Raw genomic sequence first — 1,051,058 nt, 5'->3', positions numbered from 1 at the left:
AGTAGGGGTGGCGACTGGCGATTCTTCACAAAGAACTAATAATACGAACCAAAAATAAACTTTTTTTTTAATTAAGGTGGCTTTTCTTATTATAGGTAGATATAGTTTTTAATTGAGTTTGTATTTGTTGAATATGAATATATAGTTAATGGAAACCACGAAAGCCTTCATTCTAAACATGGAAAGAAAACGAACGCTAAGTATATTAATCGATCTTTTAACATAAATAAAAACATAATTTTATTTATGTCTGCTAAAGGTGGCAATAAACACAAGCCGACACGCACACATTTACACATTTGTAAGACAGACAGATCACCATTCTTGAATCGACCATCGACATGCTTCACTAGCTTAAACCATTAGCACTAGGCAGTAGGCACCTACTTATTAAGTACTAAGTAGGTTGTTTCGTTTCGTATTTCATGGTCTGTGGATCTAAAGAATAATTAATTATCTAAAGATTAAAGTTAAATTTTTTTTCAAAATTAAATTCGAATAGAAGAGAGAAAATAAACTTCAATTTGAAGATTCTTCAACAGATAAATAGGGGACTAAATTAGTTTTTGTTTTTTGTAGTTGTACAAGGTACCCACAAGGTACATTTTATCATATTTTATAAATATGGTAAACCTAAACCAGTTTTTAATTTTATAAACTGGATGAGAGAGTTTTGATTGATTTTTTTTGCAATATAGGTATAGTTGAAATCAAAGCATTTTATACTTAAACACATAAAGGCCAGTCATCCAGTCAATAAACCATGTGATGTCTCATTAAGTGGTGAATCGGTTTTTTTTTGTTTGATGTTTTGTCATAGATCGTTAGATGGGCCTCAAAGCGTCGCGGAATTGTCATTGGTTTCGCACATTGAGTACGTCATCACTCGTAACACATTTCTCTTTAACCATGTTGTGGATTGTTTTTACCCAACTGCAAGAAGGGTTTATGTTTTTCGCGCGTATCTTGTATGTATGTATGTTATCTTTATTTATTTATTTATTTAAGCCTTTACAATCTAAATTAAATAATATTTATTACAGTTAAATTTCATCCCACTGCTGGGCAAAGGCCTCCCCCTTCCTCTTCCATTGTGTCCTTTCCATCGCTGATCGGGTCCAGTATGTCCCTTCAAAGGCAATCAGATCGTCTTTCCATCTACTAATTGGTCTGCCTCTTTTTCTTTTTTCCTCCCTTGGGCACCACGATGTTGTTATGCTACTCCAATCGTCATTTAATTTTCTTGTTATGTGTCCTGCCCAGTTCCATTTCAACCTCTTTGTTATTTTTCCTCACTTTACTTTTTAGTCGAATATGGGTATTTGGCACCCTTTCAATCAATTTTATGTTTAAGAAGTTTCTTTCCATGTTGCGTTGTGTTGTTTTTAGTCTCTTTATATGGTTTCTATTCAATGCCCATGTTTGACAACCATAGGTAAGGGATGGTGTTATACATGCATCAAAAGTTTTCGCTTTGAGACTTACTGGTATGTCCTTGTTTTTAAAGATATATTTTAGGCTCCAGTATTTATTCCAACCTTGTTGTATTCTTTTATTGATTTCCATTTCCTGCCAAGTTATCTTTATTACCTTTTCCAAACCACTGAACGGATTTACGTAATTATAATAGGATATCGTTTGATTTGTCTCAATAACCCAAGTGTTCTTAGATAGGTGAAACTTAAAAAAATAACAAGACGACTGTGAGATGCTATAGACTCGAAGTGAAAAAAAAAATATTTTTCTAATATTGCAATATGGGTATCAAATTCAAAAGCTTTTTGTGAGGCTTCTAAAATGGTACCTATATCATGGCCATGTTTAAAAAAAACTACAATTAGAAAAATGTTATTTATTAGTTGTCTATACAAAATACGCGATGCGGATGACTAATAGGTGCGAGCAGATTTGTGAAGTGAAGTTATAAAATAGACTAAATTAAATATATTGATAATAAAAATCGGCTAAGTGCGAGTCGGATTCGCCCACCGAGCGTTCCATAGAATTTTTTGAATATTTGCTTAGCCTCGGTTGGACGTTAAAATTATCGTACTTTGTAATAAACGTAATAAATAAATCCGAAATTAACCATCTATCGTAACTAAAAAGTGTGAAACAAATAAATAAATTAAACAAATAAAAAAACCCGACTGCATAAAATATAAAAAACTGAAATGAAAAAAAACAAGCTCAGTCTAGAAGTGTAAAAACGCTATTAGAAAACTGTCGGGACCTTAGATATTGGATAAAATGATTTTCTTCTACATTATTCAATAGGTCCCGACACCTGAGAGGGTGGGAAATTTAATAGAAGGTACATAATTATTAATTTCACCATCCTTCAAAATCCCCACCTCTATAGAATAATTTAACATCCGCTAATAAGAGTGTACGAGTGTAGGTTTGAATGCACCTTCAACTTTTCAGTTATGTGCATTTTAAGAAATTAAATATCATGTCTCAAACGGTGATGGAAAAACCTGTAGGATTTTTTTTAAGATGTGTGAAGTCTGCCAATCCGCAGTGGGGCAGAGTAGTGGACTGTTAGCCTAACCCCTCATTCTGAGAGGAGACTCATGCTCAAGAGTGAGCCGAACATGGGATGTTAATGATGATGATTATAATATATTATACGATTTTTATAGTAGTATTTTTTTACATAATAATGTGACCAATCAAACTGGCCTCAATAAACTTCATAATAACCCTAATCACATCATACCTACTGATTACTGACTACTACTAGGGTTTTCTTGTGTAGTCTCATATGCCCGTTCTAAAGTATCTGTTATAATTTTCATGTCATTCTCAATACTCCGGGCCCAATTTTCAACATCGCCTATTTCTTTTAATGCACTACTGAAATTTTCTACCAGCGCTAGCCATTGTTGTGTTTGTTTAGAAAAGTTTATTGCTCCCTGGTGAAGTAATTTTGCTTCAGCATCCAATTTCTTTTGGTTTAAATAGGCCTGGGCCACTCTGTAACAAGAATAAGGAAATGTAAATGACATTTGTATGTCCTCCTATCTAAGAATACATAAGTGGACTCAATTTTTTGCTTTCATGGATTGATGGGATGACGCAGAAACACAACCACAAAGACTAATTTGCAAGGTATAAATATAACACAAAACTTTGCATTGTTCTAACCACCAGAAACATTTATTTGTCTCTGAATGGTTAAGGTAACAGCTCATAATGGAACCAAAATACTTACCTAACTTAACAGAAATTATTAGTCTTTTGTTATGCCTTATTACAACAAATTTAAATTAGGTATGTATCTGACTTTCAAGGAATTAAAATGACATTATTACACTGTATTTTTTGGCTTCAGTCTTTAATTAGACATATTTACATTGTCAGAATCTCATTTAATACAGAATTGGTAATTACTACCATTTCTGTATTAAAAGAGATTCCAGAAAAACTGTGAGTCAATTAGAGCACACACTCACATGAAAAAGTTGGACAACTTTTGTATACATATAATTGAAAGTGAATCGCGACTCTGATACAATATATTAGTCCAATTTATTAGTTGGACGATTTAGCTGGAGAAGATGTGCGGGCTAACATATATCTCTATACATGTTAGTATACTCTGTGATTTAGTTGGCCAACTAAGAATTCCAAGTGAGCAGGTGCTATTAAAGCAGTTTAATGAAAAAAAAATCAAATATGCTTTAGTTTGACTTGTATTGTTATCAACCCATATACGGCTCACTGCTGAGCTCGAGTCTCCTCTCAGAATGAGAGGGTTTAGGCCAATAGTCCACCACGCTGGCAAAATGCGGATTGGCAGACTTCACACACACAGAGAATTAAGAAATTTTCTCTTGTGCAGGTTTCCTCACAATGTTTTCCTTCACCGTTTGAGACACGTGATATTTAATTTCTTAAAATGCACACAACTGAAAAGTTGGATGTGCATGCCCTGGACCGGATTCTAACCCACACCCTCCGGAATCGGAGGCAGAGGTCATATCCACTGGGCTATCACGGCTCTTGACTTGTATATGTTTATAATAATTTAAGCTATACTTACCCAACATTTAAGTGATCAACGAGAGCTTGAGTTAAATCATTTGCTGCTACAATGCATTCTTTGCGTTTCTGTTCTGAAATTGTATTTAAATAAAATATTATTTGTCCACATAGGCCCAAGTAGAAATTGGTAAGTAGGGCTTTCTACCCAGGTACCTGGACCCATGGTTTCATTGTAAGACCCAGGTATCTGAGTTCCCACGATGATGAATGAATGAATCAAAATTCTGAGATAATTTGCACTACAAGTAATTAAAATACCTCTAAAATAAGGTATTAAGTTTTTTTTTTATAACAATACAATAACTAACTTTGAAGTTAAGTCTGGTAATGTTGCTGTGTTCGTTTTTATTTTGTTTTATTAAGGAATCAGTACAATGTTCCCAAAAATATTCCTATAAAGGCTTTTGCTGTAAAACACTTCAACAAGTGTTTTATTTAAAACATTTTTAAAAAGTATAGTGGAAAAGGTGGAACAGTAGAGCACAGCTAATTCATAACTTACGACTATTGAATCATCCATTATAATATTATTTGTTTATTTATTGCTATTACAAATTAGTCTTATAACTGGAATGTCACAGAGAATGATTAATAACATTATGTAGCAAACTCTACATAAAATTATTATGTACCTTGTATAACTCTCTTAGCTGCTTGTTTAGCTTGATGTTCTTTAATCAGGGCCGACAGCATCTTCAAAATATCTAATTATCTATTTATAAAAAATGGTTCAGTGATATTCTTGAAGATTTTGAATTACGAGTAAAAGTAAAAATTGAGAGGAGCCAAGTAACTTGCACTCGCTTAAGAAAATAGAAACACGTGTCACGTATTGTTAAATCTTGTTATCAAGAAAATAATTACTTAAAGTTAGATCTAATGTTTGTTTAAGTATTTTGTTTAATTTTCTATTTTCAAGTTGAAATGTCAGAGTCAGTCAGTCAGATCCGTAATAATATGTCAATGTCAGTTGTCTTTTTTTTTATTTATTTTACGGCCCTGGAATGCCAGTCACAGATGACAAATGAAGATGTCAGTTGTCACTTGCATAGGCCATAGACTACAAATCGATATTCGGTTTCGATACCTCAGCCGAATTATGTACGCAGCATTACTCGTCCGAGTTATGCAGTGAAGAAAATATTCTTTCTTTCGAAATTTCTTTGCAAAATACGCTTTAATCGACACAGAAGTGAATAGAAATTTGTAAAGCCTCCATCGCACTCCTTCCTTAACTATACTAAGAGCTCACGACAGTGATGCCAACTTTGCTACATTATAGCTAGATCAGGGGCCTAATTGTCTAACGCAAACGATTGAATTTGACAGTTGAAATCGTACGTTTTTACTTGTCAAACGGCTATTTCGGATTGTGTAAGCCAATGGAAAGCCATCGGTTGGGCATAGTTAGTTCATTACGATTAGATCGTTATTTTTATACGAAGAGTGAATGATTTGATATGATTTGACAGTTATTTGCGATTGTCTTCGAATTGTGTAAAGTTTTATGTTGTCTTGAGTCACCTTTGATCGTAAAACGGACAAATTGTGGATGTCCAAAATTCCAAAATAATTATTTATATTTTATTAAATATCTAAAATTAATATTTTTTTCCATTCTAAATCTCTCAATTCAGTCTCCCCGACCACAGTTAGCATTTTTAGGACGAAACTTGGCGAAGTGTTTAGTGCTTTGTTTGTAAACAATGAACTCTCTTAGAAAAAGTAATAAATAATATATTCTTTGCAGTGAACCTATAAAGTCAAAACAATGAAGTTAATTCAGTGCTATTAATCGATTTATATAGGATGCTGAGACTTGGACTCTGAGAGAAAGTGAGAAAAAGAAGATACACACTCTAGAAATGTGTTGTAGAAGAACGCTTGCATATCCTGGACACAGTTTCGAAACAACATCTCACTCCTCCAAGAACTGGGGATCAAACAGCATCTTTCTTCCAGCATCTAATGTCTTACACACACTTCTTTGGACGTACTAGACAAAGAGACGATAAGTCCATATCCTTAGAGAGACATAAACTCACTACCTACGATATTTAATACCTTATCATGTTGTAGATTTCTGCGACATCTTGCATGTTGTTGTATCCAATGTGTTTGGATTTGTGTTCCTGGGCTTATGTGTGTGGTTTAGTTAAGTTTACTTAAGTTTGCTGGCTATTAAGCAAAAAGGAATCGAATTTCATTTTTAAAAGTATGATTATGCCAAACGAACTCTTTCGTCATCGCTCATAGGTACATTTACATTTTCCATTGGTGCATGCCCACCCTAGGAATCCTAGGATTCTGAGCTACTGAATAGGAAATTATACTAGATAAGCCAATGGGGTGGGAGTAGAATAGGATAGGAATAGGGAATGAGTCAAAGCGAAGCTTGTCTGTCCGCTATATTATCTTAGTACACAAACTACACTTACTTTGAGACTAAATGTAAGTGTAGTCTAAGTGATGTGTGTATTTTATAATATGCTCAATATTAACAATTTTGCTTTACAGGAGATTTGGAATATGCCCTATAACTGCAGACTCCAATATTGCAAATAGCACCTGCAATACAGTGGAATAACATATTGGTGTGCTGAAGAAAAGATGGCAAAGGCTTTTAGCTGATAGGATATTGTAATGATGACCCTGTTCTGTTCAAATCATAAATGTGTGTGTATTATCAAAATATTTGCATAGATTGTGAAATGCTGATGATATTTAATTTGGTTGGATTTTGATATTTGAAAATAAAAGAATACTTACTTTGCTGAGTTTGTTTTGTTGTAGTCTTTTCCAAAACTAAAGCTTTCAGTTTAACATTTTACTATTAATATTTTTTTTTTACCATTACAATAATTAAATAAATTATTCAAAAAAGTGTAGTTGTAGAAAATACATTTTTGAATTCAATATATTATTTTGAATATCGCTGTTTAATACATGTGTACGTTCGCCCCCCTGCAGTTTCACCCACAGAATTCCTGTTCCTGTGGGAAGGAGTACATGGCCTATAATACTCAAATGTGGATTTTTATTAGTAAAATAATCTTCAAAACTGGTTCAGTAGGTTCAGTGCTTACCCCTACAATCTCACAAACTGTATCTTTTTATCACAGTATCTAGACTACTAGTATTCTAAGAATTGTGAAAATGACACCTCTGAGGGTGAAATAGGGGTTGGAAGTTTATAAAAAAAAAAAATTCAAGTTTATTTATTATAATAATAATAAATACAGTAGACATAGACTTTCAGATAGACATTTTTTAAACCCTGAAACCACAAAGCTTAAAAAATAATCAAATATATACTTCTCATCCAAACAGTCGGCCTGTACAGTACTTGCAGACACTGTTTTGATGAATAGTATATTTCCTTAAATCAGAAAAAAAGAGTATTACCAAATTAGAATATAAATCTGCTGAAGCCTAACTAGCTACACCAAAAAGGGGTCGACTCGACACTGAGGGATCATAAGTTCAGCCCTGCCCACTGTACTTTACAACATATTGGCCATACTTAAATGTTAAATCATATTTATTTTTTAAATATGTTTTACCGTAAATAAATTATTACAGATGCAACCTTTCTAACAGCTTCAGTCAATCACAGGATAGGTACAATGAAGTTACATACTATAAATAATCAAATTTATTTTATAATTAACAAAAATGAGTAAGAATATAGATGGATGGCTGACATAGAGAGCTCCTGGGATTACACACACACACCACACACCACATAATTCTTAAAGCTGGCTCAGCTAGTCAGTCTTGTTGTCAAAGCACTCATCTTCATGTCTCTGTGTCAATATCAGTGGTTCATCGTAATGGTCTGTTCATAGTAATGAATTTAGTCTGAAATTAAATAAAAAATTAATATTTTATACTAAAACTTAGATAGAATCTTTGAGAGAAAAACATTAACAGTGGTGACCTGGGTTCGATCCCCGGCTGGGCCGATTGAGGTTTTTTCAATTGGTTTAGGTCTGGCTGGTGGGAGGCTTCGGCCAGTTTCCACCCTACCAGCAAAGACGTACTGCCAAGAGATTTAGCATTCCGGTACAATGCCATGTAGAAACCAAAAGGGGTGTGGATTGCCTTCCTACTCCTAACAAGGTAGCCTGTTACCATCTTAGATTACATCATCACTTACCATCAGGTGACATTGTGGTCAAGGGCTAACTTGTAAAGAATAAAACAAAAACCTGCTCCAATGTGGATTGGTAATATTATGGTGATAATGTATAATATACCACTATCAGATGTTAATGATAATTAATGTTCCGGAGGTCCTGTGTTTGATCCCCGGCTGGACCAATTGAGACCAAGCGATTTAGCATTCCGGTGCGATGACATGTAGCAACTGAAAGGGTTGTGGATTTTCAGCCTAACTTGTAAAGAATAAAAAAATAAGAGTAACATTTTGCTCTCAGTAGAGGATTTTGAATGGTTTGAATTTGCGGACCCATTGTTATTATGACACTGTTGTTGGCTGGTGAAGCAATCCAGGAATAAAACACCCTAAAGAACTGTTCAAATCCTTTAATAATAAGTCTGCTTGTGAAGTCACTCATCACACACTTAGGTAAACCTATATTAGTGCTGACTCATAAGAGACTTAGAGATTAACACTGGGATAAAAATAACATGCGGACTTTTTTAAGAGACAGAGGTAATGCCCACCCTCCCCTTTTGCGCAGCCAGGATGTGCTAAATACTTCCCAACAAAGAAATTATTGCTATAACTGGCAGCAGGGACATGTAGTAGATAAGTAGCGCGACCACTAATTAATCGGCCATTGTTCTTCAGTTGGCTAACTGTAGTTAACCACTTGTAGTTACGCTAACCACCCTAGCTCTGCCATGGGCGTGGACGTGGAGTTATGGGTTGTTTTAATGAGAAACTTCTTAAGAAATGGACATCGACAAAAGTAGATAAAGGTAGTTTTCTTTTTTGTTTACTTTTATAGTTTTGAGTAACAATAACACAAACGAAGTAAACTTTGCTCATAAGACCACTAAAAATTAGTAAAACTTTGCTCAATTTTTAAATATACTCTTTAACCTGAAAAATAAAATTATTGTTTTGTTTTGATAAATTAAAATTTCTAATCCACAGGTTATTAATATGCTATGTTTCACCACAGACTAATAGGATATCACGTTAATTTGACACTAGCCAACACAGACAACAGGGAGATAACCAAATAGTCCAAATAGCCCTTGGTTAAATTCGTTAATTGCGTTTTGTTACTTGAGTTGCATGTACCATTTTCTCACGCTATTTTCTTCAATAGTAGATATTTTTCGTAAAAATTAATGCTTCTTTAATGTTTTAAGTAAAAGAATTAAAACGTTGTTAAAATATATGAATTATTTTCAAGTTTGACGTAAATTTGATAATATTATAAATATAGTTTTACTGTCGTTTTGCATAAACAATACGCAATCTTCATGAATGATTTCAATTCATCGTTCACCATCCGGTCTTCATATAATGAACTTATTTAGACAATACCAATGTAAAGTTACGATTGATCGTTGATCGTAGCCGATCGTATAAACTTTACGATCAATGAACTCCGTTAGACAATTAGGCCCCAGGGGCCTAATTGTCTAACGCAAACGATTGAATTTGACAGTTGAAATCGTACGTTTTTACTTGTCAAACGGCTATTTCGGATTGTGTAAGCCAATGGAAAGCCATCGGTTGGGCATAGTTAGTTCATTACGATTAGATCGTTATTTTTATACGAAGAGTGAATGATTTGATATGATTTGACAGTTATTTGCGATTGTCTTCGAATTGTGTAAAGTTTTATGTTCATGGCTTATGTCAAAAACTTACGATGGGTCTTGAGTCACCTTTGATCGTAAAACGGACAAATTGTGGATGTCCAAAATTCCAAAATAATTATTTATATTTTATTAAATATCTAAAATTAATATTTTTTTCCATTCTAAATCTCTCAATTCAGTCCACAGTTAGTTAGGACGAAACTTTGCGAAGTGTTTTGTTTGTAAACAATGAACTCTGTTAAAAAGAGTAATAAATAATATATTCTTTGCAATGAACCTATAAAGTCAAAACAATGAAGTTAATTGAGTGCTATTAATCGATTTATATAGGATGCTGAGACTTGGACTCTGAGAGAAAGTGAGAAACAGAATATACACGCTCTAGAAATGTGTTGAAGAAGAATGCTTGCATATCCTGGACACAGTCTCACTCCTCCAAGAACTGGGGATCAAACAGCATCTTTCTTCCAGCATCCAATGTCTTCTTACACACACTTTCTTTAGACGTACCAGAGAGACGACAAGTCCATAGAGCGACAGAAACTCACTACCTACGATATTTAATACCATACCATGTTTTAGATTTCTGCGACATCTTGCATGTTGTTGTATCCAATGTGTTGGGATCTGTGTTCCAGGGCTTATGTGTGTGGTTTAGTTAAGTTTGCTGGTTATTAAGCAAAAAGGAATCGAATTTAATTTTTAAAATTATGATTATGGCGAACGAACTCTTTTGTCATCGCTCATAGGTACATTTACATTTTCCATTGGTGCATGCCCACCCTAGGAATCCTAGGATTCTGAGCTACCAAATAGGAATAGGAAATAATAGTAGATAAGCCAATGGGTGGGAGTAGAATAGGATAGGAATAGGGAATGAGTCAAAGCGAAGCTTGTCTGTCTGCTATATTATCTTAGTACACAAACTACACTTACATTGAGACTAAATGTTGATGTGTGTATTTTATAATATGCTCAATATTAACAATTTTGCTTTTTGGAATATGCCCTATAACTGCAGACTCCAATATTGCAAAAAGCACCTGCAATACAGTGGAATAACATATTGGTGTGCTGAAGAAAAGATGGCAAAGGCTTTTAGCTGATAGGACATTGTACTGATGACCCTGTTATCTGGTCAAATCATGTGTGTGTATTATCAAAATATTTGTATTTGTATATTTGATATTTGAAAATAAAAGAATACTTACTTCGCTGAGTTTGTTTTTTGTAGTCTTTTCCAAAACTAAAGCTTTTTTAACATTTTACTATTAATATTTTTTTTTACTATTACAATAATTAAATAAATTATTCAAAAAAGTGTAGTTGTAAAAAATACATTTATAATACCTGTGTACGTTCACCCCCCCTGCAGTTTCACCCACATAATTCCTGTTCCCGTGGGAAGGAATACATGGCCTATAATACTCAAATGTGGATTTTTATTGGTAAAATAATCTTCAACATGTTCAGTAGGTCCAGTGTTTACCCCTACAATCTCACAAACTGTATCTTTTTATTACAGTATCTTGACTACTAGTATTCTAAGAATTATGAAAATGAGGGTGAAATAGGGGTTGGAAGTTTATAAAAAAAAGATTTTTTTAAGTTTATTTATTATAATAATAATAAATACAGTAAACATAGACTTTCAGTTAGACATTTTTTAAACCCTGAAACCACAAAGCTTAAAAATAATCAAATATATACTTCTCATCCAAACAGTAGGCCTGTACAGTACTTGCAGACACTGTTTTGATGATTAGTATATTTTCTTAAATCAGAAAAACGAGTTTTATCAAATTAGAATATAAATCTGCTAAAGCCCAACTAGCTACTCCATAAAGGGGCCAGACTAGACACTGAGGGATCATGGATTCAGCCCTGCCCACTGTACTTAACAACATATTGGCCATACTTAAATGTTAAAGCATGTTTATTCATAAATATGTTTTACCGTAAATAAATTATTACAGATGCTATCTTTCTAACAGCTAGCAGGATAGGTACAATGAAGTTACACACTAAATAATCAAATTTATTTTATAATTAACAAAAATTAATAAGAATATAGATGGATGGCTGACATAGAGAGCTCCTGGAATTAGACACACACACACACACACACACCACATAATTCTTAAGCTGGCTCAGCTAGTCAGTCTTGTTGTCAAAGCACTCATCTTCATGTCTCTGAGTCAATATCAGTGGTTCATCATAATGGTCTGTTCATAATAATCAATTTAGTCTGAAATTAAAAAAAAAAAATGTCCTGGTGCAGTGGTGTCCTGGGTTTGATCCCTGGCTGGGCCGATTGAAGTTTTCTCAATTGGTCTAGGTCTGGCTGGTGGGAGGCTTCGGCCAGTTACCACCTTACTGGCAAAGACCTACCACTAAGCGATTTAGCATTCCGGTACGATGCCATGTAGAAACCAAAAGGGGTGTGGGTTGTCTTCCTACTCCTAACAAGTTAGCCCGTTACCATCTTAGATTACATCATCACTTACCATCAGGTGAGATTGTAGTCAAGGGCTAACTTGTAAAGAATAAAAAAAAAACCTGCTCCAATGTGGATTGGTAGTTATGGTGTTAATATACCACTATCAGATGTTAATGATAATTAATGTTCCGAAGGTCTTGTGTTTGATCCCCGGCTGGACCAATTGAGACATACGGCCAAGCGATTTAGCATTCCGGTGTGATGTGTAGCAACTGAAAGGGTTGTGGATTTTCAGTTTAACTTGTAAAGAATAAAAAATAAAATAAAACAGTAACATTTTGCTCTAAGTAGAGGATTTTGAATGGTATATCTAAATGCCTAGATATACTAACTCTGCAAACCCATTGTAATTATGACACTGTTGTTGGCTGGTGAAGGAATAAAACACCCTAAAGAGCTAGAGAACTGTTCAAAACCTTTAGTAATAAGTCTGTTTGTGAAGTTACTCATCACACACTTAGGTAAACCTATGTATATTAGTGCCGATTCATACGAGACTTAGAGATTAACACTGGGATAAAAATAACATGCGGACTTTTCTAAGAGACAGAGGAAATGCCCACCCTCTCCTTTTGCGCAGCCCGGATGTGCTAAATACTTCCCAACAAAGAAATTACTGCTATAACTAGTGCAGGGACATGTAGTAGACAGCAGCGCGATCACTTATTAATCGGGCATAGTTGATTGTTCTTCAGTTGGCTAACTGTAAGTTAACCACCACGCTAACCACCTTAGCCCTGCCTTGCCTGAGTTAAGGGTTGTTTTAATGAGAAACTTCTTAAGAAATGGACATCGACAAAATTATATAGAGGTAGTTTTCTTTTTTGTTTACTTTTATATTTTTGATTAACAATAACACAAACGAAGTAAACTTTGCTCCTAAGATCAATATAATTTAGTAAAACTTTGATCAATTTCTAAATTCTCTTTAAAACCTGAAAAATAAAAATTTTGTTTTGTTTTGATAAATTAAAAAATAAAATTTCTAATCCACAGGTTATTAATATGCTATGTTTCACCACAGACTAATAGGATACCCCGTTATTTTGACACTAGCCTACACAGACAACAGGGAGATTACCAAATAGTCCAAATAGCCCTTGGTTAAATTCGTTAATTGCGTTTTGTTACTTGAGTTGCATGTACCATTTTCTCACGCTATTTTCTTCAATAGTAGATATTTTTCGTGAAATTTAATGCTTCTTTAATGTTTTAAACAAAAGACATAAAATTTTGTTAAAATATATGCATTATTATGGAGTTTGACTTAAATTTGATAATATTATTAACGATAGTTTCACTATCGTTTTGCATAAACAATACGCAATCTTCATGAATGATTTCAGTTTATCGTTCACCATCCGGTCTTCATATAATGAACTAAATTAGACAATACCAATGTAAAGTTACGATTGATCGTTGATCTAGGGATGGCGATTCTTTCCGAAAAAGATCGATTTTTAGATCGATTCGAATCGTGACCTGACGAATCGATCTACAAAAAAATCGAGGTCTAAAAGATCGATTTTCGAAAAATCGATCTTTTTTCAAATTCGCTTTTACAATGTACTTATAAATCAATTTTATTAAAAACAAGGCAAATGTTATAATTAACGATCTTTTAATCAGTAAAATCAGGGAATTCGATAATAACAATTATTTTTATTTCCATATCAAAGTATCAGATCAGGTAGAAAACAAGACATTATTTTCAAAATTTATTATTTACAAAACAAATAGGTACTTTAGCTTATAGTTCCCAATGCTTAATATCTAAACTTTTTAAAAACAAAAGTCTGTCGAGTCTACTGGGATCCAAGCGGTTCCGTTCATCACTTGCGATGTTTCCGGCAATTGAAAAAAGGCGCTCACAAGGAACAGATGATCCTACAATACTCATATACATCATGGCTATTGAATAAACGTGGTGATAAATAGAGTTTTTTTGTTCTTGCCAGTAAAGTATTAATTGTATGGTTTATACCAAAACAGAAAAAATCGAATGTCGATTTTAAAGGGTGATGTATCGATCCAATGAATCGATCCAGTACTACATATCGATTTAAAAAATCGATTTTTTTGGCTCGAAATATCGATTATTCGATTAATCGATCTCAGATCGCCATCCCTACGTTGATCGTAGCCGATCGTATTAACTTTACGATCAATGAACTCCGTTAGACAATTAGACCCCAGGCTACAAAGACTTTACTTTTTACTTATAAGGTCTTTGTCTGGCTACTTTTAAGCTACCGTCAACTACAAAATCGAAAAAATGTAGCTATAAAAATTAGCTACCTTTTCTATAGCTTGGCAATTTCATACCCTCGCAGTCCTTCCCCTTCCGTCGCCCGCATATCATGGGAGTGTCATCAACAAACTTGCCAAACTATAGCGCCTTTTTAACATAATACGCGAATATTTCTGATGATATTTGGAGATACATCTCAGTATTAAATAGGCATTTAATATTTAAGTCAAAAAATTTCGTAAGCGACTTACATTGCGGGCGAAGGTACGGACGCTTGTTCTTGTTCTAGTGGTGGTGGTGGGCCTCAGACTCGGGCGATCGGATCTAGATTTAATAAAAAATGTTAAAAATTTGGTAGTCAGTATTGAAACTAGATATACTGAAGCAGAACTACTTACGGTTGCCACCTGCGCTTTCGCTGTGCAACGCAGTTTCCAGACGCCTATCTTCAGGCAGCTCCTCCACGTTGCTGATCAAGAGTTTAAAATTTATAACGATCCAATTATTTTAATATGATTTTAGTAAAAATTCTTAGTAAAAATAAATAAATCACATAAATTTTAGAAAGTTTAAAGAGTTATATTTCATACAATATGATTTTAATTTTTTAAAATGCACACAACTGAAAAGTTGGAGGTACATGCCCCGGGCTGAATTTGAACCCACACCCTCCGGAATCGGAGGCAGAGGTCCACTGCGCTATCACGGCTCTTACTTACATAGAGTTAACTCAAGAACCTTCTGTTTTGTAGTCGGTTAAAAGGACAAGAAATGTAAAATAGATAACACTTAATGTCTAGACAAATGTTGGTATGAATACCAATCTAGTGTATTTGCCTCGTCACATGTAACAAATTGAGGTGGTATCGGGGTTTAGTTCACGGCGGCGTCTACCCCATTTGACGGAAATTACGTGCCGCTTGCTTCACTCTGATCCAGTTTTCTGTTCCGTGTTTCTGTTTGTATCCACATATTATGTACCTACTTATCTACTGCGTCGCGTAGCGGGTGACTTATTGGGTTACGCAAAGATACGTATTCAATAATAAGGTGTAGAAAGTAGGTGATACGCGCTCTCTAAGTGGCACTTGGCATCCTGTTTTTTTTTAAATATATTTTGCCATAATATTTTAAATATGATCAATATTTCCGTTCCCCATTAATTAATCAGAAAAGACCGTGCACATATACCTTACCGCCCGCTGGCCAATTGGTGACAATAGTCGCATACAACGTTTAGTTGTACACTGGCCTTCGGCCGGGAGTTTGTGATAGGGCCTCTGACCGTGGCTACGGCTGGGCATTATACACAAGCACATAAAACGCGCGGCCTTAAGCCATTCATGTTTTGAGTTATATTTTTGTAAAATGAATAGTGGACTATTTATTATTTATGTACTAGCGGATGCCCGCGACTTCATCCGCGTGAAACTCGATGTAAACTTTCAACTACCCCTACCCTACCCCTAATTTTCTTTGCTATAAACGTCACGGAGTCCGAGACCTTTCCAACGAATGCAAAACCGTGGAAATCGGTCCGTGCGTTCTGGAGTTATAGCGTCAGGAAGGAAAACCCGACTTATTTTTATATAGTAGAAATAAAACAAACATATAAGTAGAAGGGGCGAAGGGGTTAAAAATGTACATCGATTTTCACGCGGGCGAAGTCGTAGAAAACGCATGGCATTTTATAACTTATCTATACTAATAATACAAAGAGGAAAACTTTGTTTGTATGTTTGTTTGTTTGTTTGTTTGTTTGTAATGTATAGGCTCAGAAACCACTAAACTACTGGTAGTTGAAAATTTACATCGAGTTTCACGCGGACGAAGTCGCGGGCGTCCGCTAGTTTACTATAAATTATGTATTGTTTGTTTGTTTATAAAAAGTTCGAAATAAATTAACTGTATCTAATTGTTCTAAGCATTAATCGAATTTATTTTAATTAATATAAGAACAAGATAGACAAAATTTTTAATAGGTGTGAAATGGCTAACGAATTATCATTTGTTTGTCATTTTTCATTTGTTTGTTGGTAAACACATCGAGTAGGGCTGTAGTATAGGTACCTACAATGCTGACTTTTGTTGATAATACCAGAACCTTCTATTTGTTCTAATCAAAACAATCTATTTTTCATTAAATACTAATATATACCTACCTAATTCATTGATTATCAACAAGGTTAGAGATAAGGCATTATGATTATTTTCAAAAACATTTAATAAATGAAACTTGATTATACATATTCCGCACAAAAGATTTAATCCGTAAAGAGTTGTCCTAGAATCGTTTTTCATGACCGAGAGCAATTTAAACCGCTATTGCTGTAATCGGATTCACTCTTCGGCCATTTTGGACCTCGTTGCAATCGCGAAACGAGGAAACCCATTTATAAAGGTAGCTGGTTGGTGTTTTTTTACTAAAACTAGAGAACGAATTTTGATGAAAATTGCCACAAAAATACTCGTAGATTAGAAACTGGAATACCTAGCCACTTTTTCTTCTGAAAGGTTATTTATTTATTTTTCCAAAGAAATCAACAAAATAGTATATTTAGGTTAAAATTATAAATAAAATCAACAAAAAAAACAAATTATGGCACTTTTCCCCAGTGCTCATCCTCATTTTTCCAATAATGATCTCACACTATGATATAAAAATGCAATTTTACACAGACATATTAACGGATTAACGATTACTTGCGTTAATTCTACCGAAATGTACGGTGACCAGCTACGGTTTAACGGTGTCCAGCTATGGTATTAAATTATACTATTGCTACAAGTATATGTATCTACTCGTATATGAACTTCAGAGAGATTTTCAGCGTAGTGTACCGGGCGGTCGACGGGCGATTTCAATTGAAATTGTTAGACTCTGGCGGAATCGCTACGGTGTATAGAGGTGGTATTTCAGATGTTGAAGGCTTTACGAGCTATGTAGTGGATGGGAAAACTGGAGATCGATTTTCGGATCGATTTGGGAAAGGATGGTCCATTTCAGGTCCACTCTTGTACCCCCAAAAAAAAACAGGGTATTTGTTAAAATCTAAATAAGTGAATAAATGTAACTAAATGAAAAGAAATAAATAAAATTAAAACCCAAGTTTTTGAGTTATATCAAGTGGCGCAACTATGACAACATTTGACAGCAAACATCAAAACGACTATTGCGTTGAAAACGTCATCAATTCGCCATTGTTACCCATGTTACTGTTGCATTTCTTGGGAGAGAAATATTACTTCGTAAGAATTAAAGAAAATTCGTTGATCTGTGTAATCGTAAATAGTTAAAAAAAAAAATTTTCTTTTATTTCCGCCAGGGTACAATGACTGAGTCTTCAAACAGTGCGTGTTGTCAGTGATGACCTATGGTTCCGAGACTTGCTCGCTAACTATGGGCCTCATAAGAAGGCTCAGAGTCACACAGCGGGCGATGGAACGAGCTAAGTTAGGAGTATCTCTGCGTGATCGAAATGATTCGATCGAAAATCCGTTCTTAGCGGACGTCTACGAACTGTAAACTATCTCCCTGCCAAATTTCATCTTTGTACGTCTAGTGGTTTTTGAGATTTCGTGATGAATGACCTTTCGCATTTATATTAAGTTACCGAATATTTATATGTATCTATAATAGGTTTAATTCGTATTAGGACCTAATATATAGTAATAATCTAACTGAAGCTCAAAGAAATAAGAACAACCAACGAACTGGAAAAATCAAAGCGCTCCATGTGAAGCTCTTTTAAATAAAATCCCCGTTCGCTCCAGTAACCCGACCGGAAGATTTGCCATTCATTCCCTTCACATATGTTTACTGGGTATAAATCTGGTCGAGGACGATACCTAACGTACACCGCGACCGATTTCTTTGATGCTATTTTTGCATCCGTTTATAAATTCCTTTTGAGCGATTTGAAATAGGTATAGAAAGTTTAAAAGTTTATGGCGGCTTGATATTTTATTAGTTTATGCCTGTTTCGCTCGTGTCTTTTTATTGAGAAAGAATACAATAAGGAACTTAAACTAACTTATACTAATAACTATAGAAATCATGCCCACGTGGAATGGCGGCAAGAATACTGGCTGCATTTTCGCGCTGGACAGCCCTGAGCCAGGCTGATCCTTTGTACAAAAAATGAGCTAGCCGTTTTCACCAGTCGAGGTAACTAAAATAATAAACGACTTGTGTGTAAAATCACACTAACAACTGAACTCAATGTAGGTAGGTTTTTGAAGATCAGACCAGTGGCCTTACAATTCTGTTAATTATATAGGTAGATACAGCTCGAGCTTTTTGAAATATGGCTTGCGGAGCTGGGGAAACTTATGTTACTCACCTTATTTTACATACAATATTTTTTAACATCAGAAATCTGATTCAGAAATGAGAAGTTCAGAGAAACATAAGAGAGTTCAAGGTCCCAAAGTGCTGGAATAGCTGGAATAGGAATTGGTCGACTTCTCATCAGTGGCTGATGACATCAAGTGAGTCGCAGGGATTCGCTGGATAAAGGCGGCTCAGGATCGTGATGTTTGGAAGTCCCTACAAATGTCTATGTTCAGTTCAGTGGACGCCCATCGGCTGATATTATGATGATGTTGAAGAATTTTTAACAATGCCTTACGAAGAGATATTGAGTATGTAAGTAATTAAATAACATTGCAAATGCGGTAAAAGGTTCAATCTTACTGGTTTATTTTTTGTGTTCTATTACCAGTTTATTACCCCGCAATTTAAGCCTCACATGGATAATTACCCCGGTTAGGAACGGTGGTCGTATAGCCATCAATCTTGTACGTGTTACTATTTTAGTGTAGGCGAGGGTAGGCGGACGCAGACCGGACTGCAGTTCGGATCACTAGAGCGCGTTGTTTGCAATTTCTGCAAAATCAGCTCGTGTCGACGTAGCTTACCTTCTCTTGCTATTGATACATAAGTCTTTATTATACTTAATCATTGGCGTATCTAGGATTACTTCCTGGGGTAGGCCCACATATTACTGAACCGAGTTCAGTTAACAATATTTGTGGACGCAGAATTTGTGATATAACTCGACTTATTTTATTATTTTTTCTTTGTATCTAGGGTAGGTATCCGAAAAGGTCTTAATATATTTTTAATTAAAAAGCAGCCGTTTTCCTTTCAAACCATATCATCATCAAATGGAGTTTTCGGTTCGAGTCCTGGGTTCAGAGGCGCTAGCAAGTGAAGGGAAATATACAAAATTTCGCCCAATGGAGTCGGAGTACCATCTCTTTCGTAACGCAATGAAACAGATAGCGGTGTTAATTGCGTCGCCATTGGTTGAATTTTGTCTATTTCTCTTCACGAGATTGTCTCGTTGGTCACATGTTAGCGTCGTCACAGGTAATGAAAGGACTACTTCAGTATTATACAGTTTTCTTCTTCCCAATAAATTCGGATTACTACTCCAGAACAAAGACAACTAGGAATCGGTCCCTAAAAGCGATGAAATCTGCAGATAGATGTACGAGTATGCATGTAAGGTGTCTGTGAAAGGACTTAAAGTAGAAGAAGCCCATTTATATACATTGGACCAACGTAATGGGCCTACTCTCTCCTTTCTTTCTTCCTTGATACGTTCATGATAATAATAAGATATATAATGTGTAACATTACCTAATAGGTATATTGAATTAATAACAACTTGATATGAGACATGAGGTAGGTTCATTACTTATCTACCTCCTGAATTACAGATCCCTCCGAGCCTCCGGAGAGTATGTTAAGCCTCTCGCAACAAACTCGCTCATTGTTCTGGCCCCTATCGAATAATATGATTTGTATTTGTAAGTTCTAATTATCTATAATGTTAAGAAAGACGAATGAAGGAGAATGTCCTAATTTATCAAGTCCTTTAATAAATTAAGACCTTCTACGAAAAATTTTTTAGGCTGTCCAAATTTCCGAGAGGAGGTCCTTTTTTTCTAAAACTACTGATCCGATTCCTTTGCATATTTTTCAGGCAACATGATTTTGTATATAATTTTAGTGAAAGCCGTCCTGTTTCCACAAAGTGCCATCCAACCCCATTACCAAAAGTATTAAGCCGCCATGCCCTTCAGACAGGAACACAGGACTGCTATTTGGCGGCAGAAATAAGCTGCTTTGGATGCTGTGGATTGCCAAGCCAGGAGACTCATATGAGAAGACACACCCCTTCTAACAAAACTTCAAAGCCTTGGTCATCGTCGGATGGTTGCTAGTCTCTCGGTATTTAAGAAATATATTTCGGAGATACTCTCCGCACAGGAGCTATTTGCTCGTCCCACCGTGACCATTTTACCATCGCACTGCAAGACACCGAGTAGGTTTCCATCCCTATGTCATTTCATAAACGCATGGCTAGGGTATAGAACTTTCAGTCAGTGATTTCTAATTCTTACAACCTGGGCTGGGCATCTTAAAGAAGAAAGATAATAGGCATCTTCTAAGCAAGCGCGTTCCACCATATGCCACATTTACGCTTACCATCTTGGTGGATGGATGCAGGATGCAGGCGGCTTAAGATAGTGGAAGTTGAAAGTTCTCAAAAGAGGCCTACATCCAGCACTGGACCTCTATCAACTTATAGATGACAACAGCGATTATCATGATAATGACGATGTTAAATTAAATGTTTCAATTAATATAATAATAATGCCCCCGACCGAATTGTTTCTTTTTTCGGCCACGGCCGCTAATCTCATGTTGATATTAACCATGTACGCAGGAGATATTATAGTGCACAAGTGTGTGCGCATACACAGGTGCACTCTCTATTCCCTCACTCTCATAGTCCAATGGAACGGCAGACCGAAACGATTGGTGAGAGATCAGGCGCAGGACCGACGGCTTTACGTGCCCTCCAAGGCACGAGGGTGTACTAAGATCGCCAACTTCCCAACTCCAGGCTGCTATTTAGATTTTCCGTGTAAGAATAATCTCAATAACGTATTTTTGGTTGCCCTGACCCGGGATTCGAAACCTGGATCTCATAGTCTGTAGCTGAACCAATTAACCACGTGACCAATGAGGCAGTTCAATTAATATTCCTTTATATCATACACGAAGGGCGAAGTACCAGTAACTAAGTACCTACGTAAGTGCTACTGAATACTGACCTACGAGTACATGATTGCATTGCATTAATTATGGTCCGCTAATGGAAGAGGATGGTATTGATTTTCGCTTATCGTTTATTACGATGCCAGCTGCGACATCGAAAAAGATTTAAACCTTCTTTCTGAACGATTCTGTTCCATAAAAAATATGTTTATTGTAGTCTTACTTTAATATTATAATATCAATTTCAATGAATCGGCTAAATTACTGAGCCGACTTTGATGAATTTCGGTATAAAACCTATAGACTCGCAAAACCTAACAATTTTTCGCTCCAAACGTAAGTTACTTCTGTGACTATGTGAGCGTAAGAGCTAAGCTTCCTAACTTGAGTTAACCTTCGCCTTCACGCACGCAAGCATACATATCGTAGCATAATGATAAGTGCCCCGATTTAGGGGCACATAAAACGGTATACGAATCCGGCGAGTACACACTATCTATGTGTTATAAACCTATGCTATTAATATAAATTGGAGCGTATTGTTATGGCTACTTTAAATCCCGAAAAAAAATCGTAATTTCCGCAGGATTTGTGTATACAGAATTACACAATCTACAATGCAAACGAAGTTGCGGGATTCCGCTACATTTAAAGAGATAAAACCCTTCTAAAACATTTTAGTTGTTCCCAATTAGATACAACCTTCATGCGTCGGTGTAATGGATGAATATATTGGGGCCAATATATTATTATTAACCATGTTTTTGTGAGTAATCATAATATAAGAAATAAAAGAAACTCATAACTAATAATTTTCTTATTCGTCATACTTATACGTATACCTAAACTTAATAATATGGGTTGAATTTTAATTGTTACGCAATCCAACTGACTAAAATATATTTGTTAGATTTGTTAAACGCTCAAAAATCTTCAAATACTTACTACAAACTTACTATAAATTGAATATGAATATTGCCACAGAATACATAAAAGACATTGCCAAAATTTGTGTACAGGATATGCCATTAGTAACATTAATTTTAGATAATAACTGATCGGTCCACTTCCGTTTGACCCATTAAATTATGGGACACCCTGTAGTGTAGGCGCACTACATACATTGAATATTTCATCACCTACATATCACGAACTATTACAAAATACTTAGTTAAAAAATTAACAAACCACTTTAATTTAGACTATACGAATATCTAGTTACACATGCAGGATACAAAATATACATAATGAAGTCTCCCATTTAATCACAAAACAACTACTTAGACTTCTGCCCCATTAGTGCGTTGCATTACATAACCTGTCGCCTGTGACGACGTTTCAACGGATTGACAGACGATAGACGAAGCGGATATGCGTTGCGTTGTCGGAAGTGCGACGAGGACAGTGTTATATGAAAAACATTGGTTTTGTAAGCATTGTTGAGACTGGGTGCGTGCGTCGTCCTCTTGCGCTGCGATGTCGTGCGTCATTGAAATTGTATGTCATACAATCCGTTGCTACAACGCAAGGCTACACACTAATGAGGTATCACCTCGTAGCGTAGGGTCGACAGTGGCTAGGCATCCTTCAGTTCGGGGTGATCGATGGTGCTGTAACGTGCCTTCAATTTTTCAGTAAACTCCGGGTCGTCCCAACCCCAGAGATGATGTGTTCCGTCGCCCGTCCTTTGTGACCTTTGCTTTATAATATCTGGAGTGACCATCTTCAGATCATACGCTTGTCCAATCTGTAACACAGTTAAGTATGTGTTAATTACATTTACCTCGAACCACACAACTGTGGTCTATGATTGAGTAAGTGTCTGTGAATCGAAAAACGTCGTCGTCTGAAATAAAACTAAAACTATTGATAAAAACTAAAAATTTAAAACATGTGTTAGTCACTTTGACTGCACATATTTTTTTTTGTGAATAACTAAAAATACTAAGTAAAAGTGGCTATAGTTACCTACCGGCAAAGACATGCCGCCAAGCGATTTAGAGTGATTTCAGATTAGCGTATATTTTTTGCGCGTATACGATCGTTTCAACATACGCGCTTACACGCGCGCTACATTACGCGGTTTCAACAAACCGGACTCGCATATAAGGGCATACATATTTCTGCTTGTTCCCTCAAACCGGTGGTGTTGAGTCAGTATCTCTGGGAGGTGTCTCTAAGTCGCGGCTCGCGCTCGTCAACGCTCAACGCTCAACGCTCGTAAGAGTTGAGCGTGTACTAAAACGAGCTCATACGCGCGTATAAGACGCTAGTCTGAAACCGCTCTTAGCATTCTGACACGATGCCGCGTACGTCAGACTAAACTTCTACCATCTCTACTAAGTAAACTGCTTCTCAAGGTGCTGACAGACTTGAGCATTCACTTGTAATAAGCGTTCGTGCGAATGTCACATCACAAAATAAAATACGAGAACATTTTAGCGAGCATTGTATCGAGCGTTCTAGCGAGCAGATTGGCTTAGAATGGAAACATCGAACAGAGCGTTCGCTAGAAATATCAATATGTTCGTAGCAATATTTGGCTCTATGCTTGGCCCGTTGTTCAGTTTGATAAATATAAAAATGGCGAATGCTCAATGTTCTGTTACAAGTGAATGCTCAAGTCTATCAGCACCTTTAGACTGCATCGTCTCTTAACATCAGATGAGATGGCATATTTAACTTGTCGTTGAATAACATAACATTAAAAATTTTGAAAAACTCCCGAATATCATGAAATTATTATTTACACTCTCGATGAAGTCATCAATATTCTCTTTCAGTGCGCCTTGATTTGAGACCGCACTCGAGTAGCAGCATTTGCAGACATTCGGTTGTCCTTCCCCACTTTCACCCCCCACAACTTTTAAACGGCTCAACCGATTTTCATCAAACATATTGTCTAAGATCACTCGCCCGTAAGTCACCTTGAATACTAGAAAAAACTAAATTGAAATCGCTTCATTCGTTCGGGAACTTCGGTGCCACAGACAGACTGACAAGTCAAACTTATAACAACCCTATTTTTTCGTCGGGGGTTAATAAAAAAGTAATGATATGTGTTACCTTAGCCATAGCATCAATGAACATGATGGTGGGAGTAAGCATGTTGAGCAGCGGGTGCTCAGTCGCGCGGTAGTCCCACGGGAACGTGTGGTGGAAGTTGTGGAAGCCCTCCACACATATCATCCACACGGCGATGTTCTCCCGGGGGTTCAATGACCTGAGAACATTATTACCAACCATGAGACGATACAGGTATAACCTGCTTCATCTCATGGTTTAACAATACCTGTGGAAATTATAAAATTTACAGAGATAAAAAATAAAGAAAACGTGAAAGTTTTTGTGTAAATGCTCGATAATTTGTGGAGTTTTATAAGTAGGGTATTCACTATAGGTAAAAAATGGAAAATTCCTTGTTATGTTCTGTGGTCCAACATAGGGTTTTATTGGGTCACTGTTTCCGACCCCTTAAAAGTGGAGCCATAGAGGCTTTAATTAAATTATTGCAAAGGAAACTAGTAATTACTGATTTGGACAAACTTCGACACATTTCATATTATTTTCCAATCGCAGAAATACTTGTGAAAAATAAATAAAACGTTGCTTCTATATCCAGAAAATGTAGGTCAAATAACTTTAAAATCGCTGACACGAGTATTAGATCCGTTTCGTTTTCTCGTTTATTTCTAAAGTCTTACTTGTCATAGGGTCTGTATCCGAAGACGTGAGCAAAGCTGTTAACGCTCCACACAACGTTGATGCCAATCGTGTATCGCAGAATAGTGGGTATCAGGAATGCATTGAGCCACGTTTCATTCCAGTAATAGACGGGGATAACCGTTGGTAACAAGAAGCACAGTACCGGCATCATCTTCATGTAATGCCTGTGAAAAATACAATATTGTTTTTGTTTCAATAGCCTCAGGCATGTATAGTCCAGGATCCGGGGAATATTTTTACAAGTGATCATTATCTAGTTTATTTTCTGTGAGTAGCTTCATCTAACGCTAAAAAACGCTTTATGCATTTTCCTTTACAAAATTTATCGGTTGTGGTAGCTAATAGAGAACTTTTGGAACGTACGGGTTAACATATTTGTAGCATTAAATGACTTACGAGTATAATTAAGCAACAGAAAAAACAAAACTGGTTAGTAACAATTTTGATGACTTCGTTAGCGATACATGTTGGAAGGATCAAAAATTGTTACTAACCAGCTGATATTTTAGTGTTTGCTTGATTAATATTTATATGATTTATAAATTTTAATTAAGCAAATAGTAAAATCTCACAAATCACTTTACAAATTGCGTGTGCTTTTGTGTCCCTACTACCACTATTAGCTACTATAATCGAGAAGTTTTGTAAAGGATAAGGCTTGATGTTACAATCGAATTTTATTCCGGCTCCTAGACTATTAGTATAGCGTTGTTTAAATAAGATTTTGCTTCAGCTTATCCTAGCTGCGTGGGTTGTGACCTATTTAGTAAATGTCGATATTAAACGCCGAACAATTGTGTTAGTGTGGTGAAACTAATTAAAATATAGTAGAAGTAAATGGCTGGCCTAAATTGATCAATTTACCAACGTATCAATTACAGGAGTCTTACTGATCTAAATACATTTTCTTGAATAATCCGACAATGTTAATTTGATTAAGCAGCTGTAAAATTCGTTTTTTTGTAGATTGTTGTGACTTTACTATTAAATTCGATAGCACACTCTATACAGAAAAGAGCCAGTAATTTGAAGCCGTTTTATGAAAAAGAAATATCATTATCTGACAATATATTGTAAATGGGTAGGTACGGACTAGTGCTACCGTCTGATAAAGTGCATCAATTTTTCATAATTATAGCTCCATACAACTATCATCTGCTGACATCGTGTTTTTTTTAAAGGAATATTGCCATATTTTTAATACAACTCTCCTCCAAATTGTCGGAAAAGTCTGTGTGTCTCTATGTCTCTGTCCAGCAGTCAAGGGATCGAACCACCACCTCTCGGTGATAAATCCGGATCCCTTACCACTGAGTTACTGAGGCTTCACTCTAAGAATTAAATTCGAATTTCGAAATTGAAGGAGGCCTGGCTCTGTAGTGAGCCATTAAAATAATAAAGCATCCTAAACATAAATTACATTAAGGACCTGTTCACACCAAGTTTTTTAAACGCGCCGCCCACGCCCGTTGGTAGCGATACGGTCGCGATACGCACGCGAGAGACGGAGCCTGCAGACATTTGCACACCTGTATTAATTCAAACACGCGTTTGAATCGATATAGCGACGTACCGTTTCTACGTCGATACAAACGCGATGCTAACGCGTTTATACCTATTGATAAAAATGATAACAAACTGCTCTGTAAAAGTGTGCTGTCGACGCACGTTTCTAAAACGCGCGTCAACGGCGCGCTTAAAAAACCTGGTGTTCACAGGCCTTAAGGAGCTGGATATCTTACTTTTTCTGGAACATCACAACTGGATCTTCGTACAGGTCGGTGAGATCGATTCGCTTTCCACCCTCGACGACTTCTGGTAGCTTCTTCACGCAGAGCCAGCCCATGTGGGAGTAGAACAAGCCTCGCTCGGCGTTGTGGGGGTCAGCGTCTGTGTCCGCGTATTTGTGGTGCGTTCTGTGGTCCCGGGCCCACTCGAATATGCAGTCCTGTACAAATAATCATTTTATGAACCACAGGTGGAGCGGACGCTCGCGACTTCGTCCATCAGTAGGTTTCGGCCCTGTCGCAGAATCCTACTTCCTACTAATATTAGGGGTTAAAGTATGAAATTGCCGATTTGTACTGAAAGTCTAAATTGTGTATTTTTTAATTTTTAACAAATTTATTTAATCAAAATAGTTGCCATTATTATCTATACATTGCTGCCATCTAATGGGAAGGTCATTAATGCCTTTGCGATAGATCTCCGACGATCTAGACTGCACTCTCCCTTGCATGAAAGCATTTTGTACTGCCACCTGGGAAGAAAACTTCTTGTCACGTAGATAATTGTCCAAATCACGAACAAAATGGTAGTCCGTTGGAGCAAGGTCTGGTGAATACGGAGGATGACGAATAGTTTCTAACTGCAGTTCCTGAAGGGTGAAAATGGTTTCTCGTGCTGTGTGAGGTCTCGCGTTGTCGTGGAGCAATAATGGTGGTGGTTGTTATTTGTGCGTTTATGTATATAGTTGTTTTATTAAAAAATGTCACATTTAATGTAAGGAAGCTAAACCTGTATAAATTTTCATCTAATTATGATAAAAGATTTTTAATAGATTTCGAAATTTTATAATCTCATTTATTTTGCAAATCATAAAAATCAATATATTCAAACCTAGTCGTCATCCCCATTAGGGTTCATTAAATACCTGGAAGCCCATAGTTTGCCATATCATCAGCACTGTACGAAGAGGCGTCCTTGCTTTATAACTCCGATGTGTCCACAGTCTGTGGGATCCGGCTCCGATGCCGATAGCGCACATCAGATGGATAGCGAACGCTGGAAAGAAACTACTTTAAACATACTTGGGTTATTATAAACTAGTGGACGCCCGCGACTTCTTGCGCGTGGAATTCAGTTTTTCACAAATTCCGCGGGAACCATGGATTTTTACGGGATGAAAAGTAGCCTATGTGTTAATCCAGAGTAAAATCTATTTCCATTCCAAATTTCAGCCAAATCGCTTCAGTAGTCGCAGCGTAAAAGAGGAACAAACATACTTACACACAAACTTTCGCCCTTATTATATTAGCGTGATTAGAAGTAAAAGTACTAAGCTTGGTGTTAAACTGTATTATACGACTGTGTGCTTAGTTTTAAATAAGTTTGTAAAATGGTGATAAATAAAAAAAAATAAACCTTGGCTGAGTTTGTTGTGGGCTCTTCTCGGACCAAAGCGCGTTTGGAACTCTCGTAACTTTAATTTTAAGTTTTCGAGTGATTATTATCACCATTATCTTAAGTTTAATATTATTACCTGACGTTTCGAAAGAGCTTGTAAACTAAGCCTATTTTAAATAAATGAATTTTGACTTTGACTTATAAGTTAACACATCCCACGTATGCCAAAGAGAAAAATGAATAGACAAGACTTTATTTTAGATAAGCGCGTTCCATCTACATCGACTACCTCATTGCTCAACAATTACAAGCGTGATTGTGGCATTGTGGCTGGTAGGAGGCTTCGGCCGTGGCTAGTTAACCACCCTACCGGTAAAGACGTACCGCCAAGCGATTTAGCGTTCCGGTACGATGTCTTAGAAACTTGTCTAGAAACCGAAAAGGAGCGTGAATTTCATCCTACTCCTAACAAGTTAGCCCGCTTCCATCTTAGATTACATCATCACTAACCATGAGGTGAGATTGTAGTCCAACTTGTAAAGAATAAAAAAAAAAATTATATTCGGGAAAGTTACCAAGAAGCTTTGCTATTGAGGAACATGGTCGCCTAATTCACATGAAATTACACACACATTATGTCTAACACATATGCGTAAGAACAAGAAAAAAAATTGTTGTTCTTTGGGCATAGTATGAGATTTAATATCAGATGAGCTTCTTGTGAGAGCCGTGATAGACCAGTGGATATGACCTCTGCCTCCAATTCCGGAGGGCGCAGGTTCGAAACCGGTCTGGGGCATGTACTTCCAACGTTTCAGTTATGTGTATTTTACGAAATTAAATATCACGTGTCTCAAATTGTGAAGGAAAAACATTAACCTGCATATCTGAGTATAGTGCGTGAAGTCTACCAATCCGCATTGGGCCAGCATGGTGGAATATTGGTCTAACCCTCTAAATCTGAGAGAAGACTTGCGCTCAACAGTGAGCCGAATATGGGTTGATAATAATGATGATGAAGAGCTTCTTATTCCGTCAAATCATTAATTTGAAACAAAATCAATTAATAACTAGAATCAAGACCGGGAGCCGCAGCAGAAAAAGCTGAAACCGGTAAGTGGCTCAAGTATGCCTCTCTGACAGAGAGTTACATATTTGTACCTTTTGCCGTGGAGACCCTTGGGCCATGGAGTCGCAGTGGCAAAAAATTTCATCGAATAATTTCACCGCGGCTAGTTGCCTCGACTGGTGACAGAAGGGCTGGCTCATTTTTTGCGCAAACGATCAGCCTGGCTATCCAGCGCGGAAATGCAGCCAGTATTCTTGCCACCATTCCACGTGGGCATGATTTGTATAGTTAGTTATTAGGATAAGTTAGCTTAAGTTCCATATTGTATTCTTTCTCAATAAAAAAAAAAAATTATAACTATTTTTAACCTTCAAAAATTCTTACCGAACACATTGGTCTGCCATTTCGCTGACGTCAAAGCCAAGTAGATGCCGTACAGAGAGCCAATGTGGAGGAATAGAAACCAGAAGATATTGAACCAGACATATTCGTATTTCCTCGGCGTCGCGTTCTTTAGCACTGACACATCTTTCTCTAACCCCAAGTCTGGAGTTTGGGTATCAGATTCAAACAGCACTCCACTGGGCGTTGGATCTACTAATGGAGGCATTTTCTGAAATAAAAATATTTAGAAATTTTAGAACAGGAGACGCATAACACTTTTTCTTCCCTAAGGATAGTGTAGGGATTAAAACTATGTCATTGTCTAGTAGAGTGATGGTCAAAATTGGCAACCGTCAAGCGATGAGCAAGGGAAGTTTTACCAGAAGTAATAAATGACGTGTGTGTATAGCTTCGCAAGTTCGTTGATGACAATTCCATGATATGCGGGCGACGGAGGGGCGGGGGAAGAAATGCGCGGGTGTAAAGACGTTCGCACGGGGCATATGGAAGGACTGCGCGGGTATGAAGTAGAGCGCGCGGGGCATCGCTACCCCCCTCCCGGCCAGCGCGGACCATCAGGAGTGTTACGAACGAATTTGTCAAGCTATAGCTCCGGACTTGATGCAATTTAAAGACGCATTCCAAACGGTACCTACACCACTGATAATAGCTGGTAAGCTGTTATAACTTCTAAAAAAATGTAGGTAAATGATCCATATCTCCACAGTAGAGCTTGCTGGATCAAGGCCTGGGTTTGACCGCTGGTTTACTTTACTAGGTACAATCACAAGATATTCATCATGTTACAATGATTCCAAGTTTTGGTTTTAAAGACTTTTATTAAATTGAACTCAAAACGAGAGGAGGAGAGGTGACAAGTGTGGTTTAATATCGATATAGTATTTAATCTAAAACTGATTCAAACGGGACAAATAATAATGATAAATGATTCAAAACAACATACGAGAATAGTTAACTTACTCAGAACGCTGATAAGAATACTAGATTTGGAGTCGCGATTTGCTTTTATACATGTTAAACAATAGGGATTACATTAACATTTCCTATTTAGTTATTTGAATAGGAAATCGGGTTGTTTGCACACTGGCCCACTAATTACTATTGTTTAAATACTCAAATAACCTATCTTGCAACGTAATTTATATGCAAGAATAAAGTAGGTAGGACGTATTAATTGATTTAAACGTATCTACTAATATAATGAAGCCGCGATAGCCCAGTGGATATGATCTCTGCCTCCGGAGGTTGTGGATTCGAATCCGGTCAGGGACACGCACCTTAAATTTTTCATGCATTATAAGAAATTAAATATTACGTTTTTTTTTATTTTTTTTATTCTTTACAAGTTAGCCCTTGACTACAATCTCACCTGATGGTAAGTGATGATGTAATCTTAGATGGAAGCGGGCTAACTTGTTAGGAGAAGGAAGAAAATCCACACCCCTTTCGGTTTCTACACGGCATCGTACCGGAACGCTAAATCGCTTGGCGGTACGTCTTTGCCGGTAGGATGGTAACTAGCCACGGCCGAAGCCTCCCACCAGCCAAAAGCGGTGTTTCAAACGGTGAAGGAAAACATCGTGAGGAAACTTGCATACCAGAGAATTTTCTTAATGCTTGTGTGAAGTCTGCCAGCGTGGTGGACTATTGGCCTAACCCCTCTCATTCTGAGAGGACATTCGAGCTCAGCAGTGAGCCGAATATGGGTTGATAATGATGACTAATATAATGGATAAATCACCAATTTCATCAATTTAGAATAATAATTATTCAATTATCTTCTATCTTCACTACATAGTATAAAACAAAGTCGCTTTCTCTGTCTTTAAAATAAGTATACCTAGACGTCTACCTGTGTCTATAGACTACCTATAGATAAACCTAAGTTAAATCTTGATCGTGTTGAGTTTACCAAACGTCCTAACTTCGGGGAAGTAGTTGACAATACAAAGGCTGCGACAGCGGGCGCCGGCTAAGAGCTAGCGAGAGGTATTCACTAATAGCTTCACAACTAGTTTTAGTTCAAGTTTTGGTTAGGCGAAATATACCTGCGAGTTCAGACTATTTATTTTATTTATTTACTTATTACTTAGAGCCGTAATATCCCAGTGGATATGACCTCTGCCTCCGATTCAGCTGGCTGTAATTACTCTTGTTCCACTCTTTAATATCGTCCACCCATTTACGTCTCTGCCATCCTTGTGCCCTTTTTCCGACTACTTGCCTTCTAGGATCAACCTAGGAAACTCGTAGAGGGGTCCTCTTTGCAGATGTCCGAAAAATGCAACCTTCCGCCTCATTATAGTTGTCATAAGCTCGCGTTTGCAGTTTGCTCTTTCCAGCACTTGAGCATTTGAGACAAAGTGATTCCAAGAGATTTTCATAATTTTCCTTAATCCCCACATCCAAATGCTTGCAAACGTCGACAACAGTCCATTTTCACAGCCATTTAAAAGAGTGGACCAAACGTAACATTTTAAAACGCGATATCTTGTCGGAAATGAAATTTTGGGATCGAATAGTACTTTGGACATTTTACTAAAAGCAGTTTTTCCTTGTCCGATTCTACATTTTATTTCTTCTAGATGGTCCAAATATGAAGTAAAATATCGCCCTAAATATTTAAATCACCCAGAGATACTCCTAACATAGCTCGTTCCATCGCCCACTGTGTGACTCTGAGCTTTCATAAGGGGCCCATAGTTAGCGACCAATTTGAAACGTGTATATTTAATAAATCAACCATTCAGAATTGTTATTATAGCGATCTCACGTCCTCCAACGCTTTATACAAAATACCTATCCCAATATCTCGGCAACTAAGCACGAGATTAAACTGATTTAAGACCGAGACACATGTATAGATGAATCGGCTGTCGCGAACGCTTAAAGCCAACTACAACCGGATTATCTGCCGTCTTTAGGAAACTAATGATTTTAGTTGCAGAGCGACGAGCGTTAAATACAGCCATCAAAGAGAACAGCCAACACAGACGAACAATATTAATGTGGTTAATGATTTAGGGAGCAAAACCTTTTCCAATGAATTGAACTGTTTTGTATCTGATAATTCAAGGATTTATTAAAGAAATCCTACTAATATTATAAACGCGAAAGTTTGTATGGATGTTTGGATGTTTGTTACTCTATAACGCCGCTACTACTGAAGCGATTTAGCTGAAATTTGTAATGGAAATAGATTTTACTCTGGATTAACACATAGTTATTTTTATCCCGAAAAAATCCATGGTTTCCCGAGATTTGCGAAAACTGATGATTTTGATGATATGAATGTTTGTTACTCTTTCACGCCTCAACTACTGAACCGAATTAGTTGAAATTTGGTATTAAGATATATTATAGCCTGGATTAACACACAGACTACTTTTTATCCCGGAAAAATCCATGGTTCCCGAGGAATTTGTGAAAAACTAAATTCCACGCGGAAGAAGTCGCGGGCGTTCGCTAGTGTTTAATATTTAATGAAAGTTTAGTTTTGATGACGCCTAACAACTCGGATTCGGAGCAATATTTACACTTTATTTGTACACGACAATAACAAATAACAAATACATAATATTGCCTACTTCTTCGTGATAAATAAGATGCAAGCGGGCCTACTTGTTAGGAGTAGGATGAAAATCCACACCCATTTCGGTTTCTATGTGACATTTACCACATAGTAAAATAGTCATTTCTATATAATACTAGCGGACATGCTCAAGCTTCGCTTTGACTTATGGATGCACTTCTTCCCTATCCCTACCCTACACTGCTTCTACCCTACTCCTACCCTACCCCTACATTACCTCTACCGTACCTCAACCCTACCCCTACCCTAGTCATACCCTACTTTCACCCTACCCCTAGGATTTAGGGGTTTGAAAAATAGATGTTGGCCTATTCTCATAGATACCGGATAAGCACAAAAAAATTCATCAAAATCGGTCAAGTCGTTTCGGAGGAGTATGGCAACGAAAACTGTGACACGAGAATTTTATATATTAGATTATAAGCAGTGTCAAAAATAAAAAAAAATGTCAATATTATGAAACGTAAAAATGTAATAACTTAATACAGCACATACATTGACCTCTTATATTAAAAGTTCGCACAATCATGTAGAAAATTTCACTTAAATACTGGCCAATTTTGCTTTGAAGGTTTTAGAATTATTGGTAAAGAAAATTATACCTAAAAGCCTTTAAATATAGTCTAATATTAAAAAAAATCCTAAATTCAGAGCAAATTAAACCTTAAGGATTGAGTTTAAGGTTGAATTTGCAAATTCGACTACTTGAATTGAGTGCCAAGAACTTGTGTTTGGCACTCATTGAGTGGGGACGTTTTTGGTCGCTGATTGCGCATCCACTTTTTAATAGGAGATCGATGAGCACATAGCATAAAAAAATAAACCAATATATGATATCCTATGATAATATGCATAACTCCGTCTTTTTTATTTCCATTACATAACTACCTGTTCTCTCTTAGTGTATTATTGAGTGCACCCGTACCTAACAGTCTGTACTGAGTGTATAAGGTAAACAAAGGCGAACTGGAATTGAGAACCCACTAGGAGTGCAAATTAATTGATGTATCTGGTGGCCAAAGACAGAAAATGATAGACGACCTCTAAAACATATAGAAGAAAGAAAGATCTGTTCGTTTGTATATTTGATATGGATTAATTCTGAATGTACCGATTTTTATACTTATAATAAAAAGGTTTTTGGTTTTTACTAATAAAATTAACATTGGTATATAGGCAAGCTTTTGTGTTAAATAAAGACACGAAGAAGTTGTTGGTATTGAAAGTTCGTGTGAAGAATAAATATAATTTCTCAAGGAAGGTTAAGAAAATATCATAGGTACGAGTATAAGCTTTCGAAGATCAAACAATAGGGTCGAGCAAGTCAAGTCTGGATCTATGATTGCGTATGATTGTATTCATCATCATCATTATCAATCTATATTCGGCTCACTGATGAGCTTGAGTCTCCTCTCAGAATGAGAAGGTTAGGCCAAATAGTCTACCACGCTGGCCCAATGCGGATTTGCAGACTTCACACACGCAGAAAATAAAGAAAATTCTTAGATATGCAGTTTCCTCACTATATGTTTTCCTCACCGTTTGAGACACGTGATATTTAATTTCTTATAATGCACATAATTAAAAAGTTGGAGGTGCACGCTTACGACCGGATTCAAATCTGCCCTCCGGAATCGAAAGCATAGGTCATATCCACTGAGCTATCACGGGTCTGTGTGTGTGTGTGTGGATATTAAGACTTTGTTTTTGTAATACACAGATTAAAAAATAATTGGCAGATGGAGCGTACGGAACACGACGGTGTCGTAGCCGCTCCAAATACAAAATTCAAAAACCAATACATTCTCGAGTCAGTACGACACGAAGCGTCGCATCAGTAACTTTCATTATTATTCAAGAAAAATGGCGTCATATGTTTTTAAATATTTTAAAAACTGTTCACAAAAACTAAAGAAATAAGATGGAGTATTTTTTATTGGTATTAATTTACATAATTGTTGTTAGTGTCAAATTTTGAAATACAAATTATAAAAAAAGTTTGTATATGCGGATGTCAAGGAGACGTGTGACTTTTGTTTTTTTTTATGGGTTTTACCGGCTTCAGCACGCAGTTTGTAAAGGCTCATTCTAGTTACTGTGTTGTAATATCAGAAATACCTAAACAGAATTTTAGTGACAGAAGTCAAAAGCTCTTGAAATAGAAAATGGAACTAATTTCAGATTCTTGCCTTTTAATGAAAGCTTCTTAATGTCGAAAAGAGAATTGAGAACACGAAGAATCATTTCGCAAACAATTACGCGAGACGGTCGCGGAAAATCGGCCATCTTCATTTAAACTGAACGAAGGAAGGACGGCTATCAATCCTGAAATTACTTCTCGGATGTTTTATAACAATTATATAATAGAAGCCTCTGAGTCGTAGACGGAAACCAAATAAGGATTTTTCTTAATATAATAATAGTAGATTGTTGTAGAAACCGAGTTCATAATGGGTTTAGCCCCGCGTGTTACACCATACTTTTCACTACGATTGCGAGATTGCAGCCTTCGATTCGGAGGGCTAAGGTTCAATTCCGGTCCGGGGCATGCACCTCCAACTTTTCAGTTATGTGCATTTTAAGAAATTAAATATTACGTGTCTCAGCGGTGAAGGAAAAACATCGTGAGAAAACCTGCATACCTGAGAATTATCTTAATTACGTGTGTGAAGTCTGCCAATCCGCATTTGGTGAGCGAGGTGGAGTAAGGCCTAGCCCCTCTGATTCTGAGAGGAGACTCGTGCTTAACAGTGAGCCGAATATGGGTTGAATAGACAATGATGATGAAGCAATCAGTTATAACCACAAAATGATTAATAGCAAAACACCAGTATTTGTTTAAATATTCCTGTATTTTTCTCGGTGGTTGTACAATGAAAGTGTAATAATTTATTCCCCTGCCTACCGCACCTGTTACATCTGTTTACAAAAATAAAATAACGTGAATAGAAAACAATTTCTATGAAAGAAACACTGCAACTACGAGAGTATTCAATATATATATTGATCGAGAGTTGTTGATTGTTGCAGTATTAGTCTCTATTTCTAGAAATAGTAGATCGAATAAAAATCGTTTGAAGGGAATTCAGAACGGTACGAGAAATGTGGAAAAAATATTCAAAAGAAGAAAAAAATTTTTGTGAAGCCCAGAGAAACAGTCAGAAAAATTTAAATAAGATTGTTTGTGTTTTAAGTAATAACAAAAGCTTAGTAAAATACATTTTCAAATTTAAAGACACGGATTTATATTTATTGATTGATTATTTTATTTGAAGTACTTTTTAATTGTAATAATTACAATTACATAGTGTCTTCAAATAATTTATTACTCGTTACGATTGCAGACCGAATGACTGTATGTGTAGCTTGGCAGGTTCGTTAATGACACTCCCATGGTATGCGGGCGACGGGAGGGGGTAGGATAGCGCGGGTGTGAAATCGTGCGCGCGGGGCAGAGGCTGAAAGTGAGGTGCATCAGTCGTGGGCAGCCAATGTCGACCTGCGGCTGTCAAAACCTAACGCACACGACGACTTGCTAAGTTATGGGTTGCCAGGGCAAACAAAAATTAGCGTTCCGGTACTTACGATCCTCCTCCTAACAAGTGATCCCGCTTCCATCTTAGATTGCATCATCACTTACCATCAGGTGAGATTGTAGTCAAGGGCTAACTTGTAAAAAAATAAAAAAATAATAATCATGATCATAAGCCCACCTATCTGCATTGGAGCGGCGTTGTGCGTCTAAGCTCTATATCCTCCTTTAAAAAAGAAGTCCTGGGCCTGTCGTGGACCTTTGCAAATAGGCTGATAATAGTATTTTTATACGCATTTCATCATCATCATCATTAACAGCCGATGGACGTCCACTGCTGGACATAGGCCTCTTGCATGGACTTCCAATCAAAACGGTCTCGAGCCGCCAGCATCCAGCGGCTCCCTGTAACCCGCTTGATGTCCTCGATCCACCTAATAGGGGGTCGACCAACACTGCGTTTTCCGGTGCGGGGTCGCCATTTCAGCACCTTGGGACCCCCAACGTCCATCGGCTCTTCGAACTATGTGGCCTGCCCATTGCCACTTCACCTTCGCGACTCGCTGAGCTATATCAATGACTTTGGTTCTTCTGCGGATCTCCTCCTTTCTGATTCGATCACGCAGAGAAACACCAAGCATAGCTCGCTCCATCGCCCGCTGATTAGATATATACGCATTTATCTTTTCAAAATATGAAATAATTTAAACATTCGCTTCAACGTATTACTTTGTTGGAAACTCCAAAACTTTGTTCGCGCCGAGAGCAGTTTTCGTATGATACAGCGTGTTTCAGTTAGTTATAGTTTATAATGCGTTGTTGCCTTGTTAGTATTGTAACTTTGCTCGCTTTGTGAATAATTTACAAACAAGCATACTTAAATTATACACAGGATTTGAATATTTCATACTAATGTTTCTATCGAGAGTCTGCGATAGTCAGACATACTTCATAGTCATATTTATCATCATCATCATAATCATCATATTCATCATCATCACCATCATGATATTAGCCCTTGGACGTCCACCGCAGGACATTTTGTTAGAGACTTCCAAACCTGGCCTGGATGCAATGTAAAATGGGAGCGGGCTAACTTGTAAGGAGGAGGATGAAAATCCACACCCCTTTGGGTTTCTTCACGACATCGTACCGGGACGCTACATCGCTTGGCCTTACGTATTTGTCGGTAGGGTGGTGTGGTAGGTGGTAACACCAGCCAGTCATTAAGAAAACCTCAATCGGTCCAGCCGGGGATCGAACTCAGGACTTCCGTTTTGTAAATCCACCGCGTATACTATTGCCTACTATTGCCTACTATTAGCCTACCCCTAACCCTTCAATTTTTTTTTTTTTTCTGTCATAAGAACCTTCTCCTGACAATAAGAAACAAATAAAAATAAATAGTGAAATCGGTCCAGCCGTTCACGCGTGATGGCGTGATCAAGGGATGTATGGATTAATTTTTAGGGTTCCGAACGTCTTCTTTGTCGCTGCGGTCTTGACAGAGCGGTTGTGCTCTGTAGGACGTGTTGGAGGCAGATGTAATACGCCTCACGAGCATTCGCCACTTCTCCCTTTGTGTAGTGAGTCGCGTACATTCATGCAAGGGACCGCCTACAGCAGATTTAATCTGGTCGGTCCATCGCATGGGTGACCTTCCGCGTGGCCTAGTTAGTTATATAGATTTGGTACCAAGTCCAACAGTGATTTTCGTTTATGTTGACTGTAGTACCTACAGACGAAAAATAGGAACATTTTTTGAGTCGCGATATTTCATAACGTACACGTATATCCGGGAATATATTGATGGATTAAGCAAATATTATATTTTCTATGGCACTCTTGCCGCCTATAGTGGCTAAGTAACCGATCCTAAACCATAAATCACTTGCCGAAACAAATTGTAATCGAATAACAGCACTTTAGGCGAGTTCAAGCCTTTTGGGAAAGTTACATGGTGGCTTTTTGAGTGGATGTCATGTAGCGAACTGAGATATAATAGCCAATATCGGGAGATTTCCAACGACTTGGATCCATCATATTTTAACGATAACCTACTTTTTTATATGAGACAAAATCTTGTCGCTATTAGATTTTGGATAACTAGAACAAGAAGAATTTTAAATTAAAATACTAATATTTAAATCAAATCAATTCATCTGTTTCAAGTTGGCTTAATTCACAAACAATGTCGGGTTACTTATGTTATTATGGTGAGAAGTAAAGTCGAAAACTTGAAATTAAACGCACCATAGGTTTCCAAACGTACCATAGTAGTAGAGTAAATCACTTTTATTTTCTATCGTTTAATATATACGTTTTTAACGATGAATACGTCAACATATTAATTTGCCAAGGACTACCCGACGCCCCGCTGTTTCACCCGTGAGAAAACGGGGTTAAAATATGACACTCACAAATAACGTGGCTTTTTAATTTTCAATCGGTTAGGCAGATACCGATATTACTTTACCTCTTTATAATATTAGTATAGAACAGGGGCGATGGTACCTAACAATCCGATTCCTACCAGGTTACCTTTCCACTAAAAATCCACGAGGTTACGGACGAAAATAATTTTTAACGTACTCAGCCATAAACACATTCAGGCTAAAAAACCACATAAATGAGTTACCTACGAGAAAAGGAGATGGTCCATTTCAGGTCCACTCTTGTACCCCGGACCATTAAAATTTAAAAAATACAAGGATCTAATTAAAAATTATTAAAGTGAATAAATGTAACAAAAGAAAAAGAAATAAATAAAATTAAAACCCAAGTGTTTGAGTTATATCAAGATGGCGCCCTTAGAGCAACTATGACATGACAGTTGACAGCAAACGTCAAATTGATTACTGCATTGAAAACGTCATCAATCCGCCATTATTACACTAAATAGTGTTGCATTTCTTGGGAGATAATGAATATTATTCCGAAAGAATTAAAGTAAATTCGTAGATTTGTATAATCAAAAATAGTTTGAAAAAATATTTTCTTTTATTTCTGCTAGGGTACCATGACTGGACCTGAGCTACATACAATTTTGGACCTTTCAGTCTTCGCTACTGATATAGATACAACCTGTCTAAACAAATAATTTTGTTGCACAAATTGTTTGTAAGAACAGAACATCTTTTTAAATATCTCGCACGTAGACTCTTTCAATCCTTTGTGTGGGGGATTAAAATGGTCCTATAACCTTTAGCAGCTGCTTCGTTCACAATGCGCTCCAGTTTATTTGTTACTCGGTTATTCCCAATCGCGTGCCTGCCACGTTTGCCAAAAAATAATACTTCGATATTTTGCACGTCCCATGTTGTTATTGTTCAGAATATTTATAAAATAATCCCAGATCTAGTAACTGTATACCGATTTTGGCGCCCTTACCATTAGGTGAAAAATTATTTAGGAATAATATTAATTTTTTATAGAGCCGTGATAGCCTAGTGGATATGACCTCTGCCTTCGATTCGGCGGGCATAGGTTCGAATCCGGTCCGGGGCATGCACCTCCAACTTTTCAGTTATGTGTATTTTGAGAAATTGAATATCACGTGTTTCATACGGTGAAAGAAAAGATTTCTTAATTTTCTCGGTGTGTGAAGTCTGCATTGGTCCAGCGTGGTGGACTTTTGGCCTAACCCCTCTCATTCTGAGAGGAGACTCATACTCAACAGTGAGTCGAAAATGTGTTGCTAATGATGATGAACATTAACTTCAAAAATTGTAAAACTAAGTAATGAGTTTTTTACTTGATCATTATTAATAGTAGCCATTTTAATAGTCTATTACAGAGCTGAAACTCCCTCAAATTCATATAGGGGATGTATTATAGAACTTAGACCCATTACGCTGCTCCTATGTGGAGTGGCGTGCACTTCATAGACGAATAAACGCAGTGCATACCCTGAGGATTCATTACGGACCTGTATTGGAGGAGGATATTTTTTTTTCAATTTGCACCTATAGTGTATACCCTAGTCAAAAACCTTGTGCACGCCACTGCTATATGGTTCGACACCTTAGAAATTAACAGTAGGTAAATATTTTCAGTCCAGAATTGGAAAATTGGTGTTATGGGAAGTCTAGCCATCTGGCGATCCGTTTAACGGTTTAAATTGGCTGAAAATTGTGAATAAACCTGTATTTAATTTTACTAAATAAATAAATCCGTACTTAATATTATAAATGTGAAAGTGTGTGTGTCTGTCTGTCTGTCTGTTTGACCGTCTTTCACGGCAATACGGAGCGACGAATTGACGTGATTTTTTAAGTGAAGATAGTTGAAAAGATGGAGAGTGACATAGGCTGCTTTTTGTCTCTTTCTAGCCCCCTACTTTCCTAAAATAGTGGGTGGAAGGGAGGAAGGAATTCCGTAATTTTCAAGCTAAAAATTGGTATGCTTGTTACTAAAATTTTTTTTTAGTCACAAATAGTCTAAAAAAAGTACTAAAAATGTATCTACTTTCTGTATCAGCTTTACCACTGCATAGCGTGTTTAAGTTCGCAGAGTGAATGAATGAAAGTGAGATAAATTGGCTATTTCAAAATATTTGATGAAAATCAAATATTTTTGGAACTTCAGCAAAATAGGTACGTGGTCCATAATTCCAATTATAACTTTAGAAATACAACAGTTAATGCAAAGAAACTAGACCTTCATAAAGATTTTCAGTCTTATTTGAAAAAAATGCTCTTTATTTTCACACAATTACTTAACTGTTTTGTTATTAATTAATTACCTGGCAGTTTTGTTCCTACTTAATTACTTAGTAGCTTAGTTGCTACTTAATCACTAACCTGTTATGTTGCTACTTAATTAGGTAGCAATTTAGTTGCAACTTAATTATTTTTTTTTTTTTTATTCTTTACAAGTTAGCCCTTGACTACAATCTCACCTGATGGTAAGTGATGATGCAATCTAAGATGGATGGCGGGCTAACTTGTTAGGAGGTGGATGAAAATCCACACCCCTTTCGGTTTCTACACGGCATCGTACCGGAACGCTAAATCGCTTGGCGGTACGTCTTTGCCGGTAGGGTTATTAAACAGTTTTGGTGGTTCTAAATTACTCGGCAGTTTTGTTGTTTCTTAATTTCTTAGTAATTTTGTTACTAATGATACGCTTTTTTATAATTTCTACAGATATGTTTTAGAGTTGGTGATTAAACAAGCTAGTCATGTAGTAGACAAGGTATATTATTGTAAAACAAAATAGCATGAAACATATACACGTAGCAAAGCCAGTACTTTGTGAGCAGGTACAAAGGGGATAACGCCGCACTGAATAGTCAATGCCCTCGTTCTGGATCATTCCAGCCACAATGCTAAATAACATTTCGCACAAAGGCTCAAAAGTTTTATTGCAAAGTTCAATAGTATCTTAAATAAAGTGAACATTTTGAAAACTGTGTATTATTGTTATTTGTTAGTGGTCATGCCTTGTTGGTCATATATATTTAATGCTCTATATCATCATATCAGCCGATGGACGTCCACTGCAGGACATAGGCCTTTTGTAGGGACTTTCAAACATCACGATACTGAGCCACCTGCATCCAGCGAATCTCTGCGACTCGCTTGATGTCGTCAGTCCACCTGGTGGGGGGTCGGCCAACATCAACGGTCGTTACAAAATCAAAGATTGGCATTGCTGTGGTGGGTCTAAACTCTATAAGTCCTCTACTACTAACGAGTTTAGTCTCTCCTTAGATAGAGACCTGACCCTGTAGCGGATCATTCAAATATGCTTCATAATAATAAACTAATTTTGACACTTTAAGCATGATAAGGCAAGGATATTCTGTATACCTACCTTGAGTCCTTAATGTTAAAGTTCACCAACTTTTTTAAATTGTCTAAAGTCGAGAAAGTTCTCAAGACAATCCAATTACAAAACCTGGCAGTAAGTAATCCGTTCAGTAAGGATGAGTGATTATAATCTCAGTTGAAGACCCACCGCACGGATTTAGTTCATTACCCGTTCATAAATCTTCATCATTATGCAGAATGCGCTGTAGGAGTTGAGAACCGGTGTGCACTAGATTGTTTCAAACAATTTTCGTCCGGCCACAGATTAGCCGAATACTGGTTGGAGAACTTAAACATAATATGGATATACTATGAAAATATTTATATATTACTAGCGAACCCGGTCGTGCTTCGTTTTGACTTATGTGCACTTCTTCCCTATCCCTACCCTACCCTACCTCTACCTTCCGAAAAGTCCCATATAAAATTTCACTCCCTCTTTTAAGGGGTTGGGGCAAAACCGGAAAACCGTGCATCGTTTTTTTTTTGAAAAACTAGTCAGAAATTAAGAAACAACAAAACTGTTTAATAATTAAGTTGCAACTATACTGCTGACTGAACTACTTAATCAAGTAGCAACAAAACAGGTTAGTAATTAAGTAGCAACTAAGCTACTAATTAATTAAGTAGCAACAAAACTGCCAAGTAATTAACTAACAACAAAACAGTTGAGTAATTGTGTGAAAATAAAGTGCATTTTTTCAAGTAAGCTTTAAATTCTTTATGAAGATCTAGTTTCTTCGTATTAACTATTCGATTTCTAAAGTTAAAGGTGCAATAATAGACCACGTGTATTGCTGAAGTTCCAAAAATAAATTGGCTATTTCAAAATATTTGATTTTCAACTCTGCGAACGTAAACATAGTTTACGCTATGCAGTGGTAACGCTGATACAGAAAGTTACCTTTTAAGTACTAGTTTAATTAATCATCAATGTATAAGCAATTTAGTATGTGACTGTAAATTCAAAAAAGAGAAACTTGAGCTAATATACTTAAACAAATTATGACCACATGGAATGGTCACAAGAACGCTGCAATTCCGTGTTGACAGTCAGTCAATCCCGCAATTTTGTATGACACATGACACTGTCATACAGAATTCTACATAAAAACTATTCATAATTTACTAATTTCCTAACAGGTATCGCTAGGCGGTTACTACTGTTGACATATTATGTGTTTTGTTAATTCTATGGTGTTAATTCCAGGAGAACTATAAATAACGAATGAGGACCGAGCTTCATTGTGATCACCGACTGACCAATGAGACGGAAGATTAGAGGGTCACTATCTCGCCATCTCCTGTGCATTTCGTTAATAGCTCCCATTCTCTCGGGGCACAAAGGAAATGAAAACGTCGGCGTGTGTTGTTGGATTTATGCCTAGATCAATGAAACATTTATGACTTAATACTTCTTTCATTTCCCGAAAGATGGGACCACAATTTCAGAAAAGACCATTTCCGAAAGGGCCCACACTTTTTTACAGCAAGACATTTATTTCCTGAAGGACAGATTCGCTGGTTTAATCTTTAAATCACGAGCAAAAGAATCTCAGCGAAAGAATATGGACACATTCAAGGCAGAGTGAATAGGTATCTTAGTAGGCAAACGCTTTCCATCAGGCGCTCTATAACCTGCTTAAAGACTTTGGCTTCGCTAGAAAGATATTAAATATACAAAAAGGTAAAGGAAAAATATCGTGAGGAAACCAGCATTCCAGAGAATTTTCTTAATTCTCTGCGTGTGTGAAGCCTGTCAATTGGGCCAGCGGACATTGGTGGACTATTGGCCTAACCCCTCTCATTCTGAGAGGACACTCGAGCTTAGCAGTGAGCCTCATATGGGTTGATAATGGTATCCAAAGCTGCTCTTGTAGGACCCTACCAAATTTGGGTGGGCAGTTAGAACAACACAAGTAAAAAAAGGGAAGAGTTGTGACGTGTTGAGTAAAAAGTGTTGATAAAAGAACTTTCTACACTTAAGTCACAAGTTCCGGGCTCTGCTCGGAGCTTTTTCTCTGCCGCACAATAAACCCGCATATTGAATCTTTGTAATATGTTATACTATCGGACGCCCGCGACTTAGTCCGCGTTTTTCACAAATCTCGCGGGACCCTTGGATTTTTCCGGAATGAAAAGTAGCCTATGTGTGATTTCAGCCAAATCAGTCAGTAGTGGCGGCGTTGAAGAGTAACAAACATCCATACAAACTTTCGTGTTCATAATATTAGTATAGTATATGTCTATAAAGCAAGTCAGTGAGTATAGTTTTTCATAAACTTATTAATATTACAGTCAAAGTTACATAATCAATTGTGTCGTCTTTTTCTTAGAAATAGAGGAATCTTTCGAATCGAAGGGAAAATATGATAAAATCTTGCCCGCCATTGATTTCACAGTATTATTGGGATCGACGATGAGACTTGCTTGAGGCTTGAGGGTCACTACATCACTATAACTGTTGTATGTGTGTTAATAGCTTACGATCTACTGGGGTACAAGTAAAACCGCTTTAAGCGATTATGTTTCATATTGTTTATGACCTGTTGAAATGTAGACAATGTAAACCCTTTTGGAGGGTCCTTTATCGAGGGTTTAAGCGTGGTGTACTTGACATTTTTATTAAATCTTGAAACAGGTTTATAACTATTCTAGAGCATGTTGATTTGTTTTTGTGGGCATTGTTTGGTTCTCTTGTATGTGAAAAATGGGATATAGAGCAGACACATGCAATATGTAAAGAATACTCGTGTAAAGTACTTGTTTTTATTGCTGGTCTGTTTCTAATGTTTCCATTTTTGTTATTGTTCGGTTGTTATTACTAAAATGTTCTTCACATAATGCGAAAGAGCCAAAAAAAATGTGGTGATAATTTTATTTAAAAAAAAAGTTATTTTAATAGAATTTCCTGACTATCTGTGAATTCGTCTAGCGTAAAATATAGAATATATATTTTTTAAGAGTATTAACCTAATTACACAGATTCACGCATCTACAAAACAAATAATAAAATAAAATAAGTCTTAAATTCTGTTTAAAATGTATGATTGACAAAAGTAGGAAGGATGATTTTAATAGTACTTCTGCCAATTTAGTTTAATAAGTAATATAAAGATTGATCAAATACCAAATAAACATTTTAACATAAAATAGAACCGACTTCAAAGACGTATTTCAGTTATTTTGATTTTAACACAAAATTGATAAACCGATTTTCATGAAAATGAAATTGGACCAATCTAGACGTATACTCTTTCAAAAAAAAAATTTTAAAATTAGTTAATACGAGTAAATTACTAGATAAAAAACATTAAAAAAATAGAACAAGCCGAATTGAGTATGTCCTCCATTTTTTGAAGTCGGTTGCTAACCTATAATAAAATAAATAAAAAAATAATTTTGTAATAAATAATTTTATAGAAGATTAAGCCCGTTACAATTGCTGCGATTTTGTTATTTATCTTTTTCGTTCATTCGTAACTTATGCCATAATATCGTGTCCCCTCGCAGGGCAGGGTTGGGGTGACGACAACCCCAAATAAAAGGGAACCCAGAGAAAACTTTGCACGGGCAGACCTTTGTTACGAATCCCTTACAACTTATTTTGGTTCTAATATGTGGACGCATGGCTCGTATGAGTTGTATGAAATTATTTGTTGGTACGCATCTCGGGTGCCATACTGCTGTGAGACGTGATCTAAGAAAGCGTACGCATTTCTTTGCAATTTCTTCTTTATTTATAGAACGAGAGCCTGCGATACTCAGATCTACCTCATTTTACAAAGGCTGAAAGAAGAAACCCGGTCTCCATACAATCCCGGGCCCTAATTATACAAATGGTACAGAGCTGAAAGATGGCCATAATTTAGAATTCATGAGGCTAATTTTCAAAGAAATCTATATTTCCTTACACTTGGTACAGGCAATAATTACTTACACTTGGTACAGGCAATAATTCGTATCCCTTTGACATAAAATTTTTTTTGAGGATACATAAATCAATATGATTGGTGTAAAAAAATGATATCAGCTTATTTTCCCTGTTGGCGAATATTATTTCGGCTAAGATTGTAATGGAATAATCTAGTAAAATATACAAGATTTTAAGTAGGTAAATTTTTCATTTTTGTATCGTTCTGGAAAGAGGGCCCAATTACGGACATCTCCTTTGAAAGTTTGCCTACTATAGGTAAACCGCCACAATTAAAACCATAATTATAGCTTGGAAACTTCGTTCGTAACACTCCCGATAGTCCGCGCCGGCCGGGGGGCGTGTAGCGATGAATGAAAAACCCACGACTGATGCACCTCACTATCCCGCGAAGTCTTTCCCCCCGTCGCCCGCATATCATGGGAGTGTCATCAATGAACTTGCTTACCATACTTACATATGGTAGGAAGGTCTTTATTGAATGATTTAATGGTATTTAAATTATTGAATGGTAAGTCTGACTCTCACTCAATAATCGTTATATTCTGTAAGAATGTAACGATGTAACGAAAACTGTAAGAATGTAACGAAAAGTCTGTGCAGATCTTTCTTCTAAAACTTTAGTACAAGTCCAGAGTATGAAAGTTGCTACAGACTTACATTATCTAGGTTTGCAAACCCACTAAAGCAGCTTATTGGGTCCAAAGACTGCAAGGTCCTAAGCTGTAACGAGAAAAACCTATGTTTGCAGCCGAATAAATTACACGACCATTTTGTTTCATAATATAAGAATACAAAAATATTTCTTTGGACCAAAACATAAGTAATGATGAATAAGTGTTATCCTCTAGGATTTTAAAAATACAATCTTAAATAACCCCGCGTTAAAAGAGTTGGTATTACTTCAGGGAATTAAGTCCTCAGATGATGGCAAGACATTTTTAGCACGACATTATAAAGAGACTTTTTAGTACGGTCAAATCGGGTGTAAAAAAGGTGGATATTCAGGATGAAAAATGATGATCTGGCGCCCTTAGGATATTGCTACTTTATATATTTTTATATCTACAATAATATACTACTGTCGAAGTCGGACTTTTTACAGTTATATAATTTTGAAAATCTATGTATATAAAAGAAAGTCGTGTTAGTTACTCCACTTATAACTCAAGAACGGCTGAACCGATTTAGCTGAAATTTGGCAGAGAGGTAGTTTAGAGCCAGGAGAAGGACATAGGATACTTTTTTTTTGTAGGGGTAGGGTAGAGGTAGTTCAAAGTTTACATCGAGTTTTACGCGGACAAAGTCGCGGGCGTCCGCTAGTTTTTAATAAACAAGATTTAAAGTTTATCGGTTGAGAGTAGAATGAATATATGCGGCGATAGTTTGAGGAAAGTGAAAAGCGTTAGCTATTTTCGAAGAAGGACCTTTTTGATGTTTTCAATGTGCAGTTTTAAATAAATCATGAATTTTAATAAAATATCGTGAATAAATAAAATATGAAATCATATCCTTCTAATATTCAAAACGCGAAAGTTTGTATGGATATTTATTACTCTTTAACACCGCTCCTACTACACCTATTTGGCTGAAATTTGTAATGGAAATAAATTTTACTCAGGATACATAGGCTCCTTTTCATCCCGGAAAAATCCTCGGTTCCCGCGGGATTTGTGAAAAACTGAATTCCACGCGGACGGTGACTCGGGCGTCCACTAATAGTAAAATATTTGTAAAACGGATGGATCTTTGCTGTTTCGTCATCCTTATCAGCCTATTTAAATGTACTGCAGGGGTACCACGCTGCTCCAAAACGGATTGGCGGGCGTAGAATGTTGACTCTATAAATACTACTATCAGATGTTAATGATTATGTTCCGGGGCAGATGACTAAACGTATATACTCTTCGTAACATAACACCACAACTATCCCATCTACTTTTGAACATTTCTTAGAAGAAAAAAAGCTATATTTGATTACTTGACTATTGGAATCAAGTCCAGTAGCGATATTCTGTAACGATGTTTTGTATAACTCGCAAGTGCGAGTTTCGAATTTACCTTTATCTTTTTCTTTCTATAGTATCGTGTCAGACAGAGAGGCAAAGAGACGAATTAGAAACTCGCACTTGCGAGTTACACAAAACATCGTTACAGAATAGCCCTTCAGTTTTCCTATTTATAAAACATGCACACATCCATGCACAAATACCTAATGAAGATCTGAAAGTCTACAAAAATCTGTGTCAAAAAAAAATATATTATAAGGTTCTTCTCTAGATGATTGCATCACATTTTTTATAGCACAAGATGAGATACTTATAAAGAGCCTTTTGTATTTTCTCGGGTGAACTCCGTCCGTTTTTACGTTGCTAATGAAAGATTAACCCGCTTAGTTATTTACAGGTTAGCAGCTGCCTTGTAAGTATAATGTAATGGGTTCTTTTTCTTTTAAAAGAATTCTTGGGAGCAATATTTTGCTTTAAGAAATATGAAAAGTTTGAAGATATTTCCTTTGTGGAAATACTAAACAAAGATGTTATATGTATATTATCTAAGTATTCTCACAAATATTTAGATTTTTTTTCTAAGTATTATTGTAGTTTTTGGTACTCAATCATGGTCCAACTGCTGAATGAACCTGCAATATACCTACCTACCTAATCATGTATCTTTGTGTACGATTTAAAAACACGAGCCACTATGTAATATCAAATGGCAGTGATTTTCTTTTGTTATTTCGACCATCTAACATGTTTTTTACGTATCGTACCAAGGTTATAAATGATTACGGCCTCCATGGCGCAGTGGGCGGTGGATTTACAACACGGCGGTCCTGGGTTCGATCCCCAGCTGGGCAGATTGAGATTTTTTTAATTGGTCCAGGTCTGGCTTCGGCCGTGCCTAGTTACCACCCTACCGTCAAAGACGTACCGCCAAGCGATTTAGCGTTTCGGTACGATGTCGTGAGAAACCGAAAGGTGTGTGGATTTCATCCTCCTCCTAACAAGTTAGCCCGCTTCCATCTTAGACTGCATCATCACTTACCATCAGGTGAGATTGTAGTCAAGGGCTAACTAGTCAAGATTAAAAAAAAAGGTGTCCAATAGGATGTTAGAAAACTTCTGAGAAACTAGAAGAAATAACTTCAAATAAAGAGCTTTAGTATCTCATTATATATTTCTTTTAATTATCAAAATTATTTTTCCCTTCCAATAGATAAAAAGTTTGTGTTAAGAGTTGGTACGATAGAAAAACGAGTGGGTAGAATTAGGAACCTGCCCTTAAGTGGGAATCTGTTGAGACTATGACTTAAATAAAAATTACTATACACTGCAGAGCTTAGGTAATATTAGTACAACATTTTCGACAGTAAAATAAAGTTGGCAATTCATATGAAATTACATAATTACCCATAAACAGAATGTTAAGTTTGATTATTGATGTACATCAAAAACATCAAAATAGGGTTCAAAGGGCCACCCAAATTGTTCTACGTAGTAATTAAAATGCTTCATTTTGAAGCTAATAGTCGGGAGTTGATGTGAATAGTTTTATGTAAGTTATTTCATTTTGTTTTATTAATGGCGTGATCGGCGGGAGCGAGCGGCGTGGAGCGTGCCCGGTCTTTGTGAGCGACGCGCTGACGTCACGCGCATGCGCCGAGACGGACTCCTTGATGGGCAGACCAAGTGCGAACTGCAGATAAAACCATTATTTAAAAACATGTTTAATATTTATATTAATATTATATTTTATTCAGCTTGAGATGTATAAAAAGGATAAAAAACTAATTCAACTTACAATTAAGACGTTGTTAAAAATCGACTGCACTCTTTGGGCAGTAGCTCTGCAGAGCGTGTAACAATAGAAACCGACAGGGGTGTGGATTTTAATTCTCCTCCTAACAAGTTAGCCCGCTTCCATCTTAGACTGCATCATCACTTACCATCAGGTGAGATTGTCAAGGTCTAACTTGTAAAGAATAAAAAAAAGTGCAATTTTGCAGCTTCTATGTTGCAGTTTGTATTGTACGCTAGATACTTTTATTCTAACTTAGCCAAATAGGTGCATAATAATGTACTTAAATATCGCACAACAACGTCTCCTGACCATGCTTCAGTTTACGTATGTAATATTTATGGTTATTTGGCTTCATTCGTAAATTTTTTGTGTATACCAGCAATAACTTAATGATTAATTTTTAATTAATTTAATGTAAATAATAACAATTGAAGTAAAAATAACATTCTGGTTTTCCATTCAATAAAGAGTAAAGATAATAATCTAAATCATTTATAGATTTAGATTATTATCTTTACTCTTTATATCTAGTAGACTTCAGTAACTGTTACCCTTTCACATAGGATATCCTTTCACAAATTCCTTTGATAAATTCACAAAGAGCTCTACTATTACTATGGTTGTATATAACAACGCTTTTATTGTTTTGAAAATCACATTATTAAATACTTCCCTTTCTCTATAACCAAGTTCTACTAAAAAGATTCAATTATGATTAACGCTTTATCTGAAAAGTTAGCATACACTGTGGATCGCAATCCGTGTCGGCGTCGGCAGCGGGGCCGGGAGTCACTCGCGAGAGCTACGCGCGCGCGCTACGCTTCGTAGCCCGTAGCCTGTGCCCGAGCACACTACGTAGTGTCTCCACCTGTGAGTGAACGTTAATGAACTCTTGCCTACGAGCCTTAGTGAAGCGGTGTTTGTGCCACTTTGGGAACGAAAAAGTGCTAACGTTGTGCCGGCGTTCAAGGTGGGTGAATATTAAATAACGAGATAAGAATAGACCACTCGGCGCTCGGATGCGAGATAATTTCGAATGTCAAGGACGTAAATATTGATCAAACATAATAACACATTTTACACTGTGATATTGTTTTTCTCATTCGCGTCTATTGAGATTCTGACCTTGACTTCATTTTGTTTTTCCGTGAAGAAAATTGCGATGTTAAAATGTGACAATGGATTCGATGTAGAAAGAGGGTCGGAATAATTTATAAGGAAAGCTTGAACAACCTATTTGAATATAATATCAAGAGTGAAAATGAAAATTATTCGTAACCCCTCAATAGGTCCATTACGTTAATTTGACTCATTTCACATGCTGAAATTTTATGTTGCCATAAACGAGGATTACTTTTTGCGTTGTGGAAAAATAAAAACTCCGAGAAGAGAGGCTTAGGTGGATAATAAAAAACCATTTTTTAATTTATTTGCGACACGCCGCTCGCTGTAATTATTATAATGGGCTTTTGGTGAAGTTACTTTAGCATTCATGGTAATGGCGTTAACGTGGAGTGTCTATTTGTTGAGTATTTTATAATTGATTGCTTCGTCGCACGATAGTGTCTATCGAATTGGCTATATATCATCGTTGTTAAGTCTGTAAGCTACATAAGTATTGAATTAATTTAATTACACCAATTAGTGGTTTAAAATAATTTGTTAAATAAACTGAATTAATTAGCGATAATTAGGTGTGGTATATGTTGTTAAATCAAATGTACAATCTAAATATATGAAAGCGAAAGGTTGAAACCACTTGACGCACAAAGTAGGTACGTTTTAGGCTAGTAGTTTATGATTAGTAAACGTCCGCTAAGAACGAATTTTGCGACAGGGCCCTATTACGGAGATCCAAAGGCAGACAAAGTCGCAGGCGTCCGCTTGTATTATACAATATAAAAAATATGCGTAGATAAATAGCAATGTTTCACTAAAAACATTTAACCGCATTTGAAAAAAAAGTGTAATTGAAATACTATTTTTGAATATTTATATTTGTCCGCTTTTTATAATGTTTTATTATTATTACAAATACACGTAAATAAAGAAATATAACTGTCGAATTAAGCACGGGTTCCTTTTAATCCGAGTGACGAAGTATATTGTGGAGCAATTATACAGGGTGCTCGGGAGTGTATCCCATAACTTCAAGGTGTTGACGAGTCCACTTATATATAGCAGCCAAACTGCATAAATAATACTTTTTTAACTAAAAAAAAATGTTTTTATACAAAGTAATTCAAATAATTCCAACTATCCATGTCTTTATATACCCTTGAATTTTAAAATACTTAAAACTTGGCTACGCCATAATTATAAGTATGCGTATGAGGGACACATACACAAAAGAAATGTTATTTACCCCGAAAATATTAATTTTAGTACACATGTTCCCTGAACATTTTCAATTAATTTTCGGTAAAGAATAACTCCAGAGTTGTGGGAAATACTCTCCAGCACCCAGTATATTCCGGTTGTCTGATTTCAATATACGAGTAATATATTGATTGATATATGTCTTCCTTAAGGAACATATTCAATAGAATGCCTAAACTGTTTCTGATTTTTCTCATTAGTTTTTCAAAGTGGGGTTTTTAAATTTTAACTATTTTTAACGCCACCTGCTGTAATAATTATAATGGGCTTTTGGTTTTTACTTAATTTATTGGATAAAGTAATACCAAAGCCAGCAAAGGCAGGTAACTCTTTTTGTATAACGGTTTTTTAATTAAGCAAGATGCGTTTATCCCGGAGAGGTTTGCATATTAAGAGGGTTATTATATAGCGCTCGAGGCGGGGCTAAAGAAATATTTGCATCCCTTCCCATTAAAATCGTGTGCTCTTTTTTATAAGCTTTGTGGGTTAGAGGATGTGTTATTAAGTAATTTAAATATTGCGAGTAGGTTACCGGATACTGGCTACTGTATGTAAGTACATCTGTTGAAATACCTAATCTAAGTTAGTTATTTCTGCATATCGTCTCCAAAGAGAAAAAAAATCTTTTGTAGGTTTGGGTGTACTCGTGATCTATAACAAGATCCGCAAGACTGTGATGGACCTGCCAATGCATAGCTTTAAGCAATGTGTTAAAAACATTTGCTTAGTCGAGGTTACTACACCATCGATGAGTTCCTTAATGATAAAGTTGCTTGGAGGCCGTTGGATCAGCTTCCACCTTCACACAGGAAGTAAAACTATAAGAAATTGTAATGTTGTCATCAATTGTAACTATAATATTATTGTATGAATTATTTAAAAGAGCAACTGTTGAGTTTCTTGCCGGTTTCTTCTCAGCAGAATCTGCCTTCCGAACCGGTGGTAGAATCTTTACAAATAGTCAACTGACGTATCAAAAGTGCTTGTATACTGAGCCTACCTGAAATAAATGAATTTTTGATTTTTTTTTTACCTCCACAGGTTTTGCTTATTGTCGATGAATAAACAGAAAATGTCATTTAAAATCACACTGAGTACTGGCATCCTGAGAGGTCTTGGGTTCAATCCTAGACTGTTGTGTTCGTACTATTGTTGTTTCCATTTCGAGTAATAGTTTTTTTCCATGGAATGAAAAATAGACAAACAATATTTAAAAAATACGAGCAGGCCCGGCAAACATCGTTTTTCCTTATCGCTATTAAAAATAGGGGTTAATCGTAGAAGGGTCTGAATTAAGGGCTGTATTTATTTTACAATGCCACATCATGAAAAAAAAATTCCAAAAAATTTAAAACAAAACTTTGACTACCTTTATCACTTACAACATATTCCCAAATCTACCAAAAATATACTAATAAAACTTCATCATAATCGATCAAGCCGTTTTGGAGAAGTATGGTGACTATCACCGGGACACGGGAATTTTATAAACTAGTAAATACAGAAGTTAAGATTAAAATATTTCAATTGTTATTTGAACATATAAGTTGATTTGTATGTCCATACGAGTAAATTTTCAAGTGGTCTTCAATTTGAACATTTGTTTTAGTAAATCGTTGAACTAATTTTTTTTTAATTCTTTACAAGTTAGCCCTTGATTACAATCTCACCTGATGGTAAGTGATGATGCAATCTAAGATGGAAGCGGGCTAACTTGTTAGGAGGAGGATGAAAATCCACACCCCTTTCGGTTTCTACACGACATCGTACCGGAACGCTAAATACGGTACGATACGATAAATACGGTACGTTTTTGTCGGTAGGGTGGTAATTAGCCACGGCCAAAGCCTCCCACTAGCCAGACCTGGACCAATTAAGAAAACCTCAATCGGCCCAGCCAGGGATCGGACCCAGGACATCCGTCTTGTAAATCCACCGCGCATACCATTGCGCCACGGAGGCCGTCAAAATATTGTTTCACATTACTTAAATACAAATAAAAATATCGCTGTTTTTGAATCTCAATTTTGTAAAACGAAGTCTGGTCAAAAACTAAAATAATTAGAAAGAGAAGAAGCATTAATGTTGTGAAATAAGGAAAAAAAAAACACGACCGCGTGAATTCCAACGGAAACGAATAGGTCAAGTATCACTCGAGACGAGAACGAATTTCGGAATTGTGGATTGATTCGAATTTGCGGTCACGCCCTGAAGTTATTACAGACGCTTTGTTAGGATTTGGTACGTATATTAAGGCGTAGAAGTCACGTTTAGTACTTTTTTAATTGCCAAATAATTTTGTCTTTCTCTTCATGTCCCCCCCAGGTTGCTTGTTAGTGATTGCTTGTAGATAAGGCCGTCTTCGCATGCCAAGTTTAGTTTTAATATATTTATATATACATTATATTAGGTAATGTATACCTACTATAATGTTTATCATAAATCAGCATATAGCACAATTTAAAAACCCTTTTGTAGGGACTTCTAAACATCACGATCCTGAGCCGCCATCATCCAGCGAGTCTCTGCGACTCGCTTGATATCGTCAGTCCAACTGGTGGGGGGTCGACCAACACTGCGCTTTTGTCGCCATTCCAGCACTTTGGGACCCAATCGTCCATCGGCTCTTCAAACTATGTGCCCCGCCCATTGCCACTTCAGCTTTGCAACTCGTTGAGCTATGTCGGTGACTTTGGTTCTTCTGCGGATCTCCTCATTTCTGATTTGATCACGCAGAGTTACTCTTAGCATAGCTCGTTTCATCGCCCGCTGTGTGACTCTGACCCTTCTTATTAGACCTATATTTAATCGTAGATTCGTGATTTACTTATCTATTATCCGAGAAAACTCAACGTGCGACAATGTCACACAAAATCTTAAGGACGTTTCAGCGCGAAAAAAAAAATTGCATCTGAAAGTTGTAGAGTGAACATCTCTTGAAGATGCTTTGGTTACAAAGTCATATTGTCGCATAGATTCGTCAGTTTTTGGTGGATAATAGAAATCTTTTTTCCCGTGGGAATAGACAAACAAATAATAAAGATTTTTCAAAATCGGTTTAGTAGATCCAGAGATTACAAACTTTACCGCTTTATTATATTAGTAAAAATTTTTAAAATTGCAACTCTAAAAATGGACGACTTTCCATACAAACTTTCAACCCCTATTTCACCCCCTTCTCTTCTTATTTTAGGCATAAAAATTGCCTATGTTTTGCTCCAAAGTACAATTTAGCATAATACCAAAATTCATCTTGATAGGTTCAGCCGTTTAGTTGTGAAAAGGAACAGACAGACAGACTTACTTTTGCATTTAAAATTGTAAAACTTGTTGCTAACATTTGTAATTTTTTATTTCAGGTTGGAAGTTAAAACTTCATTAAACTCTGTCTGGCGACCTAATTAGTAAGTCCAGTGATATTATTTCATACTGATTTCACTACTGTTGCATCATCGAAGGTTTACTTTATTATTATGCGGGAAATAATTATAATATTCAACGCGAAAACATTATCGCTAGGGATTTTGTTTGTGATATAAACTAGTTGACCTAAATACTTTGTTATATTTACCGACTCAATTATTACTATACGTATATTACAGGATATTGTTCAGCAAAATTGTGGTCATATTAGTTTTACATCATAATAATTTTGAATTATATATTTTTCTTATATTACTATACCGATAGTGGCGTATTGTGGTTTTTAACTAGAGCAGGCATTGAGTAAAATTTGTACATAACGAAAAAATCTATTTCCAGTAGGAAGTAGGGTCATCAAACCTCAGGGCAGGTAGTTCAATCTTGCATTTATGAAATGCACGTCCCTGCCCCTACTCTCTGGTTCATAATTATCAGCCAATGGACGCCCACAGCTGGATGTAAGTCCCATTGACTTCCAAAGAACACGGTCGATTCACCAGTATCCAGCAGCTTCATGTCAATCGTTTGATGTCAGCGTTATAGTAGGGAGTCAACCACTGGCTTCTTGGGACCTAATAATTTCTTGGGATCAATCACCTTTCAACTATGTGCCCCGCCCATTTCAGCTTTGCGATTCGTTGTCAGTTTAGTCCTTCTGTAAATCTCTTCACTTCTGATTATCAGGTCAGATACTCCGAGTATATCTCATCATCTGGCCTTCTTTTGATGCCCATAATTAACGGCCACCTATTCTTCCATATACAATACCATTTATCTGTCTCATCATCATCATCATCATTATCAGTATCATCACATCAGCCGATGGACGTTCACTACAGGACATATGCCTTTTGAAGTGACTTCCAAACATCACGATCCTGAGTCGCATCTGGTAAATCCCTGCAACTCGCTTGATCTCGTCAATCAACCTTGTGGGGGTCGACCAACATTGCGTTTTGTATTGCGTCTATCGGCTCTTCGAATTATGTATCCTGCCTATTCGATGGTGACTATCTATTCTATATTTTATAATATTTGTCTGTTTACTTGTATAATAACCTTTTTATTCAAACTAATAATGAAATTCAGAGGTGAGTGTAAAAGTTTCAGCGTGTATACTTACGTATCTCATAAAAACGTTAATTTAGATATTCTACGTTCCACGTTACGTTACGCCTTTGTACGCTGCAACGTGATAAATAATGTATTAGGCTACTTCGCCATCCTAACGTGTAATTTCTCAGTCGTACACCTGCTATTTGAAACTGAAATGTCCAGTAAAAGAGACAGTACTTTTATTATGAAGTATTTATTTACTAGTAATTTTCCATCCGATTGATCTCCCTTTCAAACAGCTTGTCTTGTATAGACAAAGGCTTCCTCTAATATTTTCCACGTATTTCTGTCTTTTGCTATTCGCATCCATTCTGGTCCTCCTATTTTCTTAAAATCATCTTCCCATCTCTTCACCTGTCTTCCTCTATTTCGTTTACTATCTCTAGTTTACCATTCCGTTATTATTTTTGTCCATTTCTCTTTCTTTTTTCTCAACATATGTCCCGTCTACTGCCATTTTAATTTTCTATATACATTGTGAACGTTTTTGAACTTAGTTTTTTCTAACTGGATTCTGTCTCTTCACCTTACACACAATATACTTCTCTCTAAACTGTACTTAGTTTATTTACTAATACAACTGTCAAAATTCATTCGACTGAGGTTGATTCAATTAAGGTAATAGACACTTAAATATATTTACTTAGTTTAGTTTTTTTTAAATTACCTATTTTACTCTCCATCCAACAATCAATCACTAAACTAAATCGCTAAACTATATCCATGCTTGAGTTATGTTAAATTATCATCATCATCATCCTACCGGGACGGTTATAATGTTTCGGAACCCTAAATTGTTGGTAGGGTATTACTAGGCTAACTAGCCATAGCCGAAGGTACCAGATAAGAACTTAATTAACTCGAGCTGGAAATTAAACCATTTAACTATACTAATATTATAAAGCTGAAGAGTTTGTTTGTTTGTTTGGTTGAATGTGCTAATCTCAGGAACTACTGGTCCGATTTGAAAAACTCTTTCTGTGTTAGATAGCCCATTTATCGAGGAAAGTTATATTGCGTGAATGGCTATACATATTATCCATATATCACTACAGGAACTGAGATAATATAGATACCCATTCACGCGGGTGAAACTATGCGGCGTCAGCTAGTAAAATATATAACCCTTGTATAAGATACGCAACTGAACCATTAGGGTTGCCACTTATAGTTCAAAAATAAATCTTTCATTCCAAGAGATCATGAGTAAAAAAGAAATTAACTGACAAACCTGGCAACATCCATAATTTAACTCCATATTTTTCTGAGTTCAAAACTGTTTTCTGTTGTTGTTGTTGTTGAATATGGTCTTCACATTTTCCATACTCAACTTCCTTCGGCGTCAGCAGTAAATATTAAAGTTAACAAGTCATTTTGTTTCGTCGATATTCAGTTTATGACAAGTTACCACAAAATTTGTCTGTAGGAAAAGACGACGAAGCTCATTATTTAGGTCCCGTCCAATAAGCGTTGGTGGCAGTAAAGCCGATTTTACTACTACAGTGCTCCCCTATTAATGTCTTAATAAATGGTTAAGTAAAACTGTTCTTGTAGTTATAAATGTCCATTTAGATGTCTTCCTCTCCTTTCTTCGTGGCGTTTTCGTTCAACGCCGAGTGATAAATTATTTATTAAGCACTTCAGTCCGCTATCGCAGTGCCGTGTAATTCCTCAGTTCATTTATACACCTGGAATTGAATGTGTCCATTAAAAGTGACGACCCACTATTTATCTACGAGTTTAGCTTGGCCTTGTTTTGATATAAGTGAGTATTAATAACTGTTAGTCATATTATACACTGGTTAACAAGTGCTCTTTAGTAGAAAAAAAGTTCTCCGTTTTCTATAAAAATGGTTGAGGTCATCAACCAAATCATTCGATTCGGAATTGAACGTAGATAGTTTTTGAAAAAATTGATGGCCAGCTCGCAAAAATTGCAAAAGTTATAAACAATTCGGCTCGATGCCGAATAGAATAACACCTCAACCATTTTTTCAGGAGACGGACAACTTTTTTTCTTCTAAAAAGCACATGCGTTACAAATTATTTTGTCTCTCGTCACGAGTACGTTTTTAAGCGACTTCAAAAAAGAAGGAAGTTGACAATTCGACACGTGTGTTTTTAATGTGACCACAACTTTCAAAGTGATCAGAAGGTAGCACATACGATGTTATTTTTTGCTTTTTGGGTAATTATTTTTGTGATTTTGAATTCGGTTGAACTTTATTGTTAAAAAGATTTTATTGTCTGAAAGATTGTCTTTGATTCTATACCATAACTTGTTTCGGTAGACTAACGAAGTTTGGGGTAACATCTAAGAAATTTATGCCTATACCTATGTTTTTTTGTTGAAATCAGCGACAAAAAGGTATTTGACGAAACTGAAATTTTAGACGAAGTCTAACGACGAAGTCGTTGATTGCCACTTAAATAACAAAGTTTTAATAAAAATAAATTTAAATATTAGTAATTTAAAATAACCTGTGTGTGTTTTAATTTATTACGCCTGTTAAAATTAAATTGTATTGAGAAGTAATGGAAAAAAATCACATCTTATATATAAAATCGATGGCAATTCACCGTCTTCATAATTGCGAAGGTTCAGTTTTTGGTTACATAAATTGTTTTCAATATTAGATTTTCAATTCACAATGCATTATCGATATCTAAACATTGGAGTTTCTCTAAAGCATGTTTTGTTTTGAACATGAAACTGCACCCAAGAGAAATCGCTGCATTGTGAAACAGAGCACGTATTTCTAGATACAGTAAGTTTTACTTAGTTTAATATATATTCAGGCTTTTAATCAAACAAGGGTTAGTATTATTTAACTATACAGGCTGCTCTAGAGTATTTCCCATAACTCTAGGGTCATAGTCTTTATGATAAATTAATAAAAAATGTCTAAGGAACATGTGTTCATTATTAAGGAACATATATATTTTAATTGTGTCCCTTACATCGCATAATTATATTATTCATTGATAAATATCATGAAGTAGCTTACTATTGAAGTGCGGAGTGCCAGTTTATTATTTATTTAAGAGGTCTAAAATTTAAAGTTATTAAGGTAGGTATTTGAATAACGATGTCTACGAAGTCTTGGGCATCCGCTAGTAATATAATATTTTGTAGAAATATCCATAATTAAGCAGCACGGTATGTACTAAAATCTAATTTATAAAAATCCTTTTATATAAAAATATAGTTCTATTTTAGATTGCCAATAACATTGCCAATTCCAGCGATGTAATTCCTATTGTCAGGCGGGGCATTGTTTTCGATATTGATGAATGCAGGTCGTTAGAGCTTAGAGAGCTCGTGCTCTGCCCTCGAGAGAAATTGGTACTTCACTGATACTATGCATAATGCTATTTTCTTGTTACTTTATTCAAATTTTAGCACATTTATTCGCTACTAGCGGACCCGGTCAAGCTTCGCTTTGACTAATGTGGACTTCTTCCCTATCCCTACCCTACCTTAGTCCTACCCTACTTCTAACCTACCCGTACCCTACCCATGCCCTATCCAATACCCTACCGTGTGGATTAATAAAAGGAAAAAGTAAGTTAGAAAATATTTTGAGTTGGGATTGTTATGAAAATTTTTATAAAGAGTGCAATTTGTTACCATAAAGTATAAACATTTTCTGCGATATCTTCAACTTTTACATTATATTATAAAAATAAAACATGTAAATAAAATTAAACTACGTAAATGTGTACGCAAAATTATAGATGATTATAGATTCAGATATTCACTCTCTCACAGGAGCTCTACATACTATATCTGTGCCGAATTTCTCAAAACTTTTCCAGCGCCAGTAGTGTTTATGTGGTTAAGTATCAGATCTTTCATTTCTTTCGCATGAATAACATTAAAAGTATATCGTTAGAGATAACCCTCCTTTTAGGTTACAGAAGTAAGTCAGTGCGAAGCCAATCTTTAATAATAGTTAATTATACTTAACTATAAACAACTTAGCACGAATAGAACTCTCAGTGACTATGATAAAATTTGTCTGTTGAAGGTTAACTACCATTACATTATTGGAGTTTTAAGAAGTTTTCATATTTTTTTGAAAATATTATACATCCTATAACACTTTAAGGATAGTGTAGCTTTCCAACAGTGAAAGATTTTTTCAAATTGATTCAGTAGTTTCGGAGCCTATTACATTCAAACAAACAATTCAAATCTTACCTCTTTAATTTTAGTTTTAATTAAACTTGTACCCACAACAGCATGCATTCAATATTGTCTCCGAAGGCTGTTACACAGGATTTCCATTTCCAATATTGGAACTGCCATTAGCTTTGCATTCGTTGCCGATATACAAATAGCGACGCTTGTCTTTACACTTCGCCGCCGATGAAAGTCGTTAGAGCATTTGCATCCTACTGCTACTGCTCCCGAGAGGAACTGCACACTGGAACTATGCCTGTTACGTCATTGATACTTGTAAAATGTGGGCAAAAATGAACCAAGAGTAATAATTAGTAGACTGCTCGTATAGAGGCTTTAGCTCTCTTGTATAGCTACTCAGAAGAAGAAGAAGAAATACTTTATTGCACACAAAAATACAATTATAAATTAAAACATTAAAAAGATAATTTAAACTTAGCATGCAAAGGCGGCCTTATTACTATAAGTAATCTCTACCAGGCAACCCCTAACGAGAGAACTTGCGAAGAAAGAGCGGGTAGGTGCAACTGGGACATTATATGTAATTATATATATAAATAAATATATATACGTAAATATGATATTAAAAGTAACATATGTATTACATAATATATTACAACTAATAAAAACTCAGTGTTGTAGTTGTTATGGTTATTATAGAATAAAATAGAATAGAAAGAATTTATTTGTTAGAACAACACATAACTGCATAGTAACATAAAACATAAAACAACATTTATCTCTTAAAATTATTTACTGTTAGTGATCGAAATTGTGTTGCCCATAAAATATGTAAATATGACTGTAAGAAAGTATTTAACACTATTTTACAGTCAAATTTATTTTTAGAATACACCAATTTGGTTATAATTTAATGTACCTACCAATACACTATTAAAAGCGCTTCAGTTTTACAGGCTCCTACTATCTAGTGGTAGAGAGCTTTATATTATAGTTTGATATTATAGAATCTATTATAGAATCTATCTTCTATAGAATCTAAAATGAGAAGATCCGCAGAGGAAATAAAGTCAATGACAAAGCTTAGCGATTTGCGAAACTGAAGTGGCAATGGGCAGGGCACATACTTCGAAGAGCCGATGGACGTTGGGGTCCCGAAGTGCTGGAATGGCGACATCGGAAAGCATGTGTCGATGGACCCCTAATAGGTAGACCGAGGACATAAAGCGGATTGCAGGAATCCGCTGGATGCTGGTGGCTCGAAACCGTTTGGAAGTCCACGCAAGAGGCATAGTCCAGATGTGGACGTCCATCGGCTGCTCATGATGATAATGAATAAACAACTGTGTATTAACGGTTTTAAATAGAGTGGAAGGCGTAATAAAATATTCTATTACAGGTGAAAGAAAGAAAGAAATTTCTATATCCAATTGATGTTTTTATGTCGATCACAAAACCGCACAAAACGTTCTACGTAGCTTTTGTCACATTCCGTATAAAGGTAAATAATGCTATTATGTCGGGAGATAATACCCATATCGTTTTGTATGAATTGCTTCTTTGAAGTACGAATAACATATTCGTGTGAAAGGTTTTTTGTATATATGTCTTTAAATAAAAACATCTTAGGGACCTTCTCAAGATATTTACATACTTATTCAATGATAGCGCGACAAATCAAAGATAAAACAATTTATTTGTTACAAAAATAAGTGGGATTAAATAAGTACAGTGAGAAAAGGGTATATTGGAAAAATAATAACTCTATTTGTGTAATTATCAATATATTATGGTAAAATAGGAAATTTAATAAACTTAAAAATGGAGAAATTTCTAATATTTAAAAACAAATATAACAGATATAAAATATAAATAGAATCTATAAATATGATCGTCAGTACCTAATATAGATTCCCGTGCTGTGGCAAACATCAAACTGAATTTGCTGTTTACTGTGACCGGATTTATCATTTGATACTATAGAAAATGAAGCGGTACAAAATAAAATGAAAGTATTATATTTTTTTATAAATCCTACTAATATTATAAACGCGAAAGTTTGTATGGATGTTTGGATGTTTGTTACTCTTTAACGCCGCTACTACTGAAGCGATTTGGCTAAAATTTGGAATGGAAATGGATTTTACTCTGGATTAACACATAGACTATTTTTTATCCCGAAAAAATCCATGGTTTCCCGAGATTTGCGAGAACTGATGATTTTAATTATATGAATGTTTGTTACTCTTTCACGCCTAGACTACTTAACCGAATTAGCTGAAATTTGGTATTGAGATATATTATAGCATGGATTAACACATAGGCTACTTATCCCGGAAAATTCCATGGTTTCCGAGGGATTTGTGAAAAACTTCATTGAGTAAATTCCACGCGGACGGAGTCGCGGGCGTCCGCTAGTAATATTATAAATTAATCATTCATCCAAATAAAGCTGCTCAGAGCAAACAAATGGTTTAAGTAGGAACATTTTACAACATAAGTAGGAACATTTAATATTCGGTATTTTTTTCTGGTGTAGTAGTAGCCAATCTATTAAACTAAAAACTTTCAACTTTTAAGAAACATTTTTGAAAAATATATTGTTTCTAAGTGTAAATATCTAAAAACACATAATTTTACTAGCACAACACAATCTATAGTTTAAAGTAGCAGTTAATACTTACCTACTAATCTATTCTGCTAAATTACAATTTCGCGTGGGCGAACATTGTAATCCTTTATCTACGAGTAATTCCGTCACTGTCATAATAACCTGTTGGGTACACGGAAGGTGAGGATCATTCCGGCAAATTGTAAAGCGATACTGTGCGACAAAACGGTAACGTTCGGATGTCAGTTCAATTTATCTTCCTTTACGTTCGCCGGGGTCGACGCAAGGGGCCGCCCTATCTCCAGATTTAAACTGACGCGGAGCATTCAAACGGCGAGGTTTACTGAGAGATTTGGATTATGAACTTGCTTTACACTTTTAGTGCTATGTTAATTCTGTTGAGTTTATAGTGGTAGATGCAGACTAATTTTGCTAAATGATATTTTGTGCGTGTTTTATAACACTGACGCAGTGCCAGGCTTCTTTCTTTATAGGAAAGGGGATATGGAGCTTAGAGCCCACCGACCGGCCGACCGCTACCAGGCCGTAATGTCCGGGATCGATGGCTTGTTCTAGGAGAACAACAGTACGAGGGTTTTCAACCATCAACTCCCCATATCTGGGCTGAGATATTTTTTTTTCCCTAAATTTTTTTGAGAAGCAAAAAAATTCGGTATTTCTTTGACTGACCCAGGATTTGAACTCAGGAACTCGTGATAGGCGGACCACTGGATCTACGAGGCAGTTTGTCCTGTAAATTGAAACGGTACCTGATTAGATCTTTCTTCGTTGTTGGTACAAGCAACCTAGAACATTCTAAATCTTAACTTAACCAGAAGAAAAATTAATGGATATTTTTTATGCACAACTAGAGGACGCCCGCGACTTCTTCCATGTGAAACCCTACTCCTACCCTATCCTTACCCCTACCCTAAGTGTCCAATCCCCTAGTTGTATGCTACCTCTCCACCAATTTTCAGCTAAATCTGTCCAGCCGTTCTTGAGTTATAAATAGTGTAACTAACATGACTTTCTTTTATAGTATGTAGATAACATGAACATTTTCTCTTTCATCTCAAATTAATCATTTTGTTCATTGTTTTCACTGTACTTTGTTTCATCTACCGGTATGAATCATTTTACCGGATCCGAAAACCATATTTTGCTACAAAACAGTGAGGCTCGGGTAGCACTTCAATTTATCTTCGTTTGCGTTTGCGAGGGTTGAAGTGAGGTAGGGATTTTCCTATCTGAAGATATGAAGGACATATGGACCATTGGTTCGGTTAACAGCTTCGAGATTTTGATTATGAACTCGCTCTCCGTATTTAAATATGTTTTAGTTATTCTATTTCAGTTAGTCATAGCCCAGTGGATATGACCTCTGCCTCAGATTCCGGAGGGCGTAGGTTCGAATCCGGTTCGGGGAATGCACCTCCAACTTTTCGGTTATGTGCATTATAATAAATTAAATATTACGTGCCTCAAACGGTGCAGGAAAAACATCGTGAGGGAACCTGCATACCTGACAATTTTCTTAACTCTCTACGTGTGTGAAGCCAATTAGCATTGGGTCAGCGTGTTGGACTATTGCTCAAACTCATTCTGAGAGAAGACACGTGCTCGGCAGTGAGCTGAATATGAGTTGATAATGATGATGATGATTTTAGTTAGTTAAGTCAAGTTATGACCTTCTGGCACAGTTGGTAGTGCTGTGGTTCATTATAGGTTCCCAGCTCGAGGACTTTATATGTTCCAAATTTGGTTCCTGGTGGCTTCAGCCGTACCTTTTTAGGCTAGTTATCTACCGGCAAAGGCGCAATGCCAAACGATTTAGGTTCCGGTATGTTGTCACGTGAAAACCATCAGAGGTATGAGTAAATCAAACTAGTACCTTTTCCAGCTTTTATCTTAGACATTTAGCATCATGTGAGATCTCAGTCAAGGGTTAACTTGTCATTAAAAAAAAGTCGGTTTGACTTTGAATATTTTGTTTGTTTTTGTCGCTTTGTGTGACAGCAAAACAAACTGCTTGTACGAGAACCTACAGTTTGGTTATAGAATAGCATAAGGTAATAATATAATAGGGATGATGACAGTTTTTTAAATTGTATATAAATTAAGAGTATGCTAATAGTAAAGCAATTTTGTAAAAGTACAGGGTATCGGCGATCATTATTTTCGGAGCTACAGGGATTTAAAGGGTCAGATTTTCGGACTGCCACGGATCCCTGAAAAACGCCCCATACAAAATAGTACGAATTAATGACGTCGTAGGTACATGATGATCGTTAGATTTGTATGGGCGTCTAAATAAAATTACTAAATCTTTGTTATTTGTGCGTTTATGTTTATAGTTCATGTATTAAAAAATGACACATTTAATGTAAGGAAGCTAAAACTATATGAATTTTCATCTAATTACAATAAAAGATTTTTAATAGATTTTGAAATATTATAATGTTATTTATTTTGCAAATATCCAGACAATCTTTGCTTTTTATGTGTAAATTAGTCAACATTGACCTTATTTATCAGAATGTATCATAAAAATTAATATATTCAAACCTAGTCATCATCCCTATCGCTGAATGATTTTAATTAAAAGAAATCATACGTAAGATAAAAGAACGTCAGTCCTGCAGAACATGTGGCAATTAATGTGTTAATACACGTATTCTAAAAGATATACCGTTGCTGGAGCAATTTAAATGCATTGATAATTTATTTATAGTTTTAACGTTATTTATTTAACGACTGTGCTAGAAACATTTCCCAGGAGAAATTTTCGTCGAAGCGGAATAAAAGCATCCTTTGCACGCTAATGCAGACCTCAAAGATAAAATATAAATGTGAAAATAAAAACCAGCGACGAGAAAATATCGCAACTTTCCACTATCAAGAAAATGTTGAATTTACCTACAGTGTTGTTATAATAAAATTGTAAGAAAATTCTTTACCTACCAAGTTAAAACTTAACTCTTTGGTTCTTTAAATAGACAGGATATCCGTCATTTACAGCTCGTGTGGATTAACTTGACACCTGGCTTGAATGATGATTGTACTGTTGGTAGCCAACTGTCAAGTGAATGCGCACGAGTTATACGTGTTGTGTTTAAAATTTTAGTAGGTACCTAAAATGTACTAAAATTATTAAAGTTAGTTTGTTAAAACTAATACGATGAAAGTAGCAAGTAAGTAGCAATTTGAAAAAAGTTAAAACTGGCAATGGCCATGATTTCCGAGTTCTTTGGTATTTGGAGTAACTTTTTAGTCTGTGCACTAACTAGTGAAACTAGTCTCTACATTTTTTTTTATTTTGGCTGGTGGAAGGCTTCAGACGTGGCTAGTTACCATTCTTCCGACAAAGACGTACCACCAAGCGATTTAGCGTTCAGGTACGAACGTGGTGTCGTGTAGAAACCGAAAGAAATGTGTATTTCATACTACTCCTAACAGGTTAGCCCACTTCCATCTTAGATTGCATCATCACTTACCATCACGTGAGATTTTAGTCAAGGGCTAACTTGTAGGGAATAAAAAAAAATTACCTACTTGACGCACATAGATGAAATTTTTAAGTAGTTAGTAGAAGGGTCTAAGGACGGATGAAATTGCAGGCGCTTTTTGTGAAATCTATTCATTTAAATAACTTTATTGCAACAAACATAATATATATAAACATACAAAAACTTAGAACTAAGGATAAAATGCGGTGCAAGAGGCGACCTTATCACTAATAGTGATCTCTTCCAGGTTACAGTGAAGAAGCAAAAAAAAAATTATTACAATTATTTCTAAAGTAAAATTTTGCAATTCAATTTAAATTACACAATTCAAATTATAAATTATATTTCACTTTGAATACACAAGAACTCGAACAAAGGGTATTCACAAGAGCAAATAGGTATTTGAAAAGTTGCCGAAGAATATTTTTCCGCGAATTTGGCAATATTTTCGCGTTAAGTGCCGTCGACTCGGCATTTGAATGAAAATTGAAAAAGTTTCATCCCCCGAAGACATAACAAGCGTTTTAAGATATTTTACATTTGTGACTCGGCGAAAGTATCGGAACTTGGATTGTCGGGATAAACTGACTTCGGATTAACCTAAACTTGAAGGCGGGGAAGCATTCATCTCTTAGAAAGAAAATATTTACAAAGAAACGAAAACATGCGAACACATTAAATATTTTTGATAGCTTTTTTTTGATTGTGTAAGTGCCGTAGAAAGCGCAGTGTTGGTCGACCCCCCACCAGGTGGACTGACGACATCAAGCGAGTCGCAGGTATTCGCTGGATGCAGATGGCTCAGTATCGTGATGTTTGGAAGTCCCTACAAAAGGCCTATGTCCTGCAGTGGGCGTCCATCGGCTGACATGATGATGATGATGCTTCAACATCATTGATGATGAAGTGCCGTAGGCTTCTTTACGGGACAAAGGCGAGCTCAGAAGCATCACCTGATGGGGGCTGAATGGCAGAACGACTCTCTGGCCGTATTTGATGGCATAATTTAATTATCTAAGTAATTATGTACTAGAACAGTCATACTTCCTGGATGATAGAATTACGCTTTCAAAGATGCTGGATTTTTTTCATCACACAATAGTATTTTCATATCCTACTATAATATTATAAACGTCAAAGTTTCTATGTTTGGATGTTTGTCACTCTTTAACGCCGTAACTACAGAACCGATTTGGCTGAAATTTGGAATGGAAATAGATTTAACTTTGGATTAACACAGGCTACTCTTTGTCCCGAAAAAGTCTAGTAGTTTTTTTGGATCTAGACTGGAAATCAAACCCAATACTTCTCGGTTACAGCACAAAAAAAAAAATTAAGTGCAACGGAAAGTTCTTCAAAATTGTCTAGACTAAAACATAAAGATGGATAACATTATACTGAGTAGTTATAATGCAGATGGGTAGTGTTATTATGAACAGTGCTGTACGTAAGGAACCCCCGTGAAATATGTTCACCTTTACACCTTTATGGGTTGAGAACATAAATCGTATAGACAGGGGTAAGCCAGGTACTCACTGATGTTGGGAAGTGTAAGTCACATTATCTCATTTATTTTGTAGATATCGCTTTTTTGCTCGCTTATTTTAGGATGTAAGTTGTTTCCTTACAATAAACATTGTTGAGTCGACATTTCTAGAATAAAAAATAAAAAAAAAAGGCGTGTGGCATAAGTTGATAAAATTATTTATTTATTTTATTTAAGCAGTTTTTTTTTCTTTAGAAAAAAAGAAAAAATAAAAGATAAATAAATAAAAAAATGTCTTTACGTTGAGCTGGAATCGAACTCTGGTTTAATAAGTTTACCCCTAATTTTCACATCACTTGTCCAGTTGTGTCAATATGACAATCTCGAAATGTGTTTTAGCTTGGCAAATTTGTTCGTAACACTCGCAATGGCCCGCGCGCGCCGGGAGGGGTAGCGATGCCCCGCGAGCACGATTTCATACCCGCACAGTTCTCCCCTTGGAATGTAGTTGCAGCGTTAAAGCTTAACAAACAAACAAATACCCTATTATTTATTTTTATTATACTACTGGACGTCAGACGGATTTAAGTTTTTTAATTGTAAAAAAAATAAATAATACTTTAATGTGCAGGATGCATACGCCACGAAACAACTTTACTATTTATTTTATATTTAAAACAGTTCATCAACGAACTAAAATCATTTAATTTTATACGAGAGGGCAAAAATAGATCACAATTTAATTACAGTAAGTGTACTTCGAGCCCTCAGCGTTGTTATGGGAGTTTGAAGAGGCTGTACGCTGTGAGTAGGATGTTAATAATTACTGTAATATCATTATTACTCTATAGCCCTAAGCATATATGCATAAGTTTTCCATGCATATGTATACCAATGCGTCTATGTATTGCATTGTAGCTCTAAAACGGATGCATTGAATGATACCCGATTTTCAAGAAAACTGATTTCCGAGACTTTTTCCGAAGTTTTGTGAATGCCGCATGAAATATTACGATAAGTAGTTAGCCTGAAACAAGAAAGGCACTAATTAGGAGTGATGTACATTGACAGGGAATTTATTCAAATAGCCTTAGATTTGACCATAGATAAACAAATGTTTTGTCGCTACACCAAATGACAAATAGATAGCCATCGAAGCATTAACCTTTTCTATTGAAAAAAGAAAATCAATACCAACAGCATTACCCTCAATTACTTTACGATTAATATCACTAAATAGGGACTGTAACTATATTAGCAGCTGGTATATGGTTGTCTACGCCTTGTTGGTTCAGTAGTTAGCATAAGTGTTCGAGTCTTGGCTCTTGGGTCTGTGAAATGCTGAGTTTTTATTTCTTGTAAGAAATTTTCAGTAAAACATTTCGGTCCAAAGTTGGGAAGTTGGTGGTGACTGGTGATACACCGGTGAGCACCTTTTGCTTTCGGCCCCGCTTATTACCATTGACATCTGACAGTGCAGATCGTTAAAAAAAATATCACCCGCCAACTCGCATTAGAGCATCGTGGTAGGTCTAGGCTTCATATTCCCCCTCATGTCATTCAGGGAGACCTTTAGAATATGGGAATGACTCTCTCTGCCTCTGATTCCGGAGGGTGTGGGATTGAATCCGATCCGGGGAAAAATTAAAAATTAAAATGCACCTCCAACTTTTCAGATGTGTGTATTTTAAGAAATTAAATATCTCGTGTCATGGAAAACATCGCGAGGAAACCTGAATACCTTCTCTGCGTGTGTGAAGTCTGCCAATCCGCGTTGGGCCTGCGTGGTGGACTATTGGTCTAACGCCTCTCATTCTGAGAGGAGACTCGAGCTCAGAAGTGACACGAATATTAGTTGATAATGATGATGATGATGATGATGATGATTTGATATCGATAGGTCACGTGATCAAGATCTATCGGTCCCATACATTTTTCTAGTTTTCGAAGCGTTTGTGATCGTAGAAAGCGAATCGTCGTGCCACTTGGCTACAGAAGCAGGCCCTGTAGAGGTTTGTTAAAATAATGATGATGATCATGATAAAGGAAATGAAATTTAAATGTTCGTTATTGTACACCACATCGCTGATGACATCAAGCGAGTCGCAGGGATTCGCTGGATGCGGGCGGCTCAGTATCGTGATGTTTGGAAGTCCTTACAAAAGGCCTATGTCCTGCAGTAGACGTCCATCGGCTGATATGATGATGATGATGATGATGATATTGTACACCATAATTTCAAGGTAAGGAAACAGTTATACAGGTATAGGCGGCCTTATAGCGAAGAAGCGATATCTTCCAGGTAACCTTATAGAGAACTTTATAAATTGATGATAAATTACGTAGTCATCGACGAATATGCCTCATTATAAAGATAATAGTCAGCGGTTCAAATACTATTGATATTACGGCGCGTTCGATGATAGGCGCAAATTTACCTAATTGGGTCTAATTTACAATTTTAGACGTATTCACTGACGGTTAATTTTCCGCCGTAATACCGGAAATTGCTTTGTAATGCCAAATAGGGGCCCACGATCCCGCTTGATTAGAGGATTTGAGTGTTTGATAATAGCGCCAGCTGCTAATAATACGGACAGTGTGTAATAGGTTAATGGTGATTATGAATATTGTACTATCAACCTGCGTTGAACATGTCAAAGTTCGACAATGGAATAGATCGTGTCTCTAGGACAACCCTGGCAGAGCCCGGTGTAAACTAGAGATCCTATTGTTATATGTGGTATTAGCGGACGCCTGCGACTTTTTCTGCGTAGAATTCAGTCTTTCACAAATCCCGCGGGAACCATGGATTTTTCCGGATTGAAAAGTATTGTGTTATTCCGGAGTGAAGTCTATTTCCATTTCGAACTTCAACCCAATCGGTTCAGTAGTTGCGGTGTTAAAAAGTAACAAACAATCAAACAAACTTCCATACAAACTTTCGCGTTTATAATATTAGTAGGATTTCAACTATTAAGTAGATAATTATGTTATCAATCCTAAATTATTATAGTCGAAGATCCGGCATTAGAAATATATACCCTCATCAGTTATTTAATAGTGATAAGATATAATTGATAGGTAATATTCATAGTGACACAGTGCAAATAACTTGCCTAGTTAAATTGCGGCCAGACACATTTTTCATACAAAATCTATGAAACCATGAACTAGATCAAAGGCAACCTAATACAGTAAAATTAAGCATAAAATAAATGATGAGGGTATATAAATAACATTACTCAACTCTTTATATCACAGTCGTAGTGTGAACGCAGGCAACCTTTACTTTTTCATACTTTAATATATTTTATTAACTAGTGTCCGATTTTTTAAATTAACCAATGAGGCAAGGTGATTAAATGAATTAAAAAATAATACTAATCATTTGATACTATCCGGCCGCAATTTAACTAAGCAACCTATGTGCAATGTGTCAATGTAAATATTTTTCATCATTTATTTCTTATCCCAAATAAATAACAGATGAGGGTATATATTTGTTATACCAGATCTCGTACTATTAGAAAACATCAAAGTTCGTTCACTTTGAAAGAATCACGTAATACGAAAAGTTACACTTTTGAAGTTATTAAAAGAGTAAAACATTTTCTTTTTTAATATACCTAATACTTATAATTAGTTTTCTTTTGTAGCTCGCAAAGTTAGTTAAGTAAAGTAGCATAAACACTGAATTGAATAGAGCTCAATACCGTATAGTTAATACTAGCAGCCGCCCCGTGGTTTCACTCGCGTAGTTTTCGTTTCCATTAGATTACGGAGATAAAATATAGACTACGATAATCACAAATAGTCTTTCTATTTGAAAATATTTTTTAAATTGGTTCAGTAGATCCAGAGATTACCCCCATAACCACACAAACTTTACGGGTACCTCTAATGTTAGTAATATAATTATAAAGTATCTCATCGGACTATGAGATGAGAGTGAGGGAATAGAGAGTGCACCTGTGCTTGTGTATACACTTGTGTGACGTGACGGGTCGAGACAGAAAATATCTCGAGCAGGTCCTTATGACCTTGAGAGGTTTAAAGGATCCTTTGTTCTCCACGCCCAAAATATACAATTTATAATAAACAATAATGATAACACAAAACATTATCCATAACTACAACACAAAACATTATAGCACGAAATCACTAACTCGTCTGGCAGCGTAGACACTGTCAGGCTGCCAGTCTAACCTAACAAACAACTGAGCTCAAGTCATCAAATACTTACTCTTATTTATACCAACATTCTTATTTTATTGATACCTCCCCTCCTCAATAAAATCATTAATCATCTTCTTCTTTTCTTTAACAACCCATATTCGGCTCATTGTTGAGCACAAGTCTCCTCTCAAAATGAAGGGGGTGAGGTCTTAGTCCACCACGCTGGCCCAATGCCGATTCTCCTACACGTAGAGAATTAAGAAAATTCTCAGGTATGCAGGTTTCCTCACGATGGTTTACCTTTACCATTTGAGACACGTGACATTTAATTTGTTAAAATTCACATAACTGAAAAATTGGAGGTGCATGCCTCGGACCGGATTCAAACCTACGCCCACCGAATCGAAAGAGGTCATATCGACTGGACTATCACGACTCTCTGATAATACCTGTAATCTAGGAACTTCTAACACTTGTACAATCTATCCTGCCTACATGGTTAATCTCAACATGAGAATGGCCGCTGTGGCCAACCAAAAATATATTTCGTTTGGAGCACATTTTATAGTACTTACTTACTCATTCTACCTAATTAGATTTCTCCTGCAGCAAAGTAAGTTGAATTTTAAACAGCTCTTTACCTATAAATGCTGAATTGAACAGAACTTAATACCGTGTAGCTTATATCTTTTGCGCAGCCAGGAGTATTTTTATTTTGCAACTCGTTTCTCTTTACATTTGTATGAGAAAATTGCTTTGATATTGGTTTTGTTTGAGGGCCGGTAATGGGGAAAGTAAATGTTAGCAAAAAGGTTTGCTTAATACTTTATGTGGCAATCTTTACTTTGATCAAACATCATTTTCCGCTATTTGGCTTTGAAAATTACGTTATGGGTCCTAAATACCTACCTAATTACGTGTACATTGTGGACTAGCCTACGCTTCACGGAATCACCCGTTCTCTTGTAGAATATGGTGATAAAATATAGTCTATGACACTTAAAAATGGGTTCAGTAGAGGCAATTTAACTCATCATAACCATAAGTAAGTCAGTACATCCATCCCGCGATTTGTCTACTTTTCGTCTCTGTCCACATTGCCATCGTTTTGGAAATTGTCGTTTTTCGTTGATTATTTTGAAACTATGCAATTTTATTCATTATATGAAATTGACCAAGCTCTTATGTACGTAGCGCTGGCAACGGATTACGGAACTGAACACTTCGCACCAATTGATACTTGCATTGTTCGCTAAATTGTTCATGATCACCCGCATCTTACACAATCATACGACTGTGCTAGTCTAAAACCTGATAAGTGACATTATTTTTAGGAAATATATGACATTACTAATAATTGTAAGCTCGAAATCACCCTCTCATTCAAAAGAAAAGCGTGTCCCCTTCAGTTAACCATGATTATGATAACGACATACTCTTTTTCAATTCTAAATTCGATTATTTTCAAGTCATCATTGCCTGCTAGTGATTTAAAAAAAAATACGATAGAATTGTCATTCTAACTTTTTTTTTTCACGATCGTTTTGATGATGAAAATTTTAAAGTTCGCATTCAACCCTCCTTCGACTCCACCCTCACCCTACAGTGATTGAAGGTTAAGGCACGAAGTATTTTTATTAGTTTAACGTGAAAGCATAATAAATCAAATTACTGATCGTTACTGAGTTTACTTGAAGAATTTGTTAGATTTTAGAGCAAATTATGATTCTTATTTTTAAGAACCATTAGACAATTAAAATAAAACGCTAGGCTATATGCTAAGAAAATAATTAAATAGGTAACATGTACCTAGGTATAAATTTATGTTTAAAATATTTTTACTTGCAATATAGGTACAGCACCAAAATTGGTGCTTTACAACAGAAAAAAAAACTTATGCAACATGTACCGGGTTTGGTTATTATTTCAAAAGGTATATATATATAGTATTGTTTTAGAGAAAATTTTGAAATACTTATATTTGTGAGAGGTCATGGAAAAAATTGGAAATTACCAAATTATATTAATGTTTTGCAGCAAATATTTCCAAGTTTATTTAGTATTATCTAATTTTCATTCACATCTAGGAAAACCGAAAAACTAGAACGTTCTTTGACAAAAATAATTTTCTTAAGGAAACCCCAATTGTAATTCAATTAATAGTTTTTGAGAAAATCACATACAGTTCGGATCGAAAATTGAACGTTTAGATAAAGTTTAAAATAGGTAGGTGGTACAAGAGGGTAGTTGCCTCATATCAAATTTGATATTTATAACATTAATTTCGTATAGTATATGTAATAAGAGTCCGACATATATCGATGTTAATTAATGAAAGAATCATGTGTTTTTTCCAATTTTCTAAACGTCAAAAACGCCATTACTTTATGTACTAAACGTCAAACTAATTATTATATTGAATTATTCCGTTACTTTGCGGAAGTTCATCATGATTATATAATGATTTATTTATTTTACTATCAACCGCGAAAAGTCGACGAACCCATGCGACAACGTCACCCAGGTTCGACAAAATACTCTCTACGTACGTTTCACCTTGAAACCGGAGCATCCTCAGGAGATGTTGACTCTATATATATCTCTTCCCCCCGGACCTCGATTACGAGTAGACGTGCCGACATAGTGTTAATCATAATTAAAAAAATATTTTACGTTATTTTCGCTCAAAAAATAAGTTTAAGAAAATAGGAGTGCATCATTTCCAAGGAGGTTTCTAATAAAGAAGCGGCCATCAATAAAATTGGAAGCGGCCATTACTGTAAGTAAGAAGCCACGCCTCAATAATTACGCCATCATCGACCTTACATCAAAATAATATTAATTGATCTATTTTAAAACAAAATTATACTTAAAGAATACGGATAAAGTACTAGGAGTGCATGCGCAGCAGGAGAACTCGATTAAGAAGCCGCCATTACGATAAGTTGCAAGCCCCTCCTACCCAGCGACGCCATCTTGCCGAAGGAGTTAACCAGCGCAGGCGCCGCCTGCTCGACGCCATCTTGAGTTAACGTGCGACCGTACCTAATTACTTGCGCGGTCTTATGCGATCCTGGTACTCAGAACCATTGATATACGTTCCAGACATAGATTAAACTAAATAGTTTTTTTCCGTGGTCATTGATCATAAAATAATACTGGATTTGATACACTAACAAAACATAGATAAAAAACCAGCTACTATTATGATGGACAAGTCAATGTCAGATCCTAACCTGGATAGCTCCTGCCAAATCACACCGCCAAATTTCGTTTCCTTTCGAAACAAAAGAAAATTCGATGAGATTGCCCCTTCAGAGCTGTCCGTCTTCAGGGAGGAAATGATGGATACAATAAAGACTTTGTTTTCAGCGCAAGTTGAGGAGATAAAAAAGATTGTACCGACTCTTAAAGACATACAAAAGTCCAATAATAATATCGAGAAAACTATATCCTTTCTTATAGCACAAAATGAGGACTATAAAAATAAAATTGAAAAATTGGAATCCCAGGCTAAAGAGGACAGAAAATATATACTTACACTGGAGGAGAAAATGGAAGACTTACAAAGAGTAGGTAGAAAAGCCAATTTTGAAATAAAAAATGCGCCTAAAAAGTCAAACGAGTCGAAAGAAGACTTAATTGAAATGGTGACCTGTTTGTCGAACTCTGTTGGTAGTAGTCTTACAAAATCTGATATAGTAGATATTTATAGAGTTCGAGGGAAGAGAGAAGGAGTCACAAGCCCACCTATTGTTATTGAAACCTCATCTACCATACTAAAAGCTGATATGCTAAAGATGTGTAAAAACTTTAATGTCAAACATAAATCAAAGCTGTGTGCCAAAAATTTGGGTTGCCGCACCTCTGAAGATACTCCGATTTTTGTATCGGACCAACTTACTCCTAAAGGTGCTCGTCTTTACTTTCTTGCGCGTGAACTGGTGAAGGCGAAGACATACAAATTTTGTTGGACATCATATGGAAAAGTGTATGTAAGGAAGAATGAGAACTCTGCTATAATTACTATAAAAAATGAAGCTCAAATCTCACGCCTACTGCAAGAATCATGACTAGATGTAATTGTACTTAAGTTATTTCAATTGCTTATATTTTTTGTAAATAGGATTATGTTACTAATTTCATTGCTTAACATATGTTCAACTAACACTCATTTTATGTTTTTGTGTACTATAGCACACACATATGTTCTTAACACACTTACCCGCTTTAACACAAAAATCAATTTACTCTTCATCACAATATTACACACCTACATAGAACCTACTTTCACTACTACACAACGTAGAGATATACTTCCTACTAAACGAATTTCGTATTACTACATACAAATGTATCTTTTCATACAATCCTTTGTAATGGTGATTAAATTCAGTCCTCTTAAACTACATTATGGATAATATGTCACTAACACAAACAGATCTAGACAATGCAGAAATATCTAAAGCAGTGCAATCTGACATCTGTGACCTTCCTAATCACACTAGTATTAAAAATCAGGACATTACTATAATAACGCAAAATATCAGAAGCGTCTACTCTAACTTCGATGACCTACAAGTGGTCATATCACAACTAAATAGTGAGCCTAACGTTTTAGTCTTAACAGAATGCTGGCTCAATAAGGATAAACCTTTACCACAACTTACAAATTATTCATCTTTCGTATCAACCTCTCATTTAAATCAATGTGATGGTGTAGTTATGTATATAAAGAATTCACTTAAGTTCAGTGTAACAGAAATCCAGCTTACTCATGCATCCTGCTTACAGTTAACTATAAATAACAACATTTTAGGTATTTATCGCTCACCGTCAAATAACAATGCTGACTGCTTCATTCAGTCACTAAACTTACATCTAGAAAAAATTAAATCTTACAAAAATATTACCATAACAGGCGACATAAATATAAATATTATTTCAAAATCCTTAGAAAACACTAACGAACGCAATAACAGGATAAATTACCTGAATATGATTACTCATCATGGTCTTCTTCCTGGCCATTCGTTTCCAACCCGACAAGACAACTGTTTAGACCATATTCTCCTAAAATTAGAAAAATCTAAACGTTCTGCGTTTATTGCCGTATTAAATACTACTATTACCGATCACCTCATGGTATTTTTATGTTTCTCAAATATTGATGACAGACGGTGCCCAAAAACGAAAACTATTACTGACTTTAATGAAGCACTGCATAATCTTGCTAATAAAAATCTATCTATCCTTCTTAGTTACAATAACCCTGAACTAATAATTGAAAAGTTAACAAATGAAATTAAGGATTCACTAGACAAAAACACTAGAACTATAGTACTACCTAAAAATAAACGCGTTATTAAACCATGGATAACTCCAGGAATTTTGCGCTGCATTCGACATAGAAATAAATTACAAAAAAGTGTGCGTCACAACCCAACTGACGAAAATTTAAAAAATGTGTATAAAAGGTATCGTAATTTTTGCAATAACTTAATTAAAAAACTTAAACGGAACTATGAAAAAGAGCAGTTAGCCAAGTCTAAAAATTATAGAGCTCTCTGGAAGAATATTAAAAATTTTACACACTTAAATAGCTCAAACAATAACGCTACCGAACTGTTGAAAACTAAGTCCTCTCCTACCGAATCAGTTAACTGTGTTAATTATTTTCTTGCCAGTATTGGAGAATCCTTGGCTAAAAATATTCTCCAAAATAACATGCAGCAACAATCTTCTACGCTAGTTACAACATCCTACACCCACTGTTCGTCTTTTGGACTGCTTGATACAGATATCGCAGAAGTTAGTGCAGTACTTATGAGCCTGAAGACGAGTAGCGCGTCGGGGTGGGATAACATTCCTACCGAATTCCTAAAACTTGCTAATAACTTAATAACTCCTCTTATTGTGCACTTTGCAAATCTATGTTTTAGTAAAGGTATTTTTCCCGCATACTTAAAAAAATCAGTCATAACACCTGTGCATAAGTGTGGTAATAAAGATGATGTGAGCAACTACAGACCGATTTCAGTACTCCCTGCTACTTCAAAAATTCTAGAAAAATTGATTAACAATCGACTACTAAGCTACCTAGAACAACGCGCTATACTATCAGAATCCCAATTTGGATTTAGGCGAGGAAAATCCACTGAAGATGCTGTAACAAATCTTACTACACTAATAATAAAAAAACTGGATACCAACAAGAAATGTCTTACAGTCTTCCTTGATCTGAAAAAGGCATTTGATACTGTCTCTGTCCCCATACTCTTGCATAAACTAGAATCTATCGGAATGAGAGATAAAACATTATCTTTGTTTCAGAGCTATTTAAGTGGTCGTACTCAAATGGTCAAGATTGATAAATACATCAGTAATGAATTAAATATCAATTACGGAGTTCCCCAGGGAAGCGTTCTTGGTCCTACTCTATTCTTGGTGTATATTAACGAACTTTGCAATCTCAAGATAAGAAATGGACATATTTTCTCGTACGCAGATGATACTGCAATTGTATTTACTGGAAACTCTTGGGAAGATGTCCGTTACCACGCTGAAAATGGGCTCAGAATTATTGCAAAGTGGCTTAATTCAAACCTCCTGACACTTAATACTAGTAAAACAAACTATATGTGCTTTTCTATCTGTGAACGTTCCCAACCAACCCCAAAATATGAAATAAAAATACATACATGTATAGGAGACAATCCCAGCTGTCATTGCGCGACTTTACAAAAGGTGTCCACCTTTAAATACCTTGGTGTTATACTAGATTACCGTATGTCTTGGTATTCTCATATTGACCTAGTATCAAACAGAATTCGGAAACTTGGATGGATATTCAAAAACTTAAGGCACATTGCGTCTAAAAAAATTTTAATTACCGTTTATTTAGCATTAGCTCAATCAGTTATGTCCTATTGCATTACTGCCTGGGGTGGCGCATCTAAAACAAGATTTCTGGAACTAGAGCGTGCCCAGCGTTCTCTCCTAAAAGTCATGCTCTTCAAACCATATATGTTCCCTACTACACAATTATACTCTATTGCGGAATTACTCTCAGTCAGGAAGCTATATGTTTTAAATATGGTTCTTAGAAAGCACATATCCCTAACTTTTAAGCCTACTACTAAAAGAAATAGATATATTGTTGCAAAAACAGAACGCACCAGAACCGCTTTTGCTAGAAAGCAATATTTTTCACAATCAAGTTATTTGTATAACATAATCAACAGAAAACTGAATATATATCCTTTGAATTTATATACTTGCAAAAAAATATTAAAAGAATACTTATTAACACAAAATTATGAAGAAGTTGAATCTCTACTGAAGCCAATTACATAATACGAGTACAAGATTAACCTAACACACACACACACACACACACACACACACACACATACACATGTTTTTATTAGTTTTATTTTACCCACTATGATTAATTTAAAAAATTGTATTACTGCTTGTTATGGAAGAGCGGAGTCTTCTGTCACAGGAGTTTACAACTCTTAAAAGAAGACTCTAGCCTTTTATTTTTTGTTACTGATTAATGTTACTGAAATAAACTATTTTTATTTTTTATTTTTATGCAAATGCAATTGCACGTTGTAGCAAAATAAATAAATCATTATATAAACTAATTATTGGTAATATAATGATTTATTTATTTTGCTATCATCCGCGAAAATTCGGCGAACCCATGCGACCGTTTCACCCCGAAACCGGAGCATCCTCAGGAGATGTTCAACATCTCCTGAGGATGCTCCGGTTTCGGGGTGAAACGTACGTAGAGAGTATTTTGTCGGACCTGGGTGACGTTGTCGCATGGGTTCGCCGAATTTTCGCGGATGATAGCAAAATAAATAAATCATTATATAATCATGATGAACTTCCGCAAAGTAACGCCTGCTTCTATCCAATAATTATTGGTAACTAATATTTTGTTTGGTAAGGATTTGTTAACGTGACGTCACGAAACAGTTTAAATATGTACCATCATGGCCAACAGCGTTTTGGATGGTATCGTCACAAAAATATTCAAAAATTAAAATTTTCATGTAATCACGTCTCAAAAAAGTAACATAATTAAAAAAAAACCATAGTCTATTAGTTAGGAAGGTAGAGGCGTAAGTATCTCAAATATATTTCGTACGAGTATTACATTCGCGAGCTCTCGCAAGCGATGTTCCGCATTTCGACGACAATTTCCCGTACGACCGCTTGTGACCCGATGATAATCGATAAACAGGGTTGTCTGTTACGTAGTTCACTTATGAATTTGGAGAAAATAATTTTATGTGGTAGGAAGATTATAGTTATGTGTTTTTGTTTAATTGCGTTTGTTATGTGCCGTTAGACTATTGTCGTTAGTTTTTTTTAATAAATACGCCAAATCTCATAAGCCATAAAATTTATTTTTGATACAGCCAATCTTGCCCTTTTCGCCATCAATCAAGCGAAAAGTGTGTGCTAGGAGTGGATTATATAAATAGCAGCGGCGAGTTCATGCAAGTCGATTCCCACCGGGCTACTGGGCAATGGATGGAATTTAGATGAATATTTATTAAATTCATCTAAATTCCATCCTTCGCTGATAGGTATGGATCGAGCAAAGCTAGTTTTGACTCAGTAGCGCTGTTCTGTAACGATGTTTTATTATAATTAATCTCAATCTCTCTGTCTAAATTATTAGATAGAGAGAGATAAAGACAATCATAATTCATACTATCGAGTTATAAAACATTGTTATAATAGCGCTACAGACCTTCGAGACTTATTATTCGCGAAGCTTGCTGTAATAATATAAGCTAACGAAGATTAATGAATCTTAAACAACCATTTACAAGTTAATGTATTATTCTAGTAGTAAATATATACCTAAAGTGTTTTCAGTCACCTGTATTACGTTCATCATACTTATTATTCGTGAATCGCGGCAAACTTTCAAGAGTGAAACGAACTGTCACCCGCACTATCCTACATGAAACGAACCGTCCTAGTCGACGCTCCACAGTTTCAACCGCGTAGTTTCGTTCCCGTGAGAATACGGGAATAAAATATAGCCTATAACATTCACAAATAACGTAGCTTTCAAGTGGTAAAAGAATTTTCCACAATCGGTTCAGTAGATCTGTACCCCTACAATACCAAAAACTTTACCTCTTTATTATAATATTAGTATTGATAGCTGATGTTATAAACCTAACGAATAGTAGATATATCTAATAGCAAATATCTATTGCATGGTAGTAAAGAGTTTCATCACATCACACTAATATTATAAATGCGAAAGTTTGTTTGTGTGTTATGTTTGTTCCTCGTTTGCGTTGCGGCTACAGAAGCGATTTGGCTGAAATTTGGAACGGCAATAGATTTTGCTCTGGGTTAACACATACTTTTTATCCCGGAAAACTCTACTGTTCCTGCGGGATTTGTGAAAAACTGGACTCCACGCTGACGAAGTCGCGGGCGTCCGCTGGTAATGCAATAAAAAATAAACTAACCTAACCACAACATACGTTATCAACCCCTATACGGCTCACTGCTGAGCTCAAGCCTCCTCTCAAAATGAGAGGGGTTAGGCCAATAGTCCACCACGCTGGCTCAATGCGGATTGGCAGACTTCACTTAATTTCAATTAAGAAATTCTCTGGTATGCAGGTTTCCTCACGATGTTTTCCTTCACCGTTTGAGACACGTGATATTTAATTTCTTAAAATGCACACAACTGAAAAGTTGGAGGTGCATGCCCCGTACCGGATTCGAACCTACACCCTCCGGAATCGGAGGCAGAGGTCATATCCACTGGGCTATCACGACTCTCCAATGTAGGCTTACTGGAGAAACGTGGTGGGTCTAAGCACCATATCCCGTCTCCTATAAGGAGGAAAGCCTGGCCTATAGCCAAGATTGTATAATTTAACATTACTTACCTTGAATCGAGTTACATGAAGCCTAACACCTAAGTCTAAGGCAAGGCAAGCATTGTGGGCAATGCTCGTAGCTTGCGTGACCTACGGGGTCATGCTATAGCATATCGTAATACCATTAAACGTTAGCAGGAAAACCGTTAGTATAAATACTAAAGTAAACTAATTTAGAATATATTCAGTTTAAAGGAAAAGTTTTCATGTCCGGTAGATAAATAATATGGCTGAGGGATACCAATAATGAAATTCAAACTGGTAGACTTATCATTAATATTTAAGTACATAAAGATGTCTGCTAAAAAGCATTTGTAAATAAATAAATATATTATTTTGTGACAAAATATAATTTGTTAAATGCTTAGTTTAATAACTGTTGACCTTCATTTCAATTTCAGCATTGCTATTACTAGTAAATTTATTTGAAATATTTAGTTTGGATTACATATTATACATCTGTATATTTTAGTATTCGTATTGTATTAATAATGTTATATGGATATAGTTCTTTTAAATTCGTTTAAATTTTCTTGGCTTTACTGCTGACTTTGACCATCGCAATTCCTGGAGAAATACCAAAAAAGGAGTTCAAAAAGTGCACTCCAATTGTGAATTATGGCGTGAAGAGAGCTCGTGAACTATTCTGAATGTTTACTGCTTTCGACTCTCTCTTTTTCTGAACGAGGAATTGCGAAGGGAAAATTTGCCTTATAACTGAACTGGTATGAATGTACGAGTATATTACTTTCGTTCGTCTCTTTCTTTCGTTTTTAACGAGGAGTGGGAATGGAAAAAATTGCCGTTGTTCGAATTGCAAACAGGAGCAACGGTTGTGTTATTTTGCTTGTAATATTGAATTTTTCATGACAAGGTAAGAGGTGTTTAAAGGCATCCCTGTTTTTTTTTAATTAATTATTTTTTAAATTATTAAACATCTTAACGAGGAGTGGAGATGCAAAAGTTTGTTTCGTTAGAATGTTATCAAAATCTTGCTTTATGCATTACAAGCAGGCGCTCCGGGGTTTTAACCGCATAGTTCCAGTTTCAGTGGGAATATAAGGAGAAAATATATCCTATGTCACTTACAAATAATGTGGCTTTCTTTTGGTTAAATATAATTCAATTTCGGTTTGGTACATCCAGAGATTACCCCTACAACTTTACAAACTATGGCTATTTATGATATTAGTATATATAAAGTCAAGACTTTTTTTAAAGTCTAATTCTTGAAAAAAATATAAAATATAAAAAACTATAATCAATAAAAGTTTAACGGCCTTACATATATAAGATTTCTCACGAATGAGTTATTTACACAGGTTAAATTACTTACATTTGAACTTTAACTTAGCGATGAAATCAATTTCTTTGAAACACAAGGCGGGTATATTGAAGCAGTTAATACTTTAAACGGCAGGATTAAGTTCCAAGGGTCGCGGCATAAAGGCAATAGGCGATAAACGGATACAGTGTGACTACCCACATTTAACACTCACTGGTACTCATATTACCAACACTCGGCAAGAAACTCACGTACGCTATTAAAACTTTGTATGAGTAAACGAACTTTGTATTGCAATCTTGCAAGTTGCAATTAGTGGTGTAATTTGCGTCTACTTTTTATGTTGTTGCGTAACTAACTTTCCGATTTTCCTTGCAGTTCCAATCATATTGATGGTGTGGTATAATTTAGGTAGATCAGATGAGGGAGCTGTTAGGAAAAGTTCAAACCTGAAAGAAAATTAGGAATATATTATGTATGTTATACACATATGTAATTTTGGAAGTTTTGTAGACATGTAAAATAAAACTTTTGGGAATATAATATTATGTGTGTAATATATGAAATTGTGAAAGCGACTGAGATGAAACTAGCATTTTATGGTTATCGCGGCTAGGTTATTCATTAACTCGGTGTTTTTCGGAGGATAAATTCAGCACGTGTGAATTTTCCAAAAAATTGAGAAACCAATAGCCCAGCTGAGTGCCTCGTTGATTCTAAAATCGGGAAATATATTACAATTAAGATTATAACACAGTATTGGAAGAATTATTGTGCAAAGGCTTATTGTGTTTCTTAGCAGTTTTTCCTCACTTTAGAGGATGTTTTCAATATTTTACAATAAGATAAAACCGATAAAACCGAACCGATTATATGACGGCCTCCGTGGCGCAGTGGTATGCGCGGTGAATTTATAAGACGGAGGTCCTGGGTTCGATCCCCGGCTGGGTAGATTGATGATTTAATTTGTCCAGGTCTGGCTGGTGGGAGGCTTCGGCCGTGGCTAGTTACCGTTCGATACCGATTTAGCGTTCCGGTACGATGCCGTGTAGAAACCGAAAGGTGTGTGGATTTTAATCCTCCTCCTAACAAGTTAGCCCGCTTCCATCTTAGACTGCATCATCACTTACCATCAGGTTAGATTGTAATCAAGGGCTAACTTGTAAAGAATAAAAAAAAAATAAAAAAATATATTATTCTTAGATAGGGTGTATTCGTAAGCTCAGATCCAGCCTGAATCAAGTATCAAATTAAATAATAAATAAATAAAAAATCAGAATATCAATAAGTAACCAAAGTCAAAATTTATTTATTAAGTAGGCTTCTTAGTGCTGATATATTTTATCTGAATTAACTATTCATTCCCAGGCGAAAAGAAGTTTTAATTTAAATATATTTTCATTTGTATGGCGAGCATGTTCTTGACATTTCCAAGGCTGGTTTATTATTCCAAATATATTTTTCTAGTTATAAGTTTAAAATGAAAATGAAACTAATTTTATGAAGTGATTATCTTTAATTAATATAGTTTTCCTCATTGCACACAACCTGTGCTGCAGAAAACAAGTTTAGCCTTCTCTCTCTGCCCCACGCGTACAACTTCACACCCCCCGTCGCCCGCATATCATGGGAGTGTCATCAATGAACTTGCCAAGCTATAGAGAGGCCCTGCAGTGGGTCGTTAAAAGATAAATCAATTAAATTGTTAAATTTTAAGTGATTTTATATAACTAAAGTTGATACATCCCTGTTGATGTTCGTTTCAGATTGATTGATTAGATTAGTGTTGAACGAAGCTCGAGTTGCGATTGTTACGTTAGCCATATCGTCACCGGTTATTCATGTTCTATATTTAGACAGATGAATCTGTTCCGAAAGGGTCACTTCACATTTATCAACACGGAATCTGCTAACACTGGTCAGAAAAGTAAGGAAAATATTAATATAAAAAATATAAATTCCATAATAGCGTCCAAATCTTCTTATTCTTGGCTTGATTAAGATTTTTGGAATACTTAAAGTTGACTACTTTCCGGTCTGGGCAAAGGAAAAAAGCAACACTTAATTTAGCCCATTTTGTGATAACAAAAAGCTGAGTTAGTTACGGGCTCTCTTAGTTAGTTAGGTTAGTTCTCAGACCAAGGCGCCTTAATAACTTTAAATCTAAGTTTTTGACTGTACCTATACACCATAACAACACAACCTGGTGTATCAAAAGTGCTTGCAAACTACTACTTGAAGTTAATTATTTTTTTCAAAAGAATATTTGCTCTATCTTTTAAATGTGACCAACATTCCCATTCCCCTCCAACTAGTCGGGAGTGATTGTATTAGGAGTGTGTACGACAACAGACTAACGGGGCGGGGATCGAACTCACAACCCTCGGTGATGAGTCCGCTCTTACCGTTGAGCTATTGAGGATTATTGTGAAATCTTCGGCAAAACCGTTCGTAACTGCCGAACGCTTGTGAATAGGTGCCGAGACAGCCGTCCCGAGGACTTGACTGCTCAATTATTATCGAGGCCAATCCGCTTAATTCGACTCGTATGATCGCTTAAACCAATACCCTAGCGATAAATGTAGGAAGACCTTTATAATTAGAGAGTCTTTTATAGTGCGTATATTTTTTTTTACACGATCTTATTATACGATAATTAATTCCCTCGTTGGTTTAGAAGTTCTTTGTATTTGATAACGGATCATGAAGATTCTTATGGGTTTATGGATTCTTATTATTTTATTATTATTATTTTATTATTATTATTTGATTATTTTTCTTTTATTGGGAGAAAGATCTGGTTTTGCAGTAAGCCACTAAAAATAGACTAATGATATAATCAATTATTTATAGTGAAAACATTTAAGCAGTAAGGTACTTTATTTATGACAACCATAGACTCCAAATGTATTGAATTCACTTTATATACCGCGAATAAATATACGTGTAAAATATGTTGGTTGGTTATACTCCTCAGTCGACACGATGTCTAGAAAAATGTGCAAATATTTCATAACTAAGCACATAAACAATTGCAAAAAATATTTATAAAATACATTAATTATTAAAAAACTGGTGGAATACATTAATATAAAAAAATATTATTATTAACATACACCTGACTGCTGCCCCGAAAGCGTAATAAACTGAAAAGAGAATACCAGTATAACAATATCTATTTAGAAGTCTAAATAAATATGCATGATGTTGCAGGCGGAGAAAAACAATACTTACTTTCTTACCCACGGGCAAAGAGTGATCTACTAAAATTATCTTCGTCACCGCAATAATATTTTTTGTCATATTTAAAAAAACAAACATATGGCAAATATTCCTTTAAAAAAAAAAATTGTCGGACTCTAGAGAGAATGTGCTTTCCGCATTCATGCTACAATTGTGTACAGTGTTTAAAAAATATTTTTGTACTGTGAATTTTGAATGTGTATAACTTTTTCTTGGAAGATCCTTTTGACATTTATTTAAAAACTTGTATTTATTCAGAAACCTGTATGAATACAAACACGTCACATTAAAACAATGATCCGATGTGAAGCGAGTATCGCAAGTAATGAAAGGGTGGCGTGTAGGGGAGGCTCAATCGATACGCACCCCTACGCTCTAATGCACCCTAACACCGGCACAGCAATGCAATGGGGAGGATAAACTAGGTCGACGTGTCGTATTTATTGAAAATGTTACGTAATGTATTTTACTCTAAGTCGTTCGTTGTCTTGTCTCTCGCAATACTTTATTTCGATGCAACGAAACTTTGTAGATTTAAAAAAGAAAACAATTTTACTAACCCATAACTAAATCAAACCTTTTTATTCTTTCTTTTAACACTTTTCTTCTATAATATGGTCTATAATCGTTTTATTTTGAAATGTACACTTTTTAGTTGTTAACCCACCCACCTTTCTCTTATTTGATGTGTTGGTTGAGTATTTAAGAAGTATTTTTTGTTGTCTTAATATTGAGTACTCGATTACTCATAAAATCATACTTGGAGGAGGTACAAACTCAGCCCAGTATCAGTATAGATTGTATGAGTTCTTTTTCAACAGCAACTGTTGAGTTTCTTGCCGACTCTTCTCAGCAGAACCTGTCTTCGGAACCGGTGGTAGAGTCTTTACCAACAGCCAAACTTGACGTTTCAAAATTGCTTGTAAACTAACCCTACCTACTTGAAATGAAATATTTTTTTATGCAATCCTTCTAAAAGCTGATCTAAGTTCCCTTCCTTTAATAATTCAAACAAATCAACAAACAAAATAAGGACAGACAAATTTATTACGTATTGTATTCACAAAATCATCAGACAACTTTATTTCAATTAATTGAGACTCGTTAAGTGGTTTTGAGGTTGAATGTCGATAATTGCTATACTTTTTATTCACACTTTTTTATGGCTGCTCCACTGAACCGGTTAACCACCGAAAACAACGAATTTCGAGCAACAATTTGACGTGAAAGCGTTCACGAATTGAGTATTTTCGAATTAAATAGTCTCTTAATAAATATTTAAGGTTTATTTACGAAATATTTTATTAAATTTCGTTAAAGATAACTTTAAGTAGGTATGTTTAATTATGATAATGTTATTGGTGGATCTACGAATATAAGAACTTCGAGTAAGCGTTAGCTTAAGCACTCTATCTATCTCGTATGCGTGGAATAAGTTCAAATGCATAGATAATATTTAAAAAAATTTCAACAATTATATTAAGTTACATGAAAATTACGTGTCTAAAACGCAACCTTGCCTTCACGCAAAACATCGTGAGGAAACCTGTATACCTGAGATATTTCTTAATTCTCTTCGTGTGTGAAGTCTGCCAAACCGCATTGGGCCAGCTTGGTGGACTATCGGCCCAACCCTTTTCATTCTGAGAGGAGACTCATTCTCACCAGTGAGCCTAATATGGGTTCATAACGATGATGATACATAAAAAACATGAAAAAAAATCAAGTCCTTTCCCAATTTGGGGACCACAGCAACCTGTGGTCAGCGCTTCAAAAATTGAAAGGAAAATAGAATTTTATTTACGAGTAAGTAATTATTAATTTCTTTTTCATATTTTTAGGAACCGCAAAAAAAGAAATGAAATAGTAACATGGGACGACAAGCCTACCATGTTCTATATAATCAGAAAATGTCCGTTTTACGAGTATGTGAAAATACGACGAAGTTAGATCGTTGTAGCTAAAGATTTTGCAGTAAAGGCAAATTGATAAAATTTTATAAAGACTCCCACTCAATAGCAAATACTCGTTTTGTGCCTTTGGCAAATTTTTGGCATCTACGAGCGACGATATTTTCCACAGCAGTAAAATACTATATCTAGCTGTATACAAAAGATTGTTCAAAATGATTCCCTTGTCCTTTTAAGCATTTCCCAAAGCTTTGAATGCAAAATAAGCCAGCATTGCATTTGAGATGTTCAAAGCGGATTTCGACACAGTGCACTCGATTTTTCTGAAAATGTTTACATCTTATAAAGCTGTTGTATTTCACGTCGGTCTGTTTGTGTTGAGACTCGGACACATGGATGTGTTTAGGCCGTTATTCCAGCTGTTTTGAGGGCGATATCGCTTATCAAGCGTTCGTCTGGCGATAAATAAAATGTAGTGCGTTAACGTTGCGATAATTCAGCATCTGCGAGTGGCTTTTGTTGGGTCGCAAAGGATTTTTCAAAAATTTTTGTAAATAGTTTTTTTTTTCATTTATCTAAGAAGTAAAGTTAATTGTTTCCTCGGCTTCTACGTTATTAGGCATGTAACTTTAATGTTATTAACGCATCTTTTATGATGAGTAAAATTTCGAAAAACAAAGCGTGCGTTCAAATTTGCGTTCCTTGTTAGAACTTCTACCACATGAGCATTTAAAACTTGCGACTATTGTGTTACGTGTGTTATATTTTCCTGGGCCGAGCCTAACAGACGTAGCGCAGAAATCAGTGCATTTTTGGATCGGTGCTTTCCAATATGCGATAAGGATATATAAGGATAAGGATAAGAGTGTATTAGTTGTCTCAGTTTCGTATAAATCACCAACAACCTTTTTCCCATAAAAAATGGATTTTTGAGAGCATTTTCCGCTCGTTACCAAAGTTACATAATTGGATGACACAAACACGAACGCTAGTTATGTTTGTCTTGAGAATTAATGTCCTCATTTTGGAAAACAATATTTCATTTCATGTGCTTAATGTACGACGATTATTTTTTTTAAAAAACAATTTAAGTGCAACGCATTTGTGTGCTAAGTAATCAGATTCCAACATAATTCGCTGGATCACATTTCTTCAGAAATTCGTAACAATTTAGGCACTTCAAAGGTCTTCCCATATATGTATATTGAAAGTGCTCCTCGATAAACAATTTTCTACCTTATATCGTAACTATGTAAATACCAGCCCAGTACGAAGTCTTGGGCACACAAAATTGCAGTATTTACATTTGTTTGTTCACTAGAGTAGGCGATGTTTTCCATTTTATAGGTGACAAAGAGCACGGCACGGATACAATACATTTGGCATTCAAATTTTGTCTTGAAAAATTTATTTTTCTTGAAATAAATGGAAAATTGTTTTTAAGACTAAATACCGTACGATAATTTTTGTCCTACTCCAGGTATGCAATTACGACCTAGTCAGCCTATTTAATATCTGGACAAAGAGGTTTAGAACTTAAACCTTCTCTAATGTGTCAATGATCATTATATCAGATGCTAATATAATAACCGGAACCCACGATTTCTTCTTCCAGGAACGGAAGAATAAGATACTAAATCCAGATAATATTTCACCAGTCTGTTCAGAACTGCTAGACATCTAAAGCTTCGTTATAGATATACCTTGAAGTTGGACACGAGCTTAGCAAGTCACTCCTTATACACACTGCAAAGATACAAAATACCCTTCCAGCTTCCGTTTTCCGTTTTAGCTACAATGGGTATCTTCAACGATGGGTGATTTTTATTAATTAAATATTACACAGAATAGACTATTTTATAGGTACATACATGCCTAAACTAAATCCTAATATCATTCTAGTGTCCTCATGTTTACATTCCCTGGAGGCAATTATAAAGAAGGGAGTGGATACACGAATTGAGTAACGCGCACTCTGTGGCCAATACAACGAAAAAATACACTTTCCATGCGAATCAGATTTCTACTCAAAATCGATTTCCCGTATGTCTAGACTTATTTCCGTTTCTCGAAATTATGTTACCATTGCAGTTTATGATTTTTCTGATAACTTTCGATGTAGCAAACGTTGGAATGATACCTACTTACGAGTATTTATATTTATCTAGTAATGTTCTAGGCTTCTGTCTGGGACATTTGTAAGAGAATGTATAACAAAAATGCAACAGGTGGGCATTGTAACTCGGACTGTAGTTCAGGTCCCTTTCTTACCCTTTTATTGGCATGAACTTCTCTTGCTTTCTCGTGGCTGAATACCTAACTTAAAAAGCATAATTTCATACATACTATACTAATATCATAAAGAGGTTTGTGATATTGTAGAATACAATATTACTTTAGTTTAGGTGGGGAGGTTTAAATACAGAACCGATTGTGAAAATTTTCACAACCGATGGAGGGTTGGTTTGACCAACACTGCTCTTTCAGGTGCGGGGTCGTCATTCCAACACTTCGGAAGCCCAACGTCCGTTAAGATGTAAATGTTTAAATTAGGTGGTGTGTGTGGTGGAGTGGTGGTTCGATCCCCGCCCCGTTGGTCTATCAGTCTTTCCCGACTAGTTGGAGGGGAATGGGAATATTGGTTATATTAAAAAAAAAGATATGGCAAATATTCTTAAAAAAAAAAGTACCTTCTCATTCCTATAAAAGACGGTCCATACCACTGACATACTTTTAGGTAAAGATTCTATTAAAGTCTAATGAAGGTGTCCAGCCGTTAATAAATAAGTCTTTAATTACCTTAATTTCTCGGAGAACACCTCCCGATAATGACAATATTAGGCCTGAGGACGAATTTAACGATGTTGTTAATTAAGGCAGGTTTATTAAATTTAACAAAATGTTAATTTAATTTGATATTCGCAAGGTTTCGTTAATTTTATTTGACACGCTTTACTACTCATTATTACCAGCTTCTATTATACTTGCAGTGCTTTGCTTATTTAAAAAGTTTTAAGGGTTCCGCCCTTAAAATTATGTCTTATTTTCAGGTAATTCTTTTTTTCAAACTAAATGACTGCACTATTTAGTTTAAGCCAATGTCTATGACAACGGCACATAAAGTATATATCTACTTATGTTATCGTTAAATTGTAAAATATGTCAGCTTATAATATAACTCGTTATATTATAATCTTCCGTCATATTGTGAACTGAAAATACTGATTACAATTTAACGTGTTATTTTTGGGTATATTACAATCTATGGGAAGTGAAACCGTTGCAATCTTAAAACGTCAACTGTCCAAACTTGCCCCTGATTGGTCGGCCTTACAGCGGACCGTTTTGTGTCCATAGAGTTAGGAATGAAACACATATCTCAGTCAAATAAAATACTTCAAGAATAATTGTGACATCACATTATTATTTATTATACCTAAACACTGACATAGGCCGGGCACTTTTGTGCCGACCTGTTAATTTATCCTGATTGATAATTTAACGGTTTCACTTCCGATAGATTATAATATACCAAAAAATAACACGTTAAATAATAATCAGTATTTTCAGTTCACAATATGACGGCAGATTATAATACCACGAGTGAGATTATTAACTAACATATTTTACAATCTAACGGCGACATATATATACTTAGCCCTCATTCGCACGAGAGTTTTTTTAACGGGCGTTAAAAAAGCGTTCAAATACAACAAATCCCCAAGTATATGTTCACAAGACAACAATTTTAAAACACGACGACTTTTTTCGAGCACTGTTGTATTTGAACGCTTATTTAACTCCCGTTAAAAAAAAACTCTCGTGCGAATGAGGGCTTAGTGTGCCGTTGTTGTGGGCATCTATACCTGACAACGACACGCTTTTTTACCTTTAACATGGTTTTTTAACGGTATCGCTCTTAGTATAACATCACAAAACTGTACTGACTAACGTGTTATTTTTAGTAAATAATATATAATCAGGACATAATAAAAAAATACAACGGCTAACCTTTAATAGCCAAACGTGGAAAAGACCCAGGAAAGAAGAAGAAAAAGATAATATAAACTTAAAATCCCATACATCCTGAACAAAACAACATCCCTTGCACACCGAAATTCAAAACCATTATATTATACGGCCATGTTAGGTCAGCACGTTTTGCATAACATAGTAAATGGGAAAATTGAAGCCACGTTTGTCCATTGAAACTTGCTATCACATGTCGCAGCATATTTTGTAAGTCTCGATAAAATATTGTATTCATACCTTCAGATTATGTTTGTTTTGGCATGACAAATAGCTGTATATCCATTTTCTACTATATTATAGATCAGGGTGTCGTAAATTTATGCGCCCAGGGTGTGGTGAATGTTTGGGTCTTATAAATTCAGAATGCCTGGAGGCAAGAGACCGGCGTCAACGAATACATCCTAAACAAACAACGGGCTGCCTACAAAATGTTTTCAGCGAGGCAAACGAACTCAATTACCTTTGCCGTGTAAACGAATAACTTTGTTCATATACAAGTTTTCGTATGCATAGAAGAATAGGTTAATAAATTAAGTTTAATATTACTCATTGGATTATGTTTACACAAATATTTGTTTGTTAATATAGTTTATTTCTATAGTATAGTTCTATTTATATGCTTTTTGTTTAATAAATTTTGTTTTATGTTAGAATGCACGTTTATATTTGAGAGCGGATGTAATTTCTTGTAGATGGTTTTAAACTATATTTTATTTTAAGATTTAAAACATTCCTGACGTCAATCTAATGATTGTCGGGAGTATTAAAAATGTTTTGATTTCGATTTTTGTTAGTACTGTTTCACTCTTCAATGGGAGTTTTCTACTATCGCGGAGGGACTGTTACTATCGCGTTAACGTAAACGCGAATTTCTAAGGAATTGAAACAGCGCCTTCTAGTGGTACTACTGCATGACTGTTTCATTTCCATATAAATTAGCTTTTACGTCAACGCGATAGTAACAGTATGAAAATATTGAAAACACAGTTTCATATATTTACGTAAACGTCAGCGTGTATGTGCGTTGTAATTAAATAGGGTAGTAGACTCGTATCAAATTTAATATAAACAATATTAATTTCGCATAGTATATGGAATAAGGTTTCGAAATATATAATATATAATAATAAAAAATAAGGATTTCTTATAAATCTTAATTTAAAAATCATATGATATATTGACGTCATGAAACAGTTGAAATATAGACCATCATCACGTAATCACGTCTCAAAAAAATATGTTTTTTTTAGTCTAGTAGAACTATAATGTACCTATTATTTAAGACCATTAAAAAAAAGTAACAACTAGCCTATTGTGTACTGTAGTGTTTTGTTATCCGCATAGAATTCACACTACTCTGCACAATTTGCGCCTTCTGTTGCGTAATCAAATTGCACGATCAAGTCGTTTCCAATAGGAGCAAGATTACTTGCAGTGACCAGAAACTCTATACAATTGTTCGGAGCCACGTTGAATGCGAAACCAGTAGCCCACATACGGGGAAGTTCGTTGTACACGCATTGAGAGACGTTATAAAAGGTATTGTGGGCTAGTTTATCTCACAGTCGTCTGGACAGGACTTGTTCCGCACTGATAACGTTCAATGCAAACCTGACTCATGTTACGAGGAACGCAGAAACTGCGTCGTTGCATTTTATCTATATATACAAATAAATAAAATAGAAGTGTCTGTTTGTTATTTTAATCATTCGGCTCACTGCTGTGTACGAGTTTCCTCTCAGAATAAGAGGGTATAAGCTACCACACTGGCCCAATATGGGTTGGCAGACTTCACACACAGAGAATTAAGAAAATTCTCAGATAAGCAGGTTTCCTCGCGATGTTTTTCCTTCACCGTGTGAGACACGTGATATTTAATTCCTTAAAAAGCACATAACTGAAAAGTTGGAGGTGCATGTGAACGGATTCGAAACTACGCTTTCCGATCGAAGGCAGAGATCATATCTACTGGGCTATCATGTTATTGTTATTTGAAATTTTGTTAATTTATAACGACAAACAGACACTTTTCATACAATGTATGAATTTGAAAAATACAAAATACGAAAAAAAATACAATTGATTATAATGTCATTATAATCGTATTAGGCACAAATTTTTGAAAATGATATTTTTAATTTTGTCTGTATGGATCGATTTTTACCAGTCTTTCTTTCAGTTCTTATAACTGAAAAACAACAAACATTTTGAAAAAATATATTAATTGTAACGAACAAACAAACGGTCTATTCCTTATGATGCTTTCATACACACAGAGTCACTCTTTTTTACGTTAGGATTTAAAGTAAGCATACTCCTCAATAATCTAGAAAAATCAGTACTATTCAGTAGTTATATATTTATGCACAATATATCACTTTATCTTTAAAAACTTATAAGTCATGTCATAATAAACTAACGGTATCTAACGATATGTCAATCAAGAATTCCACTTGAATTTTTTATCGGTTACCTACTTTTTAGTTTAATCAGTTATTCCTACGGATAGAGTCATAAAATGCGTGTTCGGAAAATATCTCGCTTGCACGAAGATCTTGTGAATATTATCCATAAAGTTGCTAACGTTGCAAACATCACGAATGTTGATCATTTTATAGAGTTCGGTACGGATGAAATAGACTATTTCCTCACTGGTACCCATAAAGTTAATATTAAAGGTACAAGAGATGGAGCTCTCGTTAAAATAAGGTTCATCATAAAATGGCATTCTAATCCAATAGATCGCGAGTGCTTTAGGGCCTCATACCATAGAGAATATGTGTTTTATAAGATCGTAGTGCCGAAGATTATAGAACTTCAGAGAAGATACAAGGTGATCGAAGGTTTAAAAATTAAATTACCAAATTGTGTGTTTGCAAATATCGAACACGATAAAGAAACTATTGTTTTATACTTTACAAATAATTTCGGAGTTTTGGATAGATTCCACAGAATGGATTTTGAGCACACCTCATTAGTTATAAGGAATCTTGCTAAACTACATGCATTATCGTTTGCATTACAAAAAACTCATCCCGAAGATTTCGAATTGATACGTAGCTTGTGCGCAAAGGATATCCAATACGCTGATCCGGGAAGCATACCAAAATGTTTAATCAGCTATTTCAAGTCTTCCATAAATGTTATCTCAAATCCAGTAGCTAAAGCAAAGCTCGAAGATATTACTCCGTCTATTTTAGCTTTGTTAAGTAAATGCTCTGCACCGGCACCCAATTACAGCACGATTTGTCACGGAGAATGTTGGAATAATAATATCCTGTTTAAATACCAGGTATGATTGAAAAGCATCTTTAATAATTCACTGTAGTGCTCTTGGATAGATATCTTTCATTTGTATATCGTTTCAATTGCAGGGGAAGAGACCAGTGGATGTCCTGTTTGTTGATTTCCAATTGGTTCGCTATGCGTCACCGGCCACGGACATATCTTACTTCCTTTATATGGCTACAGATCCAAAAACTCTCTCTAAACATTATCATCAATTGATAGATATATATTTTGGAACTCTGTCTGCTGTTTTAAGGCAATGTGATTTAAATGTTGAGGATGTTTATCCGAGAAGCATTTTTATGAAACACTTAAAAGATTACTCTGTACTAGGATTGTTAGAAGCTTTAATATCTATGAAAATAATAACAGCGGAAGCAGAGGATGCCCTCAAAATGAAAAGCATGAAATATCACGCTGAAGAACCGTGTCAGTACGAAACGCAAAATCAACCGTTGTACGTAGAGAGGGTAAACGAAGTAGTTGAAGACTTTTTCTCAAGGAACTATTCGTTGGATGCAATTTTAAAACAATAACGACTTTTGATGTGATAATTACATTACTTGTATATTTGATTTCGTATAATTTAAAACAATTAACTCTGGTAACTTTTAACAATATATTATATACATAAGTGAGATACGAAGTCAACAAAGGTATTAATATTTTGATAAGATATACAAAAATTTGGTTGCACTCTTTTGGTTAAGTTTTTAAAAAGTGTTATCAGCGAAATATTTCAAATGGCAGTCTGCTGTAATTCTCATTGTCTGTACTTCATTGTGAACCCTTAGAACGTTTGCAGAGAAAAAATTAGAATGAAGCTCGAAAGGGTCCTAGAAAGACATAAATTCCAGCGCTGCAGTTAATTGTCTGTAACAAAGGTTTTTCAGATGGGACGAATAAGCTGTTGAAAGGAAAGTAATGGTTGCAAGCGCGGGTAATATTTAACACTCTCTCTCCTTGACATTTGAAGTAGGTACAAGCATTCTCGAGTTCTCTGTGTATCGCGGCCCGTGGCAACGAAGTTGTTACGTGGAAAATGTTTAAAGTTTGTACATATTACTTCATTTTACTTTCCTGATGAAAATTTAGTTTACAGTTGGCTCCAGTGTTAGTTTTTTACAAATAATTAATTGTACTCAACTCTATGTGTATGATTATGTTTACCTGTTAATCTATTCTTTCCGAATAAAATCTCCAGTACAATTATTTGGATTCTTTAGTTTTTCATTTAATTTGTATTTATGTAAAGTCTAATAAACATTATTAAATAAGTACGTGAGGTTTTTCTAAAACTTAATTACATTTTATTTCGTTTGTAGAATTGTACAGATTGTACGTTTGATTGAAACAGTGTAAATAAAATGTGGATAAAATATCAGTTTTTTGATAAATCGTAAATTGGTACATGTTATCTCACGATTATAGTCAATAGTCAGAGAGATTTTAAATCCACAGAATTTCAAAGAGAAAATTTAAATAGTGTATTTAAAGACCCACACTCATTATAAAAATAGAAAGAATACAAAAATAGTAGTTGATTAAAATAAAAACAAATTACAATAAGTAATTGGCTAACTATAGTATAGGTATCCGAATTACTCTAATAATAGCATAATAGATAAATTACTAATAATTATGTTTTCTTGACTGTTATAGCACAGTCAGTTGACATACACCACTAAAGACTCCGTAACGGCTGCACGGATCTGTATAGAAATATATTATAATCTAGCTATGTGCAGATCTTTGGGTATAATTTTATGGAGTCACAGTGCCAAAAAAATTCGAGTCCTCAAACCTGTGAACATCAAATGTCTCACTTTTTGCGCAATAGATCAGCCTGGCTGTCCAACGCGAAAATGCAGCCAGTATTCCTGCTATCATTCCACGTGGGCCTGATTTGTATAAAAGCTTAAGTAATGTACTAAATTGTAAATACTCGTATACATATATGAAATGAGTATATACTCGTATATATGAAAAATTGGGTTATAATATTTCCACGTGAACAGATTCTACGCAGCTGAAAAGAGGCAGAACTGATAAAATTATTAAAACAGTGTTATAATTTATATTTGCCTTTCTTCATTAATGTGGACGATTAATGTTAATATTTATCTAAACCACATTTGCCGGCAAAATTTTACTCTTGTGGAAATTATTCCCGTGGGTTTCCAAATAAACTTCTCGTTTATTTTTAGCCGTGTGTAGCATTAGTAATTGCCTGCTCCATAATATGAATTTTAATTATAAGCTATGTGCAAATGCCGTGAGCTTAAATGAACTTTAATATTCAATGCCTCTGTGGTTTCTCTGTGAATTACGAACTGAGGTTGCTTGGTTGGTTTGTTCATCATAACGGAATAGTTATTTTGTATATTTTGACGCTTCATTCTATGGAAGTGTAATATCACATTTGAATAATATCCTCTACAGCTTAATAGTAGGTACTCCTGCTACACATATTTGTGCACAGTCTAATAAAGTGTAATATGCGGTTTTCATTTTGTACTTATATTTTGTGAAAAATAGTTATCCGATAGCTTATTTTTATTATAGATTTTACATTTAAGTTTCCTTTAATATATAGTATTGTAGTATTTCTTTTGATTTCAATGGCTATACTTACTTTAAAAGTTCTACCTCCCAATCTACCTACCCACTATGAGTTTCGAGTTCGTTTATGAGGTAATCTCTAGATCTACTGAACCGATTTTTTAAAATGTTTTACCAATAGATGGCTACGTTAATTGTGAGTGTCTTAGGCTATGTTTCATCGAGAACTACATCAGTGAAGCCGCGGTGCGTCGGTTAGTCCTATCCTACTAACTATGCTATATTATAAACGCGAAAGTTTGTATGGATGTCCGTATAAATGTTTGTATGGATGTTTGTTACTCTTTAACGCCACAATTACTGAACCGATTTGGCTGAAATTTGGAATGGATTACTCTGGATTAACACATACTATTTTTCATCCCCAAAATCCATCTGATTGATGAGTTAAAAACTAAATCACTTGCGGGCGAAGTCACGGGCGTCCGCTAGTATAATATAATTATGTAGGTAGTTATTCTGTTACTGCGCGAAGGAAATATTAACGAGGTCATAAATAGTGGTTATTCTTCCGCACCTACGTCAATACAGAGGTGACGGTGCCTTCAGCCAAAATACAACATAAACAGTCCAGGTACAGCTATGTTATAAATTTCACAACTTTCTAGTTGTGTAACTAGATCACTTGAAGTAGGGCAGCTTAAACAATACAAAATATCGTATAATAAAGAAAATACTTGAATATTGTACACGCCAAACTTATTGGAAATATGGAGGCGCTTCCATAAATAACATTGTTCTATACGCCAAGAACCGCAAGCCAAGTAGGTATATTATCTGTTTTATGGAAACATTTTTGGTAAATAAAGACGTACTGCCAAGCGATTAAGCGTTTCGGTACGATACCGTGTAGAAACCGAAAGGGGTGTGGATTTTCATCCTCCTCCTAATAGTTAGCCCGCATCCATCTTAGATTACATCATCACTTAGCATCCATTGTAGTCAAGGGCTAACTTGTAAAGAATAAAAAAAAGCATTTTTATACAAACTATCATGACTTTTACTCGTATCTCATTGGGAGGTAAAGTTCCTTTCTTAGTGCTAACTATGTAAAACTATGTATTAAATGTTCTTAGTTATTATCTCCTAAATTTAAACTTTAAAATATCCTTTTTAAGTGCTTAGGTACTGTTTCTTTTTTTATTTATTACTCTTTATTTGTACACCATAATTAGAATACAATCGAAACAGATACATATCAAGAAGTAAAATACAAAAGGCGGCCTTATCGCTTAGTAGCGATCTCTAACAGGGAACCTTAGGCTTAGAAAAAAATTAGGTCATCTGTAGGTGGTACCTAATATATGATAATGTTTATAGTTATGGCTCGTAGTTCAATCAGTAAGCTGTCCCTTAAAATACACCTACGCTTAGATATATATTACATAACTATAAAAATAATTGTTTAATGTTATTTAAATGCATTTTTATTTGGGTAGAAGTATATTTTCAAAGTGTAGCGTTCAGATACCATAGTATGAGAATTTATTTGGCTTCTGTGTGACGGGCTCAATAACAAGGCAATAAAACACAATGAGTATTCCCGAACCCGTGTCAGTGTCATGACAACATCGACAGGTTGACCCAAGAGCGGGACTAAGACCCAGGTGAACAGCTGGACAGATGGACAGGTTGTGCAAACAAATAATTCTGACCTAACCCCAAATAATTGAAAACCGATGTTTCTTTATTTATATAAATTTTTTAGCTCGAATTTCATTATATAAAGATTAAATTTTCCTAGAATAAGTATCAAAAAGTGTTAACTATGGCAAAGAAAGCAATTTTTTATACCTATTTGTTTGTTTTCGGTGTATTCTCTCTAACCCGTCGATGGTTATAATATGAGAACTATTTTGGCTTCTGTGTGACGGGTGCAATAATGAGGCAATAAAACACAGTGAGTATTCCCGAACCCGTGTCAGTGTCATGACAACATCGACAGGTTGACCCAAGACCGGGACTAAAACACAGGTGAACAGCTGGACAGATGGACAGGTTGTGCAAACAAATAATTCTGCTGACCTAACCCCAAATAATTGAAAACCGATGTTTCTTTATTTATATAAATTTTTTAGCTCGAATTTCATTATATAAAGATTAAATTTTCCTAGAATAAGTATCAAAAAGTGTTAACTATAGTAAAGAAAGCAATTTTTTTAAACCTAATTGTTTGTTTTCGCTGTATTCTCTCTAACCCGTCGATGGTTATAATATGAGAACTATTTTGGCTTCTGTGTGACGGGTGCAATAACGAGGTAATAAAACACAGTGAGTATTCCCGAACCCGTGTCAGTGTCATGACAACATCGATAAGTTGACCCGGGAGCGGGACTAAGACACAGGTGAACAGCTGGACAGATGGACAGGTTGTGCAAACAAATAATTCTGCTGACCTAACCCCAAATAATTGAAAACCGATGTTTCTTTATTTATATAAATTTTTTTGTTCGAATTTCATTATATAAAGATTAAATTTTCCTAGAATAAGTATCAAAAAGTGTTAACTATGGCAAAGAAAGCAATTTTTTATACCTATTTGTTTGTTTTCGGTGTATTCTCTCTAACCCGTCGATGGTTATAATATGAGAACTATTTTGGCTTCTGTGTGACGGGTGCAATAACGAGGTAATAAAACACAGTGAGTATTCCCGAACCCGTGTCAGTGTCATGACAACATCGACAAGTTGACCCGGGAGCGGGACTAAGACACAGGTGATCAGCTGGACAGATGGACAGGTTGTGCAAACAAATAATTCTGCTGACCTAACCCCAAATAATTGAAAACCGATGTTTTTTTATTTATTTAAGTTTTTTAGCTAAAATATCATTAAATAAAAATAAAAACATTTTCTTAAAATCAGTATCAAAAGGTATTAACTGCTCTATAAGTTCTATAATATTTTTACTGTGACTCAATCAATCACGATAACCCGGAAATTGCTACACCGAAGAAACTACAGTGAACAAGACTCTGAAGGTATTTCAGAGCGTGAAATTAAATGAGCATAAATCCCTTTGTGCGAGGTGATAGACTGTTTAACTTATAACGCTAAGCCTCCCTCGTTTGAGCCTGAGACTTCGTTGATTCCTTGTTTCATTTGTAATTCTGGATTAACGGAGGTGATTTCATTCTGGTCTAATAGGAAAAGAAACCATATAAACACAGATTGGTCTATGGTAATATATTGTAAATTTGTGAATACAAGTCACTGCTATAATCATTGCATTGCTTTGTAACTTTTAAAACGAAATTTCATAATATAAAGAAAACACTGAATCGTACTTTAAACATTAAATACTCGTAAGTATACTGTGTGCCTAGTGGGAGTTTTCAATATTTTCATACTGTTACTATCACGTTGACGTTTACGCAAATTGATATAGAGACAGTTGTGGAGTAGTGCCACTAGATGGCACTGTTTCAATTCCTTAGAAATTCGCGTTTACGTTACGTGACAGTAACAGTATCAAACTGCCACTAGACACTCTGATCGTTTGTTCTATTTAGTAGACAGTTATAGTTAGTTATAGTTAATAATACTATTTATTACTTCGAAACAAAACAGTTTTATTAAGGGCTATAACATCTAATCTATAATACAATATTTTAAAAATGTTAAATAATGATGTCATCATTATCAACCATTCTCGTAATAAGGCAATTATAATAGTTGCTGGTAATTATAATGGTCGCAGAAGAACTAAAGTCAACGTGTCGCGAAGCTGAATTGGCAATAGACGAAGCACATAGTTCGAAGAGTCGATGGACGTTGGGATCCCAAGGTGCTGGAATCGCGAACCCGCAAGCTCAATATTGGTCGATATGATGCTGATGACTGGCCCAGGCTTCCCTCCTTAAAGATTGAGAACTTAGACACCTAATGCTCCAACCTTTAACGCGGGTTGGCGAGTGTTATTAAAAGCATTTGTTATTAATTCTTATATAAAATAAAATAAATAAATAAAAAAAATAAAAAATAAAAAAGCCTTTTATTATTTCCCATTTACATAAGGTATAAGGTACAATAATTATTCTAATAATTTTTAAACAGAACAAAGTAGGTAACACTTTTATACTTAGTACATTTTTTTGCATTTTATCTTTTTATTAATATTTTTTATGTTACTTGTATCTATTTATTTTTCTTTCTTTTTCTCTATATATTATATATATATTTCCTTAACTTTTTAAATGAGAACCCCTCTGTAGGGTAAAGGCCTCCTCCAGATTTTTCCACATTTCCCTATCGTTTGCTTTTGATTGCCACTCGTCTCCTACAATATCTTTGATGTCGTCGACCCATCTTCTGTAAGGCCTGCCTCTTTTCCGTTTACCCCTAGGGCCCTTCCATAGGACGACACGCTTCGTCCACCGAGCGTCCTTCGTTCTAACGACATGGCCTGTCCATTTCCATTTCAGTTTCATGGAGTGAAGTAAGAAATCTATTTGTTTTGTTCTTTGTCTTATTTTCGTGTGGCGTACTTTATCTCTCTTTCGTATCCCTAATATGGATCGTTCCATTGACGCTTGACATATTCTAATTTTTTCTTTGGCTTGTTTAGTAAATGTCCAGGTTTGTGAGCCATATGTTAGACAGGGCAAGATGTTACTATCCATAACTTTCTTTTTCAATGAAAGCGGCATATCTCCTTTCATTATTTCCCTGTGAGCCCAGTATTTTTGCCAAGTTATGTGTATTCTTCTACAAATTTCTTCTATGTTGTTATTATGATGAAGTGAAACTTGTTTACCTAAGTATATGTAGGTGTCTACATATTCCAGACTTTCGTTTCCTAGCTTTATTGGTGATTTTAAGGAGTTGGTCATCAGTTTAGTTTTTGTCAGGTTCATTTCTAATCCCACGCGTGCGCTTTCTGCCTGTAGTTGTTGCAACATAACTTCCAGTTGTGGGAATGTTTCTGAAAACAAGATTATGTCATCGGCAAAGCGCAGATGGTTAAGATGGTCATTATTTATTAATATACCAAGATTTTGCCATTCGAGGTTCTTGAATATCATCTCTAACGCTGCTACAAATAGCTTTGGGGATAACGGGTCACCTTGTTTTACTCCTCTTTTGATTTTTATTTCAGGACCACTAGTTTCGAGGCTGATTCTGCTCGTACTACGCTCATATATATCTTTTATAATATTACAATATGCGATGTCTATGTTGTTCATTTTCAAAGCTTTCCATATTGAGGTGTGTGAAATAGAGTCGAATGCCTTCTGGTAGTCAATAAAAGCTAAGTAGATAGGTCTTTGGAATTCCTTGTATTTCTCTATTATGCTCTCTAGGGTTTGAATATGGTCGATGGTAGAGAATCCTCTGCGAAAACCGGCTTGCTCTACTGGTTGATTTTTGTCAATTTCTGAGGATATTCGACTTAGAATACATTGTGAAAATAGTTTGTAGAGACTCGGTAGTAAGCTGATCGGACGGTAATTTCCGATGTCGTTAGGATCGCCTTTTTTATATAATAATTATTATATTTGATTTCGTCCATTGCTCGGGGACTCTCTCGTCTTTAATTATGTTATTGAATATAAAGGTTATTATAGGCGTTAGTAGAGTTCGACCCAATTTAAGTGCCTCGTTTGGTATACCGTCTGGCCCTGGACTCTTGTCGGATTTGAGCCTATTTAATTCTCGACCTATCTCTATTTCGTTCCATTCGATGTTTGTTTTACTTTGATGGTCAAAAGTTATAATTTCGGAATTTCCATGATCTTTCTGGTCGTAGAGCTTTGCGTAAAAATTCGTCGCTATTTTTAGAATACTTTCTCTTTTGTAAGAAGGGGAAGAGTTTTCTAAAAGGCTTGGTATCCATGTTTTGTGTGTACGTAGTTCTTTATTTGCACGTTTACAGCTTCCACTAGTCGTCAAGTGTTTTTCTATAATTTTTAACCTGTGATTCTTGTAGTCTTTTCTAATGCTTTTGTTGGTAGTTTTGTAAATAGAGCTCAATTTAATCTTATCTTCACGACTTTTTGGTTTTGAAGTTTGTAGTTTGTGACGTAATTCAATGAGACTTAGTGTATCCTTGGTAAAAATTTTGTTTAGTTTAGGTTTTTCAGTTTGTTTCTTGTTTTTTGTTTTTAAGCTATTCAGTAAACATTCTACAAGTTTATTGTACTGAGATTGGCTTGTAAATGCGTCATTTAATTCCATAAGCGTTATATTTTTTTCCAACTTTTCAAGGTAGCTACTTGCTTCACTTTTATTTTTTAAGGTATAAGTAGAGCATTTGTACTTAGCTCGGCTTTTCTTGAACGGATGAAATGAAATTTTTGATCTCACCATTCTGTGATCGGATGAAAACTTGATGTTATTTAGAACATGTACAACTTCGAATCTGTTGGGAAAATTTGTAAGTATATAATCTAATTCATTTTTAGTTTTCTGATCCGGTGATTTCCATGTCCATTTACGACTAGGTTTTTTCTTGAAAAAGGTGTTCATTATAAATAGATTATATTCTTGAGCGTATTGGATCATCCATCCATCTTATATAAAATAGATGGACTTTAAATGTGAATAAAAAAAATAGAACTTTAGAACTAGACAAAAAATATTAAAACAAAAAAAAAATCAAATTTTACGTAGGTACAGGCGCAAGACGATGACATGAAACTATTCGCAGAGCATTCCTCGTCCGTGTCGGCGGTGTCAAATCTAATTTACCCCTGCTAATGCACGACTGCCCCGCTTCGCGAGAGAATGAGAGAGACGTTACAGCTGCACATAACTATTGTAGCAATGTTAAGATGGTAATCAACGTCTACAGTACCAGAGGTTTAATAAAATTATCAATACACATGTGTACTCATGCATCTTCATCATCATTATCAGCCGAAGGGTCGATGCATTGAAGGACTTTGAAAGAACACGATTTTCTGCATCCAACGGCTAACTGCAACTCGCTTATTATCTTCGGTCCACCATCGGGGGTGACCAATATTACGCTTTCCGTTATGTGGTCGCCGTTCCAGCATCTTGAAACCCCAACGCCCATCGGCTCATCGAACTATATGCCTCGCCCATTGCCACTTCAGCTTTGCTACTTTTTGAGCTATGTGGGTGACTTTGGTTGTCTGCTCTCATTTCTGTTTTGATTATGCAAAGATACTTTGAGCATAGCTCGCACCATCGACTTTGAGCCTTCTTATGAGGCTCATAGTTAGCGACCAAGTCTCTGATTGTTACGATTATCTCGTTTACCCATTACAACTACAAATTACTCCTTATGAATGGGCAATTTGGAAGAAAAATATCAACGTTCACCTTTAGGCACTGATTTATCCATTACACGCCCATTTACAGTCTACCGAACTTTGTAACAACCGTAAAATAAATACCTATTAATCTTTCTAATAATTAACCTGGGCACTCGAACTAATACTTATAATAAAAGCTACTTAAGAAGAAAATATTGAATTTTAAGAATTTTTTATGTATGCTTTCATAAAACTTTCTCAGTAAAAGTGGAATAATTTATGTATGTATATATGCGTAGTAAGCATAATGTAATTGATATAGAGTAGGTCTAGGCCGCATAATATAATAGGTAAACAGCACGGGTAAAGACACACAAATGAAGATGGATCGTCGGGCTAAAACCTTTAGCGTTGTCCAAACTCATTTATCTACCCTAAAGCCCGACTGAGCCACACCTCTGCACAATAGCCTGCATAAGCTTTTTAAGTAGGGTATGCACTATAAGTAGAAATTGGAAAATTCCTTGTTCAACTATGAATTCTGTGGTTAAACATAGATTTGTATTGTGTCCTTAGGGAAGGCACTCAAGGCAGTGCATTTTGGCTTCTATGAAGTGCACGCCACTGCCTCTGCACTGGCTAGCGCTAAAAGTATAACTGTGTCAGAATGCTAAAACTGTTTTAAATTTTAAATAGCCCGACTACCTTTCTGCAATGGATGTGAGAGAATGCATCAATAGTGAGGGATCTTTATTAGCAATCTATTTGAAAAGTCTTCTGACCTTCTTTCTATAGGAGAGGGGATTCGGAGCTTTCACCACGCTGTTTTAAAGTCAGTTAGCGGGTTTCAGATGATAAAGTTCGTGTCTGTAATGGTCACTACAAGATATTAATGATAATGAGGTAGTGACTAAGTTCGACGGCTTATCGTGATCTTCGAAGCAGAGTGTGTACTGTGTAATATGAAAAACTCAACTGAGAATTTACTGGAAAGCTCATTTCATAGCCCGATCAGTGAATGGAGGCTCCCATGCAAAATGACTAATATCGGTTTCAGATGTCGGATGTCTCTTTGTGTATTTTCCTTGACGAAACAATATACAATTGTATCGTCGTAAGCAAGCTCTGTATTAGCAAAAGGAACGAAAAGTATTCAAATCTGTCAATCTGTGTTTAAGTTTTTGCGAATGATAGGTAATGACACCGGATTTTTCAACATTACCGGACTATGAAGGTCAAAAGGCTCTTCTTCTTCTTCTTCAATGCTGTAGCTGTTGCAATTATGATTTTAAAGATCTGATTTTTGTTAAATGTTACGAAATAAATTACCAACGTCTTTTAATAATATTTTTATAAATAATGTTTTATTTGTTTTGTAGAAGAAGCTTTGAATGCAATAATTTCTTTCATTAATATGACCCGATTAAAAAAAAACCTCCTGTAAAAAAATTATGGGACTGAAGTGTACTATCATTTTAAAAACTTGTGCATTTATTGAGATTTGTAAATTATTATTAAATTTGGTTAGCAAAAATGTATGGCAAAAATGGACTGCCTTTAATGTCTACGGGTCACGTTAAAAACTTCTGCGTAGGTGTTTGAGTTAAATCTAATTTGCCCGCCCTAATGCCGCCCGCCCCACAGAGTACGAACATTGTAACTCTGACTGCGGAAGGTTTCCAAAACTGGTTTAATGTGCGCGAAACGTAGTCAGGGATCCGTAGAACATTTTGTACAAATGATTACTATCAAGTTAATTTTTCGTGAGCAGTTTCATCTCGATGAGACGATCAACTTTCTTATTTACGAAAATTCGTGATTCTGGTAGCAGGAAATAAAAATTTTTGAGCGTCGGAACGAGATAATGTACCACGCAATTTGTAGACATTGTGATTGTTAAGTTCTTTAATTATTAATTAATCAACAGTAAAAAAGTCTGGTTGGTAGCAGGGGAGGCATGGATAAGGAAGGCGTTGGACCGACCCAAATGGAAGGAAATGGAGGAGGCCTTTGCCAAAGTTGGGCAAACAGACAAAGTTGTTGGTGTCACCTTAAATTAAATAAAATGTAAAATATGTACCTACGTCTGAATAAAGGCTATATTATTATTATTATTATTCTCTCATTTATTTATTACTTCTTTTTTTTTAAATTTTTAACAATATAAGTATAAAATACAAAACATTATTAAAAATTTATAAAAAAAAATTCACCCTCCCGCTGCGGGGCATTTGAGTGTCCAAGCATTATAACACATAGGCTACCTTTTATCACGTAAAAATCCATGGTTCCTGAGGGATTTGTGAAACACTAAATTCCACGCGGGCGTCCGCTAGTAGGCTAATAATGAACTTGTAGTCAATGCATACCAATAGTTTCCCATCCCTGCTGTAGACGTATTGAGTTATTGATTCCTGCGGCTTTGCCCGCGGTCAGGCGTTTCGTAAATAATTGAAATACTGTGGTGTATTCGTAGCAGACGAGTGCATGTTTTTGATCTAACTTCAAATAGCTTTCGGCACGTGAACGCTTGCGGCTGTAATTTTGGAAGCTCCCTTTTGTAAAACGCGGGCTGGAGTTAAATTAAAATAGACAAAAGGTTATGAAGTTGTGGATTTCATTAATTTGACTTTTGTTTTTATTATGAAAGCAATTTTATGTTAGTGGAAGCATAAACAGGCAAAATTTAATTGAAATAGACGCTTTAGCAGGCTTATTCAACATCTTTGACGTATACGAAATTGAGATTCTATGTAACCAATGTCATCCGGTGCTTACTGGTGAATATCACACAGTAGGTAAATGACATTTTGTTAATTGATTTGATGTTTATTTTAATAGGTTGATAATAAAGACCAAAATAGTGAACAGACCCGCAGGTTATTTATAATACCTATAGATGGATTAAAATCTTGTAGCTCAATAGTTCAGTGGTTAAGAGGCTGAACTTTCAATTCGAGAGGTTCAACCCTCATCCGTATCTATATCCTATTATATCCTTGAACATCAATTAAAATAGAAATAAGTTATAATGGTCTCGTTAAAAATACATGTCTTAATTAAAACAACTGGGCGCCCGCTACTCCATCCACAAGATTTTTTTTTTAAATCTTCAAGGATTTTGCGGGATATTTGTGTTGCTCAAATTCATTAAAATCCATTTAGCCGTTCCTGAGATTAGCTAGAACAAACAGAAAGACAGATAGACAAACATAAAAAAAGCACTTGAAAAAATATAGTTCCAGAAATCACACATAGATTCTTCAATTTTATTTGTATGTATTGAAATTTTATCTTTAATGTACCTTTTTAAAGAATTTGCAAAGCGATTAATCGACGCTTCACGTGACCAGAAGTCTGGTCTATATTTAGGTCAGAGAATCAGTATTGCCAATACTGCCAGTCTTCTAGGCCCCTTCGTTATCAACCCATATTCGGCTCACTGCTGAGCTCGAGTCTCCTCTCAGAATGAGAGGGGTTAGGCCAATAGTCCACCACGCTGGCCCAATGCGGATTGGCAGACTTCACACACGCAGAGAATTAAGAAAATTCTCTGGTGTGCAGGTTTCCTCACGATGTTTTCCTTCATCGTTTGAGATTATTTAATTTCTTAAAATGAACAACTGAAAAGTTGGAGATGCATGGCGCGGACCGGATTCGAACCACACCCACCGAAATCGGAGGCAGAGGTCATATCCATTGGGCTATCACTTACCAATGAAGAATTTTACGACTCCTAAGTCTTTAGGTATAATTTAAATTTATTATATTTTCTTTTTTATAATATTAAGTAGTTAATAGCTTAAGGTAGTCAATATAGATAGCTTATGATAAAAATAACTTTCTGAGAAAAAAAAATATGTATTGATGATTGATGATTCATACTAAAAATGTCGTTATTAGTCAATCATTTAACACTTCATAATTTTAGTTTCATGACATGAGGGTGGATAAATTGTTTGTTTCCAAAGAGGACGTACTTGAAAAAAGTTCCCGCTTGTCGTTGGCACACCGGCGCGCGGTATTTACGGCCTTTGTTCGCAACTAAAAGGGTTAAGTCTAACATCGCACTTAACCCTCACGACTTCAGCAGCTACGTGCTAACGGTTTACACTGTATTACTTTTGTTAGGTATATGACACATCGCTCTTTCGTACTACACGGCTGGCATGTTATACCCGAGACTTTTGTTTAATGTCGTTTAAGAATGGGAAGAAGGTTTTCAAATTATTTTTATTAGTATAAGCTCTTTGAAAAATTCGTTACGTACCTTACATTTAATTATAAAAAAAAATAAAGGGAAAAACGCCTTCAATAATAACGTAATTTTTATATAAAACTAGCGGACGCCCGCGACTTCGTCCGTGTGAAACTCGATGTAAACTTTCAACTACCCCTATCCTACCCCTACCCTACCCCTACTCCTACTCCTACCCTACCTCTACCCTACCCCTACCCTACCCCTAACGTACCCCTACCCAACCCCTACCCACGGACGATTCGAATAACAATTAGGTTATTCGAATCGTCTAACAATTTCATCAAATCGGTCAAGCCGTTTCGGAGGAGTATGGCAACGAAAACTGTGATACAAGAATTTTATATATTAGATTTATAAAATATATATTATAAAAAATATATATTTACTATTTATTTTATATTTAAGTTGAGACCAAGACTTCAGCAGAAAACCTATACGAGTAGGTAAATACTATAGAAATCATTAAGTTGTACTATTACGTATTCTGTGGCATGGGCAGTCCTACAGAGAGCTTTAGTAAGTCTGTTTGTACGTAGTATTCAATTAATTCCGTTAACATATTTAACGAAGTTTCCGCTCATCGCACGGGCCGGTATTTACGACCTTGTTCACAATTAAAAGGGTTAAGTTTACAGCGCACCACTCGCCTGTCGAGGTACGTGATAACGTCTGGGGTGTCCATCTGTGGAGTAGCTGTGATATATCGTTGGGTACAGTTTACTACGAGTATATATCCTTTATTTATTACTAATGGTCTGCTTTGGTGTTAACGTCTATTTGACGAAGTCCGCATCTTAACATTATGTTATAATTAGCGGACCCGGTCAAGCTTCGCTTTGACTAATGTGCGCTTCTTCCCTACTCCTACCATACCCCTACCCTACCCCTACCCTACCCCTACCCTACCCCTACCCTACTTCTGAATTCATTTGTTACAAAAAATGTAATAAATGACAACCGATTTTGTGCCAACTTCACATAGCCATCTACTAAATATTCCGAAAAAAGACATTTGGTTTGGATAGGTGAGCCCGTTCTTGAGTTATAAAATAACAACGAAAAGTGTTATTGATTTTTATTCCTATGTAAATAATTTATCTTGGAAAAATCATAGACAACATAAGAAGACATTTATGCATTCGTTAACCTATAGAATAAATCTTAGAAAATATTTACGGAAATAGAAACTTTAATTTACACAAATAGGGTGGTAACTAGCCGCGGTCGAAACCTCAATTAAGAAAACCTTAATCGACCCTGTCGGGGGTCGAACCTGGGACCTTCGTCTAGCAAATCCACCACGCATACCACTGCGCCACGTAGGCCGTCAAAAATATGTAGTACGACTTGATATTCCACCCTATTTGTGTAAATAAGTAGGTCTATGCGAGCCCTTACATAATCCCACTTAATCCATTTATTGTTCTAAGCTGAACCTTCAAAATAATACAAATTGACATACTCCTAATGCTCGTATCACATGTAAACCATTTACTTTGTCATTATATAAACACGCAAAGTTCATTATTTAACTCGAACTATGAACAAAATGTCGATATTTTACTTGTTTAAAGACTAGTTAATACATAATAATTTATTTATTTTGCTATCATCCGCGAGTTACAAAATACTCTCTACGTACGTTTCACCCTGAAACCGGAGCATCCTCAGGAGATGTTGACTCTACAACGTGCAAATTGCACTAGAGAGTATTTTGTCGGACCTGGGTGACGTTGTCGCATGGGTTCGTCGGCTTTTCGCGGATAACAGCAAAATAATTAAATATATATATTCATGATGAACTTCCGCAAAGTAACGCCTGCTTCTATCCAATATTTAAAGACTAGTTGTCTAAATTATCCAATATTGAACATGTATATCTTTATCAAATTGCTAATTTGATAAACTATGTAGATAATTCATAATAATAAAATAAAATAAAATAAATAAAGGAAAGCCGGTGAGCAAGGAACCGAAATCCGTCAGTTTTCAATTATTTTGGGGAATCTCCTGGGAGAGATTGTGTTGTTTATATAAGCGGGCAGACCGTTTATTTACCTGAGCCGGCTGTTGTGTTGGCGCATACCCACGTCCACATCCGTATTGACATGGGTTGGACACGATTTACTATATTCCAACATTTTCTCTTCACAAAAAGATGAACGTGAATGAACAACATTCACGTTCGTCTATTTTTATTGCTCTACACGAAATATTTCGGACTTTCTTCTGTCTTTTTGATCTTGTTTGAAAACCAGAAATAAAATTATATTAAGGCAAATGTATTATTTATTTTTTATCTATACTAATATTGTATAGAGATAAAGTTTTTGGTATTGTAGGGGGCTATATTGAACCGATTTTGATAATTAATTTTCCAATAGAAAGCCACGTGAGCGTCAAAGGCTATATTTTGTCAAATTGTGTTGCTCCTTTTCCCACGGGAACGGAAACTGCGCGGGTGAAACCGCTAGGGGTCTATTATGTGTATATGTATATGTAGTGAAGTAAATAAATAGTTGCTCTTGTGACAGACTTCATTCGGAGTACCGCCATTATTCTGTCAGCATGCAGCATTGCTCTGATGTGATGCTTTAGGTTTATGGTTACCAATGAAAAGGCCATACACGGCCAATGGACATGGCCCTAACCACGAGGCAATTTACTTATATCTAAAAAATTGGTCATTTTACTTTGTTAATAAAAACTTTAATTATCAAAAAAAGTTTGCTACAAGTTTCTACGATATTTTTAATTTGTCCAGGCAAAGATCTTTAACCATACAGCTTGAGTTTTACGACGTGTTTTGAAGACTTATGCTCGGTTTCTTTATTCGTTTGCTTGTTTGTTAAGCTTGTTAGTAACTAAATAATAGTTTTTGTATCCGTCAAAAAACATTTTTTCTATACAAATTATTATTTAACGAGATCCGTAATAAACATCATGTTATCATCCCTATAATATTTTTATATGGTGGTATACCTGGATTCCTGAGGCCGACATTGTATTGGCCGGTGGACGTTCCCCTTTCATGCCTTATTCTCAGTTTGGTTTTAATAGGAACTTCTATGGGTATACTCCGGCATATGCTCACACTCACTTTTCAATTTGGATAGTCTGTAAACTGTCACGAAGCGAGACAATGCAAACAAGGTGACTCTAATTAAGTATGATTATTTTGCACTAGCTGACTCCACACGGATTCACCCGCCTGGTTCCCGTTCCCGTAGAAATACTGGGATAATATAAAACCTATAGCCTTTCTCTTTATAAATGGGCTATCTAACCCTGAAAGAATTTTTCCATTCGGACCAGTAATTCCTAAGATTAGCGCGTTCCACCAAACAAAAACAAACTCTTCAGCTTTATAATATTAGTATAGATTATTCTAGTGGACGCACAACCTTACTTTGTACCTTTTAAAGCTCTCTTATTTTTCTATAATGTAGCAAAAATTGGCCACTGAAAAGCCAGAAAATTTTGGATGTAAATTGTCTCCCTACGGAATAAAATTACGCCAGCAGCATTTCAACTTATTAAAATATTTTGCATTATTACTGGAAGCCTTCAGAGGGAAATAAAGTTCCATACACAGTCAAGACATAATGTCCTTTATACAGGCTTTAAGACATTTATTACTGTAATAATAAGTAGTTATTTTTGTTGCTGGTGGAGTTCCTATCAAATGACAGAACTACTTTACGAAAAAATACTTTGCTACTTTATTTAATAATTTATTTATTCAATGAAAAGTTAGCCCTTGACTGCAATCTTACCTGATGATCTTAAATGACAATGCAGTGATGGAAGTGGACTAGCCCAGAAGGGATATAAGTTTATTTTACCTAACCTTTGACTCTCCATCTCCATCAAATCGGAACACTAAGTATATCACTTGGCGGTACGTCGCGTCGTTGCCGATAGGGTGGTGATTGGTGACTATTTATCCAATTTTTTTTATAAAAATCAATATATTCCAACTTAGTCATCATCCCCATTGATTTTTTTTTAATTTAATTAAAGGTCAAATTGCCACCACTGGGCAACCACTGGTTATGTTAATTATTTTAATGAGACTGTCTTGTCTTACAATTTACGCTCATGTGCACACGAAATACGTGAAACTTGTAAAATGTGTAGCATTAAGCCTTACAGCTATTCCGCCGGCGGACTCTAATTAAATTTTTGTAAATACGTCGCTTCAAAATTTTTTATTTACTTTCGGCTCGTGTTTGTCGACTGCGTTTTGTTTCGCGAACTTTCAAAATTTAATTTTGGATGTTTGTTTATGACTGATAAAACTTTGTTTATGTCTATACGTTTTAATTTTGTCATTTGTTAGGATATACCTCATCCAACAATAATTCCATATTTAAAGATTTTTTTTTGTAAAAGGTCAGAAACCTGCTTACAAATTAAACTTTATTTACATAATGGTAGTTACCAATCAAGCAGCTGATTCATTAGGTTGAGGAAGAAACTCAACAGTGGCTTTTTTAATTTCTGAAACAACTTTACTCTTGAAAACACATCGACATCGTGAATAACCCAGTCACCGAGTCAGTTACCTATTTCCACCACCTATCCAATCCAATGCACATTTGCCCAGTTTCGATAACTTGTCTTACTGGTGCATACACTAATCAATAACCTTACGCACGCCACTGGTGGGTAGTAATGTAGTCGTCAAACGTTAACTTGCCTATATAAAAAGGAGCATTCATAGCTCTTATATCGCATCAAATCATCCGTCCATTACCCATTACCCATTATATTGACCCGAACACAACGACGGCTCCTCGGCACAATACGCGACCGTTCTCAATCCACTCCATTCATTGTATGCCTTAGTTCTGGGACCAAGACTCTATTATGATGATATTTACCGCCTTGCCTGTTTTGGTGCTCATATGGTAAGTTATTTCAATATTTGTAGCCTTTGTTTTACATATGGTATCTATACTTGTAATAGAGCAAGTATTTGGAGGCCAAATTCCATAGATTATAGAACAAAGAACATTAAAACACAATATTTGAATTGGTTAGTTTTACCAGCAAATAAAATCCTTAAATAAAATATCTTCGCAAATAACAAAAACAATTTGAAAACGATACAAATTATTCGATTCGAATCTCGAGCTTCAATGTATTCTAAGTTCTATAATAATCTATAGAATTTGGCACCCACTTAGATATAATTTCTTTTGTTGGAATAATCGATAACGACATCTGTGATATAAAATTTGGCTCCCATTTCCACATTTATGTTTTGTTAAGATTATACAATATCGGGGAGTCACACAACGGGCGATGGAACGAGCTATATGTTAGGAGTAGGTATCTCTGCGTGATCGAATCAGAAACGAGGAGATCCGCAGAAGAACCAAAGATACATATCATAGAGTTGCGAGAGCCGATGGACGTTGGGGTCCCAAAAAGCTGGAATGGCGACCCCGCACTAATAAGCGCAGGGTTGGCCGACCCCCCACATGGTGGACTGACGACATCAAGCGAGTCACAGGGAGTCGCTGGATGCAAGTGGCTCAGTATCGTGATGTTTGGAAGTCCCTACAAAAGGCCTATGTCCTACAGTGGACATTTATCGGCTAATACAATGATGATGATACAACATCGTGACCATGAATGTTGTAAAACAAGAGAATAATGTATAAAGTCCTGTATAGAATTGGCTTTCCGTGAGATCTGATATTGTTTTTTTATTCACATTGGCTTTACCGGAAAATGTCTTTAAAGCGATAAATATTAAAAATACGACACAAGATACCTCCTTAAGTTTAAAAAAACTAAATTAAAACAGACTTGTAAGCCCAGACCACTTATTCGAGACACTCTAAAACAACGAATAATAAAACTCGACAGCTACGAAACCATTTCGCACAACAAAAGAGTTTGTTTATTCAAAGAAGCACTCAACAGTAATTAGATTATGAGTGGGTCACAATTGCTTTTAGGAAAACAGGAGCAAGGACATTGACTATCGAAATAAAGAGAAAGTAGAGCCCTTCGTAAGAAAGCTTGCCCGTGGAGTAAATACCACCAACAAGTTTATCTGTCGTATTGCTGTTTGAGCCGTGATAGCCCAGTGGATATGACCTCTGCCTCAGATTCCGGAGGGTGTGGGTTCGAATCCGGTCCGGGGCATGCATCTCTAACTTTTCAGTTGTGTGCATTTTAAGAAATTAAATATCACGTGTCTCAGTCGGTGAAGGAAAACATCGTGAGGAAACCTGCACACCAGAGAATTATCTTAATTCTCTGCGTGTGTGAAGTCTGCCAATCCGCATTGGGCCAGCGTGGTGGACTATTGGCCTAACCCCTCTCATTCTGAGAGGAGACTTGAGCTCAGTAGTGAGCCGAATATGGGTTGATGACGATTGCTGTTTAGTTTTTGAAGAGTGTAAGCCCTTACTCATAGGAGAGCTTTTTAACGGACGTCAAAAAAGTGTTCAAATGCAACAAATGTGAGTAAAATCTATCACATAGGCTACTTTTTATCCCGATAAAATCCGTGGTTTCCCGAGATCTGCGAAAACTGATGATTTTGATGATATGAATGTTTGTTACTCTTTCACGCCTCGACTACTGAACCGAATTAGCTGAAATTTGGTATTCAGATATATTATAGCATGGATTAACACATAGACTACTTTTTATCCCGGAAAATCCATGGTTCCCTAGGGATTTGTGAAAAACTAAATTCCACACGAACGAAGTCGCGGGCGTCCGCTTGTACATAAAAAAAAACACATGTCGGTCAACTTGAGAACCTCCTCCTTTTTGAAGTCGGTTAAATGTTATTGTGGGCAAAGCTATGACCACCTCGTTAATATTTTTAGTAAAATAAATTCCAAGGACTTAATATTAATTCGAATGCACGGTACCAAAATTATGACGTATAGTTTCAGATAGGCACCTACGTAATTTAAAATCAGCACAATGGTCATAATTAAAACACGATGCAAGTTGATGAAACAATTAATATAATGTCCTTCTGTAGTCTGTATTAATAAAGCCATATCGCGTTGTATAAATATTTCATGTTGCGTCTGTAGGCTACATTATTTATACAAGCGCAGATTTACGTTAGTTCATGTTCATGCTACGGAACGGAACGAAGAACAAACACTTGCGCCTGTCTTGATGTAAACGATGTTGTCTGTGTTGTATATTGCAACTAAATCATAGTCAGGGATCCCTAGAAAATTTTGAACACCTGATTACTAAGAAGCAAATTTTTCGTGAGTAGCTTCACCTCTATGCGACGATCAACTTTTTTATTTATGAAAATTCTTGATTTAGCTAACTGAGTTACCAGCAAATGAAAACTTCAGAGTGTCGAAACGAGATAATGTACCATCTAATTTGTAGGACAATGTGGTTATTAAATTGTAGAGATGCGCCGAGTAACACTTTTGCCGAGTAACGAGTACCGAGTTTTACTCGGTTAAATTTTTTTTTCAACCGAGTACTCGGCCGAGTAACTCGGTTCAATCAAATTCCCATTTCGCGCGCGTAAACAAGTATTAATTCAATTCAAAATTGTTTTTTTGAAGTAGGCTTAGTTTACAAGCACTTTTGAAACGTCAAGCTCAGAAGGCGCAGTCTCTGTTGAGAAGAGCGACAGGAAATTCAACAGTTGCTCTTTTAAATCTTTCTTTTTAATTTATTTGAGATTTTCAAAGATTTCCTAAATTACTGATAAATACTTTTTGATTAACACTGTTGTTTTAATTATATGTACCTAAATAATGCTTTTCTTAAACAAAGTATACTCGGCAGTCACCGACCGAGTTATTCGGCCGAGTACGAGTATCAAAAAATCCGCCGAGTACGCCGAGTACCGAGTATCAACCGAGTACTCGGCCCATCTCTATTAAATTGTATAACTATTAATTAAGCAACAGTAAAAAAAAAACATCTGGTTAGTAACGACTTTTGTTACTCTACCTCCTCCCAACTTGTATCAATATCAAGGTTATTAAAAGTTGGTACTAATCAGCTGCTTTTTTACTGACTTAACTAGGCTTCGTCGTGTATCGAGAGCATAGTAGTATAAGATCCGGCATAACAATTAAATAGCCTCATCTGTTATTTATTTGGAATAAGAAATAAATGATAGAAAATATTTACATTGACACATTACACATACGTTACTTAGTTAAATTGTTATCATACTATAGCTTGGCAACTTCGTTCGTAACACTCCCGATGTTGCGCGCAGGCCGGGTGGCGTGTAGCGATGAATGAAAAACTCACGACTGAAGCACGTCATTTCCCCGCGGGCATGATTTCACACTCGCGCAGTCTTTCCCCCTGTCGCTCGCATATCATGGTAGTGTTATCAACGACCTTGCCAGACTACATAAAATTGAAAATTTTAAAAAACCCCCGAAGGTTATGAAATTGTTAATTACACTCTCGATCAAGTCATCAATATTCTCTTTCAGTGCACTTTCATTTGAGACCCCATTGAGTATATTTGCAGACATTCGGTTATTCTTCCCCACTTTCAACCCCTAAGATTTTAAACGGCTCAACCGTTTTTCATCAAACATATCTAAGAATACTCGTCCATAAGTCACCTTTAATTAAAAAAAACTAAATTGAAATCGCTTTATCCGTCCGGGAGCTACGGTGCCACAGACAGACAGACCGACAGACACGTCAAAATTATAACACCCCTCTTTTTGCGTTGGGGGTTAAAAAATACAGAAACCCAACAACAAATTTTAAATAGTTGTTTAAATACGTAATATTTTGTATAAAAAATGACAAGCTTGTAAAGCGAATTTCCATTGGTGAAAGAATTTTAAAAATTGATTTAATGATTAAGTGGTGAAAGCGTCACATAGAACTCAATTGAAGCATATAAAACAATTTCTACCACGCCCAGCTATCTATAGTATTCATCAAGAAACACTGCAGTATATTCACTTCCCGCCATTGCTTTATTCGGTGATTTAGTTTTACTTCTGCTGCTGCATTGCTATAAACTTGTTATAATAAGCACTTTTTTACTAAACTTCAGCACCTTTTGAGGAAAAAGTTCCCATTATAAAAAGTTGCAAGTCTTATTTCCTTACAAACACGTGCTCTATGTGCGAGTTCACGTCAACAAAAAAGTGCACATTATTGGTTCACACATAACTTTAACGTGCGAGACTTTTGCCAGTCCAGCTCTGTGTGGAAACTTTGGATACTTTTCCTGAAGTTTTGCTACGTAGCCGTATGAGCTGGGAGTAACAAAGCACCAGTCGTACCCACAAAGGGATTCTAAGTTTGGTGTGGAGAACACTTTTTAATTTTATTAAATGAACTAAACAGAAATGAACGTGGAATTTAGTTTTCAAATCCCTCGGGAACCATGAATTTTTCCGGGATAAAAAGTAGCCTATGTGTTAATCCAGTCTATAATATACCTTAATACTAAATTTCAGCTAATTCAGTTCCGTAGTCGAGGCGTGAAAGGGTAACAATCATTCATATGTTCAAAATCATCAGTTTTCGCAAATCTCGGGAAACCATGGATTTTTTAGGGATAAAAAGTAGCCTATGTGTTAATCCAGAGTAAAATCTATTTCCATTTCAGCTACATCGCTTCAGAAGTAGCGGCGTTATAGAGTAACAAACATCCAAACATACATCCATACAAACTTTCGCGTATATAACATTAGTCATCGATATATGTATTTTATAGATAGGTATTTTATGTGCTGCGTTAGTTTTTAAATCCGCTTTTATTTATAACGCCCCCGACTTCGTCCGTGTGAAAATGAGTTTTTCTGGATTAAAAGTAGCCTTTATGTTGCTCCATAATATTCTCTAAATCAGTAAAAATCCCATTAAAATCCGTTAAGCCGTACCAGATATCCCAGACATACAGACAGACAAACAAGAATTTAAAAACATGTTTGTTTTAGTGTCCTAATAATAACTTGCGAAAACACAGTTACTTTAAAATCACAGACTTACTTCAATTAATTTTTTTTGTACACATATTGACTAGTTGTTTCTATATTATTATTACTATCCTCCAGTCTTCCTATTGGTCCAGTTGCTTGGGTTGTTTAAGTAAGTAATCCTTTTTCCAATTAAATCCCAGGCCTTTCCTAACCATCCGGCAATTTATTTATATTTAAAAAATCTTAATAGTCCTACTTTAATAATGAAATCATTATTAAAAAAAAATTACAACAGTACAACATTTTCGACATTTTGAATTCATCTTTAATTTGTCCACAACGGGGATAAGCTAAGATCGTTGAACATACAACCTGATTACGATATTTTTTGAAGACTTTTGATTGGTTTGTTTGTTCGGTAAGCTTGTTAATAACAGAAAAAAATAAAAAAAAATAGTACAGCTTCAACATTTAATGTGATTTCGCCGCTTTGGTACACCGGCGAACATTTTGCCCTAGAAGAGTTATAAAGAAAAATGTATTTTTCTTCAAGAAACAATAATAAGCCAATTATTTAATCAGATCCTTATTTATATATCATATTATCCGGGGGTATACCTGGGTTACCTGGGCCGACGTTGTATGGGCCTGTGGGCATTCCTCTATACGGTAGTATCCTGGAGTTAGGTTGGTAATGTCACATCCTTATGCCGTTGGTAATTACGAGTAGGTAACAATGACAGATATTTCTAAGCCCGCCGACCAAAGATATTTTATACTAGAGATAGGGCACTAGCGCATCAAAACTGAGGTGGACAAATGTGTATACCTAATTGTCTTAATTTCATTTTTCCGCTTATTAAACAACGAACGTTATTTAAATAAATATAACATACTTAAATATCGTCCACAATGTCGAGTTGTGTGTTCAGGAAGTGTAAAAACCATATACAGGGTGTCCCGTAATTATTGGATATAACGCACATGGTAGATACACCACCTAATTATCTAAAATCCTTAGGGTGACCATGTTATTTTTATTCGGATTTTTCAAAATATTCTATCTTGAATCAGTTTTTTCAATGCTGTAGCTGATGGAATTAAGATTTTAAAGATCTGATTTTTGTTGAACATTACGGGTTCAATTACCAATGTATTATAACTAACTACTTTTCTAAATAGTGTTTTATTTGTTGTGTACAAGAAGCTTTGAATGCAATAATTATTTTTCTTTCATGAAGATGAAATATATAATGGAATTATAGACCACTGAGGCAGCGAAGTGGGTTAAAGTCTGAAACTTCAAACTTCCTTCTCTCTTGAAACAGAGGAGGAGGTAGGCTTTTATAAATAACGATGGTAACTAGCAACTATACCAAATAATATCATAAAACTGTAGAGTATCTAAAAGTGGTTCATCAAATTGGAGCAAATTTACACAATTTGCATTTATTTGTCTCATTTTGCTGTTTGAATGTGCCGTCATGTTACGTAATTCTGTATGAATAATTGTGTTATTTATGAAACTGAAACTACTAAACTGAATTTTAGTGAATCGTTACAAATCACCACGCCCTTAATAATTGTATTTACCAACTAACAGATGCTTTGTGATTTGATCCGAGTAGTTCCCGTTGCCTAAAAACTCTCTATGTTACTCGGTGAAGATGTAGCTTTTTATTAGTAAAATAATTTTCGATATTGGTTCTGTTGATCCAAAGATAATCCCTACAACCTCACAAACTTTACTTCCTTTTTATATACATTGCATGTATAAAAGTCACTCATCATGAAATATCGAAAACTGTTTGACGTACAAAGATGAAATTTGGGAGGTAGTTTATAGTTCCTAGACGTCCGCCAAGAACAGATTTTGCGACAGGGCCGGATTAAGGAGGTCTAAGAACGGACGACAGAGCCGCGATATCCGGTCTGGGTCATAGAACTCCAACTTTTCAGTTGTGTGCATTTTAAGTAATTAAATATCACGTGTCTCAAACGGTAAAGGAAACACATCGCGAGGAAACCTGCATACCAGAGATTTTTCTTAATTCTCAGCGTATGTTAAGTCTGCCAACTCGCATTGGACCAGCGTGGTGGGCTTTTTGACCTAACTCATTCTGGAAGGAGACTCGAGCTCAGTGAGGTGAATATGGGTTGATAATGATGAAGTATAAATAAAAAAAATATAATTATTTATTTGGTCATCCTACCTATTTGGTACCTACGTATTTGGCTGGTGGGAGGCTTTGGCCGTGGCTAGTTACCACCCTACCGGCAAAGACGTACCGCCAAGCGATTTAGCGTTCCGGTACGATGTCGTGTAGAAACCGAATAGGGTGTGGATTTTCATTCTCCACCTAACAAGTTAGTCCGCTTCCATCTTAGATTGCATCAGTTACAATCAGGTCAGATTGTACTCAAGGGCTAACTTGTAAAGAATAAAAAAAAACCTACGTACCTACGAGTAAGTGTAACATACTTGTACGTAATAATTTCTATACATTCCGGTTGGCTTTCAAATAAAAGACCCAAACTCAATACCTGTAAGAGGAATTCTATTTACAAACGCGATCTGAAATTAAATTTCAATCCTCCGTACCATTTTGCCTCAGGTTATAATTTAATGTGCGGACAAGAGAGAAATTCATGAAATCTAATGGAGAGAATTCCGCCGAGCCGATGGCATCGAGATTTATTTCAGCCAGCGTATTTAACGACCGCGGTGGCTTTTACAGGCTTATTGCTTCTGAGCCAATGATTGCTTGGACTATTGGATTCCTTGAGGCCTTGCAGGCTTTCTTAAGTTATTAGATGCTAGCGGACGCCCGCGACTTCGTCAGCGTGGAATTTAGTTCTTCACAAATCCCGCGGGAACCATGGATTTTTCCGGGATGGAAAGTAACCTATGTGTTAATCCAGAGTATGATCTATCGCTTTAGTAGCCGCGACGTTAAAGAGGAACAAACATACTTACACACTTACACACTTTCACACTTACGCTCAAACTTTCGCCTATATAATATTAGTGTGATATTAACATTTGCTATGCCCATCTTCGGTAAGGTAGGTATCATCTACCTTTTTAAATGGCGATATGTGTTTTTACTCGTAAATTACGATGTGTAGTGTGTACTAATAACTGAAGTTTTCAGTTACGTGTATATTCCAGGAAGATGTTTTTTTTATTCCTTACAAGTTACCCCTTGACTACAATCTCACCTGATGGAAAGTGATGATGCAATCTTAGATGGAAGCGGGCTAACTTGTTAGTAGGAGGATGAAAATCAACACCCCTTTCGGTTTCTACTCGGCATCGTACCGGAACGAAAAATCGCTTAGCGGTACGTCTTTTTCGGTAGGGTGGTAACTAGCCACGGCAGAAGCCTACCACCAGCCAGATGGAGCAATTAAGAAAACCTCTATCGGCTCAGCCGGGGATCGAACCCCGGACTTCCATCTTGTATATCCACTGCCCATACTACTGCGCCACGGAGGTCGTCAAACCTGACGTAAGTTAAAATCAAATATGCAGTATGCACTCTTTACCTTATGTAAGTGACTTGGCATCACAAAGTTCATCGTAAGCCAAGCGGTCATTGACTTACTTGAGTTTTTAATCTTTGCCTAATGGACGTCAGCCAATATTATTTTCCATATTTTCCAGTCCAAAACACACTGACGGTAGCGTTTGATGGTCTAATAAAATACAGCGCCTTGCTTCTGCAGTGTATAAGGATGAGTCCACACTTATTTCATTAAAATGTTGCAGATTTTTATGTGTTTTCAGCTTATTTAAAACAAGGCCAAGCCTCCCTTCCCAAGCTGCTCTAATATGGGATAACACCTATCCTATAATATGCTTATTCGAGTCAAGACTGAATAGGCACTCTTTATGTAGGCGTATTTATGCCAGAAAATTTCAAGACATAATATCAACTTTTACTAACTTTATTCAATTGTGATAAAAACAACGTATACAAATGTCAAGAGATAAATTCCGTGAGAACTAAGTCGTCTCTACTACGAGTATGTATTTAAAACTTTAAAGTGTTTTTTTTATTGATTTTATAAACACAATCCACATTTGTCTTGAAATCATATTGTCTAAAACGATTCATCTATGATGAGTGATGACATCTGTGGTTATGTCAACTTTTGACATAACCTTCTCTTTTGTCTGTGACAAAATGATTTTGTAAAAATTAATGGAGGATTTTGATACGAGTTTATAAAACGTGATTGATTACTAGTAAAATTACATTTGTACACAGTGTAATAACAATAAAAGAGTGTAGTGCTAAACGAGTTTTTATTTAACATTAACATTATTAACACATATTATACAATTTTTTGAACTGTTATTATATTTCGTTGCCCACGCCCTAAAGCTCAAACAGCTTGTTGAATTTTAACTTAGGAGGTGTGTTTAGGTTCGTCTAACTATGTAGTAAAAGTCTAAGTTGGTACCAAAATTGTAAAAAAATAAAAGGGCGTATTTTTGACGTCAAATTATGTTTTTTAAATCAATGTATCAATACATTGCTAGTTTCAAATACATTTTTAAATAGGTATTAATTAATTATTAACATTGAGCACTGCAAACATGTGGACATAGTAGAGCACACAAACAGTCTTGCTAAATTGCTAATAACGCCTGGTAAGACGAAAAGGCTAAAGCGATCCACCGTGGAAGAGTTGTGTGGTGGACCAACCAATGTATGACCATAACACGAAGAGGCGCTTAATGTAGCGACCTCCAACCTAAAAAACATCCTCTTCTATCAAAAAATCAGTTTATAGTCGACTGACTGATCACTGATGGACTTATCTAAACAAAAAAAAAAAAAACATTGAGCACTGCAAACATGTGGACATGGCTTTAGTCAGCCACACCCGCGTACCGTCTTCGCTCATTCATTATGGGGGTTGCATTACCCCATAATCTAAAGACAATAGACACGCCCCTAGGTGTGGGAAACAGCTTTAAATGCAAATGTACCCGACGACGGATGGCCATTTATAACAACTAATCCTTGTAATTCTGCCTTGACATTGTTATAAGTACCTTGTTCTTTCTTGTTCAGTGACAATTAGTTTCATCAGTTAAAAGTTCGCAATTTATCCAGTAGCCGACGCTCCGCGGTTTCATACGCGTAATTCCCGTTTTCCAAGATGGAAGCGGGCTAACTTGTTAGGAGTAGGATGAAATCCACACCCCATTTTTTACACGACGTCTTACCGGAACGCTAAATCGCATGACGGCACGTCTTTGTCGGTATGGTAGTAAATATCCACCACTACCGAAACCTCCCACCAGCCAGACCTGGACCAATTAAGAAAATCTCAATCGGTCCAGCAGGGGATCGCACCCAAGACCTCCATTCCTTAAATCCACGCCACATCACTGCGCCACGGAGGCTGTCATATATTATGATGAGAAAACTATTGAAAGAATACGCTTCATACTTGGACGGTTGAGGGTCATGACCCTTGAAACCTGTTAATTTCCAAAGAAATCCAAGCTCAAAGCAAATACAAAGAAACGGACAGTAAGTATAAACAGAGCTATACATAAGCATTTCAGTTAAATTATCTTCGAGAACAATGTTAAGCAACCTTGGAATACATAATAATTGACTACGTGACTAAATGGGCGTTACGCGAACAGTATTATAAGTTTGAAATTGATGAGAAACTCAGACCGGCGGATGCCTCGTTGTGACGCCGGCTTACATTAAACTTTGTCTGAGTTATAATCTAAGTATAAAATACTCGATTATCCATTCTATTGTATCCGAATGAACATATCATATCTATCCGAATGAACGTGAGATACGAGTAGGCACCTGAGATATAAGTATTTGACGGCCGCGTGGCGCAGTGGGTAGTGACCCTGCTTTCTGCATCCACGGCCGTGGGTTCGATTCCCACAACTGGAAAATATTTGTGTGATGAGCATGAGTGTTTTCCAGTGTCTGTGTGTATTTATACATTATATAAGTATTTATATGTAGTATATAATTGTATATTAATATTATAACATCGACTATCTTAGCACCCATAACACAAGCTACTCTGTATGCTTACTTTGGGGCTAGATACTGACGTGTATTGTTTAAGTATATTTATTTATTTATTATTAAGTATGTTAAGCACTGAGGAGATCCGCAGAAGAACCAAAGTCACCGACATAGCTCAACGAGTTGCGAAGCTGAAGTGGCAATGGTCGTGGCACATAGTTCGAAGAGCCGGTGGAACTGGTCTCTCTGGTCTGGTCTGGTCCCAAAGTGCTGGAATGACGACCCCGCACTAGAAAACGCAGTGTTGGCCGACCCCCCACCAGGTGGACTGACGACATCGACGAGTCGCGGGGATTCGGTGGATGCAGGTGGCTCAGTATCGTGATGTTTGGATGTACCTACAAAAGGGGTATGTCCTGCAGTGGACGTCCATCGGCTGATATGATGATGATGATGATGATGATGAAGCAAGCAATAAGCTATCGGCTATTGGCGACAAATAGAATCTTTAGCCGCTTATAATAAGAAGTTTATATTAATTTATTATAACTAAAACTCACGTAATACAACGTCGTAGTATGCCCGACTAGTTTCGAACCCTTAGTCATAAGCTGGTTCTTGCAACGCGCCATGATCCAAACTCACGATATTTAAAATTAAAAATGAAGTGTATGTATACTTAGATGTTTAAAGTATCGTTTTATATATAGTTTTATACATAGTTTCTTGTATTTTCTTTGTCATAAATAGAAAAAAATCATGATAATCCTTCGAAAAATACGAGTATCCTTAAAGTGTACATCTCTCTCGAATGTCATATTATTGTTAAATATTTTATCCATATTCCATTTACATGAGAAATATGCCGCAGTTAATTGAATTTGGGACAATGCTAACCAAAGGAACGCGTTAAATGTTCTATTGGGTACTTTAATTTGTTTTGCAAGATTAAAACTTATATTATATTTATAGGTATGCATAGAAAAGATTCTATGCATACCTATACATAAAGTATGTATTACTTTTTATTGATTATATATATTAACTATGTATATCTAATATATAATACAGTCGCGTTTGTCGACCTCCATTTTTTATGTTTTACATTATATGCCTTAGTAATTACAACTGGAGTTAGTTAATAACTTAGATATCTTAGCGGACGCCATTTGAAAATTTGAATGTTTGACGAAGTTTTAAGTGCTTTTTGCTAAACATAGTTTAACTCTGCGCGGTTTTGAGGTTAATGGGCATAACTTCAGCATTTAATATAAGTAATTACTTACATAATTAATAATAATATACCGCTTACTAAAAAGACCAACGTATTTCCAAATAAACATTATATAAATATTATTTACTTTTTAAGCAATTACCTATATCTAATAATAATTTTAATATTTCAAATGTTTCAGTAAGTACAGTAGGTAGTTATATTAGATATTTTTAATTTTGGTTGTACACGCTTTATCAACAACTAAGTTGATATGAGTTAATAAGTACTTATAATAAACTACAAGCCCTTGGACAAAAATTAGCTGTGAAATGACCCAACGTGAATAACGCTTAGAAGGCTGTTACTATATCAGAAAATAACTCTGAACACTATGCCGTCATTTCTGAGCGGTACAGTGGTGAGTACGTGAGTGAATGGAATTTCTCAGGTACAAATAATGAATTACGACTAATTATAATTGTACGGTTTTGTTATAGTGTTAAATATGATTAAAAATAAATGTCGAAAATCCTAGTGCCGTACTAAAATGGTGGTGCCGGAAGTCAGAACAAACTTTTAATTGTCGACAATTGCAGAAGCAAAATAGGTCATTCATTACTGTACGGCATTTGTGCAATTCGTTTTCTACACATATACAGATATTTTACCCGAAACGCCGTACATTTTTCCAGCGCAGGAGTCAAAATATAAGGGTCGCAAACCTTACTTTTCACTCGCGTACTCACCTGTACCGCTCAGAAATGACGGAATAGTGCTCAGAGTTATTTTCTGATATATTAGCAGCCTTCTAAGCGTTATTCATGTTAGTTCATTTCACATGTAATTTTTGTTCAAGGGCTTTTAGACTATAAGTGTACTAGATGGATTTATTTCATTATTTTTGTAGAGTTCATTGACACATTTATCTTCAAGTTTTTCTTAAACATGGCTGCAGTATTTTCTTTCAACTTAATCGTCGGCTAAGTAGTAAATCGCGTGCTTAGTGCTTTACCTACAAGAGCCGTCTGGCTTCCAGCGCTCCCACCGATCGAGGCCGATATCTAGATGTATTCGTAATTTATAAAATCAGTTCATCAATATACTTTTTCAGCTTATAAAAAACTAGAATGTGTGAATATACAGTGTTGTTCTTGCTGGTGATTATTTTGGCGGCAAAAATGTTTTGTGATTATGAAAAAATATTACTATCTTCATCGTACTTATGTAAAATATTACAAAATATAAATACGTTTTTCTATTGATGTCCTGTTCGGATCAATTTTAATTTAATCAATACATATAATATTGATGTCAACAACTGTGTTTTTTCAAATGCTTGAAGTTATTTACACAAACAATATAATAATTGTCTGTCTGTCTTTTTGTTTATCCGGTTGATTTTTGAAACGGCTGAACCTATTTTAATGGGAGATAGAGATAGAGGAGGCTATGGAGCAAAATATAGGCTAATTTTTAACCGACTTCAAAAAGGAGGAGGTTTTTCGGAGGGACCGGTTTTTTTTATTTATTATATTCACTTATAATACTATACTCTCTCGAGTCTGGACTGGCAATTATAGCGAGATCGGGCATAATTTTATCCTAACGAAATGAATGTACTCGCGAGTGGCACCTAGTTTTTTAATTCTTACAAGTTAGCCCTTAACTACAATCTCACCTGATGGTAAGTGACGGTGCAATCTAAGATTGAAGCGGGTTATCTTGTTAGGAAAAATCAAAATCCAAACCCCTTTCGGTTTCTACACGACATCGTACCGGAACGCTTAATAGCTTGGCGGTACGTTTTTGTCGGTAGGGTGGTAACTATCCACGGCCGAAGCCTCCCACCAGCCAGACCTGGACCAATTAAGAAAACCTTTCTCGGCCCAGCACGAATCGAATCCCGGAACTCCGTCTAATACATTCACAGTGCGTACCACTGCGCCACGGAGGCGGTTACATTTGACTATTAAGCTTTCACGTGAGGCCGAGCACAAATTTCGAAGGCAAACACGCAAATTTGTAATATAAACACTTTGATGATATTAATGTATGCGTAGCAGTCCAAAACTAATTACAAACCGTTTCGCGTCAAATAATCTCGTTCTAATCCATATAATACCCGTGTTCAGTTATCTTCATGAATTTTGTAACAGGTTCATTGGAGTAGGCGTTCAAGGTTGCTAAGAGGTAAGCAATTATTTATTTATTCAAACATGAATTCAATAGAATTTCAATTTCGCTACCTGCTTTTAGAATACAAAACTGGAATGTATAGAAGTGGAACCATTTCATTGGCAACCCATATTCGGCTCACTGCTGAGCTCGAGTCTCCTCTCAGAATGAGAGGAGTTAGGCCAGTAGTCCACCACGCTGGCCCAAAGCGGATTGGCAGACTTCACACACTCAGAGAATTAAGAAAATTATCTGATGTGCAGGTTTCTTCACGATGTTTTCCTTCACCGTTTGAGAAAAGTGATATTTAATTTCTTAAAATGCACACAACTGAAAAGTTGGAGGTGCATGTCCCGGACCGGATTACCTACGCCCTCCGGAGTCGGAGGCAGAGGTCATATCCACTGGGCTATTACGTCTCTCTATTTATTTATTATTCAAAATTTTAAAAGTCATTTGAAGGTATGTTTTGTGACGACTTAATTTGTACTCTAGAAATCTGCTAGCGTCCAACCTTCATAATTAGCTATCGTACTAACCTATGGTAGGAGCGCCTGACAAACTTTTTAGTCATCATCAAATGGAGTATGTCTGACTATTGCATATTCTTGTTCGTTAGTACTTACAGTTTTTCTTTCATCGCTATTGACAACAAAACAAACATGCAGATCATTATCATCATCATCATCATCATCATCATCATCATCATCACCATCATCATCATCATAATAATTAGCTACCCTACTAATCTATGGTTGGAGGACAAACTTTTTAGTCGTCATCGTCTATCATCGTCATCAAAATGGAATATGTATAGCTATTTGACGACCTCCGTGGCGCATTGGTATGCGCTGTGGATTTACAACTCGGAGGTCCTGGGTTCGATCCCCAGCTGGGCAGATTGAGATTTTCTTAATTAGTCCAGGTCTGGCTGGTGGGAGGCTTCGACCGTGGCTAGTTACCACCCTACCGGCAAAGACGTACCGCCAAGCGATTTAGTGTTCCGGTACGATGCCGTTTAGAAACCAAAAGGGGTGTGGATTTTCATCCTCCTCCTAACAAGTTAGCCCGCTTCCATCTTAGACTGCATCATCACAAGGGCTAACTTGTAAAGAATAAAAAAAATAGATTCTCATTCGTTAGTACATTTTTTCTTTTATCCCTAATGATAATAAAACAAACTTGCAGATCATCTGCTGTTAAGTGGTCCTCCTCTCTCCTTGTATCTAAACATACACATGCTAATGCGTGCATGTCAAATTATATCGACCTGGGGTACTTCACGAGTATTGACGTGCGTGGGGTTCGATTGACAGAGTCAATATTAGCTGCCACACGCCCCAACCGCTTCGTTACCCGACCATAGTGCTCTGACGGTATTTACCTCGCCTTATGTGCATGCAATAAACTATAATAGTTCAATGAACCCTTGCATACTGAATACATGTTATGCTTATCTTCTTCGTATATTTAACAATCTTGATACATTTCATACGCAGTTTAATAAAATAAAAAGGAAATTAGTTATTTAATTTAACTATCGTAATAACGGCCTCCGTGGCGCAGTGGTATGCGCGGTGGATTTACAAGACGGAGGTCCTGGGTTCGATCCCCGGCTGGGCAGATTGAGATTTTCTTAATTTGTCCAGGTCTGGCTGGTGGGAGGCTTCAGCCGTGGCTAGTTACCACCCTACCGGCAAAGACGTACCGCCAAGCGATTTAGCGTTCCGGTACGATGCCGTGTAGAAACCGGAAGGGGTGTGGATTTTCATCCTCCTCCTAACAAGTTAGCTCGCTTCCATCTTAGACTGCATCATCACTTACCATCAGGTGAGATTGTAGTCAAGGGCTAACTTGTAAAGAATAAAAAAAAAAAAAAAAAAAAAAAAAATTACAAAGAGGTACAGTAAGTGGGGTTGGGTAATCTCTAAATCTACTGAATTTTAAAAATTATTAAACCAATAGACAGCTACGTTATTTGTGAGTGTGTGAGTGATGCTATATTTTATCCTCGCATTCACACGGGAACTGGAAATCTGATAATGTATAATAATTTTATCGTAACATTGAAATAAATATGTTATGACCATGTATAACGTTATCGTATAAAACATTTCACAAAAAGAACGAATTATTTAAATGATCGAAAAAAAACTAAAAATGACTACCACTTGTTTTAATTCGTAAACCGAGATACATGAGTAATTAACCTGTAGGTGAGACCACAGTGTTAACATGTCGATAGTAAAAAAACTGGAGATAAAATCGAGTTTCGTGTGAGATATTTTAGGCGATGGGGTCGATACTTGCAAAAGGGACGTGACGAGACTGTCGCTTGGGGGACGGGTGCAGAATATTAATATTGATCGCCGAATTGGCCTGTGGGAAAAAAGATATTGATTGTATATGCACCCCGTCGGATATTGATTCTTCGCTAAACATTTATCTATTTAAGTATGAGTTTGAGTATTTAATATACCTAGTCTTATTTCAAAATTATTCACTCTTTTTTTTCCTCTCTTATCAGTCTGCAGAGCGGCTCATCCCACTGTCTCTGAGAAAGCATTCATGGTCTGGTTAATTCCTCCATGGCGTGGACCGAGGACAAGAAGACTGGTAAACTAACGTTAGAAATTTTGCAAATGCGATGTCGCCCAGGCGTACTGGTAAAGTCGCCTGTAGCCCCGTTCGGTCATTCAAGGCCACATAATTTTATCAATTTGTTCTAAAAATATGGTCTATCATTGTTTTGGAAAGAGGCTGCGGAGCCGCAGCCCGATGTGTTGGTCTGATCAGATCCTTGACTCCACTTGATCTTCAATGCTTTCCGGGTGGCTGAAACACAACTGACAGATATGGGTGGAGGTGATAATGATAAGGAACGAAGTACAAGTTTAAGGTGATCTTTAAGATGTAATAAAACCAACTTCATAACTTAGGGTGACATCCTGGGCCTGTAGCCAAGTGGCACGTCGATTCTCTTTCTACAAACGTTAAAGCTTCGAAAACTATAAAAATGTGTAGGAATGACATAACCGATCGACAACTTGATCATGTGACATATCAATAGCAAATGTCATTTCCATACATTTTGTGAATTTTCGAAACGTTTGCGATCGTAGAAAACTGCGAACTAGCTCATGCTCATGATTCAATGCCATGTTCATATGACATTTCTAATTCGAGGCAGTTTCGCAGTCTGACTCCTATTCATGTTTTTTCTATTCAGAACTATTTTAGAAAACTTTTAAATAAAAGACGCTAAGCAAATATTTCTCATTTTTAAAGTTATAAGGACAATTTGAATTGCAAAAGAAAACTTTTAACGTCTCACAACTCGTTCAAGTTTCTTTCACAGCGGCTACTTAAAAGGCGAATTCACGAGTGATTTAATTAAAAAACTCTTTACAAAGAACATATTATGTTCTTTGCGTTCTTTGACTAGAATGCCAAAGAATATTTAATTTCTTATAAAGGCGTGAGTTTTTATGGTCTCCCGAGTTAAAACAACCGTGTGTTTTAAGTAAAGCTATCATTTGACTACAGTTCTGCAATTTACACGGTCGCAATTTACGAAGCATTGCGCAAGAAGGTGCAACAATTCGCGGGAATGCTCGAGAATTCTCGTGACTGCTTGAGGGACGTTTAACTACTTGACACTGTACTGCATACCAGTAGCGCTCCGTGCCTCGGTCCTGGGGCCTTTTTCCGGGAAGCAACAGATTACGTGGGATAGTATATCAGATATAGTAGATTACATTTTACTATTTTTTACTTTCACGCGTAATGGGTACATACGTATCTTTTCTTAATTGGTCTAGGTCTGGCGGGTGGAGAGGCTTCGGCTATGGATAGTTACTACCTTACCGGAAAAGATGAACCGCCAAACGACTTAGCGTTCCTGTACAATGTAGTGTAGAAACCGAAAGGGGTGTAGGTTTTGATTCTCTACCTATCAAGTTAGCCCGCTTCCATCTTAGATTGCATTATCACGTACCATCAGGTAAGATTGTAGTCAAGGACTAACTTGTAAAGAAAAAAACACACACACACACACTGTATTAAAAGTCCTTTTAAATAAAGATAAAAGAAAGATACTCATAAATCGTTGGATGACACCATTCGGTTTGTAAAACCAATATCTACTAAGCTCGCTTCGTAGCTATGTGGCGTGTATGTAAATAAAAACAGTTGCCAGAACATCCCTTTCAACCACGAGTATTCGTAATTTCCTGGCGAGCGAAATTTGTGCAGTGTAAAATACTAACATAGATAAATAATAAAAGAAGTCTTTAAAGCCACAGCCTCGTGCAGTGTTTCAGTTCTTGCAGTCTTTACATTTACATCAAGTAGACTCTAAAATGAAATGCATGTTATGAATATATTAATTAAAAAATACGTTTCTAATTACACAAACTTGCAGCAATTGATATTGAATAATGTAAGAGTAATGCGATATTTTATCATTATTTTTACACGCTTTATATTAGCTTCACTTGTAAATATGTATGTAAGAAAATCTTGAAATCTTAATTTGATCCACTTCCCGGTCTTCGTGGAGGATGAAATTTTGCACACGCTCTGAGTTCTGATGACATTATATGACTAGCTAAGAAACGTCATTACAAATCCAATATGGCGGCCTCCCCAATCACTTTAACTATGTAGGAAAGACAAATCTTGGAATCTTAATTTGATCCACTTCCCGATCTTCGTGTAGGATGAAATTTTGCACACGTTCTGAGTTCTGATGACAATACATGACTAGCTAAGAAACGTCATTACAAATACAATATGGCAAGATGGCTCCCCAAGATATCGGACTGGCTGCTTGAAATCCACCCCCATAATTTGAATAATTCTTTCAGTGTCAGATAGCTAATTTATCGAGAAAGGCTATAGGATATATAAAATCCCCGTATTCCTACGGGAACAGGAACCACGCGGGTAAAACCGCACGGCGTCAGCTATTAAAATAATAGATTGAATAAATAATTCGTTCCACTTTTTATTTTCAACTTAATTCAATTTTACATGGTATAAACACAATTATTATTATAATATCTACTGATTGCTTAAATTCTAATGTTGGTATAACTTTAAATAAAATAAATAAATAAAAATAAAAAAGCCTTTTATTTCTTGTCTTACAAGTAATATATAATATTATAGACAGATTAGTAAAAGTAATAGGTACAAGAACCCCTCTAGGAGAGGGTGAAGGCCTCCTCCAGTTCAGACCATCTCTGCCGATCTTTGGCTATTTTAGCCCATGTATTGCCAGCGATTTTTGCGATGTCGTCGGACCACCTACCAAGTGGTCGGCCAACTCGCCTGTAACCCGGGGGGCCTGACCACGATGTCAGTCTTGTTGTCCAACGATCGTCACTCATCCTTGCTACATAACTTTAAAATAAGAATGAAATTCACACACAAAAATGCAATGCGACGTTTCATTTATGGCCATTATTTTACTAATGAGTCTATTGCAGCCAACTGCAGAGCCGTGGTTCATAATTATAATGCCGCAGAACAAAACGCGCTAAGGGTACCATCAGACTAAAAACAGAATCACAGACTTTTGCAAATAAATTAAAGGTTTTATCCTAAAGAACCTTGTTAACCTCATAAATGTATGAGGAACCTTTTGTGCAAGGTTTTTTTTTAGATTGTAAAATGCTGAAATGCAGTCCATACTTACTTAGAATGCTTTCTTAAACTTTTCTTTGTAAAGATTATTTTGTGATATATTTGATTACCCAGTAGTTATGACCTCAGCTTTTGATTCGGAGGGCGTCGGAAAATGTCATGGTAGATGACATTTCTCAGTTTATTTGATGTTTATTTTAATAGGTTGTTAATAAATACTAAATTAGTGAATAGGCTTACAGGTCTTACAGGACAGCTTAACGTGTTCCCCGAGGCACTGCTGAGTATCACCATCAACTTCTCAACTATGAGATGAAAAATTGCACTGAAAATTTTAGAAAGAAAGAAAAGCTAAGTTTTATGGCCCGACCGTGGACTCGAACCCAGGTCTTTGTGATTAGAAGCCTACATAGGCTATGCTGGATCAACAAGGCAGGTCATAGGTACCTATTACACATTACAATTAGATAGTCCGATGCACAATCATGATAATCAGATTCAAATCTACTGGTGTTGTTATATATTATATACCTGGTTGTTTTAGGCATATAGGTATCATTGTAATTGATTATGTCATGTAGAAAGACATCAAGCCTAACTATACACGAATATACGCCCACAGCCGTATCGAGTTATCATTAATATCATGTACTAGCTGTCAGCTAGTAGCTGACGCCGCGCGGTTGAATCTAAACTAATATTGAAATAATTTTTCAAATCGAATCGACCAAATCAAAATTAAAAATATAATATTAGTATAGATTTATAGATTTACTCTCTCATTGAGAGAGGAAGCTCGTGCTCAAAAGTGAGCGGCATATGGGTTGATAGTAATTATGAAGATTAATTTAGTAAAGTGTAACTCAATCTAAGATAGGTATTTTTATTGACTAGTTTACGGAAAGCTTTTACATAGTGTTTTAAGTTTTTGACAATAAGTAGTAATAGAGCCTATGTAACCTCAGAGCTGTTTTTTTAAATCAGATGAAGAAAGATATTTAAAGTCAAACACAGTACAGATATAATTCGAGCCAGGTGTCAAGTTAGTTTGCACGAGTTGTAGTTGCGTTTTAAAATTAAGAGTTCCTCGGAGACGAAGCTGCCGGCGTCTGCTATACATATCTATACGCTCAATAAATGCAGCTGTTAAAATATTCAACAAAAATATTATTATAAAAACAAAAAACCCTACTGCTTAATGAACTGAAAAGAGAAAAACAAGTAGGTATCACAATATCTGTATAAAGTTCTGTCTAAATTCTTTATGTGATCTTTCATTTGATACCCATATTATTAGGGTTTTTTTTATTTATTTTTTACAAGTTAGCCCTTGACTACAATCTCACCTGATGGTAAGTGACGATGCAGTCTAAGATGGAAGCGGGCTAACTTGATAGGAGGAGGATGAAAATCCACACCCCTTTCGGTTTCTACACGGCATCGTACCGGAACGCTAAATCGCTTGGCGGTATGCTTTGCCGGTAGGGTGGTAACTAGCCACGGCCGAAGCCTCCCACCAGCCAGACCTGGACCAATTAAGAAAATTTCAATCTGCCCAGCTGGGGATCGAACCCAGGACCTACGTTTTGTAAATCCACCGCGCATACCACTGCGCCACGGAGGCCGTCAAAAATGGTAAAAAATGGGAGGGTATGGTAAAAAAATCTTACCCCCCACCTTTTTTTCAATTACGGGCGCCATTTATAAAATTTATATAGCCTATGTCACTACCACAATTCTAACAAACTCAATGACACCTCATATGTCAAAATCCGTCCAGCCGTTTGGGCTGTAGAACGTGCCAAAGATATGGACATACATACACACATATATACGTTCGAAAAAAATTACCCTCCTTCTGACGCAGTCGGGTAAAAAGAAAACTGGAATAAGGTGGATAAGTTAGCAACTCGTTATAAATTTGCATTAACCATCTTACTTTTCGACGGCGTGACGGTATACCTACCGGTTTAGCTTCCGAGGTAGTTTGTAACAAATTGTAATCTGTCTAAGTTCCTTTAATCTCACTCTTTAATCCCCCGAGGGGTCCTGAATTTATTGGCCGCTCGTAATTAAAACTTCGGCAAACCCCGTCAAACTCGGAACCACCTCGGAACGGTATCTTCAGGTGATTTTGTCTAAACATTTATTGTATGCCACAGCATCTGTTTAATTCTTACTTTATCGTTATTGTGAAATGGTTGTACGTTTGTATTTGTGTTACATTTTTACGCCTTATATATTCACCTGTTAAACATAATATTGTGAATACACATTCATAATATATGTAGGTAAGAAAAACGGAAACTTTTCATTCACATTTATTATAAGCTAGAAGTAGCAGACGCCCGCGATTTCGTCCGTTCTTAGACTTCCTTAATCCGGCTTTTTCTCAAAATCTATTCTTAAAATAGATATAAATATTAATTAACTGGGCAGTTTTAACTGTTCAGTTTTGTCTAATCGAAATTTCGATTAAAATCATTATAAAAAATAGTTCAGTTAAAACTGATGGACACTAGTTTCTGTCACTTTTAACTGAACTGCCAACACTATTTTGGTCTTTATTATCAATTCTGCACATCTGTAACACGGGTTAAATTTATGAAAGTGGAACATTTTGAATATTTATGTAGGAATTATTGATTAGATTAATATAATTTAGAGATTATTATTTGAGTACCTAAAAGGAAAGCTATAGTAGAGATCGTACAGCGTACTTGTCTGATGTTTTAATTATTATGGTAATATACTTTTGCTAAAAGTTCATTACCCAGGAGACAATGGTAACAGAATACAATAGTTGCTAAAGAAAAATTTCAATTTTAAATTTGTTTCTTTCCTTAAAAAAGCCGAATCAATTACCCATCAGGAATACTTTGAAGCATAACTTTGCATCATTTGAAAATTCATTTTACTCCATAATAATAAAAATAAATCAACTTCACATTGTAGACTTCTATATTCCAGTAGCTGGAGTCTCCTATCAGAATGAGAGAGGTTAGGCCAAACGCTGGCCCAATGCGGATTGGCAGACTTCACACACGCAGAGAATTCAGTAAATTATCTGGTATGCAGGTTTCCTCACGATATTTTCCTTCACCGATTGAGAGACTGATTCTCATTCTGAGAGGAGACTCGAGCTCAGCTGTGAGGTGAATATGGGTTGAAAACGAAAAGAAACGATATTCCAGTATATTATATAGGTACTATTACATACTATACATCAACAATTATACTAAAGAAACATGGATATGTTTAAATTATTAATATTTTAATATTAATCACTACGAGTAGAAGATAGAGAAATGTAAAATTCATTTGCTACACTTACTTACTCTTTAGTCGCTTGCTAAAATGCAAAGAAGGATCCTCATTATCGAGGGGTGGTGGTTCGATGCCCACCCCGTTGGTCTATTGTCGTACCCACTCCTAATACAGTCTTTCCCGACTAGTTGGAGGGGAATGGGAATATTGGGCTAATTTAAAAGTTATGTCAAATACTTATTCTTTTAAAAAAAAAATCAAGAACTATATTAGTCTTACTAAGGGTACTCGACATTCATGTCTGGAATAAATGAAGATATAAAGCTGAACGTATGTCTGTACACTGGCAATTTGACGTTTAATAAATTTCCGGTTGCGCCACGAGGCAAGGTGCAATTTGGAGCACAAGAAAATATATAGAGGTCATTTTCCAGATGGTGTGGTCTAGTTGCCTCGAGGTGATACATTCGATGACGCTGTGTAATATTAATCCAAGAATGCAACTCAGTTGAGATTGATATTGAGATAGATAGCTAAACATTGTAGTGCCCACGCCTAGATTATTTATTTATTTACTTAAATTATACCCGGGAAGACTTTTCTATTATATCTACGGACATTTATGTACAAATGGATGCCATATGACGGAATTACATTCGAGTTTACTCCTCACGTATGCGTTGCGTTAGGCCAATATTGATCAATTTTAATAATATTAATTGTTTTTTTTTTCACAATGTAAAATTAAGAATTTCTATTTCTACTACTTCCCAAAGCTACCATGATCCTTAACTTAATAATTGCTTAACGTAATTACCTAACTTAATAATTAATAATGAAACTTAATAAATAATAAAGCTTAATAATTGCTTATCGTAATTACATAAGGTGGAATCATGGACTGAGGGACTTTCAGCCTTAACAAAATGGTCTAGCCATCACTATTAGTGAATGTAGCGAAGCTCTCGTGAAATTTCGCAAATAGATTTTCACAAATTAAGTGCTTGGCTCGTATTTCAGGCTATTACATTAACTATATTAATTACAAGCATTAAAATACTAGCGGACTTATAAAATTGTCGGGACCGAAATTGGGTCGAGAGGATTTTTGGGAGGAGGGATAAAAAATGATAAAAACAGCATTTTTTATCACTTTTCATTCGAATATTCAATACTAAGATTAAGTGAATGTTATTTAAACGGGTACATACCACGATAAAACGACGAGATTTTTATTGTCGATATGTCGACTCAGTTGCATGGATCGTGGTCACGACGGGACTGAAAAAAAATCTCGTCGTTTTATCGTGGTATGTACCCGTTTAAATAACATTCATAATGAACAACCACGAAATAAGTTTAAAATCATTAAGATTAAGTGCTTTGAATTTTTTATCGTTTTATGGAATTTAGGCAAGTTTTAATTAAATCCGCGGAATTCAAGCAAGTTTTTAGTAATTCGTAACCTTTGGTTTTTAAATCTAATTAGTGTAATTCTAACACATGAAGTTGTTGTTCTTTTATTTTGAACTAACGGACGTCCGCGATTTCGTCCGCGTGGAAAATAGTTTTTCACAAATCCCGCGGGAACCATGGACTTTTCTGGGATGAAAGTAGCCTATGTGTTAAAATCTATTTCCATACCATCCAAGAAAACATCCAAACAAACATCCATACAATCTTTTGACGTTTATAATATTAGTAGGATATTTTTATTGACAATAATTTACAATCAACATACAATTTCCCAATTTTTTATTCCTCAAAGGTCAGGCAGTTAACAGTACCGCCAAGGAAGTCATTAAAATTTGTTTGTATAAGAAAAAGAGGCAAAAAAATACTAAGCAAGCAAAGGAGCAAAGCCCTTTAAATCGAAAGATATGCGAGACTCAAGTGCTGAGTGTTGTGATTCCCTGTTAGGGGGCTCACGGCGTTGGGATTTTTAATTAAATCCCGTAATACTCGGGGAGGGATGGTAAATTGTTTTTGCAGGTACCTATAATACCTACAGTGAGCTGATTTATAGTAAGCACGTTTACTGAATACTGAGCCGTGATAGCCTAGTGGATATGACATATTAATTGATTATGAAACACGGCTAAAACTCACGTGATATTACGTCGGAGTATGCCCGACTAGTTTCGAACCCATACGGGGCCCTTAGTCATGAGCTGGTTCTTGCATCGCGGCACGATCCAAACTGCAAAGCGGCGGCGCGACGCGCTGCTGCACGCATTGCGCGCGCGGAGAGGGGTTGAGTGGTGGGGAGTGAAGGTTCCGTTACACTCTCCGACGGTTCATTAATGTCATCTTCATTAGACTCGTCTTCTTGTAAGCAAACCGAACTAATGCTATCTTGTTCCAAGTTTGTTGTATGTGACAATGAAAGAAATAGCGGTTTCCACGCTGTGGGCAGCAACCATCCATGATCCCGATTAAAATTCGGGTGACGACTAATTTCTATCGCTTCACGTATCTTACGAGGTACTAGAAACTTTTCCCTTGACAATACAGAAGCCTTATCAAAACGGATATAATGAGTCGTACCCGAAGCTAGAACATGCTCGGCTATTGCTGAACCGTCCGTGTCCACATTCTTCATGCTCCGTATGTGTTCTTTTACTCTTGTGGTGATGTTACGGCGAGTCTCACCGATGTATGACCTACCACAGTCACACGGAATCTTGTACACCCCGGGCACGTTCAGCGGATCCCTATCCTTAGGCGATCGCAGTATACTCTTCACCAATGCAGGTGGACGAAACCGCGTCACTATGTCAAATCTCCGTTGGAGATAGTGGCTGATTTTGTCCGTCACGCCCTTCACATATGTTAAGTACACTGGTGACCGGTTCACACAGGACGGCTTGGTTGTATGAATTACATCTTCAGTTAACGGGAATTTTGGATCAAGATTTGTGGGATGCCGTGGATACTATGACATATAATAGGTCTGATAACATACGTCGTAGTTCTGAGTACGTACATAATAAGAAGCTAGAATATTTAACAGCTGATAGTAGAACAAAAGCCAATAAACAACATCATTTATGTGACTACCCGCGATGTACTACACAAAGTGACGCAGCAGTGATTAATCTATCTTCAGTAACGTTAAACGAAAACGGTCTTAATGCCTTGGGCAAAGGGTTGAATTTTGCTCTAGCACCTAGAAACATACCTATGGAATCAATTGTGTGTAGTATTGAAGACGCAATATTTCGTAATAAAATTCCAACGCGTGATGCAGAATGCTTACGATAGGACATAGCTACGTTTTTACGTCGAGCAAAGTTACCGCCGTCGAATATGAGCAGGAGTGACAGAGCGGCGTTAATGGAAATTCGTAATAATGAGGATATTTTGATACTGCCTGCAGACAAAGGTAATGCCACCGTGATTGTGGATACGGATGCTTATGAAAATAAGATTAACCATTTGTTATCGGATACCACTACATATAAAAAATTAAATCATAATCCCACAACCCGGAATACAAATAAAATTATTAAACTTTTGCAGTCCATTAATGATAAAAATTTGCTTACAAAGTTACGGCCCTGCAACCCCACTTCACCTAAAATCTATGGTTTACCCAAAATTCACAAGCCAGACTGGCCTTTGAGACCTATTGTCAGTCAGATTGATTCACCCACATACTTGGCATCAAAACATCTCGCGACGTTACTCAAACCGTTTACAGGCAATACCAGTAGTTTTGTTAAAGACTCGAAACACTTCGTTCATATAATTAAAAATGAAATTATTAGTGACTCAGAGATTATGGTGAGTTTTGATGTGGAGTCTTTGTTTACGAATGTTCCTGTGGAAGAAGTAATTTCATTAATTAAGGGTTTCATAACGGATTCAAAACTACCATCGGCTTACTTGGATTTGAGTGAGTTTTGTCTTAAAAGTGGTTATTTTATGTGGCGAGGTGACTATTATAGCCAAATAGACGGTGTTGCCATGGGGTCGCCGATTGCACCTGTAGTGGCCAATATATTTATGGAGTGGGTGGAACGCGAGTTGGTCGATAAAATGACATATAGACCGCGTTTTTGGCTGCGTTATGTGGATGATGTGTTTGCCATTGTAAACAGGGATGATTTGGCCATAATATTCCAGTGTCTCAACAGTCTACATGAGAAGGTTCATTTTACGAAAGAGGAAGAAAAAGAGGGCGGTCTGCCATTTTTAGACGTGATGGTGATCCGGGGGTCTGGTGGTGAATTACATACAACGGTGTACCGAAAACCGACTCACACCAACAGATATCTCCATGCGAGTTCGCACCACCATCCATCGCAGATATCGTCGGTACCAAGAAGCCTCATAAATCGAGCCCTAAGTCTTTGTGACCCACCCTATATTGAGTGCGAACTAAGAGTAGTGAGACAGGCGCTGGAGAACAATGGCTATAGTTGGCGTCAGAGTTCCAGATGGGCACAAACAACAACTAGGCGGAAACCGTCCTGTGTGAACCGGTCACCAGTGTACTTAACATATGTGAAGGGCGTGACGGACAAAATCAGCCACTATCTCCAACGGAGATTTGACATAGTGACGCGGTTTCGTCCACCTGCATTGGTGAAGAGTATACTGCGATCGCCTAAGGATAGGGATCCGCTGAACGTGCCCGGGGTGTACAAGATTCCGTGTGACTGTGGTAGGTCATACATCGGTGAGACTCGCCGTAACATCACCACAAGAGTAAAAGAACACATACGGAGCATGAAGAATGTGGACACGGACGGTTCAGCAATAGCCGAGCATGTTCTAGCTTCGGGTACGACTCATTATATCCGTTTTGATAAGGCTTCTGTATTGTCAAGGGAAAAGTTTCTAGTACCTCGTAAGATACGTGAAGCGATAGAAATTAGTCGTCACCCGAATTTTAATCGGGATCATGGATGGTTGCTGCCCACAGCGTGGAAACCGCTATTTCTTTCATTTTCACATACAACAAACTTGGAACAAGATAGCATTAGTTCGGTTTGCTTACAAGAAGACGAGTCTAATGAAGATGACATTAATGAACCGTCGGAGAGTGTAACGGAACCTTCACTCCCCACCACTCAACCCCTCTCCGCGCGCGCAATGCGTGCAGCAGCGCGTCGCGCCGCCGCTTTGCAGTTTGGATCGTGCCGCGATGCAAGAACCAGCTCATGACTAAGGGCCCCGTATGGGTTCGAAACTAGTCGGGCATACTCCGACGTAATATCACGTGAGTTTTAGCCGTGTTTCATAATCAATTAATATGAATAACACTCACGATAGTTTAAATTCTAAAATAGTGGATATGACCTTTGCCTTAGAATCGGAGGATGTAGCATCGAATCCGTTCCGGGGCATGCATCTCCAAATTTTCAGTTATATGCATATTAATTGAAATTCTCAGAATGAGAGGGGTTAGGCTAATACCACCTATCATATCCACCACGCTCCCCAATGCGGATTGGCAGACTTCACACACGCAGAGAATTAAGAAAATTCTCTGGTATTCAGGTTTCCTCACGATGTTTTTCCTTTACCGTTTGAGACACGTGATATTTAATTTCTGAAAAGTTGGAGTTGCATGCCCCGGACCGGATTTGAACCCACACCTTCCGGAATTGGAGGCAGAGGTCTTATCCACTAAACTATCACGTCCTCAAAGATGCTGATGGATTTGCATTATATTTCCAATGACTTAACCTGTCGATGTCGATGTTTGTTGTCTTGCCATCACCACGATCGTGTAAATGAAAACTGTTGTCAGAAATATTTTAAAGCAATATTTTACAATTTGAATATTGAATTATGTCAAGAACACTGAATGTTTATGTAGCGTTAAAACGATGAGCATAATATTTCATGCAGAGCACGATCATATTTACCAAGAATGAAGAAAATTCACCTAGAAACATGCACTTTAGTTCAATCTTAGGAAATCCATTTTTAAAAAGCGAAGCTCTGGTACCTTCTATCTTGCAGTATGAGTAGGTATCCTGTTTTGTAAGGAGTTAGAGTTACCCGGTTTTTTCTATTGCGTGTTTTATTGCACAAAAATATTTTTCATATGGCTATGGTAATAATAACTCAGTCGTAATCAATTAATTTTTTGTATGATATCATTAATCTGTATTACTATTGTGTTTTTAAATAAATTTATCATTTAAGATTATTTATAGGAGACATAGTTATTTTTATTCATTTAATTTTTCGTATGAGTTATCAAATTTTACAAAATGTAAGATATATCAATTTATTTTTCATTGTATGCATAATTAGGTAGAATGTTAAGAAAAGCACAAAAAACCAAATGAATTTTTAAATTTATTAATTTAATCTATTGATTATTTTTTTATTGTAATAGGTATAATGCAATGTTTTCAAAAATAACTCGATTAAAGTACAAATAATCACTTAAAACTAGAAATGCCGAAACCTCCATCGCAGAGAATTTGGTGAAAGGCTTTTAAAGTGCTAAGGGGTGAGGCTTTAAAAGGTTTTTAGGAACATTTAAAGTACCCTCGCAATTAATAAGCACAAACAGATTGTGAAATATGGTATACCTACAATTATTACCAATGTGAAAGCTTTGGGGTCCTTAATTAAACTTGGCCAGGTTAAAAGGGGTGGTTGATTAAAAAGGAAATTTTCTCGCTGTTCTTGAGGAATTACTTCGTAGCCGTGAAATAATATTTACGTCGCGTTTGACATCGTATTTGATTTGCTACGTTCTTATATTTTCGTTTATAACTAGAGTAGGTATAACAATGTTCTTGGTCCACTGAATAGTTCATTAAATATGAGGCAAAGTCCCGGGTTTGGCTATCAATTCAATATTCTATTTTCGAAAGATGTAGTAGTCAGGTTAAATGCATTTGTGTGAACGCAAAGATAAAGAAGGGAATGCCTATCTCCGACCCTGGCCTAACCTAGCCATCCGGCAATTTACTTATAGTTTTTAAAATCTTTATAATTCTTCTTTAATAATAAAATCATTATTAAAGTAGCATTATTGAAGCGAGTCGTGAAGCTGAAGTGGCAATGGGCAGGCCACATAGTTCCAAGAGCCGATGGACGTTGGAATCCCAGGGTGCTGGGAATGGCGACCCCGCACCGGAAAGCGCAGTGTTGGTCGCCCCCCGCTAAGTGGACCGAAGACATCAAGCGGGTTGCAGGGAGCCGCTGGATGCTGGGCGGCTCGAGACTGTTTTGCAATGTTTTCCATGCAAGATGCCTATGTCCAGCCGTGGACGTCCATCGGCTGATAATGATGATGATGATGAATGAAATCATTACTTTATCGATAAAAAGTTTGCTACAACATTTTCAATTCAACTTTGCCTGAACGCTGCTTACTAGCAAAAATAATGATTTGATTTGATTTAATTTGATTTGTGTGAAGTAAAGAAACGTGTATTGTCGTTCCTGAGCAGAAAAACCTGGTACAGCAATAGGGATGATGACAGTTTTTTAAATTGTATATAAATTAAGAGTATGGTAATAGTAAAGCAATTTTCTAAAAGTAACAGGATATCTGCGATCATTACTTTCGGAGTTACAGGGATTTAAAGAGTCAGATTTGCGGCGCTGCCGCGGATCGCTGAAAAACGCTCCATACAAAATGGCACGAACTAGTGACGTCGTTGGCTCGCTGATCGTTAGATTTGTATGGGCGTTAAAATAAAATCACTAATATCTTTGTTATTTGTGCGTTTATGTTTAAAGTTCATTTATTGAAAAATGTCACATTTAATGTAAGGAAGTTAAAGCTGTATGAATTTTTATCTAATTACGATAAAAAAAATTGATAGATTTGAAATTTTATAATCTTATTTATTTAGCAAATACACAAAACATTCTTAGTATAAATTAGTTAACATTGACCTTATTTACCCGAATGTATCATAAAAATCAATTTATTCAAACCTAGTCATCATCCCCATTGACAAAATCCTATCAAGCACCTATCAAGCATTTCAACTTATCTAAGTATGGAGCAGAACATATTGAATATCTGTTGGAAACTTTTATAGCTCTCACTAAAGTCTAAACGCTAAAAAGTTTCGCCTATTCTTTAAACTTTTTGTCTTAGAGTTGGAAAGAGAAATAACGATAAAGATGTTCGAAAAGTGTTTAGGATAATATTCGACTTTAACGTTCGAAATAGTTTTAGCTATTATCGCGAAACGTGTTAGAAGAGAGGATTTTTGGAATTTTCAACTTTAAATGGGAGGTATAAACTTTAAAGTTTGCATTAAAGCTTTTGCTTGTTAGAGTAGAAACTTGATATAACAGCTGCATATTGTAAATAAATAATTTTGCGTTCAGGGCTTTTGTATATTCACATTTGTGGGTAGGATACAGGAGGTGAAGTTTTGTATAACCCGTGGTACAGATCTGCAGTTTTGACTAACTCAACAGTCTTAACAGACTTAACAGTCGAACTATACAGTTAAATCGTCCTTAAATAGTATTCATCAGGTTTTTTCTAATGATTGTGATTGAAATTGCGGTTAGATAAAACGGTAAAACTGAAGGTCTTCAAAGGCGCTACGCCTCTTAGAGACCTTGATTCTCGGTTTGAAAAAGTAACATAATTATAAGATTTCTAAATTACTACCCACTTTTTTATTCTTATAATTGCTCTTCGATAGCATTGCAAAAAAATATTTTATTTTACTTGGAGTTGCAAACTTCAAATGATCACTAAGTCCCGGAGTTGAGTCTTTTGATTGCATTAAATAGGCTCTGAAACTACTGGATTGATTTGAAAAATTCATTCACCAATGGAAAGCTACATTATAAGCGAATAACATGGGTTTTATTTTGTACTGGTATTCCTACGGGAAAGGAAATTACGCGGGTAAAACCACGTGAGGTCTGCTGGTAAAATATAAAACAATATCCGCATAAAACGCCCTACCCGAAAATGTTAACAGTGAGTAATTTTTGCAAGAGCGCAAACACCACTTTACATAATACATAAAACATAAATGCAACTGGAAATAAAATGGAAGCAAATGCAAGCTGCTACCGATTTTTAATACTTTTTTTTCCCCTTTTTGTACATCTCCGGGCGATATGTTGCTGCTGAGTTATGAGTGTCGCTCGGATGCAGGTCGCTTCCTTTCATTACTTACGACCAGGTACACAGTTTCATTTTTTTAATCGAGAACATTCGTTTTTGTTACCTTTTTTAGAGTTCCGTAAATCAGAAGGAAAACAAACGAACCCTTATAGGATCACTTTGTTGTTTGTCTATCTGTCCATTAGACTGTCAAGACTCTTTGGTCAAAAATGTTATCTTTTTCCGAGTTATTTCATATATTCTACATTCTACGCTCATAAACAGTCTCTCTCTTCTCAGGAACGTGTGGAAGTATTGAGTTGAAATTAATACCATATACCTGGATACAGAGTCCCTTAAAGTTCTGAATAAATCAAACTTCTAAGAATACGTAAAGAATTATAGCCGTTTATGCCGAAAGAAACGAAAATTTCGCTCGCTCATACGCGCAAAGGAATCAAAACAATTGATTTAGAACTCAATTTTGCATGGCATATAGTCTCATACTACAAGTTTAAGGACAAATCTGAAACTATACATTTGTAATTATATCAGAAATTTTATTACGGAACCCTCGATAGGCGAGACGCACTTGTCTGTTTTTTTATATAACTTTGGGAACAAGGAGAAGGCTCACCTGATGGTATGCGCCACACATCTCAGGGCATGCAATGAACGCGTCCATACAAAATGCCTTCCTGAATCCATCGTACTGAGGCGTAGGTTAAGCCTGTCGCATCAATATTACTGTTGAACACGAATCTCCCCCCCAGAATATCACTGTTGAACACGAATCTCCTCTCAAAATTTTTTGACGGCCTCCGTGGCGCAGTGGTATGCGCGGTGGATTTACGGATGTGCCTATTAAGGTTTTCTTAATTGGTCCAGGTCAGGCTGGTGGAAGGCTTCGGCCGTGGTTAGTTACCACCCTACCGACACGACGACGTACCGCCAAGCGGTTTAGCGTTCCGGTACGATGTCGAGTAGAAACCGAAAGGGGTGTGGATTTTCATCCTCCTCCTAACAAGTTAGCCCGCTTCCATCTTAGATTGCAGATTGTAGTCAAGGGCTAACTTGTAAAGAATAAAAAAAAGAATGAAAGGCGTTAGGCTAATAAATAATCCACCACGCTGGCTCAATGCGGATTAGGTTCAAGCCTTATGCAACTGTAATTTTAAGCCTCAATAGCTCAATGGTAAGAGCAGTAGGACTCATCACCGAGGGGTGGTGGTTCGATTCCCGCCCCATTGGTCTATTGCGTGCCCACTCCTAATACAGTCTTTCCCGACTAGTTGGAGGGGAATGGGAATATTGGTCAACATTATTAAAAAATATATAACATAGACCATGTTGGGCCGGAACGCAACAATACTGCTTGGTGGCAGAGATAAACATAGCGGTATAGGGTACGTTCCGATACGAGCTTTTTGATAAAGCTCGTATCGGAACGTACCCTATACCGCTATTGCAATTGAATGTAGGTATTTTAGTGGTACGAGCTTTTTGATAAAGCTCGTACCACTAAAATACCTACATTCAATTGCAATTTTTATTATCAAGCAATTCGCGTCGATATATTTTTTGGATTGGAGTTATATTTTTTAATAAACTAAAAGAGCTTTTTTTAAAACCGCGTTTTACGCGAACGAAGCATAGCATAATAAAGTAGCTTAGTGGACGTTCAAAAAGCTTCGATTTAATCTAAAAAAAGTATTTTTATTTTAATAACTACATAAACTATGTACTAAAATTGTGAAAATTTCCATTTTAAAAGCAAGTTGAAGAAAATGCACTTATTATGGTTTGCTTAGCAGACTTCTAATATTTTGTTTTGGTTATTATTCGTACAGAACTATGGACCTTTCTCTATAATGAAGACTAGAAAAATATTCTTTGTTCAGTGTTGTTTAATTAAACAGCTCGCGAAAGGGTCTCTCAAACATCTCTATTATTAAGCAAACTTAAACAAAATGTAAATTATAAAAAGTGCAGTTGCTGTAGAATATTCAACATGTTTATTTTTTTTGTTTTAAATAAGAGGTTGTTGTTTATTTTAATTATGCATTATTTTATATTATTCAAACATCAAGACGAGAAACAAAGAAATTTTTATTTCAGCTGATAAAAGGTTTGTTTTTTCAACCAGCGTTAACAAAAAGTGACGGCCTCCGTGGCGCAGTGGTATGCGCGGTGGATTTACATGACGGAGGTCCTGGGTTCGACCCCCCGCTGGGCAGATTGAGGTTTTCTTAATTGGTCCAGGTCTGGCTGGTGGGAGGCTTCGGCTGTCGCTAGTTACTACCCTACCGACAAAAAAGTACCGCCAAGCGATTAAGCGTTCCGGTACGATGTCGTGTAGGAACCGAAAGAGGTGTGGATTTCCATCCTCCTCCTAACAAGTTAGTCCACTTCCATCTTAGATTGCGTCATCACTTACCATCAGGTGAGATTGTAGTCAAGGTAAACTAACTTTTAAGAAATAAAAAAATACGTTTTTTGTTCTCAACCAATGGAAAAAAGCAACTGAAAAAAATGGAAATCTCATTAGCGTTTAAATATGTTAAAATTATTAACCGACTTAAAAAAGAAGGAGGTTTTCAATTTGTCGGAATCTTTAATGTATGTTTTTAAAATCTAGGCCTCAGAGATGATATTGAGCTTAGTCCCATCACACTGAATCAAAGTGGATTTGTGTAGGGTGATGTTTCACTGATTACTATCCAATAGTAAAAGTTATTATGTCTGGGACGAGGGACCAATGATTTATTCGCCACAAGGGGGTGATTGTACCCCATATGGACACTACCCCATCTTCGGCTTGCTATACTTTTAGATACTATTTATTTCATAGACAGATCGAGGAGTCGAATCCAGGTCTTCATGAGCAATGCTAACTACTTCTAACGAAGAATTACTGAACTGGAGCTGCCAATATTACAGAAACAAATTGTTAATACTAATAATTTATTGTTACAGATACAAAAAAATATAAGTAAAAGAAGAACTACCCATCGAGATTTTATCTCTAGGTATGTATGTATATTGTTTATGGATCTGCTCGTACCATTGAACGATTAAAGGGTAATTATATTTATTCAAAAAGTTGTCAATTTACTGGTATCTAACTCGTTGTCATCAACCCATATTCGGCTCACTGCTGAGCTCGAGTCTCCTCTCAGAATAAGAGGGGTAAGGCCAATGGTCCACCACGCTGATTGTCAATTAAGAAAATTCTCTGGTATGCAGGTTTCCTCACGATGTTTTCCTTCACCGATTGAGAGACACGTGATATTTAATTTCTTAAAATGCATACAACTGAAAAGTTGGAGGTGCATGCCCCGGACCGGATACGAACCCACACCCTCCAGAATCGGAGGCAGAGGTCATATCCACTGGGCTATCACGGGTCTCTAACTCAATTTTCTTTATTGAGAAATAAGAAAAATATCCCGGGTTCTTCTAATGTTTTCTTTGATGTTGTTAACTAAAGCAAATAAATTAGTGAGGACTTTCTCTTTGACATGGTCTTGTACATATGTTTTCTGTGACATGGTAACTACGTAACTATGTTGCTTACATAAAACGTAGAGATATAAAAAAAATACACCTTCTTGTCCCGATGGTAAACGGAGAATCAATTCTCAGCGGTTCGAGCTTCGCCCAAGAGACTATTGCTACACTCACTCCACTAATTGAGGGAAGGGGATATATTGATCAAATTCAAAAAAGATGTAGATAATATTTAGAAAAAAACCTGATTACCTGATAAAACAATGAGTTGTAATATGTCGTTCATTTTTAAAATTACATTTGTATAAATAGAAAAGTACTAAAAATAATGTAATTAAAGATTTTTTTCCTTATTCTATTCTATTACGAAAATTTCTATGTAATTTTACCCCTAAAGGGTTAAATCGGGGTTGAAATTTTTAAATCGTTCATGTTTTGAGTCATAGTCTTGGAAAATGATTAGTGGACTATTTATGTGGACATGTAAAACATGCGAAAATATAAATAGAAAGAAATAAAGGGTTTATACTTTACAGTGATTTCTACGCAAACAAAGTCGCGGGCATCCGCTAGTATATGATATAGCTTTGCTTAACTTTATCCCACGATTTAGCGGCAATGGATTGTGGTATGATAACAAAGGTTTAATCGCTCCTTTGTATGGACAAAAGGGTATATATACACTTGGACAAACTTTTCTATAGCACCGTCGAAAGAGCTCCCATTGTAAGGATGCCGGGCACCGGCGCATCTGTTAATCGGGAAGCGTGAGTAAAATTTATGACGTGTAAAACGTACAGAACAACAGACGACCGCTCGTCCTTGCCAAGAACTTTTGTTGAATTAGCAAATGTTAGACGTATGCCGAGTGTTTTAGTAACCCTCGACGTCAAAGAGGGAAACTAGGTATATTTCTGTGTATTTGTGTATCTGTGTGTGTGACATCTGACTTTCTGTGGCATTGCACAACGTTTCTCTGTGTTCACAGATGAGACGATTTTGACGTAATTATTTTTAATTCTGTTGTAGTAGGCGTCCAAATATCCCCATAGATAAAATCCGTTTGATGCTATGTGGATCAATGGACGCACTTCTATCACATTCTTTTCAAAGAACACTAAAATCCGTTTGATGCGATGCGTCCGATACCTACGATGAAGATCTATGGACGCCTGCCTTTAATGTATGTAATATGAAGATCTGATAAGCGGTCCAAAGATATCAGTTTGTTTCAAATAAAAGAAAACAATTTTCATATAATTTATTGACCAGTTTAACTTATTTAGTTATTGATTATGTGATGATATTGGAGTCATTCTGTTTATGTAGAGCTGATTTCCTGTACCTTTTCTATTTCAATCTCTGTACAAAATAAATACATATACAAGATGGAAAAACGAATTTAATCTCACGTTTACCATTTCATTTACATTCTTTGAATGGAAACAAGGCGTAATAAATTATTCTCTCTGAGCAGCTAAAATGGATGAAGGATTTACGCACATTGTCCCATAAGGTGACGTTTAATAAATTGCCATAATGTATGGACCTTATTTCATTTTAACGTTGACGGTAATGGATTACACTTTCACAACAAATGTTAACAAAATATGTTTTGTAGGCGTCCACAGATGCTCATCGTACTCATCGACGCATCGCATCAAACGAATTATAGTATTCTTTGTATAGAAAGTCATACAAGTGCGTCCACTGATCGTACGGATTGCATGGAATGGATTTTATCTATCGAAAAATTAAAATCTGTTTGACGCTATGCTTCCGATACGTACTATGCGGATGCCTACCATTAGAGCAATCTTTTGAAAACACTTAGGTATAAAATGTAAAAATTAACTATAATGTAGGTAAATGTAAAAAAGGAGCAAAAGGAAAAGAAAAGAAAATAATCCTGGGTTGGACTTGAAAGTTTTCACTTAATTTCATAACATCTTTTTATGCACTTTTTATATAAAATAGAAAATCTGAGAATTTAATAATTCTGAGCTGCGTGCTCTTCTTTAATATTATTTTTGTTATTTAATAGCTTAGCACTGTTGATAAGCGATTTTGCAAAAAAACGTATTATATTATAACCATTTTTTTTCCTTTATTTGAATTAAATAAAAGGCTTATAAGTTTAAGCATTCAGTTATTACCTACTTTCAGTTGTAGTTTAACCTATAGTTTCAATTTCTTTATCGTTCCGTTTTGTTTGGTATTCAGAAATCTAAGCACCAGTTTCAAGTTTCAATACACTCGAAATAAATATGTTTAATACAACAAACATCAATTAAAGAAAAATTGTGTTAAAAAATTACATTACATACATAAAATTACATTACATACATACAATTACATAACATAAAATTAGTGTTAAAAATTTATTGTAACAAGTTTTTAATTACAGTAACACGCAGCACCAAAATGTTTACTAAGACAAGCCCAATCGATGGGATTGTCTTGCTTAGTATAAAACTCCTATTACATTTACTGCATCCAATTCCATCATCAGACCAGCAAAGTCCAATTGTGATAACGTGGATAACATGGACAACAATCATCATCATATCAGCCAATGGACGCCCACTGCAGGACATAAGCCTTTTGTAGGGACTTGCAAACATCACGAGTCTGAGCCGCCTGCATCCAGCGAATCCCTGCGACTCACAAATGTCATCAGTCTACCTGGTGGGGGGTCGACCAATATTGCGCTTTGTAGTGCGGATCGCCATTCCAGGACCCCTACGTCCGTGGTGACAATGCATTGTACAAAAGTAATGTTGCTATTGTCAAAGATACGATAGTAGGTACACGAGTAAATACTTTAAGAAAGGTGTTCGAATAGGGCTGATGACTAGGTTTGAATATGTTGATTTTTATGATACATTAGGGTAAATAAGGTCAATGTTAACTAATTTATACATGAAAAGCAAAGATTGACTGGATATTTGCAAAATAAATAAGATTATAAAATTTCAAAATCTATTAAAAATCTTTCATCGTAATTAGATGAAAATTCATACAGTTTTAGCTTCCTTACAATAAATGTGACATTTTTTAATAAACAAACTATAAACATAAACGCACAAATAACAAAGATGTTAGTCATTTTGTTTCACCGCTCATACAAATCTAACGATCATTCTACGACGCCATTAATTCGTACCATTTTGTATGGGCCGTTTTCAATTATCCGCGGCAGCGCCGCAAATCTGACCTTTAAATCCCTGTAGCTCCGAAAGTAATGATCGCAGATGATACAGTGTTTCTTTTACAAAATTGCTTTACTATTAGCATACTCCTAATTTATATACAATTTAAAAACTGACATCATCCCTATTACCTACGCTTACAGAATTTAACAATACTATCAGGACAAGTTAAATAAAAACTTCCTAATAGGCAAGCTCGACCATAAGCCATTGTTATTCGTATAATCCTGTCAATTTAAAATGAAATACGTGATCGTCGATAGCGGTAAACGTTTTTACCGTATTCCCCCTAGCCGCTTATTACCGGGTTTAATTGAAAAGCTCAACGCAACAAGCACTTCCTAACAGGGTATCACAACACTCACACGAGTGCGCGTTTCCTCCAGCTATATACGGTTACAGCGCCCTTCGCTTGGGGAGAGAACAATTTATACTTCAATACCCACGTAAGCTCTTATAATGACGTGAATAGATTTGTGGATAGTATAAGTTGTAAGGAATATTTATTACTTCGTTCGTAATCGTTATATGAAATACTAGCGGATGCCCGCGACTTCGTCCGCGTGGAATTCAGTTTATAAAAAATCCCGTGGGAATCATGGATTTTTCCGGGATGAAAAGTAGCCTATGTGTTAATCCAGAGTAAAATCTATTTCCATTCCAAATTTCAGCCAAATTGCTTCAGTAGCTGCAACGTAAAAGAGGAATAAACTTACTTACACACTTACACACACGAACTATTGTCGCCTTTATAATATTAGTGTGATTAGTGTGATAGAGTGATTTAATTAACAGTATTTGAAATAATAATTGAACTTTTAATAATTATAAATAAATAGGTAGGTAATGTTTAAATCTGAATCCGTGAACTTTTAAGAAGATATTATTGTTCAAAACACCTAAGCTCATATAAAATTACGTAAATATAGATTTTTGGAATGTATCATATTTTTTTTTAAATCATTGTGACTAACATATTATTATATGCACTGCTCGGAATCCTGAGGCTTACTCATATCGGTAGAGGTGATACGCTTCACTCTGTTTAATAAAGTTGACCGACCATTTTCGGTCAAGCTGGCCTATTCACTTTGGTCTTAATTAACAATCTATTAAAATAAACATCAAATTAATTATCAAAATGTCATAATTACCTACTGTGTGATATCCACCAATAAGCACCGGATGACATTTTTACATAGAATCTCAATCTTGTATATGTCAACAAGCATACGTCAAAGATAGTGAATAAGACTGCAGTGCATTATACAGAAAAAGTAATACAAAAAGTCCTCATCTTATAATAAAATAAAATCATCAAAAACCATTATACAATTCACAGTTGTTAATATTAATTTTGAAATAATGTCTTCTTTTACAAATTGTTAATATTAGGTACTTGCTTACATCTTGGTTAAGCAACTGTCAATCAAATTGAATAAACCAGTCCAAAACTAATATTATTGTTTAATAAATAATCCAATTTGGACATAGAAAACTTTATTCATCAAATCTGGGCTGTGCCCAGGCTATGGACATAATATTTTTATAACGTGACCTGGACATAAAACAAACATATTCGAGTAGAATAACTTACAATAAGGATGATGACAGATTTTTAAATTGTATAAAAATTAAGAGTATACTAATAGCAAAGCAATTTTTTAAAAGTAACAAGGTATCTGCGATCATTACTTTCGTAGCTACAGGGATTTAAAGGGTCAGATTTGCGGCGCTGCCGCGGATCCCTGAAAACGCTCCATACAAAATGGCACGATTTAGTGACGTCGTTGGCTCGCTGATCGTTAGGTTTGTATGGGCGTTCAAACAAAATTACTAATATCTTTGTTATTTGTGCGTTTATGTTTATAGTTCGTTTATTGAACAATGTCACATTTAATGTAAAAAAGCTAAAACTGTATGAATTTTCATCTAATTACGATAAAAGATTTTTAATAGATTTTGAAATTTTATTATCTCATTTATTTTTCAAATATCCAGACAATCGTTGCTTTTTATGTATAAATTAGTTAACATTGACCTTATTTACCCGAATGTATCATAAAAATCAATATATTCAAGTCCTAGTCATCATCCCCATTATACGAGAAAGTGTGTATGTGTGTGTTTAAAACCGAGTCGCTTATTATAATGTACCTACCACATAAATATGAATTTGATACTTTAGTTAACTCAAACAAGTATAATAATACTTAAGCTAAGAACTTGAGAAGATCAAGCAAGGCCTTAACAAACTTTACAAAGGTCACGTTCGTTACGCCTAGATACCAGTATTACATGTTTCACTTACTTAGCGTTTCATATTGTTGAGAATAATATGCTTTGTATAGCAAACAAGATAACAATTTACAATGAAAACTTTGCTATGGAAAATGTTACACAAAAGAAGAGTTACAATTATTGTTCTTGAGTTTATTCCGTTGTAATTAATTAGGCATAATATAACATTGTTATATTATGAATTTCGTTAACAAATACCTATATAGGCTATACGAGACAATTTCACTCTTCCGACAGATATTTTGTTATGGCATATTATAAATAATATATACCTACCTAAGATTCCATAGCTTCTATAGGTAAGTAGGTAATCTATAATAATATTATAAAGCTGAAGAGATTGTTTGTTTGTTTGATTGAACGTGCTAATCTCAGGAACTACTGGTCCGATTTGAAAAATTTTTTCAGTGTTAGATAGCCCATATATCGAGAAAGGCTATAGGCTATATTTTATCCCCATATTCCTACGGAAACGGGAACCACGCGGGTGAAACCGCGCGGCGTCAGCTAGTTATGATATAAACTTAAAGGTGTTTAGCTGTAACTGTATGACAGCCCTTTTGGCAACATTTCATTCATTTCACCTCGAGTCTATAGCGTCTCACAGTCGTATTGTTGGTTTTTTTAATTTCACCTATCTAAGAATACTTGGGTTATTAAGACAAATCTAAGAATATCTTAATTATGTAAATCCGTCTAGCGGTTTGGAAGATATGAGGTAATAAAGAATATTACATACATACATACAAGATTCGCGCGAAAAACATAAACCTACTTGCAGTCGGGTAAATATGAAAGTAATTTGATTTTTTTTTCTTTTTTATTCTTTACAAGTTAGCCCTTGACTATAATCTCACCTGATGGTCAGTGATGATGGAATCTAAGATGGAAGCGGGCTAACGTATTAAGGGTAGGATGAAAATCCACACACCCCATTTGGTTTTTACACGACATCGTACCGAAACGCTAAATCTCTTGGTGGTACATTTTTGCCGGTAAGGTGGTAACTAGCCACGACGGAAGCCTCCCACCAGCCTTCAATCGGGCCAGCCGAGGACGGACTGCGCCACGGAGGCCGTCAAATTTTATTCCAAGTTCCACCCTATCCGCCGGACTTGGAATCTTCATTTTATTACGAAACTATAACACTCAAGCGAAGTTAGATTCTCCAAGTTCACGTCCGCGCAGTGTACACTGACTTCAATTTGCATATACAATTAACTTTTCGAGTACCCACTGTTCACGATAACTCCGCAGAGAACACAAAAGCGACTCGAAACGAACCGGCATTGTTTTAACATCGATCCGAATAATAGAAACAATGGAATGCAACCGTTGTAATTAAGGTCACCAATTATGACTCGGGATATTTTTGTATTGGAACAATTTAAAATTAATTAATGATTTCTTTTTTGTGAAAAAATATGCGCAGTTATCTTTTTTTAAATAATATGATCAATATTCCGCTTAAACTAATTATAAAGACTGTGTTAGTAATTCATTATTATCAGCTGATGGACATCCACTGCTGGACAGGCCTATGTCTTGCATGGATTTTTTTTTTATCCTTTACAAGTTGGCCCTTGATTACAATCTCACCTGATGGTAAATGATGATGGAAGCGGGTTAACTTGTTAGGGGGAGGATGAAAGTCCTATCGGATTCTACACGACATCGTACCGGATCTCCTCATTTCTGATTCGATCATTCAGATAAACTCCTGCCTTTGAGCCTTCTAATAAGGCCCATAGTTAAAAACTAAGTCTCGGATCCTGAGGTCATAAATGGCAACACGCACTGTTCGAAGACTTTCGTCTTCAGGCTTTGATGAATTTTGGACTTAAAGTTGTCGAGCAGTTTTCCAGATGCTGCCCAGGCGAGCTGGATTCGGCGATTCACCTCTTTCTCGAAATTGGACCTACCTAACTGATGTGTAGGTATATATTCGTCTACAATAAATGGATGGGGCGGTACAATGAGCATGAGATATGATTTGTCTGTTGTTTGAAATGATGATCTGTTGTTAGAAATGGGTACAATATAATAATAACTATAAAAGTTACTAACAAAGTTTAACTAACATAGTTTAATTTATGAAAATAATTTAGAAATGCCAACAGTCTTAGAAGAGATAAACAAATATAAGCTGAAACACAAAGAACGATTGCTGAAACATCCCAATCCACTGGCCTCCGGGCTATTAACCGTGGAAAGAGTTAAGCGGTTAAAGCGAGCTGATGTGCTCGACTCTGTGCAGACTTGAAGACGATGGTCTTCCTGTCTGGTAAAGCCAAATTTATTTCCCCAAATCTGCTTATAGTCTGTCGACTGATTGCAGATACACAAGAAAAAAAAAATATATGAAAATTATACAAACATAAATTTCTTATTCATTATACTCGCAGATAAGTACCTTTATCAATAGGAAGTAAAAAGGCAGCAAGTAATAAATATCCGGTTTTCAAGCATTTTATAAGTTTGCTAAAGTCATGAACATTTTGCTAGTGAAATAATATCAAAAGAAAAGTGTAACAATGAACAAAGTTAGTGAGCATAAAGGCTCACGATAGCGGAAAATATTTCTTTTTCCAGCTTATGTTTTTTTATGATACAAATAGGTAACGTTCTAATAGCTTTGTTCAACTACTTATAGAATAAATAACCGTTTCTTTACAAATTTATTAAGAAAATCGGGTTAATCTTTTCGGAGTTTTACACAATACAAATATCCTTTCATATTTCTAAGGTCTTCAAAGGCGACACATGTTTAATATCAGTGCCTTAATGTAAGAAGAGTTTTCGATAAGAGATTACACGTTTCTTGTACCTACTACTTACTAGTTGATAAACAAAGTAGATGACTAGCTTGTTAAAACTGTGACTCTGTTGCCGAAAAATACAAGGCACTAGTACTTTCTTAGATGAGACTTATAAGACTTCGGTCTGTTTGGGCTGTACCATTTCAATGCTACTCATACCTATACCAAGTTAATTTTTAGGGTTCCGTACCTACATCAAAAGGAAAAAACGGAACCCTTATAGGATCACTTGGTTGTCCTTCTGTCTGTCTGTCTGTCAAGACCCTTTTTTTCATGAACGCGTTGAGGTATGATGCTGAAATTCATATTAAATACTCAGGTCTACCGTCCCTTAGAGGTGTGAAAAATCTAGTTTCTATGCCATCGCAATCAAAAGATACGTTCCGATGGGAATACGGAGATAAAATAATGGGAATGACATTCACGAATAATGTGATTTCTAGTAAAAAATCGGTTCAGTAGAACATGAGATTACCCTCTACAATACCACAAAATTTTACCTCTTTGTTATATTAGTATAGATTAGTCAGACACCATCGCGTGTTGCAATGCAATATAACGACCCCATTTAATACCTAATTTATAATTACTGATAAAATTCGTGTAACAATCCACATTTGCACGCATACATGGTCTACTGATAAAAGTGTACTTTATAGATATTACATGAACCTATGTACTACGTACAGGCTTGTTACTACTAATCTACTGCTGTTCTGGAAGCATTTGTTACGGAATAATAAAAAATAGTTATCTAGGATATTTCTTATTATGGTCGCTAACCGTGGCCCTCATAAAAAGGCTCAAAGTTACTCGATGGAGCGAGCTATGCCAGGGGTTTCTCTGCGCGATCGAATCAGAAATGAGGAGATCCGCAGAAGAACCAAAGTCACTGATATAGCTCAGCGAGTCGCGTAGCTGAAGTGGCAAGGGGCAGGCCACATAGTTCGAAGAGCCGATGGACGTTGGGGTCCCAAGGTGCTGGAATGGCGACCCCGCACCAGAAAGCGCAGAATAATCGACCCCCCCACTAGGTGGACCGAGGACATCAAGCGGGTTGCAGGATGCTCGCGGCTCGAGACCGTTTTGTTTGGAAGTCCATGCAAGAGGCCTATGTCCAGCAGTGGACGTCCATCGGCTGTTAATGATGATGATGATGATTTTTATTATACCAAAGGTTTATAATTTATCTGCTTAGTAAAAAAACTCCGTAGGTAAATGACTTCTTTTTGTATGCAATTTTCATTTTATTATCTCTCCTCTCCATTTCGTTCACTACCAACTACTTTGGAAGGCTCAGTACAACTTTGAAATTAAAGTACTTAATTGTAAAGAGCATTGTAACGATTTTTCCTCGATAAAGTGGCATTCATTTTAAAATATTTTCAATCGCTTTAGTGCTCCACGGTCCAGAGCGCGGCTTTGTTATTGTTACAGAAACATCGACTATTTCAAGTAAATAAAATCTTCTACAGAATTGCAATCTTTAAAACGTTAACATTTGAAAGTAACTCTATCTCTACACTTACGGGGATAGATTCAAAGAGGTATTAGTTAAATCCCCACTCCTTTATAATATATCCTCTTATCGCGCAACTGTCGTTAACTGTGATGTCACGAACACGTGACCACGCTTGTGGCGCAGTTGGAATTAAACGACAATATCCTTAAAGTATACAGATTTCCCAAAGAGCCATGGAAAGAAGCATGCTAGGCATATAAATAAAGCATCAAATAAAAAAAAAAGTGTGTCAGCTCCGACGCACGAATGGAGTTTACTCTTTTCAATAGCAACGCCTGAAAAGTGAAAGGTGCGCAACCGAGGTGCAGCGCTGCGTGCGCGCCCGCCAACAGCGTGCACGTGCGTGCGGACGCGCTAGGCATGTGCACGCTATGGCGGCTACGTACGGTGAAAGGTGCGCAGAATAGGTTGCGCACAAAAAACGTACCGAGGGGTACAAATGATAAATCGATTGTTAAGGAGTAAACTCCAATAAGTTATGAAATGACATGCGTTAGTTCAGTTGGTTTTACCCCTCGGATTTTTCTCATACCGGGCGCCTTATATATAAAAAATCGATTCTTAAGGAGTAAACTCCAATAGAGTAATAGGAAATAGGACAAAAATTATAAACGCGGCAAAACTAGCATGTCTCTTAAAATGGCGCTGGGCTGGATAGCCAGAACAACGGACGGGCGGTGGACAGGGTGGATATAAGATTACATTATTTATCTTGTGAAGAAGAGGTAAGAGTCCGGGGTATTCTTGAATTAGTAATTCAACTGAATAATGACTGCATTAATGGTTAAGATCATGAGGATGGCTAATTATTCATCCTCATCATTATCAACCCATATTCGGCTTACTGATGAGCACGAATCTCCTCTCAGAATGAGAGGGGTTAGGCCAATAGTCCACCACACTGACCCAATGCGGATTGGCAGACTTCACACACTTAGATAATTTAAGAAAATTCTCAGAGCAGGTTTCCACACAATGTTTTTTCCTCGAGTGTTAGCTCTCATTCATCATTCAACTCTCGTGCGAATGAGAACTAACACTATCATAATATATATAATAGCTTACGGAAACTACAGGGTGAAATCAACTGCTTAAAGTAGGTAACGATCTAAATTTTTTTTTTAAAAAGGGCTGCTTAAAGTAACTTCACGGTAAATCTACTTATCTATTCTACTGTATAAGGAAGTGTTGTTTCAAATTTCGCCAGTAAAGTAGAATTTATTTAGAAGTTTCAATAGGTTCCGTGGCTAGCGGTCCGAAGCGTCTGCAGCTGATGGATACTCGAGACTGTTTGGCGCTGAACAGAAATGGTGCACTTCAAACGAATTGCAACCAAGTATCCGATTGAAACTTTAAATACAGCTTTCAATCGACTCGGTTTATTTGGAAACTGTAATAGGATTTTAGCACTGCTTACACTGTTAATTGTTTTGTCTTTATAATTACTATTTTGTAAACCTAATAACTTTGTATTATTAGGCATGGATTTAACTAACCGAATAATTTGTTTGCGTTCGTAGTAACTCGTAGTACTAGACATACGTAGTACGTAGTAGTAGACAGCAATATATTCGAAATATATTACTGACAACTACAAAAAAGTGTAGTGCAGCAGTAGTGGTAATCGTAGTTGACAGTAATATAGTCGAAATATATTAGAATAGAATAGAATAGAATATTTTTATTGGTCCACACACGAGTAATAAAATAAAATAAAATAAACAAACAGAACATACAAATATCTGGTCGTGGACAAAAACAGGTATCCACCTCAGCACGATGTCACAGCGAGCTGTGGCGCTGGTTTTCAGGTGAAACCTTGTGAGTTCATATTACTGCCTACTATAAAGAAATGTAGTTTAGCAGTTATAGTTGTAATCGTAGTACTTATCGTAGTAAACAGTAATATATTCGAAATATATTCGAAAACAGTAATATATTCGAAATATATTACTGTCTACTACAAAGTAGTGTAGTGTAGCAGTAGTGCTAATCGTTGTAGACAGTAATATATTCGAAATATATTACTGTCTAGTACAAAGTAGTGTAGTGTAGCAGTAGTGCTAATCGTAGTAGACAGTAATATATTCGAAATATATTACTGTCTACTACAAAGTAGTGTAGTGCAGCAGTAGTGGTAATCGTAGTTGACAGTAATATAGTCGAAATATATTACTGCCTACTACAAAGAAATGTAGTTTAGCAGTAGTGGTAATCGTAGTACTTATCGTAGTAAACAGTAATATATTCGAAATATATTCGAAAACAGTAATATATTCGAAATATATTAGTGTCTACTACAAAGTAGTGTAGTGTAGCAGTAGTGCTAATCGTTGTAGACAGTAATATATTCGAAATATATTACTGTCTAGTACAAAGTAGTGTAGTGTAGCAGTAGTGCCAATCGTAGTAAACAGTAATATATTGGAAATATATTACTGTCTACTACAAAGTAGTGTAGTGTAGCAGTAGTGCTAATCGTTGTAGACAGTAATATATTCGAAATATATTACTGTCTACTACAAAGTAGTGTAGTGTAGCAGTAGAGCTAATCGTAGTAGACAGTAATATATTCGAAAGATATTACTGTCTACTACAAAGTAGTGTAGTGTAGCAGTAGTGCTAATCGTAGTAGACAGTAATATATTCGAAACATGTCTACAACAATGCAGTGTAGTGTACCTAGTAGTAGTACTTAAGGTAGTATAGACAGTAATATATTATGTCAAGTAGGTATATTTTAAATTACATTGTTATTTTAATTTACTAACAAGTTTAAGTTTTTATGACCTCGGTATTTCACATTTTTTAAGAATTCAAATTCTCATTGGCATATTTAAGTTCGAGTTGATATATAGTTTATCCATACGAGCTTAAAGCTAAAGAAACAGTTTGCTAATATTATTTTTATAGCAAAACTTGTCCTGAAATCACGTTTCCTAAGTTTATTTTTATACTAAGTTTACTTTTCGCGACTCCTATAAACGTAGCAAAGACAGAATTTTTTGCTACGTTCATGTATTTCTACAGAAATTTAAGTACAGGTACCTAAGTTAATACTCATGTAAAAGAATCCGAGCTTTCATCCAACTGTCAAAACAAATTTTCTCATTCAAACCATTCTCTATTTAAAGTTCAGGTACTTTGCTAGAGTTCATTCAAAGTGCAAAGTCTACGTTTAGTAGAAGACACAAAGTGTCTGAAGTGTCCATCAACTGCAGATCTTCGGACCGTCAGCCACTAAACCTATTGAAACTACTTCGGGATAAGTTGGACTTCACGGAAATTCGCAACAACACTCTATTTTGTAGCTTTTTCTGAGCTTTAAAACTTTGCATACGAAGTCTTTACTTGTAAGTTTGATAATAGCTTTTCTATCCACTTTCTTTAGTCCGGTTTATAATATGAAATATTGATTTTTTCTTCCAATAATTTTTAAATAACAGTATGGAGTTAGGACTTTCCAACGATGTATCGACGCTAGCCTTCAAGAACAGCGTGGTGGGTCTAAGCTCCAAAATACATTTCTATAGCAGAACACCTTTCTCTTAGAAATTGGTTGAATTGTACCATATAGTGTGCCATTAAATAGGCTATTTATAATAGTTATCTTTTTGTAATATTTCACACCCTTGGTATTTTAAAAAAATGCAATTAAATAGGCATTTTATAATAGTAATTTCAGCTGGCCTATTCACTAATTTGGCCTTTATTATCAACCTATTAAAATAAACATTAAATTGATTGACAGAATGTTATTTACCTACTGTGTAATATCCATCAATAAAAACCGGATCACATCTTTACATAGAATCTCAATTACGTATATGTCAACTAGCATTCGTCAAATATATAAATAAGCCTGCTGCAGGATTTTATGTAAAATCGTCTACATAACAATGAATTTCTGTCTGACTTTTGCTGGAAAACATTGAATATTAAGCTTAATAATGATAATTAATAAAAAACTCAACATCAGTTGAACCAAAATAGTTAATCACGATGTTATTAACAATTTCATTATAATATCTACTTACCTATCACTAATTTTCATTAAACTTGAAGTTCCAAAACCTCAGAACAACTTTAAATTTATTAATCCAATCAGTGTGCGAGGTCTGAGGGAAGCTTTATTAAATGCTCTCAGGAGTACGGATAATTCCGATGGCTTATGGTAAAACTTTCGTCTCGATATCGTTACGAGCCTCCAAATATTCTGGACGTTATTAATATTATTATTAATAGTGAGATCCAATCTGTGTCGGTGATGACTTCGTTTATTACGTTATTTGCCTCTTTCTCAATGAATGTGACACAAAAATATGAAATAATATCTACATCCTGCTAATATTATAAACGCGAAAGTTTGAATGGATGTTTGTTACTCTAACGCCGCTACTGATAAAACGATTTGGCTGAAATTTGGAATGGAAATAAATTTTACTCTGGATTAACATATAGGCTTTTTATCCCGAAAAAGTCCATGGTTTCCCGAGATTTGCGAAAGGTTTTGATGATATGAATGTTTGTTACTCTTTCACGCCTCGACTACTAAACCGAATTAGCTGAAATTTGGTATTAAGATATATTATAGCATGGATTAACACATAAGTTACTTTTTATCCTGAAAAAATCCATAGTTCTCGAGGGATTTGTGAAAAACTAAATTCCACGCGGACGAAGTCGCGGGCGTCCGCTAGTGTATTATATTTAAACGAGCAATTGTAGTAGGTAAACAATACATGTTTTTGTTGAGTGATTGTTGTCTGTAATTTTATTACACTTTGAATAACGTTGTGGATGTTATCAAATCAGGCAATAAAATTATATTAAGACTTTCCCTGAAAACTTTTCAAATAACGAAAAAACACTAGTTAATTTTAGGTGGAATGCTTTATTCTTCTACAATAATCGGTTAAAATTTAAAACAGCACCGAACTTCTTGTAGGTACCTGTAATAACGTATTCACATGAAAATTAAAAATCATCTTGTATTGGTCAATGTTTCCCATTTGTTATACAGAGGACCTTAGAAATGTCGGCTTTGACAAATGGCATTGCTAACCAGGTGGCATCGGATAGGTATGACATTTGAAATGGATTGCTTTTTGATTTATGAACCGGTAGATTAACAGGCCCGCATCGGCGATGTATGAAATGTCAGCTCTGTATTTCACACTGTAAAATGATGTTTGCCGTCCATTGCCGTCCATTGCTAACTAGGAAATTAACATTTAATGGCGTATTCTATTTTGGATTGTTAAAAATTATAAGATAAAAAACCCCCAAAGTCATAATTATCAAATTAAAAATATATGGGAATCGTATATACGAGATGTGGGTTTATAGGCCTGGTCGTAGACGTACATCTTGGCTCAAGAACTTACGCCATTGGTTTATTATGAGTACCAGATCACTCTTTCGGGCAGCAGTGAACAACACAGTGAAATTAGCCTTAATGATTGCTAACCTCCGATAGGAGATGGCACTATCAGAAGAAGAAGGTGGACTATTGGCCTCACCCCTCTAATTCTGAGAAGATACTCGAGCTTAGCAGTGAGCCGATAATGACGATGATGATGATAATGAAAAACCCCCGACAGTCGAGGATAGCAATTTTTAACCGACTTCCAAAAAGGAGGAGGTTCTACGTTCGGCTGTATGTATGTTTTTTTAATAGCTAGAAAAAATAGAATAGAAACTAGAATAAATGTTTGCTTTTATGTCTGAAATTCTTTTCATCGTAATGGAAAAAAATGTCAATAGCTTTTTTATGACCAATCAGCTTCAAAGGTGACAAAGAATACGAAATGAGGACAATTGAACAGTTTTGCTTGACAGTATAGGTACTATGCTATTTTCGTACCTATTTATCGTCACAATAAATTTCTGTACGTGAAATGAACATTTCTTCATGTTACCTATTCATTTATCAATTAGTTAAACTTCAAACTAGTTCAATTAATTTTCGATACAGAGAACCTTAATTAAATTTGAATCTTAATTATGAAACTCGGTAAGTGTTAACAAAGACTTGGCAATATTTGTCTTTGAAAGTTTTCAAATGTTTTGGATAAGATTCGAAACATTATAGGAGTATAAGTACCCATAAGGATTACTTTTATGGGTACCTATACGAGTATATAAATAACAATTAACGTTAATAACTACTAAATATTATATTAGGAAGAGACCTGTTAGGATATCCTGTAACGATATTTTTATAACTCGCAAGTGCGAGTTTCGAATTCACCTCTATCTCTCTCTGTTTAACACGATACTATAGAATGAGAAAGATAACGGTGAATTTGGAACTCGCACTTGCGAGTTATACAAAACATCGTAAGAGAATAGCCGTGCTGACCGCCGTGATGGCCGTAGCCATGGACTCGAACCCAGGTCGATATTATCCGGATTATCGCATAGGCTACATACAGTTCGTTTCATGTAGGATGGTGCGGGTGACAGTTCGTTTCACTCTTGAAACTTGAAAGTGCCGCGATTCACGATAATAGTAAGTACGTAGTATGAACGTCATACAGGCGACTGTTACCGTACCCATGCTATCTGAAAAACACTTTAGTTATTGGTTCCAAGGGGCACTTTATAAGAGTGCATAATCCTTATGTATTCTATTTCTACTTCAAAAATTTTGAAACTTCAAGCTTGTCAGTTTTACTGCCATCTGAAAGACGGCAAATTGTACTGAGAATATTTCTAAGAAATTTTATTCTCTTTCAACAGTTGCTCTTTTAAATAACCAGCATGTAGAAGCTATTATTATTTCAATTTCCTATGTTCAATTATGAGCTGTGATAGACCAGTGGATACGACCCCTGCCTCCGATTCGGAGTGTGATGAAGCTCTAGGTTTTCAGTTAGGTATTTAAGAAATTAAATATCTGTCTGGTGTCTCTAACGGTGAAGGAAAAACATCGCGAAGAAATCTGCATAATGCATACCTCAGAATTATCCTAATTCTCTATGCGTGTGAGGTCTGTCAATTGGTACATATTATGCCAGCGTGGTGGACTATTAGCCTAACCCCTCTTATTCTAAGAGGAGACTCGTGCTCAACAGTGAGCTGATTATGGTTATTGGTTGTTAATGATGATGATGATGACGACTTCTTATGTATACTATATATCTTTCATATAATATGTCTTTATAAAACAATCGTATAGTAACACCAACTTAACAAATGTATTTATTGCCTATACTTTTTCACTACTTATATATAAAATGACAACATCTAAGCACATCTTATATTTAACGAGCTTTACGGAACTTAGTAATGGCTTTATAAGCTTAAGTTTGCGCTGTGCAGTAACATAAACACCTTAGTTTAAGCCTCCATACTAAATACAACAAACATTTACAACGTCCTAGGTATTGTATATGCCTACATAGACGTTCTCCTTATTGCTACCTCATAAACCTTTGCCACAATTTAAATTGTAGTCGACCTTAAGTCAAAATTTGTGAGGAAACCTGAGAATTTTCTTAATTCTCTAGGCGTGTGAAAGTCTGCCAATCCGTATTGGGCAGCGTGGTGAACTAAGGCCTAACCCCTCTCATACTGAGAGGTGATCCTGCTCAACAGTGAGCTGAATATGGGTTGTTAATGATGAAGTCAAAATATGTTTATTGGAAGGCGCCACACATCCGAATCATACGTATCGGACGCATATCATCAACCTGATTTTTCTATACCAATATTATACAGAGGAAAACTTTGTTTGTATGTTTGTTTGTAATAAACTACTGGACCGATTTTAAAAATTCTTTCACCATTCGAAAGCTACATTATCTACAAGTAACATAGGCTAAATTTCATTTTAGAAAAAAATTAAGTTCCGTAAGATAGTTGGGTTTTTCGTACACAAGGTGTAAAATATCAACCAGAAAAGTTACTTATTTTGCGTACGCTGTCTAGGGTAGGGGCAGAGGTAGGGTAGCGGTAGACTTGGGGTAGGGTAGGGTCGGGTAGGGTAGGGTAGGGGTAAGGTAGGGGTAAGGTAGGGGCAGTTGAATATTTACATCGAGTTTTACTCGGACGAAGTCGCGGGCGTCTGCTAGTAATTAATATAGTTCATAATTCATTCCACAGCTGGGCAAAGTCCTTCCCCTTCCTTTTCATTGTTTCCTAACACATTTTATTTTAGATCTACGTATCCTGTAGGCTTTTCGTTTTTCCACCTGATAACAGGCCTATTTTTCTTGTTGTATCTCTTGAGTACCACTATGTTGTTATATTTCTCCAGTTGTCCTTGGGTCGTCTTATTATGTGTATTTTTGTTGTTGTCCATGTTCCACTTCAACGTTTTTGTTATTTTGCAACATTTTTCAATTTACTTTTTATCTTCTGTAGGTAGCAGTTCTTTGGTAGGTACGTAATAACCTAGAGATTATTTTCAACCGACGATAGATAGAGAGAATGTTAACAATTCGACGTGTATATTTTTTTATGTATGAAAAAATGTGTAACTTTTTACTGGGTAGTCCGATTTTCATATTTTTTTTATTAAAAGGACGGAAGTGTTGATTACCAACACATCATCGAAAAAAGCACGCGTGTCATATTATTCTCAATCAGAAGCGAGGATTGTGACATATTTGAAGCTTTCACATCAATATTCCATATTTCTCACCACTTTTTCCAGTAAGTACCTACAAGGTATAAAAAGAATGATTGATGTTCATCTAAAGTAAAAAAGTATATTATATTCGTAAAGTGAAAAGTAATTTCGATACATCACTCACATCTGCTGTTGTTTACTTTATTCGTTGTTCTATTGTTGTGTATTTAATTTTGACACAAATAATGTATATCCTAAAAATAGAATTAGAATTATTGAATAAGTTTACTAGGTATAAGTAAGTAAAAGAAGTTATTTTAAAAGTAAAAGCAAAGCATATCAAAAGCAAAATTTAACAAATTAGTCTATTTTACAACACTGCTCGAAAAAAGTCACCGTACCAACCGTTGTACCTACAAATGCCTACTCGTTAACTCGACTCAAATTCAGTGCAAAAGAGTTAAGAGACAATTAGTTGTTATCACTGAAATAACAAGAGCCCCGAACGCCTAAAACTTCAAGTTCCAAATTCAAACTGTCACTGTACTGCGACGTTATTCCGAAAGTTCGTTACGTTCTACCGTTCTTCACTATAGAATTCGTTAACAAGGCGGTCACGGGACTTACTAGCTCTGTATTATCTATGCTATTCGTCATCAGACTGTTTTAGAGGCTCACAGCAAGACAGGAGGTTAATTCATTAACTGTGATGTATAGTGATAAATACAAAATTGATATGTAAATAATTTGAATTTAATAAACATCATCCGGTACCCGCTGACAACCGTCGTATCGTAGATAGCTTAATCCACATTCGCACGAGAGTTTTTTTAACGTCTGTTAAAATTCAAATACAAATGCAAATGCATTCAAAAAAAAAATTTGGGCGTTGGAAATAGGATTTAAATTCATACTATTTTTGAACGCATTCTTAACGTCCGTTAAAAAGACTCTTGCGAATGAGGGCTTACAAATAAATAGATGAGGTTTCTCAGTTGATTTGATATTTATTTTAATAGTTTATTTGGTATGAAGCTTTGCTATTTGCTATTATCGACCACTATCAGATTTTAATGTTAACGACCTGCACGGTTATTATGTATCTCGGTGTACCGTTAAAATAATGAGTCACTAAATAAATTTTCGTTTTTGCAATCATCTAAAATTGTATTTTCAACAAAATTAAAAAGTTATCGTCAAATTACGTAAAGTGGCATTAGTAAAGTTGTGATCGTAGCATTTGTTGTAATCGAGCATCGATGATGTAATTTCGTTGAAATAACTATGTTAGATGATCACACAAATGAAAATACGATGAAAATCCAGAGAATTTTCTTAATTATCTGCGTGTGGCCAATCAGCTTTGGGCAAGCGTGGTGGACTATTAGCCTAACCCCTCTCATTCTGAGAGGAGACTTGAGCTCAGCAGTGATATGGGTTGATAATGATGATCAATTTAATACAAAATAACCTACACAATAGATCAAGTTAAACATCGCTTCATTAACAAAATTGCTCGATGTTTGGCCACTAAACGTTGCTACACAAAACCAATTTAGAAAATTCATATCACTTTTCATCGTGTAAAATTTTAAATTCCATTAACGTTATTGGTCGTTAGTTGCCGTGTTATGATGGTCGTTATATTTGTCACCGGCCCTTGAGTTAGCGTCTTTTTTGTAATATTACGTTTATTTATAACGTACCTACTCGTATGTTGTGGTTATACTAAAATTCAAGTTTATTTTAATTTTCTTAACGTTGCGTTATTTTGGATATTTTTATTATGACCTGTCTACTGGATGAAAAGTATTTTGTATGAAATTAAATATGTCAAAAAATATATTGCCAATACCTAAAAATATTCAGTTCAGGGTATCATTATGATGATGTCTGGAATCCAGGACTGATTTTTCGCAGACTATCTTAGATATTTTACTAGACTACTCCATTAGAATTTTAGACGAAATAATATTCGCCAACAAGGAAAATAAGCTGATTTCATTATTTTCACATCGATAGCAGTGATTTAAGTATTCTCTTTCAACTTGTATTTCATGTATCGTCATGAATATATAATAATTTATTTATTTTGCTATCATCCACGAAAAGCCGACGAACCCATGCGACAACGTCACCCAGGTCCGACAAAATACTCTCTACGTACGTTTCACCCCGAAACCGGAGCATCCTCGGGAGATGTTGAGATGTTGTCGTACGTAGAGAGTATTTTGTCGGACCTGGGTGACGTTGTCGCATAGGTTCGTCGGCTTTTCGCGGATGATAGCAAAATAAATAAATTATTATATATTCATGATGAAATTCTGCAAAGTAACGCCTGATTGTATCCAATACCATGTATTGTCAGTTGTCTTTGCAAATTGTTTGTCTTTGCATTGTCAAATATTATGAAAAATGTTCTGTTTATCAAATTATTTGATTATAATTATATTAATTGATTATTACCAATATTAATTTACATAATTGTTGTTAGTGTTAAATTTTGAAATACAAATTATGAAAAAAGTTCGTCTGAAATTATACATATTTGACGTCAGTACTGCAGTCCAATCTTGCTTATAAGACAATAATTATAACTCGCATAGTAGGGAATGAAACGACTGTATCATCCGATATACGGTTCCGAAGGCACGTCCTCACCTAGTTAACGAGTTATGTGTACAGAAGCGAAACAAAGTTTTGGTATATCCATACAGTTCGTGCCTACGAACTGTGTAGAGCTGTTTATGTTCTATCAGCATTATTTTACACATTACCAGCCGACGATAATCTATTACCTACTTCTATTTCTATACTAATATTTTAAAGAGATAGGTACAATTTGTGGCATTGTAGGGGGTAATCTCTGGATCAACTAAACCGATTTTGAAAATTCTTTTAGCACTAGACAGCCACGTTATTTATGATTGTCATACAAAGATTTCATAATAGAGATATGTCACTAGCGCCTCAAAACTGAGGCGGACAAAAGCGGCTAATTGTCTTATTTTTATTGAGTTGCAACAAAGAAAGTTATATAAACAAATCATCATCATTATCAACCCATATTTGGCTCACTGCTGAGCTCGAGTATCCTCTCAGAATAAGAGGCATTAGGCCAATAGCCCACCACGCTGGCCCAATGCGGAGAAAATTGTCTGGTATGCAGGTTGCCTCACGATGTTTTTCCTTAACTGTTTGAGACACGTGATATTTAATTTCGTAAAATGCACAAAACTTAAAAGTTGGAGGTGCATGCCCCGGACCGGATTCGAACCCACACCATTGTCGAGTTGTGTGTTCAGGAACTGTAAAGTACATGCATAAATATATAATGCTAGTAAACAACAAACACAAAATTGTGCATCTGTGCGCTCATTGGAGTCGCAAAATTTTTGCGGTGATTTTGTAGGCACGTAACATGTCTATAGCAGAGATTAATCAATAATATACAGATGGAGCGTACGGAACACGACGGTGTCGATCCCGTCACGAATATGAAATTCAAAAACGAATACGTCCTCTTGTCAGTACGATAGGAACCGTCGCATCAGTAATTTTTAATATTATTTAAGAAATATGGCGTCTTAAGTTTTTAAATATTTAAAAAACTGTTCTCAAAAACTAAGAAATAAGATGGAGTATTCTATTTATTAATTATTATATTAATTTACGTAATTGTCGTTAGTGTTAAATTTTTAAATATAAATTATGAAAAAGTTTGTATCTATATGCGGATGTCAAGGAGACCCGTACCTTTGGTTTTTTTTTATGAGTTGCACCGGCTTCAGCACGCAGTTTGTAAAGACTCTCTCTCTGGGTTACTCTGTGGTCTATAGTATAAAACGTCATTGGTGTTAAAGGATATATTTTATCCCCGCATTCCCACTTGAACGGGTACTACGTGGGTGAAATCGCGTGTGTTTGCTAATATTTTATGAAGTTTAAAACTGTAAAATCGTACAATATACACGCCAGCTCTGCCACATGTATAAGCTTTATTTTATCCAATAAAGTAACAGTTACCAAGTCACGTTCGCACCTAGGTGAGGGAAACAAAGTTTTAGAATAGCAATATAATTCGTGACGCGACGGTACGCCGTGCACAACTTTAGCCGCATATCTTCTTAAACGTTATTTCATATTCAGCTAAACCAATATCATTTACAGCTTATTTAATTCTGTTGCTTTTATATATAACCAGCGGACTTCGCCGCGACTTCGTCCGCGTGAAACTCGATGTAAACTTTCAACTACCTCTAAAAAAAAAAAGTATCCTATGTTCTTCTCCTGGCTCTAAACTACCTCCCTGCCAATTTTCAGCTAAATCGGTTCAGCCGTTCTTGAGTTATAAGTGGAGTAACTAACACGACTTTCTTTTATATATATAGATAATTTATTTATTTTGCTATCATCTGCGAAAAGCCGACGAACCCATGCGACAACGTCACTTTGCCATTGTACGTTGTAGAGTCAACATCTCCTGAGGATGCTCCGGTTTCGGGGTGAAACGTACGTAGAGAGGATTTTGTCGGACCTGGATGACGATTGAGATTTTCTTAATCGGTCCAGGTCTGGCTGGTGGGAGGCTTCGGCCGTGGCTAGTTAACCGGGAAAGACGTACCGCCAAGCGATTTAGCGTTCCGGTACGATGTCGTGTAGAAACCGAAAGAGGTGAGGATTTTCATCCTACTCATTAAAAGTTAGCCCGCTTCCATCTTCACATACCATCAGGTGAGATTGTAGTCAAGGGCTATCTTGTATTAAAATAAAAATAAAAATATATCTTGGATATTGTATGTATTCACAGCTCAAACATGTTATATGCATTAGATGTATGTAATAGGTACATTATGTCTTTTAGTATACCTATTATATAATATTTACATTGAAATCAGCAGCAAAGATATGTTAATCCAAAAAATATCGTTTCGTATTATGTATTATCAATTTTAGACGGGAAAAAACGGATTAGGATTGATTATTAATTTCGGCCGTCAGTGATGATTTAGGCTTAAAGTTAAAAGAGGCCGTGCTTTAAAGCTAAAGTGCCTTTGCCTATTATTGCCCATTCACATATTTTCTATGAACTTTTCCTTTGTCAGAAAATTCTCATAGTTTTATACAATCTATACTAATATTATAAAGCTGAAGAGTTTGTTTGTTTGATTGAACGTGCTAATCTTAGGAACTACTGCTTCGATTTGAAAAATTCTTTCAGTGTTAGATAGCCCATTTATCGAGGAAGGCTACAGGCTATATCTGGTTTAAGATCTTTATTTTCTCAAAAGAATTACATAAAATTCGCTTATATGAGAAATACAATTAACTCACTAAGGTAATTCACGTGTGTACATACTAATTAGACTTAAATCCTACATACAATAAATCAAAATAAATAACTGCTAAAAAAAAGAAAAAAAAAAAAAAAAAAAAAAGAATGCGGGTAGATTTTAAATTACATGTTTGTAACCGGCTTCTTACGTAGTATACTTGACTAGTTTTAATAAAACAAAGGTTATAGCTTACTGGATGCGGCATGTGTTACAATGACATGTTATTCAATAAATAAAATTTTAATTTCTTTTTGTAAATAAACATAGATTTCGCTTCTTTGATATCAGATGGTAATTTATTGTAGATCTGTGCTCCTTCAAATATAATATTTTTGTTACCATAGCTAGTACGAGGTTTGTGACTTAGTAAAAGGTGATTATCCCCGTATTCTTACGGGAACGTGAACCACACGGGTGAAACCGCGCGGCGTCGGCTAGTGTATAAATAAAATTACTATGTACATATATTCACAGATCACTATGCTAAATTTTAATTTACCTAAAAACAAAATTTTGTGTTACTCCTACACGTTTCACATTATTACTTTGAGCCATAAAAATTTTAAATTCCATTAAACATCAGGGGTCGCTCCTGAGGGTTGCTTTATCACCTGCGCTTGAAAACATTTTCATTAATAAAACTGTTTCAGTTAAAGTCAACGATATTCCATACTATAGACAAGTTACGTGCATAAAAAAATCCAGCCTCATTTCGTTACGTTTCGTTACACCCCCGTGCCTCGGACAGTGTCGTTCCGTTCCCATACGTTACGTTATACTCCTTTGCCTCGGACAGCCTCGTTCCGTTACGCTACGTTTTACCCCCGTGCCTCGGACAGCCTCGTTCCATTACATTACGTTACGTTATACCCCTGTGCCTCGGACAGCCTCGTTCCGTTACGGTACGTTACGTTATACCCCCGTGCCTCGGACAGCCTCGTTCCGTTACGTAACGTTAGGTTATGTTAGCCGCGGTGAAATGATTCGAAAAAAATTGCATTGCGAAACATAATATACGAGTATATCCTATTCTCTATCTCTACTAATATTATAAAGCTAAAGAGTTTGTTTGTTTGTTTAAACGATTATTTTTTTTTTTTATTACGAGCTGAAGCCTCTTGTCTCACCCGCGTGGTGCCCGTTCTCGTTGTAATACGGGGATAATATATAGCTTATAGCCTTCCTTAATAAATGGGTTATCTAACCATGAAAGAACTTTTCAAATTGGACCAGTAGTTTCTGAGATTAGCGCATTCAAACAAACAAACAAACTCTTCAGCTTTATAATATTAGTATAGATTCCCATCATTTATCGTCTCCAAAGAGTAAAAAAATCTTTTGTAGGTTTGGGTGTACTCTTCTATAATAAGATCCCCAATACTGTGATGGACCTGCCAATGCATAGCTTTAAGTAATGTGTTAAAAAACATTTACTTAGTCGAGGTTACTACAACATTGATGAGTTCCTTAATGATAAAGATGCTTGGAGGCCGCTGGATCAGCTTCCACCTTCACACAGGAAGTAAAACTATAAGAAATTTTAATGTTGTCATCAATTGTAAATTACAATGTTGTATGATTTTTTAAAAGAGCAACTGTTGAGTTTCTTGCCGGTTTATTCTCAGCAGAACCTGCCTTCCGAACCGGTGGTAGCATCTTTACAAATAGTCAACTGACGTGTCAAAAGTGCTTGTAAACTGAGCCTACTTGAAATAAATGATTTTTGATTTTGATTTCCCGTATTTTTACTGGGACGGGAACTAGTATATTATAATCCAAATATTCTAAAGGCAAGTACTCGTACGTCAATAGTACGTGGCTACAAGAATTGTGTTGAAGTGTTATCTAAACCAATATTCCGGTCTGCGAGACGTGTGCTTGCATATTTGCGGTATTAAGATAACTCGCACTTCCCACAGCTGACGTGAGCATGTGTATTTGCAAATATTCAATATTCTATTCTCGGAACAGATTTAGGTATTCCGAATATTTCATTGTCAGTGTAATATTAGTCCATGGGACAAAATCTTTGGAAAATTGTATTTGATTCATTGTGTACTAGCGGACGCCCGCGACGTCTTCCGCGTGGTTTAGTTTTTCACAAATCCCTCGGGAACCATGGATTTTTCCGGGTAAAATGTAGTAGGGATTAGGAGTTTATGGATAAAAAGTTTAAGGATAAAAAGCCTATGTGTTAATACAGAGTAAAATCTATTTCCATTCCAAACTTCAGCTAAATCGGTTCAGTAGTTGCTGCGTTAAAGAGTAACAAACATCCAAACATATATCCAAACATCCATACAAACTTTCACGTTTATAATATATAGTTATATTAAAAAAAGAAAGAAAGAAAAATATTTTTATTAAATTAGTAAAAATTTAAAACTAAGCTTTATATTTACTCACGTATCTTTTTTACAATTATTGAAGCTTATACAATCTGTGACTAATTGATTTGGGATCGATGATCGTATTAGTTTTCTAGAAGCATAAATTCACGCGATTAAAAACCACAGCGGTTTAACCGTAGTGCGGCCTAGGCCTTAAGTAGAGCATATCTAACAATGTTAGACATGTGCATGCATGCATATGTCAGATATTAACATTGTTTGCACGGCCACAGATACTCGTACTATATGCGAGTAATGGGTGTGCTTGTTCGCAAATATATTAGTATTCTTGAAACGTACTCCCGCTCTCTATAATATTGCGAAACAATGAAGCTTGGATATAATAGTATAAGAGCTCCCGCAGATATGCGATTGTAAGTCGGACGACTATCGAACGACTAAATTGCGTTTTTTATGATTTAGTAGGACAACTTTTTAAGTAAATCTCGATTCAGATACGATTTGTGTCCGTTAAATTATTTGGACGATTATGTGCGGGCTAGAATTATGTCGTTATACCTATTAGTATACTCTGCCATTTAGTCGGCTAACTTTCCATGGATTCCCGAGATTTGCGAAAATTTAGTGATTTTGATGGTATGAATGTTTGTTACTGTTTCACGCCCGAGCTACTGAACCGAATCACCTGAAATTTGGAGTAGAGATAAATTATAGTTTGAATTAACACATAGGCTACTTTTTATTCCGGAAATATCCATGGTTTCCTAGGGATTTGTGAAAAACTAAATTCGCGGGCGTCCTCTAGTAGGTACAAGTATATGTCTGTCGTCTGCAGGTGCACTTAAAGCCGATTTGGTTATTATATTTTGAGAATGTTTTCTTGACTTTAATAGAGTAAAAAAGGACCTGGCTGCAAAGAAGTGGCGGCCAAATGAACGATGGCAACATCAGACGTTTATAGTTGAAAAATAACGTAAGGGGACTTAGTTCCTGGTAAATCCCTTGACCAGACATTTTCGTTACGGTAAATGTAACGATAGATCTTAGCCTATAACTCTAGTATTAATTCTAGGAAACGGAAAGCACTTCAGTAAATACTCGTACTCGGAGAAAGGTCGGCTCTATTAAATGCTATAATAATTGTGTTTCCATTTAATGCTTTCCCTATGGAAATAGAAATCTGCTTTAGTATCATTGTAATGGAACATTACCAAGATATTGTTTCAGTAGTTCATTATATCAAGGTTTACCCTCCACCTAACTATTCATGTATAACTGAACTAATGCTAATAATATACACATTTCTGTACTTTACTGAATCCGTCGACATAATACAATAATTAATTATACACATGTACTTTCTATGAAACTATAATCGGGAACTAAAATAGTTATACCACGTATTAATAACTTCAGAACGGCTGTACAAACCAGGATGAAATTTATCATCAAAGGTTTTTTTTTTATTCTTTACAAGTTAGCCCTTGATTACTTGATTACAATCTCACCTGATGGTAAGTGATGATGCAATCTAAGGCTAATTTGTCAGGAGAAGGATGAAAATCCGCACCCCTGTCGGTTTCTACACGACATCGTCCCGGAACGCTAAATCGCTTGGCGGTATGTCTTTGTCGGTAGGGTGGTAACTAGCCACGGCAGAAGCCTCCCACCAGCCAGACCTGGACCAATTAAGAAAACTTCAATCGGCCCAGCTGGGGATCGAACCCAGGACCTCCGTCTTGTAAATCTACCGCGCATACCACTGCGCCGCGGATCTGGATACTGGAAGGTAGATCACAGTCTCATAAAAAGTTTCATTATCTGGTATGCAGGTTTCCTCACGATGTTTTTCCTACACCATTTGAGACACGTGTTATTTAATCTATAAGACCTACCTACCTATCTACGCCCTAATTAGGCAATATTTTATCTACTGAAGTTCTCTTTCAACCATTTACTTAAAACAAGCGGACGTCCCGCGGATTCATCCGCGTCGGTTCCGTTCCTGTGAGAATACGGAGTAAAAATATAGCTAACATTCATAAATAACGTGGCTTTCTAGTGGTTCATCAATATCTTTGTTTAACACGATACTATAGATAGAGACAGATGGAGGAAATTTCGAAATTCTCACTTGTGAGTTAGGCAAAATATCGTTATAGAATAGCCCTACTGAACCGAATCACCAGAAATTTGAGGTAGAGATTATAGTCTGGATTAACACATAGGCTACTTTTTGTTCCGGAAAAATCCATGGTACCCGCGGGATTTGTGAAAAACTGAATTCCACGCGGACGAAGTCGCAGGCGTCCGGTAGTCTTTTTATAGTAATTAGAAAGAATACTTATCATTCATAAAATATAAACATTTGAATTTTCCCGAGCTCCATGTATTTATTTCATCATTGAAACATTTTTACCTTTTGCAACATTTACTTGGAAAATATATTAATATCGTTAAGTCAATGTAAAGGGCTGGAGGCAATATTACGAATTTATTCCTTTACTTTCATTTTGGCATGTAAAAGTTGTGAAAGGTAGCCTAATTAAAATTTAGTTTACGTAACAGCCTTAAAGTTAGGCAAAGTTGGTTGGTTCTCCGCCATACATGTTATAAGTTATAACTTTCAAACTTCGTGGGCCCTGATGGTGCCTTGAACACTTTATCGTTTGAATAAAATATTTTTTAAAGAATAATTTTAACGATATAGTGGATATGACCTCTGCCTCCGATTCTGGAAGGTGTGGGTTCGAATCCGGTCCGGGGCATGCACCTCCAACTTTTCAGTTGTGTGCATTTTAAGAAATTAAATATCTCGTGTCTCAATCGGTGAAGGAAAACATCGTGAGGAATCCTGCATACCAGAGAATTATCTTAATTCTCTGCGTGTGTGCTCTGGACTCTCATTCTGAGAGGAGACTCGAGCTCAGCAGTGAGCCGAATATGGGTTGATGACGATAATAAGTACTATTATCGTGAACCGCAGCATACTTTCAAGAGTGAAACGAAGTATCACCGTACCCATGCTAGTTGTCTACTTTTACGTCAAATTTTAGGTTAGAATTAGTATTTGATCTAAATTATTCAATACTTACAATAATGTCAGAAATTAGTTCAATGTAACCGGGGCAACTCGTTCCCCGTACCCTGGAAACTTTTTTATGTAAATTTAGGAAAATGTGACCTGATTTTTAATGATACCGCAATCGCTTTGATGAACGCTGTATACGTGTCGGATTTGCATAAAAGGCGCTCTTAAAATATATGTCAGGGAAGTTTTGATCTTTTTTGTGTTGAGTGCCGCTTCATTAAAAGATAAAATATATAAAAGATACTACCGGACTCAGCATGGTCAGTTGCTACTCCTAAATCCTAAATCTTCTTTAAAGAAAGAAAATCTAATATTTTCCAATCCCAATCCTGACCCAAGACTTGTATCCTGGACCTTATGATACTACTGTGTGCATAGTTTTAAATAAGTTTGTAAAATGGTGAAAAAATAAATAAAAAAATAAACCTTGGCTGAGTTTGTTGTGGGCTCTTCTCGGATCAAAGCGCGTTTGGAACCCTCGTAACTTTACTATTATTATTATCACCATTATCTTAAGTTTAATATTATTACCTGACGTTTCGAAAGAGCTTGTTAACAAAGTCTATTTGAAATAAATGACTTTTGACTTTTGAGTTTTTACAACGGTTATTACAAGGTTGCTCGGTACGAATCATTGTCATTGTTTGATAAACGTGGCCCGAAGGAAATAAATAGTTAACACTGTCATACTGCCGAGGTGCTTTATGCCGTGGTAGATTAATTTACAGAACGTAGGTTAGGTATTTTTTTTGACCTACATTTTGTTAAAATCAACCTAGGTACACTACAGCCTTTCTTGATGAGTACTGTTTACCAACATTAAATTAAGAAATTAAGAAATTAGAAATGAAGGTAGAGACCGCATGTCATTTGTTTTAAATTATGTATGGTTTGTTAATAAAATGTTATATAAAATATATTAACCTTAACTAATTTTTCTAAGTTTATTTATGAAATTTATTTTCATTAATTTAAGAACAAATTTAATATAATTATTGTTAGGTGTGAAATGACTAGTGACTTATACCCTCATATTTAATTTGTTTGTTGGTAAACAGTTGGTACTCATCAAGAAAGGCTGTTATATAGATCGCCTTATCACCCCCAAAACCCTGGACTGGAAAATGTACACCACAACCGTTTCCGAGATTCTGACTATTGTAGTTAACAGTAATGGCTCGTTTAAAGATGTTATAGAAATAGTCGAAAATATTGTGCGCGAGCAACCTTAGACTAGTTTTCTATGAAATATGAACAGAGCGTCTATGTTAATGATTTTAAACTTATTTCGTGGTTGTTCATTATGAATGTTATTTAAACGGGTACATACCACGATAAAACGACGAGATTTTTATTGTAGATATTTCGACCCAGTTGCATGGATCGTGATCACGACGGGACTGTCTCTGAATCTCGTCGTTTTATCGTGGTATGTACCCGTTTAAATAACATTCATAGCGTCTATGTTATCTAATTAATTTCAGTCAGTAAATTTACCTGAATCTGGTTTGCATTTCCTTAGTTAAACGTCCAACTTTGTCTAACAGCGTAGATCACTCGAACGTGCCCCGTAATGCAAGTGGGCTGTTATGTAAATCACTTAAGCGAACTCACCTTTTTTAATTTGGGCCCGTTATCCTGACGAATAAAGTCAAGGCAAACACTTTAAGGTGGTAATTTGTGCCGACTCTCCTCGCCGCGTCCGTATTGGTCGCAAAATTGATTAAAATTCCGACAGCGTAAGAACTCGACTATGTGCTTTTTTATTAAATTGCCACCATGGGCTATAGGAGCCTGTGATAGCCACACAGAACTCATTTCACGAAAGCTAGAAGTTCGTCAGTACGGTTGCTAACTATGGAGTTTGGATGTATTTAAAAATTGAGATTTTTATGTATTCACATAAAAATGTTAATTTTCCAATATTCTTTTTAACAATACTAGCCAAAACATTGTCGGCCATGATGATATTTTAACTGTTTCATGACGTCACGTTTACACTAAACCTTAAGCAGATGGAGTGTCTGACAAATTAGTTTGACGTTTAATCCTTTAGTGACATTAAGTAACAAGTGACGTGACAAAATGGACGACAGTGTTTTTGACGTTTGGAAAAATTTATTAAATACGTAATTTCTAAATTAAGTTTTCTATGAAATCATTAACTTTTATTAATTGATATCGATATATTTCGGACCTTTGTCCATTACTTGTCCATGTACTGCACGAAATTAACTATGTTCATTTTAAATTTGTTAAGAATCAACTACCCTATTGGCTACCGTAATTAACTATGGACCATAGGTAAATAACATAGGTTATTGTAGAAGCATGGACTGACAAACTTGCAGCCTTCATAAAATAATGTCTAGCCATCGCAGTCCCTCAGTCCATTTTATTAAATTGCCGCTAGCGTAAGCTCTCAGGCTTTCAGAATCGTGGCCACGCATTTGATTTATGTTTAAACTCTCGAGATTAATTCTGCGGACATTTAAGTAATTGGTTTTTCTATTACTAATTTTAAGAATTAAGAAGATGACGAAATATTTCGGTAAATTGAAAATATTTTTCAGAACCAGGCTGTTAAAATGATTCACAGTCTCACGTAGAAAGTTTTTGAAAAATCATACATAATTAGTTTATTTTCATTTTCAATTAATTATTACCCAATTGCGTCAGAAAGAGGGTAATGTTTTTGGTAAATTCATTCAATACATTATTTGTTTAATGAATATACCTAATTAGTGAATCGCAATTAAGTTTTTGCATTGGCTTGTATAGATCGCATTTTCGTTAATTGACACAGAATAAATGAAGATTTATCATCATTAACAACCCATATTCGGCTCACTGTTGAGCACGAGTCTGCTCTGTGGTTATTGATAGTGTGAGAATTTATGAGAGTGGTTAGATTATAAGTAGCCCACCACGCTGGCCTAAAGCTGATTAACAGACTATACACACGTAGAGAATAAAAAAAACATCTCAGTTATGAAGATATAAATAAATATTATTCTACATACCTTATCCAGGTTACGGGCATTTGAAATTCAATGAAACTCACCGCATTTTATGCATCGCTGTCACAAATACAGCCACTGTGGAAAATAGTCCACCGCCGGAACCGCTCGTCAGCTAAAAATGTAATTGCCCCGTCAATCATTCCGTGAGTTGAGGTGTATTGCACTGAACAAAAAGAGTTTCCACATTTTCTGTACCTGTATTCTGCTGTTCTACTTGTGGACGACCGCGTCTTCTAAATATTGAATAGAAGCAGGCGTTGCTTTGCGGAAGTTCATCTTATCCTACTTCCTACTATCCTATCCTACTAAGGGTAGAATAAACGCATACCTCTGACGGTTTTCACACCGTCTGACGTATTGTACATTTACATAATTTCGAGTAGGTATGTACGTAAATGTGGCATCTGTAAAAGGGACATTGCCATAGATGATGGATGTGGACCAAGTTTACTCAACTTCTCACACATCCATTCCATCCAAATTCGCATTTAAAAAACTGCTAAAGAAATTTCTACTTGAAAAGCAGATTTAATTCCAACATAATGTTGCGGGGTTTTCCTTCTTATAGGTAAATATTACTGTTTAAGAATTGCGAAAATTTGTATATTATATGATAAAAGTATGTAATTTTGTTTTTTAAATCTGACGTTATTATTTTTTAGTATTATATTTTATTGTTTTACCTTTTTTAATTTTAGTTAGTTATAATGTATTTTTTAAGTTTAATTTCTATTGTTTATTTTAGTTAATAAGGTTGTTGTGTGATGTGTTTGAAGCGGCACCTGGTTAACGGTTCCAACTAAAAAACCAGCGCTGCATGGCTCTGTTTATTTAAAGAGTATGTAGCAGTATGTTGGCGCCCTTTATTAGGTTATGACACACATCACAGGATATTGTCCTAACTATTATAAGAGCAAACTGTGTTGTGTGGCATAATGCTGTAATAAAGATTTTTTCTCTCTTCCTTTCTTACCATCAGGTGATAACAATGTCCAGGGCTAAGTTGCCGTTAATTAAAAAAAAAAGTTTTATTTTACCCTCCAATTTGACCTATAGCAGTGCAAGTTAAATAATAACTTATAAAAATACTCTGTCTAATGGAAGACATTGCGTCACTTCAACACGCGTTAAGAGCGCGCAGCGCATCGGTACGATATGGATAAAATTCGAAGCGCAAACGAGACGCCGAATTATGACTTACATGTGAGTGAAAAGCACGGAGCGATTGACGCTTGACGCAAATTTTATGACGTGAGCGCCAAAACCATTTTTACCTAATTGCAAGTAAATTAAACAACATAACGAAAAACAAAATGGCCATATTCAAGATATATACCTAATTTTCTATACAAAACAAAAATTTAAGAAAATATGTTTGCTTTTCCTGAGATTGAAAGCAAAATGTGAGCAAAACATGTATTTTAAAAAAAAATAAACTATCGAGAAAAGTTTTACAAATTGTGTATTTTATATACCTAGTCATAACGAAGCTAACATATCATTTACCCAAATATCAGGCTCCTAACTTTTCCAGAATCTGAGATCCAGAACCATTTGTAACCACCAAATTACATATTGCACACTCTTCTTGCACACTGCAAGATCTTTTTGTATACGACGAAGATCACCTGAAAGGGTTAAGTGTTTACATTGCTCTTCATAAAAGGAAATAAGGTGCTTGAATACCGGTAAATCACTTAACTTTAAACTCCATAATACTCGTAATGTGTATCGCTCGCCATATACAAGTATTCATATTATTTTAAACTAGTAAACGCCATTCGGTTTCACCCGCGTAGTTCCCGTGCTTGAGGGAATACAGAGCTAAATTAAAGCCTATGACACTCACAAACAATGTGGCTTTTCAGTGTTAAAAGAATTTATAAAATCGGTTCAGTAGATTCAAATATCTACCCCTGCCATTCCACAAACTTTACCTGTTCACAATATTAGTACAGTAAGTTACATTTTGAAATATTGATTAGGTATTATAGGTATATATATATATAGCTAAAATAGAGTGTATCAATAATAATTTTATTTATTCATAGCCAGAGCTAGGACTCGAACCTAGGACCTCGTGATCCAAAGCCGCATGGCCGCAAGCCACTGTACCACCGAGGCATTGTTAGCAGTATTAAAAAGGAATTCCCAACGGCCCATACAACGTCGGGCCAGGGAGCCCAGGTAACCCTATAAAAAAATTGAGATAATAATATGATGTATAAATAAGGATCTGGTTAAATAATTGGCTTAATAAAAGTATGTTTCTTGAAGAAAAAACATTTTTTTTATCACAGGGCAATGTTAGCCGGTGTACCAAAGCGGCGCTGTAACATTTGCAGCTGTATTATATTTTTAACCGACTTCAAAAAAAAGGAGAAGGTTTTTGTATTATTAATTTATGTTACCAACAAGCTTAAAACACAAGAAAACGAACAATTAAACCAATCATAAGTCTTCAAAAACTCTGGCTGTATGGTCAACGATCTTAGGTTGTCCCCGTTGTGAGCAAATTATTATAGATGAATTAAAAATGTCTAAAAACGTTGTAACAAACTTTTTTTAAAGTAATGATTTCATTAATAAAGTAGAATTGCTGAGATTTTATTAGATACTAGCTGACACCGCACGGTTTTACCCGCGTGGTTCCCGTTCCCGTGGGAATATGAGAATAATATATAGCCTATAGCCTTCCTCAATAAATGGGCTATCTAACACTGAAAGAATTTTTGAAATTGGACCAGTAGTTGCTGAGATTATCGCGTTCAATCTAACAAACAAACAAAGAAATTCTTCAGCTTTATAATATTATAGTATAGATAATTAAATTGCCGGGTGGTTAGGGTAGGCTTGGGCCGGGGATGAGCGTTCCCCTTTACTTTCTCTGCGGTCTGTATGCCTGGTACCTGATCATAAAACTTTTCGTTGAGGAATTAGGTGGTAATTTTATATTGCGCCGGGTTTTACGTTGTTCGAATGTTTACTGCGGGCCATTGTATGGTGTCGTCCTTTTATTGCTACTGAACGTCACAGAGGCTTTGTTCCGCAGAAATTTCAACAAAAGTACGAATGTACGGTCGTCGTTACAGAAATTTTATCGGCTGGAAAGTTTCTCTTTTTTAAACCGATGAAAAATGCGAAAATTACAAAAATGATAAATTGTTTTTCACCACTGAACGTACAAAATCTTAAAGCTGATGCTTTAGCCTTATTTCATCATTAACAGTGCTCAAGACTCGTGCTCAACAGTGAGCCGAATATGGGTATATTCGGCTCACTGTTGAGCACGAGTCTTGCCTCAGAATGAGAAAGGTGAGGCTAATATTCCACCACGCTGGCCCAATATGGATTGGCAGATTTCACACGTAGAGTATTAAGAAAATTCTCAGGTATGCAGGTTCACTCACGACCTTTTTCCTTTACTGTTTGTGACACTCAGATGATAGCAGAAATGAAAATACGATGAAAAACAATGTATTGACTCATTATTTCAATGGTGCAGCTTGACGCTTTCTATTTACGCAGGCTCTACTTGAAGTATTGGCATTGCCATCGTAATGTGTCTCATATCAATAAGTAATATGAGTTTCTTTTGTTCCAGATAGCCCCAGCTCAAGGGCATAAAAGGGTCGAGTGTCAAGTCGAATAGATCAACATCACATGTGAAGGTTGACGTCAGTTGTCAACTGCCACCATGCGGGAGGCAGGATAGCATGACCACGCTTGCCACGGCGGCCTGATGGCGCTGGTGCGCCGGATACTAGGCGACGCCCAGGTATTTTTTTTTTTTGTAAAAAGAACATTTTCTATATCTTTTGATTATGACCAATATTCCCATTCCCCTCCAACTAGCCGGGAAAGACTGTATTAGGAGTGGATGCAACAATAGACCAGCTGGGCTGGGATCGAACCACCACCTCTAGGTGATGACTCCGACCGCTCTAATACTTCTAAGTCATACGCGCTGGGCACTGTTACCAACTTTAAAAATGAGGATACAAATCGCTAGCTATTTCACACCTAATAATAATTATAATTAACTTGTTCTGAAATTAATGAAAGATTATCATTTTAGGTAGATACTCCGTTTTGTATCCCTATTCCCTAGCTAGATAAAACCAAGAAAATGTAGTTGACAATGTAGTAATACGAAGTCAAACACATTTAAAACTGTTTAAAACTGAAAAAAATGTTTTTTTTTGGGTATAAACAGGTTTTTTTGTTTTAAATGGAATGGTTTAATTGGTTTTAAACCAGCCTTACATCTATACCTGTGACATCTAAAATGTCAAATCTAAAACCCGCAACAACCTGCTTTTAATCGAAGCCTCAATTTGATCGCGACCACTATGTACACGGCAATCCGTAATTATATGCTCCAATGTCGAAGTTTCATCGAAGTGTTAATATCGATTACAAAGTTGGTTTGATTCAGGTAATCCGCTTTTCCGTAGCCATTAAACTTGCCGATTGAAGCGACTATTACATTAAACGTTCAGGTAAATGGTCATTATTGGAAATGAATACGACCTTTTTCAGGTGGACCGCAAGTAATGTCTTTAACTTCCCATAAACAGTAAATTAAATGCTAAATACCGAGTACGCACGAATACGTTTTTAAATTTTTTAACTGATTAAAAAAAATATTTAATATTTTAAAGACTAGGTAGTTATATAAAAAATATACTTCAGAGAATCATTCATCAGATTGGTCTCACAAAATTTTCTTAGTTGGTTTTATTTATTTGAGTATTGAGAAAAAATATAAAAAAGTTCCTTTAAATAACAGTACAATATAAAGAAAACCATAGCCATAATCCAAAATGGCTACCAAAATAATATTCACTCCCTACTCACTCGTAAATATCATGTGAATAGCTCGGTAAATAAAGTCAACAGTCTAAGAAATGAGGACATTTATAGAGCCTTCATAATTTCCGCGATAAATGAGGTAAACCTGAATTGTTTTTGTTCGGCATCCGTAATATTAGATACTCGCTCAGTTTGCGACCTATATAGAATGAAATAACGCCCATTTTTTATATTCAATGGATATTATAACATGGAACCTTTTATGCTACTCTGGAGATTCATTCGCTGTAAACCGACGAAATTTGGCCGCGGGATTTTTTCGGCGCCACAATAGGAGCTTACTGAATAGCGCAATTTTTTTCGTCGCGAAATAAAATTCTAATCCAAAACATAACCTTACCGTTATAAAGCTTTGAGGTTTTTGGACGATAAATTCCATATTTTGTACAGTCGCGTCGCATAGCATGTAGACAAGAATTACTTACAAATTAAATACCTCAGATGTTTTGAAGATATTCAAATGGAAAAAGTACAAATAAAACACTTTCCTTAATATCAAAGGTCAAATATTCGTAACAACGAACATTTGATATTAAATGTTAATAAAAAGTAAGATCAGAATATGAATAAGATGGTGAAATGTTCGGTTCTTCTTCGTTATTAATAAGACAGTAGTGGACGATGCAAACATTTTACTATTTACAGCTTTAAAACTTGACGTAGATATGCCTGTAGTTCTCGTATACTTGAAAAAAAAAAACCAAAGACAATTTTGTTTTTTTTTTATTCTTTACAAGTTAGCCCTTGACTACAATGTCACCTGATGGTAAATAATGATGCAATCTAAGCTGGAAGCGATCTAACTTGTTAGGAGGAGGATGAAAATCCACACCCCTTTCGGTTTCTATACGATATTGTACCGGAACGCTGAATCGCTTGGCGGTACGTCTTTGTCGGTAGGGTGGTATGGTAACTAGCTACTGCCGAAGCCTCCCACCAGCCAGACCTGGACCAATTAAGAAAATCTCAATCGGTCCAGCCGGGGATCGAACCGAGGACCTCCGTCTTGTAAATTCACCACGCATACTATTGCGCGACGGTAGTAGCCACGGTGGTTTATATGTTACAGTAAAATTGTAAATACCGTTAGTTTATAATCTATCTCGCGAGATTGTGAACTGTCGAAAGATTGTGAACTCCATACATAGGTATACTCTGGAACTTGAGTGGCACAGAAACCAATGGTTAGGTAAGGTATTTTTGTATTTGTAAACGTACAAATAAAAAAATAAAAAAAGATCCTTACAATCTACCGAATAATATGTCTAAGACGTAAAACTGTAAGCAATATGTTGCGGTTCACCAGTTCACACACAGTCTTTCGATGGTTCACAATCGCGAGATAGATTATAATCTAACGGTATTTACGGTGACATATACATTTTAACTGTTATTTGATATATCAGGCAACCACGGAGCACGCATCTAACACTTTTTTTTTATAAACGTACCTCCGCAAACAACTGTCATTTTAGTGCAACTTACATGCCGAGGTTTATTCATTACTACCCGACGCCTCCCGGATTCACCCGCGTAGTTCCCATTCTCGTGAGAGTACAAACGTGGCTTTCTAGTAGTAAAAGAATTTTCAAAATCGGTTCAGCAGATTTAGAGATTACCCCCTACAACACCGCATGCTTTATATCTTTATAAGATAATCGCTTTAGTAGTAGCGGCGTTATAGAGTAACAAACATCCAAACATTGATACAAACTTTCGCGTTTATAATATTAGTAGGATTGTTATTATCGGTACAAAATAGTTAAATGTACACGAGTATCAACTGGCTGGCTAACTTAACTAACGATTAAATGCCAACGACCGTTTACACGATTAGCTACATAATGCGCAATCGTGCATGAATGTGCGTGCCTCTTTACATATATTTTAGTGCTTAAAAATGTACTAAACATGCCTTAGCCTGGCGTGCATAAAGTATATCGTTGGTCCAGTACTTAAGGGATGTAGCTTCAGCACAGGAGGACTGAGGTTCTTGTCCTGGTTCGGGCTAATAAATACTGAGCTATTCGTTCTTCCTAGAAATTTTCCGATTAAAATTTGAGCCCTCCAAATGGAAATTGGCTCTAACACACTGTTATCGAGTTACGACTAATTGATGGAAAAAGGAAGTGTTTGTCTTAATTAACAAATTATAAAAAATAAGGTTATGGAATGGCGACCCCGCACTAGAAAGCGAAGTGTTGGTCGACCCCCCATCAGGTGAACTGACGACATCAAGCGAGTCGCAGTAGCCGCTGGATGGTGGCGGCTCAAGACCGTGGTGTTTGGTATTGATGATGTTGAACGTAAAAAATAATAATAAAGATGTACTGCCACATGAGCGATGCCTAGTAAGATCTTACCATCTAGACTGTATAGACCGCAGTGAAGTGTAAATGTAACAATGAAAAAAGTCAATTAGTTTACCTATTACACAAAACTGCTAATGCGAAAAACAACATCACACCTATGTGTTATCAAGCTAAATAGGACGTGTCGTGTTAATTTTATCTTTAAATTACCTATTGACTATACTATTTCTTACATTTTATTTTGATTTTTCAATCCTCTATAGTATATAGGTTAAAAACACAATTATTTTGTGTGCAGGCGAAACTCCGCAAGATGGTCGACGAGCAAGTGTCAGTGGGCACACGAGTAGAGGCCGACGCCGAGCCTGAGCCAGCGGACCCGCTCATAACCCCCGCGTGCTCCGCGCTCAGCCGCGACGACCCCCGCCCCGTGCCCCCCGAGCGCCGCCTCCTCATCAGCACCCTCGACAAACCCCGCAACGGTTCCCTGAATGGGGACAAAGAGGGCACGCTGAATAGATCCACGAGGCTCTCCATTAAGAACGGCAAAGATAATCCGTTTATCGGTTTGTCACCTTTTTCTATTCATTTTGTACAATTATCTCTAGCTCACAAAATACGTGAAAAAATATAAGTGAGCGAAGTTAATACGATAAAAATATTGGTTTTGGCTAAGGTTGTCCAAGGACTATATCTTTGTAGGTTTGTTAAGTCGACAAAGATATCGATAGCTTAACTTTAACGAACCACTTTCCAACTACGAACAGAATTTACACTTAGAAGAAATGAAAAATCTGAGTCTGACTTAGAAGTGAAGTGAACGAGATATGATTTTACAGTCTAATGATGATATTTTTATTAATTAAAATAACAAGGTTTCTTTGTTATAGTATCTTCTCCGGACGACGATAACAAGGAGAACCAAGCAAACGGCAAAATCGATTCACCGATAAAATGGTCCGTACAAAATGGCAGCGACAGTGGTACATACGCCGAAATAGGCACTGGAGGGAACAGCAACACAAGTGACAGGAATGTACTGGATCCTGCTGACAGTTCTGAGGAAGAGGTCCCTCTACCCGACGCTACGTCTCCAGGCAGGAGTAGTGATGGTCCAGAACCCAGAGCTGATATTACTGCAACTCTTGAAGGAGGTAATTTCAACTCGTGTTTTTAAGACTCAAAGAATGATCACAAGAAAAAATAAACAATAAGATCAAAATTCTACAACATCTGATTTAATTAGTCTGAACTGAGTTTTGACTAAAACAATTTTTATTATTTGTTTTATAACTAGTAATGGTATATTTTAGATATTATCCTAAATGGATAATTAAACGAAACATGAGAATCAGAGACAAGCAAAAGATAAATAGGCACAGATAAAGGAGATGGTCCATTTCAGGTCCACTCTTGTACCCCGTATCATTAAAATTTAAAATATACAAGGATTTTATTCAAATTTAAATAAGTGAATAAATCTAACGAAATTATAAGAAATAAATAAATTGAAAACCGAAGTTTTTGAGTTATATCAAGATGGCGACCTTAAAGCAACTATGACATGACAATTGGCAGCAAACGTCAAATCGATTACTGCATTAAAAACGTCATCAATCCGCCATTATTACCCATATTAGTGTTGCATTTATTGGGAGAGAATGAATATTATTTCGAAAGAATGAAAGTAAATTCGTAGATTTGTATAATCAAACATAGTTAAAAAAAATATTTTCTTTTATTTCCGCCACGGTACAAAGACTGATCCTGGGCTCCATACAATTTTTGACCATTTCCTTTATTCGTTCACTTGTTAAAGAATCGTGAATGGTTAGGTATTAAGTATTTATTATTTTATGATTGGATCTTTAGAGTTAAAATATGAAAAAAAGGGAGAGATTATTCTATAATTTATAAACTACATTAAACGCTTTTTTTATTATATTTTAACCAATAAATTTCATCAGATCTTCATCGTGGCGTTTTAAAAGGTGGTTTAATAAAAGATCAAAGTTTCCAAGGTGATCCATTATGCTGTCATTTAGCAAAAGGTTCTTGAAAATGGGATTAAAGATAAAACAAAATATTTATATTAATACGGATCGCTGGTCTTTAATTTCTGTTTTTATTAAGTTGCGAAACATCTAACCGGCATGGTAGTTTTGCTAATAAAGTTTAAAGTTGGAAACTTTGCCTTTGCACAGACGTGTCTATTGGTGAAAATTTTTAAAACTTAGAGTATATAAAGTTTTTAAATTATGTTGCAGATGGTTTATTTTTGTAATATAAATACTAGCTCCCTGTGTTGCAATGCAGATCTTTTTGCAACACATTTGGTTTGAACTTACAGTCTTAATTATTCTAAGTCTTAATTCAATATTTAAGAAGAAGGCGTATTTGGTCCAGTGGTATGTATATGTGACTTTGGCATGAGGTTAAACTCAGCCGACATTTCTAAAATATTTTGTAACATTAAAAACGAAATAATACTCGTACACTCGTACTCGTAAATGTAAACTTAAGTCTCGTCATCATCGACTAAGTAGCTGTGTACGACTCCCGTCCCAGAATTGGATATTCTATAGTTTGTTTTCCTATCTGAGTGTAGGATGGTTTTCATAACAGAATTGAGAATATTAAAGAGACTTCTCAGGTACGTGAAATTCTTCATGGGGTTTTTCTTTACAATTGAAACAAGTGCCGTTTAAGTCGTTGCGTTGCCAACTACCTACCTCACGAAACGTAAGTCGAAATTCCAACTACCTACGTACAACCATTACTTGCTAAAGTCAGGTTTCCTAAGTCTATAATTACAGGTTTCCAGGCAATCGTAAATAGTTTCTAACTAATCGAGCATGTTTACTTTGCTGATGAAAGTCCGCGTTACTTTGAGATTCTTCGCTACAAACTGTTGCGAACATCGTCTCTATGAAACTAGGTTGAATATAACTTTGAAAATCTTATAAAGTAGCTGTACATTTTGCCAAGGCACGTGTCCGCAGCATAGCTTCATCAGGATGGTGTTAGAGAAACTTTGTTGAGGATACCATCAGAAAGGTATTACAGAATTTAGACTTTACACAGCTACCTAGGTAAGCTCTTGCTGTTTCAAAGTGTATCAAATTGATTTTCTTGGTTACTAAACGTTGGCTGGCTTGAACGATTATAAAATGATCAGTGAAGTTGATTTGTTGATGAATTGTGATTATGGAATCAAGTTGCGTTATTGCATTGTTTTTACATTGCAATTTAAAAGCTTCAATTTGGTGAGCTTTTCTATGATGTTGTGTTTCTAAATGTATTCTTTATAAGTACTTTCATACTCGTTTAACTGTGAAACAAATGGTCACTATGCAGTTATGTACCTCACGCTAATGAGTTCAAAATACATAACCGTGTCCATCGAGCTAGATATAATATAATATAGAATAGAGAATTACCCCCGACCTTGCCATGGACTCTAGGGTCTACAGCATACATAGAACCTGACTAACTACATAGAACCTGACTAACAGAACAGAAAATCGCGGGAGTTATATCTGTCTAACCTAATGTTTCTTTTAGTTATCGATGTAGAGAAGTATTTTTTTTGTAGTAGGTAATCGTGTTCGTGTCTACTGTGTTAAATGTATATTTAACAGAGGATAAGTCATAGTATAATGTGCTGCTAAGTAATACTGAGGCTTAGGTAATGTTCGTATGTACCTGTATTTTCACAGAAATCAATGAATTTTCGTAACCTTTTCGTTGATAACAATGCTTTTCCATCATTAACAACAAAATAAGTGTAGTGGTAAAATATCCTTGGATACCCTCAGTCATATAGAACCTTACTAGTTAATACTAAAATTGGTTCAATTTTTACCTTTAGAAAGAGAAAAGAAGCGGTAATTCGTTACTTGAAAAAGAGAAATAAAATCAGCCACGCTCGGGTTATTAGCAGTGTAAGATTTTCCTTTCCTTCGTTAACTTATAAAGCCTTATTAGCTCAAATAGTTTTTCTTGCAACTTCGTTATAATTACGGACTAACTACCGTGTTATTTTAATCTAGGAACCGAGCAATCAAGTGTGCGTGAATTTTAAAGGCCGTCAAGAAATTAACAGCGCCTTTGTTATAGCAAATATACATGAGCTGCGGTAATCACTTATTATCAGGTGACCCGCTTGCTTGTTTTTCTACTCCCATTTCGTAATATACTCAATATAAAACTTCAAACCATATTACAGCTATTTTAAGTTTTAAATAGTTCCATGGCATTGGTTACAAAAATTCAGGCTTCCATATAAGAGACAAAATCTAGGAGGCCTCGCCGAGACTAAGTCTAGGTCACGCCAGTACATACACACATACATAAATACGCTCGAAAAACATTACTCCTTCTTACGCAGTCGGGTAAAAACTCGACTTCGCCTCATTGCAGTACAATCACCCGTGCTACAAACCCTCATTACATGACAGTGGAATAAATACCTTGCGAAAATTGCTTGCTAATTATAAGTACTCGTAGCTATAAAAATCCTCCAGAAATAATTGCTTACCTGACAGGGAATGGTTATTATTAATTTAATCTAATTTTATATCACATCACACTAATATTATGGCGTGCCCAATCTCTAACCTGCTGGTGAACATGCACTTTTTTCCTCCCTGATCTTTTAATACTTAAGTTACTCCAAATTACGCTTGTATGTGTATGTTTTATTTATTAATTATTTTTGAATTATTTTGTTTATTTATTTTTCTTTGTGTCTTCCCTTAGATGCCGCCTTATTTTTATGTTTTGCAGGTTTTCATGTAAGTATGTGTGTATGTATGTATGTATGTATGTATATATGTATTTCTTTCTATGTATGTAAGATGTAGTTAAGTATAGTCTGTTTGTATTATTATTATGTATTATTGCATATTATTTATGTATTTAAATTACTTAACTTTTCTTATTTTTTGTGTGCGTATACCCGAATCGGTGCTTACGTTTTTTTTTTCTCTTTCACAGTGGTTGTCTGGAAGAGATCGCTCTTTAGCGATAAGACCGCCATTTGTACATTAGTTTCTAAGTGTTATTATAACTTATTGTTTATTTTTGTTTTTAATGTACAATAAAGTATATTTCTTCTTCTTCTTCTTCTTCTTATTATAAAGGCGAAAGTTTGTGTGTAAGTGTGTAAGTATGTTTGTTCCTCTTTTACGCTGCGGCTACTGAAGCGATTTCGCTGAAATTTGGAATGGAAATAGATTTTACTCTGGATTAACTCATAGGCTACTTTTATCCCGGAAAAATCCATGGTTCTCGCGGGATTTGTGAAAAACTGAATTCCATGCGGACGAAGTCGCGGGCGTCCGCTAGTTTAAACAAAATGTCCAAAAGTAGGTTACCTATACCTTCAACTAAAATACTTCGCTTGTCTTTAAGTATATAATACAGCAGATAATAGTTGCTAACAAGTCGGCCGGCATGTTAGTTTTGCTGATGAAGTTCGGACTTAGTTTGAAATTCTTGCACGCTACAACGTAGTATATTATAAACTTTTACAACATATTACATGTTATTTCGTATAAGGGTATCTATATAATATTGAAGTACCTACTAGCAGACGCACGCGACTTCGTCCGCGTGGAATTCAGTTTTTCACAATTCCCGAGGGAACTATGGACTATGGATTTTTCCGGGATGAAAAGTAGCCTATGTATTTATACCAGAGTAATATCTATTTGTTTTCAAATTACAGCCAAATCGCTTCAGTATCCGCATCGCAAAGGAGGAACAAACACTTACATACAAACTTTCGCATAATATTGGTGTGATTAATGTGATTTACCCATTTGAAAAGAAATTTAGAGATCTATGTCAATAATGTTGTTTTAATTATCATCATGAAAAAAATAAAAATTGGCTATAATAATAATGTTTAAACTACTAAAGCAACGTAGATTGAAGTGGCTTATTTTTTTTATTCATGTTGCTTAATTTACAAAATCTTTAAGCTTTTATGTAATCACCGTAAATAAAATAAAAATAAGAAGCCGTGATAGCTCAGTGGATATGACCTCTGCCTCCGATTCCGGAGGGTGTGGGTACGGATCCGATCCGGGGCATGCAGTCTAACTATTCAGTTGTGCGCATTTTAAGAATTTAAACATCATGTGTCTCAAACGGTGAAGGAAAAACATCGTGAGGAAACCTGCATACCAGAGAATTTTCTTAATTGTAAAGTCTACCAATCAGCATTGGGTCAGCGTGGTGAACTAACCCTCTCATTTTGAGAGGAGACTCGAGCTCAGCAGTGAGCCGAATATGGGTTGATAATGATGATGATGATATAATGTAATCACAACCTGAAATATTTATAAACAAGGTTTTAACATAGTCTTTCATTTATTAATTTGTCCTTTTTTAGTTTTTAATGTTAATAATACGAAATATTATGTTTTGTATTTTGTAACTTAACAAAACACTATTAAAAAAGTATTATATTTTGTAACTTAACAAAACACTTTAAAAAATCAACCCTCCCGCTGCAGGACATTTAAGTGCCCAAGAACTTTTTTTTTTAATTTAACAAGAAGGTTTTTAAATATAATATTTTAATGCACAATTTTAATAATATCAGAGTCAGCTCTCTCGCAAAACTAGGTTAACGTCAGGGCTAATTGATTTATTACTGCTGGAGAATAATGCTACGGAATTTCATCTTGCAGAAATACCTATAATGGCGCTATAAATAAATACAAAAACATTACTTGACAATGATAAATGCTATTTTAATCATGAAGAAAAGTGTATACTTGATTGATGTGTTGATAATGATAAGACAAAATGACTATTAAATTCAAATTAAGTTACCAAAAATTCCAAAAGTATCTTACATATATCAATATTAGAAAAACATTGAAATTGAAACAGAATAAATCTATTTAGTACTAGTCGACGCCTCACGGTTTCACCCACGTAGTTCCCGTTCCCGTGAGAATATGGGAAGAAAATATATAGCCTATGACGATCATAAATAATGTGGATTTTTAGAGGTAAAAATTTTTCAAAATCAATTCAGTAGATCCATACAGTCCCCCACTACAACACCACAAACTTTATGTATATAGAAGTATAGAAAACATCGACAAAATCTTAAAAGGTAACAAATAAAAGCCTACTATTTACTAGCCAACTTTTTAATACGTACCGGCGTAACGGCGAACATAATATTGCCCTAAAAGAGTAATAAAACAAATGTATTTTTCGTCAAGAAACATACTTTTATTTAGCCTTAACCACATAAATTACTTAATCATCATATTATCATTTCCAATAGTTTTATAATAATTATTTTTTTCTTTATGAAATCGTGATAGCCCAGTGGATATGACCTCTGTCTCCGATTCCGGAGGGTGTGGGGGTGTGGTCGAATCCGGTCCGGGGCATGCACCTCTAACTTTCAGTTGTGTGCATTTTAGGAAATTAAATATCACGTGTTTCAAACGGTGAAGGAAAACATCGTAAGGAAACCTGCATACCAGAGAATTTTCTTAATTCTCTGCGTGTGAAGTCTGTCAATCCGCATTGCCAGCGTGGTGGACTATTGGCCTAACCCCTCTCATTCTGAGAGGAGACTCGAGCTCAGCAAGCAAGGTTGATAACGACGATATACTTATAAACGGGGGTATACTTGGGTTCCCTGGGCCAACGTTGTATGGGCCGGCAGGCATTCCTCTTTGATCAAATTGGTTCCGTAGATTAGACGTGATACGGTAATAGACACACAGTCAGACTCACTTTGACATTTATGATATCGATAAGGATGTATGAGAATTTGATTTAGCTAGACTACAGCCTTGCCCGATGAGTACTGTTCACAAACAAATAAAAATGAGGGTATAAATCACTAGTCATTTCACACGTAATATTAATTATAATTACCTTATTCTTAAATTAAAGAAAATAAATTTGATTAATAAGCTTAGAACAATGAGGTCAACATATTTTATATAACATTTTATAAACAAATCATACACAATTTAAAATAAATAAGTTGTGAAATGACAGACTTTTCTACCTACATTTTTAATTTCTTTGTTGGTAAACAGTACTAATCAAGAAAAGCTGTAAAAAAAAATACGTTATTTCTAACTGACCTTAACTTTTCAAGATCTTCTGTCAAAGAGGTCTCGGTAGTTCTATTTGTCGATTTTAAAAGAAGTTTTGCGTACACTGGTCGTCGCCTCAGCGGAAATTTCCCGTACTAATGAGCTCGCTACTGCCGTAGGGAATAAGCTCATTTGCGATTGCAACGAACTTTGCAGCGAAGAAACTTTCCGTCTGATGTTGCAATTTATCATTTAAATTCCGCTACATTTTTAATTAGCATCTGATAATAATCAGTAGCTGCGAAGTTGCTCACTCACTGTGCAAACTGCGGAGTTAAAGTTGCACGTCGAAGCATTTAATGCTACTTTGATTTAAATACCTAACATATTCGACGGCCGCGTGGCGCAGTGGGTAGTGACCCTGCTTTCCGCATCCACGGCCGTGGGTTCGATTCCCACAACTGGAAAATATTTGTGTGATGAGCATGAGTGTTTTCCAGTGTCTGTGTGTATATATACATTATATAAGTATTTATATGTAGTATATAATTGTATATTAATATTATAATATCAACTATATTAGCACCCATAACACAAGCTACTCTGTATGCTTACTTTGGGGCTAGATAGTGATGTGTATTGTTTAAGTATATTTATATTTATATATATTTATTTAAAGAAAAATTAATACGACGGCGCAGTGGTTTACATCGATTTTAAAGCGGACAAAGTCGCGGGCGTACGCTACTACGTTTGTATGTTTGAGATAGTAGTGGATGCCTTTCAGTCGACTAATTAATTATACTTGAGATTCCAATACCAGCATTCCGTCTATGTTTGGCTCCCGCAAATATGACCACATTTCTAAATTTCGCTCTCGTCTCAAGGGGATACCTTTCTGTTTTACTTTGAGAGTAATTCTTGAAAATGAAATAAATGAACGACATGATAGAGCGAGAGTCTGTGAGGGCAGATCTTCTCAAAAGCTGGAAGTTTGTCAGCCCGTACCGTAGGTACATTAATTCTTTACTGAATGTATAAGTGTCGTAGGTTCCTTATTGGGACCTCAGCGGCATTACTAGAGGGTTTATGCGAGAGAATGCAGAAGCAGAAGAAATGGGCATCTCTTTTGAGCCTCGGCCTCGGCGTAGAGGGCCGTTCTGGAAGGATGTTGTGACCTGCGTGTATCCCGGCGCCCGCGAGATCGTGAGTTAAAAATCTCACGTCCGGATGACGTCAGATACCGAGCACCTCGTCTTCTCTCTTCGCCTTCTCTTCTGTGGAGCTTGTATTTGTGATCCCTGGAAAGCGTTGTCGATCGTTATGTCATCATCAGGATAGTAAAGGCTGTTTTCAGGCGTCTAGATCTACAATCGGCGTTGAAATTCGGGATAGTTGCGCTTGGCGGTACGTCTTTGTCGATAAGGTGATAACTAGCCACAGCCGAAGCCTCCCACCAGGAAGACCTGGACCAATTAGGAAAACCTCAGTAGGCCCAGCCGGGGATCGAACCCAGGACCTCCGTCATGTAAATCCACCGCGCATACCACTGCGCCTCGGAGGCTGTCAAAAACCTTGAGGCCCGAACGTCCATTGACTTGTCGAACTATGAGCTCGCCCATTGTAACTTTAAAACGCCTCACGAAATAAGGCCACCTTTGTCGTACGGATCTCCAAAAAAAACGACAAGAAGAAAAATAAACAAAGCTTTTTTAGGTTTTATTGAAACAATTATTGTCGTTCGTATAAAAGCTCCTTTTGTAGGAGAATAATCACTGACTCGTAAGTGATTTAATTGCGAGAGTAGGAACGAGGCGCAATAAAACAGGCGCCGTACACACCTGCGGCCCGATGAGCGATAAAACGAATAATCGATTCGTCTGGCGGCCATTCGTGAGCGGTGTTGCAGTGCAATGTTTGTACTCAGCACCGGTCCGAAGTAAATTTTAAAATGGAGCGAGATCCAAATATGGCGCCTCTCCTGTTTGCTCCTAATAATATGTAGATACCTACACCAAATGAGTTATCCATACCTACTTATATTATAAACGCGAAAGTGTGTGTGTCAGTCTGTTTGATTGTTCGTCTTTCACGGCAAAACGATGCGACGAATTTATAATTGATTTTTCAAGTGGAGATAGTTGAAAGGATGGAGAGTGACGCTACTTTTTGTCTCTATCTTACCCCCCACTTTCCTAAAATAAGGGGTGGAAGTTTGTTTGGAGCAGAAAATTGGTATACAGACTATAAGTGAGTAAAAAAAACCGTGCATCATTGTTTTTTTTTTTAAATAAACCTCCTAACCCGTAAAAAGGGGGTGAAATTTTATATGGGACTTTTCACAGCTTTCAAGGTAGGAAGCTAAAAATCGGTAGGTACACAGATTATGTGTTACTAAAGAAAGAAACCTGTTTTATTTTTTTGGTACAGGTTCAATGATACAAACGAATAATAAAATGTAATCAAATTAAATGAAACATAAAACAAGATTAAAAATTTAAATGAAATTCATACTAATATCATAAATGTGAAAGTCTTCGTGTCAGTCTGTCTGTTCACTCCGAATTCCGAATCCGAAGCCGTGGGAAAAAGCTAGTATCAAATTAATAAACCAGGTTACAATAATACAGACGGGCACAGACAGGGCACAGATGGTAGGGGCGCACAGCTGAGACCTGAATTACACGTTTAATAAAACTAAGATATAGTTTGTCTAGACCAGGGTTTCTCAAAGCGCTACAAGATTTATGTAATGGTGGCTTGATAACTGAAATCGTGTCAGAATTAAGGTTAAAATTGTCCAAAATTACTCCTAACATGGAATCCACACCTATCCCAATAATATTACAATTTTTTATTTGGCGGCCTCCGTGGCGTAGTGGTATGCGCGGTGGATTTACAAGACGGAGGTCCTGGGTTCGATCCCCGGCTGGGTAGATTGAGATTTTCTTAATTTGTCCAGGTCTGGCTGGTGGGAAGCCTCGGCCGTGGCTAGTTACCACCCTACCGGCAAAGACGTACCGCCAAGCGATTTAGCGTTCCGGTACGATGCCGTGTAGAAAGGGGTGTGGATTTTCACCCTCCTCCTAACAAGTTAGCCCGCTTCCATCTTAGACTGCATCATCACTTACCATCAGGTGAGATTGTAGTCAAGGGCTAACTTGTAAAGAATAAAAAAAACAGTCAAATTTATTATTTTCTTGGGGGAGGGGGGGGGGAGTGCATTACTTAGTAAGGGGTTCTCTGTCACTTGGAAATTTTACCAGGGGCTCGTGGAGCCGAAAGTTTGAGAAACCCTGGTCTAGACCATGCTTACGTAACAGAAATAAACGTTATAGAAGGCGGAAAAATTCGCCTTTATGTTTCCAATAGATTGTTACATAGATAATATAATCATATTTTTGTATTAATCTTAATATATAAATGCGAAAAGTCATTCATCACGAAATCTCGAAAACGGCTTAACGCAAAAAAATTAAATTTGGCAGGGAGGTAGTCTATAGTTAAGGACGGATTTTGCGATAGGGCCGTATTAAGGGCTGACGAAGTCGCGGGCGTCCGCTAGTACGAGTACATAGGTAGGTAATATATGCTTGCATAGAGAAGAATAACTGACTGTCAGACTTATATACGTACACTAAGTCGAAACTTTTGAACCTGGCAAACTGAAATAAATATAGACAAAAGTTAATTTCTAGAGTTACTTACTAAAAGAGGGTATTTTAAAAAGATTAAAGAGAAGAAAAGAGTTTTATGTAAATGGCAGTATGAACTAAATATTGGGACATTTTGTGCCATAGAGACTCATTAATCGAGAACTTTTAAATTTTAAAAGACGTGGTTTTTGAAGTAAGAAGAACTAAGACTTTCGAGATAAAAACACGTTATTTCTAAATTTTAATTTTAAAATTGTTGGGATAAAACAAATCATCGATCCGTGAAACATTTAATTATGGCAAGCGTGGTAGAGGACAAATAGAATAGGCCGGTTACACACCTGCGTCATTTGTCCTTAGTTCCTGACGCATGATAATATAACAAATCGATTCGTCTGGCCGAGCTTTCGTGACTGGGTGAACTTACACGTTAGAATGAACATTATCGGTACCACACACTATATAAGCTCACATGTATTGTACTAAAACTGACATTCTACCTTTCGTTCTGGCCTTATAATCTTCAGAGGTATATAAAGTTTATTATCCAAAGTTAGATCGCTACTGACAAACTACAAATATCCCGTACTTAATTTTGATTTCAATATAAATTTAGCCTATTTTTAATGGCCTGACTCTGTATCCTCAAAGGAAGAGTTTACACCCACAAAGCTATTCTACACAGTTCGGCGTTTTAAAATGAATGTTTGATTGAGACTGTAAGAATCTCCATCTTTTAATTATTATTACAACCGAAACCAACGGCTTATTGACTTAAGCACGGAGTTGTATTTCCAATTTTGTCTTTCTTTCAATAAGTTATTGGTAGCAACCTACCAATAACTTATTGAAAGAAAGACAAAATCAACATTCCATATCGCACTACATGATCCGAAGCCTCATAACCACTGCACCAAACTGCATCAACGATTGATTGATTTATATTTATATAGATATATTCCAAACAGGTTCGGGCTCCCCAGGCGGTCGGTCGGACCGCTCGAGGCAAGAAGAGGTCCCCGCGTCCCCTGGGATGCTCACCGCTGCGCAGTTGGCGCGACGATTGCGTATGGAAAACGAACGTCTGCAGGTGACCTTATAAGAAAATATATTATTTATATAGCATCTTTGTTTATGCAAATTAACTTTATTAAATTTTAATGCTTGACATAATATTACTTTTTCCAAGTCACGCCATATTGTTTTTGTATTAATACTTGTAAAAGATTTGTATCAACGTACCCTTGACATTGGTTTGAGCCTCCGATCTCGATTACTTTAATACGAGTACTATGTTTTACTTTTTAGATTAAAATTGATTAATGGACGACAGGTACTTCGAATTCATTTTTAAACTGAAACTTTTTATACAATGGTTATATTCCTTTTGCTATGATAATTTAATGTATAGGTTTGTCTTAGTAGTTAAAAGTCACCACCGAAGGTCAAGTATACAGAGCTGCCTGCAGCGTTGTAAGGTTGTGGGCGGTAAAAAAACATCGTAATATGGTTATTAGTGTGGATCGATATTTTTGACACTTATTACATTTCTATGCGCACTGTAGGCAGCGCTGTTCACCTGACTGTCTGTGGCTGGCGTTAGTTACATAAATAATATATCGAAAAGGCGGCCTCCGTGGCGCACTAGTATGCGCGGTGGATTTACAAGACGAAGGTCCGGGGTTCGATCCCCGGCTGTCCGATTGAGGTTTTCTTAATAGGTCCAGATCTGGCTGGTGGGAGGCTTCAGCCGTTGCTAGTTACCACGAAAGACGTACGCCAAGCGATTTAGCGCTCCGGTACGATGTCGTGTAGAAACCTAAAGGGGTATGGATTTTTATCTTACTCCTAACAAGTTAGTCCGCTTCCATCTTAGATTGCATCATTTACCATCAGGTGAGATTGTAGTCAATTGTGTAACTTGTAAAAAATAAAAAAAAAAGATCTTGGCTGAAAGCTGTTCTAACATCCCTCAGGAGCGACGTCCCGTCTGCCAGCTGTCTGCAACGGACGTCTTTAAAGACACTTTTATATTATTTGCCTCCTAATTTGTAAGGATGGCGTTTCTTTCTGAGATAAAGAACTGTCGACTCTTTCATTTGAATGTCCTGGATTTTTTTTATATTTCGTTGGAAAATATTAACAGGAAGCTTCTTTTGTTTCTATTTTTAATGAAAAAACGTATTCAGTGATGAAATGGAGAGAGACCACTTTGTCGTTTTAGCTTAATTAATTGAATGCCTTGTATAAAGAAGTTATTTATGAGTACCTACGAGCATATCGACACTTCATTTCGTAGAGTGACCTTTTAAGTGATTAATTAAAGAATTATTTTAATAGCATAGAAAAACAATTAATTCGAAAATTTTGTGTTTCCGCGCACCAATTGTAATGTAATTCTTTATTTGTAAATAATCATATTTTTGTAGTTTTTCTTTGATCTTTAGTTTAGTAACCTGTCTGGAGGCGCAGTAGTGTGCCCCGACAAGATGAGCAAAAAAATAAAAAAAAAACTTCAACTCCTTTTTAATTATCATTTAGGGTTATAATTTTGAAAAATCTTGAACTACATTATTCTTAGTACTTTTTTCGTAATACACATACCAATTTTTATAAATATAATTTGAAAAGTTACCTATTTATGGAGAACTTTCAATACAACATTTCAACCATTGTTTCACCCCCATTTGATTTAATTTTCGCGGCTAAAAGTATCCTATTACCCTTCACGTATTATAGTCCTAAATCGTGCCAAGTTTTACTTAAATTCATTCAGTAGTTTCAGCGTGAGGCCCGGTCAACATTACATACGGACAGAGACAAAAAAAATATTTTTTTGGCTTCAGTATCGATCAGCGGCGAAGAGTCCATACAGGCCGATTCCCGTCGGGTTACCTTTTAAAAATCCATACATACAATATTCATTACTGTAATGAATATTTACGCGCCACTGACGATTAGGCGCCACTGGTATCGATTATAATTTTAATCATTCAATTAAAATTTTCAAAATATCTTCAATGTAAAGAATTGAACCTCCTACAGTTTTATTTTAAGAAAATTAAATATCACGTGTCTCAAACGGTGAAGGAAAACATCGTGAGGAAACCTGCATACCAGAAAATTTCCTTAGTTCTCTGCGTGTGTAAAGTCTGCCAATCCGTGGGCCAGCGTGGTGGACTATTGGCCTAACCCCTCTCATTCTGAGAAGAGTTTCGAGCTCAGCAGTGAGCCGAATATGGTTGGATTACGACAGTTTTAATAAACGCATAGTCAAAAACTAAATATTACAAATATACCTATACTACAGCCTTTCTTGATGAGTACTGTTTACCAACAAACAAATTAAAAATGAGGGTATAAGTCACTAGTCATTTCACACCTAATAATAATTATAATTAACTTGTTCTTAAATTAATGAAAATAAATTTGATTAATAAGCTTAGAACCATTAGATATGGTTAATATGTTTATGTAACATTTGATAAATGAACCATACATAATTTAACATAAATAAGTTATGAAATTACATGCATTTTCTACCTTTATTTCTAATTTCTTTGTTGGTGTACTCATCACATTTCATACGTTTCATACGTTTCACGTACTGCAACTCGACAACCATTTATTCCTGTGATCGCGTGACTTACTATAACTTGTTGTATACGAAGGGTATAATCATTAGGAGAAGTTCACAAATCGATGGCGATTAATCGTAATGCAGCGGCAGCGGGCGCTGAACAAATAGACAGAGTGCCTTCAGTGGTAAATAATGCGCACCTACTATTTGGTATTGTGAATTGAATGTTTATAAGTCACGGATGCTATGATTCCCTCGTTGGCCTAGTGGTTAGCCTGTATTGCTCCTGGGTTCGATCCTACTTCGGTATATATATAATACCGACTACCGAGCATTTATATCTGTTAAGAAATGTTGGAAACATTAAGTTTAAGGTTTAAGGATTTCAAGGAAACGATCTTGACGACTTCATTTTACATAAAGTAGCAGTGATATTTTGTTTGACGATCATATTTTAACGTGATTAAATCTATACAGAAAACGTCGATAGTTATGAAATTCCGTTGAAAATATAATGTTAGATGATTGCGAAAACTAAAAATCGATAATAAAGTGGCTCTTATTTTGAATCGTACACCGACGTACATAACGACCTTACTGATATAAATATATATATTTTAAAAGGACAAATATTCCCGTACTCCTCCAATTAGTCAGAAAAGTCTGTTAGGAGTGGTTACGACACTAGACCAGCAGGCGGAGTTTTAACTCACGACCTCTTGCTGATGAATACGGCCCTGTAAATATAATTAATTGATTATGAAATACGGCTAAAACTCACGTGATATTAGGTCGGAGTATGCCCGACTAGTTTTGAACCCATACGAGGCCCTTAGTCATGAGCTGGTTCTTGCATCGACGATCCAAACTGCGAAGCGGCTGCGCGATGCGCTGCTGCTCGCATTGCGCGCTGGGAGAGAGGTTGAGTGGTGGGGAGTGAAGTTTCCGTTACATTTTCCGACGGTTCATTAATGTCATCTTCATTAGACTCGTCTTCTTGTAAGCAAACCGAACTAACGCTATCTTGTTCCAAGTTAGTTGTATGTGACAATGAAAAAATAGCGGTTTCCACGCTGTGGGCAGCAACCATCCATGATCCCGATTAAAAATTAGTTATCCCGATAGTTTAAATTCTAGAACTGTAAATATTCTTCTTAATCGTACACTCTTGGCAGAGAGGTCATGGTTGCAGCGATGAGCGACCCCTTCTGTGCAATGCTCCTCCACTTTTGGCGATTAGCTGAATATTGGCCGATTATTGGCGGTATAGCCATACACCTAATCAGACACCTGATCAGAAGAGGCTGTAGTGACCTTGGGTTCCAAATAAACCCTAAAAGACCTAGCGCAGAAGGCAACTGGAAACCACTGCGACCATTTTATTCCCATGAGAGTTGCAAAGATGGATACAAAAGTTACGTAAATAAAATGTTGTAATATTTACGCAGGCGGAGTTAACCCGGGTGCGTCGGCTGTTGGTGGCGGCAGCTGAGCGGGGCGAAGCGGGGAGCGCACTGATGGAGCGCGCCCAGGGGGACACTCACGACGGCCCGCCGCTCGACCCGCAGGTGTTGGAGAAGGAGCTACTGCTAGCCAGAGAGGCTGTTAACTGTAAGTTATTTGTAGATGACTGCTTCACGTTGGCTGCTGGTGGTGACCAGTGGCCGGGGCGAGGCGGGGGGCACTGATGGAGTGCACCCAGGGGGACACTCACGACGGCCCGCCGCTCGACCCGCAGGTGTTGGAGAAGGAACTACTGCTAGCCAGAGAGGCTGTTAACTGTAAGTTATTTGTTGGTGACTACTTAACTTCGGCTGCTGGAGGTGACTGGTGACCTGTTAACTGTAAGTTATTTGTTGATGACTACTTCACATCCGCTGCTGGTGGTGACCGGTGGCCGGGGCGAGGCGGGGGGCACTGATGGAGTGCACCCAGGGGGACACTCACAGCGGCCCGCCGCTCGACCCGCAGGTGTTGGAGAAGGAGCCGTTAACTGTACCTAAATTAAATTGTTGATGACTTTAGTTAATGACTTGAAACGTTTTGTACATACATAATGAGCAGTAAGCGTAAGCCAGTCTTTCATAGAAAACGGCAATTTGATCTTAACCCTCTTCGGTGAGAATTATTATATCGTACTTACGTACGTGCGTAGGATGTTTAAAATAAATAATGATAATATGTCTTATTCTCAGATGAGGTTTCATCTGGGACTGAGATTGTCGGTTGACAAAAAACTCTACCATGAATATTTTCGCAGTATTATAATAAACAGCAAGTTTACTTTCAAGATTTTTATCGCTTATGTAATTTTAATCCGATTTTACTTGTAAGAAATTTTTTTATAAATTTGTAATTCACAGAATCTTACAGCATCATACTATTGGGGCCATGGCAATAATACTGGTAATAAGAAAAAATAAACCGAACGAAAAAAGCAAACGAATAAAGAACCTTCCATTCAGTTAAAGTATAAATCATGAACATTATTTGAAGGAAGACCTAAAAAATTAGGTCAAATTACATTAAATACAAATAAAAAGAAGATTTATGGAAATAGATGAGACCCTTCGAGTTTGATAAACTAAGTCTTGATGGTCCAAAGTACAGAGGCAGACGACGAGGTCTTTTAGCCCCATTTTTGTTAACAGGTCACGTAGCCTCTAAGTCCGCTCGTTGACTTTTTAGGATCCTGAAAGTCCCTAAAAGTCGGAATTACTACTTCCACTTTCTAAACGATAGTTTCAGTTTTACCAATCCAGTGAATTTCATTACGTTGTGTTGAAACAAACATTTTATTTATTTTATATTACTCTAAAAATATTATTTTAGCTCGGAAATTTTACTTTTGATAGATACTCGCTGTTATTTTATTTATGTTTGCTACTACTTTATGATAGCCGTGATAGCCCAGTGGATATGAGCTCTGCCTCCAAATCCGGAGGGTGTGGGTTCGAATCCGGTCCGGGGCATGCACCTCCAACTTTTCAGTTGTGTGCATTTTAAGAAATTAAATATCACGTGTCTCAAACGGTGAAGGAAACCTGCACGCCAGAGAACTTCTTAATTCTCTGCGTGTGTGAAGTCTGCCAATCCGCATTGGGCCAGCGTGGTGGACTATTGGCTTAACCCCTCTCATTCTGAGAGGAGACTCGAGCTCAGCAGTGAGCCGTATATGGGTTGATAACGACGACTACTTTATTACAATGCGCTGTCTCCTGAAATAGGTCCGTGGTAGCCAAATGGATAATATGACCTCTGCCTTCGATTCAGAATACGTAGCTTCAAAACCGGAACCCAAAGAAAAGGAAATTCATACCGCTTGATAGAAACTCCGGTTTCTCATACATCCACACATTATTAATTACAATAATAAATATGTATGTATAGATTTTTAAAACCCGAAGGGAATCAGCCTGAATGGACTCTTCGCCGCTGCTAGATAATATGTTTAAACGCGTCAGTCATAAACAAAATTATTACACACAAACTTAAATTACTTATTTCATATTTGTAAGGGAACCACGAGAAGTACAATCAGATCTAGTATATCCTACTCAAAATCTTTACAACCTTTTACATAATCTTTAAAATTTCTACATTATTATAGACTTTTAGACTCGTGAAGAATTACCCCATCAAGAAGGCAAACTTTATACTACAAGCTAAACTTTAAACATGGCGCTCGAACACGAAGATAGGAAATTTGTTAGGCCGATGTTCACGATAGGAAAAGAAGCATCGGGCCCGACAGTTTGATAAACTAAACTCATAATGTTTCGCAAAGTATTGGCCGGAAACGTGCGGTAGAATTAGTTCACCAGTCACGTCGGCCTGAGGGTCTTTTGACTTTTACTAACACTATATTATTAAAGGCTTCGCTATCACGGAAATCGGATCTTGTAAAAATGTGGCTTATTAAAACTTGTCTTATTACAGTAATACCCACGCGAAAAGTTATAGAAAACATTTGTAGGTTATAATCCTAATATTATAAACGCGAAAGTTTGTATGGATGTTTGGATGTTTGTTAATCTTTAACGCCGCTACTACTGAAGCGATTTGGCTGAAATTTGGAATGGAAAGAGATTTTACTCTGGATTGACACATAGGCTATTTTTTATCCCGAATAAATCCATGGTTTCTGAAATTTTCATTTCCTAGGTAACTCATTTAGCTACCAGAAGCGAGAATTTTCGTTAATAAAAAAAGTTGATCATCTCATCGAAATAAAGCTACTCACGAAAAATTATCTTGTTTTTTTGGCGTACACTTGACTACAATAATGAGAGCAATGATGAGGTCTAAGATAAAGCGCTACTAGACACGGGCATAAGTTAGTTATTTCTGCATATCGTCTCCAAAGAGTAAAAAAATCTTTTGTAGATTTGGGTGTACTCTTCTATAATAAGATCCCCAAGACTGTGATGGACCTGCCAATGCATAGCATTAAGCAATGTGTTAAAAAACATTTACTTAGTCGAGGGTACTACAACATTGATGAGTTCCTTAATGATAAAGATGCTTGGAGGCCGTTGGATCAGCTTCCACCTTCACACAGAAAGTAAAACTATAAATAATGTAAACAGTAATTGTTATCAATTGTAAATTATAATACTGTATGACTTTTTCAAAAGAGCAACTGTTGAGTTTCTTGCCGGTATCTTCTCAGCAGAACCTGCCTTCCGAACCGGTGGTAGAATCTTTACAAATAGTCAACTGACGTGTCAAAAGTGCTTGTAAACTGAGCCTACTTGAAATAAATGATTTTTGATTTTTTTTTTGATTTTTTGAGCGCGCTTGCCTAGAAGATGCCTATTCACTCCCTCCTTGAATGTGCACAAAATGTACGTGTCAGGAAACACAGACGCCAGAAGGGCATTCCCCATCTTAGCAGTTCTTATTAGGAACGTTGACGCAAAACGTTTCGTGCGGGTTGACTGGACGTATACAACAAAAGGATGCCATTTTTCACGGCGTCTCGCTGTTCTGTGGTAAAATGGGGACGAAGGAACTAGATCGTAAAGTTCATGTGCACACTCACAAAAGTATGAAATCAAATGAAAGCCTCTTCCAAGAAAAAGACCAAATAAAATTCATCATTTAAAACATTCGTCTGCGCAATTTAACACATGGCTCCAAAAACTTATAACAACTTCCCACAACACCTGGCAGACAGAAGCATCAGCAAACCTACACTTAAAGAAAAACTTCAAAAGTTTCTAAAACAAAAATATTACTACTCCATAGAAGAGTAGGTACTTTGCTGATGCTTCAAAAATAGTTGTAATTATATTTCTTTCAAACTTAATGTCATTTAATTTTAACTTATATAATTTTAATTTTATTAACCGACTTCCAAAAAAGAGGTTCTACGTTCGTCTGTATGTATGTTTTTTTTTTAATTAAACATTTATATACCTATGAATGGTGATACATTGTTACCTAATACATAAGAACATCTTTGTATAACTAAATTTAATGTTTCTTGCAAATAAATGATTCTGATTCTGATTCTGATATATCCGGATCCCATCCGATAAAGACAGGGTATCGTGGAATATGGAATCATATCGACCTATAATTCCATTGCTGAAGTTTTTGAGCTAAGGCTGTTCACGCAGACGAGTGCTAGTATAGAACATACAATGAATACCTGAAAGATTAAAACGAAATGCGGTGATGGTAATAAAAAAGATTGCAAGCAATCCAATATGTCAAAATGGTTCACCCCATGTGTCGACTCAAACGACAGCCGTTAAAGTTAATAGTTTGTACAAAGTATCACCGCTTACTCTATTTCAAAGCTAATCAAATATAGCCTCTAACCCGTTGGAGCAAGTGTCAGAATAGCGAGCAACACTACATCAGATTTCACTCATGAATGTATAGTTATAAGCTTTGTGCATTTTGAATCCAATCCCATGTATTGGATCATCGGCTGTATTTTAGTTCATGGACTTTTTTAATAGATAGATATCTGAAATCTATTATTTCGATTACTATTGAATGGTAACAATTAGATAAATTGTTTGATTTATCTGTCTATACAGATTGTGCTGTGCATTATTATGTTGATTGAATATGACGCTGACTTAATAACTATTAAAAATTTATCAAATTTAGTTTTCCAGCAATGGTTTTAAGATGATTTATTTAAATCGATTCAGATTTAGGGAGATGTAGAGCATAAAAATGGGGATCAACAATCGAAAATTTTCAAATTTATGTACCTGAGCGGGGTACCATTTTAGAGCATAAAGATACTCACATTACGGAAATTACATGAAAATCGGTCATATTGTCAAAAATCTATGGCAGATGAAAGAATGAACTACTTAGTATCCACATTATCAAATTGTATAATTCCTCTGATAATTGACATTGCCTCTAATGCTGATTTTACATGAAAACAATAATGACAGGATAATTAATTAAATAATTAAGCCAGCACACATATTGCAACTCCATTTAAACTTTTCTGTTATGATTTTTTTATTCTTTACAAGCTAGCCCTTGACTACAATCACACCTTATAGTAAGTGATTGAAACTTGAAACCGGGCTAGCTTGTAAGAAGTAGGATGAAAATCCCTTTCGGTTTCTACGGGACATCGTACCAGAACGTATAATATACGTAACTAGCCACGGCCGAAGCCTCCCACCAGCCAGACCTGGACCAATTTAGAAAACCTCAATCGGCCCAGCCGGGAATCGAACCCAGGACCTTCGTCTTGTAAATCCACTGCGCATCTGCACTACCCAGGCCGTCAATAAATGATGGAAATAGGTTTAATAAGATGACAATTGCAGAGATTTAATAAGTGGCAATTTTGAAAATTTAAAACAGTCTGAACAAATGCAATACAAAGACGGTAGGTACCTAATTGGATTGCACATGACAGACGTCAAGTCATCCAAATCGGTTCATGAAGCACCGACGATCAAAGGCTGCTAATCGGCGTGTAAGCTTTGTGAGCTTTCTAATCGCTACACGGCCAACTCGTACCGTCATATTACACAGTAGAGAATCGTATTTGCTTTTACAAACGACTCAACTGTGTTTGCTCAGTCCCATTGTCTAGCTATCTGGGCTAAGCCCATGTAATCCACTTTTGGGACTTTTTGTATCCTGTAGAGATTTCGTTGGAATAAAAATTATTCATTACCAACCCATATTCGGCTCACTGCAGAGCTTGACTCTCCTCTCAGAATGAGGGGGGTTAAGATAGTAGTCCACCACTATACCACCACTAGATCAATAGTCCACCCTATCAAGGCTCTAATTATTATGGCCATGCGTAATCAAAGATTTAATTAATAAAATTATGTAAATAAATTAAAAAAGTAATATTTAAGTTTACAAATTAAATAAATTTAACAGAAAGTTCCCTGAAAAACAAGCATATTAATAACGAATTGCCATCCAAACCGCAGTTCATCATCTCTAATTTGGATAGCAATTCATATCATCATGAAAAAATAACTAATATGCAAACATATTAAATGTAGGTGTAATTTGTGTGTACATACATATTATCATGATACATAATTACATACAAAAAGGGCTTTTATTACTTACTAGCGGACGCTCGCGACTTCGTCCGCCCGCAGACCTCTAAGATCCACAGCAGCCTTTACAGTAGTATCGCTATAAAAATGGAGTAACTTCTCCCGTTTTCCCAACATTTCCCTTCACTACTCTGCTCCTAATGTTCGTAGCGTGATGAAAAGTATACTTTAACCTGCCCAGGAGTATGAATAATAATTGTACCAAGTTTCGTTAAAATTTGTCGAGTAGTTTTTGTTTCTATAACGAGCATACAGACAGACAGACGAAAATTTTACTGATTGCATTTTTGGCATCAGTATCAATCACTAATGACGCTGATAGTTATTTTGTGTACAGAGTTGAGCTTTCTACAGATTTATTATAATTATAGAAGAAAACGTCTTTTTTTCAAGGCAGTAAGAAGTAAAAAATAATGAACATATTTAATTACTTTTCTTTAAACAATTAATATAATTTATTAACCAACAGAAATTTTAAACGAATTTTTCTTATGAATAAAATGTAACCTAGTATACATTTCACTGTACTGGTAACACGACAAGAGCTCCAAAGGAATGTTACAGCATTCGTACTCCCGATAGAGCCTTACCGTGTACTGGAATAGATGGAAAATGAATAAAACAGCCCGCCGTAGATATAGTAAAAGCAAAACTAACAGCCTACTTTATTGCAGCCCTGAAAGCCGACAAGAAGCGGCTCAAAGCCGAGAGATTTGATTTGCTGAATCAAATGAAGCAACTGTACGCCACTCTAGAGGACAAAGAAAAGGAGCTAAGGGACTTCATTAGAAATTATGAGCAGGTAAGCCTTCAATTTGTTTGGTACATTTAATAATATACTGTTAATATTTGTTAGTATCTGTAATATACTGTTAGTATCTGTATAATATAACTACCTTTATTGAGGGTCCGGATCCATATAACCTGCTACCTCCTAAAGCCACCACAGTCCAAAATTCATAATTGTTTACCCTACCTACTTATGGTAGGAGCATGAGCTGTCAAACTTTCAGCTTTTATAAAATAATAATAATAATAATAATAATAATAATAATAATATTTATTGATTCACTAGTACACATAAAAATAATTTACATAAGTCTGTGATCTCCACACTAGGATTCCCTGTATTGTGGTAATCACTTTCTTCCACAGTAGTGAAACAAGAATATAACAGTTTATGAACTGTGTGACAAATAAGTTAAGTTAGGTAGTAAAGTTAAGTTAGGTGGTAAGTTCTTAATGCTAAGTTTATATAATTCAAAATAATTACAATATATATTATGTGAATATGCGTGTGTGGTGTTGGGTGTGTATGTGTGTGTTGTGTGTTTGTGGTGTGTGGGGGGGAATGTGTGAGTGTGTGTATGTTAATAAATTAATCCATGCGTTAATCACATAGTTTAATTTAATTTCAGCAATTTTTCGGTTTCTTCATAATTAATTTCCTCAAACCATTTATTTAAGAGTTGTTTGCATTTATACCTCGACACGTGTGTGATAGAAAGAAAATGACGAAGGTATGGTGTTCATGGGATCTTAGACTATAGGAGAGTGCATTGGAGCATTTAGGTAATCTGATAATGGCCTTATAAATCAAGTTATTAGTGGTATTTGTAATTGAAATTTTTTTTTTATTCTTTACAAGTTAGACCTTGACTACAATCTCACCTGATGGTAAGTCATGTTGGAAGGATCTAAGATGGAAGCGGGCTAACTTGTTAGGAGTAGGATGAAAATCCACACCCATTTCGGTTTCTACACGACGTCGTACCGGAACACTAAATCGCTTGGCGGTACGTCGTTGTCGCTAAGGTGATAAGTAGCCACGGCCGAAGCCTCCCACCAGCCAGACCTGGACCAATTAAGAAAATCTCAATCGGCCCAGCTGGGGATCGAACCCAGGACCTCCGTCTTGTAAATCCACCGCTTATACCACTGCGCCACAGAGGCCGTCAAAATTGAACAAATGTGAAAACAAAAGCAGTAAATAGGCTTTCAGTGGTCGATTTAAGTTGTTATCTCTAATAACTTTCACTAACCTATCTAATACACCTCTGTAGACTGTATATTGAGTTTTTTTTAATTTATATCCATATTTATGCCATTTATAACATGAAAACGTAGGTAATTTAAAAACATATCTTATCAACCAAATTGGTTGAAAATACGATAAGTTATTGAATAAAACGACCATAGTCGTAGTTTTAAATTCATTCATTCATAACAAAGCAATTTTATCTGCTTCGAGTACTTTCCGCATAACAAATCCATTAAAAGCTTCACAAATAAATAACTGTTTTCATTTCTACAATGAAGATTTATAATTATTTCATTCATTGTAATATTATTTGTTAACTAATTAAGAGATTTATTGATTTGTTCATTAATAATGTTCCGGATTAAAAGCCGTATTTTATCATTCACAGACACTGTTGTTACTTTAAAAAGCTAAGATGATCCAATCTCCTTAGTCACTTACCTTATAGTACACTTACTCCATTCTCACCTTTTAGTACAACATAGGCCGACAAACACTCCCCTTATATATGTCGGACATTTAACCATCACAGGCTTTTTTTACCTTAGTTTTTATTTGACATCAGATGCGGTCCAGAAGCGGCGCATCTTCGGCGCTGGGTGCGGAGCGCGCGGAGAGAGAGCGCGAGCGATCGGCGCTGCTGCGTCACGCACGCGACGAGGCTGAGCGTTCGCTGCAGCTCGCCGCGGCGCTCAGCGCTCGGGACACGCAGCTGCGGCACGCGCGGGAGCAGCTGTTTGAGGTATACTCAGCGACTAGTAGTGAGGCTCTGGGTGCAGAGCTTGCGAAGATGCTGCATTGAGTTGTAATTCAACTATACCCTACCCGTTTGTACTGACAAAAACAATATCCACGCTGATGAAGCAGTAGAAAATGCTACTATACATATTAATATCTAATAGTGGCCACGTGACGACTGACAGCTTAGTGGCATAAATAATTGCATTACTTAGCATCGCTTAACACAAAAGCCCGAGTGCGGCACGGGTCGTTTACGGTGTGTAGTTGCTCGGAAATAGTTGTTGGTCGGTATGTAATAGTCCGGATAGAATCGTTCATGGTATGCAATGCAGCGATACGGAAGTGGCATATTATTGGCTTACCTAACGGTACTCAAGGCAGGCGCAGCGCCTCTGAGGGATTCCTGATTTTTATGCATCTATTTTGTTCTGTTATGTATACGGGTAATTGCATACTTTTTGTATGAGCTTGTTATAAAGGTAGCTTACTTTATATGGAGTATTTTTTTATGGTAAATAGACTTGTGCTTGTCTATAATTATTTCTGATGGAAAGAGATGATGAGGTTTAAGTTGGGACGCGCTTGCCTAAACCCTATTTGCTCTAGCCTTTAAGGTTTCAAATGTTCGACTTATAAAACTCGTTAGACAAAATATAGCAGAAAAATATGCCTCTTGAAAGCCTGTACTAGTATTGCGCTCGCTCGTTTGGCCAGTTCTTCTCATTTTGTGCTCCTTCCGGGGCAGGGGTACGATGTAAATCACGACCACAATAAAATAGATTTTCAACTTTAAATTAATAAATTGGAATATAGGAACTGATAGGGGAGGGTAGTAAATTTTCAGTCGGCCCTTAGCGGCTGAAACCGAATGCGGCTAAATGTACTCGTACATTTACTCATAGGTACAAAGGAAAAGAAAATTAAATGGTATTTTTTTAAAATTATAAATTCGAAATGTTTTGTTTTACAAAGCCCGTTTAATGTAACACATGCTGCTTCAAATTCCCAGTTGAATAATATAAACAGTAAATACATAATTAATACGTTTCTAAAGATAAATGTTCTTGATCACTGAATTACAAATGTAATCTATCAACGGTAATAGGTTTCGCATGTATACGCAATTACATATTACATTATTATGTATTCGGGAATACCTGATAACATCTCCGACGGTGTATTATGCGAACTAAATTATATGTTATGTAACATATACGATTAGGTATGTATGTATTTCTCGTAGCTGACCCCGTGAACTTTGTATTATGTAGGTACCTAACAAAACGAACGTTCACATTAATAACGAACGAGCTATGCTATTGCAGCACCCACGACTTTAATTGATCGTCTGTTGGTCGCTGCGTACATGACGGCTCGACTTGACACAAAAAATACATTTTTATTTTCCTGTCCACAAGTGTGCAGCACTTTCCCGTCTGTTGGAGACGTAAAAGTATCTTTGAGTGATCGAATCAGAAATGATGAGATCCACAGAAGAACGAAAGTCAGCTACATATTCGTAGCTCAACGTGTCACGAAACTGAAGTGGCAATGGGCGGAGCACATATTTCGAAGAGCCGATGGACGTTGGGGTCCCAAGGTGCTGGAATGTCGACTCCGCACTAGAAAGCGCAGTGTTGGTCGACCACCCACCAGGTTAACTGAGGACATCAAGCGAGTCGCTGGGATTCGCTGGATGCAGGCGCAGATCGTGATGTTTGGAAGTCCCTACAAAAGGCCTTCTGATATGCTGATGATGATTGATTAATTATCGAATTTGAGTCGGAATATACAGTAATAAATTATAGTCGATAATACTTTCTGAAGACAGTTAAAAACGAAAATAATTTTAGATACCTACTCATAATAATTGAACTGTGGAAAAGGCTTGTAGCCTGTCAGATATAAGATGGAATATTCCTACCCGACCCTAATCAGCCCGGGGTAGGTATTTTCATCTTAACATGGAATATATTTTATGAATTCGTATTATAAGCATAACATGTGAACAAGCTATTTTTAGCTTGGAATAGTTGATAATCTATAATAAATAGGTATTTAATAGCTCAGTGAAATATATTACGAATATAACCTTTGAATCTTGTCAGATATCAGTTCGCTCCTTAAGGGGATTCCGTTAACCGTTGAGCTATTGAGGTTTTCTAAATCAATACATATAAATAAAATTCATGTATCTATGGTTTAAAAATAACTGTTTTCTCAAGTGATTAGAGGTATCAAGACGCACGGAAGCCAAATTAAAGAGAACGGCTGACGAAGAGACAAAGTCACACGAACCATTTGAGGCCACTTTTGTATACTTAAAAACTCAAAATCTATTTAATAATAACAAGTAAACATGTTTAGTTAAATCCTGTAAGCTCTAGATTATCAAGTTTTATAACTATTATCTAAAAATCGTAAAATTTATAGTTATTTACACGATAATAATACAAACAATTTCATTAATTTTTTTTTGTTGATTCAGGCTAATCTTTGGAACAGGCGGAAATTAGAGAAGGTTATTGAATAACATATAGGCTTTTATCCCGGAAATATCAACATGGTTCCCGCGAGATTTAATAAAAATTTTACGCAAACGAAATCGCGGTCATGCGCTAGTCGCTATTAAAATTATACTAATAATAAAATTTGAAATCCTCTGTACTTTATAGTATTCAGTGTAATACGATGAGCGTGAAGTCCTAAATAATCACGAGGGCGGATAAAACAATCAACAGATTCGTCGTCAAGTTTGTTTACCGACAGCTTGACGGCGTGAAAATCTGTTCAAATTATTCTTGAACAAATTAATTTGAGTCAATAAGCAGATTAAATATAAACAATTGATAATTAAATAATTACATATGGACTGAAAGCCTGTTGCTAAACCTTCATATCACAGTCAGCTAGCGTTACAGGACTCGCTCTCTTTACAGGTGAAGGTATTTGGAGCTTACATTCCACGGTGCTCTTAATGCACTGGCGGGTGTTGTGATCAGCAGGGTTATTAAGTAACTCGGTGTACCATTCAAATAATGAGTCACTACATCGTTTTTTATCGTATTTTCCTTTTTGCAATCATCTAAGATTGTATTTTTAACGAAATTACACAATTATCGTCATTTTACGTAAAGTAACATTAGAATAGTAGTTACTAGTAGCAGGTAGTAACGTTATTTTAACGAAAAACTGGTATTTACGTAGTTTCGTTGAAATATTCATGTTAGATGATCGTAGAAACAAAAAAACAATGCCTAATGTAAAATGGCGCAGTTACGGTTATTTCGTTGCAACAACTATTTTAGATGATGACAAAAACGAAAATACGATGAAAAACGATGTAGTGACTCATTATTTCAATGATACACCGATATACATAACAGGTCCGCTGATGTTATTGATGTTAATGACTGGGACCGACAGATCAACATACTTTTGGAAGCTCAAGGCAGCACCCTAAACTGCTCCATTCCGGATTGAGAGATTTTCTGCTAGAAATACATAAAAGTTCAGTATTTCATAGCTCGACACAGGATTCGAAGTAAGGACTTCGTTATCCAAAACCACATCGTCATTGATAAAATTTAATCTAATAGTTAATCGTTTATTTGTACATGCTTCAGAAACTAAGTAGGTACCTTTGTTATTTACGTTCTAATCGTACAGAATTAAGGTAGTACTATTTCAGTGTAAACATATTACCTACATGTAGGTAGGTACATCGATCTTTGATCGTTAGATGGGCCTCAAAGCGTCGCGGAATTGTCATTGGTTTCGCACATTGAGTAACTACAATTTCATTCAGGTATCGTAACACATTTCTCTTTAATCATGTTGTGGCTTTTGTATTTACACTTCCAAAATTAACACGAAGGCATACTTAAGGAATTAAGATAAAAAAAATAAAAAATATTTTTTAAGTCCACTTCCACTTACAGCATGCGCTTGTTACGTACTAAAATAAGATGTATGTATAAATACACACAGACATTCACATTAATAGCGAGTAACTTTGCCTTTAGTGCCAATATACAAACAAGAAACATTGGTTAAATATCACCATCACAGTGCGGAACATCGGTAGCCTTAAACAAGGTTTTGGTCGTTCAAAAGGTTTATAAGGTCAATCCATAAAAATAACTTAGGTATGATTTACCGCAACCGCGTTTATAATAATTTCTGTATAATACGGCCAGGTTTATACGCAGTCGGCACCTTTGATCATCCATCATCGACCTGCCCAACTTATTACCAATTCAAATTGCGCCTTCTGATGAAAATATGGAGAAAAATTAAGTATAACAGCTGTTTTCGTATTAAGCTTCTGAAAGGAACTCCATCGCTCAAAATGTTATCAGAATATTGTAATACTTTAGTTAACTAATCCCGAAACAGATGTTGCTCGGGTTTATGTGCGCGAAGTTATTTCGCAATACATTGACTACGTCCTCTTATACTACTTTCTAATACTAATTATGTAATTAACTTACGTATACCTAGTGTACAATGGGGATGATGACTAGGTTATATTGATTTTTATGATACTTTCGGGTAGTCAATGTTAACTAATTTATACATAAAAAGCAAAGACTGTTTGGATATTTGCAAAATAAATTAGATTATAAAATTTCAAAATCTATTTATTTCATTTATTTTAATATTAAAAATCTTTTATCGTAATTAGATGAAAATTCAAACTGTTTTAGCATACCTTACATTAAATGTGACATTTTTTAATACTTGAACTATAAACATAAACGCACAAATAACAAAGATATTAGTAATTTTGTTTGAACGCACATACAAATCTAACGATCATTACATTACCTACGACGTCATTAGTTCGTGCCATTTTGTATGGGGCGTTTTTCAGGGATCCGCGTCAGCGCCGCAAATCTGATTTAAATCCCTGTAGCTCCGAAAGTAATGATCGCAGATACCCTGTTCCTTTTACAAAATTGCTTTACTATTAACATACTCTTAATTTATATACAACTTAAAAAACTGTCATCATCCCTATTGCCAGCTGATCCAATGTGGTTCCCAATTACGAGATCCTGCGTCGATTTATTAAACACTGTACCACTCTTTCTTCTAATATATTTTCTGTTAAAATTCTCAGCCTAATTAAGAAGTGGTCTTGGTCATTATCATTAACATCTGATTTATGAGGTATAATAAATCAGAGGAAATATGTTTTTTTTAAAACAAAAGTGCACCTTTCATAATACTCATTGACGTCTTATGTCAAGTTTAAAATGTATAATTGTAATTGCTTTGTTACCAGGCACGAAGGCAGTTGCAGGCGGCAGGCTGTCTCTCCGAAGGCGAGAGTGTGGCGTCACTGGGCATCGGTCCTCCAATGATCCTCGGCGGGCCGTCGGGACTGATGGGCGACAGAGGTAGCTGTAGTGCTGACTCTGGTGTTAGAGGTTACTATCTTTACTTCACCGGCTGTCTTTCCGAAGGCTGGAGTGTGGTGTCTCTCGGCATCGGTCCTCCAATGATCCTCGGCGGGCCGTCGGGACTGATGGGCGACAGAGGTAGCTGTAGCGCTGACTCTGGTGTTAGAGGTTACTATCTTTACTTCACCGGCTGTCTTTCCGAAGGCTGGAGTGTGGTGTCTCTCGGCATCGGTCCTCCAATGATCCTCGGCGGGCTGTCGGGACTGATGGGCGACAGAGGTAGCTGTAGCGCTGACTCTGGTGTTAGAGGTTACTATCTTTACTTCACCGGCTGTCTTTCCGAAGGCTGGAGTGTGGTGTCTCTCGGCATCGGTCCTCCAATGATCCTCGGCGGGCCGTCGGGACTGATGGGCGACAGAGGTAGCTGTAGCGCTGACTCTGGTGTTAGAGGTTACTATCTTTACTTCACCGGCTGTCTTTCCGAAGGCTGGAGTGTGGTGTCTCTCGGCATCGGTCCTCCAATGATCCTCGGCGGGCTGTCGGGACTGATGGGCGACAGAGGTAGCTGTAGCGCTGACTCTGGTGTTAGAGGTTACTATCTTTACTTCACCTGCTGTCTCTCCGAGGGCGAGAGTGTGCCGTCTCTGGGCATCGGTCCTCCAATGATCCTTGGCGGGTCGTCGGGACTGATGGGCGACAGAGATAGCTGTAGCGCTGACTCAGGTGTTAGAGGTTACTATCTTTACTTCACCTGCTGTCTCTCCGAAGGAGGAGTGTGCCGTTACTCAGCATCTCACCTCCAATGATCCTCGGCGGGCTGTCGGGAGTGATGGGCGACAGAGGTAGCTAATAGCTATAGCACTCACTCTGATGTTACAGGTTACTATCTTTACTTCACCTGCTGTCTCTCCAAAGGCAAGAAACACATAGTCTACTTACTTTTTGTCCCAAAAGAATCCCGAGGGATTTGTGAAAAATTAAAATCTACGCGGACGAAGTCGCAGGCGTCTGCTAGTTTACACATAAATGCAGGATTCTGAATGAAACTTATGTCATTTCATGAAAGCTGAAATTTTATCTGACTATAAGTAGGCAACTATAGAGCTTGGACTATCGTGAGATACCTGTAATGAAATTCCGAAACTTTAATTGCTCTGACGTAATTTTATACCATATCCTCAGCTGTTAAATATAATGAACTTTAACAGGTTTAGCTATCATGCAGTGACAAAGGTCTGGTCATAAAAGGCTCTTACACTAACGTCATTGTAATTAAAATGGCGTTATGTCAGTGACAGGTAGCAGTGACGGTGGCGCCACATCAGTTTGCGGCGGCAACCTGTCGGATTCCACGGCAGAGGGCGCGCCGCTCACCCTTGACCCGTACGACACTGACGCAGCGTCGCTTGTGTCTTCCGCGCACCCTATATATCAGCGTAAGAACCACCACTGATTTACCTTATGTGACGTGACGGGCAGCAGCGATAGTCATTGTACCATTATTTTGTGGCAGAGGATACACCTTGAGCAGGTTCCAGGACATGTGACCTTCGTCATCAACCCATATTCGGCTCACTGCTGAGCTCGAGTCTCCTCTCAGAATGAGAGGGGTTAGGCCAATAGTCCACCACGCTGGCCCAATGCGGATTGGCAGACTTCACACACGCAGAGAATGAAGATAATTCTCTGGTATGCAGGTTTCCTCACGATGTTTTCCTTCACCGATTGAGACACGTGATATTCAATTTCTTAAAATGCACACAACTGAAAAGTTGGAGGTGCATGCCCGGGACCGGATTTGAACCCACACCCTCCGGAATCGGAGGCAGAGGTCATATCCACTAGGCTATCACTGCTCATGTGACCTTGGGGTAGGTTTAAGGGCTCCCTTTACCACACTAAACAATTTATGATAAACAATAATTACAATACAAAATACTATCAATAATTACAACACAAAACGTTATCGCACAAAATCACTAACGCGACTGGCAGCGTGACCGTGTCTACGCTGCCTCACAAACAACTAATGAATGTTAATACCTCCTGTAATCTTGTAAAACTTCAGAATCACTATCAGAAACCTGCATACCTGAGAATTTTCTTAATTTTCTACGTGTGTTAAGTCTACCAAACCGCATTTGGTCAGCGTGGTGGACTAAGTAGGGCTTAGTCTACGAGTCCGCTCTCATTCTGAGAGGAGACTCGCTCAACAAGGAGCCGAATATGGCTTTTTAATGATGATGAATGATCTAATACTTGTCATTAATTAATATAGCGCTCATAGAAACCTGATAATTGCGTTTTGCAAATCACCATCGCTAAAAGAAATATCACTAAACTGAAAATAAAAATAAGTATTTGTATGGTTAAGATAAAATTTATATAAACGCTTTTGTCTGCTTACATTGAATTTTCATCGCCTTCCTTTTACAATAACTCATTCAAAAGGAACATTATTTTGCTCCACAATGTAGACTGTTAAGTCAACATTTTGGTACAATAAAAGGTCTTTAATGAAAAACCTTTCTCTCTGTTTTCATAGCTGGAAACGCTTCGCTTTGCGTTAATACAACAGCAATTTTAATAAATTAAAATCACTATCGGCTGTTAAGGCTCGAGTTTCAAGTGTTTTACTAAAAGCCCAGTTGAAGCGGGAATCTCATCGAAACTTTTGTACATATTGGCATGAAATATTTGTTAAATTTAAACATTGATTTACACAATCTAAATATATAAAACAAAGTAGCTTCCCGCTGTACGTTCCTTTAGCCCTCGTTCTCACGAGAGTTTTTTTAACGGACGATAAAAAATTGATCAAATATAATATGAAGTTTTATAATTTTCAATCGCAATTCAACGAGGGAATGTTGCCTGCGTAATGAAGTATTTTTAAGTATTAAAACTAAAACTAATCTATTTTAATTTTATAGTTTTAGTCAATTTATGCTTATTTTAATAATTACATTTTATTGTACGAGTAGGTCAGAATTGACAATAAATAGTTAAATTAAGGTCTATTTCCAACACCCAAATGCAATAGTAGTCGAAAAAAGGCGTCGTGTTTTAAAAACGTTTTATACTCGGGAACGCATTTGGTGTATTTGAACGCATTTTTAAAGTTCGCTATAAAAAGTCTCGTACAAATGAGGGCTTAGATCTTTTGAACTACGTTACGGATTTTAATGAACTTTGTAACTGTATAGTATAGATTTAACCGACTCTATCGGCTACAAACACTATTTGATAGATTTTCATAAAACCTTTATATATTCCGAATATCTTAAAGACAACATAACTTCATTTGCATAGAACCCGGTTCCTGAGAAGTGAAGATAACCTAAGACAATGCAACACAATGGCGCCAACTAAATTGTAATACCTATATTAAAGTGACCGTCTGGCTAGCCGCTGGTGCCTCAAGATAAGCTGAAATAATCCATCTATAGTAAAGTGACTCTAATATTAACAAAGACAGTGTTAGAGAAATGATTAGTCCTAAGCATTCGGTATAAATGACTAACAGCATAAGTTAAGCACAGAATACATAATAGTATAAGGGGTTTGGTTTGACAACGTGATAGCCTAGTGGATATGACCTCTGCCTCCGATTCCGGAGGGTGTGGGTTCGAATCCGGTCCGGGGCATGCACCTCCAACTTTTCAGTTGTTTGCATTTTAAGAAATTGAATATCACGTGTCTCAAACGGTACAGGAAAAATATAGTGAGGAAACCTGCATACCAGAGAATTTTCTTAATTATCTGCGTGTTTGAAGTCTGTCAATCCTCATTGGGCCAGCGTGGTGGACTATTGACCTAACCCCTCTCATTCTGAGAAGAGACTCGAGCTCAGCATTGAGCCGAGTATGGGTTGATAATGATGATTATAAGGGGTTTACGTGAATAGTCATATCTTGCGTTTATTTAATGGCACTTCTTCTTTCTTCTGGGCGGTTCCGCACTTAGCCATGTGATTGACCGTTATGCGTGCGTCCTTTGGTATAGGTCCGTTGAATTCACCCCATCTAGCTGAGCTCACTCCAGAAGCTTAGCAGGTCTAATTTATTAAAGTTAAATTTGTGAATATATGTAGGCACCACACAATGTATAATGCAAAACTGACGGGATGAAATTCGGACAGTATTTTAACATAAAGCATTAAACTTACACCCGAATAAAGTAACATCTTCTAAAATATTTATTATATCACTGGCCTACAACTGGCATCTTGATATTCTTTACAGTGGCGTAGTGTGCCTTGGAGGGGCCCAATAAATGAGCGGCAATCCCCGAAAAATTTTCCAGTGCCCATACTCGAACCCAAATAAATGTTACATCTTATGATGTAGATGTAGTATGTTAAAAGCAATATTTTGGGGAAGCACCAGATTAAGTGAGATTGTGGATTAAATTTTACTAATTATTGCTTTCACCGCAGTCCGGGGGCCACGTATCATTGATACGGCTGATGCGGCGGTAGCTACGCCCCTGATTTCTTACAAGCGTTTAGTTTTGAAAGTTATTGAAACACATTTCATTCGTAAATTCGTCTTGAAAATTTAATAAATTTCATTCCATTCAATTAAAGAAATTCCCATGAAGTAGATTTACCAAAATATATTTGACTATATATTTTCTTAAACATAAAATGATAAATTATAATCATACCAATAAACCACTAAATTATAACTTTATAACCAATTAATTATAACCCGAGTTCCCCACTGGTATGTAATTATACAAAAAAAACACAAAAACTAAATATTTATTTAAAAAAAAATTAGTATGAGTAGGTAGATGGGTTTTAGTTACATGCCAATATTATGTGATATACATATGTATATGAATATTCTCCGTTGGAAAACTGATTTCTGTTCGAACGGGACCAAATGTCCAGCTCCAATATTGTTCTTCTAAGTCTTCTGCTGTATATTATAAGTATTTATATTCTGTGTTATTGCAGTGAGTACGCCGCGCGACTGCAGTCCGACCCTGTCACCGCACAACAGCGCATCGTCCTTTACACGCTCCATCGACGCCGCTTCACTCTCCAGGTCTGTTACGTCATCATCATTAATATCATCATCATCATCATCATCATCATCATCATCATCATCATCATCATCATCATCATCATCATCATCATCATCATCATCATCATCATCATCATCATCATCATCATCATCATCATCATCATCATCATCATCATCATCATCATCGTCATCATCGTCATCATCGTCATCATCGTCATCATCGTCATCATCGTCATCATCATCATCATCATTATCATCATCATTGTCATCATCATCATCATCATCATCATCATCATCATCATAATCAGATGCTATTAACGATATTGATGGTAACTGACGACGATTTAAAACGCTCTACGAATAACTAATGAATTATTTAAACGAAAAGGAATACCTATATAATAGCACCACGCACGACTGGAAGATGATTTATTGCCACAGGAAAGCCTTACCATGAAGCCAACTGTTTATCAATGGTCTGCTAGCCTATTCACTATTTTGGTTTTTTTTTTTACATTATAATTATAGTCGAGCGTTGGTCTGCAATCATGCTTAACATTAAGCGATGACGCAGCCTATGGTAGAACGCGCTTGTCTAGAAAATGCCAATTCACTCTTGACTTGAATATACCCATGTTGTAGGTGGTAAGGAAAACGGAAACAGGAAGGGCATACCATATCTTTGCAGTCAGATCAGGAACGAAGAACCAAAACGCCTCGAACGTGTCCAAGAGACATCAACTACGTAAGGATGCAGAGCTTAGAGCTTACAAAATCACAAAACAAAATATAATATGGTTATAGTAGGTAGAGACTCGTATCCATAAAAATAATACCTACGTCATGTGTATGAAAATGTTAATCAATTATTTCACATCACTTTTATTCACAAACTGAAATTAACAATAACAATTTATTATTTATCAAGAAGGAATTCGTTAAACGGTACACACAACAATAATTACAAATGAATTTAATTATTCAAAAATGTAAATTAATTTAATGACACATATTTTCAACAGTGTAAATTTCATTTCTACTGCTCTATAAATATAATAAAAAGAAAACACTTGAAATATTTCACGGAATAATTAATTTAGCGCGAAAGCTTTTAAAAACAAAATACAAGTTAAAACGGTGCGAATTGAATTTAAATGTACTTCGCCGGATACAAATTTAACAACTGGAGTGAAGCGAAATTATTTCGTCGACTGCCTTTTACACTACTGCGGTAAAGCCAAAAGGAATGGTTATGATTTTGGTACTGTATATTATAGTACATATCTATGTCTTTGTTTGTTTTTTTTATATGAAATAAGCTCGCGCTTGACCACAATCTCGCCTGATGGTACTCGTAAGAGTAGATGTGGTCTAGAGTGGAACGCGCTTGCCTAGAAGATGCCTACTCACTCTCTTCTTAAAGATGCCCAGCCCAGCGCAGGTTGTAAGAATTAGGAAAACTGACTTCGGGAAAAAGTTTTATACCCTAGCCATGCGTGCAACGTAGAAGCTAATTGCTTTGGACGAGTTCTAGGGATGTCAATGACATACGGATGGAATCCGAACGGTTTCTTGCAGTGCGATGGTATAATGGTGACGGTGGTACGAACTCAAATAACTCTTGTGCACACTCTCCAAAATTGTATATTTTGTAAAATACCGAGAGACTAGCAACCTTCCGACGGTGGCTAAGGTTTTCAAGTTTGTACTGATGTTCAAATGTAACGCCTAAACTACTAAGCTGGTTTTAATACATCACCTTTTTTTGTACTATTATACATGGTGCTAACTTCAAGATGTTGACGATTCCACTTATAGGAGCCGAACTGTATAACTAATTACTTAATTATTTTTTTACAATAAAAATAAAAAAAATATTCATGTTTTCATACAAAGTAATTCATATAATTCCGACTATACATGTAACACACGTCTTTATCTATCCTTGCATTTTAAAATGCGTAAAACTTGGCTAAGTTATTATAAGGATGTGTATAAGGGACACATTTTAAGATCTATTTAGAAAAGAAATGTTATTTACCCCAAAAATATTAATTTTAGAACACATGTTCCTCGAACATTTTTAATTAATTTTCGGTAAAGAATAAACCCCAGAGTTATGGAAATACTCCTAAGTACCCTGTATTACATAATTATGAAGTGAAGTACACTGCAATTGTTTTTTCATCACACTTGTTACAAAGGTTATCCGGCCATATCGAACTACTATTTTACTCTAAAAATCGTTTAATGACTATTATTTATTATCTAATTTTTATAAATATGACAATAAGTATCTCTACTTTTCAAAAAATCGTTGTGTTTTGGAGGTTATACCAAATAATGCTTTTCCCCTGTTTCCCCAAACTGCAGTAATATTTTAAACAGTTTGAAACTGTCGCGACACCTCCATGCCACAGGAGAGCAATTTGCGTAAGACCGTCTCCACATTATAATGTTTCGTCGGGTCACCTTGTCTCACATCTTCATACTATCTTGCTTGAATTATTCTAACTAACAAACATGACCATTAGAGCCGTCTTAGGGGAGATTTTGGCGCTTGGAGACACAAGAATTTTGACCCCGAATTCTTTTGACAGTGAAAAAGGTTAAAGACAAAGTATTATTTTGTTAGATTTTCATATAGGAAGACGTTCAGTTGGGTTTTAACTTATCACCTGCTATCCTAAAATCTGATTTCTATATAATCTAGGTTGGAACTCCTGTCAAGGTAAATTTGGTAGATACTAAACGGATATATTAAATACAGAACCTCGCGGTTTCACCGGCGTGGTCCAGTCCCGTGTTAATACGGGGTTAAAATATAACCTATGTTATTTGATAATGATGTAGCTTTTTATTGCTGAGTTTTCCAAATTTTTTTGAGTTTATTCGTTACATACAAAGTTACAAACATTTTCACTTTATAATAATAAACTAGTAAGTAAAGACAAAACCTTTTTTGGTTTCTTGTTGCTGACTCTCAATACAAATATGTGAAACTAGTGGACGCCCGCGACTTCGTCCGCGTGAAATTTACTTTTTCACAAATCCCTTGGAAACCATGGGGTTTTACGGGATGAAAAGTAGCCTATATGTTAATGCAGAGTAAAATCTTTTTCAATTTCAAATTTCAGACAATTGCATAGCCTCAATAGCTCAACGGTTACAGTGGTCAGACTCATCACTGAGGGGTGGTGGTTCGATTCCCGCTCCGTTGGACTATTGTCGTACCCACTCCTAGCACAGTCTTTCTCGACTAGATGTAGAGGAACGGGGAATATTGGTCATATCATATTATAAAAGATATGGCAAATATTCTTTTAAAAAAAAAAACAGTTCAGTAGTTGTTGCGTTAAAGAGTAACAACCATCCAAACAAACATCCATATAAACATCCAAACAAAGTTTCGCGTTTATAATATTAGTAGAATATCCTTCAAAATTCCGTTTTATCTACTACTTAGGTTCAACGTGGTATCTTAAAGTGAAGAGCAAATAAATACCTAACGGAGCTATCGAGCCAGCTATCGTATACATTATTAAAAATAAAACTCTTTACACTTTTTTACACAGGTCAGTAGAGCAGTTGTCCAGCCCAGGAGAATGCGACTCGGGTATGGTCGGCATGAGGTCCCGAGCTGGGGGCTCCAAAGCTGGCCGGGGCAGAGGCTCTGCCTGGGGCTCCATCTCGAGGGTGTTCGCACGAAGTCGACACCGCACCAAATCAGGCAGCGCGGTCAGCAGTGGACATGAAAGTGGTGAGGATTAAAAGAAACATGAAAACTGAGGTAGTATAGGAAAGTGGAGAAAGGCCACTTGAGAAAACCTTTAGATATAACATAACTTTCTCAATACATCAAATCAATACATATAAATAGAATAGAAAGTGTTTGTCTGTGATTTCAAAATAACCACATTTTTCTCAAGCGCTAACAGTTACTTACAAGCTACTAGAACACAAATGAGCTATTTTATAATTTTCTTTCTATCTGCTTGTTTGTCTAGGCTAACCTTTTTTTTAATAAAAAAGATAGAGGGGACTATTGAACAAAATATAGCCTACTTTTCATTCCGAAAAACTGAATGGGGATGATGACTAGGTTTGAATATATTGATTTTAATGATAAATTCGGGTAAATAAGGTCAATGTTAACTAATTTATACATAAAAAGCAAAGATTGACTGGATATTTGCAAAATAAATTAGATTATAAAATTTCAAAATCTACTAAAAATATTTTATCGTAATTAGATGAAGATTCATACAGTTTTAGCTTCCTTACATTAAATGTGACATTTTTTAATAAATGAACTATAAACATAAACGCAGAAATAACACAGATATTAGTAATTTTGTTTTAACGCCCCATACAAATCTAACGATCATTAATTGCCTACGACATTTTGTATGGGGCGTTTTTCAGGGATCCGTGGCAGCGCCGCAAATCTGACCCTTTAAATCCCTGTAGCTCCGAAAGTTATGATCGCAGATACCTATATACCTATATACACACTTTTACAAAATTGTTGTAATATTAGCGTAATCTTAATTTATATATGTCGTAAAAATCGTAGAGCCATTAATAAAAATATGGACAGAACCGCTGACCTAAGCTTGGTCATCGGCTCTGCCAATTACAATAGGTATGCTATGCTTAACCTCACTAATCGCTTACACAATAAACTACTCTTAATTTTACTATTTTACCCTGGTAGTTGTGGTAGAGGAAGTACATCGAGCAAGTCCCAGGACTTGTGACCATTGGGTGTGGTTTAAAGGCGCCTTTTAATACTAGTAAACACTCACCAACCCTGCCCGACATGCTCTCCATGCCCACAGTAAACAATTTAAGATCAATGATTACTTCATCACGAAACATTATCGAACAAAATCACTAACGCGACAAGCAGCATGACGCCTCAAGCTGCTCAACAAAGAATTGAACCAATTAATAGCCCAAGTCACTAATCACTTTCCTTTTCTTAATAACACTACTTAACACTTCACTATTTCACTATTAACAAGTAGAAGACGATTATTCCATCTTAAAAACGCGATTAGAACTGAATTACTAAATCAGCAGACTACGGAGACAGACGGAGGCAGGATGCCTCACTAGAGTGAATACACAGTGACGGTACACGCGTACGCGCCATTTGGGACGCGATGCCATTGGATGAGAGTTACGTGATCTCCTATTGGTCGATCGCCGCCACGTTCGTTATGGTGGTAACGTTTTACAATCTTAATTACTTCTAGAGTAAATAATCAAATCCTAATTACATGAAAACTTGATTCTAAATTTATTAAATTAATTAACGTAGATTTTGCTGACCATTACGACAGCAAAATCTCAACACAGAACCTAAAGAGTTTCTTTTCTACTGCTGTCACCTGTCATCATTACTTGAGAGACCAATTATTAATTAAATCAAAACGGAATAGTATTTTGACTGCAAAATGATCAGACCACTAGATAACAAGTCGATTCGAAATAACCACAGAGCAAACATGACAACTATTAGGTCTGAGGCCATAGAGCCCTCAGTGAGCCAAGCTTCCCCGGCGACACGGCCATACTGACGTGCGGTGCGTGCTCTGCAGCGCCTCCAGTTCTTTTCTGTAAATAAAAAATAAAAAAAAAAAAAAAAATTCTGAAGCTAGGTACTTTCACAATTAACCTAGGCTTTGTTTGAATCTAGAAACTTGTGTTTTTCGAATAGTTAGTTACCTTAAACAAGGCTGAACTTTAGTATCTAAAATTAAAATGTTTAGTTATCTTGGCTGAACGTGACAAGGCTGAACTATAAGACGTGTGACAACACAAACTTGCTATGAATGTTGAGAAAGAGAATATTTATAAGTTCATATTGACACTGTTTGCTACACGCGACAACAGCTAATGATTCATATGTACACTGCTCGCTCCACGCGACAACAGATAATAATAATTTATATTGACACTGCTCGCTCCACGCGACAACAGATAAATATTATAATTATAAAATAAGTAAGTATGTTGTGTTTTAAGTGTACACGTAGACACTGCTCATAATTTTCATATGAATACAGTTATAACGTGGTGTGTAGTATAGGTAGGGAATCAGGTGAGATAGATCCACGTTGAAGGCTCTAGGGGAGTTTGGGAAGGTCGATGCTGTGGTGCTAAGCGGTTATCTAGCGCCGTGGTCCACAGGGGATAGACAAGGTTGGTCGTTATACAAGGCACCTCAGGCCAACGACATCTTTTGGTGGTCGCTGGTCGGCTCCATACGCCAACGACATATTTTTAGTGCCACATGGCATCTTTTGGTGGTCGCTGGTCGGCTCCATACGCCAACGACATCTTTTGAGTGCCACATGGCATCTTTTATTAGTTATAAACGACTCCACGCCGCCAATAAGTAAAATTATAAGTATTCTCATTACTCTTTCTTTTAAAGTGTTTGTGATGATGTTTGTGTAAATGTTAAAATAATTGAAACTATATTCACCGGGAATAAATAGTCGACGCAGTGGTCGATGTAGTAGACGACACAGGCAGCACGCCAGCTAAAGCGGTCGCAATAGCCGCAGGCTGCAGCGACTGCAGAAGTAGTAGCGGGCTGCGCGGCTGTAGTGGCGTTAGACGTTTGACACCGTTGATACCAGAGGCAACACGGCCGCCTGAAGATCACCAGGGCGAGCAGGTCGCCTCAATTGGTTATCTGTGACCCTGCAAGGCCTCCAATGACGACCAGATACCGCTCTTGAGCACTCTGTGTACTTCACTATAAGGATTGCTAAACAAAGGTGAAGCGACGTTTGGTTGTTTTTTAATTAAAACCAAGTAGTCTCCTTACTAATAGTGTTTTTTTTTTCTACAACCGCCTCGGCCATTCTACTTTGGATGTAAACATGCAGGGCTTCTATATCGATGACCCTACTGTCAAAGTCAACTAGACTAAGAAGTTAAGGTACTACACAATTTTGACTACATACAAGAAGTGTTAACGAAGCTATACCAAATATTGTATGTACTTCACAGTAAAAAGAGCATTGCAAATAACCAAAGATAGTATTTCGTTACCTGGAGTCACTATGTGTAGTTCGTTGCAATGCCTGTCACAATAACTCTTGGAAGCTTCTGAGGAATTGTCTTCCATCATCAATAATTAGTTTTGGGGATGTAAAGAGGCGGAGAAGTTCTTAAAGTAAACCCTTGGTATAATCTAAATTAAATGAAAAGTAAGAGACGCAATCTAACTTAGAAAAATGCCGTACGCTACGTAAACGCAATATCTATTTTGAAATTATCGGTAAAAGATTCGCACACTCGGCTCAAACCGTCGCGGTTTTTAACTAAAAGTACTCGACTCGCAAACGCATAACGTTTGCAAACGATAAATCTTAAAAGTAATACAGATTGCAACGTAATGAACATTTCTAATTTTTTTTTTTTTTTTTTTTTTCTCTTTTTCTTTTTCTTTTTTATTTTTCTCTTTGTCTTTTACGTTATTACATTATTTATTTGGATGCGATATGGCGACACGGGCATCACGGCAACCATTGCCGATTCAACTCAATGACGCATCAATATTAAATTGTCAAAACTATTTTACGGTTTTAAGTCCAACTTAGTTACCACAAGAAAAACTGAGGGTAGTTATCAAATAAAATTAATTTCATCAGAGATTTCACAAATTTCAAATTAAGTTGCAGTTTCATTGTCAATGTCAGGATTTGGTACAGATTGACCGGCAGAAAGGGATCGCTGGAGCGATCCCACTTCTGATGTCGTAAAAATCGTAGAGCCATTAATAAAAATATGGACAGAACCGCTGACCTAAGCTTGGTCATCGGCTCTGCCAATTACAATAGGTATGCTATGCTTAACCTCACTAATCGCTTACACAATAAACTACTCTTAATTTTACTATTTTACCCTGGTAGTTGTGGTAGAGGAAGTACATCGAGCAAGTCCCAGGACTTGTGACCATTGGGTGTGGTTTAAAGGCGCCTTTTAATACTAGTAAACACTCACCAACCCTGCCCGACATGCTCTCCATGCCCACAGTAAACAATTTAAGATCAATGATTACTTCATCACGAAACATTATCGAACAAAATCACTAACGCGACAAGCAGCATGACGCCTCAAGCTGCTCAACAAAGAATTGAACCAATTAATAGCCCAAGTCACTAATCACTTTCCTTTTCTTAATAACACTACTTAACACTTCACTATTTCACTATTAACAAGTAGAAGACGATTATTCCATCTTAAAAACGCGATTAGAACTGAATTACTAAATCAGCAGACTACGGAGACAGACGGAGGCAGGATGCCTCACTAGAGTGAATACACAGTGACGGTACACGCGTACGCGCCATTTGGGACGCGATGCCATTGGATGAGAGTTACGTGATCTCCTATTGGTCGATCGCCGCCACGTTCGTTATGGTGGTAACGTTTTACAATCTTAATTACTTCTAGAGTAAATAATCAAATCCTAATTACATGAAAACTTGATTCTAAATTTATTAAATTAATTAACGTAGATTTTGCTGACCATTACGACAGCAAAATCTCAACACAGAACCTAAAGAGTTTCTTTTCTACTGCTGTCACCTGTCATCATTACTTGAGAGACCAATTATTAATTAAATCAAAACGGAATAGTATTTTGACTGCAAAATGATCAGACCACTAGATAACAAGTCGATTCGAAATAACCACAGAGCAAACATGACAACTATTAGGTCTGAGGCCATAGAGCCCTCAGTGAGCCAAGCTTCCCCGGCGACATATACAATTTAAAAAACTGTCATCAACCCTATTTCACGTGGACTTAGTCACGGGCGACCGCTGAGTGTTTAAATAAATTAAACTATATCGCACACATTTGACTTCTATTAATAAGTATTCTTATTTCTCTACAAAGTATTTCTCAATAACAGAACCAGTGTACGCTGGCACGGGCACAAACCGAGCGTGGTCTCCCCTGGGCAGCGAAGCAGCGCTGCGCGAGGCTGCTTCTCTGCCAGTGTCCCGCTGGCGCGCGCCCGCCATCATCGCCTGGCTGGAGCTCGCACTCGGCATGCCACAGTACGCTGCTGCAGTCGCTGACAACGTCAAGAGTGGCAAGGTCAGCTAAACACTTTGTCACTATGATACTCCTTCCTAATAGCTACAACTATATATTCATATAGCTATATAATATACAGAAGAAGAAGAAGAAGAAGAAATACTTTATTGCACACAAAAATACAATTATAAATTGAAACATTAGAAAACATAAATTAAACTTAGCATGCAAAGGCGGCCTTATTACTATAAGTAATCTCTACCAGGCAACCCCTGACGAGAGAACTTGCGAAGAAAGAGCGGGAAGGTGCAATACATTATATGTAATTATATATATAAATAATTAAAAAAAAATATATATATAAATATAATATAATATATACGTAAATATAATATTAAAATTTACATATGTATTACATAATATATTACAACTAATACAAATATATATATATAACAGCTATATATTCGTTCAGTAAACATTAAAGCGCGAACACGCATTTTATTTAATTGCCGCATAAATACTGTAAACCGGCAAAAAGTACAATTGCACTCATAAATATGTAGACACAAGAAAACCACAATTTATTGAAGTATAATAGAGATAGAATTTGGCAAACATAAAGAATACCCGTAAACTATAGCTTCCGTCTAGAAAAAAAATCCGAGGTATAAAAAACTCGCGCTGGCTCATACCTACTGCGTGTTACCGACAATGTAAATAGTGGCATGGTCAGATAAACACATGGCTATAGACATTTACGTACAATTGCACACTCATATATGTAGACACAATAGTAAATTTATAAAATGTACTAAACCAACTATAAGTTGTCCTCTCCAAACGTAGCTAGCAATTAAAAAAAAATTTAGTACAGACCACATGTAAAATAACTACGTCCAGAAAAAATACTGTTTCTAAAGTATAAAACAAAAAATAGTTTAACATGAGTGCAGCAAACGAAATCTGGTCTTATTACTACAATAGTTATTAGTTAGAACATTTTTACTTTCTTTTATTTAGTTATTTAGTTACCTACTCGTACTTATAGCGATATTAAGGGCAATAATACTATTTTCATGCAAATTTCTCAACATTGTCGCAGCATTAAGTTATTACAATATCATACAACGTTTTACTATATTGCTATCATATCAAACAAACAATCCATTAGCTACGTGTAACATCAAGTTATATCAAAAGAAAAAAAACTCAATTTACATATTTACATTAACAACTTACATAACACAAACACGTAAAATCAACTTAACGTAATCTAAATTAGTTCCGTCTCACGAACTTTTCACGGCGAAACTGTATAAGTAGATAAATATACATTTTCATGGAAACACATTTATTATTCACAATAACAATTTCGTTACATTTATATGGAAATGAAGTCACAACACAGTCCTTTAATAAATTCATCGTGGCATTTGTTTATTCAAATCACGTCTGTTATCGGTTCAGAACGGAGAGATGTTATTAATATTGTTATAATTTTATATCGGAGGACAACAATACAATAGATTTCGAAAGCCTTTATAGGCTTATTTTCAACTAAGGCAAGAATAATTTCTTCGTTCCTGATTTGCATTGCGAAAATATGTAATGCCCTTCTAGAATTCATTTCTGCTTCTACTACACATGTACACTATACTGTTAAAATTTCACGATGAAATCTATCATCTCATTATCATCATTGTAAGGATCGTGAATGTCTCGAACTGCTAGAAATAGGACTCTTGTAAAGACTTGCCAAATAATACTGTCTGGAGCCGCATGAATCCAGCTGCTTCTCCCTGTGATCCATCTTACCCGAACTTCCCCTAGGTGAGGGTATGATACACCCAGAATGATATAGCGTCAGCTAGTGCTTTTGAGAGGTATGACGTAATTTAACGTCATATGCCAACAGTATGCCGAATCATTCGTGACGTTACAAACCATTTATGCCTTACTAATCAAAACGGAAAATTATATTATTTTTCAAATAAACAAATTAATAAACACGAAAAATAAATTAAATCTTTGTTTAGGAAAGCCTTCATAAATTTAAATAAAATTAACATATATCTATAAAATAATATTGCAATTGAATTCTGACTTTTTCATAATAAGCAATTATTACTTAATAATATAGTGGACGCTCATTTTTCTGAAATAGAGGATATGGAGAATTAATAAAACAAGAATGAATATAATTATAATAACCATTTTTCCATTTTTCTGTTCCTGTTTTTATTTTTATGTTTATTTCAGAAAGATTTCTATTGTAAATTACTTGTTTGACGGTAATGGTACTTTCTATATTATTGGGAGGTCCTGTATTCGATTCCAACCAATAAAGAATTCTAAAATATTTTCTAAATTGAATTAGAATTGGTAGGAGGTCGCGCTGGCTAGGTACTATCCTACCGTCCAAACCTTATCACTATGTCATTTATGGTTCCGTTGTGATTATGTAAACTTGTAATTTTAAATTTAATTTATTTGTACCAGACAGCCACCCCTCATATATCCGCCTTACCACTTTTCAACTATGGTAAATCTGAAAAAATTACAAATCAAAAACTGAATTTAAATTAGAGTAAAATTGTTAATTATGTACAAGTACGATGAATGTATGTAATGTATATAGCATGAAATACGTATCGTACACCAAATTCTGAAGATACCAACAACTTTCTATTTCGATAATAGTTTCTAATACATAGTCGCCATTCCTGCTGAACTGTATTATTATTTATCAACCGACGCCCCGCATAATTCCCGTTCCCGTGAAAATACGGGGATAAAATATAGCCTGTGACACTCACAAATGACGTGGCTTTCTAGTGGTAAAAGAATTTTCAAAATCAGTTCAGTACACCCGGAGATTTTTCTTTACCTCTCAACACCACAAACTTTACCTCTATAAATTATTAGTAGGTACCTATTAGATTACGATACACCTAGTGAGAAGTTGACGCGATAAAAGCGTCAAATATTGTGTTCTCGTTGTTTCTAGATCCGTGCTTTGAATGGGCAGGTTCTGCTCGAGCTCACAGACACGGACCTGGAGGTGGGGCTGGGCATCAACCAGCCGATGCACAGGAAGAAGCTGCGGCTCGCGATAGAGGAGAGGCGGCGACCTGATCTCGTGAGGAACCCCAGCATTGGGCAGCTGACTCACGCGTGGGTCGCAGCCGAGTGGCTACCTGATTTAGGACTTTCGCAGGTATACAAATCAAATCACCTACTTTGTTTCAACTTTTATCATTATCAACCCATATTCGGCTCACTGCTTCGCTCGTGTCTCCCCTCAGAATGATAATTCTAATTTTCATAATTCGCCAACAGTATGCAGAGTCGTTCGTGACAAACCTCGTGGACGCCCGCATGCTGGACACTATCAGCAAGAAAGAACTGGAGAAGTATCTCGGAGTGACGAGGAAGTTCCACCAAGCCTCCATCGTGCATGGTATCCATCTGTTAAGGATAATGAAGTACGATAGACAAGTAAGTGAACACAAAGTAAACTTTACAAGCATTGAGGCCCTTTTAATTCTTCACGCAAAAAGAGAGGTGTTATAAGATTGACGTGTCTGTCCCTCTGTCTGTCTGTGTCACCATAGCTCCCGAACGGATGAAGCGTTTTCAGTTTAATTTTTTGTATTAAAGGTGATTTATATGCGAGTGTTCTTATACATGTTTGATAAAAATCGGTTGTGGGGCCCCCCCCCCACAAGTGGGGAAGAATAACCGAATGTCTGCAAATATACTCTAGTGAGGTCACAAATGAAAGCGCACTGAAAGAGAATTTTGGTGACTTGATGAAAACACGATTTCATTTTATGTTATTAATGAAAAAAATGCTGTATTTTTTTCATTGTTAGGGTTCCGTAGTCAACCTTCTAGTTTCGCCATGTCGGTCTGTCTATCTGTCAACAGTTTACCTCTGTGACTATTTCAACTAGAAACTTTAATTTAGCATTTAAAAACTTCAATAAAGTCGTAAAAACATCTGAAAATATATTTTATATCTACAAAACCTCTACATGAATAGTTGACTATTAGGGGTTTTCAAAGTTCTTAATTTTAACGGCGGTTTTAATAACAATAAAGTAATTAACACTCGATAATTTAGACTATTTTAAATTGGCCGAGATTTCATCCGATAAAAATTTTATTTTTTCGGATAATTTATTTTCCTTATTAAGTACTTTCATTCTCTTATTCAGAGAATATTATTCTAAATCTACCTTTCAAATCTTATGAAAATCTAATATTTATAGATAAGTACGTACATTGACGTTGTATATATATTTACGTATGTAGCACGTACTAGTAATAGTATTACGTACGTAGTACTTACCTACGTAGGTACTTTTCGATTTCTATACTCTTTAATCTATACTAATATAATAAAGCTGAAGAGTTTGTTTGTTTGTTTGATTGAACGCGCTAATCTCAGGAACTACTGGTCCGATTTGAAAAATTCTTTCTGTGTTAGATAGCCCATTTATCGAGGAAGGCTATAGGCTATAAATTATCCCCATATTCCTACGGAAACGGGAACCACGCGAGTAAAACCGCGCGGCGTCAGCTAGTAATAGATACTGATGGGAAAATCGCTCAATAAATTTAGTCGTGCTACCGTCTACCGACAATGGGTAGCTAGGTAGGTATTATAAGAGTTTGATGTCACCTTTAAACATCTCATTACTTAGTCGACCTATTTTTAGCCGAGAGCGAGTCGATCTTCAGCCGCAACTAGGCTGTGACCTTCTCATAAACGTAATAACCACGGAAACCATTTATTTTATATCCGCAGCGAGTGAATGTAGAGCGAATGGCCCTTATTCGTAATTCCTTATGTGTAAATACTAAAACAATTTAGGTATTACTCACTGAACTTCATTTATTTATCAATATGTGTCGTGATTATTGACGAATAAATATAGCATGGAATAAAGAAGAAAAGTAAATAAAAGATAGGTATCTTAAATAACTAAACTTACAATATTAACTAAAAAGAAAAAAAAATGAGAGAAAGAATAGATATTCTATTTTACTATCTGTTCATTTATATATTTTTTCAGGATGAACAAGCAGGGCATAGCTGGTTAAGTAGTGAAATTAAAATAGTCATGCAGCTAAAACTCATTAACAACCCATATTTTAAGGTTCACTTTTGAGCACGAGTCTCCTTCAGGATAAGGGTTAGGCTATAGTCCATCACGCTAGCCCAATGCGGATTAGCAGACTTCACACACTTAATAGAGAATTAAGAAAATTCTCAGTTACGCAGGTTTCCTCACGATGTTTTCCTTCACCGTTTGAGACACGTGATATGTAATACACACAACTGAAAAGTTGGAGGTACATGCCCCGGACCGGATTCGAATCTACGAATCGAAAGCAGAGGCCATATCCACTGGGCTATCACGTCTCTGCTAAAATTAACCATATTTAAAACAACAGTTTTAATATTAAAAACGTTAATAAAACATATTTTATAAAAAAATAACTCAATCTTTAAATAATTTATTTGAGTCTTGTTGGTTTCGGAAAAATGATTTATGTAAACAATATCTAAGCTCGGAGAAGATGCTCTTTTTCATTATAATCTATTCAATTCGTAAAATAAACACGCAGTCCGCGATAAACGAGGAAAAATAAAGGGAAAGCTAACAAATGGCTACACGGAGTTTTATGGCAAGCGTCCACAGATCTGCATCGTAAGGATCGGACTCATCGCAGCGTAGTATTCTTTGTATAGAATATCATACAAGTGCGTCCACTGATCCGCATCATACCGATCGTATCGAATGGATTTTATCTACCGTCACATTAAAAATACGTTATATTATATGGATATTATATGGATGCCTACCATAAAGGTCGGTCAGGTAAAAATTTCTTGTCCGACAGGATATTATGACTGAAAAAACTATCACAACAGCTTAGTAAGTACATTGCGATATTAAAAATTAACATTAGGTATCAATATTATTTAGGTATATCTTTATAGGTATATATAATTCGTATTCTTACTACAGCCTTTCTTGATGAATACTGTTTACCTAAAAATAAATTAGAAATGATGATAGAAAACGCATGTAATTTCATAACTTATTTATCTTAAATTATGTATTGTTTGTATATAAAATGTTATATAAAATATATTTACCATATCTAATTGTTCTAAGCTTATTACCTAATCAAATTTATTTTGATTAATTTAAGAACAAGTTAAATTTAATTATTAGTAGGTGTGAAATGACTAGTGATTTATACCCTCATTTTTAATTTGTTTGTTGGTAAACAGTACTCATCAAGACAGACTGTAGTATAATTGTTTTATTTAATAATAATCTGACCCTGGCAATGACGTTATTCATCATCATCATCATCATATCAGCCGATGGACGTCCACTGCAGGACATAGGCCTTTTGTAGGGACTTCCAAACATCACGATACTGAGCCGCCTGCATCCAGCGAATCCCTGCGACTCGCTTGATGTCGTCAGTCCACCTGATGGGGGGTCGGCCAACACTGCGCTTACTAGTGCGGGGTAGCCATTCCAGCACTTTGAGACCCCAACGTCGTCAATGACGTTATTAATATTTTCCAATTAATATTCTCTTTTAAAAATTCCAGACAGACTTTGTACAGAATTTGTCTACGTTCATTTTGTCGCTTCGCATTTATTATGAGTCACAGTAAATTATTACGTCCATGTTTATTATTCTTGTTATTACCATCACATTTATAATCTTTCGAGAATTTATTATGAAGCATTTCTTCTTTTCATCTGGAGATAAAAATATCTGCGAATTCTTAAAATAGGCTTAAGTACTTAATTTCCTCAGGAAGGCGTATGCTTTGAAAGTAAAAATGCCTAAGCCCTTATTCGCACGAGAGCTTTTTTAACGGACGTTAAAAAGCGTTCAAATATAACAAATGCATTTCCAAGTATATGTACACATGACGGCGTTTTTAAAACACGACGTTTTTTTTTCGAGCCGTGTAGCATTTGCAATTGGCGTTGGAAATAGACCTTCATTTAATTTCATACTATATTTTGACTCTCGTGCGAATAAGGAGCAAGTCCTCATTTGTACGAGAGAAAGCGATACGTTAGCACCCAGCGTTGGCGCTTTTATTCACGTCCTTCATTTAAGAGTGTGCAATATGTAATTTGGTGGTTACAAATGGTTCTGGATCTCAGATTCTGGAAAAGTTAGGAGCCTGATATTTGGGTAAATGATATTTCAAAGTGTTAGTTTCGTTATGACTATACAAAATACACAATTTGTAAAACTTTTCTCGATAGTTTATTTTTTTGGAAAAAACATGTTTTGCTCACATTTTGCTTTCAATCTCAGGAAAAGCAAACTTATTTTCTTAAAGTTTTGTTTTGTATAGAAAATTAGGTATATATCTTGAACATGGCCATTTTGTTTTTCGTTATGTTGTTTAATTTACTTGAAATTAGGTAAAAATGATTTTGGCGCTCACGTCATAAATTTTGCATCGCGCGTCAATCGCTCCGTGCTTTTCACTCACGTGAAAGTCATAATTCGGCGTCTCGTTTGCGTTTCGAATTTTATCCATATCGTACCGACGCGCTGTGCGCTCTTAAATTCATGGTCTATTTCCAACGCCCAAAATTGAAATAGCGTGTTGCTATTTCAATTTTGGGCGTTGGAAATAGACCATGCTCGGATAAAAAAGCGTCGTGATTTAAAAACGCTGTCGTGTGAACATATACCTTGGGAATGCATTTGTTGTATTTGAAAGCTTTTTAGCGTCCGTTAAAAACTCTCCTTCGAATGATGCCTTATTGTGCGCGTAAATAAAATGAAGTTTAGCACAGCAGAAACGCGTTGTTGGTAGAGTGATGCAGGATGAGACGTGAGGCATAGAAACCCATTTACCAACAAACCGTTGCTTAGCAACCGAACCGAAGAATGGAACAAAACCGAGCTTTGTTGAAGCTGTAAATCTTATAATTTTATAGACTAAAACTAACTTTTTTTATATCTTTGTTTCTTAGGCCTTAGCAGTAAGGCGACATCAGTGCGAAAATGTGGACGCAGATCCATTAGTATGGACCAATCAGAGATTTATGCGTTGGGCGCATAACATCGACTTAGGCGAATTCGCTGATAATCTTAAAGGTAAGTTTTACCAGCAACCAAAAAAATCAGTGTGCCTAGTGGGAGTTTTCAATATTTTCATACTATCACGTTGACGTTTACGCAAATTTTTATGGAATTGAAACAGTTGTGCAGTAGTGCCACTAGATGGCGCTGTTTCAATTCCTTAGAAATTCGCGTTTACTTTACGTGAAGGTAACAGTATCAAACTGCCACTAGGCCCTCTGATCGTAGCACAGCATAGGTGACAACAAAATTTGCCAGTATTTTCCTCTCGACGAACTCTGCTCTTATTTCTTACAGATAGCGGAGTACATGGTGGTCTAGTAGTATTGGAACCATCGTTCACGGGTGAGACCATGGCTACTGCTCTCGGCATACCACCATCCAAGAGTATAATACGAAGACATTTGGTGGCCGAGTTTGATGCTCTAATTGTGCCAGCAAGGTAAACAAATTTAATTATTATATAATAAATAACATTGCATAGTATTTAGCATTCTTACATTTGGTAACTGACTATAAATTAGATATAACATTTCTAATATATAAATAGTAAAAAACGGAAATTTACTATAATGTCATTAGCAAAATGATGAAACACAAATTAATTTCATGTTTGTTTGTTTATTTGACATAAGTGACGATTTAGAAAGTAACACCTTGAATGAAATTACTGCACACTATTAATTACTAAATTAGTTAATATATGATGTATAAGACATAGATATTTATACAAAAGAGATGAAAGTGCAATATTTGAATTACTAAAGAGAATATGCAATATCACAAACAACAGTATAAAGGAAATTGCACTGCATGTCTGCATAGTCACTGTCATAACCCCGTAGGTATGCAACCTGTAGATGATTATAATATACGGTGCAATCCTGCAGGTATACGATATTTTGCCAGGTGGAAGAACTGCAAGTGGAGGCTGCCCGAGCATCCATGTTGTCCACAAAACAAAGATAAATCCAAAAAAATCAAAAAGCTCTCCTTCAGGAAATAAATGTCGCTTCGATGTCCTTTCACAAAAAAACTGTATCTATGTAAAATTCCCAAAAAAAAAAACAAACAAAAAATTTGTAAAAGTGCTATTTTTACACGAAAGTAAAACTATTCTGTTGCGATTTTGTAGAACTGTTTCTTCGGATTGCTCATTTACAACTTTTTTATCGAAAACTTGACGAGCGGTGAAGACTGATAAGTAATAGTAGGAGTCGTGGTTTGTGAGTAAAATGTAACGAAAAGTTCTCAATGGAAAACTTTACAACACTATTTGTCGTCCCTTCGCCTTCATCTGTGTTAGATTAGGTGTTCTCTCCGCGTACCCCAGATCTGTCCGACGTGCAGTAGTTTAGATTTGTCAATGTTATTCGAAAACAATCAATTTGGTAATTTTAGTAATTGTATAACATACGAAGTAGCTTGTATTAGCATAAAAGCATGAAATGCTTTATGTTACTTATAGGGGGCGAGTCATGTCCCGTTACGAAAATATTATGAGAAATACTACTAAACTTTAATTTCAATTTTTAACACATTTTAAATACATAATAAACAGTTTAAATTTCATTAAATATCATTAGATATAAAACCAGAACCATTCACAATAGCTTTAGGATTACAACAATAAATAGTATTTACTAATATTGTAAGATAACTATGTTTTTGACTTGTATACATTCATATTGTAAAGTTGAGAATGGTGTATTAGTTTTATTGTAAAATTATTAATTGGCATATAAATGTGAATAAATCCTTATAAAAAGATAAACCTAAGGGATATCGAGCCAATTTCTTTTCTTGACCATCACCCCTAAACTTGGCGATCCTTGCGTCGAGACAGAACGGTAAACCATTTTATCGATACGTCATGAATGCCTCTCTGTCATCATCATTAGACCGCACTCTCGGCCTTTGTCCACTCTGTCCGTACCAACTTTCTTTCTTTCATAAAACATTGATTGGTTTATTTTTAATCATGCGTAAAACAGTTTTATTGATTTCCAAAAAAACAATGATATAAATTATATCTACTTGTCTAATATACACATTATAATTATTATCATTGTTATTTTCATCTTTTTTAAAAAGAAAAATATCGTTCGTTTTGCTACTTTGCACGAATTTGTAAAATGTATTCATGTTTATCATATTCGATATTCTTCTTTTACTTTTTGATGTTTCTTGTGTTCCTTTTTAGGCCATTTTTTTATCATACCTGTACACAAATAGCATGATTCGTTTTATTTTTAAGTGCATCATGCTTTTGGTGTCTATGCCGATTTGTGTTGAAGTTTCTCTAGCTCTTCGTACATATTGTGATTCCTATCCAAATCATTTGATCCTTAATTGATCGGAACATTAAATTTGTCGTCATTACTTTAAATATAAATTTTGTACAAACTAAGATGTTATAAAAGCAATGTATACATATGTACCTACACATTACAATAGAATGTGCATGTTTGCTTTTTGTGTTAGCGATGTTTGTACAAATTAGTGCAAATTTGAGGGGGTAATGAAGATTTTTTTTAAAGCTAACCGCTATCTGGCTACAGCCCATGTTATCTCAAATTTGTACCTTCAACAGAGTGGCTTACTACATGGTGTTCAAACTTACAGGAATATGTTCGGTCATCAGATAAGAATGTTGGGACGACCGTTCTCAAGATCTGTCGCCACGGGATTGCCTGGAATTGATTTTAGTGCTGACTCGAGAAGACACAGTTTAAGAGTAAATTTTTAATTTAACTAACTTCATTATCATCAGTATGTTTTGAATACCCTACTGTACTACGGCTCTTTCCTTAAAAGAAAGAGGATGGGAAGATTAAGCCCACCTTGCTGCTCTAATGTGCGTCTTCGGCTGATAATGTATGACCCGATACTAATGATAAAGACCATGGCTTAATTAGCTCCCCGAAACATGAAGAATGAATAAAACTACCAGCTTCTATTAGCAGCGGAGAATATCTCACAATTAAAACTCAATATTTCATAGACCAGCCAGGATTTGAACCTTCGACCTCATGCTCCGAAGCCGCATAGACAAACGACTAGACAAACGTAGCTATCTTAGTAGGAAGAAAATTTTAACTACACAAATTCTATTTGTTGTTTATATTTCATTTCCATTTTCTCTTTGTATATGATCAGTTATCTTAGTATCCATAACACAAGCTACACTTACTTTAGGGCTAGATAGGGAAGCATGTATTGTCCTAATATATTTATTTATTTTCAGGGCTCAATAACACGTGCACTAGGAGCGTTAAAACCCAAACACGACCGCCCATCCCCGTCTAGTTCTAGCGAGAGTTCCAGCGTCATGAGTTTGACGCAACCCTACATGACGTATTCGCCACCCATCGCCGTGCGAACCCTCTCCCAACTGAGCATGACCTATGCCCCACCACCCACGCTGCAGGAATACGAACCTATATACACTCCGCTGAGCTTATATTCCCAATCAAGTGTATCTACACGGGACAGTATGACACGACTCAACGATATCAAGGAAACAGGGATTACTCACAGGTAAGATTTAATATAAGTATATTTAATGCTTGAATGGCGACCCCGCACTACAAAGCGTAGTGTTGGTCGACTGTCCACCAGGTGGACTAATGACATCAAGCGAGTCAAAGGGGTTTTTTAAATACAGGCGGCTCAGGATCGTGATGTTTGGAAGTCACTACAAAAATCATATGTCCTGCAGTGAACGTCCATCGGCTGATATGATGATTATGATGAAGATTTAATAAAAAACAGGTGAACATCATAATCCACTTTAAGTAAAAATGTTACTTTTGTTGTCGTTCCTTAAAGTCCCTTAACTTAACAGTCTTAATAACTTAACAGTTATGTAGCAACTTCACCAGAGGGCTTAGATGAGAAAAGAATCTCTGCAAAAGTAGACTTCTTGTTAGATTTAGACTTGGACCTCAGTTTAGAGACACGTTACAACTGGCGTAAATTAACTGTAATTTGTGACCTTCGACTGCCACGGTTCAGTTGCGATCTTAATTATAGAAAGTGTTCATTCCTCAATTATTATTGACGGTTTAACGGTCCATGTAGATTTCTATAAAGGATGATAACTTTTGACGGATCAATCAGAGGAAATAAACACATTTACTTCAAAGTTCATTTAAAAAAGCGCTAACTAAATAACTATATAATGCTAATTGGATGTTGCTAACTATGAATATAAATTAGCATTCTGTGTTTGTTTTTGGTTCAGTAATTCAAATTTTACCTATTGATAGATTTATCTAACATTTAGTGCACACCTTTACTTCTGATGACAAATACAATTCAATATAGTTAAATTGTAAGATATTTTCTCACAATTCTCTCAATATGGGTATCAAATAAATACAACCGGTCAATTAATATCGTTTTCTAATTTCTAGATATGGACATAGAGCAGAGCAAGCCCACAGAGTGAGCTCTCCATTGCCCAAGTCCGACGACAGCGTCGTCAAGCAGAAGAGACATCGACGCGTGAAAAGCATCGGTGACATTAACGCATCAAGCAAAACATCTGTTTAGTAAATTGTGGTTGTTATTATTAATAACAATTAAACATTAATAACAAATAAAGAGAACATTAGTTTAACCATAATCGTGGTGAAACTGTTAGAGCTGTTAATGCATAAACTGACAGGGATTGCATTGGTAATGAGGTTGAATAAAAGAGTAGAACTAATGAATGAAAACCAATGAATCATAATTATTATTATTGTTAAATGAATTTCGTTCCTTCAATGTGTAGTTAGAATTCAGAGCACATTCGCTCTTCGTGTATGGCATTTATGATTTAGCACATTATTTTGTCTTTAGTATCATATATAAAATACCTAAAAACTTATTTTTAATACCCTAGAGATTACCCTGTGATGTTGTGAAATAAAATAAACGTTGTAGTTTTTTTTCCAGTTATTGTAATCTAATATCTAAATAAAATAATTGTAAAATATAAGAAACGTAATTAGTAAAAATTCTATGCGTGTTTGTAAAAATACCCACATCTCTGCAATTTTAGATCTACAGTTTATTTTTTGTGTAATGTCATATACCTACTTTGAACGATATTGTATTTTTCGAACTTTTAAAAAAAATTAAATTCTTTCTTTCGATCTTTATAAATGTAATAAATGAATAATTTACAAAATAATATGTTCCTATTACTATGCTCCTAAAATTACATCTCATAATCGTTTAGCATATCACAATTTCGAAAGAAGCTGCCGTACAGACTGATATCTATATCATAATAATTAAGTTCTCTCTTATGATATTTACATTTAACATGGTTTTTTGAAACATAGGTTACGTATCTTATAATATATTCATAATTTATAATTTTTACAACTGCTTTAATAACTTTGTAAAGAGACTCTCCACATTTAGCCGATTTTATTTATATTATTAATACCACATTCTGATTTTTCAAAAAAATGGCATAAAAATATTGCTAATTCAAATGAGGGTGAAATAAAAAGATTTAAGCATAAATAAATTCGGAACTTCTATATAAAAAAGCTAAAGTTAAAATTATTTAAATCTAGTTTGAGAAAGATCACTCTAAGATCACCTATAATTTAAATGAAATATAAAACATTACAGGTAAAAATATTTTACCTTATTTTATTTTAAAGCGATCACATTGCATTTTAAATAAATGAAATTTCAATTAATTTTACTTTAAGACTCTGATAAGTAACATCACTCAGTCAATGATGATGTTGGGAATATTTTGAAAAGGAGATCCACAGAAAAGCTCTGCAGACCCTAAATTATTAAATTATGTAATAATATCGGTTATAATTAAATATGGAAAGACTCTACTGCTGTATTATTGCCGATTACTGTGATAAGAAAAAACTCACAATACAAAAATAGGCATCAGCGGGACTATTCTGTTTTGTATAACTCGCAAGTGCGAGTTTCGAATTCACCTCCATTTCTCTCTGTCTAGAAAAAGAACGATAAGTGAAATCGTAACTCGAACTCGAATTCGAACTCGAACTCGAACTCTAATTGCGCGTCTACACAAAATATCGTCACAGAATAATCCTCCAGGTTTACAAATATAAAAATATTATTAGTCAATTTGTATTTATTATATAATATTTTTTATGTATTATCGCAATCGAGCTTAACTTCCTACTATATTTAATGAATTGTTGTTTTTATTTAGTTGGTTTTGTTATTAATATTATTTCAAATGTTTTATTTCCGATGTTTTGTGATTTCTTTTTACATTGTGATATTTGGGTTACCAATATTTAAATATGAATGTCTTAAATAAAAGTGAAATTATACAAAATTGTTTTACTTTGCCTACCTTATGAATAAGACTACGAAATCAAGTGCAGCTAATTATTAATATTAATATCATATTTGGCTGGTGGGAGGCTTTGGCCGTGGCTAGTTACCACCCTACCGACAAAGACGTACCGCCAAGCGATTTAGCGTTCCGGTACGATGTCGTGTACAAACCGAAAGGGGTGTGGATTTCATCCTACTCCTAACAAGTTAGCCCGCTTCCATCTTAGATTGCATCATCACTTACCATCAGGTGAGATTGTAGTCAAGAGCTAACTTGTAAAGAATAAAAAAAACGATTGATAGATGCTTTAGAGAATCAATCAATGAACAAGGATAATTAAAAACAATTAAACCGACTCAAAACAAAAACTACTGTACCGATTCTGATGAAACTTACAATGTTCCATAGGTGTGAGTATCCCTAGACTAACTAGGTTTTTTTTTATTTGTCTTCACAATATTCTCGGACAAACAAACAGATACTTGACATGTGGCAGAGGTACCATAGATACCATAGTGTGGCACACATGTTTAGATGATGGTATCTATAGACTAACATACAAAAACTTTTTTACTCTGTTAAAAATTTGGAGTAGATATAATTGAAAACTTTGCTTTCCACTTCAAAGGCACTTTAATTTAGCATATAGCGGAAAGTTAAATGAGATATTTGCTAAAAAAAACCATTTTGTGACCTTTGATAGCCCAGTGGATATGACCTCTGCCTTCGATTCCGGAGGGTGTGGGTTCAAATCCGGTCCTCCAACTTCAGTTGTGTGCATTTTAAGAGTTTAAATATCACATGTCTCAAACGATGAAGGAAAACATCGTGAGGAAACCTGCATACCAGAGAATTTTCTTAATTCTATGCGTGTGTGAAGTCTGCCAATCCGCATTGGGCCAGCGTGGTGGACTATTGGCCTAACCCGAGAGGGGTTATTCTGAAAGGAGACACGTGCTCAGCAGTGAGCTGAAAATACGTTGATAATGATGGGGATGATGATACTTGGAATACCGGGGCCGAAATCGTATTGGTCGGTGGGCATTACCATTTCTTATAAGAAAGAAAAGCTCAGTATTTCACAGCTCGACCCAGGACTCAAATCTAGGATCTCGTGATCTCAAGCCATATAGGTTAACCACTGGACCAACGAGGCAATTTTGTCTGGGTTGGTATAACATGGATGTAATAAAGTTAACCATGTCAAAGAATTAATTTCATTACAAGCTGGCGCGTGCGGCGTCAAACGTCTGCTTCAATATATCAAGTTATTACCACAGAATACATAATTGATATTACTAGTAATATAGTCACATCCCAGTTACCACATAGTATTCCTGCTTAGAATAATAAATTTATTAATGTTATTAGATTTTATTGACATGTTTCTTAACCATACGTACGACGAACAGTAGTGTCTAATTTAGGAATGTTTTTTTTTATAATTTGGTTACTTGACCTAATAATAATAAATGAATACCCTTAAACAATAGGTTAGCGCAGTGGATATGACCTCTGCCTTCGATTCGGAGGGCGTAGATTCGAATCCAGTCCGGGGCATGCACCAACTATTCAGTTATGTGCATTTTAAGAAATTAAATATCACGTGTCTGAAACGGTGAAGGAAAAACTTCGTGAGGAAACCTGCATACCAGAGAATTTTCTTAGTTATCTACGTGCGTGAAGTCCAATATGCGTTGGACCAGCGTGATGAGGTACAATACAATAAAATATAATGGCAATGAGACCCCACATTATTAATTATTTTCATCATGGTATAAGCATTATGTAGCTCATTCTATAAATGATTTGTTAGTCTAATTGTGACTGTTGTGTAGAAATGATTAAATATGTGCATCGGAAAGTAATTTTATAATCAGCAAATAGTGCATTAGTGTTTGGTTACGCAAATGAAAATAATATATGACAATTCATTATTACAATTTATATTATTTGCACAAAATTTATGGAACTACTAATTATTCAATTTTGTATACCGGTAGCTGATATTATAGCTGATATATTATTCTTATTCATCATCTCCTTACTCTTATCCCACTTATGTGGGGTCGGAAAAATATGTCAATCTTTTCCATTCGTCTCTATTACTCGTCAACTCATCATCCACTCCTTTTACACACATGTTCTCTTTCACACATCCAACCATCACTTCTTTGGCCTTCCTCTCCTCTTATGTCCTTCCTTGCACATTCAACATTTTTCTAGTAATATGACTTTCTTCCCTACGCATTACATGTCCATAAAAAGCTAACCTTTTACTCCTCAATTTTTCTGTCACTGGCGCCACGTTCAGACTTCCTCTTATATACTGATTCCTTATTTTATCTAATCATGTCACACCACACATCCATCTCAACATACGCATTTCGTTCACATGCATTCGTTTACTATCCGTCCCTTTCACCGCCCAACATTCTGATCCATTGTAAAACATACGTTTTTTAAGTCCTCAATTCGACGCGTATGATTTTTTTTTATTGTTACCTGATAACTTCGTCATTTATTAACCAAATTTGAATTTTTGTATTAAAGACCTACTTCCAGATTGGTCCCATTTCATTTTCATGAAAATAGGTTTAGAAAGTTATGTGTTCAAATCAAAATAACTGAAATGCCTCTTTGAAGTCGGTTGAATTTTCATGTAAATAAAAATATATACGCGACGAATTGAGAATCTCCGCCTTTTTTGAAGTCGGTTAGAAAGATTATTTATAATTCTTAATTAAATTTATTAATTAAAAAAAAAAGAAAGATTATTTTTTATTAATAAATTGTTCTCATTTCATTTTTTAGTAAACTTAATTTTAAGTTTTCGACTTTACTTATAACTATAAAACATTATTTAGTACAACCTGACGTAGAAAAGTGCTAGTAAACAAAGCCTACTTGAAATAAATGAATTTAGATTGACTTCGAGGATCATAATTTTTTGAGAGAGAGAATCCTCTGTTGCTTAAACAAAGTAATCACTACCCTTGTAAGTTAACTTTACTTTCACGTACTCGTATATTGATTCTCGAATGTGAACTGGAGTTGTGAATTTGCATGTCAATTAGAACGGTGTCGAGGTCACATTACCATTTCAATCGCGGCGAATGAGCGACTTACTCTCCAGCGATGACTTATCCGCTTTTAGATGTATAATCTATTAGACTTTCCTTTTTGTTAAAAATAAAAGAAAATATCTTATAACATTTAAAAATAGTTCACTTGTAGCTGATAAATGGTTTAAGTCTGACTGATTTAAACAAACCTTTGGGCTTTAATATTATTATCTTACTTTATTCATTTAACCAATGATTATTCTCGTGTTCTCGCATTCTTCTAAACCCAAGGTTGCCTGGCAGAAATCATCGACGTACGTACTACGTAGCGATAAGGCCATTTTGTATCCTACTTTTGTAATATAACCTTTTCTGTCTTATTTATTATTTATGTTTTCTTTATAAGTTCTGGTGAAAAAATTAAGTGTAAATAAATAAATTATTATGAGTACACAAAGTTAGACTAACTATCATAGTGTTATATAAATGTAAGTTTTGAAGCATAAACGTAAACCAACAATAGAGATTCAAGTTGATCAATGGAAAAGGTTTATAAAAATGTTATAATTAAATATTATACGGATGTATTTAGATTTGATTTTATAAAAAATCTCCAGAAGCTATTATTTTGAACCTATAGATCATATATTAGTCCTTACGTTTGTAAGGACCATTTTGAACCTTTTTCACAGGTTCAAAATGGTGCTGTTTAACTTCATGGTTACGGGGCCGGATTATAAAACCAAATGCCATGTATTTGATTATGTATTTATCACAGTATTTGAGACTAGTTGAAGGGAAAGGCAATTAAAAAGTTATATGGATAAAAATTATTTAAAAAATACACCTGTCACCTACATAGATTTCATAGTTTAATAACTCCAAAGCAAAAGACTTGCTCGTTTTTTCACTTTCCTTTTTCAATCATTTTCTTTCTTCACTAGATTTTTTAAGTTTACCTCGGCGTAAGATCTTTACGTACGTGACCTCGCTTGCCTTGTAGGTTATCTTGATTATAGCCGACGTGCCATTTTTATGAACATTTCTATACGTAGCCCAGTTTTAGGTGGCGTAGATCAATTATATCCGTGTCAGAGCCCGATTAGCGATTCGGGGCAGATAAAAAGTCCTTTACAATTGATGTCTCTCCTTATTTATGGTAATATTAAGAACAACACACACTACTGTTATCGCCGCGTTGGCCGCTTTTAAATTACATATTTTTAATAAATAGTGTAGGAAATAGTAGTCTGTGACGGATATGACGTCGCTCGCTCGATCTCGTGTTGGCTTCAATGTGCTCGTGGCGTTCGAGCCGCCCACATCTCTTGTTGTGTTTTTCTTTATGGGTTCCTTAGGATAGACGGGGAGAGTGAATTTGTATACAGTCAAAGGTACCTTTAACCCTACACACATCGTTCACAAGTACGTGACTTCACTCAAGATCATTCTCTGCCATTCTAGGGTCTTATTTTGGTTACTGTTTGATTTGTTAATTAAGTTGTCCTGACAAGTGTTGTGAATCATAACCTTTGTTGGCCATTAGTTTTCTTAATTTTGTAATCACTTTTGAGTCCTATAAAACTACAACGTTTTCAGACGTTATGACATTACAAGGATAATATCAAGACTTCTCAAATCTTTATCTACAGCATTTTCTTTAATAGCTCAATACAACTTATTTTAAGTAGGCTCAATTTATAGGCACTTTTTGAAACGTCAGTTGGCTATTTGTAAAAATTTAACTATGTATTTATTTATGACCACGCTCAAACTTTGAGTAGATATGTGAAATTCAAGGCGAAACAGAATTGTTAAAGAAGTGAAACATGGTAATGGGGCGTTTTCCTTCCAAGCCGTCTTCCAGACTTCGATGCGTGTGATAACAAATAAATGCTCCCTGGAAATTGTCCGACAAGCCTTACTACTAGTACATTTAAGCCTCAATAGCTCAACGGCAAGAACGGTCGGACTCCTCACTGAGGGGTGGTGGTTTCTTTCGATTCTGCAAAAAAATCTCCTAAGTTTTACACAAACTTTTTACACAAAATCTGAGTATCATAAACAAATAATTGATTTTAAGGACATTATTGATTAATTAATTGCGTATTTTAGTTAATTCCCACAATAATAGAAGAGTTTTGATTTACAGACTTCTTTACGTATTTGTCAATGTATAAGTCTATTAGAGGCCTATCGTCTCGAATGCTCTTTGAAGATCTCAGCGAAAACACCGCAACACGGTAACCCTACTTGGAAATAATTCAGCCGCGAAATTTATTCACCTTAATCTGCCTAAAGAGGAATGAGACAATAAATCCTTTTGAACTTGCTCAATACGTTTTCTGTGGTGAAACATTTAATTAACTACCTTCAGTAAATTTTTTTTTGTTAAACGAGAAAGCGGATCACTATGTCACCATAATTTTATATTATATTTATTAGTGTCAATAACTAATGAATTATTAGATTTCGAACAGTTTATTCTATTGATCGGTTTGACTTTTAACGGCTTTCGTGGCGCAGTGGTATGCGCGGTAGATTTACAAGATGTAGGTCCTGGGTTCGATCTCCGGGTGGGCTGGTTGAGGTTTTCTTAATTGGTTCAGGTCTGGCTGGCTTCGGCCGTGGTTAGTTACCGCCAAGCGATTTAGCATTCCGGTATGATGTCGTGTAGATTCCAAAATGGGTGCGAATTTTCAACCTATGCCTAACAAGTTAGCCCGCTTCCTTCTTAGATTACATGACCACTTACCATCAGGTGAGATTGCATTCAACGGCTAACTTGTAAAGAATCTAAAAAAAACCTTCAATGCAGTCAGTGACCGTTGTATTGACATTCCGTCTGTAAAGAGACGTAAGACACTTACTAATAGATAAGTATTATATAATCATACCTAAGCACCTTTAGTACTTAATAGTAATAGGTACTGTAATGTAGTCAAGGGCTAACTTGTAAAGAATAAAAAAAAAAAAAAAAGGTACTTCTAGGTATTTCTAGCAGCGTTACTTGATTTTCAGCCGTAAAGCACTACTTCAAAGGTTTCAGAAAATTGCAAGCTATGTATAAATTATTTACTGAGAGAGCTATAGAGATGAGATCCACTCTGAATATGCAACAATGTTTTACATTGTAGAGAGCTGGGAATGAATGCGTTTTATATGTTTACTAGCGGACGCCCGCGACTTCGTCCGCATGAAATTTAGTATTTCACAAATCCCATGGGAACCATGGATTTTTCCGGCATGAAAAGTTGGAGCGTCTTTTAGCGGCTTTTTTGCGTCTTTTAGAAATTTTGTATTATCTCCGAAACTATATGACTAATTAACATACTGTAAAAGGCAAATCGTATCTCTATAATATCTTCTTAATTATTAAGTAGTTCATTTTCATAAGGATTTAAGTTTAGTTGTGTAAATAATGACATAAACCTTAGTGTATGATTTAATTAATTTATTAAAGTACAAAAGGTACTACATCTGCTAAAATATAGAAGATAGATATATGTTGTCGCATAATTTTTTGTAGAAAATAATGTGTTCTGCAAAGTTGTAGTACATTATTTTATTCTAAGATGAATAGTTTTTGCAGCGCACGCCATGTAAACAAAACTTTTGTACACCTTGGGTTACATTATTGGAGTTTCAGAAGGATCCCTAATTTTTTTGAAAATACAATATAGCCTATAGCCTTCCACAATAAATGGGCTATCTACCACTGAAAGTATTTTTCAAATCGGACCAGTAGTTCCTGAGATTAGCGCGTTCAATCAAACAAACAAACAAACTCTTCCGCTTTATAATATTAGTATAGACTAGTATAGATTATGGTTAACCTACTATGTTTTATGAGCCAGTAGTCCAGTTAACATCTTCCAAACAGTGTTAAATACTGATATTGCGAATAAAAATATGTGTGGTAGCTCATTCGACTTGTCATGACGTCTAGAAAAATGTGCAAAACTTTCATACCCGCACTTATACAATAGAGTAGTTGAATCATATCAAATTTAATATAAACAATATTAAATTCATGAAAACCAATGTTTAGTTTTGCTAAATAGCTATATATTTAATAATAATTTCAAGTTTAAACATAACGAAAAAAGCTAAATATTTTATAATTGCAATTTTAGGACAGATTTAACAAAACATAGATTAACATCGTTCGGAATCCTCATCACACAAGTTCTACTCGCACTTGTCCAGTTTTTTAAACAAACCTTAACTTTAATTTAAACTTAATTATTTACTTACAAACTTTCATCATCACATCACATCAGCCGATGGACGTCCACTGCAGGACATAGGCCTTCTGTAGGGACTTCCAAACATCACGATACTGAGCCACCTGCATCCAGCGAATCCCTGCGACTCGCTTGATGTCGTCAGTCCACCTAGTGGGGGGTCGGCCAACACTGCGCTTACTAGTGCGGGGTCGCCATTCCAGCACTTTGGGACCCCAACGTCCATCGGCTCTTCGCACTATGTGCCCCGCCCATTGCCACTTCAGCTTCGCAACTCGTTGAGCTATGTTGGCGACTTTGGTTCTTCTGCGGATCTCCTTACAAACTTTAATTTAAATCAATTTGTGACTTATATAATATTATCATCTCAGTAACTAAGGAATATAAACCGCTTAAGTTAATTGATACATGTATTTAGTATTCTACGTAACAAACATGTATGTTAAAATTACCCGCATTTTTTAACAATATTTTTTTTATTTAATTGTATGTAAAATTTAAGTCTATTAGTGAATAAACACACGTGAATAATATAACCTATATAACCTTAGTGAGTTAATTGTAATTCTCATATAAGCGAATTTAATGTAGTTCGTTAGAGAAAAATAAAGATCAAAAAAAAAATTGACTTGGCCGTGCCGTGTACGTAATAAAATGCAACAAACATTGTTGAAATCGTGAACATCACATATTGAATATGTGATGTTCGATGTAAAGCTAAAACAACTATGAATAATTCTAATTATTATTTTTGGTCATTTTGGTATTATAAACGATTTTTCGTCTTTTATTGTTTTCTATAACTTGCTAGGACCAAAATGGTCGTTCTCCTTTAGCATCCACAGCCCCATCCGTCTAATCTAATAGTATGTTCGAACTATCCACTCTACTACTTTTGGATGAATTCCTGTAAAATAAATAATAAACATTGTTCTAACTTTGAGTTCAAAAATCAAACAATAAGAAGTTGTATTCAATGACTAGCCCTTGACTGCGAGCTCATCTTATGTTAAGTGACAATGCAGTCTAGATGGAAGCGGGCGTAAGCCGTAAGGGCGTAAGAGGTACGGATAGATACCGATAGAAACTTGTATACGGATAGAAACTTGTGCCTCTAATTGGGAGAGGCAGAAGTTTCTATCCATACCTCTAACGGTTTGTACGCTACATCGTACCGGGACGCTCGCTTGGCGGTACATCTTTGTCGGTATTGTAGCAGTTACGACAAGACCTGAGTCAATATTAAAACAGGGGCGTAGCTACCGCCGGATTAGCCGTATCAATAATATGGGGCCTTAAGTGTGAAAGCAAAAATTAGTACGTATTTAATCTACAGTGTCAATTAATCTGGTGCTTTCGGTAAATAAAATGCTAAAGAGATTTTTGAAGTATGCCGCTCGTCTGTTAGGGCCCTCCAACTGAATTTGATTCAGGGGCCCTCGAAGTCAAGCTACGCCACTGTTAAGAAAATATAAAATCTTAAACTAAATTTCCCCCTTTGTTGAGAGAAACGTAACTATGCCAGAAAGATCGACAGGAATATAAGAAACTGTAAATTACCGTTAAGACCTGGTGGATATTGCGTTATTGTTGAAGGAAAGCTCATTTTTGCTAACAGCTGGACTATTGATGATTGTTGATCTGATGTTACCAGTGGCGACATCATCAATGCTGATGGAGTTGTTGTTGATATATCTGTCTTAATATCTGATGAAACGGTTGTTTTTGGTCGTGTTTGTTGTTGTAGTTGCGTGGTTATTGTTTCGTTCACATCAGTCTCTTTAACGAAATCTGTGGAGTAAACCAAAAGGAACAAGATTGATTGTTTTAATTAAACGAAGAGTTCTTAACTATGATTTCAATTATTTTATATTTTCTGGTAGACGATTTTGCTTTTGGTCTAAGATACTATTTATAGATAAAAGTAAGATGACCTTCACCAACCTAAACTATAAAATATTGCCAATGAGTTGCCTTTTCAATCGAGTTTTCAGTAGGTACGAATCCATACGGGCATGCATTTTAAGAAATGCCTTTAAAACGGTATAGGAAAAATATCCTGAGAAAACCTGCATACCTATTATTAATTTTCTTAATTCTCTACATGTGTAAAGTCTGCCAATAATTGGGCCAGAATGGTGGACTTTTCGCCTAATCCATTTTGCTCGGTGAGAAGACTAGTGCTCTACAGTGAGCCAAATATGTTGTTAATGGTGGGTGATATAAACCCAACCAGACACAGAAAACACCTATGTACAATACACCTATGGAAATCCCTTGTAAAATGACGATGCAGTAGACTGCATTAGAACATGGAAGCGAACTTATAGCTATGGTATGCGGACGCAGGGGGGCGGGACAGCGCGGATATGAAGTCACGCGCGCTACGTACCTTTTACTTCTTCTCTCGTTTGGGCTGTTGTTGTCGGCGGCGGGGTTGTTGTAGTTGTTGTGTATATGTAATATTCTTCGAAATTGTCTGTAAATTTGATATTATAGACAATTAATAAATTGTAGGAAATAGTAGTCTGAGACGAATATGACGTCAGGTGATGCGACATGTTTCCGTAAAGAGTTTGGAGTCAGAGAGGGGTACCATCTTGATATTGAGATAGTAATAGGGTCCCGTTTTACCCTTCGGTTAAGGAACTCTAAAAAAGTATGTCACCACACTCCACACTCTACATTCTTAATGCATTTGTCCATTGGCTCTATTAGATTGAGAATCTGTGATACTTTCATCATTTTACAATATACTCCGCGTTACGAAACAAGTCCCGTAGACGCGCCGCTAATGTCTTAATGGCGCTCATTGTCATTTGTTAACAGCGATCTTATTGTCATTTAAGTAAGGCGCTGTCAATTTTAATTCAGGTATCAGCCGCGGGACTTCTTCGTGGCGAGGAGTCTAGCTGAAATAAACAACGCTTTCACTCACCGGAATGTGGATGAATGGCGATCATTTCAGCTGAAGTGCAGTCGCTGCCTTGAAGTATAGGGATATCTTCTATTTCCGGATTTACATAAAGGTCACTGGCAGCTATCACTTCTAAGATAATCTAAAAAAACGAGAATACCGGGAAGTAACCGAACGTTTTGAAATAAGATTTAAGACCAGCAGGCGATACGTTTTTGTACGAGTACAAATTGCAATGTTCCGCACACCACGTGATAGCCCAGTGGATAAGAGCCGTGATAACCCAGTGGATGTGACCTCTGCCTCCGATTCCGGAGTGTGCGAGTTCGAATCCAGTCCGGGGCTTGCACCCCATGCATTTCAAAATGCACACAACTGAAAAGTTGTGTGCATTTTGAAATGTTAAATATCACGTGTGAAGGAAAACACCGTGCGGAAACTTGCATACCAGAGTTTTTTTTTAATTTTCTGCGTGTGTTAAGTCTGCCAATCCGGGGAATAGTGGGGTGGTAATTATATAGGTACATGAAAGTAACCTAAAAACATATTCACTAAATTAATAAGCGAAAAATAACATCAAAGTAGGTACTATAATATTCTACCTGCTGATCGGTTTGAAGACGGTGCTAAGCGGGTGATGTATAACGCTAACGATCACGTGACCTGTCAATAGTGAATGTCAATTCCATACATTTTTTTTATTTTTCGAAGCAAACAAGTTAGCCATCTCACCTGATGGTTAGTGAAGATGCAAAGATGGAAGCAGGTTAACGTGTTAGTAGTAGGATAAAAATAACCTACCTTTCAATTTCTACACGATATCGTACCGGAACGCTAAATCGCTTGGCGGTACGTCGGTTGATGGTTTAAATTTTAACTTGGTAAGTATCTCATAGTCATTGAAAAGTGCATTTTTACCTGAAAGTCACGATCAAATTTCTTGAGTGTTATCACAGGGGCAAAGTGTCTTTTATAACTAGCTCTCCCTGTCCTGATCTCAAAAAGTACGTAGTCCTGTCTTGTTTCGTTGTTCTGAAGCAACTGTTTATATGCAACATTTACTGGTACTTGGTAGATCCGGAATATATATCTATAATCAAACTAAAGTTCATTAGACATAGAACGTATCTGTTGATACATCAAGCTCATCTCGGCCGGAAAAAATATATACCTACTAATTGCTAGCGGAGGCCCACGACTTCCTCTATGCTACTTTTTATCCCGGGATTTTCATAGTCCCCGCGGAATTTGAGAAAAACTGAATTTCAAGTGAAGGAAGTCGAAGGTGTCCGCTAGTAGATAATAATATAATATGTCCACTCACCCTCCCATATTTTCGATATTAAAATTGGAGAATAAACAGCCCGTTTCAGCCAAAACACGATCATAGATTGGAGACAGCAGAATCAGAGAGTCGTTCTCATTTGATAAGTATGCAGTAAGATGTCCTGATCCTGGAAATAAAAAAAATACATATTGTTTTCATTACCCGCGACTTCTTCCGCGTGGATTTCAGCTTTTCACATATCCCGCGGGAACCATGGATGTTATTATGCATACAAATCTTCCTTTTCAATCACTATATCTATTAAAAAAACCGCATAAAAATCCGTTGAGTAGTTTTAAAGATTTAAACACACAGGGACAGAGAAAGCGACTTTGTTTAATACTATGTAGTCATACGCGGGATATTAGTACCCTCATTACTTAGCTTTCCGTCAAATATCGTGAAAGAGACCTTGACGTTTTATAAAAATCTTACCGTTTCTATGCCATCTTTTGTTCGCCTGTGGATCGTTACTCCAATCGCAGAAACTTTGGTTTGATTCACAACTTAAATAATCTGTAAATTAAAACCAAATATTATTCTAAAATAGCGGATGCCTGCGACTTCGTAAGCGTGAAATTCTGTTTTTCACAAATACGCGTTTCAAAATTTATGAGTAGGGAAACCTTAACTTTGATTATATATACGTCTAGATACCTAGTCCGACATCTCAATATGGCACCGAAAAAACTCTCACTAAAATAAATTAAAATGGTGATTCGTGCATTGAAATCCTGTAAAAACCATTCAAAACAAAAGGATAAAACAAAGAAGATAACATTTCAATAGTAAGTATTGCGAATCTATATCTCTTAGTAACATGAATTTTGTAATTTTGAAATTTTCTTTTCCAGTTCTGGAAACCGCTTGGATTTTTTTAATCAATGCCAACCCTTTATTCAATTTTATCTCATGTAAAATGACGATGCAGTCTAACATGGAAGCTTATAGCTTATGATATGCGGACGTTGTGAGAAGGACTGCGCGGATGTGAAGGCGTGCGCGCGGGGCAGTGGAAAGGACCGCGCGAGTATGAGTCGTGCGCGTGGACATCGCTACTCCCCTCCCAGCCCGCGCGGACCATAGGGCGTGTTACCAACGAATTTGCCAAGCTATACATGGAAGAGGTTACAAGTTTATTCTACCCATGGGCACCTCTATTTGTCCTACCTACTATGGACTTGTATCGCACACAAATTCACCAACAAAGTTATCTGTCGTTCTTTAACGGGAACGATGTAAACTCACACTTCGAAAATATTTACACCAATAAATATATCCTGTGTCCTTACACTACACACATACGTGTAATTTTAACGCAATGAAACATCGATTCTGCAGTTTGTATGAACACGTTTGATCATGATCATACATTTTTGTCAGAGGGGTAACCTCTAGCGAGGCATATCCTATTGAAGGTAATTTGTCTGAGTTGTAAAAATAATTGTTCTCGCATACTTAACACTAAGCACCTGTTTACCTTTTACTTCTTCTCTCGTTTGGGTTGTTGTTGTCGGCGGCGGGGTTGTTGTAGTTGTTGTGTATATGTAATATTCTTCAAAATCGTCTGTAAATTGGATATTATAGAAAGTTAATAATTTGTAGGAAATAGTATTCTGAGACGGATATGACGTGATATCAGGTGGCGCGACTTGTTTCCGTAAAGAGTTTGGAGTCAGAGAGGGGTACCATCTTGATATTGAGATAGTAATAGGGTCCCGTTTTACCCTTCGGTTAAGGAACTCTAAAAAAGTATGTCACCACACTCCACACTCTACACTCTTAATGCATTTGTCCATTGGCTCTATTAGATTGAGAATCTGTGATACTCATCATTTTCATCATTTTACAATATACTCCGCGTTACGAAACAAGTCCCGTAGACGCGCCGCTAATGTCTTAATGGCGCTCATTGTCATTTGTTAACAGCGATCTTATTGTCATTTAAGTAAGGCGCTGTCAATTTTAATTCAGGTATCAGCCGCGGGACTTCTTTCGTGGCGAGGAGTCTAGCTGAAATAAACAATGCTTTCACTCACCGGAATGTGGATGAATGGCGATCATTTCAGCTGAAGTGCAGTCGCTGCCTTGAAGTATAGGGATATCTTCTATTTCCGGATTTACATAAAGGTCACTGGCAGCTATCACTTCTAAGATAATCTAAAAAAACGAGAATACCGGGAAGTAACCGAACGTTTTGAAATAAGATTTAAGACCAGCAGGCGATACGTTTTTGTACGAGTACAAATTGCAATGTTCCGCACACCACGTGATAGCCCAGTGGATAAGAGCCGTGATAACCCAGTGGATGTGACCTCTGCCTCCGATTCCGGAGTGTGCGAGTTCGAATCCAGTCCGGGGCTTGCACCCCATGCATTTCAAAATGCACACAACTGAAAAGTTGTGTGCATTTTGAAATGTTAAATATCACGTGTGAAGGAAAACATCGTGCGGAAACTTGCATACCAGAGTTTTTTTTTAATTTTCTGCGTGTGTTAAGTCTGCCAATCCGGGGAATAGTGGGGTGGTAATTATATACATGAAAGTAACCTAAAAACATATTCACTAAACTAAAAAGCGAAAATAACATCAAAGTAGGTACTATAATATTCTACCTGCTGATCGGTTTGAAGACGGTGCTAAGCGGGTGATGTATAACGCTAACGATCACGTGACCTGTCAATAGTGAATGTCAATTCCATACATTTTTTTTATTTTTCGAAGCAAACAAGTTAGCCATCTCACCTGATGGTTAGTGAAGATGCAAAGATGGAAGCAGGTTAACGTGTTAGTAGTAGGATAAAAATAACCTACCTTTCAATTTCTACACGATATCGTACCGGAACGCTAAATCGCTTGGCGGTACGTCGGTTGATGGTTTAAATTTTAACTTGGTAAGTATCTCATAGTCATTGAAAAGTGCATTTTTACCTGAAAGTCATGATCAAATTTCTTGAGTGTTATCACAGGGGCAAAGTGTCTTTTATAACTAGCTCTCCCTGTCCTGATCTCAAAAAGTACGTAGTCCTGTCTTGTTTCGTTGTTCTGAAGCAACTGTTTATATGCAACATTTACTGGTACTTGGTAGATCCGGAATATATATCTATAATCAAACTAAAGGTCATTAGACATAGAACGTATCTGTTGATTCATCAAGCTCATCTCGACCGGAAAAAATATATACCTACTAATTGCTAGCGGAGGCCCACGACGTCCTCTATGCTACTTTTTATCCCGGGATTTTCATAGTCCCCGCGGAATTTGAGAAAAACTGAATTTCAAGTGAACGAAGTCGAAGGTGTCCGCTAGTAGATAATAATATAATATGTCCACTCACCCTCCCATATTTTCGATATTAAAATTGGAGAATAAACAGCCCGTTTCAGCCAAAACACGATCATAGATTGGAGACAGCAGAATCAGAGAGTCGTTCTCATTCGATAAGTATGCAGTAAGATGTCCTGATCCTGGAAATAAAAAAAATACATATTGTTTTCATTACCCGCGACTTCTTCCGCGTGGATTTCAGCTTTTCACATATCCCGCGGGAACCATGGATGTTATTAGCATACAAATCTTCCTTTTCAATCACTATATCTATTAAAAAAAACCGCATAAAAATCCGTTGAGTAGTTTTAAAGATTTAAACACATAGGGACAGAGAAAGCGACTTTGTTTAATACTATGTAGTCATACGCGGGATATTAGTACCCTCATTACTTAGCTTTCCGTCAAATATCGTGAAAGAGTCCTTGACGTTTTATAAAAATCTTACCGTTTCTATGCCATTTTGTTTTCGCCTGTGGATCGTTACTCCAATCGCAGAAACTTTGGTTTGATTCACAACTTAAATAATCTGTAAATTAAAACCAAATATTATTCTAAAATAGCGGATGCCTGCGACTTCGTAAGCGTGTAATTCCGTTTTTCACAAATACGCGTTTCAAAATTTATGAGTAGGGAAACCTTAACTTTGATTATATATACGTCTAGATACCTAGTCCGACATCTCAATATGGCACCGAAAAAACTCTCACTAAAATAAATTAAAATGGTGATTCGTGCATTGAAATCCTGTAAAAACCATTCAAAACAAAAGGATAAAACAAAGAAGATAACATTTCAATAGTAAGTATTGCGAATCTATATCTCTTAGTAATATGAATTTTGTAATTTTGAAATTTTCTTTTCCAGTTCTGGAAACCGCTTGGATTTTTTTAATCAATGCCAACCCTTTATTCAATTTTATCTCATGTAAAATGACGATGCAGTCTAACATGGAAGCTTATAGCTTATGATATGCGGACGTTGTGAGAAGGACTGCGCGGATGTGAAGGCGTGCGTGCGGGGCAGTGGAAAGGACCGCGCGAGTATGAGTCGTGCGCGTGGACATCGCTACCCCCCTCCCAGCCCGCGCGGACCATAGGGAGTGTTACCAACGAATTTGCCAAGCTATACATGGAAGAGGTTACAAGTTTATTCTACCCATGGGCACCTCTATTTCTCCTACCTTCTATGAACTTGTATCGCACTCCAATTCACCAACAAAGTTGTCTATCGTTTTCTAACGGGAATGATGTAAACTCACACTTCGAAAATATTTACACCAATAAATATATCCTGTGTCCTTACACTACACACATACGTGTAATTTTAACGCAATGAAACATCGATTCTGCAGTTTGTATGAACACGTTTGATCATGATCATACATTTTTGTCAGAGGGGTAACCTCTAGCGAGGCATATCCTATTGAAGGTAATTTGTCTGAGTTGTAAAAATAATTGTTCTCGCATACTTAACACTAAACACCTGTTTACCTTTTACTTCTTCTCTCGTTTGGGTTGTTGTTGTCGGCGGCGGGGTTGTTGTAGTTGTTGTGTATATGTAATATTCTTCAAAATCGTCTGTAAATTGGATATTATAGAAAGTTAATAATTTGTAGGAAATAGTATTCTGAGACGGATATGACGTGATATCAGGTGGCGCGACTTGTTTCCGTAAAGAGTTTGGAGTCAGAGAGGGGTACCATCTTGATATTGAGATAGTAATAGGGTCCCGTTTTACCCTTCGGTTAAGGAACTCTAAAAAAGTATGTCACCACACTCCACACTCTACACTCTTAATGCATTTGTCCATTGGCTCTATTAGATTGAGAATCTGTGATACTTTCATCATTTTACAATATACTCCGCGTTACGAAACAAGTCCCGTAGACGCGCCGCTAATGTCTTAATGGCGCTCATTGTCATTTGTTAACAGCGATCTTATTGTCATTTAAGTAAGGCGCTGTCAATTTTAATTCAGGTATCAGCCGCGGGACTTCTTTCGTGACGAGGAGTCTAGCTGAAATAAACAACGCTTTCACTCACCGGAATGTGGATGAATGGCGATCATTTCAGCTGAAGTGCAGTCGCTGCCTTGAAGTAAAGGGATATCTTCTATTTCCGGATTTACATAAAGGTCACTGGCAGCTATCACTTCTAAGATAATCTAAAAAAACGAGAATACCGGGAAGTAACCGAACGTTTTGAAATAAGATTTAAGACCAGCAGGCGATACGTTTTTGTACGAGTACAAATTGCAATGTTCCGCACACCACGTGATAGCCCAGTGGATAAGAGCCGTGATAACCCAGTGGATGTGACCTCTGCCTCCGATTCCGGAGTGTGCGAGTTCGAATCCAGTCCGGGGCTTGCACCCCATGCATTTCAAAATGCACACAACTGAAAAGTTGTGTGCATTTTGAAATGTTAAATATCACGTGTGAAGGAAAACATCGTGAGGAAACTTGCATACCAGAGTTTTTTTTTAATTTTCTGCGTGTGTTAAGTCTGCCAATCCTCATTGGGCCAGCGTGGTGCACTATTGGCCTAACCCCTCTTATTCTGAGAGGAGACTCGAGCTCAGGAGTGAGCCGAATATGCGTTGATAATGATGACGAATGTTCCGCACACAACGCGACGCGTCATATACACGTTTGATGTGAGTCGCACCCTACACGATACTTGAGTTGTCGAATCCTGGCGTTAAAGCCCCCACATTCTACACTATATGATACAAGCAACTAACGAAACAGAATTTAGGAATAGTCGAATTTACCGGTGGTAGGGAATAGTAGAGTGGTAATTTTATACATGAAAGTAACCTAAAAACATATTCACTAAACTAAAAAGCGAAAAATAACATCAAAGTACTATTATATTCTACCTGCTGATCGGTTTGAAGACGGTGCTAAGCGGGTGATGTATAACGCTAACGATCACGTGACCTGTCAATCGTGAATGTCAATTCCATACATTTTTTTATTTTTCGAAGCATACAAGTTAGCCATTGAGTACAATCTCACCTGATGGTAAGTGAAGATGCAAAGATGGAAGCAGGTTAACGTGTTAGTAGTAGGATAAAAATAACCTACCTTTCAATTTCTACATGATATCGTACCGGAACGCTAAATCGCTTGGCGGTACGTCGGTTGATGGTTTAAATTTTAACTTGGTAAGTACCTTATAGTCATTGAAAAGTGCATTTTTACCTGAAAGTCATGATCAAATTTCTTGAGTGTTATCACAGGGGCAAATTGTCTTTTATAACTAGCTCTCCCTGTCCTGATCTCAAAAAGTACGTAGTCCTGTCTTGTTTCGTTGTTCTGAAGCAACTGTTTATATGCAACATTTACTGGTACTTGGTAGATCCGGAATATATATCTATAATCAAACTAAAGTTCATTAGACATAGAACGTATCTGTTGATTCATCAAGCTCATCTCGGCCGGAAAAAATATATACCTACTAATTGCTAGCGGAGGCCCACGACTTCCTCTATGCTACTTTTTATCCCGGGATTTTCATAGTCCCCGCGGAATTTGAGAAAAACTGAATTTCAAGTGAACGAAGTCGAAGGTGTCCGCTAGTAGATAATAATATAATATGTCCACTCACCCTCCCATATTTTCGATATTAAAATTGGAGAATAAACAGCCCGTTTCAGCCAAAACACGATCATAGATTGGAGACAGCAGAATCAGAGAGACGTTCTCATTTGATAAGTATGCAGTAAGATGTCCTGATCCTGGAAATAAAAAAAAATACATATTGTTTTCATTACCCGCGACTTCTTCCGCGTAGATTTCAGCTTTTCACATATCCCGCGGGAACCATGGATGTTATTATGCATACAAACCTTCCTTTTCAATCACTATATCTATTAAAAAAAACCGCATAAAAATCCGTTAAGTAGTTTTAAAGATTTAAACACAAAGGGACAGAGAAAGCGACTTTGTTTAATACTATGTAGTCATACGCGGGATATTAGTACCCTCATTACTTAGCTTTCCGTCAAATATCGTGAAAGAGTCCTTGACGTTTTATAAAAATCTTACCGTTTCTATGCCATTTTGTTTTCGCCTGTGGATCGTTACTCCAATCGCAGAAACTTTGGTTTGATTCACAACTTAAATAATCTGTAAATTAAAACCAAATATTATTCTAAAATAGCGGATGCCTGCGACTTCGTAAGCGTGTAATTCCGTTTTTCACAAATACGCGTTTCAAAATTTATGAGTAGGGAAACCTTAACTTTGATTATATATACGTCTAGATACCTAGTCCGACATCTCAATATGGCACCGAAAAAACTCTCACTAAAATAAATTAAAATGGTGATTCGTGCATTGAAATCCTGTAAAAACCATTCAAAACAAAAGGATAAAACAAAGAAGATAACATTTCAATAGTAAGTATTGCGAATCTATATCTCTTAGTAATATGAATTTTGTAATTTTGAAATTTTCTTTTCCAGTTCTGGAAACCGCTTGGATTTTTTTAATCAATGCCAACCCTTTATTCAATTTTATCTCATGTAAAATGACGATGCAGTCTAACATGGAAGCTTATAGCTTATGATATGCGGACGTTGTGAGAAGGACTGCGCGGATGTGAAGGCGTGCGTGCGGGGCAGTGGAAAGGACCGCGCGAGTATGAGTCGTGCGCGTGGACATCGCTACCCCCCTCCCAGCCCGCGCGGACCATAGGGAGTGTTACCAACGAATTTGCCAAGCTATACATGGAAGAGGTTACAAGTTTATTCTACCCATGGGCACCTCTATTTCTCCTACCTTCTATGAACTTGTATCGCACTCCAATTCACCAACAAAGTTGTCTATCGTTTTCTAACGGGAATGATGTAAACTCACACTTCGAAAATATTTACACCAATAAATATATCCTGTGTCCTTACACTACACACATACGTGTAATTTTAACGCAATGAAACATCGATTCTGCAGTTTGTATGAACACGTTTGATCATGATCATACATTTTTGTCAGAGGGGTAACCTCTAGCGAGGCATATCCTATTGAAGGTAATTTGTCTGAGTTGTAAAAATAATTGTTCTCGCATACTTAACACTAAACACCTGTTTACCTTTTACTTCTTCTCTCGTTTGGGTTGTTGTTGTCGGCGGCGGGGTTGTTGTAGTTGTTGTGTATATGTAATATTCTTCAAAATCGTCTGTAAATTTGATATTATAGAAAGTTAATAATTTGTAGGAAATAGTATTCTGAGACGGATATGACGTGATATCAGGTGGCGCGACTTGTTTCCGTAAAGAGTTTGGAGTCAGAGAGGGGTACCATCTTGATATTGAGATAGTAATAGGGTCCCGTTTTACCCTTCGGTTAAGGAACTCTAAAAAAGTATGTCACCACACTCCACACTCTACACTCTTAATGCATTTGTCCATTGGCTCTATTAGATTGAGAATCTGTGATACTTTCATCATTTTACAATATACTCCGCGTTACGAAACAAGTCCCGTAGACGCGCCGCTAATGTCTTAATGGCGCTCTTTGTCATTTGTTAACAGCGATCTTATTGTCATTTAAGTAAGGCGCTGTCAATTTTAATTCAGGTATCAGCCGCGGGACTTCTTTCGTGACGAGGAGTCTAGCTGAAATAAACAACGCTTTCACTCACCGGAATGTGGATGAATGGCGATCATTTCAGCTGAAGTGCAGTCGCTGCCTTGAAGTAAAGGGATATCTTCTATTTCCGGATTTACATAAAGGTCACTGGCAGCTATCACTTCTAAGATAATCTAAAAAAACGAGAATACCGGGAAGTAACCGAACGTTTTGAAATAAGATTTACCAGCAGGCGATACGTTTTTGTACGAGTACAAATTGCAATGTTCCGCACACCACGTGATAGCCCAGTGGATAAGAGCCGTGATAACCCAGTGGATGTGACCTCTGCCTCCGATTCCGGAGTGTGCGAGTTCGAATCCAGTCCGGGGCTTGCACCCCATGCATTTCAAAATGCACACAACTGAAAAGTTGTGTGCATTTTGAAATGTTAAATATCACGTGTGAAGGAAAACATCGTGAGGAAACTTGCATACCAGAGTTTTTTTTTAATTTTCTGCGTGTGTTAAGTCTGCCAATCCTCATTGGGCCAGCGTGGTGCACTATTGGCCTAACCCCTCTTATTCTGAGAGGAGACTCGAGCTCAGGAGTGAGCCGAATATGCGTTGATAATGATGACGAATGTTCCGCACACAACGCGACGCGTCATATACACGTTTGATGTGAGTCGCACCCTACACGATACTTGAGTTGTCGAATCCTGGCGTTAAAGCCCCCACATTCTACACTATATGATACAAGCAACTAACGAAACAGAATTTAGGAATAGTCGAATTTACCGGTGGTAGGGAATAGTAGAGTGGTAATTTTATACATGAAAGTAACCTAAAAACATATTCACTAAACTAAAAAGCGAAAAATAACATCAAAGTACTATTATATTCTACCTGCTGATCGGTTTGAAGACGGTGCTAAGCGGGTGATGTATAACGCTAACGATCACGTGACCTGTCAATCGTGAATGTCAATTCCATACATTTTTTTATTTTTCGAAGCATACAAGTTAGCCATTGAGTACAATCTCACCTGATGGTAAGTGAAGATGCAAAGATGGAAGCAGGTTAACGTGTTAGTAGTAGGATAAAAATAACCTACCTTTCAATTTCTACATGATATCGTACCGGAACGCTAAATCGCTTGGCGGTACGTCGGTTGATGGTTTAAATTTTAACTTGGTAAGTACCTTATAGTCATTGAAAAGTGCATTTTTACCTGAAAGTCATGATCAAATTTCTTGAGTGTTATCACAGGGGCAAATTGTCTTTTATAACTAGCTCTCCCTGTCCTGATCTCAAAAAGTACGTAGTCCTGTCTTGTTTCGTTGTTCTGAAGCAACTGTTTATATGCAACATTTACTGGTACTTGGTAGATCCGGAATATATATCTATAATCAAACTAAAGTTCATTAGACATAGAACGTATCTGTTGATTCATCAAGCTCATCTCGGCCGCAATAAATATATGCTAATTGCTAGCGGAGGCCCACGACTTCCTCTATGCTACTTTTTATCCCGGGATTTTCATAGTCCCCGCGGAATTTGAGAAAAACTGAATTTCAAGTGAACGAAGTCGAAGGTGTCCGCTAGTAGATAATAATATAATATGTCCACTCACCCTCCCATATTTTCGATATTAAAATTGGAGAATAAACAGCCCGTTTCAGCCAAAACACGATCATAGATTGGAGACAGCAGAATCAGAGAGTCGTTCTCATTTGATAAGTATGCAGTAAGATGTCCTGATCCTGGAAATAAAAAAAAATACATATTGTTTTCATTACCCGCGACTTCTTCCGCGTGGATTTCAGCTTTTCACATATCCCGCGGGAACCATGGATGTTATTATGCATACAAACCTTCCTTTTCAATCACTATATCTATTAAAAAAAACCGCATAAAAATCCGTTAAGTAGTTTTAAAGATTTAAACACAAAGGGACAGAGAAAGCGACTTTGTTTAATACTATGTAGTCATACGCGGGATATTAGTACCCTCATTACTTAGCTTTCCGTCAAATATCGTGAAAGAGTCCTTGACGTTTTATAAAAATCTTACCGTTTCTATGCCATTTTGTTTTCGCCTGTGGATCGTTACTCCAATCGCAGAAACTTTGGTTTGATTCACAACTTAAATAATCTGTAAATTAAAACCAAATATTATTCTAAAATAGCGGATGCCTGCGACTTCGTAAGCGTGTAATTCCGTTTTTCACAAATACGCGTTTCAAAATTTATGAGCAGTGAAACCTGTTTACTGGATAATAAGTTTATTATATAATATTAACTTTGATTATATATACGTCTAGATACCTAGTCCGACATCTCAATATGGCACCGAAAAAACTCTCACTAAAATAAATTAAAATGGTGATTCGTGCATTGAAATCCTGTAAAAACCATTCAAAACAAAAGGATAAAACAAAGAAGATAACATTTCAATAGTAAGTATTGCGAATCTATATCCCTTAGTAACATGAATTTTGTAATTTTGAAATTTTCTTTTCCAGTTCTGGAAACCGCTTGGATTTTTTTAATCAATGCCAACCCTTAATTCAATTTTATCTCATGTAAAATGACGATGCAGTCTAACATGGAAGCTTATAGCTTATGATATGCGGACGTTGTGAGAAGGACTGCGCGGATGTGAAGGCGTGCGCGCGGGGCAGTGGAAAGGACCGCGCGAGTATGAGTCGTGCGCGTGGACATCGCTACCCCCCTCCCAGCCCGCGCGGACCATAGGGAGTGTTACCAACGAATTTGCCAAGCTATACATGGAAGAGGTTTCAAGTTTATTCTACCCATGCGCACCTCTATTTGTCCTATGTGGACTTGTATCGCACTCCAATTCACCAACAAAGTTGTCTGTCGTTTTCTAACGGGAACGATGTAAATTCACACTTCAAAAATATTTACACCAATAAATATACGTGTCCTTACACTACACACGCCCGTGTAATTTTAACACAATGAAACATCGATTCTGTAGTTTGTATGAACACGTTTGATCATGATCATATATATTTGTCTAGCGAAGCATGTCCTTCGTCATATTGAAGGTAATTTATCTGAGTTTTTGTAGAAACAGACAGTTTCTACAAATAGATTAAAAATAATTGGTCTCGCATACTTAACAATAAACACCTGTATACCTTTTACGTCTTCACTCGTTTGGGCTGTTGTTGTCGGCGGCGGGGTTGTTGTAGTTGTTGTGTACAAGTATACGTAATATTCTTCAAAAGTGTCTGTAAATTTAATATTATAGAAAATTAATAATTTGTAGGAAATAGTAGTCTGAGACGGATATGACGTCAGGTGGCGCGACTTGTTTCCGTAAAGAGTGGGGAGTCAGAGAGGGGTACCGATCGGTTGGCGGAAACGACTTGCGATATAACGCGCTCGTCGTGCGGTCGGCTTCAGTATGCTTATGGCGTTCGAGCCGTCCAAATTTCTTGTTGTGTAATTCTTTATGGGTTACTTGGGATATAAAGAATTACACAACAAGTCACTCTTGCCACCTGGCAAGAGTGACTTGAGTGGAAAAGGGAAGTGCTTGTTAACTGTCAAAGGATCCTTTAACCCTACACACAACGTTTACAAGTGCGTGCTCCACTCAAGGTCATCATTCTCTACCATTTTAGGTTTTAGGTTAATGGCGATTTTATTGTCATTTAAGTAAGGCGCTGTAAATTTTATTTAAGGTTTGAGCCGCGGGACTTCTTTAATAGCGCGGAGTCTAGCTGAAAGTGACAACGCTTCCACTCACCGGAACTTGGAGTGACGGCGACCATTTGAGCTGAAGTGCAGTTGCTGCCTTGAAGTATAGTAATATTATTTATTTCTGGATTTACATATCGGTCACTGGTAGCTATCACTTCTAAGACGATCTAAAAAAACGAGAATACTGGTAAGTAATCGAACGTTTTGAAATAAGACCAGCAAGTGATTCGTTTTTACCAACAGCTCGTCAGTTCGATACAATTTAGCAATGTTCCGCACACCAGGTGATAAGAGCCGTGTTAGCCCAGTGGATATGATCTTTGCCTCCGATTCCGGAGTGTGTGAGTTCGAATCCAGTCCGGAGCTTGCACCTCCAAATTCTAAGTTGTGTGTATTTTGAAATGTTTAATATCACGTGTAAAGGAAAACATCGTGAGGAAACTTGTATACCAGAGAGAAGTGCGTGAAGTCTGTTAATCCGCATCGGGTCAGCGTGGTGGACTATTGTCTTTCCCATATTTTTTTTAATTTTCGAAGCTTACAAGTTAGCCGTTGATTACAATCTCACCTGATGGTAAGTGAAGATGCGAAGATGGAAGCAGGCTAACTTGTTAGTAGTAGGATAAAAATAACCCACCTTTTGGTTTCTACTCGATATCGTACCGGAACGGTAAATCGCATGGCGGTACGTCATTACAGAAAAAGAAAAAACATGCGAAACTGAAGTAAAATAAAATAAACAAAAATTTAGATTTTAATTTTTCTCTATTGGTCAAGCTTTCCATACTAATTTTGTTTGATTTATTTGATAGATTATACAAATAAGGTGCAAGAAACTCAAAGTGTCTTCTTGTAAAACTATTTTTTATTACTGAGATTGGGCATCTGTAGATTCTCTTCGTATGTTTTGGTAAACTAGGGATTATTATACGGTGGTATTTCCCCAATGCTTCATAAATGAATAGTTTTCTTACTGTAAGAACACTGATTTCTTGATATATGTTACAGAAGGTGGGAGAAGTAAAATAATATTTTCACTGTACACAAATTTATTCGATAACAATTTCAGCATAGCTTCCGCTATAATGTTAATATTACACGCTGATGGTAGTATATCAATGAATCTGCTAAACAACCCTCTATTTTATAACATTTGCAAAGTTAGTGTCTACTGTTGGTAGCACGAATATGTTAACAATACAAGTACGTTTTAATAATAGTTCCGGAGTATTATTATACAAACCAAACGTTATAATTCTATCTAAAACACATTAATAATTAAAAGATATTTATAACGATCGTAAAATAATATTAAAATATCGAAACACAAAGTTGAGGAATTAAATACAAACTAAATCATAACGTGACGTCATAGTTGTCAAGAGTAAAATAACCAATGATGAATTTATATCATGTAAATTAAATAATTATATTTATATCAATAATTAATAATAACCTCTCCACTGTTCGGATTGATAATCATTGTTACTTAATTAAATTTAACTATAATAACCGGAAGTCATAAAAGTATGTAATGAAATGACGCTACTATACGCTAGGCGGCGACACTTATCTATACGAAATAGGCGGGAAGCAGGTACTATTTGTAACATATAGTTGTGTTGTTGGGAACGCAAAAGGATATTGCATGATAACCTTCAATAAAGCTCGTTGTGCTCGATCAGTTTCTATCAACAGTGTTTTAGTAGCACCTCCCTATGCACATACGCAGTAACTAAGGATACACTCTCCGGGGGTTTTATATAACTTAGTAAGTAAGTCAACACTGCAAACCGTGCGTAGGATTTTAAAAATATGGATTAATCTTCTAATGCGCATGCTGATGTTAGAAATTTGTGGAGCCCAATTTAATTTGTCTAAAATCGCGCATGTAATTCTTTATTGTCAGCTAATTGTAAATATTTATTGATTGGCAAAATGAACTTTTCCGAAACTGTGGTGATTTTGCAGTTTGTCCACACAACCTTAAAGGACGTCTTTTATTATTCAAGTTTTTGAAAAGTGATGTACAAAGACTGCTTCTTCAAAAATATACATAGTAGGAAATGTCAGGATTTGTAACTCTTGAAAATGGCGTTTACAACTATCTGTCCAATGAAGATTCTTTATTACTCTGATGCATCTTTTCGGAGCCTTAAAAACTTTTTCTCTGTCAACTGTTACCCCCGAACATAATTCCGTATCTTAGAGTTGATTCGACATATCCAAAATAAGCAATACGCAGTATTTCGATATTAGCTCATTACTTATACAGTGCGTAGGAAAATTTAAATAATTTCTTACATATATTGTCAACCTGTGTTTTCCAACTAGGATCCCTATCAACAATTATTCCTAAAAACTTTGTCTCACCTGTTTTACTAACTTGGATACCATGGTTAATATTATTTGTTGTTCTTCCAAATCGGTCCCAGTTAAAATTCATAATTTTAATCTTCTCCAAATTAATACTTAAATTATTGTTTACTAGCTAAACTAATCAATTACTTAATCTAAGGATGTATTAATATCATCCTCATAAGTTAATGTATTATGACGTTCATGTAATATTGTAGTCGTCTGCGAAAAAGACCATAGGTTGAGCTATTACCTAAGGGAGGTCATTTATATATATAATAAATAACAATGGGCCTAAAATGCTCCCTTAAGGCACACCATACTTCACGCAACGGGATGTCGAGTGATAAGTACCTCATTGTCATTGAAAAGTGCATTTTTACCTGAAAGTCACGATCAAATTTCTTGAGTGTTATCACAGGGCTAAAGTGTGTCCTAAAACTAGCCATCCTTGTCCCCATCTCAAAAAGTACGTAGTCCTGTCTTGTTTCGTTGTTCTGAAGCAACTGTTTATATGCAACATTTACTGGTATTTGGTAGATCCGGAATATATATCTATAATCAAACTAAAGTTCATTAGACATAGAACGTCTGTTGATTCATCAAGCTCATCTCGGCCGCAATAAATATATGCTAATTGCTAGCGGAGGCCCACGACTTCCGTTAAGTTCCGTTTCCGTTCCGTCCCGCGGGATTTGAGAAAAACTAAATTTCACATGATAGCCCAGTGGATATGACCCCTGCCTCCGATTCCGGAGGGTGTGGGTTCGAATCTGGTCCGGGGCATGCACCTCCAACTTTTCAGTTGTGTGCATTTTAAGAAATTAAATATCACGTGTTTCAATCGGTGAAGGAAAACATCGTGAGGAAACCTGCATACCAGAGAATTATCTTAATTCTCTGCGTGTGTGAAGTCTGCCAATCCGCATTGGGCCAGCGTGGTGGACTATTGGCCTAACCCCTCTCATTCTGAGAGGAGACTCGAGCTCAGCAGTGAGCCGAATATGGGTTGATGACGTGAAATTTCACATGGACGAAGTCGCAGGCGTTCGCTAGTAGATAATAATATAATATGTCCACTCACCCTCCCGTATTTTCAATATGAAAACTGGAGAATAAACAGCCCGTTTCAGCTAAAACACGATCATAGATTGGAGACAGCAGAATCAGAGAATCGTTCTCATTTGATATGAACGCGTTAAACTCTCCTGATCCTGGAAATATATTATAAAAAATACATGTTGTTTATACTTAATACAGGCGTAATATCCAGTGGATATGACTTCATCTATTCAGATGGGGCATGAAGCATGATCCGTTTTAACAGTTTTATTTTCATTTAATTAGTTCCACGTCATTAGCTATAAAAATTTAGGCTTCCTTATAAGAGACAAATCTAGGAGACCACGCCTATACAAAACCGAGGAGGTTAGACCCAACGCCAATTATAATTTACCAAGATCATCGTAAAAAAATATTCTAAGCCACTGCACGTAATTAGCGATTGTAGCACTCGTGCTGTATATTGTGCACTCTATAGCACACTCGTGTTACAATGGCATTGGCGTGTTGACATTATGATTTAATATTTTTTTAATTACTTTTTATTATTGCCTACTATTAAAATCTATATTGCATTTTATTGAATTTCTCGTTTGATTGAAACATAATTAATATTAATATTTTGAATTGCCAATTGGGCGTGAACTTTAATAAAATTATAATTATTTTTAAGACCTTTGTATACTGTACGAATATCAGCAAATAAAGGATTTAATTTTTTTGAGTACTAGCGGACGCGACTTCTTCCGCGTGGGACTAATCCCGCGGGAACCATGGATGTTATTATACATACAAAACCTTCCTCTTCAATCACTCTATTTATTAAAAAAACCGCATCAAAATCCGTTGCGTAGTTTTCAAGATTTAAGCATACATAGGGACAGAGAATGCGACTTTGTTTTATATTCTATGAGAAAGCGACATTACTTAGCTTTTTGTCAAATAGCGTGAAAGAGTCCTTAATGTTTTATAAAAATCTTACCGTGTCTACGCCATTTTGTTTTCGCCTGTGTGTTATCGCTTTTCCAACCGCAGAAACTGTATTCACAACATAAAGAATCTGTAAATTAAAACCAAATTTTATTCTAAATAAAATAGCGGATGCCCGCGACTTCGTAAGCATGAAATTCTATTTTTCACAAATGTGCGTTTCAAAATTTATAAGTAGGGATACCTACTAATTTCTTGAATTAGTAGGCATACTAGGTCAGCTAGTCCCTAATGAACATAATAAATTAAATCTGAGAACTGGGTAATTACAATTATACCTACGTAAAGTATTAAATTCATCCGTGAGATAAATAAATATAAATAGTTTATTTGAGAGAGCTAAGAGTCGTCGCTTGTAATACGTTAGGGTTGTACATTACTTTAAAAAATATGAATGTGACGTATTATTTTTATTCAAATATGACATGTTTTTATGTTAGTAATAGATATAGGTATTAATGAGATTACCAGATATTGAGTTAGGATGCTTTATTTTTGTTTTAATTTTTAACTCAATCGTAAGATCGTAAGAGTATTATACCTACCTACTGATTGAAGTGCTCTTTCAATGGAATGGCGACTACTACATTTTTTATTATTTAGTAAGAAGTTAGATAAGTATGTATGCAAAGAGGTAAGATCTCAATGTCATTAATTAAACTACAAAAGTCGTCGCCTCTTTTTCGTGGAGAGGTAATAGTAGATTGTTATACAAGGGGCTAAAAAGACCTATTACCTACCTAGGCTATTATAAACGAGGTATTTTTAGGTTAAATAGAAACCGAGTTAATAATGGGTTTAGCCCCACGTGTTATACTCTGCTTTTCACTACGATTGCGAGAAAATAAAATAGTTTAGTACAATATTCAATGATTTATTTTAATTGAAAATTGGATAAGGGAGATGTTTTTACTCGATAACATAATTTCCGACTACTGTGAAGATGAAAAATGAGTATGTGAGGTAAACGTGGGAGATAATAGTTTAAAAAACTCCTTTCGTAAGCGAATCCATTTGTTGTTATTTTCTCCACTTTACCTAAGTAGTAAATGCGTCTTGACTTTGAGTAACAAATTGAAAATTTCATCCATCTCCAAATTAGGATCACCAGTCCCACTAGATGAAGACAACAATAACAATTAATATTGAAAAAAAGTTACGGTCACAAATTTACAATGAATTTCTTAAAAAAATCAAGTGTATATTATTCAAATCAATTGTTTTTTTAAATTCTCGCTTTTTAATTTTATTTTTCTTTCACATGAGAAAAAGGCAAAGGTATTACACCGTACAGGATGTCCCATGTCTTCAAATCTCGCTCTGTTCGCAACTCAATAAAAATTAAATAAAAAAAATGAACGCATTCCACAGACAAGAACACTGCATTTCATTCCAATTTAAAGTTTTTTATTTATTTTTCAAAACAATCAGGGCCAGGGACAAAAACTACTGGACTGATTTTAAAAATTCTTTCACCATTCGAAATCCACATTATCCACAAGTAACATAGGCTAAATTTTATTTTGGAAAAAAATAGGATTCCGTAAGATATTTGGGTTTTTCGGACACAGGGTGTAAAAAATCAACTAGAAAAGTAGAGTAGGGGTAGGTAGGAGTAGGGTAGGGGTAGAGATAGGCTAGGGGTAGGATAGGGGTAGTTGAAAGTTTACATCGGGTTTCACGCGGACGAAGTCGCGGGCGTCGGCTAGTCATTGAATATTGAACTAAACTATTTTATTTTCTCGCAATCGTAGTGAAAAGCAGAGTGTAACACGTGGGGCTAAACCCATTATAAATTCGGTTTCTATTCAGGCCTATATTAATTATTCCTAAAAATGCCTCGTATATAATGGGTCTTTTTAGTCCCTTGTATAACAATCTACTATTAATTCATTTGCTTACTTATTTTGTTATCTTGCAAATTCAAGTATTAAAAATGTTATGTATGGTCGATAAAACTCTAAGAACCATTTTTTTTTTAACTTTCTAAATTTTTTTTGAAACAGCCCTTGCTTCATCTATCGGTGAGTACCCATGTTCGGAAACCTATTGTATTATTGTTTTACTTATTTTAAAAATATATAATGTTGTCGTTTTTTTGCCTATAGGCGTGTGTATGTAACACACAGATTGTCGGAATTATTTAAATTATTACTTTACATGAAAACTTGAAAATTTTATTTTTTAGTTAATAAAATATTAGCAATCCAGTTCGGTTCCTTTAGGTGGTCTAGTCAAAACCTTGCAGTTGAAGCGAAATACTTCCCAACATCCTGTATATGCGAACTAGCAGAATGGGGATGATGACTAGGTTTGAATATATTGATTATTATGATACATTAGCGTAAAAAGGTCAATGTAAACTAATTTAATCTCGCTCTATTCGCAACTCAATAAAAATTAAATTATATTTTTTTTTAAATTCTAAAAAAAATATAATTTAAATCCTCCTACCAAGACCTTTTATGTGATTTATCACACTAAGAAGTTAGTAAAAGTCTTTTTTTCAACTTTCCATCTTACTCCCCATAAGTGCCCCCCATATTAAAATTTTATCTATTCACGATACTCTGTATTTGGGTCACAAAAATTGATATGTGTACCAAATTTCAATTGGATTGGTCCAGTACATAAGCAGAAAACAGACAGACCTTAAAATGTGCGCGAGTGAGATTATAAGGGTGCCGTTTTTTTCAAATTTCCGGATATTTGCAAAATAAATAAAATTATAAAATTTCAAAATCTATTAAAAACCTTTTATCGTAATTTGATGAAAATTCATACAGTTTTAGCTTCCTTACATTAAATGAGACATTTCTTAATACATGAACTATAAACATAAACGCACAAATAACAAAGATATTAGTAATTTTGTTTCAACGCCCATACAAATCTATCGATCATTACGTACCTACGACGTCATTAATTCGTACCATTTTGTATGGGGCGTTTTTCAGGGATCCATGGCAGTGCCGCAAATCTGACCCTTTAAATCCCTGTAGCTCCGAAAGTTATAATCGCAGACAGACCGTGTTACTTTTACAAAATTGTTTTAGTATTAGCATACTCTCAATTTATATACAATTTAAAAAACTGTCATCATCCCTATTGGAGTGCGTAATTTTTTAAGTTCAGGAGACAGAGTCTGGACTTTTTATTACGTTTCTATGGTATTACGATTAATTTAATTCTTAACTTTTTAGAATATTTCTGTAGAGCCTTTATACAAAAGGCACTAAAATGATTACTATTAAAATAATTATATAAAATCTCAAACTTACCACTTATTAAATATGACCCAAAAATTAAAAAATATAAAAAACATCGACCGTGCATTATGAAATCAAATTTTCATAAAATCAAAAGAAGAAATATATAAAATAATATAGTGTTATTTAAATACAGTGGCAAGGTACGTTTCTTCTATTAAAGTGATCCACTGAAATAATACATTTATGAGCTTGTTAATAAGTTTAGAGGAAACGGGATTTCGCAGCCTGCTTATCATTATAGCTGATAATAATAATATAAAGTGTGTTTTTTTACTGCCTCGTAGGTCCAGTGCACACATGCTAACATGTGTGGTTTCGGATCACGAGGGTCCTGGGTTCGAAAATAGATCGGACTGGCATACTGAGTTTTCTTTCCTCTAAGTTTTCAGTTAAATTCGCAGCCCGGGGTTGAAAAGTTGATGGTGTTACAACCCGTGCCGCCAATGATGTTAAATACTATAGATCGGTTACGTCCCTACAATATCACCGCTAAAAGTGATCCGAATAATAGGCTACAACACTGAGCGCACACATGCACAATTTTGTCTTTAATTCCATTATTTATTTATGTATAGTTAGTTTTTACACTTCCTGAACACACAACACGACATTGCAGACGATATTTAGGTATTATTTGTTTAAATAACATTCTTTGATGACCACAACTAACATTGAGATGTGGAAAGGAGATGGTCCAAATTTGTATGGAGCCCAGGTCCAGTCATGGTACCCTAGCGGAAATAAAAGAAAATATATGTTAACTATTTTTGATTATACAAATCTACGAATTTATATTAATTCTTTCGAAATAATATTCATGATCTCCCAAGAAATGCAACACTATTAAGGGTAATAATGGCGGATTGATGACGTTTTCAATGTAATAATCGATCTGACGTTTGCTGTCAATTGTCATGTCATAGTTGCTCTAAGGGCGCCATCTTAATATAACTCAAAAACTTGGGTTTTAATTTTATTTCTTTCTTTTTATTTAGTTACATTTATTCACTTTAATAAATTTTAATAAGATTCCTTCCTTTCCTCTTTTGAGCGCATAATTTTTCATGACCTAGTGTAACATATCTAACATAACATATCTAATATTATAACGTGCCGCGGAGAGCAAGTCAAGCCTTCGGCATCGGTCCCGTTCATTCTCATTAAAATAGTGCTCGTTACTGAATTTAACATTATCACGCTAAGCCCGCCAACCCGCATTGAAGCAGCGTGGTGGACTATTAGTCTAACCCCTTTCATTCTGAGACGAGACTCGTGCTCAATAGTGAGCCGAAAATAGTTTGTTATCATGATGATGACATATTTTTTCGAATATACCTACATGGATTTTTTGTAAACACACTGTATATTCTATAAGAGAGGAAGTGAGCGATATATTAATATAATCACGAAATATTTTTGGCGGTCTTTTTTTAGGGTTCAGAACCTCAAAAGGAAAAAACGAAACCCTTATAGGATTCTATGTCAACGCAATCAAAAGAAACTGCTATTTAAGCAGCATGTTTTGAAACTCGCATCTCGCAAGGAAATCAAAACCTTCAGGGTGGGTAAGTACTTCCCGTGAACTCAGAATCTTGGAATATAATTCTGATGTTGCTTGTATTGTTAGGCAAGTGATAAAGGATTATTGAAACGCTAAAATAATTTAACTTGATTTTTTTTAGGACAAAGATTTCCATTACAATGTTATTGATATCATTTAGCAATAAAAATACCATAACTTTTGCCTACAGAAGAGAAGTTTTGTGTAAGTCGCAAATGCAAGTTTAGACTTCACCTCTATCTTTCTCTAAAAATCGTGTCAAACAGAGAGAGATGAAGATTAATTCGAAACTCGTACTCAATATGCTCGCCACGGATCATTATATTAGTAAAGTTAGCGTCAGAATGAGTATGCGCATACGTATTTTATTCCTTATTGATTAATTGCGAAGACATTTGTTGGTAACTTCACAAATACAATATCTCGTGGCAGGCACTGTACGAGTTGTACAAAACATCGTTACAGAAAATAGGTTTGTACGGAACCCTCGGTGCGTGATTCCGAATCGAACTTGGCCGGTTTTTTATTTTATTTTATGAGTACATTCATATTATTATATGAGTACATTTATATTATTACGAGTATGTCAAATGTACATTAACAGCTTATCTATCCATACCTACTTTTAATAAATGTGTAACAGGTCAAATTCTGTACATTGAAGATATTTTGAAAAAAAATATTGGAGTGCATTATACAATCGATACTGAAGACAAAAATATTTTTTTTCGATTTCTTGTCTATCTATCTGTCTGTCCGTATTTTTTGTTGACCGGGCATCACGCTAAAACTACTGAATGAATTCAAATGAAACTTTTAAGACCGGCACGGTTTAAGACCATAATACGAAGAAGGTTATAGGATACTTTTTATTGCGAAAATAAAATAAAAGGGAGTAAAATAGGGGTTGAAAGTTTTGTAGGAGATTCCTTCATTTTTAGAGTTACAGTTTAAATTTTTTTTTCATAAATCATAAAAAATACGAAATATAATGTGATTCAAGATTTTTTTCATTTCATACCCTAATGTGGTGAAATAGGGCTTGAAGGTTTACATTGATTTCCGCTAGTATATTATAAAGATAGCTAATCGACTTTATCGTTATCGCATATAAACCCAAATCAGGAAACTCGTCGATGTAATATTCGTTTATAACTTACTTGCCATGAAAATGAGCGATGTCACATCGCTGTAACTTTACAGAATGCAGAGGCAGAAATTCAGATTAGCATGAATTGTCACTTATTTGTCATTGTCACTTAAACAAGTGAGATCTAGACTAGAAGATAAAAAAATATGCTACAAAAGAGTAATATAAAATGAAAGCAAATTTGATTAGTTCAGGCTACATTATATTACGCACCATCTTACTTCAGCGCGGCTTACAGCTTATCCTCCCAGCCGATCCGGCTATTGCGTTGTGAAAGTTGGGCTTTTGAACATTGTATCACTGTCATTACACTTAAATCTATCTATCTTTCTATATAAAATAGATAACCTATCAGACAATGTTCTCAAACGCCTCGTATATACATGGTAGAAGTGGAAAATGGTTATAATTACTATAAATAATATTGTACTCATAATCTATATCTGTACAAAGACAGTCATCGGTATTTTAGCGATAAGCTTCGAACAACATAAAAAGCTTTCGTTTTGCTCTTGGACCAAGGGTCACGATCGTATACAGAAAGCTCTTAAGAAGACGCGTATTGGGAGCAGGTTCCTCACACTCTGGAGCCCTGGATGCCTGTTGCTAGAGCACTCAAAAGCTAATATATTTTTTTATTCGAATATTTAAAAAACGTATGATATGATAAATGCTGTAATCAAATGCATAGACATTTTTTTTATTATTCTTTTTTTTTTATTCTTTACAAGTTAGCCCTTGACTATAATCTCACCTGATGTTAAGTGATGATGCAGTCTAAGATGGAAGCGGGCTAACTTGTTAGGAGGAGGATGAAAATCCACACATCTTTCGGTTTCTCCCACCAGCCAGACCTGGACAAATTAAGAAAATCTCAATCTGCCCAGCCGGGGATCGAACCCAGGACCTCCGTTTTGTAAATCCACCACGCATACCACTGCGCCACGGAGGCTGTCAAAAATACATATTGAAATTAAGCCTTATCATGACATAATATAATACCTATTTATAGATGTTCGTTTAGTTGTCTACATATACTCATACCTACTTCGAAGTTTGGGGTTCGTTCGGTTGTCTTTAATTAGTGAAATTGTTGCCCAACTTTATAATTGATTGCCTTTCAGAGAATCTCACTTGCTTCAGTTAATAGACGAAGTGTCTTATCCTGGAATTTGTTATTGTGCAAACTTGTGTAAATCAATATTAACCTAAACAGATGCTCGGTTTTGGGTGATTCAATATAAATTAAATGTTCCCTTATAAAATTTATTGAGAATTTCAGTTTGTTTGTTTATAAGTTCACGCCATAAGTTCTTAACCGATCATCATCAAATTTTGCATACTAACTGTAATATGTAACTGACAAATTTTATAGAAAAAAAAGAGGTCTAACTTAGCGTTCCGGTACGATGTCGTGTAGAAACCGAAAGGGGTGTGGATTTTTATCATCCTCATATAACAAATTAGGCCGCTTCCATCTTAGTTTTTATCATCACTTACCATCAGGTGAGATTGTAGTCAAGGCCTAACTTGTAAGGAATAAATAAGGGTTGAACAATCACCACGACCCCAAGGCGCCTGCATCTAACAGCTTTAGAATGTTATTGGTTACCTTAGTGGTAAGTCAACTATCAAGGCACATTCCTACCTTCTAGCGGCGAAGTGTTCATGCAAGTCGATTCCTGCTGGGTTACCTTTAAAAATCCGTGCATATACATTGTTGTACTGTATTGTTGTGTTGAGTTTGTGTGAAGCTGCATGAATTTCCTTCTCTTTGGGACCTTCATCTAAGTTCCGTCCTTCGCTACCGGTACCTATAGTTATTCCTATTACTTGATGATGTGAAGTCGTATTCTAGGAACTTCATAGTCCGTCGCTTTTTCGCATTTAGTGTGCTCATAGTCATTTAGTGTTTGGACTCTTTGACCCATATCGGTAAATTTAGTTCTATCTACCTCCTCAATTCCAATTCAATTTAACAGAGATATTTCGTGCATAGCTCACACCATCACACGCCGTTTACTATTTTATTATATATTACATGATAAAGATTGAGATATTTCAATAAATATGAATAACAAAGATTTCCAATAACTCGCATAATATGCCTCGATGTTATTCCACTTATTCGATAAATCGTGTCTCGCGGAGCGGACATCACTAGCATTCCTGCGATAGCTAACGTAAATCTGTAGTAAGTACCTACTTACTAGATCTCGTACCTACGAGTATATAAGTTAAATTATATGTATACCTACATAACAAGCAAATACCCGCAAAGTCGCAAGAAATACGGGAATAAAATATAGCCTACGACACTCTCAAATAACGCTTTCTAATGGTAAAACAATTTTTAAAATCGGCTCAGTGGATTCTGGTTATATAACCTCACTTACTTTACCTCAATCTAATAATATTTTGTGGTTTACCACAAAAGTCCGTATGTTGTTTTCATTTATTATTATTATTTTAATCTTTACAAGTTAGTCCTTGACTACAATCTCACCTGATGGTAAGTGATGATGCAGTTTAAGATGGAAGCGGGCTTACTTGTTAGGAGGAGGATAAATAGTCCACACCCCTTTTTGGTTTCTACACGACATCATACCGGAAGGCTAAATCGCTTGGCGGTACGTCTTTGTCGGTAGGGTAGTAACTAGCCACGGCCGAAGTCTCCCACCAGCCAGACCTGGACCAATTAAGAAAATAATAAATATAATTACTATATAAAAATAAGTCGGGTTTTCCTTCCTGACGCTATAACTCCAGAACGCACGAACCGATTCCACGGTTTTGCATTCGTTGGAAAGGTCTCGGGCTCCATGAGGTTTATAGCAAAGAAAATTCAGGAAAAGGTAGAGGTAGGGTAGGGGTAGGGTAGGGGTAGGGTAGGGGTAGGGTAGGGGTAGGGGTAGGGTAGGGGTAGGGTAGGGGTAGGGTAGGGGTAGGGGTAGGGTAGGGGTAGGGTAGGGGTAGGGTAGGGGTAGGGTAGGGTAAGGTAGGGTAAGGTAGGGTAGGGGGTAGGGATGGGGTAGCGTTGGGTAGTGGTAGTTGAAAGTTTACATCGAGTGTCACGCGGACGAAGTCGCGGGTGTCCGCTAGTAATAAATAAATAAATATACTTAAACAATACACATCATTATCTAGCCCCAAAGTAAGCATACAGAGTAGCTTGTGTTATGGGTGCTAAGATAGTCGATGTTAATAATATTAATATACAAATATATACTACATATAAATACTTATATAATGTATAAATACACACAGACACTGGAAAACACTCATGCTCATCACACAAATATTTTCCAGTTGTGGGAATCGAACCCACGGCCGTGGATGCAGAAAGCAGGGTCACTACCCACTGCGCCACGCGGCCGTCAAAATCTCAATCGACCCAGCCGGGCATCGAACCAAGGACCTCCGTTTTGTAAATCCACCGCGCATACTACCTACTGCGCCACGGAGGCCGACAAGCATAGTTGTTACATATTTCGTAGGATTTAGTTACTAAAAAGAATACCGCGATACAAACTTCATTTATTTTTGAGTTTAGTTCAAAATTAGCTGCAATGTAATTTCATATTGGAAAAATACGTGCCCGACATGAAAATCCGTTGGATATTTCGACTCCTAAAGGAAAAATCTATAAATGTAAGCCGGTTGCCGAATTCCTCTTTGGCTTTTCATTCGGCACGAATATTTGATCCTCACCGGATGAAGCCGATTAAGTTTTTGATACATGTAATCACTGTATTATAAAGTCATATATCTGTGTGTGTATGTACATAAAAGTGTGTGTAAATGTATACATTCGTTACTCGCCCACGCTGCAACTATTATACTGGTCCTGTAATGTTTTTTTTTAATTCTTTACAAAATAGCCCTTGACTGCAATCTCACCTGATGGTAAGTGACGATGCAATCTAAGTTGGAAGCGGGCTAAGTTGTTAAGAGGAGGATGAAAATCCACACCCCTTTCGGTTTCCACACCCCACACGACATCGTACCGGAACGCTAAATCGCTTGGCGGTACGTCTTTGTCGGTAGGGTGGTAACTAGCGACGGCCGAAGCCTCCCACCAGCCAGACCTGGACCAATTAAGAAAACCTCAATCGGCCCAGCCGGGGATCGAATCCAGGACCTCTGTCTTGTAAATCCACCGCGCTTACCACTGTGCCACGGAGGCCGTCAAATATTAACCGTTTGCACTTTTAATTATTGTAAAATATACTGAACTTATTTTATGAAGGCGTTAGTTGAATTCCTTGCAGGATTTCTCATCAGAATCTGCCTTCGACTCACTACAATCCAGTGGCGTTTACTACATCATCATTATCAACCCATATTCGGCTGCTGAGCTCGAGTCTTCTCTCAGAATGTGAGGGGTTAGTTAGGACAATAGTCCACCACGCTGGTCCAATGCGGATTGTCAGACTTCACACACGCAGAGAATTAAGAAAATTCTTTGATACGCAGGTTTCCTCACGATGTTTTTCCTTCACCGTTTGAGACAAGTGATATAAAATTTCTTAAAATGCACACAACTGAAAAGTTGGAGGTGCATGCCCCGGACCGAAATCGACCCCATATCCTCCGGACTCGGAGGCAGAGGTCATTTCCACTGGGCTATCAGGGCTCTACTACATCATAAATACTCGGTTTATTACAATCTTCAAAGCAAAAACGCTCTGCAGTGCATATAATAATCTAAGAACTCATTAAAACTTATATTAGAGAAGGATTTTTGCATTTTGTACGATTAATGCCTACCCTAGTTAAAAACTTTGTGCTCGCCTTTTTTCACTACTTACTTTGTAGTTATTTAACTTTGTAGTTAGAATCTTTTGTTTAGTACCCTAAGTAGCTATAGTTAATGATAATGAGACGCTTATCACCATCATCATCATCATCATCATCGTCATCATCGTCATCATCATCATCATCATCATCATCATCATCATCATCATCGTCATCATCGTCATCATCATCATCATCATCATCATCATCATCATCATCATCATCATCATCATCATCATCATCATCATCATCGTCATCATCATCATCATCATCATCATCATCATCATCATCGTCATCATCATCATCATCATCATCATCATCGTCATCATCATCTATTTGTAATGCAAGTGCTCTATCATTATCACTCATAATATCTAAGTAGCTCAAAATCATTGTCAAACCCTCAATAACTCAGTGGTAAAAGGGCCGAATACGTCATTACGAGGCAGTGGTTGAATCCCCGCTCGCTGTAGGTACATTTGTCGTACCCACTTGTAACATTGTCTTTTCCGAATACTTGGAAGGGAGCACGAGTGTTTTTGTGCAACGAGGTGAAACCAATTTGCAGAATAGACAGCACAAGTGCTACAATCGCTATTTACGCCCAGTGGGATACAATACTTTTCTACGCCCATAATAAAAGAAAAAAAAGAATTAACGAAACGTGGTAAAAAAATTAAAATTGACGTTAGGCATGACCACCTCGATTTTTGTATCGGCTCAGCCTCCTAGATTTGGTCTCGGAGTGGCCTCCTACATTTGTTTCACACAAGGAATCCTAAATTTATTGTAGCCTATGACAAGGAACTATTTAAAAAAAAATAACAAAAAGAATCATTGCTGCACGTTTTACGTGTGAATGAATAGATGTAGGAATGAATAGATTTGTGATTAAGGTTTTATATTGAGTAGATTACGAAATAGGAGTAGAAAAAAATATATACCTACCTACCTGTACAATATATAGTTCCGAACGCAAGGGGGGCTATTAATCATACAAGCATTCGTGCAACAAGGCGTAAAGCAAACTGCGTGCAGACTGCAGTGCGTTGTTAGGGGGTTTGCTTGCTTCGTTAGAGTTACTAAGTTGCTAACTAGTTGGGTATATTCCGACATATGCACATAAGATATTTATTGATTTATTTCCAAACTAGCAGACGCTAGCGACTTCCATTTCGTATAAATTCTCCTCATGTTTATCATGCCCACACTACACAATTTGTGATCAATTGTGTGTGAAAAATCAGTCAATAATTACAGCACAAAACATTATTAATAACCTGCACAAAATCACTAACGCGACTAGCAGCGTGTCGGTGTCCACGCTGCATAACAAAAACTGAGCTCAAGTCATCAAATATCCTCTTATTTACACAAACACTGATGCCTCCCCTCCTACAATAATATAAATAATGAATTTTAATACCACCAGTAATCCAGGAACTTTTAACAAATAGGTTTTCATTGGTGAAATCTTTTTAAAAATCGGTTTGATGATATAGGCGTGATAACTAACAAATCAAATTATATTTATTGCGAATTCAGGTTTCAGTCAAAATATATTTATTGTAAACTCAAATTCGCATTGAAAATATAAGTTTGGATTTACGTGAGCAGGCAAGTTATTATAAATTAAATCAAAAATGTAAAAAAGGTAAATATTCTCATATCGTAAAAGGTCAGGAGGTTGTCGTAAATAATGTAAACATCTGCCGCTCCGTCGCTACATAGTTATTTGCTAAACCGACTCTCTCCTGTGAATTTTAGAATGTTTACGACATGCATTTTTCTTTTAAAAATTTAAACTGCATTTTAGAATATTCCCTTTTTAGAAATACTGAAGTGTGATAGAAATTTTGTAAAACTTTAGCCTATTTAATGTTGCACCATCACAAGAGTGTTTTATTATTGTAAATGTTGGACTATAGCAAAAATGGACGTCTATGGTACAGTGTAGCCTGTCATAAAGTGTCTATTGTCTGTGGATATTGTTTATTCAACCTGTCACTCTTGTACATTCAAGTATCATTGATCAGTACATTCTCTGTTCTTTCAAGTGATATACGGTTCACTTTAATTTTACACACAATTAATAAATGGAACAGTCGAGCAGTGCTTAATGTGTTTTCTTTTACCTGTGATATTCATATACCAACAGTAAAAAACACATTTTATGAAATAAATAAACGTATTATAACACATATATAGGACTCAAAAGTAATTACAAATATAAGAAAGCTAATGTCGAACAAAGGTTATTCACAACACTTGTAAGACAACTTAATTAACAAATCAAACTGTAACCAAAATAAGACCCTAGAATGGCAGAGAATGACCTTGAGTGGAGTCACGCACTTGTGAACAATGTGTGTAGGGTTAAAGGATCCTTTGACTGATATCAAACACTCCCCTTTGTCCACTCAAGTCACTCTCCCCGCCTATCCCAAGTAACCTATAAAGAATTACACAACAGGAGATGTAGACGGCTCGAACGCCACGAGCACACTGAAGCCAACACGAAATCGAGCGACGTCATATCCGTCACAGACTACTATTTCCTACACTATTTATTAAAACATGTAAATTTAAACGCGGCCAACGCGGCGATAACATACAATATACATTTATGTTAATGTGAAGTAGCCAAAATCGAAATTTAAATAGATGATATTTGTGATGGACCTATTTGTTTGACAGCTGCGCCTTCTTTAAGTGGGATGCTGTTTGTCAATGGTCTACAATAGAACGTAGTGATTACATACTCTTTGGTCTACGACAGGACAAGTCTGGGGTTAGCTAGTAAATACATTTATGTGAATATAAAAGCGTCTTATCTGCAACTTTATCAAACGCTATAAAAGTCGTCTAGGACATTTTACGAGCACCACGGAGGCGTTATTTCCCTGGCATAAGTCCACACACAAAATTGGCACCTAATACTTAATAGAAAAAAATGTATCAAACTACGAACGACTTACATCTCAACATACTTTTATATAGTTGTATATCTATAAAAAAATATACATACAGCCGTAGAACCTTCTCCTTTTTGGAATTCGGCTAAGAACACATCAACATCCGAACCTTATTTATTATATTACTAGTAAACGCCTGTTATTGTTTGGCCGCATCAATACTTACTAGGCAAACTAAGTGCAATGAGTCAAGGTGCATATTATATTAGTCTGTCTGTCCGTCTGTCCGTTTGTCCCTCTGTCCCTCTGTCCGTCTGTCCGTCTGTCCGTCTGTCCGTCTGTCCGTCTGTCCGTCTGTCCGTTTGTCCGTCTGTCCGTCCGTCCGGCTGACCAATCAAAATGAATTTTGATATTCTGATAAATGGCACCTTGGAACAGAACTTGGGGTGAAATAGAGGTTGAAAGTTTGTATGGAAAGTTAGCGATAGCGATGGCGAGAGCGATAGAGATAGCGAGAGCGATAGCGAGAGCGATGGCGAGAGCGATAGCGAGAGCGATAGCGAGAGCGATAGCGAGAGTGATAGCGAGAGCGATAGCGAGAGCGATAGCGATAATAGAATAGAATTGAAAAAAAAATAAATGCCAAAGGTTCATCACGAAATCTCGAAAACCGCTTGATGTACAAAGCTGAATTTTGGCAGAGAAGTACTTTTTAGGTAACTAAATAAAAGGTAAGTGGTATCCACTAAGAACGTATTTTCCGATAGAGTTAGGATATAGAGGTCTAAGGGCGAACGAAGTCGCGGGCGTCCGCTAGTTTGTTTCATAAAACTATTAAGTAACAGATGAGGGTTTTTATTTCTAATAACAGATCTCTTAAAGGTATACAGTAAATAATTATAAAATAGAAATGGTTCCTTTCACTTTCAACTGGGTAACCTTATTTCTCATTTCAAACTGAATTTGTATGCTCGACTAAATTGATCATGCCTACCTGACCTTAAAGGTAAAATTATGCTCTTCCGTAGTCCGCGACTCCTTCAGGTAAGAGTCACTTAGACACTTTGTCTTTGAAACACGGAAAACAATTCTCGTCACGTACTTAGTTACACTTGAAGTGATGTTGACATTGGAGATTGAAATGAAAGATTAAAATGGGATTTCGTAAAATATCTTATATAGAAATTTCCTTAAAACTAGCAATAATTATTTGTTTTTGACGTGACAACGTCTTAATTCGAAAGAAGATGACGTCATGCGTCGTTCCCTCGCTCTAGGGTTGCCAACTATTTTTACAAGAAATAAAGTATATTCTGGTCTATAAAGATTACAGTATTTTAAAAATACAAACATTTTCTTTTGAAAATTGCAACCATTCCATTAGTATTTTCTTATGACGTTGTCACGTTCAACAATCGTCAGTAAACCGACTTTACAGACAACCTTTTTTTTAATTAATAATTGTTTTAGAATTTACAATTTAAACGATCGTGAGTGTTATACGAGTACATATTAGGTAATTAATTATAGCTAAAACTCGCGTGATATAAAAGAGGTATGCCCGACTTGTTTCGAACCCATACGGGGCCCTTAGGTATGAGCTGGTTCTTGCAACGCGGCACGATGCAAACTCAGGTTCGAAACTAGTCGGGCATTCTCCGACGTCGTATTTTCCGTCCGTCCGAGTTATAGCCGTGTTTAATAATTGTTTTTTTAAAGCCGTGATAGCTCAGTGGATATGTCCTCTGCCTTCGATTAGGAGGGCGTAGGTTCGAATCCGGTCCGGAACATGCACCTCATACGGTTCGGTTATGTGCATTTTAAATATCACGTGTCTCAAATGGTAAGGGAAAACATCGTGAGGGAACCTGCATACCTGAGAATCGTGTATGATGTCTGCTAAATACAAACAACCATTACAAACAGCTAAGAGCATTTCTCTAGTTACTCCGTATGTTAGAATTGCTTGCGGGCACAAAAAGAATACATAGATGCTTATCCGTTCAATAACGTATCAGTCTATTTTATAGTTCCATTAAAATTAATCACGCTGCATACATCTAACAGGCCGCATTGGGCCAGCGTGGTGGACTCACGATGTGTTTTTCCTTCACACAGCTGAAAAGTTGGAGGTGCATGCCCCGGACCGGATCCGAACCCACAGCCTCCGGAATCGGAGGCAGAGGACATATCCACTGGGCTATCACGGCTCTCAGCTCTGTCTTACCTATTATGGGTCGTTAATTATGATGATTAAATTTAATGGGCTTTCAGTGGATGCTTAAAATTTGCTGATAATGATGAATGAAGATTATATTACAAGAAAAAAAATGCATGCGAGCCCTAAACCACAGTATATATGCTACTAATATTATAAACGCGAAAGTTTGTATGGATGTTTGGATGTATGTTTGGATGTTTGTTACTCTATAACGACGCTACTACTGAAGCGATGCGATGATTAGCTGAAATTTGGAATGGAAATAGATTTTACTCTGGATTAACACATAGGCTACTTTTTATTCCGAAAAAATCCATGGTTTCCCGAGATTTGCGAAAACTGATGATTTTGATGATATGAATATTTGTTACTCTTTCACGCCTCAACTACTGAACCGAATTAGCTGAAATTTGGTATTAAGATATATTATAGCCTGGATTAACACATAAGACTTTTTATCCCGGAAAAATCCATGGTTCCCGAGGGATTTGTGAAAAACTAAATCCCACGCGGACGAAGTCGCGGCCCTCCGCTAGTATTATATAAACGTTATTGTACGGATAAGCATCCATGTATCTTTTCCGCCTTCCAAATAGCAAAGCATCCGCAAATGTACCCGCAAGCAAAACTAACATACTGAATAACTTAAGAAATGCTCTTAGCTGTTTGTATAGCGAACACGGTATTGCGTTTTCTGTTACAAAATAAATATGGTAGCTCAATAAAGAGAAATACTTTTCTAAAGGCAATAATAAGTACCTACCCAGTCTCCGTTGCGGGGTAGTGTGCAATCAGACGGGACGTGCGGGAGACCACAATACCCATTGATTAGGCGTATAAAACTGTCCGGTGAAAGCTTTCAATGGGACCGTAGGTACAACGTATTTATGAGGCTAACCTATTTTCACAACCTACCATTACAAATTTCTAAGTATACCCACTGAGTTGTATGACATATGATCTGGTAGATATATATTTTTATATCACTCGGTCGTGGATTGAAAATAATAACTGCCATGTTGGCTAAATTATAATTCACAAATATTATAAGAACGATTTATTAACAAATTCATGAAAACGAAACTAAAATTCAATTTTCTACAAAAACCGCGGAAACTAAGGATTTTTGGGATAAAAAGTAGTTTAACAAACAATATGTTGCTTAATCTCGTCTGTCTACCAGTGAAAGTGAAAATAATTAAATCGGTACAGTCGTTCCAGAGATTAGCCCGGACAAACAGACAGACGAAATTTTTAAATTTTTATTTTATTTAGTTGAGTTTTAGTATTGTGTAAATAACTAAAAGCACTTGAGAAAATATAGTTAAATTGAAATCACAGGCAATTATCTTACTTTATTTTATTTTTGCTGGAGGATTAGATAGTAGCGCCATCTTACATTAATTAGAGTAACTAATTAGGTGGCGATATCTGTTGGATGCGTCAACGAGTGCGTGTCGTTTATCTGTCAGTTGTTTATCTGTGGACATCTGTCAGTGGAACGCTTTATCTGGATCTGGTCAGTTTAGCGGTGAGTGAAGAAATTCTGTGAGTCAGTTATCCATATAGTGAGGCCATTATAATAATGCATAATGTAATGCATTGCATTGTTAGTTACTTAGCTGGAAGGCAACACGAGTGGAGAAGGGGAGTATTGGTATACTGTAAAAGGATCCTTTAACCCTGCCAATGGCGGTTGCCAGTCCGTAATTTCACTCGTGACTGTCTTACTGCAATACGCCAGATAATCCTGGTTTACATATTATAGTATCAGCGGTATACTTGATCAATTTTGTGGTTAGAGGGTAGAACTGTATTAGTAAGTTAAGCAATCGATTCGGTGATGATTGATAGTGTTACTTTGGGTATTATATTCCCTGACATAAAGCGTAGAACCTAGTTGAGACATACCCTGATATACCGATATTTAGCCGTAATTTAGTTGTTCCCTGACATATATGTATGCCATAAGTAACAATATTTAGGTAGTTTTATTTTAGATCAGACTTAGGACTTTTTTCCCAAAAACAAAATTCCATGCTGCCGCAATCGCTACCGTCAGCTATTAATAAACTCAGCCGATGCGCGTACAAACATGTTATGATGAATTTTTTAAAAAAAGAACGCCCGATACTGCAATTTTTATTTTGAGCTAGCTTTTACTTTGTTCTCACGAAATTTAGTTCAAAGCCACTGGATAGTGGAGCACTTGTGACCAATTTGGTTTAAAAAAATAATTCTTTCATATTTTTTTTAAAATCATATACGTTCCCGACGACGGTCCAATATCAATGAAAATTTGAAGAATATGTAGTAGAGTAAGTTGTGAGGCTTAGTGATCCTGCACCACTAACAAAAAACAAACTTAACATGGCCTTTGGAACACTGTAATCTCCATATGTTGATGTAAGGCTGGTCAATTTACCAACTGTTCATGATCATCATCATCTTCAGCCGATGGACGTCCACTAATCGATGCGTCTCGCTTGATGTCGTCAGTGCACCTGGTGGGCAGCTTTATAGTGTGGGATCGCCATTCCACAGCAAACACAAAATCATTTTACCGACTATAGCAGTTGGTAAAATGATTTTGCAGCAAAAAGGTTGCAGATTTAGTTTAAATTAGACATATAATGTTATACGAATAAGAACCTTAATATTTAATAGAAATGCCTACCTATTAAAAGGAGGTGAATAATACAAATGAACTTAGATTACAGGAGAACTCCCTATGCAGGTAACTCAACAATTTATTTTGCAAAGGAACTGTTTTTATAAAGTTTACTAGCTGACGCCGCGCGATTTCACCCGCGTAGTTCCCGTTCCCGTAGGAATACGGATAATATATAGCCTATAGCCTTCCTCGATAAATGGGCTATCTAACACAGAAAGAATTTTTCAAATCGGACCTTTAGTTCCTGAGATTAGCGCGTTCAATCAAACAAACTCTTCAGCTTTATAATATTAGTAAAGATAATAGCAATGTCAAATATTTCGAAACATAATAATTGGCAGAGAAAACAATCCAGTGTTATACAATGTCGACAAGCTTCAGAACTCCCAACAACTGTAACAACAATAAATATTGGCTGTTTAGCTCATTAAGCAGCTCTTGGAGGCACAATTGCGAGCTGGAAGCACGCCAAGGGCTACGAAGCGGAGGCAGCATGGCTATTCCTGTCGGTAACAATACGTGTTCGGGCAGTTCTTTTACGTAAAGATTTTGAGAATGAAAAACTCATTTCCTACTTTCAAAACTGATGTGGTAAACCCACAGAGGAAATAATATATAGAGTTGTAGTTTCGAACAAAAGTTGACAGACGCTTTTTGACAGGCGGGCGTAGCGAACAAAGAAAAATTGAATATGTAACTGACCAGTTCTTGCCTATTACCCTAGTCTCTGAGAGTACATCACTACTAACAATTTGAAAATTTTGAGTATTTAATTTAACAATAAAATATTTATTCTACGCGTAAAATATATCCATAGTCCATACTAATGTGAGAGAAAGTTGGTGTTGGCAGTCTGTCAACATTTCACGGCCAACCCGTATATTCAACAGAACGACCAACTCGTTTGGCAGATTATGGCAGACTAACCGTCATAAGCTCGCGGAACTTATGTTGAGGGACTACATAATTTGTTCCGGACGCCATATCTAGTGTAACATAATAGATCGATGGGTAAACCTCTTGAAATCGCACACATTTATACAATACCTAAAAATAGAAATGCAAGCAACAAAATGAAATTTTATCTCCTCTTTTAGTTTCTCGACTTGTTGATGCTGGTAAAACAACGATTTTTACAGATATTTTAGAATGTTGGTTAATTTGTTATTCGTTGAAGCTACTAGTTGAAGGCCATGTTTTATTGTAATCGATCATAAAAAAGATATTCAATGGTAACTGAATTTCACGAGGACAAGTCACTAATGTATAGAAATACAATATGTATACAGGAAAGTTTTTTTTTTGTTTGTTTACTACTAAACTGATTTGAAACTCTTTTACCATTAGAATCCTATAGTGTCCCTGATGAACATAGGCTATATTTTATCCCCGTGTTCCTATAGGAACGAAAACTACAGGTGAAGCCACAGGACGTTAGCGGTTTAAGAAACTCTGGAAATAACTATTACAAAGTTACACTATTTATAACTCAAGAACTGCTGAACCGATTTGGCTGAAAATTGGTAGGGAGGTAACTTAGAACCAGGAGACGGACTTAAGATAAAGTAGAGGTAGGGACTGGTGAAGAAGTGTACTTAAGTATGAATATATGTTATTCTGAGAAGGTGTTTATATATATATATATATAGTACATAAATCGCAATGACGTCCTGGCCCTTAAACATTCTTTTATATATAATTTTTCAAATAAAATTGCCGGCAAAATTAACAAAAACTCTCTAGGATTTTGATGAAGCGAGCTGGAATTAATTACAATCAAGCGAGAACGACCCTTTTCCGTCAGCCCCCGGAAATGGTCACTGCTTTTTGCTCAAGTTATTTGAAATAATGTTTTGAACTTCCTTTTAATTATACGGTTTTTTTTTCTAATCGAACGATAATATCAAAATTATTCAGTTCCGTTTTACCTATACCTAATCTAACAACTTCGAAGTTAGTTATTGAATTGCAAGAGCTCCATGACTTCATGATCAGTTAATACGATCGCAGCCCAGGGCCCAAGACCAATGTTAGAGTGAGAAATAAAACAAACCCAGCCTTTTTTTCATTTACGAAAACTGATATAGACTAAAGCTCAATGGCACCTCATATCAAAAGACGTCCAGCCATTTGGGCTGTAGGGCGTACCAAAGAAATTGACATACATATACACAAGTAGATACCTACATACATACATACAACCTCCTTCTGACACAGTGGGGTAAAAAAAGGTTTATTTACCTCCGTATATAGTTAATATAACAGAAAGTTCAGTGTTTCCACGTAGACAAATTCATAAGATTCCATGCTAATTAAAAAAAATATCAAAATCAGACCACTCAGTTAAAAGTTTCGCGTGTTCATACATAAAAAAAATATATAAACGTCGAACTAATAACCTTCTCTCCGTTTTTCGTCGGTTGAAAGTAATAAGATGACTTTTCGCATGTCCATTACCTTACATTAGCTAGTGATTTTCAAACAAATTCTTGGTGGGGTTCTTAAGAAAGGCCGGTATTCACGGGCTATTAAGCACACAATAAGTTTTCTGGATTAAAGTAGAACGTCAATTACGCCTTTTGCCTTCAGAGGCGAACCTAAATTTGTATTATTCACGCCACAATTGTGTTTTGAAAGTTATTCAAGTGTAATTTCGATTGTTATACAGAATACCTTTAGGTATAAGTAAGAATGAAAATTCCTTACATAAGGAAGGTATCAATATACATCCCCCTTTGCTCCGCTAGTGGCTGATATTAATCTTAAATAGACTAAGATTCGTAACCTGACTATCGTTCTATTGTCATATCCACCAACTTTTCGCTTAGTTAGAGGAAAGGAAGGATATTGATCGTGTTTAAAAGATGTCCCTTGAGACTTAATATATACGTAGTTAATTAAAACAAAGTCGCTTCTCACCTTTCTTCTTAACGTTAATATATTCTATTATATCTTTATATTATTATTTCAATTCAATAAAAAGAAAAATATAAAAACCCGACTGTTTTAGCGTAACTAAAAAGACAAAAACAAGGTTCACACTATTTATATGAAATTATATTTAAATACTTTATGGAGCCGCATGCGGTGAGAAACATAGTTCTAATAGATCATTCTTAGGTAGCACCATATTGTATTCCGTTAGAATTTCATATAGATGGTGTAATTACAGACAATGTCATTCCTGCCCCCCTATCCAAGTCGCACATCGATTCTCTTTCTACGATCGCAAACGCTTCGAAAACTAGAAAAATGTATGGGACCGACAGATCATGATCACGTGACCTATTGATGGCAAATGTCATTCCCATTCATCTTTCTAGCGTTAACAATGACAATTTGTGTTAAAACAGTAAGTTATACGTAATTAAATATCTATATTTTTGTTATTATATTTTCACGACCTTTTGTTATTATCTTTTTATGACTTTTCACTTTTATTTGATACCCATATTGTTAGGGTGAGAAAAAAACGAACTCAGCCCCCACCTTTTTATCATTTGCGAAAATTTATATAGCCAAGCCTAAACTCAATGACACCTCATATACAAAAAGACGTCCAGCCGTTGGGGCTGTAGGGCGTGCCAAAGAAATGGACATGCCTACTTACAACCTATTTCTGACGCACGCGGGTAAAAAAAGGTTTATTTATCTACGTCTAATTACGTCTTTCTATAAGTTGATCAGGGTTTCCACGCAGACAAAGTCATTCATAAGATGCAACGCACAGCCGCGAGTTTAAAGGCAATGTAAGAGTTACTTTATTACCTCAGCTCTAACACGTAATCCTTGGTATATTAAACTCAATCTTGCGAACGTACATGCTATAAACTTAAGCCAAGAGCACGTAACAAGTTTAATACGTACGAGTAGGTATAATCCGCCGACGTACCAGCAAAATGGCGTAGGTATCTATGATCTTATTATTTTGTATGTGAAATTATCACTATGCCTAACTCTGTAGAGGTCAATTCTGTACATGAAATATATTTCCAAAATAACTATCAGGTGATGATTAGGGATAGATACTGATGCCAAAAATGCAATCAGGATTTTTTTTTCTGTCTGCCTGTATGTTTGTTATAGAAACAAAACAACTCGACGGATTTTAACGAAACCTGGTACAATTATTCTTCATACTCCTGGGAGGGTTATAATATACTTTTTATCACGCTACGATCAATAGGAGCAGAGCAGTGAAGGGAATGTAGGGAAAACGGGAGAAGTTACTCTATTTTTACAGTGATACTACTGTAAGGGCTGGATTAAAAAGGTCTATGGGCGGACGAAGTCGCGGTCGTCCGCTAGTTATAAATAAAATACAACCGACTTCATAATCTAAATTATTATGTTCTACCTGCTGATCAGTTTGATGGCGGTCATGTTAAAATATAATAAATATTCAGGCTTTTCAGACAGTGTTATTTCATGTGGTTCTTTCATACATACGAAAAAAATACCAGTCAACTCGAGAACCTCCTTCTTTTTGAAGTCGATCAAAAATAAAAAAGTCGAACTGTACAATGGGGATGATGACTAGGTTTGAATATATTGATTTTTATGATACATTCGGGTAAATAGGGTCAATGTTAACTAATTTATACATAAAAAGCAAAGATTGTCTGGATATTTGCAAAATAAATGAGATTATAAAATTTCAAAAACTACTAAAATTTTTTTATCGTAATTAGATGAAAATTCATACAGTTTTAGCTTCCTTACATTAAATGTGACATTTTTTAATATATGAACTATAAAGATAAACGCACAAATAACAAAGATATTAGTAATTTTGTTTGAACGCGCATACAAATCTAACGATCATTACATTGCCTATGACGTCATTTTTTCGAGCCATTTTGTATGGGGCGTTTTTCAGGGATCCGCGGCAGCGCCGCAAATCTGACCTTTAAATCCCTGTAGCTCCGAAAGTAATGATCGCAGATACCCTGTTCCTTTTACAAAATTGCTTTACTATTAGTATACTCTTAATTTATATACAATTTAAAAAACTGTCATCATCCCTATTCAGAGCAAGATATTTTAATATAGTTATCGTTGCTCTGAATTAAAATGAATGAAGGTTAGGCCAAGTCCGCTATTGTTGATAACTATAATCTGGCAAGTTCGTTGATGACACTCCCATGATATGCGGGCGACGGGGGGAAACTGCGCGGGTGTGAAATCGTCCGTGCGGGGAAGTGAGGAGCATCGGTCGTGGGTTTTTCATTCATCGCTACATCGAGTGTCGGAGAGTGTTAGGAACGAAGTTGCCAAGCTATTGGTAGGAATATATTCTGTCGCGTATTACTTTTGGTACAAATTGTATATTCGTGACGTAATGACGTTAACTAGGTATACTATCACACTCTACAATGCAAAAATAAATATTAGAATAATTTATTCTCAATTAAAATTGAACTTACCTACTTACGGCCGTTTTTAATAACCTATCTATCCGCCATTTCGCTTACTAAAGTTAAGAAAATCTTTCTGTTCTTATCTGCTTTTCAACAACCTACTGACAGATAGTTTGACTGTTACTGATAATCGAGGATAGCTATCTATCCGTATTCTTGGGCAGGTTATTGAAAACGGCCTTTAGTTGATACCTCATCTATCTACAGTTCAATTTTAAGATACCATTACAAATCACTATATTGTAAGCTATGTCCCACACACGGGAGATCATCGTTACAGTTCACTAGTAAAAAGAAAGTCCATCCAAAATAAAAATAATAAAAATTACTGTGCTCAAGTAAAGACATGTAGGAATGCCTTACAAACCGGTAGAGACATTATTTGTTAAGCCTACTTGAACAGAAAAATTGATTTTGCTATTTTCAACGTACTGAATATTTTGAATAGAAAGCCAATGCTTCTTGCTACACATAACTGCCACTGCGAGATTTATCTGAATAATGGCAAACATCTCGCAAAGTTTTCAAACTCAATAAATGTCGCCACTTTTATGACACGGTAACTTTAACATATCATTTCTCTTTAGTCTCCCCAGCAGGTGTTCGTGCTATAAAAGTGGAGAAATTTAAGATTTCTGAGCACCTAAATAAAGTTTTAAAAGGATTCTTCGATCAATAATACTAAATCCAATAACGATTTTGGTACCGATCGGATGTCTTTGTGAGATAGTAAAATACTGTTGAGTCAGAAAAGATTTATGACCAAATCAACAATAAAATGTTTATTAATACTGTCAATATAGAGCCGTGATAGCCCAGTGGATGTGACCTCTGCCTCCGTTTCCGGAGGGTGTGGATTCGAATCCGGTCCAACTTTTCAGTTGTGTGTATTTTAAGAAATTAAATATCACGTGTCTCAAACAGTGAAGGAAAAACATCGTGAGGAAACCTAACATACCAGAGAATTTTCTTAATTCTCTGCGTGTGTGAAGTCTGCCAATCCGAACTAGGCCAGCGTGGTGGACTATTGGCCTAATCCCTCTCATTCTGAGAGGTAACTCTAGCTCAGAAGTGAGCCGAATATGGGTTAATAATGATTGTCAATAATAAACATTTTATTACCGTTTTATTTTACTACATAACAGAAACCTATACATGATGTAATATACTCAAGCGCCTAGTGGGCTTGGCAACTAGGCACGTAAGTATATTACGTCAGTAATAATAAACATTTTATTCTTGATTTTTACCTACTCTATCAGAAACCTGCATGACGTAATATACTCAGGTGCCTAATTGGCTTGGTCGAGTAGTACCTACCTAATTGGCTATATATAACTGACAAGAGATATGTATAGGTTTAGCTCTGGTAGAATAGGCATAGCAATGAACATCATAGCGTAGAAAGATATCTACGAAAAACCTGATTCCAAGCGGACATCATCAGCTAAAACGACTTCTTTAAAATGTATTTTGAAACGAAATTCATTTGTTGAAGAATACTTCAAGTATGGAAACTTCAGCAAAGCCTTCAAATGCAATAACTGTCTAACTTTACGACATGTTAACTCCAACGTGTCAGGCCTCAAGAAAATATTTCTCTTCTTCAGCAGACATCTGTGTAATAAACTTAGCCGGCAGGTGGGCGCATTTAATTTCTTTACTCCCGAGCCAGTGCTCGTAGGATTGCCATCTGTCACTGTATTATGACGACCTTCATTAAGGATCACTCCTGTTTTGTCTAGACATTCTATGGTTAAATTCTAAAAGGATTCTATAAGAGCAGGAGATGCAGAGGAGCAATAGTCCAGAGCTAGCGTGGGTTTAAGTCCAAAAAATCTAGGGTACCAATTACCTTCAATTAAATAGGTACGTATCAATAATATGAGAGAAGGAAAACCATAGACTGTTTGGATTTGAGTCCGAAAAGTCTAGGTACCACAGGTAGGATTGTCATCAAGTAAAAAGTACCATAGTGCGAGACTATAATCTACATTAATTTTATTATACCCAATAAATTCAAAATTCATTTATTTCAATTAGGCTGAGTCTACAAGCACTTTGGAAATGTCAGGATTATGTCATAATTTAATTTAATCTAATGTGGTAATAATAGTCGAAAGCTTAAAATTAAAGTTACGAGGGTTCCAAATGCGCCTTGGTCCGAGAAGAGCCCCATTATCATCGAGATCCGTTGTTCCGTTTCATATTAAAAATAGCTGAAAGGAGAAAGGAGTATTGGTTATTTTTAAAAAGACATGCTTATATTTTTAGTATTTAAATCATTGCAAATCCTTCGTCTTGTATAGCAACACTCATTTAAATATAATGTAAAAATAGTCCTCAAACGATTTCGACGTGGAAACCCTATATCAAAGTGCTTTCCAGAACGTCGATACTAACTTTAAAGATCAAAGCAAGGGTAGAGTCGAGAAAGTCGAGCAAAGAAACACTTGCTCGATCCAATTAACTCGAAATTAGTCTTTTTGCCGCTTCATTGTTTTTGTGCCTCTTTTGTTTTGTTTTTCCATTACCTTGTGAAAATATATTGTTCATTCATAATTAATAATGAAACATTTACTTCCATTTTAGGGTTCCGTAGTACACAAGGAACCCTCAATAATGCGAGTATAGTTTCGCCGTGTCCGTCTGTCTGTCCGTCCGTCCATCCGTGCTTTTTCTTTTTTATTGTGAACTAGCTGACGCCATGCGGTTTCACTCGCGTGGTTACCGTTCCCGTAGGAATATGGGGATAATATATAGCCTATAGCCTTCCTCGATAAATGGGCTATCTAACACTGAAAGAATTTTTGAAATCGGACCAGTAAGCTCCTGAGATTAACGCGTTCAATCAAACAAACTCTTCAGCTTTATAATATTAGTATAGATTTTTTTTTATTAATGGGACCATAGCAATGTCACCAGGGGTTTGGGCGAGCACAGAAGCTCAGCTGGCATATCCACTAAGGTCTTTACCTTATTAAAATAATTTATTAAAATAAACATTAAATCAATTAACAAAATGTCATTTACATACTGTGTGATTTTCACCAGTAAACACCGGATGACATTTTTACATACAATCTCAATTTATATGTCAATTAGCATACGTCAAAGATAGTGAACAAGTCTGCAGGCGAAAGAATAACGTGGAGGAGTAGATATTTAGAGGGAACTAGAATAATGTGGAGGAATAGATATTTAGAGGGAAATCGACTTCAGAACGTTGTAGATTACAGCTATGTCTGACAATAGTATGATAGAATGGTGAAAGAGAACCCCAAGCAGCAAACTCTTATTGGAATCTTCATGCCCGAAGGAACTTGAGTTTGAGATAAAGCTGCTGTTCCACCATTAAGCAACGCTTCACCTCCCTAAATACTACTTCGTACCAGCTGTTTCTACTTATCTACAAAGCATAATCAAGAAAGAAGAAATTATATAAGCCACGCCAAACCAAATAATTGTTATACAGTATACAGTACAGTACAGTATAGTATAGAAGTTATATAGTATAGTTACCCGGAGTAGGTACACAACAGAAGGCTCATAAGGGGCCACGTGCAAAATCTCACAATACCCATTGATTAGGTGTTATGTAGCGAAATACCTATTGCTTATTTCGTGTTACATTCCGTACGGAAAAATGTATCTTTTATAGCCCCCAAAATGAGATAAAAATATAGGACTTTTACGATACAATAAACAAAATTACGCCTCATCGCAGTCCATTAGATAGATTTTTTATATTCCAAGGTAAAATTTTTCCTTTGGAATTCCATAATTTTCTTTTAATGGTGATATAAAATAAGGTAAAATATTTATTTCAGTTCTGCCTGCCTTGATGATCCGGCGCCTATGTAGTTTTGTATCATGACGTACCGACTGGGTTCTAGTCCTTATCGGGTTTTGAATGATGTATTTAGCTTTTCTTTTTCTCAGGAATACTCAATAAACAGTAGTTGGGAAGATAGATGGTAGTGTTACACCCCTATGCCTCTGGGGTGCTCGTTATACCTTCGAACCCTGTCATTTTTAACTCTCATTCATTTATTTAATTTTTAACAATGTTATTAATACAAAACACCATTAAAAATTTATAAAAAAAAAACAACCCTGCTGCTGTGGGATATTTACTGACAGATTTCGGTAATTCAGCATTCAGCCGCCAGCTTCTGTCACATGAGGGGTTTCTATTATCTATGGAACGCATAAAGGTTGAATTCGACACCCAGAGGCTGAATAATCCACTATGATTTCCACTGTTAAGTGCTCAAGTAACTGACAGCAGTGGTCATACTGGTGAACCGCGTCGTTTTTTTTACTCTTGCACCGTCTCAAAAATCACTGCCTTCTGTATGTTCTGTATGTGTTCCGACCCTTGATCCAGCAGTTAAGCGAAAGCTGCTTAAAGTCGACGTCGAAGCTTTTCAGTATAAGAACATTGACTGAAACAACTATCGGAACAATAATAATTATCAACATCCAATAGTAAATCGTTAACGCACTCTGGTGGGCTTAAGCTCCATATCCCTTCCTCTCTTGCGAGTAAAAACGCGACAATTGTCTTTGCTACGTCCGATCTCAATAAAACTCAGCCATATGTGACGTGCCATAATCCCAAATTGTTTCATAATTCATAATCTTAATCTTAACTTATCATGACAACCTTGAGTTGAACCACACAATAATCCTTCATTCGCACGAGATTTTTATTAACGGACGTTAAAAAAGCGTTCAAATATAGTATGAAATTAAATGAAGGTCTATTTCCAACGCCCAAAATTGAAAATGCAACTGACTGCTCGAAAAAAGCGTCGCGTTTTAAAAACGCTATCGTGTGAACATATACTTGAAAATGCATTTTTTGTATTTGAACGTGCGAATGGGGGTTAAAGTCTACTTTTTACGCAAATATTCTATAGGCACTTACGTGGTAGATTACCTGATTTTGTCATTTGAAATAAAATTGTATTTCTAGTTATGTAATATTATTCTAACCATTGAATAAACCATTTTCTAGCCAATAGCATAAGCGTTTAGAACTTATGATATATTTAGTGATCCAATAGAGAACTTTGAATCTATATTAGCATCGAGAGCTTGATACTTCATATATCAGGTTCATACTCTCTCACGAATAATAGAGGTGAAGGAAACCCGTTTACATTAACAGTTCCTTTGGGAATTTTCTGGCTAAACAACTATAACGTTGAATAATTCCCATAAGACCTTTGCTTTGGATTAGAATCCATCATTGTAGCAGAGGTTTGATTGTTTGGTTATAAGGAGCAGCGCCGGACCGAGGTAAATTTTAGAATGGAGCGAGATCCAAATATGGCACCTTTCGCGCACGTAAATTCATCACATAAATTTCTTTTCGATCTTGTCTTTACCATTTCGGCGCCCCCTAGGATTTGGCGCCTGGAGCGACCGCTCTTTTCGCCGTATGGACGGTCCGGCCCTGATAAGGAGTATAACTAACCTGTGTCCTACTCTATTATTCACACGAGTTTTTAATCTTAGAGATCTATAGAATGTAGATCTCTTACATTAAGCACGAGCTTGTTAACAACTCGTTGGCAAATATCCAACAAAAGCTCTCGCTTTAATGCTCTATCCCTAGACAACTTGCAATTGACTGTGCTTCTTTTAAATTCTCAGTACAATGTATTCGCTGATTCTCACAGCAGCTCATAACAGTAAGGATGACGGTAGATATCATAGCCTCATCATTCATCATCATCGTATTTCAAACTGACGTTCGGAGGTCAATAAGTGAAATGCTTTTGTACACCATACTAGGTTACAAAAGATTAGTAATTCTTTTAAGGGCAATTGCATACGTTTTTATAATAAACTACCACATGAAGCTACTGGAATGTCTTCAAAAACTTCAAAGTGTTTATTAAGCGAAAGCTTTTGGGAAAGGCTTATTATAGTGTTAATGATTATATTAATGATAAAAAAAGCTTGGTGATAAACAGTAATATACGACTGTGTGCTTAGTTTTATATAAGTTTGTAAAATGGTGGTGAAAAAAAAAACCCTTGGCTGAGTTTGTTGTGGGCTCTTCTCGGACCAAGGCGCGTTTGGAACACGAGGGTTCCAAACTTTAGTTTTAAGTTTTCGACTATTATTACCACCATTAGATTAAATTAAATTATGACATAATCTTGATCTTTCAAAAGTGCTTGTAAACTAAGTATGAAATAAATGAATTTTGACTTTTTTTTTGACTTTTCCTTTTTTTAGCGGTACCTTTAGCTATGGATAGCTTAACTCCGTCCACTCTTTTATATTGTCCACCCTTTGTACTTGTACATATTTATGTACTCTGTGGCTGGGGGTAAAACAATATTGTAAACAAAAAGCTCGCATTAGTATTATTACTTAAACAACACTGAACTCACGTAAACAAACTTCAGATTCAATCACGACCGTCAACACAGGCTGATGTATTCGTTGCGGCAGAATACCCTAAAAGAGAATTACTCACATTTACATAAGCTTTGAAGACGCAAATTTCTTCGGAAAATCTACGTAATATTCAAGTGATTCGCCAATATTGAATATGTACGCGCCACCGCCCGAATTACATACCACCAGATGTCTGACATAAATCGCTAATTTACTACAGTTTTAAGACCTTCAAGAAGCCGTGACAGCCCAGTCGACAGACAGACTTCGATTCGGGCATAGGTTCGCATCTGGTCTGGGGCATGCACATCCAACTTTTCAGTTATGTGCATTTTAAGCAATTAAATATCACGTGTCTCAAACGGTGAAGGAAAAATATCGCAAGGAAACCTGCATACCTAAGAAATTACTTAATGTCAGCCGATCCGCATTGGGCCAGCCTAGCAATTAGCCTCACGTCTAATTATGAGAAGAGACCCGTGCTCAACAGTGAGTCGACTATGGGTTGTTAGTGATGACAATGATGATGAAAGATATTCGATTAGTTGAAAATCCCCCGACTCTCACGAATTCAGGTAAAATTAACGACTTTTATACGACGAAGACAGAAACTCTTTCCGTCATAAAAGATCTAGTGTTCTTTAGACCACACGATAGTAAAACTTCTTCTCTCCCTCTCGTCCGTTCGTCTCGTAATGCATTTACCAGCTTACACCCAAGCGTGCTTAAATAAGCTGCTATTTAATAAAAAAATTGTAGTATTAACCAAACTCTTAGAATCTCTGTTAGCCTGGTACTTTGAGTGTCACAATACAGACATATCCTGATAATTGAATACTTCAATTTTGGGCATTGGAAATAGACCTTCATTCAACTTCATACTATACGCTACGCCTGCCTTGGTTGTATTTTACGCATCCTTTTTTTAAATCGTGTGGGAATGAGAGCTAAGCCCCCATTCGTACGAGAGTTTTTAACAGACTTTAAAAAAAGCGTTCAATTATAAATAGTATGAAGTTGAATGAAGACATTTCTTATGCCCAAAATTGAAAATGCAACACTTCTCGACAAAAAAACGTCGTGTTTTATAAACGCTGCTTATATATAATATACCTACTGAGGAATGCATTTTTTGTATTTGAACACTTTTTTAACGTCCGTTAAAAAAGCTCTCGTGCGAATGAGGGCTTACGTGACGATTTTTTCCAATTTATTCTACTTGAAAAAAATAAAAACTCTTGAATGTTTTACTTACAACTGTCGTGTACTGTAGGTAGGAGAAACTGGGGACACATTTATTTTTCTCTGTAAAATCAGTTTTGAAGTGTAGATTGTGTACTTTTTAGAACCAAAGTGTTAACAGATCTGTCTATCTGTTATGTTTTATAGTTACATACCTACTTAGATACAACAACATGCAATACCTACTACCATATCAATTCTCTCTACAAAAAAAAAACTTCCCTTTATATTACCAAGGGTACTTACAAGTATTATTTTAATAATATTAAAACTACTTAAATTAAATTATATCTTAAGACTTTGGCGTCGTAGAAATCGTTATTAAATCAATAACTTATATTTATTAAAATTTTCCATGTATTTATTTATATTTCAGCAAATTCAAAGATTGTAGGCCAGTCAATTCCGACGAGCATCGACAAATTGCCGACAATCTGGGACATAGTACGTGCCATACCGTGGATACCAAGAGGTAAGGCTGGAATACCGAATCTCGAAAATGCTTCTCGCATATCGTCATTTTTGGCATTCTGATTTGGAATTCAGTAAAATAACTTGTTCAATATTCTAACAAAGGAGTAATTTATGTTTATTATAATTTGTATCCTCATTATCAGCCTATTTTAACCAATCTACAGGGCCAGACCTTCCTCCCTCTTTATCAGAGAGGGGATATGGAAATGGGGATATGGATCAGCTTCCCCACCTTGTGAAATTGTAATGTTGTCATCAATTGTAAATTATAATATTGTATGTTTTTTTTTAAAGAGCATCTGCATCTGTTGAGGTTCTTCCCGGTTTCTTCTCAGCAGAACCTGCCTTCCGAACCAGTGGTAGATTCTTTACAAATAGTCAACTGAAGTATTAAAAGTGCTTGTAAAATGACCCTAATTGAAAAAAAATAATTTTGAGTTTTTTGAATTTAACCCGCCAAACTGCTCCAATGCAGGTTGGCGGGCTTATAATATTGATTTTTTAACGACCTACTCCGATAGTAATATGTTAATAATAATAACCGGGACCGAATGCATAGGATATCACCACTCACACCACCAATTTCCGAACTCTGGGCTGAGAATTTTTACTGAAAATAGAAAAGCTCAATATTTTAGACCGACCTAGACATATTTTCATGTTCTATTTTAATTTTAATTTTTTTATTTTTCATTTCATTTTCATTTTTGACAGAATTCTCGTGATCCTGTACAATTTTTAAATTATTAAAACAAAGCTGAAGCGTATATACTATACAGAGTTTGGTAAAACACGCAAACTCACGAAAATTGTTTAGAATATTTTTGTTAAATATGATATGAGCGCCATGAGCTATCTAAAGCCGGATTTACATTTGTCTGACGTGTTGTGTTGTGACACATCAGAACAGAATCGGTATCATGCATTTTGTAAGCGACACATCAGAAGACATCACATGTCACAACCTTTGACCATTTAAATAACAGGACCTGCCTTGCTAACCGTTACCCCTCTGGCAAAGATCAAAAATCTAAGACCAAAAATCGATGTTTCATTGTTGTAATCGTTTTCGTCGTGTAAAGAGACAATTTTGTTCGTCAATTTGAGTGCGATGCATCTCCATTTTCTAATTCCTCTATGGTCACAACACATAAGTGTAAACGTCGCCATACAAAATGTATAATACCTATTCTGTTCTGATGCGTTACGACACGTCACGTCAGACAAATGTAAATCCGCCTTAACACGAAGCTATAATTATTTGAGATATATATAATTTTATGCGAGGAACAACAATTAACACATAATTTATCACAATGTTAAGCGTGTATGTTATTCATTACAGCCGATATAGTTACACTCTGTAACGATTGTATGCAATCAAATCAATATGAGTGCATTCAGTATTGAGCTGAGAGCTATATGGCTACAGACTATATAGAGGACGATCACTCCAAATCCCCTTTCCAATCTCCCGTATCAATGGGATTTCATTGATCACACGAATATCTATTGCATAGGTCACACAGGTTGCATTGGGCTGCATGAAGTGCTAGTGAAAAGCCGTTGAAGATTGATTTTATTTTGACGGCCTCCGTGGCGCAGTTGTAAGCGCGGTAGATTTTTAAGACGGAGGTCCTAGATTCGATCCTCGGCTGGTGGGAGGCTTCGCCGTCGCTACCACCCTACCGGCAAAGACGTACCGCCAACCGACTTATCGTCAGGATTTTTTTCTATTCTATTTACAAGATAGCCCTTGCTAACTTGTAAAGAATAGAAAAAAATAAAAATAAAAAAAAACATTAGTCACGTATTTTTGGCCTTACTATTGTTTTTCCTCAGTCTCCTATTAAACTAAGCTACGTACAGAAAACAAAAGCGCGACATACAGAGTTCCCCTTAGTTTCACTTGGCTCAGTATCAATCATTTAAGCGAGGACGTCAAAGTTACGTTCAAATCCTACTCCTACCAATCACAGTTTATGTCCCGTTTAATAAAAAGTAGTCAATGGATAGAGCAGAATACTTTCTTTTTTTAATTAGCATACCTACTATTTTATTTATTGTAAATTTTGTTTGTTATTTAAAACTAAACTCTAAAGATTGTATAGTAGACAATATCACGTGTCTCAATCGATGAAGGAAAACATCTTAAGGAAACCTGCATACCAAATATGTAATTTTCTTAATTGAATAAATCTTGACGGGTATCAAACAAAGGCTTAACCCCTCTCATTCTGAGAGGAGTCTCGTGCTCAACACATGCATATGTGAGGCTTGTATGACTAACAAACACACTAACTTTCTCATTTATAGAAATATTTACAATCTAACTTTATAACACATTTGAAATATTTCACAATCCTTTGCATATTCAGTTCTGAACGGTCCCTCAAATAATTATGCACAAACGGAATGTCAAAAGTTTTGGACAGCTACGCGGTGAAATATTTGAGCTCGTCATATTATTTGCAGACGCGCTGGGAAATTATTTTCTATATTCCTATATTTAAATATCATCCGCCGTTTAATATAGTGATATCCTTTTATAGAAGCAGAAGTATTCATTTACTAGAATTCTTTAATTATACTACTTTACTTTACTTTCTTTACTTTTAAATTTAGTTAGTAAAAATGTTTTAATCCATTGAATAGGTTAAAATGATATAAAAATTAAAGAGTTAAAATACAAAAAATAAATCATTAAACCATAGATTATAGATTATCTTTTAATTAACGCATAACGTAATAGCACTTAAGCTACGCATATATCCGTTGTGTCTACAAAAATAACGTATTGTTAAACTCTGTTATCCATATTATACAGCTTTAATTAAATATTTGACGGCCTCCGTGGCGCAGTGGTGTGCGTGGTGGATTTACAAGATGGAGGTCCTGGGTTCGATCCCCGGCTGGGCAGATTGAGGTTTCCTGAATTGGTCCAGGTCTGGCTGGTGGGAGGCTTCGGCCGTGGCTAGTTACCACCGTATCGACAAAAACGTATCGCCAAGCGATTTAGCGTTCCGGTACGTTGTCGTGTAGTAACCGAAAGGAGTGTGGATTTCATCCTTCTCCTAACAAGTCCTAGCCCGCTTCCATTTTAGATTGCATCATCACTTACCATCAGGTGAGATTGTAGTCAAGGGCTAACTTGTAGAGAATAATAAAAAAAAATTATAAGTAGCTGACGCCGTGCGGTTTTATCCGCGTGGTTCCCGTTCCCGTAGGAATACGGAGATGATATATATATACTATAGCCTTCCTCGATAAATGGGCTATCTAACACTAAAATTTTTTTCAAATCGGACCAGTAGTTCTTAAGATTAGTGCGTTCAATCAAACAAACAAACTCTTCAAAGACGTACCGCCAAGAGACTTAACGTTCCGGTATGTCGTATAGAAACCAATAGGGGTGTGGATTTTCATCCTCTTTCAAACAAGTTAGCCCGCTTCCATCTTAAATTGCATCAGACTAACGATGAGTTATCTTCGGAGGTTTTTAATTCTTTACAAGATAGCCCTCGCTAACTAGTAAAAATAAAAAAAGAAATGGCGCCCTGGATAGTAACTACGAACTGTATCCAAGGGTTTGATACTCACAACTGTAAAATAGGCACTAGGTAGAGCGACGACCTTCGAAAGGTGGCTGCCATCGATTGGATGCAAAAAGCCAAAGTTAGAGCTGGTTGGAGCTACTTAAAAGAGGCCTACGATCAGCCGTCGAATGCAAGATGATGAACTGGACACTGTTTGTGTGATTAACAAATGTTTTCCAATATCTGGGAGGTTTATACAGGTTGCTTTAAAATGACTTCACCACAGAGGTCGTCGCTCTCGTCAAAAATGTAGTCTAGGACTGTCATCATCATCTTAACTTGTTTAATACATTGAATAATAAAATATTTCTCTTAATTTTACCTAAAGGTGTGTGTTACATGGATAGTCGGAATTATTTTAATTACTTTGTTTGAAAACAAAAAAAGATTTTTGTTTTAGTTGAAAAAATTTAGTTGTGCAGTTCGGCTCCCTTAAGTGGACTAGTCAACACGTTGAAGTTATGGGAAATACTCCCGAGCCCCCTGTATAAATATATTTATCTATACTAATATCATAAAGCTGAAGAGTTTGTTTGTTTGTTTGTTTGTTTGTTTGTTTGATTGATTGATTGATTGAACGCGCTAATCTCAGGAACTACTTTGTCGAGGAAGGAGGATATGCTATCCCCATATTCCTACGAAAACGGCAACCACGCGGGTGAAACCAGTGTATAATATTCATCAGTTGTCGTAGCCATAGTACATACTTTGGGACTAGATGGCAATGTCGTGTATTGAAAAAAGTATAATTACTTTTATTCTAAAAAAACATTAGTCACGTATTTTGGGCTTTACTATTGTTTTTCCTCAATCAGTCTCCTACTAAACTAAACCACGTACAGAGAACAAAAACGCAACATACAGAGTTTCCCTTAGTTTCACTTGGCTCAGTATCAATCATTTAAGCGAGGACGTCCCAAAGTTACGTTCAAATCCTACTCCTACCATCACAGTTTATGTCCCGTTTAATAAAAAGTAGTCAATGGATAGAGCAGAATACTTTCTTTTTTTTAATTAGCATACCTACTATTTTATTTATTGTAAATTTTGTTTGTTATTTAAAACTAAACTCTAAAGACAGTATAGTAGACAATATCACGTGTCTCAATCGATGAAGGAAAACATCTTAAGGAAACCTGCATACCAAATATGTAATTTTCTTAATTGAATAAATCTTGACGGGTGTCAAACAAAGGCTTAACCCCTCTCATTCTGAGAGGAGTCTCGTGCTCAACACATGCATATGTGAGGCTTGTATGACTAACAAACACACTAACTTTCTCATTTATAGAAATATTTACAATCTAACTTTATAACACATTTGAAATATTTCACAATCCTTTGCATATTCAGTTCTGAACGGTCCCTCAAATAATTATGCACAAACGGAATGTCAAAAGTTTTGGACAGCTACGCGGTGAAATATTTGAGCTCGTCATATTATTTGCAGACGCGCTGGGAAAAATAACGTATTGTTAAACTCTGTTATCCATATTATACAGCTTTAATTAAATATTTGACGGCCTCCGTGGCGCAGTGGTGTGCGTGGTGGATTTACAAGATGGAGGTCCTGGGTTCGATCCCCGGCTGGGCAGATTGAGGTTTCCTGAATTGGTCCAGGTCTGGCTGGTGGGAGGCTTCGGCCGTGGCTAGTTACCACCGTATCGACAAAAACGTATCGCCAAGCGATTTAGCGTTCCGGTACGTTGTCGTGTAGTAACCGAAAGGAGTGTGGATTTCATCCTTCTCCTAACAAGTCCTAGCCCGCTTCCATTTTAGATTGCATCATCACTTACCATCAGGTGAGATTGTAGTCAAGGGCTAACTTGTAGAGAATAATAAAAAAAAATTATAAGTAGCTGACGCCGTGCGGTTTTATCCGCGTGGTTCCCGTTCCCGTAGGAATACGGAGATGATATATATATACTATAGCCTTCCTCGATAAATGGGCTATCTAACACTAAAATTTTTTTCAAATCGGACCAGTAGTTCTTAAGATTAGCGCGTTCAATCAAACAAACAAACTCTTCAGCTTTATAATATTAGTATAGATAGTAAAAATGGGTCAATGTACGATCTCAACATAGTAAATATAGTGTCTTACAATAGCACGCCCAACACTTTGTCTATTTACTTCTCCGTCTAATATTTACTCATTGCAACTTGTGACGTCACTTATAACATAGGGGTGATGAATTTTATACTCGTATATGTGATCTTAGATAACAAAAAGTAAAGTTAGTGTTTGAACTTTCGAGAGTTTTGCCGTAGCACGCCCAACACAAACTATTTACTTCTCTGTCTAATATTTACTCATTGCAAATTGTGACGTCACTTATAACATAGAGGTGATTAATTTTATACTCGTACGTGACCTTAGATAAAAGTGTAAAAGTAAAGTTAGTGTTTAAACTTTCGAGAGTTTCAAGAAAAAAATAGAACAGTAAACTATATCAGCGGCTTGCCCTAAAGTTACCACACTGTGGACCGCTTTGCCAACTGTGACGTCACTTAGAGACTTATGAATTATTTACCAGGAGCATCCGCCGTCAACATTTGAATTATTTTGAAGGCTTTGCCCCTGTATAATTAGCTTTATGTTGTCCTTATATACTTTTTATTTGAGCATTAAACAGCGTCTTTCTTGCATAGTCCAATGTCGCATACTGACTTTCTTTGGTCATATTACACGAAAAGATGATACGTCCATAGAGAGACTTGTGGTGCAAGGAAAGGTGGATGGCTCAACAGCACGTGACAGGTCACCAATGCGCTGGACTGACCAAGTAAAAACCGCTCTCCATGGATCGCTCCACGAATGTTCTAGAAGAGCCACACTACGGGAGGAATGACGACGGACAGTGAGGCTTACCACCGCACCCAAATGACGACCACGACCACTCTGTCAAGAGTGTAACGACAAAGAAGAAGAAGAAGAAGTATACTTTTAGATTCACTTAAAATACTAAATTGTGTCCCTAAATTTTTGTTAAAGACTAGCGGACACTAGTAAATTCGTCCTCCCCTTGACCTCCTTAATCCGGCCCTGACGTAAAATCTGTGTGCCTGTCAACCTAAGGCAGAAACGCTTAAACTTTATTTAACTGTAACTTACAACAGCAACGATGCCCTTCAAACTGGTTAATAAGGTTTTATTTTTAAATAACATAAAATTACAAGCTTAGAACCGATTTTGCAGAGTAATTAAAGACATTTAAAATTAAGTGCAATCTTGTTGGACAATATTAATTGTTTTCGGACGCATCAAAGTCAACTAGGAGGAAATACGGAAACGAAAGGAAAGCTGCATGGATCGCTACGTTCATACTTTTGTCCAACTGACGTTTAATATCACATATATTATACAGGGTGCTGGGGAGTATTTCCCATATTTCTGGGGTTCTTTACCAAAAATTAATTGTTCTAAAATTAATATTTTTGGAGTAAATAATATTTCTTTTGTAAATAGAGCTTAAAATGTGTATGCATACTTATAATTATGACGCAGACAAACTTTAAAATTTTAAAATGCAAGGATTGAAGGCGTGTGTTATGCGTGTGTTACGTGGATAATCGGAATTATTTGAATTACTTTGTACGAAAACATAAAAAGTTTTTTTTTTCTTTACAAGTTAGCCCTTCACTGCAATCTCACCTGATGGTAAGTGATGATGCAGTCTAAGATGGAAGCGGGCTAACTTGATAGGAGGAGGATGAAATTCCACACCCCTTTTCGGTTTCTACACGATATCGTACCGGAACGCTAAATCGCTTGGCGGTACGTCTTTGCCGGTATGGTGGTAATTAGCCACGGCCGAAGCCTCCCACCAGCCAGACCTGGAACAATTAAGAAAATCTCAATCTCCCCAGCCGGGGATCGAACGCAGGACCTCTGTCTTGTAAATCCACCGCGCATACCACTGCGCCACAGAGGTCGTCAAACGTCAAATTTTTTATTTAATAAAATATAAGTTTTGCAGTTCAGCTCCTTTAGGAGACTCGTCAAAACCTTCAAGGTATGGGAAATAATTCCCAGCACCCTGTATAGTACAGTTTAAGTAGTAAGGTCACGAATACGTTTTGTTAATGGGTCCAACAAGTAGTTATATCATTGAAAGAAAGTTTAAATTGTATTCTTTCTAGTGACCCAATTTGATTTACAGCAGCACAATTAACATAGAAACATGTCATCGTAACGTGATGATTGAGTAAAACCCCAACTGGCCAACCCATAACCGCCCCTTTAACCGTAAACGTCAGGCGTTCCATAAATCTTTTATGGGGAGATCAGATAGTGGACGTATGCATTTTTTCCATGATCTCTTTCATACATATTCCATTTTATAGCGAAGTTTTAGCTTTGTTTGTAGTAGTGGATAAGTGAATATGACAATTTATTGTAGTAGTGGACAAGTGAATATGACAAGTTGTGTGTGAACTGAAGTTTGACGACCTCCGTGGCGCAGTGGTGAGCGTGGGAGGCTTTGGCCGTGGCTAGTTACCACCCTACCGACAAAGACGTACCGCCAAGCGATTTAGCGTTCCGGTACGATGTCATCTAGAAACCGAAAGGGGTGTGGATTTTCATCCTCCTCCTAACAAGTTAGCCCGCTTCCATCTTAGATTGCATCATCACTTCCCATCAGGTGAGATTGTAATCATGGGCTAACTTGTAAAGAATAAAAAAAAAAGTAGCGTTAGCGTTAGTTATTAACACAAACTTGTTTACCATAAAACCGTTGCAACCTTGCAGAGACAAAATTATATAATTTTGCTGATAAACAAATACTTGTACCTATTTGATTTGCTGACTCCTCTTCAGTTTTACACATAAACGCGCCTGTGAGTCGTATCCTACCTTTATAGTCTAAGATCCGTAGTAGAAACGACCTTCACCCATCTGTTTAATGGATGAAAAGTGTTTAAATCAAGTACGTAAAAAAATATATTGTGAGTAAGCGACCTAAAAAAACTTCTGGGCAAACTATCATAAATAATCAAATCAAAAATGGTTAATAATAGTTTGACAAGGAAATTTTAGGTAATATATTTTTTGATATAAAACACTTTTCATCTATTGAACAGATGAGTGAAAGTCGTTTCTAATAGGGATATTCTATTAGGTACCCTTTATTGTAAACCTTTTTCATAAAATACAAATTGATACTGTGATTCACAAAAATTGTAAAATCAATCAATTATGAATGACTGATTTTATCATCAAGTGACCATCATAATTATGGTCAGTTTATTTTAAAGATCCATCGTTGAGTCACGGAGACGTGGTCTTAAAGAGACCAGTAGACCTACGACGCCACGATATATCTCGTGAAGATAAAATACATAGTCGACCAATAACTGGAACCGGAAAGCCAAGAGCAATGTTTCCAGTTCAACGCTATTGGTCGGCAATCTGTAACTTTTTTCTTTACGAGATAAGTCGTGGCGCGAACCTTAAGCCTAAGGCTTCATCTAATAGGATAGAAAATTTTGAGCTCAAGCCGATCACGCTGATTCAATTATTGGATAAAATAATCCTTTTTAAAGTAATAATAGTTTTTCTCTCGCCATAAACCAATCACTGCCCGGATAAAAAAAAGCTCTCAGTTCGGAAAACATATTCTATCCCGCAGTCAGGAAATTCTCGGAAAAATTTCATCCTATCGTTTTACAAAATTGATTTATATATGATATTTGTATATTTCAGAATATATTGAAGAGGAGGAGTACAATATTTTTCATTGTGACCTACATACAACTGTGTCAGTTGACTGCGCCCTCTTACAATGTAACTTTTATTTAATGTGAGACTTTATGGTACATGCAGTGATCGCTCCCATGACAGTTGCAATGTAGGACAATGTAAGCATTTACTTATACCAAAACAGATTCAGTGATTTTTTTTTACCTTTTTTATCAAACATCATTATCACAGGCTTCCTTCAAATAAAAAAAAACAATCAAAAAGCATTTATTTTATTTTTACAAGTAGGATCAATTTACAAGCGCTTTTGACACGTCAGTTGTCAGTAAAAATTTTATCATCGGTTCGGAAGGCAGGTTCTGCTGAGAAGAAACCGGCAAGAAACTCAACAGTTGCACAGTTGCTCTTTTAAAAAAAATATTCACTATTATTTACTGTTTATGACAACATTACAATTTCTTATAGTTTTACTTCTTGTGTGAAGGTGGAATGGCCTCCAAGCTTCCTCACAGGAGAGGGGACATGGAGTTTTTGAATATATATTATGAATTTTTTTGAGTAAAAAGAACTATTTATACAACAGACCAGCGCATACACCTACAAAATAATACCTGCAATTTCAAAGAACTTCAAAAAACTTAAAAATAAAGATTTGGTCAAACGGTTGATGGACAGGCATACGGACAGATAGGCTAAAATCGTTTGTTAAACTCTCTCTGTTACTGAGCATAGATACGAGTACATACTAATTGTACTTGTACTATGTCAAGCAATGGTTGACCTAAATCTAACCACTGTGTGCCTACCTGTTCAATTGTAATTTGCCTGTTATTAGATCTTGCTCGTAATAGGGATCACAGTACTGTAGTGTTCCATACAATCCTATGTAGGTAATTCTGTTATTAGCTATGTGAGCATTTGCCTCTGTCTCTTGTAGGTATAGCTGTTATAATCCAGGAAGACAGTGTAGTATTAAACTTACTTGTATTGAAACTTTGGATGTAGTATTAAAGCAACCTCAACTTTTTTTTACTCAATCTGTAAGTGCCGTAGGCTCATAATGGGACCTCAGCGGGTTTAAGCGAGCGCAGAAGCATCGCATGATGGAGCTCGAAAGTAGAAGCAGAGTAGATGGGCGGAACGACTCTCTCAGGACGTCTCCTCTGAGACTCGGACCTGCCTGAGTGTATCAGTCCGGGCGCCCCTGAGATCGTGAGTTTAGAAACCCACGTCCGGGTGACTTCAGATATTGGGGACTTCGTCTTCGTATATTGCCTGGGAAGCATTGTTGTTCGTTATTTCAACGTCAGGATCGTAAGGACGTTTTTTTGGGCGTTTGGGCGACTTGTTCTACAATAGGCGTTGGAATCGGGGGTGTAGTTGCAAATCTTAACCACTAGTTGCTTGGAGTGGGTGGCGGCTGTCTCAAAATAAGTTCGAGAGCTGATTCGCATATTGGGCTATTGTAGGGTGATCTAGAATTCTATGTAATTCGTATTGCGTACAAACCACGGAGCGCCCGTGGCCTGACGTATGAATCGGACGGAGGGGTTTTAGAGTCGCCTGTGGGCGATGGACAAACACTGCACTAGCGTAGGTCACTACTGGACGGATGCCTCAACGTTTATGTGTGTAAACTATTATAATTCTTTGTTAAGGTATTCAGAGAGAGATATACGCACTTATAGAGAGAAGTGTGGCGTTTAGTTCCAACCCCTTACTGTTTTGCTAGCGCTCTTTCAGTATTACACACAAATGCGTCTTTCTCTCTTAGAAACAAAGCTAAGCATCTTCCATGATCTTGTCTTGTCATCTTGTGTGAACGTGTGTTAGTAGGTACATATATTTGATAAGCGAATCCGAAGCGGCACAGGAATAACAAAGCTGTAACCCAGAATTCATCATCATCCTTAGCAAACCATATTCGGCTCACTGTTGAGCATGGATCTCCTCTCCAACTGAGAGACCTACCCAATAATCCACCACGCAAGCCCAATGCGGATTGACTAGGCACAGACATCTAGAGAATTTAGAAATTAGAAATTCTCAGGTATGCTGGTTTCCTTGCGATGATTTCCTTCACCGTTTGAGACACGTGATATATAATTTCATAAAATGCACACAACTGAAAAGTTATGAAAACCCAGAAGTACGTACACAATATACAGCAAGCTCATATACCCGCTATTTGCTCTTAAAGAATCTTGTTAAAACGATAAAGATAAAAAGTCGATCCGGCGGAGCTTCATCCTTATCTGAAATTTTGCTGAAATACTTGAAACGAGCTCGTAAAATGATTCCCCGAGGTTGACCTGAATAGCGTAGTCGGAGAACTTGCTCTCCGACACAATGGTCGGACGGAGGCTTCGCGCCAGATATGTATTTGAGGCTTTCCTTTGTACGTAGCCTACTTGCGACCGAAATTAAATTTCAGCTTCATCGTACAAACAATGTAGTGTTCATATCTGCCATGGCGGTTCGCTTCTTCGATTGCGACCCAAGCTTTGGAAATGGACACAAAAGATGTTATATATCAAGAAATTCTCATTAGTTTCAAAGTAAACCAATTAATCTTTCTCTATCTTCTGTTCTGAGATGAATCCAGCTTCTGTTGACTTAGATTCAATCTACGAGACAAGAAGACAATGTATCATACAATGATGCACTGTATATTATGGTATGAGAACAGTAAGCAGTTTTAAATCTGTTTTGTTTCTGTTTATTGGTTTTATTAGTGCTTGACTTATCAATGCTTGACGTAGACCTCTTGCATGGACTTCCAAACAAAACGATCTCGAGCCGCCAGCATCCAGCAGCTCCCTGCTTGATGTCCTCAATCCACCTATCATCATCATCATCATCATCATATCATCCGATGGACGTCCATGGACGTGTAAGACATATGCCTTTTGTAGGGACTTCCAAACATCACGATACTGAGCCACCTGCATCCAGCGAATCAGTCCACCTAGTTAAGTTTAATTGAATTTGCTGATTAAGAAGCTCTAAAAAAAACACAAAAAACGTTGTGGCCTCTGTCTATTAGGTATTAGTAACCGTATATCAAAGTCCTGTTTCTGACAAGTGTAGTCGTGTCTACTGACTGAAAGATTGGTCAACATGGAAGTAATAGAGATAGCAGACATTTATTTCTGGATAGTACAGAATATAATATTTTTATAACCTATTTATGTGTAATATATAAGTATATACTTATTAGTGCCTTGGGCAAAACTCCGTTAGTTCAGTGGTTAGCTTATGTGGCTTCAGATCACAAGGTCATTTATTAGTTCGAGTCCTGGGTGGAACAAACAAATATTGAGCTTTCTTTCTCCCAATAAGTTCTCAATAAAAATTCTCCGTTTGTTTAACTAGACAATCTGTTTTCAATGTGTCATTCAAAGCGAGTCGCAGGGATTCGCTGGATGCAGGTGGCTCAGTATCGTGATGTTTGGAAGTCCCTACAAAAGGCCTATGTCCTGCAGTGGACGTCCATCGGCTGATATGATGATGATGATGATATCTATCATTTTTTTTCTTATTACTAATGAATACCAGATGAGGGTATATATTTCTAATGCCAGATCTTAGACCATTAGCACAATATATTTTTTTAAAACCTAAGTTCTCCCCAGTAAATACAGGTTCAATCCGATTTATCCAAACAGGAATGAAATTAGTTGTCCAAAAAATATATAACTCAATATTTTTGTAATATTTGACCGACCATCACAGCCGGCCGAGCTCCGTTCCAATTCCGCATTTTCGTGACCAATGTTTACTTTTATTCGTGAAACCTAAACTTTTTTAACGTTTTTATTTTAATTGTAGAACTGTATTGGATCGGACGTTGGTAGACAAATTGAAATTTGTTTTCGATTTTTGTTAAATATCTGTAACTTGATTTAACTGAATATAAAATATGCAAAAAATTGTATTCTAGAATGGTTCCGTATGTCAAAGGGAAAAAACCGAACCGTTACAGGATTATTCGAATATCTGTCCGTCCGTATGTCGTATCTAGTTTGCTCTGACACTTCTAGACTTGGCCTGGCCTGGTCTGGCTTGGTAACTTGGTAGGTACATAAACGTAAGTCAAAGATGGATGAACATACAGAGGCAATAAAAAATCTTAAACCATATTTGGCACACATTGGATAGATGGATTCACGATTTCATTATTAATGGTACCCTTAATGTTTATGTTATTTTTCAGCTTCATGGGATTTTATGCAGGGGATCTCAAGTTTTTGGGCTAAATTTACTTGAATAACAATATTGTTAACCTATTAACTACGTTACCCAACGATTATATACAATTGTGATGCCTTTAAAATACAAAACACCGCAAAGATGTCCGAATTTACCTTCCACTGAGCGCACACATGCACAATTTTGTGTTTATTACATTAATTATATAGCTATGTATAAGTTTTTAACACACAACTTGCCATTGTAGACTTTATTTAGGTATTATTTGTTTAAATAACAAGCGGCTAAATTAAATTAAGACAATTTTGTTCGCCTGAGTTCCGACGCGAGTGACATGTCTAATAGTATAAAATCTTTGACGTTACCAGTATTCCAGCTGCTTATACTATGTTACGTATGTTAGAAGCGACATCTATACTCGGTACAAGAAATCACGGCGCAAAAACCTTTCTCCGCGGCGCATTGCGAAAAAGTTCCGAGAAAAGCTCAAGAGGAAAAAGTTTCATAAAGCTCCACCAGATGGCATACTGGAAATTTAAAAAAAACTGTTTTTTAATCATCATCAGCATATTTTAACTGTCGTGATAGCCCAGTGGAAATTACCTCTGCCTCCGATTCCGGAGGGTGTTGGAATCCGCTCCGGGGCATACACCTCCAACTTTTACTTTATTATTTAAAATGACATAACAATAAGTTATGTGCATTTTAAGTAATAGGCAGTATAAAATTAACAGTGTATTTGCGATCATTACTTTCGGAGCTACAGGGATTTAAAGGGTCAGATTTGCGAAATCCCTGAAAAACGCCCCATACTAAATGGTACTATTTAATGACGTCGTAGGTCATAACGATCGTTAGATTTGTATGAGCGGTCAAACAAAATTACTAATATATTTGTTATTTGTGCGTTTATGTTTATAGTTCATTTATTGAAAAATTACACATTTAATGTAAGGAATCTAAAACTACTATTTAACTATTTAATTACGCTATAAGATTTTTAATAGATTTTGAAATTATAAAATCTTATTTATTTTGAAAATATCCAGCAAAATTAGTTAACATTGACTTTATTTACCCGAATGTATCATAAAAAAATCAATATATTTAAAACTAGTCATCATCCCTATTAAATATCACGTGTCTCAAACTGTGATGGAAAAACATCGTGAGGAAACCAACCTGAGAACTTTCTTAATTCTCTATATACGTGTGAAGTCTGTCAATCTGCATTGGGCCAGCGTGGTGGGCTATTGGCCTCACCCCTCTCATTCTGAGAGGAGACTCGTACTCAACAGTGAGCCGAAAATGGGTTGCTAATGATGATGATGATAAAAACTATACTAATAATACCCAAATCTTATAGGCACCCACTACTAAATCCACAGACGAATTTTATTCGTAAAATGTAAATTAACGTACCACTAGTTGAGTTTGTTGTGGGCTCTAAGTTTTCTATTTTACTTATCACCATAATACCACAACATAACCTGACCTTTCAAAAGTGTTCGTAAATTAAGCCTAAATGAATTTTGAGTTTGCCTTTATGATTTACCTACACATCTTAATACTCATTTTATTATAATTTATTTCCCTCTCAGTAGACCTTACATTTATATAAAACGGGTATTTTACATAAATATGTAAAATAAGTATTCAATAGTTACAGCTAAGGTGTCAGTTTTTTATATGTGGACACTTAATTTTTATGACGCGCCATCAATATTCGACTTACCTTTTGATAAAAATTATGCTCTTATATTAAAATATTCCTTTAAAACTGTAATAAAAAGGCCCGTTGTAAGATTACAATATTATGATGATTTTGTGATATGTACAAATTAAAATTATTAGTAGGCCTACTCTGTCAGCTTGTCAATTTTACTAAATATTAAACACGAGTGATGACCTCTTTGGCGCAGTTGGTAGTGCTATGGTTCTGAACGGAGAGGTTCTGGGTTCGATTCGATTTGGTGGTAGTGGATTTAGCGTTCCGGTACGATGCCACATAGAAACCGTCAGAGGTATGGGTAGAATAAACTTGAGGTTCAAAGTTAGCCCGCTTCCATCTTAGACATCGTCTTAGATTGGTGAGCTCGCAGTCAAGGGCTAACTTGTCATGGGTTTTATAAATAAATAAATAAATACTTACTATCTAAAAATGTTTTTACTAGCAGTACTAGCAGACGGTCGCGACTGCACCCGCAAGGAAAAACCTTGCCTATCCTTCGAATTTTAAATATTTATTTTGTTACAACTAATTTGATTAAGTACCTCCTTGCTCATAAAGCTTTAATATCAAGTTTTCTGAGAACCTCAACCCAACACAGGCACAGTAAAGATATTACAACCAGTAGTTGGACTTCATACTAGAGGTCGAAACGCGAGCTATACCTACGCTCCTTGAACATGGGGTGATCGTAGGGTGAAGACAGTCGCGACTGTGCCGCGGTGACGAACGAACGCACGGTGTATTAACAGAGTAAAGTGTATTAATAGTATTAGATTTTTTTAATTATGACCAGTAGGAAATACTGTGCCGTTTTTGGATGCATGAATTCAAAATTATCCCATCCAGAGATAACTTTTTTTAAGTTACCTGGAAACTCTGAAAGGTAAGACTTTAAAATAAATTTACTTATTAGTAGGTAGGTACATAATCTTGTATTTTTTAATGGATAAGGTATTTCCTTTTATCTCCAGAATAAAGGTAGGTATCTGGATTAGTAAATAAAGTGAATAGAGTAAAGGAAAGTGATTGACACGATTGGTAGGTAATAGGTAGTTATACGCGGTTCATGAATCACGATACAGTAGGTACGATAAGCTTGTGTTAAAACCTCGACTGCTTGTACAATGTATTGTGTGACTGTGCTCGGATCATTTGTGTTTTGTTACCCGACTGCGGCGAAGCCCAAAGGAGGAGTATGTGTTTGAATGTTATGACTTGTTGTTGTATGCGGGCGACGGGAGGAAAGGACTGCGCGGGTGTGAAGTCGTACGCGCTGGGCATCGTTACCCCCCTCCCGGACCGCGCCGACCTTCGGGAGTGTTACGAACAAATTTGCCAAGCACACATACTGATAAATGATATGTCATTAGACTCGTCTAGATAGGCCGAGTGTCACTGGGTAACTTAGTTCTTAAAAAATCAAAATGGCGGATTTTATGCGCTTTAATGTGCAAGCTCATAAAACTTTTGCTCAGCTTGGCATTGGTGACAAGAATTTTAACCGACTTCCAAAAAGGATCGTATCGTATTTACAGCGATATTTCCGTCATTGTAAACCGTTTCTTTTTTGTTTGGATGAATATTCTTTCAGGTTAGTCCCATTTTTTTCATGTCAGGATCTGATAATGGCATCCTAGAGAAATCTAGGGGAACTATCGTATCGTAGGGACAATTAGTGCGTTTGTTCATTGTTTCATTATCTATTTTAAATCACTACAATTTCATGAAGGTATTTATCTTTTTTTTTATTTGTTCACGTAGTGTGGAGGTAATACCTAGATGGCATCACCGAAATAAATATGTTTAAGAATACGACCAATCCTTCAAGATCATTGACGTAGTATCAGCCTTAATTAAATCAACCAATCAAAAAACACGTATTTTTATTTATCACTTCCCATTTTACTACAATTTACAAAGTATTTTATTTGTTTATATAAAAAAAGTTTATTTACAATCACAAAACTAAGTGGAAACACAAAGTTAGCAAATGTAATTAAATTGCTGCATGCGGGCAGCCCTATCACATGTTTACGTGCCGCGCGGCCGTAGGTATTTATTTCAAAAATACGGCCGAGTTATTATACTGCTTGTAATATCTTTACTGTGACACAGGTGCGATATGCGCAAGAGTGAAGGTAATTGATCTGTCAACTACGATTAATGGAGGGTCGCTCCAGCCGAGTGTCGTTTGATAAGCAAGCAGGCTCGCCTGACAGGAGACATCAAATTATCGTCAGACGTCAAAAACTATAGAACCCAAATACGTAAAAAAGGGTATTAAATGAATGAAACAATAAAATATTTCAGATAGAAATGCATAGGTACAAAAATGGCCAAGTTAGAGCCGTGATGGCACCCATTATATACCAATTACCTTATCACATATTATGTATAATGGTGGTTTTCCTACAGTATAGCAGTGGGAATACAATAGATGCGATCACGGCTCTACCGTGACCGTCTACGTGATTTATGCATTTCTCTATTTCTATTTGATATATTTTCTTGTTTTGTTCTTTTGTTACAACTAATTTGATTTAGTACCTCCTTACTCATAAAGTTTCAATAACAAGTTTTCTGAGAACCTCAACCCATACATTTTTGTGAGTCACAAATGAAAATACAGGTGCGATATGCGCAAGAGTGAAGGTAATTGATCTGTCAACTACGATTAATGGAGTAAGCAAGCGGGCTCGCCTGACAGGAGACGTCAAATTATCGTCAGACTTCAAAAACTATAGAACCGTATAAAAAAGGGTTTTTAATGAATGAAACAACAAAATATTTCAGATAGAAATAGAGAAATGCATAGCTACCAAAATGGGCAAGTTAGAGTACCAATTACCTTATTACATATTATGTATAATGGTGGTTTTCCTACAGTATAGCAGTGGGAATACAATAGATGTGATCACGGCTCTACCGTGACCGTCTACGTGATTTATGCATTTCTCTATGTCTATTTGATATATTTTCTTGTTTCGTTCTTTTGTTACAACTAATTTGATTTACTCATAAAGCTTCAATAACAAGTTTTCAGAGAATATACCTCAACCCATACCTTTTTGCAAGTCACAAATGAAAACACAGGTGCGATATGCGCAAGAGTGAAGGTAATTGATCTGTCAACTACGATTAATGGAGGGTCGCTCCAGCCGAGTGTCGTTTGATAAGCAAGCGGGCTCGCCTGACAGGAGACGTCAAATTATCTCTGCTTGATGCTCACGAGCCACGTTCCTCGATAAAACACTACTTAATATGTTGTTTTTTATCGTGTCAACTCAAGTCTTTAAGTTATGTTTCGGAATGTAGTTATAGTTTCACACTCTTCATGCTAAAGTTAACACCTATGTTTTATTCCATACTAATACTAAAAAAAACATACATACAGCCGAACGTAGAACCTCCTCCTTTTTGGAAGTCGGTTAAAAAACGAAAAGAAAGTTTGAAATAGCCTAACCTACCTTTCGAACTGGTGGTAGAGTATTTACTTACATAAATTCAAATTTTAAATTTCAAGTTTTGGAATGTAGCTATATAGTTTCAAACTCTTCATGCTAAAGTTAATACCTATGTTTTATTCCATACTTATATTAAAAAAGCGAAAAGAAAGTTTGAAATAGCCTAACCTACCTTTCGAACTGGTGGTAGAGAATTTACTTACATAATTCAAACTTGACGTTTCAAAAATTCTTGTAAACTAATCATACTTAAAATAAATGTATTTTGATTTGATTTGATTTGCTTTTGTGTGTTTATTCGTTTGTGACATTATCATTCTTTAACTACGAGTACCTAACCCTGAAATATCGTATACACGTATTCAGGTACAGGAATGAACATGGGGTACTTTTCACCCAGAAAGCAATGGCCCCGAAAGAAACTAAGAGACTACACGAACTACTACTTAATAAGAAATTTTAAGGCAGGCAGTTGTTTAAATTTTTAGACTAGCGGTTATACTAGACAGGACATATTGGCGCTTTTTAACTAATGCAAGCCCAAGATACGAAATAAATTTAAAGTTAATCTAAGAGATAAGAAAGAGAGAAGGAAGTAACTAACAGAGGTATAATTAAAATGTTGAAGTAATAATTAATGTACTTGAAAATTCAATAAAATCTTCAAAATAACAATTCGACATTTTTACCAAGCTGGACACAATTTTTTCTACATTTCTACACAACTTCGATTCTGTAGACAAATTCTTTAATTTTACCTTGTTTTGCTGCATGCACCTACCATTTTATTTTAAATTGGTCAGTAATTTAAATAGAATGTAGGTGCCTTGGAGATATTATTATAATTTTTGCCTTCATTACAATTTTCTGAATATAGAACTAAATATCCAGTTTACTCGCAATCAATATTATTCCAGCGCCTAAGGTATCGGGTGGTAGTCTAGGGTTGCCAACCGTACTATAACATACATAATTGTACTATATGTAGGGTCGATGTACTATATACTGTTGAAGAAATATTACTAATATTAATTATAATACGCAAAAATACTAATACTATATTTTAAACACTAAAATCTAACAAACAAAATTATCATCTTTATGAACATTAGCTATTGACAGATGCAATAGCGTCTAGCCTATCCGAACTTGTCGATCTTACCGAGTTCCAAACATTAAACGAACATATTAAAAAAATTTAAAAATCAAATGTGAAAAAGAATATAACACCGCTTATTTCAGACAAATAAATCTTGTTAAATACACCAAGAGTAAATATTTTGTTTGTTTTTTAAGTAAATGTGTATTTTTTTCTATATTCCATAAAATACTGTATTTTATTTAAGCGTTCTTTAAATTTGTTGATAAATCTAAAAATACTAAATGTTGGCAACCCTAGGAGGTACTAACATCACGAGAAAGCGGTATATCATAAACAGGCTCGACTCAAAGACACGCGTAAATCATTCTTCGTGGAGTGAGCCATCTTGCCTCCTACGCCATTGTTCTTGAAGTCAAGAATATAGTTGTATTTGCATATTTCATACGTAAATAAAATTATCTTGGCGGTTTAATGGCACACAATTCATTCCAATTAAGAAATATTTAAGTATTTTAGGAAATATGGTCCTTGGTCATTTTTGAAGCATGCATGATGATCTAGCCATCACTTGTAGCTATTTTTAGTAGGAACCAACCAACAACTGTGACCCTACCAGTTCATCCCTTAAGTTGTAAGCCTCTTCTAACCCTTAATTGGGTGCGTTTTTCCGAGAAACGTAAGTAGGCGCTTGGGAACCATTTTGACGCTGCTTTTCATCGACCATTGCAGGAAATCAGCAATACTATTTAGTCATTTTTCTCAGTATTAGAAGTAAAACACAAAGCAATTAAAATGTTCATTGATATCCGTTTTAGGAACTTGATTTTATCAAAGAATTTGGAAAATGTAACATGCTGAACTAACTGGTCCAATTTATTTATTTTTATTGTATCTTCGTTAGTAAGAGAATCAATTTGTAAACTATTTGTCATCCATTTTGCAAATTGCAATTTTTCTATGCCTACGAATATATATGTATGTAATGTAAATACATGTTATATATATGTTAGAATAACAAAGTTATCGTATTAATAATTTATCGGTTTTTCTAGCTGGACTTACCGATTTCAATAATTTTTTTGTCGTTTTTTTAATACTTTGTACCTAGAAGGTTCTTATGGACCGAAATATATAATAATAATTGAATTTGGCAAAAAAATAAAATATTTCAGCAAACGTAACAAATATTGCATTTTTAATGACATCAATCACAGCTTTTTCGGCTGTTATATATGTAACAGCCGTTATATATGCATAAGTGATTTAGCATAAAGATATATTATATAGTACAAAAATAAGGCTTTTTATATCGACATTTCCACAAGAATCCACGCAGGTGACGCCGCGAGTCATAGCTAGTAATAAATAATAATGATGTTTACCCTACCATTACCTTACAGCCTAAGTAAGTGGTAGCAAAATTGTTGAAATTAAGTTAATAAGGGTAAGTATCGCAAACAAGTATATTGTCTTTATTCCTTCTTTCTTGTAAATAATGATACCTAACGCTTCCATCCCGTAATTACGGTAATGGTTATAGCTTCGACGAATCACTATACCTTGTATATATTTTTACTGTGACTATACCGAGGATGGCAACATACAAAAAACACACACCTACTTACTTTTTACTATCTTATCTACATTTAGTTATATAACACTAAAAAAAAAATCGTTTTGTATCGTTTTTAAATGTATTTTTTTTTTCTGTTCTGTGTAATACAGACTTAAAAAAGATAGGAAATAACCAAAAAACATAGAAATATATGATACATTTCGTGTCCTCATTCTACAATTAAGCACGTATTTAATGAATGGTCATAGAACCCCATAAGCTGGTAGGCGATTTAGCGTTCCCGTACGATGTCGTGTAGAAACCGAAAGGGTGTGGATTTTCATCCTCCTAACAAGTTAGCCCGCTTTCATCTAAGACTACATCATTACTTACTATCAAGTGAGATTGTAGTCAAGGGCTAACTTGTAAAAAAATTAAAAAAAATATATTGGTATTTATTATATTCACTATTTAGGCATTTATTATCAACCTATTAAAATTAACAACACATCAATTGACAATATATCATCTACATACCATATGATATCCACCAGTAAGCACCGGATGCATTTGTATATACAAACATTGTATTTTATGTCTATTACTTACCATCAGGTGAGATTGTAGTCAAGGGCTAACTTGTAAAATTAAATATGTCGTTCTTAATTGAATCGTCGAGATACGAGTATTACTGAAATATAGGTCTAGGGAAACTGCCATCAGTAGTTCAGATAAGTACGCGAGTCCAATAACCAGATTACGTATACGTATAAATTTCAAATTACGACTAAAATAACCCCCTAGTTACCGCGCAAGTAACGTATTCCAGTCCATTAGTTACGCGTTCTACATTTCGCATACATCATGGCACGCCAACGATGAGGATTTATGATGTGCAATTATAGTGGGGCAAGGCAAAAGGAAGAAAACGTACCGATAAAAAATGAGCTGATTGACGTCGACGGTCGAAACGACCGCTCCCGAGCAATCACAGCGTGTGGAAATCCTTGCACACTCAATACACATAAAGGCGTATTCATACTATCGTGTCTTAACATTGACGCACTTAACATGAAATAGACATATGCACGTTTTATATTCGTGGATGTGTTCTTAGAACAAAGGTCTATCAATTAATTTTTTACTTAGTTTTAAATATTTGTTGTAAATTAGAAAACAAAGAGACTTTTCAGGTTTACAAACCAGTGCAAAAACGATAAAAAAATAGGTGATTGACGTCGACGGTCGAAACGACCTCTCCCGGGCAATCACAGCGTGTGGAAATCCTTGCATACTCGATACACATAAAGGCGTATTCATATCATCGTGTCTTACATCGACGCAATTAATAGACGTAAGTACGTTTTATATTCGTGGACGTGATCTTAAACCTCACGAAGGTCTAATTTTTTGTTTAGTTTTAGATATTTCTTGTAAATTAGAAAACAAAAAGACTTGTTGACAAACCAGTGCGAAAGCGGTCTTATTACTAAATCAATCTCTTACAAACAACCTAAAGAGAAATATGTCTTATAACTAACTTTTGTTTTATGAGATATAATATAATATAGATGTAGAATTAATAGAATTTATAAATACTAATAATATATGAAAAAAAATATTATTGGTACCTGCTGCAAATAGATAAACAGCTATATTTTGTGATAGCCAAATTAAGTTACCTTTTTTAGTTATTGCTATTTATTATATTCACTATTTTGGTATTTATTATCAACCTATTACAATTAACAACACATCAATTCACAATATATCATCTACATACCATATGATATCCACCAGTAAGCACCAGATGCTTTTTATTTGTACATACAAACATTGTATTTTATATCATAGTATGTAGATGACATTTTGTCAACTGATTTATTTTTATTTTTATTTATTGTACCCTATTTTTGCACGGAATGACCTGGAGAAGACTTGACAAATTAGGATACCGTCCACATAATTATATGAGATATTGGAGGGTGGCTTGGCCTTAAGTTGCTCACGACGATTATCCAGATCCCGCCTCCGCCTATCTTCAAAACCAAAGGTACTCCGCTGAACATAGGACCTCCACTGTGACCGATCTTTTGCTAACATCTCCCAACGAGTAGAATGTATGTAGGTTGATAATAAATACCAAAATAGGAAATAGACTAGCTGGTACGATATTTCATTATCGTTTCAATCTCTACTGCAGATTTTTTATATTTTATTTTTAAATTTAAATACCTATCATAAATATTCATCAATTATTAATATATAGACAATTTTGTCTTAGTCGTACTTCTACTGTGCACATAACCTAAGCAAATAAAATCACATAGTACCTAATTGGGCTACGTGTTCAGCTCGAGTTTGAACATTAATGTAATTGGTATTATAATTGGGCAACTTGTGAGGACACGTCCTTAGTAATTGTTGTGGTAACACAATATAGATTCATTATAATGCTGTACCTAAAAAAATCGAAATTATATTAATATGTTACGTTTTTTGCCTTATTAATTTGCTGATTTAACTTGGTTGCTATGATCGTCATCTATAATAATATTATAAAGCTGAAGAGTTTGTTTGTTTGTTTGATTGAACGCGCTAATCTCAGAAACTACTGGTTCGATTTGAAAAATTCTTTCACTGTTAGATAGCCCATTTATCGAGGAAGGCTATAGGCTATATATTATCCCCGTATTCCTACGAAAACGAAAACCACGCGGGTGAAACCGCGCGGAGTTAGCTAGTAATATTATAAAGCTGAAGAGTTTGTTTGTTTGTTTGATTGAACACGCTAATCTCAGAAACTACTGGTTCGATTTGAAAAATTCTTTCAGTGTTAAATAGCCCATTTATCGAGGAAGGCTATAGGCTATATTTTATCTCCGTATTCCTACGGAAACGGGAACCACGCGGGTGAAACCGCGCGGCGTCAGCTAATCATTTTATATGGGTACCATTCAAAGCGACTTGGTGGACTGATATTAGATGCGATAACTATTTAATTTATATTTCTGTTTTTCTGTAATTTATTAATTAACAGGTATATCTATCTAGTATTTAGTTTGTGTATCTATACAACAGTGGCGTAACGAGTGACGTTGCGAGGCCGTGAGTTTATTTTCTGGGACCCATATTTTCTGGGATCCAATTAATTCGTTACGCGCCTCTGATGATATACAATGAAAATTACGATAACTTTGTAATAGATGATACTACTAAAGACGTCTTCTTTGTAACTAAAGATACAATAATAATTGTAGTAAGTAGCTTACTACAATTATTATTGTCGGACAAATGCCGGCGGATAATAAAGATGTTGATTAGACTAACTACTTAATCTATACTAATTTTATATATGCGAAAATAAGTCTGTCTGTCTGTTACATTTTCACAGCTAAACGGCTGAACCGCTCAAGATGAATTTTGGTATAATGGTAAGCAAAACATAGGGTACTTTTTGACCCTAAAATAAAATAGAAGGGGTGATTAGGTGTTGAAAGTAAGTTGAAATTTGTATGGAAAGTCCTTCATTTTAAGAGTTATAGTTTTAAAAATTTGTTCATAAATCATGAATAAATAGGAAATATAATGTGATGGTGAAACAGGGGATGAAAGTTTACATTGATTTTCACGCGGACGAAGTCGCGGGCGTCTGCTTGTAATAATATGAAATAACTAAGTGACTAAATGTCAGCACTATAATAGAGTTGCAATATATTACCTGCATAATCACATGCATGATTTACTTAATGCATAATGTTAGCCACTCACCATTAAATAAGTCCACGTGCCTGTAGCGAGCGTCAACGGCAGGACAACCAGTAAGACTGATCGTGTTTTGGTCGCGATGTGCATGACATCATGCAGAAACATATTGGATGGTGGATGGCTAGCATCTTCTTCTTAAGGTGCCTCCCCGACTAGCGAAGGTTGGCAGCGGTATCCTTCGCGAGGCGAAATAATTGTGCGGCGCTCGCGATCCCGGGTATGATGGCTAGCATAACCTAACTTAACGCTGTTGGATCCGGGATATTAGGTACAAAAACTAAGAAGCATAAAGATTGGTTTGACGAAAATGACCTGACGATCTCGAACTTAATAGCCAATCATCGAAATCTCTTACGGCAACATGATGCACCTTCAATTAAAGATCAAATTAAAAGTAGCTCACTTGAGTTACGCAAGCTAACGCGGAATGTAAAAAACAGGTGGTGGCTAGAGAAGGCGCAAAATATACAGTGGTTATGTGACACCAATCAACTAGGTGCCTTCTTTGCCGAAGTGCAAAATCTAGTTGGTTTCCAGCATCAATCAAAAGCTCCAATAAAGTCCTTGGATGGAAATTTATTAGCGAGTAAAGAAGATGTGCTTAAACGCTGGGCTCAACATTTTGATGAACTGCTGAATGTAGATCGATTGGCCGACCTTAGCTACATAAGGTCACTACCTGAACAGCCTAAAGATACGTCCCTTGATGATACACTTACACTCAGTGAGGTAGCTACTGCTATTGCGCAGCAGAAGAACAATAAAGCTGTTGGTATTGACGGAATTCCCGGCGAACTACTTAAATACGGAGGAGATGAGTTACACTTTACAATCTGGGAGCTTTGCTGCCATATGTGGGATAAAGAGCAAGTACCTGATGATTTTCTTGTCTCAAAAATATGTGCGTTGTATAAAAACAAAGGTAACCGTGCAGACTGTAACTCATATAGAGGTATATCACTTCTGTCAGCACCTAGTAAGATCTTTGCTCGCATCCTCTTAAATCGCCTTGTAGGAATTTCAGAAAGGATACTCCCCGAGTCCCAATTTGGGTTTCGTGCTAAACGAGGCACCTGTGAGGCAATTTTCTCAGTACGCCAGCTACAAGAAAAGAGCCGAGAGCAGTATCAACCTTTGTTTCTATGTTTTGTTGATCTTGAAAAGGCTTTCGACAGTGTGCCTCGCGAGGCTTTGTGGGTGGTACTAGGTAAGCTAGGCTGCACGGAAAAGTTTGTACGAATGTTAAGACTATTACACGACAACATGAGTTGCTGTGTATTTGTCGAAGGAGATGAATCCGAACGTTTTCCAGTAACTTGTGGTGTAAAGCAAGGATGTGTTCTAGCTCCGACTCTCTTTGCATTGTACTTTTTCGTTGTAGTCACTGATGCTTTAAAAACCAATACACAGGGTATATCTATTCGATATCGTATAGATGGTAACCTGTTTAATTTGAGACGACTAAAGTCCCATTCCAAAGTCTCGTATGACCTTATTGCGGAAGTCATGTACGCTGATGATTTGTGCTTTGTGGCGGATACTATGTTTGACAAATTTAAATACTTGGGCAGTACTGTCACGTCTAAAGGTGATTTGGACGCAGAGATAGCTGGTAGAATCTGTTCTGCCTCGGCAGCTTTTGGTAAATTACGAGAGAAGGTGTTTCGCTCACATGATCTACATTTGAGCACAAAAATCAAAGTGTATATGGCTATCGTAGTCCCGAATCTTCTCTACTCTGCTGAGACTTGGACGTTATATCGCAAGCACATCCGCATGCTGGATAGGTTTCATCTCAGGTGCCTTCGTGACATTCAAAACATCAGGTGGTCCGATCATATTAGAAACACTGATGTACTGCGTCGAGCACAAGTCAGTGGTATTGAGGCATATCTGATGCGGCGACAGTTGCGCTGGTCTGGGCATGTAGTGAGAATGCCCAACGAGAGGTTAGCCAAGCGCTTACTCTACTCGGAGCTCATGAACGGTAAGCGGAAACAAGGTGGACAGTTCTTGAGATATAAGGATGTACAGAAGAGGCATTTGGCTAACTGTAACATAGATTCTACTCGTTGGGAGATGTTAGCAAAAGATCGGTCAGAGTGGAGGTCCTATGTTCAGCGGAGTACCTTTGGCTTTGAAGATAGGCGGAGGCGGGATCTGGATAATCGTCGTGAACAACTTAAGGCCAAGCCACCCTCCAATATCTCATATAATTATGTGGACGGTACCCTAACTTGTCCTGTTTGCTCCAGGACATTCCGCGCAAAAATAGGGTACATAAGTCACATGAGGGCGCATGATCGAAGCCCGCGTGTGATGTGACAGAGTCTCCAGTCGCTGTTGCCGAATCGGCAAAGACGAGAGAGAACCTAACTTAAGACCGATTCAATATCATAAAAAGTATAAAAACTTCCACGCCATCGAACCAGCGTCATGTCCTAATATAGAAGTGACATATGGCACATCGAAAGTAAGTGAATCGAATGAAAGTGCCATATTGAAATTTAAATTGTGTGTGCATATACAACTTTTTAATAAAATATCTTGTATAATCAGTTTAAAGTTAGTGTAATAATTTAATCTACCAAGATGGTGGATGTTTGTAAAAAGAGTTCTCAGGGAAAAGTAAAATGTATTTATTAATAAAATAAAAAGCATCTCTATAAGGCATCACTGAAAATGAATTGCACCTTTTTACAACAGCCCTACGTACCCTGATAACATTATGTACATTTATTATTTTCAAATTAAAACCGCATTCGTTCAGACGTCCCGCTAGGCAATTCAAGATGTTGACAGCGTTTAACCATAATAAAACCATAATCATTTACAAAATGGACAGCATTAACCATATAATACACTACTCCTTAAAGAGATGACATGTTGCTTGAACATTATACGATTGTTTGCATGTAGGTACTTAAACCATATTGTTTACATAATTAATGTGCATAGTAAAAAAGGAAACTTAAAATGGATTTTTACGAGGCTTATAGTGCTATTTTCTTTATCAAGAACAGAGTGAGTGATAAAGGGAACCACAGAAAAGTGCAATGTTGCGAAAATAAAACTGAAGGTAAATACTCTTTGTCTTTGTTATACCTACTCGGTATTATGTGTCAATGTACTAGTATGCGCTGAACAGGGTGGAGGTAGATATAATATGACTAACTAACGGACGCCCGCGACTTCTTCCGCGTGGAATTTAGTTCGGGAACCATGAATTTTTTCGGGATGATAAGCCTATGTGTTAATCCAGAGTGAAATCTATTTCCACTCCAAATTTCAGCCCAATCGGTTCAGTATTTGCGGCGTTTAACAAACATCCAAACAAATAAACATACATCCACATAAACTTTCGCGCTTATAATATTAGTAGATTTTTCCCCTTTCACTCCAATGGAAAAGACTGTGTTAGCAGTCTACAAGAGACCAGCAGGTGAGGATCGAACTACCACCTCTCATGTGATGAGTCCAGCCCCTTTACCACTGAGCTATTGAGGCTTCGTTGCAATTACAAATGGACAGTCTGGTATAGTGATCTGAATTGCTAGTGGATTTGGGATGGTATTCCAATCGCTGTTACTCATGGATCTCGCTATTTTTGATCAACCATATTGCATTGCTCATTTAGTTAAGTATGTATTCCTCTGTTCTTTGAATTATTGAGATGCTGGAGTCACAAGCGGAACCCCAGAGCTGTATTCCATATTGCCAATTTAGTTTTAATGAAGCTTTGTAGATGAGAAGTTTGTTTTCCATTGATAGTTTCGAATTTCTCGAAGAGGAGTGCAATTCTTTGTACTTCAGTTTTAATTCCTCCTTTTTCGCTTCATTATGTGGCCTAGCCATTTATTTTGAGTAAGGTGTAGGATTTGTAGAACTTAAGCTTGCATTCATCTAGAACGCTATACGTGTGGTAGATTTATAAAGTCCAAGCCATAGGGACTGACGCTTTGTAGATGAAATTTTTTTATTTATTAATTCTCCTCCTCCTAACAAGTTAGCCCGCTTCCATCTTAGACTGCATCATCACTTACCATCAGGTGAGATTGTAGGCAAGGGCTAACTTGTAAGGAATAAAAAAAAACCAGCCAGACCTGGACCAATTAAGAAAACCTCAATCAGCCCAGCCGGGGATCGAACCCAGGAGCTACGTCTTGTGAGTCCACTGCGCCACGGAGGCCGTCAAAAGAAAAGTTTGTTGTCCATTGATAAGTAGTTTCGAATTTCTCGAAAGCAACCAGTGCAATCCTTTGTACTTCAGTTTTAATTCCTTTTTCGCTTCGTTATGTGGTCTAGCCACATTTTGAGATCCCTAAGATCCCTAAGATCCGACAAATTTTGTTTAGTAAACCCAATAGTACTCGTCTTAGCGTTATTTTACAAGATTTTTTTTGCAGTATAAACGTTTTTTATATATAAACTTATATCAGTATTAATGTTTTGTTAATTTCATTTTTATCATGTATATTTTTCTGTACTGTGTATGTATCTTGCGTTGGGATTAAATTGGGATAAAAAATAGGTATCTGAAGATGTTACTCAGTGATGTTTTTAATCGGTTTAGTAATATAGGCATAAGCGATATACCAATAACAGACTAGCTTTCGCATTTATAATATTAGATAAGAAACTAAAAAATCCTTTTAAGTATAACTTTTTCTAGGGTTTAAGTTGTTCAAGCCCCCCCAGGCTTCGACTGCGGCCAGTTCTAACGCTAACTGGCAAAGCTCTGCCGACAAACGAGTTTTCGTTCCGGTACGATGCCGTGTTGCAGTCTATTAGTGATACAGATCTATACACGTATACAGCTGCCATAATCCTTCCTCTTCCAGAATAGCGAGTCTCATCTGAGTATGCAACATCATTTACAATACAGGTTTCCTCGTGGTCAAGCACAAACTTGTTGTTAATTTAATCTAATCCTGTAGGCCTAAGATGCGCTTAATAACAGAAATAATATTGTCGACCAAAAGCGGCGGAATTGAAAATATCGCTTCTCTTTCTTCCCATGGTAAAATCGAAAATATTGCTTCTCTTTATTTCCCGGTAAAATCTGAATTATCGCTTCTCTTTCGTCCCATCATAAAATCGAAAATATCGCTTCTCTTTCTTCCCATGATAAAATCTAAAATATCGCTTCTCTTTCGTCCCATCATAAAATCGAAGATTTCGAGTTTCTTTCGTCCCTTTGCAACAAAAGAGAGAGCGATATTTTTTACTCCGCCGATAGTGGTAGACAGTACATCTTTTTCTCTTAACAAGATATTAAGTCGTTATCGCTTATAAGGTTTTCTGGGGTTACTAAATAATTTTGGGTCAGACCCCTTTTCCAAAATGTTTTCGCAGTTTCCTTATGCATTCAAACTCTTGGCGCTTTGTGAGACGTGTTATTTGCAAAACTTCCAAAATGTTGCTCTGTTATTACAAATGTTATAGGCGAGAGTTTACCACCTATTTACTTAGTCCGTCAATAATAACTATAAAAAACTACTCAACCATAGCCGTATATTTCAAACACGTCATCAGGGATACATAAAATAACTTTAAGTTATATTTAATCTAGGAAAAAAGTACTAATTTCGAATAATAATAATACATTTACATGAGAGGTAAGCGGACAATACCTAGTAGAATGTCTAAAAAAACATTAATTGCTTAGTGTAATAAACACTTACAAGAGTATGGACTTATAGACTATTAAAAATATAGGTACAGCGGTCGTCGAGTCATCGAAAAAAAGGTGTTTCTCCACATAGAAGATACATTGCACCAATAGCTTTAGTTGGGCTATTAGCGCTAACTACAACAAATGTTGTGACTAGGGATGTACACGAGGTGGTACTGGAACCTAAGTCGAAACCGAATATTTTCAATTCAACTTACCGCGTCCGGAGTCGGACCCGTAACCGGATCCGGATTAGAAGAATAACAATTTTTTTGTATTCTTTTATAAAGGGGACATGCAGCAGGCACACACACGCACATGTAACCATTGTACAAAATGGAAACTGTCTTTTCAAATACATAAATAGATTTGTCATGATAGGAGCCAGTGTATTTTTGTGAAGTGAAGTGCACGGTACTGAAGACGTGCTAATATAATTTACCCATTTGTACCACTACGTCATAAATCCATATTCGTACTAACTATCATTTAAAATCATCAGTACTTAGTGCTAACATACGATCAACGACAAATTTCGTAAAAGGAAGGAAATAGACAAATTTCGTAAAAGGAAGGAAATAGACAAATTTCGTGAGTAAAAGGTCATAGGCAAATTTCAAAAAATAGCACCTCAAACGAAATTACCGTTATCTTTTTCAATGCTTTGGGACTAGGACAACTTCGACGACATTTAACGACATTTTGTCTAATTCGCTTCACTTGGCCGCTAGGCCTCCTAAGTCAAATAATCAAAATCGGAAGTGTGTATCAATCGGAACTTCCAACCGTTCCGAATCGGAATCGTTAGTCAATAACATCCCTAGTTACGACCACCTACAAATTACAGCAGCGCGCGAGACGGCTCGTTTTAAATAGAAACAGTCACACTTGTACGCGAATTGCAGTGAAACGTATGGCACATGCCTTCACTTGAGATAGTTAAATCACGACATAAAAAGCAAATACCGTACATTCTTTCATACGACCGCTAATTAGGTCTACTGTTATAACTACGAGTACATCACTAGTATTACGAGTATGTACGCTAACAGCAAAACATTGATATTTTTATTTTTTATAATTAACTAGCGGACGCCCACGACTTCGTCCGCGTGGAATTCAGTTTTCACAAATCGCGCGGGAACCGTGGATTTTTCCGAGATGAAAGTATAAAGTGGTGTTAATCCAGAGTAAAATCTATTTCCATTCCAAATTTCAGCCAAATCGCTTCAGTAGCTGCAGTAAAAGAGGAACAAACATACTTACACACTTACACACAAACTTTCGCCTTTATAATATTAGTAGGATAGTAGGATTAGACTTTAATCTCAATAGGGATGATAACATTTTTTAAATTGTATATAAATTAAAAGTATACTAATAGTAAAGCAATTTGGTAAAAGTAACAAGGTATCTGCTATGATTACTTTCAGAGCTACAGGGTCAGATTTGCGGCACTGCCACGGATCCTTGAAAATGCCCCATACAAAACAGTACTAATTAATGACGTCATAGGTACATAATGATCGTTAGTATGGGCGTTCAACAAAATTACTAATATCTTTGTTATTTGTGCGTTTATGTTTATAGTTCATGTATTAAAAATGTCACATTTAATGTAAGGAAGCTAAAACTGTATGAATTTTCATCTAATTACGATAAAAGATTTTTAATAAATTTAGAATATCCAGACAATCTTTTCTTTTTATGTAAAAATTAGTTAACATTGACCTTAAGCCCGAATGTATCATAAAAATCAATATATTCAAACCTAGTCATCATCCCCATTGATTGCCCCGTTTGTAGTCTACGTGACTTTGTTTTAAGATCACGAATATTTACTGTGACGAGGTCGTGGATCAGATTTTTGGATACAGCTATGAACATTTTTCTATAGCAAGTTGAAAGTCACTAACTCGCTAGAAATAAAATGAGAATCTCAACTAAACTCAACCATTATTAGAAAAAATAAAACTTTAATATGAAGTCTAGCTTAGCAAAATCGGTACCAATAACCATGTTTATATATTCAACCCATTTATATCTGCCCTTCAGAGATCAATCATGTTGGTAAGTCTGCCTGGGTGGTACACGGGTGGAATTTATTCAACGGATGGTACAACAATGGCATCGCATTTCAATGATCCAAGGATTGCCTTAAGCCACATAGCCAGCCCTTACTATAGTCCGTGCCACATAGATTGTGTAATAAAGTGCGTTGAACCTTGACTGAGTAAACCACTTATCAGCATAAATAAAATTGTACTAGTATAAAATAGTACTAGACTACAAGCCCTTGAACAAAAATTACTTGTGAAATGAACCAACACGAATAACGCTTAGAAGGCTGTTACTATATCAGAAAATAACTAAACACTCTGTCGTCATTTCTGAGCGGTACAGGTGAGTACGCGAGTGAAGAGTAAGGCTTGCGACTCTTATCTTTCGACTCGACGTTTTCGGGTAAAGTATCTGTATATGTGTACAAAACGAATTGCACAAATGCCGTACAGTAATAAATGACCTATTTTGCTTCTGCAGTTGTCGAAAATTAAAAGTTTGTTCTGACTTCCGGCACCACCATTTAGTACGGGACTAGGATTTTCGACATTTATTTTTAATCATCTTATCACTATAACAAATCCGTACAATTATAATTATTCGTAATTCATCATTTGTACCTGAGAAATTCCATTCATTCGCGTACTCCCCTCTGTACTTACAGAAATCCTCATAAATGACGGCATAGTGTTCAGAGTTATTTTCTGATATAATAACAACCTTCTAAGCGTTCTAATTCACGTTGGTTCATTTCACAAGTAATTTTTGTTCAATTGTAGCCTATCAGAGTTTAATCTATTTTCATCCAAATTTCAGCCAAATCGCTTCAGTAGCCGAAGCGTAAAAGAGGAACAAATATACTTACACATTTTCACACTTACACACAAACTTTCGCCTTTATAATATTAGTGTGATATTCTGCAACTCAGATCCGCAACCTCGTTCCACTTCGGCAGACACAGTGGGCAACTCCGCTCCGCATTAGTCCGTTTCTCCGTTACACTCCCTCGCTCCGCTTTGGTAGACAGGCAGCCTTAGACGGAGAACAAAATCATTTCAAAAAGTAATTATTTAAACCTTCAATTCTAAACGTTTTTCAAGAATAAGATATTCTTCCATGTCTATATCTAAAAGCTAAACTAATTGCAAAACGATTAAAATTTCCATCGCCATAAACGCCTCGCAACAAACTCTAGAGATGTCGGACTACATTACTGAGCTTTTTGTTTTCTAAGCAAAGGGCATGACGGGAACGGTTGACCAACAAGCGCATACTTGCCAAGTATTTAACTAGAATTATACAAAGCAAACGATAACTTACATCGACTGTATGCTGCCAGTGTTAAGTCCGGTTTTGTAATGGCGTTATCATGATGTAGTACCAACCCGTTTATTAGAATAAAAAAGTCAAGCAGGTTACGCAAGAATGGTCCTGAATAAAAAGTAGACCCTTTCGACTTCTAGGAAGTTAAATGGCCTCACGAACCGGAAAGGGAATCCTGCTGGCCAGTTATAATTATATCATCTAGGGACCGCTACGACCAGTCGTTGACCTGCCTTATGCCTTTAACAGAGTAATGTTTAACTCGAAGATTTTATACTATTGATACGAATGCGAGTATTTCACTAGCGTCTCGAAACTTATTTACAAGACGAAGGTTCCGGCTGGGCCGATTAGGGTTTTCTAAACTGGTCCAGATCTGGCTGGTGGGAGGCTTCGGCCGTATCTAGTTACCCTACTGGCAAAGGCGTATCGCCAAGCGATCGTGTAAAAAACGAAAGGGGTGTGGATTCTCATCCTTCTTCTAACAAGTTAACTTGCTTCCATCTTAGATTGCATCATCACTTACCATCAGGTGAGAGTTTAGTCAAGGGCTAACTTGTAAAGAGAAACTGAGGCGATCAAAGGTGGCTAATTGTCTTAATTTTATTTAGTCGCATAGTAAACAACGAAATTATGCATGTGTGCGTACAGTGGAGTAGCTAAGGATGGATGGATATAAGGTGGTTTGTATGGATAACAGGTTTGCGTTTTGCGATAACCCACTCTTACTCAATGGATAATATTGAAATCTTATGAACTAAGAACCTGCAATGGCCAGCCCTTCATTTATAATGAGGTAAAATTAAAAAATACAAAATGAAAAAAAAGTAACCTATTTTTAACAGACTCAGAATTGGATTACAAAAATAAGACCGTACGACGAGCGCCTCCCCGTTTCGTTCCCGCCAACCGATGGCTACCCCTCTCTAACTCTTTACGGAAACAAGTCGGACCACCTAGCGTCGGCACGAATTAACACGTAATCGAGCGATGTAATATCCGTCTCAGACTACTATTTCCTACACTATGATATGTAGATTTACTCTATACCTGTACGTATGCGTAGAGGGTTTGAACGGTTTAATGCATTGAAACCTCTTTTAGCTTTTGCTACCGTCTCAATTCCATGATGGTATATGGTAGTAGCATGAGCTAACAAAAGCTTTTGTAAAATCGCGAAGGTCTAGCCACCACAGGTTCTCAATCTATTAGTGTAATGGAAGTGATAAGACAGTGTTCAGTATTCCCAGACAGATGCCTGGCACTAATAAGTTAAGAACGGCATTCGCTTAATTGGACGAGATCCGTGTCTTGATGAAATAGCACTGTGATGTTTTAAAAGAATATATTAATTGACTAGCAGACGCCCGCGACTTCGTTCGTGGGAAATTCAGATTTCACAAATCCCTCAGGAGACGGATTTTATCGGGATAAAAAGTAGCCTAGTATAAATATTGCTCAGCAAGCTCAGGAAGTCTCTATCTTCCAGCGAAAGTCTCATTAAAATCGTTTTTTGACGGCCTCCGTCGCGCAGTGGTATGCGCGGTGGATTTACAAGATGGAGGTCCTGGGTTCGATCCCAGATTGAGGTTTTCTTAATTATTGTCTTAAGGTCACCAAAGGTTTTACTTACTTGATTATGACCCCTGCACCTTATTTGGTCTCAGTACCATTTACAGACTTACTAATAAGGTAAAATGATTGAATAACAAAAGTACTAACCAAAACTGAGCTCAAGATAAAAGACATGAAGGGATGCGCAGGTTTTCGACTGCCGTAAAAGGTTCCTTTAAGACAAACTTAGATGTTGGAATTCTTTCACCCTTTTATATGCAAATCTTTAGCAATTTATCAAGTCAGACAGTTGAATGGGTACTTTTCGTGCTGTTAGGAAAAATAAACGCCGCTAGAGCCTTCGCCGAGATTTAGATCTGCATTTCTATTGATGTTTTGTACCTACGAACTTGTATGACACAAAATGATGGAATCCTTGTAGATTTATGTTTGAACAAAAAAAAACCGGTCGAGAGGTCATGGGTAAATACATGGGTAAATAATACATAGCGAATGAGAGAGGTTAGGCCAATAGTCCACCGCACTGGCCCAATGTGGCAAACGCTCTAAGCAGTGTTATTAAATATAATAATATGTATTAATTGTAACATACGAGTATATGCGATGGCCAAGTCAATCTATTTATTTAAAATTTAAAAGATTTTTAATATTGATATGGTTACTTTAAGATGTTGTTGGGCTAGCTAAATACGTAATAGCTTGAAACAGAAGATCCCTTAATTATGGACAGAATAAAGTAATCGACTTGGTATTACATGGATCTCACAACTTTTTGCGGTAGAATAACTGATTGCGAGAATTGCTACATTTTACAAGTGTTATTTTTTATGGCATTTCCTTCATCGTTTGAGACACGTGATATTTAATTTCTTAAAATGCGCACAGTTGAGAAGTTGGAGGTGCATTCGAACCAACACCCTCTGAAATCGGAGTCAGAGGTCATATTCACTGGGCTATCACGACTCAATGAAAAGTACTTTACATTCCAGTAATAAAGTTTCAATACGCAGATACATAGTAGCTGCGAATCAATGCGGGATTCGCACCGTCGAAAGATATGGCGTACAAGATCAATTAAGCCTTTTAATAGCGCCGCCCCATGAAATAAATAATAATTTATCCATGCCGCGCTTAAATCACGCACAGGGCTCATAAAAGTTCGAACGTCCTTATTTATTATGGTGTTAAAGTATGTAACACTGCGTAAGAAGACAGGGCAATGTCTTTTGAGGAACTTATGAGTTACCTAAGTATAAGGTAGCTTATATAAAAACGCCTATATTGTATTCTTCATCATATCAGCCGATGGACGTCCACTGCAGGACAAAGACCTTTTGTAGGGACTTCCAAACATCACGATACTGAGCCACCTGCATCCAGCGAATCCCTGCGACTCGCTTGATGTCGTCAGTCCACCTGGTGGGGGGTCGGCCAACACTGCGCTAACTAGTGCGGGGTCGCCATTCCAGCACTTTGGGACCCCAACGTCCATCGGCTCTTCGAACTATGTGCCCCGCCCATTGCCACAGCTTCGCAACTCGTTGAGCTATGTCGGTGACTTTGGTTCTTCTGCGGATCACCTCATTTCTGATTCGATCACGCAAAGATACTCCTAACATAGCTCGTTCCATCGCCCGCTGATATTATTGATATGAGCCGTGATAGCCCTGTGGATATGACCTCTACCTCCGATTCCGGAGGGAGTTAGTTCAAATCAGATCCGGGGCATGCACCTCCAACTTTGCAAGTTGTGTGCATTTTAAGAAATTAAATATCACGTATCTCAAACGGTGAAGGAAAAACATCGTGAGGAAACCTGCATACTAGAGAATTTCTTAATTCTCTGCGCGTGTGAAGTCTGCCAATCCGCATTGGGCCAGCGTGGTGGACTATTGGCCTAACCCCTCTCATTCTGAGAGGAGACTCGAGCTCAGCAGTGAGCCGGATATGGGTTGATAATGAATGAACTGTTTATTAGCGGTCATTGAGAAATTCTACTCTTCCAAAACTACAAATCCCGTGGTAATCATGGACTTTATGTTCTGCTCCAAGATCCACGGACGGACAGACAGACGGACGGACAGACAGACAGACAAACAGGTAGGTAGACTATCGCATTTATAATATTAGTATTATATAAGGTAAAGGGAATTAAACAAATGATATGCCAAATGAGATTCAGTATTTGACAGGATCTTGAACCTTGAGACCAAAGCCAACACAATTAAATTCCATAATTACTCGTAGTATAGTAGGTGTTAGGAACATGAGCTGACAAACTTTCAGTTTCAGCTTTTATGAAATAAAAAAGGTGTAACCATCTCAGGCTTTCAATATATAGTAGGTATGTATAGTTAAACAGTTAGGTATATACGAGTACATATTTAAAAATGAATCCATATTTTTCTTTGTCACGCCGTAACTTGAGAACCTGATTTTATTCATCTTTATTTTATTTTTTTATTTTTTTTATTCTTTACAAGTTAGCCCTTGACTACAATCTCACCTGATGTTAAGTGACGATGCAATCTAAGATGGAAGCGGGCTAACTTGTTTGGGGAGGATGAAAATCCACACCCCTTTCGGTTTCTACACGACATCGTACCGGAACGCTTGGCGGTACGTCTTTGTCGGTAGGGTGGTAACACCAGCCAGACCTGGACCAATTAAGAAAATCGGCCCAGCCGCGGATCGAACCTAGGACCTCCGTCTTGTAAATCCACCGCGCATACCACTGCGCCACGGAGGCCGTCGAAACTAACACTTTGTAGAAAGTTCTTACGGAATGTAAAATTAAGAGAAAGATCTTTTAAAAATCGAGGAAGAAAGAAGAAGAAAAAGATTTATTAGAGAATTATGCCACACAACACAATCTGTTCTTTAACAATATCCTGCGATGTGTGGCACAACCCAGTAAAGGGATCCAACTCAGCATAATGCTACATACTCTTTAAATAAAAAGAGGAAGGTCTTACCACCACAAACCCTTTGTCCAACACATTGTCTTTTAGTAGCAGCAGTAATTACATTGTGCAACATTTTCCCATAAAGATCACAGCCCAAAAGGAAGCCTAAAGATCATCACTTTGATAAGAGCGTCTTACCCGTTTCGGTATCATTAAAATACTAACTTGGTAAGAAACTAGACTATTAATTAAACACCATTTGCCTTATATGTCAGCAAACGTTGGTGTCTACGTTATCCATGGCGAATTTCCATTAATATTAATGGGAGTTCTCGTTTGAAGCATAACTTATAATGGGGGTAATGGTTGGTTACAGCAGTAAGCACCATATATGTGTGTCAACAAAAAACGTACAGAATTGCTGCCTAATACATAACCATTTGGATATAAATAAAATAAGCTCCCCTATGGCGTAGTCTTGTAAAACCTTTCAGATTTAATTACTAGACTAACAGACGCCCCGTGGTGTCCCCGCGTAGTTCCCGTTCCCGTAGGAATACGAGAATAAATTTTAGTATATTACTCGGTAAAGATGTGGCTTTCTAATGGTGAAAGAATTTTAAAAATCAGTAGAGTAGTTTTTAAGTTAAATCGTAACATACAAACAAAAATCAATGGAAAATCACGTTATTTGTGAGCTATATTTTATCCCTATATTCCCACAGGAACGATATCTACGTGGGTAAAACTATGGGACATGTGCTAGTAATATCTATAGATATGTAAACGCCTTGTATAAAATATAATCCTACTAATATATTATTATAAACGCGAAAGTTTGTAGATTTGGATGTTTATTACTCTCTAACGCCGCAACTACTGAACCGATTTGGCTGAAATTCAAAACGAAGATAGATTAACACATAAGCTACCTTTTATCCTGCTATCACCGCGTCGGTCGCTTTTAAATTTACATGTTTTTAATAAATAGTGTAGGAAATAGTAGTCTGTGACGGATATGACGTCGCTCGTCGTCCTCATCTCTTGTTGTGTAATTCTTTATGTGTTACTTGGGAAAGGCGGAGAGGGTGACTTGAGTGGAAAAGGGGAGTGTTTGTACACAGATCCTTTAACCCTACACATATCATTCACAAGAGCGTGAGTCCACTCAAGGTCATTCTCTGCCATTCTAGGGTCTTATTTTGGTTACAGTTTGATTTGTTAATTAAGTTGTCCTGACAAGTGTTGTGAATCATAACCTTTGTTCGACATTAGTTTTCTTATCTTTGTAATCATTTTTAATCCCGAAAAAATCTATGGCTTTTTCAAGATGAATTCAACGCGGACAAAGTCGCGGGCGTCCGCTAGTATTACGTACTTATTAGTCGTTATAACATCAAAGAGAAAAAGGAACATGGTATTCTGTACATGTTCCCTTTTCGTACCTTATAGAATATTGATTCGACTTTACCCCGTTCAATCAGCTTACAGAGCCACAAAGTGAAGATTACCTGTAAGCCAAAACCCAAAGGTACGTCCTTCGTACGAATTTGCAAATCAATGTTACAGTGATCTGCTACTATTTCAATATTTGATTCAACTGTGGTTAGGTACCTATCGTTGGTACAAAGTTTAGCTTGCAAAAGTCTCGCTAACCCATGGCATCCACTATAAAATAAATACATCAACTTACCCCCAAAGGTAAGTTGATATATTTATTTTATAGTGGATGTCCGCGAGGAATTCAGTTTTTCACAATTCCCGCGGGAGCCATGGATTCGAGATGAAAAGTAGCCTATGTATTAATCCAGAGTAAAATCTATTTCAATTCCAAATCTCAGCCGCAGCGCAAAAGGAGGAACAAACATACACATACAAACTTTCGCCTTTATAATATTAGTGTGATATTAAAATAAGTAAAAGATACAATTTAAAACAAAGCTTTTTTAACTGGTTTCAAAAAAGGAGGAGGTTCTCAGTTCGACGAACATGTTTTTTTTAATATTTGTTAGCTCTTAACTTAATAAATTAACCAATTTTGATAATTCTTTTTTTGTTTGAAAGAAATAATACTTCCATATTGGTAATAATACTTTCAGAAACGAAAATTGGTTCAGTAATTTTGTGTTAAAATCAAAATAAGTGAAATACGTCTTAAAATTCGGTTCAATTTTTAATTGTAAAGAGATATTATTAAATTGTCAAATAGGAACTAAAAAGATCTCTGGCGCTGTAAGTAATGCTATAATTCTTAACAAAGAGGTCCTGGGTTCGTTATTCAACTTGTTTTACATTTGTCTAAATTGGTGGTAAGCATTACCATCAGAGAGATTGTAGTCAAGGGCTAACTTGTAAAGAATAAAAAAAAAATAATAATAATAAAAAAATATAGATGATTTTGGCCGACACGCCAAAATAAAGCTAATCTCACACCTATTCGTCAAAAATATGTAAAAATATATTACAAAAACAAAACAATATTTCCTATGCTTATCTTAGCTGTTTTTATGATAACGTAAAAGTCAAGAATACTTACAGTGGCAAAAAGCCTCTTAAAAAAATCTTCTCATAATGATGTTAATGAACTTGAACCTTTATTTGAAAACTACTAAAATTTATTATACGAGTACTCTCGAAGCGATTTATATACTTTAAATTACACAGCGTAATTTCTTAGCACATCCATCATGTGAACGAATTGCGAATTAGCTATTTTTTGTGCAATTATTCTTCGGCGTGGGCACTTACAATATAGTTAAACACTTTTTTTTTATTTATAATCAGGCGCAATGTTTTGATAACATTGATTTTTTAAGGTTTAAAATATTTACTAATCGTCTGCTTATTTTAACGGCTATTTTAGTGCCAAGCTTCACTCCTTATTTGAAACTTAGATCCACCACGCTTTTCCAGAGCGGATTGTTAATGTTGGCTTGGAATATTAATGTTTCACTATTTAACAATCACTATCAGAATATTTTAATGATAAAAATTAATAACCTATTCTTAACTTATTCTCTGGGACCGAGGATGACATATTACCACGAACTTCACCTTCATGACTTAACTACTTTTAACAGCCGCCGTCGCGCAGTAGTATGCATAGTGGATTTACAAGACGGAGGTCCTAGGTTCGATCCTCTTTTTGATTTTGAGATTTTCTTGATTAGTCCAGGTCTGGCTGGTGGGAGGCTTCGGCTGTGGCTAGTTACCATCCTACCGGCAAGGACGTACCGCCAAGCGATTTAGCGTTCCGGTACGATACGGTGTAGAAACCGAAAGGGGTTTGGATTTTCATCCTACTCCTAACAAGTTAGCCCGCTTCCATCTTAGATTGCATAATCACTTACCATGAGGTGAAATTCTAGTCGAGGACTTGTAACGTTACAAAAAAAATAACTTCCCAACTCTGGCATACATTATTAGCAAATATATTGTCTGACCCAGGACTCGAACCCATGACCTTATGATGCAAAACAACATCTAACCACTGCACTCACGCGGTAGCTCACACTAAACACAATAAATCTATTGATTTGACTAGCGTTATGAACCCATATTTGGCTCACTGCTGAGCTTGAGTCTCCTCTCAGAATGAGAGGGGTTAGGCCTTAGTCCACCACGTTGACACAATGCGGATTGGCAGACACGCAGAAAATTAAGAAAATTCTCTTGTGTGCAGGTTACCTCACGATGTTTTTCCTTCACCGTTTGAAACACGTGATATTTACGTTTTAAAATGCACACAACTGAAAAGTTGGAGGTCCATGCCCCGGACCGGATTAGAACCCACACCCTCCGGAATCGGAAGCGGAGGTCATATCCACTGGGCTATCACGGCTACTTTACACGAGTGTGACTTAAATAATATTAATACAAAATTTCGTATCATGAAATTTTGTATTTTGTCAATTGTGTCACACATTCAAGTTCGACACAATTAAACTTTCTCATAACAACGGTATTATAGAGATAGTCGTGTCTACAGTCGACCGAACCAGATAATACAATGCAAATATGTGTTTAGCCTGTTTCATACACTCACACGATGTGTGGAAACTGTCACAAGTATACAGTATGATACGAACAATGCGATATTACCCAAGCGGTCCCAAGGGAATTCACACTAGGTTAAATAAGCTCGCGATTTAACTGACTCATCTGTACTAATCATCATCACCATTATTATCAACCCATATTCGACTCACTGCTGAGCACGAGTCTCCTCTAAAAGTGATGGGGTAGGCCAATAGTCCACCACGCTGGCCCAATGCGGATTGGCAGACTTCACACACGTACAGAATTAAGAAAATTCTCAGGTTTCCTTTACCGTTTGAGACACGTGATATTTAATTTCTTAAAATGCACATAGCTGAAAATTTGGAGGTGCATGCTCCGGATACGAACCTACGCCCTCCGGAAGCAGAGGTCACATCCACTGGGTTATCACTGCCCTATGCTTAGAGGTAAAGTTTGTGGTATTGTAGGGGATAAACTCTGGATCTACTGAACCGATATTCAAAACTCTTTTACCACTAGACAGCCACGTATTTGGGAGTGTCATAGGCTATATTTTATCCCCGTGTTAACCACATAGGCTAACCAATAGACCAACCTGGTAGTTACATTCTAACAAGCTAGCTATCTAGCAAATGTTTACTGACACAATGCTTGTCTGTAATCTGTATAGTATATTATCACTATATCCAAAAGTAAAGAAAAATATACAAACTATAATAAACTAGCGGACCCGGTCAAGCTTCGCTTTGACTTATGTGCACTTCTTCCCTATCCTTACCCTACCCTACCTCTACCCTACCCCTATCTACCTTACACCTGAATTCATTAGTTACAAAAAATGTGATAAATGAAGAACCGCTCGACCGATTTTGTGCAAACTTCATATAAACCATCTACTAAATAGTCCGAACAAAGTTTAAACATTTGGTTTTAATAGGTGAGCCCGTTCTTGAGTTATAAAGTTCCAACGAATACTGACATTGAATTTTTTAAACCTAATAGATTTCAATATTGGCTTTACTTTAACACTAACAAATAATGTCTAGTCACTTGTGCAAAAAGCAGAATAAAATAACATCGTAGTCCGAAAACCAATGTTCCCGATTACAAAGTGCTTTATATGGCATCGAGAGCTTATGCAACTAGCAGTTGGTTGTTTTTTTTTTTTCGTGTTGAGTAAGTGCCGATAACTCCATGTGGGAGCACTACGGCGTCACCGATTGGTTTGGGCGAGCGCAGAAGCATCGCCTGATGAGATCCGAAGGCTGAAATAAAGATAGAGGACGGAACGACTCTCTAAGGGCGTCTCCTATGAGACTCAGACCTCGGCTTAGAGGGCCATTCGGGAGGGTGTAACCATGACCTGAGTGAATCAGCCCGGACGGTTATGGGTCCCCGAGATTGTGAGTTAGAACCCACGTCCGGGTGACGTTAGATATCGGGAACCTCGTCTTTGCCGGCGAAGACGCTGTGTTGCCCGAGAAGCATTATCGGTCGTCATGTCATCGTCTGGATCGTAAAGGACGCTTTTGGGACGCCTCTGCTCGAAGTTAGCAAGGTTGGAGTGTAGTTGCAAGCCTCAACCACTAGTTGGTTGGAATGGATGGCAGCTCTGTGGAAATAGTTTCGAGAGATCTGTTTCATGTAGCTAGCTATTGAAGGTAAATCTAAGTCTCTATGGAGGTCGTTATTGCATACATACCACGGTGCGCACGTGATTTGTCGCAGAAACCGGTTTTAAGTTGGTTGTTGTGAAACTACAATGGTTCCTTGGTTAAGGGACACAGATATGAGAGGTCCTGAGTTCCATCTTTTAAGTCGATTAAAGGCATAACTAGTTCAGCAGCTTCTTAGTTGATGATGTGCCAATAGAGGCTTTGATGTTTCTATCTACTTGTGTTTTGGTCTTGACATGCTTATTTGCTTGAGGTATCAGGAGCCTTAGCCATGTGGCACGTGGATTCCCTTTCGACACTAACGCTTCGAAGACTAACAAAATGTATGAAAATTACAGATCCGATCGACAACTTGATCACGTGGCCTGGCGATAGTGAATGTCTTTCGAGAGCTTAAAATTTACATGGGTTCCAAAGCGCCTTGGCTGGAGAAGAGCCCACAACAAACTCAGCCAGGTTTTTTTCTTTTTTTTAGTAAGCTTACCACCATTAAACAATAGGTTTAGTAAATCCAAGCCAAATGACGACACAAGTACGAGTAGTTATTAAATTAGTAACTAAATTACGATTACATGTCAAAAATAGGTCCATAAATACGACAAACAGTGTATATCTCCGACGGCAGACAGACGTAATAAATAAACGTTTTAAAGCGAATACCTCAAGAGATCAGTTTGGTCGTATAGCACGTCACCGAAACAAAGGCTTGTGAACAGAATAACCACGATTTTAAATATTGCCCGGGACAATAAATGGGATATGTGTTTTATAGTCTAATTTCGCATATGACTTCAATATCTGATTCTAATGAACTTTCTATTTCTTCCTTCCTCAAAGATAGCCGTGATATATGTATAAAAAATTCAATTACAAATGTATGTTTGTGTACAGTTTAGGGCGGCTGGATTGATATTGATTATTTTTTAATGTGTCTAAGTAATTTTTTTTGGACCTGATAGATGTCGTTGTAATAGGAATCTTGTACCCGTTTTTTTTTTTTTCGTTTTTTTTTTTTATATATTATAGTCGGAATAGTCCCAAAAATAACAAAGCATGGTTACCGAACATATAACGTAGGATCGCGTATCGTGAACATCGGGACCCGTCGCAAATTGGTTTATTGAGATTGCGACTGCGATGTGGATTAAAAATGTTTTGTGCCACTTTGAGCAACGAGTTACGAGCCCGAGCTACAGAGTATCGCCCAGTTGGTAGGCACGTACTTGAGATAACTTGTGTGATAGTTCTACCGTATAGAGTTACTTGGTTGGCGTAACGTTAAATCTGAATCCGAATTCTTTATTTGCATTTTGCACGTTAGTCTCTTTTTTAAGCCACTTGCTACATTATTTAGTGGCCTGATGTTAAATTATTACATGTACAAATTATTATTATTATTAGTTAATAGTTCAGCCTCTGTAGCCAAGTGGCAAGTTGATTATCTTTCTACGATCGCTAACGCTTCGAAAACTAGAAAAATGTATGGGAATGACATTTGTTATCGACAGGTCACGGGATCAAGATCTGTCTAGCTGTCTAGAATGAAAAATGAGACGCTCGAAAGAGAAAATTTATACACAACTCTATGTTAACGTTAAACGTTAACGAACGTTATTTAAATAAATAATACCTAAATATCGTCTACAATGTCGAATTGTGTTTTCAGGAAGTTTAAAAACTATATATACAAGAATATATAACGAAATTAAAGACGAAATTGTGCATGTGCGTGGTCATTGTTGTAGCCTATTATTCGGATCACTTTTTGCGGTGATTTTGTAGGGACGTAACCGATCTATAGTATAAAATTATCATTACCCTCATCTGTTATTTATTTGGGATAAGAATAAAATGATAAAAAATATTCACATTGACACATTGCAAATAGGTTGCCTAGTAAAATTGCCTAAGTGGCTCTTTGCTTATGGGGAGCATATAGCAATATGCTGAGCTGGAACAGGGCATTATTCTGAAATAATTTTGATGTATGGCAATGAAGATAATGTATTTTATCTATACTAATATTATAAAGCTTAAGAGTTTGTTTGTTTGTTTGTTCCTTTGATTGAACGCGCTAATCTCAGGAACTACTGGTCCTATTTGAGAAATTCTTTCAGTGTTAGATAGCCCATTTATCGAGGAAGGCTATAGGCTATATATTATCCCCGTATTCCTACGGGAACGTGAACTACGGGTGAAACCGCGCGGCGTCGGCTAGTTTCTAATAAAAGTAGTAAATGAATCCGTCAACAAAAATGCTTTGCCACAAAAACAAGGTTTGTTACGACCACATAAATGTAGCATACACAAATACTTACCTAATATAAATTCAGTATACAGGCCGGGCAATTTGATTTTGACGCAAATCTGGTGAAATTATTCAAACAAGCGTGCCACATTGTTTCTTGCGAGATTGCGGAGTTCAGATTACAGTACCTCACCGTAATGAAGGGTAGCCTCAAGCCTGTCAAATCACGAAGAGAATATATTTAAAAGCCGGGGAGGTATTTGTGCAAACGACAGAAACATAACAGGCTCATGGTATTTTGATATATTGAAAATGTATCGTGCGTGTACAATTTTTAGATATTTTTTTTACCAACCAAAGTAGGAAGGATAGGGGTAGGGAAGGGGTAGGGTAGGGTCAGAGTTAGCGGTAGCGTAGGGGAAAAGTAGGGGTGTAGTAGGTTTGGGTAGGTCTAGGTAGGGAGTAGGGTAAGGTAGGGGTAGGGAAGATGTGCACACAAGTAAAAGGGAACCTTGACCGGGTCCGCTATCACACTAATATTATAAAGGCGAAAGTTTGTGTGTGTGTATGCTTGTTACTCCTTTACGCTGCGGCTATTGAAGCGATTTGGCTGAAAAATGGCTAGCTAAAGTTGTGGGCTTACGTTTCAAATTTGTTTTTTCTGATAAAATGACCTGGCTGGTATGTAGTAGGTTAATTTTTATTTTACATCATACCGAAATTCTTAATTGCTTGGCGTTATGGCTTTGCCGACAGCTGTAACCACGGCCGAAGTCTACCTGACCTGAGTCTATTTAGAAAATAAATAATTCATAAACTTACTTACAGTAAAAAAAACAACTTTTGGTAAACTAACCTCCTCCCAACTTGTATCAATAACGGGGTTATTAAAAGTTGTTACTAACCAGCAGTTTTTTTACTTTTGCTTAATGCTTGTTATACCTACATCTTAACAGCCACAATGTTCTACAAATTTCGTGGTACATTATCTCGTTCCGACGCTCAGAAACTTTTATTTCCTAGTAACTCAATTAGCTACCAGAATCAAGAATTTTCGTAAATAAAAAAGTTGACCGTCTCATCGAGATGCTGCTCACGAAAAATTAACTTGATAGTAATTAGTTGTAAAAATGTTCTACGGAGTCCAGACTATAAGTTTTTTATGAAATCCTTAACTTTTATTGATTGATATCGATATATTTCGGACTGTTATTCCATGTACTATACGAAATTAATATTGTTTATATTATTCAATTTGATATGAGCCAACTATCCTATTGTAAGTACCTACCCAAACAATTTTAAGCCTACAGTCAATCGTTCCTGATAGTATCATCGAATATTGTAACCTCAAATTGCATCTGTAAAGAGCCTTTTAAACTTTTTTCCATGCTCAAACACATATCACTGTAACGAGCGTTTAATACTGCATTGTGGATTCAATTTATTCTGACCACAGGGCATTTTCTCTTTTAACGTGATCCAACTCTTTATAAAGGCGTTTCTTTTGTAATTGAGTGCAAATAAGAGTACAAGATCTCTTGAACAGTCTTACAAGAAAGCTATTCCGTGTAAGTTTTATTTACAAAAAACATGCTTTAAAAAAAAACATTTTTGGCGATAGTTCTTAATATGTGCAGTCTCAAGCAAAGGACTATTGCTATACCTATTCCGTGTAAGTTTTATTTAAAAAAAACAATGTTTTTTAACCCCTTAATGAGGAGTGTTAAGTTATTTATATACTAAATAAGTTTGACGAAATGACGTTTTAATTAATATTTGACGTGTCTGTCTGTCGGTCTGTCCGTCTGTGGCTCCCGAATCGATTTCAATTTAGTTTCTTTTGTTGAAAGATTCTTAGACATGTTTTATGAAAATCGGTTGAGCTGTTTAAAAGTTCTGAGGAGTAAAATTGGGGAAAAATAACCGAATGTCTGCAAATATACCTACTTGAGTGGAGTCTCAAATGAAAGCGCACTGAAAGAGAATATTGATGACTTGATTGAGAGTGTAATTAATTATTTCATGGTCTGCGGGTTTTAAAATTTTCACTTTTATGTCATTAAAAAAAGTTATCACATTTGGCGACATTTCTTATGTGCCAGTCTCAAGCAAGGGTCAATTGCTATACCTATGTCAAGACTAGAAGTAAGCCGAGCTCCACGGGTAAAGATCTGGATCAACACCGGGATTCCTTGGATTCAATCGACGCCCTTATAAAATGGGAAATGGGAGAATATTGACCAATTTTAATATCTATGTAAAAAGAGAAGTGATTGATATTTTAAAGCCTCCGAAACTACTGTCAGCACCAACTTTTTTTTTTTACATCGTAGATAAAGTAGTAGCCGGAAAGCCAGACAAAGAACTCTCTAACAGAACCTGATGAAAATTCCACCCGAACGAAGAAGTTGAGTTTGCTAGTCTAGCTAGTCTAGTAGTTGCTGTAGCTATATGACACGTCGATTCTCTTTCTACAATCGCAAACGCTTCGAAAAATAAAAAAAATGTTTGGGAATTACATTTGCTATAGACAGGTCACGTGATCAAGATATCGATCGGATCTGTCATTCTCATACATTTTGTTAATTATTATCAAAGCGTCAGCGTTTGTAGATATAGAATCGACGTGCCACATAACTACAGGCCCAGGTAGGTTTCTAGACCTACAGTTGAGTTCGTTCTAGCCCGAGTCGCAAAAAACAAAAACACAAAATTGCTTATTGCCGTTCATCACAATTTACCTCCATTTATTTCTGCTCATTGGCTACGTTTAAGACAATTATGATAAATACGACTCCGAACGCGAGTAAATACACACTTTGGGATGTCGTTCTGCCCTCGTAAATTGCGGACGACAATTTAATAAACACATCAAGTCGCAAATATACTTTTTCAATGCCTTTAAATTGCGTCGGGGTGTATTAATTTGATTCAGTTGGGCTCACGTTTTAATGATTGCCATATCTGTTGTTTTGATCGTTTGTGTAGGTAATTACGAAATTATAATGATTTCTTAGTAATTCATGTGTAAGACATATAAAAGAACTGTGTGATCACAGATTCAATAATTACAAAAAATATAATTTGAAAGAGCAACAATTGAGTTTCTTCCGGACTGCGTTTTGAGTAAATTCTAACTACGTAAGTGTTAGTAAAGTACTTGCAATAAAATAAGCCTACTTGAACATACAAGCATACAACACAATCAATCACACCACACTAATATTATATAGGCGAAAGTCTGTGTGTGTGTGTGTGTGTGTGTAAGTGTGTAAGTATGTTTCTTCTACTCGGTTCGGCTACTGAAGCGATTTGGCTGAAATTTGGAATGGCAATAGATTTTATTCTGGACTAGCGGACGCCCGCGACTTCGTCCGCGTAAAAATCGATGTCAACTTTCAACCCCTATTTCACATTCTATTTTGCAAGTTTTATAACTTATACCTAATAAATAGTCCACTTATCATTTTACATTAACAAATGTACCTAGAAAAATTAAATTTCCGTACAAACTTTGTACCCCTACTTCACCCATTTCTGATTTTGTTTTCGCGATAAAAAGTATCCTATTATCCTTCTACGTATTATGGTCTCAAATCGTCTTAAATATCATTTGAATTCATTCTGTAGTTTCAGCGTGATGCCCGGTCAAAAAAAGGCAAACAGACAGACAAAAAATAGAAAATAGGCTTCAGTATCGATCTCCTACCTCTACCCTACTCCTACCCTACCCGTACCCTAACTGTATCCTACCCCCACCCTACCCATGAGACACCTAATAGAGACTTCTATGCTAAAATTATAATCTTTGGATCTACTGGACCGATTTCAAAGATCGTTTTACCAATAGAAAGCTACGTTATTTGCAAGTGTCATAGGCTATGTTTGATTCCCATATTCACACAGGAACGGGAACTAATTGAAAGCGCGGGGCGTCATGTAGCGGAATTTCTGCGTCTTTTAGAAATTTTGTATTATCTCCGAAACTATTTAACTAATTAACATACTATAAAGGGCAAATCTTATCTCCATAATATCCTTGTGATTATTAAATAATTTATTTTGATAAGGATTTAAGTTAAGTAGCATAAATAATGACGCAAACCTAAGTATATAAAATTTATAATTTTTAAAACACAAAAGGTACTATATCTGCTAATATATAGAAGATAGATACATGGTGTCGCGGACTTTTTTGTAGAACTTTTAAAGATACATAAAGCCTCCATACATTAATTTCAATTTTACACAATGGTTAAGGCAGCGCATGCGAATAAGTCTGCTGAAGAGGATTTTCGGTCCGACCTGTATGACAAAAACTGTGTTAACTCGGCGAATATATATCATACTAATATAAAATATAGCCTATAGCACTCCCCGATAATGTAGCATTCTACTGGTGAAAGAATTTTTGAAATCGGACCAGTAGTTCCGAAGATTACCCCATTTAAAAAATGTGACAAACTTACAAACTTACAAACTTTACCTCTTTATAATATTAAGTATAGAAGTATAGATATAGATTAACACATAGGCATATCCCGGAAAAATCCATGGTTCTCGCGGGATTTGTGAAAATTCCACGCGAACGAAGTCGCAGGCGTCCGCTAGTCAAAAATAAACAGCAAAAAAAATTTAAATAAAAAAAATACAACCGACTTCAAAACCTAAAAACGTACCCACTAAACTAAAAAGTGAAAAATAACATCATAATATGTTCTACCTGCTGATCAGTATGAAGGTGGTGCTAACCCGGTGATGTATTAATTCAAGCCATATGAATATCTTATAGATTTAGATTTTGCAGACAGTGTTGTTTCATGTGATCCTGTCAGAAATGGCTTAAATTAAAACAACACCGGCTAAGCACCGCCTTCATACTGATCAGCAGGCAGAACATATTATGATGTTATTTTTCGCTTTTTAGTTTAGTGGATACGTTTTTAGGTTTTGAGGTCGGTTGTATTTTATTTATTAAAATTTTTATTATTTTCCATTTTTAGTGTAAAATTTCATCTCAAACGAATACATCAGACCCCTAATGACAGTCACAACCCATCTTAGTACAAAATTCTCAGCAATACAAATTAATCAAGCCCAAGCACAAGGTAGCTACCGTAAACCGTTAAGGAGTTCCCATAATTGACCTTGGTCTTCATCATCAGACCCCTAATGACAGACACATCTCATCTAGATAGAAAGTTCTCAGCAATACGAATTAATCAAGGCCATACACAAGGTAGTTACTGTAAACTGTTAAGGAGTTCCCTTAATTGTCCTTGGTCGTCATCACCAAACCCCTAAATGACAGTCACAACCTATCTATGTGGAAAGTTCTCATTAATACAAATTAATCAAGCCCAAACACAAGGTAACTGCTGTAAATCGCCAATCAGTTTCCTCGTCTGTTTTATGGCTCCATCATCAGATCGATTTTAAACCTTCATGTAATTGTAGTGCTTAAAAGTACTAAATGGAAAAGTATACGAACACACTAGACACCCATATAATTTTCGAAAGTTCCCCTCAATTTCTCCAGGATTCCATCATCAGATCTTGACATGATGGCAATGGAACCAAATGGGGACTATACCGTTTCAAACAAAAAAAGAATTTTTGAAATCGGTCCAGGCGTCTTTGAGTAATCGGTGTACATACATTAAAAAAAAAAAAAAATACCGACCGAATTGAGAACCTCCTCCTTTTTGAAGTCGGTTAAAAAAAGTGGACATGCCGAAATATCGGGCTTAAGTTCCCAAGCCGACTTTATTTGTCAAAATAAGTGTTGTAAAAGATCACTTTTATATCCCAGTCAACGGTATTGATGAAGTGAAGCATAAAATTATTTCCTGTGGCCAGATTATGATGCAGCTTGTTCCCACAAAGTCAGGTGGGTCGTTAAAAAACCTAATTGTACCTTTTGTGGTCGCTCTTCATCGTGCTTTTAAGTACATATTATATAGACTTGTTTGTATAATAAAATTCTTATTCTAACTTAAACCTTACTAATTAATATAATTTTTTTTTTTTTTTTTTTATTCTTTACAAGTTAGCCCTTGACTACAATCTCACCTGATGGTAAGTGATGATGCAGCCTAAGATGGAAGCGGACTAACTTGTTAGGAGGAGGATGAAAATCCACACCCCTTTCGGTTTCTACACGGCATCGTACCGGAACGCTAAATCGCTTGGCGGTACGTCTTTCCCGGTAGGGTGGTAACTAGCCACGGCCGAAGCCTCCCACCAGCCAGACCTGGACAAATTAAGAAAATCTCAATCTGCCCAGCCGGGGATCGAACCCAGGACCTCCGTTTTGTAAATCCACCGCGCATACCACTGCGCCACGGAGGCCGTCAAATTAATAAATTAGTTTAAATTATCAGAAATACAACCAATATTCAAAGTGTATAGATTTGCAGCCGTATTCTTCCACTATGGCATGATTCGTACAGATATTACTATAAGGATACCTACGTTAAGTAGTTAAGTATTTTCAATTAATAAAAACATTATATACTTTACATAATTAGTATTATGTATAATATATTACCAATTATGTAAAGTATATAATAATGTTTTAATAATATGTATAATATATTACTAACTATGTACTTGTGAAAAGCTTATCCAGGAAAGCAATATCGCCAAGCTTATTTCTGCCATCAAGCGACATTGCTATGGTCGAGTCTAAAGGATGTCATGGAGGAGTTGTCAGTGTAATCACCGACGACATTATCTATACTAATATTATAAAGCTGAAGAGTTTGTTTGTTTGTTTGATTGAACGCGCTAATCTCAGGAACTACTGGTTCGATTTGAAAAAATCTTTCAGTGTTAGATAGCCTATTTATCGAGGAAAGCTATAGGCTATACATTATCCCCATATTCCAACGGGAACGGGAACCACGCGGCGTCAACTAGTTATGTATAAAAACGCAAGCGTAAGCGATAAACACATAAATAGACCGACCATTCTGGGCTCAGCACGTTACAGAAACAAAACAAATTATGAATTAACCTAGAATTTATAGTAAATCAAAATCACCAAAAATAATGAGAATTCTCAGTTGTTAATATATTTTTTAATGTGTGCATATAATAATTAGGATAGATACTTGTAAATATCATAATTATGCAATTGTCAAACAAATTGATTGAACACTGAAAGATTTTTTCAAAAGTTTAAAGAAATAGGTATACTAACAGTAGCCTGTCAATATATATATAACAGTATAGTCTATGTAAGACAAAATATTAATTTGTACAAACGAAAAGGAGATTTAAACCCACGTCTTACTAGACACGGGCATAAGTTAGTTATTTCTGCATATCGTCTCCAAAGAGTAAAAAAATCTTTTGTAGGTTTGGGTGTACTCTTCTATAACAAGATCCCCAAGACTGTGATGGACCTGCCAATGCATAGCTTTAAGCAATGTGTTAAAAAACATTTACTTAGTCGAGGTTACTACAACATTGATGAGTTCCCTAAAGATAAAAGCGCTTGGAGGTCATTGGATCAGCTTCCACCTTCACACAGGAAATAAAACTATAAGAAATTGTAATTGTTATCAATTGTAAATTATAATACTGTATGACTTTTTCTAAAGAGCAACTGTTGAGTTTCTTGCCGGTATCTTCTCAGCAGAACCTTCCTTCCGAACCGGTGGTAGAATCTTTACAAATAGTCAACTGACGTGTCAAAAGTGCTTGTAAACTGAGCCTACTTGAAATAAATGATTTTTGATTTTGATTTTGATTTTGATTTTGATATAGAGAGACTAATAGAACAAATTAATAGAGATAGAGTCATTTATTAAATAATAATATCAGTTTAAAACTGATATTATTATTTATAGTCCTTCATTTTTAAAGTTACAGTTTTAAAAATTTGTTATTTAAGAATAAGAAGAATAAAAAATAAAGAAGTAAAAAAATAAGAAATATTATTCAAGAATTTTATAAATTCAACCCCTAAAGTTTTGAAATATGGGTTGAAAGTTTACATTGACTTCCACGGACGAAGTCGCGGGCGTCCGCTAGTAATATATAATGCTTATATTTTAGTTTATTTACAGAGATTGGACGGTTTAAGGACCTTTGAAACCTGCTTCCAAACACAATCCAAACTCCTTCGCTACCGTAGGTACTTACCTAAGGTACGAGTAGGAACATGGGCTGACAAATTTTCAGCTTTCCTATAATATGACTATGGCAGAAATGAGGATCCGGAGTCCGCGGTGACTGGTAAAACTCCACCGCCATTGGACGATATTTTGTCTATTTCCCTTCACTTGGTAGCATGTTAGCGCCACTGGGCTCGTATTAAAATGCTGTTTATCTACACACGAGCATCGTGTTCGTTAGCGCTGCCCGAGTATTGAACCCGCTATGGTATCGGCGTTAGACTCAATAGCAGACTAACTTGCATTGTCTATTTATTTCCCTTGAGGTACAGTGCAATCAGCGAAGCATGTGTGAAACAAATGTGAGCCGTGATAGCCCAGTGAGGGTGTGGGTTCGAATCCAGTCCAGGGCATGCACCTCCAACTTTTCAGTTGTGTGCATTTTAAGAAATTAGATATCACGTGTCTCAATCGGTGAAGGAAAACATCGTGAGGAAACCTGCATACCAGAGAATTATCTTAATTCTCTGCGTGTGTGAAGTCTGCCAATCCGCATTGGGCCAGCGTGGTGGACTATTGGCCTAACCCCTCTCATTCTGAGAGGAGACTCGAGCTCAGCAGTGAGCCGAATATGGGTTGATGACGACGACAGTGCAATACTGCACTTATGTGCTATAGGAGGTGAATAGAAAACCAACCAAGAAGTTCAATATATTTAAGACCTTCCAAACTTTTATTATGTACCTACTCACTAGCTGACATAGACCAATTTTTATAAAGGACTTGTATCTTTATCAGAAGAATAGAAAATCATCCAAGATTTTAAATACTTGACTTCTAACTTTTATTAAGTAGGTGGTTATACTTACTAGCTGATCAGACAGACGTCAATTTGTAAGATTGAACTACAGATTAATCAATAATAGGCAGATGGAGCCCACGGAACACGACGTTGTCGTATCCGTCACAAATATAAAATTCAAAAACGAATACATTCTCGAGTCAGTACAACACGAAGCGTCAGTATTTTTCAATATTATTCAAAGTAAATATTTTAAAAAATCTGTACTCAAAAACTAAAGAAATAAGATGGAGTATTTTTTTTAATGGTAATTATTGATTATTATATTAATTTACGTAAAAGTTGTTAGTGTTAAATTTAGAAATACAAATTATGAAAAAAGTTTGTATATGCGGATGTCAAGCAGACGCGTGGCTATTGTTTTTTTATGGGTTTCACCGGCTTCAGTACGCAGTTTGTAAAGACTCACTCCGGTTAATGTGGGTTGAACGCGCTAATGTGAAGAACGACTGGTTTAAAATTGAATATTTTTGTGTTCGATAGTCCATTTATTGAGGAATGCTATAGGATATAGGTATAATATCACGCTACTGCCAATAGGACCAGAATATCGCTGAAAAATGGGGCAAAAAGATAGAAAAGTTGCCACAATATAATATATAACGGTTAAATTATAAACAACAATATTATTCCTCAAGGACAGTTATTCAAAGTCAGGTTTCTCACGCGGACGAATAGAAGGCGAATACGCTAGTTTTGAAATAAACCGCATTTCATACATCTATACTAATATCTATATAAAAAATTATAAAGCTGAAGAGTTTGTTTGTTCGTTTGTTTGATTGAACGCGCTAATCTCAGGAACTACTTGTCCGATTTGAAAAAATCTTTCAGTGTTAGATAGCCCATTTATCTCGGAAGGCTATATGCTATATATTATCCCCGTATTCCTACGGGAACAGGGACCACGCAGGTGAATCCGCGCGGCAGCAGCTAGTCTAAATATAAATTAAATTATTTAGAGCACTTTTGTATCTACAAGTACTTACGTTTCTAATTCTGTCCCCGTCCAGTTCCCAAGAACTGAATCATTTACTAGACCGAAAGCATGCGGTAGAAAGATCTACCTTTTTTGATGAAGGCTGAAGCCGATTATGGAGTTTGAACCTTTGGATTATGGAGCTTTGGAAGATAGCTGGTTTCAAAGGTCAAGATCTTCAATAGTCCAAGTATATTTTACATATTTTTTTTGTATCATACATAGGTAATTTCGGGATACCATCTCTTCAGTCGCCAAACAATTTGTATTATGGCAACCCTTCGCCAAAGATATTGAAAAAACTCTTTAATAAAAAAATTACGGTGCTTTTCTAAAATTTGCCGAAAAAACAAACAAGTGCATCTCGGGACGCTCGACAGAAAAGTCTAAGCAAAGCAAAAATTCAAAATTCAAAATTCAAAATTCATTTATTTCAAGTAGGCTCAGTTTACAAGCACTTTTGACACGTCAGTTGACTATTTGTAAAGATTCTACCACCGGTTCGGAAGGCAGGTTCTGCTGAGAAGATACCGGCAAGAAACTCAACAGTTGCTCTTTTGAAAAAGTCATACAGTATTACAATTTACATTTGATAACAATTAAATTACAATTTCTTATAGTTTTATTTCCTGTGTGAAGGTGGAAGCTGATCCAATGGCCTCCAAGCACCTTTGTCGTTAAGGAACTCATCAATAGTGTAGTAACCTCGACTAAGTAAATGTTTTTTAACACATTGCTTAAAGTTGTGCATTGGCAAGCGATAACTTAAACCTGCTGCGTATGCATGAAAGAAAGAAACGCCAGACAGAGTGGCGCCGTAACGCGTTACGTTACGAAACGGTTTACTCTCTCATAAGCAGATATCACTTCAATACATTACACTTGACGTGATTGAAGACCTAAACTTTCGAAACTTTCCTTTCAAACCCACCACAGTCAAAATCCATATTATGTAGTTGACTCATATCAAACAATATTAATTTCGCATAGTACTTGAAATAAGATTCCGAAATATAACGATATTCATCAATAAAAGTTAAGGATTTCATAAAAAACTTAATTTAAAAATCATGTATTTTTTTTTAAATTTTCCAAACGTCAAAAACGCTGTCGTCCATTTTGTAACGCCACAATGTTACTTGATGTACAAAACGTCATACAAATAAAATTGTGAACTAATATTTTTCTCAAACGCTCCGTTTGTAAGGGATTTGTTATAGTGACGTCATGAAACAGTTAAAATATAGACCATCATGACCGACAGGCGTATTGGCTCGTATTGTCAAAAACATATTTATAAACTAAAATTTTCATGTAATCACGTCTCGAAAAAATATGAAAAAAAAATTTCAATCTAGCAGCGATTTGAACTATTTGAGACCATTTAAAAAAAGTGTCAACTAGCCTTTTGTGTACCCTACTTTTTGAGTACCTATAGTAGAAGCATAAGGTTAACGAACTTTCTCCCTTCATAAAATGAGGTTTGTCTGGCTATCACAGGCTCTCTTTCTATACCCGTTCATGGCGGACGGACATATTCAGACAGAGGAACGTACGTATCCAACTAATTCTTGTTTTCTCGTACACTGACATTCGCATTAGACACGTTGCATATCACGCCAGTTGCATCAACTAACGCCTAGTTAAGCATAAATACTTCCAACATGAGAGCTACATTTCTTGGGCGCTAAGGATAATCAAGATTTTATATAAAAGCGGGTTCTTTGTCAGATTTTTTTTTAATTTTTTTTGTGTGTTTTAGTATTTCTGAGTACAGATTTTCATTCGGTTTTACAGGTAAATTATGTGGATTTTGGAGCAACAAACAGTTTGTTTCACTAGGGTTGGGTCACAGATTAAACAATAATAGGCAGATAGAGCGTACGGAACACGACAGTGTCGTAGCCGCTCCAAATACAAAATTCAATAACGAATACATTCTCGAGTCGGTACGCCACGAAGCGTCATATCAGTAATTTTTAATATTAGCTTGTTTTTTTCTTTTTAATTTTTATACTTTGTGTAGTCGGGATATTTTTTTTTAATTATTTTATTTATTTCATACTTTTAGCTACGATAATAAAAAGATGACGAATTTTGAATTATATTTGTTACATTTGTTAAATGTTATTATTCTAAATTCACTGTATGCAAGTATCAGTGGCGAAAGATGGAATTTAGATGAAGGTAAGCCGTTCCAAACAAAAGGAAATCCATATAGCGTGATACAAACTCCGGTTTCTCATGTATCTAGATACAGTACAACAATGAATATGCATTAATTTTTTAAGGTAACCCGGCGGGAATCTGCTTGCTTGAACTCTTCGCCACTGGTAAGTATACATTTTTAACATATTTTCACAACTAGTCGTAAAAACTCTGTTAGGTGCAGCAATAGTCTGACGGGCAGGATCGAAACCATGAACTCGAAGTTTATTGCGGACTATAATGTGCATTACATTTTCAAAAAATAATGTCAATGCATTGACAAAGTAATGTCAATGCATTCTGCACATTGACATTACTTTACATGAAAATGTAAAGTAATGTCAATCGCTTGCTCTGTAAAAAAGTTATCAGAACTCATGAAGGAAGAGCCACGAAACTTTCTAACTCTATCACAGCGTCTAGTGTTCTACGTGAATCCTAGTTTTAAGTAGAAATCACTGAACGGATTTGCATTTGGATTTTCAAATTATTATTTACCAGAATTTGCGTAATTTTTAACCTTGGATAAATTAAAATAAAAATATATTCTACTAGCAGACGCCGCGCGGTTTCACCCTCGTGGTTCCTGTTCCTGTAGGAATACTATAAAGCACTTTGGCTATCTAATACTGAAAGAATTTTACAAATCGGACCAGTAGTTTCTGAGATTACCGCGTTCAAGCAAACGAGCAAACAAACAAACTCTTCAGCTTTATAATATTAGTATAGATTCTATTCTAAATATTTTCTATTCTGTTCTAATTATATATTTTAGAAAAAAAGTGTACAATTCAAACATTCTATTAGGAATAGTAGTGTAAAATATAGCCGCTATGCTACTCTAGGTAATGTAATTGAGTCCCTAACATACTTTCATTCACTTGAACTTTCGCATAATTTGTAGTATAAGTAGTAGGTACTTATTTCATGCAAAACAAATTCGCAGGCCTCTGCTAGTTCTTACAAAAGTGTTATACATGTTAAGTTAATGACATCGTATACTTACATAAATAACACCCCATGAAACCTAGTAAGGTATGATTAGAAACGCGCAAGTCGAAAAAAAGTATATTCCCAGAACCTGATCATGCGAGCGATAGTTCTAGCCGTCAATAATCGATCTTACGCAATTAAACAAATGACCATATGGGCAAGACGTCTTGCTATAAAATTACTTGTTCCGCGTGAGGTTGCAACATGTTTTTATAGGCTCCACTCAACCGCAGAAACCTCCCCGTAGACAGGGCTGTAGCTAATGGTATTGTTAAAGCTTATTATACAAATTGATGCATTATTAATGACAAAGATGCTTGGAGGCAATTCGATTGGCTTTCATCTTTACAGAAGGAGTAGATTTTTAATGTAATGATAATAAATACATATTCTAAAGATGATGATTTTGAAAAAGATATTTTTTCTAGCTAGCTCTTCTCGGCCGAATCGACAGTAAACTCTACCAATAGTCAATCTTGACGTTTCAAAAGTTTTTGATAAAATAAACGAATTTAGATTGTTTTTATTTTATTAATATCCCTAATTACAGTATGTTCTACATTATAAGAAACTATTGCAAAGAGTTGAGAAAAAGGATTACGTCATAACTAGTAAACTTACACCTTCTATCATGAATGACGAGAATAAAGACTATGTTTATAATAAAAAACGGCTATATATTCGAAGTTTCTGTGGCTAATCGGATCTTCAACCAGGGGCGTAGCTACCGCCGTATCAATGATACGGGGCCCCCGGACTTAAGGCCCCTTATGTGTGAAAGCAAAAATTTGCAAAATGCTTCTCGAAAAAATACATATTATAAAAAAAAACTGCTGCTCATAGAGAGACTATAGAAATAATATAGTAAAAAAACAATCTGTTTTTTTCCGGTGCGACGAAAAGTTGGAAATATCCTACATAGGTTAAGTAACTGTCATATTTATTTAAACGAGCACTTTTGTTTATTAAAACGAGCACTTTTGTTTCCTTTGTAAAGAAATCTTTACCCATGATTTGGGGCCCCCAACTAAATTTTGATACTGGGAGTTCCAAGGCACGCTACACCACTATCTTCAACCTATTTATAAGGTAAGAAACATTTTGATCACGACATCTCATCATCAATAAAAAAACGCATCTTAAGCGATCCATTAGTTTAGAAACTGCGATACCACAGAAAGACATGTAAAACTTATAACACCTGTTTTTTACGTCGGGGTTAAAATAAGTGCTTTTAATTAACATTTCTATGAATACAAAATCAGCAGAGATATAAAACAGTAGACAGGAACCTCTTATCCATTCTATATTCTAATTTCTAGTATCATCAGTTGTTACTTCTCTCTGAACTTTATAACATTTTGTCGTTCTTTTACTTCTGATATTCTTTTACCTCTATGGTTGCAGTTACTAATTTAAAATTAATAATTTCTGCAAAATATCAAATAGATAGTTTTGGATTTGCCATTCTTATTTCTTATCAATCGTTGACGTATCACTTTCTAGATGTTGATAAAACCAAGGTGTCTTACCTCAATCATAATCATATTTGGTTCACTGCAATATTTTTTTAAGAATATTTGCCATATATTTTAAATATGACCAATATTCCCATTCACCTCCAATTAATCGGAAAAGGCTGTGTTAGGAGTAGGAACGACAATAGTCCAGCAGGTAGGGATCGACTCATCTCGGTGATGACTTCGGAACCAATGAGATATTGAGTTTGAGGATTAATTTGTTTTTTATTTATTTGTAATTAACAGCGTCACATTACATAATTATTAGATAACATTAACTTATACCTAAGGCCGCAAAGATTACTTAATATACAAAGCTACAATACAATTTTAGATATATTAACAATAAAAAATGAAAAATTTGACAAAATTTTTTGATTGCGCGTGTGAGTTTGTGTGTGTGTGTCTGTGTATGTGTGTGTGTTCGAGTGTAACTAGTGAATTAATTACTAAATTAATTAACTATTAAAATAATTACATTTTGATTAACAAAATTGCCACAACCTTGTGTCACTCCCAACGTTCTAGCTACGTCCTTGCGAGAAGTTACCGCGCCAAACTGGTATGGGAAACTAGATTTCCACGTTGGAGCGTTTAGAGCGATTAGGCTGAGTTGTTGATACGCTATCAGCTGTTCAAACGCAGTCCGCCATGGTACCGCGGCTCGGACGCATGCGCACAACGCTCACCGCGACTTCCGATGTCGCAGACGCGTCGCACGAACATCGCAATCGAAATATTAAAAAAAAATGGATTGTAATTTGTAATTAATACGCAATGTCGCGTGGTACGCAGTTTGTTAGAGTAATAAAGTTTTTACTCGCCGGCGTGACAGTATTTTGTGTGAGTTGGATAGCCAGTGTGAACGAGTGGCACTCGGGGTTGCGATGGAGTGGACGTCGTGTGGAGAACCTGTCCACCATGAGGACCATTGTTGGCTACTCGGCAGCCAAGCTGGCTGAGCTAGACCGACCCTCGCCGGTTGCTTGCAGTAGACTGCCGGCGTTCCCGGAAATACCTTTAATTGTAAGCATGCTGTATAGTAAACAATTTGAACGTTTAAAGTATTTTTTAATTGTGGTTGCGGTTTGACAACGATAATTTGTAACAATGGGACCAAATGGAGACTATACCGTTTCAAACAAAAAAAGATTTTTTGAAATCGGTCCAGGCGTCTTTGAGTAATCGGTGTACATACATAAAAAAAAAAAATACCGACCGAATTGAGAACCTCCTCCTTTTTGAAGTCGGTTAAAAAAAATAAGTAGACGCAAAGAAGCAGCCGAAATATCGTAAAAGGTAATTTTAGTGGTAATATTGTATGATTGCATATAAAAGAAATAGAGTGTTAAAAAGTTTTTTTTTTTTAATTTTGATTGCGGTTAGACAGCAGTAATTTGAAAAAAATTAAGGAAACCCAAAGAAGCAACCGGAAAATCGTAATAATTGTTTTGGTAATATTATAATGATAACGTTATATTAGTTAGTGCCTACGAAGAATTAGTCTAAAATAAAATTTACTATTTAAAAAATTTAATTTGTAATGTAAATATTATTATGCTAGGTAGGTACAGGTGTATTAGGTACAATAAAATAATCACTGAAAATAACAAAATTACCAAAATATTTACCTCCAATAAATACATTTCTAATGACTAAAAAAACATTTCTAATTTCTAAAAAAAATACTTGAAAAATCATCCCGGTAATCATAAAATTGCCTCAACCTTACTCCTAAAGTTTTATAAAGTAGTCAAATCAGTAGTCAATCTAAAAACAAATCCCAATATTAAAGTTATATTATAAACTTAAATATTATATCTCCACCACTCTTAGCAATACTGCTGCACCTACGTTGTACCAATAAAACTAAAAATAACCAATATTTTCCTACAAACATAAACACCGGCTACATCTATACTAATCTATACTAATATTATAAAGAGGTAAAGTTTGTAAGTTTGTAAGTTTGTCACATTTTTTAAATGGGGTAATCTTCGGAACTACTGGTCCGATTTTAAAAATTCTTTCACCAGTAGAATGCTACATTATCGGGGAGTGCTATAGGCTATATTTTATATTGGTATCATATATATTAGCCGAATTATCATAGTTTTTGTTATACAGGTCGGACTGAAAATCCTCTTAAACAGACTTATTCGCATGCGCTGCCTTAACTATTGTGTAAAATTGAAATTAATGTATGGAGACTTTATGTATCTTTAAAAGTTCTACAAAAAAGTCCGCGACGCCATATATCTATCTTCTATATATTAGCAGATATAGTACCTTTTGTGTTTTAAAAATTATTAATTTTATATACTTAGGTTTACGTCATTATTTATACAACTAAACTTTAATCCTTATTAAAATAAATTATTTAATAATCACAAGGATATTATGGAGATAAGATTTGCCCTTTACAGTATGTTAATTAGTTAAATAGTTTCGGAGATAATACAAAATTTCTAAAAGACGCAGAAATTCCGCTATATGACGCCCGGCGCTTTCATTTACGTAGTTCCCGTTCCCGTGTGAATATGGGGATTAAACATAGCCTATGACACTTGCAAATAACGTAGCTTTCTATAGGTAAAACAATTTTCCAAATCGGTCCAGTAGATCCAGAGATTACCTCCTACAACCACACAAACTTTACCTCTTTATATTATTAGCATAGAAGTCTCTATTTCTCTTGGTCATACCACCACTCTCGAAGGACTGGACCGATTTTGCTAAGGGTAGGAGTAAGATAGAGAAGTTACAGGGTAGGGTAGGGTACGGGTAGGGAAGCGTAGGGGTAGGGTAGGTTTAGGGCCGGGTTTAGGGTAGGGGTAGGATAGGCGTGAGATAGGGGTACGGGTGGGATAGGGGTAGGATGGGGGTAGGGGTAGGATGGGGGTAGGGTGTAGGTAAGGAAGGGGTAAGGTAGATGTAGGGGTTGGGTAGGGTAGGGTTGGGGTAGTGGTAGGGTATGGGTAGGGTAGGGTAGGGGTAGTAGTAAAGTTGACATCGAAATTTACGCGGACGAAGTCGCGGGCGTCCGCTAGTGTAATATAAGAATGTGTCCCACGATTAATTCTGCACATTTTATGACCTCATAATATTATTTAATAACATCGTCCTAAGTGCTATCCGACAAAATTGATCATAAACATTTTTTCTACAAACAATACGTGTACTTACAAAAAGACATGATCAAGCTCGAACTAGCTAATAAAATGTTAATGACGCAACTTCCTGGCGGATTATTTACAAGAATAACTAACTTCCTCGGGGGACTAGGAGCCTGCAGTAGTCAGACATACCTCACTTAATGAAGGATGGAAGTTTTTTATGAAGGATGGAAGTTTTTTATGAAGGATGGAAGTTTTTTATGTCGGATGGAAGATTTTTATGAGGGATGAAAGATTTTTATGTAGGATGGAAGATTTTATGAAGGATGGAAGTTTTTTATGTAGGATGGAAGTTTGTACGGTCATGCTGCTACCATAGGTAAGTACGGTAGCCCATTATGAAGTTTGGCCTGTGGTGGCTTTAGTAGGTAGCAGTAGCTTAAGAATCCAAGTCCAGACCCTCAACCGTCCAAAAAGGTGTATTCATTTATATTTTCCTCTGCATAATAATTGAGAAATCGTGTCCTGAGTCACTATCTTCACGGAAATCTTTGAAAAAACTCCGTTAAAAATCAAACTTTAAGTATCTCTAGCGTAGGTTACCACAAAGCTAAAAGGTATATCGACTGAAGATATGATTCCTAATAAAGAAATATGATAATACCCCGTAAAAAAAACAAAATCTCTAGAACCTTCACACGTGCTAATACAGTACAAAATAATACTTTATGTATATTTATGTATTATTTTGTATTGTATTATTGATAAACAACAATTAATTATAATAATATAATCATAATAAGAGTTAAGTTAATAACTTTATTATTGTTTTGAGGCAGATTTCATTGGTGTATGTAAGTCTGTTTTGAGTAATACATACATAAAAAAAAAACCGACTGAATTGAGAACCTCCTCCTTTTTGAAGTCGGTTAAAAACAGACCTCTTTATCTACCTTCCAAAGCCACCACGGTCCAAACTTTATCAGTTATCTTACTTACCTTGCTAGAAGCATGAGCTGATAAACTTCTGCCTCCATAAAATGAGGAATGTCTGGCTATTGCAGGCTCGTTCTATGGCGTTTTAAATTAAGTATGCGTATTATGTGTACTAGACGTAAAATTGATGACATATCCTATCTACGCATTAAGGATACTAAACAATTAGATGCCATTATAATAAAAGTGTACGCTAGCCGCGGCTTAGTAGCTTAGCGGTAAGTTTATTTTTTAGTTCATTCAACGATAGGATAATAACTGCGATCTCACTTAGTGTTAAGTGACGATACAGTTTTATGTGGTAATGAGTACCTACTTGCAAGACAAATTAAATGTATGTATTAGTGGTAAGTTGAATAAAATATTAATTTATTTTGGTAGTAGGTAGCGGACGCTCGCGACTTCGTCCGTATGCTTTCAACCCCTATTTCACCACTTTAGGGGTTGAGTTTTAAAAATTCTTCAATCACTTTATATTTTGTATTTATAACGAAAACTAAGCCAATTAAAGAAAATAGATACCTATACTCTTAAGTGCGCCAGAGTTTATCGTTCAACTGAATAAATAATCAAATGGCAAGACTACAGCTGAAAGAAATGGATTTTTAGTTAAAATAATAGGTATGGCAAAAACACTTCGCGTTATGGGACGTTTAAAATGTCATACGAAAACTGTAACTTTAAAATTAAAATCTTCGTTGGTGCTAAACTATAAATGCTAATAAAGTTATTAACTACGAGTATTTACTCGATTTAAATAGCTTTTTTGCGATTTTATTATTTTTCCATGAATTCAATAATATAATGAATGATTCATCATCATCATCATCATTATCAGCCGATGGACGTCCACTGCTGGACATAGGCCTCTTGCATGGACTCGAGCCGCTAGCATCCAGTGGCTCCCTGCAACCCACTTGATGTCTTCGGTCCACCTAGTGGGGGGTCGACCAACACTGTGCTTTCTGGTGCGGCGTCGCCATTCCAGCACCTTGGGACCCCAACGTCCATCGGCTCTTCGAACTATGTGGCCTGCCCATTGCAATACAGCTTTGCGACTCGCTGAGCTATGTCGGTGACTTTGGTTCGTCTGCGGATCTCCTCATTTCTGATACGATCACGCAGTAAAACCCCAAGCATAGCTCGCTCCATCGCCCGCTGAGTGACTTTGAGCCTTCTAATAAGGCCCATAGTTAGCGACCAAGTCTCAAATCCGTAGGTCATCACTGGCAACACGCACTGATCGAAGACCTTCGTCTTTAGGCACTGAGGGATTTCAGACGAAAAGATGTCGCAGAGTTTCCCAAACGCTGCCCAGCCGAGCTGGATTTGGCGATTCACCTCTTTCTTGAAATTGGTCCAATGAATGATTAATAATTAAATGATTGATTAATGAGGGCTTGACTTGAAATTATTGAAAATAACATGGTAAAGATCTAAGCTAATTGGAAAGCTGTATATTTGTATGTGCATATTTATGTAAATAACATTTCATAGCCCTCGGTCAAACACCCCGCGTTGATAGCTCGCAATTTCTTTTAACACAAACAATATGTAGTTAGCACTTATTTACAACGTCGCAATTAACAACACTTAACATGGCTAGAATACTGTGTTTTGCATAATGTTTATGCAAATAACGAAACACTGGGAAGATATGTTGATAAAGATTCAATCTTAGAAATAAGAACGTCAGGAACATTGGAAGCCTATTCATTATTCAAGTGTTCTTCCTGACTTTGACCGCGCACAATTACCATCAAAACGAATTTCCATAAACATGTCCTGATTTTTATTTTTTTCCACATACATGTACCATAATTCATACTAGAGCAATACCTACTTACCTACTGTCCTGGAAAATACAAGGAGTAGGTATAATTTTCAAAAATGTATAGATCTTTTCACAACGCGCCTTCATTAAGCAAAGAGCAATAGCGTTTGTTTACAGAAAGTTAAGATCTTGTACATTTTTACCTATATTTTAATGGCTAAAATTTTCGTATTATGGCATTATGCAATTACGTACAATCGTAACTCTGTTTAATATTTGTATCAGAGTAAAAACTTTTCGTAAATAGATGAATAAAGAATGCATGTCATGAACGTGGACTATAGCTAAAAATTCAATGCTGTCTCGTTGGTCTAGTAACTAGCCTATATGGTTTCGGATCACGAAGACCTCTGAATCATGGGTCGGGCTAAATGAAAATCTGAGATTATCTTTTTTTTTAAGAAATTTTCTGTTAAAATATCAGTTGGTAGTTGGTATTGTTACCAAGAAATATTAAAAAAACCTTATATAGCCCATGACAAAGATTTTATACAATCAGATATATTACTAGTGCCTTCGAGGCACTATACTAATAGCATTAACAACTGAGTCTTAGGGCCATAAATCATTTCTCTATATCTATCTCGCTTGCACTTATGGGTCTTATGGAGCCGTCTAGTGAAGGGTGTAACAATGAAAGACATATTATCGATAAGTAAAGTTTATTATCGTATCTTGTTCACAAAATTAAAAAAATTAACAATATTTGATTTAATATAATACATATTTCATATTATATAATTATTAACTAAATAAAATTAATCTTCATCTGAGTCTTCATCATCAGAATCTTCGTCTTCTGCCAAATTTATTATATATTAGTATCCATAGTGCGCAACGAGTAACACATGAATGTATTTATTTAATTGCAATAAACACATTTATAGCAAAAAAAATACGCAATGCAATTACATTAGAAACCGACCAATCAGAATCGTCCAAATCATTATTGACTCATCATTAGCACGTGCGCAGGTAGCCGTTTATCGATAATTAGGGTGCGCAGGTAGGCGCGCTGCACATTCCTATCTTTTTTGACTTTTATGACCGGACGACTCAGATGATAATGCGCATACTATAGTAATATATCTGATTGTATAAAATCTTTGTAAAAAATTAAGGCGAACAAAGGTGGCTAATTATTGTCTTCATTTCATTTAGTCGCTTAATAAGGCTTAGTATCTTAGTCGCTTATGTAGGCATAATATAGTATCTAGTATAATCAAATAAAATATAATTGGCCCATAAAACATCTTAGGTCAGCGCTAATAACAGATAAACATGTTATTCGTAAACCGCGATGTCATATCTAGTAAAAATAAAATGACATTATAACCATAACCTTGTTCCGTAGAACCTTTATTTCTCTCTCTTTCTCTTTGTATCTCTATAGCTTTTATTTTGTCCTTAGATTTTTATTTTATTCATGGCATTCCTAATGCGAGATACAGCATAGAAACCAATGACTTATATTGTACCTATAGAAACGAATAAAATGAATAATGTATTCTAGGTTTAAAGTCGAGTGGGCACTAGCTTTAGAATGCGTATAGATTCTATTATTGCTACAATACAAGTGTTTTTATTGCAGATGTCTTTAGTAAAAAAACCACTTGAACAGTGAAAAGCTTAAGAGAAGAATATCTTAGCATTTCATATCGTGTAGCAGAGAGTAAAACTCCGAACAGAGTCCTGAACTTGTGATTATCTCTGGTCTAACGTAACTTTATACCAAAACCCATCATTGCATCACCCATTGGGTGTACTCTTCTATAACAAGATCCCCAAGACTGTGATGGACTTGCCAATGCACAACTTTAAGCAATGTGTTAAAAAACATTTACTTAGTCGAAGTTACTACACTATTGATGAGTTCCTTAACGATAAAGGTGCTTGGAGGCCATTGGATCAGCTTCTACCTTCACACAGGAAATAAAACTATAAGAAATTGTAATTTAATTGTTATCAATTGTAAATTGTAATACTGTATGGCTTTTTCAAAAGAGCAACTGTTGAGTTTCTTGCCGGTATCTTCTCAGCAGAACCTGCCTTCCGAACCGGTGGTAGAATCTTTACAAATAGTCAACTGACGTGTCAAAAGTGCTTGTAAACTGAGCTTACTTGAAATAAATGAATTTTGAATTTTGAATCAAAAGAGGTAGGTACACAAGCCAGCTAGGTGTGAATCATAAACATCTAATAAAAGGCAAAAAGTGAAATGATTGATACTTATTATTACGTAAAATAATGTATTATTGCAAAATCGTTGACGTAATATTTATGATTCAGTACAAGCCGTGAGATAAAAAAATATTCGACGACGCTTACCTGTTTGAGTAAAATGTTTAAGTACACAATAAAAATGATGGAAATCACACCGAACAAACTAAAACCATTGAATAAGCAAATAGTCATATTTTGTTAATAATACCTACCGTCTATTATTATTATAGATTTATAAAAATACCTGATAAATTATTTGCATATTAACCGATTATGAATAGAATAGGTTAGGTATATTCTTCTATTTTCGGAGGTGATTAGGATTTGGTTGTAATAGTAGGTACATTATGTTTTTTGTGATAATACGAGTAGTAAGGCGCCTTTGTGTATGAAACTAATATAAAGAACTTTATATTAGTTTCATACACAAATTACCAAAACATGGACATGGACATACACAAATTACCAAAACATGGACATGTTTATAAACTATCATTTTTGACGGCCCCCGTGGCGCAGTGGTATGCGCGGTGGATTTACAAAACAGAGGTCCTGGGTTCGATCCCCGGCTGGGCAGATTGAGATTTTCTTAATTAGTCCAGGTCTGGCTGGTGGGAGGCTTCGGCCGCGGCTAGTTACCACCCTACCGGTGAAGACGTACCGCCAAGCGATTTAGCGTTCCGGTACGATGCCGTGTAGAAACCAAAAAGGGGTGTGGATTTTCATCCTCCTTCTAACAAGTTAGCCCGCTTCCATCTTAGACTGCATCATCACTTACCATCAGGTGAGATTATAGTCAAGGGCTAACTTGTTAAGAATAATAAAAATAAAATCTGTCTGTGAATGGTTGCTAAGCAACGGATATTACAAATGGGTTTAACACACGCACTTCCTCGTATAAGTACCTACTATAAAACCAAATTAATTAAAATAATACTCTACCCAATTACGGATGTTACATTTATTATTTAAGTTTACCTATATAGAAATCATACTTGAGCTTTGTATTTTATGCCTAACGCTTACAGAAAGGTTTAAGAAATATTTAACATTGGTAGTATCTTATAAACCTGTTATCTATTACATACTCCTATATATGTAACCTGCGAGTACTATAAATAATTACATATTTACAATATATAGAAATCACACTTGGGTTATGTATTTTATGCCAATTTACAGAAAGGTCTAAGAAATATTTAGTATCTGCCGTATCCACAGAACGTACAGAGCACTAAAGGTTTAATTCCGTGGTCGTATCTTATAAACCTATCTATAGTACTTATCTGTATTACAAGAAGGGAATATCGAGATAGTTCGCGTTCAGAGGTTATTCGGCACAATAAATTTATTATTCATTCCCTATATGGTCAAATCTCGGTTTCTAAGCTGAGAATCGTGCCTGACCTTATCCTGTAGATACATTGAACCTTATGGCAAATATCTATCCTTTAGTTCTAGATACAGTTGCTGATGTCCTTAAGTTTTCCTAAACCGAAGGTTGCCTGGAAGAAATCGCTACTTAGCGATAAGGCCGCCTTTTGTATGCTGATCTCTTCCTAATTTGTTTTTTATTTCACTTGTTTTTGTCTTTGTGGTGTGCAAATAAAGTATATTTATCTTATCTTATCTTATACAGTCTCGAATATATTAAGCCCGACATCATAAAGCCGTTTGTAAATAAATTAAAACTAGCGGACGCCCGCGACTTCGTCCGCGTGGAATTTAGCTTTTAACAAATCTCTTGGGAACCATGAATTTATCTAATAGTATAAAATACATATCATTCATCATCAATAACATTCGACACACTATTGAGCACGAGTCTCCTCTCAGACTGAGAGAATTCTCTACACACGTAGAGATTTATTTTTTTATTTTTACAAGTTAGCCCTTGACTACAATCTCACCTGATGGTAAGTGGTGATGCAGTCTAACATGGAAGCGGGCTAACTTGGTAGGAGGAGGATGAAAATCCACACCCCTTTTCGATTTCTACACGACAACGCACCGGAACGCTAAATCGCTTGGTGATACTGTGATTGGTGAACTAGCCACGGCCGAAGCCTTCCACCAGCCAGACCTGGACCAATTAAGAAAATCTCAATCAGCCCAGCCGGGGATCGAATCCAGGACCTCCGTTTTGTAAATCCACCGCGCATACCACTGCGCCACGGAGGCCGTCTAAAATTAAGAAAAATCTCAGATGTTTCCTAACGATGTTTTACCTTCACCGTTTGAGACAAGTGATATTTAATTTCTTAAAATGCACTTAACTGAAAAGTTACAGTGCACGCCCTGGACAGGATTCGAACCTACCCCCTCCGAATAGAAGGCAGAGGTCATATCCACTGGTCTAACACGTGTCATAAAATCATTAGTGTTTTAGTATCAAATGAAAAAATAGAGGCACGGGGAAATAACGCAGCAATCAACTTCCCAATTCAGCTGAGAATTTAAGCTGTTTTTTTTTTTAGAAGAAAGAAACACTTTGTATCTTATCCTGGATCCAGGATTCGAATCCAGGACCTCGGGATCTGATACCACATAGCCTAACCACTGGACGCAGTTGCAGTTAGCAGAGGCAAAAACAATCAAGTAGGCCTATCCATACTGAGAATATATATTTTACGATCGTGTACCATGAACTCTGCAATAATAGTCATATTATAAGAAATTTATTAAACAATGAAATATTGTAATATCAATAAAATACTGATTCATATAATGTGCCGGTCACGAAGTTGGGATTTCAACTTCATACAGACTTTCCATCTTCAATATTTTAAAATAAAACCCATGTAGTATGAATAAAAATATATGCAATATACATATTAAACATTTTTTTTTCAAATTTAAAATTATTTATTTTTCGGGTTTTTCACAAGCATGTATAAAAACTCAGGACTGTCTGTTTTAATGACTCTTGTACCGGAGCTGCAAGATGTTTATAAAAGGAATTTTGACGGCCTCCGTGGTATGTGAGGTGGATTTACTCGGCGGAGGTCCTGGGTTCGATCCCCGGCTGGGCCGATTGAGATTTTCCTAATTGGTCCAGGTCTGACTGGTGGGAAACTTCGGCCGTGGCTAGTTACCGACAAAGACGTACCGCCAAGCCATTTAGCGTTCCGGTACGACGTCGTGTAGAAACCGAAAGGGGTGTGAATTTTTATCCCCCTCCAAACAACTTAGCCCGCTTCCATCTTAGATTGCATCATCACTGACCATCAGTTGAGATTGTAGTCAAGGGCTAAAAGGAATAGCCGACCCACGTGGTTTAACTTACGTATTTCCTATTCCCGTGGGAATATTCATCATCATCATTAACAACCCATATTTCGCTCACTGCTGAGCACGAGTCTCCTCTCCGAATGAGAGGGGTTAGGCCTAATAATCCACCACGCTGGCCCAATGCGGATTGGCAGACTTCACACACGTAGAGAATTAAGAAAATTATCAGGTATACAGGTTTCCTCACGATGTTTTTCCTTCACCGTTTGAGACACGTGATATTTAATTTCTTAATATGCTAATAACTGAAAAGTTGGAGGTGCATGCCCCGGACTGAATTCGAACCTACACCCTCCGGAATCGGAGGCATAGGTCATATCCACTGGGCTATCACGGCCTACTCAGTAAGTAAGTACCAATATAATATGTAGCTAGTAGATACCTACTAATTTAATTATCTAAAGGTGAAGTCAATCATTTTCGCAAGTAGATAGTCGTACTAAAACATAATGGAGTTGAAATCAGAATGGCAATTGATTATATAGTATTACAGTCGAATAAAATTTTATAGTACATAGGTACATACTTCGTGCCATTTTGTACGTGTGAAATGAGATTACCTTAATGCCGCAGATGAGGTCATATTTAACTTAAAAGCTTCTCGAATTCTACGTACAAATGAAAAATAAAAAAGTTAATGTTGACTACAATATTACAATTTTGACGGCCTCCATGGCGCGGTGGATTTATAAGACGGAGGCCTTCGGTTCGATCCCCGGCTGGACCGATTGAGGTTTTCTTATTATTATTATTTTACCACCCTACCTACAAAGATGTACCGCCAAGCGCTTTAGCGTTCCGGTACGACGTCGTGTAGAAACCGAAAGGGATGTGGATTTCCATCCTCCTCTTAACAGCCCGCTTCCATCTTAGAAAGCATCATCACTTAACATCAGGTGAGATTGTAATCCAAAACTAAAGCAAATATCAATTGTGACGAAATGTTTGAAAATAATGTCTTATTGACTTGAGTTATAGAGATTACGTAGAGCCTTGGTCCTGTCCGACTCCTATCTCATTCCTGTTGTGTATCTCTGACATCTTATTGATCAATGTATAGTGAAAAACACACAAAATATCTCAAGTAATACATAAACTGCCCTCACTAACTGAAACTAGACACTACACCGTGTTTGCGTTCAATAAAAAGGTTAGTAGGAAAGATAACTGTCCTCCACTTACAAAGGAATGATTCTTCATTAAAACATTAGCCTTAGCCTTTAAACGTGACCGGACCGCGAGTCACGTCGCTCGCTGCATTTGACAAAACTCAGATCAAGACAAAGCGTGTCCCCTTTTCAAAGTCACGGTCAGACATCTTGTAACTGTCTTGAAACGATTTATATCAAAAACGTAACTGTAACGAATGACAACATCAGACGCACTGACATAATATGACTTTTATAGGAGTTCCAAACATAACGGTCTTGAGTGACCTGTGAATAGGCCTAGCATGCGACCAACGACATATATCGTGTAGAGCAGCCATACTCAAAGTGTGTTCCGCGGAACCCTGGGGTTCCGCGAAGCCCCTGTTGGGGTTCCGCGAGAGTTTAGAAAAAAATAAACAATGCACCTCTTTCAGGTCGAAGGTTTTTACGCGTCGAATCATGAATCAAAAAACAGTTTCATGCGTCCTTTATTAGTTTATTTTTTTTCTTTTTTAATATCTTCTATTATTATACTTGTTATGTAGTAACTTACTAAGTATGTAATAGGTACTAACTTTTATTATTAATTAATAAAGAATACATTTACAAAAACAATTGTTTTATTGTAGGGTTCCGTCAAGTATTTCGCCTTCCAAGAGGGTTCCGTCACCAAAAAAGTTTGAGAACCGTTGGTGTAGAGAAATAGAAAAAATACAACCAACAGCACACAACGTAATCCCAGTCCCATCTCTTTCGCCCCAACGCAATAAAGAGAATGCCCTCGTACTTTTCAAAAACTGGACACTGGTCACAATTATATAAATAAAATTTCACATTTTATACGAAATAAATTTCTTATATAAAATATTTAATAAATTTTATTATAAATAAATGGTGGATAAAGATCTCAGGCAATCGGTAACCATAAAAATTGAGTGTGCGCTATAAAGAGGAAGATTGGAACAAAATACTCAGAAATAAAATACGCTGGACTGCGCGTAATATGGTTATAATATGTTTTATTTTTTATTTGGACTACTCATTCCAAATGAGTCAGTAGTTTGTTTACCATACTACCTACTGAATTTCTATTGGACTTTGGGGTTTGGATATCAGTGAACAGTTCTTTAGAAACGAGAACGAAACCTTTAGACTTTAAGTATGAAACGTTTAGACTATAATCATCATTGTCAACCCATATTCGGCTCACTGCTGAGCTCGACTCTCCTCTCAAGATGAGAGGGGTTAGGCCAAATAGTCCACCACGCGGGCCCAATGCGGATTGGCAGACACGCAGAGAATCAAGAAAATTCTCTGGAGTGCAGGTTTCCTCACGATGTTTTCCTTCACCGTTTGAGACACGTGATATTTAATTTCTTAAAATGCACATAACTGAAAATTTGGAGGTGAATGCCCCAGATCGGATTCGAACCTACGCCGTCCAGAATCGGAGGCAGAGGTCATAACCACTGGGCTATCACGGCTCTTAGACTATAATATGAAATATTAATTAGTATAGTACGAAATATTAATTAGTATATTATGCGTAATAAATATAAATAAGTATACATACAAATCAAATTATTTAATTAACTGTAACTGGTTGTTTTTTGTAAGCGGCAATATAAACTTACAAAAAGGATGCGCTATAAACCTATGGCTTATAATTTGAATTTGCAGCCATATCCTTTGTTCTCGGTAAATGTACGCGCATTTCTCTAATAAATAACATTTGATGATCTAATAAGTAAACCCATTGAATAGAGAAAGAGTATAAAACAATACTTGACACGTTCGAAAGCACAATAGCTAATCAAGCACGACTTTGCTCATGATCTATTTTGCGTATCGAAACGTAATAAGTTACACATACCTGAAGGTGCAATAATAAACTTTAAATAAACACAAAAGGGTTGAATTTCGAATAGCGATAAATAAAAATAGCAAATTCTCTTTAAAAAGCTGGCATAAATCAGTGACTTTCCTCCGTAGCAGCAAACGAAGCCTCGATTTATGCAAATGAGCCAGCTACAGTCGATGCCGGAATGCATTGAAAGTGACACGTCCTTAAATTAATTACTGCTAACCACGTTCTGAAGCGATCGTATTGAGATAATAAATTGTAACCGCTACCGGCACACGCACTAGCCAGTACCTGCGGCTTTACTACGCCATATCGGGCTGAATTTTAATTATAAATTTATTATTAGAGCTCAGCGAAACCACGAACGCTTCCTTGCTGGAATTTACCGCTAAGCGGTTGAATGGTAGCCCTTTATTGTACTAAACTAAGTTACCAGGAAGTGAAAATGTACCACACAATTTGTAGGACATTGTGGCTGTTATGTTGTGTAATTATTAATTAATCAACAGTAATAAAAACATCTGGCTAGTAACAATTTTTTATAAACTACCCTCCTCCCAAATTATCAATAACAAGGTTATTAAAAGTTGTTACTAACCAACTGTTTTTTTGCTGTTGCTTAATTAATAATTATACAACTTAACAGCCACGATGTCCTACAAATTTCGTGGTATACTATCTCTTTCTGACGCTCAGAAATTTTTATTTCCTGGTAACTAACTCAGTTAGCTACGAGAATTTTTGTAAATAAAAAAGTTGATCGTCTCATCCAAATGAAGCTATTCACAAAAAACTTACTTGATATTAATCAGTTGTAAAAAATATTATACGGATCCCGGACTAGCGTTCGTGGTTATTTACCACAATTACGCGATGTTCCAATTTTGCAAATGCAATTGTAGCATAAAATTTCTAAAAACGAAAACTAAATAAATAAAGTCCTTCCTACGTTTACAAACGATTGAAATATGTAAGCTTTTGTGTTTGCCTTTGGTATCGCAAAATATGAGAGTAAAACATAAAATTTAATACGTGGGAAGCGGTCGGTGTTCGGTTGTTTTTTACTTGAACAAAGTAACACCTATATTCGTACAGTTCTTGGTAAATGGTAGCGGTTTGCAAATTCCCCAATTAGGTAAACGATTACTGTAGTTTACGCTGCTCACTGTAGAAAGTTTAAGTTTTTTTTATTATAATAGGCCGTCGGAAATGCTAATTGTCAACAAACATGTAGATTTATCATAATAGAAACAGAGCCAGCGGTAGCTAGACATACCTTGAATGCTGAAATATTATCAGGACATTTTATCAACGCTGAAAATTTGCCGTGATAGCCCAGTGGATTCGATTCGGAGGGCGCAGGTTCGAATCCGGTCCAGAGCACGCATCTCCAACTTTTCAGTTACGTGCATTTAAAGAAATTAACACGTGTCTCAACGGTGAAGAATATACATCGTGAGGAAATCTTTATACCTGTGAATTTTCTTAATTCCCTAAGTGTGTGAAATCTGCCAATCTAGGTGGACTATTAGCCAAACGCCTCCTTATTCTGAGACTCGTGCTCAACAATTACCAATGGGTTGTTAATGATGAAAATGAATGAATGATGTTTAATGCACGGTAGGTACCATTGGCAACCATGGAATTTGCTCCGTGGTGTTTTGCAGGGTAGTAATCGGATCCTCAATTGTTCAAGTTATACAGTTCAGTCCGTAATCCGTATAAAAGCACAATATTTAAATTGGCCCTACTTCTATCTTTCCAGAATCGTACCTGGTCGCCTGACACCGAGAGCCCATCCTGGCAACGCGTCAGGGGCACATCGGTGTCACTGTACGCCGCGTACTACGACGACCGAGCCCCACAACGCTATATACGCATTCTTGCTCATTTTCACGGTCAGTACAAGCATCCCGCTTATAGACGAAGAGCTCGTGAACTCAGGGGCGTAGCTACCGCCGTATCAGCCGTATCAATGATAGGGGGCCCCGCCCCAGACTACAGGGGCCCCTTACGTGTGAAAGCAAAAATTAGTAAAATGAAAGCAAAAATTAGTAAAATGTAATTTTTTCTTTCACAACCACATCTGGTGCTTTCCGAAAAAAACTGCCATCAGAGTTTCACTCCAGAAATGACAAAAGTAAAAAAATTAAAAAAACAATCTCGTTTTTCCCGGGTTAAGCGAGCACCCATAAGTTGGAAACATCCTATAAAGGTTAAAAAGTCACTGTCATATTTATTTTTAGCAAACTTTTTTGTTTCTTATGTGAGAAATTTAGCCTTCATTTAGGCCAACTAATTTTGACACAAGGCCCCTTCAAGGCACGCTACGCCACTGCGTGAACCCCAGACCTTCGTCATCTCATAAAAGCTTAAAGTTTGTCAGCTCATGCTACTACCATAAGTAAGTAAGTAGCCAGGACAGTAGCATGTTTTAAAGATCCAGAACATCAACCGTCTAAGTCTAAAGTGTAATTTTTTTATGTTTTCCACGGCATAATGTGAGAAGTAATATTCCCAGTCGCCAGTCACTATTTAATTTGAAACTTCAAGGGTCTCTAGCGAGGGGTTGCCATGAAGCCAAGTGTCTGGCAAATGGGGATATTTATACTTAGACGGTTGAGGGTCTGGATCCTTAAAACCTGCTGCCTCCCAAAGCCACCACGATCCAAACTCCATAATTGGCTACCATACTTACTTATGGTAGGAGCATGAGCTGACAAACTTACAGCTTTTATAAAATGACGAAGGTATGGGGTTCACGGGCTCTTAGTCTATTACTGCCATCACTGCATACATCAAACACGCATGGCACATGCATCAAATACTTTAGTAATTCACTTACGTTTTACACACTTCGAGAAAAATACATATACCTACGACCCGAATTGAAATTCTTCTGTATTAGGCGAAATATTTTTTACATATTATATCTATGAAGCTTGTTCTACAATTTACTTGGTGAATTATTGACAATGAAAATTCCCGAAGAGCGAAATGACAAACATGTAGATATAATATTTGTTTTTTTGTTTGTGTTACTCTGCCTTGAATTTCAACTGTCGTATAAAATTATTAAGTTCCAAATGTTTTCAGCCTGAATTAAAATACGAAGACAATTTTTTCATTAAGCAATTTTGCGATACTTCCCCTAGACAATTGTTTGTGTGACATTATTTTGTGGCATCATCATCATCATCAATATTGTGCAATTATATTAACTAAATATTGATTTTCTAGAACTTCATCATTAATAAATTCATCGATAATAATTTTTACATAACATCATTTGTAGACTACCAAATAAAATAATAAAACAGGACAAATTCGCTACAATACTAGGTACTATATGCGTATAGTATATGCGTTTTAACAGGATGATTAAGTTTTTCAACATTTATTACTTAATGTCGATCGTTATCAGATAGCGTAAGCATTTTGCTGGCGAATAAAAAATAAACCGAGTTTCAACGTCGAAGTGCACCTTAGCGAGTATTTATTTCAATCTTTAGCTGCATTTAAGAATAAATAATTTTAAACTTGATATGTTAATTAAATAAAATGTATATTTGTTTAAAAATACTGTAGAGATAACACGATAAACAAGTTTCTGTAGTATATTTGAACAGCTGGCCTATTCACTATTTTGGTCTTTATTATCAACCTATTAAAATAAACATCAAATCAATTAAGATATTAATTGATTATGAAACACGGCTAAAACTCACGTGATATTAGGGCAGAGTATGCCCGACTAGTTTCGAACTCATACGGGGCCCTTAGTCATGAGCTGGTTCTTGCATCGCGGCATGATCCAAAGTCAGTTTGGATCGTGTTTCATAATCAATTAATATGAATAACACTCACGATAGTTTAAATTCAATTAAGATATGTCATCCACCTACTGTATGATATCCACTAGTAGACACCGGATGACATTTGTTACATAAAATCTCAGTTTTCTTTTTATGTCAACTAGCATACGAGCATACGTTAAGGTTAATGAATGACCCTGTTGGTTTATCATAATTATCAGCCCATTTCATCACTTTCTGATTTGTGCACCTTCAAGGAAAGGGAGTGTTAAGGCATTTTCTGGTCAAGCGCGGTCCAATTTATACCTCATCATTGCTTCCCACCAGGCACGATTGTAATCAAACGCAAATCTATTCAGAATAGAAAAAATGTTTAATACAGAATCAGACCACCGTCCTTATAGGAAAGCGGACATAAAGTTTAGGGTGCTTAATGGTCGTCTCTTTAACAATCATTATTACCTATCAGGTGTTAATGATAATGTCAGAGCCAATGGCTTAACGTGCTCTCCGAAGCACAAGAGAATACACCTCCAACTTCCCAAAAGCAGAAATTTTTTAACGAAAATCTTTGAAGAATGAAAAGCTTAGTACTTCACAACCCGACCGAGGACTCGAACCCAGTTGATCCGAAGCTACATTGAATAACCACTGGACCGACGAGGCGTTAACCTAGTAAACTGTATGTTATTATGATTAACATAGTTATAAATGTCAAGCAATTTATGGCGAGGACATTCCACACAAACTCTTGGGTAAAAACAGAAATAATAAAGGAAAATAATACTTGGGTACATTTTAGAGGGAAAATTTTCCTTATAAACAGGTAAATCCATTTTTTTACTTAGTTATTGTAATGTAAAGTAATACCTATTATAAAGAGGTAAAGTTTATGTCTGTGGATCTACTAAACCGATTTAGAAAATTATTTTGCATTAATTATAATTCTTAAAGTATTGGTTCAAATTGAAGAAATTTGAAATAATATGTATGTCGTGTTTATACACTGCTGCCTGCCTGCTTGATTCATCATCATCATCATCATATCAGCCGATGGACGTCCACTGCAGGACATAGGCCTTTTGTAGGAACTTCCAAACATCACTGCCTGCACACCCCACACATGCCTGCTTGATTACTGAAATCAATTCAAACTTTTCGTTTCAACCACTAAGAAGTTATAGGGTGTCAAAAATGGATTTCCCCAGACTTTTAATTGAGTCCCATTTTTTTTGTCTCATGCTAATAATAATAAAATGTAAAACAAAATTATATACCCCAAGACATACGTGTAATATTTAAAGAAACTTGAGAAATAATTACTTTCCTACATCGACAGTAGTGATGAGCTGCGGATCATGATTTGAAGTCGAGTCGGGAATATTAGCATTAATTTTGAACCGACCAAAGCAATCTGAAGTATTTATTTAAGCCCGCGACTTTATCCGCCCTTAGGCCTCCTTAATCCGGCCTTGTGGCAACATTCGCTCTTAACCTCTTAAACTATAAAGTACCTTCCTGACAAATTTCATCTTTTTATACGCCCGGTGTTTTTCGAGATTCCGTGTGACCTTTAGCTTATAAATACGTACCTACTTTGAATTTAATTGTTTTGTTTATTTGTAGTCATTTGAATCTACGATAAAACTAATTTGTTAAAGATTTGAAAAAATCCTACTAATATTATAAACGCGAAAGTTTGTATGAATGCTTCTTTGGATGTTGGTTACTCTTTAACGCCGCAACTTTTGCACTGATTTGGCTGAAATTTGGAATGGAAATAGATTTTACTCTGGATTAACACAAAGGCTACTTTTCATCCCGGAAAAATCCATAGTTCCCGAGGGGTTTGTGAAAAACTAAATTCCACGCGGACACTTCGTCCGCGGGCTTAGTAATACTATAAAACAGTAGAAACTCATAGCCATACATAGTTCATCAGGCAACCTTTTAAAATTGAAATTTAACATTTTTTCGGTTGTTGAATTTTGCCTTTTCAACGTCGATATATTATTATGATGACGACACTTTGATGTTATTTATCGACTTTAACACTTTACTGCCAAAGAACTGCACTGTCCATCCCTATAGTCAGGCACACCTAGGTGGCGCAATTGACAAGTTTTATTAATACGCCCTAAGGCGCATGCGCATCTTGATGCGTTGTCGGCTAATTAAAATAAACCTACCGTCATAAATTATTCACATGACATTATTAACGTTGGTGTACATTTTTTATCCGCCAACCAGCAAAGGGAAAAAGAATTTTATTCTTTAATTATGTGTTCCGAGCAATAGCTAATTGTTGAGGCCTTATCAAAGATGACTTACGCGAAGGTACCTACAACAGAAATTGAGATGTTTGATGTAAAAACATAATTTATGTGCTTATAAGTAATTTCTAGGTTAAGGGAGCGTAGATGACATCGTGATGGATAGCTTCAACATGCTAAGATTTTGTGCACGAAATGGTATATAAACTAATTTTATATGTATAGATACTTGACCGATTTTTAAAATACTTACACCATTAGAAAGCTTCATCGAGTAACCTAGGATATATATTTTAATCCCCGTATTCCCACGGGAACAAAAATTAATTAGGATTAAGCGGAACACATTTCTTAAATAATGATTTTAATGTAAGATCTCAAAACTAGAAACTTCGCGCTTATAAATCCTATTTTTAAAATTCCAGTACGACCATTTTTAAGGGAAATACCACAGAACACACATCTTTAAAAGCTAACGCTTTTAGCAATACAGTCATTTAAAAAACGTCAAAAACTTTTGATTTTTTATACCTTAATTTTTTCCACTAGTGTTTATTATGCGTTTGGAGTAAGCCGCATAGAAGAACTTCGTTCCAATAATTAGGTTGTTTAATTTTTAATAACTCAATAACTACAAATATACAATTATTAATTTACCATCCGTCTTATTTGTTGACTAAAGTATAAATACATTTTGTACGAGAGTGCATAAAAAACTTTCCTACCTAAGGACTTTAAAAGCAATTAAACAATTGTCGGGCGCATTAACACAGGTCATTTATTAACACCTCACAGAAGACTTGTTTCAAGTTACCCGGACCATTTATTTAGATCTGACATGGTTGTTTTGTTTCCACCGGCCGAGGTGAAGAATTGTAGTGTTTTTGCAAGTAGGTGCGGGTAGTTGTTTTTAAATGTTTTTGTCATGAACGTGTCGGTGTAATTTATGTGTTTTTTCCTTTTATTGTGACAAAAAAATGTAAAGTAGGATCAAGGATCTCTCAGTATCGTAAATTATCATTATATAGGCTTCACATTTTTGTTGTTTATTTATCTATGTGCACATCTATCTTCTAGATCCATTACATTGAAATTAATCTCTTGAGTAATAATTTTGAAAGCTGCAAATCCATATTAATATTATAAAAGGTAAAGTTTTTGGTATTTATGGGGATAATCACTGGATCTATAAAACCGTAAAAATCCCTATCACTGGAAAGCCACGTTATATGTGAGTGTCATAGACTATATTTTATACCTGTATTCTCGGGAATGGGAACTCCGCGGGTGAAACCGTGAGGCGTCAGTTAGTGTCTAATACTTTTGATAAGTCAAGTCAACAGATTTAGGAAGCGTTAGCTTTTAGCGCTGTTTGTTCTGTGGTCAAGTTAGTCACTACACCGCGTATTCGAATAGTAGTGTAACCTTACTTTAGTCGAAATCTGTATCAATATTTTATAACTCGACGGTGTGAGTTTCAAATTCGTCTCTATTTCTCTCTATATCTAACATTATGCTAAACTTAGATAAGGATACAGACGAATTCAAGACTCTCTCTGTCAAGTTATAAAAACGACGAATTACTTATATCGAGTAAGCAGTTGCATCATTGTCGACAACATGTATACTATATACTATAAAGCTAAAGAGTTTGTTTGTTTGTTTGATTGATTGAACGCGCTAATCTCAGGAACTACTAGTCCGATTTGAAAAATTCGTTCAGTGTTAGATAGCCCACTTATCGAAGAAGGCTATAGGCTATATAATATATATTGTCCCCGTATACCTACGGGAACCACGCGGGTGATACCGCGCGGAGTCAGCTCGTGATTTATATCAAGCAAAAACATGTGTACTAATAACAAATATAAAAAAGATATTGTAGTACTAATATTAAAACAGAGATGTAGACTTAACAACCTAATAGAATTGGACAGTAGCTGAAAAGAACTCGTTGTGAGCCATAATATATTGGAAGTACGAGTCAGATAACTTCAGTCTCATTTGTCACCGCGTCGTGCAAATTCCTTTTCCATCGAGCCATCCCACTTCACCATATTGTAGTGGCGGAGACTTCTTTTTTCTTTAAGTACACGGCAATAAAAATGTACATGGGCTGTGCGTTTTTTAATTTAGCACCAAAAAGAGTGCCGCCCCAAGATCATTAATATTGTACCTACATAAGTAAAAACGTGATTTTACTTCTAAATTAGTATTACTCGTATCTACTGATAAGTATAGATTACGGTGATATTCGGCTCACTGCTGAGCTCGACTCTCCTCTCAGAATGATAGGGGTTAGGCCAATAATCCACCACGCTGGCCCAATGCGGATTGGCAGACTTCACTCACGCAGAGAATTAAGAAAATTCTCTGGTTTTCGCTGAAAACGCAGGTTTCCTCACGATGTTTTCCTTCACTGTTTGAGACACGTGATATTTAATTTCATAAAATGCACACAATTGTAAAGTTGGAGGTGCATGTCCCGGACCGGATTCGAACCCACACCCTTCGGAATCGGAGGCAGAGGTCATATCCACTGGGCTATCACGGCTATATAAGTATAGATATAATGTAGTATACGTTTCAAATATGTATTATTTGTGCTTTAGGAGGTTTAATTACATATTTTGAAACGTTAATCGGATAGAAATTTCATAAATGCATTAAAGTTGGATCTTTTTTTATCTGTGTCATTGTGGACTACGGGACCCGCATGCCATGCGTTCGAAGTCGCGAGTAGTACCTATGTGTAAGTAATAAAACCGAAAAACTAACCGACTTCAAAAAAAGGAGGAGGTTATCAATTAGTCGGAATCTTTTTTTTTTGAAGAATATTTAATTCTTCAAAAATAACATTAAGGAGGTTTAAATTAAATGCAATCGCTTCATAAAATCTTATCCAGTGGCGTAATACAATATCATCCATGGAGTGATCGTGCAACTTCCCAGTATGAAGGCACGAGGGAGATAAGTTTACACTCATTTGTCACTCGAAAGCGTCGGGCCGACATCGTGTGGATTCTTCCCCGGTTCAGATAAACGCCTCTCCCCATGCGAGTATAGAAGTGACATATTAAGCCCGCGGTTTCTTTTTTTTACGAGTGAGGGTATGGATGCCTAAGCGCAAAGACACACACAAGCTTATGTGTTTTTGTGTGATGTAACGATACTGCCCCCCTAGCCAAGTGGCTCGTCGATTTTTTTTTCTACGCTCGCTAACGCTCCAAAAACTAGAAACATGTATGAAATGACATCGCTATCGACAAGTCACTTGATCAAGAACTGTCATTCCCATACATTTTTCTAGTTATCGATGCGTTAGCGATCGTAGAAAGAGAATCGACGTGCCTCTTGGCTAGGGGGGCTGTTTTGTTTTAGAACTCTACGTGCCCCTTGTCCGTACACAGTTTCCTTTTCTAGTTATTTTCAAAAATGGAATGTCGATTTTTGTAAGTAAGCTAAGTAGTGATGTATATTTATTTATTTTTATTAAGTAAAAAAAAATATTTAACGTACGGAAACAAATAAGCCCTTGAAAATTTAAATTATTGAAATGGCCCCGAAGGTCATGAAATTATTAATTACACTCTCGATCAAGTCATCAATATTCTCTTTCAGTGCGCTTTTATTTGAGACCCCACTCGTGTATATTTGCAGATATTCGGTTATTTTTCCCCACTTTCTCCCAAAAACTTATAAACGGCGAAACCGATTTTCATCAAACATGTTTAAACTCGCACATAAGTTACTTTTCATACAAAACAAACTAAATTGAAATCGCTTCATCCGTTCGGAAGCTATGGTGCCATAGAGAGACAGATAGACGCGTCAAACTTATAACACTTTTTGCGTCGAGGGTTAAAAACAGGTTTAGATCACTTGGTACTTAGATATAAATGATAGTCGCACTAGGAAGTGTCATCCATGTGGGCAGACGGCAATCGGAGAACCGTTGTAATGACGGTCCTGAGTTGCGATCGCAAGAAATTGGCTCGGATAAATAACTATGATCAACCTACGCGGTATGCCACTAGTGCCTTTCACTGCACTGTAATTTTGTCTACAAAATGACAGAATATCGTACTTAATAAGTGAGAATATACTTACTGAATAAGTTCTCTTTTATTCAACGTAAACTAAGTGATATCTTGCCTGATGTCAAGTTACACAATCTTAGATCATCATTATCATTTATATTACTGCCTCATTGGTTCCTTGGTAAGCTGGTTTGGCTACGGACAGAAAATTTTTTTGACGCAAGAAAAGCTAGTTCGCAGCTCGACCTAGGACTCAATTAGGATTAATCAATAAATCAAAATGGCAGTTAATAATCGCAATTATGAGTCACAATAAAACTGAGCTACAACATCAAATCGAAAAATTAATCAAGAGTTTTGCGGAGTTACTATGTACCACTTTTAGATGGCTTTTACATCGACAACGAGTTTATTTTTAATTGTACGAGTACTTGTTAGTATAGGTATAGTAAAAATTTCGATGGTTTACAAGTCATATAAATCTTAGTTTAAAACAAAGCAAAAATATGAAAATTTACTGTGTTATACAAGTTCTTGTCATCAGATTTTGAATATGTACAAATAATAGCAAATATGTATACTTATTAATCACGTAATTCTTTGTTCACAGGCCGTAAAATAGCAATAGAAGAACCATTATTCTGTCAAACCCGTTCGGCCAACCCTGAGAAATACTCAGTAGAAGTTGTAGCAGCAAAGCCAGAAGAAATCTGGTGGCATGAATGGGATCAAACCCAAACCGAAGTATTTACGCCCCTACTACTATCATGTCCTTTGACAGAAGATATGAGCGATACATCTGTTGTATCCATCGTTACGCAACCTTGTGAAAACCCTTCGAACGGATTGTTACTTAAACCATCGAAAACAAAATATAGATATAATAGAACTTTCACAATATGTGTAAAGGATATGATTTTCCAAAAAGACATATCCCAAAATTTGATAGAGTGGATTGAAACAAACAAATTGCTCGGTGTTGATATGATTGATATGTATATAGATAGCTTAAATAAGAAAAGCGAAGATATTTTGCTACGTTATCGCTCTCAGGGCATTGTCCGGTTATTCCATGTTCCTATTAAATATAGTTTCGAAAGATCTCTATGGCAGAGGCGAAGGGATCATATTATAACTTATAACGACTGTTTGTATAGAAATATTAGAGAATCTAAATTTATTATTCCGCTTGATATAGATGAAATAATATTGCCAAAAATAGCAGACACATGGGGCGAATTACTGAAACGATTAACCTATCAGGGTTGGAATCCAAACACGTACTCCGCAATTTTAGTTCGAAACGTTTTCTTTTTTGACTTTCTGCAAGAAGTTCGCAATTATAAATCTAGCAAACATACAAATAAAAATAAAATGTACATGAAAAGAGATGACGTACGAATAAAAGATGAAAACGTATCATTAGAGCAAATTAAATTATTAAATGATACAAATAGTATTAAGTATGAAATAGACAATGAAGTTGCAAATAGTTCTACACAAAACAATTATAAGTCAGTATGCGGCAAAGAAATGCCCATACCTAAAGTAGCAAGTCATACAGTTAGCTCAGCAGTTATTAGCCCTATAGGACATTACAGCAAAAGCTTTATGCTTACAAAAAGAGTGCTGACAGCATTTAATCATTATCCTTTGGCAAGTCTCGGAGCGGCGGGCATTGCTGGTTGGCCGGCGCCCTTTAACGAAGTGCAACTCAACCATTACAAGGTAAAATAAACAAATATTAACATCATTAATCAATTTGTTTAGATGATAAGTAAAATTTATATTTTAAGTTCATAATATTAATCCTAATAATTGGCAGACCAAACAGATTTCCTACCTGATGGAAATCCATCTATACTCCTTATATCCATATTTATACTTATACTAATATTATAAATGCAAAAGTAAGTAGTAAGTAAGTCTGTCTGTCTGTTACCTTTTCACGGCTAAATGGCTGAACCGATCAAGATGAATTTTGGTATAATGGTAAATGGGACCTTAGAGCAAAACATAGGGTACTTTTTGACCCTAAAATAAAAATAGAAGGGGGTGAAATAGGGGTTGAAAGTTGGTATGGAAAGTACTTCATATTTAGAGTTACAGTTTTAATTTGATCATAAATCGTGAAAAAAATACAAAATATAATCCAATTCAAAAATTTTTGAAATTCAACACTTAAAGTGGTGAAATAGGGGTTGAAAATTTACATTGATTTCCACGCGGACGAAGTCGCGGGCGTCCGATAGTAATTTATAAACAGTGCAACACGCAAGGCATCCAAGAAACACATCCTACTAAGGGCCTATACACACCACGTTTTTTAAACGCGCCGTCGACGCGCGTTTTATAGAAACATGCGTCGACGGCAAGCTTTTATACTATACAGAGCAGTTTATTGTCATATTAATACACACGCGCGTTGGCATCGCGTTTGTATCGCTAAAAACGAGCTTTGATGGCGCGTTCAAAAGACGTGGTGTACATAGGCCCTAAGTGCTGCTCGTGTCAAATGAGGCGTAGGTGTCAAGCCTCATGTGCCTTTTTTTATTCTTTACAAGCTAAAGCTAGCCCTTGACTACAACCTCACCGGATGGTAAGTGATGATGCAATCTAAGATGGAAGCGGGCTAACTTGTTTAGGAGGAGAATGTAAATCCACACTCCTATTGAGGCTTTATATTTAATTTTTTTTTATATTTTGTTTTTTTTTTATATTTGCCATATTTTTATAAATGGGAATGACTTTATTAGAAGTGGTTACGTCAATAGTCAGCAGGCAAGGATTGAATCAGCATCTCTGGGTGATGAGTCCGACCCCTTTTCCGCTATTGAGCCTATGTATTAAACAATTATATTGTGCAATTTTTTCTATATAATTTAAATGTTACATCACAAGCGAAAATTCGTGCTGAATGTTTAAATTCAAATATCACGAAGTCGTGAGAAGATGTTACACTTGCAGTATTATTTAAATACAAAGCTTTCAAAGAGGAATTACAATAATTTCGCAAGTTCGCATCACGATTGCTTTTGCTAAACAACAGTCTTGTGTTACAGGAGGCATGCAACTCTACAGTTGTGTCGGAGTGCGAAATATATTCGAAAACATCACGGATGGACTATTCTGCAGCCCGTCTGAGTAGACGACTCACTAAAGTGCTTGCTACCGATTTGTGCTCTAAATTAAAAACTGTTTAAATTTGGTGTCTTTTATTTCACGCTTTACACTAGTACTAAACAAATGGATGTTACTAAACTTTTTGCGTTAAAAGTTTTTGGGGAAAAAACGGAAGGAAATAATAAGGGATAAGGCCGCCAGCCGCCTTTGATGTTCTACTTCTTACATATTATATTAACAACCAATTGTTCGATTCACTGTTTATCACGAATCTCCTTTTAGATTGACAGGGATTAGATTAATAGTCCACCACGCTAATGAGGATTGGCACACCTCACACACGTAGAAAATTGAAAAAAATGTACAGGTAATTAGGTTTCCAACTGCAAATGCACACATCAAAAAAGTTGCAATCCCCGGACCGAATTCGAGCCAACATTCTCCGAATCAAAGGCGGAGGTCATATCCACTGGGCTATTCAAGTTTTCATGTAGTGTATATAAGTGAATAGAGGGCCTAGTGGCAGTTTGATACTGTTACTATCGCGTTAACGTAAACGCGAATTTTTAAGGAGTTGAAACAGCGCTATCTATCACTACTGCACAACTCTTTCAATTCCATATAAATTCGCGTTTATGTCAACGCGATAGTAACAGTATGAAAATATTGAAAACTCCCACTAGGCACACTGTTGTACATTTCCGTTAAATTTTATCGAATAATGTCCATTTACTGATCGACGACCTTTTAGGTGCAATTTCATTTGCATTGTTTCAAAAGAGGCTATGGGCTCCATTCCAAGTGGGAAAATTAATGAATTTATACCATCTAAGTTGGCTCAGCTCTACTCTGGTGGTAGGCTTTGGCTGCAGCTATTATTCAACCTAAAGACATATCTAACTTCTGCCAAAATATACAGCGAAATCATTTAGGGATACAGATTCCGTTCTCGTAGGAATGAGGGGATAAAATATTAGCCTAAAGCACTCGGGGGACAGCGTAGCTTATAATTTTTCAAATCACTAAACACAAGTTCACTAGTTTCGGAGCCAATTCAATTCAAACCAAATCAAGTTCCTAATCAAGGAACTAATGATAAAAGAAAGTACTATCGTTGACTATGCTTTAACGGATTTTGAAGTTTTTTGACCACATCTCCAGAAATCAGAGTTCATGATCATAATTTACCCAATCGCCAAAATTTCTGGAGCATTGCATTAGAAGGCGTCGCTTATCGCTGCAACCACGACCTCTCTGCCAAGAGTGAAAGATTAAGAAGAGATATTCTTAATTAATTTATCAAGCTACCATCTAGAATCTGCGACAGCATCACTTAATATCAAATAAGAATGAAATCAAGCGTTAAATTGTCGTTAAGTAAAAACATCTGTTTCGCTATGTAGGACAACATAAAGCTATGAAAATTCAAGATCTTTTTCAATAACATAATCTTAAAACAGCTGCATTATGGAGTACTGCAAAAGTCAATTAAGATGAGCAGGCAGGTAAGAAATAACAAGCAATAAGATGATTGATGGCCATAGTGGCATGCTTACAGCGGCATAAATAAAAATATGAACGAAAATATGCAATCATTGGTGCCTTTGTATCAATAGGCTACTTGCCTGTTTTGTAAACAGTGTTTAAACTGAATTATGGAAGTATTTTATACTATATTTTATTTTGTCCCGTCAATAATAACCAGTTAAAAATTTAATATTGATTAAAAAATATCTACGTAAATTTTTTGCCGCCGAATTCATAGAGATAACAGCGTGATTGGCATTTTCAGTGATGTGATTATATCACGTCACCGTAAGCGCCAATCACAAACCGATGCCTTGTAGCGAATGACGTTACAGCTTATGATTGGCGTTTGCGGCGACGAGGTTAACCTCTCATCTTTTCATACATACTACAATTGTTTATTTTTAAGGTCGTTTCTAATAACACGTTAAAAGAACTAAAATAAGATGTATAAAACAAGCAAACGCGACAGCGACCTCGCTAATTCAATGCAGAGTTCTCAATGTTGACAGAGAACAGTAAAATATGTAATGTATGAGCTAAATCTGAAATTATCATTGAATAGGAATTCGCAAATATGGCTTCAAAGAAACATAAACAACTGTTGCCTCGCCTTTGGATTACTTTTTACACGCCTTTTATCTGAGAGACCTCACTGAAATTGTATCTTGGCCGCTTTTTATAACCATATTTACATAAACATATACGTCGAGTGCAGATTTTCTACATAATCAAGTTAAATAACATGTCTGACCAGTGGACATTCAAATATTATGTTGTCCTGTCTTTACATTTACTTTGTACATTTTAGAGGTACGTTGTACTAATATGTATTCTTACATATCTCGATATACAGGGCTGGGCTGCCCATACGGCGAACGGAGCAGTCGCTCCAGGCACCAAATCCTAGAAGGCGCCTAAATGGTTAAGAAAAATTAAAGAAATTTGTATTTTTTTCAATTGCCTATATTCTAAGCGAAGAGATGAATGAGGCGAGTGCGACAACCTTATTGGACCTGACCTAAATAATTTGAGTAACGGTTTCAATTTTAACTTATAACCTATAACCAATATAACCAAAAAACCTCCATGCATTCCCGAAATAAACAGTCTTGATAGACAGACAGACAGACAACAATGTGATCTTATACGGGTTCCGTTTTTTTCCTTTTGTGGTAGGGAAACCTAAAAAATTAATTATATTAAGAAATGAATAAGATGTACCTTTTTTATATATTTTATTGTTGTTAATTTTTTATATGGCCAAATATGCCTCGTCTCTCTAATTCCCTCCTAAATTTTTACGATTTAATATATTAGGACAAATAATAAAAGTGGGCGATGATCAAACCAATGACTACTCAAAGTTAAGCCCTTAACCGCAGAGCTATTGGGCTTTATTACCCTCTAGGACGTATTTTAAAGTAAATTTCTTTACAACGGCAATTTGCAGGATTTTTATACATTCCTTACTTAATCAGAAGTATATGTAGATTATAGAACAAAATAAACCACGCAAATCCAGTTGCATCTTAAGTTCCCCGAACCGCAAACTCGGCTGCACTGATTCATTTACAGCATCTGATAAAATCGCCTACTTTATTGGACATTGTGCGTACCTGCGATCGGCGATAAGCCCGTATCGATGCTACATTAATCAATTACCCAGTAACCTATACAATGCGACAATTTTATTGCAATGCACGTGAAAATGAAACACTCATTGGAGATAAACGATAAAATAGTAATTGGACTTGAATTGCTACTCGCATTCAATTTGCGCTGTTTGTTTATTGCCGGGCCTGAGCGTATAAACGAACAATTAGCAGGATAACCGCAAATTTTAATCCCTAATTCACGAAATAAAGAATACTTACATACAATGATTTTCCATTAAAATTAGGTAATATCTTCAATAACTATCATCAACCCAAATTCGGCTTACTGCTGAATTCGAGTCTCCTTTCAGAATGAGAGGGGTTAGGCCAATAGTGCACCACGCTGGCCCCATGCGGATTGGCAGAATTCACACACGCAGAGAATCAAGAAAATTCTCTGGTGTGCAGGTTTCCTCACGATGTTTTTCCTTCACCTATATAATTTAAATATATTAGGCTACCTTAAGGAATTTCTTATCGACAGCCGACAGGTACACCACATGATGTTGAGTGAATTATCTATAAGAAAGCAACTGCTACTTCGACGGCGAGGAAGCACTCCGGAATGCGCGGCCTTCGAGTGTGCTGGATGCGGTGAAGAGAGATCACAATGCGGGTGAATGTGCGAAGCCTTATCTCACGCATATTATCAGAAAAGGAGGAATGAAGTAAGTACTTAGAGATGCTCAGTGCTATTCTGATTAGGAGAGAGGAAAGAATGGACCGAAAAGAAGGAAAGCGAGTAATAAGAAATGGAAAGTCAACATTAATAAAAATATATGAGGAAGTTATTTCAGTTCGGGCAAGCCAGACATGTCCTGACAGTCAGCAGATGTCCGTAAGTCTGTCTTTTCTCCAAAAAAGGAAAAATTAAAGCTAATCTAACATTTTCCTCTCACAAAGCAGAAGAAAAATCCGTAACTTAGCAAAATGCACTCAGTAGGAAAACGTAGGTATTACTTTAAGATGTACCTGCAATTTTACAGGTAACTAATACGCTCCAGACCGGGCAGACTTGAAATGAGATTAGCCATATCCCATCTCAGGTAAAACAAAAGGATGATAAGTGTGTCTTAGACAATCACATGCCGCCTGCCACTACGAACTAAAATTAAGTATGGTATAATTGACACATTGTAAGTCATGGGTTGTTATCTTCAACATGTCTTCAACGAAACCATATATTATCTTATATTTGAATACAAGCAAGAAATTATTAATATTCAACCTTATAGTGCTAGAAATAAAGTTTACGTTAGATGTAAATAAAGATGGTAGAGCATGATTAATACTCGTCATGCAATATGTTTGTCCTGTTTTGTTGTACAAATCAACGACATCTCCAGATGGAATTGTAATCTTGGATACCTTGTCCAGTCCTTTAAATGTATCACAATATGTTAAATTATGTAGAATGTTAAAGTTGGTTGTGTAAAAGAGAATTTAGAATAGTTTCCTGTATATTTTTTTATTTGCTTGAATATTTATTTGTCTGTAACAAATTACTACAATAGGTACCTGAAAGATCAGAAAGTCAAAGTTCATTTATGTTTAGTTTACAAGCACTTTCGAAACGTCAGGTAATAATATTAATATATTAAATAATAGTCATAATAATTGGTCGAAAACTTAAAATTAAATTTACGAGGGTTCCAAATGGGCCCTAGAGGAGCCCAAAACTAACTCGGCTACTGCATAGAGACGATATTCTAGATGATTCGGAGTAAATACTTACCTACTCAGATTATTATTAATGTTCGAGTATAATACTTATGATAACTTAAATAAAAGCTTATAATAAAAACACACCAAGCTTGTAGCTCTCAGAATGTGTCATTCTTCGTATGACTGTGAGTGAAAATGAACAAATTGCAGATAAAGAGGCTTATTTATGATAAAATTCCAAACTTTTAGATCTTTAGAAAAAAGTTGTACAATCAAATGACCAAAAGAAAAACATAATATTCCTACTCGTAAATTGGTGTCACATCAGTGCAAAAGTGAGTTTGTTTTTTATACAATCACGCGATAACACCTAAGCGATCATTACCAAAGTAGGATACATACGAGTATCAGGAATACGGAAAAGAATATAGAGCCTTGAGTAAATTTATAATTAACTTCGATTATATAATGATTTATTTATTTTGCTATCATCAGCGAAAAGTCGACGAACCCATGCGATAACGTCACCCAGGTCCGACAAAACACTCTCTACGTACGTTTCACCCCGAAACCGGAGCATCCTCAGGAGATGTTGACTCTACAACGTGCAATTGCAAAGAGACTTTCGTGATGAACTTCCGCAAAGTAACGCCTGCTTCTATCCAATAATTAAACTAGATTTAAAATCACTAACAACACTACAAGCCAAGAGCAAAATTCCGTGTTACTAGTTACTACCGTAGTAGATTTTATATTTAGTCTTAAATAATAAATTTCTATAACACCATAAAAATATAAAACTACCTACATATTTAAAGCTGCAAAGAATATTGTGTTTTATTTCTATAATAAATCGACAGTAGGTTTATTAGCCCTCAGTGGTGTGGTGCCATTGGAGTTTATTTTATTTCTTGTAACGATGTCGGTACGTGCTGTAAATGTTAGTGTCGTAACTGCCACTGCACGGAGGAGAAACAAGATCTTAATATTAGCTTAGTACATGTAAGCAGAACTTACATATGTTTACATTTAAGTTGCTAGAACTATACTTGAACTGAGCACCTTATTATGCAGTCGAGACTTTGATAAAAAACGAAATGAAATAGCATCTCGTGCTCAAAAAATAGGTAAATTTTCCCACGTATGAGTATATGTCAAGGTTAATCCACAGAATAATGTCAGCCATCAAACGGTCAATTATTCTCACGTTTCTGTAGCACCCACGACTATAATTGATCGTGTGTTGGTCACTACGTACATGACTTGTATAGCATGCCGCGTGGGTACTGCCGTATGCTTTTCAGAAACGTGAGAATAATTGACCGTTTGTGGCTAGCATTAGTAAGGCAACTATAAATAGTTGTTAATTAATAAATTAACATAATGGTATAGTCAATAAAATGGTATAGTTTATTCTATTTTACGTCAAAGACACCCTTTATCGCATGTTGTTCTATTTTTATTTAATAATTATTATAAGTATAACACGGATTTAAATTTCAATATTAAATTTCCTGTCATCTAATAACTTGTGACTTGGTAGTTTATTGTATGCAACGAATGCACTATTGAAGTTTATCGTATCCTGCGAATCTAGCCTCCGAGGCTGGAGCCGGTCGATGACCTAGGAACAGCGTTAGGACACCTAGGTTATACCTATATGGTATAACTTTAAGTACAAGCTGGATAGCACGACGAACCCGGATGCTTGCTTGATTTATAGGACAGATAGTGGGCTGCCTTTCCAATAGCCATAACAAACAAGAATATCCTTTTATTAAACATTCACCGAGAAAGTAAGTATATTACATTTAAGATATATAATAAAATAGTAAGCCATTACCATTGCTATATCTTACCATGTATATCTACCAGGTGAATAAATTAATAATATATACCTAATAGATTTTAATATGATGTCATCATCATCATCATTATCAACCCATATTCGGCTCACTGCTGAGCTCGAGTTTCCTTTCAGAATGAGAGGGGTTAAGCCAATAGTCCACCACGCTGGCCCAATGCGGATTGGCAAACTTCACACACGCAGAGAATTAATAAAATTCTCTGGTGTGCAGATTTCCTCACGATGTTTTCCTTCACCGTTTGAGACACGTGATATTTAATTTCTTAAAATGCTCACTACTGAAATGTTGGAGGTGCATGCCTCGGACATGCCACACCCTCTGGAATCAGCGGCAGAGGTCGTATCCACTGGGCTATCATGGCTTCTTTATACTTTTAATAAAACAGTTATGTTATTAAAGTTAAAGAAGCTCCCACTTCTGAATTAACTGCATGTAGATAAGCCCTTAGTGAAACAAAAGCTAAACGCTCTCTTATTAATTCTCTGTGCACGCGTCAGGACCCATCCACTTCCCGGCCGCCCACGCGTGTATGGTTGTAATGCGAAAATGTTTTTGTTAAAGGATCAAACGCTTCATATCTATTATTAGCTTGAAAAACAATACGACACAAATTAATAATACTAGCCACTTTCCCAACGAGAAGTTAATTTTGTCCCAGTATCTTTTATTTAGAGCAATGTTCGGTTCTTTCATAGTTTATGACTTCAGAGTTCAATGTCACGTCATTTCTCAGTAATGTTTTCTACCTAATTATAACTATTTATTAATCAGTTTCTACCTAATTAATATTATCGTTGTTCGTTGAGCGAAACCAAATCACACTTCGGTATTTTACATGAAACAATTGCCACTTTTTTTGAAAATGACTAACTCCTGCTATGTATCTACGAGTATATACGCGTACTAGAAAATTTTGCAGCATGTTGGGATTGAAGCCAGGGTCTATAGGATTTAATTTCACCAGAAAACCGTTAAGTTAAAAAGGGTTATTTAAAACACTTGATCAAATGTCCTTGACTCCATATCAGCTGCGAATGTCCACAAGGTTTGCAGAGATGAAAATGTTTTTCCAGTTGCACCGGATCTCATCTTTTCACGGTTTCAAGTAGGTACTCACAAGGTCTGTTCCTCATTATTAGAAACAGAAAGAAGGAAATTAATAATTACTATGCATCCTAAGCAGAAGAACTGCTAAGATGTGGAACCTTCCGGCATCTGTGTTTCCTGACACGTATAATTTGAGCACCTTCAAGGCAAGAGTTAATCTTTTAAGCAAGCGCGCTTTATCTTAGATCTCATATTGCTTTTCATAACGCATGATTGTAGTCAAGCAAGCCTATCCTACTTAGAAAAAAGTTTGATAAATTGGGTCCCTACTCATTATAATACGAGTAGATAGTTACGAGTAGGAAATAAAATAATAGTCACGACTGGACTTAAAATGCCATAAAATACTGCCTTGCTCTCAGAGTTACATTACAAGTCGATAGATAGAACCACAAACGGTTAGCAATATAGGTATCCACTATCCAGTTCTAGACCTGTCTGGGTACAGTTATATGAACGTCCTTTTATGGCTCAACATTTACTTCCTATGTAAACCCTTTATTAAACCAGATGAAATCAGACGTTTATTGTTCCTAGATCTCTACTTAATTTTAATGCCCTGTTTTTGTTAAGCTACGATATGCTATAAAACAACAGCCAAGTGCAATTAAGACTTGGGCACGAAGAGTTCCATTTACCCATAAAAACTGCAAAAAAATCACGTTTGTTGAGAGTTGGGAGGTATAGGAACCCCCTTAAATATTCATTTTATTCTGTTTTTTACTATCTTTTGTTAAAGCGGCAATAAAAATTAATAGGTACCTAATCTATGACAATTTGAACTAACTGTCTAACTATCACGGTTCATGATCATGAGATACAATAAGAGTCCTGTTTTATCCTTTGGCTATGGAACCCTAAAAAATCATAATAAAGCAAAGTTAAAAATACCCTCAACTCGGCAGCGTCGTTGGGGGCAAAATATGTTGTAATGAGCTTCGTGTCAAGTAGTGATGATGACAGATGAATAAGTTTAGTGAATACAAATGAGCTTTACATTTGCTTCACTTGTATATGGGCTTATTTACATGTTTCTCAGAGTTAGGTTGATGACATTTGCGATGCAGAGGTTGCAATTTGAAACTGGTTGTAATGCTCCCGTATAAATTTAACATAACGTGCACAATGTAGATGTGTATGTAGAAATGTACATATATGTAGCAGATTTGCTTTTGGTTTTAGATAAGACAGTGGAGAGTTTTGCGATCGATAATAATTTGGTAAAAACTAGCGGACGCCCGCGTAAATTCAGTTTCACAAATCTCGCGTAAGCCATGGTTTTTCCGGGATAGAGTAGCCTGCTCAGGTTCATCGAATTTTACTGCCCATATTTTTTCATACTGGGGGCTATATATGAAAAATCGATGATCGATTATATATTATAAAGTTGGAGTAAACTCTAAAAATAAAGAAAAAAAATTTAAAAAAAAAGAAGTCTATGAATTCCACTATTTGACACCTACTCGACCCTGAGATTTGCACTCTTTACTTTATCTTAATAAACTACTACCCGCGAAGTTTCCGTTCCTGTGAGAATACAGGGATAAAATATAGCCTAACTATCTTATTTTAGTAATCCGTCAGACTCACTGCATGTGAAAAATATTATACTTTTGAATAACAGTAGATACCACAAACGACAGTTACAAAAACTACAGTTACCTACACTTGCCTCTTAACATTTTTTATTTTCATCCAAACAGCTTATAAAAACGGCGGTTTACAGTAAAATTCTATGAGTAAAATACATACCCACGGCCACCTAGATAAACTATTTTTATGTAGGTATCTAGTAGGTATCTACCTATATTTTTTTTAGGTAAGGTTTGATGTAAGTACAGACCACCTACTAAAGTAATCCTCTTTAGGTATCCGTGGTTTGATGTATCTATGGTATGTTATCAGATAGTGCTTATACTAGCAAACGCCTGCGATTACGCCTAGAAAGCTTTACCAACCTCCTCATTATCCGATTTTAATGAAACTGCAGATTTAAGCCTAGTACATGTTTACATGAGTATCAGCGGCGAAGAGCCCATACAGGCCGATTCCAGCCGGGTTACCTTTTAAAAATCCATACAACATTATATTCATTATTGTATAAATGTATGATAAACCTGAGTTTGCATCAAGCAGTATGAATTTAATTTTCTTTGGGACGGCTTGAATTCGTCAAATTCCATTCTTCGCCAGCGATAGGTATAACTGTTAAGTTCGCTTTTACAATAAGAATAATAAAGAGAACTAGTGCCCGCGATTCAATCTGCCCATCAGGACTCGAACCTAGGCCTTACGATCCGTAGCCCCACAATCACTGCACCAACGTGACAGTGTAATTTTTTTGGGACAGATGTGATTAATTTTTTGACATGCATTCATGCATTATAAATTACGGCATTTAAATCCACCAGCCACATTTAAAGTAATTCAACAATAAGTAAACAAACTAATACAAGATGTCGCTGTTGGCACTCGCAATAAAAGGCGACCTCTGTGGGATAATCTTGAAACTACGCTGTATATTCACAGTACCTTTTCGACGTACATTTATATAATTTTCTACAAAAACTCGAAACTACAAGAGCAGGTACTGAGTTCACAAGACAATGCATTAAACTTAGTGCTTTCGTTGCTCAACAGATGGCAGCACTTGTGTTTATGCATAACTGATAAAACACGAAACTATATCACCCGCGTGGTTCCAGTTCCCGTAGGAATACAGGATAAAATATAGCGTATAGCACTCGGGAATAGTGTAGCTTCCCAACAGTGAAAGAATTTTTCAAATCGGTTCTGTAGTTCCAGAGCTTATACAAAACATACAAACAAACAATCAAATATTTCCTCTTTATAATATTAGTATAGATTAATTTGGTCTTTATAGAAACAGTTAATAATTAAAATTGAAGAAAACTAAAAACAGGGTGAAAATGTGAAATCAATAGGAATCTTCCTTAATTAGTGCGACCTACTAATTACATACTAGCGGGAAGATAACAATCCAGCCCACCCGTTGCGGGGGTTTTGAGTGTCCCAAGCTACCGGTGGTCAGGGCTCCAGAGTGAGGAACCTCCTCACAATATTTATCTACCCAAGTATTTATCTATTGCAACACCAGCATTCAATCAATAACACAGTTGCTAGGATAATAATGTAAACAAAACAAAGATCTTTGTCACACTCTTTGTCAGTTATTTCCCATCAATAAATCCAAAAATCTTTCTCAAGTGCATCTTTGGATACTTACAAGCAGTATCATGCATCTTAACAAGTTAAAAATATTAATAATTGGACCATCTGAAGTAAAGTATCCTATCTACTTATTAACCTAGACATCTAGGAATTTATCTGTTGGTATACGACTCATCCAGTTTGATGAGATCCCTAAATTTAAGGCCCGTGGCATTTTGCCAGCCATGCCGCCACCGATTGAGAAGTTAAGCATAAGTCATCCGAAAATCCTCAGTGCTTTAATACGTAAGGGTTTCGAAAAGTGCGTTACCAGTGTTTACTTAGGGTTCATTTACACGAGCGCCAACTCTACCGACTGCAGTCGACTGCCGTTGGCTTGTAAATGAACACTTACGGATCCGAGACCTGGTTTCTAACTATCTATGGCACATATAAAAAGGCTCATGACATAGTTCAGCGCGTCGCGAAGCTGAAGTGACAATTGGCAGGGCACATAGTTGAGAGATAAGAACCGATGGACGTTGGGATCCAAAGGTGACGGAAAGCGTAGTGTTGATCGACCCCTCCACTAGGTGGACCGAAGACATCAAGCGGGTTGCAGGGTTGCAGGCTGGATGCTGGCGGCTCTGGACCATTTTGTTTGGAAATCCATGCAAGATGCCGGCTGTAGACGCCCATCGGCTGTTAATGATGATGATGATGGTGATGATGAATCTAACATGAAAAGTTTATAATGTATTTAAAAGTTTATAATGAATTCGCCACGTGCCTCAAATAGTATATGAAGTTACGCCATTATACGTAATCGTTCACTGAAGCCAGTTATAACTTACATTATGTTTCAGAGTGGAAAGACTACTATATCCAATTTCCTATCAGAATCCACAAGCATAGAAGAAATAAGTGTAGCCAGACCAACGCAAGGTGTAAGGATTGTTGAGTTTGAGCTCTCGCATTTAAACGTCAATGATAAACAAGTTAAAGTTGACATCGAAATGTGGGACTGCAGTGGTGACCATAAGTAAGTAATCCATAACCATTCAAAAAAAACATCACCTACTAAATATGAGCTATCATGATGATCCTTGCAAGTGGTGATATCATCAATCATCTATTACGTATATTAAATTCACATTCAATTATTGTTTGTTACCACTCCTCCGAAACAGCTAGACGATTTTTATGACATTTTGTATGCATATCTGGTAGATCTGAGAATCGGCCAAAATATATTTTTCGTACCCCTAAAAGTGGGTGGTCCACCCCAAATTTTTTATAAGGCAAAACTAAGTTTGGTCAGCTAGTTTTATACTAATACTAGCGGATGCCCGCGACTTCGTCCGCGTAAAACTCGATGTAAACTTTCAACTACCGCTACCCTACCCCTACCCTACCCCTACCCTACCCTACCCTACCCCTACCCTACCCCTACCCTGCCCCTACCCTACCCCTACCCTACCCCTACCCTACCCCTACCCTACCCCTACCCCTACCCTACCCCTACCCTACCCTACCCCAACCCTACCCTACCCTACCCCTACCCTACCCCTACCTTACCCTACCCCTACCCTACCACTACCCTACCCCTACCCCGTTTTCTAATTATTATTAATATGAACTTTATACAATAACAATAAAGCTCAAATTGACTACGTTTTAGTTACAAATCATTTGTATGGGAAAAAGAAAAGGGCTATTTTAGGGTTTTTGCCAAAAAATTAAAGTTTATAATTAACAAATAAAAAATAGGGGTTGATCGTAGAGGGGTGAAAAATTGAAAGTATTATGAGATTTTTTATTGTAAGTCATCAAAAAATAAAAAAAAAAATTACCAAAAAAAATTATAGTTTTTAATTAACAAATAAAATATAAGGGTTGATCGTAGAGGGGTGAAAATTTAGGGATGTATGTATTTTTGTATGCTGTGTCATAAAAAAATAAAAACAAAAAATTTTGCCTAAAAAATAAAAAAAAAAATTTAGGGGTGGACTACCCTTAACATTTAGGGGGATGAAAAATAGATGTTGGCAGATTCTCCACCCTAGCCGACAATCACGCTAAGGATCACAAAAATCGGTCGAGCCGTTTCGGAGGAGTTCAAGTTCGAACACCGCGACACGAGAATTTTATATATTAGATTATAAAGAGGAAAGATATGATTGTTTACATTGAATATGCTGTGAAACTACTAATATTTGAAAAATTCTTTCACTGTTGGGAAGCTACACTATTTACGTGTGCTTTAGGCCATATTTTATCCTCATATTCCTACGGGAACGGGAACCACGCGGCGTCTGCTAGTTATAAATAAAATTAAAGTTTTTATTTTATCCCGGAAACACCATGGTTCCCGAAGAATTTGTAAAAGCTGAATTTCACGCGGACGATGTTGCGGTCGCTATTCTCCGCGCCACGACAAGACCCGCGGCTAAAACCTGAACTAAAATTATTATTATTTTTTTCGTGTTGAGTAAGTGACGATGGCTCTATGTGGGACCACTGCGGCGTCACCGGGGGGTTTGGGCGAGCGCAGAAGCATCGCCTGATGAGACCCGAAGGCTTAAATATAGATAAAGGACGGAACGACTCTCTAAGGGCGTCTCCTATAAGACTCGGAGCTCGGCTTAGAGGCCCATTCGGGAGGATCTAAAATTAACAGCGCCTTACACAAATAACATTAAGACAGACAAATGAAAATAAGTGCCATTAGACATTAGCGCCGCGTCTCCGGGACTTGTTTCGTGGCGTGGATTCTAGTTATGTAATATTTTAAGAATATAGTTCATAGGGTTCCGTAGAACAGTGTCAAACTGTCAATTTATTTATCAGGTTCGAGTCGTGTTGGCCATCCCTTCGTCTCGGCGTCCAAGGAGTCATATTAGTGTGTTCACCTAACACTATCAATGTAGCTGCGAGGGAAATGGAACTACTGTATAATTACTTTGTGAGCCAAGCGAAACTGTCTGCCAAGCAATGCGTGGTATTTTACAACTGCGAAGATGATCAAGATACCTTAGACTCTTTAAGTCTGTGTATGTACCTACCTATATTTGCATTTTAATAAGATTGTGTTATTTTAGATGCAGGTGAAGCATGATTGACGGTTTAATTAATATTTAATTATAATATGACTTTTTTCATTGAGAAAGAATATAATAGGGAACCTAAAATAACTTATACTAATAACTACACAAATCATGCCCACGTGAAATGGTGGAAAGAATACTGGCTGCATTTTCGCGTTGGAAAGCCAGGTTCATTATATGATTTCTCTGCTTAAAATTAAGTTGTGCTTTATAATGTTTTGGAATAATCAATTTTATTCGTAAACAGATCAGCAGGGTTATTATGTAACTCGGTGTACCATTCAAACAATCAGTCACTACATCGTTTTTCATCGTATTTTCAATCATCTAACATTGTTTTTTCAACGAAATGACATAGTTATCGTCATTTTACGTACAATGCGCATTAGTATAGTAGTGGTAGTAGCAAATAGTAAATTTATTTTAACGAAAAACCGGTATTTACGTAATTTCGTTAAAATAATCATGTTAGATGATCACAAAAACAAAAACTCACTGCCACTTTATGTGAAATGGCGCAGTCAATGTTATTTCGGTGAAATAACTATGTTAAATTATAACAAAAACAAAAATACGATGAAAATGAAGTAGTAACTCATTGTTTGAATGGTACACTGAGATACATAATAAGGCCGCAGATCATATTAAGAATTTAAACAAGCATATTATGTAGGAATCTGATATAATATTTTTACCTGATAAGAAATATCATTATGTTATTTATGAATTATAAAAGAAATCACGTAAATTTTCTATACAAAAAAAATTAGAAATCGCGAAACATATTCTAAAATAAGACAATCTATCAATTTATACTAGTAACAATTAATGTTTTTACTGAAGTTATTATAAACAATTATAGTTATTTTTATTTTTTGCAGCTCCCACGTTTTCGAAAGTATCACAAGTAGCTGTTAATTTAAAAACTGGAGGGAATCGACTAAAAATCGACTTTTCTAATTACGTCACATCCATATTACAGACAATAAAGTCAATGTAATCTAATTAATCAAGTTTTATTACAGTAACTAAATAATTCTTACCGGCATGTAATACTTACCTATTTTTATAGTTTTAACATACAAGCTGAAAAACATTCATTCATTTTTTCGCCTGTAACATGGTTAAGGTACATATTATTCTTTCCTTTATATGAAAAATAGATCACTTGCTGCTGTAACTGGAAAATAGAGGTGTGAAAAGTTGTAAAATTAAGACAGTTTATTTATTAAAGATATATTTATTTTTAAATCGAATAGGCTTGAATGAATACAACTTTCACCTAAATTACATTAAAAAAAGGAAGTCTATTTTTTCTATACAACAAAAGATTATCTATTAATGTTACGAATTGTATTATTGCTTGCGACTTTACTTGACTTCTCTAAAGATAACGACAAATCTACACTTACTGCTTCTAGCTTTATAAAACTGAATTATAATATCTTAAAATATTTAATGAGTTATATGCAATCACTAAGTAACAATTAGTGTCTGCATTTATAACTAAATATTGCATTAATTACATTATTGATTAGTAATCACAAAATTCATGATAATTTGATCACGATAATACCTACATATAAACACAAAAACTCCATTATAAACCTGCACTCAGTCTTAAAACATTTGGCTCGTATAATGAGTACTTGATACAATGAACTTTATAGCAATCCATTTGTTGCTTTTTTATATAACGAAAGGATTTACGTCCACACTACACAGATATTTACACTATATTTATGACCTTGTAAATAATGTCTTAATCTATCGGGTTAAAATAAATTATAAAAAAATTATCTTCATAAGCCTGATACTAAAAATTATCACCTCAATTACTCCTTGTGGTATTTGGAAGGGTTTTTTTGTAACTATAATTAAAATTTACCTATATGCAACAGTTAATTCCTATCATTTTTCCAATTACCACGGTCATTGAAATTTTTTCGATCTCTGTGACCCCTCCCAGAGCCTCCGCGGTTCCACCGGTCATTCCCGCGACCGCGGTGTCCACCTCTATTAGGATATCTCTGAAAGTTTTGATCACCTTCCATATTATAATTAAAATCACCTTGAGGACCGTTAAATCCCATATTCCCAAAATTTGTGGGACCTCCAAATTTGTTACTGTTATTAAAATTATGAGGCATGTTCGGTGCAATACCTAAAAGACCCGGAGTAGGGCCACCTCTTGGATCGGGTATCCCCTGATTAAAACCACGTAAATGATTCATTTGATTCCCATGATGACCCATAGGTTGCATGTTCATCATATTCATATTATCCATTGAGCCCGGACCTCCCTGCATATTGTTATTGACAGCAAACGGATTTGCATTCTGATTGAAATTAGGAGGTGTTTTTAATAAAGCCTCTTTGGGTTTTGGTAAATACGAAAACTCTCCATTTTCTCCCAGCGTAATTCCTAAATTATTAAAAATACTACATAATATGTTATTATTTTGAATTGGTGTAACATCAAGTTTTTTACCAGGCGTCTGATCTTGTTGAAACTGTTTTATCATTTGAGTTATGGGTGCTAAGTTTTGATTAACAAAAATTTTGTGTGTAGAGCTTAAATCTTTGTACCAACTAGAATTTTGCAAAATGATTTGTATATCTAAAGAATTACTTTTCTGTTCTTGATGGGGAGGATCAATTTGACCTACTACATCTTTTGGTTTCCTACGAGGGTCAATTCGTGGACCCGAATTTACTGGTTTAGTAGGCTTTTCACTATCACTGTTAGATTCCTCAACCGAAAGCCTAAAAACCTTTCTTAATCTAGGATCTGTCAAAGCTTGTGATTTCGCTGTGCTATTTCTGATATCAGTGTAATCCGGTCGTGGAATATGTACTAAACTTAATTTGTATTGAATTGGGGGGTGACTATTAATAGAACCATTAATTTCAGACGCTGGTGTGTAATTAGACATTGCTTTGAAAGGTAAAGCTAACCGCAAATCGATATCACCGCTTGTGTTTTGCCTCAAATCCGTATCCCCAAAGCTTGGCGTATAATCTGTTAGTCGTAAATCTACATCAGTCCTTCTACGTCCGTCAGTTGGTTCACCATCTACACATTCATAAATTGATACACGTGGTTTTTTGTTAGGGGGCGATTTCATTATCTTTTCACTGGTACGAACTGGAGATCTTCTGGATCGAGGATCTCGCGATATATTATGCTCTATTTGCTCTCCAGTGTTCGATTTGTTATCTTGTAAATTATTTTTCATCGTATTCAACAATTTTGTGACTTCTTCACTTATATCAATTTTGGAAAGATCACCAAGTTTACTTAAAACTGCTGATGGTTCTATGGCATGAGGTGCAGGTGGAGACATCAATAAAGCTTTCTGTGGCAAAGGACTAGAGATCTTCTTTTTATTTCCCTTCTCTTCATCGCTGGAATACCATTTTTCATCTATTAATAAATTATTATCTTCATCATCATCAGTAGTAGAGCGACGATGTCTTTTTTCTGCATTTTTGAAAATTGGTTCTGGCTGCAAGAAACGTATATCAGTATCGCCTTCATTGTGTAGTAAATGTTCTTCTATATCAGGTTGACGACAAGTAGAATTTGAGTCTGCGAATGGGAGCACTCGGTGATCAACATCTTTAACTTCATTTAGGTTATTCCCTTTTTCATTGTCTAAGCCTTCGTTTGAAATATCAATATTTTCTTTATCTTTTGATGCAAATTTGAGCGCATCTTTTGTATATTGATCGATATCAATCATATCCTTACTACTTGCATCCCTTTTCAAGGGCTTACTCGTAGAAGAATCATCATTTATACCAACAGCTATATTTGGCAGAAAACGCATGTCGATATCTTGTTCAGGTAGTTCTGATGACATTGCCAAACTATTACTTGGTGCTGCTGGTGGAACTCGTAAATCTAAATCTTTCGCAGTGTTAGATCCTAGATATTGAGCCTGTTGATCTACACTATTAATTAAACCGAATTTTTGTATGCTCATTGTATTCAATTGAATTTCGGTTATTTGTTTTAATGATATCCCAATACTGTTTAACTGTAAAACTGTCAATTGACCTAATTGATCAAGATTTTCAATACCCATTTTAGAAAGATCCGAAATTTGTCTTGGAGTTAAAACACCGTTTAAATTTTTGATACATAAAACATTACTGGTGCCTACGTTACTATTAGGAGATAAGTTTGAACTTTGATCATCATTTTGCCATCGTGATTGGCGCACTTTCGGCGAAACTTTATTTTGTCGGTCGCTATGAAACTGATTACTTTGAACTGAATCAAAATTATTTGATGGGTTTGGTATGTTAAAATCGAAAAGTGAAGGTATATTCCTCGTTTGTCCATCCGTGTTTTCAGAAAATTGCTGTATTAGTTTAGATTGTGTGGTTTGAATCATTTTCATTGCTCCTTCTCTATTTAATCTAGGGAAATCACCTAAAATCTCTTTAGGAGCAGATTCTATATGCTTTAGTAAAATATTTTTTAGGCCCTCATTTAAAGGTTTACCATGTGCGAATTTGCATTCCTCTTTATAAATACAAGGAAGCCCAGTATGGTAGTATTTACACGGAAAATCAGCGTGCATATATAAACATTTATCTCTTTTCGCACAGCAGTCCATAAGATAGAATTTACACAATTCCATTTTTCGTGGAGGCTGGGCATCATGCGAATAAATACAGTCATCACCTTTATGACATTTCCCTTGCATAAAATATAAACAAACGCCGTCAGGATCTTGCATTGGGTGATTACCACGTCTTCTTTCGTTTTTATTTTTATTTCTATCACGCTGAGGTCTGTGTCGTTGTCGATGCGTCGAATGTCCTCTTGAATCATGACTGCTGTCAGATTCGTAAGAATCCTTATCTTCATCCTGATACATTTCTTGTGGAGATTGCCTCTGTACAGGTGATGCTCCCCTAACGCACATCATTTCACTTTCATCCATTTCATCCGAATAATCTTGCTTTTTGCGTTTTTTACTTTGTCCTTCCTTTCCATCATATTTCTTTCTTTTCTTATGTTTACGTCGCTCCTCGAAATCTTCATCATTTTGCGCTTCATTAACATCTGTTTTGTTTAAAGCTTTTCGTATAGCTTTTTCAACACTACCAGCGAAATCTTCATCTGTTGAATTGACGAACTTACGACTTTTTTTATTTTTGTCTTTAAGCTTTTGTTCGCTTTTATGTGATTTAGATTTCTTTTTCTTACCTGATTTTGAAAAGTAAACATTTTCAACCTCTGTATCTTCTTTATCAAGCGCTTCGTCTCCTACAGGGGCTCCCTCTACACTTTTTTCTTCATTTTGAACTTCATTGAATTCCTCACCATCACTTTCAATTTCACCGTCTTCCAAGTCTTCTATATTAGTAGTTGGTTCTGCCATTTTGAAATTATCACTGAAATTGAGATATCACAAAATTAATCAATGACCTGTACAAAATCTTTTAGAAAAGTTATCTTAAAGTTAACGTTAACTCTGAAGCTACTGAACCGATTTTTAAAATTCTTTAACCACTAGAAAACCACTTTATTGGTGAGTGTCTATTTTATCCCCGTATTCTCGTGAGAACAGAAACTACGTGGTGGAACCACGGAGCGTCTGCTAGTAATATATAAGTTTATTTTTGAAAAGCATTTATGTTTTACTGTAAACGATTGCTACAAGCTATCTTAGCTTCCTATTTTTATATTAATACCTTTTCCATGCAGCGCACTGATGATTCTTAAATTCTAATTATTCAACAAATCTATATACCAATATGTATGGGGCCGTCTACAAGTATCAATGAAAATAATTAAGGTAAACGTTGGTAATTGTTATGTGTGACGTAGGTATTCCACAAATGTGTTTATTACTAATTTAAATAGGATTTTTACGATAGCTTGGGATCTAATTTAACATTTAAATCGCGTTTCATCTAATTCCGTGCAGTAAATCGTTGTTGACCATATAGGTACTCTAATGAATTTTAATATTTTGGAAGATTATTTAGATTTTAAATAAATCTACCTAATCGGAAGAAGCAGAACAATACGTTTTATGAAATATTTAACAGACCTCATTAAACACCAAAATGATAGTACATTTTACTGTTACTAAAAAGCTAAAGATAACGTCGGCGTCGTACCGTATGTGTCTCTGATGGGTTCGATTAAAGTATAGTGTCAACTAGATAAAAAATTCCGTGTTAATTTAAGCAAGATCTCTTATTTCTGCCAAAATTTCATTTGTTTGCCACCAAGCACCGACTTCGCTCGCTTCGATATATTTTATCACGGACTTTAAAAAAGGAGGAGCATTTCATATTTCCTTATACCTCAGTAATTTATTAACCATTATTTAAATTTAATTAGTACTTCTTTTTTGTTTGAAAGGGTATACTTTCAAATCGGTGCCATATAATTTTCACAAAAATCGGTTTATAAATCAAAATACTTAACTGAAATACGTTCTATCGAAGAGCGTATGGTCTTTTGTTTACAGTGTTATTACAATGGTCCCAATTAACTTACCTTCCGATTTTTCAACATCTGATGAGAAAGCTAGAAGGTATGACAGGTGACTTGGAAATTATTGAAATTAAAGCTTTAGTTAAAGCAGTAAAATAATGATGGGACAAGGTGATTAAAGTCGAAAAATAAAATCTTTTAAAAAAAATCAACGGGTTTCACAAATATGTAAAATATCAAAATGCGTTAAAGTTAACATTATATTCAATGATCCCAATCTACTGATCGACTTGAAGACTGGCGAAAAACAAAATGAAACTTGGCTATTTGGCTTGGGGCCGCCTTCAAACCGATCAGTAGATAGGACATAGTTACAATATTATGATTTATCGCTTTTTGGTGTAGTACATAATTGTATTTTAGGCAACCGTTTAAGTTTCTCTAGCGATTTCATCTTTGTGTTTTACGAAGTCGCTTTTTGTTGTAAAAAAAAATATATTTTCCGTATTATGGTATGTTTCAGAATCACTTGACTGCCAAGAAGTCTCTACCAACAATTTCAACTTTTTTATTAGACGATGATGAAAGCGGAGGGTAGATACATTAACCTACCTACATAGAAGGTTCTACAATTAATCTACTTTTCACTGGAAAACAAAAATACGCAAGTTCATAACCGATTTATGTGAACATTCTATGGGGCCAATTTGAAAAGCTACCTATTCTACCTTTTCAAATATAAAAATCAAAATATACGTAAAATCAATATAAAACGTAGTTAAGTATACATATGACGAAAAAACATGAAAAACTTCCTCCTAAATTGAAATTGGTTAATAAAAATAGAGAATGACCATTGTTTAAATCGCTACGAAAAGTAAAGAAACAGACAATTAATTTATAAATCTTCAACGATCTCTATGTACCTACGTGTGTATGTCTTCCTACCAAACCTACGAAATCAAATACCTAGTTTTTAAGTTTTGTACAATTTGGAGTTGAGACTTGAGACGTAAAAACACAGTGAAGTGAACCATGACCTATATCATTATGTAGGTAGGTAATACATACCTACATAGCATTATAACTAGGTACATGAGCAAAGTATAATTTTATCTTTAATACCTACCTACGCATTTTGCCCTTGCGATTAAGATTTTATTGATTTTTTTTTTTCATTTTAATTTATTATTAGGAAGGGCGTTCAATATTTTTTTTTTTATAAATGAGTCTGTACGTAACCTAGATAAGTTTAGAGCTAACTTTCACAAGCATTATTTTTTTCAGTAAGCACCTAATTAAATATCGGTGTAGATATAAAGTTTTATCGTTTTTACAATAAAATAATTCAATATTTGCATTTCTGCAAGTTCGTCACTAACATATTGATCGCGGGTTATTTCGCAAATTCGTCATAATATTCAATGGCTATGACGCATGTCACTCAGTTGGCAACGTCGCAGTTCGCCATGTTCATATAACCCGACTAAATGTAGAAGACATCTACGATACCTTTTGTGATTACTAAAAATAGATTTAACGATTAAATTGATAGCACATGACAAAGAAATGGTATTTTCTCAAAAATATTTGCCGCTATTACACATTAATTATTATGGCAAAGTAAATAAACTTCAATGAAACTGGTGTTTTGGTCACAATCACATTCGTGAATTATACTCACACATACATGTATGCCATTTAGAAGACTGACGTGACGCCCTATATTTACATATTTAAGTATGAATAGTGAATACTAATGTTAATTTAGTTTCACGTTATCTTTTAATTTTATACAATCAGATCTACATAGTGTTTCAAGCGAGAGCAATTATACGGTCGATATTCTCTATACTATACCTAATAATCGTTGAAACAATAGAGTCGATTGTCATTGGAATAATTTCTTCCAGTAGATATCACAAATTAAAGAATAATGCGCAGTTTCGAATTCGACATGTATAGCAGGAGTCAATAGACTGACTAACTATGCATAGCCACAACTTTCAAGTAAATTATTAGATACGGACAGATATGCAAGCAGTGGGTGGCCGTTCACATTTCACAATGTCTCGCTAGTTGTGTGCTGCGCTCTCGCTTCGCCGCGATATTAAATGACGTCAACCTTCTAGAACAGCAAGATATTTGTCCTTCCTTTTTCGAGGTCACGCGTACAACGCTCACTCACACAAACACAGACTTACAACATTGGCGTATAGTGACTCGCGTTTTTAAGACTAACCTACCAAGTTAAATAGGTACTTTTTACATTTGAAAATTTAAGTTCCTTAAAAATGTAGGTAATGAAATGCTTGACATTACGAAAATAACAATGAAATTTAACAAAAGAAACTCAATAAAGACAATAATTTAGAAAGTTAAAATAAAGAAGCATAATAATTACCACCACCATAATCCCCATTAGTCTGATTAGATACCTACCTACTGAAATTTATCAATCGTTAATAAATCAAGTCATCGTTAGGAAATATTTAACAATGACAATGAAAATAGGTCATGCAAATACTATACAAATTTTTCATACATTAATATATTAAATTACGTACTTTACAAAAGAACTAAAATTTTAAAAACGGCGTCCGCCATTTTGAGAATTTTAGCCGAGTAATCGATGTAAACTGTTAAACATATCAAAATTGATTGTTCGTGAAATAGGAATCAATTTGTTGAAAAATATGTGTAGCAAGACATAATTGCACGTGTGTGACAATTTGAGCAGAAGCACTTATTGCGATATAAATATAGGGGGCACGCATTTGATTATATGGCCTAACAAAATACATAATAGTGTTACCAATCTTACATTTAAATGAACAAATCACTATGTGCGACTACTATACGCCATGTAAAGGAAATCTTTCATAGCATTGCTGCATAAAGACGGCGTAACAATTGGAATACGCAAATTATTGATTTCAAGTTCGGACGAGGACTACAGCAGCAGCGCAACAAAGGCAAAATTCTTAGTAATTTAGTTCCAATTTTCAACACGTCAGCAAACGCATCAGGCGCTGTTGTTCCTCCATTGCAGCCATGTTAAAAACCATTAAATATCCGGTCAGTGTAGTATCTTTCTTTCACCGTATTTGTATTGATACTGAGTCATAAATTAAAAGCTTTTTGATAATAAACTATGAAGTTAATGATCTTAAATTTCTGCAAATTATTCGTGCAATATAATAAATTTCTTATAAAAGTTTGTCAACATCTGTATTGCAGCGAGTTAGTGAAACAGACAATAAATGAAGCTAAGTGACTGAGATGAACAACAGAGTATATTTCATTAATTTGTACTCTATTAGTACACTTTGAATTTATGAAAAAAATACACTAGTATTACATAAATTTAATAATACAATACATATAAAATAAAAATTACAGAAATTAAAAATATTTCATTCTATCGTATTGCCTGAATTAAAGACCTAAATGAAGTCGGTTAAAAAAAAATAAAAAACGCTAGCGTCTCTGTCAATGTCATTGTCAAGTGTCAATTATTATCAAGCAAGTTTCTGATAACGAAATTACAGTCAGCGTTTTTGTAAAAACTACTAATCTTGTTTGTCTTTACTAAGACGAATTAAATTATTCTTATTTCTTAATATTATCTTACTGTCACGTTAACAGTTGCTTGTTTAAAATGTGAATAAATACAAGTTTGTGCAGTTATTTTGTTTTTCATTCATAGGTTTGAATTAAAATGTCTGACCCAAGTAATCCTTTTGCGGGTCTATTAGGAGTGTCGGGATTAAAGGCAACGAATGAAACAGAGTTTAACAGTGGCCCTATGTCATTAGATGCGAAGCAAACCCAAGAGGAACTACAGGTTCAGACAATAAACAATATAGTTGAGAATGTATTCCATTTCACTATAAATTCCAATGCTGTTGATGGTCAAACTGATACACAGTTGGTGTATCTAGAAGAACTATCACAAGCTATCAGTCCGAAAGTTCATATTGATTTAGAAGTGTTAGAACAGGCACTTTTTGAAAGACTACTTTTACAAGATGTAGAAGAAAATGTATTGCCCAAAACAACCAAAGTTTTTAAGGAACATGTCACACAGAAACAGGTGTTTTCGTATTTATTTAGCGCTGTGGAGAATCTTCAGAGTTACAGCCAAAGTAATACACAGTTCATAAAGGATGCATTGGATAAAATGAAGGAGCTAATTCTCCGAAATGCTGTGACAGCTTTAAAGCAGCCTATGCTCTTTGAGGGGCAAGATTTTGCAGTGCAGCTAGTAGAAATACTGCAACATGGTGGATCCCAAAGTTTTACATTTTTTAATGAATTAATACAAGCATTTGTTGCTGATGGTAAGTAAATTTTCATATTTTTGTTGAAATCCACAACTTGGCATATTTTGATGAGTATGCCTAACAGGCTTGCTAAGACGGCTTACAGAACAATGTTGCTCCATTCTTCAAAGATATGGATAAAAGAATTGTGGGCAGAATACTTTGATAAAAGGTCTAAAGACTTTACCTTTATGTTATAAAACAATTAAGTCAAAACCCTGCATGTAGTATTCAATGGATACTACAGGGTCACTGCAAGGAAATCTGCAAGATGGGTCAACAGGATTTATTTTAGCAGTAAGACTTTGCTCTGGACATATTCCATTAAATAGATTTGCATACACCATTAATAAAGCAACCTCTATAAACTGTCCAGATTGTAGTGTTCCTGAGGATGTGTACCACGTCTTAGTGCTATGTGTACGAAGTGAAGTACAGTTTACAGCCTGCAAAAATGCAAGATATTTATATAATACCACTTTAAAAGACAATAAAAAAAATCACAATAAAGACTAAGCTCAGAAGACAAGATATCTCCCAAAATGCAGTAAAGTTGGTCTAAGAATTTACCACCTTGAAATTTTAAATATTTTATTATTTTTTTTTTTCAGAAAGTGATGATTGTTATACACAATTAAGAGATTCTATGATACCAGTACTGAAGAAAATTCACACTGATGTAAACAAATCAAATTTAATTAATTTACCTATATACATTTTGCCATCAATACAATTCTTCGCAGGTAAGTGTATGCTCTTTTGCATTTTATGGCCAACTTGGCTAATTTTGACCAAAATCAGTTCATAGCGGATGCTTAACAATAAACTACCTCCATGCCAAATTTGATCTTTGTATGTCAACTGGTTTAAGTAAGCTGTAAGTGATGAGACCTTTCAATCCTATATACATGGTTACAAAAAAAATATCTTCTTTTGCAGGGAATTCACATTTAGCACCAATATTGATGGAAGCATGTGAACCAAAGATTGAGACAAATGGAAAACTGTACCAGGATTCTGTAATTGGTGCTCTATTGAGCTTGTCCGTTTTACCTCGGAATGCAACCGGATTGCCTGAATATTTTGATAATCCTATGGACCAGGTATTGTATTAAATTTTGAAATTATTATAAATGCTTTATATCCTGTATTTTATTTGTATTGTCAGTTATAAAAATACTAGGAGACGCCTTTCAGTTCAAGGGTTCATGTAGCTGCATAGAAGAGTAACAAACATCCAAACAAAAATACATCCATACAAACTTTCACATCTATAATATTAATAGGATTATGTAAGATTTTGGTCTGCCTGTCTGTGCCTTTTTCATAAGAATGCATTTAAAGCATGGAATGCATCAGTGGCGTGCACAGTGTTTTCATCTGGGGTATGCATTATACATACAATTTGTATAAAATGGTAAATTCCTTCTCCAACGCAGCTTCGTAATGATTTCACAGGGTAGGCAGTGCATTTTTATATCTATGAAGTGCAGGACACTGGAATGCATGTTGCAGTAACATGTACCAATGCCATGAATCGGAAAATAAATAAGCTATATTAAAGTCACTGACAACTGATGTGGCAGTGAGCGGGCCATATCAGTTGCAGAACAAATGGCCGCTGGGGCAGATGTGTTCTGGAGTGGAGACCCCGTACCAACAAGCGCAGTGTTCGACGGCCTCCGTGGCGCAGTGGTATGCGCGGTGGATTCACAAAACGGAGGTCTTAGATTCGATCCCCGGCTGGGTCGATTGAGATTTTCTTAATTACCACACTACCGGCAAAGACGTACCGCCAAGCAACTTAGCCTTCCGGTACGATGCCGTGTAGAAATCGAAAGGAGTGTGGATTTTCATCCTCCTCCTAACAAGTTAGCCCGCTTCCATCTTAGATTGCATCATCACTTACCATCAGGTGAGATTGTAGTCAAGGTCTAACTTGTGAAGAATAAAAAAAAAGTGGAGCCCTCCAGCTAGATGGTCCGACGACATCAAGCAGGTAGTGGAAAGTGGCTGGATGAGGAAGGCGAAGGATCTGGTGACGCGCTGTCGAAAAGGCCTTTGTCCAGCATTGGACACAGGCTGTTTGTTGATGATGAAAGTCGCTGGATGCTGTCGGCTCTAGATTGTAAAGAAGAGTCTTTGGAAGTCCGCAAAGTCCCGTGTCCATCAGTGGACGTCCATTGCCTGTTAATGATTATTACAAAGATATTAAAGTTATGAAAAGTAACTAGCTTTTTGTTTATGCTTTAATCAGTATTTACAGTGCCAGCCACGAGATATTGTGTTTGTGAAGTTAGCAACAAATAACTGCGCATTGAATCAATAACGGTACAAACGACGCGGGCGGCTAGACGCGACCGCCTATTTATACTAAATCCGCAGCTAACTTCACAAACATAAAGATCCGTGGCAAGCACTATATTTATACTACAGCCTTTCTTGATGAGTACTGTTTACCCAAACAAATTAAAAATGAGGGTATAAATCATTTTAGTCATTATTTTTAGTCATTTTAGTCACACCTAATAATAATTATAGTTAACTTGTTCTTAAATTAATGAAAATAAATTCGATTTAAATGCTTAGAACAAATATATATGGTTAATATATTTTATTTAACATTTTATGAACAAACCATACATAATTTAAAATACATAAGTTATGAAATGACATGCATTTTCATTTCTAATTTCTTTGTTGGTAAACGATACTCATCAAGAAAGGCTGCAGTATAAATCCGCAAGTAACTTCACAAACATAAAGATCCGTGGCGAGCACTATATTTAAATGTAAAACTAATGTTTGAAAATCCTTGCCATCTTTTCTGTGTTAAGTACTTTATTACTTTTTTTTTTCAGGCTGCTACATCAATGATAGAAAATTCTATATGGAATGCCTCATCACATCTTACAAATAATTTGCACAAAATATTTTTGACTTTGCTAAAAGGTGGGCCAGCAATAAAAAATAGATTATTGTCATGGATAGGAAAGTGTTTGAAAACTAATGTTGCTAGAGGAAAGCTTTGGAATGTTCAGGTACCTTGATTGTTGTGTTTCATATCATTTCTTATTTTGCAGTGGTGTAATGAGCCCATGCCCGAATAAGGGCGGCGGCCTCCGTGGCGCAGTGTTAGACTGAGGTTCTGGGTTCGATCCCCGACTGGGCCGATTGAGGTTTTCTTAATTGGTCCAGATCTGGCTGGTGGTTTCGGCCGTTGCTAGTTACCACCTTATCGGCAAAAACGTACTGCCAAGCGATTTGCGATTTAGCGTTCGGGTACGATAGCGTGTAGAAACCGAAAGGGTCTGGATTTGCATCCTCCTCCTAACAAATTAGCCCGCTTCCATCTTAGATTGCATTATCACTTACCATCAAGTGAGATTGTAGTCAAGGGCTAACTTGTAAAGAATAACAATAAAAATAAGTACCCAGACCCGAGAAGTGTAATAACCTACTTAAAAAAAATAGTCTTTATTATCTGCCTATTTTATTGGCCAGTATTCCTTCCTCATAGGAGAGGGGATATGGAGACCCACCAGGCTGCTTCAGAGCGGTTTTTTAAGGGTTGTAGGCTTTGTGGGCTGCGGGTTGTTAAAGAAATGGTAAAAACTCTTAAATTAAATACTAAAATTAAATTACCTATAACATCATCACAGCTAATTAATTTATTCTGAATCCTTTCAATGAATTTCCCAGGTGAAACGAATTTTATCACTTTATTTACAGGGTAAGGGTTATTTTTTTTTATAATTCTTTCTTACTGCTAAGGCAAGCTTATAAATTAAATTTAGTTTACATCCATTTTCGAAACGTCAGGTAATAATAAATAATTGGTTGAAAACTTAAAATTAAAGTTACGAGGTTTCCAAATGCGCCTAGATCTGAGAAGAACCCACAACAAACTCAGCCTTGGCTAAGAGTATTGTGCTAGTTTAAAACTATGAAAAGCCAAAAAACAAACGATTAATAAAATTATTACCTTGCATTACAGGCTGCAGAAATGAGTGCATCAACATTGACTTGTGTCTCCGATGGATTTATGTTGAACCTTGGTGCGGTACTTTTGCAACTGTGTCAACCATTTTGTTCCAATGCAGATGACCCAAAGTCGTTAAAAATTGATCCTACCTATGGTGCAGTATTGGTGAGTGAAGTATAAAATTTAAAATTACTTAATTATAGAAACAAGTAGATACCTTACTTAATGTTCAGAGAAAAGTTTGAAGGTTGTTTGTAGTTGCAGTTGACTCATATTAAATTTAATATAAACAATATTAATTTCGTATAGTACATGGAATAAGGATCTGAATTAAATCGTAATTAATTAATAAAAGTTAATGATTTCTTAGAAACCAAATTTAAAAAAATAAGTATTTTATAAATTTTTCCAAACGTCAGAAAATGTTGCCCATTTTGTGACGTCACAATGTTATTTGTATTTTAGGAATAAACGTGAAACTAATAATGTTGACCAAACACTAAGCCGTTTGGTTAAGGTTTAGTGTTTACGTGACGTCATGAAACGATAAAATATAGACCACCAAGACCGACAGCCAGCCGATATTTTGACTCGTATTGTCAAAAAAATATTTAGAAAATGTTTTATGTTTTCACATCTCAAAAAAATAATTTTTTTTTTTCAATCTAGTAGAATGATAATGAACAATATAAGACCATTAAAAAATATCGACTAGCCTATTGGAAGATAGTACATTTTTCAGTGGCCCCCATCACATCCCCCCGTGTTAAAGATGATTAAAAATAAATGTCGAAAATCCTAATCCTAAAATGGTGGTGCCGGAAGTCAGAACAAACTTTTAATTGTCGACAATTGCAGAAGCAAAATAGGTCATTTATATACGGCGTTTGTGCAATTCGTTTTGTACACATATACAGATACTTTACCCGAAAACGCCGTACATTTTTCAATGTACGGCGTTATGTGAAATATAATGGTCGCAAGCCTTACTCTTCACTCGTGTACTCACCTGAAATGACAGCATAGTGCTCAGAGTTATCTTCTGATATAGTAGCAGCCTTCTAAGCATTATTCACGTTGGGTCATTTCACATGTAATTTTTGTTCAAGGGCTTGTAGTCTATTAGTGACCCTGATCTTTTATTTATAGCCGGAAGAATGTGCAGCTAAGTCGGTGCACCTCGATTGTTTGCACAGCGAGACTTGCCTGTTGCCCACACGCGAGGCTGATGACGGCCAGACCATGAAGAGGCCGACCGCTGACACCTACAGCTTCGTTACAGAGTGCTTCTTCATGACACAAAAGTGTATTGACTTGGGTGAGTTGTCTATATGATATATTTCAAACCCCTCTATTTATATTTTTTAAAAGTCTAATAAATAAATAGTCCACTAATCATTTTACATTTACAAATGTACCTTGAAATCTGAAAGATTTTCCATACAAACTTTCTACCCCTAGTTCACTTCTTTCTGATTTTATTTTAGCGACAAAAAGCATCCTATAGGTACTTAATTTTATTACTTATCAATTACTTATTAAACCTTCTTGGTACTATGGTCACAAATCGTGCCAAGATTCATTTGAATTCATTCAGTATTTTACAAAAAAGACGGACGGACAGATATACAGACAGACAAAAAATAAAGAAGGTTGAAAGTTTACATCGGTCTTCACGCAGACGAAGTGGCAGGCGTCCGCTAGTTATATTATAAGTGCGGTAAGTTAGAAATTACAGCGGAGGAGATATTGCTAGTCCGAGCCGTATGCGAGGGTTACAAGTAAACAGTGGCTTTATTAATCCTACCGCACGTTTGTCATACGACGTTTTATAAGATATTTGCTGGGAAACACACTTAGAACTCTTTCTGAAAATGAATTTGCATCTTTGCTTGTTTTACTTACTTACAATAGATAGATACCACGCAATTTGTAGGACATTGTGGATGTTAAGTTTTATAACTATTAATTAAGCAACAATAAAAAAACAGCTGGTTAGTAACAACTTTTAATAACCTCGTTATTGATCCAAGTTGGGAAGAAGGTGGTTTACCAAAAGGTGATACTATAGTACGCGCGTTAACAACTGAGTCTTAGGGCCATAAATCATTTCTCTATATCTATCTCGCTTGCACTTATGGGTCTTATGGAGCCGTCTAGTGAAGGGTGTAACAATGAAAGACATATTATCGATAAGTAAAGTTTATTATCGTATCTTGTTCACAAAATTAAAAAAATTAACAATATTTGATTTAATATAATACATATTTCATATTATATAATTATTAACTAAATAAAATTAATCTTCATCTGAGTCTTCATCATCAGAATCTTCGTCTTCTGCCAAATTTATTATAAGCGGCGCGTGATCTCTAATTAGAGCTTTTTGTAAATCTTTGTTTTGAAGTTCTTCGGCATGCCTAACACATTTGGCCCAGTCTTCTCGTGTGACATTTTCTATGGCTCGGTGGAGGTGATTTTCGACATCTGCTATCTTGAAGGTATTATTATTCTTCGCAACTTCTCCCTTTACTTGTGCCCAAATTAATTCTATTGGGTTATATTGACAGTGATATGGAGGGAGCCTTATTACTTCATGACCTCGTTCATTTGCCAGATGGTCTAAAGCGTAGACCTTCTGCGGGTTACTGGCTTTTACTTTTCTTATTAATTCTTCAATAATTTCGTTGCTGGAATATGGAATCTTTTTCTTTGTCAACCATTCTTGAATTTCAGCTTTCCTCGTGTTTCTTGTGGGTATCTTTTCCAACTGTATCGAATGATAGCTTGCGTTATCGACAATTATAACTGAGGGCTCTTCAAGTAGATTCAGGAATTCGGAAAACCATGCCATATATGTTTCGCCATCCATTTCTGTGTGGTAATCAGCATCCTTTGATTTCACCGCTTTAAATATTAGCTTCGCATCTGGAACGAAGCCAGTCCTTGCAGAACCCGCATGGCAAACTATTAATCTTTGGCCTTTTCCCACAGGCTGATTCTTGAAACCTCCTTCATCGTTGCTTCCAAGCCACATCCTCTTTCTTGCATGGTTTTGATTAATCCATGTTTCGTCTAGATAGAAACGTGGTCGCTGATCGTTAGTTCTTCTAAGTAAATCCAATTTCCTTAAAAAGTCCATTCTAGCACAAACAATATCAGTTCTTTCCATTAAATATTTACGTCCTTCGCTATTTTTCTTATACTGGAACCCAACCTCCTTCAGTAGTATTCTCATTGAAGTGTTGCCGCATTTAAAATCGGGTAATTGTTCACGGAATTTTTCTAAAATTTTCGCCACGGATGGATACTCTCCATTGTCATAAAATGAAGCTACAGTTCGCTTCAACACACTTTTATCAAAATCGTCAATATTAGTGACGGTTTGTGGTTTCTTAAAATTTGTTCTTGGTATACAGGTACTGCCTGATTGTGATACTTCCGTCTTGATTCGGTCCACTGTCGCTCTGCTCACACCAGAAACAAATGCGGCCATTTCACGTGGTTTGTTGAAATTTAGAGAAGCCACTTTATTCGGATCACTTTTCAATTCATTGAGAAACAGGAATACGTTGTGAATCAGTGTTCGAGCTTGAGGGCTAATATCGCCATGTAATTTCTTCAGATCAACGTTAGAAAATAAAGTATCCATAGTGCGCAACGAGTAACACATGAATGTATTTATTTAATTGCAGTAAACACATTTATAGCAAAAAAAATACGCAATGCAATTACATTAGAAACCGACCAATCAGAATCGTCCAAATCATTATTGACTCATCATTAGCACGTGCGCAGGTAGCCGTTTATCGATAATTAGGGTGCGCAGGTAGGCGCGCTGCACATTCCTATCTTTTTTGACTTTTATGACCGGACGACTCAGATGATAACGCGCATACTATAACCAGATTCTTTTTACTGTTGCTTAATTAATCGTTATACAACTAGCCACAATGTCCTAGAAAATGTAAAAATGTGCGGTACATTTTCTCGTTCCGACGCTCACAAATTTTTATGACCTGGTAACCCAGTTAGCTACCAAAATCAGCAATTTCCGTAAATAAAAAAGTTGAGCGTCTCATCAAGATGAAGCTACTCACGAAAAATTTGCTTTGATAGTAATCACTTGTAAATTTTTTCCACGGATCCCGGGCTATGAGCACTTTTCGGATTGTTTTTATGTCAGAAAAGTACTTTTTTTAAGTCTTTGCTAAGATTTAAAAAAGTACCGTTCGTTTTTGGGCGGATGATAAACCGTGCGTTTTACATTACATTGCGGCACAAGTGCGTAATGAGAAACATTACGATATTGAAGTTGGTGAAATAAGAGATACTTTACGAGCAAATGTGTTATGTTTATAAATGAACATTACAGAGGACTTATATAAATAAATACAATAAAAAAATGAAAAAAAAATCATAAATGATCCAATTTTTCGTAAAGGTTATAAATAAGAATTTAAGACCATGAGAGCATTCAGCGATCAAGCCTTAAAATGAAAATTACAGACAGTCTAACTACTTTTTGGAAATTCGCACTTACAACATTATATGCAAACAACGTAACTGAATACTCACAGTACTGGTATAGATTGTCTACTTTTGGAAAGCTTTGGATGTAAAAAAAAAAGCAGTAAGATTGGCAGGCAGCGCGTTTCTGTATAAACTGAAGGTTTGTTCTTTGGCAAAACGAATCTTTAGTTTAGTTTAATAAACGCGCTTGGTCTGTCATCTTAGCACTACATTAAGGGGCAAACTAAATGGACATCCCTAAATCGATTGAGTTCACAAGAGTGAAGGGATGACACAAGAGGGTATCAATGGAAGTAGCTTTTTTAATTCATGACAGGCGCGTGAGTTGCCGTCTTCGCCTTTGCTTTCTTCTCTCGTGATATCCCTATACCTGTAACTTAATGACGTGGTTACGATAATATAGATTTAGATTGTCTATATAATGTAATTCGAGTGGCACCATATATATAATAGATATTTTTTTTTTTTTTTTTTTTTTTATTTGTCCCCAACTTTGGGACAGGCAAAGATCGTTGACCATACAGCCTGTTCAGACGTCAATAAAGTTCTTTCTTGAGTTTGTATTTTATTAGGCATAGCCTTGTCTATCGTGTGTTATCTTATAGATTTTCTTCTATAAATATTCTTCTATTAATCTTTGAAGATTCATCTGATTGTATTAATAAGTATAAACTTTCCGATTTCCGATTGGTCCAATCCAATCTTGTAATGTCATATTTTTATCTTTAGAGTCTTATCTGTGATGTATTGTATCTTTGGGATTGGCCCATTATTTTCTCATATTTGGTAGGTATTTCCGTGATGTCAATGTCAAAGTCTAAATAGTAAATCGTAAATCCGTGATCAAAATTAAATTCAAATTTCTTGAACTGTGTTAATAATAAAGTGATATAAGTATTTATAATTTAGAGGATTTTTTAACAAATCTTGCAATGAGCGCGGCAAGTCTTCTATCTTTTTGTAAATACTGATTAAGTGATCAATCAGCATTAGGCGCTGTATGCCGAATGATGCACAAGAAAAGAATATGTGATCTAGTGTCTGAGATTCATTGCAATTGCAGAAGTTACATGATGAGGAGTCAATTAATTTTAATCGATATAAGTGTGAATTAATGCGGCAATGTCCAAATCTTAACCTGCAAATTATTGTATAGTATTTTCTGTTCTTATAAATTGTATCTTTACAAAACCACGGCTTTTTATTTATATTATCTTTGAAGTTATACCACAATCCTTTATTTACATGTTCAGGGGAGTTCCTTATCTCTTGCCATTCATTTACAAATCTATTTTTTAAATTGTTATGAATATCTGTATATGGGACGGCAGCGCAACTTTTGTTAGTTTGACAGTTTTGTATGTTGTAATTTGATATGGTTTTTGCTAAGAAATCAGCATTTTCATTGCCTCTCACTCCTGTGTGTCCAGGAACCCAAACCAAAATTATACCAATTCCATTTAAATAAAGCTGATGAATTTTATTCCTAATTTCATATAATATATAATTACTTTTAGCATAAAGCCTGCAACTGACTAGAGCCTTAAGAACACTCATACTATCGCTTGCAATCGTCCAATATGAAGTGTAGTCTTTATGATTTCCAATGTATTGTAATGCTGACAGAATTGCAAGTGCTTCAGCTGAAAAAATGCTTGTACTGTGATCAATTTGCTCACCAGAGCCTATCTTTGACTTGCTATCATAAATTGCTATTGAAGTATTGTTATCATTCTTTGATGCATCTGTATATATAATTCTGTGATTTGGCCAATTTGAAATCTTATCATAGAATGTCTCTCTTGAAGTAACAGAATTATCTATTTCTATATTAATATTAAAAAATTTGGAATCATAAGTTCCATCAAAGCATGGCCAGTTAGTTTCTGTTCTGTGAATATTAAAGGTTTCGAGGAACTGTAAATACTCAGATAAACCATGGAGCAAGAATGAGGAATTTGTGTTCAATATTATTGATTCGGCCCTTTTAAGATTCTTTAACAAATTATTGGATTTTAATGAGTATATTTTTAACAAAAATTTATTTTTTAAATAATTAAATCTAGCACATAGAGGAGGAATATTGCATTCTATTTGCAAAATATTAATTGGAGTTGTTTTGAAGGCTCCTGTAATAAGGCGTAAACTTGAGTTTTGAATGACTTCAAGCTTTTTTAATAAGTTTTTATTGAAAGCATAACATAAATAACCATATTCAAAGTGACTACGGATTAATGACTTATAAAGTAAAAGTAAAATTTTAGGATCAGCTCCCCAATATGTTTTGGTCAGTGATTTCAAAATGTTCAAAGCTCTAGAAGCCTTGACTACTATGCAATCAACATATTTGTTCCATGACATATTACTAGTTAGTAATATACCCAGGAACTTCACTTCCAATGCTGCCATTATGCAAGTATTATTGTAATAAATGTGTGCTAAAGGGAGGGTTCTTTTTCCAAAAGTAACTACTTTGGATTTTTCTGAATTGATATTTATATCTAAGTAGTTAAAATATTTTTGCAATTTGAGTAAACTCAGATTGATTCTGTTTGTTATTTGGTCTATGGAATTTCCAGTTGAATAAATTACTAAGTCGTCTGCAAACTGTAGATTGTTGATGTAAGGATCTAAATTTACATTTATTCTATGTATGTAAAGTATAAATAACAAAGGACTCAATATTCCTCCTTGACATACGCCTTTAGAAGAATATTGAGGACCGTACAAACTGTTATTCCATTTAACAAATACTTTCCTCTCATACAAGAAGCTAAATATCCAATTAATCAATTTTTTAGGTAATCCAATGCTGGAAAGTTCATTACACAGTATTTCCAAATTTACATTATTAAATGCTCCCTCTATATCAAGAAATACAGAGACCATAAGTTTTTTTTGGGCTATTGATTTCTGAATATCAAGTTGTAATAAGCTGATACTTTCTTGAGCAGATTTTCCTTTTCTAAAACCAAATTGGTTTTCAGGCAAGATAGAGTTTGTTTCGATGTAGTATTCAAGACGTTGTTTTAAAAGCTGTTCAAATATTTTACCAACACAAGACGTTAAAGTTATTGGACGGTAAGAGTCTTCGTGAAATTCTTTTTTATGAGGTTTTAATATTGGTATCAAACAGTCAACTTTCCAATCTTCAGGAATGAGATTGTTTGTCCATAAGTTATTAAAAATGTGACACAAGATTCTCAATACATTATCATCCAATTTTTTTAATAAAATATATGGAATACCATCTAAACCAAATGCTGTGTCTCTTCTGTAATGTATTGCTGTTTTTAACTCTGTAACTGTGAATGGGTTTAAGAGAAAGCTGTTGGTAGGATTAATAGAATTTTCAACAAAGTTTAATCTATTTATATTTACATAGTCAGGAGTATATTTATTTAAAAAATTTAAAACCCACTCTCTGTCATTGTTGTTAAATTTTTTTTTATAAGAATATGTTTTATTAAATTTTTTCATAAATGTCCAAATTGTTGTTAAAGGAGTGGTGCGATTAAAAGATTGACATAACTCATGCCAACTAGCTTCTCTTTCCCTCTTTAAAGTTAGTTTTTTTAAAGCTTGTAATTTTTTAAAATTTAAGTAATTTTCTTGTGTTGGATCATGTTTAAATTGTATGTATGCCTGCTTACAGTTTTGAACAGCGTTGGTACATTTGTTATTCCACCATGGAAGACACAACTTTTTTTTTAAATTATTTGGGTATTTTTTATGTATTTTTTTTTTTGGGGTAGATTTTTGCACAACTTTATGAATTAAGTTAATAAATTTCATATATGTATCCAATGGCGAATTTTCCTCCAAAATAAAACCTGAAATCATGTCTTGCATTTCTTTATTAAAAATATCCCAATTTATAGTTTTATAGTTGGGGAATTTTGGTAAATTGTGACCTCCTCTTATATCTTCAATATCATTCTGTCGTACTAGTACATTTAAAATTACAGGCAAATGATATGATCCAAGAGGGTCATCATGAACAGACCAATTACAATTCAAAGCAAGAGATGGAGAAACAAGAGATATATCTAAAACATTAGGGCGCCAAGATAGCGAGCCAATAGTTGTCAGCTCCCCGTTATTTAATAAGACTAAATTGTTATCATCAATGACCTCAAGAAGATTTCTACCTCTACTGTTAATATCATAACTTCCCCAAACTGTGTGATTAGCATTAAAATCGCCACCAAGTATGAGAGGCTTTGGAATATTTTTAATTAATGAATCTAAAATACTTCTGTTAAAATTAGCACTAGGTGGGCTATAAAAACTAATAATACTTATTTCTTTATCATAAATCTTAATTCCTATGCATATATTTTGATGATCATTGTCACAATAAGTGTTTATATTTGTGTATGATATACTTTTGTGTATAATGATTGCGACACCATTATGTTTGCTGCCTATATCTTTTCTTTCAATATTGTAGCCCCTGATATTCAATTTTTTTTCTGGCTTAAGCCATGTTTCACATATTAAGGCAATGTGAATGTCATGTTCATATAAAAATTGTGTTAAAATATGTTGATTACATAGCAAACTCTGAGCATTCCACTGAACTATGTTAATATAATCCATTATTTTTTGGAAGATGGCTTTTTACTGAATGTTTCAAGGAGAATGTTTTTTATATTATTTGTACTAATTGGATTATTATCTGTTTTTGTTGCTATGATTTTAATGATTGATTCTACTAATAAATTTAAAAAGGTGTCAGACTTGAAAGCATTTTGTAATTGCTTATTTGGATCATTATGTAAGGGTGGAAATGACTTTTCATTGAGTAAATCTGAGTACTTAACAGCTCTCGCCTTTATTTTATTTTCGTTAATTTTATTCTTTTTAATGGGACACTCTGCGGAGACTGCTATGTGGTTGCCTCCACAATTGCTACATTTAGCATTGGTTTTATCGATAGTACAGTCCTTGAAATTGTGATTTTCTGTGCAAATACTGCATTTTACTGCATTTTTACAATACTTTGCAATATGGTCAAATCTTAGACATTTAAGGCATTGCTTAACAGGAGGTATATAAGGACTTACCTCGTGCCTCCAAGAATCCAAATGAACGTAATCTGGTAGCTGGGTGGCCGCAAAAGTGATTGCTACCGTCCCTGTAGGCTGAAATGTATATTGTTCTGATGACTTAACTCTTGACATTAATCTTCTTACTTGAATTATGTTGCATGTACTAGCTAGTAAATTAAATATTTCCTTATTAGAAAGTGTAAGAGGAACTCCCCTTAGTACACCTGTGACCTCGGTAGCAGATGCCGGGATACTAGGATCTAAGTTCAGATGTTTGTGGAATTTTTCATTTTGTATAAATACATTGGCATTATTTGCAATATCAAATACTATACCTACTTTAAATTTATTTATTGTTTTTAGATATTTCACACCGTTAACACAATACTGTCTGATTCCAGACGAAATATTTAGTTTTTCTTTTTCTCCTATGGGTTTTTCGGGATTATTGCTGGTTAAAAATACAATATATTCATTGTTGCGTGTATTTTCGAAGTATTTACGTATATAATTGCTAGATTTGAAGGGAGTAAATTTTTCCTGCTCCATTTCACAGTCACTTGAACCGCCACTTGGAGAAGGCGAAGCCTCTTTTTTTCTCTTAAACCTGGAGCCCCCCATGATAAGGGGCTCCCGAAACTTAAAATTTGGTCTAATAAATACTTTAAAACAATTTATCAGAAAATTATTTAAAAAGATGCGCCCACTTAGTTCAAACGTTCCCGCGCTTTTTTTTCTATATAATAGATAATTATTACGAGATGTTTTTTTTTAAATGTATACCAACAGGCAAAGATTGACACCCGTACATCCGTGTCTTCATACTCGTATTTGCATCACAATTTAAATCACTGTACTGTTCAAATTGTTAATTCAATAATTAAATAATTTAATTAAAATTAATATACCAACTTGTAAAATTTAAACAAAACATTGTTAAAAAAATCAAGATCCCAGAGCTGCACAAAAGACCAAGAACCCTGAGTTCTAACTTTGCTATAATAGTAAAAAAGTTATATTATAACACACTTTCCATACAAAGAGCAGTGTTATAATGTAATTTTTTAATTTATTACGGTATGCGTGTGAATAATCTATACCATTATAATATATTTTTTTAATTTCATAATTGAAATATTATGACACGAGATTAGATAAATTTATTTACTTTAGGCGTGCGCGTGTGTGCGGAGAAGCTGTGGCGATGCGGGCAGGAGCTGGGGCGGGCGCAGCGCACGCTCGCGGACGTGGCGGGCGCGCACCACATGATCGAGCCGCTGCGGCAGCGCACGCACTTCCTTATGACCAAGTGTGTATCTGTATCATCATCATTCATTATCAGCCCATATTCGGCTCACTGCTGAGCTCGAGACTATTCTCAGATTGAGAGGGGTATGACGAGTAGTCCACCACGCTGGCCCAATGCGGATTGTCAGACTTCACACACGCAGAGAATTAAGAAAATTCTCAGGTATGCAGGTTGCCTCACGATGTGTTTCTTCACCATATGAGATATTTAATTTCTTAAAATGTACACAACTGAAATGATGCATGCCGGACCGGATTCGAATACACACCCTCTGGAATCTGAGGCAGAGGTCATATCCACTAGGCTATATCTATGTACTAAAATTTTATTTACTCGAACTTTGAACCAATGTTTCACCACTTTCTGCATACATTTATTTTACTAGTATTGTAATCATTTTAACATTAAATTATGTACGTTAAAGGTTCGTCAGCCTCCGTTGCGCGCTTCTAGAGAACGAGATGCTAACCAACCTGCACCGCCTGCAAGCGACCACGTGCACGTGGTTAGTGCAGGTGGCCGTGCGCGCCGACCCCGACGCGCCGCTCGCGAGCTATGCGCCCACGACCATGGTGGAGATGCATATGCCCATCACTACGCCGCCTCCAGATACTTTGAGGCAAGTTGTAAGGATAGTGCAGAGATGGGTATTCACCCATTAAACCGACATTTAGACGATATGTGCTGACAAGCGGCCGAAGACATTTCTCGTGAAGAGAAATAGACAAAATTTCTATCTCTTTCGTCCCAACGCAATGAAGGAGATAGCGATATTTCCGGTAGCATGGTAATTGGTTGATTTTTGACTATTTTCTCTTCAATAAATTATCTCATTGCTCTCATATTAGCGCTACAGGAAACAAAAAGGCACCTTCGAAAGACCAGGCTTAACCCTACTTATACCCATAACTACACATATAAGCAGTAGTCGGTTATTTTGCCAGTCGTGCAACAGGACATTTAAAACTTAAGTTAAGTATTGCCATTTACACACATTCTAAATATTGAAGCCAGTGTCGCCATTGAGGGATATGTCAAGGTGGACGTCATCACTACTTCTAGTTCTAGCTGATGCATGTGATGTTATCGAACAGTTCATCTCAACGAAACAATGCCTGTATGTTGCTTAAGACTAAATTAAACACCCTGTGCAATTTAGCAATAAAATCTATTTATTAGTTTGCCAAAGCCATACACAAAAAAAAAAAACAAAAATCAAAGGTTTTGATTTTTTGGTAATCTGATTTCTATTATTTTATTGTAATATAAACAGTTATTTTAATTTATATTTTTATGACTATGCTCCTCATTGATATATTACTATACTCAATCAAAATGTCTAAACAAGACTTTTTGATTATTGGATAGAAGCAGGCGTTACTTTGCGGAAGTTATTTTGCTATATGGGGTGAAACGTACGTAGAGAGTATTTTGTCGGACCTGGGTGACGTTGTCGCATGGGTTCGTCGGTTTTTTGCGGATGATAGCAAAATGAACAAATCATTATGTAAAGGATTTTTGAATCAGATGCATTCCAGAGTTCGTGCTAGAAAATATAGTAGTGCTGATAACAATGGCGCGGCGCACCGTGGGCGCGATCACCGAGGAGGCCGACATAGCGGGGCTGCTGCAGCCGGCGCTCACGCTCGTGCTCACCTTCATGGGCGACTCCTCGCGTACATACAACCCTCATCTCAGGTTGGTTAAATTGTTGAAAAAACTAAAATTAACTCATTTACCCTTGTTGAAAATTAATACTCCACAGCTCCAGCCTCCAGCCCATATGTTATGTCAATATTTTACAATAACCTACCTCACAATATACGAAATGAGGAAAAGATATTGTATTCAAAAATATTTTAAAGGACTTTCTAGTCGAAAAGTGCTGCTACGAGTACATTCTTTTAAATGATTAAATGAATATATTTATTGGTGTTAAATGTTTTTCATGTCGCGATTACCTCGGTCCACTTCAAAAAATGACAGACAGTTGTTGGTAATTTGTCTGAGCAATATACAGAGACAAAATTCGTGAATAAGTTATCCAACATTTTATCCGAAGGTGGTGAAACTGACCCCAAGTCTTAAAACTCAGTTGTATGATTTCATTTAATAAAATTGCCACATAAATAAACGCTAATAAAAATATTTACTTATTATTATTTATTCTCATTAGTTGCAATATAATATTAACGTACCTAACTAGATATAACTAATTTAATAAAACTAAAAGTACTAACTACTAAATAATAATCATCTACTTTTTGATACTAACAAAACTAAACTAAACTTATCTTAACGAAACATTGTAAAATAGTACTTCTGTAAGAAATAAATGGCTTTTTTATTTTTTATTTTATTTTTATTTATTTTATTTATTCTCATTTATTTGTTTCCACTTTTTTTTAAACAAAGTTTAAAACATACAAAATACTATTAAAAATAAAGTAGTCCTCCCATTGCGGGTCATTTTGAGTGCCCAATGGCTCCTGGAACATCCTCATAATAGTCTCAAGAATCATTGCCTTATGTATCTGACCCTTGATCCAACAGTTATATGACAGCTTCTTAAAGCTTTTTCGAAGCTTTTCCACTCTAAAGCTGAAACAATAATAGTTAACTCAACATTCCACATGGCGGTAATTTACATATCATTTTTTTTAAAGGAGATGGTCCAAAATTGTATGGAGCCCAGGTCCAGTCATTGTACCCTGGCGGAAATAAAAGAAGATATTATTTTTAACTATTTTTAATTATACAAATCTACGAATTTACTTTAATTCTTTCAAAATAATATTTGACGTTTGCTGTCAACCGTCATGTCATAGTTACTCTATGGGCGCCATCTTGATATAACTCAAAGACTTGGGTTTTTATTTTATTTATTTATTTTTATTTATCAATATTTCAGGGCTCGCCTCGCAGAGTGTCTTGAAGCCATGTTGCCCAACCATCCTGACGATCAACAGCCTCTCAGCAATATCGCATCGTTCTACAGGGAGCAACTTTTCAAAAACCACCCACATAGGTTGCAAGTAAGACATAACATTTGTATTTTAGTATCATGAATATTTATTCTTCAGTAAAAATATAAAAATGTTAATTATACATCAAAGTGATACCGCTTTTCATATATTTTGTTTAGCAGAAAAAAAATACGTAAGCAATTTTCAATTAAATTTTCATTCGATTTATAACATTTATTTCATAGTTTCAATTCATAGATAGCTCGAGTCTCCTCTCAGAATGAGATGGGTTAGGTCAACAGTCCACCACGCTGGCCCAATGCGGAGTGGCAGACTTCACACACGTAGAGAATTAAGAAAATTCTCTGGTATGCAGATTTTCTCACGATGTTTTTCTTTCACCGTTTAAGACACGTGATATTTAATTTCTTAAAATGCACATAACTGAAAAGTTAGAGGTGCATGCCCCGGACCGGATACAAACCCACACCTTCCGGAATTGGAGGTAGACGTCATAACCACTGGCTGCTTTTGATTATGATAAAAAAAAATGGCAAATAGTCTTTTTCAAAAAATATTCCAAATTTTGTAGCTCGTGCCGTGCCTATTGGACGTGTTCGTGGGCATAGAGATGACGGGCCAGAGCGTGCAGTTCGAGCAGAAGTTCAACTACCGCCGCCCCATGTACCTCGTCATGGACTTCCTGTGGGGCATCGAGGAGCATAGAGATGCTTTCACGTAAGTCAAACTCGAAACATCCGAATAGTTGTGATTGGAAACTCATATATTTTTAACTGACTTCAAAAAAAAGTAGGACATTCTCAATTCAACGCGTATGTCTTTTTTTCTGTTTGTTACCGCATAACTTCGTCATTTCTTAACCAATTTTAAAAATTCTTTCTGTGTTTGAAAGAGTATACTTCCAGATTGGTCCCATTTAATTTTCATGAAAATCGGTTCAGTAATTGTGTGTGTGGCGCTGCCAAAAGTTTATGATTTAATCAACTTTAGTTAATGCATCACTGTGTTGGCAACGCCTCCAAAGTGATCAGTAGGTAGCACATACGATGTTATTTTTCGCTTTTTAGTTTATTTTTGTGATTTTGAAGTCGGTTCTATTTTTTTGCTAAAAAGATTTTTTATCTTTAGTTTATACTGTTTTTTTAGCTCCATTCTAGAATGATAGCCTGAAGTAACTAAAAATCAACTTAATAGCCACTGCATTAGCATTATCATGAACGCACGAGCACGAGTCTCAGAATGAGAGGGGTTAAATGCCTGTAGCCTAATTAAGATTATGCTAAGTAACATCTGCGATCATTACTTCTACAAAATTGCTTTAGTATTAACATACTGTTGATTTATGTACAATGTTCCTATCGGGGCGGGGGAGGGGGTGGGGTTTTAATGAGCGATCAATTGCAACGCCGCAAAGATGTCATGTTGTATCTTCGAAAGTTTGATAACTACTCTATTGCTATTGTACAAAATCATAATTTCGCATATATTTAGTTAAAAATCTTGTTAAATGATTTCAGGCGATTAGCAAAAGAAGCAGAATCCAACATGGAAGCAGTGCACCCGCCGATTTTCCTGCGCTTCGTCAACTTATTGATGAACGACGCCATTTTCCTCTTGGACGAGGCGCTAGGAAACATGGCGCAGATACGGACCTTGCAGACCGCGCAGTATGTATTATGCTATTAAATCGTATTTATTAATAGTCTAGTTATTGTATGTTATATTTTTAAGCGGGAATGTTAAATTCCCACTTAAAACAAATACTTAAAAAATAAGCATAAATTGAAAAAAAATGACTAAAACTATAAAATTAAAATAAATTAAAACTAATTGTTAAAAATACTTTCTTAAAAAAATAAGCAATCCCGCGTTGAATAGTGATTGAAATTCTTTGCGCGAGAAAGCTGCCCACCCGAGGGTCGTCTGTTGCCTCCCTCTTTACTGATTTCATAGACTAGTTGACATATTTTTTAAGTGTTCTTAAATTGATCATTATCTTTCTACTAGATTGAAAAAATATCATATTTTTTTAAGACCGGATTACATGACAATTTTAATTTTTAAATATTTATACAAGCCAAAACACTGTCGGCCATGATGGTCTGTATTTCAACTGTTTCATGACGTCTCGTTAACAAATCCTTTACCAAACGGAGCGTTTGACGAATATATTAGTTAATAAAGTATAGTACATAAAGTAACATTGTGACGTCACAAAATGGACGACAGCGTTTTTAACGTTTGGAAAATTTAAAAAATACACCATTTTTAAATTAAGTTAAATTTTAGCGATCAATAAAAAGGTTTATATCCTTCAAAATAAGTAAAAAAATAATCGTGCTCGTAACTTGAGAACTAAAATATAAGGATTTTATAGCTTAAACTTACTTTAACTAACTTTGGATTAAGTTTGGAACCCTCCCATACCATTACGTTACTCAACAACGTGCAAGGTATAGTCCCTCATGTTTATCTGCCGCGTTCAAGTAACTGCAAAAACTCCCTCTTCAGCTCCCCTACTATTGTAATGAGTTTTAAGCTCAACACTCATTATAGAGAGTCGGGCGCGTGGGCCAACCTGCCGGCGCACGAGCGCGAGCAGAACCTCGGCAACCTGTCTCACGTCGGCATGTTGGCGCGCTTCGACAACATACTCGGGCGCGACACCGTGCGCGCGCTGGTGCGGCTCACGGCGCACGCGCCCTACGTGTTCTGCCACCCCACGCTCGTCGACCGCATCGCCTCCATGCTCAACTACTTCCTGCTGCACCTCGTGGGGCCCAACAAGAAGAACTTCAAGGTTTGCCCGAGTACATCAGTAAACCCATGTGTAAGGTCCCTGGCCAGCAGCACACGTCCGCCTTCCCTCGATGCCAGAGACAGACTGCCCGCTTTCTCCCACTACCGGTGTATATATACACAAACACTACATCATGAAACCGTTGAGCAAAAAGTGTGGTTCTCCCTGCCTATCCAAATTTAGTAAGACCCTATTAGAGCTTTGGATACTCGTTCTAATATAGAACTAGCTGCACTTCTAGAGAGGCCAAGGTCTTTAAACAAGTTATAGAGAGATTTTGCTGGTAATCCTCTCGCACCTACTTCTACGGCGTACAAACTAACTACATAGCCATTTTTAGTTAGCTCATTTGTTAAGTCATAATATTTATTCACTTTTATACTGTGGTCCTTCGGTATGTTAGTCTCCCAGTAAGCTCTACAAGTATTATTCGCTTAGTTTGTTTGGACAAAAAGAAAAAAACCTGAATATCCCTATGTCCCTTGAACTCGTACGAAACGGTTTGGCTCTTCATTCTTGATTCGGTTTAAAGATATTTATTTCTCCAAAAAAGAACGTACTGTTCACTTAACTTAGAGTTAACATATCGTCATTTTTGCAGACAGCATGCATTATTGTAACAAAATTTTAATTACATTGTTTTTTCAATATTTTGTCCAAGTTTGTGAGGATGTAGGATTTAATCGATTTCTTGAATGCTTTTATGTTATTTAACTCCTTAATGGAGTTTGGCAGATTGTTATATAACTGAGCACCCTCGCATAATATGTTTTTATTTCCATAGGTTTTTGTCCGTGGTCGCCAAATATTGATTTTATATTTATTCCTGAGATTGAGTTTGTTAGTCCTATGCTTAAATGTTATAGTAGAATGTAGTGTGTTGGTCATGATTTTTTTAATTATGAGACAGGTATTGTATGTGTATAGTTGCGTGATATTGAACAGTTTTGTTTTAGTGTAAAGATCTTTTGTTGGTGTGTAAAAATTGTAATGAAATAGTGTCTTGATTAATTTGTTTTGTGTGCGTTGTAATTTGTTAAGATGTGTCTGTGCAGCAGTTCCCCAAATTTCTATTAAGTATTCTAAATGTGGCTTTGCTAGAGCGTTGTAGATAGTGTTTCTTACTTTGTACGGAATGCAATTCGATATTCTTCGTAAGACACCTGTTAGTGATGTTAATTTTGAAATTTGTTGATCAATATGAGAGTCCCAAATCAACTTGTCATCTATTATTAGGCCTAAATATTTTTCTGCATGAGATCTTTGAATTTTAATGTTGTTGATTGTAAGTGGGTTAAAATCTAGATTTTTTTTATTTTTAGCTTTGAATATCATGTAAGATGTTTTAGTAGTGTTTCACACTGCCCTTTCAGCTTTCGTTTTTCCCTTACAACACTGATATATTCGAATCAACAGTCAAAATTCTATGCAAGCATGTTCCACCACAAACTTATCATCAGGCTTGATTGCAGCCAAGCGCTCGAAATAAATGAATTTTGATTTGATTTGATTTGATTTAAAAAAGTCCCTCAATTTTATCGCTCACTTTAAACTATCCTGCAGGCCTGTTGTGTATCTCGGTTAGGTATCGTTTTACATATATTGGCGCGATACATTTTAAAATATTACAATATTATTGTGGATAAATTGTACGTAATTAATTTGCAGGTAAAAGACATGAAGGAGTACGAGTTCGACCCGGCGATGACGGTGCTGGACATATGTCACATGTACGTGGAGCTGGGCAGCAACCAGCGCTTCTGCGTCGCCGTGTCCGACGACGGCCGCTCCTACTCGCCGCAACTGTTCACTCTCGCTGAGGCGGTGTTGGGTAATTCAATAAATAAATAACTAATAGTAGGGGAGCCCGGGATGCTAAATTTGCAGTTACTCGAGCGTCATTGGGACCGATTACATTTGGTAGATTAAATTATAGGAAGAATAAATGGTTATTTACTTTTTCCGCTTTTAGCGGTGGAAAAAAAAACTACAGACTTTAAAAACAATTTTTATTACTTTGGCTTACTGAAATTGTAAGAAAATTTTAGCGATTAATTAGGAGATTATTTCCTTAAAAATAAGTAAAAAATTAATCGCACTCGTACCTCGAGCACTAAAATATAAGGGTTTAATTTTGTAACTTTGAAACCCTCCCATTCCATTACGGTACGCTCAAATCGTCAGATTTTCGAAATGTGCAGTTTTTAGCTATCAACTCACCTACCTTATCTTAATCTGACGTGCTGGTTGAGTATTTATGAAGTTAGTTTTTTTTTGGTTGCCCTAAACGTACCCACCAATATTAAGGGCTCATACTCGGTGGAGGTACTCGACAAAGTGTAAGGTATAGTCCCTTATGTTTATCTGCCGCGCTCGAGTAACTGCAAAAATCCCCTCTTCGGCTCCTCTACTATAATACAAATAAAGTTTAGAAAGTTGTCGCCGAGTGAGTTATTTGAACGGATAGCAAAATCTACGTTAATTATTGCGATTATATTAGAATCAGGTTTTCATGTAATTGGGATTTAATTATTTACTGTTTAAATAAATAAGACTGTAAAAGGTTTCCATCATGCCGGACGTGGCGGCGCTTGACCAATAGGAAACGATAACGATATTGCTTAAAATGGCGCGTAGGCGGTGCGCTTTATGGAGTGAAGGCGCTCTGCCACTCTGTAGCCTGTTGGTTGAGTAGTTCAGTGTAATCAAGTTCTTGGAATGGATACTCGTCTTCCATTTGTTAAATAGTAATGGTGCAGTGTTAAAATAGTGATAGTGTTTCCGAACTCCAGTGGGTGAGTTAATAGAAGTAAGGCCATTGCATTGTTAGTTAATTAGCTGGGAGCCAACACCAGCTGAGAATGGGGGAGTATTTGTTAACTGTAAAAGGGCCCTTTAACCCAACTGGTTCAGTTACAAGTCTGACATCAGCTGGTGGCTGACTCTTAGCCATATGATAGATAATCCTGGTTTACATCTGATAGTATCAGCGCTGTACTTGATCAAGTGTAATTAAAGGGTAGAACTGTAGTTGTAAGTTAAGTGATCGATTCGGTGATGATTGATAGTGTTACTTTGTGTATCTGCCATCCTTGACACGTAAAGCTTAGAACCTGCTCTTAGACTACGGCTTCTCCGTTATCAGAAGTAGTATTTAGTCCGCTCCGCCGTCATCAGAAGTGAAATATAGTCGATGCCCCGATAAACTATAACCCGACTACGTAAAAAGGGGTCTAAAAAGAACGAAACAAGAAAATATTTCAGATAATGCATAGGTACAAAATTGTCACGGTAAGAGTTAAGTTCACACCATTGTGAACATAGGTACATACTTTATGAGCCGATAGACGTCCACAGCTGGACATAGGCCTCTTGCATGGACTCTAAGCGCAACGGTCTCGAGCTGCCAGCATCCTCGGTCCACCTAGTGGGGGGTCGACCAACACTGCGCTTTCCGGTGCGGGGTCGCCATTCCATCACCTTGGGTCCCCAACGTCCATCGGCTCTTCGAACTATGTGGCCCGCCCATTGCCACTTCAGCTTCGCGACTCGCTGAGTTATGTCAGTGACTTTGGTTCGTCTGCGGATCTCCTCGTTCCTGATTCGATCATGCAGAGAAACTCCAAACATAGCTCGTTCCATCGCCCGCTGAGGCACATGCATGGGTACATGCATAGGTATATAATAAGTGCGACCAGGGCTCTACCTTGGCCATTTTTGTGCCTATGCATTTCTCTATTTCTATCTGAAATATTTTCTCCCGCTCGTAAAAATTGCAAAAGTTACAAACAATTAACTTTAAATAAAAAAGTGGTTTGGTTTTTTACTCCTATCTCAAAAACTGTATAAGATATTTCCAATCTAACAAAAGATTCAAAAAGAAGAGGTAAATTTCTAACAAAAATTAGTAGTAAAAGGGTAGGGGTAGTGCATTATAGATGTGTTTTAGGAGAAGCAAAAAAAGTTTCGACCTAAAAAGCACTTGTTTACCAGTGTGTACATAATATAAGAGTAGATAAATAAATTCATTAAATAAAATTAATTAATTTGCAGTGCGCATTGGCGGCGGAGGTCTCATCACCTCCCTGCAGGAGGTGGCGGCGCGGGTCGCCACACTGGCCGAGCAGCGGCAGCGCGACGAGGAGATTCTGGCCAACGCGCCCGAGGAGTTCCTCGACCCCATCATGAGCACCCTCATGCAGGACCCCGTGGTGTTGCCCAGCTCGCGCACCACCGTCGACAGGACCACCATAGCAAGGTTCTTTTTTTTTATTCTTTACAAGTTAGCCCTTGACTACAATCTCACCTGATGGTAAGTGATGATGCAATGTAAGATGGAAGCGGACTAACTTGTTAGGGGGAGGATGAAAATCCACACCCCTTTCGGTTTCTACACGACATCGTACCGGAACGCTAAATTGATTGGCGGTACGTCTTGGTCGGTAGGGTGGTCATTAGCCACGGCCGAAGCCTCCTACCAGTCAGACATTGACCAATTAAAAATACATTAAGAAAACCTCAATCGATTCGGGGATCGAACCCTGGACCTCCGTCTTGCACCGCGCATACTATTGCGCCACGGAGGTCAAAAGGTTCATATTAAATTGGATCAAATGCAATGGTTGGGAGGCAATCTGATGTTTTATACATTTATATAAATAAAAATGTATCTTCGAAATGTATGCCCATACCTGTTGAACGTCTGCACCAAATTGCATGAATCTTGGTTTTTATTCATTTGTTATTGTTAGGACAAGGTTTGTGTAATATAAAAATTACAAATTAAAAAAAATAAAGTCTAAAAACGACTTATAATTTCTATACTCCTATACAAACTATTCGTAACAATGATTTTTCTGGGATGAAAGTAGTCTATGTGTTAATCCAGAGTAAAACTATTTCCATTCCAAATTTCAGCCAAATAGCTTCAGTAGCCGCAGCGTAAAGGAGGAACAAACATACTTACACACTTTCACACTTACACACAAACTTTCGCCTTTATAATATTAGTATGAAGTATGATTATTATCTTCCAGGCACCTTCTGAGCGATCAGTCTGATCCTTTCAACCGCTCGCCTCTGTCAATGGATCAGGTGAAATCCAACACCGAACTGAAGGATCGCATACACGCTTGGATAGCTGAACAGAAGCGGAAAATGGATCCGAACAGAGCTGATGTATAGTAATGTAAACATTAATTTATTATATGTATGTCGAAACTGGTAATTAAAGTTTCGTGATGGCCTGTTATCAACTGTGAATACAAAGCATTTTGGATCCTAAACTCAATTCACTTATATCCCTTATTCTTTGTAATAAAAAAAGGTATAGAATGTGCCAAAGGTATAGTCCGCTCTGACGTTGGGCATTGACCTCTTATAATAAAAGGACGCACAATCATGTAGAAAATTTCACTTAAAAACTGGCCAATTTTGCTTTGACATTTTTAGAATTATTGGTAAAAAAATTACACCTTTAAATATAGTCCAACATTCAATAAAATCCCAAATCCCAGATTCAAATTCAACTTTAAGGATGGAGTTTAAGGTTGAATTTGCAAATGCGACTACTTGAATTGAGTGTCAAGAAATTGTGTTTGGCACTCATTAAGAGGGGACGATTTTTGATCGCTGATTGTGCATCCACTTTTTAATAGGAGATTGATGACGTTGGGCAATAATTATTGTGTATATGAATAACTTTTACTTGTCCCCTAAATATTATCACACATTTTTTTTTATTCTTTAAAAGTAATTAATTAAGGGTAACTTGTTAGGAGGTGGATGATAATTCACACCCCATACGGTTTTTACACGACATCGTTCCGGAACGTTAAATCGCTTGGCGGCACGTCTTTGCCGGTAGGGTGGTAACTAGCCACGGCTGAAGCCAGCCAGTCCTAGACCAATTAAGAAAATCCCAATCGGCCCAGTCGGGGATCGAACCCAGGGCCCCCATCTTGTAAATCCACCGCGCATTCGAACGTTACGGTTGAGAAACGCTAGTGTAAAGGCGTTAAATGTTGATAATAGGCCTACGGGTTGTTTGATTTTAATAGGCTAGTTGACACTTTTAAATGTTCTTACATAGTTCATTATCGTTCTAGTAAATTGAAAACAAAAATCATATTTTTTTGAGACGTAATTACATGAAAATTTTAGTTTTTAAATTTGTTTTTGACAATACGAGCCAAAATGCCTGTCGGCAATGACAGTCTATATTTCGACTGTTTCATGACGTCACTATAACAAATCCCTTACAAACGGAGCGTTTGACAAAAATATTAGTTACAGTTGACGTTTAGTACATCAAATGTCTTAATGACGTCACAAAGTGGACGGCAGCGTTTTTGACGTTTGGAAAATGTCAAAAAATACGTGATATTTAAATTGAGTTTTTTATGAAATCCTTAATTTTTATTAATTGATATCGAATTAATATTGTTTATATTAAATTTATTATGAGTCAACTACCCTATTGCACATCTGTCACATAGCCAATAAGTTATTGTGGTGATGGATATTTATAAGTGTGGTGATGAATTCAAGTACACAATTGTGGTCAAAATCAAACTCAAAATATGTCATTACTTATAAGAGGTATTTGTACGCTTTTCTCATGTAAAGGTAAAGGCGATCCACCGGTTCTTGTCATTAAGAAAATGGTCAATTGTATAGTAAACTTGAGGTAACAAATTGTTTGAATCTATTTATTTAGCAGGTCAAGAAATATATGCTTTAAAATACTACAATGCAGGTTGTATATTAATCAACGGTTATGCTCTGTGTTTTAAATGACAAAAAGAGGGAAAACGTTTTACAACCACTATGGAATATGAATTAAGTCGAAGAATGCTGAATGATTTATTATTACATACATATACAATATTTTTTATTTGGTTGTACCAAATATTAAATATTACCAAAAACTATAAACAATCACACGTTTTGTATTGAGGTAGCATTGATATAGATAATAAGGTGACGAAATTTTTATTTAACTATATCTATAACTCAAGTTTTGTTTTTGTGTATGAAATCAATTTTTTTTTTAATATTTGCCATATTTTTTTAATATGTCCAATAGTTCCTCTCCAATAGGCTAGTTGGCATTTTTAAAAAATACGTGATTTTTAAATTAAGTTTTATAAGAAATCCTTAACTTTTATTGATTAATATCGATATTTTTCGGACCCTTATTCCTTGTACTACACGAAATTGATATTATTTATATTAAATTTGATATAAGTCAACTACCCTATTAGTTGGAGAGGGTACGACGTGTCGAACCTCGTTATGATGGAGTTATTGAGACTTAATGAAATTGTATAATAGGCTAGTTGACACTTTCTTTAAAAGAGTCATAAATTGTTCATTAGCGTTCATTAGATTGAAAAAAAAAATATATTTGAACATGAAAAATTCAATTTTTAAATGTTTTTTGACAATACGAGCCAAAACGCTGTCGGCCATGATGACTTGTATTTTAGCGTTTCATGACGTCATGTAAACACTAAACCTTAACCAAACATTGTGTTTGACAAAATTATTTAATAATTAATTTGACGTTTATTTCTATAGTGACATTAATTAGTAACTTCGTGACGTTACAAAATGGACGACAGCGATTTTGACGTTTGATAAAATTTATTTTATATACATAATTTAAATTTTTTTTTTTTTTTTTTTTTCATTTAAGTTTACTTTGAAATATATTTTGGACCCTTGTACAATTAATATTGTTTGTATTAAATTTGATATGAGTCAACTACCCTATTATGTAATTAGTAGACATCAGTATGCCAATGTTGTAACTATGAGAAATGAAATTTATTTTTGTTGTTGGTTCTCTATTGATCCAACCATATAAAACTACACAATTATGGATGGTTTAATTTAAATCGGCAAGACTACAACACTCCTGGCATGCATAGCAATAAATTATTTTGGCGCTAAATCTTTGGCATTAGTTTGAGTTGAGCAGATATCTACTAATGAGTTACTAAAATCAATAAAACGAAGATAATCTTATCTTTTTGTAATAATAGCTTAGATAGTATTATAAATGCGCGCACTACCAGGAGAGTTTGTGTTTAGTTTAGTTTGATTTAAGAATATTGTTTTTCCATATACTTAAGGTGTAACAGCATGCAAACTTTACCTTTATGACGTTTCGGAATATCGCTCCGCTTCAAGTTTCGCAATACAAGATTTTAGGTATCATCGGTAATGTAGCGGCGCGGCGCGCGTTGACACCTGTCTTGACTTAATGTATGAAAAACGTGCTCGTGACACTCGCAGCTGATTTCTGAGACGTCGAATAGAGATAATAAAGTTTGCATCTGACTTTTTTACTTTTCTTAATTGTCCATGTTATGAAGCTACTAAAAGTAGCGGTTTTTTGTGATATTAATTAATGTCATTAGTTTATATTTTTATGACACCGTCAATCGTCATCCGAAACAATTTACTCATCACTGTGTATTGCAAAGGAATTTGACTTTAAAAACTTATTACTTTTGTTAAAAGACATTTATAATTATTATTATAGAAGTTTATTTAAAATATCATCAGTGAAATGTTATTATATCTAGAGATATATGAGTAAACGTGGGGTTTTTACATTGTTACATTACAAAGATGCCAAAGAAGTAATAAACCATTTAATTTAAATATATAAATCTCTTATAGACACAGAAGACACTAACAGAATAACATTATTGATATGATATAATTAAGAGTACATTTATGGTATAGTGCTACAAAGTTAATTGGCGTTGTGGTCGCGATTTTACTATGTAATTAATGTTTTTCAAAATAGTGACTTGCGCGACGATAGGCCTAGTTCGGACTACTTTAGTACTTTAGCCCAGTACGAACAATTTTTTGATTTACCGCCCAAAAATTGTTCGTACTCGACTAAAATACTAAAGTAGTCTGTACCTAGGGCCTTTTAGTTCCCATTTTGGCCACCAGGTCAGATACCCCCTATATACTGGTTTTTGCTAACAATAATGTGGGGACAAAGATTATTACTCTAGATTTGATATCATCTCACTAGATAACATTCAATGTTTAATTTTTATAGAAAATAATTTGGGAATAAACTGCATATGTCCTACAAAATTTACAGATTAATATATAATATAAATATATGTATATTATAACTATTCTTGTTTGTGAAAGTTTAGTTCAACTATTTTGTTAACTTGATTTATTTACTCCAAAAAGCTATCCAATAAAAATTACACAAGTCCTTAATTTTTTTTATTTACCTACCATATACTCTGCTCAGTATTTTTTTTGAATATCTAATGCTTGCAACTTCGTTTGAGTGAATTTTTACTTATTTGCAAGAACTCTTCCAGTTTACATGTACTAGCGAACGCCCTTGACTTCGTCCGCCTTTTGACCTGCCTAATCGCAAAATCCGTTCTTAGCGGACATCTATACATATAAAGTAGGTACCTCTCTGTCAAGTCTTTGTAAGTTGTCGAGATTTTGACAGATGGACATATAATATGCACCTTATTAAAATCGTGTCATACTCGTAGATCAAATTATACATCGCAATAATTATGCAAAATATATTTCAATTTGATAGTAAATCTATCATTTGTATAAGACGTATCTTGTAATCAACGAATAATGTCGTTGCTTGTAATGATTGTATGGATGCAATCTTATTGACGTTTCTGAAACGTGTGTCAAGGTGCGCAATACAAGATTTTAGGTATTCCCGGTTACGCAGGAGCGCGGCGGTAGGGCCTCCCGCGCACCCGAAATCGCCTCAGGTGTCTTGATCAGTCTTGACATTGTGTCGTTTAGGCCGTACAGACTACTTTAGTATTTTAGTCGAGTACGAAAAATTTTATAGTTCGTACTCGCCACACCATAGATTTACGATTTGGTACAAGTACCTACCTAATAATTCTATGCGCCACACCATAGAATTTATTAATCCAAGGGGGTCTACGTCAGTGGTCTACACATTGCAAAAGATTTTAGAACCCAAAGCATTGTAAACCAGGCGAAACTTTGCATTAAAAAAAAAACAAGTAGTTACCAGAGACAATTTTCTTGTTCTTTGACTAATGACCACAGACAATCTGTCATGGCGGAGTAATCAGCTGTTAATTGCAATGCCGACGAGTAGAAATAAATTGTTTCATTTTCATCACTAATGCACAATTTTCTTCTTGTTTTTAATTTCATTTCATTTCATAGAAAGTGATTTTTCATCGAAAGTTTATTTTTAAACAGTAAAAGAATGGCGCGATCTCCCATGTCATCTGTCAGTTTTATTCATTCATCCATTAGAGTGCAGAAAAAAATGTGACTTGTTTGTTAAATTCTGTTCTATCCACTACTACGTGCTAGATGAAGATTAAATGCAACCGATTTATGTTTACTTGTAGTTTTTCGAACTCGCCGATGCCAGTGATGTGTAGTGTAATCTTATGTATACGTACGTAGCGCAGTCTTTTCTATGGCCTAACAAAATCCTTCTACAAAGAGCCAGTGCGGCGTCGTCGGTTTACGCTTTATGTTATTTTATTGGACATCGGTGGTTAGCTTATGTGTTATAGTTGGTGCAAGAGGTGTTTGTTTTTGAGTGATAGTAGCGTGTGGGGGTGGAAAATGTCGGGCCGTGTACGAAAACAGTCGGATTGCCCAGTGGGGAAGCAGGGGCCTATGAGGGCGACACTGCCGGTGTCGTCGGTGATGAAAGGCGGTGGTCTGAAGAAGAACGCCGCCAACAGTCCAACACTGTCGCCGACCAACGTGTGGCGGCGGATATCGCCCGATCACGCGCTCTCCGGACAGAGGAGCCCTGGCGCTGTCAACTACAAAGGTATTGTTTACATTCTTTGTTTATACATAATTATATTTTTTATTTAACAAATGTTATTAATGTTTTCGATTTATTTATTGCAAAAAATAAAAGAAAAGATTTAATTTGAAGGCTTGAAATGTTAATTCATTGTTATTAAATGCAAGAATAATAAAATATCAGATGTTTGTTAATGTTAATTGACTTATTTTGGATTTATCCTCATCATGGTCAGCAAATTGATATCTTGAACTCAGTTGTGAGAGCAACATAGATAGATATGAAGGGGATAGAAAAATAGAGCTTTGACCCACCATGCTGTTACAAAAAGGTTGACAATATTTCAGTGTATCATCAACTAAAGCAACAGCTTGATTGCTGAATATAACAGAACACTCTGTAATCAGGGTATGGACGTAGATTTGTTCCCTATTACTGCATTTTTATACATAACTGAGATGAGATATCTCCGTTATACACACAAAGAAAATGTCTACTTGAAAAAAAAGACATCATAATAACTATTTTTGTTCAAAAAAAATAGTTTTTTTTAGTGTAGTGACCTTGACCTTATCCCTACTATAGACTATTAAGAATAGGCTGATGTTATTAATGTGTAGCTTAGCTTGATGTTTCAAAAAATTGTAGTGAATGTTCAATTCTTACTGTAACTATTTCACACACATATTTGCCACAGGAATTCCACATATGAGGTGAATATATATTGCAAATGTAAATGTAAATGTTAGCAGATACTTATATCATATTAACTATCTGTGCTAAACATTGACCAATAATAACCTGTGTCGCACCCAAACTGTGTTTTTTGAGCAGGACGAGGTAAACTCGAAAAATATTACCACCATTAATTTATATATATTGTATAAAAAGAAATTGTTGTTCGTTAGTCTTGCTAAAACTCGAGAACGGCTGAACAGATCTATCTTATCTTGGTCTTGAAATGTCTATGGAGGTATAGGGAAGGTTTAAAAGGTAAGAAAAATTAGATTAATTGCAGAGAAAACCATAAAAGCAACCCTTTTCTTTTTCCCATAAAAATGATTAAAGAGTCAAGAAGTAAGGGTAGAGAAGAAGTGCATATAATTCAAAGCGAAGCTTGACCGGCTATGTTAGTCTATACTTATAATAAATCTGTAGAGAGGTCAATTCTGTACATGAAATATATTTCCAAAACAACTATCAGGGGGTGATAAATGATTGTCACTGATTCCAGAAATGTAATCAGTAAAAATTTTGAATTGAAATGAAACAAAAACTACTCAACGGATTTAAATGAAACTTGGCACAATTACTCCTGAGCAGGTATACTTTTCATCACTTGTAATCAATAGGAGCAGAGCAGTGAAGGATATTTATAAGGATATCTATTTTACATCAATACCAATTTTTATGCCATTCAATTACACAATTACAAGAATGAAACATCTATTCTATAGCAACAGTTTTTATAAACACGTTAGATTATTGATTCTTGATCTTTGCCAGAGGGGTAATGTCTAGCTAGGTCCCTATTTTAAATAGTCATTGGTGCTAAATTACATCACAATAAACTCGGTGGTTGGAGCTGTGTGTTATTAGAAATAGTCAGTTATAATAGCTTTATGTATTCAGATTATGTAAGCCACTGACCAAATTCATGAGTTTGCAGCAATAATGGCAGGACATCCAATAAAACTGATTGTGCATCGGTCGTGATCTGAATGATGTCATGCACATCACAACCAACACACAACCAATATCGGACCTTCTGTCATTAGCCATGCCATTTCTGCAAACTTATGAACTTATTGGATGGTCAGTGGCTGACATTAGCAGGGCCGCCACTTTGCCCACATGTAATAAAATATGTTTTCTCTCATTTATAAGCATTACTTTTTTGCAGTTCTAAATAATATGAGCTTAAAGGTAATAGATATCTGCACACATCATAATGTCTTAACAACTTTCATGATGATCAAGTTTTTAGGCTAGTGCTTGGCTGTAATCATGTTGATGGGATGCAGTGATTAAAAAATGTTCTGCTCATTAACAAAAGCATTACATACTATACACATAGCAAGGTATACAATGTGGAAACCTGTGTTATCAGAGATGCCTTATGAGATTTAAATAATGGCATGCTTGTCTAAAAACTATCTGTTCATTCATGCTTTTGCCAGACTTGTCACACAATTGTTTCTTTTTCTATAAAATGTAACAGTAACTTTTCCAGTAATATTCCCCTTTCCTCTCCAACTAATATCTAATATTATTGAACAATTACAGTAAAAGCTCCTTATTTGCGCTTCCTATATTTGCATTTTCACAAATTAAAAATTGCAACCCAGTTCCTATGTTAGTGGCTAAAGATTTCGTTATTCACGGATCTGACTGCCAAAAATGACGTAAAATTGCGCAAATTTTAAATTTTACATGCAAATATTGCCAAAATTACGAATGCAATAATGAAGTGGAGTGGACTAGTAAATGTGATGTAGTACAATGAACGTTTAAGAATGCTACTACTAAATATTATCAGTCTGAATTAAAGAAGCTTTTAAAAACTATGGAGCAAGAAAATATTATTTAAACCATTGTCTAACACTGAAAATAATAATAATTAATGGATATGGTAAGCTATATTTGTTCGTTTTATTTTGTCACTAAAGAACATTTAAAATACCATTCCATATTCACCGTTTCTGTATTTGTGGCACATTTATAGAATTTGAATAAGGAATGAGGAGTTTTTACTGTATTTCACGCCTCTGCTCATAGTTTGACGACTGAATGAGTGTGTCTCATACAAAAAAAATAATGTACAGAGTCCAATAGGCAGGTACTAAATCCAAGACTAATCAGATTTGAGTGTGCTGTTATTCTGTTGCAAATTGTAGCAATACTCAATGTGTAAAAGAATAACAAACCAATCAACAAATTAAAATTTATGATATAACTTTGATTATTTATTTTCAGGAAAAGGACGCTTTAGCTCTAATGTTATCAGACGCACAGCCTCTCTAGACACTCTTTATCATAAAGGGCAATGGCCGAGGGATTACTACCTTCACGCAGGACAGTTACAAGTTGATAAATCTACACAAGTAAGATTATTTTTGTATTTATTTTGTTATTTTAATACTGTATTTGTGTTGAACAGACACTCTATTTCAAAAATGATTTTTTGAAGTGAACTTTATAAAATTATGAAATAATTGCAGAATCAACCCATGGTTCTTTAGCTAATGCTGCCTGAGCATTCTTTCCACTTGAACGTGGTCTCATTACAAACAACAAAATCGTAACAATTTTATACTAACTTTAACTTGATTTCTTAAAATATGATGGGTCCAAAACATTGTGGATGCCAAATTAAATTCACTTCCGGAGATCAAATTGAAATCAAATATGTACTTGCGTATTGTCAATGGCAATGCATTGTTATGATACCAAGGAGCTTGTCTGATGTTCAACTATGTAGTTGGTCAAAGGAAATCATAGACTCATCCAATTTGGCCTCACTTGTTTGTTTTTTTAACAAAACATGTTTTTAAAATTTTATTTATTTTCACACAACATTCAAGATGTTAAACAATGAACTTTTACAGAACTGTAAATAGAATGTAAATGTGTAAAACATGTAATTTTATTTTGTAAATGACAACATTGTTACAGAGTTACATTGTTAAATGAAACAATATTACAAATGATCAATTTTATTACATTATAGACTGATGAGGGTGGCGGAGTATCAGGTCGGTCTTCTAGGGGCTCTGATGATGACAAACTAGATCGTTTCCTTAGGAGCCGTCTCCAAAGACCACACAAACCGTCAGCATCTGGAGATTATTCCTCACATTCAATGAGTCCTGGTTTCTGTAAGTATTCATTATTATCTATATTATCATCATCATCATCAATTGAGAAAAAATTATAATCATATCACCCGATGGACATCCACTGTAGGACATATTTTGTAGGGACTTCCAAACATCTCAATGCTGACCTGTATCCAGCGAATCTGTGCAACTCGCTTGATGTTGTCAGTCCGTCTGGTGGGGAGCCATTCGAGCACCTTGGGACCTCAGTGTCCATCAGCTCCATGAATATAATAATTAATATTTTATGTAAATGTAAATCAATGTCTCTGAACTTTTATGTACTGCAGCTACTCCTTTGACGAAGCATTGTTTACAGTTTGAAACATCATGTTTGTGTACTACATATACTTATAGTCAGATCGGGTAGGTATTTTAAACAATGTAAATAAACAAAAACATATGATTCAGGGGTGCTCAACATTTTACTAAAGCATTATTCACGAATATTGTCATGAAATAAAACTTCCTTTGATAGACAATTTTTTTTATATTTTATGTTCCTATAAACTGTTATTTATCGAACAGATAATGTTTCACTTATATTTAGGGTTCCGTGGTCAATAAAGAACCCTTATAGTTTTGTTTTTTTATTATGTATAAGCAAGCACCGCTTAGCTGTACGCTAGATTGTAAGCTATGAGGCAGCCTTTGGTAGACCGCGCTTGCCTAGAAGATGCCTATTCACTCTTGACTTGAAGATACCCATACCCATGTCCGTCTGTCCTTCTATCTGTAACTCAACTACTAATAGAAAACTGTAGCTTGACTATGAAAATTATGTACGCGATTATAGGCGTAAATTAAAAACTTGACAAGTAGTTTTTACTCGTTTTCTCGTAGTGTGGGATATTGTTAGATATACGTTTTTATGTAGAATTTGATGAGTTTGTTAAGACACTACTTTTCAATTTAGGCCTCTATTTGTAAAATATTAAGATTTAAAGTGCTAATTTAATTTCGTACTAAACTAAATAAAATTAAAAACAGTAAACGAACAACAAATAACAATAATAAACAATAACAACGAAACGAGAACAAAACGAAATAACAAAAATTATAAGGGAAGAAAATATGCACAACAAACTGGATTTAGTTAACGAATACTGTGAAGTAGGAGTATTAGTCACAGACAAAAAATAAAGTAGTGTTCTGTGCTGTGAAGTGTGAACTGTCAAATCTCAAATCTTCTTTCACTCAATACAAAATCAAAAAATTAATCATAGTTTAAGGTAATTCTGCAATAAATGAAATATTTTATTCACATTATAATAAAAGAAAACATCATTTGAATTACAACTTCTTTCTTCTTTTGATATGATAATACGATAATACGATTTATAAAATTAATTAAAGCTCTTATTTAATTTTATAAATGCATATTAATACCCATAAAAACTCAATCTTTGTTTTTCAAAATGGTTTGTGACTCATGTCTGCTTGGGGTATTTAAGGTTCTTTTTATGTCGTTTGTGTTGTATTTCTGCAAACTCTATTTAATTAACATAGAGGAGTTAGACATGGAAATGCATCGCACCCAAATGCAGCAACAAAATTGTCTGTCGTTTTTAGAGGGGGACGAGGTAAACTTACACATCGAAAAAATTTAACAAGAATAAATAATAATTATAATCTGTACACAGAATATTCAATTAATGGATCAATGTTTTGCTGTTCGTTCGTTCGTTAGAAGAATAGAATCGATTTTTCTTTTATATATTTTTTTAATTTATTATTAATTATAATTATGTTTTTGACGACCTCCGTGGCGCAGTGGTATGCGCGGTGGATTTACAAGACGGAGGTCCTGGGTTGGATTCCCGGCTGGGCCGATTGAGGTTTTCTTAATTGGTTCAGGTCTGGCTGGTAGAAGGCTTCGACCGCGAAGGCGTACCGACAAGCGATTTAGCGTTCCGGTACGATGTCGTGTAGAAACTGAAAGGGGTGTGGATTTTCATCCTCCTCCTAACAAGTTAGCCCACTTCGATCTTAGATTGCATCATCAGTTACTGACTGAACATCAGTTACTGAGTGAGACTGAAATCAAGGGCTACCATGTAAAGAATAACAAAAATAAAATAGAAATATTTTCAAATTAAACGTCACGTCATCTTTTAGTGAATTAGAAGTTGTTGACCGTTTTTCATGACATTGACTGACTGACTACTTACTACACAAACCGGAATTATTAGGGAGCTTTTTAGACGGCGAAAACGATTACAACAATGAAACATAGATACAATCGATAACACGTTAGATCGTTGGTTGTTTGACAGAGTGGTAACGTCTTGCGGGGCAGGTCTTTCTATAATTGGTCCGTGATAATTAATTTGTTGTATGTGAATCCGGACTCAAAAGGGCTAGAACCCAGAGCCGTAAAGCTTATTATTAAAAATAAAATGTATGTGAATCGAAACGAAAAGTGTCGCTTAAAAGAACCTTTTTGAGTAGTATTATTGTTGTGTAAAAAACCTAAAGTTGTGGACTATAGTAGAAATATCCATATATTCATAACAGCTACACGAAATAAAATATAAATCTATGTTAAAATTAATGTTATTTCAAATTTTGACATTCATTCATTTACACGCAAATCCATTTGCGGCCTACCGATAGGGATTATTAAGTCAAACATAATCACATTAAGCCCACCAAGCAATATTGGAGCAGGGTGATGAGGTTTAGCTCCAATGACCTGTCCCTGTGGCGCACCAATAAAAGAGATTGGCAATAATAAAAATTAGTCAATATTGTAAAATGGTGATAAGCCAAAAAATCATCCTCGCTGAGTCTGTTCTGGGCTTCTGGGACCAAGAAGCATTAGAAATCCTCGTAATTTTTAATAACAGTTTTCGACTCTACATCTCACTATAATATTATATACAGAAAAGATTTGATTGTTTGTTTGTGTTGAATAGGCTCCAAAACTACTGAACCAATTTTACGGTAGGTGTAAGATAAGGGTATGGTAGGGAAGAAGTGTACATAAGTCAAAGCGAAGCTTGACTGAATTTGCTAGTAATTAATTACATAATCTGATTTTTCGAAAGTGTGCTTAAACTAAGCTTATTTGTCAAATAAACAGAGTTTAAGTTTGACTGTGAATATTGTTTAACACCTTTGCAGGGTCTCGTTTTGGCACAGGCAGCGTGCCTCTAAGGGCAGCACGATCATCAGTAGAAGGTCTCAATCAAGAGATAGAAAAACTCGTCCTCTACCCCGCCAGTGGCACACAGACACCGCATATTGATCGGCTAAGAGATAAGGTAATATGACTTATCGTATTTATCATATACTGAAAGTTCTTAAAACAAATGTCAAGTGTAAATCTCTTTTTAGAGTTCCACAGTCCACATGTAATATATCAATCACGTCAATAAAATGGTTAATAGAAAATTAGAATAAATAAACTCCCTATGTAAAGTGAGAATGAATTTTTTCTGTGTGTGTGTTCACAATTTTTTTTGTGTAATGAAATGTGGAATTGTAATAAATATTGTGGGCACTATTTTCTGCATAATAAGGGCTTGAAATGTTCATTTAATCCAAGGAACTCTACACTGCGCGTGGCCCAACACGCACTGGGCAAGTTTCTTATCTTTATTTTTAATCATGAGTAACTCCTTAGTTAGGTTTTGGATTCAAGCTCCACCTTTGGAACATCATTGTACCCACTCACAAAGTCTATGATTAAATGGACCCCTCCATTTAGGAAAGGCAAAGGCAAAGGAACTATTTGTTAATTTTTAAAACAAAAACAAATATTATTTTTAAACATCTTTATCCATAGAGACATGAGACATGAAACTGGTCACTAGGGCCAAAGGAGTAGTCTGAAATAAAAACTTTTGAAAAACCTTCAAAACCATACGGAAATGAAAAATGTTATAAAAATCTTGTACTTTTTACAACTTTTGACAAAATAACATTGGCCAACATAGAAAATAAACTGATTTCATTATTTTCTTACTGATCCAACTTTGCAAATACATATCCACTGATTGGCATTTGTTGTCAGTTGTCTTTGCAAATGCCTGCTGTCAATATGTCAACAAAGCAGAGCCAGAATAGGAAATCAATACAATTATTATTTTAATATACGAGTTACTATGGCTGTTTTGAATTGAGCAGAATTTTATATAAAATGCTATTCCATTTTACATACTACATACATTGTTTGCAAAATGCATACAATAGAAAGCTACATTATCAGCGAGTAACATGGGTTGTATTTTATCTTCCCACGAGAACGTGAGCTACGTCGGTAATACTGGGGCGTTGCTAGTAATCTATACTAATATTATAAAGAAGAAATGTTTGTTTGTTTGCATTGAATAGGCTCTGAAACTACTGAACCCACTTTTGATTTTTTTTCATTTTTAAATTCACTTTTGAAGCTTCTGCTAAAAGTACATAATATTTTGATTGTGATCAGGTCACGCCTGAAGGTCACCGCGCGCCGCTCGCCGAGCTCCTGAGACGTTCAGTCAACACACAAACCCCGCACGACCTCTGTCACACAGCACACTCGTCAGGTATGTGGCTTTTCTTTTTTTATATGAATTTTTCAATTAATGATACAAATCTATTTACTTATAATTAATATTATTGATATAGTCTGATATCTGTATTAGAAATGACCTTCACCCACCTGTTTATTGAATGAAAAGTGTTTTATATCAATTTAGTACATTAAAAAAATATATTGCGAGTAGATTGCCTCAAACTCCTGGCCAAACTATTATTAATGATAGTAATAATAGTTTTGTAATGGCCAGGAAATATTTAGTCAATGTATTTTTAGCAAACTAAATTTGATATAAAACACTTTCATCCAATAAACAGATGGGTGAATGTCATTTTTAATACGAATCTTCTACTAATATTCAAATATAATACAATAGTATTCAAAATTATTACTAAATATCATAAGAATAAGGGTTTCAGAAACAATATAACACAATTTTTTTTTTTGTAATAAGTACAAATTTTCTATTTTCAAAAGACTTTGTTTGTATTAGTAAGGTGTACAGACAAATTAAAAGAGCGTTAAATGTTTATAAATCATCTACTATTTGTTGGTTGGTAAGAAATGGTAAATGGGTTTCTATACCACACACCTATTATAAGTATCGACATCTGCTGTTCTATTTAGTTTACACAAAGGTGTTTATATTATCAACTTACTACTACATTTGAAGCCAGACTTATTTCCTGATTTAATGTCACTTATATCAGATATAATTATTATTTACTATGTCTTAACTGTTTGCTATTTATTTCCTAATATCTATTTCATATTGTGAAGATATTAGACAAAATAGTTTGTATGAAAATTATGATTATTCATAACAATAATTTATTTTAGTAAAACTTCCCAATTTAATGCTAGCCACCCGGCATCTGATAAGTCCACATGCCATGATGTCATACACATCGCGACCAACACACACAATCAGTTTTATCGGATGTCAAAGGCAGGTGGCTTATTGGATGGTGGGTGGCTAGCATTATTGGTTAAAATAACAATATAAAGGCTATTTTTAATATCAGAAATATAAATTTTTAAATCTATTATTTTTTTACTTTTATTATCTTTATTGTGATCAAATATATGTAAAATAAATTGTGGGCATAGATCCACCATCCCGGGGCTCCCTCTCCAGTGCGGGCTCAGCAGAGCTTCTAGCGACAGGTCTTTACTCCATTCGCTTTATTATTTGTCTCTTAGGCACATTGCAGTCAAACCAATCATTTTGAAGTTTCACGCCTAACACAGTCTTTTTATAATTAGAGCAGAATTAAAAATGACCTTCACCCATCTGTTTGTGGATGAAAAGTGATTTTTATCAAAGATGATGCTCCAAAATTGTATGGAACCCAGGATCAGTCATGATGTACCCTGGTGGAAATATAAGAAAAACTAAATTTATTTTTGATATTAAAAAAATAAACAAAAATAATATTAAATTTAAATAATAAAAAAAATTATTTGGGATTATACAAATCTACGAATTTACCATTATTAATAATATTCTTTCGAAATAATATTCATTCTCTCCGAAGAAAAGCAACACTAATATGGGTAATAATGGCGGATTTATGACATTTTCAATGCACTAGTTTTTTATGATTTTTGCTGTCAATTGTCATGTCATAGTTATTCTAAGGGCGCCATCTATACTAATATTATATTATAAAGAGGTAAAGTTTGTAAGTTTGTCACATTTTTTAAATGGGGTAATCTTCGGAACTACTGGTCCGATTTTAAAAATTCTTATATATTTTATATTGGTATCATATATATTAGCCGAGTTATCACAGTTTTTGTCATACAGGTCGGACTGAAAATCCTCTTAAACAGACTTATTCGCATGCGCTGCCTTAACTATTGTGTAAAATTGAAATTAATGTATGGAGACCTTATGTATCTTTAAAAGTTCTACAAAAAAGTCCGCGACACCATATATCTATCTTCTATATATTAGCAGTTATAGTACCTTTTGTATTTTAAAAATTATTAATTTTATATACTTAGGTTTACGTCATTATTTATACAACTAAACTTTAATTCTTATTAAAATAAATTATTTAATAATCACAAGGATATTATGGAGATAAGATTTGCCCTTTACAGTATGTTAATTACTTAAGTAGTTTCGGAGATAATACAAAATTTCTAAAAGATGCAGAAATTCCGCTATATAACGCCCGGCGCTTTCATTTACGTAGTTCCCGTTCCCGTGTGAATATGGGGATCAAACATAGCCTATGACACTCGCAAATAACGTAGCTTTCTATTGGTAAAACAATTTTCCAAATCGGTCCAGTAGATCCAGAGATTACCTCCTACAACCACACGAACTTTACCTCTTTATATTATTGGCATAGAAGTCTCTATTTCTCTTGGTCATACCACCACTCTCGAAGGACTTAACCGATTTTGCTAAGGGTAGGAGTAAGGTAGAGAAGTTACAGGGTAAAGTAGGGTACGGGTAGGGAAGCGTAGGGGTAGTGTAGCGGTAGGGTAGGTTTAGGGCCGGGTTTAGGGTAGTGGTAGGGTAGGGGTAGAGGTAGGGTAGTGGTAGGGTAGAGGTACGGGTAGGATAGGCGTGAGATAGGGGTACGGGTGGGATAGGGGTAGGAAAGGGATAGGGTACAGGGAGGGTAGGGGTAGGGTGTAGGTAAGGTAGGGGTAGCTATGGGGTAGGGTGGGGGTAGGAGTAGGGGAGGGTAGGGGTAGGGTAGATGTAGGGGTTGGGTACGGTAGGGTTGGGGTAGTGGTAGGGTAGGGTAGGGGTAGTAGTAAAGTTGACATCGAAATTTACGCGGACGAAGTCGCGGGCGTCCGCTAGTCTTGATATAAATCAAAAACATGGGTTATAATTTTATTTATTTTTTATTTAATTAGATTTATTCACTTATTTAGATTTTAATAAAATTTTAAATTTTAATGATTCAGGGTACAAGAGTGAACCTGAAATGGACCATCTTTGGATTGAATTCATCATCATGGATTGTAGTCAAGGGCTAACATGTAAAAAAATCTCCTTTAGTATGTTAAAAAATATATTGCAAGTTTTTTGTCTAATAACTCTTGGTCTAAGTATCATATACTTAATAATGGTTAATTTTTGCCTAAATTATTCTTAGTCTAACCTGCACACAATATTTTTTAACATACTAACTTTGATATAAAATCCAATAAACAGATGGGTTTCTAAAAAGTGTTGGGCGTAAAACTTTATGGAATAAAACTTCATTACTAAAATTACAACAATGCAATATTATTGTATGACGCGTTTTTTAACAAGTGCAGATTAAGCTACTTTGTATTCATATGTGTTTAAGATAATTTTTACCGTTAATTTCGTTAAATCAAAATATCGTTAGATTACAATGAGTGTGTAATTCTATTTAAAATAACCAAAAAAATTATATAATATTGTAATAGTGATGTACACTAATTTTCAGTATATTTTTTATTAGTAAATATATTTTTCAAAATTAGCCAACCAATTCCTTATTGAAAGGAATGAAAAATATTAATATTTTGTGACTGTGTAAAAAATAACTTACAACTTGTTTAATCTGTACATGTCTGAGTGAAAATCTTAATTTTGTTCATGTCATCATTTTCATGAATAACAAAAAGCTATTAACGGAAATTAAGAAATCATAGTATTGGAACTGCATGCATACATTTCACAAAACTGTGTCAAATAGCACAGTGTGCTCGATTCGATCACATAGAACCCTTTGCATCTTCTGCAATCAATAGCAATGCACCAAAAAGTCCAAGCATGCAAATCTGATATCCATATTTCATAATATGTATATGTTACTGGCAATCTATATTATATTCAGTATTCAGTACAATATTAAGGCAGTGTATAGAATACCTAGTAATTATGAAATATTATATTGTTTGCTAATAATTATGCCCTGCGTTTTTAGCAGCGTAGCATTCAGGAATGTCGTAATGAAAACTGGCTTTTGAATAAAATTGGTATCCAAATCTGTTTAGTTAATTTGATGTTATAATTTTTTTATTGGAAGTGGATGTAGAAATATATAAATATAAAGCTCAGCTTGTTACGTTAGGTTAAGGTATGATTGTGTAGCTGAATCCATAATTATTTGATGCTTACATAACATGGACAAATACAGATACAAATCTATGTGTTCACTTTACACAGTCAATCCCTCCCTGTTAAATGTGAAATCCCTGGTAATTGTATATGTTAGTTACCGTTAAATTGTAAAATACGTTAGTTTTTAAAATCACTCGCGATATTGTAATCTGTCGTTATATTGTGAACTGAACATACTGATTACAATTTATAACGTGTTATTTTTCGATATTTTTATGTTCTGACCTAACCTAACCTAACTTTAGATTTGATAAAATAATACTTATAATTAACAAAAAATTATACTTATAATGGAAGAAGAGTGATTAAAATTAAGTGTTTAAAAAAATTAAGAAACGCACTGGCCACCCGATTTTCTTTCTTTTTTTTTTTTCTTTGATTTGTCCATTGTAATTTTTTACTATTTTTATTATGTTATATTTTTGTAAGTCTATGGTATTTTTTTATGGTAAACAATTTAACGGTTACATTTCGATAGATTATATTATACCGAAAAATAACACGTTAACTTGTAAATCAGTTTACAATATAATGTCAGATTATAATATCGCGAGTAAGATAATAAACTAACGTATTTTACAATTTAACGGTGACACATACATTATATAAGTCAAATAAGTAATTACACATTGCCTGAAAGCCTCAGATATTCTATACATTGTCTATGTATTGTATGGAATAACTGTATTATGCAGATTGCTAGTAACAAATTATTACATATGATGTGACACAAGTACCGAGTAGTGTTGTAGGTTTAATACATTGAATCATGAATTATTTATTGAGTGTTATAAAAAGGTTCTAGCACAATAGTAAGATACTTTAGGTGATTCAATTAGTGAACATTTTATTTTTTTTTTTCACCATGATATTATTTTATTTATTAGTTTTTTTTTAACAAAAAAATATTATTAGTTATATTTTTTAATGACCAATATTTCTTTTTACTCTCCTGATAAACGAAAATAGTAATGAACAGGTATGTCATCGGTTGGGGATTGAACCTTAGACCACTCAGATTTTGTTCCACTTCAGTAACTTGACCTGATTGAGCTATTGAGTCTTTTTAAATGATAACTTCATAAGGAAGGCTAACGTATCGCGTTACAGCTGAAGTTGGCACGTTTGACACTTGCATTTGACAGAGCAAAATTTTACGACCACAGACTATTTTAAAAAATTCTGTTGTTACTGTCAAAATGTTTTTCACACCTCTCCAACAATGGAGGATTCTTAATTAAATTCAATAATTAATAAGTTTCAATTAATTAAAATTTATTAGTTTAATTAGATTATGACGTCTGTCGATCGTCCTGAGACGGTACACTTTTTTATTAAAGGGAACTGATAGACTGAAACATACATATATTTTCGGATATGAGTCTGAACATACCTTTTACATGTCATTTTAAAATAAACAATTAGATTTTTACGTTTAATTTTACTTTTCTTTTATTTCCTCTCATTATGGTAATTATTTTAATTTAATAACAATGAATGGATTGGAGAAATTAAGGAAAAGAAGTAAAGTATTATTATTAGTTGTTTTATTTTTTGTATTGAGTATCTTTCGCTTGTTAGTATAGCAACAATTCGTTATACAAAGACAGACAGTTTTAATAATTATATGTATATAATTTTCCAGGCGGAAGTGTCTGCTCCTCACCGGATCTCGACGGCTCAAAACTTGGGACTTCACCACAAATAAACCGATTCCTAGCCCGCGAGCCTCCAGATGGTTGTGAAAAAGTGAGGAAACACAGGAATTTATTTATTTATTTACTTAAACAGTACCCGTGAAGACATTACAGTTGCCCAATTAGTCTCCCCGGGCAATAAATAAACATTATAATTTTATATAATTACTAACAAAACAGTACAGGTGAGACACAATTTACAAACTACAACAAAAATAACACAAAATAGAAAAAAAGAAAGAAAAAAAATACTAATTAAAATACAAAAACATTAATCAATAATAATAATAATAATTATCACACTAATAATATAATGGCAAAAGTGTGTGTGTGTCTCATTATTAATTTGTTTGTTGGTAAACAGTGCACATCAAGTATGGCTTTAGTATAGAATGCGTCTTCTTACTTAGTATGTTTGTACATTTGCTTAAAATTTACAAATATACTATATTACAGCCTTTCTTGATGAGTACTGTTTACCAACAAGCAAATTAAAAATGAGGGTATAAATCACTAGTCATTTCACACCTAATAATAATTTTAATTGCCTTGTTCTTATATTAATGAAATAAATTTGATTTATAAGCTTTGAACAATTAGATATGGTTAATATATTTTATAAAACAGTTTATAAACAAACCACACATAATTTAAAATAAATAAGTTATGAAATCGTTTTCTACCTTCATTTATAATTTCTTTGTTGTTAAACAGTACTCTTGATGAGTACTGTTTAACGGCTGTATATTAATTTCGCACTCACACACACACACACACAAGTCACACTTTTTTTTTTCCTCCCAGCATCACGTGCAATATATTAGTGTATAAATATATATCATTAACTATAATTTAATTATTGGTTAATGGGGATGATGGTTTAAATGTATTGTTTGCCATTGGGTAAATCAGGTCAATTTTAAGTAATCAATAAGTAAGGTTTTAACCCTTTAAATCTATGTAGTTCCACATTAAGTAGCTTCTACGAAACTGCTTTATTATTAGCATTCTCTTAATTTATATATCTTCGTCATCAACCCATATTCGGCTCACTGCTGAGCTCGAGTCTCCTCTCAGTATGAGAGGGGTAAGGCCAATAATGACCACCACGCTGGCCCAATGCGGATTGGCAGACTTCACAAACGCAGAGAATTAAGATAATTCTCTGGTATGCAGATTTCCTCACGATGTTTTCCTTCACCGATTGAGACACGTGATATTTAATTTCTTAAAATGCACACAACTGAAAAGTTGGAGGTGCATGCTCCGGACCGGATTCGAACCCACACCCTCCGGAAACGGAGGCAGAGGTCATATCCACTGGGCTATCAATTTATATATGTCACCGTAAAATTGTAAATACCGTTAGATTATAATATATCTCGGGAGATTGTGATCTGTCGATAGAGTGAGCCACAACGTATGCCTAAAGTTCGGTAGATTGTAAGGATTTTCTAAAAAAAATAATGAACTATTTAACCTAACCTTGTACCTAAAATATACCTAACCTAACCTTGGTTTCTGAGCCACTCAACTTCCGGTTCTGACCATTATGTGTGAACTCTTGTTCACAACATATCGACAGTTCACAATCTCGGAAGATCGATTATAAACTAACAGTTTTATAATTTTACGGAGACATGTACAATTTAAAGAACTATCATCATACATATATATTTGTTTTAAAGAATATATGTGTCATATCTTTCCAATACGACCAATATTCCCAGTCCCCTTCAACTAGTCGGGAAAGACTGTATTAGGAGTGGGTACAACAATACACCAACGGAACGGGGATCGAACCACCACCCCTCGGTGATGAGTCCGACCCCTCTTACCGTTGAGCTCTAACAGTGGAATTCGAAGACGTTGCAGGGGCACCCCCAAGGGACCATTCACAAGCTGAGTGTCGAATTCTCAAACACATAGAGTTTAAATTCGACACTCAGCGGGTGAACGATATCCTGGGGGCACCCCCAGAACGTCTATGAATTTCACTGTAAGTTGTCGCTAAATATTGTCCCCTTGTTGCATACCAGGTAAACCTGAAAGCGGGCGACGGCGCGTACGTGGAGCCGATGGTGATGAAGCCGACGGTGCCCGCGTTCACCTTGCGGCCGTCGCTAGGCTCCGCCTTCCAGCCGCTGCAGCCCGCGCCCGCCTCGCCGCACGCACCGCACGCGCCGCACGGCTCGCCGCACGCGCCGCACGCGCTGCCGCACCCCGCGCCGCACGCTTCGCCGCACTGACGAGACGAGCGCCGGGGGGCCGATGTCACTCGACGACGCAATAGGGTATTTGACATTTTCCTACAATGTTTCAGGTGTTAAGTTTGTTGCGTTCGCAACCTTTTGTTAGTCGTCGCGAAAGTTGAATTTGTAGTTATGTACAAAATTAAATGATGCGATAAAACGACTACAATTCAACTATCGAGACGCGTTAAGCCCCCATTTTTTATAATAATTATCCCTAAGTTACCTACACACCGCGACAGTTGAAAATTTTGAAGCTTGTTGGCAATGAACGTATGTTAAATGGCATGAATAAAATACGTTACAGTTGTACAATTTTTATATTTGTTAGTAAAAACAACTTATTGCGAACTAATAACGATGCAGTAGCCCTCGCACGAGAGTTTTTTTAACGGACGTTAAAAAGGCGTTGAAATTTAGTATGAAGTTTAATGAAGATCTATTTCCAACGCCCAAAATTGAAAATGCAACACTGCTCGAAAAAAAGCGTCGTGTTTTAAAATATGCTGTCGTGTGAACATATACTTGCCAATGCATTTGTTGTATTTGAACGCTTTTTTAACGTCCGTTATAAAACTCTCGTGCGAATGAAGGCTTAGAGCCGGTACCCAAAGGTCGCACCGGATTTTAATCTGATGTCCCAGAAGCTTAGCGGTTTTTATTTTATTGACGGCCTTCGTGGCGCAGTGGGTTTACAAGTGGTTCTGGGTTCGATCCCCGGCTGGGCCAATTGAGATTTTTTTAATTGGTCCAGGTCTGGCTGGTGGGTGGCTTCGGCCGTGGCTAGTTACCACCCTACCGGCAAAAACGTACCACCAAACGATTTAGCGTTCCGGTACGATGTCGTGTAGAAACCGAGAGTTGTGTGGATTTTCATCCTCCTCCTAACAAGTTAGCCAGCTTCCGTCTTAGACTGCATTATTTACCATCAGCTGAGTTTGTAGGCCTAATTTGTAAAAAATAAAAAAAAACATGTAAAATTTTGTGCCATTAGAATGTCCGATTAAAATTTATAATATCATCAAGGCAAGACAGCGGTGCCTGCAACGCGAGCGGATGTTGGTAGTGAAAAAAATAACAAAATATGGTTATTTGTTCGACTTGACGGTCTCTTGGAAGAAAGAAAGTTTAATATTTTGTAGCCTGACTCAGGAAACGAACCCACGTCCTCATGATTCCAAGCTATGATTAGCTAAGACAAAATGGGTTATTCAATGACTGAAATATCGCTGAAAATAATATATTAAAATAAAAAAACATACATAAAGCCGAACGTAGAACCTCCTCGTTTTTGGATGTCGGTTAAAAATACATAAAGCCGATCATAGAACCTCCTCGTATGCGCGGGTACATCGGCGTGACTTATAAAAGTTGTAAAACTGTAAAGTAAACAGCTTGCAAGTTGAACTCTGCGCAGTAACACATTTTTGGGTGTTAGTCAACGATATTTTATACAATAGATATGTTACGTGCGTACAAATCACCGCAAAAAGTGATCAGAATTTAGCTACTCCACTGAACGCATAAATGCATAATTTTGTGATAACTTACGTTATATACTTATACATACGTATATAATATATAACCCCTCTCATTCGGAGAGTGGTTGTTAATGAAATTATGATGAATTCTGCTAAGTAACTTTCGTTGTTTACTATGAGACTATATGAAATTACGCCAAACTGGGTGACTTTATTCGTTTAGCATTTGTGCACCCAGTGGACCAGCTGAACAGCTGAACCAGTTGGAACCTCTTGTATATACGTAACATATCTTATAGTATAAAATCATTAACCTGCGCAAACAATTGTCTTTTGGTTCAACTTGCCGGGGTTTATACTTCGCCAATACAAATACATCACGCCCAACTTTCGCGGTGCGTACATTTTTAATTTTAGACATTAATTTTAGCCATTGTACTTCATTTGGTCCCGTATTTTTGAAAATGTCAAATACCCTATTGTAATATAAAAGTCGGCAGACATTGAATATTGGTCACACTGGACCCATAAACATCACATTTCACCCCCGATTTGTAATCAAAAAGGAAATCAAACAAAGATTGGACACAAAATTTATGTACAGACAACAATCCATCCACTTTTATAATAGACACAAAATACATTTCACTATATCGTATATCATAAAATATCTGTATTACATGTACGTATGTATATCTATAAATATATAGATGAATGTGTTGGGACATTGAAAAGCTCTGAGTTTATTTGGAAACAAACAATTGAAACTTTTGTGAAAACCAACTTATATTGAATATTCATTCGGTTTCATTGGGTATCTCAAATGTAATCTATGCAACAGTGAAAACAAAACTCTTTTTTTCCATTGATTAATAGTCTAATCTAGTACCATACTCGTGTATTCTTACGAATAAGGAAATTAGTAATGAAGATTCTTTTATGTGTTGTATTCCAACAACCTCTAATAATAACGCCAATGCTCCTTTCTATTGCCTTTTGAGATTTTGTTTCCTCTACCACTTACATATTGTCGAGTCAAGAGTTGAATAGGCACCTTAAACCTAAATATGAAAGTGTGTTTAACCATAGGCTACATCCATTGACCTCATAAAATAAAAAGACGCACAATAATGTAGAAAATTTCACTTAAAAACTCCCCAATTTTGCTTTGACTTATTGGTAAAGAAAATTATACCTGAAGGCCTTTAAATATATCCAATATTTAATAAAATCCCAAATTCAGAGCTAATTCAACCCTCAATTCAAGTAGTCACATTTGCTAATTCAACCTTAGAATTAGCAAATGCGACTACTTGTATTAAGTGCCAAGAAGTTGTGTTTGGCACTCATTGAGTGGGGACGTTTTTTGGTCGCTGATTGTGCATTCACTTTTTACTAGGACATCGATGGCTACATCTTGTAAATCATCATATCAGCCGATGGACGTCCACTGCAAGACATAGGCCTATTATAGTGACTTTTCAAACATCACGATTCTGAGCCTGCATCCAGCAAATCCCTGCGACTAGCTTGATGTCGTCAGTCCTGGTGGGGGGTCGACAAACACTGCGATTTCTAGTGCGGGGTCGCCACTTCAGTACCTTGGAACTCCCTAACGTTCATCGGCTCTTTGAACTATATGCCCAGCCCATTGCCTTTAGGTTCGCGACTCGTTGAGCTAGATCGGTGACTTTGATTCTTCTGCGGATCTCGTAATTTCTGATTCGATTACACTTTATCAAAATTAAATGCTTGTATTTAACTTCACTATAAAATATATTCAAAATGAACTTTTTAAAGAAAACTGTTACAATAATATTGTTTTTTTACTCGACTGAGCGTGTTAGGAGCGTTGACGTGAGATATAGTTGAGGCTAAATATGGTATTTGTTATTACATATTTTATTATCTTGCCAAATTGTCTATGACACCACTTCTTGTACATTTCTTTATTCGTAGGTTATACCCAGTATTAATTGATTTGGTCTATAACAGCTGAGAGTTCGTGTACGAATATTCTGTTGCTTATACTACCTTGTAAATTGACTTTTGCAAATGTAAGCCCTTGCTATTAAGTCAACAGTATACATTACTACCACTTTTATAACTTACATAGACAATTACGTTTTTTTGTTATTATGATGGTTCAAAGATGGCTTTAATGACCTATTACCCTTAATTGCACACAGAAACGATTGCAAACACCAGTTAAACACACTGACTTTAATTGATATTAATGTCAAAAGATTTAAAATCCATTTACAAGCTAGTTATAAAAGTGATATTAATGTATAATATGTCTAGTTATCATATAACGGATTATTTTGAATCACATCTCGATTACCACATAAAGAAAGAGAGAATATTAAATACAATGTCTAATATTTATCATAAGATATATGTGAATTATTTTTATCTGGCACCATAATACATTCTTACTCTGTGCTTGTGTTGTCTATGAATTTCACGGACAGTGTGTTGATGTTTTAAACTAAAGAGTTGTTCCTCGACGCAATGAACCCTCAGTTTATACACACAAACACATTTTGGTCTATCATTTCAACACTACATTCAAAATAAACAGACTTCCGGAAAAGATTGACTTTTTTGTGGCCTATCTTAAACAATACAAGCATATTTGTTGAATGTGTTGACTTGCCAGTTAGATATAGTTGTATATATACAACTTAAATCAATCTGGATAATTGTAGAAGTGTAATTAATAAGCTATATATTGATGAAAAAATTGCACAAATATAGCATTGAACAAAAACATGAATATTTCTCAGAGAACCTTTAAAAGTTAGTTAGTAAAGCATAATGAATAAATAATAAATGTTTGTTTTTAACTCAAACGAGGCGGATACCTTTTTTGATAGTGAATTTCAAAATTTTATAGAATTTATGAGAGTATAAAAGAAAAAATACATACTATGTTCAATGTTCATAGTATAAAAAATTAAATTGTATCCAAGTATCTGTACTTTGAATATAACCATAAATTAAATTAAATGTTTTCGTTAGATATAACTTTAGTGGTACTTCGCAACATTTGCGAGTAATTTTAGTAAATTAAATTTAACCCCATATTATGTACATTTTCATCAACATAATAAATATGTAATTTGTGGAAAAGATCGATGTTAAAGAAAGTTAATTGTTCTCAAATCTCATAGAACTACCAAAATTTTAAACAGTAGTGACAATAATGAATTGTATTTGTAAGTAAAAGTTTGTGTAGTTTCAAAATAATGAAATCATGCTTGATAATTTTCGTGGTCACTTATATGAATGAATAGTATTTTTATTTACAGATAAACCAAAGTAAAAAGTAACCCGCAATAAATAAATTTCGCATCGTGACATTTTGTATTCAGATTTCTTTTAATGTGAGATGGATACGAACTATATCAATGAAACTTGAATATATGTGAGATTTACTTACAAAAATCTCATGTTAAACTTTACATGCTATTTAAATTATGTGCTTGGCGTTTTTTTTTTTCATTTTATGTATTGAAATTAGAACTTATTTTGATGATATCTATATCTTAACTGAATAATCTACATGCATTTGTTTATTAGGAACAAAGTTATTTTATTTAAATGTACAATAAATTTAATTATAAGTGAAGTTTCATGTGATTACAAATATCTATCTTGCTGAAGCACATTATTTAAATTGTAGTGTTAATATACATATTTTGTGTATATATTTTAAACTGAAATGAGGCATTTTACTAAACACTGCTATATAACATAATATTACGAATGTTATATAGCAGTGTTTACAAAAATGGATGTGTTATGGAAAATTTCAATGATATGTTACCTAAAAACTACAAATAGACACGGATAGACTGGATTACAAATTTGATCTCAAATATCGTTTAAATCTTGTACATAAACTCATATACACATTTGTATAATAATAGTATCTCCGAGTATTAAATATTTGTTTTTTTTTACATTCAATTTGTAAAGTTTGCTGAATGGAATCCGAATGTAATTTTTTTTTTATATTTGGTGATAAATAAACTTGGACCAAAATTCTCAAGGGCTAGAGTATCCGAGATAGTGATGAAAGCCGTGGACTCGTGGTACGCTGTTTTTCTAATGAAGATAGCTTTAAATTAAAAGGGATTTGACAAGAAAACGTGGAAGATGATAGACTGATTTTTTAAATCTTTACTCATGCTTTGGTACAGGTATCTTGACAATGATTATATAATAAATATAAATATATATATATTATATATACTCGAGAGCATGCGCGCCATTTTCTTTCACGCTTGGTGTTAGGCGTATTACACACACGCGGGCTGGTAATAACACGAATAATATTGCCAGTGTGTAAACGTGTGTAGCACGCCTAAGTGTGAACATATGCCAACAAATATATTACCACGCGATATGTAATAAATAAATGAAAGTTTTGCTTGTACATTAAGAGTATATATACAGTACAGAGAGTTGTTTACATTTTGTTGAGAAATGCGTCGGTCAGGTATCTGTACTGGGTGCAACACAACGGACAGACACGGTACTCGTTTTATATCATTGGATAGGAAAGTATGGACCATGCCAATTGGATCTCTCATTTTGGCCAAAACGCATTTCTATCATCGAGACTGATAATGTAGAATGTTGAAAACATAGTTAGATCTGTTCTATTATTTTTTAAAGTTTTGTAAATTTCGACGGCGAAGTATATAATTATATATTTTTGGGACGGCTCACCTTTGGAATATAGAGTATTTTAAATCTTGTCATTGCTCAAATCAAAATTTTTATTAGGAGCCACACTTATGATATAATATGCCGAATTTGATGTGTAAAAACATTGTGATTGTAATATCGAGTTGCTGATATCTATAATATGTGTATTATAATTTTGTATAATTATGTGTACGGATTATTATTTAACAAATGAATGTGATATATAAGTGAATATAGGTCGTAGCTTGACAACCTGGGTTACTGCGACGCTGACGTGTATCTAATATACACCGTGCTAGTTTTACTGTCTGTAAGCCGCCCGACAGTTATTAGTCCAATACAAGAAACCCCTTAACAATATTAAAAATGACCTCAAGCTAATTCACAACCTAGCGAAAAAAAAAACAATTTATTAATGAAAAAATTTATTTATACCTTATGTTTATATGGACATTAAACATCCTGTAAAATTCTGTTTCGTAAGTATGAAGTCATTGAACTTTGACCTAGTAAGTGAATGACCTCAAAGGGACCTACGAGCCGCATAACGGCATCGCGACGGATAGGTAGGTGTTTGAAAATACAGGATGTTTTAAAATAATCGATTTTTGAACGTTGGTGACAATCGTAACTCCTTGAATTATACTTTGTTTTTTTTATAGGACGAAGTTATATCGGTTTTAGACGAAGGAAACTTCACGGTGTATTTGTAGTGCGACACAAAGCAGGCAGTGGCCGAGTGTTGTGAAGTGTTACCGAAGGTGCTGCGGAGTGATTTAGTGTAAGGTGGTGGAGGTTTGAGCTGGCTTGTGTCAAGGGAGGGCGTTGAATATCTTTTGGACTCGAGGTAACTTGATGGCAGTTTTTTTTTTTTGATTATATTAATATGTGTACGTGACGATCGATAAGAATTTTGACTGTGTACAAATAATTTCATATAATATGTATATATATTTTTTTTATTTCATGTATGTAGATACCTACATTAAAAATTTATTCGGTAGTATTATATGAAACCAATAAAACTCATCTATGATTTCACAATCATTAGTGGTAAATATTGTAATGATATAATAGTAATATACGCTGCGCAAAAAAAAAACTAATGAAATTCATTTAAATATGGAAATACAAAGCCGAGCCAGTATTTAAAAACCGGATTACTGTGTAGATTTCTCTCATAAGTGCAATATCTAGCTGTAATGTTGACAAATATTCTAGCGAACCGTATGTATGTCGTAAATCTGTGAGTTTATTTCGTCTCCTCCGAACGAACTGTTTATTTTGGTTGCACACATATATACGTTGCGCACACGTACACGCTTTTTGTCTTTGACATCACAATCTCTGGTTAAGGAATACTCTAAGCAGTTGAACTAAATATTTATCAAGAGAAAGTATACCTACTTAATTGAAGGAAATTATTTTTGTTAAATGTGATTTATCTGTCTATGAATTACGTCACGATTTTTATGATTTTTACTTATCAATTATTAACCAAGATATTTTTTATCCAATCATAAAGCATAATAGTTGGCATCCAAATAAAGAATCTTTGCATGTCTAATAATCATGATTATGTCAAACAACAATGTAAATGTAATCAGCATCTTTTTTTTTGTCCAATCGCGATGCACCCTGTTTACGATCAAACATTTACAAATTGTCTAGCAGCACTTGTTTAAGATATTTTTGATAAGAATTTTTCGCTATTTTCGCTATAAATAAAATTAAAAATTGGGATCCTTATTTTCATGACATCCCATACTTTGTCATACTTCGTCAATTCGTTCATTAACTTGTGACGTAATTTATAGATGGCCCTTAGGTAGACGTAATTAAATATTACGTATAAACATTCTCTGAATTATTTGCGACTTAGTTTTACTTCTGGTATAGACGGTGCGCTATCGACTGAGTCGCGAGTCGAAATTATGGCCCGACAACTCAGTTGATAACACGTCTATAAAGTCGGTAACAGAGCGTGTACGTTTGCGTAGCGCCGTAAACAATTGTACAGTTTTTGTAATGATCGTAAGCTTTATATTCGCATCGCTTCCTGTTAGCTTCCGTGATGTTGATAGACACCCTGTGGTACCCCGAAACATATGCTTTATAGGCCGTACAGACTAATATAGTATTTTAGTCGAGTACGAACAATTTTTGGGCGGTATATCCAAAAATTGTTCGTACTCGACTAAAATACTAAAGTAGTCCGAACTAGGCCTTAGTGACGTACGACTTCGATTTATTAGATTTATGTCACAGGTCCAGGTTGTACTTTAGGATTTATCTTTCCCTATGTCGTTACCTAATTTAAGATTTAGTAAATTTAGGTGACCCTAAACGTTAGCTGTTAATAAATGTGTGCTATACAACGGTACCCTTGCCGATTAATTTTATGTAAGAGCTTTCTGCATAGAGTTGTTTCCATATCCCATTATAATATACGTAGGTATGTCATGTTGTAAGAGCCTAATAGAATGAGCAATGTTTTTTAACCTAGTTCCATACCCAGCAATTGGTCTCCTATTAAAACAATGAAGGTACAATACCCAAGTATAACTGGGTGATATTACGAGAAAATAGTTTACTTTTTACATTCTTCGAATAATTATGTAAATCATATTCGCAAATGAAACAACTTTGTGTAGAATTATTAATGTTTTTTAAAGTACATAAAGATATTTTTGTATGTTCAGGGTAGGCGTCGTGCGAGATGATGATGTAACATAAAAAAAAAATAAAAATTGCTAGAACCTTAGATTTGATAGTTCTTTTTTATAGATGGTTAATATTATTTTAAAGTTTGCTTTTAGATGATTAATAAGTTTCTAATTTTTATTACGATATTAGATTAAATACTAACATAAAACTAAACCAAAAGTGCCCATTGAGATAAGTTTATAAACGAGCAAGCCTTTTGTTCAGCATTTTGTTAAAGTATAAATGTTTAGGCGACTTTAAAAAATTAGTAATTAAGGAAATTATGCGAGGATTGTTGAGTTTTAGTTTTCTAAAATTGTTGAGGTTTATTGAAAAAAAATTCTTTTATTTTTTTACACACAATGTTCAACAGAAGGCTTGTTTATAGGAGGCATTAATAATTAACATCAATAATAATAGTATCGATTTTAAGTAATGATAAGAATGGTTTTATTATAGTTTTGTTTCAAAGAAGAAATTCTAATTACTATTTGTGTTTCCAATATTTTATCACTTTTACCTGTTTTCATTGTAATGTATCTTGCTGTATTGCAGACATATCCAATATACAGACTGATTTAAAATACTTGTTTTTTATTTTTTATATTCCTCTAGTAACTTTTGACTACAACTTCGCTCAAGTGATAACACTTCAAGTAATACCAGTAATAGTCCAGTCGTTTTAGGTTTTATCTGAGGAAAATTCTTAATTTAGTCAAACCATATTCGCCTCACTGCTGAGCTCGAGTCTCCTCTCAGAATGAGAGGGGTTAGGCCAATAGTCCACCACGCTGGCCCAATGCGGATTGGCAGACTTCACACACGCAGAGAATTAAGAAAATTCTCTGGTATGCAGGTTTCCTCACGACGTTTTCCTTCACCGTTTTAGACACGTGATATTTAATTTCTTAAAATGCACACAACTGAAAAGTTGGAGGTGCATGCCCCGGACCTGATTCGAACCCACACCCTCCGGAATCTGATGCAGAGGTCATATCCACTGTTCTATCACGGTATTCAAGGAAAATTCTTAGTGAGCTGAATTGTCACATATAGTACGGTGTTACTATTAAGATGTGAAAAATCGTCACGAAAATCAGTTTTTTGCAAATATTTCGCGCACAGAGGTAACAGGTCATTAAATAAATTGTTCTTCGTAAAATTATCTACAAAAAATGTCTTGCAGTTTTTCTGTAAACTTAACGGGTTCCGATTAAAGCGCTGAGAAAGCGACTAGAATGCATTTACATATGGCCATGATTCTCGAGTCTTATTGTTTCATACTAGTTGGAGGAAAATGGGAATATTGGTCATATTAAAAAAAGATATGGCAAATATTCTTTTTAAAAAAAAGTTACATTATTAGCAACACATTTTCGACTCAGAGCACGAGTCTGTTCTCAGAACAAGAGGGTCAGGCCAAAAGTTCACCATGCTGGCCCAATGCGGATTGGCAGACTTCCCCATAATGTTTTTCCTTCACCATTTGAGACAATATATTTAAAATCTAAAATGCACATAACTGAAAAGTTGGAGGTGCATGCCCCAGACTGGATTTGAACCTATGACCTCTGAATCTAAGGCATGTCATATCCACTGGCTCACTAGTTACTCCAAACATACTCGACCAGAAGAATATTTGTGTATAAATAAACCCAGGTAAAGATTTCTAATGACCAACCATACAGTGGTTTAATGCATATAATCTTTAAGATATTTAATTTGAAAAAATAGTAAATTACAGAAATGAAACATGTTAAATAGGATCATATTTTATTTGCCTTAAAAAAAGATATAAAATTATTATTTTAGTATTGGATACTGCGTTTAGTCTGTATGTCATCTAACAATATTCTGAGCTCTTCATCTTCAAATCTGCCTTCTAATGATGGAATCAAGGCTTTTGCTTCTTCAGGTGTCTCAGGACATAAGTTTGCTAAGCTGGCAATTTCAAATTTATGTAACTTCTTCGATTGAAGAAGGCTGAAATTAATAATAGAATCTCTAAGAAATAAACATCATAATGTAATAACTAATATCATACTTTAACTACGCTAGTGCCATGTTCTTAGTGTGGCTGAGAAAAACTCCAATCATAGCTGGTTGTAGGGTTAAGTAATTATTTTATGACATGTTAACAGTCCCCTTCCGTGCTTGTATTGTTCTTCCTGCCCAGCCAAATTTGATGGGATCCTATTAAACCAGCTTTGGATATACATTCTAATATTGAACATTTGTACAAGCTCCAGTTCTAATGAGGCAAAGCAAAGCAGGTTATACAGACTTTACAGATATAAAATCTGATATAAGCTCATGGGGTAATCCTACTAATATTATAAACACAAAAGTTTGTATGGATGTTTGTTTGGATGTTTGTTACTCTTTAACACCTACTGATAGCTTTAACAGATTACGCTGAAATTTGGATGGAAATAGATTTTAGTCTGGATTAAAACATACTACTTTTCATCCCAGAAAAATCCATGGTTCCCGAGGGATTTGTGAAAAACTAAATTCCATGCAGATGAAGTTGCGGGCGTCCGCTAGTGGATTATTAATATAATGATGTATAATGCCACACTTGATTTTTTTGGGAGTATTAAACACTTCAGACTTAATAATATTTTATATTATGTTCCTATTTTACTACCACATCTCAAATTATATCATCTGTAGATGTAGAAAGGCAAAATTAACCAAAATACTAAACTTGAAATAGTTCAGGAGAGCTGTAATATGCATTTTTGTTTCACCCACACTTAATATCATCATCATCATCATTAACAATCCATATATGCAGCTCACTGTTGAGTATGAGTCTCCTCTCAGAATGAGAAAATTGCACCTGCATATCAGAGAATTTTCTTCATAAGCAAAAACATTGTGAGGATACCTATCCATACAATGTTTTTTGCTTCACCATTAACCTTTTTTTGGTCATAAGAAATGCTATAAAAAATATAGCCATTACTACCAGGAAATTAAATAATTACTAACTTTCTGATAGCTGTAATAGTTTCTTGGTTTTTAAACTTTTTGAACATGTTTGTATATGTCAGGGTCTTCATAAATACTTCAGAGAATTCTTGTTCCTCCTCTGCAGATTCATTCTGTGCTTTTCTATGCTCCAACAACATATCAACCTCTGATATAAGTAAAGTTTCAGCGTTTTCGAACTCTGCATAAAAACAACACTTGTTAGATAAACAACTTGAAAATCTAACCTAAATGAAATGTTATCGATAACGATTTTTTATGCTTACCTTTAGGAAATTGCAAATCTGCAGCATCTTCTTCTACGACGTCTTGAATGGGCCCAGACATTATTAGATAATTCTATGTAGATTTACTTCTTGTTCTTAAGTTTGTAAACAATCACTTACTTTAAAAATTCTGTATTAAACAAAACTTGATTTCAATCTTTATTATTCTTCTTTATTTAGTGACGTTAACAAGATAATATTTCTTCATTTGTAAAATAAAAGAATATGTTTGTAATCGCAGAAATCCTGTTTTTTTTTAAGTTTCCTTCAGACTCGTACGAATCCAAAACAATTTGAAATTCCTGTTTTGAGTTTTGACAGCTGACACGACAGAATGTCAGCCATGCTAATAACATAATCTGTGCCACAGATTATATGCATAATTGCATGGCTGACAATGATTATGATTAGAAAAAGGAGTAAAGAATTGATAAAAATACTTTCTGCGAGGTATTCACAGAATAATAATAGTGTTTGATTGGTTGCTTCACTGTTGTATGACTGTTGTGTCAATGGTCTAAGGTTGTGTCCTATCCGTGCGCTGTATTACATACACTGCTTTTATTTATAATATCTATTAATCTGTGCTATTATTGGATCCATAGATTAGATAATACATTGGATCTATTTATAGTGATCTGTGATCTATTTGAATTTTGACGTTTGGGGCTTTGGGCGTGATTGGAATCCAAGGATTTGGATTTGGAAATGGAATCGGAATCTTCATTTGACGTTTGAGTTTGAGATTGGAATTTGCTTTGGCCGCCTGGGATATAACTTAATTTACTCTTTGGGCCTGGGTTTGGTTGGAATTTGGATTCATGGATTGGTTTGCGTCCCCGCGAGAATAAATCGCGTATTTCTACTCTATGTCGCGTATGTTACTCGCAGTCAATGTGGTTTTTTATTGGTGAAGTAATGATTGAGTGTCCTGCGCCTACTGTTTTCGTGAAACTGTGAGAAACAAATAAATATTTATTATTTATTTATGATTATTGTGTGCTATTTGCATTATTATCATGATAAATATAACTCTGATCTTTAATGTTGCCTTTTTCTTTAGGTTGAGCAGTCAAGAGTGAGCACTAAAGGCAAAAAGCGTAGCTTGAGGCAACGACAACAAGGATGATTTGAGGCTTTATCATATTATAACATTCTAAATACTTGACTCAAAGGAAAATACAATGAAAATGCAGTGCTGCGTGCCTTTTTGCAAAAATGCATCAGACAATACTTCATTTGAGGGAGCAGAAATAACATTTCATGAGTGAGTAGAATTCATTATCTTGATAAATTTCAGCCTCTTCGAAAATTTCGGTCGGAGCATATAAAATGCCTTAAACATAATTGTAATTTACAGATTACCAAGTGATATGTATTTTCGTACTGCTTGGTTCTGCGCTCTCGGCTTAAAAGACTACTACCTGACGGACCCTGCTGTGGTCTGCTCAAAACATTTTTTAGATGATGATTTTCATGAATCAAAAGGCTGTGTAAGGAACATTCGCACTAATGTTATTCCTTCAACAGTGCAGGTCAGTTTTCTATGTTTATTTGTGAATTTAGATAATTTTAAGAAACAGGACATAATATCTATAAAATACTAGTGATTTCGCTATAATTTATCTCTACTTCAAATTTCAGGAGATTCGGTTCAGTAGCCAAGGCGTGAAGTGTAACAAACATTCATATCGTCAATTTTCGCAAAACTCGGGAAACCATGATTTATTTCGGGATAAAAAGTAGCCTATGTGTTAAGCCAGAGTAAAATCTATTTCTATTCCAAATTTCGGCCAAATCGCTGCAGTAGTAGCGGCGTTAAAGAGTAACAAACATCCATACAAACTTTCGCGTTTATAATATTAATTAGGATATTTTAGTATAGAAATAACTATGTGTATTTACAGATGTGTATGATATGCCTGGACACTGATAGCAAGCTGTTTCTAATGAGCAAATACAAATTGGAGGAGGTATATGAACAGCTAAGTGGACTGTCTGTGAGTTGAAACTACAATAAATCTTTAGGGCTATTATAAAACTTCAAAGGCATATGAAGGGAATACTTGAAAAATTAATTAAAATTAACTACCTAGACCTAATTTTGTGATTAGACTTAAGTCTAATCACGAAATATCACAACCACTTGGTGTACAAAGATAAAATTTGGCAGGGAGGTAGTTTCTTTACATTCAATGTGTCATTTTTTATTATGTGAATTATAAACTCAAAAAATAACAAAGATATCCATAACACCCATACAAGTTTATGATTTTTGTCAGTGTAACGTCACTCATTTACAATATTTAATGTCCGTCAATTTTTAACTTTACACTGTCGTACAAAGTTGTTGCTGCACTGTTTTAAAGTTATGCCAACTGTTTGTCTTTGTAGTGATGAGACAAAAAACGAGGCAATTGTAATTTTATATGTTTGCCCCCATTCAATCACAACCTGTCAGAAATACAATCTCTGAGCAGCCTATATTAGTTTGGGGGCGTTTTTAAGGGTACATACATACACATGTATACATACATACATATACACGGCAATGCCGCAAAGACGTTCCTGTATCTCTGAAAGCAGTCATCGCAGATACACTGCTACTTCTACGAAATTACTCTACTAAATAACTAAACTTTTAACATTTTATAGAATAAAAGAAATTTACAAATATCCAATTGTGTACAGTTGTTCCAGTTGTGTCACCGAGGAAACCTGAAGCAAACACTCTGTGTGCTGTGTGCTCAGAGATTGATTAACTTCAGTAAATTCAGAGATTTGTGCTTGAGAAGTCATACACTGATGACTGATTTAGTTGAAAAACATGACATAGTGAGTAATTGCTATCACAAAACTCATAAACTTCATGTTGTAAATTTCTTTTAGCATTCTTTGGTGAACCATATGAAATGAAAGTAAACATATATTTTGTTTCAGATTACAATACAACATAAAGAATTGATAGACAATACAATAAAGAATTTAAAGTATAATTTTACACAGACAACATTAGATGCTAACCACTGTGATTTGTACATAGACCACACTGATGAAGAAGAGCAGAGAACAGCAGAGGAATCTGTAGTGGGAGATGTTGCCACAGTTATGGTGAAGATCGAATCGATGTCGAGTTTTGAGTCTGTAAATGATAATTATGATCACATAGATGTTTCCAAAAATGATAGTGTATCTCATGATGATTACTCTGAATTGAATGTAAAGTTGGAAGTACCAGATGAAGGTACAAGTGAAGGTCTGCATAAAAAATCTGGTTCCTGCACTGCCGTTGCAGAAAACGAGACTGAAATAGAGATTACCATAAAGAGTGAAAATGCTGTTTTTGAATGTAAATCCTGCTTTGAGGTCTTTGTACACAAAAATGAATACAATAAACATATGAACTTGCATATTCCGGTGAGACTTGTGTGACTCTTGGTGTAGGTTTTTTTAATTTTTTAGTGTGCTGTTCATTTTTTTAAAATTGCTTGCGTTTTTATGATATGTCAAAATCATTCATAACATCCATGCCAGCCATTTGTACAATAGATACATAGAAGTATCATATAAGTAATCATATACAACCTTTAGATGTTTTAGAGCCTCAACAGCTAGGTATAAAATATAAAAATAACTGTAAGAGCAATCACACGGGTTGGTACTGCACTATACAATAGTGTACTTAATTAGATAAGTTTGTAAAATGGTGGTATACAAAAAAATATAACCAAGCTGCCGTTGGAACCTTTGTAATTAATTAATTAATTTTTAGTTTTCGACTTTACTTACCACTAGGCACAATTAAATCATGACATAACTTGACGTTTCAAAAGTGCTTGTAAATTAGGCCTAATTGAAACAAAAATCAAGGCGGTGCGGGTCGGTTCGAGGGTGGGTCTAATGAGCTACGACCTTAAATGAATTTTATTTTTTTTTAATTTTGACAGAAAGCTGACGGCAATGTTGCAAGTAGTGCATCACTGGTCTCTAAAGCGTGCGTGACTGCAAGCTGCAGCTGGGATTCACCTAAGAAAAAGTCAGTATATGAAACTAATGTCATTTGAGGACCTCCGTGGCGCAGTGGTGAGCGCGGTGGAAATATAAGACGTCCCAGGTTCAATCGCCGGCTGGGCCGATTGAGGTTTTCTTAATTGGCTTCGGCCGTGGCTAGTTACCACCCTACCGGCAAAGACGTGCCGCCAAGCGCATTAGCGTTCCAGTACGATATCGTGTACAAACCAAAGGGGTGTGGATTTTCATTGTCCTAACAAGTTAACCCGCTTCCATCTTCGATTGCACCATCACTTACCTTCAGGTGAGATTGTAGTCAAGGGCTAACTTGTAAAGAATAAAAAAATAGTCATATTCCGCTGTTATTCACAGGAAAGGCCGTCAGAAGATGAATTATGACCCTGCACCGTCAGCTGACTCCACTCAGTGTTTAGGTAAGTAAGGAGTCCAGCGTAAAATGTTTCCTTGCATTCTTAAAAAGTTAAAACAATCATTGATATTTATACTTTATTAATGTTTGTTGCATCATTAAATATCGTTTATATTATTACTAGCGGACGCCCGCGACTTCGTCCGCGTGGAAATTGATTTTTAAGAAATCCCTCGGGAACCATGGATTTTTCCGGGATAAAATGTAACCTATGTGTTAATCCAGAGTAAAATCTATTTCCATTCCAAATTTCAGCCAAATCGCTTTAGTAGTAGCGGCGTTAAAGAGTAACAAACGTCCAAACATACATACTAACTTTCGCGTTTATAATATTAGTAGAATTAATTACTATCTACTTGAATTTTTTTCATACAAATAAAAAAAAAATACTAAAATCAATAGTGATTTTAGTATTTTTTTTTTTGAATAGTCATGAATGCTCTGCGATGGCGTCCTACCAAATATACAAAAAATATCAATAAGATTGCTCGAGCCGTTTCAGAGTTGTTGACTTCAACGTTAATATACTCTTGATTTTAGTGTAACTATAGAATAGGTCCATGATTTTTTTAGTATAATAACTAATCGATACACATAGCGGGATTGACGTTCAAATGCACAGATGCCATGGCAACACCGTCACCTAGCAGCGAAACCAGTCACTTTGACGTCCACTGCTGGGTATTAGGCATCTTGTTACAGCTACTATCTTTTTTTTTTGTTACATGAAATATCGTGCAATCAAAGACTATGAGCAGATTGGTTACAGGTTGGATGCTAGAGACATTTATATTGTTGTTAAAACTGGACTATGACTCATCCAGCTCTAAGATTCTTTTTTTATTCAGGCGTTTAAGATAGCCTATAGTGAGCTGCAGTGCCAGTGGATTGACATGATGCATCTAATCGCTGTTTATAAGTCCTGCTACACTGTTAGACTTCCTTTTTCACTGTTTTGATACACAGATACTCATGGATCTCGCTATTTTTAATGAACCATGGTGCATTGCACATTTGCTTGACTATGTAGTCCTCAGTTCTTTGAATTATTGAGACTCTGGAGTCTCAAGCGGAAGCTGTATTGCCATATTCAATGCAGCTTTGTGGATAAGAAGTTTGTTGTCGATTGATAGTTTCGAGTTTTCGAAAGCAATCAGTGCAATCCCTTGTACTTCAGTTGAACTATCTAGTACTGTTTTGTTTCAGTTGCTCCACTGTCCACGAGACTTCCGATAGACACCAATAACAAAATGAAAGAATCTATAGAAGCAGGTGCGACCCAGACAAGCGAACAAATTCATGAAACTAGTTTTGGCGATATCAACAATCAATCATCTCAGCAGCCCAAAAAAGTTGTACTAGATGAGAATCCACAAGTCAGAACCATCACTGGTACAAAATCTTATTCTTGTGAGACATGCAACTATAAATGTACAAAGAAAAATCTTTTGTTCAAACATAAGAGAACCCACACTACCGAGAAGCCTTATTCTTGTGAAATATGTAATTACAAATGTGCTACTAAATATTATTTAGCATTGCATAAGAGAACCCACACCGGCGAAAAGCCTTATTCTTGTGATGTATGCAATAATAAATTCACACGAAATAGTAGTTTGTTCAATCACATGAGAATCCACACTGGAGAGAAACCTTATTCTTGTGAGATATGCAATTACAAAAGTAAACACAAACAGCATTTATTAATACACATGAGAACACACACTGGTGTAAAACCTCATTCTTGTGAGATATGTAATTATAAATGTTTACAAAAAGCAAACTTAATTAAACACATGCAAACACATACTGATGAAAGACGTTTTTCTTGTGACATATGTGATTATAAATCTGCATTTAAATATAATTTAATTTTGCATATAAGAACCCATACTGGCGAGAAGCCTTATTCTTGTGAGGTATGCAATAATAAATTTACACAAAAAAGTAGTTTATTAAAACACATGAAAATCCACACTGGTGAGAAGCCTTATTCTTGTGACATATGCAATTATAAAAGTTCAGATAAATATACTTTAGCACGACACAAGACAATCCACATTGAATGAAAAGCTTTATTCTTGTGAGATGTGCATTTTAAATGTGCAGATAAATATAGTATAGCACAGCACAAGATAACTCAAATTAAGTGACAAAAAGTCTTATACTTGTGCAATATGCAATTATAAATGTGCAGATAAATATAACATAAGTCAATCCATACTAATGAGAGCCTAATTCTTGTGAGATAATGCATTTTTAAATTAACAGATAAATATAGTGTAGCACGACACTAGACAGCCCACATCAAGTGATAAGTCTTATTCTTGTGAGGTATGAAATTGGCTATTTCACAAGTATTTTAAAACTTACGCTGGCTCACTTTAAACATTTTACAATATTTTTTTTATTTTTCATAAATATGTTATATAACAAAAATAAAAATGTGTTTTTTGATTCATTAAAAATTCACGCGAAAACTTCCTTTATCAGCTGTGACCTCACGCCGTGAAAAACGCCAGACGAAAATCTACCTTAAGAACTAATAAAAATATTATTTAATAGTAACTATCTAGGAGATCTTCAAAATTGAACTTGTCAGCCTTCACCAAACAATCTCCTTCGTGCCTTCCGTCTACTCGACACTGGCGAGATAAACCGTGCCCAGTTGGCACAAATCTCTCTTGGTCTTTCTCTCCAAGAAACTCTTATGGTCTTTGGTAGTATTACATACTGACCTGCCTTGCAAGACGCTACCCCTCTTGTAGCTCAAATCAAGATCAAATCGCGTCTTTGAAAAAATTAAAAACTAATTAAAGAATCGATATTTTACTGTTGTAATTTTTTTCGTCGTGTAAAGAGCTCTCTAAAAATACTGGTTTGTGTAGTTGAATGGCATGAAAACGGTTATAAACTTGTAGTTTAATAAAATATGAATTTAATTTTTATGAACACAATAAAAAAAAAATCGATCAATCTTCAGCCGGAACCTAAAACATCGATTAAGTAATCGAATATTCTGTGGTGACGAGTCCAATGCCTAGTTCGTACGTAAAATTTTTGGATTTACCGCCCAAAAATTGTTCGTACTCGACTAAAATACTAAAGTAGTCTGTACGGCCTTTAAGCGATGTGATATTGTCGATAGTTGTGTGTAGTGAAAGGAGACAGAATATATTTATTGGAGTTAAATATTTTCAATGTGTGAGTTTAGCTCCTCAAAAAACGACAGACAATTTTGTTGGTGAAATTGGATGCAATATTAGTCCAATAGGTATCTGGTCTGAGAATGAAAAATATAAGTTTGTGGCACTCTCAGAAGAAGCACCATGGTGGCAATATAATCAAATCCTTTTAAATCTTCGTATTTAAATCTCGCCTGAAATGAGTGAAATTCCTTTTACAAATATAAAGCTACGTTATTTGTGGATGTCATATGTTATATTCCATCCCCTTATTCCCCTGGGAACGGGAATTATGTATCTATATTTGTTTTAAAATTTAACTAAAAAGTACAAGGTTACAGGAAAACAATAAAAACACAAATGATTATAATATTTTATAATTTGTACAACATGAAGTATGTACTTGTATGTGTATGCTTTGTTAAATAAAAAAAATATATATTTAAACTATCGTGAGTGTTATTCATATTCCTGATTACTATATAATGCAGCTAAAAGTCACGTGATACAACGTCGGAGTGTACCCGACTAGTTTCGAACCCATACGGGGCCCTTAATTATGAACTAGTTCTTGCAACTTCAAATGAAAAAACGCTAACGGCAGCTCCCACCAACGATCACGATTGAAATTCGGATGACGACAAATTTTTATTGCTTCACATACTGATCTTACGAGATACTACAATCTTCTCCCTTGACAATATGGTAGTTGAATTGGAGTTGGCTGCAGAAGTATTTTGGACGTTTCAGCAGGATCGGCAAGTGAAACAACATAGCCTTTATAATCCATGGCGTGATGTCATTAAAAAATATCGCAGATTTCAGAAAATAAATTATATTATATTTTTATATTCTGGAAACCGCGAATTTTATATTTCGATCTTAGATACATTTCGATTTTATGCTTTTGGAGTTGAGAGTTCTTTTAAATCTGTTCAGCTCAAGGGGCCGAAGCTTAAGTACAAAGACTTTTGACTAGGAGATTATGCATGTGTTAGTAGGTACAGAAACCAGACAAGCGTACATTAATTTAGATCTAGTGGTGTAATACAAGGTGTGTTAAAATAATCATACATCGATCCAGGGTAGCAATATTTTTTTTGTTTTCTCGTTTGGTTTCGTAAACTATTTTAAAAGTATGTAAGTGTACCTCGATGAAAAAAAAATAAAAGCAAAAATTTCCTTTAAAAATTGCCACTGTTTTAATTCTAAAATATTCCGTTTGCGGAAATAGTAGTGCTGCTTTGTCCAACGTTTTCGTGTATATACCGTTACTTCTTCTCCTTTGTATATTATATTCTTTGGTTCAGCTTATAGCATAGATAATAGTTAATAGTAGGACAAGATGATTATTAATTAATCTGTGGGTTCAGGCTTCAGCTGACAGGTGACAGCTCCGGCCTTTTAGTTCAGCTTAGAGATGGGTAACTCATTATTTTTACATGAGGTTGAGGGAGGACGAGGTGAGGTGCTCGCGAGGACCTCGTGAGGACCCCTCATTTGAGGCGCGCCGAACTCGCCGATGGCCGATATTCAGTGGAATGTCGGAGGCGAGGCGAGGGGCGGACGGGGGCGTCAATTCCTATAACTTGCGATAAGGATTTTTTCGTCTCTCTCCCACACATCTTTTCTTTCAGTTATTATTTTTTGACTGCAAAAATAAACGAAATACGAATCAATGACACTAGATTACAAATCTAATACTCATGTTTTTAGGGTTCATAATTCGATATCATACGTCCAATTAAATTATGAATGCTTACAGAAATAATATTAAATAATTAAAAAATGTTGTATATAAATTATTACTTGAGAATTTTATTTTATTATATATTTTATTTTATTTTAGAAACATTTTTATTATTACATAGAGAAATGTACTACGCAATAAATAAGCAGGTGGTTGTTCATAAGATAAATAGAAATATGAACAATGGCGATTCACTGTCACTCGCTCACTTAGTGCATTAAATCGCTCGACTCAATACTCACTCGTACTCGCGTCTATACATCGCGTATTAAGACAATACTCAATTTGTCAATGTTAATTTTCAAGTGAGGACTGAAGAGTGAAGTGAGGTGGTTCAATGTTGAAATTTGAGGAACTCTTTCATTTTGCAATCACGAGTACCTCAAACGAGGCGCCTCATGAGTGAGGGACTCATCTCTAGTTCAGCTGCAAAAAAAACGAATATTTTAAGCTGGAGAGGTTATGTTTTAATTAATTATTATTTGATGACTACTGAAAGACCTCAATAATTATTATTACTGATGAACAAGTTTGACTCAACGATTTCAACACCTTTAGGTTTTAATGTTCAGTAGAACAATTTGATAATGCGCAATGTCTAAAACTCCTTCAAAAAGTGCGCAAAGTTTGAATCACCACTTCAGTCCGAAAGGTAAACAAATTCAATTTATTCAAAATAACGATACATATATGAATATTCTTAAATAATTCTGAACTGTCTGTTTAAATTACTGTTTTAGAAATTACTAGTCCAAATAAGGATAGCACTGGCATATCTAAGACTGTTTATACTCATCTGACAAATCTTCATCGTCTTATAAATGATTGGACAAGTATCAGGAGTAAAGGAGTTCAAATATGTAAAAGTTTATCAGCTTTAAAGTTGCATGAGTGCGAAGATGACTACTATCCACATCAAATTAAACCGCTCACCGAAAGTTTGTTGAACTCAGTTGACGCTTTGAAAGATGTTGTTGACGGTAAGTTTTTTGGCGCTCCCCGTAGTGCAGTGATATGCATATAGTGGTATATTACAAGACCAAGGTCCTGGGATCGATCTCTGGCTGGGCCAATCGAGGTTTTCTTAATTGGTCCAGGTCTGGTTTGGTTGAGACTAGTTACCACCCTATTAGCAAAGGCGTACCGCCATGCGATTTAGTGTTCCGGTTTCGTGTAGAAATCAAAAGGGGTGTGGATTTTCATCCTCATCCTAACAAGTTAGCCTGCTTAACAATTTACCATCAGGTAAGATTGTAGTCAAGCGCTAACTTGTTTGTGTTGTCATTGTCAATATCTGCCTATTTTAAAGGCCACCATTGGGCCAGGACTTTTATAATAAAAGAGGGGGTTTGAAAGAAAAAGTAAAACTTACAATTAACGCTTAGCTACAAAAATGGAAATTACAGATATTGTTGGAACCATAGTCAGATTTCAAGATTAGACCCACCACGCTAGCAGGTTTAACTGAGTTCTGATAATATTTGACTCGTAATAATTTGTAATACAGTTTTAATGATACATAACAGTGGAATGGGAAATGGAAATGGTTTATTGTATCATATAAATTATAAAAAGGGTTACAGTTTCACACATTTTTGGGCCAAATGGGAAAAAGTAAAAAAAGTGCATTAAATTAACGGTATAAAAACTCAAATAAAACTAATAAAATTTATCCTACAATTTCCTACAATAAGAAACATTTTTGGATGCAAGCTAAATGTAGCACCTTTTCATATTTGGGCCAAAACATTTGAGAATTGGACAATTTTCTTTCTTTAATTCATCATTTATCATGCATTTCATCATCCAAATGACCAAAATGGATGCTGAATGGGTGGTGATGTCCTTTATTTTATTTGACAGGGGTTGAAATAATAAACAGCCAGATGAATGCTTTGAGTCAATTGCAGTCCAATGAAGAACCTATTATAAACACTTGGTCAGTTGGTGAAATATCTTCAAATGTTGGTAGCATATGTGATGCTTTACAGAAGGAGCTTAGATTGAAACAAGTTATTACAGGTATATTAAATTTGTTTTATTTTAATTTGAATGAAATGGTATAGAAACTTGAAATGCACAAGTTTATATCAGTCTGAGTAAGAATGGTTTGCCTATCAAATTACAGTTCTAATGATGCTTGAGATGCATGCATGTTGGATAGTCTGTGAGAGGCTTAAATAATAATATTGCACAGACATAATCAAGTAGCCAAGATAATCCACCAACAACTTGCTCTTCAATATGGCCTTATCGATTTTGAGATGCCTTACTATAGGTAGACGACCCAGCGTCGGTTCTTGAAAATAACAGTGCATTGCTCTACTGGAACCGAACGATTATCACTGACTGGTATATTGTAGCCAATAGACCTGATATAGTGCTAGTCGATCGGTCAGTGTGTCGTGCAATAATTGTTGATATTACTGTTCCACATGACGATAATCTGGTTAAAGCCGAAAAGGAAAAAGTATCAAAATACTTGGACCTTGCTCACGAGATTACCGCCATGTGGAATGTTGAGTCAACTATTATTGTTCCGATAGTTGTTTCAGTCAATGGTCTTATAGCTAAAAGCTTCGACCGACGACTTAAGAAGCTTTCGCTTAACTGTTGGATCAAGAGCCGGATACAAAAGGCAGTGTTTCTTGAGACGGCGCGTATTGTAAGGAGGTTCCTCACTCTGGAGCCCTGACCACCGGTTGCTTGGACACTCAAATGTCCTGCAGCGGGAGGGTGAATTTTTTTTTCATAAATTTTTAATAATGTTTTGTATTTTATACTTATATTGTTAAAAATTTAAAAAAAAAGGAAGTAATAAATAAATGAGAGAAAAAATAAATGTAATAGTTTTAAGAAAATACAGTCATGCAGTAATAATTCCTTGCCTTGGCTGTAATCATAGTAGTCAGTAATTTAAGACTACAATATTCATAAAAAACATTTAAATGAAAAAATATAAACGCAACGCTTGCATGTTTTAAAACTATATCCATTAACCATTTTACATTGCAAGTCAAATAATAGGATGAGTAGGGTGCAGTCTAGAGAATAGAAAAGTATTTGATTAAAAATTAGGTAAACAGCTAGGTGGCTTGCACAAGGTGTTTATCTCTGTACATATAGATTATACAAAATGGAATTCAATTTGTGATCTAGTCTTCATTATCAGCCGTTGGACGTCCACTGCTGGACTTAGGCCTCTTGCATGGACTTCTAAACAATATTCTCAAGCCACCAGCAGGGGAGGTCGACCAACATTGCACTTTCTGGTGTGGGGTTGCCATTTAAGCACCTTGACACCCCTACGTCCATCGGCTCTTTGAACTATGTGGCCTGCGCATTGCCACTTCAACTTCGCGATGAGCTCACTGAGCTATGTCAGTGACTTTGATTTGTCTGCAGTTCTCCTCCATCATCAATTTATTTTCCATAGACCACCACTATAGTATCTATTACTAATTTTGACTTTTGTCAGTAACAGTAATAGATAATGGTGTTTATTTTTATAAACATACAAAAACAAAAATATTTCTTGTTTCAGAAAACATTGCACATTGTAGAGATCAAAATTTAATTGAAGTCTACGCCAGTGCTTGGGAATTCGAGGCCTATTTTAACATGGAAATAAATAGTTATTTGTTTGCAGAAGTTGGTTTAGCGGGAATAACATGACTTTATTTATTTTCTTTTTGTTTTATTGACCCAAACTATCTTATCATTGTAAAAATTCGTACTTACTCTTAGTAGGTACCTAATAATTCTGTCTGGAAAAAAACCTCCGTCCCTAGCAGTAGCGAAGGCTAACATTTTCTAGTAGGTAACCCGTTCATGTGATTTTTAGGCTGAATGACCAAGCGAGTTTCATATACGTACGTGTAAGTTCCTACAGATGTTATTAATAGTTCGTAGGTATTAATAGTTACTTCTTTTTAGTTGCATTTATTGTACAGATTGTAGAAATGATGTTGTAATATTATAAACCTGTTTCGAGCGTATGAAATATAGTCATGAATATGTATGAATGGATTTTTAAAAGGTAACCCGATAGGAATCGTATTTTTAGAACCATCGCCCCTGGTCCCTAGTCTTCTATAAAAGTATTATCTAGTTTCAGTCTACCCATTTAAATTATTTATTTATTAATTCAACGCAACGCTCTTTTTTACTCGTAGTTGTTATTCAAATTCTTTCGATGTAATTGGGGCCTTGAACTTTAACTTCTGAGATGCGATATCAACAGGGTATTTGGACAACGTAGGTACTTCGAAGCCACAAGGTTGTATCCATAGCGACCAGCACTAAAACACCATTACTTAGTTTCAAATTTGCTTTCTTTAAATTATATGAATAATATAGCTAACACACTATTTTTAGTAAACTCGTACCTATTAGTAAAAAGCTTTTTAACATTTTATGGTTCTGCACCTAAAATGGAAAAACATGGAACACCTATTGTATATAGATATTTCGTTCGTTCTTCGTTTTCATTTTCAATGTCTTTTAACCCATTTTATTAAAAACTAGCGGACGCCTGCGACTTCGTCCGCCCCCAGACTTCTGTAATCCAGCCCTTACCTACAGTAGTATGGCTGTAAAAATAAAGTAAATTCTCCCGTTTTCCTAACATTCCCCTTCACTGCTCTGCTCCTATTGATCGTAGCGTGTTGAGAAGTATATTAGGTATAATCTGCCAATATATAATGAATTTTGATTTTTAATTTTTTGAAAATACCGAGCTTCCAAGTATTCGGTAAATACAATAGGGTAGTTGACTCATATCAAACTTAATAACATGGAATAAAGGTCCGACATATTATATCGATATTAATTGATAAAAGTTAAGGATTTCTTAGAAAACATAATATAAACATCATGTAAAGTGATTTTTTTTCTTTATTTAGTAGAACTATAATGAACTATTTAAGACCATTCAAAAAAAGTGTCAACTGACCTATTCTTAGCCTTGATTCATGAAGTTAGTGGGTTAGACTCCCTTGCCCCGGAGATCACTTTCAGCTGTCGCTCCCGGTCATTATTCAGCCGGTCAGCCGCGTGGCGCAGTGGGTAGTGACCCTGCTTTCTGCATCCACGGCCGTGGATTCGATTCCCACAACTGGAAAACATTCATGTGATGAGCATGGGTTTTTCCAGTGTCTGTGTGTATTTATACATTACATAAGTATTTATAGTATATATGAATATTATAATATCAACTATATTAGTACCCATAACACAAGCTACTCTGTATGATTACTTTGGGGCTAAGTAGATAGTGATGTGTATTGTTTAAGTATATTTATTATTGGAGACATAAAAATGGTATTCAGTTCAAATAAAGAATCTCCGTTTTTAAAGTCGGTTAAATATGGTAATCAAGCGTAGTTCTAAACGGCCTTAACAATAATTATCACGCTAATTTGAATGAATAGCATCGATTTATAGTTTTATAAGGTAGTACTTAGGTGCCTACCCAACCTTTATAGCTAGGTAGAAAAATAGTGTTATAAAACTACTTAGGATACGTCATGCTTTTATGTGGTTGTACTATTTCATCTGTTTATGTATCTAATACCTATCTTAAATCGAGCAATAATTGGATAGATGTTTACCAAGTAGGTAAATTTAATCGATGAATGATTGGTTGATGTTGATTGAATCTATGCGGATTGACAGACTTCACACACAAAGAGAATTAAGAAAATTCTCAGTAATGCAGGTTTCCTCACGATGTTTTTCCTTCACCATTTGAAATACGTAGGTAATATTTAATTTCTTAAAATGCACATTACTAAAAAGTTGGAGGTGCATGCCCCGGACCGGAATCGAATCGAATGCCTCTGAATCGAAGGCAGAGGTCATATCCACTTGGTTTTCACTTCTCCCAAATAAATAAATGTGCAATATATACCCAGGATATAGATACCTACCTTGAAGTTAATAGGGTGTGAAATTGTAATACGTCATCTCATTATACCTTGCCTTGCTGTACCTTAGAATTTAGGTCAATTTGCAATGCTTCTGGAGCGAGCAAAGGGTACGCTTCTAAACTCAAAAAAATACCTAAATAGATTACTCCTTAACGTTTATCATTTTAGGTAAGTATTCGGAAGTGACGGATGCCTAATACGGGAGTTTTATTAAAAAGTACTACTACACGCTTTTGTTTTTTTTTTTAATTGTAGCTCATGTACCTAATCCACAATATTTATTTATTAAACACACAGTAACAAATTTATAATACAATAATAGAGTATATAATAATCAAAATCGGCTCAGTAGTTTAGGGGCTACGGTAAAACTTTTTCTTTTGACTTTAAAAATGTCAATTTTTTGTCATCATCATTAACCGGCTCACAGTTGAGTACGGGTCTCCTCTCAGAATGAGAGGGGTTTGACTAATAGTCCACCTCGCACTCACGATGTATTTCTTCACCGTTTGAGACATTTCTTAAAATGTGCATGACTGAAAAGTGTATGCCCCGAACCGGATTCGAACCTACACCCTATCTACGATAACGACACTACTTTTTGCTGTAGTTGATGATCGATGGACCAAAATGTAAAGCCCTAACGCCTAGTTCGGACTACTTTAGTATTTTAGTCGAGTACGAACAATTTCTGGATTTTCCGCCCAAAAATCGTTTGTACTCGACTAAAGTACTAAAATAGTTCGAACTAGGCCTAAGTGCTAGTAATTACCTACACCAATCGATTGTACTCGACTAAAATACTAAAGTAGTCCGAACTAAGCCTAAGTGCTAGTAATTACACCGGAACCATATGGAAGAAATGCTGGTTAACGGAAGAAATAATCTATAAGTAGAGATGCAAGTACATTGTAAAGCCTCTGTTAGGCACCCTTTGTTACTGTTCAAAGCAATGATGTTATTAAGTATTATAAAATGTCGTTGGTTCAAAGAAGAATGAAGGTATGATAATATGAGCCCTAGCAGTGGACTTTTACAACTATTATGCTGGTGATGGTGAGGCCAATGGCTATTTCGATTGTTTTTTAGGGTTCCGAACGTACGTAGTACTAAAACGGAACCCTTATCATATCACTCGCGCACATTTTAATGTCTGTCTGTTTTTAATGATGATATTGTCGTACTTAACACAAAGGTCGAATGTCGAACTGCCGTTTTTATATTTAAAAGGTAGGTACCAAAACTTTATATCTTCATCAGTCTTTTTAACTAAATGTAGATTTTTTTAAACGCAAGTTCATATTTATTTTATTAGTATAATGAAACAAAGAACTGTAAAATACATAGAGTAGTCTTTTGCTGGTAAATGTTGTAAAGTGATAATTGCAATTGGGCAGGCAATATTAATATATTGCTAATCTTAATTATTTTATAATTATCTGTCTGCACTCACAACCATAGTGTACCTATTAATGTCAATTGTCAATGTCATCTTAGTTTATAATATATTGTCTGTGACAATCACTCTTTTTCCGCCAGCTCTGCGATAGGGAACACGCAAAATGTAAATTAGCTCTGATTGTTTTAATAAAACTTAGCAATTCCACTGTGACTCTTATTTATACTACATGTATAACCTTAATAAACTCAAGAGTAAATATTCTTGTTAATTGAAAATAACGATATAAATTATTGAAGAATAATGGTTGCCTCGCTCAAGTTGGACAACAATCACTAGCTTAAAGTATTCTCTGGCAGCATTCGATAACAATCAATCAGGAAATAGTTCGAGAAAGATGATGAACTAGATTGAAAAGTAAAATAGGAACGTGATACAAGGAATAGCACGTGTTCGAGTACGAGTAACTCGATCCAAACATGAAACAATAAAACATCGAGGGAAAAGCACTAGAAGATCTGAAAATAAACGAGTAAAGTTTCAAGTTAGTTTCGCTATACATTTAGATAATTTATTACGTTACAAATATACCGGTGCTTATGGATAGTGGAAGAAATTACGCGCTACCGCATGTCAACCTGTTTGTTTACTCGCACTTAACAAATATGATAACAGTGACAGTTTTACTGTGCCTTAACCTTGCAAGAATTGGAGCGTATGTAGAGTCACTATTATACTAATAAATTAATATATTTGAAAAACAAATTAAACAAAAAATGGCATTTACTGCATACATTGTCTCGTACTCTGACAATGACATGAATTTGAATGCAGAGTCAGAGAATACATATTTAAAACCTAATACCTACTTACCTACCCTCTTCCCGTTCTTTAATGAAATTTTACAATGGCCGAAGGTTTTATAATATGCAGCGTGACACTTCAAAGTTTAAGCATCACAATCTTTGTACAGTTAAAATAAAAAATAAAACGTCTACAATTAAATCATTTTATTCTTCTCAGCAAACCCTTTCGTTGGATATCCGAATTAGGTGTACGGTGTACCTAACGAATTTCGAGAGACATACAATAAGTTACTGAATTTATTTAAGTTATTTATTTTTCCATGCATTCTCGTCCAATTAAAATGTACTATTGCTTAATCGCTTTAAATCTGTTTTGAAATTTTGTAGCAAAATTACATCTACGCAAATAGTCATTAAAAGATAAATAAATGTAAATAAATATTATAAGATTATGTTGTAATATCTACTCTAAGGATTTTCCTACTCGCATCAAAACGCAGCCTATAATTTCGGTTTAGCGTCTCACTCAGCATCATTTGCATACTGTATACGTTCTTGGCTACTTCTTACGGGATCGTGATATTACTATTAACTTTTGTAGCAGAGATGTAGCCGATTACCGCATTAGCCGACTAGCGCGGTAGTTTCTACGTAACTGTCTAAATATTGCTTCTTGTAGTTTGTATTAGTTGATTTTATTGTATTAATTCGCAACACCTATGTAATAAGTTTGTTAAGATTTATGTCATCGTATGGTACACTTAAATTTTGCACACGGTCAGCATTGAAAATCAATCATGGCACATCTGATGAGAAGTGCTTTTATTCTCGGCGCAGGGAAGGACTGTGAAGGTAAGTCTTTTGATTATCTATTTACTTTATATATTACTAGCTGACGTCGCGCGGTTTCACCCGCCCGTATTAAAATATATAAAACATTTGTTGTTCACGTGATTTGTGTCAAGAATCGTAAATACTATCTGAAGCTCGTGACAAATTCGTTGGGTCGGGACTCAGAATTTTTTTATTTAGAAGTTAGCCCTTGACTACAATCTCACCTGATGGTAAGTGATGATGCAATCTAAGATGGAATCGGGCTAACTTGTTATTAGGAGGATGAAATCCACACCCCTTTCGGTTACTACACGACGTTGTACCGGAACGCTAAATCCTTTCCCGTAGGAATACGGGAATAATATATAATTATAGCCTTCCTCGATAAATGGGCTATCTAACACTGAAAGAATTTTTCAAATTTCAAATAGTTCCTGAGATTAGCTCGTTAAAACAAACAAACTCTTCAGCTTTATAATATTAATAGATTACTTCTGAGCTCATGAACTCTATGGCCGGGACATTTTATTAGCCTTGCCATCCTGTAATTACGCCTCTGGTCAAAGAATATAAATGTTTAATATGGTGCTAAACAAAAAAGTCGATAGCTTAAAATATTAAAATTGCGAGGGTTCCAAAGCGCCTTGGACCGAGAAGAGCCCACAATAAACTCAGCCAGGGTCTTTTTATTTGTCACTTATAACAGCCAGGGTCTTTTTATTTGTCACTCATAACAGCCAGGGTCTTTTTATTTGTCATTTAACAATATTACGTACTAGCTGACACCACGTGGTTTCACCCATGTGGTTCGCGTTCCCGTAGGAATACGGGGATAATATTAGCATATACTATAGCCTTCCTCGATTAATGGGCTATCTAACACTGAAAGAATTTTTCAAATCGGACCAATAGTTTTTGAGATTAGCGCGTTCAAACAAACAAACTGTGTGTTGTGTTTGTAACTTAGCACATAGTTCGTTCAAACATTTCGTTCGACTATGAATTATTTGACAAAGTAGAAGTTCGAAATTGGACCCACTATTTAAAATGAAAAATGTATTAAATATCTTGTATTTTTTAATAGGTTACTCCATAAGAATCTTAGACGAAATAATATTGGGCAACAGGGAAAATAAGCTGATTTAATTATTTCACTGATTGACATTGGTTGTCTGTATTTGCAAATGTGCGATGTCTTTGAATATGAACGTCAATGTCATCGGATACGTTTGACAGTAAATTCATTTTAAGTATTATCTTTGCAAACTGACAGTTTTCCTACTAGAGATGTTGACAATATGTGTCAAATTAATGTCGAATCCCTAGAAAAGTCAGTGTGACACAGTTAATGCAATGAATTTGAAGTCAAACGGATCCGATCGAGTTGCGCAAATGCACCTTTGACAAGTAACTTATGAGTACAAGTAACTGATTTAACCAACGTAGATTTTTCTGAAAATTTGCCTCATGAGATGCAATTTTCAACTTTGTATCGTTTGAATTTTTTGGCCCGAGTTTGTTTGGAGACTGGCATGAAGACCTTTGAGGTTTTAAGTTATAGCATTACACGTTATTAAGTTATAGATTTTCACTTGCTACGACACAAATAACAACCAGGATAGTAAAAGAGGGTAGAATTTAAAACTTCACGGACTTTTGTTTATTCTGCTGAACCCTAAGATATTAATATCGACCCTTAGGGGTTGATATCGACAGCTGAATCCGTAGCAAACTATAAGACTATTTCTCCGGCATCGGAAAAGGAATGAAATGAAGAGAGAGACGAACGACCTCTACGGAGTAACTAAAAATAAATTCGGCTGGTGCAAATAAAATTGTTCAGAAGAACAATCAAGGACTATAACTATTAATAAAATCCCATGTGTCCACCGTTATGAACTGTTAGGCTCTTTTAAAATGTTATACAAATCCTTTCAGCCGCTTGTAGAGTTGTACGTAGCGTTCGTAGCGCTTTTCCTTACTTACAGGGTGCTACGAGACTATTACAGCGAATGCTGACAATTTATATTATTTTCTCATTTATTAGGTACTTAGGTAATTTATTTATGTATTTTCTTCTACAAATTATATTATCTTCAATACATAAGAATATATATATTTGATACATAAATGGCTGTCGGTTGTCGGTCGGATTTTGAGAAATCACAATTATCGAAAACGTCTGACTTGTTTCCGATAGTTCAAAATATTTATATAAGTACATCGGTACTTGTATTTCACTATTCAAATTCGTATATATAGTTACTTGTAGGCAACGATATTTTATTTTTTACGTGTATCGTGCCTACAAAATCACCGCGAAGTGATCCGAATTTAACTAATCCAGAGCGTGCACAACTGCACACATTTTACACAATTTTGTGTTTCCTTGCATTATATTTTTATGTTTATATAGTTTTTACACTTCCTTGACACACAGCTCGACGTTGTAGACAATATTTAGGTATTATTAGTTTAAATAACTTTCGTTGTTAATTGTTTCCTATGCGGCTAAATTAATTTAAAACAGTTAGGCGCCTTTGTTCGCCTCAGTTTCGACGCACTAGTGGCGTATCTTAAAGTATAAATCTTTGCTCATAGGTATTAAAATATTGCTCGTAGATGTAATTAGGGATCGTTATAGAGTCAAAATCTAGGTATTTTAATTAGGTGACCCGGTCGCGGTCCACCAAATGGGAAATACTAAAGACTGTCTAATAGTTCCATCAAATTTTACTACCTTTAAATAAAATACCTACGCAATTAGGCTTGCCAGGTGTCCGGCTTTAGCCGGACATGGTTGGCCTGGTTGGCATGGTTGGTCGCGTCCGGCCAAATATGTACATGTTCGCCCTGTCAGGCTTTTGTCAGGCTTTTTATCAGAATGGCGATTCTCGCTAACTTAATAAACATTTCAAATTCGTAAACGAACATTTCAAATTCGTAAACGAACGTTTTTTATTATAAATATTATGTCCATTTTTTAATAAACATCGAATATGCATATATCTGGCACACTCCATTTTTGATCTCATCCTCACTTTACATCACGTATAAATACTTTGTTCAACAGCTCTGCTGTAAAAACAATAGTTTGGCAAAAAAAAAACATGTCCGGCCTTATATAGTGCGAAGTCCAGCCTTTGCATTTTATGGCCTGACAACCCTATACGCAATATGCCAATCGTCGGTACTCGCACATTATCTACCGCAGCGTGAAGAATGTTAATCACAGTTAACGTAAAGTCAACAATGTTAATTTGCAACAATAGAGTCACATGTGATGGTGCTAAAATAGGTACACGAGTACATACTTTAACTCTTTGTATTATTTATTGTCGCTTCGCTATTTGCCGCATAATATTTGCACCGGCTTAGTATGATTGACGTAAAAAGTAACCTACAGCCTACACCGACACAGCACGTGCAAGTAGTAGGTACTGTACTGAGTATCTCTATTGTAAATTACTACAATGTTTTAACAATGTTTAAATCGTCTTTTAAGTGACTTTTGTTTAATGTCAGCCACTGACGATCAAGAAAACACATGCCTGCAGCACTAACGGATTGACAGCCCTTGAAACGTATCGTGTGTTGGTCGCGATGTGCATGACATTATGCCGATCGCGACGAACACGGTGAGATTACTTGATCGTTAGTACATTAGGTAGAATATCTATCACCATGAGTCATGAAATGAAAACAATGAAAAAATATAATGCAACAAAAGTATACACAATTATATTTTCTATACATCCTTGAATAAGTACAGTTGATATTATTTATAGTATAGATATAGAAGAACGATTAAAATTTAGTATAGACTATAGATATTAGGTAGGTATACCTACGGTTATAAAATACCATTAACAACAGAAAACTTTTATCTTTATAAATGTGATTATCATTTATTACCGGGGACTTACTCCTACCCTAAAGTATAAAGTCTTTACTTTTATAGACCGATATAACTATTTACTCAATTTAAGATAATATTATTTGCTTAAAATTTTGCACTTAGTTATGTACTTAATTACTTTTTATCTTTTAAATACTTTAAATATAAATAGCGGAAAATCGGTTTCATGATGACGCATTTACTTTAATTATCTATGTATTACCTACCTACCTATTGTATATTATAATTCACTAACGGACGCCCGCGACTTCACGTCCGTCCGCCCGGCATATTTACAAGACGGAGGTTCTAGGTTCGATTCTCAGCTGGGCCGATTGAGGTTTTCTTAATTGGTCCCGTTTTGGCTGGTGGGCGGCTTCGGCCTTAGCTAGTTACCACACTACCGGCAAAGACGTACCGCCAAGCGATTTAGCGTTCCGGTATGATGTCGAGTGGAAACCGAAAGGGGTGTGCATTTACATGCTCCTTCTAACAAGAAAACCTGCTTCCATCTTAGATTGTACCATCACTTACCATCAGGTGAAATTGTTCTGAAGGGTTAATTTGTAAAGAATAAAAAAACACTTCTTTTTCAAAAATATCGCACGTGACTATTGGTTAGATATTAGAAGATAAAATGGGTATAGTAGTAGATAACTACTATTATATTTAAAAAAAAAGATATAATTGACATTTCCAAAATGCCAGGGCTTTTTAATAGATTGGTATAAAAGAGGAAAATTCCGCTATATTTTTTTTTGTTATATCTCGAAGGGATTAGGCGGCGTTTTCAATGAAATATCTCAGGCGGCTTGACTTTTTCTGATACTTTCCACAATTATAGTCATAATTCAACTTTTTCACAATTTACATATCGTATATCGTATACATATCGTATTTATGTACTTTGTAATTATTTCTTAATTTATATGTGAAAACTTCGCTGGCTTAATGTCAACAACTATATATGTTAAATTTTAAGTAATATGTAAAGCTGTTTGTTTTCCTTTAATAAATAAAAAAAAAAAAGTTTTTGACCCTTGGCAAATTCCAAGTAGGTAGGTATATACCTTTCTCATGAATTACTCTTCATACTTCATTAAGAAATTAAATATCACGTGTCTCAATCGGTGAAGGAAAACATCGTGAGGAAACCTGCATACCAGAGAATTATCTTAATTCTCTCCGTGTGTGAAGTCTGCCAATCCGCAATGGGCCAGCGTGGTAGACTACTGGCCTAACCCCTCTCATTCTGAGAGGAGACTCGAGCTCAGCAGTGAGCCGAATATGGGTTGATGACTCTTCATACTGGTAAAAACGGCATGAAAATCCGTATAATGGTTTTCGAGCTTGTAGCGATAAAACAGACAGATAAACAACAGATATCTGGGTAGGCCTAAGCCACTGGTTCGTTTACATGGTAAATGTATTATGTAATAGTAGGTAGGTATATACGCTACGAATCTACGATTCCCAATGCCGTTTATATAAGTATGTAAAAATAATAACTAGCTAGCTAATGTACTGATAATTCAAAATAAACGATTCGCACATTAACTTATCTCAATATAAAAATTTTAATAAAAAAATTCAACCAACTTCCAACTCTAAAATTAACCTAAATTAAAAGCAAAAAATAACATCTTACCTGTGCTACCTTCTGATCTGTTTGAAGGCGGTGACAAGCCAGTGATATTTTAATTCAAGCCGTTTAAGTAATAAAATCTCTGTGCTTCTTTCAGAAACGGCTTTATTTAAAACATGACATTGGATTGGCACCGCCTTCAAACTGATCAGAAGGTAGCACATAGGTAACCTAACCTCCTCCGTTTTGGAAGTCGGTTAAAAATACTTACTTTAGAATTATGCGGAAAAGAATTACCAATTCGTTATATACTTCGTTCCTTATTTGCTCTCGTATGGAAAAGTATATAGAACCAGTTAGCATTTAGGCACGTCACTTATTATTACTTGTTATTTACTTACATGATGTACAAATTTTATCACAACGGTTATTTGTGGAAGGCTTACAAGTTAAGTATGGCATGACACCTCTTTCAGTGCAATGACAAATGATATTCCAACTCGAGCTAGTACAGTTTCAAATCCAACCTAATTAACAGGCTGCAGTATATCTGAGTAATTCTCGCGTTCGTGTCTACTATTTATTTTAATTAAATCGATCAAGTTTAGATACCTACGTGTATTTCGAGCAGTGTTTGCGAGTATTCGATATTTCGTAATTTAAGTTGTTAATAAGTTTGGCGATATGTTCGGGTTGTTCAATAATCATATTGTGAGTATTTGCTCTTTATTTTTATTTATTTGCATAGGCAGATACCTAATGAGGCATGTACTTGCGTTTATGGATTTTTTGGAATTGGATTTTCTTTCTTACTTATGAACTTTTACCAGTTTACTTTTATTTTTAGATGAAAAGAATATTAATCAAATTTCATAGGTAGGGAAATATTTTCATTACTTTTAAAGGGTAAGGACTTTTTAATTTAAATAACGTAGGTATTAATTTAAAATTAAAACGTTTTGTTTGCGGTTAAATAATTTCTTTGTTTTTTACTCAAACCGATCCGATTCAGGACTTGTTAGGGATTGGACTTGATCATTATCTTTAACATCTGATAGTGGTCGCTTTAAAAAGCATTATCACCCTAATGCTAGCCACACACGATCAGTTTTATCGGACGTCAAGCCGTAAGCGCTGCAGGCATGTGAGGTTACTTGATCGTCAGTGGCTGACAAAACCGCGAAGTCCGTATTGGAGGAGCAGCGTGGTGGGTCTTTGCTCAATATCCCCTCTCCTATAAGGAGGATACTTCGACATGTACTGGGCTGTTAATCGGAGAGGTCATATCCACTGGGCTATCACGGCACTAATTAAGGTTACTGAAGGAGATTAGATACTAGATCAACAACTATACCTACCTAATAATACTATCACAAGAAAAAATTGACAGTTGTCTCAGATTTTCACCTATTTTGTTTGTTGTTTATAAAACGGAAGCAAAGTATTTAAGTGTCCTATTTTGAAGAAGAGTCACAAAATTTGACAAGAAAAAATTCAAGCACAAGTAAAAAAACTCTGAACATATTGTTCCATTTAAAATATTTTTGCTACTGCTGGAAATTATTAATCATCTTATAAAGAAAAAAAATTGATATATTTCTTTAGCAGGCGTTCACTGTTTATGAATTTTTCGAAATGCCTTTTCTAGTTTTCAACGTTCAGAGGCTAAAAACGGCCAAGTGCGAGTCGGTCGTTTTTTTATTTTTACAAACTAATATAATTATATTGGTCACAAAAATAAATTATGAAAGGAAAATATAGTCTAGATATTAAAAGAACTGTCATGGATACGTGTATACTCTCTACGTTAACTTATGGCAGCCAAACATGGGTTTATACGAATAAAATTAAAAACAAAATAAACATATGTCAAAGAGCGATGGAAAGGAGTTTATTAAATCTACGCAGGCTCCATAAAGTGAATAACAAGGAAATAAGAAAGAGGACAAAACTAACTGATGCGTTACATAGAGCACAAAAGCTAAAGTGGAGATGGGCTGGCCACATCGCTAGATCAACAGATCAACGATGGACTCACTCCACAACCATATGGCCAGGTCCGGGAGGAAAACGAAGTGTAGGGCGTCCAAAATCCCGTTGGTGTGACGACCTTATTCATATAGTTGGAAAACAGTCTGGAGGTTCATGGCAAAGGACAGAAATAAGTGGAAGGAATTGGGGGAGGCCTATACCCTATGAGGGATCCTTATAATTTTAATAGAACTTAATCTAATTCTACAAAGAAAAATAAATAAATAAAACAATGTATTTCTAAAACTAACAAACTAAATAATGTAAACATTAAATGTACTAACACTAGATTTAAGAAAACTATTGTAACTCTAGAGTATAAGGAAAATAAAAGGCTTTATTATTATTATTATTATTGTTTGCATTGAATAGGCTCCGAAACTAATAAACCAATTTGAAAAATTCTTTCACTGTTGGGAAGCTACACTATCCCCGGGCGCTATTAGCTATAATTTTTATTGCTGCATTCCTACGGGAGCGGGACCTACGCGGGTGAAACCGCGTGGCGTCTGCTAGTATTAATATTAATATTAAATTAAGATCAGTGATCTAGTGAAATAAATTTAAAATAGACCTTGTTAGTGGAGCATACGCGTGATAACAAATGTGATAGACATTCTATACTCTATAGGCCAGTTAATTCACTATTTTGGTCTTTGTTATCAACTAATTGAAGTGGACAACAAAGTGTCATCTACATATTATATGATATACACCGTAAGTACCGGATGACATTTGTAATTTGCATAATAGTATGTGGAAGACATTTTGTATATTGATTTACCAAAATAGGAGATAGGTCAGCAGATAGTGGTACTTTTTGACTTTTCGGTATGTCCGAAGTGTCCAAAATGGATATGGATTGAATAAAACCTCTTTATTCAATCCATATCCCTTCGAAGTTTGTTTAAATCGTCACTTATGTAACATTTGTAAGTTATGGGTAACCGATGAAGCTTTTTTTTATTTTTTTTGTTTAAAAAATAATATTCGCCATATATTCAATATGACTAATATTTCCATTACAATCCAATTATTTGGAAAAGCAATGCTAGGAATGGTTACGACAATTGTCCAGCGTGCGAGGATCGAACCACAACCTCGTTGTTGATTAGTTCAGCCTCTTTACCATTGAGCTATTGGAGTTTTTGTCACTTGAGATCGCAGTCCAGAGTACCTTTAAATAAAAAAAAAACATTTGGTTAATAAATTACTGACACCGTAAACTAGGTCGTTTAGATGTCTTATCTAAAGCATAAAATATCATGTCTACTAAACAAACACCCAAATCTCACCTCTTCATATTACCTTCTACTAAGTAAACCAGGTCTCTGAAGATGAATTTCCTTAGGTATTTGCCAAAGCGCCTGATAATGTTTGCAAGCACTCGTTCACACCTCGCAGATAAAACATTTTAGAATCACCGGCGGGGCAGGCAAGCAATATCGTCCGCCCAACGCGACCGCCGGGGCTTAAATTCGTATCAGTGGACATGTATTTACAACATACTGCAACTGTATTTTAATTATAAAGTGACGGCCTTCTCTGCTTTATCTCACTTATGTCTCGTGTAATAAACAAATCAGTATCTCGTTCAAGTCAATCATAACGTGGCGTGTTACTCGGTCGAAAACGAATTTACTTTCCCGAAAACGAATTTGCGATTTTCAATTTACCGAGCGCGAGTGATCGATTTTGTGCCAGCGATGGAGTTTCAGTATTATGGGCACTATGACAGACACCGAAGGGTTCAAGAGCAGCCGTGGTGGGATGAGGAAGACACCCTAACTGATAGGCGTCTTAATGGTAAGGGTTGAATAACTTTTTCCATTGATCCGTGATCGATATTCGTATGTATAATTAATATCCCAATTGTTGCCATCAGCTGGCCAATTTCCTATTTAGGTCTTTATTATCAACCTATTAAAATATACAAAAAATATGATACAAAATACAAATGTCATCCCGTGTTTACTGGTGGATATCAGTATGTAAATGACATTTTGTCAATTGAATTGTTGTTTATTTATATATAATAAAGACCTAAATACTGAATAGGTCAGCCGGTGTACAAGAGAAATAAATAATATGCCGTACAATGCCGTATGGACATTTTATTACGAGTAATCATAGATGTCAATTCTCGTACCTGTGACAGTAATTTCACCGGCAACCGTAATGTCGTTTATATCAAACCAAAACACAGTGATGCTAAGTGAATTCAGAAAAGGTAATTAAGCCCATTCGCACGAGAGTTTTTTTAACGGACCAAAAATCGTTCAAATACATTAAATGCACTACCAAGTATATGTTCACATGACAGCGTTTTTTAAACGCGGCGCTTTTTTTCGAGGAGTGTTGCATTTTCAATTTTGGGCGTTGAATATATATACTTAAAATATAGCTGAATGTCTCACGGCAGATTACAGGAATAATAGTAGACTAAAAAAAATTGGGCGTTGGAAATAGACCTTCATTTAACTTTACACTATATTTGAACGCTTTTTTAACGCTCGTTATAAAACTCTCGTGCGAATGGGGGCTAAAAGGCTTTTAAATCTGTTTATAGCTAAGAATCTTCATGAGTTATAGGGATAAGTCAAGTTCGGGGATATTTAATACTTACATATATTCATTCTATCTATAATTAAGTCGGGTAAAATAGTCGCTTTCGACTGAATGGACGGTAGAGACAGAGCAAAGATATTAAGTATACTGTGGTAGAGTTGGGTTGTTTTATTACCCAATCATGAATAGAAGCAATATGAACATTGGTTTTTTGTTGTTCCACATTGTTATTCGGACAGTGAAAACAAACAAACGTCATGTTAATAATCTTATTGTTATCACTAATAGCCGCTAGCAATAAACTTGAAAGTTCAAAAGAAGTTCAGACATTCTTATAATAAATAATACATGTCAGATAAAAATAAAAGTACAGTAAGTATCTACTGACTCGTTACTACGTGTTAATTGTCGTACCGGAACGCAAAAACTGCTTGCCGGTACGTCTTTTCCGTAAATTATCCCCCAGAAATACAATGACGTATTAGGTAAATACGTCTTAATAATCGAAGCCTGACTGCAGATCACTCTTGATCCGTTAGCCTATGGTTTCGAATCACGAGGACCTGGGTTCAAATCCTGGGTACTTTTTCTTTTTTTACTAAAACATTTAGTATCAGTCCAGAGTTGGGGAAAAGGTTGTGTACTAACACTCACGTTCATTATCATTAACATCTGAAAGTAATTGTTTTGGAGTTCAACATTAATTATCATCATAAGTCCACCAACTCGCATTGGCTTTGCGTGGTGGGTCTAAACTCAATATTATAAGGCGGACCATGTACCTAATGGATCGTTAAAACAGGCTCATAATGAAGACGGGCACAGACACCGCTAGCATGCACTGCGAAGTAAATGCTCTGTTATTTTAAAACAACAATTTTCCACTTGATTATCCAATCGTGAATTTTAGTCGTTTACTTGTTCTGCCAACTTTATAATTAAAAAAATGAAAAAATAAATATTTAAGCGTACTTATTAGCTTTATAAATTGAATATTATGTTTCTATTTAAACAAAATGTTGTAAGTAGGCACGTGTATGTTGTGAAAAGAGTAAGTATGCCAGTTCTTATCATAATAATATACAGACACAGATTTACTTAACTGTAACTGCGAAGGTAAGTCTATTGTAAATCCTACGTCAATAGATAGCTGATACCATTGTGTTTTGTAATCATAGACACGTTCAGCGGGCATACAAGAAAATCGACTTACATTTACAATATTTATTTACCTGTTAACACATCGTGAAGCAGCTCTAAGTAGGGTGGTGCTCGATTTCACATACAGACATACAGGCTTTAAAATTTGAAAATATTTAGTACAAGTTAATCTAAAATATAAAATTTTCATGAATTATATATATTATTATATGTTTATTTCATAATATTCGCTCCCGATACTCCTCCGAAATGGCTTGATCGATTCTTATGAAATTTTTATGCATATTCAGTGTCGGGATCGGCTATTATCTATTTTTCAAACCCCTGAGTGATAAGAGTTGTCCACCCTAATTTTCTATACTCCCATACAAACGATTCGTAATAATACTTAAAAAGGCAATTTGAACTTTAAGACTATACAATACAATGTATAAATAAAGCGTTAGTGAAAAAGGGGTAGCTTGGGTAGGTAGGGGTAAGGTAGGGTATAGGTATAGAATGGGAGTAGAATAAGAAAGGGGTAATTAAAAACATTGATAATTGTATCGATGTTTAAATTTTTTATTATACCTACTAGTATCACGCAAGCAATATTGATTGCTTGCGTGATACTGGTAGGTATATGCTTAGAAATGACTGGTGGGAAGCTTCGGCCGTGGCTAGTTACCACCCCACCGGCAAAGACGAACCGCCAAGCGATTTAGGGTTCCGGTACGATGTTGTGTAGAAACCAAAAGGGGTGTGGATTTTCATCCTCCTTCTAACAAGTTAGCCCGCTTCCATCTTAGACTGCATCATCACTTACCATCAGAAAGAAGAAATAAAGTAAAAGCATGCGCGTATATGTATAATACATACAAAATGTACGAAAATTCTCTGGTATGCAGGTTTACACACGATGTTTTCCTTCACCGTCTGAGACACGTCATATTTAATTTCCTACAATGCACACAACTGAAAAGTTGGAGGTACATGCCCCGGACTGGATTCGAACGCACACCCTCCGGAATCGGAAGCAGAGGTAACATCCACGGGGCTATCACGTAACTTTTACATATTATACTTGTAAAAATTAGTTATTGACACACCTGTTGCTTCGTTTAGAAACTCTTTGACCGATTAGATGTTCTTGTTACCTACTCGAAATGGACAGCCACAATGTCGATTATTATTATTGTTATTTTTATTGGATTTTCTACTTCGGCAGTTTTAGTTTTTATATTGAATCAGTAACTCTGAATATAAAATAAACAAAAGGCTGTTATATGGCCGGATACATATTTACGGTTCAACAACATTCATGTGTCAAGTGATGTATCAAGATAATGTTTTATGTAGAACAGTAGATAAGAACATCTTAACACCTAATGCGTCGTGAGACATATACCTAGTAGGTATTAATAAAAGTAGGTCCGTATACGACTGTCTAGACGGCACGGAAAACCAGGATGTATCGATTAGAAAAGGGGATAATTTTAGAAAACATCCCGGGTCTGCTCTTGTGAACTTTAGTCCGAACACTTTAGATGTCAATTTACCGATACCATTTTAAAGGCCTTTTTTTATAACGTGTTTTTTTATTCTAGCTCAAAGTATTTTAATTATTAAACGCATATATTATGACTAGCGCAGGTCCGCGATTCCGTTGGCGTCCAATTTTGGAAAGTTCTGGTCCAAGATTTTTATCTATAACCAAATTTCACCCAAAATTGTTTTAATGGTTTAGCCGTGAAAATGTAACAGACAGACAGATAAACATACTTCGCTTTTTAAGTATGGATCAAATGGATGACCTTTATAAATAGCAAAAGATATATTTTTTTCCAATAATATTATTATGGTTTTGTTATTGAAAAAAAACATACGGTGTCAAGAATAAAGATATAATTTTTAGATTATTTTATACAAAACTTTGCTTTATTGCGTATCTACTAGGGGACGCCTTTGTGTTTTCATCTACTTAGTCTTAGTTCCCGTAGGAATAAGGGCATGAAAATAAAGCCTATGTTGTTCGCTAATAATGCAGCTTTCCATTGGTGAAAGAATATGTAATATCGGTTAAGGTATTTAGCCATGAAAACGTAACAAACACAATCAAACAAATAAACAAACTCATACAAGTATTTGTAATTTTAGTTAGTACTAGCGAATAGGTCAGCCGGTGTACAAGAGAAATAAATAATATGCCGTACAATGCCGTATGGACATTTTATTACGAGTAATCATAGATGTCAATTCTCGTACCTGTGACAGTAATTTCACCGGCAACCGTAATGTCGTTTATATCAAACCAAAACACAGTGATGCTAAGTGAATTCAGAAAAGGTAATTAAGCCCATTCGCACGAGAGTTTTTTTAACGGACCAAAAATCGTTCAAATACATTAAATGCACTACCAAGTATATGTTCACATGACAGCGTTTTTTAAACGCGGCGCTTTTTTTCGAGGAGTGTTGCATTTTCAATTTTGGGCGTTGAATATATATACTTAAAATATAGCTGAATGTCTCACGGCAGATTACAGGAATAATAGTAGACTAAAAAAAATTGGGCGTTGGAAATAGACCTTCATTTAACTTTACACTATATTTGAACGCTTTTTTAACGCTCGTTATAAAACTCTCGTGCGAATGGGGGCTAAAAGGCTTTTAAATCTGTTTATAGCTAAGAATCTTCATGAGTTATAGGGATAAGTCAAGTTCGGGGATATTTAATACTTACATATATTCATTCTATCTATAATTAAGTCGGGTAAAATAGTCGCTTTCGACTGAATGGACGGTAGAGACAGAGCAAAGATATTAAGTATACTGTGGTAGAGTTGGGTTGTTTTATTACCCAATCATGAATAGAAGCAATATGAACATTGGTTTTTTGTTGTTCCACATTGTTATTCGGACAGTGAAAACAAACAAACGTCATGTTAATAATCTTATTGTTATCACTAATAGCCGCTAGCAATAAACTTGAAAGTTCAAAAGAAGTTCAGACATTCTTATAATAAATAATACATGTCAGATAAAAATAAAAGTACAGTAAGTATCTACTGACTCGTTACTACGTGTTAATTGTCGTACCGGAACGCAAAAACTGCTTGCCGGTACGTCTTTTCCGTAAATTATCCCCCAGAAATACAATGACGTATTAGGTAAATACGTCTTAATAATCGAAGCCTGACTGCAGATCACTCTTGATCCGTTAGCCTATGGTTTCGAATCACGAGGACCTGGGTTCAAATCCTGGGTACTTTTTCTTTTTTTACTAAAACATTTAGTATCAGTCCAGAGTTGGGGAAAAGGTTGTGTACTAACACTCACGTTCATTATCATTAACATCTGAAAGTAATTGTTTTGGAGTTCAACATTAATTATCATCATAAGTCCACCAACTCGCATTGGCTTTGCGTGGTGGGTCTAAACTCAATATTATAAGGCGGACCATGTACCTAATGGATCGTTAAAACAGGCTCATAATGAAGACGGGCACAGACACCGCTAGCATGCACTGCGAAGTAAATGCTCTGTTATTTTAAAACAACAATTTTCCACTTGATTATCCAATCGTGAATTTTAGTCGTTTACTTGTTCTGCCAACTTTATAATTAAAAAAATGAAAAAATAAATATTTAAGCGTACTTATTAGCTTTATAAATTGAATATTATGTTTCTATTTAAACAAAATGTTGTAAGTAGGCACGTGTATGTTGTGAAAAGAGTAAGTATGCCAGTTCTTATCATAATAATATACAGACACAGATTTACTTAACTGTAACTGCGAAGGTAAGTCTATTGTAAATCCTACGTCAATAGATAGCTGATACCATTGTGTTTTGTAATCATAGACACGTTCAGCGGGCATACAAGAAAATCGACTTACATTTACAATATTTATTTACCTGTTAACACATCGTGAAGCAGCTCTAAGTAGGGTGGTGCTCGATTTCACATACAGACATACAGGCTTTAAAATTTGAAAATATTTAGTACAAGTTAATCTAAAATATAAAATTTTCATGAATTATATATATTATTATATGTTTATTTCATAATATTCGCTCCCGATACTCCTCCGAAATGGCTTGATCGATTCTTATGAAATTTTTATGCATATTCAGTGTCGGGATCGGCTATTATCTATTTTTCAAACCCCTGAGTGATAAGAGTTGTCCACCCTAATTTTCTATACTCCCATACAAACGATTCGTAATAATACTTAAAAAGGCAATTTGAACTTTAAGACTATACAATACAATGTATAAATAAAGCGTTAGTGAAAAAGGGGTAGCTTGGGTAGGTAGGGGTAAGGTAGGGTATAGGTATAGAATGGGAGTAGAATAAGAAAGGGGTAATTAAAAACATTGATAATTGTATCGATGTTTAAATTTTTTATTATACCTACTAGTATCACGCAAGCAATATTGATTGCTTGCGTGATACTGGTAGGTATATGCTTAGAAATGACTGGTGGGAAGCTTCGGCCGTGGCTAGTTACCACCCCACCGGCAAAGACGAACCGCCAAGCGATTTAGGGTTCCGGTACGATGTTGTGTAGAAACCAAAAGGGGTGTGGATTTTCATCCTCCTTCTAACAAGTTAGCCCGCTTCCATCTTAGACTGCATCATCACTTACCATCAGAAAGAAGAAATAAAGTAAAAGCATGCGCGTATATGTATAATACATACAAAATGTACGAAAATTCTCTGGTATGCAGGTTTACACACGATGTTTTCCTTCACCGTCTGAGACACGTCATATTTAATTTCCTACAATGCACACAACTGAAAAGTTGGAGGTACATGCCCCGGACTGGATTCGAACGCACACCCTCCGGAATCGGAAGCAGAGGTAACATCCACGGGGCTATCACGTAACTTTTACATATTATACTTGTAAAAATTAGTTATTGACACACCTGTTGCTTCGTTTAGAAACTCTTTGACCGATTAGATGTTCTTGTTACCTACTCGAAATGGACAGCCACAATGTCGATTATTATTATTGTTATTTTTATTGGATTTTCTACTTCGGCAGTTTTAGTTTTTATATTGAATCAGTAACTCTGAATATAAAATAAACAAAAGGCTGTTATATGGCCGGATACATATTTACGGTTCAACAACATTCATGTGTCAAGTGATGTATCAAGATAATGTTTTATGTAGAACAGTAGATAAGAACATCTTAACACCTAATGCGTCGTGAGACATATACCTAGTAGGTATTAATAAAAGTAGGTCCGTATACGACTGTCTAGACGGCACGGAAAACCAGGATGTATCGATTAGAAAAGGGGATAATTTTAGAAAACATCCCGGGTCTGCTCTTGTGAACTTTAGTCCGAACACTTTAGATGTCAATTTACCGATACCATTTTAAAGGCCTTTTTTTATAACGTGTTTTTTTATTCTAGCTCAAAGTATTTTAATTATTAAACGCATATATTATGACTAGCGCAGGTCCGCGATTCCGTTGGCGTCCAATTTTGGAAAGTTCTGGTCCAAGATTTTTATCTATAACCAAATTTCACCCAAAATTGTTTTAATGGTTTAGCCGTGAAAATGTAACAGACAGACAGATAAACATACTTCGCTTTTTAAGTATGGATCAAATGGATGACCTTTATAAATAGCAAAAGATATATTTTTTTCCAATAATATTATTATGGTTTTGTTATTGAAAAAAAACATACGGTGTCAAGAATAAAGATATAATTTTTAGATTATTTTATACAAAACTTTGCTTTATTGCGTATCTACTAGGGGACGCCTTTGTGTTTTCATCTACTTAGTCTTAGTTCCCGTAGGAATAAGGGCATGAAAATAAAGCCTATGTTGTTCGCTAATAATGCAGCTTTCCATTGGTGAAAGAATATGTAATATCGGTTAAGGTATTTAGCCATGAAAACGTAACAAACACAATCAAACAAATAAACAAACTCATACAAGTATTTGTAATTTTAGTTAGTACTAGCGGACGCCCGCGACTTCGTCCGCGTGAAAGTAGATGTAAACTTTTAACAACCCCTACCCTAACCTACCCTACCCTACCCTACCCGACCTTAACCCTTCTCTACCCATTAAGGCTGCACACGCGACGGAAGCTTAAAAATGGAGTAACTTCCCCCGTTTTCCCAACATTTCCCTTCACTACTCTGCTCCTATTGATCGTAGCGTGATGAAAAGTATACTATAACCTGCCCAGAATTGACCTCTCTACAGATTTATTATAAGTATAGATAATCTATACCTATATTTTACACCATCACTATATATACTCGTAAATAGGCAGGTATTATAGCCTGTGCTTTCGTTTTTCAATGTCCATCACTCGACAGTATAAAAACCCTTGCACGATTGATTGATCAAAGCAATTCGATAAATGAAAGTAGATGTTTGAAATGGACTATAACTGATAAATACACTGCTCCAGTTTTCCATATTTTTAATAGATGACCATAAACTACATAACCCTGTAAGTATTGAGTCAAAGCAATTTGGGTCACTGAGCAGGGAGCACTGGCCATTAGGTTACTATGTAAAGGCGCTAGTAAAAAGGTTGAATATTGCGTGAGAATATTTATGTATCTACATTCTGTTTTCAAGCAATATTTCGTACATATTTAATTCTATTATTTATATCGGAAAAATCTTTCTTTTATTATCGAATATATTACAACACAAAAATATTCGGAGTTTCCAAAGAAATATTCCAAATATCAAAACAATTTGATATTGCTACTTTTACTTTGTGAAAGATAATTGATCTAAGAACTTTTGTTTGATTAGGTGGTGCGAAGATGGAGGTGTCACAAACTCCATAGAAATATTTGCTTATTATGTTTTATTGACAAATTAATTTACTAAAATTAAAATTGCTTTGTAATGTAAACTTGGATTGTAATTTGAACTTTCAGCTATCTGGTATACGTTTAACGTCCGTTTGATTTGAATCATAGATAGAAGTTTTGATTTTGAAAGCTATATAAGCTTTAAAATCAAAACTTTATTTAATGAGTGTATATCTATATATATAAAAATGAATTGCTGTTCGTTAGTCTCGCTAAAACTCGAGAACGGCTTAACGGATTTATCTTATCTTGGTCTTGAAATGTTCGTGGAGGTATAGGGAAGGTATAAAAGGTGAGAAAAAATCAAATAATTTCCGGGAAAACCTTAAAAACTGCCCTTTTCTATTTCGGTTTCGGTATAACAAGCGGTAGGGGTAGGGTAGGGGTAGGGTAGGGGTAGGGTAGGGTAGGGTAGGGGTAGGGTAGGGGTAGGGTAGGGGTAGGGTAGGGTAGGGTAGGGGTAGGGTAGGGATAGGGTAGGGGTGGGGTAGGGTAGGGGTAGAGGTAGGAGGTCAAAACGAAGCTTGACCGGGTCCGCTAGTTTCTTATAAAAACGTCATCTCTAACATCTTTGTTAGCATAGTTGTATCTAGGGTTGCCAACCATACTATAATCTATAGTATTGTATTATATTTCGGGTCTGCGTACTATATGCTGTTGTAGAAATATATACTATATTTTCAACACTGAAATCTAACCAACAACATTTTCATTTTAATACATCACGAACATTATGTTTTGACAGATGCAATAGCATCTAGCCTTTTCGAACTTGATGTCTATCTTCCTGAGTTCCAAGCAAATTAGAAAAAAAATTGCTTTTGGTTTTCAAAAATAAAAAAAAAATCAAACGTAAAAAAGCATATGACACTCTTATTTCAGACAAATAAATCTTGAAAATGCAACAAGGGTAAATATAATATATTGTTTTTATTTTAAATTATGTCGATTTTTTGTTTATTCCATAAAATATTATATTTTATTTACTATATTGTCAGTTGTGTGCATTTTAAGAAATTAAGTATCACGTGTATCAAACGGTGAAGGAAAAGCATCGTGAGGAAACCTGCATACCTGAGAATTTTCTTAATTTTCTGCGTGTGTGAAGTCTGCCAATCCGCATTGGGCCAGCATGGTGGACTATTGGCCTAACCCCTCTCATTAGGAGACTCGAGCTCAGCAGTGAGCCGAATATGAGTTGATAACGAAGAACTATATTTTTATAGCTAAATCTGAAAAATACTACATTTTTCTGAATAAATGTTGGCTACCCTAGTTGTACCTCAGAATCTTCTATGAAAAAATACAGCTGTACAAAAAGTAGACCAAATATTGACATAAAAAACAATGCAAACATTGAACGAATACATTTAAATTTTTCTTCTACAGTTTCCCGTTTCCCTCGTGGACAACCACAACAAACGAGCAGTTTTAATTGAATCCGTAGCTCAAACGTGAATTCAATTTCATCTGAATGCGGGCGACAGAATCATTACGTTTTTTTATTCTAATAATATCGTGGTATAAACACAATACTGAGTTTATTTTTGCTAAAATAATCTGTTTTAATGTCTTATTATTTACTTAATTGCGTATAATAAACAGTGTTTAATTGTTTTTATTGGCTAATTACTATGATATTATGAAGAAGTCGAATGATAATACGTTTTTTTATTGACTTCCAGAAGAAGGTTCTTTAGTTCGAGTGTAATTAGATTTCCTGTAAAAGAAAACAAAGATCCGTTACATGATCACTTAATTTATTTACTAACGGACGCCCGCGACTCCGTTTGCGAGAAATTCTGTTTATCACAAATGATAAACAGGACGGGAAAGAAAAGAAACACGGAAACCGTGGTTTTTTTCGGGGATAAAAAGTAACTTAAGTATTTATCCGGAAAATCCATTTCCATTCTAAATTTCAGTCAAATTGGCTTAACAGCCGCAGTGTAAAGGAGGAAAAAACATATTTTCCTACATACACACCTACTTTGGCCTTTATAATACTAGTATGATTTGTACACCACAACATAAGATAAAAAAAAAACAAATAATAATAGAAAACGTTTAGTAAAGAAGTATAATAAAAAAGGCGGTGTTATCTCTACGTAGCGATATTTTCCAGACAACCTTGGGTTTAGGAAAACGCGAGAACACAAAAATTCTGATGGTGTAAATAAAATAAAATACATACGTTCAAATAATTGCACGGTAATACATAAACCAGATTACATACATAAATATACACTTTGTTGCCCGACTGTCAGTCTGTCTGTTTGTCTGCCGAGTCTTTTACCCTGCTTCTTACGGTTCATTATTTCTTTCACGCTTTTGTTCACAGACATATATTTTAGTTATAGTGTCAATATCTATATCTATATATGTCTATATGTATATCTATATTATCACATGCATATACCTACTTACTAATATTACAAAAAGGTGAAGTTAGTGGTGTTTTAGGGGGTAATCTCTGGATCTTCTGAACCGATTTTGAAAATTCTTTTAACACTATAAAGCCACGTTATTTGTGAGTGTCATAGGCTATACGTTATCCCCGTATTCTTACGGGAACGGGAACTACACGGGTGAAACCGCGGGGCGTTGGCTATTTCACTATAAAAACATAGTCTCAATCATCAATCGTAAATCTACAATCGATGGTCTCAATATGGTTTCAAACCAATATTATCACATTGTGATTATGTGATAATTAAAACCTACCTAAAAATTACCTACATAAAACCAGTCTAACCAGAACGAAAGTGGTTATACTTAGAAATTTTCGAGTTATGCAAGTGCGATCGATGATGACAACTTTCCTTAGTTAAATACATGTAGAAGTGGGGTGACTGGTATTAATACAAATTCAATTACACTGTACGGCGCAAATGCCGTGTTATTCAAGTCTCGAGGTTACAGCGAACCAACCTATTCCAGTGGCGTAATTTAGGGTGGCATGGCTGGCACAATGGACCCATAGACTTAGAGGCCGTGATCTAATATTAAATAAACCTAAGTGCAAGTCGGACTCGCCCACTGAGGGCTCCGTAAAAACCTTTCTTCGTCATAAATCGAAAACTTCATGAAAATATGTAGTCAAAAAATCTGTTTAAGAATGTGCATACAATACCATACATGACACTATAAATTGTCACCATACCACATGCTATATTTTATGCCTTTATTTTCACGGGAACGGAAACGCGGGTGAAACCGCGGTGCGTCGGCTAGTTAAAAGATATTTTTTATTCTTTACAAGTTAGCCCTTGACTACAATCTCACCTGATGGTATGTGATGATGGAATCAAAGATGGAAGCGGGCTAATTTGTTTGGAGGAGGATGAAAATACACACCCCTTTTTGGTTTCTACACGACATCGTACTGATACGCTAAATCGCTTGTCGGTACGTCTTTGCCGGTAGCTTGGTCTAGCAACTAATTTTTAATTAAAATATTAAGAAAATCTCAATCGGTCCAACCGGGGATTGAACCCCGGACCTCAGTCTTGTAAATCCACCGCGCATGACTTTGCACCACGGAGGCCGTCAAAACATAGTTTACAAGGTAATGCCCTATAATCAGATAGTTTACTTCCCGATGATAAGTAAAGATAAGTAAATCAGGTGAAATTGTAATAAAACGGAAAATGCCCAAAAAAAATAAAAGATGAGTAGATCTTTTATTTTATTGCCTTGACAATCTTATACAAGTTATCCTTTTAGAATTTCAGTACAGTGTCGTGAATTTACAGTAATAGGCAATTCTAGGGCTGATACTGTACTTATTTGTTGGGCTATTCGCTAGTTTGAGATTACCAATACACAATGTATCACCAATAATTGTATACTTTTCATCATTAATTTTAACTAAGGTCTTTATTTACAACCTATTAAAATAAACATTAAATCAACTGAGAAATATATCATCTACCTACTGTATGTTATCCTCGAAGGGATGTCAGTAAGCACTGGATGAAATTTGTTACATATAATTTCAATTTCGTATATGTTAACAATACGTCAAAGTTTGTGAATTAGCCTGCCGATAGCTTAGTGGCAGTTTGATACTGTTACTATCGCGTTAATGTAAACGCGAATTTCTAAGGTAATTAGAACAGCGCCATCTAGTGGCACTATTGCGCAACTGTTTCAATTCCATGTAAATTCGCGTTTACGTTAACGCGTTAGAAGCAATATAAAAATATTGAAAACTCCCACTAGGCACACAGGTTATTAGGATAAAACGTGTAATCAAAATGCATAGAGTTGTTAAAAACGAATTTTCAGGAACAGTTCCATTGTTTTGTTCACATAGTAACGTAACACAAACAGCCTATTCGCTAATGTTCGTAATGAGCCATAATTATTAGTTATTAGCTGTTTACAACCAGTTTAGTTTTTTTATACGCGTAAACACGGAAAAGTTTTTGTGACTTCCACGTCTATTTCATCTTTAGTTTGCGTCAAAATAAATATAACTGTAGGTAGATACTAAAGTATTATAAAGCGGAAGAGTTTGTTTGTTTGTATTTTTATTAAAACGCGGTAATCTTGAACTACATAAATTTTTGTGTATGATAGTCGGAATAGGTGGAAAAACTTTTGAACGATTCTTTAAAATTCGTCTACGTGGAAAATGCTAACAGTTTTCCTCGACACGGCGTAATTATAAGTGTTCCTTGCTGACTACGGAACCCTAATAAACCGGCCAATTATCAGTCGGACTCGCAAAGGATTCCGTATTATTTAAAAGTAAAATAAGTAAAATTTTTCACGTTTGTTGTATGGGGGCCTCCTTAAATATTTATTTTATTCTGTTTTTTATTATTTTTTGTTAGTGGCAACAGAAATACATCGACTGTTATTTAAACTATCACGGTTCATGACGGTCGGATGGACTACGGAGTAACAGAGACACGCTTTACTCTCTGTACCGAATCCTACAAAAACACATTAAAAATATCGTTTCAGATTGCTCTACTCTACATATTCTTTATATCTCTGTATTTTGCTAAAAGAAAGAAAGAAAGAAGTAGAAAAATGCGTTTATTTCGAAATTATGCAACACATGACAATATCTCCAGTACACCAGGTCAGTCAGGACAATACCTTGCGATGTGTGGCATAACCCAGAAAATGGCCCCAGCTCAGCATAATGCTACGTAACCATTTGAATTGGGACACGTAGCGCTGATTTTCAGCTGGAACCATAGACTAGATAACGCACTCATTCAATTATCTTTGATTGTTACAGGTAAGTGAAGAACGAACATCCGCCTGTACTTGTAGCATTGGCGGTGCTGAAGACCGCGGTCGACCACATGCCTGCCAACCAGGTATGTACCGACCATGTATGTACCGACCATGTATGACCGATATTGGGAATTTGTAGTCAATTCAAATTAAAAAAAAAATAACCGACTTCAAAAACATAAAAATGTACCTACCCACTAAACTACAGAGCGAGAAATAACATCTTATGACGTGTTACCCACTGATCAGTTTGAAGGTGCTGTATAGGTCGTTAAATTGCTAATTTTGTTAGAGGCAAGTGTGCCCCCCTCTGTCCTTTATAATGTATGTGAAAATATATCACAAAGGTAGTTTATAATGAAATTAAATGGACAGCTATCAAAGCTAAGTAGGATTTGAAATTAAGTACAAACACAACAAAAAATTACCAATCCAGTTGGCCGTTTAAAATCTTGAAAACAGCTGTATGGTTGGTAAATATTCGCACACTTTTTCGAATATTTTTTCTTAAAGTTCAGTGTTATTTTATCAGACTAATTAGGAAGGTACATACACAATATACGTACATTGAATCTCACAAAACCGACAAAACACACAAGACATCATAAAAAACGCTAAAGCTCACGCTTTCTCCTATGTAATGTATTGTATTCCTATTTTGAAACGTCTTTTTTCTACTCTCATTTCGTAATCTACTCAATATAAAACCTCAAACTTTATCACAAAGCTATTCATTCGTATAGGTCGTTTAGTAATGTTCATTACCATACGGATAAACCGTGATACAATATTTTTTTTTTAATTTTTGAATTGTTTCACGGCATTGGCTACAAAAATTCAGGCTTCGATAAAAGAGATCAAATCTAGGAGACCACGCCGATACAAAATCGAAGAGGCCATGTAAAATTGTGGTCAACAACGAACGTTATTTAAAAACAAATAATATCGTCTACAATATCGAGTTGTGTGTTCAGGAAGTATTAAAACTATGTATATACATAAATAAGTAATGGAATTAAAGACAAAACGTTTTGTATTCGGATCACTTTTTGCGGTGATTTTGTAGGGACGTAACAATGATATCTCTAGTACAAAATATCATTGCATGAACTTGTACTCGTACTAGCGAAGTGGCCTATAGATGAACGTAGTGTTCGTTATCGGCTGAGGTTGAATAGTTCCGTTCCGGTTCAAGCTGGTCCACTCGTATGTCACTAGTAAGTACTTACGACCTACGTCACTCCGGCGCCTCAGTAGCTAAGCGTTACTAAGGTTTCTTCCTCCCTGGGCTATGTAATATAATATTTAACTAACAAATTGTTGCATAATAGATAAGAGGTTTATAAGTTAAAATTTATTAATTTTAAAAGCCCCAACAGTCATGGTTTTCAGAGAAATTCTTTCTTCCATAATATAAATGTCTTGTACGAGTGTCACATACCTATGTGAGCTGGATCAAAGAATTTTTTTCACTTGTTCATTTTAATTTCAATATACTCCTTTCCCCTCCCTTATACGTAATTGCGTACAGTTGCGTACAGTTACAGCCCTTTTTAAAACATTTTTAAAAACCTTCTATCCATATTCCATCTACACTATGTTGTTATAATAATGAAAAAATATATGCAATGAAATATATTTACCAAACATTTCCAAGAGAAGAAAAAATACGAGTAGTAATATATATACCTACATTTAATAATACTAAAATGATTTTTTTTTATTTTTGTTTGTATTTTATTAAATTCAATTTTGTATTTTATTAACATTGTTAAAAAAATAAAAAAAAAAAATACAAAAATAACTGAGAGAAAAATAATACCTAATGTAATTTAATTTTATTATATAGAGTACATAAAATACCTTACTATATTACATTCTTTGATTAATATTATTTTCCCATTGCAAGCAAAATTACTTTATTCATTAATGTAGAAACCTCAAGATGTGAGTACACCTCCACTCACTCTGATAACCTGAGATAGCGAAGGTCATTGTCGTCACTTACTATACTGGATATTCGTACTGTACTGACCGGAGAATTGTGTTTACTGTTTAGTCTAGCCCTTTAATCGGTAATTAGTGTATTTTATTTTAGGGTTCCGTACCCCAAAATGAAAAACAAACCCTCAAAGGATCACTTTGTTTGCGTGGTATGTCTGTTAAGACCATTTACCCCAGGAACGGCCAACGATCTCAATTGCGATTAGCATACTTCATAATTAATATTATAAAGGCGAAAGTTCGTGTGTCTGTAAGTATGTTTGTTACTCCTTTACGCCTCAACTACTGAACTGAAATGGCTGAAATTTGGAATGGATAATTGGAGATTTATTTTACCCTGTATTAACACATTACTTTGTATCCGAAAAAAAGTAATGGTTTCCGCGGGATTTGTGAGAAATAGAATATAACACGGGGTCTCGGGCGGTCGCTAGTACTAAATAAATCGTAATTCTAAGTAAGTCCGATGCTCATCGTCACTTCACAAGGTGACAGGTTAACCAGTCAACTTACTCGAACATAACTTAAGAATATAAATTACTAACGAACGCTTAGTTCCTATTCCTATGAGAATACTGGGATAAAAATATTATTATTAGTCCTTTTTTAATTTTAATGTTAATTGAATACAAAATATAATACAAAACACTACAAAAAGCATAAAAAATGGATAAAATATTGAATAGAAGCAGTCGTTACTTTGCGGAAGTTCATCACTTCGACTTTGCAATTGCACGTTGTAGAGTCAACATCTCCTGAGGATGCTCCGGTTTCCCCAAACCGGAGCATCCTATGAAACCAGTGAAACGTATGTAGAGAGTATTTTGTCGGACCTTGGTGACGTTGTCGAATAGGTTCGACGGCTTTCCGCGGTTGATAGCAAAACAAATAAATTATTATATATTTAGGATAAAATATTACTATAGTCTATGTGTGTTACTTGCTAATAGTGTATGGTGAAAGAATTTCCCAAATTAGCTAGTAGTGACTTATAATTTTTGAAGTAAACAATACCACTTTGGCATTTATAATACTCGTACTTTTATTAGAATGAATTACGTGTTGATTTTTACGTACAGACATGTCCTCCACAACAAGTGCGGACCGTCGATACTTGTTATCGTTCTAGAAAGCGGGAAATAACCTTATCTTTATTTCAATAACAGTTAGTTATTTTACTCATTCAATATATTTAATTGAAATACTGTTGTATTGTATTGACATAGGAAAGGAGCTGTGTTCAAGAGGTACTAGGTAGAGATATTGTATTTAATATTGTGCGAGACGAGATATGCACGAATGTGTGTGCACAAAATCAAAATAAGGTTTTTTTTAATTTTCCCACTGTTTTCAATACATACTCTTCTGTAGGTAGGCCTAACATGCGACCCTCGACGTTATTTCGTGCAGACAAATCGACAAATACCGCCGAACTAAAAATATCACTCACTTTCGTTGCGTTAGGACGAAACAGAGTTCGGTTATATTTCCAATTAGGTACGTTAAGTGGACGCCTACCCTTTACCGCCATTGGTCGATTTGTCTTCAGAGATATGTCTTAGGTCGCATATTAGGCCCAGTCTATGAACCTGTATCACAGGTTCATAAACTAGGCCTAACATGCCAGACCTTGAGCATTTTATAACTTTTTAAAAATATCACATTAAAGATAAAATCGTAATACTTAAAATACTTAAAAGTAAAAGAAATTAAAAGTGTTTAAAACAAATTTAAAATATTTTAGGGTAGGGTAGGGGTAGACTTAGGTTGGGTGCATTTGCAAACGTAAAATGATTAGTGGACTATTTATTAGGTATACGTAATAAACTTGCAAAAATAGGAAGAGCAAAAAAATAAAATGAACTACACCACCCAATGCCTTCAAACCGATCTGTAAACAGAACACTCATAGGCTTTCCAGTCTTCAAATCGCAACAGCATTGTTATGAATAATTACTAATAATAAAAAATTGAGCAGGTTGTATATGAGAAGCCTTATAATATTAGGCGTGGTGGCGTCGATCGGCTACGTCACAAATTCATAACACTTCCCGATATCTATAATAGATCGTATTATAATTGTAAAGTATGGTTGCGTGACCTTGCCGCCGCCTGCCTACGCAACGTGTCTCGTTGTGTTTGCAATGTGTTTTTTATACCATTGATTCTGCACTATTTTTTATTCAGGCCTCCTTTGAATTATATTGCGCGAGAGGTTTTATTTTATGACACACTAGCGGGCGCCTGTGAGTTTTTCCGCTAGGAATTCAGTTGAAAAGTATGACTATGTGTTAATCCAGGGTAAAATTTCCATTCCAAATTCGCAATACAAATCGCTGAGTAGCCGCAGTGCAAAGGAGGAACCATTGTTCACATTTACGTAAAAACTTTCGCCTATATTAGTGTAATTAAACCGCCGCCCGCGGTTTTACACGCGTAGTTCCCGTTCCCGTGGCCTATCACCATCATCGTCATCATATCAGCCGATGAACGTCCACTACAGGCCTTTTGTATGGACATCCAATCATCACGTTCCTGAGCCGCATCCAGCGAATCCCTACGACTCGATGGGGTCGATTAACACTGCGCTTTCTAGGTCGCCATTCCAGCACGTTGGGACACCAACGTCCATCGGCTATTCGAATTATGTGCCCCACCCATTACCACTTCACCTTCGTGACTCATTTAGCTATGTCGGTTTCGGTTCTTCTGCGGATCTCTTCATTTCTGATTTCATCACTCAGAGATACTCCTAGCATAGCTCGTTCAGTCGCCAGGTGTGTGTCTCTTATGAGTCGCATTGTTAGCGACCAAGTCTCGGAACCATAGTTCATCAACACACTCTAGCGTTGCCAATCGTACTATAATGTATTGTACTATATTTCGGATCTGCGTACTATATACTGTTGAAAGAATATAATATACAGTACGCATAAATACTATATTTTCAACACTGAAAGGAGATGCCCCACTCCCCATACATCATTTGCCCCAGAAAAAAAGTTTATGCGTCACGATGAAACTTTTACCGTCGAGTTGGTTTTCCTGTCTAGATTAATAATAAATGATTATTTTTTACTATAGAAGCGGGGTTTACGTATTGAGTACCAAAACATCTCTATAAAATACCTATCTGATTATCTTATATACATTGATGAAAACCGCATTAAAATCTGTTGGATAGTTTAAAAGATCGAAACGCGAAATTAACGAAATTAGCAATTATTTTTATTTACTTACTTTCCGTAATAGTAATTCAAGTAATTCTTAAACAATTTCCTAAATAAGGCAAATTCTCAAATCAATCAACCCTTATTTTTAAGCTGAGTATAAGCGATCAGTCACCCAGCTTGCAATATCATATTTCTCTGGTTTTTATCCTTCTCCACATGACTGAAGCCCACCGCCACATGTAGGATTTCTTCCTGTATCCCGTAGGACGTACCAGCAGGCTCAACTTATTATGGTTTTGAAAACTTTTATTTTTGCAATATTATTTTTATTTTTATTCATACGCCTCCAATATCTGCACTAGTATAACTAATCTACATCCTCTTCATCTAAATAAGTGATTTAGATTAGATTCGAAAGATTTATTTTTAAATAACTGAATACAAGGTCGATTTAATTCTATGAAAATAGTCGTTGAATAGGCCTTACTATACGGTAGTCAAAAGTTCGACCCAAGACTCGAACTTAAGTTAAAAATCGTGTATTTTTTCAAATTTTCCAAACGTCAAATAATGAACTATAAAAGACCATTTAAAAGAAAGTGTTAAATACCCTATTGTTCACAAACAGAAAATATGTGTCCATTGCTTGTGGCAAACCACTGGTTTATAATTAAAACTATTGATTAAGTAATTACTTCAGGTGTAGAAGTGATGATTTGTAGTCCTATTGTAAACTGTTATCGATTGAGATACACTTATGTGGTAATATCTAGAATGTTTTGTACACTGGATGGATCATTGGACACGATCACAACAAGTTGTGGAACTATTGCGAAAGAAAATATTTGCATTAGGTATGTTGTAATCTATGCCTTTATTATAACTTTACAACTTACAAGTTTTTTGTTATATATATATATATATATATATATATATATATATATATATATATATATTTACTTTATAGTACAAGTTACAAGTACCATTTACTGTAAAGGGTCGATTGATTTCTCTATACCCGACGATCGCACCTCGGTTCTCTTGTCGACTTTTCTTGTCTTGTTTTGTTTTACGGATATAATTATTTATATTCAAATAAACCACAACAGTTGATGAAATGAAATAATACTTATATTATATACAATATACATATGTATTTGTATACTTACTCGTAAATGTTGCTCATAACCAATCAACGTGGTTGGAAATTTTGTATTTTGAATTCTTGAGGTCGGGCTAAGAAAATATTGAGCTGTTCTTTTCTTAACTGGCTGGTCCAATATTTAGGCTTTAAGGCTTCGAATCACGACTACCTGGGTCACTATAGTTATCGAGACGAACATAACCAGTTACCACCAACAAGCATTGTAGACACGAGGTGGATTTGAGCCCCAAATCCTTTCTCCTTAACAAGAGATACTTGGCTTAGCAGATTCTATCAAAAACACCCTGATGATGAAGACTTAGGCTGGATTTCATCATCACTTACCACCTTGAGATTGTAGTCAAGGGCTAACTTGTAAAGAATAAAAAATTTTAATAAAAAAAATTCAACCGACTTCCAACTCAAAAATTAACCTGAACTAAAAAGCAAAAAATAACATCTTACCTAGGTATGTGCTACCTTCTGATCAGTTTGAAGGCGGTGCCAAGCCAGTGATGTTTTAATTCAAACCGTTCAAGACCTTCATAAAATTGTAGTGCTTTAAAATACCTTATGGAAACACTAACAAACGCACTAGCCGTCTCTACGATTTTCGAAAGTTCCCCTCGATTTCTACAGATCTTGACATGAAATAAATGGGACCACCCTGGAATCAAACCCTTCAAACCAAAAAAATAATTTTTAAAATCGGTCCATAAATGACGGAATTATGGCTGGACATACATAAAAAAAAACATACATACAGCCGAACGTAGAACCTCCTCCTTTTTGGAAGTCGGTTTTTAAAAAAAATAGGAACCAGTTTGAATCCATTGTAATAAAGAATAAACTGTAAATGTAAAAATCATTATTTAAAAGGATTTAACTAACCAGCTAACAGTATATTTTGTATTCATGCTGCAGATAAATATGGCAGAAGAGTTCACATTGCCACAAATAAAATCCCCGTGAACTACGCCAATGAGCACCTTGACTGCGGCCTTAGGCACTAAATACCGCCACTTGTAATACTAAGGCTTCACTTGGACTTATCACAATGTTACAAGCTAAGAATATTTTCTTAATAAATAGATTACTTAGTAATTTTCATAAAATTTTCTTTTCTTTTCAACCTTTTCTTTTAGGTTTTCATAATTTCACCATTTCAATGCATACTAACTTCTATGTTTATTATTTCATAGGTTAGTTATATGTATGAGAAAATGTTCACTAAGTAGGTACTTACATAGGCCATCAAATTCAATGCGCATAATTATTAGAAATATACTAAATTCCTCATATAGTTATTGCAATACAAAGTTTTAGGTCAAATATTTTGTTCAAACATTAATAAAAATCTAACAGTGATTTAAATGTGCCATAATATTGTAAATGGTTATAAACAAATCGTTGAACTCTTTTGTATGGAAATATTAGGAAACGGCACTTTGTATCAGCGCAACAAACTCCTCATTCGATATTAAAATAACGTCGCATTTCAGTCCGTCATACGTGATACTTTTGTAAAGTACCACTGCCGAGTTTAAGTTGCAATTTCACGCATATTAAATATTCGATTTAATGTAGCGCTCCGATGTATCAGTTCCATCAACGACGACAATCTCATCATGGGAGAGCGAAATTCGTATATTTTCCTCCCGTGCCCCGTGGTTGTATTTGTATACGATTGAATCGTAGTGGTGTGATAGATGAAGCCGTGCGACCGCCGGCAGTCGCAGAAAGGCGTCCGTTACGGCAACACGTCGCGCCCGCTTCCTCGAAACTGAGACGCGCGTACCATTGCCGTCTGCAGCTGTCCACACCTCTCGTCCGGTACGATGACGGTCCATACCCGTGGACCGACAATCCCCGCTTTCTACGCTGCAACGGTACAGGGTGACCGCGATCCGAGACGTTACGCTGATCTTGTTTACATCCCGACTGTTTACTAGGCGTATAAAGTTTTGGCCGTCGACATTTACTAAATCGTGCGTGTACCGGCTGAAACATTGGGAAACTTTTAGTGAAGTTTAAAAATAAATTCGCTTCAGTGCTGAGTGACGATTGATCGAGATGTGCTCGTGCAGCAAGTTCTATGACTTCTGGAAAAACTCTTGTGGCGCAGGTGAGCTATTTGTTGATGGACTTCCATTGCAGTCTTAATGTGCAATCCACATCCACCCGCAACCAAAGGAATAAGACAGACAATTGCCTTTTTATTCCATTTTATTTTACTTCTAATATCTTCAAAGGCTGAATAGCAAAAAGTTTGAAAGGTCACTTGTACTTTTCACTGTTACCATGCAGTGAAATGTCATAAAACATGAATAAGAATGTCTAAGACCTTGACGATGCGATCTTTAAGGATAAAGTGTCCATTTAAATATTTTAAACTTATAAATTGTTTGAGGGTAGGTATAATAATAGATCATTGTTACCATGGAACAATGTAAAAAGTGATCGTGATATTAAAAACGTATCAAGAGGAGAGATTGTAGTTCCGCGTCGCTAACCAGGGTCAGCAGCGTCATGAATGGGCATGAACAGTGTCCGGTTCTTAGCAAACAAAATATTTAATCTTGCAATTAATATTCTGATTTCTGCCAACGAAACTGGTGTCGGATAACCTATTTAAGGTTTGGAATTTGCTAAAAATACCCGCATAAGTTAAACATTTTGACAAGTAAAGGCAAAGTTGATAAAAGAATACATTATGATAATAAGCACCAAAATTGAATGCATCGTTTTACTTGCAGTCCCGTACCTTGACACTCTTACCACACTGAAGCGGTAATCCAATATGAATTGCAATATCTATTTCTCACAATGACTCGAGACATGTAGGTGCTCTTTTGCAATGTGAACGGCACAATGAGATAGGCTAGATACCTAATGCTCACAAAAAGAGTCACGATTTAATTCGTCTCAATTCTGATAAAACTATATTACCTAAAATCACTTGAAGTGCTTGGAACCAGTCAGGCCATTTACTGTTTTTTCGATTTCTCGCTCCAACGAATGCCGTCTCGCTGACCTCGGTGTCTAGCGCCTGTCCTTCACCATTTCGCAGTCCGTTTTAATACACGAACCCACAACTCAGCTGATCATCCGAATCGCTGAGATTCAAGAGCACGCGGTTTTATGGAGTGATGCCAAATCTAACCAAAATAATGACGCATTCTTCGACGAGAGTGTAATTTTGTATATGAGTATAGTATGCTGCATGTTAGCTGACCATTTGCAAGTAAACAGTGGAAATCGTGACTGACAGACATTATTTTTACCCTTTAAATGAACTTCTGTAACAGTTCTATACTAATTGACGCCTCACAGTCTATATACGAACTTGGGTATAAGTATTATAGCGATTGTAGCTGTATATTACAAGCTTATTGAAAAAATTTAAACAGAAAATGACATTTTAAACCATTTTCGGATTTTTTTAAAGACAAACTGTAACAGCAAACGCCAGACAATTTATTTAAATAAAATCAATTTAATTTTTAATTCTACATTTTAATTATATATTTGTCAACTTTTTTTTGAAACCACTAATACGTTAAATTATTTAAAACAAAAAGCTTTAACGAATTCAATTTTTTATATTACAAGGACCTAAATCCAAAAGTTTAACTTCAAAATGTCCCATAAGTTCTCATGTGCTCAATGTGTCTGTTTGTTTGAGTTTTTTCGTCACATTATATTTAGAAATTTCCCTCATTAAGAGACTTTTGTCAATAGTAACTAGGGGATTCTAATGTCTTGAGAGAAGAGGAGTTCTCTCAAGACAGTAGCAGCCCTTAACAGAAAAGTGTTCCACTCTTGAAAACAGAAATTTGTTTATCCTTCTCCAGTCGCATAGGATAAAATATAGCCTATGTTATATTTCTTGATCATATAGCTCATCTTGTTAAAAGAGTTTCTTCAAATCGGTCCAGTGATGTTTGAGTTTATTCGTTATATACAAAATCATTCCTCTTTATAATATTAGTATACTTAATATAATATGTATAATACATATTATATGTAACACCACCTGCAGTTAAATCTCTTGCCTTTTCCTTTGCCTAGTCTGAGATCGCTACCATGTTAAAAGACCATCTTAATTATATTTTATGTATTTTATTATTTATTTGTGTACAAATAAGTGTAAAAAAAATAATAAACATTTTTTACTCTTATTTTTTTAAACAAATAATAAATTAATTCTATCGTGGCTCCGATGAGTGAGAAGTAGGTAACTGGCGCTTCTAACAATGGATTCTGTCATTGGACATGCTTTGTGTTTATTTTTTGCGACAGTGTAATTATTGTGGCTAACGTTGTTTATGCAGATTGCATTTGAATAAACCTTTTTATTTAGCATATAGTATTATGGTACTAGAATGGTAGATGACCATTTTGTTCTAAGTGTATAGATATACGCCTTTTGACGTTTTTCATCATATTTGGTCATTGAGGTTGTTTATGCCCATACCAGCATTCAGCAAAGTTATTTTATGGTATGGTATAGTACATTACATGTACTGTTATATATTCTATGGTTACATCAAGGCTATTAACACGCAATATAGGCAGTTATTGATAGACGAGGCATCAGCTTCTTGAAAAAATGTGAACGCAACTGAAATTCTGATGCTTGCTCTCAAAACTTTTGCTAATTTCGTGCATGATAGGCACCTCTGTGTTTCAAATTGCAAAAGAATATTAAAATTTGATAGGAACCTATGAAAAGGTTGATGATATATGTTTTAAATTAATAAAGGTTTTTTTGGATGAAGTTGGAAAAAATTAACCTACCTATTTCAGATTATTGTGGGGTGTATCCTATACGTATCGTATCGTGTATCGTATACGTATAATTACGTACTGTTGCTACACGGAAATAAGAATAGTTAGATAGGTATATATAACCGGATTAATAAATAGATATTTTTTCATTAAGACAAGTTTTTTTTGTATATTGATTATTTCCTTATTTTTTATCAATCTATCAACATATTTTGCACATGCATATTTAAACTCTTTCTCGACTCGACTACCAATTGAATAACAACAATGAGCTTATCTGCCTACCAAGGTATTCTAGGAGGCAGTGATGAGTTGGGAGTTTTCGGAAAATACTTATGTGTCTCAGAGAGCACGTTATATTCGTCCTGGTCATCATTAGTGCCATTTGATAGTGATCTTCACAAAGTCAAAGACCCTGAGCTACTTCAATACAGCCACAGAAAACATATGTCCAAGATACAACTAACATTAGAACAAGTTTTGACGAAGGGATAAAACTTGGTTCGTTTCATAAAAGATTCGCAGCTGTAATGTAAATACATCCATTTAAAACAGCTTATTTATATGTAACAAGCGATTCACCCCGGCTTCACCTAGCAGAACGTTTATTTGCTCGTACTTACTCGTACGTCTACATTGTTTATTGCATATAACAATGATCTGATAAAACACTTTAAGATATAATCAAGTTATATCTTAAAGTGTTTTACAGATAGCATGGGTACGGTGACAGTCGCCTGTATAAAGTTCATAATTTTCTTTTTACTCTGATAATACCTACTATTATCGTGAATCGTGGCAAACTTTCAAGTTGAAACGAACTGTCACCCGCACCATACATGAAATGAACTGTACGTCTTTAAATCTCTAACTCTACTCATCAGATTGATTTTAAAGTAGCTTATTATTGAGATGCGGGCTTATGTAGGACGGTTCAGCATTATAAATCCATTTGAATTTTATCAATAGGTATATTTTTCTATTATTGTTGATTGAATATTAATAAAAGGTAGATTCGTAATTACGTATTAATAGAAACAGCTCGTATGTTCCAAATTTTATAACAAGGTGTTTAATATGATAAAACCAGTTTCGGTGGAGTCAATTGGTGGTAATTGCTTGAATCATTAATGCGGCTCAGTATTACATATACCTTGCCTCTCCTTACTGCCGTAGTTCTCATTGGCTTGTTACGAGGTAAGTGACAATCTGCCTGCTTTAATTATTCATGAACATGTCTGAGGGGCTTCAAAGAAATTGTCGCTCGGTTTGAACGAGTCCCTCAATGACATTGTAGAAGTCAACGGGGTCACAATTATGTAATACACAGAAACAAAATATGGAATTTTCCTAATGTTTCAAGTAACCTAAATATGGAAATGTGGATTAGAAACTTCTCGCAAAAACGAAACCATATTATTTTATACCTTAAGTAAATTATTTTACTGGTAGGTTAAACAAAGAAAATTATTGTACTTAGCTCATGTTTAATTAATCTTTATTTATATAATATGTTCGCTTTTCTTTAACTATTTATTACGTAGCCATTATATTCCTTCAGATTACTTAACAAGGTATTACCTTCTAAAATATATTCTAATTTAAAAAAACAATATTACCCAATTCTGCGCTATATTATTATTGCACCTTACAACTAGAGATAAAAACATTGGCCAAGGCTACACCCGGATCGACTTCTTATATACAATGCTGCAACTGTATAACAAGATTAGCGAACTGTACAGGCAGCCATTAATACATTTTTTTTTGCTTTCAACTATTATATTTACTGCGCCTTATAAGTTAGAACAACTACATAGTTCATCTACCGAGCCATGTGTACTATGAGGTAAGTATTTGTTTACTAAATCTCTTTAGTATTTTATGACGCAAGTGAATCCCTGCAATTTCCTCAATGATGTACTAACAGTGCGGATTTAGAAAGACCCATTTTCTAGAAGCTCATAATGTTGTGTATCTACTATCTACTGCTAGAATTATTTTATAGTGTTTTTGTATACAACCTTTGTAATCCATACAATATCGTACCAGATAACAAAGGTGTAATGACTACGTAATTGCCGTTTTATCTTTTGATGATATTTTGAATGCTATAAAGTTATTAACTCTAATAGCATTTGTATCAAATGGGTTAATTTTATACTTTCTCTATGAATAACCTTTAATTACTCTTTATATTTTCAAAAATTTGTTTTATCATATTTATACAATAGTTTAGTTTTGATCTATTTTCTATCTATCTGTATATTGTATTGAACAACATTTTTTTGATAATTTATTTCAAGATGGATTATTTTTTTTTTACTTTACTGAGAAATCATCATTTAATTGATTAGCCTAACTCAGACCTGTAAAACCTATCTAACATCATTATTATTTGTAAAGTTACTCAATCGCCTTTAGTGGCTAGGACGTAACTTGTTTTAACCTTTGATTTAGAACATAAAGCTTTTGTTTTATTCAAAAATTTGCATAGTAATTCGTTCTGTTTGAAAATCATTATGAATAATATTTTTTATTAATGTCGTCAGCGTTATTTCTAATCGTGTTCGGTCACAGTTGATCGCGCCATTCGAAATCGTCGAGCGAACCAATTCGCTTCACTCGAACTGTTCGTGACTAGGTACAGGGAACAATGTGCGTACTTATTATTCCTACGTACTTTGTACACTTTAAATGCCTCATTGGTCCAGTGGCTAGTGACTTGTGGCTTAGATCACGAGGTCCTGGGTTAGAGCCCTGGCTCGAGGGTTTTGATATACTAAAATTCTATTAGAAATACGTGAAGCTTGTTCTAAGAAATTTTCAATTAAATTCTCAGCCCGGAGTTGAAAGGTCGGTGACTGGTGTTACACCCCCGCTCTGGCTGGTGGGAAGCTTCGGCCGAAGCTAGTTACCACCCTACCGGCAAAGACATACCTCCCGCCAACTGATTTAGCGTTCCAGTACTAAGTCGTGTAGATAACGATTTTCATTCTCCTCCTAACAAGTTAGCTCACTTCCATCTTAGATTGCATCATCACTTACCATCACGTGAGATTTAATACGATGGCTAACTTGTAAAGAGTAAAAAAATGTAGTAGATCGTCAAAAGTATTTAAAATACAGGTAGGTATTCATTAGAATTCCGACTTAGGTAAACAGAAAATGTTAAACCTATTGGTAAAACATGTTGGGAAACTTTGTTATTTCGCTTTACTATACATGTGTTCATTAAAATACATTATGAAGGTACTTAACAACTGAAATCGTTTGCTGAAGTCACGTCCGAAGATAATATTAAAGGCTCATAAAGAAATAGATTGTTAAACGTTTGATTTACGTTAGGCACGATGGTAGATAGTGATTTTAATTGAAAGTAGGAAACGAACACACTTGCGACGTTGACGGCAATTCGTAAGCCGATAAAATCAAATACGTAATTATTGTCAACTAGCTGACGCCGCGCGGTTTCACTCGCGTGGTTCACGTGCCCGTAGGAATACGGGGATATTATATAGCCTATAGCCTTCCTCGATAAATGGGCTATCTAACACTGAAAGAATTTTTCAAATCGGACCAATAGTTCCTGAGTTTAGCGCGTTCAATCAAACAAACAAACAAACTCTTCAGTTTTATAATATTAGTATAGATTGACCAGTGACAGCCCAGTGAATAACCTCTGCCTTCGATTCGGAGGGCGTAGGTTCAAATCCAGTCCGGGGCATGCTCCTCCAACTTTTCAGTTATGTGCATTTTAAGAAATTAAACATCACGTGTCTCGGACGGTGAAGGAAAATCATCGTGCGGAAACCCGATGCATAACTGAGAATTTTCTTTATTCTCTACGTGTTTGAAGTCTGCCAATCCGGATTGGGCCAGCGTTGCGGATTAAGATATCCCCTCTCATTCTAAAAGAGATTTGGGATCAGTGAGAACAATTTAGTTGACAAATGATGATGATGATGATGATGATACTCAGGACAGTCATACGACAATGAAAATATGGGCACGACGTCTTAATAAAGACATTAATGTTTTTAATTGGACGATATAATATAGAGCAAACATTGTTTAGTGATAAGAGAATAACTTGCTTCTACAAAACATGTGATAGTCAATGATAATTGTATACTATAGATCAGTTACGTCCCTACAAAATCACCGCAAAAAGTGATCCGAATAATAGGCTACAACACTGAGTGCAGACATACACAATTTTGTCTTTAATTCGATATATTTATGAATATATAGTTTTTACACTTCCTGAACATACAACGATTCCTCTTTAGACGATATCTAGGTACCTATTATTTGTTTAAATAACGTTGGTTGTTGACCACAACTAATATTGAGTTGACTATAAATTTCCTCTTTTAAGCACCTCGTTTTTCATGCGCTAGTAAGACATCTAACAGTATTTAATATCATTGGTGATAGTAGCAATATCGGAAACTGTTTGAATGCTAACCGCCTTGGCAAGTAAGACGTGAATCACGTACGCGTGTAATTACTCGTAGAATAGCTGAACGTCCTTTTATGTATGAGTAGACCTGTCTAAGAAATCATTATTCTTAGGTCTCTAGGTGCTTTACTTTTTTACAACTAACATAGGAAAGGGTGATGTTTGTGTACACACAACACTTTTGAGTTGGTAGGTACTTAATTACCACATCAAATTCCTAAATAATTGCACTTGCTTCATTGTCACTATCTAAATGTAGGTTGGTTTAAAAATGGATGCTTTTTTGAATAGTCATCTTATATGTAATAAGATCTAAATATATCATAGAGCATATCAAAGAAATATTATATTTATAGCATCAGTTTATCATATATGTATAGTTTTGACGGCCTCCGTGGCGCAGTGGTATGCGCGGTGGATTTACGAGACGGAGGTCCTGGGTTCGATCCCCGGCTGGGCCGATTGAGGTCTTCCTAATTAGTCCAGATCTGGCTGGTGGGAGGCTTTACCATACCGACAAAGACGTACCGCCAAGCGATTTAGCTTTCCGGTACGATGTCGTGTAGAAACCGAAAGGGGTGTGGATTTTGATCCTTCTCCTAACAAGTTTACCCGCTTCCATCAAAAACAGCATAATCACTTACCATCAGGTGAGATTGTAGTCAAGGGCTAACTTGTAGAGAATTTTAAAAAAATGTGTTAGGCTCGCGTGGGTAATAAAAAAATATGTATACTTTAATAAATCGTCCTTGCTTCTCATTTGTATTTCAATCAAACACGTCTATGATAATAAAGTACCTACGTGTAAATTTTATATTCGATACACCCACTGACAAGTGTGTGCGCAGGCATATAAAAATATATTGGGTGATTGTTTTATTGATACGTTACAATCCTCTGTGGTGACGAAGCTCAAATTTGGCGGCGAACAACTATACGAGTATTCGCCATTTGCATGATCTGTCCTCGAAGTTTGCAATGTTTCCGGGTTTAATATGGACGCTGTACGCATTTATACAGGGTTCGAGTTTTTCTACTGTTTGCTGATCGATTTAACTTGACATGTTTTAATAATAAACTGATCTATGCGCATATTTAGCGACCAGTTTTCCCAAGGTTTCATTGATTTACAAGTTAAACCTGTACTTTATGCTGCGCAAAAACACTGACGGCTTCCGATGATCTATCGTTACCTATATTTGATTAATAAGGTAGGTATTTTGGCAGGGACATATCTACCGTATCAGCCGTATCGATGATACGGGGCCCCAGGACTATAGGGACTCCTTACGTGTGAAAGCAAAAATTAGTAAACTGTAATCTCGTGCTTCCCGGAAAAGTTTAATTTAAGAACAAAATGACAAAAAAGCTATATCTTCTTTGGACAAAATGTTGGAAACATCCTACATAGGTTAAGTCACTATCATGTTCATTTTATGCCAGCATTTTTTATCTTTTGTGAGAAAAGATTTGATTAGATTTACCCTTCATTTGTACTTATTGGGAACCCTCCCCCCACCTAATTTTGATACAGGGACCTTTCAATGCACGCTACGCTACTATTTTTTGGGTTAATTCCGAAAATGGGACTATCCCAAAGTTGGTGATTATCTACTAAACCAGTCAATATTGTTTGCTGGGGAAAAACTGTTTTTAAGACGTCATTTTATAGGTTCTTCAGACATGTTTGGCAAAAATTATTGGCAGAATTTGGTAGATATTAGCAAATTTTTGAAATTCCACATTTTCGTAAATACCCCGATTGATAGATACACGGCACACTTACATCGATTATATTCAACATCTAAATTATAAATATGTTAATTAAACGCTATAATTTTTTATTTAATGAGAAAGAATACTTGGGAATAGGAACCTAAGCTAATTTATCCTAATAACTATACAAATCATGCCCACGTGGAATGGTGGCAAGAATACTGGCTGCATTTCCGCACTGGACAGCCAGGCTGATCCTTTACGCAAAAAACGCTAGAATCATTATATTTAATATCAACGGTAAAAGTAAGAATTTAGTACTTATTCCATTAGTTATGTATTTAGGCATGTATCTAATTTATTAATAGAATCATTTCAATAAGCTACTGCATTAAATGAACGTATACTCACCATTTAAAAGAAGCCCCTGTACTGATAAGCTGGTTATGTAGAAGGAGAAACCAATATTATACATAAAACTGGGTACTACAACACCAAGGCACTTATCTACGGATATCTAGTTAGCATCATATTTTTCTTCATACATCTATATTAAATTGAAGTTATACAACTTCATCAGAGTAAAATTATAATGTGGTTGGACTTTAATGTAGAATTTTCGGCTTTTTAAAATGAGTTCGTTTGGTCTTTTAGAAGGCTTCAGCTGCGGTCAATAACTTATCGCTAAAGACGACCATTAAGCGCTTCTGTCTTGTAGTGTCAACACACGGTCAAGTATAAAACAAATCACGGTATTCATCGTTGTATAGAACAATCTGATACAATAAAATAAAATCATATATTCGAAGTAACAAATCACATGATCTATGCTATCTTGCTCGCTATGGACATATTAAACAGCTGTAATTTATTTTATTGACAGTGACTGTAAGTCATCAAGTGATATCACATGCTCCACCGATCCTCTCACTAAACCGCACCTCTTGACCACCTCAATAATGCATCTGAGTTTTATCCCAATTAAGGCAATAATTTTAAATTGCGGCAAATTAGCTCAATAGGCGACTTTACAACAGAAACTCTGTGACTTGCACACGAGTACCTACATAGGTACTTAGGGTATAAGAGAAAGTTATGAAGAAATTACATACATATATGCATTATACATTATCATTATTAGCCTATTTAAGGGAGAGGCCTATAGGAGAGGGGATGTGATAGCTTAGACTACCATGCTGCTCCGATACGGCGAGTTCAAGTTGATTTTTTATATGATTCTGTAAATATGAAATGTTAATGATAATGACAGAGGCCTACTACTCTTAAGTCGCTCTTCCAGGCAGGGGATGTCGATACACTGTGACATCCCCTGCCAACGACAGTTAATAAGTCCTAACTATACACTATCCAAAATTTACCCAAAACATAACAATATTTCATAGACCGACCTAGACTCGTACTTAGAAAATAATATATATTGGCACTGCCAATAAAAATAAAAGATTTGACACAATTCCAACGGAAGATCTTATAAAAATAAACAACATTCTGCTATCCGAAATCGTTGCAGTTTGTTGTGTAAACATAAACAGTAAAAAATCGCGGTCATAAGTTTACAATATCGTAAATCAGCTGAGTACCAAAGTCGTCCTAGTGCCCTGATAGAAATTTAGGTAAGTATATAAATAAAAATGATTCGCCAAATGTTTTGCTACGCGCAAAAATCGAGAATACCTCGGCCAATTCTGCTATTTCTTTCATATTTTCGTTAAGGCAGGCTAAGAAAGGATCCCATGGAGAGAAACAAAGTAAAATTTGGAAGGAATAAAATAAAAACACCGCTTCTTTTTCCACACAAAACACAGACATGACAGAGCGAAATGTGTTTGGTCAGCTATAGTCTACTTTCGCAATTTGGAACGCATTGTGGTGTTCCCTTGAAAAATAAATTAAATTATAGTTAAAGCTTAGTTTCATTTACAATTAATTATTAATAAATAAAATAATTTTGATACGGACCTAAAAAAAGGTTAAATATGAAATTTTAGTAAAAGCTTTGGACAAGAAACTATTACTTTACTTAAATAGGTACGTTATCTATTAAGGTACTTAGTTTTTATACATTCAGCAAAAATATTAAATTTTTTCAATGTAAATCTATACTAATATTATAAAGCTGAAGAGTTTGCTTGTTTGTTTGATTGAACGCGCTAATCTCAGGAACTACTGGTCTGACTTGAAAAATTCTTTCAGTGTTAGATAGCCCATTTATTGAGGAAGGCTATAGGCTATATTTTATCCCCGTATTCCTACGGGAACGGGAACCACGCGGGTGAAACCGCGCGGCGTCAGCTAGTGAACTTATAGAGTCCATCAGACAATTTAGAATAGTTAGGCATAATGTTATGACTCATGTATACTCGTATCAATCAATTAGCTTTTAACCGGCAACGAACCAAACGTGCCTAAACTATATAAAGTACGTATATACACTTGACCTTACCGATTGGTAAACAGCGATTATCACTAATTAGTATTTACCCTATCACAGCTTCCTATTAATGTAAACGGTTTATTTATTTGAGTAATTTATATATGATTTTGCGTCACTTGCGGACGACACGTCCAGATTTCTTTGCTTACATCCTGTTTCTAGGGTTTCGTATATCCGAATAGAAAACGGAACTATTGACGGAACTCTTGTCAGTCTGTCACAGGCAGTATTAACTGCCTGTGACTGTGCCTGTACTGTGCCTTAAATTAAAATAGTTCTTGATTTCAAAGAAGAAAAAGTGCAAATACGTAAACTAGTGGACGACCGCGACTTCATCTGCGTCGAATTCAGTTTTTCACAAATCCCGCGGGACCCAAGGATTTTTCCGGGATGAAAAGTAGCCTATGTGATAATCTAGAATGAAATCTACTCATATTCCAAATTTCAGCAAAATCGCTTCAGTAGCCGCAACACATAGGAGATCCTCCATCATCCCTTATTTTATCCACAAGAGGGTTGAATTAAACAAAATCCTATTTAAACGAACGTCTTCATCATAGTAGCTCCAATCTTTAATTTCAGTTCAATCAGTCGAAAATCTAAGAAGATTTATACAAACTTTTATCCCTTATTTTATCCCCTTAGGGATGGAATTAATCAAAATCCTTTCTTAGGGGATGTCTTCTTCATAACATCGATCTGCATGCCAAATTTCAGCCCTATCCCTCCAGTGGTTTGGACTGTGCGTTCAGTCACCTTTGAGTTATATACTATTTAGATTAATTAAAATGACTAAATAAATATATCTCATAATGTTATAGGACTGTACAGTGAGGATTTTTGGAGCTCGCCTTCATTAATAAACTTGACACGCATTGTTATGATTTATGACCTCTTAATTAACACGAAGCGTAGAACCTTCTTGCTAAAGTAATAAAGCATTACACATACAAAATATTTTAGGCCTAGTAAAAACTCGACATAAAAATTTAAATAGGTATGTACTTATGTCTTATAGGCCAGTTATAGTATATATAGCTACTCTTTAATTAGATGAAAAGTAGATTTTATCATATCCTACTATACTATACTATACATACTGTACTCGTATCTAATTTATTAAAAAAATAATGGCAGCGTAAATCACGTTTTACCGAGTTTCCCTACAACGCAGCAGTCAAAAAATTGTAAGTGTAAGGGAAAGATTAGGTGTTATAAAATAATACTTTTAATTTTTTTAAGAAACAATATGTATTGTACAATATTATATACGCCATAAACACATTGATGCTAATGTTATTAGCGTTTTCCCGAGTTTCCCCTGGCAGCGGGTTAATTGCCCGTCGTAACATTTCAGGGCGCAGCGCAGGGCGAGAAAAGAGCAGTAAAGAAAGCCATTGTAAACTGAAAGCAGGGGCGGCACGGTTAGCGTTCCCGATATTTTAGTTCGTTCTCACGTGAGGGGGAAGAGTGACCTGAATAAATTGCCGACATTTATTTCCTTCTCTTGAACGCTGCTTTCTGATGACTGTAATATGGTAGATTATTTGTGTAGCGTTGAAATATATAATTTAAATCACCACTGCAGCTGTAAACCATATATCCCGCCACTACACGCGAGAGTAGTTAAAAAAAAACTGACATAAATTCATATTATAAAAATATACATAAGTAATTAAGTATATTATATACTTGCTGACCCGGCAAACAATAAGTTCCTAAGCCTAAGGTTGCCTGGAAGAGATCGCTACTAAGCGATAAGGTCGCCTTTTGTATTCTACTTTTTCTTATGTTTATGTTTTGCTTGTTTTCTTTTATTTATTGTGGTGTACAAATAAAGAGTATTAAATAAATAAATAAATAAACGTTGTTTTTCCCTATAAATTATTGACTTAAGGTTCATGAAGAATGGTTGTTGGCCGATTTTCAGATCTTCCCGATACGCACACAAAATTTCATAAAAATCGGTCCAGCTGTTTCGAAGGACAAATACTGCGACACGTGAATTTTATAAACTCGTATTAGATTATAAAACATTATCCATAAATGTTCTTACATGTACTTTGGTAAAGTATGTAAAAAACTTCTACTTTCAGTTTCTGTGCATATAAATTGAAATGATGTGGGATTCTAAATAAAACTTAAATGAAAATCTACTGCACGTTTATTTTGAGCAATTTTATGAATGGAGTAGTGGACATTAAAAGTTCATCGCCTATTAAAATGAAAATGTTATTATTATGCCTTCCATAACTAATAATGGCCTTCTTTTATTCTGCGGAATTAGAGCGAGTCATGTGACGCTCCTTTGTGAACTAGTGCGTAATGTTCGGATTTTGAAGTTTAGATAAGGCACCATTGAAAAAAAATTGTATGTAAAAATGTGTAACGTAATGGAGGCATTAAAAAAAACTCAAATTACAACTGCCCTCAGATTTATTTATGTATAAAAACTTTGGTTTAAAATATTTAAATATTTAGAAACCAACCTTAGTATCATAATTTCAGTTTGTTTGCAGTTTCTAACTGGATCACGCCACGAATAACCTCTTGAGCGTGGCTGGAATATCATGTTTACTCAGCAACATTTTATTTAATATTATATTGGTAATATTTTTTTAGTCACCTTAAAGTCGTCTGTCGTCTTTCGTCCGGTATACTTAACCTATATTCTCTGACTGGAGTCTACCGGAACCCGAAATCGTTAGGTGCCACGTCTTTGATGGTTGACTGGTAACTACGCTTGTCATCAGTGAAAGTTAGAATTCATGCAGATATTTTCGGACAAATAATATTATTTTGTTCCAAATATCTGAAATATATTTACCGATACGTATCAAACTTAATTTGAGGCAATTTGGGCCAGAAAACTGTACACATATGCCATAGACAATGTATACGTATAAACCGATTCACACGGCAACGGAACTCTAAATCACGACCTACATTTTCGTCACGCAGTAAAGTTTCGTTGCTAGCTATTCTCAATCATCGTAAACACTGTAAGCCGTTACAGATTTAGTTTTCCTTCTTTCATTGTAAAATGTATGGAACAGTAGGTATTGTGTGATAATGATACAATATTAATTTATAACACATGTAGGTAGCTAATATTTTTGCCTTGATACTTAATGTAAAGCGCGTGATAGCCTAGTGGATGTGACCTCTGCCTCCGATTCCCGAGGGCATAGGTTCGCATCCGGACCAGGCATGCACCTCCAACTTTCAGTTATGTGCATTTTAAGAAATTAACGTGTCTCAAACGGTGAAGGAAAAACATCGTGAGGAAACCAGCATACATGAGAATTTTCTTAATTTGCTACGTGTGTGAAGTCTGCCAATCCGCATTGGGCCAACGTGGTGGACTGTTGGCCTAACCCCTCTCAATCTGAGAGGAGACTTGTGCTCAGCAGTGAGCCGAATTTAGCATCAATCAAAAGAATTATTATAACCGAATTGATTTTTGGTAGAATATTGATCGTAATTCATTGAATTTTTGTGGATTTTTGCAGGTAAAGTGCTATTAATATTTTGTTTTATGTAGGTATATGTATGTATTTTATAAATTGTCACGAAATATATGTTATCATTTTTAAAAGAGATTATTAAGCAACATAATATGCGAATTACTTTTTATCGGAAAAATCATATTTTTCCGTGATTCGTTCAGTTTTGACATTCAGTTCTTTACAAACCCCGATTTGTAAAGAACTGAATGTCATGACGACGAAGTCTCAAGCTGGTCTCTATTTATTACTTTAAAGTACGAGTACCTATGCTAAATGTAACTGCATACAATACGCTCAAAATTGGCTACGAAGAACGAACATAGTTTATTTTTTACTTGTCCCTGACATAGACATCGCAGATACTTTCTTGCATACAGTTCTTGTATACAATATCAACATGTAAAAGCTTGGTTGGCTTTGTGAAAAGATTCTTTTTGAACGTTGATTTTTAAAAGAAAACTTCACAAATAAGAATATTTTTATTGTATGCTGTTTGAATGTACATACTGTCTAAGAAAGTTGATGCATAGTTCTATCTTCACAACATTTTTTACGTAATTTATAAAAAAAAAATACTTACTCTTAGGTCTTTACAATGAGTTTCAACAGTCTAGACAGTTCGGCCTCATTGTTATTGAAATGTTAACCTTTACAGTAGGTATTGGTAACTTTAATTCTGGGTTCGGACTGAAACCTTGAGATCCTTGTGAAGCGAATTAACTTTCTAAACTTGCGGATGAGCTGAGATCCACTCTTTTCTGCTGTCGCGGTCACTGAGCACTACATTGACTGAGATTTAGTTAAATGATTACTATACCTAGGGTTGCCAACATTTTTTCGGAAAAATAAAGTATTTTTCAGATTTAGCTTTTGTTGTTAAAAAATTATATGTTTACTAGCTGACGTCGCGCGGTTTCACCCGCGTGGTTCTCGTTCCCGTAGGAATACAGGGATAATATATAGCCTATAGCCTTCCTCGATAAATGGGCTATCTAACACTGAAAGAATTTTTCAAATCGTACCAGTAGTTCCAGAGATTAGCGCGTTCAATCAAACAAACAAACAAACTCTTCAGCTTTATTATATTAGTATAGATTTGTGGCGTATTCTGTTACACAAAACCAAAACCTATTTATAAGCATAAGTTTAGAACTCTAAAAAAAACATCTGGTTAGTAACAACTTTTGTTACTCTACCTTCCTCCCAAATTGTATCAATAACGAGCTTATTAAAAGTTGTTACTAACCAGCTGTATTTTTTACTGTTACTTAATTAATAGTTATACAATTTAACAGCCACAATGTCCTACAAATTGCGTGGTACATTATCTCGTTCCGACGATCTGAAATTTTCATTACCTGGTAACTCAGCTAGCTATCAGAATCAATAATTTTCATAAATAAAAAAGTTGATTGTCTCATCGAGATGAAGTTACTCACGAAAAATTAACTCGATAGTAAGTAATCAGTTGTAAAAAATGTTCTACGGATCCCTGACTATACTTTTTATCCTAGAAAAATTGTTAGTCGCAGGCGTCCGTTACATAGAAATAATTTTGAAACGTATGAATTGTAGGGCAAGACATCAGTTTTGATTTTCAGATCATTCACTGTTGTTGATGCGGGGTTATGTAATGGAAGCTATTTTCGTTATGTGTGAAGGCCAATTTCAAGAGTTTGTATTCATTGGTATAGTATTCGAGCCCTCGGCATCGCGGCACGAATGTACGTACTTCACACTCTGCTGAGGCTGATATGTTTTCACTCTAATTGATTCCTTCAAGACAGTCTTTAAACGTCTTTGCGGGTAATATCTTGCCTTTTTGCATTTGCCAACGTCTGTTATTCACAGATTATAGGTAATTAACGGACGCCCGCGACTTGGTCCGCGTGGAATTTAGTTTTTCAATAATCCCTCGGGAACCATGTTTCTGGGATAAAAAGTAGCATATGTGTTAATACATGCTATAATATATCTGAATACCAAATTTTAGCTAATTCGGTTTAGTAGTCAAGGCGTGAAAGAGTAACAAACATTCATACCATCAAAATCATCAGTTTTCGCAAATCTCGGGAAACCATGGATTTTTTCGGGATAAAAAGTATGCCTTGTGTTAATCCAGAGTAATCTATTTCCATTACAAATTTCAGCCAAATCGCTTCAGTAGTAGCGGCGTTAAGGAGTAACAAACATCCAAACATCCATGCAAACTTTAGCGTTTATAATATTAGTAGGATTGTATTAAAATAATATTAATTTCTTGTGAAGTACGATGGTTGTGGATGGATGTTATTAATTAATCAAATTATTGGCTTAAAATCGTTTCGACTAATTCAAATGTCAGTCAAAAAAAGAAAACTGAGTATTAAACTAAATGAAAACGTTAAAATATTATTCGAACATTATCTTGTACTATGAGTATGGGATGTGGAATGGAAATAGATTTTACTCTGGATTACCACATAGGCTACTTTTTATCCCGGGAAAATCCATGATTCCCGCGGGATTTGTGAAAAACTGAATTCCATGCGGACGAAGTCGCTGCCCGCAAGTAAATTATAAAAGTCTTTATATTTTTTCTTAACTACCAATAACCAGTAAGGCTATATAAAACCTGTTCAAGGAGGATGTTTATGTGAATTACATAGGGTTTTCTATTTACCACTCAATAAACATTAAACATTACAATGTAATAATTATTATTATTCAATATAATAATGGTGTACGTGAGCGAATCGGCGTGCATCATGTAGATTATTGTGTTTATCCAAGTATTTCTATGGTTGTGACTTGTGAGTTGTGACGTACTTAAAATGAATTTATGCGAATTCACAGCAGATACGTGAGCAAATATAAAAAAATATTTTACGTGACTTAATTCAAGACGGTGATGCAGATATTGTTTTCCTCAAATCGTGTGTTGGGGAAAATATCACGTCTTATCTTGAAATTTTAATACTACGGTAATTACCCACCTCAAATATTGGTTTCATTTATATTGATCCAGCTATTCTGAAGACTCCGCGCTACGAAACAAGTCCCGTAGACACGGCGCTAATGTCTTAAGAGTGTGCAATATGTAATTTGGTGGTTACAAATGGTTCTGGATCTCAGATTCTGGAAAAGTTAGGAGCCTGATATTTGGGTAAATGACATTTCAAAGTGTTAGCTTCGTTATGACTATACAAAATACACAATTTGTAAAACTCAATAGTTTATTTTTTTGAAAAATACATGTTTTGCTCACATTTTGCTTTCAATCTCAGGAAAAGCAAACTTATTTTCTTAAATTTTTGTTTTGTGTAGAAAATTAGGTATATATTTTCAACATGGCCATTTTGTTTTTCGTTATGTTGTTCAATTTACTTGCAATTAGGTAAAAATGGTTTTGGCGCTCACGTCATAAAATTTGCGTCGCGCGTCAATCGCTCCGTGCTTTTCACACACGTGAAAGTCATAATTCGGCGTCTCGTTTGCGCTTCGAATTTTATCCATATCGTACCGACGCGCTGCGCGCTCTTAATGGTGCTCATTGACATTTTGGTAATCGCGGTCTTATTTTCATTTGTCTATGGCGCCGTCAATTTTAGTTCAGGTTTTAGCCGCGGGACTTCCTTCGTGGCGCGTAGTTTAGTGCGAATATTACATAATTTTATGATTAATTTCATTCAGAAACTTAATATTTAGCAGTATTTATAAATTTTCAACACAATAGTATCCAATAAGTTACCAGTATGGTGATAAATAAACCACTTAAATTAGCGTAAATATTTGAAATTGAATTCTCTCAAAATGTTTTGAAAAGTTAATTGAAATAATGAAAGATAAAACACGACTAAAACTCAAGTGAAATTGGCTGGATTCGTTTCAAACCTATACGAGGCCTTTAACCATGTGCTTATCAACCATGATATATACAGGAAGAAAATTTTTTTAGTGCGGATATTTTTATATTTTGTACATAAACAAAATTTAATGATCACGTATTTTTTCTTTTTTTTTTTAACTCAAAAATAACAAAATTATCGTTAGCTAAAGTTATTTACTTTTGAACAGAATTTTAGGGTCACCCTATTGTGCGTTTATTTTATTTTCGTTTGATACCTAAAGAACGTCACCAGATCACTTTTAAGCTGAATATATCTTGTTTAGTAATAATATGTACATTATTTTGTTATTTTAGAGACATAAATTAAAAAAAAAAATTACATAAAATGTATCGAACTGTTTGTAGATTTATATTCTATTAATGATACAGAACCACGAAAAAAAATATCCGCACTAAAGACCGAATCACCCTGTATAGTAATAGTGATGGAAATATTTACTTACTTACCTACTTACACAATTGGTGTATAAACGTATCAAAATATAAATGATTTATTAAAAACCCAAGTCGTTATTAGGCTGGTACATTACTGAATAATACATCAAAGTAATTAGTCCACTTATGGTATACATGTTTAATACAAACCGATATTGATTGCCCCGATGCTTTCATGTTCAGGACAGATATGACCTCCAATATAATTATCAGTTGACATAACCCGTATTAGATTTTTTTTCAGTGCAGTTTATTGATTGGTAGATTAATTGTAGGTATAAGCCGTGATAGCCTAGTGGATATGACCTCTGCCTCCGATTCTGGAGGGTGTGAGTTCGAATCCGGCGCGAGGCATGCACCTCCAACTTTTCAGTTGTGTGTGAGTAAACCTGTATACCAGAGAATTATCTTAATTCTCTGCGTGTGTGAAGTCTGCCAATCCGCATTGGGCCAGCGTGGTGGACTATTGGCCTAGCCCCTCTCATTCTGAGAGGAGACTCGAGCTCAACAGTGTGCCGAATATGGATGGATAACGAACGAGATTTAATGTGTTGTTGTCTAATTCTTTCATAGATTCACATAAAATTTAATGTTAGTTGACATAACAAGCAGCTATCCCTGATCGTATGAATGAAAAGCTTGACATAATACAAAATATTGAGTACAAAATACCACCTTATAGAAAACACTTGCTAGAAATATATTACACGTATGTTCCTAATTCCTATATTGCTAAACTGTCTCTTTAATTCACTGAGTAACCTATGCAGCTTCGGTATTCTGACCTTGGTCTTGGTTTCACTCGCTGAAGGCAATTAATTAATTAACACATAAAAAGGTGACATTGACAGGTGTCAGAAAAGCAATAGGATAGGCTAGTTATCAATATAAATCCCTTGGTCTAGTGTTGGGTAGGACATGACTTGAAAAAGAGTTTGTAAGTGTTGCCTCTTTTTTGTACCGAGGCAGTACAATGTCCCACTTCAAATGAGGCGAGGCGTACTGAACCTGAAGCTTGGCACTACATTTGAATTTTGAAGTAACGAATACAAATGTCATATTTGAACTTTGTTTGAAGCAACGTGTACAAATGTCATGTTTGTACTAGTACAATAATATAGATTAGTAATCATAGATTTACGATTCGGTACAAGTATTCTATGTTAGTAATAGTTTGTCTTACATACTGATATTAAATGCCAAACTTATTTTTAACCTATATAAAATAGATCGATTCACCTTGGTTATTATATTTCAGTTTTTAAATTATTAAGTAATTTTTATTTTTATAAAATGTCAATTGAATAAATCCAAATTCAAAAAATAATATTTCTAAACGCATCGTATACTATTTCCGTCGCGTTAAGGGATATAGTACAAAATTATATGACAGGACCACAGAATGACGTCCCATTCGACTTTTGTACTAGTGTCTCGCTTTCTCTCGCGTACGAGTAAAGCAACTACCGCGACAGAAAATGTGAAGTAGTACATTTTTAAATGTTGAGCCGCTCTTACATTGTGACGTCATGTACGGGACAAATGTCCTGCCTCTTGTATGTCCTACTCAACGCTACCTTGGTCACGCCATTACGCGTGAACGGCTGGAACGATTTCACATTTGTGTTTGTTATTGTCAGGAGGTTTTTATGACACAATAAAGTTAAAAATTTGCGCGGAAAATTAGAAAATGGGGTAGGGTATTAGGGTAGTTGAAAGTTTACATCGAATTTTACGCGGACGAAGACGCGGGCGTCCGCTAATCTTATGTAATTACGAACTTTAGGACACTGACCTAATGTTAATGACTTGTTCGAAAATATAACAATTTCTTCTATTTTCGGATAACAAATAATTGTGCTCGCCTTCCAAATATCGACATACGTCACTAACCATAATAGAATGACCTAAATGTCAACTAACGTTATATCTGTATACCTACTGAAGTCATTAACACCGCACGAGAATAGCTTCAGCTCTAGGAGTCTGAAGATATACGTGTTGTGTAGGTATACCAGTAGTATACCTACTGTCTCGTACATCAGTGGATTCTATTTTCTATCTACACGGAAGCGCATTAATAATAAACACGACAACGGTGATTAATGTAAATGTATGCATGATACATAATTTGTTTTGTTGTTTATTTTATAAAGCTAATGAATAGGACGAATGGAGGAGAGGTTGCTTAAGCATTTAAGACGAGTACTGTTGAAGCTAGAACCTTTGCATTTCTTAATAATAATATTGAAATTATTATGGCCACGGTTTATTTCATAGAGGAATGAGAAAATGGAGATGCATCGCACTCAAATTCACGAACAAAATTGTCTGTTTTTTTTTGAGGGGGACGAGGACGAACTCACACATCGAAAATATTTAACACCATTAAAAATTTGACTCGCAATACACATACGCGTAATTTTTACACAGACTTACAAACACATTGCTTAGACTATCCACAGACTAAAGTACATAGAATATTCAATTACTGATCGATGTCTGGCTGTTTCGTCAAAAGAATCGATTCTTTTTATAAATTATTTTTATTACAAATTTGATAAAATTAAGGTTTAAATACTTTGAAATTAAACGTTACTCCATCTTTTACTAAACTACAAGTTATTGGCCGTTTTTTTATGCCATTTAACTACACAAACCGGCATTTTTAGGGAGCTCTTTACACGAAGAAAACGATTACAACAATAAAACATCGATTCTATAGCAACATTTTTGATCTTTGCCAGAGGGGTAACGGTTAGCGAGGCAGGTCCTGTTATTTAAATGGTCTAAGGTTTATTTGTCCGCTGCTAACAAGATAAAACGCTTAAAATAATTGAACGTTTATCAAAACCATTACTTTTGTATGAGAATCTGTTTAATTTTTCAAACTTAATTCTAATTCATTTATTTCTTTTATTAATTTTATCAGATCAGATACTGTAACAATATAAAAAACAAATCTATACTAATTTTATAAAGCAGAAGAGGTTGTTTGTTGGGTTGAATGCGATCTCAGAATCTCAGGTCCGATTTGAAAAATTCTTTCAGTGTTAGATAGCCCATTTAACGAGGAAGGCTATAAGCTACATACGTAGCGGGAGGGTTGAATTTTTTTTTTTATACGTAGCTACTTTACTGTTAGGAAACTACACTATCCCGGAGTCCCGGGAACGGGAACTACGCGGGTGAACGGGGTGTCTGCTAGTCCTATTATTAAATGCGGTATGTCTGTCTTTCGCAGGTGCTATTAGTGTTTAACAGTTAGACATATTGACAAGGACATTACTAGTCAGTACGGAGTCGTTAGCGTTGCTGTCCAGGTAAATATAGATAGATTGGAGGTACCAATCGATACTACAATAGCTGTAATGGGCGGACATGATTCCCTGGAGCCTTTTGAAGGGATATCAGTTCGCGAAAGCTTTTACGTATTTAAATGAAAATTGCAAACTCATTGCAGTAATCGATTGGGCTTTATATCGATGGCACTGGTTACCTAGTTTATATTCACATGCCTGTGATAAGTGCTGATATACGTTATCTGGGTTATTATTTTTTAATAATAACAAAAGAGGGGTGTTAAAAGTTTGACTTGTCTGTCTATGGCACCATAACTCCCGAACGGAGCGATCTCAATTTAGTTTTTTTTTTTGTATTAAAGGTGACTTACGCGCGAGTGTTCTTAGACATGTTTGATGAAAAAACAATATCATGTGTTGCTACCTTAAGAAGCTTTCGCTTAACTGTTGGATCAAGAGTCGGATACAGAAGGCAGTGATTCTTGAGACGGCGCGTATTGTGAGGAGGTTCCTCACTCTGGAGCCCTGACCACCGGTTGCTTGGGCACTCAAATGTCCCGCAGAGGGAGGGTTGAATTTTTTTTTTATAAGTTTTTAATAGTGTTTTATATATTTTATGTATAACATTGTTAATAATTTTAAAAAAAGGAGAAATAAATAAATGAGAATTCGAAAACTCATTTGTTGCTTAATCTTATAACCGGGAGGTCTTAGGTTAGATTTCCTAGTTCAGGTTAATTTACCTAAGCGTTGCGCTTTTCGTGTCTCACATAAGCAAATGACGACATTGACACAAAATGCCTAATAGTACTTATCATTACTTATTAATGTATGTAATGAGTAATGACCGTGACAACAACACTTACATTTATACAATGTCACAAAGCCGAAAACATATACAGTTAGATGCGGAAAATTTACTTATCACTTGAATTAAAATAAGTGGTTTCCAATAATAGTTCATAATAGATCCGTGGTAAGCCAGTGATTATGAACCTCTGCCTTCGATTCGGAGGGCGTAGGTTTTAATCCGGTCCGGGGCCTACACCTCCAACTTTTCAGTTGTGAATTTTAAGAAATGAAATGTCACTCTAACTAAAACATTTAGCCACGTTTTATCCGAACCCTTTTAGTGTGACTAGGAAATATTGACGAGAAGTGACAAAGATGAGAGTGACGTAACTTGCTTTTGACGGGTCCTGTCATAATTTGCCGCTCGGGGCCCTCTACCTGATTACGTAAACCTTTTCACCACGGAATTAATAAAAAGTTGAGGTTCTATTTTCTGTGCTTTTTATATATTTAAAATTCAAATCTCGTAGGATCTGATGTAAAATGACTTTATGATGAGTTTTGATGATTAAGTGCTGACGAATTAATTAAGTTCGCTTATCACTCATGTTAATTTTTTTGCAATACATAAGAGTCTCAATAGCTCCATATTATTTATACCTTCCTCAAAACTGGTGACGCTATAACGAAAAAGCGACATCATACGATGTCGAGGATACATTTTCACGTATTTCCTTTATAAATAAATCTAAATATAAAGTAAACTACGTATTGTAAATTAATATATATATTATAACAATATATATCTTCCAATATCGACATCTAAATGATGGAAATATTTATTTTTAGCTCGTATATCGTGTGTCGACTAAATTAACCGTATCAACACATGGATATTTGGAGCGACGAGAGGTAATTGAATTAGCGACCAGTCAGGTGATTTACCTTACGATTAGACACAATGCAAAATGGTGAGTGTGAAATCCATACGTGAATAAACATTGTCTTCACTACATGTAGAGCTTGTGCGGATTATCATGACACCTGACCTGGCTTGAAGATGTTTGTATAGATATGTTTGATAGTCAGGCGTCAAGATAATGCGCACGGGCTATATTTATAATCAGTTATATGGAATTTTGACAGATTTTTTGTCTACCGTGTCAATAAAACCTCATTTGGATGAATTAATGATTATGTGGTCAATGAACTGTTATGTACCACGAACATGAATTTACGTCTCTTCAATATACTTAACAAAGGCAAAAGAACTGTAAAGTGCCACTATAAATTATCAAATTAAAGAACTTGTTTATAAATGTTTTGTTGCCCAAAAGAAATGTGTACGAGCAATGTGTGGTGCGGCGCCTCTAGACACTTGCAAACCATTGTTTAGAAAACTGAATTTGTTAACATTGCCAAGTATGTATATTTTCACTATCTGCGTTTTTATAAAAAAGTATGAGTACCTCTTTTGTAAAAAATCTGATTTGCACTCTAGTGATACAAGAAACCCTCATAACTTGATGCTGAATTATTCTCCTAGAACTAAATTATACTTAAAGAATTGTCCTGGGATGTGTATCAAAATATTTAACCGCATTCCGAAAGATATTAAAGCGTTACCTATGGCACAATTTAAAAGAAAATTATACGACTGGTTGATAAGTAAAACCTACTATAATGTCAAAGAACTATTAAAATAATAATTGTAAAAATATTAATTGTAAAAATAATAAATTTTGTATATTGTATAGCAAGTGTAACTTTATTTTATTTTCATTTTTAATTTAATTTGGTAATTATGACTATTGGTGTTATTTTTTCTTTTTTATTTGTAATTTCATTTAATTTAATTTAGTAATTGTGACTGTATTTATCTTTTTCTTAATCTCATTTCCTTTTATTTGGTAATTGTGACTATTTGTATTTTTTTATATTTGCACACTATTAATTTAGTGGAATGTTGTATTCTTGCAAATAAACAATTATTATTATTATTATTATTATTATTATAATGCGTTTATTATTACGAAAATAATTTATTTAAACTTGTTCTCGTGAAACACTTGTACTCACTGACGTAAATAATATACTCATTCTATATTTATTATTTTAATTTTCGAGAACCACCAAATAAACAACACTTTCGTTAGTTAAATTTGAGATCCTCGACATTAGATTACCTTAAAATACAATATAAAGATCCTTAACTAGTGTTCGTGTTTCAAATAAGTTAGCCGTAACATAAAAGTAAAGTTAGACAAGAAATTTATTTTGCTTAGACGTAATTTAATTTAAAAAACTATTTCGTAAGTTGTATTAAGTACCTATTCGAATAAGAGATGTTTTTCCTTAAATTTATTCGCTTGTCATATACCTATAGTTATTGATTTATTAAATAATAATTTAGAACGAAGGAAAATAAGTAACGCCTAATCTAAAAACCCATTCTAGAGCTGATGAGTAATCTATGACGAGCAAAGCTAATGATCATATAACGGATTTTTAATTCATATTCGTATTTGTGTTTTGTGTATTAAATTCGGCTTTAAACTGATAAGGTTATATTGGATGACATTTGTAACATTAATATTATGGTCTAAGAGCCAATGATATTCTTCTATAATAGATAAAAGCTAGACGTTAATCAGCTCATGATCATTAACAAAGATAAATAAATACAGTAGGCGACTATAGAAATTGGATTACAACGGTTTTCAAAGGCCACAAGTAATGAACATTAAATAGTCCAATTATTATTATGCCTATGCCCAGACAGTATAGAAAAATGGTGCTGTCCGGAATAATCTTTTAAATCAAATCAAACATAATTTATTTCAATTAGGCTTAGTTTACAAGCACTTTCGAAACGTCATGTAATATTTATAGTTATGGTCTTCTATCTGCCTACCCATTTGTATTATTATTGTCTTAGATATTATTAAAAGCAATGGAATAAAATAACACAAGCTGGAATGTATAAACTGTATTTCAAATAACTTATTACTCATTCTTAAACAAATCGTTACTTTGGTAGATGGATAATACATTAATTAAATAAACTTCACGCCACATAATCGCATGTTCGCCTCTTTTACATAGAGTATATATCACAATACCCTACCAACCTCAGAATAAAACCATTATCATTAATAAACAGTACAGATTAAAACATTTATCTGGAAGGAGTTTTTATATGTTGTCTTATGTATTTATAATTATTTAAATAATTAAAAATCTAACATTCGGCCATACTGACTACAAGTTTGTCCTCAAACTTTGTAAACACAAATAAATTCTAACATTACATTATTATAAAGATTCACTGAACTATGTCTCATAGTATTTAAAATTTTAATTTATGTTTATTACCACAACTCATTAATTCTCCAATAATTTCTAATTATAACAAAAGTGAGTCCCAATTAATCTATTATTATTACTACTTGCTAAATTCACTGATTTACAAGTAGTAAAATTCAATTTTGTCATTACAGATATTTTCTAATTTTAAACCTTGATTTAACAATATGTTGAAACACCCTACAATACATTTAATTATTCTTTAAGAATTATATAATTATAGTTTAACAGATTTCTCATTCAATATTTACAAATTGTGAATACAGACCTATACAGATTTTGATAGTGATTCTATTGATAAAAATCCAAACACTTAAATTCAGTTAAACTGGTATGTTAATTCTTGTTTTTACAAATTTGAAATAAATTCAATCTTTAATCACTTCCAGATTCAGTCCAATTACCCAAATTCATGACAAAATTGTCTGTCATTTTGTCATTCCTAAACTAAACTAAAAGTTATGTTAATATAAAGTTATAACTATGAAACCTCGATTCTACAGAGACAGTTCTTATAATCGCATTAGATCATACAAGTAAATCATGTACTTTGACGAAAAACAACATCTAGCGAGGTAGGTCTTATGTATGTCTGAGCTTCCAGATGACAAGAGGGAGCTTTACTCTAGACAGAGACTTATTAAATATTGTAATTAACTTAGACAGAGTAGTAGATTAATTTAAAGCATTAAGTACATAGACGATATGTAATATTTACAAATGTAATGTCTTTATCTTCTAATATTTGTCTGAGCTTCCAGATGACAAGAGGGAGCTTTACTCTAGACAGAGACTTATTAAATATTGTAATTAACTTAGACAGAGTAGTAGATTAATTTAAAGCATTAAGTACATAGACGATATGTAATATTTACAAATGTAATGTCTTTATCTTCTAATATTTGTCTGAGCTTCCAGATGACAAGAGGGAGCTTTACTCTAGACAGAGACTTATTAAATATTGTAATTAACTTAGACAGAGTAGTAGATTAATTTAAAGCATTAAGTACATAGACGATATGTAATATTTACAAATGTAATGTCTTTATCTTCTAATATTCGGCCATCCTTACTAAAAGTTTGTCCCCAAACAACACAAGAATATCATGAAATTATGACATTACTATAATATCAACTATAAATAGAACAATGTTAACAATAAAATTTTATAATTAATTATCACACAGCATCCCATAAGTTATTTAAAAGAATCCAATGAAACTATAATGAAATTCTTGATTTCTTCTATATACTTTTATCATAAAAATGTTAAATAAGAATAAGAGTGATACATATTATAAATAAACATAATGTTCATGTGAAGCTTTTGTCAATCAACTTATCTATTTTCATCATTTCAAAACATTATTTATATTTGTCAAATTCGTCATCATCGATTAATGGCATCTGCACCGAACCCCTCACCACCCAGTCCAGAACTAGTAAAGTTACAGGACTTTGTGATCGTGTTAGACTTCCAGATGATGTGTGACATCTGCACCGAACCCCTCACCACCAAGTCCAGAACTAGTAAAATTACAGGACTTTGTGATCGTGTTAGACTTCCAGATGATGTGTGACATCTGCACCGAACCCCTCACCACCAAGTCAAGAACTAGTAAAGTTACAGGACTTTGTGATCGTGTTAGACTTCCAGATGATGTGTTGCATCTGCACCGAACCCCTCACCATCAAGTTCAGAACTAATATAGTTACAGGACTTCATGATCGTGTTAGACTTCCAGATGACATGTGATAGAAGATAATCAAAATATAAAATCAGATATAAATACATATACATACATTTTTAAACGACTTCAAAAAAAAAGGAGTTTATCAATTCGTTGGAATCTTTTTATATTTATTTATTTATTTTATTTTGCTGTGTAATAATCAATAGAGAAATTATTATACAACAAATATATCCATAATCATTCACAAAACAAATAACGGTATATTAGTCGTCATAACACTACTATACTATAATACTATCTAAAATATTATCGATAACACCGGCCGACAAATGAATACTTTTTGAACGTTGTTTTGATTTCAGTAAAAATTATCAGTAATTTATAGTATTTTGAACACAAAAATACCTGCACAATTACTCTATCACATCAATTTTTTTTACAAAAAGGAAAACAAATTTTACTTTAAAAGCTTCTAACATACAGCAAAAATAACAATATCTGTATGATTGTCTTGCTTTCACTATATCATAGGTAGTACCAAAAGGTAGAGATTGTCTTTTGCTGTATGTCCAGTGTCCACTGCCTTAATTGTTCAACACGATTAGTACAAACTGTAGAGTCCACGATTTTATTTGTATTTTGAAGTCAAAATAAGCTACATATTTATTATACATATTTTCCACAAATTTTTCAGTTTTTGCTTAGAATCATAAAGTTTCAACAAATGTAACAAAATATATCTGGACTATTGTGACACTTTATAGAAGACGTTATGTTTATCAGACGTTTTCCAACAACAAAAAAAACCATTAACTAAAATATATATATATTTTTTTTTAACAAAGGCACTATAACAGCTTATTTCCACGAAACGCGTTACAAATAGTGTTATAACTGAAGTAATTTCTCATGAGAGGTCGCTTAATTCAAAGAAAGAGTGCCAAAACTCGAAAATTTCACTGAAAAATCAAAACTAGCGAATATATTAATTTTACTAAAAATCTGATGTGATATGATAAAATTAGGTCTGATTTCGTAATCAGCACTACAAAATCAGTAGAAAAAAAATAATTATATCTTGGACAACGAAAATCGTGTCGGCCTGTGTAATACATCTATCCTTATATTAAAATTTTACCAAAACACAAATCGTCATCAGTAAGTCATAATTAATGAATAACATCATGGATGTGAGCAAATATTTAAAATATATGTATATATGATATCAAAACTAATAACTCTCAATATAATACATAATTATAATATCATCATATCATAAATAAAAATACTAAATTTAAATCGTGTGTTATCAATACATAGTGTAACTTCTCTCATCTTTGTGATTTGGGTCAACTGTCGAATAGGGCTGTGTTCAACCCAATGATTATCATGAGAATCTCATATATCCCATATTCATCAATCAATATCCATGCATCTCGGATCTGTAATCAAATATTTTCACACAGTATCACATAGCTCAGTCACTTAATCGTTCAGATAAATATCATACTTGTTTGACAAATAATTTAATTTAACATAACTAGCATACCTAGCATCCAAGAGAAAATCAGTCTATAATTGAATGAACCTTAGACCCGGTACATAAAATGAAATAAAATGTTAAACATGTGTTAATCTATCAATTTACTTTAATTCAGACAAAAGACTCTTTCTCTTAAAGAAATGCTTTTTTTTTTTTAATGATAATAAAGACTTCTTGAAAATATTGCGATTTATGATTGTAATAATTTTAGTATGTAATCCAATCCTAGTAGTTATCACTAGATAAGAAAAGATGATATTTGACTATGTATTGTATAATTATCTTCAGACTACCCCCTTTTTTGTAATAATAGTAGCATAAACCTGTCTTAGACCAGACCACCCCCTTTGTTATATACCTCTAGTTTGCTATCAGAGGTTTTACCTATTCATTAATTTTAGTATATTCTTTTTTTTTTAATTCTGTTAAATTTCTTTTTTTTTTTTTTTTTGGCTATATCCATTAATTATTTTACTGATGTAATGATTTAAGTCTCTATATTGATTCATACTTGATGCAGACCACCCATCAGTTGCATGCAGGTACCAACAACTCGGTGGCGTGCACTTTGTAGATGCACAAATGTACTGACTACCTAAGGACCCAATACAAATCTATATTCAAAACCTATACCACTTAATATGTTGGCCAAGGAATTTTCTAATTTTTTTTTTTACCTTTAGTGTACTAGTATACCCTAGTTAAAACCTTATGCACATATCATTGTAACCATCCGAATATATAATTCTAACCACAACCCCATAATAATTACTAATTTTCATAATTATACAAAATGTTGCAATCTAATAAAATGCTAGAAATAAACAAATGAGACATGGATTAAATACACTAGTGTATCTGCAAATAATAAACTGATTGATTGAATCTAAAACAACAGCAATAGTATGGTTAATTTACTTGTATGTAGAATCTATACATCTGCACATGACCATTAATGAAAAGAGAGCCCAACGTCACCCACCCACAAAACTGTCAAAATATGTCTTAGACAAATATTTTACAACCTATTTATGGCAATCTGTGTCTCTTTACTGACTGATGGGTGTCGTCCGAAATTCCTCAGTGCTTGAAGACGAAAGTCTTCGATCAGTGCGTGTTGCCAGTGATGACATACGGATCCGAGACTTGGTCGCTGACTATGGGCCTTATTAGAAGGCTCAAAGTCACTCAGCGGGCGATGGAGCGAGCTATGCTTGGAGTTTCTCTGCGTGATCGAATCAGGAATGAGGAGATCCGCAGACGAACCAAAGTCACTGACATAGCTCAGCGAGTCGCGAAGCTGAAGTGGCAATGGGCGGGCCACATAGTTCGAAGAGCCGATGGACGTTGGGGCCCCAAGGTGCTGGAATGGCGACCCCGCATCGGAAAGCGCAGTGTTGGGCGACCCCCCACTAGGTGGACCGAGGATATTAAGCGGGTTGCAGGGAGCCGCTGGATGCTGGCGGCTCGAGATCGTTGTGCTTGGAGGTCCATGCAAGAGGCCTATGTCCAGCAGTGGACGTCTATCGGCTGATAAGGTAAGGTAAGGTAGGTGTCTCTTTACTTGAAGTCCATACAGACTGGGCTCTAAGACAATTTGTGATCAATGATATTATTATAATTAATTATTTATTACTCAATTGTCACACAAGTAACTTTTTAATATCACCCTAAAAAAAAATCTCCAATTTAATTAATTATAAGATTTCATTAAGATGAATATCATAATATCTCTTAGTACTCTTGTAGATAAGCCGAATATAATAATATTCATGGATAAGAATCATTTACTGTGTTGCTGCAGATTGTTAATAACTGTTCTATACTAAATAGGCTGAAGGCATGTTGTCAACGCTTGAATAGTTAAATAGGTTTTCAAACATAACTACAAATTTATTTTTCAAGAAATCTATCAATCCAATTTCTTAAAAGATTTAAAAAAATTTATATTAAGTACATACAGTAATCTACATAATGATATATCTAAGCAAATCCTATCTGAAAATATTGTAATAGCTGTCTCAAAACTTGTTATCAGGTACCTACATCAAGGCCTAAAATAATACTTGAACCATTACATAAAACTTCATATATTTTTAATTTTTATGTTATTCAGTCATAAAAACTCACATATAACAAATGTATAGTTTGAAGTTACAGGCACAAAAAAAAAACAATATTTTAGTTAATTCATTTTAGTCCCATGTCAGCAACGGATGTAATGTAGTTCTATAATTAAGATTTCTCAATATTACATTATGCCAGTGTCCTACATCCTAACAACCCTAGAGTGGTCTGTCTTCATACGTTAATTTCTTGAGCAGTGTGTATGTGTGTGTGTGTGTGTGTGTGTACTTTTCACTTAAATGATTTTGGTTTCCTAGATATAGTCATCTAACAAAAATGTTTTGACAATAAGCCAGACAAACTGACAACCTATCAACCATACTTAGTTTCACCTAGTGATTATTTATTCTTTGTAATTTTATTTCATATTAGTCACAACTGAATAATTTATGAGGCTGTTTAATCAAACTAATAAAACTCACCAGACACCTAGTTTAATATATTTAGACATCATTGGTATTTCTCATCCGTCAAACCAACAGGATTCCATCTCATATAACTCTGCAGCTAACACCACACATGCATCTTTGTATTTTGTTATTAATTTACACGTTCTTCTCTGTTCTCTCGCAGTTTTTCAAATAATATCCTCTTATGAGTGCTGTTGGACTGTTTGACTGTTTTGCTCATAAATATCGTCAACATGGTATAAGTGTGTTACGTTTACGTTTCTTCATTCTTGTTAGATATTGTAAGCATCGACAACCGACATCGCATAAATACTTTTACCGGGACCAGTGCGGCGTGCGTCCCATAGCCGTCAGTGGTATACATACTTAATGGTTGTACACACGTATGATTTTTATCGCATTTCTCGTAATGTAAACCACTGTTTCCCAAATTCACACTTCATTTAAATGCCGTTACATTTCTTTCTGTAGATCGACTTTAATGTAGGTAATGACATCGTGTTCGTAGGTAATCCCACTTCTGATAAAAGCAATGGAATAAAATAACACAAGCTGGAATGTATAAACTGTATTTCAAATAACTTATTACTCATTCTTAAACAAATCGTTACTTTGGTAGATGGATAATACATTAATTAAATAAACTTCACGCCACATAATCGCATGTTCGCCTCTTTTACATAGAGTATATATCACAATACCCTACCAACCTCAGAATAAAACCATTATCATTAATAAACAGTACAGATTAAAACATTTATCTGGAAGGAGTTTTTATATGTTGTCTTATGTATTTATAATTATTTAAATAATTAAAAATCTAACATTATGTTGACCTCAAGGAAAAGATTATTATCATTTTGACTTTTTTTTGCCATAACAAAGCCTAATTCAGTTGGGCGGCGTTTAAGAAATATCGTAACAAGAAATATCCTAGTTAAAATAGTGTTGGAATGGCAACTGTAAACTGACGATGCAATCTAAGAAGAAAGCGGGCTAACTTGTTAGGAGGAGGATAAAAATCCACACCCCTTTCGGTTTCTACACGACATCGTACCGGAACGCTGAATCGCTTGGCGGTACGTCTTTGTCGTTGGGGTGGTAAATAGCCACGGCCGAAGCCTCCCACCAGCCAGACCCCAGGACCTAGGACCTCCGTCTTGTAAATCCACAGCGCATACAACTGCGCCACAGAGGGCGTCAAAAGCAAGATAACTTACACATTTTATTCCTTTTACACAACAACAGGCAACAGGTGTACCTACCGACTACTTTTTGTCCAATGTCTAACAATCGGTGTTTCATTTCAGTATCAACTTATTTTTATAAAGTTGCGCAATCCACATTGATATTCAATAGTTACCTACTACCTACGCAGGTAACTATTGCACAATATGATATGATATTGTCATTTGGTTTTATTATACATTAAACACTACTCGACCTATTTTCTTTTACTTTTATCCCCTAATATCCACGGGAACGGGAACTACAAAACCGAAGGCACATACTAGTAGGTATATTTATGGCCTTAAGTTTTATCCGGAATCTAAACATTGGTGTTATTGAGGCTACAAATGTAGATATAGATTAGTTTCACAAATGGGTTACTATATTTTAATCCCGTACTTTCAAGGAGCGAGAACTTGGCGGGTGTCACCGCAGGGTTTCTGCTAGTATGCCTATTAACAGCCAGTTTCTTCATGTAAAGCTAAAGTAACAGTAAAAGTAGTAAGTAGTAAAGATGTCTATATTTTTCAGTGAATAAGACCGTCACTTTTGATTTATGACGTTACTTTGACTGTTATTTGCGATGAAGAAACTGGCCGTAAGGCTTTAAATTGTGTCCGGCTCTTGAACGTTGGTGGTATTGAGGATACTAATTTAGATATAGATTAGTTAAAGGGGTGTACATTGTATCCCTGTATTCCTAAGACACGGGAACTACGCGTGTGTAATCGCGAACATCTAGTAAATATACTACATATTTTGAGGCTTCAAGTTGTGTCCGGCCCTTTGATCATTGGTAATATTAAGGCTACAAATATAGATATAGATTAGTCACATAAAGGGGTGACTATATGAATTTTATCGCTGTATAATGTATTCCCAAGAAATGGGAACTGCACGGGTGTAACCGCAGGGCGTTTGCTAGTATATTATTTAAAGCTTTTAATTGTTTCCGGCCCTTGAACGTTGAATTTATTGAGACTACAAATCCTATCCTACTAATATTATAAACGCGAAAGTTTGTATGGATGTTTGTTACTCTTTAACAACGCAACGCTACTACTAAAGCGATTTGGCTGAAATTTGGAATGGAAATAGATTTTACTATGTATTAACACATAGGCTACTTTTTATTCCGGAAAAAATCCACGGTTTCCCGAAATTTGCGAAAACTGATGATTTTGATGACATTAATGTTTGTTAATCTTTCACGCCTCGACTACTGAACCAAAATTTGGTATACGTAATGGCAAGGATTAACCTAGGCTACTTTTTATCCCGGAAAAATCCATGGTTCCCGAGGGATTTGTGAAAATCTAAATTCCACGCGGACGAAGTCGCGGGCGTCCGCTAGTGTAAATATAAATTAGTTACACAACCCGAACCCGGGGTACCCGCGAACGTCTATTAAACTATATTTAAGGCTTTAAATTGTGTCCAGCCCTTGAACGTTGGTTTTATTGGGGCTACAAATGTAGCTATATTTGAAATACAATGAGGATGACTATACTTTATCCCCGTATTCACAAGAAAGAAGAACCACGCGGGTAACCGCAGGGCGTTTATTAGTGTACAGTATTTAAGGCCCTTAAACGATGGTGTGATGGAGGCTATTAGGTTTGTATGTATAGATTAGTTACACAAGGGGGTGAATGCGTGCTCGCGTAGCACCGGCCTACGTCACAGCTGGAGTTACGACTTTTTGCCGAATAATTATTATAAACCGGCCGAGTGAGCCATTGCCACACTCGCACACACCTCCGCGTCGGTCGTAGACGTGTAGTTCAACAATATAATTAAACTAATAGAACTATTTGAGTGCTACCTTCTGACGTCACTGTATAAACTAATTAATTTGAATCATCTGTGATACTTACGGTTGTTGGTAAAATAATAGTTTTAGTGTTTGTGTTTTGTGCCCCATTTCACTTGGATTTATACACCTTCGAAATTCAGCAGGTAAGTGATAAGCTATTGTAGACACTATAACATTGGAATACTAACAAAGATACGTATACCGAGTAGAAGAAAGAAAGAAAGAAAGAAAGAAAGAAAATTATTTTATTTGGACACACACACACATAATACACAAAAGACAACAAATACCTAAAACAAAAGACAGAAATTTTAAAAATATAGTAAACTAATAATTTAAAGATATTAAACTAATGATTAAATTAAATTCAAAAAAATGATGTGTGTGGTACCAAAATGGAGGGCTTCAAACAGCTGTTTCTGAAAATGTGGTTGTCAGTGAAATTACAAAACGTAAGGCTTAACAACTGTGCCTTAAATTGACGGGCATATAGGAGCAGATTGTAAGACAAATATATTTCCAGCGATGTTTTGGATGACGGTCTTCCACATATCGGTCGCTTTCAAAGAATGAAAGGAACGAAACGAAACCATTTGGATGATTTTACAGATTTTTTGTCATTCAAAGAAGTTGAAAAGTCGATAAAACATACTACTGTCAATGTTGTTTATTGAAAGGCACCGAGATAGTGAATAATTTAGTAACTGAGACAGCTGATCTGATGTGTACATTACGATCCTGTTCAATTCATAAATGTTAAAATTAGAATATAATTGATCAAGGGATAAACTAAATTTGAACAGTTCACATATTTCTGGTCGTGATCTTAATTCACGTGAATTTTCTGTTTGTAGTCTATCCCACAGGAATCATGCATCCCTCAGAATACGTAATTCATATCAGTCAGCACCTTATTTTGCAGTATATATTGATTGAAAATAACAATAATAGTTTTATTTTTCATTTTATTATACAAACACACTTTTAAAATTTAGTTTAGACCATATATCATTTTTTGAGGGCCGGGAAAGCACAGTGGATAAGACGTCTGCCTTCGATTCGGAGGGCGTAGGTTCTAATCCGGTCCGTGGAATGCACCTCCAACTTTTTCTATTACGTGTATTTTAAGAAGTTAAATATCACGTGTCTCAAACGGTGAAGGAAAAACATCGTGAGGAAACCTGCATACCTGAGATATTTTTTAATTCTCTACGTGTGTAAAGTCTGCCAATCCGCATTGGGTTAGTGTGGTGAACTATTAGCTTAACCCCTCTCATTCTAAGAGGAGACTCGATGATCTAGATGATGAAGATCATTATTTGCCTTTGCTTTTACATTTTAAATGAAACGTCTTATTTTGTTGTCGTCAATTTATCAATCACAAATAGTTGTTCTACATTTTGTGTAGCCGAGTAAGCTATATAGATTTGCTTGATTTTAGGCTTTAGATTGTTTTATTTTAAAGTATATTTGTAATAATCATACTGTACACTGTGCATTCATTTAATCTAGTTGGTACTAAACGTGGAGAATCTATTATTGGCATTAGAAAAGATTTATAGCACCGGTTGTTTTCCGCGTTATAGAATTTACCGGTTTCTTGAAAGTCCGATAAACTAACGCGAAACGTCATATGCTCATACGAAACTTATATATAAAAGATATAAGGAAAAACGTTAAGGTTTAAGGTTAGACACTAGGCTAAAAGAGTTACATCATGCTCATGATCACATATTCATGTGAAATCTATAGGCTGTTGGATCAAGTAAAATTCTGTAGGATAAGTGATCATATACCTACTACAAAGCAGTAATTTAATGGAAAAAAAATAAGCAGCTTGTTTTAAAATACCATGTTTAGTTTCATAGCAACCCATTGTCAGAAGCCTTTTTAAGTTTAATCTTTAACGGTGTTTTTCGGGCTATGACAGGCTCTCACTGTAGGTATATTTACAATCAAAACATTAATTTTTAATAAGCACTTGAACACGTCGGTCATGTTTTTTATACGTTTATTTGCGTCTGCACCAAAGTGGCTTTTGTTTGTAAAATTTCTGATTGATTTACCTCTTTTGCCATATCTTTTAAATATGACTAATATTCCTGTTTCCCTTCAATTAATCGGAAATTAAGAATTAGGAGTGGGTACAACAATAATCCAGCGGGCCGGGATCGGTGATAGAACTAGCCCATTTAGCATTTGAGCTATTGAGGCTCTAAAGGTAGGTACTCATAAAATTGAAAATTTGAAAATCTCCCGAAGGTCATGAAATTATTAATCACACTCTCGATCAAGTCATCAATATTCAGTGCGCTTTCATTTGAGACCCTACTCGAGTATATTTGCAGACATTCGGTAACTTTCACCCCCACAACTTTTAAACGACTCAACCGATTTTCATCAAACATGTCTAAGAACACTCGCACTTAAGTCACCTTTAATACAAAAAAAAAACTAAATCTAAATCGCTTCATCCGTTCGGGTGCTACAAACAAACAGACACGTCAAACTTATTACACCCTTCTTTTTGGGTTGGAGGTTAATAAACATTAATTCAACGACCTTAAGTCACAAATCTCTAGAAATCAGTCCATCCGATTGCGTCCAATACCGATTCGACACAACACGCCTACGTATCAAAAACGTGGTCGATATTGTCACAAATGTTTTACCGTTTACAATGAACAAAACAAAAGGCGGTAAATGTGTTACGCAATTTTTACGCTCGTTGTTTGTGCAACGGTCAGTGCCAGTTGATAAAGCACGAAACTAGTAGCTGAGTAGTAGAAAGTGTAGTGTTCGGTTACCCGAACGTCATCATAGTTCCATTGAAGAGAGTTACTTGGAATCTTTAGTGTCGGTTTTCACCGAACGTGTAGACTTATTCATTGAGTTACTACATCCTACTGTTTATACCAAGTTAAGATCTACGTTATTTTGGAATATCAAAGAAACCTACTTAACAACTATCATTAAGACTCTCTTTTCTTGCTCTAAAATTTTCTTTTGTCGGTCCAAAAAATACTTTGATTTCTGCTTACATAAAGATAATCATAGATAAATTAACATCTTATATCAACAGTTTTATTTTTACATTTGTTAAAAAGTAAGAAAATTCAAGAGTGATGTGAGTGAGTGAATTCCTTCTTGTTCAACATTCAAACCACAGCCTAAATTATGATTATTATGATCTAGGCTAAATTATATATGATGTAACTATCTCGTATTGAAGAACTGCTGAAATACGCTAAGTTCGTCACACGCATTCGTTCGCACGAATGGTTAGGTTAGAAAATGTCCTAAATTAAACAACTATGATGCATCTGCATTAGTTTCTAGTTACAAACAAAACATGATTCATCAATAGGTAAAAACACATGTACCTCGTAATTACATAATATACGTGTACTGTACCCATTACAAATGCTATAACATTAAAACCAAATTAAGCTATGTGAGAACTTACAAAGTAATAATTTTTCAGGAAACAACATGGTATAAAAATGATTATAACTTAGACTTTACATTGCAATTGATTTAGGTTAGTATAGAGCCAAATTAGAACCAACATCAAGTCAAAATTGAAAATGTATGTCTTTGTTTGTTTATTGCATTGCAGAATCATAAGCCGATTGGTTCGTATGTTGTGGTAGTCACTTCGAACTTTCTCCTTCATTACTCAGCAGAAGTCTGCAGCACCCATACCAGTATGTAGGCCGCTTTCGTTTGCCAATATGATTTCTAAGTTAGGTATATAAATGACTGATGAGGCTTACTACTCTTGCAGTTAACTCCTTTCTCCCGTTAATTCTAATATAAAAGATCGCTCTTTGCCCTCTATCAACATGATGCCATAGGTGCAATTGACAATTAAACAAACTAATAAGGTTTTCGCCATAATATCTACTGTTGCTATTTCTTTGTTTAACTTGTTATAGTGTACAATAGTGTAAAAGCTATAAACATGTTCCATAAGTCTTGACTCAAATTCAGCCCACTAAATAAAATAAAGGCTCAAATCACTCAGCGAGTGATCGAATCAGAGATGAGGAGATCCGCAGTCAAGTCACTGATATAGCTCGTGATTCGTGACGCTGAAGTGACAATGGGCAAATAGTTCGAAGGTCGCAATGTGCTGGAATGGCGACCCCGCACAGGAAAGCGCAGTGTTGGTTGAACCCCTACTAGGTAGACCGAGGACATCAAGCGGGTTGTAGGAAGCCGCTGGATGCTGGCGGTTCGAAACCGCTGTGTTTGTAAGTCCATGCAACAGTCCTATGTCCAGCTGTGGATATCCGGCTGATAATGTTGATGATGAAATAAAATAACAATTCCTGCCTTTATATTTTGTAAGTGAGTGTAAGGCTTTTGGCATTTGAATCGACCTCAGCTTCGACATTAGAATCAATGGATCATTAGAACGCAATGTCTTATCTTAGAAATCAGTATCTTACAATTGTATCGGTCATTATCATTTAAAACGATTACCTTCATGACATAAACACTTGAACAGTGCACTCGATGCGTTTATTGCTTCACGAAGTGCGAGCCAAGCCGCCGCCCGGCAACTATTTCCGGCACGACGATATTGACTTTCAGTAATTCGTGTCTCTCTACCTGTTCATTTGCACCTCTATTTTTATCAACTCGTGAAAATATCTCAAAAAATCTATTTAAAAGTATTAAAAATACGTCGTTTCTAAATATATTTTAAATGTTTGCGTTAAACATTGTTAACAATACAATTACGAAAGCGTGATCGATAACTTACCAAGTTTCTATTTATATTTTGTATTCGTGCTGTCGCATACTTTAAGTAAATTAAAAGAAAATATGGTATACATACCTACCTACCTAGCTGACCGCCGACCAGCTGGCCTATTCACTAATGAGTGTTACAACCTTATTAGTGATAATAAACATCAAATCTGACAGAAATGTCATATGCTACTGTATCTACTACTGTATCTACGAAGAGTCATCATCTACATCATCATCATATGAACCGATGGACGTCCATTGCAGGACATAGGCCTTTTGTAGGGACTTTCAAACATCACGATACTGAGCCACCTGCATCCAGCGAATACCTTCGACTCGCTTGTTGTCTGTCCTCCTGATGGGGGGTCGACCAACACTGCACTTACTAGTGCGAGGTCGTCATTCCAGCACTTTGGGACCCCAACGTCCATCGGCTCTTCGAACTATGTAAACCGGCCATGTACACGGCATACGTGAGTTAAAATATAAATTATTATACCTGCTACTATGCAAACGGGATCCGAATTTAATTAAAGGATAAATAAATGTGTTCACAATATCTTTCATGTTCAAGAGCAGTCATGCAAAATAATTTCCATTTTCCAGTTTTCCACCATTTTGAAAATCATTTTATCACATTGCGAAATCGAATGAAAAGACACGTAAAAATCAAGTCATTGACCTGTATCTCACTAGACACAATTCTTGAAATCTTTTCCTTTAACCGTCTATAGTTTTTACGTCATACAAAGGTTACATTAGTCACCTTCACGAGAAACGGTTTTCAAGTTGGCATTTTGTTACTTTATGATTAAGTGGTCAATACAAAAAGATGATTCTGTTGATTTCGTCACATTACACCAAATCAAGCCGATGTTTCCGGGAAATATGTTGATTTACCATTTATCTTACGTTAGTACTTATCAATAACTTCCTTATTGTTTCAACTTATTCTAGAGTTTGTGAAGTAGTTTATTTAACGCATACGATTATATATCTGGCATCCGTGACTTCGCCTGCGTGGAATCCTTCTTTATATGCAGAACATCCTACCATACAGTTTTGTTACATTTCAAAAGAATTAGGCAGCGTTTTCGACGAAACTTCTAGGCGGCTTAACTTTTTCCGACAAGTATATATTTCAACCCCGTTCAATCCTACTAATCCTACTATCCTACTAATATTATAAACGCGAAAGTTTGTATGGATGTTTGTTACTCTTTAACGCCGCAACTACTGAAGCGATTTGGCTAAAATTTGGAATGGAAATGGATTTTATTCTGGATTAACACATAGGCTACTTTTTATCCCGAAAAAATCCATGGTTTCCCGAGATTTGCGAAAACTGATGATTTTAATGATATGAATGGAATGTTTGTTACTCTTTCACGCCTCGATTACTTAACCGATATTAGCTGAAATTTGGTACCTATTGAGATATATTATAGCATGGATAAAGACATAGGCTACTTTTTATCCCGGAAAAATTCATGGTTCCCGAGGGATTTGTGAAAAACTAAATTCCACGCGGACGAAGTCGCGGGTGTCCGCTAGCAGTTTTATAGTTTATCACGAACAGCCAGACAGACGCGACGCAGAGATTTGAATAAAACTTGTACCTCTTCCAAGTTAGCCCGCTTCCATCTTAAACTGCATAGTTATTAACGGTGAGATCGCAGTCAAGGACTAACTTGTCAAAGAATAAAAAAACGCGATCAAACTCTGTCATAAAAAGCCCTACTACTACTAAACACTGGTAGCCCATATTCAATATTATATAACAGCTTTGATAGAAGGAATAACATCTGCAAAGTCTATCGTGGTATTAGGAAGAAATTTAATTAAGTGAAAGTCTTATGAGGTGGGCGAACTCGCGGGCGGCAGACCATTATGTCCACGCCATTAATATTCCACACGGAGATCGAAAGTGGGCTCCTTAGCCATTGTGTAATAATATTGTCCTATTTATTATGGTCTTACTATATGCAGTAAGCATTCGCGACGTGCATCTGTAAATCAGAGGGAAAAATGTTTTTTTTTTAATAAGCTTTATACCATGTCGTTTTGTACCCATTTTTACGAGTAACAAAAAGAATAAACAATTAGCTCATCAGCTCTTCATATTTAGCATAGAATGTCTATCTATATACACTTACCATGTATATTTTGTTGAATTGAAAATGTTTATTTTGACGGAATCGCCACTTTTGCAATATTAGGTACGAAGTCCATTTGACACAGTTTGTGACATGCGTAATTTTACCTACATAAAAATATATTTAAAAATAGAGACTCGTATTGAATATTTTATATTTTTACATGAATACTTTAAAATACGTTTAAGAAAAAAATACAAAACACATTCATTTTCACTTTATGTCAGCCACTGAGATCAAGTAAGCTCACATGCATGCAGCGCCAACGGCTTGACAGCCGATAAAACTGAACATGTGTTGGTCGCGATGTGTATGACATCATGCCGATCGCGATCAACCTTGGCATGTCGGCTTTTGGCTAGTATTATAAAAAAGTCTACCTACTAAGTTAGTCGATAGAGCAGAGAATACATAATAGTTAAAGCTATCATTATCCTGTTTGAAAATGTTAAGTTATAGGTACCTATAAAACTAAGCAAAAACCGGTTCATTGCCTGATTATAAATAGCTGGTTCAGATATAACGAAAACCTGTTCAATTCGTAACACTAACGACTTTTTGATGTTCATTATGGGGACTGAATAACAACATTTTGCTGTTCTTCGCTGAAAAATACGAAACCACCACGAGAATACGAGAAAGTGAGTACTACAGTTCGTTTCCAGTTCAAACTCTTGAAAGTTTGCCGCGAATCACTATAAAAGTACGTATTATGAACGTCATACAGGCGACTGTCATCGGACCCATGCTATCTGAAAAACACTTAAATACATAACTAGCGACTTCAATTCGCATTTGCAAATGACTTTTTCAGCGTTCGACTAAGCCCAACTATGAAGCCTTGTCTTTCGTGAGGCTTATACAATTTTGTAGTAGGTAGTGTCTGTTTAGCACTTCGAGGAAAAGCGCTTTCAGAAAACAGATAACCCTATTGACGTATGTCGGCTGACGTTGCTTATTGTTTCCCGGTAGGAAATTGGGTAGTTACGTCTTCTTTGTTTCAACGAAACCCTTCTTATTAGATATTTTAATCACGTAGATAAGATTATCAGTAATAGAGCCTTTGTGATAGCTTATCCGGGAAAGTACCTATTATCGCTATATCTTTTCTGCAGCGTTGCATTGCTATGTTTCAGTGTACTTAATAGTCATCCATTGATCTATTAAAATAAACATCAAATCTGACAGAAATGTCATCTGCCTACTGTATGATATCTACGAAGAGTCATCATCTACATCATCATCATAATATGAGCCGATGGACGTCCACTGCAGGAAATATGATACTGAGCCACCTGCATCCAGCGAATCCCTTCGACTCGCTTGATGTTGTCAGTCCACCTATGGTTATGGTTTCTGGTTGACGGGCCCATTGTAGCACTACTGTACATATGTTTATTGTGGGAGGAAGAGTGCCGTATGAAGTGTAGCTTTGTCGTTCTAAACGAAAGTTTTTCATCTAAAATCATCTGCTTGTGCCGAAAATAAAACAACTAACTAGCCGACACTCCGCGGTTTCACCAGCGAAGTTCTAGTTGCCACGAGAATACGAGGATTAAATATAGCTTATGTCACTCGCAAATAACGTCGATTTCGAGTAGTAAAATGATTTTCAACATCAGTTCAGTATCCACTTCTACAAAACCACAAACTTTACCTCTTTATATCAATTTAATATCTTTATATCGATTAAAAAAAATAATAAAGTGTGCTCATTATCAAAATACAAATTACAAAGTTCTACTTATATGAGATCGGTTAAATATTTAAAAGGTTGACTGAAAAACAGATGATGATAATTACGTATAATATTATGTATTGTTATAGAGACTAATATTATGAGTTTGCTTGAACGCGCTAATCTCAGGAACTACTGGTCCGATTTGAAAAATTCTTTCAGTGTTAGATAGCCCATCTATCGGGGAAGGCTATAGGCTATGTTATCCCCGTACTCGTACGGGAACGGAAACCACGGGTGGAACCGCGCGGTTAATTAGTTTAATTTAATATTAATTAAGTTGGCAGGCAGGCGGCAAGCAAGTTGCTGAAGGTTAAACTTGGAAATTAGCAGAGTGGTATGTCTATAGTATCTGCGAGAGTAGGCAAGGCTTCCGTATCATAAGGTCACTTGCTCAATTCCCGCCGCGAAAAGAATGTCACCAGTTTGAATTTTACGTTATTGTTCTTTTATAGCAATATAAGATATAGTGCTAAAATATACATAAGAACTTTATGTAAATAAACATACAAAATTACTTACGTAATCAAAATTTTGGGTCAAGAAAAAAACAGGTAACTCAAATTTAAGTAAACATAATTATCATGTATCTTACTTTTTAATATGTTCCATTTCGTCTGCTTATTCAGAAGATTATTAGATATCACTGCCCTCTACAAGTATTTAATAGTTTAGTGAAACCAGTCTTTTAAAAATTCACAATGTTTTTATTTTTAAATTTCGATAGGGCGTTTATTAAACATATACGTCATATTACATAATCATGATTATTATTTATTTACTCATGTCCTTCATTTGTTTTATATTTCAAATTCTCACATTCGGATGATGTATTTTTTTTTTGTTTTCGGTAGGATGTACGCTGTGCTAAGCGAAAAGGTCATACGAGTATTAAACCCAAAATGTTATGAATTCCGACATAAGTAATAAATCAATTTTACCTACTACAGCTACAGTAAAGGTCGACTGTTTCTTCGAGTTTATTGTTAACATTGCCATTTTTTTTCATTTTAATAGAAGGCACCAATGTGTTAGCCGAAATCATACTTAAGATATAGTCCGGTCTATTTCGATTTTCTAGCATACGGGCTTGACTCTGTTTAACCCAACCCTTAACTTGGCAGAGTGCATTCTTATGCACAAAAGTTGCAAAAGTTATTTTTCGTTTTGGACCTTTGGCTACCTATGTGCATTTTTATATAAATTCATTTTGTAATGTTAACTGTTCTTGAACTGTCAGTGTGCATTTTAGGATACATTGATTTATTAAAAAAGTAAAGTAGATAATTTGTTTTTATGTTTTCCTGTTACCTTGAACACTAAATAATACATTATTTTTTTAAATTTTTTGAAAAAAAAAAATTGCCAATTTAAGGGTTAAGACTGCGTATATTTAATAGGCGTGTCGTGTAGTAATCAATAGAAGGCTGGACACGCCTGTACAAATCGCCCGCACAAATCGTTCTGTGCCTACTTTTTTTTTTTTCTTTTTTTTTTATTCTTTACAAGTTAGCCCTTGACTACAATTTCACCTGATGGTAAGTGATGATGCAGTCTAAGATGGAAGCGGGCTAACTTGTTAGGAGGAGGATGAAAATCCACACCCCTTTCGGTTTCTACACGGCATCGTGCCGGAACGCTAAATCACTTGGCGGTACGTCTTAGCTGATAGGGTGGTAACTAGCCACGGCCGAAGCCTCCCACCAGCCAGACCTGGACAAATTAAGAAAATCTCAATCTGCCCAGCCGGGGATCGAACCCAGGACCTCCGTCTTGTATATCCACCGCGCATGCCACTGCGCCACGGAGGCCGTCAAAACTTTAAAATAGTATGTTACGTACCTGTCAAATTATTACATCACTGATTCCAGTATTAAGAAAGATAGTAACGCAAATTCAAATTACAAATTCTGTATTTCTTACCTAGCCTACAATATTATCAGCGTGTATAAGCACCTTGCAGTGTCAATCTTTAAAAATTTGCGCTAGGCTAAATAACAATGCACAGTGTTCCCCCTTCCAACTAGTCACGGGTCCGAGCACGCGGTACCGGTACATTTTCCCGGTTTACTTTATTGTACTGGCTGATGTCGGTCTACTTAGCTCAAGCAATTGCCACAGCGAGGGCTATTGTTCTAACCCAGCAGCCGTGTCTGTAGACAATATAATAGCTTCCAAAAATTGTTCGCTTCGATTAAACTATGGATAGGTACATGTAGGAGCCATTATAAGCAGCGTACCCAAAACCCAGTAGCGCCTTAACAAGAGCAATCTCATTGTTACATTTAGATACACATTAGTAAGGCTCGATTGTTGCACGAACTGAATGGTTCGTCCGGCAATCTTACTGAAGATAATAAATTATTAATTCAAGAATATTGAATATTTATATGAATACTTATACATTTATGTACCACTAACTTGTGAAAATGTATTCGATGTGTAAATAAACCCATCTATTCTATTACAATATCAAATTGTTAAAATTGTATTTTTGACAACATTTTTTACGTTTCTATTAAATTAAATTGCTTCCACGCTGTTATTTTGAATACTTGGTCATAAGTAATGCAGTTCTTTTCTCCTAATAGCCAGCATGCGGAAGCCCACATCCTGTTGCGACGGTCACGGAGTCACGCACGAAATACCAATAAAACTGTTACAAAATACAATGGTTTTAAATTAACAGAACTATTGGGGAACTTTGACTTAATAACATTCGTTACATCACTTATCTTTTAATAGATTTTTTTATTAAATAACAAGTTTCAATGACAAATTAGTCGGTAATAACTTGACTTCGATATCTCCTAATATTCTCTCTCTCTCTCTCTCTGCAGTCGTTTCTTTATTTGTAAAGATCGATTGTCCTGCTTGTACATATGTTTTCTGTGGTCCTGGTATGATCCCTACCTCAAAAGGGTCTACTTTTCAATCGACTTCTACCGGTGACTGTGTCCGTTAGCTTGTAGAAATGTGTCTATTTATCCCCCCTAATTGTAAAGGGTTAAGTTAAGGGTGTAAGGGTAGATAGAGTCTAAAGTAGTAGTAGGCTACTTGGAAGAGGTACAAGTTTATGCATGGCTACATCATACCGAAACGCTAAATCGCTTGGTGGAAAACACGCCTTTACCGTAGTGGTATGGTAGTTAGTGGTAGCAATACAGCCACCGACGATAGCTAATACCAGACCATTTTTTGAGAGAGAGAGAGATTTTGAGAGCAATGCGCCATTACGTTTTGAGAAAAGTACACATTCGAGTATTTGAAAATTATTTGAAAAAATATTAGGGCTTCGTCGTCATCAACCCATATTCGGCTCCCTGCTGAGCTTGAGTCTCCTCTCAGAATGAGAGGGGTTAGGCGAATAGTCCACCACGCTGGCCCAATGCGGATTGGCAGACTTCACACACGCAGAGAATTAAGATAATTCTCTGGTATGCAGGTTTCCTCACGATGTTTCCTTCACCGATTGAGACACGTGATATTTAATTTCCTAAAATGCACACAACTGAAAAGTTGGAGGTGCATGCCCCGGACCGGATTGGAACCCACACCCTCCGGAATCGGAGGCAGAGGTATATCACTGGGCTATCACGGCTCCATTAGGGCTTACAAGTACATTATTCACTAGTGAACGCCTGTGACTCCGTCCACGTGGAATTTACGACTAACTTTAGATCTTATTTAAAGCCAATGTCCAGATTTATTGTAAAGCATATAAAACTGTTGAATAAATCCGGTGATTACGACAGAAAGACAAAAGTTATCATTCTATATTCAACTGTTTAATGGTATGTCACGTTATTTACAACAATTTGTTACATATCAAAATACCTAACTGGTGCCACCCCACATATTATAATTAGATGTCTACTTAGCCCCTTGTCCGACCACCTGGCGAGAATTCTAAACACGTGATAGGAAATGCACTATCGGCTATACAACGATAACTGACACTGACACATATAGGTAGGTACACTTACGTCTATTTTGTATGTAAACCTACCTACTATAGTTGTCACCTATATACTAGTTGTGTCGTTCCTAAATAAGTGGAAAAACTCGAATGAAATCCTCGTTTTATTGATAGCTCCAAATCTTTAGCATCGATAACGTAAACAACATTTATCTGTAAAAAAGTAAGTAGTTAAGTACCTAAGTGCAATGTACATATTTTGTCTAAAACCGAAATACCGTGTTTGTATCTCTAACAACACATCAATGTTTGATTCTACGACCTTAACAAGACAATGACTTTTAATATATAAAAAAAAATTAAATAAGTCGGTAATTAAAATACTGACTAATTTAGTTATTATTATACCGAATTACTTACAAAAATCTTAATTCAAAGCAAATTTTAAAACCCCAGATAGCGAAATTCTGCAATCTGAATTCAATTCCTAGGTACTTACCTACAAAGTTCTATAATATGTTGTATTTACGTATATGTTGTATTATATAAATGAACTGCCTCATTGGTCCCGTGGTTAGCTGGTTCAGCTACGGACAATGAGGTCCAGGGTTCGAATCCCGGGTTAGGCCAACAAAAACAAATTGGGATTTTTCTTACAAGGAAAATCTTAATAGCAGCCTGGAGTTGGGAAGTTGGCGGTGTTACTACACCCCCGTGCCTCGGAGAGCACGTAATGCCGTCGGTCCTGCGCCTGATCTCTCACCGGTCGTGTCGGTCTGCCGTTCCATCGGATTTCGAGAGTGAGAGAAGAGAGAGTGCACCTGTGCTTGCGCATACACTTGTGCACTATAATATCTCCTGCGTACATGGTTAATCTCACCATGAGATTAGCCGCCGTGACCGAAAAAAAAAAAAAAAAAAAGTCTTTCGGGAGCATATTATTATTATTATATAAATAACAACTAAGCATAGATATATTGTTTTAGCACGGTAAAAAAATATTAGTTTTATTATTTTATCTATATTACTTTTAGTAATAAAAAAAACAATAATAATTTTACAGCCACGTTTTATATAGGGCACGTGTAATGGAAACGTGAAAGCGGTTATAATATTTTTCTATTACGTTTAAAACATATAGTAACTAGGTTATACCTACCGATCTAGCGAATTAGTAAGTGTAGCAAAATTAAAATACCTAGAAGGTATAGTTTTAATTTATTCCTTCCTACCTTCTTTGTAGGTAGGTATTACCTACCTACAAAGAAGGTATATTATAGGTAAATATACAATTATACAATGTCACTAATGTAATGACTGCTTAAGCAAATAGTTTACCGTGAATAATAGACCGGTCTTTACATTACTTACCAGTCCAACAAACATTTACGAATACATCTGACTAAATAGTCGAATACTCAAGAACATATTATAAACACATAATATACATAATAAGTAGTCTTTATTACACCAGTATCAATAAGTTTAACTTCAATTCAGAGTAAAATTTTGGAATTAATTCACTGTATTAATTACAATAAGTAGGTATTACTATTTTACTATTACTTCTATGTATGTATTACTACTTACAGTAAAGTATTGCCTACCTTTAACTAACTTTTTTAGGTTTGGACTTCGTAAACTTGAGCCGTGATGGCCCAGTGGATTTGACGTCTGCCTCTGATTCCGGAGGGTGTAGGTTCGAATCTGGTCCGGGGAATACACCTCCAACTTTTCAGTTGTGTGCATTTTAAGAAATTAAATATCACGTGTCTCAATCGGAGAAGGAAAACATCGTGAGGAAACCTGCACACGCAGAGAATTAAGAAATTCTCTGCGTGTGCAGGTGAAGTCTGCCAATCCGCATTGGGCCACCGTGTTGGACTATTGGCCTAACCCCTCTCATTCTGAGAGGAGACTCGAGCTCAGCATAAGGGTTGATAACGACGACTTCTAACTTGGTGTACTGCGAGTTCTATCGTACAAATTTCCCTAGTTTTCGGGGAAAAGTAAAATTTTACTGACTGTTCCCATCGGTTTCCTTCGCGTATCGGTTTCTCTTGGGAAAATCAGGATAAATTGCCCATTTGATATTATATTCTTACACCTATTCCTTACTAATTAATTATATCTGTGCTAATTTTCATCAAGATCCGATCAGTCGCTGCAGTTTGGTAGATAATGGTGTAAATATTCCAACTGTTTTATATATAACAAAAATATAAAACAGTTGGCTGGTGTTTGTGTATAAAGAAATGGAATAATGCCAGGCTATTTAAGTTAGACTAAACTATTGATATTGCTAATTTTTCAACAAAAAAACCAAGGCAACAGCGTAGGTCTAAGAAAGTAGATATATGTCATACACATGTTTATGTTTATGTTATGTTTATCAGACTTAGTGTAGAATCATGAGAAAATAGCCGAGTGTTAAAACTTATTCTCAACAAAGTTATCCGGAAGTAGAGGATCTACCCGGTGCAGACACTTGCCGTGTGCTCTAATTGATGTTAACGACGAAACGCTGTTAAAAGTTTATAAGTTATATGTATATAGCCTCCAAAGTGGAGCCTTTAGGACTCAGGTAGTTGGAAAATTTATAAAAGATATTACGTAAGTAAATATTATGTACACTCGAAATTTCTTTAGAAGTCTTATGATCATAACAAACCCGTTTTGTCACAAAAAACACACATTTCACTTACGTTATACGTATTTTCTAAAGAATTAAAAGTCTAAATTCTTTATTAAACGCGTAAATACATTACGAATTACAGTAGGTATATTGCAACTTTTTTTAAAAGAATATTTGCCATTTTTTTTTTTATAATATGACTAATATTGCCATTCCCCTCCAACTAGTCGAGAAAGACTGTGCCAGGAGTGGGTACGACAATAGACCAACGGGGTGAGGGTTGAACCCCCCCCCCCCCCCCCCCCCCGCGGTGACTTGAAGATATGCAACACGTTAATTTAAACTTAACATTATTGAAAATATTAAAGTATGAAAACATTCCATCCCATTTCTTCGGATACTAGATACATCGAACATCCCTAAAATATTCAAATATTCGTTAATCGAAAATTTCTAAAATTCTTAATTTTTGGAGAATTCTCGGAAAACAGAAAATTATGAATAAAAGCAGTTTGTTAAATCGGTCTTATATTTTAGAATGACTAGATTTAGGTTTCATTGTTCAAAGGAAAAAGAAAATGTTGGTTTTACTATTTTCCTCACAATTTTCACCTTTTTTGTCTTTGTGAGTGTCATAGACCCTTTTATCCCCGTATTCTCTCGTAACGGAAATTCTGAGAGGAGACTCGAGCTCAGCAGTGAGCCAAATATGGGTTGATAATTATGATGATGATGATCGTTAATAGGTACTGGTGCGATTTTTCCACATTAAACATAGCAATATAGCCGCACATACGGCGATTTCACACAGCTAGAATCCTATTACCGAATGCGATCGCATTAGTTGTCTGACAGTGGGCGAAGGAAACCCTACTTAGTGCATACAGCGGTGGGCTTAAGCTAGCTGTTTATTTGCCTACGCATAGGTATTGTTATGACCAATGTTCGGTAATAAACATTAGATAACATTTAGAATGTATTACTTTTAACCGCTCGTCGGTCCAATTTAGCTGTAATGCGGCTTTAGAACTTATAAATAATAAAATTTTCATTCCATTTGATTTCATTTCATTTAGATGACGATGTTTTATGTTCGAATCCTGGGTATATTTAACTTGTTTATCTTCCCATGAGCCTAAATAGTAAATAGTAGTACATAGAGGGACTAAATATATACAATACAATAAAATAAGTAATGAATTCTGTTATGTCCAAACTATACAGGCGCTTCACCCAACTTTACTACGAGTATTAGAACATTACTTACTTGCCGTATAATATAAACATTCTTTGGTTGGCTTTTTTTAAACAATGTATTTTTTATCATAAACAAAGTTATTTTCTCCAAAAATGAGTTAGTGAAAATTCAGAAGATATGTGCTATTTGATTAGATAACAAAGATGTAGGTGTATTTTGTTTGTATCTTGTTTGTTAGCTCGATATTCGTAGTACCGTGACGTATTTTAGCAAATATTATTTATATTTATTAAAATAGTTTATTTCAAATGGTATGGACGATGTATCAGTTTTTATTGGATAATCAGTTTTCCCAGCGTTATGGTTATGGCGTATATAGTGAGTTATTATTATTTTTATTTAGGTACCTAATAAAATTTTTGAGTCTACATTCTTGTGTTTGCTTTGTTAGTTGTGTTTGTGTTAGAGCTCGTCGAAGTATCATTTCTATACTTATTATTAGGCCAAAGTATTGTCTGCAAGATATTGGTAATTGACGATGAATGTACAGGCGCGTGAAGCTTAGCTTCAAGTTAACTTGCACACACATTTTTTCATCATCATCATTATCAGCCGATGGAGGTCCACTGCTGGACATAAGACTTGCATGGACTTCGAAACGACATGGTCTTGAGCCGCCAGCATCCAGCGGCTCCCTGCAATCCGGTTGATGTCTTCAGTCCACCTAGTGGAGGCTGTCACCTGATGGTACATGTAAATAATTATGATGTTACTGTTAACTGGCCTGTAATTTATAAGATTTAGAAAACACAGCCTTGGGAATGTCCAAACTCTAGCCATGCGAAAAGATACGTTCCTTGCTTGCTCTGAAAAGTGTTGCTTTATTATGGGCGACCTATAATTAATTTACTCTTGGTGGGCGACGCTGTTTTGTCGAATAATATTATAAAAAATTAACTAGTTAATCAAGTATTGGCAAAAGTTCATAGATAGTGCGCTTATCTATGCTATGACTTATGAGTAACGCTTTATAAAAAATATTATGACTTTTTAATAAATAATACGCTTAATAATAAATATTAAACTTGCCAATACGTTTTTGATAAAAGGTTCATAGATAACCAAGGACTCCAAGTTCAAATCCGACCCAATTTAGGAATTTTGATATTTTAATTATTGAAAATCGAACACAATAACGAAATACTGGTCAATAATTGTATCATTAATATCACTTGTCATTTTACTGACTGGAAAGTCTCTAAAAATCACGGGATTGTATTTTTTTATTCTCTAAGCATAGTTTAAAAACATAATTAATAATATTGTAGTAATATAGTTCAAGTATAGGTACTATTTATACCTACTTAGCTTCTTTATTGCTTCCACATTACTCCAATAACATTCCATTCCGTCAATTCAATTCAATGAATGATTCGTTTTTGATACCAGGAACATCAAATAGAGTACCTAAAGGGTTCTGTAACAAATATCAATCGATTAATTTAAGATAAGTACATACGTACAAATGTATGTATCTATAGGTACCTACCTGCTAATATTATTAAAACAATACCACTGTTATTTAGAATTTATGGAAGTATTACTCACATTTACTAAATCCTACGTCAATTTGTATAAGGTAAAGGTATTATATTCTCTACCTTCTGGATTATTATGCTATGCCATATGGAGCAGGTTATGCTCACGGTTCCAGTTATTATTAAGTAGCTGACAACGCGCGGTTTCACCCGCGTGGTTCCCGTTCCCATGGGAATATGGGGATAATATATAGCCTACAGCCTTTCTCGATAAATGGGCTATCTAACACTGAAATTTTTTTTCAAATCGGACCAGTAGTTCCTGAGATTAGCGCGTTCAATCAAACAAACAAACAAACTCTTCAGCTTTATAATATTAGTATAGATGATATCTTATAGCCATCGTTAGGTACAGATTCTGAAACTGGAAGTCTGAAAGTGGCACCAGTAACAAAATAGTTGAGGATTAATAATTTGACATGCTATAGGCATGAGAGATGCATGCAGAGGGATGAGATTTACAAGATGAGACATTACAAGAAGAATGTTCAAACTGCTAGTGGAAGAACAAAAGAGGAAGGCCAAAGAAAAGATGGTTGGAGTGTGTGAAAGAATATATTATGTGTCTAAAAAAAGTAAGTGATAATTTGACTTACTACTGAGGTGAATGCAGAAGGATGACACTAGTCCAGTTACTGTATACATTTGGAAAATGAACAGAGAAAGCTGAATTTTGGATATGGCGTGGGGAAAGTCTAGAAAAGCTTAATTTCAAATTCTCGATCAAGATTTCCTATGTGCATTTTCCGCCATCTTGACAAAATAGTTGAACTCTGTTTTTTTTACAATTACAATTATTGTTTTACAATTTGAGAAAAACAAAAACAAAAATACGGTGAGGTATTGACAGCGATAAATGTGTATATCTAAATCCTTAGCATTAGCATGTCTGTGACTGACTGCGTGACTAATTCACCGTCACACAATTGCACGTCTCGAACTTGACCCACATCCTATGAGAAGCTATTGTTTTCGCCCGACCTCGATTCACGATGTCAACCGACGTCTTGACTTGAAAATACTTGCATTTCCTTAAGCGTCCTTCCAAAAACAATGGTATCGGTATTTTCGAGTGTCCTCAGTGTTGAGTTTCCTTTTATTATTATTTTATTCATGTATTCATTTTATACGGTCATTATAATTGTTAATGTTTATTCATGCTTTCTCTGTAAGCAGTTTTAAACCCCCGACGCAAAAAGAGTCGAGAGAGGGGTGTTATAAGTTTAACGTGTCTGTCTGTGGCACCATAGCTCCCGAACGGATGAACCGATTTCAATTTAGTTTGTTGTGTGTGAAAAGTGATTTATGTGCGAGTGTTCATAGACATGTTTAATGAAAATCGGTTGAGCCGTTTAGAAGTTGTGGGGAAGAATAACCGAATGTCTGCAAATATACTCGAGTGGGGTCTCAAATGAAAGCGCACTGTAAGAAAATATTGATGACTTAATCGAGAGTGTATACAAAATGTTTATGTCCTGCAGTGGACGTCCATCGGCTGATATGATGATCATACAAACGGTAGTCGTTATTTCAAAAAGATATAGTTATTTTAAATCGCTAAGAAACTATGCATTTTCTACAGGAATAACGTGCTGCGAGTTGTGACCCTATATAACATTAATATCTCTTCATCATTAACAGCCGATGGACGTCCACTGCTGGATATCCAGCACACAGCAGGTCGGCGGCTCGATACCGTTTTGTTTGGAAGTCCATGTAACATGCCTATACTATATAGTATAGGCATAACAAAACGGTATCGAGCCGCCGACCTGCTGTGTGCTGGATATCCAGCAGTGGACGTCCATCGGCTGTTAATGACCGTTTTGTTTGGAAGTCCATGTAACATGCCTATACTATATAGTATAGGCATGTTACATGGACTTCCAAACAAAACGGTATCGAGCTGCCGACCTGCTTTATGTCCTCGGACGCCTATCTCTTACCATATTCATATAGATTTCTATGCCTATATAGATGTAAACTATTTTACGTGATAGCTCAAAAAATCCCGAGACTGTAGAGAGTACTGTACTGTACTGTAGAGCTTCTGTGGCAGAGATCGCCTGGGAAAGTACCAAGCACCATTGATGTTCTCCGGTCTGTAGGCAGATGAGGCATAACACCTACTATGTGGTCACCTGCTTAGTTCGTCAATTACTGGATAAAAAGATTTCTCATATTTTGTAGAAACACTTAAATTCAAATCAGGTTTACCGTCAAGCCTACCTACTTTCCCAACTTTCATTAACCCACTGGCTATTGAAAACAAATCCCGTTATAATATGCCATTGCCCTAGTCTACTGCATGACAGGCGCTTTCCACGGCGTTGATGCGTTTACCAAGTCACTTCCAACATTAGTGATATTTTTTATCACTGACGTGCGATGTTTAGCGGTAAATAACTTTAATTGCCGCTAAAGTATGTACATTTTAGTAGGTATACCACAAAGTTGGTTCACTTACCTACTTTTTCGTGTTCTTTTGTTGTTTTGGTTTTTATTTTTGTGACGATCCGCCACGAACATTTCCAAATAACAAAGAATTTTTTGTGTTGAACCATGACAGATTTTTCCAAATATGAAATAAATATCATATAGGTTGTACCTATATAAGTACATTTGATATGACCTCTGCTTTGCTTTGGATTAGAGGTGCGTAAGTTCGATCCGGTCCGGGGCATGCACCTCCAAATTTTCAGTTTGTGCATTTTAAGAAATTAAAAACGTGTCTCAAACGGTGCGTCGTATGGAAACTTACATACCTGAGAATTATCTTAATTCTCTACGAGTGTGAAGTTTGTCAATCCGCATTGCCAGCGCGGTGGACTATTAACCTAACTCTCATTCTGATGTTGCTTTTGTCTTGGCTTGTTAATGATAATGAATGATGATCATATACATAAAACGAGTTTATATCATATAATTCAAAACGATAGTTAACTATCGACCTGCTTAATGCGTATAGTCCAGCGAACAGGGATCAAACCTATGTCACGTTGTTGAGTCCAGCCTTTTAACCGTTAAGCTTGAGGCTTCTAACAAATTGCACACTTCTTGGGATTAAAGTTGTACTAATTGTTTACTTTAATATCCGCCATCAGCTATGAATAACATGACAGTCTGCCCTTTAAACAAGAAGGGAATGTAATGGCCTTACTGTAGGTACCATCACCGATTCATTACCATTCCTGCAAACGACGTGGGTCAACATTTCTTACGCAAGGTATCTTCATTCGATAGCAGTTTTTTATTTAACTGCTTGCTCGTAATTGCAATGACTACGTAGTTACTTAGAAAAAATCCTTTGGTAATCAATAACTACGTACGCTATTTCATCCCATCTCGTTCAGTCAGCTTAAGTGTCATCCAAATAAATGAACTAGAGGGGAAATCCATTATATTGATCATCGAAACAACAAATAAACAATGACGGATCCACGATTGTCGTTTGGAGTTTTAGCAAAATAAACACTTACCTACAACAAAACTGTTTTCCCTAACGCGTAACAAGTCTCCTTGTCATACCTCAATGATTTTTTAGTTCGTTGAGGGGTTAATGACTACTTTACATTAGGTAGTGTACTTGAAATTTAAATTCACGGAAGAGATCAGATGCTTTTGGTGGTGTGGAGAGTCATGATCCATGAGCACCTAGGTGCATTACTAAAGGCAAATTGTAGTTGCAAAATGAAATCTAACGTGAATCGTTTGATTGTTTCAGGCATGTCCTTAGACGAGGGCAGACAGTCGCAGCGGCCGTACCGCTATGGCATGGTGCTGCTGTGCGCAGGCGCGCTGATCAACTGGCTGGGGCTGGCCGAGGACTACGCGGAGCCCGTGCGCTACGTGGGCGTGGCCTGCATCGTCGCCGGCGCGCTGCTCATCTGCGCCGCCATGTGCTGCTGGCTGCAGTCACCCGCCCGCCAGCCGCAGAACGACCGCGCTTCGCCAGACACCCACCAAGTGAGTTCGCACATCGTACTGTATCTCAGACCAATTGTAGAAGGACCTGTATCGCACTCATAGTCCAGAACAAAATTGTCTGTCATTTTCTGAGCAAAACGAGCTTAGATTTGGTATATATCTTATACTAAACTAGAAGTTTTTGCCCGTTTTTTACACAATTCAATTACACAGAAAGGTATTTTTACGGAGCTCTTTAACCGACGTACACGATTACAACTATTTAACATCGTTTTTATAGAGACAGCTTTTATAATCGCATTAGATCGTTGATCATATACTTTGACAGAAAAGTAACGTCTAGCGAGGCAGGTCCTATACAATATTTGGTCTGAGTACTGTATACACCTAACTGATGAACGGCAGACCGAGGACTACGCGCAGCCAACAAACCCACTATCGGACCGAATACATCAAAAATGGGTTGCAAGCTACCGCTGGAATGGCCAAGATCGTGGGAATGGTCTTTAAAGTCCTCGCTGCTCCAATGCGAATAAACAGCTGTAATAATGTTTTGACGTTGTAAAGCTCACTATCAGATGTTTTTGATAATGACCGATGATATGATGATGAATGAATGAATGATTTTCTTGTAAAAAAACAATAAAAAGAGGATCAATGGCCGCTTATGCTAACCTTGTCCTACCAATGAGACAAATTTCGATCATAGAGTAAGAATATAGGTAGGTATTCTTACTCTGGGTTTATCATTAGGTTAATGATGGATTGTTGTGTGTAAAGGAAAGGTTTTGCACGTTGTTACCAGCTCATTGTATTCAGTATTTGATATCTACGTATAATTTTACAGCAGGTAATTACACCAGTGTAATTATAAAACTATTTTTAATTCAAAAATCTAGACATGATAAGGAAAATCTGATTCGCCATGGAAAATACGAGCGAGGGTTTTCTCACGTTATTATCTGTACGTAATTTAATACTTAACGTGACTGCCACAATGCGATTCACTGGGTAAACACAGGTATGGAACAGAACTCGCTAGCTGCGTAATTGAAATAAATGTATTTGATATAAACAGACATTTGAAACCCGTACCAAATTCATTGGATTGGGCTCCAGACGGCTTTTTGACGGCCTCCGTTGCGCAGTGGTATGCGCGGTGGATTTACAAGACTAAGGTGCTGGGTTCGATCCCCGGCTGGGTCGATCAGGGTTTTCTTAACTGGCCCAGGTCTGTGGGAGGCTTTAGCCGTGGCTAGTAACCACCCTACCGACAAAGACGTACCGCCAAGCAATTGAGCGTTCCGGTACGATGTCGTGTAGATACCGAAAGGGGTGTGGGTTTTCATCCTCCTCCTAAAAAGTTAGCTCGCTTCCATCATAGATTGCATCATCACTTACCATGATTGTAGTCAAGGGCTAACTTGTAAAGAAAAAGTATTTTTTGGAGTATTAATATTACTTCGGATCTAGAGTAGGTACATAAGTATAACTCACGGCTATACCTCTTCGGGTCGGGGCTCGATGCCATTTCGCCGGTTCTACCCGTCATATAGCAACGCCACAAACTCCAGGGTGGGCACGCCCAAAGGCACATACTTAAATGAAATTCCATTAAAGTTTCTATATTTGCTCGTAACGCAATGTATTTTTTGAATCGAATAATTGCCATATCTTTTTAGTATGACCGATTCCCTTTTAAGAGTGTGCAATATGTAATTTGGTGGTTACAAATGGTTCTGGATCTCAGATTCTGGAAAAGTTAGGAGCCTGATATTTGGGTAAATGATATTTCAAAGTGTTATGACTGTGCTTCGTTATGACTATACAAAATACACAATTTGTAAAACTTTTCTCGATAGTTTATTTTTTTGAAAAATTACATGTTTTGCTCACATTTTGCTTTCAATCTCAGGAAATGCAAACGTATTTTCTTAAATTTTTGTTTTGTATAGAAAATTAGGTATATATCTTGAACATGGCCATTTTGTTTTTTATGTTGTTTAATTTACTTGCAATTGGGTAAAAATGGTTTTGGCGCTCATGTCATAAAATTTGCGTCGCGCGTCAATCGCTCCGTGCTTTTCACTCACGCGAAAGTCATAATTCGGCGTCTCGCTTGCGCTTCGAATTTTATCCATATCGTACCGACGTGCTGCGCGTTCTTAACTAGTAGGAAAAAACTGTGTAGGATATGGTAACAATTCGAGAGATCGAACCACGACCTCTCAAAGTTAATTAAAGCTTCGAATTATGAAACATGTAATATCTCTTTGCAGATTGACGATCCCATCCACGTGATATCGATGCCGGACGAGGAGACGATGCAGCAGAAGCCGCCAGACTACGACACGGTGGCGGGCGCGCCCCCCACCTACGACGACGCCATTAAACTGAACCCGGCGCGCTTGCTGCCCGCCACGAGCAGCGCGCGAGCGGCCCCCAGCTCTGACGTCACCGTCATACCCGGCCAGCTCGACGAGGCGCAGGCTGTCGCCGCAGTGCACACGCCGGTGCCCAAGACGCCGCCGCCGCCATACAGACCACCGCAGGCGATCAGATGAAACCTCGGCCGGGAACGTGTGTTACTTTAAATCGACTGCTGTTTCATGTGATGTGACGTAGGACTTGTAAATAGTGGGCGCTAACGATGGCCCCCTCGGCGCCTATCGGACGTATATTGCTGAAATGTTGCGGTATTATTTTGATCATACATGGAACTTATTTCATTAGGATGTCGAGCGTAGGAACGATGCGTACTTATGTGATATTAAAAAGTTAAACTTAATTTACCTGCCCTGTATATATTTATTATTTTTTTATAAATTAGTCATATAGTGAGCTAATAACAAAATTTGCCTAAAAACAAAATTTCTTCCACCATGGAATTCCTGAACTCCTTTTAATTATTATTTATTTGTTAAGAATACGTAGGCAGCTGCTTCGATGATGGCTTATGATGAACCGTGTAGCATTTACAATCAATGGAAACAGTGCCATTAAAATAACTAAGGTAGCTTCGTAATCATAAAATATACATTTGGTAAGTGCAGTATTACCGTGTTAGCGTTAGCCAGATGGCTCAGTGTCACTATTGTGAAGATAGTGTCTCACTTGCTCAATTGAATAAACTTGTGTTCGTAAATTATAAATAGTTCATAAATATCAGAAATTATTGACAGACACTTGTGGAAAATATCTACTAAAAACTCAGCGAAAAGCGTTTAGATATGACTGAAGGAGACAAAATACCTAAATGTCTATACAAATGACTCAACTTTTTCAGATGACTCGAGTAAGATAACTTTCATATCGAAAACTAATCTATCTACATTGGCACGAAATTCTGTATCTATAAGGATAACTTACTTACTGTGTATAACACACATGTGATAATTTCATTAATTTTATTGATAATTACTATTAATTATTAAGTGATGGCGGGAATAGACGAACAGCAACAAGAGACGATGATTTTTGTTAGTACTTTATGAGTGCGATTGCATTTTACTCGCATGTTGATCGCACACTGTCTTATCATCTTCAATAGAGGAAACCACTATGAATTTTTCTAGTAATAACTGCACATTTTATGCCTCCTATGGCAGTCTGCGATCAACATTATACTTTATCTCTAAAGACCTTTCTATGTGTATATAGGCCTTGAGATTGTATTGGTCTTTCCGAGAAATTCCTATAGTTTATAATCTTTAGTTACATTATTGTTAAAAAAAATCACCAATCAGTTTGATTCTATTCTAGTCTTATATTAATTAATGACTATAATAAAATATAAACTTTTTGTTTGAACACCTTTGAATAATTTTGTATTTGTACAAGTTTTCCTTTGCACAATTTATAAAGTTGAAGTGAAACAACCCACAAACACGCAATAGACCAGTGTGGTGGGTATGAGCAGCAAGCTATTGATGCCTTTTTTATGAGGGATAATTAGTGCTCAGTGATGAGTTGATGATGTTAATTAATTACTTTGATAATTAAAAGTCATAAAATTGCAAAAGTGCTAATTATAGCACATAAATAAACATAAAACTTAAATACGGCATAATGTTGAGTAGAAAAGTATTAGCTATATGTGTATATTACTTCAATTCACAATGTTTTCGTTTTTCAATAAGCGTTTTCCTACCAACATATTACACGTACCTACTTATAAAAACTATAAATAAAATAGAAAGATACCTGTTTCATAAACATTGCTAATTATATTGTTAATCTAATTAGAATTATCTTAATGTAAATGCAACTACGTACCTACTTCTTATCTATAGGTAGTTTTCATCATATAATTTGAAACATATCAATCATTGTATATAATTGTTTGTACAAGTTTTTTACGATTGATCGGTAAAAGTAGTGACGTCACTTTAAGAACAGCACTATTAATTCATCATACTTACAATATCACGTAAATTAACCAAAGTTTTGGATTTGTATTAATTAGAGTGCATCATCACTTACCATCAGGTGAGATTGTAGTCAAGGGCCAACTGGTAAATAATGAAAAAAGAAACCGATCCACCAATCATTCGCTTTTCACTGTCATGTTACTGCAGTTGGTTAGAAGTAAAACTCACGGGAAATTCTTGCTTACTCGTCCTACCTTTGTGAACGTCGAAACAAGCTTTTTGCACCGTTAGGTACCTACTCTTAGCTGCTTTTGGTAAAACCATTTACGTAGACAACAGCTAACTGATGGTGTTAACGTACGGAAGACTATTATATAAATAATAATACTTGTATATCCACTGGGAAAATATAGTATTATAATAGAATAAGTCGTACGAATTTATAGTAGTGTCGTTAACCGTTCAATACCAAATTACTTAATAAACTAGGTATATAACGGTACGTTTTCACCATAGAACTTCGTATCTTCATCGCTTAATTTAACTGTAAAATACAACCAATGACTAGATTAAACAAAATGTTTGTGTTCATCTGGCCTAACATGTAACTTTGTTATTTAAAATACATGTAGGTACAGTAAGCACCGAGCGTCAACAATTTACCTAACCTATGAATCGTTAAATTGATCTGAGCTTGCAATAAATTGGGACCAATAACTAATATTATTATTGTAACTTCGATGTAACGTCATCAATCTCTTAAGTTGCCAGTTTATGTTAAGATTTACAATGCTGAAGTTGTGCATTTATTATTTGTACATTTTACAAAGATACAAAATTTGAGTGTACATACAAAATAAATGTTGTTGCGAAAGTAACCTTGTTATTTTATTGGATACCCTCATAAACCCCTTATTGTACTAACATTACGTAATTATGTGTACAGTAACTACTTTACTTAGATTTTACTTAGACAACAATTAATTAAGTTGGTATTTAAGTATCAGTAAGAGATGATATAAACCAAAACTTCGCTAAGTATGAAGTATTGATCCCATAACAAAGCACAACGTTACTTCATCGATTATGAGACCTAAAATCGAAGTAAATGTATGTAATCCGTGATCGAGTTAGAAATGAGAAAACCCGTAAACGAATTTGCGTATGTAATGGGCAGAGTACATAGTTCAAAAAAACAATATTAAAAGGGGTTACGAGGTACTGGAATGAACCTCGTAACCCACCACACGTAAAGCACAGTGTAGGTTCTCATATAAGTATATCTATGCCATCAAACTGGGAATCTAGATGCAGGCTATTCAAGAGCCTGATTGGTATTCTTGCAGAACTCTTATGTCGATGGATACTTCGGTTGAAATAATAATAATAATAAAGACGACGTAGTCCTTGCTTGAACACTTGAAGTCCATAAATTAACAAAAAACTACAGCATATTTGTGTTCCAAATAAATTAAACTACACAAGTCGCTTGTTAATTCTTTATCAATATTAAATTGATCAATATAGAAACCTGTTGTTACTTATCGGTATGAAAGTGACCTTCACTCGCATCATACCCACGTGCTTAAAATAACTTTAAATAATAGGATTCGTTTAACAGGCTTATCTAACGATTACAGTTCTGTCGCCTATGCAAGGTTTCTGAGAAGTGAAAATGGCAAAAGAGTTGAGTATTTTCTACAGTAGGTAGATACCTATGTACTAGCTACCTACCTACTTTAAAATGAAATAATACACGGTACTGGAAAAATCAAATTGCAGCGACTAGTGTGACAGGGAGATGTTATCTCCCCGAAGCTATTTACCGCTACATTGGAAGACGTCTTTAAGCTTCTGTATTGGAACGGATTTGGCATCAACATCAATGGCAAGCACATCACTCAACTGCGATTTGCCGACGATGTGGTGGTCATGGCAGAGACTCTGAATGACCTTAGTACCATGCTCAATGACCTCAGCAGAATATCTCAACAGGTGGGCTTTAAAATGAACATGAGTAAGAAAGATCATGTGTAACGCTCATGTACCTAACGCTCCACCCAGTTATTGTTGAGAACTCTGCGCTCGAAATTGTTGACTAGTATCTAGCTAGTGTACCTAGGACACACAATCCAGTTAGGTAGGTCAAATTTTGAGATGAAGTTAAAACCGCCTAATCCAACTCGGTTGGGCAGCGTTCTGGAAACTCCGCTACATCTTCTCGTCCAAAATTCCACAGTGCCTGAAGACGAAAGTCTTCGAACAGTGCGTATTGCCAGTGATGACTTATGGATCCGAGACCTGGTCGCTAACTGTGGCCCTCATTAAAAGGTTCAAAATCACTCAACGGGCGATGAAGCGGGCTAATGCTTGGGATTTCTCTGTGTGATCGAATCAGAAATGAGGAGATCCGCAGGAGACCCAAAGTCAGTGATATAGCTCAGCGAATCGCGAAGCTGAAGTGACAATGGGCAGGCCACATAGTTCGAAGAGCCGATGAACGTTGGGGTCCCAAGGTGTCGGAATGGCGATCCCGCACCGGAAAACGCAGTGTTGGTCGACCCCCTACTAGGTGGACCGAGGACAAGCGGGTTGCAGGGAGCCGTTGGATGCTCGCGGCTCGAGACCATGCAAGAGTCCTATGTCCAGCCGTGGACGTCCATCGGCTGTTAATGATGATGATGATAATGATGATGGTGAGTGGAAAAAAAGTGGTTCACCACGCTGGCCCAATGCGGATTGGCAGATTTCACACTTATCCTAATTAAGAAAATTCGCAGATATACAGGTTTCCTCACCATGTGATACCTTCACCGTTCGAGATACGTGATTTAATTTCATCAAATGCACATAACTGCAACATTAGAGGAGCATGCCCCAGACTGGATTCGAACCAACGGTTTCATAATAGAAGGTGGGTTATCGTGGCCTTTTCCTTCATATAATATGATATTCGGTCACTAAACAGTAAATCTTAAAATCTTTATCTTGAAATTGTAATTAAGATAAGAGAAGCTACGACGCATTATCGCAGTACTCACCTATCGTTAAGATCAACCATAATTATCTTTCACTGGTTCTTTTACCCCACTGCAATAAAGGTTATTGTCACGATTGGCCGCCCCTAATATCTGGCCACCCTGAGCCCGGACCTACACTACTGGGCCTCAAGGTAAATTCGCCACTGGCTAGAATACTGGCTACTGGTTTTACGTGAAGCAAGTTATAAAAAATACTCAAATACTTGCGTTGTAAGTTTTCCTTGGTCATTCAATGCTATATGCCCTCAAAAAATGGCTTACCTAAACCTAAAGCCGCATTCTAATGACGCCGCCGAGGTCCCATTTTGTCCCATGCCGTATATGTCGAAATTGTTTTGGAAAAGATTTCCAGTAGTACTGGCATTAAAAATGAGACTCAAGCTAGATAACGTGTATGCAGAAAATATAAAGCTACTGCTGTGCTGCATAATAGTGCCAGGAGCATTAATTTACAAGACATGGAGTCGGATTCACATGACGTCCATGACAACTACGAGTATCATCCTACAGAGCAGAATACATCTGAGCGGCAATTGCTAATTAATAGTCACTTTGTTATTAAAAAAAATATTACTCATCACAATAAATATTTGACATTATTTTTTTATTTAATAAGGAAAACAAACAGTTGTACATTTTACTTGATATTAAACTTATCTAGATATTAACATTAAGTCAGTAAAGTTTTCACAGTAAAATAGACAAAATTTTCTTAGGTAACAAAATAGTAAAAATACATTATCTAAAAAATCATTACAATAATAATACTAAAATTGCATCGTTGGTATAGCGGTTAGCCTATGTGGCTCCAATAACGGGGTTCTGAGTTAGGTTGAAAAATTATGAGTTTTTCTTTCTTAAGTTTCAGTAAATGCTTATCTCAGAATCTGGAAGTTGGTGGTGTTACAAACACGTGCCTCAGACAGCAAGTTAAGTCGTTAGTCCTGGTCACTATCATGAACATCAGATACCTTAACCCTGCCAACCCACAGAGCAGTGTGGTGAGTGTGTATGCTCCATAAGCATACTCACTTACAGAGGAGTTTTTTTTATGGAACAAAGAGGAACAAAGAAGACGCTCTCTACAAGGAAGGGAGGGGGGAGGGAGGGGAGAAGTTGATAACAATGAAATATGTACAAAAATTAAAATACAAGACAAAACAAAAAACATTATTACTCTGACAAATTTAAATCACGTCTTAACTTTAAATTTTCTAATTTAGCATTTTCCAATTCTACCTTAAGTTTTGCTAATACGATTTCCTTCTCCACATTTTCTTGGTCAATTTTCCTTTTTTTAGCATTGAGGTAATCAGCTAATGCATTGTCCCTTAATATGCGAGCCTTACATTTCTCTTCCTCCAATCTTTCTATCCGCTTAACTGCAAACATTAAGATAATAAAATAAATTTGTGACTGAGCATGTCTCTGTGTCTCTGTGAAACTTGCGTATGTGACTGTGAGTTGCTCACTATTGAGTACTAGGTCTTACCACAATATGAGGGGTTAAATCATAATCATCTGCATATGTCAATGAAGTATTTCACACACCATAAAAGAATCTTTTTGAGCTTAATAGCCTAATACATCTAATGTGTATGAATAGTAAATATAGAACTCTAAAATTCTAGTCCCATATATGCACTGGACTTAATGAGAAGTGCAACTACCACCAAACAGCTAGTTAATTAACAGGAACCAAATTTATAAATTATATTATATTTAAATGCAAGTAAAATGTTATAAGCATTTATGTAGGTGGTTGCGACATAAATGCATACAACAGAAAATAATTGAGACCCACCTAAAGTATTAGTACTGCTAGCCTGATTTAAAAAAAAGTTTGTTGGTTTAGGGATGGGTGTAAGAATTTGGTTATCACTATGATTTGTAAGGCCTTCATCACCATCAACAAGTCCTTCCTCTATCAAAGGAACATTGGCTGTGGCTTCACTCTTACTTGAATGTTGTGGAGTTGTATGTTGTATACTCCTTAATAGAGAAGTAACCTTATCCAATACTTCATCTGGTGGAAAGTACACCTTGCCACCTCCAGTCTGCAACAAAGAGCATTATATATTATTTACTGTAACATACACTGTAAGTGCATTAATTTAATAAAAATGTACAAAATATACCTTCAAAGTCTGAAGTTTTTCCTACCAATGTATTATAAATATGATAGTTCAATTTTAAATTCTAGTTTTATCCTATTATAATTATAACTAGGACTTTTAAAAATTTCATTTACCTTTAAGCCGCTTCTTATGCGTGCGCTGCGTTTGCGAGCGTTTTTTTTAAGGTTTTCCCATTTCAATCTGAGCTGCGAACTACTTCGTGGTATGCCCGATGTTTTGGCATTAAATTCAGCCGTTATGGTTCGCCATGCCTCTTCTTTTCGTTTATTATTAGTTGCATTCGTCTTTTTGGTTGTTAGAGCCGCACTTGCCGCCACAAGTCGCACCAACTGCATTGCCTCATACTTATTCATGGGCGCTGCTTTGGATGTCTAAAATAAAGTCCCAAGGTAAATAAAGATGTAAGATAAAAAATAATATTTAATTAATAAAAAATAGTATTGTATAGGTACTTACAGAATTCATTGTTTTAAATCGTGTTTAAAACTTAAGAATTAAAAATTACAAACAATTAGCAAGCAAAATAAAACAAACAGCAATTACCATAGAACAACAAAAACAAATGACAAAAATCAAAATCAAATTCACAGAGTACAATAGAAACAAAGATTACAATGTATTATTGGAATAGAAATTCATCTTATCAACATGTCAAAAAGTTCTGTACGAAAAATCAAGTAAAAATTGATCCTATAGGTCCTATCCTATAAATCCTCTTTTTATTAATATCGGTTAATATTTGTATAACACAAAATAATAAAATTACAAACATAAATAGTTTAGTGCTCAGATACATAGATTGTCAAAGGTAAAAATAAAAACACGAAATACATTTTTTTTTATTGTCTGTCTAGTGTCTGTGACGGTGGCTTATGTCTGTGTCTGTGGTAAAAAATATTAAATATTTATATTTTTTTTAAGTTCTAAAAATCAATACGATAAAAATTTAAATTTAATTAATTATCTTTTAAATAAAAAATATTGTTAATATTTATGGAAAAGATGCCCGTTGAATTAAATAGTCTGACTGAGGGGTGGCTAGAACTAGAGAGTGATCCAGGTTTGTTTACTTTGCTGCTGGAAGATTTTGGTGTCAAGGGAGTTCAAGTTGAGGAAATTTACGACTTACACAAGCCCCTGGAGAGTCCAGTTTACGGTTTCATCTTCCTGTTCCGTTGGATAGAAGAGAGACGATCACGTCGTAAATTCGTTGAGCAAATTGAAAGTTTCGTGCGAGATGAAGAAACTATAAATAATATATTTTTCGCTCAACAAATGGTGCCCAACAGTTGCGCTACTCACGCACTATTGTCTATATTATTGAATTGCCCCAACCTCCATTTAGGTGAAACACTCAGCAGGCTAAAGGTAATTTTTTTTTTATTTTAAAAAGAACATCTGCCATATCTTTTTTTTAATATATGACTAATATTCCTGTTCCCCTCCAACTGGTCTGAAAAGACTGTTTGGAGCGGGTACTACAATAGTCCAGTCTAGTGGGTGGAGGTTGAACCACAACTTCTTGGTGATGAGTCTGGTCCCTATTCCATTAAGTTATTGAGAAGACATAAGCATAAGCTGACAGGTGACAATCATTATCATTGTGAGCCATCGTCAAACTGAAGTGTGGCGTCAACAAGTGAAAACCTTTCCTGTTTTTAGCCACTTTTAGCTGAAGATAGCCTAACCCAGTCCTCTATCTTATTATTCAATCATAGTTGTCTTTGGCGGTCGGTTGCCTCAATATTTTAATCACTATCGTCTGGTGTAAGATATAAATTTACTAATTAACATTTCAGCATCATACACTGGGCATGAATCCTGAAAACAAAGGGTGGGCGATTGGCAACACCCCAGAGCTGGCCTGTGCTCACAACTCTCATGCTATACCACAAGCACGCAAGAAGACAGACAAAAACGCTGGAGTGTCTACTGGGCGTTTTACAGGTAACATTGATATTAAAAACATAAAACTGCTGACTTTATTTATGTGTAATTCAGTTTTTCTAATTCCACAACAACCATTGATTTTTCAGGGATAAAAAGTAGCCTGTATGTGGCCTGTATGTGTATAATAGTAGTTTACCTTTATGGCTATGGATTAAGAGGTCCTAGCTTTGAGCCCTGGCTTGGGCTATGAAGTACTGAGCTTGTCTTACTTCTGAGAAGTTTTCAGTATTTGGAAGTAGCCCTCAGCTTAATGGAAAAGTGTGGTGAAAATAAGCTCTGTATCCCCATGTATGGTGCCTCAGAAAATCAATAAGTGAAATGACCTTGATGATAATTCCACATCAACTATGTCATGAGCAAACTTAGTAAAAAAAAAAAACATAACATCTGCACACATCTGTACTTCTTATTCATACATCTGCTTATTCTGTCATCTATTACTGTTTAAATTAATACTTATGTTATTATATAATTCTACAGGTGAAGCATACCATTTTGTAAGCTTTGTACCCATCAATGGGTCTCTATTTGAATTAGATGGGTTAAAACCGTACCCCACTGACCATGGCCCTTGGGCTCCAGATGAGGATTGGACCCAGAAGTTCAGGAGGATGATGGCTGAAAGACTGGGGCGAGATGCTGGAGAACAGGTTCATGATATCAGGTATGTGGAGCCTTCTTATAATAGAACTAGCTGACGCCGCGCGGTTTCACGTGTGGTTCTCGTTTCCGTAGGAATACAGAGATAATATATAGCCTATAGCCTTCCTTTATAAATGGGCTATTTAACACTGAAAGAATTTTTCAAATCAGACCAGGAGTTTTTGAGATTAGCCCATTCAAACAAACTCCTAAGCTTTATAATATATTAGTATAGAAGAGTTTTATTGAAACTGTTAATGGACCCTGTCCCAGTCGATGTTTAAATCCCCGGCTGGGCCAATTGAGGTTTTCTTAATTTGTCTAGGCTTTGGCCTTGGCTAATTACCACCCTACCAGCAAAGTCGTACCACCAAGCAATTTAGCGTTCCAGTACAATGTCATGTAAAAACCAAAAGGGGTGTGGATATTCATCCTCCTCCTAACAAGTTAGCGCGCTTACATCTTAGATTGCATCATCACTTAACATCAGGTGAGATTGTAGTCAAGAGCTAACATGTAAAGAATAAAAAAAACCTTTCTAGGTACTGTCTTTATGTAGCTGCTGTGTTCTGGATGATAATGACTTAACACAAGCTCTTCTGCTCACCTCTGCCTACTATCACTACTACTGATTTTACTGCTACTATTGCTGCAATACTATTTTAATATCTAATGTTAATTTAAATAATAATGTTCTCCTATTTATTGAAGTAAATATCAATATAAATTATCACTTTAGGTTCAATCTCATGGCAGTTGTACCGGACAGAAGGATTGCACTCACACAGAGGCTCAGTGCTTTGGAAGTGAACCAGCGGAGGGTTAAGGAGGCAATATCAAAGATTGGCAAACATTTGCGACATCTAATTAACAAGACAAGGGAGTATAATGGTAAGAAATTGACAATCATATTGTTTTCAAAATCTCTAATGACTCTATCTCTAAACAACATTCTTATAATTTTTTACAGAAAATTCAATATCCCAAAGTAATCACAACGAAGGTAACGACAACTGTATCCAGATATCAGAGGAGGCGATCCTCAATGCTCTGGACGCGTCAGAGGTGTCGTCGCTGGACATAGACTTCACTCAGAGCATCACCATCGAGATAGGAGCTACGGACCGCTCACACTATGACAACAGCATCACCCTAGGTACAAATTATCACATACAGCTTTTTACCTTTATCTGAGATACGTGATAGCCTAGTGGATATGACCCTTTGCTTTCGATTTGGAGGGTGTAGATTCGAATCTCGTCCGGGGCATGCACTCCAACTTTTCAGTTGTGTGCATTTTAAAAAATTAAATATCACGTGTTTCAAACAGTGAAGGAAAAAACATTGTGAGAAAACCTGCATACCTGAGAATTTTCTTAAATCTACAATTTGGTCAGCGTGGTCTAAGGCCTAACCTCTCTCATTCAGAGAGGAGACTTGTGCTCAACTGTGAATGGAATATGAGTTGTTGATGACATTTATCTGCTGCTGCTATTACTTTTTTTATTAATCAGCCTATTCTTACGACTCACTACGGGGCACATAGGATATTGATATTGGAGTTTGGACCCAGCATGCTGCTCCAATGAAGGTTGGTGGGCTGATTGTTTGTTAATCCTTATTAGATGTTAATTAGCATGACTGTGACCAAATACCTAACATGATAATAAGCTCTAAGATACAGTGTAACTTACTTCCTAACTCTAGGCTGACAATTTTTCTTTAAAATGAAGATGAATGAAAATATTACCCAAACTTTTTTTAAAAAATATTTGTCATAATATCATGAAATATGACCAATATTTCCATCCCCATTCCCAGAGGTGGTATGACAGTAGACTATATCGGAACATGACAGTGGACTATAACAGGACGGATATCGAAACACCAGCTCTTAGTGACAAGTCCGGCTGCTTGACCGTTGAGCCATTGAAGCTCACATTGGATAAATACTGGATCAACTAGACAATTAACACATAAATATTAGTGTTAGTTTGTCTGTTTATTTTGTCTACAAAAGGTATATTCAGAGGGTAGTTTCATAATTTATGTTTTCATAATTTCAGTGGAGCCTGTGGATCCATCATCAGTTGTGCGATTTGTGTGCATAAATGGAGAGAACGAAATACTTTCTGATGTAAGTGTGCTGGACAGTTAATATTTTTCATTTACAACTTACAAGGTTGTGCACGCCTCGCCTCGAGCAGTTAGTATTCTTTATATGGAGTACTATGAACATACTTTGACCAGATCGACGGCCTCCGTGGCGCAGTGGTATGCGCGGTGGATTTACAAGCCGGAGGTCTGGGGTTCGATGCTGGGCCGATTGAGGTTTTCTTAAATGGTCCAGGTCTGGCTGGTGGGAGGCTTCGGCTAGTTACCACCCTACCGGCAAAAGACCGGAAGTTCCGGTACGATGCTGTGTAGAAACCGAAAGGAGTGTGGATTTTCATCCTCCTCCTAACAAGTTAGGCCGCTTCCATCTTAGATTGCATCATCACTTACCATCAGGTGAGATTGTAGTCAAGGGCTAACTTGTAAACAATAAACGTATGCCGGGCACAGATCCAGCCGACGTCGACGACGGCGCTGGTGCGCAGCGCGACGCTGCCGCTGGTGCTGTGCGCGGCGGGCGCGGGGGGCGCGGGCGAGGGCGAGCCGGCGCGCGCGCGCAAGCTGCTGTTCTCGCACGCCGAGCTGTCGTGCCTCATGAGCGCCGTGCTGGCGCAGCTGCAGGCCTGCCAGCAGGCGCTCAACGACGAGAACGACAAGAGAGACATGTACAAGGTACTTTTTTTAAGCTATTGCATAGCTTTTATCGTGGGCCTTGAGCGCGGGGACCGAATCCATAAATTCCGTAATAGACACATATAGACCACTTTGGGAATCACTGGGTTAAACTGTTGTCCGGCAGGTGGACGACTGCCGGCGCACGCACAACTACGACGAGTTCATCTGCACGTTCCTGTCCATGCTGACGGAGCGCGGCGTGCTCGCCGAGCTGGTGGCGGCGCAGCTGGAGCGGGGCCGCTCGGCGCGCGCGCGCCGCCGCCGGCCTCGCCCGCGGCCTCGCGCGCGGCCCCGGCCCCGGCCTCGCGCCAGGAAGTGAACGACTTGCGGATTCACATTTATACAATAAACGTTTTATATGTATGCCTATGGTTGTTATTTATTATAGTACGAGATCCGGTATAAGAAATATAATCTCATTTGTTATTTATTTGGGATTAGAAATAAATGATAGAATATATTCACATTTGACACATTACAAATAGGTTGTCTAGTGAAATTGCGCTGGTGAGTTTTAATTAAATGACTAAATTTTTGGTGGAGCGACGACCTCCATTACTGCTTTTTGCATCCAATCGATGCCATGTGGACATCGATTGGATGCAAAAAGCCAAAGATAGAGCCGGCTGGCGCTGCTTAAGAGGCCTATGTCCAGCAGTGAACGCTTAATAGCTGATGACCTTCGAATTCGAAATTAAGGGCAAAAATACTAGCGGCTGGACCGATTTTAGTAAGACTTTCACTAGGAGATAGTTGTTCAGCAATAAGTAGATAATTTTAATCCGAAAAATTGACCCACGGCCCATTTTCAGGTACGAAACCTTTCATGCACGAGTCCGACTCGCACTTTGCCGATTTCATATGTTAATGTCTCCAGAGACAGTCAGAGGATTTGTGTTACTAGTGTATAGGTAATTTCACTTTAGGGTATAGTGTGGCAAAAATAAAAATGCCATACTGATTTAAACATCAAAGGATTGATGTTTGTATAAAATAAAACAAGGTTTATTTAAAAACGAATTATATTAGTATACTACGAACAGCGCCGTATTTACATGATCGTCATATTGTTAGAGAAATGTAACAACAACAACATTATTGTAGTTTAGGCACGTACTTCTTCGAACAATTTCCTTATAATTTAATTAACATTAGGAATAATGATGCCCGAATTACGCACACACTAAAATTAGCAAACAACGATACAAGTTCAACATTGGCTTTACGGGTAAGTTAAACATCTACATAATTCATATCTCTACCGACTAATTTATTGCAACTCCTAAACCGACTTGTGATTTATATATTAAAAAATATAATTTTTTGAACGTATTGCGTTGAAATGCATGAGTTTTAATGCTGACCTCACATTGGGAACCGTCGTTTGAGCGAAAACTGCTGGGTATTAAAATAATCAAGTGATAACCTTTAGTTCATAAGCCGGCACTTATAAAAGAAGCGTCTGCGATAACCAGACAGACTGTGGTGGCTATGCAAGGTAGCAGTAGTCCAATCGAGTTTCTGGGCCTGTAGCCATATGTCATGTCGATTCTCCTAAACGCTAACGTTTAGAAAATTTATAAACGTATGGGAATGACATTCACTATCGACGTCAAGGTCACGTGATCAAGTTGTCGATCGGATCTGTCTTTCCCATACATTTTGTTAGTTTTCGAAGCGTTAGGCGTTTGTAGAAAGAGAAACTACGTGTCACATGGCCAATGGCCCAGAAACTCAATTGTCCAAATACAAAACGCAACATTTTGTCAATTTTTACGGAATTACCATGAGGAATACCTCCAGTCTCCAGACACTTCTTCGTGGGAAAACTTTCGCTTTTCTACGTACTTAGGAGTGATAACCAATAGAAAAGTATTGCAAACACGACTATATCCGCTAATATTAGTGGTAGCTAGAATTTTTATAATAATTATTTAAACATTGGAGCCCTTTAGCGATAGAAATCAATGTGAGGTCAGCTTTGATTTATCAGCCCTCAAATAATATTTTATAGTGTTACTCTATTAACAATGTTTTACACTTATTACAGACAGACAGAGTTTAAAACTGTTATTATATTGTCACTGTCTTATTAGGAAAAGCAGCAACTACAATATCAATGATTTCAAAATTGTCTAAAATAAAATATGTATATTCATAAAAAAAAATCTGGTTTTCTACATACGAGTTTCTGTGTACTAGTTACTAGAGAAACTACTCATCACTACGGCGTTTCGTTCAATTGCGGCGATATCGCCGCATTTCATAGTCTTGCTAACTTACTATGTCGCAAGAAACAATGTCTTTTACATGATCCAGCGCTGCGTATTTCAATAGTATGGGTAAACTTAAACCCCAATGTTATATGAGACATGATTTTTGTTTGGAATACCGAATAGCTTCAAAAGTACGTAGTACACAGTAACTCAATGAGTTTTCACAATAATTCATCAATTTATTTATAAACACATAAAATCTAAATAAAATATAATAATAATTGTGATCTATCAATTCATTTACTTTCTTCCCACTATCTTATATGTGTGTAGTATGTATATTGTATTAATGTATAATTTAAAAATATAAGCTTTTTACTATAAATAGTCCATTTTGTATTGTTTCATTGAAGTCTGACAATGTGTCGATTGATTTAATCTTTGAGGATGCATACAAAAGTAATGTCAAGCAGTTTAATCGTAGACTGAGAGACAGTGATACTTAGACCTTCCTCATCAAAAAGCAAAACAAAATATTGCGTTTTATGTTTAGACAATCGAATCTGGACCCTTGAAACCTACTTCCTAAAGTCACCATGATCCAAATTCCGTAGTTGTCTACAATCAGAAATTTGTACTATTAGATATGTCATTAGCGAAACTGAGACGAATAAAGGTTGTCTTCATTTCATTTAGTTGCATAGTAAATGATGAAAATATTTAAACAAATAATATCTAAATATTGCCTACAATGTCGAGTTGTGTGTTCAGGAAGTATAAATAAATATACTTAAACAATACACATCACTATCTAGCTCAAAGTAAGCATACAAAGTAGCTTGTGTTATGGGTACTAAGATAGTTAATATTATAATATTCATATACATTTATATACTACATATAAATACTTAGTAAACACAAAATTGTGCATGTATGCGATGTGTGAAGTAGCTAAATTCGGTTCATTTTTTGTGATGATTTCTTACATAACATATCTAATAGTATAAAATATCATTGCCTACAATACTTAACTATAGCAGGAGCATGAGCTCTCTTTCAGCTTTTATGAAGAAGAAGAAGGTCTGGCCCAACAGGCTCTTTCAGTCCAATTATATTTCACATCCAATCTTCACAGTAGCTTAAAGTTAATGGGTATACATCATATTACTCGTATATCTTACTGATACAATTCAAAATATATTATGTTACATACATAACAAGATAGTGATCGTAATAATAGTTACATTATTGTCAGAGGACAATCTATAATATGAATATTTATACAATTTAATGTAATGGACGATATACACATATTATGTAGTGTTTTTTTAACTAACATAATGTCTGAAATTTTGCAAACATGAACAAAAACAATGAGTAATTTACTTTACGAGGGCAGAGCCCATATTTATTAACTTAAACTAATGACTAGGCTAATGAAAATCCATTATAAATTTTTCAATAAAAAGAGGTAATGTTTGAAACGCTGAATGCAGAACTCAGAACACGGAACGCAGAACTCAGAACGCGCAACGCAGAACTCAAAACACGCAGTGCAGAATTCCGAACGCCGAATCATTTAGCGGATTGCGGGGGCTGTTAAATCAGCAGATTACCTTTTTTTTAAACATAATAATATTTCATTAGCCCAGTTGTTCGGACATTACAAACAGCGAAAACGAAATTTCCTGTCAAACAGCGAAAAGCCCTGTGAAAATACGACTACTGTGCAAAATTTAATCGCGATTTTACCAGATTTCACAGAGGACTATTAATTTAATAAGTGACAACACATAATGGTTAAAACATTTTATAACGCCATAATCTTCGCTGGCCCAGTGAGGGTGTCACTGTTACCGCGCTTTTAATATATTTTGGAAAATGGCGACCGCCGGTTAATGCGTAAGTGGCCAAAACTGGAACTAACTGACGTTGTTTCCAGTTTTGGCAAATGGGTCAGAAAAGTTCGTGGTACAACAATGTGGTACATACATGCATACCGTTAGAACTTAGAGTACATATTATGTATATTTATAATTGGACACCTGCACTCATTTTACTTGAATAGTGTCTACAATAAGGGCATCAAGTCACTAAATTTTTGATGTTGAGTTGCGATAGTTTGAAGTCACATATTAATAGACACTGCACAGGGTGAATGTGTCGAAAAGTCAGCCTACGACACTGAGCAAGCTTTAAGAAGTTTACCCCCACATGATTTAATAGGGAGCCGAAAAGGAGACTTTTGTATATATTCGCTTACGTAAGATGGTGGGGAGGGAGGAAATAATCATGCTGTTAAGTATCTCCATCAACTCCTTGATATTGATGGGTACGTTTAGGGCAACCCAATTAAAACTTCCGAAATACTCAAGTAGCAGGTGAGTTAGTTGAGTGAACTCCTTTTTTTTGAGAATTTTGACTTATGCTGTTTCACTACAGAAATTACAATGATAGTTCCCATGATGAGCTCTGGCTCAAAAAGCTTTACCACTATTAATGCTTGCTGAAATTCCGCTCCTGACTTTGCGTTAGGTTTCCCTAATATTATAAATTCTATCCAATTATACAGACATCCATTTTTTCATTACATTATACAATTTATACATGAATAATTGTTATAATTGTGATTATTTCGTTTATTTACTCTTCAAGTAAACAAAATTTTTGCAGACTTAGCAGACGACAAGACAAGCAGCTCGAATGTAAACACCTTATATCACAGACTAACAGAATTGTTTCATAAAAACAATTTATACTACGTAGGTACATATATGGCACTAACAATACTAAAATCAGAATGAATATAAGAAAAATAAAATTAGTTCAAGGCAGTTTTCCAGGGATTTAAAATCGAGCGACTCGCATGACGTATTCGAGTAAAACATAACTATTGTATCGAATCGTAAGAATCCATAGCAAAATTTTGCACACTTTGAAAACTTATTGATTATTATTATTGTAAAACATTTTTGGCGAAAATTTTTTATAAAAATTAATTAATTTTCAAAAATATTTTATTAGTTAGATATATAATATAACAAAAGGAAACTACTGTTCCTTTAATTTGCTAACTGTTAGTTAGTTACTCATGTTTTTTTTAGAACTGATCAAACAAAATTTTTGAATCGTAAATTTCGTAAAAGTTATTTTAATGTCGAAATTTATCTTTTTAAGCTAACCGCATATACTATGAAACAGAGTAGAACTTTTAAAGTAAGACGTGATTTATTAGACGTGATTTATTATATATTATTTATTAGATACATCACACTAATATTACAAAGGCGAAAGTTTGTTTGTGTATAAGTGTGAATGTATGTTTGTTCCTCCTTTACGCTGCGGCTAGTGAAGCGATTTAGCTGTAATTTGTAATGGTAATACGATTTTACTCTGGATTACCACATAGGCTACTTTTCATCCTGGAAAAGGCCATGGTTCCCGCGGGATTTGTGACGCGGGCGTTCGCTGGTCAATAACAATAATCGAAGCTTGCAAAGTGTGCAATCTCATACTACTGAGTTATCTTGTTACATTTCAATCGCAATACAATCGAATTTAATATCAATAATTCAACAATACAATCCCGCAATATTAAAAAAAAAATCATTAAAATAATACTCAGCAACAACGATAGTTCACCAAATTCATTATTACACAAGGGAGAAAAGGACAGGATGGCAGTAGCACCAGTACCATAAACAAGCGACGCGTTCGTATCGGGCTCACAACCAAAACTTATTGCTACTATCACTACGAAATTGCACTACTGTGGGTGTCCGACGCCGCGAGCCGAACGAGCACGAAACTATTGCACAACGCAATTTATAAAATAACTCTTATCATAATATAATATAGATATTTGATCGAAATTATATTCTCAAAAATTTGACTAACAAAAAAACATCTACATCAAACCTTAGCACACTAACCACTACCAGTGCCGGATTAAGCTAGCGCGGGGCCAGTAGCAATTTAAACAGGGGGCGATTTAGGTTGAAAAAAAAAACAAATTCTAATTTGGTTTTTCCCCCCAAAAGTGACATTCATATTAAAATATTTTCCTGAAATCTACAAGTAGGACTATTCTGCATTTTATTTTTCAAAATGTTAGTTTTATTATTAGATTCAAGTTGAATCAAGCTTGAACAGTACGAGTATATATCCTGGAATAACTCAAAAGCTATTCATTTTAAAATGATCCTCATAAGAAACTCTTTCATTTGATGAATGACACTGCAGTTTGCAAAAACAAATATTAATAGTCCATATTGCTCACCAAAAATCACCTTCACATTTTTTTCTCAGGCGCGGGGCCCCCATCTGAACGCGGGGCCTGTAGCAAATGCTACCTACCGCCCTATGGCTAATCCGGCGCTGACCACTACGGCATACCTCGATAATAAGGAACAATATGATCGATCGGTAATCGCAAACGACTCGCGACGCGCGGCGCGTTTCAACTGTCGGCGCCGTTGAGCGCGTCCTTGAGCTCGCCGTTGAGCGCATCCTTGAGCGCGTCCTTGAGCTCGCCGTTGAGCGCGTCCTTGAGCTCGCCGGCGAGCGCGCCGTCGTCCGCGCTCGTGCTGTCGCTCTTCTCCTTGCTCGCTTCCAACGGTATGGGTAAGTCTTTCAACTGTCGCTTCTCTATTTCCGCTTTGAACTGCTCTATGTCTTGTGGACTGTGGAATAGAAAAATATTTATATGTAACCAACGTGTAAGCGTTTACATTTTAGACATCTATGTAAGTTTTCATCCCCTTTTCAACACCATTCTAGGGATAGTCGACGTACAACATTCGTGAAAATAACTTGAAAATCCGGGGTTTTCATGTGATTTTCATGTTATTTTTTCAAACAAATTTCAATCCCATCATATACACCCGAAAGGAAATTGAAATGATTTTCTAAGTTTCAAAATTCAGAAAATCATTTCAAATTCCTTTCGGGTATATAGGGATTGAAATTTGATCATCATCATGTTTGCTCATCATCAATCATTTCAAATTTTCAATTTCATAAAATTATCAAAATAAGTGTACAAGATGTCCACAATTTAAGAGCAGATACAATGTATATCCTTCACTGGCGTGCATAATTTCAAATTTATTAATTGCAAATTTGAAAAATGGTGAACTTGAAAAATGGATGATTTATATTTTTTAACAAATTTGTAACAATTTAGGGGTGAAAATTTAAATTACTTAATCCACTTAATCACTTTGAAGGACTACGCTATTTTTCTAATAGCAAAATTCTTTCATTTATACAAATCGAATATTTTTCTATAAAACCTTCAATGCATCGTATTTAAAATCGATTCAACAGGTAAAAGGTACAGGTGTTTGTGTACCTGATCTGCACGAACAGTATGCCGTTGATCAGGTTGAGCATGTCGATGACGGAGGCCATGGCGGGCGGCTGGATGTGCAGCGGCGCGGGGTGCGGGTGCCCGCGCGCGTACGCCTCCGCCAGCCGCTTCTGCAGCACCACCGCCTGCTGCGTCAGGTGGCGCAGGCACTCCGACGACTCGCGCGTCTTCTCGTGCTTCTCGCCCAACTGTATGCAGACAACCAAATATATTATCCGGCTCGAAGGACCAAATGTATGTCACTCTATTGGATGTCGATTTCATGGGTAGTCTTAGTGGTAAATTCAAAACGTACTTTCTTGCATTCCGAATCTCCATACACAATCATAAATACATTATCCGGCTCGAAGGACCAAACGTATGTCACTTTGCTGGATGTTTATTGCATGCGTAATCTTAGTTCAAATACACTTTACAACCGTTTATAGCGACTCCCGTCTTTAATTTAAATCCGGTTCATTAAAGTCTTGATAGGGCCTAATAATGATGTAACAGTGTCTCACCAGTTGTTTGTATATAGAGTAGGTCTCCTTCTCATGCTGCAGCGCGGCGCGGAAGTCGCCGAGGCAGGAGAGGGTGCGCGCCAGCAGGTGCCGCGCCACGGCCGCCTTGAGCGAGCGCGCGCCGTGCGTGGCGCCCGTCACGTTGAGCGCGCGCTCCGCAAACCGCAGCGACAGCTCGTACTCGCCCACCGCGTGCAGGATCAGCGCGATGTTGCTCTGGGAAAGGTCAACACAACGTTTATTGAAGTAAAACTTCTTTACGCTCGCTTGACTTGGGAAGGTAACTCTAACGAAGATTGTAATCGGGCGATGCGTATTGCCATCTGCAGAGATATTGAAAAAGTTACTTTAAGTACTAATAGATAGCGTGCTTAGAAAGCTTTGAAACAATCCCTTTTTGTACACTTCAGGAACTTGCGATGCAATGCTACCTGAGGCTCACAGATGGCGCTTTGTTTTTTATTTTTGAAAAAAGTTATACTTCAGTTGTCAGTCAGCGACAGGTCAATGCTAATAAATGTAAAAAAAAAGAAAACAAATGTGTATCTCGTCCATTTATAAATTATTGTAGGCCTTATAATTATGTATATTATGTTAAAATTAAGAATTCGTACCCACAACATCCCCGCAGACCTAAGACGCGTGATAGGAGATAATAAGATAATTTTGACTCTGACGTCCAATTGCAACAAAAAAATTATAGAACCTTGTCCACTATGCACTAAGTATATCTCTCTTCATAATTTTTAATAATGCTGATACATTGAAATCAAAATCACAAATTATAATAGAAACAAAAGTATGACACTTACATCTAACAAAGCCATCTCAGGATGATTTTCACCGCAGACCAACAAAGCGAGGTAGCGCGCGCGGTACAGTAGCTTCAACGCGGTGCTCACTTGGCCGTTCGCGAAGCAGTACAATGCTAAATGAGACTGGAAGGAAACATTACAATATAAATAATTAGATATAAGCCCTGGTATTTGTAGAATGAGAGTTAAGGAATAAAACATAGCCTTCGAAATATATATTTATAAAAAAATAATCACTATTCTCACGCCATAACTTGAAAACAACTTAAGCGATTTCATTTATCTATGTTTTATGATTTCTAATATTGTGTTTGTCATCATTATCAGCCGATGGACGTCCACTACTTAACTAAAACTTAAAAAAACTATGGATTTACAAATGTATTTAGTGAAAATAACATCCACAGAAAATTGGAAAGTTTTAAAAAACTTAAGGACTATTTTATGGGTTCCTCAACCACGACTCCGCAGATGATTGGATCTGGGTAAAACTATATAGCGTACTTTCTTACCTCTACATATTATGTAGTTGTTGCTTCAAAAAAAGAGCAACGCATCAGGGCCTGTAGCTATGTGGCACGTCGATTCTCTTTCTACAAACGCTAACGCTTCAAAAATTAAAAAATGTATGAGAATAACGTTATCGACAGGTCACGTGATCAAGTTGTCGATCGGTTCTGTTAATTCCATTTTGTTAGTTTTCGAAGCGTCAGTGTTTGTAGAAAGAGAATCGACAAGCCACATGGCTAAAGCCCCAGCAGTGTCTCCACTGCTGGGGCTTGTGTCATGTGGCTTTAGCCAATTTATCGTGAGATGTTTAAGCTAAACAGAAATGCCCAATGTACTTACATATTCCGTGATGGTGTAGGGGTGGTCGATGCCGTTGACCCGCTCGGACATGAGCACCGCCTTCTGCTGGTACGCCATGGCGTCCCTGTGCTCCCCCGTGACGTAGCACAGGCGCGCCACCATGCGCAGACACTGCGCTATCTCGCCGTGCATGGCGCCGTACACGTTGTTGAGGAGGTTCAACGCCTCCGCTATCAGTTCGTGGCCCTCCGACACTGCGCCCGCTTGGATTTTGTTCTGGCCCGTCGTATAGAAGTTGTACGCGTCTGATGCCTGGGAAAAGTTTTGTTTATGTACATTTTTGCGGCCAACCCGCTTTTGAGTAGTGTGATGTGTCTAAACAGATCCCCTCCATGAGATCGGCCTAGCCTTGTGTTAGCCTAATAATTTCTGCTGTCACATATCACCAAATAACTAATCACCGTGTGTCGTTTCTTTACAGAGTCATGCAATGCAATGCAAAGGATGCTAATAAGGCTCTATTACTTTCTTTGTCTAATTTCAGTTCATTAATATTATTATTTTTTATTCGTTACAAATTAGCCCTTGACTACAATCTCAACTGACAGTTGATAGGAGGAGGATAAAAATCCACATCCCGTTATACGCATAACCCTAAATGGCTTGGTGGTACATCATTGCCCGTAGGTTGGCTGAAGCCTTCCAGTAGGCATACCAAAACCGATTAAAGAAACCTCAAAGCTCAGTCTTGTAAATTCATCGTAGATACGTAAGCAAATATACACATCATTCTTCTGTATTTGAAAGTTGGAACCTAGTAAGAAAACGGACAGACAAAAATATTATATTGTATTACAGTAATTGTCTTACCCGTGGATTGATATGTTTGACAACTGGGAAAATGTTCATAATGTCTGTGGATGAGAAGGCAGTCTTGTTCTTATTGTCAAAGTCATACTCTCGCAGAAGCACTTGCAAGCCAACTTTAAGTGAAAATGACCTGAAAAAATGTCAACACATTATCATACTTGCACACTAATTTCAAATAAATTTCAAATAAGTTCATTTCAATGACTTCCCCTTCACCCTGATTTTCAATATAATTGAATAACGTTTGTCAGGTCAGCCAGGGTAATTAAACTTACCTAAGCAATGATATTTTTTGTAGATTGTGTTTTTCAATGACTACATCCATGCTTTCAGCATTTAGATCATATCCCCAATAGGCCTGAAATATATTAATAAACAGAAGTTAAACTATGAACAATATCTTGCTACAGGTGCAGCATTTAAAAAATATAATATTTTTTGAATTACATTGATTTCTAGTAGGCTTGTAAACAACAAGTATTTCATGACCTACTGTCACAAGTTACTCGATTACAGGTGGTATTAACATTAATTATTTATGTTAATGTAGAGAGGAGGATCAGTGTTATATTTGATGACTTGGGTTCAGTTGTTTGTTAGGCAGGTAGACACTGTTACGCTGCCATTCGTGTTAGTGATTTTGTGCAATAATGTTTTGTGTTGTAATTATTGTTTATCATAAATTGTTTAGTGTGGGCATGCAGAACATGTCGGGCAGGGAAGGTGAGTATTAATACATTCTAAAGGGATCCCCTAAACCTACTCCCAAGGTCACAAGTCCTGGGACCTGCTCGAAGTGTTTCCTCTACCAAAAAATAATTGTACAATCACTGTTGTTGGTAGCAACGTCACGTTACACTACCTTTCTCGTTATTTAATTCAATTTTCAAATTAATTGCCTCATATTAGATTATTTATAATCAAAAATGCATTTTTGTTGGTATGTACAAGTAGAACAAGTGCACATAGTTTATAGCCTTAATAGCTCAACGGTAAAAACTTTGGACAAACGGTTGGACTCATCACCGAGGTGGTTCGATCCCCGCCCCGTTGGTCTATTGTCGTACCCACTCCTAATACAGTTTTTCCCGACGTTGGAGGGGAATGGGAATATTAGTCATGTTTAAAAAGATATGGCAAATACTCTTTAAAAAAAAAATATTTAAAGACCTTGAGTTCCTGTTTGATCTGCGCGAAAAGCGAGCGCGGCGTCACGTTCTGCCAGTCGGGAGAGGGCGGCGGCGAGGCAGGCGACGCGTGGTGCGTCTTCTTGGCGCGTCGGCCTCGCGAGCGGGGAGCGCGCGCGGGTGCCTCCGCCGCACCCGGCGCCGGCGCCGCCACCGCGCCCAGCAAGCAGTTCAGGAAGTGTGACACCGCCGCGCTCGTGCACATGGCCTCGCAACCCTGCATAAACACCATGCATGTCCGTGATAACAATACGAGTAAACTGTAAACTTCTTTAAAAATAAAAACAAAGCGCCATCTATGAGACTCAGGCATAACTGCATCGCAAAAGGCTCTTGAAGTGTATAAAAAGGGTTTGTTTCAAAGTTCTGTAAGAACGCCATCTACCGGTAGTTTTTTTTTTTTTATCCTTTACAAGTTAGCTCTTGGTAAGTGATGATGCAATCTAAGATGGAAGCGGGCTAACTTGTTAGGAGGAGGATGAAAATTCACACCCCTTTCGGTTTCTACACGACATCGTACCGGAACGCTAAATCGCTTGGCGGTACGACTTTGTCGGTAGGGTGGTAACTTGACGGCCGAATCCTCCCACCAGTCAGACCTGGACCAATTAAGAAAACCTCAATCGGTCCAGCCGGGGATCGAACCCAGGACCTCCGTTTTATAAATCCACCGCGCTTACCACTGCGCCACGGAGGCCGTCAAATAATAAACACTTTTTGCTATGCCTGTAGATGGTACATGTACTTTCAGTAGCGCTGGATGTGCCAAATTAGTCAAATCAAGCGTAAGGAAGTTTTACTTCAATAAAATAATGATATTAATCAAACAAAAGTAGAGATAATACAGTAACAAAGTAGAGATAATGCGATAGTGATGTGTATTGTTTAAGTATATTTATATTTATTTAAAGTGACGGGTGTACCTGCAGATAGGCGGTGTAGACGTGCTTGGCGGCGCGCAGCAGCAGCTCGGCGACAGCGATGCTGTGCAGGTAGGAGAGGCTGGCGTGCGGGCGCAGCGCGGCGCACACGCGGCCCAGGTAGCGCACGTTGATGCCGCGCGCGTGCAGAGCCTCCGTCAGCCCCGCGCCGTCCATCGGCGCCGACGTGTGCTCGAGACATTCGCGCACCTAACAGATACAGTTCAAAATTCAAATTCAAATTCAAAATTCATTTATTTCAAGTAGGCTCAGTTTACAAGCACTTTTGACACGTCAGTTGACTATTTGTAAAGATTCTACCACCGGTTCGGAAGGCAGGTTCTGCTGAGAAGATACCGGCAAGAAACTCAACAGTTGCTCTTTTGAAAAAGTCATACAGTATTACAATTTACATTTGATAACAATTAAATTACAATTTCTTATAGTTTTATTTCCTGTGTGAAGGTGGAAGCTGATCCAATGGCCTCCAAGCACCTTTATCGTTAAGGAACTCATCAATAGTGTAGTAACCGACTAAGTGAATGTTTTTTAACACATTGCTTAAAGTTGTGCATTGGCAAGTCCAGCAGTCCATAAGAGTACACCCAAACCCACAAAAGATTTTTTTACTTTTTGGAGACGATATGCAGAAATAACTAACTTATGCCCGTGTCTAGTAAGACGTGGGTTTAAATCTCTTTTTCGTTTGTACAAATTAATATTTTGTCTTACATAAACTATACTGTTATTTTACTGTTATGTTATGTAATATTTTGTCTTACATAAACTATACTGTTATGTTACTGTTATGTTATGTAATATTTTGTGTTACATAAACTTTACTGTTATGTTACAGGCTACTGTTAAATTGCCTATTTCTTTAAACTTTTGCCGAAGGGACTCGCGTGATTTTAGTTGATATATTGCTCGAATTGCTCTTTTTTGAAGTACAAATATAGAATGTATATCAGCAGCCTTGCCCCACAACAAAATACCGTAAGACATTACGCTGTGAAAGTACGCAAAATAAACAAGTCTAGCTGTATCAACATCAGTAAACTGTCTTATTTTTCTCACTGCAAATGCAGCTGAGCTAAGTTTTCCAGACAGTTTTTCTATATGAGCGCCCCACTGAAGTTCATATTCTTCAAGTATCATACAACCAAGTGCACCGGACTACAGTATCAACTCTCATCTCAGACCAATTATTGTATAGGACCTGCCTCGCTAGACGTCACTTTCTGTCAAAGTATATGATCAACGATCTAATGCGATTATAAAAACTGTCTCTATAGAATCAATGTTTAATATTTGTTTGTGTTCGGCGGTTAAAGAGTGAGAGAGTTTTTGTGTAATTGAATTGTGTAAAAAACGGGCAAAAACTTCTAGTTTAGTATAAGATATATACAAAAACTAAGCTCGTTTTCCTCAGAAAATGACGGACAATTTTGTTCGTGACAATCGTGCGATACAGGTCCTTCTATAATTGGTCTGAGCATTTCACATTGCATTTTTTGAGATGATAACGTCTTAAAAATCGATGAATGCCGGCTGCACGCACGAAAGTGTCACGCCTCTACCTAGCTACCTCTAACTCAAGCTAAACCGCAGAGCAAGCGATAGAGAGGCACAAAGACCTAAGCGTTTCCCTTGTGACGTAATTTATAGAAAAATTGTAATTTTGAATTAACACATTCTTTGTATTAAATGAAATAATTCCATTCAATTTATAAAAATATGCGAATTTTCATCAATATTTACTTATGACGTTATCACATAACGTTAAATTATTTTCCGTAAACCGACTATTAAATCAATTTTTAATATTTAACTATTATTTTTTTACACTACACTTTTTAAACTTTGCAACACTTTTAAAACTAATTTCTTTACTACGAAACATACTATAATCTGTCTTAACATCAAGTAGATCGCAGTCAAGCACTAATATATCGTAACTGTAAGTACCTTTGACTATTTAGACTATGGACTTTTTTTATATTATGAATATATACATAGAATATTCGATTACTTGATCGATTTTTTGCTGTTCCGTCAAAAGATTCGATTCTTTTTACAAATTGTTTTTATTACAAATTTGATAAAATTACGGTAGAAGTACTTACAAACGAAACGTTACTCCATTACGGTTAAATACCGGTTTGTGTTGTTGAATGGCATAATTTTTTATGCCATTCAACAACACAAACCGGTATTTTTAGGGAGCTCTTTACACGACGAAAACGATTACAACAATGAAACATCAATTGTATAGCAACAGTTTTTATAAACGCGTTAGATCATTTATTTTTTATCTTTGCCAGAGGGGTAACAGTTAGCGAGGCAGGTCCTGTTATTAATGGTCGAAGGTAAGTACTCACGAAGGCCGGTATCTGCGTGGTGAGCAGGAAGGCGGCCGCCTCCTTCACCAGATGGCGCTGCTTGGCGAGCTGCTCGGGCGAGGCAGCGTGCTTGATGCCAGCTGAGTACACGTCGGGGTTGAAGCGCACGTCGAACTCCGACTCCTTGAGCGACGCCACCGCGCGCGCCGCCGCCGCCACCACGGCGCGGGACCGCTCCCCGGCTACAACATTACGTGGACATCAATGTATGTGTCACCGTTAAATTGTAAAATACGTTAGTTTACAATCTCACTCGCGATATTGCAATCTGTCGATATATTGTGAACTGAACATACTGATTACAATTTAAAGTGTTATTTTTCGGTATACTATAATCTATCGAAGTGAAACCGTTACATTGTTAATCAGGATGAATTTACCATAGAGTTACAAAAATATAATAAAAATGGTAAAAAATTACAATGGACAAATCAAAGAAAAAAGGAAAAGAAAGAAAATCGGAGAAGTGGCCAGTGCGTTTCTTAATTTTTTTAAACTATTCTGCCATTATAAAATGTTGTTATTGTTAATTATAAATAATTTTGTCAAATTTAAAGTTAGGTTAGGTTAAGTTAGAATATGAAAATTAAAAAAATTGTGATTTTTTTTTACAAATCAATCCAGAGCCTATTCAATGCGAATAAACAATCAAATCATTCTCCTTTATAGTATTAGTATAGATACATTTAATACACACTGAGTTAACCTGTAAGTTTAATTAAAGAATTTACAATTTCAATGAACTATAATTACCGTTTATATAATGTACTGTTAGTCTGCTAAAAGTTAATAAGTTATTGTCATGCAATAAAAGGTTATATGATTCTTTACTTACAATCATTTTCCTGTTTGTCTCCACTACATATTGAATCTGTTATGCTCTCAACAATTTTTTTGGCAACATCTGTATCGATTTCCGAATAGTTTTCATTGAGCAGCAATTCATCATCTTTTTCCTTAATTTCTAATTTTTCCGTTTGTTCCGTTTCTTGTGAATCGTCTTTTTTGGCAGTGTCTAGCTTCTCCTTTTTCTCTTCTTTCTTTTGTTTCTTATCCTTAATTTCCTTATCCTGACTCTTGCTATCTCTCTTAACTTCCTTATCCTGACTCTTGCTTTCCCTCTTGACTTCCTTATCCTGACTCTTGTTAACTCTGTTAGTTTCCTTTTCAGTCTCTTTTGCAGCCTCTTTCTTATCACTATCCTTATTATGTTCAATTGACTTCTGTTCAGATGTCTTTCGCTGTCGCTTCGCACTTAGCTGTTGTAAGTGGAACGCAGCGTATCGTATAAACATAAAGTAACGTGCCCTGAAAACAAAATACACTCAATAAACTTATTTCTTTCGAGGTTACTACACAATTGATTGGTTCCTTAATGATAGAGATTCTTGTAAGCCATTGAATTAGCTTCCACCTTCACTCAGGAAGTAAAAGTAAAATAAATTGAAGGATTTTAGTAGTTGTAAATTATAATTATAATATTTTTAGCAGACTTAAAACTACAAACTGTAACCAAAATAAGACAGAATGGCAGAGAATGGCTTGAACAGTCATAGAGCCTTGTAACTCCGGGTGCAGGAGCAACTAGTGATGATGATGATGATATGATTTCGACAATAGTCGAGTGACGTTATATCCTTCTCAGACTACTCTCTTCTAACACATATTTAAAAAAAACTGTAGTTTCTTGTCAGCTCTTCTGAGCCGGCGGTAGTATATTCTTTTTAAGTAATAGCAAACAAATTGAGATAATATACTTACTCAACAAAACTATCAACTAATTCTTGTCTAAGGCAACACAATTTGTGCTTGTGTATGATTGGGAAGCCCATTGATTTTATATCCTCTCTCAAATCGTCATCTTCCACTGTAAAAAAAAGTTAATTTTGTATAATATTTATCACTAGCGAAATTTACTACCGTAACGTGCCATGTCAATGTTTTGTGGTACCATTTAAATTATTTTTAAGACATAAAAATACTGAGAAATGAATTAATAATCTACACTGTATCTAGACTGGTTGTGTGTTTATACTGACTGTAGAAGACCCCAAAGGTGCAGATTTCGTTTTCACGAGATAAAGTAAAATTAATGATGATGGCGGCAGAAAACTTGATTATCATCGTTCTTCCGTCAGTGTCCTAATGTTTCTTACAAGTGTACAATAATTATTGTCAATGTTCTCAGAGGATCACTATATTTAAAAGCATTGTTCCCCCGCGTAGATTCCATTCCCGATTCCCGTGGGAGATACACTATAACCTGGTTTACTCGCTCATAGTGTAGCTTTCGATTTTTCGAATCGGTTCAATAGTTTCGAATCAAAGTTTCTTTGAATTTTCAAAACGTCAGGTCTAATCTTTATAATTGTAAATTATTTTACACTTTACATGTATGTTACCAGACTCTTGTGATTATACCGCCTGAGGTTGTGTTTTACTAAAACAAAAAGCGAAATCTCACAAATGTTCGTTTTATTAGGTACAGTGTTTTGTTATAGCATATCATAAAACATGTATAATCCTCACGTTGCAGGAAGTTGACGTCGGGCGGGAAGGTTCGCAGCAGATCGAGGATGTAGTGGCGGCCGTCGTTGCCGACGATGCCCTTGCACTCCACGCTCGAGCACAACTGCACGGTCTCGCCGTTCGCGCTCACCACCGAGTGCGGCATTATCTTGAGCTGCTGCCCGGCCTTGCTCAACTGGACACGACAAACTTAGCGGTTAAAGTATATCCTAGCTACTAAAGGACTAACTAAACGATCAAAATTTTTGTAGTAAACCTTCTTAATGAAAACCGAAAAAGTAGGCGAGGCTTTTAAGATGCGTGCTGCCATCTACGTGCATAGTGAAACATTGTTTGTTTTTTTGTTTTGCCAGTAGATGGCGTTCACAGAGAACTTTGAAACGATCCCTTTTTGTACACTTCAAGAAGCTGTTGCGATGTATTTACGCCAGAGGCTCAAAGATGGCGCTTTGTTTTTTATTTTTGATAGAAGTTTTACTTCAGTCGTGTGGTCTAAAGCAAAGTAGTTTTTTGTCAAATCAAACGTGTTATTTTGTCAATGAATTTGACATTCTACCACCGTCTACGGCTTTGTTTGTCAAACATTACTTGATGAAAAGTAAAGTTTGACAAGAATAATAGTTAAACTAGTTTGATCGTTAATGGGGTGCCTTAGTGACAGCCTTTACAACTTTGTGAGCTTTGGTGTGAGGATTGTTGCACACACGCAATAAAATTTGAAGTAAAGTAAAACTGCCCAGGTAGTACACGGCAGTTGTATTTAAAGTATACCTTGGTTATGACGTAAGAAACCTTGTCCTATTTTACTCACAATATTATTGTGAGTAAATTAGGGCAAGGAAAATCTCTCGCTTCTGACCCGGCCTCCGACTCCGGTTTCAACTGCGATAAATCAAATTTAAAAACTCCGACTCCGCCTTCGATTCCGATAAATTACCTCCGTTACATCCCTGCTTCAGACCATGAGGAGTAATTTTATATTAGTACTCACCAATTCCATGTATTTGGGATGCGAAAGCACAGTGGTCCCGAAATCGATGCTGCCATACACGACGCTCTGCTCCTGCTCCTTCTCCAGGATGCCGGGGATGATGGACTGCGCGGTGACGCGGTACCCGCGGTAGTCCACCACCACCGTGCCCAGCGTGTGCAGCCCGCACGTGTCCACGGCGCTGTACACGCGCACGCCTTGCAGGTCGTTCCGCTGTACAACATTAGTTGGCTTTATATATTGAACGCGACTTCGTCTGCGTGGAATTCATCACAAATCCCGCGGGAACCATGGATTTTTCCGGGATGAAAAGTAACTTATGAGTTAATTGATAGTAAAATCTATTTTCATTCCAAAGAAGATGGAAGAAGATCTTATTAAAATTTATTAAAGTGATTAACTAAATAAAAAATAAATAAATAAATAAATAAATATAATTAAAACCCAAGTTTTTGAGTTATATCAAGATGGCGCCCTTAAAGTAACTATGATGTCACAATTGACAGCAAACGTCAAATCGATTACTGCATTGAAAACGTCATCAATCCGCCATTGTTACCCTTATTAGAAGGTATCAATGTTCTACGGGCTGTAGCAGGAGTATGGTGGGGAGCTCACTCTTACTCCTTAAAACTATTATACAATGCACTAGTTCGTAGTCACATTGATTACTGTTCATTCATTTTAGATCCCTTAAATAAAACTACCTCAGAACTGCTGAACCGAATTCAATATAGGTCTCTTAGAATTGTTTTAGGGGCAATGAAGTCATCCCCCACAAATGCTCTACAGGTTGAATGTGTTGATCCTCCCCTGCATCTCAGGCGACAGTATCTATGTGATAGATTTATCAGTAAAACACTTCAGCTTTCTTCCCACCCTCTATGGTCCAAATTAACCCAGCTGTCAAAAGTTATTAGCCCTAGTAATCCCTCTCCATGTCTCCTTAATAGTTTTGAAAAATTCACTAAACTTCCGCATCCCTTTTCATCATTATCAATAAATCCTCTATACTCTACATCATAAGAGGCCCTTGTTTACAATCCTCCTGTGATTACAGATCTGGGTCTAACTAAAGATGCCCCTGATACCAACACAAAGTTCCAAGAAATTGTTCATCAAAATTGGTCAAATTACTTGTACATTTACACAGATGCTTCAAAACTCTCCCCTGAAAGTTGTGTTGGTGCAGCTTGCTGGGTTCCCAAATATAAAATAGTCTTGCAATTTAAATGTCCCCCAGAAACCTCGGTGTTCACAGGAGAGGCTGTTGCCTTGTTAGAGGCAATCCTGTTTGCCCGATCCCATAACATAAAACAAACTGTTATTTTTACTGACTCCCTTAGCTGCATATATTCCATAAGGGAAAATCCTTTTAGAAGTAAGTCCAAATTTCCTATTATACTACAGATTAGGGAAGCTCTGTTCTCATGTCATGAAATCGGTTTGTCTATATTTCTAGCATGGATACCCAGTCATTCCGGCATCTCTGGTAATGAATCTGCGGACTCTTGTGCTAAGACAGCTGTACAACTTGGCTCATTGGAACATTTTAAAAATTATTCACATGACCTCAGTACCTTAGCAAAAAACTATTTAGATAAATCTTGGCAATCATTCTTTAACCACTCAAAAACCTTTAAAGGTAAATTTTATGCATCAATTCAACCAAATATACCCAAGCGACCTTGGTTCTTTCACCATAGGTATGCTGACCGATGGGTCACCTCTACAATATCCCGTTTAAGACTTGGTCATGCCTGTACACCTGTCCACTTGAACAAAATTAGAGTGAGAGATCACTCTCTGTGCGAATGTGGTTTGGACGAAGGCTCAGTTTCCCATATCCTCTTCTCTTGCCCTAAACTTCTCCACCCCCTATATGATGTTCTTCCCCCTAAATTCCCACGCCCTTTGAATGTTGAGTGTTTGTTAATGTCTGTGTTTAGTCCCTATTGTAAATTTATATGTAAATATATTGAATGTAATAACCTTAAGTTGTAAATATTATGTCTATTAACAATATTAATTTTGTGTTTTTTCAGAAGTGTGACTAACAACTGAACTAACAAAAGGTTTAAAAAAAAAAAATCCGCTATATACAATGTCAAAATTATGCTGGATAATAATAATTAATACTTGATTCCCAGCTTACACCGATCAACCTCTATAAAAGTGTGTCTTCCTTACCACGTGACATTGGCGAAGTAAATTGTACCCAATTGGTACAGCAGCAAGCCATATAATCAAAAAATTGAATTACCCTTATTAGTGTTGCATTTCTTGGGAGATATTGAATATTATTTCGAAAGAATTAAAGTAAATTTTCTTTATTTCCGATTTTCTTAATTTCTTTTTTTTCCGCTAGGGTACAATGACTGGACCTGGGCTCCATACAAAAGCTCCATAAAATTAACGCTTAGAAGGCTGTTACTATATCAGAAAATAACTCTGAGCACTATGCTGTCATTTCTGAGCGGTAACCTTACTTTTCACGCGAGTGAAAAGTAAGGTTTGCGACCCTTATATTTCGACTCCTGCGCTGAAAAAATGTACGTCGTTTTCGGGTAAAGTATCTGTATATGTGTAAACGAATTGCACAAATGCCGTACAGTAATAAAAGACCTATTTTTCTTCTGCAATTGTCGACAATTAAAAGTTTGTTCTGACTTTCGGCACCACCATTTTAGTACGGCACTAGGATTTTTTTAATTTGTTTAACACTTTAACAAAGCCGTACAATTATAATTAGTCGTAACTCATCATTTGTACCTGAGAAATTCCATTTACTCGCGTACTCACCACTGTATCGCTCAGAAATGATGGCATAGTGTTCAGAGTTATTTTCTGATATAGTAACAGCCTTCTAAGCGTTATCCACGTTGGGTCATTTCACAGGTAATTTTTGTTCAAGAGCTTGCAGTCTGGTATGGTAATCAGATAAATAACAAAATTTCCTCCACATACCGGCGCAACAAACGCCGCAGCGTCACCGCCGAGGTCCTTGTAATGGTCGCGCACGTCGAAGCCCAGCGAGAAGAATATGTTGTTCCAGATGAACATCTGCATCTTGGGCTCCTCGCCCGGGTTGATGGCCATCACGTTGCCGTCTACCACGGCCATCGCGCCGCGGGTCGCGGCCGCCACGAAGTCACTATGCACCTGAAACAATTGTTTTTATATCAGTGACTAGCGGACCCGGTCAAGCTTCGTTTTAACATAAGTGCACTTATTCTCTATCCCTACTCTACCCTTACCCTACCCCACCCTACCCCTACCCCTACCCTACCCTACACCTACCCCACCCCATACCCTACCCTACCCCTACCCTACCCCTACCGCATGACTCTTAAACGTTTGTATGGGAAATAGAAAAGGGCAGTTTTTAGGGCTTTCCCGGAAATTATTTGATTTTTTCTAACCTTTTAAACCTTCCCTATACCTCCACGAACATTTCAAGACCAAGATAAGATAAATCCGTTAAGCCGTTCTCGAGTTTTAGCGAGACTAACGAACAGCAATTCATTTTTATATATATAGATAGATTACGTAAACGACAAAATTGCTTGGAAATGAAATGTATTACATGACAGGCTACTTACATACCTATTATTAAATGGTGATAAACTATAAAAGGATAAACCTGGCTGAGTTTGTTGTGGGCTCTTCTCGCATTTGGAACCCTCGCGGAACCAAACTTTAGCGCTGACCGTTAAATCACAAAGGAGTATAAGTAAGTAAGCAAGAGTATAGTGCTGTGACTGAGGGATGAAGGGTTGCGCGTAGCGGCGATCGTCCCTCCAGTATTTCGTCTCCCGCAACACCCTGCACACTACCAAACTGCTTCTTCTACTGCGTGTATTGGGTGTGTGACAGTACTGATACGCAGAAATCTCCTACACTTTCGTGTAGCTCTAGACTTACACGTTAGCTGTAAAACGTAAGTTAAACGAAAAATTTTTAAACATCCCAAATTGGTATCATAAGTAGCCATCTCTATTCAGTTTTCCTTTATTGCCGACCAAATTTAATACATGTCAGGGAAGAGCATAATTATTTTCTGAAAGTTCATGCACATATTATGGTTTGTTAATTAATTTTGGGGAAAAAATCAATGTGAGGGACAGTTTCACGGTGCACAAAGCACACCCAAGCCGTCCAGCCTATTGGTTACAGCACACATATCAACTTGGAAAGGAATCGAACTACAGCCGCCAAGAGTATTCTTTGTATGGTGATTAGGTTACGGTTCCGATTAATGTGCGTACAGTAAGGAGTTTCATACAAAGAATACTGGAAGGCTCGAATCGATACAGTGACGTTCGAGATGAGCTATTACCCTAACACATTATATAATGCGTTATGTTTAATGAATGTGACGAACGCGACCAGAGCCATTTGCTATTCAATGAACGCAGAACTCTGTACCTTGAATATAGCCCGCTCGCGTAGAAGCCGCTCTGGAAGCGTGGCGCGCGGCAGCTCCCGCGTGGTCTGCAACTCCTCGTTCCAATCGCGCGTCTGACCCGGAATGTGCTCCTCGTAGCCCAGCTTGGAGGAGAACGCTGCATGCGAGAAACACCAATCAGATTAAATACATTGGTTACAATTACGTTTACAACGCGTAACCTTGGAAAGGAGGATTCAAAGGAGTTTACTATAAAATACTTGTCCCAGGCAACTAGCTTGATTAATTATCAGTGTCAGTCTAGCTTTTGTTCTAAATGACTCCGTGTATCTTATAAGTAGAGCTTGTGCAATAATCACTACCAATCACAAATATCGGCTTATAGAATAGGTTCTGATTTGAATTTTATTTGCATGCGCACTTCAAAGAGTTGTAAAAGACACGTCAACCTTACAGACCGCTGATTGATAAAACAATTAGGATATGAACTGGAAGTTACTTAAGCTAGTTGGCGACATATTCATTAATAGAAACAAGCAATAGAAAAGATATGAATATCTTGGTAATTTAATTAATTCAGACACAAACTTCATGCATACTTCGTGCGCAGCATTGATCTCCTGCGTTTGTATCAGTACGTGTTATCGTGTAAAGCTTTTAGACAACTTACTGTCCTCCGCCCGAATAGCATCGACCGTATGATCCAGCATCGGCGAAGCCCACTGGTACACTTGGTATGGGGTGGCGACTCTCTCAAACGGGTGCTTCTGCATGCGTCTCTTTTGCACCAGAGCAAAGTTTCGCTTAAAAGCAGGGGACACGATACTCAACAGTTCGATTAAGGAATGACAAAGTAGAGATGGATTAAAAGGACGTGGATTGAACACTTCTTCGGTGGATCTGGAAAGAAGTAAATCTTGTGAATTACAAACATTCAGTGACACAAAATTATTGAGGACACAATAGGCACTTACTGATTGAGGTAGAAGCCGCGCGGACATGCTGTTATGTGGAAATGGCGATCTTCCAGAGTGACGACATGGAGGTACAACAGGTCGCCGCACATCTTGCGCGGGCCTGGCGGCGGATTCCATCCAGACGTTGTTAGTACCTATAAACAAGCAACATGCTATTGTAAATTTATACTAATACGAGTATAACAAAGAGGTAAAGGTTGTGGTATTGTAGGGGTAATCTCTGGATCTACTGAACCGATTTTAAAAATGCTTTTACCACTAGAAAGCCACGGCATTTGTGATTTATATAGTGTATTTTATCCCTGTATTCTCACAGGAACGGGAACTACGCCCGTGAAACCGCAAGGCGCCTGCTAATCAATGTTAATTTTTGAAAGATGACAAAGTTTTAGAAAAGTCTTACCTTTAGACATTGTGGAGCTTTATTTTCTTTAGTAAGACCTGGATGAAGAGCCAACAAAGGCCTTTCAGTGCTACCGGGCATTATAAAGTCTGGTGGAGTACAGTCTACGCTTTCTGGGCGTGATTTCTTCTTTTCTGAAAGTTGAAGATATAACCATAAGAACGCATTCAAGCATAGGTAATATCAATTTCTCAAATGTAGAAGTGAATCAAGGTGATACCAACCTAATATGTCACCCTGTGTGACAACGTTGAGGAAAGCGAGTGAACTGCACTCCTGACCAGCGTAGGCGTCCACGTAGTCAATAGACTTGAGCAGGTCTCGGACGTGCCGTACGTGGATACGAGCTTCGCGCATCGTATACGGCTCTTCAACAACCTGCATCAGATAATCATTTTTGAGTTCAATGACCAAAATATGCTTACATAACATTATTATATTTACATGTCATTAGAGTATACCTTTATAACAGAGCCTTCTTTTAGTCCTTCAATATTTTTCAATTCCGCAAAATTATCTAAAGTAACACCATCAAGTTGAAGGGAAAAGCAAGTTCGGTGACATGTATCCTCACGATCCATTAACACTTGATGTATTTCTTGCACGAGCTCCATACTGGAAACCTGAAAATAATCTTATTATGAAATTATGTTTATGTTAACCGATTACCAATTATGCAAGCTAACGAAGGTTCAATATTAAATAATTATTAAAAAATAACCTGTATATCTAAAGGTTCAGCCCTAGGGCTGACAATTTTCACTGTGAATCCCATATCTTGAATAAAAACTACTTCTGCGTCTCTCTTCTTTTCATCTCCATCTTCACTTGGAGATGACTCTTTTTCGCCGTTAACAATCTTAGCTACGTCTTTTTTATCGTTACAATTTATTGATTGTGTTAAAGATTCCTCGTCTTTACTATCTTCTTCGATATTTTCAGATAGCGATTTCTTCTTGTCAGATTCTTTAGACTTCTCTAAAGTAATATTTTTTTTGCTTTCTTTCTTTTTGCTAACAACCGACTTTGGTTCAGCAATTTTAAAAGGTAAGTCTTCAGTTAAAACTATATTCTCATTTCCATCACTCGACATAGTTGATTTCGCATCATCTGAATCACTGTTAATTCCATTAGAAACTATTTTAGTATTATCACTACTGCTAATATCACATTCTGAAGTATTTTTTAGATCACCATTGACAATTTTATTTGTGTTTGTATCTTCGGTGCCGTTCATGACTGATTCTTTGGTACTTAATTCATCATTCTTATTATCTGATAGTGACGTTTCACCGTTTAATTTGGTAGTTGAAGTACCGAGTTTGGCTTGTGACGATTTTTCACTTATCGTTGTACTTTTCGGACATTCTAAAAACCGAAGAAAAGAAACATTGATATCTTGAAATATGAGATATCTAAAGCAAATAGATGGTAAATTAAAGTTTGTCTAATGGCTAAAACAACAACAAACCTGTGTTCAGCGGAAACGGCGGGGGCGTATTATTTATTTGTGGTGACGGTGCTTTGCGTGCAGCGGCTGCGTAAGAGACACGTGGTGTCGCGACGCTTCCACCACCTTCGTCATCTGCGCGCCCGTTCGGTGTACTTGCGTGACCGTTACTACAGCTGACTTTGACGGCTGCCGGAGTTTCTTTCTTCATCTTAGCCGTCTTCTCGGATTTAGACCCTGTAACAAAAAGACACACAATATTTAGACATGATATTACTGAACAGAAAGTAAATACCCGGAAAACAACATCTAGAAGTAAAAAAAAAGGTTAGAAAAAACGAGAAAATTTAAAATACTTTAACACTCGTACTAGACATATTATCTTTAGAACTGCTCATGTACACGTAACAAAAAAATACATTTACTGTTTTTAAATCTGACCTTCAATAGAACAGTATTATCATGATTATTCATGTGACATAAGATCAAAATTTACATTGAGAATACTTTGAATCATTATATGGATAAGGTGCAATTATGTAAATCTACGAATGGTAATAGCGATCGAACGCAATGCTCTCGATAAGTCAAAAATCGAGCACGCATGTCTTGTCCCGTGACTGGTGAACACGTGGTCAGAGGCTAGAGCTGGCGGAGCGCCAAATATCTCCAACGGCGAGTCAATAATAGATGGCTACGGGATGCCGCCAACAATAGACGCCATCGACGCCGATTGTTGAGCACCTCACTGTGAACTCAGTGAACCAAGTCTAAGCAGCTCACTGGTGGTAATTGTGCAAAACTCATTTAAATAATTTATAAATAGCTCTATCCGGATGCATTGTGAAAGGTGATTGTATTAAACATTGTTTAATACAAACAGAGAATTGTGCACAATTCACCAAGACACTTTCGTTTAAGTCAGCTTTTAAAACATTATAATTAAATTACCAAATACGTATTACTTTGGGAAAACAGGAAGACAATATAACTTCATATAATCCAGTTACAAAATTGCAAACGATACATTACACAATTGGTCGCAACAGATCGCAAGAGTAACGGAAGTCTTAATTGTTAAAAAAAAATATGTTGGCCCACTTTTTAGTGATTAATCAAGAGGCATAATCGTACATGTAGGTGTGGGTGATAAGTAAAACAACAACTACGTTGATAAGATGACAATAAGGTCCATTTAAAAAGAACATCGCATACATTAACATTATGACGCGATAAAACACATCACATACAATGAACGGAGTCATGCGAGAATGGAGGAATATGCTGCTATCTAAGCGCAATGTTGATTTTACACTAGTGGCGTACGAACCGAGATAACAGAGTTAAGACGCCATGCCTCTAGATACTAAATCAAATTTTCTGATAAACAGACGTTGACACGATTCCTTTCCCTTTGCGTGTGAACGCTATCGTCCAACGAACGCACACAACGGAAACTGAGACGAACTACTTAGAGCGAGTGAAGGCTCAATAATTTTGTCTAATTTTAACCTGCACGTAGTAACGAGTATGGTAGCGAGTTATACTTCGATTATGTTTCTCTACTATACTCATTGCTATTGTTCAGGAATTAAGAATCATTATAATAACTACCTCGATGGTCCAATGGTTAGCCTATGTACCTTCAGATCACAAATTCCTGGGTGAGCCTGCCCAGGATATCCAGGATATCAGATACAAGATATCCTCAGCCCGAAGCTGGGAACTTGATTTTATAACCTCGCACCCACCGAGCATGTTTGACCGTCGAACTAATTTATTATTATCATCAACATCTGATACAGACGCTGCTATAGTTCGTGCGCTGTAGCATGGTGCGGGTGACAGTTCGCAGAAAGTTTCACTCTTGAAAGTTTGCAGAGTATCACGATAGTATTATGAAAATCACAGGCAACTGTCACCCGCACTATGCGTGGCAGCAGGAACTAAAGAATTGTGTACTTTAGCTATTTCCACAGCATTGTGTTATGGCATTTTACTATGGGGTAATTCTGCTGATATTGACAGTGTATTTATACTGCAGAAGAGAGCTGTTTATGCGATATATACAATAGGACCTAAAGTACATAATGTTGAGTAATTTAAAGAAATAATGAAGTCGGTTGAGATTATGACTGTGCAATGTCAGTAGGTACATATTTGAGAATTTAGTGTATGTTGACAAAAATATAAGTAGCAATTTTAAAAAAAGGTGTCATTTGAAAGTGTTTTTACCAGAGTAAACGTCATAGAGACGTGATAGCCCAGCGGATATTTTTTTTTATTCTTTACAAGTTAGCCCTTGACTACAATCTCACCTGATGGTAAGTGATGATGCAGTCTAAGAAGGAAGCGGACTAACTTGTTAGGATGAAAATCCACACTCCTTTCGGTTTCTACATAGCATCGTACCGGAACGCCAAAATCGCTTGGCGGTACGTCTTTGCCGGTAGGGTGGTAACTAGCCACTGCCGAAGCCTCCCACCAGCCAGACCTAGACAAATTAAAAAATCTTAATCTGCCCAGCCGGGGATCGAACCCAGAAAACCTCTGTTTTTGTAAATCCACCGCGCATACCACTGCGCCACGGAGGCCGTCAAATGGACTTCTGCCTCCGATTCCGGAGGGTATGGGTTCTAATCCGGTCCGGGGCATGCACCTTCAACTTTTCAGTTGTGTGCATTTTAGAAAATTAAACTTAACCTAACCTTACCTCTCATTCTAAGAGAAGACTCGAGCTCAGCAGTGAACCGAACATGGGTTGATAATGATGATGATGAAACATCATCATCATCAACCTAAGCCCGTCAGCCAGCATTGGAGTAGTGTGGCAGGTCTTTAAACTCTATATCGCCATTCCTAGGAAGGCCTGACCTAAGGTGGGCCCTTAAAATACTGATAACAATGATAAAAAACTTACATCACAGTATTATATTTTCAAATAAATTCTACAGCAGGTAATATTGATCGGCGATGTTTGTTCGAACCAATTTTTTGCAACTTGACGTCAGGGCGAAGTATAATCGGAAATTTAGAATTCAGATGAAACACTGAACATGGTATACTGCCATACGAATCAATGATTTATGCAGAGAACTCCGCCGCGTCGCACCGGTCAATGAATATTTAACCTGAAACCCTGAAACTCCCGGATTATTACGTTCTTCCCTTGACCGAAGCTACTTACAGGCTTACTTTAAATATACTACGTATTGATTATTTGTGACTCGTATATAAATTTACTCATTTTAAGCTATAATTAATATTTTACTCAGTTTCGAAATTTTGACATATTTACATCACAGTCTCATGTTAAACTTTCTTTCGTGATTTTTTTTTACAATATAAATGAGGTATAAACGAATTTGACGATTACAATGCATTTAAATCGTAGACAGAAAAATAAATAGACGACTGCTTAATGTGCTGTTGCCTGTTATCAGACAAAATATATTAAATTTTCTCGAGATTCACATTTAACAACACACTTAACTGAATCAATATATTTTAAAGTAACTGGTTACTTATCATGTAACACTTACATTTATTTTTATTGTTCGGTCTGAAAAAAGGCACGCGTCAAGATAATGAATAAATGACGAATCACCTTGTCTCATTTCGTTGTCATCATTACGTGTGTCGACGCGTAAAATCTCTTTTTGAGGAGAAGGATGCTAATCATTCGTCTATTACTTTCTATGTCTACGTGTTTTTCCGTGATTTTTTTGTAGAGTGGAATCAATTATTTATACTAATATTATAAAATGCGAAAACGATGGACAACTACATCATGAGTAAATAACATAGGCTACATTTTATTTCTGTACACCTATGGGTACGGGAACTACGCAGGTGAAATCTGAAATCGCGGGGCGTCCGATGTTAGACGAAATCTAGTTACACAATTTAGTTTTAGATACTTTAGAATCTATGACACAATTGTTTATAGTTCGAATTGAAGAGAACCTATTATAAATAATAAATATTATATTATAAATGATCTAAGTAACTGATGATAATCGATCTGACGACATTTAAATATGAGTGTCAACCATCCACAGAAAAATAAATAGTCGCATTCTCTCAAAAAAGACATCAAGCAAGTTGGCTTTTTTGATTGATCAAATTGACCAAAGTCGTGTGTTGTGATGTGAAAACCACGTCAAAATCAATGTCAAAATTTAGATTTTGACATTGATTACTACTACTCCTACCCTACCCCTCACTGCCTCTACCCTAAAAAGCGATCTATTTATTTCTATCATTTATTTCTTATAATAAATAACAGATGAAGATAGTTAATTTGAATATTATTGTAATCTATACTAATATTATAAAGAGGTAAAGTTTGTAAGTTTGTAACAATTTTTTGAAATGGGGTAATCTTCGGAACTACTGGTCCGATTTTAAAAATTCTTTCACCAGTAGAATGCTACGTTATCGGGGAGTGCTATAGGCTATATTTTATATTTCTATCATATATAACTACTGAGTTATCGCGGGTTTTCTCTTACAGGTCGGACTGAAAAACTTACTTATTCGCATGCGCTGCCTCAACCATAGCGTATAACTGAAATAAATGTATGGAGGCTTTTTGAACCTTTAAAAGTTCTACAAAAAAGTCCGCGACACCATATATCTATCTTTTATATTTTAGCAGATATAGTACCTTTAGTACTTTAATAAATTATTAAAATTTTAAATTAAGGTTTACGTCATTATTTACACAACTAAACTTAAATCCTTATCAAAATAAATTATTTAATAATCACAAGGATATTATAGAGATAAGATTTGCCCTTTACAGTATGTTAATTAGTTATATAGTTTCGGAGATAATACAAAATTTCTGAAAGTCGCAGAAATGCCGCTATATGACGCCCCGCGGTTTCAATTACGTGGTTCCCGTTCCCGTGTGAATATGAGAACCAAACATAGCCTATGACACTCGCAAATAATGTAGCTTTCTATTGGTAAAAGAATTTTCCAAATCGGTCCAGTAGATCCAGAGATTACCCCCGACAACCACACAAACTTTACCTCTTTATAGTATTAGCATAGAAGTCGCTTGGGAAATTATAGTCTTTTGGTCATTGCACTACGCACAAAAGGCTGGACCAATTTTGCTGAGGGTAGGGATAGAATAGGGGTAGGGAAGGGGTAGGATAGAGGCAGGGTAAGGGTAATTTAGGGAAAGTGTAGGGTAGGGTAGGGTACGGATAAGGTAGGGGTAGTGTAGGTTAGGGGCAAGGTAGAGGTAGGGGAAGGATATGGAACGTATAGGGTAGGGAAGGAGTAGGATAGGGGTAGGGTAGGGGTAGGGTACGGGTAGGGTTAGGGTTGGGGTAAGGTAGGGGTAGGGTAGGGGTAGATTAGGGGTAGGGTAAGATAGGGTATGGATAGGTTACGGGTAGGGTTACGGTAGGGGTAAGATGGGGGGAGGGTAGGGTTAGCGTTAGCGGTAGGGTAGGAGTAAGGTAGGGGTAGAGTAGGGTAGGGTTGGGTAGGTTTACGAGCAGGGTAAGGTAGAGGTAGAGAAGTTTACATCAATTTTTACGCGGACGAAGTCGCGGGCGTCCGCTAGTACTTTAATAAAGTGATACAATTAAAAAAAACAGATGAAGGTATATAAATATAATACCAGATCTTAGACCAATACAGATGTATACTTCCATGAATTAATTTAAATTAATAACTGTCTTACATATTGTCTGTATTAAGATTTCATCTTTTGATAAATATTTTTTTTATGATTATTATTTTAACTAAAATTCACTAATAAAAGATAAATTACTAAAATTTACCTTATACAAATTCGTAGATTGCTCAGATTTACCTGTTTGACTCTTTCTGTCTATCATCTATGAATACTTATATTATTCTTCTCTGCTTGTTAGATTTCTTTTTTTTTATTATTAAAATAAATGAAGTGGAGATTGAACTATGTACCTAGTATAAACTCAAGAACGTACAAGGTTATTATTTTAAAATTAGCAATAAAGTTGTATTGTATAGTTTTACTTTGGAGTTAAAGATTTTCAACAAACACCTAAAAATATTTAATAGCCATAATACACCAGCTTTTTAATTAGCAATTGGCTATTAATAGTCATGTCATCAAATGACCTTTCTGTAAAAATAGCACACGCTTCTTCGAATCAATGAAGCGAAAAAGGCATTCGACGAACCAATCGCATGAAATTATCTACTGTAGATTGGCATTCAAATTATCTTTTCTGATCAACTTGTATACCGTATTGAATCCCCCCATCGAATTGCAAGACTGGTGCTTTATTGACGTGGATAAGGGAATAGTGATAACGGCAAAATCAGTTTTGTGACATGGTTGACTGATTAGCTTTCGGCTTTGGTTGTTGACTTCACGAATTATTAATTAAGGTCGACGCTCATCACCTCGACACGGCTCGAACTTAGCGCTCGTGTTATGTGTACTTGTATTATATCCCATGGGGGTGCCCCTAGAATGTCTATGAATTCCACGTTAGTCTCTAGGGAGTGACCGCTCGCTGTCCATGCACTGATAACTATAACAGACTCGCTGTCCACTTATCGACATCTGTAACAGTCAACTAGTTGTCCTTAATTTCTTTCTGTTCATTTATCTTGATATAGCCGTGCGGGCAAGCGACAGACTCGACGCGCGTTCGGTTGAAATGCGCGGTAGCTAGATGACTATTATCAAGTGGAAAAATTGCAATTGCAATGCAAGCACGCTAGTCGCGTAGTAGTATTACGTTTTCTATAAAAGTCTATGTACGGAAGCATGCAGATTACAGTTAAAGATTATTTTACTGTGCGGAAAGTGTCGTTAAAGTGAGCTACGACCATAAGTAGAGTAATTATAATCTTGATATGTATTGATGTATTGATATGACTTTCACATACTCTTTTACTTTTTAATTTTAACTTTCTTTCTGGATATTCGTGTATTTTTATTTCAATTAATAAGTAGGTATGCCGTAACAGTTGTTGCGTATTAAGTATACAAACAGACGCCGAAAGGGATTGTTTTATACAATCTAGTCGAAGTATTATTAATACTTCGTTCCGTAGTTTAGAAATTACGTCATCGATTTCCAACCCGAGTCTATCAATTGGTTTCTATTTAGAGCAAAATAACACGACGATAAATGGTACTGAACAGCGCGCAAGTGAAACTAGTTATTAGCTATTATTTTTGTAGTCAATCATCTATCTCGCAATGCCAAGTCTTGGCGAATGATGTCGAATATCTAATATATAAAATACTCGTGTCGCGGTGTTCGAACTTGAACTCCTCCGAAACGGCTCGACCGATTTTGATGAAATTTTTTGTGCATATTCAGTAGGTCTGAGAATCGGCCAACATCTATTTTTCAAACCTCTAAATCCTAGGATAGGGTAGTGGTAGGATAGGGGTATGGTATAGGGATAGGGTAGGGGTAGGGTAGGGGTAGGGTAGGGTAGGGGTAGGGTAGGGGTAGGGTAGGGGTAGGGTAGGGGTAGGGTAGGGGTAGGGTAGGGGTAGGGTAGGGGTAGGGTAGGGGTAGGGTAGGGGTAGGGTAGGTTTATGGTATAGGGATAGGGTAGGGGTAGGGTAGTTGTAGGGTAGGGTAGGGTAGGGGTAGAGTAGAGGTAGGGTAGGGGTAGGGTAGGGGTAGGGGTAGGAGTATGGTAGTGTAAGGTAGGGATAGGGAAGAAGTGCAAATAAATAAATTAATAAGTCAAAGCGAAGCTTGAGCGAGTCCGCTAGTTATGTATAAAAAAATAATGTTGTTCTGTTTGTCCTATACGCATTACTATTCTTTCATGTCGATTTCTGCACATAGTTTTTGTTTTGTATTACGCTGTGACACAACAGGATCTGCTGCAAGGTAAAATAAAAAAAAAAAGTTGATGGACGGACGGACGGAAAGACAGATTTTCTACCAATAAACTATTACCCGAATTAATTAGTTACTTTTCAATAATCCCGAAGGAAAACTACTAGGAATACAATTTCTGATTAAACCTAGTAGGCAAATAAATAATAAACTTAATTAAGAATCATATAATTTGTCTACCAAGATCAGATTTACGTGAGGCCATTATTGCATATCAAGAATCTTATAATGCAGAAGTTCAAACGCAGATCAACGTGAGGTCATTACTGCAATGATGTATGTATAGTGGGATGCTATCTTGCTATCTTAATGACGTCTCTTAAATAAGGTGCGGGTGGCCCTTACGGGTGCCTAGATAGAATTCTGGCTACGTCCTTAGTTCTGATGCAGACTACTTTTGGTTTTTGACTTTCCTGATTGGTCTGGGTATCGTGTTATGGTGTTAAATATGGCACAATTTTTGAAATAAATATTTTTTTCGTTCTGTCTTTCTACGCGCAGGTCATACAAGTGATAAGACTCGTGAGGCGACTTCGGACGGGTGAGAGTCGTGCGCGGAGTGACAGCCTGCCGCCGCGCCCCTGCGTAGCCAGGGACACCTAAAACTTAGACCATTAAAAAGAAAGGACCTGCCTCGTAAACCGTTACCCCTCTGTCAAAGATCAAGAATCAATGATCTAACGCGTTTATAAAAACTGTTGCTATAGAATCGATGTTTCATTGTTGCAATCGTTTTCGTCGTGTAAAGAGCTCCCTAAAAATGCCGGTTTGTGTAGTTGCATGGCATAAAAAACGACCAAAAACTTGTAGTTTAGTAAAAGATGGAGTAACGTTTCATTTGTAAGTATTTCTACTATAATTTTATCAAATTTGTAATAAAAACGATTTCTAAAAAGAATCGATTCTTTTGACGGAACAGCAAAAAATCGATCAAGTAATCGAACATTCTATGAGTATATATATTCTGTGGATAGTCTAAGCGATGTGTTGGTTAGTCTGTGTAAAAATTACGCGTGTGTGTATTGCGAGTCAATTATATAGTTGTGTGTAGTGTATAGACACAGAACATACTTAATGGTGTTAAATGTTTTCGATGTGTGAGTTTACCTCGTTCCCCTCAAAAAACTTTTTTGTTGGTGAATTTGGGTGCGAAACAGGTCCATTCTTTTTAATGGTCTAAGACCTAAAATCTAGTATTGCTGCTACGTTAAAAAGATTGCATCCGACTATACGAGTATTTACACCGTGCATGGTAACCGCACTAAACAGCGTTACATAACTCATTCGAGCCAGAGCTCTGCCCGTTGGCCAAACGCCGACGCTGGCACTTAATAGATTGACACAACAAATACTCGTATATTAGATGTTGTAGTACGAGTACAAACAATCGAAGGCATCAATCATTGATTGTTAAGGACAAGGTCAGTTAAAGCGAAATCTACAATTTAGTTTAGGGCAACACGCGATACTTGTAGCATCGGGGAAATTGGAAATAGTTGCCTTCCGCTGGCTTATTATCTACAGTTCGTGCGATATAGCATGGTGCGGGTGACAGTTCTTTTCACTCTTGAAAGTTTACCGCAATTCACGGTAATAGTACGTATTTTGAACGTCAATAACCCGCACCATGTTACAGCGTACGAACTATAACTGAGTAGTGGATATACACGAAAATTACCACCTGTCTATTGTTAGTGATTCATAAGCCACGTAATTTCGTATTCAATATCAATCTATTGCCAACTGATCAAAATTACTAACCAGTGTGTTTAACATTGTTACTTTCGTTAACAATGGGCTTTAAGGAATATGAAAAATGTGGTTGTTATTGATTTGATGTCAAACATAATATATTAGAATGCCAATAGACCAGCTAAAAGTGGCACCATACTTTTTTGGAAACTATGGAGCTTATTGTGATTAATCGTGATGCCAAAAGTATGTGTATGTACTATGTATACTTTGTGGTATGAAGTTATGACCATATATACTTTGTTTGGCCACTACAAACACTGACCTACCTAACTTAATGTTGGCCTACCTATATCATCGATCTTAAACAATATACACGAAGTTATTATTGTTTGACCTCCACAGCCCATCAAGGATAAACCCGCTTAGAATAAATTTCCATCTTTAGTTAACAATATTACATATAGTCGGTCGAGGGGGGGGGGGTCTAACAAGAGTCCAATGAAATTCAAATTCTAAACGATTTATATTGCTCACATATTTTTAAATATTTACATATTAGTCCCAGTACTAGAAATAAATTAGGCGTTAGTTTGCATGAAAATATTACTGGATCATTGCGATCGTTCGTGGGTTCTTAACGTGGACGTTTGAGACTTTTAGTGGGGGGCGATGGACGTTGGGATCCCAAAGTGCTGGAAAAGCAACCCCGCACTAGTAAGCGCAGTGTTGGCCGACCCCCCACAAGGTGGACTGACGACATCAAGTGAGTCACAGGGATTCGCTGGATGTAAGTGGCTCAGTATCGTGATGTTTGGAAGTCCCTACAAAAGGCCTATGTCCTGCAGTGGACGTCCATCGGCTGATATGATGATGATGATGATGATGATGATGATGATGATGATGATGATGATGATGATGATGATGATGATGATGATGATGATGATGATGATGATGATGATGAGTGGGGGGCGGGGGGGCAGAAGAAGACTCAATGAAAATTAGGTGGTGTAGATATGGTGCACTGGGGAATCTTTAATTACATAATTATATCCTGTACAAAATTTTACCCATTTCAGTAGAGAAAGAAATTTAAAAGATTTATTCTTTAGGGTAAATTCAGATCTATATTATATTAGATGATATGAAAGTTTTTAATTTTTTGACTCGTCGATTCATCTTGCCGATTCAAAAAATTGAGAAATTGAACTGAGGACTCTGGAAAGAGCTACATTTTCATAATGTGTTTTGGAAAATATGGTTTAATTCAAATTTGAAAATACTACAACAGACAACCATTCTGCCATGCACTGTTATGCAACAGCAAGTCACGTAGATTAATATATCCACAAATAGTCAACTGACGTGTCAAAAGTGCTTGTAAAATGAGCCTACTTGAAATAAATGAATTTTGAATTTTGAATTTTTTGAATTAAGCGTTACGTCAAAGCCTGGCTGTCCTAGGTTTTATCTGTATGATAAACCTGCTCTCTCCTTCAGATAAATGAGAATAAAAAGATAATGTGGACTTGACAACATTTTACTAATATTTTAATACTTTGTTATGGTGATCATTAGCTAAGCCGGGGCCTTAGCCAAGTGGCACGTCAATTGTCTTTCGACAAACGCTAACGCTTGTATGGGAATGACAGATCCGATCGACAACTTGATCACGTGTCCTGTCGAATCATTCGAATCAAAGTGAATGTCATTCCCATACAATTTTAAATTTCCGAAGCGTTAGCGTTTGTAGAAAGAAAATCGATGTGCCACATGGCTACAGACCCTCATTAGTAAAGTAATTTTTATCGACTAAATATAGGATACAGTCGAGTAAAAGAAACTTACACTGGTAATGGTGACAGAGTAACCTCGTTAGCAGAAAACACTTAATGAAATTTGGTACATGTACTCGTAACCAAACGTAAACCGATCGGCTCAGACGAATTAGATAGGGACCGGATCTGACTCGCTCGCTACCCCTCTCTCGAAGTATAAGATCAACAACCTAACTCGTTTATAAAAACTGTTTAGAATCTATGTTTCATTATTGTAATCGTTTTAGTCAACAAACACATCGTTTATTCTGTGTAACGAGAATAAACAATGGGTTTGTTAGTTGCTTTTTTTTAATTTTTATTCTTTACAAGTTATTCCTTGATTACAATCTCACCTGATGGTAAGTGACAATGCAATCTAAGATGGAAGCGGGCTAACGTGATAGGAGGAGGATGAAAGTCCACACCCCTTTCGGTCTCTACACGACATCGTACCGGAAAGCTAAATAGCTTGGCGGTAGCGAAGCCTCCCACCAGCCAGACCTGAACCAATTAAGATAACCTCAATCGATCCAGCCGTGGATCGAGAACCTCCGTCTTGTAAATCCACAGAGCATACAACTGCGCCACAGAGGACGTCAAAAGCAAAATCACTTACACATTTTATTCCTTTTACACAACAACAGGCAATAGGTGTAATCGCTTGGCGGTACGTCTTTGTCGGTAGGGTGGTAACTAGCCACGACCAAAGCCTCCCACCAGCCAAAACGTTGTATTAGTGTGTAAAAAAATACATGTGTCTATATTGCAATTCAAATTTAAAGTTGTGTGGAGTACCTACAGAAAATATATTGTTTGGTTTGGTATTATGTTTTATGTGTGTTGTGTATGCTGTTGTTTTACATGTTGTATAATGATTGCGAGCTCCGAGTGCTGACGACAAATGCCGAGATGCGGAAAAATTCAATCGAGTTTATGTCACACCGTTAAGTTACTCTGAGAAAAAAAAAATGTATATTATTTTCTCAGAGTAACTTCTGTAGTAAGTCTCTTTTTTTACTAAGTCTCTTTTTTACATTTAAATAAATGAGAAATAATAAATAAACCGGCAAGTTTCAAATTCTTTTCTGTGCTCAACTATGGATGGTATGCGTTAATGTGTCGTACAAATTTGTATGTCACGTTTTCACGACTCTTGACTACTAAGAAAGATGTAGCAACATTTTGAAATTATATTTAAGAATATTATGCTAGGGACAACACAACAAGGCCGTTTTGACTTTATAATCCTTCTTAAAAATCTTCGAATTTGAATAGTGATCTTTGTGTTTTTTAGTTAGAAAGTAAGTAGGTACTTCAACTTATTTATTTTAGCCGCTACGCAGCTACGCAGTGTTCTGGGTATGGTTGCTGTGAAATATACTCCGCGCCACGAAACAAGTCCCGTAGACATTGTCATTTTGAAAAAGCGGACTTATTGTCATTAGTGTAAGGCGCTGTCAATTTTAGTTCAGGTTTTAGCCGCGGGACTTCTTTCATGGCGCAGAGTCAAACTGGCACATGGCGCCAAAGACACCCTAACATGTACGCCTTGGGAATTATATGGTAACACATTCCTTGCAAGCCCAGTGAAGTATTAAACTGGGAGGTAGGTGGTACTTGGACACGATCGACCTCATAAATATGACAGAAGACTAAATCCCGAGCCATTAATATTACTAGTAAACGACTGTTGAATTTATTACTAGTAGTACTATTCCATCATCGAATCATATTAAGCACTAGTAATTCGATGTTGAAATGAATTTCACTTTTCATGTTGCTACCTGAAATGTCTTACCTACTTTACTTACTTGTATTCCTCGAGCCTCGTGGTATATAAAAAATATAATAAATTAATAAGCAATAAATATGTAAATGCATTGCATATAAAGCACTAATACAAAAAATATGATTTTAAATAACTACAAAACTACATGGTTTTTTTTAAATATAATAGTACTTACGTATAACTAATACCAATTGTAGATATTTATAGCAGTATCATATATGTACGTAATATTATAGCTAAATCTAACCCTGGCACCGAACTGTCTATACGTTACGTACCTAACAGTGGAATTCATAGATGTTGTAGGGGCACCCCTAGGGGCTCATTTAGTCACTGAGTGTCGATCAAGTAAATTTATTTTGTATAAAAAAAATCACATCAAGTTTTTCTTCCCTTGTAAAGTCCGTTACAAACCAAGTAGGTTAAGGACTTGGGTAGGTAAGTACATATTTGTAAAATTGTTATGATAGATGTCCTGGTGTGACTACAAACCGTGGATAGCGATAACATTCTTATCATTAAAGTAAAAATCACATCGTATAAAACTCTTATCGCTCCCGCATAAACCATGAACTATCAATCTAAGAACTGTCAACACACCGAGTTACGTAAATACGACTACAAGCGATCGTGGAAATGAACTTCATAAGCATAACTCATAAATAACAGATCCAAAATGCACCGCAAAATCGACTTAAAATGGTCGAGTTTTCAATGAATTATTTATGATTTTTGCCCCAAAACAATGACTTTTTTAACATTTAAACAACTTTTGAAGGTACACGTGTACCCGATTAAGGTAATTCAGAAACATAATTTTCGAAAAACGATTTCCAAAGCATAAAAACAACTTTTGTTGTTTGTTTATTTTGGGTTTGCTGGTATTTTTTTATGCTAACACAACTTCAATTTTAACATCTAACCCGGGCTACACAGCCCTGCAGTTTTAAGGTCGTAGCTCATTAGAGCCACCAGGGCCCAACCCGCACCGTATCGTCGCTAGGCGTCCACTTGTAGTCGACAGGTGGACCACCAGCCAACCAACCAGCTCATGACTAAGGGCCCCGTATGGGTTCGAAACTAGCCGGGCCGTAACTTAGCCGTGTTTCATAATCAAATAATATGAATAACACTCACGATAGTTTAAATTCTAAAATAAATAAGTTTTAATATTAATTTTAAAATTAACATTATACCTTATTAACATGATGAAATCGTCGTAATTACATACGGTGAATAATCACTATTTTGTTTTATAATAAGAAAGGATTTAAGACGTATTTCTTGACACACAAACAATACAAAAGACTTGCGTAAAAGACATTAAAAAGTTCCAGAACTTTGTTAAGCGAGTTCATTAAGCGATTCCAAAATTAATATATATGATAAAAATGCGTAAGAAAACCTTAATAAAAATACATTAATTGGAGATAACATACTTATTTTTAAGTATTTTAACTGAGCATTACAATTAAGTTTGGAGTTAATTATAAATTATTATTTGTAAATGTAAGAAAATAAAGCAATTTTCTTTTTATTTAAATTTTAACATTTATCTACATCACAGAATTTTTATTTATAATTTAAGTAACTACTTTTTTTCACGTATATGAACTTTATTTTTCTCATATGGACAAATGAATATTATCAGGCACTCCAATACCCTGTTGCACTCTACAAGTCTGCCTCGAAACACTACTAATTATAATCTCTTTGGACATTCATCATATCCTTTCCCTTATCGCACTTAATTGGTTAAGAAATAACGAAGTTAGGTAACAAACATTAAATAAAAACGCGTAGAATTAAGAGCCTGCTCCTTTTTTTAAGTCGGTTAAAAATAAAGACAATTAGCTACCTTTGTTCGCCTCAGATTCGACCCGCTAGTGACACATCTAATAGTATAAAAATCTTTGGCTTTAAGGCAGAAATTAGCATACGGTAAGACTTCCCAGACAAGCTTTGTCGCAAAGAGCTCTATTATTATATTTCTTAGCGTATTGTTGGCTGTTGCTACCCGGCTTCGTGTTACTGCATGTTATCAGATTACGTGCAACTTCATTCTAGTCTTTCGATACTCCGTCGAGCTGTGCACTGTACAGTCACACACTCGGTCGTTTAGTAAATCAGTCACCCAGCTCGTTTGACATGTAGTCCATTGAAATGTTTTTTTTGCTAAAGGGTCAGTATAAAGCTCAAACCAAGTTTGTGGGGTCGCCACCGTTGTCCCGCGGCCGCCATCTTGAAAATAAGGGTTGAAATGGTTTTTACGATATATCTCGTAAACTATTTATCTGATAAAAAACATTTTAAATATATTTTTTTATCAAATTAAATTCTCTACAACTTTGATTCAGTAACTTTTTTCAACCCTTATTTTCAAGATGGCGGCCGCGGGTGGCGACCCCACAAACTTGGTTTTTTCTTTACGCTGAAGCCGCAAACCTACACTACGCAAGGTAAGGCCTAAAAAATGTAACTTTTTAATGGACTAATTCAATAGATTTCCATAAAATATATTTACATTTTTAGTAGGTTCCGAAGGTACGTAGTACAAAAACGGAACCCTTATAATATCGTCATAAAGAGTAAAAATAAGGACAATATAGTCTAAGATCCGTATTACAAGAGCTTCACCCATCTGTTTAATGAATTGAAAGTGTTTAATCTATACTTATAATAAATCTGTAGATATGTCAATTCTGTACATCAAATATATTTCCAAAATAACTTTAAGAGAGTGATTAGTGATCGATACTGATGCCAAAAATGCAATCAGTAAAATTATTGTCTGTCTGTCTGTATGTTCGTTATAGAAATAAAAACTACTCGACGGATTTTAACGAAACTTGGTAGAATTATTGTAATATACTTTTCATCACGCTACGATCAATAGGAGCAGAGCAGTGAAGGGAAATGTTGGAAAAACGGGAGAAGTTACTCTTCTAGTAAGTCTAAGGGCGGACGAAATCGCGGGCGTCCTCTAGAATTAAATATAGTAGTTAAAAAATATGTTGCGACTAGGTTGCCTAAAAAGGTTCATTTAAGTTACTAAATTTGATATAAAACACTTTTCATCCATTAAACAGATGGGTGAAAGTCGTTTCTAATTCGGATCTTCTAATAGAATATTGTATACATATATCTATCATAGGGCACAAAACTAAGACTTTATTAACGACATCATTATCATTAAGTGTTACATGGAAGATCACATGAACAAAGTGACTTAAAGTAATAGTTAGTGAAAGACTAATATTAGGTAAGTATTGTACATATCTTACACTAGCGGACGCCCGCGATTTCGTCTGCGTGGAAATTAATGTAAATTTTCAAACCCTATTTCAACACTTTCGGGGTTGAATTTTAAAAAAAATTTGAATTACATTATATTTCGTATTTTGTTTATGGTTTATGAACAAATTTATAAAACTGTAACTCTAAAAATGAAGGGCTTTCCATACAAACTTTCAACCCCTATTTCACCCCCTTCTCATTTTATTTTCACAATAAAAAGTATTCTATAACATTCTCCGTTTTATGGTCTTAAACCGTCCCAAGTTTCATTGGAATTCATTCAGTTGTTTAAGCGTGATGCCCGAATAACAAAAAAACACGGACAGACAGGCAGATAGACAGACACAAAAAATCGAAAAAAAATATTTTTAGCTTCAGTATCGATTATATAATGTCCCCCAAAAAAAAATTAAAAATATCTTCAATGTACAGAATGTATAAAATGTACAGAATGTAGATGGCGATGTCGTGCGTTATCCCACGTAACGTTTGTTGTTACAAATTGTATAAGTAAAATCTCAAATGGCGAATAAAGCATAGAATTCGACCAGTTTTATTATAATTATAGATATAGATAATAATAATAATATAAGTAGGCTAGATCGTAATCTTATGAAGTACCAAATTGTTACCAGAGTAAAATTGTATACTATGTTGTTACTCTACAAAAGAAAAAAAAGTAACGACACCAAGCGTGACTACGCATTGCGGAAAATATGAACAAACCTAACGCTATCAAGTCAACAGGCGACCATGTTAGCGTCTCAAGCATTACACACATTATTACATTCAGTGATGTAATATGATCTCAGCGCACTTCTGTACGCGAAAGCATGTGCTTCTCATTCTATACACGCACATTGCATTCAATACTATAAGTTGCAATTAATAATACATTAACAAATACTACCTCGAGATTTATACTGACTATCTTATCTATTTCGTGTAAATAAAACCTCAACTAGTGAAGCGTTATGCCCAATAATATTAAATACTGTTAGACGTGTTACTAGTGCATGAAAAATGAGGCGCTCAAAAGAGGAAATTTATAGTCAACTCACTTTACTTGTGGTAACTTTACTTTACTTGTGGTCAACAACGAACGTTATTTAAACAAATAATACCTAGATATCATCTACAATGTCGAGTTGTGTTCAAGAAGTGAAAAAAACTATATTGTACTTATATAAATATATAATGGAATTAAAAACAAAGATTGTACATATGTGCGCTCAGTATTGTAGCCTATTAGGTATTCGGATCACTTTTTGCGGTGATTTTGTAGGGCCGTAACCGATCTATAGTATAAAATTATCATTGGTTATGCCAGCAATTCCTAATTAATTAACAATGATTTTAACCGAATTCAAAAAGCCTAAGAAAGAGGCGGAAAGAGGCGGTTTCAATATTAGACACGTATGTTGTACCTACATATATGTCTTATTTAAAAAAAAAATACTCTCAATGAAAACATACCAAAAGCAACTTAATCACTGCACTAAAGAAAAGACTCTCGTTACGATATTACTTCGACAAAGAAAGATTTGTTGCGGATTATGTCTTAGCTCGGTAACACGGTAGAAACTATTCTGGCTGGCGAGGCAATGACCTCTACAACTTCGCCGGGGTTGATAAAACTCTACCTAAACTAAACTAACAGAACCACATAAGGAAGGCCTCGTCTGCGTGGTACATAAATGAGGTCTGATTAGATGATAAGGAGGCGAGTTAGTAGCGACTGGTAGGCGCATTTTTCATTTATTCTTTCATGGAGAGACTCAAGTGTTATCGTCTCACACCCCTCGCAGACGAGGTCTCATGTACCTACTCGGTTTTGTATATAATCTGTATGGAACTTGTGGCAAACGTAATCCCAAGACATGGCCTCGGTTGGCGACCGATTAGTGGAGTCAACTTTACATCAATATTTAAGTACTCAGTCCGCATATGTATAATATATGCTTGACAGAGTCGTAGTCACAATCAAGTTATATTTAAAAGTTTGAAAAGATTAAAAATGGTTTTGTATATTAAATAACTTTGAAAAAGTAATTGGAACAAATGCATTCCCAAGTATATATGTTTTAAAAACGCGTCGCTTTTTTTCGAGCAGTGTTGCATTTTTAATTTTGGGCGTTGGAAATAGACCTTCATTTAACTTCATCCAATATTTGAACGCTTTTTTAACGTACGTTAAAAAAACGCTCGTGAGAATGGGTGCTTGTACGGTATAGGTAACTGAAGATGGTCGGAGCATCGGCGAATCGACCTTACTGAATCTGAGACCCACATCCGGGTGACATAAGGAATAGGAAGTTTGTTTTTGACGACGAAGGCACGCAGAGTTTTGTACTGCTCTAGTATTACTTGAGATAACGTATTATCAGACGGTAAAAATAGAACAAGTATGGCGCTAGGTATGCTCCTAGGAGTGACAGTGCATACTACTTAGTGTTTTATGTTCTACTTGCATATAGAATATTGTTGTATACGACTTGAACTCATCTAGACAGAAGCTTAAACCTCTCAAACACATAATATTAGAAGAAAGTAGCTTCATCATCAAATTGTATATACTACCTAAATCAACTCTGAGAAAACAGAACGTATAAGTACCTACACAAATTTAAATTATCATGTAATAACGTATTGTATGTAAATACGTACACATTGAAAATTTTGAAAAACCCCCGAAGGTCATGAAATTATTAATTACACTCTCGATCAAGTCATCAATATTCTCTTTCAGTGCACTTTCCCCAGTGAGACCCCACTTGAGTATATTTGCAGACATTCGGTTATTCTTCCCCACTTTCAACCCTCACAACTTTTAAATGGCTCAACCGATTTTCAGCAAACATATCTAAGAACACTCGCCCGTAAGTCACCTTTCATACAAAAAAACTAAATTGACATCGCTTCATCCGTCCGGGAGCTATGGTGCCACAGACAGACTGACACGTCAAACTTATAACACTCCTTTTTTGCGTCGGAGGTTAAAAATAATAAATGAAAACAACCGACTGCGTTGAATGTAATTGAAATGAATCTATGTATAAATGAAATCCGTCCCTCCGTCCGTCAAACGGTTTAAGCCGTAGAACCAAAAGACTTACGTTCGAAAAAAACATGGCCTTCCTAGATTAGTAAAAACCATGAAGAAAAAAGTAAAAGCAAATAATCCACGACCCACAAAAATAAACAGAGTGTAACCGAAATTACTGACGAACCCGAAGGCAAAAGCTGTTAATACAAATTTGTAAAAATAGATACAACAGTTAATTAAGAGCGATAAACTCCATCGTGTTAACTGTCTCATGGCGACCCACTAGCACCACTATTTACATGTTGCGGGCTTCGCACAACAAAATTAGCAACCTTGTAATGTAAATGTTACAGCAATATTGACACAAAACAACACTTGAAAAGAGGCAACGCATCGTTAGGTTGTCATTATAATTTTGCTCAAGTTATGCAAAAAATCCCAAGGGTGTGATTCCGCTATTTTATACTTGTTGATGTAACATTCGCCTATAGTTTTATTAGAATTGGAACTTGATTTCTATGGGATGCCAAAAATAAAATGTCACTAACAACGAAGTTAATGAGCGATGTTTCAGGCCTCAAGGGCGGATCTAAGAGAAGTCTTAGGTCAGGCCCTAAGCCGACTACGAAAGGTCTTATGATAATGTTAATGTGATAAGCAAGGGTAAGCAAGGATAAGCAAGCAATATGCAAGGATCCTAGTAAATGGAAAGGGGTAGTTTCTGCCTAATGTTACGAGTGTAGTGTTTATTCTAAAATACACTCCAGTGATTAAAGGTTCTTGTTAAGTTCTTTGACAAGCGTATTTTTTACAAGACGACACGCGATTTCACCCGCATAGTTCCCATTCCCATAGGAATACGGAGATAAAATATAGCATATAGGACCAGGAGATAGTGGAGCAGTGTATAGTTTCCCCAACAGTGGAAGAATTTTTCTAATCGGTTCAGTAGTTTCGGAATCTATTCAATGCAAACAAACAATCAAATCTTTCCTCTTTATAATATTAGTGTAGATAAATAAAACAACAATGAAGGAAGCAAGTTTCACAATATGCATTTGCGGAGAAAAAATAGTGATCTGGCAAATCAGTTGATCGTTCAACACCAGCCATAATGGTGAGATAGAATTTACATTTTTGTTAAAAAACCAAGCAAATAATAATCCACTATATCCTCAATCAATAAAAAGAACTAAACATATGTACACGTATTTCAGAGTAACTACTTAACTGTAGTATCGTGACGTCACCTTTCACCATCAAAGGAAAGACAAAGTCCTTCGGCAATTAATCAAACATTTTCGACACGGTTTTTCGGTTAAAAAGTTGACCTACAATTGTAAAATGCTCTACCCAACACCAATTCACATGTAAAATATTCTTTTAGTTATTCAAATAGACTATGTCAGTCTTTGGAATTTTCGAAGAATACTCATTTCGTACAACAAACGAAGTTATCGCTTGAATACAATTTCAGCTAAGTGACAATGCAGATGCAAACACGCTAACTTGGAAAACGTTTACATATGCATCATCATTCTTAGCCTATTTCAACGACCCACTAACTAGTCAAATCTAGGTACTAACAGGACAGAGGATATGGAGCTTTTATTAGCTAAAACACCACCCTTTTTTTAATTCTTTACAAGTTAGCCCTTGACTACAATCTCACCTGATGGTAAGTGATGATGCAATCTAAAATGGAAGCGGGCTAACTTGTTAGTAGGAGGATGAAAATCCACACCCTTTTCGATTTCTACACGACATCATACCTGTACGCTAAATCGCGGTGGCCTCCTACCAGCCAGACCTGAATCAATTATGAAAACCCCAATCGGCCCAGCCGGGGATCGAACCCAGGACCTTCGTCTTGTAAATGCACCACGTTTACCGCTACGGAGACCGTCAAAACTGTCAAAGCCGTCAAACATTGTTACAATGCGGGTATTTGGTGAACTTGAGGTGGTAATATTTTACAACAATCACTATCTTAAATGATAATATTTATAACCCAGTGGCGTGCACTTCATAGATGTAAAAATGTACTGCCTACCCTAAGCATTCAATACCAACCTATTGGACCACACAATACATAGTTAGACAAGGATTTTTTCAATTTTTAGATATAGTGCATAGTGTATACCCTAATTAAAAACCTTGGACACGCCACTGCTAGAACCAACAGTTTAACATGATCTTCGAGGCACGAACAACCATCCATGAACTTCCCGACTCTGGATGGAAAATTGTTGCTCAGAATTTCTTGGAAGAATTAAAAAACGTCATACCCCAAAACAATACTCAACCACAATGACTAACCACTGAACCAAACGAGCTGTTACAGTTATACAAAACAACTTTGAATTTGTTACCACGCAGCATTGATACAGATCGCGATTGTGAAAGAGCAAGTTTAATAAAAAAATAATTTCTAAGAATAATTGATCCGAGCCGGAACGTAGCCAGGACCTTTCTTCCGTAAATAGAGGGACGTTTACCCGCACATGAGGGGTTATCAAACTTTTTTACAAACTTATAAAATGTAGGACACACTAATAGATAAGGACAGACATAATTTTATGTATTGCGCTATCGTGATCCATCATCATAAGATAGTGAAGTATCGTACCGTGAGTCGTGACGTACCTACAAGTTAGCTTCTTGTGTCTGTTCAATGGACTTTTCGGTTATAGCATTAAAAAAAAATGCCATATACCTATTCTATTGTAAAATAGAAGACTTTAAGCTTCGATTTCACTTATGCACTGCACTTCTTCCCTACCCTACCTGGCTCCTACCCTGCCCCTACCCTAAAAAAACTCTACAAAAACCATGTCTTCTATATTCTGTTGAATATTCTAAAAAAAGAATTAGCCAAATCGGTTCAGCTGTTCTCGAGATTTGCGCTTATCAACACATTTCATACATTCATTTTTATATTATAAAGATCTAACCAACATTCCCATTCCTTTCCAATCAGTCAGAAATACTGTGTGAGTGGGTACGATAATTGTTCAGAGGACAAGGATCGAACTAACGACCTCTCAGTGTTAAGTCCGGCCCATTTATCGTGGAGCTATTTAAACTTGAACTTGAACTGAAAATTAGTGCTGCATACTTTTTTATAGGAAGTATGTGGCAAAATACTGAGTTAGGGCATTTTCTAGCCCTATTATTTTATTGTTCCTCTGTTTGGACCGTTAAGCCATAATATATTTTATAATTGAATAATGTGATACGTGGCATTACTTAAATAAAGATCTTTCTTTCTTTCTTTCAAAACTGGTCATTTATGGCACTCTTCCACAGATCCGCATCTTATGTATCGGAAGAATCGCATCAAACGGATTTTAGTATTCTTTGTATCGAAAGTCATGGAAGTGCGTCCACTGACCCGAATCGTCACAGAACATCGGATTTATTTTGATGCGATACGTCCAATACGTACGATGCGGATAAGTGGACGACTGCCATTAGTATTGGCATTCAAGTTTAAGTTGCATTTACATTTGCGTTAAATTGTTTTACCGTACACTTCAATAAATTAAAAAAAGCGCGCTGCAAACAACGTAATTCGATGAATCAGTTTTCCTGACGCTCAAATTCTTTTACTGGTACTACGGTTGTATGGTATTGTTCAGTTGCTAAGACAACTGAAAATCGCAAATTCGCAATTTTTATAAAAATTGGTTCTACAAGTTGCTTGGGCCAACAAAGCTCATGTTGGGAGTAAGTATCAGATATTTTTTTATAAGTTTTGAAAGTTTATTTTAGAACTAGCGGAAGCCCGCGAGTGTAAAATTACAGTTTCACTGCACCTGCTCATTTTCTTAGAAGATAGAATAGGTATAGTAAGCCATCCTCGAAAAATGGTTATTATGTGCCACTGCAGACTTTTACCACTACACATTTTTTATTACCTAGATAGGCAGTGTTTTCGATAAAATGACTAAGACTTATGACTTTTCTGACACTTTTAAAAATTGTCATCATCGTTTGTAAGTGTAATTTACGAAATCTGAAGAATTACATTAAAGCCAAAGTTAGTCTATACTAATATTTTGAAGAGGTAATATTTAAGGTATTGTAGGTGGTAATCTCTGGATCTACTGAAACAATTTTGAAAATTGTTTTACCACTAGGAAGCCACATTATTTGAGAGTGTCATGGGTTATTTTTATCCCTGTTTTCTCACAAGAAAGAGAACTACACAGGTGAAACCGCGGGGCGTCGGGTAGTAACAATTACATCGAGAAACATTTTCTAACTCTACATCACTCTCCCAAGAGCTGTCATCTGTCACGTTACCTCCAACATATGCGACCATATGTGACACACATGTACAATTTTACATATGCACCTAACATGATGAAAGACACATCTGAAATTCTTTAACATTACAAGTTATCTTAACTGTTTAGTGGTGATAGGTTTAATACTTAATTGATTATGAAACTAAAACTCACGTGATATTAGGTCAGGGTATGGCCAACTAGTTTTGTGAGTGTTATTCATAATCAATTAATATAATTAACACTCACGATAGCTTAAATACTAAAATAGGTTTTATACTGTTACTTTTATTGCCATAGGAACACTGAAAAAGTGGAAAGTTGGATACTTGGTTTCAATCTTTTTGAATTCAAATTGGTGAGCTTGAAATTAAAAGGCTTATTTAAATAAAAGGCCTATTATGATACTGTAAAGGATTTTTATAAATTAATACATCCAAAATACAGTCATTTCTTCCTATAACTAAAAATATAATGAGATCATTGCTTGTTTTCAAATAAATAATTTTTTGACATATTTAATAATTTTTTTGCATTTTTTTTCTCCTGCTAGATTTGGTAATAGTTTAATACATATACTGTTAGTACCAAATTTTAATCAAAACTAAAAGATAACATTTATCTATAGATAACAATCAAGTTGAGTTCCCTGGTTCATTTTACTATGGCATAAGTATATCCCTTTATTTTATTTAGTAAAGGTATTTAGTAAGGTACTTAATATTATAAAAGCAAAAGTTTGTATGTATGTTTATTACTTTTTAACACAAAAACTACTGCACTGATTTGGGTGAAATTTGGAATGTAGATGGGATTAAAATATATGACAGTTTTCTATTGTGGAAAAATTCCATGATTCCTCTGTCTTTTAAGATTTGTAAAAAACTGAAATTGGATCTGCTAGTTCAAAATGATTTAAAATGCAAAATTCCTGTATCCAAAGATTGTCTGGCAGAAATTGCTACAAGCAATAAGACTGCTTTTGGACATACTTGTTTATTATGTTTTCTATTATTTTCTTTCTAATTATTGACTGACATAAAAAAAGGAGGAGGTTTTCAATTCAATGTGTATGTTTTATTTATTTACGTACACTTACAATATAAATATAGAGACATACACAAATAATATATAACTAGCTCACATTGACTTATACGTACATCTACGACAAGTGCACACAACATTTATTTTTTTAATGTTTGTTATCTCATATCTGGGTCATTTATTAACCTATTTTGAAAATTCTTTTTTTTGGTTGGAAGAGTATACTTCTAGATAAATATAAATAGAAGGGGTGAAAGCATACATCTATATTCACGTGGAAGAAGTCGCGGGCGTCCACTAGTATTAACTAAAATTGATGTTTGTGATATAATTACCTACCTTAGACTTTAGACTTTTGTTAAATAAATATTGTGCAATACCCTGAGGTTCAAGAACCATCTTGATCAATTACAATTATGGCTAATTATTATTCTGATGATATTACAATTAGTACAAATAGTATAAGTAGCTACTCTACAAGCAAAGAAATATGGCTCAGTTTTAGCAAGTTTACTTTTAATATATTCTGTGATCCATAATTATTAAAAAGCATTTTAGTGGATTGAAACAATAATGGATTTCAATATTTTTTTTATAAGTAGAATATACACCATAATAACATTTGATACAATGACATGAAAATAAATTATAAACTTTAAATAAAAATGTAAAGCCAGACTAAAATTAAAAATAATAATTATAGCACAGCTAGTAGTAGAAAACAAAGCTTAATAAATATATCTTATCTTGTGCAAAAAAATCAGTCGACTCAGGTAAATTCATAAATTTACTTGTTTTGTGATGCTAGTATACGACTTTAAAACTGTTTTGGTGATTTTTTTAACTTAGCATAGTAAAAACTTCTACACTAAAATTACCACATATGTTATAGGCTACTTACTAAAATTGTTCGTACTTGACTAGAACACTAAAGTTCCTAGTCCGAACTAGGCCTTATAGTGGGTAACTTTTTCAATAGGTAAATTAAATTGTATGTGGTTACATTCCTCTAAAATGATATTTTTATACATTTAGTATTTATTACCCTTGTACACTTACTCCCTATTTTTAAAATCAGGATTTTTATGAACCAAATTTATTAAGCAGAACAACATTTCCAGGTAATTTAAATATAAAAAATAATGCTACTAAAAGAAGAAAGAACAACTTTTTCTTCATAATAAAGTTTACAGGATTTGATGAATGCCTATAAAAAAGTAAGTTTTACATCTCATAATAACACAATATGATAGTAAATCATTCAAAGCAAATATTAGTTTTCTAAGATTGATTAAATTGATTTATTACTGCTTATCAGAACACATGACCTACTTCAACAAATGTATTAACAAAATCAGTTGAAAAACTTATTCATATATGAATAATATTTTACAAGTGACAATATTATTTTCTTATCTACCAGTAACTTAATCATGTTAAAATCAGACCTAAACTTGGAACCAGCTATAATCATCAAACATACAAACCATTTTAGAGCCACTATTAAATTATACTACTGATTAGTTAAATACTGTTTGCCATTATGAGTAGTCATTAATTATTACATATTATAAGAAGCTCATATACATAAATACTTATTAACCAAGGTATTAGGCACTCAAATATTATAAGAACAGAATAACACACTATGTAATAATTATGTGTGTTGTGTAATATGGAAAGATGTTTCAGACCATGTGGTATCGCACAATGAGGAAAAAATCTTTATAGCTATTAACCATATTAGTTTAATTTATATTAAGGAAATTACAACAATCGAAATTGACGACTAAATTCCAACTAGAAGTGGAAATATGCGTAAAACGCAAGTGATAAATGTTTTTGACAAATGTAAAAATTCGATCACATGTTTTATGTCACATGACTGGTTTGCAATTGATGATAATTTAAACAAAATGATGCGTTTTCTTTATTTAATGTGCATTACATACTCAATGTTACATAACTGAGGGCATGACCATTGAAAACCTTACCTTTGTTAACATTCTCGCTAGCACTTTTTTCGTTTAGGGCGCTGGTTACAGGGCATTTTTTCACTTTTTGTGAAGTTTGTTTCGTAGCATTATCATCATTCACTTCACTACCGAGAGCCATAACAACACGAGGAATTAATCCGGCACCAACTGACCGCGACAAGCACGGCCCACACTCAGCTGAAAGAGCACATGCGGTACGAATAGAGTTCAATTTCCTACAGCCAATTTAGACTCTAGAGCGCAGGTTGAAGTTCGCCTATAGGCCGACTAAATATGAGAATAGCGAAATGCGTATTGACTTTTTCATTTTACAAGACAACGGAATTTTATTGGATAGCAAATTCCTACCATAAGTTTGTATAGTATTGGATTTTTACAATATTGTTTGTACATTACTGTTTAGTTACAGTTCTTGAACATAATAATGATATATAACCAGCAATGTACAATTTACACCTATTTTCAATAGAGGTCATATTTATAATTTTGTTAGTCACTCTGTGGTTAGTTTTTTTTAAACTGGTTTTACGGCTCTGAGTTCTTGTTTTTTATACCTAAGTTTGTTATGATTTTGACAGATTCAAACCTTCACAGTACGTCCAGACTCCAGAGCTTTGCTATGTTCGCCGTTGACAGAGAAAGTTAACCATCATTGAACCAGGGCTGCCAACATAGAGGAGTTAGATAATTTGTCTGAGGTCTAAGCTGGTACTCAAAGTATTGATTAAAATCCAATGTATCCGATTTAATTTTGACACTTCATGTAGCAAATCTTTTGGGTTAGTTTAGTTGTTAGTCACTGACACTTCCAATATTCCAGTCCATAGATTTAAGAGTCAGTACAAGTTTCCAGTCCTTAGATACATAATTATTAGGTGTCAAAGTTCCAGTCAATAAAATATTAAGTACTTTGATTATTTAGACTATGGACCTGTTTCGCACCCGAATTCACCAACAAAATCGTCTGTCGTTTTTTGAGGGGGGACGAGGTAAACTCACACATCGAAAACATTTAACACCATTAAATGTATTCTGTGTCCATACACTACAACAACTATATATTTGACTCGCAATACACACACGCGTAATTTTACACAGGCTCACCAACACATCGCTTAGATTATCCAAAGAATACATAGAATGTTCGATTATTTGATCGATTTTTTGCTATGCCTTCCAAAGAATCGATTCTTTTAAGAAATTGTTTTTATTACAAATTTGATAAAATTATGTTTGAAATACTTACAAATGTAACGTTACTCCATCTTTTACTAAACTACAAGTTTTTGGCCGTTTTTATGCTATTCAACTACACAAACCGGTATTTTTAGGGAGTTATTTACACGACGAAAATGATTACAACAATGGAACATCGATTCTATAGCAACAATTTTTATAAACGCGTTAGATCATTGATTTTTGATCTTTGTCAGAGGGTTAAGGGCCAGCGAGGCAGGTCCTGATATTAATGGTCGAAGACGAAACTATTACATCAATCTGTGGCTCTGTGCATTTGTATAGGACTTTATGATTCGTTTTTTAGATACATAGATAATAGATTCGTTTGATGTATTATCTTTTGACACCGTAACTATGTATCTAAGAAATCTGTGGTTTGATGTTTGAATCCAATAATACATTGTAATCTTTGGTTTGAACCACAGACCACAAATGAAGCAGACCTCTGACTCAGAACAAAGCTTTGTGCTGGTTAGAAATTTTGTATGTGTGTATAAAAATGTCATTCATAAATTTCTCGGACCTCTCTTTTACACTTGGGAAAAAATTAAATGTGGGGGGAAAGTCCCATCTCTTTCTAATTCAACACATGCATATAAATCGTAGTAAAATTAGGGATGTGCAAAAATCGTAATTAGAGAAATTAGTGCTGACACACACACTTGTTGAAGATTTTTTAATGTACCGATTTTAGAAATTTCCGGTTTTCTCTTACACTACTAGTGCACCTAAATTTATATTTACTTGTTAGATTTTAAGGAAAAGAAAAGCCTTTAATGTATTTAAATCTATTTATTTTGTTATTGTCTGTTAATTGTGTAGTGACTACCACCGGTTCGGAAGGCAGATTCTACTAAGAGCCGGCAAGAAACTCAGTGGTTGCTCTTTAAAAAAAAAACATTATTTACAATTGTAATTATCATTCACAATCCCCAAAATTACAAATATTGTGTACATACAAATTTTAGGCTGTTGGAAAATCACTTACATATTGTTTTTCTATAACATTATGAGGATTCAATAAACAAATAAATTTGAGACAGAACAGTGTAACAGAATCAACATAATATTGTTGTAACCTTAACTCATAACCTTGTAAATTATTAATTATAAAACAATCATTTTAACTTAAGTATAATAGGCAACCTCTTTATAATGTGTCTCTGTAAATATTATTTATCATCACTAAAAACATATGAGGGTATATATTTCTAATGCCGGATCAGAGACCATTATAATAAAAATAAGTAAGTGTAAGTAAGGTTACCTAAAAATTATGTAATTTATTGTCATACAAAACAAAGATTGTGAGTTTTGCAAAATTATAGTTTTAAAAACAATAAAAACACAAAGCACGTACAATATTGTGAAAATCCCACATTGTTTCAGTATTAAACATTTTTTTTACAAATTTAGCAATTTTTTTACAATATACATTAGAATGTAATACAAAGAGCAAGATTTCTAATTAAAAGTACAAAAAGGACAGGATATCACAGGAGGCAGATTTGTTAGGACTTATACTTAATTATATGTATATTACTAGCAGACTTGACCATGGTTTTACCGGAATAGTAGTTTTGATTATAATGGGTGCTTGGCAGTATTTCCTATAACTCTGGGGTTACTACTCTTTAACGAAAATTAATACATAATAATAAATTTATATAATGACGTACATAATACATTAATACATATTTATAATTATGACGTAGCCAAGTTTTACGTATTTTAATGTATGAAGACATAAAAAGATTTTATTTATTAGTTAAAAAAAATATTAGTTATGCAGTTCGGTTTCTTTATGTGGACTCGTCGACACCTTGAAGTTATGGGAAATACTCCCGAGCACCCTGTATATGTTACAGATGTAGCTTTCTAGTAAAGAGTGGATTTCTAAAATCAGTAGTGTAAGTTTTTGAGTTAGCTCTTAACAAACAAAAATCTATAATAATAGTCTAACAAAAAAAAATATATAATAATAGAATACAAATACCTAATAACTTACTCTTACAAAAGAATTCAAAATGGAAATTTGAAAGACTGATAAATAGCATGAAAAATAATCTTTAATTTAAATTCCAAGTTAAGAAAATATGAATATAAACATACGGTATGAAAAAATTACTGACTTTGGTGGTGTGTAGATCTATAGCTAGCACCTTAACTTACTTTATTTTTAAGCATATCTTCCATTTCCTTTCCTTTCTTTCTAGTATCTACATTGTCCATCTTCCTATTAAAATTAATACACCATTGTCTGACTTGCATTCTAATGACAAACAACCAAAAAGCGTTAAAAAAATCCAATTTATGCTTGCACAAGATAAGAAAGAAGTATCGAGCCGATTTTTAAATACGTTAATTAAATCTGTGTAAATGTAAACGTTACAAATTTTTGGCAATATTTCTTCAATTAAATAAATACATTGTCATACAAGACTCAAAAGATTACAAGACGGATGATAAAAAATTCTGGTACTTGCATTATATTCTCTGGATTCAATTAAAGAGTGAAATGGTTCATTTACATCAGACAATAGTGCATTTTTACAACTTTGGCAGTCTGCACTATCTAGTTTTGAAAATAAATATCTGCAAATTGCACCTGCAAAAACACAGCTTGAGTTTGAAAAACGTTTTCGGAAGGAATACAAGTATCTATGAAATCTAAATTTTGATGTTGAGATGTGTAATCAATACATTGAATATCTATTTTTGGTCTATTAATTAAACTCCTGAGAGAACCGAGCATTTTATCTTTATCGCGAGAACAATTTGCATATATAGAACTATCAGATGTCATATCATTAATTAACAATGTCTTAAATGACGTAATAAAATTGTGACAATCTGGGCGTGTATTAGAGCCACCATGACCTCTGATTTGTGAAAAAAATTCCAGGGGATCCTGGTTTAATTGCTGAAGACTCAAGAAGTTAACGCCTGAAATGTTTTTAAAATCTTTACGGTTTTTATATCGTGACAAAAGTTACGTAATGAAATTGGCCTCATTTTTCTTGAGCCTGTAGCATCAAATTTCATTGATTGTAATTTTTTCACTGCTTCATTCCAAAACTGAAAGTGATCTGATTCTAAAGATAAAGCATTACGTAAACTGGTACTTTTATGACCACCACCATCAAGGCTGTCAAACAAATTGTTCATGAATAATATTATTTCAGCAGTGAAAAAGCCATTATCAATGTTAATAGGTGGGACACTATAATTATGGTCCATTCTAAATCGTTCGCATGTCTTCAAATGCATCGATAGAGAGATGTAGACTGTGTTGCTGAATACTTCTGCATGGTTGACCTGTAATGTAAAATGAAATTTGGTTAAAAATTGAACATTTAACACTGTACAATAGTATGAATAACATAATAGTTATTGTCTCGTTGGTCTAGTGCTTAGCCCGTGCGGATCACGAGGTACTAGGTTCAAGTTCTGCCTCATTGCCAAACCAAAATCTTGGAATTACCTAAATGGCCAACATTAATAAAATCTTTTTAACAAAACGACTTCAAAATAACAAAAAAAACTTAAAAGCGAAAAATAACATAGTATGTGCTACCTTCAGATTACTTTGAAGGCGGTGGCAAGTGAGTCACATAATAATCAAAGCCGTTTCTTTTAAATCCTAAAACTTGATTGATATGATTTAATCGGCTTAAGTTACTGAATTACTGTGTTGGTACTGCCTTCAAAATGATAACGTAAATGCTAATTTATATGGAATTGAAACAGTGCAGTAGTACCTATAGATGGCGCTGTTTCAATTCCTCATAAATTCGCATTTACGCTAACGCGACCGTCACAGTATCAAACTGCCACTAGTCCCTCTGAAGGTAGCACATACGATGTTATTTTTCCCTTTTTATTTTTAGTCGGTTAAAGATTTTATTTTTCTGTCTTTAGTGTGTCCTAGCATAGTGAACGAAAGCGCCACAGTACGGGAAAATTCGTTATTTTCATTTCAACACAAAATTACTGAACCGATTGTCATAAAAATTTAATGGAACCAATCTGGAACTATAACCTTTTAACAAAAAAAGAATTTTTAAAATTGGTTCAGAAAAAACAAATGTCGAATTGAGAACCTCCTTTTTTTTTAAGTTGCTTAAAAAGCCGTTAATTTGCATTTTTTGTTCTAATAATACTTTTTTATTGAATCTTCGGTAAAATAATACATAAGGTTATACATTTTTAAATATATATTCATCACGCGAAGACGCGTGATTCGTGTTTTTAACGTATTGCCACATTACTATTAGTAAAAAATAAACTTTAATAAAGTATTTTTCACTACTCTTGCTCAAAAACACTGTCATATTACCACTCCACAGCGGGGCTAAACAAGCATATTAGCCTCTAGGGGCTAAAGTAATTTTGTTTTTTTAATTCTTGTCTGTTACGAGTACTAGCTAAGTACTAGCCTACTATAAAACGGAGGAGGTTTTATTCGAAAATAGAATCATTATAGGTAAGGCCCCGATTGTTTTGAAAATAAATAAAAAAAACTTTAAATTGGAATAAAATGCACCGTTCTTGTCTGTGGAATGCGTTTATTTTTTTATTTCATTTTTATTGAGTTGCGAATATAGCGAGATTTGAAGACATGGGACATCCTTTACCTTTGCCTTTTTCTCATGTGAAAAAAATAAAATTAAAAAGCGGGAATTTAAAAAACAATTGGCGTGAATAATACACACTTGATTTTTTACAGAAATTCATTGTAAATTTGTGACCGAAACTTACATACTTTTCAACAATAATTGTTATTGTTGTTTTCATCTAGTGAGAATGGTGATCTTAATTTGGAGATGGATGAAATCTTCAATCTGTTACCATCAAAGTCGAAACGCATTTACTTAAATACTTTCCTACGATATCTACGAATACCTACGAAAAATTTAATAAGTGGAGAAAACAACAACGAATGGATTCACTTACGAAAGGAGTTTTTTAAACTATTATCTCCCACGTTTACCTCACATACTCATTATTCATCTTCACAGTAGTCGGAAATTATGTTACCGGGTAAAAGCATTGTCCTTAATATCCAAAATTGTAGACTTTGTACATTTAATTTTCAATTAAAATAAATCATTGAACATGTACTAAACTATTTTATTGTCTCGCAATCGTAGTGAAAAGCAGAGTGTAACACATGGGGCTAAACCCATTATAAACTCGGTTTCTATTTAGGCGGCCCTCGCCTTACGTCTCGGGCCCTAAAAATACCTCGTATATGATGGGTCTTTTTAGCCCCTTGTATAACAATCTACTATTTTAGAAGACTAGCGGATGGCCGCGACTTCGTCCGCCCTTAAACCTCTTCTTACGAAAACGGGAGTAACTTCTCCCGTTTTCCCTACATACGTTTACCCTTCACTACTCTGCTCCTATTGATCGTAGTGTGATGAAAGTATACTATATCCAGGAGTATGAAGAATAATTGTACCAAGTTTCGTTAAAATCCGTTGAGCAGTTTTTGTTCCTATAACGAACATACACACAGACAGACAGACCGACATTTGATGTTTTATTGTGACCAGAACGCGTTGTGAGCTATTTTTCCGCTCCGGTCCCGCTTTTGCTTTGAGCTATTCGGTGCGCGGCCGGATTTTGCGCTTTTTATGTGCTTGGGTATAATGCGGCGGCCACGGTCGGAGGCCCTACCACAAACCCCCGGCCGAAGGCCGGGGTATAATTAGGCGCGTGGGCCAAGGCAGCGCGTTTTATGTGCTTGGGTGAAATGCCTAGCCAAATCAAAAATCAAAATCTACTTCACTATAAGAAAGTTCTGCGTAGTTTTACTTTACAATTAATGGGTATACACTCAATCATCCCCTGTTTTCCTAACCATAGAGTTGGATTTTTTTTCCAAATTTATCATCATCGTCATCATCATATCAGCCGATGGACGTCCACTGTAGGACATAGGCCTTTTGTAGGGACTTCCAAACATCACAATCCTGAGCAGTCCGTTTTGATAATTTTGTTTTGTTAGAAAGGAAATATAATGAAAAAAAAATATATTTCGAATTAGGTCCCATATAAATTTCAAATAGGAAAAAAAATCTAACCCTAATTGAATGTATACCTACCCATTAATTGTAAAGTAAACCCACGAATAACTTTTTATATAAAGTCAGATTTTAATAATTTTTCTTTTATAAGATATGACTTCAAAATTAGTCTCATATTAGTTTAAAAAAAAAAGTTACTACCCTAAGGGTGAGAAAATAGGGGTGATATATTCATCATTAGCCGACGTCTCGCAGGTTCGCACGCGTAATTCTCTTTTCCGTGGGAATATGAAGCCTGTAAAACTAACAAATAATGGAGCTTTCTAGTATGTTAAAATAATTTTCATAATCGGTGTAGTAGATCAAGCGATTACCCCCTACAATACCCAAAACTTTACCTTTTTATAGTATTTTAGTAGAGGCCCCGCGGTTTCAGTCATGTAATGCCTGTTTCCTTAAGAGTATGAGGATAATATATAGTTTAAGGCACTCACAGATAACGTGGCTTTCTAGTGGTATAAAAATTTTTCAAAATCGGTGCAGTACATCCAGAGATTACCCCTACAATACCTTTACCTCATTATAATATTTTAAAAGACGCCCCGCGGTTTTACTCGCGTAGTTCCCGTTTCCGAGAGAATATGTGGATAGAATAGCCTACGACACTCGCAAATAACGTAGCTTTTTATTGGTAAAAAAATATTCTAAATCGGTTTAGTAGATCCAGAGATAACCCCTTACAATTCCAAATTAAAGGTTTTCTCCTCGGAGTATGGGGATAAAATATAGCTTATAATACTAATAAATAATGTAGTTTTCTATTATTAACAGAATATTTAAATTCAGTTCAGTAGATCCAGAGTCTACCCTCTAAAACCTCACAAATTTTACCTTTTTACAATATTAGTATAGACTAGCCCCGCGGTTTCACCCGCGTAATTCCCGTTCCCGTGAGAATACGGAGATAAATTATAGCATTTAACACTCACAAATAACGAGGCTTTATAGTGTTAAAAGAATTTTGAATATCGGTTAAGTAGATCCAGAGATTAACCCTTACAATCCCACAAACTTTACCTGTATAATATTAGTATGTTTAGAAAGTAAAGATTCACAGAGTATTTATTGATAACTCGTAGATTTTAATTCTAATGCTGAGTAGATTCGACTTCAAAACTTAAACGTTCCCACGAAACTGAAAAATAACATTTACTACCTATGGATCACTTTGTTCGTTTTTTTCGTTTATGAAAAAACCACATGAATGACAAAAAGAATGTCTGAGACAAAAATCTTTACGATACGCCTTGAATTAATAGATCACAGGCTTGACACCGACTTCAAAGTGATCAATAGGTAGAAATTATTATAATGTTATTTTTCCCTTTTTAGTTGCGTGGGTACGTTAAAGTTTTAAAGTCGGTTGAATTTAAAAACAAATTATGTGTAGGTATCAAGGAGGGATAGTACATTAAGGCAAAAATAGGAATAGCGCAATAGATTATTTTCCTTTACATCCAATGCAGTATATCACATAAACGCTAAATACAATAGTTTGATTGTGAATTATATAACCATCTGATTAGATTGCAATAATGTACCAATGTAACCAAAATATGAAAAAAGTATAGAAGAAAATATTATTATAATAATACGGTGGTGTTCTTTATGAAATTTTGAACTAAACTGCATTCAAAGTTCAATTTCGCACATTTTGTGGTTTGATACATAACAGCTTAACACCGTCCAAATAAAATGACGTACTTTGACAATTTTAGTAGGTATAGAAACACGAATATCAAGTTTGACAGCGTTTCATACTCTATTACCTAATGACATACAAAAAATTTTAATTTACTATAACTATAAAATTCATTTTTATTTACACAAGTAAACATAAATCCTTATCAAAATTAATTACCTAATAATCAAGAGGATATTATAGAGATAAGATTTGCCTTTTACAGTATGTTAATTAGTCATATAGTTTCGAAGATAATACAAAATTTCAGCAAAGACGCAAAAATGCCGCTAAAAGACGCCCCGCTGTTTCCCCCTCATATGTGTCCTAAAGCAAATCTTACCAATAAAAAGGTAATGGTAACTGTTTGGTGGTCTCAGCATGGTGTTATTCACTATAGTTTTCTCCGATCTGGTCAAGCAATAACAGCAGATGTCTATTGTGCCGAACTCCGAACCATGTTGACAAAACTAGCAGTTAAACAGCCCCGACTCATGAATCGATCTTCACTATTATTGCTCCACGACAACGCGAGACCTCACACAGCACGAGAAACCATTTTAACTCTTCAGGAACTGCAGTTAGAAACTATTCGTCATCTTCCGTATTCACCAGACCTTGCTCCAACGGACTACCATTTTTTTCGTGATTTGGACAATTATCTACGTGACAAGAAGTTTTCTTCCCAGGAGGCAGTACAAAATGCTTTCACACAGTTTTTGCAGTCTAGATCGTCGGAGTTCTATCGCAAAGGCATTAATGACCTTCCCATTAGATGTCAGCAATGTATAGATAATAATGGCAACTATTTTGATTAAATAAATTTGTTAAAAATTAAAAAATAAACAATTTAGATTTTCAGTACAGATCGGCAATTTCATACTTTAACCCCTAATATGATCGATACTGAGGCCCAAAACACTTTTTTGTTATTTTTGTCTGTCTGTCTGTCTACCGCGCACCACGCTAAAACTACTGAATGAATTCAAATGAAACTTAAGTAAAATTAGTGGACTATTTATTATACTTTAAAAAACTTGCAAAAATATATATAGAAGGTTGTGAAATAGGGATTGAAAGTTTACATCGCTTTTCACGCGGAAAGAAGTCGCGGGGGTCCGTTAGTTATTTATAAAAATCATAATATATTGGTAACTTGAATTATAAAATTTCATTGGTAAATTAAAAATTTACCTTGACCTCGCGGCTGCTCAATGCAGAACTAGCAAAAGCAAACAAAAGAAAAACAAGATCAGCAAGCCACGCCTACTAGTCAAAAGTTCATTTCTTCCTTTAGTGGCCGAATAAATACTAAAAGCCAATATGATACAGCTGATGTTCTATAGCTCGTACAAGATTGTTAGTCATCACCACGCGACGTCGCGTTACCGGCCTCAGCGTAAAAGGCCGTTTCACGCGACGTCGTGTGATGTGGCACTGAACTTGTTAAGAGAAATTTTAGTAGCAGGAGACACTTGGTGGTGTCAGACTCAGACCTGCGTGCCCCAGAGAGAAATCCTGGTCATTACCTAATGGTGATGTTATTATATCTAATATAAATATTGTTATAAATAAATAAAAATAAAAAGAGATGACATGATTACACAACTTAAATTCCTAACAAAAGGTAGCTACTGTAAATCGTTGAAGAGTTCCGTTAAGTGTCTTTCGTATTCCTAACCAGACCCCTAATAACAGTCACAACCCATCTAGGTGAAAACTCCTCATCAATACAAATTAATCAAACCCAATCACAAAGTAGCTACTTGAAACTGTTGAGGAATTCCATTAACTGTCCTTAATCTTCATCATCATACAACAACATACTTACACACTTGCACACAAAGTCTTCGTGAAGTGTGATGGTGTGATATAAAACATATGAAAATATACATAGAAGTGGCGAAAGGGTTGAAAGTGTGTTTCGATTTTCACACGGACGAAGTTGCGGGTGTCCGCTAGTAATAATTATAATTAACTTGCTCTTAAATTAATGAAAATAAATTTGATTAATTACCATAGAACAATCAGATATGGTAAATATATTTTATATAACATTTTATAAACAAACCATACATAATTTAAAATAAATAAGTTATAAAAAGACATGTGTTATCTACCTTCATTTCTAATTTATTTGTTGGTAAACAGTACTCATTAAGAAAGGCTGTAGTATAAAAAATGAATTGACTAAAAATGGCTATGTAGTTAGTCTGTATCTGTACACCATAGAAGGTGCAAGAGGATCACCATGAATCCATGGAATGCTAAAATATTTGTCTCATACTTGTGCATTATATGAATATCTCTGTGAGCTTTGTTCAAATTTTTTTTGGCGCACCTACTAACAGTAAACCTCCGAAACCCCTGCATATTAAATTTCATTTAAATTGTTGGAACTTTTTCAGAGATTCAGCTTGTATATACACAAGGAATGCTTGTTTAAAGGTATTAAAAAGGGATTAAAACAACTTGCCTTCATCTTGTCATAAGAAGTTGGTCTAATGTGTTTATCCGTCAGGGTTGTGGTTCTTGCACGTCCGGCTTCACCATCTGTAGCATAGAGCTCCTCAATGATGGACCACTGTGCACGTTGATTACCAATAAGTAGGTCTTTTTTCTGAAAATTGTTTCGAAAACATTTTAATAAATGTGGTACATCATACATGTGATATATTTTATTATTATTATATATATAATAAAAGACATTATCAGGATCATTACTATTATTACGGTTAATAAGTAAATCTCAGATATTAATGAATTTATTAGCAGACCCTTGATCTGACACAGTACATCTCACTCCATATCCTGATTTAAATATAGCATCAAGAAGTTCTTTAAGAATATTTTTTAAATTTAAAGTTTTAATTCCATCTCAGACAAAATAAAAAGCTAAAGGTAGTTTCCAAGAAGAAAATATCCCACACAGCATAAAAACTAAAACTTAATCAGCAACATTATTTGTTCTGACACCACCTCCTATATCCTCAAAACCTTGAATAACACCTGTATGAAAGTATAACATTTTGTGTGGAAAAAAGTGGAAAAATTTTTTCATCATTGGTAGATATATCTAGCACCTCTGAATTTAACACCAGATAATCTTAATTGTGAGTCTACTAATACCTTTTCAAAATGACTTAACAGGGGATACTTTGATACAAAGAGTTTTAATTTAGTTAAAGATTGATATTTAGCCTTTAATCTGTTAAGTTGAGTTTTATTTTTTAGTTGTTTCTTTAATGATTATTATTAGCTTGACGTGAATTTTTCTTACGAAGAGTTTCAAACTTATCTTCCGGAACTCTATGAACAAAATCTAGCTTTCTACATGACTTGAGTCTGTTATATGACCTAACGTGCACTGGTATGTTTTCTAAAGCAGACTCACAATTAGCAGGTATGGAATCAGCTTGACTCGCAGTTGAAGTCTGTAAAGTAGACTCAACATCAGTTTGTAAATTGGAATTTTCAATAACATTGACCGGAGACAATATTGAAAACTGTTCTTTACCACTACTGACTCTTTGAAATTTAATGGGTTTGAAGATGTCTGTCTGTATGTAATGTAAAAGTAGATGGAATATGGTCAACTATTGTACAGGAATTCATTACAATGAATGGAAAAAAAATCTAGAAATTTTGAAATTACAGATGGTGGTGAAATAGTATTTGGATCAGATTGAAGGAGTTGATTAGGAGTAGATAGTGTAATTTCTAAATTTAAAGTAAGAATAGCATCCTTTGTCAATCTATGATAATTACATACCTGGGTAGAAAGTGGTTTTCACAAATTTTAACGTTTTCTAACTGCCTACGAGTATATTTCCGTAATATTGGACAATTGATGAACCATGCCTCCCATCTAGTGTTATCACTATCAGTAAAAGGTACAGCACGTAATTTGATCGCGTTTTACACTTGGGAATAACACATTGCCTCATTTTTAATTTAAAACAAAATTACTTTTATCAATAACCAAGCACGAATCGAACTACATTGTATATCTTTTTATTAATCAAAATTTATTTAAATAGTGAAGATAATTAGTTAACAAGAAAGATTTATCCTTATTATTAGTAATTCCAGCGGCGCTCATGCGAATTTCAATGATTTCAATTATTGAAAAGTCAAAACCAATCTTTCGCAGTAAAATTACAATGGCGGCGCACACGTGGTATAAACACATTTCTCTTTCATTCATAAAAGCTATTATTTTTCTTTGTGTAAATTTGACCAATCACATCAGTTCTTCGATACTTAGAATTGTGACAGTGTGCAAGTTTATTTAAGTGTACAGGTGAAAGAGATAGGCATGGCCACCACCTACTACAGCCCATAACAAGGAGAAGGATGGAGATATCTCTCTCTTTTGTTAGTAAAGGATGGAGGATTCTCATTTTTTATTCTACGGTTGGGAGGGCCTGGTTTGAACTTTGAACATTGAAGATTTACGATTATTTTTAATTTAATTTAATCTGTGGACTGGTGTTTGGAAAATACCGAAAGTACTAAGAAACTCTAAATAGATTTTCTTAAATCTTCCTGGATCTCTGTTTTTATTTGAATGGAACCAGGCAGTTGATATCAAATAATATTTTAAATATATCACTTTATCGATACGTACATTACAAACCGCTAAACTGGCGTCCGAAAACTATCCAAAGGTCTATATTTTCTATTTTCTATTCTCTTTTACAAAATAGGCAACAATTTTTCTTTTTTTCATGTTGTTTGCAGAAGATGCTAGACGGGTGGTACTGTCGGTCTATAGCAAATATGCAGGCCAATGAAGCAGCCAGTGCAAGCAATAGCATGAACGCAGATGCGCCTCGCAGCCTCGACTCTCGGAAAGACTATTCCAGTGACAGCAGCAGCGACCAAGAGCCTGAACCCAATTACAAGGCTCAGTATTTTACACTCAAGAAAAAACTGAAGTATCTCATTTATGTAAGATTTATTCGTCTATTTGAGGTACTCTGTTTATGCTTTAAATTTTAAAATGCTTTGCGGGGTTGGTCCATATTAAAATTACATTGTTTTTCAATTTCTTTATGAACACTTATGTTCATAAAGACAGGCTCTGCCCAATGATAATTTTATACTATAGGTTGTTTACAGCCCTACAAAATCACTGCAAAAAGTGATCCGAACAATAGGCTACAGGACTGACCGCACACATGAACAATTTTGTCTTTAATTCCATTAATTATATATGTATATAAAGTTTCACTGAACACACTACTCCACATTATTTAAACAAATTATTTGTTTAAATAATGTTTTTTGTTGACCACAACTAACATTGAGATATGGAAATTTCCTCTTTTGAGTGCCTCATTTTTCATGACCTAGTAACACATCTAACAGTATTTAACATAACAGTGTTATTGAATGCTATAATTATAGATTAACTAAGATGCTATAATGGAACAAGGCTGTAAATTCAATATTAATGAAGATTTGAATGAAGTTGTAAATTACCTGGAATAGATGAATGGAGTCTCCCAATGTAATGATTAGCCAAATAATAACCACATACTCCAGTGATTTTATATTCATACTAACAGATGCCTTGTGGTTTAGCAGCTCAGTTCATGTCCCTGTGGGATACCGGGATAATATATAGCTTGTTATAGTCTTAATAAGACTACATACACAAAAATTAAAAATGAAAATAAAACTTTTTATAATAAGTATAGAATATAATTAGTTGTTGTACACATATTGAATATTAAACAGGTAACTGTTAGTTTAATTTCTAGGAAAATGAATGTTTTCAAGATGCTCTAAGAAGCAGTCAAAAGAGACTTCTTAAGGTTTCCCGCGACCGCAGCTTCCTGTTAGACAGATTGTTGCAATATGAGAAACATGAAAGCACCACTTCGGACAGTGAAGATACCGAGTCCTCGGATGATGCAACTTATAATCATGCTGAGACAATGAAAAGGTATGATAATATGTAACTTGTAACAAGCATTGCAGATAATATAAAGTTATCAGAATGGTATGGATTTTATGCTTAATACTTACCCATGTTTTCAGGAAAAAGATGGACAACAGTGCTGGCCAGCAAGTCTTATCCACACCATCTGCACTCAATAAAGGTCTCAATAATACTATGAAAAGGAAAAGAGCAGTTGTCCCTAAAAAAACACCAAATACTAATAATCCTGTAAGACAGAAGATGGTAACCACATACATAAAAGTTCAAGAATTTGTCCAAAATGTAGTCATTGAAGACAAATATTTCATATTTGAAATCAAAAATATCTTCTCAGATTAAAAAAAACTAATTTGGCAAAATGTCTGTATGTATTGTTGATTTTAATACATAACAATACAGATACTATGGGGACATGCACCCTTTCATGTAGGCTTTAATATTGATAGAAAAACTGGCAGATAAATGAAATGTACTTATTTGTCCACAGCATCAAGCTAGTGGTACCATGATGGCGAAAGCATCGCCAGCACTAGGATTTGGTCTATCGGCGAGCGATGGTCACATGACTCCCGAAGAGGTGGAACGCCACCTACAGTCACGGCAGTCCTACCTCGAACTGTTGCCTGAGCGAGCGCCCCCAACTGTACCTACAGAAATGTTTAGCAATGACCCTTCACTTGACAGGTGCCATTTTTATTTTAATCTATTTCTTTAAATTAATATTCTTTGTAATTCTATTATTAACCATTATAACCTCATATTTAAGTAGGAGATTATTAATGTTAGTAATTTAGACTCTTTGATGTTTTATTAAGTTGCTAAATTGTTAAAAGTATGCAATCAATCTCCTATTAAAAAGTGGATGCACAATCAGAAACCTAAAAACGTCCCCACTCAATGAGTGCCAAACACATTTTCTTGGCACTCAATTCAAATAGTTACATTTGCAAATTCAACCTTAAACTCAATCCTTATGGTTGAATTTGCTCTGAATTTGGGATTTTATTGAATATTGGACTATATTTAAAGGCCTTTACCAATAATTCTGAAACTGTCAAAGCAAAATTGGCCAGTTTTTTTGAAACACACTTGTGCGTCCTTTTATTATAAGAGGCCAATGTATGCTATGTTTAATAATTATTTATTAATTTGATTTTTTTTTTCATTTTTAGTGAATCAAATGATGTTCTGGAAAATTCACCAAATGTGGACGAATGGTTTGATTAACAGTATCTGTCCATCACTTCGGTGATAATTCTGCCAAGGACTCATCTATGGTGTCATACAAGTGGGTCTCATGAAAAACATACACTTGGTGTTAAGAATATAATTAGTTATATAACATGTGTAATAATTAATATTTGCATATGTAAAAATGTTATTTTTAAGGTGTACAGTCATTATGTTCACAAGTCAGTGTTCAAACATATTTTATGCTTGCTGCATTTATAGTACATTTTATGCAGTTTGCTATAAAATAGTAGACTTTGAATGTAGCTGTAAAATTTAAGATAAATGAAAGACCATGTTAAATATGTACTGGTTAAATATTTATTTTAGACAAGTATTAATAAGGTACAATATGATTTCAAAGCGCAAGGGCAAACAACTATATTATCCTCATAATGAACCACACTTGAATTTTCATGCTATATTTTACACAGTGTAACCACACAATACATAGTGTATGCGTATATTAAATAAGCAGTTATACTCTAATTCATAATATACATATATGTAATATTTTACCAAATTGATGTAAATACATACATTGATTCATAAAACATACTTATTTTATTGTAACTATACCTCAAACAATTCTACCATGCAAAAAGCTTTAGCATGCTACAGATTTTTATAACAACATTTAATATTCAATGGATTTATTCTCTATTCTAAATTTGCCTAACTATCTCTAAATACTTCATGAAAACAATATAAAAAAATAAAACGTCTACTTTAACTTTTGTGAGATTCTATACTCATGAGTATACATTAACAAAAGTCTATATTTGATAACTCTTAAATACATGAGCTAGAAAGGTACATGGCATTTTCGTGTTATTACTATCATATCGAGTTTACAACTTTACAGCATCAAATTTCTTTCCACACATGTAACATATGAGAGATAGATTAGAAAACTGTTTATTATAAATTGAACTGAAATTGCCACAGAATTGTATTTAACAATAAAAATATGGAAAATGAAAAGCTGAGCAATGCTGTGTACAAGGTTTTTTTATAGTATAATACAGGTACACTGTACTTTGAAAATTTTTGACCACTGTGATTAACACAATTTTATTCAATAATATGTTATAGTGAACATATAAATAATAATACATATTAAGTGCTAGTGCACAACACTGTAGCTCAAATATTAGAGTTACAATATTATAACATTTTTAATTTTATGTAACATCATTATAAATTTCATGAATAATTTTATGAGGTTCAACGTTGAGTAACATCTATTGATTACCATTTCCTACAATTTAAATCCACCATATTTTTAACTGGTGAGGGTAAATAAAAAAATATCTTAAAATTTATTTCAAATTAGTTGAAACAAATCTCATATCAAAATCTATCAATGGCCGCCTGCACACACTCGACATATTTTTGACAATATTTAAGGCAAGGTGGCCTAGTCTTGTAGCCCCAGAATTGCCACTGGTATTTTTTGTACACTGCACAGGCTTCACACCTCTTGTTCAGAGCCTACAATTTACCATCATACTATGTGTATGCAAACTGGCAATATTATTTATTGCCTTAGGTGGAATTAGCCTTTATTTATATTAGAGCCTTACATACACAATAATATTGCCAATATCATGTATGTGCTGGCTTCCAATGGAATATGTCATAAAACAATATATACCATGATAAACAAGTACAGATGTAGTTTAAGCCTGGTATGTAAACTACAAAATGTTTGTAAATAAATATTGCTCAATTTACACTACTTCAGAAAAGTTCAACTATTTTAAATCAATCCATGATAAGAAATGATGACTTACAATAGCAGGATTTAATATCTAAATGATTTTGTCCCACTAGTGGAACAATTAATGACAAAAAATATACAATGAATACAAAACTATTCAAACTTATATACAATTTTTGGTAAGTTTATACCATATAAATTACTACTTTTTTTTGCACTATATATTAGCAGTTGAATTTATAATGTATGATCATTATATGCATACTACAATAATTCAATAACATTCTTTTATTATAAAAAAGGAATTTTTGTCAAAACAGTATGATGTTCACTGCTTAAAAATTGCATTAAAAATATAATATAAAAAATTTCATACTTTATGTCATGTAAGTGTGCCTTTCTGCAGTTGGTGCAAAAAATGTTGCAAAATTACAAGTAAAAACAGACAGCTATGAGTGGCTGCAGTTGATCATAAAACTAACATTGTCCAACTTACATAACACAAACTATAAGACTAATGTTAAGAAAATAAATTTAATTGAGACATAACAAAATATATTACTATGTACTGTTGTCTTTTGGTTATCTTAAAAACATTTATAACAATAAATATATATTTAATTAATTTAAGCAGTTTAATTTTACAAAATTTCTAATGATAAAACAAAAGTACACAAGACAATTTAACAGTAGTGTACAGTTTGTGAATTGTTTTTAAAACCTGTACTTTTGGGCTCTTATGGCAATTTACATGGTATGAGAGTAACCCAAAGTTTTATATATTTTGTCAGAATGAAACTGAGTTAGAACTGATCTGCCAGCAGATCACATATTTCTTGTGAGACAGTTTCCTTACTTGATCTTACAGTGAGTCTGAACATTTGAGCTTGCTTGTTAGGTTCTAATCTCATGAGACATCCTACTTGTTGCATCCTTGTGTGCACTATGCCTGCACAAACAAAGTTGTCAGGATTAGGGTCAATCCCATCCAGTAGCTGCATACCAAAGCCAGACAGTTTTGTACGTGCCGCAGCTAAATCAATAGAACCCTGAGCCTTGAAAATTTTCTGAGCTCTTTGCTGCTCACCACCTAAGTTTTTCCATCTAGCAAAGAATGATTCTCCATTCATTTCAGTTGGTTCAAAAAATTTATTGAGTGTGAGTGGAAGCTTCATAGAGATTTTTTGTGGAACACCATTATAAACAAAAGATACGGACATGCTGGCTGTGTCATGGAAATCTTCAATACATTCTGCAGTCAACATCTGTTGTATTTGAGCACCTGCTTCCAGTACAGGTTCCATAGGCTTCATCTGGACATTCAGCTTATGTAAATCATTCCAGTGTAATTCAGGGTGGACATTTTGAATTGGGGACTGCGTTTTGTTGCCATAGAATAAACCAATCCTCCCTAAATTCTGTCTAAACTCACTCTTCACACCAATTTGTATGAGGTCATTTTCAAAGAGTACTCCATTATTTTTGAATAAAAATTTCTTGATATTATTTTGCTGTACTGTAGTTGGGCTGATTTTAGGAGTGGTATACAGATCACCAAGAACATCAAATAAGCCATTTCCAGTAGCATTAGCATTAGTGCCAGGTGGTGTAGATAATCCAAGAAGGTCAGCACTAGAGCTGTTTGTGTTTGCGATGTTATTTATTATTGGAGCTGGAGTAATATTGGGTAGAGGGCTTTTTGATTCTCTTACCTCATCAGGTATGCGTCCTGGTTTTTTCTTTTTCAATACAGCTAATATAGATGATTCTCTTTCTGGGAATGCAGGCATTTCTTCCAAAACTGTTGCCAGTACATCAGAACTAGCAACTATACTTAACTGCAAGTATTCTGATGCTCTCTGTTGTAGCTCCACATCAGCTGAACGTAAATTAGAATCTGCCCTGAATACCTCTTGTACTCTATTTTTAATTTCTGGGAACAAATTAACCAGTTTGATGTATGTAGACAGCAACAGAGCTCTAGTAGCCGCTGAACAAAGATGATACTTGGAGTGAAGAAGTTCAAATTGAACTTGTGGTGAAGAGCGAGTGTCACCAGCTATTAGGTTACCAAACTCTCCAAGGATGTACCCCCCTACCTTAACCATGTTTTCATGACATGTTGGGGCTTGTAAAGCTTCAAAGACAGTTTTAGCAGCATACCCTTGAACTTCTTCTCTGTTTATTACAATTTGAATGACTCTATACCAAACTTCTTCAGAAACATAATCCCCTGCAATTCTAATAAGATTCAAAATAACATCTACATACCACGTGAAATCAGTAGCATACTTCTCTGATAATATAGCAACTTTCAACACCATCTCCTCTCTAATAGAATAATCAGCAGTTTCCAAATATGCCAACATTTCCTGCACAATTTCCTCTGCATTTGTTTTGTCACACATTGCATACAGTAAATCAACGGCTTGTTGACGTACAGATACATCTTTCTCCATCTTCATTGAAAGTATAACAACTTCTTGATGTTTTTTCACAGCTTCATGAGAAAATTCAGATGTAGCAAGATGACACATGGATTCAAGTGCCAAATATCTGAGGTTGGTCTCACGGTTACTCAAAAACTGCCCAAGCTGGTTGCAAGCCCGTACTAACAAATTTGGTTCACTGTCATTATGTATTATCAAGCTTATAGCTTCAAAGAGGACTGCATTTTTTGCATTTGAGTGCTGAACTTTCTTTGATTTTGGTGGTTCCTGGGCTTTGTTGAAAATAGTCTCCAAACATTCAGACAGGCGTCCTCTTACACCTGGCTCTTCCGAGGGTGGAGTATAGTTCTGCAGTAATCTCAAAAGTTTTACTGATAGCCAAGGTGCCGGAACAAAATAGTAAGTATAATCTTGCAAGTCTGTATAGCTAGCTGTCACAATTCTGCTTAGTCTAGCTACAGCTAGTGTGACACATCCCTTATATTCTTCAGGATTCTTCTTTACAAGTGCATCTATCAACGATGTAGCTGCTGTCACAACACCCATATGTGGGTCATTTAACAAATGTATTATTCTAGATGTCCACTCACCACCAGGGATAATTTCAGGTGACTTTCGGAATAATCTTAAAAGACAGAGAGCTGCAGACTGCTTAACAACATCCATGGTATCCCCAGATACTAGCAATTTAGGAATCTCAGTACCAAACGCCTCAGCCATATCCTTGCTGCCAATATTGGCTATACATTGCAAGGCGAGATTCACATGAATAGGGTTTCGAGACTGTAGGTCATTCTTGATGCTCTGAATGATAAGTTTGATGAGATCACTATTGGTGTTGACCAGCACTGATATGAATAAGTATCCTATTTGTTTCTCCGAATATTTGTTGGACGATAATAAGTTTACAGCTTCCATATGACCAAAATCAATATCGTGACCTAATAAGAAGATAAATAGCAGTTTACAGACGTACTTCTTTTTCTGGTAGCCATCGAGAGTTTTGTCGCCTTTGAACTTACTACGTATGTTAGCCAGTTCTTTGTTGATCCTTTTGATTTCTGCTTCTTTACTTTTGCAGTTTCTAATGTCCGATATGAAAACTGCGAGCCCTCGCATTCCATCTCCCCTGACGGCAGGCATATTGCCAAGAGACTTATCGAACACCAGTTTTATGCCTTTTCTTCCACTTATATGTATAAGATTGCGACACCAAACTATAGCGATACTACTAGAAGTAAAATTTCATGTAGCGGCTTTAAACTCGACTTATTACTTTAGTTGCCGTCATTAAACACAATTTCAATTTCGGCCACTGAGCTTTCTTCTACAACGCCTTCCCATATTATCTATGAAATTGAAACGTCAGAATGTGAGTTCAATCTCCTTGTTTATGGATCAATATCGTAATCATGGAAGTTTGTCATAATTACAAAGGTTACCAGACTTAAAATTTGCAACAGTAGTAGGGTAAATATTGATATTATTTTTAACGTAATTTGTTCAAGAAATAAAATCGTTCTAATTTTATATAGTACTAGCGGGCGCCCGCAACTTCGTCAGCGTGGAATCCAGTTTTACACAAATCCCCCGGGAACCATGGATTTTCCGGGATGAAAAAGTAGCCTGTGTGTTAATTGAGAGTGAAATCTATTTCCAGTCTAAATTTCAGCCAAATCGCTTCAGTAGCCGCAACGTAAAGGAGGAACAAACATACACACACGAACTTTCGCCTATTAATATTAGTGTGATTGTAAGTGATTGAGTGGTTGTAGGGGTAATCTCAGGATCTACAGAAACGATTTTGAAAATTCTTTTACCGATAGAAAACTACGTTATTTGCTAGCGTCATACCATTAATACATAAACCATTAATAATTAATAATGGTCTAAGAATTTTAATAATTTAATAATATTATTACTTGAACTCTTTGACTATTTAGACTATGGATCTGTTTCGCACCCAAATTCACCAACAAAAAAGTCTGTCGTTTTTTGAGGGGGACGAGGTAAACTCACACATCGAAAACATTAACACCATTAAATATATTCTGTAACCATACACTACACACAACTATATATTTGACTCGCAATACACACACGCGTAATTTTTACACAGGCTAACCAACACATCGCTTCTCATCGCTTAAACTATCCACAGAATATATACATAGAATGTTCGATTACTTGATCGATTTTTTGGTGTTCCGTCAAAAAAATCGGTTTTTATAAGAAACTATTTTTATTACAAATTTAATAAAACTATGGTAGAATTACTTACAAATGTAAAGTTACTCCATCTTTTACTGAGCTATAAGTTTTTGGGCGTTTTTTATACCATTCAACTACACAAACCGGCATTTTTAGGGAGCTCTTTACATGACGAAAACGATTACAACAATGAAACATCGATTCTATAGCAACAGTTTTTATATACGCGTTAGATCATTGATTTTTGATCTTTGCTAGAGGGGTAACGGATAGCGAGGCAGGTCCTATTATTATTGGTCGAAGAGTTCAGTTTATGTTAAACACCAAATCTAAGCTTGTTTACCTCAGAAAATGACGGACATTTTGGTTCGTGAATTTGAGTGCAATACAAGTCCATAAGTAAGTAGTCTTAGTATCTAGTATCTATCTATCTATGGTGACACCTGACACAGAACTGGAACTCACATTTTTGTGGCCAGACTGGAGTAAAGTAAATATGTTCCTTGGACTGGTCTGTCACCATTGGTCACAAGATAAATCCAAAAATATATATTAAACTCATACACATAAAACATAGTATATGTACAATTTTATATATTGAACTGTGATTGTGAATTGAACAACTTTTGTTTAGTTGTGCGTGTGCGAGGCGAGTTGTGCTTGTGATTACGTCTGTCAGGTGCTTTTCAGCAACCAAAGTTGTGTGTAATGGATTGATTGCGTTGTTTCTTTGATTTTTGTTTAACTATAATACCTCATGGACATTCGAAATGGGTTCATTATTGGCAAAGCAATTGTGAATGGGGCCTGGTTTCAATTTGCACCGTAACTAAATGAATGATGCAGTCAATATTCTGGACAGGCAGAGTGCTATCACGTGCTATTAGAAATGGACTTTCGAGTTTTTCCAATGCAGCGGAATTAAACGTTTCGAATAAGAAACATCCTTATTTAGTGTCAGTTGTTTGTGGTTTTCCTAAAGACATTGCTAATGGAAGATCTCATAAAGGACAGTTTGGAGACGACGCATGGTTTTCCACAAATTTCAACAATGCAGATGTCATTGGTAAGTAATCAATTTAATCTCAATCAATAGAACTCAACATAAATTTAGTTTGCCTATTTCCAGCACAGTGGGTATCATAAGGGGTCAAATGTCTATAGGTTGTTGGAAGAAAATCATAACTAAAAATGTAAAAAAATCTGGAAATATTTGGAAGCGACTCAAGTAGCCCTAGTAGGACGCCCCTAGGGTTACTATTGCTTTAGATAATTTTTTTTGGACCCCCAGTGTAACCTTCCGTATAGGACTAACAACAATCAATACAAATTACACTGAATTGTGCTTATCAAAGGTAGTCGGATAAACGATACATGGATTGATTGATGTAAAAGGATATTAATTTGTCTCTGCTTTATATTTACAGTGTGTTATTTAAAACATGATCTTGAATAAACATTGACATTTGTTGAGCTAATTGCAAGTAAACATGTTAACAAAATATAGTTGGAAGCTGCAGCAAATATGCAGCTGTTAAACAAAAAGTCATTGAAGCTACACCATCAATGAATATTAACTTTAAAACCATAAGTTACATTACATTTATGTACTTAAGTTTTACAATATTTTGAACATTTAGCACAATTAATATTGTGTAAAGAATACATTTTAGAATTTATTGCAACAGTCCTCTTTATCGGTTTTAATTAATTTATAATAATTATTGTCCTAAACAATATTATTAATGCAAATTTTTTTCTATAAAAGTCTAGATATCTTAATTAATTTTCTTGAAATATTCTCGATTCAATAATAAGACCATAAGAAGACTACCCATCTGTAATACTTTTAGCTTATATTGTGTAAACTCTATATAACAACACTTAAGGTACTAAGTACTCTATATAACTAAGGTACATTTTATAAGGAGTTGAATTAAAGTTGAAGAGAAAAATGTATGAGTAAAACTTTTTAGTCAATACACAGTTCTTTCTTTCGCATTCTTTTACTAGCCTTGTTTACCATTTGAAAGTTAGTGAGCAACTAAGATTAAGATAATGTATTAAGTCCATGACTTCTACTTATTAGTCATGGTCAACAACAGTCTACACATGCAATCCCAATTTGTAAACAAAAGAATAGTATAGAGCCATGATTGCCCAGTGGATGTGACCTCTGCCTCAGATTCCGGAGGGTGTGGGTTCGAATCCGGTCCAAGGCATGCACCTTCAACTTTTCAGTTGTGTGCATTTTAAGAAATTAAATATCACGTTTCTCAATCGGTGAAGGAAAACATAGTGAGGAAACCTGCATACCAGAGATTTATCTTAATTCTCTGTGTGTGTAAAGTCTGCCAATCCGCATTGGGCCAGCATGGTGGACTAATGGCCTTGCCCCTCTCATTCTGAGAGGAGACTCGAGCTCAACAGTGAGCCGAATATGGGTTGATGACGTAAATAAAAGAATGAATTTCTTAGAAAGATTTTTTTGCATGATGCTGACAGTCAAGTTTATTATGGGCTAGTATAATAAAGCGACAAAAGACAGCTGTGTGTTTTCAATAATTTTGGCAAGTTAAAAAGTACAAGTTAAGTAAAGTATGTCTATCTGTCTGTTACATTTTCACGTCTAAACCACTGAACTGAGTTAGATTAAATTTGGTATGTAAGATAAAATGTACCTTGAAGCATTACTTCAAGCCTTGAACAGGAAAACTTGGGTTAGGTTAGGTTAGGAGTCCAAAAATCCATGGTCTGAAACAGCATTTCATGTAGAGTCCCAGTCCACTAGTATATTACAAAACTGAATTGTTTTGATTTGTTTGTCTCCTTGAAAAAAAGAACAGCTTAATCAATTAAAAGATACTTTTTTTTGTTTGATATAAAATGATGATTTCAGAAAGAAACAGTGATTTGGTATGGAAATTTTAAGAGGTATAAAAATTTCCTTATCAGCGAGTGTGTACATATTAAATAGTAAGTGTACATTTTCTGTTTTTAGGAGTTGCTGATGGAGTGGGAGGCTGGCGCGCCTATGGCATTGATCCTGGGGAGTTCTCATCATATCTCATGAGAACATGTGAGAGGCTCGTCCGAATGGGACATTTTAAGATGTCAGAGCCTGGAGACCTCCTAGCTAAGTCATATTATGAGCTGCTAGAACACAAAAAACCAATTTTAGGTAATAAGGATAATTTTATAAAAAAATTCTTCTGCACCCTATTTGAAAAATAGTTCAACATTTAAAAAAAGTTTTAAACAGATTCAATTTGTAGAAAATTTTATCCTCCACAAAAACATGTAAATATGATTTTGAGTATCGAGACTTGTTAAGGTTGTAGGGACTTTTGAGACAAAATTTGTACTTTGTAAAACCAAATAATGGTTTGAACAAAAATCTAGCTTATTAGATTCTGAGGTTGATGTTTGTCTTAGATGATTGTACTAAGCTAGATCTGAAATTATGAGTCTACAAAGTGTCTAGCATAGTGTCCTGCAAAGTGTTGCTCTGTAACAGATTATCTGCTTATTCTGTCAACTATTACTTAAAAAATATTGTACCTTTTCCTATGCAAACATATTATATTTATATAAAAGTTTACACTGTAGGATTTTGTACTATTCATTCGGCGTCTAGCTAAATAAAAGTGGGTTGAACTTTCACCTTTGTGGCAGGTAGCAGCACGGCTTGCGTAATGATCCTCGACCGCAACGAGTCGATCATGCGCGCCGCGAACATTGGCGACAGCGGCTTCATGGTGGTGCGCGGCGGGCGCGTGGTACACCGCTCTCATGAGCAGCAACACTATTTCAACACGCCCTACCAGCTCAGCTTGCCGCCGCCGGGACACGACAGGAACGTTCTTAGTGATAGGTGAGTATGACAGCTCAGTTTGCCGCCGCCGGGACACGACAGGAACGTTCTTAGTGATAGGTGAGTATGACAGCTCAGCTTGCCGCCGCCGGGACACGACAGGAACGTTCTTAGTGATAGGTGAGTATGACAGCTCAGCTTGCCGCCGCCGGGACACGACAGGAACGTTCTTAGTGATAGGTGAGTATGACAGCTCAGCTTGTCGCCGCCGGGACACGACAGGAACGTTCTTAGTGAAGCTTCTTCTTAACTTAATCAGACCTCAACGGTATCACCGGGTTGTTTGGGCGAGCGCAGAAGCACCACCTGAGAATCAGAGTAGCAGGCGGAATGACGCCCTTAGGGCGTCTCCTCTGAGACTCTGACCTCGGATTAGAGGGCTGTTCGAGAAGGGTGTTTTGGCTTGAGTGTATCAGTCCGGGCGCCCACGAGATCGTAAGTTAAAAAGACCACGTCCAATTAATGGCCTGGGAAGCCTTGTCGTTTGTATGTCATCACCAGGATCGTAAAGGACATTTTTGGGCGTCTAGATCTACTAATTGGCATTGTAATCGGGGGTGTGAAACTTTACCTCTTTATAATATTAGTATATAGAGTACACATGAATGGTACTTTAACAGTAGAAATACCTTCCAGCGAACAAGAATTTCGTTCTGTGGCATTGTTCCAATTTTTGCGACGAAAATTATATAAGTATGTATACTTATAAACACAATATGAAAAACAATGATAAAGTACTTAAATAACATAATTTTCACGAAAATACTCCGGCCTCATAACATAAATACGTCGGATAATAATAATCTAATCAAAGTATGAGACTCATGTTTCTTTTTTGAAATATTCAGTAAAACACTTGTTGCTGTAACCACTTCCGGTCAATACCTCTGTCAATAATATTCTAACTTTCTATTCACAATATTATAAATGCGAAATCATGTCTGTCTGTCACGAAATTTAATATACCGATAGATTGGACTTTGGACCAGCAAGTGCATAACCTAGTTTTATCCCGCAAAAGTCGATTGTTCGCGAGATTTGCATAAAATAGTATTTAATTTTCATACGAATAGTGTCCCGAGCGTCCGATATATAAAAATCTCGTGTCACGGAGTATATGTAATATGTATGTTCATTTATCGCACTCCTCGGAAACGGTTCGACCAATTTTATTGAAATCTTTTTGGTATAGTTTCGTATATACGTACGAAAATAGGTCGTAACTCGTAATGTATTTCATCAACCCCTGCCAAAATTTTTAAGTCGCAATTTTAGTAAGGACAGAAATTTTTGCCGGATCAACTCGTTATTATTAAAAAAAAGTAAAAAGTAAACTCTCGTATTCGTTTAATAATAGAGAAATGGAATCATTCGTAAGTTGTTTGAAAACAATTTTATCAATTGAATACGCTATTAGAAGCTAAGCAAAAGGTTACTTCAATAAAGATAGCGATACAAACAGCATGCTCAAGGATTTTTACGTATGATGATAATGGTGATGTCAAAAGACTCATATTAAGTGAACTTAGTCGTAGATATACGTTTTTGCGTCTAGCTGCAGCTTTAGCAGGCTAAATACGAATAAACGATTAAATCGCCTTATGCTTAATTTATGATTGTATATTCTATTTCTATATTTTGTATATTTCTCCATATTATTATATACTTTAAAGTTCTTGCAAATCATTGTTAACTACTATTTTTCATATTTAGCTGAAAATGAATTTAAAATTATAAAATTAATGAAATATTTCCATATATTTTTATTGATTTGACTACAACCTACATAGTAATGGTAATTGAATAAAATTCTTTGACATGACGGAGAATAAGATAGGAAATTATTTTGACTTTATTCAAAATTATTATATCTATTAACGTATACTTTTACAAGGTGTCCCGTAATTATTGGATAAAACGCAAATGGTAGATTCACCACCTAATTATCTAAAACTCATTTGAATAGTTTATCAAAATACCTAGGATGACCAAGTTATATTTCTTTTTCGGATTTTTCTATCTTGAATCAGTTTTTTCAATGCTGTAGCTGTAGAATTAAAATTTTAAAGATTTGAGTTTTGTTGAATATTACGGATTAAATTATCAATGTATACTCTTAATATGTTTATATATATATATATATACTCTGTTTATAAATAATGTTTTATTTGTTATGTACAAAAAGCTTTGAGTGAAATAATTATTTTTCTTTCATTAAGATGACCCGATTCAAAGAAATTGATTGTCCTTAATTTAAAAAAAAGTATAGAGCTGAAGTGTACCTACCATCATTTTAAAAACTTGTACACTTATCGAGATTTGTAAATTGGTATAAAACTTGTGTTTACTTTACTTCCAATATAAGAAAAAAAAAATTGTTTCCAACTTTTTCCTTTAAAATGTCTTACAATATCTACCCGACACCCTGTATAATATATCCATTAGTAATAATACTAATTATTAATTATCTTTCAAAGTAATAAGATACGGGATTTTTAGATAAAGTTATATTCTTAATCTATACTAATAGTATAAAGCTGAAGAGTTTGTTTGTTTGCACACGCTAATCTCAGGAACTATTGGTCCGATTTGAAAAATTATTTCAATGTTAGATAGCCCATTTATCGAGTAAGGTTATAGGCTATATTTTATTCCCGTATTCCTATGGGAACAGGAACCACGCGGGTGAAACCGCGCGGCGTCTACTAATGACATTATATGTCATGCCTTAGTAATATATCGTTACAGCCGCTTAGCAACTTTTCCCGTTGTCTAATAGGTACACACTACACACATATTGAAAATGATGGAATCCTATTAATATGAATTTAGAGCAATATCATTGGCACTATATACTTACGAGTATATCACTCAGATAAGATAATTTCGAGATATGTATTGTTATTCATGTCTAGGAAATCTAGACATAACATTCCACGAATTGTATTATAAGTAGGTACAATTACATTATAGGTGGTTCTTACCCGCAACATTATTAACCGACTTCCAAAAAGGAGGAGGTTCTACGTTCGGCTGTATGTATGTTTTTTTGATAAAAATTTACAGAAAAATATTTACTACATTTTTATAAATTTTTAATAGTTTTGTATTATTGTTATAAATTAAAAAAAGGATAAATGAATAAATGAAAGCTAAAAAATATATATTACATTAAATCCTACTAATATTATAAACGCGAAAGTTTTTATGGATGTTTGTTTGTTTGTTACTCTTTAACGCCACTACGACTTAGCGATTTGGCTGAAATTTGGAATGGAAAAAGATTTCACTCTGGATTAACACATAGGCTACTTTCATCCCGGAAAAATCCATGGTCCCCGTGGGATTTTTAAAAAACTGAAATCCACGCGGACAAAGTCGTGGGATTTCAGTTTCTATGCAAGATTATATATGTAGAATGTACATACATATTTTACTTGATTTGTCAAAGAAGTATAAATGAAATTAATTAAAAAATCCAAAATCCGACAGCTTTTAAAAATATTATTACAAAATCAATCCGTAATGAACTGAAATGAGAATAACAAAACAAAATTTGACTGACTAATGCATTGTTTTGTAAGCTGAAATGCGAAATAACTACATATTATGTATCTAAGTAAACTCATTAGTAAAAAGTTACTCTATGGTGCCGCAAATAAAAGATCTCAGTGGGCCTATAAAGACTTGTATCCAAGGCGGTAAAATAAATTAAAAAAAAAAAAAAAAAAAGATCTCGGTGCTAGTACTTGACGAAGCCATCTTATATATTTATACTGTACAGCTGAGTCATGTTCGGTTAAAATTACAATAATTACAAAATATCATGTCATGATTGTTTTAAATAATCTTAATACTTTTTTAATTTGTGTGATACTAAAGCTATTTTAAAATATTAATATTATTTGTTCCATTTATGTCTTACCAATCGATCGATCACGAACGATGTATTTGTATTTTATTATTATAAAATGTTTTGTTTTTTTTTATTTTAATGTTTTTTATACTTAAAACACCTAAATAAATAACACTTATTTATGAATCCATGATTATTTACTTCATTTCATGTGTTTTTTTATTTAACAAGATAGATAATGACTGCGATATCATCTGATTCTAATAGACTACGCAGTTTAAAACTGGTGCCTTGATAAGTGTAAAGGAGATGGTCCAAAATTGTATGGAGCCCAGGATCAATCATTGTACCCAGGCGGAAATAAAAGAACATGAAATTGTTCACTTTTTCGATTATAGAAATTTACGAATTTGCTTTAATTCTTTCGAAATAATATTAATTATCTCCCAAAAAATGCAACACTAATATGGGTAATATTGGCGGATTGATGACGTTTTCAATGCAGTAGTCGTTGATGTTTGCTGTCAATTGTCATGTCATAGTCGCTCTAAGCACGCCATCTTGATGCAACTCAAAATATTTGGTTTTAATATTATTTATATCTTTTTATTTAGTTAGATTTATTCACTTATTTAGATTTTGATCAAATCCCTGATTTTTTAAATTTTATTGATGCGGGGTACAAGAGTGGACCTTAAATGGACCATCTCCTTTAATAATTATCTTGTTATTTGGAAAGACTACAGATTTTAGATCTGAGCCAATGTAGAAAATTAAATTTCAGAAAATACCGAGCAGCTATAAAGCAATTATATTGCCAGCTTTAGTGATCTCTTTTACCCGCCAAGATAAACAAGATTACGCTACTTTTGATTAGTTCCGACTTTAGCAATCATAGGAGAAATTTCTGAGATTTTAGCCAGTTGAGATCTCAACTTTTTAAATTCTTAGGTCATTTCGAATTTGTTATCTAACTAGAAAAACCTCGCGGTTTCACCCGCGTTGCTCCCATTCCCATGAGAATAGGTATGGGGCTTCCAACAGTAGCCTAACTATACCACCTGAGCCCTGTAGCGAATACATTGGATAGGCATACAAAAATCGTCATGTAGTTTATTTATTTAATGTTAGCTATTCCTGTGATCATAACCTCGCGGTCTGGGGACCCCTTCAAGCCGTGGCATTTTGCCAGCCCTATCAGCCTTAGTAACGCCACTTTCTTAATCATTATCCTGTCTTATGTATGGCAGTAAAGCTGAATGAATTCAAAACTTTTTGTCTGTAAGAAACTCATTATCTTTAACATTAAACTCGACTTAACAAATATTTTTACCACATTGTTCAAACTAGTATAGCTAATGGTAATATCAAAAGTACTTAATTTTAGAATCTCTAATACAGATTAAAGATGTACTTACAACGCTGTGGGCCTATGAGTAACGGTTCTTTATGATTACACAATTTTATGTATTAAAACCTGAAAGTAAAGTCATTTGTCGTAACTCAAACCATAATCCATTCTTAGTTCGAAAATTAAAAAATGTATAAGTCCTATATATTTATTACGTTTCGAAGCGTTCGCTATTGTAGAAAGAATCGAAATGTAGCGTGGCTAGAGTGGTTGTTGTGTCGGGTTAGCATAGATGGCTAATCTTTTAATGACTTTGGCCAGTGTGACCGGAATTTGTTGTAATTGTATGTTTTAAATAAACATTCATCCACATCACTTGAGCATGACCCGGTTTCGGAGTGAAACGTATACCACGTAGAGAGTTTTGTGACGGATCTAAGTAATGTTGCTTTAACTCACACGGATTAAGTCGCTGTATCAAATTAAACTAATTATTCATTGTTAATAATGAACTGGCAACATGCACTATTCGAAGACTTGCCAGTGATAACCTATAGTTCCGAGACTTGGTCGCTAACTATGGGCCCCATAAAAAGGCTCAGAGTCACACAGTGGGCGATGGAACGAGTTATGTTAGGATTATCTTTGCGTGATCGAATCTGAAATGAGGAGATCCGCAGAAGAACCAAAATCACCGACATAGCTCAACGAGTTGTGAAGCTCAAGTGGCAATGTGCGGGGCACATAGTTCGAAGAGCCGATGGACGTTGGGGTCCCAAAGTCTGGAATGGCGACTCCGCACTTGTAAGCGCAGTGTTGGTCGACCCCCCACCAGGTGGACTGATGACATCAAGCGAGTCCCATACAGGTGGCTCAATATCGTGATGTTTGGAAGTCCCTACAAAAGGCCTATGTCCTACAGTGGACGTCCATCGGCTGATATGATGATGATGATGAATAATATACTTCCGCAAAGTAAAGCTTACTTCTGTCCATCGATTACATATTATATCGTATCGTGCCAACCCTATCGTTGTCTATAGTCATGTGCTCATTCCACAAGTATAATATGGTTTGTTGTATTTCTGCGTGCACTAATATTAGAATTTTTAGTCCATTGGATATTTGCCAGCTCTTAACTCTCACGTGCACCGTTTATTTTGTAAAATAGAATGTCTTGTTTATTTACGTGCTCCTACTTTCTGTTGTTGTTTTTTTTCTACAATCTTTTTAAAGAAAAAGCCGCTCGCGTCTACTATCACGTTGATTGCGTGAAGTGCGTGAATGTAATATCGAAATGCTCAGGTCTGTGCATTTCCTTTTCGAAACTTACTTTTTTTTTTCAAGTTCTTTGTCGAATTATTCTGTCCCCAAATGTTGTATTTACTATGTATTAGTGTAATAATTACAACATGTGTAGTAAGTAAAAGTTAAGATAATAAATTCTATCAAGAGGTAAAGTTTGTGATGTTGTAGGGGTTAATTCTGAATCGACAGAACTGATTTTGAAAAATATTTTATCACTAGAAAGCAACGTTATTTGTGAGTGTCATAGGCTATATTTTATCCCCCTTGAAGTTGCGGGTGTCGCAAGTAAGGTAAGGTCGCTGTTAATCCTTGGAGCATCGTAGCGTACGTACCTTTTCCGAGAGCATTGAAGAGTACACTGGAGAAGAGGGCGGTAGCCGGTATTTTCGCCTGTATAAATCGCAAGTGGAATAATCAGGGCATGTAGCCATGTGGCACGTCTATTATCTTTCTACAAACGCTAACGCTTCGAAAATTATAAAGAAATATGGGAATGACGGATCTGTTCGATAACTTGATGACGTGACCCGTCGATAGCAAATGTCATGCCCAGAATGCCCAAAAACGTTTGCGATTGTAGAAAGAGAATCGACGTGTGACGTGCCACATTGGTAGAAACCCAGATACCGTCGTATGCCGCGCTGTACTAACGGATACTCCCGGAGGATATTTCTTAAAGAATCCTCCTCGATTATTTTTCCCCTGGCATCTGCCAGTGTGCGCATGTCATTAGGCCTCACAGCCACTTATTATCCTATTTTAGAGGTACGTTAACTTACGGGGCTAATATTCATTTCTTAGAAAAGATATGGAGCTAGACCCAGTACGCCGGTCCGATGAGGGTTGGCAGGCTTGGGGTAAAAATGGTTGACTATTAAAGTTAATAATAATCGAATTCGGAACCGATGGCTTATAGTGCTCTCTGTGGCAAGGGCAGCACGACTGACTTCCAAACTCCTGACCTCGATCCGAAGGCTAAGCAACGAAGCAGTTATAGTAAGCGCCAAAGTTCGAGTCCGCTTTGCTTTAATACAATGCATAATTACCTATGGCTGGGTAAGCGAGGGTTATTTTCACGGGCATTTCGTCATGTTCCGACGTAAGAGCGGGTTGCAAGTTTGGCGCATTAACTGCTTCGAATTGAAAAAGAAAGGAAGAGAAATGCTTTTATTTCAATGTTATGCCACACATCACAATATCTCCAATATACTCTCCCAGGACAATACCCTGCGATGTGTGGCATAACCCAGAAAATGGACCCAACTCAGCATAATACTACATGACCTTTTAAAAAAATTTTGATTATCATAAAATTGAAATTTTTGAAAAACCCCCGAATGTCATGAAACTATTAATTACATTCTCGATCAAGACGTCAATATTCTCTTTCAGTGCGCTTTCATTTGAGACCTCACTCGAGTATATTTGCAGTCATTCAGTTGTTCTTCCCCAACCCAACAACTTTTAAACGGTTCAACCGATTTTCATCAAATATGTCTAAGAACACTCGCCCATAAGTCACTTTTGATACAAAAAAAAAAAATTGAAATCGCTGCATCCGTTCGGGAGCTATGGTGCCACAGACAGACACGTAAAACATATAACACCATTCTTTTTGCGTCGGGGTTAATAAAATAGGCCATGCAGCGCTGATTTCCAGCATTGGTTCAGTACTTAGACAGTGTGGCTTTGGATCACGGAGACTTGTTTCAAGCTGTGAGACTAAGCCTTTTTCTTCCAAGAAATTCTTTCTCAGATATTGAATGTTAAACATTTCACAGGCCAGAGTCAGCAGAGACGGCCGAGTTCAAAGTGGAGTGTGGCGACGTGATCCTCGTGGCGACGGACGGCGTGTTCGACAACGTGCCGGAGCCGGTGCTGGTTGCGGAGATGCGGCGCGCGGGCGGCGCGGCGGGGGCGGGGGAGCAGCACCTGCAGGGCGTCGCCAACTCCATCGCGTGGATGGCGAGGAACCTGTCTTTCGATGGTTGCTACATGTCGCCCTTCGCGAAGAGCGCGCGCCAGAACGGCATCGATGCTATAGGTAAGGCCTTTCTACACCGTTTGTAACGATATTAACTTTTTTTTGACGAGCGATTGGTCGTCAAATATCACGGAAAAAATGCGGATGCGGGTTTAGGCAAAATAGGCCGGTGGGTCTAGACAAGTTACACGTCAATTCTCTTTGTATGGAGATAATATTCGTTATCGATTGGTCACGTGATCGACCTATCAATCGGATGTGAGGAAGCATTAGCGTTTGTAGAAAGAGAATTCATGTGTAACTTGGCTACTGGTTTAAATGTGTATGTGTGGCAAATTGATATTAATATTTGTTGGGCGTGCAAAGCGAGGAGATTTACACTCACTCAAGTATTCCGTTACCGACCCCAAAAAAATCGTCATGTTTTTTTTAAATGTTAGATTATTTCTGTGCTCACACGGCCATGTGAACCCGTGTCATTTTGTCAATCCTATAGGCTGAATCGCTTGGCGTCTTTGATGGTAGGGTGGTAATTAGCCACGGCCGAAACCTCTCACTAATTAGCCCCTTTTTTTAACGTGGGGAAATCCTCATGGATACCACGGGGAGGTAAGAAGGCTATGTCGGACTTCAACCCCCACCAACCAGACCTGGACCTATTAAGAAAACCTCAATCGGCCCAGCCGGAGATCGAACCCAGGACTTCCGTCTTGTAAATCCACTGCGCCACGGAGGCCGTTTTTGTAATTTCGCCCTTGCTAGACTTTAATTAAGATAATTTTAAAAAACTTTTTAAAATGTAATTCTCTTTACATTTACAGGAGGAAAACCAGACGACATAACGGTGCTACTTGCAATTGTAGCGCTATGAAGATGTCATCAATATTGTGATTTATTAGATTATATTTTTTAGGAACTGGTTTTTTTTAAACCACTTGCATACTAGCTTAACAACGACACCAAAAAATGATTTTTTTTTAAATATTGGTCCTATTGAATTTAGCCATAGTTTCGATTGTCAATTTTACTTATAAATGCAATTATGTAAATTGTATTTATATTTATAATATAATGTTGGACAAGAACAGTAAGGTACAGTAAGATCTGATTCCAAATTATCATCAGATGGTCAGTCTCAGCATTTCGACCACTAGATCACACAAAAAAATGTTAAATTTAAAAATTGTTAGATTTTCATGTTAAAAATGTCATAAATACTAGATTATACAGAAAAAAGCATTGTTATTTGCAATGTTGTGTATTAGATTACACAAAAAAAATTACATTTTCATTGTGAAAGCCTCTCAGGATAATCAGGCAAATCGAATCACTGCAAAAATTCTAGAATTGTTGCAAACGACCAGATAACTGGAAACCATTGTGTTTCTCCATCATTTAGTCCATTTTTATGTGGTGAAGTATTTCAAAGTGTGACTAAAAAGAAATAATCTTAAGTTAACGTGAAGAGTTTCTAGGTAAAAAAATTATAATCTCTCATAAATTGCAAGATTTTGCAATTGTCCAATTTTTCCAACTGCTACATAGTGTTAATACTGTGTGAAGCTTTAATCACTTGATGGTCCGTGGGTGGACATTCCTAGGTTCAATTCTAAAATTTTGTAGATACATTCTCTTGATAAATAATTCTTATGCATAATTACATGTAAAAAAAAATGTAAAACAAAAGTATTACCACTATTGCATTAACCAGTTAACCGCGTCTTTACTGTTTTTCAAAATTCTAACCAAAGTAGTAAACATCAAAAAGACTAGTTATGTGTTATAGTCTTGAAAATAAATATTTTCTATTAAGAGTGTGCAATATGTAATTTGGTGGTTACAAATGGTTCTGGATCTCAGATTCTGGAAAAGTTAGGAGCCTGATATTTGGGTAAATGATATTTCAAAGTGTTAGCTTCGTTATGACTATACAAAATACACAATTTGTAAAACTTTTCTCGATAGTTTATTTTTTTGAAAAATACATGTTTTGCTCACATTTGCTTTCAATCTCAGGAAAAGCAAACTTTTTTTTTTTAATTTTTGTTTTGTATAGAAAATTAGGTATATATCTTGAACATGACAATTTTGTTTTTCTAAATTGTTTTAGCACTCACGTCATAAAATTTACGTTGCGCGTCAATCGCTCCGTGCTTTTCACTCACGTGAAAGTCATAATTCGGCGTCTCGTTTGCGCTTCGAATTTTATCCATATCGTACCGACACGCCGCGCTCCTAATAAATTTCTCAAAAAACCTAAAGAAGTATCCACTATGTTACAATCAATTATTGTATCAGCTTTATTCCTTACCGTCTCTAGTTACTGATCTGTATAGTTGTATACGTCTAGAGATGAGCGCAATGTCCAAGGGTAAGGGATAAATTGTACTTGATACAGTAATGAAATTGCATCAGTGGTAATAAATAAATTTTCGATTATAAAAACACATACATACATACATACATAGAACCTCTTCTGTGTTGGAAGTTGGTTAAAAAGTAACAATCGGTGCTTACTGGTGGATATCACACAGTAGCTAAATGTCATTTTGTCAATTGATTTGATGTTTACTTTAATAGGTTTTTAACCGACTTCCAAAAAGGAGGAGGTTCTACGTTCGGCTGTATGTATGTTTTTAATAATAAAGACCAAAACAGTGAATATGCCAGCTGTTCTAATATGTAGCTGGATAGTAAGCTAGTAATAAAGTCAGGTCCAATATGACGTAAAGCTGTTTTTATTTTTAAATTCTCAATCGATTCATTGTGTTATGTCGTTGAGATTTTGTAAATTACTCGAGCAGTGTTATTCGGTTATGTTATTATTTTATGTTCACCCAATCAGTTTTATCAAAGATTAGCTGACGCCTCGCGGTTTCACCCGCGTGGTTCCCGTTCCCGTAGGAATACGGAGATAATAAATAGCCTATAGCCTTCCTCGATAAATGGGCTATCTAACACTGAAAGAATTTTTCAAATCAGACCAGTAGTTCCTCATATTAGCGCGTTCAATCAAACAAACAAACTCTTCAGCTTAAATATATTAGTATAGATTCACTTTTTAAATTTCACATACCCACTGGCAAAATGGCATTTGTTTCACCAGATGGTATGTGATTACCACCGCCCATGAATCATGTTGAGGTTATTTCTTTATCAACATATTAAAACTGGGCGGAAAGTCATTGTTTCAACAATATTAACAATGCTATTTAATTTGAAAATAAACTAAGAATGTTACTTTTTGTGAGGTATCTAAGATGGAAAATTTTATTTTGAAATTAGCAAAATGCTCATCCCAGAGCGTTTGAAAAGTTATTACAGAGTATTCACCAAACTTCGAGCGCTTTGATTAACCCTGGGATATGTTATAGTGCACTGCAATGATATTAAATACTAGATGTGTTACTAGCGCATGAAAAATGAGGCGCTCAAAAGAGGAAATTTATAGTCGACTCAATGTTCGTTGTGGTCAACAATAAACAACAATTTAAACAAATACCTAATACCTAAATATTCTCTACAATGTCGAGTTGTGTGTTCAAAAAGTGTAAAAACTATATATACATAAATATATAATGGACTTAAAGACAAAATTGTGCATGTGTGCGCTCAGTGTCGTAGCCTTTTATTCGGATCACTTTTTGCGGTGATTTTGTAGGGACGTAACCAATCTATAGTATAAAATTATCATTGGTGTACTGCACAACCATACGTCTCCTGTTCAGAGCGGACTTGAAGTTTGTCGCGGTCTATACGTGCATTGTGGTTTTGCCTGCTTTTGAGACTTATTAGGAGTTCTATTTACGCCTCACAGATTCGTAATGTTTTATATTGATGTCATAAGTCATGCCTTCCTATGCACAGACATAGTCGCGTGTTAGGTTGTTGTTATATTGCATACTAATGCCCGGCCGCTCAGAGATTTTTTGACAGGTCGTGATCGAATAGGTGATGTAACTTCGAACTGCCGTACAAAGTTGTTGAACTGCGCTGTTTCAAGGTTATGCCAACTGTTTGTCTTGGTAGTGATGGGACAAATAACGAGGCAATTGTAATTGGATGTTCGATCGATGATTCGATCATGACCTGTCGGAAACGCAATCACTGAGCGGCCGGACTTAAATTGTAAATGTGTGATTCGGTGTTTGAATGAAGACTGATTTTTATTTAATTGATTATAATGGTCATGTTTGTAGAATTGAGATTTTGCTACGCCATGTTTCAAATTGGAACCAACGGCTATGTGTTGTATTCTTTTTTTTTAAATTAATTTTTCTACTTTTTCGATGTCAATTAAGTATTACAAGTCTCAGATTTTACAAAAACTTGTGTATGTTTCTTATTGTATTTTTCTAAACAATACAAATTTAAATTTATATTCACCGTTCGGTATTCAAATCCGAGAATTATTATTTTTTAATTAATGGTAATTTTGCAATGAAATATTTCTTTAGGTATTTAAAATGTAAAAATAATATACTTGAAACAAAGCAATTTTTATAAAATTTAATTTGTTTGTAATTACGAAAATATTCCTACATTTGCGACGGTCTACTAAACTAGCTAATATTTTTGTTGTGGCAACATTTGAGGGAGTCTTTCAAACGACCGTAGACTGAGAAATAAATAGATAACAGATTGGCGTGCCGTTGTAAGTCAAAATATATACGATTTTGGCATCTCAAAACTAATTTACACCAAGTTCTTTCTTTTTTGGACCATAACTGCTCTAGAAAAAAACGGCCTAAATATCGAATCGCATTATCTCGTTTTTTACGTATCGGTTATCTTTTTGAGGGAATGCGATGGACGCTACCTATGTCTATTTACTTCTCTGTCTAAGTGCAAATGAAAAGTTTAAAAAATACTTTTTCGGATATACTTTCCTAATTACTCCAAGGCTAACTGTACAGTACCTAAATAGGTTTTTTTTTACTCCTGTTAGTTAAATTTAACATTAACGGCTTTTGAATGCCGAACCACTTAAAATTGTACGCGGTTGCTGAAGGTTGCTGCTTAGGTTTTTATCATCGTGACTTAGGAGTATGAACGAATTTAAATGTGATTTTCTTTTTTTTATATTTTTGTCTGACGCATTTCATTTCATTAGGAAAATAATGTTTTTGTCTAAAAAATACTACTAAATACCTTTGTATAACTTCAAATTATCTAAATTAGAATATTGTTTATTTTAAAATAAAGACAACTTCAAGGCATTTTACAAATGTGTGTGTCTTAACGGTTGTAAGGGACATGTTCACGAAAACTTAAATCAACGAAACTTGGAATTTGGTACTTGGTTGGTACATTGTTCATCAGTCCTTTTAATGACTTTTTAACTAATGACAACATGGAATGACCTATAAGCATAGTCCATTTCATTACGATTTCAACTAAAAGTCCACAAATTAGCATTACATTTTAAAACTCGCGCGTGTAGCTGTTTTTCGAAGAATTAAACTAATCGTCAGCAGTACATAAGTGGATGGGTTTGTCGCATTCATAGACTAAATAATATAACATACTTGTGCACTTATACTGCTCAAAATTTCTAAATCACCAATCATTTCAGATAAGTAGTTTATTTTATGATATCATTGAAGACATTAATTTGTAACATGTTCATGGAGTTTCCGATAACTTGTCCTTTACATCCTATATAATTCTCTCCTTATGTTTATATTGAATACATACTTACTGTAATAATTATAGTGTAAGGGTTGTTATACATAAACGGGCAGACATGCGAATCGGCTTTTTGCTACCTAGGCTACCCGATGATTGGTGTTAAGGCAAGTTTCGTTTTTTTAGTCACAACGGTGGTACAAACAGGTTTGACAACCGTCAAACAATAACATATTTATGCTTTTTTTTTTTTTTTTTTTTTTTCTCTTGTTTGTTGGTCTATCGGAGATCAGTCTCTAGACCATAATCCGATCAAATGACTATTTTAGTATGTCGTTTCGGGCTCTGCACATCCACTGATGTAGCGTCCCTCCAGGAATAAGTATATACTACTATACTATGTTGGCCAGTCGTGTTCGTTTCAGGCGGAATTTGCAGTCCCTGACGTCTAACAATTTGACAGCCAGGTTGTTTTTATGGCGCTCAAGCCTCTGTTTGTAGGCCTCTAGTGACCTGTCTATTTCCTCCTTAACAGGTGAAATGTTAAGATGGCTATGTGTTTCTGCAGTCTTGACGAACCATGGTGCATTGCATATTACATTCAATACATTGTTTTGGAAGCGCTGAAGTATTTCAATGTTTGAGTGGCTAGCAGAGCCCCAGAGTTGAATACCGTAGGTCCATACTGGTTTTATAACACATTTATTATATATATTTATGCTTTTAATAAAACAATATATAATTGTTTATTTAATTGTGAGCACGAAATTTTTGCAATTTATAAGTAACCAGTTAGTTTAAAAAATATTGGTGAAATGAAAGTTTAGTGATGTTTGTTGGGATGTCAAAATCGTATATGTATATTTGACTAGCAAAAATACGCCAATCACTCGTCTATTTACTACTACGTCTACGGAGTTGCAACAATTTATTGGTTACAAGGGAACACTTTTTATAAATCCAGACGTTTATCGTACGTCTTCAGAGCACACAACTTATGGCGGCGTCCATATAGTGTTTGTGCTGATGTAAGCGTCGATCGTGCCTAATCGATTATATGTATGGCAACCCTAAGTATAAGCAAGGAGCTGTATTTTGCACTATAGCTATGGTACATAAGTATTATCTATTCTTTGTTCGTTCGGTGTTTTGTGTGATTTTTTGTTTCTTTAAACAAATCATTAGGTAATTTGGGCATTTGTAAATGAGATAAAATAAATGTACCTACCTATATAAACAGTAAAAGATTGTTTTGGAAAACAAATACTCACACACTCCGCCGCGCGTACAAATCCTTTGTAACATTTTAGAATGTCCTTTTTTACATGTTGCGTGGTGTGTAATCAAAAATTATTCAAAGTTACTACTAATATTAAAACGAATGTGAAATTGTTTCAGTGCAAACGTAAATTTATGTAAATTCATGTGCTACAAATAAATTATGTATGTAGACAAATAAATAAATTTGATTCACTTTGCTTATTATTATTATTATTATTGCATGATATCTCTTTGGAGCGCAAGGGGGTGATAATTTTTTAGATTTTACAAAATCAGGAAGGTCTGGTTATCACAGGCTCATAGTCCATGTTAGTAGTTTTTTGCCATCATACTTACGAGTGTTTTCCATTTTTACCACCATACTTACTAGTGTGTTGGTAGTTATGGAGAACAATTTCTAAATTGCAGAAAGATCTCGAGGTCGAGAAAATCAAATGTAGCGTTCAGTTTAATAAACTATACCTACCTACATCTTCCCAAATTTAAATATTATTTGCGCCATTCACGCCATAATTACTGAATGAATTTTGATGAAGCTTTACATTACCCACAGTATTATTAGACCAGAATGACACAGGATATTTAAATGAAAAAGAAAATCGTTTATGTGTTTACCATTTAATAAATAATTATTATTAACACAATTCTGTATATTATATTTTATTTACTGTTTAATTCATTGAACCTTTTCTCCCTTAATCTTTTTTTGTGCTACACTAACAAATTCGTTTGAACATTAAATATGTACATTGATTTCAATAATTAGGTACAATTTTTGAACAAAAATTTCACTACACTGTGGTAACTGCAGAATAACCTTACTAGAAGTTCTAACTGCGTAACAACTGGCAGAATCTAGTACCTACTCGAATATTAGGCCTGTATGACATCATTTATCAATATAAAAACGAATGATCACAGTAATCACATAATTATAATGTGTCTGACATCTCACTTTTGGTAATAAGTCACAGAATAGAGAATGATACAGAATGAGTAAGCTGCACAGTGAATCCGGTGAAACCCATAAAAAATACAAACATCACGCGTGCTTCTCCTTGACATCCGCATAATCTACTAGGTATATACAAACTTTATATTTTGTATTTCACTATCAACAAATTAATATCATAATAGACTAATAATCAAGGACTACCTATAAAAAATACTCATCTTATTTTTTTAGTTTTTGTGAACAGTTTCAAATATTTAAAAACATAAGACGCTCTTTTCCTTGAATAATATTGAAATATACTGATGCAACGGTTTGTGTCATACTACTGACTCGAGCATGTGTAAATTTTTGAATTTGTATTTCGAATGGCTGCATCACTGCCGTGTTTCGTGCGCTCTATCTGCCTATATTCATTAATCTGTGTAATAAGTGAAGTAAAATTAACATTTTATAATTAACTGCCTCAGTGGTTAGTCTATGTGGTTTCAGATCATGCGATCACGAGATCTTGAATTGGGCAATAAAATATTGAGCTTATCTTTTTTAAACGACTTCCAAAAAGGAGGAGGTTCTACGTTCGACTGTATGTATGTTTTTTTTTTTACAAGAAATTCTCAGCCCGGAAAATATTTTACTCATCAACAATATATTTAGTTTGTTTAACAAGGCGCGCCTTTGATTGCTTACGACAAGGTTAAAGTCAAAATTCATTTATTTTAATTAGGCTTAGTTCACAAGCACTTTCGAAACGTCAGCTGGCCTATTCTCCTCTAATTTGGCCTTTATTAACAATATATTAAAATAAACATTAAAAAATCAAAGAGGAAAATGTCATCTACCTACTGTACGATATCCACAAAGGGCTTGCTAGTAGGCTCCCGATAACATTTGTTACATAGAATCTCAATTTCGTGTATGTCAACTAACAAACGTCAAAGTTCGTGAATTATTAGCCTGCAATAATATTATTAGATAATGGTGATAACAATTGAACGAAAACTTCAAACTAAAGTTACGAGGGTTATAAATGCACGACAAATTAAGACAGAGATCCCGAGATAAGGAGAGGGCTAAAGAAGTTAGGAGAGTGTGAGATTAGATTAATTAACTTTCGCATGTAACGGTAAGATTGTTTTTATCTCGTCTCGTTATACATACTATACATCGATCTCCAATTAAAATATTATAAAATTATTCTCCTCGCGCTTGGAGGCCATTGGATCAGCTTCCACCTTTACACAGGAAGTATTATAAGAAATTTTAATGTTGTCAAAAGACCAACTCCTGAGTTTCTTGCCGGTTACTTCTCAGCAGGACCAGCCTTTCGAACCGGTGGTAGAATCTTTACAAATAGTCAACTGACGTGTCAAAAGTGCTTGTAAACTGAGCCTACTTAAAATAAATGATTTTTGATTGATTTCGATTTGATTAAAAAGTGGATGCACAATCAGCGACCAAAAAAAGTCCCCACTCAATGAGTGCCAAACACAACTTCTTGGCACTCAATTCAAATAGTCACATTTGCAAATTCAACCTTAAACTCGATCGTTAAAGTTGAATTTGCTCTGAATTTGGGATTTTATTGAATATTGGACTATATTTAAAGGTCTTTGGGTATAATTTTCTTTACCAATCATCCTAAAACTGTCAAAGCAAAATTTACCAGTTTTTAAGTGAAATTTTCTAATGATTTTGCGTCCTTTTATTATAGGAGGTCAATGATATTATAGGACATAAGTTTTATACAATAATCAATTACTATTAAATACTAATCAGGGTTTCAGCGTCTTCATACAAAATAGTCATACTGTATGGAAAAAAAATCGAATATTATGTTGATAAATGTGAGTAAGGTAAAGGTAATCTTGACCCGTTTTCTGTGATTTGACCTTGAATGATATTTAATCTATCTACGGTACGAGTTAACATTTTTTTTAATTAGTTCTTTGTAGTTAACTTAAGGGTAGGGGAGTCCACAGGGGTGGGCTCTGTGGGCTCCCCTAACTAGTAATTGCTTGGGGCATTAAGACTCCTTAACCCAGCACTGTATACAACCATAATTCTGCTAGTGCAACGTCGCGATACTATAGCACTGAAGTATGGATTGTATAGATATATATTGTGGACATTACTTAGACAGGTGGCCACTGGGACCATATAGAACTTAGTGTCAAGATGAAACTTTCGTTGGAACTCTCTAACGGGGATATGGCGCCTTATTGTTGAACAATTAGTTCATAGTCATTATAAATGAATATTTATAAACCAGCGCTTGTAGCTCGAGTGCTACAATCGCTAATTACGTGCAGTGGCATGTGGCAACTTTAGTTCCTTTCTATGCTTTTAATATAGTCAATTTATTGTAATATTACCAGATACCATCATAAGAACAAAATGTAACATAATTAAGATGTAGCTTAATCGATAGACACATGATTTTTTTTTTTTGTTAAAATATTTGTATTCATTAAAGGAACTCATAATGATCAATGATATTAGAAGAAAAAAGAGGTTGATAGGTAATACGCGGACCGCAAGTGGTACTTTCAAACTATGCTAATTAGCAAACCTGAGCTCGCGTCGGTGAAATAATTTTTGTGTGCCAGTTGTAAACATCGAATGTGGTTTATATAACCTATCTATTTCTTTTTCTTCTAACATCATCGATAATGATAATGTAAAAAATAATTTGGCTTAATGTTTAAAAACATAAATTGTACGTATTTTATCTATTCGCGTTGTCATTGGGTGCGCGGGGAGCGTTGGGTTCAGGGTTCCTCCAGTCAAAGCCTCCGGGCCTTATATTGGCCAACTCTGGCAGTGGGACGTAGTCGCTTTCTGTCTGGGGGTCAAACAGTTTCTTGCTGGAAAAATAAAAATCCTAGAATTAATCTATATCTATACTTATAAAAAAAAAAGGATCCGATCCTTAAAGTGGAAATGGGCTGGGCGTATTTGTAGATTGCAGAACGATAGATGGACCAAAAGGGTGACGGAATGGGTCTGTCTGTTTGGTCGTGTTTTTTTTTTGTTATTCGGTCACGGTCTTTGTTATATCAGGCTGAAACTACTGAATGAATTCAAATGAAACTTGGCACGGCTTAAGACCATAATACGTAGAAGGTTATAGGATACTTTTTATTACGTTATTATTTAAATAAAATAAGAAGCTAGTACAGAAATAAAATTAACTTTCAAAGGATTTTTTTGGAATAATTTGTAACAAATCAATTCATCAATTTTGATCCTAATCTAGAACACCAAACAGTAGAATGGATACATAAAAATAAGTATGAGCAAAATATGATTACAAACTTACAGAAATCTAGGAGTCTTCAGTAACTTTTGGCCGCCTCTGTGACGTGGAAGAACATCTTCTATAAAGAAATATATGTGTCCAATGGCCATTCCCACCAAATCAACTGATATTGCATTGCCAAGTAACACAGAGAATCCCAGTAAAACCCACGGCAAGTATGGTGCCTGTAATTAAAATATTAATTCACACCTACTATCAAATGAGACTATTTTATTACGCTATAAATTGTGCACTATTAAAAATTTATTATGCAATTTTACATTTATTTTATTAAGTAGGTATATATTTATTTTAATAGGGATGATGACAGTTTTTTAAATTGTATATAAATTAAGAGTATGCTAATAATAAAGCAATTTTCTAAAAGTAACAGGGTATCTGCGATCATTACTTTCGGAGCTACTAGATTACTAGATTTGCGGCGCTGCCGCGCATCCCTGGAAAACGCTCCATACAAAATGGCACGAGCTAGTGACGTCGTTGGCTCGCTGATCGTTAGATTTATATGGGCGTTCATACAGTATCACTAATATCTTTGTTATTTGTGCGTTTATGTTTATAGTTCATTTATTGAAAAATGACACATTTAATGTAAGGAAGCTAAAACTGTATGAATTTTTATCTAGTTACGATAAAAAAAAATTGATAGATTTTGAAATTTTATAATCTTATTTATTTTGCAAATATCCAAACATTCTTTGCTTTTTTTGTATAAATTAGTTAACATTGACCTTATTTACCCGAATGTATCATAAAAATCAATTTATTCAAACCTAGTCATCATCCCCATTATCACTACAAAGTATGAAACAAAGTCGCTTTCTCTCTCCCTATATCCTTAGGTATGCTTAAATCTTTAAAACTATGCAACAGATTTTGATGCGTTTTTTTTTACCCGACTACTTTAATAGATATAATAACATCTATTAAATAGTGGAGAAATACTGTTATTTTTGAGGTTTCTAATGTGATGTCGTAAATAATTACATTTTTTCCGCTTACATTGCAAACGCAGGCGGAACCCTACGAAATTAATCAAAATAATGTACCAATTGAAAAGGTCTACAGAAAATTTCACGATGGTATACTTGCTCTCTATGTAAAAAAATAGTATTATAAAAAATGTTTACCTGAAAATTCATCAGTCCAAAAAAGTTCATACGAACATAAACATTACGTCTTGACCATATATAAACAATCATAATAGTAAATGCTTGACCTAAAAATAATAAGTTAACAAAGAAAGCACATAACTGTACTTTGCTTAAGGAAAAAAATTAATTCTAAAGTAATAAGTTACTGCATTGTCAACATTATTATAACAGGTGCAAGTTATTTCATGTTATTAACGATGACAGACAGAATTATGTTCATTGATATTCATACTTATACAACGACCATGTCATTTAATTGCATGATCCAAATAAATAATTCAAAAATTTACCTCAATTGTTTCTACAATAATATGAATATTTGGATATCTGTTCTAGTTCGACATATTTTTGCTGCTCTTGTGAATATGCCAAACTTGATTTTTTTTTTATTATTTAAAAGTTAGCCCTTGACTCTTTTCAGTTTCTACATGACATCATACTGGAACGCTAAATCGCTTGGCGGTACGTCTTTGTTGGTAGGGTGGTAACTAGCCACGGCCGACGCCTCCCACCTGGACCAATTGAGAAAATCTCAAATGGTCCAGCCGGGGATCGAACCCAGGACCTCTGTTTTGTAAATCCAACACACATACCACTGTGCCACAGAGGCCGTCAAAAATTGATTTTGAAATATTAAAAAAACCACTCAAGTATGATTTGGACTCACACACAATAGGTGTCATTAGCAATAAACTTTTTAAAAAAATTGTATGGGAGCCCCCATACAACAAACATAATTTTTTTTGTTGTGTTTAAAATATCCCCTTCCCTTAAATATTTAATTTATTCCCTTTTTTAGTATTTGTTGTTATAATGGCAATATGTATACATCATCAATAATAATTTTTACAGATGGCAACAGACATATGGACTTGAATTTGATAAAGCAGAGGGATGGATGAAAATCCACATATTTCACTATGTAAATATGGCTTAACAGGTCTATGTAAAATTTGGCACAGTTAGATTATAGCCTTGAATAGCACAATGACTATTCCTTAAAAATTAAAGTACTGAAAAATTAATTCTTTCAATGAAATTTTTTGTCCACTGTTCATACTATTAGACTATTATGTAATGTTTTAAGTGTTTTAAAAGGATACAATCATTAAAACTCCTCCAAATATAAACATAACAACAAAATCAGCAGTCCTCCCCCTGAAAGATCCTTCCTCCAACATTCTACAGTATCTGTATGTAAATATCATATTGAAAAAGAAATTAAACCCTAAGTTGCCAAAAAAGAGGAATGTTGTAACCAGTCTCCATAACTGGTATTTCCTAAGGATCAGTATTGGGTTAAAATACAGCTGGAATGGGGACACGAGATCCAGTTGCTGTAACAAACAATGTACATCTTTATCTTAATATATAAATGCGAAAGGTCATTCATCACAAATACTCGAAAACCGCTTGACGTACTAAGTTGAAATTTGGTAGGGAGGTAGTTCATAGGTAGTAGACGTCCGCTAAGAACAGATCTAGCGATAGAGCCGGATTAAGGAGGTCTAAGGGCGAACAAAGTTGCAGGCGTCCGCTAGTGTTGTATAAAACAAAGTCACTCCCAATGTTTGTATGCTTATATCTTTTAAGCTAAGCAGCAGATACACTGTTTATCCTTAGATAAAAAGAATCAAAAGAACATTATTTTAAATGTGGATGAAGTAGCTGGAGTCCAATAGTCTAATATGTAAAATTCTCATTTCACAGTATTTGTTGTAGGACTCTTTCAGAATGATTTCACTAATTTTAATGTACATGTAAGAATAATATTGTTATGAAAAAATTAATGTCACCAAACAACATTTTCAGGATCAGTTAGTTCATTTATAATAATTCTCCCTTGCTTTGAGTGGCTTAGCACAGAGTTGACAGTATAAACAAGCATTAAAACAGTAATTTTATAGTAATAATATCCGGCTGCTCAGAAATTTTGTTTCTGACAGGTTGTGATTGAATGGGACAAACATATTCAATTACTATTGCCTCGATTTTTGTCTCATCACTACAAAGACAAACAGTTGGCATAACCTTGAAACAGCACAGTTCAACAACCTTGTACACCGTACACCAGTTTGTAGTTACATCGTCCATTAGATCACAGCCCCAACAGACACATAATCTCTGAGCGGCTGGACATTAGTAATAGTATAGCAGTTGTAAAGCTCTTTGTAAAACAGCTTGTCCTAGAAGTACTACTGCTATACTTATTACAGCTGCCAATCAGCATTCTCTACTTGCTCCATCAACTATTACTATGAAAATAAAAAAATAAACAAGCCTTGATGTTTTACCTCCATAGTTAGTCCTATGAGAATATGGGGATAAAATAAAGTCTAACACTTACAAATTATGTAGCTTTCCTTAAGTAAAAAAAATGTGTAATTAGTTCAGTCATCATTTATCATTATCAACCCATATTCGGCTCACTGCTGAGCTCGAGTCTCCTCTCAGAATGAGAGGGGTTAGGCCACCACTCTGGCCTAATGCAGATTGGCAGACTTCACACACGCAGAGAATTAAGAAAATTCTCTGGTATGCAGGTTTCCTCACAATGTTTTCCTTCACTGTTAGTAGATTCAGAGATTATCCCTTACAAGCTCACAAACTTTTATCTGTTTATAATATTAACATAGATACAGAGTTGGTTAAATTAACTTACAATGTGTGTGTATACTATGTCTTTGTGAAGTGTTAGCTTAACTTTATTACAGCATTATTACAATAATAGTTGATTGTTCCTTCATCACTCTACCCAAATTGCTATGTTAATAACGCTTTAATATTCTAATGATTAAATGCTTTCAAGTTCAATTTAGAAACATGATCATTGATAGAACAATGGTAAAATTTAAAAAGATTTAAAAGAATATTTACACATTACTTACCACAGCCAAAGTAGTTATTACACAAGCAGTTGTATAGACCCTCGTTACCGGTGGCACTAGCATATATTCCTGCAAAAGCGTTTGATATGCCATTTTTAAAACCAATGACGGTGTTGTTATTATCAATCAACGATCCTTATTGTAACTGCATATTATTGCGATACGATGTAAAAGCCCGTCGATAGGCAACTTAGATACTCGTTAACTCAACTCAACATGATTGGGCCACATCAGGATTAAAATAAACGTCTACGAAATTTAACTTCACAATACGGAAGTCCACTTTTGTTGTTTAATATAAAGTTGTATGGGAAGATTTTAGTTTACTATATTGCTGTTGAAAATAAATAATGGATTAGGAATTATTTATTAAGTCCGTTTTACTTTTTGTGAAATAGCAATTTTTATTGGAGGTCGATAGCGACAAAGATTACAATGTATTATTGGAAATAGATAGGCTACTCTAACTTTTTTCGGAACGCTTGTGATAGCGCCATCTAGTGACTAGCTACGGTATTTTTAGTATAGTATCTATTATGTTATAAAAATAATAATGCATATTTTTGTAAATGTGAGATTTTTGATTTTGTAATAGTTGAAGAAACCAATTGAGAAAAACAAAAAAAAAAAGACAAAAAGCTTTCCATTGTCCGGGCTCGAACTCAGGATTACTAGATCGTACCTTTGTTATGCACCACTAGGCCAAATGATTATATGGAACATCGTTGAAATTAATGTACGGTTACTGTCTATCTGTAATAATCCCTTTGCTTTAGAAATACAAACACATTCTTCCTATTGCTCGTCAAAATTAAAAGGATAAATAATTCTTTTTTTTTTGTTTTTCTTTTTTCCATACTTACACGGTTTAAATCTCTAAAAACATTATAATACATACACACCATAAGTAATTGAATTTACTATCCTGGAATCTTAAATCTAGAATGTAGATGGCGCTGCTTCATAAAGATTTCACGTTCTTCTAAGTTCCCATGGCATGGATAGCGATACAATTTCAAGAAATTCAAGAATGACAATTGATGAATTGACAAATGACAATACAAATTACAATGACATGACATTGACAAATGACAATTCAGTCAGCGCTGCCAATACTCAAAGAAAAATCTAAACTACACAAACCGGCATAAAAAACGGCCAAAAACTTGTAGTTTAGTAAAAGATGGAGTAACGTTTCATTTGTAAGTCTAACTACCATATTTTATCAAATTTGTAATAAAAACGATTTCTAAAAATAATCGATTCTTTAGACGGAACAGCAAAATCGATCAAGTAATCGAACATTCTATATATATATATTCTGTGGATAGTCTAAGCGATGTGTTGGTTAATCTGTGTAAAATTCATTGTCAATGTCAAATTGTCAATTTTAATTTTAATTTTAGTAATATGTAATTGTTATTTGTAAAATTTATTAAAAATGCTCCTAAAAAATACTATTTCTAAATTATAATAGACAGCACAAATTGTAATTTTGTTAAAATGGACGGCAAAGAAGTTATTGAACACTTAGTCGCTCTAAAAGTGATGAGACTGACCAAACCAGCTTTGATCAGTCCAAAAATTGTAACTTGCGATTTCAAAGATCTACCAGGGAATATTTTAAACAACTATTTAAAGGATGATGCTACTTCAGTCGTGCAAATGGAGACGCTGGCCGCCGGACAGTTTCTGTTGTTACCACAGAGTTTCGGAAACATATACTTGGGAGAGACGTTTTCGTGCTACGTTTGTGTTCATAATGAAACTAATCAGCCTGTTCAGAGCGTGTCCATCAAAGCTGATCTACAAACAAGTTCATATAGAATACCACTAACGACCCAACAAAATACAGCTCCGCTGAAGCTTGATGTTGATGAAACTCTAAGTGATGTTATTCATCATGAAGTTAAGGATCTAGGTACTCATATTCTAGTTTGTGAAGTCACTTACATGTCTAATTACAATACATTGGCTTCATTTCGTAAATTCTTCAAGTTTGAAGTAATGAAACCTTTAGATGTTAAAACAAAATTTTACAATGCAGAGTCAGATGATGTGTTTGTGGAAGCACAAGTGCAAAACATAACTTCAGGGCCCATTATACTAGAACAGGTTTCCTTAGAAACTTCCCCTCAGTTTACTGTTAAGTCTCTTAATGAAGATAGCGATGGGAAGTCAGTATTTGGAGATGTAACTCTGCTACAAACACAGGAGAGTTGTCAGTATTTATATTGCCTGACTCCTAAAGACAACATATTGAAAGATATCAAATTAATAGCTGCAGCAAAGAACATTGGCAAGTTAGACATTGTCTGGAGGTCAAACTTGGGTGAAAAAGGCAGATTACAAACAAGCCAGCTTAAAAGGATGACCACAGATTATGGTGATATTCGAGTCACATATGAAAATTTATCCAGCAAAGTTCCTGTTGATGAGCCATTCAATTTCAAATGCAAAATAGTCAATGCCAGTGATAGGACACTGGATTTAATTTTAAAGCTTCGCTCTCTTCCTGATTCTAGTCTGCTCTGGTGCGGGATTTCAAACAGGAAGTTAGGTCCATTGGAACCAGGGAAAGTCATATTTATCAATCTAACAGCTCTCCCAATTAACTCTGGTCTCCATAACATAAGAGGAGTTTCATTGGTAGATTTATTTTTAAAGAGAACTTATGATTATGATGACTTGGCTTCTATTTTTGTGTATTAAAATGTAGTTATGTTGTTACAAAGATTGTATCTTAAAAATGTAATTAATTTATCATTGTTATAATTTATAATTTTAGCATAGTAGGTATATTATGTAAGAATATTATAATATTAAATGTTTTTAAAGCTAATATTAATCTTTGTATCCAATTCCAATGCCTATATTGTCATTTTAAAAAATGTAGGCGTTTCGTATATTACTTATATTGTCTGCTTATGACCAATTTCATTTCTCTTACAGTCGAATGAATTCTTTTACCTTTTAAAGGGTTTTAAAAATTCAGCACCGGGGGGAGGGGGGGGGAGTCTCTCTCTCTCTCTCTCTACAAATCTACTTAGGACAGTCTTAATTATAGTAAGCGACACTTTTATGGTATGTTTCAAGTGATGATAATTTTCACAGGGTAAAATTTAAAAATAGTTTACTATTGATGACGAATTTGGCGGCGGCAGTAAATGTGGTGATTTTATTATTTATTTTATATAGCTAAATATATTATTTAATTTAAATAGCTCTAAATCTATTCCTCCATCACTATTTTTAAAATTGCTGGTGCTGTCCCTACCGGATTTTTTGTGACTGTTTTATGAGGAAAAAGGCTCAATTTCTACAAAAGAAAAAAAAAACAATTAGATTTTTTGTAGAAATTGTTTTAAATATGGCTACACTGACAAATCACCGATTAATATGTACTCTGTGCATGGAGCGGCTGTCAAGGTTTGTCTGCCTCAGTGGACTTGTATCCAAGGCCGTAAAATAAATTATCAAGGTTTGTCAAAACAAGCGTTGTCAATACCTAATCTAATATTCTAATTCCCAAAAATCGAGACTGAATTCCCAAAAGGAAAGAAAATACCAACAATTTTCACAAATTCGTGTAAAAGTCAAGGGAAAATGTAAAAAAAAAATTATATTTCACATTGCCGTTTTTGTATACAATACTATTTTAATATTTACGGATTTAACATTTTATTTCATTTTATTGAGTATTTTCATAGATAGATGGATAGTTGCAGACAAAGAATATATTACTGGTTGCAGGATTAAAAAAATCTCCTCGCATAGAACCAATCCGTACATTTGGGAAATAGTCAAACACTTAGTTCAAATTCCCCGCAGTTGGGGAAATTCTCACAACTTGGAAGGCGATTCAAGACAAGAAAAGTCAAATTGACATTTGACTTTGACTTGATTTCAATTTTCATTTTTAATGACAGTGACACTCGAGGAGTAGAGTAAGTTTATGGGTGACACTCGTCAACTCAAATCTCGGAGCGGAGTTGTATCAAAGATTACAGTGTATTATTGGAAATAGATAGGCTACTCGAACTTTTTTCGGAACGAATGTGATAGCGCCATCTAGTGACTAGATACGGTATTATTAGTATAGTAAAAAATATAAAAATAATAATGCATATTTTTTGTAAAGGAGAGACATTTTTGATTTTGTAATAGTTGAAGAAACCAATTGAGAAAAACAAAAAAAAAAGACAAAAAGTTTTCCTTTGTTATCCCCGGGCTCGAACTCAGGATTATTATATTGTATCTTTGTTATGCACCACTAGGCCAAATGACTATGTGGAAAATCGTTGAACTTAATGTACATTTACTGTTTTTCTTTAATAATCCCTTTGCTTTAGAAATACAAACACATTCTTTCTATTACGCGTCAAAATTAAAAGGATAAATAATTCTTTTTTTTCGGTTTTTTTTCCGTACTTACACGGATTTAATCTCTAAAAACATTCTAATACGTACACATCTATGTAATTGTATTTACTATCCTGGAATCTTAAATCTAGGATGTAGATGGCGCTGCTTCATAAAGATTTCACGTTCTTCTAAGTTCCCATGGCATGAGTTGTATTACGGTACGGTTACGGACTGTGTGCTTTTGTCTGTGTTTGTGTTTCCCTTGTGTTTCCGAATCCGTCAATCCGAATTCCGAATGGATTTCTTCTTTTGACAAATGGATAATATAATAAATTAAATTATATTCACAAAATTCTGTCCTACAAAACCTATTTGTGTTTTACCAGTTTTCTGTTTTTCTGAAAATTTTACAATGGTGCTTACAAAAGAATACAGAATTTGCATGCCAATGACCGTCGAAGAGGTAAGAATCGTACAAATAATTCTCCGTTTTCATAAGTGCTAGGATAAACAACCAAACAATATGAAATTGCGGCGATGATCAAATCCTGTAACTGTATATTTTTAGTATCGTATCGGGCAGTTGTATATGATTGCTCGTCATAGCTTTGAGCAATCCAGCAATGGCGAGGGTGTGGAGGTCATAGCGAATGAACAAGTCAACGACGAAATAAATGGAGTTGGACAATTTACTGAGAAAAGAATACACTTGTCCAGGTACTGTGAATCATATTCATAGTTTATGTTATCTTAACATTGTTCCCTAAAAGATTGTATGTGATAGTGACTTTAATCTTTTTATTATACCACTGTACCTCACACTAAATATTCTTTAAGTGTCTTGAGGATAATAAGTTAATTGTCTAGTAAATCTTACAATTTTAGAAAACCAAGTCTTCCTTGTTTCTATTAATCTACTTAAGTGTGATTTATTAATGAATGGATGGTTCATGAGATAGGTTTTGTTATATAATTAATAGACATAATATATATAATTATATATTTGCAAAAAAAAAAAAAAACAATTGTTTTGCTACTTGTACATGTATAGTTGTTGATAGGGCTATCAACAAATCAAAATCTAGATACTAAAAAATTAGAAAATCTTAATAGTAAGCATAAATAAAGATTAATGTAAATGTGTCGTTTTCTACAAATTTTCAGCCATTTACCTTATTGGATCCAAAGTATAACACCAAAGATTTTCTATGTAACTGAAAAAGCTTGGAATTACTACCCATACACAATTACTGGTAAATTATGAATTATTTAATTGAAGAATTTTATTCTTTATATTTAAATGCCTCACTAATAATTTATTATTTTTATTTTCATGGTATGATCCCTTATCTTCAAAGAATATACAGTAAGTATTTTTATTATTAACCAAGTTTTGTCATCATTATTATCATAATAAAATAAAAAGTAAATAGGTATAGAATCATTTTTAGTGAGAGTTGATAGCAGATGGCCCATCTTATATTAAATTAATAGTCATCAAACAACACTCTTGGCTTGCAAGAAACATGAAGTGTTGATACTCATATGCCTGTAAATTCACCTACTATTAGAGTTAGAGTTAGAGTTAAAAGAGTTTAAACTATAGTGTTATTCATATTAATTTAATTTATATAAATAGCACAAACGCCCAAGATTTGTTTATACTTCAAAAAAAGTGTATACGCATCCTCGTACATATAAGTAAGACTGAATCATGCCAACCGTATTTCAAACAACTAAAAATATTGACCCTGCCCTGCATATATATTTTTGAAATATGTAAATTTGTGAGAAAAAATTTTCATTTTTACGAAAAAGTCGAAAACTCTTATAAACCACGGCGCTTCCGCGAAAAAAACGAAAATAAACTAATTTACCCTCTTTCAAAATTAATACTCCACAGCTCCGGCCCATACGCAATGTCAATAAAAATTTACAACAACCTTCCAGACCGTATACGTAATGAGGCGAAAGATATTGCTTTCAAAAAGAAATTAAGGGACTTTCTGGTCGAAAAGTGCTATTACACGGTGAATGACTACTTGAATGACAAATAAAAACAAAAAATAAAATCGGTCTCCCTATCACTCACTCGACAAAAGGCTACGCCCAAACTGGGTATCCATAACTTGCATTATGTAATAAAATGTAACTTGTAATTATTATTATTATTATATTGTATAATGTAATGTATGGTATTGCTTGATATTAAATAAAATAAATAAAATAAATAAATAAATAAATTTCTTGTAACACAGAACAAACTATAGGTAGTTTATTATGATATTACTATAAATTTTGATGAGTTGTTTTTCTCTTTTCAGTGTTCCTTCATACCAAAATTTTCAATATCAATTCAAACACGATATGAGGATAATAATGGTACTACAGAAAATGTGAGTTTTTTTTTATTGTATAAAAATCCAGATTTTGTTATGTTGGAATAAATTTCCTGTAATTTTTAACAGGAAACTATAACTTGCATATATAAGGAATAATTGACTATTTGTAAGGAAGGAAAACCATTTGGCCCATTAATGTACTTATTATTTTATACTTAATTTTATTTGTTCAAATGTTCCTTATCAATTAACTGGCTACGGCAACTTCAATGTATAAATGATTTTGTCTGGTTTGATTCTGGGCACTTTTTAGTTCACCTGATAACCAATAAGGTGTTGTTGCTAGCATTATAGAGTAACAAAAAGCTGGACAAAATTTTCGAATTACAAACTATTTTTAATAAATATATAAGTAACTTTTGAATTAAAAACGAACATGAATTTTTTTAGACCTCAAATGTCATGTTTTTTTCTATTTTTATACCAATACTTCCATCTCATAAATCTACTGAGCATACAACTGCGCTACAAAGGCAGTTGCTTTTTTGCAATCAATGGCTAATGCCGAGCTGTAAACCCTTTCTGTGTGGTGTCACAGACAGTCATATACACATAATATCTAAGATAGGATGTGCTGTTTGTGACATTAAAAATAAACATATTTTCTTTTTTTCTAATTATTTATTATTATCTTACATTAATTCCTGCATCTATATTGATTTTTTTATAAATCATTTTTACAGTGTTTGGGCTTAACACAAGATGAACTTGAATCAAGGGAAGTAGATTTTATGGATATAGCATTTGATGAAATCAAACCACATCATTACAAAGAGTCAGAGGATCCAAAGCTGTTTAAATCTGAGAAATCTGGACGAGGACCTCTGGCTGAAGGGTGGAGAGACACAGAGAAGCCCATCATGTGCTGCTATAAAGTTGTCAACGCTAAGTTTGAGGTGTGGGGACTGCAGACAAAAGTAGAAGACTATGTTCAAGTAGTATGTATATTACTTCTATACAGTGATTTGCACTTCATAGATGCAAAAATACACTGCCTAACCTGAGAACTTATTACTAAAGTTTACAGGATTAGAAATTATCCAATTTGTATGTAGGCATAATGCATACCCTAGCTAAAAACTTTGTGCATGCCACTGCTTCTATAGGTATTCTATGTCAAGAAATTTGGATATGTTGACAGCACAAATGACTTTATGTGTTAAGTAAAGGAACGTCAGCACAACAGAAACGCGTTGTTAAATTATTTAGTGATACATGAGGAGGCGCGTGGGATAGAAACCCGTTTACTAGCAAACCATTGTTTAGCAACCACTCACAGACAGATGATCTTATGCTTGCCTAACGCTACTTTAGTTTTATACACATACATTTTTCAACAGACAGACAGACTGAAAATAAGTTTAAAAATCTGTGTCTTGCTGTTCTTCTTTTATCACTCCAATGAAGTATTTAATTAGAGCTTGAAGACATTTTATTTATTTACGGTTTGTTTGACGTTAATCAATTTATTGTGTTTGTAAAGATTTTTAATTATATAAAACAGGCAATACGAGAGATCCTACTGCTTGGTCACCGGCAGGCATTTACATGGATGGACGAATGGTTCAATATGTCGATAGAAGACGTTAGAAACTATGAGAAAGATATGCAAGCTAAAACAAACATAAAGGTGAGCCAACAACGACAGCTTAGTAATCATTAATCATTTATTGATAATAGAATAGATATTAAAAATATTTATTTTTAATATTATTTTCTCTGACTATTAAATCAAAATCACTACTCATACTCGTTTATTAGTTACTATCAATTAATTATAAGTAGGTAATAGTCTCACTTATTAGTTAATAACCAATTTACGTTGTAGCTTATGAGTTATTATGGCTATGTAGTTAGTCTGTACGCCGTAGAAGTAGGTGCGAGAGCACCTACTTCTACGGCGTACTTCTTACCAGCAAAATCTCTCTATAACTACCTTAAAGACCTTGGCCTCTCTAGAAGTGCAGCTAGTTCTATATTAGAACGAGTATCCAAAGCTGCTCTAATAGGGTCTTACCAAATTTGGCGAGGCAGGGAGAACCACACAAGCGGAGAAGGGGAGTGTTGATCGATCGTCAAGGAATTCCTTAACCCTACATCCAGTAGTCACAAGTCCTAGACTTTGCATAGTGTTTTTCTCTAAGATATTCGTCTCACCATCATATTTATTTAAATTTAGGCAGTATACCTACAATTATGTAGGACTGTTCTTACAACTATTATTATAAAATGTTAATGTGATTTTGTTTGTTTTGTTTGGTGAATTTTCGGACTACAGGATGAAATACCATTAGGAAAAAATAATAAACTATAAATGATCATTTGGTTTAATATTAATTGAAAAATTCAACGAGCGAAGACAGAGGAAAAGGAGGAGGATTATTAAAACAAATAATTAACTTTCAGGTCCAAAGTGCACTAGAAGAATCAGAAAAGAAAGATGCAGATAGCAAGAAGTCATCACAGCCGCCAACGCCGAAGTCGCCCAAAAGTCCGACTACACCATCGGCTGAGTCGAAATCATGGTTTTCATGGTCGTAATATTTTTTTTAAGGCATAGAAATTTTACTAACAAGGGAACAGAAATGGCATGCAAGCGGATCTGTCGCTCTGAAAATATAAGATCAGTAGGACTCGCTTTCGTCAGCGATATATTTCGCAACAGATAAAACATATTGGTGACCAATACCGGCAAAATATTGGTCTCATAGTCGTACCATCGTAACGAAAGAGAATAACATATTGGTGACCAATACCGGCTGAATCGAAAATATCGGTGTCACTGTCGTACCATTATAAAGAAAGAGAAAAACATATTGGTGACCAATAGCTGCAGAATCGAAAATATCAGTCTCACTGTCGTACTATCGTAACGTAAAAGAGCTTCATCTTGAGACATGTCACGAATTCACGACATATGTTACGTCTTAGATCGTAATATTTGGAAATCCCTACAAAAGGCCTATGTCGTGCAGTGGACTGCCCTCGGCTGATATGACAATGATCACGTCTTCGCCGATGAAGACGAGGTCCCCGATATCTGAACCACCCAAACGATTTTTAACTCACCATCTCAGAGGCGCCCAGACTGATACATTCATGCCAAAACACCCCGAACGGCCTTCTAAGACGAGGTACGAGAAAGGAGACGCCCTTAGAGAGTCGTTCAGCCCATCTCTTCTGCTTCTGCCTTCGTTCCCCATCAGGCGATTCTTCTGCCGCTCGCCCAAAACCGTTGAAAAAAGCAAAGGTCGACAAATAGCGGTGCAGTCGAAAATGATGCTCTGTCTTTCGTTACGTTTCGTCACCTTTATGGTGCTGATAGACTCGAGCTTTCACTTGTAATGAGCATTCGTGTGAATGTTATATTTTAGCGAGCATTCTATCAGTTTTGCTTGGATGTTATATAAATGCAAGGAATATCTTTGACGAGCATCGAATAGAGCATTTGCTAGAATTCTCAAAATGCTCGTAGCAATATTAGGCTCGACTAGTATAAAAATGACGAATGCTCGACGTTCTGTGTGTGTGAAAGTGAATAGTATATCAGCATCTTCAGTGTAGAAATATTTGTCATGAATTTTGGAGATGTACACGTCACCGGACAAATATGTGTAAACGCCATCTCTATTGCCTTGTTATTAGGATTTGTATGAATAGAGGTTTAGCTTGATCTCACCCCTGTACAGGATTTAGTTTGTCAAATCAATGTGTTCGACCGTTGCCTTCCTTCCATATCTAACTTATATATAGAACTTTATAGTGTCTCGAAGTATATAGAAGAGTTTCGCGATATTATAAAACTGAAGTTTAGACTTTTGAAAGTTGGAAACCTAGGAGCTCACAAAGTCACTGTGATCCAAACTTTATATTTGGCTATCAATGATAGGCACATTCTTAGCGAAATTTTAGCTTTTATAAAATGACATTGACCTGGCTATGACAGGCTCATAGACCACTACCTCATTTCATTCTGTTGTGTACCCAGATTAACTAGAGCCGGGTACTCATTAGCGAACTGTAACTGTAACCGGACAGTTACAGTGACGCGGTTCTAGTGTGTACGCGTATTATAGTCTTCGTGTCCATCGAACTGAATATGTCCATCGAATGCCCTCACCCACAGTGCACATTCAGTCGGCTATAACCTCGGACCAATTATAGAAGGACCTGTATCGCACTCATAGTCACGAACAAAATTGTCTGTCATTTTCTGAGGAAACGAGCTTAGATTTGGTATATATCTTATATTAAACTAGAAATTTTTGCCCGTTTTTACACAATTTAATTAAAAAGGTATTTTTACTGAGCTCTTTAACCGACGAACACGATTACAACTACTTAACATCGATACTATAGAGACAGTTTTTATAATCGCATTAGATCGTTGATCATATACTTTGACAAAAAAGTAACGTCTAGCGAGGCAGGTCCTATACAATAATTGGTCTGAGGCTATAACTTTTACCGAACAGATACAGTGTGTGTACGCGATGTCAAGCTTCCTTTAGTTCGCGCCAAAAACCGACATCCATCGGCTGCGTACAGCTAGGCTATTCTGTAACGATAATTTTATAACTCGCATGTGCGAGTTTAGAATTCACCTCTACCTCTCTGTTTAACACGATACTATAGAATGAGAAAGATAGCGGTGCATTCGAAACTGGCACTTGCGAATTATACAATGTATCGTTAGAGCATAGCCGTGCAGCTCGCGGCAGGCTCGCGTACCACGTACTGTGATATGTGGTTACAGTAACGTCCAACGGTTACGTTACATAATGAATACCTGTTGTATCATCGGCTCGCCACGAATTGCAACACGGTCCGCTCGCAGCAAGTTCGCGAACCACATACACACTGTACATTTTGGTTAAATAACATGCAACAGTTACAGTTACAGTTCGCTAATGAGAACCCGGCTTAACTCAAACCAATAGAAAAATGTTCATTCATGGTTTCAACTTTCAATCACCTCCCTGTCCTTGTTCCACGAAAAAGTGGATTGGCATATTATGTCATTCTATTCCATTCACTTAACTACTTACTTCCATCATACCTATTACATACACTATACCCTCTTTTACATATTCCAACCGTGATAATCAATTTCATACGTTAACCCATTAGATATGCCCGCTGCCTTCGCTTCGAAAGGCTTAGGTTCGAATTTGATCTGGGGCATGGACCTCCTACTTTTCAGTTTTGTGCATTTTAAGAAATTAAATGTCATGTGTCTCAAACGGTGAAGGAAAAACATAAGTGAGAAAATCTAGTATCAGTGGTACCTCTGATACTCATAACTGAGAATTTTCTTAATTCTCTGCGTGTGTGAAGGTCGCCACTCATTCTGAGAGGAGACTCGTGCTCAGCAGTGAGACGAATATGGGTTGTTAATGATAAACCATGTATTAAATAGTCTTTTTTTGTCCTGCTTGCAAATTTATTTTTTAGTAATGTGTCTCATACTTCTGTATTACATGTCCATAACATATTTTTTTTGCTTTTAGCACAATTGAGCATTTAATTAATTTAACTTTTGGTAAACTAAAAATGTTTTTTGGTTGTATTCAGTGAGTAGGTAGGTAATATGTATGCTTTGTGATGTTAGCTTTTTTAATATATTTTTGAGTTTTTAGATGTATAAATCACGAGACCAAAATCTAATAGTATTTCTAATAACTGCTTATTTAAGGGTAATAATGATATTATTTGAAATTAAAAAACTGAATTTTATACTCACAAATCTATATAGAGCTTGCGTTATGTATCGTAACGACATATTATTGTACAAATTGGATTAAGAGCTTTTAAATGCATTTGTTTTTTATTTTTGCCGGGTCGGGTAGAAACCGAAGGAGTGTGGATTTTTATCCTCCTCCTACAAGTTGCCCGCATCCATCTTAGATTGCATCATCACTTACCATCAGGTGTGATTGTAGGCACAGGCTAACTTGTAAAGAATTAAAAAAAATGTGTGTTTTTTCTCCTCCTCCTTAGGGCGGAAATAAGCAAATAACCCTAAGGGCGTATTCACGAAGAAAGCACGCAGGCAGCCTGCTTTTTATGTGAATACGCCCTAACTGGTCACGCTGGCCAGTTTTCAGACTTGTATTATTTCAAGGCGCTCGGTTAAGTCATACATTTTTAGACTATATTGCTGGCACAACGGAGAATGTTCCTAAAACGTATATGATATTATTTCTTGTCTCGAATTATATTAATACACGCGGCTGTTTATCATTTGACAGTTTATACGTTGTAGCAATACATTGTGTTATACGTATTATATTACTTGGCTTTAATAGGAAAATTCAACAGAATATCACGTGATATTGTGTGGCGTATACGTAATATCTAAATAAGGAAATAACTAATAAGCAAATCACTCAATTTTTGTACTTATTTAAATGAAACTACCATGGAACTATTTTAGGTTTTAGATGTTAATTTGATATTGTTACTAACACGATTTAAATTGAAAATACCACTGTGTATGCTAAAAAATTATGTTTTTTTTTAATAATATAATCTCATATTTGTTTGATATGTTAATTGTTAATTAATTGTTACTTGGTAGGTACTTATTTGTCTACGAATAATTTCGATATTTTTCAGGAACTTTTTAGTGTGACGGCTTCTGCTTCATTGTGTACAGTAGGTGCCAGTAATAATTTACATATACCATATATAATGTATATAACCATATATAATGTATATAATAATATATAATGTATATAATAAATCAAACAATATGTGTTTGAATATTTATACGAAAGCATTTCAAACTTTGCATTTATTTAGTTTTTCGTTTACGCCGTCGATACACTGTGTTCAGTGAATTTAAATTATAAAGTTTTATAAGCTTAGTACAAATTAACCAAAGATTTGTGATGCACACAGGTGAATTTTTTGCGACTTTTCAAAATAAGAATCGTTTTTTTTTAAATTATTTATTTATTTAGAAGCTTCAGAGTTTTTCAAAATAAGAATCGTTTTTTTTTTAAATTATTTATATGCTTGATTCTCGGTTAGTTTGTGAAATAATTAAGCTATAACAAAATCAAGTCTCGCATTTGATAAATTTTAACTATTTTCTATTATTTTGGTTTGGAGTCACATTTGAAAAATTCACCCAGCGGTCTACAAAACCGTAAATTGAATTAACAGGTGTAGGTTTTTTACATCTTTATTATTCGGTAGGTAGAGGTTATATTAACTTTGGCGGGAAACTACCAAGTTAAAGGTTTTTACAAGTACCGATTTTACGAGTAGATACTCTTAACATAATTTCGATTATTATTATTATGACTAGTTTCCGTAATGTTATGCATCGGCCTAAATTATAAAATGTTATAATATGATATTATTAATAGAAAAAATATATTATTTATTATATTACAGCAATAAGAAGTAACTCAACATTCCGTATTTATTGTTCACCCTGACAGTTTAGTAATAATTAATTTAAATTTTTGTCATAAATTGTAAATGGAGTAGATAAACCAAAAGTTGGTAATGTGTTAATAATGTGCAATACATACAATGCTTTTATTTAATGGAACTGGAACTGGAAAATGGAAGTATAGATAGCCGTCGTCAATAAATAATGATTTTTACGCTATCTTCTTCGTTGCGATGGGATGAAATATAGCGATGTGTATACTCATAGAAACGAAAGAGGGAGCTGTATGTTCCAAGATTGTGTATCTGTATGTTCTACGGCTATTGTTTTTCCAATATTGTCCCAATAATATGTAATTAAATAAAAAATGTTGTTCCATGTTATATTGTATTTATAAGTTGAGATAATTGAAAATTTTATTAGTTGTTTGAATGAATTTTAGTAAAATAGATGTTATGTAGAAAACACTCTGTTTTGTTTGTTTTTTATTTTATTATCCTAGTTCTTAACATCATAGGATACAGTGTTTATATTCACCACTCTGCTCCAATATGGCTTGGCGTCCTTAGAATAATGTTTAAATCCTTGGGATGACTTAATTTCAATGGCTACAGTATCTACTGATTGCCTAACCTTGATTTTTTTCAAAAGAAGGGGAATCCTACCTACCAATTTTTATAAATACACGTAACTTGAAATTTTAGGCAGTTTCATGAAAATTTTGTGAAAAGTGACGGACAGATTTTCGCATTTAACTGACAGTAGTTTTATAAGTACTTAAAATGTTAGTAGGTATTGTTTATGCCTTTTACTGATATACCGCTATGGCTTGGCAACTTTGTTCGTAACACTCGATGTTCCGCGCGGGCCGGGGGGGCGTGTAGCGAAGAATGAAAACCCCACGACGGATGCACGTCACTTCCCTGCACGCACGTTTTCACACCCGCGCAGCTTTTCCCCCTATCGCCCGCATATCATGGGAGTGTTATCTACGAGCTATCACTAGAGTGATACTAGCGCCGTCTACACGGATCTAATTTATCAATCGGTTAAGTTACTCTACGGGAAAATATGGAAGAACTAAAAAAATACTGCCCAGTGCCCCGTTGGTCCTGTTGCTTCGGATCACGAGGTCCTGGGTTTGAGTTGTTTAATACTGAGATTACTTGTAAGAAATTTTCAGTAAAAATTTTCAAACCTGAGTGAGAAGTTGTTGGTGTTACAACCCCGTTTCTCTCTTCACTCTCTCTCTTTTTCTTGGTCGCATTCTTCATTGCTGAAGGTCGTGTCCGCACTGCAGTCCCTTCGATGCGTTGTTAACAATTTGCTTCCACACAGTCCGGTACTCAGCTTTTCTAATGGCTGTTGTTACAGGGAGTCCAGCGAGTGACTTAACCCGGTCAGACCAGCGGGTAGGTGATCGGCCGCGTGGTCGTTTCCCCCCTGTTTCTCAGAGCACTTTAATTTAAGCCCTCGGACCCGGTCATTATAATTAACATCATAAGTAATGGTCGTTAATGAATTTAACATCATCACCCAAAGCCAACCCGCATTGTAGCAGCTCCTTATCCCTTCCTATCCCTTATTCTTATATAAGAATAGTCTGGCCTGTCTGGCCCTGTAAAGGGACCTTAAAATATGCTAATAAATGATGAGGTATTCGGTATCTACGTTTAGTTGGTTTATTGTGTATCTTCCAGCAAACTCCTCAGCCAATGTAAGTTGGATCCAATCCCGGTGTAAACTCCTGGCAGGCCGCGTATGCCGCAGCCGAGCCCGAAGCTCGCTATACCCTCGATCTTACCAGCGCACATGAGCGGGCCACCGGAGTCACCCTGTGAAGATAAAAATGTGCATTTTGTATCACTGAGTTGACCGTGATAGTGGTAGGTATTACGAAAATAATCGACTGAAAACCTACGATAGCCAGACATGCCTCATTTTCATGCCACATCTCAAGCTTGAGACCATAGGAAAACTGAAAGTCAGCCTATGGTCTCAAGCCTCGACCGTATTTTTATAAGTAACTAGGTTAAAAGGTACTTTGCGTTTGATTTGGGGAGTAAGTTGGTGACTGCGTTACGTAAGTGTAATCGGGCGAGGCGAACGGACGTTAAGACTTGAGAGGGAGATATAAAGAAGTTTTACTTCTAGCATATGTTTTCTGTGCTTCTAGTACAAGATCCGTATTAGAAACGATCTTCACCCATCTGTTTATTGGATGACAAGTGTTGTGTGTGTGGGTGAAATAACAAATTTAGTACGTTAAAAAATATATTGCCTCAAAAACTATTAATTAATTATAGTTAATAATAGTTTGGCCAAGTCAATATAGTTATAATAGTTTCGCGACCACGAAAATTCAAATCGCCTTGTGAACTGCTGAGCAACGGAGAGTTCTATATACCTACGAGCAATGATAATTTTACACTATAGATCGGATACGTCCCTACAAAATCACCGCAAAAAGTGACCCGAATCAATAGTACAACATTGAGTGCACACTAGCAAAATTTTGTCTTTAATTCTATTATTTTATGTATATATGTATAGTGTTTACACTTCCTGAACACACAACTCGACATTGTAGACGATATTTAGGTATTATATGTTTAAATAACGTTCGTTGCTCACCACAACTAACATTGAGTTGTGTAGGTATAAACCTCTTTTAAGCGCCTCATTTTACATGCGCTAGTAACACATCTAACAGTACAGTAGAACCCGCTTAAGACGATCACGCTTAAAACGATTTCTCGCATAATACGTCATTTTACGCCTGACCCTACAAATTGAGACATGTTTTCATACATTTCCTAACGCTTAATACGATTCGTCATCCCGTTTAATACGCCTATCTTTCACACGCGTGTAATTCCAAATGCGACAAATAAATTACAACAGATAGATTAGGACATCATAAAGGTTCTTAAACAAGATTGTAGGACAAGACTAATACATGATAAACGACCCTTCACATGATACGATTCTAAACTAAAAATTTTGAAAACGCACTGGAAAAGTAAAATTTAATTGAATCTTTTTGTCATACCAGAATAAGTGATTACTTTAAGTAGCATAATTATGTAGTCTTTACACCAAATACACTATTTTTTATAACTATGTATGTATGTGTACATTAGTCGTTATATTTTTCACTATCCCTCACCCATAGACCATATCCCGTATAATACGCTTTCCCGTCTAAGATGCGTTTTAGTTGGGTCCCTGCGTAATAGTATTAAACGGGTTCTACTATATTTACTTAATATCATTGCCTACGAGTGTGTTCCTACCCTCAGACCAATTATAGAAGGACCTGCATCACACTCATAGTCACGAAGAAAATTGTCTGTCATTTTCTGAAGAAAACGAGTTTAGATTTGGTATATATCTTATACTAAACAAGAAGTTTTTGCCCGTTTTTTACACAATTCAATTACACAAAAGGGTATTTTTACGGAGCTCTTTAACCGACGAACACGATTACAACTATTTAACATCGATATAAGTATAGAGACAGTTTATACATAATCGCATTAGATCGTTGATCATATACTTTGACTGAAAAGTAACGTCTAGCGAGGCAGGTCCTATACAATAATTGGTCTGAGGTTCCTACCTCACAAGCGTCCACTCCGTCGCCTAAAGCGCATATCATCCCGGCGTCATATTCCGGAGCCACGTATTGTCCCAGTGCTTCAGTGCATTCATCAAGGGATACAATGTTCACGTGCGCTGCGAGCAACGTCCGGGAAACCTCTTTTGTATTTAGGTCTCTATAGCCGTAGCCGTAAATTGTGCAGCTTCCTGTAACATTTTAATAGAAGGACTAAATTATACTACCTACCTACCCTATTATAATCATTAACTACCCATATTCGGCTTACTGTAGAGCGAGTCTCCTCCCAGAGTGAGAGGGGTTGGGTTAATAACCCACCACTCTGGTTCAATGCGGATTGGCAGACTTCACATACGTAGAGAATTAAGAAAATTGTCTTGTATGCAGGTTTCCTCACGATGTTTTTCCTTCACCGTTTGAGACACGTGATATTTAATTTCTAAAAAAATACACATAACTGAAAAGTTGGAGGTGCACGCCCCGGACCGGATTCAAACCTACGCCCTCCGAAACTACCTTTTTATAAAATAAAAAGGTAGTTTATGAGGTTGTAGTAGGTAAATATTCTCTATCTATCTACCGGATTTACTAAACCGATTTTGAAATTCTTCCACCAATAGAAAGCAACATCTTCACCGAGTAACATAGGCTAAGTATAAGTATTGATTCCCTGTAGGCTGTATTCCCACGAGAACGGGAACTACACGGCGGCTGCTTTCTTTCCCTTTTTTTATTTCGGTTTCTACTCGACATCGTACCGGAACACTAAATCTTTTGGCGGTTTTTGTCGGTAGGATGGTAACTAGCCACGGCTAAAGCTTCCCACCAGCCAGACCTTGACCAATTAAGAAAACCTAAATCGGCTCAGTCGGAGATCGAACCCAGGATCTCCGTCTTGTAAATCCACCGCGCTTACCACTGCGCCACGACGGCCGTACAATAAATAAAAAAAAGGTCGTTGGTTTACATAGGGTGTTGAACTGGGTCCTTACTGAAAATCAGTGCTGCATAATTTTTTTTTTGTATAGGAAGTATGTGGCAAAATGCTGAGTTAGGGCCTTTTTCTAGGTTATGCCATATTATGCGTTGCGTTCTTCTTTTATTGCTCTTGCTTTATGCTATATATTTAGAATTTAATATTCTAATATGTGGCACTACCTAAAAATAAAGATATTTCTTTCTTTCTTTCCTTTCAAATAATAAATGTTAGTAATAAATAAACATGACTTTATACCTACCAATACGGGATATGTTTGCAAATTAAGAAGGTAAGTTAATCACCTTCTTAATTTGATTGAAACGTTTGGCAGACGTACAAAAACAATGTAATAATAGCCCATTGGCTGTGACTCCAAGGGGAACTCGTTAACAGTTCATTCACAGTTACCTGATAAACCGAACGAGGAATTGGGTAACACTGTACCATCAAGCCAACTTATGTCATCTAAATCAAATTGCAACCTCAACGCTGCAATGTCGTGGGCGCGTGTGATTCTGAAACCATAAAAGTTATTGACACCTACGATATTTTATACTATAGATATGTTCGTGCCTGCAAAATCACCGCAAAATGTGATCCGAATTTAGCTACACCACAATTTTGTGTTTAATTTTATTATGTTTATACAGTTCACACACAACTCGACATTGTAGGTAGATATTATTTGTTTAAATATCTTTCGTTGTTGTTGTTTATTAAGCGACTAAATGTTTTTTTTTAATATTTTTTTATTCTTTACAAGTTAGCCCTTGACTACAATCTCACCTGATGGTATGTGATAATGCAATCTAAGATGGAAGCGGGCTAAATAGTTAGGAGGAGGATGAAAATCCACACTCCTTTCGGTTTCTACACGGCATCGTATACCGGAACGCTAAATCGCTTGACGGTACGTTTTTTGCCGGTAGGGTGGTAACTAGCCACGGCCGAAGCCTCCCACCAGCTAAAAATTACGACAATTAGCCTTTTTATTCGCCTCAGTTTCGACGCGTTAGTGACATATGTATTAGTAAGTATAAAATCTTTGATTGTCACCCGTTGTAAATCGGCCAGTGGGTACCTGTATCTAGGTACTTCTGTAGGTACGTATAAACTGGAAATAATCTAATCTAGATTCTAGTAGATATCATTCTGTGCTGTGAAGATTAGGTAGATACCAGTGGCGAAGGATGGAGTTTTGATGAAGGTAAGCCGTCCCAAAGAAAAGGAAATTCATACCGCTTGATACAAACTCCGGTTTCTCATACATCCGTATAGTTATATTCATTGCAATATTTAATTTGTATGTATGGATTTTTAAAAGGTAACCCGGTGGGAATCGGCCTGAATAGACTCTTCGCCGCTGGTAGATACACATTTGGGTGGTATTTCCGTTATGCTGCAACTTCTTTTTCGATAACTACCTAGCTTTTCTTAACGACGTGATGCGTATTCGCGTTCCGGTGAAGTCCTGCCTTTTTTTGGGGAAGTAGGCAGATGAAGGTATATAATTTAAAGAAAACTCCCACGTAAAACATGTAATTTTATCATGTCTAAAAATTTACATACCTAATTAAATTAAAAATTAGCAGTTTCCATAACAGTACCATTCTACATCAAATTGGAAGATACGATTTTTTTTACGATTCGTTTTATAAGCAAATAAATTGGAGTTCAGCGGGAATAAATATTGTCTAAAACCCTTTAAAAATGTTGGCAAGAAAGGTTGAGAACCTATGGTATAGAGCAGAGATTCCCAATCTTTTTTGTGCCGTAGACCCCTTGCTATGTTTTTCCGTGTTGGGTAGACCCTCTACATATTTGATATTGATTTTCTGTATCCTACAACTTACACAATTTTATAAACATATATAATATTATTTTTACTTCATAGTTACTTTTAAAATAAAGTATATGTTTTGATATTATAAGATAATATGATGTAAAAAATAGATACTATCAGTGTATGTGTTATGATCCACTATCGTGAAAATCATTTTCATTTAATGGACCCCCAAATTTTTTTTCGCTGACATAGACCTTGGCAGTTCGTCATAAACCCCTAGGGGTCGATATAGACCACTCCGAGAATCACTGGTATAGGGTATAGAAACTAAGGTAGCTATAGAGAGTCATCTATTCTCAGCTGTAAGGTAAGATGTTTTTATTCTTTGTCTCTGACAAACAGATTTGTTATTGTTACCTGATATGTACCTATTCTTAAAGGAAAAATGATATCGGCGTAGGTGTTCCATTCATCGATGTGTTTTGTTCCACCTCGTATTAATTTTACGACGTCTCGACTATGTTCCTACTTACCCGTATTATCGAAAGGAATGGACTAATATTATGAAGAGTGTAATCGTCAATTTATTTTGATATTACGGAAATGTGCATGCCGTGTCTACCTTTATTTGATTGTGCAGAGCCTTGTGTTTGTGTTTTTTTTAGATTGTATTTGTGTAAATGCTGCGACAGTCACTGGTGGACCAAATAAATAAATAAATAAATAAATAAAAGAGATAAAGTGAGTGTAGGGGGTATATCTGAACCTACTGAACCGATTATGGAAATTAATTTAGAAGGCTGCGTTATTTGTGAGTGTCATACGCTAACATCACGCTACGTATGTACCTAATACCTACTTATAGGAGCCACCAGGAGTGTCAATGAAAATTATGAAAAATAACGGGAAGATTTTCCTTTCGAGCTTTCCTTGGTCCTTCAAGGTCTTGAAAACAGGCTACGTTTTTTGATATTTGCATATTATGTATTATTATAAAATTAACTTTAATTATCTACTAGGTGGCACTAATACAGGAAGAATTGTAGGAAGTAAAATTGCCATCGATCTAATATAAGTAGTCAATATAAACTTACCGATTGTACAATGGATGTGTAATGACTTCCAATACTTCAGTATGAGGCGTCGTCTCATTGTCTCTATTGCAGTAGTTGTTGAGGTGGACAGAGTAATGCTTTGCGTCGTGTTCTACGCAGTGCGCCGCTGTGATGGCGAAGTGTGGCGTCAGTACGAAGGCGCCGCAGAAATGTCGGCAATCTGTTGCATTTCTCAAAGACGCAACACCCACTTGGTCACCTTAAAGTATTCACACAATATTATTAACTAATATCAGTCGCCCAGCGTAGACTCCGCGCCACGAAAGAAGTCACTAAAATTGACAGCGCCTTGCAAAATGACAATAGGATCGCTATTACCAAATGACGATGAGCGTCAATAAGACACCAGCGCCGCGTCTACGGGACTTGTTTCGTGGAATAGAGTATATTTCCCGTTTCCTGTTAATAAAATGTTGCTTGTTACTCGTAAATATGTAATTTTCTATTGGTAACAGAAATTTAAAAATATCGGATCAGAGTTTACTCCCTATAACCTCTCAAATTTACCTCTTTAAATCTAATTAGATATAGATTAATTTTTGTTTTTATAATAAGTAATTATGTATCACAGTGTACACATTAACAGTGTGTAATATGTAATTTGGTGGTTACAAATGGTTCTGGATATATGATTCTGGAAAAGTTAGGAGCCTGATATTTGGGTTAATGATATTTCAAAGTGTTAGCTTTGTTATGACTATACAAAATACACAATTTGTAAAACTTTTCTCGATAGTTTATTTTTTTTTTAAAATACATGTTTTGCTTACATTTTGCTTTCAATCTCAGGAAAACCAAACTTATTTTCTTAAATTTTTGTTTTGTATAGAAAATTAGGTATATATCTTGAACATGGCCATTCTGTTTTTCGTTATGTTGTTTAATTTACTTGCTATTTATTATCTAGGTTGGTTATTTTTAATGATATGATCATCGATATAGAATAGGTAAGTTTCGCTTGTAGAGCGGAAGCGATACTTAAATATTCTATACCGAAGGAAATGACGTTAATAACATCGTTTAACATCAAGGGACAGTGATTTTCTTTTTACGAACATTGTAGTGTGTAACAACAAGTCCCAAGTTTTATTGTAACGGACTAGGGTTTCAGGATTTGGTATGAAATACCCGGTGACTTGTATGTGACTTTATTTTACTGCCTGAATCCGAATATCAATACATACTATCAGACGTATGCAATTCGTTGTCCAAAATCGAAGCCGAGTTCACTTTTGTTCATTAGTCTCACTTTTAATATTAGCAGGATGATTTAATTTTCATATGTTCGAGGCACTCAGAAGTGTAGGAAATAAAGTCATTCACCAAATATTATTTACCAAAAGTAATATAACCAAGTATGTATTTCAAATCGTTTTCGAAACTAAGCATTCTACATACTATCTTTGCCTCGTATTTTATCCCTTAAGTTACTGGTAAACGGTGGCAACAGATTTTTTTTGGGAAATAAATAATTTATGTAAGTAGGTACATAATATATCTATCTTACTTTTGAATAAATATTGCTTGGTTAGGGTTTTGTTCAGTAGAGGCGAGGCCGAATCGCCCGAAATTCGTACGATGCGGGGTGGGTCTGAATATTTTCATTACAAGTAGCCACTTGCTACATGCGTAGCTACATCGTAGACCCTAATTTATCGTAGTTTTGTGATCGTAGAAAAAGCAATTTTAGACCTCAACTTACTCAACACTTTTTATAAATTATAATATTATCTACAAACTTTTTTAATGAAAAATAATACAATAAGTAAATTAAGGTATCTTATTCTAATAACGCCCACATAGAATGACAAGAATACTGGCTGCATTTCCACTTAGACAGCCATTTCCAATTATAAGGTTTTCTTTCTTTCGAAAATTATGGTGTAACTAAGTGGCCTGTGGCTAAGATAGCATGTTAAGCCATCGGATCCAGTCAACATTAATCTGATACTGAACCTGAAACTGACCTCAGAAATTGGTTATTATGATTCGCACTTTTTTTTTTTAAATACTTTTGCTTGGTAAATTCAATCTGACACCACGCGACACCCAGCAATATGTAATAACGGGAAGCTATTTCTTTATTTACTTCACGAATGCCGCTATATTGAATAGCCTTGCTAACCTTTTATTGCTTTCAATTCTTCCACTATTCTATGAGGATAAAATAAAAAGTTTTGCTTTGCAATGAAATCTATTCTGCTAATTGTGCATGGACACTGCAGCTAGAGTGAGGTCTTAAATAGATTATCCTGTTCGCCACCTCTAAGGTCGCTAATATCCTGCAATAGGCCTGTATAGGCTGTTGATAACTAGAATTATCTACTGCCCGCGCAATTTCGTCTGCGAATAATTTAAGTTCGTATTTTATTTTTAGTCGACTTAAAAAAAATGCGGAGGTTCCCAATTCGACGTGTATATTTTTTATGTTTGTTATCTCATATGTTCGCCATTTAGTAACCAAATAATTTTTTACAAAACTTGGTTCAGAATTCTTTGTTAAAATCATAATAGGTACCTAACTAAAATAACTGAAAGAAAATGTACATATTGTGGCGTTTACTAGAAACAGAAACAAAAAATGCAATATTCTAAAAAGCAAATAATACTATCGTACAGAACTTTTTATTGATTGGTTTGAAGGCGGTGTCAAAAGAATAAAATAAACTATAAGAGTCTTTTTGGCATAGGGTAATGAATCTTTGAAGTCGGTTCAATTTATGTGTTAAAAAGATTTTATATTTAATACTTAATTTTTTCCTTATTTTTTTCTGCTATTGCAGTTTTTTTTATAGATGTTATGTTCTTCTTCATTCAGTTTTTCACTTAAACCGTTATATGATAAACAAATACACACACACTCTTTCGCATTAATAATATTGTCTGAAAATAATACCACAAGGCACTTCTGCTCCGGCGATTACTCTCTTAACCCTCCTGCATTCAATACCACCATATGAACTAATTAAAAATATATTTAAAAACGCTACACTTAAAACTGAACAGTTCGACATGATATCTACTATCAAGTACGATATCTACTCAATAAAATAAATTCCTGTAATATTTTGTCATTATTCTACGTAGATACTGGCTAAGTCGTGTATGGAATCGTGACGAAATATAAAACAACAATTGTTTAAATACAAGTGTTTTGATTTAGCGTTTACGTGCGTGGTAACGACAGCCATATTTAATGGTTTGGTGTTATATATTCTGTGACACACAGATCATCACTTCATTAATATTGTACCAAGCAGCTTCACCCGCGTATTTACCCCGATTTATTGAAAATATCGGGATTAAAAATTGTTTATGCTCTTATAGCGCTTACACAATAAAGAGGTAAAGCTTGGCAGTTGTAGGATCTCTGGATAATCTCTGAATCTGGACTGAACGGGGTTTGAAAACACTTTTATCAATAGAAAGCCATTTTTTCACCGAGTAACATAGGATATAATTTTCCACAGAAACAGGGTTTACGCGGGTAAACTCGCGGGGCTCCTGCTATTTTTTTTTTATTCTTTACAAGTTAGCCCTTGACTACAATCACACCTGATAGTAAGTGATGATGCAGTCTAAGATGGAAGCGGGCTAACTTGTTAGGAGGAGGATGAAAATCCACACCCCTTTCGGTTTCTACACGACATCGTACCGGAACGCTAAATCGCTTGGCGGTACGTCTTTGTCGGTAGGGTGCCAGACCTGGACCAATTAAGAAAACCTCAATCGGCCCAGCCGGGGATCGAACCCAGGACCTCCGTCTTGTAAATCCACCGCGCATACCACTGCGCCACGGAGGCCGTCCTGCTATGTGCGATTTTAATGAATTATTACGCCCAACTATTAGATGTTAATGGCTGTTTTCGCCGTATGTATCTATAAAGTAGTTATCTATAGATAATAATATTGTAAAGAGGAAATATTTGATTGTTTGCATTGAATAGGCTCCGAAGCTACTGGACCGATTTGAAAAATTCTTTCATTGTTGGGAAGCTAGATTATCTCCGGATGCTAAAGGCTATTTTTCATCCCCGTATTCCTACAGGAATGGGAACTACGCGGGTGAAACTGCGTGGCGTCTGCTAGTCACTACATAGTATAAAACAAAGTCGCTTTCTCTGTCCCTATGTATGCTTAAATCTTTAAAACTACGCAACGGATTTTGATGCGTTTTTTTAATCATCATAATCATCATTATCAACCCATATTCGGCTCACTGCTGATCTCGAGTGTCCTCTCAGAATGAGAGGGATTAGGCCAATAGACCAATACGCTGGCCCAATGCGCAGGGGATTTTTCGGTAGGGTGGTAACTAGCCACGGCCGAAGCCTCCCACTAGCCAGACCTGGACCAATTAAGAAGAGCTGGGGATTGAACCCAGAATCTCCGTCTTGTAAATCCACCGCGCAAACCACTGCGCCACGGAGGCCGCCTAAGCTTATCATAAAAAGTAATAACGTATGGTACACGTAGTAACGTCTCAGACCAATTATAGAAAGACCTGTATCACACTCATAGTTACGAGCAAAATTGTCTGTCATTTTCTGAGGAAAAGGAGCTTCGGTTTGGTATATATCTTATACTAAACTAGAAGTTTTTGCCCGTTTTTTACACCATTCAACTTCACAAAAACATTTTTAAGGAGCTCTTTAATCGACGAACACAATTATAACTATTTAACATCGATGCTATAAAGACAGTTTTTATAATCGCATTAGATCGTTGATCATATACTTTGACAGATAAGTAACGTCTAGCGAGGCAGGTCCTATACAATAATTGGTCTGAGAGTAACGTAGATATACCATGTACACGTATTATACGTACGATTTTTCTACGTCATGTATTTCCATCGAGCACTCCGGAGTGCAAGCGACAAGTGCCTATCTCGCTCGTGTTGTATCTAGCCGGTATCCATTAAAAATCGCTTTCGGATTTTACTGGGAAACGTTTTCCACTGTATAGGCGAGTCTCACGGTGAAATTCTATTTTTATCCGATTCCAAAAACACAAAGGCTCAGGGGTGTGTATGTGCATATATAGATATTTTGGGGAGTCTATTTCTGATGTCAGGTATTTGAAGGTAGTTAAAGTCAAAGATTTAGAAGGTTGAAAATAAAAAAAAATAATGACCGGGATGATTTCTTAATTTCGGGCTAAAAAAAAATATTGAGAATTTCTTAGACGAAAATATAGAGATATTTTATAGCAGGAATCGAACCTGGCATCTCGTGATCTGAAATCACTTTATTGAATATTGTACTATCTTTATAGGCCTTCAGGTATAATTTTCTTTACCAATAATTCTAAAACTGTCAAAGCAGAATTGGCCAGTTTTTAAGTGAAAAAAAAGCGATTTCTTCTTGATTGTGCGTCCTTTTATTTTATGAGGTCAATTCAAAAAGCGCATCAAAATACGTTCGTTCACCCGGTACTACAGACAGACACGGTCAAACTTTTAACTTTTCAACGATTTGACCGATTAATGTAACTTACTCTTACACTAAACTCCGCGCCATGAAAGAAGTCCCGCGGCTAAAACCTGAACTAAAATTGACAGCACCATACACAAATGACAATAAGACCGCCATTATCAATTGACAACGAGCGCCGCGTCTACGGGACTTGCTTCGTGGCGCAGAGTCTATTGTTTGTAATGTATTTGCCCTTTCATATTTTCAAATACATTCATTCATCAGAAAATATTCAATTTTTCATCCCTATATTTGTAAATAGCTGAACCGATTTTGATGAAACTCATCTAAGAACCATTCAGTACTATCGAGCTAATTTTCCTTGAGTAGATTTTTCCTGGATGAATTTATTAATCGTTATAAAAATACCATTAACACTGTACTTACTCGGTTTCGTTCTGTCTTGTAGATAAATGATGGATATTCTCGACGATAGTGCATGCGTATAAGAATTTGTACAGATAATTATGTATTTCGTACACGTATTGTATTTTCTGTTATGTATTTTGTGTCAATTATTTAGCTCTGGAAAGAGCTTTGGTTTCGTTAACCATAGGGAACTATACCAAGTCAGCAGTAGCGCTATCTATTTGAAATACTATGCACTAGTGATCCAAAGCCAGGCAGGCTAACCACTGGCTATCAGGTATAGTATTATATGCCGTAATTTATGCAGTAAAATGAAGAAATAATGATGTACAAGACAAACGTTACGTGTACCTTGAAATTCAAACAGAAGGTCAAAACAAAGAGCTGGCCTATTTCCTATTTTGGTCTTTATTATCAACTCATCAAAATATAAAACAAATCAATTGACAAAATGTCATTCACATACTGTGATACAAATTACAAATGTCATCCGGTGCTTACGCTGGATATCATTTATAGTATGTAGATGTCACTTTGTTGACCATTTTAATAGGTTGATAATAAAGACCAAAATAGTGAATAGATCAGCTGGTTTGTTTTATGAACTTTTTTATTAAGGCTAGATACTATATGACAGTTTTGTTGTTTGTTTTTTACCCGACTGTAAAAAAATATATATAGACATATTACCTAAGATTTTATTTCAATTGAATTGCAAGCTGATTAGGTACAGTCTTGTAAAATCATAATGATACGATTAGAGCTTAAATAGATAATTTAAGGAGATGAATTTATTACATACTAATTTATTTATTTCCTAAAGGTGATTTACTGTTACTACTAAGTATGAAAGTATGTCTTATTTATAATTCGTGTATGTACTAATAATATAGATTTATAATAAGTCATCGTAGCGTGTGCCAAGCAAGCAAGCTCCACATTGCTACTTTAATTTGTTGCGAGTACCAACGAACTACGGAGTAGTATAGTAAAGATAAAATGTGTAAAATTAGTAACAGTCGTAGATGTGTTGAGTGGGCAAGCGCGTCTATAATTATTTATTGTTATTGTTTAGCGGTGCACGCAGGGTTCCCAACTTAGGGGTTTTCCCCCCTAAAGGGGGTAAATAATTGCGATGGGATTTTTTAGGGGTCTGAAATTTTTAGGGTTTTTTTGATATTGATAATATTAATTTCTTGACCTAGCGATTTATATACCTACGACATATAATACGTAATTCTACTTCTTCGTAATTCTTTGGCGACTGGCGACAAGCCAAGAAAAAAAAATGTTAAATTTATTCAACGTTAACATGTATGATTTAAATCTTCAAAAAATCTGAATCTTCAGATTAAGACGTAATATAGACATTTCTAAATCATTATGAATTAATATTTTTAGGGGGACAAATCAATCATTAATTTTTAGGGATAAATATTTTCGAGAGTTGGTAACACTGGGTGCACGCAATGCCAAAACGCGCGACAGCCGACAGGTGGGCGCGGGCAGCGCGCTGCCGCGGCTGCAGCGTTTATGTAACCCGGCTTGCGTCGCCGGAGCGAGCTGCGAGCCGGCGGCAGTGTCCCGCCACCGCCGCCACGCCGCGCACCGCGCCATGCAGCGCGCGAACGGCAGCCCGCCGGCACAGCCCGCCGCGCACTCCGGCTTCGGGGCTTTCTGCAACGCGCTCTCGGAAACTTTCTCGGTACGTACTCGTACTGTACCCGCAACTCGCGTCGTCACGCAGCGTCGGTCGCGGATTCGCCGGCCAAAACTTTTATTACAGCATCGCCGCCAAAAACGGATTTTGGCGCCGACCAATACCATCCAATTTCCCGTCAAATCCGCGGCCGACGCCAATTCGCCTAATTGATGTGTCGCGTCGTAATCTATTTAGAGACGCACGTGCTCAGCGAGGTCGCGACGCGAGGTCCCATTAGCGGGATTCTGGAGGTGGCACAGAATCGGACGAGTTATCACGGGGATAAAAAATATAAACAAGTTTATTATTAGAGTGCTCGTTCGTGCCGGGTCGCACGGCCGTGATTTGTCCGATGGCTGTGATATACCGAAATACCCGCGCAATAAACGAATCCCGACGGTCACAGCACGGAGACACCGGCCGCACTCGCGCGCTCCCCGCCGGCTAGCACGGCGACTCCCGCGTCTCCCGCGTCGCGCACGCTTCCACACGTACGGTTAAACTGCAGCTAGGTACATTGCCAATCCTAAATTGCATTCGAATTTGATTTTCCATTTACAAATACTAAACTATTCTTCTCTAGTTTTTTTTTTTTAATAATTTTGTGAAGTCTGTGTCTGTGATCTTTTTGAATTCAAAATGAACATACACATCTACCTATTTTCATTCCATTAACTATCTATAAATAAACTGCATGTTGTGAGTGCATTACAGGTTGCGGAAAGTTTGCTTTTATTTAAAACCACCAACTCATTAAAGTTTCGCGTGCTCTCGTTTGTGCAAGTCTAACTCACGGCGACGGATGGGAGACCGTATCTATGCGACGCGTTAGGGGTAAGAGTAGTGTGTTTTGTTTATTTTTAACCGACTAAAAAAGGAGGAGGTTCTCAATTAGAGTTTATGTTTTTTTCTGTATTGTGTCAACTTAAGTCGTTTCTGAAAGAACTCTGTCTTCTTATATGGCTAAAATTAATAAATCACCGGGTTTGCACCGCCTTGAAAGTGATCAGCAGGTAGAACGTAACTTTAGTAGATGTTATTTTTCACTTTTTTTCTTCTTTACAAGTTAGCCTACGCTTGGCGCTATATCTTTATCGGTAGGGTGGTAACTAGCCACGGCCAAAGCCACGGAAGATCTACCACCAGCTAGACCTGGACCAATGAAGAAAACCTCAATCGGCCCAGCCGGGGATCGAACCCAGGACCTCCGTCTTGTAAATCCGCCGCGCATACCACTGTGCCACGGAGGTCGGCTCTTTAGTTTAGTTGCTATGTTTTGTTTTTGAAGTCCGTTGATTTTTCTTTTTCAGAATAGTACCTATTATCTATAATGCATGTACTAACATGCTGCGACTTTACATTTCGTTAAAGACTTCTGTGTTATCTTAAAGGCTTTAAGTTAAATCAACAGTGCTGTTATAAAACTATATCTTACTGTTGATTAAACTTTTCCCACGTGTTGTTTTCTCAACTATCAGACAAGAAAATAAGATTGGTTTGGCTGTCAGTGCACCCAATTTATTTACATGATTGACCATGACTAAAATAAATCTCAACCGATTTATTATAATTTGGAGTTATAATTATACTTGAAATCAACGATAGTATAAAATATCCTTGCTTATGACCATTTTATTCATATAAACAAAGTCCTTCATCGCGCCACGTCTGTCTGTCTTTGTTTGTTCGCAATAAACTTACAATACAGGATAGTTTTTCATGTGGTTTTCACAAATGGATAAGTACCTTGAATGATTTTGAAGGTTTTGTGTAAATCGTTGGTAGATAATTTTTATTATCCGAAGATTAAGTCAAGGCATCTGGGAGCATTGAAAACGCTTTCTTGTAGATGTAACAAAACAACTCTTTTAGGTCTACAATTCTTTATAATAAATAATAATCCTTAGTAGCATATCTATCTATTAAAGATGGCTTACTATACACATCTTCTAAAAATGGTAGGTAATGACCACCACCACCACAAACCACCAAATTTCTGGCGGACGAAGTCGCGTGCGTCCGCTACACTAGTAAATAGTAATCAATAGCTTAAACTCCGACGCTAATGTTAATTAAGTAGGTAATGTTGATACAATCTGATTCACGTTTCAAACGTTGACTGAATTACAAATGTAGAGATCATGACACTTCAGTATGGATCCATATTTGCCATGCCTCTGTGGTAATTTGTGAAACATTTTCAGCAAACAATTCGCAACATAGGTACCTACTTGTGCAACATGTAGTACCTAATATCAAACATTTGTACATTTTCTTGCCTACTTATTTAACGGTAACTGTAAATAGAAAAAGTAATATAATCTTAAATGGATGTTATTTTTTTATACCAAACACAGTAATGTCACAGTATACTCTGGTAATGTTGCTTCGCGGTAGGACTTCTTCTTTAGAAGACGGCTGCTTGTAGTATTAATGCAGTAAGAAATAATATCTTCCAATATCATGATAGATATTGCTATAAGCAATAAGACCGCCTTTGCACATACTTGTTTTCTATGTTTTCCTTTGTTTTCTTTGTTATTGTTTTTGTTTTGTGCAATAAAGTATAAATAAAATAAAATAAAAAATAAGATGATTTCGCTCTCAGTTGTACTGTAATGAAGTGTTCCTTCTAAGCATTATATATACGTATGTATGTGGTGATACGCTTACATCAGGGCAATTGAGATTAGAGATAAAAGAGTGAAGCATTTGCGATCGGCGGAGATAACAGAGTGAAGCGCTTGAGAATTGAGATAACTCATTAAAGTTTTGTGAAGGTAATTGTTTAAAATAAGTATATCTATAATGATATAGATTTCAAAATGTACTCTTATCGTTAGCATTAACAGGATCTGGTTCAGACTAATATATCTATGAGATCTAAAAACCATTAATGGTAATATTTCATTTGATCCATCCATTCCGTTCACTGATCATCGTTTTTAGACAGATTAGACGTTAATATTTAAAACAGCCTCCAAAATCACATAGGCTAATTACTGCACTGGTTAGATTATGTGGTTTCTGATCACGAGGTCCGGGTTTCGAATTCTGGGTCAGACTATGATATACCTATTAAGGTTTTCTTTCTTCTAAGTTCAGTTAAATTTCTTAGTCTCGGAGAGTTAAACCGCCGATCATTCTATATCATTAACATATGATAATGGTCGTAAATAAATTAAACATTCTCACTCTAACCTTTTAGGGGGAATTCTCATGGACACCTAGCTGAGTTAGGTATTGCCGGACTTTCACCCGCTAAAAGTAAAACTCCTGTTGGTATTGTACCTTTCTGCCTTTCAACCTAACACGACAAACATTGTTGTCTATTTCTTGTCTTTCTTATTTTCTCTTCCTTTTCCTTTTCTCTCATGAGTATCTTAGAGAAGTCAGCGATACTGTTCCAATTATTTGCTGTTTCCAACATTTTTGGTACGAAGTTTCCTTCCGAAATATTTATTTTACCCATTTCTGTACAAAAATTCTTCTAAGGCCGCCAATAGGCATCGCAGCAGCGTGGTGGGTCTAAGCTTCATATCCCATCCGTCGTGTATTATTTCAGTTTAATCTCTTCTATAATGAGGTTGACCCTTTGTAGGCCATTAAATAGGCTACTAATGATGAGGCATTTAAAAGTGTCTGCTTTCCGTGCATCCAAGCTGTCGCTAGTCCTGTCTTATTTCAGTTTAATTAATGGCCTAATGGGACTTTATTTTTATCGCCAGCTATTGTTAAGCCACATTAGCGTAGCAAGATTAATGGGTATACCTTCCTATATTAATCAGCCTAAGCTACGACGTAGCTTGTCATTGTTGAGACAAATCGCCTGGCTATGCGCTCGAAGTAATATTATAATTAGCTATTATGCTAATTTATTCGATCTGTTAAATGTTTGCTAAGTATTTTAGCTATTAGTAGATTGCGAGATTTTTTTTTTAATATTTTATGCGACGCCGAAGAGTGGGGGCACACGATGCGTTGCGGCTGAGGTGCGGCGCCGGAGCGGTGACGCTGCGTCGAAATATCGGTGGCATGTCACACGATGCGCTCCGGCGCCGCACCGGACTTGCGACCACCGACACGAGGTGGGGAGGGGTGAACGCGTTGCGACGTCAGAGCGGCACCGCTCAGTTGTTTATGCGTCACTATATTATTAACAACGTTGCGGCGCCGCACTGCTCGTGTGCCCGCTGATGTGCACGCTCGTGTGCACGGTGAAATCTATGCGATGCGGCGCCGCAACGCATCGTTTGCCCCCGCACACTCTACGAGTAATAATATAAATGAGAAAGTTTGTTTATGTAAGTGTGTATGTTTGTTACTCTTTCATGCTGCAACTGCCTATCCTTATCTGGCAACTAGCTGACGCCGCGCGGTTTCACCCGCGTGGATCCCGTTCCCGTAAGAATATGGGGATAAAATATAGCCTATAACCTTTCTCGATAAATGGGCTATCTAACACTGAAAGAATTTTTCAAATCGGACCAGTAGTTCCTGAGATTAGCGCGTTCAATCAAACAAACAAACAAACAAACTCTTCAGCTTTATAATATTAGTATAGATAAGGTATGCTTAGGCTTACTGCTTAGGCTTTTATACCACGTTGGAAAATAACAAATTTTTGGTTACTTATACATAATATGAGATATGGGACATACTTTACATAATATGAAAGCCGTGGTAGCCCTGTGAATATGATTTCTGCCTTGGATTCGGTGGGCGTAGGTTAAAATCCGGTCTTCCATCTTGTCAATTATGTGTATATTATGTATTTTTCATTTTATGAAATTTAATATCACGTATCTCAAACGGTGAATGATAAACCTGCAACCATGAGAATTTCAATGTACTCTTGTAGCTTACTGGTACCTGCCTAGAAAAAAATTTAATAGGCGTTTCAATTCATCATCTCGAGCTGTTATCAATTAAGAATGCATTAAATAAATTAATAAAATTAAAAAAAAATACAACTCGATCGCTCAGTTATTAGCCATGCTATTCTATTCGGGATATACGGAAGGCTGCTCCTCATATTTAGGAGGTAGTACATTAATTACTGTTAGGTAAGTGGAGCGAATCAAGTCGATTTGTTTCCAGCATGACAAGCTACGACGTTTTGAGGCTACGCTGACTAATACTTGCTGAGGTTGTTGCGGGCACGAACCTTCACCTTGATTATGTTCCAATAATAACTTTGTTGGCAGTAATCAAACTGTTCGTTTTATTAATATTCATTATCCAAATCAAAACAAAGTTCGCTTAGTTACACTAATTATAACTTTAAAAAGTCATAATGGATCTAGATTATTTTATTTTAGCAGAGATTTTGGAATAGCATGGAGGCTGCTTTTTACTCCAATGATCGCAAGAGAATCTAAGCGAGGCGGGTAAAACCGAGGGTCGCTTATTACCAAATCCATCCATACTAATATTATAAACTAGCTGACGCCGTGCGGTTTTACCCGCGTGGTTACCGTCCCCGTAGGAATACGGGGATAATATGTAGTCCTCGATAAATGGGCTATTTAACACTGAAAGAATTTTTCAAATTGACGACCAGAAGGTAGTTCCTGAGATTAGCGCGTTTAAGCAAACAAACAGACTCTTCAGCTTTATATTTTGATATAGAGACAAATTGGATCTTAATGATATAATCTGGATTTTACCTAAGGTAAAATTAAAAATCCGTTTGATGCGATGCGACCAATACGTACGATGTGTACGTACGATAAGTGGACGCCTACGTTAAAGTAAAGTAAAGTACATAGTCTAGTTTTAAGCGTTATCTATGGAAAACAGAATTTTACACGAACTTTTTAGTAGTTAATAATAATAAAAATGCTAATGCGAGTTTAAGAATATTGTTTATGTTTTTAGGCCTTAAATACTCAACAACTAAATCGTGCAACTTGTAGCTAGTTAGCTAAGCCTAACATTAAATTAAACAGACTTAAATTCTTCGGCTACTTGCGTCACCCAGACGTGCATTCCAACCAGGGATGTGACGGAGGTAATTTTATCGGATCTGAAGGCGGAGTCAGAGTTTTATAATTTGATTTTTTGGAGTTGGAATCGGAGTCGGAGGCATGGTCAGAAATGGTGGCAGGAGAGATTTTTTTTATTTAACGACCGAACATAATAATAAATGTAAACGATAAAACACAAAAAATTAAAATAAATTGGCATGTTTTTAAATCAACAAGAAAATAAAATTGAATTGAATCCCAAAGTACTCGTAGCAAATTATGTTTCGACTTTCCATTAAACCTCCGATTTAAAAGTGTCAGCCGAAGTCGGAACCGAAGGTGTAATAATAATCGGAAGTTCCGACTTAACGGAGCCGTAGTCGAAGCTCCGTAACATCCCTGATTACAACCACGGTCATGATCTAATCTCACGCAACGCATACACCCCAATGTCCCTTTAAGCCGAGGTTCAAGTCGCAGAGAATACGCCCTCGGAATGTCGTTCTGTTTACATTCTTATAGCCTTCGGGTTCGAGTATGGCTTCTGACGCGGCTGAGGTCCTATTAATTAACTAGCCTACATCAAATAGGTACCTACCTATAATAAAAATTACATAGGTTTAAGGTAAAACCTGTTGCTGTTTACAGCTAAAACACACTAACTAACATTAACTTAACATCTTCAGAATCTTTATAATGACAAAGACGCTTTGAAGCAATTTAATCAACTGCACAAGAGGATATACATTAGAAAATGTAAATTATAACAGTCTCCGTGGCTTGGTGTGCGCGGTGGATTTACAAGACGGACGATTCGGTCCCCGGCTGGGCCGATTGAGATTTTCTTAATTGGTCCAGGTCTGGCTGGTGGGAGGCTTCGGCTTTGGCTAGATTTAGCGGTCCGGTACGATGTCGCGTAGAAACCGAAAGTGGTGAGGATTTTCATCCTGGAGATTGTAGTCAAGGGCTAGCTTGTAAAGAATTAAAAAAATATAAATGTGAATAATTGATGATTATTTAAAAAACAGAAATCAGTGTTGCGTAGTCGCTACTAGCTAAACTTTTGTTTAGTTCTCCAAACCTCTCCCACTTAATAATAAACGAATAGTGAATTAAATTTCATTCTATAGCTTTTAGAATTGAAAATTGATTGAAATTCCATAAGTGCTTACTTCTTACCTACCATAAGGTGCTTAAGATAAGATAGCATTGAAATTGAAGTACATGATGTGCGCACGAAGGGCTGAAGTAGTTTTCCATCTTGCTACGTTAATGAAGTCATAACTAATATTTAGATATCTGCGATCGTTGCGTATCACTCAAGATATATCAATAAATCATAACAAATATTCGGAGTTGTAATTACTGTGTATCGTGTGGCAAAAGCTGCGGAGACATTAGGTCACACCAATATAAACTACATAAGTACAGTGCAAGGTTGCCTCCATGATTTCATTTTAGGGTTGATAACTAACTAAATTATTGTGGTTAAACTGAAATTACTTCGTTCGTTTTCAACGTCGGAAGCAAAGCAACAAATAAAAAAGTAAGTTATTGTAACCTACCTAAAACTATACCTAAACTATAATACCTTATTTAGGGGGAATTTAAAAATGATTAACTAGCGAATGTGAAATGGTTTTATTCATATTGTCGTTATAAGTTTCGTTATTTTATAAAACGTATCCTAAAAACGAGGTGATCTTAGACGTGTTTCGTGTCAAGAATTTACAATAAACGCTTTTACTTAAGCTAACAAAGATTGAACAAAGAACGTAGTAGTAGATACTAGATCAAAGGATGACGTATCAAAACTAACTAAAGTAATGCACTTGGCAAATTTTAATCTCTTTTGACTGTGCTTGACTATTATTAATGTACTACCTACTGTAATATATTATATAACACTCAAACGCTGAGTGAATTAATTTGCCGTTTATGTTAGGTTAGGTAGGTTTTAATGCTTCCTTCCTAAGATATTGTCCGATATCAGTTGAGACGGTGACCCAAACTCATCTGATAGTGAAAGGTATCCAATATCATAATAGTTTTAAAAAGAAATAAATGTACATAACAGCGATGGTAGCAGCCCTATTCTAACGTATAAAGGTTTGACCGCATCGATCGGTAAACGACGTTAGCATTGCCCTCTTTTTCCTTGCCCGAGATTAAAATTCCATTGTGACGTAAATTCCACAAATTTTTATCTATTCATCTTGAATAGGTGTCAGCGACCGCCATTATTCAAACTATTGTGAGTTATTGGAATACATATAATATGAATTATTGGGATATTAACTTAAATATACCTAGTATTATTTGCGTCCACGGCTTGACTGAGTGAAATTATGTTCCTATTGGACTGAAGTTTTGAAGAGGATAAAGCAGTAATACGAGTATCATCTATCTTCTACGTAAAATAATTATGATATTTTTAGTTTTAGCCATTTTTAGTTAGTTCATTTGTTAATATTATGACCTAACAAATGAACTAACTAAAAATGGCTATGTAGTTAGTCTGTACGCCGTAGAAGTAGGTGCGAGAGGATTGCCAGCAAAATCTCTCTATAACTTGCTTAAAGACCTTGGCCTCTCTAGAATTGCAGCTAGTTCTATATTAGAACGAGTATCCAAAGCTGCTCTAATAGGATCTTACCAAATTTGGATAGGTAGGGAGAACAACACGAGCAGAGAAAAGCGAGTGTTGATCGATCGTCAAGGAATTCTTTAACCCTACATCCAGTAGTCACAAGTCCTGGACTTTGCTTGGTAATTGTAATTTTTGGTAATTTTCTCTCTACCACGCGATGGACCCGGCACCTGCATAGTGAATCCATGGAATGCTAAGATATTCGTCTCATTAACAGACTAATAATGAAATCTTGCTTGAAAGCTTGGGGTTTCTCTGCGTGATCGAATCAAAAATGAGGAGATCCGCAGAAGAACCAAACTGATATAGCTCTGCGAGTCGCGATACTGAAGTGGCAATGGGCAAGCCACATAGCTCGAAGAGCCGATGGACGTTGGGGTGCCAAGATGCAGGAATGGCGACCCCGCACCGGAAAGTGCAGTGTTGGTCGACCCCCCATTAGGTGGACCGAGGATATCAGGCGGGTTGTAGAGAGCCACTGGATGCTCGCGGCTCGAGAACGTTTTGTTTGGAAGTTCATGCAAGAGGCCCATGTCCAGCTGTGGACGTCCATTGACTGTTAATGATGATGACGATGAAATTTAAGAAACTTTCAAGTATAATTTTTAGGATCTTTGAACACTGTAAACAACAGCTGAAAAGATTCATTCGCTAAGTATTAGTAGTAAAAAAGTGAAATGGATACTCGGTCGTAATGAAACGGATATTCTGAAAAAAATTGGCACACAAATATACATGGCGTTCCGCGTTTGTTATTATATGTTATTTATTTAATTACGTGTGCTTTTTATATCAGGAATTTGTTTGAGTCTCGCGGAAGAACGGAAATTCCACGCGCTCGAAGACAATATAATAAATAACTTCATCACTCGATGAAAATATTTTATAAAAGCTTTCCAACTATATATCTTTATTATATATCACTTTTTTTCTTTTCCTAGAAAACAACTGTAATCGTTACTATATTTAGGTACGATTAAGAATTGATCTAATATCACCAATAAAGTGATGAGTACCTATATTATGTATGTTAATAGACAATCGTCATAGTTGTTTGCTTGTGAAAAACGGCGACGGTCGTGCTCAGCAAAAATATAGTAAACCCTAACAATGCGTAGGCGCAAAACGTTATTGAACATTGAATGCTTCTAAAACTTGTACAAACAACTTGTCACAATATTGTAAAAAGAGTGTGATGAGTAATTTTAGTCGGACCCGTTTGTTTAGCGGGAAATAGCAATTGGACAGTGGTACGCATCAGACGTTCGGTTTGGCGATTATAAATAAAAGATAGGGAACTCGGCCACTGCTCCTGCTATTTCTGATTGGAAATAGAGAGCGCGGCCAGGTTATCGCGAGTGTGTTGAACATGAGTTCCCAGTGTCAATGGGGTTATGTATTTAAGAGCGCATTTGTAAGTTTTCCGCGCGTCGACCTATTTGTAAGTTTTTGAAATTTATTTGTTCTCTTTGTACATAGCTAAGCTACCTGCTAAAAGTGTTTGTTTGCTCATTGTCTGGTCTCGTGATCTCGTTACTATTTACTGTGTTAAATTGTGGCATGGTTTATATTCAATGAGTTGATTTATGTTGAAGTCTGAAATTGCGATTTCTAGGTATCTAAAATGTGATTAGCTTTGTTGCACGCATCTATAAATACTCCGATTCATTGAAATGAATGTTAACTAGATGAAGTACCTAAACAATATATAAATTTTCTTACGACTTAGGCCCACGCCAATTAAGATGGCGTCCTCAAGTTTTTTTTTATGAAAAAAAATAAAAGTGTGTTTTGTGTGTGTGTGATGCACGAATGGAGTTTACTCTTTCAGATCGACTGTCTAAATAGGTGTACGTCTCAATACGTACGCCTGGAAAGTGAAAGGTGCGCAGAATAGGTTACGCACAAAAACGTAACGCTGTCATTCGTTCATCGAATTTTACTGCCCATATTTTTTTCATACCGGGGGCTATATATGAAAAATCGATTTATAAGGAGTACCTAGTAACTCCAAAAATATTAGATTTGAATATAAATATTCACCAGTTTTCAGATGAGATTACAAATAAGAATTTAATGTGGACAACAAGACCCTAGCGTCATGTTTTCAGATTTCTAACTGTTCTAAAGTTAAATATTGTTTTTGTTTCTGTAAAGTTAATCTGTTTACTAGTTTAACTTTAGGTCTCACATATAAATGAAACTATTTTAATAGTATTTTTTGGGAATAATAAGCTAAAGTTAGAGTAGATATTTATTAAAAAAAACTGATTTTCACAGACGAAGTCACGGACTTCCGCTATATGGAGATTTGCTCTAAAATGATTGGTAAGGTTATTTAATTAGATAGTAGGCAGTTAGGTACCTATCTATTTAATGTACTTAGTAGATATAAGATTCCGTTCTGTAGCTCTAAAAGTCTCTGAAAGTAATCTCCTAATCTCTATATTATCTTCAAGGTTTCTTCACCGTAATCCTATGATTTAGTTAGGTTATACCCACCCTAATGCTTCAAACAAAATTTAAAATATTTTCTCTGAGAGGTTGGCGAGACGCCAACTGAGACAGTGGAAATTATGATATTCAGAAGCTGCACAATATGACAAAATCAAATTGCGCATTATTATAACGTGATTAACTGATTCATTATTAAGTTTAATCATTAAGAGCGTGAACATTTAATATTTAAATATTATTATGTCTATTAATCTTAATAGCCGTGATAGCCCAGTGAATATGATGGATGAGATTTCCAACATTTCAGTTGTGTGCATTTTAAGAAATTAAATACCATGTGTCTCAAACGGTGAAGCAAAAACATCGTGACGAAACCTGCATAACAGAGAATTTTCTTATTTCCCTGAGTTTGTGCAGTCTGCAAATCCGCATTGGGCCAGCGTGGTGGACTATTGGCCTAACCCCTCTAATTCTGAGAGGAGACTCGAGCTCAGCAGTGAGCTGAATAGGGGTTGATAATGATGATTAATCTTAAAGTAAAAAAAATTATGGCCGAGTGGCACAGTGGGTGACCCTACCCATTCATCTTAAGGTCGTGAATTCGATTCCCACGACTGGAAAAATACGTTTATAACACATTTGTTCGTAAAGTATCTCTTATTTCACCAATTTAAATATTGTAATGTATCTCATTACGCACATGTGGTGTAATGTAAAGTAAAATGCACAATTTAAAACCTTTATCATCCGTCTAAAAACGAGCGGTACTTTTTAAAATGTTCGCAAAAAGTTTTTATGTCAGAAAAGTGCGTTTGTGAGATAAAATATTATAATAAATAAACATTTAATTCTTTCATTTTAATAATTTTAAAAATAAATGACAACCATTTATCTGTAACAGAAACACAAAAAAAATAATTTACTTTATGAGTAAAACTGGCTGTTTTTGGTGCATTTGCCTAAAAAAAACGCTTGCACTTCACTACCTGTGCAAAAATGACTAGTGAAAATTAATTATTGTTTTGTAATATTATCAAAATAAACAATTCAGTGATGATGAAAATCAAAAAATGTTTTCATTTGCTCAATATAACTCGCTGATCTTAGGTACCTATCTACGTGCGCTAAAATCACTATACTATACTTAGTTTGCGTGGAAAACCCTGAAGAAAGTTGAAACAGGAAAACAGAAGTTTCCGCTCCCGTTTCTCCTTTTCGAAGTTAAAATATCCAAAAATTCTTTCTTACTGGGTGTAGGTATACGTCACAAAAAAAACTTCCGTCTGAATTTCAGCTGTCTAGCTGCAGTGCGAGTCGCTTCGGCTGGACGTTGATATGTCAGTTAGGCTTTTCCGCACGTCAATATCCGTCGATACTGATGCCGTAGGTACTCGATTAGACTTCTCTAAATCTGAATTTTTAGTATTATTACTAGCGGACGCCCGCGACTTCGTCTGCTAATAGTTAGTGTAGGCTATTAATCCCCATTTATATTACTTATTCGTAATTTGATTTGAAAGATGACATGACTGAAAAAAGTTCAACTCTTGTTTAAGTCTCATAAACCCCAAACCTGTTTTGAGGTTGAACTTTTAAAACTCTTTTAAAAATTAAATTACGAAATGTATTTACATTACATTTCGTAATTTATTTTTTTTCATAATTTATGCAATATTTTTTATAAATGTAACTTTAAAAATGGACTACTTACCATACAAACTTTCAACCCCTATGTCAGCCCCTACTCTTTTTATTTTAGGGATTAAAAGTAGCCTATGTTCTGCTCCAAGGTCTCATTTATCATAATACCAAAATTCATCTTCATCGGTTCATCCGTTAAGCCGTGAAAAGGTAGACAGACAGATAGACTTACTTTCGAATTTATAATATTAGTATAGAAGTATAGATGTAAGCCAGCCGACCTCATCAGAACAGCGTGGTGGGTCTAAGCTCCAATTCTACAAGGACGAGGTTGTCCCTGTATTAGGCTATTGAAATAGGATGATGATAATCTATATTAATATTATAAAGCGGAAGAGTTTGTTTGTTTGTTTGTTTGCTTGATTGGACGCGCTAATCTCAGGAACTACTGGCCCGATTAGAAAAATTCTTTCAGTGTTAGATAGCCCATTTACCGAGGAAGGCTATAGGATATATATTATCCCCGTATTCCTACGGAAAAAGGAACCATGCGAGTAAAACCGCGCGGCGTCAGCTAGTGGATTATAAAGTTGAAAGTATTTAACATTTTGTAGTAGTTTTCATTGGACAATCATATTAACAATATAACTTTTTCTTTCGTTTTCACACTCTAAAATTTTCGTACGCATGTGAAGATATTTTTGATATTTGTGTGATGTGCACTACATACTCGTATATGCAAACATGCACTGCTTAGTGAATAGTGCTTACCTTGAGGTCTCATTACAAACAAGAATTTAAAACAAAATGCCTACCCTAGTTAAAGACTTTGTGCACGCTACCAGTTGCCAGTTAAAGTTAAACCGGTTAAAGTTTTAGTACCTACTTCAGAGGCTCCTTTTTCTATGTACACAGAAAATAGGTATAGGTATATACTTAAATATTGATTTTTATAGTAAGACATTGGGATACTCTAAAATCCGAATACCAACCGGAGAACTTTGTAAATAAAAAATATAGTTATGGGCATGCTTTTAGGAATATCCTTGAATAAATCCTTCTTCTAGGCTTATATTCTTACAGACGAATTACCTACTATAAAAGACGTCCGGAAAATCAAGTCTTCACACATAGATTTTCCGGAATGGCAGTTAATTTCATCGGAAAGCGGGCTAACAGGAAGTTGCTAGATGCTGACAGTTCAGGACTTTGTTATTTGGAAGTAGAAGGCTAGGGAAAGGGGGCAGGGAGTCCCATGTTAGCATTGGTCTTCATCGGCTGATGATGATAATGATGATGTGGTAGCTTTATTCTATTGTAAATTATCAACATTACGCATTACTCACAGAGTGTTTTTTTTTACAGGGCATGGCAACTACATCTAGAAGTAGGAGAAAGGTAAGCAACGCTATTTATTTTTTATAGTTTATGGTCTGAGAGCATGTGTGGGCCAGACCTTTGTATTTTATAAAAGATGACAGATTTCAGTCCATGCTAAAGGTACTCAAGTATGGTAACCACAATTGACAAATGGCGGCTATATATTTAGACTCGTAACAATATTCAAAGTTCAAAGTATAAAACGTAATTTTTCCATATTTTCTACGGGATATCAGGAGAAATCATGTCGCGAAATACTTAAATTCGTTAAAACCTTTAAATAGGAGATCGATGGTTAAAACCTCTTTTAGAAACTTTTAGGTATTTATCGTTTTTTTCGAAAGGTTTGTACAAAGCCAAGCTAAGAGCCAACTGGCGACTGGGGGGCATGATACCTCGTATACAAAATTACGCTTTGTTATTCAGAGGTCCTTAAAACCTGTTACGAAGCTATCAGGGTCAATAGTTGGATACTGTAGGTATATGGTAGGAGAGTGGGCTTACAAACTTTCAGGTTTTATGAAATAACGAAGATCTGGCTATCACTTGACGGCCTCTGTGGCGCAGTGGTATGAGCGGTGGATTTACAAGATTGTCGTCCGGGGTTCGATCCCCGGCTGGGCTGATTAAGGTTTTCTTAATTCGTCCAGGTCTGGCTTTTGGGAGACTTCTGCCGTGGCTAGTTACTTACCATCCTACCGGCAAAGTTCCGGTACGAACTGTAGGAACCGAAAAATTTTAAATAAAAAAAATGCAACCGACATCCAACTTAAAAATTAACTTAAACTAAAAAGCAAAAAATAACATCTTACCTATGTGCTACCAAACCCTTCACAAAAAGAAAGAATTTTCAAAATCGGTCCATAAATGACGGAATTATCGCTGGACATACATAAAAAAAACCATACATACAGCCGAACGTAGAACCTACTCCTTTTTGGAGGATGAAAATCCACACTCTTTAACCGATTACGGTTAAAGGGTGTGGATTTTCATCCTTCTCCTAATAATTTATACCGCTTCCATCTTAGATTGCATCGTCACTTACCATCAGGTGATACTGTAGTTAAAGGGTAACATGTAAAGAATAAAAAAATATATATATCATAGGCTCTCGCTCTATTAGTAGCAATAGACGCAATAATAACTTAAAAACCTTTAGAATAGACTAATGGGGAAATTCACCTCGAGCAACGTCGGCCGGCTTCTTGGGAAATAACAAATATTATTCGAAAGGTTCTTTTATTAGAGAAATGGGTTAATTAAGTCATCGAAAGGTTTGTTTTGATTACCAACTAACAGAGCTTTATGAGATCGGCAACGGATAAAAGCTACATACCTACTTCAAATATGATCGACGTAATTAATTACGTGGTACCTACCTTCCCACAGTTATTCCATGAAATGACTTTTTATTCATACTGTAAAAATAAAATATCTTTTTTTTTTTTATTCTTTACAAATTAGCCCTTGACTAAAATCTCACCTGATGGTAAGTGATGATGCAGTCTAAGATGGAAGCGGACTAACTTGTTAGGAGGAGGATGAAAATCCACACCCCTTTCGGTTTCTACACGGCATCGCACCGGAACGCTAAATCGCTCGGCAGTACGTCTTTGCCGGTAGGGTGGTAACTAGCCACGGCCGAAGCCTCCCACCAGCCAAAATCTTTTATCTATACTTATAATAAATCTGTAGAGAGGTCGATTCTGTACATGAAATATATTTCCTAGGCTTCGGCCGTGGCTAGTTACCACCCACCGACAAAGACGTACCGCCAAGCGATTTGGCGTTCCGGTACGACGTCGTGTAGAAACCGAAAGGGGTGTGGGTTTTCATCATCCTCATAACAAGTTGGCCCGCTTCCATCTTAGATTGCAACATCACTTACCATCAGGTGAGATTGTAGTCAAGGGTTAACTTATAAAGAATTAAAAAAAAATATATTGTATATTATATTTATTAAGTAGAATTAATGAAATGAATAATAATATAATATTAAAAAAAAATAATGTATATTATATTTATTAAGTAGAATCAATGAAATGAATAATATGAGGCTTTTTGACAACTATAACATTGAAAACATACTGAAAATTCTACCGATATATCTACCCCGTCTTATTTTGAAAGAAATAATTTCTTTATTCAAACATCACTCATCTATTATTATAAAGGTGAAAGTTTGTGTGTAAGTGTGTATGTTGTTTACAATGCGGCTATTGAAGCGATTTGGCTGAAATGAGGAATCGATGTAGGACTAACATATAGGCTACTTTTCATCCCGCAAAAATCCATGGTTCCCCTGAGATTTGTGTCAATTTGAATCTGAATTTCACTCGGTTGGGGAGTCACTAGTGATCAATATTTGCCTATCTTCACCAACGTTCATGGCTTTGGTTCGATAATAACAATCCAGCTAGCGGGGATCAAACCCAGGACCTCTCGCTTTTGATACGGCTCCTTTACCGTGGAGCAGTTAAGGGTTTCAACTACACTTGCATAATCTTCCCTTCACTACTTTTAACTTTACCTAAGTAGCTAAGACTTCTTGACTGTAGGCAACTTCGCAAACTTAAGCATCTATCTTTCTTTGAATCTAGGATTTGTTTTGTAAAGTTAATAAATTCTAGAATTCTAGATACATTTCTACTGAGCGAAGCTTTTCCTTTAAACTTTAATTGAATCCGGATCATTTCTTTGATTTCGCCTGACCTTTATTTTATTCCAATTAAGCATTAAGAGCGCGCAGCGCGTCGGTACGATATGGATAAAATTCGAAACGCAAACGAGACGCCGAATTATGACTTTCACGTGAGTGAAAAGCACGGAGCGATTGATGCGCGACGCAAATTTTATGACGTGAGCGCCAAAACCATTTTTACCTAATTGCAAGTAAATTAAACAACATAACGAAAAACAAAATGGCCATGTTCAAGATATATACCTAATTTTCTATACAAAACAAAAATTTAAGAAAATAAGTTTGCTTTTCCTGAGATTGAAAGCAAAATGTGAGCAAAACATGTATTTTTCAAAAAAATAAACTATTGAGAAATATTTTAAAAATTGTGTATTTTGTAAAGTCATAACGAAGCTAACACTTTGAAATATCATTTACCCAAATATCAGGCTCCTAACTTTTCCAGAATCTGAGATCCAGAACCATTTGTAAACACCAAATTACATATTGCACACTCTTAAATGAAATTATTAACTACTAAAAGACGTCCCGCGATTTTACCCGTGTACTTGAAGGTCCTGTGGGAATACGGGGATAAAATATTTATTACTCAAATTACCTAAAAGTTCATCCGTATTTATTATAAATCACAAAATATTACGCTGAATCAAAGCGGATGAAATTTGCCACACATATTATATAGTTTCTTTCTTTTCTCACGATTTGTGTGTCTGTTGACTTTATTGTCTGAAACTGCTAAGCCGACTTTTTTAATCTTCATGTGTTGTGTATACTGTTGCTTAATTAATAGTTATACAACTTAACAGCCACATTGTCCTACAATTTGTGTGGGAAATTATCTCGTTTGCAGGAACGAACTTTTCGGCGTAGGCCCAGCAATTTTCTTTTAGCTACCAGAATCAAGAATTTTCGTAAATATAAATGTTGAACGTCTCATAAAGATGAAGCTACTCACAGAAAATGCACTACTACCTAAATATTAACTTAATTATTATAACAACTTAAATTAATATTTCGTACATAACCAACAAGTACCTATAACGGAATGCATGGAATCTTTTAGAACGTAACTCCGTCATGTCACGTATGTTTGAATATGTTCACAACTATGTGCCCAATTTGAAACCGTCCCTTTGTCTTTGACGATGCGGTCCATTTCAAATACGTAGACCATAACAAACTTAATTTGTTTCTGTCAACAGCTTTATACTTTGTTAATGAACCACCCTTTATAAAATCAAATGATGTTGAACCTTGAAGCTCGTACAAAGGATGTATGTGGAAGGAGGATTTATTTATATGTGAAAACCTTTCACAATAAGTATTTGTATCTATAAAGAGTTCTTTTATTAAACCAAATTGACTACTTCTCTTAGAGTAATAAGTATTTAAAACTTTCAAATTATATCTATTCTTACATATTATTAAAAAACAAAATCTTCCACCGCATCTATCTATTTCCAATTAACGTTAAAATTCCTCACCCGTAGCGGTAATACAGTTTTTACCAATACCAATAGATACTGATTTGTAAGGAAGGTACATAATTTGTGTGTAAATTATTTGAATTGTTGCATGTGTGGGTAAAGTCAAGTCGCCTAAGAGTTTTCTGCAATAACACTGGCTAATAATGGCGATAGATTATAATATACCGAAAAATAACACGTTAAATTGTAATCAGTATGTTCAGTTCACAATATATCGAAGATTACAATATCGCGAGTGAGATTATAAACTAACGTATTTTACATATGCTTAATATATTATATACTTAACAAACCAATGGTAGAATATTCCAAATTTCATTCCGAGGGCGTAATCGCGAGCGTTTGCTATAGCTTGGCAACTTCATTCGTAACGCTTTCGATGGTTCGCGCGGGCCGGTTGGCCTGTAGCGATGAATGAAAAACCCATGACTGATGCACCTCACTTCCCCGCACGCACGATTTCACACCCGCGCAGTCTTTCCCCCCGTCGCCCGCATAGCATGGGAGTGTCATCAACGAACTTGCCAGACTATAGTTTATTGTTAAATGAAAATCTCGTAATAAGCTATTTCTGATCTGATTTTACTAATAAGTACCTACCAGTACCGTTTATGCATATCTTGAAAAAAGATTTTACAAAATATCTATTTTCGAATACCTATCGTATTAATTGATATATAGACGTCGTCATAGAACTCGCTATCCACGTCCTGTTAGATGTCTTTACTTCTCTTCAGAATACAGAAAACACTAGAAACCACGTTCAGCCATCATTAGCATGCATTGTGTCCAAAAATTGCACGTCAAACAACACGGCATACACAGAGTGACTAATCGCTTGTTCGTGAATTTACACTAAAAAAGTTTCATATCTATGTGCGATCATACTTTCTGGAATTTTCAATATTCTGAGCTAAATTCCTGCAATATGCGGTTGGACCTTGGACTGTTGACAATGAACGCACGGGAAGATCGGATCAACAGATTGATTTAAACTGTGTCTTTGAAGATTGTAGCGCAACTCAGACGGAATCGCCTTTGTTCTTGCCGATGTTTCATGGTTTGTTTGGACGATATAGGAAATAGAGATCTCATGTTTTTTCACAATGTTGCTTCAATGTTTCCTGGCTAAGCCCCGAGTTGATGCCGTGCCAAACGCGACATTGGCTATTTCGATTTGATTTCAATGCGACCTTTATTCGCGTCCTAAGAGAATTTACGGAATTATTCCATTCCTTTACATACCTACTCTGTCAAATACTGAACACATGTTGTGAATACCTACAGGTACATACAGGTATATATGTATACAGTACGTCCTCCGTGGATTCTTGGCAGATAACGGAGATGTAATAAATGAACTGTTGACATTAAACTCGTTTGACAATGTATGACAAACATGCGAGTATAGAGATACTTGCCATAATTCGAGACTAATTTTGTTTGTCGGTTTATTTGATAACATTGATGGTAAATAGGGTGTACCTACTCCCACTTATGATTTAGCTACGCATACTTCTTAAATCGACTGTTTTTTAAATTAAATTTAAGGATTTTAAACTCGCATTTATAATTCAATTGCTTCTAACTACAATTTTAATGAAGTACCTACTTAGATGAATGGGGATGATGATTTGAATATATTATTTTTTATGAGGCATTCGTGTAAATAATGTCAATATTAACTAACTATAATGTAAAAAACAAAGATTGACTGGACGTTTGCAAAATAAATAAGATTATAAAATTTTCTAAATTTACTAAAATTCTTTTACCGTAATTAGATGAAAATTCATACATTTTCGTGAGTTCATAATTACATTGAAAAATGTAAAACTAAACGTGACATTTTTCAACGTAATTATGAACTCACAATTTATCAAAGATTTATTCGTAATTTTGTTTAAACGCCCGCCCATACAAATCTAACAATCAGCGAATCACGACGAAAGACGTCATTAATTCGTGTCATTTTGTATGGGGCGTTTTTCAAGGATAAATCATCAAGGCATCAAGGCAGTGCCGCAAATCTGACTGTTTAAAAGTAATGACCGCAGATATCCTGTTAGAAAATTGCTTTGCCATTAGCATACTCCTAATTTATATACAACTAGCGGAATTCAGTTTATCACAAATCCCGCGGGAACTATGGATTTTTCCGGAATGAAAAGTAGCCTATGAGTTAATCCAAAATAAAATCTACTTCTATTTCAAATTCTATCATCCCTTATTTTATCCTCATGGGGGTTGAATTTATCAAAATCCTATTGCAATTATGCAATAGGGATGATGATTTACGGATGAATTACGGAGACCCTAAGCTAAGCTATTGCTTAAATAGCTAATCCAACCCATGTAGCCTAGTGGCACGTCGATTCTCTTTCTACGATAGCAAACGAACGACGAAGCGTTAGCGATCGTAGAAAGAGAATCGGCGTGCTACAGGGACAGGACTGTCTACGGCTCATATTGATCAGCACAGGGCATCACTTTGTAGGACTTGCATTGCAAGCCCTGCGAATACGAAGTGTTGCTCTGTTTGTAGACCATAGTTTTCCACTTATTTGGTTTTCAAGTGGAACCTCTGCCTGAACCGTCAACTACTTATACGTAACTAAGTATAAAAAATATTATGTAAAAGAACTCGATCATATAAGAATGCCGGCTCATTTTTCCACTCAGCGCCGTTGACTAAACTAGATTAAAAATTGAGATTTTATTGTTTTGTGTTGCATAGATTAGCGAAACCACTATACATTCAACACAATACACGATATAACAGATATAATAACATAGCTTTGGTGATATAAAATTGAATAGCAATGATATATCCGTAGGCAAATATTGATCACTCAATCCTCTGATAAGACAAACAAAAAGACTGATAACGTCTGAAAATTGATAAATTGTACGATTATATGTTGCTATTTTATTCATAAATAATTTATTGTTTTGAAACAAAGTATTGTTAAGGAATACCGTGTGTTAATTAGTGTTACAGTGAAGTGTTATGTATGTCTGATCAAAGTGCGTGTCTCTTGTTCCAGCAGGATGATGAGAAAAAAAATAAGAAAAAACAGTCGCCCGTCGACGACCGGCCGTCCGTGCCTTCCCCCAGCGAATCTATGCTTCAAAGTAAGTCATAATTACATTCATTGTTAAATATTACGTTTCAATCATTGGCATAACTATACCCAGTGGCGTGCACTTCATAGATGCATACACACAATGCATACTCTGATGATTCATTACGAACCTGTATTGGAGAAAGAATTTTCCATTTTTGTACAATGATTTTTCATACCCTAGTTAAAAACCTTGTGCACGCCACTGACTATACCATCTGAAACCCATGGCGAAGTCAGCTGATAGTATCGGCGGCTCATTTAGAACTTTCATGCCGAGTGTCCTTTCAGTTCCCTTCGTGGACCCATAGCGTTTTGCCTGCCCTCCCATAGTTACGCCACTGGTTTCAATGTTTTCGCCTAAATACTAATTAATTCACATTAAAAGTATGTGTTCATTGCCACCCACAACTGCTTGGCACGAGCACGTTAAGCCCGATCATTTTCACTAACATTTGTTAGCGGTTGTTAAGAGTCCTGAGCCCGTCAATCCACATTAGCGTGGTGGGTCCAAGCCCCATATAACCATAGTTCATATAGTCCATGTAGCTAAAATAGGTTAACAATAAAGATATTGCGCGTGTCCAGCTGAGGATGTCCTTCGATGGAGAGAACAAATGAATATAATATATCTACGTGTACTAAAAGTGTATTCGAACTAGCCGTGTTCGTACATATCGAATATCCAGATATCAGAGATACGAGTAGGTATACCCGCAGGTGCTAAGGTAAACAATGTCGGAATAATTTTTGCTATCCATTAAGGCATCAGTTTTCACAAATATGGTCGACGTTCTACATCATGGAACTATGCATAGCACTAAACGGGTTCCTCGAATAAGTGCTAAAATCGAATTTCAGTACGAACACAATATTGCAACAACATTGTTTTCTATATTGGATAGAAGCAGGCGTTACTTTGCGGAAGTTCATCATGAATATATAATAACTAGCTGACGTCGCGCGGTTTCACCCGCGTGGTTCCCGTTCCCGTAGGAATACAGGGATAATTATAGCCTATAGCCTTCCTCGATAAATGGGCTATCTAACACTGAAAGAATTTTTCAAATCAGACCAGTAGTTCCAGAGATTAGCGCGTTCAATCAAACAAACAAACAAACAAACCTTTAAGCTTTATTATATTAGTATAGATTTATTTATTTTGCTATCCTCCGCGAAAAACCGACGAACCCATGCGACAACGTCACCCAGGTCCGACAAAATACTCTCTACATACGTTTCACCTCGAAACCGGAGCATCCTCAGGAGATGTCGACTCTACAACGTGCAAATTCATTGTTTTCTTAATAAAATATCTCTCGATTAGGTACTTGGATAGTGCAAGTAAATTTGGCTTGTCCTTTTCAATCATAAGTTTAAGCTGTGAATTTGAAAAATAAATCTCACTACTTAATTAAGTTTATTTATTTATTTATTTATTACAATCTCAGCTGATGGTAAGTGATGATGCAATCTAAGATGGAAGCGGGCTAGCTTGTTAGGAGTAGGATGAAATCCACACTTATTTCGGTTTCTACACGACATCTAACCGGTACGCTAAATCGCTTAGCGGTACGTCTTTGTCAGTATGGTGGTAGCCACGGCCGAAGCCTCCCGCCAGCCATACCTGGACCAATTAAGAAACCTCAATCGATCCAGTAACTTAATTAAGTACAATAATTTTGAATTTTATTACTTTCTTTTTTCTTAAAAATTAAAACCGTTTTGAATGTTTTATTTTAATGTGCAATTATCCCCAATACCTCGGAAAATATTACAAAATCTATTAATTTTGACAAAAGACAAAATGAAATTCTTTAAATAGTCATTTCATTCAATACAAATGCAATTCAATTGCATCATATTATATGATAGGTGCTGAGAGAAGGGCGGCAGGTGCTTTGGGGCCTAGGACGGCCAAAACTGCCAATTCCCGCCTGGTGGTGGATCTAACTATTCTAAGGAGGAGAATGGATATTAGGCTCTATCTAAGGAGCCACTCTCTTATAAGGAGACCTGGCCCACTACAGGACCAGGTCTCCTAAAGCTAGTGTTGTGAAAATCATTTATACTCGTAGTAGGCGATAAAAAAGACTGATAACAATTATGATGATGTATATAGCTTGGCAACTTCGTTCGTAACACTAACGATGGTCCGCGCGGGCCGGGGGGCGAGTAGCATTGAATGAAAAACCCACGTCTGATGCACCTCACTTCCCCGCACGCAGGATTTCACATCCGCGCAGTCTTTCCCCCGTCGCCCGCATACCATGGAAGTGTCATCAACGAACTTGCCAGACTATAGTACCTATAGGACAAGTGAATAAAATGTTGAAAAAACATCTAAATAACAACTTGCTGAACTGAGTTTGGTCCTGAAAAACAATTCCCCGTAATCTGTGGCAAAACATAAGAATTTATGACTTTATAGCGACTTACGTCTCATAAACGATGAAGGGAGATTTCACTGTGTACAAAATAGAATGATAAATGATTATATTTATTAACCTCTGTAGACGAAGTCTATAAAATCTATACTAATATTATAAAGCTGAAGAGTTCGTTTGTTTGAACGCGCTAATCTCAGGAACTACAGGTTCGCTTTGATAAATTCTTTCAGTGTTAGATAGCCCATTTATCGAGGAAGGTTAATAGATATATTATCGTATTCCTACGGGAACGAGAACCACGCAAGTGAAACCGCGCGTCTGCTAGTAATGTTGTTAAATTGTGGCTCTAAGACTGTGTTATGGTCAAATAACAAGTATAAGAACGGATAAGTAAGTAGGTCATGAAGTCAAGGTTCAACTTACAATTCATTAAGTGTTACAGCCTTATTAGTTTGCTGGGTTCTTAATCCGTTGTGTTATGTAATAGGTACGTGCTGACTTATTGTTTGTTTAACATATTAACCATATAATAATCATAAAGTATTTCAGTTGAATACATTATTTTTGTCATTTACAACCTAAAAGAGTTGGTTTAATAATAATAATAATAATAATTATTTATTTATTCATCAGAAAGCAGGTTTAACAAAGATTGCTTAAATATAATAAGACCCTGATACTACCATAATAATTTGGTGTATGAAAAATTTAAATAGACTATATATAATCCTAATTTAAAAGCAAACAGATAAAAAAGAAAACATATGTAATAGCTTATACAATTTAACATTTTATGATTTTAGGGAAGTACTATCATAATGTCGGTGGGAGGGTTTCGGCAATTCTTTTTTTGTGAAAACCATATGTTTTTTCGGGATAAAAGTTAAATAGGTTGCGGAAACCATGCGTTTTTCAGGATTAATGTAGCCTATATGTTGCTCCTCCAACTTATCTTCCAACGAAAGTCCAATAAAAATCGGTTCTGCCTTTACAGAGATATACCTACTGCCCGGACGAACAGAAAGACGGACTGATAAAATTAAAAAAAAACTTTATCATGCTTTAGTATCGTGTAAATAGGATATTAGCACTTGAAAAAACATAATTAAATTGAAAAAAAAAAACAGTTGAAATCACAGACAGACTTTTCAATTTTATATAGGTAAAAATTTTAATAAAAAAAATTCAACCGACTTCCAACTCAAAAAATAACTTTAACTAAAAAGCAAAAAATAACATCCTACCTATGTGCTACCTTCTGATCAGTTTGAAGGCGGTGCCAAGCCAGTGATGTTTTAATTAAATACGTTTAAACTACAAAATTTCTGTGGTTATTCCAGAAACAGCTTTAATTAAAACACGACACTGGCTTGACACCGCCTTCAAACTGATCAGAAGGTAGCACATAGGTAGGATGTTATTTTTTGCTTTTTAGTTAAAGTTATTTTTTGAGTTGGAAGTCGGTTGAATTTTTTTTATTAAAATTTTTATTTTTTTATTTTTAGTGATAGCATACCCACTGCGTGTCACAACCTATCTAAATGGAAAGTTCTTATCAATACAAAATTTATCAAGTCCAAACACAAGGTAGCTACTGTGAGCCGTCGAGGAGTTCTCTTCACTGTGCTTCGTCTTCATCACCAGACCCTTAATACAGTCGCAATCCATCTAGGTGGAAAGTTCTCATCAATACAAATTTATCAAGTCCAAACACAAGGTAGCTACTGTGAATCGTCGAGGAGTTCCCTTCACTGTCCCTCGTCTTCATCTTCAGACCCTTAATACAGTCACAATCCATCTAGGTGGAAAGTTCTCATCAATACAAATTTATCAAGTCCAAACACAATGTAGCTACTGTGAACCGTCGAGGAGTTCTCTTCACTGTCCCTCGTCTTCATCACCAGACCCTTAATACAGTCACAATCCTTCTAGGTGGAAAGTTCTCATCAATACAAATTTATCAAGTCCAAACACAAGGTAGCTACTGTGAACCGTCGAGGAGTTCTCTTCACTGTTCCTCGTCTTCATCATCAGACCCTTAATACAGTCACAATCCATCTAGGTGGTAAGTTCTCATCAATACAAATTTATCAAGTCCAAACACAAGGTAGCTACTGTGAACCGTCGAGGAGTTCTCTTCACTGTCCCTCGTCTTCATCACCAGACCCTTAATACAGTCACAATCCATATAGGTGGAAAGTACTCATCAATACAAATTAATCAAGCCCAAACAAAAGGTGACTGCTGTAAATTCTTGACGAGTTCCATCGTCTGTGTTTCGGCTCCATCATCAGACCAACTCCAAACCTTCATAAAGTTGTAGTGGTTTAAAATACCTTATGGAAACACTAACAAACGTACTAGCCGTCTCTACAACTTTCGAAAGTTCCCCTCAATTTCTCCAGGATGCCATCATCAGATCCTGACATGAAAAAAATGGGACCACCCTGGAAGTAAACCCTACAAAACAAAAAAAGAATTTTCAAAATCGGTCCATAATTGACGGAATTATCGCTGGACATACATAAAAAAAAAAAAAAAAAAAAAAAAAAAAACATACATACAGCCGAACGTAGAACCTCCTCCTTTTTGGAAGTCGGTTAAAAATAGTATGAATCACTACAGACGGACGGACGTTTCAAAAGTGCTTGTAAACTAAGTACTTGAAATGTTGAATTCATATATTTATCAAAGTTAAAAAGAAGATCAGAGAAGTATGCAGTAGATCATTGACACCATTTAGGACCGAGCCAAGAATGCTGCGAAAAAAATAAATCTGTAGATAGGTATAATGAATCGAGTCGCAAAAAAATCGGTTACCGAGAACAACCCACGGTGAATACACACAACAGTTACTCGTAGTCGTATATATGTGTGATATTTCGGGAACTGCGATAAATTCCACTGTAAAATAATACTCTAACGTTTAAAAGTCATTACAAACTTCACGATGGAATATTTGGCAAGTCGCATACACAACCGATGTGTGATCTTTCCACAATCACGCATCACGTGTGAGTTTTAATAGTCGTTTAAAAATTTTATTTGTTTTTAAGCACTCGTCACAGTAGTAATACGTATAATATTTTTTTTAAAATTAAGAAATTTTAAAATTAAATCAATGATAAAGACACATATCTAAAAAAGTACATATATGTATATGCCAGCAGGCTCATTCATTATCTTTGACGTATGCTAGTTGACTTATAAGCAATTGAGATTCAATGTAAAAATGTCATCCGGTGCTTACTGGTAGATATCACACAGTAGGTAAATTACATTTCGTCAATTGATTTGATATTTATTTTAATAGGTCGATAAGAAAGACCAAATAGGCCAGTTGTAGATATTACCTAGTGGCAATCAATTGGTATAATTAATTTAATGAAAATTTGAGATCATGTCCGTTACAGTTGGAAGTGAATTTTACTGACATTGACGGAATTTGAGAGGAATATTTGATTTAATTATGTATTTTAGGATCTTTTTATGTAGGATTTGTATGTAGATTATCCTATATGTATATGAATGGATGCAATATTAACTACAATAAAATACAATACAATACAATAAGGTTGTAATTGTACAAGGTAATAAGGTTGAATTTTCTTATAATTTTCTTTTAAACCCCAAAAATGAACAATTTTGTTGCTTTAACATTGATCATCGTATTTATTTAATCAAAGTGCTTTATATATTTTTTGAAATTTCACTAACGGCGTTCATTACATATCTACTATCTCAAAATGAAGGCTAGTTTGTCTGTCTGAAACTGAAACATGATAGATAAGAAAGGTATGAAACACGTAACGTCTCCCTAATCTTTAGTCAATATTGTGAACGATATAAGGCCAACTGATGAAAGTTTCCTCATTATCATAAACACCTTCAGACAATTATCAAGATTACATCTCGTTCATTTAGAAGTTAAGTGTTGATAAATAATGTGCATCTAACTAGTTTAATATAATTAACTCGTGTGTAGTTTAACTAGTGACATAAAGAATGGCTACTCAAAAGAATAACGAATTTTGTAAGTTAAAAACAAAAAATACTTGTTCAAAGTAAACATCATCCCGCAGTATTTTAATTGTATTTGTAATCTAACAATGTCGATATCATTTGGTTTGGAAGTGAGGAACGTATGAGTTTTTGTTAGATGTATAGATATTATAACAAAATAAACATTTTCGAATTATTGTGACATACAATAATTCGAAAATGTTTATTTTGTGCTAGCCCCTAAAAAAAAAGAGCCTGCGTCTTTGCCAGACCTTCTGCTGGTTAGTTTGGATTAGGGTGGCACTGGGAGGTAGCTGGTTTCAGTGGTCCAGACCAGTGCTAGACATCCCGATATTTTTAAAATCAAATTTAAATGCTTTTCGGGAATACTATAATTCAACCGTGACTTTGAAAGTTTACGATGACGCACGCCATAACGTCCTTTGATTTTGCTCAAAGTAAACATTATCCCGCAGGATTTTAATTGTATTTGCAATCTAACATTGTCGAGATCTCCTGTGTATCATCCGGTTTCGAAGTGAAACATATGAGCTTTTTGTTAGATAGATGTCACAAGAATTCGAAAACGTTGATTTTGAGCCAACCCCTAATAGAAAGAGAGTCTAAGTCTGTTTTTGCCAGATCTTCTGCATATAGAGTTTGGACTGGAGTGGCCTTTGGAGGTAATATCAAGGGCCCAGGCCAGTGTTGCCAGATGTCCTGATTTTTGCGGGGACATCCCGATTTTAAAGTCCCGCTTTTCTGGAATAACTCGACCGCTGTATGAAAATGCGCGGGCGGGTGGCACACGCACTTCTCAGACTATTGTTTTAAATGTCATATTTTTCTAATTAATAAAACATTTTTGATTTTGATTTCTGGTTTTTTTTTTTCATTTTATTATTTAGAAGATAAATCAACTATTTAACGATAAGGTAAAATCAGATTTAAAATATCATATTTATGATATTTATATACATATTGTATGGATATTTTTACTGTGTACATAATTTGAACTCAAATAAAAAGATAAATATTCATAAACTTTAGATTATTTACGTTTTTTACGATGTCCCGCTTTCGGGGTAAGAATCCCAATTTTTCATTCAAAAAGGTCCTAAAACACGACTTGGAAAAAAAATCTGGCAACGCTGGTCCAGACCGTCAACCTTCGAAGTATAAAGCGTAATAATTTTACATAATATTCCTGTATAAAAAATCACGTCAACCTGCTACACTAATACTAGGTATCTACTAATTCTGCAAGTCAATGTCGCGACTTAAAATTGCTTGATAATACATGTTCTACCTATCTTTCGTATATCAGAAGATTTCAAAATCAGAAAGTATATCTACGTTTTTTATCGCTAAAATATAACATCAATCAAACATTACATTTTTTGTATTTTGTAATTGATTGATTATTATTTTGTACTAATAATATTATAGGTCTGACGGCCTCCGTGGCGCAGTGGTATGCGCGGTGGATTTACAAAACGGAGGTCCTGGACTGGGCTGATTGAGATTTTCTTAATTGGTCCAGGTCTGGCTGGTGGGAGGCTTCGGCCGCGGTTAATTACCACCCTACCGACAAAGACGTACCGCCAAGCGATTTAGCGTTCCGGTACGATGTCGTGTAGAAACCAAAAAGGGGTGTGGATTTTCATCCTTCTCCTAACAAATTAGCTCGCTTCCATCTTAGACTGCATCATCACTTACCATCAGGTTAGATTGTAGAAAAGAGCTAATTTGTAAATAAAAAAAGGCCTGGGATCCTGATAGGGGAATAACGTTATTCTCCTTTATAACGCTGTGACGTCGTTCGTTTCCATGGCAACTTCGTTGATAATGATATTTTAATTTTGGCATCTATACTACTAGTATCTACTATACTAATATTATAATGCTGAAGAGTTTGTTTGAACGCGCTAATCTCAGGAACTACTGGTCCGATTTGAAGAATTCTTTCAGTGTTAGATAGCCCATTTATCGAGGAAGGCTAAGGAAAAGGGAACCGCGGGGGAGAAAGCGCGTGGCGTCAGCTAGTCAAACATAAAGTTCTTTGAAAAAGACGTGTTATAAGTAGGTGAAAAGTTCGTCGACGAGTGTGAAATAGTGGAATTGCACCCTTGATATCAGACTGTTTCCGATGTATATTTATTTAGACTGTGATACTTGCAGATCTCCGGACAGCGTTCGGTCTGTTGGACCGGGACAGCGATGGGCACGTCACGCCGGCTGAGCTGCAGTTCATGCTGCGGAACCTCGGCATTGAGGTCAGCGACGACCTCATAGCGGACCTCATCAAGGACGCCAGTAAAACTGGTGAGTCATCAGTATCTGCCTATTTAAACGGCCCACTACAGGCCAGCTGGCCTAATCTCTACCTTTGAGCAACTGTAGTGGACATGCACGAAAAGGGGAATACTCATCGGCCCATAAAACGTCGGCCTCGGGAACCCAGGTATACCCCCGTATAAAAGTACTAGCTGACGCCGCGCTGTTTCACCCGCGTGGTTCCCGTTCCCGTAGGAATATAGGGATAATATACAGCTTATAGTCTTCCTCGATAAATGGTCTATCTAACACTAAAAGAATTTTTCAAATTGGACCAGTAGTACCTGAGATTAGCGCGTTCAATCAAAAAAAACAGACTCTTCAGCTTTATAATATTAGTATAGATATGGAGATGATGATATGATGTATAAATAAGGATCTGGTTAATTAATTGGCTAATTAAAAGTATGTTTCTTAAAGAAAAATTTATTTTTATCACTCTTCTAGGGTAAAATGTTCGCCAGTGTACCAAAGCGGCGAAGTAACATTTGAAGCTGTATTATTTTTTTCTGTTACCAACAAGCTTAACAAACAAGAAAACCAACAAACGATATTGCTTTCTAATGAATGCATACATATTCTATACACATCACTATCTAGACCCAAAGTAAGCGTGGTCTGTGCCATGGGTAGCAAATGAAGTGCATTGATAGAAAGATTGTTAAATACGTAAAAATATATGTTGGTCTTAAATTACTAGTTACTAGGCACGGCTTCTGAAAACATAAATAAATATAAATTCATGCAATGTACGTAAATTTATTTCACGGAAAACATGACAAAACTATCGGTCAAACGGAGCGTATTTGCACCTTGTTACGTGTACATATTTAATTAAATTCGCTTTGTGAACTTGAGCATGTTCATACCGACGTCACGTTCAATTGCACAAAGTTAAATCACAAACGAAAATGTCATGAACTCAAACTCATGAGATTTTAAAATAGGTATACGACTATGTCCTCGCTACAGTCACAGCACAGGCGAGTTCGCCCACTTTGCACTCTGATTTGAATTTTTGCCAAAAACGAACGCGGTGGCCGGTGCCGCGTTGATTTTTATTCACGCTCAGCGAAATTAGGTCATTTAACGATTCTATGAGCGACTAAATAGATTTCTGTGTAATAGATTTTTGTTCTAATTGTTCTATTATCATGCTCTAACAAAACTTCCTGCTTCAAAATAAAAATGAATAATCACTTCGCCAATCATGCTATTATTGCGGGCAACTTCGCTAGACCAGCTAGGAACACGTCGTACAATCCAGCTCCCGGCTCGACCAACATTGCACTTTCCGGTGCGGGGTCGCCATTCCAGCACCTTGGGACCCCAACGTCTATCGTGTCTTCGAACTATGTGGCCTGCCCATTGCCACTTCAGCTTTGCGACTCGCTAAACTATGTTAGTATGTCAGCCCTTTGTAAGGACTTCCTTACAAGAGGCTTATAAACATCAGTGGACCAGCAGCATGTGCATAGCAGTGCATTATGACTTGATAGGTTAAAACGCCACTCATTAGAGTATTGTCTGTAGGTACTCTCCATCATAAGTTTTAGACTCTAGCAAAATCTTTTCGCTAAATTGGAGACCAAAGGGGACTAGTAATCAAAAGATGTCTAAATTCCCATTTACATCAAACTTTAAGAATAATCTATAACCTCGTGTCGTTAAAGTCACTCAATGTTCAACGTAGTACAATGTTTGTGTACGTAGTTAGCAAGTGTGACTAAAGAGTAAATGTCAACTAACTCTACGCTACAGTGTATAACAGTACAATGACCAAGTTGTGAAGTAGCGGAGTAGGTGCCTGTACAATACATTTATAACTCGTATAGTTTACGGCGCCGAGTCCCCGACTACCTACGCACTGCTTTATAGCTTATTATATCGGATTGAACAAAAAGTCCGATATCGTCATCAACATTAGCCTGTAGTTAGTGACGCATTACAGGCCGCTTTTTAGAGAGGGGGAATTTTTAATCCCCTTAGCTGTGAACTCAAAACCACCACTTACCAACTAACGCGGGTTATCGCGCTTAGTGACGTTTTGTACCGTTTATTTTACTGAATCCAGATCAATTAATTCGTTGTATAACTTAGTGATGAAGGAGCCGTGATGGTATACAGTGGATATGACCTCTGCCTTCGATTCGGCGGGTATAGGTCTGGGGCATGCACCTTCACCTTTTAATTTATGAGCATTTTAAGAAGTTTAATAGTAGGTGAGGATCTGCTTAACTGGGAATTTTCCTTTTTCTCTACGTGTATGTGATCTTCCTATATAAATATATGCCGAATATTAACCTAACTCTCGTTCTGAGATGAGACTCCTACTCAACAGTGAGCCGAATATGGGTTGTTCATGATGAACTCAGCAATACTGACCATCCGCAGTGAAAAGTTTCGCTCCATCTATATTCCAAATTTAAATTGGCACCCTTCGTTGTTGATGTTTGCTAAAATTAGGAACATTTCCGCTGTATTACTTATTATTGTTGGCAGAAGAAAGGCGAAAAGACAGATTTATCATTTAACGCGCTATATTTAAAGGCAACGTTGATTAAACGGAGATAATAATTTAATCGGGGCGTTATTGTAATGGCGTGCAGGTGCCGACTTCCGGTGACCTCGCTCCTTACACCCCCTTTCTCCGACGTTGCCTCTGAACATTACGCCATACCGTACACCGTACACGAATGTCATTAATGGACCTATGACGTACATAGAATGAATACGATAATCTCGAAAGGAAACTTTGGTTTACAGACGTAATATTGTTTAAGTTCGTATTTTATACATATACAAAATTGAGATTCTATGTAACTAATGTCATCCGGTGCTTACTGACAAACCTTCGTGGATATCATACAGTAGATAGATGACATTTCTCAGTTGATTTGATGTTTTATTTTTTATTTATTTATTTATTTAATTATATATAATAATTACATGATAAAAAATTAAAAGGTGCAGACATAAACTTTTAAATAAAGTTTTTCTGCGCACCCTTCGCCGTTGACAATACTGTAATTAAATCTACTACTATATAATACTGTTTATTTTAATAGGTTGTTCATAAAGATCAAATTAGTGAGGCCAGCTGACCACACATATAGCAATAATATTTATATTACACTAATATTTGAAAGGCGTAGGTTTGTGTTTGTTACTCCTTCATGCTGCAACTATTAAACCGATTTGGTTGAAATTTTGAATGGATATAGATTTTTTTTGACAGCCTCCGTGGTGCAGTGGATTTACAAGGTCCTGGGTTCAATCCCCGGCTGGGCGGATTTAGGTTTTCTTAATTGGTCCAGATCTGGCTGGTAGTAGACTATGGCTGTGGCTAAGTTACCACCCTTCATAGACGTACCGCCAAGCGATTTAGCGTTCCGGTACGATGTCGTGTAGAAACTAAAAGAGTGTGGATTTTCATCCAACTCCTAACAAGTTAGTCCGCTTCCATCTTAGATTGCATCATCACTTATATGAGGTGAGATTGTATTCAAGGGCTAACTTGTAAAGAATAAAAATAAAAAAAAGGATTGCCACATAGGTAGAATAGTCCGGAAAAATCCATACCCGCGGAATTAGTGAAAAACAGAATTCCACGCGAACGAATCGTTTTTAGAGTACCTCTTACACTCGAGTTATGAATACCTATTGTGCAACTGTTTCATAATCTACTATTTCTAGAGCTGAAAATTTCCGCGCAAAATAAAAATTTCGGGAAGTAAACAGACTTACAAACTTTATGGTATGAATACAAATGATTTATGAGGGAAACATGAAAGAGTCGTTACATTGTCTTGAGCAAAACTGTGACGTAGACAAAGCACCTGTGCCGGACAAGAATAAACTGATGGTTACCATTCGTAATGAATTTTTGGGATTTGTCCTATAGCACAAAATTAGTACTTCTGCGTTGATGTAACTCTTCAGTTAATGACCAACCTATTGTCATTATCATTATAATATTATATTATCATTTTATGCGAGGTTTCCTAAGAGAGGAGGGTTATAGTATGGAGCTTATATTTAATGCGGATAAAAAAAATCTGATGCATAGCGATATAACACCACTAACTTCCTTGCTCAGAGCTGACAATTCTTGCTGAGATTTTTTTAGAAGTAATGAAAATTTAGTAGCTCGACCCAGGGTTCAAACCCAGGACCTCGTCATCTGAAATGTAGGCTCACTGGTCCAAAGAGACAGTTTAAGGTACCTTACATTACTTAGATATAATGAGGAACACATAATCCTATGTGTTCCCTGGATTAACAATTTTGCTAATTTTTAATCCCGAAAAAAAATTCGTGATTTTTGCGAGATTAGTGAAAAACGGATGCCCGCGACTTCGTCCGCGTGGAATTTAGTTTTTCACAAATCCCTCGGAAACCATGGATTTTTCCGGGATGAAAAGTAGCCTATGTGTTAATCCAGGCTATAATATATCTTAATACCAAATTTCAGCTAAATCGGTTCAGTAGTTGAGTCGGGAAAGAGTAACAAACATTCATATCTTCAAAATCATCAGGTTTCGCAAATCTCGGGAAACCATGGATCTTTTCGGGATGAAAAGTATCCTATGTGTTAATACAAAGTAAAATCTATTTCCATTCCAAACAGCTAAATCGCTTCAGTAGTAGCGGCGTTATAGAGTAACAAACATCCAAACATACATCCAAACATCCATACAAACTTTCGCGTTTATAATATTAGTAGGATTTTATATACTGGAAGCTACTCGTATCATAAAAAATAATTCTGAGCGTAGGCGCTAGGGGAGATAGACGTTCTCAGTTCTCACTACAATGAACAGAAAATCTTATGTTCTTACCTACGTACAAGTACATATGTATTCTGTGCCTACGTAACATAGTTTGCCCACGCCTCTTATATGCTCAATGTCATACGAGAAGGGTGCAAACTACGACTAGATCTGCAGAGGTATTGTTTATTCCGGTTGCATAATACTATGATGTAAAAATGTATTTGTTTTTATACGTCTAACGAGACGTGGCAAAACGGCAATTTTATTTTAATAGTTATTTATGCCACTGTCATGAGAGTCTTTGTAGCACAATAGACAGCACAAGTGCTATAATGACTAATTACGTGCAGTGGCATACAATACTTTTTCTACTACCATGAAAAAATAAATAAAAGGATTTTGACAACCTCCGCGTCGCACAGGTGCAATTTACAAAAGGTCCTGGGTTCGATCCCCGGCTGGGCCGATTGAGGTTTTCTTAATTAGTCCAGATCGGGCTGCTTACCATCCCTACCGACAAAGACGTACCGCCAAGCGATTTAGCGTTTCGATACGATGTTGTGTACATGTAGAAAGTGTACTTCATTGAGATTGTCATCAAGAGCTAATTTGTAAAGAATAAAAAAAAAAATTGGTAAATAATATATACCTAATTAGCGTTGGGCATGGCCTTTTAGATTTAGTGTAGACTTGGCCTTCTAGATTTTGTCTCCTATTAAGGAAGCCTGAAAAAATCATTGTAGCAAAAGTTTACCCTTGTGGTAATGAACATTATCCAACGACTTGTAGGAATGAATAGCTTTGTGATATGGTTTTAGGTTTTATATTGAGTAGATTACGAAATGGGAGTAGAAAAAGAAAATTTGCCATATCTTCTCCCCACCAATTAGATATTCGGAAAGAATATTCAGACGATTAATGACAATCGGCTCTCGGCTCATCGGCCATCGAAGTAGCGTGACTCGACGCAAGTCCGACCTCCGTAGAGCTTTGGCATTTATAACTGCTTTCAAACTAATTTTAAGACTTAATACTTTGAAATAAAGCTGAAAGTTAATTAACACCTACGCATTCGATATCTCACAGGGATTAAAGTGCCACCAACTTTTCTGACCTGGTGTCCTAAACTGTAACTAGTATTACGCCATTTTTCAAAACATTAACTAGGTTACTAAGTTTATGGCACTATATGTACTTATTTTTCGACTTTATTTCAATGACGTCATTGCATGTCAATAATTCAGTTCGACATTCATACGCCGCTTGGCTATCGTCAAGTGATCGCTGGCCCTGAGAGTCCAATATGTTTCAATATCGTAGTATTATGCATTTATGCATTATGCAATTAACTAATAACTAATATTATAAAGCTGATGAGTTTGTTTGTTTGTTTGATTGAACGCGCTAATCTCAGGTCCGATTTGAAAAATTCTTTCAGTGTTAGATAGCCCATTTATCGAGGAAGACTATAGGTTAAATATTATCCCCATATTCCTACGGGAACGGGAACCACGCGGGTGAATATTAAATAGTTATAATTATGGTCAGACGAAACCCCATTGATCCTAACGCCCCGCTATTAAACTCTCAAAGTAGACGCTCGTAGAATGGGCCAGGCCTACTTTCTTGTAGGAGAGGGGATATGGAGCTTAGAACCACCACGCTGCTTTAAAGCAGGTTGGTGGGCTTAGGGTGATAATGTAAAATTAATTAACGACTACCATTAACGATTATAGATATTAATCATTAATTAATACCGGTGCCGACGGCTTAAAGTGCTCTCTGAGACACGGGGCTGTGACACCACCAACTTCCCAACTCTAGGCTGAGAATTTTTACTAAAAATTTCATACAAGAAAGTAAAATCCAGAATATACTCGTAACCTAGCACTCGACCCCAAGATTCTAACCATTGAACCGTCGGGACAGTTACGACGACGAAACCTTGACGACATAACAATGAAACCTTCAAAAGTTATAATCAAAATTGATTCTCATCAGTACCCCTACCACGCAGTATGCTTAGCACGCAATGACGCGTCGCGTCACAGAAACCTACCACCCGCTTTACTCGTATCTACCATCGCAATATGCTAATCTGCGATTATACTGATTGCCTAGCCCTAGAGTGCTTGTATGTAGCTTTAAATTGGATTTTTCATTACCATAGTCTACCACATATTCAGTGGCGTGCACAAGGTTTTTAACTAGGGTAAGCATTATTTGTAACGATTGTACAAAATGGAAAATTCCTTCACCGATACAGTTTTGTAAGTACCTCCACGGGGAGGGCAGTGCATTTTTGCATCTATAAAGTGCACGCCACTGCCTTTGCTGATACTTTTACATAGCTACCACTATTAAGTACCTACTATAGTCTACTACTCTACTCTTTAGCCCGCGACTTCGCCCCAGTTTGGAAAATTCATAAATACCAAAAATTTAAAATTTAAAATTTAACTTTTGAAACGTCAAGTTATGTCATGATTTAATAGTGGTAAAAAAAGTAAAAAACTCAAAATTAAAGTTACGAGGGTTCCAAATGCGCCTTGGTCCGAGAAGAGCCCACAACAAACTCAAACACAAAGTTTTCCTACTTAAAGATATCATTGGTAGCAAATGACACGTGTATTTTGTTAGCTATTAATACTACAAGTATGATAACAATTGCTTGTAACTATTTATGCATTATGAAATTTTTATAAAATGATTTTTAGAAAGTTTTACTAATAATAGTCTAAGATCCGTAATAGAAACGACTTTCACCCATCTGTTTATTGGATGTAAAGTGTTTTATACCAAATTAGTAAGTTAAAAAATATATTGCGAGTAGGTAGGTACCTAAAAATTTCCTGGTCGAACTATTATTAACCAATATTAACGATCATTAATGATAGTTTGGTCAGGAGTTTTTAAGGCAACATATTTTTAACTTCTTCTTCTTTAATAAAATGAATTTTGGTTAATTTTTAACTTCCTAATTTTGATATAAACAGATGGGTGAAGACCGTTTCTAATTCGGATCTTCTACTATAATTTAAATGTAAAAGTTAAAAAAAGACATTTTTCTAATTCTATAAAACGGAGGTGTTTTTTGAAAACAATATGACAAAATAAAACAATGGATATAGTTGGAAAAGCGACATTTTCTTTGTATGTTTCTTTTGTGAGGTTGTAGGAGAAAACAATGCGCGTCTTGAAATTTTGTGCAGGCATTTTAATTTTTCCATTTTCTCGTTACGTCACTTTCCAACTTACTTCACTATTGATTCGTATAAATGTGGGTAGTGTCTTATAATTACAGGTAAACAGCTAATTATTCACTTTGGACTAGGTTCTATAATTAAACTGATAATATAGAAATTGCGAGAAATAGTGATTTGTTTGAGATTTTACTAAAAAGGTGTAAAAGGGTATCGAAGGAGGTTTTTATCATTATTATTGCTTGCGTTTTCCTAATCTTAACGATACACGTAAGCTCGTAACTCATAGGCACTTCGAATTGATTAAAAAGAAAGTCGCATACCGCTGTCTGTACGCTTAGGTAGACACAATACATTTTAATGCGGTTTTCATCAATAGATAGAATGATTAAAGAGATAGATAGGTATAATAAAGCATGTCATAGTTCAAACGAAGCATTTGCCAGAGCGGCTAAAATGAGGGGCGGCTAAAATGAAGTGCGACAAAATTGACTTATTCCCCAGCAGACTTATTTATTTCTTTCAACTAGTTTAGTATTTTTACATTACAAACTAAGCTCAAAAAACTATAGCTGAAATGAAATTTGGAATGAAATGAAAAAAATCAAAATGAAAAAAATAGGTACTATTGTAACAAGAGGTATACAAATAAAAAATAAAAAAAGTATTTTTGGTGTATGTAAATTGTAAAGGGCGGCAAAATTTATCTTTGTCCGGAGCGGCAAAACTGCTGAATCGGCCCCTGCTTCCATTTATATACATGTCTATTGGTAGGTTTAGAATTTAGATTGGTAACTAGGTAAATCTAACAGTAACATTGGGTATCTACAACCTGTTGTTGTAGTATATAGTACCTAAGTACTTACCAATGAATAATGATTAGCTGTAAACACACTCGATCAGAGTCTGTCAAATCACGCCTGTAATGACTTCCTTTTTATCGCCATAATTAACTTTTAACGACACCCCTTTCATTGACTGCCGCATTAGGGCCATAGATTATATAATAAAATAATGCTATATTTAAAAAAAAAGGATGTGCCCGCGTAGACTCCTGTATAATACTGGAAATACTACTCCAGACTATACGAACTGTCAATTTCGCATCCGTTTATATTATACGCGATTTAAAGTCATAAAATTCACTACTTTTAAACGCAGCCCGCGAACGTATTTGCATGCTACAGTTTGGCCCACAACATGTCAAAGGTTGCCCATACATGATTTATAACATACTATAATACGCAGTAATCATTGACCTCTTATAATAAGGGACGCACAATCATGTAGAAAATTTCACTTAAAAAGGCCAATTTTGCTTTGACAGTTTTAGAATTATTGGTAAAGAAAATAATACCTTTAAATATACCAATATTCAATAGTTCCAAATTCAGAGCAAATTCAATCTTTAGAGTTTAAGGTTGAATTTGCAAATGCGACAACTTGAATTGAGTGCCAAGAAGTTGTGTTTGGCACTCATTAAGTGGGGACGTTTTTTGGTCGCTGATTGTGCATCCACTTTTTAATAGGAGATCGATGGCAGTAATGGAGATTTTTATTTACTTAATGTTTCTGTAGTATTTAAATATCATAAACATTTTATGTCCAATCTGTCATTTCAAGTTATCTGTAACAGCTGCAAGAGTGCAATATTAAAATGGTATACAAACCTACTGTAGTTAATTTACGAAGTTTGTTATAGCATCATTTGGCAGAGACTCAACTGTTGAAGTGTTATAAAGTTGTGTCAATATAATAATGAATATAATAAGCGGGTTGTTTCTTCAAATAGTAAATTCATTTTCTTTTTAACCGACTTCCGAAAAGGAGGAGGTTCTACGTTCGGCTGTATGTATGTTTTTTTTATGTATGTCCAGCGATAATTCCGTCATTTATTAAGGTTCCGTTTAGTTAGCACGAAATACTTATCACCATGTCTTGTTAACTCAGGTAGGTACTAAGTAAGCAATATTATCCCTTATTCGGCTCACTGCTCAGCTCGAGTCTCCTCTCAATGAGAAGGGTCAATAGTCCACCACGCTGGCCCAATACGGATTGACTAAGAAATAGAAAGTTACAATTTGGTTTGTTTTATACGTAAATACTACTCGATACCATAAAGTCGTTATGTCATGATTTTGGAATACGTTTGCAAATTAAAACATTCAACAATCTATACTAATATTATAAAGCTGAAGAGTTTGTTTGTTTGGTTGATTGAACGCGCTAATCTCAGGAACTACTGGTCCGATTTGAAAAATTCTTTCAGTGTTAGATAGCCCATTTATTGAGGAAAGCTATAGGCTGATATATATAAATTATCCCCATATTCCTACGCCAACGGGAACCACGCGGGTGAAACCGCGTGGCTTTAGCTAGTAATATAATAGTAATGATTAGCACTTTAAATAATAATAACAATAACAATAGAAAGTCACGAGAAATCTTGGAATATACAAAAAAGCTAAATTACCCACCGAGGTGGTTATACCTAAAGTTCGCCATCTTTAGATATTCTGTTTCTATCATCATACTCAATATCAGATATGTCCATATTGACATAGCCCTCTCGACCGCTCGACCCAAAGGAAAAACCTGGCTGAGTTTATTGTGGGCTCTTCTCGGACTAAGGCGCGTTTGGGACCCTCGTTACTTTAATTTTTAGTTTTCGACTAATTATTATCACCATTATCTTAAGTATAATATTATTACTTGACGTATCAAAAGAGCTTGTAAACTAATTGAAATAGATGAATATTGATTTGATTTAATTTGATTTGACCAGTGCGGTATTGCAGTATTATGTATTTTTATTCCATACCAAAATATCATACCGAACAAAATCCTCTAAGAAAGACCGGTTGTTACTCCTGTCTCGCAAATCACGTGTACCTATTCTGTGAAGAAGCCGGTTGGCAACTTGACAGCGAACAGCCGGAGCAAAAATAAATAATTGTAACTAAAATTAAACCTTCATTCTGTTGCAGGAAGTGTGATAATTGATGAAAATGAATTCATGCAGTGGGTGACGAAGATTCAAGCGCTGCAAGGAATGGATGTCAGTACGAGTGGAGGCGATTCAGAGGAAGAAATCACGAGAGACCTCCTCGCGGCCTTTAAGTATGTTTAAAAACTATTGAACTTTTTGAAAAGAACAGATCTAGGTTTTGCCAAGCTACAAGTAGGTATTTACAAAATTAAAAAGCTGGCATGTCCACTTTACCTCGTCGGTAAATGTCTATCTTCACTTACCCTCTTAACACAACATGAACATGTTTATACAGGGTGTCCCGTAATTAATGGATAAAACGCAAATGGCAGATTATCTAAAACTGATTTGAATAGCTTAGAAAATTTTATAGGGTGTTATATTTATTTTTTTCGGATTTTTCAAAATTCAAATCAAGGTTGAAAAACCTTGGATCAAATTTTTCTACATTTGCGTTTTATCCATTCATTACGGGACACTCAGTATATTGTTGTTATTTAGTATCTATTATATATCTACATAATAGATAGTTACAGTGCTTTTTTATCTTTATTCGCCTAGTGACGAAGTTAAACCAAATAAATTGCTCGGAATAGGGTTGAGCCTTCCCTTGGTCTTTTCAATGAAGGAAACAAAGAAAAGACGTAAATGCATCTTCGTAAAAAAATATCTGGTTTAAAATAAGGATCCTAATAATTATGTTTGCATCAATTCATCAGGGTTTTCGACCGCGACGACAACGGCTACATAACACGAGACGAGCTCCGGACGGCGCTCGAGATGATAGGCGAACCGGTGACGGACGCGCAGCTCAACCAGGTGCTGGCGCTCGGGGACATCGACCGCGACGGCCGGATCGACTATGAAGGTATAGCTGACTAATAGTTACCTACGTAACTCTCGAGATGATAGGCGAACCGGTGACGGACGCGCAGCTCAACCAGGTGCTGGCGCTCGGGGACATCGACACGACGGCCGGAGCGACTATGAAGGTATGCCGAACTAATAGCTACCTACTTGATTCATACTTGGACGAATGACGTTTAGACCTTTGTTATCTCTTACCTTCCAAAGCCACAATGACAAGCTTTCAGCGTAAAATTAAGAAAATCTGGCTTAAAATAAATACACAAATAGATTGTTCAGAATTCCTATTTGTAATAACAAATTGTTGGCGTTATATGTATATTGTATACTAATACTGTTTGTATTTCTTTTTCCAGAGTTCGTGAAGATGCTGTTGTAATGTACCTCAAACGCGATGAAAGACCTCACTAGATGTAATGAGATAGGATAGACGTAAGATGATTGATATGACTTTTGTCATGTTTTGCCGGCGAAGCGCCGTAGTTTTGTTTAGGCTTTTAAGTACTTACTTTTAGTTATAATTGGATATAAATGTCCATAATATTAATAGGTTAATGTAATTATATATTTTTATAGGTTATCCAGATAGCTATGTAGGTACTTAACGTTAGATAAGTGCTTCATTTGTCGTGCATGGATAAGTGATAGGTTACCTTACTTTCTCGTACATTTCTTTATTTTGTTGTCTTAAATTCCCGAGTCAATATTGTACGTCCCAATTATATTTTTAGGTATCTATGTAATATGTTATGTTGCATGTAGCTGTATACCTGTAAATTGTTGTCTTAAAAGTAACGTACTTCCATGTATATTTTTATATAAATATTCGAAAGTATTTCCTTGGAAAATAAATACATAGGTACAATCGAAATCACAAAAGACACAAATATATTATTGATACAAATTAGATCAAGTATTATTTACAGTCTTAATTATAAATGGTTACATATTCATTAACTAAGAAATCAATTTAACGTTACGGCTTTGTTAATAAAAATTAAACGTTTTTTATATAATAAAATAATAACTTTATTTTTAAAAAAACAGTCCAGAGAAAATTACAAAGAAAAATGGTTACAGTAGAGTATTAAAAACATGACGATAATGTAATGGAAAAACTATTTACAATATAACAAAATGTTACAATAAACATTATTATCAATTTTTGGATAGTTTTATTTTAACTGAAAATATTAAAAACTTACATAAGTAGTTTTAAGATTATGTTTTGCTCTTGTATATACCCACTTCATACTACAAGATCAGCAGTCTTCCTTATCCCATCTGCTTTCAAAAACTACACTTCCTAAAACTTTATTTAAAATTTGATTCAATTATAATATATTCAAGCATTTTTTTTTAATAAATAACATGCATGCTGAATCTGTAGCTAATTAAAATACACCTGTTATTAGCACCATAGCTGTGACCATAGTCCAAACTTATATAATGATTTATTTATTTTGCTATCATCCGCGAAAATTCGGCGAACCCATGCGACACCGTCACCAAGGCCGAGATGTTGACTCTACAACGTGCAATTGCACGTTGTAGAGTCAACATCTCCTGAGGATGCTCCGGTTTCGGGGTGAAACGTACGTAGAGAGTATTTTGTCGGACCTGGGTGACGTTGTCGCATGGGTTCGCCGAATTTTCGCGGATGATAGCAAAATAAATAAATCATTCATTATAAAATCATGATGAACTTCCGCAAAGTAACTTCTATCCAATAGTCCAAACTCTATAGTAGCCTACCGTACAGAGTAATCATAGTATTTTTCTATGATACACGATTGATGAATGTTAAACGTAAAAAAAACAATCATTCTTCATTGCCATTTTTTCTTGTTTTCGTAATGCCCCCTAAATGTATTTACGTAAAAGAATTGTCCTATATTTGCAAAAAACAACATGTTAAGTAGATAAATAAGTAAACACTTGTAAAAAGTCATGGATTATTATTATTATTTCTATTTACATCTTTAACCTACCTAACATAGTCAATAAGTATGGTTACCATAAAATACTGTAGGTAATATAGTATGGTTGTGAAAGTTAAATTATTATTGTCAGAGAAGTTGTAATTACATCGCTTTACTTTATTTATTCGCTTACAGCTGCGCGTCACTTCCTGCCGTCTTAACAAGCTTTATTTAAATAGTGAAATGTAAGCATAATAATACATTTAAGTTTGAAGCTTCGATGTGGCTATTTCTCATCTTTTCGTCGATCATCCTTAGGCGTTTTCGTTTTTTCCGCGGCACTTTAAGGCAAATGCAAAATTAAGACAGAAAATTGTAAGCGTATTGGTGTGAACGTAACTTCGTAGCTTTTAAGTACTTCAGGAGCCAAATCGGCGTTGCAGGTCTACAACCATAGATTTTCGAGTCGGTACTCTACAACAGTCTAAAGATACCTAATATCAACTCATTATCTATTTGCAATAGTTTTATGTTAAATTCTGCATTGTGATGTGGATAATACCGATGTATACGTAATTAAATAAAATATATTATTATTTTGCTTATTTCTTTTTATAACTATATCTTACTTTGGTAGTTTGGACAAGTAGTTACTTACGTTTAAGATTAAGATTAAGTACTAAGAAGATTAATTGAATATGATAAATTGAAGGAGAGAACCTAACGATAATGTATGTGTAAGTAACACAAGAGGTAACGCATTACAAGAAAGAGTACACACAATGTAAAATTAAAATACATTGCCAAAGAGATAGAAGCAACCGGCTTCTTCTGCATTCAGGACATTTATTTTCAATTCTTTACAAGTAAGTTTTACAGGTAAGTTATGCTACAATCTAAGATGGGCTAACTTGGTAGGAGGAGGATGAAAATCTATACCACTTTCGGTTTCTACACGACATCGTACCGGAAAGCAGCACAAGATAATATGAACCGCCAATCCGCATGGGGTAAGCTCCATATACCCTTTCGTCTTTCCTTAAGGAAGGCTTAAAGGTATAACGGCATAAAAGTATAACGGCTATAGAAATCAGTTTACTGCCTTATTATTGAGATTTCAAAGAGGGTAAAGAAGTGCAAGACGTAGCGCAGCGTAGGTCTCTGTAGCACTGCCCGTAGTAAGTGGAGCTACGTGGCCCCACACAATATAATTATTAACAATTAGAGATGCGCCGAGTAACACTTTTGCCGAGTAACGAGTACCGAGTTTTACTCGGTTAAATTTTTTTTCAACCGAGTACTCGGCCGAGTAGCTCGGTTCAATCAAATTTCAATTTCGCGCGCGTAAAAAATTGTTTATTTCAAGTAGGCTTAGTTTACGAGCACTTTTGAAACGTCAAGTTTGACTATTTGTAGTGACTCTACCACCCAGCTCGGAAGGCGCAGTCTCCTGTTAAGAAGAGAGGGCGAGAAACTCAACAGTTGCTCTTTTAAAACTTTCATTTTAATTTTATTTAAATTTAATCGAGATTTTCAAAGATTTTCTAAATTACTAATAAATACTTTTTGATTAACACTGTTGTTTTAATTATATCTACCTAAATAATGCTTTTCTTAAACAAAGTATACTCGGCATTCACCCACCGAGTTATTCGGCCGAGTACGAGTATCAAAAAATCCGCCGAGTACGCCGAGTACCGAGTATCAACCGAGTACTCGGCCCATCTCTATTAACAATCCATCTAATACTTAAGGGTGCTTTTTTATTCTTTCAAGTTAGCCCTTGACTACAATCTCACCTGATGGTGATGATGCAATCTAAGATGGAAGCGGGCTAACTTGTTAGGAGGATGAAAATCCACACTCCTTTCGGTTTCTACACGACATCGTACCGGAACGCAAGTCGCTCTGCGATACGTCTTTGCCGGTAGGATGGTAACTAGCCGCGGCCGAAGCCTCCCACCAGCCAAACTTGGACCAACTAAGAAAATTCAATATGCCCAGCCGGATCGAACCAATGACCACCGTGCATACCACTACGCCACAGAGGCCGTCAAAAGATGTACTAAGCTACGTTGCTATGGATGCGTTTGATATCCACTATTCATTGGTGCACATATGACATAGTTAAGCATTGGTGGAAACGGATTCAACTAAGATATGTTTTTATATGGAAAGAAGCGTAGCGTAACACATCTCTGGTGGCACCCTGGGTGGTAGCATCCTATATGAAATTCAACAGAAAATTAATTTAATGACATTTATTTTCCGAATTAAATACATGGTTTCCTAGAACAAATCGCTGCGAAACGACGACGTCGGGTCACCTTTTGTAGTCTGCGTCTTCTGTATTTTATCTTAGTTTTATTGGTTGTTTTGTGGTGTACAAATAAAGTGTAAGTATAATAAACTGTTTTATTTATAAATTCCTAATAACAAAATTATTTAGGTACTCTTCGTAAATCATCTTTTTATTAAAAATTTAGTTTCTTTTAATCTAGACTTATTTTTTTAGAAACTAATCTTCATTTGCTAGAAATTTGCCGATAAAATCGCATCGTTTAGGTTCAAGTGTCGGGTGCCAGTGGGCCATGACGTGTCCCATTTGCTGGAAATTATCCGTCATCTCCCTCAGATTCATGAAGCCCTGAAAAGGAAATGGCGTGGGAACTGTGGTTGCAAATTATAAATTATTAGTCAGGGATCCGTAGATCATTTTTTACAACTTATTACTATCAAGTTAATTTTTCGTGAGTAGCTTCATCTCGATGAGACGATCAACTTTTTTATTTACGAAAAATCTTGATTCTGGTAGCTAACTGAGTTACCAGGAAATGAAAATTTCTGAGCGTTGAACGAGATAACGTACCACGATATTTGTAGGACATTGTGGCATTGTGGACATTAAATTGTATAACTATTAATTCATCAACAGTAAAGAAAACATCTGGTTAGTAATAGTAACAACTTCTGATAAACTACCCTCCTCCCAACTTGTATCAATAATGAGGTTATAAAAAGTTGTTACTGTCATCACCATCAACTCATATTCGGCTCACTGCTGAACTCGAATATAAATAGACAAATATAGAATAACTTTGTTTTTTAAATAAATAATTTTAGAATTAGGTTAGTATTCTTTTAAATATTATATAGATACCTGCATACCTAGAGAATTTTCTTAATTGTCTGCGTGTGTAAAGTCTGCCAATCCCCATTGGGCCATGTGGTGGCCTAACCCCTTTCATTCTATGGGGAGCCTCGAGCTCAGCAGTAAGCCGAATATGGGTTGATATTGATGATGATGATATCTAAATATATAAAATTCAAAGGTGACTGACTGACATAGTGATTTATCAACGCCCAACCCAAACCACTGATCGGGCTGAAATTTGGCATGTAGGTAGATGGTATGACGTAGGCAGCCGCTAAGAAAGGATTTTGATCAATTCTACCCCCAAAGTGTCGAGAAGTCGCGAGCGCCCGCTAGTTTACCTATATAAACCGTTCGATTTTTGCCATTAATTAACAATTCTAAGTTATGCTCAAAGTCAATGGTATCAATATTCTAATATAATAATTATTTAAACAAGACCTTGATAACCAGTATATCTATAACACGTAAGTCCGTGACGCAGGCGTTCTTATAGAAATACTCCCTCAACTTCATTCTGCAATCTTGCGGAGTTTTGGGAATGTCGAATCGTCTAACTAAAGAAAGAGAAAAACTTATTTGATAATTAATTTTTATTATTAGCCTATGCTAACTAGAGTCAGCTTGTGACTCTTGCACTGTAACGTCGTGCGTGTACGCAACGCAGTTGTGGCATACATAACGTTGTTCCGTAGCGACGACGCGACGTTATGTATATAAGTACCAATCGGAATAACGCGTAGCCTATATTGGTTCCGCAGCAACTCTACGAGGCTTTCGGCGATCTGCTAAGTAGGGATTGCAATCCAGCGGCGTTTTCAATCCAGCGGAATTTTTGCTGGATTGACCTGAATCCAGCTGGATCCAGCGCGGATCCAGCAAAACGTGGAACGAAAATAAAAAGACGACATTTTTAAGACTTTTTTTATTAATTTGTACTTCTTACGATAGTCTTTGAAATCTTCTACTCATTTGGTGATATATGAGATATCACCAAATGAGTGGAAGATTTCAAAGATTAATTTGCTTTGGTTTTTTAATAATTTGAGATCAAAATAATCAACATAAAATTAAATAAAAAACATATAACCTTATATTCATATAACATTTAATATAATGTTTCTAAGTAAGCACTATCTTATTAATTACGCTTATGTTTAATGATAGGACGGCTAATCAGAAGCAATCTGTCTCACAAATTCTTTTAAAATTAACTTAATTAACATTCTTTTAAAAAAGGACCGTAACAATAACACTATTTTAATTTTCAATAGTATTATTGTATCAAACAAAAAAAGCTTTGAAATAATCTTCTCTCCGCTCGTTAATCTATACTTATAATAAATCTGTAGAGAGGTCAATTCTGTACATGAAATATATTTCCAAAATAACTATCAGGGGGTGATTAGTGATCGATACTGATGCCAAAAATGCAATCAGTAAAATTTTTGTCTGTCTGTCTGTCTGTCTGTCTGTCTGTCTGTCTGTCTGTCTGTCTGTCTGTCTGTATGTTCTTTATAGAAACAAAAACTACTGGACGGATTTTAATGAAACTTGGTACAATTATTCTACATACTCCTGGGCAGGTTATAGTATACTTTTCATTACGCTACAATCAATAGCAGCAGAGCAGTGGAGAGAAATGTTGAGAAAACGGGAGAAGGTACTCAATTTTTTAAGCTTCCATCGCGTGTACAGCCTTAATGGTTAAAGCTACATAGAAATCATGTATGACGGAAATGTTCTCCTTAAAATTATCTATAAAAACACAACAGCATATATATGTCTATCTTTTATGGTTGACTCACAATAACACGTGTAACTCCCGATAGCTTAGCAGTTCGGAGCTTTCTAATTATATTTGACTACTCTTATGTTTATAACACTCATCACTTATCTTTAATAAGAAAGAAATTACTTAATAAGAAAGTTAACATTATTACCTATTCAATAAAAAAAGAATCATAAAAATCGGTAAAGAAACAAAAAGTTATACATGAAATACGCTAAGCCATCGCGCGTGAATACTAATTCATGCTTTAAGGATTATTTTTGTGTAACGGTTGCCGCGCTCGACGCGACTCGCGGTGGGAGGAATAAATAAAGAAGTGCAGCCTTAATGAGTAGGGTAGGGGTAGGGTAGGGTAGGGGTAAGGTAGGGGTAGTGTAGGGTAGGGTAGTGGTAGGGTAGGGGTAGGGTTGGGATAGGGTAGGGTAGGGGTAGGGTAGAGGTAGGTTAGGGTAGGGTAGGATAGGGGTAGTTGAAAGTTTACAACGACTTTCACGCGGACGAAGTCGCGGGCGTCCGCTAGTCCTGAATAATTAAGCAGTTTAAAGTCTGACGATAAGAGACTACTTCTTTTTTTGAATTCTCTGAAAGTAAAACCTTAGAAAACAAATTTTATCTATAGTCATATCTTCCTACCTGCTTCGCACAGAACTGCATATGTAGCCGGCTGCTGAGAATGCCCTTTCGGCCTCTACACTGGTCGGTTTTAAGGTCATTAAATACTCATAAACCATTGATAAATATTCACCTCGCACTCCTTCACTCTCATAAACGCTTCGCTTTTTCTTTTTTCAGGATCTTTTCGTAATCTAATTGACCACTTGGCTTTTGTTTATTAAAGTTCTCCTTCTCTCTTTTAAGTTCTATCTCAAGCTCTAGCTCTAAAGTCATTTTAACGGGTTCTGCGTCATCATCTACGGCAACGTTGCCATGCCGATTCGAAAATGGCGGCAACTCAAAACTAAACAATAGAAATTGATACGTTTGCGGATCCGCATCGCTGGATCAAGATGTATGCTGGATCCAGCATGTTCAAAAAGGCGCTGGATCCAGCTGGATTGCTGTATGCTGGATCCAGCAATTGCAATCCCTACTGCTAAGCTTCTGGAGCAACCTTGGATGTCCGGAGTGACTACAGCGAGAACCAGCTCCAGAGGATCTACGTACAATGGCCAAAATGATGGCCAAGTGCAGAAAAGCCTCAGGAAGAAGAAATAGAATGCACCTTTGTGGCCGTTCCAAATTACATACTTAGATAGGTACATAAGTTTATTCCTCGTTTATACATACCTACATATGGAAGGTAACGAAAATAGGCTCGATAGAGGCCCATGACACGCCTGTGTGCTTCGCAATAATCTCCGGATAATATTGGTTTGGTTATTTTATACCCGCCCCTAGCTGATTCACGAGCAGCCATTTTTATTCCAATTAGAATAACAGGTTACTATTTAAAAACAATTAAATTTTATTTTTGCGTTTTATGTTGACATGCAATTGATTTCTCATGTCATTTTGAATACTGTCAATGTAAGTATAATAAAATCTCATAGACGTATTTAATAGATGGTGCCTGCTCAAAAAAAGTACCTATATACAAATAGAAAGCGACCTGCAAGTTGAACTATGCGCAGTTTCGGGTGTTAACGCTTGATGTGCGGCAAGAGTTAGAGGTTTTGACGGCCTCCGTGGCGCAGTGGTATGCGCGGTGAATTTACTAAACGGAGGTCCTGGATTCGATCCCCGGCTGGGCATTTTGAAATTTTCTTAATTGGTCCAGGTCTGGCTGGTGGCTGAGGCTTCGGCCGTGGCCTGAGGCTTCGGCCGTGGCTAGTTACCACCCTACCAGCAAAGACGTACTGCCAAGCGATTAAGCGTTCCGGTACGATGCCGTGTAGAAACCGAAAGGGGTGTGGATTTTCATCCTCCACCGAACAAGTTAGCCCGCTTCCATCTTAGACTGCATCATCACTTACCATCAGGTGAGATTGTAGTCAAGGGTTAACTTGTAAAGAATAAAAAAAAAAAGATACCTCGAGTAATCCATGCACCATATCTAGGCCAATACAATCGCTTATGATATTTTGAATTATTTGGTAGCACTTTTGTTTATAACTGTACCTGTGCAGACAACTTGGTTCAACTCAATCACTTTGGTTCAACATTATTGCCGAGATCTTTTTTTGGCTATGAAATAACCAAAACAAAATGAAAATAAAAATATTTCTGTGTGTAATGTGCATATGTGCAAGCAGATGAATTGTAAAATGGCATAATAGTGTTATGCCATACACTGTTTGTCATACTAACTCAATATTATCAATGTGTAATTATAATAAAAGAAAACTGCTAGGAATTAATCTTTAATCACTTAAATAAATTCTCTATAACATTACTTCTACAGTACACTTTTACTTATTAACAAAAGATATTAGGTATGTACAATAATCAGAATTACTCTTGACCTGTGAAGAATTTAGATAGAAAATCTTTAGGCTTGGGTTCTTCGGTTGGCTTGAAGTAAGTCATAACATGACAATTTTGCTTCCAACCATTCACAGTTTCTTTCAACTCCATCTGACCCTGTAATTTAGATTAATAATTAATTAAGAACATGACTAGAGTGAATGGGTTAAAAATAGTTGGGAATACTACAACAAAATCATGTGAATTTCATAATTGTTAACAGAAAGACAAACTTGACTTCCAAACATCAATCTTGAGCAGCCTGCATCTAGCAGTTTTCTGTACCTTTTTGTGTACATCTAGTTTCAAAATCAAAATTCATTTAAATCAAGTAGGCTCAGTTTACAAGCACTTTTGAAACGTCAGTTGACTATTTGTAAAGATTTTACCACCGGTTCGGAAGGCAGGTTCTGCTGAGAAGAACCGGCAAGAAACTCTACAATTGCTCTTTTAAAAAAAAAAGATTCATACAGTATTATAATTTAGATAACATTACAATTTCTATAGTTTTACTTCCTGTGTGAAGCTGATCCAATGACCTCCAAACAACTTTATGAATACTATAACCAATAGGAATGTAAGCTTACAGTAAAATCTTATTAACATACTAGCATATTAATTGGATTTGTCATTTTGATTGGATTTAGACCTCTTTTCCATGGCCAAAATAATTTTTTTTAAAAATCAGTGATAAATGTATCACAAACAAAACAAAATAAACACAAGTTCTCACTGAATAAAGAGATTTAGATTTTGACTCATCATCATTCATCATCATTAACATTAACTTCAAAGCACAATGATCTTGAGGTGCCAACATCCAGCAGCTCCCTGCTACCTGCTTGATGTACTTGGTCCACCTAGTGGGGGATCAACCAACACAGTACTTTTCTTGTGCATTCTCACAATCCCACAAACTATGTGGCCTACTTGCACATTGCTACTTCATCTGTGCAACTTACTAAGCTATATCCTCAATTCTAATTTGATCACACAGAGAAACTTCAACTTTCTGACTGACTTTGAGCCTTCTAGTATGTTGCGAACAAGTCTCAAATAGTTATTGAGGTTGGCAGCACATTTTGACTATCACTCAATAACCATTAACATCAAATAATATTGCTATTTAAGGAAAGGATTATGTAAAATGTTACAAATAAAGACTTATTACAACTGTTTCCTTCCATTAATAGAGAATCATAAATGGTGGTAATTTATAGTTAAAATACCTTAATGACAAGTATATCAATAACTCTTATGTCCTTAACATCCTTGTTCTTTAAGAAGCTTTCCTTTAGTTTTGCTCGGCATTGTGCTTCAGATTTTGGGATGTCAAAATCCTTTACTGGAATAAATGAGAATTAGCTAATTTAGATTAAGAACTATGATCGTTTTAGTATTTTACACAGCTGATTTAAGAGAATAAATAAATACTGCGCAATTTATCGTTTATAAGTGATGACATAACAGGTTACAAACCGATGTAGGGAATTTGACGATACCATGCTTTGTATAGACTTAGAACTCTAGATTTTGCATCGGCCTGGGTCAATGAGAGCACTGGCCTTACAGTTTTTGTGCCAACTTGTATGGCTTGCCTGGCCGACATTGTTGAAATTTATTTTTTGTAAAATTACTTCTCATACGTTCATAGAAATAAATAAATATTGACAATTTTTCATTCCAAGCACAGACGTCAAATAACGACAGATGTCAAATGACAAATGACAGGTCACAGATAGATCATAGAACTGTGACCTTTATTATCTATGGTATCTATGACTGTGACACAGACAGATATTTTTTTTTCAATTTGAAGGCTTTGGGTTAAAGTAGTTTGACTTTTGATTGAGCATTTATTACTCCTTTATGTCTAGTTCGGACCGGACTACTTTAGTATTTTAGTCGAGTACGAACAATTTGTGGGCGGTAAATCCAAAAATGAATAATGTATAAGTAACTAAATATTTTGCCAAAACGGGGAAAATAATGTTTGGTCGTCGGCTCATAGATTTACGAGTCGGTACAATATGCGTCGGCTAGCCTTCTTAATATATAAATGCGAAAGGTCATTCTCACGAAATCTCGAAAACCGCATGATGTACAAAGATGAAATTTGGTAGTCTATAGCTAGTAGGTATCATCCATAATAATGGATTTTCGATAGGGCCGGATTAAAGAGGTCTAGGGGCTCTCACAAGTTTGTATCCTACATGGAGACTATTTATGACCTACCTTCATAATATAGACAAGTCTAAATTTTAACACCCTTTTTTAAGCCTGCTAAAACATTTCAAATTCATCATTAACTTTTCCAACATACCGCGTACATTATGTATGAACTTAAATGAAATCACATAAAATGTTTTTTTAAATAATATACTTTATAAACATTTCAGACATTAACTTTACAAAGAAATCAACATTTTAACATACAAAATAAACAAACAGCCTTACACCAACACTACCTACACAATATAGTTCGTGTGCTTTAGCATGGTGCGGGTGACAGTTCGTTACGGTACGTTAATATAATCACGATAACAGTACGTATTGTGAACGTCATAAAGAAACTGTCACGCGCACACAGTATAGATTGATTTCTATAAAGGACATGTTTTAGCTCCATATTTCGGAGTAACTTCCGAGCTATATGGGTTGACGAGGCAGATGTCTTTCATACGTCCTGGCATGTAGGTAAAGAATACGTCCCTGAAAATATATTGTTACAATAATTTATAATATTATAGTCCCGTACATCACTATAGCCCACGAACAAAATATTTATTAATTACCATATTGCGTAGTCTATCGAACCATGGTATTAGAGTCAATACATGGCGTTTTCCTTTCACGCCATCTTCCACACTTCTAGGCATACAAAATGTATGCCCCATAAAAATTGTCGTATTCTAGATTTTAAATATCTTTCCATAAATATTCCGTAATACTCGACTTTTAAGGTATACTCGTAAACTGAAGTCCGAAAGATGGAAGGAAAACGCCCTTTCATCGTGGTTACATACGAATTCGAGAAGGTACACAAACGTATGGTATGATCATGAATAAATACTTTGATCATGGGCCCACGAACCATTAATGATTTTAAAATTAAAAACTCTCAGTATGATATTGCAGCAACTACTGCAAAACTTTATTATGTATCTGTTATAGGCGTATATAGCGGCTAGGCCGGCCGTGCCCACCCTAGCATGGACCTTTGCCTACCCTAGAATTCTGGGCTACCGATATTGGATTCTATTATGGTACTAATAATGGACTTGAAGTCGGGGGTCAGGCCCACCCTAGGAAATAATCCTAGATACGCCAGTGGTACCTGTTAATAGTGTTGGCAAGGTTTTCTAACTTACAATCAGACATTTTGTGTGTGTATGAAGGAATAAAAGATGCCATTTTCATTTCAGTCCATTTCGTGGAAAGTATTAGCATTGCCTGTAGTGCTGCAAATGCCAAATAATCACGTGCCGCGGCAATCACTTGCCATCAGATGATATTCGTGTGCTAACTATTTAAACGCTAAAAAAGGGAACTGTCCATTTTTAGTATACAGATTAAAAACTGGACTGACGAAGTCGCAGAATTCGCTGGATGCAGGAGGCTCAGATTCGTGATGTTTGGAAGTCCCTATGTCCTGCAGTGGACGTCCATCGGCTGAAATGATGATGATGATGAGAACAGCGAGACGCCGTGAAAAATGGCATCCTTTTGTTGTCAACGTCCAGTCAACCCGCACGAAACGTTTGGCGTCAACGTTACTAATGAGAACTGCTAAAATATGGAATTCCCTTCCGGCGTCTGTGTTTCCTGACACGTATAATTTGTGCACCTTCAAGGCAAGAGTGAATAGGCATCTTCTAGGGAAGCGCGCTTCATCTTAGACCTCATCATTGCTTTCCATCAGGTTTGATTTTGGTCAAGCGTAAGCCTACATAAAAAAAAACGATTAATAACAACTTACAAAAACGATTCAGGACTACGGTATGCGTCGTATTTTGTGGTTGGCCACCATAATCTGGTCTGTTTTAATTGCATTATACTGTTTCTTGTGACGAAATCGTTTAATAGGATGTGGAACTGAAATAATTGTACCTACTTAGTTTAATACAATATTTTATATTCATCATCCCGCGACTGTTTGGAAATCTATGTCAACTTTCAACCCCAATCCCCCCCTTTTATTTTCGCGGCAAAAATTATCCTATAACCATTATATACGGTCACAGAATATACGGACAGACACCCAGGCAATAAAAGTATCTTCAGTATTTTATGCCTTTACCTCTTGTAATAAAAGGACGCACAATCATGTAGAAAATTTCACTTAAAAACTGGGCAAGTTTGCTTTGACAGTTTTAGAATTATTGGTAAAGAAAATTATATCTAAAAGCCTTTAAATATAGCCAATATTCAAAAAATTTGACAAATGACGAAGAAATAAAAGGTCGGTGGAAGGAATACTTTAAAAAGTTGATGAACGAAGAGAATGACTGGAATCGCGAATTAGAGAATGTATCAATGAATGTGGCAGTGGTAAAAGAGGTGAGTATAGATGAAGTAAAAATGGCAGTGCAAAGTATGAAAAGTGGTAAAGCGGTAGGGCCTGACAGTATACCAGTCGAAGCTTGGAAGTGCCTGAAAGTGGATGGATGGAAATGGCTGACTTTATTTTTCAATAAGTAGTTGCACGAAGAGTCAATCCCGGAAGAGTGGTCCAGCAGTTCGTTGGTGCCCATATTTAAAAATAAGGGTGATGTCCAGAATTGCAACAACTATCGAGGAATAAAGCTCATGTCACATACTATGAAGATTTGGGAGAAAGTGATAGATAAGAGAATAAGAGAGGAGAGTGAGGTTACTCTAAATCAGTTTGGGTTTATGCCAGGACGGGGTACAACTGATGCTATTTTCGCTTTGCGTCAACTGTGTGAGAAATACAGGAATGCACAAAAGAATCTCCACATGGTGTTTGTTGACTTAGAGAAAGCGTATGACAGAGTACCCCGTGAGGTTGTATGGTGGGCTATGAAGGTGAAGAAAATACCTGGGAAGTATGTTAGAATAGTGAAAGAAATGTATAGAGATGCATGCACGAGCATACGGTCAGAAGCTGGTGTTACTGACAAGTTTCAAGTGGAGGTGGGCTTACACCAAGGATCGGCTTTAAGCCCCTATTTGTTTCTCCTAGTAATGGATGCTCTGACATCAGACATACAGGAAGAAGCACCTTGGTGTATGCTGTTCGCCGATGATATTGTACTTGTCGGAGAAAACGCATCTGAGGTACAGAGCAGACTGGGAAAATGGCAGGAGAAATTGGAAAGTGTTGGTCTACGAATCAGTCAAACGAAAACTGAATACTTATTCTTGGACTTTGGCGGTACATCTCAATCTTCCAAAATTGCCTTAAATGATGTAACCCTACCAGCTTGCTCCGATTTTCGGTACCTCGGGTCCCTTTTTCAAAACGATGGCAATGTGGACCGAGATGTAAAAAGTAGAATGAATGCGGGATGGATGAAATGGCGACAGGTCTCAGGTGTACTATGTGACCCGCGAATGCCTCTTAGACTTAAGGGTAAAATATACAAAACGGTTGTAAGACCTGTCGTGCTGTATGGATCAGAATGTTGGGCGGTAAAAGGGATGGATAGTAAACGAATGCATGTGAACGAAATGCGTATGTTGAGATGGATGTGTGGTGTGACAAGAATAGATAAAATAAGGAATGAGTATATAAGAGGAAGTCTGAAGGTGGCGCCAGTGACAGAAAAATTGAGGAGTAGAAGGTTAGCTTGGTATGGACATGTAATGCGTAGAGAGGAAAGTCATATTACTAGAAAAATGTTGAATGTGCAAGTGGAAGGTCATAAGAGGAGAGGAAGGCCAAAGAAGAGATGGTTGGATTGTGTGAAAGAGGACATGTGTGTAAAAGGAGTGGATGATGAGTTGACGAGTAATAGAAACGAATGGAAAAGATTGACATATTTTTCCGACCCCACTTAAGTGGGATAAGGGTAAGGAGATGATGATTCAAAAAAATCCTAAATTCAGAGCAAATTCAACCTTATTAAGATTGATTTTAAGGTTGAATTTGCAAATGCGACTACTTGAATTGAGTGCCAAGAAGTTGTGTTTGGCACTCATTGAGTGGGGACGTTTTTTGGTCGCTGATTATGCATCCGCTTTTTAAAAGGAGATCGATGTGCCCTTCCTTCCGGACCCATATTCCATGTACTGTCCGAAATTAATATTGTTTATATTAAAGGGAAATGCCCACCGGCCCATACAACGTCGGCCCAGGGAACCCAGGTATACCCCTGTATAAAAGTATATGGAGATGATAATGTGATGTATAAATAAGGATCTGGTTAAATAATTGGCTTACCAAAAACTATGTTGTTGTTGTAAGCTGGTGTACCAAAACGGCGAATTAACATTACAAGAAAACGAATAAACAAAGCAATCATAAGTCCTCGAAAAATATCGTAATACTAAAATATATGCGTATAGTCAACGATCTTAGATGGTCCTCGTTGTGGACAAATTAAAGATGAATTGAAAACGTTGTAGCAAACTTTATTCGAGTTTACATTAAAGTAATAATTTCATTAGTATAGTAAAACTATCAAGAGTTTTGTAGATATAAATAAGTTCCGGGGAGGTAAGGGTAGGCCTAGGCCGGGGATTTGCATTCCCCTTTGATATGAGTCAACTACCCTATATTGAGTCTTACCAAGTTTTGCACCATACACCTATGGGACCAATTGATATGCTTTATATGTTTAAGTGTGAATGGTATTCTATATGCTCGTGCTGTAAAATCAATTTGTTTCAGGTCTAGCCATCTGCGTTGAGTTTGAAGTAATAATTTAGCTGAAAGGAATTTGATTATTATGGAAACTGGCTATGACAGTTAACGATTAGGAGAATTAAGATGACTAAAAGCGCCATGTCTCACCTGCATACAATTTGGAAATACTGGAACATCTCTTTAGACACCAAAATGCGTCTTGTCTGGACTCTAATATCTATACTAATATTATAGAGTTTGTTTGTTTGATTGAACGCGCTAATCTCAGGAAGGTCCGATTTGGAAAAATCTTTCAGTGTTAGATAGCCCATTTATCGAGCAAGGCTATAGGCTATATATTATCCCCGTATTCCTACGGAAACGGGAACCACGCGAATGAAACCGCGCGGCGTCAGCTAGTTTCCAATATTTACGTACGCAGCTGAAACATTGACTATCAAATGCATAGTGCAACATCGTGCAGGAAAAGTGAATGTGTGACAGGGTTCATGACCCTCAGTAATAAGTAGGAAAATATATGATCATGATCAAACGTGTTCATACAAACTGCAACTATAGAATTGATCATATTATATTTTTGACAGAGGGGTAACTAGCGAGGCAAGTTCTATACGAGTAGAAGGTAATTGGTCTGAGTTGCAAGTTATAAGTTTACAAGTTAGCCCTTGACTACAATCTCACCTGATGATGATGATGCATCTAAGATGGAAGCGGGCTAACTTGTTAGGAGGAGGATGAAAAGCCTACCCCTTTCGGTTTCTACACGACATCGTACCGGAACGCTAAATCGCTTGGCGGTTTACTACAACTAGCCACGGCCGAAGGCTCCCACCAGCCAGACCTGGACCAATTAAGAAAACCTCAATCGGTCCAGCCGGGGATCGAACCCAGGACCTCCGTCTTGTAGGTATATCCATCGCGCACACCACTGTGCCACGGAGGCCGTCAAAACTAGTCCTTTATTTAATGTACCGAGTGTCCTAATCAATTAGCGTATTCTTAGCTCAACCACAGAAAACATAGCCTATTATGTAAAAACTTCATTGCATAGGTAGGCAGGTACTCGTAGTTAAGAATATAATATAACTAACCAGTATCTTTCTGAGTTAATTTACCCTTTATTCGTTGTCTAACCCATTCCTGCAGATTCGCTAATAAATTTGCTTGGGGCAAATGTGGTATTAAAAGTGGCGTATTAGATAACTCCGCTAAAAATGCCTGTAAGTAATATTGAAAAAAATATTAAAACTTAAGATAAGTACTTAGAAATACAATGCTAGCCACTCTTCATCCAATAAGTCGACGTGCCTGCAGCGTTAACGGCCGGACATCCGATAAAACTGATCGTGTGGTGGTCGCGATCTGCATGTCAACATCGCACCAACACGCACTTTAAGCGGTTAGGGTGGCCATAAAATAGACTAGGACTGAGGAGGTATTGAAACATAAAAGAAAGTGATAACAGTAATCTAAATTGTTTTATTCATTAATATTATACGAGTACCTATATTAATACAAAGTGCAACAAAATCAGTTGATTTTACTGTGCACTAGTATTGGGTACTGTATCTTATATTTAACTAGCGGATGCCCACGACTTCGTCCGCCCTTAGACCTCCTACTTCGACCATATCGAAAAATCCGTTGTTAGCTGATTTCCACTAACTGTAAACTACCTCCCTGCCACATTTTATATTTGTACGTCAAGCGGTTTTTAGTATTTTGTGATGTGACCTATCGCTTTTATTAGTCTTCGTGTCGAAGAGTATAAACTAGGTGAGTGCAAGAATATTACCGCCAGCAAATCTTTTAATTTTAAACCCGCAGGCGATATCGTAGGCATTGAAGGCTGAGGCTGTAACAAAAAATGTCTTAATATCATACAAATTAATTCAGTTTTTAATTAATATTAAAACTAATTTTAAAATTAACTGGTTAACATTTCTATAGAATTTTCATTTCAAAACTAAATACAACAATACTTTATTGATATATAGAAAAGAAGCGTCTCTATAGTCCACAACTTTAGGCTTTTTACACAACAATATCACTACTCAAAAAGGTTCTTTTAGGCGACACTTTTCGTTTCGATTCACATACATTTTATTTTTAATAATAAGCTTTACGGCTCTGGGTTCTAACCCTTTTGAGCCCGGATTCACATACAATTAATTAATTATCTTGGACTAATTATAGAAGGACCTGCCTCGCAAGACGTTACCTCTCTGTCAATCAATCAACGATCTAACGCGTGTATACTTATATCGTATCGATGTTTCATTGTTGTAATCGTTTTCGTCGACTGAAAAAACTCCCTAATCATTCCGGTTTGTGTAGTAAGTAGTTCAATGGCATGAAAAATGGTCAACAACTTCTAATTCACTAAAAGATGACGTGACGTTCGATTTCAGTTTCACCTGATGGTAAGCGATGATGCAATCTAAGATTTTTTTTTTTATTGTTTACAAGTTAGCCCTTGACTACAATCTCACCTGATGGTAAGTGATGACGTAGTCTTAGATGGAAGCGGGCTAACTTGTAAGGAGGAGGATGAAAATCCACACCCCTTTCGGTTACGGCATCGTACCGGAACGCTAAATCGCTCGGCGGTACGTCTTTGCCGGTAGGGTGGTAACTAGCCACGGCCGAAGCCTTCCACCAGCCAGACCTGGTCCAATTAAGAAAACCTCAATCAGCCCAGTCGGGAATCCAACCCAGGACCTCCTTCTTGTAAATCCACCGCGCATACCACTGCGCCACGGAGGTCATCAAAAACATAATTATAATAAATAATAAATTTGTAATAAAAACAATATCTAAAAGAAAAATAGATACTATTCTTCTAACGAACGAACAAACAGCAAAACATCGATCCATTAATTTAATATTCTGTGTACAGATTATATTATTCTTGTTAAATATTTTATTATTTATTTTTGTTAAATATTATCGATGACAGAGTTTACCTCGTACCCTTCAAAAAACGACAGACAATTTTGTTGCTGCATTTGGGTGCGATCCATTTCCATTTCTAATTCCTCTATGTTAAATATATAGAGTTTGCACAAAAACAATACAAACGACATAAAAAGAACCCAAGCAGACATGAGTCACAAACCATTATGAAAAATAAAGATATTGAGTTTTATGGGTATTAAATGTGCATTTATAAAATTAAATTATAACTTTAATTATTTTATAAATGTCGTATTTTCATATCAAAAGAAGAAAGAAGTTGTAATTAAAACGATGATTTCTTTTATTTTAATGTGAATTTAACCTTTCATTTATTGCAGAATTACCATATACTATGATAATTTTTTTGATTTTGTATTAATAAGTGAAAGAAGATTTGACATTTGACAGTTCACACTTCACAGCACAGAACACTACTTTATTTGCTGTCTATGACTAATACTCCTACCTATATATCAGTATTCGTTAATAATTCGTTAACTAAATCCAGTCTGTCGTGCGTATTTTCTTCCCTTGTAATTTTTGTTATTTCGTTTTGTTCTCGTTTCGTTGTTATTGTTAATTATAGTTTATTTGTTGTTTGTTTACTGTTTACCCGACTGCAAGAAGGGTTATGTTTTTCGCGCGTATCTTGTATGTATGTATGTAATATTCTTTATTACCTCATATCATCCAAACCGTTGAACGGATTTACGTAATTCAGATAACGTTAGATTTGTTTTAATAACCCAAGTGTTCTTAGATAGGTGAAATTAGAAAAAAAAAACCAACAAGACGACTGTGAGACGCTATAGAATCGGGGTGAAGTTTTTTTTTTGTGAATATTGCAACATGCGAATCAAATTCAAGGGATTTTTGTGAGAATTTCAAAATAGTATATCATGGCCATGTTAAAAAAACTACAATTAGGAAAACGTTATTTATTAATTCTAATATTAATTAAGTCTATACATAATACGCGAGGCGGACGACTATACGGTGCGAGGTTTATGAAGTGTAGTTATAAAACACCTAAAATAGACTAAAAGAAATATATTGATTATAAAAATCGGACAAGTGCGAGTCGGATTCGGCCACCGAGGGTTGCGTAGATTTTTTGAATATTTACTTAATTTCGGTTGGACTTAGGTATACATTATCGTACTTTGTAACAAACGTAACCAATAAATCCGAAATTCACCATCTATCGTAACTAAAAAGTGTGAAATAAATTAATTAATTAAACAAATATAAAAACCCGGCATAAATGATATAAAAATTGATCAAACTAAAGTCGGGACCTAATAAAAAATGTAGACGAAAATCATTCAATTCAATATAATAGGTCCCGACTGTTTTCTAATTGTTTTCTACACTTCTGCACTGAGCTTTTTTTTCTTTTCAGTTTTTTTATCATTTATGCAGTCGGGTTTTTTATCAGTTTAATTAATTAATTTTATTTAGTTTAGTACGAAAATTAGTGAACCGGAGCCTGGTACTAGCCGGAGCAGTTATTCCGCGTTGCTATTGTTTCCGTCACCAAAAAAGAAACGTACGAATCAATCACCCTTATCGTCCTCCGAGAAAACCGTTTTGATTAATGTGTTTAAATATGTCGAGGAAACCTTATGCTTGCTTCTACATAATAAAGAAACAAAACTATAAGAGTTCTTTATTGCCTACGGAACCCTTAATATAAGTGAAGCATTATCTGTTTGATAAATAACAGGATATATTATATAGGAATATAGAATTAAAAAAATATTTGTTTATCACAGGAAGTTTTATTTCATGATAATATTCGTAAATAATGATAAAATGTTGAGCACCCCTGAGTCAGCTGTTTTTGTTTGTTTACATAGTTTAAAATACCTACTCAATTTGACTATAGATCACGTAGCGCCCGGGTGCAATCATCACCCTAACGCCCTCTAGCACCTATTAGATCAGAGTTAGAGTTCAAAAAAGTAGGATTTTTTGTAACATTCGTTTTTGTTTTTGTTTTTGACAACGACAGTTTTTGTTTGGGAAGACAGTTGCAAGTTAGTAACCCCCACCGTAATTACACGGGTAAAATGAATTTTATGGATGGAAAACAAATACAAAAATAACGGAATACAACTTTGCTCATTTAAAAAATGTTCAATTTGAATTCGAAATAGTAGTGCTCGGCGCCCCTGGGATCGCGGCGCCCGGATGCAACGCACCCCCTGCACCATAGGTAGAGACGCCTCTGAGTCAACATTAATTAATTATTTATTAGGCTTATTAGCTGCCTCGTACTAGAACTAATAGTATCTACTAATATTTTACACATCTTTGGGTGATCATTACTTTTTCGCAGGTTTGAAGATCAAAGTGAAATGAAAATTACCGTGGGCTCAGTAGACATTAAACATTCTCTAACGGTATCCTTAATGAAATCCTCCATTGGATCTAACTGGTATATCTTGGCGTAATCAACCCAAAAGGGGCTGTGTTTGCTTGGTGGATAGAAATATTTCGCTTCTGGTTTCCCAACGTGATGCAAATCATACAGATGACCGCATTTGCATCGTGACTTTTTTAAATAGTCCATTACTGAATTTTCCCTAGAATAAAATTGTCAGTTAGAAATAATTGGAAACATACCGTAACGTTTACATGAAACTTAATGTGGTTTACTATCGATTTCATTAGTTCTAAATCTAAGGATATATTTATAAGTTATTAAGACTTAAAGATTAAGATCTATTGAATAAGAATATATTCCAATCTCTATTGTATAACTCTACTTGGTAGATATGCAGTAGATAGCTTCGAGAAAGAGGTCAACCGTCGAATCCTGCTCGGCTGGGCAGCGTTCTGGAAACTCCTAGTCATCTGTACGTCCAAAATTTCTCAGTTCCTGAAGACGAAAATCTTCGCACTGTGCAGTGATGCCAGTAATGACGGATCTTATACTTATAGGTCTCATAACAAGGCTCAGTTAGTCAGTGGATGATGGAGCTATGGTTGGAGCTTCTGTGCGCAATCGAATCAAAAATTAGGAGATTTGCAGACGAACCATACGTGTAGTCAATGACATAAGTCAGTGAGTCGCGAAGCTACAGTGGCAATGGGCAGGGCACATGGTTCAAAGACGGTGGTGTTCCAAGGTGCTGGAATGGCGACCCCACACCGCAAAGCACCCGAGTCCAAAGTTGGACCGAGGACATTAAGTGGGTTGCAGGGAGCTGCTGGGTACTGGCGACTCGAGACTGTGGAATTTGGAACTCCATGCAAGAGGCTTATGTCCAGCTGTGGACGTCTATCAGCTGTTGTTAATGATGATGTTGTTGCTAATGATGATGATGATAGGTACATTATTATATGAAATACTAGCGGATGCCCGCGACTTCGTCCGCGTGAAACTCGATGTAAACTTTCAACCCTACCCTACCCTTACCCTATCCTTACCCTACCCCTACCCTACCCCTACCCTACCCCTACCCTACCCCTACCCTACCCCTACCCTACCCCTACCCTACCCTACCCCTACCCTACCCCTACCCTACCCTTACCCTACCCCTACCCTACCCCTACCCTACCCCTACCCTACCCCTACCCTACCCCTACGCTACCCCTACCCTACCCTACCCCTACCCTACCTCTACCCTACCTCTACCCTACTCCTACCCTACCCTACCCCTACCCTACCCCTACCCTACCCTACCCCTACCCTACAACTACCCTATCCCTACCCCGTTTTCTAATTATTATTAATATGAACTTTATACAATAACAATAAAGCTCAAATTGACTACGTTTTAGTTACAAATCATTTGTATGGGAAAAAGAAAAGGGCTATTTTAGGGTTTTTGGCAAAAAATTAAAGTTTATAATTAACAAATAAAAAATAGGGGTTGATCGTAGAGGGGTGAAAAATTGAAAGTATTATGAGATTCTTTATTGTAAGTCATCAAAAAATAAAAAAAAATTTTACCAAAAAAATTATAGTTTTTAATTAACAAATAAAATATAAGGGTTGATCGTAGAGGGGTGAAAATTTAGGTTTGTATGTATTTTTGTATGCTGTGTCATAAAAAAATAAAAACAAAAAATTTTGCCTAAAAAATAAAAAAAAAAATTTAGGGGTGGACTACCCTTAACATTTAGGGGGATGAAAAATAGATGTTGGCCGATTCTCCACCCTGGCCGACAATCACGCTAAGGATCACAAAAATCGGTCGAGCCGTTTCGGAGGAGTTCAAGTTCGAACACCGCGACACGAGAATTTTATATATTAGATAAATAATCAGTTATTCGATTACCATTTAGTTACACAGTCACATTTTGCATCACATATATCACTGACAGCTCGTGGAAATTTCCAATGACCAATAGTTATGTTTATGGTTTCCCCATTGAATAAAGCAATTCCACCATTGATTGGTACATAGCCAGTTCCGAGAACAGCAACGTCTAAAAAGTAAAAGTTATCACAGTAATATTATAGAAAATTTATGTGTGTGTTTGTTACTCCTTCATGCCTGAATTGAATTAACACAACCCTGAATTAAGACAAACTACTTTTAATCTCGGAAAAATCCATGGATTTCGCAAACGGAGTCGCGAGCGTCCACGAGTAACAAAATAAATTTTAAGCAAATATGTAACTTTACTTTGGTACAACGTTTGACTTTAGGCCATTGCAAGTTATTCACAAAGGACGACTAGCACGCCATTACCACGCCTAAACTTAATATTTTTGGGCTCTTGCTCCTATTCCTTTTTCCTATAAGAGCCGTCAACTCTGCTGGCCTATTTACTCATTTTGGTCTTTAATATCAACCTATTAAAATAAACATTAATCGTTGACTGCAACTACTGTTGTCTGGACGTCATTGAGGTAAATAGCCGGATAAAAATATATATATTGGAAATTATTGAAAAATAACTGTATGCGGCATAAACAACCCTATATTTTATTTGCACCAGCGACAAGGACTTGCAGTCTTTGAGCATTTTGATATTACAACTTGATACCTCTGTGTGTTCCTTAGAAAAGGGTCTTGACAGATGAACAACGAAGTAATTCATTGCACATTGAATAATAATATGGAGCACTGGAGCAATTTATGGATTCCATTTTTTACTGTTGAGGTACGTAGTCCTAAAAATAATAGGTACGTACTGCTTAAAAGATATTGAGGTTGATTGTTAACATATGATACTCCAGCCACTTGATATTGAACGTGGTTATAAGGTGCTTTAAACTTGGGTTTGGCTTTCTTTTTTATCATTTTCAGTTTATTTGCGTAAGCCACGCTTTTGGCGTTTGTATTACCTGAAAATTAAAGTTCATCAAGGAAATTATATAGTAATAGATTACAGATTTTAGATAGATTATATACGAACCTAATCCGAATAAGTGAAGATAATCATAATTGGAAACGTAGGTAATTAGGTACTCTTGCATTTATAGATTCAATTACCTAATGATAACTGTTAATCCATAACAGCAGACAAAAAGTGCAGTTGTTCTTTGTGTAGAAATGTTAACCAATAATGCATTATAAGAAAGTTTTCTAAAAAGTAGGTACTAACGAAGTGTACTAGGTGGTTCCCAAAATTTATAATTACAAACTCGTTCTGCCTGTTGTTCTTTTTTGTTTCTGTCTTTACGCTTTTCGAGCTGCAAGGTTAAATCAAGGTTAAAGAAGTTATGAAATTTGGTTGATTCCTCTCGTACAAGGTGAAGGTCTTGAGTTAATTTTTTTTAAAGAACATTTGTTATCTTTTAGTGATTCAGCCAACCAAGTAATTTCACCTCGAAATTTGAGATACAAAGTAGAATATTTGTATTAACTTTTGAATCCAAAGTTATCTACATTCTTGATAATAAACACAAATAGCGAAAGCACCATCTATACTTATAATAAAACTGGTCAAATTCTATACATTATATAATCAATATAGAAGCTAAAAAAATTTTTTTTCGATTTTTTGTCTGTCTGTCTGTCCGTGTTTTTTTGTTATTCGGGCATCACGCTAAAACTACTGAATGAATTCAAATAAAACTTTTGCTCGGTTTGAGACCATAATATGGAGAAGGTTATAGGATACTTTTTTTGCGAAAATAAAATAAGAAGGGGGTGAAATAGGGGTTGAAAGTTTGTATGAAAACTCCTTCATTTTTAGAGTTACAGTTTTAAAAATTTGTTCATAAATCATAAAAAAATACGAAATATAATGTGATTCAAAAAATTTTGCCATTCAACTCCTGAAGTGGTGTAATAGGACTTGAAAGTTTACATTGATTTCCACGCGGACGAAGTCGCGGGCGTCCGCTAGTACGAAATATTTGCAAAAAAGTCGATTTTTTTATTTTGTCCTCCAGTTTTGATACGCAGACACCCCACAAGTTTTTATATAACTCGTGTGCATTAACTAGACATCATCATCTCTATCAAACACAACCAAAAAAACACGAAGATAGTTGACTGGTATATAAGTATCACCCTCAGAATACAGAAAACTCCAGGTATGGTCGCGCATAGGACAATAATACCGTTGAAATTACTCTTTTTTGGTTTAATTCATGAACAAGCGATTTGTCACTCTGTATGACATGTTGTATGATGTGTTATAAAGTTACAATTTTGGGACACAATGCGTGCTTTATAATGACCGGTGAACATAGCTTCGGGTGTTCTAAGATATTACCAACATTCCCCATTCCCCTCCAATTAGTTGGAAAAGATTGTGTTGGGAATGGTTACGACAATAGTCCAGCGGGTTAAGGAACGAACTATGACCTCTTGGTGAATCCGGATACTTCAACGTGGAGCTATTGTGGCTTCATTTCTCAGAGAGACACGGCGGAAAACTCGTATAGAGTTTGGCGCAAGCGACAAGATCGCAGCCGGATGAGTACCTCCGGGCGATAATTACAGATATTATTTTGTCTAGTGGAGATAAATTTTCGAGTAGGAAAGCCCTATGTTCCCAGTGCGACTTTATGACGTTAAGAAAACCAAAGGTGGGCATGTTTTGCCGGGCGCCTATGAGGCGTTGACTGTAAAACATGACATGACTGACACAACAAAACAAAACCCTGGGTCAGTTATTATCAGGCAACAAGAAGGACAGTTTTAGTTGGTAAGAGTACGACATATCTAACAACCTAACCTCCTCACCTCCCCGCGACGAGAAGGCATCCATGAAGATTCCATAACCTATGCCTATACGCAAAAAAAGATTAGGTGGGTTAATTTACTTACAAATTTAAGGTCCTTGCAAAGTCTCTCGTAGCTCTGAAAAATAAACATGACTATTAGTTACCGCTATCTACCACGTCTCAGGTCAGTTTTTGGCAAGACATAGATGTTGTTTTTCCTAAACATTGATTAAAAAATAAATTGTTAAATAGGTATAATACGATACTCACCGCAATACTACGAAGTCTAACTTTATATCCAAGAGGTTTAGGCTTATCAGAAATTTTTTTCTTACTTGAGTGGGTGCAGTAGCATGGTACGTAACATTTTTGTAAATATTCACCATAGCGAATATTCGGCTGTGTATTTTTTCGGACTTCTGAAATCATAAAATTTCAAAATCATTAAAATTCAAAAAAAATATATATAAAATAATTATAAAAATAAAATTATAAGAAAAAGAAAATACTTTTCTCATGAACTTCGGTTGGTGAGGGCGATGTATGAGTCAACTTGTCAAGTTCGTCGATGCATTCAGATAAATCCACGAACACTAAACTTGACATTAAAATCATGGCATTCATGTCGTATACTGAAAATATTAATTAAGAAATAACATTAATTCATGGTACCAGGCCATGGTAAGCACTTATTGACTACTAGCTGACGCCGCGCGGTTTTACCCGCGTGGTTTCCGTTCCTCGATAAATTGGCTACCTATGTAACACTAAAAGAATTTTTCAAATCGGACCAGTAGATAGTTTCTGAGATTAGCGCGTTCAAACAAACAAACTTCAGCTTTATAATATTATAGTATACATTCAGAATACGAATAGGTAGCCTATATGGCTTTGGATTTCTTAATTTAATGTGTTGTGCACATTGAACTCTTATAATAAAAGGACGCACAATCATGTAGAAAATTTCAGTTAAAAGCTGGCCAATTTTACTTAACGTAAATTCAACTTTAAGGATTGAGTTTAAGGTTGAATTTACAAATGATTGAATTGAGTGCTAAGAAGTTGTGTTTGGCACTCATTGAGTGGGGACGTTTTTTGGTCGCTGATTGTGCATCCACTTTGTAATAGGAGATCGATGTTTGTGCTAGTAGTTATTGTTATAATTGTTATTGCTAGTAAACTGTTATATTTTATTATTAACTATAATAATTATATCTAATATTAGATACTGGATAATACATATTAGATACTGGATGACGCTTGTGACTTTGTCTGAGTGAATAACACCTTCTTTTAAAATTGCTTACGTTTTTATGAACATACACTAATATAAATAATAATAGGTACCTAAAGATTAATATCATATTTATAAAAATACCTTCGCTAATAAAGCATTATCACAGTAGATATTTAAAATATAGATAGGTTATGCTATCGCAGACTTTTTTTAGAATTTAAAGGGGGACAATGTTATATATATTTTTTTGCATAACCTCAAAAGGAACACACTCCGAAGAGCACTAGGTACAATTATGAAAAAATTGGCAGATTTACTAACTAGGTCGCATTTCACTTGGAGATTTTTTATAGTACGCCGTATAAAGGTTCCATATGAATACGCCGGGATCCTCAACAGATTCATTCATAGCCGTCATTAATATTTTCCTGGGGATCTTTAAAGTTACTCCAAGATCAGATAAGGATTTACGAATTCTGGACGGTATATCTTCAAGCAAGTCTTGGTGAATATTTGATTTTAGACCATTAAGAACTTCTCTCTGGGTGCTAGATAATTCACAATACCAAGGTGGTCCAACTTCGCGATTTAATCTTTTAAATTTTCGTTTTTCTATAAAAGAAAAAAAAGATATTAGCGCTAACCAGCGCCGGACCGAGGTAAATTTTAGAATGGAGCGAGATCCAATTATGGCGCCTTTAATGTTTGCTCCTAACATTATATACTAGGGACGTTTGAAAAGTTCGTAGCCTAATTTATATCGGAATGTCATACATTTTTAACCGACTTCAAAAAAAGGAGGAGGTTTCTCAATTCGACCGTTCGATTTCGATTCGATTCAAGCCGTTTAAATCATAAAGATTTTAACTGGATTTTCAGATACGGCTTTTATTAACACAGCACTAACTTGGTACCGCCTTCAAACTGATCAGAAGGTAGCACATACGATGTTCTGTTTCGCTTTTAATTTAATGGAAACTTTTTTATGATTTTAAGGTCGGTTGTTCTTTTTTATTATTTTTTTTTTAATTACCCTCATGTTAAAGCTACATTATTTAATGTATAGCTATATTAATATAATAAAATATGCATTCATTTGCATTCGTTACGTTCCCCACGCGATCCCGTCAAACAAATCGTGACTAGGTACTCGTATTTTTTAACATGAAAAAAAATCGAGTATCTTAATCTTAATAATAAACTTAATCACTGCAATGAAGAACTTGAAGAAGAAAGGTTTAGCAAAAAAAAAAATCATTTATGAAGTCATGTTAAAAACTGAAGGTGAATTAGGGCCTTCGTATATATCGTGAACTTTATTCGGCCTTTGGCCGGTGTAGAATAAAGTTCGCGCGTTTTTTGCGCTTGGGTAAAATGCCCAGCCATAGCCACAGTCGAAAGCCCTATTACAAATCCCCGGCCGAAGGCCGGGTGCGGAATAAAGTTCGCGGCCGAAGGCCGCGCGTTTTTTGCGCTTGGGTAAAATGCCCAGCCATAGCCACAGTCGAAAGCCCTATTACAAACCCCCGGACGAAGGCCGGTCCAGAATAAAGTTCGCGCGTTTTTTGCCATAGTATATCCGATCTTAATGAAAGCCTATATGTTGCCCTGGACTATGCTTAATCTATTTGTGAAAACCGCATCAAAATCCGTTCAGTAGAACCAGAGAATAGCGCGAACATACAGACAGAAGGACAGACAGACAGACAGACAAGAAAATTAAAAAAAATGTTGACTTTTAGGAAGATAGCTGACACTATTGGCATCTCAACAGAAGGCAAACACCACATAATCGCCTTGGCTTCTTTGAGTTGAACAAATACGCGATCGACTGACGAATTTTCGCAACTGCTTGGAGTTGTTTGAGGCAGATACTTGTGACCATGGTTAAAACCTGAGTATATTACTTTTCTCCAGAAACAAAAGTACAGTCTAAAAAGTGGACACGACCAATGTTCCAAAAAGTCAGAAGCGGTTTTGCGTGTTGGAAAAGTAATGGCCTTAGTTTTTTGAGATTCGCGGGATGTAATTACGGTGGATTACTAAAAAAGGCGTAAATATAAACTCTGCTTGATAGTGAAATCTGCTGCGATGTTTCAGAGGACAAATTAAAAAAAAATGGCCATAGTCATTGAGGAGAAAAGTTTTGTTTCATCAGGATAATTTGCCAGTTTAACAAACGTGTGAAACGTTTGTTAAAAGCATAGCAGAAATTCATCAGTATAATTTAGAATTCTTACCTTACCACCATATTCATATGATCTAGTCTCGTCTCCATCAGATTTTTATCTATTTCCGAAGCTAGAAAAAGCACTTATCGAGTTCAAAATTTTTATAAAAGTGGTCTATGCATTTTCTAAGAGTTTAAAGAAAAAAAAATAGCTGGTATAGAAATGTTTCCAGGCCAACAAAATAAGTGTATTGAGCTCGAAATAAAGTTGAAAAATAAATTAACTAAAAAATTATAGCTTTGTAGTTTCCTGGTTTAGTTAGGCTACGAACTTATGGAACGCGAAGATTTTGACCATACTCAGACCAATTGAAAATCAGGCACAATACCGTCTCTCGATCACGTAGTGCCCGGGTGCAATCATCACCCTAGCGCCCCCTAGTACCTATAGAACCCGCGCGGCGAGTGGCGCTTGGGCGCCCCTAAGATCGCGGCACCCGGGTGTAACGCACCCCATGCACTACAGGTAAAGACTCTAGCTCACGTAGCGCCCGGGTGCAATTATCACCGTAGCGCCCCCTAGTACCTATAGAACCCGCGCGGCGAGTGGCGCTTGGGCGCCCCTGAGATCGCGACACCCGGGTGTAACGCACCCCCTGCACTATAGGTAAAGACTCTCTAGCTCACGTAGCGCCCGGGTGCAATCATCACCCTAGCGCCCTCTATTACCTGTATATACCCGGGTTAAAATCAACGCACTCCCTGCACCATAGGTAAAGAAAGACGCCTCTATTAGAAGTAAATTCGCGCACGTCGGGTTCATCTCTTCGCTTTAAATATAGACGATCTAAAAGAAATAAATTTTTTTTCGATCTTGTCTTTACCATTTCGGCGCCCCCTAGGATTTGGAGCCTGGAGCAAACGCTCCGTTCGCCGTATGGACGGTCCGGCCCTGGCGCTAACTAATAAAAGTCACTACTGTAATAATATACCTATTATACTAAAATTACAGTCAAAGTTACAGTTTGAATGTTTGTCACCTAATCACTTAAAAACGGTTGATGCAATCTGACATGAAAATTACCCATCCCATCCACGTCCACTGCAGGACATAGGCCTTTTGTAGGGACTTCCAAACATCACGATACTGATACCACCTGCATCCAGCGAATCCTTACGACTCGCTTGATGTCGTCAGTCCACCTGGTGGGGGGTCGGCCAACACTGCGCTTACTAGTGCGGGGTAGCCATTCCAGCATTTTGGGACCCCAACGTCCATCGGCTCTTCGAACTACGTGCCCTGCCCATTGCCACTTCAGCTTCGCAACTCGTTGAGCTATATCGGTAACTTTGGTTCTTCTGCGGATTTCCTCATTTCTGATTCGATCACGCAGAGATACTCCTAACATAGCTCGTTCCATCGCCCGCTGTATGACTCTGTCCACATGTAGCTACAATAAAGCCAACCTCGATGTGCAATGTTTATCGCAATATGTTTATTGAAATCGATGAAAATTATTTGATCTAAGTATACCTACCAATAGTTTTTAGTCTTTGTGACTTGTGGCTAGCCACTCACTATCAAGTAAGCTCACATGCCTGCAGCGCTAACGGCTTGACAGCCAATAAAGTGATCCTGGTCCTGTGTAACTTACTGGATCGATTTAACAGTTATCGGACAGATTTAAAATAATAATTATTTTTATTATATTAATTAATTAATTAAATGAAATTATAAAGAGGTAAAGTTTGTAAGTTTGTCACATTTTTTAAATGGGGTAATCTTCGGAACTACTGGTCCGATTTTAAAAATTCTTTCACCAGTAGAATGCTACATTATCGGGGAGTGCTATAGGCTATATTTTATATTGGTATCATATATATTAGCCGAGTTATCACAGTTTTTGTCATACAGGTCGGACCGAAAATCCTCTTAGGCAGACTTATTCGCATGCGCTGCCTTAACCATTGTGTAAAATTGAAATTAATGTATGGAGGCTTTATGTATCTTTAAAAGTTCTACAAAAAAGTCCGCGACACCATATACCTATCTTCTATACATTAGCAGATATAGTACCTTTTGTGTTTTAAAAATTATTAATTTTATATACTTAGGTTTGCGTCATTATTTATGCTACTTAACTTAAATCCTTATCAAAATAAATTATTTAATAATCACAAGGATGTTATGGAGATAAGATTTGCCCTTTATAGTATGTTAATTAGTTAAATAGTTTCGGAGATAATACAAAATTTCTAAAAGGCGGAATGCCGCTTATGTTTAAGCGCCGATCGCCAAATTAAGTTGAACCTTCCTCTATAGGTTTCTACGTATTTTATAGGGATCAGCATTTTTTGTTACTAAACTCTATGTAGGCGTTTTATCCATTTACCAATAGATGGCGTTGAGCAAAAACACCATATTTTTGTACGGCGCTAGGGAGATTTATGCCGACTACATGATGATCGAAATTGATTGTTCATACATTGGTGTTGGTGGTGAATAATTTACTTAGATTTTGGCAAGTCGATGTTAATTGTTAATAATTATGTTCTACTTCTAGGTACGTACCACGTGGCACGTAGGTAGTTAAAGTTAGCTAGGTACTGTTTGTCTGACTCTGTCTATTTACGTATTTGCTTTTTAGATTTAGAAATAGAGATTAGAGACATAACATACTTTAAAGTTTAAGTTTTAATTTATAGTTTAGAATTTAGATACGTCGTACTTTCTTTGTTTAGGTTCAGGACCAGGTTCAGGTAATCAGGTTTAAACTTTAAATTCAAATAAATAATTTGTAATTTTATTTTATTCGTTTCGTTTCGACTTTCGACTTTCGTCATACGTATTTCGTGTAATTAGTTATTATTTCGTTTTATGGTATTATTTCGATTGTTGTGTATATAAATTAATTAAAACTTAGTAAGTGTAATTATAGTGTTTTGTGTTAACTTAATTTTGTAAAAGATATACATACGTAGTCTATACTAATATTATAAAGAGGTAAAGTTTGTAAGTTTGTCACATTTTTTAAATGGGGTAATCTTCGGAACTACTGGTCCGATTTTAAAAATTCTTTCACCAGTAGAATGCTACATTACCGGGGAGTGCTATAGGTTATATTTTATATTGGTATCATATATATTAGCCGAGTTATCACAGTTATTGTCATACAGGTCGGACTGAAAATCCTCTTATACAGACTTATTCGCATGCGCTGCCTTAACTATTGTGTAAAATTGAAATTAATATATGGAGACTTTATATATCTTTAAAAGTTCTACAAAAAAGTCCGCGATACCATATATCTATCTTCTATATATTAGCTGATATATAGAAGAAAAAAGGCCTTTTGTGTTATAAAAATTATTAATTTTATATACTTAGGTTTACGTCATTATTTATACAACTAAACTTTAATCCTTATTAAAATAAATTATTTAATAATCACAAGGGTATTATGGAGATAAGATTTGCCCTTTACAGTATGTTAATTACTTAAATAGTTTCGGAGATAATACAAAATTTCTAAAAGACGCAGAAATTCCACTATATGACGCCCGGCGCTTTCATTTACGTAGTTCCCGTTCCCGTGTGAATTTGGGGATCAAACATAGCCTTGGACACTCGCAAATAACGTAGCTTTCTATTGGTAAAACAATTTTCCAAATCGGTCCAGAAGATCCAGAGATTACCTCCTACAACCACACGAACTTTACCTCTTTATATTATTAGCATAGAAGTCTCTATTTCTCTTGGTCATACCACCACTCTCGAAGGACTGGACCGATTTTGCTAAGGGTAGGAGTAAGATAGAGAAGTTACAGGGTAGGTTAGGGTACGGGTAGGGAAGCGTAGGGGTAGTGTAGGGGTAGGGTAGGTTTAGGGCCGGGTTTAGGGTAGTGGTAGGGTCGGGGTAGAGGTAGGGTAGTGGTAGGGTAGAGGTACGGGTAGGATAGGGAAGTGGCAGGGTAGGGGTAGGATAGGCGTGAGATAGGGGTACGGGTGGGACAGGGGTAGGAAAGGGATAGGGTACGGGGAGGGTACGGGTAGGATTGGGGTAGGGTATAGGTAAGGTAGGGGTAGGGTAGGGGTAGGGTTGGGGCAGTGGTAGGGTTGGGGTAGTGATAGGGTAGGGGTAGGGTAGGTTAGGTTAGGTTAGGGGGTAGTAGTAAAATTGACATCGAATTTTACGCAGACGAAGTCGCGGGCGTCCGCTAGTATTAAATAAAAAAACAATGTATTGCTCTACTGGGACCGAACAATTATCACTGACAGGTGCATTGTTGCCAATAGACCCGTTACAGTGCTAGTCGATAGGTCAGTAATAGTTGATATTACTGTTCCTAAAAAGGAAAAAGTATCAAAATACTTAGACCTCACGAGATTAGGTACAGCCACACAATCAAAGAAGAACAACGAACTTATTATATTATAGCACGCTACTGGTATTTGTAAAATTTCAAAGCTTTAAGATTCTTTACACTTTCTTTATAATGGATATACACCATTAATCAGTGAATAAATAAATAGTTTACCACATCATCTTAAATCACTAAGTATATCAACATACAAACCTCATCAGCGACACAAGCTAGCTACCTATTGTTGTATTTGAGTGTGTACTTCACTTTTTTACTACCTACGTAAAAACTTACCTTCGCAATAGAAAAAATATTTTAATTCCTTCAAATACCGAAGCCACTGGCCGACTTTCTCATTATAAGGCTTCTTATCAATGTTTTCCCTCATTTCCCTTTCTAAATAAACCCATACTGGCTCTTTAGAGTCGTATATTTTCTGCAACACAAAAACACTTTAGACAAAAACGTATTTGATGGCATCCGTGGCGCATTGGTATGCGCGGTGGATTTACAAGGCGGAGGTCCTGGGTTCGACCCGCGGCTGGCTAGTTACCAGTTTGCCGGTACGATGTCGGGTAGAAACCGAAAGGGGTGAGGATTTTCATCCTCCTCGTAAAAAGTTAGCCCGCTAACATCTTAGAATGCATCATGACTTACCATCAGGTGAGATTGTAGTCAAGGGCTTTAAGTAAAAAAAAAAATATAGGTATAGGTAGAGTGTTGGTTTATGAAGCGAATGCTACTCCTATCTAAATAAAGTATTTCTGAAGTAATAACTTCATATAGGAGGGTAAACCACTTCGTAACGTAACACGTTACACGTAACGACGCCACTCTGTCTGGCTTTCCTTTCTCTCACACATACGGCAGCAGGTTCAAGTTATCCCTTCTATTGATCGTCCCGAAACGCACACGTTTTTTCAAGTCACCATCTTTATCGTAGGTAGGTATGGTCTACCAATTACCTAAACACATAGGTTTACCTATCTACCCACATTTATGTAAAAAATTATAAAGTGGAAAGATTTAATTGTTTGTTTCTATTGATTATGTTCCGAAACCACTGGACCGATTTGAAAAATTCTTTCACAACTTGAATTCTACATATCCCTGAAGAACATAGGCTATAGTTTAGTCCCCGTATTCCTCCGGGAACGGGAACTACGTTGGTGAATCCACGGGCCGTTTGCTTACAAGCAGCATCTCATAACCATATAACTATTAGCATTATTAACGACATACCTCGTGAAAGAAAAACATAATTATAGTCGACCGAGAGCGGCTAGTTGAAACTTAAAGGATCCATCTCTCTCTTGTCGCTACCCAACGAAAGAGAGAGCGATATTTTCGATTCCGTCGCTATTGGTCGACATTTATCTTTCTCTCGTCTCAGATAAGTCGTGGTGCGCATCTTAGGCCTGAGAATAATTTAGGCTACTTTACTATGTTCCTGTAAGTTTAAGTAGGCAAAAGGTACTTGCTTTTTTTGAAAGAAAATATTGTAAAGATGGTAATTTGTAGTTTCCCATTTTGAAAAACACCAGAAAATTTATTTATTATCTAATAATAATTAAACATGAATTTTGAAAAATTTATTACACCACTGAAAATTTTGTCAATTTTCAATTATGGCCAAATTATGGCATAGAGATTAAAGAATAGCAAAAAGTCAAGTTTTTAGTCTTTTTTTAGTGTAAACAACCAGTTTTAATAGATTAGAGCATACTTAATTAAATAAAAAGTACCTACTCTGTGTACTCTTACAATTTCGAATTTTATATGAAAGTGAGGCCACCTAACACAGATTAAGAATAAGAAAGAAATGAAGAAGGCCGATAGAGCGCACGGAATACGTGTCGTAGCCGCTCCAAATACAAAATTCAAAAAACGAAATACAAATACATTCTCGAGTCAGTACGACACGAAGCGTAGGATCAGTAACTGTCAATATTATTATTCAAGAAAAATGGCGTAATTATGTAAAACACATAATGAACTTTGATTAATAATATATTTTGTAGTAAAGATATAGTACAAATACCCATTAAAATCTTGTGAATTATTTTTACATGCCAACACAATCACACAACATGCACAACGCAGACAATAGTACATTAAAGCAACTGAAAGTAATCTTGCATTTATTTTTGAGACACCCAGAGAGAGGAACTCAGTTTACAGTTCCAAGATTAATCTTGGTAGAAAAGCAAGAGTGGGCAAGAGAGCAACCGGTTGTCAACAGCAGAAATTAATGGATGACATAAGAGAATGGTGGTCTCAACTAAGCAGAATACCAATGACAAAAGCTCATCACGTACTGACTGTTAAACTTCTGGGGATAGCACTTAAATGATGATTCATTCATAGACACAAGCACAATGTAGGAATGTTTTATTGCCAAGAAAAATTAATGACATAGACATAAATAAAATAAAATAATAACAAAGTGTACAAATTTTTTAATGAGGTTTAATATTCATAGATTTAGTTTTTTCTAATATTTCTTTATACGGAGGATCAATAGGGTTTTGTATGGGTTCTTTATACTCATATGAACTTTGTCCTTCCAATAATAATGAATATGAAGTGTCCGAGTCATAAGCACTTAGGTCTCCACAGGCATTGAATGGTACTATTACTCTATTTGGTCCAGTGAGCTGATTAAAGTCACAATATTTGTGATCTAAGAGAGGGTTTACCATAGTAGGTTCATATCCCTCAGGTGGTTTATAATCCTGACATATTACAAAGGCTTCAATACTGGAATTCCTTGAACTTCTCGGTTTTGACACTGTAACATTCGCAAAAAACAGCTTAAGCTGAGAATACAGCAGTGTAACATCTTTCCCTCTGAATATTTTAGCTACAAAGACACCACCCAACTTCAATACATGTGTAGTTATGTTCAAAGCAGCAAGTAGAAGTTGCGACTGTACATATTCATCAATATCATGAAGTCCTGTGACGTCTGGAGCTCCGTCGCACACCACTAGATCAGCTTTCAAACCTTCGAACTCTTTAATAATTTCGTTTGCTGTGGATACTTTTGTAATATCACCTTGTATTTGTTTAACTCCTGGCAGCGATGCCATGGCCTGTAAATCTACCGCTACTATTTTGACTTCATCCTCGTTCTTCGTGTTCTGCCTCAGTTTTTTCGTCAGAACTTGGCTCCAGCTGCCCGGCGCAGCGCAAAGATCCACTGCACGCAGTACACCATTGAAGATATCATACTCATCGTTGATCTGCAGTAGTTTAAAAGCACTTCTTGCTCTCCAACCCTCTTCTTTTGCTAGTCTGTAATAAATATCCCGCTTGTCCTTGGAAGTTTTGCCCATAATGTGTAACTGTGTTAATTTAAAATTTTAATTTGTTCTATCGTCCTATATCGATTTAATTTACTAATATAATCAATATTCGAATTCACGTTGTTTCAGCATGCATTGTATTCACAATTTCACATGTCAATTGTCATATTCCTGTCAGATTATTCCTCTTACCTCTTTGTCATGTGTCATTTGTGATTTGTCAACTGTCAAGTGTCAATTGCAAAGAACTAATAGACGAAACGAAATAAGGTCACGTGATCTGAAGCAAAAAATTCTTAAAAAATAAAAATGTCGCCGTAACCGCCCACCTTTAATAGGCAGATAGTAGTAGAAATAAAATAAATAAATAAAATTCTAAAAACGAATACTTTCTCGAGCATTTTAAAAACAACGTAGGTGAGAATGAGACAAACATATTTTTTGTCATGGTTCATATTTTCATCGCAATTGCATACCTAAAAATTATATAGACAACTTAGGGCCGTTCCTCTCCTCCTTACTCTTTCTTCATTTTCTAGTCTATAGTGATTTGTGTTCTTCATTGGTCGTGACACTGACACGTGTGATTGTGTTGTGTGTGTCAAAGATTACAATGTATTATTGGAAATAGATAGGCTACTCTAACTTTTTTCGGAACGCTTGTGATAGCGCCATCTAGTGAGTAGCTACAGTATTTTTAGTATAGTATCCATTATGTTATAAAAATAATAATGCATATTTTTTGTAAATAAGAGATTTTTAATTTTGTAATAGTTGAAGAAACTAATTGAGAAAAAAAATAAAAAAATAAAATAAAGACAAAAAGTTTTCCATTGTCCGGGCTCGAACTCAGGATTATTTAATCGTATCTTTGTTATGCACCACTAGGCCAAATGACTTTAAGGAATATCGATGAAATTAATGTACGGTTACTGTCTTTCTTTAATAATCCCTTTGCTTTAGAAATACAAACACATTCTTCCTATTGCACGTCAAAATTAAAAGGATAAATAATTCTTTTTTTTTTGTTTTTTTTCATACTTACACGGTTTAAATCTCTAAAAACATTATAATACATACACACCATAAGTAATTGAATTTACTATCCTGGAATCTTAAATCTAGGATGTAGATGGCGCTGATTCATAAAGATTTCACGTTCTTCTAAGTTCCCATGGCATGGTGTGTGTATTCTATGGTGTTGTGTCACTGTCACTCACACAAATCGCAATTATATTATTTCCATAAAATTATTTAACAGTGCTAAACTTATTACTTACTGAAAAGGCTCTATTTATAAATATTATTGAAGTTCTTTTTCTATTTTGTAGGTCAACAAAATGCATAATTATTTTTTAAGTTGGCTAGACAAATTGCTAGTGGTTTTAGAAGAATGGAAGCTGTTATTATTTCTCAGTTTTATATTTTTCGTATATTTCCACTATACAAATACGTTTGATTATTTTGAAAAACGTAGAATAAAATATATGAAACCTACTATTTTCTTTGGAAACCTTTTGAGTAGATTGATTGCGCAGAAATCTTTTATTATGTTTCAATTAGATACTTACAAATACTTCAAAGGAGAACGTTTCGGTGGTAAGTTAAATCATCATCATCATCATCAGCCTATTTTAACAGCCCACTTTAGGCCTCCGCCTCTCTTTGAGGAGAAATAATATGAAGCTCGGACTCACTGCACTTAGGGTTATAATGTTTAATTCTTTTAACCATCATTATTAGATGTTAATGATAATGAACAGGACCACCTGGACTTATGTGCTCTCCGAGGCACCACCAACTTCCCAACTATGGGCTGAGAATTATTACTGAAAGTTTCACATAAGGAAGGAAAGGTTATTCACTCATAACCTGTGCCAGGACTGGAACTCAGGACCTCCTGATCTGAAGTCACATAGCACTGGACCAATGAGATTACCTATACGGCTAATTATTCTTAATAATTTGTATTTATGTCAATCTTATTTTTATATTAATTATAATTTTGTAGGTATATTTGAAGGAAGGAGACCAGTTTTATATGTTCTTGATCCTGAGCTAATAAAAGCGATTACAATTCGAGATTCTGACCATTTTTGTGATAGAGCTATTCTTCCTACTAATGAACCTAAATACATAAACAGGTCTATTCTACACCTACAGGTAAGTTTTATCAGTAAGTATGTCAATAATTAAAGTAATTTCTTACATAATTCATTTTTTATGGGGGAGATTCCAGACTCCTACAGGCTGAAAAATTCCTCCTACTTTCAAAATGCTTTATTTTATTTATTTTACGGCCCTGGGTACTAATCATTTAAGGACTTGAATTAACACTTCAATATTCTGGTCTACCTGCTATTTGGCCTTAAATTACAGTCTGTTCCACTTTCAGAGTTCCCTTTCTACCTTCTCCTTTATTCTAAGTTTCAACATATTCTGCTTTACAATAAAGAAAATTTAAATTTTGTTATTAATAATGAATAACATTAAAAGTTATCTAAATATTTTAGGGTTCAGAATGGAAAGTTGTACGTGGTTTGGTGAGACCTGCCTTTAGTTCTGCCCGCATAAAAAATATGTTTCCACTGATTCAGGAGTGTACAAACCAACTAATTAACTTCTTAGACAAATATAGTAAGTATCATATCACCATTTAAACTGCCATAACATTTTTTTTTGTTATTTGTATTGAACAGAGAGATCAGAGGTGATGATGATAAGGTATTTAACCTCTGATGGGCATCTATTGCTGATTATAGGGGTTTTGTTGGGACTTCTAAACAATGACCCTTCACTACCCAAAGCCATTGGCTGTCAGCAACATATTTTTCCAAATACCTTGAGGCTACAAAACCACCCAAAACTTTACATAATGGCATTAGCTGGTCAGCAGCAGCTTGCAACCTTTGAAAAAGTAGCCACATGTAGACCAAACCCTCCTGCTGGTGGTAATTAAGTTGTAAACCTTTGTATGAAAGAAAAAACTTAGAATGTGCACAATTCCTTATTTGATTTTAATATTTTTTAGACAATTCTGATGTTGAGGTAAAAGATATGATGGTACACCTGACATTAGAAATAACAGGAGTATGTGCGTTTGGAATAAGCACAGACACTCTTAAAGATGAAAATGCTGAGTTCAAAAAGGTATGCATTTACACTTTGTCTTATTTTCTATTTTATTACATCACTTGTGGAATAATATCCATTTGAAAATCTTCTTTCTTTATAACATCTTTTTCTTACATACGTACATTAATAATAAAACAAGGCTAAATACATATACACATATGTTGCTCAAAATCTTTTTATGTAGGTATTTTTGGAAACTGCAACATCATTATTATTTAATATTTAATATTAGCTTGAGGCTCCTTTTTATAATTTTCATAATGATAATACATAATATAATATAATTTTAATGAATGTTTGATTATCATAAAATTATCTTTCTCATAAGTGTAATTATAAAACTTGTTTTGTTCTAGACTGCAATGAACTTCAATAAAATGTCAGTGCCGAAAAGGATATTAATATTTTCAATTTTATTATTTGCACCTACACTAATGAAATATATGAGCGTATCGGTTTTTAACTATGAAGCGAATAAGAGACTTGTTAACATATTACGGAAAACTAGAACTGAAAGGATATTACTAGGAACTAGGTAGGTCAAATGTTTGTTTTTATGTTTGTTTTTTTACACGACTGCAAGAAAGGTTATGTTTTTCGCGCGAATCTTGTATGTATGTATGTAATATTCTTTATTACCTCATATCTTCTAAACTGCTGAATGGATTAACGTAATTAATTAATTAATTTAATATCGTTAGATTTGTCTTAATAACCCAAGTGTTCTTAGATAAGTAAAATGAAAACAACTAGGCCACTGTGAGACGCTATAGACAAGAGGTGAAAAAAAAAAATGAAGCAAACTGCACCGCAATCCGCATAGTCCTTAGATATGTGGTAAAGGCAGACACGGATCAAATGTCGAGCGGGCCTCTGGGCTAGTTAGGCGTGTTGATTTTAGACTTGCTAATTATTTCAGAATACTTGTCTCATCTAATGAACCTTTTTTATCGACTATATAAATATAACGTACATAAGTTTTGAAAAAAAAAAACTGTTGAGTATGTCGCGCTATTTACGGGACAACCTGTAGATAGATATACCTAAATATTAAAACGTAATATATAAATTACTTATTGTTCTTTTTTGTTTAAAAGATTTATTGTTATGAGATCCATCATCATATCAGCCGATGGACGTCCACTGCAGGACATAGACCTTTTGTAGGGACTTCCAAACATCACAATACTGAGCCACCTGCATCCAGCGAATCCCTGCGATTCGCTTAATGTCGATGTTGCTACAAGATTAGGAACCTAAAAGAAATTAAAACTCTAATATAGAATTCTCGGCCCTCTATTGTAAAACTCCCTTTTTTCGTTTTGTATACACTCGTGTTTTAAAAGCCCTTATGCAGTATTATCCATATTTATTATTTTATCATAGTCGACTATAATGTTCTCAAAGTTCTTAAAGTACATTTCTAAAAAAATATATTGCATTTTACAGACGAAATGACTTTCTTCAACTTTTAATTGATGCTTCTTTAACTGAAGAAAAAGATATTGAAGGCACTAAAAATGAAAGACGTAAGTTAAAATAAAATGTACTCAATACCATAGATATTCAAAATTGATTGAAAAGTAAATTAAAATAAAATACGATTAAGTACATGTAATAGAATTCTAATCTTGTAATACAAGGTGTAAGGAGTATGAAAATATACGAAATGAAATATTGCAATTTGCAAACCAATTTTGGCAACATTTTTCTTTTGTTTTCATGCAAGTGCCATTTTCGTTTACACATATTGTCAATTTTAAGTTTTAAAAGTTTAAAATAACGTGATTAAAGTATAAAAAATATGTATAATTCATCAAAACATTTAGATCACATTTTTTACTAAGGATCATCGATCTCCTATTAAAAAGTGGATGCACAATCAGCGACCAAAAAACGTCCCCACTCAATGAGTGCCAAACACAACTTCTTGGCACTCAATTCAAGTAGTTGAATTTGCTCTGAGTTTTAAATATACTTCAATATATATATATAGAACTATATTTAAAGGCCTTTAGGTATAATTTTCGTTGCCAATAATTCTAAAACAGTCAATAAATAAAAAAAAACTTTATTGATAAAGATTTAATTAGTATTGTTACGTTTAAAGACTTGGACGATGACACAGTAGACGCGCAAGGGTTGATTTTTCTCATAGCTGGGTTTGAGACGACAAGCACGTTACTGTCCTTCGCCATTTATCAGATGACTATTCAACCAGAAATACAAAATAAACTAAGAGACCATATCGAAGAGATTACAAAGGGGGAAGAGTTATGCTATGACCACATCGCAGAGCTGGATTATCTTGATGCATTCATATCAGGTATGGTTTATTAGTAGCGAATCCATTTTTTTAAAACATGATCAATCTTTCTTTTCCCACTCTCAAATAATCGAAAAGCATATGCTAGTATTTTTGTTAAATAGTATACACCCACCGCATTGTATTATTGTGAAGCGCGAGGCAAATCAAAGTCCTCGGATTTGGGTATGTCCACTTGTAAACGATAAATAAAACCCAAACCAGAATGGCGTTAGCGTCAACTTATGATATAAAGTTATGAAATATTAAAGAGAGTAAAGTACCCTGAATTGAAATTCTACCCTCCATATTTAGAATATTTAATTGTGAAGAATACAACTGTTTGACATTTAAAGATACCACAGCGTCTTCTTAATAAATCCGTTAATTTATGAAAAACTGATCGAAATACGTTAAATTTAAATGTTTTTCGTTTTAATTTTGAGGAAGATAAACTTTTTTCCTCTAGAATGTCAGTTTGCTAATAAATTTCAAAAATCATTTTATAATTTATTCAACATGGTATTATCGGACTCAAAAGGTGATTACAAATATAGGAAAACTAATGTCGAACAAAGGTTATGATTCACAACACTTGTCAGGACAACTTAATTAATAAATCAAACTGTAACCAAAATAAGATCCTAGAATGGCAGAGAATGACCTTGAGTGGAGTCACGTACTTGTGAACGATGTGTATAGGGTTAAAGGTACCTTTGACTGATATCAAACACTCCCCTTTTCCACTCAAGTCACTCTCCCCGACTATCCCAAGTAACCTATAAAGAATTACACAACAAGAGATGTGGACGACTCGAACGCCACGAGCACACTGAAGCCAACATGAGATGGAGCGACGTCATATCCGTCACAGACTACTATTTCCAACACTAAACGGCGATAACAATGGTAATTTCAGAGACGCTACGTATGTATCCTCCAGTGGCTAGGCTCGATAGGAAATGCACCAAACCGTACACATTGCCCGGAACGTCTGTGCAGCTTAAAGTGAATGATTTCATCGCAATACCCACATACGGAATCCATATGGATCCGGATATATATCCTGAACCGGAGATATTTAAACCGGAAAGATTTACACGCGAGGGGAAGAACGAAGTACCCTCACATTTGTTTTTGGCGTTTGGCGCTGGTCCTAGGAACTGCATTGGTAAGTTATTTTAAGTAAAAAATGTACGTGTTTAATATATTATGATGCAATTGATGTCTTAGTAGTAGTTGCTATAGTTCATTCAGGGATGCAATATCGTAATCAATACCGTCTTCACCATAAGGGCACACCCCGAAGGACTGACAATTTCTCTTACATATTTATTTTCAAAACCTTTTTTATGAGCACATTACACTTTTTTTACTAATCTTATCAGAAGGTATTTACAAGGCATATACTACGCCATTATATCGAATGACTGCGCCTATTTCTGCGCAGAAATCCTAAAGAAACTGTTATTATAATCGTAAAAAAAAATTAGCATCATTCTATTATGGCATATTATATCATACTCTATTTGATTACCGACAATAAATGGTCACACTTAGTATAAAAATGTTAGTATAATTCGCTCATTTTACTTTCCTAAAGGGCCCTAAATTTTTGTATGGCCAAGGGCTCCAGCCTAGTTTCGGTGATCGTAATATACATAATTATTTCTGCCATTATTGTATGTCGCTTCATATCGGTCGGGCTATTCTCAGCCCAGAATTAGGAATTTGGTGGTATTCACCCACGGAGAGCACGTTAAGCCTTTGGCCCCGATCATTGTCATTAACATCCTGACGCCCCCTACCCGTATTGCAGCGTGGTGGGTCTAAGTTCCATAACTCCTGTTAGGATGAGGCCTGTGCCTGTAGGGGGTCATTAAAATAGGCTGATTATGACGTTGTGACGTACAAACAAATTATTTGAATCTATTAAGTAGTAGCGAACGCCCGAGACTTCGTCCACGTGAAAGTTTACATAAGTTTCACGCGGACGAAGTCTCGGGCGTTTAAACTACCCTACCCTAACAAACACATAAAAAATAGTGAAATCGGTCCAGCCGTTCACGCGTGATAGCGTGTGACCAAGGGATATATGGATTCATTTATGGATAATATTTATGTGCCTTTATTAGGCCGCTGATTATAATACTTACTTACGTATATTATTAAGTATAAGTATTTATCAGTGGCCTAATAAAGGCACATGAATATTATTTACGCTATCATATTAATTAAGATCGTAAACTGCAAGTCGCGCATCAATGTTAATAAATAACAAAAGTGTTATCTCTCTTTTAAACAAAGGTATTTGCATTATAATTACAAACATATTGTTTTACAAGTTTATCGCACATTGACTACATAACCTGGTTATGCAGAATGAAATGCGTTAACCTGGGCCTGTAGCCATGTGGCACGTCGATTCGTTCTACAAACGCTCACGCTTCGAAAAAATTTAAAAATGTATGGGAATGACATTCACTGTCGACAGGTCACGTGATCAAGTTGTCGTTGGCATCTGTCATTCCCATATTTTCTATGTTTTCGAAGCCTTAGCGTTTATAGGAATAGAATCGACGTGCCTCATGGCTAATGCCCCTGCACCGACAATTCGAATGTTAATAATAATTGCTGTATATACATTATTTTTTTGTTTTGTTAGATTGTCCTTAAGTATAGGTACTTAAGGACAATCTAATTCTCGCGGAGCCCAAATCTCGTACTATAGGTAGTACGAGATTTGGGCTCCGCCATATGAAATATATAATAATTATATTCTCATCTATCTACTGTTTGGGATAAGAAATAAACGATAGAAAATATTCACATTGACACATTACAAATAGGCTGCTTAGCAAAATAACATTAAAGTAAAATAAAATTTATATTAGTTAACTACCCTATTGTGTCGAAACTGGTTATTTTTTTCTATCTTTATATATCGAACGTATCTAGTCTAAAACTTTCTAAATTAAAAAGGTGTTAGGTTTGTTGAAGGTTAGTAACTACTTATAGATAGATACGTAAAAAAATAGGCTTATTTAATGTATATAATTACGAATAATAAATGAATTCAAATTTGACTGTTTATGCTACACATTAGATAACACAACTACTTATGTACGAAAACTAATTTGCATTTTGCAAAATGACTTATCAATTAAAATTTATGGGAATAGTTTACCACCAGCAAAGTTAATTTGTCCCTATTTATATGGTCACAGTTACATTTGCAGTTTATTTTCATTGTAGTAATAAATTATATTTTTTTTCAGGTGCTCGATTTGCTATGGTCATCGCAAAAGCAACTATTGTGACCCTCGTGCGGAATTACAAATTTTCAATGTGTCCCAAAACCGAAGTGCCTATAAAATTTCATAAAAAGGCATTCTTGTTACAAGCTGAAAGTGGGATTTGGGTACGGGTTGAAAGAATATGATTTATGGATAAATCATATAATATATAATAGCTTTTTAGAAATAAGTTTTAATGTGATAGTCATGCCAGTAGTGTGATATAAATGCCAGTAAGCCCAATAACGTACAAAAGAAATTACAAATAATTACAAAGAAAATTCATTTCTAAAATAAATATAATTTATTGTACAAAACAATGTGATGTAATCCCAAAAGGATCTTATCAGTATCATGTTGTATTCATATATACATGATTACTATCGAATAAATGTGATCTTGCCTTTATATTTTTTTTTATGTGTAGATTTAGAAGTGTATTTACAAAAAAAAAAAATGTCTTGGGTCCCTAATTTCTAGTAGATTAGTCCAGAACTAATCACGAACAAATTTTATTATTATTTCGAAATTATTATCAAATGTTTTGTCTAATTTAAAAATTCTATATAGGTGTAAGGGTTTTTAGATAGTTGAAATATTTTATTTACAATTTCATAATATGTATAATGTATATTTATCTTAGCTAGTAATTTCCATTATGGTACAAAAAATATTTGCATACAAATAATCTACTATACTATATGTGATCTTGCCTAAAGTAGGTGTAAGGGTAATTAAATGGATAGAAAATAAATATTATTTATATTAAATGCCATTTATGCTAAAAATTCAATTGTTTTTTTTGAAAATACATACCTTTTACAAACTGTCTCATTCTAGAAGAGCCTGATGTTAATTTAGATGAATGTTAAGGTTGGAAAATAATATACCTACTTATTAATCAATACATACATGCACATCTAACCAGGGACATACAAATTTCAAAATTTCTTTTTCAATATCGATTCGTCATAGAGGTTTGTAATGAGTCATCAGGGTAGACAATGCATTGTTGCATCTATGACGTGCATACATGTAATTAAGTTAAAATGTGTGTTGTGAGTTCAAAATAACTTGTCTGAAGTTCTTGTAAGTAACTAGCGGACGTCCGCGACTTCGTTCGCCCTTTGACCTCCTTAATCTGGCCTTAACGCAAAGTCCGGTCTTAACGGATACCTACTAACTATAGACTACCTCTCTGCCAAATTTCATCATATTACGTCAAGAGGTTTCGAGATTTCGTGATGAATGAATGACCTTTCTCATTTATTTAATCAATATTTGCACTATAATAAAACACAAAAATTTATAAAATTGTCATTTGTCTGTCTGTTTGGCCAGAGAAACTAATCTCTGGAATTGCTGAATCGATTGTAATAGGGCTTTCATTGGAAAATAGAGGAGGTTATTGAGCAACAACTAATTGATCCTACTTTTCATACCGGAAAAATCAATGATTCTCGCTGAATGCGTGAAAAACTCTGGTGTAGTCAAAAATAAAAATAGATATTTATTCTCCTGAATTTATTTTATGATCACTGACTTTTATAAACGAGGCTATGAAGAAACCGATGGTGTTTTGTGATAAATCTTCCACTTTTCTTAATGAGTCTTCTTCTGGTCCAAATCTTTGCACCATTATCCTATAAACAAAACCATTATGAAGCTTGATTATGCATATATACTCAAGCTAGCTATTATTTAAAGGCATGTTATAAATACAAGTAAATCACATTATTATAGTAAAAGGGATATGGAGCTTAGACCCACCACACAGTTCTAATGCGAGTTGATGGGCTGGGGGTGATAATGTTTGATTCTTACCTGGGTTCAATTCTAAACTTTAGGATTTTATCTATATTAATATTATAAAGAGGTAAAGATTGTGGTATTCTAGAGGGTGATATCTAGATCTATTGGACAATTTTGTAAATTATTTTATCACTAGAAAGCTACGTTATTTGTGATTGTCATAGGCATTCTATCCCTGTTTTCTCACGGAAATGACATCGATAAAGGTAGAATAAATTTTTAACTCTTCCAATTAAGTACTTCCTTATTAGACTGCATAATCACTTAACATCAGGTGAAGTCGCATGCAAGGGTTAACTAGTCATTAAATAAAAAAAAAATATATACCTTTGATCATCTGACAGGCCAACATCTGGTAAGCCAGGTCCTCCATAAAATGGTTCTGCTGGTATGAGTTGAATACAAGGGAAATTTTCCAACGCCCATGTCACCATACCCTCATTTTCATTAACTGTTATCGTGCATGTACTATAAACTAACTTTCCACCCACTTTTAATACACGTACAGCCTAAAGAAAATTGTTAGTTAAATCAAATGATCTACAACAAATAAAACTATAGTAAACGGTATCTGTGTATATGTTTATAATAAAGCAATGTCTCCATGTCTGTTAGAGATTTAGATAATCTAATTAATGTACTGCCCCAAACTGTAAGGCAATGTGAAGATGGTATACTTAATGTCTCGACTTTATCGAATGTACTAGCTGACGACGCGCGGTTTCACTCGCGTGGTTCCCGTTCCCGTAGGAACATGGGGATAATGTATAGCCTATAGCTTTCCTCGATAAATGCGTTATTTAACACTGAAAGAATTTTTCAAATCGAACCAGTAATTCCTGAGATTAGCGCGTTCAATCAAACAAACAAACAAACTTTTCAGCTTTATAGCATTAGTATAGATTTGCTTTGCTTCCCTCTTCCTATTAAATCCGGCAATGACTTCATGTTGCCCTGGTTGGTGGCACCATTAGTGTTTTTAGATAGCATGGCTATGGTGACAGTCGTCTGTATGACGTTCATAATACGTACTATTATCGTGAATCGCGGCAAACTTTCAAAAGTGAAACGAACTATCACCTGCACCATCCTACATGGAACGAACTGTAATGATTACTGTATCGAATTTTTATTTGTATCATGCAATCAGTCAAGTGACTATGAGCAGATGGGCTGGATGATAATCAGTGATATGGGTATTCCCCAATGGAGACATTCCCAATTTGTTCAAACTGGATTATTACATATCCAGCTCCAAGTATGCTTTTCTTTTCAGGCGTTTAAGCAGTGGCGTAGCTTGCCTATGAGGGGCCCTATATCAAAATTAGTTGGTGAGCCCAATAGACGAGCGGCAAATCCCGAAAATCTCTTTAGCAGTTTTTTATGTTTTTGTTCTCCGGGAAGAGAGATTGTGGATTAAATTTTACAAATTTTCGCTTTTACTTTTAAGGGGCCGCTGTAGTCCGCAGGCCCCGTATCATAAATACGGCTGATACGGCGGTAGCTCCGCCCCTGCGTTTAAGATAGTCTAGTATGGTTTAAGATAGTGGATTGGGATACACTGCTGGATTTCTATTTTCATTTTGATAAACAGACACTTATGGTATTCTAATGTACTTATGGGCCACCGGCTATGTCCCCGCCCTCCGTACGAAAGGGGGATACTACGATTTAGTCAAATGAAAATTAAAAAAAAATAATATAGGTAGGGTAGGGTGGTGGTAGGGTAGGGTAGGGATAGGGAAGAAGTGCACATAAATCAAAGCAAAGCTTGACCAGGTCTGCTAGTAACTTAAATTTGGTAATTTTAACAATGTCCATGAATACTTACTGCACCAAACAATTTTCTTTGAACAAATTTGTAAGATTGTAACATTTTTGGTGACATTTTTGATTCCTTCAATTGCGGTCTTTGCCCTAAGCCACTACAAGGCGCATCTAAAAGAACTTTGTCAAAAGTGTTCGACGGAAATGGTGGACACTTTAAATCCGTAATCTCATCTGAATGACATTTGCGTGAATCAAAAACGAACGCCTTGACACAAGTCACCCCCTGCGTTTCACAGGTTTGCTTTATTTTAGCGACTTTCTGTTCAGTTTTGTCTAAGGCCATGATAAGTGCCTGTAAGAAATTTTTTAATTATATTACAATGTATATAATCAAAACCTCTACAAAAACATATCACATATTATCAAAAATATTTAAGGAGGGATGATGACAGTTTTTTAAATTGTATTTAAATTAGGAGTATGCTAATAGTAAAGCAATTTTGTAAACGTAACAGGATATCTGCGATTATTACTTTCGGGGCTACAGGGATTAAAAGAGTCATATTTGCGGCGCTGCCGCGGTCCCCTAATTTTCAACTAATTACGATAAAAGATTTTTAATAGATTTTGAAATTTTATTATCTTGTTTAATTTGCAAATATCCAAACAATCTTTGCTTTATAAGTATAAATTAGTTAACATTGACCTTATTTACATGTAATGTATGTATCATAAAAATAAATATATTCAAACCTAGTCACATAAGTAGAAATAAGCAAGATATTCTTAGATAAAACACAGAAGACTGGTGTATGTATGCCTTGTTTATACAGGTAGGGTTAAAAGTTGTTAATAAAAACATACAATCGAATTGAGAAGTCTCCCATTTTTGAAGTCGGTTAACAATAATATCTTCATAACCATAATAAATATGTAATTACTTTATTATCAGACATTTCAGCGAGATGAGTGGTTTTATTTCCCGGGGCTGCACACATGTCTAATATATGCTCATAAGGTTTGGCGTCAACAACCCAGCCCGCTACAATTGATGGAAAATTCTGTAGTAGTAATTGTCCCTTGGGGCAAACTGTTTCATTAATTACTGGCAATCTTGATGCAGGAAGCAACATGTGTATTGCGACTCCACTGGAACAATAACAAAATTATAATATTGCTTGACGGCTTCCAGAGAAGCTATCAACTAACAATTCATATATGACCTATTCACCTCCAACTGGTTGGGAAAGACAGTGCTAGGAGTGGGTATGACAATAGACCAACAGGGTGAGGATTGAACCACCACCTCTCGTTGATGAGTCCAACCGCTCTTACCATAGAACTTTTGAGGCTTTCGTCTTTCTCTTAGTCTAGACATTGGACATGCTAAATGGCCTGCTTGGTACAGGGGTGGGGTTTATGTTTGTAGTAGTTTGTTATGTGAAACTAATAACCTAAATAAAAGGCTTTTTTATATTTTGAGACAAATATCTTAGCAATCCATAGATTTACAGAGTGGGTGCTTTGGATCCCTGTTCTAATGTAGAGCTTGCTGCAGTTCTCGTGGCTTTAAACAAGTTATAGATATTTTGCTGGTAATCCTCTCGCACCTACTTCTACGGCGTACAGACTAACCACATAGCCATTTTTAGTTAATTTGTTAGGTCATAATATTTATTCACTTTTATATTCTTGTCCTTCGAAATGTTAGTCTCTCACGGCTCAGTAAGCTCTACAAGTACTATTTGCTTAGTTTGTTTAGAAAAAAGTAGTAAGTAAAAAAGTAGAGACTAAATTTTGGCAAAAATATTTTGATTACAGTGTTGGAAATCTTACTAAGCTTGTATTTCATTATCAAACAGCTCATAACGCAACATTTTCAACTGTCCAGTGCCAACATACAGTTTGCTCCCATCATATTTCAGTTTGAGGCCTCTTTTACACTGACCATCCAAATCAGCATAAATGTCAACTTTTTCATCCAGTTTGCAGTCTGAAATAAATACAGTTATGTAAATAAACTTTGGCATTTAACTTATTACCTAATCTTTGAATTTACTAAATAATATGCAGGGAATAGCAATAGCTGTGCCCTGCTGTTTCACTAGCAAAGATCTCATTTCTGTAGGAATATAGGAGTTGACCTGAGTCCTTATAACATTATATGTAAGTGAAAGTTTTGTCAAAATCAATGCCCAGTCATAGGAGATATTAGCCAGTCCAACAGACATGAAAGAGGTACCAAATACATATATATAAAATGAATTGCTGTTTGTCAGTCTCACTAAAATTTGAGAATGGCTGAACAGATATATCTAAAAGGTGCGAAAAATTAGAATAATTCCCAGGAAAAACCATAAAAACAACCCATTTCTATTTCCCATACAAACATTTTAGAGTCAATAATTATAGATCTTAAGGGTAGGGTAGTTTTTGACGACCTCCTTGGCGCAGTAGTATGTGGATTTACAAAACAGAGGTTTCGATCCCCAGCTGGACAGATTGAGATTTTCTTAATTGGTCCAGGTCTGGCTGGTGGGAGGCTTTGGCCGTGGCTAGTTACCATCCAACCAGCAAAGTCGTACCGCGAAGCGATTTAGCGCTCCGGTACGATGTTGTGTAGAAACCGAAAGGAGTGTGGATTTTCATCCTCCTCCTTACTAGTAAGCCCGCTTCCATCTTAGACTGCGTCATCACTCACCGTCAGGTGAGGTTGTAGGTCAAGGGCTAACTTGTAAAGAATATAAAAAAAAAAAAAAAAAATAGAAAAAAGGGCATGGGATAGAGAATAATTGCACATAAATCAAAGCGAAGCTTGACCGGGTTTGCTAGTTTTAAAAAGATATATTAGCCAAAGCTTGTGACACAGTCCTTATGAAAAACATTGTGCCAGCCATAAGTAAGACAGCTCTGGTAAAATCTTAATATATCTATACTAATATTATAAAGAGGTAAAGTTTGTAAGTTTGTAACAATTCTTTGAAATGGGGTAATCTTCGGAACTACTGGTCCGATTTTAAAAATTCTTTCACCAGTAGAATGATACGTTATCGGGGAGTGCTATAGGCTATATATATATTTTATATTTCTATCATATATAACTACTGAGTTATCGCGGGTTTTCTCTTACAGGTCGGACCGAAAAACTTACTTACTACTTATTCGCATGCGCTGCCTCAACCATTGCGTATAACTGAAATAAATGTATGGAGGCTTTTTGAACCTTTAAAAGTTCTACAAAAAAGTCCGCGACACCATATATCTATCTTTTATATTTTAGCAGATATAGTACCTTTAGTACTTTAATAAATTATTTAAATTTTAAACTAAGGTTTACGTCATTATTTACACAACTAAACTTAAATCCTTATCAAAATAAATTATTTAATAATCACAAGGATATTATAGAGATAAGATTTGGCCTTTACAGTATGTTAATTAGTTATATAGTTTCGGAGATAATACAAAATTTCTAAAAGTCGCAGAAATGCCGCTATATGACGCCCCGCGGTTTCAATTACGTGGTTCCCGTTCCCGTGTGAATATGAGGACCAAACATAGCCTATGAGATTTGCAAAAAAATTTTCCAAATCGGTCCAGTAGATCCAGAGATTACCCCTGACAACAACACAAACTTTACCTCTTTATAGTATTAGCATAGAAGTCGCTTGGGAAATTATAGTCTTTTGGTCATTGCACCACGCACAAAAGGCTGGACCAATTTTGCTGAGGGTAGGGATAGGATAGGGGTAGGATAGAGGTCGGGTAGGGGTAATTTAGGGAAAGTGTAGGGTAGGGTAGGGTACGGATAAGGTAGGGGTAGTGTAGGGTAGGGGCAAGGTAGAGGTAGGGGAAGGATATGGAACGTATAGGGTAGGGGAGGAGTAGAATAGGGGTAGGGTAGGGTAAGGTAGGGTAGGGGTAGGGAAGGGTTAGCGGTAGGGTAGGAGTAAGGTAGGGGTAGATTAGGGGTAGGGTAGGATAGGGTATGGATAGGTTACGGGTAGGGGTAAGGTGGGGGAAGGAGAGGGTTAGCGTTAGCGGTAGGGTAGGAGTAAGGTAGGGGTAGGGTAGGGTAGGGTTGGGTAGGTTTACGAGCAGGGTAAGGTAGAGGTAGATAAGTTTACATCAATTTTTACGCGGACGAAGTCGCGGGCGTCCGCTAGTATAATATAAATGCAAAAGATCATCATGAAATTTCAAAAACCACTTGACATACAAAGATGAAATTTGCCAGGGAAGTAATTTATAGTTAGTAGGTGTCATGTGTGTAATGTGAGGCCCTATAACAGATTTTGTTACATTAAGGAGGTAAAAAGGTGAACAAAGTTGCAGACGTTCATTATTAGATAGATAATTTCATAATATACCTACTAGTGGGGAGACCAAGTACTCCTGGAGCATAAATATGAGACCCTCTCAACACTGCCGCTCCACACATGGTATCAACTATAACTTCGCTTGAACTTCTCTCAACTGCAGTACCTTCAGGCCACTGCTCAATGACAATACAGTCAGGCTTCACGAAACTTATCTTGGGAATTGCTGAGCTGTTTAATTCCTTACTTTGCTACAAAAAGAAATATTATTTAATTATACAATATTATTAAAACTATGTACCTATCTATAATAATTAATATTTGTTAGTAATTTGTTCTACAAAAAAAGAAGTATCACTTAATGATGCTAAAAAGCTGAGTTTGTTGGTTGGTTGAAAATTTGGTTAAAGTTATGAGAGTTGGCTCCCTTATGAGGGGGTTCCTCCCATCTTCCCTTGACAGTCATAGCTTTTATTATAATATAATTTGTATCGAAAATTCATAGAAGGATCTTCTACAAGATGTGATGGTATTAGGAAGTAGAAAGTTCTCAGGAGTCTTCCAATACCCCTACAACATTTTTTTCTTGTTTATGCCCTGGATAGCAATATGAGTTTGCATGTTTTATAGGTAATTTTTTAAAACCCAACCTAAAAGTTCTAATTCGGGTCCGCTAGTAAAATAATATTTTACTAGCGGACCCGCTTTCCGCTAGTAAAACATATTTCTGTGTACTTACCACTTCTAAAAACTTTTGCAAAATATTACAATCAAAATTTGCTAACTTATTTACTCTAAATATTGTATAGTTAGGTGCTTTAGAAAGCCAACTCTGTAAAGAACTTAAAAACATTGCTTGTTTTATTATTCTATAGGGAAATGGGAATAGCCACAACAATTATTAATAAGTTCAACTAAAAAGCAGGAAATCGAAATAATATCTTTATTTATCTTAGACACTTTCCCATACACTTATACTCTTTGTATAGCATAATTCTGTGTTTTAGGTTTAGGTTTTTACTTTTAAATAACTTATTCACTTATTATTCATTTATGTTTTATGTACAAAAATTAAAAATATCCTATCAACTTTCAAGTTTGAATTTGAAAATCAATAAATGTACCACAGACGTACACAACTACGTATAATCAATAATTGTGCGAATTTTCTGACAGATGCTAATGTCACTTTGTAAAATAATGATACCATATTTATTGTCATAGTGATGTCTTGTTCTGTATAGGTAAAAAATAGTGCCTCAGATCATTCACTCTCAAAGAGGAATTTTGAACAGAAAGTTCTATCATAACGCTTAGTGACAGACGGTTGAAAGAAAAATTGTGTTAATTATGTAATTGACCAATTTTTTACCTATTTGCCCTGATCTCTGAGGGTACGACTACTTCCGATTTGAAAATTTAGAGTACCTAATGAAATTTATAATAAAATTCTAAGAATAAAATATTCATTGTACAAAAAAAGTGTTACAGTTGTTATTTAGTTACAAAATCCTCCTCCATCCTCATAAACTTGGTGTTTTTGGGAGGATGGCGGGTTCACTAGTATGCTACTTATTATCTAGTAGCGGACCCTGTCAAGCTTCGCTTTGACTTATTCCCTACCCCTATCCTATTCTAATACCACCCTACGCCTCCCCTTCTCTTACCCTACCCCTACCCTACGTCTACCCTACCATACCCTACTCAAGCCTACCCCTACCCTAAGTAAGTATCCTTTTTAATGTCCTTCTCCTGGTTCTAAGGTACCTCTCCACGGACGAAGTCACAGGCGTTGCTAGTCATTAATAACATAACATGAAAAATCTGATCTATTAATTAAAAGCATTCATTTAGTTTTATTTGTCTCAGTTATTAGTCAAATTAAATAAGGTCTTAGAATAATTTTATTTTCATCACTGTGACTCAAAATAGGTTTTACGTTTATTATTAAGCCATAGACTGAGAAATTTCTTAATAAATAACAGATGTAACTGTTATTTATTAAAATTATTTACTAATTTGGTTCAGAACATATTGAGTGAATCATGATCGTTCACTTTGTCACATCACTATTTTTGATTCAATAAAAAATGGTATCACAGGAAACTTCAAAAGAGATCGCAGAATTCATTATTCGACTATAGTACCTATACCGTACCTATACACTATAATATATATTATAGATATAGATAGTGTCAGACAGCTGATATAATTTGTTTTGAAATTAAATGAAAAATGTCTATAATGTATGGAAGATGATAGACTACTTTTCCGGCTGCTCAGAGATTTCGTTTCTGACTCTTGTCAATGTCTCATTTTTATATTTGTTGATTTATTAATTGTTAATAATTTTAGCCCAAAGTTTTCATAATTATTCAATTTTTAATGTTATTACTCGTTGATAAGGTTAATAAAATATATTTATTTATTTATCTTATTGACATTGCCAGGTGTCAGAAAAGCAGTCTTTGAGAGATTTTATTTTGAACTTTTGAGTTTCTCAGATAGAAAATTGAAAACACAGATTAAATATACCCAAGAATGCATGAATGTTAAAATAAAATAAGTGTTACCAAATTCAGAAACATAATTACCCTAATTTGATATGACAATCCAATACATATCCAACTATTCCTAACAATAAATACTCCTAAAAATCACTTCCGCTAAGTTCACCTTCAAAAATAAATAAATATAACTATAAATTTTGTAACTTACATACAGCCTGTATTAATGTTTTTTCTTCTCTTATGCGTCTATTTTTTTTACCCCTACCCTACCCTACCCCTACCCCTACCCTATCCTACCCTACCCCTACCTTATCCCTACCCTACCCTACCCATAAGACCTATACTTGTCTCTAACGTTTGTATGAGAAATACAAAAGGGGTTTTTTATGGTTTTCTCGCCAATTATTCTAATTTTTCTCACCTGTTAAACCTTATCTTTACCTCCACAATTATTTCAAGACTAAGTCTAAGATAAGATAAATTAGTTCAGCCGTTCTGGAGGTTTAGCGAGATCAACGAACAACAATTTTTTTTTATTATAGAAATTATGATTAAAGTAGATTGCGCCGTCCTATGTCTCAGAGGAATATTAAATTATTTTAATTTTTTATTACCAACAAGGTGTGGTGCAAATGAGATAAATAATTTAAAAGCATTTGATAAAATATAAATCACATAAATAACATGTAGAATAGCGAACTATTTGCAACTGATTACATTGTAAATAATATGTATATTTAAAGCTGGCCACTTTCGCCAATACGTGGCATAGGCACGAACAACTTCCACGTTCGCCGCCATTTTGACATCCAGCGAATAGTAGAGACTTCAGTGGATTGAAGCATTTTTACTTGATATTAATTAGAGTTTCTCGAAAAAAAAATACGTAAGTTTATCGTTTTGTCTTCATTAATGTTGATTATTAATAATGTGTCGATGAAAAATCCCGGTTGACGTTAAACCCTGGGTGGTGACTCCTAACAGAACAACCAACAGCGGTGTCTGCCAATCTTTGTCTTATTTTTAACGTTTAGACTTGTTTTATAAAATTGAATTGATTTTATATAATCATTTCATTTGTATTAAAATCACTCTGTGGGAACTGCAGTGGGATTTAGCCAAGTACGTCTTATTGTGCCTGGGACATGCCATGTCATTATCATTGATTAAAGTAACATAGTGTCCGATCCGATGAGTCAGAGTGAATGTATTTTCTAATAATTTCTCTTTCAGACGGCTTATAAAACAACAAAATGGGGAATATGTTTGCAAATTTATTTAAAGGCCTGTTTGGCAAAAAAGAAATGAGAATATTGATGGTTGGTCTTGATGCAGCTGGTAAAACCACAATCCTATACAAACTTAAATTAGGAGAAATTGTAACAACAATTCCCACAATCGGTAAGTGCAATATTTATAATCATGTCCATTTATATTTGTTTACTTAAATTAATGTGTAAATTTTATCAATAATACAATCAATTTAATCAATAGTATAGTAATGTACAAAAATGTATTCTGCTAAAAATAACTCCGTAGCAATAGATCTTTGTGAAGTATTAATACTGATTAATGATTCCATTACTACCTACTGACTGATATTACAGATATGTAAAGTTATTTGAACATGTGTTACAAAACTAGCAGGGAGTTTTAACAAGCATTGTGAAAAATACTTCATTAACACAATTTCTGTACATTTATCTTGTAAAATCAGTGTTATACAATTTTAATAAAGTTTCCATTAATAGATTCTGTCACATTGAAACTACAAATAAAACCTTAAAAAATGATTATTAGATTTAAAATAACTCTGAAACAACAATATCCAATAAACTGGAACAGCATTTGGCTTTTTTAACATTGAAGTAATTTAGTAAAGTTTAGTTTAAATGTCATGTAATTTCAAACAATATAACTAGTCAATCAAACTTATGTAAGAATTTATTGTGTGTCATCATATGGCATGGCAGTGATTGTGATTTTGATTTGACTATTTAATTTGTTTAAAAAAAATCTTGTTTCTTATTCTGCTATATAATGTACATAAGTTTGATCAAAGAACTGCCCAATGTTTTCAACTGAACTTCGAATCTTAATTCAAAACAACATCTCTAGGCCTAGCATGCATCAATGAGATATTTCATGAAGGATAAAAACATAGTCAACAGTAGTGGCAGAGTTGAAATACTCTCTTTTTCCTCCCAATGCAATAGAATTGTATTTTCAATTTAGTCGTTATTGGTTAACATTTGTCTTGTCTTTCTTTGACTCTATCTAGCTATTTCACTTCATAGATTTTGAATGCTGATCAATATATAATTTAGTCCTAGGTATGTTTATAGTTATTATTGCATTTTAAAATGTGTGTCAATATACAGCAACATTGAATTTATGAAATATAATTTATCAAATTATGCAAATTCTAGTTATGATGAAGTTGAAATAATTATGCAATACATTACATTGAATTGTGGTCTTTTGCAATTAATATTACACATAAATGTAACTTTTTAACCTGGCTCATTAAACCACTGTATTATTATTTGCTTTTGTATGAGTATGAAGCGAAAGAACTGAACTTTCACTGAATATTGGTTGAATATGACATCTTGCATTTATGAGCAATGCACAAGCAATATGAATTAATATGAAATGACACTTTTAAATCTACATAATAACATAATATATGTCATGATTGCCAACTTAATTTAAATGGCAATTGCAAATATAGTCATTAGTCTTATTTAGATATACCAAGTTGTTTAAGTTCTATATTATAATGGGTCACAATTGTTTTCAGGATTTAATGTGGAAACTGTAGAATACAAAAACATCAGTTTCACTGTTTGGGACGTAGGCGGTCAGGACAAAATCAGGCCACTATGGAGGCACTATTTTCAGAATACACAGGTAATTTTACAGTTTTTAATTTGATGAACCTCATCTGTGACGCTAACGTGTGACCAATGAGATAACAAAAAATGGAAAAAATTCAACCAATGGTGGAGCAACCAGAAATACTGCTATCTTTTTCTTTGCATTAGTACGAAAGAGATGGGACTATCCAACTCCAATGCCATTGGACAAAAATTTTGTCTATAGTTCTCTTCACTGGTTGCATGTTAGCACCAACTGATAAGTGATAATGGCAGGAGTATGCTGTGTGGTATCTTCAGCTTTAACCACTAATTTTTGGGTGGCTTTGTACTGGTAAGTTGCCAATTAGCCACAGTCGTAGTCTACCACCACACAAGACCATTAAATTATATAAATTTAATTAAATCCAGTTCTTCTGCTGTTTGAAGGCATTAACAACACTGTTAAAGTTTGCATTAACTTATATGTATAAGAGAACATAAAATATAAATTCACAAGAGTGTAAACCTTTGCAATTCTGAGTTGATATTTTATACCGAGTCTTTTTTATATTTAAGTGTGTAATTCATAGCCTGATAGACTTGAACCCAGGACCTGATGGTCCAAAGCCACATAGGCTAACCACTGGACCAATAAGGTAGACTGAATGTTGTATTGAAGTTAATTTCCTCTCTCACATGCCTTTGCTCTGTACAATGCAATACTTATGGTTATGTTAAGAAAGTCACTGAAAATTATTGAGAATGTAAAGATTATTTAGAATCAATAAACTTTTACTTTTAGTTTATATTGTTGCTATTCAGTTAAATATTTAGTTTCTAAGCCAAAAAAAATCTCTATTATTTAATTATCTTTTATGTATAACAATGTAACACTTTTTGTGATTATTGAAATAGGTTTGGTATCTGCTGTGATAATGAAATATTATGAGTCACTATTTTGTGCTGTATTTTATTGTGGGAGCGCCTGCTAGTATGGGCTGATTATGTATGTGGTTTTAAATGGCAAATTTAATAATTTTATTTATATAATTCAGTGAATATCTTCATTAGAATATAATTAATTTCCAAGCAATGTTAATAAGATGTGTCCTAAATATCTTACTATTTTAGATTTACCTTGAACCTTAATAATTCTTAGGTTGATAGGTTAGGGAGCCAGACTGAAACCTGAGAGTTCTAGGGTTAAATCCCTGTCCATTTTAGTTACATTTATCTTTTACAGCCGAAGCCCACCGGTTTCACCTGTGTATTTCTATTCCAGTGTGAATACAAGGTTACACATACACACACAAATAATTTGACTTTCTAATGATAAAAAAATCAATAGTTTGAAATTATTTTTAATTAGTCAAAAATAAATAAAATGAAATTTTTTTTTTTTATTTTTTTTTATCCAGATCCGGAGTAGATCCAGATATTACCCTACAAATACCACAAACTTTACCTTTTTATTATAATATTTGTATGGATATACAGTATATCCATACAAATATACTCATAAGACAAGACAGTCTTTTAAGAAATAGGTCATTAGAATATGGTCTGTAGAAGTAGAGTTATGTTTTTTAAGTATATGTGTGTATGCATCTGTATGTGTATATTTAATATCTCTATTTTGGACACTGTTTAGCTTATATCTCTTAATGATTTTTCACATACAAGATGGTATTGTCACGCTTACTATGACAGGGATATAAATTCGTACACATTATTATTTATGTGTTCCAATTATAACGTAATGCTGTATGTACTAAATAATTGTTATAAGTTGATATTAGTCAGAGATAGAAGATATTAAGGAAACAAAACTTCTATCCTCTGACACATAAACATGATTTGCAACTTATTAGTAGTATTATACTAGTTGATGCTTGCGACTTCTTTTGCGTGAAATCAAGTTTTAATCACAGGTCCTGTGGGAGTAATGAATTTCTTTTTATGGGTAAAAACTAAAACGACTATTTCAGCCTATTTGTTAATTAAGAGAATGTTCTATCTCTAATTTAATAAGCTAGTTGACACTTTTTTTAAATGGTCTTAAACTGATCGTTATCATTCTACTAGATACGCTGTCGGCCATGATGTTCTATATTTTCACGGTTTCATGACGTCACGTTAATTACGGAGAGTTTGACAAAAATATTACTTTGACGTTTAGTACATCAAGTAACATTGTGACGTCACAAAATGGACGACAGCCTTTTTGACGCTTGGAAAATTTTCTAAAATACATGAATTTTAAGTCAAGTTTTATTTACTTAACTTTTATATTAATTGATATTGATATATTTCAGACCCTTATTCCATACTATACAAAATTAATATTGTTTATGTTAAATTTGATATGAGTCAACTACCCTATTTACAACCAAAACAGTTTCGTACTTGCAGCATGAAGGAGTAAAACTCTCACACAAACTTTTGCCTAATTATAATTTTAGTGTGATATTATTGTTAATTTTTTCTATGTTTTGTATTTCCAGGGTCTCATCTTTGTAGTAGACAGTAATGACCGAGAGCGTATCGGCGAGGCGCGCGAAGAGCTCATGAGAATGTTAAGTGAAGATGAGTTACGAGATGCTGTACTGCTAATCTTCGCAAACAAACAGGTAATTTTTTTTTTTGACTGACTGTAGACCGACAGAGAAGAAGACTGTATAAGGAGTGGGTACGACAATAGACCAACAGGGTGGGGGGATCAAACCTCAGTGATGGGTCCGACCACTCTTACCGTTTGAGCTATTGAGGCTACTAAGGTTAAGGTTGAGATACTGGTTTGGTATTTGACCCATATGTACTGTATTGCCCATAATGTAGGGTTGTTACTTTACTTGTCATCGAGTTGCATGCATAAGGTTTTTAGTCATGGGCAACACTAATACAAATTACAATAAGGAAAATTTCTTCTCCATAGTTCCGAAAGTAATGATCGCAGATACTCTGTTACTTCTACAAAATTGCTTTACTATTAGCATACTCCTAATTTATATGCAATTTAAAAAACAGTCCTCATCCCTACTAATGTGAATATTCCACATTTGCGGATGCAGATCTGTGACATCTACTTTGTTTGTCTCTTATGGTCAGCCTATATGGCTTGGGCTATTAGCTTTGTTTTGTTCTAAGAAAATGTCAGTGATAACTGTCACCTGGAGACAGTATTGGTGGTTTTACACATCATCCATCAGGCTTGAATAGCACTTTGTCAGTCCTGGTCATTATCATTTACAACATTATAGTGATTGTTACAAGATTCAAAAATTATCATACTAAGCCCGCCATCCCACATTTAAGCAGCGTGGTGGGTGACAGCCCTATCTACCTCTCCTTTGGGGAGAGAGGTCTGATCCAGTCAGAGACCTTTGAAAGTATGGCTGATAATGTTATATGTTCTTATGATCAAGTTATCTCAAAACTATTGATCCAATTTTCTTGAGCTTTCGTTCTTTAAAAGCATAATATTTTTAGAAATGGTTTTTGTTTTTGTTTTGTAATATAAATAGGAAAGATTATAATTTTAAACAATTTCATTTCATGTTATGCTAGCTGACGCTCAGCAGTTTCACACACGCAGTTTCTTTGCCGTGAGATTACGGGGATAAAATATAGCCTATGACACTCATAAATAAGGTGGCTTTCTAGTGGTAAAATAATTTTCAAAATCGGTTCAGTTCATCCGCGTGGAATTCAGATTTTCACAAAACCCGCGGCAACCATGGATTTTTCCGGGATGAAAAGTATGTGCCTATGTGTTAATCCAGACTAAAATCTATTTCCATTCCAAATTTCAGCCAAATCGCTTCAGTAGCCTCAGCGTAAAAGAACCTAACATACTTACACATTTACACACTTACACACAAACTTTCAAAATATTAGTGTGATAGTACCTAATTAATTGTGTCCCTAAAGTGTATTATAATACTTAGGGAACTCGTCATCCTCACAAAAACGTCCAGTTTATGAAGATGACTAATTTTGTACCCTAATGAAAAATGTACAATTAGAATAAAAAGAGTGTATGTTGTATAAATGTCCGTAGGACCTGCCAAACGCCATGAACGCGGCGGAGATAACGGACAAGCTGGGGCTGCACTCGCTGCGCAACCGCAACTGGTACATCCAGGCCACGTGCGCCACCTCCGGCGACGGCCTGTACGAGGGGCTCGACTGGCTCTCCAACCAGCTCAAGAACGCCAACCGCTAACCTCCTGTGCACCCTCACAGACTAATCTGATTACTGAAAGAGACTATGGTTTAAGATATGTTAACTTTATTTGCTATAAATTAATACGATGTATTATGTGCGGTATCATTAATGTATTAAGGTAGTATTCCGATTTTGGCGACCGCGACGCGCGAACGCGACCTGCGACTGCGATCTGCGACCGCGCGACCCACTGCTTTATGATCGCGCGTCGCGGTCTCCGGCTTCGTTTAGTGCTCCATATAAATTCATACTAAGCAGTGGGTCGCGCGGTCGCCAAGAACGGAAGGCTACCTTTACTGTGTCACCGGCGGCCCTATCGCTTGCACCGACGCCCGACGCCGCGTTGACTATCCGAACTATGATATATTGATTTGTACAAAAACATAGAGGTCGTATGCTGTACTTAGTGCGATGCGGTAATCAGTCAGGGATTGCGTTTGTACTGTCTCTGAACAAATAGTGTGTAATATGTAAAGATTGCAAACGTAAGTTTATTTTTTCGCGTTTTTGAAAATGTATCTGTAAACAAATTTTCTAATCAAACGAAACGGTGTACATTAAATTGATCGCGCATTGTGATGTGGATAGGTAGGTACATAATATGTGTAGCTGACTCGTGATATAATGAATCACAGCATAACTTGTTTTATATGTATACTATAATGTGGAATAAGTTGTCGTAATAAAGTATTTAAAGTTAATTCACTTCAATGACTTTAATTCACTAGAGTAGTATTGCCTGTAGTGGGGGTACAATTGGATATTAATCATTCAAAATATATGCCTGAAAAGTAATAGTACAACTGATAAATCCATTCATGAGATATAAAGGTAGACTTTTGTTCTTGGCGACCGCGACCTGCGACCGCGCGACCCACTGCTTTATATGGAGTACTAAACAAAAGTGGTCGCGCGTCGCGGTCTCGGGCTTTGTTTAGGGCTACATATATATTCATACTAAGCAGTGGGTCGCGCGATCGCAGGTCGCGGTCGCCAAGAACGGAAGGCTACCTTAAGGATGCTCGACACTGTCGGAACCTATTCACATCGCTTTGTGGTAGTTTTTCTTACTGACTTCACTTTCCACTTTTGTATTGTGGTTGTACTCACTTTGAGCGTATTCCTCTAATTTGAACTAACTTTTTTTAATGATGATAGATTATTGTTTATCGAAGTTAACTAGGTAGAGTAAGCTGTTATGTATTTTACATTGGATCACATTTTAAAATCATTTCAGGCGGCGTCTATCGTTTGTAGAACGGCTCGTCGCGACCTGCATTTATAGTTGACTTTCATGACGAACCGAGATTTAATTTAGATATAATATGTATTAGATGGTCATGATATGTTGGGAGTGTCCTGCGCAGGAACGAGTGGTCAGAACTCTCGATGGTACTCTGCTCTTACACAATTAATTATAACTTAGCATTTTTATAATAATTTAGAAGAAATTGTTAAAACACAATTCAAGGATATGAATTATGTTGGCGTGTGGTGGAGATTAATTATTATTTTTTATTTTTATGATGGAAATCAAGAAGATTCAATGAAAGCGAAATGTGACATTCCGGTTTGTCTTATGCTGTATTATGGAATAAAATATCCTCACCAAATATCGTTTTTACTTGATATCCTTTTAGTATTTTTGTATGGGTCTGTGTAATTATTACAAATAAAAGTTTATTTGTTGTATTTTTATACTCCACTCCAACTCCAACTTTAGAATGAGTAATTATACTTATTTTTCTTCATTTTGGATATAGACATATAATTAGGTATGTATAGTCCATTGTTACTATTTTTATAACACTCGTAAAGTAACGCTTATTTCACCAATTTTTATATCGTAATGTATCTCATTACGCACATGTGCCGTAATGTAAAGTAAAATGCATTTGTGCCGTAATGTAATATAAAACCTTTGTTTAGCCGTCTAAAACAAACGATATATTTTTTTAATCCTGGCAAAGAGTTTTTATGTCGGAATAGTGCTCAACATTTTATGAAAATTAACTTTGTGAGATAAAATATAATAAAAAGCCATTTAATTCTTTAATTTTAATAATTTTGACAATAAATGTCAACCATTTATTTGTCTCAGAAACACGAAAATATTAATCTACTTGACTAGTATTACTGGCTGTTTTTGGTGCATTTGCCTAAAAAAAAAACGCTGGTGTTCGTTATCTGTGCAAAAATGATAAGCGTATCAAAATGTCATCCTAAGGAAAACAGGCAAAGATGCAAATTCGTTTTCAGAAAGTGTGTTTCCTAGCAAATGTGTTATAAAACGTCGTATTACATACGTGCGCTTTGATAATTACAGCCTCTGCTTCCTTACTATAGCTCTTGCCTTTGGCTCGAGCTGCAATATCGCCTCGGCTTTAATTTTCATTTACCGCACTTATATCATAATGTACTAATCGCTCATTTACGAGTACAGTGATGGATGGATGGATTTTCGGCATATAACAAACTTATCGGCAGATGTTTCGAGTAAATAGTCAACGGCCTAAAATCTATGTAAATACGTACATGTAAAAAATACATCTAAATAACTGTAAATGACTCTAAATGACTTTAAAACAGAAACGAGCTTTTTAAATTTTCGTCTGTTTGTCCGGGCTAATCATTGGAAAGGCTGCACCAATTTTAATGGGACTTTCACTGGAAGATAGAGAAAGTTATTGAGCAGTATAAGGCTAATTTATATCCTGGAAAAATCCATGGTTCCGCGGGATTGGTGAAAATGTGAATTTCACTCTTACGATGTAGCGGGTGTCAGCTGGTCTACTACTACTAAAATTTTATAGAGAACTCTGAAGCGATTTTGAAAATTCTTTTATCAACAGAAAGCCACGTTATTTGTGAGTGTCGTGGGAAAAGAATATTACTCCAAGGAGGTCATGGGCTATAGATTTTAGAAAATAATATAATAGAAAATAATTTATTTTTTGGCGCAATTTTGCGCGGTGGGCAAGATGAGCGGTATGAAATGACAACGTGGCTACACGACCTCTGTTTACTTCCCACACCTCAATAGCTCAATGGTAAGAGCGGTCGGACTTATCACCGAGGGGTGGTGGTTCGATCCCCGCCCCTTTGGTCTATTGTCGTACCTACTCCTAATACAGCCTTTCCCGACTAGTTTGAGGAGAATTGGAATATTGGTCACATTTAAAAGTTATGACAAATATTCTTTAAAAATAAAACAAATGGTGCATTGTGTGGCGGACGGGTATTGTGTTCTAAGAAAGAATATTTGACACACAGAAGAAGCCAAAAAAGTAGTTAAAATAAACTAAAATGGAAGGATACGGCGCTGGTCTTCCGTTTAGCCATGCGGTGCGGATTATGTGTATCTTTTAAGCCGTCTGTGATTCTGTGGTTAAAACGTTGACAGCGCAGTGTTATTCAAGTGCGCCGTCAGCACTAGACCCCTGTAGGGGGTTAGTAAAAGGGCAAGGGGTAAGTAAACTTTGTGGAAAAAGCAATGAATGAAAAAGTAAGGCGTGCCCACTCTAGAATGGACCTGTGCCATGGCCAGGCCCCATCTACGAAATTATCCTAGATACGCCAATGATCCTGTGGTAACATTGATAAGTATCCATTCATATTTTATATAGAGTAATGAGTAGGTAAGTAGGTACCTATAACAGCTCACGAATATGACATTATCAGTCGGGTAGGTATGTCATCAATGAATTTAAAACTTGATTGATACATTAGTCGCAGATATAATAACGAAAATAGTAGGTAGGTAAAGCTAATATAGGCCTTTATCTCAATATAGAGTGCAATTATTAAAGTTAAAAGGTTACCTACTTATCTATAGGTACACATTGTACGGATTAAATTTCCACCTGGCTAGAATGACGTTTGTACTGTGTTTGGTATTGGTAGCCAGGTGTCAAGTTAATGCGCCCAAGTTATAGATAGGTACAGGCAATGATATAGTTAAAAGGTCGTTGGGTACAGTTATAGTTACCTATCAGTAGTTAATTAAGCTAATTCAGTTTAACGTTTAGTTTCCCAGGCAGCTAAAGGGTTTCGTAATACGAATGACCAAACAATAAAATGTAGGGTACTTATTTGGCTAAGTTAATAAGTGAATGTTACTCATTACTTCTTGTAAATCCACATGATGTAGACTTGCCTAGTTGTCCATTAAAAATCGTCGCTACCTCTCGATCCCACCGCCATATCCCGCAACATACTTTTTAACCCTCCGTTAACCATGTGGGGTTTAAATTTATTTTAAATAAATTAAATGAGTAATTAATAATAAAATAAGTTGGTAAATCTATAAAATCATAATAAATTAAAACCAAGGTTTTTATTCTTATCTTTGCCGCCCTTGGTAGTGTGACCATCTCGCAGGCAGCATCCTCATCCTGAATAGCGATTGAAATTCAGCGCAACAATGCAGAACACATCTTCATGTTCGCGCATTCCACCACTAGTACATATTTCAGCTATATTTTATCCTGCATATATAGTTAACATATATATCTATAAGTATAGTTAACTATAATTTGGTAAATGTTTAAAAAAAATTCGTTACTACTTTGTGAGGCTCTATCTCCTCATCCTCAACTCAACTTACAAAGAAAATTGCAGCTGACTATTAATAATAGGCTGCATAGAACCTAAGAACAATATTGACAACGACTGTACAACTTTTGGAACGGGAGGAAATGACCGACGAAAAATTTAACTTTATCTACGTAATTTTTGCCCGAGCTAAGACTTTGTCATACCTTCGTTATCAACCCATATTCGGCTCACTGCTGAGCTAGAGTCTCCTTTCAAAATGAGAGGGGTTAGGCCAATAGTCTACCACGCTGGCCCAATGCGGATTGGCAGACTTCGCACACGCAGAGAATAAAGAATATTCTCTGGAATGCAGGTTTCCTCACGATGTTTTTCCTTCACCGTTTGAGAGACGTAATATTTACTTACTTAAAATGCACACAACTAAAAAGTTGGAGGTGCATGCCCGGACCGGATTCGAACCCACACCCTCCGGAATCGGAGGCAGAGGTCATATCCACTAGGCAATCACAGCTCGATATCATACTTTAGTTAGACATAAACTAATTAAGTTATAATAAATACCTGACCGACAGTGGCGTAGCGTGCCACGGAGGGGCCCTGTAAATTAGTTGCGGGGGCCCCAAATGAAGGGTAACGAATTCTCAAAAAAAAAAAATGCTTGTTGAAAATAAATATGACAGTGACTTAATGTATGCTATTTCCCTCTTTTGGGTGCACGCTTAATCCGGGAAAAAACTGTGTTTTTTTTACTTTTTTATGATTTTTCCCGGAACATCTGATTAAGTGGATTGTGGAGTCCGACGAGAGTCAAACAACGACTTCTAAGTAGGTTTGGGTATAGGTACCTATAGGCTACTTAAGTACACCGTTATTTTGCTAATAAAAAAATAGTCATGCAACTATCCGACTTGATATGCTCTGTGCATCGTTTACGACTAAAATGACTCTTTGTTTAAGTTTTTTTAGTTCAATTGATTCGCGGTATTTTAAACCTAAGCATCTTTAGATGCTTATCTAGATTTACGATTTGTGTTTCACGAACTAAGATAAATGGTCTTACCTAAGTAACATCAGGTATCCAAGTGGGTATGTAATTAGAATAATCATGTGACGATCATCGACATTTTACTAAGGATGCCATCATCATTATTAATAGCCAATTTTAGCTGCCCTCTACGTAGACAGCCTCCGTCCTTATAGGAAAGGGGATCGTTCGTTATCGTTATCAACGCATATTCGGCTCACTGCTGAGCTCGAGTCTCTTCTCAGATTGAGAGGATTTAGGCTAATAGTCTACCACGGTACCACCAATGCGGATTTGCAGACTTTACACACGCAGAGAATTAAGAAAATTCTCTGGTATGCAGGTTTCCTCACGATGTCTTCCTTTACCGTTTGAGAAACGTGATATTTAATTTCTTAAAATGCACACAATTGAAAAGTTGCAGGTGCATGCTCCGAACCGGATTCAAATCCACACCCTTCGGAATCGGAGGCAGAAGTCATATCCACTGCGCTATCACGGCGGCAAGGAAAGGCGATATGGAGTTTAAAACCACCATAATGCTCAAATGCGAGCTGGCGGGCTTATTGTGATAACGTTAAACACTACGATCGCTATCAGATGTTAATGATAATGCCTCCGTGGCGCAGTGGACTAACAAGACTGAGGTCCTGGCTTTGATCTCTGGCTGGGCCGTTTGAGTTTTTCTTAATTGGCTTTGGCCGTGGCTTGTTTCCACCCTACCAGCAAAGACGTACTGCCAAGCGATTTAGCGTTCTGGTACGATGTCGTGTAGAAACCAAAAGGGGTGTAGATTTTCAGCCATACATTAAACATTCAAGACGCTTTTAACGCTTCTATTTTAGATTACATAATCACTGACCATCTGGTGGGATTGTACTTAAGGCACGTTAAGGGCTAAGTTGTAAATTATAAAAACAAAAATAGTAACAGAATGGAAACACACTGGGATGAGAATTTTCACTGAAAATTTCTTGGAAGAAAGAAAAGTTCAATATTTAATACAAGCCCTACCCAGGACTCGTAGCCAGGACGTCGTGATCCGAATCCACATAGGCTAACCACTGGACCAACGGGGCAGTTACTGAGTACGAACAATAGGGATGTGTGAGAACTTTAGGGTCCGTGTCATTGGATTATTTCCTAGGGTCGGCTTGCCCCCGATATCAAGTCTATTATTAGTATCATAATAAAATTCATCATTCATATATTTTTTTTTCTGATTGTGTAAGTGCCGTAGGTTCCTTATGGGACCTCAGCGGCGTCAGAGGGGGGGGGGGAGGGGGGGGGGTTTGGGCGAGCGCAGAAACATCGCCTGATGGGGCCCGAAGGCAGAAGCAGAGTAGACGGGCCGAACGACTTTCTAAGGGCGTCTCCTCTGAGACTCGGATCTCGGCTTAGAGGGCCGTTCGGGAAAGGTGTTTTGGCCTGAGTGTATCAGTCCGGGCGCCCCCGAGATCGTGAGCTGAAAAGCCCACGTCTGGGTGACGTCAGATATCGGGGACCTCGTCTTCGCCGGCGAAGACGCTGTGTAGCTTGTGTTTGTGTTGCCTGAGAAGCATTGTCGTTCGTTATGTCATCCTCAGGATCGTAAAGGATGTTTTATTCATATCATAGTAATTTAATAGTATAGTAGTAACTTAATTTATTTTAATATTACGGAAATGTGTATGCCGTGTCTACCTTCATCTGGTTGTGCAGAGCCTTGGGTGTGTGTTTTTTAGATTGGAATTATGTAAATGCTGCAACAGTCACTGGTGGACCAAATAAATAAATAAATAAATAAATAGTATCCCAGAACCCAAGGGTGGGTACGCCCTGGAATGGCGCTACTTTTTGCGCCTTAGTTTCGACGCGCTAGTGACATGTGTAATAGTATAAAATCTTTGGTACCTTTAGATACCTATATTTTTTATGTATAACCACGTATAACTTTTTACCGGGTAATTCGATTTTGTTAGCAATTTTTGGCAAATTGCAAGAGCCCTGATGGATTGACGCTGGTTCCCTTGGAAATGGGGCGGGCCCTAATGTAATGCTACATGCGTTGACACATTAGCACCGTGTCATATTAGGGAGATAGAATCAAGACCGGAAGCCGCAGCAGAAAAGCCGGAAACTGGTAAGTGGCTCAAGTATGCTTCTCTGACACAGAGTTACATATTTGTACCTTTTGCCGTGGAAACCCTTGGGCCATGGAGTCGCAGTGCCAAAAAATTTCACCGAATCATTTCACCGCGGCGAGTTGCCTCGACTGGTGACAGAAGGGCTGGCTCATTTTTTGCGCAAAGATTCGATTCCAATTTTGATAATTCTGGTCCCATATAAATTTTAAAAAAATGTTCGTACCCTTAAAGTGGGGAAACAGGGGTCATTACTGATAACTCGCAGATTGTAATGCTGAGTATCTTGCATTACTACCGCATATAAGCCGATAGACGTCCAATGCAGGACAATTTCTATAAATATGGTACCCGGGATGGTTCAAATGATGAAATATGGAACAATGATAGGTATGTATAGGCCAATCTATGTAAATATTTCATACATAATTATTATTATTAGTAGTTATGTATGGACCTACTTATGAACGTGATATTTGCAGTTTCATTTGCAAAAAGGTTTTATTTATCCTGTGATTTAAATAAATTCTTAATTTGGCCATTTGCCAAAGTCCGAAACAAAATTTTTACACAGTAAAATATAATAAATGTCTTCAGTATGTTGGGCATCGGTGCATGTTCTAGAAATTATTTAGAAGAAAGATTTATATTTGTTATGAATATTTTACATATCTAACCGGTGGCGTCGGCAAAGGCCAGATTAATAAAGCTCTTTATATCAATTGTTTCAGAAAATCGTAAGGTACTTACATTAATTATGACATCCTTAGATCTTCTGAAATTTGTTTTTTTGGCTATTTAATCTTATCACCCCATATTCGACTCACTTGCACGCGTCTTCTCTCAGAATGAGAGAGGTTAGACTAATATTAGTAATAGTCCACAACACACGCAGATAATTAAGAAAAATCTCAGGCATGCAGGTTTCCTTACGATAATGTCCTTCATCATTTGAGACATGAGAAATTTAATTTCTGAAAAATTGAAGATGAAGAAAACTTACGCTTTACAAATCGAAGGCAGAGATTATCCACTGGGCTATTATTAGAAACAAGTAATTTGATAAAAAATACCTAAATATTGTTTTGATAAAAATAAGTTAATAAGCCACAATAATAATTGTAATCTAACAATAAGTGTGTAGCGGTGCAACAATATTATGCGAACGAATGGATAGAGTATGCGGCCATGCGCCGCCAGTCGCGCGAGCAGCCGAGTGGCGTGCACAGGGCGCGGGGCGGGCGGCGTCGGAGCGCTGCAATTTTCCCCGCCCGTACCGCGATGGGCCGCGTTTTCCGAGAGGCGCGTCGGCCCCCTCGCCCGCACGAGCCGGGAAATCGCTTCTCGCTCGCCTCAGTCTGGCCCGACCGTCGTGTGGTGTTGACGCGTGCGCGACTCTCTCGCCCTCGCGAGCCTCCGTTCGAATACGCGAAAGATATTCGAAATTCGAAAATAGTGAGCTCGTGGTCCGCTCGTGGCCTTCTCGTGGCCTTTTCGTGGCCGGGATCGGTGGAATACCAGTGGTAGGTGCGGGCAGTGCGATGCTGCCTGCACTAGTGATGCTGGTGCTGCTCGCGCCCGCGGGGCCCGTCTCTGCGCGCCGGCACGCGCCAGACCTGCGCGAGGATGAGCCCGCGCGACGGACCACTAGACCGGCCGGTGAGTGCATCATTCCAATTATTATTTAAATATAACAATAATGTTTGTGTTGTATAATAAATATCATGTGTGTAATAGTAATTAAGCTTTGTTGATCTAGCACTCAGTCTGTGGATTAGAACGTTTATGTAAATAATTACATTCCGCATTTGCTGACCTGGTAAAGTAGTAGGGCGACGCGATTAATTAAATCTTACACGGTAAGCGGCTAAGCGGCATACATAGATTGGTGCGGTGACGATTGTTGCCGACTGCCGTCACACAGCGCGCGCTACATTATTTAGTTTGACGTGCGTCGATGCGACACTGCGCCCGCGCTGCGATAATAAAAACAAAGCCACGTGATTGCTACGATCGGCTTTCTTCTCGACATGGTACACGGAGAAATGTCAAGAGATCTATTTTTGATGCATAGTACTTATCTTTTTTATCGGCCAAAGACGTTTTTATCTAAACAATATCAAGTGTGTGACGTAACTATGATTATAAACTTTTTCCCTTTAACATCACTTATTTTTGAAGCCGTTTATAAATCAGAAATCTGAGAACGAACATGAGGGCATAGACTTATAGAAATGAGTGGGTACTTTTAACTCGGTGCTCGGTACATACCATTATAAAATTTTTATAATCGTACTGATGTTTTACTCTGTGTGTGAAGTATATCTACTTACAAAATCGATTAAGATAGCATTTATTATACACATGTGAAATTATAATGAGTAGATATTACAAAAGTTAGTCGATAATTAACTAAAACCATATTGCACTAATATAATAAACCAATATAATATTTTTATATATAATGTTCCCTATAATGTATCCAAGATATGTTTTCTTGCGTGGCATTAAATATTTTCAGAGAAATGCCTTTCTTTTTCAAATATTTTTCAATTGTACTTATTGTTGAAAATACATAATTATTTAAATCGTCCTAAACTTTAAAAATGTTAAATTTATTCATCTGAATTTAATTTTTCATTTCAATTTACATCCTAGATTTTGTCCTTAGACTGAGTGTTTTAATTAATAATCCGTGAGTTCTATTCCGTATACAGATATACGGAAAATTCAAAATTCATTAAAATCGGTTCAGTTGTTTAGTTAGGATAAGATTAAAAAAGGTACTTTCGCATTTAAAATACTCACGTCACGCGTCTCCTTGACATCCGCATATACAACCGTTCTTCATAATTTGTATTTCAAAATTTGACACTAACAACAATTACGTATATTAACATAATAATCAATAATTACAGTAACAGTTTGTAAAATAATTAAAAACATAAGACGCAATTGAATAAAATTGAAAAATTACCGAGCGAAGCTTCGTGTCTTACTGACGAGTATTTGAATTTTGTATTTGGAGCGGCTACGACATCGTCGTGTTCCGCGGCTCTATCTGCCTACTATTGTTCACTCTGTGACTAAATAATGAAATTATTCAAAAACTTCACAGCAGTTCACTTTTGTTTTAAACAAAAAAATATTTCGTCGTCGGTTCAAATCACAACCACCCGCTGGTTTCGGCCTTGGTTGCAACTGTAAAAACGTTTAACTTGCGAAGGAGCGACTCTTGTGAACGCGCAGAATATTTAAAAACAACTAAATAACCTAAAATGATTGCGTAACGGCAACTTGAAATCGCGTCCTTTTATTTTTTTTTATTTCGTAACCACTCGAACACTGATATCGTACGATTTTGCAATCTTATCAATGCGTTTAATATGACTGATTAATATTATAGGTAGTTCAAAACGTAATTTTTGCAAACGATTGCAAATTGTGGCTCTGCGTAACACGCTGTGACTGGGTAACTCCTATCCTAATAGTATTGTATGGATGTATGTTTGTTTGGATGTTTGTTACTCTTTCGCCGCTACTACTAAAGCGATTAGGCTGAAATTTGGAAAGGAAATAGATTTTACTCTGTATTAACACATAGGCACTTTTCATCCCGGAAAAATCCATGGTTCACGCGGGATTTGTGATAAACTGAATTCCACGTGGACGTAGTCGCGGTCGTCTGCTAGTTATATTATACTATAGTCGTGGCACAGAATAAATACATAATACGGCTTCAGCTGTCTCCACACATATGAATGTACGATGGCAATGTCATGTTCAGTGCGAGGTTACATCATCAGCTAGATACTTTCAGTAGTTGAATTAAAGATATCTATTAGCGGAGAGAAACGTCTAAAGAGGTGTGCTTTTTATTTCGTAAACGATTATTATTAGTTACTAGCAGACGCCCGCGACTTCGTCCGCGTGGATTGCAGTTTTTCACAAATCCCGCGGGAACCATGGATTTTACGGGGATGAAAAATAACCTTTGTGTTAATCCAGAATAAAATCTATTTCCATTCCAAATTTCAGCCAAATCGCTTGAGTAGTTGCAGCCTAAAAGAGGAACAAACATACTTACACACTTACACACAAAATTTCGCCTTTATAATATTAGTAGGATTAGGTAGGTAGGTACTTAATATAAACTTAAGGTCCCGTTTGTGTTTTTTATACAAATAAAAATGCATATATTCTGAATTGTGATTATTATGATCAATATGATTTATAATCTACCTACTCCTGACCGAAAAGATCGGCCGATATGATAGCGAGTATCAAATTAATTTCATTGACTGTTCATTTTGCTTGCCCTTACGTAATATTGTGATATTATCTGATACCTAAATCAGACTAATCAGTAATACTTGTGGTAAATATTGTTTTTTAAATGCTGGTTATTTGTGCTTCGTATTTAACTTTGATAGAGACAATTCTTTTTTTAAATTCTTCTTCGAAGGAAAATCCACTAACGACCAATACAAAGATAGACTCAGAAATCATCCGAATCATCTGGATGTCCAGTTAACGATACCACAGGCGATTCGACGCTTGAAAAGACGGCAAATTCTTGATTGAAAGCCACATATGACATACATATATATGGAGCTTCTCCCGCTGGGGAAAGTTGCTTCTCACCGCCAAATCTCCCTACAACTCCTCTGCTCATAGTCTATCGACTGATCGCAAGAGAACAATAGAACAAAAAAAAAATTCTTCTTCAACCTCGCCTTACAGAGTACGCCTCGTGTTAACGGAGTCGGCTTTTCCAATTATGCGGCAAAAAATTGTACGCTCCCTTGCGTCATCTTCCGCCAGGCCCTTAGTGGCAACTCTACCGACGACTGCAGTCGAGTGCCGTTAGCTGTCGCCGAGACGTCGCTGACTGCAGTCGACTGCGGTCGTCGATAGAGTTGCCGCTCGTGTAAATGAACCCTAAGGGCCTGGCGGATCGTTATTCTTCAGGTCGTTGCTGACCTTCATCAACAACGTTGTTATTGGTCTCCGTTTTCCACCTCTTCTTAGCATTCATAGAACACACTTCTTCACGACGTGGTCATCTAGTCTCCGTATCACAAGATCGTACCATCTCAGCCTGGACACCTTTGCTTTTTCCTTGAAGCTCTATATATTTATTGCGTACCTTATCCTTGAGTGTCATTCCCCCGACTATTGCAACATACTTGTGACTGGTGGGTGGCTTCAGCCGTGGCTAGTTACCACCCTACTGGCAAAGACGTACTGCCAAGCGATTTAGCATTCCGGTACGATGTCGTGTAGAAGCCAAAAGGAGTGTGGATTTTCATCCACCTCCTAACACGTCAGCTTCCATATTAGACTGCATCATCACTTACAGGTGAGATTGTAGTCAAGGGCGAACTTGTAAAGAAAAAAAAAGAAGGTCGGGATACCTTTTGATTCCGCCTCACTTTGCTCTGACCTTGTTGTGTCTGCATATACCATAAACGTATTAGTCCCGTCTCCCAATGTGACCGTTATACGTAAACCTTTTACGGATTCGAGTAGATATCTAATCTGGGTCAGTATACCAAGAAAAAGGATAACATTATAATTATTTAGAATCGCATAATTGATAACGTATTGTTACAATTACTATTATCACAGATGAGTGTGCTATCTGATATATTGATTGTGGTGGGTACGTACTTTTTATTACTAAATGATTATTTTTATTATATTTATTTTATACGCTCGTATTGACGTTTTACTCAATTGGTGATAATGTTACCCTTGACGTAAGAGCCCTGACTATTTACGGAGGCGTTATAACGTAGGCGTCCTGATCCGCATCGGTATCGGACGCATTGTATCAAACAATCGGATATTTTATTTTCATCAACAGCCTGTATTCGTCCACTGCTGGACATAGGCCTTTCCGAGAGCGCGCCACCACACACGATCCTCCGCCTTGCTCATCCAGCCACTTCCCACTACCTTCTAGATGTCGTCGGACCATCTAGCTGGAGGGCGTCCTACACTGCGCTTGCTGGTACGCGGTCTCCACTACAGAACATGTCTGCTCCAGCAGCCATCTGTTTTACTGTATTTTTTTTGTTTATTTTGCCGTAGATAAAATCCGTACGATGCGGATCAGTGGACGCACTTGTGTGTCTACTACAAAGAACACTACAATCCGTTTGATGCGGATTTGTGGATGCCTACCATAAGTCAGGTGATCAGGTATCTAAATGAGTAAAACCAAGCCCTGACAGTTGCGAATCAAGATGTTTAGTGTGTATCTGTATGCAGATTTCCTCACGCTTTGAGGGACATGATATTTAAATTTCTTAAAATGCACATAACTGAAAGTTCGAGGTGCATGCCCCGGACCGGATTCGAACCTATACCCTCCGGAATCGGAGGCAACCATCAAGATAGTTGTTAATATATATAACCAGAACGAATTAACTGTAACTCCGCGGCAAGATGTATCACCCAGTAAAGATATAGGTATCAGTGTCCCGATTCCGCCCGACAATTTTTTTCTGAAAGTAAACTCAATATTTTCATAGTATTCATAGTACCCAAAACTCGTACCCAAGACCTTATGATGATGATAGGCTCCCAAAGCTGTACATCATCAGACTATTTTAGGGCACCCTGTTTATTATTATCTACCTATGAATTTACTAAAAAAATGGTATGTTAAAAAAATTTTAAACTATCGTTTGGAAATCTTAAAAAATTATATACGCGTATATATAATTTGTGGTCATAATATATTACGTTATTTATGATTTTTTTCAAGATTTGGCATTTCAGATAAGCACCCGTAATGTCGGGCGGGGAGCCATTCAAAACAGCGAAATGCTTATTAAATTTTGGTTTTCATTGCAATGCCACTCTCTTTGCAACAATGTAATTTATCTTTCAACACACTGAATAAATTTTTAAATAAAACTAATAAATGTTATAAAAACATGATAAAGATTTTAAAAATTGGCGCTTTACCTAATTAAAATTTTCGCCTTGGATTCACTTTCTCGGCTTAGTGTTCGTAAAATTGCATTTATTTTACGTTTATCCTCAAACAATCTCAAAATTGGTTTAACATCATTATGATGTTATATCAAATACAAATTTCATTTAGTTACGGATGGTGGGGAGGTAAATTTTTGGGACCGATAATATATTTTTTAGTAGGTACAAACAAAAAAATGTAAGAAATAAAATTTATAGAACCTGAACCTTTATCTGGTCCAATTATTTATGAATCCAAATCCACTGAAATGCAAAGAAAACACATCAATATCGGTCCATTTTATTTATTAAAACATATATTGTGTAGTTGCGGCTATGGGCTAGTATTATAATTAGATCCAAGGATATCTGAGGCGAGATAAAAGTGAGTCACTTTCTTGACATCTTTCATTCATTTTTCGGATGGGATTAAAGTCGGAATGTTTGCCAAAAATATCTAAAGATACGTGCCAAAAATCGTATTACCGAGAAGAGAAAAAAGTCTTCGTCTAGACGATCCACCGAGACACGACGCGACGTGTCAGGGAAACGTATCCAAATATAATATAACTATCTCACGACAACAGCTTCGTCCGTGTGGATTTTTTCCGCGAATACACTTTCGTAGATTTCCACACATTTTGTTGAATCGAAAAAAATATGTAATTGTCTGTTTATAGTAGTTTGAAGAAGCAGGTTACCAAACCTTAATCGCAAATAATGGCCTTATAAGCGAACATCAGCCTTTTCAGCTTCCGTTTTCCCTACCTCTATACTCGTATAAGTCTTTGAGTCAATATTGAATAGGCCTAGTGCCTATTCAAATTTGACTCATGACTTTTGCTGACTCATAGCAGTAGGAATTGTTTTCTGGTGGTAGTTTTAACTTTTGTCAAATAAATAATTTTAAACTTTTTAGTGATTTTTATTTTCATTTTATTATTTTTATTTACCATATAAATTAACATGATAAACTGTACACTATTTTTAGGTAAAATTTTACCTAAAAAATAGGGAAAATTTTACAGCGCAACAAACTCGCAACATTAAGCGGGTGGGAATTGCGGTGGGTGCGGGTTGATGTTACAATTTTTGGACACAGTCCTCGCTTTATAATGACGGCTGAACGTATCATCTGGTGTATGTTTATTAATGTAAGACTAAAGTCAAGGGTTCGCTTTTATTACGAAAAAACAAAGCGAACTACACTTATTAGGAGCATGTCTTACATGCACTGTCTCGTGCCCTATTTTACGTGAGATGTTAAGCGTCGATTAGAACTATACAACGCTCCTGTTTAGCGGCGAATGTGCTTACTTTATGGAGCAAGTTTTACGTTGTGCTAGTTATTTGAACTATAACTTACCCCTGTCAAAGTGTAAATTATAGATTACCTATAATAGGTATTATCATATCGATATTCATTTATTTTTAGATTGTCTAATGTCCAGTATTAAGGGATAAACGGATAATGTTGAACTCGGAGATAAGTCTATATCTACGGCTGTAAATTATGTGTAAGCATATGCATTTAAACTACAAATACCTATGCGATGTCATGAAAATCACGGAAAATCTCCGCAGACACATTTCATAGCCGTAATAAAATTACGGCGGCATTAAAAAGTTTAAGAGTCCTATGAAATGACGTATGTAAATTTTTCGCGCAACGAAATTGCGGGGTCGTAAACATTTTTTTTTTCAACGGAATTTTTTTATCCATTGCGGTAATGCGAAAGACGAAAATGATCTTAACTTTTACTTTTTTTTATTCTTTACAAGTTAGCCCTTGACTTATAATCTCACCTGATGGTAAGTGATGATGCAATCTAAATCTATGATGGAAGCGGTCTAACTTGTTAGGAGGAGGATGAAAATCCTTTCCTTCCGGTTTCCGGCCTGCAACCTGCATACCTGAGAATTTTCTTAATTCTCTAGGTGTGTGAAGTCTGCTAATCCGCAATGGGCCAGCGTGGTAGACTAAGGCCTAATCACTCTCATCTCTCATCCTCTCATCGAGGGAGACTCGTGCTCAACAGTGAGCCAAATATGGGTTGTTAATGATGACTGAATTAGAAATCTTTTTTATACTATTATTACGTACAATGCCTACCCTAGTTAAAAACCTCGTGCATGCCACTGCATGGGATGTGTAATGCATTAGAGTGATAGCAAGTGTTAGTAAGAAATCCGTGTCCTTGTGACGTCAATCATTCAGGTGGCACTTGTGTGAAAATCGTTTTCCACTTAGCGTGAACATTTATCGTCTGGTGTTAATGATAAGAAAGACTAACAACGACTAACACAGAAAACAAAATTCAGAGACAATACAACATCACACTGTCACATCACACTATCAAACAAATATTATAAAGGCGAATGTTTGTGTGTAAGTGTGTAAGTATGTTTATTTCTCTTTTACGCTGCGGCTACTGAAGCGATTTGGCTGAAACTTGGAATGGAAATAGATTTTACTGTGGATTAACACATAGGCTACTTTTCATCCCGAAAAAATCCATGGTTCCCGCGGGATTTGTGAAAAACTGAATTCCACGCGGACGAAGTCGCGGGCGTCCGCTAGTTGTTAATAATCCTTGAATTTTTTCAAAAACTAAATACATGCGATTCCTAATCGAATGACACCTCAAACATAGTTTTATGAGAAGCAGAAATAATGGCCCTTAGCCTTGAAGGTTTTGAGGGCATTAGAATATACATTTGTTTGATTCGCGCAGTTCCCGTTTCAGTTGGAATACGGGGATAAAATGTCTATGTTACTCGCTGATAATATAGATTTCCATTTGTGAAAGAATTCTTGAAATTAGTTTAGTAGTCTCAAGATAAAAGCGTGACAAACAAACTCACAATTGCATTCATAATATTTAGTTAGCACTAGCATACGCCCGCGACTTCGTACGCGTGAAATTCCGCGGATACATCATGTATTTTTGAAATAAAAGTAGCCTTAATGTTGCTTCATGATCTCCTCTATCTTCCAGTGAAAGTCACATTAAAATCGGTTCAGTCGATCCAGAGATTAGCCCGGACAAACAGAAAGACAACAATTTTAAAAAAAAAGCTTGATTATGTTTTAGTATCGTGCAAATAATTGTAATTACTTGAAAAAACACTATTATTTTGAAATCACAGACAGTCACTGGAAATTGTAGCGACTGTTTCTAGCCTATGACACTGCTTTCACGGTGAAGTATTTTGTGACGACGTGAATCAAGACACGGGATATCCAGTACGCGAAAATACTACGTGCTGATAGGCACGATAACCATTCGTGTTTGTAAATAACAAAATGTATAATTAGGCATTATTCATAAATTATTTTTGGTTCAATGTTTGCAGTTTATCGTATGATCTCGTAACCCGAAGGCGGTAGCGTATCAATAAACGCTAATAATCCTGTTTTATTTTTATCGCCAATAAATGACGCAATTTTCGATGTTTTATATTATTTGTTTTGTGGTTTCGTTTAGTTCTTTTTCAATAGAATTCGCGTATATCGCAAACGCTAAAGGCTTTGATTATGTTAAAGGTATACACCTGGCAAATGTTTTTTTAATGACTCAAATTGGCATACATTATTAGGTATGTATCACAGATAAAAGTTTTTTTTTAAATGTATAATACGACTAGTTACGCCCTTTATCTCCGTTCGCATTGAATTCTGTTTTTCAAAAGGAATTAATTTTGCATTTATAGTATTAGTACATGTTATGTATTAAATATTTATAATACATGAGTTTTTTTTAATTATCTACGTGTGTGAAGTCTGCCAATCCGCATTGGACCAGCGTAGTGGACTATTAGTCTAACCCAAGTCATTCTGAGAGGAGACGCGTGCTCAACAGTGAGCCGACTATGGGTTGTTACTGATGATGATGATGATTTATAATACTGATATTATAAACGCAAAAATAGGTATGTCTGTCTGTTACCTTTCATGGATCTACATTGGATGGATCTACTTCATCACACCTACATTGAATTTCATTGTTTACCTTTGTCGTGTCGTTGTCCGCGCGGAAAACCCATAGGTAACTTACGAACTTTTAAGAATAAAGTTTTATACTAACTTGATAACCTACTGCGTAAATACGTATGTATATTGGTATACAAAAAAAAATACAATTCAACGATTGTAAATCACAAAAAGTAATTCTAAAACACACAAACGAACTCTTCCGCTTTAAAATAAATTCAAAAATTCAAAATTCATTTATTTCAAGTAGGCTCAGTTTACAAGCACTTTTGATACGTGACTTTTGACTATTTGTAAGGATTTTACCACCGGTTCGGAAGGCAGATTCTGCTGAGAAGATACCGGCAAGAAACTCAACAGTTGCTCTTTTGAAAAAGTCATACAGTATTACAATTTACAATTGATAACAATTACTGTTTACATTTCTTATAGTTTTACTTTCTGTGTGAAGGTGGAAGCTGATCCAACGGCCTCCAAGCATCTTTATCATTAAGGAACTCATCAATGTTGTAGTACCCTCATCATATCATCAATCATACAATATTATAATATACAATTGATGACAACGTTACAAGCATAGATACTATTTTTGTTCATATAAAGTATTTGCCACTGGTTTATGAATGTAGTAATCGTTATCAACCCATATACGGCTCACTGCTGAGCTCGAGTCTCCTCTCAGAATGAGAGGGGTTAGGCCAATAGTCCACCACGCTGGCCCAATGCGGATTGGCAGACTTCAAACACGCAGAGAATTAAGAAATTCTCTGGTATGCAGGTTTCCTCACGATGTTTTCCTTCACCGATTGATACACGTGATATTTAATTTCTTAAAATGCACACAACTGAAAAGTTGGAGGTGCATGCCCCGGACCGGATTCGAACCCACACCCTCCGAAATCGGAGGCAGAGGTCATATCCACTGGGCTAGGGAATATAAACTTATGAATGTAGTAATCGTAATATTATCTCGGTTTCTTATCGAAAACCACATGAAAGCGTAACTCGCAACTCTAGAAGCGAATTCTGTTACGTTAATGGTTAGTCGGGTATTAATGATGTTTACACAATGCGGTGAACGAAATAAACGTGGACATTTTGTTGGGAACAAACTGTGGCCTGCAGTGTAGATCCTCTTTAGGGTTCCTTACATCAAAAGGAAAAACGGAGCCCTTATAAGATCACTTTGTTTTCCGTCTGTCTGTCTGTAATTTTTTTTATTTTGGGTTTTAAGCCCTATCTATACTAATATTATAAAGCTGAAGAGTTTCTTTGTTTGTTTGTTTGATTGAACGCGCTCATCTCAGGAACTACTGGTCCGATTTGAAAAATTCTTTCAGTGTTATATAGCCCATATATCGAGGAAGGCTATAGGTTATATATTATCTCCGTATTCCTACGGGAACGGGAATCACGTGGATGAAACCGCGCGGCGTCAGCTAGTATTTTATATTTTTATAAGATAAAAATAATTTGTTCTGCTTAGGTGACACTTGGAATAAAGGCCCAGCCTCCATACGAAATTGGGACATAATACTCGTATTTCCCTTTATTATACTACCGGACGCCCCCGACTTCGTCCGCCCATATTCCTCCTTAATCTGGCCCTCTCGCAAAATCTGTCTTTAGCGGACTTCTACTAACTTTAAACTACCTCCTTGCCAAATTTCAACTTTGAACGTCAAGTGGTTTTCGACCTTTAGCTTTTATATATTAAGATTAGTATAGATAGGATATGTAAGGAGTACAAACAATTCAATACTACGAGTATATAGCACTATGCAGATGCAAATAATACAATACAATGCAAATTAATGAATAGTAAACAAGTTATATAATCTACAACGCATAGACAGAGAGGATCTCGTCTTTCCTCCGATAACATTCTGTGCAAACATGGCGGCGAAAACATTGACGTCATCAAATGTTGACGAGTGCGAAAATGAAAGCTAATCGCACATATCATATAGATGTGCCAGTAAGTGTTGGTTTATACGGGTATTAAATTAAATAAGCCAGATTAGATAGCCGTGATAGCCCAGTGGATATGACCTCTGCCTTCGATTCGGAGAGCGTAAGTTCTAATCCGAGTGATGCACGTCCAACTTTTCAGTTGATGTGCATTAAGATTAAACGGTGAAGGAATAACATCGTGAAACCTTAAATCTTTAAGCCGATCCGCATTTGGCTAGCGTGGTCGGCTATTAGCCTAACCCTTCTCAATCTGATAGAAGACTCGTGCTCAACAGTGAGCCGAATATGAATTGTTAAGCTCGATTATTATTAATAGATTAACTTGTACTTTGTCAGCCAAACTCTCTACAGCGCCAGGCCTCCTGGTAGGATATGGTTTAGACCCACCATGCTCCTCCAATGCACGTCATTGGACTTAGGGTGACAATGTTTCTTTAAAAAGCTTTGTGGTTAGATGAGTAGTAAAATAAAACGCTAAAGCTCGAGAACGTAAGAGATCGAGTCTCCTCTCAGAATAAGAAGACTTAGGCCAATAGTCCACCACGCTGGCCCAATGCGGATTGGCAGACTTCGCACACGCAGAGAATTAAGAAAATTCTCTGGTATGCAGGTTTCTTCACGATGTTTTCATTCACCGTTGAGTCACGTGATTTTTATTTTCTTAAAATGCTCGCAACTGAAAAGTTGGAGGTGCATGCCCCGGACCGGATTCGAACCCACACCTTCCGGAATCGGAGGCAGAGGTTATATCCACTAGGTTATCACGACTCTTGTATATATCTATTTACTAATACCGAATCGATTACAGAACTGGTGTGTTTTTGAATTTGATTCAAAAATGATAATCATAATACGTTTCTCGTTTGCGCAGAATGGATGACATATTTTTTTATATAAAATTTATCATTAAGTAGACTTTCTCGTAGTACTCGTACATATAAACATTTGCCCGATATTTAATCAAACGTATTATCTAATGTTGAATATGATTAATTATAATTAATTATAATTTACTATTATCAAAATCCGTGCATGTGTTTTGAAAATAAAATTCTCATTATTTTATCATGGCTATTGATTTCGGCTTTTATGATAAGGTAATTTACATACGCGCAGTGTTGGTCGACCCCCTTCTAGGTGGACGGAGGATATCAAGCGGTTTGCAGGGAGCCGCTGGATGCTGGCGGCTCGAGACCATTGTGCTTGGAGGTCTATGCAAGAGTGCATATGTCCAGCAGTGGACGTCCATCGACTGATGATAATGAAGATGGTGATGAATGATGATGATGATGAATTCACGAGTGCCTGGGAAAGGTATCAGTGATGAATAAGAATCGTGAACACAATGTGACAGTATTCATAAAAATCATATTAACGTACGCATTTTCAGTTTCACCCACGTAGTTCTTGTACCTGTGCGAATATGGGGATAAAATGTGGCTTATGTTACTCCATAATAATGTAACTTTCCATTGATGAAAGAATTTCTTAAATTGGTTTAGTGGTTCATATGGAATAAAAATAAAAATTAAGAAATTATTGATTATCGCACATCCAAAACTAAAATTTAATGGTTGGAGCATTATAGCTATAAATTACATTGATTGCCTTTTGTGTAAAAAATGCGTTTCGTGTGAAAAATACTTTTGTTATGGAGGTAGTTATACTTAGGTAGTTAATTTTTAGCAATGACTTCATTGACTAAAAAACAAGGTCATTCAAATAAGACTGTAATTTGAGAGCGACTTTATTTAATTGATTACTAACACTAATCTTTGTTATGATAAGTGTTTTGATGATTTATAAATTGATGACAATTTGTAAATGCTTCTATCATTTTGCTTGTCATTTGTTTCATGTATTTGACGCTCATAATAAAGACATTTTAATTGATAACTAAAGTATGAAGTGGAACGTGACAGATGTTTCACCCATTGCTGTAAATTGACTGTTCCCAAAAGAAATACATTCGTGTTAACTGGATCATGAAAATAGCTTTACTTTGAGTATTAATAAAATTATTGACAATTTCTCCTAATCATGTTACTTGTGATAAATATTCTGACGAATGTATTCCACTGTTGGGAATTGGACTTAATTCCCTCTTACTTGCTTTATAGACTTCTTTGATGGGTTAGCTGGCATATTCACTATTTTGTTCTTTATTATCAACCTATTCTTTTATCAACCAATTGAGAAATGTCATCTACATAATTGTATGATATCCCACAGTAGACACAAGATGACATTTATACATAGAATCTGAATTTCGTTTAAGTCAACTACCATACCATAGTCAAAGATAGTGAATTAGCCTGCTGCAGGCATATTCACTATCTTTGACGTATGCTAGTTGACATATATGATATTGAGATTCTATGTAAAAATGTAACCCGATGCTTTTTGTTTTGATTTTTGATTGTTTATGGATATCACACAGTAGGTAAAGGACATTTAGTCAATTGCTTTGATGTTTATTTTAATAAGTTTATAAGCCAGCTGGTCTTACTTTTCATTCATCATAGACATAGACAATAATAGAACATTACTGGCCCAATGCGTGTAATATGTGTAGCGGGTTTATATATGATAATTATTTGAGTCTGAATGATTATCACTTACATTCTGACGTAAATGATCATACTTACATAATTTTATGTTTATAATGTTTATAACGGGGACTGACGGCCTAAAAGTACTCTACTTGGCTGGTGGGAGGCTTCGGCCGTGGCTAGTTACCACCCTACCAGCAAAGACGTACCAAGCAATTTAGCGTTCCGGTACGATGCCGTGTAGAAACCGAAAGGGGTGTGGTTTTTCATCCTCCTCCTAACAAGATAGCCCGCTTCCATCTAAGACTACATCATCACTGACCATCAGGTGAGATTGTAGTCAAGGGCTAACTTGTAAAGAATAAAAAAAAATTATCAGTTCCGGAACGTGACTGGGGTGTATTGAAAAAAAATCCAATATTTTATAGCTCGATCTAGGAATTAAGCCCAGTAGCTATATGTTGCCGAACATTTGGACCAACGATTCTTCGTTCAAGCATACCTACACAAGGCCGAATTTAAACTGTGTGCAAATAAATACTCGTAGATGCGGATAATCTAGTTATGTAACATAATCGCCTCTGATAATGCGACAAAAATATGATTGATTTGACTTCATAGATTAGAAATAACGTGTTCAGTAAAAATTCTCGTGTGATTCAGCCAATACGGTACGTGATGTCTTAGTGTGCGAGCATTGAATGCATAATGCACACATGTCACATGTACGCGAGAATAATCCTGACTTCTGGAATGTTTATGCATTTTATTATACGAGATTGTTTGTTCACGTCGCGTTTGGAATGAAAATGCAGTGTTTGCGGTTCTGATAATTGCGCGGCATTGTGCGACTATCCACTTGCTGGTTATTGTAATAATTTTTTTTTTTTAAATTATATGCACTCATAGCTAAAAAACTGTCGAGGCACTCGCAGTTACCTAGTAGTTAGTAGTCACCAGACTTTTGAATTTTGACGGCCTCCGTGGCGCAGTGGCATGCGCGGTGGATTTACAAAACGGAGGTCCTGGGCTCGATCCCCGGCTAGGCAGATTGAGATTTTCTTAATTTGTCCAGGTCTGGCTGGTGGGAGGCTTCGGCCGTGGCTAGTTACCACCCTACCGACAAAGACGTATCGCCAAGCTATTTAGCTTTCCGGTACGATGTCGTGTAGAAACCATAGGGGGTGAGTTTAAATTAGTTTAAATTTTAACATTATAAAAAATGTTTAAATTAGTACGACATATAATCACACGATATTTTTTCGCCTAAATTCTTCGGTGCCTGACGACAGTGGGTGTTGCCACTTTCCAGTGATGACCTACGAGACTTGGTCGCTAACTATGAGCCTGATATGAAAGCTCATATTTACTCAGTGCTCAGAGGGAGACAGAGCGAGCTATTTTAGGAGTATCTCGAATCAGAATTGAGGAGATCTACAGAAGAAAGTCGCCTACAAAGTTGAAGTGACAATGGGAGACACATATTTTCAAAGAGTCGATAGACAATGTGTTCTAATTTGATAAACTCGCTACCACGCATCTTAAAGCCGTGGTAGTTTTGACGGACTCGGTGGCGCAGTATCATGCGCTATGGCTTTACAAGACGAAGGTCCTGGGTTCGATCTCCGGCTGGGGTGATTGAGGTTTTTTAGAATGGCTGGCAGGAGGCTTTGGCCGTGGCTAGCCATTTTACCGGCAAAGACATATTGCCAAACTTTCCGGTACGATGTCGTGTACATACCGAAAGGGGTGTGGATTTTCATCCTCCTCCTAACAAGTTAGCCCGCTTCCATCTTAGATTGCATCGTCACTTACTATCATGCGAGATTGTAATGAAGGACTAACTTGTAAAGTGTGGGGTTGGTCGACCTTTAGCTATGTGGACTGATGACATCAAGTGGCTAAGAGCCGATGGATGCTTGTGGTCATGATCGTGATACTTGGAAGTCCTTACAAAACGTATAACTAGCAGTGGTTATTGATGATTTGAATCAGATTGAGAAGTTGCATTTTGTCGTAGTAATCTTTGTTTACCATTACCATATTCTGAGTAGGAACGTTACGTAGGCATATGTTCTTATTTTAGTCGTATTAAATCCAATAGTAGCATTACAACCATCGTAAACATAATAAGTATACAGCGCATAACTGTCACAAACAGAAGCAGCTTTAGTGCTGACATTATTAATGGAGAGAAGTGTATTTTGCCAAAACGTAGCCGAATTTTATGGTCGAGGCGTAATGTCGTAAATCGTTGTGGGATTGCGTAGTGTCGGCGCTGTCGCAGGACTCGTGTCCAACTCGGTGCGGTTCATTGGCCGCGGCTTGGGCGTAACAAACGATCTGTCGAGTGACGTCACTGCGTGTGCATCGCACTGCCACTGCAACGGAGTTCCCTTGCATGGTAACCATCCGTTAGAGGCTTGGGATTGTTGGATTGTCCTAGTTTATAGGGCGTCCGGGGAGCGTCGGGACGAAGTATGATTTGTTGTCCAATAGGCGTAACACAGTGTCGAGACGTGATAGCCCAGTAGATATGACATCTGCCATCGATCCCGAGGGCGTATGCCCATAACTTTTCAGTAGTGGGCATTTTAAGAAATTAAATATCACGTGTCTCAAACGGTGAGGGAAAAACATCGCGAAGAAATCTGCATCTGAGAAAATTCTTAATTAATTCTTAATAAATTCTTAATGCGTGTGAAGTCTGCCAATCCGCATTTGGCCAGCGTGGTGGACTATTAGCCTATTCCCTCTCATTCTGAGAGGAGACTCGTGCTTGACAGTGAGCCTAATATGGGTTGATTAATGATGAGGCTTATCACCAAAAACTTATATCGTGGAATTGAAAATTTTGCTCGCTTTCGCTGAGATGGGATAAAATAGGGTGCAATATCTTTTATGCCGCTGCTATTGGTTGACAATGTCGTTACGAGATTATAGCACATTGACTATTTTTTTTGGTTGTGCATAATTGTCTTGATTTCATTTAATCGTTTATTAAAGAAAGATAGTTAATTAAACAACTAATACCTAAATATTGTCTACAATGTTGAATTGTGTGTTCAGGAAATGTAAAAACTATATACTTAAATATATAATGTAAATAAACACAAAATTGTGCATGTGTGCGCTCAGTGGAGTAGCTAAATTCAAATAACTTTTTGCGGTGATTTTGTAGGGATTGTATTTTGTCTAACATATCTATAATATGTAATATCGTTGGTTTTGTGTAAGGGAAAGCGGTAGCGGTAGAAAAAAGAAGTAATTCAAAATGTACTTAGTTGTTGTATGCTTCAAATACATACATAACACGACGATTTCAGATGACAGCATGACTGTTTAGTGTACTGGTGGACATTGTGCTTTGAATTTTTTGAATTGTTGGTTTATTTAAAAGATAACTAAATACTATTTTTATTAAACTGGGTAACTCAATGATGTTAAATACTGTTAGATGTGTTACTGTCATGAAAAATGAGGCGCCCAAAGAGGAAATTTCCACATCTCGACGTTGTGGTCAACAACGAACGTTATTTAAACAAATAATACCTATATATCGTCTACAATGTCGATTTGTGTGTTCAGGAAGTGTAAAAACTATATAAGTATACATAAATAATAGAATTAAAGACAAAATTTTTGCGGTGAATTTGTAGGGACATAACCGATCTATAGTATAAAATCATCATTGGGGTAACTTTAATAATCCAGGTCCCAAGCTCCTGGGTATTTTTGCTTATTGTCCTGCTTTATTTGTTTTAGAGATGGCTACCCTACCCTTGTGCCACATTAATATGACTGACGTGCTAAATGAAAGCGATATATGAAAAGTAGCTTCATTTAAGTACTTAGAAAGAGATATCGAATCCAATATCGAAACTGCCGTTGTACTTTAAATATAAGTATAGATCTCGGCAAGTAAGTTGAGCCAAAATGACATTTGTCTGTGCAGGTACAGTTATAAACAAAAGTGTTAGACGTGTGCTCCATGGTTTCCTGGTATATTAATAATGTCAAATAATTGAAAATTTCGTACGCCATTGTAATGTCGTCACCGTGTTGCTTTGGTTACTAGTGGAACCATACTTAGCTAATACCCGAAAATGTGTTACCTACTGTTCAAATTACATAGGTACTCGGCTTAAATGTTTACTATCTAGTACTATGTAGTATCTTGTTCATATAAATTTACCATTGAGACGGTATTAAAAATGGAGACTCAACTCAAAAAATTTCACTTAAATACTGGCCAAATTTGTGTTAGGAAGTGTTAGAAAAGCTAAAGAAAATGCAATCTTAATACATTCTCTTAAAGTTCAATATTAATGCAGTTTCTATTAAAACCCCAAACTTCAAAATGATTCGTATAAGGTTGAATTTGTGAATCCGACTACTTGAAAAGTCCACCCTAAAGTTGTTTTTGGCACTCATTGAGGACGTTTTAGTCGTTGATTGTACCTAAATTTTTTACAAGAGGTTAATGAACTTTACGAAGAAAATGCGGTGTATTCTAGTGGTAGAGATAAACATTGGATTATAGTGTCACTAGATTTATACACAATAATTTTATTAATAAGGATGTTTGTTTGTGTAATGAAAATGTTTAATGAGTGTGCTACTTGTGTCCGAGAGTAAATCTAGCTTAACTTTTCAACTAAAATTAGATATTCATCTGAAACTGGGTTTATTATGCTTAATAGTCTAATATTTCCTGGAAACGTGTACTTACGATTAAGATTGTAAAGTTGTATAATTGACTAGTTGATGCCGCGCGGTTTCACCCGCGTGGTTCCCGTTCCCGTGGGAATACCGGGATAATATATAGCCTATAGCCTTCCTCGATAAATGGGCTATCTAACACTGAAAGAATTTTTCAAATCGGACCAGTAGTTTCTGAGATTAGCGCGTTCAATCAAACAAACGAACAAACAAACAAACTCTTCAGCTTTATTATATTAGTATAGATGTTGAGTTCGTACTGTAAATAATAGTCATCATTATTTAGTTGTTTTTAATGGTCTGCTAAAAGTCTTGAGCTTAGACCCACCACACTGCTCAAATGCTGGTAGGTGAGCTTAGGGTATGTTTGTGCCTCTGATTACCACTATAAGAAGTTGTGAAGTACCTACAGGACACGTCAATGCGGCTTAACGAGGGCCCGCGTAGTTCCCGTTCGTGTGAGAATACGGGGATGAAATAACAAATTTAACGCAAGCTATAGGAAAGTCTTATTATAAAGATTATATAGATGACTAGCGGACGCCCGCGACTTCGTCCGCGTTAATTTCGATGTAAACTTTTATATAATAAAATATAAAAAAGACAATACAAAAAAGGCAGGTAATAAAAAAGACGGACTGTCAGACAGACAGACAAAAAATAACAAAAAAGTGTTTTGGGCCTCAGAATCGATCATATTATATGCTCTCCAACAAAAACTGTCAAAATATAATCAATAGCTGACCCAGTCAAGCTTCGCTTTTACTTATGTGCACTTCTTCTCTACCCCTACTCTACCCTACTCCCACCCTCCACCTACCCTACCCTACCCTTCCCCTACATTTCCCTACCCTTACCTTGCCCTACCCTACCCTACCCTACCCCTACCTTACCCTACCCTACCCTTCCCTACCCAAACCATACCCCTGAACTAACATACCCTACCCCTAATCCTACCCCTAAACCCTACAATTCAAAATCAAAATCTGTTCAGTATTCCCAGAGATTACCAATTCCACAAACAATACCTCTTTATTAGTTTATAGGGACCTATAAATAATACCACTGACTCTCAAACTCAGAGAAAAATGTTCATAGCTCCTTTTTTAATAAATTGAGTTTCTTGTCCTGCCCTGCCTTCCGATGGAAAGACAAATTTCTATCTTCGGTGGAAGAGACAGAAATTTGACGTTTCAAAAGTGCTTGTCTACTTGAAATAAATGTATTTTTATTTTGATTCAATTGTTTGTTTATTTTTATTATTTGTTTGTTATTTAATGTGTTGTTATTTAAATGGGACTTCACTGGAAGATAAAAGATTTTATAGAGGAACATGTAGGCTACTTTTTATCCCGAAAAAATCCATGGTTCTCGCGGTATCGTGAAAGTCTAAATTTCACGTGGACAAATAGCCAAAACAGTAAAGTAACAGTAAAAGTAGTAAGTCGTAAAGAAGACTTTATTTTTCCGTGATTAAGACCGTCACTTTTGCTTTATGACGTTACTTTGAATGTTACTTGCGATGAAGAAACTGGCCGTAAGTTGCGGATATATATTAGTAAATAATATAATGTCAGAATTTCATGTGGGTTTGCGGGCGTTCGTCAGTTTATCATAAATATTTATCTTATACAGCACTCATCTGCAGCTTTCGTCGGCTCCAAGAAGGAAATAAATACAAACTAACTTTGATCGTTAATGAACACACACAAAAATAAACTTACAAAATTTTGGCAAGGGTACCAAACGAAACAACCTCATAAATCCGATATATTTAGCTAATAATTTAAATATCAAAGAATATACATTTTTAAATAACTCTCCATTAGCATTCATGCCCTCAAATCACAGCCAGCAACCAGCACAAAAAACACTTTTTCCTACCCTTATTATACGTCATCCAGCCGTGGATTCCAATCATCAAACCATCGGCAAGAACTCCTACTCTCGACCATATCTCGACCATATAGGTGATGATACTATTGCAGTATCGTTATGCTTACTAGGTACAACAATTACACAATCAAAAGAAAAACTTCATTGTACATTTAGAAAGTAATTCTTTACGAAAAGGTAAGTAGACACCTTATACACCATATGCTGCGCCATTACAATGAAAAAGTACACACCATATAGTAAATTCTCACCAAATAACGCACTTAATTAACGCTCAACGAACTCGCTTCTCCGAAATTAATCGAGGTCAAAGAATTTGAGTGCATACGACTCAATTAAACACAACAGCGCCTAACTCGAACAATAAGTGCCGCCAGTGCCCAGTTCGTGACACTCGTCCTTCTCGAGAAGTCCTATTCACGCCGGGATCGGTCGGTATCGGTGTTCGTAATCGCATACCTTTTAAATTCGGACAATAGGCATTAATTTTGAAAAACGCGAGATAGGAATGTCGTCGGCGCAGATTCGGGCAGGTAGAATTTTTAGCGCCTTTATGATCAGATCCTGGCGTGTCATACGCCACCCACGGCTTCTAATTAAGCCGGTAGCCAACAAAGGCGCCGGGCTGACCATAACACTGTCGGATTATGCGGCGGGTGAGCGGGTCGTCGGCCGGAGGTGCCCTCGCGTGCTACAATTGTCGCCCCCGCGCCGCCGCCACACAACCGCCACACCAAAAAGTTAGAAAAGTGTGGCACGGAGTGACGCGCCACACGGTGCCCTCTCGGCGCCACAAACGGCCTACGAGCCGCATCGCGACCCGCACTCGCCTTTTAAATTTGACCATTTTGTAACTGTCTGCCAGGCTCGCGCTCGCCGGCGAAGGCGCGGACGCATTTAATTAGAAATTTACTTTTAAGGACCCGTGAATTATTGCACACCTTAGAGAATTTAAATCGTTTTGGTGTTAATACCGAGAATCGATAAATGCGGCACCGTAAGTTGAAAAGCGATCTGATTTATTTTATGGACTCCGGTCGATTGAAGTTTTGGCGTTCAAGAATCGTGTTGAACTTTGTATATTCAAATGAATACACTTTTTACACTTTGTACTTAGACAACCTTTATACTTTGATTACAGACTTATGATTTATGGATATCTATTTATATTTAACGTTCATCTGTGTAGCATTAGCTTTAAGTAAAAAAATTACATAATGATGCCAAAAATAACGTTAAAATAATTTCATGGAGAACCAATCTAAATATTGATATTATTGATTGGCTATTCGTGATTTCAATTACCAACCAATAGATTTACAATTGATTTCAGTAGAGAGGATGTTGTGTAGTGAATTGCCCTCCTACGTACGATCGCTCGTTATGAACTTGAATTAAATGAATGACGCGTTTGTATGAATGGCGCGGCAATGAATGCGAGTCGGAAATGTGAGTTTCAGCACGCTGCTCGATTGGCGCACGTGCATCCGCTGGAGGCGCGTCCTGCATTGCTCTCTAGGGCAGGGGTTCCCAACCGGTGGTTCGGAGACCACAGGTGGTACTTTAACCATAATAGGGTTTACTCAATCTAAGTTACTGACATAGCTCAAAGAGTCTGAGCTGCTGTGTTAGATGCCGATGAACATTAGGGTTCCAATATGCTGGAATCGTACCGGAAAGCGCAGTGTTTGTCGACCTGCGATTAGATGGACTGACGATATCTAGCGAGTTGCAGACAGTCGTTATATGCAGGCGGATTAGAATTACGGTGATTGGTGTTTCAGCATGCTGCGCGATTTGTCAACCGTTTTACTAGCTTTTAAATAGAAGCAGGCTTTACTTTGAGGAAGTTCAATGAGAATTACGCAAAAAACCGGCGTATCCAAACGTCACCAAGGTGCAAACAAATTAGCGTTAGTATGTACGTTTTAATCTGAAATAGTTCCTCAAATCATCATACATCCCTATCAACCCATATTCGGCTCACTACTGAGCACGAGTCTCCTCTCAGAATGAGAATGGGTTTCTCAAATATTTACTATTATTTAACCGACTTCAAAAAAAGGAGGTCCCCTTCAAAGTGATCAGATCAAAGGGGTAGCACATTCGATGTTATTTTCCGCTTTTCAGTTAAGTGGAAATATTTATTTGTTGAATTCGGTTGAATCGGTTGAATTTTTTTATTTCAAGGCACATTTCAATCAACTTTAAAATACCTTTTTACCTTAATTATGCTGTTTTAGTAAGGGCATAATACTACCTCGGTGGGTGCAAATTGCTTGGTGTGTTCACAGAGTAAGAGATAAGCCTTCTAACTTCACTCTCAGGTGAACACTCAGGTGTAAAACGTACTACCTATGTACATACAAATAGAAAAACCATTATACTGTTACAAAGTCAATATACGTATCAAGTCGTATATACATAGTTAGAAGGCTTACTTATTTCCTTCGTCCGGAAAAAAAAACTGTCGAGCACAACTCAGAATGAGAGGGGTCAGGCTAATAGTCCACCACCTAACCCAATGCGGATTGGTAGACTTCACACACGCAGAGAATTAAGAAAATTCTCACGTATGCAGGTTTCCTCACGATGTTTTCCTTCACCGTTTGAGACAAGTGGTATTTCATTTCTTATAATGCATATCAATAAAAATTGGAGGTGCATGCCCAGGAGCGGATTAGAACTTACGGCTTCCAAATCGAAGGCAGAGGTCACATCCACAGGACTATCATGTCCCTTATATAATATTTTTGATATATATTTTAAGTCGATTTATATATTTAAACATCGTCTTAATCGTCGTCTAAAAGACTACTTTTTATCACAGTAAGTAATATTATATTTACTGTATGTAATATCAATTTATGTAAGGTTTTTTTATTGTAGGTATATCTTATAAATATATATTTTATTTAGTTAATGTCAATATTGGTATTTAGGTATGTATTTTAATGTGTAACTTAGTTTATGTAGTTTTAAGTAAGTATATTTCTTTTATTTTATTTTTAATTGTATTGTATTTTAAGTTGATGGCGCAATTTTTTTAATTTGTAAACTTGAACTCCTTAAGATTAACGGCTGCCTGGAAGATTACTTTAGAGATAAGGCCGCCGTTACACCATCCCTGTTACTTGTTTTCCATTTAATTTAATTTGTAAAATTTTGGTGTAATAAAGATTTTTATTATTATTATTATTATTTTTGACAATTTAATGTTATTAATAGAAATTTTTGATTTCATACTTATTTCAAGTATATCTACACATATGTGTAGACTTATGTGTCTTCTATATGCCGCCTAAACTAGAACAACTTCCTCAAAGAACAAAAAAATTGTAATAAGGTGCATTTCACCTAACCATTCTATACTAATACTATACAGAGGTAAGGTTTGTGGTGTTGTAGAAGGTAATCTCTGAATCTACAGAACCAATTTTGAAAATTCTTATACAACTAGATAGCCACGTTATTTGTGAGTGTCATAGGCTATATTTCATTCCCGTTTTCACCCGGGAACGGGAACAACACGGGTAAAACCGCAGGACGTCAGCACGTTGAAAATATAATAATGAATGCCATGTACAGGTACGCAATAAATAAGAGAAACGTTAAATGCCCAACGGAATTGCGTAGCGGAAAACTTATAATGTTTACGTTCAAGACGAACATACGATATTAGTTTACGTAATTAAGGCAGGAGTTAGTCGATCCGTGAATCATTTTCTCATCGGAATGCCGAGCATCGAAGTGATATTTGCATTTATTTATTTACCATGGAAGCATGACGATAAATCTCTTCTAGACTTGACAAATCTCAGTTCACTGAAATCGTGCTTTAGATTCAGATTTACTAGAAAATATTCAGATTTACTACACAACTGGCAAGCATCGAAGGACGTATTTAAAACGAGAGGGCCTTGAGAGATATGTTCTGTAATAAGCTGTTTTTTATTGTGTATTTTTTTAATGGGCCTCCAGATATTTTATCAAGGCTTTTGAGCGAGTGCAGACGAATTGAATCTGATGACTAGAAGTAAGTGGGGGCAGGGCAACATTCTCAATGCGTTATAAGACGTTTTTGTGATTATTGGGGTTCATTGGAAGAGTGAAATCAGTTTTAACTTCTTACGCCTGACTGTGGTATCCACGTTCGTACGACGTGCTTGTATAGAAAACGGAGTAACGATAGTCATATTCGCACACAGATATAAGAGGTAACTAGATTTATAAAGTGTCAATTCTTTGTATTGAAACCAGCGTACCCAGGGGCGTGGCCTAAATGGCTGTTTAATATTTAGTGAAAAATGAAATATGTCACCCTTACTTTAGAGTTGAATATTATTTATTCCTTTTGTCACAGAACAAACTGCTAGTACATGCGCGGATACACTTGCGATGTTCCGCAAACCCGGGTGTACGCGGGCCACGCCCCGTTGCTACTTCTATTGCTAAAAGCGTTAGCTTTTAGCGTTGTCTGTTCTGTGTATTCGCACAACCACACTTTCAATGTAAACACGCCTTTACGGGCCATGACATTCGTTGAAAAGTCAACACAGGTGTGGCTTGTTAATCATTTATTGCTGTACATAAGCATAAATTAGCAATTAGTTATTATAATACTAGCGCGTCATCGTCTGTGCCGCGTGCCACGAACGTCGTGACGACTCGCTACGATAGACTAAACACCAAGTTTTGCAAAGCCCTTCAATGGGGATGATGACTAGGTTTGAATATATTGATTTTTATGATACATTCGGGTAAATAGGGTCAATGTTAACTAATTTATACATAAAAAGCAAAGATTGTCTGGATATTTGCAAAATAAATGAGATTATAAAATTTCAAAAACTACTAAAATTTTTTTATCGTAATTAGATGAAAATTCATACAGTTTTAGCTTCCTTACACTAAATGTGACATTTTTTATTATATGAACTATAAAGATAAACGCACAAATAACAAAGATATTTGTAATTTTGTTTGAACGCGCATACAAATCTAACGATCATTACATTGCCTATGACGTCATTTTTTCGAGCCATTTTGTATGGGGCGTTTTTCAGGGATCCGCGGCAGCGCCGCAAATCTGACTCTTTAAATCCCTGTAGCTCCGAAAGTAGTGATCGCAGATACCCTGTTCCTTTTACAAAATTGCTTTACTATTAGTATACTCTTATTTTATATACAATTTAAAAAACTGTCATCATCCCTATTAAAGCCAATCATTGCTATATAGCAGTCACCTGCAAAGTGATATATAGCAGTCACCTGCAAATAACGAATTACGATATTGTTACGATAATAATAATACTTTTCCGTACCATAGCAGATACGAGTAGGAATTTGTTTACAACAACAATGCAATTTCAGACAAAAACATTCTAATTATAAAATTACAAAGTGTTATTCGATGTTTATTACTCTTTCACGAAAAACTTCTAGATTCATTTGGCTGTAATTTTGAATGGATATAGATTATACCTTGGATTAACAAATAGGATACTATGGATCCCGCGAGATTTGTGAAAAACTTTGGGATATTTATTTTAAAATTTTGGGATATCACGCACGACGCGCGGACAAAATAGCAGGGATTTAATATAACATTATTTAACAGTATGTTGTTAAAACAAGATTTTATTTTATAAATGATGTAATACTAGTATGTAGTGTTTGCCAAGGCATAAGAGCCCAGACTCGATAGGTTTATCTTGTTTACTTTAGGAGTTCCTATGGCCACCTTCCAAAACTATTATCACACCAACTTCGTAGTGATAAACATCAATGAATTGTCACGGACGTGATGCACTTTTTGACGGCCTCCGTGGCGCAGTGGTATGCGCGGTGGATTTACAAAACTGAGATCCTGGGTTCGATCCCCGGCTGGGCAGATTGAGATTTTCTTAATTGGTTCAGGTCTGGCTGGTGGAAGGCTTTGGCCGTGGCTAGTTACCATTACCGGTAAGATGCCGTGTAGAAACCGAAAGGGGTGTGGATTTTCATTCTCCTCCTTACAAGTTAGCCCGCTTCCATCTAAGACTACATCATCACTTACCATCAGGTGAGATTGTAGTCAAGGGCTAACTTGTACAATAACAAAAAAAAAACGAACACATACACATAGGCTACTTTTTATACCGAAAAAAATCCATGGTTCCTGCGGGATTTGTGAAAACCTGAATTCCACGCGGGCAAAGTCGCGGGAATCCGCTAGTTTTCAATAAAAATCCACAATTGCTTAGTTGATGTTTCAAGGTATATCAAAAAGTTGTTTCATGTAAATATAATTAGATAAACAATATTTAATCGAAATGTAAGTGGACATTTAGAGATGGTGTCACAATCTTTTATGAAAAAAAATATTTAGACGAATTGCGAACCTCGTTTTTTGAATTCGGTTAAAATACAATTTATTGAAAATAAAACCGAACGGAAGTCGGTCGATATTACTAACCGACCAAGTGATCAAAGTTGTTTACGAATCTAAAAGCAAGGAGTATTCACTTCATTCATTTCCGTTCTACAAGCTATTTGCCATTGCTATGTAATAAACGGAAGTGCCCACAATAAAGCAATCGGCATGAATGAACTGTACATAGGATTGCTCCCATCATATAAAGTTGCTGTATTATGAGATTTGATTCTAAATGGTCTTCAATGTTTAAATTGAATGGACTGTTATTTGTTTAATATTTTACTGAGTACTGACTTTTTCCCATTCAAATTCAATTGAGAATTAGTGAAAGCAACTTAACTTCCCCTTTACAACCCCGTAACTTCAAAAAAAAAATCAAAAATCATTTATTTTAAGTAGGCTCAGTTTACAAGCACTTTTGACACGTCAGTTGACTATTTGTAAAGATTCTACCACCGGTTCGGAAAGCAGGTTCTGCTGAGAAGATACCGGCAAGAAACTCAACAGTTGCTCTTTTGAAAAAGTCATACAGTATTATAATTTACAATTGATAACAATTACAATTTCTTATAGTTTTATTTCCTGTGTGAAGGTGGAAGCTGATCCAATGGCCTCCAAGCGCTTTTATCTTTAAGGAACTCATCAATGTTGTAGTAACCTCGACTAAGTAAATGTTTTTTAACACATTGCTTAAAGCTATGCATTGGCAGGTCCATCACAGTCTTGGGGATCTTGTTATAGAAGAGTACACCCGCCCCTCATCATCTTTTCATCTCATCACTTCGCCCTATAATGATGATCATTATAAACCCATATTTGGCTCACTGCTGAGCTTGAGTCTCCTCTCAGAATGAAAGGGGTTAGGCTAATAGTCCACCACGCTGGCCCAATGCGAATTAGCAAGCTTCACACACGCGGAGAATTGAGAAAATTCTCTGTTATGATTTCCTCCCAATGTTTTCCTTCACCATTTAAGACACGTTATATTTAATTTCTTAAAATGCACACAACTGAATCAAAACGGCTCTTACTTCGCCCGCGTGTAGGTAATTTTGTTTTATTTCGAAACAAATACTTAAATAAAATTAATTTCAAAGATAAAACAGTCATAAGTATAAAGTTTTAAAACTGTACAAAAAATCTCAAAGGTATAAAAAGTACAAGATATTATTGTTTTTGTTTCAGTGCTTTACTACAATACCTAAGTTTGTATTAAAATAATACAATCGCCATTATTCATAATATTATGCAACTGTATGATTTGTTCAATGGTAAGATTTTGTTCAAGATTTGATTCGGTCGGTACTTAGGTATGTCCGTAAATAATTCACGGAAAATATCTTGCTTAGTCATTGCCCTTATAGAATAACATAATACAGAATATACTGCCACTTGTGATCCAGGCTCAATAAATATTTATTCACTTCCAGTTCTCGCCAAATGGTGCACTCAAAATCACTCAGAGCGCCCCTTTTGGCGCCAAATGTCAATTTTGCAGATTACCCATCGCTGGCCAGCCAACAAGCACTCCTCTCTGAAGCGGCCATTGAAGTATCGCACTTATTGAGTACGTGTTAATGGTTATAATGGCGTGACGAGGGAATGTTTGCTCGCGCAACGTGTAATGGATCTGAGCACTCTTCTCAATCGCTCGCCAAACGTGTTATGGATAAATGCTAGTGTGACTTTCATATCCTAACTGCTCGAGCGGTGGGCTCGCTGCACTCATCGGTAACCTACGCATACTTATCGACAACTAGATTCTGCACGAGACTTTGCATAAATGTAAATGTAAAGGTTTTAAAAGGATGATCAATGACACGAACATTTGTGTTACTTTTATTGTATAAACTCTTTAGATTATTTGTATTAGCCGTCGTCTGTATGAAGTAGTGTAGAGCGTCTTTAGTTATTACTAGATGTGACATGCGGTTTCACCCGCGTTGATGACACATAATTGAGAGAACAGACTATAATGTATATCTATATCAAAGGAGATGGTCCATTTTCGGTTCACTCTTGTACCCTATATCATTAAAATTTAATAAATACAAGAATTTTATCAAAATCTAATTATGTGAATAAATAAAACTAAATAAAAAGAAATAAATAAAATGAAAACCCAAGTTCTTGAGTTATATCAAGATGGCGCCCTTAAAGCAACTATGACATGACAATTGACAGCAAACGTCAAATCGACTACTGCATTGAAAACGTCATCAATCCGCCATTATTATCCATATTAGGTTGCATTTTTTGGGAAAGAATGAATATTATTTCGAAAAAATTAAAGTAAATTCGTAGATTTGTATCTAAAAAAATTCTTATATTTCCGCCAAGATACAATGACTGATTCTGGGCTCCATACAATTTTGGACCATCTCCTTTTATCCAAATCCGGTCAGCCGTTGAGCTGTGATCGAGTGACGATTAATATCATTAAAATATTCGTAGTTTTCATAAATTTTCCAATTAACCGCACACTGAAATTTCCCTTTCATAATAACCTTTTTCTGACAATTATTATCAGGAAAAGGTTCTATAAACGATTATGATTTCGTAGTGACTTGTATGATTTATTTTTATTAACTTTTAATTTAATCTCTCTTCTTGGTCGCATTCTTCATTGCTGAAGGTCGTGTCCAATCGTGCAATCCCTTCGATGCAATTTTAACGTAGTGTTTTTATGTATTTACTAGCGGACGCCCGCGACTTCGTCCGCGTGAAACTCGATGTAAACTTTCAACTACCCCTACCCAACTCTACCCTACCCTACCCTACTCCTACCCTACCCTACCCCTACCCTATCCCTACCCTAACCCTACCCTACCCTACCCCTACCTTTTCCAGAATTTTCTTTGCTAGAAAGGTCTCGAGCGTGAGGTTTACTCACGGAGCTCGAGACCTTTCCAACGAATGCAAAACCGTGGAAATCGGTTCGTGCGTTCTGGAGTTATAGCGTCAGGAAGGAAAACCCGACTTATTTTTATATAGTAGATGTGTAGTTTTAATTGTAGAATTAGATTTCTCTTTCTAATTTTTATTATTTTTAAGTTCATAGTAGATTAGTATTATGTAGTAGTAGATTTAATTACAGTATTGTCAACGGCGAAGGGTGCGCAGAAAAACTTTAACAAGTTTATGTCTGCACCTTTTAATTTTTAACATCTAATTATTATATATAATTAAATAAATAAATAACAATTCGCCTACTCAGCTTTTCTAATGGCTGCTGTTACATGGAGTCCAGTGAGTGAGTAGGTGATCGGCCGCGTGGTCGTTTCCCCTCCACCTTACCCACCACTATTACTTTATCCAGGTTATCGGGAAGGCGACGGGCTATATGGCCAAAGTAACTCAAAATCCTCTGGAAACATACAGTTGAAAGTCTAGTGGAAATGCGAAGCTGTTTCAGTATCGAGATGTTTGATCTTCTATCGGTCCACGGTATACGAAGCATCCGTCTCCAACACCACATCTCAAAGGCATCTATCTTCTTTCTGTCTGTGGCCTTTATCGTCCAGGCTTCGACGCCATAAAGGAAAATTGAGAAAACTAAAGTTCTAACGAGTCTCTTCTTGATTTAATTTAATATACCTACGTAATTTGTACAAATGTTTTCTTTTAAATGAGTTTACAGACAGACATTGTACTTTATACTAGTGTTATAATTGTATAAGAACTTACGAGTACACATTACTAGGTGTTATTGCATTTTACACTGTAAACAACTCACATCAAATAAACTGCAAGTAAAGAAAAATATTGCTGACATGCACTGCTCTATTTACACAACTCTGTTTTTTTATTTGTAACCGAGGATATGCTTTTTATTAATATCTTTAATTAAATGGTACATGCAGGTACATACCTATTTTATATAAATGCTCTTACGAAAGTGTTAGTTAGTATTGCTTTAAGAATACTTACTTATGTCTTTTACGTGTGCTATTTAAAAATAACATTATTATCGTATCCATCATCCATGGATATCGTTAGTTGTTCCAGTTGATACAGTAATCAAGTGTCTCCGGGATTACTTAAACCAGAGGTTCCCAAACATTTTTTTTCATAGACCACTTTCTAATTTAACTGCTAAATTTCTATCCAAAACTTGACAAAAAATGTAATTATATTCACCTATGGAATTTTTCGTTGCAGCCACCACGAAATAAACAAAATAGTGAGAATTGGTTACTTAGTTAATTAATTAATTGATTGTGCTGTAATGTGTGATGACAAAAAATAAAATTGTCCAGAGAATAAGTCATTTCAGCCAACTGAAATTTTTGATAGCCACTTACAGCACAAGGAAGCAATCAATTTACTAATTATTTTATTTAGATAATTCCCCATTTTGTATGAAACCAGACCCCCGCTTACGAATCGTGAACCCCCATTTTTACGTCACGTCACGTCAACGTAGACCCCCACCGAGTCTTCCGTAAACATCTGGTCCACTTTGGGAATCGATGATTTAAACTATTAATCGCTATATCCCGGAGAGTGAACCAGGAAGCCGCTCTAAAGACCCGCCGTCTCACTGTCTGCCGATCCGCGTGCCATTTATAACGTTCTGGACACATTTTTTTCTGTCTGCCTGTCTGTTTAACCTATTTTTAATACTACGTTGGTTAGATTTGTAAATATTAACATACAGGTCAAATCTACTACGGCAGTGATCATAAAATTAACGATTATATTTGCACAAGATCAAACTAAAGTAACTATGTACTTGTAGGTAGGCACCCACTACTTGAGTTGTCCCGGTAGTTCAAACGGTTGAAGTGTTTACACAATGAAACGATTTTGTTTTGCTCACATTGAAAATTGAGTGTGTATTTGTACTCGACAGTTTCGTGTATTATATAAATAAGGATTAGTGGTTTATTAAATAATAAAACTCATGTGCTAATCCCTAATATCGTCGTCATCAACCCATATTCGGCTCACTGCTGAGCTCGAGTCTCCTCTCAGAATGAGAGGGGTTAGGCCATCCGCATTGGGCCAGCGTGGTGGACTATTGAGTCCACCACGCTGGCCCAATGCGGATTGGCAGACTTCACACACGCAGAGAATTAAGATAATTCTCTGGTATGCAGGTTTCCTCACGATGTTTTTCTTCACCGATTGAGACACGTGATATTTAATTTCTTAAAATGCACACAACTGAAAAGTTGGAGGTGCATGCCCCGGAACCCAAACCCTCCGGAATTGGAGGCAGAGGTCATATCCACTGGGCTATCACGGCTCCAATCCCTAATATACGTACAATCAATCGCGTATTTTCCATTTCCGAATATCAGGAATGACGAAAATAGTGTTTTACAAGACTATAATATTACGTATCTCTGAGCCACATCGAGGTTTGTTCTTGTATTCCTATACTCGTAATAGATACATACAGTTGAAATAATATGCTCATGTTGGCCTAATAGGGATGATGACAGTTTATAAATTATATATAAATTAGGAGTATGATAATAGTAAAGCAATTTTGTAAAAGTAACAGGGTATCTGCGATCATTACTTTTTTTTTAAAAAGAATATTTTGCCATATTTTTTTTATAATATGACCAATATTCCCATTCCCCTCCAACTAGTCGGGAAAGACTGTGCTAGGAGTGGGTACAACAATAGACCAACGGGGCGGGGATCGAACCACCACCCCTCGGTGATGAGTTCGACCGCTCTTACCGTTGAGCTATTGAGCTATTGAGGTAAAGCAATTTTGTAAAAGTAACAGGGTATCTGCGATCATTATTTTCGGAGCTACAGGGATTTATTTACCCGAATGTATCATAAAAATCAATATATTCAAATCTAGTCATCATCCCTATTATACGGGGATAAAGTAGCCTACTGCATTCGGGGATAGTGCTTCCCAACAATGAAAGAATTTTTCAAATCGGCGCAGTAGTTCCAGAGCCTATTCAAAACATACAAACAAACAATCAAATCTTTCCTCTTTATAATATTATATATATGTAGTATAGACTAGTAGATGACTGCGACTTCCTACACGTGAAGTATTACACAAATCCCGCGGTAACAATGGATTTTCCGGGATGAAAAGTAGCCTATCTATATTAATATTATAAAGCTGAAGAGTTTGTTTGGTTGAACGCGCTAATCTCAGGAACTACTGGTCCGATTTGAACAATTATTTCAGTGTTAGATAGCCCATTTATCCAGGAAGGCTATATATTATCCCCGTACTCCTACGGGAACATGAACCACGCGGGTGAAACCGCGCGGCGTCAGCTAGTGTATTATATACCCTGATGTTAATGATGATATACGAGTAGCTCTATTCAAAATTTCAGCCAAATCCATTATGTAGATTTTGCGTTGCGTGAAATATATATAATATTAGTAAGATATAGAAAGGTATTTTTTATAACTTACTAGTCTAATTTATTTTATTTCAAGTTCATTTACTAATTTAGAGTCATAATATCCCTACATTTTTCTAACAATATTTTAAATTCAAGATTCAAAATAATTCAGGTCTTATAACAGCTTATAGGTTCGGGTGGTCGAACCTATAAGCTTAATCCTAATCCTTATTATTAATCCAGATATAGGTATTCCTATTATATTCAGTGGGGCTAGTGGGAGTTTGGTACTGTAACAATCGCGTTAACGTAAACGTAAATTTCTAAGGAATTGAAATCGTCATCTAGTGGCACTACTGCACAACTGTTTTAATTCCATATAAATTCGCGTTAATTTTAACGCGATAGTAACAATATAAAAACATTGAAAACTCCCACTAGGCACACAGAACAAAGCTAAGATGTCATCCGGATTTTTGCAGATCACGTCAATATACCTACAGTATATCTACTCGTATGTAGCTACATGTTGCACGACATAGTCAAACGAGTCGAAAATACGATTATTTCTAAACAGGCATTCCGGTTGTACAGTTGCAGACCTTAAATGGCCAGGTGGCGCCAGTTTCTCTACCTTATATGCAACAGCTATGCACGACTGCGCAGTGATCCACCTAAGAGCACTGCAACCAGCGGCGTGCTCAAGGTTTTTAACTAGGGTAGGCTCTATACGTACAAATTGTACAAAATGGGAATTTCCTCCTCTACTACAAATACTTAATGAATAATCAGGGTATGTATTGCGTTTATGCATTTATGAAGTGCACACCAATGAATGCTGCGGCTAAATCTATGACCATTGTGTGTTCGTTTGTTTGTTTGCTTGAACGCGCTAGTCTCAGGAACTACTGGTCGGATTAGAAAAATTATTTCAGTTTTAGATAGCGAATATATCGAGGAAGGCTATAGGCTATGTATTATTTCCCTACGCCCTGTATGCGTGCTAAATGTAATTATTTGCATTTAGTACGCAACTCAAAAATGATTTACCATTAAGACAACAGACAAGTGTATACTAATTGGTTTTGGCGTTACGGCTGCTAATCCATGAGCTTAACGGTCACGATCCCTAACCGTATTTCTCTATGAAATTATGGAGTTTATAGACTTGCAAACGAACAAAGATATTACATAAATGTATTCATTACTAATACTACGGTTCTAAATCTCTCTGAATAACATCCCGGAACAGTGTTAATTCTGTTTCGAAACATTTATTAACAAGCATCAAAATAGATCCTTTAGTAGTCTGTGATAAAAATAACATGCGTCAAGCGCGCGCGGAGAAAATAAAAGTGATATTAAAATCTTTGGGGCGTTTCGAGCGGCTTTAAATCCTCCAGACCGCACACTGTCAAAATATTGTCAAAGAGAATTCCGCGCGTCCAATATATTATACGATTTTCCACTTGGCAATAATCCTAGCGATTTATTTCGATCTCGGTAGATATTAAACCGCATACCGCATATATCTAGGCGTCGCGTCATGTCACTCTGGTTGGGGGAGATCGGTTGTTGAACCTCTTTCTGATAGGCTGGGACTAGTGGTACAGGGTCACAGTCGGTGTCGACAGCGGCGGCTGGATGTCTCATTGTCATCACTGTATATTTAGTGGTGATGCGACCGGAAGTGTCAGTCACCGGCGCGTGCGATGGACCGACTGCACACCCAGACACCCATACACCCATACCATGAAGAGGCAATTTGGCAAGGCACCGTGTACACGTGTCTGGTCGCACAAACTGTCACGCCTAGTTTTGAAGGGAACATCTTGACGTATTTTCTTATTGTATTGACGTCGAACGCCCCTGATTACAACGATGATATAATTAGACGACATTAAATATAGTGCCGGTACACTATTAGTTGACAATTGCCAATAACCGCAACGCGATCTAAAGGGTGTCTGTTAAATGTCGGTTAAATCTTTATCGCACAAAGAGTCTGCAATAGCCAGACACACCTACTTCGATGGCGTGCACAAGGTTTTTAACTAGGATATGCACTATAGGTGAAAATTGGAAAATTCCTTGTTCGAGTATGTATTCTGTGGTCCAACATAGGTGTGTATTGAGTCCTTAGTCATTTTTGCATCTATGAAGTGTACGCCATTGCTTCGATTACTATTTATGAAGGCTGGAAAGTTGTCAGCCTATGGTTCTACCATAGTACCTACGGTAATTTAAGGAGTTTGAACCACGGTTTTGAATTTTTACAAGTTTTAAAGGTCAAGATCCTCAATTTTACAAGAATAAACTAAATTTTATAATATTTTTAACAATTTTTTGCGCGACATTATGAGGACTTGCCTCCAGTCGCCTTATTCTTATAGCTTTGTGGCAACACTTTACTTAAAGTTTGATAATTATCGATATGTTTCTAAGGGTTGCCACATAGCTAAATGACTAGCGGCTAAGAACATGATTTAATATATTATTCCCAGAAAAAAAAATGTTTAATACTAGACTACAAATTGATGATTACATAATAGGCTACCTTACTTACCTGTGGTACGAGCATAGGCTGATACTTTCAGCCATCAAAGATTAAGTTTATCTGATTATCAGGCTCTAGTTCTTTAATTGAAATAAAATAAAATAAATATATATTTTTTTATTATTATTGTCATAAATCTTGTTCTTATTGTTACTATCCACATAATAATAAACGTATAGTTTTTGTTCTGTGTTATCGTCAATGAAACGCAAGTCTATCTTGCATAATTATAAGTTTACAGCCTTACAGTGGAAGTTTGATACTGTGACGATCGCGTTAACGTAAACGCGAATTTCTTTGGAATTGAAACAGCACCATCTAATGGCACTACTGCACAACTGTTTCAATTCCATGTAAATTCACGTTTATGTTAACGCGATACTAACAGTATGAAAATATTGAAAACTCCCTCTAGGTACCAGTGGCGAAGGATGAAATTTTGACAAAGGTACGCCGTCCCAAAGAAAATAAAATTCAAACCGCTTGATACAAACTCCGGTTTCTCAGACATCCATACAAATATTCATGTATGTACGAATATGTATCCAAACATACGTATTCATTACAATAATGAATATGTATGTATGGATTTTTAAAAGGTAACCCGGCAGGAATCGGCCTGTATGGAGTCTTCACCGCTGCTAGGCACACAGATCATATTGTTCCCAATATTGATGTTAATGTTCATAAGAAGGTGCCACGCCTACGCCGCGCCCACCTGGTCATCGGTCAAATCTAAGTTTATTGCTGATCAATTTACTTATGTTTTATCGAAACGAAATGTCCATTCAGTGGGCGTCGCTTTGTCGCGATGGGTCGATAACTGTCCGGTAGTTGTAAACGCATAAGTGTTGTGGGTGAACGAAATGATAGGAAGAATTCTTTGGTAATGTATTTAAAAGTCTCTTTCGTAGGTCATGCCGTAAAATGTAAATGGATGTGTGTTAAGGAAAAGAGTATGAGAAACAAAAAAATGAGAATTAATTTTTATCATGAGCACTAAAACATTGGTAGTAAGGAAGGTCTAAGTTCAAAGCTTATAGAAAAGTCGTATTTATAATGTTAATGATTATGAAATGTATTACATGACAGGTACACATACATCTATTGTTAAATGGTGATAAACTAAAAAAATGAAAAAACTGGCTGAGTTTGTTGTGGGCTCTTCCCAGACCCTCGTAACTTTAATTTTAAGTTTTCGACTAATTATTATCACCATTATCTTAAGTATAATATTATATAAAGTACATTTCGAAAAAGCTTGTAAACTAAGCCTATATGAAATAAATGAATATTGATTGATTGAAGAGGTAGCAAATTCAAATATGTCAATCTATATTGTTTCTAAAATGATTTTATTGAAAGATTAATTGTAGTTATTGTATGTGTTTGTATGGGACTTAAATAAAAGAACAACATAAATATAAACCAAATATATGTGTGTTTTCAGTGTAAAAAACCTTGTGTTTTATTTTGCGACATTGAATTAAACCATTTATTGGTTTTGATTTAAAAATAAACTTTTGATTACAAATACGAAACTTGTAAGATTCTATAGATTGTGATATTTTATTAGGACGCTGAACAACCAGAATCTATTATACAAAATTTCGAAACTGAGTGTATACAGGATAAATTATATCGTAAGATGTGTAGTTGTAAAGATAAACGGCAAACAGAATTTCAGAACAGAATTGCGGGCATCCTTTATTATACAGTGATTACATTAAAGGTTTTTTTTTAATTAATTTCCCCAATGCAGTTTCCGAGCGATAATTACTCGTTAATTGGTTTTAACTGAATTGGTCTCATACAAATTGCGCAAGAGGTGAGGTGACCACCCACGTTATCGTCGGCATCAGCAACGTAACCGTTGTTGCGACTTGCCGCTGACTTACTTATTAATTTGGTCGTAACACGCAATAAATATAGTAACAATAATATTTTTATTCGTGTGCGATTTCACAAGTGCACTTTTAGGTATGAAAAAAAACATAGGACTCATAAGCTCAGACCAATTATTGTATAGGACCTGCCTCGCTAGACGTTACTTTTCTGTCAAAGTATATGATCAACGATCTAATGCGATTATAAACTGTCTCTATAGAATCGATGTTAAATAGTTGTAATCGTGTTCGTCGGTTAAAGAGCTCCGTAAAAATATCTTTTTGTGTAATTGAATTGTTTAAAAAACGGGCAAAAACTTCTAGTTTCGTATAAGATATATACCAAATCTAAGCTCGTTTTCTTCATAAAATGATAGACAATTTTGTTTGTGACTATGAGTGTGATACAGGTCCTTCTATAATTGGTCTGAGCTCATAAGTGATTACAAATATAAGACAACTAATGTCAAACAAAGGTTATGATTCACAACACTTGTCAGGACAACTTAATTAACTAATCAAACTGTAACCAAAATAAGACCCTAGAATGGCAGAGAATGACCTTGAGTGGAGTCACGCACTTGTGAACGATGTGACTATCCCCGCCTATCCCAAGTAACCCATAAAGAGTTACACAACAAGAGATGTGAAAGAACTCGAGAACTCGAACCAAAGATTACAGTGTATGACTCGAACGCCACGAGCACACTGAAACCAACACGAGATCAAGCGACGTCATATTTCAGCATACGTGCATCATCAACATCAGAATATGAAAGAAACTGAATGAATCAAGCACCTTCTATATTCAAATGAATAAACACTGCGTCGTCTACCAATTAATAAGTAGGTTTAAAGATTTAAAAATATGTACATCGAAATTTACGTATATTTTAAACGACGTTATCCCTCTTCACCCCAAAGCCAGCCCTTTTCACCCCTTTGCGGTCACCTGAGATTATAGGAAATTTAATGCCAGGTACGTAATTATTAATTTCACCATCCTTCAAAATCCCCACCATTTAGCGAAACTTATAAACATAAACAAGTTTCACCCCTTTCCGAGCACGCCATAGGGTGGGAAAAATCTAAAGGTTAATTTCTCTACGTATCTACCATCATACAAAAAAATTGGTTCACTGTTTATTGAGGCATCACATGGTTTATTGACTGGCCTATAAATTCAATAGTAGATAATCTCGTAGAATGTGCCAAAGATGCGTCTTGATCTTCACATTAGTTTCGCTTTCAAGATGTTCGTAGAGTTCGATACGCGAGTCAAGTGGCGGCACTTCTGTAGCCACTGGCCACAGATGTAGTGCACAATATACGGGATTACTCGATAGTGTACACGCAAATAAAGTTTGTGACTCAGGCATTTTCATTATCCTACTAATATTATAAACGCGAAAGTTTGTATGGATGTTTGGATGCTTGGATGTTTGTTACTCTATAACGCCGCTACTACTGAAGCGATTTAGCTGAAATTTGGAATGGAAATAGATTTTACTCTGGATTAACATATTATTTTATCCCGAAAAAAATATTTTCTTCTGCTTTCAGACTTCTACGCAGTCTCAAACAGGTGACTTACCATGAGGTACCACGAAGGACCTTACGGCAATTACGCAATTTAAAAAAAAACCGTTCAAAGAGCAAACTATCTTATGCCGTTAGTTGCGGCGGTGCCAAGTGCTTGTTACTACTAAAACAGTTTGGATCACGATAAAAGCGTAAACAATAAAGCGTGAGTCCATTAAAATAATTCTGTTAGCTGCGACCGTTCGGTTTGATAAAATATGCTAATTTCATTTGAAATCGTCAGCCTTGGCGCACTCGCGCATACGTATTAAGAAAGGTCGGAAATTAATAGTCTGCTGTTTATTGAATAACTACATATTTTATGTAACTGAAGAAATTTGTTCCACATTTTGATAAGTATTTATACGTATTACAAATCCCAGCTACATTTAAAACGGTTTATTAATCTGCCTTAGTATAAACCGTAGGTAACTGTAGTTGTTCCAATATGAAACGATCCTATTGATTTAATAAAGTCGAAATCGGGAATTTTTTGAATATTTCAACTGGCCTATTATTTGTCTGGGCTGCATTCGGCTGGGCAACTCGGCTGGGCTGCATTCGGGAAGCTTCGCGACATCTTTTCGTCCGAAATTCCTCATAAGAAGGCTCAGAGTCACACAGCGGGCGATGGAACGAGCTATGTTAGGAGTATCTCTGCGTGATCGAATCAGAAATGAGGAGATCCGCAGAAGAACTAAAGTCACCGACATAGCTCAACGAGTTGCGAAGCTGAAGTGGCAATGGGCGGGGCACATAGTTCGAAGAGCCGATGGACGTTGGGGTCCCAAAGTGTTGGAATGGCGACCCCACACTAGTAAGCGCAGTGTTGGCCGACCCCCCACCAGGTGGACTGACGACATCAAGCGAGTCGCAGGGATTCGCTGGATGCAGGCGGCTCAGTATCGTGATGTTTGGAAGTCCCTACAAAAGGCCTATGTCCTGCAGTGGACGTCCATCGGCTGATATGATGATGATGATGATGATTATTTGTCTTTATTATCAACCTATTGAAGTGAACAACAAAGTATCTTCTACATACTATGAATATGATATCCATCGTAAGCACCGGATAACATTTGTGATTTGTATCATAGTATGTGGATGACATTTTGTCAATTGATTTGTTTTTTATTTTGATGGGTTGATACTAATACCAAAATTAAAAATACGCCAGCAGGTATTTTGGTTTTATGCACTCTAAGAGATTAAGTTAAACATATACGAGGCACGACACAATAATGTACGAGTAAGTATGTAAGCTCTCTGTGACAGAGTTAGTTTGGGTAATTATTACTTATTATAGCTACTGCTTGGTCTACTATTTCCAATAAGCAGCATATCATGTTAATGCCTTGGCAAACAATCTGGAACGAGATGGCAGTCTGCTGTTTAACAGACTGAAGCGCAACAGTGTTCGAAATCTAGCCAAAAATGATAGCTAGAATATAGCATAATATTCGAGAGAGATTCGTTAATTGACTTACTCCTTCTGATGATACATAATCTCTAACCAACAGACGAAAGGCGAAAGGACAAGAAGGAATGACAGATTGCCGAGTGACAGTATAAGAGAAAGGAGACGTGTTACGCTAGTTCAGTGCTTTATCCTTATTCTTTTTTTTTATTCTTTACAAGTTAGCCCTTGACTACAATCTCACCTGATGGTAAGTGATGATGCAGTCTAAGATGGAAGCGGGCTAACTTGTTAGGACGAGGATGAAAATCCACACCCCTTTCGGTTTCTACACGGCATCGTACCGTAACGCTAAATAATTCTAAATGTGTCCGAAGTTTCACTTCTCAAAAACATAGACAGGACAATCCGCGAAAAGCTACCAAGATGGTGCCTCTAGGCGGCGGCGTGCGCCGGCGGCGGTGGCCCGCGTATATTTTTATTTGCCGATATCGCCGCTCGGCGCCTGCTCCATTAGTCATGTGACAGTATCGACACAACATCGGCCCTCTTGGCCCTCTTTTAATTCCATCGATGCCGGGCCGAACCCGCAGTATGCAAATTTACACGAACAGAACAACTGATGAATGATATACTGACGCGCCAGTGCGTATGTTCGCGCGACTCCCTCTGATGCATCGCGTTAATGGCGGCGCGAATATTCAACGATTGGATAGATTGCAGTTACGTTAGCGCCGCTTTAAATAGAGCCTACATATTGATCTATTTAATAAAGGCGCGTCTGGTATTATCACAGCTTTAGTTTTATGTTCACGACTTTTATTATTACCATTATATTACATTGTTATAAAATAATAACAAAATTATAGAGGGTTCAAAATTACCATTTGTTTTTACCTATATTTATTTTTGACTGTATTTAATTTTGATCTTAGATGTGACTTAAAGTCCATGGAAATATTTTTTTGGGCTTAATTAATTTAATGTGCATTTAATTGATTATGAAAGTATTATTAATTGATTATGAAAGAATTTTCGAGTATTATTACGACCATTGGATTAAATTAAATTATGACATAATCCTGACTTTTCAAAAGTGCTTGTAAACCAAGCCTAATTGAAATAAATGAATTTTGAATTTTACTCTAACAAATCAACATGATCTCATAGTTAACCAGAGGCCCCCCAACGCTACTTCAATACAAGTTGGCGGGCCTATTATTAATAAGGCTTAATATTTCACAAAATATAACGGCAACGTTGGAAAAACAGTAAACACTCTCAACATTAAAGGTGGCCTAAATTTACCACGTATATAAACTAGCGGTGATGTTTCGGTGAAATTGAAAATGCAAAGTGCGTCTTACTGTAGTAGAGCGGCGAGGCTCTCACGATCTGACCAGAAATCTAAAAAGATTTTAATTAATTAACTACTAAGTACTTTGTGTATTTACGTGGAGATATTATAGGAATTCTAAGAATTTATTTCAAGGACGTATGTATTCTTATATTAAAAGGCTTTTATAAAGGTAATTTTTATTTTTATTTTAGCAATATCATTTTTATTCCTCTAGTGCTTGGATTTTGTTTTTGATATTAGGTAAAACTAAACAGTTGGAAAGAACGCAAAACAAAGATTTGTATCAAGTAACTAGTAAATGATTTTATTTATCTTTTAACTAGCTGACGCCGCGCGGTTTCATTTCGTTTCTGTAGGAGTACGAACACTCAAAGAATTTTTCAAATCGGATCAGTAGTTCCTGAGATTAACGCGTTTAATCAGACAAACAAACTCTTCAGCTTTATAATATTAGTATAGATATCACTTTTATTCTTCTAGTGCTTGGATTTTGTTTTTAAAATTATTATAAACAACTGTCAATTCTAATTAGTTTTGGTGATTTTGATTCATTATTAAATGAAGAATTTTCCGTATTTTTTTTTTCTGTAACGTGCTGGGCCCAAAAAGGTCTTTCATAGGAGATTAAGCGTGTCAATATATCAGTTACGTAATATTTTAGTATCAAACAGTGTTGCGGCGAATAGTGAGCGCGGTGCGTCGGCGGCTGACTGAGAAAGGGTCAATGAGCCGGCTGAGTCACCGCGACATATGTATACGCTATCACAATATTACTTTCTTATAAGGTTGTCGCGTTTAAATAATGCATGTAATGTAACTGGTCGCAATTTGTGCGTCGAGGGCGGAGAGGGTCGGCTCTCGTGCGTCGAATGATCCGCTGTGTTTGTTTACAGCATTGGTTCCCAAAGTACAGGTGGACCCCCAAGGGTCCATGGGAAATTCAGGGGTCTACGTTGGCGTGACAAAAAATGGGGGTTCATGGTTCGTAAGCGGGAGTTCTAGAAACATTATCTAGTTTCATACTTAATGGGGTGTTTTCTAAATGAAACAAGTAATAATGATGTTAAATGATTAAACGTCAGGTAAAAAAGATAATTCTGTTGAATTAAAACCTAAACCACAAGGGAAGTTTCCATAGTTAGATATTACATATTTTTCGAATTTTGGAAATGGTAATGTAGCTGCAGGGGGTCCACCGCAACCAGCTAGATTTTGATGAGAAAATAAAGTTTGGGAACCTCTGGTTTACAGCCTCAGACCAATTATTATGTAGGACCTACCTCGCTAGACATTACTTTTCTGTCAAAGTATATGATCAACGATCTAATGCGATTATAAAAACTGTCTCTATAGTATCGATGTTTCATAGTTGTAATCGTGTTCGTCGGTTAAAGAGCTCCGTAAAAATAACTTTTTGTGTAGTTAAATGGTGTAAAAAACGGGCAAAAACTACTAGTTCAGTATATTTACTAATAGTAGCTGACGCCCGCGACTTCATCCGCATGGAATTCAGATTTTCACAAATCCCGCGAAAACCATGGATTTTTTCAGGATAAAAAGTAGCCTATGTGTTAATTCAAAGCAAAATCTATTCCTATTCCAAATTTTAGCCAAATCGCTTTAGTAGCGGCAGCGTAAAGGAGGAACAAACATACATACTTACGCACAAACTTTTGTCTTTATAATATTAGTGTGATACCGAATCTATGCTTGTTTTCTTCAGAAAATGACAAACAATTTTGACAATGTTCGTGAATTTGACTGCGATACTGGTCCTTCTATAATTGGTCTGAGTTTACAGCTAATGAAAGCGCCTTTACGATTGCGTTGGTGAACGCAGCGCGTAGGAGAACCCAAAGTTGGAGCTTTATTCAATCAAAATAGTACGAAATGAAATCTTTGGTAGTTACGAGTACTTAAAAAAGAAAATACGGATTGCTTTCGAATTTTCTTTTTTTAACGAATTTAATTGATTATATAATGATTTATTTATTTTGCTATCATCCGCGAAAATTCGGCGAACCCGTGCGACAACGTCACCCAGGTCCGACAAAATACTCTCTACGTACGTTTCACCCCGAAACCGGAGCATCCTCAGGAGATCAACATCTCCTGAGTGATGGGTTCGCCGAATTTTCGCGGATGATAGCAAAATAAATAAATCATTATATAATCATGATGAACTTCCGCAAAGTAACGCCTGCTTCTATCCAAGAATTTAATTGAACCAACATTTTTGTAATTAATTACCTAATCAAAAATGTACTAAAAGCAAATACTTAAATACAAATGAATTTAATAAGCTTTAATTAGAAAATTTTGATTTTGCAATTTTTAACCGAACACCTCAAACGGTAAAGCTGCTTTTTCAAGGATAAAAAACATTATATTTATATTATTAAAGCTTATGTTCTGCTCCTAGATCCTATTTATTTATATGCCAAGTTTCATCCAAATCGGTTCAGTAATTTAGCCGTGGTATGGTAGCAGACAGACAGACAGGCAGACAGACAGACAGACTTCCTTTCGATTTTATAATATTAACCGATATCGATAGTAGTCGATCGTTAGTCAATGAAGTATCCTCCGCCAGCAATTCTTATGGCATCAATATTAACTGCAAAAAGACAAAATACATGACCATCAGCCGAAAGCCAATCAGATGCAACTCTTTGTATCTACATGATAAAATAATAGAAAGGGTACAGCGATATCGGTATTTGGGATGTATGATTGACGAAACCGGGGATCATAGTCTGGAAATACGATGCCGCATTGAACAAGCAAGAAATGCTTTTACTAAATTAAAAAAAGTTCTCTGTGACCGCAATTTAAAAATATCTCTGAGGATGAGAGTAGCGCGATGTTACGTTTTCTCTATGTTACTTTATGGGGTTGAAGCCTGGACACTAACACAAGCGATGTGTAGTAAGCTTGAGGCATTTGAAATGTGGGTTTACAGGCGGTTACTGCGAATATCATGGAGGGATTGTATACGCAATACTACTGTGCTGCAAAAAATGGGAAAGCCAACAGAAGTTCTGCAACAAGTCCAAAGGAGGAAGCTCGAATACCTGGGTCATATAATGCGAAACTCCAAATATCACCTGCTCCAGCTTATTATCCAGGGAAAGATAAAGGGGAAACGAAGGCCTGGTCGTAGACGTACATCTTGGCTCAGGAACTTGCGCCAATGGTTTGGTATGAGTACCAGATCACTCTTTCGGGCAGCAGTGAACAAAGTTAAATTAGCCTTAATGATTGCTGACCTCCGATAGGAGATGGCACTATAAGAAGAAGATCGATAGTACAATTTAGTATAGAATTTATTAATCGTAGATATTTTAAATGTACATGGTACAAGTGGTTGTAATTCTTATAAAAGCCTCCAAAGGAAATTATTTATGAAGGGTGGTGGAGTGGTGGTAAAAAGGCCGTGAAGGCACGCGGTTTCGCGCCTCACATATCGATCCCATCTTAAACAGTCGCATCAATTGCATACGGAATCAGGTAGGGGCGCTAGGGTCACCAGGCGTCATAGATTTTCCGAGTCTTTTCCTTTGCCTCTATATTTGTTTCGCACAAAATTTATAACCTCACTAACTCAACGGGTAAGACTCAAACGCTAGAAAGACTGGTATGGGAGATGTCTAGGGAGTAAGATTCAAACGCTAGAAATAATCATATGCGAGATGTCTAGGGTTCGATCCTGAATGAGAATTTAATCCTACGCTCTACTACAGATTATTCTAGCACAAGCTTAGCTAGTATCAAATTATTACTAGCTATTAGGAATTAAATTAAAAAAAATATATTTTTTAAGTTCTGTACAAAAAACTAATTGATGCGTTCTAAACTGTGTCCTGTCAATAGTTAATGGCAAAAAGATACAAATCACGGCCAAGGCCAGTTTTAGGTACTGAAAAAGTTAATTTGCAAGCTTTTTTAAGCTAATCGGCTGATTTTGCGCCTTGTGCAATCGGACTTTTAAAACTAAGTTTAAAAATAACGAAGGGCATAGGACATAGACATAAGAACATAATCTTTGTACATAATAAAAACACTTAGCTTAGGTAGGTTGATAGTGCTATATCCAATGATAATGCATTGGTTGTAGCTAAAGCGCAGAATGACAACTTATTCCTAAAAGATCAAGTTAAAATAAACATACTAACCCCTAAGACCAATACCGCCATTATTATTATAATAATAATGAGCAATGTTGAAACGATAATTGATATGTTTGCTTTTACGGTTAACATTAATATAGTTAGTACATTCGTCACTGCGGCGCGGCGCGTCGCAAGCGAACGTTAATCAGAAGGACGTTTTAGCGAGTCGACAACGAAATGAAATATACCGCACGGACGCAAGACTGGCATTAAAGACATTATCGTATTATCGATCAACGTCCTTAAAGCGGCTCGCAATTAGTAGTTTCTTTGAGCGAGGTACGAGGCCTGCTCTCGGACCTCCCGTGAGAGACACCTGACGCCGCCTCCTCGTCTTTATGAAATTATCACAAAATTGAGAGATAAAGTCCGCTCCCTGACGCGATAATAGCGCCTTCGACCGACGTTGCCTATTTAAGGCGTGCGACGAATCGACGAGGAAATTGTAAATTGCGGCAGCTTTTCTGTCATTGTTAATAAGAATAACTTGTTAATGAACGCTGCTGTCTTAAATTGGTAATCGATTTAAAAAAAGAATCATATTTTGCGGCGAACTGTACAAAAAACATTGAAAATTAAACATATTTCATTATGCGACGCAACATACGGTACGGCTTGCAATTAGTAAGTTGTTTAAGCGAGGTCCTCGCTCGGACCTCCCGTGAGAAATGTCCACTGGCGCCGCCTTCTTGTCTTTATGAAATAATCACAAAATTGAGAGATAAAGTCCGCTCCCTGACACAATAATAGCGCCTTCGGGCGGCAAATTTTGCCTATTCAAGGCGTGAAACAAGGAAAACCTGTGATTTATATGAAGATGTTATTGAATCCAAAGTGGATATTATAGTTATGCTAGTAAATGATTAGTAGGTACAAATATATTCTGATAGATAAAAATATTTAATTTTTTTTAGGAAGGTACGAAAAATTTTAAAACGGCATATATATTATAAATTTAATATACTAAAAGTATTTTTATAGATACAACCCAAACTTGTCGATTTAGCGCGTTTTTCTTTTGGTTGATGTATAATTGAATTGAACTTCTTGATAGTTACAACAGTTATATTAACGTGAATTCATTGGCGTTACTTATTAATTCAAAGTCAAAATTCATTTATTTCGATTAGGCTTAGTTTACAAGCGCTTTCGAAACATCAGTTAATAATATTATTAGTTAATGGTGATAATAATTGGTCGAAAACTTAAAATTAAAGTTACGAGGGCACCAAAGACCGTTGGTCCGAGAAGACCCCACAACAAACTCAACCAGGATTTTTTCATATAGATCAAGGGTAGGTCGGATCAAAATACAAAAGGGAGTACGTTGAGTGTTTTGAGGAGTGTTACGTACTCTGGATCCACCAATTACTTGAGCACTCAAAAGCCTCGCAACGTGAAGGCTAGAATTTTTTAAATTAATTTTCAAGCCCTTTTGAAAAATAACTTTGCACCTATTCTATATTTTAAGAATTTTAATATCACGTGTCTCAAACGTTGATGGAAAAACATCGCGAGTTATGCATATTTGAGAATTTCCTTAATTTTCTATGTATGTGAAGTCTACCAATCTGCATTTGACCAGCGTGGTGGCCTAATCCCTCTCATTCTGATCGGGGACTCGAGCTCAACAGTGGGACGAATGTGGGTTGTTAATAATTATGATGATTATTAACCATATCTATACCTACTAATATTATATAGCTGAAGAGTTTGTTTGATTGAACTCGCTAATCTCAGGAACTGCTGGTCTGATTTGAAAAATTCTTTCAGTGTTAGATAACCCATTTATCGAGGAAGGCTATAGGCTATATTATATATTATCCCCGTATTACGGGACTGGGAACCACGCGGGTGAAACCGCGTGGCGTCAGCTAGTTAATTATATTTATTAAAAATACAAAAAATATATGAAATAAATAAGTGATGGAAAAATATATTTTATGTATCAGCACCGTGGGGCGGCATCTCAACGCGGCAGAGCCAAAGGGCGCTCGGTTTCCCTTAAAAGGCACTGTCACTTACGAGGGACCTTTCATAACACTTAATAAGATGCGAGTGTAAAATTTCGTGATTGATCCGTGAGAGTAGTCACGAGGCGCCCGGGGGCCGTGGGACACGCGGACTTTGTTTTATTTTTAATGCTTTATGCAGTGCCGGCAGCTTCATACACGGCGGGTCGCTTTTTAACGAGCGACCATTCAGTTTAACAGCACGCGCACTCGTCACACCTACGCACCTTTACAATGATATCAATGTAAAGTTAAGCTCCGTTCACATTGGCGCAGAGTCGAAGCGAAGCGTCGCGACATGTTCTTAAAGTTAAAACAACTCTTTATTAAATCGAGTTGTTTCTTTACTTTCACTGTGTCAAAAAATAAGTGAAAACTTACGTGTCACAATATTGTGATATGTAACGTGGCCCTGTTTGTTTTCTTCGTGCTTGGAACTCCAACAACAATTCGGACGAGTAATTAGCATCATAGTTAGGTATATTGAAATCGACATTGTTATATTTATTTATTCTTTGTCGCATATATATATAAAGGAAAATAAAAAATAAGCAACATTAAAAAAAGAAATAAAGAATACATGAATGCAAAAGTAGCGTGTGATTCACAACGAAAATCATAAGAAAATATTGCTTACTAAGGGTAAAAAGTGGGGGTTGTCGATCGATGTAACACAACCATAGCCCAAACAAGTTTTGTATTTAACACAATAAAAAAATTAAACACAAACTACATGATAAAATAATATTAAGACAACGATTACATCCAAGTCAAATGAATATGCGCGTTACTCCGCGCATTATATTGAGGGAGAGTTGAATGTACGTATAGAACAATCGCGACGCTTCGTTTTGACTCTGTGGCAATGTGAATGGAGCTTTACTTCCCATTGCTACAAAACTACAGGAACTGATACGACTCTGTTTGTCTTATGAGTAATCTCAATGATTGTGATTATTAAGCAATATGTATAATTAACAATAACACAATTTACCTACCAACTTTTATTAATGTTTTGATATTTTGATTTGACATTTTTATTAGTCGACTGATAAAGCCTTAATTTATTTTACCATTGTAAAATAAAACAAGTTTTTCTATATAAATACGATAGACCAATGTCCTGCAATACTAATATATTATTATAAACATTACGTTAATAAGAGCCTTCGTGAAATGAGGTATTTATGGCTATCCCGGGATCATGTTCTAGAAATAATATTCCCGTAATTCGTACTGGAACGCTAAATCACTCGGCGGTATGTCTTTGCCAATAGGGTGATAACTAGCCACGACTGATGTCTACCACCAGACCAGATTTTAATCAATTTAGAAAATATTACATTAACGCCGGGTTACCGTTTAAAAATCCATAATACATAATCATTATTGTAATGAATATATATCTGGATCTCAATGGATGGATGGAATGGATGAATCTGGATGTATGAGAAACCTGAGAATGTATCAAGCAGTATGGATTTCCTTTTCTTTAGGACGGCTCACCTTCGTCAAGATTCCATTCTTCGCCACTGCATCCTACTGACCCAAGCTGGTAATTGAAGCCAGTACCTCTGTGGTATAAGAGAAAGCACTACCAACAGTGCCAACAGTCGTCTAAAAATGTAGAGTATTACATACTGTACATTTTGTTGAGTATTTGCACATTTTATAAAGAATGTTTTTCGAAGTACACTTAGTATAAGAGTACAGTATCAATTAGCGCGGAATGCGTCTAAAACTGATCAGTAGATGTGAAGTAGGTTATTTTGTCGCACATAGTGCCGTCGTGACTACAGAATGGTGGGAAACGCAAGAATTTATATTACGAGTAATAAGTAATACTTTATTTGTTATTTTTATTTTTATTCTTAAGATAATTAAACTGTACGAGGAATTGTATTTTAAACAATAATTAGCTTCGCTTACTTATCGTATCTTTCTTTACATTCTGTATCGCCACCTGCCTTTGCTTAGGCGCTCCGTGTGTTCCTCCGCATCGCTGTATCCAGGGCCGGCCCGTCCATACGGCGAACGGAGCAGTCGCTCCAGGCGCGAAATCCTAGTGAGAGCCTAAATGATAATCTTACTCAACCGAAGACGGTACTGCGCCTGATTTTCAATTGGTCACCCAGAGTATGGTCGAGATCTTCGCATTCCATTCTTACTTTACACTCAAAATTTGCTATAGGTAATCTACATATTGTTAGGGACAAACAGGAGAGGCGCAATAATTGGGTCTCGCTCCATTTTAAAATTTACTTCGGGCCGCCGCTGGCTGTATCTGTGGAGAGCTAGTCGATAAACTCGGACACCACGGTCTTTCATGCAGTAGGAGCACTGGCCGTATTCCGCGGCACGCTAGCCTCAATCTAATCAAAAAATTCATCACATGCAAGAGACCGGACGGCATGTCATCGATGTCATAGAAGATGGGTAGGCCTTTGGTGTGCGACGCGACTTGCGTGGACACTCTTGCCTTCACACCTTCCTGGCACGATTGGCTGTGCGGGCGCTGCTGCATCAGCAGAGACCCTCAAGCGGCGCAAATACTGCAATTACGACGGAGATTATGTATAGCTAGCAGGCCATTAAACCTCACGGCCCACCTTGCAATTTATGCGAAACAAACGTATTGCGATTGCATACGTAATATTTTGTATCTTCGATGTTTATAGTACGCGTTGAACATTTCCTAGTTCGTTATAGTCAAATTTAGTATACGGTAACATAACATCGCATTGGTATATGAATTGTTGTCTCAGTGGTTAGTGCAGCTTATGGGTAAGAGTCCTAGGTTGGCATTCTGGAAAATAAACTTGGGGGAAGTTTAAAGCAGGGTGGTAGGTCTGAAGCCTTAAATCTCCCCCTTACGGAGAGAAGGCTAGAAAACAGGCAAATGTAAATTTAAAAATTGTGACAAAACTAGCAGACGCCTGCGACTTCGTCCGCGTGGAGATCAGCTTTTCACAAATCCCGCAAGCACCATGGCAACACAAGTCTCCTCTTAGAATGAGAGGGCTTAGGCTAATAGTCCACCACGCTGGCCCAATGCCGGGATTGGCAGACTTTACAAACGTAGAGCATTAAGAAAATTCTCAACATTGCAGGTTTCCTCACGATGATTTCCTTCACCGCTTGTGACACGTGATATTTAATTTCTTAAATTGTACATAACTGAAAGGTTTGAGTTGCATGCTCCGGACCAGATTCGAACCTACACCCTCCGAATCGAAGGCAGAAGTTATATCACGGCTCTTAGTATAGGTAACTGTTGTTAAAACCATTTATATTCACCCTGATATTAAGGCTTTCGTATTCTTCGTTTTCTTTCGTTTTCTTCTATAAAAAGAACAAAGACTTAAAATATTATACGTCCTAAAATATACCGTTAAATAAATAATTTTTGTCACATGACATCCGGGTTAGCATCGTTAACAAGTAATTCACACAGTAACACCTGTGTGTGTTATATTTTGTAGAACGATGATGACTTGATGACATAAGTGGGCTTAAAATGGAGATGTAATAAGTATTCACACAAACACAATTATTATCTGATTCTTGAGATTATCACATTTGTCACACACTCACACCACACTGCCACATGTTATTTAACGTTTTCGCATATCGCAAATTATGTGTGGACTATTTACTTAACTTCATTATAGAAAAAAGCGGTGCTGACCCTAATTATTATTATAAATATATTATATACCCTATTAATTCAAGCCATGACAGAATATCATTAAGATACCTTAAGGTTTGTTTGAAGTCGGTTAAAATATTGAAATAAATATAAAAGTTAGATACTATACTCATACAGCCCCTCTTGATGAATACTGTTTATCAACAAAGAAATTAGAAAACGCATGTCATTTCACAACTTATTTATTTTATATTATGTATTGATTGTTTGTAAAATGTTATATAAAATATATTAACCATATCTAATTGTTATAAGCTTATTAAACAAATTTATTTTCATTAATTTAAGAACAAGTTAATTATAATTACAATTAGGTGTGAAATGACTAGTGATTTATACTCTCATTTTAATTTGTTTGTTGGTAAACAGTACTTATAAAGAAAGGCTGTAGTATAGATTCTAAGTCGCAACTATCTATTCAGTTTTATCTTCGATCCGTTTATTAATATCGGTCAAAAAAGAGAGAAGTTGAGAAATTTATCATTATGAATGATATGATAACAAACTTTTTTTTAATGTAATGAATTTGTGAAACTTCGTCTACAGGTTCTATCTAGTAGGTAGGTAAATATAATTACGCAATGCCTTGAACTCTGAATTTTTATTTTTACTAGAATTTTGTAATGTTACTTTTTGTTGTAAAAATAGGTATGATTAAACGAATTTTTCATACAAGATTTCTTATTTAACTTGTCTAAATGTCTTATATATTCTTATCTTATCTTATCTTATCTTATCTTATTCTTATTCTTATTTTAATATTATAAAGCTGAAGAGTTTGTTTGTTTGTTTATTTGTTTGTTTGTTTGTTTGATTGAACGCGCTAATCTCAGGAATTACTGGTCCAATTTGAAAAATTCTTTCAGTGTTAGATAGTCCATTTATCGAGGAAGGCTATAGACTATATATTATCCCCATATTCCTACAGGAACGGGAACCACGCGGGTGAAACCGCGCGGCTTCAGCTAGTGTCTTATATAACTAGTACATTAACGATAGCGCAAAAAACTTTTTACGTACAACCATTAAGAAGGTGGGACTTAAAGGGGCTGATACTGAACAATTGAACATTAATGTATCTTATCAGATACAATTATGATATTCTCACAAAAAAGTTAACGGATATGCGAGAAAAAGCTAACGTTTAATATAAATGTAATCGTAAAGGTAGTGATTGGTCGCTGACGTTCGACTCGGCACTCTGCATCGCTACAGACGATGTCGATCTGACTCCGAGCACAGCCTTCCAAATAGGGAGCGATACTCCGAAATAGGCATCGGGCCGAGCGCCGCCGACTTCACTATCGAGGGCGCAACATTTCCCATTGTCTACACGTTTTTGCTCTCTCTGAAACCAATGTTGCATCTTCATCGAGGACGTCCAGTCCACACGGAGTCACTGTACCGTGCGCTGGAAATAAACTTGTTTCGGCGGCGTTTTCTAGGATATCGCTGTTTCCAGACATGTTTATGTTATTGCAAAATCTATACTAATACTATAAAGGGGAATTTTGTGAGGTTATAGGGTAATCTCTAATTCTATACAACCGATTTTATCTATAGAAGTCATTGATTGTGAGAGTAATAGGTTGTATTTTAACCCCCTATTCCCTCAACGTCGGTGCTTGTATCGTTATATGATGGGTATTACTTGGATCAATATTGTAAAGAAAGATGATTTTAAAAGACCAACTGTTGAGGTTATTGTCGGCACTTCTTAGCGGAATCTCTCTATCTAAGGTATCGTATTGAAGAGCGAGATGTGGAGAAAATATAGAGAAAAATAACGCTCCTATTCTTGCGGTCTACACTAGAGAGGTATAGTTTTTTTTATTACCATTTCAAATAGTAGGTAGGTACAGTACATATACTTTAGCAGTAATAGCCTATTTGTTCCAAAATGCATAATTCTAGTTTTAGAGCTATTATGAAGCTAGTATTCAAATCACTGTTTAGCAAGTTTAGATTATGAACACATGAAAAAAATATATAAAACGTTTTCACTTTCGTACAACGTGACAAAACTATTAAAATGAATAATTCTGTTGTGATTCCATAGACATGTATATAGTGTATGATTCAGAGGGTTCGGACGGGCTGTGCCAAGTGTAATTTTTCTGCGGATAGGCGCTTAAAGCTCGGAATAGCGGCGCGGTCTCAGACCAAATACCTATGGACTTGTATCCATCCCAAAATCACCAGCAAAATAGTCTGTCGTTTCTTCCAGGGACGAGGCCAAACTCATACATCGAAAATATTTAACAACAATAAATCTGTGTCATTTCATCACACAGAACTAAAAATTTGATTAGCAATACACAGACTTGTAATTTTTACACAGACTAACAAACGCATCGCTTAGAGTAGTTATACACAGAATATTCTATTACATGATCGATGTTTTGCCTTCCCGGCTGAAGAATTGATTCTTTTTAAGATAGAAATACTTACATAAGAAACATAACTTCATCTTTTAGTAAACTAGACTAGTAAGAAGACTTTTGGTGACCGTTTTTTGAGTTAATCCACGTACACGACGAAAACAACAACAATGAAACATCAATTCTATAGAAACAGTTTTTATAAAGGCGTTAGATCGTTGATCTTATACTCCGACAGAGGAGTAACGCGAGCAGTCTAGCGAGGCATGTCCTATATAATTCATCTGAGAGCGCGGTGCACTCTGCGGAGCATGTGGTCTGTGGCATTGACTAATCGCTCGTGACTGAACACTATCACTTACTGACCTCCAGTTACCCTCGCCGGCGTCAGCGGAGATAAACGACTGCGAGCGGGTGTAGGGGTGAGTGGGCGAGGTCTGGGATCGCGCTAGTCTCGCTACACCCACGGGCCACGCTTTGTAATATCCCCAAGTATTCAACAGTGAGTTTATCTTCATTTCAGACATGTTTATGCCGACGTTTCTGTTAGCTAGTTAGTAAACTAACAGAAATCGCGTTGTGATATGCGAGCGCTAGCCGTCTCGCCGAGCGGAATGCAGCCTTGGGGATTGATCGTAACGTTTAATGGTTGAAATATGTAGGCACGAAACCAATAAGTAACCGTTGGCTCGTTTCTGTTTATTAATCCCAATTGGAAGTCAATTGGTAGTTAAATCCTTACAATTTGTGGGCTCAATTATTGTGAGCGTCGTTCTAAGATTTGTTGTCTGGACTTGTTTTAACGATTCAGAACTTAATTGTTTATTGTTACTGATGTAGCAATCAGGCCGTCTTGTGTTTACTTGGATCGTTTTATAAGATCAAGTTACAGTAGAAGTAGATTAAAATCTAAGGCGTCACAGTAGTCACAGTGGAGAATAGCCCAGGACCCGTGTCAATAATGAATAGGTAAGTATTGAAAAATCGATTGTTCATCTCCACTTTTACACCCTCATATCTTGTAAACTCCTGAACCGATTTTGATAAATTATATCTAAAAACCATCACAAGAAAACCAACTTACAAATAAAAAAATGAAATCCTAATCTGTTCTCCCATTATGAACTACAGAGCCAAAAACTTACACAGCTGTTATACAACACTCCTTTTGGGTAATAATTAGAATAAGGTCGCCTCGACCGAGGGGTTTTGGGGAGGGGGGGAGGGGAGGGGGGAAGGTGGGGGACCTCCCTACGTTATTTATTTACCGCTGAAAGTAGTAGTTTTTTTTTTATGATTTTTTTAAATTTACGAATTTTTTAGGTTAAGTACGTATATTTTTAGGTCAAACCTCACTGGCATAATCACGGTTCACTCACAATCATCTTGTGCATCACTTGTAACAAGATAATTCACTTTTTTTTTACAAGAAAACTAAAAAAAACTTAATAGTATTGTAAATGATTAATTAATATTGTAAAAATTAATGACAGTTATCAGCTGTGTCAACCATAGACCAAGTTTTTTATGACTGACACAGACTACGGCTCTGGGTTCCAGATTTTTGACATAGAATAGCAAATTTGTCACAGATTAACAAATACTACTAATAAATTCGAAATTATTGCCAAAATTAATGGATGGATGGATATCATCTTTATTGTACTGATAATGCCAAACTTCTTCTGTGCCAAAGTTTTAGTAATGGCAGAAAGCATTTTTAAGTGGCTACGCCAGAAGACTCGCTTCGTCGCCCCTTCATTCAGCTTCACCTATTCGGACCTTAGTTTCGCTACAGAGGTCGCCGGCTCGCTTCGCTCGCCACCTCCCCCTTTCGCTCAACTAGGCCTCATAGGTTTGCTTCATTCAGGACCTTCTTCGCGAGCTTCTGGCTTCGCGCTTTACAAAAACACTCTAGGGGTAGGGCAGACAAGACTGCTTGGAGTCGGGGTGCCCAAACTTTGAATTTTTCAAGTAATTATCTAACACTATTTCATTATCTGTGGTTATTCTAGGTTTACTGTCATGCATCTGTGGCTAAAAACACGTTTGTTAGGTTAGTCTGTGACATTATTTCTTTTGTCAAAATTGACAAAAATATTAATTGTATTTAATTATTTATGTTTTTTTGGGATTTCTTGTTAAAAATGTGTATTATCTTGTGTTGTGAGTTATGCTTGTGATAATTGTGAGTGAAAAAATATAAAACCAGTGACTTTAGACCATGAAATCTGGCCAAAATATACGCACGTAACCTAAAACTTTTTTAACCAAAAAAAAAAAAACTATCAGTCTCAGCGGGTAAAATCATGTTGTAGAGGTATTATTAGACTCCACAATATCCTCTGATATCATCATCTTATTTCTAGGAAGGCGACCTTATTCTAATGCCAACCCCTCCTTTTGCGTCGAGTATTAAAAAATACTGCGCAAATAGTGCCAATGTCATACATCAAAACATTTAAATGAAGAATAGTTCTATTTGAAGAATGTCGTGATGATTATGCATGCTCATAGGCCGGCGACTGTGAACTATCGTTGTATTGTATTTAAATTCCGAACGTCCCGCCGTCGGGGTGTGATGCTAAGCGCGATCGTCCTTTATGGACACACCTACTTTTGCAGCTAAGACCACGTAACTTAACTTACTTGGACCTCTTACAAGTTAGCCGGCTTCCATCTCTGCATCGTCACTTAACATCAGGTGAGATTGCAGACAAATTCACTTTAAATAAAAAAAAGCCAACGTGATTGCCATTGGCAAGTCTCAACTTGGAAGTTGAGACTTGCCAATTTTAAATGATAAAGAAAACTTGGAGACAATCGAATTCATCTTTCATTCATCGAATTCATCGAATACACCATTTCACCATTACCCTATTTTAGCGGTCAATAGACCTATAGAAGAATCTTTTTGTTTGTTTGTTTAGCTACTGTTATCGCCGCGTTGCAACGACTTGCGGTACGGACGGCTTCAGTGTGCTCGTGGCGTTCGAGTCGTCCACATCTCTTGTTAATTCTTTATGGGTTACTTAGGATAGGCGGGGAGGGTGACTTGAGTGAAAAAGGAGAGTGTTTGTTAACAGTCAAAGGATCCTTTAACCCTACACACAACGCTCACAAGTGCGTGACTTCACTCAAGGTCATTCTCTGCCATTCTAGGGTCTTATTTTGGTTACAGTTTGATTTGTTAATTAAGTTGTCCTGACAAATGTTGTGAATCATAACCTTTGTTCGACATTAGTTTTCTTATTTTTGTAATCACTTTTGAGTCCGCCAAAACTACGAGCTAGAAAAACTACGGGACTAATTTTAAACGTTCTTTCATAATAAAAATATAGCCAATTTTATATGAGGCAAATCGCGATGCGCAGTGATGCATCCGCTTGAACCCCTGCATTCAGTGGCGTGCATAAGGTTCTTAACTGCTGTCGCCACTATACGTTTACATTTTACATAATGGAAAATTCCTTTTCCAATACTCTGAGTCCTCAGAGTAGGCAGTACATTGTGCCGGTAGGCCGTTGATGACGAAAAGAAATAAAAAAAAAACAAACTACGGCAATTTAAATAATTAAAATTTATTAATTAAGGTTTATCCCTTAAATAGCTCGTCGGAGGCACACAAATTTTTAAGGTCGTGGTCCTTGATATATCTACTAATCTTTGACGTTGCCGTGCGAGGTACTCCCCTGTGGTGGCCGAGATGTGACGTGGCAGCAGGAACGGGAGCAAGGCGGATACTGGAGCCGGCCCTGGACGGTGATGACGAAGATGGTGATGCGCAGATGCGTGAAGTTAACTGAGTAGCTTTGTGACTTAGCCGTACTCGGCCTGACTTGGTCGTCCTAAGCCGTACGTGCCTGTCCTAAGCCGTACGTTGCTCCCTAAATCGGGAATACTGCACTCGCGTATTTAATTAACTAGTTGTAATAATTATATTTCTCCGCGACTGACTAAGGCGACTGTCACGAAGTAATTGGAGTTGGACGTGTGCAGTCTCTAATGACGAGGCTACCACACTGAAGTCAATTCGCGATCTAGCTGCAGACCGGCGGCAGCGGGGAGTGCCCGGGCGACGGGCGCGGAGCGCGCAGCACATCGTACTTATTTTATTATATGTCGCTAATAGCTTGCTATCAATGAATTATTTATATTAAAAGGTTATATTTATGTACCATTTCGGTACATTACCCCCTCGTCCATACAAGGATTTTATTTTAAGAATAAAATCCGCATTAAATACTCAGTATCAATCCTTTACCTTATCCTTTCATACAAACTTCCATACATCACCTTTCACGAAAACGGTTTATAACTTAAGCGTTACAAGTCGCAATCTTTCATTTAAGAAGTCACAGCTATGCTACAGCTGATGACTTATAGCAAAGAATGTTTTATGATTGTTATAGGGACGAGTGAATGTAATGTAACTTATGTAGGTATAAATAATGTAAATAATAATGATAAATATCATATGATATAAAGTTAAATTAATGTAATTAGGTATAATAATATTAGTTAATATATAACAAATGAAATTTTAAGGTATTAATTACTACTTATTTTTAAATCTTTAATATGCCAAGTGCCCAAGTTATTTCCGGACATGTCTTCTAGTATGTATACAAGCGGCGATAGTTTTGTAATAACTCGACACTTAATATACTTTGGGGCCAATTTTTTACTAAAGAATTTGTCTTTATCAGACAGGACATAAGTTCTTTTATAAACGATGTCTCCTACATTAAATTCGTAAGCCTTTCTGCGCGAGTTATACTTTTGCGTGTTTTTCGCGTGGGCATGGAATAAAGTTTTTTGTACTTCATCAAATATGTTGCTCATACATCCACGGTTTTCCGCATATAAGTCTCTTGGCATAAATAAGACTTCGTCACCAATGTCGTTGTCGAGGTAGTGTGAACCACAAATAACTAGTTCTCGACCGAAAACTAAGAACGATGGTGTATATCCTGTAGCTTCATTGACAGAATTATTAATGGCAAATTGTACTGCAGGTATAAAGGTATCCCATGTACGATGATCTTTGTCAACAAATGTAGAAAGACACGTGATAATAGTTTTGTTATACCTCTCCACGGTATTAATTTGTGGGGTATATTTAGGTGTGTAAAATACATTAGGCACATTATATTTTTTGAAAAAATTTTTGGTAATGTTACTAATCAGCTGAGGCGCGTTGTCTAAAAAGATAGTTTGACAGACTCCGTAAATTAGAAATATTTGCTCTTCTAAAATTTTAACAATAATTTCAGAAGTTGCTCTTTTTATAGGAAAAATATGACAAAATTTCGAAAAACAGCAGGTTATTACTAAAATATAAGAATTTTGTTTACGAGTGGCGGGGAGAGGACCCATTAAGTCGAAACTAAGCATCTGATAGGGGCGTACGCACTGCTTAGGCCGACCCATTTCACCTAATGTTGCGTGATTTTGTACTTTATATTGTAAGCAAGTTTGACATGAGCCTACGTAACTTGAAACATCACGGAACATGCCTGGCCAGAAATAACTAAGTGTAAGTCGTTTATAAGTTTTAAAAATTCCTAAATGGCCAGCAGTGGGTTCTTTATGATTTTCACCAATAATAGCCTCCCTAAGTTCTGATGGGACTACCTCTTTCCAAGAAAACTCATCAGTTAGGTGACATTTATTTTTAGTTATTCGAAAGAGACGATCATTTTTAATTTTGTAATTTGGAAAATTTTGAGGTTGTGTAATACAGTTGTTGTAAATATTTTTGTACCAATCGTCAGTAGTAGTTGCGACGGATTTTGCAGTAGTAATCGCTGAGACAGGTATGGCTCTAGACAAGGCGTCAGGAATTATATTGTCAGCACCACGACGGTGTTTAATTTCAAAATTGAATGCAGACAGACGTAGACCCCAACGCGCAAGACGACCAGTTGGATTGTTGATCGAGAGAAACCACTTCAACGCGCTGTGATCTGTGTACACGTTAAATGTTTTCCCATTTTCTATATAGCAACGCCAGTGTTCTAATGTTGTCAATACTGCTAAAGTTTCACGCTCAGTAATACTGTAGTTCTTTTCAGGTGCTGTTAATGATCGGCTCATATATGCAACAGGGTGTTCCTGACCATTTATGGTTTGCGTAAGCATAGCGCCTACCCCATAATTACTTGCATCTGTATGCACATCGAACGGTAAATCGTAATTCGGACATGATAAAACTGGAGCGGAAACTAAACGCTCTTTAAGTTTTTTAAAAGCTAAGTCAGCTTCTTCTGACCATTGAAAAGGTGGTGCATTCTTTTTATTAGTAGTAAGTTTATTGAGAGGTCCAGCAATTGTACTAAAATTTGGGACAAATCGGCGGTACCAAGTAGCAGTACCTAAGAATCGTTTTAACTCCTTGCGATTTGTAGGAGTTGGAAAATTAAGAATGGCCTCCACTTTATCAGGATCGGTTCGTAATCCGTGAGCATCAACAACATAACCTAAATATTTAAGTTGGCTTCGAAAGAATTCGCACTTCTTTAAGTTTATTGTTAAGTTAGCCTTACGTAATTTGTCTAAAACACGAATTAAAAGAGAGACGTGATCATCAAACGTTTCACTAACAATAATTATATCGTCTAAATAAACGAAGATACGGTGGTCAACATCACCTAATAAAGCGTCCACCAAGCGTTGTTGCGTGGCCGGAGCGTTGGTCAGTCCGTACGGTGTGGTTTTGAAACGAAACGTGCCTCTTGAATTCACATAAAACGCTGTTTTATCTCTATCTTCTTCAGCAATAGGAATCTGCCAGAAAGCTTTGGACAAGTCTAAACTGCTTAAAAACCGCGCATCTCGTAAATTATCCAAAATTTCCGATATATATGGAAGATTGTAAGCGTCGCGTTTGGTGACTGAGTTTAACTTTCTACTATCGAGGCAAAATCGAGGCTCTCCGTTTTTTTTATTTACCAAAAGAACAGGTGACTGCCAAGGACTCTCGCAGGGCTCGATCACGTCTAATGCTAGCATCTCATCTACCTGATCAACAAGGATCTTTTGCTTTTCGGGAGAGAGCCTGTAATATCTCTGCCTAATTGGTGGAGAATCACCCGTATCGATGCGATGCGTGATTAGATGTGTTCGTCCTAACCCACGATTTGTAAAAGAAATGTCACAAAATTGCTCGATGACATTGTCAGCAATAGCTTTTTGAGTAAAATTTAGATTACTATAAGAATTTAACAATTTTGTTGATGTATTTTTAGCACTAAAGTCTGCCAGTGAAGCTGTAAAACTTAGTGTACTTAAGTATTTCGGACACAAATTAAAGGCTTTCCAAAAATCAATGCCTAATATAAGCGACAATTGTATTTCGGGAACAACTAGAGCCTCAATTATTTTGAATTTACCCTCAAAACTTATAGGTAAGTTAATAGTACCTATACTTTTCAAAACGTTTCCGCCAGCAGCAATAACTGACATATTTTTTCCGTTCTCAATAAGTTTAAGACCACGGCGTAATAATGGATCGTGAGAACCGTTACCAATAATTGTGACGGTTGCACCAGAGTCTAAAAGTCCTGACGCTTCGATGCCATTAATTTTAACATTAACGTAAGGTCTAATATCACCTAGAGGCTTATTTGGCAGAATTGTAGAAATTTTGTAACAGGCGAAAAAATTTTTAATAGTTGTTAACCAATTATTCCATTCCTGTTTATCTAGGTGACCTTTAATCATACAATTCTGCCTGTCTAGTTTTTTGGATTGCAAACGGGGCATTCTGGTTTTTTAACATTTTTTAAACCACACTTGAAGCAAACGACGTCCGTGTTTTTACAGTTCAAAAAACCATGGGTATTACTTCGACATCTGGGGCAATAAACGTTTTTAGTAGGGTTAGTAGTATTAATTTTAGTAATAGGATGTAAATATTTTTTATTAATATCATTGTTATTAGTGTTAGGTTTAGGATAATTAGATTGATTTTTATTATTAGTGTAAATATTATTTTTATTAAAATTAGAATTATAATTATTTTTAGTGTTTGAATCCTGCTTATAAGCAAACTCAGGCGCTAAAGTGTCTGAAGTAGCAGTAGTAGGTTCATGAAATTGTGATAATCTCGATTGAACATTTTCATAATTCCTACACAAAGTTTGTAGTTGATCAACCGAGGTAATTTGTGTAGAAGAAGCTAAAGTGCTGGCATAACAAGGGCGAATATTGTGTAAAATTATTTCTAACTTATCCTCCTCAGGTATAGTTTTTGACAGACGCGCGAACATGCCAGACAATATTGAAAGATAAATCGTAATATTTTCCGTTTTACCCTGTGTTCGAGCACGTATTTCGGACAATAAGCGATAATCAAAATCCGACTTATCAAAATCATGCCTTAAAAGGATGGTGAGCTCGTCCCAGGTCGATACCTGATCTTTTACACCGCGAAACCAATGCAAAGCATCGTCTACAAATATTTCGGTTGCGTATGAGAGTAATTTTACACCAGAAATATTGCGAGCAGTACTAAATTCGTTTGCTCGTTGAATGAAAGATCGCACACAAGTTTTACCGTTATATTTTAATTTTCCTATTTCGGATGAAATTCGCATACCACCTTCACACGTAACGCTAATATTTACGGGTGCAAGAGAAGACTGTGCATCCGAGCTAATATCAGCTATTGATAAAGGATCGATACTTTTCTTTTTTAAATTTACAAGCTTCTCATACAATTCCTTAAATAAATCATTGCATTGTAATTTAGAATCTAATAACTCCTTGCTAGGTTCGATTCGATTGAGCCTGTGATACGACGAGTTAATTTTATCTAATAATTCTAAACAGCACTCCAAATCATCTTGAGGTTCGAGGTGACCGCATAAAATGTCTTCAGGTGGATATAACTGACTCAGTTTATTAATTTGTTTCCTGAGATCAGCAACTGTACTAGCGGGAACTTCGCCTCTTACCGCAACCTCGTATTCCAACTCAGACTTTTGCAATGAAAAATACTTAATTGGATACGACATATTTAACAAGATTGAGAAAAAAAAAATTAAAGTACAAAAAATAAAAAGAAAAAAAAAATAATTATGAAAAAATTAAAATCCCAAAACCTAACAAATAATTATCCAAACAAAAATTAATAAAATCGGGTATGTGTGGAATGGCACAAAAAAATTAAATGGGAAAAAAAAAATCTTCGTTCTGTTACAATCAATTTAACAGAACGCCCTGGTTTGATAATATGAATGAATGATATGAAATAATGATTTGCAACAAAAATAAAAAAGTGAAAAAACAAAAAAAAAAACAAAAAATAAAATGCAACTGGTGTGAACGCACCTTTAGTTTTAGTCTACTAGTCCTGGAGTACACAAAGATAATTATAACAATTAATAAATTTTAACAATAAGAAAAAACATTTTAATAAGTTTTTTTTTGTTGACTGTACCACCAGTCAAAGTTTAATAATTTTAGAAAAAAAAAAAAAAAAAAAGTTAAAATATGCACTAATTCGTCAAAATCGTCAACGATTACAAATAAAAGGACACTACGTTCACCTCAGTTACTGCAAACCAAAAAAAAAATCAAGCGTTTTACAAAAAAAAACCATGCCAACCAAACGTGGAGGGCGCCAGTGTGCCGGTAGGCCGTTGATGACGAAAAGAAATAAAAAAAAAACAAACTACGGCAATTTAAATAATTAAAATTTATTAATTAAGGTTTATCCCTTAAATAGCTCGTCGGAGGCACACAAATTTTTAAGGTCGTGGTCCTTGATATATCTACTAATCTTTGACGTTGCCGTGCGAGGTACTCCCCTGTGGTGGCCGAGATGTGACGTGGCAGCAGGAACGGGAGCAAGGCGGATACTGGAGCCGGCCCTGGACGGTGATGACGAAGATGGTGATGCGCAGATGCGTGAAGTTAACTGAGTAGCTTTGTGACTTAGCCGTACTCGGCCTGACTTGGTCGTCCTAAGCCGTACGTGCCTGTCCTAAGCCGTACGTTGCTCCCTAAATCGGGAATACTGCACTCGCGTATTTAATTAACTAGTTGTAATAATTATATTTCTCCGCGACTGACTAAGGCGACTGTCACGAAGTAATTGGAGTTGGACGTGTGCAGTCTCTAATGACGAGGCTACCACACTGAAGTCAATTCGCGATCTAGCTGCAGACCGGCGGCAGCGGGGAGTGCCCGGGCGACGGGCGCGGAGCGCGCAGCACATCGTACTTATTTTATTATATGTCGCTAATAGCTTGCTATCAATGAATTATTTATATTAAAAGGTTATATTTATGTACCATTTCGGTACAACATTTTTGCATGTATGAAATGCGCGCCACCTGAGCAGTAGTAGGTAGTAGTTGTATATATTTTTTTACAGCGACCATAACTGACCCACGATTCAAATCTGGACCTGATATTCCATAGACATACAGGTTGCAGAACTGGACCTATCACTAGACCAACGGAGCTGATGAAAAATATCAACATGCGATTGCCTTCAATTGCTTCAAATTAATTTATTGCGTTATCCAAGGGAATATTTATTATCGTACAAGCTTTTAATATGCAAATCAAAAATCGCAAATGACTAATGGTAGAATAAAAATAATCCGATATAACAAATGCCGTTCGCATGAACAAATGTTATAATCTGTTACAGTGAAGTCAGATTCTTCGTTCCTGATTTACTCTGCGTTGGATACCCCTCAATCTATCATTTTTCCTACCACCTACAATATGGGCACCTATTACTCGTCACGTGTTTCGTATAAACGAAGAAAGTGAGTTCCACATATTCTTCGTTAATTGGATTGGCTCACTAAAGTGCCAGATCTCCCCTTATAGAAGGAATATATGGAGCTTAGACCCACCACGCTACTTCAATGCGGGTAGGCGGGCTTAGGATGAAAATTTTAATTTTTTTTTGTAATTCTTTACAAGTTAGCCCTTGATTACAAGATACATGGTAAGTGATGATGCAATCTAAGATGGAAGCGGGCTAACTTGTTTAGGAGGAGAATGAAAATCCACACCTCTTTCGGTTCCTACACATCGTACCGGAACGTTAAATCGCTTTTTTAGAATGGATTAAATGTGAAAGATAATAATTATAGAGAAACAACGTAGAAGGACTAACTAAACCTTTACGGAATGATAAATTAAGACAATTATGCAGAATATTAAAATTTTTCAGAAACTTTAGCAAAAATTTATATCGATATTCCCACAGAAATGTGATCTACGCAGGCACAGCTATTAAAAAATAAAAAAAAAGTTGAATTCACAAGCTCAGTACTTACATACGTACTCGTAATTAGATAAAGGTGTCTAGTTCTCGCTCTCATTTTTCAGTGACGCGTTCGCTTTGTAGTTTGTATAGCTACCTACTTAGCTTACACGTTCCTAGGTCAGGTTGTAGTAGTGTATGGTCATGATTTATAGTTTGTAATGGTCAGATATAAAAAAATATTACACTTATGGTAGGCGTCCACTGATCCGCATCGTACGCATCACATCCTACTAATATTATTATTATTTTTTTTATTTAGTCTCTCATTATTTCTGCAATCTGTCGTGAGACATTCAGCGGGATTTTAAGTATTTGAATTAAGGCGTGTTTGGTGCGAAATCCAGTGATTTGCCCAAATATAATAGTGTAGTGTCTATTTCATGACATCTTGTGGTGCTCGGTCTACTAATATTATAAACGCGAAAGTTTGTATTGATGTTTGTATGGATGTTTGGATATTTGTTACTCTTTAACGCCGCTACTACTGAAGCGATTTGGCTGAAATTTGGAATGGAAATAGATTTTACTCTGGCTTAACCATAGGCTACTTTTTTTTATCCCGAATCCAAAATCCATGCATTCCCAAGATTTGCGGAAACTGATGGTTTTGATGATATGATTGTTTGTTACTATTTCATGCCTCAACTACTGAACCGAATTAGCTGTGGTATTGAGATATATTATAGCATTGATTAACACATAGGCTACTTTTTATTTCGAAAAAATCCATGGTTCCCGAGGGATTTGTCAACGTCCGCTAGTCTGCCGTGTTCTTTGAATCTCGTGAATTCTGTTTAATTTCGGAATAGTAGAAACGTAAGATTTTTCACTTTTTTACTTTATCAAATGTAAAGACAAAATTTGTGAATATGCTACCCGATACTTGCAAGAAGATGGTGAAAGCATCCCTTAATATTATAAAATCAAAAGTTTGTTTATAATCGTGAGTGTTTACCTTACCTCTTCCCGCCGCAAATATTCAAGCGATTTTGACTGAAAGTAAATTATACCCTGGTTTAAAACATAGGCTAAGTACTATTGATATATATTATTTTGGAAAAACCCATGGTAGCCGCGGGGTTTTTGAAAAACATAATTTTACGCGAATGGTGTCGCGGGTGTCCGTTAGGTAAAAAAATTACTTTTTAGGTAAGATTCTGTATATTTTTTCGACGTACTGTAATTATTAAATAAAGAATTCGTACAATTAATTAGCAAAAATAATATTAACAAAAAATGTAAAGTGAATTGAATTTTACATAGGTGATCTTAACCAAAAGTGGGCTAATAAAATTGTCAAAGAAACGATCACTGCCAATTACATTGTACAATATTCAGTACGAAACTTTTCTTCGAGTTAAATAAAGATAAAAAAATCTAAAGTGCAAATAATTAAGATGGCAGATTAAAATAAGAAGTTAATTTATTATTTGAAGGTAGGATCAAAATTGTGCATTTAATGTTAAATTATAATTCGGCCAGTCTCAGGCGTCGATTCACTGTGTCACCGAGCCCAAACGCGTATATAAATAACCCTTTTAGCATTTTGCCGAGCTACTGCGATTTAGGTATTTTCTTTAATACTCTGTGCAAGCAAGCAAAAACTTGTGGACTGTGGTATTTTCTTATAAATAATAATTAATTGCAATGACTGGTTAATCAACCCGTTTTTTATAATTTAAACTGACTATCAGTACTTCAACAATGTAAGCCTCCATTCGCACGAGATTTTTTTTAACGGACGTTAAAAAAGCGATCAAATATAGTATGAAGTTAAATGATGGTCTATTTCATCATCATCATCATTATCAACCCATATTCAGCTCACTGCTGAGCTCGAGTTTCCTCTCAGAATGAGAAAGGTTAAGCCAATAGTCCACCACGCTGGCCCAACGTGGATTGGCAGACTTTACATTCGCAGAGAATTAAGAAAATTCTTTGGTATGCAGGTTTCCTCACGATGTTTTTCCTTCACCGTTGAGACACGTGATATTTAATTTCTTAAAATGCACACAACTGAAAAGTTGGAGGTGCATAACCCGGACCGGATTTGAACCCACACCCTTCGGAATCGGAGGCGGAGGCCATATCCACTGGGCTATTTCCAACGCCCAAAATTTAAAATGCAACAGTGCTCAAAAAAGGCGTCGTGTTTTAAAAACACTGTCGTGTGATCATATACTTGGGAATGCATTTGGTGTATTTGAACGCTTTTTTCGTTTTTACCGTCCGTTAAAAAAGCTCTCGTGCGAATGGGGGATATAGGTAATAATTAGCGTTGGGCATTTAGGGTATTTTATAAACTAGAGTAAAGACCATAAAATTTCAATACATCGAAATGTTATTACTTACTTTATAAAATTATAACACAAAATACCCTTCATTAAATTTTTTTTTGGTTCACTAAACATTTATTTTGGTTAAACGGGTTAATCAAAAGCTTTGATTTTAAACAGCGAAGATACTGAAATTAAAATTGGAAAAAAGTTGTAAACCACCAAATGTTTCATAATAAAAAAAAAACTTCAGTTTCTGAAGATAAAGATACTTTTTTATGTATCTCTAAATAAAAATATTTCTGTAAAAGGTTTGAAATTGTATTCCAATTTCAATTGAAAAAAATATATAAAGTGCTTTTCTTATTTATTTTCCTCCAAAAATTTGCATCCGTTTGACGTGAAACTTATAAAAGTAAAATTACTAAAAACTATTTAAAAGTATTTATATACCCTAAAAGCGTTGTTTTAGCTAAACTTAATTACAGTATAGTATAAAAACATTAAAATACCTACTTTGTTAGTTTGGTATGGTTTTATCGTAGAGCGTTAAATATTTGAAGTGCATATTTTCTGTGGGTTTTATTTAGCAGACTTTCTACCGCACTCTACCACAGAAAAGATATTACAACCAGTAGTTGGACTTCATACTAGAGGTCGAAACGCGAGCTATACCTACGCACCTTGAACATGGGGTGATCGTAGGGTGAAGACAGTCGCGACTGTGCCGCGGTGACGAACGAACGCACGGTGTATTAACAGAGTAAAGTGTATTAATAGTATTAGATTTTTTTAATTATGACCAGTAGGAAATACTGTGCCGTTTTTGGATGCATGAATTCAAAATTATCCCATCCAGAGATAACTTTTTTTAAGTTACCTGGAAACTCTGAAAGGTAAGACTTTAAAATAAATTTACTTATTAGTAGGTAGGTACATAATCTTGTATTTTTTAATGGATAAGGTATTTCCTTTTATGTCCAGAATAAAGGTAGGTAAGTATCTGGATTAGTAAATAAAGTGAATAGAGTAAAGGAAAGTGATTGACACGATTGAAATACGCGGTTCATGAATCACGATACAGTAGGTACGATAAGCTTGTGTTAAAACCTCGACTGCTTGTACAATGTTTTGTGTGACTGTGCTCGGATCATTTGTGTTTTGTTACCCGACTGCGGCGAAGCCCAAAGGAGGAGTATGTGTTTGAATGTTATGACTTGTTGTTGTATGCGGGCGACGGGAGGAAATGACTGCGCGGGTATGAAGTCGTACGCGCTGGGCATCGTTACCCCCCTCCCGGACCGCGCCGACCTTCGGGAGTGTTACGAACAAATTTGCCAAGCACACATACTGATAAATGATATGTCATTAGACTCGTCTAGATAACTAGACGAGTGCGAACTAGATAGAGTGTCACTGGGTAACTTAGTTCTTAAAAAATCAAAATGGCGGATTTTATGCGCTTTAATGTGCAAGCTCATAAAACTTTTGCTCAGCTTGGCATTGGTGACAAGAATTTTAACCGACTTCCAAACAGGATCGTATCGTATTTACAGCGATATTTCCGTCATTTGTAAACCGTTTCTTTTTTGTTTGGATGAATATTCTTTCAGGTTAGTCCCATTTTTTTCATGTCAGGATCTGATAATGGCATCCTAGAGAAATCTAGGGAAACTATCGTATCGTAGGGACAATTAGTGTGTTTGTTCATTGTTTCATTATCTATTTTAAATCACTACAATTTCATGAAGGTATTTATCTTTTTTTTTATTTGTTCACGTAGTGTGGAGGTAATACCTAGATGGCATCACCGAAATAAATATGTTTAAGAATACGACCAATCCTTCAAGATCATTGACGTATTATCAGCCTTAATTAAATCAACCAATCAAAAACACGCATTTTTATTTATCACTTCCCATTTTACTACAATTTACAAAGTTTTTATTTGTTTATATAAAAAAAGTTTATTTACAATCACAAAACTAAGTGGAAACACAAAATTAGCAAATGTAATTAAAATGCTGCAGGCGGGCAGCCCTATGACATGTTTACGTACCGCGCGGCTGTAGGTATTTATTTCAAAAATACGGCCGAGTTATTATACTGCTTGTAATATCTTTACTGTGACTCTACCGTACAATTAAAAACTGCGTAACAAAGAAAAAAATTGATGGTTATTAATCTTCATTTGTTAAGTTATAAGGACCATTAATTACGCGTTCTTGTTTTTGCAGCGGAGATATTTTTATTTGCCTACCTACATTCCTTTATCTGGCGCCAGGCGCGTAGTGATGACCTTTCCCTTTATTCAAACTGTAGTTGTACGCTGTAGCTTATTCATTGTGGAGAAATAGTCATATTCATATACATTTACTAGCGGACGCCCGCGACTTCGTCCGCGTGGAATTTCGTTTTTGACAAATCCCTCGTCAACCATGGATTTTTCCGAGTTGAAAAGTATGCCGAGCCTATGTGTTAATCCAAAGTAAAATCTATTTCCATTCCAAATTTCAGCCAAATCACTTCAGTGGTCGCAGCGTAAAGGAGGAACAAACATACATACTTACACACAAACTTTCGCCTTTATAATATTAGTGTGATGCCTGAAAGAAGGAAATGTTAGAAAATGTCAATTGTTACACGAAATGAGTTCACGGACCGATCTTCTGTTATGAAAACTTTTTTCTCTCTTGTAGAGAGAAAAAAGAAATACTTTTTAGTTATAAAGCATACAAGTATCTCGTAAACCTTAGAAGTAAGATAAGGTTAAGCTTACGTAATTAGTTAAGTACGGATGCAATAGAGCCGTGATGGCCCAGTGGATATGACCTCTGCCTCCGTTTGCGGAAGATGTGGGTTCGAATCCGGTCCGGGGCGTGCACCTCATACTTTTCAGTTGTGTGCATTTTAAGATATTAAATATCACGTGTCTCAAACGGTGAAAAAAAACCTTGTGAGGAAACCTGCATACCAGAGAATGTGAAGTCTGCCAATCCGCATTGGGCCAGCGGATCATCTAATCTAATCTCTCATTCTGAGAGGAGATTCAAGCTCAGTAGTGAGCCGAATATGGGTTGATAACGATGCAATAGGTTTTTGGTCTTCAGATGGCTTTTAGAAAGTAATGTATTTTAAGTCGTTTCCGTCTGGCTGAGTTTACAAAACATAAACAAAACATTACGCGCGGCGGTGACCCGTCTCGCAGGCCCAATAGTAAACATTTCACGCCATATTGTACACTTTAACGCGAAAGTTGGCATGCCAGCGCGTCTATTAATCTCCATATAATTAAATGATCAAGTGATATTATATTTAGCTGACGAAATGAGGACGGGCCCACGCCCGACGCGGCGTGTGCCGCTGCCGTCGAGTTCAAATGAAATTTGGAAAAATATACGCATTTTTCTAGTTAACGCAGCGTTATTCGAGCTAAAACTGTAGTAGCTTGATTATTGGAGTTTGAATTCTAATAATTAGTTAAAATAATTAATTAATTGGTTCACGAATTAATAACTTAATTACATGTTACGAGATAGATCGTGATAGTAATTTCATTAACTCGCGTACTCACCTGTACCGCTCAGAAGTGACGGCATAGTGCTCAGAGTTATTTTTTGATATATTAACAGCCTTCTAAGCGTTATTCACGTTGGTTCATTTACAGGTAATTTTTTTTCAAGGGCTTGTAGTCTATAGCCCAGTGGGTATGACCTCTCACTTTTATTAGTTTTGTGCATTTTAAGAAATTAAATATCACGCGTAAAGGTGAAAGAAAAACATCATGAGGAAACCTACCTCGTATACCTAGGGGCATACCTGAGAATTTTCTTAATTCTTCTTTAAATGTGATATCTGCTAGCATTGGGCCAGCGTGGTGGACTTTTCGTCTAAGCCCTCTCATTCTGAGAAGAGACTCGTGCTGAGCCGATGAAATAGGTTGCTAATGATGATGATGTTGCGAGAAACAGAAAGATGTGACGAATATCTTAGCATTCCGTGGATTTATAGTGCGGGTGCCGTGTGCCAGAGAATAAAACTCTGATCAGAAACCGGTACTTCTGACCAACGGGTCAACGGTAGGGTTAGGGAAATGGAACTAGTGAATTCCATTGTTTAATTAAAAAAAACCTTACCTGTCAACTCGCATTAGAGCAGCTAAGTGGATCCGAGCTCCATATCCCCTCTCCTATAAGAAGGTAGCCATTAAATTATGATGTATAAATGTCATTAAGTTTTCCGAATAAATGCAAAAAATATATACAAAAAATAATCATTTTCCAGTTTAGAAAATAAATAAACTATAGCAATAAAATAATAATTCCCGCAAACGCAACGGTTTCCATTTCGCCGCCGGTATAGGTTATCGCTAAAGGCTTTCTACGGGCTATGATAACGGAGACACAAAACCATTAATGAGTGTTCTCGCTAGGTGAAATCGTCGAGGAAAAATCTCAAGTCTTATTAACATAGTAGTAAAGCTAGTTTATTCATAATTGGCGGTTATCTCCCTCTATAGTGCAATGCGCGTAGTTCGCCCCGCCTCGCAGCGCACGTCTTAGGGCCAAAACACATACGCGGTATGACGTAGGACTGTGGCACGTTGCCACGATTTTCTACTATGTCGTCATCATTATCAGTTCGTTTAATGGCGCACTTTAGGGCACGCCGGCACATACCTTCTTACTCTTTCGAGAGAGGGGATTTTTGAGTATAATCATCAAGCTGCTCTGATGCGAGTTGGCTGACTTATTATTAATTGTTATTATTGATTTTGTATCGATTACTGTCAGATGTAAATAATAATTAACTCCGGACTGCTATTTATAAATAATTGCAAGATAGAAAAACTCTAGACTTTGTAGCTTGCGTCAGAACTCGAGCCCTGGACCTTAAGATTTAGTGCAGCACTTTACTCGGATGTGGTTTCTACTGCTGCAACTGTGGTTTATATGTACTTACAATTAACTACAGTAGTCACGTCAAGTCTTCCAGCGTAATTTGCAGCGACGTTATTTCTGCACGTGAGTTTTGGCCCTTAGGGACACCACTCTAGACGTTAGTATTTCCAGGATATGGATTATTAGATAAAATAAAAAAAATACATTTTATTATAAAATATATTGCAATATTTTCCAAAACTCGCAGAAATTATGCCAAAATAATTCAATACATTTCTAATAAATCAATTAATAATTCAATTTGTATAAAAAACAATTAAAAACCCACTGTACGTTATCAAGTTAAAAAAAAAAGTTATTTTAATAATGATACAAATAATGCTTACGTGGAATGGTAATAAAACTACATGCACTTTCCGCTTAGGACACTCAAGTTTGCGGAATAAGTGAGTTAGTTTCTATACAGTCGAGGCAACTAGTTGCGGTGTAAAAATTTTTTGGGTCCAAATAAAATCAGGACGATCCAAGAATTCAAAGAGCCCTGGAAATCTATACTTCTATACTATTTCTATACTATTTCTATACTATTTCTATACTTCTATATCTATACTATTATTATAAAGAGGTAAAGTTTGTAAGTTTGTAAGTTTGTCACATTTTTTAAATGGGGTAATCTTCGGAACTACTGGTCCGATTTTAAAAATTCTTTCACCAGTAGAATGCTACATTATCGGGGAGTGCTATAGGCTATATTTTATATTGGTATCATATATATTAGCCGAGTTATCACAGTTTTTGTCATACAGGTCGGACTGAAAATCCTCTTAAACAGACTTATTCGCATGCGCTGCCTTAACTATTGTGTAAAATTGAAATTAATGTATGGATACTTTATGTATCTTTAAAAGTTCTACAAAAAAGTCCGCGACACCATATATCTATCTTCTATATATTAGCAGATATAGTACCTTTTGTGTTTTAAAAATTATTAATTTTATATAGTTAGGTTTACGTCATTATTTATATAACTAAACTTTAATCCTTATTAAAATAAATTATTTAATAATCACAAGGATATTATGGAGATAAGATTTGCCCTTTACAGTATGTTAATTACTTAAATAGTTTCGGAGATAATACAAAATTTCTAAAAGACGCAGAAATTCCGCTATATGACGCCCGGCGCTTTCATTTACGTAGTTCCCGTTCCCGTGTGAATATGGGGATCAAACATAGCCTATGACACTCGCAAATAACGTAGCTTTCTATTGGTAAAACAATTTTCCAAATCTGTCCAGTAAATCCAGAGATTACCTCCTACAACCTCACGAACTTTACCTCTTTATATTATTAGCATAGAAGTCTCTATTTCTCTTGGTCATACCACCACTCTCGAAGGACTGGACCGATTTTGCTAAGGGTAGGAGTAAGATAGAGAAGTTACAGGGTAGGGTGGGGTACGGGTAGGGAAGCGTAGGGGTAGTGTAGGGGTAGGGTAGGTTTAGGGCCGGGTTTAGGGTAGTGGTAGGGTAGGGGTAGACGTAGGGTAGTGGTAGGGTAGAGGTACGGGTAGGATAGGGAAGTGGTAGGGTAGGGGTAGGATAGGCGTGAGATAGGGGTACGGGTGGGATAGGGGTAGGAAAAGGATAGGGTATGGGGAGGGTAGGGGTAGGATGGGGGTAAGGGTAGGATGGGGGTAAGGGTAGGATGGGGGTAGGGTGTAGGTAAGGTAGGGGTAGGGTAGGAGTAGGTTTGGAGTATTGTAGGGGTAGGCTGGGGGTAGGGGTAGAGTAGGGTAGGGGTAGGGTAGATGTAGGGGTTGGGTAGGGTTGAGGTAGTGGTAGGGTAGAGGTAGGGTAGGGTAGGGGTAGTAGAAAAGTTGACATCGAAATTTACGCGGACGAAGTCGCGGGCGTCCGCTAGTCGTATTATAAAGTGCAAATAAATTGCTATAATACTCGTAATACCGCAAAGCACCGCCCTAATCGAGCACAATTAAAATTTACATTCTTTCTCGTTCAAACGATTATATTACATAAGAAATAATTTATATTACATAGACTACTTAGTATTAGCTGGTATTAGCGTTGCGTATTTAAGTTTTGAATTGGAGATTTGTCCGCATCGCGCCGTCTGGTACCAATTCAAAAAATAATGCTACTGAATACCATAACTCCATAGTACAAAACCAGAGATCTTAAAATAATAACTTTAGCTTTATAGCCTTAGTAAGGAATACGAGTAGGTCTCATATTTACAGAGTTTAACTTATGATCATTTTTTACTGTAAATTTTTTCAAAAGAATACCTTTACTTATCAGCCAATAGACGTCTACTGCTGGTCATAAGCCTCATGCATGGACCTCCAAGCACAACGGTCTCGAGCCGCCAGCATCCAGCGGCTCCCTGCAACCCGCTTGATCCTCGGTCCACCTAGTGGGGGGTCGATCAACACTGCGCTTTCCGCAAGAGAAATAAAAGCTCAATATTCGGCACTAGTTGAGAAAAACTTGCCGGTTAGGAATTCCCTGTTACTAAGCTGTCAAAACTCTGACAACGTGTATATGGCAAGGTAGGTATGGTAGGTAATGGTCAAATTGCTCTGTACCTATTATATCATTACAATGTAAATTAGTTGCAATTATAATAATATCATTCGACATCGACATTGTATAGTCGCTTTTAATTTGTATCCTGACGTTTGATTGATAACTCTATTAAACTAAATGGATTGCTAACTATCGGCCTGATACTTTTCAAAATAAGTTTACGTGACATTTTTAGACGTAGATTTTAACTTTGTCTATTGTGAAAGAATACAATAAGGAACTTAAGCTAACTTATCCTAATAACTATACAAATCATGCTCACGTGGAATGGTGGCATGAATACTGGCTGCATTTCCACGCTGGACAGCCAGGCAAAAATGAGTCAGCCCTTCTGTCACCAGTCGAGGCAACTGGCCGCGGTGAAATGATTCGGTAAAATTTTTTGACACTGCGACTCCATGGTCCAAGGGTCTCCACGTTAAAAGGTACAAATATGTAACTCTCTGTCAGAGAGGCATACTTGAGCCACTTACCGGTTTCAGCTTTTTCTGCTGTGGTTCCCGGTCTTGATTCTATCTCACTGATATGACACGGTGCCAATATGTCAACGCATGTAGCGTCCCACATTAGGGCCCGCCCCATTTCCCAGGGAACCAGCGTCAATCCATCAGGTCTCTTGCCATCATCTTGACTTATTCCTGACGGCACGATTAGCGCATTAATATCTATGGTGGCAAGAGCCCTTTTTATTATTATATCATTAAGAGAGCCGTGCCGAAATAGCCTACCGCCACTCCTTTGGCATGAAAGCCCGTGAATTCCAAATTTACTTACCTCTTTGTCTACATAATTATCTACTGGGTTAGTCACTAACTGAATGTCCGTGTCAGAGGATCTTGGAGGGCTCGATTGAGACTATTTGAGATAACTACGTTTTAAATAACAATTTCATTGAGTACAAAAAGCATTTCCTTTGTCGATTCAGTGACAGGTTAGCCCTTGACTGCGTTATTTCATCTGAAGTTAAATTTCTATGTGACGATATAGTCACAAACATGAAAGAGAAGAGTTAGCAAACATGAAAGAGGTACACGTTTGTTATATTCATATTCATATAATATATTTATAGAGGGGACGTTTAGATATAGGTCGTGGCGAGTTACCACACTACGTGCTGAAACCGCTAGAGGTACAGGTAAAATAAACTTGTGTATCTCTTCTAAGTACCCGCTACTGTTTTACACTGCATCGCTACTTAACAGCTTTTTTTTATTCTCTACAAGTTAGCTGAAATCAATGGTTATTTTGCCGTTGAATAAGAAAAAACTACATAACATGTATCAGGAAAATATCAGGAAAATGTGACTCGCTTTTTTAAATAAAATTTGTCGTATGACCAATATTCCCATTCTCCTCCAACTAGTCAGAAAATACAGCGTTACGAGTGGGTACTACAGGTGATGAGCTCTTGAGGCTTATTGAGCCTGAGGATTGAGTTTGGTTGAAAAGCGTCTCATAATTATCATCCATCATCATCATCATCAACCCATAGACGTTCACTGTTGGATATAGACATCCTGCCAGCGCCAAAAAGTGACTGCGTGAAAGCTACTGTGCAAATCTTTCGCAAGGTGCTTGGTATTAAATCTAAATTCGTCGTGTCTTAAAATATTTTTATTATATGCGAGTAAAGTCTCGTATCAACGTATAGATAACATAAAGCTATCATCAAGGTGTTATAGTTGTACTAGGTAAGTATTTTCGCGTCGCGGACATTAGAGAATTTTTATAGCACAATGTTATTGCGGGCACACGTTTGAAGATTAAGTATGAGTAATATGTTGCGAGTCGTACGGCCGAGACCTGGCAGTAGAATATTTTTCTAAAGACAAGACTAGTTATCATAGTTTAAAATAGGGCAATCTCCTCAACAATTCTTACAGTTCAACGGCTTGTTTACTGGCTGGATGTCCAAGTTTTATAGACTGAGAGCCAGACATGTCTAATCTATACTATATCTACTAAAATTATAAAGCTGAAGAGTTTGTTTGTTTGGTTGAACGCGCTAATCTCAGGAACTACTGGTCCGATTTGAAAAATTCTTTCAGTGTTAGAGAGCCCATTTATCGAGGAAGGCTATATATTATCCCCGTATTCCTACGGGAACGGCAACCACGCAGGTGAAACCGCGCGGCGTCAGCTAGTCCTACTAATATTATAAACGCGAAAGTTTGTATGGATGTTTGGATTTTTGTTACTCTATAACGCCGCTACTACCAAAGCGATTTAGCTGAAATTTGGAATGGAAATATATTTTACTCTAGATTAACACATAGGCTACTTTTTATCCCGAAAAAAAACATGGTTTCCCGAGATTTGCAAAAACTGATGATTTTGATGATATGAATGTTTGTTACTCTTTCACACCTCAACTACTGAACCGAATTAGCTGAAATTTCGTATTAAGATATATTATAGCCTGGATTTAACACATAGACTACTTTTTATCCCGGAAAAATACATGGTTTTCGAGGGATTTGTGAAAAACAGAATTTCACGCGAACGGAGTCACGGGCGCCTGCTAGTAAAGAATAATAGAGGGCAAAACGAACGACTTGCTGTGCATAACACCAGCAAGTTGCTATTCACAGGGAAACTAGACAAAAATAACATTTTATATTATTAACATGCAAAACATGCACTCTATATTTGTAGAACACGATGGCGTCTTATATTCGCGAAAACATTTTTTAAGTTTGTTTTTATGAGGTGCAACTGTATGAGTGCTCATTCCCAAAGCATTCGTAGAATGATACTTAATAAATTATACGTGATATTTTTGTTTAGAGAGTTGGCTCCTCTCCACTGTCTGCCACTGGATATTATAATATCAGACTGATAATAATAATCGATAGCGCGATGACAAAATTTGCATAAAATTGTAATATCTTAGTACCTGAAACGCACAACTGAAACGAACACAGGGCTTAGTGGCAGTTGGATACTGTTACCGTCACGTAACGTAAATGCAATTTTTTAAGGAATTGAAACAGCGCCATCTAGTGGTACTACTGCACAACTGTTTCAATTCCATATAAATTTGCGTAAACGTCAACGATAGTAATAGTATGAAAATATTGAAAACTCCCACTAGGCACACAGTTCTATTACATGTAAAAATTCGATTGAAATACTAATATCCTCCAAAAAGTATCAAAATACTTGGACCTTGCTTACGAGATTACCGCCATGTGGAATTTTGAGTCAACTACACAGATTAATCAATAATAAGCAGATAGAGCGTACGGAAAACGATGGTGTCGTAGCCGCTCCAAATACAAAATTCAAAAACGAATACATTTTCGAGTCAGTACGACACGAAGCGTCGCATTAGTAACTTTCAATATTATTCAAGAAAAATGGCGTAAAAAACTAAAGATTAGAGTATTAAGATGGAGTATTTTTCATTGGTTATTATTATAGATTAATAAATTAATTTACGTAATTGTTGTTAGTGTTAAATTTTCAAATACAAATTATGAAAAAAGTTTTATATGCGGATGTCAAGGAGACGCGTGACGTTTGGGTTTTTCGTTCACCACGCGGCATGTAAAGACACATTCTGTATGATCTTCATTCTGTGGTAAACTATTATTGTTCCGATACTCTTTCCAGGCGTATGGCGAAAAGCTTCAACCAACACCATAAGCAGCTTTAGCTTAACTGAAAGGACTGACAGATGGCATGGATTCTTAACAATTATGAGTCACTCAAGCTTTACGAAAGTTATTAAGAATAACTATTTTGATTAATAAACAATGTAGAACTTCTGGGGCGCTTGGTAGTTCGAGCATAAAAAATAAATAAACACCAATAATATGATATTTTTACGACTCTATCCACACATTTTGTTGAACGACGCGCTCCCCATAAGGTATTCGCTATCTTTTAAACTGTCTACAGCTCGTAAAACTGTCTCAATACGCGTCTACCGGAGATTACGAGAAAATAAACATAGTGTCGGCAGCCGGCCGAAATACTAATAAGGAAGAATGATTTGTACGAATTTTATGGTTCCTACTAATTAGTTCGACAATGTTTTTGACGACCTCTCAGGCGCAGTTGGTAGTGCTGTGTTTTCAAACGAGATCCTAGGTTCAGTTTTCAGCTTTTTTTAAAATTATTATTTACAAGTTAGCCCTTGACTACAATCTCACCTAATAGTAAGTTATGAAGTTGTCTTAGATGAAAGCGGGCTTGCTAGGAGTTGGATGGAAATTCACATCCCTTTTCGGTTTATACATAACATAGTACCGGGACGCTAAATCGCTTGGCGCTAAATCGGTAGTGTTTTCTATAATCGCATTCCGGCTATAGAGCATAAGGTTAGTCGTGACATAAGTTGATTATGTATGATTCATTTTGCTATTCTCTACGCAACCTAGACTCGACAAAAACGTTTAAATCCGAAACCGGAGCATCCTACGATAGGAATTGATTTTTCAACGCTGAATAAGAAGTCCAATCCGCACTGGGTCAGCGTGGTGGACTAAGGCCTAACCCCTTTAATTCTGGGAGGAGACTCGTGCTCAACAGAGAACAGAGAACGAATATGGGTTGTTAATGATTATTTGTGAATTTATATTTTAAACTGCTTATGAAAATCGACAACGTCTAAAAATGGTTTTAAATTTCAATATTGTTAGACTTATATTATGGTAAAAATAATGAATGGCTTTGACAAAATACGGAGACGGGCATGACTAAGCTACCTACTGTCGTGTCGATATAGATTACGAATAATTTAAAATATTAAAGCAATAAAATGTACAAAATAAGTAAAATATCAAGTTATGCGGGCACTGGCATTAGTCCTTGGTCGTACCGAGTCAGAGTGGCGACTATACTGCTAAGACCTTATAAATCGAAATTATCGGAACAACACTATATTCGGTGGTATACAAATCCTTGTTGGTCTTCTACAGTTATGTTTTATAAATTCAGTTCAACTTCTGGGCCAGGCTAAGTCTGAAAGTGGCACACGTAAAAATTAAAATCGTGAGTGCGGTGTCATCTTTCACTGAAATTACAGGCTTTCTACCATGGACCTAGTAAGACTAACAAATCCTTGCAATGAGCACAGACAGACTGGCACAGACCACAGATCAAAGAATATCCAAGGATCTAGATTTGAGTTTGACGTTTCACGTTTGTGTTGGCTTGTCCTATACAGTGCCGTATAGAGTACTTTAGTAGTATATTCGAGATAAAATCCTTGCTTTCTACTGAGTTTAAATTACTTTATAATGTGGGCATATAGTATAAAGGTTTATATTAGAACAAAAAGAAAATTAAACTTAGGTACTGCAATGTTAACACAAAAAAGTTATTGTTAATACAAAGAGATAAAAGAACCTCGGAAAAGCAATTTTTAATTGTTATACATTATGCAGGTATATTTTAATGATAGTTGAGTGATTTTTATAACCGATTTAGCTTTTTAGGCAGTTTACAATATTTACAAACAGAGGTTTATAAGGCTTTTATGGTCCTGTGATTGTATTAAAAAAAATTCTGTCCGAAAATAGTTTGGGGCTATAGAATAGATTTGATAATGAATTAAGCTTTTACTTGTTTAGTAATTTCCACATATTTTCCATGAAAATTAATGTCTTGAATGTACTAACCCTCACAATTAATAATGTGGGTGTTTCGTAAATATCCATATTCAGATTAAATCTTCTCGACAGTTCCTTAATCTGGGTATATAGATTAATCACTGACTTGAGGGGTTTGACTTGAGGAATTGCGAGCGATCGGCTAGCCATTGAGACCCATTAGCACGACACGGGTGGGGCTTAACAAAACCCGGAAACCACGCGGTGTTACGTGCAATATGACATTTTTCAGACTTATAATATATGGAAAATAAGAAAGAAAGAAAATATCTTTATTGCTACCATTATGCCACACATCACAATTATCTTAGGATAAATACCCTCCGATATGTGACATAACCTAGAAAAAGGTCCCAGCTCAGCATATTGCTGTATGCTCCCCGTATGCAAAAAAGCATACAGCGCTGATTTTCAGCTAGGACCCCGTTCTAAGAGCTACCACGAAAACTGGCAACATAAACCCGTATTTAAAGCTTTAACTACATTAAAACTTATAACTAGTAACAACATAATAATAATAAACTATTAATAAAAAAAAAGAAAGAAAAAAAAGGATATAAAATTATCCAACAAATTAATTCCAAAGTTTAAAATTTCCTACTTAATAAATTAAAAAGAAAAGAAAAATTATAAAAATAAAATATGTATTTACACATAGTTACGTTACACACAGTATAATAAATAAATATTTGCTATAAGAAAGAAACCTATAAGAAAGAAAACTCCGCCACATGATGCTGGAATTCCATCTGCTAGTCTAGGAGAAATCGGTTCTATAATTTTTTAAATGTAAATTAAGATTTAATTTTTTATATTGGTGGGGAAATATATATCTGATATTATCAAGAGTTATAGTGAAAATATAAATATAAATATTAATATTTGTTTATTGAAAATGATAGAGGCTCGGCAAAATTCGGTTGGTGTTTCCGTGGCAGTTTCGCTGGCCTCAGGTGTTGACCGTCTGCGGCCACGCGTATTATGTAAAGAGGGTATCAAATATCAGTAACAGGTGTGTATCGGAGCTCATAGGAATTATTGTTGCGCATCGATTAAATCATCCGTATCGATTAGGTATATTGAAGTCATTAATATTAATTGCTAGTAAAACTTCCATTGAATTTTACGATAAGCAAGGAAAACTTTATTGCATTGAAACACTAAGAAGTCAATCAATACAATGAGAACAATAAACCACATAAGACTATAATTAATATAATAAAACTATAATAAGGAATTAGGTGCATACGATAGATAAATAGATATTATTGGAATTGATGTAAAGTAATTGAGTAATGCGAGGATTTGAAGGTAAGTAAGTGGTGATTCTGATTGACCATTACCATTGTTGAAGGTATATCTGTAAACGGTACGTTCTAAATATTTGTAGAAATGGCAATTTGTTTTATGGAATTATAGTAAAAATTATAAATTAGGCGAGAACATTTAAGGAGGGAAATTTCTAGATGAAATCGCATAAGTCGCATAGTTTTTCCACGCAGCTTTTTCTACTAGAACGGAAGCCTACTTCATCTTATAAAAGCTGAAAGTTTGTTAGCCCAATATCCTACTCCTACCATATAGAAGGCACATACGGAATTTAAGGAATGGTGGCTTTGAGAGGTAGCAGAATTCAGACCCTCAGCATCCAAGTATACATTGTGATACGATTGCAATACGGTTTAGATATGGTATGGCTATCTATTTTGCGACAGATATGGCCCGCCCACTGCCACTTTAGTTATATTTTCGTTTTCCTACGGATTGCCTCGTTCCGGATTTTGTACTTCAGGGAGATTAATAATATAGCCCTCTCTATAGCTCGCTGAGCGACTTTAAATGTGTGGATAAGGCCAATCGTAACTATTTATTGAAACGTAAATATGTAGCAAATTATATATACCTATTTCGGCCGCCATTAGCTTGTTGATGATATCATACAAATGATATAATCACAGGATACGTTTATTATGTACCTTAGTAATTAATGTGTTTATGTACTAGATCAATCAGTGAGATATTATTTCCTCCTATGTAGATACCGTTAATTCTTGTATGAGCCTATGCTTACAAACATTTTCAAATTTGTATATTTTTCAGCTTATACCAAACTAGACGCCCGTGACTTCGTCCGCGTGGAATTTAGTTTTTCACAAATCCCTCGGGAACCATGGAATTTTCAGGGATAAAAAGTAGCCTATGTGTTAATCCAGGCTACAATACCAAATTTCAACTAATTCGATTCAGTAGTCGAGGCGTGAAAGAGTAACAAACATTCATATCATCAAATCATCAGTTTTCGCAAATCTCGGGACACCATGGATTTTTTCGTGATAAAAAGTATGTGTTAATTAATGCCTATGTGTTAATCCAGAGTAAAATACCTAATTTAATGACAGTAGGTACGCTTAAAACAATTACTTAACTTATAGTTAAGATCTTTTGAGTAATATTTTATAAAATAACAATACATAATTTTTGAATAAATTGGGTATGAAATTACATGCTTTTTCTACCTTCATTTTCAATTTGTTTGTTGATAAAATTGCTCAGCGAGTTTTGCTTTAGTTTGTGAAAACCCTCTTTTATTTTTTGATTTGATGAATTTTAAATTTGGGGTATAAAAGCGGTAACCATACAATTATACAAAAAACCTCAAGCCTTTATTGACAGTGTCACTATACTTACAGATTATACAAAGTAATTTCGTTTCCAAAAAAGGTTCGTAACACGTTGTTAATAAGCAGTGCATTGTCGCATTTATGGAGTGCACTCCACTGATTAAGAGCTATATTGACAATTGAATTTGAATATCAGACACTGACATCTCTAAATGTTACATATCACTCAGCTTCATTAATTTGCATACTGGCATTAATTATTTTTCAAACACTCATAAAATCTAATTAATTATTATAGTATGTATTACCTAGAATAAACTAATATCATGATAATTTTGTGTTCCTATTTAATTATTTACTCGTATATTGACTTATGTTCCTAATAGTTGCGTTTTTTTTTTATTTACAAGTTAGCCCTTGAATACAATCTCACCTGATGGTAAGTGATGATGCAGTCTATGATGGAAGCGGGCTAACTTGTTAGAAGGACGATGAAAATCCACACCGCTTTTCGGTTTCTACACAACATCGTACCGGAACGTTAAATCGCTTGGCGGTACGTCTTTGTCGGTAACTAGCCACGGCCGAAGCCTCCCACCAGCCAGACCTGGACGAATTAAGAAAATCTCAATCGGCCCAGCCGGGGATCGAACCCAGGACCTCCGTTTTGTAAATCCACCGTGCACACCACTGCTCCACGGAGGCCGTCAAAAATAGTTGCGTACTGTGTTATTATTTAAATTTAAATTTATTTGTAATAAACAATATTGGTCTTTTGTTGGATGTCGTTTCCTCTACCAAATACAGTGAAACGAAAATGGTTTTGTAGTAAACCCTAAAAAGGAAGTAATTTATATGTAGCTTAAGTGGAAATCCCATCTGGCAAGTGAACTTGTGGCACTTAGTTTACAATAAAATGTACTCGTATATTATTTATCGTCATTGGTAAAACCGTTTCCTTTTGTACAATGATCCAGGGAAGCACTACGCAGTCTGCAACGGTTATTTCTGCCAAGCAGTAAGAGCACACGATGCGTTGCGGCGCCGCATCGCAAAGATTTCACCGTATCAGCGGACACACGAGCGGTGCGGCGCCGCAACGTTGTTATGTCGCTGCGGCGCCGTCGGAGATTTGAACGTCTGGTTATAAAGTAATGTTGCGACGCATTAATAACTGAGCGGTGCCGCTCAGTGATTGCAAGTCCGGTGCGCCGCCAGAGCGCATCGTGTGACATGCCACCGATATTTCTATGTAACGCCTCATATGACGTGACGTGGGTAGCAGCAAAAGTGATTGTACCATAATTTTGTGGTAGAGAAAACACTTCATGCAGGTCACGAGACTCAAAACCTTGGGTGTAGGTTTAAGGGATGCCTTTAGAATGCATTAAAACTCACTTCCCCTGCATGTTCTCTATGCCCACATCAAACAATAATTACAGCACAAAACATTATTGGACAAAATTACCAACGCGACTAGCAGCGTGACGGTGTTCACGCGGCCTACATTCAAGTCATCAAATAGCCTCTTATTTACCATCACTGCTGCAACAACATCGTACAAATACTTCCTTTTTATAATAATACAAATATTGTTAACACCACACGTACCCGAGGAAGTCGTAACACTCAGTTTGACGCCTTGAATGAAGTGTTTCTCTGTTTATAGGTTATGGTTTCTACATAACATCGGCTTTGCCCGTCAATTATTAAAAAAAAATTAATAAATTAGACATTATATCGGGTACAAATTTCCATAAACAGATCGTGAGAGCCGAGCAGCATACAGACGCGTCGCATACTTCATTTCCCGCCGCTGGCAGCGTGCCAACGGTTCCGAGAACACGGGGGAAGGTTACGACGTCTCGGTTTATATGCCTAAATCATCTGATTATATTTTTACAATTACACGTATGACTAGTAGTATCGTAGTAGCTCGTTGGTCCAGTGGCTTTGGAAGACGTCCTGGATTCGAGAATTTGGTCGGACTATGGAATTTTTGGCTAGTGGGAGCCTTCAGCCGTGGTTACCCAACCGACAAAGACGTACCGCCAAGCGATTTAGCGTTCCGATACGATGTCGCGTAGATACCAAAAGGGGTGTGGATTTCCATCATCCTCCGAACAAGTTAGATTGCATCATCACTTACCATCTTTTTTTTTTATTCTTTACAACTTAGCCCTTGACTACAATCTCACCTGATGGTAAGTGATGATGTAGTCTTAGATGGAAGCGGGCTAACTTTTAGGAGGAGCGTTGGTATAGCGTGATTGGTCAAAGCTCCATATACCCTCTCCTTAAAGGTCTGGCCTGGTTCTGTAGTACGCCATTAAAACAGGTTGATAATGACTGAAACTTGCATCATTGATTCCTCATTTATTGAAGTAATGCTTCTTTGTACATGTAAATACTCGTAAAAAAAAACGTACGTTACTTCGCTACGAATCGTTGAAATTATTTTCTTTTTTTCTTGTTGGCTTACTTAGTTTGCACTTTTGACACCTCAAGTTTATCCCTTTATAGTGACTCTGATATTGGAAGAGAAGAGAAATAAAAAAAAATAATAAGTAAATACTAGTTTTTACCCAGGTAATGTTTGTATATAGACGTAAAAAGTTAGTTCATCAAAATATTTTTTGCTTTTAGACTACGGAACAAAAAAGCTCTGGATAGAGGGATTTTACCGTGTGTTAAATTGGAGGTACTTACACATTGAACTCTGTGATGCTGCAGACAGCCCCTGCATTTTGTAAAGCCCTCATTTCGAGTGTTGTAACTTTACAAAATGGTAAATTAGTTGTTGGTGACATTTTGTATTCTTTAATAAAGTTCAAATTCTAATAAAACATGTTATAGGCGAATATTACATTGACGAGTATAAAATAGCGGAATCACATCCCAGCTCGCATTGCTTCGCAACCGACACAGTAATCCGTGTAGGTGACTGCATCAACGATCGTTTATTTAGATGTGTCAAATAGTGAACATGATTGGTAATTGTCGGAGTCGCATCCTCGCCAGGCGCCGTCGCACCCTCCATCCTCATTATTATTGCGGATATTGAGTTGAACCCAACACTAGCTCGCTTATAAAGCAGTGGAAATAAGTTTCCTTATTAGATATCTTCACAAACTTTCACATTTATAACGTACCAGTCGTTGCCGGGACGTGAAATTCGGTTTCTCATTTGAAAATGTTTTTCCCACGGACGATCTTAATAAAACCATAGATTGGTAAAAACTTAGTAAAGTAGGACCTATTCCTTGCTTGCCTTGGTTTCCACATCCCATCACGTGGGTGCTTAGTCCGGCAATTATTATTAAATAAAATAAATAAAAAAAAAATAAGCCTTTATTACTGCTGGTTAGTTACATTTACATTTTTAAGTATATACATAATTATTATTCATTAGCAGCTTGTCCTTCGACATACGCCTTCCCTAAAGATCTCCACTTTTCTCTGTCCATCGCCATTCTCATCCATTCAGGACCGGCGACCTTTTTAAAATCATCCTCCCCACGTTTCATCTGTCTTCCTTTATTTCTCTTAATCCGGCATTTATTATTATTGTTCTTAAAAAACTAATAAAAATAGTTTTTTGTGTACTTTTCCCTTATCGACCAATATCAAATATAACTATAGATGTATGATTTGATTATTTCTCAAGTACTTAGGGAAAATTATTATTGATAACGCTATATTATAGCCGTTACGTCAAGATTATTAACATTGTTTTACTTGGCTTTACCTGTTTGTATGATGTAACGGAAAAGTTGTGGATATTTAATTTAAAAAACCTAACGTATTAATTACAGTTACAATACTTTTGTGTCCGTTTTTAAACTGTTTGGGGTTCTTGGGTTTTGAGGTTCTTTATCATATTATGGATCACATTAAAAATATATTTTGTTAATTTATTTTGGACTTACTGCTGGCTGATTGTACGCTTGTTGGTAACATTTACATATAGACATATATACGTAATTCGTTATTAATTAGCTTGTCGTTCGACATAGGCCTCCCATATCTATCTCCACTTTTCTCTGTCCCTTTCCATTCTTATCCATTCCTTATATTCCTCATTTAACTATATTTCTCTTGGCATTCCTAGGACGAGAAATGAACAATCAGGATTTCAGAATGGTATATTCTGAAATACTAATTGTTCATTTCTCGTCCTTTTCACGTAACGCATGCCCTACCCAGTGCCAGTGTTTTATTTATTTTTTCCACGTTTATAAATTGTGTGATCTTTTAATTTTTGTCAATCTGACGCAAGGAGAAGAGATAGAATACCTAGCTCTTCTCCTGGATCCAGTTACACTTCTCTCTGTTCTGTTCTGTTCCATTTTCCAACACAACACCTATACAAAAAAAAATATTTTATTGCCTCATTTCTTTTTTTGAAATTTAGGCCTACTGTCAAAAACCATCCAGTGTGAACACTAGTGCCAAATTGACACTAATATCAGTGTGCCTAGTGAGAGTTTTCAATGTTTTCATACTCTGACTATCGCGTAATTAACGTAAACACGAATTTATATGGAATTGCAACAGTTGTGCAGTAGTGCCACTAGATGACGCTGTTTCAATTCTTTAGAAATTCGCGTTTACGTTAATGTGATCGTAACAGTGTCGAACTGCCACTAGGTCCTCAGTACGTTCTCACGCAACACGTCTCGGTATCAGTGCCCCCGACTACTGACTTTAATTAAATAGTTACGCGTAACAGATAACACTGACGCCTATTTATAGAGGCGCTTTATCGCTTGGGGCCATCTGATAGATACTTAGGGCTCGAAAATTGTATTTATTTGTATATACTGCTTTGGTCTGCGGTTTCACCCGCGTACAATCGTACAGTTGGAACATCAGAATAAAAAGAATTGCCTGTCTGTCGGTGTTCTACAGGATTTATTTCGGAGAGTGCGCTCAGGAACTTTTCGATCTAGTTCCCTCGTCACCTTTTTACCATAGAACTGCCAGGCATCGCAGAGGTCTGCATCCATACGTAGTTGATGTTCCCTGGACACGTACGAAGCGTTTCGGTTCTTCGTTCCTGATCCGCACTGCGAAGTTATGGAATGCCCTTCCAGCTTCCGTTTTCACTACCACCTACAACATGGGTATATTCAAGTCAAGAGTGAGTAGGCATCTTCTAGGCAAGCGCGTTCCATCATAGGCTGCATCATCGCTTACTATCAAGCATGATTGCTGCCAAGCGCTAGCCTATATAATGTAAAAAAAAAGAATAAAAAGAAGCTCATTGGCTACTTTTATCCCGATCTTCACATATAGATTTCCCGGATTTCCAAAAATTTGCATATATATTCCCGGATTTCGCATGTAGATTTCTTAAATTTCACATATAGATTTCCGAGATTTCGGATATACATATATTTTTCAGATTTCACTGATTTCGCATATAGATTTCCTAGATTTTGCATATGTATAGATTCACCAGATTTTGCATATATATTTCTCTGATTTCGCATATTTAAACTACTACACTACTACTTAAGGCGAGGTACTGCTCATTCTGTGGTATCTACTGCTTAAGACGAGGTAATGTTTCTAAATGCACACCCCGTGCCGTAATCGCCTCGATAAACTTTATATTCTAGTTCAGCTTAAAGTAACATTTGAAATTATTGGCCACTTAATTAATATGTGCGTATGTAAAGTACATAGCAATCGTAAAACTATATTAGTCTTGATTGCTTCAAATCAACGACGCGGTCAATAAAAACCTACCTTTATAAAAAAAATATTTTTTAAGGACGCATAAAAACTGGTTTATTTTATGTCAAACGGCATTTAGGCTGTAACTACACTTGCACGTGTGGAGACAGTCTTAGAAAATTATATTTAGTCCGCGATTGCTACCAATAGTGTCGTACTTAATTCGTGGGACAGAGACCATACGAAACATCCCATTCGTCTTTTAATATTTAAGTCTATATATTAACTAGTATTTATATTATTTACTGATTTCCCATTTAAGGAAGATCATATTAGTATATTTCTTAGTTTTTTGTATTGGCTAAGTTTTTCCGGCTTGACTAATATCCTCTTTTCAGCAGAAAAAACCAGTGCTAAGAGCTCTAGGTATTTACTTCGTGGCAAGACTGCTTTTGTTTGCCGCCAAACATTATTGATGAGTTTTCTAAGTTAAGTCAGCTACGTCTTACATTAAATAGTATTCAGATGTGTTCCTTGCCATGCGAATTTTGTTCCTTTTTTGAGGATGATTGGTTTTACTTAACATAAAGTCCTCCATCTGTTCCATAAACTTTATACTTAAAATCAGGTGAGATCTAGTTCCGTCAACTATATTATATATAAAGTACCACACACTTATATAGCCGGTGAGGAGTCGCCATTGTCGCGCTTTTAGTATGATGGTTTCTCAAAATTGCAGGCAGGTCATCTCCTCCCAGATGATAAATCTGGGTGGGGGTACGAGCCTCGAAACTTAGCCGCTTTGCCCGAGTAGGGGGATCTTGTTAACCTGCGCAAAATTGCAACTGCGCAAAAGTTTGTGGCACTATACGAAAAGAGCTGTTCTTACAGGAGCATTATCATTATTAATCATCATTATCAATATTTCGACGTCATCAACCCATATTCGGCTCACTGCTGAGCTCGAGGTCTCTTCTCAGAATGAGAGGGCTTAGGCCAATAGTCCACCACGCTGGCCCAATGCGGATTGGCAGACTTCACACACGCAGAGAATTAAGATAATTCTCTGGTATGCAGGTTTCCTCACGATGTTTTCCTTCACCGATTGAGACACGTGATATTTAATTTCTTAAAATGCACACAACTGAAAATTTGGAGGTGCATACCCCGGACCGGATTCGAACCCACACCCTTCGGAATCGGAGGCAGAGTTCATATCCACTGGGCTATTACGGCTCTTATCAATATTTACGGAGCATTATAAACGTGCAGTTAAAACTACTATAGTATAATCGTGTGTCGCAATTTAGATCCTCGTAAAGTCTTCAAGGTATCACCCGGTTGTTTTCTACCTTTCAACGCGACAACCTGCACTTTTATTTTTAGATGTCCTCTCAGTACGGTATGTTAATGCAACTTGTTAATAGCGTAACCAAGTCTACATTCCATTTTAAAGGACAGTGATAGACATATAGATGGCTCGGCAGGATCTTTCAAACCGGTGGTAAAGTCACTACAAACGGTCTGATGTCCTTAAGTAGCTTTGGTTTTAAACTAGCGGATCCCCCGCTGTTTCACTCGCGTAGACTCCGTTCTCGTGGTCGTGGTTACAGTAGTTTAGGAGACTATTCGTAACAAACAAACAAACTAAGAAACGAAAATTCAGATGTTACATTTTTAAAATATTAGTTTTGATTCGTTATCGTGAAGTGGAATAGTGTTTTGTTTAACAAAATAAGCCCATTCAACCAAAACCGTAAAAAGCGTTGTTTATTAAAAATAGCATGTACCTACTTACGCTAATTTTACAAAAATGACATAACGTTCAATTTGCATAAATACACTGAATCGTGCGTACGCTATACCTAAACTCAAACAGTTTTAAAACTACGCACTGAATACAAATAAACTAAAAAGTTACAAACAAGTTCCTTGATATCCTGTATATTTAGTTCTATTTAAGTCGTCTAGCAGTCTTACATTATGTAATTACTTTTTGTATAAACGTAACCTTTAATACAGAATAGATTTATTAAAATGCTATAATAGTTGAGGGTTAAAGGTGGAATATCAAACATAAACATACAATGATATATACATAATATAATATAGGTATTAGACATACAAGAGTGCTTCTGATATCGTTGCTCTAAAACCACCTCCAAAAAAATATAAAATTGTACGGAATCCTCGATGCGAAGGACGTGTGCATAAGTTAGTAGGCAGTGGTTAGCCTCGTAGAAACTGCCAGATACATGGGTGGAGTAAAGATGTCCGAATTTGGGCCCACTTTTCAGAACGATACAGAAATGAAAAATGTACTAAAAATCTTGTATATTTTACTAGATTACTCCATTAGAATCTTAGCCGAAATAATATTCGCCAACAAGGAAAATAAGCTGATTTCATTATTTTCACACCGATACAGCTTTGTAAATGCACATTTACGAGTATATGATTCGTATTTCACTGGTTGTCAGTTGTCTTTGCAAACGCGGGCTGCCAATGTCTAAGTCAATCAATGAATAAGATATCATTGTCAAATATCATAATTTGAATAGATGTGTCAAGTTAGTATCAAGTCTGTATAAAAACTGTCAGTTAGACACAGATAATGCAATGAATTTTATGTCAAAGGGATGTGAATTATTGTCTGTAACAAGTCATTTAACTGATAAGGCAAATATAAATTTCTTTGAAAATTAGCCTCATGAGTCCACCCTAATTGTACTAATTTATGGCCAATTTTTAGCTCTGTATCATTTGTATAATTTGGACCTGATTTTTTATTGAGACTGGGTTACTCCTTTGTACTTCTTCTAAAATGAGACTGCATTATCACTTAACATTAAGTGAGATTGCAGTTGAAGGCTTGTCATTGAATAAAATAACCTTACGTATACTGTAGTATTTTTGGCTTTATAACAGAGCGAGATCATTAAAAATAGTTTTGTCAGACTAAATCGTCGAGACGCAATATTTTCAAAGAGAAATTGTAAGACCTTGGTGTCGCGTCTGATTACATGGTCATTTGTGCTTCAGAAAATATCAATTAAGGCTCGTTTATAATGATGCGGTTCATCGTGCGACTTATCACGTAAGGCGTACTCTTCACATGCGAAAAATACGTGTTAACGTATTCTACACAAGTGGAAAAAGAATGAATGATGATGTTGATAGAGAAATACGTGATCATAATCGGTCAAAGAGACTTCGCAGACTGAGAGAGCCGCTACTCGATGAAGCAAGAAATAACGTTTAGGTATTTTAAAATTGAACAAGGAAGTTTTTTTTTTTTTTTATTCTTTACAAGTTAGCCCTTGACTACAATCTCGCCTGATGGTAAGTGATGATGCAGTCTAAGATGGAAGCGGACTAACTTGTTAGGAGGAGGATGAAAATCCACACCCCTTTCGGTTTCTACACGGCATCGTACCGGAACGCTAGATCGCTTGGCGGTACGTGTTTGCCGGTGGGGTGGTAACTAGCCACGGCCAAATCCTCCCACCAGCTGGACCAATTAAGAAAACCGCAATCGGCCCAGCAGGGGATTGTACCCAGGACCTCCGTCATTAAATCCACCGCGCATACCACTGCGCCACGGAGGCCATCTAGTTAATCCATTACCGAAAAGCATAGGTCTGTGAACGAATCTTTATGATTATATTTGACGCGACGTCTAGTTTATACGCTTTTCCGTGTAGTTTTGTTTTTATTAAAGCGCAGACAGGCTGTCCTCGTGTGTTTCGCGAGACATAAAATCATGTTATTACTGAAGAAAACAGTTAATTGAATGCGACGAGAAACGGAACAAAGAACTGACTAATAAAAATATAATTTTAATGATATTATATGAAGTGGCTCAAGACCGTTGTGCTTTGAGGTCCATGCAAGAGGCCTATGTCCAGCAGTGGATGTTTATCGGCTGACAATGATGATGAGGATGATGATATAACGCATGTTGTTGAAGCAGAAAATACATATGCATCTCTGTTTTCTGAACTCCATTCGATTTGATGGTACAAATATATGACCAGTAAGAGATTAATAATGAACCAATAGCTCACAAAACACATGCTCTCTGAAGTACAGAGCTGTATACAACACCATTGAATTATCTACTGAAGCCTTTTACTGAATTTATTGTATATATCTTGATGTGATCTGTGTATCGAAACTTGTACCATTATAATCCTCGAGCAAACTAATAACTAGATCTGTAGACCAACCAGTCATTTACATACGAGCAGTATTTGTATACAGCTATGTAGATACTCATAGTTATAGTACTCGTGTATACAAAAAATGCTTTATCTTCCCCATGCGGGTGTAATCGCATGAGTTGTATAGAAATCGAGCGGAAAATTACGTAATGTCTGCTTTTAATTTATTCATCTAACCTTGGAATATGATGGAACGTTTTCAAAGGGTAAATAGTAACTGTAAGCTAGGTATGTAAACATTGTTTTCCATTTTAAATCGTCATCAACCCATATTCGGCTCACTGCTGAGCTCGAGTCTCCTCTCAGAATGAGTAGGGTAAGGGCAATAGTCCACCACGCTGGCCCAATGCGGATTGGCAGACATCACACACGCAGAGAATTAAGATAATTCTCTGGTATGCAGGTTTCCTCACGATGTTTTCCTTCACTGATAGAGACACGTGATATTTAATTTCTTAAAATGCACACAACTGAAAAGTTGGAGGTGCATGCCACGGACCGGATTCGAACCCACACCCTCCGGAATTGGAGGCAGAGGTCATATCCACTGGGCTATCACGGCTCATTTTAAATATCGGAACTATACTGCATATGATTCGCAAATGTCATTTCGTTTTTATCAAAGCAATAAACACGCCCTAGTCTCTAGAAGTTGCGACACTAAATCATGTAAAAATAATAAATTGCTAGTGAAGATATACAAATGAACATATTATTAACCTACGTGTCGTAGAATATAAATATTCTAAAATGTAATGTTCGTTCCAGAAATTTACTCATGTCTGGTCTATGTAGGAAGATTTAGTTACGTTTTAGGGTTTATATATACTTAGGAAGCTGTAGTTATATACGTAATTAGGATGTGCTACTGCCGAGTGATTCAGCGTACTGATACGACGCTGTGTCGAGATCAGTCACAATGGGAAAGTACCCCCTGATTGCCACGTGCCTCAGGTACTGTGATATATAAATTGTATGCCGTTAGTTTTTTTGCCGGTTTTTGTCTTATAACCCCTGAACTATTTAAGTTATTAAACTACTATAAATGGCAATTTCGTTGTGAAAATTGTACCAAATATACTAAGGTGAGTTTTATGTTAAATAGATAAGCCATTTGCAAGGCAAAATGCTAAATGTGATAAAAACAGCACTTTTGTAATTGCTATTTAAAAGAAAGCATTTAAAAACTAAAAAATACGTTAACTTTGTTCTTGAAATAATTTTTTGGTTTTTATTTAAGTGAAGGAAAACATCGCGAGGAAACCTGCATACTAGAGAATTTTCTTAATTCTCTGCATGTGTGAAGTCTGCCATTCCGCAATGGGCCAGCGTGGTGGACTAAGGCCTAACCCCTCTCATTCTGAGAGGAGACTCGAGCTCAGCAGTGAGCCTAATATAAGTTGATAACGAACGAACATTATTTTAAAATAAAAGGAATTAAAATTTCGCTTTGCAATCTTGTTAAATCCGTGTCTATTAATTGAATGATTAAGTGAGAACACCTAGACCGTTGATTTGCAACTAAAATTTACTTTAGATTTTAAAACGAACGATAACGTTTTATCGATATGCCGTGTAATTAAAATCAAGTGCCATTTAATGTCGTGACCGCGCCTATAAATTAATTAATACCGTTTTAAAATGTTAAAACAGATCACGATCTTTATGTATATTTTATCATTGTGCTGTGTAAAAGGTTGTCACTTTCCAATTATTGTGATATGGTTTTGCTCTTTCGTATTGCTTCATTTGCTTGCTTCATTCTTCTTCTTTGTCGCTGCACTCTTGACAGAGCGGTCGTGGTCTTTAGGACGTGTTGGAGGCAGATGTAATACGCCTCACGAGCATTCGCCACTTCTCCCTGTGTGTAGTGAGTCGTGTACATTCATGCAAGGGACCGCCTACAGCAGATTTGATCTGGTCGGTCCATCGCATGGGTGACCTACCGCGTGGCCTAGTTCCCTCCGCCTTCCCATGCACAACAAGGCGTTCGATACATTCCCTGGCCGGGAGACATGTCCAAAAAACTTACTTCATTATATCAGCCTATTTTAACGACTCACAGGGTCGGGCGAGCTATTCTGGTGTAATAAACTCGCCGACGAACTTTTCGCTGATAACACGTCTTATTCGGATTTGAAATTTGTTAATAGGATACTAAAAATAAAATGTTCTTTTTACACATACAACGATGTTGCCATGGAAACAAACAGAATCGCTATGAAGAGGGAGGCCTTGTAAAAAAAGCTTACTTGACAAAATATTTTTTTTTTCCAATTGATTCAGTAAGAGCTTAATAATAATAGTATTTTGTAGCCTGCCTATCATTTTCAAGAGGGTAGTATAATAATAGAGCCGTGATAGCCCAGTGGATACGACCTCTGCCTACGATTCCGGAGGGTGTGAATTCGTATCCGGTCCGGGGCATGCACCTCCAACTTTTCAGTTGTGTCCATTTTAAGATATTAAATATCACGTGTCTCAAACGGTGAAGGAAAATCATCGTGTGGAAACCTGCATACCAGAGATTTTTTTCAATTTACTGCGTGTGTGTCTGCCAATGCACATTGGGCCAGCGTGGGCCCCTCTCATTCTGAGAGGAGACACGAGCTCAGCAGTGAGCCTAATATGGGTTTAAAATGATGAGAAATAACCAACCTGAACAACCATTTACTTTAAAGCTTAATTTATATTAGTAGCAGTCGATTTATTTATAATAAAATATTATTTTGTAAATGTATAAGAAGATAAATGCTGTTAGTTTTATTTCTAAGAATAACAATAATATCAAAATATAATAAATCGTATTACTGTGTAATTAAATTCAAGTGCCATTTGAATTCGTGACCGCACCTTTATATTAATTAATAAAATTACAAAATGTTAAAACAATTGTCCACGATCGTGATACATTTATCATTGGGCATTGGAAAGGTTTCACTTTCCAGCTGTAACCTTAGTGTGAGGTTTGCACGCTCGTAAGAGAGGAATTTCGTTTTCGACTATCGAGAAGCCATAACGTCAAATATAAATGTATCTTAATTCTAGGTTTTAAAGTTTAAAATAAATATTCTTTAGCTTTGATTTCATGTTGACCAAGTACATATGTAAATTATTTATGTTTACCTGAAACCCCAGCGCTTGTACTCTGTGCTTGGTATCTATGAAGAAAAAAACACGACGTTAAGCAGAAAAGCTGAAAATGATAGAGTTTGCGTTGATTATCATAAAACATTGATGTAAAAAAATACGTCAATAAATCATCAATATTCAACACTTATCTATAAATAAAAAGTATTTGACTGTGATTTCAAAATAAATGTGTTTCCAGAAGTGTTTCAAGGTATTTCTTTACTAGTAATAAAAAGTATTAGTAACACAAACAACTGATTAAAAAAATAAAATAAAATAAAGACTTACACTGGAAAATAAAGTAGCTTATAGAGCGACATATTACTACTACTTTTGACTACCTTAATCGTTGCTGTGAAATATATTTAAACTATATTTAAAACTATATTTATGGTACTTTTAGTATTATAAAGAATATCGTAGTGCAGGGTTTCCATGTTAAGGTAATCCGAATGTTAAGGGAATATTGTCAATATAAAATCACAATTCAGATATAATAATTTATACGATATTATATATATTCGAAATTAAATATTCATGAAAGATAGTTAGTTTTACTTTTGACGGTTTAGTTTATTAGTCGATATACGGAAGCGAGGTTTCTATAGCGAGTTTGCAGTTTCTTACTGAGGGTAGTTTTCGCTGATATAAATCCGTCCAGTGAAGGCGTCCGCTATTATCTGAACTTGCGAATGACCACGACTTTTGCTTACAACCCGAAGGTTGCAATTTATTAGTTTTGTGCATAATGATTTATTTTGCACATTGTAAAATTCAGGGCTATTAAAATTTCTGAACCTGTGAATGACCACGATTTTAGCGTAGGTACAAACGGAAGGTTGCAATTTATTAGTTTTGTGCAAAATAATTTATTTTGCACATTGTAAATTTCAGGGCTATTAAAATTTCTGAACTTGCAAATGACCACGATTTTAGCGTACAATCCGAAGGTTGCAATTAATTAGTTTTGTGCAAAATGATTTATTTTGCACATTGTAAGATTCAGGGCTATTAAAATTTCTGAACTTGTGAATGACCACGATTTTAGCGTACAACCCGAAGGTTGCAATTTATTAGTTTTGTGCAAAATGATTTAGTTTGCACATTGTAAAACTGAAGACTATTATTATTATGTCACCATATATTGATATTTTATTTTCCGAAGTTAGTTTGGCAATTTGACTTTGGGTATACTTTTTTGTGTTCAGTTACATTTATCACTGATCATTCACTAGACTGTAAACGGATTTTTTCATAGCAGAGGATGGTTTAAGATAAAGGACTTCGTGTTGTAGTCCGTTTTTGGGTATTACTTTACTGCCTACCACACAATTTTTTCACAGTGGATCGCTTTAGAGAATTTGGATATATAGGGTTTGATTTATCCCGGTTACAGCCAGGTTTCCAGATCTGTGTTAGGGTATGTTAGTAACTTTGACGTATATAAGAAATTTACCAACTAGCTATAGTTAGTATTTCATAAGCTTCCTGATTTCGTATTCTCTACTTCTTTAATGATCAAAACGGGGATGTAGGTAAAATACTCGAATGTCATCCAGTGCCTACAGACAACGCTTCGTTGATATCATTGAGTAGGTAGATGACATTTCCCAGTTAACATTGTGGTTTTTGTTAACAATGAGCTTTATGGAATACGACCATGCGGTTGTTGTTGATTTGATGTTAATTATATTAAGTAGCTAACATACGTCAAATGTAGTAAACTACTCGTAATCGGGCGGTTTTTCCGGCTGTTACGACGTAAAGAATTTCTGAAGAATTTGGACTAGCTAAATCTCTTACTGTTTACGAAAAAATAATTAAAGAACATCTCTTAGTTCTACGAAACAATAACCAAATATTTTGCAGGACAGTTGTTTTTCTTTTAATTTATTTATTTTTGTCCTTATTGTAGTTGTTTAGTAATCTTATTTTTTTTTGCATATAATATTAATGTCCTTCGCTCCAATCTAATTTTACTTACTATAGATATGTGGATACATAATAGTATATTATTTTATCTATTTTAACGACGCAACGCTCTCCCGATCAGTCCGTGAGCTCACCCTGGGGTCATGCCTGAAAATCAGCGCTACAGTTATTTAGCTGTAGCATAGAGCTGAGGCAGCGCTCTATTCAGCCGAAGCCTTAGTATTAAGTTAGTATTGATTTCCATGTTTTTTTTATCTTATTTGTGTTATTTTTTTTTGGCTGAATAAATGTTTTTATTATTATTATTATTATTACATAAAAGTTGTTATTCTAGATATCCATAAGGTTTTTTTTTCAAGTTTTGACTTGTTGACTTATGTTGCTCTTTCATTGTTGCAGAATGCCAGTTCGGGAAGCAAGCCAAAGAGCTCGGCTCAACGTGGTTTGCAGACCTCGGCCCGCCGTTCGGTGTGATGTACTGCATCAAATGTGAGTGTATATCGGTAAGTGGAAACGTAGAATTGTTTTGATAGTACGACTAAATCTATAATCATCATCATAATCAGCCGATGGGCGTGCACTGGTGGACATAATTAGCAACCCATTTTCGGCTCACTATTGAGCACGAATCCTCTCAGAATGAGAGGGGTTAGGCCTTAGCCCACCAAGCTGGCCCAATGCGGATTGGCAGACTTCACACGTAGAGTTTCTTCACGACGTTTTTCCTTCACGGTTTTATTGATATTTAATTACTTCGCCAACATCCACCCTCAGACTAAATACATAAGGACTAGTATCGCACCCAAATTCACGAACAAAATTTTCTGCCTTTTCTAAGGAAAACGAGCTTAGATTTCATACATATCTTATACTAAACTAGCAGTTTTTGTTCGTTTTTTTACACCATATAACTACACAAAAAGGTATTTTTACGGAGGTTTTTAACCGATGGACACGATTGTAAACTATGAAACATCGATTCTGTAGAGACAGTGTTTATAACCGCATAAGATCGTTGATCATATACTTTGACAGAAAAATAATATCTTGCGAGGCAGGTCTTTATCTAATTAGTCTGAGGCATCCACCGGTTACTTTTATGCCGCTTGATGTCAACCAGGTTTTGACGGCCTCCGTGGCGCAATGGTATTCACAAGACGGAGGTCCTGGGTTAGAAACCGACGTGGATGTGGATTTTCATCCTCCTCCTAACAAGTTAGCCCGCTTCCATCTTAGATTACATCATCACTTACCATCAGGTGAGATTGTGAGATTGGAAGCGGGCGACCAACTCTAAACTTACCGATGCGGAATCGCCTTTCCAGCAACTGATAGCCCAACGTCTATTGGCTCTTATACTAGTAAGTGCTCTGCTTATTGCCACTGCAGCTTCGCTATGCCATGTAGGTGACTTAGGGTCTCCTGCGGATCATTTCATTTCTGATTTAATCACATGCCCATAGCCCGCTGAGCGAGGCTGAGCTTTCTTATAGAATCAATTTAGTAATTCGAATATTTAAAATCGTTTTCCATATGGTCATCCCCTACAGGTAAATTACAACCGTGGGTCATTCTTAGTTACAAATAGAAAAATGTACTTTCGTTTAATAACACAAAAGGTAATCGGTTTTTACTTCAATATACATCGTTATGAACCCATATTTGACTCATAGCTGAGCTCGAGTTTCCTCTCAGAATAAGAGGGGTTAGGCTATTAGTCCATCACGCTGGCCCAATGCGGATTGGCAGACTTCACACACGCAGAGATTTAAAAAATTTCTCTGGTATGCAGGTTTCCTCACGATGTTTTCCTTTTGAGTCATGTGAAATTTAATTTCTTAAAATGCACACAACTAAAAAAATTTGGAAGTGCATGCCCCGTACCGGATTCGAACCCACACCCTCAAATATACATAGTTATGAAGGAAATCGTTTCAGGTACAAAAGAAGCGTCGGGTAGTGGCGAAAGTTCACTGTCGCAATATAAAGAATGAGTGTCCGGAACCCTCCTGCGATACGCCCACGTTACTGCCCGGAAGATGTTGCAAGACTTGCCCCGGCGATATTGACTGTAAGTACGTTGCATATTTTTTTTAATTCTTTGCAAGTTGTCCTTGGTTACAATCGAGCCTGGTGAAAATGATGATTTTATATGTTTAGGCGCTTTCCTAGAATATGGCAATTTGCTGCACAAGAGAAATTAGGTAAAGTAATACTCTCAAGACTGTACGTATTATCTTATTTTGTAACGCAGTAATTGCTTAAGATCCATTTCATGTGGGGATCATCATCATCATCATCATATCAGCCGATGGACGTCCACTGCAGGACATACGCCTTTTGTAGGGAAAAACATCACGATACTGAGCCGCATGCATCCAGCGAATCTCTGCGACTCGCTTGATGTCGTCTGTCCACCAGGTGGGGGGTCGACCAACACTGCGCTTACTAGTGCAGGGTCGCCATTCCAGCACTTTGGGACGCCAACGTCCTTCGGCTTTCCGAACTATGTGCCCCGCCCATTGCCACTTTAGCTTCGCAACTCGTTGAGCTATGTCGGTGACTTTAGTTCTTCTGCGGATCTCCTCATTTCTGATTCGATCACGCAGAGATACTCCTAACATAGCTCGTTCCATCGCCCGCTGTGTGACTCTGAGCCTTCTTATGAGGCCTACAGTTAGAGACCAAGTCTCATGTCAGTCATGTGGGGATATCGGAATAAAAGTCAGACGAATTTGGAATGTTCTATTCCTAACATATATGTATGTAGTCCACGAAGGATTGTCAGAAGACATTTATTACATACAATTTCAATTTCGTATATGTCAATGAACGTACGTCAAAGTTAGTGAATATGGTGCTGATATGGTGCTCATAAATATCAGAATATTGATGACAATGACAACGCATGTGTTACTGTATATCTGACAATAGCTAAAGAGCATCTTGATAGCGCTAAGCGATTGCCAGTGCGGTGGCTTATATAATTATAAATGATCACTTTAACGATCACACTAGCGCAATTTATAGGTACCTACATATCTGACAGTGTATTCTTTTTTTCATCATTTTTCTCTCATTTATTCATATACACTTTTTTTTAATTTATATAAAATTTTAAAAATACGAAATGTACAATACACAAATAAAAAAATTATCATTTGATTGCCCAAGCAAACGGTGGTCAGGGCTTAAAGTGAGTGTGATCTATTAATCAAGCTTTTCGCTATAAGACCATTGATTGACTGAGACGACTATCGGAACAATAACGGTTGATTCAATAATATTGATTTATCTTTATTATAATTTTTTGCTTATTTCGTCCCATTACAGGGCCTGTACTAGGCGTAGGTAGGCACCTATATAGTAGACCATCGCCAGGCTGCTCCAATACGGGCTGGTGGGCGTAGGATAATAATGTGAAACTTTTGTACGATTACTGTCAGATGTTAATGATAATGACCAGGAACGACAGGGTTAATAGCTCAACTCAAGCGGCAGAACTAATCACAAACGGGTGGTGGCGGGAGGGGAGCTCATGAGGCCAATGTTCAAAGAAGTTTGTTTGCCTAATCGGTTAAATTATAATATTAGTGGCAATAATTCGTATCCCTTTGACATAAAATTCATTGCATTATCTGACAGGCGACAGTTTTTTTATGGTTTTGACACTAACTTGACACATTTAGTCAAAATAATAAATAATAATGATATTTGACAATGACATTTCATTCAATGGCTGACTTTGACATTGACAGACCGCGTTTGCAAAGACAACTGGCAATCAGTGGAATACGCATGGGCATCGCATAAATCACTACTATGCGTTTGCAAAGCTGGTTCGGTGTGAAAATAATGAAATCAGCTTATTTTCCCTGTTGGCTATATTTTGGCTAGATGATTATGAAGTAATCTAGTAAAATATACAAGGATCGTGGTCACGACGGGCCGTGTAAGTCCCGTCGTGACCACGATCCATGCAACTGGGTCGAAATATCGACATTAAAAATCTCGTCGTTTTATCATGGTGTGTACCCGTTTAAATAATATTCGTAATGAACAACCACGAAATAAGTTTAAAATCATTAAAATATACAAGATTTTTAGTACATTTTTCATTTTTGTCTAATATCGTATATCCTTTCCCCATAGAGAGTTTTACAGAAAAAAATCTTAAAAGAAAGATAAGCTAAGTATTTCACAGCTCGCCAACGAATTAATTCAGAGACTAAAGTGGAACTTTTGCCATCTAGAGCCCCGTTAGCCGTTAGATTTCACTTCTGCATTGGGTAACAGAGTTCCTTATTTGTTACATGAACTTACAATCTGTAGGCCGTGTTCGGTGTAAATCTACGATACCTATAACCAATAGATACACTTTGTATAGGAAAATGCTACTTTTTTATATACTGCCTAACACGAAAAAGATTTGTATAAATGTATAAATATATGAGTAATATCAGATGGGTCTGATTTTAATGCTGCAGTTGATGGTATTGAAAGACTACGATTCATTTACTTTGAAAAATCAAATTAAAGTTCTTTAAATTAAAGCCGATGGTATGTTTACCATTTACTATCTAGCTATGGCTATGACAAAGCCGTCAGCTAGATCACAAACATAGTCAGTTAAAAAAATATAAAATACTAAAGTGCTCCTAGCCAGAAATCAAACCGTAAATGTTCGTTACGTAAAAAAAAAAGATTTCTAAGATATTTTAAGTTGTAGTCAATATTACAGCCGATGTGCTAAATTTGCAAGTTAAATTATATTAAACTAGCAGACGCCGCGCGGTTTCGTGGGGATAAAATATAGCCTATAGCACTGGGTGACAGTGTAGCTTCCCAACAGTGAAAGAATTATTCAAATCCTATTCAAAGCATACAAACAAACAAATCTGTCCTCTTTATAATATTAGTACATATAGATTATCAGAAAAAGTGTCCGTGTCAAGATTTTGCAGCGCCAAATGTTGCCTACTACAAAATGAATTACACGTTTTAGGGTTCAAATTAAAGATCTCGAGTGTGCAATGTGTAAGGTATGTACTGTTTATAATAACAATTGTATTAGACAACAATTAAAATCCAGTCGCTAAGCCAAATGTATTCACCGTTCAAAGTGCCGCTCTCACGGCATGCTCCATACGTTTATCATATGCCTGTCACGTTGTCGATTCAATTTCTTAAATTGGTGATGTCACTCTTACTTTAAGCCGTAAAGTATTGACTGATGTCATGTTTTACCCGTCATGACATGGGTCGCTCCTAATTCGTATGTTCTTCGATTTAGAACTCAAGTCTAGCATCTAAAGGCCCGTTAGGTTTCACTTCCGCTTTGGGAAACGATATTCTTTATTTAGTTATGTGTTTAGTAATAAAACTGTTTATCTGGATATCCTACTAATATTATAAACGCGAAAGTTTGTATGGATGTTTGTTACTCTTTAACGCCGCTTATTTTAAGCGATTTGGCTACTTTTTATCCCAAAAAAAATCATGGATTAAAAAAAAACAAAAAATAAATCGGTTCACTGGGTCCAGAGAATGTCCCTACAATACACCACAAACATTACCTCTTTTGAAAGTTCGTTGTCTGTCTTTCAACGGCTAAACTATAAAATCGATTTTGATGCATTTGGGTATATAGATAAATTGGAAGCAGAACAGGTTGCTTTTCATCTCGGAAAAATCAAAGGTTTCCTTAAAACCTGCTAGCTTACAAAGCCACTACGATCCAAACTCCATACTTGGCTGTCGTACCTATTGTAGAAGCTTCATCATCATCAATATCAGCCGATGGACGTCCACTGCTGGATATAGGCCTCTTGCATATACTTTCAACGTTTGAGACCCCAACGTCCCGCCCATTGCCACTTCAGCTTCGCGACTCGCCGAGCTATGTCAGTAACTTTAGTTCGTCTGGGGATCTCCTCATTTCTGATGCAATCACGCAGAAAAACTCCATAGCTCTCTCCATCGCCCTCTGAGTGGCTTTAAGCCGTCTAATAAGGTCCATAGTTAGCGACTAAGTCTCGGATCCGTAGGTTGTAGAAGTTTATGCTGACGAAATATCAGTTTTTATACAATGAGGTATCGTAAGCTTTCGTTCTCAGAAGCAGAATGTGTATGAAATTTCAAGATTTTGATGTGATTTGATAAGTATAATTTTCCTTGACGATAAAATTGTGTTTCTAAAATTTTCTCCCATTTACTGTATTACTAATGTATGCCACGTATGATGTATGACGCCGTTCATCTTGTGAGGTCAGGTAATCGCCAGAAATTAATTTGAAACTTATTAATATTGTCAAGTAGGTAATGATTTATAGTGTCGCCTTGTTCCGCTCGCACCGGCAGGTTGGTGACTCACGCGCCATCTGCCGTGGATACTCTCCACTGATTTGACTGAGCGACATATCATTTTATATATCTTTTCAATGGTACCGATTAATATGCCGTTTCGGGCAGACCTGTCCCGCTTTTGTAATGCGACACCGCAAAAGATTTAGTCACCACGCCATAACAACTATAAAAATACAATTTTTAATAGACATTATGACTCTAGATATTTGAATAAATTAAAATTATATCCGAATGTGACATATATGGGTATTTTAATTGGGTTCGTTATGTTTCGTTACGTTGGCTCGCATAATCGCCATCGTTCATCGTTCATTATTACATTGTGCTTTTTTGTCGAATCGGCAAATTCCCGACTTAAAAGGTAATTGCAAATGTGAGAAAGCATGCGTACATATGAAGTGACAGCAACCGGCGATGACAAATGACGGTGGACAGGCGCGCCCGCTCCCACGGCTGATTCTCATCATTACCTACACATGTACATTCGATCTGGATAATCATTCCGGCCGACGCTAATTCCTAATACAAGTACCGATAATGAACTGTGAAAGTGTCCACCATTAATTTAAAAGCGGAATTCCTCGCGCGCATGAATCACTGCGGGGAACGCTGGACCTGCCGAAAGTTGCGGTCAGGTCCGGCGACGTCGTCGGCGCGTCTGCCGGCCGCGTCCAACGCGTGAGATATATCGAGAGCATTACAATGGCATTACTCAGATGCACCGGGCTGGTGCAGAAATGGCACGCGTTCCTCCCCCCGCGCGCCGCCGCTGCTGCAAATATAGCTGCTGGTGGTAGTTATTCCGGGCGCGGCCGTCGACCCGTCGCCGCGACGCCGTCTGTGCCTTTTTAGCGAACACTACTTATAACGCACGCATTTTTTGCGAGCAAATATCGAAGTCAACGCACCCGAGTCTTTATTATCCCTTGATGCTGTAGGATCGAAAAATTCGCTGAATAAACACTGAATACTAAACAACGCGTCGCGCTCTCGCTAATTGATCGCCCGAGAACGCGTCCTAAATACGATTCGCTCGCTCGGTGAATTGTAAATTAATTTTAAATTGATTAAGGTTATTAGCATCCAATTGCTGCGACAAAACAATTGTGTTTCATCATGCGAGCGGTTGTGTTTATCCTATGACCTTTGTGCATAAACAGAATACGCATTTGCATTTTAAACTTCGATCAATTAATATGTTATATGCTAAGCCATTTTTGCTGCATAGCTGTGTCGTGATTTTATAATTTAATTTCATGGCCGCCGCTCGAGAACAGTAGACTATCCAATGCTGGTAACTATAAAACGCATCAAATCTGATCACTATTGCCCACAGTTTATGAAGGTAGTCTGTATTGGCTTTAAACATTATTTGGCTGATTGCCGTCGCTTCTGGGCTTAGTTTATTGTGCCTTTAATCAAATGTTTTAGCCATTTGAAGGGTCGTAAAAGTTACGATTATAAATTAAATCTGTACGTAGTGTATATGTTATAAATTTCGTACAAATTACATAATATTATAAGAGTATTAGACAAAGTTGTCTACACATTAAATTAATTGTTGTTTGAAAATTATCGTTCCTAAAAATTCTTTAGTTTTTAACAATTTAAATATATAAGAAAGTTTTTATCCAACGATTGATGTGTGATTATGATCAATGACAATCTTACAGAAAAACTAACCCGACAAACGTTGTTCTGTTATAAAAATTTGTTTTTTTTTTTAAATCGCGAGATAAATACAGGCTCGTGGATGGTTACGACTAATAAGGTATTATATCAATGTAAAATGTGGAAAACCGGCAACAAATTTTTTTCAAGGCCCTTTTAAGAGCTTATGTTGCGTGTGCTGCGAAAACGGTTAAAGTTACGAAAAAAATATTATAATGACGGAAAAAAGTTCAAAAAGGGTTTCCATGCGGACGAAATCGCGGACGGGTGCTAGTATTACATAATATGAGTAGCAAAGAGGTGTAACGAGCTTGTACGTGTGTGCGTGTTTATGGATCATCGGACATCCTACCATCCGTTGTAACATCAAGGTAGGAATAACTTCGTCATATATGATTTTTTCGCAACTTTAACCGTTTTCTCAGCGCACGCAACAGAAGCTCTCAAAAGAAATGTTTTTTTTCCCATATTTTGCCACGTTTTTCATCTATAGGTAGGACCAATAAGGAGTATTAATGAAAAATGTGGCCAAATAGTTAAAACATTCGAGAGCTTCCGTTGCGTGCGCTGCGAAAACCGTTAAAGTTATGAACAAAGTCATGTATGATGGTAAATAGTTTTATAAGGGTTTCCATGTAGGCAAAATCGTGGGCGAGGGCTAGTGTATATGTTATAACATTTTTGTAGTAGGGGGTATTTGGCTGGTGGGAGGCTTCGGCCGTGGCTAGTTACCACCCTACCGACAAAGACGTACCACCAAGGAATTTAGCGTGACGGCATGATGTCGTGTAGAAACCGAAAGGGGTGTGAATTTTCATCCTCCTCCTAACAAGTTAGCCCGCTTCCAACTTAGATTGCATCATCACTTACCATCAGGTGAGATTGTAGTAAAGGCTAACTTGTAAATAATAAAAAAAAATATCGCTGGATGTATCTAACCGGTTTTGAAAATTATTTTACCACTACAAATGTTATGTTATTTATGAGTGTCATAGGCCATATTTTATCCCCTTATACCCACGGGAACAGTAACTACACTGAGAAAAAATTCCTGGTGCGCCATACTTAAATTACGTAGCAAACCAGACACTATTACGCTTATAGTCGGCACTATGTTGTATACAAGCTCCTCATGTCACATGGTGTTGCTTCTAAACGGTACAGTAAGCTGCATCATTACTAAGTATACAGCATCTATTGTAAGTATGCTACACCTGTAGTACGTAGTAATGTGCAAGCTCCTTACGTAAATTGCTCATTTAAGAGTGTGCAATATGTAATTTGGTGGTCACAAATGGTTCTGGATCTCAGATTCTGGATAAGTTAGGAGCCTGATATTTGGGTAAATGATATTTCACAGTGTTAGCTTTGGTATAACTATACAAAATACACAATTTGTAAAACTTTTCATACATGTTTTGCTCACATTTTGCTTTCAATCTCAGGAAAAGCAAACTTATTTTCTTAAATTTTTGTTTTGTATAGAAAATTAGGTATATATCTTAAACATGGCCATTTTGTTTTTGGTTATGTTGTTTAATTTACTTGCAATTAGGTAAAAATGGTTTTGGCGCTCACGTCATAAAATTTGCGTCGCGCGTCAATCGCTCCGTGCTTTTCACTCACGTGAAAGTCATTATTCGGCGTCTCGTTTGTGCTTTGAATTTTATCCATATCGTACCGACGCGCGGCGCGCTCTTAAGTATCTTATTTTTCTCAGTGTACGCGGGTGAAACCGCGGCGTGTCGTAGTATTAGATAACATGAGTAGCAGAGAGGTGTAACAGGCTTGTACGTGTGTGCGTGAGCTCACAGTTTATGGTTCATCGGACATCCTACCGCCGACCACCGCCGATCACGAGTGTATCTAATTCAGTGTGCTGCATGTGCCTCCGAGGAATTTGTTTTGTGCACGCCGATGCCGCGTACAATGCACGTTTTATTTTTGTTGTCACCGCGATGCATTCCATGCTGTAGCCCACAGAACATGGAAAACATGGCTAACGCTCTAGCAATAGACATTGCAAGGGGGTAGGACCCCGGTAACCTCTAGTTTTTTAAGACGTACACTATTATATTATGAGAAAATTTTTGATAAAAAAAATACAACCGACTTCAAAACCTAAAAAGGTACCCGCTAAACAAAAAAGCGAAAAATAACTTCGTATTATTGTTATGTCCTACCTGCTGATCAGTTTGAAGACAGCCGATGTCGTATTAATATAAGCCGTTTCTGAAAGAAACGACCACTGACCACTGTCTGAAATACCTAAATATTTTCAATATTCATGGCCTGAATTAATAGATATATCATTTTCAACAGAGAATTTTCTGCGTGTGTGAAGACTGCCAATTTGCATTGGGTTAGCGGGGTGGACTAATGGCCTAACCCCTCTCATTCTGAGAGGACACTCGAGCTCAGCAGTGAGCCGAATATGGGTAGTAAATAAAATATTTTTCGTAATCTTATAAATACTTTACCTGACCAGGCTTAAATTAATAGAATAAATATAACGCTACATAGAGTGAAAAGGGATCTCAAGAAAAATGCCGTTATAAAAAAGCATAATCAAAAGAGAGACGCAAAGTCGACTGTTTTTAAATTACGAGCGGAGTGTCATCCTCAAAGAAATGAAAAGGATAAGTAATTGCGGCGATCGTGGCGCTTGTTATTATTTTAATGTTGGCTAATATGGAGGCATTAGCCGTTTGCGGTTAGCGGCTTCAACCATCCACACGCGGTCGGAAAGCTCCTTCGAACAAATGGCCTCGTTGAGATATACGATTAGTTAACCGCTTGAGGCAGCACCTAGGCAACAGTTCTTTTTTTTTTTTTTTTGTAAAATATATTTCTTACTAGCAGGAGTCAAATCTATTTTCATTCCAAATTTTAGTCAAATCGCTTGAGTAGCCGCAGCGCAAAGGAGGAACGAACGTACACACACTTATACACAAATTTTCGCCTTTATTAGTGTTTAGTTTCATTCACATAGTTCCCGTTCTCGTGAGAATACAAAATATAACATATGACAATCACGAGGCTTTCTAATGGTGAAGGAATTTTAAAAATCGGTTCTGCAAAAAAATGTAAAAGATTACCTAAAATACCACAAACTTAACCTTTAATATAGACTAGTGAACGCCTCCGAATTCGTTTGATTTAAATTCCGCGGGAATCGTGATTTTTTTTGGGATGAGAAGAAGCGTATGCGATAATCCAGGGTTATATGTTTCAAATTTCAGCTGAATCATTGCAGTGTGAAATATGATGACCTTGTAACTCCATTTCATACAATTTTTCGGTACCTTGTTGTTACAGTACACTTTTACATGATAGTCTATATGTAGAACAAACTTTGAACACTTGAATTAAACTATGTCTGGCACGGGACTTTGAATCTTTGTTCAAATACTGTCGGTGTCGGTTTTTCAGCGCACATCAAAGCGTTAAAAGTCAGAGAATATGTAGTTGCAAAGCAGTCTGGCAGGTTTCTTCAATAAGTATACAAACATGTGCTTAAATTATGTCATATAATTTTAAATTATGTCAAAAATGTATTAAAAAAAAAGAGCAAAGTATTCTAAAATTAATATTTTCCGAGTAAATAATATTTCTTTTGTAAATAGATCTTAAAATGTATCCCTAATACGCAGCCTTACAATTATGACGTAGCCAAACTTTAAAATTTTAAAATGCAAGGATAGATAAAGGCGTGTGTTACATGGATAGTCAGAATTATTTGGATTACTTTGTATGAAAATATAAAAGTTTTCATTTTTTTGTTAAAACATATTAGTTATGCAGTTCGGCATACTATAGGTGGACTCGTCAACACCTTAAAGTTATGGGAAACACTCCCCAACATCCTGTATATATCCATCAGATCGAAATCTCCTTTAAAATGCACGTTTTTAAAAAATACTTTACTTACTTTACTTTCCATCCTTCATAAATGACAAGCATTCATCCATAGGATCTATAGCATTGCATCAATTGTAGATGAGCTTTTACCTAGAGGTAGTACCACAGATTGATGGTATAGTTTATAAGATAGTTAGTACTAGGGGCGTCGTTTACGATGCGAACGTCATGAGCCTAAAGATCCGTTTACATCTACAAACACAGTGCGTCACAGACAAGTAGCGTGGCAGACATCCACAGACACCTGATGGGCAGTACTCACACTGCCCAGCAGGTAGCTAGAGACACTTAGAAAAGTCCTTTTCATGAAAGAAATCCCCCAGACGCGGCGCTAATGTCTTAAATGGCGCTCATTGACATTTGGTAATGGCGATCTTATTGCCATGTGTAAGGCGCTATCAATTTTAGTCCAGGTTTCATGAAAAGGACTCGACAGACATGAACCGCACAGACAAAATATTCTTGCGACGAATACTGGCCGGGCGTGGCCTGTGTCTGTCAACGTCTGCGCGGCCGCGTTACGATAGATATTTTGTTAATAACCACTGTATAGAAGAATATTATTTTGTCTGACACGGCACGTATCAGGCACGTTGAATATCTGTAGATATAAACGGACCATAAGGCGTGCGCGCCCTGGCGCCAACACCACTCTGATTTACCTCAAACATTAATCTTTAGATCAAAGCGGGTCATGTTTTATATTAAATAGCATTTGAATGTATCGTTTCGCTTTTAAACTATTGTACAATAATTAAAATGTCAAAATCAAGAAGGTTTACAATATTAATTTTTGAAAAATTCTTTCAATGTTAGATAGCCCAATCATCGAGGAACGCTATAGGCTATATATTATTATCCTACGGGAACGGGAACCACGAGGGTGAAATCGGGAGGCGTCAGCTAGTACATAATATAATTATGAAATAGGTAGTTATTTATTACTACCGTAGGTAGATGCATATTATACTCTGTTGCAAACACGGTGAAAAAAGTGTGCAATTTACATAACTCGGTTATTTTATTTCGCATTGCTACATAATAAATTATTATAATTACTATAATTACCAAGAAAATTTATTTGCTTAGATTATTTAAAACCAATAATTGTAATTGATTACTTGACTGAAACATTCCACTGTTCACACACTCTGACACTCGGACCTCGGCTCAGAGGGCCGTTCGGGTAGAGGTGTTTTGGCCTGAGTGTATTAGTCCAGGCGCCCCCGAGATCGTGAGCTAAAAAATCCACGTCTGGGTGACGTCAGATATCGGGGACCCCGTTTTTGCCGGCGAAGACGCTGTGTAGCTTGTGTTTGTGTTGTCTGGGAAGGATATTGAATTCTTCGCTTGCTCGGTATTCAAACTCAGCTCTCTTGATGAAAAAATAACTATATTGAATTAATTAATTAATTTTTTGCATTACGTATTGTAGAATGATAAGGATAAATAAATCCCGCAGTAGTAACGCAAGAGGAGATGAAAAATATCAGTGACGGCGCCAATGAAATTATATGCGATCGGTTTTAATTTCAAATATTGATCGTGTTCTAGGCTCTGGCCTGCGGGTGGTTTATCTAAATGCAGCTCAAACCCGTATTACTCACGTTTGCACTGAGATTTATCACCTTCTGCTCTATTTACGGCTAGATATGTAAAGCATGGAGTGTATTATTGAATAACTGATTGACTAGTAAATGCGTAAGCTATCGGAGGAAAGAACAAAATACATTTATTTCAGCTAGGCTTAGTTTACAAGCACTTTTGAAACAACATATTTTTAAAGACTCTACCAATGGTTCCGAAGGCAGGTTCTGTTGAGAAGAGCCGGTAAGTAACTCAACAGTTGCTCTTTTTTACCCCCCACGCAAAATGGGGGGTGTTATAAGTTTAACGTGTCTGTCTGTATGTGGCACCATAGCTCCCCGAACGGATAATGTAATTTCAATTTTGTTTCTTTTGTATGAAAGGTGAATTAAGGGCGAGTGTTCTTGATGTGTTGTTCTATGGACGGCCTCCGTGGCGCAGTGGTATGCGCGGTGGATTTACAAAACGGAGGTCCTGGGTTCGATCCCCGGCTGGGCAGATTGAGATTTTCTTAATTGGTCCAGGTCTGGCTGGTGGCAGGCTTCGGCCGTGGCTAGCTACCGGAAAAGACGTACCGCCAAGCGATTTAGCGTTCCGGTACGATGCCGTGTAGAAACCGAAAGGGGTGTGGATTTTCATCCTCCTCCTAACAAATTAGCCCGTTTATTATAATAAATTATTCATTTCATCAAAATTTGTACATACTACCTACTTATTAAGAATTTAAAAAACATTTCAAAGATATTTCTTTATTGTAAAAAGTTCGTCAATAAGCCTAAGTTATTTTGTTTTATGTTAGCAAAAAGATATTAAAATAACATAGAATTGAAAACAAAGAAAAACCCCCGAATGTCATGAAATTATTAATTACACTCTCGATCAAGTCATCAATATTTTCTTTCAGTGCGCTTTTATTTGAAACCCCACTCGAGTATATTTGCAAACATTCGTTTATTCTTTCCCACTTTCACCCCCCACATCTTTTAAACGGCTCAACCGATTTTCACCAAAAATGTCTTAAAACATTCGCACATAAGTCATCTTTTATACAAAATAACTAAATTGATCGCTTCATCCGTTCGGGAGCTATGATGGCACAGACCGACAGACATGTCAAACTTAAAACACCCCTCTTTTTGCGACGGGGGTTAAAAATAAGGTCTGTTTGATAATAAAATGATAATTCAAGCGAGTGAAATATAGATAGACAGATCTTATTTCGAAATAGAATAACCAAGTGATTCACGCTGGTACGGGATAATGAAATTATCTGAGATATTTAACGCCAGCGAACTGGCCCATTGAGTTGTCTCGCGGGGTCAGCTTTCCGCCAGTATATGGCTATATTTACGTGCGCTTGCATTTTCATTTATCACCTGCCATTCACACATGCGAAACAGGAGTGAGTTTTGTCATTAAGCCACTGAATTATTGATGCCATTACACAAGGAGTCAAACATCGTCGGGAATGAAAATGTAACTAGGTGGCGCCACTGTGTAAGTGTATCGTTGGCGCGATTAACTTGTTTGATGTTTTCGTGCAATTATTTTCACATGTTTACGGGCTTTTTGCATTTTGCACGCGTGCATTTTCGTTACATTTTACAAGAGGCAGAAATACAAAGACGCAGAAAGTGAATTTTGTAATAAACTTTGCGTACATTGATAGTTATTTGACACAAATAACATTGTGCACACATGTTGTTGCAATTGGAAATACCTTTGCGAATATTTGGAATACAGTTATATTTACGTGAGCCTACTGTTTTATGAAGTGTTGAAATTAGATTGCAGTTCGAATTTATGGTACGTTTCTGCATACTCTCTCAGTGTTTTAGATTAACTGAAAACAAGTTAATATTGTATTGATTTTATTGAATGAAATATTAAGCTAAACGACTATTTCAGTTTCATATGTATGTTACTTAATAATTTATTATGTGTTAATTATAGAAGAGTGAAAGCCGAGATAGTGGATATGACCTCTGCCTCCGATTCCGGAGGGTGTGGGTTCGCATCCGGTCCTAGGCATGGACCTCCAACTTTTCAGTTGTGTGCATTTTAAGAAATTAAGTACATGTCTCAAACGGTAAAGGAAAAACATCGTGAGGAATCCTGCATACCAGAGAATTTGTGATTGGCAGACTTCACACACGTAAAAAATTAACTCTCGGGTATGCAGTTTTCCTCACGATGGTTTTCCTTCACCGTTTGAGACACGTGATATTTAATTTCATAAAATGCACATAACTGAAAAGTTGGAGGTGCAACCCCAGACCCCGGACCGGATTCGAACCTATTGAAATAAATGAATTTTGATTTTGATTTTTGATTCTGGGCTATCACGGCTCTTCAAATAGGTAGTAGGTATTTGCAGCTAAATATTAAAAAGCGAAGATGGATACGTACTGTACCTCACTGTAACTACCTATCATTCAATATCAATGCTATCATTTAAAAGTTTACATTATCATTGTAACAAATCAGCACATTGTTGCAACAGGATGCTGTATTTAAATTGTAAAATACTCGAGTCAAGGAATTCATTGACCGCGACCGCAAATTCCTTGTAGCGTTCACATTTTCTCGTATTGTCTGTAAATGGCATTATGTGACGCGTATGACCACGGCGTCTCGTGAATGCCGCTAAAGGTAAGGGTAAAAAATAACATATACCTATTATACCATTGCACTTCAAAGCAGTTATAGTCGCAGCTTATAGTCAGAGTTTGTAACCGACTTCAAAAAAGAAGGAGGTTCTCAATTCGAGTCAATTACTCTATAACGCCGCTACTACTGAAGCGATTTAGCTGAAATTTGGAATGAAAATAGATTTTACTCTGGATTAACACATATACAGTAGTATATGTGTTAATCCATGGATTTTTCCGGTTCCAGAGAATAAATATTTTCCTGGGGCCAAAGACAAATCTCTGATATATAAAATTCTAGTGTCGCAGTGTTTGTATCAAACTCCTCCGAAACGGCAGGACCGATTTTCATGAAATACGTGCAAATCGGGTAGGTCTGAGAATCGGCCAATATCTTTTTTTCATACTTCTGAAATATCCAGCTATAAGTACCTATTTTTTTTTTTTTGGCAAAACATTTCATTTTTATTTTACTATGATTTGGCATTGAAAAATACATACAATTTCAATTTTTGACCCGTCTACCAACAACCCATATTTTTTATTTGCGACATGGAAAAACAACGTTTGCTGGGCCAGCCACTATTCTATACTAATATTATAAAGAGAAAAGTTTTGTTTGTTTATTTGTTTGCAATTATAAGCTCTGAAACTACTGAACCGATTTGATAAATTCTTAAACTGTTGGGAAGCTACACTATCTCCGAGTGCTATAGGCTATATTTTATCCCATTATTCTCAATGGTAAGAAAACCATGTGAGGTAAAACCGCGTGGCGTATGTTAATGTTATATTAATTAGTTTGCACGCAGTAGGTGCATTATAGTAAGCCGTAGTAAAATTCATAACATTCTATCGCAATCCAGCTCAGACTAAATACATAAGGACTAGTATCGCACCCAAATTCACGAACAAAATTTTCTGCCATTTTCTAAGGAAAACGAGCTTAGATTTCATACATATCTTATACTAAACTAGCAGTTCTTGCTCGTTTTTTACACCATTTAACTACACAAGAAGGTATTTTTACGAAGGTTTTTAACCGACGGACACGATTTTAAACTATGAAACATCGATTCTATAAAGACAGTGTTGATCATATACTTTGACAGAAAAATAATGTATTGCGAGGCAGGTCTTTATCTAATTAGTCTGAGCAATCCAGCCACAGCCACGTATTTGTAGTATGACTATTGCCTACTTATTCATGTCGACGAACCATTATCTTGCACGGTATAAGTATTAAATTTGATATAGTGGTCCTATCGTGTTCTTAATATAACTGTTCTATTTGATCATAACTACGAGTAGTACTTATTGGCAACTCTCGTGAGATCAAATGTTGAAGGCGTGTTCCTCTATGAGCGCCGGCTGAATTTAGATGTGGCGCCACATTGTAATCATTTCATGTTTTTAAAGAGAGATTTATTGAGATAACGTTATCTATATGTTATGTAGCTACCTATATTGTATAATACATTATATGAATATGATAGGCGTCAAACACCTATGAATAAGTAGCATTGAACGTGTTACTTTGCAGAAGTTTATTATTTACTACCGGACGCCCGTCGTTTTGCCCGTGTAGTTTCGGAAGTCGTAGAAATGCGGGGATAAAATATAGCCTATATTACTCACGGATAATGTAGCTCTCGATTGGTGAAAAAATTTTTAAAATCGGTATAGTTTCGATACGAACAAGCATTGTTTGCTTGTACTAGGTATTCAAAACCAAAAATCTTTCCTCTTTCTGTTATTGGTGTTAATTGTCAGTCAAAATTAACTAATTAATTATCTACATTTTCCGCGAAAACCTATAAGAATATGGATCTAGTTGAACACTAAATTCTTTGGAAATGTTAATTTGACTATGGTCTTATTTCAATTTGCAATTTCTGTCGCCATCTTCCTTTCTATTTCCATTGATCTAGTACTTATGAAGTAGCGGCCATTTTAAATTTTATTCTTGGGTTTACATAGCACCTAAATTTATTTCTTTAAAACGTCGGTCTAGACTTTTTTTATTTATTTTTTTATATTATTCTAAGACAACAAATGAAGTTGTTTTAAAACTAAATCTTTAATCGGGCTTAAACTTTAAACATGATGTATTATTTTTTGCAGGCATATTTGGGTGTTAAACTTTGCGTTATTCGTAGTTCTAGAATGTTTCGAGTCCGAAATCAATTTATATGCGAGCGGTGTCGAACGTAATTACGATACGTATTTAGTTAGCGTCGACAGACCGAGAATATAAAATTTGTCCAATTAAAATTGTATCGTCAGAATCTATGAAACTAGGAGTGGACCTGTCCCATAAGGCAAGTACCGTGCTTAAAAGGTCACAGGCGAGACGCGAAGGCTATTTGGAAAGTAGACTGGCGCCAGCGCACGGCGGCTCTAAGCAAATTTGGCGAGAATGAGAATGTCTACTACCGGCATCGCCTTTAGTTAATTCTCACTGAGTACTTCACTGTGCACACAGCTTTACAATGTAGATAGATGGAAAGGTCAAATAGTTTATGAAAGATTAAAAAACATATCCAAGAAGAAACTAACAAAGTAATATTTAGAGGTTATTTTATTTTTCCAGTTGAATATAGTGCATGATCGGATGGCCGCTTTGAATGAAAAACTCTCTTGACACTTTTTTATGCTAATGACCAAATTATAATCCTCAAGTGTGGTCGTGACGACATTTGATCCTCCTACTACCTCTGATCTTTTTTCTTACGATTGGACGGGGCCCGAAAGAAAATCGTCATGTGGATTTTTTTAAATGTTGATTGCTTGTGAGCATGGTCTCTCAGGCCAGGGCAAAAGTCCGTGGCATTTTGCCAGTCCTGCCAAATACGCCTATAGTTACGATACTAACAGTCAGTTTCTTCATGGAATGCTAAAGTAACAGTAAAAGTAGTAAGTAGTAGGACCGTCACTTTTGATTTATGACGTTACTTTGACTGTCAATTGCGATGAAGAAACTGGCCGTAAGTGTTTTCCGAGTGTCCGGTCATATCAAAGCATTGGACATAGTGGTAGCGAGCAAGCGATACTTAATATCATATGTTATTATACGCTGATCTCCCCGCCGTACGCGTATCGCTTGAGGCCTATTTGTAGTTCCAAGTGCACAGGCAAGTGACATATTGCTACGTATAAATCCGTCCACAATCAATGACGTCTTTGTCACACGTAGGTTATCGTGGAGTTCGAGATTTTGATGCCTGACCCGAGTTTTGCTGTGAATGTTTAATATGGTGGCGCTAAAGTTATATTTATTTATATACTTAGGCAGGTATATAGGTATTGTAGGAAATAGTAGTCTGAGACAGATATGACGTCGCTCGATCTCATATTGGCTCGTGCTGACGCTAGGTGGCGCGACTTGTTTCCGTAAAGAGTATGGAGTTAGAGAGGGGTTGCGATCGGTTGGCCGGAACGACATGCGGTATAAGGCGCTCGTCGTACGGTCTCCTTCAGTATGCTCGTGGAGAGACTATTTAGATTCCCACAACCTATTTAAGTTCCCACCCATTCATTGTGGTATTCCATATTATGGAAAGAGATAGGTTAAAAGTGATAAAACAAGGACGTAGCGCGTTGACGCAAAGTCGTAAAGACGAGCGTCAAAATGACATGCGTTTGTGTATGTGTACGAGTTATGATCGTGCGTTTGGCGCCATTTACATACCATTCCATTGTTCAAGAAATGTGGCGCCGGCACTTACTTGTTCATACGTAATTTTATGATCGACGCTCGCTTGCTGTTTTCTGCATCTTTAGTTGCCGCTTGAATGTGAATAGAGGTGGACACAAACGGTCCTGAACTGTAGGTATCAAAATTCATGAGCGTTTGGAAGCGTGTTCTGAATACGTTGCCTTTGCGAAAATACCTAAATATTATGCAACCACTCAAATCTTTTACAACTTTATAATAGTTGTTTGTAAAAGATTATAAGTTTTAAGCAAGTTATCTTCCGCGGCTATTCCCTGAAAATTATTATGAGTTTGTACTAAATATATTAAAATGTATCTAAGCCTACGTTTATTTTTATTTATAACATATAATAATCTCATGTCTTTGTGTTTGTAGTCGCATACCTCCGAAACTGCTCGATTGATTTTAATTAATATTTTTTTTGTATTTTTGGTGGGTTTGAAAATTGGTTGTAAAATATTTCTTACCTCACTATCCACTCCACCCTTTTTTAATCGTGATTTTAGTATTTTGTGTAAAACATGTTATTGCGGAACCAGGGTTGCCAGGTCTGCTGCATGATTATTTTAGGTTATAGTGTATTATATAGTGTTTAGGCGTTGATTGTTTATGTATTGAACATTGTCTATGTATGTCTAAAAACTGTGTTCTAAAATCGTGTATCTTGGAATATATATGCATAACTGTAACCCGTGAGTCTTTTATTTATTAAAATTATTTTTAAATTAAAATTTATTTAAATAAAAGACTCACGGGACATGTGATGTTTAACATCTAAATTAATACTTTATTCTCCTGACATTATTGTTCTGACACCTGGACAAATTAACAATAATATTGTTAATTTGTCCTCTTGACATTATTATTATATTGACCACTAAATTTGATTACTTAAATCTTAGTTATAATAAAATTTCCAATCAATTTAATTTAAATGTTACCAGAATTTACACCTAGTATATTGTGTGACCAGAAATTATATTATTAAGCATTATCAATGCCCTGACAGGGCCTTATGTAACCATACTATTAACATTAAAATTACCTGTGTTTTTGTATAAGTAGTATAAGTACATGCATGCTATAAGTAAACAAATGATATTAAATACTGTTAGATGTGTTACTAGCGCATGAAAAATGAGGCGCACAAAAGAGGAAATTTATAGTCAACTCAATGTTAGTTGTGGTCAACATCGAACGTTATTTAAATGATAGTAGTTTTTGTTTAATACATTTTATTGGAGTCGGGTTTTAGTTTTGAAACTTACTTATACGTATAGTGTTGTACTTTAGTCCAAATGCGTCAGAACATATATACCGTTTACATATCGACTTAATGGCATAAGTGCATCAGGAAGCTCTGACTCAGAAACCATTTAAAAATATTAAGATAAATTAGGGCACATCAACATCAATTCCTAAAGTGTTGTGTTTAAAACGCACAACATTTTAACAGTTATCTTTGGAATGCGGAGAGACTGAACGTGAAAGTGCGTGCTGTAAACGTGACAATGGTCTATGCTTTATGGTACGAGTATAAGTAGGTTAGGTTAGGTTAGTATCTACACTATATAAATAAAAATACTTAGATGTTTTTGTTTGTCCTGAATGTTGTGAAGTATTCGAAAAGCACAGTCGAAAAGTTAGTTTTTCAAAATAGGTTAGCTTCAAGGATTTTCTTTAATATCAGGAGACTCAAATATATTCCTTGGATTTCCAAAAAATCCCGAATTCATAGTAGGTGAAATCGCAGGAGAAGAAAGAAGTAATAAAAACATCCGTTTCTTTCTACTATATATAATATATAGTATATAGTATAATAATATATAGTATAATAGGTATATATTTCCAGTAGTCCACACGTTTTCACACGTTTCTTATGCCGGCGCTATATATCTACAACCATTTTAATATTAAAATGTTTCTTTTTTGCTTGCTTTTTATTATTAATACTTATTAAAGTACCCTACTAGACTTCTTTGCAGCTACATATTTCCACAGTACGTTGACCAAAGATTTTCTACTATAGATGTGTTACGTGCCTACAAAATCACCGTAAAAAGTGTTTTAAAGTCAGCTACTCCACTGAGCGCACACATACACATATTTGTGTTTAAGTACTTAAATTATATATATAAGTATACATAGTCTTTACACTTCTTGAACACACAATTCAACATCGTAGACAATATTTAGGTATTATTTTGTTTCAATAACTTTCGTTGTTTACTAAATGAAATTAAGACAATTTGAGGGCCTTTGTTCGCCTCAGCTTCGACGCGTAAAAATACGATAAAAACTCTTTTCACAGAGAATTTCTTTGCGCGCGTATTTAAACAAAGATTCAAAGTCCCGTGCCAGACATAGTTTCATTCAAGTGTTCAAATGTTTGAAGCTATATGTAGCGCCGCCTTTATAATAATAAATAAAAATAAAACAGTTATATTATGATAGTGTTGGCAAATATGTTTACCGTAGTGAGCGTTAGTGCTATGCGGCGTTGATAGTAATTTATAAACATCGGCACATTGTATAAAGTCTGCACAGTTAGTAGGTAAACTTAAAGGTAAAATATAATGAAGACTACAGTGGACTAATCTTAAGACTTTTTTATGAAGTTTCATTATAGTAATTTATAAACATCAGGAAATTGTATAAAGTCTGCACAGTTAGTAGGTAAACTTAAAGGTAAAATGTAATGAAGACTACAGTGGACTAATTTTAAGACTTCTTTATGAAGTTTTATTAGGTTTTGGCTTGGTACTTTTGTAATTAGTTTAGAGTTGCACTAAAATACGCCTCTAAAAGAGCTTGGGAAACAAGTATTTTAGTAAGGTTATAAAATATCAGGATAATGTTTTTAATATTTGTTGATGTGAGTTTTACGATCTTACAATATCATTTAATATCATTTGTACATAAATTAACAAATTAATTACAATATTAAACATATTTTATATCAAATTACATACGTAGTAATAATAATTGCGACCAACCCAATTGATACGTCATTCATCTAGATCTACTTTAAATTAACTTTTAATTGATCGAAATCAACGGCCGCGTGATTCCCACTACTGGAAAATGAAGAAGTGAGAAAAGTGTAAAAAGTGTGGGTTTTTGTAATATAATTAATTCAAAATGTTCAAGGTGCTCGAGGGTATTACCCATAACTCGTAGCACATAAGCAGCATAAGTCCCGAGCACCGTGTATATCACATAATTAATTCAAAATATTCCCGGTCCTCGGGAGTATTTCCCATAACTCTAGGGTTATATTGTATAACACTAGAGTTATGGGAAATAGTCCCGAGCACCATGTATATCACATAATTAATTCAAAATGTTCCAGGTGCTCGGGAGTACTTCCAATAACTCTAGGGTTATATTGTATAGCACTAGAGTTATGGGTAATACCCTCGAGCACCTTGAACATTTTGCTCTCGTGTTATACAATATAACCCTAGAGTTATGGGAAATACTCCCAAGCACCTGGAACATTTTGAATTAATTATGTGATATACATGGTGCTCGGAAGTATTTCCCATAGCTCTAGTGTTATATAATATAACCCTAAAGTTATGGGAAATACTTCCGAGCATCCTGTATATTATTATATGGTAGATCAAAGCGTACACATAATTGAAACTATAAATTGTGTTTGACTGTGTATAAATCGTACAATTAGTAAGCATTCTAATCAATAACAGAGTCTATTGCGACTGAACTGTGAACCAAGCGCCTTGAGATAGGAGCGTGTATCTTATGTAATGTAATCTGTGATAGTTTATGTTCACTTCTGTTTTAGAATTTAGTAGATATTGGCTTGTAATTTATGCTAATAAGTAGCAGGTTTGTTGTTTTATGGTCGATAATATTTAGCCTACTGGATGGTATCTTTAATGAGTTCCGAAAGGTGTACAATCAATATTTTAAAGACTTTGTGGCTTTGCGAGGTTGAAGGTAGTTGTATCTGGATCGCATCATTATCAGATGATGTGGCTACCTGTAAGTAAGTATACCCTAGTATTTAAGACAATTTAGTTCCATTTACATATGATTTTGTTGGTGGTCCAAATAAATAAATCTATACTAATATTATAAAGCTGAAGAGTTTGTTCGTTTGTTTGATTGAACGCGCTAATTTCAGGAACTACTGGTCTGATTTGAAAAATTCTTTCAGTATTAGATAGCCCATTTATCGAGGAAGGCTATAGACTATATATTATCCCCATATTTATACGGGAACGGGGACCACGCGGGTTAAACCGCGCGGGGTCAGCTAGTGCTTATAATAAATCTGTAGTGAAGTCAATTCTGTACATCAAATATATTTCCTAAATAACTATCAGAGGGTGATTAGTGATCGATACTGATGCCAAAAACGCAATCCGTAAAATTTTTGTTTGTCTGTCTGTATGTTCGTTATAGAAACAAAAACTACTCGATGGATTTTAATGAAACTTGGTACAATTATTCTTCATGCTCCTGGACAGGTTATAGTTTACTTTCATCTCGCTTTGATCAATAGGAGCAGAGCAGTGAAAGGAAATGTTGGGAAAACGGGAGAAGTTTCTCCATTTTTAAAGCGATACTACTGTAAGGCTGTAGGTAAAGCCTACAGCCTTATTGTAAGGTAGGTAAAGCCTAGTTCGGACTACTTTAGCAGTTTAGTCGAGTAGCGTAAAATTTAGCTTCTAAACGTGAAACGTTTTACGCTACTCGACTAAAATGCTAAAGTAGTCCACTTTAGCATTTTAGTCGAGAGAACTAGGCTTTACAGATAAAATATTCTCAATAAAAGCTTACAAGAAAAGAGCTTAATAGTTCAATATTAAAATCAACTGGCATAAACAATATTAAAGATATTCTTTGCAATATCCTTAAAATAGTATCAGGAAAGCATAACGTACATAGAGGTCAGGGGCAGGGATCTACAACCTTTGGTATGCCGCGTTCATGGTCAGACCGGCGCCAGTGGTTGGGCGCCACATGGCCCCTTCACAACGGCCACCATTCATAACCCATCCACGAATCGCAGTTTGATCTCCATTATTGTAAATGTGATTGATATTTTGTTCATGCCAAGATCAAGGTTGACTACCAATGTAAAGCTACGAACACATTACGGATGTTGTTGCGATGAAAATCAAATTATGCAAGGATGTATTTTGACTACTAATCTCATAGTAAGCGGTTAAAGTTTCTGTTTTCCGTCGATAACTTATTGGTTGCTATCTTAACTGTAAAAGCAAATGGGGTAAAATTGTCAAGTTGAATAAGAGCTTAGCTTGACTGGCGCCAATACTTTTGTATATTGTACCTATACAACCTGCGCATAACTATAAAAAACAATCAATATTTCACAAATGAAAGATTATTAACTCTACATTGTTTATTTGAACACAATCATAATTCTGAGCAAATTCCACTACAGGTCAAGGCTCCCTGCGTATAGAAGAGGGGTTATGGGGCTCAAACTCACCACTCTGTTTCAATGCAGGTTAGCGTGCTTAGGATTAAATTCTTTGTGGACCTGTGATCCACAATGATCGGGAAACATCCTCTCTGAGGCACGGCGAGTGTTTATTGAAAATTTAAAAGGAAGAAAAACTCTGTATTACATAGCCCTACCCAGGATATGAATCTAGGACCTCGTGATCCGATGCCACATAACCACAGTACCAACAAGGCAGTAAAACACATGAGAGACAACTATACAGTGACAGTGTAGAAACATATAAAATATTTTTCTCTAAAATGTCTAAGAATAATTTATCTGACCGGGATGTACGTATTTCTGCGAAGTAGCGGCTAACTCAATTATGTATTCCAGGCTGAACTGCACTTATAGTATTCTAGTAAGTGTCGGGAGTTGAAACAGAACAATTAGGGCTGCCACAATGAGCAAAACAAAAAAAGGAAATTCTTGTCTCTAATTAATATTTATAATTAATATTTTAAATTTAAACCATCAATATTTATTTGTAATGGCTAAAGCGCTGTTAAATAGTAAATTGACTAATAGAGAGGTGAACTTACCAAATAATGCAAAGATACAAATACATAGATATATTATCTATCTTATTATATAAATGCGAAAATCGCGAAATCTCCAAAAAATTGACGTACAAAGATGAGGCAGGGATTTCATCTTTGTACGTTAAGTATTTAGTAAATCTCAGAATTGAATTCAGAAGTTCAAAGGGCGGGCGAAGTTGCGGGCGTCCGCTAGTATCTACAATTTAGATACTAGATCTACTACACTACAACCTGTCTGTGATTTTAAGATAACTGTGTTTTCTCAAGTGCTTATATTATTTACAGATACTACAACACAATCAATCTTTCTTAAAGCTATTATCTGTCTGTTTGACTGTTTGTCTGGGTTAATCTCTGAAACGACTGAACTAGGATTTTGAATGGTACATATACACTTTTTATCCTGAAAATATCTCTGTATATTATGGGGTTTGTGGAAAACTGACTATCACACGGGCAAAGTCAAGGGCGTTCGCTAGTTTTCAATAAAATTGTAAAATTGCTTAATGCTGTAAAAAAACATCCTCAGTAGATGTTGACTATACGTTACGGGAGATATTATCGCATAGGACATCAGTCTACAACTGGGGTGAAAATTGGGTGAAACTTAAAGAGGATTTTCTGTATGACCTAAGAGATGTTGTCGCTTGGATTTATGCTGGTAGTATCAAAATAAATCAATTAGTCACTATTTGATGTTGAATGTTTTTTAAATAGTGCCAACCCTAATAAGTAAAGACACGTCGTGACCGTAGGTTCCTCAAACTAAAATTATTACAAGGCGAAATTGTTTTGTCGTGCGCCATTAATGTTTAATTAATAAAAGGAAGTCATGTTTATCTCGTAAATCGGTATAGTTTTACCTTAAAAGCTTATTTTTTTACTATTTGTACAATTTTAAAAGTATTTTATATGTTCTACATGTAGCTATAACTTATACTATTTAACATTAACATCAATAACAATAACAACCCGAATTCGGCTCACTGTTAAGCACGAGTCTCTTCTCAGAATGAGAGGCGTTAGGCTAATAGTCTACTACCACGCTGATCCAATGTGGACTACACGTAGAGAATTAAAAAAACCCAGGCATCGAGGTTTCCTCAAGTTTTTCCTTTGTCGTTCGAGTCATGTTACACGTTACACGAACACGAACGAACTAAATAGTTATAAAATTAGACCAGACTAATAAAGCTCTAAATGTCAACGGCATAGAGGTCATCAAAGCCAAAAGGATCCATACATAAGCGCTAAGCGTAATGTTAAAAAAAAATTATAAGCCAACTCGATTAAAAAAATACAACAAATCATATTGTTCGTAAAGAATAGTCAATAGACGCGGTAAGACGTCGATGCGAAACAATGGCGTTGTTAGTGTTAGCATTGTAATAGCTGTCTCGGCTCTGCGGCCTGTTTAATCTTTGACCTTTCGTTATTTAGAACATTTGATCTGTATTATTTTTTCGTTTGTCTAAATAGATACAGAAAAGTTCATAGTCATTCAGCTCGCAATGGAGAGAGAGATGCATACCCTTGCCTATAGGTTTAAAAAAAATAGTATTTTTAGCTAGTGTATATGGATTCTTTACCAAACTAAAGTGCCAGTTTGTAGTTTAGAAACTATTTGTTACATGTTTTATGCGCATTGCTTATAAGTGGGGCGTATTGTAGCATTTTACCTTATTGTCTAGGAATACCTAGTCGTTGTATATTTTCTTCAATTTTCTTCGTCTTTATCTACGAGTAATCTTCTATTCCATTTTTGCTTCGAAACTAGTCGGGTATACTCCGACCTTATATCACGTGAGTTTTAGTCGTGTTTCATAATCAAGCAATAGCAACTGCTCAAAAAGTTACATCATTATCTTTGGTGGAGCTAAGGGAGTGGAAATGTTTTTAAAGTTATTAACTTTAAAAACATTTAACCGGTTGATTTTTATTTTCAAAATAAATGCAAAGTTCTCTTAATAATTTGCACTTTATTTTTAACGTGCATTACTCTTATCACCATGCTCGTAATCGTCAAATGTCAATAACGTATGTATTAATGTTGCCACGTAAAAAGAGCACTGACTGTCTTCCAGCGTAGATACTTATTATCTTAATTTTTTTTTATAGCGCTACTCCTATAAAGAATTTAATTTTCAAGAACAACATATTATTGGATAGAATATTGGATAGAAGCAGGCGTTACTTTGCGGAAGTTCATCATGATTATATAATGATTTATTTATTTTGCTATCATCCGCGAAAATTCGGCGAACCCATGCGACAACGTCACCCAGGTCCGACAAAATACTCTCTACGTACGTTTCACCCCGAAACCGGAGCATCCTCAGGAGATGTTGACTCTACAACGTGCAATTGCAAAGACAAAGACTTTGCAATTGCACGTTGTAGAGTCAACATGTCAGTCGCATGGGTTCGCCGAATTTTCGCGGATGATAGCAAAATAAATAAATCATTATATAACAACATATTAATTAAAATTAATTAAAACGAAGAATTACTTAACAGTATATTAAATTTAAAAATAAAATAATTATAAGAAATTCAATCTTTACAATTATCTTAACAATAATTATATATTACGAGAACACCCAAACGACAGTCTGACAGACAGATAGACAGCTCAACCTAAGTAAAAATTTAAGCTACATATATAATTTAAAGAATCATTATTGTTCTTGAAGTTGCAATTAGTTATTAGTTAGAAGTTATATGGGTGGATATTTACAGAATATGTATGCATGAAAATAACAGTGTTAATTAACTATTATGTTGTAATTATCAACGGTAATTTACTAAACATTTACACAGTCTCATAACTGTACATTATTTACTTATCATTATCATAATTATTCTATTTCGTGACCCACTGTATAGCACTGTAGGGAATAGCACCGCATTACTGTAAGAGTGGGGAATTCATATATCTAATTGATTAAAATATTAACTCCTGCAGTTGGTCGTAAGCGCTCTTTTTACATGACATCTACAATAATTATGTTCAATTGACATTTCACGATTGCGAAAGATTGGTGATATCGCCGTAAACCTTGGTATTAACTGCACGGAATTTGAAATCTGTTAATATTCTTGGTCGCACATTACAGAGCGAGTCGCAAGTCATAATTATATAATAACTACTAATTAATACGAGTACATAATTAGTAGGTATCTATTAACACTATTGTTTCATCATCTGTGTATATTGGTATATGATTTTCTACTAAAACAATTAGCAATATCGTGGGGATGTTTTCTGCAAAAAGACCATTATTTCCCCGTGTTTAACATAACACCAACTCGTATACAAATGTCATGAGACGTTTAATATTTCGGTCGGTTGATCATAAAGACAGTAGAGGTAATATACTAAATGGTAATATACTACGCAAACGCAATTAAATTTCACGGCTGGTAATATATTTGAGTTTCCTATACTGGGTCTGTGGATAAACGGTTGAGCAGGCATTAGTAGTATTTACAGTATATTCTTAGGTTTTATGGGTTTTTCACGTAGAAGCTAGTTGGATCTGGTATTTTATTATTTTGAAAAAAATAATTTATTTCAATTAGGCTTAGTTAACAAGTTCTATTCAAAAAAGAAAATAAAACTATTTTTTGAGCTTCATTAGCATAACACCAAACCGATGAGGAAATCGGTCATAGACTATTTTCGCTTTTTAGATATATTTTCGCTTTTTTGAGTATAGCTATTATAGCCTCAATAGCTCAACGGTAAGAGCGGTCGGACTCATCACCGAAGAGTGGTGGTTCGATCCTCACCCCGTTGGTCTATTGTCGTACCCACTCCTAGCACAGTCTTTCCAGACTAGTTGGAGGGCAATGGGAATATTGGTCATATTATTAAAAAAGATATTGCAAATATTCTTTTAAATATATATATAACGTTCATAAATCATATTACCTACACATAATCAGAAACAATGTAGACAAAGAATAATAAAATAATAATAATTTGAATATCATTTTTATCAGCCCCATCTACATTTTGTTTAATTACTCGTGGATAGAGATGTGGGTTGTGTATGTAAACTATTTGTTTTTAAATTTACTTTAAGTTTTGTAATATATATTATTGTACACAACTGTTTTCGATCCCAAATAAATAAAATAAAATAAATAAAATAATAAAAATAACTAACATTAACACTGGGAAAATAATGAAAATAATAAAGTTAAACGCGGAGCGGGCATTAAAAAATTCGTGTGCGCAGAAAAATTTTAATTCAACAACTTTGCGCTTCATTATCTTTTAAATTTACACCCGTTTTACAGTGCATGCATTAATTTTAATTTTATACGAATTTCACACTTTTAAGGTCAGTAAATTAATACCCGGCGCATAATTGAGCACTTTTACAAAACGTTGGTAACTCGTAGCTTGCCTGTTAACGACATTTTGTAAAGCACATGTCGTTAAATTTATAGTGATAATAACGATTAATGTATTTATTGAAGTTTCGTAAGTGTGATTGAGACTTGGTAGCGTATGGTACTTTATGGAATAAATAAAAAAAATAGGGGTAAGGGTTAGTAAAATTCTTTTGTGTTGAAATAGTTTTACTATTTCAAAATATTTAATATTTAAATATTTTAAGCGTATATAACGCGTTACTTTGCATTTTACCTAATTAAATGAACTATGAAAACTAAATCTAAATTACTAACTCTCTGAGAAAGGCTAATAAATCAGTGCAGCAACATTAAAAGTGATAAAATTTCTCAATTAACTTTTTATCTTTAAAGTTTAAACAAGATGATGTTGAGACTCTACAATTTATTAAGAAAAGCAAATATATAATATAATTTAAATTATTAATTAATAATATTGTATATTTTTATTAAAACAAATATATAATGTAATTATTACTTAATTTATTATATTTGCTCAGTTATTAATTTATGTTAATAATTATAATTCGCGATCCTAGACATGAGTCTAGACGGCAGACAGGTTTCGTATTATAAACTAAACATAATTCAGTAATTTTGCTCCATTAGTCAATATTTGTGTATTATTATTTGTTCAGTAAATTGAGTTAAACATTGGCAGAACGACAAGGTTTGTTTTGTGTGGTTGCACAAAAAAGTAAACGACTACACCAGACCTTTATTTTGTTAGGCAAAGCACATACTTATTACTTAGTTAGTCTTAATCTAATTTAGCAGAGTATACAGTTAAATTGTGTAAATTAACAGTGTCAGCAGTTTCCTGGTAATAAGACGATAAGATGACCCTTAACCCTCTCTTGAGCATATCTAAGCAAAATTTAAAGAACGTTCCTGTAAGGTCCCTTGTCCTTACTGAAATAGCAGTAAGTCACCGTCTCACCACTACACTATTATACACTATATGGCCAGCAGCACACGTCCTCCTTCTCAAGATGCCAGAGACAGACTGTGGAGACTGCCCGCTTTCTCCCACTACCGGTGTGGATATACACAAACACTACAGTTCCCATTCCTGCACTCAGACAATTCTGACTCAGCGTTTGCTGATGTAAGGTTCCCCTAGAATTATTTCTGCCAACATGTTTCAAGGTGTTACATTGTAGCTTGAATATTTCAATCAATTCTCATCAAATTATCGTTTTATGAACTTCTTCTTCTTTGTCGTTATACTCTTGACAGAGTGGTCGTGGTCGTCATTTGGGTGTGGTGGCAAGCCTCATTATCCGTCGCCATTTCCCCCGTAGTGTGGTTCTCCTAGCACATTCGTGGAGCGAGTCAGTCCAGCGTATTAGTGACCTGCCGCGCGCTCTTGTGCCTTCCACCTTTCCTTGCACCACAAGTCTCTCTATGGACGTGTCATCCCTTCGAGTGATATGACCAAAGAAAGTGAGTATGAAACATTGGACTATGGAAGAAAGACGCTGTTTCATGAACATTTAAATTAAAAATATTCTCAGCTTTAACATCGCCAAGCCTCGAGATAAATACCAATTCAATTTCTAACGACGACTGCAACAAGACTATAGCATACTATAAAGAAATTGCATTAATGAAAAAGTAGGATTAATTCTGACATTAGTGCATAAACATAGGTTACATTGCTGCAGTATACATTGCGTTAAACATTGTAGTTGCCGTCTTTTTATTAACGTCTATTATTTCATAATTATAATACAAAACGATGCTCGAATACACAAACGCATTGGTAATTCTAGATATGCTCAAAGTGGACTTGTGTATTCAGAACGAATCGCCTTTGATCTGGCGGCCCGTCCTCGCTGTTCGATCACTCCAACCACTAACAAAACGAAGCAAATAACAAATCCGTTCACGCAAAATTAAACTCTATTTTAAAGGTCTAAATACTTAATTCGCTTACTAAATTATACTGTACATCGACCTTTCAGGTTGAGAGTAGGTAATTTGATATGTCGCTCGCCAATAGCCCTCGTTCACACCATTTCATATATTATGTGAGAAGCAATTGATTTTATATTGTATTGTGCAGTTTGATTTCAGCCGTATTTCATGTTTTCTTTTGTAAACTTTGATAAGTATGGGACGCTCAGTTACAGTCGTGACAAGAAGTTTCAAAGCAGTATAAGCGGACTTTTCTTTATAGTTCAGAATTATAGTTAAATATGCAAATGAACCGAGAAAGCTGAATTTGGATAAGACGTGGGGGGACTAAAAAAGCTTAACTTCAAAATTCTCGACCATGATTTCGAAATCTTGATTTCGAATTTCAGTTTTTGTACAATAACTCGGTTTTCCTATTTCGTTAGTTTTTGTACGCTCTACATTTAGGTAAGGTCTTCTATTATTATTCTTATTATTTATAATTATGTGGTATATAAAAATGTATAACATGATAAAAGCAGTCATATTAGTACATACCCATAACAAAGGCTAACCTTTGACTTTGAGGTTAGTTAGTGATGTGTGTTTTGTCCGAATATATTTATTTATTTTTATACTAGCTACGCCCCGCGGTGTTACCCGCGAAAAATAAGTATGTACACGTACGAGTAATTTATTTTAACTACAAACTAAACTACTACTTGACAAAATGTTGTAGGTTCTAAATTCAAATAACTCTTTTTTTTTCTAATAAATATTGAATAACTCTTCCGCATTTTGTATGTCTATTACCTTTACAGATAAAAGTAGCGTATCTGTTAATCCAGAGTAAAATCTATTTCTATTGCAAATTTCAGCCAAATCGGATTAGAAGCCGCAACGCAAAGGAGGAACAAACATACACACACACCTTGTCTATATATACTTAAACAATACACATCACTATCTAGCCCCAAAGTAAGCATACGTAAGCGTAAGAGTAGCTTGTGTTATGGGTACTATGATAGTTGATATTATAATAATATTATAATATCAACTATTAATATACATTTATATACTACATATAAATACTTATATACCTATATAATGTATAAATACACACAGACACTGGAAAACACCCATGTTCAACACACAAATATTTTCCAGTTGTGGGAATCGAACCCACGGCCGTGGATACAGAAAGCAGGGTCACTACCCACTGCGACACGCGGCCGTCAAAATATTGTCTATAATAATATTAGCGTGAAAAATATTGCTTGGTCATGAAAAAAGTAGCAGTACTTAGTGCTTGATATTTTACTTCCTCCTAAATCATTTTAGAGTTTCATTTAATATTCTACTACGTAGTTAGCCGAGCAGATGTACAGGATTCTCAATCTGATTGTACTAATATGTGTCATAAGTTCATAACCTCGAGCAAAATTAGGATATTTGATCACGTATTGCGTATGTAAATATGAGTGAGTAATCATCGGTGCTTAATACTAACCATCGGTGCTTTGGTACCTACTATATAGACTATTCATCATTATCAACCCATATTCGACTCACTCCTGAGCTCGAGTCTCCTCTCAGAATGAAAGGTTAGTTAGTTCACCACGCTGGCCAAATGCGGATTGGCATATTTCACACACGTAGATAAGAAAGTTTTCAGGTATGCAGGTTTCCTCACGATGTTTTTCCTTCACCGTTTGTGAACAAAAGGAGAGAAAAAAACTACAATGCAATTTTGCGTAATAATACAATCTTTTAGTCTTAATCAGTAAGCCCACACTTAAACCATACAAAGTGTTTGCTCACCATACCTCAGCTAAAACAGCAAACATTAGTTCTCGTAGTGCTGCTTAAAATATGAAAGGGCAGAGATGTTTGTTTTTGTTCTTTGCACTTGAGATAAGTTAATGAGTAATTGTTTAGCGGCTTTGTATTTATAAACAAAGTCGCTAAACAATTGATGGTTGCCTCATTTGTCAGAGGACCTCATATTGTAATCAAAATTGTAATCAATCAATCAATCAATTTAATTATTTGCAGATACATGCATTATATATACAGCTGGTCGGTAGATGTAGATGGTAAATGTATCTTGCCAATTTGGCATGCAAATTATGTATTAAGTATTTAATGATTCAAATGACAATTTCACCATTTAAAATTTACATCTTTACAATAATTTTATAAGTAAACATTTTATAATTATATTACTAAAAAATACTCAGTTAGGATGTACATTTTTAATCTTAATATATAGATGCGAAAGGTCATTCATCAAGAAAACTCGGAAGCCTCTTGACGTATACAAATATGAAATTTGGCAAGGACGTAGGTTATAGTTAGTAGAGGTCCGCTAAGGAAGGATTGTGCGACAGGGCCGGATTAAGGAGGTCTAAGGGCGGATGAAGTCGCGGGCGTCCGCTAGTATCTAGTATAATCCTAGTATCAGTATTGCCAAACAACGTGGCAATACTGCCAGCCTTCTGGCAAGTATCAATAATCTGTCTTTCTTTACCAATAATTGACATCGATTCGGAGGAATTTTACGACCCCTAAGTCTTTAAATTTACTTTAAACTTAAGTTTTAATGTAATATGGTTATTTTATGTAATGTTCGTCATCAACCCACATACGGCTCACTGCTGAGCTCGAGTCTCCTCTCAGAAGGGTTAGGCCAATAGTCCACCACGCTGGTCCAATGCGGATTGGTAGACTTCACACACGCAGAGAATCAAGAAAATTCTCTGGTATGCAGGTTTCCCCACGATGTTTTCCTTCACCGTTTGAGACACGTGATAATTAATTTCTTAAAATGCACACAACTGAAAAGTTGGAGGTGCATGCCCCGGACCGGATGCGAACCCACACCCTCCGGAATCGGAGGCATAGGTCATACCCACTGGGTATCACGTCTCCCTCTTATGTAATGTTAAGTGTAAGAATAAATAAATATAAAAATATAAAAAATGTCTTTACCTTGGGCTGGAATCAAACTCAGTTTTAATAAGTTTTGCCCTTAGTTTCACATCACTAATCGAGTTGAGTCGATATGATAACGTAGAAATGTGTTAACTTGATCTACGGCATGGGTGTTAGGTTTATTTTCGTTACGGTATTTCTTTTTTCGCTCGCCGCTCTCAAAGCCCGCGGTAAAAGCTATGCAATAGCTTAGAAGCTTGATTGTGTATTAATATCATAACAAGCACTTGATAAAAAAAATTACAAAATAAAAAAAAAAGTTATTTTAAAATCACAGACAGACACTTAAATTTTATTTATATGTATTGATTGATTGGTAGGAAGTGAATAACGTAAACAACATAACAATAACAGCTGTCATCGATAAACAAGAAATCCATCATTGCTTTTATTTGGATAAAGATAAAGTGAATTCGTTGGGAATTGATTACCTACGAATCTAAAAGGTCATCGACCCGTCGTAGCATGTGTCTTGTGTACGAATGATGTTATTGGATTTGCTCATTATATTATACCTACCTACCTATTTTGGGATGGTAATAAATTAATACAACGTAGGGTCCTAACCACTAGACGATCACGGCCAAGCTGTGATAGCCTGAATATAACCTCTGCCTCCGATTCCGAAGGGCGAAGGTTCGAATGCGGTCCGGGACATGCACCTCCAACTTTTCAGTTGTGTGCATTTTAAGAAATTAAATATCACGTGTCTCAAACGGTGAAGGAAATCATACAACAACTTTGTAACTTTGTTAACAATGTAACAAACATTCATATCATTAAAATCATCAGTTTTCGCAAATCTCGGGAAACCATGGATTTTTAGGATAAAAATTAGCCTACGTTAATCCAGAGTAAAATCCATTTCCATTCCAAATTTTAGCCAAATCGCTTCAGTAGTAGCGGCGTTAAAGAGTAACAAACATTCAAACATCCATACAAACTTTCGCGTTTATAATATTAAGTAGGAAGGATTCACGAGCTCGAACTAAGTGTCCAAGATTGGATGTACTAACTATTGCATAGGTTAACCTCTGTACCAAAGAGACGTATTCATATAGGTAAGTAGATGCTGAGAAATTCATGAGCTCCAGGCGCCAACATGACGCGGCGGCGAAGGGTTGCCTGTAGCGTGTATGTAGGCGTTAAATGCAAATCGTTTGCGTTTCACCGCGAGACAATGCCGCCGAAGTGTTGTGCGTCGTGTAAACACCGCGGACGTGGTTTGTTGTTCTACTTTTTTGGTTAAGTGCTACTCCGTAAACGGGCAACATAGGCCGCCGCCACATACCGCGGGCGGTACAATGCCTCGATCGCGGCCCTAAATGGCGGTGGCGGTGTTAATGCACCGATTCACCAAAGTAGGGTCGCCAGGCCGCCAAGCCCAATAGCCGGACAGACTAGTCAGTCAGTTGGGCAATATGGTGAAAATACCGGACACTCATACGGACACATTATTGAGGATTTTGTGTCTCTGTACGTCTAGTAGGTATGACAAAAAAATATGCAAAATAAGCTTTTTTGACTATTACGCGTGGAATTCAGTTTTTCACAAATCCCACGGGAGCCATGGATTTTTCCGGATGAAAAGTAGCCTATGTGTTAATCCAAAGTAAAATCTTTTTTCCGTTCTAAATTTATAAATTTGAAGCGATTTGCCTCAAATTTATAAATTTAGAACTTATAAATTTAGAAACATACACACACACACACTTTCGCATTTATAATATTAGTGTGATTGTTAAATTCTTATTAATCTAATTAAATATAAATAAAGTCGAACCAGTTTTAGTAATTTGTTATTAATAATTCAAACAAAGTCATTAGTATATATTAAGTTCTGGAAATGGTAAAAGCCGGCTTCTGTGGCGCAGTGGTATGCGCGGTAGATTTACAAGACGGAACGAACCCAGGACCTGGGTTCGATCCCCGGCTGGGCCGATTTAAGTTTCTTAATTGGTCCAGGTCTGGCTGGTGGGAGGCTTAGGCCGTGGCTAGTTACCACCTTACCGGCAATGACGTACCGCCAAGCGATTTAACGTTCAGGTACGATGCCGTGTAGAAACCGAAAGGGGTGTGGATTTTCATCCTCCTCCAAACAAGTTATTCCGCTTCCATCTTAGACTGCATCATCACTTACCATCAGGTGAGATTGTAGTCAAGGGCTAACTTGTAAAGAATTAAAAAAAAAACAAGCCTAGCAAAAGCCGGACGCCGTTTGTTTTGGCCATACACGCAATCAAAAAGCCTAACTATGTCCGACTTTATCCGGACGTGTGGCAACGCTACACCAAAGCGTTTTACATCTACCCATTTTAGTTAGCGGTGAAATTCACAGTTTTGGCGTTGTAAACTTGGCATGCGCTCGGGTGGGCGGATGCCAATTTTTTTTCTCTCGATTTCTTATGCGAAAACCGACCTATTTTTCACGTAACATTACGTGAAGTCATGCAATTCGCGGTAAGTACGGATATAGATCGCGCGGAAACATTAACATCAAGAGAATGTACGACATTAAATTATGTTTTATGGAAACTGTGTATGGATTTCGTAGCCAATGTTTGCACTCGCATAGCGCTGAAATGCGGGTATGCGACCGTTGTCAATAAATCTATACTTTCGTAAAAAAGAAACCAACTCTGTTCGCTACCAAAAAACTAATGTGCCCAGATTGGTGGAGCAGGCAACCAAATAAAATCTGTGTGCCACTGAGACGGCTGGTTCTTCTCTCAAATAGTCGTCTTGTTATTTTTTTTAGTTTCACCTATCTAAGAACACTTGGGTTATTGAGACAAATCTAACCATATCCTAATTACGTAAATCCGTTCAGTGGTTTGGAAGATATGAGGTAATAAAGAATATTACATACATACATATATACATACAAGATATGCGCAAAAAACATAACCCTTCTTGCAGTCGGGTAAAAAGATTGAAAACGTTTGGAGAACAAAGTAAGTGAGCAACATACGAGCTCGCGGCGTGTCTGCGACAACAATACAACCGCACCTTGGGCCATAAACATTCTTTGCCACAATCAATGCGAATATAACCTATAAATTAACGCCGAACCGATTGTGAACACACCACTCAACCATTCAGCATCGCCTCGATTCACGAGGGGCCGAATCGATAGTAAACTTTTGCTTTTATTCCTTGTCATGTACTAACCAGAGCCGTGATAGCCCAGTGGATATGACCTCTGCCTCCAATTCCGGAGGGTTTGGGTTCCGGGGCATGCACCTCCAACTTTTCAGTTGTGTGCATTTTAAGAAATTAAATATCACGTGTCTCAATCGGTGAAGGAAAACATCGTGAGGAAACCTGCATACGCAGAGAATTATCTTAATTCTCTGCGTGTGTGAAGTCTGCCAATCTGCATTGGGTCAGCATGGTGAACTATTAGCCTTACCCCTCTCATTCTGAGAGGAGACTCGAGCTCAGCAGTGAGCCGAATATGGGTTGATGACGACATGTACTAACGTTATGTTTTTACCCGACTTAAAAAAGGAGGTTTGCAATTGCTCCTATGTGTAATACTAAGTGACTCCTTGTAGTTTCACCCGCGTAGTTCCCGTTTCCCGAATGTTTGAAAGATGATATTCGTAGAATGTTAGATTCCATGTAGGAGTTCCAGACCTCAGCCAAGCCTATCGGTAACGACCTAGGGTTTGTAGGTACCTGCTAGTCAGGGTGAAAATCCGTTTAGTGTCCTGCAGCAACTTTAATGGTAAAATGTTGAGGCCTGATGGAGGTCGAGTATCAATGCACACAACTGAAAAGTTGGAGGTGCATGGCCCGGACCGGATTTGAACCCACACCCTCCGGGATCGGAGGAAGAGATTACATCCACTGGGCTATCACGGCTCAAGATATATGTACTAGAATCAAATACAAAGTATTTGAATAATCAGAATGGTCTGAAATTTGAAGCTTTCCGCCAAATGATAATTTTGATTAAGACTTTTTCATACGATTTTTTTTATAATAACGACAAAGTTTGATATGTTATTGAAGCATTTTAGTAGGAAGGTAAATAGGTATTTATTTATAAAGTAAGTGATCCGTTACATCTGGATCTATTTGCCAATTAGACTTTGTTCTGTACTTCGAGTACGTGTGGATTTTGCACTATCGCTGCAACGAATGTGATGATTGGCATGCTTGAGTGTGGCTTATTTGAATGTGAGGTTAGTTTCTCAATAGTATACAGTATATAATCAATAATAAATTTAAACAAGTACGCAGATAATATTTTGAAGTAATAGTTGGAATGTGCACACTTAAAAATAAAAATTCTTGTATTGGAAATTCAGCATTTGCCGTAGATACATTTTTAGCAGCAACACAAGTTTTATACTAATTTACGAACCTCGCTATATGTACAAGTTTTTAAAATGATTGTACTTTTACTCTTTACAGTACAATTTTTTTAATGCAAAATTCACAGTCCATATTGTTACCACAGTTAAGTTCGAAAGACTTAGCTTAGACTTAGTTTAGGTTTGGATCATAGTTACATTGGGAACAGCAACACGAACGAATCACGAACCAACCCTTGGTCGTTAAAATAAGCATACTTTTTATAGTCTCTTCGACAAAATCTGGAAAATCATGTAGTGACTAAGGCACATGATTTTCCAGATTTTCTCGAAGAAACTGACACATACTGTTTCAGAGTCACTGTGGACATCGTTACAGATATAAAATTTAAGGATGATATTTATTCATGAGAGCCATGATTGCCGAGTGCATATGACCTCTGCCTTCGATCCCGGAGAGTGTAGGTTTGAATCCGGTCCGGGGCATGCACCTCCAACTTTTCAGTTGTGTCCATTTAAAGAAATTAAATATCACGTGTCTCAAACGGTGAAGTAAAAACATCGTGAGGAAACCTGATAATTTTATGTGTGTGAAGTCTGCTAATCCACATTGGGCCGTCGTGGTGAACTATTGGGTCTAATTCTGCGAGGAGACTCGAGTTCAATAGTGAGACGAATATGGGTTGATAATGATGATGGTGATTTATTCGTCGTCATCATTATCAGCCGATTACGTCCACTGCAGGACCTATTTCGAATAGCGAAACAACGTTCAGCAGTGGACCTTTGACCAGAAGATCTGGAAGAAGTCTATGCCTTGTAGTTTTTGAAGGTTCATCGGCGAGTGAAATATGCATTCAGAGTATTTTTAATCCCCGACGCAAAAAGTGTTTTAAGTTTGATGTGTCTGCCTGTCTGTGGAACCATAGCTCCCGAACGGATAAAGCGATTTCAATTCAGTTTATTTTGTATTAAAGGTGACTTATGTGCCAGTGTTGTTAGATATGTTTGATGAAAATCGGTTGAGCCGTTAAAAAGTTCTGGGTGGTGAAAGTGGGGTAGGTTATTCGAATGTCTTCTAAATGCGCACTGAAAGATTATATTGATGACTTGATCGAGAGTGTAATGCATAATGTGCATAATGAGTGTAATGCATAATGCATGACCTTCGGGGGTTTTACAAAATTTTCAATTTTATATTAACTTCTCGCCGAGCCAATTCATGAAGCTTTTTTTTTATTCTTTACAAGTTAGCCCTTGACTACAATCTCACCTGATGGTAAGTGATGGTGCAATCTAAGATGGAAGCGGGCTAGCTTGTTAGGAGGAGGATGAAAATCCACACCCTTTTTCGGTTTCTACACGGCATCGTACCGGAACGCTAAATCGCTTGGCGGTACGCCTTTGCCGGTAGGGTGGTAACTAGACACGGCCGAAGCCTTCCACCAGCCAGACCTAGACCAATTAAGAAAATCTCAATCGGCCCAGCCGGGGATCGAACCCAGGACCTCCGTCTTGTAAATCCACCGCGCATACCACTGCGCCACGGAGGCCGTCAAAATCGTCGTCGCTATAAATAGGTACTCATATCTTCTTGAGCTGTATCAGCTAATTCTGCAAAAGAGTACATATAAAAGTAATACGATAAATAAATTGTAATAAATAGAATAAAACAACAATATCAATGTTATCTTGAGTTTATTTGAACCGCATGTAGGTTAACAGTTAATTGGGTCGAGTGTACGCATCGGTGGTGTTTAATTGATTGTTTTACGTAAGCAAGTGTAAATATTGTTGAGATCGTTTTTAATGCACGTACTTACAATTCATAAATAACAAAGCATAAAAATAAACAGATATTTCATCAAGTGCAGCTCGATTAGTACAGTGAACTTCATACAAGGTCTCCTTCTTCTTCTTAGCGTGGTCACACTATGTGGGGTCTGCTTTCCGACATAATCTCGCCTACTTTGCCCGATCTTCGTCATCCGACTTCTTGAGTTTGTTGGCTTCATACAAGTCAACTTCAAACAAGGTATAACATAAAATTGAAAATTTTGATTTTTTTTTTTATTTTTATTCTCTACAGGTTAGCCCGTGACTACAATCTCATCTGATGGTAAGTGATGATGCAATCTAAGATGGAAGCGGGCTAACTTGTTAGGAGTAGGATGAAATCCACACTCCTTTCGGTTTCTACACGACATCGTACCGGAACGCTAAATCGCTTGGCGGTACGTCTTTGTCGGAAGGGTGGTAACTAGCTACGGCCGAAGCCTCCCACCAGCCAAATTTAGCTTATAGCTATTATAGCTTATAGCTTGGAAAATTCGTTCGTAACACTCCCGATGATCCGCGGGGCCGGGAAGGGGGTAGCGATGCCCGCGCGCACAACTTCATACCCGCTCAGTCCTTCCCTCTGCCCGATCGCACGACATCACACCCGCGCAGTCTATCCCCGCCCGTCGCCCGCATATCATCAACGAAGCCATCAATATTATCTTTCAGTGCGCTTTCATTTGAAACCCCACTCGAGTATATTTGCAGACATTCGGTTATTCTTCCCCATTTTCAGATTCCACAACTTTTAAACGGCTCAACCGATTTTCATCAAACATGTTTTTACACTTGCACTTCCTTTAATACAAAAAAAAAACTAAAAAGAAATTGCTTCATCCGTTCGCGACCTCTGGTGCCACAGACAGACAGACAGACAGACAGACACGTCAATATATTATATTTATAACACCCCTTTTTTTTGCGTCAATTGTGACCTTTTCACGTTATTTAAATAACTTGTAAAGATTATAAATTGTATTTAAATTATAGAATGATAAGGAAAATGATTGCTTTCCTGTACATAAATAAATAATAACTAATAAATTATATTAAGTACAATATATTCATTATTCAATTAATAAATATCTTATATTTATACATCATTACCTACGTGGTGCAGTGGTATGCGCGGTGGATTTACAAGACGGAGGTCCTGGGTTCGATCTCCGGCTGGGCCGATTGAGGCTTTCTGAATAGGTCCAGGTTTGTCTGGTGGGAGGCTTCGGCCGTGGCTAGTTACCACCCTACCGGCAAAGACGTACCACCAAGCGATTTGGCGTTCCCATACGATGTCGTGTAGAAACCAAAAGGGGTGTTTGGTGGTGGATTTTCATCCTCCTCCTAACATGTTATCCCGCTTCTATCTTGGATTGTATCATCATTTACCATCAGGTGAGATTGTAGTCAAGGGCTAAAGATTAAATTGTAAAGAATAAAAAATATATATACTACTGCTGCTATTAGGCCATAGTTTTCCATCTAAGATTCGGTGAGCCATTTGCTTGTGCTCTCACTCAAGTCCGTAAATATATCTACGGGTAAAACACTAGCAATATAGAATTCCATATTATAAAGCTTGTTTATATTCTGAAACGTATTCCAAACAGCTCCATGTCGTGTGGCAATTAAATGCAAAATGTAATGTAATAAAAATCTACAACAACATAAGTAACATCAATATTTTAGCGTAAATTATCAATCATCTTATTACCTGTACAATTATTATAATAGTCACATATTATTATTTCTAAATTATGCTATGTCTTATACCCACTACATAATTACAAGCATAATTAATACCTGGAGCGCAATAATTTTATTCAATGTCTTAATAGAATAATCTCGTATTGCGAGTATTCGTGTCATTTAACCTAATCCTCACTTAAAAGGTTCATGAATATGCTGTCTACTTAGGAAGTACAACAGGTTAAGCGTATATAGCCCTCGACTGTATGGTCAGAATTAGTTTTTTTTAGCTCATATACGTGCATTCTTCGCCGCCGCCGGACAAGTCGGGCCATATCGGTGACAAATTCGCTATTTAAGAGCGCGCAGCGCGTCGGTAAGATATGGATAAAATTGGAAGCGCAAACGAGACGCCGAATTATGACTTTCACGTGAGTGAAAAGCACGGAGCGCCAAAACCATTTCTACCTAATTGCAAGTAAATTAAACAACATAACGAAAAACAAAATTGCCATGTTCAAGATATATACCTAATTTTCTATACAAAACAAAAATTTAAGAAAATAAGTTTGCTCGAGAAAAGTTTTACAAATTGTGTTTTTTGTATAGTCATAACGAAGCTAACACTTTGAAATATCATTTACCCAAATATCAGGCTCCTAACTTTTCCAGAATCTGAAATCCAGAACCATTTGTAACCACCAAATTACATATTGCACACTCTTAAGTAGTCTACACATGTGCCCAGAATATTGTTCATTTCTTTTTTTTCTCAACGGCCGTGTTCTGTTTGTATGATTTCACGACGACCGTTATGTACAGCGATACAGCGAGATCCTCATGTAAAAATTAATGCAAAGCATAATCTAAATAGCGCTCGGAGATATCGGAGGTACGAGTATCGTAAAAGGTGACAGATGAGAAGTTGCCAGACTGGCTGGGGAGCGATTGATTGGAGATTGTGATGAAATGGAGAACCTTTCCCGAGAACTAGATAAATCGTGTAACAGTTTTTGTTGTATCGTTCCTGTATGAATTATTGATAGTCGTAAGTGTCCTGTGTACGCACTATTCATGGTATCGATCGTGACTGTCGTCAACGCGGCGCCTAGTTACATCACGCGATTGGAAAACTCGCCGGCTGATGTTCGGAGCTCTAAGCCCTCATTCGCACGAGAGTTTTTTTAACGGACGTCAAAAAAGCGTTCAAATACAACAAATGCATCATTCATCATCATTATCAGCCGATGGACGTACACTACTGGACATAGGCCTCTTGCATGGACTTTCAAACAAAACGGTCTCGAGCCGCCAGCATCCAGCGGCTCTCTGCAACCCGCTTGATGTCTTCGGTCCACCTAGTGCGCTTTACGGTGCGGGGTCGCCATTCCAGCACCTTGGGACCCCAACTTCCATCGGCTCTACCAACTATGTGGTATGCCCATTGCCACTTCAGCTTCGCGACTCGCTGAGCTATGTCAGTGACTTGGGTTCGTCTGCGGATCTCCTCATTTCTGATTCGATCATGCAGAAAAACTCCAAGCACAGCTCGCTCCATCGCCCGCTGAGTGAATTTGAGCCTTCTAATGAGGACCATAGTTAGCGACCAAGTCTTGGATCCGTAGGTCATCACTGGCAACACGCACTGTTCGAAAACTTTCGTCTTTAGGCACTGAGGAATTTCGGACGAAAAGATGTCGCGGAGTTTCCCAAATGCTGCCCAGCCGAGCTGGATTCGGCGATTCACCACTTTCTCGAAATTGGACCTCCCTAACTGGACTGTGTGTCCCAGGTATATATATTCATCTACGATTTCGAGTGCAGAGTCCTCAACAATAACTGGGTGAAGCGTGACAAGAAATGCATGTCTAAGTATATTTTCACAAGACAACGTTTTTAAAACACGACGCTTTTTTTCGAACAGTTTTGCGTTTTCAATTTTGGGCGTTGGAAATAGACGTTTATTTAACTTTATACTATATTTAAACGCAATTTTAGCGCCCTTTAAAAAATCTCTCGTGCGAATGAGGGCTAAAGATTTTGATTACATCTCGACTATAGATTTAAACTAACTATTTATTCGATGACACATTAGTAGCTTCCCTATAACACATAGGTAAGGATGTCTTCTGCTTTTGCTTTGTTTTATTAAACTTTGTATTATTATTTATTAACGAGAACTTGAAAACAGTTTGACACACAGTTTCCTAATACAATTGAAATAAAATAAAATAGAAATACCCCCAAAAACATCGAACATATGATTTTATTGATTGGTCAGGTATTTTGTTCTTTTTTTTTTGTCTTTTTAGGCGCTACGAAGTTTACCAAGTGTGATAAAATGGATTATACTAGCATACACAGTGGCGTGCACTTCATACATGCAAAAAGCACTGCATAGACTAAGGGCACATTACAAACCTAGTTTGAGAAAGGAATTCTCTATTTTGTACGATTTGTACATATAGTGCATACCCTACTTAAAATACTTATGAACGCCACTGAGCATACATAAAAGATATAAATAAATGTACGAAAAATATTATTATGTTGTACTAGTGGACGGTCGCGACTCCGTCCACGTGAAATTATATTTTTAAGAAATCCCTCTGGAACCATGTATTTTTCCAGAATAAAAGTATAACATAATATGTTGCTCAATTAACTCCTCTATCTTCCAGTGAAAGTCCCATTTAAATCGATCCAACTTTTCCAAAGATTAATCCGAACAAACGGACAGATAGACTAAAATTGTGTTTTAGTAAATATCGTGTAAATAATCAGATATACCTAAGCACTAAGAAAAAACACATTTGAAAGGACACCTCCATTTTTATTCATATGTAATAATGTTTTAGATTTCAGCAAATGTTATCCCTAAATGTCCAAACGCGAATATTTTGCACCTATAATTCCCATAGTATTCATCATTGCGCCAGAAGTCGTCGAAAATTTCCCGCGGCCCTAGTCGTGTCACGTCTCGGAACTCAAGGATACTTTCAAAAGTTTAAATTTACGTTGACATGACGTTAATGAGTGAAGCCGCTAGGTGAGGCGCCTTGACACGAGCAGATTTTCTCTATCGAAGTGTTGATGTGTGCGTAAATATGTATAAATATTCATCGCTCGCACACACGCACAATGTGTGGCGCCTCGTATTGCTTCGGAGTCAAAGGTGCCCGACGACGCCGGCATCTCAAATAGTAGGCATCAACATTCAGCAGAGAAATGAGTAAGGCCAGTAGTTTGACAAACATTTCAATATTTTATTCAAGCTAAGCTCAGAATCGTAAAGGGTCAGTGTTTTTTTTTTTCTATACAAGTTAATCCTTGGCTAAAATTCCACCTGATGGTAAGTGATGATGCAATCTAAGATGGAAGCGGGCTAAATCGCTTGGCGGTACGTCTTTACTAGGCACGGCCGAAGCCTCCCACCAGCCAGACCTGGACCAATTAAGAAAACCTCAATCGGCCCAGCCGGGGATCGAACCCAGGACCTCCGTCTTGTAAGTCCATCGCGCATACCACTGCGCCACGGAGGCCGTGTATTTGTTATTATTAATTACACACACATACACACACACACACACACACACACACACACACACACAACTCCCTCGCCTCCTGTAACACAGTAATGACTAGTACAGGAAGCAGGGCTTCAACTTAATTTGTAATAATAATAATATTAATAATAATAAAATCCTTTATTCAGCTAAAAAATACAAATTAAAAAAGAAGAAGAAATTACAAACTAATACTAACAGAGCTTACAAACTACTTAAAGATACCTACTTAAATTACAAAGTTCCTCTGTCTGTACTTAGTATAATAATATAATAAAGAAATTCAGCTGAAAGGGACGCTGCCTCAGCTCGATACTATAGTTGAGAGCTGTAGTGCTGATTTTCATTTGTGATATGAAGTTGTTAATATAAATTCTACTTCAACGGTTTCATGCTAGTCATGTTCAAAATAAAAAAAAAAACAAATTCTTTTTTAAGTAGGCGTAGTTTGCAGATACTTTTGAAGTTTGACTATTTGTAACTCTACCACCGATTCGGAAGGCAGGTTTTGTTGAGAGGAGCCGGCAATAAACTCAACTGTTAAAAATTGTTTGGGAACGAATTCTAGTTGACGATATTTTGATTAATGTACATATTAATATGTCTTAGAATATAGTTAATGTTAAGTTGGAATTACATTACTTAGTTAGGTTTAAGTTTATATCCAAATGCATCAGTAATTCATTAAGTATATTAAGTATAATATGTATGTGATTATATTGCCTCATAGAATAAGAATTGTCTCGATTTAGATAATTAGGTATAAGAGCAATTATTGTATATAATAAATCTAATTATAATATTGTCTCAGTCTAATGTGTTTACTGTACTATTCTAACAATATTGCTCTCTCACTCTATATTGTAATGCTTTCTCCTTTGTACATGTAATTCTGTCTCTTTTGTACTGATCATTATAACTACAATAAAGATAAGAGAATGCGAGCGCTTCTAATCCCATATAATTCCGAACCCCAATAATAATACACACACTTCACTCCCGAAGCCTGAAGCGATCGCACCTCTACTTAACAAGATATACGTGTTTTATTTATACGCGTCTACCTGTGGTTTGGACTCTCCAAAATCCTCCACACAACAGTTGGTCTTTCTAAAAACTACATTAAAATCAATACAATTTCGTTTGTTTTCAACACATAGCTTAATATTATGTGGCAGGTCTAAGGTTCTTCGCTAGCAATACCATTTATTTATTTCTATTCACTCCTGTGCCTAGTGGGAGTTTTCAATATTTTCATACTGTTACTATCGCGTTAATGTAAACGCGAATTTATATTGAATTGAAACAGTTGTGCAGTAGTGCCACTAGATGGCGCTGTTTCAATTCCTTAGAAATTCGCGTTTACGTTAACGCGATAGTAACAGTATCAAACTGTCACTAGGCCCTCTGGTAGTTTTCCTAACGTTACTCGTTATTCAACATAATGATTTTCTTTCGAAGTTTTTCAATTAAAATTAAAAAAAAAGAACTGTAATTTTTTTTTAATTCAAACTTTTTTCAACACTAAATTCATTTCATGATGCGTGTTGCCGTCAAAATAGTTTTGTACTTGTACAAAAGAATTGGCACCAATGAATCGTATTCTAAATCAGACGCTCCAATAAGAGCTATGAGACAAAATGATCGATTCTAGTTGTAATGTTTGCGACTCTCCAATCCTTCTATTTCTTGCATTTGCATGTACTAGACTTTAACGTCACCACGTTGGCGCCACTGGCCAATAAATTTAGGACTGTCTCGAGCATTAAATGAATTCCCAGATTGAATTATGAACGCTGGCGCCGAGTTGTACTAGATCATAATCTACCTATGGATATCAAGGCGTAAACAGGTCTGCTCATCGTAATGTTTACTAAGGTTACTTCGATATTGCTTGTTTAACACTATAGCTTAGTATAGCGAAGACGTTAATGATAAGACGATTTATTGAACATCGCGCAACCTAGATGCTATTTAACCCCATTTAGATTTTTATAAACACGGCGTTATGTCTTAACTGACGATTAAATAGTGCAACATTCTGATGTAATAACTCTTATCAGTTCACTGCAGAAAACAATACTTTTCTCTATGGTCTCTAGAAGTTAGACTAGACTCCGCGCCACGAAAAAAGTCCCGCGGTTAAAACCTGAATTAAAATTGTCAGCGCCTTACACAAATGACATTAGGACAGCCAAAAAGTCAATGACCGAAATTAAGACATTAGATTAGTGCCGCGTCTACGGGACTTGTTTCGTGGCGCGGAGTACACTGATCTGCATACCGATGAAACAGCAGGGAATATTTTTTTTCTGTAACTTTGTAATTGTTAATGACCGCGACTAATGGATTGACCCCTGTTGATAATAAATGTTTAAAATTTCGGACTTCTTCTGAACATTTTGAAAAGTGGAATTTGATGTGACTTCCACCTTTGTAACTTGTAGCCAATTGGCAACAATAATAAAATAGTTTAATGATAGTCGGTTATCAAAAAATATAGAAGTGTGGCGTGGCGAGTCTTGGAAATTTAAAATTAGTTCCCCGTTTCAAAATTAGTTAGGGGGTTCAACTAATGAAGGGTAAAGATTTTTTTTTATTCTCTACAGGTTAGCCCTTGACTACAATCCCACCTGATGGTAAGTGATGATGCAATCTAAGATGAAAGTGGGCTAACTTGTTAAGAGTAGGATGAAATCCACAGTCCTTTCGGTTTCTACACAACATCGTACCGGAACGCTAAATCGCTTGGCGGTACGTCTTTGTCGGTAGGGTAGTAACTAGCCACGGCCGAAGCCTCTCACCAGACAGACCTGGACCAATTAAGAAAACCTCAATCGGCTCAGCCGGGAATCGAACCCAGGACCTCCGTCTTGTATTGTGGCAGAATTCACACACGCAGATAATTAAAAAAAATACAGAAAATATGCAGGTAAATCCACCGTGCATACCACTGCGCCACGGAGGCCGTAAAAAAACAAAAATGCTCTCATAAAATTAATATCACAATGACTTAACTTATGTAGGGTGTTTCCAACTTTAAGGCACACGCTTAAAAACGTTAAATTAAGTGACAGTAATTTTTGCTTTTACACGTAAGGGGCCCCTGTAGCCCCGTATCATTGATACGGTGGTAGCTACGCCCCTGGTTCGGAGCCCCTTAGCTGACTGGAATACTGGTTGGTACAGCTTTGATGGTAAAATGGCAGCTATCAAAGTCCATCACAGAACTTTATTTATTTTTTAATTTTCGAGGCGTATATTCGCACCGCCAGACAGATCGTGAACAAAATCTTTTGATCTCGCTGTCAGTTTACGAGCCATATTTTTATGGCAAACTACATCCCGAGATAATTTTTTGAAATTAGCTTTTCTTATTAAAAGTAACTTCATCTTTGCTATTTATATCTAAAGACTGAATGTTTATGTGTTTTTTTTTTGGTCAGTGTCCGGATTATGGTACAAAGTCATTTGGTTTATTTTTCATACCTAACTATTTGTTTTCGTAAGCACCGAACTTTTAATTGAAAGCGATCGTAACCAATTGGTAGGTCTACTTTTAGTTTATGATTAAAAATGGTCGCCCGGAAAGTATTCCCCATATACATTATAATCAACAAAGCAATCATCATCATCATCATGATTATTAATCCATATTCGGCTCACTGCTGAGCTTGAGTCTTCTCTCGGAATGAGAGGGGTTAGCCCAAAAATCCACCACGCTAGCCCGATGCGGATTTTCAGACTTCACACACGCAAAGAATAAAAAAAATTGCAGAAAATATGCAGGTTTCCTCATGATCTTTTTCCTTCATCGTTTAAGACACGTGATAATTGTCCTATGATCCCGGACCGGATTCAAACCTACACCCTCTGGAATCGGAGGCAGAGGTCATATCCACTGGGCTATCACGGCTCAGCAACAACAAAGCAATACAAAATACTAATTATATCAGAACGTCGCCGTCTGGACGCCGATCCTCTTCGTATAACACTTGATCCAATCAACCCGATTGGAGGGATCAGGGAGGTCTAACGTGCCCCCCACCCGCGGACTACTTGCAATCAATTCATCGCACGTCATGTTTTTATGAGCTATTGAATTGCACGGAGAAAGTGTTGATGTACCTTTATATGTACATGTGAAATTGCTAATGCCTCCAGCTTCATATTTATCAAGGCTTAGATGGATTTATTCGACTTAACGTCTTATTTATTAGTCTTGGAGAATTAACGACTCAGTTATCGCGAAATTGCGTAAGATGGTGTAGTACAGGTTTATTTATGCTTCTCACTTAATATTGCTTTTTAAAAAGAATATTTGCCAACTCTTTTAAATATAACTAATATCCCCGTTCCCCTCCAAATAGTCGGAATGACTATGTTAGGAGTGAAAAGGATAATAGTTCAGTTCAGTACCTCTCAGGGGTGATCTCGACCTAGAAGGAGGAGGAGACTCTTAATTTACCTTTATTGTAATTTAATTTGTGTCTTTGTATTGTTGCAGCTCCAGATATCGTCCAAGAAGACAGCCCGGTTGTAATTACAACCAATGATGACGAGGAACTTAGTATGAGACGTAAGCAATTTATTTTACGTCTTTTTTTAAAGAACAATAATCATGAATAAATTGATATTCGACTTCAGTGGTTACTATAACGATCACAAGGGTACAATGACTGAGTCAGGGTACTGAGGGCATGAGGTCCACAAACCCTATCGTCCATAGTCGAGATCTGAGTCTCTCAGGAAACGCCCATAGATATCGCACCCTCCTTTTTTTGATCGAAATGTGGGACTCTCTTCCATGAAAAGCTTTTGTGAATACAGGAATACCCTTGCAAAGCGGTGCTTTCCACATCAGGAGCAAATCCACAATCAGAAAAAGCTCATTTTTAATAAGGGTATTTTTCATGGTTAAATTTTATTTCCAGACTTTGGAGCTTTGCTAACTGGTCGTTCACCTTTATGCATAAGGCGGGATGATATGACTGGGGTGCCTGTGGCTTCTGGCGTTGCGACTGCACGCTTCACGTTCCGACGCCGCCATCTATTTTGGTCTGTCTTACTCGGCCCGTCCATGGTCGTTCAACCCCGTGCTTTGGCCTTCCTAGACCGAGGCGGACGTATGCTCCTTGAACATCCTTTAAAAAGAGCCCCCGGGATCCACGCCACTTACGAGGAAAAGACCGATAAGGTAATTGGATTGCGAGTCGCTTGTTGTTTATCTCAATCAAGTTTGCTCGTTTTGTTTGCTCAATGAATTGCCTTGTTTACAGCTGTGTGGCGTCTGGCGTCGAGTTCCCAGAGAGTACAAGCGTTTATTGAGAGAAGGCTCTTTGTATGTGGCATTGATTTGGGGTGACGAAAGGAACAACTCAATGGATAGCGCGCTTAGCGGCAGAATAAACAGGTAAGAGATAACGTGTGTTTAATTTGTGATGTTATTAATCTACCCGTGAGTATATTCCGAGAACGAGGATATCAAGTGGGTTGCAGAGAGCCGCTGATGATGGCGGCTCGAGACCGTTGTGCTTGGAAGTCAATACAAGAGTCCACCAGTGGTAGACTATCAGCTGATAATGATGAGTATTTTCAGATGATCTGATCGAAATTACCTGATTGATTGATCACCTCTGAAATATTGAAAGAAATTCCCAAGAATTAAGTTCATAACTATTTTATTACTATTACTAGCCACCCGCCCCGGCTTCGCACGGGTACAATGCTGATACTAACGCGCTATTTATAGGCACCCTCCCGCTACTCCTAATAACGAATTTCTAACTATTATTAATCATTTCAATTTTTCGCGTGCAATAAACATCTCGTTAGAACATTAAACAATTTATATTTAAAGCCTAATGATTAGTCTTTTACAACAGACAATGGAATCACTAATGGAATAAGAAAGTTAAAATATATAGAAGGGTATATAGAACACCACAAAACATTCGTTAATGAAAACCAAAACAGGCTTCATAATCTTTAGTATATATAGCAGCGATATCCAAATGAATTCTGTGTAAACACGAACACAGATTTTATTGATACAGTTGCAAATATCTGGGTAACGGCGTTCTAAAGGTTAAATATCTATGCGCGTCAGGCGCGACTGTAACAAACCGAGAAAATAATCATAAACTACACTTTATATGACCACTTTCATAAAGCGTAATGTAACTTTATATGCACCAACGTTTCCGATGCATTACAATCGCATGCATTACTTCTATACGGCCCATTTGCGTCTTAGGTAACCTACACACGCTCCTTCAATTGCTTTTATTTACCGCTACTGCCAATCTTCCCGATTAAACTGTATGCGCAAGAGACTATTCAGATGATAACGGGTTTTAATTCAAACTAGCAACCCGCCCTTGCTTTTTATTAATATTTTTTTTATTCTTTACAAGTGAGCCCTTAACTACAACCTGATGGTAAGTGATGATGCAATCTAAGATAGAAACGGGCTAACATGTTAGGAAGAAGAAAATCCACACCTCTTTTGGTTTCTATACGACATCGTGCCGGAACGCTAAATCGCTTGGCGGTACATCTTTGTCTGTAGGGTGGTAACTAACCACGGCCGAAGCCTCCTAATACTAATATTATGATCAGTCAATACTACAGTATAATATCTTTGAAGCACACCCCGCGTTCGCCGTCCGTTACATATAAACCTCCTTCCTTACTTCTTCCTTCTTTCTTCCTTCTTCCTTCCTTCTTGAATCTTACTACTGCTGTAAAGTGCAATAAAATCCGTTGAATAGTTTGAAAGATCTGTGCGAACAGACAGCGGATGCGACTCCGTTTTATACTATGTAATGATTATGAGCAACAAGATATTGTTTTTAAATTATTGAAAGGATTCAGAGTCGTAGTCATGTAGGTAACCTAAACCTAACGGTAATTGTGCGTAAGTGACGGCTATCTGATAACGTGGCGCCAAAATTAATAATATCTACCTACCTTATACCTACTTTTCTACCTAATTTTCTTCTGAAACATGTTTCAAGGTATTTTCATGTCATATTTACTGGTTGTGTATAAATACTTAGCAGTTTTATGTTTCCTGGCCTAAATTCAAACCAGATATAGTTCTCTGAAGCACACACCTTTATGGTAAGAGATTGCGAATGCCAGACTTTCGTTATTTTGTAAAGATAACGAAGTCAGTATGTGCTCCTCTTCCTATGGCACTTCATAGATGCGAGAATATTGCCTACCCTGAGGACCCATTACAAACTTGCATTAGAGCAGGATTTTCACGTTTTGTACAATTTTCAAGTATAGTGCCTACCCTGGTTTACAACCTTATGCACGCCACTCTATTCCTACTACAGTTTTAGGAAGTTGGTAGACACCTATGGAGCTTAGACCATGGTGCTTTGGAAGGTAACTAAACGTCTTTAACCTCGAAAAACTACGATTTGTACGTGAGCGATTGATGGTCTGTACCAATTCAAATCTGGTAACTCTGAAGGCAATGCAATTTGGACCATCGTCATCAACCCATATTCGGCTCACTGCTGAGCTCGAGTCTCCTCTCAGAATGAGAGGGGTTAGGCCAATAGTCCACCACGCTGGCCCAATGCGGATTGGCAGACTTCACACACGCAGAGAATTAAGATAATTCTCTGGTATGCAGGTTTCCTCACGATGTTTTCCTTCACCGATTGATATTTAATTTCTTAAAATGCATACAACTGAAAAGTTGGAGGTGCATGCCCCAGACCAGATTCGAACCCACACCCTCCAGAATCGGAGGCAGAGGTCACATCCACTGGGCTATCACGGCTCATGGGCCACTGGGCAATCATGTAATTTGGACCATGGTAGGTCCAAATTACATGATTGCCTATAGGTATTCAACGTAATACGACTGACTTACAGCTTCTATAACCACGTAGGTCTAGTCAACATAGGCTTTCGCTGTATTATTTCCGTTCAAAGCTCAATTTATGATTTAAACGTTTCTTTATACTTTCTTCGTGTTATAGACTTTTTTTTTAAATAGTATTTGTCATATCTTTTTTTTTAAATTCCCATTGTCCTCCAATTATCAGGAAAGACTATATTAGGAGTGGGTACGACAATAGTCCAGCGGGCTGGGACCGAACCACCACCTCTCGGCGATGAGTCCATTACCGTTGGGCTATTGAGGCATTACTAGGTATACAATAAAGATTGGCCTTGAAACATTATTCCAAGGATGTTTCGAGTGGCCTCATTGTTCGTATTAAATTAGCCGTATGATTAATAACGGAAACTCACCCGACTTGGTTTGATGTATGGATAGGTGAGGTGACGTATCGAACCGGCGCGCCATTTGGTGTGGAAACTTACTTGATTGATTGAGGCCAGACATCCCAATACGAGAGGGGATATGGGGCTTTGACCCACCACGCTATTCGATGTGGATTAGCGATACACACAGTATAAAAGTGAATAAATATGACCTAACAAATGAACTAACTAAAAATTACTATGTAGTTGGTCTGTACGCTGTAGAAGTAGGTGCGAGAGGATTACCATCAAAATCTCTCTATAACTTGCTTCTATATTAGAACGTATATGAGAACGGGTATCTAAAGGTGCTATAATCGGATCTTACCAAATTTGGCTAGGCATAGGAAGAACAACACGAGCGGAGGAGGGGAGTGTTAATTAGTTGTCAAGGAATTACTTAATCCTACGTCCTTTGGCCACAAGTTTAGGATTCTCTGCTCGGAGTTTTTTTCTCTACCACGCGATGGACCCGGCATATTCGTATAATGATGATTTTCAATAATATGCCGGTCATTACCATTTCAGCTGGAAATGATAATGACCGTGATCAATTTAACGTTTATTGGCTTAAAGCGCTCCTTGAGGAACTGGGATAATAACACTATCAACTTCCCATCTGGCTGTGAACTTTTTTCTTAAAAATAGTCCAAACCAGGACTCAAATACACTTACTTTCGAAGCCAGATAGATTAAGCACTACGACATAGGTATTACCTATAGTCGGTATATATTATTATTTATTACTATTATATGCCACAATTACATAAACGTGCTTGAAACGTATGTTATTTATCATAACATGCGTTTTCAATGTCAGTATCTACTCGAATATAATTGTCGTATCCAGAACTTTCTCGATAAAGTATTATTTTTCAGAATAAATAATATGAATATACTTACTAACTTTATTGCGGTATCTCTAAATATTTACAAATTATCAATTATTTGTATAAAACTTGAGGATCAGGTCAAACTTTACTTTGACTTATGTGCACTTATTTCTTCCCTACCTGTAACGTAAGACCTACCCTACCATACCCCTACCTACTCCTACACTATCCTAAAGCTATCCTATCTTTCAAGTTGGATAACACTGCACGAGTTGTGCAAAGTTGATTAAAATTTACTTCAGTAGTTCTTGAGCCTATCGAGGAGAAACAACGTGACACGTAATCTATACTCATATTATAAAGCTGAAGAGTTTGTTTGTTTGATTGAACGCGATAATCTCAGCAACTACTGGTCCGATTTGAAAAATTCTTTCAGTTTTAGATAGCCCATTTATCGAGGAAGGGTATAGGCTATATTTTATCCCCGTATTACTACGGGAACGGGAACCACGCGGGTGAAACCACGCGGCGTCAGCTAGTATATGTATATATAAACTTGTTACTACTGACGCCGCGCGGTTTCACTCGCGTGGTTCCCGTTTCAATTAAACAAACAAACTCTTCAGCTTTATAATATTAGTATAGATAGATTATGGTTTTAAATTTGTTGAGAATCCCAAATGTGATATTCTTTCCAATAAACATTCCTCCCTCTTGACTTCATTACATGCCTTCGCACGGTGTCCAAGTATTTCACATACATATGCATGTATTCAAATTCCAGGTACCCAGCGCTTTCTACGGAAATGTTTACGTCTCTTCTCGAACCTGAACATGCCCCTGCCGTAACCAGCAGAGGTCCGTGCAACGACTACCGAATGCCCGGCCAGGAGGAGGGATGGTGGGGAGGTACCGCCGTGGTCACCGGCGCAACCGGCGCTGCCCCGAGTTTACACTTGGCTATCATTTACAATGGAGTTTTCATGCCAGCATCAAGAGACCAATCTGTTAGAGTGTTGTTGACGCTTCCTGAGAGAAATCAGACTATTATTGATGAGGTGAATATGAAAATGTTATACAGGGTGCTTGGGAGTATTTGCCATAACTTCAAGGAGTTGACAAGTCTACTTATAGGAGCCGAACTGCACAACTATTTTTTTTAACACGCACTTTTTTTTTTTATTATTCTTTACAAGTTAGCCCTTGACTACAATCTCACCTGATGGTAAGTGATGATGCAGTCTAAGATGGAAGCGGGCTAACTTGTTAGGAGGAGGATGAAAATCCACACCCCTTTCGGTTTCTACACGGCATCGTACCGGAACGCTAAATCGCTTGGCGGTACGTCTTTGCCGGTAGGGTGGTAACTAGCCACGGCCGAAGCCTCCCACCAGCCAGACCTGGACAAATTAAGAAAATCTCAACGTGCCCAGCCGGGGAACGAACCCAGGACCTCCGTCTTGTAAATCCACCGCGCATACCACTGCGCCACGGAGGCCGTCGAAAACTTGTATCTATCCTTGCATTTTAAAATACGTAATTGTATTGGTAAGACTGTCGATGTCGACGAGATATTACAACTGGCACTCGGTACTTCACTAGTAAGTTATTTCATGATAATTTATCAATGAATAAGTTTGGCTAGGTCATAATATAAGGATGCGATATACGGGATACAATTTAAGATCTAAGTATTTACAAAAGGAATATTTATACTCCGAAAATGTTAATTTTAAAACACATGTTCCTCACACATTTTTAATTAATTTTCCTTAAAGAATATATCTAACCCTAGAGTTATGGGAAATACTCCCGAGCACCCTGTATATTAGAGTTCAGGAAACACTTTTTATTTTAGTCATAAAATGTTTAAGCGTAGAATTTTAATAAGTTATGTCCATTTTAAGAAATTAAATATCTCGTATCTTAAACGGTGAAGGAAAACATCGTGAGGAAACCTGCACACCAGGGAATTCTCTGCGTGTGTGAAGCCTGCCAATCCGCATTCGGCCCGCGTGGTGGACTATTGGCCTAACCCCTCTTAATCTAAGTTAGAACAATGTAGGACGTGCTTGCATTCATTGAGGAAAATTGCTCTGTTATAGGCGATAATTTTCCACTAAAAATTAGGAGGCCTTTTGTTTGTAAAATTTCTATTATTAACCTGCAATAAAAAAATTGGGTACTGATAATAACAAATAACGTTTCCCAAATGTTATATAATATCTCTATTATTATGTTAATAAATAAATTAGATAAGATTTTACTAAGTCCCATGAGTGATGTAATAGTTCATTTATCAGTACGAGCATACACTCTGATACTCGAGCGTTTAATTAGAACCTTGTTTTTCAAAAATAAATTTATTGTTTTTTTAGATTAAAAACATAAATAAACCAAGCTACGAGTTGAACGTTTTAGAAGTAACAACGCCTGTATCGGCTGCGGAATTACGTTCACTGTCAAGAGGACGCCTGCAACTGTCGCTGGAAGCTATTGGGACAGTGGAAAGACGCATATCAGGGAGCGTTAGACAGCGGGCCGCTTGTGAAGTCTTCCATGCGCCATTGATGGCTGAAAGGCCCCCTGCCACTCTTGCGCCGGAGGGTCTCGCTTTGCTTTACATTGATAAAGATGGATCACTTGTCTATGATATTCAGGTATGTAGAACTTTGTAACAAATATAATTTTGAGCCCCCAATGAAGGATTGAGGTTTGTTCGTGTTGTTCGAAGATTGTATCTAATGTTGTATAGCTTGGGACATATAAGTATCGGACTTTGTACACTTATTGAAGTAATCAGACAAACTGCTTTGCACATCTTTTCATATTGAAATTAAACGCTTTTGTACTCGCACCAAAGTGCATTTCTTTGCGCACTTATACAAACAAATATTTGTGTGTATTATATCGTGTAGACAAAGTTTTACAAAGAAGAAAATTTTAATATTTTAATAGTACGATATAAAAATCACATTTCATTATACTTGAATCTTTAGCTTGTTAGTTAATCATCTTAACTATTTCTTTATTTATACTTTACTGCACAAAAAAAAACTACGAAAACTTATTATATATGCATGTGCAAAGGCGATTTTATTGAAATATGAAACTCATAAATCTTTTTTTATTGAGTAATAATTTATAGTGCGAAATATATAGCCCGGGATCCGTGGAACAAAACTAGTGATTACTATCAAGTTCATTTCCCGTAAGTTGCTTCATCTTGATAAGACGTTAAAATATTTTATTTACGAAAAATCTTAATTTTGGTAGCTAACTGGGTTACCAGGTAATAAAAAATTCTGAGTGTCGGAACGACACAATGTACCCCGCAATTTGTTGGACATTGTAGCTGTTAAGTTGTATAATAATTAAATAAGCAACAATAAAAAACACTTGGAAATTTGTTCCACGGATCGCGTACTAATATGCTAACATACCCAAAAAATCTTAATCAATTTGACACTTTCAGATAGAAAACTTAAGCATAACGGATCCTAAGATAACTCTAGTGGAAGAGCAAGGCAAACGTCATTCGCAAGTAGAAATATTGGATACCAGGATGGGTGTACTAGCTAGACCCAGTGCTCGGATCTTCCCTCCACTTTATGAGGACCAACTCGCTGTGCATATTGGCTCAGATACAGGTAAAGAAAACCGCCGACAACAGGCAAAACACACACTCAAACCATAAAGACAAGGTCTCCGCTATCCGACGTCACCAGACTAGAGCTTTTTAAGGCACCCGGACTAACACACTACTAAAACACCCTTTTTTATTGTTTACAAGTTAGCCCTTGACTACAATCTCACCTGATGGTAAGTGATGATGTAGTCTTAGATGGAAGCGGGATAACTTGTAAGGAGGAGGATGAAAATTCACACCCCTTTCGGTTTCTACACGGCATCGTACCGGAACGCTAAATCGCTTGGCGGTACGTCTTAGCGGGTAGGGTGGTAACTAAACACGGTCGAAGCCTTCCACCAGCCAGACCTGGACCAATTAAGAAAATCTCAATCTGCCCAGCCGGGGATCGAACCCAGGGCCACCGCGCATACCACTGCGCCACGGAGGCCGCCAAAATGACCCTCTAAGCCGAAGTCCGAGCCTCAGAGCCTGATGTGGTAACACGTTTAGATGAGTGGTCGCACGTGGTCACTTAAACAGACATTTAAATTTTTTTTATAAAACTTAAAATCCTTGAGAAATGCATTCATTCTATTCACGGTTTGTAACAAATAGGGGGACTAAAACAAAGACGTTTTTTTTTCTCTATTGTAAAGCACTAATTTGGTACTTCATAAAATTACGATCTAGCCTACTTATGTGACTGATTAGTAATTTAACTTTAATCTAAACTTATAATATATTATTATACTAAGATAACTTAATCTTAGTCTTTCACTAACTATTACGTCTTTAGGTCACTTTGTCCACATGATCTTCTATGTAGCACTTAACACTACCCTATCACTAGTCACTAAATACTAACTCAAATAGTTTGGTCCGTTTAAGTCTTCTCACTGTATTCGTAACGTCGAGTAGCTGGATTGCCACGATGTTTACGTGATGGACAAAGAAGTGCAACTCAACAATTGATGGTTAAGCACGGCAGTGCGCTATAGTCCGAGAGCCCACAACTGTTTTTGCCTACAGTTTTTATTATAATATTTTTTTTCAGGACCTCCCATGTTGAGAGGTCGCTTACTGTCGCGATCTTTGCCGGACGCAGCCAGTGCCGGGCCCGCGTTGCTACGGCGAACGGACGCTCGCATGCCGCCTTCTATCAACCCGGTCGCTGGTCTCGCGTGGCTAGCCGTGGATTCATTGTGCGGAATCAATTATGAGGTAACTAGCGGACGCCCGTGACTTCGTCCGCGTGGAATTTAGTTTTTCACAAATCCCTCGGGAACCATGGATTTTTACGGGATAAAAAGTAGTCTCTGTGTTCAGGCTATAATATATCTTAATACCAAATTTTAGCTAATTCCGTTCAGTAGTTGACGCGTGAAAGAGTAATAAACATTCATATCATCAAAATCATCAGTTTTCGCAAATCTCGGGAAACCATGGATTTTTTCGGGATAAAAAGTATTATAGTAGCCTTTGTGTTAATCCAGAGTAAAATCTATTTCCATTCCAAATTTCAGCTAAACCGCTTCAGTAGTAGCGGCGTTATAGGGTAACAAACATCCAAATACAAATACATACATACAAACTTTCGCGTTTATAATATTAGTAGGATCATGTTAGTTTCAGTGGCGTAACTGTAGCGAGCTCAATGGATATATTTTATAATATAATGATAACATCTAAATTCAAAATTCAGTAACGCTATTATGAATAAATATAGTGAACCGTGAACCGTGATAGCCCAGTGGATTTGACCTGCCTCCGATTCCGGAGGATGTGGTTTCGAGTCCGGTCCGAGGCATGCACCTCTCACACACATATCAGTTGTGTGCATTTTAGAAAATTAAATAACATGTGTCTCAAACGGTGAAAAAAAAGCGAGGAAACCTGCATAACAGAGAATTTTCATAATTCTCTGCGTGTTTGAAGTCTGCCAATCTGCATTGGGAAAGTAGTCTTTAGAGACACTATTACTTTTACAAAGTTGCTCTGCTATGTGCATACTTTTAATTTACACAATTGAAAAATTGACAAATACCCAATTAAATTAGAGAGACGTGAGTGATAGCCCAGTGAATATGATATATATATCTTCGATTCAGAGGAGGATGATAGTTTCAAATTCGGTCCGGTACATGCATCTCCAACTTTTTAGTTATGTGGATTTTAAGACTCAAACGGTGAAGGAAACGGTCGTGAGAAATCCTGCAGATCCTGAGATTTTTTAATTCTCTACGTGTGTGAAATCTGCCAATCCGCATTGGGCCAGCGTGGTGGAACTAACCAATCTTATTCTGAGAGGAGATTCGTGCTCAACGGTGAGCCGAATATAGGTTGTTAATGATGACAATAATTGTGAGGGAGGTGGGCGACCTTTCTATTCTGTACTAAGTCTGTTTTTAATATTTAAAGGGTAACTCGCGGGTGTGTGTTTGTATAAAAGTAAAATGTTGTTTTTTAGGTGATTGTAAATGGTTATTCCGGTGCCTGGTCTGCTTGGTTGGAGAGTCACCCTTCCGGCAGCAGTGGGCCACGGGTGCTAGCTGGGCTAGAAGGCTCGGTTCTGGAGCCTTCTCCTGCGGAGTTGGCGGCGCTTAACGCGGGTTCTGCGTATCTTAAAGTTCGAGCTTCGGATAATGACACTGAATTCTTACGCACGCGGTTACATCAGGTAAGAGTGAATTAATACTAAAGGAATGTTATGAATTATGTACAAAAATATTAGCTTAATCTTATTTAAATATTTTTCATGCTGCGAAGGTTGTGAAAATGAGGTAAGTTGTACACGAAATTGCTAAATAAATAAAAATATATTCGTAGCTAATCTTATAAAGATTGATCGCTTAAATGAGAAATTTTAACGCAAAAATAAAAAAAATAGCTAATATAACAACTTAGTAACCTTGTTATTGATACAAGCTGGGAAGAGGGTAGTTTACCAAAAGTTGTTACTAACTAGATGTTTTTTACTGTTTCCTAGTTATACAACAGAACATCAAAAATATCCTTAAAATTGTCTCATTTCGACGCTCAGAAATTTTCATTACCTGGTTACCCAGTTAGCTACCAGAATCATAAATTTTTGTAAATAAAAAAGTTGAGAGTCTCTTAAAGATGAAGCTAATTGACTTGATAGTAATCAATTGTAAAAAAATTCCACGGATCCTGGGCTTCTATTACCTACTACGAGTATAAGAAATTTCAATCTCGTATTTCCAGATAAGCGTGCCAGCATCGTGTCTTCCGTCGGGCTCCTATTCCAATGATATTGGCTCTAACAACGTACCAACGCACATGAACTCGCCGCCACCAGACAATTCGCTTTCCAACTCTGCATCTTGCTACTATGGTGGGAAATCGTATGAAGACGGCACGCAATGGATGTCTACCGAGGTACGTATGTTATAGATTTTTGAAGAGATAACATCTTAAGGGAGGGTATTTTTTTTATTCTTTACAAGTTAGCCCTTGACTACAATCTCACCTGATGGTAAGTGATGATGCAATCTAATATAGAAGCGGGCTAACTTTTTAGGAGGAGGATGAAAATCCACACCTCATCACACACATCACAGCAGAACTCTAAATCGCTTGGCGGTACGTCTTTGCGGTAGGGCGGTAACTAGCCATGGCCGAAACCTCCTACCAGCCAATGTAGTTGAAATGTCCAATATGTTGCTCAATAACCTCTTCTATCTACCATTGAAAGGACTATAGATGTAAGGCCGGTTTAAAACCAACTAAACCATTCCATTTAAAACAATAAAACCCATATAAAACCCAAAAAAACATTTTTTTAATCTTAATCGGTTTATTTACATCTTAGCCTGGACAAACAGCCAAACAGACTGTCAAAAAATAAGACAAAAATCTTCATTTTATATGAAATTAGGACAATTATATACATTTGTCCGCCTCAGTTTTGATGTACTAGTGCCCTTTCTCTAGTATAAAATATCATTGTGAAGTTTGCTTTTAATTTCCAGTCCTGTCAAATGTGTGGCTGTGCCCACGGCATGCTGCGGTGTGACCCGGTGCGGTGCCCACCAGTCTCGTGCGCCGTGCCCACGATACAGCCGCCGGGTCAATGTTGCCCTATTTGTACTAGTAAGTTCATTTGATTGTCTTTTACAGTTTTGTATATTCTTGTAAGAACAGGCGATATACCATCTACTTATCACCATCAGTATCAACCCATATTCGGCTCACTGTTGAGCGAGTTTCCCTCAGAATGAGAGGTGTCCACCATGCTGGCCCAATTGGCAGACTTCACACACGCAGAGAATTATGAAAATTCTCTGGTATGCAGGTTTAATTGCGATGTTTTTCCTTCACCGTTAATTGTACAATAATTAACTTTATATATATATTTTTATTCTTTACAAGTTAGCCCTTGACTTCAATCTCACCTGATGGTAAGTGATGATGCAATCTAAGATGGAAGCGGACTAGCTTGTTAGGAGGAGGATGAAAATCCACACCCCTTTCGGTTTCTACGCGTACCGGAACGCTAAATCGCTTGGCGGTACGTCTTTGACGGTAGGGTAACTAACCACGGCGAAAGCCCACCAATTAAGAAACTGGACCAATTAAGAAAACTTTAATCAGTCCAGCCGGGGATCGAACACAGGACCTCCGTCTTGTAAGTCCACTGCGCATACCACTGCGCCGCGAAGGCTGTCAAATTATTCGTCGTCATCAACCCATATTCGGCTCACTGCTGAGCTCGAGTCTCCTCTCAGAATGAGAGGGGTTAGGCCAATAGTCCACCACACTGGCCCAATGCGGATTGGCAGACTTCACACACGCAGAGAATGAAGATAATTCTCTGGTATGCAGGTTTCCTCACGATGTTTTCCTTCGCTGATGTCAAATCATTAACCAACTAATATTTTTTTCAAATTTCAATTACAGATTCAACCACAGCGGTATGGGACGAGTCCCACGGTTGTCATCTAGCTGGACAGTACCACGCGCCCGGGTCATCCTGGCATCCGTATCTGGTGCCAGGCGGTTACGACACCTGTGCTATATGCACATGCGAGTTCCCCACGCGTCAGGTGCGATGCCCACGAGTGAGGTGCCCACCGCTGAGGTGTGCTGAGAAGGATGCGTATAGACCAGACAAGAAGGCCTGCTGCAGAGTGTGCCCAGAGGTAACCAAGGTGCTTACAAGATTCATTACATATTACCCGACGCCTCAAATTTCATCAGCCTAGTTCCGGTGGGAATATGGGAATATATTAATGCCTATGACACTCACAAATAACGTGTCTTTTGGTAAAATAATTTTCATAATCGAGACAGATCCAAATCCAAATCCAGAGATTATATATTTCTCTATGACGTCACAAACACATAAACTCACAAACTTTACTTCTTTATAATACATATTAGTATAGATTAGCTTCCTTGGTTCATAAAACTTACAATATATTTTAAATTCCAATGTAATGGCAGGTAGGTACTTATTTTTGACTAAAATTCCTATAGGTCTTCGTCACATTTTTGGATAAACATGAAGGTCGATTAAAGACATAAAATCACAATCGATGTTAATTAGGATTTGGAATAGGAGAAACATTTAATTGGCATCACCAAATTAAATTTCTAATCTTATAGGCTTTGATAGAATTTTGATAGATTGATTTCTCAAAACTGAATTTAAAGACTGAAAGGCTAACTTTGATTCGGTTATCTTAAGAAAATCCATTATTTATATTTTCTTAGCTTTAAAAATCTAATTTAATCTAAATATAACAATATAAGAGCGAAACCGCCTGACGGTTGACTTACACAAACTTGGAGGTACTAAATTAGTAGACGTCTGTTAAGAGCGGATTTTGCGACAGGGCCGAATTAAAGAGTCGTGGGCTAGTAGTAATGAAATGAAATGAACGCTGGCCCAATGCGGATTGGCAGACTTCACACACGCAGAGAATTAAGATAATTCTCTGGTATGCAGGTTTCCTCACGATGTTTTCCTTCACCGATTGAGACACGTGATATTTAATTTCTTAAAATGCACACAACTGAAAAGTTGGAGGTGCATGCCCCGGACCGGATTCGAACCCACGCCCTCCGGAATCGGAGGCAGAGGTCATATCCACTGGGCTATCACGGTCTTAAAAATCTAATCTAATCTAAATATAAACATATAAGAGCGAAACAGCCTGACGGTTGACATACAAAAACATGGAGGTACTAAATTAGTAGACGTCTGCTAAGAACGGATTTTGCGACAGGGCCAGATTAAAGAGTCGTGGGCCATAAAGTAGTAGTGTATCATAAAGGGCAAAAATCTAAATTCATTGTAACTTCATTGTAGGTGAAGACAAAAAAGACAGAAGAAGAAACGCCAAAGGACCAGGGAGCGCCGCGCACCGCCGAAGAGATCCTCGCGGAGGGAGGCTGCAAGTTCCCAGATGGGCCTCTGCCGAACGGGAAGGAGGTGCACCCGTCCATACACTCACACGGCGAGCAGAGATGTGTCACTTGCAGGTGCAAGGTAAGCTATATGAACATATTATACTGAACTTGTTATAAAAAATATTTAGCATTATTGATAGTCTGTAGAAAAAAAAAAAGTTACGTGATCAGTGATCTAATTGGAAATTAGGGGATGCAGATTTCTGTTTCGCACTGCGAAGATATAGAAATCGTTTTCCTTTATCAAACAAGTTAAGAGCGATTTATCAGAAGAGATAGTTAAAGCAGCGGTTACTACACAAAAAGGTATTTTAACGGAGCTCTTTAACCGACGAACACGATTACAACTATATAACATTGATTCTTTAGAGATAGTTTTTATAATCGCATTAGATCGTTAATCATATACTTGGACAGAAAAGTAACGTCTAGCGTAGGTCCTATTTTTTTTTCTTTTTTTCTTATTTTTTACAAGTTAGCCCTTGACTACAATCTCACCTGATGGTAAGTGATGATGCAATCTAAGATGGAAGCGGGTTTACTTGTTAGGAGGAGGATGAAAATCCACACCCCTTTCGGTTTCTATACGGCATCGTACCGGAACGCTAAATCGCTTGGCGGTACGTCTTTGCCGGTAGGGTGGTAACTAGCCTCGGCGGAAGCCTCCCACCAGCCAGACCTAGACCAATTAAGAAAATCTCAATCGGCCCAGCCGGGGATCGAACCCAGGACCTCCGTCATGTAAATCCACCGCGCATACCACTGCGCCACGGAGGCCGTCAAAAATTCCTATACAATAATTGGTCTGAGTATGTAAACGATTGTATTGCAGGACGGCGAAGTGACGTGCATCCGCAAGCGCTGTGGGCGCGCGGCGTGCGCGCGGCGACGGCGCGGCGACGGTTGCTGCGCGTGCACGCGTCACCGTCGCCAGCGCGCGCCGCGCCTCGACGCGCCCAGCTGAGCGACGCGCGCCGCCCGTCGCCGCCCGACACAGTATTACTGAACGAGAGCCTGTGATGGCTACACCTTTTCTTATTAAAGCTGGAAGTTTGTCAGCTCATACTCCACACTGGTGGCATCATTGGCGTTAAGAATATATACCTACTAGCGGACGCCCGCTCGTTCGTTCGTTTTAAATCCCGCGGGAAACATGATTTTTTTGGGATGAAAAGTAGCCTATGTGTTAATCCAGAGTAAAATCTATTTTCATTCCAAATTTCAACCAAATCGCTTCAGTAGCCGCAGCGTAAAAGAGGAACAAACATACTTACACACTAACTTTCGCCTTTATAATATTAGTGTGATAAAGTCAAAAAGGGGCGCGCCATTTTACGGTAGGTCCTACCGTGTAGGGGGTTCGCGATAAGATTTACGTGGTTTTTTATAAATGGTGGCTAAATAATTTAGTAGGAATAAAATATTTCGAACTGTCACGCTAAGTGGTAACTCGTGCTTCTATAATTTTTAAGTATGGTAGCCAACTTTAGAGTTTGGACCATTATTTACTTTGGGAGGTAGCAGGTTTCAATGATCTAGACCTTCAACCGTCTGAGTATGTACTATATAAGATTAAGATAAAATTTTAAAGGTCTCTAATGACAGGGTGCTATGAAGCCAAGTGTCTGGCGTCTTGGGACACGAACTTTCGTATTATGCTGAGGAAAATATAAAAGAATCACTTTATACTTAGACGGCTGAAGGTTTGGATCCTTGAAACCTGCTACATCCCAAAGTAACCACAGCCCAAACTCCTTAGTTGGCTTACTTATAATAGAAGCAAGCAGACAAGCGATCAGCTTTTACAAAACTAGAAAAGTCATCACTCGAAGCATGAGCTGACAAATTACCAGCTTCTTTGAAATGAGAAAGGTCATCACTAGCTCTTAGTCTACGACTGCGCCGGAACCCCCGTCTATCCCAGACTGCTCCTAGGCTAAGTGAGTGAACGCTTCGCTCTATAGACTGATATATTTTTATGTTCTCTTGCGATTCGAATGTGTCTAGTGTACGGTGAGGCGGTCGGCCCGGGACGGAGCTCGCAATGGCGTTTGAATATTCAATTCCCACCGGTATTTTAATTGGTATTATGTCCAGAAATTTGTAGGCGCACGCGAGGTATTGGGCAGAGGACCCAATAGGCGTCGGTCGGCTCGCCCGCCCTTAAGCGGGCTACAGACCATCAGTTCTAACTGTACAGTTTTATCTAATCGATTTTTCAATCAAAATCATTAAAAATGTACAGTTCTCAGTATTGCCTAGACACGGACGTTTTAACTGAACAGTTAAAACTGCAAATAGGTCTATAGCCCGAATAACACACGAATGTGAGCGCGGTCGGAGATGTTAAAGATGTGCCATATTTTCTTAATGTAAATAATAAATTATTTAACTTTATTTTACCTATATGCATATTTATTTACAATTTTACGGCCATATTTATAAACATGGATTAATGTTTAAACCTCAATTTTCATCAAAGTAAAGTGGACCTAATCACTTATACTTAAAGTTGACTTTACTTTGAAGAATTTTGGGGATTAAATCTTAATACATATTTGTATATAAGGCCGCTAATGTATATTGTGGTGTCGTAGCGATCGTGTGTCATGTCGAAACCATCACTGTATTGTCGTCATTCGATCATCTCTATTTGTGCATTTGCTTGTAGTTTGTATATCTTTACGTAATACCACATTTTGTACATGTTACATATTCTGTACTTCTTACCGTATTTAATAAGCCTGTGTTAACTTTATTGTGTAAGTAAACGTAAGTACTCAAAAAATTTGGTACTCGTAAGTAACTTGGTTAAGTTCTATGTAGTCTTGCGAGAATCGGCCACAGCAGAATATTTTGTACATACATTATTCATACGTTCTTCTACTTATATAATTATATACTATAATAACTAATGATATTTTACGTTTAATGTTGTTTAGACCGTTAGCATGGTTGCACACCGTTAAAACGCAATTAATTATAAACATACATAATATATAGTTTACGTAATCTTGACTAGTTTTGTTTAATTATTAGGTAAACAGTTTTATAGTTACGTAATTAAGGAAGCTAGTCCAAATGTGTTGATGTGATGGATATAAATGCCATGTAGCTAGAAATATCTCTGCTTTGATTGATATTGATATATATTATATTATTTTATTATAAACATCTAAAAGTATTTCGCTTTTACGGCACAAAATTCGGGGTTTACTTGTGTGAAATATTGCCAAAAATTGAGAACTTTTATAATGTTTTTTTTTTATTTTATTTTGCGTTTGTTGTGGGATCTAGTCCATCAAAATTTGTGAATGTATTATAATGTTTATACTCACGTTATTGGCTATCGTTATTTTATGTTTTGACGTAATTAGAATATGATTCAATAAGAGCACGATTTCTTTTGGTTTTAGTACATAATCTAACAGTAGGAAGTAATCACCTATGGCTTGCGAATAACAAAACTAATAGCCATAAAGGGTACTATAAACTTGCTTGCGTTGCATTGTTTTTATTTGATAAATATTATATCTTTAGTAGCTCACTCATTGTATTCTCCCTCGTTATACAAAGGGAATGACTGTTTTATTTTTTTTCGTTCTAAATTTTACATATTTTATCATATATTTTGGCGTCCAAATTTTGTGAAATACCTAAATAATTTTGACTGGTGTAACTGGTTAAAAAAATTCTGTACAACATCATACAATTTTAGTAGGTATGCAATAAATTACCTGTGAATTCTGATTTTTTTTTATTTTTACTTTCCTATACATTCCCAAAAATACTACACAAAGTATTTTTATACTGAATTATTTTCTAATTACTATCTACAATTAAATTATTTTAAACAAAGTTTCAACTGGATTTGCTTTTAATTTATTATGTAGCTCGGCTAAAACTTATGAAATACAACGTCCGAGTATGCCCGACTAGTTTTGAACCCATACATGTTTCATAATATATGAATATGAATAACACTCACTATAATTTAAATTCTTAAACAAGGATTAGCTATGGTATAATCTCGATTTTGTATTTTAAAAATTCAAATTCAAAATTCATTTATTTCAAGTAGGCTCAGTTTACAAGCACTTTTGACACGTCAGTTGACTATTTGTACAGATTCTACCACCGGTTCGGAAGGCAGGTTCTGCTGAGAAGATACCGAGAAGAAACTTAACAGTTGCTCTTTTGAATAAGTCATACAGTATTATAATTTACAATTGCAATTACAATTTCTTATAGTTTTATTTCCTGTGTGAAGGTGGGAGCTGATCCAATGGCTTCCAAGCACCTTTATCGATGAGGAACTCATCAATAGTGTAGTAACCTCGACTAAGTAAATTTAAAAGTTTAAAATTTTGTCGTTTGGTCTAGTGGTAGGGTTCCGCAAATTTAGTAATGTAGTACTGCAACGCACTTAGGGACGTGTGCAGTGAAAGTAATAGTAGGTCTGGTTTTGATATTTTTATACTATGTAGTGCAATGCATTTTAGTGCGCTGCAGACTTGACGGTATACTTGACTTTGTGTGGCTGGCGTTAAGCCTGCGCTTGTTCTCGATTCCGCCACAGTAAATTTAGATGTGGCTAAGCTAGAACCATCTAGCTTGTAAAACGCCTTAAAAGATATTATATAAGTTGTATAAATGATAAAAAAAACCTTTTGCTAGTTATTAGGTTCCCTATAATACAAGCACCGTCAACCGCTTCATGTGTACGATGCCATATACAAATCATTAAGGACTAAGTATTAGTCATGTATTAGATATTATATACTTTTTAAACGATAGTTAACACTAGATGAGATTGCAGTACAAAAAAACAGGCTATAATATTGTTATTATCAGTTGATTTTATTAATAAACTTAATGAAATAGGATTTACTTGCTAGAACAGTTACATTGGTAAACAGACATTTAAATAATATCAAACTTAGATGAATAATTGTGTTTTAATATCTAATAAAGATTAAATAATTCTAATAATTCACAATAAAATAATGTGAGGTTATCTAAAGTGATGTAGGTCGTCCTCGGTAATAAAACGCTAATGGAGGTAAGACTTAAAAAAACTAACTTTAATAACAATATTATTGAGCGTGTGTAGGAGGCCTAAGAGATTCGACGAATCCGTAGAGAATATTAAAATTCAATTTAAAATATTTTATAATTCTTTTTGCAAGATAAACACTTAGTCTTAATTAAATATAAGAATGAACACTGAACAGTCTTGATCAAATCCCTGTTTTTATCCCTCTTGTGACTGACATGAATAATTAATAAATAATTGTTTGAAAATATTTTTAATTAGTAGGAAATGGATTTTTAAATAATAGGAGCGTAGCATAATATTAATTCTTAACTTATGGTTACGTTTAGTTTCAGAGGGAAGATTTCGTAAGAGCCTTCAATGTGCCAGCCATAGCTTCAGCAACAGCATCTGCCACTTCTATAGTAGCGTTGACTCCCATGATGCCTATTCTGAGCGCCTTGCCTGCTGTTGGGCCCAAGCCGCCGAATATTAAAATGTTGTAACTGAAAAGTAATAGTAAATAACTTAACCGGGTAAGCTCAACAGCTTTATTTATTTGGACCACAAACAAAATCATATGTAAATGGAACTAAATTGTCTTAAAAACCACGGTAATACAAAACATAAAATTTTACTTGACGGCCTCCGTGGCGCAGTGGTATGCGCGGTGGATTTACAAGACGGAGGTCTTGTTTTTTATTTAGCGATTTAGCGTTCCGGTACGATGTCGTGTAGAAACCAAAAGGTGTGTGGATTTTTATCCTACTACAGCGCTACAAGTTAGCCCGCTTCCACCTTAGATTGCATTCTTACCATCAGATGAGACTGTAGTCAAGGGCTAAATTGTATAGAATAAAAAAATATATATAAAGAAACTTAAAGGTAGCCACATTATGCACAAAGGGTAGGTCGTCATTTAATATTTTCAAAATTAAAAGGTAAAAAAATTAAAAATAACGTTATATGAATTTGCGTTAATATAAAAAGAAGAAAAAACATGAATACAACGAGAAAAAAATGTAAAAATAATCATGACTACCTCTCAGGCGCAGTTGGTAGTACCAACTATTCTTAACAGAGAGGGAGGGTCCTAGGTTCCATTCCCAGCTCAGATTAGTTAAGGATTTTATATTTGATAAATTGTTTCAGGTCTGGTATGGTGGTAGGAATGCTAGTCACGTTCCGGTACGATGCGGTAAATAAACCGCAAGATATGTGGGTAGAATGAACTTCTACGTAAGCCAGCCTCCATCTCAGACTGTATGACATCGTCATCATGTCTGAACGCAGTAAACGGCTAGCTTAACATTAAATTTAAATAAATGGTTTCCGGTATAAACCATAGCTTAAATTGAATTCAGTGTTCCAGTTCATGTATTTAGGTAACAGACAGACTGACCTCACTAAGTCAATATAAGAAGATAATGATAGGATAAGTACTTACTTTTCTCTCATATGTCTGACGAAGGTAGTATAATCATAACCGCGGGGCAGAACAACTGTTGTGACTGTCGCCAAACGATCTTCAACCTTCGGCACTAGGAATTTGAAGCCATATTGCTGCAGACGTTTGTGGAAGTGCTTGGTGACATCATGATGTGTCTTCCAGAATACCGGCAGAGTTCTTTTGTTTATTTCTTTTAAACACTGTCTCAGAGCCCATATCATAGGGGCAGACAATGTGTGGTGATATCTGTGAAATTATTGAATTATTTAAAAACAATTTCTTAGAAGGCCCCGAGAGCTTGCAATAGTCAGACTGACAAAGACGTACTGCCGAACAGGTTAGCGTTCCGGTACGATGTCGGGTAGAAACCGAAAGGGGTGTGGAAATTCATCCTCCTGCTAAAAGTTAGCCCGCTTTCATCTTAGATTGCTTAATCACTTACCACTAGGTGAGATTGTAGTGTAGATTGTAGTTCTAACTTGTAACGAACAAAAAAAAACCTACCCCATTTTATTACGGCTTGAAGTATCATGAGATATGTTAAGTTATTGGAGGCTCTTCAACCAATAGTATATAGAAATAAAGGTTAATTTGCTGGAATTTGTGGTTATATTTTGTTAATTACGGATTAATGATTATTATACTAATCTGCCTGCATCATTAGTCCAGTGATTAGTATGTGCCTTCGCCAATGGCGTGCGTGTTGAATTTTCAATTTTGGGCGTTCATTTAACTTCATACTATATTTGAACTTTTTAACGTCTGTTAAAAAACTATCCTGCGAATGTGGGCTTACGAAAAAATTCTACCAACACCTGAAGCTTTCACTTGACTGTTGGATTAGTCGGATACAGAAAGCAGTACCTACCGTGGGCGAAAGCCCCGCATCAATAAGGGTAGATTTTTCTTATAAAATAATAGTGTTTTGTATTTTATAAGCATTATTAAATTTAAACGTAAAATAAATATGAGAGTATAAAAAATGTCGTAATGGAATGTTGTTATTTCTACGATTATTGTTAGATTATGATTCTCTAGGTGAGTGCTTTTTAGTATTTCGGCGCTGGTCTGGTTATATACATTACCCGTGGCTACTCACTCACCCTTTGCTGTCGCGAAGTGAGATTCTGTAAGATGCCGTAGGAAAAAATGGTATAAATGTATCAACTGTTCTTTATGTTTGTTCGCCTCCGAAACTACTGGGCCGATTTTGGAAAACGCTTACCAATGGAAAGCTAAATTATTAGTGTGTAACAAAGCCTACATATTATGTTTATTATTGTATTTTCGATTTCACTGCTATTGGTCTACAATATGTTTTATTTTTTACTAGATATCTCGAGACTCGATATCCAAAGAATATACCTATACTCCAAGGAGAAGTAAAGGTACATACCCGACAACGTTGGACATAGCATCGCTACTATTTACTAACTAAAACAGCGGCGATTTTAAATTGGTAGGGCGTACAATGATAATTTTATACCATAGATCGGTTACCTACGTCCCTAGAAAATCACCGCAAAAAGTGATCCGAATAACTAATACTATAAGACACACTACACTGAGCGCGCACATGTACAATTTTGTCTTTAATTCCATTATTTATTTGTCGTATAATTTTTACACTTCCGGAACATACAACACGACATTAGACGATATTTAGGTAATAATTGTTAAAATAACGTTCGTTGTTGACCACAACTAACATTGAGATGTGGAAATTTCCTCTTTTGAGCGCCTCATTTTTCATGACCTATCAACACATCTAACAGTATTTTAATATCATTGCAGAAATCAATGAAAAGGTTAGTATGAGATATGAGGGTAAGTTAACATTATACTAACGCTCGCGTATTCCCGTAGCAGTTCCACTGTTGTGCCAACAGCTTCACGTCGAAGTAAAATGGTGGTTGGTGTTTGCGGTTGTTAATCTTCTCTCTGTGGACAGCAAAATAACATAGGTATTATGTACCTTAATTAGGATTAGGAAAGTAAGTACTAAATATAGCTTTTACATACAAAGAACTCACAATTTCGTGGTTTCGGCTGAGATCTCTGAGATATATGAAAAAAAATGGTTTTTTTTTAAATGACAAATTACTCGTAGGCGATGTCACCGACAGGCTTATGTAACTCGGTGTATTATTTAAATAATAAGCCACTACACCGTTTTTAATCGTATTTTCGTAATTATGATCATCTGGCATAGTTACCTATATCAACGAAATAATGTTGACTACATCATTTTAAATCAAGCGGCGGTGATTTTTTTGGTTTTACTGTCATCTAACAAGATTATTTCAACGATTACTACGTAAATAACGGTTTTTAAAGATTTAATTTAAGAAAATAACTTTTTTTTTAAATTTTTTTTTATTGAGAAAGAATACAATATGGAACTTAAGCTAACTTATCCTAATAACTATACAAATCCGCGCTGGACAGCCAGGCTGATTCTTTGCACAAAAAAGTTATTTCGTTGAAAATACGATGTTAGATGATTGCATAAATGAAAATATGATGAAAAACGATGTAGTGTCTAACTATTTGAATGGTACACCGAGTACCCGGAGATAACCCTGCTGATCTGAAGTCAATACATTCTGATGGAAGCGTGCTGACATGGATGGGGTACAAGTTCATTCTACCCACAAAATGGAAAGCTAAAGCTAACGCTTTCTACCTATTATCACTTATGCATCTTACTGAAACGCTAAATCGTATGGCGGCTCGTTTTTGCTGCTAGGGTGTCAACTGGCCATGGCACTACCATGTGCGCCAAGGAGGTCGGCAAAACACATATTTAATCACCATAGTGACATATTTTTTTTTTATTCTATACAAGTTAGCCCTTGACTGCAATCTCACCTGATGGTAAGTGATGATGCAATCTAAGATAGAAGCGGGCTAACTTGTTAGGGGGAAGACGAAAATCCACATCCCTTTCGGTTTCTACACGACATCGTACCGGAACGCTAAATCGCTTGGCGGTATGTCTTTGTCGGTAGTGCCGAAGCCTCCCACCATCCAGACTTGAACCAATTAAGAAAATCTCAATCGGTCCAGGAACCCAGGACCTCCGTCTTGTAAATCCACCGCGCATACCAATGCGCCACGGAGGTCGTCAAATATGAATGGCATTAAGCCGTAATAGCCCATTAGTTATGACCTTCAGCCCTTTCAGCCCGTTCCAGGGCACCTCCAACTTTTCAGTTATCGCATTTTAAGAATTTAAATATCACGTGTCTCAAACGATGAATGACGTTGTGAAGATGTTTCTTCGGTATACCGAAGAATCTACTTAATTCTCTACGTGTGTGAAGAATCCGCAGCGCCAGCGTGGTTGAATATTAGCTGAATTCTGAAAGGCGACGGGTTCTCAATAGTGAGTGGTTGTTGTAAATAAATATACTTAAACTTAAAAATGACATCAATACGAGTATTCTGTAATTTAAATGTGGATTTTGATGACTTTAAAAGTTTGTCATTACACGTAACATCAAAACACCTTCATAGACATTCACACTAATTATAACTGTGATTAAATACTTTTTGAGGTACACCACATATTCATTTGAAGAATGGCAAGGCTTCAAAGGGCCAAAAGGCGTTAAACCACTTACTGGGCCCTCTCGCTGAATGCAACGGGCGATATACCGGCAGGTCCGCTCAGAGCTTTTTGTGTGGACGCATACACGGCGTCCACCCCCCACTCGTCCATTAAAAACGGCACTCCGCCTATTGACACTACCGTGTCCACTATTAGGAGTGCACCGTACCTGGAAAAGAGTAACAAAATCGTGTTTAATACGTACTATACAGGGTGTCCCGTTATTATTGGATAAAACGCAAATGGTAGAAAAAATATAGTTAGTAAAAAGTTGTGAATGTTTTTTTCCTGTGTTGCAAATTCAGCATTTCCCCTACACTTCAGCAACTTTGTAACTACAAAATGTAGACAAAAATGTTATACCAATTTAAAAACCTCGATAAGTGTATTTACAAGTTTTTAAAATGATGGTCCACTTCAGATCAATACATTTTTTACAGCACATTTTTTTTAAATCAGGTCACCTTAATAGCAAAATAATTATTGCCCTCAAACATTTTTCTACAATACAATATTCATTAATTATTTATTTATTACTATCTGATCAAAACAGTGTCTAATGGAAACCTTATTGTGTATAGAGCAAAATGAATCAATTTTATGCCGACTACCTTATTTTCTGCCTATTGCCACTTTAGCCTCTTAACATTTACCAAATGTCCGGCTTACTATATTTTGACGAATGTTAATTGTAAACTTCTCAAGAAGATATAATTAAAACAATTAAGAAAATTTCCAACTTGGAAACATTCCAGCACTCCGAGATTTAGCTGTGGGAAAAAACGAGCTACGAGCGATAGAGATAGAAGATTTAATTAGATTCTTCAGGCTCCTCTTTCTCGCTCGTGCTCGAGATACTTAGTTTTTCTACTAAAGTTCGCATCCTCCTTAACGTAATTCAGTGTAATTCTGTTATGAAACGGATATTAAATACTTTAATAAAATGAACCTGTATAAATTTGTGTTACATTTGCTATCAAGATATAGTAGTGGCATATCAAATTAAGTTTAGTTATGTAGTAAGTTAACCTAAGTTTATGGTCTGATAGCCCAGTGGATATGACCTCTGCCTCCGATTCCGGAGAGTGTGGGTTCGAATCCGGTCCATTTTAAGAAATTAAATATCACGTGTATCAAGCGGTGAAGGAAAATATCGTGAGGAAACCTGGTTACCAGAGAATTTCTTAATTCTCTGCGTGTGTGAAGTCTGCCAATCCGCATTGGGCCAGCGTGGTGGACTATTGGCCTAACCCCTCTCATTCTGAGAGGAGACTCGGGATCAGCAGTGAGCCGTATATGGGTTGATAACGACGAGTTTGAAATGTATTAGATTATATTAATTTGATACGTTAATTTTTATTCAACTTGATACGTACTCATGTACTTATATGCTTAAAATTAGCCTTATACTTTTCAAGAAAGGGGTGTGGATTTTCATCATCCTCCTAACAAGTTAGCCCGCGTCCATCTTAGACTGCATCATCACTTACCATCAGGTGAGATTGTAGTCAAGGGCTAACTTGTAATGAATAAATAAAAAAAAAATCTGTACCTACCTACACTATATATCGGTACATGTTCGAACGTCCTTTAATGTTTTGTATCTGTATGTTCAAAACTACACGACAATTTTTCGTAATTGAAAACGAAACGTTTTCATCATATAAAATTCTCATTTTTCAAAAGTAAAATAAGAATTTATGTTTTTCATGAAAAAAAAGCCCAACGCAGGTATTCTATCACTAATTAAACAACATAAAGTTTTCTGGATCAAAAGAAAAATCAACAAGGAATATTTTTAAACGTTAATTATTTTGTTCAGTCTTTCGTTATTTCCAGCTCGAATAAAATAGTTTTTCAACTGAATTTTAGCTTTATACAGTTAACGTCGAGTTTACACTTGAAAATTCTCGGCCATAATTTAGTTTATGAATTGTCATTGAGTTACTATGTACTAGAGCTGACACCACTCATCACTACTTCCGTTCCGTTCAACTGCGGTAGAGGCGTCTCTAGCTAACGTAGCGCCCGGGTGCAATTATCACCTAGAGCCCCCTAGTGTCACAGCTATCTGTGTTACTAATTCCTTTGTAGTCGCCTATTTTCAAAAGTAAATTTCAAAAATTTGTCTGTAACCAATTAGATGGGTATACTATTGAGTCTCATAGGTAGTAAATTTTTGGAACTTTGAGTTTTACTTTGGGAAGATAAATGTAAGTTATGTTACACGGATAAAATGAACTTTATGTATGTAAAGGTTAACAAAACAAAAATAACTGAAAACAACTTAAAAAAAAAAGTTTAATACGCAAACAAAATAGTGGCGCTCGGGCGCCCCAGAGAACGCGGCGCCCGGGTGCGACGCACCCCCTTGCGCTATAGGTAAACACACCTCTGAACTGCGGCGATATCGTCGCACTTGATAGTTTCTTGCTAGCTCACTATGTTGAGCAAAACATAGCGCTTCATGGTGCTTTCGACGTTTTGGTCGCAAGGAAACCATAAATAAGCGATCTAGCGCTGCATGTCTTAATAGTATGGGTAGACTTAATTATAATATTTAGCGCTGCCGCAAATATTTCAGTTTGCGACATGATTATTGTCTGGAACAGCTTCTCTATTACGTAGTACATAGTAACTCAATGTGCATTCTTTTATTTTGTTCATAAGTAAATTAGCTCTTCTTTACCCTTGGTGTTCGACATTTTGGATTTTTAAAAGAATAACATAAAATGAACACCCAGTTCTTTAGAATATCGTCTTTCTCAATTTAAAAGTTAAAATAAATATGCAATTATATTTTTGTAATTCCAAGTGATATATAACCTTTAATCTGTTCTATCTCTCTATCCATTAAATCGCAGGTCTGTAATACGATATATAACAAAATTCACAAAGAAACAGCAATACTTCAAATGTGGCAGAATAGCATAGCAATATAAATTTTTCCTCACACCCTATAGGAAAAATTATAAATTTATTATAAGGCGTACTTAATGTGCTTTTAATTCATGTCAAATTATATCTATCTTGTACTATGTCTCCAAGATAAACTGCGGACGTATGGAGCGCAAATATGCATTGTTGACGGAACCCTAAAAATGCTTTTACTTTTAATTGACTCTCTGTTACAAAGAAACAAAAGACGCCAAACAAACAATACTGAAACTTGTCACGCCAGCGTTCGTGCTACTAGCTTTAAATCATATTGCTCTTGACACTTTTTTCACTAACAAAAGCATCACTTTCGGGGAAACTTTTATATTTTTTAATTCTTTTATTACTCTAGTGTCGCGTCTAATATAATAAACGTCCAATTAAAGCGGAGGATAAGCTTCTGTTTGCCTAACTAATGGCCGTTGTAGATTAAAAATAAACATTTTAGAGCCATGTTCGTATCGGCAAACTTAGCGTGCAACCGCGCACGGCAATTTAATCTACGTGTGTTCACATATAACCTTTATTTACATAATGATATGAAACTTTAATGCTTACACACAATATTTATGTGGGTTAGCAAAGTAAAGTAAAAAAAATTGCAGTAGAAAAATGTATTTAACTATTTTTAATAATTTAATTTTGAAAACTAATTTATTTACAAATAATATGTTTTATTTAAGCAAACATATTATTCATGTAGCAAAAGAAGGTAGATAAAGTTGTAGACAGCACATAATACACATTAACAGAGTATAACGCGGCTTAGGTGGATATATGCGTGAAAAAATCGGTAAGATTAAGCATTTCAGTCCGCTCCGCCATTTGCCCTAATTTGCACCTAAAACGCGACTAATAATAATCGTAGAAACGCGCGGTAGATTACAGCCATGTAGCTAAGTGGCAAGTCGATTCTCTTTCTACAATCGCAAACGCTTCGAAAACTAGAAAAATGTATGGGAATAACATTTGCTATCGATAGGTTACGTGATCAAGATCACGTAACCTACCATACATTTTTCTAGTTTTCGAAGCGTTTAAGGTCTTAGAAAGAGAATCGACGTGCCACGTGGCTACAGGGGTAACTTCGTAACTTCGCTTCTACCCGCCAATCTCTACTGCAGCATCGTGGAAGGTCTAAGAGTCCAAATACCTTCGAGTGATGTAGTGGGCTATTCAAATAGGTACCTAATTTATATGATACATAATATAAATAAGTATTGAAACTGCCTTTAGATCACCACAGTGTGGTTAAATAAACAAATATTATCGTTGTTTAGGGTTCGGTTGCCTACAAGGAACCCTTATAATATCACCATGTCTATTGTCCGTCTGTCAGTTCGGCCGTCCGTAATCTATGGAACCCTATGGAAACGCATTTGGCCGGTTTTCTTTTAGTCATTTAGCAAGTTTTCGCTTCATAAACATCTGTAAAACTATAATAAAAAAAAACTACTCCACATTGGAGTATCGCCGTAGCTCAAACATTTAAAAAAAGTAAAAAATGATGTTCATGTAATGAAGGTTTATTGAAGTCGCATGAAAAAAGTTCACTATTTCTGTTTGATTGCTTTTACCCGCTATCGAGTAACAAAAGTCGCCTAACGAACAATAGGTAGCGCTTATCACGCTAGCGTTCTCGACTCCACTAGTCTTAAATCAACAGAAGCGTGACACTTTTTACTAACAAGAACTCTTGTTACTGTAGAATAATCTTTTTATATTCCAGTGACATTTACTGTTCTTGTTTCGCGTTTTACGTTAAGGGCATACCGATGCCTAATCGTGAAAATGTTACTAAAGTAAAAACTTTTTACACATCATCATTTATTATCATTTATTTCTCATCTATCTATCTATATATATAAAAATGAATTTCTGTTCGTTAGTCTCGCTAAAACTCGAGAACAGCTGAACGGATTTATTTTATTTTGGTCTTGAAATGTTTGTGGAGGTTTAAAAGGTGAGAAAAATTTGAATAATTGCCAAGAAAACCCTAAAAACAACCCTTTTCTATTTCCCATACAAACGTTTAAGAGCCAATTTTATTATATATATCTTAAGGGTAGGGGCAGGGTCACGTTAGATTGGGGTAGGTAGGGGTAGGGGTAGGGTTGGGGTAGGGTAGGGGTAGGGTAGGGTAGGGGTAGGGTAGGGTAGGGGTAGGGTAGGGGTAAGGTAGGGGTAGGGTAGAGGTAGGGTAGAGGTAGGGTACGGTAAGGGTAGGGCAGAAATGCACATATAAGTGAAAGAGAAGCTTGACCAGTTCCGCTAGTCACCTAGCGGGTATATTTCTTATGCCAGATCTTAGACCACTTTTATCCAGTAGCTTTTATTCTATTCATTTAGTATTCTTGCATTTTCTTTAAAAAAATTCGATAAAGCAAAAAACCTACCCTCAAGGCCGTAGCCTATATATTCCCCTTAATATTATATCCAATTAAAATTGCAGATAAGCTCGTGTTTTATTACGTACCTAACTAAGTAATGTGGGTAATATGACATGAACACTATGAAGTAATGGTGATATTGCAAAAGTTTGCATGTTATAAAATGTCAGTATTCTCACTTACAGCGCACGCTACCCCTGTGTTAGGAGAATTGCAATGGATTGCTTTGAAATCGAGCAAAAAAAAAAGGGGGCACGGCCGTACTATACTTTTCTCGAAGCAACTCAAGCCATTTTCGACCCCCTGTAACTTCGTTGTGGATGAAATCAAAAGCCTGAATTTTGAAACAGAAAACAGAAGATCCCTTAATTACGGACAGAATTGCGAGAGTTGCTACATTTTACAAGTGTTGTTTTTTATGGCATATGCTTTTACAGGAGGGAATTCTTCCACGTTGAAGGATTTAAATACCTTAGGGGTAAAATCAATTTCAATCAATCAATTTGTGTGAGGTCCCGACCAAAATGCTGATCCCAAAAACTTGAGGTTAAGCTTCTATTGACACCTCACACGTCTCAAAAAAAATTGCGTCCTCTAAAAAATGCAAAGTTCATGTAACACTTCAATGGCCCATAATCGTCGTTATCAACCCATAGACGGCTCAATGCTGAGCTCGAGTCTCCTCTCAGAATGAGAGGGGTTAGGCCAATAGTCCACCACGTTGGCCCAATGCGGATTGGCAGACTTCACACACGCAGAGAATTAAGAAATTCTCTGGTGTGCAGGTTTCCTCACGATGTTTTCCTTCACCGTTTGAGACACGTGACATTTAAAATGCACACAACTGAAAAGTTGGAGGTGCATGTTCCGGGCCGGATTCGCACCCTCCGGAATCGGAGGCAGAGGTCGTATCCACTGAGCTTTCCCAGCTCTGGCCCATAATAATTCGTAATATACTGTAGAGAAACGTGAAGGAATGAAAAATCACTTACTTGTGACACAACTCCCCAAGGCCTTCTAGTTTCTGCACGGTGCCGGTCGAGGAATCCCCGTGGGTTATAAAAAGAGCTGTCGGCCTCCATTTCTTCAGCTGTGTCTCGATATTCTCAAAGTCGAACGTGGAGTCGAGCGGTATGCGATACGGTATTGCGTTGATATCTGAAATCAAGTATCGAGAATATTGTATTAGTTTCTTTTTCATTATTTACAGCCCTTGACTACAATCTCACCTGCTGGTGTGTGATGATGCAATCTAAGATAGCAACGGGCTAACTTGTTAGGAGGAGGATGAAAATCCACATACCTTTCGGTTTCTACACTAGTGTAACAAGCTACGTAGGGTGGTAACTAGCTACGGCCGAAGCCTCCCACGAACTAGACTTGGACCAATTAAGAAAACCTCAATCGGCCCAGCTGGGGATCGAACTCAGGTCCTCCGTCTTGTAAAACTATCGAAGATACCATCATACCACTGCGCCACGAATGCCGTCAGAATATTATATATCATCATATATTATAGTTTACTCGTCCGTTAGATTTTTACTACCTCTCTGGTGCAGTTGGTAGTATTGTGCTTCTCAACAGAGAGGTCCTTGGTCCTATTCCCTGCTCAGGTAAGTTAAGGATATTATATTTTTATAAATCGGTACTGGTCTGGTGGTCGTAGGCCGTGGCTAGTTACCACCTTATTGGCGAAAACATACTACCCAGCGATTTAGCGTTCTGGTACGATGCCGCGTAGAAATCGTCAGAGGTATGGGTAGAATCTCGTAAATACTTCTTTTATAAGCCCGCTTCCTTCTTTACTGCTTCGTGACATAACATATGTGCTCACAAAGCGTAAGCTGTAGCGTTTTTTATGTTCGCTGGGTGCGCTTGTAGTCAAAGACTAACTTGCTATTGACAGGCCTGGCTCAAACGTACAGGTGCATGGTCGCGGTACCCTGGGGGTGACGTAAACAAGCGAGTTTTTGCACACGCTGCGCGACGTGCATCGGCCGTTCATTATCGTTCGTCGTTCGTAATATTATTAATGTTTACTTATAAAATTATTGTAAAGATGTAAATTTTAAATGGTGAAATTGTCATTTGAATCATTAAATACTTAATACAAATTGGCAAGATACATTTACTATCTACATCTACCGACCACCTGTATATATAATGCATGTATCTGCAAATAAATAAATTGATTGATTGATTGATTAAGCAAACAAAAAAATACTTTTACATATGTTTTCTGTGCCATTGAATAAAATTTGTCCGGAATGTAAAATTAGGAGAAAAAAATATTCGAATTTTTGAATTTCATTTATTTTAACAGTTGATTTTAGGTCAATATTTTCGTAAATCTTCCCTATTATAATATTATCTTTTGCATATTTATATCGAAACCGCGATATCAATATGATTTTTATATATATAAACGTGGTTTAAAAAATCATGCAAATAATAAAAAATACCCTAGGTGTTATTAGACAAGAAACAATTTATAATATTTTCATTCAGTGTTAGAGTTCATTTACACAACCGGCAACTCTACTCCCTTTTGGAACCTTCGTAACTTTAATTTTAAGTTTTCGACTAATTATTATCACCATTATCTTAAGTATAATATTATTACCTGACGTTTCGAAAGAACTTGTAAACTAAGCCTTTTTTGAAATAAATCAATATTGATTGATTGATTGGTATGTCCTGCAGTGGACATCCATCGGCTGATGTGATGATGACGATGTAAATCAGACTCACTGTATCTTTGGGCAATGTTCAACGCTCGCTCATCCCAAATGCCCCTGGTCGCTATCAGCATAGTCTCAGTTGGAGCGACGCAGTTTGTGATGACGGTTTCCATACCAGAGTGTCCGGAACCGCTTATTGCAAGCACCAACTTGGACTTTGTTTGGAATAGGTAGTTGAGACTGAGGCGGATGTCTTCCATTGCCTAGAAAAATAAATGTAATAATATAAATATGTTTTTTTATAAGTTTTTAATAGTGTTTTGTATATTTTGTACCTATGTATAATAACATTGTTAAAAATTTAAAAAAGGAGAAATAAATAAATGAGAGTAAATATTGACGGCCTCCGTGGCCATAGCTTTTAGCGTTGTCTGTTCTGTATCCGTGGCGCAGTGGTATGCGCGGTGGATTTACAAGTCCAGGTCTAATTGGTCCAGGTCTGGCTGGTGGGAGGCTACGGCCGTGGCTAGTTACCACCCTATCGGCAAAGACGTACCGTCAAGCGATTCATTTTCGGTACGATTCGGTACGTTTCGGTACGGAACCGAAACGGGTGTGGATTGTGGAGTGTTTTTCATTGTAATAATATATTCTCTAAATCGCACCTACATTAGAACAAAAAAAATTAAGCCGATCTAGGTATACCATCGCCTAAATTAAAATATTTAATATAGATTAAGGTAGTGAGCAATTTTGATAAAAGAAACATTCCGAAATTTGCGAATATTTAGTATTTTTTTCCTGCGATAAAATTATTTTATACGTAATTTTATTTTTAATTTCAATCTATTAATTACAACTTAATATCTAGACGTTTTCATAAAAAACTATTTCGGAATATTATATTCGTAAAAAAGCAAAGTAAGGTTTATGTTGTTTATTGCAAGGCCCGATAATGTTTTTGAAAGAAGTTAAAGGTTTTAAACTACTTAAAAATGTTATTTTACTGTTAAATACTACTGAACTCTTAAAAATGCAACAAAGGAAATGAATGCTTCCCATATTTGCTCGCGCGAGCCGTAAATCAGTGCTGGGAAAATGTAGTTATACTGATTCAATTTATTTTAAACTGGACGTTTACTCAATTAATAAAACAACTTTCGGATTCCAATTCATCAAGAGTGTCGGTATTTTTGTGAAAATTAAAATTGAACTAGTTTTCGTGTAGAAAATTAGGTACGAAAACAATTTTGACAAATATAGAAAGATACCTAGAATTATATCTTTAGGCAAAATCTCATCATCATCATCATATCAGCCGATGGACGTCCACTGCAGGACATAGGCCTTTTGTAGGGACTTCAAAACATCACGATACTGAGCCACCTGCATCCAGCGAATCCCTGCGACTTGCTTGATGTCGTCACTTCACCTGGTGGGGGGTCGGCTAACACTGCGCTTACTAGTGCGGGGTCGCACCCGAGACCCGTGAGGGTCTGCGTGGATGATCTTTCGTCGAGGGGGAGTACCACGAGGTAATAAGTAGATACAGTGTTCAACCAGCTAGATGTGATAACCCGAGTGATCAACCGATCACTCAGAGAGTGTGTGCAAACACTACAATGTAAAAAGCGACAACGTTGCATTTTAAAATATAAATACGTCATTATTATAAGAACGTGTTTAAGGGACACATGTTAAGATCTATTTACAAAAGTAATAATACTTTTAGAACACATGTTCCTTGAACATTTTGAATTAATTTTTGTTAAAGAATATATATAACCCTAGAGTTATGAGAAATACTCCCGAGCACCCTGTATAATACTAGTATAGTTTTTATATTATTTTAATAGAACTCACATTGTAGTACTCATCACATATTGGTGATACAATGGGCTTGGTGAGAGCTTCGGTCACAGAAGGCCAAATGTTACAAGGGCCTGGGCCGCACAACAAAAGTTCTGTTATCTTGCGTTCTTCTATCTTCGGCGCCGGTACTAATATTTTTGTAGCGAGCATCTTTAGGCCTCTGTAAAGTAAAGGGTTATGAACATTAGATTTTGGCTGGTGGGAGGCTTCGGCCGTGGCTAGTTACCACCCTACCGGCAAAGACGTACCGCCAAGCGATTTAGCGTTCCGGTACGATGCCGTGTAGAAACTTTTCATCCTCCTCCTAACAAGTTAGCCCGCTTTCATCTTAAACTGCATCATCACTTACCGTCAGGTGAGATTGTAGTCAAGGGCTAACTTATAAAGAATAATTTAAAAAAAGATATCGACCACAAAGATTTTTTATTTTTTAATATAAGCCACTAGCACGTCGAAACTGAGGTCTTAGGAAACAAATGTCTTAATTTCATTTAGTCGCATAGTTAACAACGAAAGTTATTTACACAAATAATATTGTCTATAATGTCGAGTTGTGTGTTCAGAAAGTGTTTGTATATAACAGATAGATAAGTCCTGGATTCAATTCAGCTCAAGTCGGTATAGGATTTTACATTTTCCAAATATATATTATTATAGGACTCAAAAGTGATTACAAAAATAAGAAAACTAATGTCGACACACGTTATGATTCACAACACTTGTCAGAACTACTTAATTAACAAATCAAACTGTAACCAAAATAAGACCCTAAAATGGCAGAGAATGACCTTGAGTGAAGTCACGTACTTATGGACGATGTGAGTAGGGTTAAAGGTACCTTTGACCGTTAACAAACGCTCCTTTTCCACTCAAGTCACTCTCCCCGCCTATCCCAAGTAACCCATAAAGAATTACACAACAAGAGATATGGACGCCTCGAACACCACGAGCGCACTGAAGCCGACCGTACAGTAAATCGTTGTTATGCGGCGCTAACAATATGCACACGTCTCATCTGATGGTACCTACGCTTCGGCCGTGGCTAGTTAGCTAGTTAGTTAGCTAGCTAGTAGTACCCTACAAGACCATCTCTACGTTGAACCTAATGGGGATGATGACTAGGTTTGAATATATTGATTTTTATGATACATTCGGGTAAATAAGGTCAATGTTAACTATTTTATACATAAAAAGCAAAGATTGTCTGGATATTTGCAAAATAAATAAGATTATAAAATTTCAAAATCTAATTAGATGAAAATTCATACAGTTTTAGCTTCCTTACATTAAATGTGACATTTTTCAATAAATAAACTATAAACATAAACGCACAAATAACAAAGATATTAGTAATTTTGTTTGAACGCCCATACAAAGCTAACGATCAGCGAGCCAAAGACGTCACAAAATCGTGCCATTTTGTATGGAGCGTTTTCAGGGATCCGCGGCAACGCCGCAAATCTGACCCTTTAAATCCCTGTAGCTCCGAAAGTAATGATCGCAGATACCCTGTTACTTTTACAAAATTGCTTTGCTATTAGTATACTCTTAAGTTTTATACAATTTAAAAAACTGTCATCATCTCTATTGTGACCTACCAGCATTTCAACTAAAACTGATATCTGAAATAAGATATTTTACAAGCTACCCTCGAGTTTGTTTACTAAAATCGGGTTAATGTTTGAATTTAGTGCTAATAGTGTGGTTGTTCCGCTGCAATGTACTGGCGCTATCGGGCGGGACATTTGGCAAGTGCAATCCGTTTGCGGAGTGCATCGCTTGCCAGCCGCGCCTGCTCCGCTACTATCACCGCGACTTACCACGGTTTAACAACTACTTAGTTTTAATGCCAGGCCTTAACAGCTCTTTAGTTCAGGAGCCTTAAGTCCTAAGTTCAATCACATTGTGTTGGACTATTGTACCTATACTACAGCTTTTTAATGAGTACTGTTTACCAACAAAGAAATTAGACATGAAGGTAGAAAACGCATGCCATTTCATAACTTATTTATTTTAAATTATGTATGGTTTGTTAATAAAATCATCATTATCATATCAGCCGATGGACGTCCACTGCAGGACATAGGTCTTTCGTAGGGACTTCCAAACATCACGATACTGAGCCGCCTGCATCCAGCGAATCCCAGCGACTCGCTTGATGTCGTCAGTCCACCTTGTGGAGGGTCGGCCAACACTGCGCTTACTAGTGCGGGGTCGCCATTCCAGCACTTTGGGACCTCAACGTCCATCGGCTCTTCGAACTATGACCCCGCCCATTGCCACTTCAGCTTTACAACTCGTTGAGCTATGTCGGTGACTTTGGTTCTTCTGCGGATTTCCTCATTTCTGATTCGATCACTCATTTCTGGTTAATAAAATATTATATAAAATATATTAACCATATCTAATTGTTCTAAGCTTATTAATCAAATTTATTTTCATTATTTTAAGTACAAGTTAATTATAACTGTTATTAGGTGTGAAATGACAATTTATACCCTCATTTTTAATGTGCTTGTTGGTAAACTGCTGAAGCTGAAGCTGAAGTGGCAATGGGCAGGCCACATAGTTCCGAGCCGATGGACGTTGGGGTCCCAAATGGACGTTGGGGGTGCTGAAATGGCGACCCCGCACGGGAAAGCGCAGTGTTGGTCGACCCCACACTAGGTGGACCGAAGACATCAAGCGGGTTGCAGGAAGCCGCTGGATGCTATGGTGTCTGTGGCACCATAGCTCCCGAATGAAGAAATTTTTTGTTTTTTTTTCATTTATTTGCAAGAAACATTACATTTAGTTATACAAAGTATTAAAGGTTAGTTATGTGCCAGTGTTTCTGGATATGTTTGTTGTTTTTATATTGAGTGAGGTTTATTTTGCTTTTTTTGTTTATGTTTATGTGTTTTTTTTGTTTATTACTATTTTACAAACTTACTTATGTAGAACTAAGTACATAGAACTTAGTTCTAGATAAGTAAGTTTGTAAAATGGTAGTAAACAAAAAAAAAATTAACCTTGACTGAGTTTGTTGTGGGCTCATATCGGACCGGCGCTTTGGAATCCTTGTAACTTTAAATTTAAGTTTTCGATTTTAAGTAAAGCTTAATTGAAAGAAAATAAATTTGAATTTATGAAAATTCTATGGTACCTTAAGTTGTGAAAAAAAATCAAACTTCTATGTTTATGGGAAAAAAAGATACAGCCGTTTATTCAGAAAAAAAAAACATATGGAAACACTCAATGGAATCTAACCTATAGGGTACTTGCCGTTGACCTCAAAAGTACAAGTACAAGAAAAAATCTCAAAACTATGCATTTGTAATGAAATCTTAATGGCGTGTCCAAACTCCAGTGTTTTTGCAAGGGCAAGAGTTTGAAGCTGAATTTCGGGAAAAGCTCCGCAAAAACTGCGCAATTCGATTCCTGAACTATTATAATGACCATATATATGTACCTACGGAAACCTCGCAACACAATCACAATCAAAAAAACACAATCACAAGCTACATAGCGTCTTCCCCGCGAAAACGAGGTCCCCGATATCTAACCACCCGGACGTGGGTTTTCTAATTCACGATTTCGGGGGCATCCGGACTGATTCACTCAGGTCACGGTTGCACCCTCTCGAATGGCCCTCTAAGCCGAGGCCCGAGTCTCATAGGACACGCCCTTAGATAGCCGTCCCCCTCCCCCCCCCCGTAGTGGTTCCGCAGGGAGCTATCAGCTCTTACTCAACATGAAAAAAAAAGAATCCTCGCTGGGAGAGTCTGAGTCGCATCTGTCCTGTTTTATTTAAATCTAGAAAACCGATACGAAGTTCGCAGTGTGGAGGTATCTATGAAGTTTTGCTTCCGAAATGCGGGTTAATGTTTAGATTTACTGCTAATAGAGTGGTTGTTTCGCTACAGTGTTCTGGCACTATCGGACGGCACATTTGGCAAGTGTGAAGTGACCCGGGGCTCGGTCGCTGTAAAGCTTCGGCCGTTTTAGTCACTCTTCGAACTTTATTATACTCATGTTATGGAAATTATATTATTATTAATAATTATGTTTTATAATATTTTTTTCATCACAATTGTTATTGTTAGTGGGAAAGCTTTTAAGCAACTAGGTGTAGAAGTACTTTTTAATTTTTCTTTGTGTAAAAAGACCAATATAAAAATAAAAATCTATACTAATATTATAAAGCTGAAGAGTTTTTTCGATTGAACGCGATAATCTCAAGAACTACAGATCCATTTTGAAAAATTCTTTCAGTGTTAGATAGCCCATTTATCGAGGAAGGCTATAGGCTATATATTATCCATATACCCACGGGAACGGTAACCACGCGGGTGAAACCGCGCGACGTCAGCTGGTATTGTTATAAAGAAAGACATTTTGTATGTTAAACTACAATTTATGCCACGTGTTTAATGTAATTAAAAAAAAAACATTCAGTGCGAGTAGATATTTTTCAGTTATCATCTATGTAAGTGCATACACACAATCTTAAATTGAACAAATTCATAATTTTTGGACTCTGTTTTTTAGACTTTTAGCAAAATAATGATAGCAAAAATTAATTCACCGTACAAAGTATACATCATTTTACATTTGGCTGGTGGGAGGCTTCGGCCGTGGCTAGTTACCACCCTACCGACAAAGACGTATCGCCAAGCGATTTAGCATTCCGGTACGATGTCGTGTAGAAACCGAAAGGAGTTTGGATTTTATCCTACTCCTAACAAGTTAGCCCGCTTCCATCTTAGATTGCATCATCACTTACCATCAGGTGAGATTGTAGTCAAGGGCTAACTCGTAAAGAATAAAAGATTAGGTATGTGGATGAACCCTCAGTTAGGTTGTTAACTTTACGTACGACCAACACACGCGCAATAATTATCTCAGTGTTATTGGCAATCATTTCGTTGTTATGTCGGTAACTTGTAAAAAAAAAAAAAAATACATCATTTTAAATTATGCTGATCTACTGTCATTTCTACGATTTCTTTGGATTATAGTACACGGAACTAAACCGTGCATTATTAGCTATTTTCATGTTTTGATTGGTTTTTCAATTTAAAACCGAATATTAAACATATTCAAAAAATATAAAATATCTAATCACATTGCCGTGTATCACTATCATTGTAACTGTACATACATAGAGGTCAGCATGTCGACACCAAAGGTCAGACGCGCGATTCTTCTGTGAGATAAGGGCCCGTGTTATGAGATTGAAACTCGGATTGTAGCGCGAGGAAGATCGAACACGCTCAATGTTGCTTCGACAAATTGATTCGATTCCCATCGCAACTGCGGATGCCGTCCCGGCGGACGTAGCGACAAGCATGTAAGGTGACCACTTCTATGAAATTTCTGGGATAATGGGGATGATGACTAGGTTTGAATAAATTGTTTTTATGATACATTTGGGTATATAAGGTCAATGTTAACTAATTTATACAAAAAAGCAAAGAATGTTTGGATATTTGCAAAATAAATAAGATTATAAAATTTCAAAATCTATAATTTTTTTTTTAAATCGTAATTAGATAAAAATTCATACAGTTTTAGCTTCCTTACATTAAATGTGACATTTTTCAATAAACGAACTATAAACATAAACGTAATAAACAAATAACAAAGATATTAGTGATTTTGTTTGAACGCCCATACAAATCTAACGATCAGCGAGCCACCGACGTCACTAGTTCGTGTCATTTTGTATGGAGCGTTTTTCAGGGATCCGCGGCAGCGATGCAAATCTGACTCTTTAAATCCCTGTAGCTCCGAAAGTAATGATCGCAGATATCCTGTTACTTTTACAAAATTGCTTTACTATTAGCATACTCTTAATGTATATACAATTTAAAAAACTGTCATCATCCCTCCGAATATGCAATATACCGGTATAGCTGTTATTATACCGTATACTCAGTACTATACGGCATTATTAGTATATTCAAACCAGTTTCGAGGTAGATCCCATTCCTGTTAAAATAGCCGGATAAAAAGTAGCCTAATAACAAAATAACTTTAAATACTTAATTTGTATTGATTTCTTTTTTATTCTTTACAAGTTAGCTCCTGACTACAATCTCACCTGATAGTAAATGATGATGCAATCTAAGATGGAAGCGGGCTAACTTGTTAGAAGGAGGATGAAAATCCACACCTATAATTAAATGTTAACTATGATAGTGTAGTTAAATGAATGTTAAATGTAAGAGATTTATACTTCACGTTAATTGCAATTTCGTGTACATTTATGCCATTATAGTAAAATACTTACTTGTGCATATTGTGCAGTACATGTAATATAATTTGTTTCGACATCCACGTGTAAATAGTAAGTACTAAGGTAATTTACTTAGTTATATACTTATTTTTCGGAGGAGGTTGAAAATCCACACCCCTTTTCGGTTTCTACACGACATCGTGCCGGAACGCTAGCTAACTAGCCACGGCCGAACTCATCAGTCAAAAGTGAGTCATATAGGATCTCTATTCAAATTGCCCGTGTGTAGCCAAAACTGAGAATTGTACAGTATTAACTGTTCAGTTCTTTCTAATGATTTTCGATTAGATATAACTGTAGGTACAGTTAAAACTGCGTAGTTAAAATGAAGGTATATAGTCCGCATTATAATTAGCGGTGACCACATTATGGTTACCCTAACCGAGTTTGAAAGAAGACAGAGTACATTCCACAGAGACCTACCCCTGTAAATAGGACATCGGCAAGTATCATCTTCAGGAGGAAAGGTGTTTTGGAAAACGGTTGTTGAGAGGTTCACGTCATACATTCCTTTTATACAGTTGTCATCAATTGTAAATTATAACATTGTATGATTTTTTTTTTAAAGAGCAACTGTTGAGTTTCTTGCCGGTTTCTTCTTAGCAGAACCTGCCTTCTGAACCGGTGGTAGAATCTTTAAAAATAGTCAACTGACGTGTCAAAATTGCTTGTTAACTGAGCGTACTTGAAATAAATTAATTTTGAATTTTGAAAGGGTTCTGCAGTTGTACGTCAACTATGCCGACTTAGAATGGTGGTTTTTGGTTTTTTAAACTCTTTTTTTTTAAGTAATGATACTTTTTCTCTTAATTTTATTTTATTATACTTATGTGCATTTTTTACGTATACGCCTACCTATTTAGTTTAGCATTGAAATGGGATCAAAGATTTTCTGCGGTTGACAAAGTTGCAGGCCTCGAATATAAACGGTAAATAATACCAATAGTAGTAATACTTACCTAATTATTATTAAATGTTAAGTAAATAGATAGTTGTTAGAATGTAATCTTTTATTATGTTGTTTACGACTGCATAATTAACATTGGAGACCTTTTGTATTTTGTCTGCGGATATATAATGTACAACTAGCGGACGCCCGCGACTTCGATCGCTTGAAATATGGTTTATCACACAAACCGCGGAAACTATTAATATTCCGGGATAAATAGTAGTGTATATGTTGCACACTAACCTGCGATATATTACAGAAAGTGTCTCAGTATCAGACGAGTCGTTACAGAGATTAGCCCGGACAAACAGACAAACAATTTGAAAAACAAACGTTTGTGTTTTATAGTGTAAATAACTAGAAGCAACCGAGGAAACACAGTTATTTTGAAATCACAGACGTACACTGTGAGAGTGTGTCAATTTTATTTATAACTAGCTGACGCCGCGCGGTTTCACCCGCGTGGTTTCCGTTCCCGTAGGAATACGGGTATAATATATAGCCTATAGCCTTGCACGATAAATGGGCTATCTAACACTGAAATAATTTTTCAAACCTGATCAGTAGTTACTGAAATTAGCACGTTCAATCAAACAAACTCTTCAGCTTTATAATATTAGTATAAATTTACTTAGGTATATTATTCAATAACATAGATATCTAAAAAAAATTCCAATATTAGAAAAAAAAATAAAATAAATCCTGGAATCTAACATTCTGTATATTTGTTTTTATCATATAAGTGAGTTATAATGTACTTACTTGAAATAGTAATATTACTTTTAAGCGTTCAATAACCAACCACACATAACTTTCTTTTCCAAATGTGAATAAAACTACAATTTAAAAAAAAACCAAGACTGACAATAAAATCAATTAAAAAAAAAATTGTTGGTGAATGTAGAATCACGAGTATTCAGTAAGGGGAACAGGCAAGAAGTGATAAAATAAACCATTAACAATTCTGATAACCTATTTTATCTGACGACGTTACTATTTAACTGTTTACATGCATAATATGATAATCCTTTCTTAGGTTTTCTTAAATTGTTGACGACACAAGAGATCCGTGATAGCCCAGTGGAAATGACCTCTGCCTCCGATATCTACTCTATATTATATCTATAAAAATATTATGGATAGCCTAGAGGATATGACCTCTGCCTCCGATTCTGGACGGTGTGGGATCGAATCCGCTCCGGGGCATGCACCTCCAATATTTCAATTGTGTGCATTTTAAGAAATTAATTATTACGTATCTGAAACGGTGAAGGAAAAACATCGTGAGGAAACCTGCACACCAGAGAATTTTCTTAATTCTCATCGTGTGTGAAGTCTGCCAATCCGCATTGGACCAGCGTGGTGGACTATTGGCCCAACCCGTATTCTACTGAGAGGAGACTCGAGCTCAGCAGTGAGCCGAACATGGTTTGATAATGATGATGAACATGGTTTGATAGACCTGAGTAGGTAGGTTAACTTCAACCCTATATCTCTACGCGTTCCTAAGATAAGGATTGACTAACAAAGTGATTCTTTAAGGGTTCCGCTTTTTTTTTCTTTTTAGGTACGGATATGGAATCCTAAAAAACGATAATAAAGCTCACACAGTGTTAAATCATGTAAACTAACGAAAACATGAAGTAATATTTTTAGAAGTAGGTGAAACAGAAAAATAATACACTAATACCAACACACAACTCGTACATTTTCGATCCACCATGGTGCTGGTGCGACCCCGCTCTAGAAAGCGCATTGTTGGTCGACCCCCCACCAGGTAGACTGACGACATCAAGCAAGTCGCAGGGATTCGCTGGATGCAGGCGGCTCAGAATCAAGTCCCTACAGAAGGCCTATGTCCTGCAGTGGACGTCCATCGGCTGATACGATGAAGATGATGATCATCCATTTCTGAATCACTTTGTGATTTAGAACTGAATCAGTTGATTATTGATTATTGTATTGATTAGGTTACATTACAATATTAATAATGCTAAATATGAGCCGTGATAACGCAGTGGATATGACCTCTGCCTCCGATTCCGGTAGGGCGTAGGTTCGAATCCGGTCCGGGGCATGCATCTCCAACTTTTCAGTTGTGTGCATTTTAAGAAATCAAATATAACGTGTCTCAAACGTTGAAGGAAAACATCGTACGTAACGTATTGGGCCAGCGTGGTGGGCAATTAGCCTAACTCTTTCTGAGAGGAGACTCGAGCTCAACAGTGAGACGAATATCTATACTAATATTATAAAGCTGAAGAGTTTGTTTGTTTGTTTGATTGATTGAACGCGCTAAACTGAGGAGCTACTGGTCCGATTTGAAAAATTCTATATCTAGGCTATATTTTAACTACCCTCGTATTCCTTCGGAAACGGGAACTATGCGGGTAAAACCGCGCGGCGTCAGCTAGTGGATTGATAATGATGAATGATGCGAGCATTACATAGAAGAAAAATATGAGAATACTTAACTATTTCTACACGAATTTATACTACGAATAACTATTACAAAGTACAAAAACGTCATTTGTAATGTTTTGCATAAAATGTATAACGCAGTCGTCAAGTACGAGTGGGTAGACAAGCTGAAATGTTGAGAATAATAGCACATTTGAATGTGTATGACTGTTCTCGTTTCTAATGGTATTAAATTCGTGAATGAAGTGCAACTGCGGCTCCCGAGTGAAACAAAGGGAATTAGCTCGCACGAGCCGTCAGAATGGCAACACAGCGCACTACGCTGAAATATAGAGTATCTCTGAGATATTAATTAGGCATTCCACTAAGAATGACGCTGGAACGTGTATTTTCTTGTTACTCGACGTTATTAAATATAAACTATACTTCATTTTGTTTAGTTATGTGAAAATGGCACAAATTGCCTAGTATGACGTGGCAGGTAGCGGCGATCATTTTGTGGTAGAGGAAACACCTCGAGCTGGTCCCAGGACTTGTGACCTTGAGTGTAGTTTTAAGAGATCCCATTAGAATACATTAACACTCAACTGTTTGCATTTTTGGCATCAGTATCGATCAATAATAATTCCCTGATAGTTATTTGGGAAACTTATGTCAAAAATAAACATACACAAAAATGTAGATACAAAATTTAGTGAAGTGACAAGTTATTTTACTTAGTATTACTTACTTGAATTCAACTATTTCAGATGCAAAAACACTATCAAAATGTGTTCTCTGGTGACGTTCATTAATGAACTTTGCAGTCGCTTATATAGCTCTGGATAAAATACCTGCTCCGTATTATCAGTGTTATAAATAAAATAATTGTTTACGTTTTTTTTTAATAAAAAAAACGTATGCAAATGAGAATAAATTATGTGTAACTGACATTAATTAGCTAGCTACAAACAATAAAATAAAACCGGCCAAGTGCGTGTCGGGCCACGCGCAGTGTAGGTTCCGTAGATTAAATGAGTACTTTAATCCATTTTGTAGTAAAAATACCCATAGCGATACATACTATGGGATACACGACAAAAAAGTCATCCTCAATTTACATGTAGGGAAGGTAAAAAAAAATATCAAATTTTCTTTTTACCATTTTATAAACGTGATTATTATATACTCATGGGAATTTCAGCTTTCTAGTTTCAACAGACTCTGAGTTATCTAACCAACAACTTTATTGAATTAACAACGGAATTAGTATGCAATTTTCGAGTTCCAATTACGTTTGTTAAGTTGGTCAACTATAACTCTTTTTAGAGCAATTATTGTCTCGCTGTTATAGCAATCCTTTAACGTATCCTTAAAGAAACGTTTAGGTGGTAGAAGGGGGGACACTTGACTTTAACAATAAATTGCACTGTAAGTGCGTTAATATTTTACAAACGGATCCCTACATCGAAA

The 1,051,058-nt window shown here is 36.0% G+C and overlaps 35 protein-coding genes and 4 long non-coding RNA genes across 58 annotated transcripts; 21 read left to right on the top strand and 18 right to left on the bottom strand.

The window, feature by feature from the left end:
* Positions 1-444: 444 nt before the first annotated feature.
* On the bottom strand, positions 445-4,982 carry LOC112051820 (biogenesis of lysosome-related organelles complex 1 subunit 1). Its single transcript, XM_024090619.2, has 4 exons — positions 4,683-4,982; positions 4,049-4,121; positions 2,723-2,979; positions 445-1,680 (listed from the first exon to the last, which is right to left on the bottom strand). The coding sequence occupies exons 1-3, from the start codon at positions 4,741-4,743 to the stop codon at positions 2,730-2,732; spliced, it is 384 nt and encodes a 127-aa protein (XP_023946387.1). The 5' UTR covers positions 4,744-4,982; the 3' UTR covers positions 445-1,680; positions 2,723-2,729.
* A 164-nt stretch (positions 4,983-5,146) lies between these two features.
* On the top strand, positions 5,147-6,824 carry LOC128198757 (uncharacterized). Its single transcript, XR_008251460.1, has 2 exons — positions 5,147-6,306; positions 6,568-6,824. It is a non-coding gene; the product is annotated as an uncharacterized LOC128198757 (long non-coding RNA).
* Positions 6,825-22,505: 15,681 nt separating this feature from the next.
* On the bottom strand, positions 22,506-30,212 carry LOC112051826 (acyl-CoA Delta(11) desaturase-like). Its single transcript, XM_024090625.2, has 6 exons — positions 29,987-30,212; positions 28,061-28,191; positions 27,150-27,355; positions 25,386-25,571; positions 24,748-24,904; positions 22,506-23,428 (listed from the first exon to the last, which is right to left on the bottom strand). The coding sequence occupies exons 1-6, from the start codon at positions 30,210-30,212 to the stop codon at positions 23,258-23,260; spliced, it is 1,077 nt and encodes a 358-aa protein (XP_023946393.1). The 3' UTR covers positions 22,506-23,257.
* A 21,254-nt stretch (positions 30,213-51,466) lies between these two features.
* On the top strand, positions 51,467-251,228 carry LOC112055162 (kazrin). The gene is made up of 22 exons (XM_052885385.1): positions 51,467-51,652; positions 56,421-56,465; positions 151,621-151,673; positions 187,992-188,165; positions 191,873-192,140; positions 192,465-192,728; positions 204,283-204,404; positions 208,343-208,505; positions 215,140-215,267; positions 217,072-217,248; positions 222,538-222,682; positions 223,948-224,091; positions 227,619-227,709; positions 231,264-231,448; positions 236,631-236,818; positions 239,766-239,975; positions 240,098-240,256; positions 244,801-244,924; positions 245,207-245,351; positions 247,535-247,646; positions 248,157-248,449; positions 249,328-251,228. Exons 4-22 carry the CDS (start codon positions 188,130-188,132, stop codon positions 249,464-249,466), a joined length of 3,093 nt encoding a protein of 1,030 aa, XP_052741345.1. The 5' UTR covers positions 51,467-51,652; positions 56,421-56,465; positions 151,621-151,673; positions 187,992-188,129; the 3' UTR covers positions 249,467-251,228.
* On the top strand, positions 96,803-99,147 carry LOC112055160 (uncharacterized). The gene is made up of 3 exons (XM_052885543.1): positions 96,803-97,229; positions 97,318-97,682; positions 99,066-99,147. The coding sequence occupies exons 1-3, from the start codon at positions 96,891-96,893 to the stop codon at positions 99,145-99,147; spliced, it is 786 nt and encodes a 261-aa protein (XP_052741503.1). The 5' UTR covers positions 96,803-96,890.
* LOC128198720 (uncharacterized) lies at positions 142,458-144,874 on the top strand. The gene is made up of 2 exons (XM_052885384.1): positions 142,458-144,625; positions 144,749-144,874. The coding sequence occupies exons 1-2, from the start codon at positions 142,893-142,895 to the stop codon at positions 144,753-144,755; spliced, it is 1,740 nt and encodes a 579-aa protein (XP_052741344.1). The 5' UTR covers positions 142,458-142,892; the 3' UTR covers positions 144,756-144,874.
* A 6,525-nt stretch (positions 251,229-257,753) lies between the features above and the next one.
* Positions 257,754-283,282, bottom strand: LOC112046376 (uncharacterized). Of its 3 annotated transcripts, XM_052885570.1 has the most exons (28): positions 283,138-283,282; positions 279,849-279,926; positions 278,889-279,018; positions 278,188-278,359; positions 275,493-275,613; positions 274,879-274,971; positions 273,786-273,866; positions 273,346-273,475; positions 272,944-273,115; positions 271,784-271,904; positions 271,232-271,318; positions 270,187-270,267; positions 269,747-269,876; positions 269,341-269,512; positions 268,178-268,298; positions 267,626-267,712; positions 266,581-266,661; positions 266,143-266,272; positions 265,737-265,908; positions 264,845-264,965; positions 264,286-264,372; positions 263,241-263,321; positions 262,803-262,932; positions 262,397-262,568; positions 261,500-261,620; positions 260,954-261,040; positions 260,122-260,352; positions 257,754-259,468 (listed from the first exon to the last, which is right to left on the bottom strand). In XM_052885570.1, exons 1-28 carry the CDS (start codon positions 283,190-283,192, stop codon positions 259,422-259,424), a joined length of 3,291 nt encoding a protein of 1,096 aa, XP_052741530.1. In that variant the 5' UTR covers positions 283,193-283,282; the 3' UTR covers positions 257,754-259,421. The 3 variants fall into 3 exon arrangements, with proteins under 3 accessions (XP_052741530.1, XP_052741531.1, XP_052741532.1); XM_052885571.1 differs by lacking the exons at positions 260,954-261,040; positions 261,500-261,620; positions 262,397-262,568; positions 262,803-262,932; positions 263,241-263,321; XM_052885572.1 differs by lacking the exons at positions 273,346-273,475; positions 273,786-273,866; positions 274,879-274,971; positions 275,493-275,613; positions 278,188-278,359.
* Positions 283,283-373,936: 90,654 nt separating this feature from the next.
* On the top strand, positions 373,937-401,115 carry LOC112046365 (uncharacterized). Its single transcript, XM_024082998.2, has 4 exons — positions 373,937-374,333; positions 389,548-389,680; positions 398,521-399,638; positions 400,973-401,115. Exons 1-4 carry the CDS (start codon positions 374,085-374,087, stop codon positions 401,111-401,113), a joined length of 1,641 nt encoding a protein of 546 aa, XP_023938766.2. The 5' UTR covers positions 373,937-374,084; the 3' UTR covers positions 401,114-401,115.
* A 10,915-nt stretch (positions 401,116-412,030) lies between these two features.
* Positions 412,031-416,265, top strand: LOC112045336 (intraflagellar transport protein 22 homolog). Its single transcript, XM_024081493.2, has 4 exons — positions 412,031-412,160; positions 412,896-413,071; positions 414,880-415,082; positions 416,018-416,265. The coding sequence occupies exons 1-4, from the start codon at positions 412,116-412,118 to the stop codon at positions 416,134-416,136; spliced, it is 543 nt and encodes a 180-aa protein (XP_023937261.2). The 5' UTR covers positions 412,031-412,115; the 3' UTR covers positions 416,137-416,265.
* A 91-nt stretch (positions 416,266-416,356) lies between these two features.
* Positions 416,357-423,746, bottom strand: LOC112045304 (protein suppressor of sable). Of its 3 annotated transcripts, none has more exons than XM_024081465.2 (2): positions 423,728-423,746; positions 416,357-420,548 (listed from the first exon to the last, which is right to left on the bottom strand). In XM_024081465.2, exon 2 carries the CDS (start codon positions 420,533-420,535, stop codon positions 417,038-417,040), a length of 3,498 nt encoding a protein of 1,165 aa, XP_023937233.2. In that variant the 5' UTR covers positions 420,536-420,548; positions 423,728-423,746; the 3' UTR covers positions 416,357-417,037. The 3 variants fall into 3 exon arrangements, with proteins under 3 accessions (XP_023937233.2, XP_023937201.2, XP_023937210.2); XM_024081433.2 differs by lacking the exon at positions 423,728-423,746 and adding an exon at positions 423,463-423,702; XM_024081442.2 differs by lacking the exon at positions 423,728-423,746 and adding an exon at positions 423,287-423,407.
* A 1,368-nt stretch (positions 423,747-425,114) lies between these two features.
* On the top strand, positions 425,115-455,851 carry LOC112045297 (ubiquitin conjugation factor E4 A). Its single transcript, XM_024081423.2, has 16 exons — positions 425,115-425,945; positions 426,539-426,670; positions 426,867-427,030; positions 428,789-428,968; positions 429,925-430,077; positions 431,062-431,230; positions 440,673-440,808; positions 441,233-441,427; positions 442,336-442,506; positions 443,720-443,843; positions 444,367-444,512; positions 445,313-445,462; positions 446,352-446,595; positions 448,264-448,426; positions 450,649-450,853; positions 451,632-455,851. The coding sequence occupies exons 1-16, from the start codon at positions 425,324-425,326 to the stop codon at positions 451,777-451,779; spliced, it is 3,102 nt and encodes a 1,033-aa protein (XP_023937191.2). The 5' UTR covers positions 425,115-425,323; the 3' UTR covers positions 451,780-455,851.
* An 843-nt stretch (positions 455,852-456,694) lies between these two features.
* Positions 456,695-483,400, top strand: LOC112046355 (glucocorticoid-induced transcript 1 protein-like). The gene is made up of 7 exons (XM_052885295.1): positions 456,695-457,450; positions 460,406-460,533; positions 461,160-461,307; positions 464,434-464,573; positions 465,743-465,842; positions 471,607-471,710; positions 473,698-483,400. The coding sequence occupies exons 1-7, from the start codon at positions 457,174-457,176 to the stop codon at positions 473,905-473,907; spliced, it is 1,107 nt and encodes a 368-aa protein (XP_052741255.1). The 5' UTR covers positions 456,695-457,173; the 3' UTR covers positions 473,908-483,400.
* Positions 483,401-484,576: 1,176 nt separating this feature from the next.
* On the bottom strand, positions 484,577-486,417 carry LOC112056420 (DNA-directed RNA polymerase II subunit Rpb4). Its single transcript, XM_024096854.2, has 3 exons — positions 486,080-486,417; positions 485,814-485,994; positions 484,577-484,799 (listed from the first exon to the last, which is right to left on the bottom strand). The coding sequence occupies exons 1-3, from the start codon at positions 486,138-486,140 to the stop codon at positions 484,625-484,627; spliced, it is 417 nt and encodes a 138-aa protein (XP_023952622.1). The 5' UTR covers positions 486,141-486,417; the 3' UTR covers positions 484,577-484,624.
* A 305-nt stretch (positions 486,418-486,722) lies between these two features.
* On the top strand, positions 486,723-493,074 carry LOC112056419 (zinc finger protein 260). 2 transcript variants are annotated; one of them, XM_052885294.1, is made up of 9 exons: positions 486,723-487,035; positions 487,143-487,346; positions 487,440-487,614; positions 487,987-488,079; positions 488,780-488,914; positions 489,020-489,496; positions 490,027-490,115; positions 490,463-490,524; positions 491,727-493,074. In XM_052885294.1, exons 2-9 carry the CDS (start codon positions 487,264-487,266, stop codon positions 492,587-492,589), a joined length of 1,977 nt encoding a protein of 658 aa, XP_052741254.1. In that variant the 5' UTR covers positions 486,723-487,035; positions 487,143-487,263; the 3' UTR covers positions 492,590-493,074. The 2 variants fall into 2 exon arrangements, with proteins under 2 accessions (XP_052741254.1, XP_023952621.2); XM_024096853.2 differs by having other exon boundaries at positions 488,771-488,914.
* Positions 493,075-495,872: 2,798 nt separating this feature from the next.
* Positions 495,873-499,142, top strand: LOC112056418 (cyclin-dependent kinase 2-interacting protein). Its single transcript, XM_024096852.2, has 4 exons — positions 495,873-496,107; positions 496,196-496,435; positions 497,319-497,477; positions 499,000-499,142. Exons 1-4 carry the CDS (start codon positions 496,050-496,052, stop codon positions 499,128-499,130), a joined length of 588 nt encoding a protein of 195 aa, XP_023952620.2. The 5' UTR covers positions 495,873-496,049; the 3' UTR covers positions 499,131-499,142.
* Positions 499,143-504,144: 5,002 nt separating this feature from the next.
* On the top strand, positions 504,145-598,811 carry LOC112053795 (uncharacterized). Of its 4 annotated transcripts, none has more exons than XM_052885650.1 (3): positions 504,145-504,442; positions 593,361-593,602; positions 595,843-598,811. In XM_052885650.1, the coding sequence occupies exons 1-3, from the start codon at positions 504,388-504,390 to the stop codon at positions 596,125-596,127; spliced, it is 582 nt and encodes a 193-aa protein (XP_052741610.1). In that variant the 5' UTR covers positions 504,145-504,387; the 3' UTR covers positions 596,128-598,811. The 4 variants fall into 4 exon arrangements, with proteins under 4 accessions (XP_052741610.1, XP_023949123.1, XP_023949126.1 ...); XM_024093355.2 differs by lacking the exon at positions 504,145-504,442 and adding an exon at positions 513,630-513,744; XM_024093358.2 differs by lacking the exon at positions 504,145-504,442 and adding an exon at positions 535,810-536,216.
* Positions 598,812-601,658: 2,847 nt separating this feature from the next.
* On the bottom strand, positions 601,659-603,713 carry LOC112053794 (uncharacterized). Of its 2 annotated transcripts, none has more exons than XM_024093353.2 (4): positions 603,569-603,713; positions 603,226-603,483; positions 602,935-603,031; positions 601,659-602,356 (listed from the first exon to the last, which is right to left on the bottom strand). In XM_024093353.2, exons 1-4 carry the CDS (start codon positions 603,575-603,577, stop codon positions 602,148-602,150), a joined length of 573 nt encoding a protein of 190 aa, XP_023949121.2. In that variant the 5' UTR covers positions 603,578-603,713; the 3' UTR covers positions 601,659-602,147. The 2 variants fall into 2 exon arrangements, with proteins under 2 accessions (XP_023949121.2, XP_023949120.2); XM_024093352.2 differs by having other exon boundaries at positions 602,779-603,031; positions 603,569-603,712.
* A 310-nt stretch (positions 603,714-604,023) lies between these two features.
* LOC112053792 (ubiquitin carboxyl-terminal hydrolase calypso) lies at positions 604,024-608,857 on the top strand. The gene is made up of 8 exons (XM_052885648.1): positions 604,024-604,480; positions 604,912-605,059; positions 605,543-605,726; positions 606,444-606,595; positions 606,675-606,860; positions 607,771-607,841; positions 608,270-608,491; positions 608,619-608,857. The coding sequence occupies exons 1-8, from the start codon at positions 604,106-604,108 to the stop codon at positions 608,811-608,813; spliced, it is 1,533 nt and encodes a 510-aa protein (XP_052741608.1). The 5' UTR covers positions 604,024-604,105; the 3' UTR covers positions 608,814-608,857.
* A 641-nt stretch (positions 608,858-609,498) lies between these two features.
* LOC112053793 (clustered mitochondria protein homolog) lies at positions 609,499-661,476 on the bottom strand. Its single transcript, XM_052885647.1, has 24 exons — positions 661,204-661,476; positions 634,368-634,583; positions 633,618-634,264; positions 633,358-633,519; positions 633,121-633,274; positions 632,897-633,030; positions 632,491-632,627; positions 632,187-632,416; positions 631,537-631,673; positions 630,076-630,270; positions 627,109-627,321; positions 626,118-626,292; positions 625,350-625,455; positions 624,424-624,896; positions 623,568-623,770; positions 621,190-621,396; positions 620,250-620,483; positions 619,355-619,437; positions 619,080-619,209; positions 618,249-618,521; positions 617,397-617,522; positions 616,585-616,800; positions 616,064-616,269; positions 609,499-615,392 (listed from the first exon to the last, which is right to left on the bottom strand). The coding sequence occupies exons 1-24, from the start codon at positions 661,322-661,324 to the stop codon at positions 615,170-615,172; spliced, it is 5,001 nt and encodes a 1,666-aa protein (XP_052741607.1). The 5' UTR covers positions 661,325-661,476; the 3' UTR covers positions 609,499-615,169.
* A 1,741-nt stretch (positions 661,477-663,217) lies between these two features.
* On the bottom strand, positions 663,218-672,691 carry LOC128198766 (uncharacterized). Its single transcript, XR_008251469.1, has 2 exons — positions 667,402-672,691; positions 663,218-665,763 (listed from the first exon to the last, which is right to left on the bottom strand). It is a non-coding gene; the product is annotated as an uncharacterized LOC128198766 (long non-coding RNA).
* LOC128198765 (uncharacterized) lies at positions 665,136-703,264 on the top strand. Its single transcript, XR_008251468.1, has 2 exons — positions 665,136-665,416; positions 698,739-703,264. It is a non-coding gene; the product is annotated as an uncharacterized LOC128198765 (long non-coding RNA).
* On the bottom strand, positions 672,699-674,541 carry LOC128198764 (uncharacterized). Its single transcript, XR_008251467.1, has 2 exons — positions 673,994-674,541; positions 672,699-672,841 (listed from the first exon to the last, which is right to left on the bottom strand). It is a non-coding gene; the product is annotated as an uncharacterized LOC128198764 (long non-coding RNA).
* On the top strand, positions 674,716-679,749 carry LOC112053798 (uncharacterized). Of its 2 annotated transcripts, none has more exons than XM_024093361.2 (6): positions 674,716-674,891; positions 674,965-675,174; positions 675,990-676,174; positions 676,270-676,414; positions 676,659-676,855; positions 677,344-679,749. In XM_024093361.2, the coding sequence occupies exons 2-6, from the start codon at positions 674,968-674,970 to the stop codon at positions 677,396-677,398; spliced, it is 789 nt and encodes a 262-aa protein (XP_023949129.1). In that variant the 5' UTR covers positions 674,716-674,891; positions 674,965-674,967; the 3' UTR covers positions 677,399-679,749. The 2 variants fall into 2 exon arrangements, with proteins under 2 accessions (XP_023949129.1, XP_023949130.1); XM_024093362.2 differs by having other exon boundaries at positions 674,718-674,891; positions 676,270-676,399.
* On the bottom strand, positions 677,700-682,961 carry LOC112053797 (AP-2 complex subunit alpha). The gene has a single exon (XM_024093360.2). It carries the CDS (start codon positions 682,715-682,717, stop codon positions 679,928-679,930), a length of 2,790 nt encoding a protein of 929 aa, XP_023949128.1. The 5' UTR covers positions 682,718-682,961; the 3' UTR covers positions 677,700-679,927.
* On the top strand, positions 684,263-703,264 carry LOC112053790 (protein phosphatase PTC7 homolog). Its single transcript, XM_024093343.2, has 5 exons — positions 684,263-684,851; positions 686,787-686,966; positions 687,461-687,659; positions 695,956-696,218; positions 696,980-703,264. Exons 1-5 carry the CDS (start codon positions 684,623-684,625, stop codon positions 697,027-697,029), a joined length of 921 nt encoding a protein of 306 aa, XP_023949111.1. The 5' UTR covers positions 684,263-684,622; the 3' UTR covers positions 697,030-703,264.
* A 402-nt stretch (positions 703,265-703,666) lies between these two features.
* On the bottom strand, positions 703,667-711,814 carry LOC112052186 (derlin-2). The gene is made up of 5 exons (XM_024091172.2): positions 711,384-711,814; positions 709,599-709,832; positions 708,472-708,594; positions 707,342-707,505; positions 703,667-706,886 (listed from the first exon to the last, which is right to left on the bottom strand). Exons 1-5 carry the CDS (start codon positions 711,474-711,476, stop codon positions 706,748-706,750), a joined length of 753 nt encoding a protein of 250 aa, XP_023946940.1. The 5' UTR covers positions 711,477-711,814; the 3' UTR covers positions 703,667-706,747.
* Positions 711,815-712,758: 944 nt separating this feature from the next.
* Positions 712,759-714,225, top strand: LOC112052177 (trafficking protein particle complex subunit 13). Its single transcript, XM_024091155.2, has one exon. The coding sequence runs from the start codon at positions 712,887-712,889 to the stop codon at positions 714,093-714,095; it is 1,209 nt and encodes a 402-aa protein (XP_023946923.1). The 5' UTR covers positions 712,759-712,886; the 3' UTR covers positions 714,096-714,225.
* A 1,749-nt stretch (positions 714,226-715,974) lies between these two features.
* LOC112052171 (cytoplasmic phosphatidylinositol transfer protein 1) lies at positions 715,975-726,022 on the top strand. Its single transcript, XM_024091147.2, has 8 exons — positions 715,975-716,211; positions 716,317-716,465; positions 716,913-717,001; positions 717,107-717,114; positions 718,073-718,144; positions 718,834-719,088; positions 719,655-719,780; positions 720,557-726,022. Exons 1-8 carry the CDS (start codon positions 716,161-716,163, stop codon positions 720,689-720,691), a joined length of 885 nt encoding a protein of 294 aa, XP_023946915.1. The 5' UTR covers positions 715,975-716,160; the 3' UTR covers positions 720,692-726,022.
* Positions 726,023-726,083: 61 nt separating this feature from the next.
* On the bottom strand, positions 726,084-740,520 carry LOC112052183 (trypsin alpha-3-like). The gene is made up of 5 exons (XM_052885542.1): positions 740,370-740,520; positions 733,037-733,256; positions 730,565-730,671; positions 729,178-729,365; positions 726,084-727,390 (listed from the first exon to the last, which is right to left on the bottom strand). The coding sequence occupies exons 1-5, from the start codon at positions 740,518-740,520 to the stop codon at positions 727,238-727,240; spliced, it is 819 nt and encodes a 272-aa protein (XP_052741502.1). The 3' UTR covers positions 726,084-727,237.
* LOC112052168 (calcium-binding protein E63-1) lies at positions 740,457-783,745 on the top strand. 8 transcript variants are annotated; one of them, XM_024091140.2, is made up of 7 exons: positions 740,457-740,608; positions 754,688-754,720; positions 761,941-762,028; positions 770,592-770,735; positions 781,713-781,845; positions 782,434-782,582; positions 782,938-783,745. In XM_024091140.2, exons 1-7 carry the CDS (start codon positions 740,519-740,521, stop codon positions 782,958-782,960), a joined length of 660 nt encoding a protein of 219 aa, XP_023946908.1. In that variant the 5' UTR covers positions 740,457-740,518; the 3' UTR covers positions 782,961-783,745. The 8 variants fall into 8 exon arrangements, with proteins under 8 accessions (XP_023946908.1, XP_052741598.1, XP_052741601.1 ...); XM_052885638.1 differs by having other exon boundaries at positions 740,458-740,608; positions 761,944-762,028; XM_052885641.1 differs by lacking the exon at positions 740,457-740,608 and adding an exon at positions 740,934-741,117.
* A 3,209-nt stretch (positions 783,746-786,954) lies between these two features.
* On the bottom strand, positions 786,955-791,100 carry LOC112052193 (NADH dehydrogenase [ubiquinone] 1 alpha subcomplex subunit 6-like). Its single transcript, XM_052885646.1, has 3 exons — positions 790,737-791,100; positions 788,099-788,214; positions 786,955-787,150 (listed from the first exon to the last, which is right to left on the bottom strand). The coding sequence occupies exons 1-3, from the start codon at positions 790,864-790,866 to the stop codon at positions 787,022-787,024; spliced, it is 375 nt and encodes a 124-aa protein (XP_052741606.1). The 5' UTR covers positions 790,867-791,100; the 3' UTR covers positions 786,955-787,021.
* Positions 791,101-791,796: 696 nt separating this feature from the next.
* On the bottom strand, positions 791,797-793,620 carry LOC112052181 (NADH dehydrogenase [ubiquinone] 1 alpha subcomplex subunit 6). The gene is made up of 3 exons (XM_024091158.2): positions 793,392-793,620; positions 793,142-793,257; positions 791,797-792,029 (listed from the first exon to the last, which is right to left on the bottom strand). The coding sequence occupies exons 1-3, from the start codon at positions 793,519-793,521 to the stop codon at positions 791,901-791,903; spliced, it is 375 nt and encodes a 124-aa protein (XP_023946926.1). The 5' UTR covers positions 793,522-793,620; the 3' UTR covers positions 791,797-791,900.
* A 735-nt stretch (positions 793,621-794,355) lies between these two features.
* LOC112052185 (uncharacterized) lies at positions 794,356-817,815 on the bottom strand. The gene is made up of 15 exons (XM_052885541.1): positions 817,807-817,815; positions 816,907-817,048; positions 810,399-810,689; positions 809,350-809,472; positions 809,111-809,259; positions 808,944-808,976; positions 807,268-807,355; positions 806,855-807,007; positions 805,992-806,142; positions 804,074-804,290; positions 800,540-800,599; positions 799,836-799,962; positions 798,667-798,806; positions 795,892-796,007; positions 794,356-794,624 (listed from the first exon to the last, which is right to left on the bottom strand). Exons 1-15 carry the CDS (start codon positions 817,813-817,815, stop codon positions 794,516-794,518), a joined length of 1,908 nt encoding a protein of 635 aa, XP_052741501.1. The 3' UTR covers positions 794,356-794,515.
* Positions 817,816-818,986: 1,171 nt separating this feature from the next.
* On the bottom strand, positions 818,987-820,087 carry LOC112052174 (putative tRNA (cytidine(32)/guanosine(34)-2'-O)-methyltransferase). The gene has a single exon (XM_024091152.2). It carries the CDS (start codon positions 819,948-819,950, stop codon positions 819,072-819,074), a length of 879 nt encoding a protein of 292 aa, XP_023946920.1. The 5' UTR covers positions 819,951-820,087; the 3' UTR covers positions 818,987-819,071.
* Positions 820,088-821,118: 1,031 nt separating this feature from the next.
* Positions 821,119-829,444, top strand: LOC112052172 (cytochrome P450 9e2). The gene is made up of 9 exons (XM_024091148.2): positions 821,119-821,519; positions 821,932-822,083; positions 822,434-822,557; positions 822,952-823,070; positions 823,412-823,590; positions 824,505-824,584; positions 825,166-825,381; positions 826,280-826,531; positions 828,639-829,444. The coding sequence occupies exons 1-9, from the start codon at positions 821,261-821,263 to the stop codon at positions 828,800-828,802; spliced, it is 1,545 nt and encodes a 514-aa protein (XP_023946916.2). The 5' UTR covers positions 821,119-821,260; the 3' UTR covers positions 828,803-829,444.
* A 697-nt stretch (positions 829,445-830,141) lies between these two features.
* Positions 830,142-837,675, bottom strand: LOC112052173 (tRNA (cytosine(72)-C(5))-methyltransferase NSUN6). The gene is made up of 7 exons (XM_024091150.2): positions 837,297-837,675; positions 836,613-836,808; positions 834,075-834,231; positions 833,180-833,387; positions 832,300-832,590; positions 830,796-830,977; positions 830,142-830,299 (listed from the first exon to the last, which is right to left on the bottom strand). Exons 1-7 carry the CDS (start codon positions 837,408-837,410, stop codon positions 830,167-830,169), a joined length of 1,281 nt encoding a protein of 426 aa, XP_023946918.2. The 5' UTR covers positions 837,411-837,675; the 3' UTR covers positions 830,142-830,166.
* Positions 837,676-839,795: 2,120 nt separating this feature from the next.
* LOC112052176 (ADP-ribosylation factor 1) lies at positions 839,796-847,769 on the top strand. The gene is made up of 5 exons (XM_024091154.2): positions 839,796-839,953; positions 840,301-840,468; positions 841,871-841,980; positions 844,433-844,558; positions 845,989-847,769. The coding sequence occupies exons 2-5, from the start codon at positions 840,321-840,323 to the stop codon at positions 846,151-846,153; spliced, it is 549 nt and encodes a 182-aa protein (XP_023946922.1). The 5' UTR covers positions 839,796-839,953; positions 840,301-840,320; the 3' UTR covers positions 846,154-847,769.
* Positions 847,770-855,014: 7,245 nt separating this feature from the next.
* Positions 855,015-1,023,728, top strand: LOC112056694 (dorsal-ventral patterning protein Sog). Of its 2 annotated transcripts, none has more exons than XM_052885291.1 (16): positions 855,015-855,519; positions 954,506-954,609; positions 956,045-956,177; positions 1,005,298-1,005,369; positions 1,005,725-1,005,987; positions 1,006,070-1,006,203; positions 1,010,697-1,010,970; positions 1,012,291-1,012,572; positions 1,013,388-1,013,562; positions 1,014,598-1,014,764; positions 1,016,011-1,016,220; positions 1,016,769-1,016,942; positions 1,017,536-1,017,656; positions 1,018,464-1,018,705; positions 1,019,878-1,020,057; positions 1,020,811-1,023,728. In XM_052885291.1, the coding sequence occupies exons 1-16, from the start codon at positions 855,030-855,032 to the stop codon at positions 1,020,940-1,020,942; spliced, it is 3,153 nt and encodes a 1,050-aa protein (XP_052741251.1). In that variant the 5' UTR covers positions 855,015-855,029; the 3' UTR covers positions 1,020,943-1,023,728. The 2 variants fall into 2 exon arrangements, with proteins under 2 accessions (XP_052741251.1, XP_052741250.1); XM_052885290.1 differs by having other exon boundaries at positions 1,018,464-1,018,714.
* Positions 1,023,729-1,024,917: 1,189 nt separating this feature from the next.
* On the bottom strand, positions 1,024,918-1,050,443 carry LOC112056693 (alanine--glyoxylate aminotransferase). Of its 2 annotated transcripts, none has more exons than XM_052885397.1 (8): positions 1,050,337-1,050,443; positions 1,039,948-1,040,116; positions 1,038,155-1,038,347; positions 1,036,396-1,036,561; positions 1,030,090-1,030,245; positions 1,028,312-1,028,404; positions 1,026,461-1,026,709; positions 1,024,918-1,025,519 (listed from the first exon to the last, which is right to left on the bottom strand). In XM_052885397.1, the coding sequence occupies exons 2-8, from the start codon at positions 1,040,104-1,040,106 to the stop codon at positions 1,025,366-1,025,368; spliced, it is 1,170 nt and encodes a 389-aa protein (XP_052741357.1). In that variant the 5' UTR covers positions 1,040,107-1,040,116; positions 1,050,337-1,050,443; the 3' UTR covers positions 1,024,918-1,025,365. The 2 variants fall into 2 exon arrangements, with proteins under 2 accessions (XP_052741357.1, XP_052741356.1); XM_052885396.1 differs by lacking the exon at positions 1,050,337-1,050,443 and adding an exon at positions 1,047,948-1,048,104 and having other exon boundaries at positions 1,024,920-1,025,519.
* Between the last annotated feature and the right edge of the window lie 615 nt (positions 1,050,444-1,051,058).

The sequence above is a fragment of the Bicyclus anynana genome, chromosome 14, assembly GCF_947172395.1.
Source record: "Bicyclus anynana chromosome 14, ilBicAnyn1.1, whole genome shotgun sequence".
In the NCBI taxonomy this organism is placed as follows: domain Eukaryota; kingdom Metazoa; phylum Arthropoda; class Insecta; order Lepidoptera; family Nymphalidae; genus Bicyclus; species Bicyclus anynana.
Note: the sequence above shows the minus strand (reverse complement) of the source record. Positions and strands in the feature narration are given on the sequence as shown.

What these genes read in the sequence shown, in the direction of transcription:
- LOC112051820 (XM_024090619.2), bottom strand. Translation starts at nt 4,743, where the DNA reads ATGCTGTCGGCCCTGATTAAAGAACATCAAGCTAAACAAGCAGCTAAG. An exon ending in AGCTAAGAGAGTTATACAAG is followed by an intron (nt 4,122 to 4,682) that starts GTACATAATAAT and finishes ATACAATTTCAG; the next exon opens with AACAGAAACGCAAAGAATGC. An exon ending in GTTGATCACTTAAATGTTGG is followed by an intron (nt 2,980 to 4,048) that starts GTAAGTATAGCT and finishes TTCTTGTTACAG; the next exon opens with AGTGGCCCAGGCCTATTTAA.
- LOC112051826 (XM_024090625.2), bottom strand. Translation starts at nt 30,212, where the DNA reads ATGCCTCCATTAGTAGATCCAACGCCCAGTGGAGTGCTGTTTGAATCT. An exon ending in ATGGCAGACCAATGTGTTCG is followed by an intron (nt 28,192 to 29,986) that starts GTAAGAATTTTT and finishes GTTTCTTTCCAG; the next exon opens with CGTTCGCTATCCATCTGATG. An exon ending in GGATACAGACCCTATGACAA is followed by an intron (nt 24,905 to 25,385) that starts GTAAGACTTTAG and finishes TAATGTTCTCAG; the next exon opens with GTCATTGAACCCCCGGGAGA.
- LOC112055160 (XM_052885543.1), top strand. Translation starts at nt 96,891, where the DNA reads ATGGATTTTGAGCACACCTCATTAGTTATAAGGAATCTTGCTAAACTA. An exon ending in ATATCCTGTTTAAATACCAG is followed by an intron (nt 97,230 to 97,317) that starts GTATGATTGAAA and finishes TTGCAGGGGAAG; the next exon opens with AGACCAGTGGATGTCCTGTT. An exon ending in GAAACGCAAAATCAACCGTT is followed by an intron (nt 97,683 to 99,065) that starts GTACGTAGAGAG and finishes TTTGCGCAATAG; the next exon opens with ATCAGCCTGGCTGTCCAACG.
- LOC128198720 (XM_052885384.1), top strand. Translation starts at nt 142,893, where the DNA reads ATGAGCAGGAGTGACAGAGCGGCGTTAATGGAAATTCGTAATAATGAG.
- LOC112055162 (XM_052885385.1), top strand. Translation starts at nt 188,130, where the DNA reads ATGGCGCTGGTGCGCCGGATACTAGGCGACGCCCAG. An exon ending in GGATACTAGGCGACGCCCAG is followed by an intron (nt 188,166 to 191,872) that starts GTATTTTTTTTT and finishes TTTTGTGTGCAG; the next exon opens with GCGAAACTCCGCAAGATGGT. An exon ending in CGAGAAGACACAGTTTAAGA is followed by an intron (nt 247,647 to 248,156) that starts GTAAATTTTTAA and finishes ATTTATTTTCAG; the next exon opens with GGCTCAATAACACGTGCACT.
- LOC112046376 (XM_052885570.1), bottom strand. Translation starts at nt 283,192, where the DNA reads ATGCACGGTCGATGTTTTTTATATTTTTTAATTTTTGGGTCATATTTA. An exon ending in AACAAAATGGCGTAGACACG is followed by an intron (nt 279,019 to 279,848) that starts GTAAGATTTTTA and finishes ATATATTTCCAG; the next exon opens with GATCAGGAGAGTTTAACGCG. An exon ending in AACGAGTGAAGACGTAAAAG is followed by an intron (nt 273,867 to 274,878) that starts GTATACAGGTGT and finishes TTTAATTTACAG; the next exon opens with ATTATTTAAGTTGTGAATCA.
- LOC112046365 (XM_024082998.2), top strand. Translation starts at nt 374,085, where the DNA reads ATGTCGCGTGGTACGCAGTTTGTTAGAGTAATAAAGTTTTTACTCGCC. An exon ending in CATTCTTGCTCATTTTCACG is followed by an intron (nt 389,681 to 398,520) that starts GTCAGTACAAGC and finishes CTTTGTTCACAG; the next exon opens with GCCGTAAAATAGCAATAGAA. An exon ending in TGCAACTCAACCATTACAAG is followed by an intron (nt 399,639 to 400,972) that starts GTAAAATAAACA and finishes CTTGTGTTACAG; the next exon opens with GAGGCATGCAACTCTACAGT.
- LOC112045336 (XM_024081493.2), top strand. Translation starts at nt 412,116, where the DNA reads ATGCATCTTAACAAGTTAAAAATATTAATAATTGGACCATCTGAA. An exon ending in TAATAATTGGACCATCTGAA is followed by an intron (nt 412,161 to 412,895) that starts GTAAAGTATCCT and finishes ATTATGTTTCAG; the next exon opens with AGTGGAAAGACTACTATATC. An exon ending in CTTAGACTCTTTAAGTCTGT is followed by an intron (nt 415,083 to 416,017) that starts GTATGTACCTAC and finishes TATTTTTTGCAG; the next exon opens with CTCCCACGTTTTCGAAAGTA.
- LOC112045304 (XM_024081433.2), bottom strand. Translation starts at nt 423,497, where the DNA reads ATGACAATCGACTCTATTGTTTCAACGATTATTAG. An exon ending in ATTGTTTCAACGATTATTAG is followed by an intron (nt 420,549 to 423,462) that starts GTATAGTATAGA and finishes TCTCAATTTCAG; the next exon opens with TGATAATTTCAAAATGGCAG.
- LOC112045297 (XM_024081423.2), top strand. Translation starts at nt 425,324, where the DNA reads ATGTCTGACCCAAGTAATCCTTTTGCGGGTCTATTAGGAGTGTCGGGA. An exon ending in TTGATAATCCTATGGACCAG is followed by an intron (nt 427,031 to 428,788) that starts GTATTGTATTAA and finishes TTTTTTTTTCAG; the next exon opens with GCTGCTACATCAATGATAGA. An exon ending in GACAGGACCACCATAGCAAG is followed by an intron (nt 450,854 to 451,631) that starts GTTCTTTTTTTT and finishes ATTATCTTCCAG; the next exon opens with GCACCTTCTGAGCGATCAGT.
- LOC112046355 (XM_052885295.1), top strand. Translation starts at nt 457,174, where the DNA reads ATGTGTTATAGTTGGTGCAAGAGGTGTTTGTTTTTGAGTGATAGTAGC. An exon ending in AAGTTGATAAATCTACACAA is followed by an intron (nt 460,534 to 461,159) that starts GTAAGATTATTT and finishes ATTACATTATAG; the next exon opens with ACTGATGAGGGTGGCGGAGT. An exon ending in CTCCAGATGGTTGTGAAAAA is followed by an intron (nt 471,711 to 473,697) that starts GTGAGGAAACAC and finishes GTTGCATACCAG; the next exon opens with GTAAACCTGAAAGCGGGCGA.
- LOC112056420 (XM_024096854.2), bottom strand. Translation starts at nt 486,140, where the DNA reads ATGTCTGGGCCCATTCAAGACGTCGTAGAAGAAGATGCTGCAGATTTG. An exon ending in AGATTTGCAATTTCCTAAAG is followed by an intron (nt 485,995 to 486,079) that starts GTAAGCATAAAA and finishes GTTTTTATGCAG; the next exon opens with AGTTCGAAAACGCTGAAACT. An exon ending in ACTATTACAGCTATCAGAAA is followed by an intron (nt 484,800 to 485,813) that starts GTTAGTAATTAT and finishes TATTAATTTCAG; the next exon opens with CCTTCTTCAATCGAAGAAGT.
- LOC112056419 (XM_024096853.2), top strand. Translation starts at nt 487,264, where the DNA reads ATGAAAATGCAGTGCTGCGTGCCTTTTTGCAAAAATGCATCAGACAAT. An exon ending in GCAGAAATAACATTTCATGA is followed by an intron (nt 487,347 to 487,439) that starts GTGAGTAGAATT and finishes TGTAATTTACAG; the next exon opens with ATTACCAAGTGATATGTATT. An exon ending in TGACTCCACTCAGTGTTTAG is followed by an intron (nt 490,525 to 491,726) that starts GTAAGTAAGGAG and finishes GTTTTGTTTCAG; the next exon opens with TTGCTCCACTGTCCACGAGA.
- LOC112056418 (XM_024096852.2), top strand. Translation starts at nt 496,050, where the DNA reads ATGTCTAAAACTCCTTCAAAAAGTGCGCAAAGTTTGAATCACCACTTC. An exon ending in TCACCACTTCAGTCCGAAAG is followed by an intron (nt 496,108 to 496,195) that starts GTAAACAAATTC and finishes TTACTGTTTTAG; the next exon opens with AAATTACTAGTCCAAATAAG. An exon ending in TTTGAAAGATGTTGTTGACG is followed by an intron (nt 496,436 to 497,318) that starts GTAAGTTTTTTG and finishes TTTATTTGACAG; the next exon opens with GGGTTGAAATAATAAACAGC.
- LOC112053795 (XM_024093355.2), top strand. Translation starts at nt 513,645, where the DNA reads ATGGAGTTTCAGTATTATGGGCACTATGACAGACACCGAAGGGTTCAA. An exon ending in AACTGATAGGCGTCTTAATG is followed by an intron (nt 513,745 to 593,360) that starts GTAAGGGTTGAA and finishes TGATTGTTTCAG; the next exon opens with GCATGTCCTTAGACGAGGGC. An exon ending in CTTCGCCAGACACCCACCAA is followed by an intron (nt 593,603 to 595,842) that starts GTGAGTTCGCAC and finishes ATCTCTTTGCAG; the next exon opens with ATTGACGATCCCATCCACGT.
- LOC112053794 (XM_024093352.2), bottom strand. An exon ending in GCATAAGAAGCGGCTTAAAG is followed by an intron (nt 603,032 to 603,225) that starts GTAAATGAAATT and finishes TCTTTGTTGCAG; the next exon opens with ACTGGAGGTGGCAAGGTGTA. An exon ending in TAGCAGTACTAATACTTTAG is followed by an intron (nt 602,357 to 602,778) that starts GTGGGTCTCAAT and finishes TAATGTTTGCAG; the next exon opens with TTAAGCGGATAGAAAGATTG.
- LOC112053792 (XM_052885648.1), top strand. Translation starts at nt 604,106, where the DNA reads ATGGAAAAGATGCCCGTTGAATTAAATAGTCTGACTGAGGGGTGGCTA. An exon ending in GAACAGGTTCATGATATCAG is followed by an intron (nt 605,727 to 606,443) that starts GTATGTGGAGCC and finishes TTATCACTTTAG; the next exon opens with GTTCAATCTCATGGCAGTTG. An exon ending in CAAGACAAGGGAGTATAATG is followed by an intron (nt 606,596 to 606,674) that starts GTAAGAAATTGA and finishes AATTTTTTACAG; the next exon opens with AAAATTCAATATCCCAAAGT.
- LOC112053793 (XM_052885647.1), bottom strand. Translation starts at nt 661,324, where the DNA reads ATGGCTCTCGGTAGTGAAGTGAATGATGATAATGCTACGAAACAAACT. An exon ending in TAGCGAGAATGTTAACAAAG is followed by an intron (nt 634,584 to 661,203) that starts GTAAGGTTTTCA and finishes TTTTTGTTACAG; the next exon opens with GGTCTAAATCCGAGAAGACG. An exon ending in CCACGCAGATACCGGCCTTC is followed by an intron (nt 621,397 to 623,567) that starts GTGAGTACTTAC and finishes TGTATCTGTTAG; the next exon opens with GTGCGCGAATGTCTCGAGCA.
- LOC112053798 (XM_024093361.2), top strand. Translation starts at nt 674,968, where the DNA reads ATGCTAGACGGGTGGTACTGTCGGTCTATAGCAAATATGCAGGCCAAT. An exon ending in CATGCTGAGACAATGAAAAG is followed by an intron (nt 676,175 to 676,269) that starts GTATGATAATAT and finishes CCATGTTTTCAG; the next exon opens with GAAAAAGATGGACAACAGTG. An exon ending in AATGACCCTTCACTTGACAG is followed by an intron (nt 676,856 to 677,343) that starts GTGCCATTTTTA and finishes TTTCATTTTTAG; the next exon opens with TGAATCAAATGATGTTCTGG.
- LOC112053797 (XM_024093360.2), bottom strand. Translation starts at nt 682,717, where the DNA reads ATGCCTGCCGTCAGGGGAGATGGAATGCGAGGGCTCGCAGTTTTCATA.
- LOC112053790 (XM_024093343.2), top strand. Translation starts at nt 684,623, where the DNA reads ATGATGCAGTCAATATTCTGGACAGGCAGAGTGCTATCACGTGCTATT. An exon ending in ACACAAAAAACCAATTTTAG is followed by an intron (nt 686,967 to 687,460) that starts GTAATAAGGATA and finishes CCTTTGTGGCAG; the next exon opens with GTAGCAGCACGGCTTGCGTA. An exon ending in AGGAACGTTCTTAGTGATAG is followed by an intron (nt 687,660 to 695,955) that starts GTGAGTATGACA and finishes AACATTTCACAG; the next exon opens with GCCAGAGTCAGCAGAGACGG.
- LOC112052186 (XM_024091172.2), bottom strand. Translation starts at nt 711,476, where the DNA reads ATGGCATATCAAACGCTTTTGCAGGAATATATGCTAGTGCCACCGGTA. An exon ending in TAATAACTACTTTGGCTGTG is followed by an intron (nt 709,833 to 711,383) that starts GTAAGTAATGTG and finishes TGTTTGTTACAG; the next exon opens with CAACTGGATCTCGTGTCCCC. An exon ending in TTGGAGGAGTTTTAATGATT is followed by an intron (nt 708,595 to 709,598) that starts GTATCCTTTTAA and finishes AGCAAAGTACAG; the next exon opens with TTATGTGCTTTCTTTGTTAA.
- LOC112052177 (XM_024091155.2), top strand. Translation starts at nt 712,887, where the DNA reads ATGGACGGCAAAGAAGTTATTGAACACTTAGTCGCTCTAAAAGTGATG.
- LOC112052171 (XM_024091147.2), top strand. Translation starts at nt 716,161, where the DNA reads ATGGTGCTTACAAAAGAATACAGAATTTGCATGCCAATGACCGTCGAA. An exon ending in TAGAAGACTATGTTCAAGTA is followed by an intron (nt 719,089 to 719,654) that starts GTATGTATATTA and finishes TATATAAAACAG; the next exon opens with GCAATACGAGAGATCCTACT. An exon ending in AAGCTAAAACAAACATAAAG is followed by an intron (nt 719,781 to 720,556) that starts GTGAGCCAACAA and finishes ATTAACTTTCAG; the next exon opens with GTCCAAAGTGCACTAGAAGA.
- LOC112052168 (XM_024091140.2), top strand. Translation starts at nt 740,519, where the DNA reads ATGCAGCGCGCGAACGGCAGCCCGCCGGCACAGCCCGCCGCGCACTCC. An exon ending in CGCTCTCGGAAACTTTCTCG is followed by an intron (nt 740,609 to 754,687) that starts GTACGTACTCGT and finishes TTTTTTTTACAG; the next exon opens with GGCATGGCAACTACATCTAG. An exon ending in GACCTCCTCGCGGCCTTTAA is followed by an intron (nt 781,846 to 782,433) that starts GTATGTTTAAAA and finishes TCAATTCATCAG; the next exon opens with GGTTTTCGACCGCGACGACA.
- LOC112052183 (XM_052885542.1), bottom strand. Translation starts at nt 740,520, where the DNA reads ATGGCGCGGTGCGCGGCGTGGCGGCGGTGGCGGGACACTGCCGCCGGC. An exon ending in GTCGCGCGTTTTGGCATTGC is followed by an intron (nt 733,257 to 740,369) that starts GTGCACCCAGTG and finishes GAATACTTTAAG; the next exon opens with GTGACCAAGTGGGTGTTGCG. An exon ending in ACACATCCATTGTACAATCG is followed by an intron (nt 730,672 to 733,036) that starts GTAAGTTTATAT and finishes TTATGGTTTCAG; the next exon opens with AATCACACGCGCCCACGACA.
- LOC112052193 (XM_052885646.1), bottom strand. Translation starts at nt 790,866, where the DNA reads ATGGCTGCTCGTGAATCAGCTAGGGGCGGGTATAAAATAACCAAACCA. An exon ending in TCGTTACCTTCCATATGTAG is followed by an intron (nt 788,215 to 790,736) that starts GTATGTATAAAC and finishes CTCTTTCTTTAG; the next exon opens with TTAGACGATTCGACATTCCC. An exon ending in TAGATATACTGGTTATCAAG is followed by an intron (nt 787,151 to 788,098) that starts GTCTTGTTTAAA and finishes TTTCCTTTTCAG; the next exon opens with GGCTTCATGAATCTGAGGGA.
- LOC112052181 (XM_024091158.2), bottom strand. Translation starts at nt 793,521, where the DNA reads ATGTCGGCCAGGCAAGCCATACAAGTTGGCACAAAAACTGTAAGGCCA. An exon ending in TCGTCAAATTCCCTACATCG is followed by an intron (nt 793,258 to 793,391) that starts GTTTGTAACCTG and finishes CATTTATTCCAG; the next exon opens with TAAAGGATTTTGACATCCCA. An exon ending in TTGATATACTTGTCATTAAG is followed by an intron (nt 792,030 to 793,141) that starts GTATTTTAACTA and finishes TCTAAATTACAG; the next exon opens with GGTCAGATGGAGTTGAAAGA.
- LOC112052185 (XM_052885541.1), bottom strand. An exon ending in ATATTTTTTCTATTGCGAAG is followed by an intron (nt 810,690 to 816,906) that starts GTAAGTTTTTAC and finishes TTTCTTTTATAG; the next exon opens with AAAAACGAAAATTTAAAAGA. An exon ending in ACCTCAATATCTTTTAAGCA is followed by an intron (nt 806,143 to 806,854) that starts GTACGTACCTAT and finishes TTTACTTTTTAG; the next exon opens with ACGTTGCTGTTCTCGGAACT.
- LOC112052174 (XM_024091152.2), bottom strand. Translation starts at nt 819,950, where the DNA reads ATGGGCAAAACTTCCAAGGACAAGCGGGATATTTATTACAGACTAGCA.
- LOC112052172 (XM_024091148.2), top strand. Translation starts at nt 821,261, where the DNA reads ATGCATAATTATTTTTTAAGTTGGCTAGACAAATTGCTAGTGGTTTTA. An exon ending in AAAATGCTGAGTTCAAAAAG is followed by an intron (nt 823,071 to 823,411) that starts GTATGCATTTAC and finishes GTTTTGTTCTAG; the next exon opens with ACTGCAATGAACTTCAATAA. An exon ending in AGGCACTAAAAATGAAAGAC is followed by an intron (nt 824,585 to 825,165) that starts GTAAGTTAAAAT and finishes TTACGTTTAAAG; the next exon opens with ACTTGGACGATGACACAGTA.
- LOC112052173 (XM_024091150.2), bottom strand. Translation starts at nt 837,410, where the DNA reads ATGTTTTTAAGTTCTTTACAGAGTTGGCTTTCTAAAGCACCTAACTAT. An exon ending in AGTACTTGGTCTCCCCACTA is followed by an intron (nt 834,232 to 836,612) that starts GTAGGTATATTA and finishes TATTTATTTCAG; the next exon opens with ACTGCAAACTGGATGAAAAA. An exon ending in GATAATGAAATACAAGCTTA is followed by an intron (nt 833,388 to 834,074) that starts GTAAGATTTCCA and finishes TTATTGTTCCAG; the next exon opens with TGGAGTCGCAATACACATGT.
- LOC112052176 (XM_024091154.2), top strand. Translation starts at nt 840,321, where the DNA reads ATGGGGAATATGTTTGCAAATTTATTTAAAGGCCTGTTTGGCAAAAAA. An exon ending in ACTATTTTCAGAATACACAG is followed by an intron (nt 841,981 to 844,432) that starts GTAATTTTACAG and finishes TTGTATTTCCAG; the next exon opens with GGTCTCATCTTTGTAGTAGA. An exon ending in TAATCTTCGCAAACAAACAG is followed by an intron (nt 844,559 to 845,988) that starts GTAATTTTTTTT and finishes AAATGTCCGTAG; the next exon opens with GACCTGCCAAACGCCATGAA.
- LOC112056694 (XM_052885290.1), top strand. Translation starts at nt 855,030, where the DNA reads ATGGATAGAGTATGCGGCCATGCGCCGCCAGTCGCGCGAGCAGCCGAG. An exon ending in TACGCACGCGGTTACATCAG is followed by an intron (nt 1,016,221 to 1,016,768) that starts GTAAGAGTGAAT and finishes TCGTATTTCCAG; the next exon opens with ATAAGCGTGCCAGCATCGTG. An exon ending in ATGTTGCCCTATTTGTACTA is followed by an intron (nt 1,017,657 to 1,018,463) that starts GTAAGTTCATTT and finishes TTTCAATTACAG; the next exon opens with ATTCAACCACAGCGGTATGG.
- LOC112056693 (XM_052885397.1), bottom strand. Translation starts at nt 1,040,106, where the DNA reads ATGCTCGCTACAAAAATATTAGTACCGGCGCCGAAGATAGAAGAACGC. An exon ending in GCATTCAGCGAGAGGGCCCA is followed by an intron (nt 1,028,405 to 1,030,089) that starts GTAAGTGGTTTA and finishes TGCTGTCCACAG; the next exon opens with AGAGAAGATTAACAACCGCA. An exon ending in TGCTACGGGAATACGCGAGC is followed by an intron (nt 1,026,710 to 1,028,311) that starts GTTAGTATAATG and finishes ATAATTTCACAG; the next exon opens with ATATCACCACACATTGTCTG.